At 40.8% G+C, this 1,073,346-nt stretch overlaps 6 protein-coding genes, 4 long non-coding RNA genes, 1 other non-coding gene and 1 pseudogene across 16 annotated transcripts in view; 7 read left to right on the top strand and 5 right to left on the bottom strand.

The window, feature by feature from the left end:
- Nucleotides 1–117,059: 117,059 nt before the first annotated feature.
- Nucleotides 117,060–120,873, bottom strand: LOC125357943 (serine/threonine-protein kinase Nek2-like). The gene is given in 5 exon segments (XM_048354779.1): nt 117,060–117,733; nt 117,735–118,175; nt 118,387–119,005; nt 119,007–119,152; nt 120,865–120,873. Coding segments are annotated over 5 exon segments (1,317 nt in total). The 3' UTR covers nt 117,060–117,631.
- Nucleotides 120,874–171,198: 50,325 nt separating this feature from the next.
- On the top strand, nt 171,199–172,015 carry LOC125358035 (nuclear transport factor 2-like). The gene has a single exon (XM_048354875.1). The coding sequence runs from the start codon at nt 171,243–171,245 to the stop codon at nt 171,624–171,626; it is 384 nt and encodes a 127-aa protein (XP_048210832.1). The 5' UTR covers nt 171,199–171,242; the 3' UTR covers nt 171,627–172,015.
- A 93,403-nt stretch (nt 172,016–265,418) lies between these two features.
- Ptprg (protein tyrosine phosphatase receptor type G) lies at nt 265,419–936,294 on the top strand. Of its 3 annotated transcripts, none has more exons than XM_048356066.1 (30): nt 265,419–266,229; nt 423,751–423,855; nt 645,380–645,559; nt 655,127–655,275; nt 725,889–725,984; nt 777,404–777,470; nt 799,012–799,169; nt 811,751–811,943; nt 832,743–832,927; nt 837,953–838,061; nt 843,422–843,471; nt 845,187–845,973; nt 860,156–860,288; nt 872,830–872,916; nt 885,639–885,730; nt 895,023–895,114; nt 902,835–902,931; nt 905,779–905,861; nt 906,059–906,193; nt 906,747–906,881; nt 908,755–908,927; nt 910,264–910,399; nt 910,948–911,094; nt 913,170–913,263; nt 914,339–914,415; nt 914,904–915,032; nt 919,033–919,179; nt 920,056–920,198; nt 931,451–931,586; nt 932,062–936,294. In XM_048356066.1, exons 1-30 carry the CDS (start codon nt 266,145–266,147, stop codon nt 932,206–932,208), a joined length of 4,347 nt encoding a protein of 1,448 aa, XP_048212023.1. In that variant the 5' UTR covers nt 265,419–266,144; the 3' UTR covers nt 932,209–936,294. The 3 variants fall into 3 exon arrangements, with proteins under 3 accessions (XP_048212023.1, XP_048212024.1, XP_048212025.1); XM_048356067.1 differs by having other exon boundaries at nt 860,159–860,288; XM_048356068.1 differs by lacking the exon at nt 872,830–872,916 and having other exon boundaries at nt 265,420–266,229.
- Nucleotides 271,399–276,881, top strand: LOC125358701. The gene is made up of 3 exons (XR_007212359.1): nt 271,399–271,412; nt 275,821–275,824; nt 276,483–276,881. It is a non-coding gene; the product is annotated as an uncharacterized LOC125358701 (long non-coding RNA).
- On the top strand, nt 279,563–281,697 carry LOC125358699. The gene is made up of 2 exons (XR_007212357.1): nt 279,563–280,177; nt 280,249–281,697. It is a non-coding gene; the product is annotated as an uncharacterized LOC125358699 (long non-coding RNA).
- LOC125358700 lies at nt 439,361–455,556 on the top strand. Its single transcript, XR_007212358.1, has 3 exons — nt 439,361–439,372; nt 440,125–440,136; nt 455,008–455,556. It is a non-coding gene; the product is annotated as an uncharacterized LOC125358700 (long non-coding RNA).
- On the top strand, nt 513,128–530,680 carry LOC125358702. Its single transcript, XR_007212360.1, has 3 exons — nt 513,128–513,138; nt 513,952–513,954; nt 530,501–530,680. It is a non-coding gene; the product is annotated as an uncharacterized LOC125358702 (long non-coding RNA).
- Nucleotides 520,035–520,166, bottom strand: LOC125358951. Its single transcript, XR_007212464.1, has one exon. It is a non-coding gene; the product is annotated as a small nucleolar RNA SNORA33 (small nucleolar RNA).
- On the bottom strand, nt 670,194–670,369 carry LOC125358906 (annotated as a pseudogene).
- Nucleotides 936,295–953,579: 17,285 nt separating the features above from the next.
- On the top strand, nt 953,580–971,005 carry C10H3orf14 (chromosome 10 C3orf14 homolog). 2 transcript variants are annotated; one of them, XM_048356070.1, is made up of 5 exons: nt 953,580–953,678; nt 954,852–954,904; nt 956,411–956,534; nt 967,843–967,917; nt 970,429–971,005. In XM_048356070.1, exons 2-5 carry the CDS (start codon nt 954,852–954,854, stop codon nt 970,564–970,566), a joined length of 390 nt encoding a protein of 129 aa, XP_048212027.1. In that variant the 5' UTR covers nt 953,580–953,678; the 3' UTR covers nt 970,567–971,005. The 2 variants fall into 2 exon arrangements, with proteins under 2 accessions (XP_048212027.1, XP_048212028.1); XM_048356071.1 differs by having other exon boundaries at nt 953,595–953,678; nt 954,845–954,904.
- A 35,740-nt stretch (nt 971,006–1,006,745) lies between these two features.
- On the bottom strand, nt 1,006,746–1,009,851 carry Fezf2 (FEZ family zinc finger 2). The gene is given in 5 exon segments (XM_048355081.1): nt 1,006,746–1,007,293; nt 1,008,183–1,008,315; nt 1,008,514–1,008,648; nt 1,008,996–1,009,502; nt 1,009,504–1,009,851. Coding segments are annotated over 5 exon segments (1,383 nt in total). The 3' UTR covers nt 1,006,746–1,007,033.
- Nucleotides 1,009,852–1,035,723: 25,872 nt separating this feature from the next.
- The window catches only part of Cadps (calcium dependent secretion activator), a 429,166-nt gene continuing 391,543 nt past the window's right edge, over nt 1,035,724–1,073,346 (bottom strand). For all 3 annotated transcript variants that reach the window (XM_048356072.1, XM_048356074.1, XM_048356073.1), the window contains 2 exons: nt 1,040,222–1,040,326; nt 1,035,724–1,036,985 (listed from right to left, as the gene is read on the bottom strand). In XM_048356072.1, coding sequence (XP_048212029.1) covers nt 1,036,806–1,036,985; nt 1,040,222–1,040,326 — 285 coding nt within the window. In that variant the 3' untranslated portion in view covers nt 1,035,724–1,036,805. The remainder of the gene's footprint in view (nt 1,036,986–1,040,221; nt 1,040,327–1,073,346) is intronic.

Raw genomic sequence — 1,073,346 nt, forward strand, 5'->3', positions numbered from 1 at the left:
AGGAAAGATTTTTCCCAAGTAGTCATTTACATTTTAAAAAGAAAAGGAGAGCAGTGACACTTAGACAAATACTGAAATAATGTCTCTAATTTACCTTTTTAAAAATCATTCTTTCCATCTCCCCTTCCCTCCTCTCTCTTTCTCACTCCCTTCCTTCCTTATCTCTCTTTTTCTTTGGCCTGATTCATTACATGCAGGTGATTACACAAAGTCTTAGATCTTTCATCCTTTCTGATGTTTGAACCCCACAGAGAGTAGCAGGGTGTCCTACAAAACATCCTGGTGTGAAATACTGATATTCTCAGAAGCTTGACTCTCAGAATGTCACACTGGATTATGGTCAGATTATAGCTACTACCCAGAGATACTAGAAACACACAAAATATTAGAGAATTATGGATACAAGATGGAATTGAAAACAATTACAGTTAAAACAGCAGGAATGTGATCAATATACAGACTAATTTTGTGCAGAGGGATTAAAACCCCACTTCAGGCTTCCTAGCCTAATCTTCAATTTGGAGTCCTTTTGTATAATACAACAGTCTCTAGCTTTTATGAGCATAAACTTAGCCTTTACAATGTTCCTGAAGCTGACCAGCATGAGAGATTTTAACACATATGTCAGCAGTCAGGCTAAATGTGGAAGAAAATCAGTGAACCATATGAAACTGGAAATCTCAGCACCTAGACTCTCCTGAGAAAGTATCAGCTTACAACCATTGCATCTAGTTTTTAAGGGAAATAGCATAAATGCTCTCAGGACCTAAACAGTGGGTATCTAATAATTAAGGGAAGCTTAATAATGGATGTATATGTGTTCCTTCAGCTGTAAATATCACTGATTGCTGGGCAGATGACTAACAGTGACATTCACAAAGAGCATTAAGAATAGCACACTCCTTGAGCCAAGGTCCTTCAAGTACCCAAGACACTCAATGGGAGGTTACCATGTAAGCCACGACTCGACTGAATAGTCATCTTAGATTGGGTTTTCTAACAGGCAGGTTCTGAAACATATAGTCAATTGCAAGTAGGCTATTTTGTAAGTCATTGCAGGAAGAGAGTAGGAAAGTGAAAGAGGAAAAGTAAGAGAGGCAAAAAAAAAATGGTGCCATATCTAGCACATTACTAATAGAAGCAAGTATAAATTAATCCGCTAGGTGATCTCTGTGAAGCAATATGGAATACATACCTTAGTATGGAACTGAGCTATGCCACTCAGAAGACAAGAGAACTGGGTCGTCTAAATACTGTCTCATCAGCCCGTGGAAGCTGCTTTCAAAGGATATTAAAGCTAGAAAGCTAGAAACGAGATATTGTCACTGGAAGTAGGGGAATAGAAGGGTCTGGCAAGGCACCAATATAATCTGCTACAAATGGCAAGCTCATATCACTGAAGCTAACAGAATGAGAATAGCTCAAAAATGAAGTAGTGGGGACATTTTAAAAAATTGAAGCTGCTTACTACCTTGAGTCATTGTCTCATAAACAATTGAAATAGACTACTTTCTAAATCATTAAGACATACAAAACAACCAACAAATGCCTCATTTACATTGGAAGTAGGACTCTCTGTGGACTTAAGGAATGGCCTGGGAATGGGTATAGAAAGTAGGAAGAGGATCAAGAAGAGTTTGAAAAAGAAAATCTTGCTGTAGACAATGTCTTTAGTCCATGACCTTGAAGAAGCATAAGTAAAGGGCTTAGAATTTTTTGAGAAAGATCTAAGTAATCTTAGACCTAAGAAGGAAAATACGTGAAAACTTAAAGTTGTGCCACTTCATAGCTAATGGCTTTTCTTTCTTAGAGTCACCATTTGTGTTTTTCTGATTATCACCTGCTTCTTCCAGATGAAAAGTACACTCCATGGAAACAAGAGCTTAGTTTTTACATTTTCCCAAAGTAGGTACCCAATAAATATATGTCAGTGAACAATGCTATCCTGGCCAGCATGGCACAATAAACCAGAAAGCAGAGAATTAAAAGAGCTTCACACACTGCATATAATGTCTCTACTAAGTCATAATGCAAATTGCCACAGGTAGCCTCACAATAACCTGCCATATCACAAGATGTACGAACGACCTTATGTATGAAAACATGGCTCAAAAAATAAAAAAAAGAAAACATGGTGGTTCTGCTTGAGTTAATATCCATGTAGCCTCCTCCCCAAGTCCACAGGACATGCATGGGACTCTTTACCGCACAAACCACTTCAAAACTAGAATGGCATCATTGGCCAAAGAGTGGCCTTCTGCATAATTCATCTCAGCCATATGTTACAGTTCATAAGCTACATTTGCAGATAGACATCTTGAGGAAATTTACTTGAAAAAGAAAAATCATTATCTGATAGAATTTTTTTTGTATTAGAAAAAGGAAAAGCAATGTATTGGTTTTTGTTTTTTTCTAATGCAAAGTATAGAAGAGTTAAGGAATTCCTGTATCTAAATGCTTACAGATTTCTCAGCCTGCAATTGTTGAGGTTTTTGGCTTTGGTTGGAAAATTCTGCTTGCTAATAAAAGCAAGATCCATCTTGTGATATGCTAAAAGAAATTCTAAATTTCCCTGGTCTCTCTTTGTTCCTCTCTCATCTTATTTACCCCTTTGTTGTTCTGTGTTAAATGTCTTCCTTGGGTAGATTTGTTCATCAGATAGTTAGAGATCCGTCTATTCCCCATAGTTAGGGAACATATGCATGCTGTCTCCTTTTAACTATGCCTCATAAATAATCACACTTAATCCTTCTTACTGCCATCTTTTGCAATCATCTTCCAGTTACCTAGAACATAAGGTACATAAAACTAATCTCAGTGGCCAAGCTGTGATCTCACTAGGGTAGCTCAGAGATAAGCTATGATTTTCCATCACTCCCTTTCAATATATTATGCCTCTAAACACACTGTCCTGGTTTCACCGCACTTTAAAGGCACTTCATCATTCTAGAAGATGAGACCCATTAAAAGCATTTCCTAAAAATTAAAAAACTATATTTCTTTAGTAGACAACTTAATGTAGATCAGTATGCGATTTTAACTCAGTTCAGTTTCTCATAAGTTGAGGCCTACTCTGTGCCAATTACTGTGCTAGGGTTGTGATTTACTAAGTAAGAGGTGGTCTCTGGAGTTGTACTATGGTGACTACAGCACTACTAACCATAAGCATGTAAACAGGTAAACTGGAAACGCAGTGAATCAATGTCAGAATGAATTGATTCTGTAACTCTTGATGAAGAAGAAAGAGTAACCCAGGCTTATAAGCCAAGTTCAGACAGTATAGATTCATCAATCTACAACAAAGAGTGGAAGTAGGGTAGCAGCAAAAGAGGCTGGAAGAATTCTGAGGGTCAGCTCATGAAGGTTTCAGAAGCATATTTCTTGGCTTGCCATCTAGTTAACTAGAAGCCTTGAAACTATACAATCCATTGCTCTATATAAAAGGAAGAAAGTCATTCAATAAACATTTATTTACTTTGGCCATTGCTTAGGGTATGGGGATAAAGTCATGAGTTATCTTTAAGAAATCTCATGCTTGTGAATGGAGAAAAGAGTAGAGAAAACACAACATACATTAATATACAAATTTATAAATAAATTATAAGTGTTGATAAAGGCTCAACTGAAAGAGCAGAATAAGGAACTAGAAGATATTCCATATAAAAAAAGACTCTTTTGAAGGATTGACATTTAATGAGGTAATTGGACAAGCAAATAAGGAAAACTATGGGAAAATGTTCTAGGCAAGTCTTAAAGTGAAACTTTAAGTGTGTGAAGTCTTAAAGTACAAACAAGCTTGGCATGGTGGAAGAATAATCAGGAGGTCTGTGTAGCTGAGAAGAAAATTAACTGGAGACAAGGTCCAAGGTAAACAGAGGACAGATTATGTAGAATTTGTAGGACTTGGTAAGATATTAAGCAAAAATGTCAAAGCATTCCATTCCATAAATGTATTTACCAGATAGTATATGTAGTACAATCTATTTGTGTTACACATGCACACACACATACACACATGTGTAATACACACATAATTATTGATGCCCATAATCATTCATCTAAAATTTTTAGCACAAGTAAAGTTTTAGAAATTAGTAATTTTATGGGTTGTAGAAAGATAGATACAAATGCCATCTAACACAATACTTCTAGTAGAATCAAGAGAGCATCCTGCCAACAAATATATTACTACATCTACAACTATATATGGAGATATATAAACATTAGAGTAGCTTCCTCACAGGCCAACCTTTGAGTTTTCAGAAATTTTTGGATGCCAGAGATAAAGGATTGTGGATCTGTGCTACACTTGTATAGAAACTTCCTGGAACATGCCTACATAATTGCAAACAATGGTTAGAAGCATGAGATGGCATTGGTAGCAGTTCTTTTATGCCATTCTAAACTTCTAGATGTATCACCAATGCTCTTGAGATAGCACAAGTTAAGGAATTTTTAATGTAGATATCAATGTTCTATTAATGTATTATTTGGGTATTCAGCAATTCGGTATTAAAGGAAATTTTTTTTTCATATCAAAGTAATGAAGACATTCTGACTGTCCACTACAAAATTGTTCTAAATTTTAGTGTTTTAATCATGACAGCTAACTTTTACTGTGCCTCTATTTACAGATTGTTTTTGTCTTCTAAATATGCTTGAGAACTGGAATCAAACTATAGGGTCAAATTTACAAACAGTAGGAAATTTACTTTTAAAATTCAACATAAAATGTATTTTAAGAATTTTATGGTAAATCATAGTTTTGAATGCTACAAGGAGTTTCTTTTGCTTCCCTATAGAACATTCTCAGGAGTTGTGATGTTTCTGTTTTGTTTTTAAGGCAAATCTGTGGGGGGCTCTTCTGTTTTGATAACAGAATGTCATGGTTGTGATAAATACTCGCCTGAAAGTATTTATAATGTACAAGTCCCTAAAATATTTAGACATTTAAAAACTGCAATTTGCAACCTCCCTATTTTCTAACCACTCTCCCCCAACAAAAATTCAGAGCGATGTATTTAAGAGGTACCACATTTCATGGTGAATGTTATTGGCTATGTGGCTGAAAACTGTAATTAGCCATGCCTCACTGATTCATACATGAATCGTTTCGAGGTTTATTATTCCACTGGAATGTTAATGAACATGAATACAAAATACTCTGAGAGATTTCCTTTTTATCTTGGTAAAGTACATACAGTAAAGGGAAAAACATTTAAAATAATTAATGAAAAATATTTCATGCATATAAGTAGCCCCTTGATTTTTTAATAGAAAAGAACACTGTTTAATTTATTAGAGCCTCTTCTCTATGAAGCACACGAGTGATTTTGTAAACATTAATTAATAAAGCCTCTGGACCCCTACCAGGTAAGTGTTATTAAAACCCAATAGTGCTAGTTTTTTGGACCTTTTCTCCAATTTCTAGGTAAGAAATGAGCTAACTATGTCTTATAAAGCAAAATAGGAATGGAACCATGATTCAGAGCTCAGGTGTCATTCATGAACCTATTTTCAACCTATTCAAAAATAAAAGTAATTTTAGGAAAAACAAATGTATTTCATTCAGCACTTCCTTAATCTAGTAGCTATTTTCTTCTAGAGAAAATTAAACTAAACACAAACTGGAAGTATGACTTAACTGGGCCTGGTTCTAAATTTAGGGTCACCAAAGCATACTGTAAATGGAAATCAGATTGCTTTAGAATCCAAGAACAAACTCTACTTTTGACCTTTAGAAGGCTCATGATATATATGCCCACAAAATAAACAAAATAATTTCAAAGTAAATTCGTTGAGTGCACCTGACCTTTGAAACAGAGCAGATGATGTTAATCAGATTTGTACAACGTTAATCTAGCTCAGCCTCTATCTCTCCATGTATTTTTTAAATATCATAAGGAAGAGTCTCACAACAAAGAATCTTCCAAATCAGAATAGATTTAGAAATGGAACAGAATGTATGACCAGGCTTCAAGCAATGAAGCCTACAACTCGAACATACAAGCAAAGGAACATTATGACTATAAACCAATATATTATGTGCCTGAAGAAAGAATTACTTTTTCAAGAAAATGCTAACTTAAGCATATTGTAGGCAGCTGCTTAATAAAATAGAGTTTGAGTTCTAATACTGTATAATGTAGCATTATGGCTACTATTATTTATTTATTGTGTGCTGGTCCTATGGATTCAACTCAGGGACTGGATGCTGTCCCTGAACTTTTTTGCTCAAGGCTAATGCTCTACCATGTGAGCTACACCTTTACTTCTTGGTGGTTAATTGGAGATGAGTCTTGCAAGCTTTACTGCATAGGCTAGTTTGAATTCTGATGCTTAGATCTCAGCTTCCTGTGTAGGTAGGATTACAGGTGTGAGTCACCAGCACCCAACTAGGGCTAATTTTTTTTTTATTGATGGTTACAGGGTTTTGAACTCAGGGCCTTGTGCTTACTAGGCAGGTGCTCTAGTACTTAATCCATGCACTCATCCCTTTTTTGCTTCAGTTATTTTTCAGTTAGAGTCTCATGTTTTTCCCGGGGGGGGGGGGGGAAACCATGATCCTGCTAATTACATCCTCCCACATAGTTGACATTACAAGTATATGTCACCTCATCTGGCCCCATAAGAGCTACTCTGAATTAAGAATTACCTGCATATTAGCTGAGGGTGAGTAGCTCATGCCTGTAATCCTAGAGACTCAGGGGGCTGAGATCTGAAGATTAAGAACTCAGTTCAAAGCTAGCCCAGGCAGCAAAGTTGTTAAGACTCTGATCTTCATTCAACCACCAAAAATACTGGAAATGGTAGAGCACTAGCCTTGAGCAGAAAAGGTCAGGCAGTTCCCAGGCCTCAGTTTAAGCCTCCAGAATGGCACACGTGCGTGCGTGCATGCACGTGCGTGCACACACACACACACGCACACCACCTGTATATTATATAAACATAGCTCGTGTGACCATGGCTTCCTTTTTTTTTTTTGTCCAGCCTTATAATTTCTTTATTTTGGACTTCGTTTGAGTCATAAACATCTGAGAATGGTCTATTAAGTAACTTGACAGACATTTGTTTCTCATCCCAGGATCACTTCATATTGAATAGGCAACCCTGGCCCTATTCCAATAGAAACTCTCCTCAATCCAAGTGGCTGCAATAGCCTGACCACATTTGTTATTGCCAAAGTGGGTGGGAAGACAAGGGCAGTCACAGAAAGCAAAGCACTTCACTAAAGTACTCCTTGTTACTTGGCTATGAGCATTGGTTTGGAGGGGTACATGACCCATGCTGACATTTTCCTCAGGTGCTTTATGAAAGAGAGTAAAAATGGTAGTTGCTCTTTCTCTGTAATGATCTATAATGATACCAGTGTGGGACAGCTGAATCTCTTGCCCACCTAGGAATTAAGTCAACTATGGGCATGTAGAGTAGAGAGGAATATAGTCTACTTGGTGCCACATCCCACAATCCAGTTTGGCCTGAAGATATCTTTGATTTGCCAGTTACTAAGCCTTTTCTTATTTTAGTTGATTGGAACTAGGTTTTTGGTACTTGCAGCCAAAGGACTCCCAAATACTCCAGTTTCAGCTGACAAACTCGTAATCTAATCTGAATAGGAAAGTGAAATGAAAGGGATAATAATCCCCCATTCTGTTGTCACTGGCTTCTGCTGTTTGAGCCATCAAACCATACATGAGGCACATTACTTCAAAAAAAAAATGAAGAGGAAGACAAGATATGCGGCTGTGCTCAAATATGTCCAAGTCTATTTTGTGACAAAAGGTTAGAATTTATCCTGTGAAGGAAACTTGGATCAACAGGATAAATGTTCTATACAACATGAAGAAAGCTGTTTTAATGATAGAAGCCATCCTGGCCTACATGTGACCTACCACTTTCTCTGCCAAGTAGAAAGTTGAACAAAATGATTTCTAAGACCCCACCAACTCTGATGCCTTAATTCAAGCAGTTTGGTCATGGTGAGTATATTTGTAATTTATCATAAAGTCTTCGTCATATCGTAAATAAAAACAGTTGTATAAAAGGAGGCAGAGAGGTAGTGCCATCAAAAAGGAGGTGATACATGATCAGGTGTAATACAGTTAGAACTTGGTTTATATTAAATGTACCATGTTGGAAAATGCTCCCTTCAGTCCTGACTTTTGAGGAAGCATTTCTCTACAATGTTTTCTTTAAATATATGTAAATACATATAATAATCATCTTTTAAGGCATACTATAAGCTGAGTGCTGGTGGCTCATCCCTGTAATCCAAACTACTCAGGAGGCTGAGATCTGAGGATAGCGACTTGAAGCCAGCAAGGGCAGGAAAGTCCATAAGACTTTATTTCCAATAAACTGGGGGGGAAAAAGAGCCAGGTGTAGATCTGTGGCTCAAGTGGTAGATCACTAATTAGCTTTGAGCAAAAGAAGCTCAGGAACAGAGCCCAGACCCTGAGTTCAAGTCCTAGGACCTGCAAAAAGGGGGGAAAATCTGCTATAAATAAAGTTTCTATATCCTGAATGTTTTTTTTAGGCATGTAGCTAATAAGCAGTACTACAGGGCATACTATATGCTCTAGCCAATGGATGTGAGTTCCTATTTCATTTTGCCATTCAACCCTTACTTAAGAGTGTTCTATAGTACATATTTTTGCCACTCTACCTGTCATTCTGTGTGTACTGCCAATTTATTTTGTGTCCTCAAAAGCACTTTTGACACACAATGCTTAACAAAAGGAATGCAAATGATACTCATATATTAGATCTGTCATAAAGTGACAATACAATACCAATGCTAGACATCAAAATGCAAGTTTTATAGTGCTCAGAGTGTTTTCAAGAAATGCTTGGGAAGACAGAATCAGGCAGTTGGGACTGGAGGATATCCTTTGACATTCTGCAGGGAAAACAGACACCACTATAGCCAAGGAAAATCAACAGAAATGCTATAAAAGCTACTTGCAAGAAATTATTGTCAGAAGAGATATCATGCTTCCCAGGGCCTTACAAAGAATAGTGTGTGAAGAGCTGGAACATATTTCCATGGGGAAACTGTTAGGAAGACTAAGTATGATGCTGACGACAGTGACACTCCCATTTCTGAGAATGGAACATCCCATCTATCTCTTACCTTGTCTCTGAACAGACTAAATACGGTGAACCGAGTGGACAGAAGCATTCAGAACAAGAGAAACAGGACATAAGACACAAAGGATGAAACAGGGCTGGGAATATGGCTTAGCTGGTAGAGTGATTGCCTAGCATGTGTGAGGGTCTGGGTTCAACTCCTCAGTACTACATAAACATAATAGATAGATAGATAGATAGATAGATAGATAGATAGATAGATAGATAGATAGATAGATAGATAGATAGATAGATAGATAGATAGAGATAGATAGAGATATATCCAGAGTCCTGGGGTTTGGACTCAGGGCCTGAGCACTGTCCCTGGCTTCTTCTTGCTCAAGGCTAGCACTCTACCACTTGAGCCACAGCACCACTTCTGGCTTTTTCTGTTTATATGGTGCTGAGGAATCGAACCCAGGGCTTCATGCATGCTAGGCAAGCACTCTTCCACTAAGCCACAGTCTCAGCCGAAAGAAATAACTTTTTTAAAAAGGGTAAAACAGGCAGTTTAGAAACTGTAAGTGGAACATTTCAAAGAGTGACACTGATCAAGACAAATTGAATTCATAAACTGCTATGTTGAATGGCAACTCCTTTGTGCACCTCCTTAATGATAATAAAAACTTTTTAACTGTATAAAAGTTTTAAAAAGAAACCAAGTGATTGAGTGTTACTGGCAAGAATATAGAAGAACAATTAAAAATGAAACTGAACTGTATGTAAAAGCCAGATAATGGAAGAGCTGATGAAACAGTCCCTTGATATGATAAGCCATGTGAAACAAATGATTAGTTTTAGTCAGAAAGTGATATGATCAAGTTTAAATTTTAGAGAAAAAAAATCTAAAGGCTCTGTGAAGTTTGATTAAAGTGCGATATGACCCAAGAAGGAGATGAATGAGGAAGTTAACTAAATAATTAGAAAAATTACTTTGCCTAACAAATTACTAAAGTAAAAAGGTGGTAAAATAGAAATTAGTAAATTTCTGAAAAAGTGCTTATGATATTGTAAGAAAAATTTTACAATGCTAATATTGAAAAATTCATGCGCTTTGATATAATAATTCTGTTTTATGATGACACTAAAAGAATAGATATAGACAAAAGCATATGCTCTACTTTCTTCCTTCCTACAATTTTATTCCTGAAAGATTAAAAACCACTTTTATGTCCAAAAAAAGAGTAATGGTTAAATCAAATATTTAAAATGTAAAAATATTTACATCTTAAAATTAAAATGTTGTTTAACATGGTTATAAAAACATTCACGGACACACAAAAAATTGCCCTAGCATTAAATATTTTTAAAAATCTAGGTGTGATAGCACATGCACATAATCTCAACTCTTGGGAAAGTTGAGGCAAAAGGATGGAGATTTCAATACTAGGCTGGACTACACAGCAAGACCTTGTCTCACAACAAACAAGCAAACACAAACTCAGAAACATGGTATAAGCCCACTCTTCAGATGCATTTACACATTAAAAATGTAATTATTCTACATCTCCAGGTGGGAGAATTGTGATTTTTATTTTTATCCTTTTGTATTGTCTTTAAGTTACTGGATGAATATGTCCTAGTTTTGTAAGTAAAGATTAGATTGAACCATTTTGAATGTCTACATGGACTGAGTCGTGTCTCCTTCCCTTTTAATTTATATGTTTAAGCTCTAATTTCCAGTATGATTTGTAGATAATTAGGTTTTGGTAAAAAAATAATTGAGGGTGAGAGCCTTATTGTGGAACTACTATCTTTACAAGAAGAAGAAGGAGAAACCCTAGAGCTCTGTTTCTTTCTAGATGCACACATGCAAGCACAAAGCAAGGTGGTGTCCATCTACAAGCCAGGAAAAACACTTCAACAGAATTTGATCAGGTTGGCACTCTGATCATAGATTTCTAGTCTCTGGAATTATGTGTGTGTGCAAGCTTGAATTCAGGGCCTGCGTGCTGTCCCATGGGCTTTTATGCTCAAGGCTAATGCTCTACTACTTGAGCCATAGCTCTACTTCTGGTGTGGTTTTTGTTTGTTTGTTTGGTTGGTTGGTTGGTTGATTTGGTAGTTAATTTGAGATAAGAATCCTCACATCCTTTTCTTCCCAGTTGGAGTTCAAGTCTTGATCCTCAGATCTCAACCTCTTAAATTGCTAGGATTACAGGTATGAGCCACCGGCAATCAGCTTAGCCTCTGAAATTACGAGAAAATAAAAATACCCTGTTGGTCAAGCAACCCATTGTATAAAATTTTGTTGTAGCAGCCTGGGCTAGCTAAATGTCTGCTGAAGGGGGTTCCGAAAAATGGCTGATTCCTTATTGTTTAACATATATATGTATATATATGCATATATACACACACACATATATATATACATATGAAAAGAAACAAAAGGAGAGACATCCATTGAAATGTCTTTGCAAGTTCAAGGTTGCATGTTTTCTCTCACATATGGATACTAGCCCTTACAGATAACAATATGTAAATACATGCACGATCATGTGTATATATGAGTATAGAGAACATGTTTGTAGTTGTGGGCTTGTTTGAAGGGATTGGAAGGAATGAGAAGAGGAAAAGAATATTAGAGGGTGAACAACACTGAAATACATTGCATCTCTGTGTGAAGATGGCTTAACAAAACTCACTGAAAGCTAAGAATGGGTGTATAAATGGAGAAAGTGAGAATGAGTAAGGTATTTAATCTGAATGAATTACCATATGTGCAAAAGAGATATAACATAGTGAAAGCCCTTTGAACAATTAACACACACTTTAAAAACAGTTGATTGGGCTAAGTGCTGGTGGCTCACACTTGTAATCCTAGCTACTCAGGAGACTGAGATCTGAGGATCATGTTTCAGAGCCAACCAAGGCAGGAATTCCATGAAACTCTTATCTCCACTTAGGCACCAGGAAACTGGAAGTGGCACTATGGCTCAAAGTGATAGAACACTAGCCTTAAGCAAAAAGAGTTCAGGGACAGTGTCCAGGCCCTAAGTTCTAGCCCCACAACAAAAACAAAAGGACCAGTTAATGATAAAAATGTATAACTGTTCCGGTTGTGTGGCTACTAATGGGAGGTAGGAAGTATAGTGGAGAGGTTGAAAGAAAGTGAATATGGGTGAAATACTTATGTACATGTGGGAAAATGAGACAATGAAGCTTATTGTGATTGGTTTAGGAAGGGGAATATGATGAAAGAGATGACAAAGAAGATACCATCTGATCAAGGTACATAGTATGTATGTATGTATGTATGTATGTATGTATGCATGTATGCATGTATGTATATAAGCATGTCAGAATGAACACCCCCCCCCCTTACACAGCTAATTGATGCTTACAAAAAGTGTGGAAAGAAAACCTCTTTGCAAAGGATGCTAGGACTTAGAACTAAAGCAATCACAATCAGATGAGAACACAAACTGAAAGATATGAAACTGGTATACTCTATAACTTGGTGACTGACAGTATTGAAAAGATTGTATTGATGTATTGAAGTTGGCATTCAGAAAGTGAATCCAAAGATTTTACAAGAAGAAATTGGATGGTGGTAGTGATATTATCTAAGACAAGGCATATCCAGAAACATCTGTTCAGTAGCTAGCCTCTAAGATGGCCTTTAATAATCCCCACCTTCTGATCTTTAGTCCCTGACTTAAAATAGTTTGGCTGGTGATTTTATAACATTTTGCCTTTGTCAACCTTACTGATGCAAAAGCAGTGCATATTCAATAGAAATAAAACTCCACATTGTGAATTTTCATCTTTTCCAGTGATCTTTTCCAGCTGGTGATATATCATAGCTCCCAAGCAGCTACTCCATTAGGATCGTAAGTGTAAACAACTGATGATATTCTATGGTGTATGGTGTTGCTAGTGTTTTATAGATACAGGTAAGTCTATCAGTTACATGAAACATGCCACAGTTTATTTTAAAATAGCCCATCGATAAGATGATTTGACAACACTGTTGGAAAATGTCAGTGTTCTGAGCACATATTTAAGGTAAACTAGACCATAATATGTTAATGTATATTCAACACATTTTTTGACTTAATAATATTTTCAATGTGGTAATGGGTATATCACGGACTTAACCTCTGTATACATCAAGGAGCGTCTGTATTCTCTGCCACATGGTACTGCAGAAGTGATGCTATGCTGCTACAGAGATGAGGGTTTGCTCTACAAGGAGCAAGGTGTCTGTGGAGAGGCCCATGGGTTGAGAAACTGAGTTTTACAGCCCACTGGCAGTAAGGAATTGAGGCCTGACAGAAACCTTGTAAAAGACAAGGAAGCAGATTCTCAAAGCCAAGTCTACTCTGAATCTGACTCCCTGAGAGACCCCAAATCCCACACTGTGAATATCAGTAGTGTCTTGACTCCTGTGCCACAACAACTGAGAGATAATAAATGCTTGTTTCATGTTGTTAATTTTGGGGGTAATTTGTGATACCACCCAGTTTTGATGGATGTGTTATTTTAAAGAACTGAATAGTCATTGAAGGCAGAAATAATGTTTTGATAGTTAAGGCCTCTTTCATGGTCTATAGTCAACAAATACACATCACAAGCTGAAAATATATAAAAGAGATCAGGAAATCTGGCAAAATAGTTTGCACAATCCCTGGTGGAGGCCCACTAGAGGACCATAACATGGAACTGTTCAGGATACAGATTTGTTTGAAGAGAAGTGTAGTGAATGACTTTCATGCTTGATACTCCTTTAGGGCCTTATGGTGTTTGTAAATGTGCTTTCATAATCTTATGTGCTTTAGAAGCCCATAAATCCCTAAATGCTCCAAATTGTAGAGTTCGAAAACCTGCAACTTACTTTCCTTTATAGAAAACCAAGTTTGAAAAACAAGTGTGGTCCTAAACATTTTTCACTACAGAAGGATTTAGCCAGAGTTTTCTCCAAATTTATTCCAGTGCTTTAGGTAATTTGTACTCAGCAATTTTCTACCAGCTTTTTTTTCTTCCCCCCTTTGGACTATTGTTGACCTTGATTTAAGGCCAAGTAATGGAAAAATTAAAAATTTTTGCAGGATATTTTTACCAATTATATACTGCAGTAGTGGTCAGTCCAAAAACATTTTCTCTGTGAGCTTGAGCTATATGTATTCTTTATTGTCTCTTCAACAACTGATTGAGCCCATTAATGCCTTGACACATATTAGAGCCCAGGAGAAGCAGAACATGTAATAAAGAGAGTCAGTCCATTTAACCTTAGTGTGCCAACAGTGATGCTTGTTCTCTATGTAATTTCTTGTCAAAATAATCCCCTAAATAAACACACACACACACATGCACACACATACACACACAGGTACACATATGTACACTCCATGTTTTCCAAAATCATCTCATACTTGTTCTATCACAATGAGCCCACCCCCCCAAAAAAAATATTGAGGGCACTCATGAGTTTGTGGAAAAATAATGCATGCTTTATGGCAATGAAACGGGTCGGAGGTAGAAGCTGAGGCGCTCATCAGAGACCTTATTATAAGGTAACAGGATGGGCTGGGGAGATAGCCTAGTGGGTAAAGTGCTCGCCTCATATACATGAAGCCCTGGGTTCGATTCGTAAGCATCACATAAATAGAAAAAGCCGCAAGTGGCGCTGTGGCTCAAGTGGCAGAGTGCTAGCCTTGAGCAAAAAGAAACCAGGGACAAGGCAACAAACAGTACAAGAAATGTATCCAATGCCCAACGTATGATACTGTAACCTCTCTGTACGTCAGTTTGAAAATAAAAATTTGAGAAAAAAAAAATTAAAAAAAAAAAAAAGAAACCAGGGACAGTGCTCAGGCCTTGAGTGCAAGCCCCAGGCCTGGCCAAAAAAAAAAAAAAGTAACAGGAAAATTGCCTATCCTAGCCAAAGGTAAACCAAGTCAACGCAAAGCATTTACACCTCAGGATCAACACACAAAAGCTGAGATTGAAAAAAGGTGGCAGGGTATCTAAAGAGTTAATCTGTAGTTCTTTCCAGGAGAGAGAGGTTTTATAACTCTCATTTACTATGAAGTCTAGTCTTCTTTGACATCCCCTCTGCCACCCAACTCTCAGTTCTTGCTTCAGAGACTTCTAATTAGGTATAGCAAATAAAAAAATTTCCCTCCCAGAAAGCTGTCTGGTCTTTTCTCTTTTTTAATATTTCATTTCATAATTCTCTTTGATACTCCTTGTACCTCTTCTATGTAATTTGCAACTTTCGAACACTGGGATAGCCTTGCCATGTAGATTTCATTTGACTAAATCATAGTCAGAGAGATTTTACTTCCCTTTCAAAGTAATGGCAAGAACATCTCTGCCCTTCTATCTTTACTGCAATTAAAATATCATCTCCAATGTTTTCTGGTACAAAATACAATAAATAAAATGTAAATAGATACAACAAATTCATTTGTACTGCAAAGCAAATAATAGAGTACTGTTTACCCTTCTGTTGCAGTCAAGTAGCACTCCCTGCTGTGTGACCTTTAGAAAAACATCTAACCTTTTTGTGCCTTGGTTTCCTAATCTATAATAGGATAATGGTTCTTACCCTCAGGATTAACTGGGATTAATCTAGGGTTAACTCCAGATTATGTGACTCTTTTACAACAATATGGATGGTTTATTTGTAGTATCTTCCAGAATCTACTTCCTTTCTCAAAAAAAAAAAAAATCTAATTCTTACTTCATCTGTGCCTCAAAACCTGAAACAGGCATCATGTTGTTTTTAGATTTGAACTGAACTTATCTGCTGAGTTATCCGCAGATGCAGTACCATGAGAGATGGTATGCATACATGTGTGTACATACATGTATAAAACATGTACATACATTTTATATCCATGTTTAAATACATGGAAAACTCCAATAATGCGTGGTAAAGAAAACATAAATGTTTATATTGAAAAAGATTACTTGCATAGTCCTATATTTTGCTTTCTGGCTTGAAGATGGCGTTACTCATTCACATAACCATGACTAAGGAAAAAGCATAGTACATCTTAGCACCTATGACCTACTCTTCCTGCTGTCAAAGTATCTATTTCCAGGCAATTTATTCCTCTGTCTCTTTTTAAACATTTTTATTAGTATATTTAAGTAGCTGTACAAAGAAGTTGCCATTTAACAAAGCAATTTATGACTATAACCTATCTGGTTCAGTATCCCTCCTTTCAACATTCTCACCCACCCCTTCCCTACCAACCCCTTCCTTTACTCCTCTTACTTTCATAAGATACATATCAGATTCTTGCCTCTGCTTCTTCTTTTTTTCAGTTTAACCATTTATTTGAGGTCTTATACAGCTTAATTACTACTTAATCCAAAGTTTATAAATCTTTTAAGTTTGTTGGTGGTAGTTGGGTTTTTGTCTTGCCTGTTTTTTGGTTTTTCATATTGTTGTTGTTGTTATTGTTTTTTCTTTTGCCAGTCCTGGGGCTTGGGACTCAGGGTCTGAGCACTGTCCCTGGCTTCTTTTTGCTCAAGGCTAGCACTCTGTCACTTGAGCCACAGCGCCACTTCTGGATTTTTCAGTTTATATGGTGCTGAGGAATCAAACCCAGGGCTTCATGCATGCTAGGCATGCTCTCTACCACTAAGCCACATTCGCAATCCCCTCAGCCCCCTTTTTATGCCAGTACTGGGGCATGAATTTAGGGCCTTGTACTTGCCACGTCTCATTATAGACTTCCTTCCCAGTCTCTGGAAAAAAAGCTTGAGCTGGATCCATGGGAGACAGAAGAATGAATGCAAGGTGTTCAAGTTTTGAAGTTATTTTGATTTGCCTTCAAATCCAAAATGTGCTGTCTCCCTGTGGAAATACAACTAAATTACCTTATCTGAGCTTAATTACCCTTTAGCAAAATAGGAATAATGACAGTATTTGTTATAATGAGGATTAAATGAGATAATGTGTGTGAAGCACAATGTGTAGCACCTAGTGGGTGTTTAATTTGTTGTTGATGGTTCATGTTTAAGGCAGGATAAAGCTGTTGCAAATGTCTAAGAAACACCCAAGAATAGCAAAACTTAAACACAACAACATTTAATTTTTCCTCACTCAGAGCCAATATGGCAGGTCAACTGTATCAAGAACTCAAGATCTTGCTAACTTGCCCAAATCAGCTGATATCTCAGTTCCAGATGGTATCTCTAGCTTCTTCCATCTTATCCACACCTCAGTAATAAAAGGAGTATAATTATTTATTTGTCTGGCTGTTTCTGTATAATAAATCAAAAACATAGTGGCACACAATCACAGTTAATTTCCTTATGCATTCTGAAAGGAAGGAAGCTGGGAAAGGCACAATCACAAAAGGTAATCTCTAGTCCACAGTATGGTAAGTGGGGTGAATCACTGATTGGAGGATGGAACCATCACTAAGTCTTCCCTCATTCATGTTTGCATTCAGTTGGCTACTGACTTTGATATCCAAATACTTTCAAGCCTTCCTGTGTGGTTTCTTGAGCTTCCTTAACTGTATGATGCCTGGATTATAAGAGAGAACTACCCAAAGAGAACCAAGTTATATTATGTGCCCTTAAAATAACATGGCCTCTGAAGTGATACCATATCACTTCTACAGTTAGCAAGCCAAATTAAAGACAAGGGCCACATGCTTCATCTCTCAGTATATGAAATGTCAAAGTCATAGTGCATGCTATATCACATGGGACAGAAGATTGAAAAAATCACTTCTGGAAAATACAGACTGAGATAACTGGCCTATGATCAATATGGTAACTTTATGTTAGTAGTAATGTGCTCAATCTATTTTTACCAGGCATCTTTTGAGTGTTACAGCATGATAGGAACCATTGCAAGTTATAGGGATATAACAGTGTATTATACCTCAATGGATTTTGCATACTCCAATGAATGCTGTGGAACAATTAAAGCAGAAGAAAGGTAAGGAAAATGGCAAGCTATTAGGTGTCATTAGTGTGGTAGAAATGGCTTCTGAAAAGAGGTAGCATGTGAATAGAGACTTTAGTGGTTAGGTTGACCATCCATGAAAGACCTGGGTTAAGGGAATCATCCAAGTGTTATCTGAGGAGTATGAGTTGGTATGTTCACAGTATAGCAATAAACACATGTGAGTGGAAGAGATAGATTCTGTAAATAGGAGTCCAATCTGCAAAACCCAGTAGGAATTTGAGGCCAAGATTGAGTCTGAATTTTAGTCAAGGTATTTTTAAAGCTATGAAAGCCCTGAATCATGTTTTCACTCTATTTCTTTATACATATACATTCAAATATGCTCATTCTGACCACTATGTGAAGAATAGGTTACATAAGAGGGTAAGAGTGGGGCTGGGGGATGTAGTTGTAGAAGTCTTGCCTAGCATGAGTGATGCCTTGGATTCAATCCCCAGCAATGCCCAAAAGAAAGAAGACCAAAGGGGAAACAGATAAAAGTAAAAATATAGGTTATGCTAGTAGTCCAAAAAGGAAGGAAAAAAAAAAAGGTGATAAGAGCTTCAAAAGGAGAGTAAACTCAGAGGCCTGGGAAGAAGGACATAACTAATGTACTAGCCATTTAAGTCGATTTGGATTGTATTTAGAAGGTAGCATCAGCAGGATTTCATACTGTGAAATATGACACAGAGATAAAGAAGATGGCTATTAGCTTTGAGGACCTGGTTGGTATTGGAAATTTCCTCAGCACCTCAAAACTAGAGGCAGTATATGCAGAGTGATCTGTAAACCCCCAACAGAAAGTCAAAAGTCATTAGAGACTGAAATAACTAAGAGTGATCTTGAACTTTGAGCTTCCCATAGACCAAGGGCAAAACCAGCCTCACTAAAGCTAAACTAGTAGTGAAGGGATTAAGCTTCTCAGATTAAAGCAGGACACATGAGGCTGGACCAGAGTGGTAAGGTGTTTGGAGGTTTTTATTTGTTTATTTGTTCTGGGGTTTTTTGTTTGTTTGTTTGTTGCAGAAGCAGTGGCACAAAAGAATCAGGAAGTCCCAAAGCAAAGCACAAATGAAGCCCTAGGGAAAACAGACCCTGTAATGCCCTCAGAATTGTGGCCTTTGTTTCCTTTGTGCCAAGAACCCAGTGGGCATTCCCTAAACACCAATGACCACAGAAATAATGTTGTTGACTGGGCAGTACTGTACTCATTTGACCAATTATTTATGATCGTTCACCTGATTTCCCACTCTTGTAATGGCCTTCAATTGTACTGCAAACACAATTAAGGCATGCCAACATAAGTGCTTTACCACCACAAAAACAGATCTGACCTCCCACCGGACACCTTTATAAACTAAATTTGTGGCTAAACGACCCACTAACAAAGTCCCAGGCAGGGTTCGCCTGCCTGCAGATCAAGGCAGTTGTAGGAAAAGTCAATAGACCAGAGTCAGCCTCAGCAGTGTCACATGGAGTCGACATTTTCATTCTTAGCAATTGTGCTCTGTCTGCTTCACCCTCCCTATGACAATATAACATCCATATACTTATGTATTAATTGCATGAATAGATTTTTTTAAATTTCCAAAACCAAGAATCAATTGACCCAAAAGACACTTTACTATTTTTGTTCTCTTTCTTAATCTCTTAATCCCTTCCCCATTATATCTTCAAATCAAACTGGAATAAAATGAAATTCAATATTACCCTCTATTCCAAACTCATACATGTCTTGGGAAAGACATTTTTTCCCTTCTCAGATACCTCCTCCCATTTATTTCATCAATGTGATTATAGAATATTCTTTTTTTTTTTGGTATTAAAATGTTTTGCAATTTAAACCCTAGCCTCATCATAACTCTTCTCTACCAATTCACTAGCCCCAGCTACTGGAATACAAAACGATGGTAAGTGCAAATCTAAAATAAATATGAAGGGCATGTTAGGTTCTCTTTGTATTTCTCTGTATCCACCTATCGCTGCCCAAGTTCCTGACCTGATACAAAATCAAGGAAAGCAATATTCTCATAATAATTCCAGAATACACTTACAAAAACATACAAACTTAATTCTCTAAATCATTTCATCTAGCGACAAAAAATTTATAACCCAAGCAGTCTTGATTAGCACAATTAATCAGCATTTCATTTTCATTTCTTTGACACATTTAAACTATAGATTTTCTTCCCTGCTGTAAGAATCTCTCAAGCACAACTTTGTAACACCATCAAAAGTATAACATAGAGCCTCACTTACTGGCTGGGCAGGTGTCTCAGGAACTTTCCTGCCAAGCTGATTTGGAATTATGATCATTGCAATCTCTGCCTCATACACAGCTAAGGTGACAGGTACACACCAGAGTGCTCAAACTATTGGGTGAGCAGGGGTATCATATGTTTGCCGGGGCTAACCTTGACCCTTAATCCTCCTGGTTTTAGCCTCCCAATTAATGAGGATTACAGACTACATCTAGCTCTAAGACGTAAGTCTTAAGAGCTCTATTATACTCTCATTGACCTTAAAACCTAAGTTTCACTTTACTTATCAATCAAGTGTCAGAGTAACACTAAATAAAGGAGCCAGTGTCTCATATCTATATTTTAGCTACTCAGAAAGCTGAGATTTGAGAATCTGAGCCAGCCCAGACAAAAAAATCTGACAAACTTTTATCTCCAAATATCCAGCAAAATTTTGGAAGTGGAGATGTCAACCATGGAAGAGTGTCAGCCATGAAAAATAAAAGTGTAAGGCTCTCACCAGCCTCACACCAGAAGGGAAAAAAACAGTAATCTAAAAGCAAAGCAAAACAAAACAAAAACCAGACAACATCAAATCATTTGACTGTTGTTATATACATATGATTATATAAGATGAGGCTAGGCAAAATGAACTCCAAGAGATGGAAACAGGAGGATTTTGTTGTTGTTGTTATGTTTAATGCACTAGATGAATTTCCTTTGGCATACCCCCTGTGGTCACTGTATATGATTTTGTTACACTGGATATTGTATATATGCTTATCTGAACTAGGGAAGGGAAAGAAAAATGAAGGAGGGTGTAACAAATAAGACAAAAAATGTACTCACTACCTTATTATGTAACTGTACTCCCTCTGTACATCACCTTGTCAATAAAATTTAATTAAAAAATGATTGTTGTATATTATAAAGAATGGCCACAACATTTTTATAGGCTAGTCTTAATGACTTGGTTTTAATAAATAATAATAAATAGATGGAAATGTTAATTATCCTGAATTGACCAGTATATGATATATATGTGTATGTATATGTATATGTATATATCATATATTCACACCATATACCATGCATATGTACAAATTTTGCATGTTGGTAGAAATTTAAAATAAAACACAAAGCACTCATCTGTGACTTTAAAGACTGGTCTCTAAAATTCTTTGTCACTCTCTCATTCCTTTCTTTTAGGACACTTCTCTGAAGAGCAAGAAAACATTAGATGCTTCCAAAATATAGAAAAGATTGCTGAGCTGAAGACAATTGGGCAGAAGCAGATGCAGGAAAGTTCCCTTCCCTCCCTTTATTTGCTAGAAAGTAGGACATAGATTTACAAAGGCAAAAAGTATTCTTCCCACCTCCCCAACCAGGTTAACAATGACTAAAAAAACTGAAAACAGAAGTCAGATCTTTATTACCCTGGGGATAATATGAGAGGAATTTTTAGTCAAAAGTTTTACTACTGTAATGATAGGGCAGTGAAATACTTCTCCTTAACCATTGTAAGAATGAGTGCTAACCAGGAAAAAAAAAAGCATAAAAAATTCATTCAGTATGACATAGAACCTTCAGAAATTAAGACCCCAGCACCCAAGGAAAACTATTTTTATTCTTGGTTTGACAAAGAATGGATAGCTGTGTAGAAATATGATTATACAGAAAGGCTATGACCAATTGGTAATAGGTTGAGGAGGGAACCCCAAAAGACCTATCTACTAGGATTCTTTGGTTGCCTGTAATCCTAGCTAATTGGGAGGTTGAGATCTGAGGATCCATGGTTCAAAGCCAACTGGAGCAGGAAAGTCCATGATTCTCAAAAAGGCTGGAAGTGGAGCTGTGGCTCAAGTGGTAGTGTTGTAGCCTTGAGCACAAGAGCTCAGGGACAGTGTTCAAGCCCTAGGACTGACATTAAAAAGATCTCTCTCTCTCTCTCTCTCTCTCTCTCTCTCTCTCTCTCTGTCTACCTGTGTCTTTCTCTGTCTCTCTGTGTGTCTCTCTGTGTGTCTCTCTGTGTTTCTCTCTGTCTGTCTCTCTGTCTGTCTCTCTCTCTCTGTGTCTTTCTCTGTCTGTCTTTCTCTGTGTGTCTCTCTGTGTCTCTCTCTGTCTGTCTGTCTGTCTGTCTGTCTGTCTCTCTCTCTCTCTCTCTTTCTCTGTAGCACTTGGGTTTGAACTCCAGACCTGATGTTTGCTACACAGGTGTTTTACCACTTAAGGCATACTCCCAGGCCTCTTGATAGTCTTCTTAGTTTCTCAGTGTGACATTTCTTCCTATCATCCACAGGACAGGATCCTTGTAGAATGAGGGTCAGCAGGAAAAAAGGAAAAGAATGTGACTATTGCAGGTTTTATAAATTGCTTTAGGACAAAGGAGCCCCAGTTCCTAAAAATCCCTTTTAGGGTGAGGAATTCTGATCTCTATGACTCACCTTCAAGGAGAAAGGGGGTCAAGAGACCAGTAGTATAGAACATCAACACTGCAGAGTCTTTCAGTTCAAAGTACTCAGCTTGGCAAGGTGCTATGCCCCAGAGCATTATATTCAGAACCCTAGCACTAACTAACCAACCTTTATCTATTTGTCTCTATATACACACATAAGTTTTGTCCTTTTATTTTGTTTCGTCACTTTTCTGAAGATGAACTCTTCTTTTTTTAATTTATTTTTTTACAGTTTCATATGTTAGGCCATAGGTACATTTCTTGTACTATTTGGTACCTCCTCCCTCATTCCCCTTTCACCCCCCTTTACTCTCCCCTCATGAGTTGTTCAGTTGGTTTACACCAAATGGTTTTGCAAGTATTGCTTTTGAAGTTGTTTGTCTTTTTATCCTTTGCCTCTCTATTTTGGTAGTCCCTTTCACTTCCCTAGTTCTAATACCAGTATACAGTATCCAGGGTACTCAAATGAGATATAGTGATAGTGTGGGTACAACCACAGGAAGGGTATACAAGAGGATCATCAACAAACGGAGCTAATATTTCACATGGCATGTTGAAAGTAATTACAACAGTGATATAGCAGCTGTTTCCATAACATGAAGTTCATTTTACTTAGCATCATCTTATGCATTCATAAGGGCATAGCTACTGGGCTCTTGTGATCCTCTGCTGTGACTAGCCTAAACCTGTGCTAATTATTCTCAATGAGGGAAACCATAGAGTCCATGTTTCTTTGGGTCTGGCTCACTTCACTTAGTATAATTTTTTCCAAGTCCTTCCATTTCCTTACGAATGGGGCAATGTCAATCTTTCTGATAGAGGCATAAAATTCCATTGTGTATATGTACCACATTTTCCTGATCCATTCATCTACTGAGGGGCATCTGGGTTGGTTCCATATTTTAGCTATGACAAATTGTGCTGTGATGAACATTGTTGTGCTGGTGGCTTTAGTGTGTTCTTGTTTGTGGTCTTTTGGGTAGATGCCCATAAGTGGGGCTACTGGGTCATAGGGGAGTTCTATGTTTAGCCTTCTGAGCAATCTCCATACCACTTTCCAGAGTGGCTGAACCAGTTTACATTCCCACCAACAATGAAGTAGGATTCCCTTTTGGCCACATCCCCTCCAACATTTGTTATTGTTAGTTTTCTTGATAAAGGACATGCTTACTGGGGTGAGGTGGAATCTCAATGTTGTTTTGAATTGCATTTCTTTTATGGCCAGTGATGTAGAGCACTTTTTCATATGTCTCTTGGCCATTCTCGTTTCCTCATCAGAGAAGTCTCTTTTAAGTCTTTAGCCCACTTGTTGAGGGGGCTGTTGGTTCTTTGAGGGGTCTTTTTTTGAGGACTTTAATTTTTTTAGTTCTGCATATATTTTAGATATGAGGCCTTTGTCTGTTGTATGGCCGGTAAAGATCTTTTCCCAATCTGTGGACTTTCTGTTTATCTTGCAAGCGATGTCTTTTGCCCTGCAGAAGCTCTGCAGTTTGATGTAGTCCCATTTGTCCAACCTTTCTTTGATTAGATGAACTCTTCTTGACTGAAGATACCATCTAAGATGGGATTCAAAACCATTTCTTTGAGAACAATTCACTCTCCAGATGAAAATGCATGTATAAAATATACAAAATAAACTCATGTTTGTTTTTTCCCTCATTAATCTTTTTTTTGCAATAAGTAAGATGATCCAATTATGGACCTATAGGGATTATTACTTTTTCCTTACAGGAGTAAACCAACCACCATGTCATGAGAACATTTCAGGAGGTTCCTATAATGGAGAACTGAGGCCTCTTGCCGACAGCCATCCTGGAAATGGATCTTCCAAACCTAGTCAGGATGTTATGATTGCAACCCTGGCTAACATCTTTATCATATTATGAGGATCCCAGAGCCAGTATCACCCAGTTAAGGTGCTCCTTAACCTCTCACCCACAGAAACAGAGACATCAAGCATTAGTTGTTCAAACTGCCCAAGTGGAAATATTTTATTACACAGTGCTTGACAATGACTACACAGATGACTTCACAGGTGTATTACTTTTGGCTAGCTTGATCTTACACTGGCAACTAAAGTTACGCTTACATTTTGTAAGGCCCTCTGCAACCATGGCAATTAGTTATGGCATATAATAGCTATAAAACTTTGAATTAGCTCAAAAGTATATGGAGACCAGGTGCCAGTGGTTTATGCCTGTCATTCTAGATACTCACAAGTCTGAAATCTCAGGATTGTGGTTCAAACCAGCCCAGGCAAGAAAGTCCTTGAGAATCTTACCTCCAATTAACTACCAAAAAGCTGAAAGGGGGATATGTATGGCTCAAGCAGTAGAGTGCTAGCCTTGAGCAAAAAAGCTAGAAGACAGTGCCCAGGCCTTGAGTGCAAGTCCTAGTAGCAGCACAAAAAAGAAAACCAAAAAAAAAAGAGTAAGGAAGTCTATGGTTTTTGTTTTTGTTTTTGTTTTTTTGGTGCTAGGGATTTAACTTAAGGCCTTGCTTATCACACTCTCTATTACTAAGCTACACTCCTGGTCCATTTCTGTGTGCCTTTTTAATTAAGAAAAATATTTCTCGGCTCAACACATGCAACAAACTAAAACTAGATCCTTATATATCACCCTGCACCAAAATCAATTCCAAATGGATTAAAGACCTTGAAATCAAAACAGGCACCCTGAAGACACTAAAGGAAGGAGTAGGAGAAACACTTGGGCTCCTTGGAACAGGACAGAACTTCCTTAACAAAGACCCTGAAAGGCTACAAATCAAAGAAAGGTTGGACAAATGGGATTGCATCAAACTCCAGAGCTTCTGCACGGCAAAGGACATAGCTCTCAAGATAAACAGAAAGCCCACAGACTGGGAGAAAATCTTTACCGGACATTCAACAGACAAAGGCCTCATCTCTAAAATATATGCAGAACTAAAAAAATTACCTTCTTCCAAAACAAAACTGCAAAGAACAAATAGCCCCCTCATCAAGTGGGCTAAAGACTTACAAAGAAACTTCTCTGATGAGGAAATGAGAATGGCCAATAGACATATGAAAAAATGCTCTACATCACTGGCCATAAAGGAAATGCAAATCAAAACAACATTGAGATTCCATCTCACCCCAGCAAGAATGTCATATATCAAGAAAACTAATAATAACAATTGTTGGAGGGGATGTGGCCAAAAGGGAACCCTACTTCATTGTTGGTGGGAATGTAAACTGGTTCAGCCACTCTGGCAAGCAGTATGGAGATTCCTCAGAAGGCTCAATATAGAACTCCCCTATGACCCAGCAGCCCCACTGTTGGGTATCTATCCAAAAGACCACAAACAAAATCACAGTAATGCCACCAGCACAACAATGTTCATCGCAGCACAGTTTGTCATAGCGAGAAGCTGGAACCAACCCAGATGCCCCTCCATAGATGAATGGATCAGGAAAATGTGGTACATTTACACAATGGAATTTTATGCCTCTATCAGAAAGAATGACATTGTTCCATTTGTAAGGAAATGGAAGGACTTGGAAAAAGTTATACTAAGTGAAGTGAGCCAGACCCAAAGAAACATGGACTCTATGGCCTCCCTTATTGGGAATAATTAGTACAGGTTTAGGCAAGCCATAGCAGAGCATCACAAGGCCCAATAGCTATACCCTTAGAAACACATAAGATGATGCTAAGTGAAATGAACTCCATGATATGGAAACAAGTGATATATCACAGTTATAACTACTTTCAACGTCCTATGTGTATGTGTAGTTTCTATTATTGATGATGTTTTGTATCACCTTCCTATGTTTGTACCTACACTATCTCTGTAATCTTATCTGAGTATATTGGAAACCGTGTTTACTGGTATTGGAAGTAGGAAATTCAAAGGGAATACCAAATTCGAGAGACACAGGGTAAAAAAAGAGAAATAACTACAAAAGCAATACTTGCAAAACGGTTTGGTGTAAGTGAACTGAACAACTGGGGGGGGGGAAGGGAAAGGGGGGAAGGGAGGGGGGCATGAGGGACAAGGCCACAAACAGTACAAGAAATGTATCCAATGCCCAACGTATGATACTGTAACCTCTCTGTACGTCAGTTTGATAATAAAAATTTGAGGGAAAAAAAAAAAAAAGAGTCAAGTGTGGTAGTGCCTGCCTGCAATCCCAGAATTCAAGAAACAGAAGCAAGATGAGAAAATCCTATCCAAAAGCTGGAGTAGGGTGGGGAGAGAATAAAGAGTAATAAAAGAGAAAAAAAAAAAAAAAGAAAAATATTTCTTCAAGTACCATCGTTCTGGTTGGAAATAGTTTATTCACTACCTATTTGATGCAATTATTGTATTAAAATATTGTGCAATTTCTAATTTAATGTTATAAATTACATCCTATTTTATAATTGGTCTATAGTATAAAACCATTTCATTTCATCCTCATCATAACTTTTGTTGCTAAGTATCACTTCTTATAGAATAAAAAAGTAAAGCTCAGATATATTGAGTAACTCATTAATAAACAGCAGAATTAAGATTTAAATCTATTCTTGGAAGATGAGATTTTATTCTGATTCTGTGTAAACACAAAAGAATTTTACAAACAATTCCATTAGAACTAACAACCCAAAGACCATGTGTGAACTTTAAATGTATCTTATCAGATAAGAGTCTCACAATCCTACCTAACATAAATCAAGACCCGAAATTATTATATTATTGCATTCATCTATTTAAGTTGTTTTTGCATCCTTATTAACACATTAGAACATATCGAACTGATGTGGAAACTGTTAATCTCAACTGTGCTCTGAATTTTCCTCCCATGGTGAAATTCTTTTACATTATAATGAGTTTACTGATACTGTTGCTTACCAATTTCATTCTCTATTACTCTCACATAGGCTATAAAAATCTTAGCAAGTTGTTGGGGAAAATTAATTCAAACGTCTATATCATTAAAGGTAAAATAATGTTTCTATAAAAATCTTTCTTGTTTCCGAAATAAACTAAATGGAAATGCACTCAATCTCAGTCTCAATCGATGTGTGTGTATATGTGTGTGTGTGTCTGTCTGTCTGTCTGTCTGCCTGCATGCCTGTCTGTCTGTCTCTCTCTCTCTCTCTCTCTCTCTCTGTCTGCCGGCCAGTACTGGGACTTAAACTTAGGGCCCTTAGTGTTTTTGCTTAAAGCTAGCTCTCTACATCTTGAGCCATACCTCCACTTCTGGCTTTTTGGTGGCTAATTGAAGATAAGACTCCACAGACTTTCCTGCCTGGGCTAGCTTTGAATCAAGATCCTCATGACTCACTCTCCTGAGTAGCTAGGATTGCACATAAGAGCCATCCACAACTGGCTTCAACAGATTTTTTTTCACCATCAAGATGAGTTTTCAGGTAATTTAGGTTAAAATAATACAATAAGAAGTGAGATAACTGTAAAATATTCCAAATAAATAAGATACTTGTTTAAAAAATAATTCACGGGTGAATTGTTTTCTTTAGCTTATACAATATATGACCCAAAATGAATTATTTCCAGAGAACTGTGTTATTATGTTTGGATGTTTTTGACATTACATCTTCTCCATTCAAAGACTACATTGATTTTAAAATTTTTCAACAATGGTTTTCATTGTCTTGCATTTTTATAGGTATGCTTCTTTGTAGTAGCATATTTTTTCCTTTTACATTTTCAAGTTGACACTACAGATTTTTCCATTGGTTAAAGCCCAAAGGCTTAAGAAACACACTAACCTGTTTTTCTAAAACTGTGGTGCTCCCATAGTCTCTTCCTAAAAAATTGCATGAACAAAAGTATATCTATGACATTCCTGGGGAAAAAATGTTCCCAGTTTAGCTACTGGGAAAATTCTTCCATATGTTTTAATGATGAAGGAACTTAGTAGTGTGGTGTGGTAGCCTTTGAGAAGGCTAAGGCAGGAAAACGCCAAGTTGAAGGGCAGCCTAAGCCACCTGGGCCTACCTAGCAAGACTCTGTCTAAAAAAAAAAAAAAAGAACAACAGAAAAAGAAAGAAAGAAAAACCACTTCATAACTGGGAACTTAAGCCAAAGAAACCAGTTGTTGTATAGTGAATTCCTCTACCCTGTTACTTGTAATTGGCCATTAGTCTGTGCACATCTAATAGCCTGCTCTAAAATGACTTCTATAAATGCCATATTTTCTCCCCAATACTTTGTAAGTAGGGTATAAGTAGGCCTTTTTTTCCCCAGATGTTTGAATCTTGTTTGGGTCCCAATTCAACTTCTCAAACTAAAATACCTCTCAAATGTAACATAGCTTTTACAAAACCTTTAGTACTATATGACTTCAGAGAGTGCTAACAACGAACAAAAGCTCTAGTCTCTGTATCTGTGTGTGTGTGTGCCTGTCCTGGTACTTGAACTCAGGACATTTCACTCTAACTTTGCTCTTTTTTCTAGGCTGGCACTCTACCACTTGAGCTACAACTCTGCTTCCTGCTTTTTATGGGCTAACTGGACATAAGATTTTCTCTGATTTGTCTGTCTGGGCTGGTTTCAAGCCAAGATCTTTGGATCTCGGCCTACTGAGTCACTGGGATTACAGGTATGAACCACCAGTTCCAAGCTGTCTTCAACTTTTTGCTTGAGGTATTGCCCTAGTCTCCATAAAAATCATTATGATTTATGATTTTAAAAACAACGTTTCATTTATAAAACAGAATCATAGAAGCATAAGGAATTATTTTCTTTGCTTTTTAACCAACAGGATAGGAAATAAATAAATAGAAAGACATTAGAGCCTTCCAGCTATATTTGGGCCTGACAACCACGAAACAAAAGCAATATTAAATAGTCTTTATGGTTCTTTAAACTTCTATGTATTGTCCAGGAGAATTCTTTTCTTTCAACAGATACAAATACAACAATCTATTTCAATTCATTAGCTTGAAATTTAAAAACGCATTTCTCACAAGAATGTTATTAAAATTAAGCATCTATATATCTATTCTGAGATTCAGTCTTTTTAGAGGTAGTAAGAGTCTACCATTGCGATTATAAAGAAGCAGGTACCTTCTGTTCCTATGTAGAATATTATTAACAAACTGTATGATATTTGAAAGACTGTCTCTCAGAGGAGAGAAATGAAATTGAGGGCAGGTATTTGAGCCCTTATCAGTTCATTAATGAACTAGCAAACTCCTTTATAAAATGGATAACACCATAGGTCCAACGGAGCTGAAGCTAGCAGCGATACTATTGTACATGGAGCAAAACAGCTCCCATAGGCATGCTCTAAGATAAACCACGAAGAAGAAATCCCTGAACAATGTGAATTTTAATGTTGACTTTGAAAAGATTTCATTTTTCTATATGATAATCTAGGTCAGCAATAGACTTTCACAGATTTGCTGGTATTAGAGGTCTATAGAAAGAAATTGCTTATATAAAAAAGGCTGCACAATTTGTATTCTTTTGATTTTACAAAGCAGACAACATATCGTTCACAGCCTCATATTTATCTTTAATATGTGGCTATTCAAGAATAAGGTACTTCAAATGGGTTTTTCATTTGCTGGGTTAAAAATAAAATCTTGTCAAGCTCAGTACAGAGAAGTAGATTGGTTTTGCATTACTGGTGTTTTTTTAACATCCCTCCTCCTGAATTTTTTTGAGTTTGGACCCAGTTTTTATTCTTTACCTCCTCATTGCAGTTAGGATAAAATGCTTGGCTCAGCTTTAGAAGAAAACTAATAGTCTGATATATTATACCAGACCTCACTGAGGCAAACCTAAATAATATGATGTCTTTAAAAAGCCCACCATTAAGGGGCTGGGAATATGGCCTAATGGCAAGTATGCTTGCCTCCTATACATGAAGCCCAGGGTTCGATTCCTCAACACCACATATATAGAAAAGGCCAGAAGTGGTGCTGTGGCTCAAGTTGGCAGAGTGCTAGCCATGAGCAAAAAGAAGCCAGGGACAATGCTCAGGCCCTGAGTTAAAGCCCCAGTACTCGGGGGGAGGGGGTGAGCCCACCATTATGAAGAACAAGTACTTGTACAAGTGAACTCAGCAATCAGCAATGGAGGAAGATCTTTCCAATGATACTGAGAAACCCTTGTGCTACTTTAAGACACATCTATGACTTCTTGAAGACACCGCCACTACCGTAGACATAAGACCCATGTCCCTTCCTTTGAATCTCAACTGACCTTAGGGACTTTTTGTAATGCTAGAATATAGTAAAGAGGACCCTATGTAATTTTGAGGCTATCATGTAGCCACTACTTTATTCCCTAGGCTTCCATCCAGTAGAACCAAGTGCTAGAGACAAAATATGATTAGTTTGATTCAGCCACATAGCTACAGCTTGACTGAGCCTTTAACTCTAAGCTAGCTTTGATGGCTGGTTGTGAGGGGATCTGTCTTGGATTTCTTCCCTTCCAGACCTCCAAATGACTGCAGACTTGGTCAACTCCTGACCCCCCACCCACCACCACCAAATGAAGACTTCCCAACTAAGCTCTTCCCTAATTTCTCACTTATTTAAGAGTGAGCAAAATTAAAACGATGCTTTTAAGCTACACATTTGGGGGAGTAACTTGTTACATTGCAAAAATAATCAAAGCATCCCTTTACAGAAATCACAACAGTAGATAATGCTTTCATCTTCTCATATCTCTAAAATCGAAGATCAGCATTCACCTTTTCTTCCTTTTTAAAAGGAAGGGTTTGGTATTTTTTGTGTATTTTTTTGGTATTTTCCCAACCTGCTCTGACACTTCTGGATTTCCAATATTCCATTGACATTCATATCAAGATTGTAGTCTAGATTAAAAAAAAAAAAGATTGGCTAAGATGCCAATAATGTCAAGAGCAATTGATGGTCTCATTTACCAGCCAATACAATGGATTATTAATGAAAGCTGAGCTAATGTGACTTTAGCAAATGAGCTGAGAGAAAGTCATTGTTTTGGGCCATGCTCAAAAGTCTAAGTATATTGACTACTTGGAAATACCTCACTTGAGCACAAACATTATCTTCTTTATATTATTTAAGATCCTAATGAAATTTTGTTTTGGTTTGGTTTGCATTGGTCTCTAAGCAGAGCCAAGGCTAATAAATAACTCAAGACACATCTAGAGACAGAGTTTATGTGAATGGTGAAGTTTATGATACAGCTTTGTCCTTATATCTGATTGCTGCAGGACATTGAGAGCCTTTAACCTGAATTTATCCTGCACAAACGTGGAATGATTAGATAGATTCAGTGAACTTCTGCTCTCACTTTATTTGCCAATGAAGCAAAGAACTTCGTCTAGTTCCCCAGGATTTGCCAATGATAACAAAGCACCATGACTACATCCTTTTACATAACTGTCCTGTGGCAATGGGATCCAGGTTGCAAAACAACCTGAGCGAATCTCACAGCTCTGAGTCTAGCTCAGGCGTGATACTTATCTCATCATAATGATAAATTCCCAAGCAGATAATCAATGGAGTCATACCTACACCTTGGCTAAAGAGTGACCATCAGAATATTTCCTGAGTGGTAATATTCTAGATGAATAATGCTCTGCTTCAAAACTGTTCTCTTGCAAAGAAAATTCAAATTTCTCCTTACAGACATTGTAATGATTTCAATAACCTAAACTCTTCTTAGATCACTTTCTCTATATGTCAAGAGAAATTCAAGCTACTGGTTATAAGAGGTTATTCAAAAAAAGGAGATTAATCAAAGTCATAAATCAGTTTTGATAACTGGAGTCTTTCAAATGAAAGCACTATTTGCAATCACTTGCATGCTCCATACTTTGAATGGTTGACAGAGATAAGCATCTGCTGTAGTTTCCTGACAAGTACTCACTTTCTTTTTATTCAGGAAACAGAACCCTTATTTTCTTGGTAAAATTACCCTTTGCTTACACTCTATATTTTGAGTAAAGCCCATCTCACCCCTACCTTCCCATTCCACATGTGTAGGCATTTGATTTAGGGCAAATGATTTAGTAGCAACTACAAAGAGGACGAGAGAATGTGGTGGGTTATGAATAAGTAATTGACTCAAAGGAATCAACATAGGGGAGGACAGGACGAATGGATTCCATAGAACATAGAATTCAAGAGACAAAGTGGAAAGAGAGGAGGGTGGCCTTGAATATTTGTGGAGGAATTAGAAATTTAGAAGTCATCCGAGGACCTCAAACAGGGAAGATATGGGATGCTTTTTATATTTTTATGAAGTAGCACAGCCCCCATTTTGATAAGTAAAGTTTTAGGGGTCCACGATGGAGTCAAAGACATAGGTTGTGGAAACTGACAGAAAGCTCAGCATACCATGAGAATGTACTGAAGTAATGCTGTGGTAATAAGGATACAAAGAAGAGAAAAGAAATGTTATGGAGGTAAAAGGTGATTGCTGAATGACTGAAGAGCGAAGTAGGGAGAAAACACAGGCTATCCATTTGCAAATATTTCTTTCTTTCTTTTTTTTTGGTGGGGATGGGTTTTGTTTGTGCCAATCCTGAGGCTTGAACTCAGGGCCAAAACTCTGTCCCTTAGTGTTTTTGCTCAAGGCTGGTAACTCTATCACATGAACCAATTTTTTTTTAAATAATTATTTATTGTCAAAGTGATGTACAGAGGGGTTACAGTTTCATACATAAGGCCATGGGTACATTTCTTGTACTATTTGTTACCTCCTCCCTCATTCCCCCTCCCCTTCCCCCTTTCCCCCCCCCCCCCCTTAACTGAACCAGATTTTTGATGGATAATTAGAGATAGGAGTCCCATTGACTTTTATGCCTGGGCTGGCTTCTAGCTGCAATCCTAGATCTCAGCTTCCCATGTAGCTAGGATTACAGAAATAAGCTACCAGTGCACAGATCCATGTTATTTTTATAACATACCGGATGGGATCATTGTGATGTTAAGAGCTCAGATTCCAAATCAGCCTGGTTTTGAGCCTCAGCTCTAATACTTTCTTCAGTAATTAAGTGTGACTTTGGTAATTTACCAAGTCCCTTTCTGCCTCATTTTCATAATCTATAAGATGGAAGAAACAATGACACCTCCTCAGTGGGATTATTGTGATTATGAAATGAGTTATTTCATATGTATACTTAGAAGAGTTCTGGAACATAGCAAGTAACTCAAAGTGATAGCTATTGTTACTATAAGGCCTTCTCAATAAATATTACAATAACCAACTGACACTGCCCTAAAACACATATATTTCAGGGAGGAAAATAACAAGATGGCCTTTGACATAATTTATCTTGGTTATCTGCTCCATGGTGTTGAAATGAAGAAAACTTACAAGCTACTTTCTGTTAAAAAATATTACAACAATATTTTAATAAGACAAAAAGAAAAAAAAACAGACAGAATAAAAAATAACTGCTCACAGGCCAGAATCAAATTGGGAAAAGTAGGATGCCAAAAGGCAAAAACTGAAGCACATGCTATTTAATAACTTTATTAATGATCTGGAGCACAAAGTAAATTGTATATTATTCTTATTTGCAGAAAATCATAAACAGTGAAAAATAGATCAACAGTACAGAATAATCCACAGAGCTTGGAGAAGCACATCCGTTTAAGTGTGATGAGTTCAATTTACAAGAACATAAAACAATACACTTTGGGAAAAATACTATGAGACACAGACATAAACTGAGAATTCTCCTAAAGAACAAAAGGGCTTAAGAGGATTTAAGGGTGAGAGTCAACAGCAAATTCACAAGAGCTTATAATGTGCTGCTAGTATTGCTTAAAAATAAAAAGAAAGGTAGTTACTCTGGAAGAAGAGCAATATGAAATTACTGGTGCTGTGAGAACTCTACAACACATGCAGGAATTGAAATTGTTCCAAGTTACTCTATGACTGTCTAATTTCCACTGTAGAGAAATATCTAGTAGTACATCCCTTGCTGTGATTCATCTTTATCCCCATACTTCTGAAACAGCAAGCAGCCTAAGAAAATAGAAATAAACTGGGCTGTTCTTGCAGTGGAAATAAGACTTCCCAGGGCTAAGGGGCTCAAGTTCAGAGCACCTTCCTAGCAAATGCAAAGCCTTGAGTTCAAATCCTAGTACTGCAACAATAAAAAAAAAGAAAGAAAAAAGAAATAGGGGTCCCTAAGAAAAATAATCCTTTAAGGAATTTGAGTGGCTGATAACACAACATTGTCTTTACAGACATTTGATTTTTACCAGTTTTATGTTAAGAAATATCCAGAAAAAAAATATTGTATTCCTCTACTCATTCAGTAAAAAGTTATTGGTAAATAATGTAAACAGTAATAAAGCACAGCTTTATCATTCCTATAGCAATAGCTAGCTATAGGAAAATAGCTATAGGAATGGCATGTAATTCTTTGAGAAATGGACTTCTCAACTGATTCTTGTAACTCAAAGTATAGAAGGATTGGGATAGTTGAAAACTATTCCAGGAGCCACGGTGGAAGCTGAATTTGAAGAAACAAATTTAGAAAAAAAAAAAAAAAAAAAAAAAGGAATGGCACCTAAAAGTCAAGGTTTGTGTGCTTTTGGAAAGATTTGGTATTTTACCTCAGCTGTATCCACAAATACCCCTTCCCTTGGAAAGGGTATTTGGATTCTTTTATAACACTGTTATCCACTGGCTGAATTGGTAATGGGAAGATTTAAAGCCAGGAGACTCAAAACTTAGCTCTCCTTTTTCTTTTCCATGAATTAGAATCATGAGCCAAAGGACAAGCAGATTGAAAAATGGTGGCAGTATTTCACCATGGCAATACCTCTTCAAGTGTGCTATTTTCTGTGCCCTATAACTTCTGAATTCCCTTTCTTGCCTTCTACATCACTTCTTGCCCATCTTAAAGTCTCAGCTTCCTTCCAGAATTCCGAGATTGCCCTCCCCTCTCCTCCCCTCTCCTCCCCTCCCTCCCCTCCCCTCCCCTCCCCTCCCCTCCCCTCCCTCCCTTCCTTTCCTTTTTCCTTTCCTTTTTCTGGCTTGTTATTCAAATTCCCATTGTGCTGCTTGCAACTAAAGAAATCAAACTAATAAATGTCTGAAAAATCAAAACTAAAATAGGCTAGATATATTTCAACCGATTACATTACTTTTAGTTAATAAGTATTGTTTATTTATACTTTTCTAAAAAATATTTACCAGATTACACATATTTTTAAAAGTCTTCTGAGAGTGAAAGAAGAGGTGACATTGTCCAAAAAGAAATGTATTCTTTACCTGACTTATGTAACTGTAACCCCACTGCATATCACCTTTATAATAACAATTAAATTTAAAAAAATAGTCTACCAACTGGCAAAAAAATACCCCAAACATTTAAAACTACTGCAAGTAAACCATTCCAAACTTTTGTGAAATTTCTTTTTTAAGGCCTAAAGCAATTTAACTTTCAAAAAATATTGGGTTTCCTCAATTAGCAATGGAAAATATTTAAAGCACTCCTCCAAATCCCTTAAAAATGTATTGAAGAGGCATGAAAAAATCAAGTCATGACATCAAGAGAACTATTGAACGATAGACTCCCCAAGCATTTCCCCTAAGGGAAAATGGGTAGAGTACTTAAAATGCTTTTTTTTTCCATTAGGTGCAGCAATGAATCAATTTGAAATTATTGAGTGGCTGACATTGTAACACAGAGGAATAATGTTCTGGAAGTCTCACTTAAATTACTGACATCAGATATTTGAAAATGAATGACTATGAAATCTACCTACAGGTAAGACACCATGTATGCAATTATTCTTTCAATTTTAACTAGGGAGACATGCTTTTAAAAGTTGAAACTGAAAGGTAGTTTTTTTTAATTACATTGCCCATTGTATGTGTAATTGTACAATCATGAACACCACTGGGTTCTTCTTTTCTCAAAGAATTGGACATTGTAAAGTGAGAGCTCCCCTCACCTCAGGAGTTAAATCTAGAAACATAAGGTCAGCCCACACTCCTGGTCAAAATCTTGAAAGACTCTTCATTTTTCTCAGGACAAGTCCACGTGTTTTACATAACTTTCAGGGGCGCCTCCCATCAATGAACATTTGGGGCTGAGGCACTTATCCCACACATGTTCAACATGAATCTATATATTTCTCTTGGATCCTATCTTTGTGCTTTTTGGTGGTAGTCTCCTACTGATATTATTTCTGTTTGTCTCTCCCCATTCAGTCAGGGCATTAAGATCCCCTCCTTTTACCTCCTCTAGGAAGACTTCTGCAGCCACTCGGACAATCCTAGATTAATCCTCTTCTAAACTAAATAGACATTCCTATCAGTCACCAGTACTGACCAGTCACAAGTTGATCAAATGTCAGCTTGTGTTGGCACTTTCCTTGATACATAGTCATCAACCATGTCCATAAATCGGGCAGAGATTCATTTATCAAATATTATCTGAATTTCTACTATGTCCAGGCATCATCTTCTATACAGAAAATGTAGGCAGGTCAGACATAGATATAGGTTAGCTGGGGGACTGATGTTTTATTATTCAAATAAGATTTGGTTGTGAATAAGGCTATCATGTCCCTTAAGACAGCTTTAGCTTCAAGTAGCAGAAAATCTTCATCCTTAACTGGCAAAACTAATATAGACATTTACCACCTCTTGCTAGCAGGTGTCTTCTTTGGGCTTTCTTTGGGCTCTGTCTTCAGGCTAGCATTGGGATGATGGCAGTTGTTACAAGCAACTATTTTCCAGTGAGAAAATATTCTGCATCTTTCCAAGTCCTTTTACCAGCAAGAAATACTAACTTCAAACACACACACAGACACACAGACACACACTCACACACATACACACACACTATTTTACTTCACTGGTCCATATCAAGTTGTGTACTCACTTCTTAACCAATCATTGACAAGAAATTTTAATGAACGATAGAAATAAGGCCACATGCAAAGAGGTGGACACTTGAGCAAAATTCAGTTTGGGGTACTAAAGTGAAAGATGGAAATGAATAATGCATAGGCAACTAACTATACCTTCTAACTACCCATTGAAAGTTGTAGAAGGAAGAGGCACAGTTGCATAAGTACCAGGGGAATGGAACACAGACTGCCAGAGCAATGGAGAGGGTATTACACTTGCGAAATATTTGAGCAGTATTTTGCCAGTTCTTGACAAGGAATTGAACTGCAGAGTGAGAGAGAGATGGCAGCATCATAGATGACTTCCACTTTTCTAACTTACCCAGAATAAATCAGGTCATTTCTCAAAGTAGGAGACTCTGGAAGGAGCCTAAGTGGAAACTGGCATTATAATTCTAGTTGCACACATGTGCATTGACAAAAAAAAATCCCTTGTGACATCCAACAAGTAGTGTCAGTGAGGCAGTTGAGCATGTGAATTTGGAGCTAGAGAATAAACTGAACTGAAAACACAAGCCTGAGAAACATCTGCATATTGAAGCCATGGGAGAATCAATGTTTTCAGGTACATGAAGTAAAGAGTGGGAACAGGGCATGGCTCAGGACAGTCTTCAAGAACTGCTATATTAAATAAGGAGAGGGAAAAGATAACTGGGAAGTATATAGAGAAAGAATTCCCAGAATGGAGTAGATTGTAGATTAATTGGAGCAGGAACCATTTTATACTCCAATTGCTCTCAAGTAACAGAGCACATACCCTACTCATTGCAAGCACTCAGATAGTATTCCTTGATTAGTTACAATTGCTCTTTCCATTTAAACATGGTGAATTAACAATCATCACAGTTAGTACCTTTGTAAAAATGCCATCATTCTCAAATTATCTCTAATATACAATTTAGCACTTCATTTTGCCCATGTATATTATAATTCAAAAGAATTGCTCATCTACCACACACTTCTATTTGTTTCACCAGCCAGACAGTAAATTCCCCATTGGCAATGACCAGCTCTTATAATGTCTTTGTTCTCAAGGTCATAGCAAAACATTATACCCACAGTAGTCCTTCAGCAGATACCTCTTGAGTTTAATTAAATAGATTCTGAGAGATATACTTCCTGCATATTTTTAATATCCTAATTGTAGGGTATGGAATAGTTTTATTCTTCCTTTATTGAGCTGTAGAGCCAGGCCCACCTATGTTGCAGTAAAAAGAACTAAGATCTATTTCTAATCCAAATACATCACATTCCCAAGCTCATAATTATCAAAAAGCATTTTTTTACTAACTATGCCTTTTTTCAGTAATCTGCAGCTCCTCATTATTTTTCTAATAGAAAGGTTAATAATTTACAAGTGTAAAAATGAAGATTGTGACTTTGAAGAAACATGCCCCTCCCTATTTAACCAGATAATTGCTAATAACATTAGAGTGCTGTCAATCAAGCCACCATATTCTAATTTTATGCTCCTAAAAGGCATTAGGATTCATTTATTTCTCTGTCCCTTTAATGGCCAAGATTTGAAATTAATTTTGGAAATTCAGTTGATAATGACTATAAGTTGTCCTGCTTCTAAGAAGATGGACCTTAAACGAAACCTGCATATCATTCCAATGGCTTTCTATCCACTTTGGTATCTCCAGCAATTGTCTTGTGAACTTTTAGAATGATTGCAAGTAAAGGCAGAAGTAATATTCCATGAACATTAAAAGGAAAATATTATCATGTACAATAGGAAAACAAAGGCGCATGGCTTGTTTAATAATGAAGAAGAGAGCTGGTGACAACCAAGAGTAAGTTTCCATGAATATATCCACACCAGAAATTTTAAGAGTTCTTTTTTTTTTTTTTTTTTTTTTTTGGCCAGTCCTGGGGCTTGGACTCAGGGCCTGAGCACTGTCCCTGGCTTCTTTTTGTTCAAGGCTAGCAATCTGCCACTTGAGCCACAGCGCCACTTCTGGCCGTTTTCTGTATATGTGGTGCTGGGGAATTGAACCCAGGGCCTCATGTATACTAGGCAAGCACTCTTGCCACTAGGCCATATTCCCAGCCCACTCAAGAGTTCTTTCTAAATCTACTGGAATTTCAAAGTGACATCATTGACATCTTCAGTAGGAAAGCAAGAAATAAAAATCCTGGGCTGTGCTTTTGTGAAGATTCCCAAAACAAAAGAGCTAGGTATATTTTGCAAATCTGTATAATTTACCTGTTATGTAGCCTACAACTTTGTGTCTGCCGGTTGAGTTGTCAATCACTCAATAAAACCCATATTGGGAGCCTTCGGCAAGCCATGTGGAGAGGAGGCAAGGCTTCAGTAGCAAGTTCCCATTCTGGTTCCTTTCATTAGATTCCAAAGTCACTTGTCTTTGTCTATTAAAAGGAATGATTTCATGTCCAGCTCTTCCTTTAAAAGGTGACAGAATTCAACTATGCAATATTCATTAGTCCTTTTTGGCAACTCCATCTAGTTAATGGGAAATCAGGTACATTCGTGTGCAATTATTAGATATTGAAAAATTATTAAATGCACTCTTTTTCTTTTCTTTTCTTTTTTACAATACACCCAACACTCCCAGGTTTTTCTCTTCATTTGTGAGATCATCACAAGCAGCTGTAATATGCCAATAGGCCTCTGTGTAGTTGTCAGGTTTTCAGTTTGCTACATCTAAGTAGAGTGACGTATGTAGCCAGAGGTTCCTTTGTACTTTCCCTAGCAAAGCCGCATAGCCAGTACTCACAAATTTGCCCAAAGTATGGGAAAGCTTCAGAGGGTGGGAAGAGGTGGAGAACTGTGCATCACACTACGATATTTAATTTTAGCTGTCAACTTATCAGATTAAAAGGTATCCAGATAGCTAGTACGGTGTTGCTGGATATGTCTGTGGGGGTGTTTCTGGAAGACATCAGCATTTGAATTAGTGAGTGTCCAATATTGGTGAACACCATCACCATCCAATCTGAAGTTGTTCTCTCTTTCACATACACACACACACACACACACACACATACACACACGCCCCCCCCCCTCTACCATTGGACCTCAAAAATCCAGGTTCTTGTTCCTTTGGAGTAGGACACTAGCATTACCACCCTTTTCCTCAAGTTTTCACGCCTTCAGCCTCATGCTGAAATATTCTACACTGGCTCTGCTGGTTCTGAGGCCTTTGGACTTGAACTGAGCCATGCTTGGCGGTTCCTTGTTCTGTAGCTTGTAGAAGACATACTATGGAACTTCTTTTTTTCCACAATCATGTGATCCAGTTCCTCTGATAAGTCCCCACTTACCTCTGTTTCTATGTTGTCTCTGTCTCTTGCCTCCTCCCTCTCATCCTCTTTGCTTCTCTCCTGTTGGCTCTGTATTTTCTTGGCAAAGCCACTAAAAGGAAGAGATCTACACTAATGCTTGACAGCACTCATGGTGAGGTCATGTGACACCGTCTATGTGATCTAAAACAACCCGTGCCTGAGCCTTAGCAGTTTTATCTATTATATAATACTAGAAATAGAGAAAGTCCTAGGGTGACAAGAGAATAATAAAATGTAATAAAGTGCCCCAAATTCAGCAATCCAGGTCAATGTTTCCGTGTAATATTTTTGAAATATAAATCTGTACAATAACCAAATATTTGTAAATAAAGTTTCAATGGAAGCAGAACTGGAATTAAGGGTCAGTGAGGCAGTTGTGCAAGTTCAGGGTTAGATTTCCTCTTAATTTAAACTGCTGATATTTTGCATAGCATGGATGTTTGCATGAATTCTGAGCGCTTAAGGTGTTACACGAAAATACTGTTTATCTTGAACTATCTTGAGTTTGGATCCTTCACTTGCCTCACCCTAGTCCTGACTTTGACCAGTGCCTACTCGTGGTGTTACTGGGAAGATTTCATGAGACAGTGCATCCAATCCTGGCCTACTGGCCTGCTTGGGGCTCTCCTTACCCAGTGCACAGTTCCTGTACACACTGACAACTTTCTACATGTCCTACAGCCCCCGTGCTCTCTGTTCTCTCCATCAGAGAAACAGGCTCAGAAATTCCAGGAATTCAGCTGGGCATAGGGATTCACACACATAAAGGGTCAGGAGGTGGAGGTCAAAGGATTGTATTTTGCAAACCACCCAGGCAAAAGTTAGCAAAACCCTAGCCCCAAAACAGGTGGAGCTTGGTGGCACATCCCTGGAATCCTAGCTACTTAGAAGTTGGAGGTAGAAGGATTACATCCTAGAGCCAGCCCAGACAAAACTCAGAGAGTCTTCTGAAAGACAAACTAAAAGCCAAAAGGATGAGGGTGGAGTTCAAGTAGTAAAGCACTTCACTATCAGGTGCAAGGACCTGAGTTAAAATGCCAATATGGCAGAAAACAAGATGAAAGGGAATGGGGCAGGGGAGAGAAGAAAGCAAGAAACAAAGGAAGGAAGTAAAGGAAGGAAGGGAGGGAAGGAAGGAAAGAAAAAGAAAGAAGGGAGGGAAGGAAGGAAAGAAAGAACAGAAGGGAAAAAGGTAAGAAAGAAGGAAGGCCAGAAGTTTACCCCCTCCAGGAAGACACTCCACCACAACTAGTAAATAAGTACACCCATTCAATATATATAGACATTCCTTCCCAAAGTCTGTTCACCAACAGGGAAAGAGCAGGATTAGACTGAGGCCAAATAAAGGGCGAGCCTCCTGACTAAAATGTAAGGAGATGCCACCAAAAATCAACTATCAAAATATACAGTGTTTTCGCATAATATGGGTTTCTGAAACAATGAACTGTGAACCTGAGAGATAATGTGGAAGGGCATTTAGAACCCCAGAGTTTGTATGGAGATGATTTGAAGCTGAAAACATTTGAGGTACAACAAATGTAGAAATAAGGCTTCTTGGAGCTTTCCTTATCTGGCTAAAAGCAGAAACTTCTGGGAAATGAAACTCCATAAATTTCCCCTTCTGGGCAGCTTTTATACCTAGGAAGAAGACCAAGTGTAAACCCATCATAAATCCCCTCTCTGGGGGAGTTTTATGGCAATGAGGAAGATGGAAAGACCACTTGGCTCCTGCATGAACAGGCATTATCACAAACTTTCTTGTCTTTTTCCCCCCTAGAAATCCATTTCTCTTTCTTAAGGTACCCCATTTGTACCTCCCCAAAGCCTTTTCTCCCTATTTCTTTTTCAATCTTAAATTAGGTATATAACTTCTAACTTCACTCAATTATCATTTATCCAGCTAATGTTCTTGTAAGCTGTGTCCATACAAAGAAACAGTTTGCTGTTGTCCATTTAATTCACAGGCCCTCAGATAATAACCATAAAAGGGTAAAAGAAAATATTTTCTTCCTATGATTGCTTGAAAGATCATGATTGTTTCAAATTATGATTGCTTGATTTAAGTAAGATAAGTTTTGTGTGCTACATAAATCATGATCATCTGAAAGTAGAGCTAAAAACCTAAGAGTCTTATACTTTAAGAAGAAAAAGAGTAGAGAGAAATAGCAATGGAGAAAGTCCTGTCCTGTGCAAAATGAACAGAAAGTTTCATCTTTCCAGGATTCTCTTGGTTTTTCATTCTCAATCTCATAACACTTTCCCCTCACAAAAGACTACTTATTACCTACACAAATTATGACTGCAGTGTTCTTGCAAAGCAGATAATGAAATATAACCAAACACATTTGGTTCATAACATTTTTTCCCTTTAGCCAAAATCACTTTTTACTTTCTTGCTTAGAGAAGAAAACAAATCCAAGTAAGTGGGGCAAAGAAAGGATCATATGTGTTTTAATTAATTTGTTTCTCAAATGCAACTTCGTTTTTAAAAGAAAATCTAGTAAAGTCTATTAAAAGTCTCTACAGAATGACTAATTCTGGGTCCGTTTGAAGCCCCTCTTACTAACCCATACTTTATGATGCACAAAATCTAAACTGGAGATTGTTCTCTCTATAATCCTTCCTAGCAAACAAGATTTTAATCTCTCTTACTTCCTCACCAGGTTCACCTCCTTCATTGAGCCAAGTGGCTAAGAAAAGCAAGGCTTACTGCCAGTGAAGACTAGAAAGCTAGTCTTGGCACCAAGATGCATGGGGAAGTGTAGTTTATTCTGTATTTTATTCCAATACTGCCATAAGAAGCATGTTATCCTGAAACAAATAACCCAGAAGGATTGGGAATATAGACTGTCATGTAGACTGTCGCTCTGGAAGAAGTGTAGCATCTTTTCTTTCTGCTCTGTTGTACTATTTCCAAGGAGATCTAAATTCCCTTAAGCAACTGTAACTCACTGAGTATCTTCCATTCATTCTGGAATAGACCCTCCCCTTTGCAAAAGAGGTGTTTTTTTTTTTTTTTTAACCACTGCCACCTCTATAATCATTATACAGACTAGCCAGCATTTCTTTTACCTCAACACCAGTCAAGCAGATATCAGCTTCATCCTATTTGCATCTGAAATCTAGAGCCCCATTCCTAGGAGAGCCCATGTAGAAAATACTGATGATGAAAGTCAATAAGAAAGAGCCATAGTAATGGACCACTAAATTCAGCTGCCAACCTTCCTGGAAATAAATCCAGCTTAGAAGAGGGTGGTTTTATTCAAATAAATTTCAGCTTCTTTTTTTGTTTCTGAAACCCTATGCATAACTCAGTAAGAAATTAAAAGATGATCAAAAGTTTGTCTTCCCCTCAGCAAATATACCCTACTGAACTACATTAACTAATGTAAAACCTCCTAATCTAAGTTAGACATCGGGGCTGGGAAAATGGCCTAGTGGCAAGAGTGCTTGCCTCATATACAGGAAGCCCTGGGTTCGATTCCTCAGCACCACATATATAGAAAATGGCCAGAAGTGGCGCTGTGACTCAAGTGGCAGAGTGCTAGCCTTGAGCAAAAAGATGTCAGAGACAGGGCTCGGGTCCTGAGTCCAAGGCCTAGGACTGGCCAAAAAAATAAAGAAAAGAAATTACTAAATTAGACATTAAAACAACATCAATTTTAAAGGCACAAAGAAATACATTAGGGGCTGGGAACATGGTAAAGTGCTTGCCTCATATACATGAAGCCCTGGGCTTCATTCCTCAGCAGCATATATATAGCAAAAAAAGCCAGAAGTGGCACTGTGGCTCAAGTGGCAGAGTGCTAGCCTTGAGCAAACAGAAGCCAGGGACAGTGCTCAGGCCCTGAGTTCAAGCCCCAGGACTGGCAAAAAACAAACAGGGAAAAAAAAAAAAGAAATACATTAGTCACATGTGTGAAACTGGAGTAAATGGGTATTGGATTATTTTGAATGCATAAAAGTTCAACAGGCTTACTCAAGCATACATGCTGCCTCTGAAGATATTATTGAACAACTTTACATACCACAAAATTCAAGTATTCCAAGACAGTTTAAACCAGTTTAGTTTAAACCAGTTGTGGAGAAAATCAATTGGAAAATTAGTCTTGTAAACAAGTGCTAAATGAAGTGGTTTTACAGCAAAATCTGAAAGAGAAAAAAGTTGGCCAATTGTTAAGAAGTTTTATAAACACAGTCACAGTGGAAAATTTGTACTTGCTACTTAGCACTTGTGCTTTCTAAAGTGGAATCTCTTCTGCATTCTCAAAGTCTATTATGAGTGTCTTTTGAAATAGATTAAGGTGTGGATTAACCAGGTTATCCCAGGAATGATACATTCTGGTCAGTCTAATTAACTACAAATCTCTTTGCTCTGACCTTTATTGTTGAAATTCTTACTAGATTGCCTCTTTAGGAAAAATGTAGCTTACTTCATCTTCCCTTGAGATTTGCCCTGTTGGAGAACTTAGCATCACACACAACTGCAGGAATAAAATTATAAGTTTTTGTGTGTGAGAGGGGGAGTGAGGGAAATTATAGGCCATATTCTCATTCTTCTTTGCCCTAATGAGATGCAAGTGCCTGACCAACCTAATTAGCATGTGGTTTTTAACAATGAGGTGTAGGGTGGTTATTCAAGGTTATCCAGAGAAACAGCATATGGGACATCTATTGATAATAGATATCTCTATGACTAACTAGACAGATGACAGATAGTAGGTATGTAGATATGTGGGGCACACCTGGAAGTCAACTAGCTGGCCTCGTCTGTTTCTCAGTCTTGGGGCCATGTGTAACTAAGATGGCGGTGCCTAACAACAACGCGCAGCTGCTACAAGTGTCTTTGGTTATAACCCGGAGGCGGTTCTGTGGGCTGTGACTCCCCCGGCTCTTCTGCCCTTGATGGACAGCTCATCCCTCCCCTTCCTGCCGATCTTAGACCTGATTGGCTCCTGTGCCTTATATTAGTGGCACGTACTTCCCCAATAAACGAGATCTTGCGCCGACTTGTCTCCCATGCCGTCTGATTTTCCTCCGGTGAGGGCGGGCTGGGTGTGGGCAGCCTGCTGACTCTTTCCTTGCCTGGCTCATCTGGGTCGGGGTGTGCCTTCCTGCAGGTTGAGGGAGCACGCGGGGGGCCAGAGACCCCGACATCTGATGCCCAACATGGGGCACGAGGAAGCGTAGGTTTAAGTTTTAGATGACCTGAGGTAAGGGTATCCCCAAAAAGATGGGGCAATCTCACACTAAGCTTTAGATGACCCGAGGTAAGAGTATCCCCGAAAAGATGGGGCAATCTGACACTAAGCTTTAGATGACAGGAAAATGAAGAAAGAAGACTGTTTAAGAAGAGAAGAGCAGGAGGAAGAGAGAGGAGGTGTGAAGCGGAGTGGAGTGGAACCAGACGGACTGGAGGAGCAGAGTGGAAAGTTGAACCTGGCTGCCTGGAGGAGTGGTGCAGAGCCCACTGGAGCTGGTTGGAGGAACGAGATGGAGAGAACCGACCCGGTCGGAGGAGCCCTGCTGCCTGAAGGAGTGGTGCAGAGCTCACTGGAGCCGGCCGGAGGAACAAGCAGATGTGGGAGGAGGACCAGGAGGAGACCACCAAGAGGAGAAGCCACAGCCAGAAGGGCAAGAGGAAAGGGGGCCGGCCAGGCCCGGGAGCAAGCACAAGGGAGTTCGCGCGCTTCAAGGGCATCCAACCCTGGAACAAGAGCGGCCTGGTGTGGGACATGGCCTCCCATGAGCTGGCAGCGGGCGAGCAGCGAGTGGCGGCGCCACTGGGGACCGGCGCGCGCCTGCGATGGAGCACGTGGCACGGAACAGCGCTGCCAGTGGTGGCATGGGACAACGCTCAGTTGCTCGCCAACCAGCTGTGAGGCCCCTGCAGGAGCGCATGGCACAGAAATGGCGGCCCGAGTGTAATGCCAAGTCGCGAAACAACCACCAAGACCACCGAGACTCAGACATTCCAAAATGCAAAAGCAAGGCAAGACTTTATTCAAGTGGGCCTTGTCCTACCCACCGGCACAGCAGAGGTTAGGAGCCAGCCCCGAGCTGTGATTGCACAGGGCTTATAAAGGCAAAAAACAGTTACAATAATCAGGTGTTCAAGCAAACAAGATTAGGACACAGGTACAAAGCTGATTGGCTCAAGGCTCAAAGCATTCTGGGTGCAGTTAGAGTTAAGCATTCCCAGTGGTTAGAGTTCTCGACCGGCTGGGCCCTAATAAGCTTGTCCTGGGTTTGCTCACAGGGCCTGTTTCTCAGGTTCACATGGTAAAGTGGGGTTCGCGTGGTAAAGTGGGGCCTGACTTCAAAGTCTGGCTCTTCATTTCCCCCTTTTCTCTTTGGTACCTTGGGAGCCAATCATGGCTCCATTCTGTCCATTTCAATGGCTTGCATGTCTAGGGGATGATAAGGTATGGGCCAATAGGGCCCAAAGTACTAACCAAAAACAACTCTGGTCCCTTGGTTTTAAAGGGGGGCTGATGGGTGTAGATCATCCATCTTCTATAGCTTCTTCAGGCTGACTGAGGGACGTTGACCTTACCTAGCCAGGAACCTATAACCTTAGTCTACTTTACCAAGGGACTGCAGGATTACTTCAAACTGGAAATTAACTTTCAGCTATACAGACTTACCATTAGCTGGACAGTGTTTAAGATCCAAATGTCAGCAACAAAATAATACATAAACTTCTCAGCTGTGCTCTAAGGGTTGGGTGGCTATACCCGTATTCCTGAGCAAGCCCAAAACTACCAATGCCTTCTTGCATGGGACTTTACAGGACTCCTGCTAGTTGCTAAAATAAGGGGGTCACCCCACTTTGGAGTGAGCTGCCAAAATATCATCAACATTAGCCAGGGTAGCAAGGAAAGAAGGCAAAAAGAAAAGTATAATAATATTCAGTCTAACTTTCTTTTCTTGAGGCAAAGGCGAAGCAGCTGAGTCGGGTGCTTGGAGGCCTCCCATGTTCCACCACGGTAGTCGTCGTCCAGGGCAAAGGGGTCAGCTGGCCTGGCGTGGGAGCAATGGACCCAAGTGGCGATGCCGTCTACCTTGAGGGTGATGGGAGTAGTCAGTACCACCACGTAGGGTCCCTTCCACTGTGGTTCTAAGGATTTGGGGTTATGCCTCCGGACGAACACCCAATCACCTGGTCTGAATAAATGGGGGGTAGGGACAGAAGTGGAATCATATAATGCCTTAAGTTGGGGCCACATATTCTTGTGCGTGAGTTGCAAATAATCAAGTTTACACAAAAATTCAGTATCATCCAAATCAGCAAGCAATTCAGTCTAAAGGCTAGGGATAATGGGGGGGGGGGGGTACCCGTACATTATTTCAAAAGGAGTAAAGCCAAGCTGATAGGGAGAATTTCTTACTCTAAGCAGAACAAAAGGAAGGAGTGACACCCAGTCTGCGCCAGTCTCTAAGGCCAATTTAGTTAAGGTCTCTTTTAGAGTCCGATTCATTCTCTCTACCTGTCCTGAACTCTGGGGTCTATAAGCACAATGCAATTTCCAATCCGTCCCCAGTGCCATGGCTATTCCCTGACTTATTTTTGAGATGAAGGCTGGTCCGTTGTCCAACCCAGTGGTGGATGGGAAGCCATACCTGGGTAGAATTTCTTCCAGGATCTTCTTAGCACTGCATTCGCAGTCTCATGCTTTGTCGGATAGGCTTCAACCTATCCTGAAAAGGTGTCTACAAAAACTAGCAAACATTTGTATCCAAATTTTCCAGGTTTAATTTCTGTGAAATCTACTTCCCAATACACGCCTGGCCTATCACCATGGAGGCGAGCTCCTTTAATAACTTGTTGATTGGGGGCATTGGTGAGCTGATAGGCCTCACAATTTTTAACAATATCGTCAATAAGTTGATCTCCTTGTCTAATTTTCACTTTGGAGTGTCGGAGCAAGTCCTGCATTCTTCGGGCTCCGATGTGAGAGGCTCAGTGGATTCTCTTAAGGATCCCTTTACCCAGCCCTTGTGGCAAGATAAGTTTCCCTTCACAAGTTTTCCACCAGTCATTGTTTCCTTCTCTGTCCGGGGTTTTGTCGGCCATGGGAATTTTCTTTATCTACTCCGAGTCTTCTTGGGAATACTGGGGCACAGGAGGCAAAGCTCATGGCCTTGGGTCTACTAGAGTCAATACTTCTGCTCTGGGCTGAAGGGCTGTTTCCTTGGCTGCATGGTCGGCTAGATTATTCCCTCTAGTCACTGAATCAACTCCCTTTTGATGACCCAGATAGTGCATAATGGCAATCTTTGCTGGTTCCCATAGGGCCCGGATGAGGCTTAAAATCTCCTGCTTGTTTCTAATGGCCTTTCCTTCAGCTGTTAGTAGCCCCCTCTCTTGGTAGATGGCTCCATGGACGTGTACGGTGGCAAAAGCGTACCGACTGTTCATATAGCTATTTACTTTCCTTTTCCCATCTGTAAGGCTTTTGTTAGTGCCACTAGTTCTGCTCTTTGTGCAGAAGTTCCCTGGGGGAGTGCCTCCGCCCACAATATCTCAGTGTCCGTAGTAACTGCCGCACCCACATACCTTTTTCCATCCCGAATGAAGCTGCTGCCATCGGTGAACCAGGTGTGCTTGGCATGTGATAGCGGTAAATCCAGCAAGTCTGGCCAGAGGCTATGTGTTTGTGCCAGGATCTGCTCACAATCATGCAGGGGCGCTTCCAGATCCGGATCCGGCAGCAGAGTTGCTGGGCTTAATGCTGTAGGTACACAGAAGCTGATACGTGCCGGGTTAAGTAACAAGGTCTGGTAATGGACCATATGGGCATTGCTCATCCATCGGTCGGGCAGTTGTTTTAGCACCCCCTCTAGGGCGTGTGGAGTGGCCACAGTCAGGTTCTGTCCCAGAGACAACTTATCTGCATCTTTTACCAAGAGGGCTACTGCAGCTATTATTCTTAAGCACGGCGGCCACCCCGTGGTGACAGGATCCAATTTCTTTGACAAGTAGGCCACTGGCCATCTCCAAGGCCCAATTGGCTGGGTGAGCACCCCTTTTGCTATTCCTTTCTCTTCAGCCACGAACAATGTGAATGGTTTATTCACATCAGGTAGGCCTAAGGCTGGGGCTTCCAGAAGGCTTTTCTTGATTGCCTCAAAGGCTTTTTGCATCTGCTCAGTCCAATGAAATTCTGGGAGGTTTTTGGTGGCTTCATATAGAGGCTTGGCCATCTCAGCGAACCCAGGTATCCACAGCCGGCAAAAGCCCGCTGTTCCCAGGAACTCTCTGACTTGTCTGGCTGACTTAGGCACAGGGATTTTCTTTTTTTTTTTTTTTTTTTTTTTTTTTTTTTTTTTTTTTTTTTTTTTTTTTTTTAATTTTTTTTTATTATCAATTGAACATAAATTTTTTTTTTTTTTTTTTTTTTTTACAAGGTGCTGTGCAAAGAGGGTGTAGTTACATAGTAGGGCATTGTGTACATTTCTTGTGATATCTTACAACCTGTTTTCCCATCCCTTGTCTAGGTCAGGTAGACCCATATGCAGTATACAATGTATCAAGCACATATACAGTATTCACAGACTTGGTCTCTACTGTCTCTCCATCTCCCTTTGTTAACAGTCATATATCAGGGAGATCATGCCCCTTTGTTTTCTGTGTTCTAGGCTTGTCTCACTCAACATTATTTGTTCGAGTTCTGACCATTTCCCTGCAAATAACAATATTTCACCATTCCTAATCGCTATGTAGTATTCCATTGTGTATAAGTACCATATTTTTTGGATCCATTCATCTGTGGAGGGGCATCTGGGTTGTTTCCAAATTTTGGCTATTGTGAATTGTGCTGCGATAAACATGGAAGTACAAATGTCCTTTTGATATCTTGGGTTTTGCTGTTTAGGATAGATGCCTAGGAGTGGTATGGCTGGGTCATAGGGTAGGTCTATATTGAGCTTTTTGAGAAACCTCCATACTGTTCTCCAAAGTGGCTGTACTAATTTGCACTCCCACCAACAATGGAGAAGGGTTCCTCTTTCCCCACAGCCCCTCCAGCATTTGTTGTTTCCTGAGTTCAGAGTATAGGCCATTCTAACTGGGGTGAGGTGGTATCTCAGGGTTGTTTTTATTTGCATTTCCTTTACTAGCAGGGATGTTGAGCATTTCCTCATGTGTTTCTTTGCCATTTTTATATCTTCTCTTGTGAAGTCTCTCTTTAGCTCTTTTGCCCATTTCCTAATAGGTTTAATGGGCTTGGAGGGGCTTAGTTTTTTGAGTTCTCTGTAGATGACAGATATCAGGCCTTTGTCTGTTGCTGTGCTGGTAAATATCCTTTCCCATATCGTTGGCTGTCTTTCTATTTTGGTGGCTATGACCTTAGCTGTGCAGAAACTTTTTAATTTGTAGTAGTCCCATTTGTTGAGTCTTTCCCCTATTTGTTGTGCGCCTGGGACTCTATTCAGGAAGTTCCTTCCTGTGCCTATAAGTTCTAGTGTCTTTCCTACTCTGTCCTTCAGTAGTTTCAAGGATTCAGGTCTGATGTTGAGGTCCTTGATCCATTTTGAGTTGATCTTGGTGCATGGTGATAGGCTTGGGTCTACTTTGAGTTTTCTGCATATGGCTGCCCAGTTCTCCCAGCACCAGTAGTTGAAGAGGCTATGTTTATTCCATTGTATGTCTTTAGCTCCTTTGTCGAATATCAGTTGGCTGTAAGAGAGGCACAGGGATTTTCAACACAGTCTCTTTACGTGCATCTGACAGCCAATGCTTGCCCTCTTTTAATATGAAGCCCAGATAGGTGACTTCAGGTTTACAAATTTGTGCCTTTTTAGTGGAGGCCCTATAGCCCAAATTGCCAAGAGTCTTTAAGAGCCTAGCTGTTCCCTTTAGACACCTATTTTTGTCTGGAGCGGCCATTAACAAATCATATACATATTGCAATAGACTTATTTCAGTATTTTTGGAGTGGTACTCACTCAGGTCTTCATGTAACGCCTCATCAAAGATGGTAGGCGAATTCTTGAATCCTTGAGGCAGCCTGGTCCAGGTCAATTGACCGCTTATCCCAATTTCAGGATCGTGCCAAGTAAATGCAAAGTCGCTTTGGCTCTGTGGGGCTAAGGGCAGGCTAAAGAAAGCATCCTTTAGATCCAACACAGTATACCACACATGGCTCGGTGACAGAGAGCTCAGCAGGGTATACGGGTTTGGGACTGTTGGATGAATGTCCATTACTCTCTTGTTAACTTCTCTCAAGTCTTGCACTGGTCTGTAATCATTAGAATTAGGCTTTTTTACAGGCAACAGTGGAGTATTCCAGGCTGACTGGATGGGCTTCAGAACTCCTAAATCTAACAATTTTCTGATGTGAGGAGTGATCCCCTTCTTTGCTTCTAGCGACATAGGGTACTGGCAAACTCTTACTGGGTCGGCCCCGGCTTTGAGTTCCACAAAGATTGGAGGACGATGTTTTGCCAGTCCCATTCCCCCAGTTTCTGCCCAATGCTTGGGGAAATGCCTGTACCCACTCATTTTCCGGAGACTCAGGCTTGGGATGCTGGTATAGCCTATACTCCTCTTCTAACTTGCTAGTTATTAGTATACTAACAGGCTTTTCTCTTGAGTTCGTCACAGAAGCCCCACAGCCTGTGAACTGTATCTGAGCTTTCATTTTTGTTAAGAGATCACGTCCAAGCAATGGATAGGGGCAGTCAGGGATGACGAAAAACAAGTGGGTTACCTGGCCTGCTCCCAAGTCCACTGTTCTTCAAGTAGTCCATTTATAGGGTTTAGTGCCCATCGCACCTTGGACCCATGTTGTTTTAGTGGACATCGGCCCTCTCGGGGCTAGTAATACTGAATTTTCTGCTCCCATCTACCATGAACATGACTGGATTCCCCTCCACTTTCAATGTTATCCTGGGCTCAGGGTGGGGGTCTGAGACCCGACTCCCTCAGTCACTGTCCTCAGCCATCTCTAAGGCTGGCAACACTCTTGATCCTACTTTCTGTTTTTCCTCCTTTTTCTTGGCTAGCTCTGGGCAGTTTTTGATCCAATGCCCCTCCTCCTTGCAATAGGCACATTGCTTCTTCTCCACTCTTGATTGGGATTTGGGCTCCTGCTCCTTACTTGGAGAGGCAGACTGTTGAAAGTTTCCTTCCTGCACAGAGGTCAGGATTTCCCTGAGGTCCTTGTATTGTGCCTGTTGTTGCTCCAAAATTCTAGCCAAACTCCTTTCCTCAACTCTGTTCCTCTTTTCTTGCTTGATTCCACGCTCTTTGTCCTTCCTTTCCTGTCTTTGTTCTCCTAGTTCTCTCTTATTATAAACCTTTTCCGCCACTGCTACTAGATCCCTAATAGATTTTTCACCGAGCCTGTCTAGAGCCTGCAATTTCCGCTTTATGTCCGGTGAGGCTTGATTTACGTAGGCAAACAATCATCTGAGCAGATTCCTGGGTCTCAAGATCATACGGGGTGTATTGACTAAAGGCTTCCACAAGCCGCTCCAGGTATGCTGCCAGACTTTCACTTTCTCCCTGCCTAATATCATAAACTTTGGCCATATTGGTAGGTCGGCGAGCCGCCGCCTTGAGACCTGCCAGCAGAGCCTGGCGATAGACAAGGAGTCGCTCCCTACCTTCAGCGGTATTGTAGTCCCATGCTGGTTGGGTCTCAGGAAAATAGGTGTCAATCAAGGCAGGATTCATGATGGGTGATCCGCTGGGGCCAGTGATAAGTCTCTTCTTGGATACGATCTCTCTCCTCAGTGGTGAAAAGGACCTGTAAAAGCTGTCTACAATCATCCCAAGTGGGCTGGTGAGTGAAAAGTATAGTTTCAAGCAAGCGAATTAAATCCTGGGGTTTCTCAGAAAAGAGGGCATTTTGGGTGCACCAATTGTAAGGAATCTGGTCTATATAGCCTGAACGAGGGGCTTCGATTAGGCTTTGTAAAGTCCTAATCTTAATTATGTCAAAGCTCCCCTCAGGTGGCCAATTAGCTCTGTCAAGGGTGGGCCATTCTGACTGACGCACGGTGACCCATTTTTCCTCCTTAAGGGCCACACCTCGGTGTTGAGCTATCTCCTTGACCTTCCTCCAGTGAGCTAGAGTTAAATCTAGGGGGCTAGATGGAGGTCCCCAAGATAGAACGTTACCCATAGCTCTGATCAGATGTTCAGTCCAAAAGGCTACAAAAAACAAAACAATCATAACAATACAAAAGGAAGAAAACACACAGGCCTGAGAACAAGAAAAGCTACAAGTTGGAGATGGAAATTTCCCAAGTTGGCCCACAACCTCCTGCAAGGGTGCAGAAGGAGTGGACCCAAGTTGAAGGCGGGATTCCAGAGGTCCCCCTTCAAGGGTGGAGAGTCTGGTGCATCCCCCAGTCTCCCCAGGATTGCCAAGTAAGCGCGTCCGCTTCGACAACCCCTTCAAGAAATAAGCAAAAGCAAAACAGACAAACAGACACATTACAGGACAAGACAAATGAACAGGGCTGTTTTCTTACCTTCGGAGTCTGGGGTCTCAGGGGTCTCTGGGGCTATCCCGGATGAAACCCCAAATGTTATGCCAAGTCGCGAAACGACCACCAAGAAGGCCACCGAGACTCAGACATTCCAAAATGCAAAAGCAAGGCAAGACTTTATTCAAGTGGGCCTCGTCCTACCCACCGACACAGCGGAGGTTAGAAGCCAGCCCCGAGCTGCGATTGCACAGGGCTTATAAAGGCAAAAAACAAAGTTACAACAATCAGGTGTTCAAGCAAACAATATTAGGAAACAGGTACAAATCTGATTGGTTCAGAGCTCAAGGCATTCTGGGGGCAGTTAAAGTTAAGCATTCCAAGTGGTTAGAGTTCTCGACCGGCTGGGCCCTAAGAAGCTTGTCCTGGGTTTGCTCACAGGGCCTGCTTATCTCAGGTTCACATGGTAAAGTGGGGTTCGCGTGGTAAAATGGGGCCTGACTTCAATGACTGGCTCTTCATGAGAACGCCGAGGATGCAACCTGCTGCTGGGCAGCTCCATCAAGGACAGCTGCCCCTCGCAGTAACAGGACTCCCTCTTGAGTGTCAATCTCTTCCCCCCCCCCCCCCGCCCCAGTAAAACAAAAAGGGGAGATGTGGGGCACACCTGGAAGTCAACTAGCTGGCCCCGCCTGTTTCTCAGTCTTGGGGGCCACATGTGGCTAAGATGGCGGTGCCTAACAACAACACGAAGCTGCTACAAGTATCTTTGGTTATAACCCGGAGGCGGTTCTGTGGGCTGTGACGCCCCGGCTCTTCTGCCTTTGGTGGACAGCTCATGCCACCCCTTCCTGCTGATCTTAGACCTGATTGGCTCCTGTGGCACGTACTTCCCCAATAAATGACATCTTGCACCGACTTGTCTCCCAGGCCGTCTGATTGCCCTCTGGTGAGGGAAGGCTGGGTGTGGGTGGTCTGCCAGTCATCTGCCGACCCTTTCTTTCCTTGTTTGGCTCGTCTGGGTCCGGGCGTGCCTTCCCCGTCGTCTCTCCCATGAGTTGGGGGAGCGCGGAGGGGAGGGGAGAGGGGGAGCTAGAGACATAGATAGGTATTTAGATAGATAGATAGATAGATAGATAGATAGATAGATAGATAGATAGATAGATAGATAGATAATGGCTCATGTGATGGCAAGTTGGCTGGCAAGTTCAAAGCTTAGTACCATAGACTGGTGACCAAAGAAAAAGAAAAAGTTGATATTACAAAGGAAAAGCCAGTCTAGAGGTAGAATTTTCTTGGGGACAACAATATTTTTTCTTAAGATTTCCAATTGATTAGGTAAGGGCCATCCACTTTATGGAAGGGGATCTAGATGTCTACTTCATCTTTAAAAAAAAACAACAACAACACCTTTACATCTATTTGCAGCTGAAATCTAGAGTCCCATTCCCCATTTTTGTCCAAATATCTGAGCAATGTGGCTTAAACAGGTTGGCATACAAAATTAACCATCACAAAAGGGTCAGGACATTCTTAAAGACTTAATGGAATCTTCAATTGGCAGGGAAAAGATAATGGCAAAGGAACTAAAAGGCAAGTTCAACTGCTTCACCTTAATGTATCAAGGCAAGAGAAGAGAAGCACAGAACGCTTGCTATTAGACATCTTAACCAAGATCATCTTTCTTTTAATGACCAACTAGCTTATTATCTGCTTGTATCCCTAAGGCAATAGGGTCCAAATCAATTATTTTAATGTTCTATAGCTATGCCTAGAAACTTTATAAAGACCTTGGGAGGTGGTAGAGATCAGGTTGTAGAAAGAGACTACTAATACTTTATATATGCATATATATATGTGTGTGTGTGCGTGTGTGTATGTATGTACACACAGACACACACGTACATACACACACACACACACACAATTTCATCCTCTCCACAACCCTATGAAGTAAATGTCAATCTGCTAAGCAGTCTTTTCACAGATGAGGAACAAGATCAGAGAGGTGAAGTAACCAGCCTCACATAATCCAGCAGAGAAGAGACAGAATGATGATTTACTAATCCATAGTATCACAAAGCCAATATTCTTCATACTGTACTGGACTACTATGGTGGATTTCATCCCTATTAATTCTCAAGCACATATCAATTGTACGCAAAAAAAAAAATCATGTGCTATTCAGGCTACAAAAATGGGAAATTATAAGCTGACAGTGGTTATGGATCTGTTCTCTTTACTCACATGGGAACAGAGTTAAGGCATCTACTGCTTACTAATTATTTTAAGTAACCTCCTTATACATTTCTTTGAATGATTACTAAATAACAAAATGAGCTCATTGTTCAGGAACAAAAAAGCAATTTAGAAGCTGGGTGAAATAGATTATGCCCATAATACTAGCTACTCAGGATTTTGAAGCCAATTCAGGCAGAAAATAAAAAGGCTGTAAGGCATGGCTCAAGTGGTAGAGTACCAGCTGAGCAAGCACAAGGCCCCAAGTTCAAATCTCAGTACTGAACAACAACAACCAAAAAAAACCAAAAAGCAATTGGGTTATAATCATTGAAACAAGTGCACGAGCTAAAGGAAACATGTATAATGTAAGATGTATGCATAAAATAGCATGAAATATCACCATCAGCCAATGTACCTTGCAAGCAAATGTAAATACTGAAGCATGAAGTGTGAAGAATGAACTGAGAATGTATTCTTGATTCTGGCCTCTTGAGAAGCTCAAAATCCTAATACAAAAAGCAAAATTGCGACATGGGGCAACAAAAACAACAAAACCAAGAGCAAAATTCAAACACAATTAAACATCATTAACGGTGTTTCAAGGACCTCTAAGCGGAGGTAATATGTTGATTAGTAATTGGCCTTAAAGAGTGGGAAATTCTTGATAAGAGTCTAAAAAATTAAAAAGGAAAATAATAATAATAATTGGCCTTAGTCTTCTAGCTCCTGGAAGAAAACTCTGAGAAAAAATGGGACTTTTTGGCAAGAGGCAGTGAGAAATCAGTCAGTGACACCTTTCAAAAATGGCATACCTCAGTTGGGAACTTCTAACTCAATAAAGTCCTGGTAGCAACCTGTTATGTTGTAACAACTTATTCATTCTCTCAAGCTGTGCCTCTACAAATGGAATACAAGCAAATGCAGGCGACCATGAATTCCATCAAGGTTAAGTAGTAACATGATCCAGGGCTTTGTTGTACCCTGCCTATGTCTTCAGGCATCTCTTATGGCAGTCTGTGTTTGATTAGCTCCTGAGCCCCTGGTGTCCAATGCAGGCCCCGCAAACTGTTGGTGCTCAATAAGCAAGCATATAAATGAAGCCACTAATCAGAGGCAAAGTTGCTGGCTGATGTAGGTTCTTCCTATATTTACACTTCATACATACAACCATGTTTGGAGCTTATGTAGTCTAGGAAGGCTGAAGTCAGCAATTCCTGTCTTACATGGAAATCCAAAATCACAGAAAGAATGATCCTAGATTCAGCAGGGAGGGAGAGTAGAGTAATTCTAAGGGATGTAAGGAGGAAAAGATGGAAATTTTTTAGGAAAGATGGGGAAGCATCATGGTTGATGGCATCCTTTAAATAGCCAGACCTCACGTTACCCTACAGCAGCAATCTGGAAACACCAGTACCTCAGAGAAGTCGAACTTCTCAGGGATGCTCTTAGACAGGTTAGAAGCTCAGCATTTAGGCTATCTCATGGCTAATTCTAGCATCCCAAGCCTCCCCAACATGCAGCCTGGCAAATGAGTGTCTATGTAGTGCCATCACATTCTTCTTGAGACCATGTGGAACCCAGGACCCTAGCTAGTTGGGAGAATGGAGAAGAGGAGTGTCCTGTTCATGGTGAAAGATGAAATTATACTCACCTTCACACAATGAGAGCTCTTAAGGGACTATTTAAGACAATTAAGAAATGAGATCATGGGCTAGGAATATGCCCTAGTGGTAAAGTGCTCACCTTATATACATGAAGCCCTGGGCTTCATTCCTCAGCACCACATATATAGAAAAAGTCGGAAGTAGCGCTGTGGCTCAAGTGGTAGAGTGCTAGCCTTGAGCAAAAAGAAGCCAGGGATAGTACTCACACCCTGAGTTCAAGCCCCAGAACTGGCAAAAAAAAAAAAAAAAAAACACCCAACAACAAAAAAAAGAAATGAGATCATTTCTTCTATCTAGAAGATTACAGGAGGAGATTTATAATTGCTACAGAAGTTTGGTTTATAAATTGCAAACAACAAATGTACAGTACTCAGTTGGTGACATATTTATCACCTAGAGAAACTAGGTGAGTTAGGAAATGTCATTTTGCAAGAAAATGCATCCCTGTGGTGGGACAGGCCCAGTGACCTGCTGGGGTTTGTGGCTCATCACTGTAGATGCCCTACTTCCTAATGATTAACGCCCCATTAGTGCTATTAATAGCAATAAGTGATGTTTTTAAGTGAAGAAAATAATACGAATAAAAGTGGTTATATCAATACAGAGTTCTCTCTAAAGTAAACTCTTCACATGAATCAGTAAGATTAAAACAAAGCAGAATTTTAAAAATCTTCTATGGTATTATTTTACATACAGGGTGATGCTAATCTCCATTTTGCACATGAGGAAGAAAAGATTTAGAATAGTTTTAAACTTTCTCATGCAGATGGTAAAGACAGAATTACAGATTTTTTTTAAAGTGCATAATACAGAATTGTTATCTTTAAGCACAGGGTTGAACAGCACATATCTAGCATTTATTCCTCTTACATGACTAAAACTTTATACCCCACCATTAGCAACTGCCCGTTTTTACCTTCTCACCCTCACCCCTGGAAGCCACAATTTTATCATTTGTTTCCATGAATTTAAATATATCTTTAGATGCTACATATGAGTGGCCATTCTGAACATTAACAAAAATCTTGTTCTGACTCATTTCTTTATTCCTGGGACAAGAATCTTTCTTTGGTTTGGAATACCCATAGTCAGTAGCTATTTTGGTTCTAATATCACCTGTATGCAGTGGTTGCATTCAAGTACTAATTAAATTTTATCATAAGTATGTTTGTACAGATGGAAAACAGTATTATAGACTTGATACTGTTTAGTTTCAGGCACCCACTTGGGGTTTTGGGTCATATTCCCCTGGGATAAGGGTGGAGGAGTACTACATTAACAAATAAGCAGGTTTAGTGTAACACATTCTCCAAATCACAAAGATCCTAAGACACCCCTCCCCCACATACCTCACCAAGTCCCCTGGGTCCTACTTTACTTTTCTTCTTTCTTGTCAGTCATGAGGCTTGAACTCAGGGCCTGGGTGCCATCCCTGAGCTATTTTTGCTCAGGGCCAGCACTCTACCACTTAGAATCACAGCTCCACTTCTGATTTGCTGGTGGTTAATTGGAGATGAGTCTCACAGTTTGTCCTGCCCAAGCTGGCTTTGAACTGCCATCTTCCAGTCTCAGCCTCCTGAGTAGGTAGTATAGGTGTGAGCCACCAGATTCCAACTTGAGTCCTACTTTTCTAGGTGAGACAGCAACCATCCTTGCTCTGGCTTCTTAAACTTTCTTTCTAGCCAAAGGCTGTTCCCTGTTCATGCAGGGGGCCCTGTATACTGGTGAAGGTGGCATTACATTCTACATTCACTCTAACAGTGACTTCCATTTTTTTTTGGAGAAGTATGAATTATACATTGCTTTACAATATAAACTTACCTGAACTAAGGTGAAATCATCTTGGGTGGTGGGAAAATTTACAGGACTGATGATTTTTGAAGAATCAAGGAAGTTAAGTTTTGGTAATGAAAGTCACTTTACTTTATGCTCGGAACTGTTCAACATGGTGAGTTCACATCTCCATTTGGGTTCCCAAACTAATAATAACAGGAGTGGAAATGCTAGCAAGTGTTCCTATGACCACTGAGAAGTGGGGAAGGAAGAAAGAAAGTAGGACAGGAAAGGGAAGGAAGTCAAGCAAGGGTGTAATCTAAGCAAAGTCTTATTTAAGGATGCTGCTCCATCCATTAAGGGCGCTCTGGAGAGATTGTAGACTGTGTTTCCCCAAGGGCTTGCTCAGACCAGCAGCAACAGCATGGGAATTTGCCAGGAGGAGAAATTCTCAGACCTCATCCCAGATCTGCTAAATAAGAAAGTGACTTGGGTTCCAGCACATCATGTTCTAACAAGCCTTCCTGAAATTCTGAGGCATGCTAAGGTGTGGCACATCTCAGGTGATCCTCAGAAGCCCACGTTCATGCCAGTGGTTAAAAGATCTAGCAGGTTTGGGGAGGCGATAACTGAGATTCACACATCAGAGTGACTGGCCTGAAGCTACATAGCTAGTCACTGCCAGAGTCAAGATTCAAATCTAGATTTGAAGATACAGGCCTAGGCCTGTATTCTTAGCTTCCTCTGGTAGCTGAGATCTGGACAGTTGTAGTTTAAAGCCAGGTTTGGCAGAAAAGTCTGCAACACTAGTCTCCAACTAGTCTCCAACTAACCAGGAAAATGGCAAGCTAGTATTTGACTGCCAAGTTTCAAGTGGCAGAATGTCAGCTATGAACAAGAAATCCAAGCAAGAGTACAAGGCTCTGGGTTCAAGGCCCAGTATCAGTATTTTTTTCAAAAGAGTCAAAGCTAGGTACATTTTAACTAAAACATTATAGAGCTTCATAGTGGGCATGGGTAGAAAAGATACAGATGCTTGCTTATATGTCTGCAATTACTCTGAAAACCTTTCCTCTCCCCTCTTTTTGAGCCTCTTCTTCAACTGACAGTTTTCATTGAATGAATCTAGTTTGCATTAAAATATCAATTATATGGATTTGTACCGCAAACAGCCTATCAGTGATAAAGCTACTCCCCTAATTTAGAGTGTTAGCTTCTCTAAACTAACAAACTAGTAAGGCTTAAGAATTTGTTTCATAGGAAACTTCTGGGCCTGGGCACAGGGCCATAGACCTGTTACCCCAAGTCCTCAGGAAGCAGAGGCAGAAAATTTGCAAGTTCAAATCCACCCTGGGCTACATAGCAGAACTCTATCTCCAAAACAAAAGGGAAAAAAACCCACTAGAACAATGCATTTTAAATATCAATGGAAAAGCATGCCTCATAGTCCAATCTGTAGTGCTATCTATGCATATGTGAATGAAGGGAAGTATATCAAATGAATCTGATTCGAGCTTGTTTTGCAAGTAATCCAATACAATTGCTTGGAAAGGATTAAGATCCGTGGCAGAGTTTCTAAAAACATAACCTTTCTTTTGGCTAATGTAGTAACAGCTGACAATGCTTGAACAGCTACTTCATAAATCCAGTGCAACACCACCAAATTGCCATGTAACATGTTATATACCACTGATTCCATAGATTCTTCCACTGTAGTTCATGAATTGTATAAGTATTTCATGCTATCACTTTTACCATATTTTAAAAAAAATTACTGATTATAAAAATGAAACTTGATTTTTGCTATTCATTATATCCCTAACCCAAACAGTTTAATATAATTTGATTCAAAGAGTAGTATTACTTATGTATGATGCATGTATATTTAAGGTCTTCTGGTGTATTTCTGAGGAATCCACCAATTTTCTCTTTATAAGGAATCTATTTAGCTGAATGTGGTGGCCCACACCTGTAATGCCAGCACTAAGGAATCTAAGCAGAAGAATTATGTGTTTGAGTCCAGCCTGGGTTACATAATAAATTTCAGGCCAGCTTGACTGCAAAGCAAGATTCTATCTTAAGCAATTCTGAAGCATAAGAAACCTTGTATAGATTAACACTTACTACTCAAAGTATGGTCTGTGGGCCAGTAATGCCTATCTCTCTTGTGAAGATACTAGAAATGTAAAATCTCATGTTCCACCCATATCTACCAAACTGGAATCTGAACTATATTCTAATGGAAACACTTTGGGATTGGGTCCCAATACCAACATTTACCAACTGTGTTATTTAGCCTTTCCAAGCTTCTGGATTGTCATCTGCAAGTGAAGTAATAGAATAAATTCCTGCCACATAGCTTTGTAACAAGGATGAAGTAAAGGAATGCATAATAGATGCAATATTAGAATGGTATCAAAGCACTTGACATATTAGCTACTGTATTATTTTTGTTAAAACAGCAAGAATACACACACACACACACACACACACACACACACACACACACACACACACCGCGCGCGCGCATCTTACCATAAAGATGGTTTTCTACTTTAGCCAATAAACTGAGACATCTTCAAAAATGTTCTGGTGACATGCATTACCTTCAACATTTGGAGAATACACACTCAGATTTCCTACTAATTTGTTAATGGCTGATAGACCCAATATTGATTTGCTTAATGGCTATGTGTAACCCGAGAGTTTATCAAATTCTCTGTGCAGTCAAAGCAGATTTCCAGAAACAGCATTTAAAGCTATGCTTGATAGAAAAATATTTCTGTTTGCTGGAGAAATGAGGAAAGTAAATTGGAAATGCTCCCAAAGGCAGACTTGCATTCAGAAAAAGGACTCAGTCCATACAATTCATATTTACATCTTTTCTTCAAGATCTCTAAAATATTTACTCATATTTTAAAACACAATGCCAAATCCAATTCAACAGAACTGAAATGAAGCCCCAGGGACAGGCTCATCATGTCGTTATGGCAACTTCTCATACCACTTCCTCTTAGTCCTTGAACAATTGCTAATTTCCTTGCTTTGCAAGGAAGTCCCCATTGCTCCCTCTCCAAAGAGTTACCCTCGTATCCAAAGAGACGGTGAGTGATGGTGATAGAAATGCTCACAACACTAGCTTTTGGAAGAATAGCATTTTATTGTTAGGCACACTTTGCATTTCAACTTATTTTCTCTCTCAGCATACCGTTTATGCTGTCCCTGATTTCTAACAGTTGCGTAGACTTTAGCAATGAAAAGACTGGGTGAAACTGCTTTCTTTCTAAAACCCAGGATAACACAAAATCTCCCATTATCTGTAAGTGAAAGGGGATGAAAGTTCTTCCCTGCATCCCTCTAGCCTAGCGAACTGGTTGAAGAACAGAGAATCATGCAAACTGGCTTCTGAGCTAGTACTGTCTTTTCCAGAGTGCACAAGGATGATTTTAATGTTTCATTTTTGCAAGACTTAAATGAAACAGCCCATAAAACAAGGAAATTTCTCATTATTCGTTCAACCTAGAGCCATGCTTGGGACTCTGAAGGCTCAATGAAGATGTTTAAAAGATATTTATTTTTGAGACACGAGAGATATATGGTGAGGGTTATCAGTGCAATTTTGGATTGAAATAGAAAGTAGTTTAATTGATTTTATTGCAATAATTGGAATAAATTTTAATATTGGCACTATGTTAGGTAATGACATTATTAGATATTAAATTGACATTAAGTGTGGTAGAGGAGATGAAATTGATTGCAACACAACATACACATGTCTGGAAACACAAGCTAATTTTAAAAAGTAACATTGGAAGCCTGAAATATAATAACTGTGCGGTGGTCTTGTAGAAGCCTTTCTTTGCAATTAGGAGCAAATTATTAAGCTACTTTCTACAATCTCTACAACTAATTCTCAAGTCATTTTTAACAATTACATATATGTACATATACATGTGCATAACACAATTACACCGAAGAATACACAGAGATAAAGAAAGCAAATGATAACAGCTGAAACATTTACTGAAGAGTATAAGGTTGCTTCTTATGCTACGTTAGCAGTTTTTTTAGTAGGAATGAAAACCAGGAATGGGGAAGTCTTTTGGGATACAAACCTTCAAATCTGATGGGAAAGAAAGTATGAAAACAGCAACAACCAAAAAAAAAAAAAAAGATATGAGTATCAAGAGGATATAACAATTTGATAGTGGATGAATCACTAGAAATTCTTTGGGGACCAGAACCATCTACACTGGATGGTCTCCACAGAAGTCATATCTGACCCTTATGATAAAATAGATTTTATTACACACCAGAATCTACCTTTAAAGTAACAAAAGTAGACAAAACGGTCTCAGACAACTACAGAAATGCCAGAGATCATTAGGAAAGCAATTCAAGAGAGAGAATTAGATATCTTGGGCCTGTTGTTTCAGATGACAAGTCAATATAGACAGATGACTGGCAGAGCTGGGAACCTGGGCTCTCAACCACATGTGTGAGCATTGGCATCAATTTCATGACCTCTTTCTAAAATGTCTCATATCATACGAGTGCTGAACAGCAGAAAAAGCTCCACAAAGCCAATATTCATTTTAATAATGGATGCAAAACTGACAAATATTCCTTTTACTCATGTCTATTATTCTTTTTAATTTTTTAATTGATCAATCCACATTTTTTCTCAAATACATTCTTCAAAAGCCATTAATGCTTATGGAAATAAGTGGTTTATCATTGTTGTTGTTATTTTCAACATACCATGTGAAATTATGCCTTTTTCTTTTGTCTTTCTTCCCATGGTTTTACCCCTGATGTCATTGTAACTGATTTTAGTATCCTGGGTATTGTATATGTTTATTGGAACTAGGGAAGGGAAGGGGAACATCAAAATGGAGAGACAAAGGATAATAGACAAACCAATGCAACAGCAATACTTACTTACAAAACTATATTCTGTAAACCAACTGTACAACTCATAGGGGGAAGATGGGAGAAAAATGAGGGAGGAGGTATCAAGTTGGATAAGAAATGTACTCACTACCTTACATATGAAACTGTAGCCCCACCCCTCTGTACATCAGGTTGACAATAAATATTTTTTAAAAGTCATTAATGCCTTTGAATTTGCTTTGGGCAGTATAGCCATTTTTATTATGTTAATCCTTCTAATTAGTTCTGGAATTTCTAGCCACCATAGTAAGGGAAGAGAAAGCAGTAAAAGGAGTCAAAATAAGTAATAAAAACAGCTTGATACTGGCACAAGAATAAACCCGAGGACCAATGGAATCAAATAGAAGACCTAGAAATGAAGCCACAAACATATAGCCACCTAATATTTGACAAAGGAGCCAAAAACATAGGATGGAAGAAAGACAGACTCTTCAACTATTGGTGCTGGCAGAATTGGCTATACATGTGCAGAAAACTGAAGTTAGATCCGTATCACCAGAATCCTGTGCTAAAATTGACTACAAACAGATCAAAGACCTCAGTGTAAGACCTGATAGCCTGAAAATATTACAGCGCAGTAGAGGGGTAATGTAGGGCTCCTCAGCACAGGCTGGAACTTCCTAAGAAAAGATCCAGAATCACAACAGTTCAAAGAAAGACTGAATAAATGGGATTGTATCAAACTGAAGAGTGCCTGCATAGCAAAGGACACAGTTAGCAAGAGACATAGAAAGCTCACACAGTGGGAGAAGATCTTTACTAGCTATGCATCAGAAAAGGACCTCATATCTAAATATAATTAGAGATAAAAAATTAAGCCTCCCAAAACATATTCTCAAAGAAAAAATAACCCAATTAGTAAGTGGGCTAAAGACTTAAAGAGAGATTACCTCAAAGAATAAAAAAATAAGAATGGCCAAGAGACACATGAAGATAGGTTCTACATCTCTGGCCATAAAAGAAATGCCAAGCAAAACGACATTGAGATTCTACCTCACCCCAGTTAGAATGACCATTATCAAGAAAAATAACAATTACAGATGCTGGCAGGGATGTGGCCAAGACGGAACCCTACTGTACTGTTGGTGGGAGTACAAACTTGTTCAGTCACTCTGAAAAATAATATGGAGGTTCCTCAAAAGATAAACATACATATTCTCTATGATCCAGCAATCCCACTCCTGAGCATTTATCCAAATGACCACAAGGCAGACCACACTAAAGCTACCAGCACAAACATGTTCACTGCAGTTTGTTTACCATAGTCAAGATATGGATCAACCCAGATGTCCCTCAGTGAATGAAGGGATCAAGAAAATGTGGTATATATACACAAACAATGGAATTCCATGCTCCCATCAGAAGAATGGCATTGCGCTATTTGTAAGGAAATTGAAAGACTTGGAAAAAATTTTATTAAGCAAAGTAAGGCATATCCAAAGAAAGATAGGCTGCATGGTTTCCCTCATTTGTAATAATTAGAATGTGTCTCTAAATCTACAAGTAAACCCAATGAATAAGAAAAGACAAATAATTACACTTGGAAATGATTGAACAGCAGTCCAACCATTCATACAATGAGACCAAAGGAGGATATTCTTAGGAGAAGATCAGCAGGGCTTAATAGCTATGTCCATATGATCACACAAAATGACAATTATCAAAATGAACTCCAAGACATGGAAACAAGAGGTTTTTTAATTGTACTGTTTGCAGTTCCTTATCTCCCCAATGGTTTATTCCCTCTGTCCTTGTTTTTTTTTTTTATTTCTGTAAGCTTTGTCTTGTATATAAGTTTATCTGATTTGGGGAGGAGAAGGGGAAGCACAGAAATGGTGGGACAAAGAGTGAACTAACTCAGCAGTGATACTCACTAGACACTATGTTGGAAGTGAATTATACAACTTGGGGAGAGAAGGAAAGGAGGGGAAACATTGGGAGAAAATGAGGGATGTGTGACACTGCTCAAAAAGAAATGTATTCATTACCTTACTTGCATAACTGTAAGCCCTTGGTACATCACCTTTAAATAAAATAAATAATACACGCACAAAAAAGTCATTAATGCACAGTACAATTGACTGATTAAAAAAAGTGGAGTATCTATAAATGTGAGTCTATAAAAGGTTAGTATTCAATCTCTTAACCTTGCTGAATCTCAGTATACTCATCTATAAAACAGAGAAAATAAATATTTTTTACCTCCAAGACTTACTGTGCTCACTAAATCAGATGATACTTTGTGGATAAGACAGACCTATTCTAAAGACCATATAAATATCAGTTCATACTATTTGTACCTCATTTCAATGGATCTACATTCACTTACTTCCCAAAATAAAAGCTACACATAGCACACTGATTAAAAAAAAGATCAGTTAAAATACTTACCCATAATCATGTAGGATTCCTAGACACCTTATGGCATAGGAAAAAAAATACATCATAGATTGTGGAGTTTTACAAACCTGTGTTTGAATTGCTAATCTCTTCTCTAGCTATGTGTCCTTTAGCAAATGCTTGATCTTTTTGGATCCATTTCTTCATATGGAAAATGGGAATAAAAGCACCATCTAGTCCCTAAAATGACAAACTATGGGAACAACACCCACCACTGTGCCTACCCCCTACAAAATCGGTGCACAACCATTCTCATATCATCAGCCTACTCAACAGGTAAATGTGTCTAATTACATAAATATAGGTATACATAAACCAACATAAGCCATGATACTCTAGATAGCCTTAACAATAGTCCAGAATAGTTGAAAGTATTCTGACTTCAAGCAACTGACTTTGTAAACATATTCACTTGTTGTGACTTTGGGGGGTATTTTGACCTAAACATTTTTATTAGCATATATTGGTTGCACAGAGAGGTTTCATTGTGATAGCTCCATATATGCTTGCAATACATCTTGATTAGATGCTTCTCCATCTCTCAACTCCCTATCCTCTCTTCATTGTCCTATTTTCACACATGAATGTTAAGTATTTTGACCATATTTACCCAATTAATACACATACTTTTAATGGTGCTTGTTTGTTTTTGCAAAATCTCACTTTGTAGCCCAGGCTGCCATTGAACTCTCAATTCTCTTGCCTCTGCTTCCCAAGTGTTGGGATTATAGACATGTCTCACAATGCCCAGCCATTTTGACTTCTTAATGGAGATACAGTAGCAGTAAACTGCTCCCTTCTAAGCACACTAATCACAAGCTATAAGCACACAGCTTGATGTACTTGTTTGTGCATATATATATGTATTTGTGTGTATGTATGTATATATATATATGTATACTTATACTTCCCAGGATAAAACATAGTATTTCTAACATCTTTGAGCTTCCCCTGTACCCCAATGCTCACCCCCACAGGAAGCCACAATTTTCTGCCTTCTGTCAGCACTGTTATTTTAACTTTTCTCAAAAATCCAAACACATAATGACCCAGTGTGTTCTTTTTTGAGTTTCCCCCTCCTGCTAGCATATGTCACATTCTCTTCTGAAAACACATTAATATTTCCAGTGTGAGACTGATGAGATAGATGGACTCTTCCAAGAACCTTTCTACTATTCTTGTTGTTATTATTGGAAAGTCCTTGTCTTGGTTTCATATTCACTTACTGTTTGTTTCAGATACATTTTCTGGACATGCTCTGAAATTAATGGATGGTATCCAACCATCTTTCAGGAACTAAATGATGACCACTTGTTCTACTGAAGGGGAAAAAAACATGGGTGTGGGCATTTGAGTACATCCTCTAGAGAAAGAACACAAGTGGCTGCTGGATGCTGTTATATAACCAACAGTCACATTCTCATTTCTAAGGCTGAAAGCATAAATGCTTGTGGGGGAGCAGGGAGCAAAATTACAATTGTGTAGTGTTTGGGGGGAAAGCATACTCAACATGAACAAACTACAACTCAATGAGATAGTAGCTAAAGGAATAGAATTAGAAAGCAATGGGAGAAAGAAACGATGACAAAGGCATCTAAACACACAATAGGATGCTACACCCAGGAAAACAAAAGGTACTTTTGCTAAATCACGGGTGATCACTTATAATAAAAGATGCAGAGCTGAGTGAAGGAGGGGCTACTATTTCATCTCAGTCTTTAGCACAAAGAATGAGGGAAGCAGGAGCTCAGCAAGATAAATATTAATGAGTCCCTGGGAATACCAAGAAACAGAATTAATAAGAGGCAGGTAAAAGAATACTTATACAATTTAAATATTTATAAATCAGCAGAGCTAGGTGAGATTCATTTGAACAAATGTGACGAGCCAACCAAAGCAGGATGTACTTCCATGGCTACTAGAATTTGTCGAAGAGACTTATGAACCACAGAAATTTAAGCAGGCTGATTTAGTGTTGGAGATAAAGCAGCCCAAAGCAGATCTGGGAAAAGGGGGGCTAGTTAGCGTATCCAAACTACCAGTCAAAACTGTAAATGAAATCATAAATCAGTCCATGAGCACCTTGAGGACAATAACATAGTAAGTAATAGCCAAAGAGATTCATAAAAAATAGAGCCTGTCAAAGTAACTTGATCCATTTTTGAATATGTTAAGAAATTTGGGAAGGTAATGGATGCTATGTGCATAGTTTAGGAAGTCACCCTAGATGCTACCAGACAAGTCCTTTGGTCCCATCTTATTGATGTAGTGGCAGTCACTCTTACCATTTTCAACAATGGAGGACAATTTCACTTGCACATTTGATATGCAGGGATTGCATTCTTTGTTCATTTCCCATGATACCTCAGCATGGAATGTAGCTATCAAGTAAATACAGCCAGTGCCCAGAAGTATAAACTAAATGATACCCAAATGAGAGTGAGAGATAATGATAATTCTGGAGCAAACTGGATGACATCTTTTGGGAAAGCAGTATATACACACACATGCCTGCAATTAACAGGAGAGTTGAGACAGAAACAAATGCATTTGAGTGGATTGCTTGTATACTTACAGAAAATAAAAGAACTTTGTAGAATATGAAAAGGTTCCAAATGCTAAAACTATTCCATGACTTCCTATTGTTCTTCGACTAGAATCCTTAGCCTAGCCACTGTGACCTGTCCCACAAGAACATATGCTCTTCCTCTGCTTGACCAAGCCAGCTACTCTGGATTTTTTTCAATTCTCCCAGAATCTTCTGTTGCTCTTGCTACTGGGTCGTTGCACATTCTGTTTTCCCTTTCCCTTATTCACTCACTCTTCATCTTTCTACTGAGATATTACTTTGGAGAAAAAAGTCATTTTTTAATCTACTAGGTTATGATTTCCATCATATTTTTGCACTAGTAAATGCACATTTTCTTCCAGAAGCACTTCCTTAAAAACATATTTTTACATTCATTTCATAAATATAAAATTTCATTAATATAAACAAAAGACTTGTTTCCTTTGTTTCTGTTTTTATTTTCATTTCCTTTTGTCTTTCTTGTTCATTTATCTGTTATCTGTCTTTGGGAGGGTAAGGAGGACACAGAAATGGAGGGACAAAGGGTGAACAAATGCAGCAGTGATACTCACTAAACACTGTATTGAAAATGAATATACATCTTGTGGGTGGGAACCAGGGGGAAAAATTGGGAGAGAGTAAGGGGATGGGATGAGATTGTTAAAAAAGAAATATACTATCTGACTTATGTTACCATAGCCCCTCTGGACATCACCTCTATAATAACCATAAATCATTTTTAAAGATTAATATAGTCCTCTTTCACTAGGCTATAATCTTCACGAGGATATGAATGATTTCAAAATAATCTCTCCAAAATCAAGCACAGTGCTGAGTACAATAAACTGTGATCAAATCAATACATATGTAAACACACACACACACACACACACACACACACACACACACAGTCTTTCCACATAGGGTCTCTTCAGAAAAGGTTAGCCGGCAAGAATACCTCTCCATCCTAAGTATTATAATATTCACTTCTATTTTCCTTTCAAGTACAATACTGGGAAAAAGTCTTTAATGAGGGTCTTGTTGACAAAGGTGTAAAAACATGAGGCAGCTAAAACTTGAAATGCTGAATTCTATATTTGCACATTTGTAGTTACCTCTGATGTGTTCCAAACTTTCATTTCATGGTGATAATGAATCTATGGGAAATTAGCAACCTACCACTCATCACATGAAAGTGTTAGCCAAGGTTTTCTAACTTGTGTATCATGGAGAGCAAACAAAACATTTTTCAGGTATCCAACTTTGGAACGCAGCCTTCTGTGCTCATCTCACACCTCAGAAACACTGAAACCCCCTATTTGGAGAGAGCTATGAAATTAGAGAATCATATTTTATTCTAAAGCCAATCATTCTTCAGGAATTTTCTTCTCCTTCCCTAATGCATCTCTTTTTAAATAGGGATTGGTAAATTAATAAGTAGCCAGACCCCTGTTGGCAAAGTTCAATGTTTCCAAGGTCATAGAGAAATTGATGACCCCGTGGATGGGCTCTAGAATGAAGGTTTCTGCTTTCAGATCATTGTTCTTTCATGAGTTCTTTCCTTTGTTCAGCGCACAAACACCTGGATAGTTCCTGTGAGTCTGTTTGGTCCTATACTAAACACTAGAGAAATAAGAATGAAGTACACAGTCTTTGTCCTTGTGAAATGCCCTCATGGTTATCATGATAAACCAAGCAAGGAAGCATGCTTCCCACGCTAGTGTGGGGAGTGCTATTTGGAGCATCTGTTCTGGGTGCCCCAGGCTGCATCCCTCATCTCTCCTCTGAGTTCAGCCACAGCCACGGTGAACAGTTCCCAGTTCTGCTGCTGGCTTCTCTTCAGCCTAAAGACACCCTCTGCATGAGCCTGCACAGCTTCAGGCAGAGCAGTCTGCAGGAGAATGAGAAGCCTATGGTGACCACCCCAGGAGGGTTTGAAAGGTGGTAGATAAATGTCTTTGCCCCATCCTTCAGAAGGACAACTCTGAGATTCATTCTATACCTTGTCCACTGTAATAAGCAGCTCACAAATGGATCTTTGCTGCGTTTTCCCTTGCTCAGTCTCTGTCTTTCTCTCCACTAGGACTTCCTAAGACCATTTTCTAGTTAAAGTTTCTGAATCTAAACCCTGTCACAGCAACACACAATGTCACTGAATGAAGTTTCAAAAGCCACAATTGCAAACAGGAGCGTCTTTTGTTGGTTAACCACATAGTCTCTGTTTTTGGTGGGTGGGTTGGTTTGGGTTAGGTTTTACCTACTCAAGGATCGAGTATGGGAACGCAAGTCTGGGACTTCCAGATCAGAGCTTAATTGCATTCTTAAATAAATACAGCTACATGTGTGAGAGGAAGGGGAGAAGATCCAGGAGAGAAAAAAAAAGACTAGGTTGGTACACTTAGAGCCAGGACAGGAAAAGAATGGAGAGGGAAAAGTAGACAAAGGACAAGGCCGAAAAGATCTGGCTATGTGGAACTACTTATGGAAATAGAAATGTTGGAGTGGCACAATGTAAACTCTTTGTCCTCTTTCCAGGTTTAGACTGGACTCTGTGTTTCTAGGCTCCTGGAAACACACACACACACACACACACACACACACACACGCATATACACACACACACACATACACGGTTTCAGTCTGTGACTCCACTCTGAGCTGCTGCCCCTGGGAGTTGCTGCTGCTCACACAGATTCCCATTACACAAAGAACAGCAACTGAAAAGTCAAAGAGCAAAGGTGCAGTAGAATGCCTAGAGCAGCTAGAATTCCATATGTTGTTGGATGTAAAGCCGCTACTGGTCTGTAAGTCATGCCTTCCAAAGGCAAAAACACGGATCCAGAAAAAGTGAAATATTCAAAATCAACACAAATCAAATCCCTGTAGGAGGCATTGAAGTGTCACCCCTTTTGGAGGCCTTCTACTGCATTGAGATGACATCTATGTTGGAGCATAGTATCTGTCACAGAATGGTACTTAATGTATATTAATGGAAGAAACTAGGAAGAAGAGAAGGAGGAAGGAGTAAGACACATATTCAATGAATGAGTCATCCATCAAAAGATTTCAATGATGTAAATTGAGGATCAATGCATGGAACTCAGTAAATTAAATCTTCATGAGGATGAAGACAAAAACCTAATTCAGAATCTCTCTCAACCTTTTGGGTTAGGGGTAGTCATAGGACTGGGGAGAGGATGGAGAAAACACTAGTGTTTTTTTCATCTCTTCAGAAAACATCAGTGGGTAAGATGTTCTCTTATTGCTAATGAAATTTGGGCTGCTTTCCAGAAAGTGCAGAGATACTTCCAGCAAATCTTGTGTCCTTTGATGGGAGGATTGCTGAGAAAATACCTTCAGCTGAGTAAGAATGGGAGAGAAATTTGAAGAAGTCATTTCATTTTCTTTTCTGCTGTGTCTTTGATGTACACATGGATATATCCCAAAGATGAAGACCTTATCTGTTTTTCTTTCTCCTGATGAAAGCTTTGTCCGACATTTCCCTGATGGGACATAATCCCAATCAGTGGGTGGCAGATAATAGGATGTTCTCATTATTCAAGTATTCATTGCCCCATTTGCAACAGGTTGCACAGAAAAGCAAAAGTTACCATAACACAAAAATATTTACTAATGGACTTATCTCTGAGTTAAAAAATGCATTGCCAATAACAAATACCCATATATCTAACAAATCAAATGCTAAAATAAATTGCCAGTGTCTTGTAAAGGACACAATACAATGAGGTTAATCAAAGTAATTTTGGAAATACTCTCCATATCAAAGGGATATGTCCTTGGGGAAACCAACAAAGAATGAACTTTCCGTTTCTTTCAAATGATCTATATATCTAACTTTCACCAAATTTAGGCATGAGGTAAAAGATGTTATCTTCATGCTTCCCTAAAATTTGTGATTAAAAATTATGATTAACTCTTAATTCTTCATTCAAAACATTAGATTATGATAGTGATTATGGAAAATAATTTTTGATAATACAAAAATAATAATTTAAAACCAAAACCAGTTTAATTATTCAGAATGAGATCTAAGTAAGCCCGTGTTTTCTTTATTTGCTTTAACAAGTACTCACTTGTTAGGTACCCATAGGCTCATGCCTGTAATCCTAGCTACTCAGGAGGCTGAAATCTGAGCATCAAAGTTTGAAGCCAGCCCAATTAGAAAAGTCTATGAGACTTTCATCTTCCATTAACTACCAAAAAGCAGGAAGTAGAGCTGTGACTTTACTTCAGAAAAAAACAAAATCTCAGGGACAGGTGCCCAGGCCCTGAGTTCAGCCTCAGGAACAGCACACATACACACACACACACACACACACACACACACACACACACACACACACACACACACACCATTGAATTCAATGACTTCATTCTCAGTTGTCTCTTCCAAATATTCTGTCTACATGAAGAACTCTTCTACTTTTAAATCTACTTTTCCTATCACCACCATCCCTACCTTAATCCAAAACACCATCTGCTTTCACCTGAGTCACTCTTGAGTGGCTAACTGCCTCACCACATGGTTACCTTCTCTATTTCATCCTCCCCGTGGTAGCTAAAAGGGGATTACCCCAAATGCAAACATAGCAATGTCACTCTCCTACATGCAGCCCTTTCATGGGACCTCTCTGCCTTCTGTATGCATACATCTCAGTAGATCTTCCAAAGTCATCATGACCCCTTTCTACGTTCCCAGTCCCTGACCCTGTACAGATGGCCTATTCAATCCAGCTTCTCAACATTCTTCAGTGCACAATGATCCCACAGTTCTGGCTATCATACCAGCTTAACATCCACTCCACTTTCAGATCTCAATTTAGAGACTACATTCTCCAGGAAGCCTTCCCAAGTCATCCGGGTCAGATACCCTTCCATTATGGTAACATATGTTCTATAATGATCACTATAATGAAGAACTTAGGTCACAGTGTCACATTTACCTATCAGGAGAGAAGAGAGACTGGGTCCGATGCTTCAAGAGCCTTCCAGCAACCCACTCACTATTTGGCTGAGAACAGATATGGAGTAAGTGATGGATGAATGAATAAGTGAATGAATGGGAGGGAGAGAGGGAAGGTGAAGGGGAAGGGGAGGAGAGAGGGAAGGGATGAAGAAGCAAGGGAAGAAGGGAGAGGTGGAGGGAGGGAAGAAAAAAGGAAGGAAAGGAGGGAAGGAGGGAGAAAGGGAGGGAAAACAACAAAGCAAAATGAATACTATGTCATAAAATCATAGACTTGATAAACTATGTTTCTGGAAAGATGAAGAAAAAGACATAAAACTAGAGCCAGTAATCAGTTGCCAAGGACCAGAATCCAGTATAGCAGCTGAGATGTAGCTCAGTGGCAAAGCGCTTGCCTAGCAAGTGCAACGTCCTGGGTTCGAGCCCCAGTACCAAAAAAGAAAAGATTAAGAAAAAACAAAAAACTGAAACCATGAAGTTAGGCTGAAACATTTTCAAGTTTAAGACACTAAGATGATTCTCAAGCCAGGCACCAGTGGCCCATACCTATAATCCTAGCTACTCAAGAGGCTGATATTAGAGGATTAGGGTTCAAAAGTTCAAAACTCTCCTGAGCAGGAAAGTCTGAGAGACTCTTCTCTCCAAATAACTACCAAAAAGTGGTGAAGCTATGGTTCAAGTGGTAGAGTGCAAGCTTTGAGCTAAACTCAGGCTCTGAGTTCAAGCTCCTGGGTAGGCACAAGTAAACCTATTCCCAGTGGTAATTTCTGGGGAGAAGGATTAGCAAAGTATGAAAAAGACATTTCATTTACTTCACATATCTAATGGTTATTTCCATAACTACATATTGCTATTATAATGAATGTCATTTTAAGTAATATATTCCTAAATACCAAATGTTTTCTAACTGCAAATATGCTGAGATAAATTTCTCCTGCATCTAAATTTGAAGGTTTCTATTTGGGTTCCCACTACCTCTAGCTGTTTAAAATACAATAAAATAGAAAATTTGTGGAACTATCAAAGAAATGAAATGTTCTGGACATCTTAGCTTACCTTATATGTAATATTTATATAAGTTCTCAAAGACTTTTGGCTATTGTGCATATTATGTTCTTAATTCAAATGTGTGTTGAGAATTTAGTGTTACTCCTTTTGGGAAATGAGACAGACCAAAGGCAAGAAGAGATTTCTACTTTTCACCACACGCCTGCTGTACCAGTCAAAAATTCTATAAGATGCTTATATTACTTTTATAATAAAAATAAAAACTAATTAAAATGTAAAAGCAAATATTGGCAAGTCTTTTATGAAGCTTTTTACAAACACATTAACATTCCTGGAAACTCTAAGGCAGATATTACCTTCACTTTAAAGATGAAAATTTCTACGACTTGTCCAAGGTCATAAAGTCAATAATTTGAAGACTAAGGACTCCAACACAAATCTGTTTAAAAGCCAAGGTAAGTTCTTTAAAAATGTAATACACTACTCTTTTTTTTTTAAATTAAGGAAGCAGATAGTGCTATGCCTAGAGGATAAGGGAATTGTGTTTCTTTGGGGATGGAGAAAGATTCCTTTCCTTAGTTTAGGGCAGCAATTAAGCTTAAGGATACCCAATAAATGCTTTCTTGGACTTGGATACTCAAAGAGGAACTATATTAGCTGCAAAATTGAAAACAAGTTTCCTTCTAATGGTATTATTAGTATTTTAAGCATTATAATTCCTAAATATTATCTCTCAACCTTGGCAACAGTAAAGCCTGCAATACACGGCCTTGCATCTAGAAAACAATTGATTCTTATCTTACATTTGTTCAAGTATGAGTGAGTTTGTATTATACATGCATGTCTTTGTGTACACATGTATAGTTCAGAAAAATGCATATGAAATTTTAGCTGTTATACTCAAATAATAAAACTATGAATTTTTCTTTTTCTGGAATTTTATATTTTTCAATTGTCAAAATGGATATTTGTGGGGGTTTTAAAATAAGAATCAGAATGAGTCAGACCTGTTCTATAAGATAAGAAGATATAAAAGCTATAGTAACGATTAGCATTGATTTAAGAATGAACAAATTGATCAATGAACTAGAATACTGGAGAGTGCTTAGACACATATATGAAAATTTGATATATTACAAAGATAATAGTAGCAACATGAACTGGAAAAATGAGAGTCATGAAGAGAAAGTTTAACAAATTGAACTGGGAAAAATTATTTTCCATAATAGAAAAATATGATTTTATAGCACTACCTTAAGTCAAAAATCATTTATAGACATATTAAGGGCTTAAATATCACAAGATAAACTGATAGAAAAAAAACAGAAATGAAAGGCATGCTAACCATTAAAGAAAAATTCAACTCTATTAAACATGAACACTTTATGCTAAGAACACCCTAAGGAAAGTGAACAGGTCATAAGCAGGGAGAAAATGTTTGCAATGTGACTGCCAACTGATTAGTACAAAAAATATAAACAACTCCTAAAATCAACAATAGAAAACAAATAGGTCAAGAGATAAAGAGCAAACAACATGAAATAGCCATCTCACAGAAAAGGAAATATATGGCCAAATAAATACACAGAGCACTTGCCAATCTCATTAGTAATTGGTAAACACAGATTAAAGCTAAAATTCCATTTTAGACCATTTATATAAATCCATTTATATAAAATACAATTTTATGCTCAAGAAAAATAAGAATAGTGAAAATAGGGAAGGTGGCTCAATGAATAGTTTGGTAGCAATATAGAATTATTGAAGCAACTTTAGAAAATAAATTTAGAATACCTATTAATGCTGTCCATTCACATATCTCCACGTCAGCAATTCTACCTCTAGAGAACAGAACAGAAAATCCTGTTCCTGTGCTCATGAAGACATATTCAAGAAGACCCATGGGAGTCAATTTCATAATAGTAGAAAATTGGAAACTACTAGACTATCCAGAACAACAAGTGTATCAAAGTGCACAAGACAGTGCTTTTCTTTAATAATGGGGAGTCACTAAATGGTCGCCATTATTGTTGTCTCTGAGCATTAGATTCTTTATTCTAGTATTACAACCAGTATTCCTATGTCACAAGAATGTGTAAAGAATTAAGTGGGAAACATGTAAGTACTTGCCACACTGGAGACATTTGACAAATATTTCTGTCCCCTTATAAAATTAAGTGCTGAGATTTCAGCATGGAATTGGCAAAGGATGTATGCAGGTAAATAAAGTATTGCTGGCTGAGGCCAGCCTTTGGCAACATCGCAAATGCTACCTGATTTTATTTCAAACAACATTAAGGCTTATTCTTTGGCCAGAAATCTCCTTCTGAGATGACATCCTGTCGCTCCCATTTTATGCATATGTAAACTGAGCTTTTATGAGCTGATTGGTCCCAGACCACAAACCTCAGGCGGAAAAGATCTGAATTTGAATTCACAGTCTATTCATCTTGTCTGATTTCTGTTTTGAAACCCAAAACTCTCTAGTAGTTTTCTAATATCACCAGAGTTAAGCATGACCAAGGATAAACATCAGCCCTAATGGAAACTCAAGCAAAATCTCAATAAGTGGGGATTCCAGAGTCTTCCTTCTATCACCTACTCCTGAGGTGTGTATGCTGTACGTGTGTGTGTGTGTGTGTGTGTGTGTGTGTGTATCTGTTGGTGGTGGGGACCAATCCTGATATCCTATGGGAAGACCTTGGAGCAAATGTCAGCACTGAGGGCCAAAACCATGAGTGGTTAACAGCATTATTCTCTGAAAGGGTTCCTGAAAGTAAGGTAAGCAATTCTTGACCTTTCAGAAGCTATTAGGAAGAAAACATAAAGAAACAATTCTGCAGGGTTAATGAAGGAATGCTGTGAAAAGTGTAATGGGCTATTTGTGCACATCTCAAAAGCATCCTATAATTTAACACAATTGGCCGTCTGTTTTCCAGTGTGGCCAAGCAGGGTGTTGCTACTTAGGCCCAAAGAACTTCAGCAAAGCCAGGTCTCCACCTCCATGCCTTCTCCAAAGCCCAGAGTGTCTATGATTTAATTCTCAAGGCTTAAACATCAGTTTCTGGAATGAGACATGGCACAGGCTCTCATGTTTCCCTTGAGTACCAAAACACGTTTTATTCTTCAAAAATACATAAACTCTATTTTGGTTTGATTTGACTTTTTTTTATCCTGTTCCAAATACAGATATCCCTCTCTCTCTCTCTCTCTCTCTCTCTCTCTCTCTCTCTCTCTCTCTCTCTCTCTCTCTCTCTCTCTCGCGCTATCATTTGCAGGCAATTAGCTTGTTAGGTTGATGCAGCTCTTCACGATTTTGGCGGAGGCTTGTGCAAGAGTACTTCATTATTTTTAAAAATGGTTATTGGCCGTGCTCAGTTCCCATATTTCATTTCCGATTTCATAAAGGCATTTAGTGTGCAGAGTCTGTGCATAAGATCATCAGCTGCTACATTAGCACAATGGCTCTTTTGGAACCATAACAGTCTACCATGGAACTGATCCGTGGATTATGTAAGTTTATTAGGTCAGATACACTTACAAACAAAGAGGGTTTTTTTTAAAGCCTTTTTCCATTATTTATTTCTCATTAGGCCACCCTCCCATGTTTTAGCTCTTTAATATAAATGTGAAAAATAACAGTGAAAGCCAGAGAGAAACATTCCCATGGATGTGTAACTAAGGCTAAGAGATGGCTGAGGAATAATGCCATGGAAGCTATGATTTTCACATTAACCTCGGCTGCAGCCTTCGTTTTCGGTTCAACAGAGTCTCTGTTCAAGTCTGTATTGCCTTCCAAATACATGAATAAGAACATGACAGTCAAAGCCATGATTTTCTAGATTGTGTGTGTGTGTGTGTGTGTGTGTGTGTGTGTGTGTGTGTGTTTTATGGCAGTCCCCTAGTTTAAAGGCTGTTGATTTACACACACACACACACACACACACACACACACACACACACACACACACACGACGGCCATGAAAGATACAGATCTTATATATTTCAGGTTCTGGGATGTTCTGAAAATGGGTGGTGCAAGTAGGAAGGAAAACTTTGTAATCACGTATCTGGAACATATGAACCATTTTGTGTGTTTGTGCTGGTCTTGGGGCTTGAAGTTAGGGCCTGGGGACTGTCTCTTAGCCTTTTCACTCACTGTTTGCACTTTATCATTTGAGCCATAGCTCCACTTCAGGCTTTTGGGTGGTTAATTGGAGAAAGAATCTCAAGAACTTTCTTGCCCAGGCTGGCTTTGAACAGCAATCCTCAGATCTGTCTTCTGAATAGATAGGATAACAGGCAAGAACCACTGGTGCTTGACAGATGTGAACATTTTTAATCAACTTACTAAAAAGATTTAAAAACAACTATGTCTCTTGTTGGCAGACAGAAAAACAAAACAAAACAAAAAAACAAACAGATCTTCAGTGGCCCGAACAAGGTCAAGATCAGAGCCTACTTGATAAAGTCACACACAAAAGCTATGGCAAAGTGAATTTAGTGGCAACAAAAATATGTCCTAGACAACTGTCACTGTTCAAATTTGGTTGGATAAGCGTTTGCCCTTCACTTCTGACACCAGAAAATAGATTGTTTCCCTGGAAATGGAATATTCAGGTCAAAGGTATTTTTAGACATCTCTAGAATGCATCCATGAAGAACACTGGAATGACCATAAGCCTTTTATTATTTCTCCCTGCTAAGACCCAATAAATGGTAGTAAAACAATAAACCCATAACAAAGACAGACACAGAGGAGAGATACCTCACCAATTTTGGATGCATTATTAAGAGAGAGGAAGCCTTTTGGTAGATGAAAGAGAGAGGATGAGGAAATAGCTACAGTGTTTGTAGAAGAAGACTATATAAGTAGAAGGGAATGTCTGGATGTGGGAGCTAGAGAGAAACCAAGAAGAGAGGCAGAGTTGACAAAAGGTAGACATGAGAAACAGATTAGATGTGATTATCTTTGGACTTTAGCTCTCTCTCACACCTTCCCCTTCACAACCCTGATGAAATAGTGCAGCTCTTGATTGATGAGCCATCTGTGGCTTCTCTGTGTCCTTCTCCATCCTCCTCCAAGCTAAAGAACCTAGATTCCTGCCGTCACCTACAAACCATCATTTTATTTCCAGCCTGACAATCCAGATGGCTTTCATCTAAGGAAGCTAAAGTAACTGCATGGGAAGGAAGAAATTCTCAGCTGGCTTCAGGCATTCCTATAGGATAGACCCCCCACCTCTGGAATTTGAAAGCTTCCAGTCTAGGACTCAGCTCCCCCACTTGCTTGTCGTGAAGCAAAACCATCTGAGCAGTGAGTGGTCTGTACTTACATCAGTTCTTAGTCAGCTTTATGATTCTTAGACTAACAGTCCCCAGATGTACATGGACAAGAGTGGACAACTGTCATCTCTATTGTTGTCCTCACTGTCATTTTCATCCTCGAACCCTCAATGCATTGTCACCTCCTGGATCTCTGAGTCATTGAATTCCCCAAATGGAGCAGTTCCACATTCGCTGACTCCCACCTTTTCTCCTGGTTAATTGGAGGCAAGAATCTCATGGACTTTTCTGCCCAGTCAGCCTTTAAACTGCAATCCTCAGACCTTAGCCTCCTATGTAGCCAGGATGGCATGCAGGGGCCACCAGCACCCAGTATATTATAATTGTTTAAAATATGTGTTTACCTGTTTACAGTAGATCTAAAGTATTAATAGAGTATTAATAGTATTAATAAAGTATTAATAGTATTAATATAATGCTGTGTGAAATATGCATTGAAATAATCTAGTGCGTACAATTGCTACTTATCAGTTTAAAATAAAATGAAAATACAATTTGAAGAATAGAAATATTTGGCCGTATAGTGGGGAAGGATTGGGGAACCTAAGCTGAGGGCTGGGTTTGGTAATGAATAAGATCATGCTAATATAGATAGTTGTCAGAGGGGTTCAGTGCATACGGAACATGACATGATTCTCTCTAGTTTGTATAAGCTTCAAGTCTCCCAATAGGGAAAATCTGATCATGGTAGAACACAGGACAGCATCTGTCAGCACACTTTTTAACCTGTCATCTAGAGATGGGACCTTAAAGATAATCCCCATCCTCAAATCTCCTGAGAAGACCCCTTCTTGCAGACGGCATTCTGTGCCCACAGGAATGATTTCACATCCATTGTCCCTCAGAGGACTCTTAGCTACTCATTCTTAATCTAGATAGCAAGAACTGGAGAGATGAAATTACCTCTTTGAGGATGATCATTTATCTAAAGAAGAGTGTTTTGTTTCATAATTCAAAAAGAAAAATGACAGAGAAGACTCCATGTCATCTAGAATATTGCCTATGTGTGACATGGTGTACATCAAGTGATGGACTCACTGACTGCCCAATGAAAGAAACATTTCTTAACATAAAACTAAGGGGTGCCTCTTCTCCTGTGCATTATGATTTTTTTTTGGAGGAGAGGAGAGAACTTTTATATAGATGACACACATGCACACTTCTACCTGATACAAACAACTGGCCATCCCAAGTAATTTCTCGACTTGCTATTTCATTTATGAACATTTCAACCAGTATTTACAGAGTTCTTATTAGATAGAAAGCACAGTGCTTGGTGCTAAGTGAGATGGGGACCCTTTTGACCCCCAGACTTGATAGGAAGATTATTTTAAACTAAAAATATTTGAGATTCACCATATGTAACGTGAAACCTTCTCAGCACTTCCCTTATCTGACCAAACACAGAAACTTCTAGAAATGAGGCTGTCATAAATCCCCTCTTCAGGGCAGCTTCATTCTCAGTAAGAAGACAGAAAGTGAAAATGGCATAAATCCCTCTCCAGGGGAGTTCATACGCCAGAAAGAAGATGGAGAAGGCCACTTGCATTTGCATATACAAGTATTATCACAAACCTTTTTATCTCCTATTTTGTTCTACTAAAAGCCCATTTGTCATTACTGGCCAAACATGCCTTTTCTTCCTGTAGGAGCCTCTTCTCCCCACCACCATCCCTTTCACCTTGTTGTAAAGGTTATGAAGTCCCTGTTTGCGGCAGCTTGAAGAGTCAGATTTTTCTGTAAATTCTCTGAGCATACATACATAAAAATCTGTCTGTCTTTATGCAAATCTGTCTACTGTCCATTTAATTTGCAGGCTCCCAGGCACTGAACATAAAAGGATAAAAGAAAAGCTTTTCTTCCCTAATTGTGATGAAGATAGAAAAAGCCTTGCTCTTGTGGAAACAATTAGGGAATACACTCAGACACAGAAATACACAAATATAGAGGTTATAATTGTTGCTACAAACCAATCAGATGGATCAACAGGAACTACTAGCTACCTGTTTGTGCCTACTATAAAGAAAGCATTTGGGTTTTCTGTTTGTTTGGTTTCGTTTGCCAGTACTGGGTTTTGGACTCAGGACTTCACATTTTCTCAGCTGGCACACTAGCATTTGAGCCACATCCAGCCTTGATTTTTGCTGGTTAATTGGAGATGAAGTCTTAAGAGATTTTTCTATGCTAGCTGGCTTAGAACCTCCATTGTCCAGATCTCAACCTCCTGAGTGCCTAGGATTACATCCTTGCTCAGGATATTATTAGTTAATACTGAAAGTTTGTTCTGGTTGGATAGTAATAATGCCCAAGGATGGTTAAATATTTGGGGCACTACCCTGAGAAGGATAGTGTGTCCAAAGAAGTAATAATACCTAGTGCTGAGTTTGAGAGCATGAAAACGCTCCAGCTTTGAAAATGCAAGAAGGAATATTCCAGCCTTAAGCTTCAGCATAAAATGCTCGAGCAAGAGTAGGACAGGAGCAGAGATGGTAGAGAAGTGGGTACATCCATGTTATACAAGACACAAGTTAGATTTCAGAACCTGTGAAGGCCATTACTGGAATTAACAAACCTCCATGTTAGGTGGAGGTAGTAGGCTGGGGAGAAATTAGGGAGCATCCCAGACAACTACAGGGAAATTTGAAGTTACAAGAGACATGGGCCATCTGAGGTCAAAATAGAAATAGTATTGCCATTCTATATTGCTATAGCAAGCATTGCCATTCTAAAGCAAGGACTAGATAGATGGCAGCTACTAACATCAAATAGAAAGTAGAAGCTCTCAATCCTTTCCGACATGGGATAAAGGAGTCCTGTGGGTCTGAACACCAGGGAAGGTTTGGATGAAAAACTAAATCCAGAAACAGAGTTAAAAATATCAAGGCACATGTGAGCTCATGGGATGTGGTCCTCAAACCATAGCTGACCCATCACTATGTGATAGCTGTCTTTTATGGGAAGAATAGAGAAAAACAGGGCCACACAGTAATGTTCCTAGTCGTGAGGAATATTAGGAAGACATCCTTATCCCTTTATCAAGTAAACAATGTCTCCTGATACCTCCCAGAGGCCAGCCAGGAGCAAAGGGCCACCCAGAAGGTAAACAATATTACCTTAAAGTAATATTTGTATGCAGCGATGAAGGAAACAATTGCATGAAATTACGTGACTCCAATATTCCTAGAATTCTGTCTGGCATCTTTTCGTGAAGGCTTAGATTTATTTTGTCTAAAGGAGAGTGCATTTTATGTCAGCCTCGAGGAAATGCAGTATTTAAAGTTAACCTTATTACTAGGAGGGATTCCTGGAAAGACATAATAGAATCCAACAATTGGAGGATTGGAGCTGGAGGTCACTCTAATTAAGAAAGTAAAGAGTAAATGGAATGCAAACAATCCTATTTCACACTAAACAATTCAACGTGGGGAATCATTTTACCATAATGACTCAAGGCAGATTACATTCTCGGATGCACGGGCACAGCCCCATTGACTTCCACAGCAGAAACCCATGCATAGCTAAAAAACAGTTTGGGGCCTAGAGGCTGGTGAAATAAATTGTGTGAATCAATTCAAAATGCAGCCAGATGTTTTTACTCAGAAAATAAAAGACACGAGCTAGGAGGGAGGGGAAAAAAAAATCCACTGATAGACTCATGAAAGAAGACAAGCAGAGAAGTTTCCCCTACTCTGACAGATTTGGGGAATGTGAAGTCTTTTCATACCTTGTTGTCTTCTTACAGGTAAGAAGGTCTTTCCTATCTGTAAGCTTTACTTTCTGCTGTGTCAATTGCCTCCCAGACAGGGACAATCTAAAAATATTAATGGGAAACACCAAAAATAAACAATAAATCATCTATTTCTACAGTGTAGCCATGCTATGTACATTCTCTGGCCACTGGTTAGAAACTTGGTAGCTGTCTGAGTTACCAGATCACTTATCTCAATATCATCATGTTACTCTACTTACTAACTGTCCCAAAGCAGAACGGTAGTGATGCTGGCAAGGCAGAGTGCCAGAGAGAAGCTAGAACTGCTTCATTTAAGTGACAAGGCAAACATTTGCCATAGGTATGGATGTGTGTAGAAAAAAACAACACAGTCTAGATACAAGTTAGTACTATTTATGATTTCAGACATCCATTGGATGTTTGGGAACATATCTGCATAGACAAAGGAGACTACTATGTTTTGCTTTAGGAAGAATACAGACTAATAAATTCTTTCATGTGATAAATGTTTTGGAAGTCCTCCTGATTTTAAAGTACTCTGAGGAAAACAGGATGGATCTACCTAGATTCAGACCTTACAAAGCTCAGATTTCTACTAACAGAGGACTTGTTCGCCTACAAGATGAAACAAAGGAAACCATTCCAAAAACAATGCCAGAGATGTGGTTTTTTTCTTATTTATTGTCAAAGTGATGTACAGAGAGATTACAGTTTCATATGTTAGGCTTTGGATACATTTCTTGTACTGTTTGTTACCTCCTCCCTCATTCCCCCCTCCCCCTCCCCCTTTCCCTCTCCCCCCATGAGTTGTTCAGTTGGTTTACACCAGTTTTGCAAGCATTGCTTTTGTAGTAGTTTGTCGTTTTATCCTGTGTCTCTTGATTTTGGTATTCCCTTTCACTTTCCTAATTCTAATACCAGTATATACAGTTTCCAATGTACTCAGATAAGATACAGTGATAGTGCAGGTACAACCACAGGAAGGGGATACAAGAGGATCATCAACAATAGAAGCTACGGTTTCACATGGCATGTTGAAAGTAATTACAACAGTGATATAACAGTCATTTTCATAACATGGAGTTCATTTCACTTAGTATCATCTTATGCATTCATAAGGGCAGAGCTATTAGGCTCTTGTGATCCTGGCTGTGACTAGCCTAAACCTGTGCTAATTATTCCCTATGAGGGAGACCATAGACTCCATGTTTCTTTGGGCCTGGCTCACTTCACTTAGTATGATTTTTTCCAAGTCCTTCCATTTCCTTATGAATGGGGCAATGTCATTCTTTCTGATAGAGGCATAAAATTCCATTGTGTATATGTACCACATTTTCCTGATCCATTCATCTACTGAGGGGCATCTGGGTTGGTTCCATATTTTTAGCTATGACAAATTGTGCTGTGATGAACATTGTTGTGCTGGTGGCTTTAGTGTGTTCTTGTTTGTGGCCTTTTGGGTAGATGCCCAAGAGTGGGGCTGCTGGGTCATAGGGGAGCTCTATCTCTGGCCTTCTGAGGCCAGAGATGTTTTTTAGAAGCTTCCTATAGAGATATTCTGGAAGAATTTTCTTCTCAAAAAAATATGGTAATGGGATAATCACCAGCACTATATATTAATAATGATTAATAATAATGAAAAATATTAAAGAGGATGTTGGAAGAAATATTAAGAACTCAGAAAATTGCTGATAAAACACAATTAAGTGAAAAACCAAAGGGCTTGGGAAATAGCTCAGAGATAGAATGCTTGCCTAGCATGAATAAACCCCTTTGTCAATCTCCAAGGACTAAAGAGAAAGAGAGGAGAAAAAAAGAAAAAGAAGCCAACTAAACATAATATACAACATGATTGCATTCGACAATAAAATAAAAGTACTTTTTACTTTCATTTGTATCTATGCTTAGCATAGATCACAGTTTCTTAGATGCTTAGATCATAGTTCAAAGCTAGCCAAGGCAGGAAAGTTCATGAGACTCTTATCTCCAATTAACCACCAGAAAACTGGAACTGGTGCCATGGCTCAAGTGGTAGAGTGCTAGCCTTGACTGAAGAGTTCACGGGCAGCACCCAGACCCAGAGTTTAAGCCCCACAACCAACCAAAAAAAAACTTTGCTTATGCCTCATAGTGATATAGTTATGACTACTTTACTTTTTGCTCATCTATATTTTTTCCCACAAGCATATATAAATTTGTGTAACTAACAAAGAAAAGTATTTCAATCAGGATTTAGACAGATGAAGAGGTCAGTTAAGATAAAAATGCAAATCCAGGAATTGCAGGACATGGCATGGACGCTGGTCAGTATAGTGGAGGAGGAAGCTAAATAGTCTAACCTATTTTCTGTCACCAAATTCCTGAGCCTTCCATCTGTATAACTACTATAGAAGAAAGAAGTTCAGTTAATAATCAGTATCCATGGGCTCCAAGTCCATGGATTCAACCAACCACTGATGGAAAATACATCATGTAATTGCAGCAGACTGAATATACAGACTTTTTCTTGCCATTATTGTTCACATAATACAGTATAACCACTATTTATACAGTTGGATATTATGAGTAATCTAGAAATTCTGTAAAATTACAGAAAATGGGAATTGGCTACATGCAAATACTATGCCACTTTAGAGCAAGGTTTTAAGCATTCACAGATTTTTGTTATCCATGGAAGATCTTAGCATTAATTCCCCTTTGAATACCAACAGATGATTCTATGCAAGGCCCCTGTGCTGTACAACTTTGGGTACCATCATACAAGTGGTACTTCAGTTGTGTAAACTACAGCTATGTAGGCAATATTCTCTTCACTATGAAGCTCATTATTCTTGCAATAAATAAATAGGTATATAAATAAACTGGGGGTACAGCTGCGGGTACCTGCCTACCATGTGTGAAACCTTGATTTCTAACCCCAGTGCCAAAGAAAAGAGATTCAAAAAGAAATGTACTCATTACTTCACCTAACTCATTAACTGACCTAACTGTAATTCCTCTGTACATCACTTTTACAAGAACAATAATTTTTTAAGAGTGAAGAAAAACTAAATGAAAAAAGAAAATAGAGAGAGAGAGAAGGAGGAAGAGGAGGAGGAGAAAGAGAGGGAAGGGGAGAGAAGAAAGAGAAAGAAGGGAGAGAGAGGGAGGGAAGGGGGAGAGAGAGAGAAAAAAAAACTGGGGTGGAAAAAGAAAGCAAGCCAAGAAAAAAACAACCAGTTTATTGATCTAAATCAGTAGAAATTGTACCAATACATTTAGTGAACACCTGGAAGGGGCAGGCTTATTAAGGGAGATTTGACTTTTCTCCCTCCTCCCATTCCATTTCCACAGGCAATTACACAGTTTTCAATGTCCAGTGAAAAATGAAAATGGGACTCCCTTTGTTATAAAAGCCAGAAAAATGAGCAAGGTATCTGAAGGAATCCAGAGGATACACATTTTGCATAAAAACCATCGTGTGGTGAAGACATTTGAAAATCAACAGATGCAAGCATTTGTTTGAACAAATGCCTAAAACCAGAACCTTTCCAAAAGAATTCCAATACCATAACCCCCCTTCAAGGGAGGTTTCTTGTTCCAGAGAAGATTGACTCCAGACACCAGAAATGAGAAGCTAGTGCTAGGACGAGGAATTGCTGAAATAGGCCAAACTAAAGTAGACTTCACCTCCCATTTATTGCCCCAGCTTGAAGTCCTAATTGCCCCCCATGTTAAGCTAGTAGAGAAGCCCCATAACGTTAGGAAAGTGGAGGAGAAGGGAAAAGGAATAAACCACATTCAATCCTCAACAGGCTAGGACTGTTTATTGCTAGCAAGAGGCACCAACCTTCCTGTGGTTGTGGAAGTTGTGTGAGGGACTGGCTTTGGGGTTGGGTTTATATGAGTCTGAACGAGGAAGCAGAAAATAAAGAAGAGGCTATGGTCTCTTGAGAGCCAAGGGCAGTGTTCTTAGCCAGGCTCAGAATGGAATGTTCTGGAGTGAAGGGGCTTTCAGCTAAGTCAAGGATGGAATGACCTGCCTGCTAACAAGCCCATGAGCCTGACCTCGTGTTTCCCTTCATCTGGAGGGGGGAGAAGGGGGTGGGGAGGGGGGGCGCATTTCTTTAATCTACATTTTTCTGTGAACAAATTAAAAATCTGTGCATTCTCTTGCTAATTTGTCTTTGTCAGTTTAATTTCAAGGCCACCAATTAATAAGAAGAAGGTAAAGAAAAAGTTTTTCCTCTCCAACAGTATTAAAATATAAAACTCATTTCTCTTGTGGTTTCTCTCTTGCCTTGATGGGGTTGTTGTTGTTGCTTTTTTCATTTCTCTCTTAATGTGATTCTAGGTAAAGGACAATTAAAAATTTCGGTTATTAGCATTTATTGTACCATTTATCTTTATATAGTATGATGCAGTTTTAAGTACAAATAAAAGAGCATTTAATTTATGTATAAAGAAATCACTGAAATTACCCCCAAATGAGCTCACTGTTCCTTATTTTAATTCTTGCTATGCACAGTTTCTTCCAGTATGCCTTACCATTGGTTCACAATTAAGTCAGGAAGGACTGAAAGAAAAAGAAATAAAGTGTTTCATTTTCACCATAAATGGTTGGCTGAAGGAGACAAATAATAGACACAAGAAAGGATACAGTAGGCTTCTGGGTTCTTTCTGTTGATTTCTTTTGTTGCACTGGTATTTGAACTCTGGGCTTTGGACTAGGTATGCAAGAGCTCTACCACTTGTGCCATGCCCCAAACCCTACTTAGGTTATCTAGATTTCTTAGAATTCTGTGACCTTCTCTCTATGCAAAAAATGAATACTAGTCTAAATTAGAAATGTGCATTCTTAGCCCTGCACATTCTGTTGTAGGCCAATACATGTATGGGAAGATGGCTTTGAGTCTTGCTAACTTGAATGCTTCATGACTCCATTCCCAAGAGGCATTATTCAAGTCTACATGTCAATGGCACAGCCATATATTTGAAGAAGACAGCAAGGCCCAGACAACTCCCAATATTGTGCCCTACCTCCAGAGCTCAGGAATATACTTGGTTTGTTCCCTCTGAAGGTCAGTTCTGGCCAGCATAATCTTGGCCACATGGTGAATTGTAGGATCTGACATCTTGTCTTCATAATTGGGGAAAGGGAAGTCTCACCTCCAGGTGATGGGTGTGCCTAAATTCCTGGAGAGACAGGGGTGAGCACCTGGTCTATAGGTTTCTGGATCTGTCAGTCTAGTGTCTGGGACTGGGAGCTTCCTGTGACCCTGCCCGCTGACCTCACCCTATGTAGGTGCAGAGCAGCTCAGGCACCATTATGCCATGCCATGTGTCTCTGTGTTTGTGTCCTGTGTCCTGTTTCCTGGCTCATCTCTGGTCACCATGGCATCGTACTTCATCTCTCCATTGGAGCCAAATTGGTTTGTTGGTATTGTTTTTGTTCTTTCTTTCCTCTCTGGCCTGTTTCCCAACAGTGTTAAAGTATACTTGTAGGCTGCAGGCCTTTGTAACAATTGGCTACCTGCAGACTGCTAGCATTCTAGTAAAGACTCCAGGATTTGATCCTTCATATTGTGGCTTCTCTGATAATGTACCTTATAACAGCTCTAATGTTATTACAAAACATAAGTTCTAATGTAGAATTCATAATCAGATAGCAATGGAAACCTTTCAACTGAGCCTGGAAACCTTGTGAATGTGGCACCTTCTGCCCGTGTTCAGTTCCCACACCCATGAAACCACAAGAACAATTCGATATAGTGGGGAAATACCAGTCTAGTAAGGCAGAAATTCAAGTGCCTGGGTAATAGGATGATAATAGACAGGAACCAAGCAGCCTTCCTCAGTTTCTCTCCCGGGTATTAAGAGATGCTGGGAGAAAATCATTCCAGTTCCTCTTACCTTTACCATAAGAAAACCAGCCCTGTTTGTACTATAATAACTGAACATTGACCTCAGATTCAGTATTTAGATCCACTGGAGACAGTGGATTGGGGCTGGGGTGGGGGGACAATTATGAAGTCCTGACCCACTGAAGACTGAACCTTTGCTGAGGGCCAGCTACTACTGCCATAGGTGAAAGTGAATCCAGTGCTGCAAGAGCTTCCAGTGGTTTCACTGTTGTTTTGTTTGTTTGTTTTGTTTTGTTTTTGCTAGTCCTTTTGCTTGAACTCAAGGCCTGGGTGCTGTCCCTGAGTCTCTCTATGCTCAAGGCTCATGCTCTACCACTTGAACTTCAGCACCACTTCTGGCATTTTCTGAGTAGTTTTATTGGAGATAAGAATCTCATGGACTTTTGAAACTTTCCTGTTCAGGCTGGCTTCAAACCACGATCCTCAGATCTTGGCCTCCTGAGTAGCTAGGATTACAGGCTTGTGCCACAGACACCAGACAGCTTCCAGTGTTTTAAGATATGCTAGAAATCCAAACACATATGTCCTATCTCCTAGTTTTTCAATATTGTCACCTATCTAAAATGAATTTGGTATAGGGACCTAAATTAAATATACCAGCAAGGGAACAGGACAGACCATTGGGGGAAAAGATGAACTGTTCAGCAGATAGTCTTGAAACTGGCCCACCATATGGAGAAAAACAAAAAGAGATTCTGAGTTCAATCCCCAGCACCAAGAGAGGAAAACAACAACAAACAAATAAGGAAACACAAATCCTGATGTGACACCACATAAAAAAATAACAGCAGAAAATATCTTGTCACTTTGACATAGAAAAAAACCTCTTTAGGAAATGAGAATGGCCAAGAGACATATGAAAAAATGCTCTACATCACTGGCCATAAAAGAAATGCAAATCAAAACAACATTGAGATTCCATCTCACCCCAGTAAGAATGTCATATATCAAGAAAACTAACAATAACTAAATTGTTGGAGGGGATGTGGCCAAAAGGGAACACTACTTCATTGTTGGTGGGAATGTAAGCTGGTTCAGCCACTCTGGCAAGCAGTATGGAGATTCCTTAGAAGGCTAAATATAGAACTCCCCTATGACCCAGCAGCCCCACTTTTGGGTATCTATCCAAAAGACCACAAACAAAATCACAGTAATGCCACCAGCACAACAATGTTCATTGCAGCACAATTTGTCATAGCGAGAATCTGGAACCAGCCCAGATGCCCCTCCGTAGACGAATGGATCAGGAAAATGTGGTACATATACACAATGGAATTTTATGCCTCTATCAGAAAGAATGACATTGTCCCATTTGTAAGGAAATGGAAGGACTTGGAAAAAATTATACTAAGTGAAGTGAGCCAGACTCAAAGAAACATGGACTCTATGGTCTCCATTATTGGGAATAATTAGTACAGGATTAGGCAAGTCATAGCAGAGCATCACAAGGCCCAATAGCTATACCCTTATGAACACATAAGATGATGCTAAGTGAAATGAACTCCATGTTATGGAAACAGTTGTAACTACTTTCAACGTCCTATGTGTATGTAGCTTCTATTATTGATGATGTTCTTGTATCACCTTCCTGTGGTTGTACCTACACTATCTCTGTAATCTTATCTGAGTATATTGGAAACCGTGTATACTGGTATTGGAAGTAGGAAATTGAAAGGGAATACCAAATTTGAGAGACACAGGGTAAAAAAAGACAAACAACTACAAAAGCAATACTTGCAAAACTGTTTGGTGTAAGTGAACTGAACACCTCCGTGGGGGGGGGGAAGGGAAAGGGGAAGAGGGAGGGGGGTATGAGGGACAAGGTAACAAACTGTACAAGAAATGTATCCAGTGCCTAACGTATGAAACTGTAACCTTTCTGTACATCAGTTTGATAATAAAAATTTGGAAAAAAAAGAAAAAGACCTCTTTAATAAAATTTCAAAAGCACTGAGGGCACTAAGTAATGGATGCAACTACAAGGTACTATAAGCAAAGTTAGTAGACCTCTGACAGATGAGAAGAGATTTGCCATGTATAAACCAGCAAGGGATTCCTAAGTAGAATAGTACTGTCCAACAGAAATAGAATATAAGACATATATATATATATAATTTTAACTATTTAATAGCCATGCTAGAAAAGTAAGTAAAAACAGATCTAGTTAAATTTAACAACATACTTTATTTCAGTCAATCTTTTCAATATGCATTTCTTATTTTAAAATTGTCAAGATCGTTTATGTCTTTCAAATACTAAATCTATAAAATCTCATATGTATTTTACATTTATAGCATGTCTCAATTGAGGCTTGCCAAGTGATGAAAAGCTACATGTGACTAATATTTGCCATGTTGAACAGCATGGGGTCTAGAACAAATAAGTAACTCCTTTAAGTTTATAACAATAACTTCTGATTAAACCAGGAAAAAAAATCACCAAGCTGAACAATGCTAAGAGTTGATAAGGAGGTAGATGTAAGGAAGGTTCATTTTCCAGAAAGAGGTAGTCACCAAGTTAAATGGATGACAGAAAATAATTCTGCTGGTAAGCATTTATCCTAAAGAAATTCTTGTATGGCTTAGATTTTATTTTCATGTTATCTGTTTCTTCCATAAAACAATAAGCTCCATGAGAGCAGAGATTTTATTTTGGCCTTCGAATATTGTATTTACCATTGGTGCATAGTAGGTGCTCAGTAAATATTTGTAGAATATACACATTCCACCATAGTCATCACAGAAATGAGGGAAATGAAACAAGAGTGGCCATCATCACAACATACCCACTTGCCAATAGAGTTGGAATTAGCATGAAGTCCAACAGCCCTAAGTATGCAGCATCCACTTACTATTACTTACTGAGAACCTCAGGGAGAAAACCGATCTACACAGAACTCGAAAGCATCACTACCGTTTTCAGGGTTTACATTAGAACATGTCTAAATACAGAGCAGTTCCCAACTCCTTCAAACCATCTTGGGTGTTGCCTTAAATGAAAGATTTTATTTTAATAACAAGAACAAAAAAGAAAGAGAAGGGAAAGCAAGGGTACTGTGCTCGATTTGAAGCCTTTTTTCTCCCCTTTACACATATCTAGCCATTCCGTAACAAAACAAGCAGTCTCTAAGAGAAACAAATCACAGTTTTATTTTACAGCTTTAATGTTAAAAAGGGTTAACATTTACCCACAAGTTTGTGTGCTTTTTTGCTTTTTGCCTTTCGCTTTCTCTCCATAGCTTTGATGAGTTATCTTCAGAAGATCATTTGAGTACTTTGCTTCATTTTCTCAGTTCTTTTTTGGCCATCTATTTCTTGGCAGGTTTCACCCTATTTGGGTATAAGTACCCACTCTACATCTCCTCTCCATTCGCTATTTCATGAATCAAGTGTTAACTAACTTAGTAGCAAAACAAATCCATCTGGAAATTGGCATTTCTACAACGTGTTTTTAAAACTGCTGTTCATCATTCTCAGCGTGTATGTATGTGTGAAAAATTCAGAATACATTTAAGCAGGAAGCTGTGGAAACGCTGGGTGCACATTTAAAAGCCAGACTCCATGTCATAGGGGAGGGGAGGTTTTGAGAACTCTGAGGGTGGACTAGAAGCTTCCATCAGGAGTGCTAAATATTTTACCATTTTGACTAAATGCTGTTAGTCTTCCTGAATGTATTCCACCGTCTCTATTTACCTAAGGATTATTTCGTAAATGCAAAAGGGATTACAATTACACAAAGTCAAAACAACGATTCCTTTTTTCTTTATTAGTCCATTTATTTAGAACCAAGCCTCAGCAGATTTAGTCGACTGGATTATCTGTGAAAGAAATCCTTTCTGGTGTCAATTCCTATATCCAAACAGATAGCATCAGTTAAGATTAATAAGAAAGTAAGGATTCTCAATTGTCAACATCATTTGAGTGTCTACCATGTGTCAGATTGTACATCAAATATTTCATGAATTTTCTTTTCACTTAACTTCCACAAAGACACTAGAAGTAGACACTATTTGTATCCCCATTTCATAACTAGGGACAATTTAGGTTTACAGAATCAGAGGACAAGCCTGAATATAACTAGTTGAGGATAAAGCTGGGATTGACATCCAAGCTTGTTTCAGAACGTCCACTCCCTACCAACCATTACCTACTACTTTTCTAGTAGGAGGTATCTGACTGGAGAAAAAGGACCTAGTCAATCACTTGAGTCCAAGGGACCCTTCAGCAATGACCTGGAAAAGATGGGTGGCAAAGACCAGAGACATCAGGCATTTTGCCTTGATAATCTCAAATTGTTCATACTTAAGGCAGTAAGCAAAGCATAATGTCTTTACCTACTATTGTGCCCCAGACCTTCCCCTAGACTTTAGGGCTGTGACCATCTCTACTTTTTTTTTAAATTTTTACAAACACATCCCAAGTCGATTATACATGCCTGACATTTAGTGGGTATTCGTGGAATACTGGTACATGAATGAGCTACCAATTCAGAAAAGGAAGCATCAAAGGGGTTGTCTGAGGAAATACTCTCTGCAGGAATTTAAATCACAGAGCAGGAAAATAAATGAATTTCCCCATGGTGGGCCAACTTTAAAAGTGATCTCACTAATTTATCCACTCCCTAATAACCATGTCCTATGTAATCCTCTCACCCTGATTATAGGCCAGACTTATTGATTTGCTTCTAACAGATAGCATATGGCACAAGTGGTAGGATATCACTTCCAAAATTAGATAGTAAATAGACTGTAGCTTCTGAATTAGTCTCTTTCTGGCTCTCACTCTTTCTCTCTTTTTCCTTCCCTCCCTCTCTCCCTCCTTCCTTTCCAGACACCACTGTCACATCATGTGGCCACTCAGGCAGCCTATGGAGAAGACCATATGGTGTTAGAACTGAGGCTTGCAAGCAACCACACAAGGAAGCCTAGAAGTAGATCATCAGAGGCCTATCATCAGCTACCTTAGTGAGCGTGGAGATGGATTCTCCAGCAGGAATGAGACTTGAAATTACAGCTCCCCAGACTGACCACAACCTCATGAGAGACCTGAGCCAGAAGCACCCAACTAATCCATGCTCTCATTCCTGACACAGAATGAGGAATGGTAAGATGCACGCACGTGTGTGTGTGTGTGTGTGTGTTTGTGTGTTAAGGTGCTAGACTTGAGTAATGCATTATGTATCAATAAACAACTAAAACACACAAGTATCTTCCAAGCAACCTCCTTGACTTCCTGACTAACTTCTGCGTGGCAATGAGCTAGAACCCTCAGAGAAAAGAACAATTCTAAGGAGCAGCACAGAGTGACAAGTATTGGAATATGTGGTCTTATTCCACAAGCAGTCCTAGCAAGAGCTGAGTGTGTTGAACCTGTGGTCACAAGTTTGAAAAGGGAAGACAAGCAGACATTAGAGGGAATGCCCAGGATTCATAGTTAGCCCTATGGAAATTTTCAGCCTGGTCCCCCAATACTTAAAATACTGAAATGGAATGATATAAGAATTAAGGTTAGGTTTACCTAACCCCAAGTAACAATATCTTTAAAAAAAAGATAACACTCTGTTGTGGGAAAACACCTGAAGATTTGTTCTAACCAGCCTACAGAACCATCTAGAACCAGGTCCTTGGTGTCCATTCTTGAGGACTTAGGAGCAAAGCAGCACCACTCTTGTAGCTCAACATGGCTGCACAATCTCTATGTTGCATCCTCATTCCAGCAGTGCATAGAGAAAAGAGGAGCACAGCTTTCCTTCCATGTAGATTCCTTGTTGTCCCATGCAACTCTTCTATTTATAGCTCACTGGCCAGGACATATTCACATAGCATACATAGATGGCAAAGAGGCTGCCTAATATGCCTAGCTAAAATTCAAGTTTCTGCTACATACTGGAGAACAATTACAAGGGCCCTTCCAGTCATGATGGAACTATGTCCCAATATAGCTATTCTAAGATGAGAACGTTATAAGCAAGAATGCTTTTACTCTGCCTAATCCACCAGACATCATCACTTAGCGCTATGAAGTGGCGGTGTCACACCATCATGATCATGTGGGTCTCTGGGCCTCTGAAGCTCATCATCATGGCCCAGCACCATGAGAAAGCACGGGACCATATAGTGCTATCTGGGCAAAGATCAAGATGTAAAATTATAAGTGTAATGCCTAAGGACAAGATTGCTTCTGAACCACCATAAAATTTAAAAAATGTAAATTAAAAATTTTGCCAAAGGAGGTGGGGCTATTGGGGCTATGTGAAGTCATTTATAATCCAGGTAATAAGAATAAAAGGGGTCCAAAAGGTCTGTCATTCAATGAGCTCCATCTTGTGGCCCCTTTCGCTTTTCCATGTTTATCTCTGCTCTTGAAGGACTTGATTCTATTCCTTATGCCTTTCCACCGTTGCCCCTACTGGGCCTGCTGCTATAGGCTCAGCCCAGCCATCAATGCTAGCCAGTTCCAATATCAAATCCTCTGTAGTTCTGTGTGCTGCCCTCTCCTTCATCTGAAATCCTACCGTACTGACTTGCACTTTTGTCCAAGTTCACAGAAAATAAAATATTAGCACATACACTGTGCTAAGAACACAAATATGGGCCTGCCAAAAATGTATTGATAATATCCATTGATAAATGTTACTTAACAATGGATGATTGATCTGCTTTGCTGTATTATGTATTACATCAAGCTTTTAATATATGTTACTCATAATCACCTGTGTAATGAATAATTGAACGTAGAATTCTGTTTCAATTAAAATTTCCTCATTACTGAGTGAAAGCAGATGCATATGGCCAAAACAGGTTGTTGGCATGTACGAAAATAAAATAATAAAACCTGTTGAAATTGTATTAAAAAGTGGGAATGAGGGCTGGGAATATGGCCTAGTGGCAAGAGTGCTTGCCTCCAACACATGAAGCGCTCGGTTCGATTCCCCAGCACCACATATATGGAAAATGGCCAGAAGGGGTGCTGTGGCTCAGGTGGCAGAGTGCTAGCCTTGAGCGGGAAGAAGCCAGGGACAGTGCTCAGGCTCTGAGTCCAAGGCCCAGGACTGGCCAAAAATAAATAAATAAATAGATAGATAAATAAATAAATAAATAGATAGAAAGTGGGAATGAGGGTAAGAGATAATGATAAAGGTAAAGGTAGATTGATGAGAATATGTTGTATACAATTGGGGAAACATAAAAACAAAATTCCCCTTGTATTGCTAACATATGCAACATCTAGATGATAGATAGATAGCCAGATAGATAGATAGATAGATAGATAGATAGATAGATAGATAGATAGACAAAAATAGGGGCACACATGTGCAACACTTTTTGTGTAAAATACAATGCCTGATTCTTTCCTTTTAGGAATGAAAGGAAAGACAGAAATGGAGTAGTTCACTGCAAACCAATAGAGAACTAGACCTAGGTTGAAGAAGTACACGGAGTGATAAAAACACTAACCCTGGTGAGAAAAGTTAGGATAGTTTCCATGAGAAGCCGGCACTGGAGTTTGAAAGACAAATAGAAATGTGGCCCCAAAAGGAAGGACCAGCATTCTAGAACAAGAAAGCACCATCTATCTATAAAGGTCCAGGACTGACTGGACATAAGGCAAGATTCCTTGGTTTCTAGTTTATTCAACTGAGTGCTTTCACAAGAGAAGAGACAGGAGTAGGGGAGGGGAAAAATAGGTTCTACTGCAAATAAGTTGCTTCAGCAGTACCTGGAGGACATACAGGGGCAGGTGTGGGGTGAAGATTAAATTTAGCAGCACTTAAAGCCATTAGGTTGGAGTTTGCCCTCAAGTTGCCTACTATATTTCTAGGGCGATGAGACTTCCAGATGGTAGACAATTCTGGAACACTGTAAAAGAGTTTGTATTCAATTGCCAAAATGTGGTACATAACTATTTCAGGAAGCCTGAATTAAAGGAAATTAATGTAAGGTGGACAGAATGACCCATATTTCTACACTAATAAGCAGGGTTGCTCCTTTTTTTATTATTATTAATTGGCACAGACCTGCATTAGCTTCTGACTAAAGGGGCTATACTAGCTCCAAGGCTGCTTTTCATCACATATATGGATGCTTGAAAAATCTGAGAAGCAGAAAGGACATACCTTGTTCAACCTCCTCACATAGTGGTAGAGAGGAGAAGCTTAGAAAGATGACATGCCCACAGGAGAAGGATCGAGTGGCATCCCAACATGCTAGGTCTCCACTCTGGAAAAAAAAATTATTTGAAGGAAAATGAGATATGGTTTCATCTATAAAAGTCAAATGATGAAAGAATGATGACTATATGAAAATGTCAGTCGCTGACATAGAGCCAGAAAGACTTGTTTCCAAATCCAAATGCCATCCGTGTAAACATATCAGTCAGGAGGCTTTTAGTTAAAAAAAAAATCCCAACAAATAAGAAAATTATTGGTTGGTATAATTGACAAAGTCCAGTGGTAAAGAAGGGCTTTGAATGTGGTTTCAACAGGCCTCCAATTTTGTGTTTACAATCTCCCAGGCTTAATTCTCTTTGTAGCCTCTCCTTCAGAATGGTTTCTCGCTATGTTGGATCCATTTCCTTATCCACAATACACAGCATGAATACAGCTATAGATCAAGAGTGGGAAAGTGGAAGTGGTTTATTCCAGGTACAGACAATAAGAAGACATATTACCTGCAGAAATTTTTAAAACAATGAAAAACAACAACACAAGTAAACCAATGATTATCCTTACCACATGATGGCAATTTGAAAAGATGTCAGTGATAAAATGTTCCTTCTAGCCATGCCAATAGCAAACTCGATCACAACTTGGCATGTCAGTGCATCTGTGCTCAGAATTTCCAGCAAATGTCCCTCAAGCCACAATGATTGGACTACACCAGTCATGATGGGTAGGGGCGGGGGCATGGAAAATGCTGACTGACAAGTGAAAGTGACAGGCTGATCCCAGAGTTAGAATCTGCTTTTCCCAACCACTAAAATTTCTAACTGAAACCTCGGATGGTTAGCCTGAGGAGAGCTAAACAGATGCAAGTTAACCAATCACCAGATGTTCACCACACTGTGCAACCTTGGGCAAGGCATTTGACCCAAGTCTCATTTACATGTCAGACACAATCCTAATACCAGATATGTAAACTCATTGAGTTCCTGCACCAACCATAAGCTGTCACTTCTCTGATTGTCTTCACGTGTTAGCTAGGATTTCAACAGAAAACAAAAGCCAAGATCAAGCTGGAACAGTGGGAATGGCTTATCCATAACAAGGCTATTTATACTGGTGTATGGAACCATAAAAATAATGCAGCTAGATGTAAGGGAGCTACCACTATCCGGACTATGGAGTCCAGTTGTGAATACATAAACATGGTTTTGGCAACTTGAGGGAAGCTGGTTTGACCAAATACACAGTAAACACAAGGCAATCCCTCAGCAAGGTAATGTGAGAAATAAATCCCCGAAGCTCTCTTGTAGCTCTTCAGGAGCTCCTTACTGACCAGCATGAATAGGAAGTAGAAGGGTCAGTAGTCTGTGGATGACCTCCATATAGCTTACTTCTTGGAGCAGGAGTCAAGAGTTTTTAGGACAGATAAGTAGATTTTGGAAGGTCAGAGAGGATGCCCAACATATCCTATTCTCCAGATGAGGACTGTGAGATTTGGGCAGGTAAAGTCCCTGTCTGATCTAGAGTGCCTGGTCTTTATCATTACCCTGTGCCATCTCTCAGAGCCAGTGAAACACCAGGCAGAGTTCCTTATATATAATACATGCTACACAGATGTTCACTTTCTACTTCATTTTAGCTTCCACTGCCAAAGAGAAACTACTGACAAAATTGCAGTGTGCAGAGCTTCACCAGGCAGGGTGCTCCCATAGCAAATATACTAAGGTCCCCTCCCCCCCTTGGAGTGTCAGCCTGTGCCTCACCATCTACACCATTTCATAGCACCCAGGAGACCATGCTATAAATGTAAATGACATGCTGTTCTCTCTTCCCCTCTGCCTTTCTAAGCTAACTTGAATCCTGGCTGCACCACAAAAATAAAATCCAATAAATCAAAATGTGATAGTCTGTGAACGGTTTCCATTCAAGGTACAATTGATTTGTTATACAATGCACACAGTAACCCAAGCCACACAGACTTAAGTAAACAGGGTGACTGACAATATGCTGGTATTCTAGCAAGCAGCGCCCACAGATCCCTCTCTAGGAAAATCAAGTGTTCTACTGGCTTCTTCCTCCTCCAATTCATGCTTACCTCACTCTTGTTAGAGGGGTGGATGGCAGATACTATTTATCATCCAAGTGTCACTGGTGGGCTCAGAAGTGTGACATGATTTACCTATTGTCAAAAGAGTTTTCATAACAGCTAACTCCATTTGACACATTCTTTTCAGCAAGCCAAATATGCTGTCGGTCCATACCTTGAATGCGTCAAAATAATTTGCAGGTGACACCCACGTCCTTGTCCCACTTGATAGAGCTGGGTTAGTCACTTGAGAGAGTTACTAGGGAGGTTATTAGGAGAATACTAGAACACTGGTAACATAGAGGCTTTGCCTACACTGATGAAGCTGGTAATTAATTAGAATATTGCCATGTGCAGAGCACCAACTACAGGCAGACTACAGAGCCTTGCCGTCCTGTGAACTCCTGTATGGCTCCTAAGCATCCTCTGAGGAGAAATTTGATCCTAAAGAGATGAAGTCATAAGCTGGAGGCAGAGATATGTGGCCCTGGGAAGCCCTTGCACTTGACTTAGCAGTCTCCTATTGCCACCTTGAAATTGTTAGTTAACTTGTATAGTGGGGGACTTCCGTTTTTTACTTTGTTCCAGGGCTTAAAATAATATAGCTGGTCTTTGCTAGAGGCATTAATTCTGCAAAGCCTTGAATCATATGTTCTGGGTGCTACAGTTAGGCAGTGGGAAACTGAGGCATAGAAGAAGTCCACCTAGCAGGACTCTGGGATGGGCTCAGGCCAAGGGAGCCAGAGAGCAGAAGCTAAACATCACTGAAGACAGCTCCTTCACCTGGATTTTGGGAGCCGAAGCAAAGGCAGCAAGAAAGAAGGGTAAAGTGAAACTGAGAATTAGGCAGATACAAGGCTCCTTCAGGGCCTGGTTAGGATCTTGGACTTGAAGCTTTTGTCGTGAAAAGCATAGGAGCAACAGGAGCTGGTGGCTATTTAAGGATCACTCCACTACATTCCAGTGGAAAGCAGATTAGGGAAAGGCAAAGCAGGGAACTAACGCTAATCTGTCCCACAGCCCACAGCTTGTTATAGGACAAGTGGGAAAGAAGGCAAAGATGCCATAAAGACATCCAGAGAATGTTCAGATTACTGACTCCCGATCGTGTGTTCATATACACATGTACATATGTACATGTAGCATCCAGAGAAATGATTCACATTTCATGTGTGTATATGTATTGGAGCTAGGGAAGGGAAGTGTAATATCAAAATGGAGAGACAGCAGGTAAAAGACAAACCAATGCAACAGCAATACTTACAAAACTACATGCTGTAAACCAGCTGTACAACTCATAGGGGGAGGGAAATGGGAGGGAGAGGGGGGAAATGAGGGAGGAGGTAACAAGTTGGATAAGAAATGTACCCACTGCCTTACATATGAAACTGTAACCCCTCTGTACATCACTTTGACAGTAAAGAAAGAAAGAAATTTTTAAAAATAAACACATACATGCTTTGAAAATGAATGTCAAAAAGACAGTATATATCAGATAGACAATGTAGAAAATATGATGCATTTCTATCTGATATATTAATGATGAACTTAACCAGACACATTTCTATATAATCTCATATTAAAATTCCTTTGACATTCCTGTTTATTTGATGAGATCATTAACAACAGTGTCACAATTTGTTTACTTAACAAAGCTGGGGATGGAACCCAGGGCCCTCTTTTCCTATTCCTATGCAACAAGAACTAAAAAGAAAGAAAGAAAGGAAGGAAGGAAGGGAAGGAGAGAGGGAGGGAGGGAGGGAGGGAGGAAGGAAGAAAGGAAGGAAGGAAAGAAGGAAGGAAAGAAGGAAGGAAGGAAGGAAGGAAGGAAGAAAGAAAGGATGGATGCTGGGACTGGGAAAATTCTCTCATACAAAGCCCACAATTTCTTTCTTTTCCTTAATTTATATTGTAAAGGTGATGTACAGAGGAATTGCAGTCACCTAAGTGAGGTAATGAGTACATTTCTTTTTGAGCAGTGTCACCACTTAAAAGCCCACAATTTCAAATTTGGTGTTCCCATTTTAATGCCTATGCATTGAAAGGAATACTTGTGTTTTCTAGTCTTCAAGAAGAATTTGTCTAGGGCTGGGGATATGGCCTAGTGGCAAGAGTGCTTGCCTCGTGTACATGAGGCCCTGGGTTCAATTCCCCAGCACCACATATACAGAAAATGGCCAGAAGTGGCGCTGTGGCTCAAGTGGCAGAGTGCAAGCCTTGAGCAAAAAAGAAGCCAGGGACAGTGCTCAGGCCCTGAGTCCAAGCCCCAGGACTGGCAAAAAAAAAAAAGAAGAAGAAGAAGAATTTGTCTAGCCAGACACAATGGTACATGCCTATAATCCCAGCTACTCAGGCAGATGTAGAAACATCACTATCCAAGCTAAAGCATGAGACCCTGTCTGACAAACACACTAAAAGCAGAAGAATTGGGGATATGTCTCAAGTAGTAGAGTATTTGCCTGGTAGGTACAGAACCCTGAGTTCAATCCCTAAAACCATTTGAAAAATTTCCTACTATATATCCAAACAGAAAACAACAACAGCAACAACATGAACAATAATAATAATAATATGCGAGTCTGGTCTTTCACATAGATTTGCGTATTTGCTAATGAAATGCTGACAATTCAAGAACAAAAACACAATTATCGACTCCCCCTGTTCACATGTGTCGAAAATGAGCTACACAAAACCACAGCTCGTTGTTAATTACTTTCCCCAAATCACACAGCTAGTGAATGGCAGTGCCAGAATAAATAGCCAGGCTGTCCAGCTAACTAGGTTATGAACTGGACTGGAGTTGGCAGAGTGAGGTGGTAAATGATGGCTCCTGGGCCAACTCTAGTCCTTCACCTGTCTTTGTCAATAAAGTTTTATTGTAACACAGCCATGCCCATTCGTTTCCATCTTGTCAGTGTCTGCTTTTGCTACAACAGGGTTGAATAGTTAGGACAGACATCATCTGGCCAGAAAGATACTAAAATATTTGCTACCTATTTCTTTTTTTTCTTTTTTTTTTCCTCAAATTTTTATTATCAAACTGCCGTACAGAGAGGTTACAGTATTGCTACCTATTTCTTTATAATAAAAAAAACAGTTGACTGACCCTTGCTCTAAACCTCCAACCTATACTGTAGCTCCAGTGTAGCAGCCACTGTCAAGGCATTAGAGAGATGATGAGAACCAGAACTAATGAGGCTTCTGTTCTCATGGTGCTGGTAATTATAAAACCACAAGATTTTGTGTATGTGAGTGTGAAGGGAGAATTCTGCTGTTGCTAAATATGTTATGCATTCAAATGTAGACAATCCTTTATAACTTATTCTTCACTTTACAAAAAGCTAGGGACAGTAGATCCCTGAGTGTCTTAAAACTTCTTTGGAAGGGAAACTGATATGATTCTAAAGGTTTCTGTCACAAGCAAGACATAAAGAGTGGGCCTCTGACATAGCAGGGTAAGACATAAAATGCACCTGTCTACTAGAACTGTTTGACTGTTTTGTTCTCAATGAGCATGCCAATAAAAGGATAATAGAAATGAAGATTGCTAAAACTCATTCACATTGATAATAAATCTAAGCTTGCCACTAAAAAAGAAACCTGGCTAATGCCATAGGAATTTAAATGTTTTTAAATCGAAACTGTACCTGCAATATTTTATTTTTCTCCCACACTCTCAACTGTCTCTATTAGGAGTTTGTGATTGTCAACATTACCATGGCAACCTGTTTGTGAGGGGCTGCAAAAGATACACCTCAGGCTACCTTAGAGGTATTCACCAGTAATGTTCATCTTTGACTAAATGGATGAAGCTCAAACTTTTCATGTAACCAACAATCTATACCAAAGGACTTGATTTTTTTTATTCCTTTCTTTTAACAGGTTATCAGATAATTAAGAAATCCACTGCATTCTTAATATGAACTGAATTCTGGTAAGATTTCACATTTGTAATCAAAACATGGTAAAAACCCATCAATAGAGAACAGTTTGCTGATCATATTATCATAATTGTTGATTGAGTGATAGATGACATTAACAGTCTAAACACAGATTTTCTTCTCTTTTTAAATATTCACTCTTAATTCTAACTTGTGGCCTTACCTCATGAATTTTGAAGTCACTAATTTGGAATTTGTGATTCAAATTCAATCAGAACGTATTGAGAGCCTACCAGGTGCCTTCCCATGCATCTTTCATCTAATTCTCTAGGCTACATAACCATCCTAGGAAGTATGTATTATTCCATCTATTTTGCAGATGAGTAAACAGAAACTCAAACAGGTTAAATAACTTGCCCAAGGTCACCCAATAAGAATAGGGCAAAGATAATAGTCAAATAATAGTGTGCTCCTGATATTTTCAAGGCCAATGGATATAGACCATTACTCAGCCATATTGCCTTCATAGATTATTGACTATAACTAGCACAGGAGGTAGAGAAGATATTTAAATAAGTGAGGCAGTTATTTCCAAGTCTCTCAAGCTGTTTAGCATATAACATCTATATGAATTTGATGTTACAAATAACCCTGTCATTTATTCAAGTATTCCCAAGATTTCTTCCAGAAAATATTTGGTTTATCGGAGAAATTATTTGATAAGAAAATTCTGCTGCATCTTCTCCATCCCTCTATCCTACCCTAGGCTTTGGGAGGTCTTTCTGAACTTACAAGGCTTCCTTGTTCTTGTTCTTCCTAATAGCTTCAGCCAATGGTAACACTGTAGGAGACCAGTCAGTCAATCCTGGCTCTCTTCCTGCAAGCTGGCAGCAGATGCATGTCTCTAACAAACACCAAGCTCCTGCCAGTCTGTTTTATCCTGGAGCTACAGTTCTCCCTCAGATTGCCTTCAGGCCAAAGGTGCTTTCGTTTGCTGAAAAACCAGGGTCATTCACTGGCTTTACTTGTTCCTTTCAACCCTCCTGACTTTTACCATCTCTTCACAGAACTTTCTGCTATCTAGGCTTTCAATGTAGGAGCTAAGATTATGGAATGAAGACTTTGGTCTTTTCTTTTTCTTTATTCTACATTGATAAATTTTAGCTGTGTATGTTTATGGGAAATGTGGTGATGCTATCTAGGTATTTCAATATAATGTCATGTTATGTTTTTTAATATAATGTGAAAAACCAAAGCAAGCCAACCAATTCATTCATCACTGTAAATAGTTGACATGTTTTGAGATAACACAAAAGATACACCCACCCAATGACTTCAAAATATATACAGTACTTGCCAGGAGCTGGTGGCTTGTGACTGCAATCCAACTTTCTCAAGCAGAGATCTGAGTATCATGGTTCAAAACTAGCCCAGACACGGCTGGGGATATGGACTAGTGGCAAGAGTGCTTGCCTCGTATACATGAGGCCCTGGGTTCAATTCCCCAGCACCACATATACAGAAAACGACCAGAAGTGGTGCTGTGGCTCAAGTGGCAGAGTGCTAGCCTTGAGCAAAAAGAAGCCAGGGACAGTGCTCAGGCCCTGAGTTCAAGGCCCAGGACTGGCAAAAAAAAAAAAAAAAAAAAAAACTAGCCCAGACAGAAAAGGCTGTGAGATCCTTATCTGCAATTAACCACCAAAACGCCAGTAGAGGTGTGGCTCAAGTGGCAGAAAAAAAAAAGCGAAGTCCCAGAAATGAAATAGATCTTCCTCTTCCTAGGTAGCTATGGCTCTGTATCCTTTGCTATGGTCTCTCTTTTTTTTTTCTGGTCTGTCCTGGGCCTTGGACTCAGGGCCTGAGCACTGTCCCTGGCTTCTTTTTGCTCAAGGCTAGCACTCTGCCACTTGAGCCACAGCACCACTTCTGGTCGTTTTCTGTATATGTGGTGCTGGGGAATTGAACCCAGGGCCTCATGTATACGAGGCAAGCACTCTTGCCACTAGGCCATATCCCCAGTCCCTTGCTATCGTCTTTTTATCAACCCAGCCCCTAAGAACTGCGATTCTACTCTCTGCTTACAGGTCCAGGCATTTTTGGGTTCTACATACAAGTCAGAACAAGCTTGATGTGTCTGTCTCTGTTTGGCTTATTTCCCATAGCATAATATTTTTCATTTCCATCCATGTTGCATTATTGTCTCGAAGCTTTTACTTTTGAGATAATCTCATTTGTTCATTTTTAATTTTCTTTGTGCTTTTAGAGTCATCACCAAGAAATTATTACCCACAATAATGTCATGTCGATGTTCCGATGTTCCTGTTTTCCTTTAGGAGTTTTATACTTTCAGAATGAACATTTAGTCTGTAAACCATTTTGAGTTGATTTGTATATACAAGTGTATATATTATAAAATATTTTATTATTTTGTACATGGAAATCCAGTTTCTCAACACTATTTGTTGAGGAAACTGTCTTATTTGTATGCAATAGTTTGTACATATGTAAGGTCCACCCTGGGGAGTGCTCCATGCAGGTGCCCCCCCCCTCCCAGAACTTGTTCCCAAGTACTTGAGTTATCTAGGTAACTTGCACACCTGGAGGCAGTTACCTCCTGCTTCTGAGTGTTATGCCAGATTTCCAGTCCCCAAAGACTACCAAGGAGCCAATACCGATGCAAATGCATGAGAGTCTTTATTACAGGCTCTAGCCTGGACTCCCAACCGTCACCAACACAGCGGATCTGGATTGAGAGCCCCAACCCTCAGATAGGCAGGGTTTTTATTGTGATTACAACAGGGGCAGGGTATTTCCAACTTGGCAGATACTTGATTGGATGACATTTAGCAAGCAAGTCTTGTCCTATTTCCATTGGCTATCTACCCTTTCAGTTACCTATTTTGGCTTTGATATCGGGAACTGGCCTCGATATCAGGAATTGACAACAGGTGGTCACGTAGCACTGATGCAAGGGGTTACTACAGGGGGTAGAGCAAGTCACAAATGGGTTAAGCAAGCCACTTACAGAAACAGAATATTGCGGTCAGGCTGACCTAGTACCAACTTTATTTGAACAATTGCGACCATGTTTTCCCATTACCACTAAGCAAGCTTGAGCGGGCTAAAACAATCCAGTACTCAATCATAAGTAAACCAACCCAACAGTTACCATGGCATTTCTACTACTGTTAGGGTTATTTCTATAGTCTATGACTATGATCCTTTTTTACTGTCCGTTACCATGGTTGTTACCAAGGTATAGAGGTGCACAAGTGCTCCCTACATTTTTAAATGTCAAACTATAAGAAACTAGTCTCACGGGTGGGGGTGCAGCCCACTATTATGGAGTCATCACCAGAGTTTAGAAGCTGTTATAATTTTAACATTAAAACATATACTTAGTTACTCCAGTTTTCAGGTCAGCCCTTACATGAGGTCACATCCAATCCACCTGGCTAGATCTCCCACCTTTTCCTATATAATCTGGCTCAACACAGTCCCCGCTCTCTTTCCTTTTCTCTCTTGCTCTCTCTCTCTCTCTCTCTTTTTATTTATTTATTTATTTATTTATTTATTTATTTATTTATTTATTTATTTATTTATTTATTTATTTTTGGCCAGTCCTGGACCTTGGACTCAGGGCCTGAGCACTGTCCCTGGCTTCTTTTTGCTCAAGGCTAGCACTCTGCCACTTGAGCCACAGTGCCACTTCTGGCTTTTTCTATATATTTGGTGCTGGGGAATTGAACCCAGGGCTTCATGTATATGAGGCAAGCACTCTTGCCACTAAGCCATATTCCCAGCCCTCTCTTTTGCTCTCTTTCTTTTTCTCTTCTTCCTTCCCTTCTGTTTCCCCACACCTCCATCTTGGCATGCGGGCCAGCAGTTTGCTCTTCCCCCAATAAACTCCTTTTTGCCTGAACTATGTGGCGGGCTTCCTTTCCTTTCTGGCAAACCTTACAGTATACAATTGGGAACTTTCCTAAAAATCAACTCACTGTACATACATGCATTCCTTTTGGGAATCTCCATTCTGTTCCTTTAGTCAGTGTTAATCATTATTATGTCATTACCATGCTTTCAATTATTGTTTTGAATTGTAGTCTGAACTCAGTACAATGCCTCCATCTTTGTTTTTTATTGTTATTACAAAGGTAATGTACAGAGGGGATATCATTTATAAGTCAAGAAATATCACCCCAGTTTTTCCCAGTCTTCCCCTCCTGTCCCCATCCACAAGTTGTATAGCTCATTTTCAACAGTTTCCATTGCTGCATTTGTTCACCCTATTCCCTTCCATTTCTGTGTTCCTCTCTTGCCTCCCCCAAGACAGATAAAAAAGCAAGACCAAAGAAAGGAAGAAAGAGAGATGAAAAGGAAGGAAGGAAGGAAGGAAGGAAGGAAGGAAGGAAGGAAGGAAGGAAGGAAGAGAAAGAGAGGGGGAAGGGAGGGAGGGAAAGGAAGGAAAGGAAACGGAAGGAAACCAAAGGAAAGAAAGGCGAAGAAAATCTCCTTATTTCCCTTTCCCGGAGTTCATTTTGATAAATATTATTTTATATGATCAGAGATACAGAGGCATTGCACCTTTATGCTCCTCCATTAAGAGTCTCCTCCTTTGGGGCCGGGAATGTGGCTTACTCGTAGAGTGTTTGCCTAGCATTCTTGAAGCCCTAAGTTCGATTCCTCAGTACCACATAACCAGAAAAGGCCAGATGTGGTGCTGTGGCTCCAGTGGTAGAGTCCTAGCCTTGAGCAAAAGAAGCTCAGGAAAAGTGATCAGGCCCTGAGTTCAAGCCCCAGGACTGGCAAAAAAAAAAAGTATCCTGCTTTGTTCTCACTGTGGGTTGATACCTAGAGTTCTCTACAATATATCATGTATTTTAGCTCTAGCTTCCACATATGAGAGAAAACATGCACCATTTGTCTCTCTGATTTTCTTGGCTATTTGTTTTGCTCATGATTCTCTTAGATATTTGCAATTTTTGTTTTATTTTGTTTTGTGGTTCCATATGAATTTTTGGATATGTGTGTCAGTCCTAGGGGCCTGGTTGCTGTCCTTGAGCTTCTTTTGCTTAAGGCTAGGTCTCTACTACTTGAGCCACAGCACCACTTATGGATTTTTTGGCAGTTTAATGGAGATAAGCCTCCCAGACTTTCCTGCCTGGGATGGCTTTAAACCATGATCTTCATGTCCCAGCCTCCTGAGTAACTGGTATTATAGGAGTAAGCCATCAGTGCCAGGTATACAAATTTTGAGTTATATTTTTCTATATCTGTGAAAAATAACTGGTATTTTGATAAGGATTGCATTGAATATGTAGACCACTTTGAGTAGTATGGGCATTTGAACCTTAATTTTTCTAATCTATGAACATGAGGTAACTTGCCATTTATTCGTGTCTTTACCAATTTCTTTTGTTATTATTTTATAGTTTCAGGGCATAGGCCTTTCACTTTCTTGGTTAAATTTATTCCTTAGGTTTGTGCTTCACTTTTTGTTGTTGTTTTTCTTTGTTTTCTTTTTATTTTGGTTTTAGTTTGTTTGGGTTTTGCTATAGCCATTGTAGATTGTATTGGTTTCTTGATTTCTTTCTTACAAAGATCATTTTTTGTGTAAAGAAATTATCTATTTGTATGCTGATTTCATTTCCTGCAATTCCATTATTTATCAATTTTAACTGTTTTGGGTGGATTTTCTTCTATACATGAGATCATTATATCAGAAAACAGAGACAGCTTTACTTCTTTTCAAAGTCAAAGGACTTCTGTTTCCCTTGTCTTATTTCTCTGACAAGGATTTTCAGAACTCTATTGAATAAAAGTGGTTTATTGTATCATAGGTAAGTTAAACAAATGAGTAGAATCTTCTGTAAACTTAATAGATTCTGTTGCTTGGTGATGTTGTTGAGTACTTCGATTCCTTTCAATTTTTCGGTTGAGGATTTCTTTCATTATTGATAGAAAATTGAGGTGAGGAGGTTTTATGTGTGTGTGTTGGTCCTGTGGCTTTAGCTCAAAGCTAAGGTTCTACCACTTGACCCCCAGCTCAACTCATGGGCTTTGGATGGTTAATTGGAGATAAAAATCTCACAGATGTCTCTACCCAGAACACATTTTGAACTATGATCCTCAGATTTCAGTCTCCTAAGTACTAACTTTAGAGGCATGAGTCACCAACACCCAGTGAGCTTTTAAAATTATAATAGTGGATTTTTTTCTATTTTACCTTTTAGCCCTATCACACTTCCTTCATAGGTGTTTTTGGTTTGTTTGGTTTTATTTATTTGTTTGCTTGGTTGGTTGGGAATCCTGCAATTTGAACGAGGCAAGTAATCTACCACCTGAGCCATTCCCCAGCCTTTATTTTCCAGCAGTTTTGATTGACAACTCAGCTTCAATCTGGCATTGACTGGATTCTAGGTGTCCCATTTATTCTTTCCTGCATTGGGAAGGGGTGAGGAACAGTCTTTTATCTTCTGTGGTGTTGAGAGCTACAGAACAGAAGTTTTCTTCCTTGTTAAGGTCTTCTTTTCCTTGTTTATTGGTTCTTCCTGGGATTTATTTTATCTTGATGTATTAGCAGATTGCTTCTACTATTTCTCGAATATCTGGTGGTCTCAGAGCAAAAGATTTGCCACCATGTTTTTAGTTTGGGTTCTCATGTCCTAATCCAGTCTGCCTTCTCTCTGCCTTTCTTCTTCTTCTGGTTTTTTTTTTTCTTTTTACGGGTACATTTGTTTTCTTTATTGTCAAAGTGAAGGGTTACAGTTTCCTATGTAAGGCAGTGAGTACATTTCTTATCCAACTTGTTACATCCTCCCTCCTCCTTTCCCTCTCCTCCCCATGAGTGGTGCCATTGTTTACACTAAATGGTTTTGTAAGTATTACTTTTGGAATGGTTTGTCTTTTACCCTTTGTCTCTTAATTCTGGTATTCCCTTTCCTTTCCCTAGTTCCAATATACAGTATCTGGGGTACTAAGATTAGTTGCAGTAATAGCAGGAGTAAACCCACAAGAAGGGAATACGAGAGGAAAAAAAAGGTACAGTTTCATATGGCATGTTGGGATTAACTACAACAATGATATACCCCTTATTTCCATAACATGGAGTTCATTTCATTTAGCATTATCTTCTTTGTTCATACAGGCTTAGCTATTGAGCTATTGTGATCTTCTGGTGTGGCTATCCTAGAGATGTACTAATTATTCCCTATAAGGGAAACCATAGCATCCATTCTTTGGGTCTGGCTCACTTCACTTAATATGGTTTTTTCCCCAAGTCCTTTCATTTCCTTATGAATGGGGCAGTGCCATTCTTTCTGAAAGGCATAGAATTGCATTGTGTATATGTACCACATTTTCCTGATCCATTCGTCTACTGAGGGGCATCTGGGTTGGTTCCATATTTTAGCAATGACAAATTGTGCTGCGATGAACATAGTTGTGCTGATGGCTTTAGTGTGATCTAGCTTGTAATCTTTTGGGTAGATGCCCAAATGTTGGGCTGCTGGGTCATAGGGGAGCTCTCTGTTTAGCCTTCTGAGGAACTTCTATACAGCTTTCCAGAGTGATTGAACCAGTTTACATTCCCACAAACAATGTAGCAGGGTTCTCTTTTGGCCACATCACCTCCAGCATTTTTTTTCTATGTATTGTCATAGTGATGTACGGAGAGGTTACAGTTTCATATGTAGGCCTTGGGTACATTTCTTGTACTGTTTGTTACCTCCTTCCTCATTCCCCCTCCCCCTCCCCCTTTCCCTCTCCCCCCAAGAGTTGTTCAGTTGGTTTACACCAAATGGTTTTGCAAGTATTGCTTTTGTAGTCATTTGTCTTTTTATCCTTTGTCTCTCGATTTTGATATTCTGCCTTTCACAGTGTTCTGCTATTTATTTTGTACATATTGCCCAGGGTTTTAAATTGTATTTATCAGAGTCTACTCTATTTTCCTGGAGACAGAAGTCTTCATAGTTGATAGTTTTACAAAGGAAAGTTGATGCTGGAATCTAGTTATAAAAGTGGATGAGCTGGGAACTGGTGGCTCACACCTGTAATCCTCATTACTCAGGAGGCTGAGATCTGAGGATCACAATTCAAAGCCAGACCAGACAGGAAAGTCCGTGAAACTCTAATCTCCAATAAACCATTCAGAAAACTGGACATCGCGGTGTGGCTTAACTAGTAGAGCACTAGCTTTGAACTGAAGAGCTCAGGGACAGCACTCAGGCCCAGAGTTCAAGCCGCACAACTGACAAAAAAAAGTGGATGAGTTTAAAACCCACATGGTACAACAAGGCAACCCCAACATTTGCAACAGCAGAAAGTGGTTGTTACTCTAGGAGCAGAGTAAGAAAGAGGAGGTAGGTAGTGCCAACAAAGCCCAGAAACTGGAGCTGGTTGGTATGAGGATTAGACCACTGAGAAAAGAACTGTACTAATAAGAACTTAATTACTGAAGAAAATGAAGCCAATATTGGACTCATCCACAATCCCAAGTAGAAAACAAAATGCTTGAAAGTACCCTGACTTCTCCCTTCCTCTCTCTTTGCATCCCCTTCTATTGCATGCCAATGACAAAACCCAGCCAAGGTCATTTGGCAAGGACACTAGGGAAATGTCATTTCTAAGTGTCAGTATCCTGAATACCAAGCAGAGCACAAGAAGGTAAGAAATGGTTTTGTGAAAAGAGGCAGAAGACTAGCATATCGTTATTTTTAAAGATATTATAGATTTGAAGCAGAAATGCCCTAACAAAAGAATAGGATAACAACATGTAGTGCATATGGAAAATGCCACTGTTGGGTGGTGGAACAGGGAGGAGAAACAGCCTGTCATATCCTAAAACATGCTGATTATTTTCTTAAAATATATCTATTTCCCCCCAGCTATGGCAATCTAACTTGAACAACAAATATTTGTTCTTGTAACTGTACTAACTTTAGACTCTGGTACTCTGATACCCAGAAAATGGAATTTGGGGGATAAAGTGAACCCTATAGGTATTAATCACACATCCCTCTGTCATCTTCTTCATGAGGTTAAATTCTTTGTGACATGTTGAATCAATAGTAAGCCATCAGCTTACACCATCGTTTCCATGTACTTAGGTGATCTGAGTAGAAGATCCTCTGTGTTTCCACTTTTAGATGGACAGATAATGCTAAAAAGAGCCTTACTGGAGACTAGCTATGTGGCTCAGGGGTAGAGCTCTTACGTTTTATCCACAAAGCCCCAGGTTCTATAATAGCACATAAAATTAAAAGAGATTATTATAAAAACTTGAACAAAGGGGGAAGTCAGTAATCCTTACAAATAGATGATTCCATTCCTAGATGTCCAATGAATGGATAAAACCACAGAAAAGACCAACAAGCTTTAGATAGCTACCTGCACTACATCAGTGTTAATTTGGTGCCAACCACATGAAAGGACTAGAAGTGTGGCTAAAGTGGTAAAGCACCAGCATGAGCAAACCAATCAAAACACTTGAATTGTCTGATACACTTGAAATGAGATAGAAACTTCAATTGGCAGAATCTGTGAAATTAACAAAAAGAAGGATGAATGGAAACACTTAAGTATCTGAAAGACTTTTTGAGGAATCTCTTTTAGTATATAAGCACTTTGTTTATAAAAAATCTTAGCATTTTAACTGTATTTTGGAAACCTATTTCTAAATCTCAAAGGACTGAATCAGTGGTTCTATAAAAAAAAATCTCCTAATTCAGATTTGTTAGTATACTTCTCTCAATGAGGTGGGAGTTATTTCTATACCATATGAAAGAATTTATGTGCAACACAAATAAGCTATGTTTATTCTCTCAAGTGAGTAACTTCTTTGACTGGCAGACTTCTCCTAATTAGCACAGTAGAGTATAGCTGACCATAGTAGTGTTGGAAGCCCAGTAAAACAAATCATCCATCTACTGTCATTCAAAACAAAGTTTGAGAATGAACCAAACATTGAGTGGTGGGGACAGGGCAAGCACAGAGTTCATGGTTCCCTAACAGTGCCCCACAATGGCCAGCATAGCCCTTGAATAAGATAGAGGTAACAAAAGTCAATTAAAATCTTGAGATGGTTTCTGAGTTGTGGAATACTAATTAAGAGAAAGGAAGCATGGGATGCTGGCATAAGCAAGCACACATTGGCAATCTTGTTTGTAGTTCAAGAAGCCATTATTTAAAGAGTACTTGAGAGATGGAAAAGATGCATCTAGGAAAGAAAGCAATTAAAATAATTCAGAGCTAGAATACATGAGGTCAACTTGGCCTCATGTACAACAGAAGGGTACCACGGCCTCGGGGCTCTGCAGGAAACTACTAGAACAGCTACTTCCATGAAACTCTTTTATGGTTTTGTTTTTTGTTAGTGAATTGTTTGGTTGGTTTTTTTTCCTCCTGGCAAAGGCCACTTTGGAAAATACAAATGTGATAAAGGCAGTTACAAGTGTGTAGTGTTGCAAACTATTATGAATTGCCTCTTTCAAGCATAAGTGAGCGAAAAGCCATTTCTGCTCTGGTTAAGCAAATCATATTTGTCTACAATAGGATTAGAAATGCCACAGCCGGGGAAGCTCAGCTCTATCTCTATGACAGGATGTCTGCCCTGCAAAAATAAAAATACCCACCATCTTTGGAGAGCCTCCTTGTGTAGCAAGCATGGTAATATGGTTTATTTGCTCCAGAAAGCATGCTACCTTGAGGCAGGGAAGCTTGCTTGTTTAGACATTATTGTGCCCTTCCATACAGGGCAGATGGTAGACTTATGAGCACTCAATAAATAGTACGCCAAAGGAATGGTACTTTTTTAATGCTTTCATTTCTTGTGTTCATGTTACTCCTGTAATTGAGAAAAATGAAATTATGATTTATTGCTCCTTCGTATTCATGCCTATGGGCGAGCACCTCCCATTCTGGGTAGGCCAGAACCTAACTAGTGTCTCATTCCTGATGAACAGAATGCAGATAAATGCATGGAATGTCTCTTCTGAGACTAAGCTGTGAAATGACTCACATTTCCATTGTGTCCTGTATTGTTCTCTCACTTGCTCATCATCATAGAGTTGGGCAGCCATGTGTTAGGCTGCCCCATGCAGAAGACCATGAGGCAAGGGACTGAGGGAAACCACTGACCACCAGCCAAGGAGGACATGAGATCCTTAGTCCAAGGCCCATGAAGAACTGTATCATGCCAGCAGCTTTGTGAGCAAATGTGGAAGTGCTTCTCCCATGCTGGGTGATCCCAGCAAAGCCTGCCTCTGCAGCCATGTAATCATGCAAGAGGCCTTGCACCAGAGTTTCCCATCCAATCCATGCCTATATTCCTGACACACTGTAATTAAGAGTTAATACTTAACTATTTCAAGCTCCTAAATTTGCAGATAACTTATAGTCATAGATAACTAACATATGAATCTACAAGATAGTAGGGTTTTTTTTAAATGATGCTATACTTTTCTACTTCCTGATCTTTAGGAAAGGTATTGTTATAAAAGGTATTAGCTATTGCTCAGAAATCAACCTTGCAATGTCAGTGTGGTTAACAGCTGCTTCTTCTATGGGCAAAGGATGAAGGTAATAAATACTACCATCAAAATATTGTCTTCCCAACTAGGAGAGAGCAAAGGAAAAGGTAACACTGTCCAAAAAGAAATCTATTCGTTGTCTGACTTATGAAACAGTAGCCCTTCTGAACATCACCTTTATTGTAACCATTTTAAAGTATTTAATAAAAAAAGTAAAGTATTGTTTTCCCACTATAATCTGTTTCCCAAGCATACTTACAAAGGGAAGCTTAAACACTTCCAAGAAAACTGCTATCGAATCCAGGTAGAAAACAACATTTGTGTGTGTGCATGTGTAGGAGTGTGTGCTGGTCCTGGGACTTGAATTCAGAGCCTTCTTTTACTCAAGGCTACTGCTCTACCACTTGAGCCACACTTACTTCCAGTTTTGTTTTGTTTTGTTTTGTTTATAGGAAAACTACAGAATTTTTTTTATTTGTTGGGAAAGAGATTAATGACAGCAAGTTTTATATACTATTAAATAGAATTAAAAAGAATGAAAGAATATAGACATCACAGTAATCAATTTCCAGAAAGGCAACAGATATGTCCTATCATGAAATATGCATAAACAAGATGTCTTGGTACTAGTAACCAATTTATATCCAGTTAAGATTTTCTACATTCAAGCACATTTAAAATCAGACGTACGATGGAAAACTGCACATGACATCTGAAAGTACATCACTCAGGCATTTTAAAAGTCCCAGCCAGTGCTACTCATGGGTATTTTCTTCAACATTATTTTCCCTCAAGATCTAGAATATATGCCATTCCTAGTAGTAATCACAGGATTAAAAGCCCACCACCCAAGACACTTAATTTCTCTTTTAGAGAAATTAAGGATGTGAACATCTTGTACAGCTGTTGCGGAAAAGAGCAAAAGCCATTCCAAAATGTCACTGACTATACAAAAGGGGGTTGGCTCACAGAACCACGTATGTAAAGCAAGAGCAGCTAACAATGAATCTTAAAGGGTTTGGCACTGTGCAGATACGGTGCTGGGCACTGGGCTGGACTAGCGCATGCCCAGAATCTGTCTGCTTTTTAGCTGGTAAGTTTTCTCGATGTCAGACAGGGCTTGAGCCCGAAGCTGGGTGGCGTGGTGTCGCTTCTTCAAGGTCCTTGCACTTGGACTTGGAGGTGAGTTGACTCTCCGGCACCTCGCTCCTCGTGTTCTCCTTACTTTCCCCACCGAAATGAACTTTCTTCTTCACGACTGAGGATGGAAGATCAAGCAGCTCTGGACTGCACGCCAGGGACAGGAACCTCCACTCCCTTAGCAAGCTGCAGTTCTTCGCCAGGCTCTCTGCTCGGGCCAGTTTGTCTTCAGCGAGTCTCTCCCGGATGCAAAGCTCGTGTTCCTTCTGCTCCAGTCTTTCCTCGCGGGCTTTGAGGGCTCGCTCTCGCTCCTGCAGCTGCATTTCCTTCAGCTTCAACTCACTCAACACTGGGTTGGAATCCTGCAACTTTTCCGGCTCTCCTAATCGCCGCCCTCTCCTCTCAGGATTTTTCCTTTGCTCTTCCGCAACCAAGTCTGCTATCAAAGGATTCTCAAGAATGTCTTCCGGGCTGGGGATATGGCCTAGTGGCAAGAGTGCTTGCCTCGTATACATGAGGCCCTGGGTTCAATTCCCCAGCACCACATATACAGAAAACGGCCAGAAGTGGCGCTGTGGCTCAAGTGGCAGAGTGCTAGCCTTGAGCAAAAAGAAGCCAGGGACAGTGCTCAGGCCCTGAGTTAAAGCCCCAGGACTGGCCAAAAAAAAGAATGTCTTCCACAGAAGGTCGATGGTAATCCTTTAAGTTTAACATCCTTGTAATTATATTTAATTCATCAGAGTACCGACATGGAATTCTCCTGAATTTGCCTTCTCTGATCTTCCCAGCTAGTTCTTTTTGGTTAAAAGCTGTAAATGGAGGCATTAATGCGCACAATTCATACAGCAAACAACCCAATGACCAGATATCTGATTTCTCATTGTAAGACATGCGATTTATTTGTTCAGGAGACATGTAGTAAGGTGTGCCAACAAATGTTTTTGCAAAACTCGTATCGTGGTTTAATATCCTCGCTAGCCCAAAGTCTCCAAGCTTGACGTTCTGCTTGCCATCCAGGAAGACATTGGCTGGTTTCAGATCCCGATGCAGCACGGTGTGGCCACCATCACTTCGGCGATGACACTCCTTCAGGGCCAGCGTCAGCTGAGTCATCACTGGAAGAACAAACTCTTCCTCTAAGTACTGCCTTTCCTTGGTTCCTTTTGTAATTATACTAGCCAGGTCCCCTCCTTCACAATATTCCATCACAATGTACAGGGTTGTGTTGGTTCGGTCAATAATCCTATCATAGTAACGAACAATGTTTGGATGTTTCAGTTCACGAAGCAAGCATCTGTTTCTCAGCTTCTGTCATGGAGCCATAATCAAGCTCTTTCCAAACTAGTATCTTGCCGTCGCTCTTCCTCCGGATCTTCTGGCAGCGGCCGTAGGAGCCGGTGCTGATGGTGTAGAGCACTTCAAGTCCTCCACCGCTGAACTCCCCAGTTTTGTTTTGTTTTTTCAGTAGTTTATTGGAGATAAAGAGTCTCACAGATTTTCCTGCCCAGGCTGGCTTCAAACCATGATCCTCAGAACTCAGCCTCTTGAGTAGCTAGAATTACAGGCATAAGCCACCAGTGCCTGGTAGAAACAATGGTTTTAAACCCATTAGGCTTATTCAACTCTACATTGCACATAACATGCTACTTGGTAATAAATTCATCTCTAGCCAATTTCCTATTCAATTACTCTCTCTGTCTGGTTCTATCGATGGCAATAATGAAATTTGATTTAGAATAGACAAATGGGTCCTATGGATTCATACCAATTCACCATTCCACTTCAAACATAGTTAATTCCCTGCTATCTGACCGGAGTTCCTATGACATCTACACATAATAGTTTATTTTTGTACCACTACTGTATGCACATTAAAATTCTCAAAGCATGCTTCATATTGTGATGGGGGCATAGTAAGGTATTCTTTGAAACATTTAGGGTCTTCTGAGTTACCATTATGCATAGCAAGTCTTATTCTAGTCTATTCATGTGGGCCTGCTATCATAAACCTTTTTTTTTTTTTTTTGGTCTTTCCCTAAACCACAGATCTTCTGCTTTATTGGTGATAAGCATCTAGCACATAGGAGACAATCAGCTAATGAGTTAATATATGAAGTCTGCCCACATTTATCCACTCACAGATACTTCAGCATGGTCCCTAGCCTAGGACTGATAGGGGAGAAGAAGAACTACACTAGTAATTATGATGTAAGGCAACAACAGTAATTACTTTAGGAAGTATTCAAAATAATATTGAGGACTTATTTTAAAATAAGATCCTTGGGCCCCAGCCTCCAGTTGAATGTTTAGTTTAACATTAAATGATTAAATTTAACTTGGTTTAAGAACCAGAGCATAAATCAAAGGTTGACAAATGCTTTCTGTAATGGTCTAGACACTGAACATTTGGGGCTTTGCAGGTCATATAATATCTGTTTCAACCATTCAATTCTACCATTGTGTGCAAAGGCTGTTGTAGGGAGTATATAAATTAATGGATATGGCTGCCTTCCAATAAAACTTTATATATGGACCCCGAAATCTAAACTCCTTCATTTCACATAATTTTCACTCACTATGATATATTCTTCTTCTGATTTTTTTGTTCAACCAATTAATAATCACTCTTGGCGCTTAGACTATACAAATCAGACAGCTGTATAGAGTTGGCCTATAGGCCCTTCCTTGCCAAGGACTGGCACGGATAAAAGAACACAGACTCTTGAAATCTTCCTGACCTATGTGTGTTTCAGCTCTAATCTCTTCTAGCTGGTGACTTGAGTGGGGTTAAGGATCCATGTGAGGCTGTTTCTCCTTCACCTAGTATCAGGAACTTCCACATTCGCTACTTTATCCTTGAAATGGCAAGAACCTTGAAGGCCAAAGAATGAGAGACAGACAGACAAATGGACAGTGACTGCATATAGAGAAGCTTAGAAGCCCATGTGTTAAAACAACAACTGTGCTACTTGAACTGTCAAAGTAAACATGTTTTCTTTTTACATGCCAATCAGGGAACTAATTTGGACATGGGGTTTAATTAAATGTAGCAGGCTGCATCATTAATATACTCCTTTCTTTTCATCATATTCTATTACACAGTCGGCACTTCATTTTGGCATTTGTTATTGTAATGTGATGAGACCTCACCATATCCATGTCGTGGAGCGCACCAGACAGCATCTTTTATTTTTATATGACTGGGTTTTAATGGGATTTTACGATTTAGCTCTAGGACGTCTAGCTTGCCAAATCATTCAGCAAATGCTAAGGAAATTGTCTTAACTAGCACACTGCAAGGAAATGGTTCAATTTAATACATCATAAAAATAATAAAAAGAGTAAAAATAAGATGGAAAGGGGAAAAAATCGGGGGAGGGGGAAGCCTGACTTTCTCCTAAATTAAGACTTTAAGAAATAAAGTTTGTTTTATTTCTGACAGAGGTTATAGCTACGGTGATTGTACTTTCCCACCATCCCTCCCCAAAAAGATAGATTCTTAGTTTAATCACAGTTTATTCTCAGTTTATGTTATGCCTAACAAGTAGTCATTCAGCCTCATTTCAGCAACCTTTCTCCAATGGAGGGGCAAAAAGCAGCAATGCCTTGTCCAGGGTAGTGGCTCCTGTATGTATTCCCAACACTTGGGAGGCTAGAGGACAATGATTGTACATTTGAGGCAAGCCTCTGCAACAAAGCAAGTTCAAGGCCAGCCAAGTTAATTAGTTAGACACTGTCAAAGAAAGAGAAGAAAGAAGGAAGGAAGGGAGTGGGAGGGAAAGGGAAGGAGGAAGGAAGGAAGGAGAGAGAGAGAGGAGGGAGAGAGGTAGGCACACACTGGGCAGAGCAGGGTGGGAACTGGGCTTGTATCCAAGCCAGGTCTTCTGCATTGTGACTATAGGAACTCAAAATCAACTTCAGAAAAATTGTAGGATATATTGACCTTTTAACAACTATACAAAGGTATCTGTTGACACCCTTAATTAAAATCCAATAGCCAAAATTAAGTAAATCATTTCACTTATAATAGCATCAGGAAGGAAAAAAAAAAACAGGGGAATTCTGAAAGTGAGAAGACATTTTTGAATGACATTCATACCACAATAAATGAAAAGACCATTTGAGCTAATAGACTGGAAACTGTAATATTTAGATGGTTTTATTTCCCAAACAGAATACCAGAGGAGTTGAAGGCCTTGGTGAAGACCCAGGCCCCATCCCTACCAGAACCCCCAGAACCCAATGGGGCCACAAGAGCTTTGATGGAGAGACTACAATGGAGAGCCTTGGGCGAGGACACCAAGCTGCTCCCTTTTGTTATAAGACAGCATGATGGAGGTGGGAATATGGCCTAGCAATAGAGCACTTGCCTTGCATACATGAAGCCCTGGGTTCAATTCCTCAGCACCACATATATAGAAAAAGCCAGAGTGGCGCTGTGGCTCAAGTGGTAGAGTGCTAGCCTTGAACAAAAAGAAACCAGGGACAGTGCTCAGGCCCTGAATTCAAGCCCCGTGACTGGCAAAAAGTAAAACAAAAAGACATTATGGTGTCCCAGTAGCCATGGCCACATGGAAAATAAGAGGCCTTCACAACTGCCCATCCTCAACTGAACCCAGGGGACGGAGAAACAGAACAGTCACAATTTGCTGATTTTTCTGCACACTCCAGGGACCATTGCCCAGCCCTGGGGCGGGGGGCAGGGGGCAGGGGGGATGCACCAAATAACTTTGATTAGACTTCATTCCAAGTAGATGAAGGAGATCTGATATGGCTTAATTTGACCAAGTAAATGAAGAGCTGCAGATCAAGTCCAATACTACAAAGGTGGATGGACGGTCAAAAGAAGCTATTTAGGGTGATGCAACAAAAAATAGAAAAGTTATGTTTCTGTTCCAAGGAGAGGGTCTGCAGAGGAACTTGTTTTGAGGGAGGTGGTGGGGCAGAAATGTTAAGAATTTTCCGCTTCCTCTTTTTCAGCTGTTGTTTTATGCAGTTTGTTTTGGTTTGGGACTGGGTCTCATTGTGTATTTCAGATTGTTCTAGAAATCACTGTGTAGTCCGGGGTATGCCTCCAATGTGTGATCCTCCTGCCTCAACTTCCTGGGTGCTGGGATCACAGGTGTGCATTGCTGTACCCAACTTACAATAACTGAAGCCGTCTTCATGACCACATCAACACAACATTGTCCTAAGAACCTACACTAAACATGATTTCTGTTTCTGGCCTAAATACTGTGATCAAATTACCAAATTAACTTAGTTGTTTGTTCCCTTAGAATACTTGCTGCTGAAAGATTAGGCTGAGAGTGACCTAAACAGCTCACTTCCCAAAGCCATGGTCAATATTTGCCTTAAATATTCAGCTTTTGCCCACCAACCCAAATAACTAGGCCATAAACTCAGTCCAATTCCTATTTTTATTTACTTAACTACTTAGTAATTTGTTTTTTTAAAAAATAGGGTCCCACTATGTAGCCCAAGATAGCCTAGATTACATGATCCTTTTGTCTCTGCCTCCCAGGCACTGGGATTATAGGTGTGCGCTACTATGCTAGGCCAGTTCCGATCTGTTTCTGCCTTAAAAGATGCACCTTAAAATCACTCTAAACTCTAGAAACATCCTCCACTAACAACCCCATTCTGAAACACTACTAAAAGTCTCCGAGGTGGCCTACTACTACTGTAAGTCTGATAAACTGAGCTTCACTTGACCAACAGATTTTCCTGATAATCTTTTAGAAGAGTTAGAATTGAGCAATATAAGCAAGATCAATTAACAACATGTAGGAAAAGAACATCACTTAGAAACAAAGAGGTAATGCTGAGGTAATGACCTGAGAACAGATGTGATTTAAAAAGCCTTCCCTCTGGTAGTGGGAGGGACAAATGGAGACAATTGAATTTTATGATGAGTCCTGCACAAATTATTTTTTAAACCATATATGCATATTATCCTGATAAAAATATGCAAAACCTTAAAAGGAATAATGTAATACATTAATACAGTGCCTATTAAGCTACTTTCTAAACTGAAAGAGCCAACTCTTCTCTTTCTGAATTTATCCCTAAAATAATACAATACTCCTGTAACAAGGGGGCATTACAGGTTATATCCATTCCCTATGCAAGGACACAAATGTCACCTCATATCAGCTTAATGTACAGGCCCTGAGGCAAGACCGGGAACATGTGAGGCAGGCCTCAACTACTGATGCAGATCTTCATCTAGATGAAGATTAAGTCTATGAAATCCCAGCCCTGCCTTCTCCCATCACACTCTCCTAGGTAGCCCTACTTTTCACTCACTTTCAATAAGAAGATATCACACGGGAAGAAGCCATTTTACTTAGAGGACAAAACCTCAGTTATTTTATGTGATCTTACCACTTAGAAAGGAAATTACCTTTCCAGATTGGAAGTTACCTGTTTGGATTACAAACCACAGTTTCTGCCAAGCTTCACCCTGAGTTTACATAAGAAGCCCTTGGCTGTGAAGGTATTATACCTGCAGTGAGCATGGGGGGGTCGGGGGAAGAGGACACTCAGAGGAAGGGTTTGGAACTTATCCCAGACCTGTTTTTTTGCTGGTTAGTTTCAAGATAAGGTCTCAGGAACTTGTCTTCTATAGGTGGGTCTCAGAATGCCATCCTTCTGCTCTTAGCTAGGATTACAGCTGTGAGCCCCCAGGGCCCCTCAAGAAAATAGTTTACAATAATGATGTGTGATCTTTCTCTTCTTGTCACTTGAACTCCTACTTGGGATAGTGGTAACAAAAATATTACTGTTTCTTCAGTAATAGTCATTCAACAATGTCTGCTGAGTATCTCTTCATGCAAGAAAATACCAGGCACCAAGAACAGAGGTTAAGAAGATTTAAGCCCCATCCATTAAAAAAAAAAAATGTCCACGCTAGTGTTTTGCACACAGTAGGCACATCAAACATTGATGACAAAGTGAACAGACAAGAAAAAGATGAAGCCCAAAGTAATAACATAAAAATCACAGTTGAGAGGCAGACTTTTCTAATTATCTTAAAATATATTTTAAATGCCAATTAAATGTAACTAAATTGAGAAACTATACAAAGATGAAAAATATCTCCTCACTTAAGGGCAAAAGAAATTTACAAAACTCTACAGTGCTAATGAAATATGTGTTTGTCCATAGGAAGGGAAAATCAATAATGAAACAATTTAGAATGTTAGCTATAATTTTCTCTAGAATTAGAAATGATTTGTTTCCATAGTTTCACTTTTTCATTGTTTCTATGCTAAACAATATAGCCTATATATAGATAGGAAGATTTTTTAATTAAATTTTTATTGTTATTATAAAGGTGATGTACAGAGGGGTTAGTGTTTCATAAATCAGGTAAAAAAAAAAAAAAACAAGGGGCTGGGGATATAGCCTAGTGGCAAGAGTGCCTGCCTCGGATACACGAGGCCCTAGGTTCGATTCCCCAGCACCACATATACAGAAAACGGCCAGAAGCGGCGCTGTGGCTCAAGTGGCAGAGTGCTAGCCTTGAGCGGGAAGAAGCCAGGGACAGTGCTCAGGCCCTGAGTCCAAGGCCCAGGACTGGCCAAAAAAAAAAAAAAAACAGGAAAAATGTCACCCCTTTGCTCGCTCTCTCCCTCTCTTCCTCACCCACAAGTTCATCTTCAACATAGTGCCTAGTAAGTGCCTCAGTTCATCTTCAACATAGTGCCTAGTAAGTGCCTCTGCTGCATTTGTTCACATTTTGTCCCTCCATTTCTGTGCCCCCTCTTACCCCTCCAAGACAAATGAACAAATAAGACAAAAGGAAAAGAAAACAATTGCAACAAAGAAAAAAACTCTTGTTTGCATTTCCTAGAGGAAGATTTATTTTTAAAACTCACTATCATAACTCTGCATGCTAAAGATCTTGAAAAAACAAACTTGACTGACAAGCTAACTAGCTTCTATCAACTTAGCCTTGATCCCACAAGACAACTTCATTTTGCTTCTCAAATCCTATCTCTGGGTGGTATGAGAGTTGCTAACCCACAGGGCTGCCCCAGGAAGAAAATATAAGGAACCTCTCTAGTAGCACAAGCCAGGAAACAGTAAGGAACTTGCTCTAATCAGCCCACACCTGGCATAGCAGAGCGCCTAAAAGCACATACATCTGGAAACATTGTTAGATGGATGGATTACTCTCATTCTTTTTATTCAACAGTTTCCAAACTCATACAATTTGTAATAGTATATTTCATAATTTCCACCAAAAATAACATCCTTAAAATTTAAATAGTGTCATAGAACAGACACTGGTAGTAGTGTTAACATACTATATTAACATAATAGCACATTAGCCATTATTATTTAACTATATATTTTTTTTCTTTTCTTTTTTTTTTTTTTTTGGCCAGTCCTGGGCCTTGGACTCAGGGCCTGAGCACTGTCCCTGGCTGCTTTTTGCTCAAGGCTAGCACTCTGCCACTTGAGCCACAGCGCCCCTTCTGGCCATTTTCTGTATATGTGGTGCTGGGGAATCGAACCCAGGGCCTCATGTATATGAGGCAGGCACTCTTGCCACTAGGCCATATCCCCAGCCCCTTAACTATATTATTAATATTATAAGATTAATGTAATCAATAACATACTATAGTAAGATATTAATAATTATATTGATAATAAGCACAAATGATATTCATAATTATTATTAATAATAACATTATGTAATAATAATATGTTAATGGCTACTGATTTTTGCATGCTGTGTTCCTGGCATTGTGCAATCCATTATACATTCATTATTTCATTTAATTTTGAGTTTCATTATTATCATACTTAAAAGCAAACTGATGAGCAAACAAAAAAATTCACTCAAGTCCATCATATATACTGGAAGAGGGGGCCTCACCTAGGTATAGGTAATTATTGTATTTCTTTCCCTGTACCTCTGAGATATTTTCAAGATAAGATAGTCAATATTTCTCTCCAGGAACCAGGAGGCAGAAAATGGTAGTTTTAAGCTTTAATAACCACTATATGCCCTTTAACCATCTTTTGAGTAATGTTGAGCAAAAAAGCTCAGGGGCAGCTCTCAGGCCCTGAGTTCAAGTCCCAAGACAGGCAAAAAGAAAAAAAAGAGTGGAAGGATTAGTTATTACATATTATTTGCCTATTTCCTCATCAATTTTTGTCTTGTATCATAAACACCAGTGAAATTATTACTTGAACTTAAAATTTAAAAGATAGTGGGCACGAGTGGCTCATACCTGTGGTCCTAGCTACTCAGGAAGGTGAGATGAGGATCGCTATTCAAACTCAGCCCAGTCAAGAAAATCCATGAGACTCTTATCTCCAATTAAGCACCAAAGAAGTCAGAAATAGAATTGTGGCTCAAGTTGTTAGGTGCTAGCTTTGAACAACATAGCATTCAGACAGCGCTCAGGCCCCAAGTTCAAACCCCACAACCAGTATCAAAACAACAACAAGAAGTTAGTGAAAAGAATCAATAGACATATATGCTTCTTGGGAGCCATATGTGTTTATGTAAATCAACCCAATGCTTCTTTCCTATATATTCAACACATCAACAGCTAGAAAGTGATTGGGAAAGGATCTATCCCACTGAAAACAACTTCATGTGTAAACTCAAGGACCATCACCTCTTTTGTTATTTTAGGTGTGGTTAAACTCTGTATTTGGTAGGCTGTATTTGAATAAGATATCATTTTCTTAATCAAAGACATTAGATCAAAGAACAACGATTCTGAAGCTTCAGGGCTCTTTCTAGAGATGAGCCTTAAACTGTAGATATCCTGCTTGCTCTGGGTACCTGGGGATCTGAATTTGATAAGCCTCTGCCATGATTTGGATGTACCACTTGGTATATGACTCATATTTTGAAAACTACTGCAGTGGCTAAGAATGAATCAAGCATGGGCTCTAGAGGTGACACAAGCTAAGTTTGAGTCATGGCCCTATTTTGGACAGGGTATTCTTAGTCAAGCAACATAGTTTCTCAAAGCCTTGGTTGAGAGATCATCTTCTTAGCTTGCTTTGATTATACAATCTGCAAATTTTGCAAAAGCCTAAGAAGAGTTTTGCAGTTTTGTTTACATCCTGAGTGTGTAAACACAAATCACTTACAATGTCATATGTGCAAATACCAATGTACAATATCCCCACTCACACAAGTCAAATATTCTGTTACATGTATAATTTTCATAATATCTTTGATCTAGAAGAAGCTTTAAAGATGAGTGAAATTCTATGATGGGTTCTAAGAGGATATCCCTTCCACTGATAAAGACACTGAGTTCTGAGAAGGTACCTCAGAGTGATCTAAGTAACCTAATATCATGAACACATCTTAAACTCTCCTGACTCCTTGTCCAATACAATCTTTCCTCTATCTATGCTCACTGCATATTTTTCCTATTAGCAAACTTCTTTTGATCCTACCCAAAAAAATGAACACCTGTTTCTATATCGTAGTACACTAGGATAAAAAGATTTGTGCATAATTTCATCCTAAGATATAAAAAGCAAGATAGAAGAAGCAACTTCCTCTGAATTTTGTAAAGCAGCCATTCGAATTTTTATTCACTAAGCGTTTGGTAGGATACCTATGAGGTAGCCCCCAAGGACTTGGAGATGCAGATGGTTCATTAGGATTCTTTGTTTATTTCAACTGGAAGAATTTACAGAGTACATGATTTATTAGGTAGTTGTAGCAGACACATCTGGTGCCCTGAGTCACATCCACCTAGCCTTACATCTGACTTTAAGCAGGGTATAGTAGAGAATGCAGTGCAATCTTAGATTTTTGGCTTTACCTAATAAGATTCTGGCTAGAGTCCACAAGGAGTGTATTTTCTCTGTCATGCATGTTTTGGATGGGATTTAGAATTTTCTTAGTCCATGTGTACATGCAGAAAAAGAATAAAGGACAATCTTGACCAATGGATAAGAGCTAATGCATAAATATTCCTCTCTTTCAACCACCTCCCTTCCACAATTGTGTGGAGAACTTTGAGAAGCATTTTATGTACTTCTAGGCTTTCTAGTAAAATTAAGACCTGTCAGCTAAAGCAACAGACTTGAAACAGTCTTGTATGTTTCTCTCTTCACCCACCCCCTTGCCAATCTCATTCTTCCTGTTCCCTTATTACAACCATCAAGACCACATTTTGGAGGAAATCAAATCACAAAAATTCAAACACTAAAATTTCCATTTATAAGAATTTCTGTTTCTTGGGCTGAGAATGTGGCTTAGCAGTACAGTGCTTGCCTAGCATGTATGAAGGCCTGGGTTCGGTTCTTCAGTACCACATGAACAGAAAAGGCCAGAAGTAGTGCTATGGCTCAAGAGGTAGAGTGCTAGCCTTGAACAAAAAGAAGCCAAGGACAGTGCTCAGGCTCTGAGTTCCAAGCCCTCAGGACTGGCCAAAAACAAAACAAAACAAGAATTTCTGTTTCTCATCTTGTTTGGCCTGTGTTCCTAGACAGTAAGGGATAAGTCAGTTAAATGTGTTCTATTATCATGCCATCTAGTGGCGAGGATGAATCAAAGTTCATGACATCTAAGTGACCATGAGGTAAATATTAAACTTAAACACTGGTAATTGTACATTACATGAGATTGAGGTGTGTATTCAAGAGCAGACAATCTCACTACAATTCCATTGAAGGTCAAAAAGATAAATGTTTCGTGACAGGATATTAAAAGGTTGGGATAATTTTATGATATGTAGGTAACACAAGCTAAGACAATGCTAAAGATAATCAAATCTCAGGCATGAAAAGGCAAAAGCTAATCACTCGCAAGGTCAGGTAGAGCTTTATCACTGTGTTTTGATTTAACTGAGTATAAAGCCTTATTAAATACACAAGTCACTTCTCCCAGTACACAAATCTGCCCCAACAGCCAGTGCTAAAGAGATCACAGGACAGGAAGATGACTAGTAATATACAATGATAATAGCAGCTAACATTTCATGAGTACTTACTATGTCCCTAAGCATTAAATGTACACATGACCTCAGTTAATTTTCACAACAACCCTATAAGATGAGTACTGCTGATTTTAAAAAGAGAAACAAAAAATTAAATTTCACAAAGATCGCCTGTCAGTAAAGAAAAGACAAGGATTCAGCGTCAGGCCTACTTGGCTACAAAAATTTCTTTTACCCAGATCATGTTTACACAGCATCATAAATCATGACTAACTTAGGGCAAATATGTGGTTAGTAATCAGGGTTATCTCTAAGAACTCTACCCTCTGCAGATGGAAGACTGAAGCTCTCATGATTATGCCTTGCCTCGGGTCATCTAGAAAGCCAGGGTCTGCTTGAATTAACAATTTCTGCTCACTGGACTCTAGTCAAAACATGTATGCTTTCTCTTGACTGACTTCTGTCAGCAATTAACTTATATCCTAAAGCAAGTGGTCTGATTGCCACATCTTGTATTGTAGAACTGAGAAATGCTATTATTAGATAAGATAATCTACAGAACCATGAAAAAAAAAACTATTCCAGAGAATTTAACTCAGTGCTGTCTTATAAGAATGAGTTTTACAGTTCAGTCAAGTTTAATATGAATCTGAACTAAATAGCCTATGAGGGTGGGTCCTAGTATCTCATCCCAGCGTTTTTTGAGAAGTAGGCATGAGATAGATTAACCAGCCAAAGCATTTGAGTCTAATGTTGATAACACATAAGAAAAAAGCTTCTGGATTCTGTTGAGCATTCATAAGTAAAGCCTTGGATGGGATATTTAACCTTTCTGAAATGAGACTAAGGGTTAAGATTAATCTATATAAATAATGAATTCTTAAATTGCTTATGAAAATATTTTCAAAATTGTTACTTCTCTTTCTCCTTCCTGGTTCAGTGAAAAAAGAATTTTATACCTAGTTGAACACTAAATAGGTCTTTGGAAATGAATGCTTTGGAGATATATAAGCTTGCCAATACAGAACAATTTAGCAATATCTAACAACTTGTAAATGCAAATGTTGTTTGATCCCACCTGTGGGAATTGATCACACAGATAAATAATATAAATATGTCTATTCATTGTTCTTTGATCCCACCTGTGGCAATTGACCCTAGAGATAAATAATGTAAGTATAAGGCTATTCATTACTATATTAGGTTTAATAGGAAAAAAAAAACTTTTTTAATCTAAATGTCCATGAATAGAGGGCTGGTTCTCCACATTATAATACATGGTAACCAATACAATGGAAAAAAGTACACCACTGGAACAAAATTCCAGGATATATTTTCAAGTGGGAAAAGGCAGGAATACATGGTAGCTTTGTGTTAGAGTACTTTCCTAGAATGTAGAAGGCCCGAGGCACAAACTCCAGCAGTGAGAGACATCAGGGTGTGGAGCATTGTGCATAACAGACTACTTTTCTGGTATGAATATGAAAATGTCCCATAGACTATCATTTGAATATTTGATCTCCAGCTATTTTGGGAGGTTGTAGAAACGTGGGAGGGTGGGCCCTAACCAGAGGACAGGTGCGTCTTTAAAGGTTATACCAAGTGGCTAGCCTGCTCTTCTCTCTCTCTCTCTCTCTCTCTGCTTCCTGTTTGCAGTCTCTCCACTACCCTATTCACTTGCCATCATGATGTTTTGCCCAAGTACATAAGGCCAACAACCATAGAAACCATGATTCAGATTAATTCTTTTCTCCCCTAACAGGCCAACTCCACAATGAGATACAAAAACAAAAACAAAAACAAACAGTAAACACTTAGAAATTGTACAGTTGATTTTTAAATAACCCAGGGGTCAAAGAAGTTTCAAGAGAACTCAGAAAACGTTGAGGAGTATGACTAAATCTGTGCTGAGAGAGAAATTTATAGCTTCAAGTGATGACATCAGTAAAGAATATCTAAAATCAAAAAATTAAAACTTCCATTTCAAGTACTTAGAAAGAGACCAAACTAAATTCAAGTAAATGGGTAGAAGGGGGGAAAGAAAACAATGAGATATAAAACAGACAAAGAAAAAATTAACAAAAATAAAGTCTGTGGAAATATTAATCAAATTGAATTTTTAAAAATACAGAGCAAAGCTGATCGAAAAAGAAAACATAATGCTCCCAAAATTATTAATAACATGAAGGAAAAGTTAATCCCAACATATTCTAGAGACATTAAAAGTATAAGGAAACTTTACTAATAGCTTCATGCCCATAAAAATTGACAAACCAGTCAGGTGCTGGTGGCTCACCTCTTGAAATCCTAGCTACTCAGGAGGGTGAAATTTGAAGATCATGGTTCTAAGACAGCCTAAGCAGAAAAGACCATAAGACTTATCTCCAATTACCCACCAAAAAGCTGAAAGTGGAGTTTTGGCTCAAACAGTAGAATGCTAGCCTTGAGTAAAAAAAAAGCTCAGTGAAAATGCTCAAACCCTGAGTTCAAGCCCCAGGACACACACACATACACACACATACACACACACACACACACACACACACACACACACACACACACTGGCAAACATAGGAAATCAATCATTTTCTTTCTAAAACATAAAAACTGGTGGAAAATACATTTTAAAATATGAGTGGGCCAATAGCTAGTAAATACTATGAATTTGAATCTAAAACTCCAGATCCAGATATTTTCCTGATTCAGATATTTTCACTGGTAATTTCTATCCTTTAAGGGAGAAAGATAACTATTAAACTCTCAAAAATGGAAGATAACTCTCTGCAACTTATCAGGCCAGTGCTACTCTCATGCTAAAACCTCACAGAGGCCTTTTTTTTTTCTTTTTTTTTTTGGTCAGTCCTAGGGCTTGAACTCTGGGCCTGGGCGTTGTCCTTGAGCTCTTCAGCTCAAGGCTAGTGCTCTACCACTTGAGCCACAGCGCCATTTCCATCACTGAGACATTTTAAGAAAAGAAAATCATACCTTTTGTGCATAGTGGTGCCAAAATCTTCAAGAGAATTTAGATGGTCCCTGACTTGTGAAGGTTTGGCATAGATTTGCGTTTTAGGATGATGAAGAAAAACAAACTATGGACCAGTCGAAACTTGACATCACTTTTTGAATGTTGGTCTTTCTTCAGGCTAGCAACAGTGCTAGGTACTATGCAATCCTTTCTTACTATGCTGCTCAAGAGTATAAGCTCTGTCTTCCAAGCTAGCCATTTAATCACAAAGAGAAACAACCAACTTTCTACATCTTCCTGTAACGCACAGTAGATTAGACAGAGTAGATGCGTTTTCATCTCGCAAGGGTTTAGTGAGATGTAATACCACCATCACAAGTCAGGCAACATCTGCATTAGTAAACTGAATACGGGAATATATAAAGGTTGCATGATTTTTTTTTTTTACCAGTACCTGGATTTGAACTTAGAACGTTGCACTTACTTGCTCGTGCGTCTGCTCTATCACTTGAGCCAGGCCTCCAGCCTGGTTTTCTGTTGGTTTTTTTGGAGATTGAGTTTCATGAACTTTCAGGCCCCAGCTTTGTTCAAACCACAATCATCTAGATCTGTTTTCTAAGATAAACTAATAGTATATGTATAAAGTTAAAAACAACAACATATGATTCAATGTTCAAATATTAATTCAATCACTGTAGTTCACTATATTAATGTAGAGATCATCCAATAATCATTGGGATAAATATACAAAAATCACCTGAGAAGACACTCCAAAAATAGAAGAGAAATTATTTCATAAAGGGTACCTATGAAAAACATAGCTAACAATAAGATATTAACACTTTATCCCTAAGATTAGGAACAAGACAATAATTTTCTCATCACTTTCACTAAATATAGTACAAGATTTCTTAGTACATGATTTAAGAAAGAGTAATTTAAAAACCTAGAAGTTGAAATGGGTACATTTTATTTCAATCCTAATTTACGGATATCTTCAGCCTACACTAAAAGTCAAAAGCAGACTATTTTGTAGCTACTTAATAAGTGAATTTATTAAGATTTAAGAACTATTACCTCATCCCATACATAAAAATTTACTTGAAATGAATCAAGGGGCAGTGAATGTGCATGTATATGTGTGTAAATATGATTAGGATATACTGTAAGCAAATACAGATATGTAAAAAAAAATCTCCCTGGGACAACTAGTAGAGGCTAATTAGAAAAATGAGTCATAGATAAAACATTAAAAACTAAATTCAGTTACTTCTAGAAGAAAACAATTACTTCACAACTTTGAGATATCCCAAAAAATCCACTATTTAAAAATGAATGAATTAGACCATGTGGCAATTAGAATTTTTTTAAATGCCACTATTCCAATTTTCACACAATATAAATAAAGAATATAGCCACCTAACTGAAGCATCTCCAAGCAAGAACAATGGCCTCCCACTACATAGCTATGTGAGTCTAGAATTTCTTCCCATAGGGCCACAAAAAACAGACTATCACAACAATTGAACCACTGGACAAATACATGCAAAGTGACTTCAGTGAAGCCTCAACATCACAAAGGTTTGTCAAAACAGAAAACAATACCACTCTTCTCATTCTCTGGTTTAGAAAACATGCTTTTCACAAAACTTACCTTAATGTACAATTTGCTTATGATCTTATTCCCAATGGAATAATATTTTTAAAATGTTTTTCTATCTAAATTTCAAATTGAGCAGATAGAGGGCAAACAAAAGCTCTTTGGAATTCGCAATGACTTGTTGAAAGCTATGACACAAACATACTACATCACATAAAACATACTTTTTTCGCCCCCTTTAGGTGTGGCAATTCAAAGGCCTTAAGTATAGTCACAGTGTTTTTCAAGTATCTTCAAGATACATTACCAGAACTTCTAAATTATCCCCAAGAGCAGCTGTTCCACCAAACTCCAAGTCCCCTTCCATCCAGCTGTGGGGCCCTCTGCTCCACTTCCTGTGCCTTTAGAATGCACTATTCCAGGTGCCTGAAATAAATGGAGTCATACAATGCACTTCCTTGTGTATCCGGCACCTCCTGTCTTAGCAGTTTTTCACGGCTCTTCTATGTTACAGCATGTCTCAGAATCCTATTCCTTTAAGAAAGACTGAATAATATCCCATTGTGTAACAGACTACATTTTGTTTACTTGTTCATCTATTCATAGGCACCTTTCTGACTAATGGTTTGAGGATCTTGCTATGGATACAAGTGTCCTGGAAGAGGTCATCCTCATTCTTCCACACAAGGAACTGGAGGGATGATGTATCATTATTTTTATCTGACTTTGTGAGGAATTCTCAGCAATGGTGAAAAGAGGGGTACAAAGAGGTCTGAGACTGAGGAACAACGTAGCGGATGCTTGCTACTGTGGGACACTCCAGCTTTGCTTGGTTCATTGTGGCTTGTGCAAGACAAAGGCAGACATCAGGTTCAGCTGGAGGTTGTTCAACTATAGGCCAGTCAGCTGCAGGTGGTTCTGAAGCACGCCTAAGTGTAACCAATGCAAACAACTCAGCCATCTGTGTTTCTAGTACATGGTGTTTAACCTCCTTGCAGGAAAGAAAGGGAAACTGTTAGGTGGCTAGGGATAAAAAATGCAGCCGACAAAACAGGTTTCAATGAACAGGTGCATCTCTTGTTCCCATAGTGCCTCAGGCTCCTGCTCAATGCTTCTCTTTCTCTTTCTCCTCTCTCTTCCTTCTTCTTCCCATAATGCCCTGGCTGCCCACTCAATCAATGAAAAGAGCCGGGGCAGTGCCTGCACAAGCAATCGAGCAACCAGTGCAAAGCCAAGGGGAATCTCACTATTTTCCTTTCACGGCTTTCCTTTCACCTCCAAACAAACTTACTCTGTTTACCTCAAACACTTACCTGCTTTTTAATTCTTTAATAGGTAGAGAAAAAAAGGAATCCAGACACCTTGATGGCAGCACCCTGTTAACCTTTCTCTTTTGCTTCCTAAATCTTTCAAAGGCAGACTCCTATTTGCATGTATGTTCAATGTGTACACAAAATGATGCACGAGAAGTATTTGTGACTTACTTCGAAGGAAAGTAAAGATGAACATTTCAGATGCTATGGAGAAAGACCAAAAAAAAATCACTTCTTTGTCACCTCCAAGTGACTGCAAAGGCTGTCTGGAACACTGCTGAGAAGGATTCCCAGCCATGTAGAGACTAACAGAGGGACAACAGGGACTCATCAACAATGGAAATGGGGTACAGAAAGAACCACACTAGACTGGATGCTAAATTCTCTTGCAGTTCTCACATTCCATTCTAAATGTACAGCTGGAGGTATGGCCCAAGCAGTAGAGTGCTAACCCTGAGCAAGAAAGCTGAGTGAGGGAAGGCCTTGAATCAAGAGGCACTCATGCGCACGCATGCACATACACACACACACACAGTAGAAAGTAAATGTAATTACTTTGGTTTTCAAACCTCACCTTTCATACTTGATCTTAAAAATCTCATTCCTCTTTTATTGCAGAATCCACTGGATAAAAAAGAAAAAGCCCACAAGTATTCCCTCTTCAATCTTCATCTATACCCCCTGGAAAACGATTCACAATCAGAAGTTCCTTATAGAATTCTTCATTTTTAAAAAAAAAATACATCAATGCAATTTTATGATAACACCAGGCTGTTAGATTTGAAATGACTCATACTGCTTTCATCTGGAGACTCATTTCTTAATCCAACTAGCATTTAGAGACAAATATATACAGCCTACATTTTCATTTTATTTCTAGTTTTATGCCTTTGCTTTTATTTATAAAAAAAACTACCTTGATCAAAAGTAAAAAAAAACTATTCAAATATGTATTATTACATTATTTCTCCAGTCTTCCTGCTACAAATGGACAGCTGTCTGATACCTAAGAAATTACCAGCTAGGATAAAAATATAATGATGTCTCAAAAGAAAGACTAACAGAAAACATTCAAAGGGACAGTTTCATTAGTCATTAGTCATTACAGGATCCCTATCAAAGAAAACAGAGAGATATCTATAAATTAAGTGTGAGTGTGTTATTATCCATATGGGTGACATAATATGTTGGCATATCACAGTATTAATTTACCAACAGATTGATGCAGAGGTGTTGCAAGTGGACTGGAGATGTTACTCCCCAAGAGCCCCTTTCATTGCTGCTGTTTAGATGTGCTCAAAGATTACAAGGCCTTGGAGAATCTACTCTGTACTTATCTTAAGCCCATCCTGCAAGGTATAGAAATGTAAATGAGGAACCGAAAATTTTAATAAACTCTAAGTGATACTACTTTCATAAAGAAAGAGGGGAAAATTGCAATTTCTTGAAGATAGGGAAGGAGAACGATGAATGTTTTATTGCCTCTGCATACATATGGAGAAGAGCTGACAAACAATGAATATGATGGAAAACAATTTTTTCCAACCAAAGCCCCCCAAAAGATACTACATTGAGTTTGATAGCACTCGTTTGCTTTTTAAAAACACACTCACATCCATTATTTCATTTTCTCCTTCCAAGAAATCTGTAAGGCGGATAAGTCAGGTTTCATTATCTCCAAGATTTATCTAACACTCCTACTGCTACTATTTTATGATAGGCTTCATGAATCCAGAGAGAAGTATTACTGGCATCATGGATAGAGTGATTCATAAGAATTAGAGAGATGAGCCAGACACTGGTGGCTCATGCCTGCAATCCTACCTACTCAAGAGACAAAGATCAGAAGGATCCTGGCTCACGGCCAATCTAGGCGGGGCGGGGGAGGGGGGGTTGGGGGGATGAGGGGGGCAGCTTATGAGACCCAATAGCCAGGGGCAGTAGCTCACACCTGTCATCCCAGCTTATGTGAAGGCTGAGAGAAGAAGGATGGTGGATTGAGGCCAGCCTAGGCAAAAAGTTTTCAAGATCTTATTTCAACAGAAAAGCTGAGTTGGGTGGTGGCACCTGCCATCACAACCATGATAGTGGAAGTGTAAGTAGAGGGTTCCAATCTAAGATAAGCCTTGGGCAACAGGTGAAATCCTATGTCAAAAATAACCAGAGGAAAAAAAATAGGGGGGAAGGGGGGTAGAAACATTGTTTAAGTGTTTGAGTGCCTGTCCAGTAAGCACAAAGCCCTGAGTCCAAACTCCAGTATCACTACCCTCCCCCAATAAAAAAGTAGAGAAATGAATTAACCATATTACAAAGGCTAGGAACACTTCCATATTTTGCTACTCAGAGTTCCCTTACAAATATTTTTAAAGTAGCAATCGACATATTTGACCTACTGTCTTACAAGGGGGATTTCTATACCAACTCCTTTTTATATGATCCCAGAGTTCATGTGCAACAAAAATCCGGACCCATAATTTCTTCCTTCTTAACTTTCTCATGTTAAGCCCACTCCCGCTGGCCTCTATATTAAGAATCAAGAGGAGAGAATAAGAAGATTCTAGGTGAGAAACAAGCATAGGGACCCAGGCCTGCAATCCCAGCAGTCCAGGTGGCTTTCTAGGGGTGCAGAAGAGCAGGACCTCGAGTCAGCTGTGTTGCTCAGGATAGCCTGTCTGCCCATTTGCTTTGGCTAACACTGTTCTGGCTTTCTGATGATTGGAGACTTAAACAGTTTACCTATCATCCTATTCAGCAGCATTTTATATTTTATTCTCTTGCTTTCTTCCTTTTGAAAGCCTGTTTCTGCATCACCAGTGTATTTGTGGCAACCGTTGTCGATCTGAACTGCCTCTAGGCCACAATGCAATTTTGCCTTTGAATTCCATTCGTGAAACCAAAAGACACAATTAAAAAAATAGCTGACCACTTCCTGTGAGAAGGAAAAAATGTAGCCAACTCTCTGGACAGAAGCCTATCGCTTTTTGTAACTAAATTAGCATTTAATTGAATACTATCTTCTATTGTTTTTTTTAATATTTGATATAAGTATATGGTCATTGTACAAAGGGTTTCATTATCTTCTCTGTTCTCTATGTTTGAAATAACACACACATTTATGTACTTATACATGCACATGTACGTATGTAGGTTATATATTTGTATATATAAAACGGGCACGTATGTGTGTGAAAACAGTCCTCAGGGGGGATATGACCTTGTGAACTCAGCAACCCCCCACATTAAGTTCAGACCATGAGCTAACATGACTAAGAGTTGGTTCTCTATGCTGGATCCAAACCCCCTTATTCCACAGACGCTGACTGTTTTGGGGGAATGGGGAGGGAGAATAAGAACAGATTACCACTCAGTAGCAGCTATGTCGAAAATGAACTGTACAACTTGAGGGTGGGGATCAGAGGGGGAAAAGTGGGAGAAAGTGAAGGAAGGGGTGACATTGTCCAAAAAGTAATGTACCCCTTACCTGACTTATGAAATGGTCACCCCTCTGTATCTCACCTTTATAATAGCAATAAAAAATTTTTAAAGAACAAAAAGGGGCTGGGAATATGGCCTAGTGGTAAAATGCTCACCTTGTATACATGAGGCCCTGGGTTCGATTCCTCAGCATCACATATATAGAAAAAAGCCAGAAGTGGCGCTGTGGCTAGCAGAGTACTAGCCTTGAGCAAAAAGAGACCAGGGACAGTGCTCAGGCCCCGAGTTCAAGCCCCAGGACTGGCAAAAAACAAAAAACAACAACAAAAAAAAAAGAACAAAAAAAAATCCAGAATTTAAATTGGACCCATTTCAAGCTAAACTTACTGACTTCTGTTTCATCTGTAGCAGACAAAACCAAAGGTTTTCTTGCCCTCCTCCCATGTTCCCTTCCGGGCCAGGCTGACTGGCTAATGCTGTTTGGAGCCCATGGTACAGCTAGAGCAGCAGAGTGGTTGTCAACAGCCAGAGCAGAAAAACGCCTCCTCTTCTCCCCCACTCCATGACTCACGCGACCCCAGGAGTGCTGCTCCCGCCCTCCTCTTTCTAACAGCATGATCTTAGAAAAGGTCATTTTTGTGGAGAAGGAAGATACCAAGGATTTACCACGAGAGGTGCTTGTGAGGGTTCAAAGAGATAGGCATAGGGCAGTGTGCAAGCTGTAAGGTTCACCCAAAGGAGACCACCATGTGATTCAGACAGAGAAGGATTTATTAGAGGGAGGGCATACTGCTGGCCTGCACAAGATGGAGGCGAGCAGGGAGTGCAAGGGATGCAGGAAGGGCAAGGGGGAAAGGGGGAGGCAACTAATGATGGAGACTGATTATACAGGGAGAGGGCAGAAAGAGAGATGCAGCCCCAGCGATGATCTGAGAGCCTGGGGGAAACCACCCACTGGCCCCAGGTGTGCCAGTTACCTGGGTTATGAGTGCTGGACGGGGACTTCTAGGGAAGGGGTCACGTATTCACTGAAGAAGAACCTAATGTGGCATAGACTCTCAGCAAATGTCAGCAGATAGTTAAAACTGACTCTTTATAAGAGGTATACTACACCAGTCCAGAAATCTTATGTCCTACACCTTCACTAGTGACCTTTACAGACAGAGCCCAGGGTGGTATATATTTATATGGACTTCTGGAACAAAATTAAAATATAGCATTGGAAGCCAGATGCCAATGGCTCACACCTGTAATCCTACCTACTCGGGAGGCTGAGATCTGAGGATCGCGATTCAAAGCCAGACAGGACAAGAAAGTCCATGAGAGTCTTATCTTCAATTAACCACCAAAGAGCCATAAGGAGAGCTGTGGCTCACGTGGGAGAGTGCCGGTCTTGAATGAAAAAGCTAAAGAACAGCACCCAGGCCCTGAGTTCAAAGCCCAGTACCAGCACAAAAGAAGTAGCATTGGGCTAGGGGAGGAGCTAAGTGGTAGAATACTTGACTTAAACTCACAAAGCCCTGAGTTTGATCCCCAGCACCAGAAAGAAAATGTGTGTATATGCCTATATATGTGTATATACACACATATATGTTGCCTTTCAACATCTTCTATTATTATTTCATACCTCTGTGCCATCATAGTACATCACACTCACCTACTTATCATTCTGCATAATCCTTTTGTCCTATGCTGGAGAATAAGCACCTGAAAACAGAAATCTTTTATTTAATATTAGCTTCAGCTACTCTAGCTACACTGAAATTTCTCTTTCCTGGCTCTAGACTATTTGAAGTACCCATAACATTTTCCTGAAGTAGGGATGCTGAATCTAACCAGTGCCGTCTTGCCTACCATGGTGGGTGACAGGGTATTGGGTTTAACTGGTGCCATCTTGTCTTCATGGGGAAGCAGGGAAGTTCCACCTCCCAGGTGATGGGCATGTCTGAATTCCTAGAGGCAGGGGTGGGGACTTGCACAGTAGATTACTGGACCTGTCAACCTTGGATCCTGAACTCAAGCTGACTTTGCCCCCTGATCTGACCCTATTTAGGCCCAGACCAACTCAGGCACAGAACACTAAGCCTCCTATCCCCTTGTCATGTCTCTGTGTCTCCTGGCTGTCCTCCCAGTCAGCATGGTGTCCCACTTCAGCTCTCCCTAGGAGCTGATCTGAGGTGTTAGTAATGTTGTTCTGCTCTTTCTTTTCTCTCTGGCTCTTATGGCTCAGTTTTCTGACACAAAGTGTATTCATGAGGCTACAGGTCTTTGGGACAAGAGTCTGCCTGTGGGTCTTTGGCCTTGTAATAAAGACTCATGATTCGACCTCTCAAATGTAGCTTCTCTGTTTTCTTGTTGTATAATATTCCCAGGTCAACTCCTCCATGTTTTGCTGTTAATTACTTAGATCTTCTTGAAGTTTCCCCTCCTGGGATACTGTTTGTGGCCAGTTCTTCTGAAACACACACATTCTTTTTCTCTTATTCTGTGCCCTACCTCTAAACACTGGCATTCCCCACTGGGCAGCAGATAAAAGAAATAGGTGGCTCTCATTGTGCTGATGTGGAAAGATTTTCAATATATTGACTAAAAATTTTAAAAAGCAAGATGCTTTTATTTATGATTTGCTGCCTATCATTCTTTATTTTTAAATATCCTTGCCATGATACAGGCATTCCTGTCCTAAGGTTGCCATAACTCTCTACCCTTGGCTGAGTGGCCTAACACACAGAAGTGCATTCCAGTTCTAGAAGTTTTGATGTTCAAAGTCGAGGTGTTGGGTGGGATTGGTGCCCTTTGGGAGGTCCAAAGGGAGAATGTGTTCCTTGCCCTTCCCTTTCTAGTGGTTCTTGTCAGCAATTCCTGGCACTACTTAGCTTCTGGATGCATTATTCCAACTTCTGCCTCTGTTTTCACCTGGCATTTTACTAAGCGTGTTTCCATCCTTGCCTGGTATTCTCTCTTGGTGTATGTATCTGTGTTTGAATTGCTCTCACTTTAGCAAAGATACCTGGTCAATGGATTAGGAGCCATCATCTCTAATCTAGGATGAACACATCTGGATTTGAGAACTTCTGCAAAGGCCCTATTTCCAAATAAAGCCCCACTCACCGGTTGGAGAAGTTGGAACTTCAACCTATTTTTTTTTTTTAGCAATATGATTCAAGCTATGTGCTACTTTTCATTATTTTCAGTGTCAATAAAAGAAATCTGCATAGTAAATGGCTGAGTCATTTTCTTTTCATCACTATGCCTTATTTTCCTTCACCTAATAAATATTTTAAAGCATATATATGTTAGGTAACAATACACATATGTTTGCATATTATGCAATAATTATTAGTGCTCTGTATCTTTCTGTCCTTGGTCATCAGGCTCTTCATCTATGAGTGCTATTTCTGTTTTTGTTCAACTCTGTACTGTGAACTGAATTGCATCCACCTAAAATTTGTATGCTGAAGCTCTAACCCCAATGTCATTAGCTTAGTCTGTTTGAGATGCTATTATAAAACAGCACAAATTGCATAGCTTGGACAAATTCATTTCCACAGTTCTGGAGACTGAAAGTCTAATATCATGGTGCTAGCATGGTGGGTTCTGCTAAGGATTCTCTTCCAGGTTGCAGACAAGACAACTTCTCCTTAACAAAGGCTGCCTCTCCTAACACTATCACATTGGGGATTAAAGTTTTAACATATAGGAGGGATGGGGTTAGGGGATAGGGTGGGGCTTTAAAAAAGCAAAATGGCTGATGTCCTAGTTGGAGGAAACAGAGTAACTCAAAGAATGTTTATGCCACTTGGTAACACAGTAAGAAGGTAGCCATCTACAGGCTGGGGGGAGAGGTCATAGGAGAAACTAACCCTGGAGGCACCTTCATATTCCATCCTCCAGAATAGTAAGAAAATTAATTTCTGTCTTTTTTACTTCCTGTTCATTTTGATAGACCCTCCTTAGCTGACTAAAATGATGTCTGTATGTTTCATTTTTCCCAGGAGTTTAGCTCCTCTCTCTATGCTGATGTCTCCAAAATCAACATTCTCTAGTCTTCAAGGGTTTCAAGTGTGCTTCCTGAAGTAAGAAGCATTTCCCATGTCCATGAGAAAATTACAACCAGCTTTTTCTAGTCTATCCTCCATCCTATACCCAAAGATACCAACACCAGAAACATAGGAGTCCCTTTCCCTCCAGACTCACATTTAATCAATCACCATCCTACTGATTCTGTCTCATTAATATCTCTCCTCCAAATCCTCCCTTCCCTCCTCTGCCATTGCTTTAGTCCAAGTACTCATTATCTCTTTCTTTGGCCACCTTCATAGCCTGCTAATTGATCCCCCTGCATCCAATCTTGACCCCCTTAAGTCCATCACTTCCAGGATAACTAGAGTTATTTATATAAGTTACAAATTGGATTTTTTTTGTTGCTCTGTTTAAAACCAGTGCCTTATTCCTCCTTGCCTCCAGCTCCTTAACCTGCTCACAAAACCATCCCTCACCTGTTCTACCCACCCTGTGGCTTCATCTGTTGGCTTTGACTTTAGTGCTATTCTCCTAACATTAACCTCTTTACAGCTACTGATTCACATGTCTCCTTCTCATTTGTGTTAGTCTCGCTACTAGCATAACCATCTTGTGAATCCAAGTCAGAAAAAGACATATTTAATCCTTAACTCTTGCCAATGCACCAAATATGTTACCAGAAAATTTGAGCAGCAAAACAGCTTTAATCCTTAGGTCAGGCAAGAGAATAATTCAGGAAAGATTTGAACCTAAGTACAAGTGATAGGAAGTATATTAGAAAAGAAGACACCAGAGAAAGAGAGCATGTGGCATAGATATTCCTTGGAAATATCGCAATTCAGCCTAAGTCTGCCATTTTGGTCATCTTTCTCATGATAGAGCTTGGCCTTGGGTTAAAGAGTAAGAATTGGATAGCGTTGATTGATTGCTTTCCTTTCTGTTTCCTGGAAATTCCTATGCCAATGATTTACTATCCAGTCACTATTTCATCATTCTTTTGTCCTTATAGCTCCCTTTCCCCATTCCCTGGTCTGGCAGGTTATGGTTATCAGCTTATCCTGCTACCTGCAAACTGTATAGGCCCCAATTTCTTGACTGGCTGCTTTTCTGCTAACTTGTATCATTACAAATGTTCTTTCTTCCCTTCTTATTATCAATCTGGATGAAGTTCAGATGTATTTGCCCTCCAGGAAACATCTTTGGATCTCAAGTAAGGCAAAGAGCTCTTTGTGCATGTAAGTAGAGTTCCCTGAGGACATTCAAACTAGATGTGTATGTCCCTCACTATAAGAACCTCAGTCCTTAAACTGTATGTTTGTAGTGTCTATTGCAACCCATGGCACAAAGTAGGTGCTAAAGAAACACTGACTGAGGAAACACTGACTGACAAAGGAAGGCTTACACTCAGTTGTGAATTAACATCTCAGTCATGATCTTATTTGGAATAGACATGGGTTTCCCAAGTTTGGCACTCAAACATTTGAGCTGGGTGATTCCTTACTGAAAAAGCTGCCCTGGGGATATAATAGCATCTCTGACTTATCTTTGCAAGATGCCAGCAGCTTTGTACCCTCTATTTGTGATCATAGAAAGGCTCTAAATGTTAACGAAGGTCACCTGGCCACAATAGGTAGGGGTGGAGGGGTTGGGAATAGGGAAGGGGTTGTTGCTCACTACAGACTGAAGTTCAGTGTTAGTTGTGAATTTGGTAACAGCTCTGAAGGCAGGGATTCCCAGAACTTTTCATTTGGTCCTGCAGAATGTCAGTTATTCTTTGGTAAAACAGATCTGCCATAGTTTATCATATGTTTTTTAAAGGCATTTACATCAACTGTATGTAAAACCCGTAAGAGTTTTTCTAATATAATTAGCTTGTAAAAAGATGAGATCATGTCATTTATTGTTCTATAAAAATGTAAGGTTGTTTAAAAAAAATCACATATATGCACTGGTTCTCATTTGGAAAGGAAAGAGGTCTATAATTTAATTTGAAAGCTGCTCTCCTCTGTCTAGGAGACAGAGAGGGAGTGAAAGAAGGAGGGAGAATGGAGAAAGAGAGGAATGGAGGTTCATTTTAATCCAAAGGAAGGAGAGAGATCTTATGTTAACTCCCTATTTCCTTTGCTCTCATCATGATTCTAAAACCCACTATTATTGATCAATGTGGTCACCATTAAACAGAAAACAATGAACACTATTACATGGCCTGGTCAGACAAAGGTCGATCCAATATTCTGGTTGACAGAGTCTCCAATATTCAAAGTATTCTATTAATAAACATACCAAACACAAAAAAACACACTAAAATACTTTAGAATTCTTTCAAACAAAAGAAGCATCTCTTATGTGCTAAGAAATAAGGACTTTTTAAAATGAATCACACAGATGTGAACTCTATTCCCTGAAAGTTTATGATCTAACTGAGGGGATATAAAAATTAATGAAATAGTCACACTGATGGGGATATAATTACAAATTGAATAAATGCTATGCAGAAAAGTAATTATGGAACATGACCTAGACTTGAGGAAGTGACATTTGAATGGAGATCTAAAGAAAGAATGGAAGGATTTCACTGAAAGCAACAGAAAGCATAGACAGAGATGAAGGGGAATATATGAGACACCCGTAGCTAGGAGCACACATGAGGAGACCGGGCCAAGACAAGAGGGGAGCCAATGGAACCAGAGGAAGTAAGCTAGGACCGGATGGGTCATACAGAAGGAAGTTGGAAGATCTACCTGCTAATGGGCAGGTCAAGAAGTCATTCTGCCTAGGTTTTAGGTAAAAATTGATAAAGCAAGGAGGACGAGAGGCAGAGAGACTAGCCTCCTGCATATATTGAGGTCCTCAGGACTCTTTACAGCTCTGATTTTGAAAATAAAAATAAAACATTACTATTCCATGATATGTGTATGCTTTTCTTTGTTTGGTGTGTTTGGTATGTTTTTAACTCAGGACTAGACAAGTGTTCCACCACTTAATCTACAACCCCAGTTCTTCTTTAGCTGTGGTTATTTTTTGGATATGGTCTTATGTTTTTGCTTGGGCTTTGCCTTGAATTACAATCCTTCCACCTCTACCTCATCCCCCGCCATACACACAAATAGGATTCTAAACTGGAAATATGAGACCCACTTCATTTGTTGAGAGAAGGGAGTCTCACTCGTCTTTTGCCCAGTGCTGGCCTCAAACCTTGATCCTCTGAATCTCCACCTCCAAAGTCTCTGGAAATGAGCCACTGGGTCCCTGCCGATACCTGTAAACTTGGCAAACAACTATGCTAAGCTGAAAAGGAAAGCAAAAACACCTCTTCAATAAATGGTGTTGGGAAAACTAGATATCTACATAGAGAAAGCTGAAACTGGATCCCTGCCTGTCACCCGATACTAATGCCAATGCAAAATGGTTCAAAGACCTCAGTGGAAGACCTGAGTCCATGAAACTACTACAGGCTGGAGTCAGAGAAATGTTAGAACTTCTCAACACAGTAACTTTTTGAGCAAAGTTCTGGGGGCTCAGCAAATCAACAAGAGAATTGACAGCTATAACCAAGAAGTTTCAACCATGTAAAGGACATAACAAGCTAAAAAGACAGTCTACACAATGGGAGATCTTCGCCAGCTAGTCAGGCCTAAAATATAAAATATACAAAGAGCTCAAAAAACTAAATCCTCAAAGAATCAACAACCCAGTTAATACATTGGCAAATGAGTGAAACATAGACTTCTCAAAAGAAGAAATAAGAATGGCCAATAGAAGCAGGAAAAAATGCTCAACATTGCTAGCCATAAAGGAAATGCAACCAATTCTGCACTGAGATTCCATCTCACCCCAGTTTGAATGGCCATATCAAGAATACAAACAAATGGGCTGGGCACCAGTGGCTCACACTTGAAATCCTAGCTACTAAGGAGGCTAAAATCTGAGGATCTAAAGGTAGCCCTGGATGGAAAATTGTCAAGAATCTTACCTCCAATTAGCCACCAAAAAGAAGTATAGCTATGGCTCAAGTGATATAGCACTAGCCTAAAGCAAAAAAGCTCAGGGACTGTGCTCAGACACTGAGTTCAAACCCCAAGACTGGAACAACAACAAAAGAATACAAACAACAGATGCTAGCATGACTATGAGGAAAAGGGAAGCCTTATACACTGTTCATGGGACCAACCACTCTGGAAAGCAGTTTGGAGTTACTAAGAAAATTAAACATAGAACTACCCTATGTGACCCAAATGTTTGTGCAAAAGACTGCAGATAAGGACACAATAAGGCCATTTCCACAACCTTGTTCCTTACTCAACTATCTACTAAAGCCAAGGCATGAAAGCAACCTAGATACCCCTCAATGGAACGGATTATAAAGATGGGTTATACACACACACACACACACACACACACACACACACACACACACACACACTGGAATTTTACTCCTCCACTAAGAAGAGATGACACTACATCATTTGCAAAGAAATGGACGGACCTGGAAAAAAAAATGATAAGCAAAGTCAGGCCCAGAGAGACAAATGGCTGCCATGTTTTCTCTAATAAACACATATGGGGTTGTATAACAAATGTATTGGAGTGAAGTATGGTATTTGCAAGGGAGAATTCAAATTGTGTAATTTCTCACAAAAATTCACAGTCCAACACCAAGAAACTGGCGCTTGAAAAGTGTGTGGAGGAGACTAAAGGGGAGGATAGACAAATGAAGGGAGGAAGCGGGGAGAATGCAGTCATAAGATTCAATGCATACCTAGGAAACTAAGAAAACTGAGGAAAGTGGTTGGGAGAGAGGAGAGAACGATGCATTTTACTTCTAAACTGATTTGCTGAATGGAAACCCCTTTGTCCAACTACTTAAAGATAATAAAAATATAATATTTTAGAAAGGCCACCTACGGTGTGGTTCTATTCATATGCCATGTTCAAATTAGCAAATCAATAGCTACAAAGAGATTAGTGGTTGTCAGATCCTGGCTGAGGGAATGAATAAAGCGACTGCTAATGTGTAGGGGTTTGCTTTGGGGGGAGATGGTAATCATCTAGAATTAGACAGTGGTGATGGCTGCATAGCTTTGTTAATATACGGAAAATCAATAAGCAAAGCACTTTATAAGGATGAATTTTATGGCATGTGAATTACATCTCAATAAAACTGTTCCCAAAAATATTATTATATCTTAGAACAAAATGAGGTCGAAAATTTCTAAGTAAATACAAGGTTAAGAGCTGACTTTCAAAATCACTTTGAAGTCATGTTTTAAAATTATTCATTGCGTTCTAAAATTCACTTAATCAAAATGTAAGAATTATATTGAAACAGAAGCAGTTAAACAATAACAGCTGATCAATGATTAAGAGAACGTTCCCTAACTCCCCAATCACAGTTTTTGTTAAGAAAAAATTGTAAGAGCACCAACCACTGGGAATTAGATCAATTGGAATTTTACTATTTTGTCAATTCAGTCAAATAGTATATTTTTAACTTTTAGCACGATTTCCATTTTCTACCCAAATAGCCACTTAGGAGATATGTAATAGCAATCTTTATTTCCAACCTCAGCTTTCTGAATGAATTTAATACAGAGGTAATCATACAAGAATGAATTTTAAACACAGATCTCAACTACCCTACTATTACATTTATGATGACCATGTGAATTGCCTTCATGTCAGGTTTGTGCATCACTGATATTATTCAAATACAGATATATAGACATATATATATATATAATTTTACTGTTACCATTAGTGTGTTGAACAGAGGGGTTATCATTTCATAGGTCAGGTAATGAGTACAATTCTTTTGGGACAGTGTCATCCCTTCCTTCACTTTCCCCCAGTTTTTCTCTTCCATCCCTTCCCACAAGTTCATTTTCCACAGTGTCTACCAAATGCTATGACTGCATTTGTTCACCCTTACTCCCTCAACATTGTTCTTTTAAGAAGTACACAATAGTCTAGTACAGGAATATATATATATATATATATATATATCCATATATGCTTCTAATAACTAGGACACTGATATAAATTTGTGGGTGGATTTGGGTATCATGTGCTGGGGATTGAACTCAAGGCCTCCTGATTAGTTAGATAAGCATTCTACACTTCAGCCACACCTCCAGTCTTTTGGCTTTTTTTTTTTTGGCCAGTCCTGGGGCTTGGACTCAGGGCCTGAGCACTGTCCCTGGCTTCTTTTTGCTCAAGGCTAGCACTCTGCCACTTGAGCCACAGCGCCCCCTCTGGCTATTTTCTGTATATGTGGTGCTGGGGAATTGAACCCAGGGCCTCATGTATAGGAGGCAAGCACTCTTGCCACTAGGCCATATCCCCAGCCCACGTCTTTTGGCTTTTAGTTTGATTTACAGATAGAGTCTCGTGATTTTGCTCAGACCATCCTTGTATTATGCTTCTACCTCTGCCCAGAGTAGATGAGGTTACAGGCATACATGCATTACCATACCTGGCTTCTAATATTTGTTTTAAACTCAGATATACATTAAGTTATTATCTAAGGGGAAAAACTCCATGTATTGAGAAAGTGTCCACATCAAGATTTATTTCGACCTGAGAGAAAACCCAAATCAACAAAATATAACTAAAAATATGATTTTCTTGAATGCCACTAACTGTGGAGTTCAGGTGTGGTGCTAACTTCAGGCACAGCTAGATTGAGAGGCTTGGGGTGGGGGTCTGTTTTCTTCTAAATTGATTTTATTTTCAGGTTCCACTGTCTTTCTTACAAAAGGATGGAGCTCCTTCTGCCTTTCTTTCCCCTCCCCTTTTCAGCAAATGACATGCTGCTTCTCCTGACTCCTAATTGAGTAAGTGCTCAATCATGTAGACCTATCAGAATGTCAGGGAAAATAGGGCCTGCTGATTGGCTTGGGCTTGGGTCATATGCTCATCCTCAAAGGATAGCGCCCCAATTGAACATACAGCCTGAGAGTAGGACAAATCTCCAGGAAATGGAAATAAGAGGAGTATTGTTTTGTTTCTCTTTGTTGCTGTCTGTTTTCTTTCCTTTTTCTTTTGTTTGTTTGCCTATCTGTTGTTGCAAGGGTAAAGGGGAGCCACAGAATTGGTGGGACAAACTGTGAATACATGCATCAGTGATACTGGACATTATATTGAAAATGAATTTGTGGGTGGGGATGGGAGGTAAAAGCTGGGAGAGAGTTAGGGAAGAAGTGACATTGTTCAAAAGACATGTACGCTTTATTTGGCTTATATAACCATAAACCCGCTGTACATCACTTTAACAATAATAGTAAATATTTTTTAAAAGTGTGTTGCCAGAAGATTGGAGAGCCATGACTGCCAGGGAAAACAAATATCAATTAAATTTCCCAGTTAACCAGAGCAATGACGACTCTCACACCTGTAATCCTGGCTACTTAGGAGTCTGAGATCTGTACAATCATGGTTCAAGGCTAGATTGGGCCAAAAAGCTCACTAGACACCATCTAAAAACAACTCACAAAAATAGGGCTGGAGAGATGGCTGAGTAGTGCAGCAACAGCCTAGTAAGCAAGCCAAGTAAGAGAGGCCCTGAGTTCAAATCCCAGTGCTGCCAAAAAGAAGAAAAAAGCAGAAAGAGAAAAGAAGAGAAAAGGCAAGAGGGTGGAAGAAAAGGAGCAAAGGAAGAAGGGAGGGAGGGAGGGAGAAAAAAGGAAGGAAGGCAGGAAGGCAGGAAGGAAGGAAGGAAGGAAGGAAGGAAGGAAGGAAGGAAGGAAGGAAGGAAGGAAGGAAGGAAGGAAGGAAGGAAGGAAGGATATTTTAATTAGAAGACAGACAAGAGCCAGTGCCCTGAGTAGGCCAATCAACACTTTGGGCCTAGAAATAATAAAGACTCCCTTTGTTACAAGACCTGAGGAACTATATCATTTGCTATGGTTTGGATGTAGATTATTTCCTATAGGCCTATGTAGTAAAGGCTTGGTCCCCAGCTCATAATGCTATTGGAAGCCTGTGGATCCTTTAAGAAGTGGAGCTCAACAGGAGATCTTTAGGGTCACTGGAGGTGTGGCCTCAAAGGGTAACTTGAGGCCCTCCCTTATCTTTTCTTCTCTCTGTTCCTTCTCAGGCATGAAGTGAGTGGCTTTGCTCTGCCATATGCTTCGTACACAATTTACAGCCTCACCCATGTCCAAAAGCCACACAGCCCACCCATCTTCGAAGACAACTTCCAAAACTGTGAGGTAAAATAAATCTTTTCTCTTTATAAGTTGATTACTGAGATATTAGTATTTTAACAGAAATATGCCAAACACATCATTCTTTGTATGTTTCCCTGTGGGATAGCTTTGAAAATAATCCTTTGATTAAACCCTTTATGCATTATCATAATTTGATTACACTGTTTATTTCCTGCTGGGATTCTAACTAATGTACATATTGAGGATTACATATTGAGAATGAATGATAGCTGTCATCACACTTTGTTGCATAACCTCACTTTATGTATTATTTCTGATCCTCACACTTATCCTTAGAAATAGGGATAATGACTTTCTATTTGACAAGTGAAGGACTTGAGACTAAGGTACAATAGCAGGTGTGAACCAAGAACTCAGCCAACATGGGAAGCAAGTCTACTGTCCTACTGTGCATATCCGCCATTCATCACCTCCGGTTTGAGCTGCAGCTCTCCTCTTGCCCTCTTCTTATAGCTTTTCTTGACACAGAAGCCAAAGTATCACTTTTTCTATAGATCTACAGGGCGAGTCTGAGGAGTCAATGGCATAACAAGTAAAGATACATTAGTATTTCATAAATCTGCTGCATTACTTGTTTTCTCAAAGAATGTGGATCCTATGATTACTTTCAGACTTTAATTCCTAGTGTTAGAAAATCTGAAGAGACACTGGCCAAATTAAATCTAGGGATTCCTTTTCTCTAGACTCCACTTATCCATCATCTTCCCTAGAAAGTCTCTCTGAAAGCCAGGCATGGTGGCTCATGTCTCTAATTCTAGCTACTCAGGAGGCTGAGCTCTGAGGATCAAGATTTGAAGCCAGCCCAGGCAGAAAAGTCCATGAGACTCTCATCGCCAATTAACAACCAGAAAACTGGAAGTGGAGCTGTGGTCAGAAGCAATAACATGCTAGCCTTGAGCAAAAAAAGCTCAGGGAAAACTCCTAGGTCCTCAGTTCAAGCCCCATGACTAGCTTTAAAAAAAATATATTGTAAAGATGATATACAGAGGGGTTACAGTTACATAAGTCAGGTACTGAATACAATTCTTCTTGAACATGTTACCTCTTCCCTCATTTTCTCCCAGTTTTTTCCCCTCTGGATCCCTTTTCCCCACATTATATAGTTTATTTTCAATATAATGTCTAGTGAGTATCACTGCTGAATTAGTTTACCCTTCGTCCCACCATTTCTGTACTCCTCCTTCCCCTCCCCGCAAAACATAAACTTACATACAAGACAAAAGGCAAAGAAATAAAAACACTTGTGACAAAAGGGAAATAATTTTTTTTTAATTTTGGAGTCTTTATTGGGACGCTAGCAGTCTGCAGGTGGCCCAATTACAAAAAAGAAAAAAGAAAAAAAAAAAAAACTGCAGCCCGGAAAGATTTTTTTTTGTCAGTCCTGGGGCTTGAACTCTGGGCCTAGGCACTGTCCCTGAGTTCTTCAGCTCAAGGGTAGCACTCTACCACTTGAGCCACAGTGCCACTTCTGGTTTTCTGATGGTTAATTAGGGGTAAGAATCTCATGGACTTTCCTGCCCAGGCTGGCTTTGAACCTCGATCCTCAAATCTTAGCCTCAGGAGTAGCTAGGATTACAGGCATGAGCCACTGGTGCCTGGCTCAATTTTTTTTTAAACACAAAAAAAGGTAAAATTAAAAAAACTATTAGGGCTGGGAATGTGGCCTAGTGGTAGAATGCTTGCCTAGCATGCATAAAGCCCTGAGTTTGATTCCTCAGCACCACATACACAGAAAAAGTGGCAAGTGGCACTATAGCTCAAGAAGAAGAGTGCTAGCCTTGAGCAAAAAGAAGCCAAGGACAGTGTTCACACCCTGAGTTCAAGCCCCAGGACTTGTTAAAATAAAAAAAAAAACCACACAACTATTTCTTGGAATTCATTTCGATAAGCATCAGTTTATGTGATGATATGCACATGGCTATTGAGCCCTTGTGAGCCTCTCCTAGGAATATCCTCCTTTGGTCTCACTGTGTGAATGTTTAGAGTCCTGTTTAACTTATCAGATCCAAGTGTAATTTTTGTAACTATCCACTGGACTTACTTGTAGATTTATAGACACCTTGTAATTATTACAAATGAGGGAAAACATGCACCCTATGTTTCTTTGGGTCTGGCTTACTAAACTTAATCGTTTCCAAGTCTTTCTATTTCCTTACAAATGGGGTGATACCAAAAAAATTTTTTTAAGAATGTCTTTCTGAGACTGAGTCCAGAAGGGATGAAGTACCCACTGAATATTCCTACCATGTTCATCCCTACCATGGTGTTTATCCTATATGCATTATTTTACTTGCTTTCTACTGCCTATCCCACATTCTCTGCTATAATTGCCCATTTCCTCTCTGTCTCTTACTAGACCACATAGGGCAAAAGCAATACCTATAATTTCTCTATGCCTAGTGCTTTGACACATACCTGTAAATAGGTGCTAAGTGTAGGCCTGTTAAATGAATGAATTACAACATTGTTCTAAATGGAAAACTGTGCCAGAGAGATATCCCTTTATAGTTCTCATGCCCAAAATGGGCTGTCAGGGTTATTAAAAGGTATGTCCCTCAATAGGAAAAAGATAGCCTATGGCTTCTGGGATTATACACAACTCTAAAATCTCTATGATTCTGGATAATAAAGGTACAATCTTATCAGGAAATGAGTCTCTCACAAGCGCATGAGTTAAGAAATCTTAAACTGCCGTGTGTAATATCTACTAGGTGAACATATAGACAATAAGAACCAGATTTTCCAGATTTTAGAGAAAATATTTTTGTGGACAAGCAGTGAAATTCAAACAAGGTCTTTAATTTAGGTAATATTTCTTTCCCAATAATCATTTCTTGGTTCTGATCATTGCATTATAGTATCAGCATTAGAGAAACCTAGGAGGGGTAATGAGAAACTTTTGTACCTAGTTTTAAAAGTTTTCTGAAAATTCATAATTAGGTCAACATGGAATTATCCATTATCACATTTCATTAAAGCAAGACTCCTGAAATCTAATATAGGAGATAAAATTTCACCAAGAGGTCCAATGGGGGGCAACATCAGTAGCTTGCTGGGCTGGGCAGGATCACAGACACTTTCAGTTTGGAGATCATCTTTGCAGTCACCATCTACTACACTTCCCTTAAGGGGAAACCCTCACTATTATCCCTGACAGCCTTTGCTGAGACCTCTCCAGGGATTTCAGTACACTGCTGGCCCCAAATGAATTACTAGAATGACTGGAAATGTCTTCCTCCTTCTATCCATCCCGCTGAACGTCTGAGCCTTTGTGGTGATACTCAAAAGCACAGGGAATCAAGAACCCTTACTAACTTCCTAGCACAAAAATCAAATGAACTCTTCCTTAAGCCACAGGTATAAAAGGACATGGGAACCTTAAATCTTATAGCAGTTCGTAAGGGAAATATTTTGGATGCACACTTTCTGCTCAACCCCAAATGATCCCATGTGGACAGTTCCTGAGGTAGTCATTTGTCAGACCATGTACAGTGATGAATTTAACCATAACTAAGGCCTAAGAACTCATACGTATTGATTCAAGAACCTGATGAAATAGATAAAAGGATGGTTGCATTATAGATGAGAAAGCAGAGATGGGTAGGTAAATCTACTTACTGTCCATAGAAGTTGCAAAATGTGGCTTGGAACCTTGATTTCTTGAACTCTAACATCAACGCCTTCACCACTGTGCTCTCCTGCTTCCTGCAGAGAGAAATATAGAAGAACTATGGGACTTTAACCCATTCTTACCTCCCATCCTCCCTTTTGTAGTCACCTGACAACCTGAAAAACCTCTTAGAGAAGACTCCCTGGTGAAGCCTCATTATCACCTTATTTCTAGTTCTCTGGTGAAAATGGTGGCTTGAGTGGCTGTCCTAAGTCAGGAATCTGTCTAGTTCAGCCATTGTCTGAGTCCAGTCATAGGATACAGACCATCTTACTGCCCCAGCTCAAAAATCAGCCCTAGGAGCCAGGCACCAGTGGCTCATACCTGTAACCCTAGCTACTCAAGAGGCTGGGGTCTGAGGATCATGATTCAAATCCCAGAATTTCAGTGAGACTCTTATCTCCAATTAACTACCAAAAGAGCTGGAGGTGGAGGTGTGGCTCAAGTGGTAGAGATTCATGTATTTCATGAACAATGTAAAATTATCTCCAACAAATCAGCAAAATGTTCTGAAAAATTATTCACATTGTCCTTTTAGGTTTTGCAACCAAAACCTAGGCTATGAAGAATTAGCAAAAAATTCTTGCACTGAAAGTCAAGTATTGATTTGTGCTGGCATCTCTAAATACAGCCATATGGTCCTAGAGGCCACAGTGTTGCAAGTTCCACCTACTACAGGAAAATCTCAGTTCCTAAGAGACCATATGTCTAATGATGTATCCCAGCCCTTTCATTCACAGTGTGGTCTGTCAACAACTCTGCTTTTAACTGTTCTGCAAAGCATCAGCAGCAGTATAGTTCAAGGGACTCTCAGAGCAAGTATCAGGTAACTCTGATGAATGCCTGTCTTGGAGAAGAACTTCAATTTTGTGACTTGGCCATCAGTTACTTAAAAACACATCTGAATCCTCATCAGTTTTAGAGGATGTATTGGAAAGGCCAGTTTTCATTATTAATTATGACGTCTTCCATATCATTCCCTATTCCTAGATTTTTGTCTTTTAGCTTCATGCATTTATTTATATTTTTTTTTGCCAGTTTTGAGGCTTGAACTCAAGGCCTGAGCACTGTCCCTGGCTTCTTTTTGCTCAAGGCTGGCATTCTACCACTTGAGCGACAGCACACTTATAGCTTTTTCTGTTAATGTGGTGCTGAGGAACCGAGCTTCATGTATGCGAGGTTAGTACTCTACAGCTAAGCCACATTCCCAGCTCCTCATGCATTTATTTATATGACATATATCTCCAGTTTGGGTCTCAAGGCCAGGGTGGGAGAAAGGATGGAAAGGAATCCAATATTGGTAATACAGGATTTTCACTCACAGGTGGGGGCGGGGAGGGGAAGACACACATCAATGCAGTAGAAATAGAGACACAAAACAAGGTCTTTGGCATTGTGGCTTGGAAAATGCAAGGCACATTCTAATATCTGTGTTTTGATTTGTTTTTTTAGTCACTTGGAAGATCAGCCCACACCATATTGAGTAGAGAGGACAAAGAAGCCTGTGATCTGGGATTGCAGGTGAGCTGCATTCCTTTGCTAGGTGAGAGGACACCTCTGTTTTGCCTGGGAGATGAGGTAGACCCAGCATCAAGACAGAACTTCTGGGGCTGGGGATATAGCCTTGTGGCAAGAGTGCCTGCCTCGGATACACGAGGCCCTAGGTTCGGTTCCCCAGCACCACATATACAGAAAACGGCCAGAAGCGGCGCTGTGGCTCAAGTGGCCAGAGTGCTAGCCTTGAGTGGGAAGAAGCCAGGGACGGTGCTCGGGCCCTGAGTCCAAGGCCCACGACTGGCCAAAAAAAAAAAAAAAAGACAGAACTGCTAAACTGAGGCCCCCCCACCCCCACAAACAGGGCTTCACACAGGAAGGACAAAAGAAAGAGCCTTGCTACTCAAATCAAATCAGGTGACACAAAAATAAACAAGAAGTGAAACTTGGTCTTGAGCAAGAAGCCTGACTTGACACTGCAGTTGTGAGGCTGTGGCTATAGGGTTCCTCTCATCTAGGGAATCAAGAATGCTCCCAAAACCTGATGTGGAGCAGGGCTTATGCTTCCATCTGTGTGGATGAGATAGGACTGGATAGGGAGCTGTGATAACTGCCTATCCCCCTGTACTCACCCCCTAGCCAAAGGAGGGGGGGGAAATGAGATTATACTACAGCCATCCAAAAGAAAAGAAACAAATTAGAATATACTGGGAATGGTATTGTAGAAAAGTTTATTTCCACTGGAAAAGGTCACCTCTCATTTGGCAGCATGTACTCAAACATTCCTGAAATTTTTTTCAAGAACAGCATACAGGATGTAAGACAGAAGAAGTGTTGCTTCAACAATGTTTACAATTGCTACATGTGCACCTAAAAGAAGAACAACTAGCAATCTAATTGAACAACAAAATCACTACTTAGAAAATACTATGTAACTTCCTTTTTAAAGTAATGCTTTGTAAAGTAAAGAAATAGTCCTAAGATATTTTTAAGTTTAATGAAAATTCCTTAAAAGGATTCTAACTCTCTTCATGGTGGTCTTGGGGATTGATCTCAGAACCTGATGGTTTCTAAGCAGGTACTCGATCATTAAGCCATTGATTCTCTTCAAGATAGGGTCTCACTTTACCTTGACCATCATGGGTTGTGATCTACTTACCCGTGTTTTCCCAGGTGAATGACAAACGCATGCAGCTGTGCCCAGCCATTGTTTGAGCTAGTCTATGCATAGGCTGCTCTCAGATCTCAAACCCTGAACTTGTATTTCCCATGGGTAATTGTTTCTTCTTGTTTTTTCTAAGCATGTTCTATGCTTCCCAAGCTGGCCTCCAACTTCTAGGCTCAAATGATCTTCCTGCCTCAGCCTGCTGAGTAGATGGGACTATGAGCTCAGACTACCCATTCCAGTTTCTGTGTCTTTTAATACATCTGCAATACTTTAGTTTTTTAAATCTTGTAGTTCTGTGGATTGAACTCAGCCTCACATTTAGTAAGCAGAGACTCTGCCTTTTGAGCCACTCTGCCAGCCCTATCTACTACAATTCTTTCTGCCAGAAGATCCTCTCCCCAAAATTCATACTAAATGTTTTGCTTTATATTATTTAGGGGTATTTGTGAGATCGTTCTCACTATACATCCCAGACTGACCTCACACTTGTGATCCTCTGCCTCGGCCTCTGAGTGCTGGAAATAGAGTCATGTGCCACCACACCTGGCTTAGGTGAGTAAATTCTTCAGTTATTTTTCAGTGAGAGCTTAGTTCGTGCCAGACATAGTTTTAAGCTTCTCTCACAGGTAAATCTGTTTGGCCTCCACATAACCCTAGGAGGTGGATAGTATTATCATTTCAGTGTTACACCGATTACAAACAGGGACGGCATGGTTGAAAAACTTACCCTTGGACAGGTAGCAACAGGTAGTATGACACTGTGACATTGTATAGCTCCTTGCATTAAACAACTCTTAAAACAAGTGATCTGAAAGGATGTCATAAAACTAAGATGCTTTTTTTCCCTTTATTGTCAAAGTGAATTACAGAGGAGTTACAGTTTCATATATAAGGCAGTGAGTATATTTCTTGTTCAACTTGTTACCTCCTCCCTCATTTCCCCCCCCTTCTTTCCCTCTTCCCCCCACCCCATGAGTTGTACTTTTGTCTTTACCAACACACCATCAAGAAAAAAAAATGCCACTTGTTATCCCATGATTACTGATAGCAAATCTCCCAGAACTAAGGGTAAGCAAAATGGTAGGAAAGATTCCAGAACTTGAGGAGGAAAGGAATATCTGAAATATTCTCTATTAACACTGTCATTTGCCCACCAACCAGATTTCTTATTTTTTTGCTAGTCCTGGGGTTTGGGACTCAGGGCCTGAGCACTGTCCCTGGTTTCTTTTTGCTCAAGGCTAACACTCTACCTCACCTAAATGCCACTTATGGCATTTTCTGTGTATGTGGTGCTGAGGAATCAAACCCAGGGCTTCATGCATGTTAGGCAAGCACTCTACCGCTAATCCACATTCCAAGCCCCTAACCAGATTGTTGTATAATCAAATTGAAAAAAAAGGAGGGGGCTGGGAATGTGGCTTAGTGGTAGAGTGCTTGGCTAGCATGCATGAAGCCCTGGGTTTGATTTCTCAGTGCCACATAAACAGAAAAAGCCGGAAATATGCTGTGGCTCAAGTCGTAGAGTGCTAGCTTTGAGCAAAAGAAGCTCAGGGACAGCCCAGGCCCTGAGTTCAAGCCTCAGCACTGCGGGGGTTGTGGGGAGGAGAAAAAAAAAGAAAAAGAAAACAAATTTGTCATAAGTGATTTGGAATCCTTCTATAAGAGACAAGCATGCCAGTGAAAATACAAACATGCTAGTGAAAGTATTTTAAATGTACTATCCTCAAGTCTTCGATGTCCAGCTCCATTTTTTCTCTCTACTTAACTATATGCATTTGTATTGGCACCTATTAAACCCAGGCATGATGCATTATAAATTAATTTAGATCTATTCAAGAATATCTTACCATTGAGAATTCAGATGAAACAAGAATAGAGAAGTAGCTGACTGCCCCCTCTCCAGAGATTCTATTTCTATTTCTCAGTTTTCTCTAGCTTCCGTGAAGGCACCCCATCCAGCTCTGAAGCAGGATGAATGCTACAGGCACATTTGCCACTTGAATCAGGGACAGTGCCAACAAGTCGTTATTTCCCTCCTACATCTATCTCCCTTTTCTCTGACAGCCCTGGGAATTCAGGCTGATCACAAGTGTGGGTGGTAAGTGAGTGGGAGGTGTTAACCAAAATCCCCTTCCCCCAAATTCTACACCAAGCTGATGCATACATGAAGCCACTCTCCGCCTTCCATACCCTCCAAGGCACGAGAGCATATGGAGCTTTTCGTGTGTTTTAATTCATTTCTCCCTTCATTCTCACACTCAGAAGGAAATGGGTACAGTTAGATAAAAAAGGGCTCCTTAATTAGGGGTTACTGAGTGTGTAATTGCTCCCACAGTGTTTTTAGAGTGATAGTCCGTTAGTAGGAGCCAAGCTTGCTATAAGGAATCTCACTGAACTGCCCAAAGACTCTAATTCTATTTATTCAAGGTTATTTGATTAAGGCAGCATCATTTACTGAAAGCCTTTTTCTCCCACCTTGTCTCAAACAGGTCAGGGGAAAAATCACAAGCTCAGAGTTTCTGTTTTTGAATTGCAGACCAATCAAGTTTTCAGGTGAGTACTGAAGTGATTCTAGACCCATGACAGAATCTAGAAGAAAGTAGATGTGATCTTTGCTAGAGTTGTAGACTGCATACCTGAACTATAAAATCCTTTACAGAGCATAAGGGGTCATAAGAATCACGATCACACTCACACGCCCTATTTCACAAACCACATCACAGAACTGGGACTGGAAGCTCCCTGGGTTTGACCTTCTGTTCTTCCCATCTTCTCCCATGATGGATGAAGGCATGATATAACCTGACTCGGGATGAGATGGTCCAAAAGCACTGTGTGCAGTTTGACTTCGTAGATAGCTTTCTGCCCAAGGTCTCACTGGTATTTACATTTTTCTGGATGGAAACCTTATCATCCCACAACTGGTGTTAAGGGTTCCTCCAGCATTGGCCCACTTTGTGGCTTTCAAGGCTTCACCTTCAGTACTCTGGCCTGGGAAGGCCAGGTAGAGACTGTCCAGCCCTCCCCATTTTCCCAATGGATCTCTTAGTTGGCCTTTCCTCTCTATCGTGGTTAAACTACAGGAACTCAATGAAGAGTAGGGCATTTCCACTCTGAAAGTCAGTACACTTAGACTTCCGGTTGTCCCTCAGACCCCTATGGGATTTTCACTTCCTTAGGGAGGAGTTTGGGTCAGGCTTGTCTGGTTCATCTGCTCTCTCCCTGCCACTTCAATAGGCCTTTGGTTAGAAAAGCAAGAGGCAAGACGAGCTCTTTTTATGCATGTTTGCATCACGAGGTAGGATTTAGTAGGAAAGCACTGGGATTTTTGTGGACTCTCCAGTAAGTTTCTGGAGAGTAAAACAGGATTGTGGCAGAAGCACCCCCCCCCCACACCCTCAGTACCAGAGTTTAAGCAGAGCCCTATGCTTGCTCAGCTTGATTGTCAGAGGGCACTCTACCACTTGAGCTATCCCAGTAGTTCTGTTCTTTGCTGGCAATTTTGGAACAGGAGTCTAGCGAACTTTTCTGCTCAGGATGGCCTTGAACCAAGATCCTCCAGGTCTAAAATCTGCTAAGTAATTAGGATTACAGGTGTGAACCATCAGTACCAGGCTTCCAATCACTACAGAACCTTCAAAGAGTTTTTCTGTTTTGAGTTTTCCATTCCCCATCACCACAGTTGTGGGAGCTTACCTTCAGTTAAATCCCTATTTGTGATATGAATTACTCATTATATATATATACACATATGTGTATGTATGTGTGTATGTGTATATATATATACATATGTATGTGTGTATGTATATATAATTTTGACCGTGGTTTACTTCTCAGGCCTCTGAGAAGTTACTCCTTAGCCTCATTCACAAGGGAAGTAATGTCATTGTGTACCTGACATTACCTCTTTTCCTGTACCCATTGTGTGAATTATGCACATACATTTTCCAATCCATGTAAGTCAGTGTGTCTTAGCTTACTCCAGGCTGACTGGAGAACCTTCTCCCACTGCTGCTTCTTTCCAGTAAAAAACACAGTGCCTGAAATGATCAACAGTTAGAAATTTGTTGAATGAATAACAGTCAAGTATTAAGGATATATTGGTCCAGATACTATTGCTATGATCAAATCTCTGAAACAGGAAACTCTGTTTTTGTTGTTGTTGTTGTCAGTCATGAGACTTGAATTGTTGGCCTGAGCATGGTCCCTGAGCTCCTTGTTTTACTCTTGTGTATACTTGTCACCTAATATAGCAGATATTCAGAAATATCTAATGAGTGCCTCAGTAATGCCTAGATTATACCAAATGACCTTTAAACTTGCTGATACCATGTTGTACACACAAAAATAACTATAATAAGGACATACAATAGCAAACATTAACATGGATGTAGAAAAATGAGAGCCTTCCTATATTTAGAGTACATACATTGAACCTTCATATATTGAAAATGAAATGTTAACATCCTCTTTGGAAAAGTTTGGAAGTTTCTTAAAACATTGAATAAAAATTTTCCATGTGACACAGGAAAATCACTCCTAGGTGTCTAAACAAGAGAACTGAAAACATATGTCTACATAATGGTTTGTATACAAATGTTCATTGCAACATTATTCATGACAGGCAAAAAGTAGAAACGATCCAAACACCTATCAACTGAATGCATAAACAAAATAAGAAACATTCATATAATGAAATACAATAAAAATAAACTAAAGACTGAGGAATGCTACAATATGGATGAACCCCAAATACATTATTCTGCCAACAAAGCCAAATACAAAAGACCACGTATTGTATGATTGCACTTATATGAAATGCTCCTAAACCAAATCTACAGAAACAGGAATTCATTAATGGCTGCCTAGAGTGGGTATGAAAGTGGGTATGTGACTGGATATGAGCATTTCTTTTGGAGGCAATGAAACTGTTCAAAATTTAGATTGTTGTGATGATTGCACAACTATAAAATTACTAAAAATTATTGAATTGCACACTTAAGTGATTGAATTTTATGATTTACAAGTTATATCTCAATAAATCTCTGTAGGACTAGCTGGGCATGGTGGCTCAAGACTAGTTAATCGTAGCTACTAGGGAAGCAGTGTTGGAGAATCATGGTTCAAGGCCAGCCTGGGCATTAAAAAGGAAAAGAAAAAAACAAAAACAAAAACTAGACTCCATCTCAACCACTGGCTAGCACAATATATTTACCTGTTATCCCAAGCTATGGAAAGTGGTAGAGTGCTTACTAAGCAAACACAAAGCTCTGAGTTCAAACCTCAGTACAATCCTCTGAAGAAAAATCAGTGAGACTAAAACTGGCCATATATTATCCTAAATCACCAAATGCTATTAATTTGGTACTTTGTTTTATCTTCCTATGCTTAATGATCATCTTTATACCCAATCCTCTGTTAATTGTATCTTCTCCCTACAATCTAGCTTGGGGAAAATGACTGTAACAGAATCAGAGTGGTCAACCTATTCCTTTGAGGCTATAAAGAACAACTGCATTACATCCAGATAAGGTCACCAGCTAAAGTTAAGAGAGTATTGAATGGGGTTGAATGTGGTAGCTAGTTCTTCATCTCCAGCAAGCCATTCCCTACAACATAGACAACATACTTATCAGGAGAGATATTACATATTATTATGATATGGGCCATTTACTTGCCTGAGAAAATAGAGCCAGCTGGTCTTTTAGTATCCATAAAAACTTTGATGTAATTGCCCAATGTAGTGTTCCATCAGGGTATGGAGAGTACTCACTTTACATTCCTCAACAAGACATATTATGATGTTTCTATGATCTCCTTAGCATAAATAATATTTCTGTATGGGAAAGGTGAAGGTTTGAGATGATAGAAAGATCTCAAAATAATGGAAGTATTTCTCAATCACCAGTGTCCTCTATTTTCTGGATGGTAAAGGAGGAGGATTTTGAGAAAAATGGCAGTTTCTTAAACAACAACATTGGGGTTAGATTGTATATCTTATAGGAAGTTTAAAATGTATGTAATATATGCACTCAAAGTGACCATCACTCCATGCTTGCCATTCACATGGTGCTTGAATGCATGATTTGAAGTAAGAAGTGGCCCAATTGCTCTCCCTTTCTACTGTTTGCCAGAGACTCTTTTGCTCAAAATAATACTTTATTTAGATATTTGCTAGAGCTCCTTAAAAGATCCTGGATATGGTATCCAAAATACCTCAAATATTACAGTGCACATGTGTAATCTCAGCTATTTGGGAGGTACAATATAGAAGGACCGTAGTTTGAGACAAGTGAAACACTATCACATAAAGAAAGCCAGGTTTGGTTACACACTTAGGATTCTAGCTCCTGGAGAAGCAGGCATAGAAGAATCATGGTCCAAGGCTTGCCCAGGCAAAAAACATGAAGTCCTATTTGAAAAACAATTTTTTTTTAAAGTGAAAAGGATTAAGGCATGGCTCAAGGAGTAGAGCATTTGCCTGAGTTCAATCCCCAGAACCACTGATAAATAAATGAATGATAGCCCCAGGTATGATTTAAAACTTACTTTAAAACAAATACCCTATGAATTCCCTAAACAGGCTGATTAATTCATTGAAAAAATAAAGTAATTAACATTGTAATGTATGTGTATATGTAGATGCTTACATCTTCTGTATACAACTGCTGAAGATACACAAACGGAGCCAGTAAATGTTTGATGAGTCCCTCAAGTAAATCCCTTGTACCATAAATTGTAGTCATGAGCAGGAAGGCTGGTGATGGGAGCTGTTAAGAAAGACTGTGTCTTCAAGGAAGTATAAGGACTAGCATTAGATAGGAAAGAAGGAAGGAGGAAAAGAAAGAGGAGGAAAAAGAAAGAGGATGAAAGAGAAGAAGGAAAACCAACATCAACACCCATTAAGAGTGCAAAAGCCCCCAAAATACTGGTGATACTCCATGGAAATATACAGCCAAAAATGGGTTAAGAATTCTTTAATAGAAAATCAAATGATAAAATGTTTCCTAATTAACCAGAGCACCTTGTAAGTATTGATTACAGCTTAGGAAAATAATAAACTTGTGCATTATAAATCAAGCAGAACATATTCCTCAAGGCATGATAGATGGAAAACAATAGATTGAACTTATTAAAAGTTCACTGCAAAAACAAAAGGATTTCAATGGTAAAGTGTTTATACTTCCTGTTTATCATATGATCTCCCTAAATGAAATAGATCTGAAAGCACATTTTTCAGAAGCTGAGACACTGATCTTCCTACACTAATAGAAAGAGGTAGGAAAATATCAATCAGCCCAAAATATTTCATGAATCAATGTCTGAGGAAATATAATGGGATTATAAATAATGAGAATTTGATACTGACCTTTTTCTTGCCTGTAAACAAAAATCGAGACTGAAATTGAGGTGTCTGTCTTTAAAATTTTACTTGCAGGGTATTTGTCTTTACCATGGTTCATTCCGAAGATACCAGATCTTAAAATGAAAGGGGGCTAATCTGTAACCCCTTTGTACCACACTTTGACAATAAAGAAAAAAGATTAATTTTAAAAAATGAAATGGGGCTGTGAGGAGGGCAAACCAACCATATTTTGGGGAAAACTAGAACAAGAAGACAGCATTTGAGCAGTGGGGGAATAAAGAAATAAGTATGCAAGAGTGTGTGTACTATAAAATCACACTATTTGGATTACTGAGGATAAAGCCAATTTACATTAGTTAACTATGAACAAGAAAATATCTGAAAAGAAAACAAATGCTGTTGGTTTTCTAGCACATGCCCCTAAAAAAAAAAAAAAAAAAAAAAAAAAAAGCTAATAGCTAACGAAGTGCTGGACCTGATGTTAAGGTTATTTTTAATTGATAGATACAAGACACATTTGTAAATGTTCGTAAATTGGTTTTGCACCTACATTAATCAACAAGTATTTACTAAACACCTTACTGTATACCACCCATGTGCAGAATGTTGGAGGGGACAACAAAGATGACTTCATAAATCTGGCTTTTGGAGGGAAGCAGCGAATGTACTGACTAACCTTTCCAATTAGAAATAATTCTAACTGGATCACACACCCCTCCATTACAAAGGATAGATTTTATGGAGAGTCATTATTAGGGGAATGGGTCTGATGCTGTGTGCTATCAGTCGACACTTTCAGGAACAGTTAAAGAATAGAATCCATTCGGTAATTCTTCCTCAAGGTCTTCTTCAAGTGTTCATATGACTCTGGTAACAACCTTAATCCCTACTAATTACAGGGTACCTCTCTATTGCAATGGGAAGTCTGTCTATTATTTTCATCTTAATCATCTTACTGATAGTTGTTACCCTTTCTACCACCAACCTCTCCCTCAACACATGTCATGTGACCCAAGTTGGATATTACAAAATAGTCCATCTTCTTAACTGGTCATAAATGACACAGATTGATGCAATGAAGACTAGTTCTAGTTTTCTAATTCTATTGGGAGGTGATGTTCTCTTTCTATCTTGGTTAACAATTATAAAGATAGTATAATGGATAACTAGGCTTGGTAGTACACACCTAGCATCCTAGCCACTTAAAATAAAACGTTCAAATGCAGTCATATTATTCAAAGTGTTTTTGTGAAAATGGAACTAGAAAAACTGGGAAATAGGTGTAGCTGGGAGAGATAGAGGAGAATTATGAAAGGAGTCACTGTGTTTATAAATGGACATGTTGAATTGAAACCCCTTTATACAACTACTTAAAGATAATTTTAAAAAAATTTTTAAAAAGTTAAAAAGTCAGCTCAGGCTATATAGTGAGTTTAAGGCCAGCCAAGGAAATTCAGTAAGCCCTGTGTTAAAACTTAAAAGGGGATTTGGGTGTAGTCCAGTGGTAGAGCTCTTACATAATATATACAAGTCTCTGGGTTTGCTACCTAGTGCTCCCTCCCTGCCCCCCAAATAATGAATCCAATCAAGTAGATTGGATTCATTCATGCCTTTAAAGCACATGTGTGTCTATGAGGGCATTTCCACAGAGGCCTCACTAAGGGGAATAAGATCTATCCTGAATGTAGATGGTACCATCCCATAGGCCGGTGGACTGAATGGAATAAAAGGGGTGGGAATGGAAAAAAAAAAAAAAAACAGTGCAGGCACATGTTCTCTGCTTCCTACCCACCACGATGTGAGCTGTTCTTCTGCTCCATGTCCTCCCTGCCATGATAGACAGGAACTTCCAAGACTATGAGCCAAAATAAATCCTCCCTGCATTAAATTCTTTTATTCTGGTATTTGATCAAATCAATAAGGAGCTAACTAACACAGATAATATAAAACTAGGGAGAAATCTTAACAATGAAGCAAATATAGAACAAAGAAACCCACCCACCCCCAAAATAAAAATAATTTTTAAAAAAGAAAGAAAGAAAACCCTGTCATCAGAAAAAGAGGCAGAATCTCCATGGCATGAAATTTCCTGTATTCAGCCTCACCTGAAATCTGCTTCTAAACCTTTCAGTTCTGAGTCCTTATAGCATCATTTTTTACTTGTGCTATTTTTTCGTTCTGCTTCTGATTCCATGCAGCTAGAAATACCTGTCTAATGGACACACTCTATTTCGTTTGACCTCTACAGGAACCCTCTGGGGAGATGACTGGTACAGTTTGTGTCTCAGAAATCTAAGACTATCCAGGTACTGTGGTGCAAGCCTGAATAGTCCCAGCTATTCAGACCAAGGCAGGAGACCAAGGCAGGTGGCTTGCTCGAGCTCAGGAGTTCCATGTCAGAGTGGGAAGCAGAGGGAGACCCTTTCTCACAAACAAACAAAAACAGTCACAAACAAAAAAGGGACAAAAACAGAGTCTCAAACATAGTAAGAGTATTTCCCAGTGATGCAGCCATAAAGTGAGAGCTGGAGCTCAAATCTGGGACCAGCTACTACCAAAATCCATGCAGACATCTTCCCCCATATTTCATGATATCTCTGTGACCCCTGTGACTAGCACAGGCTCCAACACATATTTGGTGCCAAGGCAGTTTTATATCTGAGTTGGCATTAGAAGAGATAGGATCAAGTTTTCCTGCCAAATAGATGAAAGCAGATAATAAGAGAGCTGGGAGAAAATAAACTGGGGAAGTTTAGGAGGGATGGGAAAAGAAGGAGATGTTGACTAGAATAAAGGAGTTTAGAAAATTCCTGAAAACTGGCTCCTTTAAATCCTTTTTTAAAAAAATAGCCAGATGCTCACATCTGTGGCTCCTGCCTGTAATCCTAGCTACTCAGAGGCTGAGATCTTGGAATCACAGTTCAAAGCCAACCCATGAGACTCTTATTTCCAATTAGACTCTTATTTCCACCAGAAAACTGGAAATGGAGCTGTGATTCAAAGTAGTAGAGTGCTAGCCTTTTTTTCTGAATAATTACTTATTTGTTGACAAAGTAATGTACAGAGAGGTTACAGTTTCATACGTAAGACAGTGGGTACATTTCTCGTACAATTTGTTACCTCCTCCTTCATTTTCCCCCTCCCCCCTCCCCCTTTCCCTCTCCCTCCATGAGTAGTTCAGTTGGTTTACACCAAATAGTTTTGTAAGTATTGCTTTTGGAGTCATTTGGGTTTGTTTTTTTTATCCTTTGTCTCTCAATTTTGATATTACCTTTCCGTTCCCTAGTTCTAATACCAGTACATACAGTATCTAGGGTACTCAGATGAAATATAGTGATAGCACGGGACTAGCCTTGAGTGAAAAAGATCAGGAACAGCACCCAGGCCCTGACTTCAAGCCCCACTACTAGGTAGGTAGATAGATAGATAGATAGATAGATAGATAGATAGATAGATAGATATGTAGGTAGATGATAGATATGGTAGGTAGACAGACAGACAGATAAAAGTTGATTTTCAAACAGGGATTAAACATTTATCCAAACTACCTGATCATCTGATTCATTTACTTGATAGCCCGTACTTCATAAGTAGCACAAAGGTAAACAGCAAAGTTTGCCCAAATTCCTTAAAAGCAAACATATACCCAACATCTTCACATTTCAGACAAGCTTTCTTGCTTCAGCGCTGGATCACAACACTGAGTTTTCTCTTTTAAACTCACACTAATAAGTGATCCCACAAGGTCCTGTTTCTGTTCATGGGCCAAGATCTATGGGTCTGACCTGAACAGAAACTCCCTGCAGATATTAAGGGGAACCTTTCTCCCATGTTCATTCCGTGGAACCTGAGAGCAAGACAAGAAACAGCCTCTGAAGTGGGAATGCATACTCATGTAACCTAATTAAACAAAACACATCCCAAATATCATTAGCCCCAATGTATACACAGACCCCGAGGGACAGGACTACAGCTCAGAGCAGCAGAGTTGTATCCATGTCGTGGATGTGTGCCAAGGATGGCTGACAAGCCTCACCTCTCTGGCTTACTCATCCTTGGCAGTTCTGAATTCATTAGGCAGATGACAAGGGAGAGATGCTAAAACAAACTGAAGACTTTCCGACTCTGTGTGGCCATGACAACGGGCGATTTACACAGAAATTCCTTCCCAGGTGCTAGCCCAGAAGGCAACAACCTTGGTAAGAAACCCCATAAGCTGTCCTTATGATTTAGCATACATGAAATGTGTGAAATCTCAAGAATAGGTTTGCTATGGTCCCCCAGCCCTTCACAAAGAATTCAGCAATCCTTACCTCATCTTCACAACCAGTTCCCACACACACACACACACACACACACACACACACACACGGTTGTTACAGAAGTTATCTTGCTGATTCCCAAGCTAGAGGAAGCCAGGTGCAATGAGCTTAGCAACCTGTCCAAGGTCATATAACTCGCAGGTGTCAAAGCTGGGGTTCAGCTCAGGAGTGAGGGTGATTAACCTACAGTGTTACCCTGACACCACTGAAGCTGACACTGAACTTACAGATGGCTTCCAGAATGCAACTCTACTTAAACTACATTTCTTCTTCTTTCATTGTGCTCAAAGACTCATACAATTTACCATTGTGACCATTTTAAGTGTACTTTTCTGTGACATTAAGTATTGTCACTCTGCTGTGTGAGTACCGTCTTCCCAGCTTCTTCATCACCCCAGACAGAAACACTCTCTCTCTCTCTCTCTCTCTCTCTTCTCTCTCTCTCTCTCTCTCTCTGATAACTCCTTGTTCTTCCCACCCATAACTCCCGGTATCAAATATTTCACTTCTTATCTCTGAATTTGCCTGCACTAGGGACCTCATATAAGCACACGTGTATACATATTTATCTTTTTGTGTCTGGCTTTCTCATCGATGGTGATCGTCTTTGAGGTTCATCCATGTTACAGCATGTGCTGTGCATGTAGCAGATTTGCACCACGTGTGGTGTATGTACCATGACAGCAAACATGTATCGCAATGTGGCATGTATGGTATATGTAGCATAGTGTAACTCAGTGCATCATATATCATGTGTTTTATAACGTGGCATGTGTGCTGCATGTAGCATTGTGGTGTGTGTGGCATGATGTGGCATGTATTACCTGTGTAATGAGACTCTATTGTGTTCAAATAGCACCGTTGTTTAACCCTGGTGCTGTTGATGACCGTTTTGGCATTTCTCCTTCTTGGCTATTGTGAATAACAATGCTACGAACACCAGTTCTGTTTGGGGCATTATACACAGAGGTGAAATTGCAGATGATCCTTTTATCCTTTTTTTTTTAAGGAACCACCATACTGGCTCCATAATGGCTACACTGGTTTAAATTTCCACCAACACTGCACAGGGTTTCATTCGATCCACATCTATGCCAGCTCTCATCATTTTCTGGGGTTTCTTGGTGGCAGAGGAGAGGGTATTACAATTTTTCATAATAGCTATCCCGATGCTGATGTAGTAGTATCTTATTCTAGTGTCTTCTTTGGAGAAAGACCTTTTTGAGTCTTTCATCTGTTTTTTGAAATGTGGAGTTGTCTGTATTTTTGTTGTTGAATTATAAAAGGTCTTTACATATTCTGGATATCAATCCCTTATTTAGAGAATATGATTTAGCTTCCATTCTGAAACTTCTTTTTTACTCAGCTGTTATTGTTTTTGTTGTGATTGTCTTTTTAATTGAATTTTATTTAAAAAAATACTTGTGGACAGTGTGTACAGCATTGTGGTCAGATGGGGGGAGGGGGAGGATGCTACAGTGGGTAAGAGATCCTGTGCATCACAGTGTAGCTGTCAGAGGCACAGTGTGAGTAAAGCCATACGGGAGTATTACAACGTGCTGGGGACAGAGGGCAGAAGAAGCAACGGCTGATCTGTATCAACAGAGACCTACAAAACCTTCCTTCCAGGACTCATCTCAAGCAGGAATTGTTGCCCTAAAAGAGAGACTGGGAAAGAGAGACACCCTTGATGAGCGCTATTCCCTAAGAGAGGATGATCAAGTCACAGCAGGGAAATTGAAGGTAGATGGAGAAGAGGATCATCTAGTGACTACTTTAAGCTACTCTCTTAAGGGGAAAAGAGGAAAAGAGAGGGAAGAGGAGGAGGAAGGATATCAGAAAATCAGCACTCAATTCCCAGCTATACAAGGGTAACAAATGTGGGGTGACGGACAAGTCATTGGTCATATCTAAATATCAATCCCCAGCGCTGGGTTGCCGCCGCCGTTGCCGCCGCTGCCGCCATCGTGCCAGCCCCTCGGGTCTCAGCGAGGCTGGGTGATGCTCCAGGATGGGAGACAAGCCAATTTGGGAGCAGATTGGATCCAGCTTCATTCAACATTACTACCAGTTATTTGATAATGACAGAACCCAACTAGGAGCAATTTATATTGATGCATCAGGCCTTACGTGGGAAGGACAGCAGTTCCAGGGAAAAGCTGCCATTGTGGAGAAGTTGTCTAGCCTTCCGTTCCAGAAAATCCAGCACAGTATCACTGCACAGGACCATCAGCCCACACCAGATAGCTGTATCATCAGTATGGTTGTGGGCCAGCTCAAGGCTGATGAAGACCCCATCATGGGGTTCCACCAGATGTTTCTATTAAAGAACATCAATGATGCTTGGGTTTGCACCAATGACATGTTCAGGCTTGCCCTGCACAACTTTGGCTGACCTCCTCCTGAACACTTACTTGTTCACGCTGTTTTCCTCCTCCCTCCTTTTTCCAATACTATCACACTCCTCCAGATGCTCCAAATATCATACACAAATAAGCAATGCTGAGGTGGGAGTAGGTGCAGTGCTCTGCCCCCACCAAGGTGTTGTGCATGATGTTTGGATGTTAGATTAGTTGCATCTGACAGGAGAAGTTTGTGTTGTACCAGCGCATGCCTTGAAAAGACTTAAGTAATGCAACAGGTTGTGTTTTTTTTTTTAATCTACTGACAAGATACTCTAGTAACCCAAAGAAGTGAAGGAGAAAGCAGCTGTCTCACCGCCCAGATATTGATTTGTTCAGATGTTTCAAATGCCTCATGATACAATAAAACCACAAAAATTTTCTTAACAGTTTAAAAAAATATATCAATCCCCAAAGTAGGAATGGTAGGGCCCATCTTTCCCCCCATCCTGTTTGTGGTGAGGGTTCATTAATCAGAAACTGCAAAGCATCAATCTTGAAGAACTGTGAAGAACCATTAAACAGGACACAAAATAGCTACTTAAAACTGGGCCTCGTATGTAAATATGTAAGACAATCCATAGGAATCCAGGGTGCAAGAAAGCCAGGTTGCCAATCATTGGGAAATGATTTGGAGGTCAAGTGAACAAGAAGTAGAACACTTTCAACCTATTTGGCACTGGTAAATAGGGAGGGGAAGAGGATCATGGGAAAGTTATTCCCACCCACAAACAATAGTGAGTGGATCATTGCAAATCCAACTCTATAGTTTGTGACTGATGTAAAGATATCCCATAAGGATCTCTTGAGAAAGAGCTTTATTAAGATATGATACATATACTATAAAAATCATTATTTGAGGATTTGGGGGGAAACACTGCATTCTGAATTTAGAACCTGTACTTTACCAGATACTCTACTACTTAATCCACATCCCCACAACAATTTGCTTTTTGCTACTTTTTTCAAATTTCATTGCACAGTTTATCCTGAACCAACCTGGACCATATTCCTCAACTCCAGTTGCCTTTATAGTTGGAATCATGCATATGCCTTACCATTCCTGGCTTGTTAATTGAGATGCAATCTTGCTAACTTTTTCTGCAGATTGTCCTTGAAGTATAACCCTCCTGATCTCTACCTCCTGAGTAGGCATGAGCCACCACATCTGGCATCCTATGAGGATCTTAAGGATATTTTGTCTATCCTCCTTAAAGCAACCTTCTATGGTGTTCCCTACTCCACCTCATGCCTACTCTTGCCTCATGCCTTTAAAGAGAGATCCCTCACTGAATCATGTAGTTCTGTTGGAGATGGAAATATATGGAATGTCCCCTTCACAACTACTACAGGGGACCAGTGGCCACAAGACCTTGGGTTGGTTTCTCAAGTTCAAATGTAAAATGTTCCCCATAGGCCCTTGTTTTGCAGCCTTGGTCCCTCTGCTGGTGGTATTATTCGGGGAGATACTGGAAATTTCAGGGGGTGGAAGCAAACTGGAGGATTTATCTTTCTCCGCCTCCTTCCTGTCCATCATGAGGTAAGCTGCTTTGCTGCACCCTCTGTGTCCCTTCATGATGTTCAGCCTCACCTCTGGCTCACAGTCATGGAAACACCCGACCATGGACTGAAACCTCTGAAGACAGAAGCCAAAATCAATCTTTCCCACTTTTAAATTATTCCCCTGAAGTATTTGGGCAACAAAAAGTGCACCCAACAAACTGACCAATGAGAATTTCCATTTATTCATAGTGGTTGATTTTGAGATAAGCACATAGACCAAATTAATCCAGTCAGAGAGAACTGTTTGATGGCCTTGGGGGACAGAAGAAGCCCTATAAAACGGAAGTGGTGAGGCTGGAGTCCCCTCACTCCCCAACCCATCTCCATTCCCTTGGCTATGTGGAGGAAGTCCACCTGCAGGAGACAAATGAGATCAACAACAGAAAGGACAGAATCATAGCAATGCCCAACCATGCTTCTGTCTCTACCATTGGGATCATCAAACTACTGTCTGCATATGAAGCCAAGCCTGGTGTGGTAGGGCTCAACAAAGGGGTCTTACATTTTTACTATGGTTGGAGACAAAAGAAGGAGGATATTTTTTGACATAGAAAAATATGAAGAAATTCATATTCACTGTCTGTAATGAAGTTTATAGGAAGATAGCTACAGTTACTCCTTGGCATCTTATTTGTGGCTCCTTTTGTACCACAACAGCTGAATTGAGTGTTGTAACTGAGACCTTGTGGCCCACAAAAGCTGAACGTGTGTGCTATCTGACTGTATCAGAAGAAGTTCACTGATCTTTGCTCCAAAGTAAAGCTGTCACCCACCCTTAACTGTTATGTGAGTCAAAAAACCTGCTTTATTGCTTACACTGTGTAGGGGTTGGATCTCTGTCACCTTCAGCGAAGAATGTTCTGGAGAAAAAAAATATCCCCTTGGCTTTAGACAAGAACATGAAGCTTAGAAGAAACACATTACTGGACTGATTGTATATTCAATTAAAGAATAAGGTCCCTCGTATCCCACACAGGCTGACTTCATGGAACTATAACCTGAGTAGCATTGGGCCTGAACTTAGTGTTTGTTTTAGTTCCCTGTTTTCGCTACCTTGAGATTCTTAATCATTTTTGAACACAGGGTCCTGCATTCTTATTTGGCCCTTGGCCACACAAATTATGCAGGTAGTGCTGGTGCTGCCTACGTGCTCCCCAACCCTATAAACCTTACCCTTCGTTAATCACATCCCACTTCAACATTATAATTTTCAATCATCCTAGCACATTAATATTTGGGAAATCAGTATTATAGCAGCCACCATGTTTTTAATTCCAACATAATTTACAGTCAAAAGCACACATTTTCCCACCTTTATAACCAAATTAAGTTTCTCCAAGGTTCAAGTAAAATAGCTATAATTTTATTTTTCCTGTGATTTCATCATTCTCATCATCATAATTGTTTTGTATTTATTTTGTATTTCAATTGCACTCTGGGAGTGATGTGACATAGGGAATGAACTCAATAATTCTTCAAGTTCATAAATTGTGAATGGGATTTCAAAAATGGTGCCAGTGATTGAATCTCATGGTTGCTGTGATGCTGAACTGAAAGCATATATAAAGTGCTCAGATAAACCTCTAGCAGAGCAATGATTGGGTCAAGTAATTTATAGCAGAGGGCAAACAGGCTTAGTTGCCTATTCAAACCTAAATCTCTGTCTGTAACATTCAGTCTGCAAAATATGAGCCTAAGAAATGCAAAAGGAGCTGGGTGCCAGTGGCTCACACATGTAATCCTAGCTACTCAGTTGGCTAAGATCTGAGGATCAAGATTTCAAGCCAGCCCAGGCTGACAAATCCAAGCAACTCCTATCTCTAATTAACCAACAAAAAGCCGGAAGTAGAGGCATGGCTAAAGTGAGAGAACACAAGCTTTAAACAAAAACACTAAGGGAGAATATAAGGCCCTGATTTCAAGCCCTAGACCAAAAAAATGAAGGAAGGAAGGAAGGGAGGGAGGGAGGGAGGGAGGGAGGGAGGGAGGGAGGGAGGGAGGGAGGGAGGGAGGGAGGGAAGGAAGGAAAAGAGACAAAAATAGGCAGGCAGGAAAGAAGGAAAGAGAAATAAGGAAATGTAAGAAAAAGGAAAAGTCAATCACCTAGGACAAGAGTGACCTCCATTTTTCTAAATATTATTCAAATCATACTGTGTGGAATTTTTGTGTATATGCGTGCATGCACACGTGTGCGCGCCAGGCTAAGGACTTGAATTCAAGGCCTGGGTGCTCTCTCTGAGCTTGCTCAAAGCTAGCACTCTATCACTTTAAGCCACAGCTCCATTTCTGGCTTTTGGGTAGTTAATTGAGGATAAGAGTGTCATAGACTGTCCTACCCAGGCTGGCTTTGAACCACCATCCTCAGGTCTCAGCCTCCTGATTAGCTAGGATTACAGGAATGGGCCACTGGTGCCTGGCTACTATGGGAGATTTTTATTTTACAAGGTTCCTTGTTTTTCTAAGCATTTAACTAACTAGCTTATTCTTCTTTCTCTTTTTTCTCTTCTTTTATAATTGTTGTCATTTATGTAAATTACTCATTGTAGAATATTTTTCAAAAGTTAAAAAATATATATGACCATAAAAACATCCACTATCTTACCACCCAGAGATAACTATTGTTAATATTAATTTTTTGTCACTGCTAACATTTTAAGTACGTCTTTACTAATCAATTTTATGTGTACATAGAAAACTTTTTAAAATGGAATCTCACTGTGCATACTGTTAGAAAATTGCTTGGGTCTATTTCCCCATGTCTTCATTAGTCTTCCACATTGTCATTTTAATGGCTATGTTCTCTATCCTCTCTTTAACAAATTGCCTAGTGTCCGACATCTGGGTTATTTCTAATGTTCAGCCATTTGAAACAACACTGTACTGAACATCCTTATAGCTAGATTGATGATGTATGCCCATCTTTCTTTATTTCATTTTTTATTAAATACTAAGAGAAACAAACTACGCTCTGTATAACTCTACAACTTCTCATTTCCATACCACTATCTATAAGGGAGTTTGAATTTCTTTTAATTGTAGTGTGTGTGTGTGTGTGTGTGTGTGTGTGTGTGTAATTTCAAATAGTTGCATGAATCAATGCCTCCATTTCGCATTTGCTTAACTAACTTCTTTGATGTTTAAGTCAAGAACAGTTTTCCTTAGGTTGCATTTGTAAACCCCAAACCTCAATGTAGCATTCACTGTGTGTGTGTGTGTCTGTGTGTGTGTGTGCGCACACATACACGCGCACATGCACCAGCACACATTAGTACTGGGGCTTAAACTTAGGGTCTTGTGCTCTTGCTTGGCTCTTTTGCTCAAGGCTGGAGCTCTACTTCCTCCACTTCTGGCTTGTTGCTAGTTAATTGGAGATAAGAGTCTCAGATTTGTCTTGCTGCAATGGCTTTGAACTTCGATCCTTAGCCTTCTGAGTAGACAGGATTATAGGTGTGAGCCATTGGCGCTCAGCTCAGCATAGCATTTTTAAAGAGTTTCGAATATTTGTATTGTATTGTCCCAGAGAATATAGATGCCACTAGTTTATTGCCCACATAAAAAAGCAGACTATCCTTTCAATGCATTTATATTTCAGCATGTCCCCTTTATCCTATTATTTCAGAATTACCTAAATCCATAGTAACTCAAAGTAGTCAGAAAACTTACAAACTATAAGGACACAGTTATATGCAAAAGGTAGTTCATCAGTATTCTTTTCTAAAAATTATAACAGTGTGAGAAACAAAGATCCAATCCCAACTTAATAAAAATTAGTAAATGGAATTCAGGATTTTCCATTTTTATGTTAAATACATCTAAGATATTTTATTATAACGGACAGGTAATTTTAATTTTAAAAAATAGATTAAATACTCATAATAAGAGGATCAAATTTAATCCCTTCTTGGTATAGTACTCTACAAGGGACTCATGTCTTACAGACTTCTAGAAACAAGCTTTGAACACAGCAGATTTTCATTTACATGTCAGCAGATGTGTTTGGTATATCCCAAGCTTCTTATGAATGTCTGGAAGAATCATCACTCTCAGCACAGTAAGGATCACCAAGGAGAATGTTATAACTTAGTACTCACTTTCAAGCCTTTTGTGTAGAGGAGAAGGAAAGTTTTTTGCTAATAAACCAACCCATCAGTGCCCTTGGATATGATCTTACTCTTAACACCCAGGATAACTTTTACTTCTCTGTATTGATTACCACCACTGACTTGTGATCTCTCATGGTTCTCTTGTCTGTAAAACGGGCACACCCATTAAGAAACATGGGGTTTCAGTAACATACATAAAGCAATTTATCAGGTCTCAATGCATACTAAGCTTCCTGTAGCAGCATTATAAACATCATCACCATAACCAGCATCACCCTTGTCAACATCACCACCACCACCACCATCATCATCATCATACTTCAATGCAAATGCATCTGACCTGCCCCCTTTTTAAGCAGGCACAAACCAGAATAAGGATATCCAATAAACTCCTTACTTGGAGGTACCACAGGGAAACAAGTGAGAACTGTGGGAAGAAAAGGGAGCCAGCTAACTTGGGAAAAGCAACACACCCCAGAAAACCTTGGCTTAGTGACTAAGAAAAAAATAGGCTGTGATTACAGTTGTTATGAAACTTGTGTTTTATGAAACCAGAAGCTAGGACTGTACAATAAAACAACTCCAAAATATCAAAAGACCACTTTGGGTGGCCTGCCAGTGGATTATAGACATGACTTTTATATTGAGAGGGATTGTCTGGCAGGAAATCAGAAGAACTATACAGCAGGAGCAGCAGGAGGCCAGCAGCTAGTTTGAGCTTAAATAAAAAATCAAAAGTGGCACATCAGTACAGCATAAGCAAAACCTTAGAGATTTGTTTTGTACAGTGTGAAGGAAGTGGATTCTGTAAACATCAAACTCTAGAGGGAAAGGCTGGGGCTTTTCCTCGTTTCTCTCTGTATGCTGAAACTTTTCACAGATTTCATTGATGTGCAGAAAGACATCTGATATCATAATCTGAACGATAGCACTAACTTTTCCGTCACTGAAGAACAAATTCATCATTAAGAAAACTCACTTTTCTAATTATTGAAGGGGGAATAAGAAAGGTCACAGGTTCAAAAGAGATAGAGGAGGGAAGGCTGAAATGTCTCTAATTTTCTAACCACCACCTCCCTCACCCCCAAAGAAAAGAAGGGAGCTGTGTCCTGGTGTAATCCTAGCTGCTCAGCAGACTGAGATCTGAGGACTGCGGTTCAAGCCAGCCTGGGCAGACAAGTAAGCAGGCACAACTTTTAGCTCAAAACTGATCACCTACCATTGCAGCACCCAGAATTCTGCTGTGTGTGGCTGCCTCTCTTCAAGACGGATTATGGATCCACATGCCAAGCACGTTCTACATTCATTGCAGCAACCACCATCGCCATTTCTCATCCAGGAGAACACAACATACGCAGCATGTCCAAGGCTGCACGATGGAGTTATGTTCTAGGATATTTAGGAACCAAGACTCCTGAGAAAGCAGGTAAATTGTGAATACAGTGCTAAAACAAGCACAAACAAGTGATCATTTCTCCCTGCCAACTTTCGCCATGACTTTGCCCATGAGTGACTTAGAGCTAACAAAGAGAAGACTTCCGGTCATCACAAGTGATGTTACTCTTTCTGCATAAAGCTCATTCAAGAAACGGACTGTTGGCCATATTGGCATATTTTGAGGGTTTATGATTATACTGTGGTCCTCCCACTGGGGTTAAAATAGAGACTTCTTTCTGTTAAACTCTTTGATAGAACAATGGCCTACAACCAGAACTTTCACTTGAGCTCTAGGCATTGGCCTTGCTGCATTTCAGAGAGAAAGTCTGAATCAAGCCTTGATTGCAGCTAATTATCTCAGCTCCAACCAGTGTATTCACACACTCCCAGCCAGACTCTTCTGGCAGCTCTGAGCTCACTTGCTAAACACAGGCTGAGCTTCCTGTCACCAACCCTGGTTCCTCCAATCCATCCTCCCATTGCCTTCACAGATACCTTTCTCAACCTTAAATCGGATATTGTCAGCACTCTGGGGGGTTTTTGTTGTTGTTGTTGTTTTAAATCATCAGAGCCAGCCTCTTTGGCACTGGAGTAAGTCCAAAATCCATACACGAACCATATTAAAAAAAAAAAAAAACCTGCATGTTGGGCACGTTGTAAACATTCTAGTAATGTAATCATTATAATACTTTAAAAACTGTTCGGCAGGTTTATTTTAATTTCCTGTACCTTTTTTATTTTTCCAGCTCTCGAGGAAACAGTCCCAATTCTCCTGTTGTTGTTCCATTCACTGATGTACACCAGAATAGAGGTTTTCAACAAAGGACAGTGTGTCCTCCAGGGAACATGTGGCAATGTCTGAAGACATTTTTAATGGACACACTCGGAAGCGTTGAATGGGTAAAGTACCCTAGGGAATGCTGCTAGTGGCACAGGACAGCCCCTCCCAACAAAGAATGATCTAAACCCAAAATGGGAAGAGTGCCTTCGATGAGAAACTCTTCAATAAAATGATTTAAATACTGCCTAGGTAATGACCATGGCATTCAGGTGTAGAGTCAAAAACAACAGAAGTGGGATTTGGTGGCTAAGAGGTGTCTGCTTCTAGGAATTGTCCTTAGCTTCATCATCAGAGGGTTGTAGTAGACAGTGAAAAAGAAAGCAAGGCAGGGCACTGGTGGCTCACATCTGTAATCCTAGCTACTCGTGAGGCTGACGTCTAAGGAACAGGGTTCAAAGACAGCCCAAGGGGAAGAGTCCATGAGACTCTTATCTCCAATAGAAACTACTCAGAAAAAGCTGGAAGTGGCTCAAGTGGTAGAGCACTAGTCTTGAGCAAAAAGATGCTCAAGGAGAGCACCCAGGCCCTGAGTTCAAACCTCAGCACCAACCAAAAAAAAAAAAAAAAAGAGAGTAGACCATAGTGCATACACATACACACACACACACACACACTATACACACACATACACTATCATGTGCATAGTGTCTACAGCGTATTGCTATGGGATGCACAAGCATGTCTATGGCAAACATGGTTTGGAGTCTCCAGATGGAGCAAGCAGAGAAAGGGCTCAGAAAGGATTTAAAAATAAAATTTCCAATGACCAAGAAGCTTTAGATGCTGAGTGAAATTCTCCCGCCACGATATCATTGCTGACAGTCCCTACAAAGAACTTGGGGGACCTAAGAAACCACCCCTCTGAGAGCACACAGTGACAAATTCTGCCGAAGCTAACAGCCTGTTTCTGTATTCCTTGCCATTTAAGATTCTCACATCCTCCAACTTCATCTGTTGGTGTTTTCATTCATCACCATCCCCGGAGAGATGATGATGATATGAGGTAGACAGAGGGGATCAAAAAAAAAGGGAATTCAAAAATCCCCTGTTAGTGTATCAAAAGTAAAGCATGGAGATCGGAATGAACCTGTGGTTTTGTTTTGTCTTCTGTCTCTTCGCCATAAGGTAGAGGGATCAAGTAATTGGGAAAGGATACAAGGAAAATTCTCACATGGTAGGGGTCAGGATAGAATGTAGGAGAAGAAAGAAAAAGCAGGCACAAGAGTATTGATTCCTAACAGAATCAAGAGCCCAGATAAAAGCAGGGGCTGAGGGAGGGAGGATAAAATGAGGGAGGAGCTGCAAGACTTGCAATATGGCATCGCTTTGCATTTGTAATTCTAAAACGGTGAAGAAGGAAAATGTGGCGATTTTGGCAAAGAGATGGCCTGGAGGAATCCAGATGTGTCTCCATGAGGAATAATCAAAGTCAGTTAGTAGGTTGAGTCTTCCGTTGAGTCGGGGTGAGGCTGGGATGGTTAACTAGAGCTTTAGGTAAGAGGCAGGATGCAGGGAAGAGATGCAGGCTCTGCCGCAAGAGACCCCATGTCAACATGGAAAGGGGAAAGCATGTGAAGAGACTCGCCAAGAAAAGAGAAGTTATTATAAAACCACCTCTGAAATTCAACAACTATTGCCAAATGGGACCAAGCACATCATGAGACCCACATGACCTGGTTGGCCCTGTCTGTGGCCCAGTGGTTTTTATGTTAGTCCTTGACAGGGCATGCAATGTGTGTATAGGTATCAGCTTAGGCCAGAGGGAAACTCTGGAAGAGACAGACTTAAGCTCTATTTAAATGTATGCAAGGGTAAAAGGAATAGATAATCCTGAAGTTTAAAGAAGCTGTAATATTTTACATAACTGAGGTGTGTTGTTTAAAGATGTCACTGCTCATTATGGTGGTTCACTCCTGTAATCCCAGCACCCAAGAGGTAGAAGCAGGAAGATCATGAGTTCCAAGTCAGTCCAGGCTACACAACCAGCTCCAAGTCTCAACACATTCAAAAAATTCAAACACTCAACTGTGATGATCATTTTCATAAGAAACTCCTTCTTACTGAATGCAAGTATTAGGGAGTACTAAACTCACAGCAATCACAGAACGTGGGGTGAGGATGAGGAAGAACCCTGGCTTCAAAGGCCATGATCTTTCTTCCCACTGAGCCTCCCTTATCACAGGATTCCAGCACACGCTTGGCAGTCAGGCCTCCCTAAATTGCTGGCCTGTAGATTTTTACATCACACTGGCTTTGTTTCCAGGATTCTTTCCCAAACATACTAGGCTTTTTCCTCTGTCATGGTTTCCAACAAGTTTCTCCTGCTTTATCCTACCCACGTCCCAGATACACTTTTCTTTCCTCAAGTTGTTTTTTCCCCCTTTTACACAACTCCAAAACCTCTGCATAGGCTGGAATCTTCTTGATTTGGTAGCAATGGATAGGAAGGACTCAGGTGCTAGCTGACACAATTTCATTACCTTAGCCAGTTCCCCAAGAAAGAGCACTGCTATTTCTTCCCCGACCTCCTTTCCTTCTGGACAGAGAGGCTGCCAGGTTCACTAGGCAGGGCAGTGTAGGTCCCCACCCAATAGCTTGATTTGTCACTGCTACAGTAGTGTCAACAGAGCCACACCAGTACATCCTCAAGCTCCAAAGATCAAATTTATTTCATCGTGCTGTCCACAGCCCCTCTATTTCCTAGACATCCTGTCCTTATTCCTCCAGCGCAAAGCCTTCCCCAACTTTTCTCCCCAATTCTTCTCCATAGTGACCCTAGTCCAGCCACCCACAAGTCTCGTTCATCTTGTCTGTCTGTGGCTTTTCTCGTGATCATGTCATTAACATGAGAAGAAAACCCACAAATCAAGGCCTTCAGAATTGCTTCCATCAAATCATGTGATACCCCCTAATTCTTGTGGTTCTAAGACTTCCAATACCCTGGAACCTCCTTCCTTCCGGACTGGACCTGCTGAGGTCTTCCTAAAACTCTAGAGCAATTCTTTTCTCATGAAGCCAGCTAGGGCTCTACAGTAGAACTGTCAATGATGACGGATGGCATGTTCTGTTTCTCTGTCCAATATGATACTCATTGGTGGTGACTGCATCCTCACGATCATAAATTTTGAATTGCATGTAATTTTAATTAATTTAACTGTAAGGACAAATTGTCACATGTGGACAGTGGCTATCATGCTGGACAGGACCAGGATTAGAATATTCTAGGTCTACTGAATATAGACTGTATCTCTAACATACAGAATATCCCCTCCACATACACCCATGCCTACAGAATACGCTTATATATTACCTAGCAACCATATCCATCTCCTGTGTTAATACTGAGTCTACAATAGTCATTTTCCTCTAATACAGTTTCCTTTGTTCCACAGTAATTATAAGCAAGCCAACAATTACTGCCTCAGCAAAGCCCTCCATCTCCTCTGCATAAGGTGTCATTCTTTTTCTAAAACATAGACTATCATTCCCTATATGCATATCATAGAACCAGTCATTCTGCTCCACGTGTCATCTACATTCTAATCTCCTTTCCCGAGGCAGCACCAATGGAACCTTCATAGGAAGGTTACAACTGCACAAGAAGGATGAATTTCGGCGAGAGCCGAGATAATAACTGTATCATCTTGGTGCATCTTTTTCTCACATGTGTCTTTTTTTCTGGAGATCACTGTGATCACTCCGAGAGACCATGCAGAATTCTAACTGCTCACCTGCTCACGAGGCCTCCACAGAGGCCAACGTTCAGCACAGTGTTTGACTTGTCAGTTATCAAATGTTGGGAGACAACATGCCTGGGAAAGCATTCTCACCACAGTTGTCATCTGCTACACACCGCAACCCAAGAACATATTGTCTGCCGACTTCTAAGTCACAGTCACGATGCAGTATTGCTGTCACTCCAGCCCCCTCCTGGCCTTTTCCCAAACTGGAGCTTCATTGTCCTTTTAAACATAAATGATGTTAGGTCTTGACCAGGATTGAAATCCACTGCTGACTAAACTCCGCCCCAAGACCTGCGGGAGTCTGAGTGAGCCTGCCATCCAACCTATCTCTCAGCCCTGTCTTGCTGTGCGCATGCTCTGAAGGCACTGGTCTTCCCGGGACATCAAAGTCTCCAGATGCTTCCTTCTGGCCTCAGCGCTCCTGTACTTCCAGTGTGACACTCCCTGGTGCTTTCTTCCCTCTCTCTTTGACTAGTCAATACCACCTCCTCCATCAGCACTCAGCCTAGGCATCACTTATATATAGAAAATACTCTCCTGATCATCTGGACAAAGCCAGAGCCTCATTTTATCAACAACACGTGTCTTCAAAACTCTCATCACAGGTGCTGGTGGCTCACACCTGTAATCCTAGCTACTCAGGAAGCTGAGATCTGAGGATCACAGTTCAATGCCAGCCTGGGCAGAAAAGTCCTTAAGATTCTTATCTTCAACAAAGCACTCAGAGAAAGCTGGAAGTGGTACTGTGGCTCAAGTGGTAAAGTGATAGCCTTGAGCATGAAGAGGCTCAGGGATAGCACCCACGGCCTGAGTTCAATCCCCAGGACTGAAAAAGGAAATAAAGAAAAAGTTCCCCTTTTATATTTTGTGTCTGACTTTGGATGTTGCTGCAGTTTGGATGTGGTCTCGTCCCCAAATGGTCATGGGGTAGAAGGCTCAGTCCTCAATTAAAGGTATAGAAACGATATGGACCCTTTAAGAAGAGGTCCTTAGGTTCTTGGAGCCACTGCCTTCAGAAGAGACAAAGGGAACTCTCGTGGGAACCCTGAGTTCTCACAGAACAAGTTGCTCTCAATCAGTCCTGATTCTCAAGTCACACTCTGACTTCTGATCCCTTCCTCCCTGTCTCTGGAGGCCTTGACAAGGCCGAGCTCACGCCAATCCATACTCCTGAATCTCCAGACTCTGAGCCAAATCAACCACCAAACACAGATTACCACAGAAGGGACAGAAATACAGACTTCATCAACACACAATGCTGTACGTTGAGTAGAAGCAGACATCTGCTCAGTCATTTGACAACTATTTTCAGACTGGCTGTGGCAATCATGATGCTGAGAGCTTAACATGCATTATCTCATTTAAAAAAAAAAGAAATGATCTTTAAGTAGTTGTACACAGGAGTTGCCATTCCACAACTCAGTTTATGAATACAGTGCATTTTGACTGATAATAATATATTAGTACACTGGGCACTTTTTGTGTGGGAAAGCCCTCAGAATGCACAGTGCTTAGCAGTCACTAACTTTTCTGATAAATGATGCTCACAGCAAGGTCTCATGGGGGACTGCGCAAAAAAGCTCACCCTCTTGAGCCCTGTGTTAGTTACTACTGAAACCAAGCAAGAGCTCCTGTGTTGGGCTCTGGCTATACCTTTAAGGGGCAATCCCGAGAGGCCTGCCTCTTCTCCCGCCCTGGAGCTGCTTGGCTGTTAGCCATTCCTACCCCCTTCCGGGTCCAGAACCGGAAGAGGTAGCAAACCAGCCCCACCTTCCTCCTGGGCCACGTGTGGATATCATAATGGCGCAGGGCCAGGCCCAAGGGGTGGTCCTATGGGATGTGATGACCGCCCATAGAGGAAGTTCTGTGACATCACTATGATGGGCAGCTTATCAGCCTATCGCTAGTATGCAGTTAGTCCCTCCCCTTCCTGCCGCCATTACTGTTATATAAACCCCTCCCCTGAGTAAAACCAGTGGAAGTTCCAGAAGCTTACCCCAAGACAGCCCGCATGACTCCCATGTCATTTTTTAAGTGTGCAAGGGGAGGAGGTGTGTCTCGCGACTATGCACCGCCAAGGTTTGCACATTGGGCCGCACTCCAGCTTTCCGCCTGGCGGGGCGGGGCAAAATACACGCGGTGAAAGGGGTCCCAACATTCCTGGGCATTAGGCAGAATGACAGAGACACTGCAAATGGCTGCCATGACATGCATCTTTAAACTAAATTCCATCTTTAAACCTTCCTCTAAGCAGGAGGGCGCTTGAAGCTACCCTAATATCCTATTCCTAATATCCCTTGCTATCTTCAAACCTATGAGCCCTGATATCCTTTCAGAAAAGAGGAGGGGGTGGGGGGCCAATCTCTCTTTCTCTGCCTCAAACTGGTACTTATAGCTTAAGAAAATTGCCATTCAAACTGGCCTATAAGAAACAAGGTCTTTAGGGAGAAAATGAAAGAGTTGGGATTAGAACTCATGAAGTTTGATTGTGGAGGTGAGGTGTGCTCACTACTGACAAAGGAGATCTGCCCCCCCCCAACTTCCCTGCCAAGTCCCATGGCTTGCAGGGTAAATTCCAGCAGGTTCTATGTCATTCTGGTTGGATAAGGACGTTACTAAAGTGCCACTATGGGCTCCCAAAGTGTTCGTGTTTATCATGAACACCATGGGGTAGGGGTGGGATTGAAGGATCTCCTGTAGCCCAGCATGGAGGTGGTCCACAGAAATGGGTGGGGTCGAGGTTTGTAAGTGGAAACAGCTGGAGCACCTACAGCTAATAGTTCTAGCTCAACACCACAGTAGATAGGTTAACAGCTAATGGTTTTCCTTGGCTAGTGCCCGCCAAATTGTGCTGGAACCTGAGTCAGCTTCCAGTTCAGTTAGCACCCCCATCTCCTCTCCCACCTCCTAGCCAGGAGCTCCATGTACTTCCAGAAGTAGGGACGCCCACCCTGCAAGCATGCATAAAACCTTCAGGCCCCAAGCCTGTTCTAGTGTTTTCAAGTCTTTGTTAATGCTCCGGATGAATGAGTCAATCCTGAGGGGAAGGAGAAAGTCCCCCACAAAACAAATGAGAACCATCAGGGGTAGAGACCCTAACTCGCTGGAGTTGTAGCTGCACCTCCTACCAAAGAAGTCCACTGCCACATGTTCCTTATAAACTCACAAGAGGAGACAATGTATATAAATACATCAGAGTCCAGTGAAGAATTCCAGAGCATTTCTCTCCCTGTTGGTTGTGGGTTTCTCACACATACAATAACAAATTTCTGGCTTCCCCAGCACATATGTTGAAGCAATGTGTTGCTGTAGCTGTGACAGTTGGTGACATTTCCTTTGCAGTCAGCAAGATTTGTACAGAGGCTGTGTGTCCAATGGAGAAATTAACATCCTGCATGCCCACATTTGCTCTTAGTCATCATCTGTGCCTTTATCTAAAAACGAATTCACTGAGTACCTACTGGGTGCTCACCCCTAAGCAGACACAAAAATGAACCCATTCACACCCTTGGGAAGATGTTCCATGTGCCCAGATAACCATATTACCCAGTGACATTATTAACTGGAAAGACTTGCGATCAACATTATGCCAGGAATGAGTATCTTCTCTACCAATCTCTATGCATTTTAAGTAGCCTATTACTATACACAGTTTTAAAATTAGGAAAAGGAGCCAAGAGGGGTGGTGCAGACCCATAATGCCAGCCCTTGAATGACTGAGACTGAGGAGACAGAGGCCTGCTGGGCTATAAAGCAAGACCTTCTGTCATTTTTTTTCTGTACCAGTCCTAGGGCTTGAACTCAGGACCAAAGCACTGTCCTTGATGTTTTTATTCACTCAAGGCTTGTGCTCTACCACTTAAGCCACAGATTCACTTCTGAATTTTTGCTGGTTAATTGGAGATAAGAGTCTCGCTGACTTTCTTGCCCAAGCTGGATTCAAACCAAGATTTCTCAGATCTCAGCATGCTTAATAACTAAGATTACAGGCATGAACCACCAGCACCGGCACCAAAGGAAAAAAAATTACAAAGAGAACATGGAAGAGCTTTATGCTCTCAAGATCTCATAAGTACATACAAATGACACAAAGTGCTTTTGGGTGTAGAAGAAAACCTGTTCCCCAGAGCAGTGCTGGAAAGGTTGAATAGCAGCGTCAGTGTGTGAGCCCCTCAGGTTGCTGTGCAGTCTCTCTCTCTTATGTTAAGGAAACGGAGTGTATTTCCTTTGTGCATCTCACCTTCAAGAATCATTGTTAACCTACATCCTTCATCAGAGAGTTGCTTATGAATCTGCAGGAACTGATAACAGACTTAACATGAAGATCTGACGCTGCTATTGATCTCTTTTCAAAGCTTAAAAAAGTTCATTCTACTGGTTTGTTGTGCTCAAGATCTGGGAATTCAGCAAATCGATTAAACACTGGGAGGAAATTACCACAGAGTTAGAAGATCAATCGGAGAAACTGATACCTTGACAAATTTGCCTATTGGCTAAAAGGCCAATACACAATCAAATTTTTTTCAATTGCGTGAGGCCTTAGACATAAACCAATCTATCACTTTCTGTTTAAAAATGCAAACACACACACACACACACACACACACACACACACACACACACGCGCCCTTGGAAGTAAAAAGAATCACTCAAGGGCCAACTTGATTATGGAAATGAATCAGGATTAGCACCCTGTCTTCTGATCCCTAGTCCAAAGTTCTTTCCACTTCAGAGAATGATTTTATTGAGATATAACTGAAATACACTAAACCACATATGTTCCAAGCATACAAGTTGATCTGTTTTGACATATGTATTCAACTGTGAAACCATCACCAAAATAAAGATAAATATTTCCATTGCCCTCAGAATCTCTCTTATGCCTTTTTATTCCTCGACTACCTCCACTACTAAGCAACCATGGGTCTGCTATCTATCATTCCATATTTGCATTTCTGACAGTTTTACATAAGTGGAATCACACAGTATGTGCTCCTTTTGGCTGGCTTGTTTCACGAATAATTATTTGGCGATCCATTCATGGTGAATAAAGACAACATAGTTCATTCCTTTTTAATTGCTAAGTAGTAGTCCACTGGGTGGTTTGAACACAGCTTGTTTAGCCATTCATCTTAAATGGACACTTGGGTTCTTTCCAGCTTGTAGCTATTATTGTAAAATATAAATACAAGATAAACATTTCCAAATAAGACTTTCTGTGAGAAATGCTTTCATATCTCTTGAGCAAATATCCACAAGTTGACTGGTATATGTATGTTTAGAGTTTGAATAAAATTCCAAGCTAGGTTTTATTTTTCACTTTCTTGTTTGTTTAGTGATACTGGTATGATACTCAGTGGTACTTGGGAAGCTATACCACTTGACTCATGCCCCTTGACCTGTGTCCCTTGACCTATGCCATCCTTTTTACTTTAGTTGTATTTCAGAGAGGGTCTTTCTTTTCAGCTAGGGATGGCCTCAGACCAAAATCATCCTATGACACTTCCCACAAAGATGAAACAATAACTGAACACTATCATGCCTGGCTGGTTTGCTAAGATGGGTGCTCACTGACTTCTTTTCAGCGCTGCCTTTCACTACAATCCTTCCAACCTCTGACTTCCAGGTAGCTGGGATTATAGGTGTGAGCTACCACATCGAGCTTATTTTCTTCTTTTTGAGACAGAATCTCAGTGTGTAGCCCAGGTTAGGCTGAAATTGCTATCTAGCCCAGACTGACCTTGAACTCATGATCCTCCTGCCTCAGCGTTCCAATTCCTGGTATTCCAGGTATATTTCATCACACTGGGCCTTGAAAAATTGCTTTCCAAAGCTGTGCAATTATATAGTCACACCTTCAGTGAGCACATGTGAAATTCCAGTTGCTCCACATCCTCTTCAACCATTGGTACTAATTTTCATTTCATTATTATTTTTATTAGCTAGTAATGGTTCTTATCACAACCAACTAGTGAATTCTTCAATGCATCACTGGTGGAGGGTTATCTTTCCAGTGTCTGAAGTCTGGAAATGATTTTGTTATCCCTTCTTTTTTCTCTGTGTTTTTATGAGATAAAAATCTTTGGTGTTGAAGAAGGAGGAGGAGGAAGAAGTGGTGGTGGTGGTGGTGGTGGTGGTGGTGGTGGTGGTGGTGGTGGTGGTGGTGGTAGAGGAGGAGGAGGAGGAAGAAAAGGAGGAAGAAAAAGGAGGAAGAAAAAGGAGGAAGAGGAGGAGGAAGAAGAGTGGATGTTTCTAAATCAGATGACAACGTGAATAGCAGAAACTAGCTTCCCTTGGTGACTCTGAAGGAAGACAGTGCTCTCACTCAAGCACAAGAAGAAACTGCCCCTTCCAGCCTGGAGGTAGAGGCAGCACGTGGAGGCTGGAGGACCCAATGTTTAATGAGAATTTAATGAAGAGTAAAAAGGGAATCCCTACCAATGAGGGCTCTTCAAGGACCACAGGTGACTTTCTTTCCTCTCTTGGACTTTGACAGTACACATTTTCTCTAGGAACTACTGGTATAAATGTAGTCCTTGTGGTTTGTTCACAGTTGCTACTAAGTAATTGCCACAGGCCACTTGTCAAAGTTGTGTTACAAATATCAAGCCACTGATCTCCTTGGCATTCTCAGAACCACCATGGTGCCACTAGCATTACCAGGAGTAGGTATGCCTCATATGTTCTACCCGAGGAAATGAATCCCACCAAGAAGACAAACATCTCTTCCTTTCTATCATATATGGAATCCAATTTTTAAAGGCACTAATAGTAAATGGATGAGTATTTGGGGAAAGAAAGGAATGAGCAGAGAGAGGAAGGGTGACAGAAGAGGGTAATATGTAAATATGATCAATGTGCCATTATATACATGTATGAAATGTCATCAAGAAACCCATTATTTTGGACATTGATGCACATTAATAAAACACTGAATGTGAAAGTTGTGAATGTGAGTGCATAGGAAATCCCTTGCAAGCCCAGCCCTCCGTGAGGCTATCTGCACTACCATGGAGTGATTGTAGGCATTGCTGTTATTCAAAGACTTGGCACCATCTTTAACTGTTCACCAAGAGTAGGTCCTTCATGCTCCCAAGAGAACTCTGGAGAGAAAATGGAATCTGTACTTACAACTTTGGTTACTAACTCTACCAATCTTTTCTTCCCTTTTCCTTTCCTTCCAAGCTATTCAGGTACATGTGTCAGCAGCTACGACAAGTTTTCAGAGATGAATGCATATATGTAAGGCCAAGATTTGGTATAAATTTCCCCCTAAAACCCATATGTTAAGGACTTGATCCTCAGCCCAAGGCACTTTTGGGAAGTGGTGGAATCTTTAAGAGGTGAGGTAAGGCCTATTTGGCAGTCTCCTGGTCCAATGTGGGTGTGACCTTCAAGGGGTAATGGGAACCTGGCCCCACCTTTATCTCCTTGCTATTCACCCACCATGATGCTAACAGCCTGCTCTACCATGCATGCCACATAATACTATGCTAGTGAACCACAGTCCCAAAAACAATGGGGCCAGTGAATAGCAGTTGGGGGGGGGCTCCAAATTGAAAGCCAAAATTAAACTTACTTCTCTTTCAGTTGATTATCTCAGGTCTTTTATTACAGTCACACAAAGCTGACTAATACTATCTCCCTTCTGACAACACCCAGTGGTTCTCCATCTTTGGCAGGTACAAGTCTCACCTGGGGAGCATATTATAACAGAAATACCAGGGCTGTAAAGTCTGAGATTCTGGTTTAATAACACTGGTTTTGAGTGTAACCCCTGAGTTTTCATCAAGTGTCATAGTCAGAGCATTCCATGTATACCTTGTAGCCAGCTGCCCATTATTCCTTCCCTGACCCGAAAGCAACACTGTTTATTGGGGAATTGTTCTTCTGAACTTGGACTGGTTGGGAAGGCAACTCCAGGAACTCATCTACTCAGAGCCAAATCCTAGTTCTCATTTCTCATGTTACATAAGGAATTGGCATGGGACTTAAGCTTAGCCAGTCATATGCCTCTATCAGAACCTGGAATTTTGAGTGAAGAAGGAAGCGGTGGAGATGACTCCACTCAGCAATGTTTTCCTATTTGAATGATGACCTGCTTCCTGCTTCTTGTTTTGATTTGATGCTGTTGTGCCAGTAGTGGGGCTTGAAGTCAGGGCCTTACCCTCTTGCTCAACTTGCTTGCCCAAGGCAGGCACCCTACAACTTGCATTGTGCCTCCAGTCTGGCACTTCCAGCTTCCTTCGTTAACATCTACATGGTCCCCCAGAATCTTCTTTTCAACAAATACATTGCATGTGTGTGTGCATGCTTGTGTATGTGTATGTGCCTGTGTGTGTGCATGCATGCACATGTGTCCGTACATGCATACTAGATTGACACTTGAACTCCTTGTACTTTTGCTTGTTTTTTTTTCCACTCATGGCAGGCACTCAACCACTAGAGCCACATATCCCGTCTGGCATTTTGCTGGTTGGTTTGCTGGATTTGAACTACAATTCTCAGATCTCAGCCTTTTGAATAGTGAGGATTACAGGAGGGAGCCAGCAGTGCTCCACTTCAAATATCTTTCTTCCCCTCTCTCAAATTGGTCATTTTGTCATGTTTGTAACCAAAGGGATATATTAGGATACATCAGGAAATTCTGACACAAGGGACGCTGAGGCCCTCCATTGAGAGGCGAAACCCTTAATTTTCAGTGTTTCCCTAGGTAATCATTTGGAGGAAAGCCATGTTACTTCTACTAGCAATCTTTTTTTTTTGGGGGGGGGGCAGTTATGGGCCTTGGACTCAGGGCCTGAGCACTGTTTCAGGCTTCTTTTTGCTCAAGGAAAGCACTCTACCACTTGAGCCATAGCACTACTTCTGGCCATTTTCTATATATGTGGTGCTGGAGAATCGAACCCAGGGCTTCATGTATACAAGGCAAACACTCTTGCCACTAGGCCATATTCCCAGCCCTCTACTAGCAATCTTTCATCATCATTTCTATGTAACTAAAGCTCAATTTTTTTCAAAAGCACAAAGGGACCTATTCCAGGGCTTTATTGTTCCTCTTTTGCACATAACACAGGTAATCTTTGCATACACAGTGTTTTGCTGAGAATAGAACTCTACAATGTTCTTCTTGAGCTGCCAACCCCAGGATTACCCTCACTAGCTCCTCTTTATTTGTGCAGCTTGGAAGCCTCTGTCTTGCTGTAGAGGAAGAGTTGGAGAACCAAGTGGACATCTGACAAGCCACTAATTAGCTGCCTCATGGTGAGCTGATGTGGGCCATGACCTCGGGGAACTGACTAGAGGGTGACAATCCACAAGGAAGTATGGAAAACCATAAAAGCACCATTATTAGCAACTCCTGATGAAAGGATGACACTCCAACAATAACAATAGATGCTAATTGTTCCCTAAAATAAAGTTTCTATGGTAATAAGCCTTTGGTCACAGATTTGTGGCTAAAGAGTTAGTCACTGTAGAACAAATTATAGCAGAAAAAGAATAAGGGCTGTGACCTTCCTTTCCCAGCTAAAGAAATCTTCTTTCCTTTGGTGTTATGTAATGCTGTTAGAAAACTGGTTTCAAGATACTCAGTTATGCTGCTCTTCAGAAGAATGGCCTTCTGGGAGACTATGGGACTCTGAGGCCTCTGTCCATCTAGCATCCATTGTTATTTTCCCCTCTGAAGGCAGTGTCCCGATTTGTCTCTAGGATATCTCCATACCCTCATGGTGGCCTATGTCATTTCAACAAGATTGATGCCATCTCTTAAGTTTCCAAGCATGGCCTACATGGATAAAACCAAGATGGGGTGGCCACGGGGGCTCACATCTGTAATCCGAGCTACTCAGGAGGCTGAGTTCTGAGGATCACAGTTCAAAGCCAGCATGGGCAAGAAAGTCTGTGAGACTCTTATCTCCAATTAGCGACCAGAAAACTGAAAGTGGCACTGTGGCTGAAGTAGTAGAGTACTAGCCTTGAGCTGAAGAGCCAGGGACAGTGCCAAGGCCCCGAGTTCATACCCCATGACCAACAAAAACAAAAACAAAAAACAAGATGGTTGTAGAGTACCGTCAGACTAGTGAGACTCAGAACTAGTGAAAAACAAATAGGTTAATTTTCTACCGTGAAAGGAGAGTGTAAGAATCAAGGAATCTCAGCAGAAAGCAAAACTGAGACTAGAGAGAGATTTCAAATGTCCCTGTGTACGCCCTTGGATCCAGCCATGACTGAAGTAGCACAAGCCACTAGGTTTTTCAATTCCAGCAGTTAATAAAGTCCTTTTCCAGGTTTTACTTATGTTGTTATTGAATTGTGTTTCTGTCCCTTCCAACCACAAAACTCCTGATGAATACACATGGGAAGCAATAGCCTGACCTCCACGAAGGTTATTTGATGAGGTTGTTAATCCATTCATCTGGAACTTTCCCCACTACTCTTTTTGGTCTAAGAAGGGAAAGGACAGGAAGCTCTTCTAATTGAATCCTTCTGCTACAAACACTTTTCCCCCCCCCACATTTCCTAAGCTATGCAGCAAAACCTTGTTTCCTTGCCTTTCCCTTCTGTACAATGTTTTCAAATTCAGAACATATGCTGACAACACTCCAAGTGAACTTGACTTCTGTTGTTTCTCTTGCTCCAGGAACCCATTTTCATTTTTTTCAATGAAGTGGCTGGTCTCTCCTGTCTCCTTGATGCCTTTCTTCCAGTTGTGATTTCTTTTTTTTTTCTTTTTTCATATTTTTTATTAAACTTTTTTCTTTATTGTCAAAGTATGGTTCAAAGGGCTTACAGATTCATATGTAAGGCAGTGAGTACATTTCTTGTTCAACAGTTGTGATTTCTTTAAGAAATCCTACAATACCAAGGTCATTACCCTCTTACAGTTGTCCAATACCTTGAACATATTCTCCACTACAGTAATCAGAGAGAAGGCAGGGCAAGGCCATCTCTTTGAACTCACCCCAATGTGCACATTCTGTTCCCTAATGAATTTACACTAAGGGAGGGACTCTGCTCTGTTAGTGCATATCAGTTTTTCCTATGCGATGGGATAGATCTATTGAGTATCCCGACATCCCTCACTCTAAAGAAGTTATAAAGTCAATTTGCAGCTTATTACCATCCTTGACTCCTCACAAGCAATTTATTGCCAAACTCTGGGATGTCTGGCTACAAGGAGCTAAAAAAAAATGAAACTCAGATTGGTGAAAGGAAAACTCAAAGGGTTTTTTACTACCATGAATCAGGATGTGAATAACCCCAAGACCAACTCCAGTAGATATATGACAAAATAATGTCTAAAACCTTGTGGAAACTAGCTGGAGATAACGGAGAATAGAATGTGAAGGAGACAATAGTAAAAAGGCCGGGTGCAGAAATCAGAAGGAAAAGACATGCTGAAACATCACACTGGAGTTTCTTGCTTAGGAAGTTACATTGAAAATCATTGCCTACCGTGCTGATATTTTATACCTCTCAGTATATATAAAATGTTGAGTAATTTGCTGAAAAATGAAATTTCAAAAATCATTTTCAAAAATGAAATTTCAAAAAATACTCAGTGATGGCTGGGAATATGGCCTAGTGGTAAAGTGCTCGTCTCATATAATGAAGCCCTGGGTGCGATTCCTCAGCACCATATATATAGAAAAAGCCAGGAGTAGCACTGTGGCTCAAATGGCAGAGTGCTAGCCTTGAGGAAAAAGAAGCCAGGGACAGTGCTCAGGCTCTGAGTTCAAGCCTCAGGACTGGCAAAAAAACAAACAATCATAATACTCAGTGATGTCAAAGAGTGATCAAAAAATGTTATGCGGGGCTGGGGATATAGCCTAGTGGCAAGAGTGCCTGCCTCGGATACACGAGGCCCTAGGTTCGATTCCCCAGCACCACATATACAGAAAACGGCCAGAAGCGGCGCTGTGGCTCAAGTGGCAGAGTGCTAGCCTTGAGCGGGAAGAAGCCAGGGACAGTGCTCAGGCCCTGAATCCAAGGCCCAGGACTGGCCAAAAAAAAAAAAAAATGTTATGCCAGACCTGCAGGAAAGTCCACAAAACTCTCATCTCCAAAATAATTAGCACAAAGCAGTGCTAGCGGCATGTCTAAAGTGGTAGCGTGCCAGCCTAATAAGCTAGTTTAACAAGCATGAGGCTCTTTGCTCAAACCCAATGCTGGCATAATCCACTTACCTAATTCCTTATGATGGGCATTTGAACTGTTGAAAATTTTTCTGTAGTACAAACAGTACTTGCGATGAAATCATTATATACACATACGCATCTGTAATCATTTCCTAAAAAGAACTGTGCTATTGCTTGATGGTAACAACATTTTCCTAGAGAGCCACAGGGCCATGTTGTTCTCCTGGAAGGTTCTAACCAGTACACCCCACCTCACCCACACAGGGGAGCTTCATAAAGTATGTTTCATTTCCAATCCACATTTCCAACAGGTGGACAGACTGTGTGGTCTCCTGGGCTCCAGTTCTATGTCAGGTTATAACAGCAAGTTGGTCCTGGTGGATATCACAGAGAAAACCAGAGTCAGAAGACGTGCAGGCTGGAAGGGCAGCCCAGCAAAGGGCTTTGGAAAGCAAAGCCCAACTTTCTTCTCCATGTCTAGTTTCCATATCTATACAAACAAGAGATAATCAAACTTGCCCAGCATGATGTATAAAGGTAAGCTTCAAAATGCACACATAAAATCATTCATGTGGACCATAATGTTCCCAACTCCCCTTCATGCCTAGCACATTAGGAAAATCCAGGAATGGAAAGGAAGGAAGAGGAGCAGGTCAAAAAGTAGAAACAAGGGCTGGGGATATAGCCTAGCGGCAAGAGTGCCTGCCTCGGATACACGAGGCCCTAGGTTCGATTCCCCAGCACCACATATACAGAAAACGGCCAGAAGCGGCGCTGTGGCTCAAGTGGCACAGTGCTAGCCTTGAGCGGGAAGAAGCCAGGGACAGTGCTCAGGCCCTGAGTCCAAGGCCCAGGACTGGCCAAAAAAAAAAAAAAAAGTAGAAACAAGGGGCTGGGGATATAGCCTAGTGGCAAGAGTGCCTGCCTCGGTATACCCGAGGCCCTAGGTTCGATTCCCCAGCACCACATATACAGAAAACGGCCAGAAGCGGCACTGTGGCTCAAGTGGCAGAGTGCTAGCCTTGAGCGGGAAGAAGCCAGGGACAGTGCTCAGGCCCTGAGTCCAAGGCCCAGGACTGGCCAAAAAAAAAAAAAAAAAAGTAGAAACAAGATGTGGCCTCTAAAAGCAGATTAATGAGACCTGTTGAAATTTTTAAGAATCAGAAAACGGGGAGAGAAAGAAAGGAGAGAGTTTGATTAGGATATATTTATATGCATGAATATGTCACAATGAAATGCTTCCTTGTACAAATAATACATGCTAAATTTATTATTTTAAAAAATAAAATGTTAGCTGGGCATTGTAATCCTGACTACTCAGGAGGCTGAGATTTGAGGATAGAGGTTCAAAGCCAGCCCAGGCAGGAAAGTCTGCAAGAATCTTCTCCTTAATTTACCACAAAAGGGGAAGAAAAGCCAGATGTGAAGCTGTGGCTCAAGTGACAGAGCATCAGCCTTTAGAAGAAAAAGCTAAGGGACAGTAACCAGGCCCTGAATATAAGCCTTTCTACCAGCGCAAAAAAAAAAAAAAAAAAAAATCAAGTAAGTAATAAAGTATTAAAGTAATAATATATCTTATCTGACACACCAGGGTGAAACCTCTTGGTGCAATGAATACACATTTTTTAAGAAAGAAAGGCAAAACAGGTTCTGTTATGGGCATTGGAAAGGGTTAACAGAGCAAATGAGGATGAACACTAGCTTATTTGCATGTATGCAAATAGAACATTGAAACCTGTTGGAATTGTTTTAAGAAGTGAGGAGTGGGGTCAGAGAGTAGGGAGAGATAAGGATGGGGTCAATTGTATGCACTGTATGAAAGTATGGAAATATTATAATTAACCCCCTCTTGTACAATTAAAATATGTTAGTTTAAAAATCATAAAATAATAATGTAAAAAGGAGCTGATCTTAAGAGTAGAATAGTGGCATGAGAGGTTGGGGAGACTTGTCAGATGTGGGGTGTTTTGGCAGGATGAACAAGTTCTCCTGTTCTACAGCACACAACAAGAGCTACACACAACAATAACTGTACCACCTGCTCTCTCCACAAACAAATGGTAAGTACCAGAGGTGATAGATAGGCTAAATTGTCTTATTGGATTAGTATACAACGTTTATATGTACCTAAACATCACACCATACCCCAAATATATACCATAATAGGTATCTATTAGAAACAAGCAAATAGAAACAAGAAGAGGGGCTGAGCCTGAAGAAACAGGATCCTTCTGTGTTCAAAGCACAGAAATACAATTACTTGTAAGAAAGAAAGCCCAGGAAATGTTCCATGCCAGCTTCCACATGTCCCTGCTGGTGGGTCACCCCCCAAAACAGATTAACTAAATGCTTCCTGACTGCTATCCACTCCACTGCCTGAAGCAACACCTGAGCAGCACAGAAGGCCAGTTACTAAAAGGGTCTTGGCGTGGGGGGCAGGCAGACAAGGAAATGTTCTCTCTTACGTCCGATGTAATGTACCTGTGTGGATGCACTTCATATGTCATTCAGGGCATTCATGAGTGTATATGTACATGTATAGTGTGCGTTTGTGTATGTGTGGTCCTACTGGAGTCCAAATACAGAGGCTCACGTGGTTCTTTTATGCCCCTAATAATTCTGTTTCTAAAAGGCTGTCAAATTATCTGACATGAGTTATTCTTTATGAACCCTGCGGTTTGTTTTAGTGATACATTGGCCTCAGTATTTACTACAAGGTTCTCAAGATGGCCTTACCTTTTACCTACCAGCCATTTGTCCAAAGCCTGTCTCACCAGGGTACTTCCACCCACCCAAAGTGTCCTGCACCAGGATAGCTCTCTACCTGGTGCCATCTTTGTTTTGACAAAGCATTTCCTTCCCACTGTCATTGTAAATCAAGTACCGGAATGGATGTTTGGTGCCATTTTCCTTATTTTCTTTTCTTAAGGATGCTCAATTTCTGTTTTCACATGGTTATCTCTGCCTGATTGTGCAGGATTCCATTTTCTTGTCTTTGCCCACATCACTTCAAACTTCATTCTTAAATTATGCTTGTGAATGGAATACACACTTGTAAGAAAAAATATATATATAACCTCATTAAATATCATAAAGTGCAATGGGCCAAGTCTTTCTTCTGTCTTCGCAGTAACCCCATCCAACTCCACCCGAACAGAGACAGCTGCAGTTCTCAGACCCTGGGCTGACTGAAGAACTGTTTATCTGTGTAAAGGGACACATCATTTCACTTTGCTGAGCCTTAGCTCCTTCCTCTGTAAAGTAGGAATGACTGGGGATGGAAATTATGCTTTGGAAGAATCTACCAATACAGTGCCCGATCATACTAAATGTTCAGTACACACCATAGCTATATTAGCAATATTACTAGGAACTTTTCACTATCCCTTCTGTGCAAATATTAAAATTTTTTTAACTTGAAGCTTCATCTTCATACTTGCTAAGCAAGTATACTACCAAATTTGGTAGCTTTTGGATCCCCTTATTTGGAACATTTATTTATTCTTTTTGGTGACTATAAAAATCAAGAATCCTGCTATCCCATTATTTCTTCAGTAATACCACTAATGATGAATCTGAAGTTTTCAATTAAGATTGCCTAATTGTTGTTTATGGTGCTGGAGGGTTGAGCCCAGGGTAAGTGTTCTATCACTAAAGCTAAGCCCTCAGCTCTTAATTCAGAATTTCAGTGCTAAAGGACTATCTTTGAAAATACTAGTTGGAGTGTTTATGGAAGTATTTTCTTTCTTCTTTTTTTTTTCAATGCCAGAACTCTGGCTTGATCTCTGGGCCTGGGCACTGTCCCTGAGCTTTTGTGCTCAAGACTAGTGTTCTACCACTTGAGCCATACCTCCACTTCTGGCATTTTGGGGTGTTAATTGGAGATAAGAGTTGCATGGACTTCCTTGCCCTGGCTGGTTTCCAACAGTGATCCCCAGATCTCAGCCTGCTGAGTAACTAGGATTACAGGTGTGACCCACCTGTGCCTGGCAGAAGTATTTACTTACGATGGACTTTACAAAATAGAATTGCTGTGTCCATGGATGTAGACATTTTGGTTTTAGTAGTTATGGTACATGACAGGCATCTGTCCAATCTCCAGAAAATTTCCAGCTCTCTGCTTTCTAGAACCTCACAGACCTGTCCCTCCCTGTCCTCAACCAGGTAGAAAGGCTGTGGAAATTGCCCAAGTATGATCTGAGTGCAAGGTACATATATCATCAATATTTTGTTGCCAATTGGAAAATCTATCAGCCTCCTGTATCTTCTACCATGATGACCTTCAATATTCGAGATAGAGCTTTCAAGTTCTTTAATGAATCCAGGTAGATCAAAATCTCAGATGATACTGGGTACCAGTGGTTCATGCCTATAATCCTAACTACTCAGGAGCCTGAGATCTAAGGATCACAGTTCCAAGCCAGCTCCAATTAACCACCAGAAAACTGGTAGAGTGCTAGTTTATACAGTGCCCAGACTCTAAGTTCAAGCTATAGGACCGGCATGCTCTCGCTCTCTCTCTCTCTCTCTCCTCTCTCTCTCTCTCTCTCTCTCTCTCTCTCTCTCTCTGCCTATCACAAACCTAGTACTTTTATGCTATAGGTCACACATCATTTGTTACCACAGCATAACCTGACCGATACACTGCCAAATTCTTCCTCCCCAAAAAGAGGTTTTACCAATTCACATTCCTACCAGAGCCTGGTTTTTTTACATGTGTCTCACAAGTTTTCTCAAATTTTTCCTTTCCATTAGACTTATTAGAGATGAACAAGAGGAAAGGTCTATAATGCCCAAGCCACTTTCCAAGGTTTTATTAATTTCATACCTATATTTATTAGCAAGTCCTATTTTCTCAAAAATGTCCCACCATGCTAATATGTAACTAAACGCCCTTCTCCAGCTCTTTAGTTGCTTTTTCCAGCATTATCTAATTCCTTTTTTTTTTGTGGGTCCCATCTTAATTTTCAATATCCTAAACAAATATACTATAATCCTGCTCATGCCTCTCTGTGTTCTCCTTTCCTTTCCTTTTTTTTTTTTTTTTTGGTGGTGGGGGGGGGGGGGGAGGTATGCCAGTACTGAGGCTTGAACTCAGTATTTGGAGTGCTTTTTCTCTCAAGGTTACTGTTTCAACACTTGAACCATAGCTCCATTTTCACTTTTTTGATGATTACTTAGAGGTAAGAATCTCATGGACTTTTCTGCCTGGGCTGCCTTTAAACCATGATGCTCAGATCTCAGCCTCCTGAGTAACTAGGATTATAGGCGTGAGCCACTGATGCCCAGCTGCCCTGCACTCTTGGTTTTTATCCCCTCATAGAGAAATGAGCAGTCACTGTATTGGCTATGTGACTATTCTAAATTGTTCTTTTAAAAATTGCACATTAACACTGTTACTTTTACTAGAACATCTATTAACAGCTTAAGATACAGCCCTCTCCTCTAAATTCCTATGCACTTGGTCTTTTCCACAATTCTGGCCTTGAGAACAGCAATTAGCAGATCTGCTCTGTGAGCTCACCCTTCCTCTATCCCTTTTGCAATCACACCATGTGTTTGTATGGAACATATTTTGCTACTGCTGAATCACACGTTGTGTCACTGGGTAGGTAACAGCTGTCCCTAGGAGCTAAGGAAGTCATGTGATCCAAGCACCAATGTAAAGCAAGACCTTGCCAACAAGGATTTGGAAAAGTCTAGAAGCCTTAAAATATGAGCACTCAAATTCTCAAACCTCAAGTGTATACACACACACACACACACACACACACACACACACACAATCCCCATAAGTCAGATGACTTGTCTACTGAGAAAATCCAGGACCAGGGGATTCATGATTACCTTTGGCTCAGAAAGATGGAGCAGGACAGTTGAGAACTGACTGACTCAGACGAATTTGCTTAAACTACTACTAGAGGATTGGGGGGGGGGGGGGGCGGGTAGAAGCTAAGTTCCTAAGGGGCATATAGTAATTGTTTAATACATATTTTGAGGGTAAGTTGATGTAGACTACCTCCCTTAAACCTTGCCTCAATAAAAATAAGCCTAGTCCTAAAAGCTACCACACAAACATTAGATAAGCAAATATCCACAATCAGTGGTATATCCTCTAAGCTCAACCTAGTCCCTGCTCTCTGTTCTATGTGCTCTCAACAGGAAGTATGCCCCTGAGACAGACACAAGTACCTCCTTGAGGTACAATTCAGTTAGCCTCATAGGCAGTGCCACTCAGCCAGAATCACCTAGGTTAGTGGGTCGAGATTGGACCACACAAGAATCAAGCCTCAGTTGCCTCAGAAAGCCAGAAGAGCACTAGAGTTCTACGTCCTACTCATGCAAGATTGAGAATCACTCTTAAATATTTTAGCCAACCTAGCCCATTTCTCTTATGTATTATACTAATTAACATAGTCTTTGATAATGTTCATGAATAGACTATTTGAAGCACCTATGGTTAAATTCATCTGAAGTGTGGTCTTACAAACAAATGTAAACTGGCTGTATCTAGAGCAACTTTCCAACCAGAAGCTGTCTGCCTCCAGGGTGTAGCATCTATTGAAACCATGCTCACTGGCAGCTTCCTTTAAAAATCAATTCTAGACATCCATGTCCAAAGGATCACTGATGGAAGGTTCAAAAACACAAAAATTAGGATACTGAGCCCAACTCTTGAAACCAGGGGTGTCCATAAACAATACGCTCCATTGACATCTCTCTCATATCTGGTCAGATGAACTTCTACGACAATGTAATAAAAAGAAGAATTAGGCTCACCAGGAAGACATTTCTTCTGGCATATTGCCTGTGTACACTGGAAACCGCTCACAGGTAAGCCTCAGCTCTCTGAAGTTACCAGGGAAGACTCCTTCCTTCCCCCCACCCCCCCCCCCCCACGCCCCCATCACATCACATCGTCTCTTCCCACCCAAAGTCTCAACATAATCCTTGAAACCTTGGGGTACTTCCAACACACAACTCTAAGACTGGGGGGGGGGGAAGCAATATATGTTTTATTCATTTCATTGGGGGGAGAGGATTTCTTTAGAAGATATTTAGATTCACAAAACACGTGGGCAGAAGGCACAGAGATTTCCCATATGCTTCCCCCTCCACAAACTCCTTCACACCCACAGTTCCCCCTCTGTGAGCAACCCTTCTCACAAAGGAGTATGTGTGTTATATCTGATGAACCCACGTTGAGGCGTCATGGTCACCCAAAGGGTTCCTTTTGGTGTTATACATTAGTCTGTAGATTTAGGAAAATATAAACTCATGTATCCAACATCCAAAGTGCTTTCCCTGCCCTTAAGTTACTCTGTACTCTACTCATCCCTCTCCCCCTATAATTTCTCTAACCATTGATGTGTCACTATTCCCAACTTTTCAATAGTTAGATACCTCATGACCGTACTATATACCATTCTGGGACATATACTTGAAGGAATATAAATTGGTACAACATACACATGACATGCCTATGCACTGAAGTTTTTTGTTGTTGTTGTTGTTTTGTTTTGTTTTTGCCAGTCCTGGGCCTTGAACTCAGGGCCTGAGCACTGTCCCTGGCTTCTTTTTGCTCAAGGCTAGCACTCTGCCACTTGAGTCACAGCGCCACTTCTGGCCGTTTTCTATATATGTGGTGCTGGGGAATCAAACCCAGGGCTTCATGTACACGAGGCAAGCACTCTTGCCATTAGGCCATATCCCCAGCCCATGCACTGATGTTTATAGCAGCACTTGTTCACAATGGCCAAACTATAGAACTGATCTAGGTCCCCACCAATCAACAAATGGATAGAGGAAATGTGGCATGTGTACATGATGTTGAAATTGGGTCATCTTTAGGGAAAAAAAAAAATGGATGGAACTGGAGATCATCAAGTGAAGCAAAATAAGCCAACTTGGAAAGACAAATGTCACTTTTCTTTTTCCATATGCAGAAGCTAGATCTAAGGGGAAAAACATGGACATGAAAATCAAAGAGGATTTATTTAAGAGGAGAGCTACATAAGTATGGGGGAAAGGGGAGAACATGATGAAAGACATTGCGTGCATACGTGAAAATGTTATAAAAATTCATTGAAAATGCAAGAAAAAAAATTTTCTAAGGTCGAGGATAGAGGGAGGAAGAATAAGACAGGTATAGAAGGAGTAAAAATCATCAGTGTACTATAATGCACGTATACAAATACTCTATTGAAGCCACCACATGATACAATTAATTTTAAAAGGTGGGAGGGGGTGAAGCCACATAATTAGAATCACCACTCAGTAACACCCTTTCAGACTGGCTTATTTCTTCTTTATTGTCTTTAAGGAGACTAGAATGGAGGGAAATTTTTCTTTTGGATCCTTGCTACCTTGCTCATTCTCACCCCTCCAACCTTCATATCAGCTACCCACTACTTAAAGAGACAGCTCTAGCAATCCTTCCTCTCCTTTCCCTCCCCCCAGAATCACTCCTTTCACTGAAAAATGCACTTTCATGGTGTTTCGTGCAATATTTTACTACAGCCCTGTCTTTCCTCACTAAGGTCAACCCTTTGAAAGTACAACTGATTACACACTGCTTTTTATTATTTCTTTAGTATTTACATAATGCTTTTTAAGTGTTTATAAAATGTGTTTTGGGTCAGTGTTAATGGATGAAAAGTGTTGAATAGTATAACCCTAAGTACCTGTAGCTAGATGTTTTTGCAATCTTTTTTTTTTTTTTTTTTTTTTTTTGCCAGTCCTAGGGCTTAGACTCCAGGCTTGGGCTCTGTCCCTGGCTGCTTTTTGCTCAAGTAGTACCAGTACTCTACCTTTTGAGCCACAGCACCACTTTCAGTTTTTTCTGTTTATGTGGTGCTGAGGAATTGAACCCAGGGCTTCATGCTAAGCCAGATTCCCACCCCTGCAGTAATCTTATGGTAATAATTTTCCACCATAAGTCCTTACACTGTGAGTTGCATTTTTCTGGGGAAAAAATACCCTTGACATGTGATGCAGACACACTCTGTTCCCAGGCATATTTCTTTCCCTGTTAGACTTCCAGGGAAGGATCTATGCCTCTTTTGTGGCCAGTATGTCTGATATCCAGTTTTTCCTTCCCTCCCTCCTCCCTTCCTTCCTCTCTCCCTCCATTTCCCTCCTTCCCTTTCTCCTTCCTTCCCTGTCTGTCTGTCTGTCTGTCTGTCTCTCTCTCTCTCTCTCTCTCTCTCTCTCTCCTCACTACTATAGTGTCTCACTAGTCTTGTTTGCTATCGCTGGTATTCTACCACTTGAGTCATGCATGCCTCTGGCTCTGCTTTTTTGATAATTATTTTGGAAATAGAGTTTCAAGGACTCTTCTATCCAGGCTACCTTCAAACTTTGGAATCTCAAGCCCCTGAATAGATAGGATTATAGGCATGGGCCACTAGCTAGCCTCAACGTGAATATATTTTAATTATTATATTATTATTATTGTACAGAGGGGTTATAGTTACATAAGTCAGGTAATGACTACATTTCTTTTTGAACAATGTCACTCCTTCCCTCGCTCTTTCTCAGTTTTTCCTTCCAGTCTCCACCCACAAGTTATATAGTTCATTTCCAACATAGAACCTAGTGAGTACCACTGCTACATTTCCAGATGGATGACAGAAACTTGCATGATCATGAGCCACTGTTGGTTATTCATGGTTGGTTTGACTGTGGTGCTGGCCATATTTAGTCTTACCTTTGTTCTGCAATTATGTTACATTTTCAGTATCCCATTGTATCTTAGGCATATACAAGTTTAGCATACAACTTAGTTTATTTTTCCCTGGTACTCATTCTATATTTTTAACAGAAAGAATGGTGGGCATGGTGCCAACCCTACAGAATTTTTGCCTAAAATTAAATCAGTAGTTGCCATGTTTTTAAAACACTCTAAATTATGGGGACAATGGGTGGCTAATGTAATTTTCTAACTAGAAGAAAGCTTGGGGTTTATTTAATAATATGGGTTTTTGTTTTATTGTATATGTACTATGTGCAAGGACCCATGCCAAGTTCCTCACAAGCATGATCTCACTGGATCCTTTTTCTCTTTGCCTTGGGCTCCAGTATGGCTTGGCACAGCACCATGACTGATCTTGTTCTTTTGAAAATGTTGATTGTTGCTCATCATGAATTTTTTTGCATTAATTGTGATTTTTTTCTAAATATGATTTTTCTTGGTTGCTGAGTTTTTTGTGTCCTGTTCCCAGTAACAGCTTTAGAACATGAGGGCCTTACCCGCCCCCCCCCCCCCCCGCCACCTCCTTTTAGACAGAAAGACACTGGGATCAGAGTAGTTGCAGTTGCCTAAGGTTTATAGATACCAGCTATGGTGGAATTAAATCTGAATCCTAAAGCCCCGACATATCACCTATCAGCTTTAGTCTATAATATCACAGATGAAGAAACTGAACCATGCTAAAATCTGGCATTTCTTACCTGTCACTCAAATATAGCAAAAGGATATTCCTTGCCCATGCATCCTCTGTACTCTCCAGGATTGCAGAATTAATTCTTCAGTAACTGTCATTTTTGAAAAGTCTCTTAGGGATGTCATGTGATGCACTTTATCTAGATAGAATTTGAGAAAGGCTTTCATTCTTTCACTTACTTACCCACTTACACTCCAGGATATATAGCAGCATGTGACTTTAAAAGGCGTGCAGAGGTATACATACAAGTAAAAATCTAAGCCAGATGCTGGTGGCTCACACCTGTAATCCTAGCTACTCGGGTAACTGAGATCTGTAGATCACAGTTCAAAGCCAGCAGGGATAGGAAAAGTCCCCATGAGATTCTTATCTCCAAGAAAGTACTCAAAACAGCTGGAAGTGGCACTGTGCCTTAAGTGGTAGTGTGCTAGCCTTGAACACGAAAGGGGCTCAGGGATAACACCCAGGCCCTCAGTTCAAGCTCCAGGACTGCAAAAAAAAAAAAAAAAAAAAAATCTAAGATGCAGTATGGTAAATTCAGCCATGAAAGGGCTCAAATGTTACAGGACTTTTGTTGTATAGTTGGAATACTAATTAATTTTAGTTATGCCTCATCCTCTAAAAACAGCATTATGTGCTGGCTGGAGAGGGTGCAGAGAAATATACAGTGAGCCTCCTTCCCTTTCAGGAACAGAGATTTCTACACAAAGTCTCTCTCTATATATATACGACATATCTGCCACTGACTCTTTTTAATAATTCTCATAACTTATAGATTTCTCTGTTATATAACCATTCATTTCTTCACTCATTGAAAGTGTGTTGTCTGCCAGACACTGGTGGCCCATGCCTATAATCCTAGCAACTCAGAACCCTGAGATCTGAGGATTACGGTTCAAAGCCAGTCCACACAGGGAGGTTTGTGAGAGTCTTATCTCCAATTAGCCACTGAAAAACCAGAAGTGGATCTGTGGCTAACGTGGTAGCGCCAGGCTTGAGCAAAAATAAAAAACTAATGGATAGCACCCAGACCCTTAGTTCAAGCCCAAGTTTCTACACACACACACACACACACACACACACACACACACACACGCACCCTTGAGTTCAAACACCACTACAGGCACCAAAACTTTTAAAAATTAAACAAAAAAATATTGCCTGCATATTAGTAGTATGTATTTTCTATGTGCTAGAGCTTTGGGTAGGCACTCCCTGTGTAGACAATATAAACAAAGAAACAAATTTCATAACAAAGAAAACATAAATAGGATGGAGCAGTCAAGGAACTCTGAGAAGCACTCACACTTGAGCTGAGATCCACATAATGCAAATGACCCATCTTGTAAAGATATGAGACAAGAGCAGATGACCCAGCAGGTGCAAAGACCTGAGTAGCAATGGCTTGACTGAGCTTTAAGGGTAGGGAGAAATTCCTAGGCAAGGGAAGATATAGTCAACACCTATGTCATCTATGTCATCTTTTTCCCCCCTTCTTTTCTTAAAGTAGACTTTAATATAAATTTATCCCTCTTGTATTTTTGTGTTTGACAATACTAGGGCTTAAACTCAGAGACTCTCTCAGCTTTTTTTTTTTTTTTCTCGCTTCTGGTACTCTATCACTTGAGCCACATCTGCACTTCCAACTTTTTGATAGTTAATTGGAGATAAGATTCTAGGAGATTTGTCTGTATGCTGGATACAAAGGTCAGCTATGCTAGGGGTAAGGGACCCAGAGATAAGCAAGATGTGGTCTCTCACCTTCAGAACCTAAGGTCCTTTGAGTGAAAACTGAGAGCTATATGGACCAGCCAAGTTGAAAGGAGGGTGTTCCACTAGGAGTTTGTATAAGAACATTATACATGCATGAATGTGAGATGATTTGAGGTATTTTCTCAAACATTGCTATCCTAGGTGTAGCTCCAGCACAGAGGGTTTTAGCTGGAATATATGAAGCCCTGGGTTTGCTCATCATCACTCAAAAAAAAAAAATCATAGAGTAGAAGGAAGAGAATTTGCTTAGAGCTGAGTCCTTTCCGGCTGTCACTGGGGACATGTACTCAAAATCTTTTAATTTGAAGAGTGGATTGCTGAGCCAGAACTTCAACAAAACAACATTGGGGTGATTATAAAGGGTTACCTTCTTCTTCTTTTTTTCAGTAAAAAGACAAAGAGATTTAATACAGATTTAGAAACTATTGCTGGATATATAGCCTCACAAATCCAAGAGTGAGACTATTTGTAAACAACCCTTTGAAAGACCATTTTCCAAAGCAATTCAGGACTTCATGTCAGCAGGGCAGACGCTAGATAAACAACACTGCTGAACAAAGCAAGTAAAACACTGGATTAAGAACATAAAAATGTCTGTTTAAGTGCTTCACTGGCCCGGGATGGAAAGAAGAGTTCTCCAGGGGCCACGAACAGAAGAGCAAAGTTCCTGGGAAACCTTTTTGAGAAAGGAAACCTTGAACTGTGGCATAAATAGCTACTCAGAGTAGGCATCTAAAGGGTGCCAATGGATAGAGGTGCTAATTTGATGTTCCCACATAAAGTTGAGACCCACTGAGCTAGAAGCCAGGAGAAATAAACCAAGTATTCTGACAACAATGAGGAAAAAGCCGCTGTGGGGGAAGGCAGGAAGAACACTCTCCTGAAAACCTGTGACAAGCCTGCCTTTGCCTTCCTTGACCTGCACTCTGAATTCTACCTGTAGGATCCCCAAAATACTTCTAGAATAAAATTTAATTTAAAGCAGGACAGAACCGTTTAAGGATATATCACATTGAACTGCAATTTTATTTTTAGAAAATTGTCAGCTTTCTTTATTAGATAGGTATGGCTACATAAGTGTATACACACACACACACACACACACACACACACACATTAGAGTTTTAAGAGCAGCAACCAAGTGTAGTTACGGTAATAAAATGTTTAAACGTAGCATGTCCAACAGAATCACTCCTTTAAATTCTCTGCTTCAATACTTGCAAAACCATTTGGTGTAAACCAACTGAACAACTCATGAGGGGAGAGAGAAGGGGGAGGAGGGGGAGGGGGGAGTTAGGGAGGAGGTAACAAATAGTACAAGAAATGTACCCATGGCCTTACATATGAAACTGTAACCCCTCTGTACATCACTTTGACAAGAAATAAGTAATTATTTTTTTTAATTCTCTGCTTAAGTCTTTTTTTTTTTTTTTTTTTTTTTTTTTTTTGGTCTTGGGTTGTTGCTTTGTTACTGTTTGCCTTTCAGGTAAGAAAAATAGATAAAGCTTTTAGAGCTCTGTTGGAATGAGGGGATACAATGCATCTTTTTAACTTGCTTAATTAATGGCAATTGATAGTTTTCTTTAATTATATCAACATTCAAGCTCGGGGGAATGACAGGAAATTTCCTCTGGACTAAGTCAAGCATGTGACACTAAGAAGAGCTCAAAGCAGATGGGCAAGGGAGAAAGAAGTTAGATCTTGATAACTATTTATGTGACTAGGGAAAAGTAGTATAAAGGGAACAATTATCTTGACATATCAATGTTTTCCTCCAGCAATCAACCTCACTCTTCCAGATGTTCAAATTTGCTTTATTTGTTCAAAGGAAATCAATAGCATGCACAAAGCACAGTATTTAAATAGTTAGGTTTCAAATTTTATCTAAGCTGATGTTTTCTCAATCTCACTAGCCAGTTATAGAGCTTGAACTTAGGGCCCAGGCACTACTATTCCTTAATTTATTTGCTCAAGGCTAGTGCTCTACCACTTGAGCAAAAGTTCCATTTCCAGCTTTTTGCTAGTTAATTGAAGATAAAAATCTCACAGACTTTCCTGCCCAGTGTTAGGTTTTTAAAGTAGGTAACCGGTAAAGGAGAACGCCATGCGGTATTCAGGTAGGAGAGAAAGTTTATTACCGAACTGCTGGCCTGTGGCTAAGATGATCCATGGCGGGAGAGAAGGGAGAGAGAGGACTAAGAAGAAGAGAGGGGAGAGCAGGGAGGGAAGGGAGAGAAGGGGCAACCCCCACCCAGCCCTGCTTTATTTAGGGCAGGGGCAAGGGGTGTGGCCAGGTGGATTAGGATGTGACCTCCGAGAAAGGGAGGGTAACTGCCTCCAGGTCTGCTGGTTACCCAGGTAACTAACTGGGTGGAGACTTAAAGAGGTCGGGGCATCTGCATGTAGCCCTCAGGGAGAGGACCTTACACCCAGGATGGCTTTGAACCTCAATCCTCAGATCTCAGCCTCCTAAGTAGCTAGGCTTACAGACATGATCTATCAGCACACAGCTTCTACATTTGTTTTTTTGCAAATATCCTCCTTTAAGTCATATCAGGTGATTCAGGAATTGTCATATATTTAGGTTTTGATAGACAACAAGATGAGATGAATGCTCACCAGTGCTATAATAATTAGTAGCTCTATTATGGGAGCAGGGATTGGTAGTCAGGCTAAAACTATTTTAAATCTGAAATCAAGATGTCTCAGCATGATCCTCTCAATGTATGATAATAGATCTGCACAGTATTTCATTAAACATAAAGGCATTTCTTTGATAAATCAAACCTAATCTCATTTTCCTGAGGCATGTCTTCCATAGGAAAAGTTAAGACTCACCTTCTTAATTTATTTTGAAGACAGTTTGTTATAAGTAGGAAGGTGACTGTTCTCTAACTATCAGACATCTAGCTTCATGGGCCAAATTCTGGGCAAAAAAAGATGACACTTTAGTGAAATTTGGTGAACAGTTTTTTTTTAAATTGCATTTAAGAAAGAAAGAAAAGAGAAAAAGAAACAGGTTTCGAGGGAACTCTTGCTGATTGCCTTCTCTATATGATTTCTAGTCTTCTCTGCTTTAGACAGCACCCCCCACCCCTACTTCCCAATCTGAAACTCTGGCTGGAATTGAGCTTCCCCAAGAATCTAATGGCAGGCCTGAGGGTCTGTGTCAGCCAGTATACCCTTCTCGCATCACAATAAAGGGCTTTTTGGGGGAATCTGGGAAACCAATACCTCCTCTTTCCCATGGAAGCTTTCTTTTTTTCCTCTATTAACCCAGAAGAATGTAGCCTCCCTGCCTGCTACCAGCCTTTATAATTTGTGATTATAAAGCATGCCAGTCTTTAAGTGAAGCCTATGGAGAAGACAACCTGGAGAGGAAAAAAAAGAAGATTTTTTTTTTCATGTGTCCTTCGGAATGCCATGGAGAAAGCAGCACATATGGAGGTCTCCCAGCTACATGGTGGACATTCAGTTTGTCTAGCCTGGATCTACCACCTGTATCTTACTACCACATGCCAACAGTGCTGGGCAACCATGATTATTTCACAGGTTCTCACCTACTGCCTCCCATTTATTGAACCAGTTCTGGATTCTTGTTCTGCTAAGCCAGTCAGCATCTTCGGTAGAGATTTAGGTGTGAAACCAAGAGAGCATCAAGTTGAAGTCTCTCCTGATGCTGAACAATCTGGAATTCTTAACTGCAGAGACTGGAAAGCTAAGCAATCAGTATTTACTGACTATCATAACAAAAAGAATTCAAGGGCTGAGGATATGGCCTAGTGGCAAGAGTGCTTGCCTCATATGCATGAGGCCCTGGGTTCAATTCCCCAGCACCACATATACAGAAAACGGCCAGAAGTGGCACTGTGGCTCAAGTGGCAGAGTGCTAGCCTTGAGTAAAAAGAAGCCAGGGACAGTGCTCAGGCCCTGAGTCCAAGGCCCAGGACTCGCCAAAAAAAAAAAAAAAAAAAAAAAAAAAAAAAAAAGAAAGAAAGAAAAAGAATTCAAGGAACAAACCATTTTTGAGTGCTTGCTCCATAGTAGGCATTAAGACCCTAAACATCCCTGAAAGAGCTAAAATGGGTATAATACCCATTTTACAGATAAGCATACTAGAGAGCTAGGTGATTAGCAAGAAAGAGGACCACTTAAGTATGAGAGCACGCTTCAAGTCTGGACCTTCTTACTTTTGTTTGTTTGTTTATGCTGGAGCTTGAATTCAGGGCCTGGGCACTGTCCCTGAGCTTTTGTGAATAAGGCTAGCACTCTACCACCTGAGCCACAACTCCACTTCTGGCTTACTAGAAGTTAATTGGAGATAGTCTCAGAATTGGGGGTCAGTGGCTCATGCCTGTAATCCTAGCTACTCAGGAGACTGAGACCTGAGGATCAGGCAGGAAAGTCTGAGACTCTTACCTCCAAAACATCAGAAGTGGCACTATGGCTCAATAGGTAGACCACTAGCCTTGAGCACGAAGAGACTCGGGGACAGCACCCAGCTGCTGAGTTCAAGCCTCAGATCAGAAAAAAAGAAATATCTCAGAGACTTTTCTGTCCAGGCTGGCATAGAATTATGATCCTCAGGTCTCAGCCTAATGGGTGGCTAAGAGTACACGTATTAGCTAGTGGTGACCAGCTTCATACTACCTTACTTCTGACCGTTTATTTGGAACCTCTAAATCCCATTCCTATTGCTATTTTGCTTTGAATCCTGTAAAAACCACCCAGTATTTCTATAATAAAGTTCCCTTTTTTGCTTTAGTTATGTTTCTGGGTTTTGCAAGGGGAAAAAAAAAAAAGTATCTTAAGGAGAGCATTACTGAGGATCACCAACCAGCCAGGGTGAGCAAGCGCATATGTGAACATATGTAGCCTCCAGCTACAGGGGCCCCTTTCTACTCCTGACGCAGAGCACTGAGCAATGCTTCCTGTTTGTGCCCCTGCACAGCAGATGCTCCATCCCTGGGCATTTTGGTAGTAGGTGGATGATTTCCTGGAACTGGAACATTTTCTGGAGCGGATACACAGACCGCAGCCTCCTCTGCCAGCTTGGCATTTCAAAGGACAGATGCAGGACTCGAGGGAATTGCAATGGGAGCGTTGGGGGGGGGGGGGGGTGTTGGAATTGTGATGACTGAATTTTTGAAAAGCAAAGCCAGACCTGCTTTGCCATTCTCAGCCTTGAGTTAATCTTGCCCTAAGTAGGATGGCTTTGCTGAATCAAAACCCTGAAACCCTACTGGTTCATCACATACCATGTTAAGCATTTTAAAAACATTGCTTCTGACATTGAAAAGAGAAACCTAGTATAGTATTTTTGAAAGCTATATTTCCCTTAGAATTAACTATCATTACATCTTAGCATATGTGCCTTGAACTGGTATCTTCTTATCACCACCTACTGAACAGCTGGAATTACAGGTGTGTGCCACCATGCCTGGTATCAACCCCATAATATGCATATCTGACATATCCAACTAGGGGCCAGAGGTGCTACTGGCACAGAATGCACAGGTCAGCTCTACAAGAAAGAACAACTTGCCCCAAATGTCAAGATACTAAGAAAGAAGACCAATTGGGTCTTTCTGTCACTTTAACCCCCTTTCCACATGAAAGTAATTCCCTGATGGAGGAAGCTCAAGGCTTCTTCCTCCTCTTAAAAGGGGAGAGGAAAAACACTTGCAATCTCTTACAGATCCATACATTTGCTTTTATCCATGTGCCATAGAATGAAATGCAATAGTATATACAAATTGCTGGCCATAGCTGCTAAAATTATGAATGCTAAGAAAGTACCTCTTTCACTCCTTTTGCTGCAAGGGAATGAAGGTGATTTATTCTAAATATGGCATCTCTAAGATAATAGTGGCTCACCCCACCGTGGCCTCACAGCTCACGGCTGCCTCAAAGTTTTTGAATATTTCACTTGTAAAACCATTCCTGAACTGATTGTCAATGGCTCACACCTGTCATCCTAGCTATTTAGGAGGCTGTGATCTGAGGATCACAGTTCAAAGCCAGCCCGGGCAGGAAAGTGTGTAAGACTCTTATCTCCAATTAACCACCAGAAAGCTGGAAGTGGAACTGTGGCTAAAGTCATACACTGTCAGCCTTGAGAGAAAAAGCTAAGGGACATTGCTCAGGCCCCAAATTCAAGCCCTAGTAAAGCCCTCACACACACACACACACACACACACACACACACACACACACACACACACACCCTTGCTATAAGTAACTGACTAACACATCCTCCAGGAGGATTAGATTTGATGAAGACACATCCAGGGCAAGAAAAAGAAAAAAGGAAAGGATTATTAAAACCCACCATTTGACTACTGAATACTGAAGACGCCAATTAATGTGTTTCAATACTTGAACAGAATTTTTATCAAGTAGCCTTCACAATTCATTAGGAAGAAAATACTTTCTACTTGTCTCCTTAAAATGTTTCGCTTTTATTGTGATGACTAGGAAGCACTTGGCATTTTGGTTGAATATACAGAAACTTCATTTCACTGCATTAATATTTTGTAGATTGTGATACAAAATAAAAATGTATCGCTGTAAGCCAGTGTCTTACACCTGTAATCCTAGCTGTGTGGGAGGCTGAGAATGGGTGGGAGGATTACAGTTTGAGGCCAGTCCTGGCAGAAAAGTCTGTGAGACCCTTGGGTTCAACCCATAGTTGGATACACTGGTGTGCACCTGTCATCTCAGGCTACCAGTAAGGTGAGATGGGAAAGTTCATGATGTCAGTTAATCCGGGCAGACAAGTCCGTTCACAAGACTCCATCTCCACAGAGCAAAGAAGAATATATGGCACACACTCCAGTGACCCAACAAGAATCTCTCTCTTTTTAATTCTTCTAAATTCTAAATGGAAAGGGATTCTCCTTCAACTCTGACATGGTGCTATCCTAATGGATGGGAACACAGGCTTTGGCAGGGATGACTTCATGAGTCTGCTGTGGTTTCTAGGAGATAATAAAAAAAAAAAAGAAGAAAAAAAAACAGATGATTTCAAAATCCATTATGGATAATCCCAGTGGACACTGAACTGGACCAAATCTCATCACAAATAAATGACTTTGGGTAGGAAAAATAGTTGGAAATAGGCAAACATGGATTGATACCAATTTGCAACTTCTGTGAAGACAAAGTGGATGTCCTTTGGAGTTATCAGAGCTATTTATGAAAGTCCATAGGGCTGTGGATTAAAAATAAAGTATTAGAGATTTGGCTAGATGTAAATCCATCGGCTGGTGTCCAGAACTAAGGAGGTCACCCTAAGTGTTCAAAGGGAGCTCTGGAAAGCTCACCTTTGAAAACCTTTATGCACCATGTTAAGGGAAGAGAAGGCAGCAGTGAGAACCACCTGCAGCAACAGGGTGAACACAAACAAAGATGGCATTTGGCAAGCGATATTTTCCATGAATAATTAAATCTAGGGTTGGTTGAAGCCAGACTCCAAGTCATTCCTTGAATTAAAAACAAGCACACTAAATAACCTTGAGGGAATTTCTGGTTTGTTAAATGGAAGCCCCCCCACTCAAGATTCTGGACCTTGCTCTATTGCTGATAGGTAAGCACTGCTCACCTGCTCAGTGATGGAAATGTCCAGTCTTCTGATTTTCTCCTCTCTCTATCAAATTGAAAACATATACATTTTTTTTTTTTTTTTTTGCCAGTTCTGGGGCTTGGACTCAGGGCCTGAGCACTGTCCCTGGCTTCTTTTTGCTCAAGGCTAGCACTCTGCCACTTGAGCCACAGCGCCACTTCTGGCCATTTTCTGTATATGTGGTGCTGGGGAATTGAACCCAGGGCCTCATTTATACGAGGCAAGTACTCTTGCCACTAGGCCATATCCCCAGCCCAACATATACATTTTTAAAAGACATTACTTCTCAATCAGCTTTGTCCATCTCACCAAAGAAATATTTGTGCTTATTTTAAGGAACACAGAGATAATCAACATATAGTCCCTTTCTACTAGGTGTCTATATACTGCATTAACAATAACTATAGTATAACTCAATGAATACAATAATAGACACAGCATAGAAGCGCTCCTACATTATGTAGTGAGGACTCCAGTCTTACACTTTCACTAATTTGGGGATTCTAGGTTCTTTTTTGACATCTGTATTTAATTTTCAAGTTTGTCCTGTCAATTTCTATTTTTGAAATTACAGAATTTTTGCCACACTAGTAATATTTAATTATGAACTTAGCATATACCTCCATTTATTTGAGTTTTCTTTAAAATCTGAGGAATATTGTCAGGATATAATTCTTGGTATCTTTATTAAATATTTGTGTTTGGGAGACACTACTCTAAATAGAATTTAAACAGCTTTTCTTATTTATGAATAAGTATGCTGGCCTCAGATTCATTGATTCTATTCTCCTTCTTTCCTTCCACTCTAATTTTGAACCTAATCAACAAGTTTAAATTCTTTCTGCTATTGTAGTTCTCATTTCTAAAAGTCTTGTTTTCTTCTTCTCATAACGGCTGTCTCTCTCTGCAGTATAGTTTTCAGAGACCTTGGTATGATTTCGCTGTTGTTGTTATTTGGATTTTTGTGGGGGGTTTTGTATTGTTTTTGTTTTGTTGTGAGTTTTTGTTTGTTTGTTTGTTTTTGGTCATGGGGCTTGAACTCAGTGCCTGGGCGCTGAATTCTTTTGCTCAAGGTTACCACTTTATCACTTTGAGCCACAGTTCCACTTCCGGTTTTTTGAGTGGTTAATTAGAGATAAGTCTCACAGGGACTTTTCCACCCAGGATGTCTTTGAATTATGATTCTCAGATCTCAGCCTCCGGAGTAGCTAGGATTAGAGGTGTGAGCCACCAGCACCCTGTGTGGTTCGTTTTATTTTTATCTGCTTTGTTTACTATTGCTTCTGGTGCTGTTTAAACAGAAGAGATTTCTCCAGGCCAGGATACTAAACATCTTTTGCTGAATGGGATATATGGTGAACTCTACCTGGTAGTGGTGTCTGGGTGAGGAAAGAGCCTGGTGTGTATCAAAACTGAGAAGATTCCTGGAGCAGACCACTTGATATGGTAGGAGCTCTCCAGTAAACTCCACTCACATTTCCTGGAATAGACCACTTGATAGGAGCTCTCCAATAAACTCCACCCACATTTTGGCATCTCTTGGCAAAAATGTGTACTTTCAGGGATGGTAGGGAAAAAGAATTTTCAATTGAGTTTTTAATAATAAATGAATCTTACATTTCTGAAACTTGAATTTTATTTTCCTATTTTATTGCTCCAGATTTTGTATCAGTGGTCCTCAGGGACACTAAGCTATAATTTTCTTTTTTTAGAATCTCTGTCTCAAGTTTCCATGAGACATTTGTCTTATAAAATGAATGGGTGTATATGTTCTTCTCTATGTTCTGGTTGTGTGATAATGCCCTTATTTTTCCTTTGAGTATTGGACAGGATTCATCAGTAAGGCTCCTGGATCTGGGGAGTATTTTATTTATGAGAAAGTTTTCTCACTAATGTGTTCAATTTTATTAAATTGATAGAAACAATGGGATTTTCTATTTCATCTGAATCTGTAAGTTGTATTTCTTTAGCTTATTGAATTTTTTGGCATGAAAGTATTCATAATATTTTATTATAACATTATGTTACAAGCCTATAGGACTGCAAAAATAACATCTATTAGTGATTTATATTTTGTTTTCTCTGGATCATTACAAAGAACCAAATTTTGATTAGTAAATCATTTTTACCCTGTATCTGTTTTTCTTTTGTTTTCCTCATTCTCCTTCATTTGTTTTCCACTGCTTTTATCTTTATTTTCCTCGTTCTTCTACATATTTGGGTTTGCTCAAATCCTCTTATTTTAGCTTTTTGTAAATGTACAATCTTTGATCATTGATTTAAGAATGTAAGGTTATATCTTTCTATCTTAATACTGTTTTAGCTTGATCTCAGCAGTTTTGACAAGTTGTATATTCTTTGTCATGTACTTCAAAGTATTTTGTAAGTTTCCCAGTGATGTCTTCTCTGAAACACAAATCATCTAGAAGTATCTTGTTTAATTTATAAATGTCAAGAATTTTCCTGCATGTTGTATTATTATTAATTTTATTCCTTTTTAGTACAAAAACATATTTAATACCTTTAAATATATCAAGACATATTTTGTGACCTTTCCTATGGTTTATTTTCATCTATATCATGAAGCTTGGGGGAAAAAGAAGCTTCTGGTTTATTCTTTAAATATTGAAGTTGGTAGAGAGTGTTAAACAAGTTTTCCCAATTCTTGGTTTTAGTTTTCTTTTTCTTTTTGTGCCAGTACCTGGGCTGGGAATCAAGTTCTCGCTTGGGTTGTTTGCTCATGGTTGATATTCTACCACTTGAGCGATGCCTCCACTTCCAGCTTTTTGCTGGAAGAGTCTCTCCGATTTGTCTTTTCTAAAATTCCAATTGTTTTCTTTTCATAATTCCTGTCTCTCCACTGATATTTTCTACTTTGTTCTTTGCTCTTCACATGGCTTTGAACCTCAAATCTCAGATCCCAGCCTCCTGAGTAGCTTGAACAATAAGTTGGAGCCATTGGAGCTCAGCAAAATTTTCACTTCTTTACTGATTTTTGTGATCTAGTTTTTCTACCCTTTGTGATGGAGTAAGAAGATGGAGTACTATAATTGTAGAACTGTCTTTTCCCTTTAATTATTTCCTTTTTTCTTCGTGTATTTGGAAGCTTATAAGTAGGTAGCAGCAGGATATAGTCTGGAAATATTCAGTGTTGGGTAAGACTGGGCATGGAGTAATACTGGAGTTTTTCATTTTCATTTTTATTAAATAATAACTGCATGGATAGTTATAACAACATTGTCAAGCTGTTTCTAGTTTGTGTAATAAAAATTTTTATATAATAAAAATAAGTGTTATCAGAAGAATCTCCAGGCTCTTCCAGAACAACATATCATTAGGCAGAGTTTAAATGAGATCTTTTACAGAAAATCATCTTAAAATATATAAACACAAGTAGGAAGTATCATCATCATTATCATTATAACATCAGAGAGAGAGTCATCTTCTAGCCAATTCCATATTAGAGAAATGAAGCCTTTAGGATTAATAAAGTCCATTAGAGCACTTCTAAAAACTATTTACAGAGGAGCTTGAGGTGTGGCTCCAGTAGTAGAGCACCATCTGAGAGGGGGAAAAGAAACTATTGACAATCCTTATGGTGTTAGTGGGGAGTGCTTTTCTATGGGGGAAAGAAAAAAAGAAGGTACGTAGATAGGTAGGTGGAAAACTACTTTGAAAATTACAAAAAGACACACAATAATGAATTAAATAAATCTGTACAGGGGTTGGGAGTGTGGCTTAGCAATAGAGTGCTTGCCTAGCATGCATGAAGCCCTGGGTTTGATTCATCCGCACCACATAAACAGAAAAAGCCAAAAGTGGTGCTGTGGCTCAAGTGGTAGAATGCTAGCCTTGAACAAAAGGAAGGCAGGGACAGTGCTCAGAACCTGAGTTCAAGCCCCAGGACTGGCAAAAAAAAAAAAAAAAAAAAGTACATAAGTATAAGAAATACTGATCAGAATCCATTTTGTGTGTGTGTGTGTTTGTGTGTGTGTTAAAAGACATGACTCCACAGGTGTAAGACTACATGTCTATGTGTATTGCACAGGTCTGGATCAAGAATGAAATTGTTATCTATAGACAACGCTAAGGGAGAGGACTCCGAAATAGGGAACTCTGGCTGGAGGTAGAGAGTGTGGTACAGGGAAAGAGAGAAAGGGAAACTTTCAGCTTCTATATTTTGTAATTGTTCATACTTCCTTTTATAGTCAATACATATTAATAAACAATTTATCTAGGACATGACAAAAATGCACCAAGAATGTAGTTAAATTCTCTAATGTCCCTACAGGACAGAATCTTAATAAAGAGTGTAGGTACTTCTATAACACAATGCTGAATAAAATTGTTAGAGTATCTTTTTAAGAAATTCATGATAATCATCTGTTCTGAGATTAATGATAAGCATCTATTTTGTAACTTGTTTGTGCTGTTAGATTTTTAATCAATTTTTTTTAAAAATTAGCAAACACAAAGATGACAACACAATAGCAGCCTTCCCCTCTGTGATACTTGGTGTAAGATTAAATTAAATTAAATTGGCTCTTAGGTGGTCACGAATTCTACAGAAGCCTAATGGACAAAGGCACGAGGAATTCCCCAGGCACAACAGTATTGAATCAGGACATGGTGCGATGGGCTGGTCAGTGAGAGACAGAAGGATTTGCTTGTAAACAGTAGCACCTTTAAGCAAATCTATTTTGTCCCAGCAAGTTATGTTGGACTGCTGGATGCCATTAGCTCACAGCTATAATTCTTAGCTACTCAGAAGACTGAGATGTGGAGGATAACAACTATTTGAAGCCAGCCTGAGTGGGAGTGGAGGGGAGTTGTTGAGAGTCTGTCTCTAAAATAACCAGCCAAGAGCCAGTCTGGAGATGTGGCTCAAGTGGTAGAGCATAGGCCAAATGGAAGGATGCCCCTAAGTGTAATCCCAGTACCAGCAGGGGGGAAAAAAAGATACATATAAATGAATGAGTGACATATCTCTGACACACTCTTCTTACTTTTGAGCCTTGCTGCATCGTTGTTTTTGCTTACTTTGGCAGCCATCTTACTATACCCATGGAGCCACAGGTCATTGAGACACTGAAGATTTCCCCACCAGGAAAATGGAAAGACTTTGGGCCCATTTGTTGGGTAGGAGCTCTACTTTGAAATCACCTTCTTTCATCCTTCCATTTGTTCTTCCTGGGGATAAGGAGAGGCGAACATGTCGCTAGTCTGCTTAGGGAAGGCAGATAGATCGTGGACACAGAGGGGAGTTGGTCCTGTCCCTATCTGTGGCATAGATTGAGAGGATGGCCACGTGTGCATCAGAGGCTACAAAGGGGGGTTCCCAGTGACAATGTGTGATCTGAGAAGGACATGAAGGATGGGATCCCCAAGGGGCCTATTGCCCTTTCCCTAGACAGAGCTCCATTTCCCAGGGGGACTCCAGCCCAGGCATCCTCCAGTTCACACATCCTCCTGTCCAAGCACCCTTGGCAAATGACCTACTCAGTGGTTCAAAATGGATACTCAGTCTATCCAATCTACCTCTTGTGTAAGTCATTCTGTGTGCAGAATTCCTCAAGGCTGGCATTTAGGCCACAGACCTTCCTTAGCTCTTCTACAGACCCACTTCAGTGATTTGTCCCTTCCTGAACTTGCAGGCCGAGGGCTATAACTCCAGCTGAGGGCGTTGGCTTCCAAGCAATCATCATTATAGCCATGTTAAACTAATATTTATTGGCACCCCTCTGTGCCAGGTTCTTTTTTTCATGCTTTCGTATGAAGTCATGATAATTTCATAAAGAGAATATTATCACTTCCCCTATGTTACAGGCAGCATCTCACATCTGCTAGGTAACATAGCTAGACTGCAATCTCCTACCTATAACCTTCCTGTAGAAATAAACTTACTTCTGAATCTAAGGAGAAGGCAGGAATGAGGATTTAACCTAAAGAACATGTGTGCATAGTTGGGCACTAGTGGCTCACGCCTATAATCTTAGCTACTCAGAAGGCTGAGATCTGAGGATCTTGGTTCAAAGCCATCCCATGGAGAAAAAAGTCCATAAGACTCTTATCTCCGATTAAATTTTTTTAAAAAGCAAACAAACAAAAAAAAAACACACAGAAGTGGAGGTGTGGCTCAAGTTGTAGGTCCTAGACTTGAGCACAAAAGTCCAGGGACAGTTCCTAGGCCCTGAGTTCAAGCCCCAGGAAAGAAGATGAAAATGGAGGAGAAGAAGGAAGAAGGATGAAGGAAGAGGAGGAGGAAGGGAATGAAGAGAAAGAAGGGGAAGATGAGGAGGAAAAAGAAGAGGAGGAGGAGAAGGAAAAAGAAGAGGAAGAAGAAGAAGAGGAAGGAGGAGGAGAAGGAAAGAGAGGAGGAGAGGAGGAGGAGGAGGAGGAGGAGGAGGAGGAGGAGGAGGAGGAGGAGGAGGAGGAGGAGGAGGAAGAGGAGGAGGAGGAGGAGGGGAAGGAGGGGAAAGAGGGGAAGAGGGAAATAAAGGGTGAGGAGGAGGAGAAGGATGAAGAGGAAGAGGAGGAGGAGGAGAAGGAGAAGAGAGAGCAAGAGTGTTCCCAAGTGGGAAATGTGATGAACAATGTGAGTGACACTCTCTGAATCATTACATCATTACAGTTATTACATCATTCCATCTTTCTCATCCAGTCTCCTTGCAATTCCCTCTTTCAAAGCTGAGAAGGTATTGCTGCAGTCACAATGTTTCCCTGGCTTGCTAAGGGTTGCTAACCCCTTTTCCCAAAGCTCCTACTTTTTCTCTGTCCATTCCTTTATTGCTTTTCATTTGCTGACAACATACTTACCAGGTGGTACATAAGAATTTTAGGTTGCTATTTTTCTTAACCATTCTTTGGAAACAGTCAATTGTTACCTTTGGTGGCCTTTGAAAAGAGTGAAGTTTCCTTTTCCTTGCAGAGCAAGGAGCCACAAAGGCAGAAAAGCCTTCCCCTTTCCTAAATGCTTCTGCTCTCTGAGGACAATTCCGCCACCACAAAATGGGATTCCCGGGATCACATCACTGCCACAACATTCCTCACGCTATTTGCCAAAGGAGGACCCTCCAATATCAGTGGTTGCCCTAGACCTCCCATAAGATGGTAATTCTCAACTCTGGCACAGTTAGAATCACGTGGGGAGCATAAAAAAGAGTTCATACTATGCCCCAAATCAATTATACTGGCATCTGTGGAGGGGTGGCCCAAGCAACAACATTACCTGAATCTCCCCCTAGTAATTGTAACAAGGTTGAGAATCATTTCCTTAAAACAATACTCAGCCTCATTGTTAAAATACCATTTCCCAAAAGGTAAAATCATGACTCTTATGCAAATATAAAACAAATGTGTCAAGTTTGTTCAACTCATCAAGGAGGGAGCCAGCAATGTGTCAAAACCAGTTCAAAGAGCATGTGAGGAGCTAAATATTTATAGGCAATGTTAGTATAAGGTTGTCGTGTTACATACAAAACTAATGAATGTCACTTCCTAAAGCAAAATACCGATTCAGTGCAATCCCTATCAAAATCCCAATCACTTTTTTTTTTAAGAAATAGAAAACACAATCCTAAAATGCATCAGGAATTGAAAGGGACACTAAATCCCTCATTAAAAAAAAAAAAAAACTTGGAGGGGCTGGGAATATGGCTCAGTGGTAGAGTGTGTTTGCCTAGCATGCATGAAGCTCTGGGTTTGATTGCTCAGCTCCACATCAACAGAAAAAAAGCCAGAAGTGGCGCTGTGGCTCAAGTGGTAGAGTGCTAGCCTTGAGCAAAAACAAGCCAGGGACAGTGTTCAAGCCCCTAAGTTCAAGCTCCAGGACTGGGGAAAAAAAAAAAAAAAACTTGGAAAAAGTAGAACAAAGTTGAAGGACTCACACTTGCTCTTTCCAAATCTTATTACAAATCTATACTAATCAAAAGGGTGTGGAGCTAGCATAAAGACAAACAGACTTTCCCATAGAATTGAGCAGAGTGTGCAGAAATAAACCCATATATCTACAGCCATCTGAATTTCCACAAGGCCATTAAAGGAGCAAAGAGAAGTCATGTCTATTAAAAACAGGGCCAAAACAATTAGTTATCCATAGCCTGAAGAATGAAGTTGGACTCTTAACCTCATAATATAAGCGCCCCCCAAAACAATGCTTGAAAATAGATCAAAGACCTAAATGAAAGAGTAAAAACAACAAAATATAAGCAAACCATAAGAGTAAATCTTCACGACTTTGAATTTGCCAATGGTGTCAAAAGCACAAGCAATAAAACAAATAACTTCAGAAAGCTAAAAGACAATCCACAGAATGAGAGGAAATATTTGCAGATCATAGCTCTTGATAGAGGATTAGAATACATACAGAATTCCTAAGACTCAAGAAAAAGACAAACTCAACAGTGGCAAAAGGACCTGAATAGAGTTGATTGATGTATTTAATCATTAGGGAAATACAAATTAAAACTATAAAACTAAGTCAAGCCTGGTGCTGGTGGCTCACGCCTGTAATCCTAGGTACTCAAGAGGCTGAGATTTGAGGATTGTGGTTCAAAGCCAGTCAGGGCAAGAAAGTCCATGAAACTCTTTATCTCCAATTAACTGGCTAAAAATTGGAAGTAGAGCTATGGCTCAAGTGGTAGAACACTAGTCTGGAGCTGAAGAGCTCAGGGACAATACCTAGGCCCAGAGTTCATGTCCCACAACTGACAAAAAACAAAAAACAAAAAACAAAAAAAAAACATCTAAATCAAGCACCAGTGGTTCACATCTGATATCCTAGTTGCTCTGGAGGCTAGGATCTTGATTCAAAGTCAGCCCAGGCAGGAAAGTCTGTAAGGTTCTTATCTCCAATTAACCACCAAAAGTCTGAAAGTAGAGCTGTAGCTCAAGTGGTAGAGCTCTAGCCTTGACCAAAAAAGCTCATGGACAGCACCCAGATCCTGAGTTGAAGCCCCAGGACATGCGCGTGCGCACACACACACACACACACACCCTAACACTTCTACAAAACTATTCATCACACACAAATTTGGTCATGAAACCTACACAAAAGAAAGTGTTGATAAGTATTTAGAGAAATTAGAAACCTCGTGAATTGCTGACATTGCTGGTAGGAATGTTAAATGGTATCCTTATAATAAATGAAAAACTGTTTAGTGTTCCCTCAAAAAGCTGAACATATGCTGGGAGCTGGTGGCTCACACTTGTAATGCTAGCTACTCAGGAGCCTTAGATCTGAGGATTGCAGTTCAAAGCCAGTCAGGGCAGGATAGTCTGTGGTACTCTTAGCTCTAATTAACCACTAGAAAACCAGAAGTGGCGCAGTGGCTCCAAGTGGTAGAGCACTAGCCTTCAGCAAAAGAGCTCAGGGACAGCGCCAGGCCCTGAGCTCAAGCCCCACAATTGACTATTAAAAAAAGCAACAGGGCTGGGGATATAGCCTAGTGGCAAGAGTGCCTGCCTCGGATACACGAGGCCCTAGGTTCGATTCCCCAGCACCACATATACAGAAAACGGCCAGAAGCGGCGCTGTGACTCAAGTGGCAGAGTGCTAGCCTTGAGCGGGAAGAAGCCAGGGACAGTGCTCAGGCCCGGAGTCCAAGGCCCAGGACTGGCCAAAAAAAAAAAAAGCAACAAAAAAAAAAAAAGAAAAAAAAAAAAAAAAACCCTAAATGTATAGCTGTCACATAACCCAGAAGTTCCTATTCCTAAAATGATTGAATGTTCATATCACCACTGTTCACAAAAGCCAATGACAGGGCTGGGAATATGGCCTAGTGGCAAGAGTGCTTGCCTCCCATACATGAAGCCCTGGGTTCAATTCCCCATCACATCACCACATATACAGAAAACGGCCAGAAGTGGCGCTGTGGGTCAAGTAGCAGAGTGCTATCCTTGAGCAAAAAAAGAAGCCAGGGACAGTGCTCAGGCCCTGAGTCCAAGCCCCACAACAGGCAAAAAAATAAAAATAAAAAAAATTTTTTTAAAGCCAATGACAGAAACAACACAAATATCCATCAACAGATGACTGAATAAACAAAAATTGATACATATAATAGTAGAATATTGTTCACTCATCAAAAGACCTAAAGTACCAATATATAGAACATGCAAATGAGTCTTGGAAACATTATGCTAAATGAAAGAAATCAAGCACCGAATGTCACATATTGTATAATTCGACTTGCATGAAATATCTGGAAAACCAGATAGAGACAGAAATATGCCAATAAATATGATAAAAGTTTTTCTTTAGAGGTGATAGAAACATGCAAGAGCTAAATGGTGGTGGTAGTTGTCCAACCTTTCAAAGGTATAAATACCTCTGAATTATACCCTTTAAAATAGTTAATAATTAATGTTATATTATTTGAATAAAGAGTTGGTTGGTGTCCAAACTATAACCTTTAGGATTTTCTGTTCCATCAGATAGAAATAAATTTCATCTGGCTGAATTCTATTACACAAAACTTTTACATGTTAACCTCTGCTCCACTATGAAATGGACTTAACCAAAAAAAAGAGGGCTGGGAATATGGCCTAGTGGTAGAGTGCTCACCTCGCATAAAGCCAGAAGTGGTGCTGTGGCTCAAGTGTTAGAGTGCTAGCCTTGAGCAAAAAGAAGTCAGGGACAGTGCTCAGGCCCTGAGTTCAAGCCCCAAGACTGGCAAAAAAAAAAAAAAAAAAAGAGTCAAGTTTGCCCTCCACTGAAGAATCACCTAGTAGCTAGGTATATGGCTCAAGCCCAGGCATAAAAAGTGAAAGCCTCTACCTCAATCAATGGCTGGGTGTGTTGGTACATATTGTCCTAGTGAAAAAGAATACACAAATGGAAAGATCACAGTCCAAAGGAGCCTGGGCATAAAGTAAGACTCTGTCTTGAAAATAACAATGCCACAAAGGGACTAGTGGAGAGGCTCACCGGGTAGAGTGTTAAAGTGAAAAGAAGCAAGATTGAGATCTCCATTTCTCAGCTCCCTGAAGATTTTTAAGCCCCCTATGCAAATGTACTTGCTTTTCTCAACAGTCAGCAAGTCCTCATGGGTGGGTTTATCTGTCTGACTATAATGTCTATTTATGTCCACAGTGAGGAAAGAAGAAATATCCTCACGCTGCCTAGGGAGCTGGATTCACAGCCCTTTGCAAGTCTGACAAACAAAATATCCCAGCAAACTCTCTTCCTCAAAGAGTGAGACAGATAGGGACAGAGAGAGACAGACAGGGTGGAGAAAAGTTGGGGACTGGCAGACCCCCACAAGTACTCACAAGAGCAGACAGCTCCTAGAGCACTTCTTGGCCCTTTGATCTCTGTTAAGCATTTTTGGGAGAATGACAGTGTCATTCAAGAATTTGAAGAAAACAGAAGGCTTTCTCTGCAGGAAAACCCACAGAGATACACAAACACAAAACTTTGCAGGTAATTTCAGCTGGCTTTTTTTTTTTTTTTTTTTTTTTTTGCCTCCAGAAAGATGGCCCAGTAAGTAGAATTCCTTCCTCCTCTATATTCCCCACAACCACAGAAATGGCCTGGATAAAGCATTCTGTAATGTTCGGTGTGATCTCACTAACCTATCTGTAGACAAAGCCTCCCGTCAGTAGCTTTCATCTTTTTGAAAAGATTCACAGAATATATGAAATTGCTCCCTTTATTTGTAGGTTCCTGAAATGAGGAAATCAAATTGTGCGCCAGCAAGAGAACATCAAAGATTTCTTCATAGACTTGCATTGTGGAGTTCAGTTACTTTAACTAATTAGCCAACTACTGTTTAAAGACATTCATTCTGAAAACACTTCTTTTGTTCTGCCACATTTATTTGCTGTGTTGCTCTTATGTATGCATTATTGGTTAACAAAGTCTAGAACAGTTATATTAATTATATTACCTTTTCCTAGCTTGAAGAAAGAAAGATAGATAGATAGATAGATATTGTGTGTGTAAGCACTTGAATACATGTGTTAGTATAGGGGCTTGAACTCTTGACCTTTTTAACTTAAGGCTGGTGCTCTACCACTTGAGCCATACCTTGCTGGTTAATCTGAGAATTATTTCTTTTTTCTTGCTTTCCCCCCCCCTATGGTTTAGCCCCTGTTGTCACTGTATTTGATTTCGGTACCCTGAGTATTGTATATACGTTTATCTGAATTAGGGAAGGAAAGGGGAACATCAGAATAGTGAGACAAAGGACAAGGGCAAACCCATGCAACAGATAGTTACAAGACATTATGTTGTTAACTAATTGTACAACTGGGGGTGGGTAGGAGAGAAGGTGGGAGAAAAATGAGGGTGCAGGTAACAAGTTTGACCAGAAATATACTCACTACCTTAAGTAACTGTAACCCTTCTGTATATCACCTTGACAATAAAATTAATTTAAAACAAAAAGAGTCTTTTGTATTTGTCTACCCAAGGGCTGGCTTACAACTGTGATCCTGTGATCCTCAGTTCTCAGCCTCTTGATGAGCTAAGATTAAAGATTTGAGTCTAGAAGCAGGGCCTCCCATCATCTTAAATACATTTTATGGCCCTGTTGCCCCTGTCAATCACAAACTGGTGTTTTTCTCTACTAATTGACTTTGTAATTACTTATTTCTGCCATACTATCACAATTGTAGTCAGGGTCCTTAGCAAACCTTGGACTATTTCAGAGGAAAAGGAAAGAAAACACACATCAGAATGGTATTTGGGGGGGGGGGGGCAGTCTAAGTTAAAAATAAGATTTGTTTTGCATGCACCATTAAAGGTGATAAATCTCTCAACTTCAGTTAAGAACATAATATCATTGAATGTCATAGAATTTTTTTCTTTATACCACTTTTGTCATTACGAATTTTAAATAGTATTCAAGGTCTCTTTTCTTTTTCTTTCTTTCTTTTTATTATCATAGACTTGAAAAACTATGTTTCTGGAAAAATGACTAAAAAGACATAAAACTAGAGCCAATAATCAATTGCCAAGGACCAGAATCCAGTATAGGGGCTGGGATGTAGCTCAATGGCAAAGTGCTTGCCTAGCAAGTGCAACATCCTGAGTTTGATCCCCAGTACCAAAAGAGAAAAGACAAAACAAAAAAAAAAAAAAAAAAAAAAAGAAAGAAAGAAAGAAAAACAGAATCCAGTATAGGCTTTCACAACAAGCATTCTTTTCTTTGGGCTAGTGTCCATTCTGATTGGCCAGGCACCTCATTGTGATTCTGATTGGCCAGGCACCTTGTTCTCATTGATTAAAGTCCTGGGTAGGCTGGGAATATGGCCTAGTGGCAAGAGTGCTTGCCTCCTACACATGAAACTCTCGGTTCGATTCCCCAGCACCACATATATGGAAAACGGCCAGAAGGGGCGCTGTGGCTCAGGTGGTAGAGTGCCAGCCTTGAGCGGGAAGAAGCCAGGGAAGGTGCCCAGGCCCTGAATCCAAGGCCCAGTTCTGGCCAAAAAATAAATAAAATAAAGTCCTGGGTAAACAACTTACCCTTGTTTATATGGGAAGTCTCCAGTTTTAGCATGGAAAAGCCCAATATCCCTTTTCAGTCCTAGGAAAACTGAGACAGTGGGTCATCCTAATAAGCCCATCTCAGAAAATACTAGCATTATTAATCTAAAAGCACCTGAAGTCCACATTTTGTAAACATTATCCTTCATCGATACACTCCAGAAAAAAAAGATGCTTTAATATGCTCAACATAAAACACATTGAAGATCAGAATGGAAATTACATGAGTATTGTGTCAGAAATGCCTGGTAGCAGAAAGACTAATTTGCATTGGCATTTTACAATGAAAAAAAAATCCCATATTATTTGTGAAATTAAAAATAAAGACTTTAAAAAAAAAGATTTGGAAATCTGCCTATAAGATATGTTAATCTAAAAAAACTGAAGAGTAGAGATTCTTCTACATTTTCACATGTGTTGTTCTTTTAAAATATGAATTGTATTTATTGCAATAGGTAATAAAAGTATACAGGACAAAAAGTCAAAGAGAACAGGAAATCTATGCATAATGAGGTATCTCCTGCCCAGTCCATTCCCCAGCCATTCAACAACCCAAAGAGTTATTAATACTAAAATCCCATTCAGTTACTCTATGCAAATATAAAACAAATAACCATTTAGAGAGTTAAATAATAATGACTTGAGATGAAGTTGGAGGCATGCAAGGAGGTCTAACCTGGGGCAAAGGTTGAAGAAGCTTGCTCTGCAGGCTGACTCTAAGCTAGAAGGGCAATCCTCAGCCAAACTGGAAGGGCAAAGAAGAGCAGAGGCATAACTAGGAGACAGCTTGGAGCCCTCAGGGAGCAGCCTACAGGTCAGAAGGCTGGGAGCAAAGGGTATAAACGTAGTGGGAGCTGGAATAAAGAACTTGGAGGGACAGGCAGGATCAGCAAATAATGCTTGCTTTCATGCAGCAAAGCACACTTTTTGTTCTAAGTGAATATGAGCCGAAGAAAAACATATTGAATCTCAACCAGCACTTGGGAGGGTGAGGGAGGGACAAAGTCAGGTCCTGAGAGGCAGTTCTTTTCCTTCAAGCCCAGTTTAGACCAACCTCAGGATGAAGGATGGAGGTCAGATCTGGCCAGCACCACCTTGGCCATATGAATTGTAGGGTCTGGCATCTAGTCTTCATGGGTGTGCCTGAATTCCTAGAGCAAGGGAAGTCCTACCCCCAGGTGATGGGTGTGGCTGAATCCCTGGAGATAGGGGTGGACACTTGGCCTATAGGTTCCTGAACCTGTCAGTCCAGTGCCTGGGACTGGGAGCTTCCTATGCCCCTGCCCCTGACTTGACCCTATTTAGGGTCAGGCCAGTCCAGGTGCCATTACGCCATGCTACGTGTCTCCATCTTTGCATCTTGTGTCCTGTCTCCTGGCTCATCTCCGGTTACCATGGAGTCCCAAGTCAGCTATCCATTGGAGCTGAATTGGTTCGTTGGTATTGTTTATCTTCTATCTTTCCTCTCTGGCCTGTTTCCTGACAATGTTGAGGGTATTTGCCAGCTGCAGGCCTTTGTAACAACTGGCTACCTGCAGACTGCTAATGCTCTAATAAAGACTCTAAGATTTAATCCTTCAAAAATGTGGCTTCTCTGATCATTTACCTAACAACAGGGATAATGCTTTTCATGACAGAGTGTGGAGAAGGAAAAGGGGTCTACGTTCAAGAGTAGACTAGATTTCCTCTAAGACTGATATCACCCCCATAAACAGAACCATAAGTAAGGCTTTGTCAAAGGGGAATTATTTCAGCAAGGACTCTGCTTTCGCGTTCCTCTGGACTGTCTGGACAAACTCGGGAAGAGTCCAGTTGGCTAGGAAGGGCTGATTTAAGACAGTCCTCCCTCCTCCAGTCAGGGCTGGGTAGATGCACTCTCCACAGCTGATGCTACAGGAAAAGCTTAAACTCCATCCATTGGTGGTAGCCAATGGGTATCCATACCCAGTAAAGAAGAAAATAAGGAGAGGTTAAAACTGTTAGGTTTTTTAAAGTAGGTAGCCGGTATAGGAGAACACCACGCAGTATTCAGGCAGGAAAGAAAGTTTATTACCGAACTGCTGGCCTGTGGCCAAGATGACCCATGGCCGGAGAGAAGGGATAGAGAGAGAGAGAGAGAGAGAGACCCCCACCCAGCCCTGCTTTATTTAGGGCAGGGGCAAGGGGTGTGGCCAGGTGGATTAGGAGGTGACCTCAGGGAAAGGGGAGGTAACTGCCTCCAGGTCTGCAGGTTACCCAGGTAACTGGGTGGAGACTTAATGAGGTGGGGGCATCTGCATGTAGCCCTCAGGGAGAGGACCTAACAAAAACAAAAAATGAAAGTTGCTTCTACTCCTTATAATCCCTCCCAAGTAATCAAATGTAACCCTTTCTCACTTCCCAGTAATTTAAAGCATCCCATCATGATCTTATAAAGTCTTTCTTCACCTATTTGTATATGAGCGACCTTTCTCTGTGTTAGGAGATTAAAAGCCCCATCCTATGTATACTGGCAGAATGGATGTGCCTTAATTGCACATGCACATGCACATGCACTTATGGAAATTTAGGTGATATCTCTCTTTGTCTTTGTCTCTCTGTCCTCCCTTCCTCTCATGTATGCACACACAGAAATACACATACACTAAAGCCCCAATAAAACTACTGGTGAATATATCCTTGTGAATGTCTTCATAAATATAAAAAATTTATTAGACCATAATCTGTTCTTTAAAACACAGTACCATGGGCTAGGAATGCGGCTTAGTGGCAGGATGTTTGCTGAGCAGGCATGAAGCACCGGGTTTGATTCCTCAGTACTACATATACAGAAAAAGCCAGAAGTGGTGCTCTGGCTCAAGTGGTAGAATGCTACCTAGCCATAAACAAAAGAAACTCAGGGACAGTACCCAAGCCCTGAGTTCAACCCGCCAGGACTGGCATTAAAAAAAAAAAAAAAGAAAAACTACAATAGCACAGAGTAATAAGTCATAAAGGAAAGGGTTTAGCTGGGCACCAGTGGCTTACACCTGTAATCCCAGCTACTCAGGAAGCTGAGACATGTAAGATCTCAGTTCAAAGCCAGCCAGGGCAGAAAAGTCCTAGTGATTCCCCTCTCAAATTAACCAGCATAAAGCTAGGGTGTGACTCAAGTGATAGAGTGCCAGCCATGGTATAAAAAAGCTGAAGAACTCAAGACCCTAAAAACCAGTGGGGGTGGAGGGAAGCTGGGGAGAGGCTGTTTGGGTTCATGGTCTTGGCCCAAAGTTGAGGGGCTGCATTTGATGGCAGCCTTCTTGTTTAGCAGAATCCCATCGCATGTGTCACATGACAAGAAACAGGGGCCATATGTGTCCTAGCTTCTCTCTCTTATTATTATTAAAAAAATGATTCTTAAGTCATGAAGCTTTGCCCTAATGACTCTATCTTATTCTAATCACCTGTCAAAGATGTCACCTACAAATACCAAAATCAGATTGTTTCTATCCCCTTAATATCTCACAATGGAGATTGAATGCCAATATGAGTTTTCAGGAGGGACACACTGTATTCAAACCACAACAGCAAGTATGCACATATCTATAGGGCGCTATATTGTATCATCCAAGATAATTTCCCAGGGATGAAACTGCTAGGTCTTGTCAGATTTCATAGACATTTTCATTCTCAAAATATATTCCCCCAAAAGTGTTCCAGCTTCCGCTCCCAACAGCATGCATGGCAGTCCCCAACATGAAGCCTTCAGTTCATGTTCCCACCCCTCTCTGCTCCGCCTCTGCCATCTCACCTGTGAACATGATGTCTCATTCTGATTTTAATGGGGATTGTATGTGGCATGAAGGCTGATTTTTTTCTCTGGGGATACTGGTCACTTGGATTAGTCTATTGAGAATTCTTGTGCATAGCAGAATCATTTTTCAAAGTGATCCTTCTGTTCATGGCCACGATTTATCCCTTTCTAAGGTCCCGTTGTCAGCAATCAGCCAGAACAAGTCATTCCCAAAGGGTAACCATACCCGGTCACTATTATTTTGAAAAGGCCATCATTTGATCCTGCTCCTGTCCCACTTCCAGCCTTGGCTCTCCTGCCAAGAGACTCAAACTTATTTCCTCTCCGCCCACACCTTCCTCAGTTCCTGAGTTCTGGCATCTGTCCCTACCACGCTAAGGAATGGGCCTTCCAAAAGGCCACCAAGTGTCTCCTTATTGCTAAACCCCTTGACCTCAGCTTTATAATCATTCTGTTTTATTGAGGAGGAGGGGGAGGAGGCACTACCAGGGCTCCATTGCTCCCTATCCTCGCTGGGCCTTAGAAACACAAAATATACTAATAAAAATACCCCTTCCATCTTAGGGTTGATGAGAGTTTTAAATGAGAAACTGTGAATGTGCCTGAAAAGCTATAAAGCACTACACAGAAGAAACTGTGATAGAAACTGTCATTATTGTTCCCTGACCCCCTGTCGTTCCCAGGACCAGGTAAGCTGTCAGGAGCTACTTTCTTCTTTCCGAATAGATGACAAACTGCCTTTCTTAGTCTTCTCTCTTGGAAGAGATGCTTACAGGATGCCTACTGCATGCCAAGCATCATTCAAGGTGCCGGGGAAGCAGAGGAACCACTTTTGAGGGCTCTTCCTTGCATGTTGCTAGTGAGCTAGTATTGTGCCCAGCAAGCCCCAGCAATAACAATGTTTAATCTTCACATCAGCTCTTAGCAAGCATCATTTGCTGTAGACCCAAAGAAGTTAGTTTATCTGAACTTACACAGATTGCAAGCAGGGAGGCTGGGATTTGAACCCAGGTCTTTATAACTGCTTCAGAGAATGCTTTTTCCTACCTGCCTTGCACACCAATTGGGAGAGTTAAAGGAGACACAGTAGATGCTTCATAAGAGGCATGAAGATGGAGATAAGTAGATGCTTAACAAAGGTAAATTCCTTATAACCCCAGGACCCAGGCATAACTTTAGCACCGGCTAGCCTAGGCAGGAGTGCTATGAAGAAGAGCCCTGGCCTCACTCAAGGGCACTTTAGGTTTTCCAGTTGAGTACAACAGTGGCATTCATTGTATGATGGCCAGTCTCAGCCATGACCAATAACCTATTTCTACCTTCTGCCATAGGGATCCATATCACTCCTGTTGTCACTCAGTTGCTGGCCTCTTGCTAGAGCAAATGGCAAGGGACTGGTTTTCGGGCTGCAGTGTAGAGCCTGGAGAAAGCTTTCCTGTGGGGTCCCTGCAGGTAGGAAGAGCAGAGCGCCTCCACTGGAGAGGGACTAGAACTGCAGCATGGCTAAGAGTCACTGGGAGAGAAAATTAGCAATCTCTCAAACTCTGCTCGTAAATCAGATATGTCAAAGAGAAACATAGGGCTGGGGATATGGCCTAGTGGCAAGAGCACTTGCCTCGTATACTTGAAGCCCTGGGTTCGATTCCCCAGCACCACATATACAGAAAATGGCCAGAAGTGGCGCTGTTACTCAAGTGGCAGAGTGCTAGCCTTGAGCAAAAAGAAGCCAGGGACAGTGCTCAGGCCCTGAGTCCAAGGCCCAGGACTGGCAAAAAAAAAAAAAAAAAAAGAGAGAGAAACATAGTTCACTGGTAAACCATCATATCAAACAATGGAAAAATTACTGATGCAGCTAAATACACTTGGCCACAAGGGACATAGGGGGTAAAACACTGTTAAGACATCTCTGCTGCCCTTTCTCATGCAGCCCAAGATAATTGCATTTGTGAAACATGCCAGATTATTAATGTACTGTGAAGAAAACAAACACTAAACCCATGATCTGCCACTAATGGTAAGGTGCACTCTCCCTTTAGCTGGGGCTACAAAGGTTAAACAAACATATCTCAGAATTGAGAAATGGCTGGGCACTGGTGGCTCACACCTGTAATTTCAGGAGGCTGAGATCTGAAGATCCTGGCTCACAGCCAGTCCAGGCAGGGAAGTCGATGAGACTCTTAGCTCCAATAAATTACAAAAAAAAAAAAAAAACAAAGCCAGAAGTGGAACTGTGGCTCAAAATGGTAGAGCACTAGGGCTGGGAATATGGCCTAGTGGCAACAGAGTGCCTTGTATACATGAAGCCCTGGGTTTGATTCTCCAGCACCACATATCTAGAAAACGGCCAGAAGAGGCGCTGTGGCTCAAGTGGCAGAGTGCTAGCCTTGAGCAAAAAGGAAGCCAGGGACAGTGCTCAGGCCCTGAGTCCACGCCCCAGGACTAGCCAAAAAAAAAAAAAAAAAGGTAGAGCACTAGCCTTGAGCAAAAGAAGCTCAAAGACAGTGTCCGGGTCCTGAGTACAAGCCCCAGAACAGGCAAAAAAAAAAAAAAAGAAAGAAAGAAAGAAAGAAAAGGAAGTGTTTTCCCCTTGCTGGACTGTGTTCTGAGTGCTTAGTCATAAAAAAAAGTCTCCCTCTTTCCCAGGTAAGGACTTGGAGGCCTACTAACCTCCCCACCAGATCACATTGAAGGGTCCCAGACTTTCCTCAAGCATTATTTCTCTTACCCTCTCACATCAGTTTGGAAAAGATCAGCATGCTCTTCAGCATGCCCAGCAGGCAATGCGGAGTCACAGAGACCACACTGGAGAATGAGTGTAGTGGGAATGTTGCCCAGCACTGCCACCTGCCAAATGACACTGGGGACAACATGCTACAGGGAGGTGTTGTCTGGCTCCCATCACCAAGGTCGTCTAACGTCCGAAACATGAGAAAAGTTAAAGACAAGCTCTGGAATGGACTTTACCAACAGGCAGGCCCTGATTCATCTCTTGCACAGACAGAGCTGAGCTAGAGAGGGAGTCAGTGAGGGCCTGGGAAAAGACTGTGAGCCCATCCTGACATCCCTCCCTCCCTTTGGCTTACTTTTGGCATGCTGAGTGCAGGTGCGACCAGGGAGATCTGATGAAACCAGAAAGAGAAGTGTTCCCTTTGGGACAGAACTCCAACAAAAGCTAGGAGAACATTTGTGATACTCATATGGAATCATAGGATAATGGAGTTTATTTGCATTATTAAATGCCTATCTGTCCATTGAAACTGCTCAATCTCCCCACACTCATGCGTAATGCTCAGCAAATAGAACAGAAGGTCATAAAAGTAGTGGGGGGGGGGGGGTTGTCCCACCCAGTCCAACAGGAAAATGTAGCTTCTCCCTGCCCAATCCTCTCAGTTCGGATTGCTACTAGAGAGGAAAACATCTAGGTGGGTGCTTTTACAAGGGAAGTAAGCCTTGTCATTAATTAGGGCTAGCGATGTCCCTGAGCAACACTCTCAACAGACACACCTGGGGAATCTTATTAAAAAATACCTACCTTGGGCTGGGAATGTGGCTTAGTGTTAGAGTGCTTGCCTAGCATGCTTGAAGCCCTGGGTTTGATTCCTTAGTACCACATAAACAGAAAAAGCCGGAAGTGGCACTGTGGCTCAAGTGGCAGAATGCTAGGCTTGAGCAAAAGAAGCTCAGGGACAAAGCCTAGGCCCTGAGTTCAAGCTCTAGAACTGGCAGCAACAACAACAAAAAAGTCAACAAAAGTACCTACCTATACCCTCTCCCCATCCCATTTAATCAGATGAGAATTCATATTTACCTTTTAAATCTACAATTTTGTATTTTTGTTGAAATTTGTACCAGGCAATTCCTCTGAGTGAGAGAAATTTGGAAAATGTTTCCTTTGATTCTTGATGCCATGGCTGGAATCCCATGAAAATAGTTAGCACCTGGGTTAGTAAGTGGCAGAGATGCAAATGAACCTGCATTGATTCCTATTGTTTTCTCTAACAGGGAGCCAAACATTTCTTCTGGATGATTTCCTGAACATTCATGAGGATGTCGTTCCAGCTTTTTCATAAGGAGAAACCTGCAGATTAGATGGCCCTAAGTTTGGTGTCTATGGTCAGACTTCCAAGAAGCAAAAATAAATGTGTTCTGTTACTATTCCCATTTTACCTGTGATGATTCCCAAGCCCTCAGACATCAGCATTTTGCCAAAGACTCAAATATGAGTGGGGCAAGTAAGGGTTGGAGCTCAAAACCACCATTTGAGGACATCTATTCTGTTTGGAAATGTTGTTTTAGCACTTAAAAAAAAAACACATTAGTATTTAAGCCAGGATCCTTATAATCCTAGCTACGCAGAAAGCTGAAATGAAGAAGATCAAGCTTCAAAGCCCATCAAGGCAGAAAATATATTAGACTCCCTCTCCAAAATAACCAGCAAAAAGCAGGGCTGGAGGAGCAGCTCAAATGGTGCAAGCATATGACCCGGAACCTAAGCTAATATACGTTTCCATCAACTATTCCCACTGACCAAAGAATGGATCATAAAATGTTGAGTACATATCCAACCATTATCTTAAAAAAATGAAATTCTGTCATTTGTGGCAACATGGATGACCCTGAAAGATAGAACATTAAGTGAAAAATCCCGTCACAGGAAAATGATGACTGCATGTTCTTCCTCATATGTGAAGCTTAAAGAGCTGATCCCATTAATATGGAAATCACAGTTACCAATGGATAGGAATGGGGGGCGGGGGGATAGAGTTGATTAATGGTACAGAATTACAGCTACATGAGAGGAATTAGTTCTGGTGTTTCATAGCACAGGAGAGTGACTATAGCTACCTTAAGGATGGAAAATATTCATTGCATTAGAACTTCACCCATTTGTGGTTCTAATTGCAAAGTGTCAAATTTACAAGAAAGGATTTTAACTTCTACACCAATTCAAATACAACTACTCAATTCTTATGTTATTAAAATAACTCCTTAGCTCAGTTGATTAAATGTCAGTGCACAGCAGAATCCTTTTTGCAACTTGTTAGAAATGCAGATTCCTGGACCTGAGAGGTTGTATCTACAGACGCAGAGTGGGGTGAGATTTGAAGATGTGTACTGTAATGAACATCCCAGCTGAATCTCACAGTGGGGACCCATTTCTGAGATTCAACGTTAGCAAAACTTATTTGTAACTGCTCTCCAATCTTATTCTCTTTCTCTCCGGGGGTGAGGGGGGAGGGGCTGTTTTTACAGTCAATACAGAATTGTCAGAGGAAACTGAAGGAAGGAGCTCTTGAGTTTCCAGAAAAACAGGTGAATTACCAGCACTGATTTATGAAGTGAAACAACTCACTCATTTAGGCAGAGCGGCTCCCCCTTGTGGAATGGTCCTGTGGCAGGTACAGTAGCCGCCTTCCTGGTCTTCGGTACTGAGCCGATTGGCAGAACTTAATCAAGAATATTCTTGTGCTTCTTCGAGTTGAAATTCTGGAAAAGCCATCTGGTTTCTGCATCCCCCATCACTTGATTTCATACATCTGATCTGATGTTTCGAGTTTCTAGTCCACTGATGGCATAAATAAAAATTAATTGAATTAGCCTGCCTCCAATTCTCATTTGTACAAACTGACTTAGAATTTAATTTTGCAATGTCTACTTTTCCTCAAAGCACTCTTTTTAGAGGTGAAAATCCCAAGACAAACAAACTACCAACAAAAAAGTTTTTTCCCCTTGGCTGTTTCCAAAGATAGATAAGCTAAATGAAGTTTGTATAATAGCTTCCATCATCGGTTCTAAAACAAATGTTTTTTTAAGCTCTCTTATTCTATGATAATCTCTTGTAATATGTGCTTGCTGTATTATTTAAAATTATTCAATTCTGCAATGGAAAAGTAAGGGAAGCAAATACGAAGAGATGAACCTAAACATAGAAGCAAATTCCTTCTGAGACACCTTAACCAGATAAGGGAAGAGGAGAGCAACATACACGCTAAACAGATAGCAAAGGATGAGAAGATCAACCACACCTCTTATACAAGGTAGAGACCAGACTTCAACATGGGTTATTATGTAAGAAATTACACTAATGCAAGTATAAGAGATATTCAATAGTCTGTGTCCAAGTTGGCTCCTATTGGTGACACCTTTTTTGGTCACAGGCTATCTGCCCAAAATAGACCAGTGGCTACGTCTCATGATTCTGAACTAGCTGCTATGTTGATGAGGGGTACTAGGAAGTGTGTAATAGATCCAGCATGGGCCATGGCTTCAGGTAGCTCTTTTTCTTTTCTATTAGGTGCATCCTCAAACTATACTTCTGACCCTCATGAACACACCATCACACAGAAGACTAATGTGGGAGACAGGTGCTGGTAGCTTACACCTATAATCCTAGTTGCTCAGGAGACAGAGACCTGAGGATTGAAGTTCACAGCCAGCCCAGGCAGAAAAGTCCCCATGAAACTCTTATCTCCAATTAATGACTCAAAAACCAGAAGTGGAAATGTGGCTCAAGGTGGTAGAGCATTAGCCTTGAGCAAAAGAGCTCAAGGATAGTGCCCAGGCTATGAGTTCAAGCAGGAGGAGGAGGAGGAGGAGGGGGAGTGGGAGGGGGAGGGTAGGGGGAGGAGGGGGAGGAGGGGAAGGAGGGGGAGGAGGGGGAGGAGGGGAAGGAGGGGGAGGAGGGGGAGGAGGAGGAACAATGTGGGAGGAGAGAGGAAAATTCAGATAGTATGGGCTTTTCACTTCACTATGATCTACCCCATCTTTCTCCCCAGTTACTTAACACTGTGGGGTAACTGTGGGGAAGGGGATATGGCAGTACTGAAGCTTGAACTCATGGTCTATTTTCCTCTCAAGCCTAATGCTCTACCACTTAAGCCACAGCTCCACTTCCTGCTTATTGAGGATTAATTGGAGATAAAAGTCTCATGCAATCCTCAGATCTCAGTCTCCCGAGTAATTAGGATTACAGGCACAAGCCACCAGCACCTAAATAACACTGTTTTTGATGTTATTTGTTTTGTCTTTTTTGAGGCTTGAATTCAAAGCCTGGGCACTGTCCCTGAACTCTTTTGCTCAAGGCTAGCACTTTATCACTTTGAGCCACAACATCACTTCCGTTTTTTCAGAGTTGATTGGACATAACAATCTCATGAACTTTCCTGCCTGGGCTGGCTCTGAACCATTATCCTCAGATCTCAGCCTCTTGAGTAGCTAGGATTACAGGGTTGAGCCACTGGTGCCCAACCTGACATTGGTTTTTTAATCCTTATTATTATCATTATTATTATTAATTGCCTCAATAAACCATAGGAGCTGAGCACCTTCATTTGGGAGACTTGAACTAAGTGACTGTTTAGTTAGCTTACTTGGTTATGTACTTGGAGTCTGTTATTACAGGGTAATTTCCTACATATCTCTTCTTCTTATGTTGTCAAAGCTTGTTCTATTTTTGGTTCTTTGTTTGCAGTACTGGGGGATCAAAACCAGGGCTTTACCCATGCTAAGTAAACATTCTATCACTGAGTTACATCCCCAGCCCTAAACAAAATACTGATGTATTTTATGCAAACACATCAGTATGGACAACATGTATATATGTACAAAGTAATGTTATTCCACCACCCTATTAACATACATACCAAAATGCCTGGATCAAATTCCCACATGCAGTTGGTATATGAAGAATCAAGAATCAATACACCAGAGATGCCCCCTTTCCCAAATTCTATTAACTAGCATAAGAGGTGTTACACAAGTTTCTAAGGATGAAGTAGTGTGAAGTTGTACCTAGGCACCTTCATTCTAGTGTGGCTGAATGTATGCTTACTTCAGATTCCAGATGCCAAAATGGTACCCAAAGCTTAGAGCTGGTCGTGGTAATGGACACCAGTAATCAATGAGGAGGATGAGGTACAAGGATGTTTGAGAATTCCTGGACTATAAGCTTGTGGTGACTGGAGGTGTGGCTCAGGTCATAAAGGGCCTGACAATGAGCAGACAGCAAGTTCTAGTCTTAGACAACACACACACACACACACACACACACACACACACACACACACACACACATCACATCACATCATATCACATGGCTTAGAAGTCACTTCCATTCTAGTCGTCTCCGGTTTAACTTGCTTTCACCTTGATTTGCCTTTTACCTGGTCACAGCAGAGTTCATCCTGTTCTGCTTGGAACAAACCCTTCATACAAAATGTTCTCAGAGCATTAAAATGGACAGAAAACAATTGCATGTGTGATTGTTTTGTGTCTATACTCCTTTAAGTGACTCAATAAAACCTGAGCCTTTCCTTTCACTGTTTCATTAGCAATGTTACCAGGGAACTAGCTGGAGTCTTCCCCTTCCCTTAAGTACTGGAAGGTATCAGAAGCATCAGAAAGAACCCTGAGGTGAACAACCCAAATTTATCTATGTAAATGTGTGACTTGTATGGGTTTTCTATTCCTTTGTAACAAAGTACCTTACAACTTCAGGTAATAACCAAGGATTATCTCAGGTTTCCCAAATCAGGAATTCCCAGATGGTGAGGCTGGGGGATTCTTGCTTCTTGGGAATCTGTGCTAAGGGTTAGAGTGATCTGAAGGGTTCTGAGGTACATATAACTCTTGTTTTTGGCATGGCAGTGATGGAGAGGCTTTGAAGGCTTGACATGTGAATAACATGAGACTCTCTCCAAAGGACCCACTTGAGCATCCTTAGGGTACAGAGGCTGCCTTTCTCCACCTACAAGGTGAAAGTATCCGAATCTTTTCTAGAAAGTTCTCAGGAATCACAGATAGCTACTGTGTGCTCCTATAGTTTACTCTGTAGTGGTGACTAACAGAAGTCTGTCCATTGAAGTGCCACATAATTTGAAGATCTCCACAAGGTACATATTTGATCCTCAGATTTGCAAGCTAAATGGAATCTGCTCCAATCCCTCCACCTTCTGTCCTATTCAACTAAGACCTTTGTGAGATGTGTTAGGAATATCCGCTCTGAGCCCAGCAGAGCTTTGGGGTTAGGCAGGAGGAAGGAGGTAAGCAATCAGCAACAAAGCCAACTGAGTGCAATGGAAGGGTGGGGCCCTGTGTGAGGATGTGTGGCCGTGGCGACGGTGGTAAAGCAGTGAGCAGTTTCCTGTCTATAGAATACATTTACCCCTTAGTTCTGCAGGACCATGTCTGCTCAGTATTTTCCCTTCTCTCGTTTTTGTCAAGGGAAAATGGAAATAAGCAAAAGTTCTGAGTTGCAATATTCACAACAAATTCAAATTTCTTTTCAAAACACTACGAGGAAAAAAACAATCATCTATCAACGGACCTCCTTTAACCAAAATTTGTCATTTTGCCAAATCTAAACTTAAAATATAACAAACTAACTAACAAAAAGCTGCTGATTTCACAATAATTTAAGCACAAGTATCACGGAGGTAAGAGAATACTTTCATGAAGGATTGAAAGATGGGAAGTTCATGGGAATATCACACAGGCCAAAGTGTTCACATAAAATAATAAAAGCAGACAAAAAAAATCTGTTACACTTTTAGTGGTCCTGATGAGCTTTAATACTGTTAGATTCCCTTATTTTAAAATGATGCTAGTACTTTTGGTAATGCTTAAAGACAAAACTCCCTGAAAAGTAGAGTTTTAAAAAATTGGTGTAGTGGAAGAAATTGGGGTTGTTTGCACTTAACTAAAGTGAGTGCATGACCAAGTTCACAACATCCTGGGTAATGTTTTGCCCCTGCCCGTTACACTGAGGGGAAAAAATGTGGTGTATAAAGAAATGGTTGTAGAATTAAACATACAGAGCTAAGCTATATCAAAACCTAGCTTAGTAACTTGATGATTCAAAGAAGAGCTATCAGATGAAGGATGTTGCTCACTGGTAGAGGATTTGCTAGCTTGTGAGAGTCCCGGGGTTCAATTCCTCAACACTGCAAAACAAACAATTAAAATAAGAGCCATCTCTTAATTGGGTCATTCATCTCCCCTTTCCCCCACCAATGATTTCTCCTATTTATTTGAGGTGGTTGTTTTGGGGGATTTTTTTATTTGTTTGGTTTTTGCTTTGTTTTTTGGTTTTGGTGGGTTTTTGTTGTTGTTGTTTTGTGCCAGTGCTGGGGCTTGAACTCAGAGCCTCAGCATTGCCCCTGAGATTCTTTTGCTTAAGGCTAGCATTCTACCACTTGAGCCACAGTGCCACTTCCAGCCTTTTCTAAGTAGTTTATTGGAGATGAGTCTCATAGGCTTACCTGCTTGCACTGGCTTTGAACCACGATCCTCAGATCTGAGCCTCCTCAGTAGCTAGGATTACAAGGTGTGAGCCACCAGTGCCCAGCTTCTATTTTTAATATACAGTTTGCATTTGAGAAACAGAAACGGTGATATAGCATGTGTTGTTGTTTTTTTCTTTTTTTGATGGTACTTAGGTCTCACCTCAGTGTCTTGTGATTCCTAGATAGGCGCTCTCCCAGGAAGCCACAGTTTTAGCCCTTTTATGCCTGGTTACTTCAGAGGTACTTCTTTTTTTTTTTTCCACCAGTCCTGGGGCTTGGGCTCAGGGACTGAGCACTGTCCCTGGCTTCTTTTTGCTCAAGGCTACTAGCACTCTACCACTGGAGCCACAGTGCCACTCCTGGCTTTTTCTACATATGTGGTGCTGAGGAATCGAACCCAGGGCTTCATGTATACAAGGCAAGCACTTTACCACTAGGCCATATTCCCAGCCCCCTTCAGAGGTACTTCTATATGGTTACTTCCTGCTGTGTACATACTTAAACCTCATTGTAAGTGCGTTAACCTTTGCCTAGTCGCTGAGGTGACAAGAGTGTACCACCACACCCAGCTTTTTCTGTTGAGATGGAATCTTGAGAATTTTTTTTACCTACTGTAAACTGTTCTGGAACTGAGATCCTTCTGCTCTCAGCCTCCCATAGAGCCAAGAGAGCAAGCATGTGCCATCACACTCAGCTATTGTTTGAGGGGGAAGTGCATACCTCAAATATACCCAGGCTGGCCTTGAACCAGGTCCCTCTCCATCTCAGTTTCTCAAGTAGCTAGGATTATGGGTATGAATCACTTCTTGCCTTACTAATAAAAATATTAAGTCAGTAAGAGTGACTCTGTCATGCTTTGGAACTTAAATAAAATTGTTTAGGAGTAGCATTCAGTAAATGAAGCAGAGTGAATGTAGACGCTCAGTTTCAGAAGGGAAACGATTCCTGCAGATAAAACCACAGGATTTATACCAAAGTCTTGGTAAGAACATGAGTCTTTTTTTTTTTTTTTGGCCAGTCCTGGGCCTTGAACTCAGGGCCTGGGTACTGTCCCTGGCTTCCTTTTGCTCAAGGCTAGCACTCTGCCACTTGAGCCATAGCGCCACTTCTGGCCGTTTTCTATATATGTGTTGCCGAAGAATTGAACCCAGGGCTTCATGTATATGAGGCAAGCACTCTAGCCACTAGGCTATATTCCCAGCCCCAAGAACATGAGTCTTTAGCTTCAGATTTCCCCCTTATAATTGGGATTGAAATCAGAGCCTTCTGCTTGCTAGCTGCTCTGCCATTTGAGCCACACTCCTGTCCGTTTTCTTTTTTGTTTTTGGTATATGTTCCCCTGTTCTTCCTAGGCTGCCCTTTAAGCACAATCCTATCTCCATCTCTCAACTAGCAGGTTTCAATGGATCAAACCACCACGCCTAGCCATTTTTTGAGATAAGGTCTGATTATGTTTTGCCTGGGGCCTGCCTTGAACCCTGATCCTCCTATCTCTGCTTTCAGATTAGCTGAAACTATAAACATGAACTACTTACTGTGCCAAGCCCCAAACTTCAGGTTCTTGACTTATATTAACATTTGACCTTAGACAAATTATGACACTGCTCTAAAACTTTTTCCTTTAACTTTTCTTTCCTGCCAGTCTTGGGGCTTGAACTCAGGGCCTGAGCACTGTCCCTGGCTTCTTTTTGCTCAAAGCTCGCACTCTACTACTTGAGCCACAGAGCCACTTCTGGATTTTTCTACATATGTGGTGCTGAGGAATCAAACCCAAGACTTAATGTATGTGAGGCAAGCACTCTACTACTAGGCCATATTTCCAGTCCTCTCTTTTAACTTGTAAAATAAAGATAATTATGCAAAACTCCTCAAAGCCCTGGAAGATTGTACAAGATCTGTGCACATTCTTAATGCACATTCTCAGTGCACATTCTCAATAAAGATCAGCTATTGGTATTACCTGACCACATGTCTTCTACATGGCTGCCTTGTTGGAAAGGACTCATCCCACATCCTATAGATCTCAAAACCCATTGGGCTCCTTGTAAGTTACAATTTGAGCTCACAGCTGCCTTCTTCAAAGGGAGCTTAGCATCACCAGGTGGGTATTTGTTTAGTGCCTGAAAATTTGCCTTGTTGGTCTTCAAAGAAGTTCAAATCCTGGCATTCAGTCGATTTCCTCCTCTATCAAAAAGAGCAAATAACTTAAACTCTCAGCTTGTTTGCTTAGAGATGAGAATAAAAAGTAAATTAGTACAAGTAAAATGTTTTGGAAATGCAAAATATGACTAATTTTAAGGGTAAAACATAAATGTTAAGTTCATTGAAATTTTATCACGTTGTAGAGGGAATATAACTGTTTTTAATGCTTTTTTATAGGAAAGCATTAGATGGTGCTGGTAATATTTAGCTTTCAAAGATCTAGGTTCATTTGGAGCAAAGCTAAGAAGAGCCTTGGGACATGAGACATACTGTTAAGTACTGGAATTTAAGAGGGAAAAAAGAAAGTAGGAATTTTATAGGTCTCTTTAGTTAAAAAAATAAAAAAGAATGAAAGGAAGGTAGGAAGAAAGGAAAGAAGTTAGTTTCTGTTTTCCCAAGATTTCTAGTGCTGAAAACTTTTATTTTTAATATGGATATAATAATCCTAAAATGTCTTCCTTGTCAAAAAGGGACTCTCTGTTGAGTGTTAAATTGTTCATTTTACTTGTGGAAATGAGAGTCCCTGAATCACCAAATCAATGTCATGGGTTTTAATGTGCTTGTTTATATAGGTGAGATATTCCCCAAAAACACTTTCTTAAAGAGCTATTTGGTTTTTCAATATGGAAGGCCATTCATTTGACCAACAAAATTCACAGAGCAACCCCTAACAGGGAGAGAAAACTGCCATGGGCCACACTAAAATGAATGTTGGTATTGAACAGGGTGATGCCTTCTTTTTATTTTATAAAGAATATTTAGCTATTATTATTTTCCAACCACAATCTTGGGAGAAAACTCTTGTGGGGTAGACATTATCCCCAAGGATGGGAGGAAATTAAGGCAGTTGGGTGTGGTGACTGACTTTTCCTGAGTTTGTGATGGAAGTTAATGAAAGAACCAAAATTAGAATCCTGGAGTTCCGGCCCCCACTGTCTTTGCTCCACTAAACACACTTCATTCCAGGCAACCGCCATTCACCATTTCCTGCGAGGTCTCTGAGGAATTCAGACCCTCCCTATTCCTTTTTTCTTCAGTTTGGCCTTCCACAGACAGGTATATATTTATTAAAATATTCTCTGCCAGGCACCAGCCATTTGGCGATCTTACAGGAGAAATGGCCTGGTGAATTGGGTCGCAGGAGACCCTGTTCCTGCTTGGGGCTGAGCAATGGAATAGATCTTGTGAATGGAATTCGTTGGAAAAGACAAAAATCTAAAGAAGGCTTGGAAAAGGAAGGCTCAAGGAAAGGAAAAATTATAACTAGAGTTAATACAGTGATTGAAAACTGGGAAACTAAAAGCTCAGATAGAAGGAAAGAAGTTGAAAGAAGAAGAAAGATTTTTGTGTCTAGGTTCTGGTCGGAAGTGGAACTTTTTGAGTTTGGACACAACCCTGTTTAGAGAAAAGGGGAAATTATGCCTCCAGGTCGTTAGGGATAGAAGAGGGCTCCAAAATGGGTTCCCAGGGAATGACACAGCAAAACACATGTGCCATTCAAGACCATGAGCAAGTACATTGCTACCTGCCCCCTCCCTAACTCAGCCTCCATCCAATCAAGAGCCCCTTTGTAATAGTACATAGAAATTGAAGAGCCAATCATAGGGAAACTTCAGTATTTACGCTCAGAATCAGGAGAACCAATCACAAGACTTCCTGAAGCGCACGTCTACCCTTTGGCCAATCAGACCAGGAGCACACCCTTAGGGAGTCAAGAAACCCTATAAATAGGGCCGGGGAGAAGGGAAGGAAGAAGGGAAGAGGGATGGGGAAAGAGGAGGGGAGGGGATAGAGCACCAGGCGTCAGGACTTTTCATTGTACTAGGACAGTGTTTTATGCTGTTTCTTTTGCTTTCAAATAAACCTTATGGGTCTGCTTTAAACACTTTCCTACCTTTTAATTCTTTAATCATTGGAGAAAATCCGGAATAGACTATGTGACTCGGTAAGGCCTGTCTGTGTCTCCGAGTTTCAGACTGAGAGCCTGGGAGATGGGAGGAAGTTTGAGGATGTTAGAGCAAATGCAGATTCTGACTCTGTATGCCTGGCTTGGGTTCAGTGCATGCTTCTAATAGTCTCCAACTAGTATGAGGCATCCTCCATTTCTTTAAGGCCACAGCTGCGTTTCATAGAGAAACTGGGTTATTCCGGTTATGTGGCCTGTTTATCCCTCTTTCTAAATTTCACTGGTTGCTTCCCCATAAGTGTTGTTTCGCCTGTTCATAATTATATTCCCATATTTCCTGAAGACTGGCATTTATTGCTGGAGAAGTGAGAAGGTCTTGAGTACCAGAGACTCTAATTAGAAAAGTTTTCAATTCTGTCTCTGCCCTTGGGAGTGTAAAAAATTACAGATGCCCAGGTCTCCCAGAACTTCAGGTTTCATTGGTTTTGGGGTGCACTCTGCATGTCGGGATTCTTAAAAAGCTTCTGGTTGGTTCTGGAAGACAGCAGGATGGAGAAGTACCTCTAGGTGGAGGTGGGGTACTGCTAAAATGGAGACAAGCTGGATTAGACAAACTGGTTGGAAACCAGGCAAATAATTCATTGAAAACCACGCCTTCAAAAAGCTGGGAGCCTGCTACTCAAGAGGCTGAGATCTGAGGACTGCAGTTCAAAATCAGCCCAGGCAGAAAAGACTGTGACTCTTAGCTCCAATTAACCAGCAAAAATCTGGAAGTGAAAGGATGGCTGAGTGACAGCCTTGAATGGAAAAACCCAGACAAGAATACAAGGCCCTAAATTCAAGCCCCAGGACGGGCACATACTCATAAAAGTAATGCTGTCTCCAACCCAGTTGCTATTCTGCATGTCTCTTGTTCTGTCCTGAATGTCCCTTTTCTATCCCAATAGAAAGAAAAACCTCTGGAACACTAGAAGCAGTTTATAAGCTTCAGTTGCAAAGACATCTTTCTTTATTTTTCTTTTAGAATTCACCTGGCAAAGAGGCCTCCTGCACAGCACCTGGCTAAGAATTAGTCACCTGGGGAGTGTGAGAGAATGAATATTCCCACTCCACCTGGTGAGAATCTGATAGGACTACTTGGGGTGGGCCCTGGGGTATTTGGCTTTGAAGTGTTTCCTAGTGATGTTAATGCACAGCCAAGGTTGACCCCAGCACACTGCTTCTCAGTTTCAATGAGCACAGGAGTCATCTGGGATCTTACTACAAATGTGGGAGGCAGACATCAAGAGGCTCAGGGTTCAAGGCTAGCCTAGGCAAAAAAAAGTCCAGGACACTGAGCTCAACCACCATCTCAGCCAGTAAAAAAATTGGGCACAGAGGGGCTGGGGATATAGCCTAGTGGCAAGAGTGCCTGCCTCGGATACACGAGGCCCTAGGTTCGATTCCCCAGCACCACATATACAGAAAACGGCCAGAAGCGGCGCTGTGGCTCAAGTGGCAGAGTGCTAGCCTTGAGTGGGAAGAAGCCAGGGACAGTGCTCAGGCCCTGAGTCCAAGGCCCAGGACTGGCAAAAAAAAAAAAAAAAAAAAAAAAAAATTGGGCACAGTGACATACATCTGTCATTCCAATCACAGCAGGAAGCATAAATATGAAGATTATCCTCCAGGCCAGCCCAGGCATAAATATAACATTAAAAAACAAACAAACACTGAAGCAAGAAAAGTTGAGGGTGTGACTTACGTTGTAGAGCACATATCTAGCAAGAGCAAGGCTGGGACTTTAAACCCTAATACTACAAAAATAAAATAAGAAAGGGGAAAGGAAGGAAGGAAAAGGGAGGGGGAGGGGGAGGAGGGAAGGAGGGAGAGAGAGAGAAAGAATGAAAAAAAAAGATCAATAGCATAAACTGATGCTAGAAAGAACTGCTATGCAATTCAGCGGCCCCTACTCTCTTACTTGTGTGACTTTCAGAAAGTTGTTTCGCCTCTCTGAGCCTTTTTCCTACCCCCACACAATGACAACAGCCCTAGCTTTAGCCCCCATAAACTAGTGCCAGGCTACTGGGAGATGTGAACAGGATAGAGAGCCCAGTTGGGTGTTCCGTCTTTTTCTACTGATGCTAGATCATTTCCAAGATGTTTGGCCTTGTGGCTAATCTTCTGGTGTAACCTACACAGATCAGTGCACTGGAGGAAAAGTTTTCAGAGAGCAGCATGTCTATTCCACTGTATTGTGTCAGACTCTGCTAGACCAGGCAGAATTTGAGGTTAGCCATGACCTGGGACGTTTCTTAACTTCCCATCTTCATTACCTCTGATGGGTATCCCAGCTACCTTGCTTCGCCCCAGTGCTCTGGATTAATCGTCTTTGTAATGTCATAAATCACAGCCAGCACCACGTGTTTCTGTGACTACCATGAAGCAAAACTCCTCAGATGGCTCTGTCTGCCTATGTGGCCCCATGTTAGAATGTCTGCAGGTCCTCATTTTACCCTGACTTTCAACACTCAGTACACACCCCAACAAGTGGGGCACATCTATCTTCAGGCACAGAAAATAAACTGTCCTGGGCTGGGAATGTAGCTTAGGGTGAAGTGCCAGACTTTGAAGTCAGGCCCCACTTTACCATGTGAACCCCACTTTACCACGTGAACCTGAGATAAGCAGGCCCTGAGAACAAACCCTGGACAAGCTTATTAGGGCCTAATCGGTCAAGAACTCTAACCACTGGGAATGCTTAACTCTGACTGCCCCCAGAATGCCACGAGCCCTGAGCCAATCAGATTTGTACCTGTGTCCTAATCTTGCTTGAACACCTGATTGCTGTAACTTTGTTTTTTGCCTTTATAAGCCCTGTGTAATCACAGCCCGGGGCTCCCTCCTAACCTCCGCTGTGTCGGTGGGTAGGACAAGGCCCGAGTTGCAGCTCGCTTAAATAAAGCCTTGCCTTGCTTTTGCATTTCGGAATGTCTGAGTCTCGGTGGTCTTCTTGGGGTAGAGTGCTCACCTAGCATGCATCAGGCCCTGGGTTCGATTCCTCAACACCACATAAACAGAAAAAGCAGGAAGTGGGTGCTGTGCTCAGGTGTTAGAGTGCTAGCCTTGAGCAAAAAAGAAGCTCAGTGCTCAAGCCCTGAGTCCAAGCCCTAGGGCTGGCAAAGAAAAAAAAAGGGGGAAATAAGCTGTCCTGTTAGCAGACAAGTTCAGATCCCTCAGTGTTAGCCATATAAATTTGGAAATCTATACATCATGTGACTAGAGGAAGAAAGAATCACTGTTCTGCACACAATAAAAAAGTGTATATTTATTGTTTGCTTAAGTTGTCAGATGAAAGTTAGCCATGGCTTTCTGACCTCACAAACATGCGATCTAGCATTGTTGAGCGTTAACAGCTCCCAGGGGCAACTAATGAACACTTTAAATAGTTTTTATGGTGAACAGCCCTCTCCTATCTGGATTGCTCTTAACATTTGTCGATTTTCTTTCCTCATGTTCATGTTCTCTCACATTCATTATTCTTGGTTTCAAGTTGCTTTTTTCTTTTTCTTTTCGTGTGTGTGTGTGTGTGTCCTGGGTCTTGAACTCATTACTGTCCTTAACTTTTTTTTCTTCTTCCTTTATTGTCAAAGTGAAGTACAGAGGGGTCAGTTTCATATGTAATGCAGTGAGTACATTTCTTGTTCAACTTGTAACCTTCTCCCTCATTTCCCCCCTCCCCCCTCCCCCTTTCCCTCTCTCCCCCATGAGTTGTTCAGTTGGTTTACACGAAATGGTTTTGTAAGTACTGCTTTTGGAATCATTTGTCTTTTTACTCTTTATCTCTCGATTTTGATATTCCCTTTCCCTTCCCTAGTTCTAATACACATATATACAGTATACAGTATCCAGGGTACTCAGATGAGATACAGTGATAGTGGGGGTACAACCACAGGAAGGGAAGAGGAGAGAAACAAAAAAAAAAGGTACAGTTTCTCATGGCATGTTGAAAATAACTACAACAATGATATAGCACTTGTTTCTATAACATTGAGTTCATTTCACTTAGCATCATCTTATGTGTTTATAAGGGCATAGCTATTGGGCACAATAGTCCTTGAACTTTCTTGCTCAAGGACAGTATTCTACCACTTGAGCCATATCTCCATTTCCAGGTTTTTGGGGGTGCTTAACTGGAGATAATAATCTCATTGACTGTCCTGGGCTGGCTTTGAACCAAGATCTTCAGATCTCAGTCTCTTGAGTAGTTAAGATAACAGGCAGGAGTTAGTAGAACAGGGTTTGTCACTCTCTCTCTCTCTCTGTCCTTTTTTTTTTTTTGGCCAGTCGTGGGCCTTGGGCCTGAGCACTGTCCCTGGCTTCTTTTCCCTCAAGTCTGGCACTCTGCCACTTGAGCCACAGTGCCACTTCTGGCCATTTTCTGTATATGTGGTGCTGAGGAATCGAACCCAGGGCTTCATATATACGAGGCAAGCACTTTTGCCACTGGGCCGTATTCCTAGTCTCTTGTCACTCTCTTTTAGAGACAAATAAATCACAAGTCTTCTGACTTGTTTCCCTGTAGTAAAGTCCTTATGCTATGTAAAGTGATTGACAATGAGTTTTCTGTTCACAGTAGAGGAGGGAAAAAGATAAGAACTTCTTTATGTCACCATGTCCGTGTGTGCTGGTTCTGGGGGCTTGAACTCTCAGCCTGGGTGCTGTCCCTGAAATTTTGTTCAAGATTATTGCTCTACCACCTGAGCCACAGCTCCACTTTTGGCTTTTGCTGGCTAACTGGAGATCAGTCTCGTGGACTTTCTTGCCTGAGCTGGCTTTGAACAGCAGTCCTCAAATCTCAGCCTCCTGAGTGGCTAGAATTGCAGAAGTGAGCCACCTATGCCTATCTTCAGTACTTTTTTTTTTTTTAAAGCAAGCTATTCAGTAACTGATTCAATGAGCAAATATTGAGTGCTTCCTATGTTAAGAATACCACACTGGCCTGCTCGCAATGCCTTATGCTTGTAATCCTAGCTACTCAGGAGGCTGTCCGAGAATTGCAGTTCAAAGCCAGCCTGAGCAGAAAAGTTCCCTTGAGACTCAAAAACCAGAAGTGCTGTGGCTGAAGTGGTAGGTACTTGGAAATTGTATGACTTTAAAACCATTAACCTGGAACCCAGAGTTGTTCCCATTTAGGATTTTAGATGGATAAAGTATTTCCTTTAATAACTTTTCAAATAAACAAGTCATTGTATATGGGCTGCTATTCCCAGTTCTCTGTGGTTCCAATAACAGAGAGGGGGGGAAAGAGGAAAGAAAAAACAATTTCGATACAATTTTCTTCTGAGAGTTTGAAGAAAAAGAACTTGCAAACAATTGGCCCCTTCATTCTGTGGATCAACAAAATTGCTGCAGCAAAAGACTGGACCCAGAAAATGGAATCTTGTTTAACCTCGTTTAATCCAATTCTCCCACCTTCTGTCATACATCTTTATGACTCTTTCACCCACCTAAATTGCTAACGTGGGAGGAAAGACACCTTCATTACGGAGAGCTCAGATGTGATGGATGATGATGTAATGATTGATTTGCCATCTCTGGAAAACCCAGCCATTCCGTAAAGAGAAGCCGGGTTGAACAGAAGCATGGCTGCTGTACTTGTGGAGCCACATGACATAGTAATGCACCTCGGAGGTTTTTGATGTTCATGCAGGTGTCTAGATTTCTAAGTGTGTTTTATGAATGCTTTAGTTATTCCTCACTGTACTGTGGATGTTGCCCTGTGTGCAGGAAAATGTGTGTGGTGTTGGGAGCTAGAGGAAAAAAGAAGGCAGAATTCTTGCTTTCAAAGAATTTATACTCTATGGATAAATATACTTTATGTGGATAAATTTAAGCTTTATGGATAAGATGTCATTCCAGTAATCCTAGCCTGTAATGCCTGTAATCCTAGCTACTCAGGAGACTGAGAACTGAGGATCATGGTTTGAAGCCATCTTGGGCAGCAAAGTCTGTGAGACTTTTTTTGTGTGTGTGAATTTTGGAGCTTGAACTTTGGGCCTGGGCACACTCACTGAGCTCTTTTGTTCAATGCTAGCTGTGCCACTTCTGGTTTTCTGGTAGTTAATTGGAGATAAGAGTCCTATGGCTGTTTCTACACAGGCTGGCTTTGGACTGAGATCCTTACTTAGATCTCAGCCTCCTGAGAGCAAGATTTATTAAAGTAGGTAGCTGATGAATGACAACACCATGCCGTAATTAGGCAGGAGAGAAAAGTTTATCCTCACACTGCTGTCCAGTGGCAAAGATGGTGCTTGGCCTGAGAGAAGGGCTGCACAATGGAAAGGCCAGGCCTTACTTAGGACAGGGGTGGGAGGTATGGCCAGGTGGTTTGGATGTGACTTTAGAGAAGGGGAGGTAACTGCCTCCCTGTGTACCAGTTACCTAGGTAACCAGCAGGTACTGGGCAACAGACTTAAACAGGGGGGTGGGGAGGGGCCATCTGCCTGGAGCCCTCCGGGGGTCCGACCTTACACTGAGTAGCTAGGATTACAAGCAAGAGCCACCAACTCCCAGCCTATGAGATTCTCATCTTCAATTAGGCTTCAATGACTACAACAGCAGAAAGCTAGAAGTGGAGCTATGCCTTAAGCAAAAAAGCTCAGCGACAGTGCCTAAGTCCCGTAAGCCATGTTACTGGGATTGTGGTGATATATTCTTGTGATTTTTAGCTTGCATGTCCATAGGGGGCTATGATGTTGAACAATGATGTGGAGCTTGCTTTTCATCTGTACATCCTGTTTAGTGATGTGCCTGTTCATGAACTTTTGCCCATTTTTGCTTGATTATTTTTTAAACTGTTGAGTTTTGAGAATTTAAAAAATTCAAGATAAAATTCTTTTATGAGTTACATGTTTTCTTTAAATCCATGCCTTGTCCTTTTTTGTTGTTGTTAGCAGTATTGGGATTTGAACTCATGTCCTCAGGCTTAACTCTGCTTGCTTGTTCAGCTGGCTCTCTACCACTTGAGCCATGCCTCTAGCAACACATTATCTTTTATTCTTTACAATAGGTTTCTCAGAGCAAAACTTCTTTATTTTGATGAAGTTTCACTTTTTTTTCTTTTGTAGATTTTGCTTTTGGTATGTTATTGGAAACTTAAGAGATTCTTCTCCTAGGACTTTTAAATTTTATATAGTTTTATGTGGAGATTCATATCCCATTTTGTGCTCATTTTAGTTATGAGGTGGTAGCCTGAGGACTATTTCTTTGCATAGGAATGTATAATTTTCTATTACTTTTTGTTGAAAATAACTGTTACTATATTAAGATTGTCTTTGTAAAACTCAATTTGTTGTGTACAGGTGTGACTTAAGTGGGAAACATAGGGCTCAAACCTCTATGTTGCCAAAACCAAACAAACAAGGAAACAAAATTCAATTAGACACAATTGTACGGGCTTCTTTCTGAATTTCCTATTCTATTACATTTTTCCATGGGTCGATACCTCTAGCAATAACATAAGTGACTGGCCAAGGTAGTTTCAGAGTAATTCTTACACCAGAATAATGAGAGGCTTCTAATTTTCTTCATCTTTTCCTTCATTGCTTTGTCACTTTAATTCTTCATTTTATGATATAGATATCAGCTTGTCTATATCTAGGAAAAATTTCTAGAATTCTGGTTAAAAGAGTGTAAATCCATGTATTTATTTAAAATTGACTTTTTTTTCTAGACTAAAAGTTGGCATACATTAGCATGGAATTTGTGGTGGTAATTTCACTGATACATAGTGTACTTTGAATAAGTTGACCCCTTAATTACATTCTACTATGTTATCATAGCTCAGCTTCTTCTCCCTTTCCCAAACAACTTAAAATTTACATCAACATAATATACTATAAATTATATAGTACAATATAATTAGATATAGTTACAATATATCTTACAGTCCATGACTATGGTATAGTTATTGCTTATTTGGATTTTCTTTGACTTTTTTAATCAATTCTGTAGTTTTTAGGATACTGACCCTAGATTTATAATGCTAGATTTATAATGAAGTGTTTTCTTTGGGGGATTTCCTCTAAATGGGGTTTTAAAATTTTGTTTCCAATTATTTGGTGCTCCTGTATGAGTTTGCAAGTGACATTTGTTTATTTGTATGTTGAGCTGGTATCCTATGCCTATGCTGAATGTACCAGAATTTTTCATGGATTTTTTTTCCAAGATCCTCTCCTTGTATTCAGACAGCCATATCATGTGCAAATATAGAGAATGTTATTTCTTGCTTATGATTTTTCTTTCCTTCTATTTTCTTGTTTTGCTTGTCTTACTAACACTGGCAACGACTTCCTCAATAAGAGCTATGAGAGTTGTCTAGGCACACACACACAGGGAAAGCGAAGGAGGAATCTCTTAGAGGAGGAATACAAAAAGGCACAATGCCTTTGCACTTCTGATCATATAAAGTAATATTTATCAAAACGAACTCCAGGAAATGGAAACCTGAGAGTTTTTTTCTTTGTTGATTTGTTTTCTTTTCTTTTTTGTCTTGATTGTTCGTTTATCTGTCTTTGGGAGGATAAAGGGGGAGGCACAGAAATGGAGGGACAAAGAGTGAGCAAGTACAGCAGTGGCATTCACTAGACACTATGTTGAAAATGAACTATAAAACTTTGTGTGGGGGAATGGAAGGGAAAAAGAAAAAAAAAGGAAGGGGAGGCACTGTTCAAAAAGACATGTACTTACTACCTGGCTTACATAACTACAGTGCCTCTGTGCATCACCTTTATAATAACAATTAAAAGAGTTATGAGAGTTGATTTCCTTGACTTGTTTTTAGTTTTAAAAGCAAATAGTTCACTCTTTTACATGAGCCTCACTGTGGGTTTTAAAAAATTAGGTGGCCTTCATCATCATCAAGGAACGCCCCTTCTATTCCTACTTGGCTGAGATGTTTCTCATCATGAGTGGATATGGAAGTTTGTCACATACTTTACCTGCTTTAACTGGAATAATTGTGGAGGTTTTTTTTTTTTTCAGTCTGCTCATATCAGGGAAGATACTGACTGATTTTCAAATATTGAATCAGGTAGATATTTCTGGAAAAACTACATTTGGTTGTGGTATATTATGTTTATTATGTATTGAAGGACTCAATTTGACAAGTACTGGCAAGAAAAAAAATAGTGTAAGAAAGAAAAATAGTGTGAGTATTCAGAAAAAAATATATAGATAATGACATGCAACTCATTGTATTTACCATGGTTCAAATAAATCCACCTAAATAAGTGATAAGTAAAATACAAAATATCGCCTTTCAGATAATTTCTCTTAATGTAAACTAATCTTATGAGCACTCATTCCTTTGTGCTAGGTACATGTACGTGTGTGTGTGTGTGTGTGTGTGTGTGTGTGTTACAGTACTGGGACTTGAACTCAGGGCCTGGAAACTATCCCTGAGCTTTTATTGCTCAAAGTTAGTGCTCTACCTCTTGAATCCCAGTTCCACTTTCAGTCATTTTCAGGATTGACTGTAGCTAAGAGCTTCATCGACTTCTCCATCCCAGATAGATTCAAATGGCAATCCCCACGTCTTAGGCTCTTGAGAAGTTAGGACTACAGGCATGAACTACTGAGGCCTGGCTTTATTTCATTTCTCCTGTTGGTGTTTAGAGTTGTAAGAATCCTGTAAAAAGAGCTGGCTCAACAATGAACCTCATGTTTTCACTTAAGAGTAAGAATTAAGTATATTTACTGTAAAGTTGAAGAGTCTATTCTTTGACTTTTTGACTACATATTTTCCATTCACACCAATTTCAAGGCACTTTACTAGGGCAACAACTGAAAAAGTTCCAAAGTCAATGTTTCTGTTTTCAAAGTTTCATTGTAGAAAAGTTTAAAAGCACAAGAGTTTTAAAGAAGAAAATGAAAATCACTGGCAATTTAACCATCCTGATATAATTACTCTAAGTGTTTTAGTGTTCTTCCTTCTAATCATTTAATTATGCATGTTTTTATAAAGTTAGGGCTATGTATTTAAATTTATGTCTGGATTTTTTATCTTACAGAGTAAGACAAGCATTTCCTCTGTCTTGAACATCATTTCAATGGCTGGGCACAATGACCTACTTACTATATTGATAGTAAGCTTTCCAACATAGTGTTATGTGTTTGTAATTTGCTTTTATGAAGGTTTTTTTTTTTGGCAAGAAATATCTTTACAACTATCATTGAGGGATTCCTATCTGTGAGTTGTTTCTGTTTTAACAATAGTAAACTAATATTCTAAAAGTTTAATTTCTGGGCCAAAAGGTGCCAAGATTTTTGAGGCTCTTGGTATATATGGACTGCTATGAGAAGAGTTTGATTTGGCCCCTTGAATTATGCTGAAATGTAACTGCCATGTGAGGTATTAAGAGGACAGAGAGCTGTCCCAGTGGACTCTAAGGAGAATGAATAGGATTAGATAAGGCCATTAGAGTGCCCAGGTGCTAGTGGCGCATGCCTCTAACCTTAGGTACTCAAAAGGCTGAGGTCTGAGGATAAGTTTGAGGCCAGCCTGGGCAGACAAATCCAAGAGACTTTTACCTCCACCTAGTAGTAGAGCACCACCAGCCTTGACCAAAATGGCAAGGGGAAGAGTGAGATCCTGAGCTCAAACCCCAGTACTGGCACAATATAAAGTGAAAACAAAAATAAGTCACTAGCATGAAGGATTATGACTGCGTCCCGGTGCCTTGAGAAGGGACAAGACCAGATTATGTATTAGGCGTGTGTGAATTTGTGCATGCACACACACACACAAACGCATACACACATCTTGCCATATTATGCTCTGTGCTTCCTTGAGATTGATGGCAAGAAGACATCACCAAATGAAAACTCTAGACCTCACAAGTCCTGAAACCAAAATAAATTTTTCTTTGTAAAGTAGCCAACCTTAGATATTTTGTGAATAAACCCTGGACTAGTACACTGACAAACTGTATTTCAGAATGTCGTTATCAACCTACATTCCCCCTGCAACACCTGAATATCCATTTTGCTGAATGCTTCATAACATTTAGTAATAATACATGTGTTTTTTTTTTTTAAACTTTTTTTTTTGCCAGTCCTGGAGCTTGAACTCAGGGCCTGAACACAGCGCCACTCCTGGCATTTTCTGTATATGTGGTACTGAGGAACCGAACCTAGGGCTTCATGTATATGAGGCAAGCATTCTTGCCATGAGGCCATATTCCCAGCCCAATAATACACATTTTGCATGTGAATTTTCCCCTTTCCTTTTTTTTTTTTTTTTTTTTAACTTTTGTGTGTATGTGCCAGTCCTGGGGCTTGAACTTAGGTTCTGTACACTGTCCCTGAGTTGTTCTGTTTTGTTTTTGCTCGAAGCCAGTGCTCTACCACTTGAGGCACAGCTCTACTTCCAGCATTTTTGGTGCTTAATTAGAGATAGAGTCCCATGAACTTTCTTGCGCTAGCTGGCTTTGAATCATGATCTTTAGATCTTAGCCTCTTGAGTAGCTAGGATTACAGGTGTGAGACACCAGGGCCTAGCCTTTGGTTTGCTTTTGAGAGGCTCTAGTTGCAGAGCCATTACATGCATGGAAAATAAGCAATTTCAGAGAAAAACAAAACAAAACAAAAAGAAAAGCTTTCTTTATCTTTACTAACAGAAAATCTTAACCAGAAAACCAAAATGTATTGCTTTTTCATAGTGCATGTTTATTTGAACTCTCCTCCACATTTTTTTCTAGGGCTATGGCAAGTATTGTTATAGCTATCCAGAAACTGTTTGAGATTTTTAAATAATTTCAAAATAATCATTGTGAATGGCAGTATAATAGGCTATTAAATGGCTATATGATTTAATGGATTCCCTCAGTAGTGGAAAATATTTTAGTTGGAAGTGCCATGATGAAGATTCTTGTTCATATAATGTTGTCACTATCAGATTATTCTGGGCCTACAACATGAGCCACATTGATGTGATTTGACATAAACTTTATCTTGGAGATCTGCAAACTAAGCTTGAGGATTTATCTCAGAGCCCAAGGTACCCAGCAACTGAGTCTCTCTCCTTAGTAGCTTCACATCAAATTACCTAACCTCACAATGCCTCTTTCAAACAGGAAAATATTTTCCTTAAACAGTGTGTGTGTGTGTGTGTGTGTGTGTGTGTGTGTGTGTGTGTGTGTGTGTACTGGACTGGGCTTAAACTCGGGTGTCTCATGCTTTCTCTTGGTCTTTTCTGAGCATGAGTGGGTTTACGACTTGAGCCACACCTTCAGTTCTAGATTTTTTTGTTAATTAATTATTGGAAATAAGATTCTTGTAGATTTGTCTGCCTGGACTGGGTTCAAACAGTAGTAATCCTTGGATCCTAGCTGCCTGAGAAGCTAGGTATATAGGAGTGACACACCGGTGTTTTGCCCTTGACAGATGTCAAGAATTTTCTCGCTTATCCTTTCACTCCTTCTCTTTCCATCATCAGTTTGGCTGAATGTAGTAGTTTGATTAGGACAGGGATACAGAATCTGATCCAGATCAATCAGAATGCATTTTGGAGAGCACCAATTTGTGCCCTGGAAAACAACTTTTCAAGAATAGTAGTCACCAACAAGAGGAAATACTGCTTTGAAAGCATTTGCTTGTGTAGTTGAAACTATAAAAACCAGAGAAAGCACAGCTGGGAGAATGGGAGGGAAAATTGGAGTCTTTGTTGGAGGCCCTGGACCTAGTGTTACTTGAAGCCATGAACTTCTCATCAATTCTATGAGGCAATAACTTTTTTTGCTCTATTTGGTACATTTTGGGATTTTGTTATTGGTAACCAAGAGTTTTATCAGTCCTACTTGTTAGGATTACATAATCCTACTTTTATTATGATGCATTACATAGAACCCTTAAGTTGTTCATTCTCTTTCAGGCCCTAGACATAGGGTGTTATATAGCAACGCATGTTACTATCAGAGGCCTTTGAGTTTTCCATGTTACTTTTTTTTTTCAGAACAGATAATCTGTGTTTAATTTTATACAGAAATAAACATTTCCTCTAAGTATAAATCTAAGACACTTAGAATGAGCTCTTTGCTATTACAGGTTTCAAATATTTACCTGTGTTGTTGAACTTGTAAAAGCTATTGAGGGGGCAAAGCACTAGTAGTTCATGCCTGTAATCCTAGCTACTCAGGAGGCTGAGATTTTAAGATCTTAGTTTGAAGCCAGCCCAGGTAGAAAAGTCTGTGAGAATCTTATCTCCAGTTAACCAGAAAAAAAAAGCCCGAAGTGGAGCCTGGTTCAAGTGGCAGAACACCTGTCTTGAGCCAAAAACTCAAGGACAACAGGGAAGCCATAATTCTAGCCCAAGGACTAGAACAAAAACAAAGAGAAAAAAAGCCTCAACAACACCAAAAAAAAGAAAAAACAAGAAAAATCACAATTGAAGGGAACAAGGCTAGTGAGTTCTGTATTAGCTTACTAGGGCAGCAAAAAGAAAGTTTCACACATTTTGCTGGGAAGTCCGTGAGGCTCTTATTTCCAATAAACTATTCAGAAAAAGCTGGAAGAGGTACTGTGGCTAAAGTGGTAGAGACCTAACCTTGAGAAAAAGAAGCTCAGGCACAGAGTCCAAGCCCCAGGATGACAAAACAAAACAAAACAAAAAACACCTAACTAGGACTCAAGATGGCTTGTAGCTGTCCCTCTCATTCTTCCAGCATTCTGAGGCTTCTCTGTGAACAAATCCAAGCTAGGTTGTAGCAAAAGCAAGAGGATGAGGGTTATGGTACCCTAGCTGACAGCTGGCACCACTTGGTAAGCATGTGAGTGGGGCTGCCGTAGAACCTGCGGTTGTAGTTAATCCTCTGCAATCTGATATTGTATCCACAGGAGTGAACTCTGACAGTCAGCAGAACCACCTTGTTGAGCCAAGCCACGTGGACTGTCTACAGCATCATGAACCAATAAACTATGGCTTTTCTTTCCAACTACATTTTACAGTGATTAGTGACTGGTAAAAGTAGATCTGGTATCAGAAGCTTGAGTTTTTTATTGTTTCCGATTTGTTACTTCAAACAATTTACTTAATTCTAAAAGTGCCTGCTTCCTTCATTGTAAAGTGAGGATATTTTACCAGGCACCCACGAATCACACCTGTAATCCTAGCTACTCAAAAGGCTGAGATTTGAGGATCACAGTTCAAAGCCAGCCTGGGCAGGGAAGTCCATAAGACTCTTATCTCCAATTAACTACCAAGTGGTAGACTGCTAGCCTGAGTAAAAATCTCAAGTACAGTGCCCAGGCCCTGAATTCAAGCCCCATGATCAGAAAAAATAAAAAAGGAAGATGTTTTATTTATCTACCTATACTGCGGTTACATTTTAGAGCTTTAGTTTCAACTGAAAAAGCATCTACGCAAAGAGACATAAGCAACAAGAAGAAATCACTAGTTCAAGGAATTGAAAAGTCTAGAGATTGGTCCAGCCAACCTTATTAATAAGATTAACTTCTTATTAATGAATTACTTTCACATATTCCACTTGAAGACACTGGCTTTCTTTTCCCCTTTTCGCGCTCCCTCCCTATTCGGCATCCCTCAGGGTGTCTGTTTTATCCCCAGGGAGGCTCATGCAAACATCAGTTCAAGTCTTACATTCATTCACCCAGGCAAAATGAAGAGGAAGCTTGACCCTCATTGGACCAACTGGACACACGGCCATGGTCAAGGTGGGCTACAGGTTCACAGTGAGCAGTGACGTGGAGGAACAGAAGGTAGAGGCAGGAGGAGGAAGGCTTAGTTTCACCACATCCAGGTAGGGTGTTTCAAACAAAGGAAAACTAGAAGAAAGGGAAGCGGAGTGGGTGGAAAGTAATAGATGTTCACTTTCTATTGCATTGCTTGGTGAACAGATAACAGTAATAGCTTACATTTATTAAATGCTTATTAGGTACTTGGCACTGCTCTAAGTATCTTATGTACATTAATTCTTTCCATCCCTCTCAGTTGAAGCGTAAATGCAGTTATCTTCCCCACTTTACAAATTTGGAAATTGAGGCACACAGTGGCAATGGTGCCTGTTATGGTGCATTCCTAGGAACTGACTAAGCATGCTTCAGAGCTAGTGCCTTTAATCACATCAGTATAGATGGTAACTTGTGATGTGTGTGTGTGTACAATGGAGGGCAAGCTATCAGCATTTTGTAGGAACCATACTTTCAATGCTGGACTTCAGGTTGGTATGTTCTGGAGATATTGGGCAGGTCCAGGGTGAGAGGGAGCCACAGGCCCACAGGGAAAACAAGCAATATGCTGCACTATGCTCTGTGGTAACATGTATTAAATTCTCTTTTTCCTTCTGATATTTCTGACTGACAACGTGTTTATCAGGCTGTAACCACATTGTAGGCCAAGGAACATCTGAACTCTATAAACAAGCCGTCTCCTCTTATGGTAGGCTGAATTTGAATACAAGCAGCAAGATTGGCATTTTTAGTATACAATTCCTTCTTCCTGAGAGCCAGTGGGACTTTTTACATGTTGTCACTCCCTCGGTGAAGTTAAACTGTAGCACAGAGGTAGTGGAATAGTCATTCTCAAGACTTCGTAGGTCCATGGGAGAGGGTTCTCTTGTTGGTTTTGGAGAAGTTAGCTACCACGATATGAGAGAGCCATGAGGCTTGGGCTTCTAGCTGAGGTCAACCCTTGGCCAACAGCCAAAAAGGAAGAAAACCAGGATCTCAGTGTTACAGCCACAAGGAGCTGAATCCTGCCAATATCTGGAATGAACTTGAAAAGGAGACTTCCAGCTCCAGAGGAGAAGGCCTTGATTTCAGGGGCAAGCAAAGGACCCAGCTATACTCTGCTAGAACCCAGGACCTCCAGGACTGTGAGGTTAAGTGCTCCTGTGAGGGTGAGGAGTTGCTAAGAGCAGTACCTTGTGTTTGTAGTTTTCTTGTCTCCCACCAAGCAACAAGTCTCCTCATTCCCAGGACCAGCTCTGTACTGTGCATCCCTCAGTCTGCCTGGGAGGAGCTGTATGTTGTAACCACCAATTGAGGGCATGGAGTTGAAACAGTACCTCTGCTCTGTAATCCTTGTAGAATGAGAATGAAACTGCATTGTATAGTATGCCTATAAAACAGCTTCCTTTCTTTCCCCTAGCACCCTGCCTTCTCTCCTTCTGTCAGTTGTGTATGTTGGTCCTGTGGTTTGATTTCAGGACCTGGTCACTGTCCCTGAACTTATTTTGACCAAGGCAAGAGCTCTACCTCTTGAGCCACACCTCCACTCTCAGCTTTTCTGGTGGTTAACTGGAGATGAGGCTCAAGGACTTTCCTGCCTGGACTGGATTGAACTTCCATTCTCACATCTCAGCCTCTTGAGTAGCGAAGTCCTATTCTTTTTTAAGTTATATGGAAGCTGATAGAAGCTGGGTTTGTGTTTCCAAGATCCGTTTGGGGGTAAAGTTCAGCCTAAGGCCCCAGAACAGCCACCAGACCTAATGGATGTGAAATATTAGATGGGGCTCCTAGGAATGGTCATTCACTCACCAGACATGGGACATTTTCCTACTTATGGAAGCTGCCTTCCTCCCTTTGCACATTTCAGTGTCTCCTGAAACCATCATCTCTTTGGCTTGACAGCTTTGAAGGCAAGCAGGCTGTTGTGTGTCTTGTCCTGTTGTCAGCGCACAGTATGCTTAGCACACAATAAGAGCTCAATGCATTCGCTGACTCAGCAAACGGTTGGTACAAAGAAGTCAGCACCGTCCCTGCTTAAAGAGAAGTTAGAGGATGACGATTTTTCCCCCCCTACCTATTTTATCAGTGGGCCACTAAGAAGGCAGTCAGGTATGTTGGCATCACTCACCGATCTCAAGTTCTGACAAAGAAACATCCTCTCCCTCCCCAGCTCCCCAAGCCCTTCCAAGAACAAGTGGTCCCCAAGAACACTCAGGGGGGAGTCAGTGCTCCAACAAAACCAGGAAAACCTCAAATTCCAAAGCAAACAAAGTGGCCTCATTCTCTAGCCAGGGGAGGGTGGGCTAAAGATAGAGCTTGGACCCTCCCCGAGAACTTCCTGGCTTTTATTAGTTAGTTACCCCCAAGGTTAAGTTTTCAAAGCCTTTTCTTTGCAAGTGTGGGTGTGAAACTGCTTCCTAATCACGTTTTGCGGGAAGCTTTGCGAACATCTGTGTATTATTTGAAAACCTGGAATCCGGTTGGGTAGTTTGGTTGGGTGTGGGGCCCCGCCCTAGTGAGATCAAACCGCAGGCACACATTTAAAAACGTGTCATGATCGCTTTTTAAACAGAGGCAGAAAAATTAGGCAAAAATTACAAATGGCTAATTACCTTGGCTTAATTACACATGTAATCAAAAGCCCGCCTCCCCCACTTTTAGCACAAAACTAAGAGGGGAAAATGGGGCGCTTAGAAGTCTCAACGATAAAGATTTTCTTTCTCTGGGAGAGCCTAGGGACAAAACTCATTACCGACTAGCCTAGCCTTCCCATCCTCCCCCCCACCCCCCACCCCACCTCGCCCGGCCTCCACATAGACTAAAGGACCTAGTGGCTCTCCTGGGAGGCTTAGCTTTTACCCCTCGGGGGTGAGAGGCGCACTTCCGGAGCTCTCCGCCCCACCAGGCCCGGGTGCGGCGACCTTCTCCAAAGGAACAGCGACTTGGCTAAACTCCGCCACCGATCCCTTGCTGCTCCGGGGAAAGGGGGTGTGGGACTTGGGCTGGAATTTTGCAAGCTTGGGATCAATATATCCTCCCCTTCCCCCACCTCCCCAGTGGTGGACTCCGCCAATGGAAGCACGAAAAGGGTAAAAAAAAAAAAAAAAAAAATCAACGCAACCTGAAAGCAAAGGCCGATGGGCTTTGTTCCCAAGTCCAAGAATGCGCTGGGCAGGGGGCGCGCGGGCTGTGCGCCCCACCGCGGCAATGCCTAGGCGGTAAAACCGATCAGAAAGCCTCCTCGCCCTAAAAAGACAGCGGGCTACTACCTCCCTCCTTTCCTTCCCCAGATTCAGGCCAGGCCACCCCCACACCCCCCAAGTCCCGGATCCGCGAGCAATGCCGACAGGCGATTTCGCCAAACCCGCGGAGAGCGCAGCGTCTTTAAGAGCTCACACAACGGGATTCTGGCAAAGACACGGCGGCCCCAGCAGGCAGTTGCCCCCTCCTTCTCCAAAATCCGGCCTAAGTCACTCCAGGCACCCAACTGCACCAGTGGAGCCCCAAAGCCCAAAGGCCCGCCTGGATTGCTGAGTTGGGCGACCCCCTCGGAGACTGGAGCCGAGCGTGGCCGCTTTAAGAGCGAGGAGAGCGCGCTCCCGCCACTGGCCGCCCCGGGCCGCGCGCCCCCGCCGTCCCCGCGCGCCCCCTGCTCGCGCGCCTCCGTCGCCGCGCGTCCCCAGCTCGCTCGCTCGTTCCCTCCTCGCTCGCCGGCTTTAAAGTCTCTGCCAGGATCCATGCTCACATGTTACTTCCTGTATGGAGGCATGGCCAGTTTCCAGCCCCGCGCTCCCGGTTTCTCCCCAGCCTGCGCCGGAGCCACAACTTTCAGGAGCATGGACTGAAGGCGCCCTCGCCTCAGCGCCCCTCTGAGAGCCTTTGTGTTTTCCTCGGTTTCCTCCGGCCGTTTCTCTTCTGGGGGGCTTTGCGCTGCCCCCGCCTCTGCCCTCCCCTTCCCCGCTGGCAAACATGCCTCCTTCCTTCCCGGGGCCCTGGAAGGAGCTGCCCGCCTGAAGCCCGGAGACGCCGCGCCGCGCCTCGCTCAGCCCTGCCGTTGCCCGCCGGCTCTCGGGCTGCGCTGCCGACTCAAGTTGGGGATCATCGGCTGCTCGCCGCCGCCTGCTAGCCGGTCCCTGCCTGCCCCGGGCCCCGGGCATCGCCGCCGCCCGCCGACTCTTCGTCCTGCCCGCTCGGTTCGCCTGGCTTTGAACGGAAAGCAGCCCTTCTCCGCCGAGAGGACCGTCCCCCAGCGTGGCTTTGCATCCCCGGTCACTTTTTGAGGTTTTCCGGGAGGGGCGCTCGGCGGCTTCCCGGGTTCCAGCGGGACTCGCCGCCGAGCGTGGGGGGCCCCCGTGCAGCCGGCGAGCGGGGAAAGCGCCCGGGCTCCGCGGAGGCTCGCACGGAAGCAAGAACTTATTCAACAAGTTTACCCCCCCCTGCTTTCCTCTTTTCGATGTGCGTTTTCGGACATGCGGAGGTTACTGGAACCGTGTTGGTGGATTTTGTTCCTGAAAATCACCAGTTCCGTGCTCCATTATGTCGTGTGCTTCCCGGGTGAGTGCCTGCCGCTTGGGGGGACGCGGCCCCGTTCCCGGCTCCGGCCCGCGCGCGCGCAGGGTAGGGCAGAGTTTGTCGCTGGGGCGCGGAGCTCGGGCGCCAGTCTTAGGGACCCCGGAGAGGGTGAAGGGGGGACCAGGGGCCGGGGAAGCAAAGATTTGCTTCACTGACTATGGCAACGTTTAGGGAGGTTGGTCGCGGGGAGAGTGGAGCCAGGAAGGGCTTGCCGGGGAATAGGGTTGGGTTTACAGGGGTCTGGTATCACTCTGGGTTGGGGGCCCGTGGCGGGGGGGGGGGGGCTGGAGTCGGGAGGAAATGGGATTTGCTTCGCTAATCCCGCACTGTTCGCGAGCGCTGGAGTTGTAGAGCGTCTCGGGAGACCGGACCGGAGCCTTGGAGAGGATGCTTCTGTGTGTGTGTGTGTGTGTGTGTGTGTGTGTGTGTGTGTGTGTGTGTTTGGGGGGGGTGATGGTGGGGTTCCGGGGTGGTCCCCTTGCTCAGGTAGGGATGTATTGAGCTTTGGTGGCGGGGACCGGAGGGGGGGGGGTGTCTTTGCAGCTCTTAAGACCCTTAGGGAAGGCTGGTGTTCGGGGATGGAAGCAGGAGGCTGTCCGCAGAAGATTTGGGATGTGGGCAGCAGCTCGCATTCTGGTCTCAGTGGTGGGGGGGCTCCTCTTCCCACACCAGCAGAGGCTGGGGTGCTAGCTACGTCTGGGTGTCAGCGCGAGGCTGCTCCCAGGGCTGGCGTAGGGTGGGTCGTCTGGGCACCGCGGGAAGACAAGGAGGTCCGAGCCTCCTCCTGCCTCGGCCTCTTGTACGCTCCTCTGCTTGGCTGGGCTGCGGGGGGTCGGGGCGCAGGGGGCGGGTCGGTGACTAGGTTTGTCGTTCGCGCCAGGGCGGATTTTTTTTTTTTTTTCCTTTCCTGTCTCCCGCGCCCTGCCTACCTTCATCTTTGCCCTTTTGCAGGCTGCTCGCTAGTGACAGATCCAGACCAGTTCCTTTCTGGTCAGGTTAAGACAGGAGCAATATTGGCCATGGACGACTGTAATAAATCCCTGCACGTAACGGTGTTGTAGCTCAGTGACCTCCACTTCCAGCCATCAGCTGGCAGACACCCCCCCTCTCCACTTCGCGAGGGTAAAGGCCAGGAACCTTGCTCTCTCTCGCCTTTTGCAGGGCCCGTGGGGCTGCACCCCCAACTCCCTCGAAGCTGTCCAGCTCCCTCCCCGGGGATGGAGGCCACATTCTCTGCCCTAGCTAGGGAAAGGGGTGGAAAAATGGGGTGCTTTCTTCCATGGCTCCTACGTGGACATAGAATCTCCCGTTTTTCTTGCCTTCTCATTCACCACTTACTGGATGCTTGCAGGTGAGGATTATCTGAATCTAGAAAGAAAGGGGGAAAAAAAAAACCCAACAAGGAACGTCTCCCTGTGTTTCTTCTTTCCCTGCTTCACCGCCGCCTGTCCCCCGGCAGCCAGAGCGCCCGGATTTGGTGCAGCGGCTCCCCCAGCCTCGTCGTGCGCCCAGGAGCACGGTGCTGGCGCCCTCGCTGCCCTCGCTCAGGAGCTGGCTCCGGGGGGTGGGGGGAGGCGGTGGGGAGACAGGCAACAAGAGCCCTCGTCTCAATTTCGAGGGTGATCTTGAGGGACACGGTCCTTTCTTTGGCACCCCTCTTCTCCTGCGCATCCTCCGGTGCCAAGAACGGCGCGTATCTTTGCTCACAGTCCTGAAACCCCGTTCCCGGGCCGAGCGAGGACGTGTGTCCATACTTCCTCCCATGAGGCCTGGGGTTTGCCCACCCGGGGTCCGGCCTCTGTGGGACCTGGGTCGAAAGGCATGTCTGATGCAAAACAGTTGCTCCCCTCTGTCATTCAGACCATTGTTAAGTGTATACTAATCATCCCCTCCCCTGCACCCCGCTGGGCTCCCCTTTTTTGGCCTTGGAGTTGGCTCAGGTGCACCCTGGATCCTTTGTGAGGGTCACTTTTTTTTTTTAATAGGGGGCAGTGGGAGGCTGCGAAGAGCAGCCTTGCGAAACACACATTTCCAGTTTCCTTGCTGGCCACCTTCCTGGGGAGACAGCCAGTGTTCCCAGCCGTGATGTTCTTTTTCCTGGTGTCTGGGAAAGCTTGACATCCAAAAAGGGGACTGGTGGGGTTTGGATTTATTATCTTCCTCATTTTCCTTACCTGCCTACGTTGCGAGATAAAGCTCCCCTGGCCTCTTGCCCGACAGCCTAGGGAAAGGGGAAGAAGGGACCGAGATGTTAGAAGGCCCTGGGGAAGACGGGGTGGGGGGGGGTGGGTTGGAAGAGGGCCTCTGGAAGAGAGGGTCAGTTTTGGCGGCAGGCAAAGTTACAATGTCACCCAGCCTAGGGAAGGTTCGGGCTTTCGGTTTTCCGAGGTTGTGGTGACGCCGCTGGACCTCAGGGGGCGCCCCCGAGCCACTCGTCGAGCTCTGACCACCTCCTTTCTACGAGGATGGAGAGCGCAGGTTCTGAGGTGGGGTGGGGTGGTGTTGCAACACCCATCTCTCCCCAGAGGAGAGAGGGGTTGCGCTTGGCTCTGGTGCTGCTGCTGCTTCTGGGCGGCTGGAAATGGGGAGGGAACTGGAGTTCGTGCTGGGAGCCCTCCACATCCCTCCTCCACCCCCATCACCTGAGAAGCTTTTTACAAGCTTGAAATGCGGGATTAAACCATGTTTGTCATTTCGGATTAGGGTCCTCCTTGTGGGCTCTTAACCCACATCTCGTGTTACTTTTAATTATCTTATTAGGTTCCTCAGAATCACACCACCTTTTCAGTTGTATCTTAAATTCCAGTTTCTGCTGTGGACAGACGGGGTCGGAAACACCTAGCAGGAGTCTCTCCCCCTCCAACTCCCCCCCCCCCCAGGATCAGAAACAGTGCTTGTTTGTTTATTTCGGTACTGAGGCTTAAACTCTGGAACTGAGCTTCCCCCCCCCCCCCCCCCAGGCTAGCACTCTACTACTTGAACCACAGCTCCAGTTCTGACTTCTTGGTGGTTCATTGTACATCCATCTCCCCACTTTGCTACACAGGATTCCCCCCCCCCCCCCACAGCCTCCTGAGTAGCTAGGATTAAAGGCACGAGCCACTGCCACTCAGCTGAGTTTTTCAGTTTCAAAACAGCAGTCCAACTGATGTGAGGTCGCATTTATTTGCTTATTTATTGATTGCCAGTACTGAGGCTTGAACCTGGGGGGCCAGCCTAACACTCACTGGGTTTGATTGAGCCAGGCCTCAAGCCCTCAGGCCAAAGGCAACCTGTCTTCCAACATGATACTGGATCCCTTCCATTCTTCTAGATGTTTTAAAAGTTGTTATAGATAATATGTACAGACAGAAGAATATAATGGAGCCCTCTATGTTTCCTCCTCAGCTCCAACAATGGTCAGACTCTGTTTATTCTCACTGTGTCCCCCTCCCCCCCAGCATCCTCAACATATTCAATTTTAAGGAAAATTTATTTTAATATTTATTCTATAGCTCTAATCTTTGGGAATTTAATTGCCTCTTACAGGATGTAAAATATGTTACTTGAAAAGGGTGTTATCTATTTTAAAATTCTCTAGCTATTCAAAAATTTTAAGTAAAAAAATGTATCTCTTTTCTTCTGGCCCTCAGAATGAATTCTTTGGTTCTGATGTTTTGTGTGGGTGTTTGATCCCTTCTAGGCATCATCGGCAGTAGGAAGTTGTGTCCCTTGGATGATGGAGATTGGTGACTAGAGAATCTTGACTCTCCTAAGCAGGCTCTTTTCTGTATTTGCTTGTGCATGGCTTTTATTCAGATGAGCTGAGCATCTCTCAAGACTTTCTTAGGGAAAGGCAGAAGTAATATTTGCAAGTCCAAAGTCTGATTCTCAGAAGTGTGATGTGAAATTCTAATAGTCCTCACTACCCCCATCCCCAGGGTGTCTGGTTTTGAAAAGACTCTCCTAGCTTCTACCCTGGGTCCTTTTGATTAGGGTTATGGAATTAAAACCTTTGATGTTAGACCAGAGTAGATGAAGTTAGGGCATGAATAGAAGGCATAACAGGATCACTGGACAGTAGAGGAAGGAGGGTCCTGGGAGAGCTTTAATGCCTGAGTTCAGCGGACCACTCCCCCCTGACTGCAAGATTATATTGTTTACACGCAGTTCTTCAGGGAAATGCTGATGACTTAATGCTGTGAAACCAAGCTAAAAAATATTTTAGATTTACATTTCTCTTTTTCTTTAAAAATAACAACAAAACTCCTCAGTTAACAAAAACCCATTGCACCAATTGCAAGGGACTTGCCTATTCATCTCAGATGGTTTCAAATGTTCTTGCATAATCATGACTAGGGAAGCCCTTTTCCCTCCATTTTTCCTCCCTTCCTCCCTCCCACTTCTGTTTTTCCTGGCATCTGAATCAAGGGAACAGTCTAGGCACTTTGGTCTAGGTGAGGAAGGTCTATAGTACTGCTAGTGGGTAGTTTAACGTTTTTCTTTTGCCATGAAAGGTGGTGGTGATGGTAGTTGAGATGGGGTCTCGCTATTGCTCTTTGCTGCAGGCTGGCCTTGTACTCAGTGTGTCGTCTGGGTCTGGGCTGGCTTTGCATTCTTCATCTTCATAGTAATTGAATGACTGGTGTTTGCGTGCCAGGCTTGGTGGGAGTGATCTTAAACCAGGTTTTCCACTCAGCCTTTCTACCCACACCTTGTGGGACAATGCAATGCCATTTCTAGGCAGGATGAAGATGATTCATGTGCATTTGGAATAGGGAGATTAAAAAACAATTAGGATTAGCACTTTCATCTCTGGGGCTCATCTCTCATGGCCAGATGTTGTAATCTAAAGCTTATGGGGGAAAGTGAACATGCATGCCTTAAGATTCTATCCGAAGTGCCTGATACTGGCCAGTAGTTCTGGGGACACTCGGATCACCTGTGAAGAGATCACTGTGAGATGATACCAGCACTGGGTATTTGGCTGGGCCTAGTGAGAAGTACAAGGTCTTGTGTAACTAGTACTATAAAGGAACCCAGGGAAGACTGTCCCTCTCTCTCCTTTAGATCACCTGTGTGGATATAGGTCAGGCCAGTGGCTACTGATGCAGGAGAGGGAGCAGCTCCAAGAAGGGAAAAAGCCTGAGAGGAAGAGCTTGCTCCCAGCAGGCTGTGAGAGCCGAGTAGCCACGTATGGAATTTGGCAACGGTTGCTGAATTTGTCCCAGGACGAGGTGGCCGAGCTCACATCAGGCTGAGGTTGGCTGTGCATGATTTAGGCCCTAAGAAAATATTTGCAAAGGATTAAAGTGTTAGGTAACTTCCAGTTCCTGATCTGAGGAATGGGAGTAACCATCTCAACTGCAGGGGGAAAAAAAAGGAATCCTAAAAAAGCAAACAAAAGACAAGCCTAGGGCTGGCAGTATTCTGTGCACTCTGAAAATCAGGTGCCCACCTGTAAAAACGGATTATCTTGTTACTGACTTGGGTTGACTTTTTTTTGTTGTTGTTGGTTGTGGGGCTTGGACTCTGGGCCTGGACACTGTCCTTGAGCTCTTCAGCTCAACCACTGAAGCCACAGCGCCACTTCTGGTTTTCTGTTGGTTAATTGGAGATAAGCATCTCAGGGACTTTCCTGCCTGGACTGGCTTTAAACCATGATTATGGGATTTCAGCCTCCTGAGTGGCTAGGATTACAGGTGTGAGCCACTGGTGCTTGTCTGGATTGACTTATTCTTGGTGGTTAATAGTCCACCTGTGCCCAGCTTTGTGTGGTTAATGTTTAAAAATTTTTTAGTGTTTTTAGGGCTGGGTGGAAGAATGAGAGTTCATCAGGTGTGCTCAGTTGCTCTTTTGAAGCCCCCTAACTGAATTGGATGGTATTGCTGTTTTACTTTTGGAGGGGTAGGAGGCAGCTGGCACGTTGACAACTTTGGTACCCATCTAGTAGTTAGTCATTTTGCACAAATTGGGTGTATTGTTTGGTCACCATATAGCAAGTAGAGTATTTGGGAACCTATCACTTCTTAACGCCTTTATTTCATTTTTTTTTTCTATTGAGAGTTGTATGAGAATATAATATAGCAAGAATTTGTTCCCTGGAACCAAGCCTATTGCTAGCTGTGCTACCTTAGACAAGTTATTTAACTTCTCTGTACCTATGTTTTCTCTGCTTTGGGAAGTGGGCTGGTGTTGGTATTCCGACTCCTTAGGCCTTGTTATGAGGCTCAGATGAGAGTCCAGTCTGCACTTGGCACCACACGGTAAATGGTAAGTCTTAAGAAATGTATGTTGGGGAAATCTGCATGGAATCTATGGGAGAGGACAGTGGAATGGCCAATGACAACTGTGGATGGAAACATATTTATTTGTAAATGTATATACTCATATTCTTGTCTGGCTTTTTCACACTCTTACTACTTGAGATACACTTCTCTTAAGACGTCTTGCTAATTGGAGGTAACTGTCTCACAGACTGTTCTACCTTTAAACTGCAATCCTCAGATCTCAGCCTCCTGACATAGCTAGGATTACAGGCCTGAGCCACCAGCTCTGGGCTTTGAACATACAATTTTTGTTTGTTTGTTGTTGTTGCCAGTCCTGGGCCTTAGACTCAGGGCCTGAGCACTGTCCCTGGCTTCTTTTTTGCTCAAGGCTAGCACTCTGCCACTTGAGCCACAGCGCCACTTCTGACCATTTTCTATATATGTGGTGCTGGGGAGTCGAACCCAGGGCTTCTTGTATGGGAGGCAAGCACTCTTGCCACTGGGCCATATTCCCAGCCCTGTACATACATTTTTATTATACATTAAACAGTGCATCTTGAGGTTTTGTGCCTGGCTTTGAATGGCAGGATGAGGACCAGTCAGGCCATGCTCTGAGAGTAGAATTGGTAGACTTGAGGTTAAAGGAGTGAGAGTGTCCCTGTGGGTCCGAGATCCTCTTCACGCACATTGCAGAGCATGGCTGTGCTCTCTCTGCTTTAGATGCTTCCTGCAGGCTTGAAACGTGACTCTCCCAAATCCCTGGGTAGACAGTTTCCGGGTCCTGCATCTCTACTTGTTAATTCCTCTCCTTGAGCTTTGTTTGTGCATTCCGTGTCTGAAACTATGACACTGTTCTGCTTGGCTCCTGTCACTTTGGAGTTTCAATGGGAAGCCAGCAGTGGTCTGTTTTAAATTCTCACCTGTGTGACTCTTGAAGAAACTCTCGCCCCCAGTTTGTGAATATTCACAAAGTCAGATCTATATGCCAGGGAGTAAGTACTCTAGTCCTAGCTATGGCCTCACTGTTGTTGCAGAAATTGGGAATATGATTTTTCTGGCCAAACAACCAAATGTGATTTTGAACTCAGTTTCAGCTATTTTGGGGGAGTAGCAAAGTGACACAGTTGGCTGCTGAAATCTAGCAACTGAAACAGAAGAAATAGAAGCACGGTTCATGGATATGTAATATACTTCCATGGAAGAAAATAGGACAACTGCTCGTATTTTTGGGTCTGTGATACTATCTTTCTAAAGAGCAGAGGGAAGCAGGGTGTTGTATAATGCCATGGTATACTTTTGAGGAATTTGGATCAGCTACGATATGAATCAAAGAGCTATCTGAGTTATAGCATCGCAGCCACATACATTTTGCAGTGCACTTAAAATCAGATGATGAATTGATTTGGAATTCTTTAGATGAAGCTGCTGGTTGCCCATAGCTCACACCTGTAATCCTAGCTTCTCAGGAGGCTGAGATCTGAGGATCAAGGTTTGAGGCGAGCCAGCATGAAAATCTGAGTCTCTTAAGCTCAGATTGACCACCAAAAAGCCAGAAGTGAAGCTGTGGTTCAAGTAGGCCTTAAGTTAAAAAGCTAAGGGACAGTGCCCAGACCCTGAGTTCAACGCCAAGTACTGGCACGTGTATTTACACATATGTGCACGCACCCCTCTCCCCCTAGAGCAATTTGCTAAGCAGAAAAGCATAGTCCAGATTAGTGAGGGATTAGTTGTTGACTTCAAGGTTGTCTTTTCTAAAACTTCCTAAGAATTGTCAAGAAGGTTTATTGGTAAAGCAATGGGTATAAGTGATTCTTGCTTTTTTTTTTCTTTTTTTTAAGTAACACTTTTCTGGAAGTGTTTCTGTTCAGTTTGGAGGCTGAGAGTCTTTGAGCCACTCCTGGATTGGTAGGTTGTTGTGAGCAAGTTATCTAATATTTTTGGGTGCTGGTGGTACTGGAGGTCTGGGAATTCTAGATATTGTAAGTACCCCTTTCCTTCTTTCCTTCCATCTTTCTTTCTCTTCTCTTCCTCTTCTTCCTCTTCCTCTCCCTCCTCCCCTCCTCTCCTCCTCCTCCTCGTTCCTTTTTTTTTTTTTTGAAGTGCATGCAGGTACTAGGCTTCAACTGAGGGCCTGAGTGCTGTTCCTTATCTTTTCCCCTCAAGGCTGTCATTCTTCCACTTCAGCATTCCTCTACTTCTGACATTTTTGGTAGTTAGTTGGAGATAAGAATATCACAGACTTTCTTGTCTGGGCTGGCTTTGAATCAGGATCTTGAGATCCCAGTGTCCAGAAAAGCTCATTACAGGCATGAGCCTCTGGTACTGGCCGCTATAAGTAACTCTTAAAATCAGAAATCCCTTCAGGACACCAGAGACTGAAAGTCTCAGCCCATTGCAGCAGCTTCCTTGGGCAAATGGTGCTCAGCCTTTTAATCTCTAAAATGGGCACAGCAGCTATAAGTACTCACACTGAGTCAAGCATGATGTAGACACTGCCTGGGTATTTTTTTCCCCCTGCCAGTCCTGGGGCTTGAACTCAGGGCCTAGACACTGTCCCTGAGCTTCCTTTGCTCAAGCCTTTACCTCTTGAGCCACGGCATCACTTCCATCCTTTTCTGTTCATGTGGTACTGAGGAATGGAACCCAGGGGTTCATGCATGCTAGGCAAGCACTCTACCACTAAGCCACATTCCCAGCCTGGGTATTTTCTACATCTCAATCCTCTCCAGAAAAGGAAATCATCATAGGGTAGTTATAGGATTAGGAAAATAAAACTGAAGGACGTTGTTACTTGTCTAAGGTCACATGGCTTACTAGGTTTCTCTTATCAGTTTGAATTTTAGACCAGATGCTGTTTGAAGATAGTTTAAAAGCTCTTTTTCCTAATTATAAAGGAGGGCCAGTTCAAAGACAGCTTCAGCTTTGAATCTCTCACCATGTTACTTTGCCTATAGAAGTAAGTACCATAAACCCTGTTAGAAATCAAGGTGCCTTCCTATATTTGCCTTGGTTGAATAAGGAGGCAATGCAATTAGCATAGGATTTTATTTGGTTACATCATAGAGACATCCTTTCAGCAGATCAGTGTAGCTTCTGAATAAGCTGGTAATAACTGTGGAGAGAGTCTGAATTTGTTGGTGGTGAGTTTTGTCATTCCACTCATTTTCAAAATAATGTAAATGATTTGGTTAGTAATTTGAGAACTTCTGTTTGGGGCCTACACTCTGGTTACTTTAGAATCATGAGGTATTTTTATTATACCGTATGTTACCAGAGTGTAGGCTACAGGTTATGAGTCACAAAGGACTTCAGGAAAAGGGCAGAGGGGAGTTAAGTTGTGGTTAGCAAGAGACAGTTTGGGGTTCTGAATTTTTTCCTTTGGAGTGAACTATCTGTGGGACCTAACTCATCAGCTTGGAGATCTTGAGCAAGACTTTTGATTCCTTTGGAGTTATTTTCCTCTCTCATAACTAATTGGCTTCCAGTATTCATTTGAAATTTTAGGGGCCATCAATTCTGGGCATCTTGGGAGGGTTGTGGTCTTTTTGTAATCTGCAGGTCAAATGCATGTTGTGATTAGTGGGATATACTTCCTGTCAGCTTGGTTCCTACAGTGCTAACTCTTCAGTTAGCCTGTTGAACCTCGTTATGGAATATCTTCAATGGGTAGATCTTGAGTCATGGATGCCTGTGTTTCATTGTAGAAATTCAGTGAACAGGCATACTGGTTCACCAGGGGAAGTAAGAAAAGATGACTTAATTTCTGCTTTGTGTGTTGTTGTTTTTTTCATGATGGCGCTCAAGTGACTGTACTGAAATTTACTTCTCAAAGCCAGTAACAGAGTCCCAGAGATTGGATACAGGGACCTGACCCAGGCTTGTGATTGGAGAGCTCCCTTGGGAAATAGCAGCTGAGCCTGGTTCTTGATTAGAAGCAGGAGCTGCTTAGGTTGGTGTCTCTTGAGTCATGTGACATCACTTGTGAAGTTGAGGGAGGTCAAAAGCAGATGGAAAAGCACTATGTAAATTACACCAGGGTTAGTTAGTAATGTTGCAGAAAGAAGGTGGATAGGTACCCTAAATATCAGAAGTATCCGAGGCAGTGGAAGGACTAGCGATGTAGCTCAAGTGGTAGAACTCTTGTCTAGCAAACGTGAAGCCCCAAGTTCAATCCCCAGTACTGCCAAAAATTAATTAGGTCCATAATCTCTTTTTAAAACTATGACAGGAAAAACTATGACAGGACCTAGATGGCTTCAAATCCTGACCCTGCCAATATCTCTCAGAAATTGGGACATTGCTTAATCTTAGTCTGTCTTTCACCATTAAATGTAACATCATAATACCTTATTGATTTGACAGGATGATGTACATACATACCCAGATAAATATGCATATATATGTATATATACTTTTTTTTGGTGCCAATCTAGGTCTTGAATTCAGGGCCTGGATGGGGTTCCTGAGCTCAAAGCTAGCACTCTACTACACTAAAGCCATAGTTCCATTTCTTTCTCCTCCTCCTCTTCTTTTTGTAGTTACTTGGAGACAAAGAGTTTTCTAGACTTTCCTGTCCAGGCTGGATTCAAACCCCGATCTTCAAATCTCAGCCTCCTGAGTAGCTAGGATTACAGGTGTGAGCTACCAGTTCCTGGCTTAATTGATTGATTTTTTTTAAAAGTAATTTTGAGATTAGGTCTTGCTTATGTGGCTCAGGCTGGCCTTGAACTTGGGATCTTCCTGCTTTAGCCTCCTGGTCCTAGGTGCGGGAATTTCAGGTTTGTGCTACCCTGTCCTATTTTTTTTTGGTCATTCATAGGGCTTGAATTCAGGGCCTGGGTATTGTCTCTGAGCTCTTTTGCTTAAGGCTAGTTCGAAGTGCCACTTTGAGCCACAGCGTCACTTCTGTTTTTCTGGTGGTTAATTGGAGATAAGTGTCTCACAGACTTTGCTGCCTAGGCTGGCTTCCAACCACTATCTTAAGATGTCAGCCTCCTGAGTGGCTAGATTACAGGTGTGAGCCACCATTGCCCAATCTTTTTTTTTTTTTTTTTTTTTAACTTTTAAAATGAGCATCCTACTTTATTTCTCCTGAAGTTCAGGTAAAAAAAATCAGAGGTTTTCTCATGCCAACAAAGTTATGGATGGTATGAAAAATTGTTTCCTGTCATTTATGATCAGGTTGCAGAGGAAAGAGTCTGTGTAAAATGAGAACACACAGCCTGTTTTAAATCTTGTGTCTCATTCTAGAAAAGAGAAGGGCACACTGTTGGGATAACCTGGAGTTCTTCAAGGGGAATTTGTCCAAAAGGTACTCTATTAGCTACTATGCTATAGTGTGCTTAAAATAAAAAGTTGAGTTAAAAAATTGGGGGCCAGGTGTGGTGTGCAGTTGTAATCCTAGCACTTAGGAGATGAGGCAGGAAAATGGAGGATGCAGACCTCAATCTGTCTGCATATAGATTCTTATCTGAAAAAATAAACCAAAAGTAAAAGGGCTGAAGGTGTGGCTCAGGTGGCCAGATATATTTCACTTGAGCACAACAAAACAGCAACTGTTTCCCTGGTACAGTGTACTGTGCCAGGCACTGTTTTAGACATTGGCGGGGTGGTGAATAATGCTGAACCAAACCAATAGGATCCCTTACTCTCCTGGCAGCTTCCCACGAAAGGCTGGGTTGCTCCTGGAAAATGGAAGTATAGGAGCCTAGGGCCTGTGCTCTTGCTTGGTAACAACAGCAAGCTAGAATTAAATAGTGACTGCCCCTGGGAACAGGGTGCACACCTGGCCCGCAGTGGTTATTTACAACGCTCATCTAGTCCCTGGAGGGCTTTGTCAGCCCTGTATGGGTGATTTCTACCTGAGGGACAGGTGGATTTTTTTTTTTTCTTTTTCTTTCCAGTGTATGTTTGGGACTTAATATTGCCTGACCTGGTGGTGCAGAATAGTGTGAGCATATGCATTGTTGGCTGATGATGTGACTTCATTCCTGTCTATCTGGTCTGTAAAGTCAAAGCCCAGCTGTCTTAGTGTGTCCTTTTTTTGGCTCTTCAAGTGGCCTGCTGCATAAATATTACACAGTAATGTGTTGACTTCTATTTGTGATCTCGGCTAGCTTGATCAATTAAAAAGAGCGATTTGAATCTAGTTAAGGATTTTGGTTTGCCAGAACTGACCTTTATTAATTTTTTTCTTGGATGAGAAGTACTAATTGTCTACCTTGGCCAAAGCTGTGTGGATTAGACATATGTTGTCTGTATCGTGGTGATTCTGAATGTATTTAGGCAGAGATTTAAGTTTTCTAGAACATGTTGTTAGTCCATGCTTGCCTTCTTTCTTATCCACCCAGTTGCTCTCTAAACTAGTTATTTTCTGTTTCTTACATGAGATCAGAAAGTATAGGAAATCTCTTGAGTTTTAGACATTAGCTCCTCATTTTCTTAGTTGTTCAGTTTGAAAAGAGGTGCTAGAAGGTGCTAGCCTTAGCATTTGGGTTCTTTCTGAACATTGTTTCAGGTTTGTGCTTTCTAGAAGAAGGATTTAAAGTGAGACAAGGAGGGTGTTGGTCTTGAGATTTCTGTGTCTGCTTATGATGCAAAGTGAAGGAAGAATTTGACTTTCTGGAAAATTTTCGGAAGACTGACCATATGAACGGAGTCTGTGGAAGTTACTCTGCTTTTCCTGTTGAAGAGCTGAAGCAAATGATTATTACTTTCCAGTTGCACAGATGCTAGAGTGAGTCTCAGTTTTGTTTTTTTTAAGGTGATGCACAGAGGGGTTACAGTTACATAAGCCAGGTAAAGAGTGCATTACTTTTTGGATAGTATCATCTCTTCCCTGGCTCGCTCCCAGTTTTCCCCTCCTGTTCCCCTCATAAGTTGTATAGTTCACATTTTATGTGGTGTCTAGTGAGTACCGCGGTTGCCTTTGTTCACCCTTTGCTCCCTCCATTTCTGTGCTCCCTTGCTCCCCCAAAGAAAATAAAGGAACGAAAAAAAAAAAAAAGAAAAGAAAACAAAACAGAAACAGCAACCAAAAAAAAAAAAAACCAACCTAAAACCAAAAACCTCTTGTTTCCATTTTCTGGAGTTCATTTCCATAAATACTATTTCATATAATCAGGTGCACATAAGTATTGTGCCTTTGTGTGTCCCTCAAGGTTATCCTCCTTTTGAATCTCAATTTTGCAGCTATTTATTTGTAGCCATTTGTTTTTTTGTCTGTAAAACGGGCATACTTTCAGTGGTGCTTGTGTCCTTATGATGATTTACTGAGACATGTTTGAAGATACTGGAAAAGTATTGAGCACACTGAATACTATAAATGGTCCCTGTTTGTTAATAGCTGTTGCTTAAGATCTCTGCAACAAATGCTCAACTAAGTTCTCATTTAATGCCATCAACCCTGGGAAGAGGGTGTGATCTGGAGCCCAGGGAGAGCAGAGATCCACAACTAATGGGGCAGAGCCAGATGTTGAACTGGCTTTTGGGTCACTGTCACACTTCCTTCTCTGCCAGTACAGCCAGGTGATAGATGAATTAAAAGCCACGTGTCTGCTCAGGAATAGTTGTTATTCACAAAGGTTTAGCGGAGATAGCCATTTTGTTTGTCAGATTTCTATTGCTGTGGCAAAATACCGGACATGATCAACTTAGAAGAAAGAAAAAATTGTGTCTCAATGGTAGGACCATATGGTGAATGAGCAGCGGGGAGAGAGAGGGTGGGAGAAGGAGAGGCAGAGAAAGACCGGAGAAAAAAGGGAGAGTGGGAAGAGGAAAAGAAAGAAGGGCCAGGGTCCCAATTTCTCCTTTAAGAACACATCCTTAATGATGTAACTTCCTTCCATTAGGCCCCACCTTCCACTACCTTCCAGCAATACCACAGATTGGTAACCAAAAGGCCTTTGGGAAACACTTTAATCTGGGCTGTGGCAGGCACCAAAGCTTAATTTGCCATGTACTCTCCCCAGTTGGAAAGAAGAGGCTTATTGGATAGGCTTTCTCCATAATTCTCTTGCTATTTTCATTTCTGAGAGCATCTATGTGCCTATGTATGTGTTATTGTGGGGCCCATCATGTCTCCTGGATATTGGCAAACAGGAACATGAAATGATAGCAACACTCTTCTTCCTGCCCTTGTGTTATTTTACAGCTTTTGTGCAGAGGGATTAGATAGAGATCAGCATTTGAGCTGAGGGGTCCCCAGTATTATGTGGACATGGCAGACATTGCTAGTTGATTGCAGAGCTCTTGGCTTTTAAAAGCCTAGATAAGGTTGTAGATTTCTTTGGAAGAGTTCACCCAGGATAGGTCTTCGGTTGCCATCCTTGTGTTTTACTGAAACACATTAGCCAACCAAGCACCTCCAAGAGAGTATTCTCCTTCTTGCAAATAGATGGGCCTCTATGATGGACAAGGTTTAAGGTTTCCCAGTTCATGAGATTGACTTTTGTCTCCAGTTTGTTTATTCAGGAAAAGGGAGAAAAAAATGTCATCTCTTGATGATGGTTACATCACATTCTAATTGGTGAGATCCGCTAATGGAGGATCTAAAATTACTTGCTTATTTTTCCTTTGTTCAAAGCCCAGAGGTTTTGCATCAGATTGTAGTACTTCCAGGACTGTTTGTATTCCAAAGTGACACCTTTTCTGAATTCTTAGCTATTTAGGTAAGTGTTAAGTACGGGCTTGGTGACAGCAGTTTTTAAAACTGTGACTGACTTAATGGATCCTTTTCCTCCCTTGTTTATACCTGGTGAAGTATCGGGTGTTTACTCTGAATAAATTCATTGTTACTTTCAGTGTAGCTTGTTTCTGCCTATTTGAGTTGGTCCTCTGAAGAGTGTTATTTTTGTAAGGAAATCGGAGATGAAGGATGAAAGGGGAAAGGAATTTATTTTGTGAAGCTAAGTATGTGAATGACATCAAGAAATCCTGTATTGGTTTCTTGGATTTGATTTCCCCCCGCTCTCTTTTTGATGGCAAGTCTCTGGCTCATTTACTATGAAATTTCTGTATGGCAAGTCTGTCCCTTGTGGTTTTCACCAGCCTCACGTGGCTGTTGACACTCGAAATGTGACTTGTTGGAGTTGAGATGTGCTTGAAGTATGAAAAAAGCATGCAAAGTACTGAATTAAAAATGTGTGTTACTACCTAGTAACATGCTAACATCTTAGCTCTATGGAGTAGAAAACATGGTTAACATTAACATCACCTGTTTCTTTTTATTACATCTTATATGACTACTATAAAGTTTAGAATAACCTATGTGGCTTACATGCACAGCATAGACTGTGTGTGTATTTGTGCACTGCAGCTTTAATTTAAGTATAGAGGGGTTACAGTTACTTAACAGTACATTTTGGACAGTGTTATTCCTTCCCCTCACACTTTGTCTTTGTGTGGTGTGTGTGTGTGTGTGTGTGTGCGTGTGTGTGTGTATGTGTGTGTGTGGTACTAACGTGTTTTTTTTTTTTTTGTTTTTTGCCAGTCGTACAACTTGGACTCAGGGCCTGAGCACTGTCGATGGCTTCTTTTTTGCTCAAGGGTAGCATTCTTGAGCCACAATGCCACTTCCGGCTTTTTCTCTTTATGTGATGCTGAGGAATCGAACCCAGGTCTTCGAGCATGCTAGACACACACTCTACCACTAAGCCACATCCCCAGCCCTGGTCCTGGTGTTTGAACTTTAGCCTCATGCTTCCTGACTAGGTTTCTCCACCAGTTCCTTTTTTTGCCTTATATATTTTTCAGGATGGGAACTTGCTTTATTCCTGGGCAGGTTGGACTGTGAGCCTCCTCTTTGTGCTTTACCTTCAGCTGGGATAACATGCATATGCCCCTAAGCCTAGCCATTAATTGAAATGGAGTCTCTTGAACTTTTGTGCTAGGCTAGCCCAAAGCTACAAATCCCCCAATCTCTGCCTGTCAAGTAGGAAAAGATTATAGGCTTAAGCTGCCATGCCTGGTTTCATTCATTGCATTTTAATCTCATAGTTCTTGTCTGTAGTGTTTGTTCCAACCCTGCCTCATCTTGCAGATGAACATATCACTTTTGTAGTCTGCTATGTGATTACCATTACCCTGTTTACTTTTTTTTTTTTTCCCTTACCTCTTCAAAACTTACCCCAAGAGAGGTTTGGTTTATGGAACCCACTGTTGCCTAGAAAGCATTGGAAGCTGGAAATCACGAGGTTGGGTTGGGATTGTTGAGCTTTGTGAGTTTGTTGCCTGGGAAGGGTAATGATTGTGCTCTAGGAGGTACTAGGAGGAAGGAATAGACGAGGTGAGCTATCTCAGGCCTGAAACACAGGCCTGGCATCTAGTGAGCACTTGAAAGGAAGAGCCATCATTGTTATTTTTCAAGCTCCTGAGTGAGGATTGAGCCAAGTCCCTGACATTGATTTCTCCCTCTTGGTTTTGGTTGATGATGTGTCATAGGTCTTGAGAGGGTTGCAGGTTTCTGCTGAGGAAAATCAAGATGCAGCAAAGAATACCGTGAACATCGTAGGTGAGCTCTTCAATGATTGGAACTGCTGAAAAGGCCCTTGCAGATCTTTCAAGATGGCATGTGGCCTGCAAAAAGATCCTTGACAAAAGTGCTAATGCATTTTGGGCCTCGTTCCCTCCTAACTGGGTGGAAGAAGCTATTGTGTTTTCCTCATGCAGCCTTGGGACTCTACAACTTGGCTTTGGTGTGGATATTTTTGTTTTACTGAAGCTCAAATTCCCATTTTTACTGACAGCCAAGCTTGTAATAGGATCCAAGCTCTGCACTCTAGGTTACTACTAGCAATGCAGGCATTTAATGCAGCTGTAGATTTATTTAGTATATGGGATTTGATAGTGGTTCTCAGCATCTACATTCCAAAGCCCCCTCTGAATGCTTGCTTCCTTTCTCCAATAGAGTGTTAAAAGTGACTGACTGCGCAGTGGGGTGAATATTCTGTCCACCCTGCTTCAAAGCGTTCACCCTTGGTATCTGGGGGTGGAGGAGAGGGGATGGGGTCCTGGACCCCCACAAGCACATCAAAACCCACAGATGCTCAAGTTCCTCAAAAACACAGTATAGGGTTTGCAGATAACTTCCACAATCCTCTTATGCACTTTAAATCACTCCTAGAGTACTTTGACTTCCTTAAGACAATGCAGATAGTTGTTATACTATGTTTCTTAGGGACCAGTTTATGTTTAATACAGATGTAAATGCTTTGGCTACTTTGGATGCATAGTTGCAAGGGGATATGGAAACCATGAGTATGGAGAGCTGACTGGACCCAACTTGGAAGGGAAAATGGGAAGAGTAGGAGAGGCAGACAGAAGGATCCCTTTACCGAGAAGCTCTGCTAGATTTGCCCGATTTTAGCCTGGGTCCTGCTGTGTCACTCTGTATCCTGAGGCTGGGGGGTGCGGCAGGGGGATCGATGTGGGAACCCTATCTCCTTGCGCTGTTACTCAGGCTCCTCCTGGGACTGCTGCTTTCCCAAGGGTTTGGCAGTTGGGAGGGATCTGGAATTGTTGTGGTTTTAGGTGGGATAAAGGATGCTGGAGTCATTAACAGTGTGTGGGAGGGGTACGGGGTTGTACCCCCAGGGGGAGGGCTTCTGAGAACACCTGTGCCTCCCCCAAGTGGGACAGGAAAGAAGAGGCATTCTCCAAGGACATCCTCAAACTGCCCAAGGGCCAGACTGAAGTGACTCTTAAAGGTACCCGCCCATACTGAGCTCTGATAGTCCCACCTGTCGAGAGCAATCCCCTCTGTATTTATTTTTTATTTTTATTTTTTGTTCTTTCCTTTTTTGGCACTGGATCGAACCCAGGACGTTGCACTTGCTAGGCAAGCGCTTTGCCACTGAGCTACATCCCAGCTCAACCTCTTTTTTAGAGGGTCCTGGGAGTGCATTTCAAGAGTGCATCTGCCCTGGCGACCCTCCCCACACCCCACCCCTAGTCTTTGCCTCACTTTTCCTGTCTTGTCACGAGTTGTCTGCCGTGTAAGCCCTAAGCTGTAGGAACTATCTCCTTCTCTCAGCCAGCCTTAGGGGGTGAAGGAGGGTGTCTTGGAATCCTACAGCTACCTCTTCTACAGGTGTTTTAAATAACGTAGCTGATGAGAGCACCCATGATGGACTCTTAGTATGTGTGAGCTGCTAAAGTGAGGTCACCTCTTGTTTACTATTGGGTATACCTTTTCTGTAGTTTATCCTTGCATTTCCCAAGTGTACAAATAGGAGTTTTGCTAAGTTAGGAAACATGCCCAGTTGTCGGATAGCTTTGCCACTTGTGGAATCAGATCCTGACTTGATAGCTGTCTATTTGCTTTCAGCATGGGACATGCATTCATTCAGCAAGAACTATACACTCATAACCTTGAGAACTGCACTTACTGTACTAATTTGAGTACTTGAAGAAAGGAAGTGAGTTCTGTAAAGGAGAAAGGACAGGTGATGATGCCAAAGGGTAACATGAGCAGGTGTCTTCATTCCAAAGCACTTGGCCACCATAAGATCCATGGCATTGTTCATGTCTTTGCGTTCCAGTATAGGGTTAGTGAAATGCTGGAATTCATTTTTAAACTGGAGAGGCAGCATGCATGTAAGTAAGAAGAAGGAGGAAAACTGGGCGTGTAATAGGGTTTAAAGATTTTCTTCTGGCTGGGGAAACTGTTATGCCAAGTCGCGAGAAGACCACCAAGAAGGCCACCGAGACTCAGACATTCCGAAATGCAAAAGCAAGGCTTTATTCAGGCGAGCTGCAACTCGGACCTCGTCCTACCCACCGACACAGCGGAATGTTAGGAGGAAGCCCCGAGCTGCGATTGCACAGGGCTTATAAAGGCAAAAAACAAAGTTACAGCAATCAGGTGTTCAAGGAAGACAAAAAACAAAGTTACAGCAATCAGGTGTTCAGGCAAGCAAGATTAGGACACGGGTACAAATCTGATTGGCTCAGGGCTCGAGGCATTCTGGGGGCGGTTAGAGTTAAGCATTCCCAGGCGGTTAGAGTTCTTGACCAGCTGGGCCCTAATAAGCTTGTCCTGGGTTTGCTCACAGGGCCTGCTTATCTCAGGTTCGCGTGGTAAAGTGGGGCCTGACTTCAGAATGGCTTTAGTCTGGCTCTTCAGAAACCTTTCTGGAGATCATCATGCTTTCTGAGTAACTGGGTATAATTACACCTTTGGTCTGCAGGGGGTGGCATATCAACAAAGTACTATAAGGTTTGTATCACATTTTAGATGTTTCCAAATATTTAACAGAGGAGTAATGTCTTTTAATGGAGATATAGAAAACATATGTTCTTGGCTCTGTGGCATTGGAAAGGCATTTGGGCTTGGTCCAGTCAGGTGTTTATGCTGGTTACATTTTTGGCACTTGTCTATAGACAAGAAACCATATAGCCAGAGCGAATTTTCAACTTCTGAAAGCTGAGTAGGTAGACGCTGTTTGGATAATGAAACCTCTCTCTCCAAGATCGCAGTTAGTTCTGGCCTTTGAGGACTTGCTGTAAATAAATCCTCATCATCCATTCCGAAAGAAAGTTGGCAGTATCTGTCTATGCATCCCTCCCTCCCTCCCTCCTTTCTTCCCTCCCTCCTTTCTTCCTTCCCTCCCTTTTCTTTCTTGCTATACCTATTAACTGCAGACACTAATCAGATTACAAGTGTGAAAAAGCTCCAGGGTAAGCAGGAAGGTCAAAATCTTTCCGTACATGCCAGAACATCCCTCCTTCTAGTAGCAGGGTTTTGTGGCAGCCTTTCCTTTGTTGGTTCTTCCTGCTCACCTGAATGTAGATGTCCATTGCTGTGGAACCATTTTCTCTTGTGACAGGTTTCTGTTTATGGACTTCAGAGTGAGGCCCCAGAGTATGACAGGATCGAGACCAAGCAGGACCAGGAGTCAATGAGAGAATGCCAGAGCTGTTTCTTAATCTTGTCATTGGACTAACCTTTAAAAAAAATTATATTTTTACAATTAGCTTACATAAGACGTACAGGGGAAATTCATTACTCTATTTCCACATAGGTTTACAGTACATTCCACTTCCTCTAGCTTGGCAAAGCCTTAATTAATTATTAATTAATCCATCCATCCATTTAGCCACCTGTCCATCTATTTGTGTGACAGGCTAGTCTTTTTTTTTTTTTTTTTTTGCCAGTCCTGGGCCTTGGACTCAGGGCCTGAGCACTGTCCCTGGCTTCTTTTTGCTCAAGGCTAGCACTCTGCCACTTGAGTCACAGCACCACTTCTGGCCATTTTCTGTGTATGTGGTGCTGGGGAATCGAACCCAGGGCTTCAAGTATACGAGGCAAGCGCTCTTGCCACTAGGCCATATCCCCAGCCCCGACAGGCTAGTCTTGAACTTGTGAATTTTCCTGCCTCAGATCCTCAAGTGCTGTAATTGTAGGTATGCACCACCATACCAGGCTTTCCCCTGCTCTGGTCTTGGGGCTTGAACTCAGGGCCTAGACGCTCTTCCTGAGTTTTTGTGCTCTACTACTTGAGCGACAGTTCCACTTCTGGTACCAAGCTTTTTGCTGGTTAATTGGGGATAAGAGTTTCAAGGACTTTTCTGCTCTAGCCAGCATGGAACCATGATCCTTTCAGCTTCCTGAATGGTTAGGATTATAGGTGTGACCCACCAATGCCCATCTCATATATGCTTTAAATATAGGTTGGCTGTCACATATCTGAAATACTTGAAAGCCACCACTGTTTCAGAGTTTGCATTTCTTCAGGCTTTAGAATATTTGAATATATGTTAAAGAGATAACTTGATGGTGCCATTCAAGTCTAAATGTGAAATTCATTGGTACCTCATATGCACCTTCCACATAAAACCTCAAAATAATTGTTTTTTCACTATGTCTACTACACCTCTCTTTTGAGTCCACATGAGGTCGGTTGTGGAATCCTCCACTTATGTTGTCAACGCTGAATGTATTTCAGATTTTTGAAGCATTTTGGAGTTTGGATTAGTTGGGAATATATGATTTCTCACCATCTAGGCATTAGGGAGCTAGTGCCCAGAGGCTCTTCTGAGCTTGTGCAGGTATTTGGCCATGGAATAAGCAGGCTTATTTATATGTTTATGCTGGTAATGGGGCTTGAACATAGAACCCTGAGCTCTGTTCTTGCTTGGCTTCTTCACTCAAGGCTGGTGCTCTTCCATTTGAGTCACAGCTCTACTTCTGGCTTTTTGTGGTGGTATTTGGAGGTGAGAGTCTCATGGACTTTTCATGCCCTCTGGCTTAGAATCTTGATCTTCAGAACTGCTGAGTAGCTAGGATTACAGACATAAACCACGCCTGGCACCTTTGGCTCTGTTTTCTTCCTAATTGAAAGTACAATGCCCAGGCTAGACTCATCCATCTCATTTTGTTTCTCCCTGGATTTGATTGGTTGGACCTCTTGATACAGGACAACATTTTCTCTCTTAGTTCCCGAGGCCTGGATCCTTAGAGGTGCTCTGATCCTTGCCTTTGTGAAACTGGACTTTGTGGCTGTGATTGGATTCTTCGAGACAGACTACCCAGGGTTGATTTTGGTCATTTTCAAGCAAAGGGCTCAGGATCACTTAGAAGGACAGGTAAGTGAGTGTTGAGCAAAACAGGAACCTTCTTCCTAACAAAATAAGAGTCCTTTTGTAGTGGGTGTTTCTTTTATTTATTTTTATTTTTTTCCCTTTACACTGCTTTCTAGAAGTTCATCTATTTTCAGCTTTTTATCTCTAAGAACGCAAGGACTTTTATTTTGGCTGCTAGGAGATCAGCAGCCTCTCTTGAGGAGACATGCTGGTAACACTTAGCTGTAACTGCTTCTCCTGATTTTATTTGTAAATTAGAGTCCTAAGGATCTGTATGGAAACGACTCAAACTTAATTGAACATTTAGAGCCTGAATTAAAAATACTACTAATAAAAAGTTATCTGGAATGGTAAGAGGCCCAGAGGATGAGATGAATTCAAAGCCATGTGTCACCTCTAATCCTTGCTGTGGTGACTCATTGCTGCACTGGAGGCTGGCCGTGGCCCGTTGCCACCAGAGCCCTTCTCTTCTTATCATATCTTGTCCCTGTCCACCTCTTTTTTTCTGGTATTATTGGACAGCCGGTCTTCCAACCTAAATTAAAATCAATAAGAAGCTATTTCATTTGTGTTTTACCGTGAAGACAAGTGCTTCCAGCAGAGCATAGTAGTTTCAAGTAAGGTTCAGTTTTGTTTGTGTTTTAAGTGTTTTTGCTCTTTCTGACTAGTGCCCCATATATGTATACATACATACACACATAAATATTCACATGCATACATATACCTCACACATGATATATGAGATATGCATACATCACATATTATATATGATATATAACATCACACATATGATATAAACATATAATGTATTTCAGAAATATATATATCACATATGATATCCATTATATATGATATTGATAAAATATGTGATATATAACATCGGTATCTATCTATCTATCTATCTATCTATCTATCTTTTTAAAATTTGTACTGGGGCTTGAACTCAGGTCCTGTCCCCTAGCTTCTTTGTTCAAGGCTTGCATTCCACAACTTAAGCCACACTTCTACTCTGGCTTCTTTTTTTGCTCATTAATTAGAGATAAGGGTCTTGTGGATTTTTCTGCCCAGGCTGGCTTCGAACTGTGATTCTCAGATCTTAGCCTCCTGAGTAGGATTACAGGTGTGAGAAAACAGTGCCTGAGTTTGCATTCATTCACTTTTACATGCTAGTTCTGCTTTGTCTTAAGTCTGTGTTGACTTAAGACATCTGTTAGACTGGCATAATTGGTTGGCATCTGAATTTTTGTATTTCATAGAGCCTTAACTATCAAGGTATAGTTAGCTTTGGTCTAGTGGAATGAGAGCATGCGTTCATTTCAACAAACCACAAGTAATTTTGTTCATGCTGGAGTTTGAAATCTGCTCTCCGTTTGACTGGAAATGTTATTTTCCTAATTTTTTTTTTTTTTTTTTTTTGCCAGTCCTGGGCCTTGGACTCAGGGCCTGAGCACTGTCCCTGGCTTCTTCCCGCTCAAGGCTAGCACTCTGCCACTTGAGCCACAGCGCCGCTTCTGGCCGTTTTCTGTATATGTGGTGCTGGGGAATCGAACCTAGGGCCTCGTGTATCCGAGGCAGGCACTCTTGCCGCTAGGCTATATCCCCAGCCCCCTAATTTTTTTTTTTTTACTGGTGATTGAAATGTAACAACTATTTATTATAGAAAATAGAAGACTTCATAAAAGTACACAGAGGGACATAGAAATGGTAATGTCAGAACCCAGGCATAATTCATAATTTAACCATTTTGCTTATAACCTTTGTATAGATTGTTGGTGAAGTTTGAAAAACAATTTAAGCCATGTACCAATGGTTCATTCCTGCAATTCTAGCTATTCAGAAAGATGAGATTTGAGGATCGCCAGTTAAAGATGGCTTGGGCAGACAAATCCAGGAGACTCTTATCTACAATTAACCAGCAAAGAAGCTGCAGGTGGAGGTGTGGCTAAAGAGATAGAATGCTAGCCTTGAACAAAAAAGGCTAAGGGACTGTGCCTAGGCCCTGAGTTTAAGCTGCAGTACCTGGCACACACAAAGCAACAACAATCAATCAGTATTGGGAACATAATTATAGATAGTAAAACATTTTTTGGTTGAGCATAAAGCTTAGTTCTTAGGAGATGTAAGCTAAAGATGCAAAGCTCTCCTTTGGTTGGTAGCAGAAGATTCTTAGAAAGCACTTTTTTCTCTTTTTTTGGGAGGGGGGTGGGGGCAGTTATTTGAACCATACCTCTGGCCTATCCTTTTTGTTGGTTATTTTGGAAATGGAATTTCTTGTACTTTTCTTCCTGGGCCGGCTTTAAACCATGCTTCTCTGGATCTCCGCCTTCTGAGTAGCTAGGATTATAAATGTGAGACACCAGTGCCCCGTGGAGAGAAAACTTGCAGCATTGATTGCCTAGGGAACTAGTAAATGGATGATCATAGAAGAAAATGAAATTAAAGATGCTGTTTGGGAGGTGGCCTCTTCATTTGTATTTTTGTTGAAGCCACTGGACAGTTGAGACTGAGAATGTGTCATCAATAGAATTTGCTTTTCGCAGGATTTTCCTCCTTTTTGTTTGCTTAATACTGGCCTTGTTTTGCAAGTACGCATGTTGAATTAATTGCTGCTTTAATTGCTTTCATTAGGTGATAGATTCCTCTGATTGAGTAGACCTTTTCCATCCCCAAATAGCCAAGATTTGAAACTTAAGGTCAGGAAGGACAAATTCTTTATCAGGGAAATTAAAAAAAAATTAAAAAAAAGAAGGCGGTGGTTGTCTTGGCAGCTAAAGCTTGCTAATTACACGGCTAGTTGTAGTATCTATTTGTGATGGAGACACAGGGGACCCAATTAGCGGGTCATGTTCATGTAAGGGTTTTGGGATTGGTCTCTGGTGTATGAAGATGATATGGCAACGAATTTGCGTGTGCCTTCTCAGTGTCGGGGAATTAGAAGTAGCTTTAGATCTTGGGGCCTCAGATTGCCACCATTCACCAAAGCTTTTGGAGACCAAAGCTTGGCTGTTCCTTCTGTTCTTTTGATCTACCAGTTTCAAAGTTGTCTTGTCTGCAGGGCCCACTAAAGTATGCACACATTTCTCCTGTGGAGAGGATGGCTTCCAGGAAGCATCTGTCACAATGATGAGGCCAGTGGAATTGTGACAGGTCATGGAAATGGCACTCCCCGCCCCCCCCTTAAAATTTTTTTTTTTTTTGCTGGTCCTTGGGCTTGACTTCAGAGTCTGGGCACTGTCCCTGAGCTTTTCTGCTCATGATTAGCTAGCACTCTACCACTTGAGCTTTACTTCTGGGTTTTTGGTGGCTGATTGGAAATTAGAGTCTCACAGACTTTTCTGCCTGGGCTGGCCTTGAACTGCTATTCTCAGATCTCAGCTTCCTGAGGATCTAGAATCACAGGCATGAGCCACAGGTGCCTGGCTTGTTGTCCTTGTTTTCTTGTGACAATCTCCTTTCTCTGTAAAGGATCTGCTTGGCTGCTGGATGAGATCATCAGACCCACTGCGGTGCCATAATCCTCCCTGTTTATAATTTATAGGGTGTGTATCACCGACTTGTTTCTGTGCTCGGTTCTCTGCTCACAGATATGGCTGTACGGTAGTGTCCCTCACCAGGGGCTGCTGATGCAGAGTGGGTTCTGTTGGCATGACTTAAGGGTGACTGTTGTAAGGTTGGGAGAAGGGATTGGAGTCCTTTTTAGCAATGAAGGAAGAGCTTGTAGTGACATCATACACCATCCATGTGCGCTTCTTCCTAGCACTAATAGCATGTTTCCCATTACATGATTCTGTGACATAGGAACGTAGAAAGCAGCCTCGCATGCTCTCCTGCCAGAGGGCTTTCGCAGGAGGCTGGAAGTTTTACTTTCCCAGAGAAGTTGCAAAAGTCACACAAAGAAAGGGTCTCTGGATTTAAGTGTCTGTTATTACATTTGTTGTGTATTTCCACATACATGTGCACAAGTCTCACTGGTTCACTTTCTCACACACACATGCGTGCACACAAGTTATTTTTTTTCTTTCTCACACGAACACACACACATGCACATATTTTCCCTGGGCAGGGTGAGGAGTGGGGGTTGAAAGTAAGTTGCAAATACGATGATCCTTCATACTTCAGCATTTTGGGGTTAATTCATTTAGTCCTCTTCACTTCTTTTTGGAACTGTACCCTGAAATGAAATCCTGTTGTTCAATCAACCATAGGCTGTATTTGTGTTTACTCAGTAAATTCAGCTCCACAGCCTATAAACCCATGAACTCAGGTTGACTGTGTTGTTCTGTCACTCTTGTGTCATAGTCTGCTCACATTGTTCATGACCTTGCCCTTGAAGAGCACAAACCACACTTTTGTAGGGTTTCCCTCACTGTTTCTTTAGGATTCAAGCTGTCATTAGTTCTTTATTACAGTTGTCTGTCCTGTTTCTGGAAAGGGAGCTAGCTAAATAGGGCTTGCCTTGTTCTTGTTGATCTGATATTCTTTATTAGAGTAAGTTCTGAATGTATATGCCTACTATATATATATTTCTAAATTACACATGCATTATTATACTGATATTATGTACATAAAACATTCCAAAGATACAAATTTCAAGAGGCACAAGTTACTATTTATGCATATATGCATATTCATACACACATGCATATTCATTTCTATATCCATGCATATGAATATGTAGCTGTTCCCTTGTTGTCTTCAATTAGCCTAGTGCTAGAGACTTCTGCAGCAAACAGCATTGACAGTTTCCTACAGCATGACAGGCTGGGATTTCTTGGACTTCCTTTAATACAAGGGAGTCTGGGGCCAGAGTTGACCTCCTGTTCTTCCTGTCTACCAATTGAGCTGGAAGAATTATTTTACCTTGTGTTGTTTCTTTTTCTTACATTTTTTAAATTGCTGAAAACAATTTATTAAAGTATTCCAAGATGTGAAAAACTGTATGTTGTTAAGTTTCTGTGCCTACAAATAAAGTTTTATTGGAAATTTGCTTACAAACAGTACCACAACAGGAAAGGACTGTGCAGCATTATTAAAGCATTTACAGGAAGAGATTGCCAGTTCCTGCTATTTGATCTTTTGTGGTCAATTATGGGGTTTGAACTCGGAGTCTTATGCTTGCTTATTTTAGCTTGCTTGTTTTTTTTTTTTTGGCCAGTCCTGGGCTTTGGACTCAGGGCCTGAGCACTGTCCCTGGCTTCTTCCCGCTCAAGGCTAGCACTCTGCCACATGAGCCACAGCGCTGCTTCTGGCCGTTTTCTGTATATGTGGTGCTGGGGAATCGAACCCAGGGCCTCGTGTATCCGAGGCAGGCACTTTTGCCACTAGGCCATATCCCCAGCCCTTAGCTTGCTTGTTTGACTGGCACTCTACCATTTGAGTCAGGACTCTAACCTGAATTTTGCTCTGTGTGTGTATGTAGGTTTTTGGGGCTTGAAATCAGGGCCTGGACACCGTCCCTTAACTTTTCCAGCTTTTCCATCTCTAGAATAACTAGCAAAAGCCCCACGCTGGTGGCAAATGCTATGATCCTAGGTACTCAGGAGGCTGATATGGTGATTGATCGCCAGTTAACTCCCAAAGGGCTGGAAATAGGGCTGTGGCAGAGTGTTAGCCTTGAGTGAAAAAGCTAATGGACAGCATCCAGACTTTGAGTTTAAGGCCTTGTGCTGGCACATAAAAACCAAAAACATAAAATAAAAACCTTGAAGAAAATTTATGAATATAGATAACATTTAGGAATATGTGAAAGTATATACATATGCGTATGTACACATATGTGTATGTTAACATATATACATACACACATATAGTATGCTGGCTGGCTTTGAATCGTGATTTTCATATCTAAGCCTCCTGAGTGGGTAGGATTACAAGGTCTGAGCTACCAGCACTGGGTTAATACATTATTATTTGTTTATTTATTTAGCTGGCCCTGGGACTTGGGCCTGGGTGCTGTCCCAGAGCTCCTCAGCTCAAAGCTAGTGCTCTACCCTTGAGCCACAGTGCCACTTCTGGTTTTCTGGTGGTTAATTAGAGATAAGAATCTCATGGACTTTGCTGCCTGGGCTGGCTTTGAACCTGGATCCTCAGATCTCAGCCTCCTCAGTAGCTAGGATTACAGGTGTGAGCCATCAGCACCTGGCTTACATTTTTTATTTCCAGTCCTGGAGCTTGACCTCAGGGCTTGAACACTTTCCCGGGCTTCTTTTTGCTCAAGGATAGCACTCTACCTCTTGAGCCACAGTGCTACTTCCGGCTTTTTCTGTTTATGTGGTCCTGAGGAATCGAACCCAGGACTTTGTGTTTGCTAGGCAAGTACTCTACCGCTAAGCCACATTCCCACATTCTTAGATGCTTTGACTGCTTCCCTCATTTTGCCTCTACATTATAAAGTTATATTTAGTAGTTTCACAGATTTATACAAAATCTGTACCATTTTATTGCTATTTTCACTTGATGACATTTAAAGAAGATACTTTGTTATTGATCTTTTCTACATTTATAGTTGTTTTGGTTTCTGTATAGTATTACATTATTAAATATGATCCAGAAAGGGCCTGGGATTTAGCTCAGTGGAAGATCATATGCCTGGCAAGTGGAAGGCCCTGAGTTTGGTCCTCAGTTATGGTAAAACAAGACAACAACAATGGAAAATCAGTGCCATAAAGGTAATTAGATCCTTTCCTGCTATTAAGACACTTCACAGAGAACAGGTTTTTCTTTCTTTCTTTTTTTTTTTTTGTGTGTGTGTGGGGGGGTGTCAATCCTGGGGCTTGAATTCAAGGCCTGGGTGCTGTTCCTGAGCTTTTCTGCTCATGGCTAGTGATCTACTACTTTGAGCCACAGCTCTACTTCCAATTTTTAGCCAGTTAATTGGAGATAAAGAGTCTCATGGACTTTCCTGCCTGGGCTGGCTTTGAACCATGATCCTTAGATCTCAGTCTCTTGAGTAGCTAGGATTACAGGTGTGAAACTCTGGCACCTGCTGAGTTGATGTGCAGAATGTGACTTGCTGGGATGAAAAATAATAAAGGAATGTGTCTGGTTTTCCTTCTTCTGGTCCTGGATACCCTCGGATGTGATTCAGATGGGTAGTCTGGGTTCCTATGGCCCTACCCCTCTTCCTTTGCTGGTGGAGACTGAGCAGGCACAGGGCTATGGGTCAGGTGCGCATGAATCCAGTGACCTACTGCGTCACTGGCCCTGCAGTGGGGTTTCCTCCCTCTGGTTGTTCTGGAGTGGCAGGGTAGGTGTGTCAGATTAGCTAGGGAAGCCATGCCAGGTCAGTGGGGTAGAAAAGTAGATGGGGATGTCATGGGGAACGGAAAGGGAGGGCAGGAGCGCAGAAGAATGGCGGAGAAGCCTGTGGATGATAGTGGTTGTGCTTGCCAGAGTGCCAGGCCTTACTACGTGAGCACAACCCAGACCTCGGGTTTTGAATTTGGTAAGACACATGAAATTTGTTCCTGGTTAGAAATACTCATGAAAATCTGAGCGATGTGGCAGAAATTTGTAATCGGTAATCCCAGCTGCTCTGGAGAATGAGTACTGGTGGCAATCAGGAGGATTACAGTTCCAAAAACATAGTGAGTTGACCCTTGTCAAGCAGTAAGATGGGCATGATGGCAGAAGCCTGTCATCTCTGCTATGAGAGAGGAATAATCAGGAGGATTGTGGTTCAGGCTGGCCTGGGCACCCTGTCCAAAAGCTAACATTGGGGCTGGGGATATGGCCTAGTGGTAGAGTGCTTGCCTTGTATACATGAAGCCCTGGGTTCGATTCCTCAGTACCAAATATGTAGAAAAAGCCGGAAGTGGCGCTGTGGCTCAAGTGGTAGAGTGCTAGCCTTGAGCAAAAAAGAAGCCAGGGACAGTGCTCAGGCCCTGAGTTCAAGCCCTGGGACTGGCAAAAAAGAAAATGTAACTCTAAAATAGGAAAAAGGGCTGGAGTCGTGGCTCAAGTGAGTGGTGGCTCAGGTGATACAGCCCTGAATTCAAATCCCAATACTCCCCTCTTCAAAGGGAAAAAAAAAGACAATCAGGCACAAACTTTTCTCATAGTCTAAATAACTGTGGTTACATGGGTGGGAATTGCCACTTTATAGCATTTTCTTTACAAATGAGCTGTGTATACAGTTCCTTTTCTTAGCTAAACAATATGAAATGGCTTTTAAAAATCAGAGATGAGTGAGTTTTTTCTTTTCTTTTTAAGTCATAATCACTGGCATTCACTCATCAGCTCTTGTTCTTTTCTTTTCCTTTCTGATCCGGGCATTTTTAATGAGGAATTAAAAAGCAGGGGGTCAGGAAAACAAAAAACAAAAAACAAAACAAAAAAAGAAAATACAGAAAGAAAAATTCTGCTGAGCTCAGGAGCTGTTCTCACTTGTTTCAAGTGCTTAAAACGTAATATTGTGTTGCTACTAAATCTAATTAATAGCTAGCTGGTGCTCAGGAAGACCTCTTTCCTTTCAACCTTGAAGGCAATTGGAAAGACGCACAGTTCTGGGTATTATCACAGAGAATGAATTCTCTCTCTCTCTCTCTCTCTCTCTCTCTCTCTCTCTCTCTCTCTCTCTCTCTCTCTCTCCCCCTTCCTCACTTAGCGCTTTATCAGCAATGTAGACAGCAGATGGACAGCTGTGTTTGAAAAATAAAACACATCTCAGGCTGCTCACTGTGGCAGGGAATGAATGTAGATTGATTGTTAGGAATAATATTTTTTAAAGAAAAAATATGAGTCATTTTGAAAGCTGAGTCTAAACTGTGTACTAAGCACCATTCTTAGCTAAGTGTGCAACCTCTTTCCCTCGGGATGGATTAAATGCACTAGTATTTGGAAGCTGGTAAGGGCAGATTAGAATGACTTAACACCAAGGGAGATTGGAACACAGAGAGAGGGTGAAAAAAACACATCCAGGCTGGGCATGGTGATGTATGCCTGTACTCCAGGAACGTAGGCCTTTGTGGCAGCAGGACATTAGTGGTCCCAAAAGAAGACAGGCAGTGATTGCAAATTACTGTGATCTAGAAGACTGCCTGTCCCTTCTCAACTTAAATCAGTGACTTCTGGTGAACCCCACCCACTTGAGAGCAGAGATGTTCTTTAGATATCTTGGTCAGTTTGGCAGACATTTTTTCTTTTCCTATTTCCTCCCTCCCCCCTCCCTCCCTTCTTCTCTCCCTCCCCCCTTCCCCTCCCTCCTCATGAGGTTTGAGCTCAGGGCCTGGGCCCTGTCCCTAAGCTTTTTCACTCAAGGATAGCAGTTTACCGCTTTGAGCCACAGCACCGCTTCTGGCTTTCAGGTGGTTAATAGAAGATAAGTGTTCTCATAGGCTTTCCTTCCCAGCCTGTCTTTGAACCACAACCCTCAGATCTCAGCCTTCTGAGTAGCTAGGATTACAGCCACCAACACCAGGCCCTCCCTCCCTCCCTCCCTTCCTCCCTTCCTTCTTTGCCAGTCCTGGGGCTTGAACTCAGGGCCTGTGCACTATCTACTATCCCTGGCTTCACTCAAGGCTTGCACTCTACCTCTTGAGCCACAGCACCACTTCCAGCCCTTTCTGTTATATGGTGATGAGGATTCGAACCCAGGGCTTCATGCATGCTAGGCAAACACTCTAAGCCACATTCCTAGCCCCTGTTTTTTTTTCTTTCTTTCTGTGTGTCTGTCTGTCTTCAGCCTTGAACTCATGCCGTGGGTACTATCCCTGAGCTTTTTTGCTCATGGCTAGGGCTCTTCTGGGTGGTTATCTCATAGACTTTGCTGCCCAGGCTGGTTTCAAACCTTAGTCCTCTGATGTCATCCTCTTGAATAGCTAGGAGTAAAGGTGTGAGCCACCAGCTCCTGGCTGACAAACATTTTCTTAAGTATCTCTTCTTCAGCAGCTCCCCTGGTTTGAGCCTGGGATCCGTGGACATCCATCTACAGTCTGAATGCCCCTAAACTTACACTGTGCTAATAATCTGCTTTGAAGCTGACTCCTACCAATAAAGGTAATCTACACACTGTGTTTAGGGAAATAGTTTACAGGAAGAAACAAGATGTTGAAACCAAATTGGCCTGCTCTAAGCAGACTCCAAGGTCTGTGTTACAATTAACGCACTAAAAAAAGGAAAGAAAAGAAAAAAACAAAATCCAAACTTAAAACATTCCTAGTCCCTTATGGGAAAATGAAGGCTATTTTCTTAATCCAGATGAGAAGTGAGAAAAAGGGTGTGTTTGTTCACGGATGTGCTTTACTTACTCAAACCACACAGACCAGGCTCTGTTTTGGGCTTCCATTTGGACTAGATCACAGGTAAAGGGAACATTTATTTCTCTGGCTACTGGGAGGAAGATGGCAGAGAATTTCCTTTTGATAATTTAGTAGTTTGTCCCTAGACTTTGACCCACCCTCCCTCCCTCCCTCCCTCCCTCCCTCTCTCCCTCCCTCCCTTCCCTCCCTCTCTCTCTCTCTCTCTCCCTTTGTCCCTCTCTCCCTTTCATTCCTTTCTTCCTTTTTTGGGTGCTAATCTTGGGGCTGGAACTCAGTAACTGGGTGCTGTCCCTAAGCTTCTCTGAGCAAGGCTAGCACTCTACCACTTAAACCACAGCCGGACTTCTGGCTCTTTTGGTAGCTTAATGGAGATAAGCATCTTACTGACTTCCCTCCCCTGGTTGGCTTCAAACTAAGATCCTCAGATCTTAGCCTTATGAGGAGCTACTTGCATCTGGCTTGGAGGAGCTACTTACATCTGGCTTGACTTTTATTTAATAAGCATTCATAACCTAGAGAGAGAGAGAGACAGAGAGAGAGACAGAGAGAAAGAGAGACAGAGAGAGAGACAGAGAGAAAACACGAACCCAGCTTTCAGGTTGTGGGTGGGGCTGTGCAAGGCTATGCATATACATATGATCTAAGACCCATTGATACAGCTGGAATGGTGTCTATCTTTTATCAGTTTTATAGGTATTGTACAAATGGTCTAATAGGTAAGAATATTTATTACATCATGATAAAATACTAATGTGTCTGCTGTATTTCTTTTAGTGTTTTTTTCTAAACAAAGCTTGAGGCTAGTACCTAGTAGAAGATTCTCAGCACTATAGTCTTTAGCAAGACTTGGAAAAATGGAAAATGATTTTGAAAAGAAAGTTCTCCATCTGCTATTTATTTTATCCATAGCCCACCCTTGAGGCAACAATCTTGTTCGGCAGAAAGCCAATTCATTTGGAAAACAAAGGTGAATAAATCCAATTTTTATTTGATTTTGGAGATGAAAAATGTCAGCTGGGTACTTGGTGGTTCATACCTGTAATCCTAGCTTCTCAGGAGGCTGAGATCTAAGGTTTATGGTTCAGGACCAACGTGGGCAAGCAAACCTGAGATCTATGTGTCTTCAGTTAGCCAGCAAAAAGCTGGAAGTAGAAGTGTGGCATAAGTGGTTGATCACCAGGCTTGGGCGAGAAAGCTAAACTAGAGTGTGAGGTCCATGAGTTCAATTCCCAGTATCAGCACAAATAAAAGAAATGGAAAAGATAATTTTTTTTTTTTTTTTTTTTTTTTTTTTTTTTGCCAGTCCTGGGCCTTGAACTTAGGGTCTGAGTGCTGTCTCTGGCTTCCTTTTGCTCAAGGCTAGCACTCTGCCAACCTGAGCCACAGCACCACTTCTGGTCATTTTCTAAATATGTGGTGCTGAGGAATTGAACCCAGGGCTTCATGTATACGAGGCAAGCACTCTTGCCACTAGGCCATATTCCTAGCCCAAGATAATGTTTTCTAGATTGGTTTTCAATAATTTTTGGTCAAAAGATATTTTAGGGTAGAGGGCAGCATACTCATTAAAAATGGCTTCTTCTCGTACCCTTTTATTTTGGAGAACTGATTGTGAATACTAAGTTGGGTATTCACTGTACTGCTGAGGTACACCCTCAAACCTACCTCCTGTAGCCCCCAAGTTCTTATTTTTGAAATGCAGAGGTAACAGTAACAATTTAGCCAAGTGGCTGGGCACCAGTGGCTCATGCCTATATTCATACCTATTCAGGAGACTGGGATCTGAGAATTGTGGTTGGAAGCCAGCCCAGGCAGGAATGTCTGTGAGACTCTTTTCTCCACTAAACTACCAACAAAAAAAGGGGGAGGGTGGGGAAGTAGAGTTGTGGACTCAAGTGGTAGAGTGCTAGCCTTGGACAAGAAGCTCAGAGATAGTGCCCAGGTCCTGAGTTCAACTCTTAAGACTGGTGTACATGCACGCGTGTACACATACACAGAAACACACACACACACACACACAGAGTAAAATTGTATTCATTTATCCTTCTTATTCCTGAATCAACCAGAATGAGGAATCCTAGCCTTTTTCAGCCGTGTTTTCAAAAACAGTGTTAGGTCATCATCCCAAACTTCATACATTCTAACATCCTGTATGTGGTTTGCTCGTGTTCTGTTTGATTTAATCCATTAAAATAGATAATTGGAAAGAACACTGAAGCTCCTGTGCTTCTTTGAAAGAGTTTTTCGAGCCATTTAACCACTTTGTTTTTGCTGTGGGTTGGAAACGGATAGAGTGGTTTGTGTTAGTTATAATTAGGGTCATTTTACTAATATGAAATTTATCCTCCTAAAGTATTTGCAACCCTTACCATAGAGTAGGACACAAAAGGAAACATTATTCTAGTATGAAAAATTCACTTAAGAAGTACAGCTCTGGCCAGTTTGTTTTTCTTTTCGTGCTTTGAAAACAAGAGCCACTGGCCATGGGAAGAAGCTACTGGCAGGGAGTGAATAGAAACTGTACCATGCTTGTTTTGAAACTCTGCTACTTCTGTTTAGGGTTGACTAGGCTCAGTGGAAACAAGCTTAAAATGAAATAATGCTTTTTTGCCAAGACCATCTTGATTCTTCTTGTATGGACTTCTTGAGCCAATGTAACACGCAATGTAGAGCAAAACAAGGAATCAATAAAGCCATTAAGTAGCTCACTGTCTGTCTGGCTAGGAATGTTGATGAATGGGTTCGCATTTCCCCTTGGGTGTTTTTATTCACCACAAGAAGAAAAGAAGTGGGCTACAAAAGTAGAGAATTAGACAACAGCTTTTCTTACTTGCTTGCCTGACACCAAGCAATAGTGCCAGTCTTTTTTTTTTACCTTGGAGACAACCTTCTCTTACTTACAGCCTTGGATATGAGCTTGGTCATCTGGGCTGTCTGTTTTGGGGGTTATTACTTGATAAAGTGAAGAGGTAGAGGATATACTTAGGAAACTCAGCCATTAGTTAAGTTAGAAGTAAATGTAAATATACTGAAGACCAGGACACAGCTACATAGTCAGATAACATGAGGAAATATAATGCCCCAGGGCCAAGTGACAAGTTTTTGTATAGTTTATATAATTTAGTCATTTTGTTATTTGGGGGACCAGAAGTCTCAGGTCCCAGTGTGGACAGCATTGGTTCTGTTTGGGATTGTTGAAGGACAGTTCTCTCCATGTCTTTCATTAGATTGTGGGGTTTAGTGGCCGGCTTTGACATTGCTTGGTTTGTCAACCTCCATGCCTGCATTTACATTCACATGACAATCACTCGGTATGTATATGTCTATCTAAATCCTGCCGTAATGAGGCTACTGTCCTGGGTTGAGGTCCTTCCTATTGACCTCAAAACTCCACACATCCGCAGCTACCCTATTTCCAAAACAAGGCACTAGAGGGGTGAGGCCTGGGAGTTATGATGTAGGAAGTTTTCAGAATACAGTTCAACTCAGGAGGGTGTTCTATGTTCTCTTAAAAAAAAAAAAATCTCAGGACTGGCTTCAATCAAGCAAACTACAGCTTCTTTTTTTTTTTCCCTCCCTCCCTCCCTCCCTCCCTCCCTCCCTCCCTCCCTCCCTCTCTGTTTTGGTCGGTCGTGGGGGTTGAACTCTGGGCCTGGGCACTGTCCCTGAGCTCTTCAGCACAGGGTTAGTGCTCTACCAGTTTGAGACACAGTGTCACTTCTGGTTTTCTGGTGTTTCATTGGAGATAAGAGTTCTCACAGACTTTCCTGCCTGGGCTGGCTTTGAACTGTGATCCTCAGATCTCAGCCTCCTGAGTAATTAGGATTACAGGTGTGTGCCACCAGCTCCTGGATGGCTCCCTCCCTCCCTCCCTCCCTCCCTCCCTCCCTCCCTCCCTCCCTCCCTTCCTTCCCTTCCTTCCTTCCTTCCTTCCTTCCTTCCTTCCTTCCTTCCTTCCTTCCTTCCTTCCTTCCTTCCTTCCTTCCCTCCCCCTCCCTCTCCCCCTTCCCTGTCTCCCTCCCTCCCTCCCTCCCTCCCTCCCTTCCTCCCTCCCTGTCTTTCTCTGTTGGTATTGGGGCCTAAAGAATGAACCTCATGCTTTTTTTGGTTGGCTTTTGTGATTAAGGCTGGCACATTTTACCACTTGAGCCACACATTTTCTTCTGTTTTTTTCTTTTTTTTTGGTTGGTGATTTGTGGATAAGTCTCATGGAGTTCTAGTGTTTGTTTTTGCTTTGGCTTGGCTTGACTTTGAACTGGGATCCTCAGATCTCAACCTCTTGAATAGTAAGCTACAGATGCTAAATGAGTGACTACTTGCTCTTTAGGACTTTTTTTCATTGGTACAGTTACCCTGTGTTTCCTACCCTACCTAGGAAATGTGTTTCTGTGTCCATAAACAGCAGAGGTTTTTATTAGTATGAAAAAAGAACAGTTTTGTAGGGGAGGGGACACACTTTAGAGACTCCTATTCTTCTTGTTGTTTATTCTGGGTAGTAGAAAACTTAATTATAATCCAGAGTCACTCAAGTGAGGACTTTGCTTTTAATCAAGCTCACTGGTGGCAAATGCAGGCATTACACAAAACATGGACTGCCTCATTGTGTAAAATGTGAACTGAACTGCTTGGGTGAGCCAAGGGATTTGCCAAGGGTAATTTTAACTGTGGCTGAAACTTTGTACACTATTTTTTCTCTTTTATTAGCATAAATTAATGGTACAGAGGTGTGTCACTATGATATATACTTACATGCATATAATGTACTTTGATCAAATTGACCCCTAGTATTACTTTTCTTAAGCCTTTCCCCTCACGCTAATTTTTGGACTTCTTACTGAAGTTTGATCATGGGATATTTTGTTTTATGTTGTCTTAAATTTAGGGTGTGTGTGTGTGTGTGTGTGTGTGTGTGTTTTCTAGGGCTTGAGCTTAGGATCTGGGTGTTGTCCTTGAGCTTTTATGCTCAAGGCTAGTGCTCTACCATCTGAGCCACAGCTCCACTTTCAGCTTCTTGGGTGTTTAATTGGAGATAAGAGTCTCATGGACTTTCCTGCCAGGGCTGGCTTTGAACAGTGATCCTTAGATCTCAGTGAGCCACCAGTTACCTAGCAAAGTCAGCAAAGTTTTTTTTTTTTTTTTTGGCCAGTCCTGGGGCTTGGACTTAGGGCCTGAGCACTGTCCCTGGTTTCTTCTTGCTCAAGGCTAGCACTCTGCCACTTGAGCCACAGCGCCACTTATGGCCATTTTCTGTATATGTGGTGCTGGGGAATCGAACCCAGGGCCTCATGTATACGAGGCAAGCACTCTTGCCACTAGGCCATATCCCCAGCCCTCAGCAAAGTTTTTTAAGACTGTCTTTAGCAGTGGAAACTATTTTGGGAAAAAAGTTTTTGTTTGAAATCTCAACATAGGTGATGGATTTTTTTTTTTTTTTTTTTTTTGCCAATCCCAGGGCTTCACACTCAGGGCCTGAATTCAGGGCCTGGGCATTGTCCTTGAGCTTTTTCGTGCTCAAGGCTAGTGCTCTACTACTTGAGCCATAGTGCCACTTTTGGCCTTTTTTGAACAGGTTATGGGAGATAAGAGTCTTATGGATTTTCTTGCCCGCTGGCTTCAAAATGCAATCCCTTGATCTCAGCCTCCTGAGTAGCTAGTATTACAAGCATGAGTCACCAGCATCTGGCCTAGACTTTTAAAAATAATTTTTTAAAAGGAATTTTGCTGATTGAATCAAGATAAAGACTTTGGCTTTCCTCTCCATTTTCCCCTCATGAGCTGAGCTAACTCATCCAGAACACAGCTGGGGAAGACAGGGAGCAACTAGTGTGTGGGCATGTTTAACTTTGTCATGTGATGAGAGTTTTTAACACCCAGGGGAAATTTGCAATAAGTGTAACTATCATATATATATATATATAGATAGATAGATAGATAGATAGATAGAACAAGTGTACCTATCATAGATAGATAGATAGATAGATAGTATGCTTTCGGTAATTTTTGGTTACTTATGGACTGAAGTCAGTGCTCATATTTTATTCTTTTATTCGTTTACTAAGCAAAAATCAGGTGACATTTGTGTCAATGAGACAGTTTCTTCTGCAACAGCTCATCTTTTCGTCTATCCATGGCGTGCCTGCCTCTTCTGCACTCTGTCCCATTTGATTTGGAAAAGTGACCAATCCAGTGTATTAATACTGGCTCTGTGGAGTTTGTGTTTTCATGGGGGAAGATGCTAAATATCAGGAGAAAGGAAATTGGGAGTGGCTGGAGGTAGGAAACTGGGTGGTTTGCCACTTGTTTTAAATACACCTCTTTGGCAGAAATTGACATTTGGCAGAAATGTGAAGGAGAGCAGAGAAGTGCGGTATCTGGGAACAGAGGCAGAATCTTATTTGTACCTGGCACGAGCAAGGACTGTCATAGCACTAAGCCAGAGCTGAGGTCATCCTGATCTAAGTGACTAGGAGTTGCAGCCTGTGGGTAGCTGTGAAATGCAGCTGCCTACTTGGACACATATGTGCATGTGAACTGTTCCGTGGCTGGTGTTGCCCAGCCTTTGGCCAGCTTGCGAATATCAGAAGGAGGCGGGCCATCTCTGTCTTGCTCACTTGGGTCTTTCTATGTCTTGCTCTTGCTCGTAGTTGATGCTTATTGCACCAACTGAATGTGTAGGCCTTTTTGGCAGGTATAAAGAAGCCCACATAGCCCAAGCAAAGGTGATTAGTACAGTTCAAGGCAAAGGGAGGTTGTCTGTTACTTTCGGCCAAGCATCCAGCTGTTTTGCAGCTGGGGCTCCAGGGAACTCCTCACATACATGGGCCTCTAATTTTCTCCATGGGTCACACTAAATATTAGTCCGTTGTTCATCAAGGAAAGTGGAAATAGATTTCAAATTACTCCTGTATTGGTTAAAAACCGAGCTGCCATGGATGTTTTATGGGATCAGGGAGAAGATAGGCCCAGGGTTTAGTTGTAGTAAAACCTGCTTAATTAAATGAATACTATTACAATCTGACAGCCAGTGTGAGCCTCTTCTCCAGAAGAGGCTCAGTGTGAAGACCATAATGCCAGGGCCAGGCAGAGTGTAGACCTACGAAGGTAGGGGATTTATGTTCTTCACCTCTTTCCCTGGATCACGGCTAGTGTGGGCTTGTGAGAACCGATTGGTACCTACTCAGGAATTTGGAGAGCTAGTTACTGAACACGATCTTATAAAATGCAGAATTATTACGTAAACTTACATAGGTTTTATTTAAAAAAATACCCTAGGGACTGGGAATGTAGCTTTAGCAGTATAGTGCTTACCTAGCATGCACAAACCCCTGGGTTCATTCCTTAGCACCACATACACAGAAAAAGCCGGGAGTGGTGCTGTGGCTCCAAGTGTTAGAGTGCTAGCCTTGAACAAAAAGAAGCCAGGGACAGTGCTTAGGCCCTGAGTTCAAGCGCCAGGACTGGCAGAAAGAAAAACAAAAAAGAAATATCCTAAATTCATCATAACTTCCTGGTTATTTCACTGCAATCTGTGCTCTGCAGGCTCTTCCTATCCTGTCTATGGGAGTGAAACAGGACACACCGGAAATACTGAGTGTTATATGTACATCTTTGCTCACTTGAACTTTGTCATATCACGTTGGTGGTTTGGAACTGACCACTGTGGAAATATTTACACCATGGGAATCAGGATCTGCTACAGATGGCCAGTCTTCCTACAGCTGATGGAAGATGTTGGTCAAAATGCCACAGCTCAGAACCCTCTTCTGTATTAGTTTCTTAGAGTGGCCATCACAGAATGCCACAGAGTGATGAGGCTTTGGAGGATAGAAACACAATGCCCCTTGGTTCAGGGAGTCAGAAGTCCCACATTAAGGTATTGGGTAAGGTTGGTTTTATTTTGGAGTCTTTGGGGAGTGTTCTTTGCTTTGCTTCTTCGTACGTAGCTTGTGGTGCTTTTCTGAATTCCTTGGGTTGTGAAAGCATCTCTTCTGTCTCTTGGCATGTTCTTTGTGTGTGTGTGTGTCTGTCTGTCATAGCCATCTGTACACCACTACAGCAGCTGCAGCTGTGTTGCTACCAGCCTGAGGGTGAAGTGAAAGTGGAGGGATGCTGTCCTGGAAGGGCACAGAAGGGCCTGGGTGCTTGTTGACATTCTTGAGCTGCTGAGTCAGCTGGCTCCGTAGCCTGCCTTTCCTTGGATGGATTTCCGTTTGTGGAAGGCGATAAATGCTCCACTGCTGATTTCGATGCCGAAGGTGGCTTGAACTGGCCTGAGCAACTGCAGCAGTGGAGAGGCTCCCGTGCATTTCTAGACCTCAGGAGTCACGGGTAATGAAGAAAGAGCACCTTCCCTGTTGCAGGATTACCTGAGGTAATGCTTCATCTTTCCGTGGAGAAAGAAGCCACTTTGTGGGCTTGGGGGAGGAACATGATCACTTGTATTTGCAATGGAGCACAGGTGACAAGTGGCAGGAAGAAGCACTGTGTGCTCTTGGCTGAGGGTTAGGACACAGGCCTGCCTGGCTAGGATCCCAAGGCCTTAATACCAGGTTAGGTATGGATGAATACCAACTAAACCATGACCTTTCCATTCATCAAAATGGTTTTTCAAGTGACATAACTTCATCCTGGAAAGAGCCTCACCCTTCAAAGAAAGAGTTGTATTTAGTACAATCCAAAAAATGTCAGCTGCTCAGAAAAGTATAAAATAACTAAAGCAGTTCCTGCCTGACCTTTGAATGTCTTTGAGGGTAAATCAACTGGGAACACCACACATATCTACATATTCTAGATCTTTTTGAAAATTAAACCATTACTTTTAGTTTGTGCTTGTCCTGAGGGCCTTCAACTCTCCCTTGGCTTTTTTGCACAGGCTAAAGCTCTCCCACTTGAGCCACATCTGCATTTGCTGCTTTTTTTTTGGCTGGTTAATTGAAGATAAGTGCCTGGGTTGAGGACCTGGATCCTCAGATCTCTACCTCCCGAGTAACTAGGATTATAGGCGTGAGCCACCAGTCCCTGGCAAAACAATGACATTGTAAGAAAAATTTCCTTCTATCAGTTTGTTCAGGTCTAGCCTCTCCCCAGTTAATTGAATGTTAAAGATTAGACTGCTGTGAATAATGTAGATTTGTTGAATGACACATAATGGGTCTAATAACCATATGTTTTTATTTTCGGTCAGTGAGATGTGTGTTATATTGGAGTGTGACTCCTGGTGCCACCTGCCTGGGATTTCTATATTTCTTCTTTTTGGTCTTCCTCCCTCCCTCCTTCCCTCCCTCCTTCCGTCCCTCCCTCCCTTCTCTTTTTTTGAAGTACAGGGATTTGAACTCTGATTCTCACCTCTATCATTTGAGCATTGCTCCCTGCCATCAACGCTTTTTTAGTTTATTTTTCAGATAAGGCATCGTACTTTCCCCCCAGGCCTGGACTTCCTATCTGTTCTGAGTTCATGTAGCTGGAATTATACATGCACTACCGGCCTTGTGCCTAACTGGATATTTTCATTGGCTACAGGGCCTTGGCAAATAGATAACTCTCTTTGTGGCTTGGATTCCTAATGTGTACAAGGAAAGTCATTATTGCAATGACCTTGTAGGAATGTGAGAATTAGGAATTTGATACATTAATACATTTTAAAGTGCTTGGAGCCATGCCTGGCACCCTATAAGTGCTATGTGTTTGATGTTAAGTGTAATCAAAATAACCAATGAAAATCTGTTATCTTACTCCTGGCTGTGTGATCCATCTTTGTTAAGAGATTTAGAAGACAAACTATTGGGCTGGGATGTAGCTCAGTGAGTGGCAAAGCACTTGCCTAGCAAGTACAACGTCCTGGGTTCAATCCCCAGTACCAAAAAAAAAAAAAAAAAAAAAGACAAACTATTTAGTAGTTGCATTGTCATCATCTCTTAGATTATGAGTGACTTAAATTTCCTTGGGAGATTTCCTTGAGGGAAGAGGTCTCTTTGGGCCTCTAGGATCATGCCTATAAAGTGACCTGCACAGTTCCTTTCTTCTTCAGCAGTTTAATTTTCATACTTTTCTATTTCTAACCATTAGCTTGGCTTCCAAATCAGGAAACATGAAAGCCTTCTTAAGAGGACAATGTACATTCCATTTTTGCTTTGTCTCTGGTAGAGCTTACTCAGGTAGAAACCTGTTTAGAAAGAAAAGAATACTTTTTTTTTTTCACTTTTCATGATGGTACTGGGGTTTGAACTTGGGGCCTACTGTTCACCCACCACTTGAGCCATGTCCTTTTTTCTTTGGTTTATTTATTTTATGATTGGGTCTCATGTTTTTGTCTGTGCTGGCCTTTGGCCACACTCTTATCTCTGCTTCCCAAGTAGCCAGGATTTTAGGAGTGAGCTACCTCCAGCTCTTTTTTTGTGTTTGAGACAGACTTGCTATGGAGTCCAGGCTAACCTTGAACTTTCAGTCTTCTTGCCTCTGCTTCCTGTGTGTGTAACTGAAGACATTCTCTTTTCTTTTTCTTTCTTTCTTTCTTCTTTTTTTTTTTTTTGCCAGTCCTGGGGGCTGGAACTCAGGGCCTGAGCACTGTCCCTGGCTTCTTTTTGCTGAAGGCTAGCACTCTGCCACTTGAGCTGTTTTCTATATATGTGGTGCTGAAGAACTGAACCCAGGGCTTCTGTATACGAGGGAAGCACTCTTGTCACTAGGCCATATTCCCAGCCCGGGTATTCTCCACTATACCTGGCTACTTCTTCTCTTTAATGAGTCTCTTGATTTATTTTTATTATTTATTTTGGTGCTGGTCCTGGACCTTAAACTCATAGCCTTGAGCTTTTCTTTTCTCAAGGCTAGCACTATCACTGGAGCCATGACTTTACTTCCTTTTGTTTTATTTTATTTGTTTACTTTTTATTTTTCCAGTCTTGGGGCTTGAACTTTGGGTCTGAATACTGTCCCTTAATTTCTTTTTTGCTCAAGGCTAGCAGTCTACCACTTTGAACCACAGAACCACTTCTGGCTTTTTTCTCTGTGATTAATTGCTCAGGCTGTCTTCGAACCCTATCTTCAGATCTCAGCCTCCTGAGTAGTTAGGATTATAGGCATGAGCCACTGGTGTCTGTCTTGTGTTAATTTTTTAGAGACCTAGTCTCCCTGTGTTACTCGAGTTTACCTCAACTCTTGGGCTTAAGTAGTAGGGACCTTGGGCGCATGCTTCCACATTTAGATACTGGATATTTCTGATGAGTGTTTCGTTTGTTATCTTGAGTTGGTTGAGTTTGAAGTGCCAGACTTTGAAGTCAGGCCCCATTTTACCATGTGAACCCCATTTTACCACGTGAACCCTATTTTAGAATCGAACCCTGAGCCAATCAGATTTGTACCTGTGTCCTAATCTTGCTTGCTTGAGCACCTGATTGTTGTAACCTTGTTCTTTGCCTTTATAAGCCCTGTGTAATCACAGCCCGGGGCTCCCTCCTAACCTCCGCTGTGTCAGTGGGTAGGATGAGGCCCGAGTTGCAGCTCGCTTAAATAAAGCCTTGCCTTGCTTTTGCATTTCGGAATGTCTGAGTCTCGGTGGTCTTCTTGGTGGTGGTCTCACGACTTGGCACACCAAGTTAAGGCAGGGATTGGTACATTTTTCCTGTAAAGAGCCGGATGGTAAGCTGGGTACCATTGGCTCACACTGGTAATCCTTCTCAGGAGGCTGAGATTTGAGGATTGTGATTTGAAGCCCGCCCAGTCAGGAAAGTCTGTGAGACTCTTTATCTTCAATTAAATCACAGAAAAAAAAAAACTGCAAGTGGCACTGTAGCTCAAGTGGTAAAATGCTAGCTTTGATAAGAAAGGAGCTCAAGGACAGCACCCAGGCCCAGAGTTCAGGCCTCAGGACTGGCAAAAAAAACAAACAACAAAACCAAACAAACAGAGACAGATGGTGGGCATTTTTGGCTTTGGAGCCATCTTGCTCACCTACCTCCACATCTTTTCTCCTTTGTGTCTGTCTATGGCTCACTGTGTTGTAAAGTGCAAATGTACCAACAGACGTTACATCACTAAATTGGGCTGGCTGCATTCTAATAGAAATTTATTTATGGACATCACAACCTGAATTTGCTATATGTTTCATGTTTTATGAGTTACTCTATTTTTTTTCCAACCACTTGAAAATAGAAAAAGCAAGCTTTCTTTACGTGAGAACAATACAAAGAGAGGTAGTGGATTAGAGTGTGTTTTTACCTGCATGAAAGTTTATCAGAACCAACTATCGTATTCTGTGCATGTGAGGAGGCGGTCTCTTAAAGGATTTGCCTAGCGATCATGTATCATGCTCCGTGTCTTAGAATGCACAGCACGGCTTTGTAACCCTGGTGGGACTCCATAGTCTGATTTGGTTGAGAAACGGTTTCCTTGGATGGCCTCTGCCAACAGATGGCAGACATCTTTCCTTACCTATTCAGCTCCAGGTAGTTCTGGGCAGGGTAGCATGTGGTCTGATTCCAGTCAGGCACGTGAATGGGGTGAGCCCGGCCCAGGTGCCTGTGGGGCATGCATTGCTTGATTGCTTTCCTGAAAAGCTGTTAACTTCTCCACTGCTTTTGAAAGGAAAGTCAGCTTTATGTATTCTCCTGCCTCCCTCGTTCCTTCAGGTTTCTTACCCCCTGTCTGCTCTGCATTAAAGGTGCATTAATGTATTCTCTGTGCGACACTTTAGAGTTCTTGGAATAGGCAGAGAGCAGTTATATCCCATAATAGCAGGATAATCAATGGCAGGAGATAGATTTCCAGGTTGTAAATCATGTGAGAGGATTTGATGATATCAGCTTCAAGGAGAGAAGGGAGATCTTATTATTCTTTCTGATTCTGAGTTCTTTGGTTCCTGGAATGAGTGTGTGTGTGTGTGTGTGTGTGTGTGTGTGTGTGTATACTTGTAATCACTGGGTGGAACAGCCTTTGCTGTGAACCAGCCATGACAGAAGAACAGGGCAGCTCTGCTCTGAGGTCTCCTTCCACCCCTGCTGCCTGTGATCACCTGCGATGGGAAGTGATTTCTGTACAGAATGTAGTCAGGCTTGCAGAGTGCCTCACATTAGACTGGCAGTGTGGAGAGAACGTTTATTATTATTATTATCCATATTCAAACAGTCGAGAAAAATCAACCTTTAGACTCGAACCCTTGAAAGGCTTCCAGCATCCTAGCAAATGCAATTGCTTGGCAATTGAGAGCAAAGGACTTTTTCTGTTTTTAAGAGAATAAATGGTGCTTTCTGACTTAATGCAGAGAGATAAAAATATGCTAAAACCATGCTTTCTAGAGGCACAGACCAGAGACATTTTGGAACCTTTTCATCTAGCAGAGCCAGCCTCCCTTTCAACAGAACATCAGGATTGCTTCAATATTTAGGTATTAATATTCCCTTGTGGCTCAATCAGCTCTTTGAAAATGAATTTCTCCGCTTCGCTGTCACAATTAAAGACAGGCATGCTGAGGTGAACAGGAATTTGTGTGGTTCTTAGATTGCAAGGATGTGTTGAGTCAAATGAACATCTTCTCAAGGTTAAGTTATCTATTTAAATCCCTCCCAATTATGGTCCCAGGTATAATCTTTGATGAGATTCAGGGAGGAAAAAAATGATGTAATCTGTGAGATTCTTTTTGTATGAGGGGGAAGCTTTGCAATCAGAATGGACTGGATATTGTTTATTATTGAGGGGGAAATAGTTACATAAATTGAACATGGCGTAGTCTCAATAAAACATGAGCCATTATTAGTTACTGAAGCCTTGTGATAGAAGAGAAGAATGGTTTTCTTGTTGGTTCTTAATGGCTTGGATCTCTTTCTTTCCTGCCTTCCCCATGCCCTTCCTTTCTTTCCCCTCTACTCCCCCCCCCCTTTTTTTTTTGGTGCTAATACTAAGGCTTGAATTCAGAGCTGAAACTCTTTTTTTTTTTGGCCAGTCCTGGGGCTTGGACTCAGGGCCTGAGCACTGTCCCTGGCTTCTTCTTGCTCAAGGCTAGCACTCTGCCACTTGAGCCACAGCACCCCTTCTGGCCATTTTGTGTATATGTGGTGCTGGGGAATCGAACCCAGGGCCTCATGTATATGAGGCAAGCACTCTTGCCACTAGGCCATATCCCTAGCCCCCTGAAACTCTTGCTTAGCTTTTTTGCTTAAGACTGCTGCTGTACTGAGCCACCGCTCCACTTCTAGCTTTTTACTGGTTAATGGTCTCACAGACTATCTTGCCTAGGCTGGGTTCGAACCACAATCCTGAGATCTCAACCTTCAACCTCTTAAGTAAGATTTACAGGCATGAGCTGCCAGCTTTCAGTTCGGCTATGGCTTGGACCTTAAATGTGTCCCAAAGGCTTGTGTGTGCCGGTCTTTGTCCTTAGCTGGTGGTGCTTTCGGAAGAGCATGGAGCCTAGTGAGAGGAAGTTAGCTTATTGTGGGTGTGTCCAGAGGTGAGAAGATTTGAAGAGCCTGACTCCACCTCCATTTGCTTCCTGGCCCCCACGAGATCAGCAAGTTTTCATTGCCATGTGTTCCTGTCACAAGAACTGGCTCCAAACCTTCAGGGCCAAGTGATTGTGTACTGAAACTTCTCAAACAGTGGGCCTTTAAAATCAAATGGCCTTTTCCTTAAGTTACTGATCTTGGGTATTTGTCATGGTATATCAGCCAGCAAATACACTAATTGTGGGAAGAGTCATAAGGGACCAGGACTGAAAGCCAATAGCAATAAATACTTCTTTGTACACTTAATCTCATACGAGGCAGGAGAGAATGTTTTTCTCTTTTTCTTCCCCCAGTGCTGGAGTTTGAACCCCAAAGTACTAGTAGTACCTTGCAATTGCTTGGCTTGCTTTTGCTTGGCTAGTACTTCTACCACTTGAACCATGCCTTCCTCTCAGCAGTTCGCTGGTTGTTTTGGAAATAGAATCTTGTGGACTTTTCTATCTTTTCTGGTGTTCAACTGGGATCCTCAGGTCTCAGATCCTGAGTAGCTGAGATGTTGAGTGTGAGCCACTGGCAGCAGGCCTGTTTATTTCTGAAGTTTTATGAGTTAAAAAATCTTGACATCTCCAACAGAGTTCAGCACTGCCTAGTTCATTTTAGTTGTCTCCTTCGTACATATGTTTCTGTACTGTTCAACAGAGAGGCTTGGTTCACATTTATGAGTAGGTTTACTCAGCATCCTTCCCAGCACAATTTGGGCCACTTTGTGTGTCAACAACCAGCTTCTACGAAACCTTTCCTACATGCTAACACTCCCACACCAAGTTCTTCCTGCCAGGCCTTTATGCCTAGATACTCCCCTGCCTCTATTGGTGCCTCTTCTGACAGATTTTTTTTTTTGTACAGGAGAGTGAACTTAAGCCATGCATGATTCCCTACACCTTTTGTTTTTTTATAATTTTAATTTTGCCCAGGCCGGCCTTGAATTCTTGGTTGCCTATCTCTGCTGCCTGAGTAGTCAGCTATGTTTACAGGTGTATGCTACCATTCTCAGCCCAGATGATGCTCTGGTGCAGTTGAAAAATCATGCTCTTCTCCAGATGGAGAGCAGCACCATACAAAAAGTACTCTTGTGGGTGGAATTGTGAGTGTGCTGAATTTCATTTCCTTCCAGTGACCCCCACACCTTTGTATCATATAATAAGTACCCTCACTTTATGGGGCAGCCCTGATGATGACTGTGTCATCACAGAGTGATGGTAACTGATGGACTCTACAGTGGATTGGCCAATGGTGGCTCTTAAACCTCCTTGGAACTAAGGCTATACTGTCAATATGTTGCATGGTTAACTACAGATTTGAAATACTGTTGTTAATAGTTGACTTTTTTGCCATGGACAGTAGAAGACAGACAAGATGTGGCTCAGTGAAAGGAGGAGAAAGGAGCAATAGAGAAAGAGGGCTGTTGGAGGCTAGAGGGAAGGATGGAGCTCCTGTCCTTGGTTTATGGCTGAGGCTAGCTGCTTGTCTATGTTGGCATTTGAGGAACAACCTTGTATTTCTTGAATATGAACACTTTCACTGTTGAAGTTAAGCAAGTCATGTAGCTATACCCAAGGGCAATGGACTGAATAGGACATTGTTGGGTAAAGGCCCTGTGTGTGCAGCGTCCAGTTACCCAGTGGGTTATAGAGAGGAAAAGTTGTTCGCCAAAGGCTAACTTGTTAATAGGTGGTAGAATTTAGAAATTGAATGAGGTTGTTGACATTTGATAATCTCTTTTATTCCTTCTGGGTAAAATATTAAGGGGCTGATCTGCCTGTGTAGGTTCATAGGATCTGTAAATGATTTCAAAGGGTGTCTCTCTTTTTGCTTTTTTCTGCCTTCTTGTACATGGGAAGTTTGCTTTTAAGAAGATGGTGTCAGTCAAATAAACATCTTCCAGAAGCCAGATGGCCTTCATTTCTTTCTCCCTGATTAGCTGTGAAAGCTAATTGTCCAACTGAGAAAGGCTTCATTCTCCAGGCTTATAGGGAAGGCAAGCTTATTGTTAAACAGCTTCTCAACGCCCTTGTGTGTTCCTTACCAGAGGCTCTGTGTTGTGGGGAGAACCTGAATTTAACACTAAAGAGTTTTGGAACAAGTTAGGTTGTTACAAGGCAGCACCAGGTGCAGATGAGTATTAAAGCATTTCAGTTCCGCCAGTTATAGGTGTGTGTCTAAATGTGGTCCTTAAGTCCTTCATTATTTGTCATATTTCTAAGGCTGGACTGACAGCAGGAGTTTGTGTAGTTTTCTTTTTGCCAGAGAGTGTCTGAATTTATGTCCTGTAGGCAAAGGAGAGGTAAATGCTGGAGACCATATTAAGGAATTATAATATAAAAATTATGCCGAATTATAAATGTGCAGGAACACATTATTCTAACTAATTATGATGCTCACAAAGAGGCCAAGTGGTACTTGGTAAATCTGATTATTTAGTACAGCAGAAAAACTAGTTTTGCATCAGTGGAAAGAGTGTGTTCAGGCATCATGCCTTTTATGCAGAGTAAAGATAATAGTGCTCAGAATACAGGATTAGCATGGCAGGCTGAAAAAAAATCCATTTGTATGTCTGGCAAATTGTCTTAATAGAATCTGCAAGCCTTCCTAATTTAAACTATGAAAGTTAAATAAAGTTTATTCTGAAGTTATATCCATTAAAAAACTGGTAAAATAGTTCAGTCAACAAAGCCTATACTCCAGCACTAGGGTTTGTGTGCATGTGTGTGTTCTGCTAACATTTCAGTTCTGAATTCACATTGCATTCCATTGTAAGGATGTGCCATTTTTAATTAAGACTAAAGCATGGTGGGGTATTCTAAATTAGGCCTGATTATAATTGCAGATGGCAATTGAGCTTTTTGGAAGCTGGTTTCTTGAACTGTTAAATAAAAATGGTCTTTTTTTAGTATTGGTTTGTAGAAGTTTAGCAGTAGTGGTTCAGGGAACAATCCCTGTTCAGCTTCTTGTTTCCATTGAACTATCACAACATACCCACACTCATTTTATGGGGCTTGGAGCTGAGTATTTTCTTCCCTCCATAAGATTTTCTTTATTTTTAGTTCCCAGACCAGACTCAAACGAGGTACCTGATGCTTTCACTCATTGGCTAGCACTCTACCAACTGAGCCACACCTTCAACTCCCAAGCTTTTCTTCATTGTTTATTGAAATCAAGCTTTTAGTTTTGACTTTGAGCTTTCTGGTGGCTTCCCCACCGATGAATATGGAAAAGTCATGATCAATGTTGCCTAGATGCCTTTGATATACTTACTGGGTCAATGCAATAATAAAATGGTGATCGTCTTTTTATTATGAAAAAAACAATAACCTTGATGATTAATGATCAGAGTTAGAGCTTCCTATTTTTAGCCTTTTGTTTGCTAGGGAAACTTGACTTTCTTCATTGTTATAGAAAGAATTATGGGTAGAGTAGAATATTACCTAGATGAGTAATTGATTTTTTTATGGGGTTTCTTGTGTAGAGAATCATCTACATGCAATATCTACTTATTGGTGGACATGTAGACCTACCTGCTAGACTAGTGGTTCATAACTGAGAGCTCATGGCTTTGCCCTTCTCTATAGGACATTTGGCAGTGTCTGGCAACATGTTTGATAGTCAGGTAAGGGGGAGTGCATTGATAGCATTTGTTAGGTAGGGGTCTAGAATGCTGCTAAATATCATATAGACTCAAGCATACCATGGCCTTTCCCCCCCTCCCCCCGAAAGAATTTTCTGCTCCACGGTGTCAGTAGTGTACCTTTTGAGAAAGCATTAAACAATAAGCTGGTAGTGCCTTCCTTGGTTTCCCAATAGGCATGTGTTTGCCAGGGCCCTGCTTGTCATACTTGATCCTGCCATTGTACACCTGCTGGATGTTGGATTCTATATTAAAGGGGAATTGATAAGGAAGCTTTTTTTTTTTTTTAATTTTTTGGCTGAGGGTGCTTGACTGCTGTGCTCAGGGCTAGAAGGACCTGAGTTTGATCCCTAGTGTCTTTTCTCCTTTGGTCGGTCATACCCCTAAACCTTCCCTCATCATCCCCCAACATATTTCTTGGAGGAAGTCAACAGTGAAATCGAAAGTGAACCATGAATCAGGTAAATGGTATCCTGGATGAAAGCATCAGTTTACAACAGGTCAGGTAGTGGAATTATTTATGAGCTTTGGGGAAATGAACTTCTTTGACTTGAAAGTCTGCTTTTGTGAGGGTATATTTTTGTCTCTTAAATATTAGTTCTCAAAAGTGATTCCAAAGGTGTTGGTGAAAACATCGTCATAAATGACATGACACATTCTGTCACTCTTTCATACTGAATCTTTCCTTATGAAGATTGGCTGTGTGTGTGACTACCATCAATTTTGCTGCATGTAGTCTATGCATAAAATAATAGGACCTTTTTGAATGTGTGTGTGTGTGTGTGTGTGTGTGTGTATGTGTGTGTTCCTTTTCTGTTCTGTGGGACTGGAGGAATACAGGAGCAGTACGTCAAGGGGCTTCTAAACTGCTAATGCTACTGGGCTTCATTTACATTGTGTAGCTTGTACACCCTCCTCCTTCAAGCACATGAGTAGGGAATTGAAATTGCACTTTGCCTATTATGTGTTGGCAGAAATCTTTCAACAAAAATTTTATGTTTCAAAATCAAGCAGCCAACAGCAGTAGCCAGTGATCTATGAGGCTATTGATGTGAATTGAATTTGCAGAGGGAAAATGGGATTTGGTTGCAGCATGAACTCTTAATGAGGTGGCCCACAGATTTGTAATGGTCAGCCATTGTGTGCTCTTGGGATAAGCTAGGAATCAAATATCTTTTGGAGAGAGACTGAAATGAAACTTACTAGTTTTATTTATTGATTTATTTTTCAAAGCTATCTCTTTTTTTAATGAATGCAGTGGTTCTGAAGTGATGTCACTTCATTTGCTGTTGGAGTTTAGAGGCATATCCTTTTTTGTTTTTTTTTTTGTGTTTTGGGTCAGTCGTGGGCTTGAACTCTGGGCCTGGGTGGGCGCTGTCCCTGAGCTCTTCAGCTCAAGGCTAGTGCTCTACCAGTTGAGCACTCAGGACCACTTCCAGTTTTCTGTTGGATAGTTGGAGGTAAGAGTCTCATGGATTTTCCTGCCTAGGCTTGCTTTGAACCAAGATCTTCAGATCTCAGCCTCCTGAATAGCTAGGATTACAGACGTTAGCCATCGGCGCCTGGCTAGAGTATATCCTTTTAAGAGAGGTCTTCATTGATTGCAATGTCTCATTGGTAAGGACATTAGACCCATACACGATATAATACATACATTTGTTTTTATTAATAATTTTCTTTTTTCTTGTGCCAGTACTGGGTCTCAAATTCAAGGCCTTGGTGCTATCCCTTAGCATTTTTGTTTGAGGCTAGGATTCCCCCACTTCAACCACAGCTCTACTTCTAGCATTTTGGTGGTTAATTAGAGATGAGTCTCATGGACTTTCTTGCCTAGGCTTGCTTTAAACTGTGATCCTCAGATCTCAGCCTCCTGGGTAACTAGGCTTATATGACATGAGCTAACTAGCACCTGACTCAAGATATTTGTTCTTTTACTAAAATCTTGCATAAAATACAGCACATTAAAAATAAAGCACAAAGGTAAAACTATTATGGATAGAAGGTAAACTTCTTTGTATACCTGGTATATATATATATATATATATATTTATACACCTTATGTAATCCGTATTGGACATGGCAGGCACTGAAACTCCTTTAGGTGATGGTCTAGCATAGGAGAATATTAGCATAGTCTTCCTTCCACAGTGTAAGAATCTTGCTGAAATAAGTTGACCTCAATATTGTGTTCTGTGGTGGGAGCTGTAGATAGAATTGGATTAATAGCGATTCAGGAGTGCTTTTTTTTTTCTGGTGTGAAGTGGATCTGAAAAGCAGATTAAGTCATCCCAAAACTTTCTCACTTCTCAGGTCTTCCCTGGATGCTGTCCTTCCATGTTTATTCTCAGTCGTATTAGATGTTTATTCTCAATTGTCCTCCTCCTCCTCCTCCTCCTCCTCCTCCTCCTCCTCCTCCTCCTCCTCCTCCTCCTCCTCCTCCTCCTCCTCCTCCTCCTCCTCCTCCTCCCTCTCCCTCCTCCTCCTCCTCCTCCTCCTCCTCCTCCTCCTCCTCCTCCTCCTCCTCCTCCTCCTCCTCCTCCTTCCTCCTTCACTTTCTTTTATCAGCCTTTTTTTTTCTCCTTGTGCTAGAGGAGACAGGACATGGTATATATTCTAAGTATTTACTTATAATACATGTAGAATGTATGTATAGAATTTGTTCTCTTTGATCAGTTATCTGACTTCATGAGCTAAGAGGATGGAGTTTGAAGTTAGAATTATCATGGTATTTGGATAAGTGAATTGGATGATTAGTAGTAGATTTATATCCCTTCTTCCTAACTCTCTTGGAATAACAGTGGGACAGTTGGTGGATTCCTTGATAAGTTCTTTCTTACTTGGACCCCATGCAAATGCATTTGTTTCTCTGTAGATGTAAGTAGAGCCAGCACAAGGTCTAGCACCGTGTATATGTCTATTTGATTTTCATGCCATGATTCTTTCAACAGTTCTCCTCTGCTTGGAAGCCTTCAAAATATTTCTTGAAAGTCTCTACTCACCCTCAGAACTTCCATGGCAGAAACACAAATAACATAGTTCATTCACTTAGGTGTTTTTTTTCTTCCTCAGTAAATTAAGTTTTGAGAATAGCGGGTTAGAAACCAACAACTATCCTTCACTGATTTTTCTTGGCTCTTCTCCAACATCATAATCAGTATAAAAATGGGAGAACAAATTCTTAGCTGTCAGGTAAAAACAGTTTTCCATTCAAGTTCCTCAGACTTCAGTTTGGTATTGAATCTGAAAATTGGCTTTAGAATTATAGAAGGTGTATGAGAAAAGTTGGAAGGATTTCAAGAAGGAAACTTTGCTAATTGTAATTAGTAGTGCTGAACAGAAGTTGGTACATTTCTGGAGCTTCCTAATGTCAATCACATTGGGTGATTTAAAATTTTTCTTTTGCTATTATTTTTAAGTGACAGATTGCAGTATGTATTTTAGGACCCGCCATCCGTATTGATTTGAAAGATTATGTTGGAATTTTATAAACTGCAGGTAGAGATCTAATTTTACTAAATAACAGGGACTTTAGAATCTTGCAAATTCCTTTACTCTTAGAACAAGAAGTATTTTTCTCTTGATTTATTGTACAAATAACTGTAAGTCCTGTACCGGAGCAAAGTAGAATGTTTCAGGATGCCTTTTAGGAGCTGTTTTTGGGTTTTACATATTCTGTAATACTCTCACCTTACTAGTCAAGACATATAAATTCTGTCCATTGCTGAGCAAGAGAAAGGGCAATATATTTTGGTTATTTCCATTTAGCATCTGCCTCACATTGAGTAAGATTAAATTTCTCAGCCACTTCCTTTCTTCCAGGATGCTTCTGTGTGTACTCTGAATGTACCACAGGGACATTATTACTTGGTTGCTGCTTTTTCTGTTTTGCTGTACTAAAATTCTAGTAGCTATCCCCTGAAGCTGAAGGAGAGGCTGATTTCCCACTGTATGTGTTAACATCAGGGATGTGTTTTTCAGGTGATGCTGCAGGGTTTCTTGGTTGTAACCCATAGTGTAGATCGTCACTGACTTCAGCTAAAAGCTGGCTTTGGAAGTACCATAGGGTTCTTCTCAAGATAATTGATTAATGGTATACATGGAACCTTGGGAATGGCGAAGATAATGGGGACAGATGGCCACTTGGCATGATGTCTTGATCCCCGTCATATCCCATTGTAAGGATGGCACTCAACACTCAGATTCCTCTCTGGGAGAGAAAAGTGACCTGTATGGATAACCTCAAGCAACACTGGTTACTGTGACATGGAGAAATGGAGGCAAGTATCATGCACACAGCTGGGTGTTGTTTAGTCCAGAGTCAGACAGTGTAGTGTTCTGCTCAGGTATCTCCCTCATGCCAGCCCTGCTGGGAGACTGGCTTGCTTGAGAGTTACATTCTGGACTATAAGTTATTTAGTATAATTAGTTCTTTACTTATAGTATCTAAAGTTTGATGGGTAGCCTGTTGGTTTCTTCTTCCTAGAGAATTTGGTTCTTAAGTCATACAACCTCAGATTGAAAAAACAAACCCCCCAAACCTCTCTCAATTAGCAGAGATAAAGTATCGACAGTGTTATAGAGCAGATGCATTGTCTAATTAGAAAAGAAAAATTACATAAGATGCAAAGAAAACTGCTGTTTTCTCTCTTTCCTTCTCCTCTTTTTTCTGCAATACTAGGGATTGAACTCACAGCCTGTGCTTGCTAGCTAGGTAGTTGCTCTACCATTTGCGCCATGCCCCAGTCTTTGGATCTTTTCAGACAGGGTCTCTTGCATAGGCTTTTTTTTTTTTTCAGGCTGGCCTCAGACTATGATGTTTCTGTCCTCTTAATTCTGCTTCCAAAATACTGGGCTTACAGGCATGTACCCTCACCTCTTCTTTCTGTTTGTAGAAGCTAAGAGAAGGGTTACCTCTGAAAGGTGTCACTGATTTAAGGAGTCTAAGTCACCTTGAACAAACAAAATGCTCAAGGTGACAGCAGCACATAGGGTATTAAGTCTGCTTCCAAATCTTACTGCATCACACCAAAAGCAGCCTGTGGTGTTTATTTTGAAAATACTCTTTTTAGAGGAGAGTAGGAAGAGAGAATAGGATCAAAATACAGGATTTATATGTATGAAAAGCTGACTTTTCACGACTGAGAATTACAAATCTTCTTTGGGATGCAATGTCCACCTAGTGGTAGCCACACGTGTTGTGGGACCACGGTGATGTTGGTGACTTTCCCCTGCCAGCGGTGTCCTGGGACAGTGTTCAAGAGAGGTTGCTTCAGGGTGTTGAACAACACTGCCCCAGGTGAACAACACGTTTCCAGGTGCCAGTGTGAGTTCTCTAGGCTAGTACTTGCTTAGGCTTTACTTGATGCATATAAACAATGTAAAAACCTGCAGTTTCTACTGTGGAAGGATTCCTCTGACTCCCTTTCAGTGTGGAGCCAGGGTCCTCCTTACAGCTGTCTTCTTTTCCTTTGGCAAAGATTTCAAATCTTGAGATCATTAAAATGCTGCCCAGTAGTTGGTGCATTAAATAAAGCACATTTCTGTCCTGGCAGGACCCTTCCCCCCCATCACTTTTAGGCAACATTCTATATTCGTTGGGGCTTGTCTTCAAATAAAGGCATACTTTAAGTGCAGCTGAATAGGAATCAAGAGTGTGATTCACGTGTAAGTTAAAACTGATGACATTCTTTATTGCTTTATAGATGAATTACTTTATGGTGTCCTGTTTCCTGGCAATGCTTTCTTTTCTTTAAAAAAATAAAAAACTCAAAAAGGCTTTTCCTGCACTCTAATCGTCCATCCTGACAGCAGCAAAAACCCCGAAACAAAACAAACATAAAAAAGCTGTTTTTCCCCCTCCTTTTCACTCTCCCCCTTAGTAGAGATAGTAGAAATTGCTTATTGCATAAAAATCTATACTTGCCTGCTGGTGTGCTATTAGAAAGGGATTTGTTGGTGGAATTCCATTTTTTAATTCAACATAACATACAAGGGAGTGCAGTATCTTTATTGGCCATATGTGAAGTGGAGAGGTGAGCTGTGTTTTTCTTTTTTCCCTTTAACCTGTGCCAAGGAACGAGAGGTAGATGGATGGTAGCTGAGTTGTTAATCACCTCAGGTCATGGCCCAACAGGGACACAAGATCACTACTTGAACCAGCTACTGGGTGTACGAGCTGCTAGATGCCCCCAAATGAGCAGTTCTCACCTTTGCAACCTTGTCAGGGAGCTTTGTCAGGGAGCTGTGGGGAGGCTGGGGTCAGGGTGCCTGCTGGCTTAGTGATGAAAAAAGTTTCATTTCTATGGCCAATATGATCACTTATGATATGTTCTTGGAGAGAGAGGAGCAACTTAAATCAGACAGTGGGGAGAAAGCATCAGGTAAGATGTAAATACACCTGGAGTATAACCAACAATCACAAATTCATAGTGAGAATTGTACACTTCCCAGGATTTGATAGATTTTCAACAGTTTGATCAACTAGCTTCAAAATTTAATGTGTGGACCTTAGGGACTGGTTTGAGTACACCGTGTTATTGATTGATTGATTGATTGTAGGACTGGAGTTTGAACTTAGGACTTCTTCCTCTTGCTTAGATTTTGAGCCATGCTTGTTCCTTTTTAGCTTTTTGCAGGTAAATAGGTGATTGGAGTGTCACGAACTTTTCTGCCTAGCTGGCTTGAAACCATGATCCTCAGGTCTGAGCTTCTGGAGTAACTAGGATTATAGGTTAGACCACTATTTTTCAGACAGGGGTCTCTCGTATAGGCTTTTTTTTTTTTTTGCAGGCTGGTCTCAGAAGACTGTGATGTTTCTAGCCTCTTAATTTTGCTTCCAAAATACTGGGATTACAGGCATGTACCCTCACCTCTTCTTTCTGTTTGTAGAAGCTAAGAGAATGGTTACCTGTGAAAGGTGTCACTGATTTAAAGAGTCTAAGTCACCTTGAACAAACAAAATGCTCAAGCAGCGCACAGGGTATTAAGTCTGTTCCCAAGTCTTATTGCATTGCACCAAAAACAGCCTTGCTATTTTTTTTCTTTTACAAATGTAAATATTTGTTTTTTGAATATTATCTGACTTAAGGAATTATTGTCATGTTTAGGGTATAGTTAAAAGATAGATAATAGTGTTGGAAATAGACTATAAAAAGAGCTTTTAAATGCTGAGGTGATGATTGGTGAAATTATGATGTCTATAATTTACTTTAGAAGAAGTCAGTTGGAACAAGAAGTGGGTTGGACTACAAAGAAATATAAATTGGCTTGCATGATAATTATTGAAGGTGAGCATGTGTATAAGAGGGACTCTTTGAATGTTGGGAATTTTCAGAGTACCAAGTTAAAAAATAATCATGACAAACCCGCCTTCAATTCTTCATGATGACTTCTGGTTTAGAAGGCTTCCTTCTTTTTAAGTATTCTTGAGGTAATGAATATTTGAATATATTACCTTTTACCTCAAATTTCTCTGAGTATAAATATGGTCACTAAGTATAGCAACCAAGTCTTGCAGAATTGACAGGTTTTATTTAATGACCCATTTTCCTTTATTTGAACTCAGCCCTATGGAATAAAGGCGATGTTTTATTCATCAGACTTCACTTGCTTTTTTACATTTTAGAATGCCTTTGTCGGAATTAGCAGGTGTTTAATTATCAATGGGAGGATTCTTTATTTGCTGAATGCAGTATAAAGTCATTAAAAGAAGTTCAAAATATGAAAGAATCAAAGTGGGAGAACTTGGGGGAGAGAAATAAATTTGTTCTCTCATGTCCTGAGTTTATTAAGGTCAAATGAAGTATGGTGTTTATTAATGTTTTGCTGCTTCCTTGTAAACCCAGCCAAAGTAAAGTTTTTCTGCCCCGTGGTCAAACATTGCTCTGTGAAGAGAACACCACTTGAAATGGAATGATGCCAAAGGTTTGGAGTCAGACTTGAGATGATAAGTTTGGAAGCTTTGCCAACCCTGGGTTTGTAGAGTGATTTGCCCCAGACTCTACATGAGGTTATTTCCAACATGTGAACTACCTGTGGCATATTTACCTGTGTGCTAGGCACTGGAGAAAAGTACAAGAATTTACACACACACACACACACACACACACACACACACACTGTTCTTACTTTTTTTCTGTTTGTGCTTATACAGGGCCTTGAACTCAGGGACTTGAGAGAGCTATCACTTGAAGTTTTCACACAAGGCTGTCACTCTACTTCTTGAACTTCATTTCCACTGCTGGTATTTTGCTGGTTAATTGAAGTTACGAGTTTCTCAGATTTGTCTGCCTGGGTTGGCTTTGAACCTTTGATCCTCAGATCTGAGTAGCTAGGATTTTAAGTATAAACCACTGGCACATGGCTATCACTTTATCCTTGTCTGCTCTTACTGGCTTTTTTTCTTTGGTTATTTATTATTATTATTATTATTTTTTGCGAGTCCTGGGCCTTGAACTCAGTGCCTGAGCACTGTCCCTGGCTTTTTTTTTGCTCAAGGCTAGCACTCTACCACTTGAGCCACAGCGCCACTTTGGCTTTTTCTATATATGTGGTGCTGAGGAATTGAACCCGGGGCTTCACGTATATGAGGCAAGCACTCTATCACTCGGCCATATTCCCAGCCCCTGTTTTGTTTTTCAGCAATATTATTCTATAAACTTCTGATAATATAGCATTCATACTAATAGTGATTTGGATCCAGGGGAAAGGTGTGCTTAGGTTGGAGCAGCTGGCAGAGGAGCTGAGATGGGAAAAGCAAATGGCTACCATTAATACTCAGCTCTGACACTCTGCCATATATGACATAAAGCTGTTTAATGTATTTAATCAAAAAATGTCAGCTAAGGCTCATGCCTATAATCCTAGCTACCCGGAGGCTGAGATCTGAGGATCACAGTTGAAAGCCAGCTTGGGCAGCAAAGCCCATAAGACTCATCTCCAATGAATCACAAGAAAACTGGAAGTGGAGCTATGGCTCAAAGTGGTAGAGCACTTGCCTTGAGCAAAATAACTCAGGAAAAGAGCCAAGGCCCTGAGTTCAAGCCTCTTGACCGACCATAAAAACATTTGACAGAATTATTCTGAAAACTCTGAGAGCTAAAGCTGTGACTCAAGTGTCATTCATTGCTCATAAGATTCTTGGTTGGTAAACACTGAGTCATTGGAGAGCCATGCTTATCACCATCTCTACTGAAGGTTGTTTTGTGGTCAGTTTTCAATTCAAAATTGGTTACTTTGGACACCCTAATGTTACTTTTGATCAGTTCCATCATGGGACCTTTAAGAGCAGGAGAGTAGGAATGGGGCATTTGGGAAGTAGAGGCATTTGTGCTTTCAGGCAAGTCTCTTGTGCCACTTACCATCTCCATAAACTATAAGGTTCCCTAAGTTAGACTTATAGCTTGCATGTTTTCTCACAGAAGGAAGGACTCAGGAAGGAAAAAACAGGAGTGATGGGTTTAGGTATTGTAGGGTGGCTTTCCAGGCCTTCTGCATGGCTGCTGGGTTTTATGGGCTGTCTTTGTCATGTAATGGACAGGATCTTTGTGAACAGAGCCTCTGGTAAGCATCAGGTGTTCACCACAGCGCACTGTCTTCTCAGGCTTGTAAATGATTGCTTTGGTGATCTCAGGTAAGTAGGGTAAAGGTTTGTGGAGTTTGTGAAGCAGTAACAAAGGCAACTTGTCGTTGGTCTGCTGGAGATTGTCCTGACACCTGTGTGCTGTCCTCAGTTTAGGCTCTTGGACTGTTCAAAGGCCTTTCTGCCAGGCTGGGAGCCACTGTGCCAGGAGGGAAGTCTGATGCTAAAGCAAAGTGTTTGCTAAACAACTTAGATGGAGAGAACAGCATTTGCAAATAATGGACAATAAATAACAGAGTTGGAGAAGTCACTCAGGCTGTGGTGATGGGGCCAAAATCACTGAGCACTGGCTGATGACTGGGTCTACTACTTAAGTGGTGTTTCTTGGCTACTTGTGGTAGGAATTGGTCAGCTGGATGTGTGTCTTAAATGGATGGTATTGTGGGCAGGAAATAGAACAATGGAGGGAGAATTACAGACTTGCTTCCTGTACCTTCTTCCATGTCTTTATGTGTGCTGTTGGCCAGAGCAGACTTTTAAATTTTAATGAACGAATTAAATTTTTGTCATCTTAGAGTTTGAACTAAAGTCTTGCTAGGCCATCACTTGAGCACCCCGCCCACCTCCCGTCATCTTGTTTCTCTTAGTTGTTTGTCAAGTAAAATCTTGTATTTTGTTGCCTGGGCTGGCCTGGATTGCGATCCTCCTATTTATTCTTGTGTAGACTAGTATGTACCAGCACACCTAGTTTTTATGGGTTGACACGATGTCACACAAATGTTTTACTCAGGCTGGCCTTGAACCATGCTTCTGCTAAGCTCAGCCTCCCGAGTAGGTGGATTTATAGGTTTAAAACACTATGCCTGGTTCCCAGAGCAGATTTTGAGATAAGATCACATTTAGCAAAATGCTGACGTATTTGTATAGACACTACACACATCTGCTTGTGTGTTTTAAGTTACCTATTACCTACAGTTTTCACGTAACACTAACACAATTTCAATACTGTAAGAGATTGGCCTACTGTATTCTTTAGGGAATAAGCTCAAGAAAAAAGTTGGTAAGTGTTCAGTGCAGATGCAGTTTTGTTGTTGTTTTTTTTTTTTTAACCGCGTTTTGATCCACAGTTTGTTGAATCTGCAGGTGGCTGAATTTGAGGATGTTGTAGAGGACCATCTGAGCTGTTTTGAGATTGGGGAAGGTTGTAGTGAAGAAGATGATGGTAATTACATTATTCACCCATTTTCAGATTACAACGAACTTTCAAGTATGTCATCTGCTAGTCATTTGGAAAACGTGGGCGGCAGCTGGTTGCCTGACACACCTGTGGCTGCCCAGTGAGTGGCTGTGCGATGTGCATTAAGAGTTTGAGCACTTGTGACCATTCCTCCACGAAGACCCAGAGGGATCACACATATCAATCCCCTTTATCTCTTTCCCTCACATGACACAGAGGTGAACCCTCTCACTCCAGACAAGGGCTGAGACTTTCCCTCAAGACCGAACTCTTTGCTTCCCCTGCATGGTAGGTGTTTCAGGAATGCCCTGAGCTTGTTTTTATTCCAGAGATCTTATTTGAGCTGTTCCAGTTGCTTGGAAAGCCATTAGGGCCCCCTGGCCCCCCTCATCTCCGCTTTCTTAGTTTGAACTTATTGCTATATACAATACCACCTCTTGGGGGAGGCTTCCCAGATCACCATATCTAAACTACACTCGGGTCTGCTATCAATTTGCCCCCACCATTATTTCAATTTACTTATTTTTGTTATGACACTTAGCTCGTTCAGAAGCTTTTTTTTTTTTTTTTGGTCAGTCATGGGGCTTGAACTCAGTGCCTGGGTATTGTCCCTGAGCTCTTTGCTCCAAGTCTTATGCTCTGCCACTATGAGCCACATTGCCACTTCTGGTTTTGTAGTGGTTGATTGGAGATAAAGAGTCTCATGGACTTTCCTGCCTCTGCTGGCTTTGAACCCTAATCTTTACATCTCAGCCTCCCGAGTCGCTAGGATGGTAGGCATGAGCCATTGGTGCCTGGCTGCTATCATTTTTTAAAAAAATATATATCTTGTATTTCCAGTTAGAATGAGGATTTCATGATGGATGATGGAAGGTAAATCCCCCGCCCCTTTATTTGTTTACCATTATTTTCTGATTTCCTGGATTGTAAAGCAATGGTCAAGTATTTACTAAATGAATAGTTGCTTAAAAGTTCAATTTAGGTAGTTTTCAACAAACTAGAAATGGAAATTGTTGGGTTAACTTTTGGGACATGGTGATGTCTCACACAAGCCCTTTACTGGCATTTTTGGATTATTCATTGCTAGTATACAGAAATTGGATCACTGTTTGTGTATTTATCTTATGTCCTACAATGCTGGTGAACTCATATTATCTTGCATAGTTATTTTCTGCAGATTCTTTAGGATTTCCTGTGCACACAGTCATATCGTCTGCAAATATATAGAGGTTTACTTTTCCCTTTCTAATATGGATGGCTTTTGTTTCTTTTTTCTTGCTTAGTTTCCCTGTGAACCTGTAGTGTAGAAGTGAATAGACTTAAGTGGCCTCCAGAATGGACATAGTGGGATCAGATATGTGATCCCAGGATCTGATACTGATCTCAGGAAGAAAAATAGCCTTTTGTCATTGACACTGTTATCGCCTGTATTTTTTTTTTTGTGGGGGTGGGGGGGCTTGAACTCAGGGCTTGGGTGCTAGCTCAGAGCTTTTCTGCTCAAGGCTAATACTCTACCTCTTGAGCCATATTACCACTCACTGTTCTTCGGTGATTAATTAGATATAAGAGTCTCAGGGACTTTCCTGCCCCAGGCTGACTTTGAACCGCAGTCCTCAAGCTCCTGGAGTGGTTTAGGATTACAGGTATGAGTCTCCAGCACCTGGCAAAGCTGTGAACTCTTAATATAGGACAAAGGAATGCTGTTTCATTCCCAGCTTGTTGACTTTTGTTTATTTCTTTTTATCTTGTAATGGTGTGCAATTTTGTCAAATATTGGATCTGCAGAAGCCTAAACCTTTAGGCTAGAAATTCTGGATACAACTTGGCTTCTTGACCTCACTCAGAAGAGATGTGAAGGCTTTCCCCCTTGCTTCCTCTGAGCTCCCTTACCTACCCAGAGCTGCCTAAGTCTCAGGGTTAACTGTCAAAGCAGGATTCCTGGGCTGGTCCTCTGGAAGAACGCTGTGGCAGGATGTTTACCTGTGAGTCACAGAAACAGCCTGCTGGTATGTGATGTCTCCTCAGGTGTGTATACCTTTGCTGGGTTTGTTTTGTAGGTGTAATGCTGTCACCACACTGTTGAGCGAACTGATTTTGAGCTGTTGATATAGTGCAGACCTTGGCAGCTGTCTAATCTCCTCGAAGCCTTAGTGTTTGATTGCATTCGTTTGCCCTGCAAATAGTCAACGGTGTAAGTGATCTCAAAGTGAGAATATATCTACAGCCTGTATTTATTATAGACAAGGTTCCAAGGAGGGCTGAGAACTTGTAAAATACACAGTGTGGGTTTCTGATCATGTAATAAAGACTTTTAATTCCTGCTCTTCTGTGCCTGTCAACATATAGGAATGGTTGGATGCATCTTTTCTTTTTTATTTACTTTTAAACTGATATATAAAAAGACAGGTTTTGCACATCCCATCTGATATTTTAACATGATACACATGATGTAATACTTAGGTCAGGCTACACATATGTATTTCCTCCGCCATTTATTTATGATGAACATACTCAAATTTCGTTCCCACAGCGCTTACAGAGGTTTAGTACATACTTGGCATCTGTATTCACCCAATTGTGTAGTAGCACACCAGAGCTGCTTACTATTTAGCTAGAACTCAGTACCCATTGATCAGCCTTAACAGTCCCTACCCTCTAAGAACTTTTTCTTCTAAACATTGAACCCAGGCCTTCCTACTTGCCAGGCTAGAACTTGAGTCATGTCTTCAGCCCCCCTTTTTTTGTTGGTATTCTTTTTTTCTTTGCTGGCCTTGGGGCTTTTAACTCAGGACCTTGATTACTGTCCCTGACCTTATTTTGCTAAAGGCTAGTGCTCCATCACTTGAGCTACAACTCTACTTCCAGCTTTTTTTGGTAGTTTATTAGAGAGAGGAGTCTCACAGACATTACTACCTTGCTGTTATCAAACCGTGGTCCTCAGAACTCAGCCTCCTGAGTAGCCAAGATTACAGGTGTGGGCCACTGGCATCTGGCTTATTGGTAGTTTTTAAGGTAGAGATCTTGTGTGAGGATGGCCTGAGCTGTCATTCCCCCAAGTTGTTGTTGGGGATGACAAGTACCTGCCATTTGACCCAGCCATCATAGCTTTGGACCTTTGATTGTTTAAGCTTACCCAGTATTGAGATTACAGGCATGTCCTATTGTGCACAATGCTACCTATGAAGAATTATGAGTAATGTTGGGATAGGCCTTTGTTCCAGCTGTTGTCTTGAATGTACAGTGGTCTCTCCCTGGGACTGCTTGCCTATTACATCGGAACACAGTATTTACTTAGTAAAATCTAATATTGTTAGTATCATTAATAAAAAACTATTCATATTGGTCCCACCTTGCTAGAAGAATGGAATTTTGATTCTGATTGTGAGATCTATTCATTCCAACTTGTACATTCTCCCAGTTTGTTGCATCTTCATTCTCTGCCTTCATCTGGCTCCTAGATTAAAACTGCACATGGTTGAGGGTAACACTCTACCACATAGCTTGCTACTGTGCAAGGGACAGAATCATTTCCTTCTGGCCATTGGTCTGTGTGCAGTTAGGAGACTAACAATTATCTGTGTCGATGGGAAGCATTTAGATTCTGACTCAGGTATCAGAATGGCCTTAGGGAAGTTGCTTGAAGCTTAGCTTGGTTGATTTTCTCATTTGGGAAATGAGGCTAATAGTAAGATTTAGCTCACAGGTTATTGTGGAGACTGTGTGAAGCAGCCCATAGAAAATAAACATGGACTGGGCACCTTGCTAAGGTGCTATTTCAAGGAAGATGATGGGGGCCAGAGAATTTTCTGTGGCTTTCTTCCTTGCCCAAATTAGAGCTACTACAGATCGGGCAGAAGACCTCGGGTTCCTTTGGGAGTCTGATTCCCTCAGATGTCAGTTTCTGAAGGATGCGGATCTGCTTGTCATCCGGGAGCAGCATACCTGGGGAATGTCATCCTGCTTAGGAGCTGGCCAGGGTGGAGGTGCTTGGCTTTCATGTTGTTCCTTCCCCAGAACGGTTGGCAGGGGGTCTGTGTCTGTGTGTACCATTATTGACTGTATACCACACCCACCAATCGACCACATCTGAAACTGCTGATCACCCCATTGGAAAAAAACTCATGCCTGTCAGTGAAGCTGAGCATGGGAGAGAGCCTTCTCTCCTCAGTGATGTGGATGAGAACAGCCATCTTACTATACAAGGCTAGAATGTTTATTTACTTATTTACTTGCTCTGGAATAATCTCATTATGAGCATTATGAGCACGTGTATGTGTGTGTGTGTGATATCTGTATCATAATCCAATTTCAGTGATCAGAATGGTGATTCAGTCTTAACAAATTTCAAGGGCTCAATAAAAAGAAAATTATGGTTGGCTTTTTAGAAACTGGATTTGTGAACCCTTTAACCACTGTTTTTTAAAATTGTGGTTATAACAGATTTATACAATCTTTAGTATTCCTTGCCCAGAATCAAGCAAGGAGAACCTTCTTTCTGCCCAGGATTATTTGGATATTATCAAAACTGGCTGCCTGTGGGCAGCGAATGAGAAGCAAGCCTGTCAATTCCATCATATACCATGATGGACATTCCATGCTTCTTATTATTATGATTCACCTAGTAGAAATTTACGTTGCTACGAAAAAAGCTCCTAGATGTATTGAGTTTTGATTCTTGCTTCGGTTAAGCCTTGGCTGGGCCAGGCCAAATGATTTTTGTGGGACCTCTGCCCTAAATGCTTGGGACCAAATGTTTCAAATGTTTGAAATCACAGAGATTTGGGGATATCCCAAATTTGAATTTATACAAAAGATCCAGTTGTGAAAATTTCTTTTGAGTGTTATGTCAGTGCTTTGGCTTTTTGACGCAGTGTGGATTTGGGGCTAGAGATGTATCACTTAGGGTGGTAGAATTCACCCCTGGTGTTTTAACAATGAGAAAGTCTGAGAGAGGACTGGGTCCTGAGTGGTAATTTCCTTGATGAGCTGCTGCAGAAATGATGCTGAGATTTATATATATTCAGGAGTACTCACTAAGGCTAATTACATTCATGTTCGAATATAGGTGGTTCTTTTGGCTTTTGTTGTTACCTTTAGCAAAATGTAAGGATGATACTACAGACCTGTGTGTCTCAAATTTAATCTACCAAATCCTTAAAGGGGACATATTGGAAGAAACGTGACTTTCTTCACATGCACAAGGTACTTCAGTCTTTTCTTTTTCTTTCTTTTGACTGCTACTTGCAAAAGATTCTTACCTGGTTTGGTTTCAAATGGGAATATTTTATTGCTAGATGATCATGGGAGTGGAAGCCCTTGACCATGTGAACTCTAGTTGTCTTCCCACCTCATTTTGAGAGAATCTCCCAGGTGATGAGGAGCCCAGGTGGGATACGAGGATCTGATATTTCCAGAAGGGGAATGGTGGGTTCTACATTCATAAAGGTGGGGTGTGGGTAGGCTTTTCCCCTGGGATTTTGTAAAGTAGAGGCTGTAAGTCTGGAAAAAGTTTGGAAGAGAAATTGTGTGTGTGTATGAAATTCATAATGGTGTGTATAAAACATACTTGGTTTATAAACTTGGCTAAGGTGGGTCTTTTTTTTTTTTTTTGCCAGTCCTGGGCTTGGACTCAGGGCCTGAGCACTGTCCCTGGCTTCTTTTTGCTCAAGGCTAGCACTCTGCCTCATGAGCCACAGCGCCACTTCTGTTTTCTATATAAGTGGTGCTGAGGAATCGAACCCAGGGCTTCATGTATATGAGGAAAGCACTCTAGCCACTAGACCATATTCCCAGTCCAGGTGGGTCTTATCTGTTATATACCTGTAGTTTTTTAGACACCTGATCATTGTATTTTACTCACTCTGCATTTTCTCTCTAATTTTCTCTCTCTCTCTCTGCATTCTATATATTCTCTCTGCATTCTATATATTCTCTCTGCATTCTCATGCACGCACACACAGACGCATATTCTCTCTCTCCCACTTCTAGTAGTGGAAATTTATTTCAATGCATCTTGCTTGCTAGATAAGTGATCTGGCACTTGAGCAATGCCCAAATTCCTTTTACTTTTAGTTTTTCCTTTTCCTTTCTTTCTTTTATTAGATACAGTCTTGTGCTTTTGCCTGGGCTGCCTGAAACACAAACTTCCTTCCTCTGCCTTCTGAGTAACTGAGATTACAAGGGTGTACAGCCACACCTGGCTTCCTTTGCCATTTTCTGACAGTATGTGGCCGGCTCAGAGTTTATGGTTTTTGGATCACATTAGAAGGAGAAGATTCCTTCTCAGTTCCGTTATTTGAGCATGAACTAACTTGGCATGAGATTGAGCCAAGTGTATTAGTTTCCCATGGCTGCACAATCTCAGTGGTTTAAAACTCTAGAAATGTGTTGCCTCATGATTTGAAAGACCTGAAGCCAGGCATCTAGGTGTTGGCAGGCCATATCTCCTCTGGAGACTCCAAGAGATGCTGTTTTTGCCTCTTCCAACTTCTGATGGCTGCTGGCTTCCCCTGGCTTGTGGCCCCCTCTGTTTCTCCATGGTCTCATTGCTTCTTTCTCTTCTGCCTGCCTGTCCTTTTCTGTCAGCCACACTCTTATGAGGGAACTTGGTCACTGGATTTAGGGCCCACCTGGGTAATCTAGGAGAAGCACCCATGAAATCCTTAAGGGTATCTTTTATCATATAAGGCAGTATGTGCATCCTGTTGCTTTGCAAGGTGATGGTCCCAGGTCTTGGGATGGGGGAGGGGGGAAGGGAGGGCACTATTTCAGCCCAGTACCACCATGGAAAGTGCTAGGTTGCATCTAGACACAGCATCCATGCAGAGTGCTGGATGCTCTGCTCAGCAGAATGCAGCTCACTTTCTAGAGGGGCCCTGATTTCCTTTGGGTGACTTCTTTGTTAAATAAAAACTATATCCTAGGCCTGGGTGGGGCTGGGGTCCCTTTAAAGTGTTACTGACTTAGCATCTTTCCCATGGAGGGTCTCAGTGTGTTGCCTTCCCTCTTTGAAGGCTTATCAGCCCCCATGTCAGGCAGACATCTCTTTGGCCTGTCTGTTGTCCTCTCTGAGTCTTACCTTGGTCTACGATTGACAGCTTGGTTTCCTGGTTGAGCAGTTTATGTGAGCATGAAAATTCATCGTGGGTAGGTAGGCAGACAGCCATCACTGTCTTGTCTTTCCCCCAAACCAAAACTGCCTTCCCCTGAGATCAGAGAAAATGGTGTGGTCTGATGGCTTAACACTTCTACAGCCCTCACTGGAGCTTCCCCCTGCAGCGAGTGCTCAGTGTTGCCCATCTTCCTGTTCCTCATCTTCCTCTCCTCAAGGGTCATGCGAAGTCTACAGAATTGATTTTAATGGTCCTACAGCCTGTCCTCACCTTGTTTAAAAGGGGAGTCAGATGTCTTCAGGAGAAGTCACCTGTTGATTAGTCATGTGGCTAGCTCTCTGTGGGAGTCTGAGGCTACCTGGGACTGGCCCTGCCCGTTTCTTCATTCTCGGTTGAAAGGAAATATGTGAGGTATGACCCCAGCTGCAGCCATCTGAAAGAGAGGGCAGAGGTTTATTCAAGATCCACTTGCTTCCAGTGTCTGCTTTCAGTTTCTTCTTGGGTCAGCCTCGGGGTCTGGTGGATTTGGCTCAATCAGGGACTTCATGCCTTTCTTTGTTCCTCCTTCAGTGCTCCAAGTGGGGTGGTGTTTGTACATCAGAAGAAAAGGCGATGGGCTGCCTGGTGCCCCTTGCCATTTGAGAGGCCCCTGCCAGGTAAAGGAAAGACTTGCAACTCTGCTAAAGATTTTCCAGGTTGCTGATATATATTCAAGTCATAGGAGATTCCTAGGAAGAATCTGTAGCTGGACTCGTTGATCTCCTTGGAGTATCCTGATGCCCCTGAGGCTCCTGGGGTTGTGTGGTTGTTGTTCATAAAGCTGTCCTTGCTGCTGGGGAAGCTGTAGTGAATAGCTGTGGATGGAAACTCCTGTCCTATGGGGTGTTCTGTCTGGGATGCAGTGGAGGCCTAAAGCCCAGCACATGTTTATCCAGGGTTGCAATTACAGTGGGAAGGAGGCATTTGCTAAGATGTATTATTTTTGCTAATTTGGGGAAGAGAAATGTGTGTGTGTGTGTGTGTGTGTGTGTGTGTGTGTGTGTGTGTGTGATGGTACAGGAGCTTGAATTCAAGGCCTTGTATTTGCTAGAGAAGCACTCTACCATGTAGGCTATTCCTCCATGGTTTAGTAATTTTTAAAATAGGATCTTGGTGTTTCTCTTTAGCCTCAGACCGATCTTCCTGCTTATGTCTCTTGTGTAGGTAAGATTAGAGGTACAGAGCACCACACATGGCTTACTTGTTGAGATGGGGGCCTCACTAATTTCCTCCTGTGTGTAGCCTTGAACTACAACACCTCTCCCTCTCCCCCTAGGTCTCAGCCTGATAAGTAGCTAGGAATGCAGGTTGGAGCCACTGCATCTGACTTTTATTTAGGTAAATATTTCTAATTTCTTTGTGGCTTATCAGCTTTGAGCCTGTGGTTCTGCTTAAAAGATGGGTCATGGGTACTTCCATATAAACCCTTAATCCAGGTTTCAAAGTGCTTCATGAAATTTCATAGCGATTACCAACACAAAGCCTCCAGTTCTGCATATGCTTTTGGGAGGGGGGGCGTCTGTCAAACTCTAGAAGATAGTCAGGTGCTCTAATTCCAGTGCTTATGCCTTTCAGAAAAATGGAAAGCAGGAGCTATCCTGGCCTGCCACAGAGGCTTAAGGTTCAGAGTGGGTGGGTCTCGTTTTGTTTCTGCATTTGTTTCTGTTTAATGGCCTGGCCCGTTTCCTTTGGGCTGGTGCACATTTAGCTCATGAATGCTTACTGGGGAGTGGAGGATGGCCTTAGAGGCAGGGCAGGCCCAGCCTTCCTGTCTGAAGGCCCAGAGGCAACATACACACTTGCTGGCAGAGCCACGGCAGAGCTTACCTGCCGAGTTGTTTTCATGCTTCCTGTTTGGCAGGATTTGTGGATTTAAAAAAAAACAACACACAAAAAACCAAAGGACCGGGGCTGGGGATATAGCCTAGTGGCAAGAGTGCCTGCCTCGGATACACGAGGCCCTAGGTTCGATTCCCCAGCACCACATATACAGAAAAAAAAACGGCCAGAAGCGGCGCTGTGGCTCAAGTGGCAGAGTGCTAGCCTTGAGCGGGAAGAAGCCAGGGACAGTGCTCAGGCCCTGAGTCCAAGGCCCAGGACTGGCCAAAAAAACAAAAAACAAAAAAAAAAAAACCAAAGGACCAAGCAGAAACCCAAGCACTGACCCGAGTTATGTATTAACTGAGCTCCACCAGCCATCTTTGTCTGCCTATGAGCTGCAGGCCCTGACCCCTTGGTGCCAGTCTCTGCCTCAGGGTTATCATCAGCTTTCCAATTTGTAAAGCCTCATCTTTCAGTGGACTTCAGGCTGTTGATTTCATTTTTTTCTCCTCTGGGTTTTGTCAGTGTCTCAGCTCTGTGGCTCTTGGAGACCTTTCTGGCCTGCTTGGGGCTTGAAGAGAGCAGCTCAGACTCCCCCAAGATGCTGTGAATGCAGTGGAGGAGGGTGCTGTGTTCTGGAGCCTACAACTCTGGAGACCTCTGCCTTGGGCCCCCGCACTCTCCTTGGGCCCTTTGTAATCCGTTCCCATTGAAAATGAGGAGGCTTTGCGATGTGCTGTCTGCTTATTGGTGGCGGGGGTGGGGGGGCACGGGGGGGGGGGCCCACGCAGATGGAGATCAGAAGTAACATCTCTGTCAGAGGCAGGAGGATTCTGAATTCAAGGCCAGCCCAGGCAACATAATGATTCCATGAGAGGGAAAAAAAAAAACCTAGTAAGTTGAAGAACAACTTTCGGGTCATGGATGTAGATTGGAGACAAAACACTAGCCTTCCAGTCGTGGGGTCTTAAGTTTCAGCCCTCAGGTGGCTTTGAACTGTACCACATGGGAAGTGAAGCAGAGGAGACAAGTTTTCCTGTATGAAAGCTAAAATGAAGGCACAGCCTTGGAACTTGAGGAAGGCTGTTGTGTGGCCCATCAGTGAGCTGGTGAGTGTAGGCCTGAGACATCATCCCTGCGCAGAATACTAGAAACAGACAGCATCTGCCCCTGGTGGTAGATCATGGTTTCTGAGCAAGTAATCTTAGAAAAACTAAGCAGTGCGGTTGGTTCAAGGACCAGGATGTGAGAATTATGGAGGACTAGATGGCGGCAAACAGTGTCACCGGAAACGAGAGGCAGAATCCAGACTGGCCAGAGATTTGGTTACTTAAACCAATGGCAGAGGTGGAAAAAGAAGTATGAGAGGAAAACTTTCACATTTATAAAGAATCAAAAACACCCAGTGACCAGCAATCTGTGACCAGCAATCTGTGAGTCCTTTATTTGACTCCTGATTCACATTAATCACTTAAAAGCTGGGCGTGGTGGGGCATGTCTGTAATCTCAGCACTCACGAAGCTGAGGCTGGAGGACTGTGACTTTGAAGTGGCAACTGTGCATTTGGAGATTTGAACCTTAATTGAAAAATGAGATGCTATTGGACAGTGACTGCCGAAATGTTTTAGATGCAAAATACTAGTTTTGTTGCTTTAATTTGAAAAGGTTCTTAATGTCTTAGATACTTGTGGATGATGAAAATAAGTAAGATAATGGAATACCGTGGAAGGAGGAGGTGGGTGGGCATTCGTGAGTCAGGATTGGCCAGGAGCTCATCATGTGGAGATAAGTACTCTGTGGTGGGCCTTCTTTATATTGTTTATCGTAGTAGGTGCTGGAAATTCTTCATAACTGAACATTGAAAAGAAAAAGGGAAAGAGGATAAGGAACTAACAGTAAAAGCTTTTATTATTTTCTTAATAGAAAACCACATACGCTCGCTGTAATAAAATACAGGTGAAATAGATATCTTTGCATTAGATATAAAATACAGGTAAAATAGATATCTCTTTGCATTAGTTGCTTTGACTACCTTAATATATTTGTGTGCATGTACATATTTCAGTGTTTCTAAATGAGCATGAATGTTCCGGAATGCTCTTGTCATCTGCCTGCTTTGTGGCTCTGTTTATTTTGTCCTAGTCCATTGAATACTCTTCTGAAACCTTGAGAATTGATTATAGGCAAATGTTAGGTTTCATGCTTATGCTTTGATTTTATTTAACGGTTACTTTATTGTGAAATAAGTGGTGCTTACAATTTGGGCTTTTATAATAACTTCTGTGCTGAAAATCATTCTAAATCTCAGCACATATCTTTTTATTTAAAATAAATTCCTTGAAAGAGCTAAGAGTGTTTATTCCAGTGTTTCTGAAAGCTTTCATTCATATGCTTTGCTTCTAAATCTCAACACCTTTTATTTAAAATAAATTCCTTGAAAGAGCTAGGAACGTGTTTATTGCGGTGTTTTTGAAAGCTTTCATTCCTATGCTTTGTTAGTGAAATCGATGTTCTTAATTTCCTTTTGTAGGCTTACTGGCCTGCCTCCCTCCCTCCCTCCCTCCCTCCCTCCCTCCCTCCCTCCCTCCCTCCCTCCCTCCCTCCCTCCCTCCCTCCCGATTACTGGGGCTTGAACTCAGGGCATGGCACTCTTGCTTGACATTTTGCTCACAGCTGGTGCTCTACCTACTGTACCACACCACCAAAACAGCATTTTGCTGTATATAGACAGATGCTTGTAGACTTTTCTTCCCCTAATCTTTAGATCTCAGGCTCTGAGTAGTTCAGGATTATAGGCTTGAGCTTGGAAAAGGAAATTTTTATTAATTGCCCTCAATATTGCTTGACGTATTAGGGTTTACTTTGGGTGGCTAGGATACAACCAGTTGGAAGATCATTTATTTAAATCCTCCAGTTTTGTGCTCTTGGGATGGTTTAGCCACTCCCTTGTGTTTCTTCTTTCCTTTCTCCCAGCAGTGTGAAATGGGCTATCCTTGAAAGATGGGTCCAGAATTGTTTTGCATTTCCAAATTTCACTTAAGAACCTGTTATCTCTTGGGGCGTTTCTAATCCGAACTTCTGCCATCTAAACCTTCGTGGGTACCTCCATGACAATGGGAATGGAAGATTCTCCACCTGCTCTTGTAAGGTGGGTCATGGTGGAAGTCCAGGTGCACTCAGAATGTGTATGGAATTCCCTCAGGCTCAATGTGCAAAGTGACTATGAAACGCAAGTAAAGTTCATGTTCAGACTTGGGTCCCATTCTCAAGACACAGCTTACTTTGCGTATACAAATATTTCACAATCTGGAAAAGTTTGTTTGAAACATTTCTCATGCTCATGCCAACCAAGTGAGGGCTGCTTCCTCCGTCTCTAATGACATGATTGATTTCAGTTAGGGAAGTATATGGGGGTACATGCAGAGAGCAAAGCAAGACATTCATCCCAGACTTCTGTGAAGACAGGGAAGTGGACAGAAGTACTCAGGACTCCTCCTTAGCCCTGTAAAAAAACCATGTGGGGTGCTCTGCAGGATCTCTCCCCTCTCCTCCCCTCTTCTCCCCTCTTCTCCCCTCTCCCCCCTCTCCCCCCTCTCCCCTCTTCTCCCCTCTCCCCTCCTCTCCCCTCTCCCCTCCTCTCCCCTCCCCTTCCTCTCCCCTCTCTCCTCCTCTCCCCTCCCCCCTCCTCTCCCCTCCCCCTCCTCTCCCCTCCCCCTCCTCTCCCCTCTCCCCTCCTCTCCCCTCTCCCCTCCTCTCCCCTCTCTCCTCCTCTCCCGTCCCCCCTCCTCTCCCCTCCCCCCTCCTCTCCCCTCTCCCCTCCTCTCCCCTCTCCCCTCCTCTCCCCTCCTCTCCCCTCCTCTCCCCCCTCCTCTCCCCTCTCCCCTCCTCTCCCCTCTCCCCTCCTCTCCCCTCTCCCCTCCTCTCCCCTCTCCCTTCCTCTCCCCTCTCCCCTCCTCTCCCCTCTCCCCTCCTCTCCCCTCTCCCTTCCTCTCCCCTCTCCCCTCTCCCCTCCTCTCCCCTCTCCCCTCCTCTCCCCTCTCCCCTCCTCTCCCCTCTCCCCTCCTTTCCCCTCTCCCCTCCTCTCCCCTCTCCCCTCCTCTCCCCTCTCCCCTCTCCCCTCCTCTCCCCTCTCCCCGCCTCTCCCCTCCTCTCCCCTCTCCCCTCTCCCCTCCTCTCCCCTCTCCCCTCTCCCCTTTCCCGTCTCCCTTCTCTTTCTCTGTGTCAGTTGTAGAGCTTGAACTCAGGGCCTGGGTACTGTCCTTGAGGAGTTTTTGCTTAAGGCTAGTGCTCTACCACTTTCAGCCACAGCGCCACTTAAAGTTTTTAGGTGGTTAATTGGAGATAAGAGTCTCTTGTACTTTCCTACCCAGACTAGCTTTGAACTGCGATCCTTAGATCTCAGCCTTCTGAGTAGCTAGGATTATAGGTGTGAGGCACCAGTGCCCAGCTAGGACCTCTCTTTTTGTGCTTAAAAAGCAGAGGCTGTAGTGCAGACAGAACTGACTTGGATCCTAACTGTGCCACAAAATGTTGAGAGAAATGACACATGTGTTTCCCTTTCTCCATTTGCAAAGTCATGAAATCTGGAATTTAGGTACCTGTAAGGATTAAGTGGAATAATAAATGAAGCCATGTTTATGTCTAGAATGATTAGTATAGCACTTGGCATGTAATAGTGGTTTGTGATTATTTATTGGCTTTTGTTTTGTGTGTATGGTTCTGGGAATTGAACTCAGACCTTAGTCATGATAGGCAAATGCTCTGCCATTGAGCCAGCCTTTCATTTTTTGAGAGGTTAGGCTGGCTTAGAACTTGAGATCTTCCTCTTGCCTCAACCTCCAGAATCTAGGATTATATAGATATGCACTATTGGGCCCGGCTGATAGGCTGGATTTAGCATAAATATTTGGAGGCATCTCATCTAACACTGTGGTTGCATTGAGAAAACAGCAAATACTGTCAAAAGGTCACTTTGCTTGTCTACTACAGTATTTACATTAAATTGCTAGGATATTTTTTCCCCTGGATGTGCATTTGTACAGGGAGCACACAAACCTCCTGAATTTTTTCTTCCTCTAGGCTCTGTAGAAGCAATTCTGTTATGTATACAGCACCTATTCTTAACAGAGATGATCGTAATCACATTTAAATTAGTCTGTGCACCTACAGACTTTCAGCAGATGTGTGAATATTAAGTTATTAATAACTAATTGGGTGCTAATTATGTGCCCTGGAGTTTTTGGAGCTGATAAAGAGGTGTCACCTACTGTGTCAGATCTCTGTCTTGTCAGCTCTGGCATATCATTTTTGGCAAATATGTTGAAATTTTTGAGCCTTAGGATTTGAATATCGTTTCCCACAAGTTTTGGCTTTATTGTTTTTGTGCCCCGTAAAACCTTCTTATGAAACTGCTGTGATTTTCCACAAGTAGAAATTCCATGTAGCATTTTCCAAAGATGAGGAGGGTCAGTTAGCGACCTTGCTGTTTCCCTTCTGCGGGAAACCACAGAGCTATATACCTCTGTGAGCTGAGAGTAATTCAGGGAAAGAACTCGAGGTTGCTACAGGAAGCTGGAAAGTGACTTGATACCTCAGTGGGTTTTTGATATATTTTTAGTGGTAACTATTTCTGAAGGGCCTTGAACTTGGGCCTGAAAGGTAACTTCAGCAGTAAGGGCATGTGCCTTGTATTTTCACTAGCTCCAATCTTTTGATCTACCTCTGTCCTAGTCAGCCCCAGAAGACAAGTCTTTAATCTCTAATTTACCAGAAGGAAGCCAGAAGTGAAGGTGTGGCTCAAGTGGCCTTATGCTAGCCTTGACCGAAAGCTAAGTAACAGCGCAAGGCCCTGAGTTCAAGCCTTGGAGCATGCGTGTGCACATGGGTGTACACACACACACACACACACACACACACACACACACACACGGATTCACTTCAGTTAAGGAGCTCTGTAAAATGTAGAGGAGATGTTGTAAACGAGACAATCATTGTGGATACTGAAATTTCTCTTTTTGTCCTCAGTAACTTCAGTAGCTTCAGATGGTTGGAATTTGTCACCTATTTTTCGTAGCCTTAACTGCATCCAGTGAGAAAACAAGCTGTTGCTTTATGTTTGATTAAAGGTATTTACTTCTAGAAGTTGGTGAGAACATCAGGGCTGCCTGGTTTGCTTCGTCTTTTGTTGAAATTATAAATGCACACAATTGAACAGGCTCTGAGGTTGGATATTATTATGTCTTACCAAACGAAGAGAAATAAAAATAAAAAACAAAAAACTTGTGGGTGCCTGTGGTTCATGCCTGTAATCCTAGCTACTCAGGAGGCTCAAAGCCAGCCTGAGCAGGAAAGTCCGTAAGACTCTTATCTCCAGTTAACCACCAGAAAACCAGAAGTGGTGCTATGGCTCAAGTCATAGAGCGCTAGCCTTGAGCTGAAGAGCTCAGGGACAGCACCTAGGCCCAGGGTTCAAGCCCTATGACCAACCAAAAGAAAAAACAAAAACATAAAATCCTAACCCCTCCTCCACGCAACCGTAAACATTTCCAACCCAAGAGATATGACTATAGTACAAAAGATAAAAGGGAAAACTGAAGATGAAGTAAACACGCAGAAGGCTGGGCTTAGCAAACACTGACAACGATTAACACTTTTTACCTGTCAAGTTGGCAGAAAACCCACTGTTTTTCTTAAGCCACAGAAAGTAGATGTGAACTCATTTGGCTTGTGGTTAATACCCACCTACTGCTTCTATGTTGTGTTTTTAGATTCCTGCTGTCTAAAAGCCCCTTCCATGTTCTGGCCTTGCACAAAGTCTATGTGTTTCTAGCCTCCCTGGAAGCTAATCTGTGGGCAAGAGTTCTGCCCACTACCAGTGTCATACATCTATCCTATATTTGGGGATGGTTGGCTGATACTTTACAGTCAGAGAGAGCACGGAAAAGGCAGTTTACATGGGAAGAGTGTGGTGGATGGGCCTTTTCTTCATTTACTCATTTCAGAATGATTGGGCTGGCAAATTTTTTTTTTTCTGTAAAGGGGTCTGAAAATGCTTTTTGTTTTGTGGGCCAATTGCAGCTTTGGTTGAAGCAACTGCTCAGCTCTGCTGTAGTGGTGTGAAATCAGTCATGTACAATATTGAAAGGAATGAGCGTGGATGTGTTCCAATAAAACTTTCTTTATAGGATCAGGCAGTCAGTGGGGTTGGATTTTAGTTTCTCACTCTCTGATCTTTTTTTTTTTTTTTGGCCAGTACTGGGGCTTGGACTCAGGGCCTGAGCACTGTCCCTGGCTTCTTTTTGCTCAAGGCTAGCTAGCACTCTACCACTTGAGCCACAGCGCCACTTCTGGCCGTTTTCTGTATATATGTGGTGCTGAGGAATTGAACCCAGGGCCTCATGTATACGAGGCAAGCAGTCTTGCCACTAGGCCATATCCCCAGCCCTCTCTGATCTTTTTTTAACCAATGAGTCTAGGAACTAAGCTATCTAATACTTCGAATAAATTGTTTTCCTTATATCAGATAGAGTTAGTTGATTTTCCTGGCTTCTGAGATGCTAATTCCCACCTCTGTGCCCCACTGTGTAATTTACTATGTATAGTGGCAGTAAATTTCTCCGTACCTTATATGGACACAAATTGGGTCCACTCCATACACAGCAAGATGGCAGCTCTTTTAGGGGTAAAATAGGGTGTATTCCTGAATTTCTTCAGTAGATCACTTTAATTTTTTGATTTTGGTTTGTTTGTAGGATTGAGGATTGAACTCAGGGCCTTGAGCACAGTAGGCAAACACTATATCTCTAGCCATTTTGTTTTTACCTTGTTCGTTCAGATAGGGTCTTCTACTAACTTTGGCCAGGCTGGGTTCAAAAATGTGATCTTTCTATCTCTTCTTCCATAGTATCTAGGATTACAGATGTAAGTCACTGTGCCTGGCCCTCGATGATCTAGTTGTAAACTGATTTTCTTGGTCAAAAATTCTTACACTTGCAGAAATACTTCATTAGACATCTTTCTCCAGAGTTTGTCCCTATACCTTTCCCTTCCATGTAACTATAATTCTATCAAGACCAGGAAATCGACATTGCTGCATTTGCAAGTTTTTATTTTCAGATTTTACTAGTTTTACATGCATCCAGTTGTGTTTGTCATGTGTAGTAATGTGTGGTCTGTGTGGTTTTTTTTTTCCACATGTAGATTTCATATCACCTCCAACCCAGTAAAGATTCACTGAACATGTATCACAAAGATCTCAAGAGCTACTTCATTTACAGCCACTTGCCCCTCCCTCTATATCTCCTTCATCTCTGCTAATCACTAACCAATTGTCATTTCAAGAATGTTGTTTAGACCCAGAAGGATTCTTTTGACCTATCCAAGTTATTTGTTTTTATTGTTCAATGGTGTGGGTCTAATCCAGTTTAACTTCATCTCTTACAGGATGTTTTTAAATTTGAGACTCTTGCAACGAAAGCTACGGGGAACAAGGGTTTTTGAGGCAGTTTTAGGTTTTTGCTTCTTGGAGGTAAATGCCCAAGGGTGCAGTTGTTAGGTCATATGGTATTCATATGTTCAGCTATATGGGAAACTGCCAGAATCTCTCTTTCCCTAACCAGGCACAAGACAATTTGGATTGGCAGTTTTCTCCTTTACCGTTCCCCTCCCCTCCCCTCCCCTCCCTCCCCTCCCCTCCCCTCCCCTCCCCTCCCCTCCCCTCCCCTCCCCTCCCCTCCCCTCCCCTCCCTCCCCTCCCCTCCCCTCCCCTTTGTCTTCTCTCTTATTTCTCCCCTCCCTTCTCTCCTCATCCTTCCCTTGTCTTCTCTTTTCCTCTTGATGTGCCTCCCTCCCCTCCCCTTCCCTCTTCTGCCTTTGTTCTGCCCCTCCCCTTCCTGTTTAGAAAGAATCAGAGTCAGAAATTTCACGCATGAATGTCTGAGTATTAAGATGCTTGTGAAGTGTTTTGACCCCATCTTGGCCTTTGAGGCCTCTAAATAGCCCACTGATGATACCTTTTTGGACCCATGCAGGAACCTTCTGCTGTTGGAGTTTTAATTCACATACTTGTTTTTAATAGGCCCAAAGCCTGAGGCATTCTACCACTTCATGGGCATTTGTCTAAACTTGGCTCTGTGTTTGATCACCTAGGCAGCATATCCTAACTGGAAGTGATAAAGGAAAGTACTTTAAGGTTACTCTCTCTCACTGGAGAGGAATGTGTTTTGAGATGATAATAATATAGTTGTAAGCTTGGATTTGGTGGCTTATGCCTAGAATCCTTGCTACTCAGGAGACTGAGAGCGGAGATCACAGTTCAAAGCCAGCCCAGGCAGCAAAGCTTGTGAGACTGATCACCAGTTAACTACCAAAAAGTCAGATGTGGAGCTGTGGCTCAAGTGGTAAAGCACCAGCCTTGAGCAGGAAAAGCTAAGTAAGGAAAGGCATCCAAGGCCCTGAATTCAAGCCCTAGTACTAGCACCAGAGAGAGAGAGACAGACAGACAGACAAACAGACAGATATCCATTGTGGATTCATTAGCCATGCAGTACTATCCCAAGAAGAAAGCCAAGTGCTGAACCTCAGACAGGCTGTGGATTTACTGGCATCCTCAGGGAACTCGTCTACTCCATACTGGATGCCTTCATGTGGTCAGATGCTGTCCCAGACTTCCAATGACCCAGATGCATGACATTTACATTGTTCCCTGTCAGAGTATGCATACTCACCACAAGAAGAAGGAATGAAAACTGGGTCACGAACATCTTGAAATACTTCCTTTCCTGCACTGTAAGTCCAGAGCATTTCATTTGGGTTGGCAGTTCAATGTGTTTGATTGGGGGTGACCCCAGGCTAATGCACTCGGGGAGTGTCTCACTTCTGTGGTTTTCTGTGACTGAATTGCCAGTCCTGACACACTCATTTGACTGTCATCTGGAATCCTCCCAAGGAGAGGATACAGAGATTTCTTTTTTAAAAAAATATTCTGTTTCCCTGTGTTGAAAGATTAATGGAATATTGCTTCACAGTTTCCTAAGAGAATGGTGTGTGTGTGTGTGTGTGTGTGTGTGTGCGTGTGCGCGCGCGCACGCACGTGTGTGTGTTTCTTGTCAGTTCTCAATTTCTAAATCTCAGTGTAAGGACGGTAGTAGGGGCTGATTAGTGAAGATGTTTCCATGTAAAGATTCTGGTAGATTGAATCAATTGTTGATTTACATTATATATAAAAATGATGTCCTTTCTGGAACTGTGGCGATGGATCCGAAAGTTCAGCAGTGCATCTGGCTGTGTAGGACATACTTGAAATCTCAGCATTATGGGAGGCCTGAGGGTGGGGGGAGTTGGGAGTTTAATGCTGTTGGGAGTTTAATGCTGTGGTGGGTTACACAGTGAGACCCCGACTCAGGAACAAATCAAAGTAAAATGAAACACAAAAAGCAATTCTTGTTTGGAGGAGAGTGGTTGAAAGGAGAGGTGATAGGGTACCTTGTGAATATGACTGAAGTACTTTATATGCATGTACAAAAGTAGAGTAAAATTCATTACAAATTGTAAAAAATAAGCTTGTAAGTAGGGAATAGGAACAAGAATAATAGAGGCAGCGAATTTGATCAAAGTGCATTTTATGCACACAGAAAACCCACTATGACACCTCTTGGTACAGTCACTATCTACTAATGCACTTCAAGGGAAATGTGCATAGGCTTTTGCCAATTGACTACCAAGATTGGAAAACACCTAGTAGAACTTTGGGGTATGTCTGGTTTCAGCAGTGATCTGATGATACCCCAAGCAGAATGATTTAAGAACAATAGAAGTTTATTTCTCATGGTTGCTGGAGGCTAGAAAGCCCCAGGTGAAGATGCTGGCAGGTTTGGTTGTCTCTTAAGGGCTTTCTTTCTGCTTCTCCACTGGGGCTCCTATATCCTTAGGCCCAAGTGTAAGGTGAGTGGACTCAGCATGGCAGGAAGCCTTGTTTTTAGGTCCTTAATCCCATTCTTGAGGGGGAAGCCTTTATGCCCCTTGTCAGTTTCCAACTTCTAAATCTGAGCATAAGGAGGGCAGTAGGGGCTGATTAGTGCAAACATTTCCAGATAAAGATTCTGATTGGTTGAATCAATTATTTATTTACATTAAGAAAAGATGCCCTCCCCCCCCAAAAGAAGACCCACCTCTTTATACTGACATACTGGCAACTCTTAAATTTTGGAGGGAACACATTTAATAGCAGATCTCAGTCGGCATTTTATAACAGGTAAGCCTTTTCATGGGACAAGCATTTTGCTTGTGTTTTGATTCCTGGTAGAAGTGGATTATTCTCTTGTATAGATGATGATTTGCCCAAGATCTGGTGATAGGGGTTATACTTGGTTTGGATATTGTATTTTGACTTGCTGTCCCTGAGCCCTTGATTTCAAGCCAGTATTCTGTGTTTGGCTTCAGAAAAGCAGACTGTGAAGAAAGAATACCTGTCACAGTGAGGTGAGGTGTTGCATACCTGTAATTTCAGTACTCAGGAAGCTAAGGTAAGCTAAGGATCAAGAGCGGGAGGCTAGCATGGTCTATATAGAGCCTGGATAGAGACTATATGGACACCAAACCAAACCAAAGAAACAAAAACAATACTTTGCAAAAATGGTAGCCTGAAAGTTCAGATAAGATGGGCCAGAGTTTACTATTAATTTCATAGGAGTCTTCTGTTTTCTCTTTCTCTTGTCCTTAATTCCTCAAAGAACAAACGAAACCCCTAAACACCAGAGAGATTAGAACCGTATCATCCCCTTGTACAAATGTACAGAGGAAATCAGGAAAACCAGAGCTGTCTACAGGGCTGGGAAATGATCTTTGAATGCATAAGATTAAAAAATGGTCGCAGGGGAGCCAGCCAGTGGTCAGGGCTCCATGTACAGTGATCTGGCACACATCAAATGCCAGCGAAGTGATAGGGAGTCTGTCATTGCCACACAGGCAACAACAACAAGAACGTGTGATACTAGAATCTCGTGGAATGACACTCCTGTTCAAAGAGCACAGGGGAGCGGTTTGCAGAACACTGCTGAAAAGAAGCCAACAAAAAAAGAGCTCATGAATGATTATTGAGCCCTGGCCAAGAGAAGGGAAGTTTGGCAGCTGACTTTATTCGGATACAATGGTTATCCAGTACAACCGGTGAACGTGTGCTTGTGGCTTTCCTGAGGATTTCTGGGGGAACTTGGGTGATGATTGATGAAAGAGAAATTTGGTGTTGGACTCTACCAGCTTTTTACCAGTAGTTGTCACCCTGCCCCCTTTTAAAAAATGTGTTGGAATCTGAGCTGGAATTCAGTGCCTAGATGCTGTGCTGTCCCTTAGCTTTTTTGCCTAGGGCTTGAGCCACAGTCCCACTTCTAGCTTCTTGCTGGTTAATTAAAGATACGAGTAGGGTGTGCTTTGTCTGTCCTGAGGTGACTTTGAACTGCCATCCTCAGATCTCAGCCTTCTGAGTAGCTGGGATCACAAATGTGAACCACACATGCCTGGCTAGCAGTTTTCTTTTCCACAGAATAAATGTTTCCTACCACTAGTGTGAAAATTTAATCACCATTTTATCATCCAACACACAGTGAAGTTTTATGTTAAAGTTTATTAATGCAATCATTTTGAAATGCCTTGTGTTGTTTGAACTCCTGATATGCATTTCTCAGAGATGGGTACATTTAGAAAGGTCTTTCTCAAGGTTTGCCATGGATAGCTTACTTTTCTTTGTTTATTTTCTGTTGTAAACTAATTTTAACTAGCCATAAAAGTTTTAGGAATCCTATTTACATCTGAACAATGATTCAGCAATTTGAACCTATATTTTTCTGCTGTGGAGTTGTCTAGTAAAAACTTTATATGCCTCTGCTGACTCTAATGGCTTAGATAAATTACACATTTATCTCTGTGTCTGTTTATATTTCTTTCCTCTCTGCCTCCAATTTTAGAACCCTATTCATCAACTTCAATTACATGGGTGTATTTGGACATTCTTTCTCTTTTTTCTTTTAAAGGAATAACATAATTTCTATGTGCTTCCAGATGGGTGTGTTGGCTGTAAGATAAAACTCCCCCCAAATACTTAACAGGCCATCTGGCACCTTGGTGGGGTTTAGTTGATTAAGTTCTTGTATATTGATCTCAGTCTCAGCAGAAGTAATCACACCCTTTTTGGTTTCTACTTAAAAAACGAAGTGCCATTTATATTTTGCCTTATGGTTAAAAGGTTTTAACTTGCACACATGTATACGCACGCACACACACACTGTGGGTGATAGCTGGTAGAAGACACTTGTTTTGTGCTGTCATGTCATTGCCATTGACTGCCAGTAGCCCATACTGAATTTGGCTTGATGAGGCATATGAACTGAGCTGTATCCTACGAACACAGCTGGAGATGCTGTCTGGAGATGCTAAAGAGTCTAGGTGAGAACTGACTTTCCATGGGTTCCTTAGCTTTGAGGTGAAACTAAGCAGGCTCCGTTCTCCAGTGTGTTGGAGGTTTTGGATGTATGCATTGTACAGGACTGTATGTACTTTTGGAGGATACTTGGGCCAAAGTTGATAGACATTGACCTGGGTAAGGCAAATACTAATCACTTAGCACCAGTGTCATCTCTCTGTGACAGCGGTGTTTCAGCCATTGGCATGGTTCATCTTGTAGCTCCTGGATCTTCAGATGGAATTTTCTTTGGAGTCTCTCTGTGCGCCCTTAGTGGATAAGATACCTACTGGCTTTTGGCCCTGTGCCACAGTTGAACTATGGCAGGGTTAAGGGTATTTGAAGAACAATGTGCCTCCTCTTTGCCCATTTGTAACCTTGTCCTTTAATAATAATAACTTACATGCTTTTATTCATCATTCTTTCATTTTTATTACCAATCAGTGTTTAGACTTTCTACTTATTATTGGTAGATGGTTTCATTCTAAAGTCTCTAGGGTTTATCAGGCTCAGCATTTAAGACATTTTGGGTTAGGTTATTCTATTTCTTGATCTGTTGAGTCTGTTGAATCTGAACATGTGGAATATTTGTGTGTGTGTGTGTGTGTATGTGTGTGTGTGTGTGTGTAAGACAGGAAAGGCAGGTTTCAAAAATACTTCTAAGGAAAAATTTGAAGAACATTTAAATATCATCATACAATCTAAAGAGTAGTGTTGCTTGAAGTTTAATTGTATGTCTTTGTGATTTTGTTTCTTTTTTTGTTGTTTGTTTGCCAGTCCTGGGGCTTGAACTTGGGGCCTGGGAACTGTCCCTGAGCTTTTGCTCAAGGCTAGCACTCTACCACTTGAGCCACAGCACGACTTCTAGCCTTTTCTGTTTATGTAGTACTGAGGAATCGAACCCAGGGCTTTGTGCATGCTAAGTAAGCAAGCATTCTACTGCTAAGCGACATTCCCAGCCCATCAATTTTGTTTCTATGCATGTTTTGTATAGAATACATAGGTGCACAGGAAAGTTGAAACATCCCTTCCTGCTTGTTTTTCTTTAACCTTATATTGAGTCCTGGTTTCTTTTCCTTTTTTTTTCCTCCATTGAGACATGGATTTATATATAGGATAGATTTGCCTGGAACTTCCTTTGTAGTTCAGGCTGGGCTTGAATTTTCAATTCTCATGCCCCTTCTCTCCCTCTAGGATTTGAACTTCGGGCCTTGCCAATACTCTAGTACCTGAGCCAGGCATCCAGCCTCTTTTTCCATAAGTTATTTTTTTATGAAAGATCTTGCTTTAGGTCCCACTAGTTAGTCTGGCTACTGTTCTCCTACTTGTGCTCTCTTGTGTCTATGAAGATGACAGATACTGCTCCCTTGGGAGTCTCCCAAACTTGTTTTATACCTTGGCCGGCATTGAACTGTGATGTCCAGTTTTCTACTTACTTAGTAACTGGTATTACAGGGTTGAGCTACCATGCCTGGCTAATTTACTTTGATAGAGTCTTAGACTTTTACCCAGGCTAGCCTTGAACTACAGATCTCCTACTTCTACCTCCTGGGTAGATGAGATTACAGGCATATACCACTGTGCCTATCTTGTTTTTTCTTTTAACTTGAAAATTTTTTTTTGGCAGTGCTGGGATTTGAACTCAGAGCCTTACTAGGCAGGCTCTCTACCACTTGAACAATGTCCCTAGACTGTCTTGGCTTTTAAGATAGGGTCCTACTGACTTTTTGCCTTGTTAGCTTCAAACCTTGGTCATCTTGTTTTCACTTCCTGAATAGCTGGGATTATAGGCTTCTGCTTTCATGTTCCACTTACGTTCCATTTGTTTGAGTCTTCCTTTCTAGCATGCTTTAACAGGCTACCCCTATTCCTCATCATTGCTATCACTTGCATGGTTAATCTGCAGTTAATTAATGAGTCATCACCTCACTTTTCATCATTTTAGTGATGAACATTTACGTTTTTCTTCTTTTTCTCTGGTTAAAAACAATCCTCTGGTTTATTTCCTAAATATTTCTTCATATTCTTTCATGAAGATAGATATTCCTGTTTGAAGCACCCATAATTGTGTGTACCCTGGCCTCTGTATCTTGGTCAGATTTAGAGAAGGATCTTATTCAAGTGAGAACACAGTCCATGCTGGAGATTGTTTATATTTGGGTCCAAAGGTGTTTCAGATTTTTGAATATGTATGTATGTGTGTGTGTGTGTATGTATACACACACACACACACACACATATATATATAGTGAGGTATATGGGGATGGGACCTAAGTCTAAATGTCTAATTTATTTATATTTTGTGTATACCTTGTCTGTCATTTGTCAGAATTTGGTACATGAAGCAAAGTTTCACTCGTGGGTAGAATCTCCTACTTAGAGGACATTTGGGGTTTTGGAGCATTTTGAGTTTCAGACCTTTGGATTAGGGATGCTCAACTAGTATATAATATAAACATGTTACATACACATCATGGATCTTCTCCACTAAGCTCCCCTTGCATTTTCAGGTCATTCCTGAAACACTCGCATCTCAGGGGTAGCCCTCTCCTCAGGAATGTGAGCTCTTCTGTGTTTTCTCCCCCTGTTGTCTTGTTCTACTTTCACAAGCAGAGTCCCTGAATGTTTCTTGCTCTTCCCTGCCCAAGTCACGGCCTGATGAGCACCGAAGACAAGGTGCCCATTGTTTTTATTCTTGTAGCTCCAAAGCTGTCAGTCTGGTTAGAGGTTCTCCAGACTTTTTATGTGGGCACGCAAAATGTATGTGCTTTTTTCTAATCAAAAAAGCCTGGGATTATGCAAGTCTAAACAGTGCCATTCTGCTGAGTATTTTCTACCTCCATTTTCAGGAGCTTATAACTGACTGTGTTCTGTTGATTGGAGAGAAAGTGAAGATAATTTTGTGGGATGAGACAGGAAGGAGAGACAGAAGACTGGGCCTTGAGTCTTGAGAGCTTGTTGTCCAAGTGATTAAACATTTTGTTTTTAAACCTTTGTGTGTTGGCTCCCTTCAGTTTTCAAAGAGTGTATTAGATCTAATGTTGTGTAGCATGTTGGCTCTAATGTTATGCAGTTTACCACATCTAATGTCATATAACTAGGAGATACTCTTTCAAGTGTCATTGATGATTATTAGTAAGTAACTACTACTTAGAAGTCCTGTGTTGAGAATTCTGCAGTAACATCTGGGAATGTCAAGATATACTTACTTACTTACCTAGGTCAGGTGTATACTAGTTTTTCATTCCTCTATGCAATATAAGGCTTTCCTTAAAAATAAATTTACTTAATTGGAAAATTTAAATGAATGCTTTACATAAGACCAAGATAGAGATATTGGAATCGTGGGGATAGGGCAAAAACTAGGCATTATCATACAAGAAAGAAATCCTGGAAACACTTAAGAGATGAATGTGACACTGGCATAAGTGGCTTAACTGGCCTGTAATCCTAGCTACTTGGGAGGCAGAGATTGGAGCGTTGAACTTTAAGTCCAGTCCAGACAAAAGAAGTTTGTGAGATTCCATTTTAATCAATGGCTGGTCTTGTGACAGACACCTGTCATCTCCAGTGACATGGAGAAACTGAGATAAGATTATAGCCCAGCCTAGCCTGAGCATAAAGTTAACACCTTACTCCAAAATCAACCAATACAAAAGAACTGGACATGCATGGCTCAAGTAGTACACCTAAGGATTTTTAAAGGGACCAGTTGAAGGAAGCTTCTAGAACAGCAGCACTAGGCTCAATGCAACAGTGTCTACATGTTGATTTTGTTGCTGATTCCTAGAAATAAGATATCTTATGTACATTAAACAGCATTGGGCATCCCTCCATCGTCTCTGTTGAGCTGAGACGACTAGTTTTATCAGCTCTGTTTTTATTTATTTATTTTTGATGCTCACTTCTGGATGGGGAAGTAGCAAACCTTTCCTTTGAATGTGCGGTGTCTTCCCTAGATTCTCCCTGCTCCTTTTTGTTCCATATGATCCTTACTGATCTGGCTGCCTGAGGCTGTTTAGAATATACAAGCATTTGTGTAACTGAGTGTTTCCCATGGTCACTTAAAAGCCTGTCATCTCTGGGAAGGCCACATTGTGTCTGTGTGGGTCACTTTCAGATGACGGGTGTCACAGAATGGAAAGGTCTCTGTAGGTATTTGTTGAAAGAAAGAATAAATATGTAGTATGAATTGGAGCCATTGACAGTGTTTTTGAGTCTCAGTAGTATGTTCTGTGTAGTGAAATCAAGTAACTCTGTATTTACAAGGCTATTGGAAGGGTTGGAGATGAGATGTGGTGTGTGGGGGTGAGGGGAGGGTGGTGTGGCTTGAACTCAGAGGCCTGGGGAAAAGCTCAAGGCTAGTGCTCTCTCCCACTTGGAGCTACAGCTCCACTTGCAGTTTTCTGGTAGTTAATTGGAGATAAGATTCTCATAGACTTTCCTGCCCAGGCTAGCTTTGAACCTCAGTCCTCAGATCTCAGCCTCCCAAGTAGCTAGGATTACAAGCATGAGCCCACACGTGCCTGGCTTGTGTGTGTTGTGTTTAAAGCACTTACTTGCACATCTAGCCTGCAATAGACAGGTATGCATCTCCTCGCATCCTCAGAAGTGATTGGAATCATGATGTTAGGGAATACATGCGAAAGTTGGGCAGAATTGGTCTGGGCAGCTCTGTTCTTGAGGCTGTCAGTGATGGATTCCGAAGGGGAGCTGTTGTGTTCAGCTTTCGTATTAAGTGGATTATATCGACAAGTCCTGCTGAACCTGCTCCTTGTGCTCAAGCGGATGTCACGCTCCTCTGGTTTCCCAGCACATCTGCTTACAGTTGTGAGTCATGGATCTCCAGCAGGAAGCCATGTTCCTAGGACTCACTGACGGTGCCTGAGGACGGAGCCTGTAATGTGATTGAGCCTCACTCCTAGATTGAAGTCTTTAGTCAGAGTCATCGAGATCTCTGATTGCTTTCACTAGGATTGTTCCACTAAAGTGACCTGCTTTAAGTCTAGATATTCGGCAAAAAATTCAACTTTACCTTTGTACTGTTAAAAAATACATTGAGCTCTATTTTGGGCATTACAAAAGTCATCATAGGAATATACTAAGTGGGAGACTTTTTGTCTGTGGATTATATGAAATTCAGTGGATTGGAAATGCCTGTTTTAGTTTTAGTTTTTTGTTTTTTTTGGTTTTGGTTTCATTGGCAAATAGTTTTCTGATACATATTAGTGCTTTTGTTACTGTCATGTAAGAGTTCTGTGTTCTGTGGCACTCAGTATAGAATTTGTAGTAAGAGACTGGTGGCTCATGCCTGTAATCCTAGCTACTAGTATCCTAGATAATAGAGAGACTGAAATGGTAGGGTCAAGTTCAAGGCTAGCCTAGGCTAAAAAAGAAAATTATGTGAAACCCCTTCTTAGTGAAGATTTTTGTTGGTTGTGCCTGTTATCCTATCTATCTATAGGTAAGCCTAACATAGGAGGACCCTGACCAAGGTGTATGTGCGGGCAGGAAGCAAGACCCCATCTCAGAAGTAGCAAGCAAAAGTCAGGGCTGGGGACGTGGCTCAACAGTAAGAAGACCTTTTTAGGAAATGTGAGATCCTGAGTTCGAACTCCATTACTGTTAGTGGGAGAGGATTTGTATTTAATGTCTTGTCTGATGTTCTTGTGCTTTGTGCTGTCTGTAGTCAAGGTGGATTTCTGAGGGTGGACATCTTATGCAGAAACCCAGGTCATGCCAGCCCCTCCTTAACTTCCATGCAGAGCGAGAGACTGGAGCAACTGTGAAATACAGACCCAAGAAATACATCATTGACTTTTCTGCAGCCATGGCCTGCCTGTGTGTTTTCATTGTCCACTAGCTAGAAATTCAGTTTCACATCCATTACACAAAAGTCAGGCACAAAGGTTTGAGTTCACAGTTCTTCTATAGAGGCTTAATCCACATCGAAAGGAGGTTTAGGGAGTTACCTCCCTAAGTTCAGGCATTCTTACAAAGCCCAAAGCAAATGACATTGAGTGTTGGGGGTGAGGGCAACTATACTTTGTTTTTCTAAAGATGAAATATGGAGACTTGTTAGTTGACAATTTAAACGTGAGTTTGAGAGGTCCAGAACATGAAACTAGATGCACTTTAGGTTGGAAAGGATCTCTCCCCCTGCTTCCCTCCAGTGAGATGATTAATTATACTTGGAACTGGAAACAGGTGGTATCCATCTTGGTTAGGAAAGAATGAGATGAACCTGCCCTGATTGCTGGTGGTGATTGAGTTTGGACAGATAATCCCATAAAGGAGAAAGAGCTGCAGAGTGTAATAAACTCTAAGGCGCTCAATAAAATCCCCTGTTCCTCTTCTTGCCGGCTGGTCAAGATCAAGGTCGCCGCTGAGGAGCTGCTGAAGCCTCCTTACCCGGGCGAAGGTGATGGGCTCTCACCTCCCCTGCTAGCTGTCTGCATTACTTCTGGGCCTGACAGAGATGGGTGACTCTCATTTGAGAGTAGCTCAGAAACTGGATGTCTTTTTTTTTTTTTTTTTCTTTTCTTTTTTTAAAGAGTTAAACCTACCAGTCTTCATTTGCCAAATAATTTCCTCTTCTGGGCAGTGTGTGGGGGTAAACTGTCAGTTTGAAGCGGTAGGACCTGGAACAGCAGCCCAACCTCTTTGTACCAGCTGCTAATCAACAACAGGAAAAGTAGCTTTGTAAGGCTATTAGAGAAGTGAGAAGAGGTGATTAAAACCTGACATTTGGGGCCAGATTATTCCTTTTTCTTTTCTTTTTTTTAAAGTGCCATTCCGAAGCTTGAACTCAAGCCAGGGTGCTTTCCCTTAGCTTTCTGTTTAAGGCTAGCACTCTACTGCTTGAGTCACACCTCCACTTCCAACTTTTTGATGGTTAATTGGAGTTGAATTTCTCTGGATTTTTCCACAGGATGGCTTTGAACGGCTTTGAATCTCAGATGCCAGCCTCCTGAGTAGTTAGAGAACTTCAGGCATGAGCCAGTGGCACCTGACCAGATTCTTCCTTAGAGTGAGGCTTCATCCTGCATGTTACAGGGTGTTTAGGAACATTACCTACCTCCATGTTAGATGCCACCATCATAACCCTTTTTCTGTGGTTCTAAAAGTTGTCTCCAGACAAATGGTTCCCTGATCGCTGCTAGAAATCACACTAAGAAAGCTTGATATCAGGGTTTTTTGCTTTGTTAAAAATAGTGTAGGCCAGAACTTAGAATTAATGGGTGACTTCCATTTAGTAATTATTTTTACATTTAATATATCATAGTGTTCCACCCCTTTCCCTGCTTTCATTAAAATGATTTAAAAGATGCTTTAAAACTCGAAGTTCAATGTTTAATACACATATACACACATATTTACATGCACACTGGGCATGATAATTTATATGACTGATCATTCACATAATGAGACCAAAGGAGGGTACGCATAGGAGTAGTGGACAGAGTCCCAATGGCTATGTGCAGATGATCATATAAAATAATATTTTATGAAATGAACTTCAAGAAAAGGAAATTAGATTTTTTAAAACTTGCTGTTGTTGCTGTTTTTATTTTCTTTTCCTTTTGTCTGTTTGTATTTGAGAGGGATAGGAGGGGCAGTGAAAAGGTGTAACAAAGGGTGAACAAATACAACAGTGGACTCACTAAACATTGTGGAAAATGAACTGGATATCTTGTGGTTGGGGATGGGAGGGAAAAATTGGGAGGGATGGAGGGAGGAAGACAGGGTTCAAAAAGAAATGTACTCTATCTGATTCATATAACTGTAACCCTTCTGTAAATCAACTGTATAAGAACAATAAAAATAAAAACAAAAAACTCCAGGTCCAGCCATCTGTTCCTTCCTGTTGTTTAAGCTCAGCATGAATGTTTGTGGGTTGACTTTGAAAACAACAACCAAATCACTGCAGGAGCACTCAGATCTTATGACAATCACACATTTCATGTGTATAAAACTTAAATGCATACTCACTCAACAACTTAAGTCTGGATTGCATAGCTTACATATTTGATTTGACATTTGAACTTCTAACATGTATTAAGTATTAGCCTCGAGATGGAAAGGCAGGTTCTCAGTTTTTGTTTCCCCTGAAAACTTCTGACATCTTTGCCATTATTCTGGGGAAAAAGTGCGTATTTGAGGCTGATTCTTGGGTTATCCAATTCGTCATGTTGAAATTAATGCTATGGCGGTTGGAGAAATGTCCAGGTGGTAGAAAGCCAGCAATGAACAGAGTTTTAAGTCCCAGTCCTAAGTCTTGGACAAAAAAAAATTTAAAAAATGGTGCTATGTTGTATACCTGTAATGTTAGCTACTAGAGAGACTAGGATTGTGAGAATCACGGTACAAGGCCTTCTAGGTTAAAGAGTTCAGGAGACCCCCATCCCATCCTATAAACAGCTGTGCATGGAGGTGTACTCCTGTTATCCTTACTATGCAGGACGCATAAATGGGGGGATTGTGGCCCAGGCTATTCCCAAGCATAATCATAAGACCTTATTGAAAAGCAAAACTGGCCGATGATGTCATTCAAGTGGTAGAATGCTTGTCTAGAAATAAGCCCCAATTGCATATCCACACCCACACATTATACCCTACCACCTAGCTTCCTGCCCCCCAAATTCCCCCAATTGGAGATCAGAGACAAATCCCTGAGGCACTTATTTTCAATTAACCTGTAAAAAGGCAGAAGTGGAGGCATCGCTTAGGTAGTAAAGGCCAGCTGTGTACCTGCAAAAGCTGATTGAGAGTGGTGAGAGTGGTAGGTCTTAAGTTCAAGCCCAACACCACCACCACCACCACCAACAAACAACCCCCCCCCCAAACAAAACCAATACCCAGAAAAACCCCTATAATGCTTGGTGTGAGCTTTTGTGCCAACCAGTTCTATTTTATTCTTCCTATTTTAATTCCTTTGCTTCACAACAAGCCTTGGAAGAGAGTTCTGTAACTGAAACAGGAAAGTCAGGTAAAGGGCCTGGGTCTAGGACTACGTGTTAAACAATGTCATCCTGATTATAACTTGCTTCTGTTGAGTCTGCAACCTGATGCACAGGACTAAGCAAACCATGGCTGATCGGGAAAATGTCACCAGGATCAGTTAGGGCTAATGAAGTTCTCCTGGAGCACAGCCACTCTGTTTGCTGGTTTATGGTAGATGTTGTCTTGGTCCAGTGGCATTTTGGGGTTAGAACAAGGCTTACTTCCCAAGGCTAAAGTAGTTACTCCTGTCTGGATCGTCTGTGAAAAATATCTCTATACCCTTATATAAGAATATCATCTTTATGTATAACTTAGAAAAATAGGATATTAAAAAAAACCTCTTCCATAAATTTTCAAATACAGTCTAGTTAAGATTCATCGTATTCATTGAGGATCTAAATATTTGATGCCATTCTTAGAGTTAGAGTGGGTATTAAAACATTTACAGAATGCCCTGTCTCCTCAGGGCAGTGCCCACAATCCTCCCTGAGAGGGGATGGGGGGGCGTGGGAAGGAGAGGGAGGAAAGAACAGATAAAGTAATACCTGAAAATTGGGTGTGACTGTAGCAAGACAAGTCAACAGACACTTGTCCTGAGTGAGCAATTAAGGTGTTGCAGAGGTAGGCAATGAGTGTGAATGCTATTACTACAGAGTCAGGCTGCAGAATTTGAAAATAGCTCTCAAACTTTGGGTTGTCCTCCTTGCTTTGCTATATCAGCTTCTGAATAGAAACAGGGCGATGTTACAGAAAGCACTAGGCCCTTTCCAACAGGATGCTCAAAGTTGGGAAGAGACCCAAGGAGTGAGTTTCTTTTGTTAAATCAGAAATTACAATGTAAATTCTACAGAAAGTGTTACAGGAAATAGGCTTTAATTGGTTTTATGGTTTTTATTGCTGTTTTTAAAAGGTTACTCCGGTGACCATTACCCTCACCTGAACATGGTGGGCACTTCCTGAAGTTTAATGAGATCTTGGGGGAGAATCTGCACAAATGTATCGCTCACCTATTTTGAAGAGATGGGATTATTTTGGGCTTAACGTGTGTCTCACTAAGGCTGACATTTAATAGAAGGTTTACTCCACCACTCCGCTTCTCATTATCTGAAATTACCAAGAGCTGCAATATGGAGCTTTTGGTTGACACCGAATTTGCAGAATTCTTACTCAGTGTATCCTAAATCAGTGGTGGCCTAGTTTCTTTCTTTGTTGTTGTTTTTTTTTTTTTTTAAGGCTCATTTATTATGGTGAACTTTAGTTAATACAGAAATACTTTATAATTATGGTTTTGTCCCCCTGGTAAAACAAACACTGTGCATTGCATTTTTATCATTGACATTTCCTCCTGGGCCTTTGGGAGAGAAGGATGTGGGGTGGAGGAGGGCTCTTTTCTAAGACTGATAATTTTACACTTTGATTTTTTTTTTTTTCTTGAAAGTGCATGAGGCTTGGCAAGATCCAAACAGAAAGAAGAGTGGTGTGGCTTTTTCAGTGCTTCACTTCCTATGGGGGTTGATGGATTTTGTGTGTGTGTGTGTGTGTGTGTGTGTGTGTGTGTGTGTGTGTGTTATAGTTTGTGATACTTCCTATCAGTTGTTCAGCAGATTCAGAATCAGGACAGAGAGGCTGATACATACAGAGCAGCACAGGGCTAAAGATGTTGCTCAGGGATAGAGCAGAGCACCTGCTTAGCATATGTGAATCCTTGGATTCCAGCCCCAGTACTGCAAAAACAAACAAAAACTTACTTGGGGAGTTGCCAGTGTAGCTCAGGGGTACAGTGTGTGTTAGCATGTGCAAAGCCCTGAGTTTGATCCCCAGAATGCTTACACAATGGAAACTAATGCATTGTGCTTTGGTACTGATAGCCAGCTCCAAGAGATCAAGAGGCTTATGGGAATAGCCCAGAGGCTGATGTGTAGCCCAGTTCCAGTTTCCATGGCTTGCTATGCCTCTAGGACATCCACTTGTGTCCACTGTTATGTAAATACAGTTCTGTATATTCCCATCTCACATAGTCAGCCTATTTCCTTTTGGATTTCAATGCCTACAGTGGTGTGTGTGTGTGTGTGTGTGTGTGTGTGTGTGTGTGTGTGTGTGTGTGTGTGTGTGTGTGTGTGTGTGTGTGTGTGTGTGTGTGTACTGGGGTTTGAACTCATGGTCTCCTGCTGTTACTCACCTTTCTCCCTCATGGCTAGTGCTCTACTATTTGAGCTATGCCTGGATCTAGCCTGGCATTTTGCTAGTTAATTGGAGATGGAGCCTTTTAGACCTTTCTTGCTGGGTTGACTTTCAACCTCCCTCCTATAGGTCTTAACCCTCCTGAGTAGCTAGGATTACAGGTGTGGGGCGGGGCACTATGGCATATTGTTCAATGAAGGAATGTTTTCACTTTTTAATTTTCTTCTCCTTTAAGGGAAGGAACTTCCCACTTCCTATTGTATTCTGCACTCTTTTTTTTTTTTGTAAACCATTCCGTAGGCTGTAGCTGTCCTCTATATCTACAAAATTCTGTTCCTGGCATGGGCTCAGGTGAGATTGTGACAGACAGTGCTTGGGCACTGACCTAGTGACAGGTGGGCTAGGGGGTCTCCGAGACCAGCATGTCTGCTCTCTGTGAATGTAGTACTGAGAGTGCAGTCTCTGTTGGGGTAGAGGCCCTTGATGGAGTGGTTAAGAGTGTAAATGTTGGTCTGTGCATAGTGACTCATGCCTGTTATCCTAGGTACTCTGGAGGCAGAAATCTGGAGGATTTTATGGTTCAAGGCTAGCATGAGCAAAAAAGTTAGTGAGACTTCATCTTAAACAATCAGCAGTTGTGATGGATGGTTCTAAGCTGTCATCCCTGCTATACAGGAAGCATAAGTAGAACGATGATGGTCAGACTAGTCCACAACAAGAACATGAAATACCTTTTGAAATATTAAACTAAAACCAAAAAGGCTGGAGATAAGCCTCATCTAACAAAAGGTCCTAAATTCAAACCCCACGACACCTTTTTGCTGCTGAAGAGTGTCAGTGTTGGGAGTTCCAACAGATATAGATTTGTGTCCTAGCTCTCCGAGTGTTTGATGTTGAAGCACTTTATTCAGTGCCTTTGAACAGTAGTTTCCTTGTCCATTTGATGAGGATTAAGTAACTGTGTCCTATGTTGCTCCTTGGGAAGATTTTGGAAAGCCCGGTACTGGGCCCCGTGTTAGCTTTCTGTAGTCACATTTGACCTCAGTGCAATGGTATTGGGACTTGTCTACCATGAGCAGTTACTGTATAAAAATATCTGAAGAATCCAGAGTGGGTTTGGCACATCCTGAGATGAAGTTTTAAAAGAAGGTGCGTATTCTTTTAGTCCAGCAAGGTGTCATCAGGGGGTGCCAGAGAATTAATTAGCTGCTGGGCGGGAGATGGGGGGGGGTGTCTTAAAATGTTACTGTGGCTTTCAAACCTACTTGAGTTATTCTTAAGAGCACCTTGCCTGGTAAGAATCCATTCTGTTACATTTATTTAAATTATGTTAGTGTGCATTGTGGGTTTGTAATCCGTTCTCACAATGGTATTATCTGCCCCCATGTTGATCTACGCCCCATCTTTTACTTGCTTATCTCTGCTTCCCATATGGGCATACTCAAAGCTAAACCTCAAGGAGACTCAGCCACTCATTAACCTCTATGACACACAATTCAGACGTTCGGGAGGGGACTTGGGAGGCTATGGGATGCAGTATGTGTAAAATCTCTTTTCAGCTCCACTGGGTCCGCCCCCCCCCCCCCCCCCCAGCCTTGGGTGTAGGCATCAGAATTGGTGCAAATTTTCCCCACAGGGGGGAATTTGTCATGGTTGAGATTGTGCTGTCATTTGAAACTTACTGCTTAGGTCTCTGAAAAACAGGATTGCAGCAGAGTTCTCCCATCCTTTTTTTTTTTTGGTATGTGTGGTAGGCATTGACACCCCAGCTCTCTATAGGCATGCTGTACCTACTGGAAACGGGCAAGTTAGGCCTTCTCCATCCTGTCCTCCCCCCCCCCCCCCCAATACTGGGACTGGAGGACAGAGCCTTGTACTTAGTACTAAGGCAATCTCAACCAGTTGGATCTACAAGTAGTTTGCAGTGTGTGCTTTACTCACTCATCTTGTGTTATAATTGTGTTTCCAGATACCAGACTCAGATCATGATCTTCCTACCACCATCCTCTGCACAGCTGGAATTACAAGTATGCCTTACCACACGCAGCCCAGGATTTAGTTTGAGAACATGGCAGTATCCAGGCAGTCAGGGTGCCAGAAGAACTGAAAGGAAAAACAAAATATTAGACATCTATAGAAACAATAAAAAACCCAAACAAACAAGAGCCTTTCCCATGTGGTTTATGTATTTTATTTGAGGTCTTTAAATCACCCCCATCATTTTATGGAGAACAGGGTTTTAGAAGAATCTCTCGTAGTTTGCACTCAGAAAGCATTACTAAGTTGTTTCTCTATGTAAATCAAGTACTCTGGGCTTTCTGAAAGTTGTAGAAAGTTGTATGGATTGAGATTTGCCTGTTTGGGGTAAATGCCCAGGAATATAACTGCTGAGCTAGCTGGCAAGTATTTATTCCAGTGCTTTCATAGCTGCAAAGGTCTTTACTAGAGTGTTTGCCATTCGGCATTCCTACCATCAATACTTGAAAGGTAGCTTCTCTGTCATGTGTCCCCCTAAGTTTTGATTAATTTCTCCCTCCCTCCCTCCCTCCCTCCCTCCCTCCCTCCCTCCCTTCCTCCCTCTCGTTCATTCATTTTAGCTGTTCTAATCAGCGTGATGTGTCTTAGGCTAGTGGCACTGACTGGCCCTTTATGTGCCCATTTGCTCTTTTCTGTGGCCCTTCAGCACTTCCTTTATGGTGTATACTTTTCTCAGTGTTGCTCAGCAAGGCCCCTGACAGGGCTAAATGTAGTGAAGCTGTGTACATCATTTCCCTCTTGGAATCATGATTTAGTTGTCCAAACTACAAAGCTTTCCTCAAGCCCCCCAAGTGCAGGAGATTTTTTTCTCCCATGCAGTTTTCTATTTTAAATATAAATCTGCAACTCGTTTTGAATTCACTTTTGTTTGTTTTTGCCAGACCTAGGGCTTGGGACTCAGGGCCTGAGCACTGTCCCTGGCTTCTTTTTGCTCAAGGCTAGCACTCTGCCACTTGAGCCACAGCACCACTTCTGGCCGTTTTTTATATATGTGGTGCTGGGGAATTGAACCCAGGGCTTCATGTATACGAGGCAAGCACTCTTGCCACTAGGCCATATTCCCAGCCCCTTGAATTCACTTTTGTATTTGGTATGAATTTAGGAAGATGAATTTGTCTAAGGCGGGAATCCTACTGTTTTGCTTCCCTCCTTCCCTTGTGCCTGTCCTGGGGCTTGAACACAGGGCCTGAATATAATCTTTAGCTCAAGGCTAGTGTTCTCCCACTTGAGCTCTACTTTTGGGTTTTTGGTAGTTAAGAGATAAGAGTCTCATAGACTTTTCTTTCTGGGCTGTCTTTGAATTGTGATCCTCAGATCTCAGGCTCCCAAGTAGCAAGGATTACAGGCATGAGCCACTGATGCCCAGTTAGAGTATGTTTTATTTTATTGCTACTTAATGTAATGCAAACTGTTATGAAGCTCCATAAATACTCTTTATCCACTCTATGGGAAATAGGAAGGGAAAACTGTCCTGCACTCCAAAAAGTGAGCTTTGACTTGTTGGATTGTCTTGTTTAGTAAATATTTATTGAGTACCTGGTAGTTGAATCAGTAGAAAAGGAATCTAAAATAATTTCATCTTGACCTTTTCCTTGAGCAACATTTGCATTACCTCATGAGGTAGCTAGAAATGTCCTGGGATGCCTTTCAAATGCTAGGTGGGGAATTACTGTTTAGAAATTGTCAGGCCATGTCAATAGGTGATAATTCCCCTTGGTGAATGTCATGGTTATAGTCTGCTGTGGGGTTTTTTCTTCCCCCCTCTAAAAGAACAATTATATTCAAGAAATTTCCTAGTGCATTTAAAAACAGCTGGGTGAAAGTCATTTTAAATCCCCAAATCCAACACATTAGTTCTTTTATGCATTTAATTAAGCAGAAGTTAAAATAAATTAGAACAGAAGACATTCAGTGCTGATTGTTGAATCAACAAAGCAAGAAACAGCCTAGCATTACCCTACCACAGATGTCTGTCACTCACTGCTGGTGCCCCAGAAATTTGCATCAACTCTTCACTTTTTTTTTTTGAATAATGATTTCTTTTCTAGTAAAACTGGCACATGATATATAGTAAATGATATTCTTTACAAAAGCCATACGATGGGTGGGGGAGAGGAGCGGGAGAGGAAGGAGGACGGAGAGAAAGAGCTATTCTCCCTTGTTACACCTATACATGTGTTCTTTAGAGGATGGGGGACGGGCTAGACTAAAATGATTACTGTATAAAAAATACAGGCAAATAAGATTTACTAATCCATTTAGGTATTATTCATGGATGAGAATGTTGAAGTTGTTTTCATTTTTCGTACTAAAATTCTCTTACGGACAGCATGAATTTGAGCTTCATTTATCCTTGCAGTGTATCATTTATTGTAGAAGAAGCCAAGTAAAGACACATCATTCAGGAACCTCAGCCCCAGTTGCCATCACCCACCCCATTGTTGCCATTTGTGTGGAAATGTGCTTTTCTTTTATTTTTATAGAGAGTCCCCCCACCCCTGTCAGTAAATTTTCCCCCATCGATACTAATTACTCTTAACAACTAAATACTCTTGGTTGATAAGAGTATTTAGTATTAACTTCAAATTGCTAGCATGAAGGGTGAGTACTTGGCTCCTGTTTTCACACAAACATAAATCCTGTAGCTAGGTAGTAGGTATTGGCTTAAATCACTTCATTGTGTTACTTTTTCATCCCTGTTGCATTTCCCTTAATGAAGCCATTTTGTGTGTCTGTTTTAAATGTTATCCCAGATGAACACATTCACATCTATGCTATTTCTTTGAGAAGTCATGTGTCATTGCCTTGTAGCCTGGACTGTAAATTACCCAATTCCCTATCGTTAATATCTCATTTGTTCAGTTGACCCTTGTTGGCAATGAGTAAACACTTGATACTTTTCTCAAGAAGAACTTGTGGGTTAATTTTTTTTTCTTTTTAAAAGTATATATGCACGTATGCATGCATGTATGTACATGTATGAATGTATGTATTTATGTATGCATGTAGTTTTAGTGGTACTGGGGATTGTGCCCTGGGCCTTTTATTTGGTTGGCTAACATTTTACCACTTGAGCCACTCTTCCAGCCCATGTTACATTGGTATTTTTGAGGTAGGGTATCTTTTTATGTCAGGGCCAATCTGGGCAATACTTTTCCTACTTGTGCTTGTTTGCCTACTCTACTGTGTTGTTGGGATAAGGGTTGGATACCACTTTGCCCAGTCATTTTGCTTCCTCTGTGGGTAGGATGATGGTAGCACCTCATACACCCCGTTGCTGATTGAGAAAGATTTAAACCTTTAAAATTTTAATTTTATTGTTATTATGATGGTTGTGTTCAGTGGGGTTACAGTTACATAAGTCAGGCAAAGTGTGCATTTCTTTTCGGACAATGTCACTCTTTCCCTCCCTTTCTGCTAGTTTTTTCCTCCCATCCCCACCCATAAGTTGTATAGTTCATTCAACATAGGGTTCTATAAGTACCATTGCTTCACTAGTTCACTCTTGGTCCCTCCATTTTTATACCTCTTGTTATATTCCCAAAGACAGATAAATGAATAGATGGAACAAAAAGGAAAGGAAACCAAAACAGTACATAGGAAGAAAACCTCTTGTTTTAATTTCCTATAGTTTATTTTGATAAATATTATTTGTATGATCAGATGCACATAGGCATATGGCTTTCTGTTCCTCTCTTTAGAGTATCTTCCTTTGGTCTCACTGTGTGAATGCCTAGAGACCTGTATAATTTATTGCACCCCAGTATTTTACATTTAGCTTCTGCGTATGAGAGAAAACATGGGCTGTTTGTCTCTGATTTTGGCTTAGCTCACTTAACATGACTTGTTCTAGGTCTATCCATTTCCCTGCAAATGACATATTATTCTTTCTAGTGACTGTGTAAAATTCCATTTGTGTATAGGTACTGCATTTTTTGGATCCACTCATCTATTGTAGGTCACCTGGGCTGTTTTTACAACTTGGCTATTTTGAATGGTGCAGTAATGAACATGGATATGGTGTCTTCATTTGTGATATTCTGGGTAGATGCCCAGGAGTTGTGTGGCTGGGTTGTAGTGAGATGGATTGTTTAATTATTTATTTGGTGCTGGTCCTTTTGAACTAAGGGCCTAGGCACTGTCTCTAAGTTTTTCTGCTTATGACTAGCACTCTAACCATTTGAACCTCAGCTTCACTTTTGACAGTTTGGTGGTCAGTTGGAGATAAGAGTCTTATGGACTTTTCTGCTTGGGTTGGCTTTCATCTGCGATCCTCAGATCTCAGCCTCCTGAGTAGCTACCTGTGCCTGGCTTTGAGAACTTCTTTTTCTCTAGCTTGTCTGAACTTGAGGAGATTTCTTAAATAATAGGAATTATCTGTCAGTCTGAATTAAAGTAAAGTTTTTATGTTTTTCATTATCAACAAGGAAACTTGAGTTTTGGTAACAGATTGATTTTGATAAGAAATTGATTTGCCTACTAAACACTAATCAGAAATTTTAGAAACTTACAAAGTTATTAGTACATGAAATCAGTATTCTTTCACATGCTATGTTGCCATTCAAATGAATCTTGTACACACACACACACACACACACACACACCCCTATCCATAGCCCCTACCTCCTCACATACACACTTTAATCTATCAATAGTTTTTTTATAGGCAGATATCTTCTATCCAAATATATTTTAAGATGTGATATAGTTTGTGTGATTCTCCAGGAGATGTCTGTTGGGCAATGGAGACTGATTTGTTTCCTTTGTGCTCTTCACCAACTAATACCCACTTCTCACCTGAGAGCTATCCTGGACCTTTCCTTGGTCAAGGGGCAGTGGAGCCAGGCAGCATAGAGATTGGGTAACATCCAGTGTGAACCAGCAATTCGTTTCTTCTCTGCTTCTACATTCAGTCTGACTGAGTCTACAGAGTGACAACTCTGTTTTCTGATCCTCAAGAGAGTTTATGTAAGACTAATACCTATCACTGTCTGTGTAGTATCAGACAGGTGTTTGGTCAAGCCTAGCATCCATCTTGTCCACCCGAGTCTTTATAGCAGCCTTCACTGGTAGTCTCTATTACCCCCACTTTATTAGCAAGGGATGGAGGCCTAGAGACATGAGGTAATTTGTTCAGTTAAGGTTACACAGCTAAACACACCTTACCTGACACCTTTAAAAGCAAGATGATCAAGATGTATCAGTGTTGGCCAGGTGAAGTGGCTCACATCTGTAATTCCAACTACGGGGAAAGCTGAGATTGGGAGAATTACAGTTGGAGGGCAATGAGGGGGAAAGTTTTTGAAGCCCCTTATCACCTATTAAAACTGGGCATGGTGGTATGCATCTGTAATCCAGCAGTATGGGAAGTGTAAGTAAAAGGATATTGACCCAGGCCAACCTGGGGACGAATGTGAGATCCTATGTGAAAAGTAATAAAAGCAAAAGGGGCTAGGCTTGTTGCTCAAGGAGCATAGAAATTCTGTTCAAACCACAGTTCTGTAACAAGAACAACAAAAACCCAGTCAATGTTGAATTTTTGGTAGGCACATAGTTTCTTAATAATTATAATATCCTGCAGATGGTAGTGCTAGATAGTCTTGTGATTAAAATCTACCTGTTGGTTGTTTCCACAAGTTTCTTTAAATGTATATGTCAGTAGAGTAGATTGTGCTGAGTTCCCGTTTTCTACCTTGAAATTGATTTGGAACAACTTAAATTTCTAGTGCAGAGGGTCCCCGAGTAGTAGAACGATGTGCTTATTTGACATATTTCTTAAGTTAGAAATTCCTGAAAATTGGCAGCCCCGTTTGATGTAGAACACCTAGGCTATAAGTCAATTATAGAGTCCTTAGGAGTGCCGAGCCGTGGGCTAAGTGGGGGTGAGGCAGGGAAAAGACTGACAGAGTTTCTAAAAGTAGCTTGGGTACAGCGTTCTCATGAATTCAAATTGATGAAAGCTGTTTGGGAAACTTGAAACCCAGAAATTGCACTTGGAAGCGCACGGCATGTCGTGCGTGGAGCAGAGCGGAGGGGAGTTTGGATGTTGAGTAGATTAGAATGCTTTATCATCTTTAGACTAGCAGTGGGGCCAATCCACAGCATGGGCAAACCTAGGTCAGGGGCTGGGACTGGATGCTCAGGTTCAACTCACAAGCGTGAGTGGGGCTGCCCAGCCCTAATGTAGAGAAAATGATGGCTGTTTACAGACGTTTGAAAATTAGCAAAATGGAAATTATTCTGAATAGTTACATGAGTTATATATAGTCCTAATGGCTTCTTAATAAAAAAAAATTAGGCAGTCAGCGGGGTGCTGGTAGCTTATAGCTGTAATGCTGCCTGCTCAGGAGGCTGAGATCTGAGGATCATGGTTTGAAGCCATGCCTGTCAGGAAAGTCCATGAGACATTTATCTCCAATTAACCACCAGAAAAATGGAAGTGGAGCTGTGGCTCAAAGTGGTGGGGCATTAGCCTTGAGAGAAAAAGCTCAGGGACAGTGCCCAGGTCCAGAGTTCAAGCCCTACTACCAACGAAAAAAACAAAAGAGGATGTGATAGATTTGTTTCAGGGGAGAATAGTCAGTTTGTTTACTGATGTTTACATATTAGTGTTTATACTTAATGTGGTCTGAATGCACAGTGAAGAAATGGGAGGCCAGAGTCATGTGACTGGACTTGGCATGCACATCCTGGTATTTCTCAGCTCTCTCTCATCTTTTTGCTGAGTTCTCCAGCCTTTGGGGCATCTCCATAGAAGATGGCTACCGCCCTGATAAAATGTTCTGTGCCTGAAAACTAGAAATGAGCTTACCATCCCACCTCCCAGGCTTCTGACGTTGTTACCTGTGTTCAGAGAATAAGTAAAAGTCCTCTCATAATCATGTCCCATTATGGTGATTCTTACAAAACAGCTTCATTTTTGGATTTTCTTTTTTCTCTCTCTTTTGAAAAAGATTTAAAAAAAAATATCCTTAAGTAGTTAAAGAAAGAGGTTTTAATTCAGCCTCTCAGTGTCTGAATATAATATATGTTGATCAGTTCTACCTCTTTCATTTTTCTCCGCCATTTCCAAATCCATCCATCCCCTCATTTCATCTAATTCCATTTGATTGCTTCTTTTTTTTGGCAGGGGGGGGGAGGGTGTTGTTTTCACAGTGTAGCACAAGGTCGTCTGGAACTTGTGCTCATTTGACTTGGCCTCCCAGATACTAGGATTACAGGTGTGTACCACCATGTCTGGCTGTTGAAAGTTGATTTTTGTTTTTTCAAAAGTAGGCTTATTACAAAAGGCAGTGTATATCTGTATCCCCCGACTCTTAAGTTTCAGATGTCTCTGAATGCCCACCCTTCATTAAGGACCTGAGCTAGAAACCGCCCCCTCCCCCTGTCTTTTTTGTTTCTTGAAAGCTTTTTTTCCCTTTGGTGAAGATAGTCACCCCCGAGTTATTTGTCTAACTAAGGGAGGGAGAGAAGGCTCACGGTCTGATGGGATGGCAGTGTGTGATGGATAGCATGAGACTGTGCCACGGTGTGATTGGAGAGTTTGCTGCCTCTGGGACAGATGTACCTACAAACTCCCTAACGGTACATTAATTGATTTTGATTTTATGACTCCAAAGCTGGAGCATTTCAAAATTGTTTTCAAACCGATGGCCGCCACGTTTGGCAGGGAGCCCAACTGTGCACTGGGCTCATTATCAAAGGAGATCTTGACAGCACATCCAGAGGGTGGGATGCATGTGAGGTTTCAGGGTAGTTGCTCAGTTGTAGAGGACTTTGTATTGTTTCTGCTTAAAAGGTCCTTAGCCTTTAGCACCCCCATCATAAGCCACCCTTTAAGTCACCCAGTCACTGCAATATTGTACACGCAGAACCTTAACACAGGCTCTGGCTCTCCTCATTACATTCCAGCTAATAAAACCTCAGCGGATCAGAGGTTCCTGGGGCTTAATGAAAGGGTGGTTCCCAGGGAGAAGGCCACCCCGCGTGACACGCATGACATCCTGCCCGCTTCACTGTGTCCTACTTTCTTACGAACTGGCCCACAACTAGAACAGTTTCTCTTTCTCCGTTTTTGAGTGTCCCCTTAAGCAATTTACTAATTAGACATTAAAACTTGGATCGTCTCAATCCCAATGCAAAACTGATGAACCTTGCAAAAGCAAAGCAACTGGGCTAGAAAAGAACAATGACTTACCTGATGCAGACTATCCAAGCCAGAGCCAAAACAGGTGACCCAAACGTGGGTCACCTTGCCAGCTTGCCCCAGTGTAATTACGAACCGGGTCTCCTTTCACTCTCAAGTGTATGTACTAGTCTAGACTGAGCTGAAAGACCACTGTCTCAACAAGTGCTGAATGAGGCCTAGTGGGACAGTGGAAGGAAAGGCCTTGCCTCAGGGAGCAGCCAGTACTCTGCCTTACCAGCAGGGTTGGGGCTTCACAGGTACTTACTGGGCCTCAAATAGAGTTTAAAGGAAGCTAGCAGTTTTGGGTGGATGTTCTGATTAAAAAATATTGGCAAGGATCCAGCTTTATAGAAACACTGTCAAGATATGCCTATGATCTGTGGGCTGCTTTTGATTAAAAAGAGAGATAAAAAAAAATCTTTATTCCCTCTACTTTTTCATTTAAAGCAGGGCCACACCAGAAGGTGAACTGGGAAAACAGAAAGCGTGGCTATAGTAGCTCTGGGGGTGGGTTATGAGATTACATAATTGTGTCTGTTTTGTGTGTATGTGTGTGTGTGTGTGTGTGTGTGTGTGTGTGTGTGTAGGTATATAGATGATCGATAGGTAGGTAGATGGATAGAGATATCCTATAGATATTTGTGGCTGTGCAGTACAGAGTAGTTACTCTGTAATTCTGTAGGGTGATAGAATAATTGTTAGCAGTGGGTCAGTGTTTGGCTACAAGTGCCCTGGATGGGTAGTGGGACTCTGTACAGCACAGGACAGGAACACCATAGGACATGTTGCAGGTAGAAAAGAATCAGTGTGGAAACTATCATTTTCAAACATAGCCATGGCTTTTAGGTTGTGAATTTTGGTTTCATTCCACCATCAGTTTAGATGAACAGCTTTGGTGTTGAGTCAAGTTGAGTTAATCTTACATCTTTATGTTTTTTCTAAAAAAAAAAAAAAATGTAATGTCTTCACTTCCCTGAAACCATTTCTGTCTCTGTGAAATAGGCGATTTAAGGTCCATCCCATGCTAAAAGCTTTTAGCTTGTGAAAAGCTGCTTTTTCTGCTTTTAAAACCTTCACTCCATATTTAGAATAAATGGCAGTTCCTGGATCCGTTAAGCAGGCAGTTAATAATGCCATACAAGTGGCCCACTGCACACCCAGCTGTAAAACCTGCTCAGAGGGCAGTATATGTACTGGAATATTCTGCACAGATCAGATGCTAAAGTGTTAGAATGAGCCGGGACTTTGCAGTCTGTTCGCTTGCTTGCCTTTCTTCCTTCCTTTCTCTGGGTTCTGTGCTTGCTAGATAGTCACTATCAATACTAAACTGTACCACCAGCCCTGTTTTTCTTGTTGACTCTTTTTAAGATCCAGGATGGATTCCTGTCTTGGCTCATGTCTGGCATTTGGTCCACCTAGCTTAGGTTTCCAGAGGCCAGGGAGAACAGATATCTGCTAGTGTGTCCAGCTCTTTGGTGAGCTGGGGTCTCGCAGACTTTTTCTTTCCTGCCCTGGTTTGCCTTGAACACGATGATCCCAGCCACTTCAGCCTACTAGGAAGCTAGGATTACATCATAACTAACACAATCTGTGTTCTTCATTTTAGTCTTCATTTACAATGGGGGTATTATCTCTGCTTTTAGTTTGTCCTAAAGGTGGATGGGATTGTCAGTAAGGTGTGCAAACGAGATTGACTGGCCTGAAAGACGTGCTTGTCTGCCATGCCAGACAAGCTTGAATTCAGGGTTTCCGAGAAGGTGTTGTCATAGGGAGAAAACAAAAACTTTCATCTTGTAAGGTTTCTTCTTCCCAGAGGACCATTCTGCATTCCTTTTCTGTAAGCTGTAGATGGTAGGAACTGATGCATCAAGAGTCTTCTGGGGTTACCTGACCATGATTCATGTAGATTTAGAGCTTCAAGTATAATCTCCAAGGGAGAAGATAGCTATTGAGATATCTCTTGCTCTGGATTTCAGTTTTTTAAGATCCTGAATTTTGTGTTAGTAACTGTGTTGACTATGGAGGATCATTATAAAAATGGATTGCCTTCTTTTTCTGGATTATTGAAAAATAACCTAACTGTGGAAACAAATATTTTTGGGTGGGGAAATGAATGAAACACAAATCTGGACTGTAAATCATATCACAGTCTACTTCCTGATAGCTACATACGAGAATGTCCTTGTTTTATGAAATACACACAAGTATTTGGGGACTTAAGGGACATGATATCTAAAGTATTCACTCAAATGGCTGAAGAAAAAAATTGAAGCCGAGAAATTACCATTGTCTATAACTATATAATATTGTCTATCACTATATAATAATGAGTGTGGGTGAAGTTTGGAGTTTGTTGTAATGTTCAGCAGTGAAAAGCTTTTAGTCAAATGGGCTGGTGAGGGAAAAGTCAGCTTGTAAATGTGGTGTGAAATAATTGGTTCAGTTCTGCTGGAAGTTTCCATCAGGAGCTGGATTTCTCCCAGTGATTCTCTCCAGCTGAGGTTCGTTCTTTACTGTCCTGCAATTCTCCATCACTGGGCAGGTGATTTGGGCAGAAGATCTTCCTTATCCAGATGCCAGTGGCCCTGCTGTGTTGTTTCCAACTCCCAGCCATAATCCTTTGTTCACGACATTATAATCATCACCACAAGTGGCTAATTGTGATGTCACAAACGGAGGATTATGACTCAAATGAGGAATAAACAGCAGGAGTGGATTAATTCCTAAGCAACAGAGAAGATTCTGTTTGGTTCAAATGCCCTAGGGTAATAAAATTTAAAACAGTAAAAGGCAAGAGGAAGACAAAGCTGAACATATGTGATCTATTAGCCAAATTGTCTTTAAGTGGAAAGTCAACCCTCCTCCCCCCTCCCCTCCCAGCCCCACTTAATTTCTATGTGGCATGAATAGCTCCTCTATGGTAGATAAATGGATGTGTTTTTAGGTCTAACAAAGGCTCAAGGTGTCTTGCTGACTAATTACAGGGATGTCACACCTGGGCTGAAAAGTGAGTCATTATGGGGCAGTTGAGGTGTTTTCATTTTCCATAATATTGAGTTGTCTTTGCAGCCAACATTGCAAAAGTCAGGCTATAAAGATCAGTGTTATGGCTGGAGACAGCTGGGCAGATAATTGACAGGAGTCGCAACCTGGAAACCCTCAGCCTGGCAGGCAGAGCCAGCCAGAATGGCATGGCTTGCTCAGGACAGTCTGTTGAATGGCTTACATGGAAATGAAGCCTTGGTAACAGCTGCTGCTCTGGGTTGGCCTAGAATTAGTAGTCAATTCTCTGTGGAACTGTAATTTTCAATTCCAAGTGAAGGATGTATTCCCCCCCCCCCTTTTGGAAATACGTGCCTCCCATACTTTCTGGTTAACCAAGCATCCAAGTGACACTTAACCGCTCTTTTAGCCTCCAGAGTTCTTTGGCTGTCTCAAGAAAGCTCTTGAGTATGTGGCCTTTTCAATAGCCAACGTAGCCAAAGGAAACCGGAAATCTCCTAGAGTTGTCCTCCACCTAGGACATTGTGTTCTTTCTCCATCCATTTTATATTTAGTTCTTCTCAAGTCCGGACTTGAGAAGAACTTCATTTCTCTGTGGGAAGCCTTTCTGAAAAACATCTGGGAGAGAGTTGGGGCTACAGTTTGGTGTTAGCAGAACAACCAAACCTATGTTTTTTAAAACATGGTAAATTTAGTTATAAAAGGCAGACTTCCCATTTGAGTCTAGGCACTTAATAATAGTCTTTCTGTGCAAGGTAGAAATTAGGTGATTATTATCTTGAGGCTGTGATTAGGAAGTGTTGCTATATTGGTTGCATTTAGAACCATCCTTGGCTCAGAAGAAGCATCTCTGGTGTGCCAGCTAGCAGGGCATGAACCCAGTGGTTACTTGGTTGATGGTTTCTCCAGACAGCACAGCCAGGAAAAAGCCAAGTGTCTTGGGTTCCATTTCCTCCCATGTGAGAACCTTTGAGAGAAAAGAATGTTTCCTATGTTTGTTGGAAGAACTCAGACGGAAGTTTTGAGTTTTGAGCTATGTAGTCACAGCTGGCCCCGTTTCGTGTGTGTGTGTGTGTGTGTGTGTGTGTGTGTGTGTGTGTGTGTGTGTGTGTGTGTGGTTCATTGTCCAGGTTGGTATCTGCTTTTCTCTAGGATGTGTTATCTGTGCATCTTTGTACCTGTGTACACCTCTTTGGAGGTGAAGGGACATTTAGTTTCTTTTTCACTAAGGGTATTTTTGCCTGGGGCAGGTACAGCCCTTTAAGAAATAAATGCAGTCATTTAGGTGTGATTTTTCTCTCATCTGGTATTTGTTACACTCTAGTGACACAGGGGGAAACAAAAGGCGGGAGTCCAAGCCCAGGGGGTTCTGTCTCAGCTTGTGACCAGAGCTCCTGTTTCCAGTGTGGTTGTTATTGTGGGAAGTCCACTGCCCTGGGAAATGGGGAAGCAAATCAACAAGCAGCAGCTTCTGGCCCTGGGACATTTATTAGCTTTATTTGGGAGTCTAAAACTGGGCCACATGAAACAGCTTAAAATAGTTACAAAAGCAAAAATCTGCATGTGTGGATTAATATAGGTTTATACTTGCATGTTAGATGTGGAGGTGCTTAGAGATATGAGTTACAGTTCAGTGAGGAAAGATTGCCTGGAATTTTTTTTAAACATTATTCGTTTATTTTTTATTCATTTACTTTTTTTTTTTTTTTTTTGCCAGTCCTGGGCCTTGGACTCACGGCCTGAGCACTGTCCCTGGCCTTTTTTTTTTTGCTCAAGGCTAGCACTCTGCCACTTGAGCCACAGCGCCACTTCTGGCTGTTTTCTATATATGTGGTTCTGGGGAATCGAACCCAGGGCTTTGTGTATACAAGGCAAGCACTCTTGCCACTAGGCCATACTCCCAGCCCGATTGCCTGGAATTGTTTGGGAAATCTGTTGTCAGTTTTGTTTGCCCCCCCCCCCCCTTTTGGTGCTAGTACTTGAACTCAGGGCCTAGGTGTTGCCTCTTAGCTTCCCCCCACCCCCTAAGACTGGAGCTCTACCACTTGAGCCACACCCTTTTGGCAGTTAACTGGAAATAAGTGTATCAAGGATTTTCCAGTTGGGATCCTCCCATCTCAGTCTCCTGAGTTGCTAGGATTACAGCTGTGAGCCACTGGTGCCTGGCTGGGAACCAGGTTTTAAAAGCACCATCAGAGGGTGATAAAGGTGACTGTGATCTTTATCCCCAAGAGGCTGCCTAGTAGGATTCCCTTCCCTGCCACTGAGTGACCTTGGGACAAAGTATTTACTTCAGCCTGGTCTTCTGGAGATGGCTTCATGTCCCCACATCCCCTTTTCTTTTGTCCCACTCCCCCCACCCCTCTTTTTAAGGTACAGGTAGCTATTTACATTACCTGGCCATCCTAGACACATGCAAACACCTGAGTATGATACCTCACTACACTAAGATTTTAGACTTACTAGTGGAGGCAGGAATGTGCCAAAAAGAGATCCTAGCATTCCCAAACAGGCTTAACAGTAGGGTCATACCAAGTTCTGACTTATACACAGCAGGTTAGCTTGGCCAGGAAGAAAGGGTTAGGGCTGGGGGTGTGTAGGTCAATGGTAGAACAGGTGTTCGGCTGCATGCAGGCCTTGGATTTGATTCCCAGAGCCACACCCCATCCTCCCACCCCACGTATACAAAGAAGGTCCAGCCAGATCTGTGCAGGAGTATGGGGCCTTCCTGACCCCCTCCCTCTCTCCCTCCCTTTCTCTTTCCCTCCTCCCCAAATCCTTTGCTCTTCTCTCCCTTCTTGCCTCCCTTCCTTTCCCCTCCTCACACCCCTTTGTTTTCTGGGTTTGAACTTAAGACCTTGCTCTGTTGCCAGGCAAGCTCTCTCTCTACCAACAGAATCACGTCTCAGCTCTTTTTAATGTAGGTTTGAACCTCCACCCCATCCCTTGTCAGATGGCTTCAGACTGTGATCTGCTTACAATTATGAACCCCTATATCCCCATATTGGGTTTGTTATTTTACATAGGGTCTTGCTGCCCTTTTTTTTTTTTTTTTTTTGGTTGTTGTTTGTTTTCCTCTTTTGCCCAGGCTGGTCTGCAGCAAAGTTTCTCTTATATTCTTCCCAAGTAGCTGAGATTACAGCCTACCTGTAGCATGCACTAATATGCCTACCCTGAGTTTGTTCTTAAAGGGAAACTATATAAGAAGTAAGAAGTGTTCTCCTAGGGCTGTTCTACCCTTTAAGCTGGGGTTACTAGCCTATCTTATTTCTGTCACATTATGCTGTTTATTTCCTTTGCAGCATTCGATCATCAGTTGTAACAACAAATTTGTATAATTAATCTCTATCCCTAGGGTGCAGCCTCTGTTGGTCTCATTGACTGCTGATTCACCAGGGCACATGGATGGAGACCAGAGGTGGCCATTTCTTGGGCAGCCTGGCGTGTGACAGTCAGACCTCTGAATGTCACAGTCTCCTTGGGACTTGGAGGGATGAGTAACCTTGTGCAGTTCTGGGAGTAGGAGTGGAGTCACTTGCTAGGCTTTCAGAAAGATGGTTTTCTCAAGTGAGCCATTGGTGGGTATATTCATTTCTCTAGTTCAGTATGAGGAGGACTGGGACTGGCTTTTATTTGTTTAGGAGAAGTATGCACACAGGCATATGTCTACCAGGTAAGTGAGAAGGGTGAACTTGAGAGGGCATACACATTAAGGTTCTCAGGGGCACTCTCTTCAGGAGTGGCAGAGGCCTTTTCTGTCCTCTAACCCTATGTTCTAATTGCTCTGCTGTTGAGTAGCAGATCAAATTGTGCATCAGGGAAGGAAGAGGAGGAGGATTTGACCCTCACTGCCCCTTGACACTTCTCATTGTCTTCTGTGCCCCAGGTAATTGGCTTTTCAGAACTGGCCAGTGCCATGAATAGTTGGTGAGGCTGTGGGTCATGAGTCATAGTCCTTATGCCAGTAAGGGCTTCATATTGGTGCAGTTTCTGTAAAGACATTAGGCCTTGCCCATCACCTCACATTATATACACGTGTGTGTGTGTTTCTTGAGGCAAGATCTTGCTCTGTGAACAGGCTGGCCTGGAATTCACAATCCTCCTGTCTGAGCCTCCTGAGTGCTGGGATCATGCATATATCCTTTAATCTGGCACCTCTTCCCCTAAAGGCACCGGCCCTGTGGATGTACTTGTCCATGAATGCAAAATGACAGATGTCAAGGTTATTCATTGGTACAGCATTTGAATTGGGGAAAGAAATTGGAAGTCACCTGACAGCCCATTAATTGGGGCAGCTTTAATAAATTATAGTCTGCTAAATTATGGCATATGTGCAGCTGTTATAATTAGCGAAGCATCTCCCTCCGAACAGATACATATGTTTACTTATATATCTGTATCTATATTTCCCTCGGTACTTTATTAATTGGATGGGGCCAAGCTGTACAACAGACTCTAGATGAGGCTACTTTTGTGGGGTACACACAGGGGAATGATTTAGAGGTTTGTGGAGAGATGAAGGAAGAAGATGGAGTTTTTCGATGGCCTTTCTTTTTCTACCTGTGACTTTTTTTTTGTGGTACTGGGGATTGAATGGTAGGTCTCATGAATGCTAAGCAAGTACCCTACCAGTTGAGCCACATCTTAGTCCTGACTTTCATTTTTATAATATTTTCATGCTTTATTAATAAAAACAGATTCACTGTAGAACTCCTTTAAAACCAACCTACCAAACAGAAAGGAATTAGGCATTGGCCATGAGGACTAGGGAGAAAAGCTCATGGGTAAACTCACCAGTTGGCCATTATATACCTGGAGCGATGCACAGTATTTGTATATTTCCCACTGAGAGGAGAACACCTAGGGAATTTCCACCAGATTTGAAGTTGATGATAGGAATAGTTTGACTTCACTAGCTTATCTGGATTTTTTTGCTTGGGGCTTTAGCAGAACCACACACAGTGAATAGCCATTTGCCAGATAGCGGTAGCAAGTGGTTTTTCGGGCTTCTGTCCTCTTCAGGGTAACAGATGTTTCTTCATGTAACAGTGATGAAGTGCTCTCAGAGTGTTCCCCTCCCAGGGGAATTTATCAAGGTGTTCAATGGACTGTGGACCAGACACCCAGTGTACTTGGCCTGACCTGACCCGAAGTGGGATCTTCATGGATGTTAGCACCTACTATTGTTTTCCCTCTTTCTTTTCCATGTGATAGCAGTGATAACAAAACCATTAACTTTTGCATTTATCCAAAAACTATGGAAAAGAATGAGGGGTTAGGAAAGGGTGAATTATCTCCCAAGGAAGACTCTTTAGCTTTGCTGGTCATAGAAATCTTTTTATTAACACACTAGACACATTCTTTAGCGGCCAATTTGCATTCACTTAGAGAAGTGTTTGTGGGGGTGGTATGTAAATGTGCGGCCATACTTGCCTCTTTTTGGGAAATCAATTTGTTAAATAGCCCTCAGTATATGACAGCTTTAGGGTGGGATTATGACTATTTTTCTTTTTGTTTCCACATCTGCTAAAGGGCTAACAAAATAAGACAGTTTAATCACATGCCATTATGTTGATAGGGGTGTGGGAAGCTCAGATACTGTTCTAGAAGAGGAAGTGGGCTTTGCAAGCTGCTTCTTAGTGAAGCTTATAATTACCTGGTTTGGACGTGTACCCCCTCAGTCCTTTCTTTTAAGGGCACGTGGCTTTGCTGAGTTGTGGCTGACACTACTTGATCCATGAAAAAGTCCAGGAAGGTAATTGTCAGGGAAGATGGTTTGCCAGGGAGATACTTGATTGGGAGAGAAGTTGGGGAGATGGAGCAGGAAGAGAGAGAAAGAATATGAGTAAACGAATGAATGGCTGCATGAATGAATTTATGAATTCACCTCCCTTGGGTCATCTTTGTTTCCTGTCACACTTAGATTTATTTACAGAGGTTCATCAAGGACCAGGATCCAGACAAGTGTTAGAATATTGTTTTTTTGGACTTCGAGTCATGAAGGCCTTTGTGCTCACGGAGCAGGAAGTGTGTTCCCATGTGGCAGCCTATACTGTGTCCTGGCATTTGTCATCTCTGCTGGGGAGCTTTGTAGAGTCTGAGCTCCATGGAGCCCCAACTCATCAAGGCCTTTTCTCCCCTATCTCCATCTTCCTGAGTCTCAGAGGCCACCAGCTGAGGCAGCGGATCTCAGCTTTGTCCGTGATTAGCTGCACCGTGGGGAAGGCTCTTCGCCGTTCCCTCTGTTCCAGGGCTCTTTGGATTTGGAGCTTTCTAATCTCTGGCTCCTCACTTCCCGGGATGCCAGCTACTGCTACTAAAAGAAAAGAGCCAATATCCCACCACCCCAGTGTGTGTTTTCCATACCAAAGGACTTAACGTTTCTGTTTGCAAAATTCAATTGTCAGTGCCCTTGTCAGCTGCTACTTTACATTCTGTGTCCTTTTTGTGTTTCTGGGTCACTGCTTCTTGAATGGCAAACACTGCCATTCTCCCCCCACCTCCTCCCTTTTTCCAGCCCCAGCTTTTCTTCTTCTGGTTTGTTTTTTTTTGTGAGCCTTGTTAAGAGCAGAAGCTTTGGTAGGGCGGCTTGACCTTGCCACGGTTGTCATGGCCATCCTTGTCCTGTCTGCTTAGAACATCAGGAAACGTACCCAGACACGTCTCCTGTGACCTTGAAACTGTCACTGAGAGGGCCGAGGGTGAGCATCTTTCTACAGTGGACCTATACTTGGGACCACGAGTCAGTGTTGGTGAATCATAACCTGATTTGCCCAGGAAACGCGTGGACCTTTATCCTCCTATCTTAGGCTCCCTAGGCTGGGCTGAACTTGGTATCACACCAAAAAAAAAAAAAAAAAAAAATCTGTTGCGATGGTGTAGTCTCTTGGATTTAGCTGCCTGGGCTGGCCTGCAACTGCAGGTTTGGATTCTCAAGCAGCTGAGGTGACAGACACCTGCGACAGCTCCTGGCTATTAGTTTGAGAAAAGAGTCCCACATGTTTGCTTGTCGCTTAGGCGTCTTGGCATCTGTTGGGGGACTGTTTATCAGCCCGTAATAATTCATCACTGTGGACTTCAGGTTGTAGGAATGGGAATTATAGTTACTATTTGCCTAAGGAAAGCATATTTTTGTAATTCATAGTAGGAGTTGGTGTAACAATGATGCCTAGCCCTATCTACAAGTGATTTGGCAACTAGAATTACCTATTTGATTCAGTGATGAGGTGAAGCAATGTAGCATTCACACACCTTTTTTTTTTTTTTTTTATACTCATACTAATTTGTTTACCCTGCCTTACAAAAAGTTCAGAAGGCTTTTTCCTGAAATTGGATATGTATTTATGATAGTCTGACTTAAAATGTAGCAGGCATGAAATTCTCTCTGGAAGGGAATTCAGTCTCCTAAAGGGAGAACACTTCAAATAAATAACTAAATGGGCAGCCATTCTCCTCTAGAGCCACTGAACCGGACACAGCTGGAGGCCAGTGTAGCTGAACAGTGGAAAGACCTAATCGCTGGTACAGTGTACAGAGGATCATTGTGGCTTTGGAAACTTATGCACCTCGGGTGAAAGGGCAAATGTGACTGGTGAGCCTGCTTCTCTCAGGTGTATTATAGGAATTCGTGACTCTTTATTGATTACTGGTGGACAATTCTAGTGTGCGTGTGTATCCTCATTTCTGAAATGAGATAAAGTTATTTATATGTGCTTTGCCATGAAAGCATTTCATTGGACAGGACAGCCACCAGGCCAGGGGTCTTCTTCCCCTTTCTAGAAAGTCTCACCCTTCTTCTATATTATCATCTTTGCTTCCATTTCATCTTTCTCCTTGGGCACTGTCCAAGTCCTTTCTGGGTTAGGTGGTCAGGGAAAACTTTGCCAGATTCCATTCTGGCATGAACCCCAACTGGCAGGTGGTGCTTGGGACAGCATCACTAGGTCTCTTTGTATGCAGCCGATGGCATGCAAGATGTAGCACAATGGTTCCTGTGGCTTCTATCACTCCTTAGAGGGTCGGGGGCTTCCTGTTCTTCAAGTTTAGTAGGCCCAAACAGGGAGAGACTTAAAGATGGCCAAGATTCCCAAAGGGTCCATGCCAGAAACCTTTCCGACTTTGTTGCTGTTGCTTTCTCCAAAACAGAAAGACAGCACTTATTTTGAAATCCCTGTGCTCCATGAGGACATGTGTTGTATATAATAGCGGTTTCAGGACCAGGCTGCCTTGTTTTCCATCCCTGGGTATCTGATACATACAAAGAGAAGGAAGTGTAGAAATGGTAGGTTGACTAGACAAACACAATATCAGGTAAAGGCCAGGTCCTTAAGATATTCAGTCTGTTCTTGGACTGAACTGAAGATTCAGGAAGGGATAAATTCATCACCATCATATATTTTAAAGTCAACATTGTGCTGTTAATAGATTTCCCCATACTGAGAGAAAACCATTCACTCACATAGTTTTCTGGTAGTTCACTCCTGTTCTCTTTCAGATGTACTTGCCAGAAGCAGAACTCTTTGTATAACAGCAAATGTCTGTTGGCTTTTGAGCTTGTCTTGAGCTTTTGCTAGAGAGTTGTCTTCCTCAAGAGTATAATACACACACACACACACACACACACACACACACACACACACACACACACAGTGGAATTGCCCAGAAAATGATACTTTGAGAGGGTGGGGGTGGGGGAGAAGGGAGGAGGATGAAGGAACTGCTATGGTTTTATAGAGACAAAAATAAAATTATATGACATGTTAATGGAGGAATGGTAAATAAAATAGAATATGCCTGAAATGTGGAATATTCTAATGTTGGATGTTTGTATGGCATGAAGTTTGCACGGAAACGTGTGTGTGTGTGTACTGGGTTTTTAACTCAGGATCTCTTGCTCTCACTTAGCTTTGTTTCAACTTATATGTTGTTTCATTGCATATAATGAGAACATATTTATATACTCTTGATAAGTAAATTCTAGAAAATCTCCCAGTATGATTAGTATTGTAATGATGAGAGAATTTTACCTGGAGGCTCCTTTCCTGTTTCTTAAGAACCAATGGTTAGCATCAGTATAATGTTACTAGTTTGGTTCTTCATTGTTGTCTGAGATCAGGGCTTGAACCTGGTATCTGATGCAAAAGCATTGTTTGTTTGTTTGTTCTTGGCCAGTGCTCTGCTAGCGGAGCCACGCCTCTAACCTTAATGTTACTGGTTTGGAGAGCATATGGAAGGTATAATCAAGTCACAGTAAGTAAGTCAAGAGAGCTTGTGTTTTGATTCATAGGGCACTTAGTGATGGGAAGGAAGAAATGGATGTTCCTGTACCATACTTGTGGAAAATAGACATATTTTGGGTTGTGGAAAGTACTTAAGTACAATGAAGAATGAGTATTCTGTGGTTTCTCTGTAGTGTATTCCAGTGAGAAATAGTGAATAACATATGACCAACCATGAAGTTTCTTCTGCTACTATGTGGAGTTTCCTTATAGTCTCAGCTACCCTTTTTTAGATGTGATGCCAGTTTATGAATGAATGGCATGATGAATGGTTTGATGTTACATCCTTTGCAAATAAGATTCTCTCTCTCTCTCTTCTTTTTTTTTTTTTTTTTGTATGCCCCACAGGACTGACCAAATCAGTGGTCAAGTCTGCATTTGCACAAGACAGTAGGAATACATCCTTTAAGCTTTCAGCTGGGGTTTTGGGACACTAAAATGTGAATAACAAAATCATAACAGATCATAGGATTGATCTATTTGCATCGAAACAAAAAAGTGTATTTGGTGGTATACACTGTTGAGTAGCTACTGTTCGCTTCTGTTATTATAGCTGGAAATGAGTAAAACTGAATTTTCATGTCAAAGGTGGCTACTCATGTGCAATTATATACTACAATTTGTGTGTGTGTGTGTGTGTGTGTGTGTGTGTGTACGTGTACGTGTGTGGTGATAAGGCTTGCATTTAAGGAATCGCTCTCGGCTTTTTTGCTCAAGGTTAGTGTTCTGCCAGTTGAACTACACTTTCACTTGCCAGCTTTTTTGGTGGTTAGAGATCGAATCTTATGGAATTTTCTTCCCTGGCTGGTTTTGAACCTTGATCCTCAGATGTCAGCCTCCTGAGTTGCTGGCTGAGCCATCAGCACTTATCTGTTGTGTCACCACTTTTTGGTATGTTGTACAGTTTCTTGTTCAGTATCTTTCCAGTCCTATTAGTAACAGTTGTACTTATAGCAATTGGATGTGTGAGGCAACGAATTTTATTAATTGGTTGCTATTCTTTGGAATAAAAATGAAAAAAAGATTAACAATGGTAGGATATTAAAAGTGCGATTGTCTCATTCATTACATGAGCTGTTTGAGTTTTATGGAGAGGTAGGCATCATATTAAAGTCCAACTATTTAGCAAGATGTATAAATGATTAATATATGAGAAATTGTGAATTTAATACCCGTCTAAAACTTGTTAGAATAAATTATTTTTATGTTTCCATTAGATTTTTGTGATGGGAAATAATATATTTTATGTAAGAGAAAATTCAAATGCTTTCACTTCTGAGCCAGGAGGTGTCTGTAAATTTGGCACTGCCTTTCTCATTCCTAATGTATTCTGAACTCTTATGGTTAACTGCCTAGGTAATATGTTGTAATTGAATATATGTTCACATCAATAGTGCCTGTTAGCTGGTATCTAGTAGAGTCAGCTGGCCTTTCCTGTCCATTAGGAGGGTAGGCTGTGCAATAATGAATCTCCTAGGAGGCTGGGGCCCTGTATCAGGAAGGGTTGGGTATGTGGCTTAGTGGCAGAGCACCACGTGGAATGTAGGAGGAGGTTCTGGGTTCAGTTGGCAGCATGAGAAACACATGAACAAACTCAACTAAAATAAGCCAGACAAAGCTACAATCTGCTACAGAAACAAAAAGAGTAGCTAAACAATTTGTGTGTTCTTGGTGGGAAAGAAGGAAGGCACGATGAGTTCTGACTTAGGCTTGTTAGGTGAGGAACTACGAGAGGTAAGAAGGAAAAGTGACTTTTTAAGGGTCCATAGAAGGAAGAACCTTTGCTAAGGACAACTTGCGCTACAAAAGTTAACTCTTTAGGGAGTAGCCAGGGCAGGAGCTTAGCAAAAACTTCAGTAATGTTGGCAGGAGGCCAGTTCATGGAGAGCCTTGGGAATCCTTGAGGGACATAGAAAGCTGAGAGCTGGTGGCTCACAAGCTAATTGGGAGGCTGAGATCTGAGGGTCTCCATTCAACAAAGCCAGCCTGGACAGAAAAGTCCACGAGACTCTTATCTCCAGTTCACCACCAAAACGCTGCAAGTGGTGGTGTGTTTCAAGTAGTAGAGTGCCAGTCTTTAGGCAAAAAGCCAAGTGAGAGTTTGAGGCTCTGGCCAGTAGCTTAAAAAGCTTATATAGGCTATGTGTAGGTGAATGGGCGTGGCCATGTTCCAGTAACACTTTCTATGAACATACACACTGAATTTGGCCCACAGGTATAAACAAATGTAGCTGTTAGGCAGTTTAAATTTGGCACAGGAGTGCCTCTCAAACCTGTTCATCTCAGCTCCCTTCCATATTCATAGTAATTATTAAAGAGGAAGCCTTTCCCTCAGTTTTGTTTATATGGGCTCTCTGTACTGAGAGATACTATTTTAAAATGTGAAGCGAGAAGTTACAAAACTATTCATGTCAAATACGACTTAAAATCTTAGTATGTTTCGCCAAACGACACATTTTTATCTAAAGGAAGCTGTTTTCTTAGGACGAGGAATCTCTTCTTCACCCTGGCCTCAGCAAGATTATCAGAACCGCTTTTGCAGGCAGTCTCTTGGGATGTTATGGGTCATTGCAGACTCTAGAAAACTCCACTGCACCTCCTGAAAGGAGCTTGGTGATCCCCAGAGACTTTCATGCCACCCTTGGCACATCTCTCTGTTCTACTGAAATCACGAAGGGATGTTAGGTGAGATTACCTGCTCTTCCCAGTGCCTTCTTCACCCTTTGCTGAGCTAAAGCCAACACTGCAGTGCCCTGCCCTGCCTCCTCTGCCGGCATCGTCAGGTGGTGGGAGCGGTAGAGAACGGATTTGCCTTATTTTCTGCAGTGGTGGTCATCTTAGCCATCTTAGCTTAAATTGTCTGCCACTGCACCACTATGGAGTTTTACTCTAGTGGAGAAACAAAAGGCCCAGAGATAGTATGAATTCATTGGAGTAAAGGGAACAAAAGAGGTAGCTTTGGAACAGGGAAGTGCCTGTGAGGACAAAGGAACCTAAAAGAATGATTTGCATAAAACTGAAGCACTTGAAACGCTCTGGGAAAATAAAGTTAAGTACAATAGGAGACTCACCCAGAGAGGAGATGCTTTTGAAATAACTTTTAAATTTTTTTTTCAGGATTTCCCAAGAACAGATGATTTACACCATAGTTTTGAGGGCTCTTGAACTCCGTAAAGCAAAGATGTCAGCTACTCTGGGTTCCTCGGGGTGGGGGAGTTGTGTGTCTCTGTGGTTCTTTGGGAATCGATCCTTATTTAGTGAATAGGTATGTGGGTCTGAAAAGCCTCGAAAATTTCTTACTAAATGTCTCCTTATGCATGCCCCCTCTTCCATTTCCATATGGCGTTGTCTTGTAACTTTTCAACCAAGAAATAAGTTTGCTGTGAGTTCCCAATATAAACCTATGTAGGTGAGATTTTTTCTCATAAAGAAAGGCAGTTATTTTAGCCAGATCTTCTTAGATACCCAAGTAAGTAGATGGGGTGACAAAGTTGAAAATAAACTGAGAGGGTTTGATGGAGAGATTTCTTATAGCCCTGATGATATTGAGATTGAGACAGTTCAGCACAGTGCTTTAAGCTTGTATCTAATTGCCTTTTCTTGATATTTAGCCTAACTTAAAAACATTTAAACTAGGGCTGGGGATATAGCCTAGTGGCAAGAGTGCCTGCCTCGGATACACGAGGTCCTAGGTTCGATTCCCCAGCACCACATATACAGAAAACGGCCAGAAGCGGCGCTGTGGCTCAAGTGGCGGAGTGCCAGCCTTGAGCGGGAAGAAGCCAGGGACAGTGCTCAGGCCCGGAGTCCAAGGCCCAGGACTGGCCAAAAAAAAAAACATTTAAACTAAATTGGGCTCAATGAATTCCCAGGTTGCCTAGGTTTATTAACCATTATGATATTTTTCTGTTTAATTTACCTCTGTCATCCTTCAGCAAGGACAGGAATATGTATGTAGGGCATGATGACATGATCTTGACTGTCTCTGGGGGCTGAACTCTAGGACTTCTTAAAAACAAAAAGCAAACACAAACCATTTTTGGTCAGAGTGTTCCTGTTGAAGTTATGGCTTCTGTGTGAGTTTGTGAATTCAGTACTCCAGTTTTCTCATCTGCTGTGTGTTTCCCATTCTGTGTGAATACCCGTTTCTCATTCATGACATCTGTTACTTCTGTACTCCACAGAAAATAAGATGTGAGTTATCTTAATCATCCTCATCAGAAACAAAAGTGCATCCTTAGCTTTAAAGCTTTAGCTTATAAGCTTCTCTTCCATTAAAAGGTTAACAGGCCCTGCCATAAGGAACCCAGGTGATTAGCAGAAAGTAAAAATTACCCTTTTTCTGGAATCCTGTGCATTGCCATATTCAGCAGTGGTGATCTCTCTCTCACTCTCCTTCCCCAACCCCTTTGTTCTGTTTATCACTAGCTATATACTTCTTCCTGTGTGTTCTCTGAGCTCTGTACCATCGTACCATATGGGCTTTTTCCTCTGGTGATTAATCAGGCTGCACGCTGGGCTCTCTGATTCATTGGGGACTGTGTTTCCTCATGGTCTTGTCAGAACATGCAGAATAGCAGTGTGATACTTCTCACATTTGCTCTTACTGCTAACAAGGTAGCTGACAACTCCTGAATACCACATTGGATACAGGACTCAGGGAAGTTTTCTGGGCAAGTGCTGTTTTCCTCTGCAGATCTCAGGAAGATTCAAGCTTAAAGAGGTCCAGGTTACATTCTCTTATTTGTCTTGCATTGCTAACCAATTTTGTGTTATTAATAACAATCATATTTGCTACCCTATTCTATTCAACCTCAAGATGTGGATGTAAGCCAGGCTCACATCCAATGGTTAATGCTTACCTCTACAATATATTAATGTGAAGAAGTAGAGAAAGAGCTCCATAAATGATTATCATCCTAGTGACGAGGGTAGAGATAACAGCAGCCTATGTGCCATCAAAAGACAAAATTACAACAAATTTAGCTGCAGATATAATTGGATTTTGTTTAAGTCAAGAGGGTCTCCATTTTACCAAACAGAATGGAAATTCCCACTGAGCAGTGACTTACCAGTGGGCTTTGTAAGGAAGGAATAAGAAAACAGAATAACAATGTGAAATTAAAAGGTGACTGTTTCATCAGGTTTAATAAAGGTTAGAGGGGCTAGGAAGAAGGGTTTTGTTATCCTCTTGGCTCAGACTGAATTCTCCTGTCTTCTAGAAGAACTGATCAGTTCCAGATGCAAAGTTTCCATAATGGTTCACTTTGGTTTTTTTTTTTTTTTTTTGGCCAGTCCTGGGACTCGGACTCAGGGCCTGAGCACTGTCCCTGGCTTCTTCTTGCTCAAGGCTAGCACTCTGCCACTTGAGCCACAGCGCCACTTCTGGCCGTTTTCTGTATATGTGGTGCTGGGGAATTGAACCCAGGGCCTCATGTATACAAGGCAAGCACTCTTGCCACTAGGCCATATCCCCAGCCCCCATAATGGTTCACTTTGATTCTGTCTGTTTAGCATGAATGACTCCATTTTGACTTGATCTGGTGTACAGGTAGAGTATGAGGTAGAGTTTCAGTCTCAAACAGTGACATAAACAATTTTTTAAAATGTTTTTTTGAGGCATTTGGCTACAGTTTCATCCATTCTTCAATGGTGTTTAAGTTTTGCCATAGCATGGTGAGGGTAGTTTGGAACTATTACTAAGTTCATTTTCACAGAAGAGAAATTTGAAGCCTAGGAAGTAAAGTATCTAGCTTTGAGTCTTAATTAAGAAATAGGAGCGTTGCATTTTTTTGTACTTTTCTTTTAAACAATTTAGCATTTGGGGTAGTCGATTTGAAACATCTGCAGTTATCTATTTATAATGTAGTACCTACATGCATCTGAAGTTTGTGGCTGCATTATTTCAGAACAATAAAGGCATGCACATTCGCAGCATCCTAGCCACTGGGGTCATTTGTCCCCACTTCAGTTCCCCATGAGGTAAACACTGGCTGTGGTTTTGCTCATAGAACCTCAAGTACATGAAGCCATATAACATTTTCTCTTTCACGAGTGGCCTCTTTTGCTCAACATGATATCTGTGAGAATCCCTTGTGATAGAGTGTATGCTACTTTTGTTAGTATGTGTTGATTGTATGAAGATAAGGCAGTTCATCTATTTTCCTGTTGTGATTACTTTCAACTCTTTCTAGTGTTAGAGCTCTGGATACAGCTGTAAAGAGCATTCTGTGATGTCTGTACACAATTGATTGAGTTCTCTTGGGTGCCTGTAGGGAATTGCAAGATGGGTGCTCAACTTGCCTTTCAACCTGGGTTTTCTGTCCCCAGAGCTTTGTCCTTTACTGCTACCTGTGTCTCCTGGTGCCTACAGGCGTCACTTCAAAATCTGTATTTCTCTTCATATGACGAAGTTGTACATTTGTTTTCTGAAAGTTAAGTGAACTGGTCTTTTGAGGTATTTCTTAAGTTGTGTTTGCCCCTCTCATGTGATGAAACTGCCCATCCTTTTGTCTCCTGATGCTTTTGGTAAAACAGATAAAGGATAGTTGAAAAATAAATCTTACCATTGCTTGAGGTTAAAATAATATCAGGAGTTAATGTCAGAGTCCCCAAGGGTGCCCCTGTGATAGTAGGTAGCTGTGTTTAACTGGGCTGATTTGAAATATAATTTGAAAATTATTTAATAATCTTGGCCCTACCTAATCAAGTGATCACCATTCAGAAACCTAGAGTAGTATTTCTAAGACATTGCACAGGTTGGGAAAAACGGGCACCATCTTTTCCTATGCCTCTCTTTGTGTGGTCTTGGAAAAGCCAATTAGCTTCTCTTCCTGGTTTTCTCATTTGTAAGGTGTGTGTGTGTGTGTGTGTGTGTGTGTGTGTGTGTGTGTGTGTGTGTGTTCAGAGCTTTCTCCCTTTTTGTTGGTAAGCTGTGGAGTAACTCTCCTTCAAACAACATTTGCATAATATATTTGTATCCAATATCTGATGGGCTTGTTGGTTTGTATTATCTCAGGATTCCTTGGTTGAAAAGGGTATTTCCAATTCTACTATTAAATGAAAACTCATCTTTCAGCAGTTTGAGGAAGTTCTTTTTTTGGGGCGGGGGGGCAGTCCTAGGCCGTGAACTCAGGGCCTGAGCACTTCCCTGGCTTCTTTTTGCTCAAGGCTAGCACTCTGCCACTTGAGCCACAGTGCCCCTTCTGGCCATTTTCTGTATATGTGGTGCTGAGGAATCGAACCCAGGGCCTCATGTATACGAGGCAAGCACTCTTGCCACTAGGCCATATTCCCAGCCCCTGAGGAAGTTCTTTATTGCATCAGGTTTATTGTTGTTCTAAGTTCCAGGATATTCTGATTTTGCTAAAATAAAAATGACACCATGGCTTGCCTATTACAGGAGGGAGCTGGTTACACCATGGGTCCTACTTTTAGTCACTTATCTTTGAGGACTGCTACTGTAGGGTGGCCTTTGTCTGGGAGGTGAGGAACAAGGCATGAGTTGTCTATCCTCCTAGCCAGCAGTACAGTTGGGGTGGGGAGGAGGGGAATGGGTTTGATTTGGTGACCAGCTATGGAGAGCCCCCTAATCTGGGAGGTCAGATAATGTAATGGGGAAAGCGCAGGTCTTGGCTGTAGGTACCTTATATCAAATCGAAGATCTGCCTGGGTCAGTCTTTTAAAGCATTTACCTCCATGTGTCTTATCTGTGGGAAGTGTGTACTAATGCTATATGCCATTTAGGATCATCAGGGAAATGTTTCAGGGCTTTGCCACTGCTGGTTACTTTGCCAGGTAATTGTCATGGGAGGCTATCCTGTGCAGTGCAGGATATTTAGCCACATCTTTGGCTTCTATTCAATAGCATCCTTCACTGTGGTGATTAAAACTATCTCCTGGTATTGCCCAATGTCCCCTGGAGGGTAAGAACAACCCCTTCGTTACCCTTTACCCCATTTGGAGAACCACTGTTCTTATGTGACATTGCCTGCTAAATGCAGTGGTAAAAACTCTTACTAAAACAATCTTTGCCTCCACCTCCCCAAATGCCTTAACTTCCTGTCTGGTTGTAGGAAAACCCCAAAGATAAGACAGGCCAACGAGCAATGCTTTCTGTCCCTTTAGTTTGTGATGCACTGTGGCATCAGGTGGCATTGTGGGCATCGGGTCGCAGAAATACCTGTGATTTCTGCCTGGCCTCTGCCCTCGGTCACTGTCAGGTGGCCGTTCTGCCACTGGCTCATCTGCAGTTCACCTTCCGCCCAGGCTTCCTGCAAACCGAATCTCCACTCTGATCTTTTCTCGGAACAGAGCTGTGAAATCAGCTGAGCAACTCTGCTGACAGGATGCCAAACTGCTTGGAACTGTGGGATGGGGCGGGTACTGTGTGAATTTAGTTGGTGGGGACAGAGAAATAATATTTCGTTAAAAGGTGGTGGGTGATGAGTGCTATTGGCTTAGCAGCAAAAATGCCCCTGCCCCCCAGTAGAATTATCAGCTAGAAAATGGTGTTTGGGCACCTGAAGTGCCAGTTAAGTTAGTAAAGATGGCATCAATGAAGACAGTGGAAGAAGCAGGGAATGATAGTATAGACCCAATGGAATCTGATTGTTGGGGCAACCAACTAAACGTGGGGAGGAAGCAAGGGCAGGTCTTTCTTTATTCTTTCTTGGTTCAGTTGCATTGTGTCTGTTAGTCCTTTCAGGTTTTTGGGTTGTCTGTCAAGTGTCCAAGTAAAATGAAGCCTGCTGTGATATGGACAACCATATTTGTGTGTGTGTGTGTGTGTGTGTGTGTGTGTGTGTTGTGGTTGTTGTAGGTACTGTGCTTGAATTTAGGGCATCATGGTCTTGCTTTGCTTTCCCCCCTCAAAACTAGTATTCTACTTTTCCAGCCACATCTCTACTCCTGGCTCTTTAGCTATTTAATTGGAGATAAGATTAGCATAGACTCTTTGGCCCTAGGCTGGCTTTGAATTAGAATTCTTACATCTCAGGATTGTGTAGTTAGGATTACTTTGATTTTTCCAGATGATATATTTTATGGTAAAAGAATACCATGTTATTGTCACTCTCGTTGGGCAAAAGTAAGAATGTGAGAGGAGAAGAATAGACCATGTGGGATCCTTACCTTTCTAGTCCATCATTTGGTGCTGTGGGCTCATGCATGGGGTTGAATAGTGATGAATTTAAGAACGACCACATCTGCTGCCCTTATACCTTGGTGAGGGCTAGATTGTGAAGCAGATTGTGACCACCTTTCCTTTCCATAGGATGGGACTTCATGCATGCGTCTGTCTTCCACTTTCTCTTCACTCCTCACTCCATCCCGTGTGTTTATTTTGGCATGAGTGTGGAAATACAAGGCCCATTCCTATTCCCAAAGCTCTTACCCTGCCTCTATGCCTAAGGTATTGCTAGGCTACCAGAGTGTAGTTCCCATCTTCCGCAACCCCTGTCCACACAGAGGAGGCTGAATGAATGCACTGAATTTGAATCTGCTTTAACTGCTTGTACTCTACTGATCTTCCAAATGCCTTTGGTGCTTTTATGAGTAGGGCAACCTGTTCTTTTTTTAAAGATAACCCAGAGAGAGTGCTGGATGTAACTGAGTTGTCCTGGTGGGTAAGTCTTTAGTTTAAACCAAGAGCCAAGGTTGTGGCTTTTTTTTCCCTACTAATAATTGGAAAGCATAGTCATAGACATGATCTGTAAAGCTATCAGACAAGAAGACATTTTTTTTGTATTTTAAGAATGAATGATTTTAAAAAATCTCACTATTATATATTACTTTTTGTTGATTAAAAAATGGATCCATCACTGTTTGAAAATTTCTAAAAATAGGAAGTAGAGCTGTATCTCAAGAATAGAGGGCCAGCTTTGCAAGAAAAAGCCAAGGGACAGTGCCCAGGCACTGACTAAGTCCAAGGGGGGCTTGACCCCCCCCAACAAACCTTCTAAATATATTAACATACTTATTTCTAGACCCCTTAGAGGTAACTCCTGTGACTATTGTATACTTTCCATGTATTTACCTATAGAGAAACAACTAATTTTTAGGGTTATTCATGTTGTTAAACTTTTCTCTCTTGATACTTCTTGGAAACCTACTCAGGTTATTTCATAGATAGCATTCTTAGCTTTTATGTTCATGACCAGTGCTGTACCATTTGAGCCACAGTTTCACATGCAGCCTTTTTTTTTTTGGTGGCTCATAGGAGATAAGTCTCATGGACTTTGCTGCCTGGGCTGGCTTCAAATATCAGCCTCCTGAGTAGCTGGGATTACAGGCATGAGCCACTGGTGTCTGGTAAGGGATTATTATTAATATTATTAAAAGAGAAACTGCAGTCTGGGAATGTGGCTTAGTGGTAGAATGCTTGCCTACCATGCATGAAGCCCTGGGTTTGATTCCTTGGTACCACATAAACATGAAGTACCACATAAGCCAGAAGTGGCGTTGTGGCTCGAGTGGTGGATCACTAACCTTGAGCTCAGGGACAGTGCTCAGGCCCTAAGTTTAAGCCCCAGGACTGGCAAAAAGAAAGGGAGGGGGGACCACTAGGAAATTACTAATTTTAAAACAGCTGTAGCTCTTTTCTTCATAGTGAAAGTCAGATCTTATTTTGTTTGTGCATCCTTGTATTAAAATCACAAAATCATGCATGGAAAATCATGCGTAGCTCTCATCGATGTCAATTGTGTGTTCAAGTTCTCCCAAGTCTTAGAGGAGGAACACAAAACCGCAGTGCCTCTGAGCATGTCAAATAATGTTTATGGAAATGAAAAAAAAAGAACCATCACCAAGTAGGTGCTCTACTAACATTATGAGAACATCTCGAATTCTGTTTTGTTTGGAGACAGTATCTTGGTATGTGGTATAGACCAGACTGGTCTTGAACTCCCAATCCTTTGCCCTCAGACTTGCCCTTGCTGGGTTTCCTGTGGTATCCCACTTCTCCTGGCTCCTTCTAGAATTCTTACCCGGCATACCAGCCCTTCCCTAGCTCAGCAGTGAGGTTTTATGTTGTTTGTTTTATTTTGATTTACCAGTGTCTCTCGCATCCCTAGAATGCATGTGTTGTGTCCCATGCTTTAAAATTTTATTAGACTTTTGACAGATTCTTGCAGGCAACAACTACTTTTAAGGCCTGTGATGTTCTAGTCCTTTTGCTGGGCTTGGGGCTACACTAGCAGATGAGAGGTATGTAAATGACGTTCCCATGAAGCATGGACTCACATGATTCCAGGTTTTATCCCCTACCCCAAGTTTGGTACAGTTGTGAAATCGTTAGCTGAAAGGTGTTGCCTGTAGGTGAATGGAGCTCCAGGTGTTACACGCTGGCTTCAGTGTTCTGTGTTGGTTCCTGTCACCCTCATGTGGCAGACAGTGTGTCCCAGTTTTTTGGCTCATCAAAGGTGGTCACCTTATCTATTAGCTGGCAATGAGGCATCTGCACTCCTATTAAATGGGCTGCGAAAGTTATGTGCTCGTTTCCATTCGTTATTAGACATTGTGCTAATTGCACGGGTGATTTCAATGTTACAAAGGCAGTAAAGCATTTGTTGTAATAATTAACAAAGGAAATCGGTAGGTTCCAAATGAATGATTATGCCGTATTTTAAAAATACGGCGTTACACATCTATGTAAAGTGGTCCAGTTATGAAACATTAATATCCAAATGAGAGGTTTGAACTGATTGATCTTCTAAAATCCTTTCGAGTAAGTACTTTCTGCCTCTTTGCAGTATGCGATCTACAGCTATTAATTTGTTTCGTGAGATATCAAATGTGTCCACTCTGAACATCTCAAGGAGAAAAGCCAGCCTTCCTTTCATCATATCACTCTGTGCCAGCCTGGGTTTCAATAATGAACTCGAGACTGCTCATTGTCTTTATTTTTTTCAGTAATGGAAATCCTGGTTTTCTTAGGCCAAACTGCGTGGAATAAAGACCAGTCTTCCGCTTTTCCTCCAGTTGGCTGTGATTGATGTACTAGTGGGGTGCATGTTTAAATGGCTTGCCATTCCAGAAAGCTTTCTTAAAGGGAGAGGCACAGGTCCCTTTCTTTCCCTTTCTTCCTTCTGGATGGAACGTGGACCTAGGAGGCTGGATCTTCAGAAGCTGTATGGGATCATAAGGTTGTGCAGAGCCAGCTGCAAGATGGATGGTAGTCTGAACGATATTATATGTATGGTTAGGCAGAGACTTTCTCAAAGAAGTCTCTGATTATGTAGTTCAGTGACAGGCTGAGATTCTCTCCAAGTTCTGTCTGCTTCCCAACTTGTGTACTTGGAGGAGAAAGGTCGTCTCCGACCCCTGGGCTGGGTGGCGAAGGCCTTGGCCTCCTGTTCTGGTAGTAGCATAGCACATCTCTTGGCTAGAGTGCCTTCACTGCCTGCAGGGGACAGAAATGAAGCCACAGGTTAGATATGGGGGAGGGGGGCAGGCGCAGGGTTGGGAGGACGCCTGACACATAACTGGAAAAGAGGGAAAATATAGAAAAGAATACACTCAGGTTGACATGGGTTCATGCATGTGCCCTCATGTTCTCTAACCCACCAAGGGGTTGGAGCACATATGAGTTTCTTACCCACAGACCTTTTTGCTTCCTCTTCTGTTTGCCACTTAATTCTCTCCTCTCAAGAAGGGAGAGCTAACTCTGTATTTATTAGTCCACAGATCGATCAGCAGATCCTTATCGACTCGTCCTGCTTTGTGCAGGGGCCATGCGGGATGATAGAGGGACATAATGACATAATGGATGGAGGCCCCCTGGGTGGGTGCATACAGCCAGATGCATGAGGCATGCATGCTAGCCTGCACAGCGATGTGGACCCTGCAGAAAGGGGCTGGGAGCTTTGCTGGCTAGCCATCTGCCCCAGCCCTCCCCTCTACTGTCCCTGAGGGAAGGGGGAAGGGATTACTCTTTCTTCTCCAGCGTTGTGGGGATGATGTATCAGCTGGGAGAGGCTCATGTCACTGTGGATGCCTCAGGAGCTGTCTGCAACTGAAGTGCTGTTTGTTTGGTGGTAGTTTCTTGGTTTTTTTCTATGAAGAATTTACCTGTGTAATCCTGGTGTCTTTGTCGGATGGTGAATGTTGGTGTGCAGCAAGGATGTGTCTCGTTTGGGAGAGAGAAGTTTCTTATTACAAAATGAAACAAACACAAAATACTGCGTTATCATATGGGAAAAGTGTCTCTTCTATAGGCATTTGAATTGTTTAGGTCATGAGAGTAGGGTTATATAAGTAAATTATGCTCCCTTCTCATAAAAGATCCTTTGTCAATCAACAGTGGTGCATGCCTATAATCCTAGCTATTCAGGAGGCTGAAATCAGAGGATTTTTTTTTTTGGTGGGGGAGGCGATTGGTTGTGGGGCTTGAACTCAGGGCCTGTGCGCTGTCCTGGAGCCTCTTTTGTGCACAAGGCTAGTGCTCTACACAGCGCCAATTCCAATTGTCTGGTGGTTAATTGGAAATAAGAGTTTCATGGACTTTCCTGCTTCGGCTGACTTTGAACTGTGATCCTCAGAGCTCAGCCTCTGAGTAGCTAGGAATACAGGCATGAGCCACCTGTACCGGTAGAGGATCTGTCTTGAAGTCAGCCCAGGCAGAAAAGTCCAAGAGACTCTTATATCCCAGTAACTACCCCACACCCCCCTTCCACACCCCCCGCAAAAACAAAAACAAACATAAAAAAGCTGAAAGTGAGCTATGGCTTAAGTGGTAGAGTACAATACTTGAGGGAAAAAAAAAAGCAAAAAAGCTTAGGGACAGTTTTTAGGATCTTGAGTTCAAGCCCTATTAGGAAGGGCATTAAAAAAAAAAAAGACATTGGAGGACTTCTTACATATCATTATATCCCCACACCAGGCTCCTTCCTTAGGGACCTGTGTCACACACAGCCTTTCAAAACCCTTGCAGAAAAGCTATGTTGGTAATCTATCCAATTTTCCTTTCTTTTTCATTTTTGGTGGTGCTGGCTGAGATTTTTTTCAACTCACAGCCTTGTGCTCATTGGTAGGTACTCTACCACATGAGCCATACTTCAGCCCTGTTTCACTTTTATGTTCAAGCTGGCCTGGTTCACAGTCCTCTTATTTATTATACCTCCAGTTAGTTGGGATGACAGGTGCCCAGCCTTTTTTGTTGAAGTGGAGTTTTATGAACTTTGTTTAAACTGGATGGAGCATTTTGGCTTTCAGACTTTCGGTGTGTGAAATCTGTGTAAATATTTTACATACCTCTCTAAGACGCTGACATCTGAAACACTTCTTAACCCTAACATGTCTGATATAGCTTAACTCAGAGAAACTTCCAAGTTCATTGTTTTCTTGTTGGCCTGTTGCCAGGAATTCAGTGTGTGGCCAAGAGCAGTGGATTTTTGCTTCCATGTTTTCAGACGTAGCTTTGCTTAAGGACTGGAAGTGGCTCTGCAGGGCAGGTCTGTGAGCAGGCTGCTTGTAACTGGGCTATACACAGGTTTTCATCTTTATTTTTATCTTTTGGCCTGGTTTCCTGCAGCTCCCATTGTAACAAAACCTTGGAATTCAATGTTATTGACTTGGAGCACTCATTGACTTGTGAGGCTCCTAGTGAATTTGGAGTTTGGTTCTTAAGACGAAAGGGGATCAACAATCAGCAATGAATTGTTACCTATCAGAACTCTGTGGCTAAATAAGTTGTCCCCTCCATGACCCATCACAAATGGTAAGTTCCAGTCATTCCCCCACTTACAAAGATCATTCGCAACCCCCAAACCTCCACTAAGGGTTTCCATTCCTCTTGCTTCAAAAGCTTTCAAAAAACTGCAGAGTTTCATACATTAAAATTAAAACATACACAAGGCTTTGCTTAGCCTGTTACCCAACCATAACTGTCATGGAGAGAGACGTGAGCAATGGAGTATGAAATTTGTGGGGGAAACGCTTGTTGAACTGTACTCCATGTGATGCTGTGATTGAAGAAAGTACCTGGGTTCATTTCTATAATGAAAACCAAGCAGTCTACCTATAGCCACATATTCATTAAGCAATCACAGCGCTGACCTTGGGGTGGGGAGGGAGATCTGTAGGACAAAAGCCTTTCCTACAGGAATCCTTCTCTCTTCTTGGGATGTTGCAGTTCTTCGGGGCTGTGTGCTCACCTCCTGATCTGCTTGGCACAGCTGCAGTCAGTCTTGTGCAGGAAGAGTGGTTATAGCAGTGAACAGGAGGAGTTGTAGGCTTGAGGGCTGGGAATATGGCCTAGTGGTAGAGTGCTTGCCTTGCACACTTGAAGCCCTGGGTTTGATTCCTCAGCACCACATATATAGAAAAAGCCAGAAGTGCTGTGGCTCAAGTGGTAGTGCTGGCCTTGAGCAAAAAGAAGCCAGGGACAGTGTTCAGGCCCTGAGTTCAAGCCTCAGCACTGGCAAAAAAGAAAAAAAAAGTTGTAGGCTTTCCCCATTCCCCTCATTTTCTACTCTCCCACTCTCTTTGAAGCGGAAGATGCCTCTTGGGTGAGTCCCCACTGTGATAAAAATAGGAGGCACTGTGGTTCTTCTACCAATGCTTCCTGTGTGACTGAGACCACAGCTTTGTAAAACCACACCTGCCTCACTAGCTGAGATGGGGGTCTCAGTAAGTTTATCCAGTGTTGTCTTGATTTTCCATTTGGCCACCTCCTGAAGAGCTGTGGTTAAGGGCGTGAACCACTGTGATCAGCTGACAGGGACTTCTTTCTTTATTGCCGAAATCATGATATGTGCTAAGGCATTGAATGACTCAATAATATCTGGAGAGAATCTTTTATCCCTGAGCTAGCTGGATTTCTCAATCAGGCCATTTTCTATTTACTATTTAGCCTTAGTCTTTGGAAAAAAGCATTTAGAGACTTTGGAAATATTATCCAATTGCAAAACACTAGCCATTACAACTTAGCCAATTAGATTTGTCACTTGTTTCTGCTGTGTTGCCCTTGATTATTTAAGTATTTTACCTGTGATCTCTTTAGGTGAACTCTTCTTGCTCGTAATTCTAATTTATTGTCTATTCTGTTTGCTAGACACTTAATCAGCCATCTCTCCGGTGACCATCTTACAGGATTATTTAACTTCTTCTTGCCTTTCAACTACATTGTAAATTTAACCAAGCATAATAAATGTGCACCAAATTTTACCCTGCAGCCCTGATCCTTCCATAGCAGGAACTATAGTGCATCTTTGCTCCTGATCTCCACTGGTCTCTGTGGTGATTTGAGAGTTGGTTACTGTTCCACCTGGCTGCCTGCCTGCATTGGAATTGCCACCTGCGTTGTTTTAGTGCTTTAAGTAATAGAGCGCTATGAAATCTGATTATATTGCTAACCATTTGAGATTGGATGACGAGTTCAAGGATGCAGTGGCTTCTCTGGCTGTAAAGATGTCTCCAAATTCAAGGATGCACCATTCACTAACAGAGCCTTTTTTGTAATCGATGAATAATGTTATTGAGTTTTTATCCAGAGAAGTGTCCAGAGGCAGGGAAACTTCTTTTTTGAACTTATACAAAGTCATCTTTCTGTGAGGTTTGACTACACAATGGAGTACTACATAATCATTGAAAATCAAGAGGTGGAGTGATATTTCAGGAGGAGTTTTGTGTCCTGTTTTTCATATTTGACAACATACCTTGTATATTTCCCTCTGTCAGGATAAATTAGATTCTTTTAAAACCTACTAAGACTGCCGTGTGTGTGTGTGTGTGTGTGTGTGTGTGTGTGTGTGTGTGTGTGAAACAGTGGAATCCCGTGCATTACTTATGATAAACTCAGTGGTATGTAAGGAAGAAAGACCCAAATTACAGCAATGAGAAAATCAGTAAGGTAGCGTAGGAACTACAGAGACAGAGGTGTCGTGTATTTGTAGGGAATCAGCAGTCAATTCATTTCAGTGGGATTTTGGGTTTGTCCTGTCCCTTGGCATTGTTACCTGTGTCTCCTATTTGCTACTGGGAACTTAGCATCCTTGAGGCTTCTGGTGGACTGCTTCCTTCCCATTGTTGTAACAAATGACTATAGACAGAATCATTTATAATGCACAGAAGTTTATTGGTTCATTGGAGGCCAGAAGATCCTCAATTGAAGGATTACTAACATCTGGCGAGGGTCTTCTTGCTGTCATATCTGAGGACAAAGAGGGAAGAAGAAAGAAAACAAGACAGACATACACACAGACACACAGACAGACAGACAGACAGACAGACACACACCCCTCACACTTATGAGGCAAGCGCTCCTGCCACTAGGCTATATCCCCAGCCCACACCCCTCACACTTATAAGATTACTTTAGCAGTAACATCTTTTCCCAAAATAGTGGCATTAAGGAGAAAGGTGTGCCCGTGACCCACTTTCCCATTCATCTTCATCTCCCAACACATCAAGCTTTTGGGGGCTTCATCTACCATAGCAAAGCACACGGCTTAGTGATGGAGGGATGGACTGGATTCTGACCTAGAAGGGGAAGCAAGTGGCATTACAGATACCCAAGGGCATGCACACCGAACTGTGATAGGCACTCTGTGTGCTTCCTGTAATCAGGGCTGGGTTTTGGAGCTAAGCTTGATGTTCTAAGCCAGGACATCGAATTTAAAAGTCAATAGCAAATTTCTAGTTCTGTTTTCCTTTAATTTCGTACTTGAACTAAGTGACATTATTACCTCGGTTAGATCATTATTGACAGTGAATTTTTTTGTTAGGTTTATTTATTTGGGTTAAATTTTCAAGCAGACTTCTTTGTCCTTTTTCTTTCTGACTTAGTATATTTTAGCCTGTAGGTATTTGATATGTAGATCTTTAATCATGGAAATGTATTTTGTGTTCTTAAGAACTGTATGACAGTGCCAGCTCTTATCTTGGAGTAATGAAAGAAATGTTTCTATTTGAATAGTTTGAAAGATCAAGTTGAAGCTTAGTGGATTGTATGATGTAGAGACATTGGTTTTGTAGCCCGCCCCTGAGTTATAACTTTGAGTACTGAACTCAGGTCAAATATTTAGAGGTTGGCTTAGTTTTTATTCTCTCCTTCCCTCCCCTTTATTTTTCCAGGAAATGCCTTTGTTGTAGATACTATATAATCCCTTAATTGGTTCATTGTTCAAAGGTCTGATAATGTGTGGTAACACACTTGTGTTTTATTTCCCAGTGTTTTATCAGATGATCAACAGGAAATTACATACCTAAAGTAAGCTGGCTAGCCTCCTCCTTCCTTCAGGTGCCTTTGATTGCAGGGCCTGATTATCTATGCTGATATCTTTCTAAGAAGCCATATGTTTCACAGGCTCCCATTCTCTTCCATCTTCCTTGCACTGTCCCCTTTTGGCTTTCTATTGGAGATAGGATATGTGGGCAGTGTTTTAGCAGAACAAGAAAAGACAAACTCCATGGTTTCATTGTCTTCAAGTACGTGCATCTTGTAGTGTAATTTCCTGCTTCATTGAGGATGTACATACATACATTAGGTATTATATGTATAAATGCACACATATACACATGTATATGTATACATGTATACATACACATACATGTATATACAGACACATAGAGATATGCATACCTATATATAAATACAAATATATACATATTTACACACACACACACACACACACACACACACACGTTCCTCTACTTGTGAAGAATTATGCTCAGAGAAATCCATCCTTAGTTGAAAATAGCCTAAGTGGAGAATTCACCTCACAAACCTAGCTTTCGGGACATCCTAGCTTAGCCGTAGTGCAGTATAAGTTTGACTGTTTCTCGTGACCACAGGGCTGGCTTAGAGACATTTCCTGCTGCATTCTCTCCTGCCGTGCCCCCCCCACCCCCCCGCTATGGGAGAATATCTTATAGCACATTGCCAGCCTAGAAAACACTCAAAATTTAAGTTTTTTTTTTTTTTTTGCCAGTCCTGGGCCTTGGACTCAGGGCCTGAGCACCATCCCTGGCTTCTTCCCTCTCAAGGCTAGCACTCTGCCACCTGAGCCACAGCGCCCCTTCTGGCCGTTTTCCATATATGTGGTGCTGGGGAATCGAACTGAGAGCTTCATGTGTAGGAGGCAAGCACTCTTGCCACTATGCCATATTCCCAGCCCCCAAAATTTAAGTTGTATTGCTAAGTAATCCTAGCTACTCTAGAGGTTGATATCTGAGGATCATTTTCAGAGCCAGCCTGGACAGATAGTCTGTGAGACTCTTATCTCTCCAGTTAACCACCAAAATGCTTGAGCTGTGGCTCATGTAGTAGAACACACTAGACTTCAGTGAAAAAGCTCAGGGACAGCACTCTGAGATCGCGCCACAGTACCAGCACCAAAAGAAACCAACCAACAGGCCAACATAAACAAAATCCTTGCTTCCTAGCACTACCTCCCTCTTTTTGTTTGGCTTTTTGTTGAAATGGCCACAATGTTCAGTGCCCTTGACCTTAGTGTTCCTTGAGGAGTGCCCACTTTTCATGCGCCACATTTCCTGAGGGCTGTTTCCAGACGACTGGAAATACTTCCTCATCATCTGGAATTTATTCTGGAATCCAGTGTGAGCTGGGTGGAGAGGATGAGGCCTGCCTCACTTGGAGAGTGAGTGTTTGATCCTGCAGTTTTGTCTGTCATGGGGTTAGGCCTATAGTCAGTGTTGCTGGGGGTTTGCCTTAGAGATGTAACCAGGCAGTGTTGGCTGGAGAAGAGCCCTGTGTTTGTTAGTGCCTGGGATGGGTGGTGGAGGACAGGCCTTCATCACATTTTGAATCCAACTTCTCTGGTTTAACTATTTCTCTGTGTATCATCATCATGTTCTGTCCACTTGTCAAGTAATTCTTTGTGCATCTGCAGACTTTATCTTAAGATCTCAGTCAAATTTCATTGCCTTGGTTTGTGCCCAGTGCCTTTATCTTGGGAGCTTTTTCTTTTTTAAAAAAATTTTTATTGTCAAGATGATGTAGAGGGGGATTACAGTTATATATGTAGTGAGTACATTTTTTAAATCAAAATTGTTACCTCCTCCCTCATTTTTCTCCCACCCTTCCTCTTCCCCAATTCCTCCCCCTCCAGTTGTACAGTTGGTTTACAACATATTATCTTGTATGAATTGCTGTTGTATTCATTCGCCTTTTACCATTTGTCTTATTGCTTATCATTTATCACCATTTTTAAGCAAAGACCTCTTGATTTTCATTTGTTTGCTTGTTTATTTGTTTGGTTGTTTCTAGTCCTGGTACTTGAACTGGAAGTTGGTGTTATTTCTGAGCCTTTTTGCTCAAGGCTAGTTTCTACCACTTGAGTCACAGCTTTACTTGCTTCTTTTTTAGTGCTTAAATTGGAGATAATAGTCTCATGGACTTTCTTGACCCAGCTGGCTTTGAACGCCAATTCTCAGATCTCAGTCTCTTGAGTAGCTAGGATTATAGGTGTGAACTGCTGGCTCCTGGCAGGCCTCTTGATGTTTAACCTGGAACCTTTCTTTTCATGGAGAAGGATGTGTATGAGTTAAGGGTTGAAAATACTCATGTTTGGTTGTGCAGAGCCTATCTTAGGACATTGGAGTGAATAATTTTAAGGGAAGAATATACCATCAGTTCTTATATTGCAAATTTGCATAATGGAAATATATTGCTCTTCAATGGATCACACAAATAAAATGCTGCATATAATTTTAAGTGGTAACTTCCATACTTCATGTAAGATTGCCTTCAAGGCTATTTTATAATTCATTAAACACTGCTGGTGGAATTATATCCCCTTCAGTGCTTATTTTGATGCCTAAAGTTTTGCCATTAAGGATTATTATTAGGATATTTTCTGTACCCCCAAGAAATCCTCAAAGCTAGTTTATGGCAATTCCCCTGGGTTGCTGATATGTTAAGCTGCTCTTATGGAGCTTGAACTATAGAATTTTATGTGGATAGTTGGGGTCATTTTTCTGGCACTGTGCAGCTTTGGAAATGGACGAGAGAGAGAGAGAGAGGCGCCTAGAACATAAATTTTGAAGGAAGAATGGTAGAAGTCATTGCAGTGTTAAATCATATGCATTAAGATGTTAAAAAAAAACCTTGCTCTTACTATAGCAGAATCTGATCCTTAATAAGGTAAACAATATGGAAAGCTGGTCCAAGGCACATTTTGAAGAACTAGAACTCATAGGCCATGATGGCTGGATTATATCCAATACTGGTTAATGTCCAATCAGATAATAAAAATGGAACTCCAGTTATAATGGCAACACCATCCTGTTTTTCTTCAGACTGGGTAGAGATCTATAGGTTAATATGGAACTTCAAGTCTTGCCTTTATTATTACTGTGTTTTTTAAGTTTTAAACACATTGGGGTTTGAACTTAGGGCCTTGTGCTTGCTAGGTAGCCATACCTATCCCCAATCCTTTTATGTTTTTGTTAACAGGGCCTGGGTACTGCACTTTAGCTTTTTTGCTCAGGAATAGTTCTTCACCACTTGAACCACAGCTTTTCATCTGGCTTTTTGGTGGTTGATTGGAGATAAGAATCTTACAGTCTTTTCTGCCCAGGCCAGCTCAGATCTCAGACTCCTGAGTAGCTGGGATTTCAGACATAAGCCTCTGGTACCCAACTTGCTCTTCTTTGATTTTTTTTTTTTTTTTGGCCAGTCCTGGGCCTTGGACTCAGGGCCTGAGCACTGTCCCTGGCTTCTTCCCGCTCAAGGCTAGCACTCCGCCTCTTGAGCCACAGCGCCGCTTCTGGCCGTTTTTCTGTATATGTGGTGCTGGGGAATCGAACCTAGGGCCTCGTGTATCCGAGGCAGGCGCTCTTGCCACTAGGCTATATCCCCAGCCCCTCTTCTTTGATTTTTTTAAAGTAGAGTCTGCCTTTCTTTTCTTTTGTGTTTTTTGTTGCCCAAGCCAATCTCTGACTGTGATCCTTATACCTGTTTTTGCCCTAGCTAGAATGACAGCGACATTCCCCCACACCCAGCTTAGTGATTGAGATGAGATTGTAGAACCTCTGTCCTCAAGTTCTCTGCCTCTCTAGTATCTGGGATGACATACATGCATATACTCAGCCCGTCTTGCCTTTAATCCTATTGTATAGCCTATCAAATAATACTGTATTCTTCTAGCTCATGAAATAATTTGGAGTAAGCTTGCTAAATTCTGCAGTACAATGGCACTAGCTGGGTACGCTATAGTCTCTGTTTTCTTTCAGAGTTTCAGGTCTTGCTCCTTTTCTGCCTCTGAAGCTTGGTGAAGTTGATGATGTTGGTTATACCTGCTTTACCGTTTGCTGATGCTGAAGGCAAAGGACTCTACCAGCTTGCACTTGTTCCATTTTTGAATTTTTTTTTAAATGGTTGTTACTGTTTTCCTTCTGTGTGGACATTGAGCATGTGCAGGTCCTCACCTTCTCTGTGTTCACCCTGCAGGAGTCCATTTCTGCGTCCGGAGTTGAGTAGCACATGGCCAGGATGAAGCAGGTGTGGATTGCTTATGGCTCTCTATTTTATTTTCTCTGCAATCTTCAATGTGGAGTTTTGTGGGCTTGCCTCTGCCACAGACCACTTGTGTGACTAGGAATGAGGCACGTGACCTCTCTAAACCTCTGTTTTGGTGACCTAAAGTAGGCTGTATTACTAGTGCTTATTGGTGCTATGAGGGCAAAAAGAATAAAAATTTAATTGATGCAAACTTTGTAAGTTTGCCTGGTTATTTCTAAAAGCTTTCCTGTCTTCCTGTTTTATACCCTAATCTTCCAGACAGATTTGCACATTTGTATCTTTAAGAAGGACCAGCGCAACACATCCTGGAGACTGGCTGAGAAGACCTACAGGCCTCAGTGCAGAAGAGGCAGCTCCCTGGCAGCCCAGCTGGGGAAGGAGCTGGGTGTTGGGGCTGTAGTGAGGGAAAATGGGATTACACTGAGGAAAGGAGGCCCACACCTGTGCTGGGCCACTTGTGGCCACATTGTGCAGAACACTTGATGTTAATGTTTTTAAAAGAAGAGGCTAAAGTCTGGAATGACAGGTGTTTTTCCCCCCCCTCCTTTGTAAATGTTGGCAACTGCTGATGTAAAACAGTTGTGCTTTGTGTCCATGTTAGTTGGTTCCTTGTTTGACCTATTGCCCTTGGGCTTTACAGACAGATAGTGGATTTGGGCTAAGTCACATGATCAATTGTTGATATTTTCAATTTCTTGGTGGAAATGAGCTTTATTTTATACATTATTCTACTTGGGAGATATATAGTTATCTTTCTGTCTGTCGGCCTATGTATCTGTATATCTACGTATGTGTTTGTCCCTCTATCAATCTATAGTATCTATTTTTTTTCTTGAGATTTTTTTTTCCTGCCACATAGTCCAGGCTGGACTGGAACTTTTGATCCTTTGCATCCACTTCCTGAGGGTTGGGACTGTAGGCAAGCACCATGATATCCAGTTTAGCACAGACTCATTTCGGAAAATTTCTCTGTGTATTAACATCAACAGCCAAAAACTATGATCCCATTGATTATTGGAACACAGGAGGGACATACACCCACATTTGAGCAGTGGTTATGGCTATTTTATTTTCTTGTTTATGATTTTTATGTACTCTGTGTCTATTTAATGTACTTGGCTTATTAATGTACTTTGCCTAATGTGCTTCTATCATGAATATTTATGGATCTTCTAATCAGAAAAAGCAATAAATGCTATTAAAAAAGGAATTTATCATGGAAATGCCTAGATGTGTGATAATATGATTATTGATCAGCTCCATAGCCCCAAAGAGTGCTGGCAGCAATGTGAAGTTCATTATTTTGTCTCCTCCAGGACAATGACGGTGCAACTGATTTTGCTACTTAGATGGGTTTTCCTTAGGCTTAGGCTTTCCATAAAGTCTTTGAATGGTTTGTGACCTTGAAGTTGCCTGTCTACTCCTGGGTAACTGCCTACAGGGAATCTAGTCTGTATTGGCAGAGGTAAGGGATAGTCTTTTGGGTCAGAGCCTACCAACTGTTGCAACTACGGCTTCTCAGCTGTTGTGTTGTGCTTTTACACTGTGACTGGCCATCTAGATGTTTAAGGTTCAAGCTAGGCCACATCTGTTGTGAATACTGTGACCTTTTTTTTGGTAAATCTCTAGGCTTTCTGCAGACACATCATTTTAGAGGACCTATTGAGAAATAGTTTCCTAAACTTATTGGGTAAAATATTTTTATTTTCCTTATCTTGTATTAGCACTGGATTTACATTGTTGATGATTTGCTCAGAATGTGGTTTGTTATAGGACTTGTACTTCATCAGAAATTGGTTCAAAATGTTATTCTACAGCCCCACAAAGGTATTATTCTCAAATAAAGGGTGAGCAGAGAGTGCATTCTCAAATAGCATCATCTAATTTTATTATTTTTTGAGATGGTCTCTCTATGTACGTCAGACTTGTCTTGAACTCATTGTGTGAGCTCAGGCTGGCTTGGACCTCCTCCTGCCTCTGCCCTCAGGTATTGTGATTGACGTGTGTACTAGTGTGTTTAGTAATGTCTTCAACTAGTGATTTGGGCATTGGGACTGTGTGTCTACAGGGGACAGCCTCTTTTAAATAATTGGCATGATGTTAGAAATGTGAGACTGACATGAGAGTTCATGGTCAGTTGTCCCACTGTCCAATAGAAAGAATATAAAGCCTGGGATGTTTCTGAGTAGGAGAGCATAAGCCTGAGGGCCTGGGTTTTGTCAGTCTCCCCTCCTCCCAGTGCAAAAACCAACAACAGGCAGCAGTGGTAGCTCATACCTGTAATCCTAGCTACTTAGGAAGTTGAGATCTGAGGATCACAGTTCAAAGCCAGTCTGAGCAGGAAAGTACAGGAGATTCTTATCTCCAGTTAGCCAGCAAAAAGTCTGAAGTAGAGATATGGCTCAGGTGGTGGAGTCCTGGCCTTGATTGGACAAGCCATGTAAGAACACTAGGCCCTAAGTATAAGGCCCAATATTGGCACAGTCCAACCAGCCAGCCAGCCAGCCAGCCAGCCAGCCAGACAACCAGCCAGCCTCCCTCCCTCCCTCCCTCCCTCCCTCCCTCCCTCCCTCCCTCCCTCCCTCCCTCCCTCCCTCCTGCATTAGTAAGTCGGGTAGATACTTTCAACTTCTAGTAGCAGCCATCACAGTAGAAGAAACGTGATTTATTTATTTGATGTAATCTAGGGGTATACCTAAAATACCTTTTAATGTAATAAAACAAGAGATTGTAGGGATATTGTGCCTTCCGAGTAGGTCACCGAAATCCTGTATCAAGGCCACATGGGAAGTCCATGTAGCTGGGGCCTGCTGAATGGGATAGTGTGGCCCTACCAAGCGCCATCTCCTCCCCGCTTCTCAGTTGAAATGTGAACATATGCCTGCGTGGAATGTTCTCTTCTGCTGTTTTACAGAAAGTGAGTTGTTTTCTCAGCAGTTCGTTGGTGTTAGCATAATGCCTTCCTGTGTAGGCTGTAGTGCTAGAATTCTCTTTGCAAGCCTTGTAATAATTTTCAGGAATTACCATTTTTATTACAGTCCATTTGGTGCAAGTAGAGAGATACAAGTGGAGAGTTTTCACTGTGTGAGATCCCTTCCGAGGGCAAACGAGAACACTTTGTGTTTCTTCTGAGGCAGAGCGATGGGCAGCTCAGTGAACAATTGTTCTGGAGATTCTTGGTTCAAGTGTTTCAGTGTGAACCTATTGCTTTGGCATTTTATATTTAGTTCTTTGTAGGTACTTGCTTTAAAAGACATAAATGCCTCCTAGGGAATCTCTTGTGTAGCTCTAGGTCTTTTTCTCAGTCTGTGTGGACCGTCTGCATTTCAGTTCCTTTCCCTGTCACACTCAAGAAGGTAGCTTTGTTCAAGGACTTTACCGTGTCCTGCCTCAGTTGCCTGGTTTGTAACCTGGGGAGGGTGAGAGAATTTGCTCTGAAAGTTCTGGTGGGGTGTCCTTGAGTTATTCTGGCTGCAGTGTGGGATTTCCTGCACAGGTCTCAGTGCCTGCCAAAGAATGCAGCTCTCCCTGAATGCCAGAGGCTCATGCCTGCAATCCTAACTACTCAGGAGGCTGAGATCAGAGGATCACGGTTCAAAGCCAAGCAAGAGTACAAGCCCCCGAGTTCAAGCCCCTTACTAACTTCCCCCATCCTAAATGCCTCCCCCCACCCCGAAAAACAAAGGAATTTAGCTCTTAATATAGTTTCTTCTGTGATAGTTTTACTAACTTTTAAAACTGAAGCAGCATGAGAGGACTTCTGGGAATGCATTTATTTCTTTTGCACAGAGATAGAACTAAAAATAAAAAGCTTAATTCTTTATCTGAACATGTATTTAAACATCTTTATGCCTGCCACATTATCTTTAGACTCATTTCCCTATTCCCTCTGACATTTTATCCAGTATCTCTTTGCTGGGTAAATTATTTTGTTTCCTCCGCCTCTCTAGTGCTGGGATCACAGTAGTGGGAGCATCATGCCTGACTGGCAAATATTTTAAAAATAACTTTCTAGTTAGGCTATCACCTTTGAAGAGAAAGCCTCAAATGTAATCTCACAAAGTATCGTAGTCTTCTTGACTGTTCTGTAACACAAGTTCCTGAAGAAAACTTAGATGTCATTCACAATTTTGATAACACGTAAACCCGCAGACTTCCCTTTCCTCTCATTTTTGGTTCTATTGTGTTGAATATCAAAGAATGGATTAATAAGAAAATAGATGGACCAACATGAAAGAAAAATCAGAGGCTTCGATTTGTTCTCACCATTTATGTAGTATTTTCTTATTGCTTCTGCAAAGACAGCATTTGAGGACAAATCTGTTTAACAGAGCTTTGTGAGTAGGATTTAAAGCAGTGCTTGTTTTCCACTATTGTTTCAGGAGCTCTGTGGCCCAAGATGCTGTAGTTTTGGCTCGTGCATGGTTTATTTTACATTGTTCTATTTGCACCGAAAACTCACAGGGACAGTTTGATTTATTCATTTAGGCCTGATATTGAAGTCCACAAAGATTGTGTGTGTGTATGTGTATTTTTTAATTAAGAGAAACTGCCTCTTCCCCCCCCCCAAGTTTGATTGACTGGATGGCAGAGTTATAAAATGATTTAAATTCAGGGTAGAAGCATCTCTTTGAAATTGATTGCAATCAGTTTTTTGTATACAAGTAGGTATTGTGGGAGGAAAAAAGGGAAATATTGAACCGAAACTTTCAATTTGGGATTTGAGCTTTCTAATGTTATGAAACTACTTTTCCATTTGAACTCTTGGTGTGTGTCTTGCAGACCAGTTGGTTGGAGCCAGAGCAGGCTGTAACAAACACAGAAGGAAGAAAGAAACAAAGCCTGCTTTTTAAATCACAGTACTTCCTTCCTTTGGAAAGGACTTACGGTTCAGTAGCTTTTTATTTTCTCCCCCCAAAATAAGAGGGAAAAATTTTCCTCTTATAATTATTTAATAAATTGCTTTTAGAGCTATTTAAAGAGACTTAGGGATAACTGCCTAAGCCATCTCCATGTGATCTGGTGCAAATTTTTATGTGGTTAGAATTTTTAATTAAATCATTTTACTTAAGATTGTAATGGCCCTTTTAAATTATTTTCTTTGAGACTTGCGTTGTGTTATTCCAAGTTAATAACTCCTCTTGAAGCAAAGCAAAATGCAAAGTTTCGCTTCTGAAGGTTTCTTGCTACACATGAAAGAGGACCTTTAATGGGAGCCTCCCATACTAGAAAGGAAGCAAATTTAACACCTAATGGGAATGAAGATAATAACGAAAATGAACTTGCAAAGCTGGAATGCAGGTGATTCACACCTGGTTAATCCTAGATGCTCACAAAGCTGAGATTTGAGGATTGAGGTTCAAAGCCAGCTGTGGCAAGAACATCAGACTCTTATATCAAATTAACCACCAAAAAGCTGGAAGTAGATGCATGGTGGTACAGCACAAGTTTTGAACCAAAAAGGCTAAGGGATAGTGCCCAGGCTCTGAGGTCAAGCTCTAGTACTAGCAAAAGAGAGAGAGGCAGTGGGGGCGGGGGGAGAAAAATGAACCTACAGCCTTAGGACATTCTGACTTGTAATATGAAAGATTTCCCCCCTGTTTAAATGTCAAAGTTGGGTTTGCATTGATTGAATCAAAGTCGCACAATGAAGGAGCCTATATATCACACCTGAGATGATTCTGTAGACTTGAGATGAGGAAGAGCAGTGGGTCCAGTCATTTATCTCCCTCTAACTCTATCCCTGCATATATTTGCATGATTATATAGACAGTCTCTAGCAGTTTCTAAAGACAGAAATCTATGTTATCATACAGAGATGAATGGCCTTAGATTTAATTCATTAATTAGTCTTTATCTAAGTTACCTTCCATTCCTGTTGCTCACATGTCATGGAAGTTATTTTTCGGGGCCTCTGCTTGGCAGTCTTTGTGAGGCATGTTTTAGTGTGTGCATGTGTAGATGATAAGAGATTATTTTTAAAGAAAAATCTTTCCCCAAAGCTCCACTGAAACAAGAATTTTCTCTGGCTGTCCAAATATATCACACAATTTCAATCTCTGTCTTGTAACAATCGGTAGAAAGGTATAATTTCTTTTCTTTCCTGCTTTTTTTGTTTTGCTTAGGGAAAATATAGTGACCATGGTTATTTTTTCTTTTTGCCCTGGTCTCCATTATCTTTGTAAATAGTTGTGCCAACATGACTCTCATTCAGTTGCCTGTTTTTTTTTTTTAAGTGAAATTGTATAATCAATTCATTTCTTGAGGTGTTTTATTCAAGATGAAAAAGAACAGAGGTGAAATTAGAGAAAAACCATAGCAAAGAAAGACTAAAAGGCAATTAATTGTACAGGGATTTGACCAGATGAAAGGAGACACTAGACCAGTATTTATTTCCTCTGTACAATTTGGCTCATGTGGAAGGCCTCAGTTTCCCTGCACAGAGATGCAAGTACAGGCCTAGTGTCTTGACCTGAGGGGGGGCCACTTGAGGAGCCTTTGCTCCAGCCCTTGCCAGCCTTCCTCCCCTGTGCCCTGCAGAGAAATCATTTAATATCACACCGTTACAAAAAAAAAAAAAGAAAGAAAAATTGCCCTGGGGCTGGGAATGTGACTTAGCAGTAGAGTGTTTGCCTGGCATGCATGAAGCCCTGGGTTCAATTCCTCAGCACCACATACACGAAAAAGTTCAAGGATAGAGTGCTAGCCTTGAGCAAAAAGAAGACAAGGAGAGTGCTCAGGCTCTGAGTCCCAAACCCCAGGACTGTAAAAAAAAAAACACCCCAAAAAGCGCTATAATTAGATTAGGTGAGTGGTTGTGCAACTACTTTTTAAAAAATATTTTAGTATTTTTATTTATTTTAGTATTTACTATTTTAGCATTTTTAGTACTAAAAATCATTTTATCTCAATAGAAATTTTGAAGGATATCACATGTCAGACACCATTGGTTTCTCCTTCAGAGATCCTTCCATGCTTTCCCAGTCTCCTTTATGGTCTTGTTCCCCTTCTGACCCAGCATTCCACCAAGCTTCAGCCAGGCGGCCCTCTTTCCCCAACTCTGTCCTCACTCCATGCCTGTGCCCTCAGCTGCAACACCTCTCTGGATCCTTCTGAACGGATTCCTTCCCTCCTTGTACCCTGTGTGGCACTATCATTTGTTTCACTTCAGTTTTCAGGCTTGTTCTCCCATGTACTCAAGGTAAGCTCCGAGAGAGCAGGAGGATATGAAATACCCACTCATTTGTCCAATGACAGTCAGTGACATATTCTTGAGTGATACTTGCCTTTGTCTTGTCTTCGGCTACTCCTTAGAAATTCTATTTGCCCATAATCATTTAGGAACTATTTACATAGATGGTATGTGTGGAGGTAGCAAAGAGACTTGGGGAACCAGAGTAATGAAACTTTAGGGACTATAAATAGCCACAGGCCATAGAGTCCCTGCTTAGGTTAGATTGAAGGAAGCTATCTCCAACCTGACCTTGGGCCTCTGGGGTTTGTTTACCAGAACTGACTTGAGAATCAGGTCTTCTACTACCACTGCCTTTCTCCACAGGCTGTCATTCATGTTTGGTGTGTACTCTGTATTTGATCCTCAGATAGGGGGCCTAAAGTTTGTATCTACCATTTTAGAGATTATCTAGGTGGTTTCTGGTTATTGAGGAAAATAATTGTTTTTGGTCTATGTTCTGTTATTATAGCTGATTATCTTAGAACCGATAATTTGTAAAGAATAGAAATTTGAAGATGGGTGTGGTGACACATATTTGAAATACCACCAGCACCTGAGAGGGGTCAGGAAAATCATGAGTTCAAGTCTATCTTTAGACTACAGAGCAAGGCCAATGTGGTTATACAATTAAGGTTTACCTAGCTTCCCATTTTGGAGGCTGAGAAGTGTACAAGCTTGTCCCTGGCATCTGCTGAGGACCTTCTAGGCTAAGGACCACATGGCAAGGTGGATCAAGCATTCCACAGAAAGCTGGCTACCACTACAAAACACCACGCCCTAGACAACCCACAGTTCTTTTATTTCATGAGTGGATTAATCTGTTCATAAGGGGACCCAACCCCAAATACCATTCAGATTTGAATTTGAGCATTCAGTTTCCAACATAGGAAATTTGGAATATATATTCTATCCATCCCCTAGCGAATTGCCCACTGTGGGCTGGCTCTTGGCAAGTGACTAGAGTTAGTGGATATAAGATTTTTCAAAGGGCTTCCCAAGCCACATTTGACCAGAGTTGGTTTCTTTTTTCTCCTATCCTTTGTCTTATTAAAATATAGCCATTTCAATATTCCACGCACAGTATGTATGTATTTATAACTTGAGCCATGTTATGAAGCTTATTTCTCATGAATAAAATTGTATTAGTTGGAATGTGAGTGAAGAGAATTCATTACTTCTTTGCTTGCTTGCCTTCCTTCCTTCCTTCCTTCCTCCCTCCCTCCCTCTGTCCTGGGCCTTGGACTCAGGGCCTGAGCACTGTCCCTATCTTCTTTTTGCTCAAGGCTAGCACTCTGCCACTTGAGCCACAGCGCCACTTCTGGCTGTTTTCTATAGATGTGGTGCTGGGGAATTGAACCCAGGACTTCATGTTTACGAGGCAAGCACTCTTGCCACTAGGCCATATTTCCAGCCCCTTTTTTTCTTTCTTTACCTTAAGTTATAACAATGTATGTAAGCTGAGCACCAGTGACTCACACCTGTAATCCTACCTACTCAGGAGGCTGAGATCTGAGGGTCATGGTTAGAAGCCAGTCTGGGCAAGACAGGCCAGGACAGGCCATGAGATTGTTATCTCCAATTAACCACCAGAAAAACTGGAAATGGTGCTGTGGCTCAAAGTGGTAGAGTGCTAGCCTTGAGTAAAAAAGCTTAGGGACAGTGCCTAGGCCCTGAGTTTAAGCCCCATGACTGACAAACTATCTAGATAATGCTTTATATTTATATAGTTGTACTTGAATTTTCTCAACATGGTAGAGAAATTACATTTTTCAGTTAGTGATGTTGGAAAAATGCCTTTCTTTTTTTATATTGGGATTGAATTTAGGGCCTGGTGTCAATCTATCTCTTGAGCCATAACCCTAGTCCTTTTGTTTTTATTTTGTTGTTGTTTTTCCAATAAGGTCCAGTACTAATTCCACCCTATCTCGATCTTCTCACTGGCTTTCTGTATCAGCTGGGATTATATGTATGTATTATTGTGCCCAGCACAATAGTTTCCAGCAGTGGTGGGAAGAGTAGCCTAGACAACATCCATCTTTTGAAATTGTTCCATTTTCAGTTTCCTTGAGGTTCATGTAGAAAGTTTTTCACTTGTGATGTTGCTTTACTTTTGAGTAAGTGGAGTAGCTAGCTGTTAACCTAGAAATGATTTATGTTGTCAACACTTAGTTCTGTGAAGAATAGTTGTAAAGGGCTAGGGTTATAGTTCAATGGTAAGAGTGCTTACCTCACAGGCATGAGGTCCAGGGTTTGATCCCCAGCACTAGGTAAAAGGGGACTAGAGAACAGATGAAATACAGTATCAGCTGTGCAGGCTCGAGAGTAATATCTGTCTCAGACCTATACATTTTCTGAATAATTATACCTGACTATAGTATTATTATAAGAATTATATGAGCCAGTATATTGATTCCCATTACAATAGTGCCTGCCTCATAGGTAGTGATTGACTTAGTAAATAACTTTTAATTGAGCCAGTGAAAATTCAGATGGCAAAGAGTAGACAATTTAAGAAATATAAATGGTATTTATATTTCTGGATATTTGTGACGAATAGCTGATTGCTGTATAAGATCTGGAGAAATGTAGGTGCTGGAGTTATTTTTGCCTTTATCTAATCTCTCTCTCTCTCTCTCTCTCTCTCTCTCTCTCTCTCTCTCACACACACACACACACACACACACACACACACACACACACAGTGGGTAAAATAAACCATCTGTGTGTATGGCACTTTCAGCAAGATGGCCAGCAGTGTGCATGCAGCCTCTTGACTGTGTCTGTCATATTTGTACCTCACTAAGTGTTATAGGAAATGCCACAACCATAAAATTGGAGAATACATTTGTGGCATTGAACATACCACAGTGCTACCCGTGAATAAGCTTTATGTTCCTGGAAATATAGATTGATTCTTTGCAAACCAAGCACTGTTAAAACAAACAAATCATTGTTTTACTTCTCTCTGATGTTTTTATAATGGATTTGAAGTTGAAACCCAACCTTTTTAAGAGAGAATGCCTTAAGAAAAAATGGATCACAGTATTTTCCAGTTTTTCTTTACAAATGTATCATGAACTTTATTATAGATCAGTTTTCTGCTGAGTGTTAGTGGCTTATACCTACTTAGGAGGCTGAGATTTGAGGATCACAGTTTGAAGCCAGCCAGAGCAGAAAAGTCCATGAGACTCTTATCTCCAATTAACTAGCAAAAAGCTGAAAGTAGAACTGTGACACAAGTGGTAGACCCTCAGCCTAGAGCAGAAAAAGCCAAGTGAAAGCATGAGACCCTGAGTTCTGCCCCAGTACCAGCACACACACAAACACACACACACCCACAAAGTTTTCTCTGTGTACTTTTTATTCTTGTTGGAAAATATATTTAAATTTCTTAACTAAACAGAATTAGCATGAGAGTAGTGGCTCTAACATTTTGTTTCTTTTAAGTTCTCATGTAAAAAAAATACATCTACCATTTAGGATTGGAATTATAAAATACTGAAAAAAGTTTAGGATTTTGCTTTTCTTCCTGACTTAACACATTTGTATGAGACAGTCTTTCTTTTTTTTGTCTCTTGTGTCTCTTTTGCTTCTTTGGATAAAACACTGCTATGTGAGCTCCTGTTTCCTTGATTTGCCTCTGAGCTCTAGTAATTTATTTTATTAAAAAAAATCATGGCTCTATATTAGGTCTCCTTATCACCATTAGATGATGAAAAATATTTTCTGGTAGTTAGGACAATAGACACATTTGAATATGATAAAATAGGTAATCTACTGTAATAAAATCTATTGTATTTGAGGTTAGCTCAATATCCCACACAAGTTAGAGGGCCCATCTGGAATTCTTCCTTAGTTGCAAAAAAAATAAAACACACTTTTTGATTGTACTTTTTTGGGACACCTACCAAGTACATTTTACTACAATTAATTGCAATTCAGGCACAAAAGAGATTGAGTGGTTGATCAGAATATTTAATTACCTTTAACTATCATTTGATACTTTTGTCCATTGTGGACACAAGAAAGATAAAGATATATTCATTTCAAACTATTGTGAGAGATTTAATGTTCTTCAATGCTCTTTAAAATTTAGAGAAAATTATGCTTGATTTCACCATCGTTGAGGGATCTTTAATTTGTTTGTTGTACGAGTAGTTATAATCGATATAAACAGCCTGCCTAACTGCTTGTCTGCCATTCTGAAAAAAAATCTGTATTCTGCACTAGAAAATGAGGGCCTATTGTTCCTTTTTATAGGTGGCTCATTTTTGGCAGGTATTCTGGTAGATGACCTAGGACTATAACTGAGCTCCATCCATCAATCCATCCATCCATTGCAATATTTATTTTGTCATGCTGGAGCCAGAATGTCTTTGTTCTGCTGTTTTCAATTTGGTATGGAAGATCTTTTCATTCTCCAGGCTCCACACTCTTTGGAATGACCTAGAATCAGGTCAGTAGTTACATGGAAATACCCTCATGCATGACCAAACTAGTTGGCTTTGGACACAGTCAATGCAACTGTATTGTAGAAGGAATCGTGAGTGTTAAACATTTACTTTGTCTTTACTACTATTTAGCCTTTGTCCTAGAGCTACTTTGTCTTGTGGGAGATCACAACACAGAAAAGGACATCACTGGCTCCCTTGGTGAGAGATGAGACTGTATTGTGGAGGAATGCAGTATTTCCTTGGAAGTTCCCTGATGTCTACCTGTCTTCCTTTCTTGCTGGATATCTAACACTTCCATCCCCATGGACAAGCACATATGTAAAGGGCCCACCTTTGTTAAGAAAAAGAAGACATTTCTAGGCAACAGTGGCTCATGGCTGTCATTTTAGCTACTCAGGAGACTGAGACCTGCCGGATCAATGTTTGAAGCTGATCTGGGCTCCAAAGCCCTTCTACAGTAAACCAGCAAAACTCCTTCCTGAAGGCATGGCTTAGGTGTTGGCTCGATCCACGAGCAAGCAAACTAACATAGTGCCAGGACCTCAGTTCAAACCCTGGTACAAGTAACTGTACTTTGATTTTAGTTTATTTATCTGAAAAATATTTTGTATCCACATAAAAGAACTTAGTTCTTTGTTTTTATTTTGTATGGCAGTACTAGAGTTTGAACTCAGGGACTTGTACTTGCCAGGCAGGTGCTCTGCCCCTTGAGACACATTCCCAGCCTTTGTAATCACGTATTCTTACCTCCCAGGTTCAGTGAACCTTATCTCCATCTCACAGTGAAATCTATGAAAATCCATCCAAGTTAAGAACGCTACTCAACATGGTGTTCAGAGGATCTAGGCTCATTGATGGAAAACTTTGTCTGCAAATTAATACAGAAGACTTAAACACAACTTCACATTATTTTCCCCCAAGTCAGAATTTCTGTGTAATGCTGATACTACTGATCACATAGAATCCTCCTGAAAGCATTTGGGTTACACATCTGCCTTTAGATTCCCAGAATAAAAATATATGTTTTCATAAACTATGTCCAGTAGCTCTGGGAAATTAAATCATGTACATAGGAAACAGTTTTGTAGACATCTTCAGTTGTAGGTATATTTTTATAGGATATTTTTATATCCTAGGATATTTTTATAGGAAAGAATTGGGCCTTTGGGTCTGGAAACAGTTTTATCTTTTTTGCTTCAGGCTGGAAATGAGGTAGGCTCCGTAGAAGTTCTGAGAGGAGAGAGAGTTTATGAAAACTCCCTGATGAAAATACCTGTCAGTCATTTAGCTGTCTGCCTAGCAACCAAGCTGACTTACGATTCCTCCTGCTGAGTGAGATGTAGGAATCATTGGCTAGTTAATACTATTGGTTTTGAAATCTCTACTTTCATCTAGTCAGAACTCAAATTCTCCTGTAGGATGGGGGTAGTTGGATTTCTTCTTTGTAAACCCATTTCATTATTATACAATCCAGACCCTTGAAGACTACTTAAAATTCAAATTCCTCATACCCAGGTTTGCCAGTCAGTTGGGAATATGTGTGTTTCTTAGTTAAAATGACATTAGAGTTGATTTCTTAGCCGAGGGGAATAGCGCTGTATACTACTGGGTTTCCTTTTGTCTTATATAACAGCCATTCCAATTGCTTTCAATATTGAATCGTGATTAAAAACCCTCCTAAGCTTTTAGATGACAAATAACTTCAGCCCCATAAACTGTAGTGCGCTTGGTGCTGTAGAACTTGCTAGAAAATCTGTTTGCAGAACACCATTTCATTACTGTTGTTAGTCACATGGTAACCATAGGCAAATTTACGCTTACTGTCAGTTTGGGAGAGTGAAACCGACTGTTTTCGTAAGCATACTCTATTTTTAATTGGGTAATTAAGTTGCTGACATAAGCAAGTATGCAATATCACATTAAGGTAAGGATCCGTAAAGGCATGCATTTGCATAATTTAATTTTCTGCATAGAAGATATTGAAAATCAATAGCATGATTCATAGCCCTACCATATCAGTGCCATGCCACTGTTGGTTGGCTGTTGCTGCTTAGGAGAGTACTGGGTATTAAAATTGATTGAATTTGGTTTGCTGACTCCGGAGCTTTATTTGGGAACCACACAGACTGCCAATAAAAATATTAAGTTGTTTAATATACTCTCTTATACTTCTTGGACTGCTATTCAAATGATGGTCTTTAAAAATTGTTTTTAAAGACAGCATTGATTGCAATATGTTTGAGGACTTCAACTTTTGTTTTCCTTTGATGTACACACTGCCATTAATGTGTGATTATGTTGTTAATTTGGGGGTGGGGCAAGAAATCACTTATTGCTTCCAGATACAAGAAGAGAAAAGGAAACTAAATTTAGCCACCTTTAATGAATAGTTTATCTGTCAAACAGAAAATCTGGTGCCAAGTGATAAAGTCCTTTGCTGCCATGTTTATTTCTGAGTTATTCCCCTGAAGAATTGCTTAGTGGGGCACCGGTAATTTTCCCTTCTTACTTTGAGTCTTAAGTATTTGCTGTTTCTGATAGGTAGGCATTGGCTTAAAAGACAGGCAGGGAGAGGAAAAAGGTAGTGTTCTTGCTGTGGTTTTTACACACAGATGCCTGCACAGAAGTAGCAGGTAGATGCCCTCTCATATCCCCAACCTGGCGAGGCATGGCCTTCCTGTAGCACACATTTCTTCATTCATTCCCTCCCTCCCTTTTTATGTGTAGCGGCTATGTGTTATTCTACTGTGGGGAGTGGGCTGGCATTGGTCCCAGATGTGTGCTCCCTATTTCCTCGCGACTGAGAGCCCCTCATGTGTGCCTTTGGAAGTGGGTTTTCTTGCACAGCCTGACCTTGTAAGTCCCATACTGTACCTCAGTTCTTTCAGTGAAGAAACACAAGGTGAATTTCCCTTTCTTTCCCACTCTGTCATTGTTAACTGGTTTGTACTTAACACTATCACAGTTTCTTTTTGGCCTACGAGATTTAGACAGTTTTAGACAGATAGTTCTACTGGGTCCAGATCTCTAGTCCCACGGTACCATGTAGTGTGTGGCCCTGGTATCATCTGCTTTTCTGGAGTATATATTCTATGCTTCTGAAATGTCAGAGGAGAGTATTTTGATACTTTTATTTTTTGAATTGGATGTCTGCATGGATTGACTCCTTTTCTATTTGGCAGTATTAGAGTTTGAACTCATGGCCTTGTGCTTATCTACTATTTAAGCCACATCTGTATCCTGTTTTTCTTTTTCTTTTTTTGTGCTTTATATATTGTGATAGGGTCTCATTTTTTTCTACTGTTTTTTGCATACCTACTATGTTTCCTGCATAGCTGGAAATAATATACTAGGCTCATTTGTTGAACTGAGAACTTTCTTTTTGTGTGAGCTGGTCTTGAATTGTGGTCCTCCTGATTTCCCATGTCCCCTTCAGCACCCTGATGATCTGGATCGTTCTGGGGAACCAGGGCGGGAACTGGTAGTAGGGATTGCAATTTTAGATTCTGCCTTTGCACAGAACATAGGAGTCAATATGCCTGAAGAAAATGTCCCTTTTCTCATTTTCTGTATGCTTGGCTCCTGAGCTTTCAGGGTAGACATCTGTTCTTGTTCAGTTCAGATTTGTTTGTTTGAAAGTCGAACCACATTCTTAGGCATTCTTCGGCAGGCTGCTCCTTTCTGCTCTGACAGTCCTTTACTGGTGTGGGCTTAGATCTGGAGGATGGTAGAAGTGAAGGGACTTAAGTATATCTCAGTAGGGAAGTTAGCTGGCTCTTTTCTCTTTTTCCAAAATATAGTTATCTGGACCCGGGAAGAGTCACATGTGTTCCTATAATCCCAGCTTGCTGGAAGGCTGAGGGAAGGCTTTGGGGTTAGCTTGAGCAAATAGGAATACTCTTAAGGATACCAACCAATTGACCAAACAAACAATTGAGTTGTAGAACTCCTCCATCCCCTTTCTTACTAATTTCTGGGTCCCCTCCCAAGTAGTTTAAGGGCATAGGTTTGTTTTGTGTTCCTATCAGTTCTGGGTTCAGAAACCTTAGTTCCAACAGTATCTGTGATAAGGACATGATCAGTTTCACAGGGATCTTTTGCTTAATATAGAGAATAGGAAAAATGTTAAAAGGTATTTGGCTTATGGACTTGCTACCTGGCAAGCAAAGCTAGGGCCCAGTTATTTGTGACTCCAGCAGCCATCCATAAACAGAGCGGGTCCTTGCAAATCCGACAAACAAATTTGATCAGTAGATGTTTATAGAGAGAAATGAAGAGGAGACACAGAAAACAGTTTAATTGGCCCCAGCTTAGTCAATCTACCACTCCATTCTTAGATCTTAGCCAAGTAATTGTTTACAACTTAATCAGTTAACTGGCTACTGTTTTACTGGCCAACCTTAGTTACTGCAGCTAAGCTCCAGTCTGTCTCACCTCTGCAGAGAAAAGGCGTTCTTTGTATGGTAAGTCCTATTGTCTGCCTAGCAGCTCCTTCTGAAGTTGGCTATTGTTTTTGGTTTTTGCTTCATTTTACAAAAATGAAAATGTTACCTTGATAAAAACAACAACAAAAGACTACTTGCGAATAATTAGTTTGAAGCAGAGTGTAGATATATTAAAAAGCTTACCGTATGCACAGAAAGTAAGTACGTCTAACCATTATTTAGTGTGTGTTAGTGGGAAGAAATAGATTGGCAGGCTAGGAGATGAGAAAGTTTATTTTTGATCTCTGGAAGGTTACAATGGTCAACTTCTAGTGCTCTGAATGGCTCATCTGTAAAATAATAGGTCGGGTTGGAAGATAGGAGCACAAACCTTCATTGTACTTAAAAATACAGAACATTGACTGAAAGTCTGACTTTGTCCTTCCAGACCAATAAAGGGAGAATAAGTGTTGTGTAGATGTGTGTTTGGAGTTCATTAGAGTCCCAGTTTCTCATCTCTGTGGAAGCTCTTGGTTCAAGCATTATTTATTGGTGTTATAGCTAGTCTTTGCAATTGAGGTGTCTGCACCAAAGTGTATTATAAGTTTCTTCATTTTCCTCTGTGCCTGTCCCTTTCTCACCAAAGCTAATGCTCTCAGGATGATATTATTATTATTCACTATTGTGTTTTCCCCTTCCCATCCTTATCTTAAATTGAAGAAGATACTGTTCCTCTCACCATTTTCTTTGCTTTTAAAAAGCACCCTTGATTTTGTTTGGGTGCATTTAAATATGAACATAGTCAGGTGGTGTGTTTTGTTTGAGGATAATTCCATTTCATTTTGATTCTGGGCACCTGTGATATTTGTCTTTGCAGACATCCTTGTGTTCAGGTGTGGGCTCACTACAAGAGAGATTTGCATCCCTGAAGGAGACAGGAGGGAAGGGCTTTGATGGAAATTGCTGGCAGATGAAAACAATTTATAATGGTGTACAATTTTTTTTGTTGTTATTTGAGCTCCCTAGATGGGATTCATTTTGAGTTTCCAGAAACTCATTATTTAGTTGTGTTATTTCTCTTGCCGTGGATCCTCAATAGCACAGGTGAGCTTGTGGCTTGTGGATCAAGGTGTGGGAGATGGCTACTTCCGGGAGGAGTCTCCCGGGCCTCACACAGTACTGTTTGGCTGGCTCTGGCTTTGATGTAGGGATCTTTGTGTTTTTCCCCCAGGTCGGCTACCTGCTTACCTGTGTGTCTGGGGACCAGTTAGCACCTCAGAGCCTGAATTCCTTCCCCTGCAAAATGAATGCAATGTCTTCTAGCTGTGGGATGGTCAAATCAGGCTGTCCTAGGCTTGTACCTAGGGCAGTGTCCTACTCTTTACCTAGTTGGAACCAGTGCAACATACTCCAGTTCTTCCAGGGATCTCACCCTGGGCACATGAAAATGTCTTCACTTCTTGAGGTCAATTTGCTTATTGTTGAGAGGAGCGTATCTATTGCCTGGTGGCATTTGGCAGATTAGATAAGGACTTATGTCAAGTATTTAATGCTTTATGCTTCTTGGCCTGGGGATCATTGTGGACTCTTGTGAATATTATCATCTCTGTGGAGTTTTCTGTAGTTAGATCCTCCTTCTGAGAAAAGGAGGTTCTATTTATTCATCCACAGGGTCTTTCAGGTCTGTCACCTATGATGTACACCTGTCACCGTGTGTTGTATGGCATGACGAGTTTGTCTCACTGTGGTCTCCTTCTCTTCCAGCATTGACTGAAGGCTATGTCGGGGCCCTACAGGAGGACAGACACGGCAGCTCAGTGCAGATCCGAAGGCGCAAGGCTTCGGGGGATCCATACTGGGCCTACTCTGGTGAGTTGAGCTGTCCTGATGGGAGCTAGGCCATTGTACTTAACTGGCAAGGTCAGGTTTCCCCATGTTCTCACTTGAACTCTGTGTCTGGAATCTTTAGTTTCGTTAAGTTTGAAATAGCCAAGCCTGTGTTTCTCCTTAGTTGTTAAGCACTCTTAATGCATCCTTCCATCTGTTTTCTCAACCTTATCCCCTGTCCCCCTTCAGCATTTATTCCTGAACTTTCCTTGGTAATGAGTTACTGTACCAAACTTGTAACTTTATGAAAGACACGGCTTGCCTTTTATTGGTTGTGATTTCAGGAAGTGGAGGATAACAGTGCTTATCTTAAATTGCTTCAGTGTCTGCTAAACATTACATATACATCAGCTACTGAAGGAAGTCTCATCTTCTAATATACAAAATGCAACTTTTATTTTAGGTCTTACTGGTTGAATGTGTTGTAGTTCTTTACTATAGACTGAAGCTTTTTTCCATGTTTATTTTTACTCTTAGCTTTTGAGAGAATGAAATGATAAAGCATTGTAATTATATTGAATATTATCCTGGAAATAATTCTCTTGTATTTAGAAGCCTGTCTAGATTCTGGGTTATTCTCACAATGAGAAACAAGATTTTGAAGCTCAAAAATATATAGGAAAAGGATTATAGCTAATTAAGGAGGAAGATGGACCACCTTAGAAATTTCTTTGGCACTGAATAATTCACATTTCTTGTATGAAAGAGCTTGGAGGCATAGAGAATTACTCTTCATAATAAATCTATGTATTATGCAATGTTGTTGATTATAGAGCTGGAAAATGTCCTTTTCATAGTCATGCTGTGGTTTTAAATCCTGAATTTTCACCTGAAAATCTTGTTAAATTTATGTCACTGTAAAATTTATAGGTCTGATCTTTAATTACACCTTATCTATTGGCTTTTTGCATCCTTTTGTCTATTGATAAATCTCCTGCTCCTACAGGGAGAAGAAACTATCAGTTTTGTTTTGCTGCTAACAGATAGGAATTGTGAAGTCTTCCATCAACCCAGTTCTTGGTGATTAGAATTATCTAATTAGAGCTCTTTTTGTCACCATTTTTTATAAATGAGGGAAATTGGGAGAGGAATGATTCTCTCTCTCTCTCTCTCTATATATATATATATATGTATATATATACACATGTATATATAAAACCCTTTTTGCTAAGGGTAAATTTATCATTTTGTACTGTGCTGCTCTGATATGAGGTAAAAAGTGGCCTGCTATTTACAGTTCATCAATGTAGAATAATAATCCTGTAAGTCAGGAAATTGGAAGTAATATCCCATCAGCATCTCTCTAATTGAAAATGACAGTGAAGGGATGAAAAGCCTGAAACTCCTCCCATTATGCAGTTAAAACAGGACTTAGGTGGTGCCATCTTTGGGATGGAGCCATTATTGATGTCCTTATCTCTGAGAGGGTTAACTGATCTCCATTTGTATTTGTGGAGTGTGTTTCAACTAAATTTGGGTTTTCCTTCTATCTGTAGAAGGCCTCATGATTCAAGTTTAGGGGTTGGCACCCTTCTTGTGGAAAGATCTAGATAGGAAATGCCTGATATTTCTCAGACCATATGGTTTCTGTCGTAGCCACTCAGCTCTGCCACCACAGCACAAAAGCATCCACAGATAATTCTCGCAGACAGGCTGTCTTCTCATAAAACTTTATGAACACCAGAATTTGAGTCATATAATTTTCATGTGTCAGGAAATAATCTTTTGATTTCCCCCCCCCCCTAAGCCATTTAAAAATACCCCCCCCCCCATTCTTCCTTTGCATGTTTTGCAGAAATAGGTTCCCAGTTCACAGACTATTATAGTTTGTTAACCTTTGTTTTGGTAGATTTCTTCTCCTCTGCAATTTATATAGGACAGTCATGTTCATTATTTTTCAGAGGGCTATGAGATGAGGTAGAAGAATCTGTAACATCATTTGTTGTTAGTGTTATGGAGAAAAGAATAAGACAGATACAGGCTGGTACAAGCCTGAAATATTCAGCACCAGAAGTTAAAGGCTGGGTGTAGACTCTTTTGCCTTCATATATATACACACTCAACAAGTGTTGAATTTTGCAGTAATAAAGAATTTGGATTTTCAAGTTAGGTAGGTGCTTGACCTGTGTATAGGCCTTTGTACATAAGTAGTTCTTCTGTGAAATCTACTCTGCCAGTGGTTCAGTTATTGTCCTCAGTCAATCAGCTATACTCTCAGTGTCCAGCCATTAGATAAAGAGCAGGAAGGTGTAAGATTTGGGATTTGTTTTGTTATATTAGGCCCAGTGCATTAAAATCATGGCAAAGTAGATGTGATATTATTTGTTACAACAATCTAACTTTGAGTATAAAGTTTTTTTCTTGCAAAGCAAGACAAGACTCTTTATTGAGAAAATGTTTACAAATTTAGTACAGATAAATAAGGCCATTGTTCAAAAATTGGTTCATATTTTCATCTCACATCTGCAATTTTCCAATGAAATGCCACCATTTGATGCTTTAGGAGTGGGTATAAGAGAGTATGAAATTTTGTAGTCATATTTGTAGATCCTGGTTCCAATAGTAGTTTAACTATTGTGGTTTTTGAAAGAACCCTTTATTGCCTGGAGTGTTGGTTTCTTTCCATCTGTGAAGTGGTGATAATATCCTTTCCTTAAAGAGTTTGGTGGGGATAAAGCAACATGATGCTTTTGAAAAGCTATTTAACATAGTCTCTGACATGAATCCAGTGCTATAATAACTGCTGTCTTTTACACTGGTAGTCATTTTACTGCTGATGATGTTGCTATTACTGAATTTTTTTTTTCGGGGGGGGGGGGGCTTGTCAGTTGATAGTGGGTGACTATTAAATAACACCAAGAGTTGAAGAAGAAAGAGTCACTTGGTCAAATTTACAAGGTTTGCCCATTCAGGATTGGGAATCAGGGTTGTTTACTCTCACGTTGAAAGGTGGGCAATGTACAAAGTATAGCCTATGTTTCTTTATAAAGTTTTATTAGCACACAATCACACTTGCTACTTTGCCTAATATATGTTGTGCCTTTGTGATGTAATTACAGAACAAACTGGTTTTGACCCATATTTTTTGACTGAAAGTGTTAGGGTATGATTTGTCTTTACAGAAAAAGTTTGCCAGTCCCTTTGATATAGCCCTCATTTTGAGTAGATCTTATCGTGAGATAATTGCAGAACTGTTTAGGGATGGAGAAGACAAGTTATTTTCTTTGCATTTCTCTTGAGCTGTAATACTCTCAGAAAGCCTTGTGGATAGCACTCACAGTGATGGTAGTGATTTTGTTTTCGAAAGGACTTGATGAGTGAGGTGTAGTATGTTTTGGGGTGTAGGTAAAGGAGATGAGTGTTGGTTACTGTTCTGTGCCTTAGGTTGCTCTGGTAGATGATCCTAACATTATTTCAGAGGCATACTATCCCTGTCATGCATGACAACTCTCAGGGAATTTACATCTTCTTTATAGGATATTGTCATGAGTGGAGTTCATTAAAATTAGTATGACATTTCTGTTTTCACTTTAGGACTAACCAGGCTAGTTCATTTTTACTGAATTACTTTGCATAATGCAGATAGACACCCTCTTTCTATTTGAAATATTATAAAAGCTGCACTTGCATAGACGAATCAAACAGTTCTTTTGTTAACACCTACAATTTTAGCATAGAAATTGTTTAGGTTTAGGGTCCTGTTCTGACTCATTGTGGCCAGCTGAGCATTGGTTGCCTTTGGTTCTTTATGTGATCTATTGTAAAAAAGGGTCATACCATCTGAGTTTAATGTGGAAACACCGTATATAAAAGATATGAAATAGAACATAAGACATTATGGTTCTCTGTTAGTAGCATCCATGTGATTTCAAGATTGCTTTTTATCTTTGCATTGTTTTTTCTTTATGCCAACATGGGGGGGGGGGGAGAAAATGACTTCTTTGTATTTCATGCTGAATTACACCAGAAAAAAATGCAGTTGTTCCAAGTATCTCATTAGAAATCTTTAAACAATTCCTCGCTGTTAGTTTTACATAGCTAAAGATGCAGGTATTTTTCTGTGTTACTACAGGTGATGACGGCTCATGCTTTTTGGAATTTGCCCAAAATTTCTATAATTATTCCATGAAAAGTAGCACATGTTGGGTAGGTCACCATTGCTAGAAAGAGAAATAAGAAGCAAATCTGGAATAAGTTCAAGTGGAGATTTAATGCATTTTTTGTAAACTGATCTACATGTTGCCCTTCAAGATTGTTACTTGGGAAATAGAAAAATGTCCCTTCCCCCAGATTCTTTTCTGCATCTTTAATATGGTCTCCTGCTTCTTCCCTGAGTAAAGAATTTCTGTGAATCAACACAAGGGAAAAACTCTCTTGTCTTCAGAGGAATCCAAAATTTTGATAAGCAAAATTCCCTTCAAGAAGTTAATGCATTGGGTCAGCTGAAGGTCAAATGAGATTATTCTAAAAAGCATTACTTCCTTGGGCCTGGACAACCAAGGTCCTTTCTAATGGCTTTGGTGTTGATGACCTGCTCCACTGTAAAACCAAGATGAAAGGACCACATTTGCTGGCATAGTGGCACATACATACCTCTAATCATAGTGCTCAGAGAAGCGGAGGAAGGATGATCTTGAGTTCTAGACAGGCCTGGGTTTCTTAGTGAGACAGACCCTGGCTAAAAAACAAAACACAAACTACACAGACACACACAGACACACACACACACCAACCTCCAACAAAATCAAACCACACACACAGACACACACACCCAACAACCTCCAACAAAATCAAACCCCTCAACCAACCAAACCAGAAATTGAGCCTACCTCCTAGAGTGACTTTGATCAGCCCAGAAATGTCGAGACTTTGGATCCACCTTGGTGTGATCATGGTTGCTTCTTAATAATAGGCCATTCATTGTATCTATGTATAAGATCTTGTAAGCCCCACACATCTGCATGTATGTGCATGTATATATCTCATTTCCCCAGCAGTTGTTTTTCAGTTTTGCATCCAGATGGACTAGATAAAGGTGGATCTTGCCGGTTTGTGCATAGGCACTCATTATGGGGATCTTGCCATAAATATCGACAAAGAAGTGGGTGATTTACTAAAGCTATCACTATTGGATCTCTCTAAGTAATGAGCTTCTCTGGTAAATTGAAGATATAATTAAATTCTTTAAAATTACATTTCCATGCCTATTTTTAAGAATGTCTATACAGAGTAAATCAAAACATACCTGCCTGCCACAGCCTGCTTTTGTCATTAGAAGAATAAAAGGCACTGTAGAAGCTTGAGGTTTAATGGTAATATTATCTATTATTTGCCCTTCTTTTGAAGGCCGCCTAGGGTCTTAAGTGAATTACTTCCCTAGAAACCTTTTCTTCATAGATCTCCTCTGATCAGGTGGTGCTGCACCAGAGCAGGGAAAGGATCAGTCTTGGATTCATTCTCCTATATCTCATCTCCAAGGTCACCTTTTTCTTGATGAAAAGCCTTGACCCCTGACCTGTTTTGTGTGTGTGTGTGTGTGTGTGTGTGTGTGTGTGTGTGTGTGTGTGTGTGTGTGTGTGTTCTGTTTTGTGTTGGTCCTGGAGCTTGAACTCAGTCTTAAGTGATGCCCCTGACCTTTATTTGCTCAAGTCTGGTGCTTTACCAGTTGAGCCACAGCTCTACTTTTGGCTTTTTGATGTTTACTTGGAGATAAGAGTGTCACTTACAAGACTTACTTGCCCCGGACTGACTTTAATCTGTGATCCTCAGCTCTCTGTCTCCTGAATCACTAGGATTACAGGTGTGAACCAGCAGTGCCCATCTTCTTTATTGGTTTTGTACAGTCTTTCAGTAAAAAGAAAACACATGAATACTGTGAGCCATGTTAGTTTCCACCATAATCAGAGAAGTTCCTTAAAGAATTGCTGGTGAAAATGCTCATCTACAGAATATGGAAATATTTGCTTTGGTGGGCAAATGTGGCACTGGAAGCAGCTCCATAGGTCCAGATTGCATGGTAGGGGAAAGAAAGCAAGGGGAGTGATGCAAAATGTTGCAATTGGTCTAGGCAGAGGTTTATAGCATTGCTTGTGATCCATAACTTTAGATGACAGTTGATTTTCTGTGTAAGACCACTGAATGGTCAAGGATTGATCAATGGGAAGATGAGGGCAGGATAAAAGAAAATGATAAGGTTGTTTCATTGGGGATTTGTGAAATCAAAGGAAAGAGTCCATGGAAATTTATTACCACTGGTACGTGGGAGAAAAAGCAAAATGGATTGTGTGGGATGGTCCCCTTGGTGATTGAAGATGGCACCACATTTAATTTAAAATGAGGAGTGGTGGGTTGGTTATAAAGTAAAGAAAAAAACAACAACAAAAAACAAAAAACTTGGACTTGAACCTATTAAGATGTAGTTTAGTGTTTTGCCCATATTTCTTCTGTTTTGTAGACTATATTCTCTGAGTAGAAATTTGTCCCTAATTAATCTTTGTACTTTCCTGTTTCTACCTCAGTGTTTTGCAGCGAGAGATCTGCAGGGAGGAGATAAATGGTGGAACAAACTGTAAATTATCTGTTCCTTGTCTGTTTGATCTGTGGCTACAAGGAGAGCTAGGGTGAGAAAGAACACATATGGTCACACACTAATCACAAGCTTTGCACAGGAAAGATGGAAATGCGTTGCCATATGCTAGGGTACTTTGTCTATGCTTCAATATTTGGCCAAGCTTTTTATCTCTCTCTCTTTCTTTCTTTTACTGTTTAAAAGAAATTGTTTTTAAAATCTCCAAATAGTTATTTTTGTTGTTTCTCCTCTTTCTCTTCTCCTTCTTTTCTATCTTCCTTTTTTTCTTCCTGTTCTTCCTATTCCTTCTCTTTTTCCTCTTCCTCTTCTTCCTCCTCCTTCCATTTTACAAGACTTTATTCAAATCCTTACCATTCTTAAAGTTTCTTGGTCTCTTCTTTCCAGAGTCAGTTTTATAAATGAAACATGAAAGACATATTGTAAGAAGACACTACTGCATTCTTGAAAGGTATTTGTGACCCTTCACAAGCATATTAGGAAGATGATATACTGCTTGAGGCTGTGTTGGTATTGTATCATACTAGTGGTAACTATTTCAGTCGTTGCTGTTACGTGACATTTGAAGCATGGGTAAATGGTAGGCTGAGAAATGGAAGATAATAGGTTGATAGAGTCTCCAGAGGGCTTTTTGGCAATATGTATAAAATGTGAAATTTCTTTTTTTTTTTTTTTTTTTTTTTGCCAGTCCTGGGGCTTGGACTCAGGGCCTGAGCACTGTCCCTGGCTTCTTTTTGCTCAAGGCTAGCACTCTACCACTTGAGCCACAGCGCCACTTTTGGCCGCTTTCTGTATATGTGGTGCTGGGGAATTGAACCCAGGATCTCATGTATACGAGGCAAACACTCTTGCCACTAGGTCATATCCCCAGCCCTAAAATGTTAAATATTGTCAGTCTTTCATCTAGCACTTCTTTTCTCAGGAAGTTACATTTCAGAAATACTTGTGCTTATCCTTGAAGTGGTACTGTGTTTAAACAACCCAAGTATCCATTGGGAAGGATTTGGGCAAGTCTAGTATTTCCTTACACTGAAATGCTTACCAAACATTCATCAAAATGGAGGGAATTGAGCTACAAGATAAAATAGTGTAACTCCTTAAAAAGCCAGAATCAAAGTTCAGTGAAATGAAATATCAGGAAATGGTACTCGAAAGAGATAGGGTGAGGACAAGGGGAAAGGGCTAGAGGAATAAAGAGAAGAGTGGGGAAATGCAGACTAGAATCCAACATATAGCCTACAAAATTAAGAAGAGCAAGGGAAGAGGTGGGTAGGAGAGTGGTGGGTGAGAATGTTGAAAAGGTGACATTGATCAAGATATATTGTGTTCATAAACTGCTTTGCTAAGTGGCAACTCCTTTGTACGATCACTTAAATATAATGAAGGAATACGATATGTTAAAATGGTATGGATACTGTGGTCTCATTAATGTAGAAAGTACACAGATAAGGAAACAAAACCAAATTTAATTGTGGTTATTGCTGAGAATTGAGGAATATTGCCAGAATGTTTATTGGGGTCCTAGAGAAGTATATCATGAGTTTATACATTTCTTATACCAATATATCCATAATTTAAAAAGTGATCCTTTTATTTTAGGTTAGATGGCTGGATTTTTATCCAAGTACAGGCAGTTTTCTTTGTAACAATTTTGAAGGCAGAAAAAGGGAAGGCCAGGAGGATTTCCTAAAGGAAAGCCTGAAGAAAAGCAAATGTGTTTTTTCTCTTTGGTTGGCTGTATCTAAAATTGTAAGGTGAAACATTTCACTAGCAATCCAAATAGTATAAAATGCTGATATGAAGCAGGCAGAAATTAATGAACTGATATTGACTTAGTTTGAAAATGAACATCAAGATTTATTGAGCAAGCAGTAACTATTGACCCAAGCAGAGATAAGGTCAATATTTACTTTGACATAACATAAATCCTTATATTCATTAATCTATAAATTTTAGTGGGTCTACACAAGGCACACAGAGAGTTATATCAAAGTATATATTTTTCATATCTGTGATGGATCAAAGTCAGACACCTTTTTTTCCTCATAAATGTGGAAAGATGATCTTCTGGTGAAACTTGGCTTTTTGGGGAGAGAGTTGGGTAGATTGTGGATAATTGAGCGGTAGGATATTACTTAATAGTTCAAAGGAAAAGCGCATACCAAATATATGCCTTATAATCAAGGAGTGATTATTTGAATGTGTTCTGTGCTTTACTTAAAAGTTAAAGGGTCTGTCTTTCCAACTTAACAAAATGTACTCATTTACTATGTCTGATTTGGTCCATAAAACTCACTTTCTGATTTTATAAAACAGAGGGACATTGTACCTTTCCCTCTGGATGTTGTAAGCTTACGTTATGTGGAATTTTTCTTTGACAAATACAATGTCTTTGTTATATATCATTTGGAATACCACTTTATTGGCTTCTTTCATGTTGAAATTAGTAAGTGGAATTGAACTTTTATGACTTGTCTTGTTGCCACTGCTCCTGGCAAGGTGTTCTTGGTAGTAATATAAAATTGAGAGAGAGAGAGTGAGCTGTTTCACTGAATTGTGAACTTTCAGTATTACCAGTATATCACCAGACAGACGTGTGTAATGTGTGCTTAAGGATTGAATTTAAATTCAGAAACTCAGTCATGAGGTTTAAAGGGTCATCTGGACCTGAGCAGTAGTCTTTTGTCGTACCTGTCATCTAGTGTGTTTGTCAGTATGTTAGTAACTATGGTGAATCAGCTTATGAGGAGGAAAGCTTTACTTTGGAGCTATGGTTTTAGAGGTTTCAGTTTATAGTCGTGGAAAGGAAGCTGCTCACATAGGGACTGAAATAGGAAGACCCAGAGAGGCCCTTCAAGAATATGCCCCCACCATGGTCTGCCATGTTTTATGACATCTGTCATGTTTCAACTTCTCCCTCTCGGGCCATAGTCTGGCCACTAAGGGGTCATTACAGATCTAACATATAGACCTGGGATGTTCTTTGAGTGATGATTTCTATCTTCAGAATTTGTTGGCTAATCCTATAGTGACTGACGCTGGCTCGAACTTCTCAGCTGGTTAGGTTTTCTGATTAAAATAGCATGTCTTCTTTGTATCTCTCATGCTATTTCCTATATTTCAGTGACTGTAAACCATACTTTCTATTATGGATGTAAGACCTGGTATAGGTTAAAAAGTAATAGCGGTATATTAATGATGTAGAACCTTGCATTCTTGAGAAATAATTTCTCCTAACTTCAGGAGCCCTCACTTTTCAGCAGTGACACTAGTCTGTAGTATTTTCAGTGAGTGAAGCATCATTGAATGTGATTTTAGGTCATGGTAAGTTCTCTGCTGTGATAGAAGTATTTGACTTTAATGAAAGACTCTACTGTGATATGTAAGTATTTTACTTTAACACAAAAGTCATTTCTTCTTGAGTGTTTTTTTTTTTTTCAAATCAAGGAGGAACTCATACTCGCACTCGTTCACAGTTTTACTCATGTCTCTTATTTAAATAAAATAGGTAGGACTAGCTTCAGAGTCTTCATCTGATAGAAAATCTTAGTGCTAGACCTTGTAGATTCCATTATTTCTTGGCACTGGTCCTGTCTGGCAAGTTCTGCTAGTTTTCGGTTGGAATGTGTTAAGTTCCTTAATAAATTATATTTAAGATTTTTATGGAAAGTAGACCTGCTTAAGAAAAACTTTATCTAAACAGTGGTACAGCTGGTATTCCAGCATAAAAAAATAATTTGTCTTCTGTAAGAGACCATATCAACATATTGGAAGGGTTATGAAAAGCCTATCCTAAAGTCAAAGTAACCTGTGACGTGAAAAGTTATAAATGGCATGACATTTCTTGAATTGGTTTAAAAATTAAGGAACTTCTGCTTAGCAAGTGTAAGCCTCCTCAGTATCAAAAAATAAATTAAGGAAAACATTTAGAGTCCTGATTAGCTCATTGCACCTACTGGTTCTGGTATAGAGATAGACTTACACACTTGGAAATTCACAGTTGGCTTTAACCATTTAAATTCAACCTCCACCAATAGCCCAGAACATCTCTCCCCTATTTAGGAATGTCCTAAGGATCTGAATGTACACCATTCCAAATATCTGATTGCTTGTATATTCTGCTGGAGGGAGGGAATTCCAGAAAGGATGTAGGCTGACTTGATGATGTTTTGGGATGTATGATACATTGTATAGCTCACTTCTTTTCATTAATCTTGATAATCTCCCATGGAATTGAAAAGTCATTGGATCCAGATTCCTGTTTATAGTGATCTGCAAGTTTCCAGTTTGCCAGCCATTCCCAGGGAGGAAATAAGCTCCTTCTTAAAGCTAGCTTGCGTGAAATTTGCTCCTCCCAAAGGTATCATTTAGTAGCTCTGACCCAATTATTGATGACCTCTTTTCCTCCTGTATGTAACCCAATTTTCTCTCTCCCACTGTTGCCCCTCTTCCAAGTGTTAAGACTATGTTCTCCCTTTTAGCAGGCGTAAGTGCCATTGGTATAGTCAGTATTGATTGGTCACCGAGAGATTTTAGCAGGAAAGTAAAATGTGAACTTCCCCTGGGCTGTTTGACTAGTATCTATCAGGATGAGAGCAAAGGCAGCTTCAGTGTGTTTCTGCTTCTGGGACTTACTGTGATAATGGGAGGTATTTTCTTCTCACTGTTGTTAAGTACACAGTCTAAGCTCTGCTTGAGGAGTGGTTTTGACACTTTTTGAAGGTCCTGTGGCTTTTTACATTCTTACACCACCTCCTAATGAGCTGCCTTACAGCATCCTTTTAAGGTAAAGATTGCCCTTTCTCTCACCATCCACTAGGGTGTGAAAAGGAAGTTTCCACACAGAAGGCCATGGGGCTACTCCCCTGCTATGCCAGAAAGAGGCAGTGAAGGTTTGCTTCCCTTGGTCATGCCATGCACTGCACCGAGCCATATTCCCAGGATCTTTCGTCTGAGAGCCCACAGCAGTCCTTTTCTGGAGCCAGGTTGAGTAGAAGAAAGTGTTGGAGGATTAGTGATGATGTTTTAGCCTCTCACAAAGCTCCCTGGCAGACAGGTGATTTGATAGTAAGGGCAGTTTATTATCTCACACACCACTCTGGGCAGCTTCCTTGTATTTACTCTGCCTTCTAGAAATTATAGGTGCCATCTTGTTGATACTTGGCTCACTTGGACCGTAGAGGCACATTCCTTGTGTTTTTGTTTTTTGTTTTTTAAATATGGCTTCAGGAGTAGTCCAACTGCTGAGTTATTATTAAGTCCAGAGTTGGGGCCTCGGGTAATCTGCCTCTTTCATGTTTCTGTTTAAAAACAAGTGAAATGTTATTCAAGTACCCCACTACTTGACCAGACAATCCTCATATTTTATCGGTCCAGGTTTAGGTTATATGCTCATATTTCAACCAATCCCCAGCTGGAGGAATGGCATTAACATGATTGTGATTTAAGTCCAGTGAGGGTTGTCCCAGCACTTGCCTGGGCTATCATATAAATAGACTATGGTAGCTACTGCTTTGACCATAGTTTTCAGGTCTTTCTTTGGTCAGAGTTTTCAGGCAACTCCATGATACTTAATAGTGAAAGAGTTCATAGGAAAGAAATTTGTTTAGTTATGAGGTAGAAACATGATTTCATAAGACTTAACTGCTGCAAGTGACATTTTGAAGCTCTTCTTTGGAGAGGTGTATGGTATTGAGACCCCCCCCCCCAATTCTGTAGCCATTGGCCACATGAGGCTATTTAAATTTGAACGAATTACATACAATTCAAAGTTTGTTTTCTCCATCCCATTAGCCAAACTTCAAGTTCTCTGCAGGCTGACTTTCTATACTGTACAGGGATTGAGTATTTTCTTCCTTAGGCAAAGTTCTGTTGGGCTCTGTTGTTCAGTGCATGGAGACTTTACAGAGGAGTCGGCAGATTGATATTTATTTATTGAGTATCTTCTCTGTCACAGGCATTGGGTTTGTTGCTTTGTCTTAATGGATGGTTTTTGTTTTTGTTTTTGTTTTTTAACATAAGCTAAGGTTTTTTCCGGAAGCGGAAGTGACTTCCTGGAGACCTTTCCTAAGGATAAATAGAAAGCATCAATTTCTAATGTTGATTAAAGTCTTTCTGAAAAGCTTTCATATAGCTCCTACAAGCTTCTTAATCCAGGCAAGCCTGCCCAGTAGTGACCTACAATTTCCCTCCCGGGAATTTGGGAAGTTGGGCTTAAGTTATAACACCAGAGCATCTTTTTTTTTTTTTTTTTTTTTTTTTTTTGCCAAGATTTTGTATCTTTGGCTAAGCAAGTCAGGGAATTACAATGAGAGTGGTATATATGGTATTTATGGGCAGTGGCAGGGTTTTGTTCCTGTTTTCAGTTTTCCTGCTTTGAGTCATTTTCACTGAGAATTATTCATGAAGCCCTGGCCAGGTGGCATACTTAGCTCTCAAGAGTAGAATTGCCATCGATGACAAATTATTTAAGGTTGCTTGCCTAACTGGTGGAGAGACACAATGAAGCATGCACACAACAATAGGCATTCCCATCATAGAGCCATATGAGATGACATAGAAAGTTTGAAGAGTTATGTGAGTGGGGGAAAAAAGCTCTGTGGTGATAGTTGAGCAGAGACCTAAATATAATGAGGGGCTAACTTCTCTGGATATGGAGGGTAACCATTTCAGGCAGAGGCAGAAAGGGACAGCCACAATGGACTTGAGAAAGATGAAACAGTTGTGTATAATTTCTCTACCAATTTTGATTGTTTCCTTCTGGTACCTTCTGACATAGAAATTTTGCATTGTGCTGGAGTAGTTCACAACTGGAGACTGTTTTATCCCTGTAAGGAGCAAATGCAAATGTCTGTTGTGGAGTGGGCCACTGGTACACAGTCCATAGAAGCTTAGGATGCGTTAAGCATCTTGCATGTTGATCACATCACACGAGAAAGAGTTTCTGGCTTCAAATACCAGCAGTGCTGAGGCTGGGAAAGCCCTGTACTAGAGAAGCACACTGGAGCTTGTCATTTTTACATAGTTGGTCACCGCAATGCTGTGAGAGTTAATCCTTGCTAGCCAGGTAGATTGACTAGATTTTCAACAAAGAGAGTGTTGAGGGACACACACAGCAAGCAGGGATATGAGGGATGTCTGAAGTGTTGGAGAGTGAGTACCATGGTTGTTCAGTCTTTGGTGCTCTGAAGTCGAAATGGGAAGCTTGGCAAACTGATCACCACAGAAGTCTGTGCAGTAGTAAAAGCATGAATCATGGTTGTTTCTGATCATGGTGAAAAGCCCCCCTCTCATGTCAGTCACGTGAGAATGATGAATGACTGGCTCTACTGCAGTAAAGAGGTGGTGAGATTGCTTTTATTATGATTGTTTTACTTTTCCAGGTCCCTGATGACTACTCTATGTGTCAACTCTTTGATCTAAGAGGCTGTTATGAAATAATATCCATTTTAGTGTTGCTAACCATGAAGGCCCATGAAGAATCGGCAGGCCAAACTGCTATAGCACCATGAAGAAATTGATGGTTGTCCAGTTGTAAACTTTGACTAGTCACTTTTGGGCTGGGCAGGGAATAGCAGCCTGTCACTTGATCACATATAGCAAATGGGTCATTGACAGTCAACCATCCCCCCTCCCTCCCTCCCTCCCTCCCTCCCTCCCTCCCTCCCTCCCTCCCTCCCTCCCTCCCTCCCTCTTTTTGGAGGGGGGCTCAAATGTCAGCACCTGAATATTTAGTGAGCTGTATGATGGTGGAATAAAGGCCACAGATTACCTTCCAGGATGGATTCCTCACCTCTTATCTCTTACCTGTCTTACTGCCCCTAAGTCCTACAGAGCCGAGGGTTGCTATTGTGTGCCAGTTCTATGCTCAGCTCTCTTATCTGTGTTTGGATTTTAAGATGAAATTCTTGTGTTCTCTGTCCCTGTAGAGCTCAAAGTGTTTTTGCTTTTCTTTTGAAAATGATATTTTAGTACCAATATTAACTACTGACTTTGTAAGTTCAACGTATCAAGATGTGAGATATTCATCCTGGAAAAGGTCGAAGGTCAGTCACATGCCAGGTCCATCCTGGGATGTCTTTTCTTTAAATGGGAATGCTAGTGTGTTATCAAACTATTTTCATAACCCTTTTCTTGTACTATTCCAGCTCTTTCTTTCTCCAGTTTGCAGGTCAGCTTCAGAAACTTGTTGATGGCACATGTCTTCCAAGACATACCCTCCACCGCCCTACCCCCCACCCCCTCATAAAAAAAATGGTTGACCATATTTTAGCATCGTTTTTCTGCCTGGCTTCTGGCTTTTTTCTTATTTCCGGAGTGTTTTTTTCTCTTCTGATACTAGGACTTGAACTCAAGGGCCTGGGTGCTGTCCCTAGACTTTTTCCCTCAAGACTGGTACTCTAGCTCTTGAGCAATACCTTCATTTTCAATTTTTTGGTGGTTAATTGGAGATAAGAGTCTGCTTAGGCTGCCTGTGAGCCACTATCCTCAGATCTCACCCTTTTGAGCAGTTACAATTACTGCCACGAGCTACCAGCATTATTTCTGGCATTATTCAGAAAGCCTCTTCAAGGAATGCTGGTGACAAGAGACATTATTTTTGGAGATAATTATTTCTTTAGGTTTTCTCTTTCAGATTTTGAGTCCGATGTCTCTGATGGATTCATTTTCTAGACCCCTATCTGTATATAAAAAGAATAGATTAGAAATTTCAGATTTGTCTGGTGGAACTAAAGTCTGCATTATAAAAAGGAAAATAGATTGTTATTACAAATGTATTATTTAACACTATTATTATGTTAAAATGTTTTCCTAATTAAATATGCTAATAAAATAGCTATCAATTATTCAAACGTATTAGTTAGGAAGTAGAAGGACTGCCAGATTCTGTTTATTAAAAACAAATAACTTTGAGTTAGACAAATGCTAGCTACATCATGTTCTTTTATTTCCTTTGGTTTATTCAAAATACAGGCTGTTTTTCTTTCAGTAAATTATTAAATTTTTTTTCAGCATGTAGATATCCCCAAATGCTTAGATTTTTCTTTAAATGGATTAGTTCCATGTTGACTCATATAAAAGAAAGTTTTTTCTTTTTTTTGCCATTACAGGAGCTTGAACTCAGGCCTGGGCACTATCTCTTCACTTTTTTCCACTTAAGTCTGGCTGGAACTCTACCAGTTGTGCTATACATCTATACATCTTTGGATCTTTTGCTAGTTAATTGGAGAGAAGAGTCTTTGACTTTACTGTCTGGACTCGCTTTGAATTGCTGTTCTCAGATCTCAGCCTCCTGAGTAGCTGGTACTATGAGTATGAGTCTGGCATATATGGTATGTTTTTTTGGGTATTAATAAACACATTTAAAAAATGTTCGATATTAATTGCTTGACCTTTAAAAATTTGTAAAGATATCCTTTTATTTGCCAGTCCTGAGCCTTGGACTCAGGGCCTGAGCACTGTCCCTGGCTTCTTTTTGCTCAAGGCTAGCACTCTGCCACTTGAGCCGCAGTGCCACTTCTGGCCGTTTTCTATATATGTGGTGCTGGAGGATTGAACTCAGGGCTTCATGTATATGAGGCAAACACTCTTGCCACTAGGCCATATTCCCAACCCCTCATTGTAAAGATATCTTAATAAGTGTAGGTAAATCGGTAATAGGAAAGGTGGAAAAAAAAGTCTACTGTTCAAAGATATTTCAATACACCATATAATGCTTAACATGTAAGTTAAGATGAATATTCAATATTTTATTTTGAGCCCTCGTTACAGAACAGCATAGATTTATGCCTTGGGAGGACAAGAAATGTAATAATTAGAAATATATTAATTGATTTTAGATTTTTGTCTGTAAAATAGTGGTCATAAATAGAGCTATTAGAATCTATCTTTATGGTCTTGGAATTTGATAGAGACAGAAAGTTATTCATCAAAGCAGCCAGCCACCAGTCTTACCATTTATCACTACCGATCATGGATTTATAAATCTCTGCAACTCACAGGTGTGATGTATGTTTTTTTTTTTTGGTGGCAACATTTACTATGAGAATTAATTTTAGACATTGGGAGAATTTCTCTGCCGTTTTAACCGTTCCGTGCCTAGGTTTAAATAGTTCCCCTGGCTTCTTAGCTTCACCTGGGAGGGTAGTTTTTTCTTTAAAAAAAAAAAAAATCAGCCATGTAGAGTTAAGTCCCTCTCTGATCACCTCAATACTGATTTCAATGTGGGAAATTTCTGGAAGGTTCTAAGTAGTGGCATATACAGTCACATCCTAATGTCTGTGATTTGAACATCAGTTGAACAGGCTAGTAATTGATATTTTATGGGGACAGGGTTCTGGGAAATGTAGTGTTAAAGACTACCTTTTTGTTTATTTCAGTGTTTCTCAGATCCTTTCATTGCTTAGACTTAATAAAGAATTGAAAACCAACCTCCCTTATGAACTTCTCTAGATTCCTCAGGGTCCCCACAGCTCAATCTACACACTCAGCCCTTTTTGCTTTCGATAAATTTTGAATAGAGTATCTTCTTTCGCCACAGTCTGCCCTGTTTTCTCCAGAAACTAGTGTGACAGGTGTGTACCACCACACTCGATCTTTTTATTGACCAACATTGAGTCTCATGAACTTTTTGCCTGGAGTTGGCCTTGACCCTTAATTCTCCCTGTGTTTGCTTCTTGAGTAGCTTGGATTAGAGACATTAGTCACTGTATTCATCTTAAAAATTTAAGAGAAGGAATAAAAAAAAAACTGGCTTGATGACTATAAAGATAGAAAAAAATGGGCTGGGGATATAGCCTAGTGGCAAGAGTGCCTGCCTCGGATACACGAGGCCCTAGGTTCGATTCCCCAGCACCACATATACAGAAAAAGGCCAGAAGTGGCACTGTGGCTCAAGTGGCAGAGTGCTAGCCTTGAGCGGGAAGAAGCCAGGGACAGTGCTCAGGCCCTGAGTCCAAGGCCCAGGACTGGCCAAAAAAAAACAAAAAAAACAAAACAAAGATAGAAAAAAATGTACAGAGCCAAGTTTCTGTGATTGTCTATTGTTCTTTCTGACTTTAAAAAGTAGCACAACCCCCAGTTGGGACAATCAAATGTGTTTCATGGTGTTGCCACAAGACTCCTAGGAGTTGGCGGTAAACTCTTCCTGGGCTGAGAATCATTGCTGTAGAGCAGGTAATAAATAATAATAGTTAACAGTATTGGATTATTAGTGCTTCATTTGGAGTTTCAGCTGCCAAATTTATGTTGATTATTTTACAAGGTTCCTTATAGCAGGGTTTTGTGCTTTTACAAATGTGGTGGTTTGGAAGTGGGTACTGGTGGCTCATGTCTGTAATCCTAGCTACTCAGGAAGCTGAAAACTAAGGATTATGATTTGAAGCCAGCCCGGGTAGGAAAGGCTGTAAGACTCCGATCTCCAATTAACCACCAATAAAGCTGGAAGTAGAGCTGTGACTCAAGTGATAGAGTACTAGCCTTGAGCATTAAAGCTCAGGGATTGTGCACAGAGCCTGAGTTCAAGCCCCAGGACCGACACAACACAACAACAGCAACAAATGGGGTGGGTGATGGATTTTATTTCCTTTCAGTTTGCACTGTGTGAGCCCTAGAAATTGGGGGTGGGTGATGTTGACTGTACATCAATTAAAATGATAGAAGCTCTCTAGTTAGCAGTACCTGTGTAGGCCGAGTCTGTACAGTCCTTTGTTTCAGATTGATGTTTCCTGGTGATTGGGTTTGTGTTTAGAGTTGATTTAACTTAGCAGGATGACTACCAACAGACATTCATCTCACATGTACTTAAGTAAAGAATCAAACTTACTGCCCATAGTTAAATGGTTAGTTGAACTGTAGTGCTAACTACCTGACAATGTTAGCCTGCAAATAGTATACTTGCATATGCCTCTGTGTGTGTGTGTGTGTGTGTGTGTTATTTTACTCTTTCGCATGAGATGTGAGAGTAATTACTTGAATGATTTTCTTTGCATTTACTTCTTTCTACATGTAATCTACTTTTCTTCAGATCATATTAAATTTTGCAAAAATGGCTTCATAAAAGTTTTCAGATGAACTATGATTTGAGAGTTACTCTTAGAAATGGCAATTGCACTTATTTGAGTTAGAATTTTACCTCGAATTAGAACTTAATTACTTTTACAGTTATTTTCAAATTCATCTCTTAATGTAGTTAAAAGAAAACCGTTCTGATCTTGGGGCAGAATACCAGTTCCACAACCCCTGTTTTGCCTGACAAGGAAAGTTTTCCTCTTGTCTTAGACAGGGGTCTTTCTAAACTTCTTAGTTACTTCCATCTCTGCAGTGCTAGGATTTAAATGGGTTGTGGCAGGATTTCTGCTTTCTTCCTTTTTCTACTTTTGGTCACTGTTAGTCATGTCTTGGGGCTGCTGTTTCTATTTCAAGACAACTCAGTGTTACTAGGGCCATGAATCTTTCTTCTTCTATTTGGTTTTGGTTCTTAGAGTGGTGGCAGGTGGGAAAACTTGACTTCAATGAAATGGAAGTGAACTCCTACCTTTTCACCAATCAGTGTCAGAAAAAAAACAACACCCAAAATCAGATGCATTATATAACAAAGCTTTAGCCATTTCTGAAGATGAAGTATTCTGTATAACACTGAATGGTGCTCAGAAAATCTGCCAGGCCTTTTTATTCTTTGTTCAACTCAGGTTTGCCCTGGCTCCTAGGAAGATAGAGACAGGGGATGTTGAAACTGGAGAGCTTTATCTTTGGGTCCTTTATTTTTATCTTTTCTTTTGTAAACCTCTTAAGAGAAGTCAAAAGGCATATTAGCTTTGTGTTTCAATCATTCTTTAGGTTTCATTTAAACCAGACAAGCTGACTTCTGTGTGTTAACTCATATTTAAAGAGCATTGACCTGCTTTGGTTCTTTACTTGAATGCTTAGGCACCCCTGGTAACTTGTTTGTGTTAGTTTAATTGCTATGGAGATGAGATACAAAGCCAAATTAATTATGATTCCTACACAATTTGTATGCTGTTTGGATTCACTGCATAGTAGATTTGAAAAAGGAAAGTGATACATTTTTTTTTTCTGGTTGGTTTTCATCTTATGTGTTCTTTTTTGTGTATTCTTTTAGTTTTTTTTTTTTTTGGTGTATTCTTTTAGTTTTTTTTTTTTTTTGGTGAGTTAAGAAGGGGAAAGAAGATAAATCTCTAGCTACTAACCAATGATTGCAAAATAATAATGAAGTCCATTCAGTGGGGGGAAAGTGGTGGAAATTTGTAGGGATGCTTCATATTTGAAAAAATGGTCACATGGTCAAAATGAGAAACTTTGGAAATGGAAGGTGGTTATTAGATAAACAAGAATGTATTCCTTTTTTTAAAAGATTTTGAGATAATATCCAATAATTTTAACAGGTGTGATGATTATTGCTACTGGGTAAATGTGAAAATCAATGGCAGTGTGGTTAAGCAAGCTGCCCAAAGCTAATTGTTGTATAATGAGCTAGCAAAAGGGCCTAGCTTGTAGTGTGTTCTTTGGATAGTTTTAAGAGAGAGAGAGAGAGAGAGTGTGTGTGTGTGTACTGGGGTTTGAACTTAGGACTTCACCCTTGATAGGTAGGCATTGTACAACTTGCGCCGTGCCTCCAACCCAGAAAAGTTTTCTTTTTTTTGAAGATTAAACATTTTGACTGTGTCCATTCAGGGATCATCTTAGTGACTGAAATTCTTCCACAAAGTTGTCTAGATATATGTAACAAATCATGATTGGAAAGGAAGATTCTTTCAAGAAAGAAGTGCACTCATAAATGCATTGTGTAGATGATCTTGGGAATGAGATCTTAGGAATCCCCAGACTATGCAATTGTTCACTGGAAAATGTTCCTGGCAGGGTTACAAAGCATCTGCATACATTATTTTTGCAGGTGATGGTATGGGTAGGAATACCACATTTAGAGTTTGTTTGCTGGCACTTGAGTCTTTGGCGACTATATAAGTGGTGTGAGGATTAGTACTGAACTGATTGTAGAAGGACTCTAGTTTGGACTACAGTTCACAGACAGATAACCATAACTTAATCAGAGCCCCATGTTTGTGGGCACAGCAAGTTCTATGGATGTGGGCAGGCTCAGCTGGATACAAATCTCAAGTTGGTTTCATTTTGTTTTCTAAGTCTGGATGTGTCTTGACTACTCTCTTGAGAGACTTCAGAGTTCAGAATCATTGTTTCATAATTAGTGTCATGATAGAAGCAGGAGGAGTTGTGATACATGGGTTTGTAGAAGGAGGCAGAACAAAGTGAAGGATGCATGCTGGTTGATGTTGCCTGATTTCTAAATGGACTATGGCTGCTGAGTAGCTTTTTAGGACATTAGGAAAAGAGAATCCCCAACAATGTTATTGGTGCAAACAAAATTGAAACAGAGGCCAAAGATTCCACTATATTTGCTCTGTTCCAAAGTGGAAAATTTATTCCCTTGGTAAAACCCAACGTCTACCCTTTCATTCAGTTCAAAATAATTCTCAATTCTCTATCCCATTTAGTAACTTTCACTGGAGATTGTGTATACTATTGTAAAAAGAAAAAAAAAGTCTTAATAGAAGTTCTTTTAACATTCAGTTTTTAAAGAATTATTCCTTCAGCATTTTTAAACTTTTCAAGAGGGAACCTTTCTTTTGGCAAACTAGTTGATAGCAAATTCTCAGGTGTGGTGCTGCAGCTATTTAAAATCATAGCTAAGAGGCAGAGAGAGTTAGGGGATTGTAAGTTTGAGGCTAGTAGTCTGAACAAAATTAGTGAAATTCTTCCTGAAAAGACAAAATAAACAAAGTGATTAAATAAAAAAAAGCTCCTGTGGACTGTGGCACAGCCTAGGAGAGGTTCTGGGTTCAATTCCCAATACCACACATACACAAGTACACACACATGTACATGCCTGCATACCCACACCTGTTCACACATGTATGCTTATACATAGAAACCAGCTCACCAGTTTAATCCAGTTCTCAACTGTCTTAAAAAGTAGCTTCATAGATGGCTGGGAATATGGCCTAGTGGTAGAGTGCTTGCCTCGTGTGCATTAAGCCCTGGGTTCAATTCCTCAGCACCACATAACAGCAAAAGCCACAAGTGGCACTGTGGCTCAAGACGCAGATTGCTAGCTTTGAGCAAAAAGAAGCTAGGGAAAGTGCCTAGGCCCTGAGGTCAAGCCTCAGGACAGGCAAACAAAACAAAGCAAAACAACAACAACAACAACAACAACAAAACACTCCAAAGCAAAAAACAAACAGCTTCATGGAAAGCGTTTATTTCTTTGGACATTAGTCAGTGGTACCACCGAGAATTCAAGGTTCTGTGGGTTAGGTTGGGCTGAATGCTCTACAACTCTAGGTCTTGTAATCCACAATTGTACCAAGTCATCCTAAGAAGTTATCTGCTGAGGGAATGGCACTCCTGGCTAAGTCCCTGAGTTTGGATGAGCAGAGCCATGAGTGTAAACTTTCTTACAATCTTAGATGACTTCATGACTTGCAGGTTTTCATTAGTGAAAATTTCCATTTACCCCAAGGTAACAAAACATGGTTGTGGGGAGAACCAGTTTGTGTCTATTATTAATACTTTGCTCTTGGTTAGGCCTGTTCACGAGGCTGAGGAGACATAGCAAGAGAAGGGCCTATTGATGGGGAACTAGGAACCCTGCTCCCTCCTCAAGTCTCTGTCCCTTTAATTGGAGCCTGGGGTACTGGAGACTCTGCTTGTGATGATTTGTAACTTTGCATCTTGCCATACTCTATCTCCTAGTTAAGACCACCAAAAACATTTGTCATTCTCGAACACTCTTAGTTTTTTCTGCAGCTGCATTCTAATTTTTATGCATTTCAAATCAGGCGTGGCTCTTTGTTATTTACTAAAATTCTCCCTGTGCTTGAGGACTATCATAGAAGCCATCTCTTTTCCTATATGTTGCTAGAATCTGAATTTCACTCTGTTCTCCCATTTGAATGAATGATCTCCTGCCTGCCTGGTTTTCCTTAATGATTATCTTTGCATGGAGCCTCTCTATCTATTGACTGGCATGATGTGCTCTGCTTGGCACTAAGGTGTGTGCAATCCTTGAGGGTTAAAGTTCAAGTCTTATTCGTTTGTGTTTCTACTGGGCTTAATCTGATACTCCACAAAGAAAAGTTCTTAGATAAATATTTAAAGTGTTTTATTGAGTTAGTGTTGCTGGTGGGTATCAGGAGTAACGTTTTCTTTTGGTCGATATATAATAAAGGGTTTCGTTGGTAACTTTATTTCATGAATATCAATACCAGCACAGCCCAACAGAAGTCCCTCTGAGGATGGAGATGCATCTATTCTGCGGAGCCTGACACAGTAGCCAGTAGCCATGTGTCACCAGTGAGGATCTGTAATATGGCTACTATGTCTGAGGAGCTGAATTTAGTTTGATTTACTTTTGCCATGTGGCCCTGAGATAGTGCAAGGCAGAGTTTCAGCTTTATAAAGCACAATTGGGTACCACGGCATTGCCAAAACACTGGAGATATGAAGAAGCATTGATGCCTTTTAGGCCTTGGGGAAAACTGTTACTGTTCTATTGAAGAAATGAAGATCTCAGCACTCTTGAATGCAGGGCGATAAACGCCGGGGACTAGGGAAACCTAAAAGGGTAGTTTGAAGGGAGGATTGTTTACAACCCAAACCTTAGAACTGAGGTCAGGACAAGCCAAGAGGGATGGTCACTTGAGATGACCATATTTTATTGCCCCTGGTATGTGTCTTGGGGTGAGGTCAATAGCTTTAGGTTTGTTTTTCCATCTGTGAAAGATGGTAATCAAGGGACCTGTTTAACTGTCCTTGTTTCTAAGAAAGTTCCTTGTAAAAGACAGAGCTTTGAAGTCCTATTACATTGCCTAATTCTTTGACTTTCAGTTCTGACATTGTTAAAAGCTTAGTGTGTCAAACACAGCCTGGATTTGGTTTATGGTTATTACATCTCTAGTGCCTAGTGCATGACGTGCCACATGGAAGGAACACAGGAAACTTATTCCTAGAGCAGATGCTGGGTGCCCTGATTCGTGATGCCATGGCTTCTCTCCAATGTGATAGCCCAGTAAGGCTCAATTATCACCGTGGAGGAAATGAATGGATTGTGACAGGTCACTACAGTAGGGGTATATTTTAGGTGACACCCAGCAAGGTCCCCTAGTTATTTGTGACCTTTGGAAAAAATTCCAAGCAAGAGGAATGACAAACTACCAAAACTATATCATGGATTGTTTTAGCCTTGATGGAAGTTAAGTGAGGAAGATAGAATGAGGGAGAAAGGAATGGTCTTAACTGAGTTTCATCAGGGAAGGGAGAGTGGGATGAAGAATAGGAGGGGAAAAAGGAACAAGTGAGGAAATAAGTGAGGCAGATCCTGCAGAAGGCGGTACTCCTAGAATGTGTTCTGGCGCATCACATTTTAGCATTGGTAAATGATCACTCAAGTGACTTGCAATGTTTATGTTTCCTTCAAGAAGACACACACACACACACACACACACACACACACACACACACACACACTTGCATGCATAATCTCAGGGAGAAAAGTCTGTAAAACTTTTAGTCCATCCTAGAAGTTCTTCTGGTCAGTCCCATTGCTATTTTGAGATGCCCTCATTTGGGTCATAGATTAAAATCCATTAAGAAACTGCACAGTGTTTTGCATTCTCCAGGGAGTGCTTGAAGCTAAGTAAACTGGGGGAACTTCTGATGAATCCTTGGAGAGACAAGAGTAGAGGAGATAATGCTGCACAAGTAGGTTTTGACTCCAGGTCTAATTTTAAGAGTGAGCCTCCCTGTGAGAGGCAGTAATTGGCCAGAAGAATGTGATTGCTCCTAATTGCCTTCCTAATTACACATGCCTATGTTGAGGTCTGAAGGCCTGGTGCTTGGCACTGTACATCACCGTTGACTTGTCCTTGGAGAATGGAGACCAAAAATACCTCCCAAGGTTGAGCGGATTTTCACAGGAGGAATTGAGAGATGGAGGTTATGTAAATGCTCTTTTGTAGGTGGGAGTGATCTAACTCAGATAGTAGATAGCACACCAGACCTTCTAGCCACTGGAGGGTTGGTTCCCTATCTTCTCTTCCCCCTTTGCTTAGCAAAGTGTACCAAAAATTAAGGGACACAGATGCCGTTGGTGCCTTGCATGTGTTTCTAAGCACATCCTTATTTTCCTGGTTAGGCTGACACCCATCCTTTTGGCTTCTAAGACCCCAGGAACCTGCAGCTGCTGCCATTCCAGAAGAGTGAAGGGGGTTCCTACTCCCCAGTGAAGTAATTTTGAGCCCATTTCTGACCTGACTTGGCTATTTCCCTTTCTAACTTTTCCTGGAGACTCCTATTGTTTCCTGGACTATTTTTCAATTACATTACTCGTACTTAAATGTCTGTTTGAAGGGCTTGCTTGCGGGGCAGGGGGGATTCGAGGTTGAGACACTCTGCCTGAAGAAAAGTTGAAAGAACTCCACAGACACAGAGCTAGACATGGAGGTTGCATGCGGAGCCTAAATGGCTTCCTTTGAATATGATAAGGTCAGGGTTACTTTATAAAAAATTAGAATCCACCATTTGGCCATTGTCTGGTCAGGATGAACACATTTTGTTGTTTCTTTTCAAGGATCATTTCATGAAGATGAAAAATGGTTGAATCTTGATTGGGAGAGAGATAGACATGTAGACTTGTTGGAAAACATCTTAGAATGTTAGATGAAGCTTCTGAGACCATTGTATGAAATGAAATCGCTGGCAAAGTAGCTTTTTTCTTTCATTTTAGGCTGCTTTGATTTACATATATTTTGTGTGCCTAGTGTTCTCAATGTGTTAGAAATGGTTTCCAATATTTAGAAATGGAGAATTTAAATCTGAAAGGCCAAATATTAATGTTTTCCTTTCATTAGATTCCTATTGCACATCTTTAAAGTGAAAACAGGACATGCCAGCCAGTGGGGAGGCAGGAACCCTGTTTTGCTGAATGCCTGCAGCGCCTCCTTGTATTTAGTTCCCACTGTTTAGAAGTATCTTGAACTCTGCTGTTGGCTATTCTCTGCCAGGCCCCGTGGGACAGTTGAATTTTGCATCCATGATCTAAGAATTTGTTTTCAGTTCATTAACTGTTTGAAAAAAAACTTAATTCTTAGGTACTGCTACCAATTAGCTTTAAATATGAAGATAAAAGATGTACGGAATTAAAATGTGTGTCTGTGTCCATCCTTTTTGTTATAGAGGGTGATCTCCTCGACAGTGTGCTATTATAAGTTAATGGGATTTTGTTAAGCAAAACATCCATGAGCTCAGAGCTCTCCCTGAGCGTGCCTCCAGAGGGAATGGGAGGAATTTTTGGTAATTATGTAGTTCTTGGAGTATCTGACTCCAGTCTCCTTAGTTATGTTAGCTAATTTCAAATGACTCAGAGTGTCTGCCAAAAAGTTGAACACATGGATAGAAGTACTTGAGGGAGAAACAGGCTTATTGACGCCCCCTGTAGGAGGAGGGGTGCATAGGGCTCTAATAGGGAAATAGCTGTTTGATTCCCTTTTTCTGTCTCACAGCTGGCCTTGGCTATACACACTTGCAAATTCTGCTCCCTGGGGAGGCTAAGGCAGGGGCATTGTGTGTTCAAGACCATTCTGGTCTACCTAGGGACACACCTCTCATAAAAACAAACCAACTTCCATACCAAGGTTAATAAACCTCAGCAGAAGAGCCAATGAATTTGCATATTGTTTTATAGAGAGTATTTTTTAGTTACACACATGCACATATATGCACCTACGTTTGTGGTAAAATATTGATAGATGCTTGTGTATATAAGTCTATAACCATTTTTTGTAGAACTTAACAGTAGGTAAAAACTAGCTTCAGTTGACTATTATTTGAATGGTTATTCTAAAACTCACTTGTCATATAGATCAATGAATTTGAAATAGATAATCTCTTTTTCCACATCCTGACCTGAATACAATTTTGTCCATGATTATGATTGGCTCCTCCCACCCCCAGCACAATTGTTTGTAGTTGTTTCAGTTACTAAAGTAAGAGGATCTATTATTTAAATACTGTTCCTATTTTTTTTAAGTCTACCATAGCTTCAACCTGAGATGGCCTACCTACCTCATTGAATGAGCATCTTCCTAGCATCAAGCAAAGTGTAACAGTGAATAGTTACTTTGTTTTTGGCACTCTGTGACATTACTGAACACTATCTTTGGCCTTCTGTCACTGTAAGATCTTCACAGACAACAGACAAAGCTCTTTGTGTTTCCATTCTCCCTTGAAGTTCATTAAACTGGAGTTAAAGATAGGCTTGCTCAAATGTACCTGTCTCGCTACCATCTCCTCAATGTCAGGTGTTGTTTATTTTCCAGAAAATCACTTGGACAGTTTGACAAACCAATCAGTGCTAATTTAATAATAGATGAAGATGCTTTATTCATCAATCTAGTCATGTGTTAAATCAGTCAGTAAATTGAGTATGAACCATTAAGTCATGCCGATGAATCCAGCCATCACAAAACTTAGTTGGTATTAAGTATTGAGATAGAGAGAAATGACTTAACACATCTTTTCACCAGTTGTTGATTTAAGAGTGATGTGTACAGAGTAGTTTGGTGTGCAGCTAATAAGCAAGTTGAGTGACCCAGAAACAGTGCAGTTTTTAGGAGGTGAATTACTGATGTTGTTAACTGAGGTGTAGTGCTCTAATGAGATAAAGGCCAGAGGAGATTGATGAGGAGAATGCATCTTGGTTAACCTACTTGAGCTAGAACTTTTCCTTGCTGATGTGATGTTTAAAATAGAAGGTTTTATGCCACATTTGCTTTGTCTTCCTTAATCGCACGAGTATGGTGGTTTTGTAATGTATCTCTTAAAGTATATTTATTTGATTATCTGCTTTATGCCAAGTACTCTCCAGGGTGCACTTAAAGCACCTAATGAAGCCTTAAAGGATGAGGTACCTAGATGACATTCATAAAATACCATCACAATACAACTGTGATAGTAGGGGAAATGCATAGTGTAGAACCTAACTGTATCTAAACTGAGGTGTGGCTTAGTGGGCAGGGAAGTTTGCTGGACATGTTTTGGGGATGGTACTTGTCCCATGAGTGAGGGAGGGGGTGAGAATGATATGTGTTGAAGGTGGAAATTGGCCTCATATTTGGACAGGTGGCAGCATTTTGGCTATTAATCAGAAAAGCCTAAGCAAAGCATGGAGCCCAGCAGTGGTTTTTTACTTTTTTCCCACTGGCAATCACGGGGAAGACTAGATCCTGGAAAGAATTTGGAGGGCAGGTGAGAAAGAAAGATGAGCTTGAGTTGGACCCTCATCACAGAGAGTCTTTGTACTATGCTTTGCCCTTTGAAATGGGGAGCCGTGGAAGGGATCAGTGCAGTGGCTTACTTAGAAGTGCGAGGTCTAGCTGGTCATTGGCTACTTGATCATGAAGATTGGGCTGGATTAGCTGAGATGACCAATGAGAATTTATTGAACAACACCTTCCGAGGAACTCGGAAGAAGTTGAGCAAGAGAAAAGAAATCCATGGAAGGAAGACTTACATGTAAATCAGTTGAGTGTCTTATGAGTTGGAAACTATATCACAATGTTTGAAGAGGACCTTGGCAGATGAGATAGGTGGAGCATGCTTTTTATGCTTAGCAGAGATCTGAATAGCATCACATAACTTACTATGCATTCCACAGCTGACGGTAGGGCTCATGAATGAGTGGGCAATGAGTGCCCAACAGGCCAAGAAGCATCTTTTAATCAATGGCTTCCTGTTTCCCAGATGATGATCTCTCGTCCTGTGTGTAATCATAAGAAAATGCTCTTGATTCTGCAAGAGATGTTCTTAATTTGGGGCTGGTGGTGAAGGAGAGATAACTGGCATGGTAGAGTTTATTGCTGGAAGTTACTAAGGATGAAGAAAAGAGGTTGAGTTAAAGATGTTGTCTCTGTCTCTCTGTCTCTCTCTCTGTCTCTTTCTGTCTCTGTCTCTCTCTCCCTCTCTCTGAGATTTGGAGAGGGATGTGCTGGGGCTATGTAGCTAGTTTTCTGGATAGTTCTTCCTTTCTACATTTCTAGTGCATTGTCCAAGCGAATTAGGTGCCCTATAATTTCATTCTGTGGCTTTGATCTGTTTCTTTTGCCTTTTCACTTTCACACGTAGAAGCAAATATCATTAACAAGCAAAATGATCCATTTGCTCTCATTCTGAGATACAATTCTTTTCAAGAATTTAGTATGCATCTCCTTGACCTTTTTTTGGAATTAAAAATTATCTTAGAAATTTTACCTCTACATCTGTAATTTCTGTGGTGTGCTCAAGAACAGCTTAATAGTCTGAAAACGGATGAATTTAAAATTAGAGAGTTGAAGGTCGTAACCCAGGAGTGATAACTCAGCTAATGAAATATTCATTTCCAACGAAGAAGTGGCACTGTATATCAATATGTTGTCACTGCCTGTCATCGTTACGTAGAGCACAGGTATATTTATGCATTTATAAATAGCTTAGGAGAGAAAGAAAGGCTAATTACATGCAGGAACGCTACAGAAATTTTCATGGCTCTGCCTCTAACAGGCAACTGCTAACCATTTTTCCAAGGTGTGTTTATGAATTAAGTATAGGTTCTACATGTTAACCCCCAGTGTATTTGGTTTGAGAATGATGCAATTAGACAGAGGACAATTCAGGAGAGATACGTGTCTTTTTAAAGCCCTGTCCACTCCAGGGGTTTATTTATACAAAGGTAAAATGAAGTGTGCAATTTAGCACTTACCTAGGAAAATTAAGCCGAAAACCCTTTGGTTTGAAAAATCTAGAACATTTCAGAGTGATATATATTTATACAATTAGCTTCACCAATTAAGAATGAATTTACTTTAGCAAAAATCAATGTAATTATCCTGATAATTCAGGCTAATTAAAGTCCTTCCCACATCCTTAGACCTTCATTAGCTACGCGTTACTTATAATGGCAGATTTTTTGGTGTTAGTTAGCTTTATAATTTGTATTAGTCTTGCTGTAGTCTACTGGTGTAGACCCGGCTTAAAGTGATAGTGCATACGCAATAAGGAGATGTCCTTTGGAGAAAAAAAATGAAGTGGGAAGTGTAAAAAGTTTGTGCATTAAATTGAAAGCATGGTAGAACTTACATGGACAAACCTTAGAATGAATATATATATATACACATATATATGTATATGTATATATATATAAATATATATATATATATGTCGTAGCAACAATAGAGAATTGGTAAGAGGGCATTAATAGCAAGGTCCAGGGTTTATATTTTTAATCATAGCTACTTGGGAAGTAGAGATGGGAGGATATTCAAAAAAAGTTCATGAGACTTGATTTTAATCAGTGGCTAGGTGTGGTTGCCAAATCTGTTATTCTAGCTACAGGGATAGCACATGGTTGGGTTCAGTAGCACAGGCTTGTCATCCCAGTGACAGTGGGAAACACAAATAGGAGGATTGCATCCCAGGCTGGTTGAGGCATATAGAGAGACCCTATCTTTACAAGAACCCATACAAAATAGCCCTGGTGGTGTGCCTCAGTTGATAAACCTACTGCCTAGCAAGAGCAAGGCACTGAGTTCAAATTTTAATATCACCTACAAAAAGGAGCTTTGTCACATACAAGTCACTTTCTAGCTAGGGGTGACTGTGCCCTTGGACAACACATCTTTGTAACAGTGACAGACCCTTAGATAAATATCCACTTAGCTTATAGACTCAGCAATGTGGGCCATTATTATTGGTCTCAGGTTGGAGATCTCGCCTCCTGACTGCCATCCTTATTTAAACCCTGGCTTTGAGAAGGAAGAATTCAATCCCTTTACATAGGATTGAGTGTATTTAGGGCACTAATAATGCAACCATTAGTGAATGGTGTGGTACATACACAGATATTGCATACCACACACTTATGAGACCTAGTTCCCCATAGCACTTTGCCTTCCTTTGAGTCCCACAATTCCTCTGGTCTCAGGAGCACCACCTCTTCTCTCTAATCATTATATTTATAAATAAATGCCACCTTAAGTGAGCATCATATGTAGGTTGTCTAAAAAATCATTTGTGCCTCTTGCATTTTCCTAAGAATTCACTATGGGATAAAAAAATAATATTCCCATAGTTTCTTCTGTGATATGAAGGAGGGTAGAGTAGGCGGTGTCAGATGTGTGCGTCATGGTGGTTATTTAGAAATTAAAATAGGAAGATTTGCTTTGGGCGACTGGTATTTCATTTGAGCGTCTGAAAATTTTGTTGGTTCTTTTTCTTCTTCCATAACTGTTCCTAGCTTTTTTAACTTAAGAAAAAACACAAAAATATCTTGGACTCACTTCATGGCATAGAAACCACATGACACGACCATATTTGGTTTAGTGTGGCATTTGACTGTAGGTAGACGTGATAACTTGTAAGTGATGAGCTATTTTATTGTTACTTGGTTAGTAGCTATCTTTAAGGAGCTTTGAGGGGGGCAGGAAATCTGGGCTGGTGATTAGAATTCAGGTAGGAATTCAAGGGTGGTTGGAGAGTCAGGTTAGGAAAGAGTAAAGAAATCTATTTCAAGCCTGGTTATATCATTGGCAGTGTCAGGAACAAGAAAGAACATTATTTTTAGATAAAAGGCCTACTTTTATCTTGGCAGTCCATCTATTTTTATACCTACATCTCGTTTTTTTCTTTTTTCTTCTTCTAATACTAGAAATGACATGTCTATCAAGTTTTGGAGCTAATATATTTTAAAGTAATTATTCTCTGATTAGATCATGTAGATTTCAAATATGCTAAAGACTGAGGAAAATTGCCCTTGTGTCTTTGAAATGTCCCATTGGGAATTGAAGCTCTACTTACCGTAAGGTGCTAAACAGACAAGAGAGCAAACATATGTGTTCTGAATCCTCTCTCTGTTACCACTGACAACTTCCAGGTCTCCCTGCTGGATTTGCTAGACAAAGTAGTTTCAGTTTTAATATATATTACAAAAAGTTAAAAAGAGTTTGTGATCTGTCTGTTAATCTGTTTGAAAGTGCTTTTAGTAGTTCCATTTTAAGAACTGTATGCTGTGCTGGGGGCAAGACTCAAATGGTAGAGCACCTGCCTAGCAAGGACAGTGCTTTGTTCAAATGTCAGTAACAGGAGTACACACAAATGTATATAAACAAACAGGCAAATAAACCATCCCCAAGAAAACTCCCAAACTGTGTGTTTTAAGTTGCAGTTCCTTCTGTTTCTAAAATCTCCCTAAATGACTTCTGCTCCTGCTCTGCTGAAGTAGTGAAGTATTCAACCTGTTTCAGATTATGGTTTAGAGCGTCCCTGAGCATTGGATGGGCCTTGTACGTAGCAGAGCGGGGACTCACATTTCTGTCTTGTATATTGGAGAGATGTTTAGAGTTTTAGGACAGCTATATCTAAAATAACTATTTTTAAGCTCTGTTAACCATAGGTTTATAGAATTACAGAGGAAGCTAGTCTCCTTACTATCTGATTGTCTCTACACATACACACTTATGTGCATATATATACATATACATATAACATATGTATATATGAATGAGTGAGGTTAAATAATCCCAAGGGACCTTTCATACTCTTGTTTAGCTACAGTTCGAGAAAACTACTTTGGAATGATTCCAGAAGCATGAAAACCTCCATAGTAGGAATGACCAAGTTCATGTTCTTCTCTTCCAAGAAGGGATCCTTTGCGACTGAGGTGGAAACAGTCTGTCTCTACTATGGTCAGTGTTCATGGGTGTGTTATCTTGCCAGTGATGGAAACAGGAAGGATTCTGTATTGTACCATTCCTGTTCACTTTTCAGCAGCTGTGAGGCCCACTGAGTGACAAGTCAGCACAGAGATGTACAGAAAACTTGCTATTCATTGATTTGTCTTTTCTGGCTAGCTTCTCAGGCTTGATCATTGAATCTGTGGATCCGAAGTGTCTCCCACGTGCCTCTTTCAGAACTTTAATGTCCACCTCTGGTTTTCTGAAAGCCTTCTGTTTAGTACGATGGACATTAGACCACAGTGGTCCCCATATAGTTGTTCCGCTCAGTTTGCTCCTCAAAACTTAAGAGGAAAGTTTGTTGTTTGGATGGGCTCTAAAGCTGTTTACCTTGATTAAGAAAATTACTTTTTTAGGTAGGCCCTAGTGCTCAAGATGGTTTCATGATCCTCTTTGGTACCCAGTGCAAGCTTGTTAAAGATATTGAAATTAGGACATTCGTCCCCCAAGGACCTTGATTCTTGAGGATGGATCCCAGTGTAGGGGAGAGAGTGACTACCAATTTTTAAGTTTATCTGGGTAAAAGGAAAGGTCGATTGCAATATTGAAAGTCATCAAGGCAATAGTAAGACTCTGTTTCAGAACCTACAAAATTTAGATTCCTTTCACCTTCCCCCACATGGGCCATGGTGGAGATTTCTGTTCCTGCCCTGCTGTAATACAGCAATGTTGATTGACCTGCAACTGGTTATTTGTGTTCACGCATATCATCCCAGCAACTGACTAGACAGGGATTAGGAAGATCAGAGTTCAAGTCCAGCATGAATAAAAAGCTTGGGAGGTCCCATGTCAACTAATAGCTAGGTGTGGTGGTGGCTTGTACTTGTTGTTTCAGTTACATGGGAGGCTGAGATCAGGAAGATCATGGTTCAGTTCAGTCCTGGTTAAAAAATAATATTCTCAAAAACTCATTTTAGGAGAAGAAGCAAGGCATGGCCATGTACACCTGCCATCATAAGGATGTTGGGAAGCATTAACATGAGGGTGGAGGTCCAAGTTAGCCTAGAGCAAGAAACACTATCTTATTTCAAAACAAACCACAGGAAATAGGGCTGGAAGTGAGGCTCAGTGACAGTGGTCTGCCTAGAAAGCACAAAGCCCTTAGTTCAAACTCTAGCATTGCCCCTTTCCCCACCCCTGAAGTGGCCATGTTGAATTTCTGATCCTGTTGTGCTGTGATAGTGAAGTATTTACATAATTCAGACCGTTGTTTTGAGCATCAGTACACACTGCATAGGACCGTGTAAGTATCAGAACAGGGACTTATATTTCAAAGTGAGAAGGTTTAGACTGTTGGGACTGCTAGATCTAAATGTACATATTTTTAATGGGAACAATGGATACATAGTATTATAGAAGGAAGTAGTCCTATTGAAATAGTTTCCAAGTATTAGTTTGTGAAAAATCTATTAGTTTGTAAAAATCTATTAACATAAATCTATTTTCATAATATTAAGTTGTCATGGGAGCCTCTGGCATTTTGAGATACCCACATCAATTGTGTTGTTGGTTATTTCTGAGGATGATGCATTCTCAAGTATGAACAATATCCTGGTTTCTCCTACCTTCATAGTTGAAGGAGTTGCTAAATGTTAAACTCACCAACTTAAGTCTCAGATTGTAGAAAAGATTTAATTTCTTTTCTAAATTCATTGTCACAGATGACTAGAATTCTAGGGGTATATATAGTTTTTTTTGCAGATGGGGAGTTGCAAGTTTACTCTGTAACTTGTTGGTTGGGGGGGTGTTTTGTAAACCAGATAGTGTTTATTACCATCTACTCAGCTATGTCCCATGAAGATGGCCATAGTAGATACCTATGTAATTTTTCAGGGCTGTGTTCTAATAAAACTTTATTTAGAAAAAAAAAAGGAACAGCTGTTCTGGATTTGACCCAACCACTATGATGTGCTGTCCTGTTAATTTGTTGTGTTTGTTTTAAAAACAAAAGGTTTTCTTTCCCAGACTCATTCCCCATCCTGGCTGACAAATGGTTACTTAGAGGGTATGTCTCTTTTCATGTTTGGGTGCTTTCTTGAACTACTTTTTCATTACATTTTCTACATTTTTAAAAAAATATAGGCATTATTTCCTGAGTATTGGTACACTATAGAGATGGATTAAGACACAATCCTTGCCCTTATATAATCGCCTACGTATTGATTGGACCAACACATAAATGCACATTTACATGTCATGTTACCATTGCTAGACTGTAGTTCAGCATGAAATGTTACTGAAACCCAGAGGAGGACAAAAATAGCACAACATCTCTCCTTCTTGCTATTCCCCCCTGCTTTGTATTCACTACTTTGTAGGGATTTTTTTTCTCTTTTTACTGATTGATAGAAAGATCATATGTCTATGCGTAAGTATTTTATTTAAAGTGAGCAAAGGGCTCAGAAACTTCAAGCTTTTAGATTATGGTAATTGACATTTATTTTCAGTTAATGATAACATTCTGCTGTGTTTGGAATGGAGTGGTTGTTATTGTAGGCCTCTATTGTGAGTGAGATGAGATAAAGATAATGCTTAAAATCCCGATCCTCTAAGCTGAGAGGGAGCCCATTTTTCTTGTGGAGGGCTTTTCTATTTTCACAATTACTTAGGTTAATTTTCTGCAGGTTGTTCCAAGTACCCCTGGGTCAAGTGACTTGTGTCTACACAAGTGAGTGGTGATGATTTTACAGGCCACACTGTGAGTGGACTGGTATAATCCACTTAGCTAGATCTGTTATGGTCAGTGGAGTGGATGCCGGAAGGTGACTGACCTCTTCCTATCTCACACCAGAAGTTAGATTATTTTGCTATTAATTGAGACACTCTAGTTACCGTGTTGCATGCCACCAGTAGGCTTATCCCATTTTTCCCTACCACTTTATGTTTCCCTTCTTCTAGCACTGGGTTTATATAAAGCCATATTGTCTTGATAACAACTATGTCACACACCTACTAATTATAAGCCTGCAGTTAAGTAAAAAGTGGGTTGGATTAAAATCAAACTTGAGAAAACTCAGTCCGTGTGCTATTTTAGTGCACACATCAATATTGAGTTCTTTAAAGCTGGTAGAGTTAAGAGAGTCATAAAAAATACTCTTTCAGCTGTTGGCTAAGTTTACTTGTGAGGTTATAAATGTGACTTTTCTTACATATCCACATGATGAAGTAGTAGAATCTTTATAGCAGCTATTTCCTTTGCCCTTGGTCTCGCCACTAGCTTTACTGAAGCCTCCCAAGACCCTCTCAGTTGTAGAATTCCCTTTCATCTCTACAGTTCTTTGGCTTCCTTGGTTTTTATTGATAGTTTGCAGAAATTCAGCGATTCACATGGTGATTGGGTTATTTTTGTCTTGGAATAAATTTTATTCCTTTCAATTATATATAGGAAATTGATTTGTTATAAGTAGTTGGACATTAATACTGGAAATTATATGTAAATCCTGAGTTAACTATCATCTCTATTTATGAATGAACATATTTTGCTATGTCACCCAGGCTGGTCTTAAGCTCTTGATCTTTCTACATCTGCTTCTTGTGTACGGGATTACAGATATGCATGTCCAATGAATTTTTTTTTTTTTTTTTTTGCCAGTCCTGGGCCTTGGACTCAGTGCCTGAGCACTGTCCCTGGCTTCTCTTTGCTCAAGGCTAGCACTCTGCCACTTGAGCCACAGCGCCACTTCTGGCCATTTTCTATAGATGTGGTGCTGGGGAATCGAACCCAGTGCTTCATGTATACAAGTCAAGCACTCTTGACCACTAGGCTATATTCCCAGCCCCTGTCTTTAAAAATGTTGTATGTTTACAAGAAAATTCTGGGTTAAAATGAATTACAAATTAATATCTCCCTTTTTCATCTTAATGTGTCATGAGAAAGCTGGTGATCCCTTTAAAGTGACAATTGTACAATCAAGGGTTGTGATAATTCTGTAAATGATTAATAAAACAGGAAAAGAATGTGATGTGATACTTTTTTCACTTGATTTTTCCATATGTATGTATATGTATGTACATATATAATTGATTCTGAATTGTTAGATCCCAAGCCTTGAGGATAATAGATATTATTCCTCAGTAGGCATGGAAAACAAAACCAACGTCTGCTTTGGGTACTTAGAATATGTTGTATCTTACATTTGTAATTCAGACTTCTTCCCACAGAGACTGGGAAATTACTTTCTCTTGCAAAGATGAGTTCCTAGAGACATATAGTTCCAGTGTTTGATTCAGTATCATCAGATGACTTTTAAGGAAGAAAACTGTCCTGATTCTGAGGTTTTTGAGCCCAAGATTGGTTTCAGTTTCAGGTGCCCAGGTCTGCGTTTTCTCATAAAATCATTTATACTACTTAATGACTCTTATACAGGCCACAAAGCTTTTCTGCTAGTTTAAGGTACTCTCTTGCCTCCACAGGTATCATTTATTCATACATTTATTTGAATCTGCTCTTACTTTTTTGGATTTTGTCAATGAGTTGCAGGACTTAAGGCATAAAAGTACATATTCAATGTGTTATCCTGAATAGTTAGCCAGAGGCTAAGTTGCTTTGCCTTGCTTTGTTGGAGCTCCTTGTTCTATTTGTGTGGCTGTCATATCAGGGACTATGAAAGTTCTGTGTTCATTTAGTGTCATCAGAGTGCATTCTAGGGACCCCTTTCTGCTTAGTCCCTCTTTTTTCTTCCTATACAAGATTTTCTGTCTTTACTCAGGCCTTGAAGCTATTCTTAGTGGACTCCTACTGGCCCAGACTACATTCCTCTCAGCTTTTGACTCCTTCCATCATTGAACTCCGGCATTTGAGTTTAGATGTGCTTGTCATATTTCCCTTAAGTTTTTAGTTCTTCTTGGCAAGTTGTTGTTGTTGCTGCTGCTGCTGTTGTTGTTGTTGTTTTCCTCCTCTTCTCCCCTCCTCTTTCCCTCCCCCTCCCCCTTTCTTTTTCCTCTATTGAGTTTGGTTGAATGGCTATGAATAATCAGCTATTTATCTCAGAATCTTTGTTGAACCCATCATTTTCTCAGATTCCTCATTCCTACTCTTAATAGTGATCAAGAGGTTGAGATCTGAGGATCATAGTTTGAAGCCAGCCTGGGGAAGGAAAGACTCTTAATTTCAATTAACCAAGAGAAGTTCAAAGTGGTAGAGTGCTACCCTTGAGTTAAAAACAAACAAAAGCTCAGGGACAGCACCTAAGCCTGGAGTTCAGGCCCCATGACCAACCAAAAGAAGTTTTATGAGTAGCACAAAACTCTGGTTTACAAATAGACAAGTGTCAAGGTGCTATTTCCCAGGTATGGTTCATTTGTCCTTTCTTAGTCACAGCTACCTTGCTTGCTAGCTTCCTCTTAGCTAAAAGGAGTACTACTCCATGTTTGTATCAGTTGAGAAAAAGAAACAGAACCATCCATTTTCCAGTTGTGTGTTTCTCTATCTCTTGTCTCTTGGCCTCTGTCTCTGCTCTGTCTGCTCTCTCTCTGTCTCTGTCTCTCTCTCTTTGGATTTGAACACTGAGACTGGTTAATTTTAGGCCTACCTGAGACACCATTCACCTTCTTAGTTTTCCAGTGATGGAATCACAGAAAAGTCTTAGGAACTTCTGCCTGTGCTGGCCTAGAATCTCAACCCTCTGTTTCTCAGCCTACCAAGTAACTTAACATGACAGGTTCATGCCACTCTACTCAGCTGTAGGTAGAAAATATGGCTTGAAGCTTTTTTGCCTGGGCTGTCTGGGAACTGTGAACCCCTCTAGTTCTCAGCCTCCCAATAGCTAGGATTACAGGCATGAGCCACTGTTTGCTGGCATCTCTCTTTTTCAGTTATATCTAGTCTGACGGTTTTCCATGGCATGATGTTGTTTTTGCCAGGTTGGAGAATACTGACTTGAGTGGAGCAGATCTTAGGTGTTGGTTAATGTTGCGTACTGCTTTACTTGCTTAGTGTCGAAAGTTCTACATTTAGCATACCTCACTGTGTCATTATTTTAGCACCCAAGACCATTTTTTCACTAATATTCTCACAAAATCCTATCTTTTCTACTGCTTTCCTCTTCTCTCCATTCCTACATCTATTTTTTCTTTTAAAATCAGAATTTGTCATGATTAGGTATTAGGACTTGGGTTCCCCCCCCCCCCCCAAAGGATGTGTTAAAATGATTATTATTTAAAAAATGGTTCTTGTCTTTATTTTTCGATTGCCATCTGTTCATTTAAATATTCTTGGATTGTTTATGGTTTCAGTTTTTCCTCCATATATTTCCTGGCAATTTGGCGCTCCTTTTCTGACATAAGAGGTCAGGCTTTGAGAAATCTGGCCCCCATGAAATTTGACTTTTCCCTTAGTCAACATTCCGCCTATGTGTTCCTCAATCTTTCATCTCTTAGGTCTTTGAGCAGATGTTAAATGTTTAAATATTTTGTTGTTTTGGTGTAAAGAAAATTGAAATACAAGACGTCAGTGATAGCATGCTTTGCTTATACCAGAGCAGATTGCTGCTTACAAGTTGAATATGCAAACGTTTTTAACACACACAGTGTTTCTTCTCTTATGCATTTTAACCATCATCCACAGGTTGTGTATTCTGAAAAAATGTGGAAGTGCATCAGGTTATACTTAAAAATTCTTAGGGAGTAGGAAGCATATTTAAGGAACAAGTGTTTTAATTCCCCAGAATTGGGTTTCAACCATGGACATACATCTTGGAATTGACCAGAATTTGCATGGGGGAGTGGACAATGGAGAAAGAGAAGGAGAGGTAGATGGAGGGGGAAAGAGTGTTGGGGTAGGTGGGTTGTTCTTGATGGTTTTTTTGTTCATCTTTTATTAGTTATGGTATTTGGGCTTCTCCTTTTTTGCTAAACTAAGGCACTAGTGCATCATTGGTGTTGTAAAGTGAGCTAGGAGACTAGACATTACTCTTTAGTAATAGTGGCAGTTATTAATTAACATAAATTATTACATACTTAGTAAAATCCCACACTCTGTTTCAAGACTATTTTGTGTGTGTGTGTGTGTGTGTGCGTGCGTGCGCGCGCGCGCGCGTGCGTGCATGCCATGACTAGGACTTGAACTCAGGGCTCAGCTGCTGTCCCTTAGTCTTTTCCCTAAAGGCTAGCACTCTACCACTTGAACTGCATCTCTACTTTGAGCTTTTTTTTTTTTCTTTGCCAGTCCTGGGCTTGGACTCAGGGCCTGAGCACTGTCCCTGGCTTCTTTTTGCTCAAGGCTAGCACTGTGCCACTTGAGTCACAGCACCACTTCTGGCTATTTTCTGTATATGTGGTGCTGGGGAATCGAACCCAGGGCTTCAAGTATACGAGGCAAGCGCTCTTGCCACTAGGCCATATCCCCAGCCCTACTTTGAGCTTTTTGGCATTATTTTGAGGTAAGAGTCTCATAGACTTAACTCTGTGGCCTGGCTTTGAACCACAGTGCTTGTATCTCAGCCCCTTGAGGAGCTAATAGTGAGGAGCTAGTAATGATAGCTAATTAATTTCATTTTGTTTCATCTTTTTATTTCATCTTAAGAAAGATAGAATAAGAAGATGCTTTTAGGATAAGAAGATGCTTTTGTGTTTAAGTCATTATTTTATTTTGTGCTGGCCTGGGGCTTGAACTCAGAACTTGAGCTCTATCTCTAATTAGGCTTTTTTCCTCAAATCTAGTGCTCTACCACTGAAGTCACAACTCCATTTCTGACATGTTGGTGATTAATTGGAGATAAAGAGTTCCTCTTCAATTTGTCTGCTCAGGCTGGCTTCTGGTTGTGGTTCTCAGAGCTCAGCCTCCTGAGTACCTGGGATTATAGGCATGGGCCACTGGCATTTGCAGTTTAGTTTTTTTTTGTTCTTTTTTTGAGACAAGATCTCCCTGTATAGCCTAGGTTGATCTTGAGCCTGAAGTCCTTTCATTTCAACCTCCCAGAGTGTTGAGATTTCAGGAATGTGACTCCCAAGTTTCTCTTCAATCCTTCAGCCAGCCCTATGTGTTGTTCCTTGTGCTTTCCCTAATTATAGATGAGAGAACTAAGTATTAGCATCATTGGGTAGCTTTCCTAAGGTCAAGGGAGTAGTAAGGAATAGGGCTGGCATTCCTGCTGTCTTGGTTTGAGGTCACTGTTCATGAACTTGGCCTCTTGCAATGCTTTATTGTAGTAAAGGGCTTTTAAGAATCCAGACTGTGAAGGTCAGGATAAAGTATCATCACTAAATCTTAAGGTTCTCTCCCCGCCCCACCCAACCCCTGCTGCAAAATTGGATGGGAACAGTATCTCTTAAGTGTTCAGAGGTTAAATGGGAGAATGCAGATGCCTGGCTGGTAAGTGGTCAGTAAATATCAGCTGTTGTTATTTTTAAGGCTATTGATTCCTGTTATACTGTAGAACTTTATATATACCATGGCTCTGCCTCCATTAGCATGTGGCCCTCAGACAGTGCAAGTTCATTATGGCTTTGAGTGCAATCATATCTTCGTGTAGATAATGCATCACTACTTCTGTCTTAAATGATATATTAAATGATTGAATTTTCTTAACTTTATTCAGATTGCATCCTTGGGCTGCTCTCTACCAGCCAAAAAATGAAGAAAAATTTGTAGCTCAGGCCCTCAAGTTGAAAGTGGGCATTAATATTAGCAAATTTCCTTTAATAATCCTCACATTAAATTTAATGAGGAGAAGGGATGTCCTCGTAGCTTATAACTAGAAAATAATATGTCTGGGAGACAAGGGAGGGCTTCCCAAATGTTAACTATTGAGTAAGATTAAAGAGACAGGTGACCTGGGCGGCTGGTGGTGGGCCTTGTTAATCCAGCAGTCGACACACAGAGAACTCCTAGGTTTGCTGCACTTCCTTTCAGTCTTCACTGCAGAGATAGAAGCTTGTAGAAATCTGTCGCAGAGCAAAGATTATTGATACATTGTCTTCCAAAAGACCATTGTAATAAATAAAGACTGTGGGATTATTGAAGAGGAGTCCTTAAATCCAGCAGTCCAGAGAGCTGATAGTTGTTTCTTACAAGAGCCAGAATGGGCCGAAGCAATTCCTTGAAGCAATCGAAGCTGCTTAGAAATGGCTTGGAAGAACACAGCCTTTTGTCCAAGGTGAGGGTGAGGTTCAGAGGCTGTCCTGGTGTCTGCAGGAGTTCTTGATGCTTTCCACGTTGGGCCTAGATCTTTGGGCAGTGTTTATCATTTTCTCTGGTTGCTTCTTTTCTTTTTAATTTTCTCTTTAGATCACAGATGACATGCAAGTGAGTAAATTTTTAAATGTGGCCTCTCCTAAGACTTGATTTTTCTGTGTCTCCTCCTTCGTGTTGTTTCTTATTTCTCTTTGCTTCTCAGCTATATAGAAGCAGTGCTTTAGTTTGTTTCTTGGCTATCTTGTCTGACTCAACCCTGGGCCTGGTAGCATGTAAGTACCCAGAAGGATTTAGAGACAGAATATCCATTACTCTCTTACTCTGTATGTGTTAATAAATCATTGTTCTCATTTCTTCTCTCCCAAGTGAAAGTTTAGTGTGTGGATCCAACTTAATATAGTTGGAGGTAAGATAGGGAATGGAGGAATGTAGGAAAGATACTGGTGTATTTCCTGTTTTCGTAAATTTTTAAATGTGTGTGTGTGTTTTTTTTTTTTTTTTATCCTTTTGCTGATGATTAGGGCTTGAACTCTGGGCCTTACCCTCTCATTTGTTTTTCATTCAAGGCATAGCTCCACTTCTGTCTGTCCTTCTTTTCTTTTCTTTTTTTTTCTCTCTCTCTCTTTCTTTCTCTCTTTCTCTCTCTCTTTCTTTCTTTCTTTCTTTCTTTCTTTCTTTCTTTCTTTCTTTCTTTCTTTCTTTCTTTCTTTCTTTCTTTCTTTCTTTCTTTCTTTCTTTCTTTCTTTCTTTCTTTCTTTCTTTCTTTCTTTCTTTCTTCTTCTGCTGGTTAATTGGAGGTAAGAGTTAGTCTCATGGACTTTTCCTGCCTTGGCTGGATTTGAACCCATTTCCTGCAGGTCTCAGCTTCCTGAGTGAGTGTGAGCACCAGCTCTTAGCAGCTTCCCACCCTCCTTGAAGGTGGGACTGAATTGTCTGTCCAGCATCAGCTCCTTGAGCCTTCGCATCATTTGTTCTTTCCATCAGATGTTGCCCTCACTGTATCCTCTGCTTCCTTCCGAGGTGAAGCTTGGTAGCACGTTTAACTGGCTCTGAGAGTATTTTTTTCTTCACATGCTAACATCTCTGAACTGCTGAGAATGTAAGTTTCATTTACTCACGTTTGAAATTGCCTTTATATTTAACATTCGAACAACACTAAAAGTGGGATGAATGTCCTAATCAAGGAATTTCTGCATAATATGACAGGGGCAGGTAACGTATTGTGCTAGGTGTGTAAGAAATGTTATAATATGACAGGGGCAGGTAACGTATTGTGCTAGGTGTGTAAGAAATGTTATCTTCCCCTCTCAGTAGCAAAGGAGAAGAACATTCTGGCACAGACATCCCCATGAGAAGAAAGAGCACCCTCAGGTAGAGCAGAAGCACAGGTCAAGCCCTGAGGCCTGGCACTAACCAGTAGTTGCTTAACCTTCCTTTGTCCCTTGCTAGTCTGATCGTTTGTTTTTTTTGCTTCTTTTCTCTTATCATGGGTTACTAATAGCTTGCTGAACCATGTGTTTGCAAGCATTATAGGCCAAGCCCAGGCTCTGCAGGCAGTTAGGATCTGTCTCTTAAAAAGACAACTGTTTTTTGTTTTTTATAACAATACCCAGAAGGCTCTACTTCTGCGTCACTTGATAAACACTCCTAAATTTCAGTATCCAGAGGAGAAAGGGAAAAAAGTCAAAGGAGTGGAGGAAAGAGAAAATGCACGAGAAACGAGCTGTAGGGTTGTGGCATAGGCCTGTAATCTCAGCACTCAGAAGGCTCAGGCGGAGGACATGGACTTGGATTTCTAGGCCAACCTGGGATACCGCATAAGAAGCATGAGAGAGAGAGTGAGACTAAGGGAGTGTGTGTGTGTGTGTGTGTGTGTGTGTGTGTGTGTGTGTCTTGGAGTGGGACTATCCAGCTAAACAGCCCGTGGAACTTCCTTTCCAGCATAAGATTAAAAAGCCAGAGTTTGAGCCTGTTTTTTGAATCTAAGGATGTTACAACATTTGCAATGCCCCCATAGTCACGTAGTTTTGTTCATTCTTAAGACACTTGTCTGCAATTCCATTCAGATAATTTCATGATTTCCCTTTCCAACAACAAACTTTTTTTCCTGCAAAGATTAACCCCGCTAGCATAATATGGGCACCATCGTTTATTGGCTGTGTTATAGAAAGAAATATTTCTGGTGATTGTGACAAGCAGAGGACCCCACTGTAATTGTAAATGTCATTATGCTGACTCGACATTTCAGGATCCCCATCCTAGCCCTCGTAACTGTTACAACTAAATATTGTGGGGGACAGGCAGAGGACATGGAGTTAATTCTCTGAGTAGGTTAAGAAGGCCTCTTTGGGGGTTGAAAATAGTATCAGGCATGAAATTACTTTTTCAGTGTAATGCTGGTTGAAATCATTTGCAGCTCATCATTTGTCCTTTGAGACTTGTATACAGAACATTTCCCAGGAAGGAATAAAAATTTCTCAAAGTCGCCTTGAATTTTAACAAGCCTGTTATTTACCACCCTTGCAAAGTGGTGGTATGGTTGCTTTTTGTTTGTTTGTTTTTGTTTTTGTGTGTGTATGTTTTTAAATTAATTTAATATTTTTAGAAATGTCTTTTAAAACCTTAGAATGATTTTGAATTGTACTTATTGATTTATATTTTTACCTTTGCACTGGAAGGGAACTTTGATGAAGGTGTTCTTTTTGTAATTCAAGAGTGTAAGGGAAAGGCTTAATTAGTGGAGTACATAATTTGCCCTGGTGGTAATTACTAACTTGGTAGTGAGGTGGACAGTAGAGCATGATGGGGGTTTACATGTTTACCAGTGTGCAGAGCCAGCCTTCTGGTCTTTGTCAAACTTCTTGTCCTTGCTAGACCTGGGAGCTGGGAAGCTAAGAGTGTTTTGTCTCTGTCCTGAAGTCATTGGGGACATCATCTGTAAAATTAAGAAAGCTGGCTATTTTCAGAGTTTTTATATTAACGCAAAAATCATGTGGAGGATAGAATTCCCACATACCCCATGTCCAGTTTGAGCTATTGTTAAACATCCATTACTCTGTTAGTCTGGCACATTTAATGCAACTACAGAACCAAAATTTGATGCAGTGGTATTAAGGTTGCCTGCTCACACTTCCCTAGGTTTTACCTAATATTCCTTATTGTTTCAGAATTTCATATAGGATATATTACATTTAATATTTAGTTAACATTCTCTCTGTCTCTTGTCCCTGTCTCTGTCTTTCTCAGATGGTACTAGGGTTTGAACTCAGGGCCTCCTACTTGCTAGGCAGGTGCTCTACCACTTGAATGCTGGTTCTTAACCTTTTTTTTTTTTAAGTTATTTTTTTTCAGTTGGGATCCTGAATTTTTGTTTCAGGATGACTTCTTCCCAATATCTTCTACCATGCCTCCCAGGTTGCTGGAATTATAGGCACAGGTAACACCACACCCAGCTTATTGATTGAGATATGAGATCTTGTTCATTTTCCCCCCCTGAATTGTCCTCAATCCACAATCCTATGAATCCCTGCCTGTTGAATATCTGGGATTATAAGCAAGGGCTACTATGTGTCTACCATCTAATCATCTAATCATTTTCGATTCTCCTGGACTATGATATTTTCCCAGACTTGCCTTTTTCTGATACTTCAATAATTTTGAGTCATACAGGGCTAATGTTTTGCAGATTTCTCTTTCATTTGGATGTTTTCTTTATAATGATAGAGGGAAAAATATCTTTTCTGTCAAACTAAAATATCTCCATCTTATAAACAGTTACCATTCTGTATTGCTCCTGGTACTGATATTTCTTGGAATTATTTGCTTCTTGATTTCCATTGTAACCATCAGCTGTGTTGTATGTAAAGAGTATGATGAGTTACCAATGATGTTAAAGATTAGATTCCCGCTTTGAGTGGGAACTTTACCAACTCCGTTTCCAGCCCTGTTTCTACCCATTTCTAGCCAATGGTGACTCTCTCTCTCCTTTCCTGCCAGTAAAGACCTTTCACCGAAGGTTAACTTCCTTGTATTACCTCATCATGTGGTAACCAATTGCAAAACATTTTGAGCCTGACTCCTTAGCAACAAGGAGCAAGCACAAATGTCACCCCTTGTGTTTGGACAAAAACTGAACAGAGCATCTTGCTCAGTGTGCCTGGCTACCTGTGGGGAGAGCATAAGACTACCTTTCTGTACAAAAGTAAAATGCCTGATGAAATCTCCTATATTTCTTGTATACCTATTCATTTTCTGGCAATGGAGGGTCATTGTGTTTCCAACAACTAGTCTGAGGTTCTAGATTTTGGGGGTAGAAGACAGCACAGCTAGTGCCTTTTTCTTTTCATCATGCCTTATCAAAGGCTCTTGCTATTCACACAGTTTATGACTCTTGGTGTTGATCTTCATCATCCCAATTTGAGTCAGCATGTGTTAGATTTCTCTACTATGAGTTCCCCTCTTTTTCTGTACCATTCTTTCTGAAAGGAGATTACTGAGTGCAGACTAGATGTAAGGAGTTGGGAGTTATACTTGACCCCCTGGAGAGCTTGAACAAAACATTTCCCCTCTAGAATCCCTAGTGAATTAATTCACAAAGACAAGATTCTTGATTTGAACAATGCTGTGTTCTTGTATGTAGTTTAGCATTGAAACCAAACAAGCCTGGAGATAGAATCCAGTCCTACTTCTTATTAGATGTGTGTCCTGAGAAATTTAGTCTCCTCATTTCTCCTGCAGTTTCCTCATCTGTAATGCAGTCCTAACTAATGGGAATTTAGTGAAGATAATGCTTAGTTAACCCTGTCTGGCATATTTTCTTGTTAAATACTACTGTGATAATGTAGACAAGGTAGTTGGGATGGGGATGGTTGCTATTTTACTGGTTTTCAGTTGGTCAGTTTTCCCATAGAGTCTGAAGTAGAAAAAGGTGGTGTACTTTCTAGGTAAGGAGAAGATAGGTAACATTTTGCTGCAATGCCAATTTCCAAAACCAGAAGCAAAGAAGAAACTGGGGTGAAAATTTTGGTGAGAGCTCAGAGAGGGTAAGGAAAGTCTCCCTCCCTCCCCCCCCCCCCCCGCCCTTGGGGAGTTCTATGTGTGTTGGGAACCAGGGAGATTTTCCAGGATGTTTCTTGGCATCATTCTGGGTGCAGAGGTTTGTGCAGAGGCTCATGTCCAGGTGCCCTTGAGAGCCTGAGATTCTGGATGAGTTCCATGTGTTTCTTCTACCCTCTCTGAGCATGGTTGTTGGAATCTGAATGAACAAATCATGTTTGTAGTAGGAGTGGAGGAAGAAGAACAAGTGCAGTGTGGCCGAAACCACACAGGGCCTTCCTTGAAAGAGGGAGGAGAATGGTAGGACGCAGAAGCCCTGGGACTCTGTTTGCAGCATTTGTGGGGAAGTGCCCGCCCCAGCCCTGCTTGCTTCTGCTGCCCTTTGGGAAGTGACTTCCTGGGAGGTAAGAAGTGTGTAGCCAGCTGCTTCTGCACGGCAGATGCTGTAGTAGCTCAAGGGAGTGCTTACGAGGTGGGAAATGGTTTTTGACTGCTTAATTTAGCTCCAAAAGCACACACATTTTCATTATTACCCTCTAGTGGTCTACACATCAATATGCATGTGTACATGAGTGTGAGCACACTCATGTACGCACATTAACATATAACTTAACTACATGTATCTTCCAGCTATAGACTCCCGGTGTGTGTGTACACGTGTGTGTGTGTGTACATATGTTTAAGTTCAGTTAGTTTGCACATACATCAAGAGAGAAGATGGGTGGTGAAGGGGGAGGGAAGTGAGAGTGATGGTTTTATGAATCATCTGTCAGGTACAAACACCATGTGCAAATTGGCTTCAAAAACTAAGGAAGGACTAAAGTTTGGACTGACCACCATGTTTGTTGGACCTAGAATCCCAGGACTTGTCAGAAACCCTGTTTCCTGTTTTCTTTCTACTGGGTCTCTTCCTATAGCATCATCTCAGTTGTCTCTGCACCCTATTTCTTTTCTGTTTTTGAATTTTATTGTAAAAGTGATATACAAGGGGTTATAGTTATATAAGTTATAATGAGTGCCTTTCTTTTCAAACAGTTTCACCCCCCACCTCCAATTTTCGCCCAGTTTTTCCCCTCTGGGCCCCTCCCCCCTCAAGTTGTATAGTTCATTTCTAACATAGTGTCTAGTGAGAATCACTGCTGAATTGGTTCACCATTTGTCTGCACCGTATTTGGAATGAGGAACTTTCACAGGAAGCTGAATGGTTGGCTCAACATTGCTGGCCGTGTCTATTGTCTCCTACCTCCATTAATATTTGTAACCTGAGATACATGTTCCAACCAGCAGTCCAAGTGAGATGGGCCAACTTTTTGTTCTTGTTGTTTGTTGGTTTTGGAACTGGGGTTTCATCTTAGTGACTTTTTGCTTTTTAGGTAGGTCCTCTACCACTTGAGCCACACCACTAGCCCCATTTTTCCACTGGTTATTTTTGAGATAGGGGCTTACTGCCCACCAGGCCTATGCCTAAGCAAAGTTTCATGCAGTTGCTGGTATTACAGGTGCATGCCACCATGTCTGATGTCCCTTCCTGGTTATGGAGTCTCACAGACTTCTTTTCTTGGCAGACTGGCCTGGAATAAATCCTCTCAGTTTTCAGCCTCCTAAAATACTTAGGATTACAGACATAAGCTACTTATTTCTACCTATAGCATTTTTGTAAACTGTGGAAATTGTCATTAATATATAAAAGCAGTAGGAAGAGTGCAATAAACCTTAGTACATACTCAGTCTCCCTGCTTGAGTGATAGATTTTTTTAAATTCATAATTTCTGATTAAGATAGGGAATATATGGCAACACAAGACAAAAAAATGTATTATTATTATCCGAAGAGGATAAAATAGAGCCTGGGAAGCTGACCATAGATTTGATAAAATGAATTCTGGGAAGACAGCCACAGTACGTATTACTCAGGTATTAAGGGGCCCAGCCTGAGTAGATATGTTAGACAATAGGTTTGTTGAATATTAGTGCAACATCCTGCACAGGAAGTGTCATCAGTAGTTTCCTTAATCACTGATGTCTGCATCTTGAGGAATGTTGACTGGTATTTTCATTGGAGACTTTGCTTTCTTTATTGGTAGGCTAATTGTATACATTCCTGTCAAAGCCTGTCATCCAGACATAATGATTAATTATGTTCCTCTTTTCTTTCTCAGAATTGATTTGGTTTGGATAATAAATTGTGTGGTCAACTTACTTCTCAGTCTCCCTGATAAAGAATGCACATTATCTGCTTCTTCAGTTGTCACCTTGGAATGCCTCTTTGTGTGACATGGATGCCACAGACCTGGGCTTTGATAGGCATGCTGGGACCAGGCATACCTATGGCCTAGTAAAGGCATTTCACGAAATGTTCAGCCCTTTCCAAAAGCCAGTCTGGAGAGAAAAACACATTTGCTGAGTAAATGCAGCCCAGAGCCTCTGGTATATTCATCTTCTTCTTAATAGACAAGCTGGAGAATTCTAGACCTCTGGTAGGCAAAGTAGAGCACAGAGGACAAATTCAGCTGTCTTCCGGTGCAGGAAATAAACTGTTATTGGAACATAGCCACACCCATTTGTTTACACATTATCCATGGCTACTTGAACATGGTTGGAAGTCAAAGCCTAAGATATTTTGTGTCAGACACTTAGAATTTCCTGACCTCTGATCTAGAACAACCCTTTCCAATACTAATATCATGGGAACTATTAATGTGACTCACACTTGTGATTTAAAATTCATTCTTGGTCACAATAAAAAAGTAAAAAAAAATCCCAGTGAAATTCAATAGAATAGCATATTTTATTCAACACATTACCTTTGCATTATCATTTTTAACTTGCCAGGAATAAAATGGCTGGTGAGATATTTGACATTTCTTTTCTGGGAAGTGTTTTGAATCCAGTGTGCACTAAGTAGTGTGGGCACAACTCCGTTCTGAGCAAGCCATATGCCAAAGGCTTAAGTGGTTCCTGTGTGGGAAAGAGCCACTGTCGGGCAACGTAGATCATAGAACCTGGCCCTGAAGCGGTCTCTGAACAAAGTGTTTCTCCTAGCGTCTTTCTAGCTTTTGTTTATGTCTTATTAGTTATTATAAAGTTGATGTACAGGGAGGTTACAGTTACATAAATGAGCTAATAAGTACATTTCTTTTTGGAGAATGTCACCTCTTCCCTTGCTCTCTCCCAGTTTTTCCTCTCCTGTCCCCACCTACAAGTTGTACAGTCATTTTCAACATAGTGTCCAGTGAGTTCCACTGCTCCATTTGTTTGTCTTTTGTCCCTCCATTTCTATGACTCCTTTGCCCTCCTAAAAACAGATACATGAATGAACAAGGCACTAAGAAAACAAAACAAAAATAGCAACAAAGAAAAAGAATTCTTGTTTCCATGATTACACTTCTGATAGTTAACTTTTCCCAAAGGATAGTTTTGTTTGCCTTTGAATGATATTGAATGATGTGTGCATGCACGTACATACACATACATTTGCTTAATATAAATTAATTGCCTTTGTTTTTGTTGCTGATTTTTTTTTAAATTAGAGTCTTGCTATATAGCCCAAACTGGCCTCAAATTTATAACCCTTCTATCATAGCCTCTTGAGTACTGTCATGATAGGTTTCCTAGGTTAATGCTCTTTAATCGCAAACTGATAATCAAATTTCTGGTGGTCTCTAGGCTTTCTTACTGAGTGACATGCCCCATGCCCCAGTGCCTGGTGGTCAAGCTGTTTCTTCCTCAAGAGATTTAACAGCCTCCATTTGTCTTGCATCTTCTGGATCTGCTAGAATAATCACCAAGCATGTGGAAAGTTAAAAGTTGCAGTGCTAGGGTCTTTTGTGCTTCCTCTAGGACAGAGTTGTCAAGTGTGAAAAATCTACCATGGCAAGATCCATTTATTGTATTAAGCACTACCTTTCCTTTGGAGTTGATTTATGATTCTGTGGGAAATTCAGAAAGATGCTTTATTGCAAATAAGACCAGGTTACTTCCTGGGGAGAGAAAGGAATGCAGGTTCAAAGGGTAGGAAAATCCTAATTTCCAAGGTCCCTGGGAAGAAGTGGTCTGCCACTTCTGTTCCTCTGGTTTTGTGGAAACAAACACCTACCTGATGACCAGTAGGGGCTTTCTAGCATCTCATACAGGCAACCTTAGAGTAATCTTCATTGCATTGGAGTGACCCACTGTATTTAAAAAGTTTGGTTTAATCTCAGGCCTCCAGTGTTGTTTCAGGCTGACAAAGAAAGACATATTGCACATGACTTGGTTAAAACTAATTTCCAGTGTCAGGAATCCAGTAATCCTAACTATTCAGGAGTCCGATAGCTGAGGATCACGATTGAAAGCCAGCTGGGGTAGGAAAGCTCATGCGTGAGATGCATATCTCCAGTTAAACCACCCAAAGGCCAGAAGTGGAGCTGTGGCTCTAGTGATAGAGCTCCATCCTTGAGCAAAAAAAGCTAGTGTGGAGTGTCTATAGACCTTGAGTTCAAGACCAGTACGAGCATGAGTGCTCATGCACATGCACATGCACATACACACACATATATATATATATACACACACATATTCAATCACTCACTACTGCCACCACCACCATCAAAAGCCACCTTAATTTATATAGTTTTTTACTGAGGTGTAAGCAAGCTCTGTCACCTGTGTACACCTTCCTGCCCCCCCTTCTCATTCTTAATATTCTTAATGTTAAGCATTGGTTTTTCAGGCTCCCAAGCTTGATTTGCTTTTGTATTCCCACAATGGAACTTTTCTCTATCTCAGTGCTACTTTGCAATAGACTGTTTGGCAACCTCTTCTGCTGAGGGGTTAAAACAAATCTGTCTCATCAGTGTCTTTTTGTTTAAGGGTAGCATGAAAGTGCTGATGGTTAGTTTTCTTTGCTCATAAGCTCATTTTTTATTTTTACTGCAGGATTTACTGACTTTGCCTCTCCCCTTCTCAAAAAGAAAGAAAAAAGACTTCATTGATATGTCAAAAAGATGAACAGATATTATACACATACTTTGACTTTTCTGTTTCTGTGCCTACCACTCCCTTTTAAAAATAGTTCTTCTAGCACCAGGCAAAGCAATGGTTTTGAAGCTGAGTAATTTTTTTTTTCTTACATGGAAATACTGTGTTGTCTCTCCTCTTAGCACATGTGGGCTTTTGTCCCTTTGGAGTTTTGAGTTTTCTGATAGCATATTATGAAGAGATTGACAACCCCAGGAAGAGAAAAACTCTTGTATTCCCTGGCTTCATTTATGATGGGGGTACAGGTGCTGTAACCCCTTAAGACAGGATAGGTTACAGCACTCCTTCAACACCAGGGCTGGCTTTACTTACTTTGAAAGGTTATTTCTTTTGCTCTATCTACATCAGTGACTGCCAATTTGGGGTGATTTTTACCCCTGAGAAGGAAATTTGACCATGCTTGGGGAGTGTATTGTTCATGACAATAGTATCAGAGCTGTCTAGCCAGCATCTAGTAACCAGCTTACAAGGCACAGACTGTCCTTCTTAATAAATTATCTGACTGAAGTTGAGGGTGACATTCTTAGGGATGCTTTCTAGGATCAGGTTATATATGGTATGTTTATTTCTGTTTCTCTTTTTAAACACAGGCCACCAAGTCAAAAACCATGATGTATCTTCATAATAAATTCCTTCTTAAGAAAAGTCTCCAGTCTGCTCTTCCTGAAAATGGTAGAGACAATAAATCAAAATGGCCCCATGGTTATGCACTGATGACAATGCCCACACAGGCTTATTTTGGGGGTTAGGATCATTAACACAACCTAGAAGGTCCTGAAATCTAAAGTAAATATATCTCTCAGCTGAACCACTGGAATGTATAAACTGCAATGGCATTTCTTCTTGTAGTTACCTAAAAATTGGGAAGAAATAAAGGACTGCTCTTTTACCATTTTTACCCACAGCAAACCTCCCTCCCTCCCTCCCTCCCTCCCTCCCTCCCTCCCTCCCTCCCTCCCTCCCTCCCTCCCTCCCCCCGCCTCAAGATTATGTCATTTTTTTCAAAAGGGTAGATATTGGAGAGTGAAAGAGGTAGAAATGAATTTACAAATATAGCATTTTGCAAAGTTATGATGTGACCTTTTGTTTCTGTATTGTGGACTGTGTTTTCTATTAAGCTGTCGATCATATTCCCTTTTTGCCATTTGAGAAAAAGAAAACCTCATTCTGAGTTTGAGTATGGTGACAAAATGTGGTGGTTTGATTGTTAAAAGTCTGTTAAAGGCAGGTATTTGGAGCTGATTTCTGAATCAACAGGTGCTGAAGTTAGTAAATACAATTTTACGTGTTAAATCTCTAGGCAAACCATTTTTAGCCTGAGATTCCGTTTTAAAAAATTTATTGTAAAGGTAATGTACAGAGGTTATGTACATAGTTACATAGTAAGGAAATGAGTACATTTCTTTTTGAAATGTTACCCCTTCTTTTCATTTTCTCCCACTCCTCCCTCCCCCTCCCCTGTGATTTCCCTTCCTCCAGTTATAAAGTTTTACTTTTCAACGTGGTGTCTAGTGAGTATTGCTCTTACCTTGGTTCACCCTTTGTCACACCATCTGTCATTCCCCTCCTCTTCCCCAAATCAGATAATAAGACATAGGGTAAAGAAATAAAAAACAGTGACAACAGGGAATAAACCAAAGGGGAAAACAAGAAAGAAAGAAAAAAGTAAATAACTGCAAATAAGACACTAAGAAAACCCTCTTGTTTCCATTACTTGGAGCCCATTTCGATAGGCATTGTTTTATATGGTCATATGCACATAGTTATTGTGCTGTTGTGATGCTCTGCTAAGCCTATCCTAGACATGAAGGAAAACCCTGAGTCTTACTTCACTTAATATAATTTTTACACAAGTCTTTCCATTTCCTTATGAATGAGGCAATACCCTTCTTTCTGATGGAAGCATAGAATTCCATTGTGTGTATATACCACCTTTTCTCAATCCATTTATATACTGAGGGACGTCTGGATTGGTTCTTTATCTTAGCTATGGTCAATAATGCTGCAGTGAACAAGGTTGTACTGGTGGCTTTATTGTGGCCTTGTTTGTGGACAGATGGATAAATGTCCAGGAGAATAGCATTGCTGGGTCTGTGTTTAGTCTTTTGAGGAACCTCCATACTGCTTTCCAGAGTAGTTGAACAAGTGTGCACTCCTACCAATAGCATAGTAGTGTTCCCTTTTGGCCACATCCCCCATCAGTACCTGTTGTTATCAATTTTCTTGGTAATGGGCATTCTAACTGGGGAGAGGTGGAATCTAAATGTTGTTGTGATTTACATTTCTTTCTTTTTGTTTTTTTGTTTTTTGGCCAGCCCTGGGATTTGACCTCAGGGCCTGAGCACTGTCCTTGGCTTCTTTTTGCTCAAGGCTAGCACTCTACCACTTGAGCCCCAGTGCTACTTCTGGCTTTCTCTATATGTGTGGTGCTGAAGAATCATACCCAGGGCTTCGTGTATATGAGATAAACACTCTACCACTAGGCCATATTCTCAGCCCTATATGTTTCTTTTATGGTCAGAGATGTTGAACATTTCTTCATGTGTCTATTGGCCATTTTTATTTCTAATTCAGTGAAGTCTCACTTTAAACTTGTTAATGGGGTGGTTATTTCTCTGAAGATTTGTTTTTGGAGGGCTTAATTATTTCAGTTCTAAGTATATTTTAGATATGAGGCCCTCATCTGTTGCATAGCTTTAAAGATTTGCCAATCTATAGGCATTTTATTTAACCAGCTAGCTATGTCCTCTGCCACGCAGAAACTAGTTTAATGCAATCCCATTTATTTAGCCTTTCTTTGATTTGTTGTGTTTCTGGATGGATCTTAGGAAATTGTGACCTCTGCCAACGAACCCTAGTGTTTCCCCTGTTCCTTCCCATAATATTTTCAAGGTATTTGATCTTACATTGAGGTCTTTGATCCATTTGTAATTGATTCTGGTGCAGGGTGATAGATAGGGATCTAACTTAAGTTTTATACATGTATATAGCCAGTTCTTTCAGCACCATTTGTTGAGGAGGCTTTTTTTCATCTATCCTGTGTTTTGGGCTCCCTTATCAAAGATTAGGTGGCCACAGGTCTGTGGGTTCATTTCTGGGTCTTCAATTATATTCCATTGGTCCTCAGGCTTGTTTTATGTTCTAGTATGAAGCTGTTGTTGTTGTTGTTGTTGTTGTTTTTTTAATAGTTATTGCTTTATAAGGATTTTAAGTTTGACACTGGTATTCCTCCAGCAGTGTTCTTCCTGCTAAGGATTGTTTTTGTTATTTGGGGGTCTTCTGTTATTTTATATGAATTTTTTAGATTGCTTCTTCTATTTCATTAAAGAATGCTGTTGGGATATTGATGCCTATTGCATTGAATTTGTAGATAGCTTTTGACAGTATTGCCATTTTCACAGTGTTAGTCTTCCCTAACTAGGAGCATGGGAGTGTTTTTCTTAGATGTGCTTTACTTTCTTTTCTCAGATTTTATAAGTTTTCATCATACAGATCCTTCATATTGTAGGGTTTGTTTGTTTTTTTGACGCTATTAGAAAAGTAGTTGCATTCCTGATTTCAGCCTCTCTCTTTTCACTATTGGCATACAGAAGAGCTATTGATTTTTATGGGTCAATTTTATACCCTGCTACTTTGACAAAGTTTCAGATCAGGCAGGTCTAGTAATTTGGGAGAGAAGTCTATGGGGTTCTTCAAATACAGGGTCATGTCATCTGCAAAGCGGGAGTTTTACTTCTTTCCCTATTTGGATCCCCTTTATATTTGTCTCTTGCCTTATTACTCTGTATAGGAATTCTAATAGTATATTGAAGAGGAGTGGAGAGAGCAGACATGCTTGTTGTGTTCTTGATTTAAGAGGAAATGGTTTTAACTTTTCACCATTAAGTATAATGCTGCCTGTAGGTTTGTCATATACAGCCTTTATTATATTGAGGAATGTTCCATGTATTCCTAGCCTCTCCAGAGCTTTTATCATAAAATGGTATTGGATCTGGTAAAATGCATTTTCTGCATCTATGGAGATGATTATTATGTGGTTCTTGTCCTTGCTCCTGTTGATGTGTTGAATTTGACATGTATATTGACATGTATATTGAACCAGCTTTGCATCCCTGGAGTGAATCCTGATTGATCATAGTACATGATTTTTTTGATTAGTTGAAGTCAGTTGACCAAAATTTAATTCAGAAGTTTTGCATCAATGTTCATCAAAGAAATGCGTTTATAGTTCTCTTTTTTGATGAGTCCTTATCTGGTTTTGAGATGAGGCTGGCTTCATAGGACAAGTTTGGTAGTGATCTTTCGCTTTCAACTTCATTGAAGAGTTTGAGGAATATTGGAGTGAGTTCTTTGAAAGCATTATAGAGTTTGGCTGTGAATCTGTCTGGTCCTTAGTCTGAGATTTTGAGACAGGGCAAAGGGTATGATCTTTTATGTTTGTCATTTTGGGCTTTTGGGGTAGGGGAGATGAAGGGATATAAGAACACACAGAGAGAAACAGAGACACAGAAATAGGGAGATAGGAAAACACATACAGAGAGAAGGATGAGGAGAAAGAAGGAGATAAAAAGGAGGGAAAGAAATCCATGAATAGAAAGTATTCTTAATGGAATGATCTTCAGATAGACTTTATAGGAAGTAATGGTATTGTTGAGAATCAAGATTGGGTTTTTCAGGTTAGCTGTAGTCTATGTCTCAACACATACATCTGGGCAAAATCCTGTTAATAACACAGGACCTTTATGATGAATGTGTTAAAGACTTCATTTCACTGTCATCCTCCTCCATATTCTAAATACACATGTCTTGTCTGCACTGTGGCACATTTTGGCTGCAGTAGGCCGAAAATTGAGCTCAATTGTTAAGATCTTTTGATTTTTTACTGTTGATATCTGGATGATTTTTGTGCTTCCAGATTTAAAGTATCTATGTGTGTTTCTGTGTGTGTGTGTGTGTGTGTGTGTGTATGCATATGTGTATACACGTGTATATGTATATATTTTTAAAGCAATTCTACAAATGGGTTTCAAATCAACATGGCATTTTATTAGTACAATGCATCTTGATCAGTGTTTCCATTTTCATCATTCTTCCCATCTTTCCCAACCCCACCCATCCCCTCAAGTCACCTGATTCTGTTTTCCCATATAAACATTGAATATTGAGTATTTGCCCAACCCTTCCTTTCTCCATTCATCATCTCTTCCTTTCCTTGATCCCCTGTGGATAATACACATTTTCAGCTTCCTGATACTCATTTTGTTAAATGACAGTGCATTTAATGAATCTCATTTTTTCCCCTTCAATCACCTAAAAACAGATGATAGAATAGTACCAGGTTGTGCCGGCTGTATTTGCGGTAAAGGAAGGAAAAGAAAGTGACTAAAATGGGCTTCCTTAGCTGAATCACAAAGCAGTATTTATTCTTTAATCATAAAAATCAAGTTTTACTTATTAGAAGCATCCTAAAGGCAGTATCTACCACGTATCTGTTGATGTAAATTTAAGGAAGCAACTGTACTGAGATGGAAATTAGATCTCATACTCTGTGGCTTGTCCCCCTCCTCCCGAGTTCTATTAGATTTAATAAAAGTTTTGAACATAGATACACAGCAGGCTTCTATCACTTCAGAGAGTTGGCTGTTCAGAAACAGAATATGGAATTGTGCCTTTTAACTCTCCATTTAAAAACATTCTTCATTTTCTGCACCCAAACGATTTATCACACGCACAGAGAGGCAATTCAGGATATTGTATTTTGACAAAGGGAAAGAGAAGCCATTCAAATTCCTATTAAAATGAATTGCACAAGCTATACATCCCTTTCTAATTTCTGAGAGGACTTGTAAATCATAGAGAGAGAGGGCATGCTACCATTGGTCAGGGGGAAAAATGGGAAATGTAATCGTTTATTAAAAAACCAACAAGAAAGGACTACGGGGTGGAAAGCCCCTGGCTTTGGTGATTTCATTCATTTTGAAGTTCATCAAACTTACAAGCAGAAGAGCAGCTTAATTGAAGTTTCTTGCTATGATCTCACTTTGGGACACAGTGCACAGTTATAGTGACATTGTCAAAAGTTAGATTTGACCCTGAGCGTTGTGCATTTTTCTTTCATTTCTACTGCTCCTTGGTCCTGAACTAAGGGCCTAGAACTTCCTTACTTGTATTTTTTTTCCCCTTCAAGGCTAGTACTTTCTTGCTTGAGGTATAGCTCTACTTTCAGATTTTTAGTGGTTAATTGGAGATAAAAATATCATAGGCATCCCTGCTCAAGCTGGCTTCAAACCATAATTGTCAGCTCTCAGCTTCTTGAGTAGCTAGGATTACTGGTGTGAGCCACTGACACCTAGTTGAGTACAACACATCTTGATCAATGACTTTCTGCCCATTTCTCGCTCTTCACATAGGAAGTTTTCAATTATGGCCTGTTTTGTTTCACCAGTATTAGTCAGGATGAGTTCCAATGGTAACTGCATTTTGTATTTTTACTCATGTTTGAAGGGATTCAGATTGTTGAAATATTCTATGATGACCTCAAAAAAGCTAATACACATGCCTATGTGTATGTGTTTACACAGACAACATTTTCATCATTTTTATTCTCTCTTGATGGTTGAATGGTGGATGTATCTGTGCATATGGATGTAACTAGTATTGAATCTTATCTGGATGATGTTTTCACCTTTCAAACTATAAACCATGTATATAGTCTGTTTACAGAATTGTTATAAGCAAAGCCTCTGTCCCCTGCCTTCTCTCAGTGATGCTCAAGAGAGTGACTTTATCTGGGAGACTTGCCTTTTTGATCTTGTGTAGAGCAAGGAACACTTTGACATCTGGCTCAACAAAGGCTCCAGAGTTCAGGCATCCAGCACTCCTGGTGCTGCTGTTAAGGCCTGGTTATCTGATTATTGAAGGGCAAGCTGCTGGCTTCAGAATATGCTGGATGCTCCCTGCATTTATGTAATCCCATCCAGACACACTCCTGATAGCGTTACACAAACAGAGCTCTCAACAGACATGGCCAGAAATGCGTAAGATGAATTCTTTAGGGTTGGCCTTTTGTGTGTGGATGTTCCTAAACATCCTAAACATGGTGAACTGTTGATGCAGCTGTTTGAAATTGATGTTGTTGATTTCCTAGAAGTAGGATAACTTTAGTTTCCCCCTCCCTCCCCCCACCATGGTTGTGGAGGTAGAGAGAGGCTGGTCAGCAGGTACCATGTCACCTTTTGGAGGAGGAACAAGTTCTGCATGTCACTAGACCTAACAATCATATATTGTGTTTTTTGAAGAGATCTAAGAGAGGGTTTTTAAATGCTGTCACAGCTAAAAGAAAAGATAAGTGTTTCAAGTCATGGATTTACTGACTGCAATAATCAGATCCTCAGGCGTTACATATTGAAACACCATACTGTACTCCATTAATAAATAGGATTTTTTCTGTCAATTAAAAAAGTTACTACACTGGGGCTGGGGATATAGCCTAGTGGCAAGAGTGCCTGCCTCGGATAACGAGGCCCTAGGTTCGATTCCCCAGCACCACATATACAGAAAACGGCCAGAAGCCGCGCTGTGGCTCAAGTGGCAGAGTGCTAGCCTTGAGCGGGAAGAAGCCAGGGACAGTGCTCAGGCCCTGAGTCCAAGGCCCAGGACTGGCAAAAAAAAAAAAAGTTACTACACTGTAACCCCTTTCTACACCACCTTTATAATAAGAAAAAATTAGAAATAAATAACAAAAACATTACTACAAGCTAGGTGCCTGTTGTTAGCCTATGTCTGTAATTCTAGCTACTCAGAAGGCTGAGATCTGAAGAGTAAGATTTGATATCAGCCCAGGCAGGGAATTCTGTGAGACTCTTATCACCAATTAACTAGCAAAAAAGCCAAATTAGAGCTGTGGCTCAAGTGGTAGAGCATTAGCATTGAGTGGAAAAGCCAGATGAGAGCTAGAGGCCTTAAGTTCAACCCCCAAGACCAGCACATACATATAAAAAATAACTACAACCTGGGCTGTATGTTCAATATGAGGCCAGCCCATAGTAAAGAGCAAGTAAATTAATGTAAAGTTTAAGAATAAGTAGTTCACAATTTTAAAACATGGTATTATTAGAAATCAAACCCTGTGATATTGGTGTTGATTTTCTTGATTATTTTTAAATGGATGTGTGACAATCCCTATCTTTGTCGATGTGTGATGGACTGGAATGCGTGGTTCAGAAATTTTGGAGCTCATTAAGAGTATGGTAAGTAGCACTTTAACTGCGAAGTCTCTTATTTTGTTTTCTCCATTCACGCCAGGCAATTCTTATGCAAGTGATTCCTTGGTTCAGTTTGGGAATCCTAAAATAGGTTATCAACTTCATCAGAATCTACCCAGACAGGGATCAATTTCTTTGTGCTGTTTAAATTCTATAATGTGATATTGGACCTTAAAGCAGATTTAATTATATAGAACAGACAATTCTTGTTACAAAACAGGAAGATTTCAAGTTAGGCTTAAAGTCTGGAACATATAGTCCATTGGGCACAGATTCCCCTGGCCTAGATAATATTGAATTATACCCCTCCCTTTCCTGCCCTCCCACATAGAAATTGGCAGGGGAACCTTAGTGAAGGTTGTTCTTAAAATCAACCCTGTTGTTCAGAGTTGGCAGTAAAAAGGCTTTAAAACTTGGGTTCACTCCTAATGGAGTCTCTGGATCCGAGAGCTTAAAGTTTAGCTCCTTAATGTCCTAGAGGATGAAAACTGAAGCATAATAGACTATTTTATTTTTTAATTTAATTTAATTTATTAATTTTTATTATTAGTGTATATCAACTGTTTAAAGGGATCTCATTGTGATGTTTCCTCCCTTTCATATAATGTACTTTTATCATACCTAACCCACTGTCATTCTTCCTTATAAAATGTTTCACTACTAGACATGTTTGGCTTGGATCTGTTTGTCCTACAGGGTGTGTTACCCTGAGCTGGTGACTTAACCTTGTCACCCTTTGCTTCTTTGCTTGCAAAATGGGTTAGTAGACTAGATAGTAACAATTAGTGCAGAAAGTGTGAAAGTACTGTGTCAAGTGTTAGTTCACCATCTTTCATGTGGCAAGCACAATTTAATTATCCTGAGAGTGGTAAGAGTGACAGGAAATGTCAGAAAGGATGAAGCACTGAGTGATTTTGTCATGTAATACCGCAGTGGGTTATGATGTCATTATATGTCCCTTGTACCAGTGGGAAGGGTGATAGGTTCTGAGGGAGAATTGGAATAGTGTAATTCCTCAGTAAGGCAAAGGCAAAGTTCAACAAAATAAACACTAAGGAGAAGGTACTTGAAAAGAGAAAGATAGGATTCAGGGGTAAGTAGTGAAGAATGAAGATGGGGAGAGTGAAAGCAAAAACTCAATGTTTATCCTACAAAATTAAGAAGAGTGAGCAAAAGGATTGGTAGGGGAAGGTTGGGTGAGAAGGTTGAAAGTGATGACACTGATGAAAATGAATTGTATTCAGAAATTGCTTTGGTAAATGGCAACTCCTTTGTATAACTATGTAAAGTAATAAAAATGTACACACATTTTTTTAAAAAGAGAAAGTGATGACTTTTTTCCCCAGGGGAGATAAGACTGGCAGTGGCTTTTTGGTGTCATTTGATGTCATTGCCCATAGAATGATATTTGAACTTGCTAGCAAGAGTCACCTAGGGGCTTGGGCCAGATAGAAGACACTGGGAGACAAAAATGATGTAGTGTAACAATATCTGGCACACAGAAGTCACCTAAGAAATCATTGAGAAACGCAGGACTTTGAAGAGAAACTTGTATTTGAACTGGTCTTGTTAATTTATGTAAAACCATTGTTAGGATATTTACCATATAGGGTGGATGCAAGAATTGAATACTACCTAAAACAGTATAATTATTCTCTTCCTATGACAGATGACAGAAAGATGAGGACTATAACTATAAATGTACACCAGAAAGAGCATTTTTCTTTATTAGTTTGTGCTAATTATACAAAGTAATGGGTTTTGTCATGACATTATATTGCATACAGTGTGTTCTTCTATATGGTTGAATAATACTCCCGTGTTTGGGGAGGTGGAAGATTGGGGGGGGGGCTTGGTTATTGTCAATAATGCTGTTGTAAGCATGTCCGTGCATGCATCTCTATTTAATTTAATTAATTAATAAGTTTTCTTACTTACTTACTCTGACTTTTATTGCTTTGGGTATGTATGTGCCCAGGAGTGAAATAGCTAGATCATATAATAGTTCTTAATTTAGTTTTTTTGTGGAACCTCCACACTAATTTGTGAAGTAACAGCACTAATTTACATTCATACCATCAGTGAACAAGAGCCCCCAGTTTCCATTCTTACCAGCGTTTGTTTTTATTTTATTTTTGTTTTTGTTTTGTTTTTTGTCGGTCATGGGCTTGAACTCTGGGCCTGGGTGTTGTCCCTGATCTCTTCAGCTCATCTAATGCTCTACCACTTGAGCCACAGCACCACTTTATACTTTATTTTTATGATTGTCTTTCGGACTGGAATGAGATGGGATCTCATTTTGCATTTCCATGTGGCTAAAGATGGTATATTTTTGGCCAGTTTGATTTCTTTGGAAAAACCAGCCGCTTAGCTCCTTTACCCACTTATTGATTGGATTATTTATTCCTTTGGGGTTATTGTTTGGGATCTTCAGTTATCCAGATAGTAATTCCCTGTTAGATAAATAGCTTGCAAGTATTTTCTCCCAATGACTGCATTTTACTATCAAAGCTAAGGGGTTTAGATTTGATTCACTTGTCATGTGTGAGCCTTAGAAGCTTTTTTGACCAGGAGCACAGGCACTGATACTCTGAGCTCTCATGATGATAAGATAATTCCCTCGAGAACAACAGATAAAGACCATTTTCTCCCGGAGTGTCTTTGCTATCAGGGAGGCAGAGCTCCCCTATGAGCCCTGTGAGCACATGAGAGAGTCCATCTCAGCCTGTGGCTGGCTGCCCATGAACCGAGAAAATGCCTTCCTGTTGAGCCTGGGTAGCTAAAAGCAGGCTCTCTGTGATTCACACAAATGGCTCCTGGCTTGTTGCCAAGTACTAGGGGTCCTTGGAACTAGGTTTCCAATGATGCATGGTTCCACCATCAAGGTGACACCATACAGAGAGAATGAGTATTGGCTTGGCCACCTATCAGCCAGGGAATCATCAGTAAACCCCAAACTCCTGAAGTCTACCTGGGATTGGATATTAGGGGCTCTCTGAAATAGGGCACATTATGGTATATTTGGGTTAATGGGAGACCTGCTTATTATCAGAATTGACACTCTAGCTGTGGGACAGTCTCTATCCTGTGTGACTGCTGTTTCTCCCAGTTGTGTTGACTGAGGAAGTTACCCCATCCCTGTTGATACTGGGCTGGGCCCTGTGATCCTGTGATCCTCTTATCTGTGGCATGTAGTGGAGGTCACCTGAACCAAAGGGGCTCAGGTACGCTTGCATGGCTGGACTTGACCTGTTTGTCCGAGAACAGCATGGCTCAGAGGTGACAGGTAACTCCTGGTCTCAGAATAGGAAATGGGTGAACTTTTCGTGGACCCAAACACTCAATGTAACCAAATTCCAGTGAACAAGAAATAAATGCTTCCTGTTCACTGGGTACCTAAATCCTTCCAGCAAACCTTTTCTTTTGGTCACATAGTATTGCCACAGCAGGAAGCTGATCTGTTGAATTATTTCTCTCTACTCTTTGGCCAGAGAAGCCAGAGGACATTGAGTGGTCAGCAATGTGGGAAATGAATCAGGGATGGCTTGGGTCACACAACCTGCCCTCCATTTGACCAAAGGTGAAATTCCGTCATTACTGCATTCAGTATTATGCGATCTGCTATTTTTACAACCGACAACTTGAGCTTTCCCATTCTGATTAGCAGAGGCAACATACATTATTAGGCTTCATTTAAAGGTATAATCAGCTGTGTCATTCCGATAAGAGAGAAAATGGTAACATGGACCTTTTCCAAATTCCCACAGGCTTAAAATATAAAAACTCCCTCCGGAGTGCTGACAGCATACCTTGCCTGTTATTACAGCTCCAGTTTTGTTTTGTTCCTCTGCCAGTATGAGAATATCATTAGGTTACAAATCAGATCTAACGGTTTAGATTATTGTTCATCTTGAGCTGTGTGCTTTCTCTCCATTAGTTGTGGTATAACAGAAATAATTTAATTTATTAGCAAGCCCGTCTTCTAAAAACACTTTTATTTCAAAATGTGCTAGAGGATGAAGTGGGAAAGAACCATGGACTTAGTGTCTAAGGAGGTAAAATTGCTAGGATAAAGCAGACTTGAAAGCATAAGTGTAGTTTTGTAGATTAAGCAGGTGCCTGTAGCCTAAGGTAGCATATCTTTGCTATGGAGAACAGGTTTTCTGACCTTTTATTCCCCCCAGGGTAGATACAGTTGATTTTCTTAGTGTCAAGTTCAAAGTCATGTCAAAAACATGATTTAAGATTAGCATTTCTGGGCTAAGCAATAGCACTGGGTTCCATCTAGCCATCAATGAAAGAGATAATATATACCGATTCTCCATATTTTCCAGGTATGATCTGCTTTTCTATGTGATAATATACTAGAAAGGTTGAAAATTCTTTATAGTGGATATGTCTATTGTAGCTGTCCATAAAAACCTCACCAGTTTAATCTTAGGCTGGTTTGTTACTATCTTTCCTAGCTTTCCTCATAATGCCTCAACTGGTTGACATTTCAGATTATTCCAAGGGGGCTTGTATGCTTTTACTTATGAGATTAGATTCAGACTCTTCAGAAGACTTAGGTTTTTAGGTAAGAAAGCATCTCAATGAGCTGTTTTCCATAGGAGAGATTGTTAAATGGCCACAGAATCAGGAAAAGGCTTCCATCTTTGCTACTTATGTGCATCTTTCCTATCTACCTGCAGGAGCCCTGTCCATCCCGTCACTCATTTAGGTGATGGGATGGAGTGTGTGTAGTGTGTGCGTGTGTGTGTGTGGGGGAAGGGGGTGGTGTTTGAAGACACTGAGAAAAACTAAAAGTGCTGTGAACAACTGTTTGGCTGATTTGATGAATATTTAATGTGCAATTATTGCTTTAGGATGCTGGATTCATCTAAATGCACAAGTCTTCCTATAGGATTTTAAACACTGCCCCATGCTTCATGGAGACATTTAAATTGTAGTTCCTGTAGGCAGTATTGTTACCTGTAACGAATAATTGCTTACATTAACTGAAGTGTGTTCCCAACTGTTATGGTTCAGCAAAAACCAGTGTTTTGAGATACTTTGAAATTTCACCATGGTGGTGGGTGCCTGTAATGTCAGCCTTGTGGAGCCCGGAGGAGTAGGATTACCATGATTTGAGGGGCAGCTAGGGCCACATAGCAAGATCCTGCCTCAAAAAAAAAAAAAAAAAAAAAGATGCTTTGCCAGGGAACTGGTATAGAATACACTCAGTGCTTGAGCAAGCTGGGTGCCAGTAGCTCAAACTTGTAATTCTGTCTCCTCAGGAGACTCAGAGAATCACAATTTGAATCTGATCTAGGGAAAAAAGTCCATAGGACTTATGTCCGACTAACCAGCAAAAAGCTTGAAGTGGAAGAAGTGTGGCTGAAGTGGTAGGGTGCCAGTCTTGAGCAAACATACTAAGAGCGATTACCCCAGCCTTCAGCTCAAGTCTCAATACAGTGCAAAAATACAAAAGAATTCTCCATGTCATTAGGGGATGTCTTCTGAGGCTTTGGTGACAGTACAGCATTTAAGAAGTAAAATCTCATTTTCACATGTGGAGAGGGGACTGGGTTACACTAATTTGTTTTTCAGCTGCGGTGGCTTGAAAAGTTTAGGAAGCCTTCAATATAGTAGTTGTGGTTGTAGCCCCACTGGAGGTAGTCATTTATTTCCTGCATCATAGAACTCCTGCCTATCTTGCTGCAATAAACCTATGATGAAGGGGCTGCTCTAGTTCTCACAGGACAAAGGAAGTGATATCTGCCGAATGTTTGCTCCCAAGTGTTATATAATGCTATCATATGTACTTTTCGTGTATTTCTTTAATTAATTAGACACATGTTCTCAGTAGGTATCCTAGGCTAACCTCAGACTTGCAATCATGCTGCCTCAGCTTCCTGAGTGGTACAACTCATTGGTGAAGCAGGATTTGAACTGGGTTCTCTGGCTCTTGTACTATTATTGCTCTAGGGCTATGCTCAGTAACCATTGCATTATTCTATCTCTTGTATAAAAGAACAGAGTTAAGAAGAGGCTTTGTTTATTTTTATGGGAGCACGTGTGACATTTAGCAGGAGACCTGTGTTTTATGCTCACTTGCAGTCTGTTCCTTACTAGTAGGCCCATGTTTTCTTCTTCTTTGTTCATTTGTGTGTTTATCACTTCAGATCTGGCGGTAAGCTCTCAGACCTCAGGGAAATGACAGTGCCATGGTATGCTGATGAAATTCTGTATTCGGGATTAGCATCAAGAGAAAGAACTTCTATAGAAATGTGTGTGGCTTTGTTGTTTGATACCTCCGTTTTACCTTTTCCTTCTTTTTGTCTTGCATGACTAGGAAAATAAATGTTGTTGCATGACTAGTTTGTACCAGCACATAACTAAGTACTTTACAGATCTGGTCCTATTTTTCCTCCATGGAAATTACTGCTGTATGATGCCAAGGCTTGACCCAGCCAGAGGTGGACACAAGACTTAAAAATGCATATCTCCCGAACTCCAAATGTACTGCCTTTTACCTCTTACAGGACTACCCCAAATTAAGGGCCTGTGCAACCCATTTATTAGGTAGACCCATTAATAGCAGCTACCACTTTCTCAGCTATGGTTGTGTTTATGATTTAAAGAAATCTCATTGTTTGATTTGAGTGTCTCAGTTGGTTGTAGCCATGTCATTGCAGTCTCAGAGATGATATACATTACAATGAGGATAACCACTTCCCAGTGTCATCTCTCATTTGAGCTAATGAGCAAACATGAGCTTCTGTATTGGCAAGATTGGAGGGCCGCAGATGATGAGGCTTCATTGTTTTACTGAGCACAAGTAGTTTATCCATACTTTATTGCAAGGACTTACTGAGAACCGTATTGCTCTAAGGTCTCAGTCATTACCAAGCAAGATGAAAGAGATAGAAGTGGTTTATTAGCTTAAGAGAGACCCATGCATCCATCCAATACAATTTTTGTAAAGCAACTCTTACATGCTGTGCACCATTACCCAATGGAAGATCCAAGAGTAAAAAGGCAGGCCGGGTCCCTAATGTGTTGTAGAGACATAACTAGTGTTTGGAAATTCTAGAATGGACCTCTCATTATTTTCATTTTCATTTCAGTATAGGCTGTTTTATTTCTTAAAATTCCTGATTACTGGCCATCTTTTGAACCCGTGAAAATATTACTCACAAATGAAGTCTTTTGAAAGCAGAACTGTCTGACACATTCAGTGTGATGAAGTGAACATGGTTTGCTTGCTGTTACTCATTTAAGGTTGGTATGAAAGTTGGATGTTGGATTCCAGGTCATCTAGTCAAGTTTCTGTACTTCCCAGCAAAGGAAATCGAGATCCAAGGATAAAAGGTTCAAATTTTCAATGTATTCCCTTTCGGGGTGGGAATGTCGATTTGCTGCCATTTTATATCTTGGTGTTCCTGAACAGAATGAAAACATATAGAACAAATGGTGGATTCTTCTATTCCATGCAGTTGCTAGCCATTTTGACGTTATTGATACTTAAGGTTTTGAGGGCCCAAAATGCCTTGGATCATTCTCCCTCAGTGAGAGACCCATGAGTGCCAGTTCATTGCACAGTATTTGAAAGTGGTTTGAAGAATATGGGTGCTGTTGTGTTTTCAGTGAGACATGATGGATATTTTCTTTCAGAAGATAAGGAGGTGTACAAGTCACCAGATAGGAAAACTGTGGTGAAATTGAAGTGGAATCCCACTGTGCTGATAAGAAATGTTTGACTTGTAAATTTGTGTATAAATGTAGCTTTTGAAAGAGTAGTAATTTAGCAGTAGCATTAAACTTAATGTTTTGATGCTTGCTGGTAGGTACTTGTTTTAGTAATTTCATTTTTAAAAAAAATATATTTTATGATATATTTTCAAATACCTATATATAATCTAAGATGCAAAGTAATAGTAAGTTTTCAGAATTGAAATGAGTGTGTGTGTGCGTGTAAAGCAAATGAACAGTTTCACAGGAAATGGGTATGATGGGGAGTTTTTGATTTGGAAGTTGGCTTTTTAAAATTTTTAAGGATAGAATCTTAGGGTCTTTATTAGAGCATTAGCAGTCTGTAGGCAACCAGTTGTTACAAAGGCCGGCAGCACACAAATACTCTTAACACTGTCAAGAAACAGGCCAGAGAGGGAAGAAAAAGCAAAAACTATACCAACAAACCAATCCAGCGCTAATGGAGAGCTGACTTGGGGCGCCATGGTGACTGGAGATGAGCCAGGAGACAGGAGACAGGACATGAACACAGGGACATATGGCATGGCATCGAGATTTCTTTCTTTCTTTTTTTTTTTTGACACAATGACTATGGCTACCTATAATCATTTCTAAGAAAAGTAAAATGCTCAATTGATTTTTTTTACTGCACAATCATTATTGTAACTTGAATTGTATGTGAATTCTGAAAAGAGAGTACCGACAGCAAGTTTTTATTTGTTTGTTTGCTTGCTTTTTGTGCCTGTACTAGGGTTTGAGTTCAAGGCCTGGGCCCTGTCCCTGAGCTTTCTGTTAGTACAGTTACACTTGAGCCACTGCTCCACTTCCAGCTTTTTGATGCTTAACTGGAAATAAGAGTCTCCTGGACTTTTTCTGCCCAGGCTGGCTTTGAACTTTGATCCTCAGATCTTGGCCTTCCAGGTAGCTAGGATTACAGGCAAGAAAAAATAGCCCCTGGCTACTTTAAAAAAAAAATTACTTAAAGAAGAAAATTTGTCAGTGCTGGAGATTGGACAGAGGGCTCTGTGTTAGCTAGGAAAGCGCTCTGCTGGGGAGCCTGCTGGGGAGCCACGTGCCCACCCTGATAGATGACTCTTCAGCCTTAAGTGTCAACTTTTCCTATAGTAATTAATAACAACAAAATCATTCTTGTGCTGGAGAGGCGTTCCTTTGCATGATGATCTCAGGTTGACAGAAGACTTGAACACTTCTTAATTGATTAAATACATGATGAATTTTTTTTCTTTCATGTTGCACGTGTGATAACTAGGGCTTCGATGATAAGTGATGGTAAGTGACTTGCTATGAATTACAAAGTTAATGAAGGAAAGCTAGGACAGCCCTGGGGGTAGGAGAAAGAAGAAGAAGGAGAGAGGAAAGATAGGAAGGTTAAAGAGGTAAGAAGATGAGAGAGTAATGAGTATGAGGAAATATCCAAATTGTGATATGAATGATGACTGTGCAAAGATGACAATGATAGAGAACCTTCTCACCACAAGGGTACCGAAAGCTTTTCCACTATTACACGGCTTGATTCATACACAGCACCTTTGTGACACCTTTGTCTCCATTATACCATTTATTTTGGAAAGGTGCAAACAGAGCCAGGAGAAGATAATGAAACCCGGAACTTTAATGAAACAGGGAACTTTACTAGGTCACTACAGGATATGGCCCAGTATTCTTTCAAAACACCCCATCATCATGTGTCTTACTCCTTCCTCTCCCAGCGATTAGGTAGCTGTATTCTACTCAGCTGAAGTAACTTGCCTGAAGATTTGTGCTTTACGGTTTTCCTTCCTAATCAGGAAGTGTGATTTTGCTTTGTAAGGTTGTTTTTTGGAATAGCTCCTCAGCGCCCACATTCTTATGACTTCTTGTGCTGTCTCTGACTAAAGTGCCTGTGTTTCATTGCTCCCCTCTTTCTACCCACATTCTCAATCATGAAGTGATAGGCTTTCACATGATAATCGGAAAAGGCAAAAAATGTCTGTCTGAAAATAGTTCTGGCCTATTGGGAATGTTGTTACTTTGATGTTTAGAGAGCTTCTTTCTTGTCCCTGACTTTGATTTAACTTCCCTATTAATGAGGACTAACACCTTAATAATGTCCCTGAACTTTATTCACAATAATTCACCAATGTGAGCGCTCCCAGCCAGCAATGGCAGTGAATGTTAAACAGAGGCCCTTCTATAGACAAAAGAAAGAAAGAAAGAGAAAAACATCCTTTCTGTTCTCACTGCTATTCTGCCTGTTTGGAAAAACTAAATGGACAAGAAAAATAAATTAGGCACTTGAAGGAAAGGAGCTATCTCCTTGAGAGTATTATATTTGTGAACAATCTCATAGCCCAGAAAGTTTTCAGTTTAAGCAAGGAGGAATTTTCCAATGTGAAACTATTTTTACATTTAGTACCGAATTAGTTGCTGGCCCTTGGTGTAGTGACCACCTTTTATTTCCTTTTTTTAAGTTTCTTATCTTCTTAGTCAATTGTAGCCATCTTCTAGAAAATCTCCTCTGTAACAGTGTCCTCCATTCTTTGAAGAGGTAAAATATCTATGGATTCATAGAAGAAGTTGGTAAAGTAAGACAATGGATAAATAACTTTTTGGACATGTCTGTCTAGAAAATACTGATGATAAATATGAAAGGAAAAATGATAGTGAAGAGTTACTTGGCAGTTCTGGGATTTGGGCGAGTGATCTTGAATTCATTTCACTGAGCAGACCAAACTGTTCCTGTTCTGTTATTAGTTCAAAACATTTTCAAGGCTTTTCTGCAGAAAATACTTGTTGTGTTTAAAGATGAACATGTTAATTCTGTCAGAGAAGCCAGGTGAAATATTTATCATTTGCTTCCTTAGATGTTAAATTTTGCTCTGAAAAATAAGTCGTCGTAAACCTTTAGCCATGAACCCCGTACAGCCTTCCTCCACCAGCTTGTTCAAGTAGGGTAATTATGTGGAAGAAAACTAAAGTGTACATTAAACTCAGCTCTCCTTGCTGCAGGATAAGCCATAGCTATAAGCTGATTCCACTGGAAAGATTTTCAGTTTCTGTGGAATCCTTAAGGAATATTGTAGACAAGCCCGTAACTATCTGCGCACAGTGTTTGGATAAGCCATTTAAGGTTCAACCATCTTCCTTAGGTTTAACAACCCATACAACACAGAGCCCATGGGGTCATATGTGTTTTTGACCTTTAGTTGATTTAACCAGGAATTGCCTTCAGATCTGGGCAAATGAAGAAGCCCCAAGTAAAGGGGAGACAATGGCTTTTAACCCTGACTCCTGGATCTGCTCTTGAGCACCATCCCTGAGAAGGATCAGGATATTGAAGATGCCTTAGTAAATGGACAGCTGAGCTTTGTCAGGACAGAGAAACCTTCCATGTCGCTCCTCAGAACCCAGTAACTATGCATCCATGAGTGTAAGCACTTTCAGGGGACAAGGAGAAAGGCACAGGCGTACCATCCTTCAAGTGTTTAATGTTTTTAAAGCTTAGTAAATGAAATACTTTAAGTCAAAATTATTTATTTGAACAGAATAATGAAAGGAAATAGAAATGGAAATGAGTTGTCACCATCTAAGAGATGAAAGTTTGCTTGTGAGTCCTACGTGGAAACTAGAATATACCAAGAGGAAACAAACAAAAAGGCATTCTGTGCTGCTTTTGAGGATTTACAAGGTGCATTGTCCATAGTTTTAAATATAATATATTTTTTAAGCCAGGTGCCAGTGGCTCATTCTTATAATCCTGGCAACTCATGAGGCTGAGATTTGAGGTTTGTTGTTTGAAGCCAGTCTGGGCAGAAAAGTGCATGAGACTCTTATCTCCAATTGGTTAATTGGAGATTTAAAAAGCTGGAAGTAGAGCTGTGGTAGAGCAGCCTTGAGTAACAGCAGCTCAGAGATAGTGGTCATGACCTGAGTTTAAGACCCAGGACCAGTAGAAAATAAACATAACAAAACTGAATTGGGTATTTGTTATTAGATTCCAGGTATGAACTAGGAGACTATATTACATGATAGCTAAATAAATTTCATAAAGTTGCAGTAAGACTAAATTGTGACCCCTTCAATTAGTTGCTAATTTGATCATTTTAACAGTTCAAAGAAATCATACCTGTAGATTACTTAGTGTAAGGCACATAGGAAGAGTTCCAACATCTTTAAATGTATAGTTGTGTCTATGGTTTTGAAAGGAGAATGTGCAAATCTGAAATTAAACTTTGATTTTTACTTGGGACAAGGAGTTTTTCATGCTGTGGCAGGGAGCTCTCTCTTTTGTCTTCTGAAGATTGTCTGCTAAGCACTTGAATTCCCTCCCTGTCAAAGGACTGTGTTCTCCCAGGCGGTGTTGCATAGATTGAAGTGAATATCAATGCAAACACACTGAAGTTGCTGGGGAACAGAGACTCTACTGCCTGATGCTGAGTGGATCTGACAAGATAATGACATGGAGGTTGTTGTAGATTGATCCAGGTCACTGGAGAATCACAGGGAAGTGTCCTTGTCCTTCTACCCGACCCTCCCACTCTCACAGAACTGTTTTGACTATAATCTTGGACTGCTTGGTCCATTTTCCTGCATCTTCCAGAACTTCATAATCGACTGTCTGTACGAGTGGCTCTCTCACTTTTTTGATGCACTAATCTATTGACACTGTAAAAGTGACTTTATATTTAATGTTAGTGTTAGTAGCAGCCTAGAGTTAAGTATGGATTTCTTGACCGTGATACAAAAACGCCCCTGACATCTTCTTTTAACCCTTTTTGTGAGCAGAGATGAGCTCTCTAGATTTTTGTCATTGAGTTCTGTAGGTTCAAAATCTGAGCGAAATGATGCTCAAATACAGAAGTACCTCAAAAGAAAAATGTGGTTTTTATTTGGACTTACTGTGACAAAAACCTAATCTGTCCTGAAATCATTTGTTGATTTAAGAAGTAAATTATTATGAATGAAGACTTTTTCTTTTAGCTTGCCACCTCCAAGCATATGGTAGCCTTAAAGCTCTTTCTTTTTCTTCTAGGTGTGCCTCTTAGACTTTCTCAGGTATCTGGATTGTGAATGGGTATAGAATGTGTTTGTCTTTAGGCGGAAACATTGAGAGAGAAGATTTACTCTGGTGCATATTCCTTTTCTATCCATAGCAGTCCGGGGGTGGTAGTGGTGGTGTCCTAGCTTTAGATGTTTGGATGAGGGAAATGGTGAACTTTCTCCTAAATGCTACTTTTAGAATAGGTAAAGGTTAGTCATTTTCTTGCTCTGACCAGAAAAAAACCTGACAGAAAAGACTTAAGGGAGGAGAGATTTATTTTGTCCTGGTTTCAGAGGATCTGGTTCCTGGTTGTTGGGCCCCTTTCTGCTTGGGCAGAGGCTGGAGGTGGTAATAGCATTAGAGCATATGACAGAGGAGCCTTTTCATCTAACATCATCTTCCTAAGAAGCAGAGCTCAAAAATGGGGAAGGGAAGAGACCAGGCATCACCTTCAAAGGTACATCCTCACTACCCCACCCCGGTGATCTACTTCCTCCAGCTGGGGCTCCACCTAAAGTTTCCACTACCTTCCAAAATAGTTTCCCCAGTTGTAGACCAAGAATTCCACATGGGGAACATCTTAACCTTCAAACAATAAGCAAGAAAACACCTTGGTGTTTGTTAAGTTTTTCTTCCAAAGGTTGTTTTGTATTTATTTCGTAACCTACTTTTACCCTGAATACAAGGTGAAAAGACGACTTATTTTTAATCTTTAATTTATTGTAGTTCTGGAGAAGGATTTTAATTCCCAGTTGTCACATATCATGTTCCAAATTATGCTGACTCCTCCCCCCCCCATAGTCACCTGTATCCTTTAGAAAGGTCAAAACCTTGGAGTCCTAGACACACTTAGAAACCTCCTAAGTCCCATCTTATAATAAGAATACACACTTATTGTAACCTTTTGATATTCTGTGATTCCTTTGATCAATTCTTTCATCCAAGAAATGTATATTTTCCTCTAGTTGTTACATATATATATATTTGATATATGCACAAATATCTATCAACCAATCAATCATCTGTTCAGTTCTCAGCGTTATTAATATCAGCCAGATAACAAAAAAATGTAGTAGTAATATCTAGCAGATAAAATCAAAATATTTTTTATTCTTAAGATATAGATCATGGCAAGGGCTCTGTTTAAGGATATAACACCTATTATCTACTTGGTAAAATTATCTTACAGCAAAGGGTTCATATTTTCCTGGTTAAATAATACCATAAGCAGGTAGCTGCTGGCTTACACCTGTGTAACACTAGCTATTGAAAGAGTCGGAGATCCGGAGGATTCAAGCTTTAAGCTAACCCAGATAGGGAACTCTTGAGATTCCATCTCCAAAATAACTCAAAGTTGGTTTGGAGGCATGGCTCAAGTGATAGAGTGCCGGCTGAGCAGGCAAGCTGAGTGAGTTAAAAACATGGTACTAATCAAATACTTATGCTGATACATAATAGTGTAATTCTTTATAGGTACTACTTGAAGAGAGGTATTTTTAAGGTCTTTTGAGACATGTGGATGCTTTCCTTAACATTAAAATCTAACCTTCCTTAACCATTTTCTTCCATTGAAGATTCTTAGACTAATTATGTATTATTAATTGATAGTTTATATTCAGTAATTTTTACTGTTACTACTAGCCATACTTCATTTTTCTGGAAAGTGATTTTTTTTTACTCTTCTATATATCATAAGAGGTTTTACATTCTAACTATTCTTAGGAAGTAAAATAACTGTTACCCTCTTTCTAAAGGTTTAAAATCCTAGGATGACAAAGAGATAAATGACTTTCCCACACATAATCCGACTTTTGTCACTGGATGCTTGTCCACACATCTGATCATCCTTTTTCATAGCAGTATATGTGTTGTTGTGTTACCACAGTGGATCATATGTCTGAGAATGGCAAGGCACAGATGGGAGAAGTCCTGAGTCCCCAGTACTCCACGGAGAAGATTCCACTAGACAAGCACTAAGTCAACAGGATCTGTATTGTTTATGACTGGCTTCTTTCTTGATCACTACAAGGTGAAAGAAGGAGTTTTTTCTTTTCAAATTTTTATTATCAAACTGATGTACAGAGAGGTTACAGTTTCATACGTTACCCATTGGATACATTTCTTGTACTGTTTGTTACCTCGTCCCTCATTCCCCCTCCTTCCTCCCCCTTTTCCTTTCCCCCCTCCCTCCTCCCCCTTTTCCTTTCCCCCCTCCCTCCTCCCCCTTTTCCTTTCCCCCCTCCCTCCTCCCCCTTTTCCTTTCCCCCCTCCCTCCTCCCCCTTTTCCTTTCCCCCCATGAGGTGTTCAGTTCACTTACACCAAACAGTTTTGCAAGAGAAGGAGGTTTGATGTTGTGACTGACAGTTATTGTGCACCCCCAACAGATGTTTCCCCTGGCCTCTACAGGTGGTCCTGTGGGACAGCACATGGCTGGGCTCCATCTGAACAGCTTCAGATAGGGGTGGCATTGGGTTTGAATCAAGTAGAAACTGGCTTCGGAACGAACCCCAGAGGATGTGGTAACGAGTGTCACCTGGCCTGCTGTGGCAGCAGCTTGCCTGAAGGCCCAGTGGTGAGGATCATGTGCAAATGGATGCCCCGGGGTCTTTATTTCTGTGAGGGATCTGTTTTATTCAGGCAACAACTTTTACAATTCCCTTTCCCTATGCTTCTAGGAGCATAGGGTAATTATCTATGTAACCTACCCTTTTCTGAACTCCAGAAGTCCAGATTAGAACATACCTTCTCTATTGGGTGCCTGCTTTTTTTTTTTTTAGCGTTTGCTTGCTTTGTTTCTATGTACATACTAGGCACACATGGCATGTGTGTGCATGTGTGTGTTCTATGAACAATATTCAGTGGGCGTTGAGTCTCAAGTATCCCAGAAAAGGAGAAGTAAATGTCTCCATGGCGTGTCACATAAACCGTGAAGCAGTAGATAATATAGCGAGAGCCTCATCGAGCCCTGCACAAACAGTACATTAATGTCAAGGAAGTGTTGAGGAATTCCCAGGGAGCGTTGTAGTTCAATAATGACCGTTATTTATCTCAAACGCGCGCTCTGTTTGTTCACATTGGGTAATGAATGACCTTTCTGTTTCCATGGCCAGGCCGAACGGGCCTCTGTTGACACGTGTGCAGCCTGGGGGCCATTTATCATGCTTCACTTAGCCTGTTTGCTGCCTACAGGATGCCACCCGCAAGAAACAGGGCTCACAGGCTCCTGGGATGACTACTCCAGCAACAAACGTTGTGCCACCCTTCCGGCTCACGTACCCCTCCCTTCTGTGTCTTTGTAAAATGATTTCATGGTGTGTCAGAAGAGTATATGTTTGCAATACTGATCGTGTAGCACGATTTTGTTCTTGTTTTCTTGCAGATTGTGTTCTTGGTTTCTTATTTCATGCTATGGCTTTGTTTTGTTTTGAGTTTTTAATGAAAGTGGCTCTTGTCATTCCAGTGAGAGACAGATAGTCCAGAAAAATCACTCTGTGATGCCATTTAGCTACTGTGCCAGGGTCCTGAACTAGGTGGGAAAGACAGCTGAAGCACTTGTGGGGGTTGGAGAGAGGTGGTCATCTGTGTGTGGTTTATTTGGTTTTGTGTGCAACTGAAGAAAGACCATTTCCTTCACATCCATTGGAGCTAGGCCCTACGGCTCCGTGGTGCATGTCTCCTAGAGAAGGTAAAAGCTTTGCTGCTGATAGCTTTAATATTGCCATGTGAAGAGTGTGTGTGTGTGTCACACATAGTAGTTGTCCTGAAAAGTTAAATTTATGTCAGATACTGGTCAAATTTATCCACTTACAAATGCATTTCAAAGCCGGCTCTGAGAAATGCTGTGATGTCACCTGGTAAATTCCTGGGCATACTGCCAGTTCTGAAAGCCTAGGGAGCAAATCACAATTGCCATGCCTTTGGAAACTTGACTGCAAATTTTTGAGCGTGCTATGTTCTAGAATCATAGAGTGGGGACAGGCTTACATTCTTATGATTAAAAAATGCTGTCATTTTTGTGTTTATTCGTGTTTAATACAGGCGAGTGATGGTACATCAAGTAGAAAACTCAGAGATTATCTACCCATCCATCTACCTAGCATTTTTTGGTCTTTTAAATGGCAAACAAACTTTAGGGGCTACTAGATTTTCTGGGTTTTGACAGATGTGTTGACAATTTTCTTTCCATCTTCTAGTTCTCTTTACCAGGAAGTAATCAGCATATTGTAATTTGTGGAGCTAAAGTCCCTCCCTCCCTCCCTCCCTCCCTCCCTCCCTCCCTCCCTCCCTCCCTCCCTCCCTCCCTCCCTCCCTCCCCCCATATTGGGGCTTGAACTCAGAGCTTTGTGCTCTTGCTTAGCTTCTTTACTCAAGGATGAAACTCTACCACTTGAGCCATAACTGTACTTCTGACTTTTTGTTGGTTAATTGGAAGTGAGTCCTTCTTGGATTTTTCTGCGCATGCTGGCTTTGAAGCACAATCCTATCAGATCTCAGCCTTCTGGGTAGTTAGGATTACAGGGGTATACCACCAGCAGCCTGCTCTGTATAAATACTTAGTCTTACTGAGGTAAAGTTATATGCATGTCCATTCTAGTTTTATGCACGGTCAAATTCAGACATCAGTGTTTATCAGTTATATGTGTAAACATGTGCCTTACAACTTTGATGAGAGATCCAATGTAGCTGTTACAACAGTAGAACCTGTTCACAAATGCTGGTAATTCCAGTGCTCTTTTAATCTCAGGGTGAGGCAAGGGGATCGTGATTTCAAGGCCAGCCTGGGCTATTTAGTGAAAGAAAAGAGAGATAAACTCATATCTTAATTGTTCATAACTATTCTAGGTAGTATGGTCTTTATTTAGAAATAATTTAATATTTCTATAATGTTTCTAGATGAAGGATTATATTTATGCATTGATTTATACATTTGTATCTTATAAATATCTCAGAAAGAGTCAATCAAGAAATTATGTCTGCCAAAATACATGTAATCATGTTGTTCAGCCAACAAGAAGGAGGAGCTACTTTGCATGCACAATTCCATGCAAATGAGCTCACATTTACATTTAGCTGTAATGGGCATATTCTCCTCACAGCTGTGCTTTGGTTTTCACATGGTGATAGGAGCTCTCTACTCAAAAAATTATTTGATTTGGAAATAGAGCTTATAATATTGAAATTGCTGCCTAAAATGTTAACCAAAAAAAAAAAAATCACTTGCCAGGCACCATTCAAACATTGCCTTTACTAATTCATTTAATTTTTATCAAACCCTAGAGATAGGTAATGTTACAGCCTAGAGGCAATCTGGAGCCATAGAGAGGTCAGACATTTGGCTTAGAACCAGATAGTTGGTAAAAGGCTGGCCTGGACTTGAACTTGGGCTTTCTGGCTTCGCTAGGGCCAACGTTGACTAAAATGGTATACTGCTTTCAGAGTGTCAGAATTTTATTCATTGATCTCACACACTCCACCTCCAATCCATAGTCCAAATAGGGTGGGTTTTCATTTTACAACTAAGAAAAGGAAGGCACAGAATAGAGTGGGGGTGTATTAATATAATTTTCCTCCTTTAAATTTTTTTTAATAGTGTGAAGGATTGAACCTAGTGCTTAATGCATGCTGGATAAGTGTTGTCCCACTAAAGTGCATCCCTACCCCTTACCCCATTTCTTTCACTCTCTTCCTCTCTTTCTCCCTTATTAATTCCTCTGTAAGTCCCTCCCTCCCTCCCTCCCCAGTCCCCTCCCTCGCCCCCTCCCTCCCTCCCTCCCACTTGAATCAGGGCCATTGTGCTGTACTTGAACTTCTTTTGCTCAGTTAGCACTCTACCACTTGAACCACTACTCCATTTCTGACTTTTTGGTCCTTATGTGTAGATAAGTATCACAGACTTTCCTGCCCAGACTGGTTTTGAACTGCCATCCTCAGAGCTCAGCCTCCTGAGTAGCTAGGATTACAGACATAAGCCACCAGCACCTGGCTCCCATTTCTTTTAATAGAGCAGGTGGAACAGTGTTGGTCAGACTGTATCTTTTGACTGAAAGTTTTGAAATGAATTCTACATATATTTAAGACATAGACTTTAATGCCCTCCATTTTGCAGGGCAATTAGCTGCATCTGTCAAAATTAAGCATGCGTATTTTTATATAGCAAATCTACTTAAATCCCCATAGAAGACATCTCAAGAGACTTTTCCTGGTTTAATTAAGTTGATTTCAGAATTTTCAATTTCATGCTTGGGAGCAGTGTCTGTAGCTCCACAAAGAGGTCAGAAAATGACCTCTGCCCCGTTGGATTTCTTATCCCTTGCTGTTTCTTTTCCCTTCCACTGTGCACCATTTCTTTATTGTGGCCTTGCTTTTGAGGGAGGCTATCTTTCAGAGGAAGAGCTCTGTTCTGGAGTTAGATATTCTATAAAATTTTAAACTTTCTTTATTTCACATTAGACATGGCACCCTAACTTCCTATGATTAGTAAAGTAGAAGTCTCCTATAGAACTACTTTTTATAAAAGTAAGCTTATTCCTGTTTTCTTTCTTTTGAGTTGTTAGAGAAGACATTTGCCTTGAGAGGAAATGTTTAGAGCCTTTTCTTTTCAACATGTTGCCTTCCTAGAGTCATTTCTACACACACGCACACGCACAGACACATACACACACACACACACACACACAACCTCTCTTGCAGTTCAAATTGTTAGATTGAGCTCCCCCCCCCCCCCTTTGCTATTGAACTCAGGGCTTGAGTGCTTTCCCAGAGCCTCTTTGTGCCCAAGGCTAGTGCTCTATCACTTGAGCCAGGGGCAGCATTTCCTGTGTTTGAGTAATTGGAGATAAGAGCCTCAGGAAGACTTTTCTGCTCTGGCTGGCTTCAAACTGTGATCCTCAAATCTCAGCCTCCTGAATAGCTAAGATTACAGGTGTGAGCCACAGGCACCAGGCTAGATTGAGCTTAAGTTTAAAAAAGAAAATTTCATTTTAGAATCATGTGGAATGTTTAGTATTGTCAAGTGTGTTTTTAAAGCATTTTGTTTTGGGCTTTATACTTGCTCTTCCTCTCAAAAATACCCTCCTGGTAAAGAGGTGGGGGACATACTTACTTCACAGTGCCCAACTTTCTTTACTGTGGAGCTTAATTTATTTTAAAAATCTGGTTCTGATGTGAAGGTCTAATTTTCTCACTCAGAAAGTCGGTTTTTGTGTGTATATGTGTGTGTGTGTGTGTGTGTGTGTGTGTGTGTGTGTGTGTGTGTGTTTTGTTTTGTTTTCTAATTGAATGCACTGGCAATCCATGGCTCAGGTTATATAGACAGTTGGATTTTATTTCAACCAGATTGTCAGTCCAAGTCAATAAACACTTCCTCTTGTATGCTTGTTATTATTATGCTTTTGGATTTGATTCATATTTACAATACTTCACTGTGCTTTCCTATCTTTAATTCTGCTAAATCTGGAAATAACAGTTAAAACATAACCCAGTTCTAGCATTTTAAATGTTAGGTCTATTGAGAGAAGATTTGTGTTTTGGTTACAATTACTATGTCCAGTGCAGTAATTTCTGGTGACAATTCATTGGGCAAGAGACAGACTACCTTGTCGTGGGTCATTAATGTGACTCTACTTCAGCTTTCTCTTGGGAACTTAGAACTTGGCATATTGTCTCAGTTTCTTTTTACCTTTCTTGCCTCTAGTGCTTCCCTCCTGCTCCCATCTCTGCCATAAATGAGGTCACTTTTCTTCCTTTCTATGAACCTGCTCTTGCTGCCCCCATGTCTAATGACCAGCTTTTGTTCATTACCCAAAGTCTAAAACTGTATACATTCTTGCTTCATAACCTTCCTTTCCAACAGCATTTCTTTGAGCCTGTGTTAAAGCAGCATATATCTAGTTGTATTTAGGCCTTGAGCCTAATTTGTGCCCTAGAGTTGTGTATTGGGAACCCTCCAGCAAGTCTTCACCTTCCTAGTCTTTTTTCCCCCTCTTTCTACAGTATTTATTGCTAGCCTTTTGTTTGTCTCCATGTTTTTTTGTTTCATAGAGTTTGAACTCAAGACTTAATTCTTGCTTTACCAAAACTGATCTATCTATCTATCTATCTATCTATCTATCTATCTATCTATCTATCTATCTATCTATCTATCTATCTACCTACCTACCTACTACCTATGGCTAGTATTGGGGCTTGAACTCAGGACCTCGCTTTTACTTGGCCTTTCTTGCATAGTACTCTACCACATGAACTGTACTATGCCTCCAGTCCTAGTGATTCTTTTTTGTTTGTCTGTTACTGGGATTGAACTCAAAGCCTCGTACTTATTAGGCAAATGCTGTACTACTTGAGGCCAACCCTAGTCCTTCCAGTTAATTTCTTTTTTGTTTTGGGTCTCATTCTTTTTGTTCAGAACTAGCTTTGGCCCAGAATCCTCCATCTTTTACTTCCCAAGTATCCGGAATTATAGATATTTGCCACCATTCCTTTCCCGCTTTTGAGACAGGATCTTAGTGATTTTTGGCCTGGATTCACTATGCACTGTGATCCTTTTCTCTGCACTTCCCAAGTTGCTGGGTTTACAGTGTGTCCAACAATACCCAAGTTAATTACTTCTTTTATTATAGTACATTTTATTATAGTACATACCTCTTGTTCTCTGAGCTTTCACATGTTAGCTAGTAGGGATGGAAGGCTCCATTCTAGAACAAGCTTCAAGGCTTGTCTTGGCTGCCAGTTTTTAGGGAGGATGATGTTATGACAGGACACTAGTATTTATACTATACCTTTCATATCTTTGAGGTACAGATATTATTGACATCTAGGTTTAACATTAAGGAGACCCGCTGTCTATTGCTATCACTTTATAGTTGGAAAAACAAAAGTGCACGACATTTCAGAACTTGCTCAATATGGCACTGTTGGGTTTCATGTGTGCTTTTAGTGGTTGGGATGTCAGGTTAATACCCCCTGAAACACATGCCAGTGTCAGATAACACAGAATGGAGCTCCCACATAGAGTCCTGTAAATGTCTTGCAGAATGCTTGGCTGCTTGGGCTATATAAGACTCTTAAGGGTTGAATAGAGACAAGTAGACTTGAAGTCATAAACCCAGAGAGTCAGGCATCTCCAGGGCCAAAAGAGAGTCTGAGTTTAGCATTGGGTTTTGTATTTGAGGTGAAGGGAATGATGGCATTGGGAACGTTCATACTGGGACACCTGTGCTATGTTTCCAACTGCCAGGTGCTTCCATAAATCAGTTTGAGGGACCATCAAAAATAAGCTGTGACACTGAGTTCAGGTATATTAATCCCCTATAGCAGCGCTAAGAAAGAAACACACCTGGGTGATTTGAACAGCAGATACATATTTTCTTATATTTCAGGTGGCTGGAAGTTCAAGATGAAGATGTTGGCAGATTTGTTATCTCCTGGGGCTTCTCTGCCATTGGCTTACAGACAGACAGCTGCTTCTTTAACCGTGCCCTCACATGCCCTTCCCTCCCTCCCTCCCTCCCTCCCTCCCTCCCTCCCTCCCTCCCTCCCTCCCCCTCCTCCTCCCACCTCCCCCCACCTCCCCCCTCCTCCCCCCTCCTCCCCCTCCTCCTCTTCCTCCTCCTCCACCTCCTCCTCCTCCTCCTCCCCCCTCCCTCCCTCCCTCCCTCCCTCCCTCCCTCCCTCCCTCCTCCTCCTCACCTCTCTGTCCTTTTGCATTAGAGATTAACCTAGGACCCCATTTAACTTTTACTTGAAAGCCACATTCTCAAATATAGAGGAGTGCTAAGGTCAAGCAGTAAGATTTAGGAGTATTCAAACTTACTGTGGTGCAAAGGTGATAAGCATTCAGTGTGGAGCTATATTTTGAGTTTTGAGTTTTGGTGTTGTTCTCCCAGGCTAGGGAGCTGATGATGATAGAGGGAGATACCTCTGGTTGGGCTAGCATGCTGATCACATGGAAACACCCAGCTCACTGGAGTACTGGGTGTCTATAGTGCATTTTCAAGTTCGGGTATTCTGACCTTGAAAGTTTATGACATAGCGCCACTTGAATTGAGCACTGATAATGGATTCACATTAGGGTTTGGGCATCAGTACTTGATATTAGCTGGGTACAGTCTTGTCCACTCACAGAGTGACGATGAAGAACAACTTGTAAGATACGTAACAAGTGACAACAGTCAGAGTCCTCCTGAACTTAGTCTCCTCTGAGCAGTTTAGGTAACCTGAAAAGTATGTGTTGTTGGATTGCCTCATTTAGTCAACAATTATGTTGTCTTTGATTAAGCCGTGGATTTTAGATTCTGGGCTTTGATTTAAAATTTTATTGCCCATACATGCTGTTTTGTTTCCTTTGAATAATCTCTTTTGATTGAATTTCAAAATGAAATTGCCAAATTGAACTTCCTAGTCCCTTTCAGCCTGTCCTTGAGTTTGGGATGTGCTAGGCCCAAAAAGTTTGTTTCTACAAATGATTGGCTGGAAATGAATGAATGGAATCTGGCCCAAGTAGTGTATGATAAAGATCTTTCTGTTTGTTTGTTGGTTTGCTTTCAAAATTCTGCAAATTTCTTATTGTAAAAGCCATAAATAAAGATGATTTCTTAAGTAAGTGATGTTTAAAACTTGCTTTTATGTGCTTGGCCTTTTGAATCCAGCACCAGCTTAGAAAAACACTTAAAGAAGAGATGAACAATTGTTTTTTTCCAATAGCACCATAATATCTAGAAAGTAAGCTCGAGTCTTCTGGGGGCATTCTCTGACTGTTGGCTTCTTCTTTTGCTTTCCCCTGCTAGACCTGTCACTGGGAATTAGTTCTTACCTTAAGTTTCTGTAAATAAAATTGATAGTATGTTATTAGTGGCTTTGTCTGTAGAAGTCTGTGAGTTTGCATTTAAAAAGGAGCTATATAAAATCCAAGCTTTTCCTGCCTAATGGGCTAGTCTTTAAAAGACCAGTAGGGTAAAGTTAGTATATATTAATTAAAATGTCTGGAAATCTGAAGCCTTATACATTCAGTAGAATTGAGCGAAATGTGTAGATTTCTGATTTGTATGTTATTAAGAGACTGATTTGGCGAACAGATCTAAAACCAGCAAGGCATATCTCTTTTAAAATAATAGACAATCTCATAAACTTTAAGAGATATCACTGAGGCATGTGGGGAATGGACATTTAAAAATTTTTTAATTTATTTATTGTCAAAGTGGTGTATCAGAGGGGATACATTGTCATATGTAAGGTGACCACGGTGCCACTTCCGGCCTTTTCTGTTTATGTGCTGCTGAGGAATTGAATCCAGGGCTTTATGCATGCTAGGCAAGCACTCTACCATTAAGCCACATTCCCAGCCCCTGGTCATTACTTTTATTAGAGGCAGGACAAAAACTCATTTGATGATTCAGATATGTTTAAATCATATAAATATCATAGTTGTAAATTAGTTTGCATGTCTTAATGAGTTGACCAATGGATTAATTAAGCAGGACTGGGTCTTTTGTGTTTGGGAGACTTGCATATTCTACCAGTTCAGCCAAATGTTGAACCATTTTTGCTTTAGTTTTCTTAGTAGTATCTTTTATTTTAGCAGAGTTGAGTTGAACTACAATTCTATTTGTGCCTCTTTTATACCCAGATGAAAAGTGTATCCCACCGTCTCCAAATTATTTGTTGAAATAGGGCAGAACTAAACTTATCCCTGGGCTGACATTGAACCTCAAGCCTCCTGATCTCTAGTTTCTTAGTCGCTGGGATTATGAGAATAAGTCACCTTTCCTCCAAAGTGCTATTTTAAATGTACAGAAAGCAGTAGACAGAACACAAGGCCTTATGATATTGTCCTGTTTCTTTCAAAATGTATCCAGCCGCTCCTGAGAACCTCAGATCAGTGAGGAAGATAAATGTAACAACTAAGTAAAAGAAGGGAAATATTCTTCATCTGCCTGAAGTTTCTCCAGCTGCCAGAAGCAGCTCCAAAAGCCACAGGCTGAAATACTCTAGCCACCCTTGACAGAGTTCAGACTTGAACTGAAAAGAGAGGAATTTGCCTCATAAGATAATAAAGCCCAATATAGCAACATCACTTTCTTTTTTGGAGAGAAATTGCTTTGAGATTTTTTTTTGTTTTGATGAAGTTTAAAGGTTATAGAGGCCACACACATTCCATATTGAGAAGCTAGAGAACAAAGAAAAATGAAGAGAAGTCAAATAACAATGAGTTACCTTTGTGAGATGGCGGCTCCTTTGGAAGTTTTGTGTGTTCTTTGCCAGTATTGTTCTCATTACCTCATGCTTTCTCCACCATCACCTCCTTACCCTACACAGTTCTTGGTTCTTCACTGTACATGCACAATAACCAGCATTCACCTCCTCAGTGTACCTGCACCATATCCGGCACTCACTTCCTCATTTTCCTTCTCAGTACCTAGTACTCTTCTTGCTCTACCAGTACAGTACCAAGCACTCACTTCCTCATTTTACCTGCATAGTACCCTGTATTCTCCACCATACGTTACCAGCCCAGTACTCAGCACTCTACTCCTCAGGGTACCTGTGCATGCCCAGCTTTTCCTTCCTTCCCTTCCCTGAATAGCATTTTCAATAGGGAACCCCCATTTGCTTTATTTAGGAATCCTAACACATCTTGGAACTGCATATATTGTTTTTGGTTACCAGTTCTTTTTCTTCTAAAAAAGCTGCTATTAAAAATGACCATGCCGGGGGCTGGGAATATGGCCTAGTGGCAAGAGTGCTTGCCTCCTACACATGAAGCTCTGGGTTCGATTCCCCAGCACCACATATATGGAAAACGGCCAGAAGGGGCGCTGTGGCTGAGGTGGCAGAGTGCTAGCCTTGAGCGGGAAGAAGCCAGGGATGGTGCTCAGGCCCTGAGTCCAAGGCCCAGGAATGGCAAAAAAAAAAAAAAAAATGACCATGCGGGGCTGGGGAATATGGCCTAGTGGCAAGAGTGCTTGCCTTGTATACATGAGGCCCTCGGTTCGATTCTCCAGCACCACATATACAGAAAACGGCCAGAAGTGGCGCTGTGGCTCAAGTGGCAGAGTGCTAGCCTTGAGCAAAAAGAAGCCAGGGACAGTGCTCAGGCCCTGAGTTCAAGGCCCAGGACTGGCAAAAAAGAAAAAAATGGGGACTGGGGATATAGCCTAGTGGCAAGAGTGCCTGCCTCGGATACACGAGGCCCTAGGTTCGATTTCCCCAGCACCACATATACAGAAAACGGCCAGAAGCGGCGCTGTGGCTCAAGTGGCAGAGTGCTAGCCTTGAGCAAAAAGAAGCCAGGGACAGTGCTCAGGCCCTGAGTCCAAGGCCCAGGACTGGCCAAAAAAAAAAAAAAAGATCATGCATTTCAAAATTCATGGAGTCCTACAATTTAGGGGATATAGCACCCATATATTTAAGTGAACACTTACAGTTTATATGCATACATATATTTAGATGTGTATCTGCATTTCCCCCTTGATGTTATATCATAACATTTCCTAGTCCTAAGGATCAGGCACTTTACTAGGCTAAACTATATTACTTTATGTGATTATGGTTTTGCTGTTGTCATTTTGATTGCTTTTAATTTTTTGACTAGATACACTTAACTTTCTGAAGAAGATTCTTTATTAATCCCTGAATATCCAGCACTGATTTTGATTTATTTTCTTCTACTTACTAATTCTTTAATGTACAAAATAGTGAAGGTGTCCTTATTTCTTCATTATAATGTAAGAATTGAATGTCTTGCACACTGTATTAGGATTGAGGCCAATCTCTTATTCTAGAGCAATAAAAATTTAAGTATTCATCTCTTTAATTACATGATTTAATAAGAAGCTAATGAATGTGTAATGAGGCTGATTTGGGCTTTATTACGAATGATGGTTGACTGAATTGTGTAAGCTTTTCTTACTTTAGTCATCAGAGGCATTGAGTTTCAGGAATAAATATTGTTTTTATTCATCAAGAAATCTTTGAAGGGCCGGGAATAGCCTTCTCTAAGTAGGGGTCCAGAGGATAATAATGACTTTTATTTTTTGGAGTTTACATTGGGGGAAAAGAAGAGGGTTAATAAGCTAATATACATGTAAACAAATGCATAGAAAGTAGATAATTTCCAATATATCAGAGGACTGCCCTCTCTGTCCCTAGATTTTTTAAAAAATTAAGTTCAACACAGAGAAGATATCAAGTATGAATTTTATATATTGTGACTGTTGACAGAGATTCAAACAGAAGAATACTAAAGAGGGTCAAGGTGTGATGGTACACACTTGTAATCCCAGCACTAGATTGACTGATGCAGAAGCATTGTGGATGCAAAGCCAGCCTGTGCTCCAGGCCAAAACTCTGTCTTAGAATTATAGAGGGATGTTTGAATGCAGTTGAGAGTTATAGCACTGTGAGAAGGAAAAACCTTTATATTTCTTGTCTTCCTAAGTCTGATGATTGTTGAAACGCCATAAATTAAAGTGGAGACCTCTCGTGCATTTTATGGGGAGAGAAATTAAGATATCATAGCTTTCTTCACAACAATTTTAGTTGTGTGCCGTTTCTTTCCTTTAGAAGGAAGAGGGGAGAAAAAGATCTTTGTCCTGTAGGTGCTAACTCATTAACCAGACTAATGGGGCATTGAACTAACCCTGAGGTGCAAGGTAGACTCTTTTTCAACCTTTGTATCGAATCCTTTTCAGTGTCAGGTCAAACAAGATGTGATTAAACTTAGCCCCTGTCCATCCCCGCTCAACCTTCTGCCCCTAAGAAATGTTTCTATGCCTTGCAAGTGGCACCGGAAGAGAACAGCCATGTCTTTCCATTCCTTGGCCATTAACCAAGTGAAATCATCCAAAAGAGGAAAAGAGGACTCTGTAAGCCCTGTAGGCCTAGACAGAAAACAAATGAAGGAGGGTAAGCAGATGTGCCAGGACGTGGGCCAGTCTTTCTATACCAGGGAAGGAAGTCAGTGTGGTTTGGGCATGAGCCTCATCGTCCCTCTGTGAGACTTGTCCACCTTACCCCCTCAGTGTGAGATTGACTCAGTGGGATTGACTTAGTGGGATTGACATGAGCTCCTTGTATATGCTGGAGGTAGAAGAAGCCAGGTGTAAGATTGCTTTGGGAGGCTTAATACATTCACTTATTTCTATTTTTCACCTGTATGTGTATATGTTTCTAGACTCATTGTGTATTTTATTTATCTTGTGTGTAAAGTTTTTTTTTTCAAATTCTTTGGTAAGTTTTTCAAATTTTCTCTGGTCATTTCTACTCCATATTAAATATAGGCTAGGACCTTGTCAAATAACTCGTGGTCACATGTCAAAGTTGAAGTTGACATATGCAATAAAACCGGATTCCTTTGCAGAATGTATTAACAAGATACTGAGAATGAAGAGATGTTTTCTGGAAAGTAGGGTTGATGATAAATCAGACCCGAGCGACAGAGTTATAAGAGAGATGCTTGACATTTCATGAAATATAATTTGGATTTCCATTTGATCTGAAATATCTTGGACATAATAATGCTGGTGATAGTAGCAGGCTCTCAAATCTCAGAGGCTCAGCAGAATAAAAGTATGTTTCTAACTCATGTAATGTTAATAATACCAGGGTGGTTGGTCAGTGGGCTTGGCTATGGGTTGTTATTCTGGACCCCAAACATCTTTTTGTCTTGCAGTTCTGGTGACCCAAGATTCTAGCTCAGGGACATTTTGTGGGTCAGGAGTAGAAGTGGCATGCATTGTTCCTGTCACATTCTATTGGACTAAATGCTTTTTTTTCTCCCTTGGTCCATACCTGCATTGCAGAGGGAGGAAGTTGGGGAAAGTCTCTTCCTACTGTGTTAAAGGGAGAAAAAGGAAACAAAAAGTATTGTTGCAGTAGCATAATGAAAATATGTCCTTTATGTGTACTGTGGAGCCTCAGAGTCTTTTCTCTCTAGCCCTGGAATACAAATAACACAAGTAGTGAAGGTTGATCTCTGCAATCTTCCTTTGAGAATATTTTTGGTACTGAGAAATCCAGAATGGAGATTTGAGCCAAGGATTGCTGCTCACTAGGCTAGTGAGCAAATGTACCAGTGGGTTTGTATATTACTGTGCATGTTCTGTGATGAATCTACCACATTTCAGATGGCTAGCATTTAAGCTAGAAATAAAAAATTCTACTGCAGCTGTGCGATTGGTGCACTGAGGTTTGATGTATATTCAGCAGGTTGCTAATGTGGACTGTTTTGGATTAGATGTGATATATGATGCACTAGCATGCTTGAAGACAGCCTTCTTTATCTTGTCACCTATTTAGCACTGCATTTATCCCCATAAGTGTATTTATCAAATCAAATCAGAAACTGCTGCAATCCTATAATGAAAAATTTAGTTAAATCTTTCATTTCCTTGTGTACTCTCAGGGTTGGTGTACCGCACAATTCTGTTGGGCTGCCCATCATAGTAACCATCAGAGAAATGCTTGTTTCTCTTGCTTTTCCTGTTCCATATTTGAGCACATAACATGGAGGATTTGTGCTTGGTAACTTGAAGTTTCCCATGTTTTGAGATTTGGCACAAGAATGCATGTTTCATATGTTTGTTTTGCAGCTTAACACTGCTGGTTGATATGTTGGCCCTGCCAGTTAAAATACAGAACACAGAGCTATATTTTAACTCCAGATAAGTGACAATTCTTTCATATAGTAGCATTAACTTTAGCACTTTCAATACTAAACACTTCTTTATTAGAAATTCGGATTTAACTGGGCCAATCTATATTGTATTTATTAGATTCTAGAACCTTATCAACATATAACATTAAGAGAATATAAAGTGGATTATTTAGGAATACTTAGATGCAACTCTTGGAATGGTTTAAAAGGTTTTCATTAAACTAGGGCAAGATCATATCCATTTTCAGTGCTTAAGGCATAGGATTTCAGTAACCATTTCTTCTTTGGATGCCTATAAGTTAAGAGAAATTTATTCCTTCTTTTAGTCCTTCTGTTTGTTTTAATTTTGTCATACTTTCCTTAGCACCTCATTAAGAATTTTGTGTGTAGAAACTCTTTCATAGTCTTCACTGGGTTCCCACCTGCAAAAAAGTTTATTGATTTAAAAGGCACCTAGAAGGAACTCTGAATGAACTGTTCATCTGTCAACACTTTTGAACGTCAGGGGTTGAAAGAACAGCTAGTAGTTACTCATGTTGAAATTTCCCTTCCTCCTTTCCTCTCTTTCTTTCTCTTCTTCATTTTCTTTCTTTCTTTTTTTTTTTTTTTTTTTTTTTTGGTATCTGGGCTTGAATTCAGGAGCCTCAAGTTCTCTGTGTTCTACCACTTGAGCCACATTTCCAACCTAGTTTATTAGAGGTAGAGTCTCATGGAATTTTCTACTCAGACTGACTTTGAGCCAGTCTCCCAAGTATGTAGTATTATAGGTATGAGCCGCCACAGCTTGGCTACCATATTGAAGTTTAACAGTTTTAGGCAACGGATGCGGACAAAGAACTTCAGAGGGAGTATGCTCAAAGTATGGGGTTGCTTCCTGACAAAAACAGCAGAGGCTGTTGCTTTGGCAGAGGAAGATGCTGCCACTGTAAAGCTATTTACCAATGGCATTATTCAGGGACTTGAGTTGATGTTTCAATTTTCCCTTTGAGAGCCCATGATGTCACTGAGAATTGCCTGCTTCTTTCTTAAACTTTCATGTAAAGCCATGTATGGAGGAGCTAAAGCCCTCTTGCCAGACTTTGATTTAAGAAGATACTCAGTATACGACAATATATTATGGAGGATGAGAAAAGAAAGTGCTACACGGTATGGACTTTTCGCAAGGCAGTCCTTCACAGAGGCTATGAACTATTTTGTATCAGTAGAATGTAATATTTCCCATTAATTTTATAGGAGCACAATTGTATACCATAATGAGTTGTATGAAGTTAGGGGCCAAGTGGCTGTGAGATTCTGGAAGAAAGATTTGCAATCAGTCCATATATATCTGGAAGCTAGATTTGATGGACCTTTCTTGTGCTCTGGAACAAGTCAAATCGCCTCTGAAAAAACCTCAGTTATCTCATCTGCTGAGTAGAGATAATTCCATTATGCTTTAGGTACAAATTGTCCCCAATGGTTCATATATTTTGAGGCCTTTGCTTCTATGAGTGCTAACCTAATCAATGGATTAATCCATTGATAAACTCATAGTATGTTGGTGTTATTGGGTTATGGTAGAAGCTAGGAATTATGGCCTGCTGGGGGAATGTAGGTTATGTTCTTGAAGAATATAGCTGTCTCTCGTCCTTGGTCATTTCTGTCTTTTTGCTTCCTTAATGTCCATGACAGTGCCCATCTTCCTTTGGCACATGTTCCTTCTGCCATTGATGATCTACCCCAGCTCAGAAGACTGTACACAAAACAGTGAAATCAGGATGCAAAAATAAATGTTTCCACTTTTTCCTTTTGGTTAATTCTCGCAGGTGTTTTGGTAAAGCAATGAAAATTGACGAACACAAATAGTAATAGATATGAGAACTCAGAGTCTGTATGAAGTACTTACTTCAGTGTCTAACCACAGAGAAGTGCTCAGAAAATTTGACTTGCTATATTTTCAGGTAATATTAAAGAGATAATTATTGTCACATTGTTAAGACTCAAAGCTACAATAGCAAGTAATTAATCGTACAATAGCAATTAATATCTGAGTGATGAATTACATTCCTGTGAGAATCAGCTAGCGAATATGCTTTTCAGTCTGACTTATATGTCATAAGACAGTTTGGTGTCACAGTGAAATCTCAAAGAACATCGCTGAGTAGCAGCTTAGACCTAGGCTTCAGAGTTTTTGTTTTTGTTTTGTTAAAGCTTTAGCTGGAGTTGTCTTCTGAATCTGAGCCTCTCAGAAGTTTTTTTTTTTTTAAGATATATTTATTTTTTATTAAATAATTGTATGAAATGACATCAATAAAACATGACGGTGTATGAGTACAGTGCATCTTGAGCAGTATCCCCTCTCCCATCCGACCCAGGCCTGTCCAGCTTCTCAAGTTACCTACTTCCATTTTCACGAGTTCCTTGAATGCTATGACTGTATTCACCTGGTATTCTAGAAGGTGGCTCTTTGACTTTGAATATAGTGTAGGTATTGCTCTTCTCTGACCTTGAGCTTCACCGTGGGAGAGGTGAGGGTTCTAGTCATTCCTAACCTTAGAACTTGCTGCAGTGCCTACAGTACAATGAGCACATGGCAGAACAGCACAGTGAAAGAAAACATGTGCCTAATGACATTCAAGTGACATAAAGTAAAAACTTAAGTGCCTCATTGTTTGTACTGGAAATTTAATGCTATTGTACCTATCCTTCCAGCTCATGGTACTTTGTTTTTGCTCTTCCTCACCCCTTATCATGTGCCTCTCTGTTGCATAGTAAACACTCCATAAGCATATGGGGATACCTTCCTGCAGAAAGAAGATACCCAACAAGACAAGCATTAGAGAAAGTTCTTGTGCAAAATTGTCTTTTGAGAGATTCCAAGCTGTTCATAGCCCTCAGAAGCTGAAGCTCAAGGAAAAAAAAAAATAGGAAACATTTGAATGAATTGTATTTTCTTTGTTCTGAAGTCTAAATGATTTAAGAATAATAATAAAAAAAAATCTCAGCATCAAATCTGGGCTGGTCATTGTGGCTAAATATTCCCAGGGACTTGCTGTTCTAGAGGAGCTGGGGCACACAGCCAAGATGGGCTTCTCTCCTGTGCTAGAAGCTTCCTCCTTCTCCCACCCTTACACTCTTACATAATTGCTTTCTATATATAGCTCTTCTCTTTGCATCCAGCTCTGCTCCTCCCCCTCCCCCCTTTACTGTATAGAAATGTTTGCGAAGAATCTAGGAGCTGTAAATAGGCAGGTGAAGGGCTAGTTCCCTTGGCTTGAGGATTGCTCAGGGATGTGTGTGGGTTGCAGAGGTGTTCCTGCTTTCAGCTCAGGACATGTCGTGAAAAATCTCCTGCACCCTTGCCTTTGGCTACAGCACTGGTGCCAGCAGGCCTGTCTTGTAGTTGCTCCTGAGTCACTCCTGCCAGGGAGAAGCCTCCCTCTGGGCAGGGAATGGAGATTGAAACCTGTCTGTTGGGATGCCTCCTCCTTCCTTCATTGGGATTTGTATTTGTCCACAGGATAAATGACCCTTGTGACTTCTAATGGAACTGAAGTTGTCTCCCTTCAGTCTCTATCTTCTTTTTATGGGGTTATATCCCAGTTTCAACACTGGCTGGCTGTGACCCTCTGTCAGGTCTAGAACTAGAAGTTTGTATGCCTGACCTCCAGGTGACTCTTTACTTCTTGGCCCTGAAATGCCTCTTTTGGCAAATGTCACCTGCAAGGAGTCACAAATGGTTACTTGTTCAAGTTAAGGATGTTCTTTCAAAAGTACGGTTACACATTAGAGTACCTTAATATAACTTTTATAGCCACTCATGATCTTAAAAATGTATTTTCCCTTTCCACGGTAGAAACGTTCCTTCGGTTTATTTTTATCCAGTGAGCCTTGGGTTAAACTGGCCATTCCCGTATGAACATGGACCATAAAGAGGTGGTTCTTTCAAAATAGCTCAGCATACTCCTTGTTGGGTTGCTTTCTAATGAATCTGAAATTTCATTTCTACTAAAGCATATATGTGTACACATTGGTCAAAAATACCAGTATTGTGCTAGGTACATGCATGCATTGTGCTTCTTACACTAAGTCTTACAAGGAGATGGGTGGTTCAGTGAATCACATTTTGTTGGTAAGAAAAATGAGGTGTAGATAAGTCTTCAATCCGGTCCTGAGGATCAAGAACAAAATGGAAGTCACCTCACACCATAGTATTATCAATCCACCCCCATACTTGTGCAATTGTGAGTTCATTAAACATTGTTTACATGAGACCTGTGTCTGTTCTCATAGTCTTTATAGTTGGGACAAGCTCATTTCCTCTCTCAGTGGGAAACCCTCCAAGTATTCCTCTTGAAACAAAACGCCAAGGATTATTTTTGCAGACTTCTGTGGAGTCATTTTTGGACAACACCCTGGAACAGGAAACCACAGTTTCTCCTAAATTTGTTCAGGATGGAAATAGATAACATTCTTTATAAACCCATGGCCACAATTAGTGCTTTTGGACCGGCATAATACTATTGATGGTTTGTTTTATGCATTTTTTTTTTACCTGAACAGCTTATGGGAACCTGCAGTCTGAGAAATCTCATGAATAATTTTAGAGGGTTTTAGTTTATAAACTGGAAATGCAGTGCAAGTAGATGTGGAGTTATGGAAAAGGAGTGTTCTATGATTCAGAGGCTTTCAAAGCTTTCTGGGGAAAATGGATTGGAAAGAAAACAGGGTATTGCAGGATAAGTGATGGGAATGTGATTGCTAGGGCTTCCTGCAGCCCAGGTTCTGACTTGTATTATTGGAGAGAATGCAGTGAGCTTAATGAAGAAGAAGGGAGTATGTGAAGGAAGCCCACTTCGTAATCAGCAGCCAACTGCTTGTAGATGGTGAACTTTTCCCTTTTTGCTACATTGAAGTAACCACAACTATACCTGTTAGGAAAATGGAGGGGAAAGGAAAAGGAATAGGCCAGATTTTATTCTCAACAGGCTAAGATGGTTTATTGAGGTGCAATGAGGGGCAACAAACCTTCCCAGGTGGAGTTGGAGTTGGGTTTTTATGGGGTCTGATTAAGAAGGCAGAGGTTAGCAGAAAGGCCATTAGGTCTATGGAAAGGGGGAGGGGCCCACAATGCAATGTTTACAGTTAGGCTTAGGTGGATTGCCCTGCTTGAATGTCAAGCACATCTGCACATACTTGCAGTTTTGCCTGACATCTGTAGGCACCTGGGATAATATGGTTCGGGTCAATCCTTCAATACTTAGAGCAGCCTATGTACAGCCAGGGTAGGCTTGCAAGGATTGACGTATTTAAGCTAGGTAGGCCTGGGCTCTTACTTTCCTTTTAGGTGTTTCTTAAATGTGTTGATAGTTGAGTTGACTGAAGTAGAATGGAGATTTTTTAAGGTTACTATGTTTTCACGATTAGTTTGTACTTATTGTAACCATTACCTTTTCCTAGATTATTTTTTTTAAATTACTGTTTCAGGCAGATCTTATTTTTCCACTGGCTCCCAAATCACAGGGCTTTCTACTTCTTCTCCAATAAAAGCTATGGCTGGGTTTGTTTGTATATTGCTTTTGTGCTTGATGTGAGTCTGAGTGTGTACCCTGGGGAAATATTTGTTGTCTTTGGGTCTTTCTTTCAAACTGTATAAAAGATATATAGTTAGGTGTATGGGGGGGGTAGGTAATGTACTTTTAAAGTGAGCTTTGCCATATTTGTGATTTATCTACGTTATCTCCATTAATTTTTATGGATTTTCCTCATGTTTTAAACTGCTGTGAAGGATTTTCTTCTTGTGGCTAGTCTTGGTGATCTATCTGTTCTTCCTTCCAGGTTGATAATATTTATATGTTATTGACCTTCACAGTGCTATTCAGTAGCAGTCTGAGTATGCAGTATATGCCATTGTTTATGAAAGCCACATTAAAAAAAACTTTTAATAAATGTGGCAAGAATAAAAGCACACTGTCTTCTAACTAATCTTAACAGATCTTTGTTTTGCAAAGCATAACACCTCTTTTCATGCAATAGAATGTAGTAAAATGTGGGTCTCAGTTTTATATCCCCATGTCATGTCTGTCTGAGGCTACTCCACCAGCAACTGCAGGTGGATTTCTTAGCGCCTACAGCAGGGATCAGGTAGGTGCCAGGTTAGGTGTGATTTTTCAAAGCATTAGTGATTGCTTTTTTTTCCTGTATAGGAATAGCAGAGTATCCTGCCTGTTGAACACCAACTGTATGGCACTAAGACAGGGTCCTCAAATAGTACAAAATGAACTGGTTCTGTGTCAGATACTGCAACTTAGCTTCAAGCAAGGGTGGATTTTATTGGAGGAAAGGTAAGAGAAGCTGGTAAATATCTTTGGGAAAGCTCAAAACGCAGCTGAGATGGGATTACATTTGAGGATGAATTTAACTCAAAAGTTTTTGTCCCTGTGTTCAAACATTGTACAGTGGGCATGCTCTAGGGAAGAGTACATCCTCTGTTTGAATAAAAGGTCTATCAAGAAAGGAAAATATTGAAGCAATAGAAAAACCAGTTCTTCTCTTCCTCCCAGCTACTGGAAAGGCAGAAGGAGAAAAGATTCCTCTGGAATGGCTGGGATTAAAGGTGTGTACCATCATTATCATCATTCTAAGTATGTTCTTATTTATAGCAATAGTGATTCCCTAGTTTAGATTTTTGGCCTAGCTAGTACAGTGAGAGTCTCCCCCCCCCCCTTATTTTTCTTCAGAAAAGGCTACATGCAGTTTGATGACATTTTTAAGTTTCATTTAAGTCCTTAGCTTTATTTATAATAGTGAGGTCCTATGAAAATGCTTACCAACATTTAAATTTGTTGTAGCCATTCTCAGGGGCCTTAAATGACCTTGTTTGTCCTTAAGGCTTGTGTCATGGCTCTATCTTTGCCAGCTTTATCTAAATCTCTGCATATACACATTTAGGTAAGCGGACTCACTGGCTGGCTTTCACTTTTGTTCTGAATGGCCTAATTTGAAAGTACAAAATTAGAAAGCTTTGTTAACAAAGTTTTCAGGTTACACTGCCCTTTGGAATTGTTGCCATGTAATTTTCTTCTAACGTTTGATGAGATGATTTGTTGATCATCAAAAACAGTGTTGTAATTGGCATGAAATGTTTTAAACCATTAAGCATTGAGGTTATTTGTTTGCAAAAATATACAAGGAATACATTGGAAAGAGACTTTAAGTGTAAGGAAACTATTTCCAATGTTTTGTAATTAATTTTTAGGGCATCTAACACAGTCTTATCTGTGTTAATAATGTTTCTGTTACACTGTTTGAAGACAGTATAGTCTCTTTTCCTGACAAAGGCAGAAAAAGATCATTTTTGCTTCTGTTTTTGTCCACCATACAGGAGCTTCAAGCTTTTTCCTCCCATTGCAACCTGGTACTTGTACATTATCAATCTTCTTGCCATCTTTTCCTTCTCCATACCCTTTCCAGGCTTTGCTAATCACGATTGCAATCTCTACTGCTTGCAGATTAACCTTTTAGCTTCTACACACACATGAGATAATGCAGGGTTTGTCATTCTGTGCCTTCTTTACTGCACCTCCAGGCCTGGACAGCTTTTCATGTTCTAATTTACCACAATTATCAAAACCTTGAGCCTCAATGTTCTCCTTTGTAAAATTGGTCTGATTTCCCCTACTTGGGTCATCCTGTGATGAGAAGTTAGTTGTGGAAGGCACATCAAGAATGTGGGGGGCAGAGGGGCCAGAAATACTAGCCTGAGGATGTAGTTCAGTGATAGAACAGATGTTTAGTATGTAGGGGGCCCTGGTTTTCCTCCCTCAAACAAACAAACAATTAAGATTCCTTTGTCCCTATTTAATCTGTTTCCTTCTTTTCCACCAACCCTTTAAGCTATTTGAAAGCACCATGGTTCTTTTTTTCCCCTTTGAAGTTAAAGTTTCTTGATTGTATATCTGCATGCAGTTTTGCATATCACCAAGATCTACTGTAGTAGATTAGACTAGATAAAGTACAAAGTGCTTCTTTCTGGAAACAGGAGCCCTGTGAGTGGGCTGACCAGGGGGTCAGTGTATCCACAGGGTAACACCCTCTTGTGAAATGTGTAGAAGTGAACGCTGATGCTATAGTAGAGAGAGATCATTTTTCTTTCAGATATAAAGCTGTAGGTGTGATTGTTTCTCAATTTACAACTGTTCCATTTCATATAATTTTGATTTACTTGGTTTTTTGGTGAGGAACTCACCATTTCTGCATTATGTTCCCTGCCCCCCTCCCCCCCAATTAGGTTGTGGGGCTTGAACTCAGGCTGGGCACTATCCCTGAGCCTCTTTGAGTTCAAGGCTTAGTGTATTTCCACTTGAGCCACAATGCAGCTTCCGGGATTTGAGTTAGTTAATTGGAGATATGGTTAATTGGAGATAGGAGTCCAACGGGGACTTTTCTACCTGGGCTGGCTTTGAACTGCGATCCTCAGATCTCAGCCTACTGAGTACCTGGAATTATAGGTGTGAGCCATCAGCACCTAGCATTATGTATTGGATAAGGCTTTCTTTGCCAGCGTTGATCCCAGACTGTCACGTAGATCCTGAAGGTCTCCAAGCTGTGCTACTGTAACTTCTAGCCTAAAGTGATGAACTCCTACATGGAAAGTTACAGGATAGGAAGCTGTCACGGGTGGTCTCTGATTTTACTTCATCTCTGGCCTCCCTTCTCCAGAAGGGATTAATTTTCCTAGCAGTTCCTACAACACTGGGGATCAATAATCACCTTATTTCAAGACACCCCTTTAGCCTGGTAATTAATCCCTGGATGTTATTATGGTGGAGCGTATCCTCACCCTTTCCTTCCAGCTCCCCAGGGTTCTTGTGTTGGCCTTGTTTCAAAGTGGCTTCTATAATTCTCTGGTTCCTTGAAATCACAGAGCATTTTATTTTCTAAATTCGGATGTTCCATGTAAAATTTCAAAAGTCAGTTTTAAGAAAGTCTTGAAATAGCTTTTGAAGGTTCTTGTTAAAGTAAGCTTTACAGTGGTAGACTGTCTTTTTTTTAGGTGGGGCTGGGGGAATAAGTGATAGGGTAGGGTAGACTTACTATTGAGAATCACATAGTAGAATATGTAATTACACATTTCTTGTTGCTGTTTTCGAAAAATAATGTTTTTATTATCTCTAGTTGTACAAAGATGTTACAATTCCATAAATCCATTTGTGAGTACAATGCATGCTGATCATTGTCTTGTTTTGAGGCAAAGTCTCCTTGTGTAGCCCAGGCTGGCTTCAAACTTGCCATCTTCCTGTCTTAGTACTTGATTGAGACCTGATATTGTGGGTATGGTCTGTCACACCTAGCTTATTTTTCTCTTACTATAGGTCACTTTTTTGATTAGATTATACTTCCTGCTTCTGGTTGGAGAGGTGTCAGGTCAGGAAGTAAGCCAGGGAAGTTTCTACAGGCATAACTGTTGTGCATCCAGGTTTTGAAGAGCTAGAATTTGGGTTTGCCTTGCCTGCCATTGAAATACGCTTCCGTGTCACTCAACACACACCGTTCCTTTTTTCCTCATCTACTCACAACTGAGTTATCCTTTCCTTTCCTTTATTGTCTTGCCCAGGTATTAGTAATGCTAGTTGATGTTGATGGTTGCTAGCTCTTTGGCTTATGTCCAACACTGAGATAAAGAAGCTTCTAAATTGTAAAATACACACAACATATATTTACCATCTTTATGTATTTTAAAGTCTATGGATCAGTGACAGTACATTCACAGTGTGATGCACATGTTCCAGAACTTTCTAAACGTCCCCAAATGGTAACATCATACCCATTTCAGTGGTCACTCTCCATTTCCTGCTCTTCTCCATCCCTCAAATCAACAGTCAGAGACCATGAAAGTTTGAAGGTATTTGAAAGTTGCTAACATACTTCCTTCCTTTTGGCTGTCATGTAAGAACAAACCAGGAGGAATCCTCACATGAGATGTTGGCCACAGTGTCTTTGTGTGTGGGGTGCAGGCAGGGGGTACTGGGGTTTGAATTCAGGACTTTTCACAGTCTCACTTGTTTTTTTCACCAAGGCTGGAAATGTACCACGTTACCATACCACCACTCCTAGAATTTTGCTAGTTAGTTGGAGATAGGTCTCTGGGAATTTTCTGCCCAGGCTGGCTTTTAACTATGATCCTCAGATCTCAGCCTTCTTCGTATTTAGGATTAGAGACCTGAGCTGTTTGCCTGCGCCTGGCTTCATAGTGTCCTTTTTACTCTTGGCACTCCACTTTCCCACCGAACCAGTTGCTCATTTATCCGAGTGTCTTTCTTTCCCCATACTTCTCTCATTGCATGCATAGCATCATCTTTGATGCATGAAATCATTTTTTATTTTAACCATTCCTATTATTTGTAAGTATGGAATTGGAGTTGCAGTGTGTACCCATCCCTTTGTAAATCTTTTTTCAAAAGTACTTTATGTATGGGTCTCCAGGTCACTTTTAAACGATTCTTTAACTCCTTCACTCCATAGCTCTATAATATTTTCAAGTCTGAATAATCCATGAATTTCTCCATCATGCTGTAATTAATCTAGAGAAATTCTCAGGTTAAAAGCTGGGTACATAGGGGCTGGGGATATGGCCTAGTGGCTAGAGAGCTTGCCTCGTATACATGAGGCCCTGGGTTCAATTCCCTAGCACCACATATACAGAAAAAAACGGCCAGAAGTGGCGCTGTGGCTCAAGTGGCAGAGTGCTAGCCTTGAGCAAAAAGGAAGCCAGGGACAGTGCTCAGGCCCTGAGTCCAAGGCCCAGGACTGGCCAAAAAAAAAAAAAAAAAAAAAGATGGGTACATAGACTTAGTCCTTCTTGTATCTGAGGGCACTGAGGATAGATCAGTTGCCTGATGTCCCAGACACTAACAGCCCTGCTGTATGACCTTACCATTCAAGTGATGCCTTCCAGGTTCATGATATTCAGTTCTAATTCCAGTGCATTTTCTCTGCATGTTGTTCCTTTATTTTTAAAGACAAAAAGCCCCTGTTTTAGTTGGTCACTTCCCTTCATTCATGAGTAATCTCTGCTCTCTTCTCGTGATTTCACGTGTCTCCTCTTTTCTTTACGTCCTCTAAAGAACTTCATATAGTAGGTGTTTGCCAGTTTTGCAGCTGAGGCGCAAATGCTTCATTACTCTAGACATCTCACATTGAACTATCTTATTTAAAGTTAGGATCTTTTAAGATCTTGGTGTGTATTACATTCCTTTACTTATATGAAGTATATCTAGAGGGCTTAAGTGACTTGTTTAAGTTCATACAGCCCTCCAGTGGCCAAGGCATGACTTGAATTCACCTCTATTCAATTCATATCCCATCCTGGATGCCAGATATGTAATTTCTCCCTTGGCAAGTTCATTGACTAGTAGTGGTGCTTAGAACACTATGTGGGGGTATAGTTGACATTTGAATTCATTAATAATAACTTCCTTGAATGGATAGGCCAAAGGAGGAGACTGGCGAGAAGTCAAAGTGGTGATTTAAGTGCCATGGGTTGCCTCTATCTCCATATAGTGATGGTTCTTTAATATGTCTACAGAATATTTGATTTCATTGATTTTGAGAGTTATCTTAGTGATGATTCAGAAAGTCAGGTGAGGATCTGTTTGTCATTAAGCTTTGAGACTATTGGCCAACAGTTGCTTGCTTTCTTCATTCGCCTCCTCTTCCTTTTTAGTGTGTGTGTGTGTGCGCGCGCGTGCGCGCATGCCCTAGTTCTGAGTTTTAATTTTCTTCTGTCTCTGAGCTTCTTTTGTTCAAGGCTGCCTCTACCATTTGAGCCACAGCTTTATTTCCAGCTGTTCAGTGGTTAATTGGAGGTAAGAGTCGGCTTCAAACTGCGATCCTTGGATATCAGCCTTCTCAATATCTAGGATCTATTATAGTTGTGAGCCACCAGCAGTTAGCCTTTCTTTCATTAGAATTTTAATATATATCTTTAAGTAGTTGTATGGGGAGGTTTATTTCAACCTGTCACTTTTTGAGTATAATGTATCTTGATCAATTCTATTTCATGCATCTTTCTTTCCCAACTGCACCATCTCTTCAACTCATGTGTTTCCATTTTCACTTGTACATTGAATATTATGACCTTGTTTATACACTAATTGCTTGTCTTCATTCATCTGCCCTCTGTCACCTTCTATCACCTCTGTCACCTTCTGTCACCTTCTATCAACACAAATCTCATGGACTTTTCTGCCTAGGCTTACTTTGAACCACAGTCCTCAGATCTTGTAACTAGGATTACAGGTGTGAGCCACCAGCACTTGTCTGGTACTTTTGCTGGTGTCTTTCTACTAATTTTGGGTAGACTCACGTAGGTCTAATTATTTCATCTACTTATTATGAATACATTGCTATTGAATGTAGAGATTGTAAAAGTAATTGCTTAACTTTTTTTTTTTTTTTGCACTCAAATGCTCCATTCTCTTTTCTTCATAAGAAATGACATAGAATGAGTTCAACTGAGCTGCTGGATAAGTCCCTTTTGCAAGAAGGCCAATGTGGGCATTATAGGATATTTATTGGCATCCTGGCTTCTACCCACTGGAAGACAGTTACCACTCCCCCTATCAGTTTACCTTCCCAGCTTTGGCAACTGGAAATTTCTCCAGACATTGCTTGTCTAATATTCCATGAGCAAAATCGCCTAAGAGAATTACGTGGTTATACCATTACCTTATGGTTATACCATTACCTTACTTTCCAACAGAGTGTCATGCATTTCTGAAAGATAAATTGCTCTGTGGTAAATTTGCACTTCAAATGCTAGAGGGGTCACAAGAAAGGGTGCAGAAATTATGAGCCCTCATTACTAAGAGGCAGATGGTAGGCAGCTCCTCTTCCTGGCAGGACAAAGCAGGAAAGCCAGAAATATAAATGTATTTGTTACTACAAGGGTGACATACTCATTTCAAACCCTAGTTCACAAAGTTAATGGAGAAGACTGTTCTGTGAGCCAATGTTGTTTTGAGTCCCTTTTGTTAAAAATGTTACCATTTCATTGATCTCATTTCTCTTGAAAGGATATTGCACATAAAGAGTTCTTCTAAAGCCAATTGTGTTCTTAGAAATGAGCACAATTTTCCTTTAGTTTGTAAAAACAAGCCTGCAACCAGTATAACATTTATAACAGAAATGTTACATAATCATGGGATTAAACCAAGTGGTTTTCCATGTGTCAATTATTTTTTTCAGTGCAGTACAATTGTTTTGTTTAAAAAACAACAACCCTCTTTCTTAGGCTATTAGGTATTCCATGTGTATTTGTTTGAACAAGAGAATAAGTATTTACTGGTATTTTAATTAAGCACACTATTATACAATATGGCTTTTCTCGAGAACAGTTTATCAGTACCCATTGAGGGGAACTAGAATAATGGCAGCTTGCTACTCCATTTGCTAGAAAAATCTTAAAGTTTCAGTTATGATACCTTTATGTATATTTGGAGAGGACTATAAATTGAAATTTAAAGATTAAAACCACAGTGCTTTTATCTAGTATGATGGACTAATTCATTACATACTCTTTTTAATAAAAATTTCTACTCATGAATTCAGAAATAAATCCTGTCTTTTGTCATCTGAAGTGTGCATGTTATTAAAAAAAACCCACAAAGAATTAAAAGAGACAGACCAAAAAGTTTTTCAAGAATGTTTTCATAATTTTATCTTTAACTTACTTAGGAGTCACTAAATCAAAGAAGGTTAAACCTGAGGAAATTCTCAAAAGAAGTGCTAGAATTCCTTTGGAAAATCATGGCATTTAAAATTCATATTCATTTATTTAATAATCTAAAGACTCTGAAATTCTGTGTCATGAGCATACTACTGAACATTTGGTACATACCTATGATGTGCTCAATATTGTAAAATACTTTAGGGGGTATTTTTCTTACTTTAATCCATAAAATGATTTTTTAGAATGAGGAATTCGTATCCTCAGGGCGGTTATCAAGTAGTTAAACCCACAATGCTATTTATCAAGTCAGACTTAAACTCAAGTCTGATTTGAATTACCCTTTATTTGGAATCATAAAATGTTACAGCAGGGAAAAATTACAGGCCTGTGACCTCATGTCTGAACTTCCGACTGTAACTGGGTCCCTTAGTCATTCCTCCCTTCATCTGTGGAAATTTTTGTTCAGACAAAACAATATGGAAGTTTCAAGTAAAGTTGACACAAAGGGCAATTGATTGTTTGAGGCCCTGGTTGTTTTTACCATTTGTCAACTCCTGTATTGTTCTAGAATACTGATTTGTTTAGTTTTAAATAAGGAAACTGAATTATAGATAAGGCTAGTGAATGATCAATGCATGATAGAGCAGTTGTAAGAATAATGACCTGAGTTTAGGTTTCTTGAGAAACTCTACCCAAACTGCCTTGCTCTTGGACTGATTTTAAGTAATAAAATACACAGCTATCAGTGTCATTTGATCTGCACGTGAGTCCCTTTCTCTGTGCTTACATTTTTCTGTACTACCACACATAGTCCCTGTATACTTTATTTCTAGCACTTGATAAGATCAGCTTTGTACATAGTCGATGCTCAGTACATGGTTGTAAAGTACTCATTCATAAATTGCTGTTCTTGACTTGGCGAGGTCTGTTTTGATTAACGGACTTCATCATTTATTAACTCTGGGAAACACAGGGATTCTTGTACATACATCACTCCAAAATCACGTGGGATTGCTTAAGCATGTTACTACAGAGCTTGAGCTAGAGGAGGAAGGATTCTGTGTCCATTTCAGAATGAGAGGTTGTGCCTCCCCTTGGCTTTGGAACTGCAGCACTTGGTTGAAAGGCCTAGAATAGAAAGGAAGTCCTGGCCCTGAATCTTCAGGTCCTCTTATCATCATCTTGCATCATCTTGCTGTCAGTTCTCATTGTCCTTTTCGCATCACAGATGTTTAGATAATTTCTTCTCTGCTGTAGAAACCCATGGGCTGATGAAAAATATACACTACTTACCCTCAAGTCATAGAAGATAGCTGGCTGTTCAATAATAAAACTCTTCAGGCCACTAAAGTTTCATTTCCAGTTGTATGAACTACGATAGAGAAGTTTTGTACATGTGTACACAAGTGTGTGCCTGTGTTTATTAGGTCCTGAACTGTTTTGTCTTCTGTGTAGGGATATGTACCTACTACCACAGTCAGTGATCCTGAATAGCTCCAACTTCACAAGCACTGTGACCTTTTATAACCCTGCACCTTTTCTTCCTGTTTCTTCATTTATGTCCCTAACACTGACTTATTTTCCATTTCTATTTTATTATGGGAAAATACTTGGAGGATCAAGTGATGAGTAAACTTTGGCTCTTTTCATTCTGCCTAAGTTGGGGGGAAGGATCCTCCCAATTTCTGAGTGTATCAAAAGTTGATTTCTTTCTATTGGGGAATTTTAAATAAATGTGGAAACTAATTGAAGAACATACTTTAAGAAATGAACCTATCTAGGGAGGTTGCAATATGTTGGTGTAATAGCTTGATACTTGCTTTAATTGTTGTTCTCTCCTGCTGGTGGCTCATACCTATAATCCTAGTTAGTCAGAAGGGTGAGATCTGAGGATCTAGTTTAAAGTCAGCCTAGGCAGGAAAGTTTGTGAAAGTCATATCTATAATTAACAGCCAAAAAGTTACAGATGAAGCTGTGGCTCAAGTGATCGAGTGCTAGCCCCAGAAATGGCACCAAAAATAAGTAAATAAATGCATAAAGAAATAAGATAGACAGGTAGAAAGAAACAAAGAAAGAAATAGCTGAATCATTACCCCTCTAAGCTTTTCCTCAAAGAAGAGTAGGGAGGCAGAAAACAATAAAGATAATCACCATAGGAGCAAGTACTAGAGAGGAGAAAATACCACCTTCCCTTTATCTGGGTTTCTATAGTTGGCTCTTAGTAGAATCCTGTCCTTTGTCTTCAAAGCCTTGGAGAAATGTTCCACATAAAAGAAGATGAAGTTCAGATCACCAAGGAGGCTTGCCTGTGTTGTTGTTTATGCACAAAGTATTATTCTCCGCTATTGGCAAAGTAATTTTCAGCTCCAGGTGAACCCAGATCGGTCACAGTGGTTTTTCACAAGGCTGATAGGGAGGCCCAGAGTGGTGTTAATTAGTCTGAGTTGGGCAATGGAGGATCTGTGTTGACACATTCCATCCACACAGTGTTCCTCCAGTCCAGTGCTGGGGCATTCCTCAGCACTCCTTGCTACAGAAGGGCAGTGGGTACATCTGATGCCCATGGATTTTATTACACTACTTAAATTCTTTGCCATGTGTCCTGATGGTAGGAGAGCATTACTGTTTCAGAAAGGCAGTACAAGCTGTGAAATTAAATGAAAGAACCTTATGGAGGCAGAACCAAGACAAGTACAGAGGGAGATGGGGCAAATACTTTCACCCTCTTAAGGTAATAAATGTGCTGAAATGTTTTTGAAACTTTGATATTGGTAGCTATAATAATGGCCTGGACTCCCTTGGCTAAAAGCCAAAAAGCTACCACTAGTCTTTGCTTTACAGAGCAGTAGAATAGAGCCACTTATCATTTATGTGGCGGTGCTTTTTATTCTTACTTAGAAAAATCTACTTTAGGATTTTTTTCCTCTCCTGTTTTCTTAGTTACTGTCTGATATCAGCCCAGTTAGTATGAAGTCCCATCTTAATAGATGGATCTGAGAATGGTGTCTAAAGTGTTGGTGCCCTCATTGCTGCAAACGTAAAGCAAAATTAGATTTCACAAGTACCCTCTCCCTTTCCCAACTTTTCTCTATAGCAATTGATAAGATCCCTGAGAATGAAATCTAAGACCTGGTGCCTTTTTTTTCTGATGAGAAGTTGGATTGTATGGTTGTGGTTGACTTGACTTCATTGACTAATACAGGGGCTAGTTGAGGCATTATTGGGCTGCCAGTTGCATCGCCATGTTCTGACAACTTTCTTGCCTCTGTGAAATGAGCTAGTACACACTGCTACTGTGTAATCCCCTTCCTTTCCCTGTCCTTGGCCCAGACTCTCCCCTGCCTTGTCCTGTGCCTTCCTTCATGAGTTATTACCCCTGTTTTTCTGAGGAGTAAAGCATTATCCCCATTAATCAGCAAAAATTATCCACAATTCTAGACACCAAAGGTAGTCCATTGCTTAAGCATTTTTAGCACTATAAGAGAAGGAACAAATGAATGTGGCCTATGACAATGTTAATGAAAACCTTTGGGGTGTAAATGCAGGCATTTCGGGTGAAATTCTTTCAATGTGTGAGCATTTCTGTAATAACACATGAGGAGGAAGAATACAGTGGAAATTTAATTGCTTTACCTATGGGAGCAGATCAATTAGACTGTGTCTACAGCTGCAAGTCACAGTGGTGTAGACTTGATTTGTGCACACACACCCCCCCCCTTCCCACAGAGTATCAGTTGTTTACCCAGAAGGACATGGAATGGGCAGTGGAAGCCGCCTTTTTTTTGCAACTCTGCGTACTTCCTTGTGTAAGGCTGTTGTCCTTACTCACAGTGGGACTCCGACATCCCTCAGGAAGTATGACTCTGGGTTCCTGAAATGGGGTTTGGTTTTGTTCCCCAGTCCTCTCTCTGAATTTTGCGTGAGTTCATTTTTTTTCCAGCCACCCCAGAATTCTAACCAGCTTACTCGATTGGGTACAGGAACGAGCAGCCTGGCATGCATGCGGAGCCTTGAGTTCACCCCTTCCTTAGGAGAGAGATGGTGCATCAGGGTGAGTGGGTGACCTCGAATGAATCTCCACATTAGACATTCAGTGGAAGATGCTTCGCTATACCAGTTCTGAAGAAATACTCAAGGTTGTAATGTCGGGTTCAAATCCTGTCCCTAGTTATAGACCTTGGTAGGTCATTCCCATTCCTGAATCTTCTGTGCTTCACATCCCTAAGTAAGTGTCATCTGGAAGGGGCAAATTCTTCTTGCTGTGTAAGGAGAGCCCCTTCTGTCCATTTCACCTCTTAGTTTATTCTTCTCCACCCAAGGGAAGAAAGAGATTTTAATAGTTGATAGAAATGTCAAGACTTTGTCCTGTATCATTGATCTCCAAAGGTAGCCATCTTGGTGTGATAGAAGAATAAGAGAATAGTTGCTGTGGTTTGGCTATTATTTGAATTTGGCTTCCAAGGTTCCTGTTTTGGAAGCGTGGTTCTCATTATGCTAGTGCTGAGGTACTGGAATCTCTCTTTGTTAGGGCTTACTAAAAAGTAATTTTGATTGTTGAGGTTGTTGGCCTCAGGATTTAATACATTTCTTGTGTCTCACCCCTACTTGCTGTTAATTCTCCTGAGAGAAGATTGCTATTTCTTTCTGTTATAACCTGGTATCTGGTTTTCTGTGTGAGCATTTCTTACCTCTCTTCATTGCGTATTCTCTTGCCATGTTACCATCGTCATGAGACCATCACAGATAGGAGCACCATGAGCACCTGAAAAGATAGAGCCACATCATCTTGGACTTTCAACCTTCTGAACTGTGAGCTAAATCAACCATTTTTCTTTACAGATGACCCCAGGCTTCTTCCTTAGCTATAGGAGTAGAGTGTGGACTAGTATCTGATAGCACTACCCCATCCAGAATTCGCTGAGTATGGAGTTCTTTTGATTTTCTAATTCTGTCCACTGGTAAGCACGGGCTAAATGGTGCATCTTAAAGATTCTGAGGGAGAATTAAGGCAAATCCTGAGGGATTAGGAAACCACAGTCATTTGCTTGAAGGATCAAGTATGATCTTTCTCTAATAAACTATCAAGTTCAGTTTTGCATGGTGAACTGAATTTGTTTCAGCTCTTAATTTTTCACCTTGTCACTGTAATTATCTGCTTGCCTTTGCCATCTTTAAATCTAGTTCACCAGCTACCCGACACGCTCAAATAACACAGGCATTTTAAGGATTTCACTTCAACATCTGTGCTTTGGAAATGGAGAGGAGACTGGAACTTAGGAGTACATTATGAAGAAGGCGGAGAAGACCACAAGATCCAGTGCCCTGTCATGTATACTACCTATTTTCTCATTCTTACTAGATAGTTCTTCAATGTTCCTCTCTACCCTTCTATCTAAATGGTTCAACAAAATCTCTGTCATAGTATTTTAGTGTCTTAAAGGCCCTCTATGTGGGCATGTGTCCTAGGGCACATTCGGTCATTCCCTTACTTGCCCACTCTCAGACCATTTTATGTTTGCTCCCTCCAGTGCTAAGTGCTCAAGCAATTGGTTACCTCAGGTGTCTGGAAATTGGGGGTCATTTTTGCTGATTAGTAGAAAATGATGGTGCTTATTTCCTGAGGAATACTGGGAGTTGCTTTGTGTATGTAGCTAAGGGAGACATGCCCTTGGGTTTTCTGAGGTCAATATTTGTCAGAATCAAACATTATTCTCTGTTCTTCTCATGCATGTGATACCAGTACAACTCTAACAATACTGATGGTAATAGTAATTGCCATTACCACTTAGCTAAATATTTAGCCCTCTCATTTAATTCTCTAGAAGTCCCAGAAGAAATTATTATTAATCATTGCCCTGTTTCTAGTGGAACAGCATGGATGTTACCAATCTCTGTGCAAAGTATGTGTCCTATGAGTAGGGCAGCCAAGATTTGAACTCCTATAATTTCAACCTATTAGCTAGATTAATACCTCGGTAGGATGTATTTAGCTCTTCTGTTAACCTTAATGTAGACTAGATAGGGTCAGGGATGCTGTCCTCTGTATTCATACTGTATTGGGCCTGGCTATAATGAATTTTTTTTTCTTGGACATAATAATTTTCTATAATGATAGGGCAAGTGACAGCAGGCTGCTTCTTTTTGTATAGGCCTAGTCATTTACTACGTCCTTCCTTTGTGCACATGTGTCTTCTGCCTTTGGAGCCAGCTCTCAGAGTGTATAGCCCCAGGATATCACATATTTCATGTGATGGTCAAATAGTAAGAGTAGTCCTTAAAGGCCTGGGGCATGGCCTGCTCTATATTTTCTGCTGTGCTGCATCTGTGCTCATCTAGAAAATGCTGAGATTCAGCAGTTGTTCAAAAGGCACTGACAACTCATTATTTTCCTGTCGGCTGTGGGCCATCTCGAGTCTTCAAAGTATCAGGGTGACACAGACTTCGTTGGGCTCTAGTTCCTTTACAGATATCATTGTGATTCTATGAAGGGGTTTGGGGTGGGGTAGTGTCATGGTTGGACCAGGCAGGCTCTCCTCAGTGTCTACTTCTGTATTGTGTGTTAAGTCATGCAGTACTAACCCTCCTGTACCCGCCAACTTTTTATCTGTCTACTTTTTAGAAAAGCTGCCTTAACTACCTCCTCTACTGTGTTGATGACTTATGTTATTGTGACAAAATAGTTGATATAAGCAACTTAAAAGAGAAAGGATTTATTTTGATTCTCAGTTTTAGAAGTTTCAGTCCATGGTCACCTGAGTTCTTTGATTTTATGCCTATGACAAGATGGAAACCATGCTAGAAAGCCCTCATAGAAAAAAAAAAGCTGCTTATCACAAGGCAGCCAGGAAGCTGAGAAACAAACAGGAAAAAACTAGAGGTAAGTGACACCCATCAAAGCCATGCCCCTCATGATCCATTTCCTTCAGCGAGATCCCTCTTCCCAATAGCCCATTTAACTATGTATAAAATCTTGAGATTGGCATCTTTGGTATCCAATGACTTCTCAATGTCTCCACCAGTTTGGGCTTCAACACATGAGTCATTTAGATTGGACTCTTCATATTTAAGCTATAACAACTACTTATCCTTTTATTGTTTTATGTTGTATATTAAACATCTATACTTCCTTTGTCCGCATCCCACTATAAGTACTTTCCATTTTGCCCATGGCGTACTTTGCATGTCTTGGATCATTTTCTTCAACTTGTTCTTTCTACTAGAGGAGCAGAAGATGGAGTTGGATAATAAGTAGGAGACTTCTGTCTCTACTCTGTAGGTCTGTAAGAAGTTGGCATGTAGTTGAGGGACATGTCTCCTTTCTGGAACAACTGGCCACCAGCTGAGGAGAGAAATGTTTTTTCTATATAAGCTACATTGTGCAGAATTGTCCCTCTTTGAAATGGATTATTTCTTATCCTAGCTGAAGCTTTGGTTTGTGGTTGAAGAGGGAGTACAGAAGACCTAGAACTCAAATTCAGAGAGTTTGATAGGAGCTTCAAGATTTGTTACTCACCAGGGAGAACATCACTTTTTCAGCTAGACTGAATCCTTTATTAGATTGCCCAGGATTGGAAATGGATCAGTAGTAGCAAATGGCCAACTGGTCCTGAACATTCTGTCTGGAGCTGAGCAGGGTTTTCTTACTTGCCATCATTCAGTAACAGCAGGCATTTATGGATGCCCCTCTGGGTGCCTGGCATGGCCTCCTACTCTGTTTCCCAGAAGCTGCAGCCCTCCCTGGCCAATGAGCAATTGCATATGGAGGCATAGCCACTACCCCTGTTGAGCTGAGTTGGTTTCCTAAAGGGAGCATGGTTAAATGGGTAACTGATGGATACAGAAAGCCAAAGGAAGTAGGCGCTAGCTGTGTAACTAGTTGTTTAAGAAGCTGTCTACATGCAGTTGATGTTGATAACCTTTCCAAGGTGAGTCTTTTCATTTATCTCCCTTTATAATAATAACTTTAACTTGGTTGCTTTTAAGAGTCATATGTTGAGATCTTTACATCTGATAATCATTTGATCCATTTATTACTTATCCTTTGCTATTAAGAGGGTTTTGTGTGTATGGTACTGGGGATCAAACCACCAAAAGCCAGAAATGGAGCTGTGGCTCAAGTAGAACACTAGTTTTTAGCAAAAAAGCTCAGGGATAGCACCTAGGCTTTGACTTCAAGCTCCAGGATTGCTGTGTGCACACACACGCACACACACACACACACACATACACACACACACACACACTACACATATAAAAAGAGGGAATTGGCGGCTCAGAAGTAGAATGCAGGGTCCATGGTGACACATTTGGTAAGCAGGGTCCTAGGGAAGATTTTTCTAACATGACAGTCCAAAGCTTCAATCTGAAATTCATTTCTACCTCTCCCTTCTTTAGAGTACTTGTTCTGTGATCCAATTTTGTGCTAGGCTCTGGGTTTGACTTTTTCCATGTTGGTTCTTTCTGTTCATCCTCATAAATTGGCTTTATGCTGTGTTTCCTCTTATTCCTGGTCATGTAGAAAGCTCCTCCCTCCAAGATCAGAGCATACCAGTTGCCTTTTGTGACATGCTTTTGCTTCCAGCCCTTTCACTATTTGCGTACTTGTCTCAGAATTGATTCCAAAACCCCTCAGTGCTATAAGGAAGGTTTGGTAGAACCCAGTTCTTGCTTATCTCATTGTCTTTATTTCCTGCCACCTTCTCCCAAGCAGTCTCTTGCTGCCCCTGGTAGGATTGCCTATATGCAACCCTGGGTCTTTGCATGCTGGCTCTCTGTTGCGTCCTTCTGCCTGTTGCTTGTTCATCTTTTTGTACTCAAGCTCTCTCTTCTGGCGTCAGCCTGACTTTAAAGGTTTTGTTGAGTAAGGTGAACAAGGACTATCCTGGTGCCCATTTGTGTCAGAACAAATGTTTGCAAAGGAATAGTTTGGTTGTTATTCCTTGAGTAAACATGAGGAAGGCAAACCATGCAGGGTTGAGGTCAAATACCATTTTTCCTGGTGTTCAGTGTTTCTAAACCCAGGCTCTCTAGTTCTTAGATTACTTTGAAATCCTTTGGGTATGGGTCTTTGTAGCTGAAATAGCTTCATATTGAATTCACCACACACATTCCTGGCATCATCTCATTTTATGACTTGCTTAGATTTTCTTTAAAGTAAGTATTTTATCAGAATTAAGGGATCCTCTGCTTCTAATGGTCTATTTTGGTAAGTGAGTCTGATGATCTGTGTGTCTTCTCCGCTTAGTAGGCTAGATTAGGATGATGCTTTACTGAATAGTCACTAGGCCTTTCCTGCTGCTCTCTTTACTTTAGTTCTGAACTATCTGTTGTAGGTCCATTCATTATAGCTTTATAGTCATTTTGTAACTCTCAGCAGTGTTGCTACCTGCAAAGTACTGGGTTTAGAGGGGGAGTTGCACCTTGAGGTCTCTCCAGAGAGATTCTCTATTTTTCTGAAGTGTCTGTTGGCTTTAGGATTTAGTTTCTCTCTGACCTAGGGTAGGGTCCAAATCCCTGTGTTCTTCAAGAAGTACAGAGTGAATGACCACCTTGTGGTGAGTTTGTGATCACACTTATTTTTTTGTCACCTGTGAGGCTTGATTTCAGGGCCTCAGTGCTGTCCCTGAGCCCCTTTGTGCTCAAGACTAGCACTCTAGCACTTGAGCCACAGTGCCACTTTCTTTTTGAGTGGTTAATTGGAGATAAGAGTCTCATGGAGACTCTTCTGCTCAGGATGGCTTCGAACCATGTTCCTCAGGTCTCAGCCTCCTGAGTAGCTAGGATTATAGGTGTGAGCCTGAGCCACTGCTACCTGGCTGTGGTTAGATCTTTGTGTGAAAGAAAATCAAATTACAATTACTTGGCTGCATGAATTTTTAAAAAGTCAACATCCAGAATGAAAATTTTCCTTGGTGGCAGGTAGGTGCACACTTTTCATATGAGTTCACCAGCTTCTTTGGTGTGCTTACTTTGTAAACACAGCTATTTGGCTGATGCCAGAAATCCTGGCTGCCATCCTGTGGCCACCGTACCACAGAGGATAGGTGAGATCATCTCATCTCTTCCTCTTTTTTCTCCTCTTCTTCCTTTTCTTTTTCCTTCTCATCCTCCTTCTTCTTCCTCCTGCTCTTCCTCTATTCCCTCTGCACTGACTCTTATCAGTGCTCTGGATCTGAGAGGCCTCTCACTCACTGACCCCACCTACTTTAGGGGTTACATTAGGTTACATTTCAACAGGAACTTTGGGAGGGGAAGGAAAGCAAACATTCAGATCACAGTATATGAAGAACCCTATGTTACTTCATGTAGTTTCAAGATGTGTGTGTACCTAGATGCTTTTATGTAAAACCTTATTCTCAATGTTGAAAGAGGTGGCATTGATCAAGGTGCATTGTATTCATAAAGTGCTTCATTAAATGTTAACTACTTAAAGATAATTTAATAAAAACTTGTTTTATTGGTATATAAGTAGGCATATATATATTCATGTCTATATACTCATATATGTATGTATTCACCTATACATGATCTATACATGTAATATGTATACAGATAGATGTGTATATTTGTGTATAGCATATATAGTTTTTATGAAACAAACCTTGCTGATGCTGAATTTTCCATTGCAAATGGGAAAAATAGTTTTCACATTCCACTTTGGATCATCACATGATTACATAAAACGTATGAATGTGGTATGTGTTTAAGCCCTGAAGTCCTGTTAAAATGTTTGGTAAAACATAGGTAATCGTCAACAGTAATAACAAAGTTGTGCTAGGCTTTCGTTACTGAAACAAATGCAGTTACTAAACAAAGAACTCAATGAGTGTGACTTGGAATTTTCTTTTTATAACACTGTTCAGAATCTTATACATAAAAATTCTGATTGGGAATTTTCATGAAAAACCGAGCCTGTTTATGGCATATCAGTCTTTATGCTTTTGAGTTAACTTGTTTCTAGAATGAAGAGGGGAAGGGCTAGAGATTCTTGAGGGTCCTCCTGTATTCTACTTTTCTCTTACCACCTTGGGTTAGTTCCAAAACTCAGCTGTCTGCTCCTCTTCACATGCCTCCTTCTAAGAAAGGGAATTTTGTCCTCTAGGCCTTGTTGAATCTTGGCTGAGATTATTTGGCAGAATCCATAGTGACTTTTAAGAAAGTTTTGTTGATATGGGGGTTTGCTTCTCCCTGGCCTTGTGTGTTAGAATTTGCCTTGTGTCTGTCTATTGATTCTAGGTAGCGGCTTTGGTTGTCTGGAGAGAGGGCCTGGGAATCACAGAGGCCTTTTGGGTTTGTAGCTTCTACACACTATTGTCTGTTTGCCTCTCCTTTTGAAGGAGATACATTGCTCCCTCTCTTTCTCTTGCTGTTGCTCAGCAAGGCTGTTTAGCTTTAAAGGCCATAAGCATCAAAGATCTAGGGATCTGCATTTTGGAGCTAAGTGTTCCCATCCAGCTTTTCAGAAGCCCCACTCTGAGCCCAAGCTTTCAGAGTCAAAGCTTCTCCACAGCTAAAATCCTGCATTGGTCTATTCAACAGTACAGCAATGGCAGCTTCTAGGATAACATAGCTTTTCTCATATCCTCTGTGGGCAGACTGTGGCAACAGCAAGGGAAGACACTTTGCAAAATGCCTTTTCTGCACAAGATTGGGCCAAATAAGTCTATTTACTGTGAAAAGTAGCATGCCTTTGCACAAAAGCACAGTCTCCAGTGCATCAGGCATTTGAAATGCAGTGAGAGTGTTGGTTCTGGAGTTACAATGAATTGGTTCTAGTATTTGGCTCTGTGGCCCATTGGTTTTGTCATCTTGGGTCAGTTACTAATTCTCTTGTAAGCTCCAGTTCCCTGCTTCTGTACAAGTGGAGTCACATTTGTTTCAGAGCAAGAGAGGGAAAAACACTGAGATGATACAGGTTGTATTTGTGCTCCCAAGCTGAAGTCTGTGCCTACACTGTAGTTGCCAGACATTGTTGTCCACATTCCATGGCCATTTACTTCATGTGATATTCTGAAGACGTGAAATCATTTGAGTTCTGGTGGCTCATGCCTATAATCCTAGCTTCTCAGGAGCCTGAGATCTGAAGACCAAGGTTCAGAGTCAGCTTGAGCAGAAATGCCTTAGAGACTCTTAATTCCAGTTAACTAGCGAAGAGTGGGAAGTAGAGGTATGGCTCAAGTGGTAGAGCACCAGCCTTGGGTAAAATGTCAAATGTTGAGCATAAGACTCTGAGTTCAATCTCTAGTATAGGTAAACAAAACTCCCCAATCATCTTTGGACTGGTTTGGAAGTAAGACTTCTAAGATAGCTCACCACTGTGTTCTCAGAATCACTCAAGAATCAGGACAGAGGTAAAGCAGCCAGCCTGGTAAAAAAAACCTTTGGATTTGCATAGGCTGACGCTGTCCTTGAAATTCCATCTCACTCTAGAGATCCATAGTTAGAAAATGCAGGGAAAGTGATTGTGGGTCAGATCCATCTAGCAGTGAAAGAACAAATTAACAGTTGTAAAATGTGACATTTTTCCTTTTCTTTTTATAAGAACCACTAAGTGGAAATAAATGGATGCAACCATTTGGAAGCAAACATGGCCAGATAATAAAATCTTGTTAAATATTAGTGATGACTATTTGGCTATCCAGGGCTCATTGGTTACATGTTTCTGAGTGTTTAAAAAGTTTTCATTTTAGGTCTGGAAATATGGCTTAGCGGTAGAGTGTTTGCCTTGCATGCATGAAACCCTGGATTCATTTCCTCAGCACCACATAAACAAAACAAAAAAGCCAGAAGTGGTGCTATGGTTCAAGTAGTAGTATGCTAGCCTTGAGCAAAAGAATCTCAGAGACAGTGCTCATGCCCTGGGTCCAAGCTCCAGGACTGCCTCCCCCCGCCCCCCCCCCCCCCCGGTTTTAATTTTAGATTGCTGTCCCAAAAGAAGAGTAGAGCATAGAATGTGGAACAGGTAGCTTTTGGCATTTGTTTTTATGTCATGCAATACTGATTTGTTGAGGAAAACAAACAAAAAATGTGTGGCCAGATGAAGTGTTTAGAGTGGATGTAGGTATTGGGGGAGTAGCTAATTCGCTTTCCTCCTCTTGTTGTGAGTGACCAGGATGTCTTCTTTAGTCTCTGGGTTTATGTCTTTTTTCATTGTTCTTGGGTGTGGAAGAGGTTGAGGTAGACACTCAGGCCCATGCCTTTTGCTTCCCCTGGACATTACAATGGATTGTTTCTGTTTATTCAGCTACTAAACAGTGGCATTTGTGAAAGTGAGTAAATGTGAGCTATTCCTTTATGGTTACAGTTTGATAAGGGAACACCTACTTGACTGCAATTGCACAGTAGCATAATACAGGGACCCCTACATAAATAGAAGCTCAAAATAGACTTGTCTCAGCTACAAGAATATGGAGTGCTCAACAAAGCAAGTTGTCCTTAACCCTCACCTTGTCTTTGCAGTTCAAGCTGCATGAGAAGAGTGGGCAGCTGCCTCTGGCCCTGTTGGCTTTGTATTCCAAGCCTTGACATTTCAAAGTGGCCTTTGCTGATTCTCTCAAACCCCAACCCCTTGGGGAGCCTTTTCTCTTGAGTTTGTTCATGTTGACCATGTGTCTTTGGCACTGATTGAGCTAGCTGTCTTTAAAAGCACAGGGTTAATTTCAAATTCTAAGTTCTTATTGAGTGGATTGTATTGTGAGGCAGAGATAAATGCTTCTGGTAGTGCCTGAAACCACATAACTTTTTTCCCTTCCTTCCTTCCTTCCTTCCTTCCTTCCTTCCTTCCTTCCTTCCTTCCTTCCTTCCTTCCTTCCTTCCTTCCTCCCTCCCTCCCTCCCTCCCTCCCTCCCTCCCTCCCTCCCTCCCTCCCTCCCTCCCTCCCTCCTTCCTTCCTTCCTTCCTCTTTTCTTTTTCTGAGCACAAAGTATGTCTTGCTTTTCCAAAGTTTGCCCCATGACACTGGGTAATGCTTACCAAGCAGTGACTTCAACATTCTCTTAAGGCGGTAGTATTGGGCACTGTCTCTAGAGAAATCTAGGATTTGGGGCCGAGATTGTGTTATTAGCATCCATCTAGCTCACAACCATTGTAGTGCTGAGGAAGGATTTCCTACACTTCACAGGTGTCTTGGCTGATAATCCATCAGCAGAATTGAAGACTTCTTCCCATTGCTGTTGTTTCAGCATGTAAATCAATCAAGTCAGGAATCAACACTCTTCTCTAGAGCCAGAGAATATTCTAACCCTGCACCAGGTCCATGCGGTGAACAGGAATAGAAAATGACTTCCTTTGAAAACTTGAAAACTTTCCCTCTCCTCTTTTTTTTCTCCTGTCACGGGCTCCGTGTGAGGAGAGTAGATAAAGATCTCAGGAGTCTTTTACTCTGGCTTTCGATCTTGCTTCTCATTTCTTCTCTTTTCAGTGTATAGAAGGCACATGTCAAAGCACAGAACATTGAGAGTCTTAATACAGGGTGAAGCCTCTTTCTTTTTGTGTTCTGGCCCAGCAGCTGGCACTTGAGTGAGGAGCGCCTATTGCTTCCGTTCAGGAGCCGCTGGGATGCCTGGGGACTGAGTCAGGGGTACTTGATTCCATCTGCAAGGCAAAGTGCTTTGAGAGGGAGGACCATCTCCTGAAGGATGAAATGACGTTAATGTTAATTATGCAGGCCACTCCATCAACAAAGTGTGTTCTTTAGCTATTAAGAAAACTGGAAAATGTGTCTATATGAGGGTTACCTAGTGGCTAGAGAGAGGTGTTTGCTGGTGTTTGTCTTTTGTGATTTGAGTAGCTGGTGATTCAGACATCTGTCATGTGATGATAGGTTGGGGGTTTGCCTCTGGGAGACACACACACACACACACACACACACACACACACACACACACACACACACACCTCCCTTTACATCTTTGCCAGGTTTTTCTTTTCTTTAAAGGGTGCTATTATTTCTCACAGAGATGTAACTGAAGAACAAAGCTCAAAGAGGTGTTTTGATTTTTTTTTTCCTCCCCTACTTCTACCCTTTGCCTTTTATTCACAGGAGATACAGGTCATATTCTGTTTGTTTTTGTCTCACTTTGATAAGAACCCAAGTTAAAGAAACCAACTAGCAATGATGAAATTGTCTCATTGAAATGCAGTTTCTACTTGTAAAAGTCTTAAATCCTGACTGACTAGAAGCAGATTTTTTTTTTTTTTAGGCTGGGCAATGGAGACTCCAGCTTATATATTGTAGCCACTCTGGAGGTTGAGATGTGAGGGTCACGGTTGAGGGTCATGGTTAGAAGCCAACCTGGGCAGAAAAACCTGCAGGCTCTTATGTGCAATTTAACTACCAAAATCCCCCCCCCCAAACCAGAAGTGAAGCTGTGTCTCAAGTGATCAAGCACTAGCTTTGAGAAAAAAGGCTTAGGTACAATGCCTAAGCCCTGTGTTCAAACCCCAAGCTCAGTGTATATTCATGTGTGTGCACACACATACAAAGGATTTATGAATAAGGGCATCAAGATCTGAGTATTTGATAGATCTATATCTGGTCATAAAGAGAATTTTAAATTTAAAAAATGGGACTCAGAACAGACATACTATTATTTCTCCACAAAATTCACAGCTGCAGTCCCATCCAGGGCTGACATGAGGCACAACTTATAGAGAGATGTTCCACAGACCTGAATAGAACATCTGCCAGGATCGTGAAAGACCAGGAGACTGGAGAGTGCTACAGAGAGGAGAAGCTACAGAGAAATAGCAATTAAGTGCAATCTGACATCTCACACAGAGTCTTGGGCCTAAAAAGCAGCATTAGGACATTCTGGTATAATTCAAATAAGATCTTTTATTGTACTGTGATTATGGTAGATGTCATTGTTTGTGGGGAAGCTAGATGGAGGAGTGTATGGAAACAGTGTTGTTTTCATGAATTTTCTGTAAGTCTAACTTTGCATATAAATTTGTGTATTTTTGTTACTTGTATTAATTGCAGAATGGTTTCATTATGATATTTCCATGCATTCTTATAATGTGCTTTGATCAAATTTACCCCACAAGTATTCATTTCCTCCCTCCCTCCCTCCCTCCCTCCCTCCCTCCCTCCCTCCCTCCCTCCCTCCCTCTCTCCCTCCCTCCCTCCCTCCCTCCCTCCCTCCCTCCCTCCCTCCCTCCCCTGAAGGGTTTTATTAATCTATTTTTAGGGATATTTATGAAGCACTTTAGGGTTTTGTTTTTTCTTTTCTTTTTCCTTTTTCCCTTTTTTTTTTTTTTTTTGTTGGTCCCAAGGCTTGAACTCAGGGCCTGAGTACTGTCTCTGAGCTTCTTTGGCTTAAGGCTTGTGCTGTATCACTTGAGCCACTTCTGGCATTTTCTGAGTAGTTTATTGGAGATAAAAGTCTCAAGGACTTTCCTGTCTGGGCTGGCTTCCAATTGTAGTCCTCACATCTCAGCTGCTTGAGTTTCTGGGATGAGAGGCATAAGCCACCAGTCCCTGGCTAGTTTGCTTTTAAAGCAATGATTAGTATGAATAACCAAATTTGTTCATACAACTTGTTATTTTATCATTCTTAAAATAATTTAATCAGCATTTCATAGTTTGCAAAGATATTTATTTATTTATTTGTTTATTTATTTATTTATTTATTTGGCCAGTCCTGGGCCTTGGACTCAGGGCCTGAGCACTGTCCCTGGCTTCTTCCTGCTCAAGGCTAGCACTCTGCCACTTGAGCCACAGCGCTGCTTCTGGCCGTTTTCTGTATATGTGGTGCTGCTTGTGTATTCAAGGCAGGCACTCTTGCCACTAGGCTATATTCCCAGCCCCAAAGATATTTATTTTTGAGTTTCAAACCATTAACACTTTTTTCCCCAAATATCATATGACAAATTAATTTTAAAATGAAGAGGATTCACTAGTAAACTTTTCTGAGGTTAATAGCTTTTAAAAAATTATAAAAAGCAGTAGATTAACTCTACAAATTTAAATAATGAAGTAGATATGAGAATTTTCCCTTTTAATTCCTTTCTTCATATCTTCTAATGCTATCTAGTAGTGGGTAGTACAGAGTAATCTTATGTTATTGCCATACTCCCTCACATGTCTGGAGTTGTTGTTCACAAATTCCAGTGTGCAGATTATTATCAAAGTGGGATCATATTGTCCTTTGATAACTTGTCCCCAACAGAAATTCAGGGCTATTTTAGGACATATAGTTCAACCTATTGTCATTAGTTTTTTTTTTTTTTTTTTTTTTGCCAGTCCTGGGGCTTGAACTCTGGGCTTCTGGGCTTGAACTCCCTGGCTTCTTTTTGCTCAAGGCTAGCACTCTACCACTTGAGCCACAGCACCACTTCTGGCCTTTTCTGTTTATGTGGTGCTAAGGAATCGAACCCAGGGCTTCATGCATGCTAGGCAAGCACTCTACCGCTAAGTCACATTCATAGTCCTGTTATTACTTTTTAAAATTATCATTATTATACTGGTCCTGGGGCTTAAACATGGGACATGGGTACATGAGCTACTTATGGCTTTTTTGGTACTTAATTGGAGATAAGACTTTTACAGAGTTGCTTTGGCTGGCTTCTAGCTGTGATCCTCAGATCTTACCTTCTTGAGAAGCTAAGAATACAGGCTGAGCCACAAGCATCCAGCACCTTATAACCAATTTATGCTATACATCATTACATTTAAAATTTATTATAACATGTACTTTATTCTAGCCCCTTTTGGAATCATATTCTTAAAGTGTTGAGCATCATTGAGATCCTCTTTGGATTTCTTCTTTTGAGTTTTTGGCCATTCAGAAAACTAGGTTTGTAATTCAGTATTACATTTTTCAAAAAGAAAAACAGAAGAAGGAATAAGAGATCTTTGCCTTTTGCACTGCTTTTCAATTCTTTCTGAAGTGTAACTTTCTAGATATCAAATACCTGGGTCTATATCTAATAACATTTTACTTTTTGATCCACAAACAAAAAAACCCACACATATACTTAGCTAGAAGCAGGGGATCAAGCCTGTAATCATAGCTACTTGGGAGGCAGATATTGTACAATCACAGTTTGAGATCTTCCTGGCTAGAAGATATTCCCAACACTCCATCTCCACAAGGAATGGCTGCACCTGAGGATGGGGAAACACAGGAGGATTGTAGTTCTTTCTTACGTAGGCATAAAAAGCTAGACTCTGCCTTGTTAATCAGTTGAAAAGAGGCTGCAGGTTTGCTTAGCAGCTATGACACTTTGAGTTCAATACTTAATACCACTTGTCACTTACACTGTCAATCACTAAAACTCTCATTTGAATTCTGTGGTGTCCTGTTTCATTTATTTGTTTGGAAAGATTTGTTCAAGGAGCACACAAGTATGCCTTAAGAGTTTCAGCATGGAGACTGTGGTTATTCTAGCCTGGTGGGAGAGAGGTATGTGAGCTTGCTGGCTTGGTCCTGTGCAGTTAATTTTGTCTTTTTAAATGATAGTAAAATGCTGAGGCTCACTGCAGGGGGCTAATAAGGAAGCCACCAAAGTGCCTACCTGTGGTTGTCTTGTAGTTTATCATTTGACCAGGAAACCTGATGGGGAACAGCTGACCAAGCAACTTAAAGCAATATATCATATTTGAGTGGTTCATAAAAATACAGCAAAGAGAATAAATATCAGGGCTCTGTGTTCTCCCTGGTAGGACAGTACTAACTAGCTACTTGTCTGTTAGAAGCATGCTTGTAGGATAATTGCAAGCATTTGCCTATGGAGACTATATGTAAAGTAGTCTATAGAATATGTGCATTCTAGTCTTGGAACTCGAGTAGTGGAGACAGTGACTAAAAAAAAAATAGAAAAGGAATGTTCACTGGTGACAGTAGACATCTCTTTGGTTCTGAAATACTTAAACTCCAAGGAAGCTATGTTACTGAGGAATCTACAGAGTTAACCATTACAGTTTTCAACATAGAGAAGAACAAGCTGTAGTCCTGAGTATCAGAGGCTGACAGGATGACTCAGTACAGTAAATGTCTATATCCCTCTTTGAGTTTAATCTTAGCATAATTATCTCCTTGCATTATGGAGAGTGGAGTTTAAAATGCTGCCAAGGGTCATTGTGTGAGAGAAGTACTTCCTGAGATCCTTGTTAAATTTGAGATTTTTTTTCCATGTAGGATAGGTTTTAATAGATATGTTCAGGCATCAGAATCGTTGGTCATATTCTGGTATTCATCACCAAAACTCGGTGAGACTTATAACATGTTCAGTGCTATTGCTACAGCCTTTTAGGGATATTGTTGTATCACATGGAAATATATTCATTTCAGGAGATTTGACAAGCTTTCCGAGTGATAGGTCCATCTGCTCTGCAGAGCCTTTCTGATGCAATAGTAATAGTGAATATGAGACAGCAAAATTGAATTCTCATCCTGCTTTAGGTTCTGTTTAATTGTTGATTGCTGACTCAGGCTAAAGAATAAAAAATAGTGAACTCCAGTCTTCTTCTTAAGTTTTCCTTTTTATCTTGGCTATGATTTGACTTTTCTCAGATTTGTAAAATACAGTAGAACCCTCCTATGAATTTGGAGTCTGATGATAGGATAATTGAATCTGCTTTCACAGTTTGCACGTGCATCAAACTGCCTGGCTCAACAGGTATATCTTATATTATAATGCCACTGAGCTGTGCATACCAGAAAACCTTGATCTATTTGTTTATTTTCATATGGCAATAGAAAGAAAATCAAATCTGGGTTATAGGAAACTAAAACGTAGCCATCAACACAAGTTTATTAGGAATAAGTCCTGTGGAATGAAACTCAATTTCTTTTTTGATGAGAAATGAATCAGAGCTGTAAAAATTCTTTCAAAGATGGTTGGGTCATCTGAGCTTAAGGCCAGTAGGCTGTTCATATTACATGACACTTTGAGTCTTGATCAGGCCATTAATATTCATGAATAGATTTCTTTTGCATGCATCTGTGTTTTGTTCTGTCATGGTCAGCTCATATGCAAACATCAGAGTATGAAGTCTTCTTTTAGAAGAACATGTGATGTCTTTCTGCTTTATATCTTCAGTGTTTCCAGGGTGCTTTATAATTTTCAATGTATACTTTGGGTGCCTGAATTCATAGCTTTGAGCTCTGGCTTGGCTTTCTTATTCAAGAATGGGTGCTCTACTACTTGAACCATTCTTACATAGGCAGACATTTTCTGGTTAATTGAAGACAGAATCTTTCACACTTTTCTTCCATGGCTGTCTTTGAACAGCAATCTCACAGCCTGAGTAGCTAGGATTCCAGTTATGAACCATTAGAACTTGGCCTTGTTTTCTTTTATTACACATATTCTTAGCAGTCTCATATTATTTTCCACTGCTGTGGAATTGAACCCAGGAACTGACAGATATAAAGCTTGAACTCTTACCACAGAACTATAGCCTATTATTATTTTTTGTTGCCCTTTATATGGAATTGTTTCCTTAAATTCACTTTTGGGTTGTTCATTGCTAGTTACAGAAACAATGACTTGAATTTTACATGTTGCTCTCCTATCTTGCCAACATTCTAACTTTGTTGGTGAACTGTTTAATCGTTGTTTTGTGAATGTCTTAAGATTCTCTGTGTGCATGATCACTTTTTCTGCCATGGTCTTTGTCTCCCCCCCCCCCCCCCCCACCCCAGTAGAGATTAGTTTCTCTTGCTCCTTTTCAGTCTGGATGCCTTATATTTTTCTTGTCTAATTGCTCTGGCTAGATCCTCCAGCACGGTGTTGAACAGATGTGGCAAGACATCCTTCTATTTCTCAAGTATTTGGGGGTACATTTTCTTCTGCTGCTCATTTGCGCTGTTTTTTTTTTTTTTTAATCAAAGCTTACCTCAGGCTGTTTATTCACTCTTTCATGTTGTTTTTGAAGCCTTTGTGTTATAAAATAAGTAAATCTAAATTCCCTTTATAGTTAAGAATGGAAAATATATCCAAGTGAGAAAAGAGTTTCCTCTGTTCCTGTCTTCTTAGTTTCCTTGTCGTTATTTTAGCCTTGACAGGACTCTAGAAAGTACTTTGGGTCACATGTGGAAAACTGCTGGCTCTGGTAAACTTTGGAGATTCAAGTTTCTGCCTAATTGTGTTTTTTCAACTGCAGCACTGTTGACATTGTCATCAGCTGTATACCTGTGGATGTGAGGTTATCCTGTAGAATAGGATGCAGAACAACACTGTTGACCTCTACCCACTAAATGACAGTAGCCACCATGGCAAACGTGTGTGTGTGTGTGTGAGAGAGAGAGAGAGAGAGAGACAGAGAGAGAGACAGAGAGAGATCCAGATCTCATTGGCTTTGATGAGAACCCCATCATCTATTGTAATTTGGGTGTCCTTTGCAGCCTTATGTATGCATCTCTACATATTGATTTTCCAGTGTAGAATGAGGAAGGTTGCATTTTGGCTCCTGTATGATTTATCTGTTAATTAGGCACTAGTAACTCCTTTCTCATAAGACTCCTAAAAGAAAAATACAAGTGTACAACCTGTGGCATTGTGTAGAGCTCTAAGAAGAAACAGTACAATCAATGATTTAGATTGTTTAATAGGATATTTATTACTGATTATTTTGGCACAGACTATTTGAAACATTCCAGTAACTTTCTTTTTTAAAGAAATGTTTCTTTTGGTGCTTCAGTCATTTTTCAGGGCAACCTCCCTGCTCTCCGTTCTCTTGACTGATAGTCACACAATTCTCCATGCTCATCCTCAGACTTCGCTCCTACAGCAGAATTGCTGCCTCCTCCTTAGAGCCCCTGAGGGGAAGCAAGAGCTGTGCCAGGGTACCCCACATTTATCTAACATCCGGTTCCATGGCATTAGTGCTGATGGCGTTTCTCTTCTCAAGAAAGTTACATGCCAAGTCTCCTTTCCGGAAAGCATAAGCTGGGAACAGTTCTTTCGAATGGAAAAAAATCATTTGGCATTTTGGAAGCTAATTAAAGAGCATCTGAGTAACTCAAAAATTGTGGGTCAGTCAACTGCATTTGTTTTTCACACAACGCCAATGGCTGGTTGGAAAGCTGTTTCTTCAGAACCGAATGGTTTGCTCAGATGGATTTGCTTTCCAAATGACTAGATTTGTTAAATTGGCTTTTATTCTATTTTCAGAAGCTCGAATGTCCTAGAAATTGTGTAGTTCTGTTATTTTTAAGTTGCATCAGTGTAATTACTATAAAGTTCCTCTTGGTGACATGAGATAGACAAATTTTAATCTTGGAGGTAAGGCTTATGGTTCAGTCTTTGGTGCATAGTTAGTATGAATTACTAAGAACTTTGAAGCAGTGTGTCTTCTCTCTTCTCTTTGCTCTTCTAGAAAAGTCCAGGAGATTCCCATGAATTCTGAAAGAAATCGTAGAATTTTGTGTCTAAATACCTATAGCATGCTATATGCTATTTAATGCTATATCATTACCATTTTGGTCTATAGAGAATCCTTCTCTTCATTAAATGAACTTGTATCACAATCCTTGTAAACCATCTTTGTAACTGCTTACTCCCTTATGTGTCTTTCTGTCTAGATCATGTAGGCCAGAGCAGTTGTGATCTGTTTCGAGTTAAACCTTATCATATAGAAGGTGTTTGTTGAGAAAGAGGGTGACACCGGCTCCTCTTCTGCCTCCCTAACCTCTTTCAGTACTTGGCCTTTATTTTCCAATTTGTCTACTGCCATCCCAGACCTCTTCCTACTTGGGTATGGGATTTTCATACTTGTTTGTGTTGGTCCTGGTACCCGTCTTGCTCTGAGCAGTTGGAGCTCACCTTGAGCTCACCTTGAACTCACCTTGAGCCTTCACTCCAGGTTTTGCAATGCTCAGGACAGCTGCTGATGTCCGCTAGTCATACAATATCATGGCAATTCACTGAGGGATTTTCAGGCTGGGGATCCAGGTTGTTTATCATTCGGTGAGCCTTACTTTTACATTGACTTATTATTACTTCATAGTTTTTAAAAAGTAATAATATAATCATGGGGCATAAATTAAAAAAATTCTAAGCAGTTATATTGTGAACGCTATAAACTGTCCTTTTATCTAAACTGTTCCCTTATTTTCTGAGTCTGGAATTAGAATAGGTGTTGAATCTCCTGGTACTCAATTCTGTGTGCCTTTCTCTTTCTCTTTGGCTTTGGTGCTGGACAGCTCCAACACTTTTATAATGTTTATCATGCTCAAGTTCTGTCCTATAGCCACTTTGGCTCCAAATGAGTCAATCTCTGGCTGTGGAATCCCCTTCGACTCTAATATTTATTTATTTTTTTAATGATCTTTTAAGTATTTGTACAAAGGAATATTCAGCATATTGATTTATGAGTGTAATACGTCTTTATCAGTGTCGCCTTTTTTATTCTCCTCCATCTCCCCCTCAATTTATCTACTTCCATGTTCACATATGTACTTTGAATATTATGACTTTTTTCACCCACCTTTTCTTTCTTGTCCTTTTAAAGTATTTCTAACATAGCAGTTCTCCTTGCTGAGTAATTCAAAACTCACTTTCTTCCAGAAAAGCAATTAAAATAGCTTATTAGAATACAAAAAGTTAGTACACATTCTTTTGGGGCAATGAATGGCATCTTTGAGAATTAGGAAAGAAAACAGGACTAGAAATGAGATTAATTAAATTTCACCATGCACATCTATAAAGTCTTTCAGGACTTTTGTGCACTATTTAATTAATATGGCCCTTCACTTTGGATATGTGCCAGGACAGGATGCCACGATGAGAGAGTCAGGCTCACATGGTGACAAGGGAGAGATTGAGGAGGGAGGAGAGGGACACATTGGGGTTCTTGTGACCCAGCTTCCTTCCACCATATCCCACTCCTAAAGATAGCACCATCTCTCAGTAGTGTCACACAGACTAGTGACCAGACCTTTTTTTGTTTGTCAGTTGTGGAGCTTGTACTCAGAGCCCAGGTGCTGCACCTGAGCTTATTCACAAAAGGGCAGTGCTCTGCCATTTTGAACCACAGCTTCACTTCTGGTTTTCTGGTGGTTAATTGGAGATAGAAGTTTCATGGAGTTTCCTACCCAGGCTGGCTTTGAACTGTGGTCTTCAGATCTTAGCCTCCTGAGTATCTAGGATTACAGGCATGAGCCCTGGGGACCAGATCTTTAACATATTGGCTTTTGTAAATGATGTTGAAGATCTAAAGTATGACTAGAAAAGTACAAAAGATGAACAGAGAAGCAGAAACATTAAATGATTAGAAATTATGTCAAGTGTTTGAGGAGAATATAAAGTTCTGAGACTCTTGATTTTCCTGCAAGTAACATTACAGAACATCTCTTTAGGATTGCATTCAAGCTATCCTGAAGTAAAAACGTAGGGTGGGCTTTCATTCATTCGTTCTTTTTAAATGTTTGGAGTGTCTATGTTGTGTCATTTGTGATGTGTTCGGCAGTCAAAACAATTGTTCTGAAGGCACTAGGCACTAGTCAATACTTGATGTGTTTATAGAAATAAGGAATGATAATATTATATGGGAATTTGATTGCAAAATACAAAAAAGCCATATTTTGAGAGGTCAAATCAGGAGTCCTTCTTAGAAAGCCAGTGCCTGTGGGTGGACACATGTCCCCCCAAAAACTTGCAGCCTTGAATACACTTCATACTGTTAGGAAAATGAGCCATGAGGTAGTAAAGGAAGAGCAGAAAAGCAATCTCAACAAAGCAGATCAGCTCTAATGGGGAGTTGAAGAGGAGGGACGCCGTGATGACCCCGGGACAGCCAGGAGAGAGACATAGGGCATGGTGCCACATGGCAGCTGAGTTGGGGTACTAAATAGGATCGGTCAGGGGGCAGGGTCACAGGAGTGTAAGAGGTCAGTTCATGGTGCCATTCTGGCAGGTTCATTAACCTATTGTCCACGTCCCTGCCCTTGCCTCTGGGAATTCAGGCATACCCCATCACTTGGGGCTGGGCATCGATTTCAACTCTGAAAGATTTTGGAAAGTCCCTCATCTACCAAGATGCCAAGATGGTACCAGTATCCATATTTCAGTACTGATAGTTGTAGTAACAACCTTTTTTTTTGGTAAAAGTTGAAACTTCTCTTTGAAAGCAAGAACTTCTTTTATCTTTAATAGTCATCATCCCTTTCTGGTAATTCTCCATGAAAGCAGGTATTTCTCCAAGACTGCAATGTATTTCATGCATTGCACTTGCAGCTTTCTCCTAAACTCTTAAGGAGTAGACTTCAAATTTGTTTCCTGGCAGATTTCACATGCTTCTTGCAAAAGAGAACCCCAGAGGAAAAACAGGCTGGAAGCTTCACGGGGAGGCTTCAGGTTTAATCAGAATACCTGCTCTCAGACTCAGAACCGCTCACAGACCTGCCCTCAGACTCCATCAGTAAATAATCTTGACATGTGCTGTTTGCTTTTGTAGTCAGCTGGAGCAAAAATGTCACTTATTTCACTCTGCCAATTTGAAAACCATGCTTTTCTATGAAAATGCTAGTAGATAAGGTGTAGAGGTGGATGGTTTTTGCCTTCTTTTTAACCAATTTGTAAATTTCATAGATCATAGAGCAGGGTGAACTATGACAACCTCACTTAGAGCCAGATACTGAGCAAAATGGGTTCTGAGTTTTGCCTGAAGATCTCTATTCTACTGTTTCTTAAAAACCTCTATGGGTTCATTTTAATGCTGTGAAATATTTGAAGAATACACTAAAGCCTAAAGAGGCAAAGTCCCCTTTGAACTTCTTCTCCTCCAATTGTGAGCACATACTCATATTTTTTCATGAGGGTCTGTGTGTGCAATCTCATTCTTCTAGTTTCTTGTTGCCTTTTTATTCTTACCCTGGACAGTGTTCAGAAATAATGTTTTTAAAAAAATCACACTTTCCGTTTTCTGATTGAGGATGTGGATTGGACTGTATCACTTGATCTGCTGTCCTAGGGACATCTTCATACCTTTTTTCCCTGAATCTTAACCTGGGATCCTCTCCATACCTCTAGATATAGAGAGCATGTCATGTGAATCCTCCTTGAGCAAGCTACATCAGTAGTCTGGTCCTCATTCTAATACATAGGAATGCCTTCAGCTAGGAACACTGGTATATTGACAACACATTCATAGGCACAGAGGTGGGGCTAGCACCTAAGACAATGACCCAGGATACTTCCAACATACCCTATGGTTATAATGTTAAGTAAGAGTTTATCACAGACAAGTTTTCATTAATGGTAGGAGGCCTGGGAAACCCTTGACAATATCTACTAGGTCCCTGCTTCCAGTTTCTAATAATAAAAACCCTTTTGGTTTCTACACAGAAAAGTAGTTAAGACAGCTGGATGGAGAATTATTAATAAACTTCTCTCACAGGGGGCGGTTAGTAAAAGCATTTTCTCCCAAAGTCTGTTCAGAATAGACATCTACGTAAGCTCTTCTGCATTGAATTTTTAAGTATGTGTAATGTTGAGCCAGTAACTACTATTTCTATCATTTGCTTATCTGTATTTCTGTTTTGTTTATCTGTATTATCTACTTTGGAGAAGGTTTTTAAAAATTGTTTTCTTGAATATTTTGATTTGAGGTCACAGGGGAATCTTTTTTCAGCTATAGCAGTAAAAAAAAAAGGTGTTGTAAGGAATTACGGAGTCTTGAGTGGTCTACAATGTATCTAATGAGAGTTTTCCTATCACCTTTGAGATCTACAGAAGTCAGAGGGAAAGGTAGAAAGCTTGAATTTGTAGAGGGGGAAACTTCCCTTCTACACTTTACACAAGGCATTGCTGAAAATACACTTCCTAGGAGTTTTGACCTGAGATCATTTTGAGCCACATTAACTAGCCCTTCCATTTTCTGTTTCTTCCCCAGTATATGTTGTATAGATAGTCTTCTTCCAAATAGAGGGGTTTTATTTTCTGCTTAATTGAGTGTAAACAATTGATTACATGTTTGCTTCACCACCTCTTTGTATTGTGGCATTTTTCTGCTGTTAGAGAATTGATCAGCAAGGGACTGGACTCTTATTTTTAAGTGAAGTTTTGATTAGGGATGAAGTCCAACGGCGCAATGTTCATGGATGATCAAGCAGCCCAATGAAGCATCTGTGTGCTCTGCTAATAAGGGGGAGGGGGGAGCCTGTCTGGTTCCAATTTTCTGATTGTTTTCCACTGAGATATCTTCTGTAAGTACTATTTTAAAAGTATGACCACAGCATCTTTGTCAGCCTAGTAAAACAAATTCAGTCATTGGCAAGGAGAGAAATGAAAGATCAAGATAAAAATCTACAGGATGGGGCCCTGCTGAGCCTTCTAACCACCCCTGTCAGTCTTTTTATTTAATTTAATTTAAATTTTTGCTCTAACCAAGAGCTGTTAACTAAATTTTAACAAGATCATTTAGACACAGTGAAAACCATGCTAAGTATAAAGAGTCCAGCAAAACTTTGATTTTTCACACTTAAAGTTTCCTTACCTCACTGTTTATACAGATGTCTTCAGTCTTGAAGTATCTTCGTATTTTGTAAGGCTAAGGAAACTAACAAACAAAAACATTCAAAATCTATTCACACACCAGAAAGGAAATTTCTTTACCATTTGAATCTCTTTGATGTGGGCTGTGAGTTAACCTTTCTGTTCACTGTGTAGTGATTTTGAGAAGTGACATTATGAAGTTTGAATATTGTTGCTTTGAATATTCTAAGCCATATGTTACCAGATCATAATTATGTATGATAGCTTTCAGTAAGTTTTTTTTTTAAAGAAGATAGTTAAATCATCCATATTTATTTAGGGCAAAAAAGAGAGAAGACCTCAGCTGTCTTTTAATATATTCTTTGTCCTCTTAAACAAAATTAATGCATCACTTATCTAAATATTGCTGATATGTCACATTCCTGGAAATGCAAAGATATTAGAAGAACAGTACTCAAAATCTAATTTTTCACAGGAACATCATTATAGATTCTGTTGGAGCTGTATAAAAAAACAAAGTGGATTAAGGTAAGATCAAATAGGACAGATACATTTAAAAACTAAAGGCAAACATAATCAGAGTGGAATAATTGGAAGGAATTCAGATAGATGTTGAGTATCGGTAAGCTATGTTTTTCTCTATACGTTTAAGAAATTTTTGAGTATTTTTAGGTGATTTCACAATTTGACTAAAGTTTGAAGAACAGTATAAAAACAATCTGCATCCTTGTGATCCATTTTAAATAGATTTTTGTCATTCTTTTTCTGTCGATGCATTTCTTTTTATATTAGTAGACACCTTTTACCTTACTATTTCATATCCTAGGGGAAGTAATATATTCTCTTATAGTTATAGGACAGTATAATTATCTAAATCAGGAAGGGAGATGTTGGTATGATTCCATCATCAAAATCCATATTGCATACCCACGTTAGATTCCATGATACCTCATTATAAGCAGATAGATGGTAGGCCATGTAGAAATAGGTATAGATTGTTATGTTTTTCCCAGTCACTGGAAGTCTTGTGTAATTTACATCTGTCAGATTTCTTCAATATCTATAACTCTTATTTTTCCCAAGTAATCATTATCAAGTGATTTTTATAGGTGAGACTTTTAATCCATCCAAACACTGTTTTTGTCCAAATTTAGCCAATAATTTTAGCACCCATTCATAATTGTTGACTTTCCTATGATGGTAGTTTTCAAAATCAGTGTTTCCTCTACATGTAATTCTCTACCCTCACTGGCATCCTACTAGAAGAAAACACTTTCTTTTCTATTAATTAATTGACTATTATTTTTAAAAGTAACATGTAGTTTGCTTTACTCAGTGGATGGTAATCTGTCATATGTACTTTAGCTTTCAATTTGCCACACTAGAGAGATTGACATAGACACAGAAGAAAAAAAAAAAGAAATTGCCATAGCGTGGGCATGAACCTTTGCTCTGTTCTCTTCATCAGGATTTTTCCTTGTCATATAAAAGTCTGTTGTTATTTCTGGTTCATGTGCTTGTGTGTTTTGTTTGGACATTATCATATACTTAATGTTAAAATGAAATCTTCCAGTAAGTAGATTTTTCTATGGGGCTATCACAGTCTTCTCTAGAAGTCTGTCATCCCCTACTAAACTCTCACCTTAATGAATTGTGGGTGTCCACTTTCATATTTAACTTACTTCCCTTTAGAGTTCTACAGCAGGCCAATATTCAGAAAAGGAATTTTCCTTAAGATTGACACATTGCCAGGCCTACCTGCAAAGAAGTGAAGAATGTCAGTAAAAGTGATAAAGGAATTGTCTTTGAAACACATGGGATTCTGTTATGGGCTGCCAAACGGAGTGATTTTTGCACATAACCACTCTCATACTTTTTGTAGAAAGATATTTTAAGTTTTTCCCACTTAAGCTTTCCTGCAGGGTATGTAGGGACAGCTGTTGCATTCTTTTTAGTAGCAGAATATGATTCATTTTGCAGTCTGAAGGTCAGACTTGAAACCCAATTATTACCCTTAAGGTATTAATTGCATGGAAATGATCTGCAGTTTAATATTCAAGGTTAAGTAGGTTGTTGAATTTAAGACCAGGAGCATTTTAACACATGGTATCTTTTGCACATTTTTTCTTCTTGTTTGCTTTTTCTCTCTATATGGTTTAGCCTTTTGGATTAATTACGCCAAGCCTTTTTGCCGTGTATAGTGGTGGGTAATGGATGTTTTTGTAGGTCTTATTTTATTTTTGGTATTCATTTATCTAGTTATTTCTTTATGTTCATTTTATAGTCAGATTTTTCACTTTTCTTTTCCAGGTCTCAGTAATTCTTAGTCTTTTAAAGGAGCCTGTAAACTTTAGCTTCAGCAAAATTACAGACATTCCTTGAAATTACTATCCAGCCCCTTTTTTATTCTAGACATGAAGAAAGTTGAAATTAATAGCTTAAAGTCATCAGATTTGGGATTCCTTCTTGAGCTTCCAGATTTGAGAATGGATTTTTAGTTTAAGCAAAATGAGCTTTAAAAAAAAATGCTGGGCGTTGGTGACTCATGCAGGTAATCCTAGCTACTCAGGAGGCTGAGATCTGAGGATTGTGTTCTTAAGCCAGCTGGGCAAGAGAGTCAGTGAGACTCTTACCTCCTGTTAATCTGAGAAAAAAGCTGGAAGTGGCACTCTGGCTTAAATGGTAGTGTTATTAGCCTTGAGCAAAAGAGCTCCAAGACCCCACCCAGGCCCAGAGTTCAAGCCCCAGGACCTGCCCAAAGGAAAAAGTTATAAAGTAACCAAATATCAGTTCATCATTCAGATTTGCTCTTGCAATTTAAGAGCAAATAGGTAGTTTTCACCTGACATTGGGTTTCTAATGGAAGATCTTGCTTATATCATTGTTAGAGACCACACACACAGTCTATAAACATTGCTTAAGAGGGTACTTTTCATCACAATGAAAAGCTATCTCAGTCAATTTTAGTAATTTTACAAATTTGCATGAGCTTAATTTTACATATGGTTCTTAAATTTTTGTATGGATTTCAGATTTCTGTTTTGTCTTAGTACCCTGTCTCTCATTGTCTCTTCGCTTGTCTGTGATCTCCAATGGCCTCTCTTCCATGGTAGACATTTATTTTGTAATTCCTCGGAAGATGTAAGTCCACAGGGAGATTTTCTCTGTTACCCATTTAACTTTGCCCTGAGAAGGGAAATACTGTATCCACAGAGTTAAAAGCATTCCATCAGTCAAAATCATTGTTTTGGTGAGTCATTTGAGAAGTTGATTCACAGAGACATAATTTAGAGAATGAAGTCCAAGGTCGAGGAAGGTTTCTGTATAGAGGTGTACTTTCTGGAAAGCATGCAGGGTGACTAAGAGTAGTAGAGATAGCAGAGGCAGATTCTCAAAGCAGATCTGGATTTCCAAAGAGACATTAACCTGTTTTCTAAGTGGTTATGTACTTAGGGAAAGAAACTTTGTTGACAGTTTCCTACTATAGTGAAGATGTTCATCACCAGTATGTGTCAAGCTTTATTTAAGTGACTATTTCTCAAAGAATATGTGTGTATTTGCCAGTTTAAGACACACTGATAATTCTGTTTCAATGCAACTAAATTTAGCTGATCTTTAATCTCAAAACTGCCACTGTAAAGTTGTAATAATCCATACTTACTGTATGATGATAACATGTTCTTTTTGGTACATTTGTAATTTATTCTTAATGTCTTTTAGAGGTAATACTATTGTATCCATTTTGTGGAGTGGAAAATTTATCTCCAGAGAGCTTATAGATATACTCCAAGCCATTCAGGTTTTTTAACTACACTGAGTGATAGCAGTGCTAAAGTAAGTCCTTGAGCCCCTCTCGTTGATTACTAATTTGTATGTGTGTATGTGTGTGTATGAAATAAAATGGGTGACAGTTTGTTCTATTTTTGGCATGACATTCTTTAGGGATTCCAAGGAGCCATCATAAAGAATAAGAAGCAAACTTGATGCATTGTAAGCCTCCATTCCCAGTTTGCAAGTCAGGGGTGTAACAGATGTTCTCAGATTTAAACTGTTATCTTGATAGGTGGCATGCCACTATTGGCGGCTGCTGAGGAACTGCAGATGAGGGCTGTTGGGAGCCAAGTGTGATAGAGGACGAAGTTCTAATTGCAGTGTTCCAAATGTGGGAAGAACTAAGAACATATCAAGGTTTTAGGAGGGTGTATATTGTGGGAAAGTGAGTGTGCCTATAAGACACTGAAAGATGTCCTAATTCACTCACGGAAAAATGGAGAACTACAACATTGAAAGTGAAAAAATTCTAATTCCTTTGCTAATAAGAATAATAATATTCACTATTAATTGAGCACCAGGTACTGTTCAACTGCATTAAATGTACTAGCTAATTTAATTCTCATAAGAACCCCATGAGGTAGATTTGGTTAATGCCCTTTTAACATTCTGAGTAAAAAAGACTCTGGGTGGTTAGGTTACATGGATTGTAGATGAAAAGCCATCATCTGGCTTTCCTGTGTTCCTGACTGGTACAGTTCGGCCACCTCTGTGGTTTTAATGGTTCAGGCCTCCCAAAGAATAGTAGAATGGTACAGAATTTTTTAATTAGTTGTCTTGGTACATGTTGAAATGGTAATCTATAAACATTTATTTCTAAACCAGTCACGCACATCTCTCTCTCTCTCTCTCTCTCTCTCTCTCTCTCTCTCTCTCTCTCTCTCTCTCTCCCTCTCCTTCCCCCCCTCATGCTGGAACTTGAATTCAGGGCCTGGCACTGCCCCTTAGCTCTTTTTGCTCAAGGCTAACATTCTCCCACTTGAGCCACACTACTTGCTTTTCTTTTTGCTGTTTAATTCTAGAGGTAATAGTTGTATGCATTTTCTTGCCCAAGCTAGCTTTGAATCTTGATCCTTATTTCTCAGCCTCTTGAGTATAGGCACGAGTCACTGGCCCCTATGTCTAAACTCTCTTTGCTGAGAGCAGGAACTGTGCGTGTGAATTTAATTTTTTTTTGTTGTGTGTGAGTCCTGGGGCTTGACCTCAGTGTCTGGGAGCTATCCCTGAAAGCTCTGTCCCACACAGCACTCTGCTTATGAAGTCACAGATCCATTTCTAGCTTTTTGGTAACTAATTGGAGATAAGAACTCTCAGACTTTCCCTGGCTGGAGTCATGATCCTCAGATCCTCAGCCTCTGAAGTAGTGGACTAGTTGAGCAACCAGTGCCTAGCTGAGTTTACTGTTGTATTAATGTTAGTGCTCAGTACACCGGGCTCACAGTGAAGTACAGTAATATTTTTTGCCTGGACTTATATTCCTGAGATGGGAGAATCTTCTTTGTCTGGCTAGATGCAAAAATAATCATTTGATTATGCAAATACTTCTAAAGGAAAATGAATGTCAAAACTGTCTTGGGTTGTTCATTAGGAAATTACTGCTTGGAAAACCAGAGTGATGACCTAGTCTAGATCAAGGTTATCCCTTAAATGAGTATCTTAGATGGCAGGTAGAGATGCTGGTGACATTATTCATGGAGAACGCAATTGGTACTAAGTTTACAGGTCAATTAAATATAGCTAGCTCTTACAAGTTGCTGGAGAGGCAGAAACTAGTTAAAAGAATCAGCATATGCAATCTGGAGGGAAAAAATGAATCAGAAATATTAGACTTTATTGACAACTGAGAAATAAAAGGACTACAGAGGATGGTTGAGAGTTCATTACTAACAACAACACATATTTATTGTGTGGGATCTCTGCTATGTTCTTTGACAGCCACATCTTATTTATTTTCATTTCTCTAACAGCTCTTGGAGAGAAGAGTAGTTATTAATCCCTCTTTACAAATAATAAACCAAGACTCACTAAAGGTAATTGCTTAGCTTAATGTCACCCAGATATTTAGTTTCAAAACTGGGATTCCAACTGTGTCTTTATGGCTTCAGAATTGAGATTCTTAATAGCTACATGGTTTCAGAGAAATGTTCTTCTCTGTGGTGAGTCACAGTCAAGGGAGTAACGGACACCTCTGCCCTGAGACTTTACCTTCCCTTATTAATTCTAATTTATTAAACTTGTGCTAGTCAGCTTTGCAATACTGTGGCAAAGTAATAGTTACCAAAAAAATTATGAACAGGAAAAGTTTATTTTGCTTTAGGGTTTTATCGTTGTTTTGGTTGTTTTTCAGCAGTTTCCGTGGTTGTTTAGGTTGTTTTTCAGTGGTTTCCATGGTTGTTTTCACTCTTAGTCTTTGGGCCTGTGGCTGCACTGTACATAGAGAAAGACAAGACAGAGAGACAGCAAGGTGGAAAATTGCTGGGGTCCCAATTTCCTTTTCAAGGCTAGACCCCACCCCCTAACAGTTTCACCACCCAAAAACATACCAGGCTGGAAATTCAGCTTTCAACATGACTCTTTCATGGGGGCATTCAAGATCTAAACTGTGTTACCTGTGTACATTTTTAAAAATTGTATATCAAACCCTTAGTAAGAGCCTCTTTACTTCATGGAGTTTCAGTCTCCGTAGGACTGACATGTTGAACTGTGCTTGGATTGTAAGATATTTAGCAAGATCTTGGCTCCTCTGTTTCTCAGGTTGTAGCAGCTCAAAGTCCCAAGACAGATAATGCTGAATGGCTCTCCTAGAGTAGAAATGAGCCTGGCTGAAAACCTCTGGTCCACATGAGGAAGATGTATTGTGAACCAATGTTTAATGGGCTGGAAGGCTCTGGCGGAGTCATTTGATGGCTTGTTGCTATGGGTCTTTCCAAGCATTACTCTGACTTAGGTCTGGGAAGGATCCGAGGGGATCGATCACAAGACAAGTCAGAGCTGGGTAGTTCTGGGTCCATACTTTTGGAAGAAGAGCTGAGCCTCATGCTTTGACGTGAGCTGAGTGTCCTACTTCACATCAGAGCGCAGTTTCTTATGGGTATTAAGGTGCTTCCCTCCCCATCTTTTCATCTCCCCTAGATCCTTTGGCCTGTCTCTTAGTGATTGGGTTTGCAGTCCAGCTAATAATTTGTTACAGGTTTCTCAGCTTGTAAAATCACATGCTGTGCATATGAACGGGGAGGATTTTGACCCTATTTATAAATGGAAGAGCAATATTCACACATCTTAAGACAGAGGGAGCCCCCCTTCCTGACTTTGCAGTATCTCCCAGAGGTCATTTTATTTTAAAGAAGTGAAGTTTTTTGTTTCTAAATATCTGTTTATGAGCCTAGATGTTAACAGTGGAAGACAAGGTTTAATTGTGAATTGGAGCTGACACAGTGGATAAAAATGATACTTGGGATTTTGTGATGGGATTTAGTTTTTATGTTGCACTTGTCTCCTGGTGGGGCAGATAAGCTGGGGTTGGCTGTCTGGGTGAATTCTGTCAGTATTCAGGCAGCTCTGTGCAATGCTCAATTTGGAAGGCATTGTATTAGCAGGTGATGGCTCTAATGAGGCTAGATTTTCAAACACTGCTTAGGGATTGGCTTTAACAAATTTGTGAGTGAAACCATTTATAGTTTAGGATCCACACCATAAGCAACTGCTGTGTTTTGATCAGTGGCCTGAATCTTTCTTTTTCCTCGTTAAATTATACTTCTTTACCGATAGGATAAATTCATATCTATTTGTAAATATATAACACAGAGATAATAATGAAAAGTGATCATTTGGGTTTTTGGTTACCTTCTATAAAGTACGTTGTACTACTGGAGAATGACATCAGTATAATTCAGTGATGTTGAGTGGATTTTCTGAATCTAGTTTATGTACTGATCTGTACATAAGATTCGCTTTACTTTTTTTTTTTTTTGTATTCCCATGTTTTGTGCATGTAGACTTCACCCCACATTCTGTATGATTTTATCACTTGTGTGGTATCCGGCCCCAAAGTCAAGATACATTACCTAATAATTCTGACACCTTGAAGATCTGTCATGTTTCCCTTTTAGCAATAACTTTAACCCGTCTTCCTCACTCTTTTTCTTCCCTTATCCCTAACTCCTAGAAACCTCTGATTTTCCTGCATTGGTAAAACTTTTATTTGTAAGGTAATATCAATAAAATTATACAGTATATTGTCTTTGGAAATTGGCTTTTCCCCCTTGTTGCACATAACAGCTCCGATGACTCCTTTATATTGCTATATAGTATTCTAAGTTTTGGGTCTGCCACAGCTTTACCTTTCACTTATTGAAGGATACTTGGATGAATTCCATCTTTGAGCTATTCTGAACATAGCTGCTGTGAACATTTGTGGACTTCCAGTTTCTTTTGAGGAAGGACAGTTTAGAACAGATTGCATGCTAGTTACATGTGTAGTTTTTTTTTTTTTTTTTTTTTTAGTAAGGTAACAAATAGTCTATTTAACAAAGAGAGAGTAAGGGCCTCCCTGAAAAGGACCAGGAAACTGATTTCGCCACATGTGGAGGTTTTTTTTTTAATATGTAAAATTTTTATCTTGACGTTTAAAAAATGACTTTATTATTATTATAGAGGTGATTACAGTGGGGTTACAATTGCATGAGTCAGGTAATGAGTACATTCCCTTTTGTAAAGTCTCATCTGTTCTCTCATTCTCCCCCAGTCCCTTCCTCCCATCTCCACCCACGAGTTATATATATAGTTCACTTTCGTCAGTGTCCAGTGAACTCCACTGCTGCACTTTTCACCACTTTCCCCTTGAGTTCTGTGCCCTTCCACCACTCTCCCAAAGATAAGCATGTGAATACACCATATATAAGGCAGAGCAGCCAGAATCATCAGAAACTGAAAACTTGGAAAAAAGTCTTTTGTTTTCATATCTTGGAGTTTGTTTCAGTATGTATATTGTTTTATATAAGGACTTAGACATTGTGCATTTGTGATTCTCTCCTGAGAGTATCCTCTTTTGGTCTCTGTGCATTCGTGATTCTCTCCTGAGAGTATCCTCTTTTGGTCTCACTCTTTGAGTAGCTAGAACCCTGTATAATTTGCCATATCCCAGTGTGTTTTATATCAAACGTAGGTTTTTTTTTTTTTTTTTGTTGTTGTTGTTGTTTTGTTTTGCTTTGTGCCAGTCCTGGGCCTTGAACTCTGGACCTGAGCCCTGTCCCTGGCTTCTTTTTGCCCAAGGCTAGCACTCTGCCACTTGAGCCACAGCGCCACCTCTGGCCTTTTCTATATATGTGGTGCTGTGGAATTGAACCCAGGCTTCATGTATACAAGGCAAGCACTCTTGCCACTAGGCCATATTCCCAGCCCCCATTGTAGTTTTATTTTACAAATTGGCAAATGTTAATTCAGAGTGGATATAACATGTTACATTTACCCAGTGTGTCATCAGTTTCCCTACATCCTTACCAGTTTTCAAAGTCATTTTACTCATGTGGACATGTATGTAGTTTTATCTTTCTGTGGTTTTAGTTTCTTTCCCTGATGGCTATCCATCAATTGTATCCATCAAATGGCTATCTATCAGTCAATTGTAATTCATTTTTTACTATGGAATTTAGAGACACACAGACGTATCTTAAATTCTAGGTCTTTGTTAAATTTATGTCTTGCAAGCATATTTCCGAGCCTATAATTTATTTTTATATTTCTGTCTCTGTCTTCATGTGTTTTCATACTTTGTTGAGTTTTAAAATTTGATTAGGCCTAACATTAAATTCTTCTTTTGTGAATCACTTAGTGTTATGTGCTATGTCTACAGATTCTGTTTATCCTTATGTGCTAAAGGATTTCTTCCTAAGTTTTTCTCAAAGTTTTATGATTTTGTGTTTTATACTCACATTAGTGATACATCTTGGTTTTAATTTGCTTGTGGTATCAGCTCTATGTTGATTCCCTTCCTCCCTTGCTTCCTCCCTCCCCCACCTTCCCTCTTTCTTTTACTTTAGCACCATCTGTTGAAAAGGCTATTCTTCTTTCATTAATATTAAGTCTCCACACAAAAAGAATTGCTTATTTGTGGAGGTATATTTCCGAGTTCTTCCTTCTGTTCTATTGACAGTGTGTCCTTCTCTCCAGTGTCACACCATCTCCATGGCCATAACTATGCAATATTTCTCAGGGGCAATTGCTTTTCCCTCCTTCTTTCTTCACTATTGTGTTTAGCTATACAAGGGCCTCTGCCTTTCCATTTTAGAATGTGGTTGATGTCTACAAACATGTTGCTGGCAGGGCTGGGAATGTGGCTTTGTGCTAGAGTGCTTGCCTAGTATGCATGAAGCCCTTGGGTTCAGTTCCTCAGCCCCACATTAGAAGAAAAAGCCAGAAGTGGTGCTGTGGCAGAGTGCTAGCCTTGAACGAAAGCTCAGGGACAGTGCCCAGGCCCTAAGTTCAAGCTCCAGGACTGCCCCTCCCCCCAAAAAAAGGTTGCTGGCACATTGATGAGAATTGATTAAATAATGTAGATTAGTATTGCCATAATGGATGGATTTACTATGCTGTCAGACATGCATAAACACAGTGTTTCTATTAGGATCTGTTCGTTTGGCTGTCTCTCAATATCATTGTAATCTTCTATATTAGACCCTTTATATAGTTTGAGTATTTACATAAGAATTTCATTGCCAGTGGAGGAGTTGCAATTGGTACAGTTTTTATTTTATTCATTGTTGGTTTACAGAAATGTGATTTGAGAGGATGGGTATGGTTTGGAGATATGCGGGGGAGTAAGGATGATGATGATGAAAGAAGTATCACTAATCAAGATATATTGTCCTCCTAAATTGACATACTAAATCGGACACTTATTTAAAGATGAAGAAAAATAAATTTAATCTTAAGAAAGAAATGTGATGTAATGTTGTGGTTGATAGTTTGCTTTGCTACCTTATTTAGCTACTTGTTCTAGGAAGATATTTGGACATTGCCTTGGCTTTTTCTCTTTGGCCAATCACAGTATATTTTTCTTTTCATTCGCATAGTCTTTTCTTTCATGCCTTATTTCAGTGGCTAGAAAACTTTCAAGACTGTTTGGATGAGAATGGTGTGAACATACATCTGGTTTTCATTTCCACTCCTGGGGCGGGGGGGGGGGGGCACATTCAAACTTTCACCATTAAATTTGTGTAGACTAGGTTTTACTGTGATCAAGTTATGGAAATTCTTACTAAGAAATTTTATCGTGGGTTTTATGTTGGATTTTGTCAAATGCCTTATTTTGTGTTATTTAGTATGATTTTAATTTTACCTTGTTGATTTTGGAGGGTTGCATAGTCTCCATATTTGTGAGCATGGTCCAGAGAAAAATATGCCTTGCCTTTGTGTCTTTTCTATTTCCCTGCCTTTTCTTGTTCTGACATTGTTCTCGTTTCTCTTGTTATAATCCCTACAGTCTGTGGTCCTGACAGTACAGGACAGATACGTTGGTGCAGATTCTGTTAGGGGATACAATGGAGCCATCCAAATTCATGCTTAAACCTAGCTTTCTGACTCAGTAGATGTAAGCATGGTAAATCTGATTTTACTGTTATTCCTAGACTTTCCCTAACCTTCTTTTATTATTTTTCAATAGATTCTCTTTTGTCCTTGGCCAAAGAATATAGGGAAACTTTAAATGGCAAAGATTTTCCTTGGATGTTTTCCTTACTTGTTGATGTGAATAAATGCATAGAATAAAAGAACTGAAATACGATTTCAGAGAGCAAGTTGAAAACGATTGTGGGTTAAGATTAATCTGACTTCACTCCTCTTTAGGAAATTGGTCATAGTGTCTCCCTGGAGAACTTCCTCAACTCTTTGTTGTTGTTGTTGTTGTTTTATTTTTTGATAGAACTTTATTTGAACATGCTATTTTTGTAAGTTAAACTATACAAAATTTAGTATCAGCTGTTACAAATCACTAAAAAATGCCAACTTTCAGCTTTTTACAAGTAGGTTGAATTATCTGCCTTAATATAACAGACATTTTTTGTACTGAACTTATGAAAGGTTTTGCAGGTAAATGGCTACTTAAAATCTATTTTCTGGATTTTAGTATATACTTAACAGGCTAACATAGAAGGCAAAAGGCTGTGTGCTTAAACTTGTTGAAGAAGCATTTATTTGCATAGGAAATATGAATTTGGAAAATTTTTTTTAAAAACCAAAAACTTAAACCTTTGTTATTCTTGGGCTTTGTTTTTGTTTTTCAACAATATATCACTCAAGTCTTAGTTCCCCAGTGCCCACAAGCACATTACAAAAAAGGCCTTTTGACTACCTTTCTCACTATCACTCTAGGCCCTAAAGTAGCAAAGTTGATGTCATTGCCCTAAACTTCCCATTAACTTTGATCACATTGTTGCCTCTATAATTTTTATTCTCTAGTTCATCTATGGAATTGCCTCATTTTTCTCAGGGCAAGTTAGTTAAAGGAAATGGCAACTTTGCCTTAGTACCTACTTTGTTTGTTCCTAAGGAATGCTGATTAGTTTTAATCACAGTATTCTTGCCACATATGGAATGGAGGAATAACTCAAACAGAAAGAAGAATGTAAAGTAGCAGGTAGTTATTCAATGGATGCTAAGACAGAATTGTTCATATTTTTAAGTTAAAGAAACTTGAGCTAAATTTTCTCGGGGTGGGGCGGGGGTTGTGTGTGGGTTGTGTGTGGGGGTGAGAGCTAGGATTCCCCAGTTATGTTTCATAGAGAACATAGAAACACTTCATGAATTGAAATAATTTCTAATGATAGACTAAAGGCACTTCCATGAGAAAGCATGCACTTTGGTTTCTGCTTTAGTGTGATCTCAGCATTGGTTTGGTTGTAGTTAGCGATTTGCCCCAGTGCTGCCTGTGGGAGATGGTGAACCTTCCAGAATACCCGCCCATAATGGGTCCCAAGCCAGACTTCCCTGCAGACTCATCTTGGAACACCTGTTACTACATTTTCAGAACCTATTTCTGGATTCTGATTGAAAAGGTCAGGTGGGGGAGGGGTATAGGACTCTTTATATTCATTGATTAAAAATACAGAGGGAATTCGATCAAGCTCAATAGTGAATGGGAACCATTGAGATGACAGCAACTTTTAGGATTTACCTATAGTAACACTTACAGTTCTGGTAGAGTGTGTGTGTATGTGTGTGTGTGTGCGCGCACGCAGCCCCAGGAAAATCACTTAACCTTTTTGTACCTCCCGTGCCTCAGCCTTTTGAAAGAGGAGGCATAAGGGATAATAACTCTGACCTACTTTACATGGTTGTTGGTAAGAATTACTTTTAAAAATGACTGCAAAGCACTTTACAAATAGAAATTGCTCTATAAATGCCCCTTTTTTTAAAAAAAATGTAATTTTCTAACACAGCTTTACACACAAATAGTCTTGTTGAGTGCATCAGCTCAAATGACAAGGATCAAATGACATGGTACGATGGCTAGAACTCTGGTTTTGCTTCCTGTATTTCTTTTCTTTTTTTTTTTTAATCCTTTAAGTTGGTGCCAGGCAGGAAACAACATCAAGTTATAATATCTCTTTTTATCTGTATCATTGTTTAAAAAATAATGATGATGCTAACCTCTAACATGCGCATTTTGTTTTGTTTGGTATTTTTAATAGGCTACCCCCACATATTTGAGAATTTAATTAGAAAGATAAATGACTTTTACTATTGGGGCTGTGTTGTTAATTCTTCCCTCATCCCAGTCTCTCAAAGGCTTGCTCTCCGTACACAGGAACATCTGTACATCTATTGGAATGTCTGTGATTTGATGGGCACCTGCGGAGTTGGCAGAGAGACTTTTACTCTCCATCCTCTGATTCAAGGTGTGTTCTGCCATTCATCCCTTCTTGCACCAGTGCCTGAATGACCCCTTCTCATATCAATGAAGAAAAGTGCCCACTTGTTAATTCCAGTGGACATGACTTTTTTCGATTGATAGTTATAAGCGTGCTCTCTCTCTCTCTCATCTCAGAATTTGTTGGCGAGTTTGTTGGCGAATTAGAGGAAGGGTGCAAGGGAATTGTGAACATCTCACTTTAGGGACTTTTCATTAGCTATATGCCCTGCCATTTAAAAGAAATTATATATTTGGCATCACAGAATAGTTATTTCGGAAATGGCCTCGTGTAACTTCTAGTGTAACTTCTGGGCTCAGTGAGTAAGCCTTTCTTTCCTCTTTAATCTGGAAGTGCTGACAGTAGTGATCATGCTTAGATTGTTGCAGATTAATGGAATGAAACGTAGAAATTTTTTAGTTCAAAGCCTTGTGTTTCCACATTGCTTAGCAGTTTTATCTTCTGACAAAAAGCAGTTGGTGCCCTATTAGGAGTGGATGGCAAACCACAGGGTCCAATGTAGGTTTCAGAGACTGTAGTAGTTTATATTTAAGTATTTTAAGCCCTAATGCCAACTAAATTATGTACATGTTCGATGCGTTTTTTCTTACATGAGATTCTGCTGCCACACCTGTGTAACATTGGCATTTTCTTTAGGGTTAAATTACAAGACTAGGAGTGTTATATGTGTCTCTTTTTCACAGTCTGACTGTTTTCACCAACGAGGAACATAGAAATTGGGTTGGCAAGCAAAGAAAGAGCCGTCACCATTTTGTGATGCCAAAAGTTATTGAATGACCTTCTAGTTTTAATTAATATATTAGCCTATTTACTCCTGGTGCTAGGAAAATGTTATTACTGCCCACTCAGTGATATACATTGAGATATTGAGATCAGGTAGGACCCAACAGATTTATAGAACCTTAGGCGTAGTGTGCCTGCTCCCTTGGTGGCTATCAATTGCCAAGTGAATTTGCATGGATGTGCAAAATTCATACATTCCTCACATTCACCTGAGAATCCTTCAAGCCATGAAGAAGAAGCATTTGCCTTTTGCACTACTCATTGAAACTGGGTTCAGTGTTAATTACATCCCAAGCTCTTTAGTCCAGCAAGCTTAGAGCCTTTTCACACTGCTTCTGAGATAAGCCAATTTGCCAACTGTTCTCCTAAGGTGACCACCTGTTCCTGGTTCATCCTATTTAGAACAGATTCAGAAACCCCATTCTGTAGATTGTGGGTTCTGTGTCTTTGTGTTTTGAAAAATTGATCTTGCCATACATGCACTCCTTTAAAACAACAACAACAAAAAACCCCAAAGTAATGTATTTAATTAAGATGATATTTTCAAATAATTGTTATTTCATAGTCAGGAAACATGATAATCAAGAACAGACTGGCTGGGAGGTCGTTACTATTCTACAGCTCGGCATGCTGAGAGGGAAAACATTAGATATGTACTGAATTGTTGGTTTTATCGCCCTATCTCTCCCATCATGGGGAACCATATGTAGATCTCACATTCTGCTCTGGCAGCCTAGACAGACAGTTCTTTCTTTAGTCTCCTAGTCTGATCGGAACTGGTGAGGTTTAGGCACAGCTGTCAGGGAGAGAAGAACGTAAAGAAGAATGCGGTGGAAGAATTTACAGAGCTACTTTCTGTAATAGGTTGCTAAAACATCCAATGGCTGAGGGTAGCATTAAGATGGCTCAGTATTTGAGCCATGTTTCTTAGTTATCTTTCCAATAGGCTCTTCAATTTTTTCCCCCCATGGCTTACTGGTACTGTGGTTCTCTTATTGATTCCCCATGCTTAGTTTGGTTGACAGGTGTGTCATAACATACTTTGCTTACTGATTGAAATGGGGTCTCATCAGCTTTTTGCTGTCTTAAAAACCACAATTCTCTGAATCTCCCATCTCCCAAGCAGCTGGGGTTATAAGAACCATATACAGCTCCTATCACCATTACATGAAATTTAATGTTCTCATATTTGATCAAACTGAAGACAACATTGAGTGTAAGGCTGTATTTCTTTTATGTACTACTCTAAGGTAGGAAATTCACTACCAGTAAACATGTTGTGATGCTTAGATACCATCAGTTGTAGAATCTGTCTTGATTGTAGAAACATACAGGTATAAAGTATAAAATACAGAAACAATTACACCATACATTTGCATGGACAGCACTATTGTCTTATTACATGGCTAATGTGTGGTAATCCTTCTTCTCTCAGCCCTTTGTCCTAGTGACATTTTTTTTCTAATGGTAAATCGGTTTTTGGGGGCTGTAATATATACTCTGTCTTGCTTTTCATATTGCAAACCATCAGTGATCAAGGTAAACCTAAGCGCTGTTACGTGGTTTGCAAGTCAGGCTAGTGCTTCTTAGCACTCTATTTTGTACAGTCAGAGTGGACCTACCAACTTGGTAGGCCGCACTCTCTCCTGAGCTCACTTTCCCTTTCCATCTGGCAGGTGTGGCTTCTCTTGATCCCACTCTTGACTTGTACTTGCTGGTAGCCTATACTCTTAGCATACATAGAATATCTGCTACATTGTTCCATTTCCTTACCCTGGAGCTAAGCTAATGGTGGATCTTTCCTCAAACAACCTGCCCTGACATATCTCCTAGCTTGTGCCAGGCGGGGATCTGGTATTTTGGGTCATTACCCATGAACCTCTAGAAGTTGTGCTTTTCCTTTTGCTTCTTCTAGGGAGTGCAGATTCCCTCCTAGTCTGTCTGTGCTTTCTTTGCATTTGCTTCTTTCATGGGGCACACTGAGAATTGCAGTCTTGAGCCATATGGCTTCCTTAATAAAGCCCAGTGAGCAATCATTGCAGGTCAAGGCTTCATGTTTTTTATTAAATGGAGTGCACATTTTCCAGCCACTCTTATTTTTTTTTGGGGGGGGGGGGTCAAGGCTAGCACTGAGCCACAGCGCCACCTTTGGTTTTTTCTATATATGTGGTGCTGAGGAATGGAACCCAGGGCTTCTTGTATATGAGGCAAGCAACTCTACCACTAAGACATATTCCCAGCCCCTCCAGCCATTCTTTAACTGGCCTCCTTGTTCTATGTTTGGTCTCAAAGCAAATTCTGAATGTATCCGTGATCATATGAAAACACATGAACAGTGTACTGCCTTAACCTCAGAAAGTATGTTCAAGACCCCTAGTGGATGTTTGAAATTGCAGATATTACCAAATCCTGTGAGTGGTATGTTTTCTTTTCTTTTAAATCATACTTATGATACAGTTTAGCTCTGACATTAGGCATAGCCAGAGAAGAACGACTATAGTAATAGAGCAATAATAGTAGTATAGTGTAATTAAAGTTGAATGTGGTATCTTTCTCAAAAATAACTGTTTGTACTGTACTTAACTCCCTTCCTTGTGGTTATGTGAAAAATCCTAAAAGGAAATGCTTTAGGGCGTTTTCCACTCTTGGGCTTTGATTGCCATTATTACATAAGGTAAGGGTGACTTGAACCCAAAGTGTGACAAATCCTTCTCATAACCAAGGTGGTAACTACATGACCAATGGCATAGTTGGTGTGAGGATGCTGAAAAGGGGCCGGTTCACGAGGGGACCCAATGAGATGTTAAAATACTTCATTGTGCTATTCAGAGCAGGGATCCATTTAAAACTAACCAATGCAGTTTGATAATAAAAATTTGAAAATAAAATAAAAAAAATAAAAATATGTGATAGACTTAAAAATTAAAAAAAAAACTAACCAATTATTCACTTAGAAGGTTTTAGATTATTTGTTTAGGATTTTCTAATTGTGGTTGACCGTGTGGAACTGAAACCATGGACCGTCATGTCCTAGGCAGTCTGGGATTGCTTGATTATGTTTAAATACCTTATTTAACAGGAAGCCTGTAATGGAGGGCTTTTCACACTCCTTTTCTTTCTATGTGTCAGATCTATCTTTTCACATTTCTGGATGGACTTAAACTTGTCAGTCAGCAAGACTGGATGTCATTCAGGCAGTGGCAGGAAGAGGTGCTTCTGTAAATAGTCTCCCTCACATCTGGGTGTTGAGTTTCTCTGGCTGGGGCTCAGAAAACTGTGAGCTTTGGGCATTTTTTTCCATGCCCGGGACAGATCCAGTCTCTGCCTCCGTGCGTTCTACTATGGAATAACTTCCTCCTGTTCTTCGGCATTTTGAATGCCCAAATGCAGCTGTGGGTCCCTGGCTGGCTAGGGGGCTTGCCAGTATTCACCACTTGAAACCAGGCCCTGCTGACTTCGTGTCTATCCAGACGGAGTTGAGCTTTTCTCGGGACTCCAGAGACTGTGAATGTCTGATGAAAAGGGGAGACAAAAATTGTGTGCCAAGAGAAAGAAGTGCAAACACCCTCTGTTTTCTGCCTCTCAGGCAAGGCCAGCGGTTTCTGCTGCTGTGTTTTTCATGTTATTTGACTAACAGTCTCCCCATGGGCCCAAGTGAATGTGAGCCATGCTGACCAAGACTCTCAGGACCCCAGGAGACTTAGTGCACGCAAGGTTTTCCAGTGTGAAACCATTCACTGCATTCAGAACCTGCCCGTCAGATGCCCACAGGCCGGCCTCCAGCTCCTATCTACCTAGGTTTGTGGTCTGCTTTTTGACTGCATTTAAATTGTGACTCAAAAATGTAATAGACTTATTCTAAAAGGCTGTTTCCCTAGGTGGTTTCAAAAAGGTGTAAATCCAGTCTATAAATGCTGTGAAGGACACACACACACACACACACACACACACACACACACACACACGCACGCACACACCGTTGGCATCTAAAAATTTTATACATATACATTTTTCCAAGTTGACAAAATTCAGCGTAATAATTTCACCAAAGATTTTTATCCCAGTTATTCTTAACATTATTAAGATAATGTGATCTTCTAAGTGGAAGTTTCCATTTCTTCCTTTTCACTCTCTTCTTTTCCCCCTTCCTCCATTCTCCCTATCTCCACTTGCTTCTTTTTCTTCCTTTTCTCATCCTGTTTCTTCCTCTGTGTGTGTGTGTGTGTGTGTGTGTGTGTGTGTGTGTGTGTGTGTGTGTGTGTGTGTGCAGATAAGGTTGTAAATGGTTAGGGAATCACTTATTTTATATGTTACTGCCATCTTCCCTTTCCCAAACTTCCCATGAAAGAAGGGCTTAATTTTTTTTCCCAGCCCATAATAAACCTCAAAGGAAACAACTGTTTTAAAGAAACAGGATTCTCTTTGCTCTGTGCTACTACCACATTACAGATCACGAAAAGCCAGAGGTCATGATCTGAAAGCTGTTTTGATGATCTAACTACTCGTGATGATATAACTAGCTTTTACTGAACTCATGTATGTTACTGTGTGAGACTAAGCAGGGCATGCACACTTCTCTCGGGTGAGCAGGCCACACAAACACAAACAGGACCACTGTGTGTAGTGGGCCTAAGCCCCTAGGAGTCCCTTGGAAACTTCTAAGGGCCTGTCTATATACAGTGTTTGGTTTTTTTTTAATCATTTCTCTTTTTGCCCTTGACATCATTTGTCCAACTTTCAGTATCTTTTCATTTCCAAACTTGATTTTCTATGCTGAATTTCAGTCTTGTCAGGTTAAAAATGTGCTTTCCACTGTAATTGTTTTATCTTACTAGTTTGCATGTTTCTTTGTTAAGTATTTAACTCAAATCCTCAAGTACTGGGAATGTCTTTTTAAAATTTTTGATTCTAGGAATTGAACTCATAGCCTTGGGCATGCTAAGCAAATATTCCCTTACTGATCTACCTCCCCAGCCCTTGAATTTATGGGCCAGATTGTCATGATGTAGCTCAAGGTGGCTTTGAACTAACTTTGTAGTCCAAGCTAGTCTCGAACTTGCCATATCCTCCTGCCTATGTCTTCAAAGTGTTGAAATTAACTTCTGGGAGGGTCTTAGATACATTGCCAGAACATTCAAATAAGAACATGAGATTCTAGAGAGGGCTTCTGAAATCAAACCGGAGAGGTTCCTATCTTTTTCCAACATGGTTGCTTTTTTTTTTACTTAAAATGATGGGTTCAGGATACTATTAGAAAACTTGGTTCTTCATCCTTTTTCTTGTTCATTTGACTCCCACGTATGTCCCTTCTAGATGACATAAAACATATTGAATACCTTAAGCGTTGCTTTACACAATGAAGTCTCTTGTGCCTTTGAAGAAAATAACCTGTTATGAATGAGTCATTTAAGCATTAATATTTTAACGAATGCACTTTATTTTCAGCGTAAACACATTTAGGTGGGTTTTTTTTTTTCCAGGTGTTTATTTAGTCTGCAAGTTGCTTGTGACATCATTTAAGCGTGGAGATCCTTTTAGAAGCTAGGTCATATTGGAAGGAAACATTTGTAAGATCTGGGACTTAAAAACTCTAGGATCATATTTATATGGAATATATACTATATTTGTCTATATCTATATATGATATGTTACATTGTAGAAATCTAACATATTTGAGTTGAGGTTTTAAAACTGTCTCACTACTGTTGTTTTGGCTGAAACATAAAGAGAAGTGTCCTAGATTTCTTTTAGAGAACTATATTTTTCTCCCTTTATAGAAAATTAAGAAGTAATTGAACCAATAAATGCAGTTATTGTACTTCTTTGTGTTGAGCAACTTAAAACTCCAGAAGTTTGGAATTTCAAAAGGATTTCTTCCAAATAGTTTTTTGGGGACAGCGTTTCCTGTCCCTGTGTGTCTTAATTGTTCTTCATCATTCACGACTTGTCTGTCTTTCTTACATGAATGGTTTTTCGTAGTAAGTGTTCAGCACAGAATGTTGCGCCATTGTCCCACTTTTACTCTGTGCCTTGTTCCCATTCTTACTAAAAGAATCAGAATGGCAGGTCTCAAATTTTACAGTAGAAGTGTTTTCAGCCCTCGTGAAGCTTTCATCTGGACCTGCCAGCACACGATTTCTCTCCGTGAACTCCCATGATCATGGAAGACATCACTAATTGATCAGACAGATTTGCTAGCAGAGCCCAGATGTGCCCTCCTGATTTGTCTTACCATTCTTCTACAAATTCCTCTGACTTTCATGTTGACTTTGAACTTTTATTATTATTTAATTTTAAAATCAGAGATTCTTTTCTGGCTAAATCTTGTGCTGAAGGGAAACAGAGAAAATGTTTGTCTTTTAGGAATTTGTATTTCTAGTATGAAAGATCACTTGAAAATAGCAAGAATCATACACAAAGTACAGTTAGATGTTCCTGGAATTGAGATGTCACAAATGAGTAGCTTAAGAAAGACTCCCATTGCTGTGAATTAACTGAAATTAGACTCTGTGTGGTAACTTTTTTCCTCAATAGAGGGAAAGCTGGAAAACTTGTTTTCTGTGTAAGTTCTAAGTATAGACCATTGTATAGGTTTGAATCAACATTTAGAAATGGAAGCTTTGTTGGAAATCTATGTTGGGATGTCATTGACCATTTGGCCCTGTTTCTGCAGGCAACATCGGAGGCCATAGTGAGTATGTGAGTACTTTTGGATCAAGGGTTCAATCTGATATAATTTTGTGACTCAGCACGGTAATAAGCCCTGCTTCTGTTTCTGGTGGACCAGAATTAAAGACAACGGGAATAAAGCAAATATGAGTTAATTGGACTTTATGCACTTAAGCAAAGAAAAAAAATCTCTTGGTGAGGTAGAGCTTCCCACCAATCTACATAAGAATGAGTAATACTGACATTAAAAAAAAGAATTGCATATGGTACTGTAATTACAGATTTCATACATTTCAAGGTTTATGCTTGCCCATAAGTTTAAGTGGACATGGATACTGCCCTGCCTATTTCAAGTGAGATTTCCTGCCGTTCCTTTCAATGACTTGCCCTTTTACTAAATAATAGCATTCCCTCCCTCCAGAAACACTATAAAGGCATTTGCTTTTTCTCAGAGTAGGAATGAAATGGGTTTTTCCATTCTTTTTGATGACCAGGTAATTTTAATAGGCAAGGCTATTTTTGGCTTTATTCCTTGGCCAATTTGGAGATAATTTTATTTTTTTTTTTAGTACATTAGAGCCCACACGCTCAATGGCATCTCTTTAGGAGAAAATTCAAAGGCGAATTACCAAGCATTTTGAGATTTCCTGTTAGAAGAGGTCAAGCAAATGATCCAAGTTATGTAAGTGTTTTTTGGACAATAGAGGAGCTGTTCTATAAGGCGGAGTGTACCCTTTGCTGCTATCTAATACGAATCTCTGTCAGCTCAGGTTTATAAATCATTGAGTCTGTGTAGTATAATTGTGAAGGGTGGCAAAGTAATCATTAAAAAGTCAGAATGTACACACTTAGTTAGAAAAATAGAACTCCTCATATTGCTGCTGTGATGTTCATCTACGTTAAAATGCCATTGGAGATTTTTTAGCTGATGAGGATTGAAGTGATTTTCAGATCATTTGCACATATTGTTTGTGAAATATGGGTGTCAAGTTCAGAGTGTTGTCTGCACGTTAACATCCTGGCATTTTGTTGTCTTAATTCATTTTTCTATTTCTCTTGGATTCCATTCTCCCCCACCTTCTCCCCATCTTCTGTGCTGCTATTTTTACTTCACTTGGTTATTTTTAATTCCCTTGTTACCGATCTCATTGTTTTATTGCACATTTTCATTTAGCCCTATGTATTAAGACCTATTTGAATCTATGTCCCTTTGACCATTGCTTCTGATGGGATTCTATGTGGCATTTGCTCCACATATTCATCCAGCCTATTCTGTTTAACCTGCTTTCCCAGCGACAACTCTCTTGTTTGTAGCCTGTTGCTTCTACACAGAGTGCTACCATGAACATTCATATACTTGTTTCCTGTTGGATCTTTATATAGCAGTAAAGATGTGTGTTTGTATATGATAATGAGTAGAGTTTTGTGCATCCACTCACCTCCCTACTTACCCAACCTGTCCAAAAGTGAATTTCTTGAATCTTTGATGAATTGATGGATTTTACAAATTTGGGTGCATTTCATCAAAAATCAATCTTGCTTGCTGGGAAGAATATGCAATATTTCGATGTCATCATTTGCATACAGTGATTTATTTGAGTTTACTAATACTTTACATGGCCTCCCATCTTGGAGAAATGACCCTATGGGTATAACATGGTGACTCACTGACTTTGTCACTGCCTTAGTGAAGTTTAACAGCCTTTTGTATCTTTAATCTTTAGATTCCCTCTCCTCAAAATTGCCTCTTCTCTTAGTTTAAACATTGACTTTTCTTATCAATAGTTATTATATATTCTTAATGGTACATATGAATTTTAGGGTGATGATGTCCTTGCACTAGTTGGTGTAGACCTTGTGGCTATGAGATCGCCCCTCTGTTTTGTTTTGTTGTTTGTACTTGGGCTTGGTCTGAGGGCCTAGGTGATGTCTGAGTGTGTGTGTGGGGGGGGGAGTGTTCAAGTCTAGTGCTTTACTACTTGAGCCACAGGTCCCTGTTTGCCTTTTGGTAATTAATTGGAGGTGGGATTCTCAGACTTCCATGATCTTCAGATCTCAGCCTCCTGAGTAGCTAGGAGTACAGGTGTGAGCCATGGGTTCCTGGCTGGCTTCGTCTTGTGTTTTTAACATCCCTAGTATCTTGTTTATGCTTTTATTATCCCACCTCCTTTTCCTTAATCTCCTTCTTCCTTGCAATGAAGCCAGGAGCTCACCTGAGCAAATCCTGTAATGTCATTGAAGTTCTGAATCCTCCTTGGGTCTCTAGACACCTCCCTCAAGGATCACCCTTGCATTCAATGGCTCCTATGTTGAAGACAGAAGACTTTCCTTACCTTGCTGGAACCTTCTCTGGGACTAATACTTCCTGTTCCCTCTGCTGATGCTGCTGTCCTCCCTTTGTAGGCCTTTTATTTGGACAGTGTCTTCTCTTTGGCCTCTCCATTTTTTGAGGAAATGCTTCCCAACCCTTGTACCATGTTTGTTCTCTCTGTGCCCCCAATAGCCACCATTTCTTTCTTTAAACTATTGCATACTTTATATTGGCAAACTAAAACAAATATGTTCTTTGTGTAAAGAAGCGGATGAGCAGAGGTGCTTGCCTTTTAAATTACATGAGTTCTGTGCCCTTTGTGCCTTTGTTTCTTTCTGACATCCTTCAAGCATCCATAGAAGTACAATTAATAATTTTGTTGATGGGGACACAAGTATGAGAATGTGCCTTTGACTTTCTATCTAATATTTGGATGGATTTGTGCAATTATACCTGTGTTTGATTTTGTGTTTTGCATTTTTTATATAAACACGTTTAATTGCACTTTTCTTCTTGACTGAATAAATATACATATATTCCTGTTAACATTGAGTATACAAGTATTTTTAACAGAGAGTGTGTTGTGCATGTCATTAGTATAAATGTCATCATACAGTCTGGTGCTGTGCCATTATTTGTATAATTGTTTCCGTATTTTGAAGCAGTAAGTTGTTTTAAATTTCATTATTTTTATAATAAAAGGTAATATTTCTTGGTATGAATTAATTTCTTTTTCCCTCTAGTTATTTCTTTGGAATGATTCTGTTGAACAGCTCTTATTAAAGGCTGCCAGGTCATTTAGGAAGATTGAAGTTGGCTTCGTTGCTAGCAGTGCATACCTGTTTATCTGGAGCTCCACCAAAATTGAATTTTCTAATTTCATTGTATTTTAATAGGTCTGAAGTATAACTTTAAAGTCGTTTCAATTTTCGTTTCTTTCAGTGCTAGTAAATCTCTGCATTTTTCACCTAGATGATTTATGCCCTCAATTTCCTCTATTTTAAGTTGTCAGCTTTCATTCTTTGATGTCCTTTCTGATATAATCAAATCTTTCCTTTTTCTGACTAGTAGAAAGAGCACGAAGTCAGGATCTTATCTAGCTGTGCAGGAGTTATTTTTTGAAGTATTTTTGGAGCCTCGTAGGATTTGCTTCTAAGGGTATTCCTTGATGCCGAAGAAAATGATCTCCTTTGTAAAGAATTGCCATTTCCATGTGGTTATGACCCCTACCTCTGGTAAGACTAAAACAGTATGGGGTTGGGGGTAGGGGCCCAACCAAGTGAGATCCAGACTCCTTGTAATGATAGGAATTCATATATAATGGAGAATGTGCTCTTTTTAAATTTGAGTTATTTGTGGTTTGCATTCCATAGTGCCTTAGCATCATTTAGGATTAGGCTTTGCTTACTGAACTCAAACTGCAAAGCTTCACTTAAGCACAACTCTATTACCCTTTAATGTAAATGGAAAAATAGAAAGAAAAAAATCCATTGGAATTTGTCATTATGATTGATTCTTATGCACAGAAAGACTGCAATCTTTTCCAAAACTTTCATGGCTGTTTTTTTTTTTTTTTTAAATCTCTGGCCTTCTTATTTGATATACTTGAATAATCTGCATAGTTTTGATATTTAATTCCCCTTATTCCTGTCAATTGGGAGCTAGGTTTGGGAGGTTGGCATTTCTTTCTTTTTCGTGTAGTATGAATTTTCTTCTAAAGCAGTTTAAATTATGTAAAGCCCATTGCAAGAGTAGTTTGATTGGGGTATTTTAGTTCATTTGTAGGAAATGGACAGCATGGGTTTCAATTGAGCCCAATTTTGATGTGTTGGTTTTAAGTTATCTTTTCTCCCCACTATTTTAAAGTGTTATTTTTCCTTCCTTTTCTTTACTCTTTGCTTTTTTTTCCATGATGAAAATTACCGAAACTTTCCTTTGTACAGAGCTGCAGGGGCAGTTGGGCAGAATGTTTGCCTTAAGAGCCCCCCCTCCCCCCAAGGAGACAGAGAGGTGAGGCTCCATCTCACAGCAAGGAGCACCTTCCACTATTGCACACCGGTGAACTTCCTAGGAGCTGGTCAGCCACCACGGTGTGAAGTATTAATTTAGTAGCTGCTCTGAGTTTTCTAGGCCTTGTTATCGCCCTGTGGATCGTTTTCCTTCATTTATTTAGAATCTTGCTTTGAGTGATCTTCATATAGGGTTATCTAATGCCCTGTGTCTTTTCCACATTTATAACTTAGTCCTTATGCAGCCAGAACCTAGGATTGCTCAGTGTACCCCACTCACCCTTCAGTGTAGTCAATTGTGCCAGTACTTTGAGTTCTTTATCCAGCTTTTTGGTGTGGATGTCTGATTTTACAATGCTGTGTAAAGGGAGAGGTGCTATCTTAAGGAGCTCAGCTCACACAGATTGGTACCAGATTGCTCAAGTGTCCTCTTTTGTGTTTGTGCTGTAGCAAAAGAAAAGAAAGCCTTCCTCCCCCAACCCAACTTTCAGCCTAATTGAGTGTGTTTTGGTGTGGGATTGCTTGTGTTCATTCCTATCTACTGTTTTTCTCTAGTTCTACTTGGAATTAAACAAGACTTTAGGGGACTGATCCCATTATTGACATCACACAATCCGCTCAGAGATGAAGGTCATAATAAAGATTCATTGGTTTTCTCCTTTCCTAGTTATTGACCCACTTTACTTGTGTTGGGAAGTACTAAACATTTCTGCCTGGGATTCCATGCTGGCTATATTGAGGTTCTTGAGGATGACTCTTCTACTTCAGACCCAGTTGGAATCTGTCATCCTTGGGGGAATTTAAGTTCCTCCTGGTCTCTGCTGGTTGTTGGAGAGAAATGTGCTGGGGACACACAACCATATTTGTAGCTCCTGACCATCTGGTAGTCATCATGGATTCCTTTTCTTTCCTGCTGTGACTACAGCAGCGTGGGAGGCAGAGTCGCCCATCTCCTTGTTTTCTTGTTCTGAGTTGGAACATCTGAAATTGTTCTTCGTATGTTAATCCTAATGGTCTTGTTCTTTATGAATAAAGATGGTATTTTGTAATGATATCCAGTTCTCCTCTTTAGAGCCAAATATTTACCCATTTTCATTACTTCCCCTTTTTCCCTAGCTCTTGTTCTAGGGCATAAAATGTTGGTCACAAAGCGAAGGTATGATAAACTTACAATGTTTGTGATTTTAATTTAGAGAAAGCAGGTGGGGAGGGCAAGTGCCTCGAAGCAGGGCGGCGTTCTCACCCACTTCTCCTGTTCTGTGTTTTATAATATTTTAGGACATTCCTCTCACTTCTGTTCACTTGAGTATGGATGGCTGTGGCGGGGGAGTCGAGCTGCAGTCCTGGTTAATGTGGAAGTGTACATGTGTCTTTACCAATTTTAGTAAGAGACGACTTCAAGTTGGAAGAAGGCGTTGTTGTTCTGTAATTAGAGCCGTGAAATACATCTTATTTGTCATCATCTTATTATTGGCCTATTTCTAGAGATCATGTTATAAAGTTTGTGAATCTACATTTGAGATAAGTGTTGTGATCTCATTCTAAAGATAGAACCTTAGAGGGACTGTTCCCTCCCTCCCTCCCTCCCTCCCTCCCTCCCTCCCTCCCTCCCTCCCTCCCTCCCTCCCTCCCTCCTTTCCTGCTTCCCTCTTTTTCTTTTTCCTTTCTTTTTGTTCTGATCTCCCTCCCCCAAGAGTGCACAGACAATGGCTCAAATATCTTTCCAAAGATAGTACATGTACAAACAAGAAAATTTTACTTTATCATGTTATAATGTGTTGTATTTTGTATCATTTTTTATGCTTTTTTATAGACATACCAAGTTGTTTACCTCTATATGTAGTTTTTAGAGTCTACAACATTCTGTACATAGAAAAAAATCATTTTTCTATTTTGGCTGCTTCAGAATCTATTATATTGGATATGCTTTAACTTACTTATTATTCTCTGCTCATAGTTGTAAACTTGTTTCTACAGAGAGTTACTGACATGTTTCTTTTTTTAAATTAAATTTTATTGACAAGGTGTTGTGCAAAGGGGGTTCAGTTACATAATAAGGCAGTGAAGACATTTCTTGTGATATCTTAAACCCTCATTTTTCTTTCCCTTCCCTAGATCAGGTAGGCATATATTTCTTTATTATGGAGTTGCTCAAGAAGTTGCAAATTATTTTTCAACAGGAGTAGTAGTAACTCACTGTGCAAAGCACCACATTATCACTTGATATAAAGTCAAATATCTAAACTTGAATAATATAGGAAATCCCAAATCATAACATGACATTTAAAGTTGGTTCAACTGCATTTGTAAGTTCTAGATCAATGGAACACAGCAATGTGTCCTCTTACTGAATATACTGTCTGAACCTTAGCACAGATGTGGGGTAAATAGTTGAGGAGGCCTCTAAGCAATTGTAAATTGTTATGAATAAAATATATACATATACTTGTAAGTCAGATATGACTACCTTAATTCCTTGAGGAAAATTTTGTGAGGTGCATTTGCCACAGTATAAACTTGGATTTACCCTGTATAGGAAAATGGAGACATTGTTCTCTTGAGCCATTAAAAGGTGAAAATTTATAGTTGTTGGACATTGCAAATTAAGTTTTTCATGGGACACTAGACTTATGTTTGGCTGTGTAGGAGTATAATATTTAATGAAAATGCAGTTTGCATCAGACATGAAGGCAGTGTTGCTGAAAATTATTTTAGTAACTGGATTATCATTATAAATTAATTTGGAAGTCTTCATTTTAGGTCTAGATGGTACCCAAGAGACCATATGTTTGAAACTATGGTTTTTAATACATGATTTCTGGGTCTTATAAATAGCTTAATAACATAATTATGCTAGTTTCAATCCCTAGCACCACACAAAAAAAAAAACAGGAAGAAAGAAAAAGAGCGAGGGAGGGAGGGAGGGAGGGAGGAAGGAAGGAAGGATCAATTTTGGTATGTTCATATGTATATTGATCCATTTTTATTAAACATGCAAATGAAGCTTCATTGATTGCTTAGATATTCTTTTAAAAAAATTTTCTGGTAGAAAACGCTATTTGCTTTTGTTAGTATATGATCTGTATTTTGATTTATTCATTTATTTGTTTGGTCCTGAGGATCGAATTCTGGGCCTTGGCACTATCCTTGAGCTTCTTTTGTTCAAGGCTAACATGCTACCATTTTGAACCACAGTAGCACTTCTGTCTTTTTCTGATTAATTTGTTGAAGATAAGAATCTCACACACTTTCTTATCTTCTCTGGCTTCAAACCACAATCCTCAGATCTCAATCCTGAGTACCTAGGATTACAGGCATGAGCCATCGACACCAGTACTGTCTGTACTTCATTATTACATTTTCCTACTTGGAATGTGTTGTCCTTCAGTGTGTACAAAGTTTCTATATACATTAGAATCTCTTATCCACAGAAGATATATCCCAGACATCCAGGGCATGCCTGAAATTATGGATAGTTATGAACTATATGTAAATTATGCCTTTTCTATTACACTATGATAAAGTTTGTTTTACAGATTACACACAGTAAAACTTAACAAGCACAAGTAACGAAATACCAGCAATTAGCCTTGGGTCCACTACATGTAAGGAATGCAAGTACTGTTTGTCATACTGTGATGGTGGAATATCCTCGCTAGAAACGGAATCACTAACAGGATGGCAGTGTGTACAGGATAGACACACTGGATAAGACAGGGTAGGATGATGTGAGGTTACATCATGATACTTAGAATACCATGTCATGTAAACTTAATGAATTGTTTTTCGAACTTACCTTTTTATATTTTTCAGATAATGTTTTTCAAAGGATTGAAATAGTTGGAAAGCAGAAGTGACAGGAAGGCTTCTGTATATACTTAAGTCTCAACACCATCATGTGACATAGGCATTATTATGTCCATTTACAAAATAATGTACCTGAAATACAAGAATAGTGTAGGAACAGCTAATTGGTATATGGCAGAAGAACTATTTGCATCCCAGATCTCAGGCTTTCAATCACTGTTTATAAACCCTGGCTAGCTTCTTTATACATTTAAACATTAGACTGTTTTGAATATGTAAAAGTAATGGGACTTGAGGGGAGCAGGTGGTAGATAGTTCTAGCCTGGATTCTCAACCATTATCTTAAGAAGCCTTTGACCTGTCTTTGTCCCAGTAATGTAGGGTCTGGAATTCCACAGAATCAGCTGCACTGGCTGATGGCAGATGCATTTTGGGTCAAGGTTGCAGCCAATGCTTTTTGGGTCTCCCGCAGCTGTTGAGACAATATGAATCTGTTCAATGTAGGCCTGCCAAGTTAGACTCACGGCATCTCATTATGCTTCGGGAACTCACACTTTCCACGAACCTCCTGCCCTGCAGTGGCTCACATCAGTGCATTGCTATGTCAGGCTGAATAATTCGCGGCATTTAGCACTTAAATTGGCTCATTGCAGACAATCCAATTAGAATAAAGTCTATTATCGTTTTGGTACCTTGGAATGAAATGGAGTGTTTAAGCGATGAACATACCACGTTGCCTGGCAGTTGCTTTATGTCTGTCTCATCCTTGTCTTGCAGGTTCTTTGCTTCTTGCTAAAATGCCGCCCTGCCTTGGTGTGAACCATGCATAAAGTTTGGTCAAACACCTTTTCTCGCACATGCGCTCCTTTGACACATCAGTGTCTGAAGGCTCTTTAGAGCTCAAAGACACCTTTTAAAATCATAGCTGTATGTCCTGCTCATAAAGGACATTGAAGTTAAGTTTGAAGTTTAGATTCCAAACAGGTATTGTGGAGGCTATCGCGGTATCCTGCAAAAAAAAAAAAAAAATAGATTGTACAGCTCGAAAGATAAAATATAGATAGGATGGACATACAACTTGTAGGGCTTTTATATTTTTTCCTTGTTTTTCTCAGTGTTAGACAAGAAGGGTGGAGAAAAATGGGGGTAAGCATGTGTAATGGAGAGATGATCTAAGGAAGATGTTAAACAAACAAACAAAAAATCCTTGGATAGTCTCCAAGCAAGAATGATGGAAATATGGATGCCATTGTGAAAGTTGGGCTATCTTGGAAGACTAGCTCTTAACAGAATGTAAGTAGCTCTGAACTGACATCATAAGGACCCAGTTACTTACCTCAGGTCTATAAATGAGAAAAAGCCCATTATTAATGGAACATATGCAAACTTACCTAAATATGCAATTTGGGGATTTCCATATGCATCACAGTACTCTGAAGATACTGTAGGGCATCAAAATCAACAAACCTGGATTTTGATATTCATCTCCATAGTTTTTTCATTTTATGATCTCCAGGACACCAATTACTATGTCTAAGACTTATCTAAAAATAAGTAGAAAAAAAATCCCTTGTACCTTTACTCCTGAGGCACAGAAAGTAATATCGAAATGCTATATTCATTTAATAAACCCGTAAATGTTGTCTTTGTTTCAGCTGGAAGCTTCAATATCATATGGATTAGGAAAGTGCCCAGAATAACTTCCTTTGCCCCTTGGAGATTTCAAAAAGGCAGACATTAAGTTGGACATCAATGAACGGATTGGGAGAAGGGATGGAGAATACTTCTACCTTCCCTCGAATGTGTTAGTGATTTAGACCCTTTCTCCTGTCTCTGCTTCCTTTTTGCCTAATATGAATATTTTGTTGCTAGCCAGTGGATCTTCATTAGTTTATTTTACACAGTGAATCAGAAAACTATGTCATTTCCTAATAAAAGCATGGGTCTCTCTCTTTATATATTTGGCCTTTTATTCTCGGTGAATGCTGGTAATAGCTTCTTAATGATAGTTTGTTGGTTTTGACAACAAGGCTAGGATTCTCTGTAGTATGCTACCACACTGTTGTAGATGAATTGTGTGTGTGTGTACATGTGTGCATGCATGTGCGTGCAGGTGCTGGTATTGGTGCTTGAACTCAGGGTCCGGACACTATGTTTTATCTTCTCTCCTGAAGGCTGGCCTTCTTCCTCTTGAGCTACAGTTATAATTCTGGCTTTTGTCTATTTAATTGTTGGTAAGAGTTTCATGGATTCAGCCTCCCAAGTAGCTAGGATTACAGGTGTGAGCCACTGGAGCCCAGCGATGAGCTGGTTTTTACTGTGGTTCCCCAGGCCTGAATGCTCCCAGAGGTCAAGGTATGGCTGTTTGTCATTGTTTTGCTCATTTCTGCAGGTGGTAGCAGGAATCTGCACTGTTGTGATGTGTTTTGGGGAAGTCTGGCAGAACCAATGTTATTTTTACTTAGTAGACACTGAATGGTTGTTCATCCTTTGCTCTGCCATGTATTCTGGGAATGTTATTGGCAATCTTTGCAAAAGGATGGTTGTGATAAAAATTGCAGTGTATTAACAAAATCGTAAAAAATATTGTTTTTGTTTATTTTGCAATAAACTGGAAAGAATAGGTACACGACATTCACTTGGTCACCTGCACTGTGTACATCTTTCTGCTATGGATTAGAATTGCTATGTCTAAATAGCTCAGACTCTTCCTTCAAGACGGTGTCTACTGCCTGTGGTGGGAGCAGCCAAGAAGGCTTTACACATGGCCTGTGTAGGACCACAGGGGACACTGCATCTTCCAGTGAAGTGGAACTGGACAAATGCTAGTATTTCTAAGCTAGTGGCATTGAGTCATGGGGTAGATGTTCTTTGTCTCATGTGCTCTTCTCTTTATCATTTCTCTATGAACACACCCACTTATTTCAGTGTAAACAAAAGTGGTTCCTTGGGTTACATATCTTTATTCCCTTTACTTCTCTCTCTTCAGCCATGTGGTCTGTCCTGTTCTTAGGAAAGGTTCCCAGTCTGCCCTCAAAGTTCATTGCCTTTCTCATGCCTTCACCAGGAGCCACTGTTGATCTGATTCACTCCCCCATAAGAGTCAGGTGGTCCAGGATTTGAGGCATGGACTGTTTAATTCTCTTGGTTCTCCCCCATGATAAAGAAGTATTTCAGGTGTGACTGAAGCTTGTCTGTGTTCTTGCTGTAGACATGGTCTCTGAAGGTGTGACAAGTCTGTTTTGGAAGAGGGAATTGCTCATAGAATGAGAAGATGTTTTCTTCCACGGGGATAACTCATGCCTGTGCCTGTCCTCAATGTTTCCATTCTAGAACATATCCTTCGACTTGTCCAGTGTGCTTACCATCTTACTTCTGAATCTGCCTCTGAGAAGCCATGTTAAGAAATGTTCTGGGTCTTTTCTTCATTTGCAAATGTGTCAATATTGCTGTCTATGCACGGATGAGCTTCTGGGGAGTGTTTTGACAGTTGGAAATTCTCCATTTTAAATTAGACATACTTAAATATATTTTTAAGGACAATTTTGCATCCACAAACTTGAAAGAAAGGTATAGAGAGATTTCCTGTGCTCTCTGAACTTTCACATGTGTTCATTGTTTTAAACATTGGTGTTCTGTTCATTAAAGAGTTGTAAATATTTAAAAACAATGAACGTACATTTAATGAAGGTGTATTTGAAATTAAGAGTTTTAGACTTGGTAAAACAGTATGTGTTTCTTTGGCTCCTGTTCAGTTGTAAACTTTCCCTAGTTGGGGAAAAAAAACACCTTATTTTCGTTCAGCTGACATTAGAAATCGTGCCTCATGATACTATTGCACCAATCTGAGAGCCATTTTATTACATACATATATATATATTACATATGTTACACACTTTTGCAGTGCTGGGGGGTCAAACCTCGGGTCTCATACGTGCTAAGCAAGTGCTCTGTCACTGAGGTATATATATCTCCATCCTTGCTAAATTAACATTCCCTATCAGTTTACTTTTCTTTTTTCCTCTCTTTTCCATCTTGCCTCTCTTCTTCCATTTCTTTTTTTTTTTGGCCAGTCCTGGGCCTTGGACTCAGGGCCTGAGCACTGTCCCTGGCCTGGCTTCTTCCCGCTCAAGGCTAGCACTCTGCCACTTGAGCCACAGTGCCGCTTCTGGCGGTTTTCTGTATATGTGGTGCTGGGGAATCGAACCTAGGGCCTCGTGAATCCGAGGCAGGCACTCTTGCCACTAGGCTATATCCCCAGCCCCCATTCCATTTCTTTTTCCTTTGTCTGTCTTACTGAGATAACATATTTGGCTTCAGGAAACTTCTGTGTTCTTTGCTTTTACTTTACTCATTAAGAGAGTGGTAAAGATAGATGGCCACGATTTATGGGTAAAGTACAACCTACAAATAATTCTGAAAAACATTTTCTCCAGAATCAGTTTTATGCATAGTCATCTAGGAAATTCGATGTTTCATCCAACATATTCATGCACCATCCTGGCATTACAGGCCCTTTGCCTTCAGAGGGTACCTCATCTAGACAGGCAAGGTGACCAGCAAGCGGGCAGCAAATACAGGGGGAAGGAGGTACTAAGAGCCAAAGGAGCACACACATATGTATGTGTCACATGTGACCCAAGGAGAAGCTATCCTTGGAACAAACACTATTTCATGTCTGAAGCATCTTTGTTTCCTTCTGTTTGTGTGTATTCATTTACTTGGTTTCTTCAACCAGCATAACTCTCTACTGAAACTCTATCTTCCTGGAGGTGCCTTCCAATCAGGCTGTCTAAAAATGTTTTTATTATCTTCTTTTATTACCCCCCTTAATTTTCATTAGAAATTACTGGCCACAAAATTGGTCATGGTATCTGTTTCTTCCCTTCTCTTAGAATGTAATTCCTTATCTGCTGTTGTTTTCCCACTTTCTAAAGTTTGACGTAGGGACTGATTACAATTTATTAAGCTAATTAATTCTGATACATCAGCTAAGTCTTTACTGTAATTTGAGGCCTTTAGAAATTTTCCCCAAACATCTTAAAAACTAATGTGAGTTTTGCCGGTGTGTAGGTTGAAACCTTGAAGCTATGTGGTATATGATGGCTGCAGAGGAGTGCAATGTCTGGACTTAGTTTGGGTGCCAGTGCCTCATGCCTGTCATCCTAGCTATTCAGAAGGCTGATATCTGAGGATCATGGGTCAAAGCCAGCCCAGGCAGGAGAGTCTGTGAGATTCTTATCTCCGATGAATCACTAGAAAACCAGAAGTGAAGTTATGGCTCAAAGTGATAGGGTGCTAGCCTTGTGTGAAAGATGTTAAGGACAGTGTCCAGACCCTGAGTTCTAGCCCCATGACTGATTTAAAAAAAAAAAAAAAAGAATGGACTTAAGCTTATGCTGTGTTTGCTACAATGGTATGTCTTTACTTGGTCAACGAAATCACCAGAGTTTCCAAAAGTAGAGGTATATTTTGGAATGCTCTGTTTCTCTTTTGTGTTCTCTTAAGGAGGACTATCCAAAGACAGCTCACAATAGATGGTTAATTGATCAGCTTATATATTGCTTGTCAAATCCTTTCAGGGATAGATAAATTCTACTGGGGGAGTCAGAGGGAAGGGGAGGAGTTGAGAACTAGGAGGAAAATGTGAAGAGAGATGGAAATCATTCTCTTCCTTCTGTCTCCTAAGTACTGATCTCACAGATGTAGACTGGAGTGCTATGCTTTGAATATGCTTTGTCCCAACCAAAACTCATATTGAGATATAACTTGTTAATGCCCATGTAATGGCAGGTGGAGCCTGGCAGGTGCTTGGGTTCTGATGTTGGATGCCCTCCTGAAGAGATTAGTGTCTTCTCCCATGTGTGTGCTCTCAATCTCTAAGGACTAGGTTAGTTATCACAACATCAGGGTATTTGCACTATCACCCTCCTGTCTTCTCTCTCTTTTGCACTTGCTTGCCCTTATGTTTTTGGTTTACCAAGAGTTAGAAATAGCCCAAGGAGGGCTGGGAATATGGCCTAGTGGCAAGAGTGCTTGCCTCCTACATATGAAGCTCTTGGTTCGATTCCCCAGCACCACATATATGGAAAACAGCCAAAAGGGGCGCTGTGGCTCAAGTGGCAGAGTGCTAGCCTTGAGTGGGAAGAAGCCAGGGACAGTGCTCAGGCCCTGAGTCCAAGGCCCAGGACTGACAAAAAAAAAAAAAAAAAGAAATAGCCCAAGGACCTCAACAGGTGCAGCAGCTGGATCCTACACTTCCCAGCCTTAAAACCCACAAGCCCTAATAAACCTCTTCCTTTATAAATATCTGAGCTCTGGTGTTCTGCTGTATCGATAAAAATAGGTCAGATAATGTTTAATGCCTATTTAATAGATTGGAAAGAAGCTTCTTGAGGTCTAAATAATTATCCAGGTACCCAAGCCATAACTCCAACCCCGTTATTCTGAATCCATTGCCTGACTTTTTCACAAGAAATACCTTAAGTGCTACTTTTATCAATGGAACTATATGTCTTTAAAAATATCCATTAAGTATTTATTTCCATTTATACTATTTCCCTACCAAATAGTGTTACAAACTACTTTATTAGAGGTGACTTGAATGTATCCTGTGCTAGCCAATTAAGTGGCAGGGCGTGGATCTTTTACCATTCATGCATCCTCCTGCTCATTTTCCCTTTCCTTCCTTTGTTCAAAGTCTGTGTTTCCTCTTGGGCTCCCAGAGAGGTGCCTGTTATTTTATGTTTAGTGTTGACTGGCAACTCAGGTTGTCTGGACAGGGAGCTTCCCATCCTGTCGCTTACCAGGGAAGTCTGGTGGTCATGGAGATTGTGACCTACACTTCCAGGTCTGCAGGGTCAACTGCTGCTGGATATAGCAAATCCAGATTTGGAAAAGCCATTCTGTCCTGCCTGCAAGGAGCCATAACAGAAGGAAATGGAGTTCATGGAGGATGAAAAGCAGGCTACTATTATTAACAGGAGGTTATATTAAGAACTGTCATTTTTTTTAAAAGTACATTTCAAGTGTCTTGTATTGAAGAGCCAAAGCAAGGAACACAAACTTAGAAACATCTTGATAAAAAAGTCTGAGATTAATTGCAGTCTGTACAATTTAGTGTCTCCTATGTGCCCAATACTGTGTTAGATGCTGGCATATACTAAATGACCAAGAATTGGAGGTGTTTACTGTCTAACAAGCATGGAAAAATCATTACTGCAGAGGTGAAATGCAAGACAGATTGAGCAATATGGGGAAGTGATTTAACGTTCTAGGCCAGGGGTCAGGAGAATTTTTCTGAAAAGGGACAGGTAGTAAATACTGCATCCCATATACTTTCTGTTACCACTACCCATCTTCACAGTTGTTGTAAAATATTGGTGGTCCTGAGCTTCCTGTGCTGAGGCGCAAGGTGATGGATGACGTTGGTAGTGGAGGCCCTTGGGATATAATTAGGTCACAAGTGCAGAGCTCTCATGCATAGGTTTAGAAGGACAATCACAAGATGATGACCTCATTCTGTCATGTCCAGGAAGGAGACTATATGCAAGCCAGGATCTCATCAGAACCCATTCAAACCCTGATCCTAGACTTAGGCCTCTAGAACACTGAGGCATGAGGAATAATTTCTGTTGTTTTAGTCACCTGCAATGGTATTTTGTTACAGTAGCCTTATGTGACTTAACACAGCAACCTTAGACCAAGGGTAAGCAAATAGTCATGACTCTAACTTTCTCTGTTGAATCATTATTTACAAAACAGTTGGAAGTCTGCATTTGACCTATATGCTATTTGCTGATCTTTGACCTGGTTCTTTTTCTATTTTCACTTTGGTCCTCTGTGTGTGGTCTTCAGCCTTGCCACCTTGTAGTTCTAAGATGGTGCCATTAGATTGCTGGAGGCCTAGTCCAAAACAGGCTAAGTGAGATGAGAAGTTCATGTTGTAATTACAGGAAGCTCAGCCACTCTCTCCTTACATCATCGATCAAGGTTGGATCATCTTCCCACCACTGTACCAGAGGGACTAGGACGCAGGTTTAGTCATCAGTTATCTCTTGAGTTGACTATCCTACTATGCAAACAACAACAAAAACAACTGTCAACTCTAGATTCTCACTACTGTAAGAGAAAGAAATGCTGCTTGATGGGCCTGTGATGCGTGAGGTTTCTATAGAAACTGAGTTCCTCCCACTCTTGCCATTGTCCTCTGACCTTCAGCATCAGCATCTCTTGCCAGCGAGTTAGACTGCAGTGTCTCTCAACCCGCCTCCATGACTTATAAACACATTAAAGTTTGTGAAGTACTGGTCGTGAGGGACTTAAGAAGTATATTTTCTGTAAATTCATGGTGAAATTGAGATTTTTGAAGAAGAGTCCATTGAGTGGATGGTAGTGCTGCCATAACTCCCATTCATCCCATTACATGTCCATTTGTAATGACAGTTCAGATTTAATCTAAATGATAGCTTGTTTTACAGTGTTCAGTGTTTGAAGTACACCACTGATTTTTAAGATCCATTTTTAATCCATTTTGTTTCCAGTCCTAGTTGTTAAGTGAACACTGTGATAGATGGTTAAAAATGCTTTCCATAAAGGAAAACAACAACAAAAATCACATATCCAACCAGAGGAAAAAACAAAAAGCCTAAAAACATTGTTTCCTCTTTTCATGAGGTTGACATGGTATTTTTTGTCTTTATGTTTGAAAATAATTTGCTGTCATTTGTTGTGGACAGTCACATTAGTACATTAGGTTGTTGAGTGTCTGGATTCTATATTCATCTCCAGGAAACTCCACCTTAGTGGCCAAATTCCATTTCAGAATTCTGCTTCTATTTTTTTTTTCTTCTGTTTGTTTGATCTCTGCCATGGGTCACCACATTAGCTTTCAAAGTATGAAGAAACTGTGTTGTTGTTGTTGTTTTTTTCTACCTCTCCTTCCCCACAGCTGTATATTTTGCTCCAGACACTGAATACCTCCCTGGAAATAAACATGTGGCTAACTGGAAATGTGATTGGTCTCATGGTATATGTTCAGGTCCCATCCAACAGCTGTGGTCAACTTTGTGAGGTATTTGAAGATTAAGCTCCAAAGTTCCCCCTTGGAAGGCCATTAACTGGTATGGTGTGCTGTTAAGAGCTAAATATGGGGAGTGCTATTGAAGATTTTCCCTGCCAGCTGGGAAGGGCTCCCATTTGGCTGGTGTGAGAATGGTTATATCCTGCTCTGTGGAAACAGGATGAACTTGGCCACTAGCTTCGGCTAGCAGCCCTCTCTATCCCATTTATGCAGCCTTGCTGGCGGGGTACTGAGAAGTGCATGATTTCATTTGGGAACTTGCTGTGGTTTACTGCTAACCTATCTGAGTCTGCAAAATGATGCCTTTTAAGCATGACCGGGACAAAATAACCCTGGGGCTCTATTTGGTGTGGTTTGTCTGCAATGTTTAAAGGCTCACTATAGGATTTTCTCGCTTTAGAAAATTGGAACCTCCTTGAAAGTTGTGTCATTTCTATGGTTTGTAAATCGGATTATCTTCTCCTTGTCAGGGTGGTTGTTTAATGTTTAACAGAAACTGGAGATTAAAATTTTGCAAAGATGTCATAATTGTGAGCTTGGTAAAACAGGGCGTTCCCTCCCTTTGTGAAGTGTATATACAGAGCTCAAGATGGAGAGATACAGGGGGAGACTCAGTAGCCCAGGTGTTTCCTTTGGTCAACTCTCCTTCCCCATGAAGAAGTGGCAGGGAAAGATACATTAGCCGACTGTTGACTGATGGTCCATCTTTCTTTTATCACAGGGCATATGAAAAGAGAGGCTGAGTGACTTCATTTTTTATAGAAATGATGAAGCAGAGCTGATGACCTCCCAGACATCCTCTGGATGTCTATGTGGTACTCAGTGCTCCAGTGGCCACAAGCCAATGTTGTTGTCTTTCCCCCCTCTTACAACGTGCAGAACAAACCCTGGACATTGGAATCCCTTGTCTGTATATATTCCCTTCTACAATAAGCTCCTGAAAGCTCCCACCAGGCAGAGCCAAGCCAACACCTAGACCTTTAGAAATGTATCCAAAATGTATCAGTTGCCTATCTCAAGTGAATTCAGAAGCAAAGCCTATCTTATCTTCCAAATCAAATGTGCTGGTTTTGCTTTTTAGTTAGTATGTTTTTCCTTTTGTTCTCTACTTTCTTCACGGAGGATCAGATTATGTGAGTTTACTGAAAGAAAAATCATAGCCATTGTTAGACTGTATGAGCAGAGTTATTCCTCTTACATGTTTGGAGTTAGCACGTTCCTAGAACAAATTGCCGAAGCCCGTGAGCCTGTTATATTACAGGATTGGTATTTGGTCATCTCCCTCAAATGAAAACTTTAATAGAACTATGATGATGTGACTTGGTTTTTAGGTGGGTTTTTTTTGTTTCTTTGTTTTTTGGTTTTCACTAAAGATTTTGCTTCACTAAATTTACTAATTTGCTTCCTTTCAGTTTACTAAAGTAAACTTAAACAGAAGTTTTAAGTTTAATTTCCAGCGATATCGGGGATAAAATGTTTGAAACTATTTTTATCTCTTTTCAATCCCTCACATGTTTTTATTTTAGAGATAAATGTTTCTATGTGGGTATTTATATACGCGTATTGAATGCATGGTGACAGTTCGTAGATAGAATAACATGCCATTCACTGTAAGACCATTCTTTGTAGAAGTATAGTGGTCTCTATTCTCTCCTTCATTTCTGGAGACATTTGTGATTTTAACAATTGGAGGAATGTTGCGGCATCCAAAGGTGGAGGCCAGGGCTGCTGCTATCCAACCAGTGTGCAACCAGGTCTTCCCCCTTCATGATGGAGTATTTAGTCCCAAATGAGAAACCATGGTGTTGTATAATCCAAACGCAGTCATCTGTCCTGTTATTAAAAATGACATTTAACATTAGTAAACACCTTTACTAACACTATGGCGTGCACAAGGCACTCTGTTTTAAATAGCAAATGTTATTAGTCAAATCATTTCTTCACAGATATTCTCTCATTGGGAATGAAGACTAGTGTGCTGTTTCTGAAATTCTTGCATGCTGAAGAAGTATGTGTAAATTTTAAAAAATAGACTGCTTTTTTTTAATGAGATTGACTATTTCTTTAGTGGTATTCTCTTTTAAGCCAGTGGTTTTCAATTTGACCCTGTTATGTCCTAAGATTCCCTTCCTAATCTTCAACTCAACATTTAATTTTAAATGAGTAGCCTGTTCTAGGTCCATATGCTTTTTGTTGTGTGCTACCTTTGAGAAAAGCCCATTAAATGAGCCAAATTGTCCTCTGGATATTAGTTTTTCATTGTGGATCATTGCCCAAAAGGTGTTAAATTAAATTGTTAAGCTCATTCTTGTTGTGACCTGTGATGAAGAGAAACATATTTGGCAAATACAGAGCAAATTGTTTAGGCTGTGCTGGGTGAGTCTCCCCTTCAGAGATCACAGACACCACTGCCGCTCTGGCCCAGGGTCTTACTGGCAGGAGAGAAGACCCAGTCTTTGTATGGTGATATGGTTTTAACCTTATGATGTAAAGTTTGAACGTGTATGGCTTTATAATCTTGATTTTTATGTTTCTTTATTGTTCTGTTTTTTTCTTTCTCCTATTTTGACTTGCTTTTTTCTTCTTTGTGTCATGTGAGTATAATATCATGAATACTAGCTTAGACTCAATAAAAGGCATTCATTTATCAGGAATGAAATACTAACTTTGTAAACAATTGTATTCTGGATTTTTTTTCTTTTTTATTTGCTTACATTATACAAGGAAGGGCAATGTTATTGTTACATTTTCACATGTATTTACAGTGTATTCCAATGAATCTTGGCCCCTCGGTCACTCTTCTTGTCCTCTTAGCCTCTGCAATTTCAACAGGTTTCACTGTTACATTTTCATAGTTGCAATTATTAAGTTGAATTATTATCATGGTTGAATTATTAAGTTTTAATTAAAGTTATTAATAATGCCCTTTCTTGCCCTAAGTCCTTAGCTATTGATATAATTAATCAAAGAGTAACAGAATGTATTTTTTTTTACTTCTATAAGTTGCTTTTTAAAATTCCCTATGATTTAGTTGACAATCACAAGTATAAGTATTTATAGAGGAAGATAAAGATGGAGCTACCTACACGGTATCTATAAATACAGCTGTACATAGAAATTTGACAGGGACAGCCATTTTGGCTATATCAGATGTGGAAATTTTTAAGAACATTTGAAAATAGAAGATGATATTTGTTCAAATAGATTTTTAAGAAAAATTGTATAGTTTCTTACTTTCAGGGGTGACTTTGACCCGGGGCCACTTGAAAGTCAGTCCCAACTGAATTTATTTGGGCGAATGTCACTAATTTTATCTAGAGATCAGAGTTGCGCTTTCTTCTCTTTTTAGGACTCACCAAAGTGCTCATAGAAGAGGACAGATACATTGCTTCATTCTGGGGTGTAGGATAAGAACTGTTACTTTTGTTGTTATGTTATGAGTTTCCTCAGCTACTTAGAGACAAAGTTGAAATAAGAAGTTTGAATACTATAAAAATAGGTGAAATCTATAAGATCTTGAAGCTCTGAGTGTCCGGCAGACATCACCATGTATACTATCTAAGTCAAGTTATAGTTACGGAAACAGTAGTGGTTTTATTGTAGAGATTATGGAAGAGAACTTGAAACAGAAGCAGTGCAGCCTGTAATTCATCCCTCTGAAAGGCCCACAGGCCTTGTTAAGCTGTGGTCCTGTCATCAGACCTCTCATGCTTCCCAGCATGGTGGTCTTCTGCTCACTTGTCTTTGCTCTTCCTGTCTGACCATCACTCAACTATTGCCCGCACTGTTCCTTTCTCTTCCTTCTTGCCTCTAGCCCCTCTTTTGGAGAGCTCTGGAAGGCTCTTAAGATGTTGGGTTCATTGCTACACACAATATTTCTGCTGGCAGATTTATTCCTTTTTGTGATTGATTCCGGTTTTGTGCTTCCTCTTTTGGTTGGGAATCCTTTGAGGAAGAAATCTTGCTTTCATCATTGCTCTGTCTCCTGCCCTCATGTTCATGTGGACCTTCCTCCTTCTTCCATCAGATACTGGATATTCTAAAAACCCATTAAATGAATTAATACATTTAAATAGTTAAATAATTGTAAGTTTATCACTGAGAGGATTCGGTGTGCATTTGGCTAGAATAAATTCTTTTGATAATATTGATAAATAGCAATTTTATTCCACGCAGACAGTTGCTGATAATTGCTTTTCCATTTCATTCTAGGCTATGAGTTGTTGGCCTGTGTGCAGGGTTTTCTGACTGTTGTCTTATTAAAGTGTGGCCTCTTTGCCCTCAACAGTACCTCTGCAATCACTGGGTCTCCTAGAAAACCTTAATGGGTCATCGCTGAAGCACAAGCCACGCCCTCCAATTGCAATTTCTCACTCTCCTCCAGCCGCAATGGTTCCTTTCCCAGCATCCAGAGAGATTGATAACTTCCTTGATGATCTGCCCTTAAACTATCTTTTTAAAAAATTAAACAAATTTCTCATTTACTTTTTGTGTGTAGGTCAAACTACCAATGATCGGAGCCCATGCTGTTTATTTTTTGGTGTCCAGGAAAAACAAGTAAAAGTTTCTCCAAACCTCCCAAAGGCTATTAGATTCAAAATAGTTGTCATAGTCTCCTTTATACAATGATAATCCCTGTGAGATGTTGGGTACAGCTTTGACAGCAGCATGGTTTCCTAGTTGTAGTTCCATCAGGAGAATTTAAGGCCTATGTTTTGTAAAGCCTACATTTATTAAACATAGCTACATTTGCTTCCTTTTTGTCAATTGGCAATTATCTGTTTTTACCACCCCCTTCCCTCCTCCCCCCAGAAATATATCACACACTTGTATTCTCATTTCTGGCTTATTTTTTGCTGTAATTCTTGTTGAAGTTTTATTTTTTTTTCCCTAGCAAAATTGGTTTGCTTTTAAAGAATAGTGAATTAAAATCATCTGTCCACTATAGTTCATTGGTAAATAGCCATTGTTAAATATGCCAAAAATGGGGTCTGTCTACAGTTGTGAGACTGACTTGCTTAATCTGGTGCGGTGAAGCTTTGCAGGCTTGAGTGCTGCGTTTTGGACTGGGTATTGCATACATTCTTCTTCTGCAGTACTGCATGGAATTATCCTGCTGTGGACATCAGTGTTGAACACAGCAGACCATAAAATTCCATTTCATTTTTGTTGCATAAACATAGGATCACAAATAGTGTGATTATTTCTGCCACCCTCAGGCATCTTAGCTAAGTGGGAAGATGTAGGTGAATATGAATACTTAAATATATTATAAGCTTCTCTGTGTGAGCTGACCAAGTACCTTTTCTACTAACCTTTAAAAGGACTGGATATAAAAACACCTAAGACTGCCATTTGCTGACTTTTGTTACGTGCAAGGCAATGATTTCTTGAATTGCATTAATGTTAACACAGCCAATCTTCGAACCAACATTAGACTATGTTATATCCTCATAGGTAAAGGAATGGAAGCCCAGAGAAGTCATGAGACCTAGCAGTAGGAAAAGGAGTAGGTTTTGAACCCCATATCTCTAGTTTCTCCACGGAAATCTAGACCATGTACTCAGGAAAGACCCACATGGATCACTGTCTTCATTGTTCTAGATTGAAATTTTCAGGTAGGAAAATGAACAGGTAATCAGCTCATCTTCACATCGCAGTATCTTTGGAGGGACAGGCAGTGACCCAGACACATGAAGAGTCTTGTTCTAGACAAGAAGAAACCACTAACTTCACTTCCTAATTTATTTGTAGCTAAAGAAGATAAGGTCCAGAATGGCTGTGTTGGCTGTCTGGAGAGAAACTGCCAATTAAGAAACCCATATGGCCAAGAATTTGTGGTCAGACAAGCAAGACGATTGAGCACAGCTACTGCGCCTTGATCCTATAATTGGGATCCCCAAAGCATTGTAAATATGTGAGCCACTCGGGAAGGTGTAAGACAGGAGGAAATGATGGTACTTTGGACTCCATGGGAAGGTCTGTGCTTTCTTCAGTGTCAGGCTTAAAAAATATCAGCAACGTGGCTAGGGTATAAATTTGTTCCTTCTGCACTTCAAATGTAGGCCTTGGAAAGCAGATCTTTTGTCATCTTACTTGGGTCGTGTTAGATGCTCATCAAATACGTTGCGAATGAATGAATCAATTGATCTTAGCCACTAGAACAAAATTCAAAGCTTCAGGGATAAAATAAGATTTTAACAAAATTGCACTTTGCATATAGACTGTGGTGAGGTAAGTCATAACAGAATCTTGAATGTTAACAATACTCTCCACTGACAGATTGTTACCATGTATATAGTTCTTTTACCAGAGTGGAAGGGCAATAAACATTTGGAAAAGAACATCAGTGTGGTTCACATCCACACATTGGGGCTTTCTCCCATCTTTAGCTGTTCGCTTCTTTTTTGAAGGTAGTGCTGGAGATCACAAACAGGGCCCTGCGCTGAGCTATATACTGTGCTCATGTTTGCTCTTCCCATTCCTATTCTTTCTCTGTATTTTCTAGACTGCTTTTTTAGACTCTGTATCTCACCAGTGGCCATAGGAAATGACAAGATAATCGAATTGATTTCTCCCTTGTCTCTTCAATGATGCCAGTCTTTTCTTTCTTTGGCATTTATATCCAACATATAATCAGTAGATCAGCTAGTTTGAAAATAATCTCCACTGCAAAATTTCACCTCATTTGTTATCTATGCCATCAGGGCTAAGGGAAGCAAATTTTTGGTCTGTAAGATGGTTACATGTGGGTTGGACCAGGCCTAGTTTTTCACTCCTGCAGCTGTGTTTTTGTGTAGGAATATTTTATGGGCTCCCAGATGCAGTTATAATCACTTTGCTTTCTGATAACCTTCAGTCTCTTATACAAGGGATTTAGATTCTCATATGGAAGGAGGCATGTGAGTCTCAGTTACATATGCTAAGAAGAATGAAGAGTATCAGTCTTAAGGAGAAGTCTTAATCATTCTTTGTGTGCATATGTAGAGAGATGTGCACATGTATATTTTCTTATATGAGTTGGAATCAGTGGCCATGCATATTCTTGTGCATTATTAGAACACCCTAGGAGATAGATGTGTAATTTATAGGGTAGATTGTACTTTTGTACATTTGGTCTAGTTGGATTATCATAATATTGATTCTGCTGTTTACAAAATATAAATATCTTTGCTGGGTGTATATTTGGAATCCTGTTAATTTGGTATAACAATCCAAAGAACAATATAATGTAATTCATTCTGCTATGAGAATAGTCTATTCCTGGTGGTTCATGTTACTGTTTCAGGTCGGATTCCTGGTGTTGACCATCATATTTCCTCTCCAGCCATCTAGGAAGCAAGCACAAAGTGGATGTAATTCCCATTCTCTTTAAGAGCTGCTGCTTCTCTTAGTGTCCTATTGGTTGATATTCAGCCATATGTGTATACATAGCTGCCGAGAAAGCTAGGAAATGTATCGTTGAGTTTGTGTTGAGTTTGAGTGGCAATTAGCCCCAACAATATTGGAATGTTCTATTATTCGTTTTGGTTTGAAGTATTGCCATATTCTGTCATCTGTCGCCCTAGGATATATGTCATCCTATTGAGAGGGTCATATCGCTGGACTTCAAATCCATGGTTGACATACCGTCTATGGTTAAAGGAATGAATCAACTGGTGACCTTATCACCTTTGAAACTTTAAAGTATGGAATTCTGATTCCATCTCATTTTGTTGTTCCTTTTTCCACCATTGGGTGTAAGGAAGCCTCTCCTCTCCTCTTCCCACACCTGTGCTGTCCTTGGTTTGAAGACAGTTTCCCCCACTTTTTCCCTACTCTTCACGCAGAACCCACTTTCCACGTAACTCTATACTTCAGTAAAATGAAGTCTGTCCTTCATCCTTGTGTCTTACCTCGGAACACATTCCAGTTTGCTCATTTCTCATTTAAAAGTGCGATGCACAGAATGAAGTATGGCTTCTCAGTTTCTCAAGTAACAGATGTACAGAAAGCAATGTGCTTCATGTTCTTTTGATGGATACCCTACCTTATCTAAGATCTTAACTGCAGCTTTTTTCTGTATATCATAGACAGTGATAGAGATACACAGGTACATATTTACACACATTTACACCTTGCCCCAATGAAACATGCTATCAATAAACATCTCTGCAAGTGGAAAGAATGAACCTCAGTGGCCCTTCTCTGGAAGGTGGGAGAAAGATAAGCCAGGCATGATAGGTATCTGATTACTAGTTCATTTTGTTTGTATAGCATCCTGGCAACAGTGCACAATTGCTGATTCACTCCTGAATTTGCCTGTAGTCTCAATTTTTTTATTCTCATTTGCATGTTACATTTCTTACATATTTGCAAGATGTCTCAAATGTAAGAAGATCCTTTGAAAATTAAAGTATGTATAACTTAGAATTATTTTAACATTAGCCATGTTCAACCATTGGTTTGTCCTGAGTACTCAGAGCTCTGAATACTCCATGTAGACTATTTAACTTGTAGCCCCATGGAGTAGATAAGATTTCTATCCTCTTTAAGGTAATGTGGCTGGGAGAAGAACGTTAATATATTCAAGATTTCTTTCCAAAGATGTGATGCAGTCTTAGGTTTTCTGATTTCGGCATTGATCTTCTTGAGCAGTCATTATCTGCCAGTGTAGTCACTTGTGACCTTGAAATTTGTCCTTCAATAGCTCTGTCTGTTACAATAGTTTAAAGTACATTCAATGAATGCAAGCCAGAAAGTATGGATAAGAAGTCCTTTCCACCTCGCTTGATAGAGATGTGCTCTTGCTAATGCAAATTTCTATCAAAACAAAACAGTATATAATAGCTAATAAAAAGATGGCTAGAGCAAGGGCTGTCTGGTGGTCTGTGGTAGCTATGAACTTTAACCAGGCCTCTTTTGCTTTTGAAGTTAGGAATCAGTTGCACTTCAATTGCTTTTAACTGTGTGGAGATTATGGGTGAAAACTGAACTTTACCTTATGAACACGAAAAGTATATGATGGTATGTGTAAGTGAAATAGGAAGCATCTTATTATCAAGAACAAGAAGGAATTACCTCCTGTGGTTTTACTTCCTCAAAAACAACCACTGTGAAACTATCTCTTTAAAACAGCCATACAAGGGAATAGATTATTTCCCTTAAAAACTAGATGTGATCCCTGAAGGTGAGGAAAGTGACAGTTAAAAAAAAAAAAGCTTCTAGAGCTTACCAATGACTCGCCATTCCTTCATTTGAGACATCTCTATGAGTACTGTGAACTAAAATAGTAATTGTTCTCTGTGTTGTCACCCTCTTATTTAGACAAGATGTAGACTCAACTGTGAGTGATTGAGCTATTTCAGTGGCTCATGTTTTAATAGAGAGATGGTCACGTGATCGCACCTTAAGCTCTAGGAGGGATTATATGATGGAGAGTCACTTTCAACAAGGGATAAGTCTTTCCTCCATTTTTGTATTATTCTTTCAGCTGTGCTGAGGTTTGAATGTAGGGACCTAGAAAGGTGCACTATCATCTGTGCCATACCCCCAGCTCTCTGTGTGTGAGTGTGCGTGTGCGTGTGTGTGTGTGTGCGTGCGTGCATGTGTGTGTACCAGTACTGAGACTTAAACTCAGCTTAGGAGCTATCCCTTAGCTTTTTTGGGGCTCAAGGCTAGCACTTTACTATGTGTGTCTAAGTTCTGCTTCATGCAGTTTAGTGTTTAATTAGAAATCAGAATCTCACGGACTTTCCTGTTTGGGCTGGATCTGAACCATAGTCCCCCAGATCTCAGCTTCCTGAGTAGCTAAGATCACAGGCCTGAGCCACCAACACCTGTTTTGCCTCCCCATTTCCCCCACTCTATTTTTCAAATAGGATGTCACCTCTTTTATTTGGGGGTGGGGGTGGGTGCTGGTGCTGACCTTAGAGTGAAATATTCCTGTTTATGCCTGGGATAAGTAAGAATGACAAGCCATAGAACAGACCACTATATTCAGCCCTTACATGTTCCTTTTAATTTGAGAGGCTCCAGGAATTTCATTTGAATGAAATGAAGTCCATCCTTTTGAATCAGAGTAGCTCCTCTGAGGTTTGGATGTTATGACTTGTGCCTGCTGTCTCTAGACACTGGTAACCAGATGCGGAGGCCTACAAGCTGTGTGAAACACCCTTGTGGAGGATTTAGAGCTGATTGGATTTGTGTTATCCAGCACAGACACTTCAAAATGTAAAACCAACTTGCCTTTGATGGAGGCAGCTGAAGTAATCACACTTTATGATTTCTCCGTTCTCTTCATTGAGGCTTGGAAACTTGGAAACATTTTCACAGCTTCTTGCTTATTTTAGAGGCAAGAAACATGTAGTCAGAGTGATGACATTTTTAGATTTATACCAGGTGACGGCAAAAGGAGAACATTTTGCTCATCGAACTACATGTACGCTTCCAAGCCCCAGCTCCAGTATATTTATTAACATCTTTTTGAGTAAAGTCTTAAAATTATCTATTAAGCACAATTTTTCACCCTTTCTGACAGATACTGGTACTGCCAAGAAGCTTTTAAGCTGTAAATGAAAAGGAAAAACAATCTCACATTTGATCTTGGTGGGATTTTTTCCCCCCTTCCCTTTCTTCAGTGAATTATCTTAGAATAGAATTGTGCTGGGAGTGCTTTTATTGGAATTTAAAACTATAATGCTACCCTTTCCTTCCGTCTGGACTTAAGGTTTCCCACTGTTCTAAGACCGCATTTGAAGTAACCTATCTTATCTTAGTAAAGGCTTAAAAAAATATTCTTCCTTTTCATTCAAATTTCTTTTCTCTGTAGTTAACCAACTCTAAATGATTGATTTTTATCAAAGCTTTAATATGTATCTTTCCCATCCCAGACAGCTTTTTATTCCTGTCCGTTTTTTCCTCCCTCTCTATCTTCCTTTTTTTTTAAAATAAACTTTCCAGATTTGGTTAGTTAACTATATGATATAGATGTAGAAACCTTTTTTTTTTGTATGACCATGCACTTTAAAAAATGGCTTTTAAGAAAGCATTTGCACAGACTTACCCTGCAAATTAGAAACTTTCTGATCTGGAAAAGGACTTTTTTGGTATGCCTCATAGATTTCCCTAGAGTTTGATATAAATTGAGATTTATTATGAATCAAATTCTATATTAGGTGTTCTTGAGGAATGTGTAAATGGTGGCAGAGAAGGAAATTGGTTTAGCATGCCGCACTCCAGGATGAATATCACTGTGTTCCAAGTCTGTAAACGCACCTCTTATATTAGTTATTTTCCCTAATAACCTTTCAGACAAGTCTTTTAATGAAAGCTGTCGCCATTTCCCCCCCATTTAGACTGAAAATACTTTCTCTTCCTCTATACTTCATACAAAATGAGAATGATGAAAGGGATGACATTGATCAATATGAACAGCACTCGCAAACTTTCTTACTGAATTGAAACCCATTTGTACAACTACATAAAGATAATAAAAACAATTTTTTAAAATTTTATAAAGTGAGTATCAAGTGGGCAGTTAGAACTTTCCATAGAATTGTCCATTTTTCTAGAATGTTCTGGGATGAGAAGTAATATTAACATTGTTTAATGGTCTCATCATTTATTCTCTAGGTGTAGTTGAGTTTTATATTTGTGCTTTGAGGGTGAAAACATTTATAAATGGCTCTTAGTTATATTATAAAAAATATAAAATGATTCTTTGTCTATGAATGGAGAAACAGATTTAGACTTTTAAGTGATCCTGGAAATTATTGAATACCAGAAAAACAGAGAGCTTGATACAGCTGCACCATCCATACAGCATTCGGGAAGTCATTTGGATGCTGTGTACAAGACTAAGGTAGTCTCACTTGTGTTTTTTTGGGAGCCATTTTACACAAATTAAGGAAACTCTAAAATGGAACATTGCTGCTTCTAGTACAAAGTAGTTCTGCGTTTACTCAAAGCTCAGTGGAATAACTCGTAAATCCGGGTCCTCAGATCAGACCACAGCTTATAGCCTCACAACATAGAAAGAATGCCACCAGATGATAATCTTAATAAATACATACAGGGCTTATAAAAAGCCATAAGTGATGGAACCCAAAGGAAAAGCCATTGTGTGTGCTGTCATTGTGAAGCTGTATTACTAAGTCGATCATCCTTGAAAAGTGCCAGGCAAATAAAAAGAAATTTGTCTATGGTTTGATAAAGTTGCTTGAGATTTAGCCATGTCAAAAGGACAACTCTGTATTATTGGAGAAGGCTCCTCCATACAGAGTACATGAAATGATACGAGAAGGATGTAACTTTTTTTTGTTTCTACTTTAATCCAAAGGATCCAATAACGAACTGAATTTTGTTATTTAGGTAATAATAAACCTACAATGAAAAGCTGAGTTCAAGAAAACTCTTACTTTTCCTTTTTAGGAGATTGGTCTTCTGTATCTAGCCTTTCATGTCTAATTGTAATTAACCCTCCTGTGCGTAATGCATTTGGTGGGTGTCTACCCATGTTAGATGCAGTGAGAGTTAAAAAAAATATTGAGGCCTCTTGAATCCATTGGAAGGAAATCGGGACTTAATTCAAGTCCTGACCTCATCACCAACTTGATGTTAATATAGTTATATTTGTTAATTTTTAATATTGCCTTTAATGTTAAAAGAAAAGTCACTTTCTAGAAAAGCACCTACTAAGTAATCAGTCAGTGGAAAGGTTTTGACTACCAAATGCAAAAGTCTTACTTGAGTAAGTCAAAATTATGAAATTCCAGGCTTTGAACCTCTAATCACATAATCAAGAAATTCCAATATTAGTTTTTTACCTATACCCATTGCTGAGGTCTGCCCTTGTCTTTGTTTTTGTTTTTTGTTTTTTTTTCCTGGACCTTCTATGGCATGTACTATTTTGTGTCTTTGGTTGTTTTACAGAATTGTTCTTCCTGGAATTATCCATTATTTGTAATAAAAGGACTGGGCTTTGTTCTCATTTTTAAGAATTCCTGTTATATCCAATAGGTACTTCTTGTTTAGAACAGAATGATTTGATGAAAGGGGTTGAATAATAGGAGGTGGGCAGATTGCCATTTTGATTCTAACATTGGTCTTGGAAAAATGATAGCTTTGTCCTTTCTTTTCTTCACTTGTTAATATGGGTAAGAAAAATTCTATGACTTCATAGAAGTCACTATCCTGTAATTACTACACTGCCTCCTTCCTGAGAGGGGATTAACTTGGTGACTAGAATATATGACATCTTGACTTAGGATTCTCTACAAGGGACAATCTCAAGGGGCCAGATAGCCAAATTTTTTAAAAAGTAATTTTGAGGCCACATCAAATATGACTATGCTAAGAAGGTAAATTTGACCATTTACCACCACCATCTTAATAAAACATTTTAGAAGAGTTTTAAAATTGACCATCTTGTATGTTTATGGTTCACTGTCTTGGCTTTTAATTTGTTTTTAAAGAAATGTTTAACATGATAAACAGTATAAGAAATATTTTTGTCTTAACAATCAGAACACTTTACATCATGACAAAGACTAGCCAGTCACGTTGGACCTCTTTGCTTTACCTGTTTGTGGACTTGGTTCGTTATTCCTTGGACCCTACCTACCCCATCCCAATTCTAGTTGTAATGCCAGATGTAAACTGCTATTTATCACCACACATTTGGTGGAGTTTTCCAAATATCAGCATTTTTAGAGGTTCTTTTTAAAAATGTGTTTCTTCATATCACTGTTGTTTAGTTAGAGAAAAGTCCTAGCATTTCCTTGGGCCCTATTCACACATGTAAGCTTATTTGGATGACATCATTGGTCATTTTTACCTTACTATTGAATAAATTCAAAATTCATTATTCACATCACAGCAAAACCTATGCTAGATATATCTAATAATCTATTTTCCTTCCAAGTATCTGAGATAAATGGTAATGATGATGATTATGTAAAGGTTTTGAGAAGTGAAAACAAAACGAACCAAAAAGCTCTAAAGCTCGTGGAAGTTTGTGAATTAGCCTTAAATTATACAGCTACTAGCCAGAGAAACCAATCTTTATACATCAATCTAGATAAATCTGTTATTTTTATCTTTACTTCAACATAGAAACTCTAGTCCAGATTTTGACACAAAAATAATACTTCATTGAATCTTCTCCTAATTGTTTGGGGAATCAAAATTGTGATTTTTTTTTTTAAAGAAAAGAATAAGACTTAGAGCAAACTTTTTTCAAACACAAATTGAAATAGGAATTAAGTAGTATAATCTTTAGCTATCTCAATTTTTTTAGATACTGTTTGATGATATGAGGAAAGATAATATGCTTAATTGGATAATAGAAATTATACTCAGAGTTTTTTGTTTCTTTGTTTTTGTTTTTTGTCTTGAGTCTGGTTGTGGATTTACTTACCAAGGCAGAATGCTGTCTTTTATTTGCAACACTGAATGTTTTGTTTTGTTTTGCGGGGGGGGGGGGGGGGGGGGAGTCCTGGGCCTTGGACTCCAGGCCTGAGCACTATCTCTGGCTTCTTTTTGCTCAAGGCTAGCACTCTACCACTTGAGCCACAGCGCCACTTCTGGCCATTTCCTATATATGTGGCCCTGGGGAATCAAACCCTGGGCTTCATGTATACAAGGCAATCACTCTTGCCACTAGGCCATATTCCCAGCCCCCTTCTTTGCAACATTGAATGTTCTGGTTTCCGTAATGGGTTATTCAAAAATTAAAGTGAGTTGTGTATTAGTCTCTGTTTTTTATCGCAAATTCTTTTCTTTATGCTCAGGCATCAGATGTGGAAAAATTACTGTGTGAGAAACAGATGTAGTAAAATGATTATTAGTCATATGAAAGGAATTGAATTAGAGTTTTGTAGTTCTCAATCCTAGCCTGGGGCTTTGGACTCAGCATTTTGTTGTTGTGAGTTTTTTTTACTATAAAAACTTGTATGTAAATGCTTCTAAAGGTACATACACTAATTGTTATCTTGCGCAGTACAAGAGAACATACAGCAAATAAAAAAGCTATAAATATTGTAGAGCTTTCAATATGTCATTGATCAGTCATCATCATTGTACCCTGAAATTTTATCATTCTTCTAATGATGAAAGGACAGGATTACATGCCCAGAGGACAAGATAGCTGCTATTTAATGGATGAAGCCAAGGTTATCATCACTTCTATCTCAGGCAAACAGAAGAGCTAGAGCTCTATCATTTGAGCTATCCATATTTCAGCCCTGCTTTTTACGGACTCTTTTACAGATAGACTCTCACAGACTTTTCTGCTTGGGCTGGCTTCAAACTGTCATCCTTTAGGTCTCAGCTGTTGAGTAGCTAGGCTTATAGATGTGCTTCTCCTTTTATTTTCTTTAGTTCATTTATGCTAGAAGTAATTGATTTTTTTCACTTGTTATTAAACAACTACAGTAGTTGCCTGTATAGCAGCTCCAAATAAAGTACTGTATTACTTCAATTTTACCAGAATTTCCCAACCTCAGTATTAATGGCATTTGGGGCCTGGTAATTGCATCGAGTGGGCATGGCTGGGATTATACAGTACATGGTAGAAGATTTAGGAATAATCTTGTTTTCTGTCTGCTTGATTTCACTAGTACCACGTACCAGGTGTGACATCAAATCTCTATGGACACTGTAAAAATGATTTTTAAAGTTTAATAGTGATATAGAAAATATGGCACTTTTGAGTATGAAGTAGACTAAGTGTGTATCCCACCTAACGTCACCGTCGGTTCACTCCCACTCTGGGTCCTTGCTGCTTATGAGACCTATACACATAGGCAGTGTATATTGCTCTAAAATCTGATCCCTTTAAGGGATCTTTCTAATCCTTTACCAGGGCTGACCTGTAGCTGGAGATGGAAAACTGCATATAATTATTTACTGGGTAAAGCTTCAAGTCTGCCACCACATGCAACTGCCAATTAAAGGGGCAGGCTGGTAGGCCAAGGGCTAATCTATGAATAGGCAAACAGTGAGCCACGGGGTGCTCCCACCTTCTCATAGTCATCCTATCCTAGACTCTCAAGCTCCTTCCTGAGATCAGGTTGGAGTATGGGGCCCTTCACACAAACACACACCTCTACAGTTATGGGACGGAGAGAGGTCAGACTTGAGTGTTCTCTGTGCCTCATGCTCAGAGCAGGGAGAGGGGTAGGGGGAAGGGGGGAGGGGGGAGGAGTAGATGGAAGGGCTAAAAGGCAAGGGTAAGACATCTTCTGGGTCATGCTTTGGATAGCCTGGTGTGCTGGTCATTTCTTCTTCCTCCTCCTGCTCCTCTTCTTCTTCTACATTTCTCTTTTCCACTTCAAGTTTCTTATAGACATGCCTGCTCTCCATGGTGGAAGTACTATTCTCGCACCCCAGTGGTGCCCTGTGTTCACGTATTACTGTTCCTATAATTGTGGAGAGTCTTCTGACACATGACTTCTGTAAGTGGAATCTGAAGCAATGAGTCTGTGGGACATGGCATCCCGCAGTGGATAGCCATACTGCTTCAGCCTGCTTCTAAATTCCCTGAGTCCAGTCCTCGTGGGCCCAGTTGCCTGACAGTGGTAGTATGTGGATTGCATGTAGATGAAGGAGACTTTTAGGTCCTCAATTTATAGATTCTGATGACTTTGTCACAGCCTGAAACTTCTTTTCTACAGTCCCAGAGAATCTCATGCTATGTGATAATCAAATGTGAGTTCCATCCTGGTTGATTCATCAGAGGATGGTTCAGTAGGAGCTGTCATCAGCCTCTGCTCTGCCAGAGCATCATCTTGAAGGAAATATTACCAATTTTATCTGTAGTCTTTCCTTGTGGAATATAATATGATTAGCCATAGACTCTTCTTTGTGGTTTACCATGTATCTGTGTCACTTTAACCACCAATCAAATTCTTTTTGTACACATATCAGATGGCTTCATTGTTGCTTGATTGCCCTACTTCCTCCCCCCCAACCCCTGTTCAAAGTTATCATGGTATTAATAATGCTTTGTGAGGTATTCCCTAAGGTCTGTGATATAGAATGTAGTGGTTCTGCTGAGAATAAAAGAGAATTGGACATGAGCCACTCCATGTGAAATATACCTTATCTGGATAGGATTGGGCAGAGCTCATTATGAGAAAGTCAGGCTTTGTTGTAAAACAGACATTCTTGGACAGCTCATTGTTAGCACTGCATGATGAACTTCCTAATCTAGTAAAGGCATTTGGTATAATTTTGACCAGCCTTTGGTCCAGGTGACCTTGAAAGCCATTAAAGAAAATCTTGAGCAAAGACAGTGACAGATGGTATAAACTCTCTTGTGTTGAACCATAAAGGGTCCATCCACAAATCATTAAAAGAAAAATGGATTGAAATGAACACAAAGAATTTGGGGAGGATGTAGTATTGACAAAGAACAAAGCACAACTTGTTAACCTCTATCCAAGTACCTTTATTAAAGAAGACTAAAGCTATCTTTTATTGAGCAGTTAATATAAACCTAGATGCTGTCCAATGGGCTATGAATGGGAAGTTCAAACAGAGCCCTTCCCATGAGTTTGGGCACGCAGTAGACAGGATGATTGTGCTTTTCCTATAGGAGAGAGGAGTGCAGCAAGCAAACATGAAGTGGCTTGCCCTGGTCATTCAATTATTAAACATCTTCTGCTCAGCCAGATTTCTTGATTGGTTGATTGATTCTTTCAGTCAGTCTGCTGTGACTTCTTTCAGTATTGTTTCTTTCTCTTTTTGTACCACACTGTAATTATTATTTATAATACTAAGCTCATTGAGTCAGTTACTAAACAGGCAGTACCAAATTAATACCTTTACTGAAAGGTTATTAACACATAGCTGGTGATTAGTCCTTTTTGTCTTCTTCATAGAGTTCTGGTGTCAACTTCATCCTTGATAGGAAGAAAATAAAAGCCCACTGGAAAATCAGTTTCAGAGATTTCCATCTATCCAATCTATGATCAAGCTTTTCTATAAGTGTCCAAAGCTGAAGAACTACGTACATGTATTAATGTGGTAATTTTTTTTCTTACTGTGAATTCTTGCTGTTGCTGAAAAGTCTGGAGTCAGGGACAGAACAGAGAGAGATTTAATTGGGGAAATGGAGAAGAGTTTATTTTAGAAATGACTTAATTACAACCTCGGTTATCATTGAAGACGATGGAAAGTTCTTCTGGCGGGATAGTTTACCAGCCTCGACATTCAGAAGACGTCCGCTGTGCTGTGTGTAATTGCAGGGAGCATGCTTGAATCCAGATGGGTCACTTACCCACAGGTAAGCCAAGCGCAGGTATGATGTTCCAATGCTGTGGATGTAGCTGTCTTGATTTTGTAAATGAGAGGCCTAAAATACCTGTACTCGGTAATGAGTGTCGCTTACTGCATTGGTATGCTATTTTGGCACTCCTCTCTCTGTTGCAGAAATTTGAAGACATCTGTTTACTTTCAACTCTCAAAGACCTTTTCAGGCACACTGAATTTGTAGGACATGAGTTTTTTCTTACATTAGAGTTCTTTGCGGTATCTTCTCTCTTCTGGAACATTTTCACCAAATTGTCGAAAATTAGTGCAAACATTTGAACAAATTTAGACATAGTATGATGAGAAATGACAGCTTCTAATAAAGGAAAGAGTGTTCTGCTAAAATCCCTTCGCAGAGGCGTTGATCTTTGGGGTTAAGTAAGGAAGGCTTTTCAGAGCTTTTTAGCTGAGGCTTCTTAGGCCTTTATAGAAATAAAGTCCCTACTTTCTTTTAAAAATCACCAAAGTGGACCAACCAGGGTGACAGTGCTTTTATTAGCAATGATAATTAGTTCAGCTTAAGCATGTCTGCATTTGGGCTTTTGATCTCGTGCTAATTTGTGGGCCTGCAGAAGGAGATAAACTAAGGTGGACTAAAGGTCAGTGCTGTGGTTGGCCTATGTAATGAGCATCTGTTCTAAGTGTAGAATGTAATTGTCTAAAATGAGTACGTTTATGAAGCCATCTTACAATGGGATGGGCAGTACATGATTTATACTTGAGGAAATGTACAAAGAAAGCACATGGTGATACAGGGAAGCAGTGATTTTAGCAGCAATGGTTCTGACCAGTACCCTGGCACTATGGAAATAATGGATTGAGGTAAAATACAAAAGGGCCTGTGGAGACCAAATGCTAGGGTGTACAGGAAATGTGAAGCACTGGATGTTCCCCAGATGAGAAGTACATGTGGGATGTGTGTTTGTTCATTAGGAACAGTTCTATATTGTGCAGCAGAAAATCCACAACAACTTGAATGGAACAATTCAACAGTAGTCGGGCTGCTCATAGCCCTCAGCTTGCTGCCTTTGCCTCAGTTACTTGCCTACTACTCTACCTGTTAGCTTTTGATAGTCTCCATTTAAATCATCCACAGGGCTTTTGGAGCCAATTGAACAGCAGTTTCTTGTCCTAAAATTCCCTGCCAAGGTCTTTTATCACAAAACCAGTCACTCTTTGCTACCAGAGGGGATGTGCATGTCTAATTGTGAGGTCTGCATTTCTGCCTACTTCCTTTTTCAGTGATGCTCCTGGCACTTCGCTTTTCAAAAAGACAAAGTTGAAATTGAGGAAATAACTGCAAAGTGGGAAATCTATTTAGAGAAGGTGAAGTAGCAACGTAGACTAGGCAGGAACCACACCCATTATATAAGGAATCAAAAAAACAATCTAATCACTCATTCACTCTCTCAACAGAGAATAACTTAGAACCTACATTTTTCCAGGTAGGAATTCAACAGAGCATGAAATGCCTGCAGTTTTATTTGTCATGGAGGTTATAACATGTTCACGGTATTGTTGGGGGTTGAAAGTAAGGAATGTTCTCCAGATATGGAGAACATGGTTGGTTGCTATAGCTACAGTAAAGGGCAGAAGGGTTGACTGATTCTGGGAAATGTAATCAAGGGAACAGGAGATGAAGTGTATCAAGAAAAGAAGGAAAGGAGGGAGAGAGGCATGCATATATCTGAATCGGAGACCCATGCTGAGTACCTAGAATATTTTTATCAGGCACAGAGGGTTTAGCCTAGATGTGTGAAAGCCTTTCTGTTAATTGGGAGTGGGAGAGTCAAAGTATTTACTTTTGAGAATGCCGTCATGATACCGTGTTATTTTAGATGCTTTGCCCGCCCTGGAAGAAGCGTGGAGTTGGTGATTTAATAGTTTGTTACCACCGTTAATGTCTATGATTATCTTTGTCATAGTGGGAATATAGCTGTCAGGGAAAGAGAAAGACATTTCTCCTTCAGGATTAGCAACATAGCTCCACTTCCTAACACTATGTCAAGAAGGGAAGGCACTTGGCTAAAAACATAGACCTAAATAAATAAATAAAACATGTTAAGAGTTTCATACATGAAGATTTTTAATGGGAATACTCAAATGGTCTCACCAATTTCTTGAGCTTTTTGCCCTGTAAAGTCAAATAAGTTCTTTAGAGTAGAAGCTATTAGCTTATAAAACAACAAACAAACTAAAAGAAAAAAGAGACAAAAGCAGGTGTGACAGGGTATTTATAACTGAGGGAGAATGGATTTAAATGAACAGATGGAAAAATAAAAATACGGTGTTGACAATGGCAGAAGAAAAATTTATGGGGGGGGGCAAATGCAAATGAAAAGGCACAATATGGGCTGTCTGAGGGACTTTCTATCAGGAGTTAAGTATGTAGAGACAAGTTGGGGTTATTTATCATGTGCTGCATCCAAAGCTCATGCCCTAGTATGTCTTATCTTTTGTAAAGTTCATCCTGTCAGGAGCCAATGTCCGTGTAAGGAATTTATGACAGAGAAATTGAGTGACTTATTGGCCAGTGTTAGCCTAGGTGGTGAATTCGAGGACATATTCACTTTTCCTAAACCTTCAGCTTCATTTTGGGAGATGGATTAATGACTGCTGATTTGGTGGTTGATTTTTTTTTTTAAATTTAGCACTAACTTATTTATTTAGTTATTTAGCCAGCCTTTGGGTTTCAATCACTTCAATAGAGTTATTCCATGGTTCTCAAGGGAAATCCTCTGAAGGACTTCTCACAGATAGAAAAATCAGAGGATGCTCCATTTTTGTCTAAAATGGCATAGCATTTGCATATAACCTACACACCCATCCTCTCCTGTGTTTAAGCTTATTTCTAGACAACTTATGACACTCAAAGGCATAAGTGCTATGCAAATAGTTGTCATGTTACATTGCTTAGGGGATACTGTCAAGAACGATGCCTCTTCAATGAACATGCAGTGTTTCAAAACTTACTGTTTATCCAGGATTGTACCTATACCTGTAAATAAATACAGCATGTTGAGTGTTGCAGATAATTAGATAAATGTAATACTTCCTCCAGATACATCCCTGAATGGCCTTCTTGCTATAAAGTACATTCTTTCTTTGTAAGGATTAAGAGGTCTTTTCTAAGTCTGCTCAGACAGATGGTTGACATGTCTCTGTTGAACTTTGCTGTCTTTCCTGACCTCTCCTTGCTCTTTTCTGGTTCCCTCCCATCCTCCTTTGCTCTCTGCTTCCCTACCTCATGTCATGTGCAAGCAGTTCTGCTAATACCTCCATGATAACAAATTCACCCCCAAATTGCCTTTTTCTCTCCCTGCATGCTTGGCTGTGGAAGCTTCTGGGAGTTCTATTCTTGTAGAAATTGTGTCCTCTGTTTTTCAGCTCTAAAATTTTACCCACAGTATAATGAAGTGAATGCTGAAAGAAAATGTATAAACAGTATGTGTGAAAGGGCTGGTAGCTCTTGGAATTCCCATTTAGACTGAAGCCTCACAAATATTAAGAACTGAAACCATGCTTTGCATGGATTCTATTAATATTTTTGAAACATCCTCTGGTATAGGTTCTTTGTGAATAGCAATGTTACGGGAATGTTGCTTTTCTTTGTGTTTCTGGTAATTGAATGAGAAAGTCTTCATTCCTTTGGGAAGGTGTGCTTTGTAGCTGAACTGGTGGAATTAAGCCCCTTAATTTTTACTGTATTTATGCCTGTCACAGAAAATGTGAAAGTAGAGCTTCCCAATGTGTAGTTTGAAATTATTAATATAAGGAGTAGCAAGGAAGAGAGCTCATATGCTGCATGACATTCTTCAACATTTACCTCTGGAAGGCTAGAACTAGAATAAATTATGGATGCTTTGCCACAGTCCTCTCCCATGTAGATGACCCTGGGCATCTTCAAGCTATGCCATCTTCTGCTTCTATCTCACTGTCTTTGTCGAATTGGAAGTGGTTAAAAATATCAATTTCCTGTATAATACAAGAAGCCAAGGGTTATCGGCTAGCTGTTAAAGATTACAGAGTGTCTGATCTGACAATATTCACCCATGTGCCTGGGCAGTCTTTATGTTTGCTTCATTGTCTGCTACTTCTTGCCAAGTGTATCTCTTTTATTGGAAAAGAATCTTCTCTTCTCCCACTTGAATTTTTTCTCTCAGTAGTAACAATTAGAAGTGACAGTTTTCTTTTTTGATGGCCTTGGGATTTCAATGTAGACTTGTGCATGCTAGGCAAGCCCTCTACTACTTAGCAACATCACTGGCTCAGCATTTCTGATCCTGCTTGCCCAGTGTGTTCTATAATGACTTAAGTGAAAGTATTTAGGAAATACGATGTCTTTTCTAGCTGAAGCTCAGTAATTGTTTCAATGGAATGTTCTAGTATTCTTTTCATAATCCATTTATTTTCAAAATTTGCTTCAAGTTTGTCTGTCTTTGGAAGACTCTTCTTTACCTTTGTACTAGCTTAGATGTTCTCTAAGTACAGTAAATATGACATTAGGCTTTGAGCTGACTTGAGACACTCTGTTAAACATTCTTTATCACTGGGTGATTTGAGAAATTTGCATGTTCAATTCTAGCTTTCTTGGTATGAGGATGTCTTGCAATCTGCTTTCCCTGTTCCTCTACTTATACCTCCAAGTGCCTATATCAGCATGTACTTGGGCCGCAGTGTATAAGAAGTATGTAATTAGCCATGTGCAAGGACTTCTCCTTGACAGCAATTGCCTAAGTGCTGGTGATGTAGTCAGTTCATCCAAGATGGGCTCTGCTGCTTATGTAGCTTTCACTTGGTTCCATGAAATTTGCTTTGCCTAACTGGTATCCACAGATAGCACAAACTCAAATGAGGAATGGTAGACTGAGAATCTTAGGATTACTCAGACCTTACATGTGGAAGCCATGTGTAGGAGCAGGCCTAGAATACACTGCCACTCCAGGCCTCAGCAAACAAGTGCTGCGGAGACCAGCCAGGGGACAACCTAGGTACCTGGCTTATGAGCCAGAAATCTCAAGTTTTTGTGGGTAGTTTGTGCTTTACCTACTGAAGGAGAATTCTTTGTAGGTTTGTGATCTGGGAGTGACAAGCCAAAAATTTAACCACATCATAGCGGAGAATGATAAAAAAAAAAAAAATCTTAATTGTTGTCAGTCATCCAGGTTGTTAACTTTTGGAATTCCTCCAAGGGTATCCTCTTGGGATAATAGCCAAAATTCTTTCTGTCCTAAGAGCACTCTCAAGTTGTTATTTGTGATTGGAGCATTTCTTTTTGTCGAGTTCTTCACATTGGGGTTCTCAGAACATCTTAAAACCAGCCTCTGAAATTGTTCCTCCCCATTTTCTGTGTCTTCAACTTTCGCCTGCTGTTTTTCTTTCCTTTGTTAATGGCAAGCCCCAAAGTCCATTTGTAGTATTCTCCAGTCTAGGGTTCTATTCTCCTCCTGTCTTAATACTTTCTCCTTCTGAATTGGCCTCTTAAGTCCATTGTTTATTTCCTGGTTCACTACCACTATTCAGTCATAATCGCTTGCCTTGACATTTACAGAATATTCTGAACATCTTTGCAAGTTGACTGTGTTGTCACTTCACTAATGTCTACACGGAAATCCGGAGGAACTTTTAAAAATGGATGCATGACTGTATCACTGTCTTGTCCCCACAGTTTTCTTTGCTAGCCCTCCACCTACCACCATCTCTTCTGGGAGCCTCTTCTTCTCTTCCCATTTTTGCTATTCAACCTTCCCCTGGTTAGATTCAATGTTAAGCTTTAGGGGACTTCTGTTGCCACCAATGAAATCACAGCCTGCCTGTTCTCCCTACTTTCTCTGCACTAACAACCCAGGGTCATTAGAATTGGGTGGCTTGGGGAAGAAAACAGAGAAGACTTGCTATTCTGGAAGAGTCTGTCAGGTATCAGGAATCCTCTGACAAGAACTAAAGGCCAGCTATGCTGTTGTTTACTCTTATCCTCTGGACTTTGCAAACCTGAGCAAGAGCTCTGAGCGTGGGTAGCTATGCAGGAGTGAGATTGCCTCCGTATCATCCCAAACAGTACTTCTTGTGGTTTACCTAAGGGATCCTAGCGAATCTGTGCTGGATATCACGTGGTAGTTTAACAGTATAATGAACCGTATACACAAGGATATGGAACATGCTTTTGCTAAAAGTACTGACTCTTCAATTGGCCCTGCAACTGTCCAGTACCTACCTAGAGGCAGGATAAATAGTTGGCATCGCTGCCTCCATTATGCATCTGTCTCGGCTACTTTGATTCATCTTCTTCCCCAGTCACCTTGGATTTTGGAAACAACAGGTATGATGGACAAACATCTTATGACAAGCGTCAAATCTTGGGAGCACCAGGCAGCCTTGGCTTTTCTTATCTTGACAAGGGACTGCCTGAGAAAGCTCCAGATAAAGATCAAGCAGATTGCTATAGATTAACTCTTCGTGCTTCTTGTCCTTCACTCTTGGTCCTTCCCTTAGGAAAGGAATAATGACTAGGAGTTTTTTTCAGCGCTCCTTGATGACAGTGCTCAGGATATCACTAGCCTTTACCTGGCCAGATGAAGATGTATGTGTGAAGACCACTCAGATTTGGGCCTCTGCCTTGGATTTGGTTAACAATTGTTGGGTTATTCCACAGGGCAGAAGAGATTCTTTCCACAGGCTGGATGCCTTCCCTGCTGCTCATCTAATTAACATAATTTCTAGCCCTGGGCTCACTGCTTCCTTTTCCCTTGCAATGTAGACAGATGATGGAAGAGTACCATATGTCCTTTTAACTCATCATGGCCTTCTGTGGTCAATGAGGTGAGGGGTAGGAAACAAAACCCTTTAGTGGATATTGTGCACACGTGCTTGCTGTCGGACACTCTCTACTCTGGAAAAATGTATGTCTCAGAGAAAATATGAGGGATTGATTGGATCTGCTACTCGATCACATACTACAACCTGTTCCTATCAGGGACATTCTGAGATGATTCTGAATTTCAGGGTAGATCTACTTTCTATATTGGGCTTCTGATGTAGAAAACCTCCCTTCACAGAGAAAATCTAGTTGGAAATCTGGGAAAGGGACTGGCTCCTTGAGGTTCCAATTTGTCTTCCTAAAGAAATTTTTGGAGGTGAATTTAGATAATATCCTGCACAATTTATATTGACTTTAGTACCTGAATCCCATATATTTTTTACTCATAACAAATATTGTGGCCCTTTATTGAGGAGTAAATGTGAGCAGAGGTCCCTCTTTGCCTTTCTGTGTGAGGGTCATGTGTAGCCCTGGATGTGGATGTACTTTGAAAGGGTAGCAGTGGAAAATGTTGCTGTTTATTCACAGGTAGGTGCTGTGTTCAGGGAAGCTGGGCATGGAAGGGTGATTTTAAAAAAAAAACAACAAAACAAACAAACAAAAAAAAAACAGGTTCCCTGACTCTGATGCTTGGGAAAAGCTATAAATACCATCTGTTCCTATCACCCTGATGGTCTGTGTAAGATTAAATGATAGGTAAAGTCAGGGTTGGCTTGTAGAGCTTTTCTATTTAATGAAGTAAGCAACAAGGACTTGCGAAGATTCATGGGAGAGACGTTTATTACAGCTCTGAAAAATGGCATGGTTTGGGCAGACAAGATTGGAGAAGGAAGACTGGGCTTAAGGGAAGCAAGCAGGAGAATTTAAGATGAAGATTTTTCAGATACTGACATGGGTAAGATACTTCCCTTTATTCCTTACAAAACCTTAAACTACATCCATTATTCTTTCTTGAGCTAAGTTACAGTAGTGGCCCACTGGACATATTTTCAGGGAAAATGATGGGAATTCAGTGGTATAAAAAAGAGACCAGGCTGTATAGGCGAGGACATCTCAGTGAGATGTGCAATGGAGGCCTTAACAAATCAGAGGGAAAGGAGAAGCTTGAACAGAAATCAATTTAGGTAAAAGGAATTGCCTGCATCTCATTTTGATTGAATAATGCTAACATGTTCTGGGGGGGAAGCAGAGAACTTCTCTATAGTCATCTGATGGAATCAATTTGTGATAAATTGTAATAGTCACATTGTTGTTTCAATTTAAAAGCCTTACATAATGACATCTCGTAGCCAGTAATCTGGCATTAACCCCCCACCTTAGTCTTGGATGTAAAACTATAGTTATGCTGAGATATATAATGCATTGGAATCACTGCCAACTAGACCTATGTGCAGTCTTTATTATTTGTGACCCAGTAGGATGTTAGCTGTTTTTAACCAGAATATGCTAATGGCCATTTTTTTCTATATGGGAATTAAATGTTATATAAAGTGAATCTTAATGCTTACTTGGTCCCAGAGGCTGATTAAAAAAAAAAGCCATTAGCTAATGACCATGTGATGTTCAACTTGTTTTTAATTGTAAAATAATATTTATAATGTGCATTACTACACTGTATTGCTTCCCACTTAAGGAAATTTTATGAACATCTATATAAATGTACATGAGTTTAGGACCAGGAGGAAAAATGACATAAAAGTATGCCTGAAGTCTATTTATATGCATGTTCGCATTCCAAGCAATATTGCTATCTAGCTAGAAACCTGCCTGCTCAATTATAACTAAATGTCAAATTCTCCTACAGTTACCCATTATTAAAAATATCCTCATCTTAAATTTACTTTGGCAGTGTAATGTGCTTGGTGATTATCATTCTGTGGATCTCTGGGGAGTTAAGGATTTATATTGTTTCAGTTCTACTGAAAGAATAGCATTTACAGGCACACACATCTATGTGTACATAAATGTACTTACTTGAGAAAGTTCTGCTTTCACAGAAGGTGATTTAATATTGTCTGAACAACAATAAAAAATATCTTTGTTTTATGACTGTCATAGCATCCTTATTTTTCCGTCCCCTCCAAAATAGATAATACAACAAAATGTGTCATACTCATTAAAGGAAAAAATTCAATTTCAGATGTAGAATTGCCAAGTTCATTATTTCTGAAGGAAAAGAAAAGCCAACAACAAATGTATTATCCTCTTACTTTTCATTTGAAAAGGTAAGGAGCATATGGAATAAATGAAATATACTTATTAAAAGACACAGTGTTCTTAGAGTTATATTGTATTTCTTTTTTCCCAATAGTTATCTGAATTGCTGCCTTGGAACAGGACCATAAGAAATTGTTTTATATTTCTGTCTTTATTTCTCTAGTGCATATCAGTGTAACACACGGTTGTCAAACACAACACCTCCACAAGGCCTGACAACACCCTCACCCATTCATTCTATAGGCAGGAAGCCATGAAGGAGGTGATTATATAAAGTGACACCCCACCCTTGTGCAAGAAGCATTTAAAAGTCTTCTTACCATAGCTTTGGCACCAGTATAGTATTAACTTCCCTTACCCTCTCTACTCATGGAAATAATGATGTAGTTGCTCTCACAGTCTAGCTACAGAAAGGGGGGGGGGGGGGGAAGGTGACCTGTATTTTCTAACTCCTTTTCCAACCAGCTTAACATTGAACTCAGTACTCTATTGTAGCCTAATTTTGGAGGCTGAGTGTAGGGAAATTTCAGAGAAAATGAAGAAGGTAAAGCAACACAAAAAGAATTGTGCTTGGTGTGGTGGTATGCAACTCTGGAGGCTGAAACAGGAGGATCACGGGACTTTTAGGTCAGCCTGAGTAACAGTGAGACAGTCCCTTTTAATAAATGCATAAATAAATAAATGTATGATAGGGATGTAATTTTGGTTCAGTGGTATGACATGGGCTTACTGGATTCAGTCCCAAATTGTCCTGTTGAATACCATAGGTATTTTTTTTACATATCTATGTTGATTCATACTAGTCAGTTGCATACTGACTACTACATTTTCAGAGACACTCAGAGTGTTAATGCCATTTCTATTTGGACAGATGAAGTAACATCCTAAAGGGATCTGTTTTACCCTGGAATAGTAAGACAGCATATCTCTTCACTGTTCAAAATACTCCTTAATAGAATTGTGTTGGGGTATACCATCCATAGGATATTTCTCTTTCAGTGTGTTTGTATACCTAAAAAGTTGACTTGAAGACTCATTAGTTTTCTATATTCGTATTAACCTCATATCTCTCATATCACTACATCATTGCAAATAAAAACTGGTACTGAGATGTGTGTTACTTCTGTATAAATATCACCTGAAAAAAAGAGCAAATAAAGCCGTGTATGTTTAACTGGGAACAGTTGAGAATTAATCTAAATTAAAATATTGTCACACAGATTAGTAGAAGCACACACACACAAACACTCAGTCTCTGATGCCTTTCTTTTTACTGTGAACACTGAATAATAATTATTTTATGAAGGTAGTGCATTGTAAATATTTATAAACAGAAATGTAAAACAGTGAGACTACAGTGAATAAATTATTTTTGAAATATTTTAAAATCCACTTTTTATATGCTTTTTAGTAAAAATTATTCATGGTGATCAATATTTCTTTCTCACTTGCCATCTGCTCGGTTTCTTTGGCTGTGCGGGTGTAGGTAACTGATGCACTCTGCTGTATAAATATTCTCCCAAAATTTATGAACTTAATTGAAGCATTTGAACATGGAATCACTCAACATAGGTCTTTCTGGTGTCCGTACTTGCCAGTTTCTCCTCATCTACCAGAACAATTAGGTGATATGATCCTTCAGAGCTGATGTCTTTCTGTAGCTTCTCTCTGGGAAGGTGGGGGAATTGATTCCACCTAGTCCTGGATTGACTGGTCAAAATAATTCCATATGGTATCTTGTATATGGTATTTTGTGAGGTTTTTCTGTGTGTGTGTGTGTGTGTGAGAGAGAGAGAGAGAGAGAGAGAGAGAGAGAGAGAGAGAGAAAGAGAGAGAGAGAGAGAGAAGGGGGGGCGGCGGGTGTCAGTATTAGGCCTTGCACTCAGGGCCTGGGCCAGGGTGCTGTCCCTGAGGTTTTGTGCTTAAGGCTGGTTCTATCACTACAACCACACCTCCCCTTCTGGATTTTTGGATGGTTAATTGGAGATAAGAGTGTCTTGCATGGATTTTGAACTACAATCCTCAGATCTCAGCCTCCAGAGTACCTAAGATTATAGGGCACAAAGCCCTGGTACCCAAGGTTTTGTTACAACTGAAAGAAGATGGGAAGTGCCCCATTTGTATAACTGAATTTTGATTCCTTTTCAGTGACTGCTTTTTCTCTCCTGAGTTCCCATATCCGAGGCCTATGGTAAGATCTTTGGGGTAAGACACCTGCCCTTACTTGGTTTGTCCCTTCCTTCCTAATCTGAAAGCAGATGTTTATAGCTGGTTAATGAGCTGTGGCTCTTGAACTTTCTCTTCCTTACTTTGCCTCAGTGATGTTGATGTACTTTGCTCATTTGTTGGATAAGGTCCAATTCCTCCAAACAAGCCATTGTAGAAGTTTCTTTGAAGAGGTTAAAAGTCTGGTGATGGAGTGATAATGCCGCATTTGAGGACAGATGAAGGTCATCTTGTCTTTCCTAGAAAACCATCCTTGATTCTTTTAGTTTCCACTAACCACCCTTCTTTATATGCTTTCTTAGTTACGCCATTCTTCTTTGGTTATTCTTTTTTATGAGTTGTCTGCCTTACATAATTTGCCTTTATGATATCTTCCCTGCTGGATGGCAAAGTCTACAGAGACAGAATTTAGCCTTTCTCATCTTCGCTTTGCTCTGCAGAACACAGAATGTACAGTTGATAATTACTTGTTAAATTGGAGGTAGTCAACGTTTTCTCACATAAATACCCTCTGAACCCTCATTGTATCAGTCAAAGATCATTTAGTAGCAAGAATAGAAATTCACACAAAGTTTCTTGCAGCAAAGTTAAGAGTTTCTTTGGAGAATACGAAATTGTCTCAGAATGAAGGCTGACAGAATCTCTTACTGAGACTTAAGGAAAGAGTTCATTTAGGGGAAAGCCATCAGTGGTCCCACAGTCAGACTACCACTTGGACTGATGATACTACTGTTTCATGGTCTGAGCACCTAGCATCTGTAGAGACTGCATCTGTCTTTGCCCATGGAGCTGTTTCTTCTTTTCCATTCGGATTAGGAGTCCTGCTGTGTTTCTTTCAGCCCTACAAGCCCCAGGTTTCAGCATAACTAATTTTATATCTCAATTTCATATTCCCTGTTGAGGTTTTCTTGATGTCTGGAGCCTGTCTGGGTTAGTACAGATAATTCTGTGGGGGAAAGAATGACATCTAAGAGATCATGGATTGAAGAGGTACCTCTCTCGATGACAGGTTTGGATGGACAGAAATGATTGGTGGATAAAGTGGTGTGGGTACCATAGTCTGTGCCTTTGGATGGTATTCAACAGTGACCATATTTGGCCTGAAGAAAATAATGACCATGGTAGTTAAAAATCCACCTGGTTCCTTTCACATCTGTGTGGCTCTAATCCTTCACTTTCATGTTGCCAGTTGTAATTCATGCTTTTCTAAGTGCCCTGAACACCCTTCTATTCCCACTTTATATACATAGCTATCAGGATTCAATTTTACTGGCATCTCTTAAGGCTCCTCCTTGACTGCACTCCTTTCCTGTTCTTGTTCCAAAGTTGAAGTAAGGCAAGTTTGTGTAGTTTGCTTAGTTAATGCCTTTTTTCCACCCCAGTATACAAACCCTCCCCAAGTTTTTTCAGACCTCTTCATCTTGCATCTCACTACCTCCTATACAGTTGGATCCCCACAAATGTCTCTTTCACAGGGAGTTGTCTGGCTATCATGTATTTCCCAGAGGGTACAACACAGCTTCTTAAACAAGTAATGGGGACTCTATTGTTAGGCCATCTGTATCTAGGTGGTCAATTCCCTGTTGTGTAGTCTGCTGCCCTACCACAAATGTGGCACTGCGTTATGCACATACCATACTCACTTAGCTTTTAGGGTTGTTTTTCTGCATCATTTGATCAAGTCATAAACCTAAGTTATGAAGTTGACTCTGGAGACGGATTCTAAGTCAAACTGATCAATGGAGTCGGTCTCAGAAACAAGAAATTAATATACTCTACTTGACAGCTGAATAAACACATTGTTTTTGCCTTCCAAATAGAGTAATAATCACCCACATATGACTTGGGTTGGATTTTCTTTCTTTTTTTTTTTTTTTTTGGCCAGTCCTGGGCCTTGGACTCAGGGCCTGAGCACTGTCCCTGGCTTCTTCCCACTCAAGGCTAGCACTCCGCCACTTGAGCCACAGCGCCGCTTCTGGCCGTTTTCTGTATATGTGGTGCTGGGGAATCGAACCTAGGGCCTCGTGTATCCGAGGCAGGCACTCTTGCCACTAGGCTATATCCCCAGCCCCTGGGTTGGATTTTCAATGAGCAACTTAGGTGTTTTTGCCTTCACTTCTGAGCCAGAAGTTAACCTGATTTTAGCCTTACTGCTCTCGGTGATAAAGAATCACAGCATCCTACTGGCTGGAACATATCAACTATCCCTGTGTAGCCAGTGACCCCTCTGCTCAGGTGACCCAGCTTCTAAAACGTCCCTAGTGAAAACTAGTCGATGAGGTAAAAGCTTGTACATTAATCAACCCCAATACCAGTCCTTCGCTGGTGGGCTATGTTCTCTGGGAAAACTAACATCACCCATTCCATTCTGCATTTATAAAGTAGGTTAAGAATAGATTGTCTGAGTTCAGATCTAGTGAGGATTATGATGCTATGCATTTATTACAGTGGCATGTATTTTTAATAAAAAGCTAAGCAGGCATTGAAATGTGTAGAAACTGGCATCTTACATCAATATCACCAACACCATCATCTTCTGTGTAGGAGGCCCTGCTGAAATGGCCATGGTATATCACTGGGCAGGAGAGCAGGAAGGTCATGAGGGGTAGTCACAGGCAGAAATATTCTCCTGGGCGGGATACGCTGTCCTAAGCCAGGTTTCATGTTTTATTCTTTGCTTCAAGTTTAGCTTTTGTTTGTTACTGATCACTGCTATTTGGGGTTAAGTGCTGGGAAGAGATTTGTCCAGTTTTCCCTCTGTAATGGGGATTACCTTGTGGTTATGAAATAAATTGACACCTTAAGATTTGAGGTAAGTAGAGGGAAAAAAATCATTTCAGTTTTTCTGTTCAGATGAGATTGTTGTCTGTATGTAGGGGTAAATGTGGCTTACTCCATCCTTTAGTCCTGTGAACTAGGTTAGCTACCTCATTCCTTAAGGGTTAGATACTCTTGTCTTGAGGTATTGTTCTGTTGGATCTGTATAATTTTTTTAAAATAATCTGAGAAAATCCAACATGGCTCAAAAGATTTGAACAGTTCTCTGGATCTCCATTTCTCAGTTTCAAATGTTGACTGGACTGAGTAGTAGTAACTCCTTTCCTTCAGACTCAAAAATGCTCTCAAAGTGTGGTCCCTGGGACTGGCATTCATTAACTGCCTTGTTGGGTGGCATATCCTTTGTACAATGACTTGAAGGCAATAATAGTAATAATTGGAGAAATGCACATGTCCACTTTCTTTCCACTTCTCCTCAGGGCTTTTACATGAGTCACTGTTTCCCACTGAACTTCTTGGCATGAAGTTCTTTCTCCATGATTGGAGAACTTCATACTCTACATGTAGTTCTGCTAACTGAGTTAACTCAACCTCCCTGGTGGCTCAAGACGTTTTAGTCTGGGGACTTAGAAATTTTAGAGGTGGATTGTATATATGTGTTGATTTATGTTCTGCCACAGTAGATCTGACATGTTAAGCTTCTTTAAGTCTCTTAAGCCCATGTAAGCCTGAGTAGAAATCCAAGGTGAGAGGGACATGTCTGTAAGAATATGTTTAACTTGCAGAAGACTTCTGACAGCTGTGTGGACTCTCATGGCAAGCCCAGGGTAGCAGACGGTCTCAGAAAGAATGTATTAATTTTATCCCACAACATCTAAGGAAATTGAGTCTTCCAAAGTACAGTGGAAAATTGGGATTTTGAACCAAGTGTAACATATTTGTTTTGCCCCTAATCATATGTGCTTTAAGGAGCATCCTTCCACCTCTCGGAGGGAAATTTCTTCTATGGCAAAGATATAAGATAGCCCACCTCAAAACCAGAAGAGATACATGGTATGGGCATAAGCAGATTCTTAGGTAATAGGCTCATCTTTCATATTGATAATCAAATTTATGAAAAAAATGTTTTGTGGAAAACTAATGAACATAATTAAAATAAGGAAATTTATTTATTGCAGCATCAAGAAGGCATACATTTAGTCACACAATCTTGTGTAATCATTATGCATTTATAAGCCGTTTATAGAATATCTTTTCCAGTGAGCACATTTCAGTGCTTTGTGTGTATCAGGCACTGTTCTCGTAGGTGGGGTAGCTTTGTCTCCTGTTTAGAAAAGATTTTGCTTTTGTGCTGTTCCTATTCCGGGTTAAAGGTGGGGAGGAGAGTCATCATCAAGTGTATGAGTAATTGAATGTTGTGATACAGCGGGCTCTTTCAGATGGTGTTCTGTATAATACCTTAGCAACAGGTGTTCATCCAGCGATCACAGAGCCAGCCAGAAAATGAACTTCATCAGTATAAATAGAATTGCAAGTGTCCTGTGAGATTTGCCTCAGGATGCCTAGACCATAATGGTTACAGTGTTAGCTTTTCAAGAATATAGAACTTAGGTGATGAGGCAGAGAGAGCATTTTCATTCTGTGATCATGATGTGGTTTGGACTTCTTCCCAAAGATATTGGCAGTATGGCTTTATCACATAAACCATGACTTAGAGAGGATAGAATTAGTCAGTAATCTTCACTCAAGTACAAAGCGCTGAGTGAGGGAGAAAAAAAAAAAAAACATTATGGAAAAGGTTGATCCTTCCTTCCTGGGGGAATTTCTTGGCTGCCTCTCTTCTTCATATACACTCTCGGATGGCGATGCCACATTCACTACCCTGTGGGATTATGAGTTAATGAGTCACTTTATGTCCACCACCAGAGTAAAATATTTGTCTGAGATCCAAATCGTGTATCTAACATACTTGGATTCCAAATCGCAGAATTTCCTTTCCCTAGAAGTGAATGTGATAGGCCCTGTAAAGCCACTAATTCTATGTTCATGTTAATCTCCTCTTGTCTTTATTGCCCATGCCCCTTCCTGTTCTCCTTGCTCTATTATATGGATCCTTTGTTTGTCCTTGTTGTGTCCTGACATTACATGGTTCAACCTGAGCTACAGGCTTTGTTCTCTCTGCTTTCTAAAAGCTTTTTGTGATGAGTTCTTGAGTAGTTCCAACTCACCTTATTATCATCTGATCAGTTATCATCTCACTGGCCTAGAATTGGTAAGGGAATGCAGTAGAGAAGAGATTAGCGCTTTCATGAATCATTCACTCCTTCTGATTTTGTTTTTTTTTTTGGTTTGGAAAGAAAATCCAACTAAAATGAAATATCTGTGTACTTAGAAAAGAAAACAGAATAGTGACAATTTTAAGTTCAAGCCTTTGTTTGGGTCAGACTAATATTAAGGAGTACCGAATGTATGAGTCATTTAAATATGTTCTTCTGAAGTACATGCAAAATTCCTATCAGGTGGGTTCTGCCGTTCAGTGGTTTTGTGAGTATTTATCCAAGACCTATTATGTTAGCACTTTGTAATAATAATGCCTGAACTGTACATAGCCTACTATGCATTATGCTATTTTCAAGGTACTATTTATTAGTCATTCAAACCTCATACTGTACCATGAGTTTGGTACTAGCTAGCTATGTACCCCTACTTTGCAAATTAGGAAAGTGTGGAGCAGAGAATGTACATCACTTTCCAGGGGCACCTATATACCAATTTGCAAGTGTAGGAATCAGCAGTCTGGCCTAGTATTCATGGCTTTTTGCATGATTCTATGCAGGATGTCTTTTTTCACTGAACTGATTGAGTTCAAGCTATTCTATACATTGTGGTTTTCACAACTCTATGTAGGAAACCTGTCCTTTGTAGCAGAAGCCAACCTTTATTCTATGTCTTTCTGCATTATCCCAGGATCCAAGTTAAATTGGAATTGGAAGGAAGGAGACCTAACCGCAGTTATCATTCTTTATCTCCTAGACTTACATATCAAGCGGTCTTCCATATTCACTAACACATCACATGTGATACTTGCTTTCGCCTGGGCAGCACCTTACATATTTTGTATACCTGCTGGTGAGTTTTTTTATGTGTTTTGTTTTAATGCATGGAATATTTCCAGGCCATTGCAGCATCAGAAGTTAATTACTTGTATGCACAGCAGGCAGTGCTGGAAACCAGCAGCCACCAGCAATTCAGGTAGGAGAGGTGACTTGAGAGACTGAAGGTGGGGTTGTTACTAAGTCATCTAGATGCATGGCGATGCACGATGTGAAGAAGTCCAAGCACCTCTTGGTTCTAATGGTGTGTGGTTCCGATGATCTGTACCTTTGTTGTAAGCTGGGTGTGCTGCTGCGAGGGCATCTCCTAGTGGAGCCAGCAGAACAGAAGGACAAGAATTCAGTATTTGGGTTTCAGGTGAACAGCAGTTGTCAGGATTAGAACCAATGACTTAGGATTTTGATTAATTTGGTGTTTCTTCTTTCTTCCTCAATTTATAAGTTGAAGTGTGATTTTTTCAGATGTCACTCTATTATGTGCTGGACAATTTTGCTACCCTCTAGAGAAACAAGGGAGAAAACAGTGAATAGGTGATTCTAGAAATCTGAAAAGGATTCTGTCATTGCAGTGTATAAAATGTATGATTTGTCAATTCAACTGAGGCCAATTTGGCTTTTTTTTTTTTGGCCAGTCCTGGGCCTTGGACTCAGGGCCTAAGCACTGTCCCTGGCTTCTTCCTGCTCAAGGCTAGTACTCTGCCACTTGAGCCACAGCGCCGCTTCTGGCCGTTTTCTGTATATGTGGTGCTGGGGAATCGAACCTAGGGCCTCGGGTATACCGAGGCAGGCACTCTTGCCACTAGGCTATATCCCCAGCCTAATTTGTTTTTTTAAAAATTGTATTTTATTAAGGCCACTTTGGGAATCTTTGTGGTCATAGCTCTCCTCTCCCTGTTTCTGGTGGAATGTTGCAAACAACAGAGACTTAAACTCTTTTTTTGAATCAATGCAATGGCTAGGTCCACAGGAAAGGTAGACTTTTTCAGAAACACATGAGAGAGTAACCTTGTCTGAAGTGGGAGCTCAGAGAAGACTTCTTTGAAGAAAGGGAACTTTGCTTCAATGTGGACACCTAATATGGAGTACCAGCCTGGCCTGGACCATTCTAAGACATCCACCACCCCTCCCCCCCCCCCCCCCCCCCCCCGCCCACACACACATCTGGCTTCATATTCCTGTAGGGTAATGGATTTGATTGTGTGTGATTTTTCTTCTCTTTGATTACATTGTAACTGTAATGTTCTTCTTTTTCCCTTCCATTTTTTTAAATTAAATCTAATTTTATTTTTATTAAGATATTGCAAAGAGGGTTTTATTATTTCATGTGTCAACTAATGACTACATTTCTTTTTGGGCATTGTCACCTGTGTCTTCATTTTCCTTCAGTTTCTCCCTCCCATCCCTGCCTACAAGTTTCATAGTTCATTTTCCACATAGTGTTTACTGAATACCATACCTGCATTCGTTCACTAGGAAGAGCAAAGTGTTAAAATACCCCATTAGACCAATTTTATTGTGACTTGTTTTATTGGGAACACCTTCAGTTCCTCTTAATCCTTCATTTTCTAATCTTTCTAGTTGAGGGAGATACTAGGAACTGTTAACCCTTTCTAGGAGTAATCTCAATCCCATTTTAAATGGTAGCAATGCATCAAATGCTTATCAGCCTTTTAGATGTATAAGTCCTTTGCTTTATGGGAAGGAAATGTATATATTTAATATCAAAAAGGTGTTAGTTGCACAGTAATGTATACTCATGGTCTTCTGATTAGAAGTGGCATCTTTTTAGGTTCATTGCATGTAATAGACACTGAACATAAGCAATAAGTTTGACTTCTTAAAACATATGCTTTCCTTATTGGATAAGATGACCACTTCTGTCTGTTACTATAGAGAATAAGTATTTTTTAAGTGGATTTCCTGGGACAAAGAGAATCGATGCTTTTAAACTTAAATGGAAAAATGTATATAGAAACCAGAGATTGTGGTTTTTGTCAAGAAATATACATTGGTGTACATGCAAAAGTTTATAGATTTTTTTCTCAGATGAATACGCGAAAAAGCATACTAAATGATAGTAAAAATGACAGATGACTGGTTTTATATATAAGCTCTTGATGGTGAGAAGTAGGAGAATATATATCTTATTTATGCTTATTTATATTTATATATAGAATAAATGTAGTTTTAAGTCATACTAAAGATTGAATTTCAGCACTTGCTAGACCAATGCTTTGTGGCTTGAGCTACACTCTTAAGTCTTTTTTGCTTTATTTTTTTAGGTCGAGTCTCACATTTTTGCCTCAGGCCTATGTCTCCATGTAGCTTCCATCACTAGCATGTGTCACCATGCTGGGTCATCAGTTATAAATACTCTCCTGCAAGGCAATGAAATGCCACTGTTTTGAAGTATCTAAGATATATGTTCTGATTGATTTTGTTTATAATGTCAACTGAAGTTAATTTGAATCACCATCTTAATTCATCTAGGTGACTTTATAGTTGGTATTGAGAAACTTTATGTCATTCATATACACACAAAGAATGCTCTTAACTCCTTTGTTGTCATGTGGCTTTTGTCTGTGTTTTAATATTAGAAAGAAGACCCATACTTAAAGAAGTCTCCTATCTTTCTTGAGTTATCATTTGCCACCAAGAAAATTCAGAGGAAAACTCTCTGGAGCACTGTAGAAAGCAGTCACCTTTTCAAATTCAGTGTTGTGTTTCCTGCCATTGGAAGCTAATTTAGTGTCAAATAGAATGTTCTTACCAGTATTACTCTGTGCCTGGAAGAGAAAGTTGTCATACTTTCATCCTGTCGTCCTCCCCCCCCCCCCCCGCCCCTGCCCCCAGATAAGCATGTGCATCCTAAGTATGAGGATGGAGAAAAGATTCTGGGGCATCTCAGTGGGACTCAAATCAACAGTGGACTAGCTAGAATCATTTCTCCTCTGTCTTGTAACTTTGGCTTGGGATTTTATTCCAAGAGAAGGGAAAACGTCTTGGATCTATTTTAAGAAGCCGTGGATCTATCCTAAAAAGAAATGCTAGATAAAATATTAAGCATATTTTAAAATATTTCTCAAATTCACATTGATTTGAAAGTCTGCATATGTGACCTTGCTTTGCAAGCATGGTGAAGAATCTGGTACTTAAAGTCTGTTCCTTAGCTATTTCCCCCCTCTCTGATTTTCTATATGCTGAGATTTTGAGCATGTTAAGGAGAAAATGTAATACTAGCAAATGAAAATAACCTCTCCAACTTAGACACTGGAAAGGTCTACATTTCTTCTTCAAAAGCAGTCCTGAGGTTCAGTATCAAGACTGTGAAAAAGAATGGGTGCTGATTGCCCTGTGCTTCCTGCTCTTTGTCTAGCCTCTTCTGAGAATGGTTACTTTACATGGAGGCTTTGTCTGCATTTGCAATTTTATTTGCAAGGAAATGACTTCTAAATTTACTAATTAGAGCACTTGTTTTTCAAAACCAGGATCCAACTGTTTAGGAAATCATTGAGAATTTTTTTGAGATATATGCTCCTGAACTGTAGAATTCCAGCATGGCAATCCTGTATGTTCGAAAGGAATTAACATACACTCGCATCATTAAGTGCACCATTGCAGAATCTAAAAGAAAAACTACATGTGCTGTCCTGTTTCTAGTCACAGCTAGAATCTTACGGTTAGCCCTTTTCATGCATCTTGAGAAATAGTGTCATGTTTTGAGAAATTATTCATTTTCATTTTCTCTTCTGGTTTCCCATCCATCCACCCATCCTGTGTTTGTAGGATTTCAACTCAGGACCTTGTCCTTACTAGTCCTTCCTTCCTTCCTCCCTTCCTTCCATCTATTCATCCATCTACTGTTTTCAGGATTCGAACTCAGAACCTTATGCTTATTAGGCTGAGACTCTTCTATTTGAACCCCATTCCCAGGCTTTTAGATTTTTGTCATTTTTAGGATGGGATCTGGGTTTGTACCTAGCTTTTTTCTTGGTTGATGTGAGGTCCTGTAAAAAATTTTGCCTGGGGTGGCCTCCAGCTCCAGTCCTCTTAATCTCAGTTTCCTGCGTAACTATGTGACATCTCTTCACTACCACTCCCAGCTATTCTGTTAAAACCGGGTCTGCCTGGAGTAGCCTTTAAGTGTGACCTTCCTCTTCTTAGATTCCTGAGTAGCTGGGATTATAGAGGTAGCCACCGGTGGCCTACAGGCCATTAATCTTTTAGCATGTTAATTATAGAATGTTGTGTCCTTTAGTTTGTGACTAGTTGTTACCAAAGCAGTTACTAATTTGCTTTAATTCTTTTGTTTTCCCTTTTGCATTTTGCCTACAAAGACCTAGTCTTGTTGAAAATGTTAGTTTTTTGGCTAATCCTTTGCTTTGTGCACATTTACACCAACATTTTATGTTGATGACATAAGATACTGGGAAAAGCAAGGAAGTTGGCCATTTTTGGTTTTGCTGATTTGCCCTTTCTTATATTCCCCTGACATATTCCATTTATGTAACAAATACTTTATGAAATGGCCTCTCTGCCAGGTGTTGGTGTTCAAAAGTGAAGAGATTTAAGTGCTTCTTACCCTGGGAGAACTCTGTTCTTGTTTTTTTCACAAGGGAATTCTCTTGTTAGTCTCTGTGAGTCACTGCAGTGTGCTGAAAACATTAGTAGATTACCAAGGGTAGCTGACCTGAGTAGCTGGATTTTAGCAAGAGCCTTGACAGAGTATCTCATGTTATTTTCAGAGTTGAGATGGAAACATGGGGCCTCATAACAGATTGAAAAATCCTTCCCAGGGAACTCTGGATACTACAGCATTGTAATGATGGAGAGTTTTATCTTTGGCCTTTTGAGGATGTTTTATCAGACAACTTGACAAAGGAGATGGGTTTATTAAATTTGTGAATGTCATGCATCCAGAGGCCCAGGTCAGAAATGGGAAGTGGGATGAAAACAATCAGCATCTCCTCACTTCCCAAGAGGTCAGAATGATGAGTGAAGGGTAGACACAACAGATAGTATTGTGCAGAGCTAGAAAAATCTATCAGACTTGGGTTCGAGTAAGTGCATCTGTGTCCAATGAGTTTCCATTGTGCACTGCAATACTTAGTAACTTAATTTTTCGGATGGCATTACAGTATAAAATAACCACGAGAATCCTATTGACTTGTCAGAAATGTTTCAGTTAATAAAGAGAACCTGCTATAATACGGATGTGATTCAATTTTTATACGTAAAAGTCATAAAAGTGGCTCCCCCTCTCCCCAAATAGTTTCATAAGGTATTGTTTCTCAACTTTGATTTTGTTTTCCTTTTTAGTTTTTTGTTTGTACTTGGATTTGAACCCAGGGCCCTTGGCTTGCTAGACAAATGTTCTACTACTTTTTCCATATCTTCTGCCCTCAACATTGTTTGTAGCTCCCCCACAATAGGCGATAAAACTTCGATATCCATGATGGATATTTATCTCAGCATGTATTCTAAATGCATATGGCCTGTAATATAAACACAGTAAGACAGTTAACTCCTCAAATAAGCTCTGATCTCACTCAAAATAGCTCTACGCATCAGTCTGTATGTCTCAGTGTAGTAAGACCTCAGAAGATTCAAGTTCTGTCCAGAATGTTCTGTGGTCAAGTTTCCAGAGAGTATTTCCTCTACATTTTCACTTTTCTTTTGTTGATGATCAAATAATGTGTGTATTTTCCATTTAATCAGGTTCCTTACACAAAATAAATACCAAGTACTCTGCGATTGAGATATGTACTCTGGTCCTTATTTTCTCTGTTTGTAAAGTTAATTTTAACATGTTATAGGGGTGTGTTGGTTTTTTTCGCTTAAAAAATGTAACTTGAGACCCTATCATTGTAGCTGAAAGAAGTAGTTCCCTTCCTTCAAGATTATTCCAGTGTATTGCTTTGCAATCATTTTGATAATCAGTCCATTTGGTAATACATATTTATTCGCTTTCTAATCTTGAGTATTATGAATGGTACTACTATGAAGTTTTAGTTATGTGCAATTCCAAGTGTATATGTAGAAGTAACAGCAAGAGAGAAGGACTTCACTGATGTCAATAGTTACTATCTACTTTTCTTCTCATAAGGATTCTGTCTACCTGCAGGGAGTGGCAGCTGAAAGCACAGGTTTGAATGCCTCAGTGAAAACTTGTATGGTCAATTGGGTGAAAATCTTGCCTACTAATTTAATTGGTGTTTCTCATTATTCATGAGATAGAACAACTTTTCCTATATGGAGGATGGTCCACCTTTCCTTTTTCTTGACTCATTGGAAATGGAACCCAGAGCCTTGTGCATGTTTTGCCAACACCCCACCACTGAGCTACCTCCCTAGCTATATTTCATTTTGGTTGTTGTTTTAAAATTAATTTCCAATACTTAAGTATTTGGCCTTTATCCCACAAGCTTTCTATTTTCTGCCTTTTTGTATCACTGTATCATGTTATGTACTGAGCAAAGTTGGTTTCGCAAATCCCTTTTGATGAACATTTACATTATTTCCACTCTACCTCTTTCCAGGCATAAACATTACTAACACTCAGTTTTCATCTTTTGCATTTATATTAGCTTTGTTAAGGTACAGAACATTCGCATGTATGTATACCTATATTACATTTCTGCTAGAGAAACAACATTCAGTAATGTGATAGAGATGGGGGAGGAAATAGAGCAAATGTTTTGGCTGTTCTGTCTCTCTCTGTCTTTCTGTGTTTTTAAACAACTGATCATCTCTGTTATTTTCATATAAATGTAGCCATAGACAATCAGTACATGGAGGTACATGGCTATGTTGCAGGATAACTTTATTTACACAAATATCTGGTAGTCCAAATTTGTAATAAGACAATAGAGATTTGCTACACAGCAATTTGCAACCCCCCTGGTTTGTAGCATGGTCTTGACCCTTACCTCTGGAAATGATTTTTTTTTGTGTGTGTGAGGGGCACCTTTCCTAGCTTTTGAACCTCAGTTGTTTCCTTTTCTATAACATGAAGAAACTAATGCATACTTGGCGTAAGCTTTCGGAAGTATCTAAAAAGGAAAAGGACAGAAAGCTTTCATGACAATAAGTGCAGTGAATATACTCCAAATAGATAAAGTACTTCAATTGATAAGCTCCTATATAACAGTCCTTTAGTAACAGGACTGATTCCGGAACATTCCACATTCATATAAAAGTATATTTTAGGGCTGGGGATATGGCCTAGTGGCCAGAGTGCTTGCCTCGTATACATGAGGCCCTGGGTTCGATTCCTCAGCACCACATATACAGAAAATGGCCAGAAGTGGCGCTGTGGCTCAAATGGCAGAGTGCTAGCCTTGAGCAAAATGAAGCCAGGGACAGTGCTCAGGCCCTGAGTTCATGGCCTAGAACTGGCCCCCCCCCCAAAAAAAAAAAAAGTATATTTTAATGCAGTATCTTTGGTTGTTTGCCCTTTTGCTTTCATCTTACTCCCTAATGCTTTATGCAGTTTAAAAAATATTTTGATCATGACAAATCTCTTTTACATTTAATTTTTCTCAACATAACTTGATGGGAAAACTGACTTTTGGTGAATGGCTTATTCAACTTACCCCAAAGCCCTAAGTTAAATAGCCATGTATTAAAAACAAATCATTATTGGCCATCATGGAGCTTATTTTCTCTTGGATCTACTATTGGGACGGAAATTGTCAAGATTAAAGGTGTGGATAGAATTCCATTTTTGATCAAGGTCAAGAACGGCCACTATTTTCACTGCATATGCTAAGTCCTTCTCTTTTCATTTTTTAGCCCCCATTTATCCTAATATAAATTTATTAAAAGAAGAAAGTACAAGTTTAGAGTCAACTGTTCCCAGTGTGACTAGGGAGATCAGATCCCTCATGTTCTTTTGGCTTTACTGACAATGCGGCCTTTCACGTCCAGACATTTTCCACAAGTAGTGTTAAGAGTTACAATATCTTAAAACACACATTTCTTTCTCTTTTTTTTTTCTGGTTGCCACAAGAAGAGTGTAAATCATCTTGTCTTCCCTCTCTAAAGTGTTTTCTTATCCCATGTCCTCCAGGCTCCCTTAGCTACAGAATGAGTGCCTCATCAAACTGATTTTAATTTCTTGTTCTCTCCCTTTCAGCTTTGAGGTCTGTGGGCTTGTCTAAGACTACTAAACACTTGGGGTGAAAACAGGCCCTGGAACTCTCACCCAGCTGTTTTTCCCAAGGCTGGTGACTTGAATACACCATCACTTCCTTTTTGTATTCTTGGTTAATTGGAGATAAGAATCTCACAGACTTTCTGTCTCAGCAGCCTAAGAGATCCTCATATCTCAACCTCAAGTGAGTCACTGGTACCAGCTCCAACCCACACACCATTGTCCTTGCTCCCTCCTTTCCTTTTTCTTTTTTTTTTTTTTCCTTATTTGTGCCATCTTAGTGCTTGAACTCATGACTTGGACATTGCCGCTGAGCTTTTGTGCTCAAGCCTAATACCCTACCCTTTGTGCCACAGCTTCACTTCTGGGTTTTGGGTGTTTATTCGGAGATAGGAGTTTCCTGTCCTTTTCTGCCAGGGCTGGCTTTTTTTTTTTTAAACCATGATCCTCAGATCTGATAGCTTAGGATTATTAGACATGAACCACCAGTGCCTGACTCATCTCCTTTTCTTCTTGTATTAGAATATCTTCTGAACTGGAAAAACTTAAAAACACTGTGGATGAGGAAAACAGTCATAGAGAAATGGTGTGAAAAACATCCATTCCTGTAAAGACAGGAAGTCCCAGACACTTTTAAAGCAGACCTTCCCCATTGATTGTGATTTGTTCGCTAAGATGCAGACATGACCTTTCGGAATAATTTACGGTCACCCCAGCCAATATTCCCCCTGGATGACTTGAGCTGTGGTCAGTCTCTGCAATGGAAGGCATGAGGGAGAAGCAACTGTTCCCATTAAGTTGCTCATGGATTCTTATCCTATGACCTCTGTGTGAGAAGAGCAAAAATGTGCAGCAAGGGACCTGCGAGCTTGTTTCCTCTTCCTTTGTCTAAATGAGATCTTTAAGCCCTTACCTAAGTTTATCCTCTTCTAGGGAAAGAGAGTAGAGAGGAGAAGTTGGAGAAATAGGCAAGCCAGGAGATAATATCCTTATATATTCCGTCCAGCATGCAGTCCTGATTTTTATCTTTATAATTTGACATATTTGTCTTCGTGATGAATGTAGAATGCACTGAATACTTTGACCATTGGTCTTCTTATAGCAGCATCCAGCTTATGGCTTACATTTTTAGTTACAAATCGCAGAAAGCCTACTCAAGTAGGTATAAATACAAAGTGCATTTCAAATAGAAAAGTCTAGGACTAAAATTTAATTTTGATCAGGTCCCTTCTGGAATTCTTTTTCCTTCCTTTAGTTTCTGCCTTTGCAAGTGTGGCTTTGCCCCCAGAGGGATTCTGCCCTGCTTGCATATCAGTCTCCTTCCTTCCTTCTTCAGTACTATTCCTGGGAAGAAGAAGTTTGCTCACTGAGCCCTGGACCAGGTGTGTGGTCTTTCCTTAGTCATCAGTCCTAAGATAGTCCCTCTAAGCAGAGGAATCCCAGGTTGAAAATGGTTTAGGCCACACACTTGCGTGAACTCAGTCTCTTGTCCAGAAAGTACAGGGTTTTAGTAATTGCCAAATTCCAATTGGACACCATTTCTGAAGCTTGATTAGGTTCCTATCACCCAAGTTTTAGGGGTTTATATCTGGTTCTTAGAGGAAAGTTCAGATGATTAGGTTTATGGATCATTTCCTATATGCTATATACTACTGAACTATATACCACCCCTGTGGTTACTTTTGAAGAGTCTCCTGGGTTTTGGGAATGGGCTAGGGACTACAAACAAATATCTTGGGCCAGTTTAGTTATTTCAGGTATGACTGGAAGTACTCTTACAGAATTTGGAGTTCTCAGGAGCTTTGGAGTTCAACTGCTGTAATCCTGAAATTTTCTAGCAAGGAAATTGAGTCTTTATCAAACATGATTAGTGCTGTGTGCATCTTTAGGTTTCAGAACAAAAGCAGCACAAAGAACAAATATTTGACTGGGCTATTACTACTTGCTGCCCCCTTGCACTCTTGACAGATACTGCTAATGGATCTAGTCTTCTTGGGGAAAGTAATGATATGGTCCCTGAGACATTTGGTGCTCACATGTGACAAAGTTTTGTTGCTATTCTTAAACTAGACCTCAAGTAATTAGCCTCCTCACCTAGCACTCTTTTCACTGGGTTGTATGACTTCTTTCTTTGGTGGGTGATTGTTTGCCTGTTATGTCTCTGTGGGCAGTCTTGATTGTAAAAGGAAACATGTCCTTGTCACATGACTCCTATTGAATACTTGAGATGTTCTTCACTTGAGAGTTGAAAACATATGGTCAAGAGCCTCATATCCATTTGTGTAAGCATGTAAGATGTTTATGTTGGATGTTAAAAATTGTGATGACTTTATTAATAGCTCAGATGACTGCTTTGAAATCGTCCTATTTAGAATGAGTGAGTGATCCCAATTAGGGGTTGAAGAATTTGTTGAATGTTTTGGATGTGGAATAAATTGAGCTTTTCATCTCAGATATATGGAAACTTGAATCTTAATGGACTTGACTTTGAAGAACTTTCAGAGTCCCCTGGTATATGAGAAACGTATTTGGGTTCATACTGCATATTTGCTACTCCCATATTACATATCCTTGCAGATATCACTAATCAGCCAAATATTCTGAGGCCTTACCCACTCTTAGTGCCTGTAAGTTTATGTCTGTCTTCAATGTTTTTGTAATACTCCCACTTTGCAGATAGGATTGTGCTTTTAGAATTAGATTCTGGTACCCCAACTTTTAGGACTCTGCTAAGAAAGAGAAAAGAAAGATAGGTGTGAGCTTTGCTTCTCATGCTAGCTTCAAGTAACTCACAAGATGTATGACTATCAGTCAACACATCCATTAGCAATGTCTTGTCAGGGGTGCAGTCCAGACGCATCTTTTCATCTTGCATCTTTTCATCTTTCCCCTTTCTCTTCCTGCTTATATTCTGGAGAGGAGATGAATGTGGCAGTCATCAAGTTTGATAGTCTTACATCAAATTTTGACTGAAACTTGCCACCCTGGGAAATTAGGCAAATACTACTTGATAGTAAACAAAATGGGCAGATTAAAACTCACTTCGGTACCACTGCCTGCCATTACTTCTGGTGTTACAGTTACTTACTGTGCATTCTCTTAGAACCCACTTTGTTAGAAAATGGACAATTAAAGTTTTTATACCCCAAATCCAAAACCAAGAATTTACAAACATGTCTTATATGTGGTAGGTAACTGTCATTTTCTTAACTAGCTTAAAAATTAGAGTATTTCTGCTAACAAAGTTGATCAACTTCCTAATTATACATTAATTAAGTAAATATAGTGGAGAACAATATGAGTGCTTTTTAGCACTTTCACCATTTTATATATACATATATGTTTATGTGTGTGTACATACCACGCACACACACACACACACAGTAATTATGCCACTGGTACTGGTGGGTATACAAAGGAATCGTAAGCTGAATCCCACATAAAATTTTTAATTAGAAAATGGAATACAGATGTGAATTAGATTGGGAAAAAAGGCATTAATTATACTAGGCCAAAATGAATCTACAGATTTTTGGATTGTTGCTGTTGGTGAAAAGTAGATATGAATATGCAGAGCACTGTGCTGAGATTCACATAATACTTTTAATAAAAGGTTCTTGAGGGGGGGCATGATAAGCATATTTGACTAGAAATTGCATATAACATGTATATTATTTTTGTTTTTAATTAGATTTAGACAGAATTCATTATTTTTAATGGCTTTCCATTAGTGAACAGAAACCATTATTTGGATCTATTGTGGTTAAATAAATTCAAGGTGCATGCTTATTTCCAGCAAAATACCTCTTACACATTTAAAGAAAGTATTGTATGGAATACAAATCACAGGGAAGTGTTTAAAATTCCTTGCTTTTAGACAAAAATATGATTTATACACTTTAAAAGTACAATTGTTTTTCTCAGATCATTGATCAACCAACATATACATATGAAAGTGTCTGCTTATTATTGTGGAAAGGTCTTATGGCTGACCATATCTATTTATTTTCATTGAAACTTTTAAGTGGTGTTTTTGAGTATGGATAGGAGTGGAGGTGGATCAATATTCTCAGATTTTTATTTAAATTTGTTGAAATAGAATAAGTATTACCAGTTTAAGATTGATGCCTGTAGACTTTTGGAGTAAATCTAAGAAAGAGACAATGACTATCAAATAGGCTCTCAGACATGAGCCTGGATTTACAGTATTTGCCACTATTTCCATGTGGAGAATTCTGTATTCCTTAAATGGGCCACTTGGAATTAATTTCCACTTGTGTGATTTATTCTTCATATTGGGGAAATGTATCTTCCCCATGCTAGTGTCCTGACTTGTTAACATCTCAAAATGACAAAAACACAGTGACTTGTTCATGGCACACGGAGGAAAAAGAGAGACTTATTTTAAGACACAAATGGACCATAAATTAAGCTAATGATGTTACTTCATAACTGCAATTTTAAAGGAGTTTCTCCAACCTTATGTATTATGAGTTTTTTTAATGTAAGTTGAAATAATGAACTATCACCTATATAAGCTTCCTGGGCTACTTTCCTTATCCAACTCTGTTCCTTCCTTACCCCCTTCCGCTTTGCTTTGTACAAATTCCTTTAATACAGTACGGTTGCAAGAACCATCTGGCCTCCCAACAGTATAAATCAGTACACATCTCCCTCCTCTCGTGGTCATGGACATGACCCCAAGTGACTCTCATGGAAACAGGACATTACATTTGCACCACTGATGTTAGATTTTATTGCAGTTGTACACAGTTTTGCAAATATTTCTTCATTTGGGGGTGAAAAAAATGAGCTATTTGTCAGCACCATCTAAGCACCCAACACTGGTATATGGTTATGACCAGCTGAACTCCAACTTTTATTCAGAGCTCATACATTTTCCTATGAATTTCTCATTTTTGGTCCTGGCACTCAGTTTTGTTAATTAAAACATTATATGTAATATATTACATAATTATATTAATGTACTTTAAATGTATTTATAATATAATTATATATTATACATTATATTAATAATTATTGTACTTATAATGTGCATATATTAATATATACTGTGTAAATGTACTATAGATTATAATTAACACATTGTGTTGATTGTCATAGCTTTGTCTTCTTTGGTTATATATTTTGTGGGATTGGTGTCAGTTTGGGTTTGGGTGATGTATTGCTCATGATTTGACTGGAGATCATGAAAGCTTGCAATACCACAGAGAGGATGTGTCCTTACTATATCCAGTCAAGGTGATTTGCAGCCCATTACTGCCTATTAAAGGCATTAACCTCTTCACTGGACAAAAAAGGCTTTGCCAGACATCTCCACTATGTAGTTACTGTTTTGATCTTCCCCTTCTTAATTTTTGACAAGCAAGTCTGTGAAAACCAGCTGAAAACAGGGTAAAGCTCACTTTGGAGAAAGGCTGTTTTAACATTTGGTATTAACACAAGCAGGGAGCCTGTATGAGATGCCAAAGATTCAATGTCTCTGACGTTCAGGAATTCATGCCACTTTAGTGTTCCCTCTCTGTACTTTCTGTTTTAGAGAAGGTACGGGTCTTTGACTCCTTGAGTACCACGAAATACCTGCATCCACCTTGCTCAAGCCCCATGTCTGTTTCCTCCATTGTATAGTTTTTTGGAAAGCCTGTTGTATATTTTGGTTCCCCAAGAACATACAAGTGTATGTACCAAACAGGAGTCCACATAACCACTCTTTGATATTAGCATCTCTCAGCCCCAAGCAACTTAAACTGTCCCAGGAACACCTTCTACCCTGTCCCCAGCAGCCTAGCTCCATAGCTCCCATTTCTCAGCACTGTCTAGTACCAAGCAAATATGAGTCAGTATTTAAATGCAAAAAAATCATAGCTTTCAGTGGAGAAGTCTGGTAAAACATATGAAAATAAAGGAGAGGCTTGAAAATAGTTGTGTGTCATAAAGAGCATCAGAAGCAACGGTTCTATGGCACCCCTGCTTAAAAATTTGCACTGGCCCTTGGTGAGCTTGCTGAATTTGCACACAGAATTGTTCATGCCCATCACATATTCACAGCATAGCTTACTTGGTCACAGTTCAGACTAATTGAATGAAGTAATGAAGAAAAGAAGTATTTACTTCTGAAATTGGCAGTGGGACTCTAGAGAGGAAGCAAGTCAGGTAGACTTAGAAAGGAGTTAGCAGATGAATAAAACTAAAATTCAATTACAACAGACAAACATTCCATGCATGGTACCATTATAATATGATTTTTTTTCCATATTTCTATCCTCAGTACACTTTAGGGAGCTTGTTTGGTGGGGAACCCTATGCTAGGTGTTGATATAAACCAGAGTCTTTTAGCGATAAACAACAGTGGAAAAGACAGATATTTAGGAGAGAAACAAGAAATTGCAGTTGCAATGATAACTCCCGGAGGAAGCTGAGAAGCCAGTGACAGGATAGTACATTTGTGACAAAGGGTGGCTGAGATCAAGCCAGAGGTTTCTATGCATAAACGGAAATCATTTTTCAGACTCTGTAAGACTTTTAACAGTTGAATGGGAAATTACTTTGGGCAGACTCAGCTACCCTGTGGTTTCTACCTCTGCCCTCCCCTTTTGAGAATGAATGTGCCCTTATATGTGAGCGTGATCTCAGAGTTAGTGAGCTGTTCCCAATTCAGGAAGCTACCAAAATGCAAATATCCTGCTCCTTCTAAGACAGAATCAATAAGAGGAAATGAAAGTGTAAATGATTTCTCCTTCTTATTTTAGATGGACAGTGGTATATCCCAGTGAGGAAGCTTTTTGGTGATTGTTTGGGGGTTTTGTTGTTTCTTGGTTGTTACACTCCCAGCTAGGTTTAAGCTCCCCATAGTCTTTATTTAGTGTTAGGTTTTTCACTTGGGTCTGTTTATGCAAAGTTCTGAAAAACAAAGCACTCAAGACTAGGAGACTTGGTGCGACCGCAGATGATTAATGATATAATTCTGAGTCCTTTTATAAAGTGTCTTAACACCAGGGAGATTTATACAATGTGGCATGGAAATGGTGCTTCAATGTGAGCATAGGTAATCAATATCTGCAAGCTTGGGAAAAGTGTTCTATTTCCTCCACTAATGACATGGGGGGGTTGGGTGGCGGGTTGCAAGGCAAGGGAGTCTGGAGCATGAAGCACTCCAAAGGAGAATTAATTTAAAATCTGAAGTGGAAGATCAGTTTCAATTAAAATTGCACTTGAAACATATATTGGGTAGAAGTGCGAAAGCAAGCATGTAGTTAGCTTAAATCTTCAGATTGTTACCAGCAAATAAATGAATCCCACTAGTAAGGACCCTGATTATATTATTATAGAGTGCTAAATTATGTTTCACCCACCTCTAGAAGGTTGAGAGAAGGAATAGGAATGCCAAGTACTTTTTTCTGACTTTGCAGAGTAATTTTTATTAGTACCATCTGTGGGTTGAAAAATGATGGCTTCCCATTATTATTTCTTTGGAGTCATATGTATTGGTATTATATACATGCACGTGTTTATGTTATATACATGTTTTTGTATTATTTTATCAATTGAGTTTATTTCTGTTCCACATGATCTTATATATGGTACTAGTAGGTTTCTAGAAGGCACAAACACAGATAAACATAATACGTAAGTATTAGTTTTCAGATATTGAACTGATTTCTAGTTAATCAAAAATCTGGTTCATCCATTCCCTTCTTTGTCTCTCTTTTGTCTCTGTCTTTCTCTGTGTCTTTCTCTCTGCCCCTCTCTCTCTCTCTTCAATTTCTCAGTGGATTCTTTTGGCATCTGATAATCAGTTTAAAGTAAGCAACTGTAGCCATTCATTATGCTTCTTCTCCCTGTGCTTCCTCAAAGATACAGAAGATGAAAGTAGTTTGGCTAAAAATATATGGAAGCACATTCCGACCCTTTGAGAGTACTTGTTTTAGTCTTCAGGAATTTGAGCAAGAGTTAAAACACCATAAGTAAAAGCCCTTGACATTTTCTAAGTTGGTTGACATTTCCTAATTTAGCTGGAGTCCTCCTAATAATGGCGATGATGATATTACCTTTTCCAGTCCGTATTATGGCACGTACAAATGACTTAACAGTGCCCTGGGGTTGCCAGTACACAAGTGTGAGGGTTTTTTTTTTTTTTCACTGCTTGTTTTTCCTCTGTTTCTAATTCTCAAAAGAACATGGCTCTAAATCTTTTTGTAAAGATTGTTCTTTTTCTTGGTTGTTATCCGTTATCCACAGAGCTGATATTTCCTCTGTAGTTTTGTGTTTCCAAGGTCAGGGAAGTAAATGTAATTGTTGTATGTGTGTGTGCTGACTTTTTATGAGGACCCATCAGAATTAAATCTGATGGTTGCATATCTTTCTTTTTCTCTGTGTTATATATACACACCCCCCCCCCCAAATCTTTATTTGTTTGAGTCCTGAGACCAACCTGCAGTTAATCTCTAGTTAAGAGAGGGATGAGAAAGGAGAGGTGAACCCCTCTGCATTTATGAGTTCAAACTCTGGACATACCGAGAAGCCTTCCAAAAGTATCCAGACAAAAATCTGCCTTGTTTTTCTGTATAGTTTTTCATGACTTTCACATCCATTTTATGTGGGTTTTTTCCCCCCTTTTCCTATTTACAGACAGACTCATGTGATCTAAGAAGAAGTTGTATTTAGGATAATACATAAAACATACTAAATCAATGAAGTTACTTTCTTATGAATGAGTACTCTGGAAACTTGTTTGAATATCATTTCAGAAACCGTGAACTCCTCTTAGCCCTTCTGCATAGCTTCCTGAATTTGATTAAAGGTTAAGTTAGCAAATGGTTTGATTGCAAATCGAGACGCAAAACTACTTGAAGAAATACACCTTTTCTTTGGTCCATAGGACTGTGCTGACCTCTTTGAAATAGGGACATGTTGGGAAATACACTTCCAACCCTGGCACTGAGGATTGAATGTTGCTTTCTTTTCTGTCAACAGGTGCATATGGTCCTGAGCACTGGGTCACGTCTAGCGTCAGCTGTGGGGGCCGCCATCAGTCTCCTATAGACATTGTGGATCATCATGCTCGTGTTGGTGAAGAATACCAGGAACTGCAACTTGATGGCTTTGACAATGAATCTTCTAACAAAACCTGGATGAAAAACACAGGGAAAACAGGTCGACTCATTTCTTACTTACGGATAAATGTGAAATATTTTAGAATCCCTTAGATGGTTCACTTTTCCCTGTCTTGCTCTTTAAAAAAAAAAAAAAAGCACATTGCTTTCATTCAGCCTTTTGTCTTGACCAAGCAGCTGTATGACTTGGAGCCGATTACTCAGCCACTCTGTGCCCCGTTTTTGAGAAATATTTAAAATGTAGATAATAAAATAGTATTTGCCATGTAAGGTTTCAGTGATTCAATGAGTTCATCGATTTAAAGTGCAGAGAATGGAATCTAGCAATATGGTAGCTACTATCCTTTCTGGTTTTATTTAAATGTTAAGTTTTTATTAAATACATAAGAAAGCTGAGGGCCTGTGACTTACACCTGTAATCCTAGCTACTCAGGAGGCTGAGATCTGAAAGTTGTAGTCTAAAGCTAGCCCAGGTAGGAAAGTCTGTGAGACAGTTACATTCAGTGAACTACTCAGAAGCTCAAAGCAGAGCTTTAGCTCAAGTGGTAAATCACTTAGCCTTCAGCAAAGAAGCTCAAGGCCAGCACTCAGGCTCTGAATTCAGGCCCCAAGACTGACAACAAAAAACCAAATAAGATAAAAATTCTGTTCCTATATTGTACCTGGCACCTTTCCAAAGCTTTTCAGCCACATAAACCTTGTGGTAGCTTGTCAATAAGCTTGGTTAGGGTTCTGTCATGTACCACTATGCCCTGTGTATAGGCGGAACTAAAATCCTTAGCTTCTTTGAGATATTGGCTTTGGTTATACTTCCTATTATATCAAAGTGCAGATTAACCCTCTTGTCCTTTGTATACCTGTCCAAAAGTTTAATCCTTTCTTTACCCTCATTTGTCATTTGGGGATTTATGAATATATAGCATGTCTTTTTATCAGTGCTAATGGGAAGCCAATAAACTCCAGGCTGTGTCTCACATCCTTGCTGCCTGGTGCATAGTAGATATTTTCTTATCTGTATTCCATTAAAACTAGTTCTTTTCCTCTTCTCTCTCTTTCTTCCTCCTCTTCCTCCTTTTCTCATTTTCCTCACCCTCCCTTCCTGACTTTTCCTTGCTTTCTTTTCTTTTCTGTTTTGTTCTTTTTATTTTCTTTCTGGGGATGCTTTTTCTTTGTCTGGATCAGCATCAGTCTGAGATTGCTCCTGGTCATTGCTTTGAGCTAGCCACACTTCTTTGTACAAGCTTGTCCTTTGCCCTCTGCTGTGCTTGCTAGCCTTGAGCACTTTCTCCTAGTGTTCCATGAATTGCTCCCCTGCCTTTCATAGCCGGCTTCCCTCTCCTGTTACCTTGATTTACCCAGCGGAGAAGCTATTCTGACCAGATTAGATATCAGCAATGTTATTTGTGTTATTTGTCATTCCTTTTTCCTCCCTCTTCCCACCCCGCCCCAACCCCCAGTATTCATTTTGTGGCCCTGGTCACAATCCATTGTCTTGTCAGTAATTTAATGCCATAGGCCAAATGGTGGAATCCTTTTGGAGAGCTGTGCGGGGAGCATTGCCGTGGACAGTGAGTGCTCCGCCACACTAGGTGTGACCAGCCTTGCCACTTCAGTGCTTCCTTCTGGAAGTCTGCCTGGAGGGAAAGCCTTGATAGGGTTTTTCTACTTCACTGGCAATGCTTGTCAGTCTTCTGCAAAGATAACGCGTTTCAGTGACAGCTTTCAGCTTGCTATCACCAGTGAAAGGCTTTAGACATGTTGGAGGGCTCACTGGGTGTAAGTTGATTCATGACCTTGGCCTTCTGGAAGCTGATTATCAATCTCTGTCACTCCGCTGACTTCCTAGAGTGATCTACAACCTGTGGCTGATGGGAGTGCAAGCTCCTGGTTTTAGAGCACAGCCAGCCAGGTTCAAATGCCTCTGTCTCCGTTCCGAAGCACAGCATCTGGAGAAGCAGAAATCAATCCCCATTACCTCTCTCAACTGTACTTATGACTGAGTTATTCCTGGTGTAATACTTGATGGGGCCGTCTCTCATAGGTCCCCTAAGGTTACTCTCTAGGTGGGTTTTTAAAAAGTGACAGCCACTTATAAGCAATTTGAAAGAACACCATGGAATTTTGATCTTTTGAAAGAGGGTCAATATTTTATAAACTTGGGTGGAAATTCAATTTGTAATGTTGTTTTTAAAACACCATAGATCTAGAATCCCCTGTTTGTTTTGTTTTCTTAAAAATGCCATAATTTTCTAGGGTTGGGAATATGGTCTGGTGGTAAAACGCTCACTTCGTATACATGAAGCCCTTGATTCGATTCCTCAGCACCACATATATAGAAAAAACCAGAGTGGCGCTGTAGCTCAAGTGGTAGAGTGCTAGCCTTGAGCAAAAAGAAGCCAAGGACAGTGCCCAAGCCCTGAATCCCCAGGACTGGCAAAAACAAACAAACAAAAAATTGCCATAATTTTCTAGATGCAAACTTCCTTCATGATTCATTTAGGTAGGTTACTTGGAGAAATTCAGGTTTGTTTTTTTTAAATGTGTACATATTCTTTTGAGTTTTATAACAGGAGAAAGGGGTCAAAGGATGTCTGCATTGTTTCATAAATGACATGCAAATCTATGATTATTAGCAAAATTCAGTTTATTGTTATTTACGTACTTATTGACAGTACAGGGATATGAAATGAAAGCCTCACTCTTGGTGAGGCAAAGCTTTCAAGTCCAGTGCTCTGCTGCTTGAGCCACATCCCCAGCTTCTTTTGTTGTAGTGATTTTTCAGATGGAGTCTTATTTGGGGGTTTTGTTTTGTTTTTTGTTTTTTTGGAGGGGGGCAGGTACCAAACTAGACCAAGATCCTACTATCTATACCTCTCTGGTATCTGCATTTCCAGCCATGAGCCATCATGCCTAGCTTGTTTAGAGAGAGATGCTGGGGGGTGGGAGGGGTGGGGAGGGATGTGAATCAGCTTTTTGCCCTGATTAGTCTTAAATTGTGATCCTACTAATCTTCACTCCCCACTTTGCAGAGATTACAGGTTTGAGCCATTATGCTATGCCTGAAAATTTATTAGAAAGAAACCAAATCCACATGACATACACCCCATGGTTTAATTTGCCTTTTCCTGCCTTCCTTCTCTCCCCTCCCTCCTGCTTGCCTGCCTTTCTTTCTTCTCACTCCTCCCTCCCACTCTCCTTCTCTCCCCCTTCTTCCCATTCTCCCTCTCCTGAGGATTAACCTCTAAGCTCTTTGCTTGGTAAGGAGGTGCTTGACCACTTGATCCACACACTTCTACCTGCTTTTTACGTTAGTTATTTCCAAGGTAAGAGTCTCCTTTTATATCCTGGCTGGCCTGAACCACAATTCTTCTCCCTGTACTTTTCCTTGTCTCTGGGGATGACAGGCATGAGCTACCATGCACAGCCATTGGTTGAGATGGAGTCTTGCAAACTTTTATGCCTGGGCTGACCTTGAACTTTTGTGCCTGTGATCTTCTTCTGCTTGAATTCCTTTCCAAATCCCCCAGGGCTGGATGTACTTTCACAGTGGGGTCTGTTCACGTCAGTGTGCTGTTCAGTCAAGAGCCTTTTATAGTACTGACTGGAAAGGAACATCGGTATGTGTGTATTTTTGTGGTTTAGAAGTCTTTCCTTGTGATCTTTCAACAATTTGTACTTTTATTTTCTCCTCTGGTTTCTCCTTCTTGACTTTGGCACCCTACTTTATGATAAGTCTCTATGTCTTAGCCTATGAACTCACTTGGCCTCCTTTTCCTCCCTAGCTAGTATGTGAAATCATTTTATTACGATGGTTATGATGGTGCGTGCCTGTTTTGGCTACTTGAAAGGTGACGGTAGGAGGATTTCTGTCTGAAATCAGTTTAAGCAGTAGTGTTACTGCTAGAATGTATCTGAAAAATAAACTACAAGCATATAGATGAGGTGACCTGAGTTTGATATTCAGTACCATCCAGGGGAGAAATGTTACTACTTCTTTCGTTCATGGAGGGGAGACTTTGGTGTTGACAGCAGTTAGCTTTGTTTGTTCTCAATTAAGTAAAATATATTTTACCTGTAATGGCTTTGAATAGGGAGGCCCCTGTGGACAAATGAAACAGAAAAATGGTTCCCAAATCTCCTTTCTTGTGCATTTCATCTTGCTTGATACTAAATCATCACCTTTATTTTTACTGCTGTGCCTTCACACCCTCAATGTTCAGTGATCTTTAATAGATAAAAAGGTGGAACATGTAGTATAGACTCCTAGTTCTTGGCTGACACTTATTACCTTCTAAGTTTTGTTTATGTCACTAAAGAATTGGTCATTTTATCTACAAAGAGGCTGTCAGGCCTTGTGATTAATAGCAAAACTCTTGTCAAGTAGACAGATGTTGGAAACATCTGGGTATTCACCTCATTTACATTCTACACACTCAGCCACATACCTGGAATACCCTGGGGGCCCTTTCATTTAGATCAAAGTTGTTTAAAAGAGAAATTTTAAGAGATATATATATATTTCTAAAAATCCATTATTCTTCTAGGAAATGCTGTTTCTGCTCTGGCTGTTTGCCTTGTCGTTATCCTATTCCAGCGGTCCAGATTCTTAGATTCTTTCCTCTTAGTTTGAACATGGTTCACCTGACTTCTGGAATTTAATGAGGAGCCATTTCTGTGCTTCTGTCTTTTGCCAGAAACACTCCAAGCTCTCTTTTGGTCTGCTTAGCTCCATTTCCTTCTCTTATCCTTAACATAAGGCCCTGTGTTCGCACACTTCTTTCTACTAGGACAGAATCCTAATTACACAATGCCCTGGGTTTCAGGGTCATTTTTAAATCCCCCTTCTTTCCTGTGGTACAGAATCCTCTGCTAAACTCCACAATGTGCCAGATCTGGCTCAGCTAAAGTGTTGACAAATACATCCCTTGCACCATTCTCAGCTATGTTAGAGCCCCGATAACCCCACCCTATATCATCTCTCCCAGGTTTTCCTTGTCTGAACACAATAATCCCAGACTGTCTTCTATGAATAACTGCAGGAAACTCTTAACTTTGGCTGCTCCTTTTCTCTTGGGCCTTTTCTGTAGAATACCCAGAAAATTAAACTTAGTTCCTTAATGTGATGCTGCCTGCCTCTCTCTCTTATTCCTTCTGTCTGTCGGTCATATCAAGGACTCAAGGACTGACCCTTTGTCTTTGAACGAAGACAGGTGGCTCCTTTCCCTGCCTTATGTTTCAGCCTCTTGTCACACACTGCTCTCTGGGTACTGGTTTCCCTGTCTAGCAGACCTTTGCACAAGCTATTTCTTCCTTACTGTTTCCCCTCTGGTCATTATTTCCCCTGGTCACTCCTCTTACTACTGGCTCCCACAAGACCTTGCTCCATCCTGACCTCCTCTTATCTGGAATTGGGTGTTCACTTGGTGCTAAAGGTCTTCTTCTTCTTTTTTTTTTTTTTTACCATTCTGCTTTGCCTTCATCACCGTCCATGTCCACAATCAATCTGTCAGACTGGCAGGTTCTAGAAAGTTCATTTGTAGTTATATTTCCCCCTTTCTCTCTTGTTCCATCTGCTTAGTTAGACCAGGCTGCTCTAATAAAACACACACTGCGTTGTGTGCATGCATCACAGATATTTCTCACAGATATTTATCTAGACATGGTGTGTCTAAGATTAAGGTGCCAGTGGCTCATGTCTGATAAGGGCTATCTCTCATACCTCCTCTTTTCTTTTTTCTTTCTTTTTTTCTTTTCTTTTTTGGGTGGTAGGAGATGTAGTCTTGGGGCTTGAACTCAGGGCGTGAGCACTGTCCTTGAACTTTATTGCTCAAGTCTAGACTCTACCACGTGAGCCACAGCTCCACTTCAGGCTCTTCCCTTTTAAGGGCTTTATTCTTATCTATGAAGATTCCACCCTGATTCTTTCCCAAAGGCCTCACTTCCTAATATGGTTTCATAAGGGAGTAGGATTTCAGTTTATTATGAATTAAGGGGAGGAATCATAGATGTTTCATTCTATAACACCTTCCCAATGCTGAACTATTTGCTTGTCACACTTCCTACCTATTTGCTTTATCCATACCCAGTTATTCCTGCCATTCTTACAGATTCCATTTTTATTTATTCTTCTCGTATTATTTGCTTAATTTTAGTTCAATTGAATGAATTGATTTTCAAAGAAAACCTTTTTTTGGAGAGAGAGGGGAGATCTTGCCTTCCCTGAGCTTTTTCACCCAAGGCTGGCAATCTCCCACTTGAGCCTCACAACCATTTGCTTTTTTTTTTTTTTTCTAGTTAATTGAAGATATGAGTTGTCTTGAATTTGTCTGCCCAGACTGGGTTTGAACCACAGTCATCTGATAACAGCCTCCTAAGTAGCTAGGATTTTAGGTGTGAGCCACCAATGTACAACTTAAAGAAAGCTTTTTCTCAACACTGTAAGTGGAGACACCTGTGCTGGTGGTCACCAACGGACTTACTATGAACGAGAAACATAGTGGATGAAAATACATCACAGTTAACTTTTGTTTGTAAAATATAATTCTTGAAGGGAAATTGGAAAATGAATTGAGTGTCCTGAAAATGGGGAGGTTTACATGATCACAAAAGTGAGGTTTTCTTTTCCTTGATATGTTCTGAAGGACAGAAACAATCTACAAAGGGCTATAACGCTCTTTTCTTTTTCTTTTTTTTTTTTTTTTTGGCCAGTCGTGGGCCTTGGACTCAGGGCCTGAGCACTGTCCCTGGCTTCTTTTTGCTCAAGGCTAGCACTCTGCCAGTTGAGCCACAGCGCCACTTCTGGCCATTTTCTGTATATGTGGTGCTGGGGAATTGAACCCAGGGCCTCATGTATACAAGGCAAACTCTCTTGCCACTAGGCCATATCCCCAGCCCTATAACTCTCTTTTCTTTTCCCCCTTTCTCCCTGTCCTTTTTTCCATTTCGCTCTCTCTAGCCCTCTCCTTTTCCCTTCACTGTGTGTTTTAATGAAGTGAAAACTCTACTTTGGAGATCTCCTAGAAAAGTTTTGAGCCCTGCCTGCCCTGTGTTTTGTCCCTACTTCATGCCACTTCTGAGTTTCTTTGAAGACAGTATTGCTTTAGAATTGAGCTCCAATTGGAATGAGAGTCCCAGCCTTCTGTGCTGTACAGGAACTCTACCCTGGATTCTAGAAGTAACTGGCAATAGGTGCCTTTGGGCTGTGCTGTCTGCCATCCTAACACTGGGCTCAGGATTTTGGAATGTGGTTTTCCTTAGGTGACAGAACAACCTTGCTTGGCATTATTATCTTCATCCTCAGGTGAACCAGCGGGAAGCTGAGGGCATATTGCTGTCACTAGGTAATGGAGATGAGTGCACACTCCTAAGACACAGTGTCTAGTAGTAACTGACTTGGCTTGCGGGTGAGTCAAGCCAGTACTGTGATCAGTGTTCATTAAGAAATCCTTACAGGAGAGCAGGGGTAGTTCTTCTCCCAGATTTCTATGTAATCAGGAAAAAAAGGCAATTTTTTGGAAAGTGTATGAGTAGATGTAGTTTGGGTGTTTGAGTGTGTCTCTGTGTGTGTCTGTGTGTGATGAGAAATTCCATAAAATGAAAAATGAGATTAATGTTTCACATTGTACAGTTCCCTAATTATGCCTTTAATAATTCATATAAAACAAGTAAAATGACCCCTGACAGAGACATAAATGATTTAGGTAAAAATCAAATATTTATAGGATGCTGCTGCATCCCTTGGTGTATTGTAACAGATGAACTCAAAATCTTTGCCTCTGTCTTTTGGAGGCAAAATTTTGTATATAGAATTTATGTATTATATAGCAGGTTCAGAATAATCAACAGGCAGTATTGAGCTAATAAGGCCTTGGTATTTTATCATATACTGTTTTGTTTATCTTACTATGTATGCATAACTATTATATATTTTAAATTTTATTTATTTGTTTTTTGTGACGTTCTGGGGCTTAGACTGAGGGCCTGGGTGCTGCCTCTGAGCTTTTTCACCAAGATTAGGCTCAACTACTGAAAAGAAGACTACTCTGTGATATGATAAAATGACATCAAACTCAGAGTTTTGTGTGCTTCAGTATAGTTTTATTAGAATATTGCCTTGCACATTCATCTATATATTGTCTTTAGCTGTTTTTGTGCTACAAAGGTAGAACCAAAGTATTCTGCATAGCCTAAAGTACTTATCCAATGGCACTTTAAGGGAAAAATGTGACAACCTCCATTTTAAAGCATGCCCCAAACAGTGAAGTTGGAATAGTGCCAGGGTATGTTTAATTGGCACAAGACACACTTGCTTTTACTTCATTTTTAGCCTTTAATTCCTTGTCCCCCTAATTGAACATTCACTGTATATTTTTCAGAAGTTGGAGGAAAAAGTGCCGTTTGAATGCACTAAAAAGGGATTTATATTAGCCGGATTTCTTTACTTGCCTCTAATGCTTTTTTTATATTGCGAAGTACTGAAACTAATTGCCCTGTTTTAGAAATGGGTCATTAGTCTATCCTTATCTTTTATGGAGACCTAATTTTTATGCCAACTTTCTCTCTAAGGCTCTTAAGTGGGAACTCTTTGGGATGAAGAGACAAGATCCAGGGAGCCCTTCTGTCCCATGGCTTATATCAGCTTACCTTTGGTCACAGCCATTCAGAGGGTTGGTTGATATGTTACACTACTTCTGCAGCTACTAAGAATTTGTTGAGTGAATGAATGAATCCACTTTGGGAGAGGAATAAAGAGAACATGTCACTTACAAAACAGACGCTGTTTGTACGTGTTTACGTATTACATTCCTTTTGTAAAAAAGAAGTATATTCTGTCAGCACAAATCCAATTTCTTTCCCATACAAGGAAGCTGTATGTTTTTGAAATTTGAGGTTGGGATTGGTTTAGGTTCTGTCTTGTGCATGCTTCTTTCTCCTGAGCTGAATGAAAGCATTCTTCTGCTTGGAGTTAAAAGAAGCAGTAGAAGAAATTGAATTATCTGGCAATAGTTCAGTGACCTCATGATGAGATTTCACAGTGTACTTTCTTCTTGAGTATGGTTATCATATTTAAAGACTATAATCCCAAATCTTGACTATCTTGCAGGTACAGTATCTTCAGTAGTAGAACTGCAACCTTATTTCCCCCTAATGCCTTCAGTATTCTAATGGAAGGACTATGCCTCTCAAGTCTGGTTTATGTTGAATGTCTCCTATTCCATTCTAGACCTTGAATCTTGCAAATGCCCCAGGAATGTGCTTCAAAAGAAACTTCTCAGGCTCCAGATCATTTTGTCATTGAAATTTTGTAGACAGTGAAACCAGGCAACTTCTGTCATCATCTCCAGTTTTCCCCATCTGTTAAACAGAATTAGAAATTCTGAGCTATTTCCCTGGGAATTGTCACCGTTTAGATCCAACTGGTAATCCCAGCTCTCTTGGATCTGTAGCTGAAATGTCCTAGTTTAGTCAAACCAATGGATTTGACTTGTTGTTATGTGAGGAAGTAATAGGCATCATGGTAATTGCAAACTTCATTACAAGCAACAGGAGACATCCTTAGCCTGGGTTTGGAGCTCACTGATTTCTCTCTTCTTTCCCTTTTGCACAGTTGCCATCCTTCTGAAAGATGACTATTTCATCAGTGGCGCTGGCCTGCCTGGCAGATTCAAAGCTGAGAAGGTGGAATTCCACTGGGGCCACAGCAATGGCTCTGCGGGCTCGGAACACAGTGTCAACGGCAGGAGGTTTCCCGTGGAGGTGAGAGAATCCTATATAACTGTGCTGTGTGTGGGTGCTCCGGTGAATCATGCCAGGGCCTTCCCTCCAGTCATTCTGCAAGTCAGAGTTGGGCAGAACCTGCTCTCGTCTCTTCAGAACCTCAAATCTCTGTGCAGTCCCACTGTGTAGATGGCCATCTTGTTGCTCATCTTAGTTCTAAAGAGAGGATCAGAGAGAGGTTGTAGATGCACTCAGCTGTGGTTGGTGAGGAGTGTGGCTCGTTTCCTTTTCATGGTCTGTTTCTGAAACCCTGCTTTCTGAAGGTGACATTTGTGTGCGTCCTGTGTGACTTTCTTGTTACCTTTTTAAGAAATGGGAAAGCAAGTGGTATCGACAGTTGGAGTCTCCAGATCCTTCTCTCGGTTGTAAACTTGTTTAAAAGGTTATTTGTGCTCCTGCCAGCTATGGATGAAAAGGCTGGAACCATTGGGGGAGGGGGACTAAGTCACCATTCACTATGCAGGGATTGCTGGAGACCTGTTTTGGTTCAGCCCTCAGACATTTGTTCCCATCTTTTCACAAATCCATGCCACTGGCCAGAAGACAGGTAGGAATGCTAGAGGCTCTAGTATGTCATGACGTATATGTAGGACAAAGGAGGGAATAGGTCTCCAGTCCTTCATTAATGTTAGCTCAGCATGGAACATCACTTCCACTGCTAGCCGTGGTCCATGTGTGTTGTGGTGAACATCTTGGTTGATGAATTAGTCCTTTGTGTGGTTATCCTTGCACTGAAATTGAGATTCTAGTTTCTGTGATCTGCCTTTGAGAGGGCTTAGCCAGGAGTCAGGAACTGTAGATGGAAGCCTGTAAGCATGTACACATGCATGCACACATATACATATATCACCCTGCCACCTACCAATAGTGCCAGGCTTACAAATTTGTGGAGTAACTAAATGGTGGTGGCACCATTCTCTGCTATACTGAAGCACAGAGTGACTGTAAAGTTTCACCATGTTTTAATCAAAGGAGCCAAAAGGCCAAGGAATGTTTGCAACTCCTGCTATATTTCATAATCTCTTTTAAGGTATTACTGATTTGATAATCAGATGATTGCTTAACAGGCCTTCCAGAAGGAAGAGACCCTATGGGCCTCTGATTTGTTAACATTTCATCTTTAGCCTGTGTATGAACCTTCTCCTTGAAGCTTAGGTGAAGAATTCCTATGCTAAGAAAATAGTTGTGTCTCTCTTTGTTGATAGATGCTGTTGAGGATGTGGGGAAACAAATACTGTGTGATCCCAAATGTGTGAGGCTTTTATCCCAGGATAGCCGATTAGAGGTTCATCAGCTGGTGTCCCTTCAAGTCAGGTCCATTCTAACCCTGTTTAGACAAGGAGAGAATCCGGGCCTCACAGGTTAAGGTGAATAGCTCCATTCACAACGGTGCTCCTACTTCCTTGTCAGCCAGCACTCCATGCCCCTGCTTGTTCTGAACTAACACTTACAACTTAAGGTTTCCATGATCACATCTTGCCATTATTCGTTAGAGTGGCTTGCTGAAATCTGGGAAACAATTGCTATGTTTTGGTTTATTAATAAAGTATATTCTCCAGGGTGCAGATAAACAAGTGCATCAAGTGATACACTGCGGTGAGGGTGAGGTCTCGAAGGGCTCCCCAGCATAGGAGCTCATGGCCTTATGAAGTTAGAGTGATTAATTAAGCATCTTGGTACATGATGACTGCTTGTTCATCTTCAGGCCTCCATGTGTCCAGTTTTCCAGCTGCTCTAAAACTCCCAGCTCCTGTGCTTTGGGAATTTTATGGAGACTTGAATTTTGCATACCTTTGTAGAAGTGTGATGGGACGAAAGATGATTATTCCTAGCTCGAGTAGGAAAATTGAGAAAGTCTTGATTCTTCACATTCTTTTTGGCCTCTCTTCTATGCCATTCTTCCTCCTTCTTCTAAAATGGCAGCTTATTATATATTTTCCAACATGACAGGTCCAAGATTTGGATCTCTTTGGGCTTAAAATCTGTACCTGGCACTTGGTAGTCAAACTTGGTGTTACTTGAATCACACCCCAGGTGTTTTGTGTTTATTTTGGTTGTAAGATAAGATCTTTTGCTTTGGCTGTGATCATCGTTGGACTGCTGTTGTACTAGTACCACTTCTCTAGTAGCTGGGATTACAGGTGTGCACCACCACAGCAAGCCAAATAATTTTTTTTCTCTCTTCCTTTCTTTTCCTTTCCTTTCCTCTTCCCTCCTCTCCTTTCCTTTTTTCCCTTCCTCCCTTCCCTCTTTCCTTCCTTCCTCTCTTCCTCACTTTCTTCACTCCTCCCTCCCCTCTCTTTTCCCTCCCCTTCCAAGCTGTATTTATTGGGATGGCTTCCTCACTCACCTTAATTCATAATACTTGGTAGTGCTGCTTCCTCCTGAAGGAGCATCCCTTTGTAATCCTAGCTTTCTATGATGTTCTCTGTCATCTGACAGTGAAGCAGCGAATACACAAAAATACCACATTTTTGGCTAATGACAGTGGTGAGTTCATCGCGTCCTGGACATTTCACATCCGTGAAGTAGGAACTGAGCCTCTACACCAGGTGCTTCTCGTCATGTTTGCTCTTTTTCTCTTCTGGAAAGGACTGAAGGACATCCTTTTCCAGAGCATGTTCTCTGAGAAGGCCATCACCATTGGAAAGCCAAGGCATTTGTCTAAGGGTCGTTAAGACAAAAGGGCAGGGGAATGGTAGTATGACTTACCTTGTACAAGAGGGATTCTAGTTTCTGAAGTATGCCTTGGAGAAGGAGACAGGATCTAGGAGGTATGAAAGACAATCAGACCATACATGACATAGTGTCACATGCTTACACTGACATAGCACTGTTCCTGGTGAAATCAGAGTTGCCTACTCGAAGAAAATGCTGCTTTTCCTTTTTTCCACTGGGCTAACAAATTCTCAATGGCCCATATTCTCCCTGTTCTAGGACTCAGGAACTTCCTGTTCTCGTCACACTAATTATATGTCTCCAGAGTAGGATTTCTGCTTAATGGGCACCCCCTTGGCCCTGTGAATGGAATGACTCATTTCTTAGAAGTCTGACTTTATTCATACTTGGAAAACTTAGTTCCTAGAAGCAAAATTCCAGCATGTTGCTAAATAAAATTCCCTTCTGTCTTGTGGACAGGCTCCCCTGGGTAGCAGAAATAGAAGGAGTAGTTTGTCTCTAGCCAGCTTTGCTCTGAAGCCTCTTTGTCCTAGAATTGGGTTACCATTTGTTCAGTTAATGATCTGGACAAAAGGCCTGTGCTTAAAAGTTTGAAAACTTTGTCTTGTGGTTACTCTGGAAGAGAAGATCTTTAGAGCAAGGAACTGAAAACATCAGCATCATTTGTAATCATTTCATCCCATGCCAACTTGTCTCCTCCTTACAGTTGAATGTAAAAAAAAAATCCCCATGGTTTTGAGACCTTATGACTTACAAAGTATATTTTGGTTTTCTGTTACTTAATGAGAGCCATGGAATTCAGCTCTGGCAGCTTCTGTGCCCAGACTTACTGCTTGACTAAGTTCCTTGCATTTTTTTTCCCCCTTATAAGTAGTCAGATGGCAAGCCTGCCTATATTAATTGAGTTTATCATTGAAGCTTGTCTGGTTCATAACTTGCTTCCTGAAAATGTGATAAACATGTTAAAGTACTGAGTGCTATATTGGGAGGAACTTGAATTGCAGAGATTAAAGGTAACTGTATCCAATTCAATGTTAAAATATACACAGGGGGCTGGGGATATAGCCTAGTGGCAAGAGTGCCTGCCTCGGATACACGAGGCCCTAGGTTCGATTCCCCAGCACCACATATACAGAAAACGGCCAGAAGCGGCGCTGTGGCTCAAGTGGCAGAGTGCTAGCCTTGAGCGGGAAGAAGCCAGGGACAGTGCTCAGGCCCTGAGTCCAAGGCCCAGGACTGGCCAAAAAAAAAAATATATACACAGGAAAGTTGCTCAATTTTGTTCCTAACCTGTCTGTGATATTTTCTGTGAAGTTTTGTTCATTGAGCTCTTCATTAACATTCATTCTCTTCATAAAGTTTGGTTGTTTTCTGTGTGAGTGCATGTGTGTGCCACTTCTGGGGCTTCAATTGGGGGCCTTAGGAACTATTTCCGAGCTTTTTGGCTCAAGGCTAATACTCTTACCACTATTTCTGGCTTTTTCTTTTCTTTTTTTAACCAGTCCTGGGGCTTGAACTCAGGGCCTAAGCACTGTCCCTGGCTTCTTTTTGCTCAAGGCTAGCACTCTACCACTTGAGCCACAGCGCCACTTCTGGCTTTTTCTCTATATGTGGTGCTGAGGAATCAAACCCAGGGCTTCATATATGTGAGGTAAGCACTCTACCACTACGCCATATTCCCAGCCCCCCATCCCACCTCCTTTCTGGCTCTTTTAATGGTTCATTGGAAATAAAATTCTCATGGATTTCCCTTTGTGGAGCTGGCTTGGAAACATGATTCTCAGATCTCAACCTCCTGAGTAGCTAGGATTGCAGGTGAGCACACAGGCACTGGAAAGTATTTATGCCATTTAAACATCTCAGTGTCAGTTTACCTGCCTGTCTGTCTGTCTGCCTGTGTGTCACTATTTTCCAAGAAACTAGAACGAAAGCAAGACATTTTTCTGAGTATTATGGAAGAATTAACTTACACTGGTGACATTTCATTCTGTATGTATTATATGTGAGAACCAGCAAGTCTTTATTGATGGCTACCCTAGGACTGGTAGAATATGGCAGCATTTCTCTGTTGGGGGCAAAGTTCTTTTCGCTGCCATTCTGGGTACAAGACATGAAGAAATACCTAGAGAGATTCTGGTCCTCATCCTTTTGGGCAGGGCCTTGCCCCTGGCTTCCTATGAGCTAGCTACCTAGCATGCTGCTGATCAATTCGCTGCCTAGACCAACCTGACTCCAAGGATGTCACTCATGGGACAGTTAGTTGCAAGATGCCGGAGTAGAGACAGCAGTGTTGAGTGCAATGGAGCCTTTTTCACTGGAGCATCATTTTAAACAAATTTGAACACTGAGGACTTGGTTCTTGACAAATCGCTGCGGCCTCTAGTGTATTTTTTTTTTTTTCTGTGAGCAAGTGTACCTTGCTTTCTGTGTAATAGCAGTGCTGGTCTGCTTCTTTAGGCCCTACTTGAGAAATAGTCACAACCCTGGGAGTTCTGGCAGACGCGCCCCCCCCCCCCCCCCCATCGCTGAATTCTAAACATGTTGCCCTGCAAAACCCTGGGTTCATTCCCTGAGGACAAATTGCAACAAACACACCTTTGTAAGATTGACTGCTTCCCAGGAATTCTTTGAGGTCATCCAGAAATTAGATCTCTCCGCATTTGCCTGGCTGTAATCCTAGATTCGGTTGAATAGTTCCTACATTTAAAAACATCCAGTCTAGAAGTTAACCAAGAAGTCCTTGTCAAAACAAAATCCAAGCTCCTCAATAGTCAGCATTCTTAGCAGCTTGAGTTAGGAAAGAGGCATTTGCAACGGGCTGCTTGAGTGACTAGACTCCATGTTTGACCTTGAAATACTCTCTATTTGTGCGGCTAGCTAGATTTGTTTGTTGGTTGGTAGCAGTACTGGAATTTGTTACCACATCCTATGGAGATGGGATCACTGTCAGATACCACCATACTGAGTTTGTTGAGATGGGCACCTCTAAGCTTTTGTATGGCCTAGTTTTGAATTGTAGTCCTTTCTGCCTCTGCCTTTAAGTAGGTGGTATTGAAGATACATACCACCAAACATGGCCCTGAACTTTCTGTGATCTTTTCCATCACAGTTTTATCTGACAGCTTCTCCCCTATCCTAATCTTACTTTTTCACAGTCACCCCATGTTCTCCGGTTGGTGAGCTAAATAAAGGTTTGTATAAGCACTAATAGGAATTGAATCCTGCCTCGTTTCCACTAGTAACTGAAATTGGAGTTAATTCAAGAGCAACCTCCTGATGAAACCTCTGAGAGCTCCATTAAAGTAGAGGTTCATTGCTTGCTTGTTGTCTGAGGTAATTAAAATCGTATTTATTACAATAAGAGATTGCAGGAGTTGTTGATTCAGACTTATTGGTGCTTTATGAGTTGAAGTCTTCAATAAGTTTAAATGATCCAAATTGATTGTCTGTGCCCTTTCCAGGGAAACTCACAGCTGGTTCATTTCAGCTCTGTTTAGACCATCTTACAAAGTGCACAGAGGAAAAGACATTTTTTTAAAATTTGTACCACGTACACGTTGCCATATGCTACAGGTCTAAAATCCCTTGTCTACAACCCTGCATTCCAGATGTTTGAACTTTCAGTCTTCTTCAGAAAAGCATTATTCCAGAGGAAGAGGGTGATAAGAGTGATTATGATACATATATGTATATATATATTATATACAATGTATATATAATAGTCTGTTTCATATATATGAATATGCTATAAATATATAATACACCATCTTTATATATGAATATATATTAAAATTTATATGAAAATTGCATAGTGAGACCTTCTAAATATATATATGAATATATATGAAAATAGCATTGTGAGACCTACTAAAAACTGCTCAGAAAGCAAGGCAAGAAGAAAAAGCCTTAAGAAAATAACAGACTGGGTAAATTAGATCAAAGAATATTATATGCATGTGTGTAGATGTCACAATGTAGCACCTTTGTACAATTTACACTAATACTTTTTTAAATGAAGGCATTATAAAGCTTGTCATCTACTTTGCAGGTGATAGGGTTTTTTCTACATATCTCTTTCAAAGCATGATTTCTGAAACAAGCAGGTGAATATTAAGTAGAAACACCAGAAGTTTAAGCTATATCCTTTCATATCAGTCTCCACCATCCAGTAAGATTTTACCCCAAACTTATAAATTAACAGGATAGTTATTAATCGTATTCTGTCCGATGTCTAAGACTGTTGTGTGGGTCTCAGGTTCTTTGTGTGGCTCTATTCCTGTATGTTTAAAAGAGCACAGCGTGTAGCTATCAGCTACTATCTAGGTCTATCTGTGTCTCCAGATGTGTCCAGGTCCTTCTCTTTCCTCCTGGCTTCTCTGTTGTGATCCTGTATAGCATTCTTCATGAAGGCGAAGGAGGAACCAGTGTAGGGGAGAAAGTTTCTGACTTCATTTCATGGCTTCTTCCCTCTTCTATGTTGTTGGGCCCTGGCCTGTAGCTGTCTCTGCTCTCCGTAGCCCTTGGCTACGTTGGCTACGTTGTCTGTTCAGACCCTGCCTTTCCATGCTGAGCGAGACAAGCAATGTGCCTTTCTGTTGGTGAAATGGATCTTGGTTCAGTCACACGGTGACTGCACAGTATCTTGCCATCATCGTGTGGTTCTAGCTCAGAGGATCTCATTCCTGCCAGGCTGCTACAGAACTCAGAGGTGGGCCCACACATCTGTACACCAAGGCCCATGATATTCAGTGGCCTTCCTAGCAGGTGGATCTAAAGAATGGGCTTGATGGGAGGTTCATTCTTTTCAGAATTCTTTTGGAAACAAGTTTTCACATGATGTATTTTCTGGAAGATTTATGATATTCATGGGCATATTAAGGGCTTTGGAGAGGTCTGGCACTAAAGAACTCTGTTGGTGGGTGTGGTAGCTCACATCTATAATCCTTGATACTTTAGAGGCAGAATTAGGAAGATTGAGTATCTAGGTCAGCCAGGTGGGAGCGAGGCGGCCTGGAGGTAGCCAGACCTTATCTCAAAACACAAGGCTGATATGATGGCACTTGCCTGTTCCCAACTGCTTGGGAGGTAGATGTGAGAGGGAGGCAGCTGGTGGCCAATATTGAATAAAAGTGAGAGGCCTTATCTAAAGAATCAACTCAAAAGGCAAACAACAGCGATGCCCAGATGGTAGAGCCCAGCCTAGAAAGCAGTTCAATTTCCAGTAACCACTCCCCCCTTCCTCCTAAACCTTCTTCTTTTTGGCTTTATTTAGCACAGTTTTCCCCCAAAACTTACATGGGTTCTGTCCCTCTCCTTTTTTTTCCCCTTGGAACGTGGAACTTTTTCCCACTTTTGGAAAATGTGGGTTCCCAAAGAGCCCAGGTCTCCTTCAGTCCGTAATTCTCAGAAAAATGGGGGGATGGAGTATGTTGTCGGATCACCTTAAGAGCTGAAATCTCATTTGTTGAAATAAGTAATCGTTCAGAGCTGTGAGTTTGATACACTGTTTGGTTTGTCTTTAGAGAGACCTGCCTCTTGAAGCGGGCTAAAACATTTCTCTTAAAGATCGGGCATGGCATACCTTTTTCTTTCCCAACCAGTGTACCCTCTGTTTTATTTTGATTTTTTTTGTCCATTGTTCGGCTTCAGCTCGGGGCCTAAGTGTTGTCATTGAGCACCTTTGCTCAACGCAAAGCATTCTATCACTTTGATATCCACATCGCCACTTCTGGTTTTCTGGAGGTACATTGGAGGTAAGATAAGAGTCTCATGGACTTTCCTGACTGGGCTGTCTCTGAACCCAGATCCTCAGATCTCAGTCTCCTGAGTTGTTGGGATTATAGGCGTGAGCCACTAGCACCCAGCACCTCAAGTGATTTCACATCCTCTGAAACAGGCTTTCTTCACAGATTTTTACCCGTGGAGCTTCAGACAGGCCCTGCTTTCCTGAGTCATCTCTTCACGAAATGCTTGGAACTGTTAGAGAGCACGTTCTATGCTTCCCTTGTGTCTGCCATCCTGTGGTGTAGACAGTTACGGTTAACTCCGAAGTGACTCCTTCTAATGGCAAGGGGATTGCTTGAAATTTAGTGACTCTGTTGAAATGAGGATTCCATTTTACCGTGGTGTTTCATCCTTTCTTAGTAAAATATTTAATTTCCATCTGGCTGAGCTTTCATATGTACATCCTGTGTTAATTGAGAGGAGCGTTTGAGGAGGTCTGGGTACTTAAGAGGATGCTCTGTGGAGAAGTTAATGCCTGGCTGTACAAAGCCAGAGAGCAGATTTTGCAAGGGGAAAAAGCAGCCTTGTCCCTGGTGTGATGTCTGACAGTCCTCATCACAGTCATCTTTAGATGTGAACTTGGCTCAGGGCTGTTTGATGGTATGTCACCGACATGTGGCGTGCTGATCGCTGATTGACTCGTACTGAGAGTTACAGCTAAGGAGAGACGATGCTCTCTGAATATCAAACATGGTTAAATTGGAGTGATTCTCAAAGTAGAAACTTAGTGAACTGTAGATCGTCAAGTAATCAATGAGAAAAAGGAAAGTTAGGGGTGAAGTTATGGGGTTTGTGAAACAGCCATCACATTGCAATGTGCACCGACCCATGGGTGAGCATTTCCCAGATGTTTCCTCATTGAAGCCTCACAGCAACCTCGTGGGAGAGTGGCTCTCACCACACCCACCTTCAAGATGGAGTGGTTGAGCTCCTGTGGTTATAAGAAGAATGCTAGGGAAATTGGATATTACTATTCTTGAAACTATTCTTTCACAGCCCTCACCTAAACTATCATTTTTTAAAATGTATTTTATTTATTAACTATTTTTCTTGCCATTGCTTGTGGAAATACTGATGTGGTACAAGTTATGTTACCATTTTATTTTTGTTTTTTTTTGCCAGTCCTGGGGCTTGAACTCAGAGCCTGGGCACTGTCCCTGGCTTCTTTCTGCTTAAGGCTAGCACTATGCCACTTGAGCCACAGCTCCACTTCTGGCTTTTTCTATATATGTGGTGCTGAGGAATTTAACCCCGGGCTTCATGTGTGCGAGGCAAGTACTCTACCGGTAGGCCATATTCCCAGCCCGCGATGTTACAACTTTAATTGCTGCTTTCAAAGGTGCTTCTAACCATCATGACTTGGCTGAATCAGAAACAAAAAGAAGGGATGAAGGGGACAGGAAGTCCTCTGAGATGTTTGTGTAGAAATATCTGTGGTGGTGGTGGTGGTTCTGGTTCTGGTTCTGGTCCTGGTCCTGAGGCATAAGGCCTGGGTGCTATCTTTGACTTTTGGCTTAAGGCTAGCACTATCACTTGAACCACAGCTCTACTCCTCACTGTTTTTTTTAGAAGTGGTTAGTACTAGATAAGAGTCTCAAGGACTTTTCTTGCTTTGAATTGTCACCCTTAGATCTCAGCCTCCTAAGGAGCTAGGATTACAGGCATGAGACAGTAGAAACAAATCGAAAATAGTAGTTTTAAACTGGATTGACCACTGTGGTTTAATCTGAAAACAAATATAATGACATCCATACATTGTCCATCTTTAGAAAGAAGGTGAAAGGAAGCCAGGCAGTGGTGGTTCTTGTCTGGGTACTCCAGAGGCTTCAGATCTGTAGGATCACAGTTTGAAGCCAAGCTGGGTAAAAAAGTCCTCATGACTCCATTTTCAAAATAATCAGCTAGAAGCTAGGCTGGAGGTGTGATGCAAGTGGTAGAGCACCAGCCAAGCAGGTTGAGCAAGCATGAAGCTCTAAGCTCAAGAAGGGGAGGGAGGGTTAGCTTCACTAAATGAATTGACTATAGCTGCTCTTGCCACACAGAGCCAATACAGATAGCTATGGAAGATGTTGGCTATGTTGATATGCTTCATCCTAATCATCATTTTTCTCTGTCTCTAAATATCATATTATATACATGATATTTAAGATATATACATAGTTACAATAATTCAGTTTGGTGTTAGGATGTGGCTTTCCTTGTGCAAAGAGTTTATCTCCTATGTCATAGGGTTTTTCCTTTATGAGCTTTCTGCCTTCTCCCCTTATTTTTTTTTTTCTCCTTCCCATTTATTCCCAGAGCTTTGAGCACTATTCTTCTCAGAATCCATTTCCAAGCTGAAAAAACCTCAAATAAAGCTGGCTAGGGAGATCTTTGTACACTGGAGGTAGGCACCTCATGCAGCCAGATCAGATGTATTGTAATTCAGGTTAAGAGGATTTATGGGACAGTGGCTCTACACCTCCACCCACCCTGCCTTTTTATTTTGTCCTGTCAAAAGTTGAGCAGAAAGGTTTCAAGCCATCTTAAATCTAAAGCCTTTCCAACTTCTTTACTGCTACTGCCACTCAGAAGGGACAGTCAGAAAGATTTACAAAGAATAGAAAGAAGCTAAGTTGGAAGGAAAGTTTATTTCATCTCACCACTTTAAATCCCTGACACAGAAATTCATGGTAGCCCCCCTGAATGGAATAGAAAGGAAATTTCGGAGCCTTCCTGCTTCAGATTGTCTGCCTGGCAGTGTTTGGAGCACAGATTGTGTTTGGATGCATTTATTGGGATATGCAGACACCAGCTGGACAAATTCAACCCAAACCCTATCTTATGTAAAAATAGACATTTCATCTCGTGCATGTTTGAAGATACCTTAAAAGATGTGACTTGAAATCTCAGGTTCGTGCCTGTAAGCTAGGGATGGTGAAGAGTAAATCCTAGCCCTTTCCACACAGAATGCCGCTTTAACTCGAGTCTTCCTGTGAAAGCCTTTAGTGCATTGGTTCTGTACAGCAGGAGCTGCTCTCAGCTTATGCCTCTGTACTCATTAGTCTGTGAGCAGGAAGTGACTTCCCTCTTGGTTTCCTTCCATTTCTCATACTTCCTCTTGAGTTTGCATCTTCCTCTGACTCTGTCTCTTCATTCCTCTTAAAGAAGGCAAGTGTATGCTGGAATATCACACTGTCCGCAACCATCCCCACAGAATAATATGGTCTCCTGGATATTTTCTGGATTCTCTAAATGCACTGTATAAAAAGTGAGCCATGGTCAGTCAGTCAGATACATGTAGGAAATGCTATAAGGGGAATGTCTCTCTCTTAATAGCTTGGTAATGGGCAACTATAGTTGACTTTTGCAATATTCCATGGAAGAAACTTGCACGGTTTTCATTTTAGGGAGAATTTCCCCTGAATCAACTTGACTATGGGACACTTGGTTTGCATATTTTGTGAGGATAAAGATGAGAGCACCCTGGGAACGGGCTGCCCCAAGGAGTCTCATGGCCCTCATTCCCACGCCATGCTGCCGTGTGCATTACGCCCTTTGCCTCTTCTCTGGTGTCAGCGTGCACTGTGGTATTTGTTCACTCCTCAGGTCAGCAGTCTTCTCTTGTGTGGGATGTGGGACAACCTGCTCCCAGGTGGCTGTGACTTCAGCCTGTGCTGAGGTCCTGAGGCAGGGGTGTGCCTGCAAGATTGGTGTCCCAGAAAGTGAATAGGGGCAACGATGGGTGACCTCATCAAGGTGTGAGGTGTGGTGCACCTACGGAAGCTCTGAGCTTTCACTTCAGGCAAGGTGAGACACCAGGGAAATGTTTTCAGTAGAATAGCACAGTGGCTGCCTTGTCTTTTAGAAGGGTCCCTCTCACCCAACTTGAGAACGGCAATCGTCTATGGCTGCTGAGAGCCAAGTGAGAAGATAAGGCTACACTTCAGGAAAGAGATGAAGGCTCTTGGGCAGGGATGGTTGTTGGAAGGAGAGACCTAGTTGTAAACATCTTTTTTTTTTCCCCCTTTCGTAGCAGTATTCAGTTTTGCCTCAAGGTCCCCTTATCTTTTTAGCTCCTGACTGTCACTCTACCACTTGAGCCAAACCTCTAATCTGGCTTTTTGCTGGTTAATTGGTAGAGTTTTCTTGGGTTTGACCTGGACTGGCTTTAACCTGTGATCTTCAGATCTCAGCCTCCTGATTAGCTAGGATTACAGGGAGAGCCACCAGTGCTCTACTCTGATAGTTTTGAGTCTAGAACGAGCTCCCCCAAGCGAGATGGGACAGCAGTACTACCTCAGGAGACATAGGCTGTGTTCCTTGGCTAAAAAGAAAGACAATTTCAGGACAGAAGTATGGAGATAACCAACCAGTCTGGAGTAAGCTGCAGTTTTGATTGGTCTTACTTTCTTTTTTTGGCTAGGTTATGTATCTGTTTTTATTTTAGAATATGTGCTATGTATTTGACCACAGAGAAGTGACTATTAAACCTAGTATGTGTGTATGTATGTGCATGTGTGTGGGGGGTGCGTGTGTGTGGGTATATATATATATACATGTATACACACACATATATACATATAAATATATACATACATATATTTTTTTCAATTGTTCACAGGGTAATTTGAACAAGCCAGGGCATATTCTAGGATATCATTTACTACAGGCAGTGTTATACTTTGACCTAGAATTTTCAGCATCTTGATGGTGTGAAAGGCAAAGGCATTCATTGGAAACAGACTGCAGATTTGGATTTGGGTCTTTTTGAAGCCTAGTGATATACAGCATGATTTTGTGTCAGTCTTCAACTCTTTTCTTTTCTAGTAGATCTTTGCTGGTTCAAGCCATCTTCCTCTCATATAACAATTATTGCTACTTAACAATTCTTATTTAAAAGGGCTCTGGCCCTCAATCTGTTCTTGAACAGTAACAAAACTTTTTTTTTTCATTTTTATTTTTATTTTTTTCAAATTTTTATTATCTAACTGATGTACAGAAAGGTTACAGTTTCATACGTTAGGCACTGGATACATTTCTTGTACAGTTTGTTACCTTGTCCCTCATACCCCTCTCCCTCCTCCCCCTTCACCCCCCCCCCCCGCCCCGCACGGAGGTGTTCAGTTCATTTACACCAAACAGTTTTGCAAGTATTGCTTTTGTAGTTGTTTGTCTTTTTTTACCCTGCCTCTCAAATTTGGTATTCCCTTTCAATTTCCTGCTTCCAATACCAGTATACACGGTTTCCAATATACTCAGATAAGATTACAGAGATAGTGTAGGTACAACCACAGGAAGGTGATACAAGAACATCATCAATAATAGAAGCTACAGATACACATAGGACGTTGAAAGTAGTTACAACTGTGATATAACAAATGTCTCCATAACATGGAGTTCATTTCACTTAGCATCATCTTATGTGTTCATAAGGGTATAGCTATTGGGCCTTGTGATGCTCTGCTATGACTTGCCTAAACCTGTACTAATTATTCCCAATAAGGGAGACCATAGATATAGTCCATGTTTCTTTGGGTCTGGCTCACTTTACTTAGTATAATTTTTTCCAAGTCCTTCCATTTCCTTACAAATGGGACAATGTCATTCTTTCTGATAGAGGCATAAAATTCCATTGTATATATGTACCACATTTTCCTGATCCATTCGTCTACTGAGGGGCATCTGGGCTGGTTCCAGATTCTCGCTATGACAAATTGTGCTGCAATAAACATTGTTATGCTGGTGGCATTACTGTGATTTTGTTTGTGGTCTTTTGGATAGATACCCAAAAGTGGGGCTGCTGGGTCATAGGGGAGTTCTATATTTAGCCTTCTGAGGAATCTTCATACTGCTTGCCAGAGTGGCTGAACCAGTTTACATTCCCACCAACAATGAAGTAGGGTTCCCTTTTGGCCACATCCCCTCCAACAATTGTTATTGTTAGTTTTCTTGATATATGACATTCTTACTGGGGTGAGATGGAATCTCAATGTTGTTTTGATTTGCATTTCTTTTATGGCCAGTGATGTAGAGCATTTTTTCATATGTCTCTTGGCCATTCTCATTTCCTCATCAGAGAAGTCTCTTTGTAAGTCTTTAGCCCACTTGATGAGGGGGCTATTGGTTCTTTGCGGTTTTGTTTTGGAAAAAGGCAATTTTTTTAGTTCTGCATATATTTTAGAGATGAGGCTTTCGTCTGTTGAATGTCCAGTAAAGATCTTCTCCCAGTCTGTGGGCTTTCTGTTTATCTTGCGAGCTATGTCCTTTGCTGTGCAGAAGCTCTGCGGTTTGATGCAGTCCCATTTGTCCAACCTTTCTTTGATTTGTAGCCTTTCTGGGTCTTTGTTAAAGAAGTTCCGTCCTGCGCCAAGGAGCCCAAGTGTTTCTCCTACTCCTTCCTTTAGTGTTTTCAGGGTGCCTGTTTAGTAACAAAACTTTTATTTTGTATTTTATTTTATTTCCACCAAAGCTTCGATATCAAGTTGATTCATGGAGTGAGTAGAGAAAGCTCCACTCCCACTCCCAAAAATCAGTTTAATGTATTGTCCTCGGGTAGAGGACATATCAGATATTAAACTCATAAAGACAGATACTACACTTGATCTTACCCAAAAGGCAGAGAAGCAATAACAAAGCTTTCTTTTAAACACTTGAGTGGAATTGCAACTTTTCTTTGCTAAAAATCTTCTGGTAATTTCTAGTTTGGATAAATGGGAAGACGTTAACCTTACCTCTAAGGTTGAATACTTCCTCCAATTCCTCCCCCCCTCCCATCCTAAATGTCTCTCTGTCCTATCTATTCTCTCCCTGGTTATACTTTCTCATGGCTCCTTCCTGTCCTGATCTTACCAATTACAACATCGTATGTTCTCCCCTCTCTCAACTCACTTTCTTTCCCATTTCCACTTTTCCCAGTTACTTATTGATTTGTGTACTTGTTTATTAACTCCCTTCCCTTTTACAAGCAGCACTCCTTCTCACTGTGACTGCATGTAAACTTTTGGAAGAGAGAGATCTGTCTGTTTTTCACTGAGTCTCCAGTGTTGATGGTTGTAATCCCATAGCAGGATAAGGAGTAATAAATATCTGCTGAGAATGTCTCTTATGTGCATAGTTGTTTTTAAAGAGGCTGATTCTTGAAAATGGAAACTTTTGAACTCATTCAGAACTCATTCATTAAAAAGATGTTTAAAGAAAGCAGAGCACTCGGGCTGGGGATATGGCCTAGTGGCAAGAGTGCTTGCCTCTTATACAGGAAGCCCTGGGTTCAATTCCCCAGCACCACATATACAGAAAACGGCCAGAAGCGGCGCTGTGGCTCAAGTGGCAGAGTGCTAACCTTGAGTAAAAAGAAGCCAGGGACAGTGCTCAGGCCCTGAGTCCAAGTCCCAGGACTTGCCAAAAAAGAGGAGAAGGAGGAGGAGGAGGAGGAGGCAGAGTGCTGGTAGCACATGCCTATCATCCTAGCTACTCTACTCAAGAGGTTGAGATCTGAGGATTGAAGTTCAAAGCTAGCCCAGGGAGCACAGTCCTTGGGACTCTCATCTCCATTTAATCAACAGAAAACCAGAAGTGGCACTGTGGCTCAAGCACTAGCCTTGAGCAGAATTGCTCAGAGACAGCACCCAGGCCTCATGAGTGACAAAAAGAAATTTTTTTTTTTAATTTGAAAAGATGTTTAAAGAAACAAATCCTTCCCTTAAAAACCGCTCTTTTAAAGGATGCAAGGCCCAAATAAATTAGTTACTTCCAAATAACCACATTTATCCTCCACGAGCAAGGCAGGGAGTTAGTTGTGCAGCTCTGAAAATGCTCTTTTGAAGGTCCATTCTTCCAGAGTGTGGCTCTTACATTAACAACCATTACATCTACATATCAAGACAGATTGTTCTAATTAGTCAGTGAGGTCCAGGGTTTTGAGAGTTGTTAATATGTACATGAGCAATTACTGCTGCAGAGTTCGCCAGAGTGCCGCTGGGAATTTTAGATTAAGATTATTGGTTTCATTCATGAGTGAAGGCAGAAAGCTTTCCCTGGAAGGTGTTCTGTCTAGCACCCACACATGAAGGCTCCTTTCTTTCCACCCCTAGGCAGTCCCTATCAGTGTACATACACACACACACACACACACACACACACACACACACACACACACACAGTGAACAAGATAAGCAAGCCCCTGACCTTATGCAACCTGAGTGACCAGCAGAATGAATCTTAACCAGAATTGATAGGGAAAGGAAGCAGTATTTTTTGTTTACTCTGCTAGGAACAAATTTATCTCCTTTTATTTTCCTAGTATTGGAAAGTGAACATAAAAAATAGAGACATTCTATGGACTGCATTTTTGCATGTTCAAATAAGACATCTTATATCTTCCATGTTAACATCATACCTCTGCACTCTGCTCAGATTGTCTCTGTTTCCAGAGTTTGCTGGAATCCCGTGATAGAAGCTGGGATTGGAGTTGGATAATTGGTGGTTCATAGACTCTGGGAGATGATACCCCTCTCTGTCCAATTCTTCCCCCTTGTCTCTTGGAATAATTTGAAGTCTCCAACCTAATCTCAAAAGTACCTGGTAGTCCACCATCTGAATTGGGTATTTGTGTTTATTCAAAGTCTCATCCAAGGGAAGGGCAAACTCTGTAAGGATTGTGCCTCATCTTGTGGGTGAGGGTATGGATGCTGACGGGAAGCATTGGCCCATTAAGCACACATTAGTTTTGATGGTGGTAGGAAGTGAGCTTGCTTCTCTTCTCTAGGGGAAATGACTCAAACTGACAATGTGTACTGATAGACCATAATGATGTCCCTTGACATATTTGAAGGGATTCTCTTAAGAAGAAATCAACTTGGTTTTTGGTGCCCCATGAAACACAGGCACAGGCAGTATCATCAACAACACTAGGCACATCAGCATAGGCCAATAGCAAGCGCCAGCCACTGGCTCAGTTCCAACTATGTGGAGATGTACATCTACACAAAAGCAATGTCTAGTGGAAGAACAATTTCTGATCAATGGTACATCATAGTCATGGTAGTATAGCACAATATGTTGTATCCTAGAAAATTGCTAAGAGTAGGTTTTAACTCTGGTTTGCTTTGGTTTTGTTAGTGATGCTGGGGACCAAACTCAAGGCCTCACAAATACAAGGAAGTCCTTTTACTGCTGAGCTATATGCTCATGACTAAAGAAGGAGATTTCAAAATCTTCCCATCACAAAACAAAAAGATGAGTGAGGTGATGGGATACATTAATTAGTTTGACCTGGTCATTCCACACTGCATTCATAACCAGAGCGCCATGGTATAAAATCATAAGTATGTATGATTTTATTTGTCAGTTACAAATTAAAAGTCAAAAACAACTACTGTAAATGTAATGCTAGTTGTCTTTTCCAGAGATACTCCTATGGTGTATAGTAGGAGCTATCCACATACATTATCGTTAAACCATTTATTGAAAAATGTTCTTCCACTAAAGGATGGCAGTTAACATCTAATATCTCTTATTCTTTCCATTAAAAGGAACTGATGGTAAAGGGGTCATCATGAGTAAATTGTCTGCAGAGCCTAAGTAGACTTAATGGGAATTAGTTAAGAAGCTTGGTGGTCTGTGTAGAGCTGTCCTCAATTGATAATTGGATACGTTTCCAGTATGTGGCCAGGGAGACAATAAGTGTAGTGAGTATCATCATAAATATGTTCAGAATCTGCCTTATGATTTCAAATGTCTACCACATTCAGTAAACTTCCCAGCTCTTTTAAAATCAGATGGAATCATTTGTATCTTGTGTTGTACATATTTTCATAAAGCATTTTACTTTAACATCAAGGAAAGAAAGTAACAGTAATAATGCCATTGCCAGGATTCTATTTATTCTTCTAAGCAGCAACAAATAAAAAAGCCAGTAAATAAATGAATGGATTTTTATTTTGCACACTGCAAGTACTTCTAGTCTTTCAAATATCAAAGCATTATATGTGAATCATAACATAAATCAATGTGTGAGTTAAACTAAGTCTTTCTTGTGAAAATGTAATACTGCAGAAACACCAGCATGCTATATACATGTTTATAAGCTCATTTATACTTTCTCAGGTATGTATGTGGGCAGCACAGGCCCTGGTTAATTTCACCTGTTTTTCTTTTCCTTTTTCTGCCAGTCTGGGGCTTGAATGAATGGGTGCTGTCCCTAAGCATTTTGGCTCAAGGCTAGTGCTCTACCACTTGAGTCATAGCGCCATTTTTGGGTTTTTGGTTGTTTGTTGGAGATGAGTCTCTAGGATTTTCCTCCCTGGGCTGGCCTTGAACTATAGTCCTCCTATCTTAGCCTACTGAGTAGTTAGGATTTCAATCAGGTGTGAACCAAAGGCACTGGGTTTGTCCTCTCTTTGCTAAATTGATATCTACTCCTTTTGGGGGAATTAAATTTGTAATGTGTCTAAAGTCATAGAGTAAGTAATCACATTCCTCCTACTTCTCTCTCCATGGTGTGTATGTGGCAGAATTTATTTAAACCTATATTGTCAGTGGTGGTTGTGGATCTTCCCTTGGTCTATTACAAATTTCCCAGCTGTCATGTATGTGGCATAAACTCGGGCTCCTTTTAATCTCCAAGCTAATGTTCTTCCTGCCAAAGGTAATTTTTCTAACTGTACCTTCATGAACTGAGAGTGTTAGGGATACTTTAGATACTAAGAGGTACTTAATGTGATGTTTTATATAGCTTTGTGTGTGTATTTCTGAGTCAAGGTTTCGTGGGTACTGAGATTACAAACTCTTACCATCACACCTGGTGATATAGAAAAAATGTTAAACTGTCAGCAACAACAGTAATAATAATTACTCTAATTAACAGGTTGTACAATAAGAACTCCTAATTTCAGATTAAGAAACAGCTTAAGTGTGGGTGTAAAACTTTGTGCATATGTATGTCTTTTTTTTTTTTTTTACTGTTTTCATTTCTTTGCTTGATGGGCAATATCTTGTCCTCCAATTAGATTTGAACATTATTTTACATTTTTTAACTCCCCACTAACCTTTAAAGATAAAGTGTCTGGAGAAAGAGGAACAGATTCTGCCCCCCCCCCCCCCCCCGTAGGACTCATTTGTCTTTTACCTCCTAAAATACACTGCATAGGAAACCTCGTTACTGATGTCATGAGCTTTTGACATTCTGAAAGCCCTCATCAAAGGTTGACATAAGTGATTTTTCTACCAACATCCTGTGGACAGGGAACTATTGCTATCTCATTAATTTCTGTAACTGAGTGCCACGTCCAGTACCAAGTCTGTCATAGGTGTCATACTTTATTTTTTTGTTGGACACAAGAATATTTCAGCTGCTCTTTCTCTTAGTGTAGGTTTGGATATGTGATGTGTCTTTCGCACAGGTTTGCTGGAACTAAATCTTGGTATCTTTTATGCAAAACTGGTTGCAATGCATTGTTGTGGTAAAATAGTACCAGTAGGAATAAATATTTTATTCTGCCCTATCTGACTGGCAGGCACTCAGCTTGTTCACAGTATGAGGACTTGAGGGGGTGGGGGTGGGGGGGAAGTTCAGCAGGTCTTCCCCAACAGGCTTTGTTCAATTTAAGTCGATTACATTGTGAACGATGGAGGCAGAGATCAGAAGTGGCAGGGAAGTGGAATTTGAATAGGACCTTCCATTTATTTGACAAGTCTAATGTTCTTATGAATGGGGACGGACCCTGGTTTTTGGTGATAGGTAGAAAGATTGGCTCCAGGATTGATAGAGTGTTGGGTGGATTAGTAAATTGATTTGCTAAGAGGTGGAACAATATGCCTTTGGGGATCTGAAATTCACCTAGCAACAGCCTAAGATATCAAACCAAGTGGTACTTGTATTTCAGTGATATTTTACACATGAGCTCCAAGTGGCTTTTCTGTAGAAAGAACTATTATTTCTTCAGAAATAAAAGCTATTATTTCACTTAACAAAAAACATAATTAATTTCTCGGTGATACATCATTTTTGCAAGCTTTTCCTTTTTATGGCTATTAAAAAAATGTTCATCAACCTTTACTGCCTGTTTATTAAATAAGAAATAAAGTTAAACAGAATGAGCTAATTTTTTACCCCAAAAAAGCCACTTCACTAATTAATTAAATTTAACCTCAAAAGGCCTCAGCTGAACCATCTTGCTATGTGCTAGGATTAAATTACCTCTTCTAAATAGCTAATAAAACAAAAGAGATTAATACCTTGTGAATAAATTATACATAACATAAAATCTGAAATCCGCCTTATGAGACTATGAACTTGTTAACAAGCATGCAGTGTGGTTCGCACCTTTGTGGTACTAGTAAGAGGCCCTGGAAATCAGAATGGATCAAAAGTGGACTGATGGTGATATGTTCACAACTGTCCTTCTGTATGAGTAAAACAAAGCAACGTCTCCCTGGAAATTTCAGCCAAAGATTCTCTTTCATTCAGTTCTGTTTGTACCTTCCTGCTGGGATCTCTCAGTCCATTTCTCCTCTACTGTTATTAGTAAGTACTTCTCTTTAGGAATATTTCTTATTTCTTTGGACTCCTCCAATGAAGTTTTTTTTAATGTTTTATTATTATAAAGGTGATGTACAGAGGAGTTTTACAGTAAGTAAGTAAGTCCGGTAAAGGTGAACCATGTCACCTCTTTCTCACTCTCTCCTGGTTTTTCCCTCCCAGTCCCCAATCTCAGGTTGTGTTGTTTCTTTTCAACTTACTGTCTAGTGAGTAGTACCACTGCTGCCTTTGTTCACCCTCTGTCCCTCCATTTCTGTGACCAAAGACAGATAAATGAACAACCAAGACAAAAGGAAAAAAAAACAGCAACAATGATTTAAAAAAAAAAAAAACTTCTTGTTTCTATTTCCGGGAGTTCATTTTGATAAATATTATTTCATAGGATCAGACACACACAAGCTTTGCACCTCCAATATAAGTTTTGAAAGCATCTTTGTTTACTTATAAAGAAAGCAAAACAAGAAAATCCTTGCTTTACTTGCCTTCCTCAATGGCTAAACTTTGTGAATGTTGGGTATGTCTAATATTTGGCTTTTTTTTTTTTAACTGATCAGGAAACCCAGGGATATTGATCCATGTCAAACCCCATGGCCAGCCTTCTTGGTGTCAACTTTTTAAAAATTAATTAATTAATTATTTGTCAAAGTCAAGTACAGGGGTTACGGTTTCACATGTCAGGCAGTGAGTACATTTCTTATCAAACTTGTTACCTCCTCCCTCTTTTTTTTTTTTGGCCAGTCCTGGGGCTTGGACTCAGGGCCTGAGCACTGTCCCTGGCTTCTTTTTGCTCAAAGCTAGCACTCTGCCACTTGAGCCACAGCACCCCTTCTGGCCATTTTCTGTATATGTGGTGCTGGGGAATTGAACCCAGGGCTTCATGTGTATGAGGCAAGCACTCTTGCCACTAGGCCATATCCCCAGCCCTCCTCCCTCATTTTTATCCCACCTTAAAATCCATTTCCCAGGCTGTGGTAAATTATAAAGATGGTACTAGTGTAACAATGTTGTGGAACCTAGTAAACCAAGCTTATTAAAAAAAAAAAAACCAACATGCTCATGAGATTTGTACAGTAATCCTTAAATACCAGTGTTAATAACTCTAATGACCTTGTTGTTACCTGCTTAGGTATATGTCAGTTCACAACATAAAGCTTGTCTTAGAATATATCCTATTTGTTACTCAGAAAAGAAAAAAAGATATTCAGCCATCATTGGAAATACACATGAATGTTGTTTTGAAAGTATTTGTTTGGTTGTTGCCTGCTCTTCTTTCTCCTCCTCACCATGATTTTGATGTTTAGTTTTGTTACCTTTTTAAATATCAAGAACTATATGTATTACGGTGTACCACAGGATAGTCTGTTGTATGTGTACATTGTATAATATCCAAATCAACCAAGTTAGAATATGCATTTCCAACTCTTTCTGACACTCTATGTCATTTCTTTCCAAAGTAATTTTTTAATTTACTCCTCTGGTTTACCCAAACAAACCAAAGCTTTCTCTATAAATATATGGTTACCACATCTCCTGTCTCCCTCCATTTCCATCATGTAATTGCTTGGGTGACATCAATAATGAAACCACTGCTGTACTTTACAAAGTTTTGTTAGAAGAAAAGAGTTTGGGAATCAAGCATGGTGGCTCACTTTTGTGATCCCAACTATTCAAGAAGTGGAGGTAGAAAGCTCATGGCTTGAGGACAACCAAGACAAAATTATCATGAAAAGCTATATCAAAAGCATAAGGAACTGGGTGCTGGTGACTCACGCCTATAATCCTAGCTACTCAGGAGGCTGGGATCTGGGGATGACAGTTTGAAGCCAGCCCAGGAAGAAAAGTCCCCGAGAAACTCTTATCTCCAAGAGGTGCTGTGGCTCAGTTGGTAGAGCAGCAACCTTGAACACAAAGAAGAATCTTAAGGACAGCTCCCAGGCCCTGAGTTCAAGCCCCACAACCAACCAAAAAGCAAGCACAAGGACTGAGGGGTTGGGCAAAGTGTTAGAACATTTATTTGCCTAGCAGGTCCAAGGCTTAAAGTTCAATCTCCAGTACATTGCTCTAGGCCTTGTGCATGCTGGGAAGTACTATATCACTGAACTATATTTCTTATCCCTAAGCATATGCTTTTTAAGGGTACTCAGCTTCAAAACTGTTACTGTCAGTAGCTAATTTTGATTTTTCTTTAATCACACTTAAGTAGCCTACCTAAATAGAGATAGAATGGGAAGTAGAGGCAAATCAGAGATGATCGAAATTTCCTGGCTGTGGGTGGATTATCCAGTTTGCCTGCTTCTTGGCACAATCTTCCTTGCCATTTCCCATCTGTTACCCATTCTATCCAGTGCAGTTATGAAGTAAAAATGATTGCATGTGGGTCCTTCCTTCTTCTGTAACTCTGTCATGTTATCAGACAGATTAAGCTTGATCTATTAGTGAGTTCATTTAAATTTTACAGATCCGGCAGATATTTTCAGCTTGATTTCATCATTTCAAATGTAGTATTGAAGAGTTTTGTGAGTTTTACCATGAACCATTCTGATTATTTACCACATGGTCAGTAGCAGTCTATCTCAGAAAGCAGCTTTGTGCCACTGTCAGCTTGACCTTACCACTTTCTTGATGTTTATGTGTAGAAGAGTTATCTTCACAGAGTATGAAAACCATTTGTGTGACCCCAGTTAGAGGAGATAACTTTATGTAATAGGCTGGGAGTTATTTCCTATGTGGGCAGTAGAGTTAGACTCTGGAACAGAATGGGAAGAGGCACTGAAGACTTTAATATGTGGTGTCTAAGCTGTCACTACCCACCTCTGCACTGAAGAGACAAACTTATTTTTTGAAAAAAATTATAGGTCTGAATGCATACATTTATAGCAACACACATTTTCGTTTTCTTATTTTAAAAATCTATTTTTTTCTGTGTGCTGCTAGGGATTAGATCCATGATCTTAGACACGCTCTGCAATGACATGCTGAGCTATCTATCTGCTATCCTGGTGTTTTGAATATTGTCTTTTCTGCTTCTTGTTTGTTTGTTTTTTGGCGGGGGAGGGAGGGGAGAGATAGGGGAAAATGATTGAACTTGGGGCCTCTTGCTTCCTAGGCCATTGTTTTTTTTTCACTTGAGCCACAGCAGTCCTTGGTTTTTGGTTTCTTTTTCGCTCAAGGCGCTTTGCAGGGTCTGGGTTTAAAATCTCCATACTCCTACCAAGGCCTCCCGCGTAGCTGGGAACACATGTGCATACTACCATGACCAGCTCCCAACACACAGGATACAGGTGTATCCATGTTACTCTGGGGAACTTGTGTTCTTAACCTCGGGCTGTGGTATTTGAAAGTTGACCCTGAGTGGTAAGACTGAGAGGCACTCTGAAAATGTGTTATCTGTGTTCTATCTATCCACAATTATTTTGTAGGCTCTTTCAGTTTAGTAAGATGGGAGCGTGCGGTGTTTTCACAGTTTTTCATGGGCTAGCCCTCCTCCCCCTTTTTAGTCTATTATGCTTACTTTTTATCAGCATTTATTAGTTATACAAGTGGGGGTTCATTGTGGCATTTTCACATATGTATTAAAGCATTCCAATCTCATCCTGTTCATCACTCTCCCTTGACCCTTTTCCTCCTTCCAAAACAATGCCAAGAAGTTTCATTGTTTGATTTTTCATACATATAATCTACTTGGACCACATTCAACCCTCCTTTTTTTTCCCCCCAGCTCTTTCTAGCTAGTACTCACCTAAACAGAGCTTTGTTTCACTTTATCTTTTTCCACATTCCTACTGACCGAGTCTTTCACTAAAATTCTTCATGCTGTTTTCCTATATAGTTGCAAGGTATTTCAAAATTATTCATCCTCTATTCCCTTTACAGCTTCTCATTCTTTTCCTAGATAGTTGTTTACTGTTCTCTCTCTCTCTCTCTCTCTCTCTCTCTCTCTCTCTCTCTCTCTCTCTCTCTCTCTCTGGTAATCAAATTTATTTAGTGGAATTCTGAGACCCTTAAAAGAGTTCCAAAACTTTGTTTCATTGACAGTTTTTAACTGGAGCCATTATAGACAAATCTTGATCTGTGAATTCTTTCCATAAGACCTGAATCATTTTATGGTTGAGCCCCCTGAAGTATCTACTTCTCCTTAAAAACTATCATGTTTTAGAAACTCACTTCTCTTGTGAACTAATGCAAAAATTACGAATGTTTTGGCTTTGTGCTAAAACAATCTGATGGAAAGAAAATTTTATTGGGGGGGAACCCATCAGATGGGATATGTATACTGTAGTTCTCCTTAATAACCTCACTAATTTTTTTCAGAGTTGGGAATGAAAAATCTTTAGCAGTGACTCCTTCAATTATTGGCTGTTAGAAGGCAAACCCATTTTGATATTCTTTCTCATATTTTACTGATACATTTCTAATCATAAGTTTTTGAAAAGGTTAATAGAAATTGCACTACTTTATTGTCATGATGCTTAAATGATTTCTTTTTCAATAAAGGGTATGTTATTAAAGAGAAAAGTGATTTTGCAACCCATGCATTAAAGCATGCACTGCCATCTGTCTTAGGCCCCGGTAATCAATGGTGTAAGTGAAGCCAGTTTATTTCTCATAGATTTACTAGCATCATTGCATAAATAGCCATAATGGAATTGATTTCTTAAGCTGCAGCAGCTTTTACCACGTACAAGAGTTTGATGATGACTGTATTAAACATTGGCCTTTTATTAGTCTTGGGCTCTCTTGGCTACACTGGTTTCAGAAACTTTATATTTAAGAGACTGAAAAAGATTTGACATTCATGTTTTATACACACACACACACACACACACACACACACACACACATATTAACTACTTATACTTGCTTTCTATTTTCTAGATAAGATCGTGTATCCTGACTGGTGTGAATCTCAATATTCTGATTGCCATGAGCTTTTACAAAACTCCCTTATGCTCACCACAGAGACACATAGAGCAACATAATGCATTATTCATGGTAGCCCCTTTACTCTGGCCTTCAGGATCTAAGCCTAGGCCTAATGACTTGACTTCTTCAAGCCTTGATTTTCTTATCTGGCAAATGGGAATATGTAATTCTCCCTAGAAGATTGTTGGATAAAATAAATGCACCCGTTCTCTTGATAATATTTGCAAGGTTCCTGAAGTGGACCAATGAATGGTAGTAATTTCCATGATTGTTGTCTTTTCTTACTATTGTTACTATGACTACTGAATCAAAGCCATACTCCCTGTAATCAGCTTGAATCACCCCATGTGCTTACTGAGGAAAAGAGCTTTGTCCAGTTTAAACTAGTTTTCCTTTATTTTTTTAATAGTCCCACTCCCACAAGACTGTTTTTAATCAGGCAAATTGAGAATGAAGCAAAATATTTTAATTAAAATGATTTTCTGCTAATGATTTAAAAATTGGCAATTAATAGATCAGAGAGCACTTACCTCCTGCACAGATGTAAGCTCTGGTAATCATATACTGTAAGGAAATTTGTGTTTCACATAGTACACTAACCATACTTGGGGTCTTTCTTTCCTGGCCATTCTGCCCCCCACTGTAACACTTCATACTGATTCTAGACATGGAAGGCAACTGGCAACAGTACACCTTCAGGCCATAGCACTCCTTTTGCTACCTTTCTTCCTCCCACAATGCTTTGGGTTGTGGTGGGGTAAATCAACCTCAGCTACCCCCATTCAAGCAGTTAGCATCTCAGATGTGTAGGGTCTTGACTGAAAAAAAAAGTCTGCTTAGAAAAATAATTTGTTGTTTACCTTAAAGAGACTCTATGCCATGCTAAATTTAATTCCTCTAAATATTTTCAAGTGTCAACTCTTATTTTAACCAAGCAGCTGACAAAAATGTACCTGTAGGCTAGCTTAATCAGATTTTACCCTGTCAGAAATCTAGCCAAAGAATTAAACTTTCTTCGTGCACTCAGATTTCCAAATCTTTGAAAAAATTATGCCTCAGAGCCAATGTGGTTTTTTTTTTTGTTATAAAAGGATTTGCTAAATGATCATCCAGGAAATGTGTGTGTGTTCATCTATAAGACAAGGCCAGGGGTGAGGAGGAGAGGCACATTTTTTTGTGTTTCAGTAAGTAATTTTCCTTGTTATAATAAAAAATCACATCACTTGTTGGAAATCTGGTTGGTACCCAAGTGCTCCAGGCAAGTGTTTGCAACTTGTGATTATTTATTCCCTAGATCTTTTTAGATGTGCTATGTGTGAATCAGCCCAGCCTGCATTTAAGGCTTGAAAAATGTTCTTTAGGGTTCCTTAGTATCAAAGCATCCATTAATTATTGCAAGAATGAGACAGTTCTTTACTGGAAGTGAATCTCCATGTTCTTTGTTTTAAAAGGGAGGAAAGGAGTCAGGCAAAAAGGAGAGCCACTTTCTAAAATACTGCTTTAATATCCTGGGGAAAGATATATACTTTCTTCTTTTTGTCAGTTGTGGGACTTGAACTCAGGACCTGGGCACTGTCCCTGAGCTCTTTTGCTCAAGGCTACACTCTACCACTTTGAGCCACAGTGCCACTTCTGGTTTTCTGGTGGTTAATTGGAGGTAAGAGTCTCATGAACTTTCCTGCAGGGGCTGCCTTCGAACCATGATCCTCCTATTTCAGCCTCCTGAGTAGCTAGGATCACAGGCATGAGCCATCAGTGCCTGGCTTCTTCTTTTTGTCATAAGGAGCCCTTTCAAAATAAGCTTGCTGTGGTGGATGACATCCCCATTATCCTGGAAAATATTCTTGTGTTCCTGGCAGCCATACAGTAATTACTACCCATACATTTTTAATAGTTTAATCTGTCATATTCTGGGAGAGGAGTAATTCTGATTCCAAACAAAACTGAAGTGCATGACCAAACACATTATAAAATGTGTGGTTTCATTAAGTTCTCTTATTCAGGCAGAAGGAAAGTGTTTGGTTCAAATATGGCACAGGAATGCTGGGGTATCATAGTCACATTTCTGAGAAGATACATACCTTACTATTTGTACAGGCATGTTGCCCAATCCAGAAGGAAATAGGTCACAATTTGTAAGCAAAAATGTTGCTGTATACTTGGTCTTCGCTAGCAATTTGGGGATGCTTGTGACTGAAAAGTCAATCCGATCAGCTTAATCATCAAAGCAGAATTTGTTACAAAGATACAGGAGTGTCTTAAACTGAGAACTACAGGTGTAGTTATGGCTAGCAACAAGCCAGAGTGCTGACATAATTCTCCTCTGCTACGAACATGGTTACTTCCTATGCCCTGGTTCTTCTTGAGTTTTCAGTTTATGGGATGATAACCCCTAACAGTCCTTTGGGATGAATGCTGAACTCTTACCAGGGGTCACATAACATACCAGGTTCCATTGGCTCAGGCCATTGAGAACAGAGCAAACGTGGAGGACATCGATTTTATACATCCCCTTTCGCACACACGGGCAGCTTCCTAGCTCTGACCTGTGACATTAGAATCTCTAGCTAGAGGCCACCGTCAGTCTGGAGCCGAACTACAGGAACTTCCACGAGACATGTCACATAACACTGTGTCACACTGTGTCACAAGCAAGCCTGAAGGACACAGAGGTGATCTGCGATTCCACGGAGACTCCGTACTTCCTTCATTTTCACAAGTGTACTCCGTATTTTCACAAGCCTCCAGTTTGCCTTCTCGGGATAGGAACCATTGGTGTCTGTTATTTAAAGATAGGCTCATTATCAAAAGGTGGCCAGAGCTATCTCTTCCTAAAATTCACATTCCTGGCACACCCTTACAAACTGCAAAAACCTGAGGTATTATTTATGAGCGAGTCAAAATAGCAGCATGTCCTTTGAAGGGATGCTTGAGTTACTTATTTATTAATTTATCCTTCTCCATTGGAAAACATACCATCTGGATGCTGTCCATATTTTAAAAACACATAAATTAAAACCCAAGGCAAATTGACTACACCGTGGGTGACCTTCAAACCTCTTCAACAAGCCAGCTATTTCCCTTGTAATTGAGGGGGAAAGGAAATATTTACGAAACACAGGTAGACATATTCCTCTTGTTTCTAGGAAATCAGGTCTTCCTTGATGAGACCTTGTCATTTACTTTAAATAATAAGTAAGGGTGAAATGTATATTAGGGATGGCACCCAAGAGTGACATTGCTGAAATAGCACAGTGCATTTCTTATTGCCTGGCCTCCTTCCACCTGTCACAAGGTAGTGTCCAATCTGATTTTCCAGCTTGCATTTTCTGGCTCCAGTTGAATGACTTCATAAATTGCTTTCATGATTATCCTTAAGTTCTATTAAAGGATACAGATGTGATGAATAAATATATTGTTTACAATTTGCCACTACCATTTGTAGATCGTGAGTTACCCAAGTTGTAAACTGCAGGAGGCTTTTAGTGATATCATGTATCTAAACACAGGTTTACCTATAGGCACATGGGTTTTACACACTCACCCACATTCTAGAATGATGGAAATTTTTTTGTGTGTGTGTGTTTTTTTTTTAGTCTTGTTTCTACAATTTTATGAAACTGAATTAGTAATGATGCATTACCTCCTAAAAGGTGTACTTTTGGGGGATAGAAAAATCTTTCTTTTATTGATACTTATCTAGTACGGTAAGATGAACCTGTCACCTTTCTTATAAATTAGTTGCTTTGTAAAAAGAATTAATTGAAACATTTCTTTAAGGAACTTTTATTCATAGAAAGGAAGACAACATGAGACTGTTAAGACTAACTAGAATTTTCAAGAGATTTACATTTCTACCAATTAAATATTCAGCTTAGGGGGTCTGTGTAGGGGGGGCAGGTAGTGGTTAAATAGGTCTTAGTCATCTTTAGCATGTTTCATAATTACTGGGAAAGGGAATCAGGCTTTTACTGGCAATGCCATCAGTGATCAATCAGTTGACCAGGAAGGCAGGATTGAAGCGCTGTGGGTCTCAGAATGGTAGGGTACACTCATAAATCATCATACTGAGATTGGGAGGCACGATGCACGCCTGAGCCATTAATGAGCAGCCAACAGTATGAAATGACTAATGTTGAGTTGCAGACAAATCTGAGGCTATGGCGTGAGTCTCTATCATGGTACTAATTGCACGCTGTTGTCCATGACTTTATTTTGGATGAAGGCTGATTCATCTCTATAGTGGACAGGGACTTTGAGTGACCCCAGCTGCCCTTTTACGCATTAGTCAACAAGTAGGTATTGAGTAATGACTATTCATCAATTTATGTGTGAGGTGAATGAAGCTTGAAGAATACTTCCTCAGAGGAAATTAAAAATAATGTAGAATTATTTAAGTCTAGGGAAAATTATGTTCCGGTCTACAATGTGTCAATGCTAAGAGTTTAGAAGAAAATAGTACTTTTAAGAAAGAAATCTTAAATACCTAATGGAAAGTGTGGTGGGCTTAGAGAGAAATGAAAGATGGATAGATAGAGGAGATGCAACAGTAATGAGCTTGGATTTTATCCTAGGAGAGATGACCATCTTTTCAAATCTGAATAGGGAAATGAGTTGGGATCACATTATAGTAGTGACTGGAGTGAGGGTGCTTGCCATCTCTTTTCATCTTAGGACACAGGAAGCCATATATTTAACTGATGGTAGTTGCTTACTTAAATCTGACTGAAGGCAGTGGCCCAGAAATGCAATAGACTGATGTAAGCAAGCAAATGAAGTTGTAAATATTAGTAGTGAATGTGGAGAAGAAACAGATAGAACGTTAGCTGATGCTTTTAGTTTGTGCATCTTCGTCTGAAATGGGTCCAACAGCGAGTCTGATGAAAGGCTAGGCATCGGAGGGAGAGGATGATTTATTTTCTTCTTCCTCTTTTTAACAACAAATTCGGTATGTTTATTATTATAATTATTTTCATGTGCCAAAAAGTTATATACATAGAAGTTTCCATTGGAGAGGTCCGGGAAATGTTTAAATGGGCTTACCACTGAAATGACAAGTCGGTGCTAGAAATAAGGATCTGAGAGACCTTCACACATACACCGACATTCATGCCTTTGTGCCAAAGAAAAGCGATCGGGGACTTATGAGTTGCCTATGTGCTGGGCCCCCTGAATTCTGTGAGTCACCCCAACATTTAACAGACAGTTAGGAACCAGGAAGAGAAAGTGTTGTAGTAACACTGAGATGGATTTGCAGAGAGAATATGTGTGCTCATGAAGCTTGTGAACTGTAGGAATAGGCAATAGTGCTATATTTTCCTTTAGTCATGTGAGATAAGACAGAAGTGGAACACACCTACAAGGAAGATTATTGGTGAACTTTACTCAAGTAATTGTTTTCCATTTAATCAAATGAATTGGAATAAAACTCCTCCACACATTATTTGCTGACCAAACTTTAGTACTGAATAGACCACCGTTGGAAACTGGAGTTGCCAGGGGCTAAACTGGTAACCCCAAAGAGCTTTTGTGGCTAGATCAGAACACCAACAACTGGATTTTATTGAAGAGCATTCCAATTTTTACAAAAGTATTGTAGGAAGGAGGGAAGCAACAAATCTGATTTAGTGAAGACATTTTCCTTGACAGTAAGATTTACTCCTGGGTTATAAATTTGCCATGATCGAGACTAAAATGCAGTGAAAGTTAAATTTCACCTATATCTCATTCAACGCCTAACGTGATTTAAATGACAAGATTTCGGAAGTGACACGTAGCCTTGGATCTAAATATATTTTTTATGGTTGGAAATTTTAATTTCAGATCAGTGAAAAAATCATGACACCTCTTCATGTATAAGAGACTTAAAAAGGGTGGAGTGTTAGGCCACTGCAGATGGCTTCTCAGGCAAAACTATTAATGCTAAGGGGAATCAGATGGCAGAATTTGAGCACGCATAAGATAATATTGAAATGCTTGAATGGCTGACCTAGTTCTAAGATAGAGACATGATGAGTTCATCTTGTTTTAATCTCACATTGGATGTTCAATTTGCCTGTGACAAGCCGGCATAGATGCCCTATGAAAGCATGATGTGTATATGACCCATCTCCTACTGCCTACCCTTGCTGCATCTGGAAATAGTCTTTTCCATACTCTCTCTGTCTAAGCCTGCGTGACCTCCTTTCTTCAAAGGACTTTGCCTTTTTTTTCCATTCTAAGACCTTTGACCTTCCTCTCACAGCTTGTCCTATCTCAGATCAGACTCCTTGTCAAATGGTTTTGCAGGGAATCTTTTCATGCTTTCTTGTCAAGGTTTGGTTTCTCTGTCATTGTCCCTGGCTTTTTTTTTTTGGAGTAAGTGGACATTGGGAAGAGAGAATTCAGTAATGACTATCTTGACTGTTTGAGATTTTTGCAAAGCCCTTCCTCATTTGCTAGTGATTCTTGTAGAGGAAATAATATGATATGGTTAATGTTCTCTTCAGTGTACATGTGTATGTGCTGAGCACATAGTTTAATTCTAAAAGGAAACCTCATTCGCTAATGATTCTTGTAGAGGAAATAATATGATATGGTTAATGGTTCTCTTCAATGTACATGGAATGTATGTGCTGAGTACATCGTTTAATTCTAAAAGGAAACCTATGCCTTCGGTACTATTTTTATGCATGGCATATGCAGAAAGTGGGGCACAGCAACGAAGAGGCCAGCCTCAAGTCACCATCTAGTAAATACAGCATATGGAATCAAGGTAATCAAGGTAACGTTGGATGCTGGAATGTCCTTTCAGCCTATTTCCCTTTCCACCTTCACTACTCTGTCACTTACACTTAGGTGAAGATGTCTTGTTATTAAAATTCTTAGCTGCTGGGATGCACTTCTACATTTTGATTGTTGACACAGGTAGTCTAGTGATAGAAAAGAACTACAGCAGTCCTGAATTGGCATTCTCCTGCCCCAGAACACATTTTAAAATGCTCAGGCTAGCAGAAGAAAATGGACGTTGATTAAAAATATATATTTACAAAAATCAAAGCTGTGACTGTGATGGGTTTGCCATGTGATTTTCCATGGGAGACATGGCCACCAAGGCAGCCAGCCACAGGAGGGCTGGTTCGATAAATGTAATGGGAACAATCTCACTCTATTACTTTTAAATTAACTCAGTCTGTGTGACTGTCCCTGCGCCTGGCTCCTTCTTGGGGAGATGGACTGCACTATATCGATTGAGATGATGGATGAGACTATCAAGCGATGAAAAGACAGGACAGGCACCCATACCATGGTCCCATCGGGTACACCTTCTGTTTTAGAGTAAAATGGTACCACTAGATTAGGGTCCAGCAAAACCCAGGGGTACTTCTAATATTGAACTGTGAACATCATATGTGTGCTTGAGGCATGAGAATGGCACTGCCCTCAGACCCTGCATTTGGAGGACATTTTCTCTAAGCAAGTGCTGTTGCTAGAAACGATGGACAGTAATCAATAGAAGATGTAGATATGCGTCCCCTGTCTTTGGGCTTGCTGGTAGTATCACCTGGTAGGTAGAGATCACTCCATTCAACACAAACACTGCTCAGAAAAGGTACAGTTCAGTTGTTAGGCCCTGAGGAGTGGATGTGATCTGGTAAGGGGAGAAGGTGTGAGGAATCTCCCAGGACATTCCAGAATAATTGTAAGGATGCTGCATTCGGGTGTTGGTAAGTAGATTGGTTAATGGCATTCTCCTTCATTTTAATCATTTGTATGCGTTCCCTCTCTCCTTACCTCCTTCCCTCCCTTCCCCCCCTCTCAAGTCCTTTATTATTTCCAAGTGACATAAGTGAAGCCTTGCCACTGACATTCATAGACTTATAATCCTACTCCTTCAATTGCTTTATTAATGCTTTGGCTTTCAGCATAAAAGCCAGCATATTGAAAACCGCAGAAAATTTCCGATTATGACAATGACATTTATCATTTTCTAATGGAGAAGCTGTAGCATCTAGCTGGATAGTTGGCGGGTGCACCCAATGTGAAATTCCTCATTTTGGATGCAGTGCGTGCTAAGAGCTCTTCTCCCAGCCACTGGATAATATTTACACCTCAGACAGTTGCAAGCCTGTTTCCAGCGATTGGTGGGGACACTGTTAGTTTTTAACTGTAGTTTGTATGAGTGAAGAATTGATGTCATATTAATTCCGTGGTGCATTCAGCCTCTCAAGTGCTTTCTCTATGCCAAACATTGCTTTTACACTTGGATTGTATCAGGGAATACAAAAATATTCTTACCACTAATGAGATTATATTCTAGCAAGAGATAGTAGTCAGGCCTGAATATGTTATAAACAATTGTATATCTTAGAATGTGAAATGTACTTGAGAAAAAGATATATTGTGCTTTGATATTTTGATCAGAGATGTGTGGGGATTGGAGGTCACAGCTCATTGATACGGTTTTTTGTTGTTGTTGTTGTTGTTGTTGTTGTTTTGTTTTTGTTTTTTGGTTAGTTGTGGGGCTTGAACTCTGGGCCTGGGCACTGTCCCTGAGCGCTTCAGCTCAGGGCTAGCACTCTAGCACTTGAGCCACAGCACCACATCCAGTTTTCTGGTGGTTAGTTGGAGGTAAGAGTCTCATGGACTTTCCTACCCAGGCTGGCTTTGAACCATGATCCTCAGATCTCAGCCTCCTGAGTGGCTACCGACACTAGCTTGTTAACTTGATTTTTAAGCTAAGCCTTCAAAGAAGTGAGTCTGATTTGAAAAATCTGAGGACCTAAAAGAAATTGCAGACCAGGTTAATAAACAAGCATAAAGCAGACTCCCCAAATTGGAGATAAACAAAAAACCAGTTCTATGTTAGAAAGTAATAAATCCTGGGTTCTTACAAACTAAAAGGCTTTCTCTTTTCTTCTTTTCAACTTGTGATATTTCTTGAATCCAGAGTCTGCCTGGTGGGTCACACCTGCAATCCTATGTATCCAAGAGACTGAGAATATTAGGATTTTGGTTGGAAGACAGTCCATGCTTCCAGACTTTTATCCCCAGTTTACCACCAGGCAGCCAAAAATGGGTCTGCATCTCAAGTGGTAGAGCACCAGCCTTGAGCAGAAAAGCCAAATGAGAGAGCACACTGAGTGCAAGCCCCAATGGCAGCACAAAAAGACATCTATTCAGAAGCTCAATAGGAGGAAGGGTTGGCTGTAGGGACACTTTTGTCTCCTGTTTTATTGGTGTTGAGTGGGATTCACTGAGCTGAATCCATTTTAAAAGTTCACTTAGATATGCAGCTTCTTGGGAAAGGAAGGAAGATAAAAATGTCCCTAGAGCAATTTTACTGAGGTTTTGGCTCAAAAGGAAACAGTGTAAATAAACAGCAAGAATAGCAGGCTGCTAAGGCAGTATGCCCGGAAACAAGCCAGAAGACAAATGTTGGGTAATTTGTCCCATCCTCTGATCTAAGTGGCCAAGAGCAAATCATGGCGGCCCCTGGGGGCTCCCTTCATCGCTCTTTGTTGTGGCTGTGGGATGACGCAAGCCTGTGCATAGCTCTTACTCCTGTAACTCAGGTCAGATTGCCACGGCTTCTTCACCGCTCTTAGTCCCACACACCCATGTCGTTTGTTCCTGGATGAACAGAAGCCAAGATGAAGCATTATTTAACGACAATAATCTTGAAGTATATTACCGAATTGTGCAATGACCTTAGCAGAGAAGTCTGCATTTCATCCTCTGTTTACAGATGAGAAAGCTGGGGTTTTGAGTAGTTAAACCAGTGATGCCCAGCACAGACATAAAGTGATTGGGTTGGTGTAGAAACACCGACATGGGGCCAAAGTCCCAGTCCCTCAGTCATTTGTTGACTTGATGCCAGATTGTAGGATAGATAAGGTTTGTCTCTTAATGTGCTACTTCCTGGCAGGCAAAGCTGCCTTTCTCTAGTCCTCACATTCCACTTGAATCTACGTCTCCCCACTCAGGTATTTTCTACACAGCATCCCTGCCTGGTGTTCTATCCACCAAAGGCCACTAGCAGTCTCCCCTAAAATGTAATGGTCAGAATGCCTCCAGACTTGGACATTTCTTCCCGAGGGCTAAAACAACTTCTTTTTCAGAACTTCTAGTCCACATGCTTAGATTGCCTGTACCTTTTCTCTGGAGTACCAAAATCAGATTCATCATCTCTAGTCCTATGCCTAATCTTTGTGAGAACTGTTAACGTGGATGGTAGGGAAGTCTGCCACTCAGTCCGCTTTAACAAGGGAGGGAGATGGAGCAGTGCCTCTCATGTGTCTTCTTATGAGGGCACTGATTACATTGTGAGGACCCCACCCTCATGAATTCACCCTCCCAATACTGGATCTCCTAATTTCATGGGAGTTGTGGGCTTCAATATCTAAATGTGGGTGCACTATCTAATGTATTCTCTAACACTGAGCTTTGCTACATTAGAAGGAGAAAGAACACATAAAGTCAAATAGACTAGCATTCACTCCTGGTCCAGTCTAGTCTAGTATACTGTTTTTTAGTATTACTGCTGTGCAGCATTTTGACAAACCACTTAACCTTTCCTTAGGCCAGTTCCCGACCTACTAAATCAGATTAAAACTATCTTCCTCCTAGGTTGCTTTTGAAGATTTAAGTGAAATGATCTCTCTTAAGATGTGTCAGTTTTTAACAAGAAATAAATTTGTATTCTATTTTTCCCCAGAACTCTTACTACATATACCCTAAGTGGGTTGATATAGGGCTATCTTCAGAGGTAGAAAAGTCCCCTAAAATGTAGCACTTAGTGCTATGTTCTCTGTTGAGCATTTGATTAAATATATTATAGTTTATCTAGTGAACAGTCATAAACTAGACATGATTTATTTTTTATTAGCTTATATTATTTGTACAAAGGGGGATTTCATTGTTACATCTCCACACATTAGCATTATATTTTAGTCAATTTCACCTCTTTTTAATCACACTCATTGCCCCTGCCCCCCCCAAAAAAAACAACCTAGCATCCCCATTAGATCTCCTTTTGTCCTTATTTCCTAATGACCACAATTGTCATGAACCCAGTGAGGTACTAGTGTATGTTTATATGAGATAGAGAGCAAAAGAGAGAGAGAGAGAGAGAGAGAGAAATTTAGTTTGCTATAGTAAAAATAGAACCCAGAGTCTATCACTTGCTAATAAGCACGTGCTTTACCACTGAGCTAATACAGTGCTTAGGCATACAACTCAAGTTAAACAGAAGAGAGAGCAACAAGTATTATAAAAAGAAACATGCAAAGTAGGCTCTGGTTTGATTATCGTGACTGTCAGAAAAAGAAAGAAAATTCTGGAAACTTTCTTGCCATCTTTGGTAAAAAGTTCAGTGTTTTTATGATATTGGGAACCCAATCTCTTCTCTAATAATCTAATAATCATAAGAAAGGGGTTGGTAATAGCCACGTGAAGGCTCCGAATGGTTTCCAAATACTATGTCTTTGGAACAGAGGCATGGCTCAAATGGGAGAGGGCCAGCTGTGGTGTTTAAAAATAGCTGAGTGAGTGCATGAAGTGTCTACTACAGAACTGTTCATTGCCATTCTGAAGAGTTAATTTTGCAGATAATCAGTTAAGTTAACTAGGACCGTGTGATAAGTGAGATTTCAGAATGTCTTTGGCTAGCTGAACGAGGTGGCATATGTCTGTTCCCTCAGCTCTTAGGAGGCTGAAGATGAAGGATCTCAGTTTGGAGACCATCCTGGCTGCATAGCAAGATTCTTGTGTCCAGAAACTAAAGATTTTGTTTTATAGGTTAGTCAGCCATACCCCTGAGAGCTGGTGAGTCTTAGCAGCTTTATAAGGGCAACAGCTGGGACCAGCTCAGCTGTAAAGGCTTTGCCTTGTCACAACGCAGCCCTCCCTGCCCCCACCAGCCATAGAGCAGTGTGCTAATCATTAAGTATGTTTAATAAAAAACAATCTTCTCAGCTTGCGAGTGATTCTGTGTGTTAAATATTTTAAGCAGTTATTCCGCTCAGTGAGACACTTTTGACATTAAATAGATTTAGGAAGAAAGTGTTGGTTTCTGATGGTTTTCAGCGTTAAGTATTTTTTATAGGTAGTTACTTTTTCTAGGCAACGATGAGCTTTGAGTCTTTAATATTTAAAAAGTTGCTTTCTGAGCTGCTTGGTGCATCTGTGTATAAAATATAACATGAGGATTGCCTCTAAATTTTGAAAGACTCTTCCTAATGAACATAAGAAGTGAGTGTTTTCATTTTCTAAGCATATTTATATTACATACTGTGGGGTGGATTCCAAGTTTCACAAATTGGCAACAAATTCTCCGCAAATATCTGTGTTAATATCTTATAAGATGCCAGATAGTAAGGTGCCCTTGAGGACATGTGTTTATGTAGCATTGCACTCCTGTAGGGGATGAAGCGCGTGTGATGATGAAGGTGTGTGATGGATGCTCTATCTCATTGGAGACCTGAGACCTAAGAGAAAAGTCAGTGCTGACCGCCCCTCATCAAAGTTGTACCCAGGGGAGGGTTTTGAGCGCAATAAGTAGTGACATAAGGCGTTTGTGGAAGCTTGGTTTTATGACATGAATTAGAGCTGGTAACACAACTTGACTTCTGTGTGGGTAGCATGTAATGGCTGGTAATAGCATGTAATTTTGCCAGTGTGGCTACCATAAGCTGAGGGCCAGTTGTGGGAGGCAGATATGGAGACAGATACAGGTGGTGAAGCTGTCCCTCCCAAGCTCCGAGTCCTGGCTCTCAGTGCCCGTGGGCCCAGACTTTTATCCTCAGCATCTTCCTCTGTAAATTGTGGGTTGGCAATGACTGATGCTGGTATGTTGATAAGAACTGCATGGAGGAATATGGGTACATTTTCTGCATGGTCACTCCCCATATATTCAGTAGTCATTAAATATTTACTGCTATGTGTTTCTGCATAATTAGATGGCACAGTTGGTTCTTTGCAGTGATACTTCAGAAGAAATTCGACTTGGAGACTTTGAAACCTTTTTGGAGGTCAAATGTGGTAAATCCAGAAGACACAAACTCACAGTTTCTTCCTTTAGAATATTTGAAGACTGGTGTCATGCTTTTCCACGATAAGCAGATTGGTGACAAAAGATTGAGATGCCTGTCTCAGAAAGTGTGTTCCCAATCCCCCTTCAAAAATCACAACTGAGGGGCTGGGAATATGGCCTAGTGGTAGAGTGCTTGCCTCACCTACATGAAGTCCTGGGTTCAATTCCTCAGTACCACATATCTAGAAAAAGCCATAAGAGGCATTGTGGCTCAGGTGGTAGCTAGCTTTGAGCAAAAAGAAGCCAGGGACAGTGCTCAGGCCCTGAGTTCAAGCCCTGGTACTGGCAAAATGAATAAATATATTTTAAAAATGAGTCATGTCCCTTAATGAATTTATGTCACATCTTGAGAGGGGTAAATGCAAAGTAAAAATAAGCTTCCATTTAAAAGGTACTCTTTATATGTTGTTTTAGTCTTGAGCAGCTTGTGTCAGTTTTGGGGCTAATTTGGAGCGAATTTCTCTGAATGTTTCATTTTTAAACACACAGAAGGCGTAAGGAAAGGCAAATTTGTTTTTCTAGTCTGTTTAATTTGATTGTATAAAAATCATCTTTAACAACTATAAGGAGATCCAGTGTGTTTTCCATTAAGTTTCTATGTTTATTTTGTTAAACTATCTCTATAGCTATATACCTTTTGTGACTTGTTCTCCAAAATACAATATTGTTTATTTTTGTAGTCTGTTTCCTCTCTCCAGCAGTACACATCAAGGCTTTTTAAATCAACATTCAATTATTATGAAATGATTTTTCTATCTGTTTCAGAAAGCTTTTAATATGTGTGTGTATTCATTTTATTAAAGAATCGTTATGCCTGCTTTGGGACAATGCTACTAGAATATTCCAAAGTCCTAGCAGCTTTATGATTAATTCAGAATAGATGCTCTTGAATTTCAGAAACATAGACAACCCAACACTTGTCCAAGAATGGTGTTGTTATTTAGGAAAAGAGAAATAAAAACAGAGTTGTTGGTGCAATTGTGTGAGGCCATTAGGCAACAGAACAAAAGCTGGGTATTGATGGCTCACAACTGGAACCTAATTCTAGATCTCAGGAGGCTGAGAACTGAGGATAGCAGTTCAAAGCTAGCTCAGGTAGGAAAGACCATGAGATTTTTAAAATCTCCAATTAACCAGCAAAAACCTGGAAGTAGAGCTGTGGCTCAAGTGGTAAGAGCACCAGCTTTGAGCAAAAGAAAGCTAAGAGACAATGCCCGGGCCCTGAGTTCAAGCCCCAGAACCAGAAGCAGTTAAAAAAGAACAGAGAAAATGTTCAAAATCATAGTGGCCATGGCCTAGTACAGTTAGTTAGTATTTATTAACATGGAATGTGAAAGTGGCAGTTTGCAAGTTTCCTAGGCAGGGCATTTAGAGGGTAAGTTTTGCTCTACAGCCAGGCACTCGCTATACTTCTTCCCATAACTGTACTTTACCCTTGATCTCTCAACTGCACATTGCAGGGCCTGCCATTTACAGAGGCAGTTGTACCTAAGTCTAACTGAAGTATGCAGGTGCTCAGCTTTGTCTCTGCCTAGCTGTGCCGTATCAAGCAGATCACTTACCTTCTCGGAGCAGTTTCTCCATCTTTAAATTGAGTTGATACTGAAACTGTTTAAAAGTGGGAGGGAGGAGAGAAGAGAAGACGTGATGTGGCAAATATGATCATATGTCACTGTGAAGTCATTTTGTATAATTAATTCATGCTCAGAAAAATGTGTATTGAAATTTAAAGAAATGGATGAATAGGGATTTCTCCCAGCTGAGATTATCATCTCATTAAGTGAGCCTTAAAAAAGCAAAAACAAAAAAGAAAAGAAGAAAACAGTTTAAGTGAGCTATTGATTTCAATGCAGTAGTTTTGGGTATGAAACATGTTAAATACTCCTGAAATCAAAGATCTGGCTGTTAATAACAAATAAAATAATCAATAACATAAGTTATGCAGCCACATTGCCATTATCATTAATATCTTTCTAATCTCAGATATGTCATTGCTCAACCCAAATGCCAGCTTTTCCATTAAGCTTTTGCTCTTTACCCATTGGATTTAATTACCCTTCTATATTCTTATTTACTTTTTCCTGTATGTTTAGTATAGCCCTTAATAGTTAATGGATTTTATTATGTGTGTCCTAGAAACTTGGGGCCATTTCTTACCCATCCTTTTAATTAAGCCTCAGCATAGTAATTATTGTAAATTAAACAGCATGGTAGAAGTGGAAAGGAATTTTTTTTTACTAAAAAAAAGTGACCTGGATAAGTGTTTTAATGTGCTTTCATTGTGAGAATGGAGAGGGAGGTATCCCCGGATGATGCCATTTTTGTTTCTATAATAGTTAACCCAGAATGAAGCCCTATCTCTGTTCTGCACTGAGAAGTACACCATGATTTTTAATCTGCAAACTCTGCCTTAGGTTGAATATTCAGTATCCAATTCAGGAAGAAGTTTCCCCAGATGGAAAGCCTTGAATTATTTATGCAGTGTTTATCTCTGAGTTTACTTCCCATCACAACCAATTAAGGCTATTTGGTTTCATTAAAAATAGCATTTTCTCATTTGGGAAAACATTTATCTGAAGGAAATTTAAATTTACCCACTCGGAGGTTCCAACGCTGGAGATGAGTTAGCTCTACCCCCCCTTAGCACAAGGAACAGAAAAAGCAACCAACTCCTCACCAGACACATTTTGTTTTCTTTTCTTTTTAAATGTTCGACAGATATAAGTTAATAGAATAAAACTTTTGTGTGTGTGCCAGTAATAGGCTATGAACTCAGCTCCTGGGTGCTGGCTCTTAGCAGTAGTAGCTGGCTCTTAGTAGGAGGCTCCTGCACTACCACTGGAGTCACAGATCTACTTTGTGGTGGTTTATTGGAGATGAGCGTCTCACTGACTTTCCTGTTGACTTTGAATTGTGATTCTCGAATCTCAGTCTCTTGAGTATCTTGGATTGATTACAGGCGTAAGCCACCAGTGCTTGGCTTCAAACTTTATTTTTGCCCAGTGTTTAGATTTAAATCTCTACAAAGCAGAAATGCATGCATGAATTGTATTGTAGATTGCATTGCTCTCAAAGCTATATCAGGGCAAGTGAGTTGCTGAGCCAGCCTTCTTTTCTTCCTCACACACATGTGGTTGCTATGCTCCTCCATTTCCCAGATCAGTGATGAGCCATTGAACACTACAAGGAATGAGTGTAGTAGTCTTACTGATGGAACTTTGGCATTGCTTCACACATCCTCCTCCTCCTCTTTCTTGTTCCTCTTCCTCCTCTTCCTCCTTCTTGTTTAATGAAAATAAATTTCATTAGATGAGCAAAGGTGGGATAGAGAGATAATGCTGGAAAAATCTGATGGACCATTCAGCTAGGATATCTGGGATACAGTGACCTTTACAACACATGTTCTGCTATCCCATTACCTTCTATAAAATAATTGAATAAAGCAACCTTCAGCACTTTGAATTAGAATGAGAGTCATGACTATCAACTTCGAGGTACTACACTTATCCCACTGGGGGACCCTGTACCCACTCTGTGTCATAGGAGGCCACTTAAATCCTCCTGAGAATGGAATTGGAGTAAGCCTTAAGTTTGTTGGCATTGATGTTTGTTGATTGAATTCTGTCTTCGCAAAGGATATTATCTTCTTTCGATCCATGTTTTCAAAGCACACGTGGGAAGGAACTGTGTAATGTTTCTTCTGTTTTCCTTCAAAACTGCTGTGCTTTCCATTGCCTTTGCCTTTCTTGATGGATGATAAGAGCAGTATAGGAGGAGTAGGCTAAAGCCCATATCAGACCTCACTAATTGATTATAGGATCCTTTCCCAAATCTGATAAGATTTTCTAATCCTTCCCAAAGATTGGAGCCAAGCAGACACTCCCAATTAGTCAACAGTCACATGCTAGATTAAACATATTTGCTACCTTCAATTTATGTTAAGGTCTTTCTTGACTTCCTTCAGCCTGGAGACCTTTCAGGTTGTTGTTTTTAAATCAAACTCTCAGAATTAAGGTGTCATCTACAGTCTGACCCAGTCACATTTTTTCCATGCAGAAATCTTGACATCATTCAAGCCAAGTATATTGAATAAGTCCTCTGGAAACACATTTTTAAATTTACCCAGTAGATAGATATTTGTTACTTATCCAGGTTGTTTTGACTCTTTCACAAATGGAATGATGTTTGAAATCTTCAGTATACAGGGAGAGAACAAAATGTACTAATAGTGATCCCTACCTTTTATTGGCCACTTAAGAAGTTACAGGATAGTAGGGCTGAGGTAATTATGAGCATTATGTCATTTAATTGTCACTGATGTGCTAAGTCGGTAATATTTCCATGCTGTAGTATGGAGGTCCTAAGTGGGACTGAAGAGGTTAATTTACCTGTGCATATGAATGTATCAGAGCCACAAATCGAGCCCAGAATAGAACTATGCGTTTGCCAGGTTTGCAAGCCTCAGCTCAAATGTAAATCATATTCTTTCTGGTTAAAATACACTGCTTGACATGTTTCCCATTTAGTTCTGTCCTGTTGCTCTATGCCAGATTCAAGACCAGCTTCTAGAAGGTAGAAATGACTTCAATTCCTTGTTTTGCATGTATTTAGGGTAGTATCCCCAAATCTCATAGTTCTAGATCTGCACAAAGTTCGAAGTCTGTATAAGCAACTTGTACTTCATTCAGCTGTCACTGTATATGTGACATATATTTGCCTTCTATTGGATCCTTACATGTCCATGTTCCTCGGAGATATCTGTACATGCTCCAGAATGATAGGACCCCTTAATCCCATATAGAAATCTTTCCAGTAGAAACCTGTGAGTTCATAATAACAGTGCAGCTTTCACTGTTAATTCTCTGCTCTCTCTCACTCTTCCCCTCCAATTTGTTCTAAACCTATTTCAGGTTTACATTTACATGAGTGTACAAAAGCCAGCACCATTATGGAGCAGTTTTCAGTTAAAACAGTGGGATGCATAGCTAATTTCACTCGTGTTTTTTAAGTGTGTATTGGTATGACATTCTATTAATTACTATATTTCATATCACAAAGCTAAACTGGCCTGTTTAAAAGCCTGCTGAAAGGAAGACAATAACTCTGCAAGCTACACCTCTGAGTGTTTTGTATTTAACAAGACTGTGTTAATATTGTTTTGTGGAGAAAAGAGGGTAAAAATTCATACTCATGATAAAATCACTGCTTCAAAGAAATAAGAGTAAACAACAATACAATGGAAGTTACTCTTCCAGGATGAAAGAAAATATTCCTATGGGAAAGCAAACGCACCCATCCCCCCACCCCCCACCCCCAGCCAATCCTGGTCAGGTTCATGTGGATGGTGGATATTGTAACTTGCTTGCTTTGGCAATTTAGAAGTTTACTTCTATTTGCCTTTGAGTCCTTAGTGTGATGGGGGGTGGGTGGGAATCAACTATACTGTGTCCTGATTTTTCTGCAAATAGGTATTTTGTGACCTCTAAATATAGGCAAGGTAAACTTTAAATACTTGTCTTCTGCCAAGAAATCTGAAATAGCTATTAGGAATAGCTTTTCATCTTTCAAAGTCTGAATGTAGTAAAACACTATAGTTACCAACAAAAAAGGCAATCTTTTCTATTAAACTTTTTACGTTCTCCCTACCTTTTTAACTCACCACCTAGTCTTTTTCACTGCTGGAAAACCAGAGTGACACTTTCAGGTTGGCAGGAAACTGCATTGTTAGCTGAATATTACTATCTTCAGAAGTGTTTGCATTCCTTCATTCTTTCCCTAGAATCATGAAAGTTTCCTGCCTTCCACAATCCCTGTGTCATTACATTTTATTGGATCTATAAAGGTGAATGTGTTCTTTTCCCCCTCCTGTAAGGAACAAAGCTTAGAAAATATGTATAATTCAAAAATGGGCCCCAGCGAAGGCAAAGAACTTTCATTTAATTAAATGCATCAAGTAAAGGGAGATAAGCTTGAACAAGTGGCCGCTGCCTCTTTCCTTCTGGCCTTTTCAAAAGGGACACAATATATAAATGAATACTTTGTGAACTGAATGAGAAAATATAGAAAGGAAGAAATGACTTTGACACAAATTTGTAGTTGATAACCTTGAATCAGAGGCAGAAAGTAAAATCCTAAATGTATTAAAATCGGGGGTTGGGATGGGGATAAAAGAAGCCAGAAGATGAAAACATCCCTTAATGTAACTCTACTATACCTTTCAGTTGACTCCAAACTGGCTCTGTTCCTGGAATTCTTGGGATCTGTATAATGTGAGTAGGGTTTAAGCTCTTGTCAGACCTCACATTATGCATGCATCTTTTCATTTTTAAAAATGAGTTTTCATTCATCCAGTTCTCCATGTACTATAATACATTGCTGAGGTGTTTAGCTGTTTAGAAGCATTTGTAGAGATGGAGATTGGAAAGTTTCTGTCTGGTTTTTAAAAATGCCTTTCTTGTCCCATGTCATCAAATACAACTTTACTGGGTAACTTTCCAAGTGAAGAGTATTGCTTGTCTTGTGGCCATTAAAGTCGTTGAAGTCTCCAAAGATACTGGGAGAGTATTTGTTTGTGTGTCTCAGGGCCTCACATTCTTAGCTTTCCTACTCAAGGCTGGTGTTCTACCACTTGAACCACAGCTTCACTTCTGATTTATTGCAGGGTAATTGGAGATAAGAATTTCACAACATTTTCTGCCTAGACTCATTATGCACCTTGATCCTCTGATCCCAGCCTTTTGTGTAGGTAGTATTACAGATGTGAGACACTAGCACCCGGCTGATCATTTATTTTTTATTACATATATATTGATAGAGAAGTTTCTGAGGACACTATACGTAGAGCAATTGAGTTCCACTGTATTCAGTCCTCATGGCACATCAAAGGGACTTCAGAGTAGGAATTGATGAAATTATTGAGCTGATGGAAGCTAAAAGTCTTGGTTGAAATAAAAATTGGTGTTGGAAACCATTTCTACTTAGCTATATAGAGAACTGCTCATGTTTGTTATTTCTCTTGGACCCTGAAAAACATCATAACTAGTGTTAAATTGGGGGAATATTAGAAATAATTGAATGCATGATTAGTATTACACTAAGGAGGTTTTTAAAGCTGCCAGCAAATTGGAAAACTAAATTTGTTGAATATATTTTTAGTAGATGTCAACAGTATTAGAAAAAGGACAGTTTCTAAACAGGGAAATTGTTTAAAATCAGAATAAATTTATGTTATAAAGAGAATCAAAAGAGGCTCTTGAATTACATAGAGAACAATAGAAATTTACTCTTAGACAGGACTTGAGAAAGCCCAGTGATTATACTGTTTAAATAAGGAATTTGAGAAACTGGGTATTTAGGTTTCCTAGAGGAAGAGAGCCAATAGCATATCTGTGTAATTATAACAGAGGATGTATTAGGTTGGCTGACACAGAGCAAGACCTACACTGGTACTCTATAGATTAGAGAGCTGAGGAACCAGTAGCTATTTAGTCTAAAGCTAAAAGGCTGAGAACACAGGATAATGTCATTCTCAGTCTTAAGGCCGAAGGCCTTGAAGCCCCCCTACAAAGGCACCAGTGAAAGTTTTGTGTTTAAACACTGAATAAGCTGGATTCTGATGGCCACCAACAATGGTGGCAACAAAAACCAAACAAACAAAAAACGCCTTGCTTTGGAAGAATGGAGCACCTAGGTACTACCAGGCTTCCTTCTTTAGCTTTTTGTTCATCCTGTCCCCCAGCTAATTAGATAGGGCTCCCCTCACTGAGGGTACACCTAGTTTCCTAGCTCACAATCCTGTAACAACTTCACAAACACACCCAGAAAAGTATACTTTGCTAATTTCCGAGGTGTCTCTCAAACCAGTCAAGTTGACAGCAATGATGGGCCATTACACAAGGATGTTAAATAGATTTCACGCTTGTGTTAGTGTTGTTTTGGCTAGGAACTACAAACTGCGGGTATGCAGTGGACCACATAAGTGAAAAATCCAGGTGCAGGAATAAATACTAGTGATTAGGGACCAATCTCTATATCCTAGCTCCAGTTTTCCCTGGATTAGCTTCATACCAGCTGTTTCCTTGGAAGTGCTAGAGTAGCTCTAATTTATGCCCACTTCACTTCAAATCTAGCTGGACAGAAATTACAGGTACCTGTCTGAATATTTCTGGGGAAATTCCCATATCCCCCCTACTTTGTCTACATGGATTCTTTCACCCTTGTAACTCAGCATTACATATAGGAAGCTTTTCTTCTAAGAGTGGAGAAGGAATTGTTATTGAAAGGAAATCAGAACTTGGTTCCACAAGGTAGGGGTCAAACTGAGTGAGGAATTCCTTCAGGTTCCCTGACTCTCCCTGATTAACCTGTCATCCCCCCACCCCCACCCCATGGAGATTATGCAATGAATATATACTAAGTGCCATTCATACTTACAAAATATAGGATGTAGAAAGAGCCTCACTAGCAGATTGGTTCCCCCGTGGACTGGACAGGTACTGGCTTTCAGTGTTCGAAGGCAAGTGCTACTGCCATCATTTAGCTGGCTTTCCTGGACCTACAGTGTTGGGATTTCTGGCTTAGATGTCCAGAAATCTCAGCTTTCCACAAATCTCCTTGTGATGCTATGGTGAACCAGATTGAGGATCAACTATGGGGAAAAAAGTGTTCTCTGTGTGAATAAATGTCTTCATAAAGGCCTTTTGCAGATCGTTCTTATTATTCCTGCAAACCAAGTTGACATTTATCAGGGCTAGAGATGTAAAGTATTTTTGATTTGGAATTATTATGTTAAAGTCTGTTAATTTCAGGGCTCTATCTAGTCCTGCTGAAATTTCTCATCTTGGTCATCGGGATTTATATTTCCTTTATGCTACCCAGGTGAATTCTAGCATATGATAAGATGACTCTTCCAGTTGGAACGTGTGACATTAAAATATTAGGACTAAGGAAAAGTGCTCCTTTCATATTTTATCCATTAAATGCCATTTTAATATTAATTATACACATAGCAGATGGCATATATTCTCTGTAGTCTGGACACATGTCTTTTTTAGTAGATATTTGATTGGAAGAATGAGAATAACAATGTATTTGAGCATCACGCTCCTTTCAGCCTATTACAATCCATTGCTTTTTATGTATTCATATTATAGACAAATCTGTACATCAATATTTTCCTTGTAAACAAATCACCATTTCCCCAGTAGGCAAATGGTTTAATCAACGTGCTTTCTCTCTCAGCCATCTTTTGGGTAAAAGAACCAGGAGAATCTAATCAGATCTGACGTGAAGCTGGGCATAAAAGTTATGAATTATATCAGTACAATTTGATAGATTTCCCTGTATTCTATCATTAACGATGAATCTGAAATACAATTTTATATTATTACCAAACAATAATGCAAAGGATAGCATGATACTTTAAAAGAGTATTTCTTTCATTTTGCATTTTGTGTGTATTTTCAGAATGAATAAACTGTTAGTATAGCAAAGTGTGTGTATGTGTGTGTGTCTGTGTGTGTGTGTGTGTGTGTGTTTATCAGTAAACCAAAATGGTGGAAATCCTTCATATACAAAATGACACACACAAAAAAGTAGGTTGTACCAATTCAGTAGGCACATGATCTTAAAAAAAAAAAGTGCTGATACATTTGGTTAGCCTTTTATGTCCTTGTTGTTTGACATTAGAAAGAAAAAGGAGGAACTGGTGGTCTCCCTCACTGAGTACTTCTGATGTGTGACAAGGCCCTTTGTTCCAAACCACACACTACTGAAGAAGGGAAATAAAAGAGAATACAACATGAAACTGCTGGTGTTCTATTTAGGCCCTATGGAAAATCTCTTCTATGCATTTACATCTGCATACATTGCCTTCTTTTTGTTTGTTGGGCTCCTTTACATATGGCTTGTGGATAGAAGAGGAAACAATAGACACTAGTAAGGACTCAACTCACAACACAGATGAATTTTCAAGCTATTCTTCTGAATCCATTTGCTTTTCGGTACCTAAACTGCTTGATGAAAGGAATGTGTTGGTGTGCATTTCTCTGGCTTTGAAGAAAAAATAAAAAGAAAGTATTTTTCCTAAGGGTACATCAAACTCTTGACAGATATCTGAATGTCATTTTTTATTTTTCATGGTTTAATATAGACTGTATTCATATTTATAAATGTAATTGCGCACTCCAAAGGAAATCAGTAATTTGTAAACCATTATCTGTATTTTGAACTTCACTACCATACTTCTGAGACATGTGAGACTTCTGTGGCTGGTGCTTAATATTCTGCAGGCATGACTTTGTTTGCTGTGAGAAAGATAAGCATTGCATCTGTTTCACACCTGTGGTGCTGCAGGTAAGGGGAGCTCCGTGAGTTCTGATCAGGATCTTCAGGGAATTGTCCGAGGTTTTCAGATTTTGCCTCCTCTCAACAGAAATGAAATTGTAGGCTCCTTCTGCCCATCAGAGCTCGGGTGATTAGAGCACTTGACTTTCTAGCCCTGTCAGCCAGCTATTCCTGCAGAGTTAAATGTTCAGAACTTCCTACTAGAGTATATACCATTCAAATAGTATGTGACTAGCCCAGTGAATTTTTTATATGTACACACCCCTGTCGTCCTTATCTCTAGATCTAGATATGGAAGAGATCCATGACCCTGGGAGAAAGCCCCTTATGTCCTTATTGTAACCTCCAAAGCCATTGCCGAGCTAATTCAAACCTTCTTCTGGACCCTATTGACTGTTCTCAATCCATGATGCTTCCTGCTACTCTTGTAGTTCTTACTTGGATAGACTGTTTTTCTCTCAAACTCAGTAGGACTCTTTATAACTCTCTGTAACTCTCAATGAAGGGAACATCCCGCCTGCTTATAGAATGTTCTGGTAGGCCTTTCATCATATTCAGAATTTATGAGTATGTTGCTAGTATTTGCAATGCTGTTTTGTTTTTCCATTTGTCTTCTCTCTTCAGATGGCCTGTATAGCTCATCTTCCAAAGAGTAGTTTGCTAAATTGTCACTGTGTACAATCCCATTTATAATGACCCCAGGATCTGATGAGCTTATTGTTTCTTAGCAGTAGATGGGGCTTCTAGGCGAGAGATGTAAGACCAGGTAATTGAATTCCGAAAAATAACCAGAAAATCATGCCTCCTTTTTTGGTGTCACTTGTTTTCACCTGGTTGCTAGGTAAGAATCTGTCAGAAGAGAGTACAGGCTTCACTGTGAAGATGGAGGCTGCTAGCTGATCTTATTTGGATATTGTAACTCATCTGCTATGTGGAAATGGAAACCAGAATAGGAAATGCCATTGTGTTTTTCTTTTCTTGATTCCCATTCCTCTGTCCCAATAGCATTTCTGTTTTCTGTCAGTTATCAATCACCCACAGTCCCTCCAAGACAGTCAAAGATATGGCCCAGACCATAAAAACTTACCAGGGAGAGGAATGAATGCATCCTGTCCAACAACTTTACAGGTGAATCCTGAAGCCTAAATTATGTATAGGCTCTGTTGGGAGCAAACATTGGAGAATAAATACTTACTGTAACACATAGCATTAATTTGAGTCTTGGAAAATGATGAGTAGGTGATTCACTAGGTAAAATTACATCTTTCTGGTTGTTCAGAATTGATACACTCACATCATAAATTGCTATTGTGATTAATGTTGTAATTAAGGCACAATGATGTTTCAATGTTAGGGAAATTGTGTCCCCACACCCTCAGTGCATTGTAGAATTTAAAGCATTAAGTATTACGGGAATATCCTTATACTATTATTCTCATTTTCAAGGTAACACTGTACTTAGAATTTTTTCAACATTTTGTATTAGAATTACAAAACATGTTGGTAGAAAGTGGGGGGAAGATACCACAGAGGAAGAGGTAAAATAACTCAAATTGTGGAGATGAATGTAAGAATAGCTATTATCAGTTGACCTTTCCATGTGGACAAGTTGATCTGTTTTCACCTTTATTGCTTTGCTTGGCAGTCTTAAAACACTGGGTTTTGTTATATATAAAGTCCCATTTTTAAAGATATAGACAACTAAGGCATGCCTAGTTACCTGACTTGTTTTCCTACATCTGTCTCTACAGAGCACCACAAACTAGGTGATTAGAACAACAGATTTTCTCTCTGGTACTTAGTTGGTTGGTTCCTACTAGGACTGTTGGATATAAACTCTTCAGTTCTTTTATCTTCTGGTGATTGGTTGACTGTCTTTGATAATCTTTGGCTTGTCTTTGGCATTCTTCCTGTGTCTGTCTGCCAGTTTCTCCTTTCTAAAAGGACATCATCAGATAGAACAAGGCTCACCCTGATGATCTCATCTCAACTTGATCATCAGCAAAGATCTACTCTACAAACAAGGTGACAATCAGAGAAACAGGGGACAAGGACTCTTCTGGTAGAGTTGGGTGTAATTTAGATCTTCACAATTGCTTATCTGGCCAGTAAAGAAAAGAAAGAATTCAAGCTCAAGTTCATGTGATTCCACAGTCTGACAAGTGAACCATTGTACATTAGGAAAATACATTTATATTAAGTATTGTATAAACTTTTTTTTTTTTTGCCAGTTCTGGGGCTTGAACTCGGGGCCTGAGCACTGTCCCTGGCTTCTTTTTTGCTCAAAGCTAGCACTCTGCCACTTGAGCCACAGCGCCACTTCTGGCCGTTTTCTGTATATGTGGTGCTGAGGAATCGAACCCAGGGCCTCATGTACACGAGGCAAGCACTTGCCACTAGGCCATATCCCCAGCCCCCCTTGTATAAACTTTTAAGTTCAACACTGAGTAGGCATATGTCATGATAAGAATAATCCTGTCCCAACTTAATTGACTTGGGAATATATGCTGGTAAGAAATGTTAGTGTTAGGTGCCTTGGAATTAGGTTTTGCATGTCCAGTAAATGCATGTTATTCCTTAAGTGGAAGGCAATTGGGCAGTGTTGTATTAAGTCCAAGCAGAAAATATTCTCTCCATCTCATTCTGTGTCAGAGCTGATGTGTTGAACTCCATAACACTGTTTTTGTCATGTGTATTGTAAAGTGTTTACATACATCTTACTGTATCTATGAATATAGGAGATTCTTATTCCCTTCTTGCTACAATTATGACAACCAGAAGTGTCCCTAAACATTACCAAATGTCCTCTGAGGGGCAGAACTGTTTCAGGATACTGGTTTAGAAAGGAAGAAAGGCATTGTGACTCCCACCCACACTGGGGCCAAGTGTGAAGCAAACTTTCTTACTTGAGACTCTGTGACATCCATGGACATTAGAAAGAAATTGACAAATGAGATGGAGAAGTGAAGACTGAGAACACATTTTGCATGTTCTTTGAGCAACGTGATGTTTTTAGGGCAAGATAGTTTGGGAATAAGCAGGAGATAAAAGCAAAGATTTATCATCTGAACAACAAAGCATCATCCATTTTGCCAGCGGTTGACAGCAGCTTGAAAATGGGCGTTTACTTGCTATCATTTGCAGGGGATTTTTGCACTTGAGTCAGGGTTTCTAAAAGGCCTTAGGTCTTAAGGAAAGGGTGATGTTGATTATTCCTGAAGGACTGGTGAGATTTTCACCCAGATCTTTAAGGGGGCGGGAGGGGGGGGGGGTCCTATCTATAGTTTCAACTGCCATTGGAACATTGTCAGGAAGTTCTGACTTCCAGCCACCCACATTCTTTCTCCTCCAGTTTGTTCCAGGTTTTACTGCTCTCTCAGGAACACTGTTTAGATGAAGTTGTTGTTGTTTGCAGGTTGCTTTTCTGGGCTACCAAAAGGATGCCACCCTGAGACACACCCCAGCATGCACACCTTAGGCAGCTGTCTTTCTGCCTCCCATTAGCCAGTGTTCTACCTTAGTCCCCACCATTAATGCAGTTGTACACAGCGGCCACCGCTGAAAAATGAGCTTGACACAAGGAATGACAGACAGCTAGCAAGCGAAACTCTGCGAAAGCAGCATACAGCAGAGTTTGCAGCTCTGAGAGCCACAGAGCTGATGGCCTGAGAGCCCAGTAGAAATGGAGGGAGGAATAAGAATCTGTATGTTACCTGATTAACATTATAAATGAGAAGGCCAGAGAACTCAGATGAGCCCTAATATGAAAAAATCCAGAGAGCTATGAGGTCCTTGCCACTCTGTGCTCCCTGCCTGGGAACAAAACACGGAGTAGTTGCAAAGTGCAAATAGACAGTCATGTGGAGGAATCCGTGGGTAGGAATTAGGGAGCCAGAAGGTTAAAAATACTTGAGTGGTAGGCGGTTGAAGACATAATAAAGCCCAACACTTCAACCTTTAGGCCAGGACATGGTGCTATATTCAGATGGAATGCAATGTGTTGGATAAAAATATAGCTCCTTACCAGAGACCCCTTTCAAAATATAACAATGCATGTGCAGATGTGTTTACTTTAGCTCTCCATGGACCCTGCTTTATTTGCCTGACTCTACCCAGCCATCAGGCTTTACGTAAGTCAATGTGTCTTTATTGTGTGAGTGTCTCTTATACTCATTCCTAACCTCAGCATTTCATAATGTTATTAATTATTAAAACAAATATATGGAAATAGAAACATTGTATCTAGTTATGGCATGCTTATACACACAGTATAGCAATAGCACCTAATAATTTTCAAAAGCAGCCTTAGTTGACTTTGGTGGCAGGTGACTTCACAGCACCCTGACATTTGCGTCACTTCACAATGTGTCAGTGCTTTTATGCTAAAGCCCATCTCTCCTGCCCCTGTCTTGTTTTGGCTCTGTGATTTCTATGATCTCTCTATTCTTGCTTTATGTTTGTAAATCTGGGGAAATGTTGTGCTCCATCTGTTGGCAATAGGTCCTTCCTGGTGTATAGGACAAGCCTGGGTGAATTTGGTTAGCTCGAATCCAGGAAGCTGTGTTCAGAGTTGATATCAGTGTGCCACACACAGGACAGAGCTTCACCCTGGCCTCTGTGATGTTGAAGTAAACAAAACAACAAAAAGGAAAGTTTAGACCAGAAGCAAAGTGAAGGGAAGCCTAGCTCAACTTCCTAGGTGTGAGCTTTCCCTTGGACCGGCTTCCCTGGGTCTCTCCTTCGGAAATGCAACCTAATGTGTGCTGTGTGTGTCTGTCTATGATTGGTAATTACACCAAAAAGTGATGAGGACTCCACAGTAGAATGCTGCTATTGGTGGGCAAAAGGAAGGGCACTGCAGTGTGTGTCCTCTCTGGTGGAGGACCCGCCTAGTAGGATCTGGTAGAAGTCAAGCAGCCTATAGATTAGCCCTGATTGCCCACCAGATGTGTTTTTGATTTGGTTCCTTATCTCTCTGTACCTTCCTTTCCCAGTCTTTACAGAGACAGATGAGCCAGGCACTAGTGGCTCATGCCTGTAATCCTAGCTACTCAGGAGGCTGAGATCTAAGAATCATAGTTTGAAGCCAGCCTAGGGAAGAAAAGTCCTTGTGAGACTCTTTATCTCCAATTAATCACTCAAAAACTGGAAGTAGAGCTGTGGTTCAAAGCAGTAGAGCTCTAGCCTTGAGGAAAAGAGCTCAAAGTCAGGCCCTGGGTTCAAGCCCCACAATCAAAAACTAAAAATAAGTTTTAAAAAATAGGTAAATGACAACAGCCCCAGCTATATAGAGTTGTGGGATGGTCAAGTTCCCTTTTTATCCAAAGCTAATGTCCCACCCTCTGTTTCATAGATGGAGCTCACATAATTCTTTTTTTTTTTTTTTTTGGCCAGTCCTGGGCCTTGGACTCAGGGCCTGAGCACTGTCCCTGGCTTCCTTTTGCTCAAGGCTAGCACTCTGCCACTTGAGCCACAGCGCCACTTCTGGCCGTTTTCTGTATATGTGGTGCTGGGGAATCGAACCCAGGGCCTCATGTATACGAGGCAAGCTCTCTTGCCACTAGGCCATATCCCCAGTCCCTCACATAATTCTTAATTATGACATTTAAACATAAGAGTCTGCTATATTCTGGGTCCCCAGGACCTTACTCAATCCATATCATCTTGAAAATAGCTTTAAAGCTTTCTCCCTCAAGGGTCTGAAACCATCCTCCAGCCCCTGAAGTATGCAAAACTATCCAGGGGGCAGAACTCAACCTCTTATCTTATAGCTACCAACCTTACAAAGTGGACTGAGGCCCGGTGTGAGAGGATTTGTTTGCAAACATTCTAGTTGATCGTACATAGAACGTGTTTAAAGGCTATATGATGAGAACACACGACTTCTGTGAAAGTCAGGAGATGATTTACTTATGCTTGTAGGTTGTGGCTGGATGAGATCACTTGGATGTGTAAGGGGTAAGATATGTCCTGTCTCCTCATCAATGCAGATTCCCTGGGCACGCTTACTCTGAAACTTCATTGTGATGGCTCACAATATGGCTCATCAGAACTCTGCACATCAATATTTTAGTAAAGTCTGCAAACAAGTCTTGTCATCCATGTGGTGTTTGGTCCCATTTCAGTCTGTCTTTGAGGTTACTGTCATGAACTTGTCACTTCAAATATTTTTGAAAGAAATTCTTCTTATTGATGGTTTGTTACATAGTACTGAACCTGTGGAACAAAAGTTGAAGTCATTGTTTCATCTCACCCTCTGCATTTCAGTTCCCAGAGGTATAACTGCAGTTAAATTTCTTAAAGATTGTTGTTGTTGTAATATTTTTTCCTGTGTATGTGTGTTTACTTTTTTCTTTAACTCAAACAAAGGGATGTAATGGTGTGTGTGTGTGTGTGTGTGTCCATGACTTGTCTTTTTTTTAAGTCAGTAATATGTCATAGGCCTCTTTGCTTGCATATCAGCAACAGAATGAACATTATTCTTTTTAATAGTACATAATATTCTGCAGTATGGATGCTCCTTAATTTATTTAGTCATTCTCCTATTGATTGACAATGAACCTGTCTCCAGTCATCTGCTATTATAAAGAATGCTTCTCAACTCCCTGAATCTCCCTAGTTGCATCAGACACATGGTTTAAATTCCAACTAAGGCTATCACTTTGAAGCAACTTCTGATTTTGAATCTCTTTCACTCAGGTTTTGGGCAGGTGGTTTTGTGCACATGGCTTTCAGTAGTGACTAAATGTGAAGATTAGAGATAATGAGCCAGGTTTCCTGGGCAAAGATCTGGTGTTTTCATTATTCCATTATGTATTACAAATCCAAGAAAGTAAAAGGCATACGTGTTTGGGCACTGTTATATTTAGCATATAGCCTCTCTGAATATTTTCTACACTCATCTGGGTAGTCCATGAATGGAGCTAATCAATAGCATAAATGTTGGCCGACATGGTTTCCAGTAGATTTTTGGCTTTGTAGAACCATTACTTTGATATTTTGTTGGTTTTTAATTCTCTCACTTAAACTCTATTTTTCTTCCAAATTATTAGTTGACTCCTGCTGAGATTTATCTATCAGAGTCTCAAGATGAACGCATTAATACTGGAGTAATTAGCCCCTGTGCAAACCAGCAGGACATCACATGGTTTGGTCCCAGAGCCTAAGAAACCTTGCTTGGTTTCTTGGCATGAGGACCAGTGAAGGGTGCCAATGGAGTTTTCCACTTACAACTCAATACCTGATTAAATGGATGGGTTGAAGTGTAAATTGTTGTTTGGAAATGAACAAAATGTAAGTGGTGGAGACAAGAAGATGAGTTTATAATTGTCCACAGTGAAATTCCTCCAACTTTGCTCCTGTGTTTACATTTTTTTATCACAATATTAAGGGCCAAAGGAATAAATAAGTGGGAAGAAAATGAACTGGAAGGAGAAATTAGTAAAATCTAATCAACAAAAATTATACAAGTAATTTATTATCAAGTAACCAGTGCAATATAAATACAGTGTTTTCATTCTGTACTAGTGCTAGGGCTTGGTGGTTAATTGGAGTTGGGTTGTTACAGACTTTCCTGCCTGAGCTGGCTTTAACCCTCCATCCTCAGATCTCAGCCTCCTGAGTAGCTAGGATTACAGGTATGAGCCACTGTCATCTGGCCAGAATGTGGTTTTGAAACAGAGTTATTGGTCATAATGATGTGTACTCTATCGAATCCCATACTTTTTTGTGACATTCTTACTTTCTCCCCTGTGATAATAAATCCTATTCTCAAACTTATAACTTAAACCCAACCCTCAAACCTTTTTAAAGCCAACATCATCCAAGATTCACTTTATATCAGTCTTCCATATGTAGAAACAGGGAGTTGGAAAACTAAATAACTTATGATCTTCCTACCTGATGAGGCAGAGCTTGAACTTGAACTTGTATTATCTAATAGTATCATCAATAGTGTCTTTTCCATTCCATCTTATACTGCCTTTGACTATGACATTCTAAAATCTAACAACACTCTCTAGGGAATTCAGAAACATTCATCCAAGATTTTGAACTATCATCAAAGCTCCAATGTTGGCAAACCCCAATCTTCTTACTACAGGGGCTTTTGACCATTTCCTAAAGAATTATTCTAAGCCTCTCTCCCCCGTCTTCCCTCATAGCAGTTACTCTGGTGCTCTGCCTAGCTTTCAGCAGCAGTGATTTGCCTTCTTAATTCTCAGGAATGTTTTCACCAAATAGAGGGTCTTGGAGAATCAGCACCTTGTACAGTGTTCTAATTTTATGGCTAGATGGTGGGAAACTATTCATTCTAAATAAACATACACTTTTCAATGAAGAAGCTATGTTAACTGAATTATTGATATAGATCAGAGACAGCAGCTCAGTCTTTATTTCTGCCTCCTTTGTGGTGCTTGTGAGCTCGAATAGCTGTCTGTTTAATGACAATGAGGGACAAATGTGAAGAGAACTGTATCAGAGTGAGATCTGGAATGAAGGAAGGTCATACCCTGTGTGAAGCTGAGCTGTGTGTCATAGAGGCTGACAGATTCGTTCCTGGGTCACGCTTTGCTGATGAGGTTGGAGTTCTGAGTTGAGTCCCCAATCAGTCCATTAGTTCCACCCTTCTGTCAGTGAAACCCTGGTAGCAATTTCAGTTTCATTTCTTTTTTCAGTTTTTCATTGTTTTTTTTTTCCTTCACTTGGAGTGAATTTTTATTTTTCTTTTGTAGATGAGTTATGTTTGAGAGCCAGCAAATATTTTAAATTATGATAAACAAATCTTTCCTGACCCCAAATCAATCTCGACTCTTCACCTCTAAGAAAACTACTGTTAGTGTGTATGTCATTTTCCATAGAGAAGCTGGTTTTGCTTTAGTTCTGCAAATGTATGCATGTGCTTACACAAGTGCAGTATTGTGGTGGCTATGCTCTTTAATTCAAGTGTGATCCCATTGCTTCCTGACTTGATTAGTAATATATCTTCAAAACTAAGGGTGATGGCACACGCTTAGAATCCCAGCTAGCCTAGACTATATGTAACAAGACCTCAAATGAATGAATGAATGGACGTCAGTAGCTACTGACCATTTCTTCACCCCTTCCTTGAGAGGGCATTTGTCATATCTCTGTGTATGATACATGTACAATTTTTTCCTTTATAACAACAGTGGAGGAAAGTATTTGTATATTTATTTGCCTTTATGTTTGCAAAGATACCCTTACAACAAATAACTGTTTAGAAATCATAAAAAAAGAACTTTCTTAAACAGTGAAAAGGGTTCTTCTTACTAGGTAAAATAAATGAAGGTAATCATTCCTATTCATTTTTATGACAACTTAAAATGAGAACAGAAATGTGTATCTAGTAGGTGAAGAGTAGGAAAGTGAGTCAATGTGAGCAATGTGAGTCAATGTGAGCAGTGGTGTATGAAAACCACATCCTTGGGGCTGGAGGCATGGCTTACATGGCAGAGCGCTAGCCAATGAACGAGAGCGGCAGGTACAGAGTTTGAGTCCGAGGCAGGGGTGGAGGGGAGAGAAGGAGTGGGTGAAACTGAAAGAGAGGGGGAGAGATGAAGAGAGAGGAAGAGAGAACTTGCTCCAAATATTCACAGACTCTCTGGTGGGCAATGATTCTTAGACTTTCTGGTTTATGCCTTTGCCGATACCAGTCAAAGCCTGAGACCACAGAGAACAGGGCTTTGCCAAGTGTATCAGTTAACTTTCTCATCGCTATGACATAATTACCTTACATAAACAACCTAAGGGAGGAAGGATTTCTTTTACTTCATGATATCGGAGGTGTTGGTCAATCATGGGAGGAGCAGAGCAATTCGTATCATGGCAGCCAGGGAGCACAGAGACAGACATGTCTGCACTGAGTTAGCTTTCCCTTTTCCTCCCTTCTTTGTGGGACCTTAGTCTGAATGTAATGGTATTGTCCACTGTTAGGATGGGTCCTTCCCCCTTCGGTTGATTCTCTGGATACAACCTCATGGACACAGCCAAAGGAATGCTTACTAATCTCCTAGATTCTTCTCAGTCTAATCAAGTGACAATCAGAATTAATCATCACAATGGGTTTTCAATGTAGGGCATATACACAGCCATGAGTTCATCCAGTGGGAGGCGGTACCACACATCTGGCATGTTTAACAGTATTTCAGGCCACTTGCAGCCAGCCCTGCTACAGCCATATCCAGAGCATTGTAAAGACCCTCCACTCATACCAGTCATCTTTTCAGAGGTGTGTTATTGTAAGGGAGCCGGAACAGCGAAATGAGGAAAGATCAGGATGGAGAAAAGTAGCTCCCATTCATGCATTCTACAATCACTCAATGAGTGCTTGCTGTCTGGCTGGCCCCAAGGACATCAGTAATGACAGAGGAGGTCACAGGAGAAGGCTGTTTTGGAGCTAAAAGTTCAGAGATAGTTTGTGGACAAAAATAGCAATTTTAAATACAGATAATCTAGATAGGTTGACCCACCTAGACATTAAAGCCTGTTAGCTGGGTGGGCATCAGTGACTTATGTCTGTAATTCTAGCTATCTGGGAGGCTGAGATCTGAGGATGAAGGTTTGAAACCAGCCCAGGCAGAACAGTCTGTGAGACTCTTATCTCCAGTTAACCACCAAAAAGTGGAAATAGAGCTGTGGCTCAAGTGGTAGAGCACTAGTTTTGAGAGTATGTGGGGAAACAAAGCTCAGGGAGGGCACCTAGGCCATGAGTTCAAGCCCCAGGACTAGAACACATACACACAAGCCTCGGGTTGTCTAAGGACAGTAGAGAGTGTGGTGGTCTAAGTTTACAGAATTCAAAAGCAGTTGGGAAGCTTCTGGAATGTTTTGCCTGCGTGTTCATGGAAATGTTTTGCATAAATCTTTTACTTGGCTGTTTTTTGGGGTACCACAGCATTGCTTGTGTTTTCATGCAAGCTCTCTAGGAGGCCGAGGCCTGGGAGAAGCTAAGAGATATAACCAACTCCACACCGGTGTTAATTTTACTTAGCTAAATCGCCCATTTATGGCATCATCGTTTCCCTCCAGAACCTGTTATGGGTAGAAAATGCAGTATCAAAAGTAAGGAGAGAACTGGAATGGGAACTTTAGGTGAGTAAGTTAACATATATACTATATTTCAGGATTCTTGTATTTCAAAATGGGAGACAGATTGCTGACTCCTAGTTGGTTTTGAATGATTTATATAACCTTTTATTTGTGGTTGAATGTTACAGTCTGTGTTGTCATGGAAATTCTATTGAATTTATAGGTCCATTTATCCAAAATGATTTTCCAGACTTCATTTCATGGTGAATCATGTGGCTGTTACTTCCAAGTACAAAGCAATTTCTAAAAGGAAAAAAAAAGTTTCATATTACAAAGAGCACCAATACTATGGTGTTGATTTTCCTGTTTTAGAAATACAGATGAGTTCCACATGCACCTCAGGGGGCCCTCTGTCATCCGTCTACCCAGTGCCTTCCAGAACTGACCTTATACACACAGTCGCTATGCATCCAAGGAAGCATTGTTTTGATAGGAAAGCAAGTCATAACAGGAACCTTAAGAATAGGTGAAAGCTAAGAAGGGACCATTTTGTGGGTGGGACAAAGTGATCTCCCAATCTGTGAGCCCCATGACAGTGGATGTGCCCACCCTCCCCACTTGACAGATCCATTGTAGAAGCAGGAGAAAAACAGTACTTTTCCATATGAATTTTGACAATGAGAATGGGCTGAGTAATTACTGACTGTGGGTGCTCATAGTGTGTGTTATAAGTAGTTTGCAGCATCACTAGACACCCATAGCAATCCCTCTCTTGTGTAGTGCCGACCAATTATGTCTCTACACCTGGCTTGCTAAATTCCCACTGGGACACAGAATCACTGACCATTGTGGTTACATGCTGGGTGCAGTGGCTTCACCCTTTCATCCTAGTTATTTGGGAGATGATCGTTTGCAGCAAGCCTGGCTGTGAAAGTTTTGAGACTTCATCTCAACCAGTGAGTGGGTATCATTGTACCATTCTGTCATCCCATCAAAGCAGGGAATCACAGATAATAGGAATACAACCCAGGCCAGCACAAGCATAAAGCAAGATCTTATCTTGACAGTAACCAGTGCAAAATGGGACTGCTAGAGTGGTTCAGTTAGTAAGGTTCCAAGCCTTGCACAAGGCCATGAGTTCAAACCTGAGTACTACCAAATATGTGAACAAATAAATACGTACTCTTTTCTGGAAGCTTCAAGCTAGGATCCTAGCAATAAGTAGTAGACAGTTCTAATGACTAAGGAGAATTCTGATCAGGATGTATAGTAGACCAATTTAATAACGACTCTCTAGTGTTCATGTTCAGATGACGGCTGTATTTCTAAGTAGAGAGGTCTAATACTTTGGTCTTCATTTCTTTTTATATAAAATAGGAAAAATAAGTTTTCCTCCTGAGAGTAGTGGGAAGGATCCTAGTTAATATAATGCATTTTTTGAAAGGCACATTAAAATTATTTGCTTTTGAACTGAAATTTGGACTTTTTTTTAACTGAAGCCCTAAAATTTGAACTCAGAGTCCTGCACTTTCTGAAAAAGAGGTATACCACTTGGACCACACTTCTAGCCCCTTTTGCTTTTGTTCTTTTTTCATGTACGGTTTTGTTTTTTGGCCTGAGACTGGCCGCAGACCCTCATCCTTCTACCTATGCCCTCCAACATACTTGGATCAGAAGCAGTGCCACTGTGCCTCATTTCCTGGATGAGATTGGGTCTGAATGATATTTGCCAACGCTGGCCTCAAGACTCAGTTCTACTAAACTCTGCCTCCTGGTAGCTGGAGTTGCAGGCAGAGCAGGGCTTGGCGCACATCCCCACCTCTAGTCCTGTATGGGAGTGATCCTGCCCAGTGACACCTTGTCACTGTACCGTGCTCTGCCAAGCAGGTCACTTTAACCATGCTTGGCCCCAAGGTGTACAGCACCTGAATCACATTTCCTGGGTCTTGAAGAAGGTGGCAAAATAAACCATATTCTGTTGTCTGAGCCAGTTACCCTTTTCATTTTGTTCGTTTTACTTATCTGCTACCAAATATCATATACAAGGAGGAAGGTTCCCAAAGGTAAGTGTACAGGGGATCAGGTTTTCATACCCTTGTCATTAGTACCCAAATCAGTAGACTTAGCACCCCCAATGACTCTCCCAGGTAGAACACTACAAAGGTAGCCATGGTACTACCTCATGAAGCTTCCCTCCTTCCTCCCCTCTCTTCCCCTTCTGTTCTTCTGCCCTCCTTCCTCCCTGTAAGTCAACAGCACACTTGGTGTTCCCTGTTGTAGTTACTGCTCACTTTCCTACATGCATAATGGGGATATGGCCATGATATGATTAGATTCCTACTTCATTTGTGGCCAAATTTATACTGAACTACACACACACACACACACACACACACACACACACACAGAGTAAATCCCTAGAAAGCTGAAGTTACTAATGTAACTTAAAGCCTGTACTATGCCTTATTAAGGGAAGAAGTAGAAAAATTAAATGTTTATATGATTAGTCAGATGTATCACTGAGTCAGAGAAATACTGAAAAATCAATCAAGAGACTTATAATGGAATAAACTTTTGCAAGGTCTCCCAAAACTGTCTCAGTCCCTTTTTGTATGACTCATACATAGCCTTAATGTTCTTCTATTCCAAAGACTTGGATTTCTGCTCTAAAGTAGTTAAGATAATTAAGTGATAGGAAGAATGAATGCACTCAGTGATTATGGGTATTATACAAAGCAAACCTTTGGAAATGTTTATTTAAATGCTACTTCTGCAAAGGTAGCAAATACCTGCTATTCTTTGGTGGTTGGTTCTTCTAAAAATACCTTTTCAATGAAAGCTGCTTAAGCCCACACATGGGCTTCTTGGATCTATCTTGCCACATGACTCATTGGAATGTTGACTGGCCAAGGAAAGGACTATAGATTCACCTTAATTTACCCATTCTTTTCAGCACCAAAGGAAAGTGATATATCTTTTACAGCTATAGCAGCATGAGATTTACTTAGTTTGCTCTGACTTTACACAGGCACATTTAGTGTAGGCTTATCACAGTGATCTCAGGATGCATGTGACTTTGATTTTTCTAAGGGAGCAACTGAACCATAAAGATGGTAATGTCTTCCACTTCTCCTCCCATCTTTATCACCTACTATCCAGGTTGGCCAGCTACATGACATTAGTCCCTTGCAGCTCAAGAGAGTAAAGGGGTTGTCACTTGGGCCTCCTTCTCCAGGGACAGGCCTTCAAGGAAGAGGTGAATACAGTGTAACTCTATGTAATTCTGGCTGGATTCTGAAGGCTGAACATCAACACAGTTTCTCTGTTGAAGTCTGGAGGTAGAATTCTTTGTTTTAGGGGAAACTCTGTGCAGATGAGATGAGATCCATCTGCGTTATGCAGGGTAATCTGCTTGGTTCCTAAAATCTAACTTAATAATTAACCACATCCACAAAATACTTTCACAGAAAACTATCCCAAAGCCAGGTGCTGGTGGCGCATGCTTACTCCTAGCTATGTGGGAGGCTGAGATTTGAGGATCATAGTTCAAAGACAGCCTTGGCAGAAAACTTTGTGAGATTCTTAACCTTTAGTTAAGCAGCAAAAAGCTGGAAGTGGGGGAGTGGCTCAAAGTTAAAGCACCAGACATGAGCAGAAAAAGCCAAAGGAGAGTGTGAGGCCCTGGGTTCAAGCCTTACTCTCAGCACCATGAAATTGTCCTCCTATAATAGGTATTTACTCCATGATTGGATTATGCATTTTTACTTCTTAGTTTTCTCCATAGCTAAGAATAGATCCTCTTCGATATAAGCTTTAAAATGTTTGAGATTCTTGTAGATTGCAGAGCAAGTGTGTGTGTGTGTGTGTGTGTGTGTGTGTGTGTGTGTGTGTGTGTGTGTGTGTGATCTGTCTTTAGTAGAGCTATATCTGGGCTCCCTGTCTTTTCACAGTGATTTGGGTGTACAATTTACCTTGCTGAGCATTTACTCTAGTGGTTTAAATCCCTTTGTTCATTGAATTCCAGATTAACCCCACCACCACCACCTCTTATTATTTATTCCAAGAGAGAGCAAAGGCTTTGTGGAGGTGTTTGTGGCTTTATCACCTGGCTATCCTTGCTTCAAGCCACAAAATGTTCCCCTTATTTTATTCATTCCTCAAACAAAGTAATAGCATTTGCAATGAATTGCTCTGTGCTAACCACATACGCTTGAACCAGCTGACTTCCACTTTGTCTGTAGAGGTTTTCCTGTGTGATGCTTCCTGCAGACTTAAAGATTAGATGGTAATGATGGGATGAGCATATGTGATCTGGTTTAATAATAATTAAGGTACACCATAATTTTTTAAAATCCCCGTGGATTGAGTACTGGTTTTACAGACTTCAGTTCTGACATCATCCAAAACAGATTGTTCAAAGAGAATGAGTAAATCATTGCTATGTTTAGATTTTCATTTTTTCTTTATTATAGCGTGTGTGTGTGTGTGTGTGTGTGTGTGTGTGTGTGTGTGTGTGTGTTCGTGTAGCAATTACTGGATGGGGCTTGAACTCAGGGTCTGAGCACTGTCTGAGCTTGGTTTTGCTCAAGGCTAATGCTCTACCACTTGCACCGCAGCTCGATTCCTGGCTTTATGGTAATCAGTTGGAGATGAGAGTCGCACAGATTTTACTTCCCAGGCTGACTTCAAATGCTGATTCTCAGATCTTAGCCTCCTTGAGTAGCTAGGCTTTTATGCATGTGCCACTGGTGCCCAGTACTCAGCCCACTTTTATTCTTAGAATGTAGTAGCAGATAGGAAGAAGTTGTCAAAGAACTGGTTTGCCTACTACAGATTGTCACTACTTATGATTAGAAAACCACGTTTCCTCTCTTCAGTTCTATTCCCTGTTTCCTTCTTGTGATTCTTTTGAGCTTTCCTGGCCTTTTGTTGTTGCATGTATGAAAACTGGAGTTTTCAACCCAGGGCCTTGTGCTTGCTAAGTGAGCATTCTTAATGCTGAGCTGTGCCTTCAGCCTGGATTTCCTTCTTCAAACAAGGTCTTGCTCCCTGCCCAGGCACACATCTTGGCGCAATCAACTTAAATTCGATTTCTTAGCACCTAGGATAACAGTTACACATCACTGTGTCCAGCTCTTCATTGGCAGGAGGCCTCACAAGTTTTTTTCTGCTGAGGCTGGTCTTGAATCTCTATCTCAACAATCTCAACTTTCCAAATAGCTATGATTTAGAAGCATGAGCTGCTGCCCTCCATTTTCTCTTCAAATGATATTAGATCATTCAATAACTTGACTCCTCTTAAGTTATATATGCACTGATTCATTACTTAACCCTCCCTACCCCTCTTCCTCTTCTCCCTCTTCTCCATCTCCCTCCAAATTTCTCCCTCCCCTCTTTCTCTCCCTCTTCCCCTACTCTTTCCCCCTTTCCCTTTCCCTATCCCTCCCTCTCTTATTCTCTGCTTTTCTTTTGGACAGTACTAGTGTTTGAACTCTGGGAAGATTCTTTATAGCCACTCCTTAGCTAACTTAATTAATTCATCCTGTTTTTAGTTTTTATTGTTATTATGAAGGTGATGTACAGAGGGGTTACAGTTACGTTAGGTAATGAATATATTTCTTGTGGACAGTGTTCCTGCTATTTTCTTAGCCCTTGTATGAAGAGTATGTAGAAGAATTGGAATTTCTCAGAAGAAAATGAAATGGGTGTTTGAAGTCTGCAGAGAAGAGAAGACATTGGACTGTTCTCTCTTGCATTGGATTTGTTTCCTTTGGCCTTCCTTATCACAAAAACTTGAGAGCTGACTTAGACCCAGAGTTCCTAGACAGAATAAAGTTCCTCTCCCAGAAAAAAAAAAAAAAAGATATCTCCTTCTATCCTATATTACTTTAGTATTCTCTGAATGTATTTCTCACCTGACTAAGATCTATTTATTGCCTTGGGCTTTTTTGTGACACCTTTACTCAAAGCAAAGGTTAACCTTGTCTTGCTAATGACACCCAGTCTTTCTTTGGCTGAGTCTTCATCAGTCCTGGGTGCCTTGCACATGGCAGGCATTATAGGCTAGTATTCTTGCCCTTATAAGGAAGCTCAGTCACTGAGATCTCAACCCTACTCCACTTCCTTTCTTAAAGAATGTTGCAAAGTTTGGATACTTTAATAATTGCAGAGACTGGTTTGTGATTGTTGATATGCCTTCGGAGCTGATTGGAAGATGTGAGGACACCAGAAAGCAGAAAGGGCAGCTGAAACTGCGTCTCTCAGGTTGCTTATGGTACCATCCCATGCTGTGTATCCAGCATGATGGAAGGAAGCCTCTGGATTTTATTTTTGCCAGTCCTGGGACTTACACTCAGGGCACTGTCCCTGAGCTTCTTTTTGCTCAAGGTTAGCACTCCACCACTTGAAACACAGTGCCACTTCTGGCCTTTTCTGTTTATGTGGTATTGAGCAAATGAACCCAAGGCTTCATGAATGCTAGGAAAGTACTCTACCAGGAAGCCCTATTGTCAACCCCAAGCTTCTGAATTTTGAAGCAAAAGAAATCTCTCCTTAAGTTATTTTTCCCATGTATATGTCACAGTGACAAAAGTCCGACTCACATACTAAGTGAAGAATATATAAAATATTGTAATCAAGTATGGAAAGTTAACAATGAAATCTATGTTCCCCACCCTTCATAACTAATAAAATAATAAGAGTATAGAAAAGATTTTTAAAGTTTTTTGTGGTGCTAGGGTTTGAACTGCCTGGCAAGCAGGCAGTTTAGTAACTGAGCCATGCCCCCAGCCCTTTTTCCTTTAGGTAATGTTGAACTGTGTCTCACTTTTTCTTCCGGGTCAGTCTGGACCTTCTACTTAGACTTCCTGAGTAGCTGGGATGATAGGCATCAACCATTGAACATATTTTGTTTATTGAGGTGGAGATCTGACTGGATTTTTCCCTGGACTGGCCTTTAACTACTATCTTCTCAATCTGCCTCCTGAGTAGTTGAGATTATACAGTTGTGAGCCATAGCACTTTTCCATAATAGATCTTTGATTGCTGAACTTTTCAGAAATTTTCCTTGGCTTCTTTGCTTCAGGCTTCTTTGGCAGGATGTTAAGTTTTAAATATTGTTCAGACCCATCTTTTTAGAAGGAACATACTTTGTGGGATATGGAAGGGAGATCTGTGGACCTGGCTTTTGATAGTAAATGCAGCTCAGTAGCTAAGTTCAGACCTGCCAAAATATCTTTGCAAAAGAGATTTCTAGCATCTGTCTAAATTTTAACTCATCAGCAACAGCAGCACAAATCCCAGAGTCCAATTCACTCAGCAAAACCTCATCTCCTTAGTTACTTTCATATATTTAGATAGCTTCCTAACTCAGTAGATTACAATGTGAGAAAAATAGCAAGGAAAACTGATATTTCCTACCTGCTCTACTGTTCTTTTTATGAGATGTTTTATTATCTTGGTGGGTGGAGCCTGGATGCAAATATTTTCTAAAACTGCATTTATTTACCTAGTTGTAAATGAATGCCCTTGAAGAGGTATTAAAGTATTCTGTATCACACACAATTGAGGTGATGCATTAAACAGCACTGGCCTGGTTAGTGGGCTGAAGTATACCAGACTTCTGTGAACCTACTTAATTTGAGGACCTAAGTTTAAAAGGAAAAGTAAAGTGCAGTTTTCTCAATATACTTGTGCAGTTTCTTTCCTTGGGTTCGTAGCATTATGGCCAAAGCAATTCACCTAGTATTAAACCATTTTAATCTACACTTCATGGAATGGGTTTTGCTCAATGTAAATTCATGAGGTCTAAGGCTGTTCGAACCTAAAGGTAATACACTTGTAAGAAACTGCCAGAATCAGTGAGAATCCAGTGTCCTACATTGAAAGAAAGAAAATCTTCCAAATGATTCTACCTCTTCCATCTCCCATCTATGTAGGTACCATCCCAGAATTTCCATGGAAAGTGCTCTGAATTACACTGCCTTAATGTAATCCTTCAGAATCCAAATGTCTACCTTGTTCTTATCATATGTGTTCATCCAGTCTCTGTTTATTTTTGGCTTATACATCACCTGCTCACCTAGTTATGACTTAGCTTTGCCTTCTAGGAATTGATAGTGCAAGGTCAGATCTTCAGAGTTTCAGTAGGATGTGTTTATTTTATATACAGTAAACTCACCTTAGTAATGGATTTACCACACATAATTTTGACCAGACATGGTTTTTTAAAAAAAAACAACAATGCTAAACATAAGAAATTTCAAAAACAAAAATTTTCAAACGCCCACATGCATTACACAGCTCAGTTGACATGGAAAAGCCCTGTCAGCCTTGTGTTATAGGTCGGAATGGTGTGATCTGCTCATTTCCTGAAAACCTGTTACCCCAAAAGCAAATGGTGCCTACAAATTGAGGCTAAAGTTAATTGAAGTGATAAAGGGAAATTTTTAGAATTGTTATCAGATTCATTATCAGGCAGAATATCTTAACAGAGGTTAGAGGGCATTATGAGAAAAATGAACCACGTATGCACGGTATTTGAAATATGATCTAGCTGTAGGTGAGCCATAATAAAACATACAACAATCATTCGTTGTGACCATGATATAGTCTAGTCTATTTGGACTCAATGTATTTAAACTCATGGTACATACAATATAGGTAAATGTGAGTACATTTATTTATTTTGTTGGTCATGGGGCTTGAAGTCACATGTTAGGCACTGTCCCTGAGCTTTTTCACTCAAAGCTGGCACTCTACTCCTTTGAGCCACAGTGCCACTTCTGGTCTTCTGGTGGTTAATTGAAAATAAGAGTTTCATGGACTTTCCTGTTCAGCCTTGCTTCAAACCATAATCCCCAGATCTCAGCCTTCTGAGAAGCTAGGATTACAGGTATAAGCCACTAGCACCCAGCTTGAGTAATCACTGAACTGAAGATTCAGTTTTTCCTTAACAGTCGTGCCCTTAGAGCCATGCATCTGCAATACCCAGGACCTATGGACTTACCTCTCCCCCCCACCCCCCAAAAAATCATATGATGCTATTTAGAAAAGTGAGGAAATAGAGGTTGTGAAAGGAACTCAGGGTGTAGAAGGTCTGATTTTCTCTAAACAGTACTGTCATTCATACTGAGTGATAAAATGGAGTCCCATTCTGCCTAGGAATTTTAAGATGTCTATTAAAAGGCTGATGAGGTCGAAGCATGGTGCTCTGCACTACACTAGAATACTCACAGTTCCCCCCCCCACCCCCCCCCAAGTAGAAATACTTGTCTTTACATGTGACTAAACTGAGGCTCAAAGATACCTTGCCTGCAGGCATGTAGGGAAATGGGTGAGGAGCTGTCGTTCTGTCACTTAGGTAGTCTCCTGGGTATGCTGTCCTTTTGTTTTCTGAGCCTTTTTAAGTAAGACGATGTTTTCAAGCACTGAAACTGTGTAGTGATTTTAAGTTGATCTATCTGTGTTTTGTTTATTTCAATAAGAAACTATAGCCAGGTGTAAAGGGATTTAAGATAGGGCTGGGAGTACTCAAAATTTAGAGGCTCTCTGCTGTTCAGTCTTGGACAACTGGCTGTCATCCAATTTCTTAAGTCCCCCCCCCCCCCCCCCCCACACACACTTCTGGCTAAGTATAGTCATTTCTTCTACATCATCCTAGGGCTTGTTAAAAGCATTAAGTGACAGAAGGAATGGAATGGCTTTTTATATACTGTCAAGTGGAAACCATTGCTGCTATCATTGCCATTACATTTCTTTGTGAATTTACTTACATTAGCCCTTTGGACTATTTCTTTAAGCTACTAACAAATGCTTCTTCCCACTTCTCCATTTGTATACAAGCCTTCTTTTTTTTTTTTTTTTTTTAAAACAGTGTACCCATTTGTGTGTTTACAAATGGGTACTCTCATGGGCTATTTTCTACATTGAGGTCTTTAATGATGTTTAAAATCTCACTTGTTTGGAGGGAAATTTCCGTGACCTTTGCAGTGGAGAAGAAGGCATTGGTACTATTTATTTATACAGCACATGTGAGGCATTTTTCAGTAAGTAGGAGTAAAATGACCTATTATCCTGTCTGCAAACATTTCAGCAAAAGAAATGTCTAAATACATGATAAATGTGGTACAATGGGAAGATAAGTCCATTGTACTATTGTTTACCTTAGTGTGCATATGAAAATTTTTCTAATACATTTTCTTTAACTTGTTGTCTTTACAGATGCAGATTTTCTTTTACAATCCTGATGATTTTGACAGCTTTCAAACCGCCATTTCTGAGAACAGAATCATTGGAGCCATGGCCATATTTTTTCAAGTAAGTAAACAGTGGCTGAAGTACTTCAAGCAGAGAGTTTCTTAGACTATTTTTTTTTTGTAATTCGCCGGATTGTTCCATGTTTAATGAATGCATCTGTTTTCTAGTTCACACCTGTCTAAATGAAAGATATTTCATATTGTCTAATGTGTGATTTAAAATGTAAATAAGTATGTTTAGAAACATAATGAAAATTTTTGCATGAATTATTCTGATTTTATTGCTACTTGTCTGGTGCACAGATTGAAGAGCACATTTATCATCTAAGTTACTTTGCTGTTGAAGCATTTTGAACAGGTTCCTTCAGCATATTAAGAGACTGATGTTATATACATATATAAAAGGTGGTTTTCTTTCCAGCAACTTTAAAATTTGACATTACTTCTTGTGTCTAGATTAATCAATAGCATCAGTCACTTCTTTGTGGAGAACCCCTCTTTTTTTTTCTCCCCCAAGTCCTCATGGTAACAAGTTCTTGCTGAAATTCTTTTCAAATTAGTATGTCCACAAACTAATTCCTTCTTCTTCTTTTAATGTGCTCATGTTGATTATCACTCAGAGCTTATTGTAGATTTTGCATATAGAAGGGAAACCATCTATTCTGCCTCAGATAATCCTCCCCAGGCTTAATATGTGAAATCAAGTTAGAGCAAGGTAGATGATAGATGAGTTGTGTGTCTGGGCCAGGCTGCCTATGGGAGGCCTGGTTCTGTTTTGTAAGGAAAGTAATGTGAGCAATAGGCTGTGATTTGATTTGTTGTTGTATTGGTGTTTTTTTTCCAGTATTACAAATTTGCTTAAGAGCACTAGGAGCATGTGCCTCTCGTCCTAGTGAGTCAGTATTGGAAAGTGAAATCTTCTTGCAAAGAGGAACAAAAAGAAACCTTGCCTCCTCCAACGTAGGCCTTTAACATCTGCCTTTGGGGACCTGCTTCTTTGTCATTGAGATGATGCCATTCTGTTGAAGGAGGTTAATTTCCCTTCTCTTTCTGGGGGTGTGGGGTGCCAAGTCTCTCCAATTCACCTCTAACTCCCTGTAAACTATCTGCATCCTTTATCTTTGCTTGTCTAAAGAATGCAGTGGGAGATGACAGGTGGAAAGCTTAGTATTCTTCTTACCCTCAAGTTGTAGCATCAGTGTTCAAGTCAGTGGACTGTATTCTACCAGGGTGCCAGAGAAGCTTTTCAGCCAGCATTTCTAAAATAAATGAAATTGAATCGCACGAAACAGGGGAAATATTGATGTATAGCATACACAGTAAGGATCAACATGTTTTTAGCACATGCCGGATTTATTCATACCCGGTCTTGCATTCTGGACTTGTACTGGGTCATGATATTAAAGTATATTATTTTCTGAGAGTCATGGTCAACTATTTTGGTTGTTTGTGTTCTGGATTAGACTGATTGACCTATTGTTCTTTGGCACAATCTCTTCTGTGATTACATTGATAAAAACACTTAATTCCCTGAAGGAGAAAAATATTTGCTCTTGAATCCTACCTCGTCGACTTGACAGCTACATAATGCTAAATGAGTTACACCTTCTAGCCTCAGTGTTCACATCTGTCAAGTGGGGGTAAGAACAAATGCATCAGGAAGATGATAGTAGTGATTAAAATCAGCCTCTGGTTTATAGTTCCAAATACATAATAGACACTTAGTCGATGCCAGATATTGTGTCTTTGTATTCATTGATCTGTGTGTTGGGCTGGAGACCTTGTGATACGTATGTCTCCTTTTCATGATCAGGATTGTTCTGGACATCCTGCACTGCCCTGGTGGAAGATGAATGATGCATGATTGTGTCTTTGATGGTGGTGACCTTCAATTCTTTCACCTTTGGCAACACTACTGTCACATGGAGTAAATACTTGTTTTCCATCAACCCCCTCCTGCATGCTGTTTTCTGCTTAGCTAGGCTTCTGTTCCCCACCTTCTCATTCACGCTCAACTCAGCCCTGACCAGCCCAAACTCTCCTTTGTAGGTCGCCCTTGGTATAAGCAAGAACAGTTTGTGAACGTGTTTGAATCTTGGCTGGTAGTTCAGTAAGCGCTTGTTAGATATAAGACCCATTGGAGTCTAGAGCAAATACTTCACAGTAAAATACTTCACAGTAAAATCTAGATTAAATTTTTTTTTCTTTATGTATTTCTAGAACATGAGTCCTAGCTTGTGTAGGAAGAAATGTAATGTGTATTTCTTTTCTTAGGGCCTGTGGTAAATTTTGCCTTGCTAGCCTAGGGACACAAAATAGGGAACAGGTAATAGGAAATTGGAGAGACTTTTATTTAGATAGCAGCTGTGTGGAACTGCTTTCTTCGTTGTGTATTTAGACATTAGAGTTCAAATTGTGTCATACAATGGAAAGGAAAGAAGTATTATTGTTATTTTAATTTAGCATCTTAATTAGATCTCATTTTGAGATCTTTACATTTTTGAAATTTTCTTGAACAATGATAAAGTTTGATATTCTTCTCCAAAATAGAGAAATCTTGATACTTAAAAAAAAATTCAAACCTGGCCTCTTACATTTTGATATCAAAGAAGTATTTATCATCTACTCACCTGTTTTGTGCCAGGGGTGGTACTAATTGGTAGATTCAGTCTAACACAATGGCCTGCTCTTGGGATCTCACTGTCATGGCCCTCTGTGCTAATTGCTACAAGGAGATAAACAGAGAAGCCACTCCATCTGTAATGAGGCTGCACTCTGGCCAGGTGTTGATAAACCATGTACTCATTCACCACCGTGTCCTGATGTGAATTGCCCCCAGGCACATGCTCACAGGCCTCAACTAGTTCCCTGTACACATTGATGCCCACTGTTCTGTGTGTGAGGGTGGCTTTCTTACATTTTCACTCTTTCCTTCTTCCATCCTAGCTGGATGATTGACCAAGTCTATGTTGACGTAAACATAAGGTTGCCTGCTTGTGGCTCTGTGTGGTTCCTGATCATGATTTGTTGAACCTGTTCTGTTGACTAGGAGTGGTTCATGCACAGGAGCACTTGATAATGTCCTCACAGAAATGAAAACATAAGGTGTCTGGGTTTCTGCCTTGGTAGAGCATGTGTTCTCTTTGTAACAGTCTTCAAGCAGTGGTTACCATCTCTTTACCTTCACATGATCTCAAGATCACAGACCCCAGACACTTTGAATGGCATGGTTGGTAGCTGCCATTTTTTTAAAGGTTCAGCTTCAGAACAGAAAGATGGCAAGCTAGGTTTCTTGAGTGCATTCTACAAGCATATGTGAAAGAAGAGTAAATGAATATTCTGTAGAAGATGTGTCATTTGCTTCTCATGCGATAGAACCCATGAAGGTGCACTGGCTTCATAAAACTTTCCATTTCCCTTCTCTGGGTCTGTTTTGAATGCTTATAAAAATATGAAATATGGAAAGTGATTTGTTCTTTTAAAATAAGCTACTTTATTTTAAAATATATTTATTTTTAAAATGTATGTACTTTTAAAATGTACTATTATTCTAATACTCTTCATGGATTGTCTGATTAAACAAGGAAGAAATACGAAAATCCATGCTTATAGGAAACAGAAGTGTAATAGCAGGGCAATTTTCAGATCTTTACTTTAAAATAGGCCAGGAAATAAAAAGATTTAATTGGCTTCACTTGATAGACTGTAGCCAGTAATTCATATAACCTTGCCTTTGAATAGACTTATGGATTTTAGAACAGGAATCTTATGTCTCACCTTGCAACTTGGGTTCTCCTCTCAGTTTTCTAGCTTTTCTTTTACTATTGCTTTTATTATTGCTCAACCCTTTGTTTTTTTTACCAACACCAAAGTGCATTTGTTGCCACCATCTTTTTATTTTATTTTTTATTTTATTTTATTGTAAAGGTGATGTACAGAGGAGTTATAGTTATTTGACTCCGGTAATAAGTACATTATTAATATGTTGCCTGTGGAAGCTTGGCATTTCCATTCTATAGGTTCACTTAATTGTCATTATAATTGAATTAGTGATAGACGGATAGCGTTCCATTCATTTTATTATCCCTGTTGCCATTGTCACATAAGTACCTAAATTTTCATTTAGGTTTTCTGTGGAACTTTGAAATTATAAATGCATGCTTCTTTTTTGAATTGGTTTGTTGTAATATAAAGGGGTTTCATTGAGGTATTTCCATATATGTGCATACTATCCTTGGAACATATGCATGTTTGATTCTAAGAGCAGCTATATTTAGAAGCCTTTCCCACATAGTATTCTCACAGCCTCTTTTTAGGGTATATTCACCTGTTAATTTTTGCCACAAAATTATGATCATGTCTACATGTAGGGACCCATCCAATAGGTATATTTATATAGTAAATCATTAAGTAAATTGCATCTGACTTGTTCATGAGGTATCCTTCTTGAAATGTTTCTCTTTGATGAGTTATCTTCAACAGCTTTTGTGATTTCTTTTCATGTTAGCTCTTCTGTTTCTGTTCGGGGAGTTGAGCTGAGCCCCTTTGTGTTCGTATTTTTTTTATTTCTATTAAAATTCTATCCAAATTTTATTATAGCCATTTGAGTTTCTCTAAGTTGTAATGGAGTCATTGCCCTCTTTTTTTTTTTTATAATTTTGGATCTTATTTCATAGTTGAAAGAAACATCCAAATTCAAATGTCTCTTGAGTTACTAATCCATTCTTTATATCATGTTGGTGCTACAGACTGCTTAATTATTTTTCTCCATCTGGAGAGGCCTAGTAATTAAATGAAATGGCAGCACCTGGGATTATTTATAGACATTGGGAAGGCAGGAGGAGAACTTGATGACTCATCTCTCCAGAGCTGGCAAGGGAGCCTCGTCTCCACTTCCCCGCCTTTCACCTTCGATGCCCCCTACTCACAGGTAGACATGATTTGTCCTTCCTTTGATCTATCTCTTGGTGACTTTTTGCCTTCCATTTCATATGGAGGCTGTTATTTTTTTTCTTTGGCCTCTATACTGTAAGGTTGTTGGGGACTGGGAAGATAATATTCCATTGTGTGTGGCTAAGGCTATGGCTTGATTGTATAAAGACATAAGTAACTGTAATGGGAAAAAATCTCTTTGTTCTTGTCTAAAATGAGACATCCCCTGTTAGAAATAGGTATTGGAGTCTGGGTACTGGTTGTGTGCCTGGTGTTCTAAACAGTGGAGGGGTGTGGTCCCGCTTAGGCAGAAAACTTTGCAAGACCCTTTGGGGTGCAGTTACTTGCACCTATCATTTTAAACAACCTTAGGCAAGGATGAGAAGGATCCAAATTCCATTGCAGCCTGGGTAGAAAAATCAGACTCTTACCACAGTAGAGGGACGGTGAATGTGGTACATGCCTGTCACTGTAGAAAGCCTACTACTGTAGAATGCCTAAATTATGGTCTAGGTATGCCTCTGGACAGGAAGTGAAGCCCTATCTTAAAAGAATAATCAGCGAGTGGAAAAAAAAAAGCTGGAGGTGTTGCTCATTGGTAGAGTCCTACCAGGTACAATGCTTTGCCTTGTAATCCTGTTGCCACCAAAGGAAACAGATGGTGTAGGAGCTGAGAGTACTAGACTATAAAGTCTTAGAAGTGGAGGTCCATGTCTTGTTCCTCTTTGGATCCAACCTAGACACCACAGCAACTCTTTGCTTTTGGTGTTGTTCCAGAAATATATACTAGGTAGGATTGGTTTAAAGGAATCCTCTGGAGTTCTGCCTTTACCATTAGTGACTGAGTTTAAGGACAGTGTCACCCAGGTGGCTGTATAAATATGCTTCAGCTACTAAAATATGGTAGTCGCATCACAAGAGAAGACTTGGAATACTCAGTGTCCTTGAACACAAAGGCTGTGATTCTCCTAATTCACTGAGAAGGATGATTCTCTGACCCACAGCTCCATCTTGTCTAATGGGTTCAAAGGGATAGATCTCCATATTTATGTCTGTAGTTGTGAAAAGGCAACAAGACTTTAAAAATTTTTCAAGTAATAGTGCATTTAGAGGTGTTCAAGAAGTATTTTAGTGCCAGGAGGATCTAGACATATGTGCCAGGGAATTTTTATAGTTTCTTGCCCAAGTGCTTTTGTTTCAGTAAATAGTAGGTGAAGAAGGTGTTTGGAATAATTTGCCCATTTTCTTTCTAGTTTACCTTTGCACTTTGTTGCATGTATACTTTCTAGGGTTTCTCTGTGAGTATTAATGTTTTAGTGTCTGGGTGTTTTAGTGTATCTCTGTTCATTGCTGTGCAGTTCCTTTCTCTTACGATTCTTTCACATATCAGTGTCTTCCTTCCTCTTTCTACCTTTTTCTAAAGATTATCTAAGTCAACAAAATATATGATGTTCTTCCTTGCTTATTTATTCATGTACATATTTGCTAATCCATGTGTTCATTATGTAAGTTCTAATTAACATGCTTCATGAAAAATCAGCGAGATGATATCCCTTACATAATATTGTTGCCCTCACTGGAATAGGGAGTCTTAAGTTTTGCAAAGGAAGTGGACTTTTAATTTTTATCTCCCAAGTGACCATGATTTTGTCACTGGGATGTCAAAGTCTGTTCAAGCAGGTCAAGAGAAGATAATAATGGTATCTTTTGTACAGTCTCAAGTATGAACTTTATAGTTGTGAATATTAGAAGTAGTCTCTTCCCATTTGTCTTCTTTCTTCTTTCTCACAAACCGAAGCACCAATATTAAAGTATAAATCATGCCTTTCATTTCTCATCAGTTTAATTGATCTTTTATTTTTTGGAACTGTCTTAAAAATCTTCAATTTGTTGATAAAGTATAAGTTATTGATCATTGCTATAGATGACTCTACTTTTCTACTTTAAGAAAATTATTTATTTTTGTTTATGTCTTACCAAGGAATTGAACCCAGGACCTCATACATGCTAGGCAAGCACTCTACCAGGAAGCCACACTCCAAGCCCATTTTCTACTTTTTGTTGCTTTTGTTCAACTAGTTATGATGATAATGTCAAACAAGGGTAGAAAGAGAGACCATACGAATACATAGTTTTATTTATCTGCCACCCATCCTCCCCTCCTCATAAAAGAAGAGCCACTAATAACAATGCTTTAATCTGAGATCATGTGAGTTTCTGCTAAGGACTACTGATAGGTTATTTAAAACTTCCTTCTTAGACTGTTTTAGAAAATAACTGCAGTAAACTAATATGATCTTAATTTACTCCTTTCTACTTGCTGCTGTTGAATATCAGCCTTCCCACATTTTACACATCTTCGGTTTCATCCAGTTGTAAGTTCAATTCTTTCACTGCATTACCCAGAAGCACAATTTCTGAATGTTTTGGGTTGATTAAGAAGACTTTTTATATACACAAGAAAAAATTAAGATATCTGTGTTCCAATTAAACTACTTTAACAGCCAATTGATTTCATAGGATTGACTGTTAATAAAAACCCAAATTCATTGCTAATATTCAGGTGCAATTTTGGATTAGATTTGTAGATGTACAACTCTGATTTTTCAGCTTATCGGGTGTTTCCAGTACATCTTCTGTTGCAAATGGCTTTGTAATTCAAATTTCCTTTTGTGGACATTACAGAGAACTATTTGAATTATTGGTGAAGCATTACATAATTAAGACACTTCAAGGTCTTTGAATGTGACCATGTGAAAATCACTTATAATTAAATCATTGCACTTCAAGGACAGTTACTGAGTACTTTGCTCTCATAGATCTTTCAGTGATGCTTTACCTTTGCAGTAGCCATTGATGGTTACCCACATGATACAATCTGGTTTTCCTAGATGGAGAGATCTTAGGTTCCCTATTGTGGTTGCCCTATAGTGGGAGGTTTTGTGTGACTCTTAAAGTTTTCAGTGGTGACCATTGTCGTAAAACTCTTAGCAGTCCACCAAGCCAAAAACTGAGTATTGTAATTGCAGTTGTTGTTATCTAAGAGTGACCTGCCTGCAGTATAATCTCTTCAGAGAATATAGCACAAACATTTTGCTTTCCAAATTTAGAGACTCCTGCAGCTCCCCTCCACATCCTTTCTCTCCCAGATAAACTTGTTAAAAGGGTTGTTTTTAAATTGAACAGAATCTGAAAGCTCTGGTACATTAACATTAGGAAGGATTTAGTTTTGCAAAATTTGAATGCCAAGTGCTACATACTATCTTATTTAATAGTTTGTTAAAATGTGCCAGGATTTAGATGTGTCAGGATTTCAGCCAGTAATCCTAGCTTACTCAAAAGAGGCTGAGATCTGAGGATCATGGTGTGAAGCTATATAGGACAGACAAATCTAGATTCTTTTTTAAATTTTTTTATTTTATTGTAAAGATGATGTACAGAGGGGTTACAGTAAGTAAGGTCATGAGTACAATTAACCAGCAACAAACTGCAAGTGGAGTAGCATGAATGGTAGAGTACTACCTTTGAGTGAAAAAGCCAAGTGAAAACTTGAAGTCATGAAATCAAGCCTCAGTACTAGCATACACACAAACAGATAATATTCTAGTTTTTAGTGGTGTGAAAGCTGAGGTAAGGCTATGTTTTCAATGTAAGCGATTCAAAACTACACAGGTTAATAAATTTTGGAGCCAACATGTTAGTGAAAACAGTCTCTTTTAAGATTATGTAATCTGTACAGAACGAACAATAAAGTTAGGTATTCTGTTAAGGGAGAAGGAATAGTGAAAGTTGTAGGTTCATTGTTGGTGTTTTGTTTTGTGGTTGCTTTTTTTTCTGGGCCTGGGCACTATCCCTGAGATTCTTTTGCTCAAGGCTAGTGTTCTACCATTTGAGCTATAGCACCACTTCTTGCTTTTTCTGTGTATGTGGTACTGAGGAATCAAACCCAGGGCCTCATGCATGCTAGGCAAGCACTCTACCACTAAGCCACATTCCAAGCCCTCATTGTTGGCATGTTTTTGTACGTGCTTATGGCCTTTTCAATTTGATGGTTAGCTGAAAAGTTAGTTTCTTGTTACTTAAAATTTTGTTGTTCTTCTTTTGTCTTTGGTTGAAACCTTTGATCCTAAATTGTCTTATGTTCTGTGCATGTAATTATTTTGAGGATCTGAAGGCAGCATTTTTCTTTAGCTTCTTCTCTATAAAAAGTCTACAGAAAGTATTACGTATGTATAAGTGAAGAGGATAAAGATTTCAATCATCATTTATTAACCTGTTTTATGGCAGTGGAATAGCTACATTCTATTCTACTCCTCAGGGGAAGTGTGGTCATTTCTGGAGACATTTTTGTTTGTGACAACTGAGGCAGAAGGTACAACTGGCATCTTGTCAATGGAGACCATGAGTATTGTTAACCATGCTGCAGTGTGCAAGGAAACACACACACACACACACACACACACACACACACACACACACACACACACACACACACACACACACACACACACACACACACACACACACACACACACACACACACACACACACACACACACACACACACACACACACACACACACACACACACACACACACACACACACACACACACACACACCATCCCTCCCAGAATTAACAGGCTCAAAATATCCCAGCTGCTTGAGGTTGAGAAATTTTCCTTGTGTTACTGAAGGTTGCTGGACCCTATATAAGAAAAACAATCCTGGGCCCCAGAAGTCCAGCCATTGAGGCTGACCAAGACTTGGATAATTGGGATTCCAACAAAAAATGCCAAGAATTACACATTACATCTATACATTTAATTTACATAGTTTAATTACACATATTTAATATATCTTCATGCTGGTGGCTCACACCTGTAATCCTAGCTAATCAAGAGGCTAAGATCTGATGATCACAGTTCAAAAGCCAGATCATATATGAAAGCCCATGAGACTCTTATCTCCAGTTAAGCAGCACCAAAAATGCTGAAAGTGGACCTGTGGCTCAAGTGTTAGAGTGAGAGCCTTGAGCGCAAAAGCTCAGGGACAGCACCCAGGCCCTGAGTTCAAACCCCAGGACTGGCCAAAAAAAAAAAAAAAAGTGTGTGTATGTGTGTGTGTTTTTCTAGGTATAATAGTTTATAGTTACCCTGCTAGAATCACAGAGCTCCTAGAGATATTTGTTCCCAGAGACTGCAGTATGTTTTTTTAAAACGTGTATCAGAGTTAATAGAACGTTGACCTAGATAGGGAAAAGTCAACACAGGTGAGAGCGAGTACAGCAGCCTTTGAACTTAAAATCAGTAAGACCAAGTGGAAAAATCTGAAAGATCAATGAAAGTCCCTTGTGGACTTTGTAGAAGAGTCTGTCTCTACAAATCACAGCACGCGTTACCATCGCGGTGGAGGATTTTCCCAGGACAGGATTTTAAAGCTGTTAATGCTGGCTTACTATAAGGGTTTCCTATTGACTCTTCTGAAATCTTCTTTTAGGACCTTGGCCGTGTAGGCAGTGATGGCCAAAAGTATTAACTTTCTGGAATGTAATGCATCCTGAATCTGGCCACTTGCACTACTGCTGCATGGAAGTTTTTCGTTTTTAAAAGTTGACTTTAAAGTTGACAGTGAAGCAACTTTAGCGTCACGTCAAGCTCTGTGTTAAGAGTTATAGATGGTGGACCATCTACAGCTCTTCATAAGCATGGCTTGACTGAACTCATCCATATACCCAGTCTTTTCTAGATATTGCCTATCTTCCTATCTCTGAGTGATGCTGTGATACCCATGCCCAAAGCAGGCTTTATGTACACCATGTAAATTATTTGTTTTAAGACAGAACAGCTTTTGCACAGGCTTTTCCAGTTTGGTAGAAAGCCAGTTAGCCATTTTGACATGATGTGGTAGCAGACTTAGAAGAAATTTATTTATCTTTGTGTCTTAGTCTGCTTTGTGATGCTATAAGAAAACACCCAGCACTGGGTAATCTATAAACAAAAGAAGTTTATCAGCTTTCATGATTCTAGTGGTGGGGAAAATCCTAACAGGGTGAAGCAGGTATTGTGGGAAATCCCTGCCTAGAGTCACAGTGTGACCCATGACATGGTGGTAATAGCATGTAATGGGATAGCAATTGGGAAAGTGCAGAAGAGCTGTCCTTGTGGGAAAGGCAGCAAGGGAGTGAGAAAGAGCCAGCCTCTCTCTCTTAAAACAACCCATTCTAGTGGGAACAAATCAGCATTAATCCCTTCATGAGCCAGAGGATCATGACCCCAGTTACCTCCCACCAGACCCCACTTGTAAAGGTTTCTCCCTACCTTTCAAAGTTGCTTCATTGTGGCTTCCACTCTGAACTTCTGGAGGATAACCATCAAATTATAGCACCTTGTGAGACCTTTTGGGGTTTTCCTCAATGTAAGGAAGGAGTTTTTCTATAACCATTTGGTCTTGGTAACACTGTTTTGCCAGTGTTGTTTTTTCCCCACCACAAATTCAATTCCTCTGGTTTATGAGGGATTAGGAGCCTGAGTCTGTTATCTGTTTATTCTTCCAGGCTTTTAACTTGCCATAAATAAGCATCAAAATTTGACAAAGTAAAAGGTACCAGCATAGGAGCCCACATTCTTTATTATAACTGTACAAGACCCTGTCTTTTGGGAAAGACATTAGTCTTAAATCCTCTCATTTTGATTTCCTGAGAAGCTGTAAAACATACCTATTCATTGACTGACCAGGGCGTATTTGTACAATAGATGCTGTTTTTCTTAGTGTATGTGCTCATGGAAGAGGTATATGATTCCGTGTGTGTGTGTGTGTGTGTGTGTGTGTGTGTGTGTGTGTGTGTGTGTGTACAGATTCCAAGAAATGACATATCACTGAGTGGTAAAGTGGGAAGATAGCTTGTATGAGGCCCTGGGTTCAATTTCCAAAATAAAATGAAACAGAAACAATGGAGCTAACCAATTTACATCTTGCTTACTTGGAATTTCCATTGGTCCAAATTTGACTTAAGCCAGGTCTTAACGTGGCATGTTATTGTTTTTTTTAAAAAAGCATTAATTAGCTATATTCTGTGAATAATTTTTAATGGAAAGGATAACGTACTTTATGCATCAATCAGGCATTTTATGTAGTACTCTAAAGTATTAGCCCTTTGGCTGTAACCAGGGTCTCTTATGTATCCACATAAATGGGTTTGTGAGGGTCACTTTGTAAATCACTCATAGTTGGTTTTGTCCACATAAAGTGAAATATATACAATTGTGCTAGGGACTGAAACAAGGTCAATGTTCATACTAGACAAGCACTCTACTACTGAGCTATACTCCTAACTTAAATTACCTTTGTGTGAAACTGATTTTTTTTTTTTTCTGTTTTGCCAGTCCTGGGGCTTGAAGTCAGTCCTGAGCACTGTCCCTGGCTTCTCTTTTCTCAAGTCTAGCACTCTGCCACTTGAGCCACAGCACCAATTCTGGCTGTTTTTTATATATGTGGTGCTGAGGAATCGAACCCAGGGCTTCATGTATATGAGGCAAGCACTCTTGCCACTAGGCTATATTCCCAGCCCCGAAACTGATTCTTAATTCTGACAGTTTGATAGATCAGTTCTTGGAACTTCCTGATCTGTATTGTTGAGGTCTCACTGGACTTTATGCCCTATTTACCTTGATAGCTTGGCATCCTATGTTCCATTTTGTTGAGGGTTCATTGGATTCTTTCTACTTTTAGGCATTTACCAGGCCACTACCTTATTGTTTTTTAGCTGACTTGCTTTTCAGAGTTCGTGCCAGAGGCTTTAGAAACTATAACAGCTCACTAATAATATGTAGCCATTTCTTTTTTTTATGAGGAAATAGTTTTATTAATTTTGGGGAAAATACTTGTTTTCTTGACTTCTATAACTTCTAGAGGCTTCCTATATTCCTTGCTGCATTGTCTCCTTCCACCTTTTTTTTTTTAATAATTACTTATTTATTGTCAAAGTGATGTACAGAGGGGTTACAGTTTCATACATAAGGCAGTGGGTATATTTCTTGTACAATTTGTTACCTCCTCCCTCATTACCCCCCCTTCCCCCTCCCCCTTTCCCTTTCCCCCCATGAGTTGTTCAGTTGGTTTACACCAGATGGTTTTGTAAGTATTGCTTTTGGAGTTGTTTGTCTTTTTATCCTTTGTCTCTCGATTTTGATATTCCCTTTCCCTTCCCTAGTTCTAATAAACCTTCCACAAAAGGAAAGGGAACACATCTGAGCCTCTCAATACCTACCTTCTTTTTGGGTGGCAACCAGCATAAAATATTTTGGTTTCTTTATATTTTGAGTGTTACATTACAGGTGAAAGATGTCCTGAATCCTACTAAGCATATCCGACAGGTAAAATTCCCTGTGTCTGAAAAGAGATTTTTGGCATCTCAGTCTATTTGACTATGTGTAAACAAAAATTAAAAATAGTAATACATATGAAGCCTGTTTATGTATCAGCTCTCTGCCATATCCACATAGCCTCTCATCTATCCTACCCTGTGCTTTCAAGAACCCTCTGGGTAGGAAAGGATGGTTTCAGAACTTTCCTCAAATGCTAAGAGCCCTTTGGACTGTGAAATCAATGCCTTGAGGACATGGAGAAGACATTGTGTGCTAAAATCCTGACTTTGTGTTGACTAGTTTATTCCATTACCATTTCTCACCTTCACTTCCCTGTCTATAAAATGGATTGATTTGTTGTGAATTTCACAAGATATGCCACATATGAAAACACTGTGCAGAAGTCTTTGAAGCACTTTATCTAAGTTGGCAAAGTGATGGGTTTGATCATGGTAATTAGTAAGGATTGATGTTGAAACATGAAAGTCAAAGGGTGCTTTGAGCCAGTGCTTTCCCAGATCCACGCCTCAGAGTCTCCATACTAAAATAAGTGTAGTGCTTCAACCTGTCAACCATACGACATCCCCTTCCAGTGTGCTTGCATTTTGGTGGAGAGTGCTTCAGATCTCTGATTGCATTTGGCTGTGAGACTATGTCTTAAGTGGGTGTTATTGGTGCTGTAACTCAGTAATTCAGGAGGTGGTAACCAAATTCAAATTTCCTCAAGGAGCATCTAACGTGTCTCGCGCACTACTTTAAAGAGGATGTAAAGTAATTAGTTGTAACACCTTAAATGGTGAAAGAAATACTTATTTAATTGAAGCAGCCAGTCAGCTGTAGAGAGACAAGCAATGCACTATTCTGGACTCGGGTACCTGAGCTGCTTCAGAGGCACTTTGGAAGGGATGAGGCCCAGAGAGTGTTTCCCTGAACTCCAGGGATTCCTTACATTCTTAGCAGAAGTAAAAGACAACAGAGCGATCCTAGTCTGTGCCCGAGTCCACGCTGTGGCTTTCTCTGTGCTGAGAGTGCACCCCTCTTTTGTCATTTTCCTTGTGTATGCTGGGGAGGTCAGGGTGACACCAGCAGTAAGTATAAGGGATGTGTGCGGCCACGCCCTGTGAACGTGTGCCTATCTGGCAAGTCATTTCATTAGTTCCAGTGTGGATACAAGTGCAGGGCTGGATTGGGATGGGGGAGTATGCGATGAGGTTTCCTTATGAGTTGTAGCCGTTTCCACGAGTTCCCCTTATCTAAATTGCTGAGATTACTCCCTGCACGCACCTCTCTCTTTCCCCCATGTTCTTTGCAAGGTTGTAACGTCACCATGATATCCCACATTCAGTGGCCAGCACTGAAGAATTGATTACATACTCGGCCCCGCCCGCCTCTCCACACATAGACAAGCATGTGCACATCTGTTAGCTTCCTGGGACAGGGTCATTGCCTGTTTAGTGTGGATGTGCTTAACCACAGAGATGCTAAGTGAACGTAAGAGATGGCTGGAGAGTCAGCTGATGGAGAAAAACAGACTGTCCATACAGAGTTTGATTAAATTCCGGTTCTTCTCATTAATAGCGGTTAATTTACTTATCTTCACATACCCATATCTCATTTTCTGGGTCTGGAACCAATAACCGTGGAAGGTTGTTTTAATGTTTATGTTGGTTTGTATAATACGTGACATGAACATGTGCTGGTAATGTAGCAAGTGCTCAGTAAATATTTGGTGTGATTTAGGCAGTAGAATCTATCCATCTGTGTAGCATCTATTGCCGTGTGTGTACATGCACACACTTGCATTTGCACGCGCACACCCATACTTGATCTTGAAGTCAGTGCCTGGGCACTGTCCCTTAGCTTTTTCAGTCAAGGCTGGCATTCTACCACTTGAGCCACTTCTGACTTTTTGCTAGTTAATTGGTAATAAGAATCTCATAGACTTTCCTGCCCTAGCAGGCTTCAAACCATGATCCTCAGATCTCAGCCTCCTCAGTAGCTAGGATTACAGGTGTGAGCCCCAACCACCAAGCTCCATCTATTGTCTTACATACAGTGATTCAGTTGTCAAGAACAATGGTTAGATAGAAGAGGCATGAAGTGAATTGTAGGGAGAGGACAAAGTTGATCTGGCCAGTTTGGTGCTCTATCTGTGATAGGCGGGTAGGGGTGAGAGACAGTTCCTCTTCAAATTCAACAGGCTGAGGAAGTTATAGGCCACTCTTCCTCAGCAGTGGAATTGCCAAACAGATTTTAAATTAACACTGATGCTGTCTTCCCACGCATTCCAACCAACCACACATCAAAATTAATTTAAATAATCACATCTGTACTGAATAGGCCTCAGGTTTGTTTTTTTTCTTGTCATTATTCCCTAAACAATACATTGTAGCAGCTACTTAACACAGCGCTCACCATACATTCAGTGTAAGAAGTCACCTAAACATGATCTGAAATACACAAGGCAGGAGAGAGGGGTTGCATAGGTATGTATGTGCTATATCACTTCATAAAGAGACTGCTGGAAACATCTGTGGGTTTTCTTTCCCTTGGGGGGCTCTGAAATCATCCGTCACAGGAACTGAGAAACAACAGTAATGGATCTGGGAGATGGTCTAAGCATCCCTACTTTTTGTTAGCTGTCTAGGCCATCTTAAGATGCCCTGCAGGGTGGGAACAGCTGGCGTGGCCATTCATCGGTCTCCTCAGGACTCCCTCGGGCTCCTCTCTTTACCCTTTCCTCTTTTCATCTCTCCCTGCCATCTCTCTGCTTAAGACTGCTGCTGGTAGTTTAGGCCTTATTCTCAGCAGGGCATCTTCTTAGCTCCTGAGACGATGAGGACCCTCTCCTCCCCTCCATGTCTCAGAGTGGATGCTTCAGGATTTCTTTCTCATTTTTTAGTGTACGGTCTAGGAAGGTAAGAGTTAGGGAGACTGCTGGTGACTCCACCTTCCTTGATTAGTAATAATAATACAATCAATTAATCTCTTAGGGGTCAGGAACCTGATTGTCTCAGCTTCAGTTTGATATAGAAGAAAAGCAAGCATGTGCATGCTAAGACATATTTGAAGGATGCAACAGGGATCAAAGGCCCATGAAGCTTTCCTGCTCCCTAGTTGAATCTGATGAATGCGAAGAACAAGGCCAGTGGGTAAGGACTAAGTGTGAAGGAGTGAGGAGCAGGACCTTGGCTTGCCCTCATTTTCACATCAGGCCAAGAAGGACACTTGTCTTGTGAGATGGATGCTTCCCCAGGAGGAGGCTGGGCCTTTTGGCTGTTGCTGATAGCTCCTTGAGGAAGCCTAGGACAGTTCCGTTCTTTTTGGCTGTGTTCTCTCAAAGGCACATTTGGTACCAAACTAGGAAAGCTGCAACCTTCTGTAAGGGAACACTGATACCCACAGGTTGGCCATGCCAAACCAAATGGTAACTTTACCTTCCCAGCCCCAAGCGTATGATCTTCTCTCTGGCTTTATAAATGATGAAATGTTGCTTGGTCTTCTTTTCTTCTTTTCTTTTTTTGCCAGGGCCTGGGTGCTGTCCCTGAGCTTTTTTTGCTCAAGGTTAGCACTCTACCACTTGAGGCACAGCTCTCCTTCAGGCCCTTTCTGAGTAGTTTATTGGAGTTGACAGTTTCACAGACTTTCCTTCCCCAGGCTGGTTTTGAACTGTGATCCTCAAGTCTCAGCCTTCTGAGTACCTAGGATTACAGATGTGAGCCACTGGCACCCATCTTTGCTCAGTGTTTTCTTGTCAAGCCAATGTGTAAAGTCAGGCTGGATGTCTAGCAAAGTGCCATGTATTCAGTTACAACCTTGTTGTAAAAGCTTCACTTAAAAATGCTTAGCTCATAAAGCAAAGTGAAGCTAGCCAGATGAAGTTACACACGGAATCCTAGCTACTCGAGAGGCTAAGATCAGGAAGATTTCCATTCAATGCTAGCACAAACAAAAAAGTCCAGGAGACCCTGTCTCAATAGAAAAGGCTGGGCAGGGTGGCTCAGAAGTGTCATCCCAGCTGGGTAAGAAACATAATTATGATTGCAGTTTAGGCTAACCTAAGGCAAAAACCAAGATTGTCTCAAAAATAAGTAGGAAGGGCTTTAGTGATAGAGCAAGGACTCAGGTTTTGAATTCAAAATCCCAGTACCCCAACAAAGAAAAAAAAGGTAAGAATTAAATAAAGCAAAGTGAGAACACTGTCTATCCTCGATAGTTGTTAGACCAACAGACTTAGGTGTCAGAGACCTCACTGTTACACAGCAGAGTTACCAGTTATCCACGTGTCAGTGTTCTGTTGACTTCTGTGGAGCCTCCAGTAAGACACAGGAAAGTGACTAAAGGTTTGTGTGGCTTGGTAGAAATGCAATCTCACTGGAGACTTACAAATCTCTTTAGGGTGCAAATACAACTGTAAATCGACAAGGGACTGTGTACTATCCTGTGTTCTCAGTGAAAAAGGAGATTGGCTGTCCATCTCTGTCCAGCTTATATATTACACATATATATGCCAAGGTATTCTATTTAATATATACATATCTATTATAGATATGCACATATATAGCCCAATTATACTACTGATTGATCAGTAGTATAATTTGGCATTTTTCAGTATTCATCCACCAGATAGTCCTTATACCCAATCAGGTACACACCTCTATAAGGCACAATGTCTGCGGGTAATACAGGAAACTGTGTGGTGATGTTCTTTGCAGACATTACTCTGTTGGGGAATTTTATTTTATTTTATTTATTTATTTATTTATTTATTTATTTACTTACTTACTTACTTACTTACTTACTTACTTATTTTTGCCAGTCCTGGGCCTTGGACTCAGGGCCTGAGCACTGTCCCTGGCTTCTTCCCGCTCAAGGCTAGCACTCTGCCACCTGAGCCACAGCACCCCTTCTGGCCGTTTTCCATATATGTGGTGCTGGGGAATTGAACCGAGAGCTTCATGTGTAGGAGGCAAGCACTCTTGCCACTAGGCCATATTCCCAGCCCCTCTGTTGGGGAAATTTATCATGTACATATGCCAATGGACATGTGATTAAACTTGTGTTACAAGCCCAGTGAAGAAAAGAAAGATTGGAAAAGACAAGGGAGAGAAATAGGGGAGAATGATGGAAGGGAGGGGTTTCATGGATCAAAACGTATTGCGTGTATAATCTGACTTGTGAAATTGAATCCCCTTCTAATACCAAAAAGAAGGGAGAAAAAGAGAAGAAAAGAAATTTAGTTTCAAGGCAAGAAATCCAAATTGTTGTGGGTTCCGCAAACTAGGAGCACTGGAGTTGAAGCAGGCTAGCCATCAACTCTGCATGTTTCTTGGGGAATGCCGCTGGAGACGTGGAGGGGTCTCATGTTTGGAGCAGATCAGGGGTTTTGGTAAGAGGTCCCTCTGGAGAAAAGCAGGAGGGTGCAACAGCAGTTATTTTGTCATAAAGAGAAGAGATAGTGGTGGCTGGGACCTCTGGAAAGAAATAATCTGTTTCTATTACCAAGACTAAGAATTTTATGTTCTTCTGTAGGAGGAAGGAAATTAGTTTCAGGCTCTGGGAGAATGCGTTTGAAGCAACTCAGTGACTAATGAAAATAACACTTTGGGAGAAGGAAGCAGGTCAGACCAGGGCTTTATAAATGCTGCTCACGATCGAATTTGTGGAAAGATCCTTATTGTTGTTTTGCTACTGGCAATTTCTCCAACTCAGTTTTTGCTGCTTTTCTCATTTGATGTTTTCTCCTGTTGTATTTATTTCTCTCCTTGTTTATATGTGTTGTGTGAGTGTACTGAGCGGACCTTCTGTCTTATTCTGGTTCCATTTTAAATATTTTTGGGTGCTAGGCAGAGCAGGACTGCCATGGGTATGTGCTTATGTGTATTTCACTGTGTGTTATCTCTGCAAATACAACTGGCCACACTTGTGACTGTAAAAGTTAATTTTCCAGCCATATTGGAAAGCCTGTAAACCCACAGATTGAACTACTTGGTGATTTCATTAGTGTGTTTCTGCAAATAGCCGATGGTTGTCTATATAATACATGGACATTCCAGTCATCATCCACGGTGTCTTATTAGCTCCCACCCTCTGTGTTTCAGAACAGATTGATAACCAGATTGAACTCTGATTATAATTATCCAATCCAAAGAACAAATTAAGGACCACTGCAGTGGTCCTTAATGCCAACACATTTTATACTTTATTACAATTTGTGGTTCCAATGACCTTCCATTTCCACTTCATTTGTAGCACAGAAGGATTTTTAAGTACACACAGTTTTTTACTAGCTCATCTTTAAAACACAAAGCCAGCCATCTTCAAAGTGTATTTGGGGCCTCGCCTTGCCTGAGACAACACAATTAGAAACTCACTCTCAGAAACAGCAAGAAATCCCCAGCTAGATATCAGCATCACCTGCATTTAAAGTGAAGGGTGACCTAGGAGTCTGTGTACCTGGTGGTCTCCTCCCACTTAGGAGCACACACTGGCTGTAAAAGCTCTGGTATGAAATGGGCAGTTCTTTTTGATCTTGCTCGTGCAACCATCCACTTGAGAAGTGAGGATATGACTCCCGTTAAGTGCAGTTTAGGATGTTCTGCCAACGGCGCTATTACTCCAGACCTGTGTCCCCACCCAGCAAGTGAAAACTTAAGCAAGACCAAGTGTTCTTTTCAGGACTCTTGGTCTGAGCTTTTCTATGTAAATACATACACTCTTATAAGCCATGGTGCCTTTTGTTGTTGGGGTGGTGGGGGGGTATGCCAGTATTGAGGCTTGAGCTCAGGGTTTGGGCACTCCTGTCTCTTAAGCTTTTTTCTGTTCAAAGCTAGCACTCTACCACTTGAGCCACAACTCTGTTTCTGGCTTTTTTAGTGGTTAATTGGAGCTAGGAGTCTCTCAAACTCTCCTCCTTGTGTTGGCTTCCAACCATGACGCTCATATTTCAGCCTCCTGAGTAGCTAGGATTACAGGCGTGAGCCATGAGCCATGAGCAGGAGTGCCTGGTCGTGGTGCATTTTGACATGCTCATGTAATGAATGCGCACTGCGGGGCACAGCTTTTTGGAAGGCCCCAAAAGTCCCCTTCTCCTACTCTGTTAGACAGCACAGTAACATGCAAGAATGGGTAATGGCCACTCCCAGAGCTGTGTAAGATCCATGGCATCATTTGGTACATGAAGGAACACAACACATAGGCTTCCTGTGAGCTGCCTGAGGCTCTTGTGCCTGTAGTGATAATTTTGTATGACCCATGAATGGTGCTGTAAATACCTAAGTAGCCCTGGGCAGAAGAAAGGTTCACTACTCTTGGTAGGAATGTGATCATATCACAAATTTCTGTTAATGTTTTGTATGAAGTAAACTTCACACAAAATAATACTTAACACAAAATAACTCTCCATGCATGTAGATGGTAGGCCTGTATTGGGTCATCTGTATCAAGCATGACCCCACAAACAGATTAAGAATTCTAGTATTCAGTTCCATAGTTACATTCTCTATATTTTATGTGTATTATATGGTAATGAATACAATATTATGGTATACATAAAGAAATCACTAGATACCATTAATGACCAGAAAGTACCTTAAAACCGGATACTGTTCTTTCCAAGAGGATGTATTCTTCATCACCTTGCTATAGTCTTTCTACTTTGAAAATGGGGTAAGTTAGGATTTTGTATTTTAATACAGACAAATGATGCTGATTTTACCCTTCCGTCTTCATTTGAGTTTCTAAGGATAAGTTAAGTGTAGTATAAACACTTAAAATATAAATGTCTTAAGAAGTGATTTAGTGAGATAACAGGCATGGCCGAATATTCTCACAGATCGCTTTTTGGAAGAGTGACATTTGGGATTCTGTACTCTTTTTAAAAATGAGTTTATATATGTGTCTCAGAGTACTCTTGGTGAAATGCTTTTATATGCACAATATAATGCTAAGGAAATACTCTCCCTCATTAAAGTAAGTGATAAATATATCATCATCGTAATAATAAAGATCACCATCACAATGCCTCATTTGAATGGCTGCCACCTTAGAGACTTAGTAATCATGATTAGGGATTATCCTCACTGTGAATACTAAGGTTTTAAGTAATTATATGAACTTGAAAAATACCTTAATCTGTCTGAAGGTCTTAAAATTTTATCAGTTGTCCTTACCTATAAAATATTGCCTAAATAGGCAAATAGACATTGTAAATTTCCACACTGACCACAACACTTTTTTATGACTTTTTTATAACACTTTTTTTTTTTTTTTTTTGGCCAATCCTGGGGCTTGGACTCAGAGCCTGAGCACTGTCCCTGGCTTATTTTTGCTCAAGGCTAGCACTCTGCCACTTGAGCCACAGTGCCACTTCTGGCCATTTTCTGTATATGTGGTGCTGGGGAATTGAACCCAGGGCCTCATGTATACGAGGCAAGCACTCTTGCCACTAGGCCCTATCACCAGCCCCGATCGCTGACTCTTTTTTTTTTTTTTTCTTTCCAGTCCTGGCCTTAGACTCAGGGCCTGCGCACTGTCCCTGACTTCTTTTTGCTCAAGGCTCGCACTCTGTCACTTGAGCCACAGCACCAATTCTGGCCTTTTTATATATGTGGGGCTGGAGAATTGAACCCAGGGCTTCATGTATACGAGGCAAGCATTCTTGCCACTAGGCCATATTCCCAGCCCTATAACACTTTTTTTCTTAAGATTGATCAGAGGTTAAGTATCTTGCCCAAAGTCACAAAATTGGAATTAGCATGTGGACCTTTAAGCTTTCATGATTTCCAGAATGTTGGTCATTTGAGCCTCTTCCAAGAATTGTCCTAACCATTTTTATAGGAAGTATTCTTCACTCACTCTACAAAATCTAATTTTCTGTAGCTGTTGCCTTTTAAGTTTTGTAGGTGGACAAGTTTATGAATTTGTCTAGAAGATGTACTAAGTATTTTTATATTTACTCTTCAAAGACAAACATCAAAGTTGGGTAGCTTTTAACTCTCCATGCATGTAGATGGTAGACCTGTATTGAATCTAAGAAGGTGAAGTATTATATCCGCAGAACATTTTATAACTCTAGAGGATGGTAGATGAGAAGTTGAATGTTTTCGAAACAAAACTGCACATCTCAGTTTCACTGGACAAAAAAAATCCAAAGCTATGGGTTTCGAGCGTACTTTGGAATTTTGAGTGGAGACACAATGTACACTGCTGCCCATCTTCCTGCACATATAGCTGTATTTTCTAATGTGCTTTCAGGTTTCCTGCCTTCAAGGGTTCTCGTCATTGATGCCAGAGCAGGGGCCCTCTTTTGAGGGTTAATTTGTCTGCACTTCTGATGGATTGAGAGTAAATAGCCAGAATTCAAAGCCAGATTAGTTTAGAATTCTCTAACATCTATGTCTGCTTTCATCACAAATTCTTAATGTTTGAAAACCCTTAGTTGTCTTTCTAAATGGTATCTTAATTCTGAAAATAAACAAACAAGCAAAAACCTAAAGAATATAGTTTAAGGGTTGAAAAGCTTTGGGCACAAAAGTACTAATTCCATGATTATGACAGTTGATAGAAAGGACTCCAGGTCTGATACCTTGGAAATAGTTAAATTAATTGGGCCCACCCTAAAGCTGGAATATTATGTAGCCATTACATTATATTTTATAACAATTTCAATTACATGAGTTGCATTATTAATTAATGTTCTCATTGACAGAATGTTAATGCCTTAAGTGAATATTGTGATTAAGAATAGCAAACATGGGGCTGGGGATATAGCCTAGTGGCAAGAGTGCCTGCCTCGGATACACGAGGCCCTAGGTTCGATTCCCCAGCACCACATATACAGAAAACGGCCAGAAGCGGCGCTGTGGCTCAAGTGGCAGAGTGCTAGCCTTGAGCGGGAAGAAGCCAGGGACAGTGCTCAGGCCCTGAGTCCAAGGCCCAGGACTGGCCAAAAAAAAAAAAAAAAAAAAAAAAAAAAAAAAAAAAAAGAATAGCAAACATGATTCCAGGTGCCAACGGCTCATGCCTATAATCCTAGCTACTCAGAAGGCTGAGATCTGAGGTCTGTCTTCAAAGCCAGTCTGGGCAGGAGAGTCTGTGAGACTCCACAAGTTACCAAAAAATAGTCAGAAGTAGAGCTGTGGCTCAAGTGGTAGAGCACTAGTGTGGAGCAAAAGAAGTTCAGGGACAGTACTGAGGCCCTAAATTTGAAGCTTCCAAGATGGACAGACACACACACGCGCGCGCGAGCGAGCGAGCGTGCGAGAGAGAGAGAGAGAGAGAGAGGCAAACATGGATATAGCTATTACCAGGCTCTTGTACCATACATCAAATCACTTGAAGTAAGTAGTCATAGTACTTAGGATATAAACACTTTTGGTGACTGTAGATGAAAAAATCAATCCAGCTGGTTAAGTCACTAGAGGAATGGAGGACCAAGGATGTGTTCACTACTACTCTTGTGCCCTGTGTAAGATGTAAAACAAATGATCACATCTATGATGAAGAAATGTTCGTGTACCAGAAGGACACATGGCCCCATTTTCACTGCTGCTGACCTGTGATGGGAATTTAGCTGGCCCATTCATGCTTCTAGGTTTTCAGTACCTTACAAAGTGCGTACAATACTTGTAATACTAGAACATGAAACAATTTAAAATAAATAAATGAAGCACTTATTTCCATCTTCCAGAATTTCCTCACCCCTCAGTGAACACCTACTGTGTTCTTCTCATTCCTCTGCCGTGAAACCACAGGGACCTGGCTTCCTCTACCATCTACCACCAAGTTGGCATCACCTCAGTTAGAGAATAAGTCTGGAAACAGACCAGATTTGCCTGGGTGATTTTTTTTCTGCTTTCAAGTTACAAGCAGAAAAAAAAAAAAAAAAGCGGGGGCACATGGGAATGTATGATCCAAACAAACTCTGGATCCCTCCGTTCCCATGTCAGAAAGTTTTAGGTGATTGGCTAAATTCTTGGGCATTTTCACCATGGACTAAATACTGGTGAAGTCCTTATGCAATAAATAGTGAAAGCATTTCCAATGGTTCACTGTTACCACTGAGCTTTGGACAGATGGGTTGTTTATATGCTGTTTCAAATACAGCTATTTTTTAAACCCCATTTTTGCTGATGACAAGTAGAGCCAGAGTTCTTTTTTTGGTTTTGTTTCCTATTTCTGCTAAACCTTCTGCCATATTTAAATGCTTGCTTCTATAAAGAACAATTTGCAATGATAAAGTGGTACCCAGAAACAGGAAGAGAACCAGTTTGAAGTCTCTTCTCTCTAGAAATGCATATGGAAATACGTGCTTCCATGGTTAAGGATTTGCTTTGACATTATTGGAGTTGTGTGGGGGTGCAGATGAAAGATTTGCTCATGAGGCTGAATGATTAGACTTATTCCTTCTGATTTTGTGTTGAAAAAAGTATCATCACACACAAAAAAGCAATCCCTGAACTGCTATCTTGGTATTTTTGTTACATCATGACATGCAACAGATTGAGTTCTAGAGGGTAATTTTTAAGGGTGTTACAGAGAACTTGAACTACAGATTACCAGAGTAAGCCATTTCCATAAGATAAATCATTAAGGCCAATCACATTACGTGCATGTAAGACCCTATCAAAAATAATGTGTTCTTTCAACTTATCCAACTTTGTAATAATATGAGTGGGTTTTGATAGGCTTAACAAGGACCTGTGAACTTTCAATCCTTTGTAAACCATTACAATGTCTTCCATTGGCTATTACCAAGGTTTCTGGAATGTGCGCCCTGGTTGCCACTCTCGCCCCACTGGCCACGGCAGTGCTCCCTCTCAACTAGTACAGTTTTTATCTCAGTTCTGGTTTAGAATGCAACACTTGTTCTCTATTAACCTGTGAATAAAATCACCCCTGTGGGTGATATCTTTCTACAGAAGCCTTTCTGGAAATAGAGTCACAATGTCCCCTGAGAGTAAACTATTGGAAAAAACTCATGCTTATTTTCAGATCTCTGTCTCTTAATTGGGCCAGTTTGTCCACCCATCAAATGCCAAGTACTCCCTGTTTTCCCCTACACCAAGTACATTAATAGATGTTTATTAGTTTTCAAAATACCTTCTGAAATGACCAGCTGTAAAACAACAGAAAAAAGGGATACCTCTTTTCTTCATGGTATCTTTGAAGGTAGAAGTTCTTCCAAATGTTTGCCATGTATATATAATGCACTCATTCCTTACTTCTCGCTTGTTACATTCTCTCCTCACATCTTTCCTGCAGAAGAGAGGCTAAGCCTTCATTCTCAGATGGAAGCTTCCAGGTGTGTGTGGGGAGAGAGAGCTGTTACCTTTCTTACCCCTTATTCACATTAGTACTAATTCAGGGCCCATGTCCATGTATGTACATAAAATAACTATCATTGCATTTTAGTACGTTTCTTTAAAGCATGACCATTAGGATACCCCTTTTTAGTAGAAATTTCACTGCTATGAAGTGCTTTCCCCCCGCCCCAATAAAATAAACCATCACTTTCTCCAAAGGTGCCCCAGGAGAGGCCTCAGATAGGATGACAGTGGCTATATAACATAGGTTGATTTTCATTCTGAATTGTACGTTTCACTGTCCCAGGCTGGGAGCCTTAGGTAGGAAAAGGACATATGCTGGGCTCAGATTGGCAAGTTGCTTTTGATAAACAGCAATGACCTGCAATTTCTTCAGCCCTGATTAACAAGTTTTCATAAGACCTTTTTAGGGTGGTATTATTGGTTATTTTGTACCCTCCCTTCCCATTTTGGTCTTTAAAATGAGGTGAACCACAAGCCTTACATCTGGATCCTAATTAGCCCATGTTTTGTGTGATTTTCTTTTCCTTTTCTGCAATATGAACTTTGGGTCTAGAAAATCACTTTTCGTAATGGCTCTTTTCCCATCAATGAACCTGTTGTATAGACGATGTCCCGTCTTTTGTGTCTTCACTTGTTACCATTCCAACTAAGGCTGTGATCTTGTGGAAGTGTGCTGGGGCTCTCTAGTAATATGAGAAAGCAGTGTGAGTAGAGACCCTGAGGCTTGAACCCTGGGTTTAGGCACTGTCCCTGAGCTCCTTTGGTTCAAGGCTAGCACTCTAGCACTTGAGCCACAGTGCCACTTCCAGCTTTTTCTGTGACTTAATTGGAGATAAGAGTCTTATGGACTTTGCTGCCCAGGCTGGCTTTAAACTGCAATCCTCAGATCTCAGCTTCCTGGGTAGCTAGGATTACAGGCGCCCAGCTCTCAGTCAAATTCTTGATGAAATGCTAGAGCACTCCCTTCTTGCCACTAATTCTCCACCAGCTCGACTGAGAAGAATTCCTCCTTCACTTCCTATTCCTCCAACTAGGATTCTACTAAAAGAGAAAAGGAAGACAAATTCATGTTGAGTACCTAATGAGACTCCAGTGATATGCTTTTGCCTTTTCTTCCCCCCTCCCATTTTTTAACATTGGTTTTGGAAGGGATGGTATTTATGTTTTTGTTTTTGTTAGTCATGGGGCTTGAACTCAGGGACAAGGTACTGTCAGTGAGCTTTTTTGCTCAAAGATAGTGCTCCACCACTTTGAGCCCCAGCTCTACTTCCAGTTTTTTTTAAGTGCTTAATTGGAGATAAGAGTGTCAAGGACTTTCTTGCTGGGACTGGCTTCAAACCATGTTCCTCAAATCTCAGCCTGTTGAACAACTAGGAAATGGAGACGTGAGCCACCAGTGCCTGACATTATGTTTAATTGAGGGCCTCACCCTTGCTAGAAACTACTCTACCACTTAAGCTGTGCCCCCAGCCCTTTCTGCATTAGTTTTGGGGTTTTTTTCCCCATTTTTTTTCCCCACTGACATTTTACATTTTTGCTCAGGGCTATCACAGAAGTGTGATCCTCCTATACACCACCACATCCAAAAGTTAGGTTCCCCTAACTTTTTCTCCAGGCTAGCCTTGAACCATGGTCCTCCTGATCTCTACCTGCCAAATAGCTGTCGCTTTCCTTTCCTTTCCCTTTCTTTTTTTTTTTTTTCCTATTCCCTTTCCTGTTTTGAGTTTAAACTGAGCCTGAAAAGGCCAACTAGTATGGAATATATAATTGCTACTTGCCAGTTGGTTTCATCTCCTGACTTCTCCTGGAGAAATGTCAAGCCTACAATGCCTTCTTCTGTGGATTTTCTTCTTTCCATTCTGATATGACTTTTGAGACAGATGGAGAATGAAGCGGCAAGTCCAGGAAGCTGAGTATCTGTGTATATATTTTGATGACACCTATCACTGGACAATCCAGGCCCAGGTTAGAAATGGCAGCCTGGAGTTGCTTTATAGTCTTGAGAGCACATAGCATCTTTATGTCTTTGTGTAGATAGACCCTAGTTTTTGACCAACTTGCTTTTTCCAAAGTAGTCATGAGTTGGTTCTTGTTTTCTCTTAAGTGTGGTTCTTACAGTTACAGAGTTTGATTACAACACCTTCACAAATAAAATATAAACACAGCTAGAATTATGCCATCCCTCTGATAGTCTAAAGATGTCAATTCAAGGTCTAAAATATCGGGGTTGTGTTTGATGTTTCTTTCATACTACAGAATAACTGCTAAGAAGTGTATTTTGGCAAGAGGAGGTTATAATAATCCTTATGTGCATGTGTGCACACACATGTACTTGCTAGCAAGTCTCCGTGTCATGTCCAACTAGAATGATCTACTAGTTAAGATTTTTTTTTGTTTTTTGTTTTTTTGTTCATTTGTTTTGTCAGTCAAGAGTCTTGAACTCAGGGCCTGGTTGCTGTCCTTGAGCTTTGTTGCTCAAAGACAGTGCTCTACCACTTTGAGCCACTGTGACACTTCTTGTTTTCTAGTGGTTGATTGAAGGTAAGAGTCTCATGGGACTTTACTGACCAGGATGGCTTCGAACCATGATCCTTAGATCTCAGCCTCCTGACTAGGATTACAGGTGTGAACTACCAGCCTGGCCTGGCTAGCTAAATTTTTCTGTAACTTCTTTCAAGCTAGCCTTCTAGAGCAGCAAATAAAAACAGAAGAGCTAATAATTTAACATCTTAGCAATTACAGGTCTTTCTGATACAAAGCACAAAGGAAGGGCTGTTTTGAAGATAAATGGACTTGGACTTATTTGTAGTTCTCTGTGTTTGTTACAGTTGATTTTGTTGACAATCAGAATGTATAGAAACATTTCATTGGGAAAAGGCCCTGTCACATTGGGCAATGGTGGCTCATGCCTACACGGGAGAATGAGATCAGGGAATCACAGTTCAAAGCCAACCCAAGCTAGAAAGTCTGAGAAACTCTTATTTCCATTTAACTACCAGTAAAAGGTGAGAGTGGAGCTGTGGCTCAGGGGGTAGAATACTAGCCTTGAGGACAAAAAGAACTCTGAATCTGTGCCCAAGTTCAGTGCCTAGCCATCTCATATGCTTCTGATTGGAAATGGAAGCTAGAAATGGTAATCCAACATGAGTGAGAAACTTCAAGGCTTTGCACATTTTATAAATATGGCAATATTGCATCATTCTAGAATTACTGTATTGTGCGATTATTGCATTGGGAAAATAACTAGCCATATATTATTATCTAAAAATAAAATGCTGATTATAGTGGGGGGGAGACTTATAGAACCCCCCCCCTTTTTTTTTTACTTTGCCTACCTGTATTTTCTAATTACCAGCAGTTAACATCATTATGTTAGAAGATAAAGAAGTCATTGCTATTTAAATAGTATAGTGCAAGGGAGGAAAAATCTCAATTAGAGAAGGGAGGTCATTTTGGAATTGTGAATAGCTGTATTTTTTTATTGATCCATAACTTCATTACAATAGCATGATGTTGGGGTGGAGAATGAAAAAATTGTCTACAGATATTTATGACTGGAGCTACCCTAACACAAATACCACATTTTAGACAGTGTTAAGGAGGAAATTCATTGTATTTGCAGAGAATCTCTATTAGCAGCCACTGTGGCCAAATAGCTATATTCATGTTCTGGTGTCTGATTTGGGTTAATTACTGTCATCATTTTATTAGGCTTTCACATAATTTCTAACATATAAAACTCAAGAAAATTCAAGATGGCTATGAACTACAGTGCTGCAAATGTATTTTAATACAGACAACTAAAATCAACAACGATAAAACCAAGCCATCTGTAGGAAAGTGAAGGTTTCCTAGCATAGCCGTAGCACAGGAAGTTTCACTTGGATTTCCACTTCCCTGCAGATATGTCTTAGTTTACTTGCCTAGAGCTTTTACTCATGACTGGAAGTTCCCCCATGGAGAAGAGACGGATGACATTTGCCCAGCTTCAGGGAAAGAACCTGAAGAAGACTCTCGGTGTGGATGCAATCTGGCACTTCCTGTTTTGGCAGCTGAGGGGCTCACATTCTTTAAATGCAGATTCTACAATTTATAGGAAGGACATAGAACACTTGATGATGTGTAATTTGAGAATCAAGAGCAAGGCATTTATCCAATAGCATGTTGCCCCATGTTCCTAGACCAACATGGTCTCTTTCTTCTCAAGTTCATTCCTTCATTCAATTAAGAGTTGCTTATTACCTCAACATCAGATCTGAAACTACTGAAGGACAGAGTAGGAGAGACACTAGAACTTATAGGCACAGGCAGAAACTTCCTGAACAGAGTCCCAGGGGCACAACAGATAGGGGAAAGACTCGACAAATGGGACTACTACAAAATAAAGTTTCTGCACAGCTAAAGACATAGCCACTAAACTAGAAAGACAGCCAACCATACGGGAAAAGATCTTCACCAGCACAGCAACAGACAAAGGCCTAATATTCGTCATCTACAGAGAACTCAAGAAACTAACCCCCTCCAAACCCAGTAAACTAATTATTAAATGAGCTAGAGAGAGACGTCACAGAGAAGAAATTAAAATGGCTAAGAAACATATGAAGACATGTCCAACATTCCTGGCAGTAAAGGAAATGCAAATAAAAACAACCCTGAGATACCACCTCACTCCAGTTAGAATGGCCTATACTTTGAACTCAGGCAACAAGAAATGCTGGAGGGGGTGCGGGGAAAGAGGAACCCTTCTCCACTGTTGGTGGGAGTGTAAACTAGTACAACCACTTTGGAGAACAGTATGGAGGTTTCTCAAAAAGCTCAACATAGACCTGTCCTATGACCCAGCCATGCCACTCCTAGGCATCGATGTTGAACAGCAGGATCCAAGATACCATAAAGACACCTGCACATCCGTGTTTATTGCTGCACAATTCACAATAGCCAAAATGTGGAAACAACCCAGATGCCCCACTACAGATGAATGGATCCAAAAAAAATGTGGTACCTGTACACAATGGAATACTACATAGTGATTAGAAATGATAAAATAATGGCATTCACAGGGAAATGTTCAGATTTTGAACACATAATGTTGAGTGAGACAAGCCTAGAAGCAGAGAACAAAGGTGCATGGTCTCCCTGATATGTGGTTGTTGGGGATGGGCGGGGGGAGAGAGAGTACAGTAGAGATCATGTCTGTAAAATGACAAACTTCTTTTCAAATGGTATTTCTACATGTTTTGGTCAGCGACTTTACAGTATGTTTCTAAAACCAAAGAGTTAACCAAATAAACATAAAAAGGTCTAGGATAGGCCTATCAGAGGATCACAATAGCTCAACAACTATGTACATATGATTACATAAGATGAAGCTAAGCAAAATGATCTCCAAGAGATGGAAACAGAAGGATTTTATTGTTGTCATTATGTTTAATGTGAATTTCCTTTCGTGTACCCCCTGTGGTCACTGTATATGATTTTTGGTACGCTGGATATTGTATATATGCTTATCTGAACTAGGGAAGGGAAAGAAAAATGAGGGAGGGTGTAACAAATAAGACAGGAAATGTACTCACTACCTTATTATGTAACTGTACCCCCTATGTACAATACCTTGTCAATAAAATTTAATTTTAGAAAAAAGTTGCTTATTGAACATTATACTAGATGTTCAGGATTTAGCAATAAGCACAACAGACTCAATCTCTACTTATATGTGAAGATTTCTAATAGGACCATTTTCTGTCCTAACACAAGCCTAGGGATTATTACAATCTTTTTATAAACATTATATTCCACTCACAAATAGGTAGGTAGGTGGGTAGGTAGGTAGATAGATAGTAGATATAGATATTGTGGATGTGTTGAGTATCTCAGATACACTGACACAACACTATAGGTCACTATTTCTGTTTGACCTTGTGTGTTTGGTCATAGTTAGATGTACTAAAATATTATATAAAACTACCTTCAAACTATGCCTATATGGTGTATATGGATCACCAAGATTATCTAAGTACTCTAAAATCTAAGCACATCTGAAAGACTTGTAGTCCCATGCATTTCAGATTATTACTCAAACTGTAATATCTCTCAGGTAAAGCTATGCTATGTCTGGGAAAACTGAAAAGGAAACCACAAGATGGACAGATGTTCCAGTAATTGCATCGATTGTCATTGTGCAGATGGAGATGGAGTCTCAGGATAGTCAGGGTTGTGTCACCCACTTGGTGGGCAGCAGTTTTCTTGGTGTTTCTGGTGTATAGGGTCAGTGTTAGGGAGCCTGTGATGGCATATTCTAGGAGATATACAGTAAGCAGGTCCTCCCGTGTGCAGAAAGTCCTAACCTGTGCAGAAAAGTGATAGGAAAGCTATGAAACAGCTAACTGTTATCTCTGATTGGTTGTCACACTTAATTCTATTCTAATCTCTGTCCTAAATTGCATTTGGTCCTCTACAGCATTGTTCTTCTGTTGTAATGTTCTGAATCAAACCTACAGCTTGTATGGTGCTAAGCAAGTGCTCTACTACTGATCAACCCCTCCAGCCTCCTGAAACCTCTTAATGATCTCCCTCAGAATATATTCAGTAAAAATTTTCTTTCTACTACATGTAGCAGTATAGCAAAGCTCCTTCCAAAGTAGCACTTACGTACTAAGGATCTTTATCTGTTTCTGTAATTCGGAATGCCTTTGGGTATATAAACTTACATTCTGTCTATTTTCTAAGCAATTATTGGTATCTATACTAACGTAAGAAATGTACAGAAAAACAACATGATAGCTCTCTCATTATTCTTATTGTTGTTGTTGTTGTTAATTATCTTCACTGGAGGTACCAGTGTCAGATTGCTCATGGCATTAAGTTGATTTCATTTATGGAACAAAAACCTCTGGTAGCTATGATTGAGAAGTATTCAAGGTGTTCTAGTTAAGACTGAGAACAAAGGAAATGTGGAAGAGCTGTAGAAATGGAACTTACAGACACAAGACCAGCTACCTGTCACTCATCATAGGTGTGACTGCGATGGATTGTGTCTCTATCAGAATTATGTCAGGAGAATCAGACTCTGTTGTGCATCGTGGGAGCCAGTTGTAACAAAGGTCTATCTAGGAATTCACTTACATCATGAAAGATACGTCTACAAAATGATTGATCTCCTCCTAATTTGAGATGCATGTATCTTTTAAGTTTTTATAAAAAGGGAGTGTCTGAATTATTTATAAATGTACATTCCTATGACCTCAGCAGAAATTATGTGCACAAAATACTCATATACCAGATAGTTACAATGAAGATAGCTTTTTTTAAAACTCACCCAAAATACATCTTAAGTCCTTAGCAGCAACCTGTGAGCTCCAAGAATGTTGAGTTTGGCTGAATTCCATTGTGTACAATAAATTAGGACCTCACTGGAGATTTTTTTTCCTTAAGATTTGAGTTTTGGTTTAAATAAACTACATATGATAATGGAAGTTTCTTTCATCTGATCTTGTCACAAAGAAAACATGCAAAAATATACTCTGGTGTCTGCATGCTACATATCTATATGCTGATAGTCTTTCAGGAATGCCACAATAACCAGCATCACAACTTAAGATAACTTAAGTTATGAACATTTATTTACTTGTTTGTTTTTAATGTTTTTATTGAACACCTTCTGCCAGCAACTGTACCAAGTACTAAGTTGTTTCTCATTCTCTTCTTTCAGAGGGAAATAATTTTTTTCTTTTTCTTTTCTTTTTCTTTTTTGCCAGTCCTGGGGCTTGGACTCAGGGCCTGAGCACTGTCCCAGGCTTCTTTTTGCTCAAGCCCAGCACTTGAGCCACAATGCCACTTCCAGCTTTTTTCTGTGTATGTGGTGGTGAGGGAATCGAACTCAGGGCTTCATGCATGCCAGGTAAGCACTCTACCACCAACCCACATTCCCAGCCCAGAAAGAGCTTTTTTAAGCCAGTGCCTTATTGAGTTTTTAACAACTTTTGGAGGTGAACCAGTGTCAATCTCTCTCTTCTCGCTCAGGCTCTTTAATGCAAAGTTTGTTAGCCATTCATTGCCTCTCTGTGAATACATAGCTTTCTTTGCCCAACTTTGTGAGCTGCAACTGAATGAACCCTTGCAAACATTTCTCCTCGGGCAACTAGTGTATTGGTAGACTTTGTCAGTAGAGGGCACTGGAGAGCATTGTAAAGAACTTCCTTGGTAGAAGGGGACCACATCCTCCAGCAAATAAATGTCTTCTCTACAGGGTGGGCCATTTCTGCTGACCAACAACACCCTATCCACATTTTTGGCCACTCAATTGCTCTGGGCTTAGTGGGGGCTGTGTTTGAGGTACATTTTCATATACTCCATGAACCATTCTTCAAGATGTACTCAGACCAGCCTCATTCCAGCTATTTGACTCCCTAGTGGGCCATTTCTGTGGCCCAGTGACAGCATGTCCTCTGACCATGTCTTTGTCATAGGTTGCATGTTTCTGTGAGGTTCGCACTCTCTGCAAAGGTCTATCAGGCCTGTAGGAGGTCAGGCTTGTAAATTCTGTTTCTTCCTTGTTCGCTCTTTCTCCCCTTGATAATAGCCACTCTTTGCACTAGCTTTCCTTGCACCCATTAGAGCCTTCTTTCCTCTCCTTTTTCATAATTAAACCCCTTTTGCTTGTTAGCAGTTCTTTGTATGAAATTTTCTGTGTTCGAGTTACTGGTGTGGTTTCTATCTCCTGATGGGACTTTAACTGAAGGCGAAGGGGTTAAGAGAAAAACCCACCTGTGAAAAGAACTAATTGCCATTCAACTACCAACTCCTAACCAATGCCCTATTTTCTTCAACATATTTGATCAGTTGATTTTATTTTAGTGTAGATTACATCAGACGTTTCATAATCAGGCACTGAGTATTCTCATCAGCATGGCAGCATTGAGCACAAAATAGGTAAATACCCTTTTATGCTTTTGTAATATGAAGGCATTTATCCAGTCAGCAGAGATTTATTTCAATGATGTCCGCAATACTTGGCACTGGAGTGGGTGCTTGAAAAAGCCGGGGGAGGGGGAGGTAGGATACTCAGGGCCCTGCCTTGCAAGTTTGTCAGAGAGACAGGACTTGTATGTGTGTGCAAAGCTAACCAGCAAGGCAATAGGGTTTGCAAGGCAGCATACGGCTCCATTAGCATTTGTATTGCTTCATATTTCTAGACTAAGTAATGTTGCAGAACACCCGCATCCTGTTCTGCACAATCCGTTCGCATTTCTAAGCGCCTGGGCGTTCATTTGTCTTTTCAATTGTTTTCTATTTTCTCTGCGCGCAGATAGTTGGTGTAGGAATTGCAAGGGCTGTGAATTGGTAGGTCCTCTGTAATCAATGAAAATAAATAGTTTATGACACCAGGCTTTGAAAATGGTGTCTGCATATGCACACTTTGGGGCTTAGAGGCATCTTTTTGCTGTGTGAATTACTGGAAGCCAGCAGAGCCAGGATGCAGTAAGAGTGTTTTGGGGGAATGTCGATGGTTTGAAGATCATATAGGGCTTTATGTGAACTGATCCTAGTTTTGGCACATGTACACAGGCAGGATTCTTGGAGCTAGATTCAAGATGTCTAGTGGACCTTCATACGTGTACACTCTGCAGAATAATACCTTAAGATGCTGCCGTTCCACCATTGTTCTCGTGAATCTCTCCTCAGGTATTGAGTTTTCTTCTTTTCAGCTCTTGAAGAGAAAGATGCTAAATCACACTGACAGGCAGTGCCTTTGGCACTTGGAGCCTGTTGCTGAAGGTGATGCTCTGGAATTCACTAGACCAACCTTTCCTTGTGCTACAACTCGAAGGCGCTCGACCTTGATCCGTTAAGTCTTGGGCAGCGCTGCTTGTCTAGTCTACTGTATCTTCCTCTGAGACCCTGACTGACAGTGCGGTTTTAGTGCACTGAAGATTCTACGATAAAAATATCCCCAAATAAAAAGGACCTGTCATTTTTTTTCAACAGTCTATGAAAGATATTTCATCCTGGGTGTTCTTTTTTTGTTTGTTTGTTTTTCCCCTTAAATACCTTTTCTTTCTCAGTTATCTGAGAAACTAATTAGGGAATGTGACTTGTTTTTGTTTAGCTACCTTCTTGAAAACTCTACTCCTTCCCTTCGTGTGTGTGTGTGTGTGTGTGTGTGTGTGTGTGTGTGTGTGTGTACCTTAAACAAGTTTAAATCTTTAGTGGTCCTTGCCTTCCTTAAGGATTTGAAGGAGTAGATGAATGGTCATAGGCCCTGAAGGGCCTATGAGTGCAAGTGGAGGAATTGTGACAAGGGTTATGCTAGCAACAGCACCACCATAGGCTGGAACCCACCACTGTTACATTCTAGCTGTAGCTGTCATTAACACCTCCTGTTTTCTCAAAGCTCTGCCTGCCAGAGCTATTCGGTGAGGATGGCTACTTCTCCTCATCTTGAAGGGTAAACATAAAGCGCTCCAGGGTCGTGTGGGGTGGGGTGGCATGGTTCTACGTGTGGCATCTCAAAGTACTTTGGAAATTAACATATTGCTGCCCACAGAGGGGGTTTCCCAGCTCACATGAAGACAGTGAGTGATGTGCAGAGAGTGAAGTGCCTGGAAACTACCTCTCCAAGATGTGCATTCATGTCTGTGCAGAGCAGTCCTAGCTGAGCAGAAATTCAACACAGCAACTTGCCTCCAGGATTGTTCCTCCAGATATCCATGCTTGATCCTCTGCTGACTGTTCTTCTGGAGGTCACCTTGGAGTGTCTTTCTGTAGGTCTGGTCTGCCTGTCAGCACACAGGATCACATGAATCACATGTATCACAATTTGCTGGGAAAGGTGATGGTTCCTGTCTAAGAGCTGATTGCACTCTGGATATGTTTGGGAATATAGTTTCTTAGGCTTAGCACGCATGTCCTCTGCTCCCTGCTGGAGTGAGGGCCAGGCTGGGCTCTCTGAAGTCCACTGGGGTATTTATTTGTTACTGGTACCTTCTAGACCCATCCACCCCCACACAATCAAAACAGAGTAAAGAGTTGTATGGGAGTGTAGCCTTTTACCAGCCACTGAAAAAAGCTCTGGTTTCACCACACAGTGAATCAGAAATGTGCTAGGAGCTGTGTGTGATTTATGTATATCATATATTAATTTATCATTTTTATATTTAGTACTGGTATACTTAACCTGGTTTCCACAGGTGAAAAATCACAAATACAGGTATCAAATACGATACACAAATGCATCAACACCAAATATAAGATATATCAAAATTTGAAAGCATCTTTTTTCCCCCAAAAGCCAATTGGCTTTTTTGTGGCCCTCAAAATAATCATGCTTGTACTAATTTTGAGCAGCATAAAATTCTGTTGAGGAGAATGTAGACTTCTCTTGTCCACATTCTCCAGAAAGAGCACTGATGTTTACTGCTTATTTATGCTGGCAGGTGTGTAAAAACATTTATAAATTCACTATACTTGAATAGGCTGAAGGCCTATAAAGGCATCTGACTCTATTGATATGTCGTAGTAACGTCTAGATATTAGCACACATAAATTTTCCTCTTGTAAATGAGAATGCCATACCATCATTTACTTAACTAATTGGCTATTAATAGACCTTTCTTCCTTCTTTCCTTCCTTCCTCCCTTCTCCCCTCCCTTCTCTTTCTGTAATACTGTGCCAAGTACTCTACCACTTTAGCCAAGTCCTAGCTTTTCAGTTTTGGTTTTGAGATAGATTCTTACTAATGTTGCCCAAACAGGCTCAGACCTGTGGTTCTCTTTTCTCTATTTCTCAGCTATCAAAAGATTCTTTTTTTTAGTAGTGTCCATTTTTTCTGTATAACAAACAACAGCAAAGATTCATGGCATATTGGTTCCCTTTTTTTCCTTCTAAGTGCTGTGGTGTGTGTGTGTGTGTGTGTGTGTATGTGTGTGTGTGTGTCAGTCCTAGGGCTTGAACGTAGGGCCTCCCATTTCTTCAGCTTCTTTTCTAATGGTGGTGTTCTACCATTTGATCCATACCTCCAGCTGTGGCTTTTTGCTGGCTAATTGGGGTTGAATCTCTTAGATTTGTTTATACTGACTAGTTTCTACTCTCAGATCTCAGCTTCCAGACTAGTTAGATGTGAGCCACTGGTGCCCAGCTCTATTAATTCTTAAAAGTAGATTTCCTGATGACTCAGTGTTCCTATTGTGGTATTCTTATCAAGCATACCAGTGGCCAGTTGTCCCTTAACTTGGAGCATGTTTGATTTGGGGATCTTCAGTGAAACTCACATGGTTCTTATGCTGTTACCCAGTCTCCTTCTTCGATGCCATGCACAGTAGCCAACACCTGTCACACACCTCTACTGCATAAGCGAAGGAAACAACAGTCAGTATGGAATAGAACAAGGAATGTTGACTTTTAAACATATGAAATTAACCTTGAAAATTACTATTTTTCAAAACCCAAAATACATATGGCAATTTATACTCATTCAACCTAATGTTTTGGTTGTACAGATGCACAGTCAAAGCTTAGATTTAAAAAAAAAAATAAGGGAAGATACAGTGTTTGAGGTCAGCACATCATGTTTGTCTCTTATCATACTATGCTGATTTTTCTATACTCTCATGGCCTGACTACCAACTAAGACAGTATTTTAATCTCCCTCAAGTTCCTTGAGAGGCCACGTATGGAGTCTCTAAAATTCATAGATAACCTTGCTCTAGGTTTATCGCTTCAATATTAATGCAGATGACAGAAAAAGCATACCTCGAGAATTCCTCTTTCCCTCGGAAGATTGAAAAGAGTGTTTATCTTTGGTGCAGACTCGAGACAAAAATGGTGTTCTGTCTCACATCTCAACAGATTTTAAGTGGTTGGGAATATAAGCAGGTTGGATTCCTTCTTTGTGAAAAGTGATTGATAAATGAGAAAAGACCATGAGACTTAGATTTGTTCACTCTTGACAGTTAAACTCAATGAGGAGAATTAATACATCACTTTCAGATCTGCTTGAAGCCAGTATTAATTTCTCTTTTATTATCTGAGAATTTCAAAAGATTCTAGAGTGTAACTGTACCAGGTCTAACTATACCAAAAGTATAACTGAACTGATTGATCTAAGGCATATGCAAATAGTAGAAGACAATGTAAATAGGAGGGTTCCCCACAAAATAAGCTTGTGAAGAGGTGTGGTTACATGGTAGAGCATATCTTTAGCTTGTGCAAGGTCCTGTATTCAATCACCTGGAGCAAAGCAAATAATCACTGAATAAACGAATCTTACAATATTATTTTCCTTCACCAGTCAAGCTTCTGTATATTCAGAATAACTTTTCCAGTTATAGTAATAACCAGTACATTGGGAAAATTGTCAGTGATGGTACTACTGTATTTACAAGTTAAGACAATTGAGTCTCCAGGAGGTTAAGTGACTTGCTCAAAGTCACTTAAAGTCTAGCAAGGACCTGGAACTCTGACCTCAAGCTCTGACCAACTAATTATAGCCTTTGTTCTTGGCCGTGGTATCCTCTACTCTGCTGACTCCATTGTCAGTGGGACAGGTTGAGAATGTCCTAGTATGGGCATGTACCACTTGATACCATTCAAATAAAGGTCAAATTCAACTTAATTGTGGCTTTACTTCTTCCCAAAGTAGTATGCACCACTCTCATGTGCCATGTGGTTGAAAATCTGCCTCAAGTCGGAGATGATTTCTCCAAAAGGAAAAAAAAAAGTTTTCACTAATACCACATATCATTGGCTAAGTAATTCATGGTATTTCCTATGATGGGGTTTTGTATGGCTATATGGAGATAGTGGGTGAATTTCGCAGATACAGTGATGAGAGAAAATAGGTTAACTAAGAGCCTACTATATGATTCAATGTGGATATGGAGGGATATGGAGGGCCCCTTGAGCATTAGCCATATTTCTCTTTGCCTGGCCAAGGTTATATAAATATAAACTGTATGCACTGTACATGTAATATATGGACATACATTATATATTTTTTTACTATGTACAAATACATCTGGTTGTATCCTGAAGATTTGTGTCCTTTACTATTTTTACATTATGCCTCAACCAAAACTTAAGATAAAAGCAGCTGACTTCCTCTGGGGCCTCTCTGTCTTTGGAGCTCTTTGTCTGAGGCCTCCTTGTCTTTGAGTTGTTGCTAAATAAAATCTCTGATTGCCACCCAGCTTAAGTGTGGGCCTGTTATTCAACCATCCTGAGAAGTGTGTTAGACAGGCAATAATTTAAAATAATCTTTCAGGTTCAGAGGATTCACTGTAGTACCTGAACTGTATTCAGCAGTGAACTTGCCAGGCCTGTTGTCATTACATTCCGTCATACTCAGCACTGGATTACTACACCCTAAACTTGAGGTTTATTAGAATGTAGTCACCCAGTTATTTCTCAAAACAGTCATTTACAATGGCTCAAATTATGTTTGAGAAGGCAATGAAGCATGCAATGGGAATATATTATACAAAGGTTCTATGTGAAACAAAGCAAAGAAAGTTAGAGAACTTCAAAAAAGATGTCTCCTGGTTAGTTGTCCAACTGCTTTAGTGTGGCTTATTCTATAAGCAGATTTATTGCCCTCTGCATCATATAGGAGTGTTGACCGTGGCAAACTTAGCATTCTAAACTCTAGCATGTCTCCATGTATGGCTAGTCTTTTTGAATAACAGGCAAGATAACCAAGATCTGGATTTGACACATCTGTGAAAAGCTGTTTGTGAATTTTTGGAGATTCTCATATGATGGTTACAGGTAGCCACAATTCACTACACCATGAAACCTGGATAGTTTCTGCATACCCTGGAGCCACGTCCCCTTCTAAGAAAGTCAGTCAGTCAGTCAGTCACTGCCCAAGAAAGTTTAAAGCTTGATTCTGGGGAAACACTGCAATTCCACTTAATAGTGTTTGACAGAATACTAGTACTGTTTGTGCTGATATTTATATTGCTGTATATAACTCACAGGCTTTAGCACTTCATGGGCAGAATGTTTTTCCCTTTTTATCATTTTCGGTTTGAATACTTACTTTTCTTCATATAATAGATATATTTGCAATACACTTACCAGGCACTTAGTAATTAAAAAAAAAGAAATGTAAGTTAATGATGGAGATGTGGGAGCTTGAATGAAGTTTAGCACTGATAATTTTGACAGTATTTAGATATTCATCAGTTATTAAATTTTCAAATGTGCCTGGCCCTGTGCTAAGTATTTAGGTGGAGTTTTGAGTAGACCAATGAAGTTTCAAACTAACTTCAACATTTAGCCACTAACTGGTTGTGTATGTGCAGCTAGCTATGTAGGTTGATCTAATCCCAGTTTTCTAAGATGAGCCTCTTTCTCGTTCGATGGTACCTGGACAGCCTCCTAGCTTCACTGGAACTATGTTTTCCAACCCAACTGCAAGAAGTCCAGAACACCGGGCATGGTTGCCTAAATAAGTAGACTTCCTACTCTATGAAGAAGTCTTATTATTTTCTCAAAGGAGAGAAAGTTGGCGCAGCGATGCAATGATTTTTGTGCAGGAACTTGCTGGTTTTCCATTTTGTTCTGCTACAAATGGCATATTCTATCAATCAAAGCTGCTGGGAACGTTTTTGTCTTTTCTTGCCACAATTTAATTTTATCCTCGGTTGAACTCAGGTGCATTTTAAGCACAAAGCCGAACTGTTCAGTTCACATTAATCTCAGTCTGTCTTGAGATAGAGCTAGACTTTGTTTAGACTACCACTTAGTAGACAGGAGTTTCACTAATTAGTGGATTTAAAGCTGTTTGTCCATTTAAGTAATCTATTCATAACCCCCAAACATAGCTTAACTAAAGCCCTTAAATCAGATGCTCAGATGCCTTAATTCTGTTTGCACTGCGAATGAAGTACAGTGTTTAGATAAGTGAGCAGGTTTATTTCAAAGGACAGAGACAGGGGAGCTTAAGTCTCTCTAATAACATCCCACAACAAACTCTTTAGAACACAGCATGGTTTAGAATTGGGGGTGGCCTGTGAGGTATTGCTTGAAGGACTGAACTGATGCGTAATCAATCTTCAAAGTCTACATTAGTGGAGCAATCATTCAGTCTCAGAAGGAAGCATGGAGTTGAAGTTCCCCTGGAAAAGAGTGCAGTGTTGTGTAATGAACTGTACTTGGGTACCATGAATCTGAACCCGTTGCTCTTGCTGTTTGGGCACCAAACTGTGCCCTAGTTTTTGCCCATGATGCTAGTTTGTGCTGCAGTGTAGTGAGTTTCTGTGTTTTGTTGTACATATTGCAAACACTGTCAACGTGTACTTGTTCCACTTGGGCATTCCCCAACTGCCCCCCCCCCCACACTTTATTTGTTTTTGCTGAGCTTTTGTAGTTGGAACCTGGGTGATAAACTTGATACTCTTTACCCAACTCTGGAAGCTCCAACATACATGGTGGAAGTCTGTGAGTGGGAGGGGTCACTCAGAAGGATTGGGAACTATTTTTGGAGAGCTATGCTTCAGGATTCAGATGATGATGATGGTAATGTGTCTCAGAGCTCCTGCCCTCTCTGTGAGATGATCCTAGTCTGCAAGGGGGTGGGAGGAAGTAAGATCTGTTCTGTGGCAGATGCTGTTTCGCTGCCCAGGTCTTGCCATGTGACTACCTTTTACATTGTGACACATGGCTACAAAGCTAGCAGCTTAAAGCAGCATCTCTCTCTCAGGTTCTGCAAATCCTCAGGGCCATAGTCTCATGAGGCTGCAGTCAAGCTGTCATGGGGACGTTTCCTTGGGAACCTAACCCGCTTTCGGCTCACTCAGTTTGTTGCCCATGTTCGTTTCTTCCAGAGAAGTCTGGTGGGGCCCAGCTTTCCTTTAACTGTTGACCAGAAGCCCACTGGTATAGTTCCATGTCTTATGGGCTTCTCCAATCAAACCACTGGTTTTTAGAAAAATATACAAGCCTAGGAAGCCTGATGGATACCTGCTAGCAAGGTGTAAAGGGACAGATCTTCTGTGGCCTAATCCCAGAGATGACATCCTTAAATCCACACTTGGGGTGGGGGGGGGGAACTACTCAAGAACTTGGATACCTGAATTCAAGGATCATTGGTTAGATGTCTCTGGGTGACAAAATACATCCAGCAGTAGACATCCAGTATATATTTGTTGAATGAATAAGCTGAGTGAATGTAATTGAAGTTGAGTACTATATCACATTCTTCCATGACTTAGGTCAGGTAAGTTTAATATCTTAATTTCTATTTTTATTTGCAAAGCCAGATGCTAAAATCAAGGCCTTGCACCTGCACTGGGCGAGGGCTCTTCCAATGAGCCACAACCCTAACCTCACTTTGGTATTTTTTTATATACCTGGAAGTTATTCAGCCAGTTCTTCGCCCGTGCTTATATTGCAACCTGATGACCCTTCCCTATTCCTCCTTAAGGAAACTTTCTTTTCAGCAGAAGGATCAGTCTGACAAGCCCTTTGACCAGTATGCCTTTGCGATTGTATTTTCCTTTCCACATACATGGTAGGGATTTAAAACAGTCCCCACATAGCACTTTCTGGATTCTGAGTCTTTTGTAAATGGGCTGCCCCAGAGCAGCCTTTTGCTTTGAGGCAATGAAAAATCAAAGGTGAGAGTTCACATCGAATGTGTTTTTGGTTGAAGCTGCTTGCTATACAAGGAAACAGCCAGCTCTGCCTTCTCTCCCCTAAGCCTTTGTGGGGGCTTTTCAGTGCATGGCAGGATTATTAACAAGGCAAAAGTCAAGAGTTGGCCAGTTCCACCACACAGAATAGAGAGAAACTCGCAAGCACCAGCAAGTCACTGAACCTGAAATAAGCTGCTCTTGCCTCAGGCTTCTCCACATCTCAGACTGATTTCTACTTTCTTTTTTTAATTCAGAGGTCATGGCATGATCAGAGTGAAATGGTTAGCATGGTAGCTTCAAACTGGATTGGGTTTCTTGGGCTGGAACTTTTCCTTTGCTCCTTTTACATTTGTGAACAGTCTGTATGTTGAGAATGTGGAAGAAGTGTCACAAGTATTCTGGAACCTCCATCTTGAGCAGCTAGAGAGGCTTCCCCACCACTTTTGGGCTCTGAGAATATTAAAAGGACAAAGGACAGAAATCATCCTGCAGAGCTCCTAGGGGAGAACTGTTTTCCGCATATCCCAACCTGCCTCTTCCTCCCTCTCTTCTGCTTTGGCTTTGAAATACAGTGTCAATGTATCCCCAGCCAGAGGAGATGAAATGGGATGCCCAGCCCAGCACCATTTCATCCCCATAAAGAAAGGCACTGCTTGCATTGACAGTAAGCAATGGCGCCATCTCCTGTCGTGCGGCTCTGCTTACCGCCTCCCTCACCGTGGACGGGGACAGCTCGATTTTTCCACTAATGGTTTTTTTACTTTTGTGTAGGTAACGGAGCTTGAACTCAGGGCCTGGGTGTTTTCCTTTAGTTCTTTGTTTGTTTGTTTGATTTTTCTGTGCAAGATTGATACTCTACCACTTGAGACACAGCTTCACTTTCAGCTTTTTTGATGGTTAATTGGAGATAAGCGTGTCTCACAGACTTTCCTGCTCCACTAGCTTTGAACCAGCATGCTCAGATCTTCAGCCTCCTAATGAGCTAGTAATGGATCCTGTCAGGCTAGATTGGGTAGTTAAATGGTAGAGACTCGGTGGGCTCAGACAAGGGGGTAGGAGGACAGAGAATGGTCACTAGGAAATATATTTCCTCCGTAACTTTCTCTGGCCACTAGTCTCAATTCTCTGGAGATAAATAACTTGTGAATTGACTCATTTCCACTAATATTATGAATTAACAGTAAGTAAGCTATGTCAGGGCTCAAGCTCCATTTTTAAATGGGGGAAGGAGAATCCTATTAGCATTTTTAATTGTGTTTTCTTTTCTTATTAATCCTTTCCATGACTGTGGAATTAGGAGGTTTCTCATCTTCGGGTAGAAGCTGGTCCCAGGAGTCTGACTCTGTCAAGTGCTAGAAACCATGTGATGATGGCGGGCCAGACCCTTCCCCTCTGTCAGAGGCTGTTCTCTGCAGGGAAGCTTAGGTAATGCTTTGCATATCGATTAGATTAGGCTTTGGGTACTACTCTGGAATCTCAGTAGTCACATTTACAGCTGGCTTCTGGATCTGGAATCTTAGCTTACTTACCTTTCACTCATTGGGAAAGACTCCAGGCTGTTCAAGAAGAAAAGTAATATTTGTGAGTCCTAAGAAGAAGCATTAGAGCCAAGTGCCAGTGACTCACACCTGTAATGCTCCCTACTTTAGAGGATGAGGTCTGGAAATTTTCTGTTTGAGGCCAGCTTGGGCACAAAAGTCAGTGAGACTCCATCTTCAGGCTGGAAGCAAGGCTCAGGTTGGTAGAGTGCCAGCCATACAGGCAAGCCAATCAAACATGAACCTCGGAATTCAAACCCTAATAATGCCCCCCAAAAATAAAAATAAAGATTCATTGGGGCTGGGAATATGGCCTAGTGGCAAGAGAGCTCGGCTTGTATACATGAAGCCCTGGGTTCGATTCTCCAGCACCACATATCTAGAAAACAGCCAGAAGTGGCGCTGTGGCTCAAGTGGCACAGTGCTAGCCTTGAGCAAAAAGAAGCCAGGGACAGTGCTCAGGCCCTGAGTCCAAGCCCCAGGACTGGCAAAAATAATAATAAAGATTCAAGAAAGAAAAAGTGTTTCCAACACAGGTCAGCAGGTAATATTTTAGTGCTAGAATCATCTCCTTGAGCATAGGAGCATATTGGTAAGCATTGTTAAGTTGTTAATGAGGGAAGCATATCTGTACTCTGGCTCTTGATAAGAGCTAAGGCAATGGTGTAGAAAGAGCCTGGAACCACAGTTCAGTGAATGGTAACCAAGTTGTTGCAGTCAGAATGAAAGGAGCTTTCATTTTCCCTTGCTGTAATTTGTCTTTGTTTTGTTTGATTTTAGGCAGGCTAAGGGCCGTGGCAAAAGGAGAATACAGTGCAAAACCAAATCTCCTGAGATGCTTGGTGATTTACCAGTTCTTTAACCGTCAGGATGGCTGGATTTTTGTCTTTGCAATTCAGGAAGGCTATGCGAAGTCTCTAGTACCCCTGTGGTTGCTTTCTTTGCAGTCAGAGTACAGCTATACACACTCTGGAGGCAGAAATCCTTTTTCCACAGAGAATATTAGCTTGGATGTGGGGTTCATAGGACTAAAGGAGCAGTTTGCAATGTCGTATTTAAGGTAGGTAGGCTGCTTGGCCAGGATCTGGTAGATTGGAAATTATGAGGATCCAAAGCCAGGACCAAATATACAAGGAGCTACGGTCAGGTAAAGCAATGGCACAACATAGCTGAACAAAGGCATCCACAGTCTGAGGGGACCTCCCTGCCTCTGTTTGATGTTACATTACGTGGCAATAAGTTCAGCCCCCATCTAAAGATATGTATGTGAAGTCCATCACTAGAGATTATTGATAACTTGGCTATAATGTCATGAGTGGTTGAGTCTACATGATGAGCTATTATTAGGAAGGTTGGATTTCATCAGTGTGTCTGTGGATTTGGCCTTTAGTGTAAATCTACATGTTCCTATCCTCTGTACTGCCAGCATCTCTGTGTATTTTGGATATATCTAAAGACAATTGGAACAATTTCACACGGAGCCCTCTGTCGTGTTGATGTGCCATCCTTTTGAAGATGACTAATGCCACAAAAGCTGCTGTAAAGTGGAAGTGCCAGGAGCTAAGTTTTGTGACGAGAACACAGATTCTTCAGGGAGAAGAGGGGTGTCTGTTCCTGGCAGTCCTTCTTAAGCTCATTTGTGCAATTGGTGCTTTCTCAGTATTACCACGTCACTCCTTTGATCTTAATGTGGAAAGAAGTGACTTTGAGGAGCCAGGAAAAATTCCCCGTGTGGCTTTAAAAGGAGCAGCATATTACAAAATTGAGTGGATGTCAAATAAAACATAAATTTGGAGCTTTCGAAATTTGAGCTCAAAGAGGTATTACTATGCGAGCCAAGTACATTGAGATGTTCGGGATAAAAATGTTGTTCAACATTCACGTGAATTTGAGGGATTAGGCTAATGGGTTGCGCAGCAATACACATCTCTCAGATACTGCGTTTGTCTTGAATGTGCTTCTCCATGCTCATGTTTATACCTGAGCCCCTGAGAATGTGGTGGGAGATGTCCCTGTTGTACATATGCAAACCCTGAAGTTTCTGGTTTGGGCACCTGACTCCAAATTCCATTTCTTCATCCTTCCTTCACCTCCCTATGCTCTGGACAGAGAACACAGTGTAAACGTAGGGAGGTATGTAAAGCAGCCTTCTTCACTGAAAACATATTTAAAAGTTGCCCAAATTGCTTAGCGATATCTACATTTTTTAAAGTAGCAAATTGGTTCAAACAGTGAGTGGAAAAGGATTATTTCAGTGCCTTCCTGGAACAAATCCACTTATTAGCATGCTGTTTGGATTCCCCGCCCTGAGTTTGGGAACCCAGCAGAATGGCAGATGAACTCAGTATGATTAGTAAATTTCCTTCAGCAGCACACAAGCTCCATTTTTCTCGTCCTTTCTCCACATCTGTCTTCCCAGTCCCTGTGCACCCACAATGGTGGCTCTGCTGCTGAATGAGTTATTTAGAAGGCTTTGCTGGGAATCTGGGGTCAGGTCTTTGAGATCCTAGAAAGCCAGGTCTGAGTACTGAATCCAGGGATGCAAGTGAGCAGAAATTGGACTTGGATTAAGTCACCTCTTGGTTAGATCACTCTTGTGTAGCCTACAAATGTTATCAGCAGGTGTCAGTCATAGAGGATTTGGAACACTGCCTTTAGCCTTCATACCATCAGACAAGACTTATGCATTAAAGAATCCCTCTCAACTATAAAACATCCTCTCCCGTTTTGGAAGGAGCATCAGAGTAGAGCAATTCTCCATGTCTACAGGGCATGCATTCCCAGACCCCTAAATGAATGCTGGAACCAAAGATGCTACTGTATCCTATGTATGTTTTTCCTGCACACACATATCTGTGTTAATTTTTAATGTATAGAATGTTCACCGTTAGAGATTAATAATAGTAATGATAGCAATCTGCTAAAATAGCAAACATTACTATAGTTTGCATGTTGGGGCCATTGTCAAGTAAAATCAGGACAACCCATGAGCAAATTGTATTGGTTAAGGAAAATATGACTACAGCCTCTCCTTCATCTTCAACCTCTACATGCACTTGTAGATGCTCTCACAGCCAAGTTTTGTTGTGTAATAAATTATTTTAATTAGTTAAAACTCCAGTCATTTTATTATTAATGGAGTCTATAAATTGGCTGGCTGGCTGTGATTGGCTCTAGTTCAGATTTCTCTACAGGCTACAGGTGATACAGATAAGATCAAGTGGTCTCCTAAGGACTCACCTGTCTGGTAGTTGGCAGATTGGTAGATCTACAAGGACTTCCTTTGGGACCTGCCCTTGTCATTTTTCTGACTCTTTCATCCTCCAGGATAAATTGGGTTCTTCATCTGGTAGCCTGTGGTTCAGTCTGCATTACATTCACCACTTTCCCTTTAGGCAAAGCAAGTGTGATGAATGACTTTCCTCAGAAAGAGAAGATCTTGGTACATACTCTTTTGTGGTTTTTTTGTTTGTTTTTTGTTTTGGCCCCAAGGCTTGAACTCAAGGCCTGGGACCTGTTTCTGAGCTTTTATGCTCAAGGCTAACACTGTACCATTTGAGCCACGGCCCCATTTTTTGCTTTTTTGGTAGTTTGTTGATGGTAAGAGTCTCACAGACTTTCCTGCTTTGGCTGACTTTGAATTTCCATCCTCAGATCTAAGTCTCCTGAGTAGGTAGGATTACAAGTATAAGCCACCACCAACTTGTTGGTGTACATTTGTGAGGGGGGGTGGTGGTCTTGGAACTTGACCTCAGGGCCTGGGCTGTATCTCTGAGCCTCTTTGTGCTCCAGGCTAGTGCTCTGCACGACTTGGCCACAGCACCACTTCTGGCTTTTTCTGAGTAGTTTATTGGAGATCAGAGCCTCACAGCTTTGAATTGCGATCCTCAGATCTCAGCCTCCTGAGTAGCTAGGACTGCAGGTATGAGCCACTGGCACCCACCTGGTATATACCCTTGATGGCAACATCAAATTGCAAAGGTGCATGTGGTAAGGATGGGAGGAATTTCTACCCATGTTGCCATCTTCCATGTATTTGAGTAATCATGGGTAGTTAAACCAATAAATGTTTCCATTGGACTAAGTTAGAAAGACTGACCTGCACCACCTTTCTGACTCTGCAAGAGAATACTTGAGATTATTAACATTTTCAAAAGTAGAAGTTCTAGTCTTTAGCTAGTTGGTCCCTTTGCTTCAGAGGCAGGATGGCACATAAAGGGAGACTGTAAAATATAAAACCCTTGCCTCGTTGGCCAGGAAACCAAAGGGAGAGGACCAGGGTCCCCCAGTACCCGTGAACTGCACACCTCCAATGACCTAAGAACCTTCCCACAGGCCTCACTTTCTAAACATCCACCAACATCCAGTAGAGCCACACTGGGACCGCTAAGCCTTTAATACGTGGACATCGAGGTTCCCCAATCCAAACCATACTGTCTCTGTTTATTTCCATTTTCAGTTTACCTTAGGGTTTTTCTCTGGATTCCTACTCTGTTGTGACTTTAGAAATCTGGTCACATTTGCTGGAACGTCTCTTGGCATTTTTGAGTTTTGATTCTACATTTTCTGCATTTAAAATTTTCAATAAGGTACCTGCTGTTGTGCCAGATAGGTTATTTTCTTCTAATACCATTTTGATTTGGTGTATTCCGTGAACTTTCTTTCAGGAATATCTTGTACTCCAGCTGTTAAACCCCTGGCTGAACCTCCCCCTAGGGCATGGCATCCTCATGCCAACTCCCAGAGTCTCTCTGGTCAGATACACTGGGTCTCTATTCATGTATCCTCCCATACCTGTTATGTTCATCATGGTACCAAGTTCTATGTTATTATTCTGTTAATGTAATAACTGTATAATGCCACCTGTGTTCAGAATGTAACATTCATATGTAATTATATTGCCATGTTGAGCCAGGTAATTCTTTGTTAGGGAGGTAATGTGAGCCTTGTAGATGGTTAGCATCTTTCTTCCCCAACCCTCTTGATCCCAGTAGCCTTTCTTCTTTCCTTTGCCCTTCCACCTATAGTTGTGAAGACCATAAGCATACTGAAAATGGTCAGATGTTCCTTGGGACGAGCAAGATTGCTCCCAGCTGAACACTTCTGCTTTCGCTGGAGATGTTAAAACAGCAGAGAAGGAAGTGTGTGAATTAGGAGAGAGAGAGAGAGAGAGTGCACTAAGTAGGAAAAGCAGCCCAATAGGGTAAATCTGTAAGAGAAGGGAATCTGGAACATTTATAGTTCCTTTAAAATTCAACCAGGGATGTCTCTGTTTCCTTCAAATTAACTCGAAACATCAAAGTGAGTCTTGTTGCACACTGAAAGATTCATCAATATCTTGACTTCATTGTGGTAGAAGTGGATTAATAGAAATACTATTCCTGAAGTGGGGAGAAAAGGAGGAATTATGTGAACCACAAATAATGGATTTTGAAAAGTTGTTTTTTTTTTTTACTTAGGAAAAATAAATAAGGATACAGAGAATAGAGAAAATCCTGTCTGCATCTCCCAAGGGTCTAGATTCAAGGCCATTCTAGTTTCCATACCTCACTCACTGCCCCAGCTATCTACTCAGGTTATTTTACTTTGGTTGTTTTCTTTTGTTTTTTAAAACAAACTGAGTAAGTTTATTTGAAAGGGAAAAGAAAGCCATGGAAGTAAATTAGGAGACTCTCCATTTGGGGAGGGGCTCCAAAGAGGAGTGCAATTGGAGGGCAGTCATTATAGTACAGGATTTCCCATATCTCTTCCTCTGAGCTTGGTGCTGATTGCTTGATAGCTCTGGCATGTACCACACCGGCTTTTTTCATTAGTGGAGCAGGTACCCAGGGCGTTATGGGAAGAAAGATTTGAGCCATTCAGGTTATGTTGAAGGAAATCCCAGGCATCATTTCATTATATTTGTAAGTATTTCAATGTATAGGTAAGGGGAAGGACCTAAAATTATGATTATAATATGCTGGTGGATTCTGAATCTTCTAGAAAGGGAAAATATAGGAAATAATGCCAGAAAGCAAAGGGAAAGAATGAATGAGATCAAGGCTCATGAGGCTTGGCTTTGAGAGGCATTGAAAACTGCAGAAGAAGATAAAGGCAGAGACTCTGTCTTCACGCTGCTCTCTTGGTGTCTTGTGTTGGAAAATTCTTACTTATAAAAGTGCCCTTTACGGTATGTCTTTTTTTTTTTTTTTTATAGTGGTTTGGGGTGTTTACGAAGGAGAATAGGCTGGCAGGGACCTGATACATTTTCTAAAAAGAAAAGAAAAAAAAACCACAACCACTAGAAGGTATTGAAATATCCAGTCAATGATGGATTACATTCATATGACTTGCAATGGCTTTTTTTTTTTTTGGCTGTTTAGGACCTACTTTTAATAAAAACAGCATAATTTTAAAAGATTCATAGTTGCCTTTTAAGATTTTTTTGCTAGGCATATCGCAATTCTCTTACGTTATAATATATTCTGAGAAGTTTCTTTAGGTTTCCTCACTGGATTTTTATTTTGTCATGAATCTCTGGCATTTGGTGAGAGCCATGGTCTGTGTGATCCCTGAGCAACTTGCTAGATAACATCTCCTCTCCCCACCCCACCTCCCACACACTCCTCTTTAGAAGATTAAACTGAGGCTGTTGTATCTGATGCCAGAATAGATTTAACCACTCATGTTTCCTTTACATGTAGGTCAGTCCGAGGGACAATTCTGCACTGGATCCTATTATCCATGGGTTGAAGGGCGTCGTGCATCATGGTAAGTAGGTTCCATATACTACCTTTTGCTGCATGTGATGGGGTCAGTTTTCCACCTGAAGGGATTGGGTTATCTTGAAGGGAACAAGAGGGTGACACCCATTTTTCATCCTCTGATGTTTAAGAGCATTAGAGCCATTATTTGATGGGTAAAGAGCATGCCCATTTATTACCTGCGAGCAGGTCTGGGTTAACAGTAAGCCATTTGTTTCTCTTCAGGTACGACTTGGAATGCGTAGGTTATAAATCAAAATGTCCTAAGATACACTATTCTTCAGTGTGGAGTCAGCCATTTTTCTCATCTCTCTCCTCAAAAGTATTTTCATCATGACTGTCTTTTTTACTTATCAATATATTTTTGAGGAGGAAGGAAGTGTCTTAAGATATAGAAGGAGAAAAGAAGTAGCCAGGAGAAGCCACGTGTGAGGCATGATTACACAGCCAGGGATGGAAAAGGCTAGGCTGACATTGTATTCTCAGGCATAAAACTGGGAGAGAAAGTAAGATAAATAGGTTCTGCTTCTCCCACTGGCTTTTATTGGAGGAATTTCCCTGCAGCTCTCTTATTGCCAATGCATCATTACCTGAGACATCATGGTCCTCTAATTTCCAAAGGACTCTTGTGGCAGTGAGGTGTGGTGTCTACATTGAGTGTCACGATTTGCCACATTTTAATAATCTAATTAGAATTCAAAAGACATGAACAGAAACAGCATTAGTAGCCATAATCAATCTCCCTTCGTTCCCACAGCTGTTGATCAAATTTCTTCCCACCTTTGGGGAGGATTGTCTTCAGACATGAGCCCCCCTCAGTGGAGCTTAACTAACATCTCATCCAGAGAAATGTAACCAGTTATCAGGATTCGATTAAGTGGGGGTTAGGATTAATTGCTCTTTGCTGAGCACTGAGCAGTCCTGCAGTGGCTGACAAGAATAAGCCAAGGGAGGCTGAAAATACCCCCAGCTTTTCCTTTTAGGAAGTTTTCCATTGCTTCTTTCAAAGCCTTGGTTTCAGAAAAGGTATTAATGTCATTCATTGAAGGCTCTACCTCCACAACCTAATTACCTCTTTCCTTAGGGCACCACCTAATGCCATCGCTGTAGGGGTCAGCATTTTTACAGTTTGGAGAGAGACTCAGGCACTGAGCAATAGTTGTGATCTTTGGCAACAGGTAGTAGCTACTCAGGTAAACAGTAGAAATACTTGACCTGACTGATACAGCTATCGTAATGTTTGACAGGGGGCTTTCACCCTGCTCTCAAACTTGGAGACCGGGTGAAAATACTTCATCTACAAAGAAAGTTTATGTAATAAGCAAAACCAAATAGCATACCCCCACTGGGTACAGATGGGTGTGGGATGGGGATGGGGATATGGCCTAGTGACAAGAGTGCTTGCCTCCTATACATGAGGCCCTGGGTTCAATTCCCCAGCACCACATATATAGAAAATTGCCAGAAGAGGCGCTGTGGCTCAAGTGGCAGAGTGCTAGCCTTGAGCAAAAAGAAGGGAGCGACAGTGCTCAGGCCCTGAGTCCAGGCCCCAGGACTGGCCCCCCCCCCAAAAAAAAAAAAAGATGGGTGTGGGAGCTTTGATGAGGACAGATTGGAAAGGGAAGGAAGGGAATTACTGCCCCGCTCTTCCTGTGGCTTGCCTAGACTGTCCCCTCCCAGCCTCGGTCGCTTCGTCTCTTGGCAGACTTCTCCCCTTGCTTGAACCAAGAGTATCTCCCTTTTTATCCTTGCAGTCCCTGTTTAGATCCCTGTCCCTTATTAGTTCTTTCTCAATTACCCTGTGGAATTACTTACTCACCCTTCCTCACTCCTATTGCTCTGTCATATCATCTGGATTTCTTCCTTCAAAGCACTTAGACATGTCTGGAATGACCTTGCTTGTTTCCTTACCCTTGCATTGCCTACCCAAGTAAGAGCCTCCTAAGTTCTGGAAGCCAAGCCTCTGTGCACAGTGTACCTAGCAAGAACTAGGTGCTCGGTACATCTCAGCCAAATTACTAAGAGCCAAACACGAATGGCTCATGCCTGTAATCAGTCCTAGCTGCTCCGCCAGCTGAGGCAGCCCAGGCAGAATAGTCTGTGAGATTCCTATCTCCAGTTAAACCAGCAAAAAGCTGGAACTGGAAATGTGGCTCAAGTGTTAGGATACCAGCCTTGAACAGAAAAGGCCAAGAGAGAGAGCGAGAGCTCCAATACTGGTAAAAAAAAAAAAAAAAATCAAACAAACACAGGTACTTTCTATGCGTGAAAATGTAGAAATATAAAGCTGCACCAAGGGTTATGGGCCACTGTCCACTCGGGATTGGCTTTGAGAAGCAAAAGGAGTAGGAGTCTGTCGTTCTATAGAAAGGGAATGGATCATTAAAATAAGCAAAGAACTTTGTTGGACCCAGAAGCATTTCTGTTGAAGGTCTGGGGAAGGATGTGTGTGATTTGTTAATTGAAAAGAGCGTAAGTAGTTGTGACCTTCACAGATTCTCTAGCTGGAACATCACAATAGAGACATATGAAGAGAAAGAAAAAATCAATGTGGATTTCTGACACAGTTCAGAAATGGCTTTGATTTCTTCAGCTCCAGGAGTTATAGTTTAGAATGTTAATTTCTCATTAACTGATTTTTTTTAAATAAGAGAAATCTTTCAGTTAATTCAGCTGAGACCTCAATGATGAATCTGGTCACTGTTGGGCAATTGGTCATTGGGGTGTTCTGTGAACCTGTGGAGTTTTAAATACTGGAGAGATTTCTGGAAGGGAGATGATTGCCTAGGAACAAAGGCAAAGAGGGAGGCACAAATAGGTATGTAGAGGCAGGTCTCATGGAGCTAGGTCTGACAATCCTAGAGACACCACTGCAGCTGTGAGGATCCCTCTGCCCAGCAGGATTGGCACATTTCTCCTCTCCTTACTGTGGAATCACAGGATAGAGCCTCCCAGGAGAGTGATTCAGTGCAGACATGGCTGGATCTGGACGTACAGCTTGTCTCAGAAATGGGGATGTCCCGGGACCTCCCCTGGTTGGCCCAGAAGGCTGCTCTGCCTTCCCATGGACAGCCATGTTCTACCTAGTGCTATAAAGAGACATCGTAGATACCAGTTGGCCTTTGAGAGCTTCACAAACTTGCAAACCATGAACTATAAAGAGAATGGAGTGGAAGTGCCCATCACTGATTCTGGTCTCATCTGTCTGTCCACTCAATGTCGACACTAACATGTATCTTCTGTTCTTGGTTTTGCCTTGTTTTGTTCTTAACCTTAACACCATCATCTACTAGAAAGGGAGGATTTGGGGATAATTGCATTGTCAGTCTATGTGCAATGCCTGCTATATATGAGGACTTGCATCTGCAAGCAGCCACACTAGATTGCTTTCCTAAGAAAGTAATCTAGCAACAGTTTTCTCTTAACACCACACACACACATACAAACAACCTATAGATAGATATGTATATATACACATATACGTGTGAGTGTTTGAGATTTGGTATGTGCATATTGTTCGCTGCTTGGCATGGTCATTATATACCTCTAATCTCAGCCATTCATGAGGTAGAAGTAGAGGTTTATGCTTCAAGATAAGCCTGGTTAAGGTTAACACTGTCTCAAGAAACAAGCCAAGCATGGTGTTGTGCACATTTGTAATCACAACTACTTGGGAAACACAAGTAGAAGGATTGAGTTTTGCATCTAGCTAGGCAATTACATGAGACCCTCCCTGAAAAACAGAGCAGAAAAGCTCTGGGAATGGGTCAAGTTGGGGAGAACTTAGGTCCCCAACTTCAAACCCCAATATTTGGAGAAGGAAGGGAAGGGAAAGGAGAAGAGAAAGATGAAAAGGAGGGAGAGAGAGAAGGAGGGAAGGAGGGAGGGAGGGAGGGAGGATAAAGACATCTTAAAACCTAACATACGTTGTGCATAGTTTAAAATGTGCATTCTGTGCTGTCATGAGAAACACTTTTAAATCCCATATTTCCTACTCACTTTTGTTGTATCCACCCAAAGAAATGCCAGCAACCTGCCTGTGTGCACCTGCATCTACTGTTAAAAAAAAAATCATCATAACACACTCCTGCCCCAGCCTGCAATCAGTTCAGAACCACTTTTCCATTCCTGAACGGAAACCTGCTAGTGGTGACAAATAGGCTGTTGAACTCTGTCTGTGTCCCCCTCTTTTCCAAAGCCCTCTTCTGTGGTCATGTTGCTCTTCTTTCTCAGTGTTTAAGTGGGCCGTCCTCCTTCAGGAGAAATGGCGGAGACAGCTAGAAATTGCCTTGGACACGTCTCACACTGGCCATTTCCAGATGACTGCTCTCCCTAGTTTCCTTGTCCCCTGTCTTGTCCAACAGATAAATTATCCCTGAAAACACTCTTCTGATAATGTCCCAGAATAAGGCTCTTACAAGCTTTTCTTATAAAACCTCAGTGTTGGAACCGGAGCCGAGACAGGATTCAAGCATTAGGGTTTTGCTGACTGACTGGCTTATTCCCCAGGCTCACCTTTGTTCTACCTGCCTCAGGTCTTGCCAACTCCTACCCAATCTGTGCAAAAAGTCCTAGGATAGCTAGAACGGCTTCTGAACCCAAGGAGAAAGGGAAGCAAGAAGTTAATTTGAGAAGATGTGGTAACTGCTGCCAGGTCTTTGCAGGTAGTAAGAGGAGCAGATGTTTTCACATCTGTCATTTCTTTCACTCCACCTGCATGGACTGAGATGTGTACAATAAAGAATAATGTGCACGTGTCCCCAAACTTGGTGAACCTCTTAGTCCATGGCCAGCCTCATCTCACACAACAGTTTGTATCTATGATTAACTAGTTTAAAAGAAACCAGCTCCCGACTGATGGATGCAGGAACAGAACCATTTAAGAAAGTCACTATACTGCATATACCACACCCACTGAGCTGCCAAGCCCATGCTTAGGTGCATACCCACAAAGAGTGACTTGTGCAGTACTAGAAGCATAGCCCAAATGGCTTGGACATTAGAGACTTTTTTTTTCTCATAGCCCCCAGTGTTCACTAATGGGGTCGTAGATATGCAAGTTTGGGCATATTTCTGTGATGGAACATTACGCAGCAATTAAAACAGTAAACTTCTGATTTATGCAAATTGCATAGTACAAAACTACAGGACTCTAGGCATTTGCCTACAGTGACACCAAAGGAGGCCACTGTTAGGGGACGAACACAAAAGTTCAATGCCTTTGTTCCTCTGATCATATAAAATAATATATATTGAGGGGCTGGGGGTGTGGCTTGTGGTAGAGTGCTTGCCTAGCATGCATGAAGCCCTGGGTTCAATTCCTCAGCACCAAATAAACAGAAAAGGCCAAAAGTGGCACTGTGGCTCAAGAAGTAGAGTGCTAGCCTTCAGCAAAAAGAAGCCAAGGACAGTGCTCAGGCCCTAGGTCCCAATCCCCAGCACTGGCAAAAAAAAAAATTTAATTAATTAATAGTAGTAATAATAGTAACATGTATTGAAATGAATTCCAGGAAATGGAAAGAAGAGAGTTTTTTTCCTTTCTTTTTTGTCTTGTTTGTTCATTTAAAAATGGAGGGACTTAGGGTAAACAAAAACAGCAGTGGTGCCCAGTAGAAACTACGTTGAAACTGAGCTGGACAACATGTGGGTGGCAAAGGGAGGGAACAACTAGGAGAGAGCGAGGGAAGAGGTGATGTTGTCCAAGAAGACATGTACTTTTTTTTATCTGACTTACAAAATGGTAGCCCCTTTGTACATCATTTGTATAACAACAAAAACACTTGAAAACAAAAAAGAGAGTGCAGAATTGGCATAATGCTTCATAGCTGTAACCCCAGCACTTAGGAGGAGGAAGCGGAGGAGTAATGCAGTGGGAGGCTAGTCTGGACTGAACACATACCAAAAAAATTTAAAATAAAGAAATAAAGGTCTGGGGTCATGGCTGACATGGTACATCGCTTGCTAACAAAGGTTGGGGAGCTACTTTCCTCTTTCCGAGGCTGCATACATGAAGTACACATATACTATAAGGTTTCCTTGTGTAAAATCTATAATCTGTGGCCATAAAAGTCAGAAAAGTAAGGTGAGATGGAAAATGCATATGAAGTTTGACTTGGTATGAACACTGTATATCTTGATCTAGAGTTTTGGTATGTAGATTTTGCCATGCTCTCCTCTTTGCTGTGTGCTTTGGCCAATTTCTAAAGTAGTTAAAGAGGCCTGGGGCATGCATGGCTCAAGCAGAAGAGGACTTGCCTAACAAAGCGTAAGGCCCTGAGTTCAGTGCCCAGTGTTGCCAAAAAAAAAAAACCAAAAACATTATAAATTTCTAAAGTATTGTAAATACAGCCATATATCTATATATATTAGTTTAATGATTTAAATACTAGCCAAGCCCACAGTACCCAGCATTGGCAAAGATAGGAATGCCAGGAACTGGCATTTTGGCTGTGAGCTGATCAGATAACTCTTTGGAAAACTTTGATATTATCTTCCAAGGTCACCCCATCAGCCCCACTTTGTGTCACTCTCTAGAGAAGCTCGGGGTGGCGGGGGGAGGTTGCTGAGATATGGCACAAGAGTATTGTGGTACTGTTTCTTCTAATTGCCAAATCTACAGATGTCATAGAAAGCCAGCCACTGGCAGGCTGGGTAAATCCCCTGTGGTGTAATTATGTATAAAGTATTCCCGTGGTGAAATGGAATGGTTTACTCAACAGCATGATGCATTCAAGACCCATGAAATTGAATACACAAAACTGGATTCTAAAGAATATGTCGCATATCCTTTCATATAAAGTTCACAAAAGGTACAATGCTTAGGGGGTGCATATACAGGTGGCAAAAAAGGGAAATAAAGTAGCCCAGTAGAGGGTACTGGGTTTGTACTCAGTCCCTCATACTTCCTCCACTTGCTTGTATAGATGGTTCTTTATACAGCCCTTTTATGCTTTTCTTATTTTTCAGATAGGTTCTCTCACGTTTTGCCTTGTAGGCCTTAGCATGGTGATCCTCCCGTCTCTGTCTCCTGTATAGCAACTCACCACCACGTTGACCTTGTTTATTCAGATGGGCTGGCCTCAATCCTTTGTCCTCCCATTCCTTGCCTCCTGAGCCTAAAACACCACATCTGTTTTGAAACGATTATTTCAAAAGACAGTGTTTTCTTTCTGAGGGTCAATGGGATAGACACAAGTACCTGGCCAAAAAAGGAAGGCCAGGTCTCCTTCATTTTGTGTGGTGGCCTCACCAGCTTCCCTGTTAGGATTCTTTGGCAGCAATCCGTTTATGTTTTACACACCTTACTGCCTGTGTATTATATTTCACAATGAAAAGAGACAACGATCAGCATTAGACAGTAAGAGGCTTCGACAGGGCTTTCCTCTGGGACACAGCGAGTACCAAGTGGCCTCACAACATACAAAGAGGGGAGTGACAACACTTCTCTATAAACTTTTTACCCTAACTGCCTCTGACAAGCTGCTTGTACTCTCCGCTAATTGATTGCAAGCCAATGAAAGAACTGGGCCTGCCTCAGGACCATCTCATTAAGAGATGGCTTTGGAAGCCAATATGTCCTTGTGGAGTTTCGAAAAAGGAAATCAGCCACATAGGGGTGGAGTGACAGATCTAAGAACAAAAGACTCTTCACCATGCTCCTGTGCAGTTACAAGCTCTCCCTGCACCAAGGAAATGTCTCATTAGCCCAATAGGCATCCGCAGATCTTCCAGAATCCTCCTGAGATGTCCTTGCCTGGTCCACATGACAGAGACAGGCAAGTACAGCAGGCACTGCCTGGGGAACTTACCGTAGGGTCACACCTTGAGAAGTTAGCCCAAGGTCAACCAAAGGTCTTCATAGACCTGTTCCTCCTGAGCTGTCTCCCCTCCATCTCTGCCAGGCTCCTCTCCTGCATATCCAGTGGTCTAGAGTCTCATCACTTAGGATCTGTTGGAAAAGCAAGTAAGGAAATATTTAACAGAACCATAATCTGTCATGGCTGCTCTGGCATCATTGTGACAGTCCCAGGTGTTGAAAAATCTCAAAATAAGCTATTTAGCTAAGGTGTGAATGGTGGCTTGAGTTTCTGAAAGTATCTTCCAGAGGTGACAAATTCTAGAAAGGACTTTTGTGTGTGTATTTGTGTGTACATATACACACATATGTATATACATATATATGTGTATACACACATATTAAAAAGAGGCTGATGTAGAAGTGGTACTGTGGCTCAGGTGGTAGAGCCTTGAGCTAAAGAGCTCAGGGACAGCACCCAGGCCAGAGTTCAAGCCCCACCACCACCACCACCACCAACAACAACAACAAAAAAAAAAAGAGGCTGATATGCTTAGAGAGCTTCTTGTCTTTATACCCTTGAACTTGACGCACCTTTTAATCATTAAGTCCTTTCTTCCTTCCACACATGGAGTATCCTGTAAGCACTAATCAAGTCAAGAGACTTTAAAAAGGAAAAAGATTATTTTTCCCCTTGAAAAAATTCTGTTCTCATGTTGAATTTGTTATTTTCTATCTTTTCTATTTTTGGTGTGGAAAAGGCTACTACTGCCTACTTTCAAATCAGTTTCCTGTGATCACACACATAGGCAAGCAGTCTGTCGTTATCCATTTGGAAGTGGACTCATTGGACACACAGCAGAACGAGGATACTAAAACACTGTTTCAAAGTTCAGGCTGTCTTAGGATTGAATTCTGCCTCTTTGATATAAGCACTTTGTCATTCTAGACTAGAGCTACTTCTATCAGTCTCTGAATTTCCATGTGTAAAGTGAGGATAATGAAAGCATCTGTCAAGGGAGCATTATGGTGAAGCACATCAGGGAAGGAAAAACACAGAGAGGGAATAGTGGCCACCACATGATCCAGCGTCCTTTTCAATCAGCACTGAGTAATATTATCTAGGTCCAAATGCAAGCTACTGCCTGTTTTTATGGATAGGGTTTCATTGTTACACATACCCTGTCCAGTGATAATATTTTTGTCAATAAAGTTTTATTGGTCAGCCATATTCACTTATTTAAACAGTGTCTCCAACCGCTTTTCTGGCATGATGGCAGAGTTGGGTAGTTGTCATTGAGAGACAGTGGCATGCAAAGCCTTAGATAATGATTCTCTGATCTTCTTAGAACAAAAGAAAAAAGGTTTGCCACCTGCCTTATCTAATAGTATCTACTATTGTTACTGCTCTACTCCCAGTTTTTCTTCTCCCCCCCCCCCCCCCAGCCCCCACACTCCCTAGTTGTAGATATTGGAACTGGCTAAGTATTCTTCGGGGTCATTATTTAACATATGATAGACTTCACAGAGGTAGGCTTTAATTTTGGTTTTTCCCCCAAAATCATTATGTATATCTGAATGTGTTCCCTTAAAGAAATTGAAATCAGTTTCATCCACTGGAAAGCCAGTAGCTAGCTATCTATTGCTCACTCACCCTTTCCAACAGCTACAGCTCAGAGATAATTTCAGACACCTTATAACATGTGACAAAGTTTCCCATTTGAAGTTTATATTTCCGGCACTTAATTACCTGGAACTTTTCTGAAGTGGATTTTAAAGATGCAGCACCCACCATCTCAACAGCTTTTTATGGATCCAGGAAAGACTGATCCTTATCTGAATACTTTTGATCTCAAAAATCTTGTAGAAACAGGCTGTTCCCCCAGTTTCCTGGATTTCGGTGTATCAAAAGTACTACTATAGATTTGAGTTCTTCCCATCCCTTCCCTGAGTCAATGCCAGGAAATGGGGTGCTGTGCTATTTCTATCTTATCACTAATAGCATTGTTCACCATAATTGAAGACATAAAAGGCCTTCAGAAGTGATTCTTTTTCTGTTTGATTTGAATGCGAGGCTGTTTCTCACTCAAGCAGTCTTCTTTGTCAATATTTTACCATTTGCTTGGGATTATAAGGGTCCAGGGAAATGCCCTTTGCCAGTGAGATCTGAAAAGCAAAGAGAGTTTAGAAAACAATTTCCAATGGTCCACTGTGAAAGTGTTCACTGAAGAACTCGGGGTTACTTTGGGTGACTTTTTTACTTTAATGCTGTGTGTATGAGACATCGCCTTGGTGTAGGTGAAGTACTGTCATATAGGGACCAACTGCCCAATTCTGGCTTGCCAACTTGGAAGAATCATGAATGGCTCTGTGGTTGCTGGTTTTTCTCCATTGTGTGATGAAGTCGCTAGAGTGCCCTGATTGGCTTATCCTGAGGATCAAATAGCTATGTGTATCATATATCTGGCATTCGGAAAGCACTCAGTTGTAGCTGATATTCCTCATCGTGATTGTTGCTACTTGGTGACTAGAGATGAGGGAGAGGAACAGGGATGATGGAGTGTTTGAAGCTTTACCTTGATGGTACCTACCTTTTGAAACAAAGTTTGCTGACCGGCTTTGTTGGGCTATATACAAATAAAAGGAAAAGAAGTTGGGTGGGGGGAGCTACATGTCTGTGATTCTTGTACTTGGGGGGTTGAGGAAGGATTACAAGTTTGAGGCTAGCCTGGGTATAAAGCAAGACTCTAGTCTCCCACTCCCTCCTCCCAAAAATGCAAAAAGAAAATAAAACAAAGAAATGATGAAGATTTAAAGTAGCCAATCCATTTGAGTTCACAGACAGCCAAAATGTACACCAGAGGACAATGTCCTGCCTCTCAGCTAAGCTGACATCTACCTAGTCTGCCAGCTGTTTTGTACATAGGGCCTTATTTTGTCCTCACAGCGGAAACAAAAGAAATAAGAACTCCCTTCCTTCCCTCCCTCCCTCCCTCCCTCCCTCCCTCCCTCCCTCCCTCCCTCCCTCCCTCCCTCCCTCCCTTCCTTTCCTTCCTTCTTCTTTCTTTCTTTCTTTCTCTTTCTTTCTTTCTTTCTTTCTTTCTTTCTTTCTTTCTTTCTTTCTTTCTTTCTATTTTGTACTAGGAATAGAACTTGAACTCTGAGCCTCACACTCTTGCTTGCTTTTTTTTCCCCCCTCAAGGCTGGCACTCTACCACATGAGCCACACTTCTACTGCAGGCCTTTTGCTGACTAATTGGAGATAAGAATCTCATATACTTTTCTACCTGCTGCTGAATTCAAACTAAGGTCCCCAAATCTCTGCCTCCTGAGTAGCCAAGATTAGAGGCTTGAGCCACCCATGCCCAGCAAGAATTCTTTTTTGTTGTTGTTTTAGTTTTGTTTTAGTTTTGGTTTGGTTTTTTTGTCGTGGGGCTTGAACTCTGGGCTTGGGTGCTGCCCCTGAGCTCTTCAGCTCAAGGTTAGTGCTTTACCACTTGAGCCACAGCGCCACTCTTTTTTTTTTTTGTCAGTCTTGGGGCTTGAATTCAGAGCCTGGGCATCTGGGCACTGTCCCTGAGCTCTTTTTTCTCAAGGCTAGTGCTCTACCACTTTGAGCTATAGCTTTACTTCTGATTTTCTGGTAAATAATTGGAAATAAGAGTCTCGCAGACTTTCATGCCGAGGCAGTGTTCGAGCCTCAATCCTCAGATCTCAGCCTCCCTAATAGCTAGGATTATAGGTGTGAGCTACCAGCCCCTACCTCCAGCGAGAATTCTTAATCCCATTCTAGAGATGAGTCAACTGAGATTTCAGACAGATTTGTCCCAGTGTCTGAAGTGGATAAGTTACTTGAACCTACGTATAATAGACTGCAGGGTGCATTTTCTTTCCCCTCTGCTGGGCTAGCTTCTAACTTGTAGCATTGACTGACTTCCTGCTGATTGTCAAAAGCACTTAATTCTTGTATGCCTTGTCTTTTCCCTTGTAAATGAACTTATTGGCTCATGTCAAAAGGAAGCTAAAAGAGTATATACATGTCAGTTCTGGTCACCAAAACCTTGTAGGAGAGAACCTCAAGACCTGAAACCCTTCAGTGACAGTGCTAGGGTTTTGTCACTGTGTGACTGTATAATTTAAATGTCATATCTGTTTCTTTTAATTGTTGACAAGACTGATCTTCAAGTGCTTGCACTTTAATGTCAATATAGTTTTATTCAAACACCAGTGTTTGGGTCAAAATGCCACACTTGGTCGATGGGAAACATTAGTAAAGTCAAGGATGGCCTTGCATTGAGATTGTATGGCTACATGACAACTCTGGCCGCATCTTTCTGAGTGTTTGAACTTAGGATCTGAAGGTCATCATGTCACCTTTCTCCAAACCCCATTACCACACTATCTATGCCATGTTCTGGACCTCTGAGAATTTCTCTAGACTATGCCTGTCATGCATTTAATTCTCTGCCCATCGATGAAGAGTGTTTTGGAGGTAAAAACAAGTCCCACATCTCTATTACTTTGTTTTGGTTTGTTTTTGTGCCAATCATAGAGCTTAATTTCAGGGCCTGGGCACTACTGTCCCAGAACTCTTTTTTGCTCAAAGCCTAGTGCTCTACCACTTACAGCCACGGCCCTACTTACAGCTTTTTTGGGTGGTTAATTGGAAATAAGACTCATGACTTTCCTACCTGGGCTGGTTTGGAACCACATTCCTTAGATCTCAGCCTCCCAAGTAGCTAGGATTATTGGTGTAAGTCAATAGTCTCTGGCTGTATTTGCTCTTTTGGTTTTAGTGTTGGTACTCATTTTGAATACCCTGTGCTTCACACAGGAGCAAGGCTTAGCAAATTTTCAGTAAGGGAGCATAGCAAGTTTTTTAGGCTTTGTCATCTGTATATTCAATATAAGAACTCAAGTCTGTAATCCTAAGCAACCATGGGCACTTAGTAAACAAATGGGCATGGCTGTGTTCCAATAAAGTTAATTTAAAAAAACAGGCACTAGGTGTCTTTGGGCCTATGAGCCATAGTTTTACCCACTTTTGACTCAGAGTTACTTAATGACAGCTTGAATAATTTATTTCAGCCATGTAGACAAGCACTGGCATGAGTACTGATAAGTCAGGAGACATGGTCTTACAATAAGAGAGTTCCTTCCTCTGCCTCGCTCACTGAGAGAACAGTATTAACCAGTATCATAGACTGAATGAGACCCAAGTGTGTTCCATCATTGACCTTGACTGAGTGATCAGTCCTCCTCAGGATGCTGACATCTGCTTCATAGGTTATAAGACTTCATGTAGAGAAAGACTACAGCAATGCCTCACACTCACTTTCTGAGCTGTGACTTGAGAAAAGGAATGGAAGCCTGTTCCACAGTAGGAGGTAGCATCTCAGGCACAGGCCAGTGCCTAGTAAAGTGGAGCTGGAGAACCCAGTTGGTACGCACATGAGCTACTGCTACTTCCCGACTCGATCATCTTTCACTCTGGTCACAAAATTATCCCTGCACCGGGTTTCTTCTAGATCCCTATTGTGGTGAGGACCCTCATGAGAAGGCCTGCTGAGTCCTGTCCATATCCTCACTCCAGTTCTTCGACTCCTGTTTCTTTCTAATAAGAATGTCTCTTCAAACTGGTAGCAAGTCATTGTTTGCTTAATGGGCTGCCTTTATTGATGGATTTTAAAATCATGCATTACCTACTGATGGCGACTTTGACCACGAAGAACGATAATTAGAAGGATTTATTGGCTATTTAACATACACTGACTACTTCTGTTCCTTTGTTCTTCTCTCACATGCCTGTGCGGTACTTGCTTTGCTCTGGAACATGTTTGAGTAGCTGGATGTACACAGGCAAGGTCTTAGCCCTTGCAATAGACACATGCTAGGAAGGAAAGGTAGTAGGTGCACTCGGACAGTTAATAGCAAAGGGACATGTTGAGAGGGGGTGGTGATGGCAGGTGCTTAGGCAATATTTAAGCAGAGTCCAAATGGAAGGGAAGAGGAAACTCACATGGTGGGTGGGAAGCAAAGTATTTCAGGCAAAGAATAGCAAGGCGGGGCAGAAGGAGGAGGTACTTCGAGGAGAGAGAGGAAGGGGCAGGTTGCAGAGGTAGACTGCATCTTACAATGGGTACAGAACCTCAGGACCCTGTGAAGGGTTCAGATTTCTTTCTAAACAAGCCAAGAAGCCACTTGACCAATCTCGTTCTCGCTCCCTCTTTCTCTGAAATCTCATTTTCCTCATTTGCAAATGGAACTGGACCTGGTGTTTTTCACTGCCCTTTTCTGTGGTTTGCAATTTGGTCATTCTGGGGATGAATTCCCCAAGATCACCCAGTGCTAATTCTACCCCCAGGATTGAGCCAGTGCTAACCTGTCGGCTGTCTCTTCACTTGTCATGAAGCCTGGTAGATGGCTGCATGTTGGACACAGGACAGCGCCATTGCCATGGGTCCTTCCTCCTTACCAAACACAGAGGGGGACAGACATGATGACCAGCATCGGTGATCGATAGCTGGTTACTGCTTATATGTTTATCCTGAAATCTACCCCCCTCCCTGGGCTCTGCTGGGGAGGCCTCTGCCACACTCTTAGTTCTAATCAAGCCCTGTCACCTCCAGCATTTCTTCTGGTTGCCTCATTCTCAGACCCCTGGCTCCTGACTCTCAGGCTCTGTCCAGATGACCCTCCTCGACACCCCTCTGCTTGGCAGGCCCTCCCGTCACCAGCTCTCACACCTAAGACTCCTCCCAGATCACAGAGATGTGGTTGGCAGATCCTCCTCAATCCAGAATTGCAGGCTCCACCTCTGGCATTTCAACCCCACCCTGTCGCCTCCTCATACATTTTACCCATGTTCATCATTGTGCTCACACTGCATCGGATCTGTCCCTGCCTCAAGCCTGTTCTCTGTGGGACTTTTGAGCTTTTTCCCTTTAGCCTTATAGTAGGCAGAGTGAGTTGCCTTTGCCCTGCCTGGGGTATTTGTCTCTCCTGATGGGCTATGTGGCTGTGGTTTCTGCACTCTTTGGGGGCGGGGGGGGGGGCAGGTGGCAGAGGTGTCTTTGAATCACAACCTCCTTTCCAGTGAGCCTACACTCAGCTTTGCACAAGGCACAATCTCTTCTGCATGTTGACTGTTCACCATATTTTACAAAGCGTTTTCTTTTTTGCATATGTAACCAAAGCATTGCAAATATTAAGTTATTAGCACACTGAAAAATGCCATCCATCAGATGATTATCATCTAATGTTTTAATGATCACATTTTTTAATTCAATTATGCATGTCTGAATCTTTCGAATTTTCTTTAATTAAAAATTGCCTCCTGGCTCTAGAATCAGAAAGAAGAAATGGAACAGAGTCAGCCAGATATAATTTAATGTTAGAAATTGTGAGGATAAATGGGCTGTGGGATGAGTTTATTGGGTGACCATGACTTTAAAGCCCTCATACAGAATTTCCTAATTGATTAAGAAAAATTTAATCTTCTCTAGATATACTGCATTTGCATTCAGGTAAGGTGTGTTGGTTTTCTTCCAAATAAACCTCCCCTAACTGATTATTCATATTGTCGTTCAAAATGCTTAAAAATGAAAGACAGAGTTGGGTGAAATGTAGACTACTTAATACAGTGTGTATTTAATATAAAATCCATGCATTATTCATTTTTTGCAATTTGAATAACTTTGAATTTAGCATCCCTGTTCCTCGTCTTTTTTCTTTGATGAACAATTAATTATTAAAATATAATATTGTCTGCATACAGTGCCTGGATCCTTGAAAGTAGAATATGAGATTCATTCTATTCCAACCCTTTTATCTAGTAATGCACAGTACCTGCTTATTATTGTATAATGAAATGAATGGTGGTATAAGGGGTGTGTTCCAAATATTTTTCTCAACTATTAAGTGGCTGAAATAGGAAGTGTTTGGAATTCAAATTACCCTTTGGAAGAAAAGTTGGAGGCAGGAGTGTTCTGGAGGATGGTATGGAATGGCCCAGCTTCACAAAAAGAAAAGATAAAGGTTCCCTTTTGTTGTTGTTGCTGTTTCTATATGTACCCCTATGCAGTTACCTCTGTGCTAAACACTTCTAACCTCTACCTTCCTTTCATTTTTTTGAGACAAGGTCTAGCTATTTAGTTCAGGCTGGCTTAGAACGTTCAGTGCTCCTGCTTCAGCCTCCTGAGTGCCGAAATTACAGGCATGTGCCACCATACCCTGCTTACCCTTCATCTCTTCATGAATATAAACTCACTCAGTCCTCAGAACTTCCCTGTGGGGTCACTTCTGTTATTATCCCATTTTATAGATGAAACAGTTATAGAGGTTAGGTAACTTAGGCCAGGCCTTTCAGGAGACTCATTAGGATGCACGTCCGGTGGGCTTCTCCTTATGTTTACAGTGTCAGCGTTCATTCATGGAGAAGTGTGCTCTGCCTCCCCTCTGTGACCATCCTCGGGATCCCCAACTCTTGAATCCAGTTGAGCATCTGCAGCTTAGGCCAGCTTCATGGGTGGTATTAGAAATACAAGGTTGCCATTTTGAAAGAAGTTTCTAACATCCACCTAGACATTCTCGTGGTCCCAATTTTCCGTGGAGTGCTATTTGGGAGTCCAAGAGCAGGAAATGAGAATTTTGGAAAGATGGGTAGATACCGAAATTCCCTTTGAGCTTACAAACGCCTGGGGCAAACACACCTCTAGAGTTAATTGTTAGTTGGGTGTGATAGATTACATCTGTAATCCCAGCACTTGGGAGACTAAACTAGAATTGGGCAGCCTGGCACTGGTGGTTCTGCCTGTAATCTTAGCTACTCAGGAGGCTGAGATCTAAGGATCTCAGTTTAAAGCCAGCCTAGGCAGGAAAGGCTATGGGATTCTCATTTCCAGCTATCCACCAGAAAACCAGAACTGGCATTGTGGCTTAAAGCGCTAGAGCACTAGCCTTGAGCAGAAGAGCTTAGAGATAGCACCCTGGTCCTGAGTTCAAGCCCTGCAACCAACCAAAAAAAGAAAAAAAAGAAAGAAAGGGTCACGATATGGCCCGAGGGACAGATCATCCACTACCTATTTTTGTGTGGCCTATGAACTAATGAGCCTTTTTTTCATTTGATCCCTCATTAAGTGAACTATTACCCTGAGAAAAAATTGCATTCTTCTCATTAATAGACATACATTTTAAAGACTTAACTCAGTTATTATTAGAATTTTGAATACTGTATCATTAATAAGTAGGTTTGTTATGTAAGTACATAACATCTTTGATTTTTTGCCTCTTGGACTGCCAAAGCTAAAATATTTACTATCTGATGCTTTGCTGAAAATGTTTGCAAATCCCTAGTTTAAAACACAGGAGGAGGCAGCCTGGAATGTTCCTGACTGCTGTGGGCAAAGTGCTTGCCTGGATAAATCAGAGCTTATGGGTCAGGCACTAGGCTAAGCCCCTTACATTCATTCACTTCTTAATTGTCACAGCAACCCTGAGGGGTATCTATATTCTCATAATTGCCATTTTATAAATCATGGTAATAGCTCAGAGAGGTTAAATCTTTGCCTAAAGTCACACAGCTGTTAAATACCAGATCTTGCCGTGAAGAAGTTGGAGAAAATGTCAGACACATCGCACCCGTAGGCACTAGGAATCTAGTTAAAAAGAATTACAAAGACATGGCACCAAAAAAATTAAAAGAAGTAGATTGTAAGACTGTGGTCATGTGAAGGAATAATAATACATAATAATTAGTTTAAGAATGTTGTTGGTCATTCTTCCTAAACTTGTTTTTTCATTGGCTTCTTACATCTTCTCAGAGCTAGATAGGTTTACTCCATGTGAGGTGGCTTACTCCATGTAATCTCAGCTATTTAGGCAGTTGAGATAACAATCGTGGTTTGAGGGCATCTGGGGCAAAAAGTTTGTCATCCCCCCCCCACAAACCTACATCCCAACCAAGAAATCTGGGCACCATGAATGTACATTTGTATCCTAGTTACTCAGGAAGAATAGATGAGCAGGTCATGTCCTATCCCAAGCAAAAAACACAAGACAGCAAAACAAACTGGGATGATGGCTCACGTGGTAGAGCACCTGTCTAGCAAGGGTAAGGCCCTGTGTTGAAACCTCAGTGTACTGACTTTTTTTTTTTTTTTGGCCAGTCCTGGGCCTTGGACTGAGGGCCTGAGCACCGTCCCTGGCTTCTTCCCGCTCAAGGCTAGCACTCTGCCACCTGAGCCACAGCGCCCCTTCTGGCCGTTTTCCATATATGTGGTGCTGGGGAATCGAACTGAGAGCTTCATGTGTAGGAGGCAAGCACTCTTGCCACTAGGCCATATTCCCAGCCCTGTACTGACGTTTAAAAACCATTTTTTTTTCCCCAAGTTGTTTGTAAAGTCCTTGCGTTTTTGACTTTGGGTTGGTTACTCCACCCTTCGCCTTAAAGACTTAGCTAGTAGTTTTCAAAGTGACCCTGGGTCTCCTGCTCAGCTGTCCAGAGGTGGTAGGCCCAGGGTAAGATTTTGCCTAGGGAGCAAAAAATGGCTCTTTGGCTCGTAGCATCAATAACTAGGGCAGCTACAGGAACTTTCAGGCTCCCAAGTCTTACTGTCATTTCATGATGATGGAATGGAGGGGTGAGGAAGCCAGGTGTACTTCCCTCCTACCCCATAGCTCTGCCTCCCCACCCAGCCCAGCCGTATCACACAGTGAGAGCCAGACCCTGCATGTGAGGCCCTGAGTAGCCAAGGGCGGAGACTCCCGTCGTCATGGCAGCACAACTCCCACTTGCACTACCCTGTGGCGTCTGCAAAGTCACAAGTCCACACAGGAACTCCTTTTCCAATCAGTCCGGCTGGGTTGCGGCTCCCCTTGAATTCAGACCTCTGCCAGTTAATGAAGCCAGTGTTTCTGCTTTATCTCTCTCTGTGCTCTCTAAAGCCATAGCCTCCTCCTGCATGGGTACCTGAGCTGGGGGCCTTCCTGCCTATGTCTGGCAGAGATGGTTTTGTGACTTCCTGGTGCATACACAGCCCTGATGGTGGACCAAGCCCCTGGGGAAAGTTGCAGTGTTTTTCTTTTTCTCCTTGTTTAGATTAGAGCCCTTGATCCTAAGCCAGGTGGAGGGAAGGGTCTGCCCTCAAGTTCGCCAGCAGCAGGCTAGAGCAGTGGTGGTTTGGCAGCTACTGATACCATACTCCCTACATGCCCTCCATCACGCTAGGCTTTGTGTTGGCTATTCACACAGCTCAGAAAGCACAGAAAGCACAGAAGCAGCCTCACAAAGGCCAAACGATTTCCTTCTCATAGCCAAGCCGGTCCCAGCCAAGCACGCTCATGGAGATCACCCCCCCATCCCAAGGCCTTGGGAACTAGGCTTCAATTAAAGCCAGCCCCTATGTCCCTGCTGTTTCCAGCCTGCCGTCCAACAGGAACCAGTTTTGTAATTTTTATTGCAGAACCCAATGATTTGACAGTTTTTGCATTTATTAGTTAATAGTTAAATTTTTCCTTTGAAAGAAACAGATCAAGCTGGGCATGGTTGTATATGATTATCTTCCTAACACTAAGGAGGCTCAGGCAGGAAAACCAAAGCCAACTTTGTACAGTGTAACTAAATAGTACATGGCAGATACAAGAAGATCCAAGTCATTTCTGAATCTGATTCCACTGAACCTCCCTCCTCCTCCCCCTCCCCCTCCTCCCCCTCCCCCTCCCCCTCCCCCCTCCCCCTCCCCCTCCCCCTCCTCCTCCTCCTCCTCCTCTCCTCCTCCTCCTCCCCCCCCCCCCCCCGGGCATTGTCCCTGAGCTCTTTTGCTCAAGGCTAGCGCTCTACCACTTTGGGCCACAGCACCACTTCCAGTTATTCTGATGAATAATTGGACATAAGAGTCTCACAGACTTTCCTGCCAGGGTTAGCTTTGAACTGTGATCCTCAACTCTCAGCCTCCTCAGTAGTTAGGATTACAGGTGTGAACTACTGGCACCCAGCGCCATTGATCTCTTTTAAGAGGAAGTTATACTTTTCATCATCCTAGTATCAGTCATCTCTGTTAGGGTGCATTCATAGTTCCCTAGTTCTGTAGATTTTGTAGGTCTGCGGGTAGATTTTTGCCCAGATGCCTGCATAGTTGTTTTGTATGAAAGAAGGGAAAAGGGGAAATAAGAAGCTTAGAGGCATGCACAGACATGTCTATGAGATGCAGTGGAGCCCCCAGGTCCTCCAGGAATGTCATAGGAGCCATAATGGAAGCCATGAATAGCCAAGGAAAACTTCTAGCTAGACTCTAATAGTCCTGTGACATCTTTAACAGGAACTAGGTAGGGTGTGGGGGGAGTCCAAGGTTTAAATTCAGGGCTGAATTTGTAAAGGCACCAGCAGGTATAAGAACCTACTCTGGCAATGGATGTGGGATGATGACTGAGTCGTCTTGGGAGACCTATAAGGCCAGTGTCTTAACCACTATTGAACCATTCCTGGCTACTTCAGGGACTTCACAGTTACTGTTCACACAGCCTAAAATGCTCTTTTTCACTTTTTGTGTGTGTGTGTCATTTTTGCTCCTAGTCTTCTAATTTCTTTTTTTAAGATTATTTTATTGCCTTTATTCAGAACTTTTTTATTGTCAAATTGAAGTACAGAGGGGTTACAGATTCATATGTAAGGTAGTGAGTCCTCCCTCATTTTCCCCCCATCTCCCCCCTTCCTCTAGTCTTCTAATTTCTAAGTTCAGCTTCTTCACTCAGAAAATGTGTCATGGCCATAGGTCAATATATACCTGCCTTAATAATTCCCGCTTTGCTTTTGGGGAACTGTGTGACCCCAGGTAGGTTCTCACTCATGCCATGGCTAGTTCCTCTGAAAGTTATGGTAATATGTCCATGTTGGGTGTCAACTCAAATGTCATTTATCCCTAAGCAAAGACATCTCCATTTTTAGGACCATCATCTCTAAGTTAAGGGATATGTCTGGTTAGGTTTCACTTTAATCTGGATAGACCTTGGGTGAAATCATAATAATGTGTGTTTGTAATTGCCTTTCGTTATTGGCTTATATTATTCCGTCCATGGTGAGTCTCTCATTATGATCAGTTCACAATTTGTTGGACAGAGAAGGGTTCTGTGGTAAGACAAGATTGAGAAGAAGTGGGGTAAACAAAATCTAGACTATTTTTCCCCCCTTGCAGGGCTACTCAAAGAAGTAAACCATGTAGGATGTTTTATTTCCTGGGGTAAAGGAAGAATTCTCTGTTGCTCACACCACTGTTCATCCTGGAACCTGGACATTATGAAATATGGCCAGAGCCGGGTGCTGGTGGATCATACTTGTCATCCTCAATACTCAGGAGGCTGAGATCTGAGGATCATAGTTCAAAGCCAGACCATGCAGGAAAGGCTATGAGACTCCTATTACCAGTTAGCTGCCAGAAAACCGGAAGTAGAGCTGTGCCTCAAAGTAGTAGAATGGCTAGCCTTGAGCAAAAGAGCTCAGGAAGAGTGCCAAAGCCCTGAGTTCAAGCCCAACAACCAACAAAAATAAAAAAGAAGTATGTATGGCGAATGCTAGAATTCTCAGAACACATCCTGAGAAATCGGCCTTGTTTCCTGAGACCCTTCTACCATCGGCTGCTTGGGCTACTCAGAGTACAAACACACATGGCTGAGACATAGCATCTGTAAGCCAGAGATAGTGACTACATGCATATGTGGTGCAGTAGACTCACCATTGCGTTCTTCTCTTCCCAAACAGAGAAGGAGACCTTCCTGGATCCTTTTGTCCTTCGGGACCTCCTGCCTGCCTCTCTGGGCAGCTACTACCGGTACACTGGCTCCTTGACCACCCCTCCCTGCAGTGAAATTGTGGAGTGGATCGTGTTCCGGAAGCCCGTCCCCATCTCCTACCATCAGGTACTCAGCCCCATGTGGGTCTCTGTCTGTGCTTTGTGCAGATTTTGTTGTCTGACATTGCTATACCTTAACTATTATAACTTACTTTTAAAAAAATGTCTGCAGGTTCTCATGACTTTTACATTCTCTTCATAACCGGATAAACTTTCTGCACTAAGGATATATCGATAACATGATCTTGTCAACATGAGAGAGAAATTTATACACACACACACACACACACACACACACACACACACACACACATTTGTCCTGGTTTAAAATAAGTATCAGGCACACATTGTTCAGCAGCAAAATCCAGTTCGGTGATCAGCTGAGGTTGATACTTTCTATGCTGCCTCCAGCATCTCTCAATACAATTTATTAGTGAGAGAAACAGTGGTATTAAAGGAGGTAAAAGTCCTGTTGCATTACCAGCCTTGAGTTTCTTCTGCCCCTTGCACTAAGCAGTTCCTAGGTATATCTACTGGTTCTGTGTTAACCAACAAGGCTCATTGAATTCTTGTGTGTTTAGAAGTCCCTCTCCCAGAAGATGTGGACTCCTTCTGACAAGGTGTTCAGTGATTAAATAACTGTTATTCAACTGAATGGAATGTTGTCCCCCAACTCAGGAAATATCACTAAGGTGGTGCTCTCAGTGAGAGAATAAGCAGAAGCAGCAGTTTAAGGGAACAGTCATGGGGGTCCCTTCAAGAAGTAGGTAGCAATGATCTACTATAATAAATACGTACCATCAAAATGTGGTCAATAACAGTCTTCAGGCTACATTATAAGTTACTACATTTAATTCATGAAGGGATTTTGGAAGATTCCTGTTGTATAGTAGAACTTAAAGAAGGCTTCTGGGAAGAGTTTCTATTTGGTCACTTTTAGAACTTAATATTCTCTCTCTCTCTCTCTCTCTCTCTCTCTCTCTCTCCCTCTCCCTCTCCCCCCCCCCCCCTCCTCTCTCCTCTCTGAACCACCAGGGCCCCACAAGAACTTACTTTTTAAATTCTCCACTGGTTTCTTCAGTCTTTCCAATAAACACATTTTTGAACCCAAGAACAGTAAAATAAAAAACATGCTCTCTCAGCTGCAAATTAGCTGAGAACTGCAGGCATAAAATGCAGTATTGTTTACTAAGCTCTTTGTATGTATGCTGGCCCATTTAATTTTCGTGAGTAGTTAGGAGGTGGGGGGACTATGTTCACCTCCACTTTATAGGGGAGACAAAAGGCACAGGACGTAAGAAATAGACCCCAGATCACACAGCTGTGAACCAAGCTACTGCGTCTTATCTTAAAGCTCTGACTCTGACCACTGAGCCTACCTCAGATTCAGAAAAGAGATCTTTGTACACAGAGACAGGAAATAAAACTTATCATTAATTAGGCTTGTGAGTCACTTTGATCATTGTGACAAACATTCAAGCAAACCACCCCTAAAGGGGAGAATGATTTTGTTCAGAACCATGGTCCGCAGATGCATTGAGGAGGGCTTGAAGTGGTAGAGCTGAACTTTCATGGTGGAAGGAGAAGGTGGGGGAAGGGGGCTGCTCACTGAATAATAGCAGAATTCAAAAAGAGGCAAAGAAGGAGCAAAGGACAAGGCATATAATTGAAAAGTGTGTTCCTGATCGTCTTCCTCCATTTAGGCCTACTTCCTAATATCTGTGAACTCATTGATAAATAAATACATTGATGGAATTAGGACCCCAGTCACACCACCAGCTGGGGCGGAGCCTTTCACACATGAGTTTTTTTCGGGGGAGCATTTCGTATCCAAACTACAAACTTTACATAGCGTACTCAATCGCAAAGCAACATTGTGACAAAGGTATTAGACTAATGTGGTGTTCAAGTCATCATGGCACAGGGTGACATTCTGAGCAGTCATGTGTAATGCCTGATCAAGCCAGAGACCATGCTTGGCTTTATCAGATTCTGTGTTAGGGACCAGTGTAGTATTATATTGCTTCATTTTTGGCTTGATCCTCACCACTATCTTTTAAGGTCAATATGTAAACCAAGCCTTTAATTGTGGGTTAAAAACTGGTGACATTGGCATGGGAATTGACATTGGCATTGTCAGAGGGTGGGCAGCCACTAGGGGACAGAGGGAGGCCTAGTGAAAATGAAAAGACAGGCTGGGAATTGGCCTAGTGGCAAGAGTGCTTGCCTCGTATACATAAAGCCCTAAGTTCGATTCCTCAGCACCATATATATAGAAAAGGCCAGAAGTGGCGCTGTAGCTCAAGTTGGCAGAGTGCTAGCCTTGAGCAAAAAGAAGCCAGGGATAGTTCTCAGACCCTGAGTTCAGCCCCAGGACTGGCCAAAAAAAGAAAAAGAAAAAAGAAAATTAAAAGACAGAAGAGGAAAATTTCTGTAAAGCACACATTTGTTGTCAAAACTTCAGCAGGCACTCAGCTATCTTTGGTATCAGATTAGAGCCAGGAACCATGGGGGATTGGTTTGGGTAAGATTGTACTCTTGGATCACTAAGGCTATGTAAGAATAGAAGGTTCTTATCAGGGCTGTTCATAGAAATGATTCCTCCACCCTGATCCCACCCTACCAGCCTGTCAGCTGCAGGTAAGGATGCTACAAAGGGAAGGGGATGATTTCGGCATTATGTGGTAAAGCAGCTAAAGACACAGGCAAGGAGATGTTGTTGAATACAGCTGGTATAGAAGATAATATAAAGATTTCCCTAACTGGGACAAAGGGTGCCCAATAGGAAATGGAGGAAAGAGGGGGAAAAAATGATCACCTCAAGCCACTAAAGAAGAGAAGTAGTGTGAAGACATATGAGATACAGACGTCTGTTTGCCACCCTGAGCCGGATGAGGAAGCCCAGTGGTTTTCTCTGTGTGTTTGTGGAACCCTAAGTCTCAGTTTCACAGCCTTGCTATCAACTGGTAATGTTTAAAATATGATTGTGTTGTCATTTATACGGTGTTGTATAGAGTAGTTACTATTTCATAAGTCAGGTAAGGAATACATTTCTTTTTGGACCATGTCACCCCTTCCTCTGCTGTCTTCCTGTTTCCCTCTCCTACCCCTGCCCACAAGTTCATTTTGTACATAGTATTTACTAAGTACCATGCCTGCATTTGTTCATCTTTCCTCCCTCCATTTCTGCAACCCCATCACCCCCCCCCAAAAAAAGACAAAAAGCAAAAACAGCAACCAAAAGAAAAAGGAAAACATAAAGGACGCTCCACCACCAGCCTCCAAAAACCACATGGTTCCATTTCCTGGAATGTATTTTGATAAATAGTATTGTAAGTATTAGGCGGAGTTAGACCTTGCTTGGTAATTTTACAAACTTCTGCTTCCTATTCTTTCCCAGCCTCTTTGCTATTGGGTCCACAGCTTACTATAATCATTATAGTCCTCTTGACCTTTAAACTCAAGGGCTGGCTGCTAGTTTACCAAAGTCCGGGTCTTAGGTCAGGTGTTGAAGATGAATTTGAATAGATATGGCCCCAATGATGGATGGAGCAGCCTCAGTCAGGAAACTGTGGTTGATGAAGTTTCCAGAGGGGCTGACAGTGTCTAGAGAAAGCAGTGTTTCCTGCATAGAAGTAAACAGTGCCCGGTTTCTGGAAGGAAGTTGGAACAGGAGATACCCTCGTGTCATCTGATGAGGTTAGGAGGTGTGACACCCAGCTAGCATGATTTGGCTTTCTTGTGGTTGGCAATCATTTTTCTTTGAGGTTTTTTTTATTCCACTTTGACGAAAAAGGAAGGACTTAACAATTTGGTTTCTGAACAGGATCTGCCAGTCAAAGAGAGATAACGAAATAAGAAACATTGTTTCTTCCTAATGATGAAGCCGATATGGCTTGATTTGATAAAACAAAAGTACTGTCCAAATATTTATTTTTGGAAGGTTGAGGTTTTTTTTTTCTAAAGTGGTCTCTTTTTAAAAAATTATCATTGAGGATTAATGTTTTTGTCATCAATGACTTAAAGGCTTGAGATTATGAAGTGTAACTGTACAGGTTTGGCCAGTTTTCTGGGATTTCAAGTAAAGAAATAACCAGTTGGTTGGCCGGGGAGAATTTAGGACGATTAACACATACTGGGTTTTATGGCAGTTCTTACTATTTAGGAGTTCCAAATAAAAGTCCTAGTTTGGGCCTTGGATATCTGGTGTTTGTCAATTGACATTTGGTGACTGGAGCTTCTAGAAAATACCTTGTTAGTACGTTTGATCTTCCACTCGACCACCAAAGGTATACTAGGAAAAGAAATAATGGCGTTTTCTTTACCTTCTGATCTGTACTTCTTGGCAGGTATTCCATTTCAGGGAAACAGACAAAGAAATGAATCACGCTCTTTCTCATTTCTTCATTACAAACCTTCTGCAGATAATACTTCACTTGTGTTGGGCATTCCTGCTCCATTTGTGTTTTTCTCCCCCAAGAGGGAAATGGCTCACATGCGTGCGGCCTGGCTGGATCCTCGCTGGCTGGCTCCATAGAGGTCACAGCTGTGGCATCTCCTGGAAAGAACAGCCCAGGCAGGCCATCTAAACCTTCCCGCCCTCGCCCTGCCAACATTCTTTCTGAAGTTAGCACAGAACGTTCATTGCAGAAGGGCCAACCGCCAATTCAGAAAAGCCAAAAAAATAAAAAAGAAAGAATCAGGGAGTCTACTTCTGCTTTTATCCAAAAGAAAACATTCCTCATCCTTGAAGCCTTTTGATCTCCCTTTTTTCCTTGGCCTCTGTCTCTTGTCTGTAAGGTACTGTGAGTGCCTGCAAAATGGTCACTTTAAAAGCCTGGTCACAGTGTGTGCAAGTCTTGGTGATCACTGCTTTGTGCTGTGGTGTGGATTTCTTGGCCACCTCCTGGAGTACACGTGAGCTCTCTTTTGTGTCTGCCCTTTTATTTTCTTGTATGAATGTAGTTGGACATTGCCGACAGCCCAATCACAGCCAACTCTGACACGTGTGGTGATCTAGATCAAAGTGCCCGTTGCTAATTGCTCTGTGAACCCCAGTGGGCAGCATGTCTGTTTAGCCATACTAATTTGTTTGTTTTTTTGTGTGTGGCAGGCCTGGGGCCTGAACCCAAGGCCTGAGAACTCTTCTTCAGCTGTTTTGCCCAAGGCTAACATTGTACTACTTGAACCCAAACTCTACTTCTGGCTTTTTTTGGGGGGAGGGGAGGATGTGGTTAATCAGAGATAAGAGTCTCCCAGATTTTCCTGCCCTGGCTGACTTCCAACCACAATCCTCAGGCTTCAGCCTTCTGAGTAGCTAGGACCACAGGCGTGAGCCACCAGTGCCCAGCTTGGCCGTATTAAAATTTGACTCAAAATACCACACAAGAATTGTGTTATGAACTATTTTCCAACCAAAATGGTGCTTTAGTTTGGTATGAGAAGTCAAAGGAGTGGAGTTGGTTGCCTGTAATGTGCAGTCAGAGAAGCTGATATTTTAATCCAATGTTCTAGATTTATTATAGAACAAAGGTTCCCACATGCTTGCTGCTTGCCCACTGGCCACTGTGTTCAATACTCCCCATCTAGCACCGTTGCCCCCTGTTGGTTAAAATGACATTGCTTATCTTTTTCTCCAGCATGAGTTTTATGTAAGTGATTTGATCTGTTCTCAAAAGCAATAGTAAGCCAGGAGGTATGTTTAATGTGTTTGCCTTTTTCCTTACAGTAAGTTGGAATAGTTAGGAAAGGTTTATTTGCATTACCCATAAGCCAAAGTGATCTTTGCCAGTAAAGAGTAGAAGACCTCTTTGCAGTTCATGCACTAAGCCTTGAAAGTAAACTATCTGGGTTCTTTTCCTGACTCCATCCATGAGCAAAGTAATGTAACTAACTACTCAGTGCCTCAGTCTTTCCATCTGTGAAATAGTGAAGGTAAAGTAACATTAAAATCATGAGACAGGATGTACGTGGGACACCCTGTGTCCTGCCTGCTAGGAGGAGGAAGTGCTCAGACAAATGCTTAGTTGGATTTTTCCTTAGTATGTTTAAATGATCACAGGCCCACACTGCTCCCCAATGGAAATTCATAAGCTACATAGATCATTGTACATTTCCTAGTAGTCAGGTTGAACAAATGTAAAGAACAGGTAAAACAGATTTTTTCCCCCTAGTGCTAAGGTTCAAACAGGATCTTGTGTATCCTACTGCTGAGCCATATCCCTAGCCCCTACATATATGTCAGTAATATAGTTTAACCCAGTATTGCAAAATTTTAATCATTTCAGTGTGGACTAGCCATGTTTCTAAAAGAATAGCCATGTGTAACTACTGGCTGTCAGTTGTGAGGTTTATGAACTGTCATTGTTCTCAAGGTAATGACAGCTAAGTCACTTAATTCAGGAAGTTTCTGTTCCGACACTGCACAGTGTGCTTGTTCATCATTAAGCCCACAGCTTTCTTTGTTAATTACAGCCAAGCTCTCCTTTCTGTCGTAGGCCTTCCTAAAATTACCTTTGTTCAAGACTCTCTGAGCCACAGAGGGGCCTGACCCTGCATAGCGCTGGCTCTTCTCACATTTTATTTTTATTGCTGCAGTTCAGTAAGTAAAACTTGGGATGCTCCTGGCTATTGGGAATTTCATATTCTACCGATTTTCTCATTTGATAATGAGGCGACACAACAGAGCCTCTCCAGCCATCTCTTGTGTCTTTGTGACCCTGAGACATTATACTTCTAGTGCTTATCCTCTGGTTTCCTATTATGCTAATCAGGGCTCTGGTTTTGTTTAATTGCCACTATATACACATCCCTTAAAATATTGTGCATATCAGCCTTCTAAGGGTTCATAATTTTATTACTCCTGGTTTTCTCATCTCTCCCTTCCAGCCACAAGTCCCCTACCCCCATCACGAGGCCAAGAGCTCTTGTTCCACAGAATGGCATGAATAGGTTTCAGCTCTCCTTTGATATGAACTGACAGATTAAAACTAATTATTCCTCTGTAATACTTTTATAATAAAAACGAAGTTGAAATGATTTATATATACTTCCAGCCAACACATTTACAATTCAAGGTTAAAATTGTTCTTGAAACAGGACCAGTTAAAATGCAATTACAACTCCCCAAGCAGGGATAAAAGAAAGAAATGTTCTACACATTCACTTCAAAAGTTAAGAAGTCAATTTAATATTATAGAAATTAAAAAATAACTTTCACTTATTTTTACAAAATGATAAAGATTTCATTAGTTATCTTAGGAAAGATACATCCAAGTGAGTTTATTGCCCAATTCTGGGGAAGGGGTAGGTCCACAAAAGTGAGGGTTTTTGAGCCTTGTTGAGGTACACTTTTCCTTGTATGTGTGTCTTGTTCACACCACCCAGTTCTTGCTGTGTTTGGACCATAGCTGGTTTGTTTTATTTTGTTTTGTTTTCCAGCTCACCAAAGAGGGTTAATAGATCTATGCTGCAGTGCTGACTTGCCTGGCTGGCGTAGCCTGCACTTGAAATCAGCTGTGGGAATGATTTGGGGACTTTGGTTGTGACCATATTCAGTTCCTCCACTGTGTGGCTTTTCTTCCCATGATTCAGGGTGAGGGTGTGTGTTCTGGAGCCTGAGAAACAGCATCATCACACCTGGGATCCTAATCCTTACTTCACCTCTTGGCTTCTGTATAACTATGGGCAAGTTACTTCATGTCTCTACAGCCCAGTTTCCTTGGTAGCCCCTAACATTAGCTCGGCTCCTAGTATTAAGAATCCCATCAACCCCCTGAGATTTCTGTGATGATCAAGTACTTAAGTACTGTGGTTGTTTGTTGTTTTTGTTTTGTTTTGTTTTGTTTTTTGCACACAGTCCTTTCTACACAAGTGCTCAGACAAGATTCTCTGATAATGTTAATGATTCTGAAATAATAATATAACCTCAAGGATGTTATTTTAGGGTAAATATAAATTAGAAAGCAAAATAAAAGGCATAATGCCTCTGTGCCTCTAATAATATTTATTGAAATGCATTCCAGGAAATGGAAACAAATGACAACAATAAAAAAGAAACCAAAGTGAGTTTTCTGCACAGTGCTTGACACATTACTTGACAGTTTCTCAAGTAATGAGAAGGGAAAAGCAGCTATAGCACCTTCCCATTGTTGGCAGTGTTGAGAACAGCTGTCGCATTCTGCATGAGATACTGTTAGCAGCAAGGATAACAGTTACTTGGACACCTACTGTGTGCCAGGAATTATTTCAAAGACTTGATGTATAGAAATTCAGTTATTACGAAAAGCACAGGTGAAAGGCAACAAGGTGGGGCTAGGAATATGGCCTAGTGGCAAGAATGCTTGGCTCATATACATGAGGCCTTAGGTTTGATTCTTCAGCACCACATATATAGAAAAGGCTAGAAGTGGCGCTGTGGCTCAAGTTGGCAGAGTGCTAGCCTTGAGCGGGAAGAAGCCAGGGACAGTGCTCAGGTCCTGAGTTCAAGCCCCAGGACTGGCAAAAAAGAAAGAAAGAAAGGCAACAAAGTTATTACTCTCATATACATAAGGGCAGCGAAAGATGAGCCATCCCTTAGTCAGGTAGAATTCCAGAACAGAATTTTGAACCCAGGTCGCCAAGACAGGAGATTTAAAGTTGAAAATTTTGGCCCAGTAAGATCATTAGTTAAGAATGGAAGTCTGAGTTGAGTATAGTGGCAGATTTACATAATTCCAGCTCCTGGAAGGTAGAGTTAAGAAGGATCCAGCTAGACCTTATCTCAAAAAAATAAAAGCTGGAGGTGTAGTTCAAGTGGTAGAATGCTTACCTTGTTAAGCAAGCATTGTGTGAGGCCTTTGCTTCAACTCCCGCTATTGGATTAATTCATTAACTGATCAATTGATGTGGGATAGTATTAAACAGAAATTTGGCATGATTTTAGCAGTTCTGGAAACGTCAAGTCAGTTAATCCCTAAACATGTACACTAGTTGAAACCCAGAGAGACACAACTTGCTGTAATTAGTTCTGTGATTCCAGTGTCACTTGGGACTGTGATGTCATTCAACTCCAGGGGACCCCTTTACATTGTGATCTGGTGATGTCTTTGGAATTGAACCTAGTGGAGGCCCAAGGTAAGGCTAGGGACTCAAAGATAACCTGGAGTCGTTGGTTAAGAATGCACCATAGATTTCTATGATTGCTATGTACCTGTTCACACTCCCATCACCAATCCAAGAATCATGGGAGTTTCTAGTCAGTAGCCAGACAGGACAGTTAGCCAAGAGACAACCCACTTGTAATTCTTGTTCCACTTAGAGGAATGACAGGGTTGGAGTGAAGCCTGTCACACCACCGAAGGGCATTGACTACGTCTGCCAAGTTTCTCCTCCTCCTTGATCTCTTTTGTGCAATTGTCAAGAGAAGCTATGATCCATTTGACAATATAATATCGCTCAGGTCATCAGTTCATTCGGAGCCATCACAGTCTTTCTTCAAAAATCTGCGGGCACGTTGAGTTAATGACAAGGAAGAGGCTTGAGCTTTTAAGCCATAGCATGTCATTAAGCTGTAAGAGTAATTTAAGCAAAGGCATTTGTGTATTTCATTCACAACCTGACTCTCTCTACAGTTACCAGACTAATTCTTCCCCGAAGCATCAGACAGAAACTTTTTTGGAGAACTAAATGCTAGCTGTGAAAGCAGCAAGTGTCATAGACAGTAAACAAACCTTCCAGTCAGATTGCTTCGGAACCTCCTAGGCCATCCTAATGTGGTAGAGATGAACCTATTTCAGGGCAGTTCTCTGTCTTTACCAGAATATTTTCTGTCTTATTGTGATGGTAGGTAGCCCAGTGGGATTAAAAAACAGAATTTTTTTTTAAATCACCCTTAAGAATGAACGCAATCCTACTATTAAGTGGACATATGTGAAATTAGGACTAGGTAATTTGAGGAGATGGTGGGGTTAGTAGAGATGGGAGAGAGTAATAGGAAAGATGACATTGATCAAGATGCATTGGAAATCTCTGACATTGATATGTTGAATTGAAACTCCTTTGTCCAGCCACTTAAAGATAATTTTTAAAGATTTTAATAAAAAGTAAAAATAAATCACCCTTAAAGTTAAATGATCCTCCTTGATTCAACTCCCCATTCTATGACTTTAATTTAAGCCCAGTTCCTTTTATTTGGCCTTCTCTGGATATGAGAAGAGACAGTCAGCATGTTCCACATACAAGGGCCTTTAATCAAATGACTCCTTACTCGTCTTTTCTTCAGGCTAAACATTGCCACTTCCTTTAACCTTTACTCACAGGATTTATTCTCCAGCCTTTAATCAATTTTTTTTGTCATTCCTTGGAATGTCTCCATAGGGTCTTTGTTAATTCTTCTCATATACTTTTCAGAAGTCACTTTCTTTTAAAAAAAAAAATATTTTAAAAAAAAAACAAAAAGGAAAGGAAAAGAAACCGGAAGTTCCCCCTTAAATTCATTCCATTTGATTTTGGTCATCCTGTCAAATGAGCCACAATTCTGGATTGAAGTAATTTCTTTCAGCACCATGAGTTGTCTATATGTCAGTGGCTTCTGTCTGGACAGAATGAATAGTTAGATTATGGGGAAAAAAATGTTCTAACAGGATGCTGATTGCTCACATCTGTAATCCTAGCATCTCAGGAGGCTGAAATCTGGAAGATCAATGTTTGAAGCCAGCCCAGGCAGAAAGTTTACTTTTCTTACTGTCATCTCTAAAATCACTGGCAAGAAGCCAGGCTGGAAACATGGCTCATGTAATAGAAGGAGCAAGCTAAGCAAGCCATGGGCCCTGAGTTCAAACCATGGCACAGGCAGAAAAAGGAATATATATTTTAGTCATTTAGGGCTTTTTATCCTCTCACTTTACTGTAAGTACAGAATAAATAGGAGAATAGGAAGGAAGGCAAAATTTGAATAGAGATTGTCTGAGCTGTTAGGAAAAGCAGAATAGTCTGGAGAATGATGGTCATAAGGATATCATAGGGTGCTCTCAGGCTCAGATGAGCTCTCCGGCTAAGAGAGACTATTACCTTGATGAAAAGGCACAAGAGGTTTCTTCATGCTTTATTACTATTTCACATAAGCAATAGCATTGGAGAGAGGGAGAATGATGATAGGTGAATCTATTTACTTAAATGATTTTGCTTAGCTAACATCACTAGCAAATGTGCAGGGCTTTCTCATGCAAAGAGGAAAGCCTCCAATTGTTGCTAGCAGGTCATTTTCCAGGACAGTTTGGTTGTTTGAGAAACAATGGTGTTAGCTCTAGGTAGTAATTCTTTTTCTTTTCTTCTTTTCTTTGTGTTATTTTTTTTTAATTTTACATCCTGCTGTTGACTGCCACCTACTTCCCCAAAGCCTGCAGCAGCCCCCACTCCCACCCCTCATGCAACCCCTGCCTGCTTGGAAAGCTTTTCCTGGGCCTGGTTGTCTTTGAAGGTCTTTCCTGGGGAAAAGCATTTTCCATGTGCCATTAATAGGAAGGAACCAAAGGGGACCAAAAGTATTCATGCACTTTTTCTCTCCTCCTTGTTCCCTTACCTCAAGGAGTTAGGATTTGGGGGATGGTGGTGGGGGAGGGGGAACTGGATCTTTAGCATGACTGTTCATTTCATTGGTGACAAAAATCACGTGGTCCCAGGAGAACCAGCTAGACAACCATTCATGGCTCCATCTGTCACACACAACAGAATGACCTTTGATAATGATCTCCATATAGAGAGCCACACAGAAACCCTTTTCATAATAGAAATACAATCACAAAACTTGGCTCTCCTCTTTTCTTTTCTTTTGTTGTGGGAGGGGGGCTTTGCTTTTTGCAGGCAGTTTTGTGGGTACTCTTGGGGGAGATGTTTCTTCCAATGGATGATAATGATAGCAGCTAATCTTTTATTTCAAAACTTACTGTGTGCCAAGTGAACCTACCTAGATTTAATCCTTATACCTTAGAAAACTGGCCTTTCAGTGGCAGATGTTTTACAGATGAGGAAACACAAGAGCTTGAATAGTTTGCCCATACTAGCTCATCTCATAAATGTTGACTTGGGCAGTGTCATTTCCCCCATGTATTCTGTGGGTGGTGACTTGGTGGTTTGGCTGAGCGCGATCTGTTTGTGTTTCAGAAGTGGCTTGTGATAAAGAATTAAATCCCAAGTAGGTTTCAAATTTTTGTAACAGGAACTGTTTTAGCACTGCACCTGGACCAAAGAAATGCCAGGCAGATGATCTTACAATGATGACCATGTTACTGAGGAGATGGGAAGCTCAGAGACCCCAGTCAGGCTGCATAGGGGCCATAGAATGGACAAGAAGCGAAGAATTCATAACCAGGCAGTCCGGCCTTGCACCTTCCAATGTCAGCGGCAGACTGTGAACCCTTCCATCATACAAAGATCTTCCAGAAAGGACTCTGGTCTGTGGCTCCCAAGTGTTCTGCACAGCCCTGAGTTGGCTAGAGAGTTTCTTGGGTGAGCAGGCAGGACCGACATTACAGCCAGTTCCTGCAGGAAGCTTCAGCCCAGTGGACTGGCTTTGGCATTGCTACCACGGTCTTCTTGTCATCCACCTGCTTTGGCTCAGAGAACTCCTAATTGATGTGGGGTTCCCCCTCCCTCTCTTTCTCTCTTCAGCTCGAGGCTTTTTATTCCATCTTCACCACCGAACAGCAAGACCACGTGAAGTCAGTGGAGTATCTGAGAAATAACTTCCGACCACAGCAGGCTCTGAATGACAGGGTGGTATCTAAGTCTGCGGTCCGGGATGCCTGGAGCCATGACATGGCCGACTTCTTAGACAACCCACTGGGGACAGAAGCCTCGAAAGGTAAATTTGGATTAAGTGCCCTGTCCTGGGAGAAGATTCCTTATCATAAATTACTTTAAATTAAAAGTAGTTTAAAGCTAGCCAAGAATTGGAACTTGATGTTAAGAGCATATGTTTCTTTCCTTTAAAAAAAAATGTCTACATGATAAATAGAAGCAGTTGTGGGAATAACTTCAGTTAAATGGATAGGTTAAAAATTGTTCTTTTGATTAACAATAGATCAGTCATCCTCTTTGCATTTTTACCTTGTCCTTCAACACTAATTAATAGTGTCTAAAGAAAGCTCTTAGAGACTGTCTTACCTTTTTAACTCTGTCCCTGTTGAGATCAGTTTTCTTGTTCTGAGCTCAAACATCAGGAGCTTTGAATTACTTCCAATACCCAGCATGCAGTTCCTTCTCTCTACCATGCCAAGGAAGAACTCCAACACCAGGCTTGTTCTCCCTTCCCACGGGAAGTTCACTGGCTCTTAAAGCTATTGAGCTGTTTAATTCCCATATCTGATAAGCATGTGTTTATCATGTTTTAGGCATCTAAAATCGGTTTTGGTTTCTCCTTTCTCTGGGGAAAAGTGTGAGTTTCTCTCCCAGGGGACAAGAAAGTCTGATTCTACCTTTATCCTCTTCCTCTCTGGCTCTAGGCTTGATCAGAATTGTAGCTTAGAGCTTGGAAAATAATGGAGGAAGGCTATTGATCAAAACCCTAGTAGATGGAAGGAAAGAATTTTCTTTTCATGTCATCAGATGGATAGTTTCTAGTGCTCTCCTCCTTTGGGATTGTGAGCCTGGGTGACACAGGAAAAGTCCTTAATCAGTACCTGGAAGTAGGCTGTGGTCTATTTGGTGTGGTAAGTTTAGGCGTACCCCACCACCAGCAGAAAGGACCAGTATGTTACCCTATGAACTTTGGGGGTGAGGCAAGGTATAACACTGTACTTTCTAAGTACATTGTAAGTACATAATAAGCACTTTGATGATAAGAATAAGCCAACTTTCCACTTGTATACCTGGAAATGAGCTGAAAGGAAAAGGAAAGAGATCCCTAGGGCTGGGTATATTGATACAGTCATGTAAACCCAAATATTCTAGCTACTCCGGGAGTAGAGCATATTAGAAAGTTAGCAAGGACCCCACCCCACCCATCTCAACAAACAAGCTATGTGCCGTAGCAAATGTCTATGGCAGACACAAGTAGGAAGGTCACTTTTCAATATAAGGGCAAAAATTACAAAATCATACCTAAACAAACAACAAAAGCAAAAAAGGACTAGGATCATAGTAATAAGAGTGCTTGTTAAGGATGCACAGGGCCCTGAGTTTCACCAAGTACCTGAAAAACATAGAAGGAAAAGCATGGCTCTTTCCTTCCTGTCTGTGAAGGGGGGAAAAAAAGTCACAAAAATGAGCCACTCTTGAAATTCAGGACATTTGAGGTCTATTCTATGTCAAGGGCTGATTCAGTGAAAAGCCAAGAAGCTTCCAACCTGTGAGATTTCTCAGGTTTGCATAGGCATAGAAAATTTGACCTCAGGTCGTTTTTTTCCACTTAGCTTAAAAAATAGAGAAAATATTCGCCAGGAGAACCTGTGTGAGAAAAATAAGGACTCTTCTGTTTTTATTATTTTATCAGAGGTCTGTGGAGAGCCTATACAAAGGGTAAGGAATTTAAATAATCAGTGAAAACAATAGCCAAAATATGGAAACAACCCAGATGCCCCTCCACAGACGAATGGATCCAAAAAATATGGTACTTATACACAATGGAATACTACATAGCGATTAGGAATGGTGAAATATTGTTATTCGCAGGGAATGGTCAGAACTCAAACAAATAATGTTTAGCGAGACAAGTCTAGAACACAGAAAACAAAGGGGCATGATCTCCCTGATATATGACTGTTAACAAAGGGAGACAGAGAGACAGTAGAGACCAAGTCTGTGAAACCAAAAACTGCTTGTCAAATAGTATTCCCCACAGGATTGGGGCAGTGACCCAACAGTATGTAATCAAAACCAAACAATTATTCAACATATAAAGGTCAAAAATTGACCTCTCAGGGGAATACAATAGCTCAAAAGCTAGGTATGTATGTTCATATAAGACTACTGTCGGGCTGGGGATATAGCCTAGTGGCAAGAGTGCCTGCCTCGGATACACGAGGCCCTAGGTTCGATTCCCCAGTACCACATATACAGAAAACGGCCAGAAGCGGCGCTGTGGCTCAAGTGGCAGAGTGCTAGCCTTGAGCGGGAAGAAGCCAGGGACAGTGCTCAGGCCCTGAGTCCAAGGCCCAGGACTGGCCAAAAAAAAAAAAAAAAAAAAAAAAGACTACTGTCGACATATGGTCTAATATTGACATTACATTTAAAGCCCTAGGCGAACTTTCTTGGGCGTGGCCACGTGGCTACTGCATATGTTCTTGATACATTGTATATTGTATATATGTCTACCTGACCTAGAGAAGAGATAGAAAAACAGGACGTAAGATATCACAAGAAATGTACACACTGCCCTACTGTGTAACTATACCCTTTTTGCACAACACCTTGTCCAAAAATTTGTGTTCAATTAATAAACAAAAAAAAATCAGTGAAAAAAAAGGGTTCTAAATCACATAAAAATAAAGCTGGGTGCTGGTAGCTCATACCTGTAATCATAGATACTCCAGATTCTAAGATCTGAGCATCACAGTTCAAAGCCAGCCCAGCCAGGAAGTCTTTCATAGGCAGGAAGACTCATATTTCTAATTAGCCACCAGAACACCAGAAGTGGAGCTGTGGCTCAAAGTGGTAGAGCGGTAGCCTTGAGCAAAATATAGCTGAGGGACAGTGCTTCCATCCTGAGTTCAAATCCCATGCCTGAACCCCTCCCACCCCCCAAAAAAAAGTAAATAAAAATTTGAATAAATGGACCACGAACACAAGGTCTGGGTCCTCAGAATGGCTGAGAATGTGGCAGCAACTTCCTTCTTACACATCAGTCCAAGCGGCCTGTATTTATCCAGCAAGTGTTAGAGAAGATGATGTTCCTTCATTCGCATGGCTAAGTAGACAAGGTCTCCCATTGAAGGGCTTTTTGTGACCCAGGCCAATGACTTGTCCATCCTTAAGTATTGAGAATCAGTTCATTGCTCTCAAAGGTTGGTCCCAGTAATTGTCACATCCATTGCTAGCTCGTAAGATATATGAATCCTTCAAATGATCTGTGGTCTCTCTGTAGTCACAGAGTGCAGTCCTGTTTTGAGTGTCGATGTGGGAAAGGAGTTAAAACTCCCTCGATTCCCTCTGAAAGTTTAATAATGGAGTCTATGAAATAAACAGACACAACAGGCAGATTCACAGGAGGAAAGCTATCCCATCCAAGGAAAGCAAGCAGCAAAAAAAGCACTCAGTGGGATGCAGAAGTTTACACTCCTTCCTCATAAGGGAGAAGGGAGAGAGAAATGCTCCCTGGAAAGAGCATTGCCTTTAGAAAGGGGAGCGCTATGTGGGCTGGGAATATGGCCTAGTGGCAAGAGTGCTTGCCTCCTACACATGAAGCTCTAGGTTCGATTCCCCAGCATCACATATATGGAAAACAGCCAGAAGGGGTGCTGTGGCTCAGGTGGCAGAGTGCCAGCCTTGAGCGGGAAGAAGCCAGGGATGGTGCTCAGGCCCTGAGTCCAAGGCCCAGGACTGCCCAAAAAAAAAAAAAAAGAAAGAAAGGGGAGCGCTAGACTGTGATGACAGTGCCTGTCTCCTGCGGTGCCATCCGGTATCACAGCCAAGCGAGCATTCCCTGGTTGGTGAGACTCAGAAGAGGGGATTCCTGACCACTGGACTTTTCCTGGAGTGTTCAGTTTGAAGTCCAAAGCCCCACAATGTTTCCAGAACTCCTGTGGCATATTATCTTGAGTATAACACGCACGCAGAACAGTATATGTGTAATGTGTGCACAACTTATTTACTAAGATACCACTCATATTTGTAGCATCCCAGGAGTACCCTACTCCTTCCGTAGCACTGGTCCCAATACTCACAACTACCAGAAGTACTTTTGCCTGCTGTTTGTGCATCTCTGGTCCCAATAATAACAACTACCAGAGCTACCTTTGCCTTTTGTACATTTCATTGATGGACTCAGCTGGTGCCCATGTGCACATGCATGTGTGCATGTGTGATACTTTGACTGCACTGGTTTTGAGAGTTAGCTATGTTGTCACATAGGATCACAATTTGTTCTTTCCTGATATATTCTTTAGTTTTATTCTTTTTGCTTTATTCCAGAATTTATTTAGCCCCTTAGAGCATGCCATGAATACATGAATGACTTCCAGATTGTAATGACTATGAAAAGCTATTGATCATGCCTTTTAGTGGATTCCTAGACTCATCTGTATTAGATATATATGTATGTGTGTGTATATACATACACACACACATACCGTAACACAGCTGAATCCCCTAATGCACATATGTTTAGATTTCATTAGAAATTGCCAGACAGTCTCTGAATGTGAGTATGTCCCCCTTTTCTTGTCAGTACTATATGAGAGGATTCCCCCCCCCCTTTCTGTTCTGTGTTGTGTTATTCTAATACTAAGATTTCTGTTATTTGCAATGCTTGAGAATCAAATTCAGAGCCTGGTACCGACTAAGCAAATGCTTTACTACTAAGGTACATTCCCAGCTCTCCTATATTTTATAGCTTTTTAGGGCATAATTTACTATAAAATTCAAGTATTGCAAATGCTCAGTTTGCTAACTGTTAGTGAATTTTATCCTTGTGCAGCCATCTCTGTAATCCAGTTTGAGAACATTTTTGACACCACAGAACAATTCTTGCCCATTTCCATCCAGTCCATTTCAGTTCTCCATCTTCGACTGCAACCTCAGGCAATTCCTGGGCTTGTGGTTTTTTGTTGGTTTTTGTTTGTTTGTTTGTTTCTCTTAGTTTTTTATTTTAGAGTTTATTTTGTCCCAGGCATCAGCAGGTCATTCCTTTTTACTGTTGAACAGTATCTCTACTGATTCTTTAATTCCAGCTTTATGGAGGTTTATTCACATAAATCATCAAAGTGTGCACTTCAGTCACTTTTTTAGTATATTCACATACCATCTACTTCCAGATTATTGTTATCACGATCCCCAAAAGCAACTGAATACCCATTCAAAGTTAGTCACTTCTCCTTTTCCTTCACCAATCTGCAACCCACCTTCCCTCCTTCTCTCACAGCTTCCTTATTCTTGGTCCTTCCATAGATTTATCTGTTCTGGACATTTCATAGAAAAAGAACATACACTGAATAGCTTTTTGTCTCTGGGTTGTTTGACATAGTCTAATATTTTTCCAATTCATGTGTACAAAGCAAAAATTAATTCTATTTTATGGTCAAAGAATATACCTTTTTTCTATTTTTTTTTACTATGTTTTTCATCCTTGTGTCAATTATTAGGTTTGACCCCTGGTGCAGTGCTGTTTAGAACATTTGTATTCAGGTTATTGTGTTGGCATATGTTTTCAGAAAGTCAGGAGGAGAATTGTTCATTCATATCATAGCTCTTAAGTTTATATTTCTGGAGAACTTCCAAACCTTTTCCAGAGCAACAGCATTCCATCAACTTTGTCTGAGGGCTCCAATGCCTTCATATCCTTTCCAACACTTGTTAATATGTATGTATCATTTTTATTTTAGCCAAATCAAGATGAAGTAGTTTCCTTTTCTACTTTTGATTACCATTTTACAAATGCCTAAGGATGCTACTTTCGTAGAGAGAGAGAGAGAGAGAGAGAGAGAGAGAGAGAGAGAGAGAGAGAGAGAGTATGTGTGTGTCAGTCCTGAGGCTTGAACTCATGGCTTGGACACTGTCCCTGAGCTTTTTTGCTCAAGGCTAGAACTCTACCACTTGAGCCACAGCTCCACTTTCAGCTTTTTTTGATGCTTAATTGGAGGAGATAAGTCTCTCATACACTTTCCTACTTCGTCTGGCTTCGAACCATGATCCTCAGATCTCAGACTCCTAAGTAGCTAGGATTACAGGCATGGGGTACTGGTGCCCAGCTGACCACTTTGATTTGTAAATGCATTTGTCATAGGGGCCTTCCTGACCAAATGTTCCCCATTCCCCCCACCCCTCCCCCAAGTAAGACTAAAGAACCTCAGTTACTTTGCTCACACTGTAGGCTACTGAATGGTCTGGAGAACTTAGATACTTGATCTTAGAAGTTGAAACAGGAAGGAGGCAAGGCAAAGGAAGAATCCTTTTTTCCTTTCTTGCCATCTTCTGCAAGGAAAGACCTTAAAAGAGGAAGGTGGTATTCTGTGATCTTCAGGTGGTTCAGAAGGAGCAAAGCCTATGCAATTGGCATTCTCTGTCAGATCCTCATTGAAATGCACAATAAAGCTATGATGTTTCATGTCCCTACTGAGCTATTATCACAGGAGAAAGAGAACTCATTATTTAAGGCAAGAGTCATGAAGCTTTTTTGGTGCCAGGCCAGACAGTAAATACTTTGGGCTTTGTGGGCCATGTGGTCGCTGTGGTAACTACTCAACTTTCCCACTATAGTATAAAGCCAGTGGCAAAGGAGATGTAAACAACATGGGTGTAAAAAAGAAAATGTCTTCCAGTAAAACTTAATTTATACGAAGGGGTGCAGGCCAGATTTAGGCAAGGATCCAAGGTTTAGACCCCTTCTCTATGAGATGGCTGAACTCGAGATGGAGAAACCATAAACTTGTTTTAAGGTAAATATTGAATATCATAAGGTGGTAGTGCAGTTGGGGATATAGCTCAGTGATGGAGCATTTGATTATTAGGCACAAAGCCCTGAAGTTCCATCTCTTGCAACCAAAACCCCCAAGTAACAGTACTGACTCAATGGATTGGTTTTACCTTTCCATTCCACTTAACACTGTAGGACCAATTGGTATATGACCAACTACTTATCACTTGACTGCCTTTCACATCAGAAAGATAATCGGAATGTCAGTAGATTGAATCAAGCTTCTCATTTCCCTCCCCAACCCTCCCACACAAACCCATTCCCATTCCCCTAAGTGTGATCTTTACCTAGAGTTTCATACGGGTTGGTGGATGCCAGAGTGCATGCACCCCATTTTGCACCCTCCATCAGGGCAATAGAAGGCAGTGGGAGGGAGGAAATAGCATACAGCTTTTTGCTTCTGGTTATGAGAGCAGTGGACATATTGGACACCAAAGAGACAGGAGGAAAAGTCATCTTAATGCCCTATTGTTGCCGAAGAAAGACATAATGGATGTCATCCTTTAAAAAAAGGAAAGCTTCGGTTCCTGTAAATGGAAACAACATTTGGGCTCAGTGGATTGTTCCAGGGCCATCCAATTCACCACTCTGCCCTTTGTCGGTAAATAACTTGGACCGACTTTAGGATTTAATGGGCTGTCATTTCAGTTACTCTGCTGCCTGTCCTGGGCCACGTGGAAAAGCATTCCTTGATGAAGGGCTGAATACTATCTATTGTGAAGATTTTTTTGGAACCATGAACACAGAAAAATAACTTTTCCTTCCAACAACATGAAACATATGGTTTATTAATTTAACGAAACCTGTTCATCCCACAGTGGAATCAAAAACCACTTGATCTGATAATTTGATTTGATGGCTTAATTAAAGTGACACGGTATAATGTAATAAAAGCAAAGGAAATAGAGAGGATACTGGGCTGCCTGCATACTTTCCAGTCTCATGAGCCAGTGCCTCCTTTGGTGGGGAAAGATGGGTTCTTGCTTGGGCTGGTGGAGGCATCTATTTTTCAGCCACATTTACAATGCTAAAGATTGCTTCCTGTTCCTGTTTTGGAGCAGTTTTAAAGGACATATACCAGGGTGGGGGAATGCTTGAGTAACTCGCCTATTTTAAATCAGAATACATTGAGCAAGAACATCACATCTTGTACCTAAATTAGCAAACAAAAAAGTAAATCCATGATTGCTTTTTAAAAAGAGTTTGACATTGAAATCATGGTTTTCTGCTATTTTGGGAGAAAAAAATATTAATGTTGTTCTATTTTCAGTTTAATCATTTCCACTCACTAGATTAATGAGCTCGAATTGCTTTATCTTATTAAAAGAAGCTGTGATATGAACATTTCATTCTTTTGTAGACAGCTGCTCTCCTGGAAAGTCTTCCCAAAAAAGTAGTCCTGGACTTCCAGAAACTTCCAGCACCAAACAAAAGTACTAAAAGTGAAAACTGATTTTTTATGCCATTCCCTGGCAAGTCTTTTCTTATCTTGCTTCTTTCAAAAATAACTTGCATTTGCCTCTGTTTTTTTAAACCTTGCCAGTAGTTAAGACAGAAGACAAAAAGTAGAACTGCACTAAAACCATGGACCTTACTAGGATTTTATATTTTGAAGGGCTTTCCATATTGAATCAAGAGAAAGAGAGAGAGAGAGAGAGAGAGAGAGAGAGAGAGAGAGAGAGAGAGATATGCTATATATACCCTCTTAGGCATGCTAAGTGCTCTACCACAGAGCTATTCTCCCAGTTCTTGTTTTTGTTTGGTTTGGTAAGAAACCAACCCTTCTGAGATCTGGTAGGCCCATTCTTCAGCAAGGGCCCTGGTACAAAAGAACCTGAACGGAGCAGGATCTCTATTTTAGCCATTCTAGCCTGGAGCTCTTTGATCCTCTGATCCACTGAATGCCGGATTACAGGTCTGTGCCCTCACGCACGGCCATATCTAATAGCTTCAAATGCTCAGGATTCTGTGATGACTGTGATCCTAGGTAAATATGAGAGAAGTTGTGGCTTTAAACTGAGCTGACATGATGTGGTTTTTCAGGCATATATTGTAGTCCTGTGGTCATCTGTTTTGTGTGGCCATCCTGGTCCTTGTCTCTAGGCCAGCAGTGGTTTCATTGTAAGTTTGGGGACATCAGTCCTCCGAGAGGGTTCCTGGAAAATGTACTTTAGAGTAACAGGATTGTGCTTCCTAGCAGAAGTATGAAGCCAGAGTGTTGGCATGTAGCGAAACTTTCCCCAGGGACATGTGCAGTGCATTACACACAGTCCTGTCCCCTCACTGGTTCACCTCACATGTTAGTGCTTCCGTTCATCAGCCACCGTCCAGTCCCAGCAGGCTTCCCCTGTGCTTGGAGGCCCTCGACTCACCTCCACACTAACTGACCTCTCCTCAGCTTCAGAGCTCTAGAGGCCTTGGGTTCCCTCCTTAGGGACATTTCCCAACTGCCTTGGCCTGGCTAGTTGGGTGAGGCCACCAGTACCATTCCTACTTAGCATATGCCACTGTGTGAGTGTGTTTTCTCTTACGCATCTTTCCCACTACTGCAAAGGCTCCGTGCAGGGGTAAGACGACCCCCCAGCCTCCCCCCATCCCCCCACTCATTGTAGAGAAGATACAGTGATCAGTGTTGCCTCCTTAAATATTGGGATTATAAGGGGATTAAAGGAAAGAAAGGACGTGGATAGATGGAACTGATGGTTGGATGGTTGATGGTTGAGTTTGTGGGAGGATGGATGGGTAGATGGACAGATGATGGGTGAATAAGTAGGTGGATCTAACCCAGGCATGACAGGTAGCCAAGCATAAATGATTTTTTGCCACACAGCTGGCACAGTTGGGACCATTTACCATGTAGGCAGGATAAGTCTTAGAGGGAGACTATAGCTAGTCATTTGGGGTGAGAAATTATGCCACTCCTGGTGCCTATAATCAGAGAGGCTCCTGGTATTTGGGGAGTCACCTTGCACGTTAGGCCAAAGCCATTTACTTAGAAGAAGCTTGCTTTTGTTTGTTTTTTTGTTTTTTTTGTTGTTGTTTTTTTATTTAAGGAAGGGATCTGGTCAGCCAGAGCTCTTGCCTTAATCCTAGCTACTCAGAAGGCTGAGATCTGAGAATTGCAGTTCAAAGCTAACCCAGGCAAAGAAAGTTACTGAGATTCTTATCTCCAGTTAATAATTGAAACACCAGAAGTGGAGCTGTGGCCCAGGTGGTAGCCTTTAGCACTGAAGCCCAGGAACAATGCCCAGACCTCAGTTCAAGCTCCAGGACTGGCACCAAAAAGAAAGAAGAAGAGAGGGGAGGGGAAGAGGGAAGAGAAGGAGGAAGGAACGGAAGGAAAGATAGTTTCCTCACTGTCTCAAGGAATAATCTAACAAGCAAAAATCAGAGAGAAGGGCTCTGGTGTCTAGGCATTCCCTGCTGCTGCTGCTGCTGCTGCTGCTGCTGCTGCTGCTGCTGCTGCTGCTGCTTAGAAGTTGTTGAGCTGACGCTGGAAACAGATTCCAGAAGCTGTGGATCATTATCACATGTCGTAAATACTCCTCTTTATGTCTAGGCCAGGTGGGGCAGACTAATATCTTCAAGGCCAGCTTAGCAATCCTCCTATCTATATAGCTTTTGCTTTTCTTTGTTTGTGAATAGCAGTGTGGAAATGGATAAGGCCAACAGCATCCTTCCTCCCAGAGTCATGCACTTCCACTTTGTTGCTAGCCAGCGATCACAGCCCATGTATATGTGGGGCTCTGAGGTGTTAGCTTGAATCTGAGTGGAGCTAAGGGAAGAGTAGAGCTGGAACTAGACTGATCATCTTCTCCATTCTTCTAGCCGAGTCTTAAGCCACCCTGGGGTGGTTCCCGCATGCATTTCGTTAGCATTTCTGTTTAGGAAACTCCTGCCTTCTTATGGCCTGAGAAACAGACTCACCCTTTCAGCTCCTGAGAATCCAGCAGCGGAGCACGCCTGTGTGGCTGTGCTTCCAGTCATCCTTTGCTCTTCTCAGGCACAGCCAGAACCCTTCTGTTTCTGGCTTCACTCCTAAGACGCTCTCTTGATTGGTTTTTGTGATTTCAAAGCACTGGCTTCACCTGAAGTGAGTCTTGGCTGTCACATTACACATCGCTGCCTTTGCAGAGAAGGCTCCCACCTATATGTCTGATGCTAAACGCTGTCAGGTGTTATGGAGTGCCCGGCACCATGTGGTTTCTGTACATCTGGGCTGGCACTGGAAGCATTCTCCCAGAAGAAAGGAGCCTTCTCCGTGAGAAATATGCTGACCATTTAAAACCAGATGTTGATTTGCATCTGCCAGCTGTGAAGCTTGAGCCCCTCTGAGCATTTTGGACCTGTTTGGGAGAGGCAGCCAAGAAGCAGTTGCTGCTGTTCCATGTGCAAAATTGGGGATCTCCACTGAGAACACTAGATGGCGCTGTCCGCTCCTGGCCTGGGCTCTGCATGCCAAATGGCCTCCTAGCTCTGCTTGATTTCTAGGCCTCCCTGATTAAGCCATGTAGGAGCTGCCAGTGCCTATGAATGGGAGACCCAATACCTTACCATGTAGGGCTGTCCTTACCAATTGACCAGTTGATTTACATGTCACACCCCAGGGGTTGGAATGAATCGAATCCGCGTGCTTCAACCAGCTTACTCCCTTATCCAACCAGAACAAGGCAGAATGGTAGGTAGCCTGGAAGAAGTAGCGCTCCAAAACTAGTCAGGTGAGAGGCAGGGAGGGGACTCAACCTTTAATTAAGGCAGCCACCAAGCCCGTTTCCAGAAGATAAATTAAAAGTGAGGTCTTACAAAGCCAAACCATAGTTATGTAACATAACTTAAAAAAAAAAAATGATACCTACCTAAGCCAGGTATCAGTGACTCACACCTGTAATGCTAAGTACTCAGAAAGCTGAGACCGGGAGAGTTCTACCTCAAAGTCAGTCTGAGCAGAAACGTCTGTGAGAACTTTCATCTTCAAAGAGCCAGACATTTTTTAAAAAGCAGAGTTAGTACCATGGCTCAAAGGGTAGAGCACCTTCCTGTGAGCAAGAAAGCCAAGTAAGTGTGCAAGATTCCAAGTCCAAGCCCCAGTGTCCAAAAAAGAAAAGAAACCTAGCTAAGCCTGCATGCCAGAAGCAGAAACCTAGCTAAGCCTGTCCTGGACAGGTTAACTGTGGGACTTTTTACCACATTCACTAGGATTACTTGTAAACCTACCGTTTGCCTCTTGCATTTGGGATGGTGTTTAGATTTCAGTCTTACATTGCTAAGGGCAGTTTTAAACTTGCTTTAAATGACCCAGCTGCTCTTTTCATAGCTGTAACATCTTCTTAGCTCTGAGCAATAGGAGACCAGGTAGAGAAACCCCACTGCAATGCCAGGGCCCTGAGCCAAGTCCAGACTACATGCTAGATGCCCTAAAGAAATGAATTTGTCCCCTTCCTTTCCACGCTGTCTGTCATTTGCTGAGTGCAGAGTTTGGGTCAGGGGCAACAATAACTTTTCAAGTTGGCCCTCCTCTGTGGGCAGGGTGACCACGTGTCTGATACTCACTTTTTGTTGAGAAACCTAGATATAATCACCATGTGATTGCATGGTGTAGGAAAACCTCCAGAGGTTGCAGGTTCTATCAGTTCACAGACAAAGGACTTAAGACCTGCTTACAACACTAACTTTGAGGCCTACCCTCAGGCTGTGTGAGTTTTCTCTCCAGTTTTCCCATCACAGGGCCTTTGTCCAGTCTGTCTGTCTGTCTGCCTGTCTGTCTGACACATCCCAGCCTCTTTCCTTCGCACGGTTGAACTTGCAGTTCAAGTATCACTTGACTTAATAAATCTTCCCCAGCTACAAATCTAGATGAAGGTTTCCTATGAAACCTCCATACAACAAAAGCACTGGCACTTCCCTTAGGATCATATCACTGTATACACCCATTGGTGGTAGGAATCGTGGACCTTTTGGGTACCGTGGACCCCCGTAAGTGTCTGGCAGATCCCCTAGGCCTCTTCTCATACTTTATTGTAAGGAATATTTGATTATTCAGAAAGCAAGTTACCGTACGGTATTTTTAAGGTGATCACATGACTCGTGTATTTGCCTCTTTCTAGAAGATTGGAGTCTGGGTCAGCCTTTGCTTCTCCCCTTTATCCCTTATCCAGAGTATGGTATATAACAGGTATTGAGCAAATAAAATGGTGGCTCCTGTGGCGCATGTACATCTCCTGTGCTTGACCCTAGCACCATGTTCCCAGGCCGCATCGGATACCACACAGCTGGTTACCTCCATCATCAAAGCAGAATGGGGCAGGCCTTGATGGCGAGCCAGTGCCACAGAGTTACAGGAGGATTTGAAGACGTGATTCGTGAAGCCCAGCATCAGGCTCCTCTTTGGACTCATTGCTCCTCTTATGTCAGCATAGAGGAAAGGGTTAGCCATGCCTGGCATCGCTGTGTGTGTTTCCGTTATCCCCTGGGTGGCTTCAGAGGCCACCAGTCCCATGGGTACCCCTGATGGCAGGCGGATGGTGATTGGACTCGTTGAATTCACAAGGACCCCCCAGGAGTTGGAGCTGCTATGGAAATTGTCCAGAGACTCCCTGCTCTCATTTGTCATCGAGACGAGAGTCGCAGGGAGAATGGCTGAGGGCTGGCAGAATGGGAAGGAAGCTTTTTGCGCAGAGCATGGTTAACCCTCAAGGAAACCCTTGTATGGAGGCTTCCGTGTGGAGGCAGAGCGCCTGCGTGAGGCGGTGCCCATGCTCGAAGCGTGTGTGCCACTGACATTGGTGGGCAGAGTGTGTGCGGAGAGAACAGCTGTGATCACCATCAGACAACACACTGGGTTCCAGGTGTAACTTCTCCCCCCACCCTGTGTGCCCTTAATGGGGTGTATCAGTGATCCCCCAGCTCTGAGGACAGTCTAAGAGAAGATAGGCTGACTCTCACATAGCCTGTACTGGACACCTGTCAGCCCTCATGGAAGTTATGAATATAGAACGTGCCAAAGCCAGAGTCCTACCCTGATCACCTCCAGCACGGTCGTCAGCAATGGGGGAGGTGACAGGGATGGGGAGGTAACACCCCCAAAGCTCTAGAGATTGCAGGTTTGAAGTGCTACCTGCTTGTGTAGGGACTATGTGTTTACTGGGACTTCTTTGATATAGCCCTTTAGAAAGAGAATCCTTCCCTGAGGCCATTTCTTGGGCAAGTTCCCGAAGGGCCTGAGCTGAACAGGGGTAGTAAAGAAATGGCAGGCAGTAAAGCAGACTGAGGCAAGGCTGGCTCCTGGCTGTGGGTCTCCCACCTCCTCCACCCGCCCCCCCAGCTCCCTTTGCTCTTAGGGGGAGACGTGGGCTTTGCTCACAGAGCCTGGGCAGTCCCCACCCCGTGGAAAGCATGGTGAAGAGCACCAGGAAAGAGCAGAGCAGTGCCACAGGGCTGTGTATGGGGAGACGTCTTTGTGACTCCTCCTTGAGAGAGAGAGGGCCTGTTGTCTCTGTACAGGGTACAGCTCAATGGGGGACAGATGCTGGGATTTGTAGGCACGTGGAGATGGCACTGACTCTCAGAAACCCTACAACACAGACTCAGCTTCAGTCCGGAATGAGGCGGGTTGGTGGGGGAACACTTAACCATTGACTATGGAACCAATAAGACGGTGATCCTTCGTAGACTTGGAATCTAGGATGTGGGGGCCTCCGCTCAAAGCCTCTGCATTGTTCAAGATGCCTGGGGTCATGGGTAAAGATGGTTCCAAGAGGAACTACTAGCAAGGTGCACCATGTGAAAAGCTGATCAGACCTTGCTAGGAGCAGCACCAGAGCCCCCCCAAGAAGGGCAAAGCTGATATCAGGACACCTCACAGGTGATGTTTCCTTAAAGAGCCAAAGCTGGCCCCTCTGGCATGGGATATATGGAGTTGCCACAGGCAAGGTGCGCTTTGCAACTGGTAGGAAAGGTGCGAATACTAAGCACCTGTCATTGCCTCTGGCCACATTCAGGGAACTTTTGTTTCCTATTTTTGGTGGTTTGCTCCAGTCAGAACGTGGGGCCTCACACTTGTGAGGCCGGTACTTTGTTGCTTGAGACTTGTCCTCAGTCCTTTTTGTTTTAGTTGTTTTTCAGACAGTATCTTACACTTTTGCCCATGCACCCGTAGACTGTGATATACCTACTTATACCTCCTGTGGAGCCAGGATTTGAGGCATATACCAACATAACTAGCTTCTTTTTTAAGAAAAGAGCTCACTAGCTTTTTGCCTTGGCTGGCCTGAAACTATGGTCTACCCTCCTTGGTCTACCATTTAGCTAGGAGTTCAAGTGTGAGCAGAAGAGTCATCTGGCCTTGGAGGTCAAGCACCCAAGGGTGAAGGGACTGAGTGGAGTCAATTGAGCCCCGGATGGGTATGGGCTTTGGAGCATGGATTTCTTACACCAGCTCTTTGCAACAGAGCCATGCAACTTCCTGGTGCTGCTTTATCTCTGTTATACTTGAACTTAGGAAGGTTTCCATGGCTGGAAAGGGTTTCTGTACCAGCCGATTATGTTAGCAGCACTGTGTCCCAGAGTGCTGCCCACTTCTGCTTATGCTCTTCTAAGGACCTTTGGTCATCTTGCCTTTCCCCCAGCTTCAAAGCATTCTGGGAATTTCATTGCCTCCACAAATAGAATGGGATTGTTGACTGGCCAACACCTCCTTCCAGAGGTGTGAGTCCCATACAAATGTGAGGTCCCTGAAGACCACCCCAGGGGTGAAAGGAAAGGCCCTGATTTTCCAGATGGGAACTTCATCCATGGTGCTAAGGGACAAGGTGCTTTCTCTTGTTCTGACAATGAAATCAGAGGCCCTGCAGAGGACATGAACTTGCAGCCCAGACAGGTGGACAGAAGGCAAGGACACCATGAGGAGGAGCAGCCAGGCCATGTGATATTGAAGCCATGTTGGCAGTGAGGAAACTTCCAATTAGGAAATTGGAAGGAAAGAAAGGGGCCACCACATAGACCTCTGAACCATGACCCAGAGGAAAGTGCATGCCAGTCAGTACCGTAGACCTGAGGTGAACGCATTGAATGGGACATAGAAAGTGTCAGCCCCTGAGCTTCACTATGGAAGGCTAGGTGGGCAGAGAAGCCAGCAGTGTAATTGCTGATACTGTAAAGAATACAAATGCACTGGGCGCCACGTTTCCAAATAACAGTTTGATCTCACTTTATCTTCAAAGTCTGGAATCAGCAGACCACCGATGCATGGGGCCAAAGCTCACCCACCACCATCTTTTGTATAATGGGAACTGACAGTGGTTGTTAATGTTCTTAAACAGTAGAGAAAGATCAAAAGGAAATTTGTGACACCTGAAAAATCCAATGAAACTGAAATGTGGGGACCATAAATCAAGCTTTTCTGGCACAACCATGCTCGTTCACGTGTACTTAGTGCGATCCAGAGCTAGGAGCCTGTGCTCACACAGCTGGAAGTCCTTACTCTCTGGCTGTTGACAGACAGTTTCCCCGCCCAAACCCTCCAAATCTGACCATTGTGTGGGATGGGCTGGGGAATGGAGAGAGAAGAGCCCTTCTCATGGATGTTTTCTGATGCCTGGTCTGAAGCAGACATTTTAATTACAAAACTCCTTCCGGAAAGTGATCCCGGGGAGTGAGCTGTCCTCCAACAGCTTCACTCGGTATTTTCTTTATTTAAGTTTGTTTATGTATTCATTTTTGTCTGTCTTGGGGCTTGCACTCCAGGCCTTGGCGCTGTCCCTGAGCTCTTCTGCTCAAGGCTAATGGTTCTACTACTTTGAGCCACAGCACCGCATCCAGTTTTCTTGTTGGTTCATTGGAGATACGAGTCTTACAGACATTCCTGTCCAGGTTGGCTTTGAACCACAATCTTCAGATCTCAGCCTCCTGAGTAGCTAGGATTACAGGTGAGAGTCGCTGGTGCCAGGCTTAATTCAATATTTTCTAATATGTCCAGACAGTAGCATTCCATACATGGTTTCAAAGCAATGATGCCATACACTTTTACAAGCAGGAAATACAGCCATGATGTATGGAGCAAAATACTACAAGAAAATGTCAATAGCAAGCTATATACATTCTATTCCAGCCTCCAACCCAGTACTGGAGCGTGAACTCAGCACTTCATTGTGCTGAACTAGTCTGGTGTTCTACCATTTGAGTCATATCTCTAATCTGGTTTTTTGCAAGTTATTTTAAAAATGGAGTCCAGCAAACTATTCTTCTCGAGTTGGCCACAAACTGAGGTCCTCCAGCTCTTAGCCTCCTCAGTAGCTAGGATTACAGTTGTGAGAGTGCCTAGCTAACACATCCCATGTTTACCTCAGATGGTTTGTTTGTACTTTTACATATGAGTGAAGAGACTTATCCACCTAGATGTTGGACCCCCAAAACATATGCCATGGGGTTTTGTGTATGCGTGTTTGTGTGTGTATGTTGGTCCTGGGATTTGAACTAAGGGCCTGGGCACTGTCCCTGAGCTTTTGTGCTAAAGGCTGGTGTTCTACCACTCCGTTTCTATTGTTTGTTGGTTGGTTTTGTGTGTGCTTAATTAGAGATAAGAGTCTCATGGACTTTCCTGCCTGGGCTGGCTTTGAAGTACCACCTTCATATCTCAGCTTCCTGAGTAGCTAGGACTACAGGTGTGAAACTACTGGTGTCCAGTTTGCCATGGTTGTTTGTGTTCATACTGACAAGATTTGGGGTATTTTCTCTTCTTTTTACTTTTCTTTATTTACTATGTGCATAGAAAAACTTAGCAATTTTCATTTCCCAAAAAAATTTAAAAAAAAGAAGAAGAATGCCCAGTGCTCATGGCTCACGCCTGTAATCCCTACTTACTTGGGAGCCTGAGATCTTAGAATCACCATTTGGAGGCAGGCTGGGCAGACAAATCTTACTCAGCCTGCGCACGCGCACGAGCACGCGCGCACACACACACACTCAAGCCCTAGTGGAGGTGTAGCTCAAGTTGGTATAGTGCTAGCCAGGAGTGAGAAGGCCAAGTAGAAATCAAGGCCCTGAGTTCAAGCCCCACTACTGGCAAAAGAAAAACTAAAATGGCTAAGTAAATAAGAATGGATACATCCGCATGCGGCTGATAGAATTACTTCTGTGCTTGTGATGTAATTACTGGAGAGAGATAAGGCTCCCATATAGCACAACAGAATAAAAACATGGTAGGCAGTAGGAGGTACGGAAGTCAGATCATCAATGTGAGCTACAGAATATTCCAAACATATAAATAAATCCTCTTAATTTTCTACTAGTATTTGAAAACGTGGGGTGTACATTTTGGCCGATTCCCCCCCGCCCACCCCCTTATCTGTGACTGTCTTGAGAAACAATTCTTCCTACATTGGTTTTATTTAAAAGCAGTGGCTTGGCGCCACCTAGTGTCCATGTTATATCATTTCCCCCTCTGTGACTCCAGTAAAGACTCCCTTCATATTCTTTGATGTCCCAGCTCAGGTGACGTTCGTGTGGCAGGCAGCAGATTGCCTCCTGGGGATTTCATGGGGTCAGTGGGAATGCCTCATTAGTTTATCCCGTCTTAGCCACACAAAGCACACCTCTCACAGAAACATGGTTTAGCAGTTGAAAAGCAAAAGGACGCCTCCTTGTGAAAACCTATATCTGCCTCTTCTCTCCAGCCGTGGCTCCTGAAAGCTCATGCTTTTCTGGAAGGCTTAGCTGGCTCTGAGGGCTGCCTTGGGTGTAGGGATCTAGGGTGGAAATAGAGGTACCTGGTTGGTGATGGGCTACCTTGCATGCATTTGGACCCTGGAGGTGCCTGGGTCAGAACTGAGCCCTGGTTCCTAGACCTGTCTTCTTCAGTATGTACCCCTCTTTCTACCCACCTCCATGTTCCAAACTTACACCTTCTCAATCACTCTCCCCTGATCTCTTCCCATGCCCACACACACTCCTTTCCTCTCCTCACCTGGCCTACCTCTAGGCTTCTCAACTTCTCCATCCTTCTGCCCTGGAACCTGCCTGCCATTTCTCTGCCAAGGTCTTGGGTGACGCCGCCTGCCGGGCCCCTCCTCCACTCTGGAGCCTGCTTCCCTACTCACCCAACGGGCCCATGATCCTCTGCTCATGGCAACTTCACATCAGCATTTCTGACTCAGGTCTTCTTGGTACTTGCCAAGGGCTTGCAGAAGAAAGATCAAAATCCACATAAAATTCCTATGACCTTTCTCCCCAGTCTCCCTGGTGCCTTAACACCTCCTCATTCTCTTCCTTGCCTCCTTCTATTGATTGCTTTTATCCAGGTCCTCAGCCTCTGCTCCTGTGGTCTTTTCTTCCCTGACAACATCCCAAGTACTTCCCACACGCCTCCCCCTGGGCCCCACAGGCTGAGTCCAGTCCACGTCTCAAATGTTTCAAAGCTATCATGTGCCCTCCTCCCATCCCCAAAGTCTCTATCAGCTCTGAACGGGTCGGGTGATTCATTCTTACTGAATCTCTTCGTTTTAGACCAGTGGTTTTCAACAGAGGGCAGTTGGCCTGGGAAGGGACATTTTCTGATGTCTGCAGACATCTTTAGCAGCTGTCCTGCAAGACAGACAGCCCCCAAGAGCAAAGATTCGTTTGCTTCATGGGTTCAGGAGTATCCAGGCTGAGACACCCTGTTCCACACATACAAAGTCAGACTTAAAACTCTATACTTCAATAGGTTTGTGCACGCACAGGTGCTCTGTGTACCTTCAATTCTATGCCTCTCTCCCTCCTCCGCCCAGCCACCAGGATAAAAAGATGTACTTGCTGACCTCTCCTTGTAACCCACTGTGGAGTGATGCACAGTGTTCCGCTGTTCCAGACAAAGCCATTTTTTTCTCCTCTGTGTGTCTTTCCTTTAAAATCACATAAAGTCCTGCAGCAAATTGTATTCATTTCCACTCTGAGATATTTGCAATATAACTTCACCTGCAGGTTGTGTTAGGTAGGACACTCTACAAGTCAAATGGATGGCTTCTTCAAAAAGCCTTTGTTGTAAGCCAGGTGCTGGTAGTTCACATCGCTCATCCTAGATACTCAGGAGGCTGAGATCTGAGGATCACAGTTCAAAGCCAGCCCAGGCAGGAAGGTCTATGAGACTCTTATCTCAAATTAGCCACCAGAAAACCAGAAGGGGAGCAATAGCTCAAAGTGCTTAGCGCTGGACTTGAACAAATGAGCTTAGGGACAGTGCCCAGGCCCTGAGTTCAAGCCCTAGGACTGACCCCTTCCCCCCAAAAAAGTCTCTGTCATGGAAAAAAAGTCCATATGACTTGAGAGGGGGCTACTAAAGTGTGAGAGAGGAGGAAGGTGACAGCTTTAAGTGATTTTTAAGAAGTGGGGAAAATTGAATATGGATTGTGTATCAGGCAATGTTATGAAATTCATTATATGCAAATAGCCTAGTGCAACTGTTCACTTTATGCAGTTAATATATGTTAATGAACACGATTTCTAAAACTAGACTATTGAACCAACATTTAATTTCTAAGGTATGACACAGATGTCATGATTGTATGGAGACATAGCTTTTCTCTTCCAGGGGTTTTGTTGGAAGTTCTGGTGTTAGCAACTCAGGGCCTCAAACTTGCTCGGTTGATGCTCTGCCACTTAAGCCACACCTCCAGTCTGTCCTTTGGCTGGTTAATTTGAAATGGAGTTAGACAGATGTTTTTACCTGGGTTGGCTGAAAGTCTCAATTCACTGTTAACCTTTTGAGTCGCTGGAATTACAGGCATGAGCCACTGGCATATTGCTGTGAGGATGGCCTCTCTCTTAACAGGTGCAGGCCAGGGTATTTAGGGTTGAAATCATAGACTGCACTTGGTGTTCAGTGGCTCACCTGAGTGTGCATGAGTATTCCTAGATGGTAAAGAGGGAAGGACACCCACGTGGTAAGTATTGATGGTAGGTGGGCTTATTTGAAGTCTTCGAGGCTCATGCATTTAGGGGTGTTCCTGTGAGCAATGGCTTGAGCCAGACACCCCCCCTGAGCTTGGCCCTGTGTTTGTTTAGTCTGCAGTTCTCCGCCCATCCACATGAAGGTACAGCCTCTGAACCAAACGGCTCTGCAGGTCTCCTGGAGCCAGCCCGAGACCATCTACCACCCGCCCATCATGAACTACATGGTCTCCTACAGCTGGACCAAGAATGAGGACGAGAAGGAGAAGACATTTACCAAGGACAGTGACAAAGACTTGGTAAGGTCGCTCCCTGGCCCATTCTGAGTGGATCCTCCAGCAGTTCCAGCCCTCTCCTGGACCTCTTTCACCAGCCATTGTCCCCCTGCCTTCCCTCACTTCCTGTTTTATCCTCACAACACTTAGCAGCTGGGAGCAGGAACTGCTCTGGTTCCGTCTCCTTGTACCAGCATTCAGGACTCACAACCATAGTGTCTCCATTCGACCCTTGTCATCTCACCTGATTATTGTGTATATTAAATCTACTACACAAGTATACCATGGGTCTTGGTCCCTAGCAGGCACTATGTGAATACTTTGTTGTTGTTGTTGTAGGGCTTGAACTCAGGGTCTGGGCACTGTCCCTGAGCTCTTCTGCTCAAGGCTAGCACTCTACCACTTGAAGCCACAGCTCCATGTCAGGTTTCTGAGTGGTTAATTGAGGGTAAGAGTCTCATGGAGACTTTTCTGCCCCAGCTGGCTTTGAACCGAGATCCTCAGATCTCAGCCTCCTGCCTAGCTAGGAATACAGGCACGATCCACTAGCTCCCTACTTATATGAACACTCTTGATGTGTGTGTTTGTGCCAGGCCTTGGGCTTGAACTCAGGGCCTACGCTTAGGCCTTTTTCATTCATTGATAGCTTTTTCATTCAAGACTGGTGCCCTACCACCACTTGAGCCACAGCTCTGCTTCTGGCCTTTTAGTGGTTAATTGAAGGTAAGAGTCTCACAGACTTTCCTGCTTGGGAAGGCTTCAAATCAGGATTCTTTGTTGTTGTTTTGGTTTCTTTCTTTTTTTTTTTTTTTTTTACTTACTGTAAAGGTAATGTACAGAGGGGATACAGTTACATAGGTCAGGTAATGAGTACATTTCACTTGAACAGTGTCACCTCTTCCCTATTTTTCTCCCTGATTTTTTTCCTCCCAACCCCCTCCCCTACAGGTTATAGAGTTTATTTTCAACATTGGGTCTAGTGAGTATCACTGGTACGGTCGTTTCCCCTTTATTCCACTAATTCTGTGCTTCCCCTTTCCCTCCTCCAAACAGATAAACTTACATACAAGACAGAAAATACAGAAATCAAAACAGCAACAAAGAGGAAAAACAAAACACAAAACAAACCAAGATTCTTAGACCTCACCTTCCTGAGTAGCTAGGATAACTGGCGGGAGCCACCAGCCACCCGGCTTATGAATACTCTAACAATAACACCACCTCCATCACCATCTTTCTCTCCTACCACCCCCACGGTCCCCAGACCCCTGGCACTTCCTGTATGGCCCCCTCCTATTCCCTGCCGTGGAACCCTGTGGCTAGGCAGTTAGTTTTACCTCTGTGCTTCAGTTCTTAAATGCTGTGGTATCTGTCCTCATTTTGAAAGAAACAAACCTTCCTGGTTCAACTTCTCTTCACATGTACATGAACATTGAGCATCTGACACCCACCCAGGCCCTTCAGAGCAGGTGTCAGTAGGAGCCATCTTTTCCTCCACCATCTCCAAGTCTTTACTAAGAAACTCCAGACATGCTAGTTTGGAAAGCCTGGCTGTGCTTATTGTGAATCAAAGGAAGGCTTCAGAATAATGAAACCTATCGTTGTATATGTAGGTGAAAACTGAGGTGGCACTGAGTGGGGTTCTTAATGACTGTTACCATTTTCCCCCCTTCTCCTCATACAGAGTCCTTCCGGGCCCATTCAATCAGTGATACAATAATGCTTTTCATATTCCTTCAAATGAACATTCTTTTGACTGCGTTTCCATTTAGATTTTCAATTTCCCCGCTAGACATTGTTATCTGGGTCACATTAGAGAAGCAACGAGCTTAGAGAAATCGACTGGGAGGCACCCAAGGTGATCCCGAATTCTAACCTTGCTTTTGTCACCACACAAAGTCAGCAAAGGGGCCGGTCCTGGCTGAACTCACGCATGCAGCAGTGAATACTTCTCTCGGCACCTGCTCCGTTTCTCGTTCTAATTGGAAAATAATTCAACATGCGGAGATGAGTAGATACCGGCTGGAAATGAATTCTAATAAATCTCTGCAAAGATGAAGGGAAGATTTTTGCTAGGAACAGAATAAGGGGCGTGGGGGGGTCAGAGGTTTGGAAAATGAGGCACAAATTAGTTTTAGAGAAAGATCGAGAGATACAGAGAAAAATGTGCTTTGAAAAGCAAGTTCTGTTTCATAAAGAATTTGAGTGGTTTTTTTTCTTTTAGAACATACAAAATTAATATTCTTAATTCCTCAGCATGTCAAGACTGCTGACTTAGTGTAACAACACATTTCTCTAACTTACAGTTATTGTGGCCCAGAAATCTGTAAGTTATGTTTGTAGTACTGAAGTAGGGATGCAGATAGATTCCTATTTCCTCACCGCTAAACTGTGAGACAGGTATAATTGCTCACTTAAACAAGACCTATAGTTAAAAATACTATGAGCCTGGGCTGGGAATATGGCCTAGTGGCAAGAGTGCCTCGTATACATGAGGCCCTGGATTCGATTCCTCAGCACCACATACACAGAAAATGGCCAGAAGGGGCGCTGTGGCTCAAGTGGCAGAGTGCTAGCCTTGAGCAAAAAAGAAGCCAGGGACAGTGCTCAGGCCCTGAGTTCACGGCCTAGGACTGGCCAAAAAAAAAAAAATACTATGAGCCTAACCTGGTGTTCCCATACAGCTTGAACTGAGAGCCTGGGTGCTGTCCACCTCTTTGTGCTCAAGGCTTGTGCTCTACCACTTCAGCCACAGTGCCACTTCGGGTTTTTGAGTAGTTCATTGGAGATAAGAGTCTCATGGGGACTTTTCTGCCCGGGCTGGCTTCAAACCTCGATCCTCAGATCTCAACTTCCTCAGTATCTAGGATTACAGGCGTGGTCCACCAGCACCTGGCCCATACAGCTTTCTATACATGACCCGGAGAACCCAAGTCTATTACAAGACCTCTCACCTCTTGGGGAATCTGCAAATCAGTGGTCCATTTTGTTGACTTTTTTAAGTAGCAGGTACTAGCTTCATTTAGGTATCAGTTACAATGCCTTGTCTTTTATTAAATTTTGGTTTGGGGTAACTGGGGCCTGAAATCAGGCCCTCACTGTCTTGGTTGGCTTTTTCACCTAAGGCTGGCACGCTATCACTTGAGACACAGCTACACTTCTTACTTTTTGCTGATTCCTTGGAGATAAGAATCCCATACTTTTCTGCCCAGGGTAAGATGACAGGCATTTTTGGTGCCTATTGTATTTCCTTATTTTTGTAAAGCCATTGGAATAAACAATGCAGAGCTGTGACCCAAATTTGGCTGGTGATGTTTGATCACAGGTTGGCAAATGTTGGGCCAGATAGTAACTAGTCTACATTTCACAGACAATCTAGCCTCTTTGGTAACTACACAACTCACTCTGCCAGTGTAGGGTGAAAGTAACTTTACATGATACATCCATGAGTGGCTGGGACTGTGTGCCAATAATACTTTATGAAAACAGATGGTAGGCCAGATCTGGCCCCGCAGGCCGTAGCTTGCTGATCTTCCTGAGGAACACACGTGGCATGGCTTCAGCTGCTCACTGTGTTTGATTTACAAGCTGGGTTTGCCTGGCCTAGTCTTAGGTCTCACCAGAGTCTGTGGGGGTGGTTCTTTGTATCCCTTCCACACTGTTGAAGGTGGCAGAGGCTGGAAGCCATTAAGTAGCCAAGTGGGAATCACACCATCCAGAGTACAGTGACCAGGTGGATCTTCATGATGTCTGGCCTGATGCTCTTGCTGCCTGTCCTCTGATACACACAGTAGGAAATAAGAAGCTGGAAAGAGACTGGCACACAGTCAAGTTCTCTTTCATGTCCTAAAGTCTGCGAGGCACTACGTATTTGATCTTGTAGGTTATTATCTAGGATACACAGTTAGCCAGGCATGCTAGGGAAGCTACAGCAAGATTGCAAGTCTGAGGTGAGCCTGAGCTATGTAGTATAACATCCCGTCTCCAGAACTTTTTAGCTTAGCCAGGTACCAGTGGCTCACGCCAATAATCTCAGCAACTTTAGGGGCTGAGATCTGAAAATCATGGTTCAAACTGACTCTGGGCTGGAAAATCTTGTGAGAGGCTTTATCTCCAGTAAACTATCAAAGATGCCAATAGTAGAGTAGTGGCTCACTTGGTAACACGTTAGCATTGCACAGACAAACAAAAAGTTTAGGGACAGTGCCCAGGCCCTGGCCCTGGGACTAGCACTAGTATGTGTGTTAGCATTAATATATAGATGTGTGTGTGCATATGCACTAATATATAACTTATAATATAATGTAATATATTCATTATAATTACTATATTAGTTTTAATATACTAATTGTAATCACAATATTATTATATATCTTATAACAATATAGTATAATAATACAGTATATATAATATAATGTTATAACATGTTATAGTGTAATATATAATGTTATAGTGTATAATTATATATAATATATTATGTGGTATATAAAATTGTATAATACATTATAGCTAATATATTTATATCTAGTTAATGTATTGACCACAATCAATATATCACATTACATGTTATACATTATATATAAATATTATGTTTTATATATATCTTATAAGGTAAAGCTATTAACAATTATGACAGACAAGCTTCAAAGGGGGCTAGAGACTGGTTTTAAGACACAGTGAAGAATGATACGGTTGTTTCTCCTTTCCTGTGTAAAACAGCTTTGCAGACAAGGTCCCTTGTGAGAAATCTTTATTGCATAAAAAGCCCCCCGAGGGTGGAGAAGCTCTGGCCCCCGGGCTGTGTCAGAGCCGAGAAATCCTTTGGTACATGTCACAACAGACACCTGTGCGCCTCAGCCGCCCAAGACCATCTGCCAGTATCGATCATTTTGTGTGGTCCTTGAAGGGTTTTACAAATATACAAAAAATGGTTTTTGGTGGACAGAAGGTTTCCTGCCTTTGCTGAGGTACCCAGATTTGCCTGAGATTGCTCCGTGTGCCTTGAGTTTGATGAAAAGCAACTGACTGCCATCTCTTTCTTCCCCACAGAAAGCCACCATTAGCCATGTCTCACCCGATAGCCTTTACCTGTTCCGAGTCCAGGCCGTGTGTCAGAACGACATGCGCAGTGACTTCAGCCAGACGATGCTCTTCCAAGGTGAGCCGGGCTCCCTTCCTCTTCCCACCTGGGGCGCCTTGAGCTACCCCCATCTTCATGGTTTTGTCTTTTTCCTCTTCTGGGGCTTGGACCAAACAGAATATATGTGACTTCATGTTGAGTGTAGGGATGAAACCATACCCAGAAGACCCAGGTCATTCAAATCTGTACTTGGAGTTGGTGGTTTTACAGGGCAGAAAACAAAGCCAATCTATTATTATTATTATCATCAGCTTTGTTGTTCTTTTCTAACTGTAGAGAATCAGGTTCAGGGGCCTTAATCTGACCTGTAGTCCAGGGTGATCTCAGGTGATGAAATCACCTCTCAGGATTTGATGTGGAAATCCATGGATTTCTCCTCGAATGATCAGCACAATTCGGTTCTCTCAAGAACTGGAGCCCAAAACAGATGCAGCTCACCTTTCTGACTAGCCAGCCAGCCCAGCCCCACTGTGTGCCAGATCCTTGAGATTCCTAGAACCAAGATACATGATCCTGCCGGCAAAGGACTACTAAAAATTTCCAGGGCCAGAAGCAGGGTGAAGCCAGTGGGACTTAACCTATCAAGAAATGTAACATTGTAATGGAATACTTTTTTCAAGCAAAAACAGGATTTCATGAATAAAACATCAGAATTTGCAGTGATTTTGGTATTCTTTATAGAAAGAGGCAGCCGTTTCTGGCCCTGCTCACTCTGAACCACAGTAGTTTTATGTCAGGCCCCAGGACCAGCCTGGCCCACAGCACAAGGCTTTCCTCAGCCGTTCTGAGGCTTTTCCTCATGAGGGTCTCTCCTTCCCAGGGCCTCGGCTGTCCTATCTATAAAGTGAGATAGCAGTTTACTAGGCCACAGGCTTGTCACCACTGTCAGTCATGGGTCTGATGAAGTTGGTGCATCTTTTTACTAGAAGATGGCAGGAAGCTGCAGAAATGCAGTGATGCTGTATGTGAGATTCAGGGGGAGTAGCGACACCAGCCCCAGCAGTGTCTGGGAGGTGTACACAGCGATGAGACCCTCCCAGACCCACTGCTTCAGAACCTCTGCAGTAGGGGCCCAGGACTCTGAGCTCTGGCAAGATGGCCCTTGGGTGAGCTAGAAGGCCCACTCATGCCATGCCAACATGCTAGGTTCTGGGTCTTGGGGATCAGTCCTGGCTACCTTTTGTTAGCTGAGCCATCTAAGAATGAAGCTGCCATTGGCCAACTCCAAAAGTGGTATTAACATCACCAACGTAACCTGATTCCTGAAGAATATCACAAGGCAACGCCTGTGGAGGCAGGAACACAGGGCTAATTCCAGGCTCTGCTCATTCCCTTATCTGCATACTTGGGACCCAATGAGCCTTTCACATTTGTTTTTAAGGGTTCAGACCACTTGCCTCAAGTTTAGCATCCCTGATTGAACAATTGGGAATCCAGAGAGCTCTAAAGTCCTACACCATTTGACTGTCATAACAGTGGTCATCAAATTTCAGACATGAGATTGTTGGATTATCCTAGGACTGACGTAAAACTAAAAAATTGATTAACTTTGGGTCACAAGGCTTTCAGCCGAGATTTCTTCCAAGGGTCTTTTTTCCTAGTTGGAAATTTTTATAGGTCACATTGTAAGATTTGTTTGCTATTGATCACATCCTTTTCTTAAAAACAAAAAAAGTAGCTAATTGAAATTGGTGGCGTTTTTTTTTTTTCATAAAGAAAACTTGCTCACTCTGACTATCCATAATCTTGAAGGTACACTGAGTTAGGACCACAGGCCAAGGTCAACTGTGAGACTGCCAAGGAGAAAGAGAAGAGATGGCCAGACTGGGAGCTTGCTGAGGCCGGGCCTGGGCACCTTGGAGTCATAAATCATGATTAGTCCTCCTCTGAGCTCTGACCAAGACCCTGGGATCGGCAGCATGGCCTCTCCTGATTAATAGCCCCTCAGCTGCCTGGCTTCTGCATAGACTTTGAAAAATTCAATGTTTATAATATAATATAATTCAAAAAGGCCCTGTCAGCTATAAATTTATAGCAGGGAGTGTTTTAAATGTTTGATCACAGAGACTTGTTGAATATGGCCAGTGTCTCTGGGTGTCTGCCAGTTTTCTTTGGTCCCAGGTGAACACACAGATTGGCTCATTTTGTGTGCTGGTGGGCATCGGTGTTGGCCCAGAGGCAGTAGCCTTTCTCTACCTGGCCCCAGACTGGACTCCCATTTCCCTGCATCTACACCGGCCCTGTATACTTAAAGCCTGGCCTGTTCCTACTGAACAAGGTCAGTGCTTATGAGCCAGACAAGCCAGTATCAATTTGGGGCTTGAACTCCACACCTGGGTGATGTCCCTGAGTTTTTGTGCTCAAGCCTAGCACTCTACCATGGTGAGCCACAGCTCCACTTCCAGTTTTAATTGGAGATAAGAATCTCATGGGGGCTGGGAATATAGCTCAGTGGTAGAGTGCTTGCCTTGCATGCATGAAGCCATGGGTTCAATTCCTCAGTGCCACATAAACAAGAAAAGCCACTTAGCAGTGCTGTGGTTCAAGTGGTAGAGCATTAGCCTTGAGCTTTTAGAATAAAAAAAAAAGGCAGGGGCTGGGGGGGGGGGACAGTGCTCCGGAGCCCTGAGTCCAAGCCCCAGGACTGGCAAAAAAAAAATAAAAATCTCATGGACTTTCCTGCCCAGGCTGGCTTTTGAACCACGATCCTCAGATTTCAGCCTCCTAAGTAGCTAGAATTACAAGCCTGAGCCACCAACACCCAGCCCCAAATTTACTGTTACAACTTCAAGCTACACAGCAGCTTTGTTCACAATAATGAGGTTTTTAAATAATAGATTTCCATTTGATTTGGGTGCAATAGAAAACCACATGGCATATTTTCTCTATTATAGGAAATAGAGTGATCTTTACATTTTATATAAGATAGTGAGAAGTCTTATTTACCTCACTTGCAGTCATAATGAGCAATAATTATGGTGTGATGGTTGCAGCGCATGGTCACATCCATTGTCTTGAATCTCACAGATGGTAGCTTGTAATGTAGGTGTTATTTCACAGATAAGACTGTAGTTTAAGGTATAAGTAATTTGAGAAAAAGCTCTTAGCTAGTAAGTAAATAGAGTTCAGGGGTTTGGTTTGGTTCTGTGTTATGTGGATATTTGCACACTCACACACATGCATACCAGTACTGGGGATTGAATTCAGGGACTCATTCTTTCATGGCTTTTTGTACTCAAGGCTGGTGCTCTGCCACTTGAGCCGTACCTCCACTTCTAACTTTTGGCTTATTAATGATACGGGTGTCTTGGATTTAACTTTTTTCCTCCCAGCTAGCTTCAAATTGGGATCCTCAGATCTCAGACTCCTGAGTAGCTAAGTTGCAGGCCTGAGCCACTGGCACTAGCTGAGTTGTTTTCTTATTCTGAGGCTCAATCATTTCTATACAAACAGTTAATTATTACTCAATACCCTGAGTTTTCAAGGGAAGGATAAAGAGATTGGCAGCTCTTTGAGTAAAATGTTTTGCTCTTCTCAATTGTCCTAGAAAGTGGAGGTTTTCTACCATAATCTTTGAGCCTAAGACGCCATTGGATAGCCTGACAAAGTCTACAGATGGTTCTTCCTAAAGCCTTCGAATCAATAAGCAAATTGCTTAGGAGATCGATTCATATTCAACTTCAATTTATATTCAGATACCACTGTGAAAACATTATAGACAAATGAGGAAGGCAGCAGTCTATATACTAACTGTATTAAAGCATCCAATGACACGTGATGTGTCCATCAGCCGCTGTGATTCCTGAGTTGGTGGTGAGCCGGAATAGTCACCAGGTCTGCAGAGGGAGCTGAGGTTGATTGCCTGCATTTGTCGTGGAAGGAGGTACACCATTGCAGGGGTGCTTAGCCAGAATCAGGTGTCCCTGTGTCCCTGTCTCTGCTTTCCCTTAAGTACCATACCTTTGATGGTAAGCGAAGCACCCTTGAGGTAAAGGGTGCCATGAGTCTTCCTCAGTGTGATCAGTACCTTGGTAGATGTACTTTGATGGTGATAGAAGGAAAATCGAAAAAAAAGACCCTCACATGCTGAGGGAGTGAGTGGCTATGGAGTGTATAGTAAGCTAAAGATGTGTACTAGACTAAAAGGTTCATAGAAATGATGATTAATAAAAAGATAATACAGAAGGAACCAGTGGGTCGATATGATTCCCATCAAATAAAGTTCAAAACAGGCAAAACTCTTGAGAGTAGTCCAGTGGCCTCTATCAGTGTATGTAGACATCATGTCTGTATCTTAAAGTGGGTGGTGGTTATGTAGGCATTTACATGTGTAAAAAAAAATTAAACTGTCAGGTTGGATACTCTTGAGGTTTTAAAATAGATTTAGTTTTCAAAGTAAACTAGATTTGTGGACCTTAAGGTTACTGAATGTAAACTACACATTGTAACAGTAGTCATTACTGGACGTGTCAGCATTAGCCCTCTCAAAGTAGCTTGATTGCTTTATGAAAGGGCCTTTAAAGTTGTTGTTTAGCAGTGACATTTAAAATGGTCCCAATTGCTTTTCTCTTTAATGTGACAAAAAAAGAGTAAGGATCAAACACTATTGCTTTTGAATGCCATAACTGAGCTATTAAAACTGTGACTGAGGAAAGGAAAAGGTTTAGACTTTAAAGAGCAAAACAAAAACAAAGCGTCCAATGGAAGAAATTATTCATGAAGCCTTAAAAATAATTAAACTCTACACTTACATCCTGTGCATTACATATAATATTTACATATAATATATACCTCAATGAAAGTCTTAAAGGTTTTTTTTAAATTAGCTTAAGACAGAAGACAGCAAACTACAGAGCACATACAGCCAATGTTCTGCTCTCTGTTTTGACATGACCCATAAGCTATGGATTGTATACTCTGACATGGTTGAAGGAAAAATAATCAACATGAAAATTATAAGTAGTTCATTCAGATTTGTGTCGGTAAGATTTTGTACCCGCACTATCACTGTATCTTATCTGAGTACACTGGATACTGTATATACTGGTATTAGAACTAGGGAAGTGAACGGGAATATCAAAATTGAGAGACAAAGGATAAAAAGACAAACGACTCCAAAAGCAATACTTGCAAAACCATTTGATGTAAGCCAACTGAACAACTCATGGGGGCAGAGGAAAAGGGGGAGGAGGAAGGAGGGAATGAGGGTAGGGAGGAGGTAATAAACAGTACAAGAAATGTACCCAAGGCCTAATGTATGAAACTGTAACCTCTCTGTACATCACTTTGACAATAAATAAGAAAAAATATTTAAAAAAAGATTTTGTTGGAACCAAAGAATGATATTCTGTTCACATTATATCTTCTTTTTTTCTCAGCTAATACCACCCGGATATTCCAAGGAACCAGGATTGTGAAAACAGGAGTGGTAAGTAAAGAGAAGTTGGTGGCTTTAAGTCCTGGCTGGGTGTTCATTTGGATGTAGTTCACACTATCACCACGAGGTGGAAGTATAATGTTGTTGAACTGCTCAATGTGAAGATTAAGCTGGAGAAAACTACATTATTCCCTCCATAACTCATTAGTGAAGCAGGCTCTGCAGTAGTATTAAAGGCCCACATTGTATTATGTGAGAACTAAAATATCCTAAATTTTTATTTGTTTATGAACTCTGGGGTCAGATAGTACAGGAACACAAATGTTAACCTTTCTTTGGGCGTAAACTACAATCCACATTATTGCCTACTCAGATTTCCATGATTTTCAGATTTCTGGTTCCTGGATTCATATCTCCATTTTCTCTGTCCTAGTACAGCTGCTGATCATAATCTTAATCCCAATATATATGGTAACAATAGTAGTGTAAAGCTCATTAAGCACTTCAGACAGATTATTTCATTTATTTCCTAAAATAACCCACAAAGTCTTCTATGTAAAATTTGTTGATGAAGTTATGAACCCTAAATTGTGTGGGTGATTGTTTCAAATGGTAAAAAAAAAAAAGATGGATAGTATATCAGATTCTGGCCTATAAGAACTCACAGTAAATGAGTATCTCAAAGTAACAATTGTTCCTAGGTCCCAGTAGCTCATGTCTGTAATCCTAGCTATACAGGAAACTAAGAGCTGAGGGTCACCCAGCCCAGGAAAAAAAAAAAATCCAAGAGATTCTTAAAAGCCCAAAGTGGAGCTGTGGCTCAGGTGGTAGAGCACCAGCCTTGAATGGAAAAGCTAAGTCCCTGAGTTCAAGCCCCAGTAGGGCACAGAAAAAAAAAATAAAGGAACAGCACTTCTTAAGACTGACCTAGGAGACTTTGCAGGAATAGAGCTCCCTTGTTAGGCCCCCGTTTAAAATGGTGGCAGAAGGAGCCCAAGAGCAGCTCTGCCTCGGCACCTGCCTAAGCCACACATGTTGGGTAAGCCTCCCTGCCAGTGTGGAGCCTTAGTTTCCTCTCCTGTAAAATGGGCGATGATCACGCCTGCCTCCAGGGTAGCATGGAAAGTTCTAGCACCTGTTTGTTAAATAGAACTGCCCTGGCTATTGTTAACATCTTCAGTGTGGGCACAGACTTTGCTATGGATAAACCTGAGACTCTGAAAGGTACAGTGGCCAGAGGAAACTTCAGGGTGGAAGCTAATTACCAGAGCTTATGCACAGTGTGGCTCTTGCTTCTCACTCGCCCGCTGCAGAGCTAGGCCGGCCACTGTCCCCCTGAGTCCACGTGGTAGGAGTTGAACTAGACCCCAGTCTGCAGAGCTAGTCACCAGCAGTTCCTTTGATGGCCATGGAAGCTGGGGTCCCTGGCTTGTCATTGTTACCCCAACAACAGTAGGCCCGCAGATGTGACTGATGATTTAGTACTTTAAGCCAAATAAGATGCAACTTACTTTTGTGCCACTTGGCTCATCCTGAGCAGTATCAATGAAAGGCTGGCATTTGAAGCTCTGGAACAATTCTTAGAATGTTCAAAGGACTTACAAAAGAACCCTGCTCATCATGGGGCAACCATGGGTCTGCTTTCCCCTCTCCATTGGGAATCCTCACAGTCTGAGTGTTTCCAGAGCAGGGCATCTTACCAATTACTGATCGAGGCTGTCTGCTGTCTCCTTCTGCCTCTTCCCCTCCCTCTGGTCACCTTTCAGCCCACAGCCTCACCTGCCTCCTCGGCTGACATGGCCCCCATCAGCTCTGGGTCATCTACTTGGACATCCTCGGGCATCCCCTTCTCCTTTGTTTCCATGGCGACCGGGATGGGCCCCTCCTCCAGCGGCAGCCAAGCTACCGTGGCCTCGGTGGTCACCAGCACTCTGCTGGCCGGCCTGGGCTTCGGTGGGGGCGGCATCTCCTCCTTCCCCAGCACCGTGTGGCCCACGCGGCTCCCCACAGCCGCGGCCACCAAGCAGGCCGGGAGGCCGGTCCTCGCCACCACCGAGGCGGTGGCCTCCTCCTCACCGGCTCCCGATGCAGATTCAACCCCAAGCAAGGATGGCGAGGGCGCCGAGGACGGGGAGAAGGACGAGAAGAGCGAGAGTGAGGACGGAGAGCGGGAGCACGAGGAAGAGGGGGAGAAGGACTCGGACAAGAAGGAGAAGAGCGGCGGGGTGACCCACACCGCTGGGGAGCCCAACCAGACAGCGCCCACCCCGGCCCCCTCCTCCCCCAACAGGACTGCCCAGGAGGGAGGCCAGCAGACTATACCGGGGCGCAGGCGGGACCACCTGGCCACCCCCACACTGCAACCCAGAGAAGCCAGGAATGCCACCCTAGGCCTGGACCCCGACGCCAGCCCCTCCACCCAAGTGCCCCCCACAGCCACAGAGGAAGAGTATACAGGGAGTGACCCCAGGAGGCCCGGCACAACGTCCAGAAGGCCTGTGTCCGGAAGGGACAGGTTCTCTGAGGATAGCAAATTTATCACTGTCAATCCAGGTATGTGGCAGGCGCCTTGGCAGGCCCCGATTCTGGGGCGGGTAGGAAAGTGGGTGGTGTATGGCATTCTTGGATGGTGTAATCCTGGATGTGACAGGTGTTGATGGATATGTCTGCCTAGACTGCAGTGTCTCCACATTTTATCCTAATAAGATCGGACAGGCCACATGTCTCCAGATTCTATGCTGGTCACCTACTGGCTAAGCTCTTGCCCTAAGATCAGAATAATTCCCAAGTATTCAACCAGAATAATAAAAATGAGTCCAGAAGGCATCAGGCCTGAGTACTTTACTCATAAAGATTCTTTTGGCATTTATTGAACACATCTGTTTCAGAGGGAATTTTGTATGTGTGCCTATCCTGGGACTATCTATCCCTTAGTATTGCTCGAGGCTGACACTCTGCACTTGAGCCATTGTTCTACTTCTAGCTCTTTGCTGCTTTCTTGAAGATTAGAGAGGCTTATGGACTTTTCTGTCCTGGCTGGCTTCAAATTCCAATTCTCTCAGATCTCAGCCTCCTGAGTAGCTAGAATTACAGGCGTGAGCTACCACTGTCCGATCAGTGGCTTGGTTTTTGTTCCAGGCCTTGGGCTGGATGTTCCTGTGGGAGCCTGGTTCTGCTTCTGTGTAAAGGGGAAGATACAGGAAGACTGGCAGCTGCTGACCAAAGGGTCTTCCAGGGAATTCTGTATCTGAGACGCTGGGGAGCAAGCTAATTAAATAACAGTTAATCTGGAAAACTAGGAAGCTAACAAGCATGTGGGGATTTTCTTGGAGGAGGGGGAGGGGGCGCTGTTTGTTGAGAGCACTGGGATTTGAATTCAGAGCCACATCCTTACTAGGCAGATACTCTACCACCTGAGATGTACCTCCAGCCCTTTTGAACTTCAGCTGTTTTCAGAAGGTCTCGGATTTTTGTCCTAGGGCCAGCCTCCGGTTGTACTCTTCCTAAACTACACCTCCAGTATAGTTGGGATGGCAGACATGCACCACCAGGCACAAACTTCTTGTTGGTTGAGACAGTGGTCTCAATAACTTTTTTTCCCTAGTGGGACTTCCCAAACTTCCACCCTCCCAATCTGCACCTCCTGAGTTGAGTGGGAATTACAGGTGTGCCTCACCACATTGAGTGATATGAAATGATGATAGAGGAAATAAGAGGATGATGTCCAAGACAATTGATGATAGAGGAAATAAGAGGATGATGTCCAAGACAATTATGGAGAAGATTAGACTTCCTTCATTAAGGAGAGCCATTCTGGAGGAATGAATGGCTCCCGTCTGGAGAGAGCAGGTATGGCTCTAAGACATTTGGCCCCCTGTCCCAGGGCTTCCATTGGCTGTATGAGTTATGAAAGCAGGGTAGGACTGGTACAGCCTCACTTTCTGGAATCTTCCTTACCCCATACCAGTAGCATACTCAGACCTTAATGAACCTCCCTGATCACCTCTGTGGGAAGCTCTGTAGCACAGGGGGTTGTATGTTGTCAAGGGTTTCTTAATAAGGAATTCTTCATTTTGCCAGACTACAAGATGTTTAGTAACAATTTTTTTTGCATCTAAGCTGTTGTGGAAGCTTTTTTTTTCTTTTTTTAAGGCAGCTGGTAAATATTTATTTGCTTTTGCACTTGTAAACATTAAAATTCATCTAAAGCTGAGATCTCGTATGTTAAGATACAACTTAGAATAAATTTTCATGTGTTGAATTAACTTTGCCTTGTAAAGCTGGTATGAACTAATTTCTTGAAGGAGGGTCTCCTGTGGCTATTGCTCAGTTTGTTGCAGTTTTGGGGAAAGATGCCCAGGAGCTTTCTGCGAAACTGGGTGAAAGGAATATGGAATCCCCTCAAAATATTCCAGTCAGGGTAGAGCATTCTGTCTCTGGAGATTTCTGTGAAAAAGGTGATTTTCTTAACATGTGAAGCAATTTCAAAAATCAGGAGCAGACACTAGATGGGCACAGCCAGGCATGGGACTGGATATTGGGAAGAGGACGTAGATGAAGACAGACTCCTATTCTCCTGGGATTGACATGGAAGATTCCAGAAACAAATGCATGACTTTAGAGAATATTAATTGCTAGAATCAAGGAGGGGGCAGTGTAGTGCTGAGACCAATGGAAGAATACACAAGGCTGCAGGAGCTACAGATCTAAAGACACCAGTACAGGGATGAATCTGATATGGCTTGAGGAGCCATGAGCGCAGACCTTGCAGAGAGAGAAGGGGGAGGGGAGGGAAAGAGTGGGGTCAGAGAGTGACAGCTCAGGGAAGGATGAGGCTTTGTTTTGTGGTGGTACCAGGCATGAATTCAGGGCCATTGGACATACGAGTCTCTTGGATTCATCTGCCCAGGCTGGTTTCAAAGCATAATCCTCAGATTTTACCCTCTTGAGGCTTGCAGGTGTGAGCCACCATGCCCAGCTTGGATGACTTTGATTCTACTTGAGATGAAAAACCAAGGTCAGGATTCCACCAGGGGGAGGTCATTGGCCTCTGAGTGCAGATGATAACAGGAGAGACAGGAATAGAGGCAGGAAGGCCAGTGTGGAGGCAGTGTCCATGTGGTCATTAGGTGTGTGTGGTGGTCTCCAAAGACAAATGATGGGCTTAGAATTGACTTTCAAGTGGTTCTACCTCTGCACCAGGAACTGTGGCCAAGGTAGTGTTCTTACTGTGCACCTTCTAAGTCTTATTTGGCCAGACTCTGAAAATCTGGGTATTTAAGAGATGGGGGCCCGGTGTTTAAGGCTTGAGAGGGGCTGGATTCAGACCCCTGCAAGTAGTAGAATAGGGTTATTGGCAGTAGAGTAAGATTCTAGACCCTGGGAAAAGCCCCTTTTGTGCATCAGAGCACACCCTTGCCAGGAGTGGCTTTAGGAGTCAGGTCAATTTGCTTAGCTCAGTCCCTTGGTCACTAGGTTCCCAGTCAGGGCTCTGCTCAGGGTTCCCATCTGTGGATCTGAGCAGATCACAGTCCCTTCGTGCAGGAGGCAATGTAGATGAACAAGTTACCCTTCTCGTGACAAGGAAGACTAAGCTCATGTGACACACAGTTAACAGTGGCACATCTGAGGAGACACCCCCCCAACACACATACACACACACACACACACACACACACACACATGTCTTCCTAGCATTCATCTGTGGATGTTCGAGATCATGCCAAATTGAGTCCTCTGATGGCTGGTGTTAAAGATGTCCTACGGGGCTCCCATGGATCCAAGCACCTTTTGTTCAAGGCTAGCTTGAGTCATAGCTCAACTTCCGCCTTTTATTTTTTTTTATGATTACTTGGTGATAAGAGTCTCTCAGACTTTCTTGCCCCGGCTTGTTTTGAACCGCGATCTCCAGATCTTAGGCTCCTGAGTAGCTTCACTACTACCTTTCAGCAAATGGCCGAGTCTACATCTTCCCAAAGCCACAGAAGAACCTCCTTAGAATTGCAGGCAATCTGAATTTTTTGTTGATATGTTGTATGTGTGTCTCTGTGTGTGTTTTGGTAATGAGGCTTGATTACAAGGCCTCCTGCTCTCACTTGGCTTTTCCACTCAAGGTTGGTGCCCTGCCACTTGTGCCACAGCTCCACGTCTGGCTTTTTGATGGTCAGTTGGAGATAGAATCTCATGGACTTTCTTCCCAGGCAGGCTTCAAATTGTGATCCTCAGATCTCAGCCTTCTGAGTAGCTAGGATTACAGATGTGAAACACCAGCTCCCAGCAGAGACAGCCCTAATTTGAAAGTGATTGTGGGACTGCTCTCCCCACCACCACCCCAAAAGGCTTCAAAGGTGTTTAGGAAGGGCCGATCAAACATATTTTCAGCTTTGGCAACCACAGTTCTCCCAACCACGGGCAACACCTAACCCAGAGAATACACAGGTGAGGCAGGAAACTTAGCTTGCTTACAGAGGCAGGTCTGATCTGTTTTATGGTCTGTCACTTGAAGTCTTTGGATCCATATTTGTTTATATCTGTTCCACATGTATTTGGTCTTCAAATTCAGTTTAAAAAAAAGCAATTATCTAAAGAAATTTTTTTAAAGCATCAGTGTTTAAAGTGACAAAGCATGCTATATTTTGAGCACTATCTCCAAAAGGCTTGACTTATGACCTTCTATGTCCTGGGCATGCTCCTTCTCTGCTATTTGACAGCATTGTTTTAAGGAGTGGTTTTAAGATCCCCTGGGAGAGGAGAAGAGAGGAGCCCTCCCATCAGAGAAGTGGCAAGCACACACACAGAAATCGCACAGTTCATTTTGGTGACGGAAAGGGAGCAGTATTGAACATTAGGGGGTGGTGAGGACAATAGAACACTGGAGAGCATGTGTCTTTTCTCAAAAGGAGCAGGGAGAGACTAGCAGTGTTCAACCTGTTTTGGAGTGGTGATTCCAGCATTGACCACTGCCTGGAAGCCTGTCCTGGGATCGAGCACTTCCTCTGGCCCTAACCTCTTTGAGCATCTTGGCTGGATGTGTGCTATGTGGCAACCTGGCATGTGGACCTCTCTCAAGAGCCTTGGCTTGAAGGAGAAGGCTGATGCTAAGCCAGTTGCTACAATAATCTGTTCTTAGGGGCTGAGGGATTGAGAGGGTTTTTGTATGTCCCGGGCAAAACATTTCTGAGTGGACAGTCTATAAACACAGCCTCAAATTCTGGCATTGTCTGGTTTTGTTTTCTGAAGTGATCGAAATGGTGGTTGTTGTTTTCTTTCAAGTTGAATCTTGCATAGAACTCCAGGGTGTGAGCACTCGTGCACTTGCTCACTTGCCTGCTCACTGAAGGCTCAGGTCAGGTCAGGTGGGTCAGGTCAGGCCATGGCAACTGACAGCCTCCAGTGATATCTATCGCACGGTAGCCTGCTGTCGTGCAGCCCACGAGCTACCCTTGGACTGACTAGGGTTGTTTCTCTGCTTTGAGCTAGAACAGAGCCACCCCACTCCTCTGTTAGAAACCCAAAGGCACCTCTTTGGGATCCTCAAGCTTTATGGAACCCGACTTGAAAAGATTTCACTGCTGAAATAAACAACATTCTTGGTTCCCCTATGCTCCATGCTGAGTGTGCGAAGAGCGTGTATGTAAGCCACTTACCTTACAGTGCCCCCTTGAGGGTTCTGATGGTATGGCTGGGCCCAAGATAAGCCCAAGGGAACCATGCTTAGCCTTGAACCCCCTTTGCTCTATAGCACTAATCCTAGAATGAATAACCCAAATGGTTGCAGATAAAATATTATGAATGAACATTTTTTTAACCAGTCCTGAGGCTTGAACTCAGGGCCTGGGCTCTGTCCCTGAACTTTTTCACTCAAGGCTAGCACTCTGCTACTTGAGCCACAACTCATTTCTGTGTTTTTGGTGGTTAACTGGAAATAAGAGTCTCATGGACTTTCCTGCCTAGGCTGGCTTTGAGCCTCCATCCTCAGATCCCGGCTTTCTGAGTAGCTAGGATTACAAGCATGAGCCAGTGGGACCTGACTATAGGTGAATATTTTAGTGTGTTACTAAAACACTACCAGTTTTCCATTTAGGCAGAAGTTCTCTTATCAACAGCATTTGGGGCCCTTTCCACAGAGCAAAATTGGGAAATATCTGGAAACGTTGTGCTCGTCACAACAGGGACAGAATGTTCCTGGTTTCTGGAGTGTACAGGCCTCTGAGAGGGCTGTATATGTTGGGTAGAAGTGGTTACCGGGCCACTAAATATGATTGGACATCCTTCTTCAAAGTATCTGGGTCCTAGGAAGCCCCACCCCTAGCCCACAAGCCACCTTAGAACTGTGACATTGTTTTTATTCTAGAACTCCATGAAGGAGACTGCAGTTAGGGATTCAGGGTGCAGGGGATGGTCTCTTTGACATGAGATAATGAATGGCATTTGTCCCCCACTAAATTTGAGAATCATATGATGTTACCAGAAAGTGGGCAGTGTTATAAGATAGGACTGGTTACATTGACGAGATTTGGAATTTAGTTAGGAATTACTAAGCTCTGTCGATTTTTTTTCCAGCATTTAATAGAGGCGGAGCATCCCTTGGCTGTTTCAGTCTGATGAAGCAGGCTGGTGCACTGGGGAAGAGCTTTGTTCACTAATACCAGCAGAGGCAAACGGTGTCTCATCTGACTCATGTGAGTTCCCAGGAACACAGCACCAGGCCTGTCCTATCGGAGGAGAACATGTGTATCTGGAACCAACACATTGTTCCTCTGTCAAAGTGGCTCAGGGATGTCCCTTCAGGGCTCCAGAAAAAAAAAAAAAAAAGGAAAATCTTGTAGCCCTATTTAAAAAAAAAATTCTGGTCACTTCTCACTTGGCAGAATGCCTCTATTTTAAACATACAGAAAAGTAGCGTGTATCAATAAAAAAAAATGTAAAGAAACAAGCCTGGCGCTGGTGGCTAACATCTTTTAATCCTAACTACTCAGGAGGCTGGGATCTGAGGATCATAGTTCAAAGCCAGCCTGGGCAGAAAAGTCCTTGTGAGACTATTATCTCCAATTAACCACTCAAAAAACCGGAAGTGGCCCTGTGGCTCAAAGTGATAGAATACTAGCCTTGAGAAAAAGAGCTCAGGGACAGCTCCCAGGCCTTGAGTTCCAAACCCCATGATGAACAAAAATACAATAATAAGTGAAAAAATGGGAACCCTTTTTTGTATGTTGCTTAGCAAGACAATCAAAGTACATAGTTCCTACAAGACATAGTGCAACTATTGCTGAAAAAAACTTGAAATCCAATTCCCCAAGAATCCACTGGTTCTACTACTGAGTAATAGATCCAAAAGAAGTCTAGAAGAGACATTTGTGCACTGTGTTTACAGCTGAATTAATCACACATGACTCAAGGAGTAGAGGCAACTCTTGTTTATCCATGGATGAGTAGATAAACTGCAATATTACCTATTTTGTGTCTGTGTGTGCACACATGCGCTCTGCAGTTTGAACTCAGGGCATTGTGCTTGCTAAGCTTACACTCTACAACTTAAGCCACATCCTCAGCCCTTTGGTCTTTAGTTCTTTTTCACATGGGGGGGGGGGGCGGTTTCAATTTTTTTCCCAAGCCAGCCTGGACTGAAATAATGTTGTTGGTGATTCTCACATAGCTGTGATGATAAGCACATAACACCGTGCTCAATCCTTTTTTTTTTTTTTCTTAATTGATTGAGGTTGGGATCTTCTGAATTTTTTGCCTGAGTTGAACTTCCACCATGATCCTCTCCACCTTTGCCTCCCTCCTAGCTGGAATGAGTAACATGAGTTACCACACTTCAGGTTATTATCCAGTCTTGAAAACAAATGTGGTACATTGTGGGTGAACTATGAGGACATTATCCTAACTGAAATAAACCAGTGACAAGAAGACCAGCACCTTATGATTCCACTTGTAAGAACCTAGCTTAGTCATAACTCAGAAACAGGAAGTAGAAGAGTGGTTGTCAGAGGCAACAAGAGGGACAGTAAAAAGCTATGTTTAATGGGGACAGAGTTTTAGTTGTATAAGATAAAAAAGGTTTGTAGTTTGGTTGCACAACAGGATGAATACACAGCACTATGAAACTATAGAAATAGATAGGATAGTACATTTTGTGTGTTTCTTAAAATCACAATTGGAAAACATGGAGCCACCTCATTTTTTTTTTAACGTGGGTAGGGCGCGCGCACGCACGCACGTGTGTGTGTGTGTGTGTGTGTGTGTGTGTGTGTGTCTACTGCCAGTATTGGGGTTTGAATGCAGGGCCTGGATGCTGTCCCTTAGCTTTTTTTCTTTTCTCAAGGCTAGCATTCTACCACTTGAGCCACAGCTCCACTTGTGGCTTTTTGGTAGTTAATTGGACTCATCCAGGCTGGGTTTGAACCATGATTCTCAGATCTCAGCCTCCTGAATAGCAAGGATTGCAGGCGGGAGCCACTTCCGCCTGGCAGCAGGTGGGTTTTTAATGAGGATGTTACTTAGAACCAATGTGGCATTGCCCAGAGGGAAGCAGGCTGTCCATTTGAGCATACAAATGATGGTGCTTCTCTATCTCTCTGTGGAAGCTAGGACCAGGCTTTGCCCACTCCTACCAATGTCCTCACAGATCCAAGCTAGTTTTAGTCCTAAAAACATAAAGGTTCTTGTCCTGGAGCTGGAGCTGAGCCTTGATTTGGGGGTTGAGGGGGGGAGGAAAGGAAGCATTTGAATTGGGTCTGTCCATGTATGGCTGCCTGTAACATTTATAGTACATTGTACTCGTTTTTATTTGCTTCTACTGGGATAAGAGCCAAGCCAGTAAAAGGCAAACAGCATTAATTCAGTGATGACATATGCCACTGAAAACTGTTTTTCTTTTCTTTTTTTTTTATTTTTTTAAAAAGCAGAATGGAGGCACTTTATTCTGATTGTGCTGGATGCTGAGATAAATTCTGGGAGGAGATAGCTAAGGCTCTCCTAGCTTGTTTCTGCATTAGTTTGGAGAGCCTCGGCTCCAGTCTTGTGCTCCCAGATGAACTTGGACGGCGTTTCTGCAGCAGGCATGTTCTCTGAGCCTGGGTCCCTCCTCAGCGTGGGCCACAGAACCTGCCTAGGGCCTGACACTTAGAAGCAGCTTTGTCAGCATAACACCTGGCCACTCAGGCCCAGTGCCTGCTGCACCCATGCTGTAACACCCCTTCAAGTCATTTTGTCTGTGTAATTTTTGTCATGTGTGTGTGTGTGTGTGTGTGTGTGCTGTTTTGTATTTGTGCTGGTCGTAGAACGTGAACTCAAGGCCTGGAGCTCTCGCTTGGCCTTTTTGCTCAGTGTTGGGGCTCTATCATTTGAACCACACACCTCCACTTCTGGTTTCTTGCTATTTAATTGAAGGTAAAAGTCTCACAGATATTCCTGCTCAGGTTTCTGAAAACTCAGACCCTCAGATCTCAGCCTCTTTTGTAGCTAGGATTATAGATGTGAGCCACTAATGCCCAGCTTGCAACTCAGTAATTTTTGAATGAGAGGCCCTACTGATTTCATTTGCATCTGGCCTTGTAAATTGTTATAATTTACAATCTCTTTGCAAAGATTATCTCATTTGATCCTCGTGGCTCCCTGGGGAGGGAGATATTCGCCTCTATCTTCTTGTGATAGAGGACAGACAGGCAGCTCAGTGATGGGCACTCGTATTTGCCACACCAAGAGGCAAGTCAGAGCTGATACTCACATTGGCCCAACCCTGATGTCCAGGATGCTCGCCCACATCACACTGCCTCAGCTAATGAGGAAGGTTTCTGCAGTAGCGCCTGACCCTCATTTTGCCTGCCACAGTGTAAGTTACCCAGGGTCAACTATATAATAACAATATTCCATGGGAAATTCTAACTGTTGTAAATCGTGCACCATTCTGAGTAGCCTGAAGAAACGTGACAGAGTTTTGCTTCATCGTCCTCGACTCTTTGTGCAGTGTTTCCTACAGTATGCACAGCACTCTTAGTCACTTAATAGCCATCTTGGTTATCAGACTGGCTGTCCCCGGTGCTTGGATCTGTCCCCAATGCCTGGTCCTATAGTCTTAAATTACCCCCAGTTTACTTCGTAATGGCCCCAAAGCAGAGTGGTCTTGCTGGAAGTTCTCGTATGCCAGAAAGAACCCCTCAAGTGCTTCTTTTACGGGAAAAGGCAAAAGTTCTTGGCTTAATAAGAAAAAAATGGGATGCGCTGAGTTTGCTAAGGAAGAAAACGATATGTTGAGAGAGACCACACCCACATAGCTCTTTTTTTATTTTTATTTTTTGGTAATTCAATTTTAATTTATTTTCATCATGTTTTTCTTCGTGATCCAGATATTTTTAAATGCAAAGAAAATTAACTTTTTATTATATGTCAAGGATGGACACTAAAAAAAAATCAGACTGCAAATGAATTATACAGATGAAAATATCAAATGGAGATCCAGTTATCAAAATGAAAGCATTCAACATTTTTAAAAGTTCACAATTATTTGTACAGTGCACATAAAAAAGTCAGTTTGCTAACCAACTGTTGTGACTTTAAAGAACTATTGCAGAAGATTGACGAAAATAGATTTATTAGTGAGCTTATAAAGAGGTTCATAGCTCTTATTCTAGTGTGCTGTCAACACGCGCCCTCTTTCACTGTTATTGTTGTTACTGCTTTATACATGAAGCTTTCTCATAAGCACCTGTATAGCAGAAAGTGATCTATAAGGCTTGATACTGTCTGTGGCTTTCAGGGAGCCCTGGGATAGATTCTGGCAATAATGGAGGCTTCTCTAGTGTTCTCTGGTCTCTGGACATATTGGCCTGGGGAAGGTTCTTTGAGGTACAGCCAGTGCAGGGTTCTGTGTGTTGTTCTTAGTAGCTCCTAGCAGCTTGCTGTTCTGCCCGGGGCCACAGCTGTAATCAGCAGCAGGACCAGGTGTCTCGTAGAAGGACGGCAAGAATGATGTTGTTGTCTCAGGGAAGACTGTGAGGCTGCAGCTTCGTCGCGGCCTCACCGTCGTCAGCAGCCCCTGTGCCCACGCCCCGCATCTGAGGTGCCGGGTGGCTGTCATTCATGCATGCAGGTACAACAGGGAGGAGTCAGAATCCGCAGACACCCGTCCCAGCACCATCTGCTGGTGCTGTGCTGGGATGTTGGTGGTGATGGTGACAAGGATTATGCTTCTGCAGATGGTGGCGTTGACAGTCACAACAGCTAACGTTAGCCAGGTCCTGCCGAGTGCCAGCAACACTCTCCGAGTGTTGGACATGTACTAATTTAATCCTCACACCACCACCACCACCACAGTGCAGTAGTCCACAATCTTATCCATGTTGACAGAGGAGGAAACTGAGGCACAAAAAAAGGTTGGTTTGCATACCCAGACTCATACGGCCAGTAAGAAGCAGAGCTTTCTTCCTGTTCTTCTTCAGCCCAGATGGAGCTCCGCCCTGCTGCAGGAAGGAAGGAACAGTTTGTTCTCCTGTGTGCTGTCCGCAGGAAGGAGCGGCACAATATAATGACGATGACTGTTTACTCACTTCTAAGCATCCTGCTCATACCTTCTTGTTGAATGTGCCACGCACTCCTATAAAGTCACTTTTGTTCATCCCATTGTAAACCAGACTCAAACTGGTTTATAAGTTACTGGCTAAAGGTCACACAGGAAGCAGCAGAGCTGAGAGTTGAACCTGTGATCTTCACTCTACCACTCCACGCCCCAGAGATAATACAAACTGAGGGTGTAGGGAGACCTCACAGAGAAGATAGTTTCAGGACGAGGAGCAGGATCCACTAAGAGCTCCCAGGGGCCAGAGGGGAAGGGCATTTCTGGCAGTGGGAACCACAGGGCAAAGGCAGAGAGGGGACAGATGGGTGTGGCTGGAAGACAGTGGGGGCTAATGCCAGTACAGAATGTTAGGGCTTGGCTATACAGGGAGTCAGGACCCTAGGCCACGAGGAGCTCCTCAGGAGAGTGCAAGAGATTTCAGGGCACCTGGAGATGGAATCCAATTCCGGGACCCTAATGCCATGAGGACAGAGGCATGATGGGAACTTGGAAATGAAATCCATATCCTCATGCCCCATGTGCAAATCCAGTAGCACCTACATGTCTGTCCCTCCACGTTGTGAGGCTGCCAGCTTAAGGTTTCCAGCCACTGCCTGAGAAGGCAGTGGATTTCCAGCAGTGTTCCCCGCTCCTCCCCTCCCCAAAATATGATTCCAGAGCCCTACACGGTGTGAAGAAATGTCTCTGAATGGTCTAGCCTAGCTCTGAACCTGGCTTTCTGTGAGTTTGAGACCCTCGCCCTGCACAGACCTTCCCTTCCTGTCCTCCCAACAACACTGGCATGTCCACGCTAAGAGCTGCCATCTTGTCTGGGTCCTAGATCTCCCCTGGGAGAACTTTGTACAACTCAGCTTGCAGAGGAGGAGGGAGGCACAGACCTAAGCCCCAACACAGAACAGTACATGCAGTTTCAGGAATAACGTCAGTGCCAGTTGGGGCCAAGAATCCTTTTCAGAGGTTTAAGACAGAAGGGAGGGATTTGCATCCTGCCTCCCCTCTCCGCCTACCACGCAGTCCCACAGGCAAGAATCCTTTTCCGTAAGGAGTGGCAGAGAATTAAGACACTGGGAGTCTCGTAGCACCCAAGGCTTTCCCAGGGTGAATACTGAGTGAATTGGACAGGGGACCTCATCTGTCAGGCCCCCTGACATTTTTTTCCCATTAACAGTACCTGCAGGTCTTTAAGATACTCCCACCACCAGCCATGTAATTTCCTGGCTGAGCTGACCCCCGATGGGGCTTGGTAAAATGACTCTCATTTGCAACTCTGGTTCTTCACGAGAGCCTCACAGCAAAAACACAGTCTGTCTAATGTCTGTCCCCCTCTGTTTCAGCACCTGCCACCAACGCTTAGCTTTGACGCCACTTCCCTTAATTCAGCCTTCCAGGCTCTGGGTGATCTGCAATCTAATTTCCCCTCTTGGTCTACTATCCCTTGTCATATTTTCACCTGGCTGACTCTCCTTTTCTCCTTCAGTTCTTTCCTGAGCCTCTCTTGGTCCCAGTGCTTCCTGGGTCTGTGTCTTCTCCCTTAAATGACTCCTCCCTTTGGGCAGACAATTGCTTGCATTACTTCTTCTACTTCCTGTAGCACTGTGTCTGGCCCATAGTAGAGCCAGCAGGTATATCCATGTTAGGAAAACGGGGGCCTACAGAAATGAGCTGGCATCGCTAGGAAGGCTACGGTAAGATGATCGGTTGTGGTTTTGAATCCGTATGTTTAATCTGCTTGGCTCTGTGTGTTTGCCTGTGAGTTGAAGTTAACAGGGCCCCACCTGTCTCAGCAGCCTGTGCCTAAACACAGGTGTTAGGTGGAAAGTCCCTGAGAGGAAACCCTGTAAAATCCACCATATCACCCCCTCCTCCCAGCTAGGGAGCCTTGCCTCTTTAAGTAGATCCCCTCTCAAGGCCAATTACGTCTTTCTGCCCAGCCTATCTTCTCTCCCTTGGTAACCCAGCCTGATTAGCCCTGCATTTAGTCCATCCTGCAGAGGGACACAGGGCTGGCAATGTGCCGGCCTCATTTTTACAGAGCAGGTGGATCCTTGCCGAGCACAAGCCAGCCTACAGCCAGCCTTGGATTGTTCAAGTCATCCCAGTTAACCTCTGCCTTCTCCCCACCCGCCTCCCCGTCACCTCCATACACCTGTGCTGCTGTTCTCCAGCCCCAGACCTACACCTGAGCTCCACTGTAGCCACCTGGCCATTTCCCGGAGCCTGGCCCATAGTTCATGAGAGACTAGCATCTCATGCCGAGGATCCTGGGGGGCTGGAGCAGTGGTGGGAAACAGAGGCCTGGGTAAGACGTCTTGGTGAAGGAGAAAATCCTGAACCCATTGGCAGACTTGCCTCGTTAACTGCCAGTGTGGCTGGCTACTTAGAGCTGAGTGACTGTCGCTTCCTGTCTTCACTCGTCTGGGAGCTTTTGGAAGGATCGAGGGTAGGTTTTGGGTGCAGAGTCTGGAACTTTCACAGATGCAGGTGAAGGGCGCCCGTGGGCAGAAGGGATGGCTGCTGCTGCTGATGGGAAGTCTTTTTCACTGGTGGATACACCAGGGTGAGAGTAGCATTGCCCCAGCCCACACCCGCGACTGGCTGGCAGAGCTCAAGCTCCACCCTTGAGTGGTTGTCTCACCCTGACCTTGTCCATCAGAGCAGGGTGGGGTCACTGTGGGAGGACAGTGGGTGGGAAGACAGCAAGAACCCATGGCCACTTGGTCCAGAAACCCAGGCCACTCTCCTTGTAGACATTCTCCCCCTCCGGGCACCAAGTCCTATTGCTTCAGCGCACCCAAAGCCCCCTCTGGGTTGGGAGGGTGTGTGTGGCATCAGGTAGGCCTTCTTCCTTTGGCGTAGCTCTGGTTACAAACATCTTATTACACGCTCCATCAGCAATTCCATCCCCCATGGCCAATAGAAACTGCCACCCACAGAAGAGGCTGTATTTGGGTTCGGACGGGGCAGGACATAAAAGGACTGCAGACTTCCCTTCCTGCCCCACCCCTCACCCCCACTCCTCCCGGACAGCCCAGAGTGAGCAGCTGAGTTCACTGGAAACCACACCAAATGGGGCAGAGCGCCACAGCAGGCTGGGGCTCCCCCAGCCCTCTCCCTCGCCTGCCTCTGTGGTCTAACCAGGATGGTTTCTCTCGGCAGCAGAGAAGAACACCTCTGGAATGATAAGCCGGCCCTCCCCAGGGAGGATGGAGTGGATCATCCCTCTGATTGTGGTATCAGCCTTGACCTTCGTGTGCCTCGTCCTTCTCATTGCTGTGCTAGTGTACTGGAGGTGAGTAAGGGAAGGGATCCCGCAAGGTGGCCATGGGGGTGGGATGATGGCGGGGGCACGCTGGCCAGGTGTTGCTCACTGGGGAGGAAAACCCATGGAAGTTGAACCAGCTGGGAGTAGTTCTAGTCCCTTCTTCCTAGTGACAAGATCTTCTTATTACCTCTGGGAGATGACACAAGCTAAAACCTTTACCTTTGAAGTCTAAGCTTCCAGGATTTCAATACCAAAGAGGCTTTACCTCATTAGTTTGTGAGGCTGCCAAGTGAGTTACTAAGTTCCAGAGTATTTCCTGGTCCTCTGAGACCACATGCCACTTGGCTTGTAGCCACGGAGTAAGGCCTGAGTCAAGCTGTTTTTCTAGCCCCTTTTGCTGAAGATTCAACAAGAGAGTAAGAACGCGGTTGACATATAATGTAATATTTAATGCTTGTGACATAAAAATGGCAAGGGGTAAGCCATCCTCCTGTGATGATGGTCAGAATGGTGCTCACTGTGTGGGTCACACCAGGACCAAGAAGGCTGCCTGTACTTTCTCAACCACTTCACCAGAGAAAGCCAGGCTCGCCACTTGACAGGCCTGGCCGCTTGCCTCTCCTAGGCCAAGGTGTGACAGGCTTCACTTAGGAGAAACAGGTGTTGTACTTTCATCCCTCCCTACTTTGCATTCCTTCAATTAAGGTTGAGAACCTGCCATGTTGGTAGATACCTGTAATATACAAAAAGGTGTGAGCAACCTAACAATTCTGGTTCTCACCAAGCCTCCAATTTAGTGGAGGATCCAGGCAATAAATAAAGCAAACAATTAAAATGTCAAGCCCTGAGATTTTGATGTGTGTCTTGGAGAAAGAAGTATCTGGAAAGAGTAGGCAGGTCACAGTTTCGTGTTCAGATTGGTGATGGAGAAACCTAAGTGGGGCAGTCACATGGGAACAGGCTTCAGTGAGAGAATTAGATGGACTCTACCTCAGCCTAACCCCATGTTCCTCAAGGCAGAGGAAAGATCAATCAAAGGATCCTGTGTGAGGAGTGGGCTGGCTTGTTGCCATGATGTAAGTGGCTGGAGCATGTGAGTAGAGAGGAAGAGTCGAAGTCAGGCTGTGGTCAGCCTTGAGGGCCTTTGATAGCACATTGCCTGGGGCTGTGACACCCACCGGGTTTGGTACAGACAGGTGACGTGATAGGAGTTAGGGATGACTTGGTTGCTGTGCTAAGATTGATGCAAAGCAAAGGAAGAGCCGGTGATACAGCATTGGTCCTAATGCAGGGAGTGAGGGTCAGTTGTCTGGAGATGGGTTTCAAGGGCAGGATCCACAGAATGTGCAGGCCGGTCTCCTGTGTGTCCCAGGCTCTGTTCTCAACCCTCTAGAAAGCGGGCCAACAAAGGAGCCATCTCAGGCTTCCCCAGGTGTCTGATTGTACCTATAGGGCTGTCACTGCTGCTGACCAGGGAGGGGATCAGGAACTACGTTGTGTTTGAAGCAAGCCTGGGAACCCCAGACTCACCTGCCTTTTCTGGGCAGATACTGACCTGGAGCCCACTGGTCAAAGGAGATTTCCAATGTGAGTTTAAGTGACGGTGGGAAATAATAAAGGCTCTTGGCTCTACGTGTGATTGGGATATTTTTAGTCTCTGTCTAGGTCTATGTCCCACCTTCTGCCAAGCTATAGACACCGTTGAGCAATCCCAGCCTCTGGACCCACTTTGTAAAGCCAGGTATGGTGACTCAGAACTGGGATTCCCAGCACCAAAGAGGCTAAGGATCTCAGATTCAAGGCCAGCCCGGGCTACATAGCCTTGTCCCAAAGGGGGAAACAACCACATAAGAAATATCATAACCAAGCATTTCTGGCAAAAAGCTCAGGACTGTATCCCAGGCCCACCATTGTTATCTGCCCATCTGTGAGAAGACAGCACAGAACCCTAGAAGGACCACACAGCCAAACAGACTCCCATGTCAGGCAGCTAAAACCCAAGTACTTACTGCCCACTTGTAGAAAAGAGCTGTGTCCTTTCCAACCATGCAAGATGTGTGGTTTTTGGTTTGTTTTTACCTTCAGGGAATAACAACTGTTTATTGTTTCTGAAAAACTCAGACCAAATGGAAAGTGTGTTGATTACACTGTGCCTAAAATAATTTTATGATAGTATAGATCTATTATTTTTTCTAAAACCTGGTTTAAAGGAATCAGAGATTTAGCCTTCACCCAGTATAGATTTGAGCTTTTATCAAATTCTCCATGCCAGTAGCACAGAAATGAGTACCAAAAAAGAAAATCCTTACAGAGCAAAGCAAATAAAATTGAATTAATCTTAGGATGGATGAGTTGGCTAAGCAGGAGAATAGCCTAGAGGGGACAGGGACCCTTTTTTCTGTCCATGTTTGTTTTTTTTTTTCTTTTTATTAATGTGAAAGAAGGAAGCACTAGAGAGCTTACAGAGAGAATTGGCAAGTACGGCGGAGATGTGTATGTCCCTTTGGCAGTGAGGGTTTGAAGCTAGAACAGCAGTGTTCTCTTGCCTTTTGAGGCACAGTGAGAGTGGGTGATTGGCGAGCAAACTTGACATAAGTAGAGCATGAGGCAGATCAAAACCTCCTGGTTGTGCCTTCAATGCAGGCCTAGCTGACACCCACTGATCAACCCAGCTCCCTGTGGCAGCACAACCATCACCATTGGGAACCAACCCTTCGGAGCTAGTGTTCTGGGTTCTGATTGCATTCATGATTTATGGAGAAGTAGAGACTCAAACCCAGGATTCCCAAATCACCCCTCCACCCATGTCTCACTGCACATGATGTTAGAGCTCTCGTTTGTGTTCAGTGGGTCTCTCTGGATGGCCAGGCGTTGTACTAAGCATTTGGGTGGCACAGTTTTATGTGGTTCGTGTCAGTGTGTATGGTCGGCCTCGCACCTGGACCTTTCCTTTGATGAGAGAGGAGAAAGGGCATTAGTATTTGTTGCATTCCTGATGCAGGCTGGGCGTGGGCACTGGGATGGTCAGAGCCCTGTTGAATTGCTTGTCACAAAATCCCATGTCAAACTGCTTTAACACAAAGGAAGAAAAATATGTTGATCCTAGAACTACAAGTTTGAGGAGCATCATGCCTGGTTGGATCAGAGGATGGAACAAAGATATTAGGGCTTAGCTGGTGTGGTCTGCTTCTGTTTCCCTTGCTGGGATCTGTCTGTCTGATCTCTTTGACGCTGCCCGCTGACTCTTTCCATGCAGTAACGTCTGGCCTATGTTATGTTTCTCCTGCCCAGTAGCAGCGATTTTTATTTTTTCTTCTCAAAAAGTTCTTCTTAAGTCCCAAGAGGGTGTCCATTATGATTGACAGAAATCATTTATCCATCCTCAGAGAGTTTTCTAGTACCCAGAGGGATGGTATGTCCTTGTCAGATCTGGGTCTTAAATGTAACACTGGAGCCCAGAAGTTGAGTCAGTGCCCCTGCCATGAAAACCACAGACTAAAAGCTGGATGCAGAGGGGCAGTTTCCCCTAAAGGAAATTCAGAAAGGCAGTGAGTCTAGATGGTTTGGCTTAGTGTTCTGTTATTTATGGCATGATGAAGTTGTTTTTATACTGTCACATGGCATGGGCCATTTTCAGCTTCCTACTATTCATACCTTGTCCCTGCCTTGCATTACTGGATGGGATGACTCAAGGATACAGTCTCTTGGCCCTTAGCATCCATCAGAAGAGATGAGCAAGTCCATATAGAGTACGCAGAGAAGGATAAGGCCAAGTTGGGCTCCAGTACAACCTGGGAGGGAAATTGAGGTCAGCAAAACCTGTGAGTCAGGACAGGAGAGCTTAGGGATGCATCTGGAAAGAGTAAATCTGTCCTGCTGCAGGCACATGCATTTAACTTGGGTTACAGGAACAGTGTGTGGGAAGGGAATGTAGCACAGCAAGAGCCGGATCAGGAAAGCATTGGGTGCTACCTGAAAGGGTGTGGGCCTTGCCCTGAGGATGACTGAAAGGCATTGAAGGAGCTGAAGATACAAAAGGGCAAGGTCCAAGAAAGGAGATGCTGTTAGCAGTTAAGTAGAAGCAAGGGTCACAGTCTGTATTTGGACCCAGGCTGCAGCAGATCCACTACATCTGTGGCCAGAACACAAACTTACTTTCTTTCTTTCTCTCTCTCTCTCTCTCTCTCTCTCTCTCTCTCTCTCTCTCTCTCTCTCTCTCTCTCTCTCTCTCCCTCTCCCTCTCTCTCTCTCTCTTTCTCTCTCTCTTTCTTTCTTTCTTTCTGCCAGTCCTGGGCCTTGGACTCAGGGCCTGAGCACTGTCCCTGGCTTCTTTTTGCTCAAGGCTAGCACTCTGCCACTTGAGTCACAGCACCACCTCTGGTGCCATTTTCTGTATATGTGGTGCTGGGGAATTGAACCCAGGGCTTCAAGTATACGAGGCAAGCGCTCTTGCCACTAGGCCATATCCCCAGCCCTTTCTTTCTTAACTTACTTGCTCACTTACTGGTCATAGGGCTTGAACTCAGGGCCTAGATGCTGTTTCTGAGCTTTTCTGCTCAAGGCTAGTGCTCTGTCATTTTGAGCCACAGTTTCACTTGTGATTTTTCTGGTGGTTAATTGGAGATAAGCCACATGGACTTTCCTGCCTGTGCTGATCCTCAGATCTTAGCCTCCTGAGAAGTTAAGATGACAGGCATGAGCTACCATTGCCTAGATCAGAGCACAAACATTCTTAACAGGAGTCTTAACATCCAAGTACACATCTAGTGTATCCACAGATAGGCAGTGTATTAGTGGTATTAAAATTGGGTAAGACTGGACAGTTCAAAAAATACTTCTCTACAAAGGGTATTAAAAGAGGTCCCAATGAAGAGCAAATGTAGAAGCACTGCCTTGGGTTAGGGTTAGGTTTAGGAATCCTCCCCCAGTCTCAGGTTACCCATCTGCAGGGTAAGAATTGTGCCTCAGATCTCTTGAGAACATTCGGTTCAGTGCAAGTTGTGGGAAATGCCTGTGTTAGTGCTAGTTGGATGGTAAAAATGAAAATGTTTATTGAGTTACTTTATGAGTTACTTCACTCTGACTTTATGGAGAAATACAATTTTATTCCTGAGTATGTACCTAAAAAGAACAATTTTATAACATAAGATATACAAAGCCTTGCCCTGGTGGCTCACGCCTGTAATCCTAGCAACTCAGGAGGCTGAGATCTGAGGATCACGATTCAAAGTCAGCCCAAGCAAGAAAGTCCATGAGACTTCTACATCCAAACAGCAAAAAGCCAAAAGTGAAGTGTGACTCAAGTGGTTAAGTGCCAGCCTTCCACAAAGAAGAGCTCAGGGAGTTCAAGCCCTAGGACTTGCAGCAGAAAATTAAATGTTCAGGTTTAGGTAAATGTCTCTCCTTAGATGTATAGTCATGTTATACAGGTGCATACAATTTCTTATCTGTGGCATAAAACAGTATTTGTAAAGAACTTTTGGAATTTCCTTGTAGAGTTCCTTCTTTTCCAAGCTCAGTTGTGCAGAGTATCCTAGAAATAGCTAAAAGTCATCTGTTTAGAGCTAAATATAGCATAAATGTAGGTTAAGCAACTGAGCAGAACTACTTTGGGCTAAATTTTTTTTTAAAGGAAGAGTACTATAAAGTTAATACAGTTGGCTTTAATGATGATCCTAAAGGCTCTAAAGGCAGTTAATTCCAGAGGAGGAATGACCCTGAATAACCAGGTTCAAGACAAGACCCAACCCCAGCTAGCCAAACAGCGTGAAAGCCCAGTGGTTGGCCTGTTCATTCAGAGCCAGCAGTATTGAAGATGCTACAGGAGCAGCTCCCCCAAACCAATGGCCTAACAAACATTGGTTAGATTCTCAACCATGTGATGTCTGACAGGGTCAGGCAGTTCACCACCACCATGGCTCCTCTTTCTGGGAAGTGTGTGCAGCAAGGATAGAGAAGTGGAGTAGGTCACAGAGCTCCAACAACAAAAGATAATAAAGTAAGGGGCACAAGTGTTCTGAAATACATAGGTCCGCTGGGATCATTGCATTTAGCACCTACTTCCTTTTAAAGGACAGCCTTAATCAACCAATCATTGTTATTTCAGATTTGACCCAAAGTCAAAAATAATACAGGTACAGACCTCAAGCCACCTACCTGTTAGGTCAGAGAGATCTTGGTGTCATTAGGGAACTGGTTTTTTTTTTTTGTTGTTGTTGTTGTTGTTGTTTTTGCCAGCCCTGGGACTTGGACTCAAGCACTGTTCTTGGCTTCTTTTTGCTCAATGCTAGCACTCTGCCACTTAAGCCACAGCGCCACTTCTGGCCATTTTCTATATATGTGGTGCTGGGGATTTGAACCCAGGGCTTCATGTATACAAGGCAAGCACTTTTTGCCACTAGGCCATATTCTCAGCCCATAGGGAACTGTTATAAACAGGTCACAGTTTGGATCTATGAAATTTACCTGCTACCCTATCTAGCCAAAAGGCTATAGGTAGGATGCCATGTTACCACTTGGAGGGAGACTTGCATAGCTCTGTGTTTGCAGAGAGAGAAGCTCAAATCTGTTATGATGCAGAAGTTGAATGAAGCTAGGAAGAAATGCATGCAAAGGGGTTGTAGACAAAAGGAATGGTGGTAGGGCAGCTAATAAAAATAAAATCATCTAACAGCTTCAACTTGCCTCCTTTCCTAAATGGAGAGCTCTGATGTGTGCCTTACAAATACTGCAATCCATAACTGCCTGGTTCAGAGCTCTTGAAGATGAGGGTTGGTTTTGATGAAGTTGGTTTTGAAGTGGGCCTTACTTGTCAAGACAGGAGCAACACACACCTTTTGAATTAAAGACTCAGAAAGCACATTCCTTGAGCTGCGGCTCCCAGCTTTACCAAGACAAACTGTTTATATGGCTTTCATGTTCCCGAAAAGACTTGAAGCAGCGCAGCTGCTGCCACTCAGAGAGAAGAGGACACGTTTTTGGAAGGTATTATGGCTTTGCATAATTTGAGATCAATGTTAAGCTACGTGCCCCGTATGCAATCAGTGTGCTCAGGTGTGCCACTTGTTGTGCCTCCATGCTCTGAAAGAATTTAGTTACCAAGAGCAAAGCAATTGTGTATGCTTAAAATTATAGGTACTGAAAAAAAAATTTCTATTTTTTTTTCTTTTTGGATTTCTGGGGGGCAGGGCGGGGGGGGGGGCACATAAGCACATGTGTATATGCATGCCAGTACTGGGAAATGAAGTGAGGGCCTCATGAACCTGCTTAGCATTTTCACCCAAGGCTTGTCAACTCTACCACTATATCTACATCTCCACTTCCGGTTTTTGCTGGTTAATTGGAGATAAGAGTCTCTTGTATTTGTCTGCAATCCTCAAGTCTCAGCCTCCTGCATAGCTAGGATTTCCGCTGCACCTAATGTGTGCCCAGCTCCTTCTGGAATTCTGAGGAACATTGCACAGACCTTCCTCTGTGATGAACAAATTGTCCTCCTGGAAATAGCTTTATCTTCAAGCCTGGATGTCTGTGGCCTTTTTATTGAATTTTCTCCATCCCAGACATGTGCTCGGGAGATTATATCTCAGGATGTAGTGCTACTTGTGTGTGTGCGTGTGCATGCATGTGCCAGTCCTTGACTTTGAACTCTGGGCCTGAGGTTAGTGCTCTTCCACTTGAGCCATAGTTCTACTTCTGGCTTTTTTTTTTTTTTTAAGTGAGGGAGTACTAATTGGAAATAAGAGTCACTGAGTTTCCTTCCCAGGCTGGCTTTGAACCAAAATCCTCAGATCTCCCAAGTAGCTAGGATAGGCGTGAGCCACTGATGCTTTGCAATGCTACTATTATATTAATTATGCAAACCAGAAAACTAAGGATGACATGATAGGAAGGCGACAAACATGTCACATTACTGATGTTTGGATTTGACTTCATATCCCAATGTCTTACCCTTTCCATGATTGTGCCTCTGATGACCAGGCTGTGTGCCTGGAGAGAAGTGTTTATGGACTTCTTCAGCCAGCTTGCTGTGGAAGTGCACCCTTTGCATGTCCAAAAGACACTGCAAAGGAGTCTGAACCGGGACCTTCTCCCTGGCTCAGCTGGCTTGGAACTCTGTTTGGTCAGATAGAAACTTCAGGGGCCAACTATATTTTCAGGTATTCTGGAAGCTGGGTAAACTGTATCCGTTCAGTTACATTTCCATTACTTCGCAATTTTTTTCCTTTCAGTATTGGGGTTTGAACTAATAGGGGCCAGCCTAGACCAAGATCTCTCTCGATGCTTTCCATGTAGCTGGAATTGTAAGCATGTACCACTGTGTTCAACTTTTACTAGCTAAGATGGGGTCTTGTAAACCTTTTTTTTTTTTCCTGATCTAGAATCACCATCCTCCTCCCTATGTCAGCCTCTCCAGTAGCTAGAATTTACAAGCTTGAGGAGATCTTGATGTTGAGTAGAATTGCCTGCTTGATCTTATTCCGAAGTAATGAGTACTGGTTCCTTTACTGAAAAAGCATCTTTTTTGCTATAATCATTCCAGATTGGGAAAGAGTTCCCAGAAGGATAAAGCAGCTTTTACTTCTCAGATTCAGATAAGTCCAAGTTAAGTACACAGATTCTGGACCAAATGACTAGAAACTTTCTCCAGGGAAGTTGTGATATCCAACTCAAGTTTGTTCACCTTTGATACTAGAATTTTTTTTGCTCTGTTCCAGTAAAGTCAATTCTGTGGCAAATTCAGTCAGCACCAATATAGCCTCATACACAAATAGAAAAGGATCTTTCTTTTCTTCTGAGTTCTACCTCACAGACTTTTGGGGTTTGCCTCTATCACCCCCAACTCCCAGCCGTGTCGCCTAGGAGACCAGTGTGCTAAGAGGGATTTCTTCCAAACAAGATGACTATGAAGGGACAGCAAAGGAGCAGCACTACTAATAAAAACCCTCCTCATAATTAATACAAAGCACCTGTTACTTAAAAAAAAAAATTAAATCTAGTATTGGAAGCCAGGCTTACCCATCAGCCCTTTTTAAATTTTTATTTTGAGATGATGTGTCTTGGTAAGGCTTGCCTTGTGCTCATAATCTTCCTATCTCAGCCTCCCAAGAATGTGGTATTACAGGGCTGGGAATATGGCCTAGTGGCAAGAGTGCTTGCCTCCTACATATGAAGCTCTCGGTTCGATTCCCCAGCACCACATATATGGAAAACGGCCAGAAGGGGCGCTGTGGCTCAGGTGGCAGAGTGCTAGCCTTGAGGGGGAAGAAGCCAGGGACAGTGCTCAGGCCCTGAGTCCAAGGCCCAGGACTGCCCCCCCCCAAAAAAAAAAAAGAATGTGGTATTACAGGAGTATGCACCAACCATACCCAATACATGTAGTGTAGTTTTATTCTTGAGCAGCTCCCTTTGGTAGCATGTGGGTCCCAAGAGAAGAAAGGTTCCAGATGGGGCAATGATTTATGTGGAATCATGGGGCACCCAGGTTTTGATTTCCACACACCTTGCCTTGGTGACCTTTATCACTGAGTCCTTTTTTTCTCCATTTATTCACCACTTCTTACACATTGAGTCTGTGCAGGACATTGGAGTCTATCCAGTAGGCAAAAGTCTTGCTATGCAGAGGGTCCTTAAGAAGTGAGCATATACGTAAATGTTATCCCACAAGCCCAGTGGTGTCTAGATCAGTCCTCTCTAGCTATATGTTGCTTTTGAAGTTGTGAGTCTTTTGACAAATAACACGTGACTTAAATCCCAGCTGCCTGAGTTCTTGGGATGAAATGTAAAATCCACAAATGTTAATCTCTTATTCCCTTGTGGCACTTGCAAGGCAGAGCAATGCAAGGCATTGCTTCTTTGTGATGGGTCAGTTTGCCAGCTGGCCAGTGTCTACTGATGCTGCTTTGCCTCAGCCCCATGGCTTTTGGAGGGGGTTGGCTGCAGCCATGAGAAAGGGACAGGTGTGCTCTAGAAAGGACTTGACCATGGGTAGAGTGCAGTGGAAAGGAACCAGAGCCTGGGAGAGCTTGGAGAAGAGGATGTGTGAGCTGTGAGTGTTTGTAGAACAAAGGAAAAGGACAGATGGTCAGGCAGAGGCAGCTGCCTAGGAGGTGACCTAGAAGCATAGATCGTGGAGCCAGCTCCCTGAACCATTCTTCCTTCCAAGACCACCTTCCCAGCATGTTCTCCACAGGCTTCTTCATGGACAAAGGTCCTGAGTTCAGTTGCACTCAACTCGGGGTCCTCTTGTGCCGAGAAAAATGAGAATCAAAAGATAGGTTTTCTGTAAATTATGACTCAAGTTTAGAAAAATCTAAGCTTTCTGGCCATTTCCGGCGGCTTTGAGTATTGATCATGTTTATTCTTACTACAGAAAGACCATTCCATGGACCACAGGTGTTCAGGATATCGCTCTTTCTTTTTTTAAACTGGTAATGACCTCTGCAGTTCATCTCTTCCTGGAACTTGCATCTGTGGCCAGACATCAAGATTCCCCCCCTCCCCCCATCATTAGGAATAATTTTTACCATTGAGCTCTTCAAAGCCTGACAATGTGTCAAGCCAGTGGGGAGAGTTAAAGCACATTTCAGGGTGCCAAAATACAGCTTGTCTCAGAGGGTTTTCATTCGTGATGACACTGTGGTGTTAAGCTGTCTTGCTCTGAGATGCTGAGAGAAGTAGGGGCAACGGACGCCCCCCAGATGTTGTGAGAAGTGGACACTTTTTTCTTCTTCTTCCTCTCCAGGAACTACTCAGGGAGATCTGGGTCACGTGGTAGCAGTGATTCCAAGCAACTTTTTACTCAATAACTGTTTCCCAAATGGCTACTCAGGGGCCTTTCAGAATTCACAAGAGCTGTCAGTTGTTATAGTAACCAGCCCCCTGCTGTCGAGTCGGCCCTGAGATGCCAGTCGAAGCTCTTGGAACAGGCTAACACGCAGTCATTAGACAAAAGCAGAGAAGGATACACAGATAAAGGTTGCCATTTCAACATGCTTCATGATACTTAGAAAACAGCAACGGCTGATTGTGCTAGCAAAGTGGTGGATGGATGGATCTGTAAATCAAGTTCACTTAGCAGGAAAAAGGAGATTTTTGTGTAGGATTTAGTTTCCTCAAAGTCACCAAAAATGACCTCTCTTTGAATTCTTCAAGATTTAGCATCATCTTTCCCAACGTTATTGATTGCACTATAGGTCAGCTGAGATGACCCTCCCCCTTGATTGCTGGAGATATTAATTATTGATTGTATGACATTTGCTTCTCTGTGAAGTGTTGTCAGTTTATGGGTGGGAGTTTGAAGCGCCTGCGATTGTGTGTGAGAAAAAAGCTGCGGAGATGGCGGCTCCGCTCCAAAATTCCCGCAAGAGTGAATCTGGCAGAATTCTGAGCAGGGCTAAGGGTTGAGGAAAAGTCTAAATATTTGAGGAAGCTGCAAGTTTCAAGTTTCTATGAAAATTTGTACAAACATTCCAACACACTCGTGAGTTCTTCAGATTAGTGTTCATAGCCACACAGCATATCTGTGATGTTTGGAGGACAGTCATTGTAGTTCCAGGAAGTTCTCAATAGAGGGAGACAAGAAGTTCAGAATTTCAGTGGGCGCCCCTCTCCCCAGTTTATGTCACATTCCCAGCTTTTGGCTTCTCTCCATTTTGGCTCCTTTGCCAAGCATTTTTTACCCCAATATGTAGTCTAATAATTATCAAAATAAAAGATTTACAAAGGGAGGGAAGAAAGGGGGGTCCTGGTATTCAAGAATTCAGTAACATTTATTTCTTGAAGGAAAAAGCTGCTAACATTTTTAACAGAATTACCCACCTGGCATCACACTCCCATGCAGGATTCCAGAAAAGAAAGCATTCACAGATTCTAGTTTAGGTGGAAGGGAAAACAAATCATTTTCCCATTGTGGAGTTCGGGGGAAAACAGGAGTCATTTCAATGTGAGTTCCTCCAGCCCAGGAAATGTGGGTGACTAACTATAATTCAATACCTTGAAGCATTCATTCAGTTCAAGTGTTCTTCATGTATGACAGAAGTAGCTATCTCAAGTCTGTAGCCGATCATAGTGGCTGTGATTATTTACATTTTGAAGGGAAACTTCACCGAGAATTTCTTATATGGTAATAACTTGCCAGTTCTTATCCCTATCTCCCTGGGGTATATTCTACAGTCTGTCTCATGATAACCAGGGAAATTTGCAACACAAGGTAGGATACTGCCCAGTAGCAGGTACCTTCCCCTCTGGTAGTTTTAGCCAGAGTGGGCATGCAGATAGGAGGATGAGAGAAGTCAATCTCGTTAAAGTACCAGTACATGAAGACAGCCTGGAAGAGCTGTTTTGCATTTCTTGTCTCAGCATCAGAGACCTTCCTGACTCCTGCCATTTTGGAATGTGCACGTCCTCTTGGAAGAACCCCCCCCCCCCCCGGCCACCTCCCTCCGGGGAGGCCTGCTGGTCAGGGACACCTGTGTTCAAGGGGAGGGGAGGGTGTTTGTGTGGAACTCTGGGTGGCCAATTGAAAATACTGTCTTCTACACCTGTTCTCTTTTGTTTTTTATCCATTTAGAGGGTGTAACAAAGTAAAGTCCAAGGGCTTTCCCAGACGTTTCCGTGAAGTGCCTTCTTCTGGGGAGAGAGGAGAGAAGGGGAGCAGGTGAGGGGCGGTCCAGCTTAAGGGGGGAGTCTCCATCGTGGGGACTGGCTTGCTGAACTTTTTGTTTTTGTTGCCACGGGGTTTAAAAACAAACAGTCTTCTGGATAGCAAATGCTCATCCTCACCTGTTCTACTCCAACTTTCAACAGCAAGATGTGCAAACGTATCAGTTCAGCTCGCGGGAAGCCATGACAGTATGTCCTGCATATGCTTGCTTTGCTCTGTTCTGTGGGTTGGGAGGTGTTTTTGTTTTGTTTCATTTTGTTTCTAGGTGGGTGCATACTGGGTGTGTTCTATGTTTGTGTGTTGCATCCATTTTCTTTGAAAAATTTCAGATGTTTGCATGATTTAGAGCTTTTTTAAAACAAATGCATGCACTTAGCCTTATAAGTGAAGAAACGTCTTCTAGAATACTACCTGTGCAGCTCATTTAGAGGTGAAGAGGAGGAAGGAGAACTGAGCAACTGTGGATTTATCATGAGTTGTAGATGATGTAAATACTGCATAAAATGACTGGCATGGAGCAATTTGTAACCAACTGTCTTAATCACCACACTCAAACCTCTTCATCATAGTTATGTTAGACTTATTTTAGCCAAACTCTTCGATATTAATATAAGATTTTAAGATTAAATTGATGGTGAACAGGCTTATTCAATGACCTTATGCCATAAGTTGTACTTTTCTTTTTCTTACATTTGATTTTTTTCTTATGCTGATTGGTCTTTATTGGTTGTGAGTAAAATCAGTTTAGTGAGATGAAATGCTAGTTATCAGTCCTCTATAATCATATGCACAGATGACATGTGAAAAGGGTTGTATGGAAATTTTGACAGATTAATGAGAACATTCTTGATCTGTCTACATTCAAATGTGCATGGTACAATGTTGGCCTTGCACAGAAGACAGAGATTGATACTACAGTTATGTTTTTCTTTCCATTATCTTTTTTTCTTTTACTTATTGAAGTTTTCAGTTTGCAAAAAGATGTTCAAAATTTCATTGGTTAAAAAAAAAGTGAAATAGAAACCCTTCTTAAGACCTTTGGATTAAAAGTATTTTATTTGGGAAAATTAGGAGGTAACTTGAATGCTTCTACCCAGACCATAGAAATGTGGTTTTTAGTGCAACTGCACTAAGAGCCAACATCACCTCATGGACCGCATAGAAATAAGTGCATCTCAGGCTCCCCAGAGATAATGTTGGACTGTCCCATTAATGTACTGGGCCCCCTTTGGGGAGTGAACCAGCTATGGTCATACTGTAGACAATTCAATTAGACCCATGATGCTTTGCAACTGTGTTTTGTTACAAGGCAGCAAGACCCTGGGGTCTCTTTTTCTGAATAAAAGGAACACAAATTAGTTCCATTGAGGTCTAAGTTGAGAACCATAATGACAGGACTACGAGAATTTACCAGGTGATAAATCGAATAGTGTGCTTCCCCCCTCCCCCTCCCCCCCCCCGGTTTTAATAGTGTAGTAACTTTAAAAAATGATAGACTTTTGACTCAGGAAGATTTTTTTGGTTGCTTCAGGTTTGCCATATCCTGGCTCTGTGACTAGGAAGTATTCTGAACTTTGATTTCCTCATCAAAAAAATAAGTCCATTGAAGCTAGGTGTGGTGGATCAAACCTGTAATCCCAGTACTCAGGAGAGAGAGGCATAGAGATCGCCAGTTTAAAGCCAGCCTCCATCATGAAACCCTGTCTCGAAATAGGTGAATTGTTGGCATTGGTGTGAAAGTGGAATGAAATAGCACATATGAAGTTGTTAGTGGGGGATATGTGGCCCACAGGACAGGAGGAAGTTGAACTTGTGAGGGGGTAAGTTAGATGGCCAGGCCACACCCCACTGAAGTGACTGAGTTGGCCCCTCCATGCTAGCCATCTGCATAGTGACCAAACTTCCTCTCTCTCTGCTCAGTGCTGGGCTTTAGTATTCCATGGGGAAAAAATGGGCCCAGTAGATCCTTGTCCTCAAAGGCTGAGTTCCTTCTTATGCTACTGGCTCTGCATGCTCTGGTCCTTGGAGCCTACAACTCCCCACTCATGCTGTGAGTTCTGTGTACCTAAGACCACCAGCTCATAGTCCTATCTCCATATTCTTGCCCCAGTGCTTGGCCTGCTGTCTCCCCTTCCAGTTCCTGCTGAAGGCTGGAGTAGCCAGAGCAATCACTTCCACCAGCCTTGTTTTCTGCTCCCTTTGCTTCTTCTGTCCCTCTCACTTTCCACAGTGTGGCCATGGCTCAGAAGAGAATGACCCAGGAGACACCTGAAGAGGTAGAGTTCCAGGGCAGGAACTTCTGTGGCATTCACCAACCCTTTGCCCCTCTGTCCCTGATGCTCACCTTAGCCCTCCAGGAGCGAGGACTGTGCCCCGAGGCCCAGGGTGGAAAGAATTCAGATAGAGAAATTAGAAAGAAGAGGACAAAATTCTAAAATGCCACATGCAAGTATTGCAAGTATTTTTCAAAATAAAATGTACCATCAAAAACCATGAAGTCACCACACAAAACAAAAATTTGAAGCCATAAATCCCCCAATCTCTCCCATTACCCACCCACTGTGTTCCCTGCCTGCTCTTAAATAGTCCTCCCTTGCTACTTCACTCACGTTTTTTCCAGGGATTATTAGAGACATAAATAAACAGGGAGCTACATTCTCCTTTTACACAGGACAGTGCTGCATATATCACCATACACCTTACATTTGCACTGAGCATAATGTTTCTCTGTTAATCTCTAGTCTCCTTATTCTCTTATTTTTTACAAAAGATTGGTGTGTTGTTTTTTTGTTTGTTTTTTGTTTTTTTTGTATAGAGATGTCATGATTTATTTAGGAAATCCCCTGTGGCTATCATTTGGGTTGTTCCCTAAGTTCCTGTTGTTACAAACAGTATTCCCTATAGCAAATAACTTTGTGTCATTTGGTTAAGTGGATAAAGTACATATGCAGGATTAAGCCAGGAAACCGGCCGTGTTTGTTCCTGGGTGCATGTGTTGCAATATGATGGAGGGTGCCAAATTGCTTTCCATGATGGAGTATTGAGGTGGGTTCCTATCAGCATTGTGTGAACACACTTATGTCCAGAGAGCCTCCATAGTTGATTGGCACAAAAAGAATTCATATCTCAGTGTAGTTCTAGTGTGTTGGCTTTTATCATAAGTGAAGTTGAACCATTTGTTTTTATTTTTCCAGAAGACTTTACTTACACCTTTTACCAGTTTTCCCTATGGATTGTCGGTCTTTTTCCAGTTGAGAGAGATCCCCTGTCAGTGATATGAGTTGCATGTTTTTTGTTATCTCTAGTTTGCCTTTTTTTTGTTTTGGGTCAGTCATGGAGCTTGAACTCAGAATCTGGGTGTTCTCTCTGAGCTCTTTTGCTTAAGGCTAATGCTCTACCACTTTGAGCCACAGCACTACCTCTAGTTCCCTAGTGGTTAATTGGAGATAAGAGTGGATTGAACGTTCCTGCCGAGGCTGGCTTTGAAACACAACCTTCAAATGTCAGCCTCTTAAGTAACCCAAATTACAGGCATTAGCCACCCATGCCTGACTCTGTAGTTGGCTTTTTAACTGTGGTTCTTTGGCTTTTCTATAATCCAATGTTTCTCTTTTTTTCCTAGACTTTCGAATTATAACTAGAAAGTTCCTTCATTCTGAGATTACCTTTTTTTAAAGTACTTTATGGATTCACATTTTAATAGAAAATCTCAAATCATTGAGAATTTCACCTGGTCAGACTGTAATTTTTTTAGATATTCAGCCAGTGCTGGTGACTCATGTCTCACATCTTAGCTTCTTAGAAGGCTATGAACAAAAGGATCAGAGTTCAAAGTCAGCCAAGGCAGAACAGTTTGGGAGACTCTATCTCAAAACTGTTCAGCAAGAACAGGCTAGAGTTGTGGCTCAAATGATTAGAGCATTAGACTAGCAATTAAGAAGCCTTGAGTTCAAACCCCCAAGGGTCAGGTTCTAGATTTGGCAGAACATGTTTTAGGAAGTAACCTCTGTTGTCCATCTTCTGGAAAGTAATACCAGCACTCCCACCGAAGTACCTAGGTAACTGCAAGGATCTCTTGTCAAAGTTAATGCTTAACAACAAGATACCTTTTGCCTTAAGACAACTAGCTTCTATAATTTGATCATTTTCTCCTGCTTACATATTAGCTGCCAGCAGTCTGAATCATTAACTAAAATTCTCAGTGCATAAATCAGTTTTTTCTCCTCCCACCTGTAAGATGTGAGAACCAGGACATTTCCCATGCCCAAGCAGAATCCAGAATATCTTAAAACACTTTCTCATGTAACATTTTAATCCCTCTCACACCCTACAGATCTTTGCAATGATTTTATTCTTTGCCTTCTTCCTTTCCTTCTCTCCCCTCCATGTATCTCATCAACTCCACTAGCTAGACTTCCTGAGGTGTGACTGACACACCCCCTGGGATTTCCAGGCCAGCCTCCGCCCCCCACCCCCACCCCAGCACAGTCAGATTTCATGTCCCCATTTATGGTTTAGGAAATATGCCAATCTGAAGCATATTTTGGGTTCTGAATTTTTCTTCCTAGACGATCCTTTCCTGAGAAGCTACTGCCAGGGTAAACTCAGTTGTAGAAACTGAACCACTTAACATGCAGCAAAGGAGACTTAACAGCAAATGAGTTGTTGTACAGGAAAAATCTCAACTTAGAACTAAATTGGGCTCCTTTCCAAGTGGAACCCAAGAGTAACTTTTCCCTCTCCTAAAGAAAGCTCAGTGATACTCAGTCTTACTCTTCTACTGTCACATTTGCCACTTACATTTCTGCAAACACTTCCCCTGGCTAATTTTTTTTTCCCATACAGTTTTCAGTCACCTTCTTTAAAGGCATGTGAGCACTTTATAAGTGGCTCTTATTCATACAAGGTCCACTACAACAGATCCATTTTGAAAAGTAAATATTAATGCGATTTCTGTTCTTGACAGCATGAGAATGAATGGGATTATTAGTGGGCATGCCACTGTAAATTTAAATGAGGGCAGTCTATAAATCAGTTAAGATTGCTTAATTAATATGCAGGAGCCGCTGAGCCAACTGCCCGCTGGAGTCTTCAATTAGGATTTTGCACTACACACTGCTAGCAAACTTGCAGTGATGTGATTATAAAACCCTTGATTTAATTTGAAGATAGTGACTTGATTTCTGATCTCTGAATAGCAACATTTGGTACTTTTCATACAAATTAGGAAAAGCCCCTCCTGGCCCATGCCTGGCAACCATTGCCATGCGGAGGACAGACTTACTGGAATGACCCAAGGATGCAGGATGGGAACAGTATGGGGTCTTTGTGGAGAAAATTGGCCATTCTGGATGCTCTGTCTTCAGAGTGTGTCAGCTTCTTGGAAGGTACTCGGTGGGAGGAAGACACTAGAATTCTGAAGATTTTTCTGCTTATATTTGTTGTTGATGCCATTGTGTTTCAAGAGTAAACCTCTCTTAATGGGAATGTATATTAATACTTACAAAGCACCATCAGAGCAGTTGTGTTGTATGTGTGGTGTGTGGTCATTAGTCAGCAAGGCCAATTAAACAAAGCCATGTGGTGGCTGTATGTGTATTTTTCCATGGGGAGCTCAGAGACTTGAATTTGACAGCTGATAAGGGTCAGTGTTCATGGCACTTTGGTTAGAAGATTGCTTGATGTGTGCTCTGCTTTCTCAAGAGTAGAAAAAATTTTGGTGGGTTATGGGGCTTGAACTCAGGGCCTGGGTGTTGTCTCTAAGCTCTTTTGCTCAAGGCAAGTGCTTTACCACTTTGAGCTACCCCTCCACTTCCAATTAACCACAGTGGTTAATTGGAGATGACTGTCTCATGGACATTCCTGTCAGGGCTGTCTTTGAACCACAATCCTCAGATCTCAGCCTCCTGAGTAGCTAGGATTACAGGTATGAGTCACTGCCTGGAGAATAGAATTTTTGATTGTTGAAAAAGTCTCTGCCCTCAAAAGAGCTTCCTCATTTGAAGGAGTAGAAAGTTATTTTTAGAAATTTTATTCCATGAGCTAAAGTCCTGATCATCAACTTCATTTGTCGCATGGACTGTTTACAAGCTAGACACGAGACCATCAGATACCATACAGATCTGGACCTCAAGGGTAGGGTGTGGGCTTAAGATGGGGGGGGGCAGCTGCTAATTAGAATCCACGAGGACTTTCCCAGCTGCTAGATAGGATAGCTTTGTAGGGGCTTTGTTGTTTAGCACATATGTACCTGTAAGTAGGAAATTCTTCAATTTAGTATTCCAGAATGTTCACTCTGTGTAAGCATACCAGATGTGAAACCAATTTGGGAACCAATAGATTCTCATTTCCCACTTAATTTTCATTCTGTTCCATGTGTCCATCAAGTTTGGATTGAAGAAGTCATATATACTGAGTTGTCTCCTTAGGCCTACCTGAGAGCCTTTAGTGAACATCTTATGTCACTCACTGTTTCTTGGAGATGGGTTTTGGAAAGGTATATAATACAAAGTTTTCCAAATTTGTTCAAGTGGCAAAACACTTGGAATGTAGTGTATCAGAATGCTACCAAGTAAGTAGCAAAGTAAATACTGACAAGTGCTTCATCTCAACACTTCCTTCATAGATAGCAAAATAAACTTTGATAATCAGACAAGTAGAGGAGTCCACAAGAGCAGTTTAAAAGGCAACTTTAAGAGCGAAAAGATTTATTTGAGAAATTTAAGTCTTTACGTAAGACCTGTAAGTCTTTTTATTTTATTTTATTTTATTTTTATTATTATTATTATTTTTTTTTTTTTGGCCAGTCCTGGGCCTTGGACTCAGGGCCTGAGCACTGTCCCTGGCTTCCTTCTGCTCAAGGCTAGCACTCTGCCACTTGAGCCACAGCGCCACTTCTGGCCGTTTTCTGTATATGTGGTGCTGGGGAATCGAACCTGAGGCCTCATGTATACGAAGCAAGCTCTCTTGCCACTAGGCCATATCCCCAGCTCTTTTATTTTATTTTATTTTATTTTATTTTATTTTATTTTTTGGTCCTGGGGCTTGAACTCAGGGCCTGGGTGCTGTCCCTGGGCTCCTTTTCATTCAAGGCTAGCGCCCTACCATGGTGCCACTTCAGGCTTCTTCTGTGATTAATTGGAGCTAAAAGTCTCAGGGACTTCCCAGCCCCTGCTGGCTTTGAATCGTGATCCTCAGGTCTCAGCCTCCTGAGTAGCTAGGATTACAGGCGTAAGCCACCAGTGCCCTACTCTAATAAGTCTTTTTTTTTTTTAGTTTTTTTTTTTTGTTTTAAGTTTTTATTATCAAACTGAATTACAGAGAGGTTTCAGTTTCATACATTAGGCATTGGATACAACTAATAAGTCTTTATTAAACCAAAAGTCTTGTATTTGGTGTGGGTAGCAGAACACTTTGCTCTCACATCAAAGAATGCCACTGTATGTCTAAAAACTTATCCTAATAACAAAAATAGAACAGAAGACCTTGTGTGCCACACAACCCTCCTGTCTGCATTGAAAATGATTATGAAATACCCTTGAACGCTTATTGACTCTTTATTATCCCATATGGGATCATGTAAATTCTCTTCTGACAAATCATTATTCTTATCATACCTTGCATTGAAGACTATTTTCTGTTCAATAGCTTCTTAGTGACAGTGCTGGAGGCTGGAGACTCTCGGGAGCCATTGTCCCTTTGTCACTGTAGTTCAGAAGTAGAAACAATGTATTTGGCCCTGCGTGGAGAAAGATTTCTAAATACACAGACTGTGCTCACCTGGGCCTACTCAGCAAGCCTCATCAGGAGTGGGTTTCATCTGTGTGGGTATTTTAAAAAATTCCCTATAGCAAAGAGATCTGTACAATACTGGCTTATACCCACTGTTTGATTCTAACTCTGATGGGAGATTTATCCTTTATAATGCTCCAAAAAGTTGACAGTATACCGAAATAGAGAAGCTTCAATTGTTGTGTACACACACACACACACACACACACACACACACACACACACACACACACACACACCTTAAATGGAGATTAGGGGAAGTACATGATAACAAACTTGGATTATCAATAAGCCAGCCAGGATCAATAAGAATAACATGCTACCTGACTTCTGTTTCTTAAAGGGATCAGAGAGCATCCTGAAGCATGGAGAAATGAAAGTATAAAGGAAATATAAAATATGTAATGGGTACTCACTGGATTAGAATTGTTGTTAAACATGAATTTTCTATTTCAAATATGATCTACTTCTTCATTTCCCTCTTTTTGATACTTCCAGAAATGTGTATTGTAAAGTCACAATAGTGATTGTTGATACTCCCAAAAATCTATTTCATTCAAGAAGAGACTTAAGGTAAGTTAGGTGAAATAGAATTGACCCTAGATAGAAAACTGAAATGGTTCACTCAGTGACACACATCAGCTTTTTCAGAATTTCTACCTCCATTCCCTTAAGCTCAAAATTAGAGACAGTGCTGCCTCTTTGAACATGTCACAGGTTACAAGTGTAGAAGTATTCAAATGTGTGGGTGTTTTCTTTTTTTTTTGCCTCTTTTTTCTGATGGATTGCGGGAGGTCAAGAAACAAAATTTTTCATGAATTTCTAAGAAGTCAGCAAATTAAAATATAGTGTCATATGATACCAGTTTCTTTTCTAGAGTTTAAAGCTGCTGTGTAGAATTTGTACAAGTGAGCTCTTCCTCACAGTGTGAGATGATAGTGAAAAGTTTAAAATTATCCTGATCACCCTTTGAAGAAACTCAAGGTAGATTCCTCAGAAATTATTAGCTTAAATACTATGTAACACCCCAATGAAATAGAAGATCAAGAGGATACTGATAACAAGGATGTCAGCTCTGTTTGTTATCAGGGAGATACTGTGTAGTATGATTGCTCTTCAAGTTCATTTCAATAAATTCATTTTATATTATCATAAGCACATAGCTATTGAGCCTTTGTAATCCTTTCCAAAGAATATTCTCCTTTGGTCTCACTATATGTGTATATCTAGAGACCTGTATAGTTTATCACATCCAAGTGTATTTTTTTTTGTCTTTCACCATCCAGGGTTAGTTTACTTGTAGATTTATAAGCACATTCTAGCTACAACATGCACCCTCTGTACATCACTATTACAATAACAAAATATCGAAAGGACTATTTGTCATTAAAAAATTTTTGTATTGATGAACAAGATGACCATAATTTAACAGTGAGTATAAATTTTGTCCGTTCACATATTTAGTGGAAACGGGAAAAATGTCATTAAAAAATCCAAATGTTATAAAATGAATCCATTAAAATGGAAAAGCTTTGTACAAAATGAAAATCAGTTAAATTAATTTTTTCTAATATTAGAGAGGTTCCTTTGGAAATAAAATCTGTTCTTATGTTGCTTAAAGTAGAAAATGGGCATTTGCTCATAATTGCCTGTGATTCCAACAATTGGCCCTTGTCAGTCCCTCTGTTCAATTCTTCCTGTTCTCCTATGATCCATTCCTCACAGCAGCCCAAATGGGCTTCTTGAGAGAAACAAACCTATGTCACTACATGGACTGGAGCTTCCCTCCCCCCTCCCCCCCACTGTCCCATGGTCTTAGCTATCAAGGAAGCCTTTCTAGGGCTTCCTGGCTCTTGCACGATGGGTCTTTGACCCTCCTTCCCAGCCTTTCCTGCTGCAGCCTTTCTCTGTTCTTGCCACTGGCTTCCGTTCAATCTGTCAATTGCCAGAGTCACCTTGAAGCACTTCCTTTAGCTTCTAGATCCACCTAGATTGGTGCCCCCCCCATAGTTTACCAAACTTATCCTTTATTGGGGGTACTTTACCCCCACCACGTGTCACCACATCCTTCTATGTGTTCTCCATAACTCGTATTTTAAACTTTGCTTGTTTGTAGTTAATTTTCTTATGAATAAAATATCATGAGGACAAGGTCCTGGTTGCTTTGTTTGTCCTTTTCCCAATGTCACTGAAGACAATCAAATAGTCCATGAGGAAAAAGACTTTGCCTCAAAATATTAATACAGAGTATCACAAAGAGGAGCACTGAGTGATTTTCATTGGTTTCCCCCCCTTCCCCTTGATCATTTCTTAATTTCTCTACATAGATCATCTGTTCCTTATTTCAATCATTCCAGCATTTAGCCAAGCTTACAGAAGTGGTTTTGAGGACTGGGAAGTTGTCAATACTGCGTTATCTGCACACACAATACTGTGTCGCGGGTGCTGAACAAACATTTGCTGAATGCTCTCAAACCTTCATGCTAAGGAATTAATAACAAATGAGAAATTCCCTCTAAGGAAAGACACCCCCAGCCTCAGTCTCCACAGCTAGTTGCCCGCTCAGGTCTTTGTGCCACATGGTGGTGCGGGTGTACAAAGCTTTGTCTCCCAGCTTCTGACTCTCATCCCCAGTTGTGTGCTTTTCTCTGGCAATCACAGAGTTATTTTGCTCCAGGGAAAATCCATTATAAACAGCAGCACATGGGGCTCTGCAGTGTGATTTGCTTCAGTACACACTGTGTGTTTTTTTTCAAGGCTAATGTGGAGCCTTTATTACTATTTGTAGCTGAAAGATATCAGCTAGACTACCTTCTAGAAAAAAAAATAATAAATCTACGTGATAGTATGTTCTTTCCCAAATCTCTTGACTTTAACACTGACTTGGCTAGAAATGGGTCTATTTACTAATAGCTTTATGTTTTTAGAAACTTAATAGACTTAGTAATTCAAGTCTTGAAACAGAGCTTATTTCTCTTTTTTGCCCCATGCTATGTAGCCCACGCTGTTGTCAAACTCCAGATCTTCCTGCCTCAGCCTTCATAGTGCTCAGATTATAGAATGTGCTTGTCTCAGAAGTGAATTCTGTTGTTGTTTTTTCCATTTGTTAAAGACCAACTGAATTCTGAGCTTTAGGCACTTCTTCCTGCTGCTCAATCCTCGGAGGCATTCAACTATAAACAAAAGCAGATGATACTGGATGCTTAAAAGTTCCAGCTCACTTGTGAAGTCCATGTCCTGTTGTTTTAACTTGGTTACATTGTAGAAATTGTGCTTACAGAGGAAAGTTCCAGTTTAGAAATAGGGCTGTTACCTCAAATATAAAAATCCTGTGTTTTCAGCTGGGTTTCCATCATTGTACACTTAGTAGCTGTGGTGAGACTCAGAGTTCCAGAATTGTACATGCATTTCACATCAGTTATATAAGTAACTGATGCTAACTATCCCCACACACACACAACATAGGTAAAAGAATCTATGAAAGTCATGAGCCTTCTTTTATTATATTACAAATATCAGACAATTCATAGCAACATTTTTTCAGTGTTGTGAGACATGTGCCAAGAGTTGGAGTCATTTCTGTTCATTCAGGACCCCACATTGGTATAGAGGGCCAAGCCAGATTGATTCTAGAGCCATGCCCACACATGCCAGAGGGAGCTGCTTTCTGTGTGACAACTGGAACTGCCTAAAGTAAAGCACCTGCTCCTGTGACCTGTGACCACTGCCATGGCATTTGGTAATCGTTGCATTATAGAAAGTGATGACAGAAAACCATATAACTTTGCTGTCTCCCCATTACCCCACTGATCTTCTTTGGTTTATATACAGAGGAACCTGATTTTCCCTCTAACCCTCCAATTGCCCCCCCCCCCTTTTTTTTTTGCTTCCTAGAAAGATCCCAGGACACTTTGGACACAATAAGCAAAACAGTAGCTAGAATTCCAGGCTGCACTGTGTGTACACGTTGCTTAGTGAGAGAGATGGCAGAGGAGTGGCACAGCCCAGTGACACACAACACCAGAAGGATGCTGCCTGCTTAGCTAAAAGACCCAGCAGTTGGGCCAGCTATTGTAAGGCCCCTCTGCCACATGAACAGGGACCCTTCTCTGGTCACAATAGCCATTCATGCTGAGCGGCCTCATTAAATATTCAGCCTGTGCTTCCGGCAGCTCATTAGGGCTGCAATGAGCAGTGACGTGGATGCTGGAGAGCTGAGGGCCGGCCAGATTCAGTAGGCAGAGGCTGAGTGAGCTGCCGATGGCTCTTTTTGTCCACTGCCTTTCCTATGATGACCAGTGTGTGCTCCCTGCTTTGCTTGAAGTACAGGTAAAACCCAAACCAAACCAAAACCAAGCAGATGACACTTGAGGTCACCTGTTCTTGGTTTAGATCTTGTCTGGCAAAGGGGCATGCTTGCCCCTCTGGAAGTTCCTTCACCCCCTCTTTATGGAGAATGCAATCTGAGGCTTCAGGTACCTTGGCTAAACACTGACAATGTAACAACTGTTGTATAGTTGGACTATTGGCTGCTTGATGACTCCATTCGAGGGGTTCAAGGTGTCGTTCTAAACTTGGTGCTAGGGTATAGAATAGAAAGGGATTTCTTTGTAACCTTTCAGAAGTAGAAATACTGTGTGTGGTGGCAGGGGGGAAATCCTAGTTTCTTCCAGAGGTGTTTTCTCTGTCTGTGATAAGTTCTTACTTATTTGAGGGGTTCAGTGCTATGAGCTGGGTATTCATTAGTCATTCTGGCTTCCTGTGCAGGCACATTGCTGTATCCCTGTCTTCCTCTAATGGCTCTACCTTGGTGCTCTGTGGTCTTTCAACGCTGGGGAACCTGGTGAAAAGAGAATTGGAAAATGATGAACTCAGGCAAAGTCTCTCTCTGGTCTCACTGTTTGCATGTTTTATTTTCCGCACAGAAAATGTTTTCAGACTGCCCATTTCTATGTGGAAGATAGCAGTTCACCTCGCGTGGTCCCCAATGAAAGTATTCCTATCATTCCTATTCCAGGTAAGTAAGAGGCATTGATGACGTGCAGGGGTTTCTTTTCTCTTTTGTTCTGTTTTATGTGATAACTATGATGAAATATTATTTCTGTAAAAGTTTTTTCTTAATGCTTCCTCAATCTAGGAGATCCTAGATTAAGGGCACTTGGGTGAAATCTTTGCATCTTTGCCTATCTTCAAAGTAATGTGATCTTCTTCAGAGGAACAAATAAGTGGGTTAACATAGCATATGTGTGTGTATGTATGTGTGTGTATATGTATATATAATAGCATAGAATATAATAGAAAAATGAAAACAACATACAAAGAATGTGTCATCTACTTAAACTAAAATGCATTTGTATAAACCATTTTGTGTTAACATGTTCATCACAACTTGTGGTATGTTTCTAAAAGTAAGTTAAGTTTTCTTCTAAGAATCCTCTCTTTGATAGTGATTGGTCTTCATTATGGATGTTTTGGTCACAGTGTTAGTCTGGGGATGGATATGTTATTGCTCTAGGGTGTATTTCATTTATCCTCAGGCAAACAGTAAATTGCTGAGTGTTAGGAATTAGTAGAATACACTGTAAGGAACCTCAGCAAATACTAGAGATATTTAGAAGTGCACCAGTGAGTTACTAGTTATGACATTCAATGTGGGATATGAAGATGTCACCCGCCATTGTATTGCTTTTGATCAGATTTGACCTCTGTACTGCTATATTTCATTTCTAGCTTCTGGATATTTATAATTAGATATTTACCATCTGGACATTAATTGATCTTTTGTATACTAAGGCATTACTTTTATATATATATAATGCCACCACCTCCATACTCATACGTCCTCACCCCACTTGTCTGCCTCATTTTCTTTACATATTCTTACCAACAAATGGATTTTACTTGCTTATTGTCACTTCCCACTAGAATGACAGATTCATGAGGTCAAGCAGATGTGTTCCTAATCGTAGAATAATACCAGACACTTAGTAGGCATTCTTTAACTGTTTGATGAGTGGATGCATACTTCAGTGACTGTCAGCAAAACTTCCTTAACATTCTTAAAAGGCCATATAGCTGTCAAGCTCAGTGGTAAAGTCATTTTGGAAGAAACAAAAGGAATGTTTGTTGTTTTTTGCAGTGTTACTGAGTGGTTATGCTTAGGGATTTAATTGTCACTTTGTGTCCATGAGGTGGGTCACTAGATATTACCACAGTTGGCTCTGTCCCATCCATTCTAGTCAGCTTTTCTAAAGCTTCACAGACTCAACAAAGATAACAGAAGAGTTTCCTTCATTCCTGTGGGATCATTCTGTACTGCCAGAGGATTGCCATAAACATGGGGCTAGGTTTTTGTTGCCATGTGTTGCGCTCCATTGACTTTTATCCTTGGTGGAAATAGATTGAATGCTTCTTGTGAGAGGAGAAGCAGGAATCATCAGGCTTGATCACCATGGGACAGGTTGTTTCGCTCTTGAACAGTAGCACCAATATCCTCACTTTCCTCTTGCAGCACCCAGAATATATGTTGATCACTGAGAAATTCCTGGGAGTCTGCCTCTCCTTCCTCTACTCATCTAACACAGTTGCTGGGTAGCTGTTCAGTTCAAATTCATCTTTAAAAAGATAAATGCTGAAATGCTTCTTGAGCTATTTTTTGTTTTTGTTTTCCTTTGCTCCTGGATTAGAAACCAGTAAACCTGTGCTCTCCCCCTGGTGGTACCATGATTTGGGGGGGGGGGGGATGGGGGAGGAGTGTCACTGATTGGCCTCCCTGAGCCTTAGTTTTGTTTTGTTTTGTTTTTATCAGTTGTGGGACTTGAACCTAGTGCCTAGGCATTGTCCCTGTGCTCAAGACTAGAACTCTTACCACTTTGAGCCACACTTCCAGTTTTCTAGTGGTTCATCAGAGATAAGGTCTCATGGAATTCTCTACCCAGGCTGATTCTCAAATCTCAGCCTCTTAAGTAGCTAGGATTTCAGGGACGAGCTGTCAGCACCCAGCTCAAGCCTTCATTTTTTGAGTGTATAGGAGGTCTGTCTTCCTTGACACTTAAGCCACTTGTAAAGTCCACATGAGGTAACATGGAGAAATGTTTTGGAAACCCTAAGTGAAGGCCAAAGTGTATGCTGCTAGGATCTGTCTTCTCCCGCCATGGCATTAGTAATCTCAGCCTCCATGGAAGGGAGAGCATTTTCCTGGTTCTCAGAGTCCCATTCTCCCTAACACAGATCCACACTCACAGAGTGGGGCTCACCTTACACTGCCTTCGGGGATTGGGATGGGGGGAGGATTAGAACTTTCAGTTGGCCAAAACCTGCTACCTGTCAAGTGCTAGGCTTCAGGCAAATACCACCATACCAGTCTACAGGTCTGACATTTAAATCCCAAAGCCAAAGTGGAATCCAGAAATTGTGTTATAGGTGGGAAGTGTATTCTTGATGAGTTGTAACACATCTGTGAGAATGAAAGGCCTAAATGTCATAAGGCAAGAAGTATAACATAATGGACAAATAAGAAAGGAAAGCTTTAGTTAAATTCCTTAGGCAGCGATGCTCATTTAGTGGGCGACTCTCAAAAGCTTACCTTAAAGACATTTTTGAAGAATTTCAAGCAATCTCTTTTACTGATTCCAATGGAAATATGTTTATAGGATCTTTAATGTGATCTTATGTTTTAATATAGTGAAGACAGTCTTTTCTGTGGTACTAGAATTTGAACTCACAGTACATGCTTGCCAAGCAGGTACTCTATCACTTGAACCACACCCTTACCTTTTTTGGCTTTTGCTATTTTTCAGGTAAGGTCTCATGTTTTTGCCCATGCGGCTTCATATGGTCCTCCTCTATCTATGGTCTTCTATTTAGCTGGGATGTCAGGCTTGTGTTACCATGCCCAGTGTATGGGTTCTCCCTAAATTGTCTTTCCCAGTTCTGGGGCTTGAACTCAGGGCCTGAGCACTGTCCCTAGCTTTTGTTTGTTCAAGGCTAGCACTCTACCACATGAGCCACAGCATCACTTCTGGCCATTTCTATATCTGTGGTGCTGAGGACTCAAACCCATTGCTTCGTGTATGCAAGGCAAGCTCTCTACTACTAGACCATATTCCCAGCCCCTCTCCCAAACTTTTTGCTTTAGCTGAGATTACAGGCCTCAGCCATTCATTACTCTTAACCCTGTAGAGAACAGTATTTTAAGAAAGATTTTTTTAAAAACTGGTCTCATTTACCCTGAGGTAAAATCTGGCAGTGCTGAGCACCAAAATTTTTATGGGTAGGGTTAGGGACATAAGAATGAACTCATAACACAAGAGTATCCAATGTGAGGCTGGGAATGTGGCTTAGTGGTAGAGTGCTTGCCTAGCATGCATGAAAACCTGAGTTGGGTTCATCAGTACCACATAATCAGAAAAGGCTAGAAATGGCGCTGTGGCTCAAGTGGCAGAGTGCTGCTACTCTTGAGCAAAAGAAGGTCAGTGACCATGCCCAGGCCCTAAGTTCAAGCACCAGGATTGGCAAAATAAAAAAGAATATCCAAAATGAAAAAGTGCTCCCAAGGTTAGCTTTCAGTTACCATGAAAGTGACATTAATTCTCTTTATATATAGATATGCTTCAATATCCAAATCATTCAGTGTGCTTATTTATAGATTTATAGACAAATCCTAGTTACCACAAATGAGGGAAAGTATGCAGCCTGTGTTTCTTAGGCTCTGGCTTACTTCACTAATGTAATTTTTTCCCATGTCTTTCTATTTCCTTATGAATAGTACAATACCATTCTTCTGATGGATGAGTAGAATTCCATTGTGTATATATGCCACATTCTCTTGATCCATTCATCCACTGAGGGACATTAATTCTCTCACTGGGAAGATTTTTGAATTATAGTGATTGCTCTGTAATGATGATGAATGGGGAAAGCAGGGTAGAAAACTACTAAGTTAAAATGTGAACTTTGAGTGAAAGGAACTTTGATTTTATATATATATATATATATATACATACATAAATACACACACACACACACACACATATATATAGTCTTAAAGTAGTTGTACAAAGGGTTTCAGTTAAACATAGACTTTGACTATTTTTTTCCTCTAGTGGATTTTCAAAATCAGATGCTCCACAGTTACTGGTTTCCCATTGTTTACTGTGTGAGGCTCAAGTATAGTAACCAAGCTGTCAGTCAGAGTTATGTCTTTAAAATCCCTATTACTTGTTTTTTCTCCCTTTTCTTTTTTGAGACAGGGCCACCCCGTGTGGCCAGGCTTTAGCCTCCCAAGTGCTGGGATTGCAGGTGTGTATCACCACACCTAGCTAAATCCATATTACTCTTAACATTGATGGATATATTTTAAAATGTAGTGATCTGGGAATATTCCCCTCCCCCCCCCTTTCTCTTCCCTCCCCACCCCTTCCTTCCCTTTCCCTCTTTTCCCCTTCCCTCCTCACTTTCTTTTATCTCTTTGTCATGCTGGGAAATCAAACCCAGGGCCTACTAGGCTAGTACTCTACTAGTGAGTCTACGTATATTCTTCTGAAACAACAAAGTTGAATAGTATTTTGATTGCACTGATTAATAAAGGTAAAAGAATGATAAAACAAGCAAATATAACTCTGAGATGACCTATTTGCTTATATCATTGTTTCAGACATTCAGCATATAGAAACACTGTGAAATCAGACCTTAGCTCCTGAGATCATCTGTTTATAGAACCCAAAATGTGCAACTTGTCCAACACAAATGTCCTTACAAATGTTTTTCTCTGGGAATTAGAAAATCTTAACTTTCTAGTAAGAGCATTAAAAAACAAAATGCTGCTGCTAACCAGTAGCTAATCCAGAAATGATTCATGCCTTTCCATCCGTTAAAGTACATCTTAATAATTTGAAGGTCATTGGCTTCAGTGGGGTTCCTGCATAAAAGGGGGTTTTAAACATACAGCTTAAAACCCTTGGGCTTAAACCAACCTTGTTGGCATATTTTATTTATATAGAGATTATCTCCAAAGGAGATTCACTGGTCTTTTGACTATAATGAAGCCTTTTTCTTCATTAACTTCTTTGTGCCATAAATGAAAAAATAAGTGATTTTTCTTTTTTTAAGTCAGGAAATAAAATTTTCCAATCTCCACAACACTTCTAGTAACCTAAGGATATAGTTTAAGTAAAAATCTATTTGTTATATCCTCACATAGGAACTAAAATCTTGATAAAGTTCTTTTGTTTCATTATTTTTCCTTTATCTCCCTACATTGACACAGAGGTGTTACCCAGCACAGAGGCCTGAACTTGGCCTCTAGGAAAGGAGAAAAAAGTCCTTCCACTGGAGGTGTGCTTAAGCATAGCTGATGATGGCCCTGCTGGTGGAATCTGACTGGGGGTGGGGGCGTAGAAAGAAGGTCAGAACAGTATTCTCTGGAGCCAAGTTCCAGAGTAGGCCATTGTGGCATCTCCCTGTTCACAGTCAGATTTGGTTGGAATTTGGAATTTAGGATAAGGTTAAGAGATCTGCTAAAGATTAAGTGCTTTTTCAGGGATTGGTACAGGGACCTTTGAAATTTCTCTCTCTGTCTCTGTCTCTGTCTCTCTCCCCCCCCCCGCTGTGTGTGTGTGTGTGTGTGTGTGTGTGTGTGTGTGTGTGTGTGTGTGTGTGTGTGTAACATCTCATTTCCCAGGTAAACAAAAGGGGACCTTTTCTTAGACATAAAACCAACCAAACCATCATCTCACGCACGCAGGCAAGTCAGTACTTCCACACAGCATTTATCTGGCATCCTCAAGGTGACTGACTGTTCTACTGTTGAAAATGTTATGAATAACAGAAACCTACCACAAAGCATATTATTTCAACCCTGCCACTATTGGAAACACTTCTTTTGTGTGTCTTTCTAGGAAAGCAACCCAGTACGGAAGAGCCTAGTCTCTGGTGTCAGCCTCATCCTGGTATTAGATAGAGACCCTGAGCCTTTGGCAAGTCCCATAGTCTGTCTTAGCCAGAGTGTCCTGTGTATAAAATGGTAGGAATCATAGCCCCCTAGGATCCTAGGGACATGCAAGGAAAGGAAATAATACTTAGCAACAAATCTCTGTTGTCTCATACTTGTTAAATAACCAGCACGCTTATAAGATCCTGGTTTGGTTTTCATACCTCTGTGAGCTTGGTGTCATTTTTTTTTTTCCATTTCGCAGATAAAGGGAATCCAAGTGAGGGAAGGTCTCAGTGCTACGCAGTCTGATTCGATCTCTGCTCCCACCATTACCTCTAAATGCCTGATCTATAGGTCCTCATCAGTGGAGGCAAACAGAATAACAGACCCACAGTTCTAAGGGCGCTTAGGCTGAGGGAGGGCAGAATATAGATGCTAGCTAGCCTGTTGTGCAGCTCCTCCCTGTAAGGTACAATCAAAGCATTGGCTCTGCTTTTTCCTGTCTAATATCAAACCAAAGATGGCAACAAGAAAGTTAACTTGTTCTCTCAGATTTTCATTGAAATTAAGAGAAAGAAAATTTAACATATATGAGTAGAGAAATCTCAAGTGTGATTTGCCTGATAAACCAAAAGTATTAGTGCTTCTTTGAGATGAGATTTTAATGCCTTTTGTCATCCAACCTTCAGTTATCTTTCAAAACTTGTTTTATCTATTTGTAACTTTCCTTTGAGTTCATGTTAAATACACATAAAGTATACCTAGGCACTAAGTCCTATGCTGTAATCCATAATGAAACTCAGACACTTAGCTGGCAATAACATAGTAATGATGGACATTTTCTTAAAACACATAGGGACCTGTCCAGATAAAAATAGCAGATCAAGTTCTACGATGTTGTACGAAATGACGGTCTCCTGTTTAGTTAATTTTATCATCACCTAGCTCATTAAGAGACTCTGTAGAAAATTGTATGAATACTGAACAGCACTTCTAGTCATCTTAAGATACAGGAAATAAATTAATGACTGCTCCACTATTTATCTGAGTGAAAGACAAGTAATCAGCAATCGGGGTAGCTAGTGGGTGTCACCCTGCACCTCAGTGAGCATCTGCCTGTCTGGTAGTATTACAACATTCCTGTTGGTATCTACAAACTCAGAGGGTGTGGCTAGACTTGTTTGGATAAAGATGCAAATGCAAGAGACTAGTGAGTCATCTATTTCCGTGATTATCTCATTGAGTTCTGCAGGATTTCTGTTGCATCTAGCTCTGGGATAGCAGACAGACTGATTGCTGGGCATGTGTGACATTAGCTTGGATATGATAGTTGAGCACTTTGCAGGAAAAAATAGTAATAATAAACTATGAGCAGGAAAGCATTTCCTGGAATGACTTGTGATGGGCTATGAACTTCAAAATGCCATGCCTTTTCTTTTAGAAACTTGCAGTCATAATCATCCTTAAGGTTACAGAGGAAAATATCTGAAGTTGACATGACTTTTCTTATTTTGAACCTGAAGTTCAATGTCCATCATGATGGCACTGTCAGTTTTCAGAGCAGTTGGGAATTCTAAACTATCATGAGAGTGTTAATATTGCCCTTTGCCTATTACATTATGAACTGGGTTACTCTGCCCTTGCAAGCTACAATAAATGAATAAGAGGTAACTGCTATCTATGGCCAGTATACTAAGGTTTCTGTGGCATTGGATTTTATCTCCTCTCCCTCCATAGCCCAAGATGCCCTTTCCTATGGACAGGAGAATTCCCAGCTCTAAGCACATTAACCCTTTCTTTACCTTAGCTTGGGACCCATTCTCTGCCACTCATTCATTATTGTAGAAATCTAAACATTTTAAGTGATTGCATAATTCTGGAAAATTTTTCTTGAACTGTGTATTCTTCTAAATATTCTGGGGAAACATTTTTGGCTCGGCTGAGTTTGTTAATGCTGGTTACATCATGGGAGCTATAGATTTCTTGGGTGTACAAAGTGATTGCATATTCATGAACATCTTCAATCTTGAAATATTTGTAAATAACTTGGCAATTTTTTTCATAAGGTCGCCTATTAAAATGAGTAGAACTTTAATTGTTCACACAGAGAGCGTTTGTGCTTACAGAGTACCACCTTCATGATAAGCAATGTGTCAGTGCTGAAACCACTTGGATTGTGGACATAGAAATTACCTTTCCTAAACAAAGTATAAGATACGCTATTTTCTGCCTAAGAATGATTCAAGTTTGAAAATGTCAATAGATGCAAAAAGCCACCCTAGAGCTTTGCTCTCTCGAAAGGAGAGAAGGAATGACAGAGTCAATGCTAACTGTCACCAGATGAAGAGAAATCAGATTGTCAGGCCTGAATCTATAAAATGCTTGCCAAAGTAGGACCTCATTTACACATACAGATCTTCATACCCTTTGCTAAGAAAAGCATCTGTGGCAGTTTAGATGTTTGTGCGTTTGCCAAAGATCTTTCACTCTGAATAAAGTAAATGTCATGTCTGTTGTTTATCTCAAATTCAGCAGGGTATTTTTAAAAGGAAATATTTGCGGGGGAGGGTCGAGGGGGAGAAGGTCTGGAACTCGAGTGCAATGGGTGTGGCAGTTTTGCAGCAGTAATCAAGGATTGGACACAGCCTTGTACATAAGCTTTGGGCCCATAAGCTGGAAAAAAAAATGTCCTTCAGAAGTGACTGTACTACAATAAGTGGGGGAATGTGGAAGCATCCTGAATCTATACCTAGTCTGTCAACACCAAAAAATAAATAAATCCAATTAATTCCATCAAACTGATTATCTGGCATCATGTAGACACAGCTGTCTTGAACTAAAATTCCAAACACTTAACGATAGATGGCATTGTATGCAGAGCCAGCTAGTACAGGGGCATCAAACTGTATACTAAAAGATCATATAGAATTCAAAGGCTGGAAATAATACTTATATGCTCCAAGTTCCCTACTGAATAGCAGTTTCTTTAAAAAAAACAAACAAAAAAGCTCAGGTTAAGATGCAGTGTTTTAGCAAATAACTAGTCTTGGTAAACTCAGACTTAGTTTAAAATGTGGTAGCTTGATTATGTAATTAGCCAGAGTATACAAAGTAAAGGGAAGTCTGAGTGTACGTTTTTGAAAACACCCTCTTTAACCTGGCTTCTAGGCAGTTCAAAGTCCTAATGAGATTCTAATGTAAAATAAATCCTCAGAGTTTTCTTCAGGATGTTGATTTCAGGCGATAGAATTATATCCTTCTTTACAGAAATGAAATACTTGTCTACACTAAGGAAATATGGACAGTTTGCTTTTTCATAATCATTTGTGTTATGGAAGTATTCTGTGTGACTTTGAATATCATTTTATTTCCCCAGATGACATGGAAGCCATTCCTGTCAAACAGTTTGTTAAACACATCAGTGAGCTGTATTCTAATAACCAGCATGGATTCTCTGAGGATTTTGAGGTATGTTTCAAAACTGAAATTAATTTCAAGAAACCCAACTCATTTTATAAGGAGGTTTTGTTTTTGTTTTTGTTGTTGTTTGGGGGTTTTCTTTTTTTGTAAACTTGAACTGAATCTAAGCATAACAAAATAGTAACTGGGAAAACTGGAAAACAACGTCTAGTTTTCCCTTTTTCTTTTCATTAATGATTTATTACCTTTAAGTAGTTGTACAAGGGAGGTGCCATTTAGGCAAAGCAGTTTACAGTGCATCCCAGTGCTTTTTGACAGCATTCTATCCTCAACCAAATAAGCTGAAAACGAAGTTGATTGCAATTGTTCTAAACGAGGGCTTAGCTGAAAGATGAAACTCAGTGGTGGTAGAGAAGAGGCCAGCTTGTGAAGATTATTTTTTTCTTCTGGTTCTTTCTTCCCATTAATTCTAAGTGAGGGCGACAGTCGCGATGCAGAGCGCCCTGATTCTGTGTCATTTCTGGGATGCACATGGTATCGTGGAGACAGCAGGTTTGGCGTCTGAAGCACTTGGGTGCTGGCTCCCCCAGCAGTGTGCTTCATCATGGATGGAGCCAATGGCTTCATCTCCCATTCCCAGTTTCCTCATTTTTAAAAAGGGTGCTAATGTCACCCCCATCCCCAAATTGTTAGCAAAAAAAATAAAAAAAGATAAACATCCTTGAAAGTGCCAGGTTAATTATTAAGAAGCAAGCAAATCATTGATTGGTTGTTGTTGTTGTGATTTATTAATCCTTGGAGAGAAGACATGGGTTAACACACAGTCTTCCGGAGTTTAAGAACTGGTGTGTCGGAAACAAGGTGGAGAGGAGCAGGCACCACCCTGCCAGCTCCCGGTTCTGTGCCAGTTCAGCAGTGACAGGGTGTCAATGAGGAGCTATTAAACAGACTGCCCTTTTCTTCACTGAGGCGCTTCACTAAGGCACATCCCTGGCAGCAAGAGTTGTACCGCAGAGGCCAAGTTGTCATGGCAGCTCAGCTGTCTTCTAGCTTTGTGGGTAAGGCGGGGGTCCCTTTCTCCTTCTCCTTTCCTGTTAAAATGGAAATGAAGAGGATGGAACCTGCCCACCTCCTCGTACCTAGTGGGTTATGGGGTTTAAATAAAGTCATGGAAGGTAAGCACTGGGAATGATGGAGGCCGCCAGACAGCTGGGAGGCACAATTATCTGGCCTGAACAATAAGAAATAAAAATAGGACCCTGAATCTCCTGTTTGTATGCAAATGTAGAATCCCTAAAGGCCATCAGAAATGCAATTATATTGACAAGTCATTTTAAATTAAATCTTTCTCTTAGTTTTTGTTGTGATTCATTTTTCTGTTGGGCTTTTATTTATTTATTTATTTTTAGTGAGTAGGACAGAAGTGAGAGAGAGAAAAGACTGATTTATTCCACAGTGCTGTGTTTCATGGAACAAACAAAAGCATGTCAAGTATTTAATGATGCTATTATATGCTGACCCAAAAAGGTGCCTATCCAATGACAAAGAACATGGTTTAAGTCAAACGTTTTGTATTCATGAGGACAGCAAATGTATGTGGCGGTGGGGTGATTTAGTTCAATTGACTGTTGGCTGGATGACTGAGCAAGAATATTGAAGCATTTAACAATGTTGACGGTATTCACGACAAACATTTATCCTCTAGAGAGCAGAATTTGATCAGGATGATCAAATGCAACTCCGGTTTCTCAATTATGTATGATTTGAGACCCCAGTGCTATTCATCACAGCTGGTTTTGACACCATTTAATTATTCAAAATAATCAGCTACACCTCTGTAAACTGGAGCTGACTTAAAAATGGGCTTAGCTGCATCAAAAACATGCCTGTTAACAAATCCTGCGCATTTCTGTACCTTATTTCTATCAGAAAAGTAATAACAATACCGTGGCTTTAATCACCTCCACTGAACTTTGTAGCATAAATATTATCAGCCAGTACGTGTGGGAGGCGGAATGGAGAGGGTAGACAGGAATCACACATTCTTCAGTCATTTCACAATCTTTCCTGGATTGAATTACTAAAATTGAAGCTATTCAGAACAGGAAGAATTTCCTTTCTTTTAAGAAGAACAGTAAAGTAGCGACATAAAGGGAAGAACAAGACAGGACAAAAGTTCACCAATGTTGTCATCATCTGATTTGGTAGGAATCTGAAGTATTTTAAAAGAGAAACATTATTCTCTTTTGGCAACTGCTAAATGGGAAAAGCTGGTAATACTCTACATAAGAAATTATTGTGACTATTATAAACAGAGACCATAACCAGCTATACAGACAAAAAACACAAAAGACATTGTATATAACAATAAAGGTAATCAAAATAACTGCTTTATTATTATAGGAGAGTTAAGAACTTAAGATGAAGGCTATCTAACCTGAACCCCCATAGTTTCTGGATGCCATCCAGACGTGAGCTGAAGTCAGGACAGATAACCAAAGTTACCAGCAACTAATGCATTTGTGCCTCTGGCAAAAAAGAAAAGAGAATCAGAATAAGGAGCCCCCACTGTGCGAGTACTAGGTGCTGTCACATGACCTTTCTTGTATAGATCCTCCCTCAGCCAGAATCTGGTATGTAGAAATCTTACTCAATGTGTGATTAGAAACCTACAATAAATCAAAGTAATGATCTTTAGAATATAAAGAAATACCTCTTAATAGGCAATAGACATTGTGGAGAGATGAAGCAACTGTATTAAATAGCAGCTGGTAAAAAGCAGAGGAGAAAGGGCACCCTTGAATTTCAGTTAGCTATTTCAGGGAGCCTTCCCCTTACCCAATCTGGCCTTAAAATGATGGAAATAAAAACTTACAGTGAATGTATGTCACATTTTCAGAACCCTTGGGAGTGGGGGGAATGAGAAAAGCCATGCTGGCTTTGAGTATTTATCTCGAGGTCACGCTGAAAGCCAGCATTTTTGTCCTGTTCTGATAAATTGTGAAAAGCTGGCTACATCAAGCCTATCTCTTACTTCGGAAAGCTTCTGCAATCAGGGTGGTGTCATGACATGCGACACCTCTATCCATCAGCTCATAGGCTTTACGCTCCTTCCCATGGAGTGACTTTCCAGGATAGTTTTAATAGATTAGCAACCTTTGTCTTAGCCTACCCTGTACCCCAATCATAATGGCAGAAGGCTTCCTAAAAGGTAGTGAAAGCAAAAGAGGAGAGCTCGGAAGCTTCATGGATCCACACAATCAATAGATAGCGTTTGGAAGACTCAGAAGTTTAAAGCCTGGGTGCAGAAATGAGACTATAAGTCCATGGCCCCTTGACCAATCCTTTGGGGGATGGCCGTTCTTGCAGTTAATCAGCTGAGGTAGATTTGGGCTGGTTGCTCATCCTAAATCAAAAGAACAAAGCTTTGTCCACCTGAGCCCAATACGCTGAGGGACTTGTGGCCACAATCACTCTGTGTAATGAATGAACAGAGAATGAACATGTCACGAGAGTCCCTGGACAGAGGTAAGGCTGTATATAAAGGATGCTGCCTGCAAGAAGTCAAAAAATTAACCCTGTGTAGTTTGCTGAGCCACTGTGACCAAATACCACTTCGGACCTGAATATTATAAAGGAAACCATTTTGAACGATTACTGTGAAGAGAGAAAAATCATGGTTGTTTAAGACACAGTTAAAAATGGGGAAAGGTGTACTAACAAAAAATGTACATAAAAATATAATTGGAAGTTATAGACCCCACTGTAGGATGATAGGTACTGTGTTGTACCTTCCAAAATTTGACTGATTTTCTGGAAGGGGAAAGCAAAGTCATTTTCGATAAACATAGATGGACCTGGAAAAGAAAAGCCCCTCTTAGCAAGAGAAATGCCAATAAAGCAAAGAGCAGGAAATCAGTGTTTCTGAAAGGACTGGATTTAAAACCATCCTAAGATTGAAAAGGGAACTGGTAGAAGACAGGCAGGGACCTTGAAAATCTATTGAAGAGGTCTGGCATCTGTTATTAGCAAGTCTTTTCACTATTGGGTAGCATTTTGCAGGCTGTGCAGGAGAGCAACAGGAGACATAGCAGGACCAGACCCTGTGAAGGGACAGGTGTTTAGGCACTGTACATGTTCTAGGACCGGACCTAACCAAGCAGCCTTCTCTGGATCCTTAACACAGTTGTGAGCTGCATATGTGATATATAGACTGAGTCTGATGCTTTGGTAACCAGGTCCAAAATACTTCAGTAATCTGAAAGATTGCTAGATGTATTTTGTTCAATTATCTTTATTTTTGAATGGTAGAATGGCAGCTCTTTCACATACTTCCTAACAGTCTCTCCCATTAACTACAGGTAGGAAGTGACTAAGGCTACTCATCTCCCAAGAATTCTTGCTATATCAGATATTCGTGTTTTCATGAGATCCCTGTTTTCCATTGGTTTTCTTCTGTGGTTGGATGCCTGTTAATATTCAGAATATTCATTTTAAGAATTTGTATAGTAGGCTGAGAATATGGCATAGTGGTAGAGTGCTTGCCGCCTCCACATACATGAAGCCCTGGGTTTGATTCCTCAGCACCTTATAAACAGAAAAAGCCAAAAGTGGTGCTGTGGCTCAAGTGGTAGAGTGCTAGCCTTGAGCAAAAAGAAGCTAGGGACAGTGTTCAGGCCTTGAGTCCAAGCACTGGGACTGGCAATAATAATAATAATAATTAATAATAATAATAATAATAATTTTTATGCCTTTTAATAGAGACAGAAACAAGGAAGCTCATGTCTGTAATCCCAGCAACTCAGGAGGCTGAAATCTGAGGATTATAGCTTGAAGCCAGCCTAGGCAGGAAAATCTATGAGACTCTTACCTTCAGTTAATTACACACACACCCCAGCATGTGTGTGCACGCTGGAAATGAAGTTGTGGCTCAAGTAGACCATCACTAGCTTTGAGCAGAAAAGCCCAGGGGCAGCACCCAGGCCCTAAGTCAAAGTCCAGAACTGGTACAAAAAGCAGGAAGAGAGGGAGAGAGACCGGCAAGCATAATCTTAAACTATTTGTCAGAGTACTGAAACTATTCGTCAGAGTACTGAATAGGTAGCTTTACTATATATACTTCACCAGCCAGTGACATTCTAAAGGGTTTTTAGCACCGATTAAAATCACATTAACTTTGAAATGCCAGTTCCAATAGAGAAAAGCCACTCCAGGATCGGATGATATTATCAGCATCTAAATGAGCCAAGCAGTACCACAAGGAATTACAGATGACATTATTATCCACCAGACAGAATCAGGAAGGCTGTAGGCAAGCCCCTATGAATTCTAATAAATCAGATTTAGCATTATTTATGAGTAGTTTTCTGTCATTCACATAATTGGAAAAGTGAAGCAGAGGCAGTCGATGAGACCAAGGGTTTTAGATAACAAAAGAAGTTTGGACATATTGAATGACCACTTTAAACAGTGCAGACAGCTGATCCCAAACAGCCTTGGCCAATTGTATTATAACAGTCCTAGCTTCAGTCCATAGCGGTGGTGATCAGCCATGTAACAGGCGAAAAAATAAGCAATGAACAAGGTGAATCTCAGACTAAAGAACTTAAAGCTAAAATCTCTCAGCAGTACCTGAACAATTCAGCTCTGAGAGAGCTACATAGCCAAGGCTGTGATGTTCACAACCCAGACATAAGATGTCAGCTCATTTCTGCTATTTGTATACAAATTGAATTAATATCACCCAGAATATGAATCAACTTTTGAAATTTCTCTGCCTTGGAACAGCGTGCCTCAGGCTTTAAAGGCAATTCCAAAAGACTGGGACTATACCAATATTACAAGTTTAGTTAGCATTGCTTCTGCTCTTGTAGATGACTACATATCAGACTATGTTATGCACATACTCTTTCTCATTTTAGAGAAAAGAGCCAAAGGCAGTCTTAAGTACCTTTGAACTACTATTTGCAAAAGCACAAGTTGTAAATTATTTTAGAATAGAATAGGAAATAGTTTATTGCATATAGCAAGGTAAGAAGCAGGTGTTAAGAATCCTCATGAAATAGACTTCTCCAAAGAGCTGATGGAACTACTGCCTATGGGATATTTTTTTAATGGACATCCGGGATGGCCTGTGATGATGAAAAATTCAGTATGTATACAGTTTCCATGAATTGGAGTGTCAATGCAGGTAGTTCCTTTGAACAGACAGTAATCCTTTATGTTCCTACCTTAGTTATTCTTTTATTCCGGTGAGTTGGTCCTATCAGGGCAGAGAGTGACTCCTTGCTGGGAAGTCCTGTGTGAATATACCAGGCAAGCAGGTCCCTATTGGTATTATGCTGAATGTAAATTCAGTGGCAAAGATCTGTAATTGCTATGCAACTGCTTTGTGAAAAGAAAAAAAAAGTCTGATGTTCCTAAACTCTGTTACATCTGCTGTGTGTAAAACATTGCTCCTGATAATTTTGTGTTACTTTGCTCCTGCTCTTTGTAACAGCTGTGCACTGCTAATGACTTCCCTTTATTAGTTCACTACCATACTTTGTTGGATTTAAAGCATTCAGTGTAGAAAAATTCGGCTTTTCAGCAACCTCGACTTTGGCTAAATTGATGAGATTTCTATGCAGGGACAAGGTAGTATAAAAATTGTTTGTTCCAGTGTTGTTTTTGTAGAGAAAGTTCACTTGAATAAAGTTCAGCAATGATTTGTCCAGAGGCTGCACGTATCTGAGCCACACATGGCAATTAGCTGAGCCAAATATTTCAGAACCGAATCTTTTTAACCCATTTGTAGTCTCATGGTTATAAAGTGGTTGCAAATGATAGTTGGGTACCTTGCAAATTTCTGTGGATCCTGTAAGACTGAGGATAAACTGATGCATCTTGGTTTAAGCCTTCCTTGCTTTCTTCATCTTTTGTTTCTATAGTTATTTTTCTTAGGCTTCTGGTCTTTTGGTCACATTTGACTGACAGCATCTTTTATTGCATAAACTGTGATAGATTTTCAAAAAGAGATTCTTTTGTATCAGTGCCTGGTCCAAAATCTGTAGTAGATAAATGATGAATTAGTAAAGAATTCATATGCTCCACATGCTTATTATGGTTGTGGTAATAGTTATAGCGAACTTTGGATTTGGGGAGGTAGTGGTGCATTCAGTGCTAGAGAGTGAATAAGTACTTTGTGGGAGAATAGACTAGTGGGGTGGATAGATTGGATAGATACACAGATAGATAGACACCATTTAATAATGATTACAAGTTTGGAGAAGGGCCTCACTGGACAATTTTATCATTGTATGAACACCATAAAGTGCAGTTATGCAAAGTTAGATCATCCAGATCAGTGACTGAACAGGTATTCTTGATGCAGGTACGTGGTGCTGTTGCCACCATACAAAGACACCATTTACAGTGCTTTGAGTATGACCATAGTATAAAGTAACACTAAAATGTAGTGCAACAAAAAGCATCTACTAGATTGTCTCTTATTATCATCATCAAGTATTATATACTGGACATAATTGTATGTACTCTACTTTATGGCTGTCATTGTACCATAAACACATGAGTAATGTGGGTGTGCTAAGATGTGATCATGGCTTTGACGTCATTAGAGGATAGGAGTTTTTCAGCTGCAATACAGTCAAAGGGAATCCTGTTATGTATGCAATCCATGGGGACAGAAATATGGATGATGCAGTACGTGACCATGGTTGCTTGTTTTCTAAAGTGTGGTGAAAGGGTCGCCATTTGCTTTTCTCACTAGGAAGTCCAGCGCTGTACAGCAGATATGAGCATCACTGCGGAACATTCCAACCATCCAGATAACAAGCACAAAAACAGATACATCAACATTTTAGCATGTGAGTAATAAACTTTAAACTATCTTCAACTGTGAGGAAATTGAATTTTCATGCTGAGTAGAAGCTAAAAGCCAAATAGTTAGAGCCAGAATGCCAAGAAAGAAAGGTGCTTGCAAGCTAACCTCTCATTAGCTTGTCTTCCAAAGTGCAAGGAAGTGGGTGGGAATGCCCCCTACCCCCCTCAGTCTTTTATTTGGCTGCCAGATGTCAGAGAGTTTAATAAGATAACTCAAAAAAAAAAAAAGTTCTGAGCATCACTCTTTTCACATGAAGGGATGTCCTGTCAGGTATAGGGAGCCAGAATATAAATATCACTGGCATTATAACCAATGAGGATAAAGTGTTTTAATACAAAGTGCAGGGGAGTAAGTTCAATAAGCCGAATTTCAAAGCAGTCTTTCTAAGACTGTATAATTGGGCTTTAAGGGATGAGTCTCCTGTCCTTTTGGTCCAAATATTTAGCTCCACCCAGTGTATTTTCAAGCTCAGGAGCATCCTAGAGATTATAACATCAAAAGGTATTCTACCCATGGGGCTTGAAGCAGTATCCTAGTACGAACTGCCCCTGTAGCTGGAAGGCCAGGTCCATAGACATGGAGAGCTTAAGTGAGTGATTAATAATGTAAGTTGAGTATTCCTAACCTGAAATAGGAAAATAGAACATTCTTTTTTTTTTTTTTTTTTTGCCAGTCCTGGGGCTTGAGCTCAGGACCTGAGCGCTGTCCCTGGCTTCTTTTTGCTCAAGGCTAGCTCTCTACCACTTGAGCCCATGGTGCCACTTCTGGCTTTTTCTACATATGTGGTACTGAGGAATCGAACCCAGAGCTTCATGTGTGTGAGGCAAGCACTCTACCACTAGGCCATATTCCCAGCCCTGAAAACATAAAATTATTGAGCGTGAGAGGATGTTAAAAAAGTTTCTTGGAAAATGTCAAATAAGGGGATGCTTAGCAGGCATGTATTATTTTTCCATAGCTGTGACCACACAGTACCTGGTAAACGAGTCTAAATGAAGGAGCAATTTATGTTGTTCCCTATTTGGAGAGTTCAGGCCATGGTTGCTTGGTCCAATGGGCAACCCCATCATGGGGCAAGGGCATGTGGCACATGGGGAGGTCCTTTACCTCATGGCTGACCAGGGAATACAGGAAGAGGCGGGGCCAGGACAAGACACACACACCCATCAGACCTTCTCCCTCCACCTAGAACTAGCCCACCTCCTCCCTTTCACCATCTGTCAGTGATGACATCCTCTCATGAATTAACCTATTCATTCAGTTGCATCAGAGAAATGTCCTTTTTCATCCTCTTCCCGTGATCTAATTAGATTATGGAAAGCCATCTAATTAGTGTTAGAAAAAGTATCAACCACACACCCAGAGATGTGTTTTTCCTATTACTGTTATCCTAAGCATTTTGTAACCAAGTCCAGTTGGCCATCATAAATTCACTATCACAGGCATATGTATAAAAGGCAGAAATGCCGATGTTTTTGGTAAATGCATACTTTGGTAAGGACCACATTATGTAGAGCTTTGTATAATGGTGGACTTAAATTGGATCACTTAAAATCTGAACAGTATTGTAAAATTTTTTAAAACCCTTAGTGAAATGTAATTCATACACCACATATAATGTACCCATTTAAAGTGTATATACAATTGAGTGGGTTTTAGTATGTTCAGATTTGTAGTCAAATATTTTTAACATCCCAACAAACCCTGTAGCTGTGAGCTGACATTCTTCCTTCGTATTCCTGAGGATTTGCTTTTCCTATTCATTTCATGTAAATAGTATATCATAATGTATAACCTTTCATGCCTGGCTTCGTTAACTTAGCATAATGTTTCCAAAGTTCATAGCAGTAGTCCATTCCTTTTTATAGCTGAATAGTCTCCATTGCATGGTGATGGCATATTTTATTAATTCATATGTAAGGCTTTATTCAAGCACATATTTTAGCTTCCTTAGGTATATATGTGAGTAGAATTGCTAAGTTGTGTGATAAGTCTAACATGTGATCCATCTTACATTCCCAACAGCAGTATATGAGAGGTCCAGTATCTTCAGATTCTCACCAGCACTAGCTGACTGGGGGGATGGGGGCAGGGGGTGGCTGAAGGCCCTCCTTGTATGTGTAAAGTGGTATCATATTACTTTAGATGTGCAGTGGTGTTATGGTTAATGTGTATTGATCATTTGTGTGTGTGTTTTGATCCTCTCTCCCTCCTAGCTAGGAAATATAAAGCTGTCAGCTTCCTTTTATTTCTTTTGCTATGGTAAGAAACCATGCCTATCCTTCCTGGACAGCTAGAAACACATATGATGCTCTTTTAAGTCAAGTACATCTTCATATCTAACCCTACACTTCAAATTCCCACAATGATATTCCTCTTGAAGGAACCCAGGTTTCTTTTAAGTCCTTGAGTTCTGTGGCACTAACAGAGAATTCATCTGAATTTAGCATTGGCATCTTCTGAAAATAGATATTGTGTACACCCATATTTTCAGATCTCCATTAATGGCAGATAGGGCATGGGTAATCAAAGGCCTGTGAACTTGCTTTCAAAGTACAAGAAAGGGATTGTAATTTACAGGGTTTTTACAGGAACTGATAAGGATCTTAAACTGCACTTCTTGGACTCTCAGAGTGGTTTTAAATGGCCCTGTGCTTTTGCTATGGTTTAGAATGTGCTATGTATTTAGCAATTGCTCTTCTAAAAGGCTTCTCCATGTATGGTCTCTGGGAGATTACATTTTACCTTGTTGCCTTGATTAATGTTTAAAATGCTACTATTATTTTAATTCCACATTTCATTTTACTTTATCTTCTCGTATCTTTTATAGATGATCACAGTAGGGTGAAGCTAAGACCTTTACCAGGAAAAGACTCTAAGCACAGCGACTACATTAATGCAAACTATGTCGATGTAAGTCAGACATGTTTTTATAACCCTACCCCATTTCTGAAAATTGAAGAGTACAGCAGAGATTGCTACATGTACTTTAAAGCTGCACTGAGGTCTCACAGAAAGCACAGCCTGTTTGGTGTAGAAGGTGCTTGAATTATTAACTGGTCTTATGTGATACTGCTTTCATTTCACTTTGTACTCTGTCATCTTTGAAGGGTTACAACAAAACAAAAGCCTACATTGCCACACAGGGACCTTTAAAGTCGACATTTGAAGACTTCTGGAGGATGATTTGGGAGCAAAATACTGGAATCATTGTCATGATTACAAATCTTGTGGAGAAAGGAAGAGTAAGAGTATCTTGGTTTATTATCTTAATTATCTACCTTCATTTACAAAATGTTTATAGAGTGCCTACAGTAGAATAGAGGTTTACAGAGGGGAGGGGGAAGGATATTCTAAGAAGAGGACAGCAAGAGCAAAAAAAAAAAGGAAGTTGGAAGATTTAGGAAGGAGCAAAGAAATTGAAAAAAGGATTGTGTAGACACCCTGACTATCAGACCACCTTTGAGAAGCATGTAAGTGTTGTAGAAGAGATTGGATTATGAGTTTATGATGCTAATTTAGGCTGGAGTGAAGTCTTAACACTTCAAGTTCACTGCTCAAAATCACTACTGCTTCACTCTGACTTTTTTCCCTTGATGACCCAAACTGTAACACAGATTCCCTGTTCTCTTCCATAAATCCAGGCCTGTATTCCACATGATACTTGAACTTGCTCTTGCCCTAAGTTATCCCAATGCATCAGTTTTTTCAGAGGTCACTTCTACCTTTATGTATTTCAGCCTATGCAGTCTTACTGGTATCTGGCATTATCATTTGTAACTTTTTTTCTTTTTGCAGCGGAAATGTGATCAATATTGGCCAACAGAGAATAGTGAAGAGTATGGAAACATTATTGTCACACTGAAGAGCACAAAAGTACATGCCTGCTATACTGTTCGTCGTTTTTCAGTCAGAAACACAAAAGTGAAAAAGGTATCGGGGACTGGGTGGACCATCAGAGCTTCTCTATACCTGTATGAAAATCACTGTACAACACAGGCCAAATGAATAAGTTGGTTTTGATCAAACTCATCCTCTTTTGGCAATGCTCAGCAAAGATGTCAGCATGTTCATTGGTTTTCCAAGAACTGAACAATGCTTTATGTACAAATTCAAGTTATTGCCAGGCACTAACTTAAGTGGTTCACACCTAAAACCTATAATTCTAGCTGAGTACTGGTAGCTCATGCCTGTAATCCTAGCTACTCAGGAGGCTGAGATCTGAGGATCACAGTTCAAAGCAGGCCCAGGCTGGAAAGCCTGTGAGATTCGTATCTCCAATTAACCACCAGAAAACCGCAAGTGGCTCTATGGCTCAAGTGGTAGAACGCTAGCCTTGAGCTGAAGAGCTCAGGGACAGTGTCCGGGTCCAGAGTTGAAGCCCTATGACCAACCATAAAAAAAAAAAAATATATATATATATATATATATATTTATAGCTACTCAGATGGTTTACCTCTAAGGATTGTGGTTTGAAACCAGCCCAGGCAAACAAGTGTAGGAGACTAACCAGAAAAATGCCTGCAAGCCTTGAGCATAAAAGCTGAGCAAGTATGTGAGTATAAGGCCTGATACTGTGATACACACACACACACACACAAACAGGTTATGCTATTTGATAATACAAAATGAATGCTACAGAATATGTATTCTCTTTTAGAATTGAGCAGTGAACACAATATTGGAGTTAAGGGGCTTTTTTATTAGTGTTTTCTACGGTCACTTAACTAAATTTCTTTCCTATGGAGCTGTTAATATTCAGATCACACATGCTGCTTTTGAGTTCCCTCAATGTTGTTTTTTTTTCAAAATTCACTGTAATGACCAGATTCATAGATAATCAACTATAGATAAATGACCAGTAAGAAAATACAGCTCTACAGAGCTATATTATCATGTATAGCACAATTCTTTGCTGAAAATAAGACCTTTTTGGCATCTTGGAGATCTTTGGAAATATGTTAAAACAGTATTCCCCTTGCCCCACAAATCAAGTTTACTCAGATCTTATATACAATTCTAAAAATAGCTGAAGACATGAAAATCAGTAGCACCATCCCTGTGTTTACATCATAGAGCAGTTGGCTAGCTCAAGCAAACCAAGAATTAGTATAAAGCTACCATGACTCATGCAACTCTTCAGGAACTTAAACGGACCCACTCACCCTTCTTGTAGAAACAACTTGTCAGAAAAAGATACAAGTAGGATCTTAAGGTGTTGTGGATACTGTTAGCAGGAAACATGAGCCTTAGGCATTTGTAGCACAGCACCAGATGTAAGCACCATTATTGACCGTGAATCATCAAGATCTAGTTATCTTACGTGAAAGTTCAGTCAATTAAAGGAAAACTTCTATGAGAAAGTCCGGAGCTTGTGAATTCACATTTACAGCCCTCTCCTCACTTCATGGAGAAGAATACACAGTAGTACGTGGCCCTTATCTCTGCTTCCAGACAGTGGAGAAGGTCCAGGAATTATAGCCCACAGAGAAATGAATGCAAAGCACAAAAAGGGGCAAGTCAGGACACAGACCCTTGTAGGACAGATACTGAGTCCAAATGCCTGCTGCTAAATGTTCACTCTTGGTATGATCATCTTCTCTAAGAGATAGGGTGGCCCACATCTAGCTAGATAATATCTCTACTTAGTAACAAGGAAGTTAGAGCACATCGAGGAAGCGACCTAGCTCAGGATCTGTAACTGGGGGGTGAAATCAGAAGGCCTGTTTCCAGGCACACTTGAAGTCCTTCTGTCCAGGATGCTCACTCTCAGATTCACATCATCTTTTTTACACCTTTCATCTAGGGCCAGAAGGGAAACCCCAAGGGTCGTCAAAATGAAAGGATAGTGATCCAGTATCATTACACACAGTGGCCTGACATGGGAGTTCCTGAGTATGCCCTTCCAGTGCTGACCTTCGTGAGGAGATCCTCGGCAGCCCGCACAGCAGACATGGGTCCTGTGTTGGTGCACTGCAGGTATGTCGGCATCTCTTTCTTCAGCCTCCTATGTGACCCGTGAAGGTGGCCGAGCCTTGTGCCTTGTGAACTTGGAACCACACGAATTGTACTGCTTCCCTCGTTTGACTTAGAGCCCACATGAATCAGCACAAACTTAAATATCTGCTCAAGAAGACAAACCCCTACTTTTTTGCTTTTTTGGTATTGAATTTAAACCTCTAGTTTTTATAGTCATTTTCTCATATAAGATCACTGTGGTGAATAGGGAAAAAAATTAAAATGTACATCTGTAAGAGCATATACAAATTTTAGATAATTACAAATGCTGTTACTGTGTTTCTCTACTAGCATTTTGGCTTTTTTTCCCCCTTGGTTTCGTACTCAACTAGATGTTACTACTTCTGTGATTGATGTTACATACCTGCATGGCATCTTTCATGCTGATTTGTTGTTGTTGTTGCTGTACCAGACCTTGCATGCTTGGTAGGATTTTCACTCATGGCTGGTGCTACTCTACCACTGAGCCACACACCAATACTTCCAGGAGATAAGAGTCTCATGGTTTGTCTCCTCAGGCTAGCTTCGAACCATGGTTCTCAGATCTCAGCCTACTGAGCAGCTAGGATTATAGACATGAGCCTCTGGCACCTGGCTATGTGGTATTTTCTAAGCATTTCTTTGGTCTGGTCTTATAATATCCCTTTATGGGGGAAAAAGTCCCTTTTAGAAGTTGGAATACATCCACATTCCCATGAGAACTCTGCTTTGATGCTAATCCATTTAGGAATCACTAAAGTGGAGAGAAGTCTATCAGCCTAAGGTATTGTGCTACACAGGGAAGCCTCTGAGGCATTTAACCAAGAGAAGCTTGTTATTGAGTACTACAGAATCCAGATCTTCCTGAGGATGAGTAAGCCAAATTTTCTAAAGGCAACATTCTCATGCTATTGCTTGATTACTAAAGGCAAATATCCTTTTAAGTAGGAACCTGCTAAGTCTGCCCTCAGGTCAGCTTCTTAGGTACATGCAAGCCAACGGAGGCAGTTGTACAGGAAAAGGGTCCATTGGAAGGAGAAGCTGCCTGCCAGTGCCTGCAGCTATGGATACCTCCCAGACCTTTGTCATCATCAGGCTTCATGCCTCTTTGCAGGGTAGGCAAGGAAAGTAACCTGCATTGTTTGTCTTGCAATTCCTAAAGTGTTCTTCATCAAGACTTGGAAGGTGGCAAATGCTCTCAGTGCAGTTTGTAGGCACTGTCTGCATGAATGTCCTATGCCATTAATACTAGGTCAGACAAGGTTACTGCTAAGTTCACTTGATATTTGAAGTACTGAGTTGCCTTCCTTTCTTACAGCGCCGGTGTGGGCAGAACAGGCACCTATATTGTGATAGACAGCATGCTGCAACAGATAAAAGACAAAAGCACAGTTAATGTCCTGGGATTCCTAAAGCATATCAGGACACAGCGTAACTACCTCGTGCAGACGGAGGTAAGGAGGGGCTGCCAGCGCCCTCATGCGATCCCAGGACCCCCTTCAACTGAAAGTTGAATGACATGGATGAGACAGAGTCATTCTTTTGGGACTTGAAGGAATGTATAGTGTTGTAGAAGATATCCTAGTATTTGGATCCGTTTTCTATTTCTGGGTGGATCTGAACATTCAGACTTGTCAAAAACTATAAAAAGCCCTTAAGACTCAGTTATAGTTGTATTATTGTATTGAGAACTATGTTAGAAACTACTGGGAGTTAAATACATTAATGGGTCTAATAAAACATCTAGGACATGATGGTTTCTAAGGCTTCATTGAAGACTTATTTGTCAACTGCTGGCTATATTGAACCCCAGACTCAGTTTAGAGCAGCACAGAGCTAACTTTTAACAGTGTCTTCCCTAAAATAAATTATAATGAATAAGTGAGTATTGTAACATACCACCTAGCTGCAGATTCTTGCAGGAACTCACTGACAGGTCCCTGTTTGAGGCAGAATTATCAGGTTTCCTGGGTAATCATCATATATTGATTCCACCTTGTAGGAGCAGTACATTTTCATCCACGATGCCTTGTTGGAAGCCATTCTTGGAAAGGAGACTGAAGTATCTTCAAATCAGCTGCATAGCTATGTTAACAGTATCCTCATACCAGGAGTGGGAGGAAAGACTCGGCTGGAAAAACAGTTTAAGGTAGAACTTTGCACTTTGCATAATAATGTCTTTAAAGCAAGGAAGTAGCAAAGTGGCCTGAATTGAAGGGCAGGTCCTCTTTGTACTCTTAAACTGTAATGTGTTATGTGCAGTCAGGTTCTGGTCCATGTAAGTATCATTAGTATCAAAGCAGATGTAGTCCTGTACTATATTTTCTTGTGAGCAGTTTATGACTTTAGCTGACCATAAATACTATCCTTTGGTCACAATAACATGAGACTGAGTCTATATTCTAGTTAGAAAGAAAATATTGTTATTTGAACTTGATGGTTCAAGTGGTAGAGTGCCAGCCAAACAAACAAGCTGAGTGCAAAACCTTGAGTTCAAACCCCAGTACTGGCCAAGAAAAAATAAGTTATTTAAGCTAGACATGATGGTTACATACATTAGCACTTGCAAAGACTGATCCAAGAGAAGCAATAATGCAAGACCTTCTCCAAAAAAAAAAGAGTTAAGTGTTCCTCTTCTTTTTCTTCAATAGCTGTGCAATGTTTAAAGACAGTTAAGGTTATTTAGATTTCTCCAAAGGTGAAAAAAAGAGATGTTAAGACTTTAAGATGAGAACATCTCAAAGAATTAATTAACTTTAAAATGCTGCCTGTTCCAGTTGTTAAGTGGTTCCTTGTTAGTCTCAGATTATCTTTTCAGTTCTTACGTTCTTGCATTTTGTTCTGTATGTAAAGTTAATTCTTTATCTTTGTGTCAAGATGGGAAGGATAGGATAAATCTGTACAGCTCCATTTCTCATGATAAAACTTTCAGTAGACTGAAACCTTCACCTAGATCATGCCAAGCAAATTATATCAAGTGATAAGAACTAAAAAATAGATTCATTTCACTGAGTTTGATCATTAGAATAATTTTAGATTTCTAGCTCCTGCTAACATCCTAACTACTATAAAAATCATATACAGGGATTAATAGTAAGGATACAATATGTCACTTTAATTTTTTTATTGAGTTAAAATTTTCTTTAATTCTACCTTTTATTTTACCTTTCTATAGCTAAAGATTCTGGAAAATTCTACCTTTGAAATGAAACTGCACAGATTCATCTAATTGTTTTCCATTTGAACACAAAATGAGAAAGTGTTTACATATCGAACATAATGTGGAAAAAAAAAAGAACTGAGCAAGGCTAATGAGAGTTTCCTTAACTTAAAAATCTAAAACTTTCCTGTATCCAAAATTTTTTGAGTGGCAGTATGATACCACAAGTGAAAAAATCCACACTATGAAATTTTGTTTCATGCACCAGAATTATGTAAAATTATCTTCAGGCTATGTGAATATGAAACATGCAATTTATTATGTTTAGACTTGATTCCCATCCCAAGACATCTCATTATATGTATGAAAATATTTCAAAATCCCTAAGTATCTGAAACTCTTCTGGTTCTAAACTTTTTTTTTTAATCATCGAACAATCCAGTGTATTCAGGTAGAAACCAGGTATCTGGCCCTTTTACAGTCACTATTCATTTTAGAACTCAAATAGAAAGGGGAATAAGTCAGTCAGATACTTGGAAATGACAATTACCTCTGGAATCCATGACAGCAGTTCACACACTGGGAGAAGGAGACATCCCATACATTACATGCAGATAGATACCCTCCCTCCCCCATATACACTTAGGAAACCAGACTGACCACATGGTTCAGCCAAGGTACATAAATAAGAAAATAACCACACTACTGGGCCATTTATGATGACCTTTAAAAATTATTTCAACAGAAGTGTACTAAGAAGCTTCAAAATTCTTCATCTCCAAGCAACATAATTAGTTCTTGATGACTTAAGAGTTTTGTGTGCCACTAAGGAACTACAGACAAAAATGCAAAACAGTAGTGAGATCATGTTAACAGAAAAGTCAACATAGTACCCAGATTCCAGAAACGAGACATGGTCCCACTATTGAAGCATTGAGGGTATTCTTGGAGGCACAAAAAATAACCCTTATTAGTAATCTGATTATTGGTATTTTTCTAAATGATCAAGCAGATACTATGAATTATGCCCTTGAATGAGAACTAACATGTTGCTTTTCTTTTAGCTGGTCACTCAATGTAATGCAAAATATGTGGAGTGCTTCAGTGCTCAGAAAGAGTGTAACAAAGAAAAGAACAGAAACTCTTCCGTTGTGCCATGTAAGATCTTAAAAGTAGTTTGACTTGGGCCAGAGGGTTTGTTTAAAAATTATCTTTAAGTAGTTGTACCAAGGGGTTACCATAAAATATACCAGTTTATAAGTACAATTTATCTTGATGGCTTTCACCCCTTTCATCATTCTACCCCATCCTAAACCCTCCCCTCAATTTTCCTACTTTCACAGGATATACATTGAATATGATGACTGCATTCTCCCCCACTTCCTCTTTATTCATTTAAGGGATACATTTTCCTTTGGGTCGGTGAATGATAGGTCTATCTGACTTGAAATTTAAGAATTCAAGCCAGGCACTGGTGGCTCATGCCTGTAATCCTAGGTACTCAGGAAGCTGAGATGTGAAGGTGGTGGTTCAAAGCCAGCCCAGGCATGAAAGTCCGCGAGACTCTTATCTCCAATAAACTACTTAGAAAAGGCTGCAAGTGGCACCGTGGCTCAAGTGGTAGAGTGCTGGTCTTGAGCACAAAGAGGCTCAGGGACAGCGCCCAAGCCCTGAGGACAGCACCCTAGGACTGGGAAAAAAATAATAGAATTCAGTTATTTCTCCCATATTTCAATTTAACATGATAGTAATAAATCTCTTATTACTTATCGAATCCTAGATTGATCTGTACAACTAGAACTGTAGCATTCAATTATCCTGGATATTGAGATCCAGACACAATTGATTGGGAGTTATGCATGGATAGGGGTAATCATTGGAGAGATTTTTCTCTACAGAGAAAAGCCACTGTTTTCTGAGCCCTTCATAGGACAAAAGTTTGGGGGGAGAAAATCAAGGTAGTGGAACTCTATGAATATAAACTAAGGTCAAAAATTATCAGAAACCCTCTGACATGTTTATATAAGACATACCTTAGTGGTCTATCCTGGGTATGTGCACCAAAATAGTGTTTTACATTCTGCCTCTCCCTTTGTTGAGACATGAAAGTAAATCTTAGAGGAGATAGAGAAATAAGTTATTCCCACAAGGAGGAATATGTTATTTATTCTCAGGCTGTTGTTTACTGTATCATAAGACTAATGCTGTGTTCCTGTTTTTTTCTGTGTGCTAGCTGAGCGTGCTCGAGTGGGTCTTGCACCACTTCCCGGAATGAAAGGAACAGATTACATCAATGCTTCTTATATCATGGTAAGGGTCAACAATGAATCATAAATTTAAATTAAGTCAGTAAAACTGAAAAATGTTAAAGCACAGATACCACCTCTGTATTTTTTCCCCAATAATTTCTCAATGTGTGCAAAGTTCAGAGATTTCTGTATCTTAGATTTTGTAACAAAAGATAGCGGAATATTAGGAGTACAAAAATGCCCACATTAAGCAAAATGCTTCTTAAGGAATTAATTTTTGTGTTAATTTTTACCCACCTAGCTTTTGAATAATGTCACTACTGATTAAAAACAACAGGGGTAACTTGAAGTGAATTGCACGTGGAGAGAAAATTGTTTGCACAATGTTAGAAACACATCTAAAAATTAGCCAAATGTTCTCAATGCCTTTCTTGAGTATTTTAGTATCATCAAAGCCATGGTGTCTGGTTTCACAAATCTGTTCTACTAGCAAACCAAGTTAGAACAAAAATCTTGTCATCACTGACTTTTCTCTCTTTCCAACTGAAGGGCTATTACAGGAGCAATGAATTTATTATAACCCAGCATCCTCTGCCACATACTACGAAAGATTTCTGGCGAATGATCTGGGATCATAATGCACAGATCATCGTCATGCTGCCAGACAGCCAGAGCTTGGTAAGAAAAGCACATCTGCTATATATTAACAAGCCCATGCAGCTCCAGAGATACAGGACCGTATACTGTTATGTCTGTGTGTATGCTAGTAACTCAATACAGCGTCACTTTGTAGAATCACAGTATTATCCTTGATTCTCTGATAGCACCCTACATGGCTAGGTGCTAGAATGCTTCAAGAATGATCCTTTCAATAACCTCAACAACAACAACAAAAGACTATAATTTATACACTGACTTCTTACCTGCTGTAGGTCACTTGTGATTGAGTTTATTACATTTACAGAATATGTCAGTATTCTTCCTGTACACATACTAGCTTAATTCTCAGAATACTTTTATGGCCAAGAGATAGTTAACGATATGTAATAGGTGAGAAAACTGAGCAGACTAACTTTTGTCTGGGAGCATATATCAATCATTGGAGCCAGGACTTAAAACCTGAGTTATCAGTTGCCATGCTTGTCATCTCTTGTACTAAGAGTGGGTGGCTATAGGCCACCCACTATAGGCCAGTAGGAGTTATTGTATGGGAGTGATTAGGAAGGGCAATTTTGGCCCAACATGTAGGTCACTTTTAAGGCTTTGACTGAGCCATTAGATCTCTGCCCCTCCCTGGCTTTAATGGAGTAAAAAGTAAAAGAGGAAGAAAAATAGCTAATAAAGTCTCAAACCTATTTAATAGAACACAAGTGAGCAAATTTAGACTTGAAAGAATGAATAAATTCTGAATTAACTCAATTTACTGAAAAGTTCATATGTGGGCATGTGAGCCCAGAAGATAAAAACAGAAAACAATGAGGAGGATCTGCCTCCTTGAGTGTCAGATTAATGAGTTTTTTAATCAAGAAGGAACAGCATGTGATTGAACCCATAGTCTGGATGACATGCATTTGACTGTGTGCCCAGTCGGTAGGAACTTCTTCACTTTGTCGCATTTTGCTCCAGCTTCAGAATACCAAGGCTGCTTCTGTATGATGGAATGGCAACAAAATTGAGAATCTTCAGCTCAAAGCTGGAGTGTAAATTTTTAAATTAGCTGGCAACAGGGGTCCATTCTGTTTGGCATGTGGAAATGGGAGGCATTTCAGGTTTTTCTAACATTCATTCAGTATTTTGTTGTGCCAGTTCAAAGAGGACAGTCACCATCAAGCATTTTTTTTTTTTTTTTTTGCCAGTCCTGGGCCTTGGACTCAGGGCCTGAGCACTGTCCCTGGCTTCTTTTTGCTCAAGGCTAGCACTCTACCACTTGAGCCACAGCGCCACTTCTGGCCATTTTCTATATATGTGGTGCTGGGGAACTGAACCCTGGGCTTCATGTATACAAGGCAAGCACTCTTGCCACTAGGCCATATCCCCAGCCCACCATCAAGCATCTTCCTAGACTCAGGTTTCAGGGCAGCTGGACCAAATAATGGGATACGTGTCCTACACATACACGATAGAACAGGATTAGCCACAGAACAGGGTCTCTGTTTGTGAGAGAGTCTATAGTCATGTATGTCTGCTCTCTTAACTGATGTATTCACCCTTTGAGTCCTTGCACAGTTTTTCCCCCTAAATTGATAATACCTAGATTTGTTATCTTCTTTTTTACTACTACATATAATTAAGTAGCCCAAAAGTCATGGTCCTAATTCTGGAAACATTCTTATCACAGTCTAGACAACCTTTCATCTGGAAGTATATTTGTCAGCAAAACAACCACAGAATGCCTTCTGAATTAAAAAGCAGCACCTCATTTTCGTAGTCTTCCAAAATGAATGATTCCTGACCACAGTTTCTTTATTTAAAACGGTTTTACTGCCTTTTCCCACTATAATTAAAATCTCCCTAGTGTCTAATTTACTCTTCATATTACGATATTTTGTGAGGTACATAGTTTACTTCCCACTTTTAAACATGGAAATTTGAGCCACAGAAATATGAATTAATCCAGGATCACATGTGATCCTAATCCTATGCTAACCTGGGCATAGTTTCGACGTCCTGTTAAAACAGTTACAGACTTCTGTATAGACTAAACCCAATTGCTAATCTGTTTCCCCTTATGCTGAGCTTTAAAAATAAAAATGTACTTGGCAATACAGTGTATTGAAACTTGAAAGGGTGATAAGTCTTATTGGACTTGTTGGCTCATTACTAATGCAACAATGTAAGATTAAACAAAGCCTTCTTTGTTTTGAACATTACACAGAATTATTTCTAAATTCAATGATAGTATCTAGGCATTTTCATAGAAATTCCCATACTACAGGCAAACTGGTTTGTCATTTGAGCTAATTACAAAGGTGGGGAGGGGTGTACAATCATGTTTACACAAACTCTCCAACCTGTGTAACAGTTCTCAAGAAGTACCAAGCCTGAATATTAGAACTGAAAGACTATGTTCTCCCCTTTTTAAATTGAGCACTAAGTTTTTCTTTTAAAGAATGCCTTGTACATAGAGCTAACATGCTTACTTATGCACAACTTCTTTCCAAAGTGTTCTGTCCTTACTATTATCTTCAGTGTGATTTTAGCCGATTTTTTATGAACATCCCTGAGTATATGTTAGGATGAAGAATCTCTTGTTTAGAGACTTTGTGCAAACACTCAAAGTGTATAAATAATTTACACAATTTGACAGTAAAAAAAATGAGTAATCCCAATTCAAAAAATGACCAATAAGTGATTGAGTAGCCCTCAGTGTTATTCATCATCAAGGAAAGGCAAGTCAGAACCAACCAAACACTTTCATACTGCTGATGAAAGTGTAGACTGGCACATTATCAAAAAACAGTATGAAAGTCTCTAAAGAAATGAAAACTAGACCCACCAATCCCTTCTGGGCATATAACCAAAGAAAAGGAAATTGCTACTTTATAAAGATATCTTCATTCCTATGCATTATGCACAGCAGCTAGACCCTAGAAACAGCTGTCAGTGGACAACCAGATAAAGAAACCATGGTAAATATGCACATTGGTACCCTTGCCTGGAAAAAAAAAAATGTTGCTTGATCTCACTCTTTTTTTTTTTTTTTTTTTTTTTGGCCAGTCCTGGGCCTTGGACTCAGGGCCTGAGCACCATCCCTGGCTTCTTCCTGCTCAAGGCTAGCACTCTGCCACCTGAGCCACAGCGCCCCTTCTGGCCGTTTTCCATAGAGCTTCATGTGTAGGAGGCAAGCACTTTTGCCACTAGGCCATATTCCCAGCCCAATCTCACTCATTTTAAAGAAATTCTAGTATACAGAGAACAAAACTGTAGTTTGGGGTTGGGGCAGCAATAGGGAGTTACAGATCAGAGGATATGAAGTGGCAGGTATGAAGAATGACCAGGCTAGACAGCTCATGCCCAACACAATCTATGTGATAAAACTGTACTGCACTTGGGATTTATGCTGTTTTAGTTTCTCTTGCCACAAAAAAAGTTTAAAATGATGCACATATTTTATTTGCTTGGCTAGAATAACCTTATTATCTCTGCATCATGTAACATTGTGCTTTGTACTTTATACATGATAAAAATTTCTCTGTAAAATACCCTTTATCTTAATAATCTAAAAATTAACAAATGTTTATGAAAGTTCTTTACAAAATACTATTCAACGATGCATTTGTTACTGATAGAACCCATAGGAAATAACAATTAACATGTTTTAGTTGCTTAAGCAACTGTGAAATAATAAAATTAATTGACCTACATCCAATCTCTGTTCTTGCTGTGCCAATTATGATTCAGAACACTTGTCATCTGGGAAAAATCCATCTCTTATGGAGGGGGTGTTTTGAGTTGTTACAGTAATAGGTGAGAGGTGCTAGGAAACGGTTATTATCAGGATGCATTTTGAGATAAGAGTACAGTAGCCATCACGACTAGATGAAAATACAGTGCTGTGAATTCAGCTTCTAAGATGAGTTGAGAGGCATGGGAAAAGGCAAGGAGTCACTCTGCAAGAAAATTCAAAAATGTTTAGCAGTATGGCAAAAGATTTTTTTTTCTTCTTTGATTCCCAAAGGCAGAAGATGAGTTTGTATACTGGCCAAGTCGAGAAGAATCCATGAACTGTGAGGCCTTTACTGTCACTCTTATCAGCAAAGACAGACTGTGCCTCTCTAATGAAGAACAAATTATCATCCATGACTTTATCCTTGAAGCTACCCAGGTAACCTAAGCCCCAGAACCCCTGTAATAGCCAGATGTAGGCCCTGGATGATCCTTTTAAGTAATAATGAAGTAATTTGCCACCCTCAAGACAGGCCCAGGTGTTTGAGTAAGCCTTAATTTAAAATATGTACCTTTCCCTTTTTCCTTCCTTCAAATATTTACTCTTTCCAGCTGGCTAAATGAAATGTAACAGTTCCTCTGATTCAGCATGCATACAAATAGGTCTGTTGACCTAATTTTAAAAACAATATAATAAAGCTCAGATTTTTTTTTCCATTAGAAATGTGAGTCTTGCAATGTGTTTCACAGATAATTGTAAGCTGGGTTTGTTTTAAGTAAACAATATTTAGTATGTAATCACTCGCTTCTAATATAACTGGAGAGAAAAGTAAAAAGAGGGAGGAACATTTTTCACTCTCCCATGAAGGAAGTGAGAGTAAAAGCTTTTAACTACCTTCTTTTCTGAAGGGTGAGACTTTCTTATATTAGTAGTTTAAGTGATAATAGCTTAGTACCCTCCCTACCACTGGAGTCATGCTCCCAGATTTGCTACGTTGCTGGAGATAGAGTCTAGTGAATTTTTCTTCCTCAATGCTCCGGGTGTCAGCCTCCTAAATAGCGAGATTATATGCATGAGCCACCAATACCCAGTTGTTTTATCACTTGAATTTGGGGGCTGAACAAAATGAGATTCTACTGTTTGGCTCATACCACGTGCTTATTTTCTATGTATTTTTCTTCTCAGCACCTGCAGTTATGTTAACCTGACATCATTCAGAATTCTATAATATATGCTAAGGGACGTTTTCTAGTCCCTTGATTAGACTTATGAAATAGCGGACACGCTGTGTGACTCACGTTGTGTTGCTTACAGGATGATTATGTCCTTGAAGTTCGGCACTTTCAGTGCCCCAAATGGCCTAACCCAGATGCCCCCATAAGCAGTACCTTTGAACTGATCAATGTCATCAAGGAAGAGGCCTTAACACGGGATGGCCCCACGATTGTTCATGATGAGTATGTATTTACTTCTGCATGATAACATTTCAACACTGTTCTGACTGAATTGCTATAGAAGACATAATGTAAAACCTATTCTCTCTCAACTTATGACAACGCCATGTTATTTCTGATGTGCACATGTGCCAAGTTTTGTGCTTCCATTTACATTTTAATAGGGTCAAACTGTGCCAAAGTTCCAGGTTTTTATGCAGTTTGTATTCTAGGAAAAAGAACGAACTATATCTTAGCTTACAAAATAGCTATGCACGTGTTTAGCTTATAATGTAGTAATTCAGTTAACTCTTTACATTAGATACTGTGGAGTTTTTTGTGTGTGTGTGTGCCAGTACTAATGGTTTGCACTTAGGGAGAACCTTTCGTTCTTGCTTAGCTTTTTCACTCAAAACTGACTTTTCCACTTGAGTTATGCCTCTACTCTAGCCTTCTGCTGGTTAATTGGAGATGGAGCCTCATTAATTTTTCTGCCTGGGGTAGCTTCAAAATGAAATGTTCAGATCTTAAGCCATCATCATTTCTATTTTCAGTCTAAAGTAGCTCCTTCATTTAGTGAATCCTTTATCAAATTGCCAACTATTTTAGTAGGAATAAGATACTAATGAATTGCAAAGAAGAACTTAAGACTTTCCCGAGTTAGTACTTTATCATGAAGTGCAGAAAGACATTCTCCCTAGGTCAGAACCTTTATCTCAGCTCATAGTACCCTTCTGCTTGAATTTTCATTTACTTACCTCATTGCTAGCTGCTTCCAAGGACTTTGGTAGTCTACATCTTAGGAAATAGTGATTTTTTCAAAATGTTGGCCTAATAGTAAAATTGAAGGGACTAGGAATGTGACTTAGTGGTAGAGTGCTTTCCTAGCATGCATGAAGCCCTGGGTTTGATTCCTCAATTCCACATACACAGAAAAATCCAGAAGTGGTGCTGTGGCTCAAGTGGTAGAGCACTAGCCTTGAACACAGAGAGCAGTTCAAGGACAGTGCCCAGGCCCTGAGTTCAAGCCCCAGGACCAGCAAAAAATAAATAAATAAAAGTAAAATTGAATATCAGGAAAGTATTATGATTGAAGCTTTGGTAACAACAGTGTTTACATTAGGCAGTTGCTATCTGTCTATGAAACTTCCTAGCATATTTGCGTTGTATAACGTTGTGTTTTGGCTTTTCCTGGCTAATCTGGATCATCCTTTCAAATGCCTCTGAGATTTCCTAGTTCTTACTAAGTCACAATAAATTCTAGGGTTGCCATCTAGTCTCTAGCTAGTTTCTCTATTAAGAGGAACCTTGCCCTGAAGTCAGTAATGTAGCTCATCTTACATTTTTGTTAATGAAAGAGGGAGAGAACTAAAAGCAGTTAAGACATGGACAGCACTACTATGTTCACATGCAAATATGTTGCTTCCAAGATGAATCAAACATTTACTTATTCCCAAATATACAAATAAAGGCTAAACCTGTGAGCATGCTAATGGCATGTAATAGGCTGATAAAAGCCACCATTGAAAAAGATTTTTCTGTGAGGGATACAATTCCATCTTTACTACTTTCCACATTACTCAAGAGCAAATGTAAATGTTTTAAAACAGACCTGTTACCTTTTCAGCTTGCCCTGTTTGGGGAACCTCTTCACATCCCTTCCTAGGTCTATAGAGGCCTCTAATTCCACTTGACTACCACCACACTCATTATCTCCCCTGCAAACCCCATCCACTTAGCTGCTCAAGCCAGAAACACAGCAGGCTTTATCCAGTTTCCCTTACTTTCACATCTAGCCACCAAACCTCATAGCTAGTACCCATTACCTAAATATTCTTCACTAAATATTTGACAGTCTGCTTTGTTTTTCCAGTTATTCACCCAATTCTCCACTAAAACATTACCTGCAAACCACCTTGCCCCTAAAAATTCTATTCCCTCTGAATAGCCTTTAATTTAGCACAGTTCAAAAAAATCACCTTTTTGAGACTCTTCCTCAAATATGCTAATCAAAATAATTAGAAAATATTTTTACATTTTTAGCAGCACATTACATACACATCAATGAATATCCTTCCTGCTTATCATTGTCCCACATCAGGGAGGCCAGAAAAGGCAACTTATTCCTCTTAGTCTCCGTAAGGGTAAAAGCCCAGTGCCTGGGACAGAGTGGATGCAGGGTAAGTGCTTGCATAAATGGATAGCATGCTTTAAAATATGATTTACACAGAAGGATATGCAGCCTGTACAAATTATCCACAGAAAGGGTGGCTATTTGTCAGACATTTTTCCCGCATAAATAGTTCTGTGCAACATAGACTATTTGCAGCTAGGAAGACAGACCAAGGAGACCTGTTGGGGGGGCACTGTTTCTTAGAAGAGTGCAGGGAATGTGATAGAGGGTGAACTTGACTGGAATACAGCTTTAACAAGTGTGATGTATTAGTGGGATCCCCCACCCAGTGCCCCATTATAACTGATGTAAGCCATTTAAAAAACACTATATGCATAAACATAAAACCAACAAAATTACCTGGGGGAGTGGTGCTTGAATGTAGGGCCTATGTGCTGTCTCTGAGCTTTCTTTTTTTTTTTTTCCTCAAAGCTAGTGCACTCTCATCCAAATCATCTCCTTTGCTCAAAGGGAAAAGACATTTCGTGTCTTAACTAGGCTAGTTTCTGTGAACTTCAAAGTGTGAGCTGAGGACCCCAAAGGGAAAGAGTTGCATCTCCTAAGCTCGTTAAGAGATCCAGAAAGTGAAACTGTTTACATAATAAGGCATCTGCCTTGTCCACTCTGAGCAGTATAGAGTTTTCCAGAGTTGCTTGGCGTGTGATGAAATCATCATAAATAGGACTGGCAGAATGCATGCTTATGTATTCTTGTATTGTATTCTTACCTCATTTTTAATTTCTAATAGAGTAAATATTGATTTACACAGCCCAAATAGGTAAAACTTCAATAATTATATTAAGTTTGGTCTCGAGATCAAAACGTATGGAGACTACTAAAATATAAGAAATGAAGAAATACGTGGGCTAATTCAGTTTTTTCATTTAGTACTCAGACTTGAAGATTTAACTTAAGATCCCCACTTCACATTTGAGTAAATAGGCACAGGGCTGGAACTTGCCTAGGACCTAGGTTGACTTAACAGTTAGTGTATGGCATCTAATGTAAAAGGAAAAGACAGGGAACCCCTTGCTTAAAAAAAAAAAAATACGTATTTCCAGATGGTAACTGGATGCCATCAAAGAATCCATAGGAACCGTCTGAGCAAGCAGGTCCACTCAGACTGCACAGGAGTCCAGAAGCTCACAAAGGCACATCGGGCTAATCCCACTGTTAAACACTGCCTCCCACTGGTTCCCGCAATAATCATTCTGTACCCGTCTCCCCAGAACTGTTCAGATTTTGAGAGTCCTGTGAAAGGCTTTTGTGCTGCTACTTTCCTCCAGGAATGAAACAGAGTCAAGCATCAACGCTTTCACTTCCTGCTCTACTGATTTCTGAAGGCGTGAGCACCGTTGTCATCACAGCGAAGGGGTTCTAACTCCAGACTGCTTTCCTAGTTATGAATTTTAAAAGCAGTCTTGAAAGTAAAGCTGCCATAATTGTTAGGGATTAGATAAAATAGTAAAACTTGATTAAATGCCATAGCTATGATGCACACTAGACATAAAATGTTAGTGTATTTTAAAATGGATATAGCTGGTACTTTTTAAAAATAAGCTTATAAGGAATTCTAAGTAATTTCTCTCATAACTTCTTTGGGATAGAAGGTCCAGAATACTTTTGGTTTTTTACTTACCAGCATTAAGCCAGCAGTACTTTTTAACAGGACCCTTTGAGGATATGTCAAATAAATTTCTTATTTACTACTCTTGTTTTAGCTAGCTTATAACTTACTGGTATCACTTTTGCTCCAAGTCCCTGTAGTTCTAAGAACAAATCTCTGAAACATAACAAATATCCTTTAATCCTACTTAATTCTTAAACTTCTGAGAGTGGCCTTTATTTTTTTCCAGTTTTTTATTTTATTTTAATATTAGATACATAGAATGCTTTAAAACTGTGCATTTAACTGATTTTTGTTCCTAGTCATATTCAACGGCTTGTTTCATAGGTGCTTCCTCTTAACTCAGGCGCAACCAATCATGCATCACTTACCAAGGGATATATATTCTAAAAGGTGGGGGACTAGGTGAATTCCTAGTCCCTAGAATTCCTAATTCCTAGAATTGTGGGAACATCACAGTATGCTTGCACACACCTGGATAGTACAGCCACCGTGGTATTTGTCTTTTCTCTTTGGCCAGCATGTTATACTGTGTAATTAAACTTATTTAATGGGTTGTAAATACAGGAAACAAAACCCATTAAAAATGCCAAAGTAGGGGCTGGGAATATGGCCTAGTGGCAAGAGTGCTTGCCTCCTAACACATGAAGCTCTTGGTTCAATTCCCCAGCACCACATATATGGAAAACGGCCAGAAAGGGCGCTGTGGCTCACGTGGCAGAGTGCTAGCCTTGAGCGGGAAGAAGCCAGGGACAGTGCTCAGGCCCTGAGTCCAAGGCCCAGGACTGGCCAAAAATAAATAAATAAATAAATAAAAGCCAAAGTAGCAATGTGAAAAGCACGTTCTATAGCACAGTTCAAGTTACTGGACTTTTCTATCTGGCTGGCCATAAATACCTTTAAGAAAGAATTTTAATATAAAATCCTGAGTTCAATGATATCCTTAGGACCAATTGAGTAAAGGTTAAATTCTTCCTCTCGTGAACCAAGTCCATACAAATGATTTTTTTAATGCCATACTAAAATAGGTCAACTCAGTACAATTTATCAGAGGAAAGACAATATGATGAACAAGAACCAAAACACACAATAAATCAGAGTTAATAGAACAGTCAAAACAAGATATTAAAATAACATGCTCAGAAATCTAATTAGGAATATCTATTATGAATGAAGAAGAAATTTAGCACCCAAGAATGGTAAAATATATAATTCATGAAATTTAAAACACAAGGTAGATAGGCTACTGATGAAGTGTACACTACTGAAATAAAACTAGGATGTGGAAGTTCTGTATGTCTAAGAAATTAACCAGGAGGATAAAAGGCAGATTTCAAAATAATAGCTGAGGTTTTATAAGTGCTTTAGAAAAGTAACATTCAGAGAGAATATTTGAATGTAACAAGCATGATCTAATAGTGATACAGATAAGTCTACACCCAAGAGAAACCATGGAGGGCTAGGGGAGGGGGGCCAGGGGGCAGAGTACCTGTCTAGCAAGTACGGCTCTGAGTTCACAGTCCAGGAGAGACAAACCAAAAAAGACATAATAGTCCCTTTAAATATTGTTTTTTAACTTCAACTAGTTCTAAATGGGAGTGCAATCCTAATATCCATTTAAGGGTCCACTGCTTATTGACCAGTGATCCTTCCCCATCTCCTCCTCACCCTCAGATTAATTTCACATTTCCTACCTCCCTTATAACATATGTACATTTAGCTTTGGGTATTGGGAGTTTTTACTTTTTTTTTTTTTTTTTGCCAGTCCTGAAGCTTGAACTTGGGGCCTAGACACTGTCCTGAGCCTCTTTGTGCTCAAGGCTAGTGCTCTACCACGTGAGCCATAGTGCCACTTCCAGCTTTTCTCTGAGTAGTTTATTGAAGATAAGAGTTTCGTAGACTTTTCTGCCCAGGTTGGCTTTGAACTGTGATCCTCAGATCTAAGCCTCCTGATTAGGTAGGATTACAGGTATGAGCCATCAGTGCCCAGCTACATTTAGCATTTTGATTATATATGTCTCTTGTTCCCTTTTCTATTCACCAACCCCTCTCCACTAGCACCCTACCCTTCAAACTTTGTTTCAGCTTTCTGATACATAGTTTGTCAATTGTTCAATGGGTTTCACAAAGTATATCAGAGTCAATTTGGTAGGTGTATATAAGTATACATCATACTGAATGAAGTAAGCCTGGTCCAGAAAGAGAAGGCACATGTTTTCTCTCATATGTGGATGATAGGCCCAAAAATGCAACCTCATGTGAATACCCACAGGGGCATTACATACATGATATACCTATATGCATATATACATGGTCATACTGACAGATGATTCATAGAGAGTAACCAGAAATGGCATTTCAATACAGTCCTTTACAGTGTTTAACTAGCCCACATACGAGGCCATGGGTTCAATGTCAAGCACCACTGGGAGAAAAAAAAAAGTGGTTACTTTATAAGACCATGCTAATTGACCACAGCATGTGGATATGAAAATTTAGTGAAATAAGATCACCAATTCTTATGCCTGGAAACTGAAATCCAAACATTCAGAATTACTAATAAGCAATTCATAGGTTAAAGAGATAACCAAAATAGAAATTGCACAATACTGCACACAAGCCTAAATGATGACCCAAGTTACTGCAGTTCAATACTTGGTGAGCTGGAACCAAACTATGTCCAGAAAAATATTCAGGGCCTAAACTACATTAATCAAGCTCAAGAAGCCAGGAAAATAATTATGAGATGAGATTAAAGAAATAGCAACATTAATAAAAGATACACTTTTGGATAATATGATGAAGAAAACAATAATAGAGGAAAAAATTAAGAAAAATAATCTAGGAAATGGAGCTGTGGCTCAAAGTGGTAGAGTATGCTACCCTTGGGCAAAAAGAGCCCAAGCCCTGAATTCAAGCCCCATAACCAACCAAAAAAAAAGAGAAAGAAATCTATCATTCATTTGTGGTTACATTACAAGAAAAATTTTTGGTTGCTCTAGTGTTTATTCTTTTAAGTATTTATCTTGTAGTTTTATTCTAAAATAATTAGGACTAAAATACCTGTAATTTTCTTCTAGGTATTTTACCTAAATATGGTGACTACATAAAAGTTATCATACTACTACACATGTGTGTGTTTAACATTTTCTGTAATAAAAAACTAAAAGTAGGGGCTGGGAATATGGCCCAGTGGTAGAGTACTTGCCTCACATACATGAAGCCCTGGGTTCGATTCCTCAGCACCACATATATAGAAAAAGCCAGAAGTGGTGCTGTGGCTCAAGTGGTAGAGTGCTAACCTTGAGCAAAAAGAAGCCAGGGACAGTGCTCAGGCCCTGAATTCAAGGCCCAGGACTGGCAAAAAAAAAAAAAAAAGCTAAAAGTAGCATCCCCCCCCCCTTTTTTTTTTTGCCAGTCCTGGGGACTGAACTCAGGGCTTGCGCTTCTTTTGCTTAAAGCTAGCACTCTAGCTTCTTGAGCCACAGCGCCACTTCCAGCTTTTTCTGTGTATGTGGTATTGAGGAATCAAGCCTAGGGCTTCATGCATGCTAGGCAAGCACTCTACCACTAAGCCGCATAAGCATTTGAGATTGTTCATTAGTAGGTCTATACTAATAAACTTTAAGCATAATAAAATGTTGAAGCACAGGCTATGTATAAGTCTCTGTTCTGAGCTGTTTATATATGCCAGCTGAATTTTATGCTTTAGTCTATGAAAGGCTACCCAGTTCATCTTGAATGTGCCGTGTTTCTTCAGCCTCAGGTGGAGATAATAAATCAGTATAGTATATGTTAAGTACCTGGAAGACAACATAGTCTGAAGAGCAGATTCATGTTGAGAGATTATTTAAACATTGAATAAAAATAAGGTCTTGAACTGTTAGAGCCCAGCAAGCCCTCATGGAGTTACATTCAAGCAGTAACATACAGAGGGAAGACTGTGCAAACCAGAGTTAAAATGACAAGGCTAGCACTATCATGAGAAACTACTACCCAGCATTATATATCTGCATATAAATGTAAAAATGTAAATAAAATTCTAACAAATCATGGTACATTAGAAAAATTTATCTTGATAATGTACAGCTGGTTAAATGTTACCAAAAATGTATTCATGGACTGAGAACTTTTTTTTTTTTTTTTTTTGGCCAGTCCTGGGCCTTGGACTCAGGGCCTGAGCACTGTCCCTGGCTTCTTCCCGCTCAAGGCTAGCACTCTGCCACTTGAGCCACAGCGCCGCTTCTGGCCGTTTTCTGTATATGTGGTGCTGGGGAATCGAACCTAGGGCCTCGTGTATCCGAGGCAGGCACTCTTGCCACTAGGCTATATCCCCAGCCCAAGAGAACATTTTAAAAGGGATTTCAAATCATAAATAGACAATACCAAGAATACAATAACACCTGTTCAACAAGTATTATTGACCAGAACCCTAGACCACATATTTTATTTCATACTGAAAACTTAGAAGCCTAATGATAAAAGAGCAATATAATACCTTCTTCCAATGCTGATACATAAGCTACTCAGGGTGTGACCAAGGTAGTCAATACAGTTGTGATAGGTACCAGTAGCTCAGGCCCATAACTCTAGGTGCTCAGAAGGCCGAGACTTATAGGATCACAGTTCAAGGCCAGCCCAGGAAAGAAAGTCTACAAGTCTTCTTCTCTATTTAATCAAAAACTCAGGCTAGAGATGTGGCTCAAGGACACAGCATCAGCTAAGCAAGTGGAAGGCCCTGAGTTCAAACCCAAGTACCAGCAAAAAAAAAAAAAAAAAAGGCAAAACAACATTGGCCAGCCATCAGAAACATCCACACATTATAACAACTGAAGAGTTTTGCAGTATGACTTGTATACACATTCACCCTATCAAGCAATTTTCCTTTACCTCAACTAAGACCACACATAGATTTTTCTAGAGCACCTAGAAATTAACCTAAAGTATGATTGGCAGAGACCAACCATGGAGAAAAGTAAAACAACGTCATGCTTGTAAACAGAAAAACAAATTCATGTACATATTAATGTAATGTAAAATCCTAAGAAGTTTGTTTGTTTTGCCCCTTGACAAACCTGTTTTAAGATCATTATATAATACATGACATTTGGGTGATATCTCAGTGGTAGAACACATGCTTAGCATGCATGAAGGTCAAAGGGTTTGTGTTCTGATGATGAATGTGCAGGAGAGATGGGACATACCCCCTTTCCTAGTTCCTTCCTCTCTCTTCTATGATGGCATCACTAATTCAGCTAAGCCTGTTTTCTTGTCTCCAGACTTACCTGTCAATTGGGATGACAGTCCTCAACCAGCTTCCCTCCTCCAGGAAGCATTACCTGCGTGGAACATTTATTGCAGGGTTTCATTCCCATCATAAAAGTAGAGCACATTCAGAATACATTAGAAACTAAAAATTATACAAAGTAGATGTAGAGACCAAGACTGTAAACAGAAAATTGAGTATGACACAATGGAATTTTATGCCTCTATCAGAAAAAATGATATTGCCCCAATCATAAGGAAATGGAAGGACTTGGAAAAAATTATACTAAGTGAAGTGAGCCAGACCCAAAGAAACATGGCCTCTATGGTTTCACTCATAGGGAATACTTAGCACAGGTTTAGGCTAGTCACAGCAGAGGATCACAACAGCCCAATAGCCCTTATGAACACATAAGATGATGCTAAGTGAAGTGAACTCCATGTTATGGAAACGACTGTCATATCACTGTTGTAATTACTTTCAACATGCGATGTGAAACCGTAGCTTCTATTATTGTTGATCCTCTTGTATCCCCTTCCTATGGTTGTACCTGCACTATCTGTGTATCTTATCTGAGTACATTGGAAACCGTGTATACTGGTATTAGAACTAGAAAATAGAAAGGGAATACCAAAATCGAGAGACACAGGGTAAAAAAAGGCAAACGACTACAAAAGCAATACTTGCAAAACTATTTGGTATAAATGAACTGAACAACTCATGGGGGGGGAAGGAGGAGGGGGAAGGGAGAATGAGGGAGGAGGTAACAAACAGTACAAGAAATGTATCCAATGCCTAATTATGAAAGTGTAATCTCTCTGTACCTCAGTTTGACAATAAAAATTTAACAAAAGAAAATTGAGTATGAAAAGCATTCTCAAACAGGATTCTCCCTCCCCTAAACAAAAGTAAAAACAAAAGACAAAAAACCCCACTAGATTTAGGTTTATCAATATAAAAGGTTTGGGCTTGTCAGTATAAAAGATTTAGGTTTATTAGTATATTTCAAAACAGTTCATCCCTTCATTTGTGGCCTGATAGCTTTGATTACATGTAAATACCATATTCCGGTAAAATAAAATGGCCCCCAAAATGATTGAATTGAAAAGCTCTGTGTTGAGTACTTTCTAAGGGAATATAGCAGGAGCCTTACTTCCGTCACCAGCCTGCAACATCACTGTCAACAGCTCCTTTCCTCCATTGTTTCTGACATTCTTATGGAACTATGTCCTGGCACAGGGTCCTGTGGGACTGGAGTTGCCACCCTTGTCTAATGACTGAAGTGTACTTTTCGTGTGTGTGTATGTGTGTGTGTGTGTGTGTGTGTGTGTGTGTGTGTGTACACCAAGAAAACTGCTCCTTTCTGAGCATCTTGTAGATTGCATTCAAGGATGAGACTTACTCTACTTTGTAGCCAAAAATACTTAGTATGAAACTGCTTTTGAAACTTCTCTGGCTTAATTTTGATCCCCATACTGTCTCATGACATTTAATAGAAGGATGAGTTCTTAGAAATGCACAATTAGGATACAATCATTTTAACATTAAAAAACAAAAGCAATGTGCCATTAGATGATTGCATTGTTGTGCAAATAGCATACTGTAGTTGCACAAACCTAGATGATAGGGACCTTAGATCTGAGATCTTACACGCTGTATATAAATGTGTATGTTGTAGTTGTGGGTGACTGGCAGCACAGTAGATCTCATTACACCAAGGTCATCACAACTTCATGTGTTGTGTTAACATCTTACTATGATTATGACATCACTAGCCATTCTGAACTTTGTAAGTGCCATTTTACTCTGATGGCATCCTCAGAAATGAAGTAAGTAACTGTATTTTCATTTTTTATTCTTCATACTAGTAAATTCTTAGCTGTTTGAGGTGAATATTTTTCAGAGCTCTTTGCCAACTGCCACTTAGCCAAAAGGTTCTTCTGTTGATTTTTCCTAACTCTTCCCCCAATAGCATGTCCCAAGTCTGCCTTTGATCCTCTCATTTCAGGATAAACCTCTGATGATAGGAAGATTTCACATTCATAAACCAATGTTACCTTTGTGCACCATCCCTCTCTCTGTCCAAAGTTTTATTTATTTTTGCCATACATACAGATGTCAATATGTATTTTACTGGCAACAAAAATATGAGATGGTATTTTCATCCAGTCCCTGAGTGGTTCTGACATGGTGCCTTTCTCCCTCCCCAGGTATGGAGCAGTGTCAGCAGGAATGTTGTGTGCCCTTACCACCCTGTCCCAGCAACTAGAGAATGAAAATGCTGTGGATGTTTTCCAGGTGGCAAAAATGATCAACCTTATGAGACCTGGAGTATTCACAGACATTGTAAGTCGTCGGCTGAAACTATACATCAGCTAGACCCCATGCTCACCTTTTAGAATCTGTACAGCCAGGGCTTCTCAACTAGAGACCATTCACAAAATGGCCCCGGGGACATTTGGCAACATTTGTAGATGCTTTGTTGTCAAAACTTCTTATGAAGAGAGGTGCTCTGGCATTTAGTACATAGGGGCCAGTACCACAGTGAAGAAACCTTGCTTTAGAGAATTCTCTAATTATAAGATATGTATGTCCCATTACTTAGTGAACAATCAAGATTGAGAACTGGTTCCATGCTAACAGCTCTGAGAAGGATAATGAAGAAGGGGTACACCTTACTGAGAAGAAATTCAAATGATCGCGTTAATTAGATAACATGCTTGCTATTCCTGTTCCTTTACTATGTTAATTCAAAATCACATGTTTAGTTGATAATTCTGTGTTGTTCTTTGGCTCACTCAAGTTTCCTCTTGTTTTTCAGGAACAATACCAATTTGTCTATAAAGCAATGCTCAGCTTGGTCAGCACTAAAGAAAATGGAAATGGTCCCATGACAGCAGACAAAAATGGTGCTGTGCTCATTGCAGATGAATCAGACCCTGCTGAGAGCATGGAGTCTCTAGTGTGATTGGATTCCGGAAAGGGCACTTAATTTGTAAACTTCTGAAGACTGAGAACTTTTTTGAGGCCTTTTTTGCCAGACTCTAGGTTATACAATAACCCAGTTACTTTTTTACACTGATAAAAGTTTTGATATTTATTTTTTGCCATTTTATGTCTTAATGGTATCCTACTGAGCATTTGCACCTCTGTTCATTTCACACAGTGAAACGCAATTTTACCTAGTTTGCACTATATGATCAGTGTTACTGCCTATAATCTATTACTAAAGCAAACCCTGATGTGACATTCCATGACAGCGTATGTGCTACTTTTTAGTTCAGTACAGTGAAGGTCTTTGTAATGACAGTGAATCTTGGTTTTCATTATTATTGCTAAAGCAGTTGCATTCTACTAGCAGGCAATGCTGTACTTTCCTTCAGTCCTCCCCTCCTATTTTTAGGCACTGTTCAATACTGTATGCCTTCTGTATTTTAATGGAGTGGATGGGTCATGTTTTCTCTTACAAAATAGCTGGTTATCAGGAGCTACTAAGAAAGTCTATCAACATTGTAGCCTTGAAACAGTTCTGTTTATGATGGCTAAGAGATCCAGTAAGAAATTAGAAGGTTTAAGAGTTGCTTCATGTGAACATCTCTGATTAGTTACAAAGTTATATTCACAGCTTAAAAATGTGTCAAAATAAAGGATAACTGTATTACAGCTTTCACAGTAGCTATGTGGACAGTGTGTGTTATTTCCATTTGACTTTCTGAAACAGCTACCCCCTAAAATCAGGGCTATCATTTATAGTAGAAAGGTAGCAATCTTTTACACAACTATAGATCTTCTAGTTAAGACTCACTAATGCATTTTTTTTGTTTATAATACCTTACCTCATGATAGGTCAAATGAAAACTTTTGCAAGTATACAATTTTGAAACTAGTACTCTAAAAATATTCCACTACATATAGCCATTTAAGGAAAACTACCTATAGAGTTAACATTCTTTCCTTTCCTTTTGGCCAAATGGTTCATAAATCTCTAACTTACATGTTTCCACTTAAGATTAAATTGAAAATACTGTATTAGCAAAAGTTTGGGGACTATCTAAACTCTCACACTTGATTAAGTCTTATTGGGAAAGAGATAAATGGAGTCTTGAATAAAAGGTGATAGCTACATTTCCAAGTAGATTTTAAGAGAAGAAGATGGTTTTGAATGCTTTTGTGTAGTTTAGCCTCAAGGAAACAATCATTAGCATAAAAGAAACTGATCGTCTAATGACAAGTCTCTGAAGTTACATTCACAGTACATAATGAAAAAATTAGGAGAGTTTTTTAAGAAATACCAGTAGAGTTAGAAAAATAAGCACTTACTGAGATCTGTTCCTTCAGTTACATACATGTTTTTCAGAGTCAACTTCTGCCAGATTTGGAAACATAACCAGAATTGAGCCTACCCAGGAAGAATAGGCTTTGGTGTTATTTTATGCCAATAAAACTTCAAAAGGCCACCGTGGCTACTCTGTTTTCTTGGGTAGGCATGACAGCACGAATGGTGAAATGATGATTAGCACTGAGGGTCTATTATCTTGAGTTGCTTGAATAGTGCTGGAAGACTAGAGTTGCTATGGGGAGAGAATCTACAGACCAAGTTCAAACATTTCAATGCAGAGGTCAGATCAAAAGCATTCTAAATATTTGTTCCTACAAAACTGTGTACATGAGTCTTTGGGAAAAGTGTTCAAGTGAACAAAATGTGCTGATTGTATGTTGATAGATGGCACAGACACCTTTAACACTCCTCAACTCCCACCAGACATGATGGCTTGCCATTGGACATGTACCTGAGGGGAATCAGGAAGAGAAAAGTTTCAGGTTTGCTTGCAAGCTGAAAGTTTCTCAGTCATTTAAGTGAGTTACTTTAGTTGTGCAGAGTATTGGTATGAACTAATGCTGGTTAGGAGATGGCACAGTGGCTTTACCATTCAAATGTAACATTTGAGTGCATGAATCATTCGGTCATTTTTTTCTGAATAAAAGAACGTTGCTTAGAAGACAAAAGCAAGTATTCCCTTCTGTGCTATTTACAGAAGGCTCAAATTGTGGAAATGCATATACCTTCATTCTGTGACTGTATTGCTCTTACATGAGTAACAGAATAATGTGGAAAGGGAGAGAAAGTAAGTCCATAGAATAGAAACATTATGAAAATGGTTTCAAAGTTGTGTGTAAGTAATCCATATGTCTATAGCAGGCTTGAACCAAACTCTACAGATCCTGACCCACTGAACTGTGAACTGCTATTTGCCTGTCTTACCAAAGCGGTCCAAACCCCTTCACTGAAGATAGTTCCAACTTTTCATCCCAGTGTGCATCATCACTATTACTATCCATCAAGAGCAAAAGTATGCTTGCAACTTTCCAGAGGTAGAGACTTCCAAAGATGGCATTTTGAGACATAACACATTGCTTAAGTAGTTAACCATGTTAACACCACTTGCACTCAAAGGGAAAGGAAATAGCTATTCCAAGTTAATGTGTGCTACTTTATTTTAAAAAGCTGTTTTGGGGGTTAGCTCTAAGGAATATCATATATATCATATAAAACCAAACTGCTCTGATCAGACTAACTGGCCATGTGGGCCATCAAATATATATATCATCAGGAGAACATTCTTACTCCTGATAGCTAACCATCTTCTTCATTTCAAAGAAGTTCTGACTTTAAGTAATAAAATTAGATAATTTTCTTAATTTTATGCCTTGCTGTTTTAAGAGCCCCATTTGGAAGAGTCAGAGAAGAGTTCTGGTATTCAAGTTCTAGCTATTGGAGTTTGTAGCCCAGAGTGATACTGAAATCAATAAATAACCTAATTATTTTATAATGACACAGCACAACTGCCTTGTTATGACTTTTTCTTAAATGCATATATACTGTATTTAAAATTAAAATATAGATACCAATTTACCAAAGAATACATATTACTAATTCTAAGCAAAAAATAAACCCAAATTAATCATAATTTAAGAGAAAACAATTGAAGTATAGTGGTCTTAAGAAGTTAGCAGTTATACTGGAAAATGCATTTTCAATTCCTGTGTTCTAAAGTTTCTGTTCAAGTGGTGCCAGTGAATTTTTATATGAAGGGAATAAAATGCCTGCTTTTTTCTGTTATCAGCAGCTGTAATTTCACTTAACCCTTTGCGCTTTCCCTTAGTTCCATTTAACATACAATATTGGCTTTACTTATCTCTAGAAAGAAGGCATGCTAAAAATAGGAAAGAATTGTGATAATGATATTTGGCCTCTACTTTGTCTTAGCTGTTAAAACTTTTTAGTATTTTTGTTAACTATTTGCAAGGGGAAGCATTTTCTACAGAAGATAATTTCAAGGAAAAAAAAATATCTTGAGTTTTAAGAAATAAACATCTCCAGAAAAGGAGAAAAGTCAATTTTGTAAAATGTCGCAACTCTCCAACATTTGGGGTAGTGACTCCTTTTTTGTTAGGACATTTGAAACTTGCAAGCAGCCATTATTTCTAAAGAATTCAGCCTTCATGTTGACTCTTATTTCTTTCACTTCATTTTGAAATAGGTGAAATCATTAAAACTGTAAATATTTTGTTGCTTGGGTAAACATCTTCTGGGAACTTTGTATCTATGGTATATAATCATAGAATTTTATATTTTCATATAAAGCTAATTTTTTTCTAGTTTCAACTCCGACATAGTTTTTCTTTTCTTTTTGTGGTGGATATGTGAATTTGACGTTCTGTGTATTGAAGTAGCAAGAACCATCTTTGCATTCCAAAAGAATCCAACATGTTCTTTCTTTGAGGCAGTGACTGTGAAAGTTGAACTTTCTTTAAATCCCATTGACCATTTGTGCAATAGGAACTAGACATGATTAGCCACTGAATTCATTTGTTGCATTGATCCATTTGGAAGAAGTGATTTTTTTTTAACTTTGTTCTGGGGGAGGGGTTTTGTAACCTGAAATTTTTCCCTTTTTTCTTTGTTTAAAACTATATCAAGTCATTCTATTATAGTGTTATTTAATATGTAAATTGTATTGCTATACATAAATAAAGTATGGTTTTTGATGTACTCATTGTTGAGCATTTCAATGAAAATGTCTATATCCATTAAAATCAGATTACTAGCTTCCTTTAACATTAATATCCACCAGGATTCCATCTTAGTTTTTGCAGTAGTAAAATTAACTCTAGTTGCCACTTTTACCCAGGCAATAAACCAAAAAGAACTGTCTTTAGTAGTTGACTTATTAATGTTCTCCATCCTTTAAAAGTCAACAATGATAAAGCTTTACCTGCATATTGAATCAAACCTGATCTATTTCTTGACTCTTCTTGCTAAGCTGTAAACCAAATTACTACTTTCTCAAGCATATCAACCACATGTGTAGCAATTTCTCCCTCATCATTTCTGACCACAATGAAAGATAGACCCTTAAAAGACTTATGGACCACCCATGGAATATATGTAGGAACAATACAATAGTGCTTCTACCTACTGAGAATAAACAAATTTATAAGTGTGTAATAGGAATCTTGTTAAATTACCTGTGTAGGCAATTCTATCCAATCTCATGTAATTGTGTGTGTATATATATATATATGTTCTATGCACCAGTAAGTCATAAAGTACATGCCTAATCACAACCTAACACCTGAGCTCTAGATTCATATACAGTTGAGCATTACTTGCATTTGTAACTTTTAGTAAGCCTCCCAAAGGTGATAATATGTATAACGCTAAAAGGTTTTTGTTTGCCTAACATTGTACTCCCTTATTCTCTTCTGCCACCTGCAGTAACAATAGCATTTGCATAGGTCAAACTAAAAACCCAGTAGTAATATTTGATTTCTCTTCATCTTCTGTTACTTTTTTCTTATTTTGCCAGTCCTGGAGCTTGAACTCGGGGCTTGGGAACAGTCCCTGAGCTTTTGCTCAAGGCTAGCACTCTACCACTTGAGCCACAGCACCACATCCGGCTTTTTTTTAATTTATGTGGTATTAAGGAATCGAACCCAAGGCTTCATGCATGTTAGGCAAGCATTCTGCCATTTAGCCACATTCCCAGCACTCCTGTTACTTTTTAAGAGATAGTATCTTTTCTGTGTTACTCAGACTGGTCCTAAACTCCTAGTCTTAAGATATTCTACCTCATCATCCTCCAGAGTTGCTAGTCATAGGTACATGAAACCACACTAGACTCCTGCAATTTAATAAAAAAAGAATATTTTCATGTATGTAAAAGAGTTGAACAGATTTCTCAGTGTATACAGATGGCAAATAATTAGATGTTCAATAGCTTTAATCATTGGGCAAATGCAAAATAAAACCACAAAATAATTATAAAGTAATAGCATCAGGGAACTGGAAAACAGGTCAATATATATATATGACCTAAAAAGAAATGTAAATAGAAGACTGAACAAAAACAAAATCTAAGAGCTGGTTGAGTGTGCCTCAAGCAGGAAAGCACAACTTGGCAAGCAGGAGACACGGAGTTAAATTTCCAGCACCAAAAAGAGTAAATACATAAAAGAGAATGATGTTATGTACACGTAATTGGAATCCCAGAAGGAGAATAAAGACGCAGAAGAAATACCTGAGAGGAAAACATAGCTTATATTTTCCAATATTGGTGAAGCCACAGGACCACAAGCAATGAGTAAGACGAAAATACAAATGCACGTGCACTCAATAAACATAGCTAGCCATATCAGAGTCAAACTATTGAAAACCAGGCACACTGTTTTAGCAAGGTGCAGACTGCTCAAGTCCGTAATCTGCGAGATTAGTCTGTGAGATTCCATCCCTAATTAAGTACCAAAAAGCTACACTGGAGGTATGGCTCAACTGGTAGAGTAGTTGAGAAACATGAGGACTTAGTTCAAATCCTAGTATTGGAGGAAGAGAAAGCAGAGGAAGGGAAAGGACAGACATTGGTATTGAAGATGATAGAAATTCATAAATGTGCATTATCTAAAATAAAAATATACACAGAAATTTAACCACACAATCCAGAACACAAAAGTGACGAAGTGTTGAAGAGAAAACAGTCAACCTGGAATTCTCTGCTCAGTAAAGACAAGGCTAGTTTTCCAAAATGATTTATGGATTAAGCAAAAAGTATTTTTAATTTATCTGTACGGTTATAGACTTTACAAATTAAAAGTCAACACTTGGAATCGGTATAATTTTCCATGTGGTGTTTCACTAATATCATTTAGAAGTCACCAGGGTATTTGTTCATGGAAAATTCTTATGCAATCAGTGAAGCCTTATGTAAAATTACCCGGTAAAACCTGAATAAAAACTTAACAAGAAGATATTCTATTATCCTATTGGTGTCATTAAAATAAATATAAATAATATCTTGTTAACAAAATCTTATTTTATGCTGCTTTGCTAACAAAATGCAACAGAACATGGGAAAGCACACTAAGTTTCTAACCTGAATTATGCAGATTAGACCCACTGTTAGGGAACAGCCAGACTGTCTTTAAGAAAACACTGGCAGAATATGAAGAAATCAAAGTACATTGCTGAATTCCCATTACTCCGGCAATGTGGATCAGCATGTAAGATATTAAGAAGTATACTTTAATTGCATATTCAAAGAACACTTGGAAAATGAACAAAATTCTCTTAATTTCCCTTATACAAGTGCTACTGTCTCATGTCTGTTCTAGTTATGGTGTCTGAGATCTGAGGACCAAGGTATTCAAAACCAGTGGTCAAATGAGACTCTTGTATCCAATTAACCAGTAAAAAGCCAGAAGTAGAGGCAGGGCTCAAGCAATAGAGTACCAGCCATGAATGCAAAGTGAGAACATAAGACCCTGGTTCAGCCCAAGTAGCAACACAAATATTGAAAACATGCCAATTTAGCCAGGCATCAGTGGCTCATGCTAGCTAGGAATATAATCCTAGCTACTCAGAAGGCTGAGATCTGAAGATTGAAATTTGAAGCTGGCCCAGGCAGGAAAGTCTGTGAGAGTCTGGTTTTTGTTTTTGTTTTTTTCCTTTATTGTCAAAGTGAAGAAGAGAGGGGTTACAGTTTCCTATGTAAGGCAATGAGTATATTTCTTGTTCAACTTGTTGCCTCCTCCTTCATTTCCCCCCCCCTGCTCCTTCCCCTTTCTCCCCCTCCCCCATGAGTTGTACAGTTGGTTTACACCAAATGGTTTTGTAAGTATTGCTTTTGGAAACATTTGTCTCTTGATTTTGGTATTCCCTTTCCCTTCCCTAGTTCTAATACACATGTATATACAGTATCCAGGGTACTCAGATGAGATACAGTGATAGCAGGGGTACAATCACAGGAAGTGAATTTGAGAGAAACGAACAAAAAAAGGTACAGTTTCACTGTGAGAGTCTTATCTCAAGCACCACAAAAGCCTGATGTAGAGCTGTGGCATTAGCCTTGAGGAAAAACACTCAAGGACAGCACCCAGGCCCAGACAAGCCCCAGGACTCTCAACCATCAGGCCACAACTCTCTCTTTGAAACTATTTCTGACTAGTCATCATTTTACCAGTAAAAATAAATCATTTGGATCTTATACCTCGCTGTTATGCTTACTTGTTCCAGGTCTGTTTTTCATCTAATCAAGCACCATCTGCCTCTAAGAAGCTGAAAACAATGGGTGAAGAATGAAGAACTGAACTATGCCTTACTGTGAAAAAGAAATCAACACCAGGAAACCCATGGCCCAACACCATTAAAATAAAAAGGGCCTTTAGCCTGGCAGGCGGACAGATATGAGCTCACATGAAGTAAAAACATTCAGTAACTGAAAACACTCTAATGTACAATGATTATAGTTCATGTTCCTAAATGCACTTTTGTCAAAAGTTTTTCCAACATGAGAATATTGTTCTAAACAGAGAATATTCTTAGGCTACAAGAGTTAAGTCAGCCTTAGCACTAATAACTAAAATACGAAAGAAGGTTACTATCAGAAATACTTCAACACTTACTGAACATAATTTATGTAACTACCACTACATAGTCTAAGTCCTATAAAAGAAACAGTGAAAACTAGTGTGTGATGTGTATACATACTTACACTAGCAAGTATACATAAAACACGTATGGACCTAAAACGAGTGACAGTACAGGGTACTTTATCACTAGATCTCAGGTAGATTTAGTTTTTGTGTTTTGTTGTTAGTATTGAGATTTGAGTTTAGGGCTTCATGCTTGCTAAGATGGTACTCTACCACTAGAGCCATATCCCCAGCCCTAAGTTTTTAAAGATAGACTCTCCTGAATTTTTCTTCCTATCCTCCTGATTTCAGCTTCCTGAGTAGCTAGGATCACAAATGTGAGCCACTGGTGGTCAGATTAGTATTATTAACTCAACTAACTGCCACAAGAGGACAGAGGAAAAGTTGCAAGAACAACATGACCCTCCATCTAGGCCTTAAAAGATGGATAAATCTCAAGTAACAAAAAGGGTAACAAAGGACATTCTGTCAATGTAAATGTTAGAGGCAGCCTTGCAAAAGCGAATCTAAAAATTGAGATGGACTTGGAAAACTAGGGTGCGTTCTATGCAGTGAAAGACCCTCACTCTCAACTGAGAGGGCTTTTGATTTCACTCAGCCTGAGGGTCAGAGCCAAAGATCTAAGGGCACCAATGTTGTTACTGTCAAAGACTATTGTGTGTGTGTGTGTGTGTGTGTGTGTGTGTGTGTGTATATATATGTGTGTGTGTTAGAAATTAACTATACAATTTGCACCGTGGGGACCTGGGGAGAGGGAAAGTGGGAGAAAAATGAGGGAAGGGGTAACATTAGTTTGACAACAAATATACTCACTACCTTATGTATGTAACTATAACCCCTTTGTACATCACTTTGACAATAAAATTAAATCAAAAATAAATAAAAGTGTCCCTATGCATGGTGGTAAAATTTATGTGCAAATAGTAAGGTTCCAAAATGATGGGATCTGTTTCATACACATGGGGATTAAATCATATTATAATTTTGTGCTTTCAAAAAAATTCCTCAATAGCAGAGATTTGTTCTACTCTCTAGGAAAACTGTGCTCTGAAAGTTAAAACATTTTAAAGTTGAGATTTACTTTTTGTAATTTATTTATTAATTAAAGAAAAGGTTTCTTTGACAAGGTGTTGTGCAAAAAGGGTACAGTTACATAGTAGGGCAGTGTGTACATTACTTGTGATATCTTACATCCTGTTTTTCTTTCCCTTCCCTAGGTCGGTAGACATATATACAATATACAATGTACCAAGAACATATACAATAGCCACGTGGCCTACGCCAAAGAAAATTCGCCTAGGGCTTTAAATGTAATGTCAAAAATAGACTATATGTCAGGGGCTGGGGATATAGCCTAGTGGCAAGAGTGCCTGCCTCGGATACACGAGGCCCTAGGTTCGATTCCCCAGCACCACATATACAGAAAACGGCCAGAAGCGGCACTGTGGCTCAAGTGGCAGAGTGCTAGCCTTGAGCGGGAAGAAGCCAGGGACAGTGCTCAGGCCCTGAGTCCAAGGCCCAGGACTGGCCAAAAAAAAAAAAAAAAAAAATAGACTATATGTCGACAGTAGTCTTATATGAACGTACATACATAGCTTTTGAGCTATTGTGATCCACTGAGAGGTCAATTTTTGACCTTTATATGTTGAGTAGTTGTTTGGTTCTGGATACATAATGTAGGGTCGCTGACCTACACCTGTGGGAAATACCATTTGACAAGAAGTTTTTGGTTTCACAGACCTGGTCTCTACTGTCTCCCCCTCCCCCCACCTTAACAGTCATATATCAGGGAGACCATGCCCCTTTGTTTTCTGTGTTCTAGGCTTGTCTCGCTCAACATTATTTGTTCAAGTTCTGACCATTTCCCTGCAAATGCCAATATTTCACCATGTCTAATTGCTATGTAGTATTCCATTGTGTATAGGTACCATATTTTTTGGATCCATTCATCTGTGCAGGGGCATCTGGGTTGTTTCCATATTTTGGCTATTGTGAAGTTATTTATCGGTAACTTTCAAGAATTCATTATCAAGTTTCAGAATGAAAAATGAATATTCACTAATTTTGCATCTGAAATAAAGCACAGCAAACATATTTCACAAAACCCCAATAAAATAGTGTACATCTCTGGGCTGGGGATGTAGTTCAGAGGTAGAGCACTTGCCTAGGCCTAGCATGTGCAAAGCCTTGTGTTTAATCTCCAGCAACACACACACACACACACACACACACACACACACACAGTAAAAATAAGTTCTTAAGTAGTATTTCAAAGCTAGAATCTGTGTGCTCTAATTTGGCAATATTGTCATTTCTACATACTACTTCTCTAGTTTGCATACAGTTACAGTGCATTTTATTTGCAAATATCAAACTTTAGCCTTTGACAGATCATAAGCTATGTTATAATTGTTATTATGTGTAGAATAAGAAGATAGGTTTGCTACTTCAATTTTTCTGTGCATGCTTCATGTTAGTGTGGTCTACTCTTACCCAAACAAGGTAGAAATTTTATATAGATTTATAACATTTATGTATAGCAAAGTTAACAGAAATAAATCTGTAAACTATTTTTCCCATCAAGTAACATAAATACTTTCAACAGACTACATTTAAAACTCTCTATGAAAACAGTAGTGATTTAAAAGGAATTTGAAAGCACTCAGTTGTCAGAAATTCATTTGAACCATAAAATCATTTAGCTTGGAGTAATATATTTTGGGTATATGAAATAAAAGAATGCTCCAATTCATTTAGGAAATGCTTCTAAATCATTTTCAACAGAAAACTTGTCTTGCTCAAATAAAAAATTCTCATGCAAAACAACTTAAATTTTAACAATGCTGAAATATTTTAACTACATAACCCATTTCTAAGGTTTGTCTATCATGAATTGTAGGGCTGGGTATATAGCCTAGTGGCAAGAGTGCCTGCCTCGGATACACGAGGCCCTAGGTTCGATTCCCCAGCACCACATATACAGAAAACGGCCAGAAGCGGCGCTGTGGCTCAAGTGGCAGAGTGCTAGCCTTGAGCGGGAAGAAGCCAGGGACAGTGCTCAGGCCCTGAGTCCAAGGCCCAGGACTGGCCAAAAAAAAAAAAAAAATTATCATGAATTGTACTTACCAAGTGTTTACCTCTATGAGACCCTGAACTCAGAATCCCAAGGACCCTAAAAATTCCAAGAAAAAGGAGGGTGGGAAAGAGAGAGAGAAAAAGGAAATTTATCCATCCATGGTGATATCTGCCTATAATCCCAGTACTAGGGAGGCTGAGAAAGAAGGCCTCCAAGCTCAAGACCAGCCTGGGCAACACAGTAAGACAGTCTCAACAAAACAAAGCATGGCTGGGTGCAGTGGTATGCATCTGGTATCCCAGCAACACAGGAGCATAAAAACAGAAAGAAGGAAGAAGAAAGGAAGGAAGTTAGGAAGGAAGGAAGGAAGGAAGGAAGGAAGGAAGGAAGGAAGGAAGGAAGGAAGGAAGGAAGGAAGGATTCCAGAATGGCTCAAGAGGTAGGGTGTTAACTTACCAAGCACTAAGCCCCAATTCAAATCCCAGTACCGAATATAATTAAAAGGCAAAGGAGAACACTCTACAATGTGATTTCATGTCTTGGAGATTCACTGAACATTTCTTCTATAACCAATCTAAATGGTAGGACATAATTGCAAAATCTGAAGTATTTAATGAGGTCCTAGGTTCTGTTACGCTTACCTGTACCTCCATGTCTTTGTACCTTAAGAGCAACACTCCTAACCACAGCTTCACAAGGCCTACAAGGTTAGAAAAAGCAGGGTCCTTTTCCCTGGGTATTAGCTGGGGCTTACATATTAACTATTTACAAATAGACTCATAAATTGCTAAATATGAGAAATGAAAAATAAATCTCAAAAGGAAAGTTATTTCACATAAAATCTATAATAATAATGCTTTAAAACTATTATAACTTTTCCTTTTTTGCCAGCTGAGAAGTCAGGTGACATTGTTTAAGCTTCCTTAAAGTTCCTTTGTCCTATTTGCCAGATGCCATATCATTGCACATGGTGGTGTTAAACAAAGACAGTGCATTCTATAGGTCTATTGAAGTGGCAGTCCACCCACAGAGCTGGGCTCATGACATAAGAACAAAATACAATCTGGTAAGTTTTCATTTCCCTCATAAATATCTTCATAAACACTAGAAACATAATTTCAGTACTTCAGAGAAAAACAAGCTAATACTCTGAATTACATGTGAATGTCCATATAAAATGCATTTTTAAAAAGGAAATGTAATCTCAAACGTATATGTCAGACTTTTAAGTAAAGTTTCACAACATAGTTCATCAACAGGCTTTACTTTCATTTAAACATAACTGCACAATAGCTTGACCAATGGCACATAGCTTGACTGTACATAAAATGAAACTACACTGAACTAAAAGTAAAATACAAGAATTATAAATGGTGTACAAACCAGTGTATAGGTGATATGATACATTACATGCTAAAACTGGAGGAGGGGGAGGGCTTACTTCCACTATTTATTTCACTTGTGTGTAATTACATTTTATATACACTCTAGTGACATCAATCTAAGACAACATTTTGAGAATATAATTAAGTACATGCAAGAATTGTGTGAATGTATGTTTTACTATTTCCCTGTTTCTGTATTTCAGAAAGTTGCTCTTTGTTAGTTGTGTTTAACTGCCATCTAGAGTTAAGATGAATCCATTTCTTTTCCCCTTTACTACTCCTTTGCAAAATTTTAGGCATATGAGCTAATACACTTGACCCCAATTTCACATCAAATATTTTTCAGGCTGAAAAATTACCAAAGGGTAATTTCATTTGTTCAACATTTCAAATTATGGCAAACATTTCCACCTGCTATAAACATTTCAAGTTGACTGAAAGGAAAAGGCTTGCATTTTATCTAACTAATAATAGTCCTATTGATTGTATGAATAAGCCAGTGAGTAACCTAATACATATTTGCACTTAGAGAATTAAACTTATAAAATTAATTTATACTCTAATTCTATAGCATTCAATTTGCTTTTTTTCCTATCTTCCACTATTTTTTTTCTTTATTGTCAAAGTGAAGTACAGAGGGGTTATAGTTTCATATGTAAGGCAGTGAGTACATTTCTTTTTGTTTTGTTTTGGGGTTTTTTTGCCAGTCCTGGGGCCTGGACTCAGGGCCTGAGCACTGTCCCTGGCCTCTTTGCTCAAGGCTAGCACTCTACCACTTGAGCCACAGTGTCACTTCTCACATATATATGTGGTGCTGAGGAATTGAACCGAGGGCTTCATGTATGTGAGGCAAACACTCTTGCCACTAGGCCATATTCCCAGTCATGAGTACATTACTTATCCAACTTGTTACCTCCTCCCTCATTTTCCCCCTCCTCCCCCTTCCTCTTTCCCTCTCCCTCCCCCCCCCCATGAGTTGTATAGTTGTTTATACCATATAGTTTTATAAGTATTGCTATTGCATTGGTTTGACTTTTTATCCTTTGTCTCTCAATTTTGGTTTTCCCTTTCCCTTCCCTAGTTCCAATACATGTATATACAATATCCAGGATACTAAAATCAGTTATAGTGATATCAAGGGTAAAACCACAGGAAGGGAATACGGGATGGGGGAGTGGCGGGGAAGGGCACAGTTTCACATGGCATGTTGAAAATAACAACAATATACCACTTGTTTCCATAACTTGAAGTTCATTCCCATTATCATCATCTTATGTGTTCATACGAGCATAGCTATTGAGCTATTGTGATCTTCTGCTAGGACTATCCTAGACATGCACTAATAATTCCCTATGAGTGAAACCATAGCGTCCATGTTTCTTTGGGTCTGGCTTACTTCACTTAATATTATTTTTTCCAGGTCTTTCCATTTCCTTATGAATAGGGCAGTGTCATTCTTTCTGACAGAAGCATAGGATTCCATTGTGTATATGTACCACATTTTCTTGATCCACTCATCTACCGAGGGGCATCTGGGTTGGTTCCATATTTTAGCAATGAAAAATTGTGGTACTATGAACATAGTTGTGCTGGTGGCTTTAGTGTGGTCTTGCTTGTAATCTTTTGGGTAGATGCCCAAAAGTGGGGCTGCTGGGTCATAGGGGAGCTCTATGCTTAGCCTTCGGAGAAACCTCCATACCGCTTTCCAGCCTGGTTGAACAAGTTTACATTCCCACAAACAGTGTAGTAGGGTTCCCTTTTGGCCACATCCCCTCCAGCATTTGTTATTGTTAGTTTTCCTGATAATGGACATTCTTACTGGGGTGAGGTGGAATCTCAATGTTGTTTTGATTTGCATTTCTTTTATGGCCAGTGATGTAGAACACTTCTTCATGTGCCTCTTGGCCATTCTCATTTCCTCTTCAGAGAAGTCTTTTTTAGGTTTTTAGCCCATTCGTTGAGGGGCCAGTTGGTTCGTTGAGGATTTGTTTTGGAGGAATTTAATTTTTTGAGTTCTATGTATATTTTAGATATGAGGCCTTTGTCCATTGTATGGCTGGTAAAGATCTCCCAATCTGTCGACTTAATTTGATTTTTTTTTCAGAGTCTGAGTAAAGCAGGGATAAATACAAAGACATACAGGAGTTACTTTTATATCTGAAAATATGAATACAAAAACTACCTAAGTACCAAGTGTACACTTAAGTAAATGAACTTATTAATGTACTTCATTAAAAGAGGCAATTAGGGGGCTGGGGATATAGCCTAGTGGCAAGAGTGCCTGCCTCGGATACACGAGGCCCTAGGTTCGATTCCCCAGCACCACATATACAGAAAACGGCCAGAAGCGGCGCTGTGGCTCAAGTGGCAGAGTGCTAGCCTTGAGCGGGAAGAAGCCAGGGACAGTGCTCAGGCCCTGAGTCCAAGGCCCAGGACTGGCCAAAAAAAAAAAAAAAAAGAGGCAATTAAATCCAAACTAGAAATGTTTATAAGAATAAACCAATAATATAATTACTTATCTTTCAATTTAAGAAAGTCATTACTAAAAAGCAATTTTTTTAATGTTGGGATTATAGGTAAGTTGCCACCATCCTTATTCAGTAGATAATAATTCAGTAGGTAATAATTTTCAAAAGTCACTATAAGATTATAAGTGTAAAAGGGAGAAATCTGTAGGAAAAAACAGGTAGGAGGATCATGAACGACAAAATACCTACAATCAAGGAAAGCAGGCAGTCAGATGAGTATATGGAGAGACAAGAAATATATAAATATATATGAATACAACTAGAGGGCTTAAGACAAAAGGACTGAACTGTAAATTCATGGTATTTGGGAAGTAAAAATTATACACACATGCAAATAACATACAAATGATCTCCTAAGAATTATTAATGCAATTTCAGTGCAAAAAAACTCAATGCTTTATTGCATTTTAGAACTAGGGAGGTTTTAAATTTTCTTTGCCCCCCAAAAGGTAAAAGGCATATGCAAATTCTCCTTGAAAATCTCTAAGTCTGATCATCATTTTGGCAGCAAGATTTTGTTATCTCAGCCAAAAATGTCTACAACATAGATAACCAGCTGTGATAATGATTTCTCTATTGCAGCATTTTATCTGATTGGACCTAGATTGGCACCTAGTTCACTAACAAGAGCTCCTAAAGAGATACCTGGTCATAAATTCTCTCTGGTCAAAATCCATCAAGGGCTAATTTAAAGCACTTCAGATACATTTTGAGTGCAGAATGTTTTCTCATGGTAAGATGAACCATACAAATATGAAACAAAGTAAAAATCTAATGATTTTTTTCATTTCAAAGTGAAGAAAAACAGATACACAGTTAATGAAGCCACTTTACCAAATGCCTTGAACAAAGAAAAATCAACACCATTTCAACTATGGGTTCTTTATTTCCTAAGTACTTGACTACGCAGAGGAAACACAAAGGGAATCTAAAAACATGAGTTCTGCACATACTGTAACAGAATGTACCGCCAGTAACTTGGGATCTTTGAAGTAACCAATGATTTTTTTAAATTATATTTTATTCCTCAAACCTTGTCCTTCCATTTTCATGAGCAATCCTTCCTATCCCACCTTCACTTCTATTCTCCACTTGCCTACCTCACCTTCTCCAGTAAACCTGCTTGACTGCCCACCCACCCACCATTTTAAAACTCTCTGGTGCCAGAAATGAATTTTTGAAAATTGGGGAAGTTGGTGTGTAAGGGTTGACCTGAGAACCTGAGTGACTAAATATAAGTTTTAGTGTTAAAATTATAACAGCTTCTAAACCTTGGTGATGACTCCATGCTAGAGGGCTGCACCCCAACCTGTGAGACTAGTTTCTTGTAGGTTGACATTTAAAAATATAGGAAGCCCTTGTTCCCCTCTGTACCTAGGTAGCAACCATGGTAACAGACAGTAAAACAAATGATCATAGTCATAGATGGCAGAAATAACCATAATAGTAGTAGAAATGCCATGATAACTGTTGGGTTGGTTTACTTAAGATTGAGTACTTGATTGTTTTAGCCCACTCAAGCTTGCTTAGTGGTAATGGGAAAACATGTGGCAATTGTTAAAATAAAGTTGGTACTAGATCAGCCTGACCACAAAATTCTGTTTCTGTAAACGGCTTGTTTAACCCATTTGTGACTTGCTCTACCCCCTGCATTAATCCCCTGCATCAGTGCTACATGGCCACCTGTTATCAGTTCCTGATATTGAGGCCAGTTCCCATTATCAAAGCCAAAATAGGTTAACTGATAGGGTAGATAGCCAATAGAAATAGGACAAGACTTGCTTGCTAAATGCCATCCAATCAAGTATCTGCCAAGTTGGAAATACCCTTCCTCTGTTGTAATCACAATAATAATAATAATAATAATAATAATAATAATAATAATAAAAACTGCCTATCTGAGGGTCAGGCCTCTGAATCCAGATCTCCTGTGTCAGTGACGGTTGAGAGTCCAGGCTCAAGCTTGCAATAATGACTCTTATGCGTTTGCATTGGAATTGGCTCCTTGGTGGTCTTTGGGGACCGGAAATCTAGGCATAACAGGTGGAACTGTTTCTCATTGTTTCTTTTACCCTTTTCCTCACCTCAGATGTACTGGCAACTCCCACTATATTCCCCTGCCATCTGACACATCCAGTCACAACACACTACCAAAGTCCACCTCAGTCTTCCAAAATGCTCTCCAGGCATTCTCTCAATAGAATTTACAGACTTATTTAAAATGAATGCTGTCTCTCTGAGCTTCCTTGCCACAGTCAAGTTTGCCATCCTATAATAGGCCCAAAAGCAATGCACCAATGGAGCATTAACTAAAAACCTGCAAAAAGCAACTACACCAGCAATCTCATTAACATGAAAAGCAAAGCACTCCTAGTTATAGCAGAAACTTCCTGTTTTTTGGAATTCTCTAGTAGAAAAGTAAAATGTCTATTGTGTATTGGGAAAAAATACAAACTGGTATTTATTTGCTAGCATTATAATCTGAAGTCAGTCATTTCTGTCAGCCCTAATTTTATTAACTATAACTATAGAAAGTACACTGGTTCATTGTGTTGTTATAACTATTAGGTAAGGACATTCATGCCAACTACCTGGTACAGAATGAACACTAAACAAACAGTAGTCATTTCATCATATCAGCCATTACCCTCTATCATTTTGTGTCTGAGGAGCTCAGTAGATTCTAGGTTATTGCAAGCACACTGTACCTTAACAATGTTTATTAAAGAAAATTTTAAGGCAGGTGCTGGGGACTCACAGCTATAATCCTAGCTACTCGGGAGGCTAAGATCTGAGGATCACGGTTTTGAAGCCAGCCCACCAAGGAAAGTCCACAGACTCTTATCTCCAATAAACTACTCAGAAAGAGATGGAAGTAGCATTGTGGATCAAGTAGTAGAGTACTATCCTTGAGCCTGAGAGGCTCAGGGACAGTGTTCAAGATGCAGGACTAAAAAGCCTCTCTCTGTCTCTCTGTCTCTGTCTCTCTCTCTCTCTCTCTCACACACACACACACAGAGACAGACATACACAGAGAGAGAGAGAGAGAGAGAGAGAGAGAGAGAGAGAGAGAGAGAGAGAGAGAGAGGAATAAATTATAGTAAGGTAATACAAGATCAAGTCCAGGAGTAAGGAATCACTAACTTCACTACACACACACACACACACACACACACACACACACACACACACACACTCCATCCCATAATGAGCCAGGTGTTAGGTGGTCACAATAATTTGCATTGTAGATTACCAATGTCTCACTCCAGAAAGTACTCAGTTTTACCTAGTAAAATGAGGAAGCTATTCTAATATAGAACAACTGCCTAAGATTCTTCCTTACCAGCCAGGTGTCTCACAGAACAAATCACATGTAAAATAAGTCATGAGAAAGCAAGCTATCATAGCATCTCTTTAAGCAGAGAGCACTTTTGTGGGAGCCTCTAAATTATCAGTCTCTTCAGATAACCTTTAAGTGCCTTTGATATATTCCTGGTTACTCTTTTCCTAAAAGTTGCAAGATATTTTCCAAGCTATTCCTTGACTCATTACTAAGGCAGACAATAACCCCAAAAAGGTTGGGTTTGATGCTGGAAAAGCCAGGTGTATCCCAAATGTACTGCCACGCAAACTTACACACCTAGCAGGGAGGCAAATAAAAGTTTATCTTAAGCAACATACACACTTTCATGTGCAATCTCTCAATTCTATTTCATGAAGTCCATTACCACCTTAACAAAAATGTTTATTTGTAAACTCATACAAAAAATAAAATAGGAATATCTGGTAATTATAGAAGAACTCTATTTCATTCATAGCACACAGTACTATTCAAAGGTCCTTTTCTTTTAGTCTTAACTAAGGTGAAGGTGTGGAATAGTCTATCAACTGGACAGATCTTATCAACTGAAGATAGCTCTCCAAAATTATGGTGATATTTCAAGGGACAGGATATTTCATTCATTCATTCGAAAACACTGAATATCTACAGGTCCAGCTAGTTGTACTTGCTGAGGATACAACAGGGAAAAAGTCTGAATTTCATTGGTGGATACAATGATAAACCAGTGTTGGAACAATAACGGAATATTTCTGCCTTGTGGGGAAAAAAATGTAATGGGAGGAAAAGAAGGCAGGACATAGAGAGCTTAACCTGGAGCTTTGGAGAATGCTGTGAAGCATTGAAAGATGTGAGGAACTTTACATGCTCTGTGGGGGGAAGGGGAGAGGAATTCTCCAAGCAAAGGAAGCCTTAAGATCAATAGCTTCGAAACAGACAGTAAGTTTTACGTTGACACACTAGGAACGAAAGCACCTGGGTGGGAATTCTATTTCTGTCCCCTGTACCAGCTAAATATCCCTAGAAGAAAAGTTATGCCTCATTTTTTGTTTTTGTTTGTTTTGTCATTCATGGGGCTTGAACTCAGGATCTGGGCCCTGTCCCTGAGCTTTTCCCCCTCAAGGCTAGTGCTTTACCACTTTGAGCCACAGCTCCAGTTCGAATTTTCTGGTGGTTAATTAGATAAGGGTCTCTGGACTTTCCTGCCTAGGCTGGCTTTGAACTGTGAATTTCAGGTCTCAGCCTTCTGTAAGTAGCTAGGATTACAATCATGAGCCACCCCAGCCAGGCGAGTTTTGCCTCTTGACTTCTTTCTTTTCTTTGTACACTAAGGATAGACAGTATAATGCATTTTGGTGGCCAATGCTTAAGAATGCATGTGATACACAGCATGGAGGGATCATTACATTACCAACAGTGTTTGATGGGGGCTGTAGGAAACTGAAAATCACTGCCAGCTTCAAGATAAAACCTAGTGTTGGGGGGAGGGAAATTGGGTGGGACCCACAAAGGAAGCCAGGAGAAAAACTGAACTATGTAATTGAGGGTAGGGATGGGAAGGAGAATACAGGAAGAACAGGAGAAGGGGTGGCAATGATCAAGATGCATTGTATTCATCACCTGACATAGAGAATTGTGACCTCCTTGTACAACCACTTGATAATAAAGTCTTAAAAGGAAGATATATAACCGAGATTGATTCACAGCCATGTTTGTTTCCTTCTTTGGTATATGGCTGATGGTACCCACGTCATTGGGGAAACATGAGGATTCACGAAATAAATAATGTACATAAGTACAACCACGAACACATAGAAACCCAAGAAGACCTAACCCATCATAACTGTCTCTCAAAGGCCTGCAAACTACCAGGAGGCCTTGCCATACACTGGAATGAGCGGGCCGCACGATTCTGCAAACACTGGGAACTACTTCTCCATTTGGCTCTATGTCTACCCAGGCATTCCAGCTTCCTGAAAACCAGCTGCATGCAACTTGTCATTGCTAAAACATGGAAACAACCTAGATGAATGTGGTACACATACACAATGGAATTCTATGCCTCCATCAGAAAGAATGACACTGCCCCATTTGTAAGGAAATGGAAAGACTTGGAAAAAATCATATTAAGTGAAGTGACCCAGACCCAAGGAAACATAAACCCTATGGTGTCCCTCATAGGGAATAGCTAGTACATGATTAGGCTAGTCATGGTAGAAGATCAAAATACCCCAATAGCTACACCCATATGATCACATAAGATGATGCCAAGTGAAATGAACTCCACGTTACAGAAGCAAGAGTTATACCACTGTTGTAATTATTTTCAACATGCCATGTAAAACCGTACCTTTTTGTATTCTTGTCTGTTTGAAGGTTTTGTTTAGTTTAATTGCTCTTGTATTCCCTTTCTGTGATTGTACCCCCCCCCACCACCACTGTATCTCATCTGAGTACCCTGGATACCGTTTATATGGGTATTAGAACGGAAGGAAAAGGGAATATTAAAATCGAGAGACAAAGGACAAAAAGTCAAACCATTCCAAAAGCAATACTTACAAAACCATTTGGTGTAAACCAACTGCACAACTCTTGGTGGGAGAGGGGAAGGGGGGGGGGGAGGAAGGGGGAAATGAGGGAGGCGGTAACAAGTTGAACACGAATGTACTCACTGCCTTACATATGAATCTGTAACCTCTCTGTACCACACTTTGACAAAAAAAAAAAGTTTAATAAAAAATAATAAAACTTAGCTTGCACAGGCAAAAACCAAAAACAAAAACAACTGCGCTCTAAAGCTCATCTTAGGAGAGCTGCGTTTTCCCCGAGATTCAAAATAAACATGCCAGGGTCCCGCCTGCGTCGGGTGTACAATACAGTACTCTCCTCAGAGTTCCCACGCCTACCCCGGCTGAGCGCCAGAAGCCCGCCTTTTATAGAGGCGGTGACGTCACTACACTGGGCATGCGCAGAGGGAGGGCCGAGTCCATGCCCCCCCTCCCTGCACGGAAGCCCCCATCCTGCGCAGGCGCAGTGGACGTCAGCGCCGTTCCCAGTAGACCCCTGGAGGTGGACTCGGCACGCCAAGTCCCCGGCAGCGCGCGGGAGTCCGCAGAGCCGGTGAGGGGGACGTAGTTAAAGGGAAGCTCGGGGTGATGAGGACGGTTCGGAAGTGCTTTGGCTTTTGTTCGTAGGAAAAGGGGAGAGTTGGGGTGGTCGTGGTGCTGACGCCGGTGCGAATCCTCGGTTGGAACGGCAGCGTTTACTCAGGGACCCGTGTGAAGTGCGCGGCGCGGGCGTCACGGGAAAGTTCACCCCGGTCTGACTTTCTGGGTTTCCCGGGCTCCCGCAGCAAAAGGAAGCTGGGGAAAGGAAGAGGAAATGACGAGGGGCAGCCTGCGGGAATCTGAGATGCCCAGCCTCTGTAACGGGAGCCGGGCGGGCGGGCTGAGCCTGGGCGCTGTCCGCGGTGCTGAAGCAAGGCCGCAGGGAGCCCCACGGAGGACCCAGTTCGCCGGGCCAGAGCTCATGGCCCTCGTGCTGCAAGCAAAGCGCAGCCTTTCCATCGGGGCTGCACACTGAACACTCAGAACAAGCCGGTCTGCAGTTTCAGAAACTCGAGAAACGCTTCAGATGAGAAAGGCAGTTTCGTTCGGGTCTTTTTCTGAGATTAGGCCGCTTGGGTCTCTGCCCTTCCAGATGGTGTAGCCCTCAGGCTTGGCCACCTTCAAAGCAAACTTTTGTGTGTATTGCTCCAGGCTCTTTAGCCAAGGTGAGTTTGCTTTGGATGTAAGGTGTGCCACCCAAAGAGGTTTCTCTAAACTCAGCCAGGGTAGAGTGAGAATTGTGCTTTTCCTCACAGTTACACATGAAAAATACTTGTTTGGAAGAGGCATGGTAGGACTGGGCAGTCTTCCAAAAGAAAAGACCATGAAGTTTCCAATTGGTTCTCATGCTCATTTGCCTTTCTGTGTGTGTGTGTGTGTGTGTGTGTGTGTGTGTGCATGTGTGTGTGTGCGCATAAGGAACGGTGTTCCTGTGTTGAATTTTACAGAGTGGATTTTCTTCTGTCTGTTGATACAATAAAGTGTTCACTACTCTTGGTACCAACTGCCTGTTTTGCGTTCTGATAAAGGTTAGAGGGTTTTTTGTTTTGTTTTGTTTTCTTAAAGAGAAGAAAACTTGAAATGTGCTTACCTGACCCTTGATGTTCTTAGATGAATCTGGCATATGCAGTTATGTATCCTATATAGAAATATATTTAAATGTGTTCTTTTTATCTTTTGATCAAAGATGACTTCCTTGTTTGCTCAAGAATTTCGCCTTTCTAAAAGACATGAAGAAATGTAAGTTTTGAAAAAGGATTACCTAAAGACATTAAGTTGTACAGGCTCTATTAGTACAACTTTATTTTGTACACACATGTACATTATCTTCTTACATAAAAACTTATGTAAAAATTTCATGTAAAATTCATGTGTACCACACTTAAGTGATTTTGGTACACTCTTAAGAATAACTAAAAGGACACTATTGTTCTATACCTCTTTGTTTCTAGTTTCTAAATACATTCACCTTCCATCTCTCCCTTTCTGGGCTACAAATTGATACTTAATGGAGATCTCTAAGCCTCCTATCTGGGCTGACTTTGTGTTCACTGGTGTGTGATCAATGCAGTCACAGGCCCAACACTTAGTTTAATCCCTAATGCCAGTCCTTAATTTTCTTCTTCCTCTATCATGAGAGCTCAGACTTTCCTATACATGACTGAAGCTTCTAAGATACTTTTTTACAAAGAGATAGAGAGGGATATCAGTTTTTAGTTCTACTTTCAAGACAAGCCTAGGACACAATGTTTTCTGAAAACCTTTACAACTATTTAAGGATTAGACTTGTGTGGATACCATTTATGTATTTTCAGTCATCTGACATATTTTCTTATAAGGGTGGGAACATCCAGCTCCAGCCTAGAATGCCCTCAAAATCATTTGGTACATGACAGGACAGACATGTATACTTCTCATATGCTGCTTGTCAGTTGCTTGTGCCATCTGTCTATATTGACAACTTTGTATGGCCCACAAATGACGTTATAAATATCCAAATGACCCTTGGCAGATTAAAGGTTCCCCACCCCTAAAAAAACTTGTAAAATGAGCATCTGACCAGCATACAACTTTTAAAGTATATTATATATAGTGAAATAGTTTGAGAATTTGCTTTTAAGTTTTTCCATCTTTCTTTAGTTACTGTTTTACCTTGTTGTGAGCATGCATATATACACACTGCCTCTCACTCATATATCAAACCATCATCTTTCTCTTGGAAAAAGAGGAAAAAATATTTTTATTGCTTCTTCAAACATATGGAAGTTTAGCACAATTCTAAATGTGTAACATGAGATTCAGGGGTACTGAAGTGTTAAGCAGAAGGTTTCATATAGCAAGTTATATCAATGTATGTGTGTGTGGGGAGGTATATATAACTATGTGTACAAGGAGATATGTATTACAGTTTGCATTTTCACCAAAAATTAAAACATATCTTCAACACTCTAAAATAATTTCAAAAGACCACAGAGGCTAAAGAAGAGAAGCATGTATTTATGGCATATATAAAGAATACGTTTATGTTAATGAAAGTAAAAATAAATTTACCCAAATTGACCTGAAACATAGAGGGTCACCCAGTTGTATTCATTGTCATGTTAGTTTACCTACTTATTAACTTTCAAAGAAAATAGGTTATAGTTGAAGTTTGATGCAATTAAAAAGATTTTGAGCATTGGTCAGGCCATAATACCATTTACTTCTTAAATTTTTTTCAGTTTACATAATCTTCACTTTTTTCAGAGTATCACAAAGATTAATACTGCTTCAACAAATGAAGACTAAATCTGGAGACCCAAACACAGAAAGGGTATCTCAGCTGCAAGCAGCTGAAGCTGCTTTTAAAAGGAATCTTAGTCTTTTAAAGGTAAGTTTCCATGATGAGTATAGAGACATTTCCCATCTTTCCAAAACTGTCTCAATTTTATTAGTTTGACTTCATGTCTTTGTTCTCAGTAATAAATAGAATTAATGACAGCACCTTTTATGAAGTCACGATAGTGGAGTAAATGGCAGGCAAATTTTCATTTAATTTTTTTTTGCAATTAGCCAAAAAACTAATGACTACAAGAAGAATAGTAAAGTCACCTTTGGGCATGAAGAAATAGAAGGTGTACCTTTCCATTTCCCATCTTTTATTTAAAGGAAGATCTTGAGCAACCATAAACTATAATGTGTTCAGATTCAGCCCAGAACTATTGAAGGTATCATGGGAAATAAGAACAATTTGACTTTGCCCTACTGAAGCCACAGTCAACATACAGAACTCCTATCTATGATAACAGATTTCTCAAGGTTCCTTGGTTATGGAGGAGGTGGTCAAAGTGTACGATTGTGCAGGGCCTCACCATTTGGCCAATGTACCCATTTGGAGTAAAATCATATGTGTAACATTTTTGGCTGCCTGCTATCCTTTGCTTCCAGAATTGTGTGGCTTCATCCATAATTAAAACCCTAAAGTTTGCTTCCATTCAAGCTTCCAAGAGATCCTATGACTAAAACATTTGGTAGTAAGACTATATTATTTAAGTTATAAAGCAGTGCTTTCAGTTTTTTATTGTTAAATATTTTCATCGATAGGCATGATACAGCTATCTTCTATCCTCACTAGAGATAAAGGAAGAGGAAAATTCAGTTATCTTCTCAGCTTCTGGCAGTTTGATCTACAGTAATTTAAGTCACAGCCATAGTGCTACCAAAGCATTCTATATTGCCATATGTCTTACTTGCCCAATGGTGTTAGCGATATTTATTTTTAAATGGAAAATATAGGATATTCTGGAATTTGCTGTGAAAAGTTAGAAAAACTAAATTAGAAGGCTAGATTGCTATCTACCTGCAGCAAGTAATGTAACATTTGATTTTAAGTATTTTCCTTTTAATGAACAAGTCTTTGACAACTGCCCAGAGGCTAACAGTAGGAATACCATGTTACGTATAAATCAACATTCTTACTCTCAAGGAGAAAACAGGGTTAGCTGACATTAGTATCCTTGTAAGATCCTTGTTATTAACTCTGAGTTCAAACACTAAATTACATGGCATAGACTATGAGACATTTGAAACTATGAGGAATTAAGAGTAAAAAGATATTTGAGAGCTTTTTGGAATACAGAAATTTTTCCCATCTTTCCAAAAAAAAGTTTTGTGTGAATTTATGACTTGGATTTATACCAAAGTCATATATCTAAGAAGTATAATTAGCAAAGCAACATTAATTTGAGAATATTGATGTTCTAAGAGATCTCAAATAGGAAGTGCAAGACTTCAGCTATGTTTGAATAAGCAGAAGGCAAAGCATTCCAATGGATTCTTAAATAAAAAGGGCCCAACACAGAAATTTAATAGTCCTATGAATGTTCAAAGGACTATGAGCTAACTAGCTTTGAAGAAATATTGGATATGTTTGGGGGAATTAAAGAAGTTGATTATTGATACACGAAGACAGCATATTACTCCAAGTGAGTGAACAAAAGAAAATTGTACACTAAGTATTTGTTTAACAAAGACTAAGTTTTCATTTAGATGATGCAAAGTGGCATTAAGAACAGAAAATTAGTTAGGAACAGAAAATTAGCTGAAAACAAGGTTCAGCAGGATCAGTTTTGAATGGATGCAGGATGGTTTTGAAAAGGAAGATAAACCACCAGAATTTTATATTATATGGCTTTATACCTTAAAAGGCCAAGTGAATTGTATAAAGTTAGAGGACTAAAGGTACAGAAATCAATAGTGTTACTATATATATAATTGTATATATATATATATATACACACACACATACAAAACACAGAATATGAGTCAGATTCAAATTTTCACTAAAACTATTACAGTATTTTAACAGGGGTTATCCATGATAGTGTTAAAGACACTACAATGCAGGACTAAAAGAAAACATAAACTGGGTTCCAATGACTCATGCCTGTAACCCTAGCTACTCAGGAGGCTGAGATCTGAGGTTTGAAGCCAGCCCAGGCAGGAAAGTCTATGAGATTATCTCTACTAAAGAAAACAAAAACAGAAATAGAGCTGTGGCTCAACAAAAGAAGCATAAGGGCATGGCCCTGAGTTCAAGCCCCAGAACGAGGAAAAGAAAAGAACATATAAAAGGAGAGACACACTTTAATCCTGACATGGGATACTCCTGTTTTTCTATAGTTACCTGTCTTAGCATTATAGAGTTTTCTTTTTAATCCCAGCAAAGTGTTCATTAGAATCTATAAAACGCACCTAATTTTATACATGTAAATTTGTTTAGAAAAGTAAACTGGCAAGAATATCGTGGGTACCAGTGGGTCACACCTAGAATCCAGCTACCCAGGATGCTGAGACCTAGTGAAACAAGGCTCAAAGCCAGCACAAGCAGTATAGTCTGACATATCATCCCCAGTTGATCAGAAAGAATGCTGCATTTGGGGCTGGGAATATGGCCTAGTGGCAAGAGTGCTTGCCTTGTATACATGAAGCCCTGGGTTCAATTCCCCAGCACCACATATATAGAAAATGGCCAGCTCTGGGCCTTGAGTCCAAGGCCCAGGACTGGCAAAAAAAAAGAATGCTGCATTAGAGGCATGGCTTAAGTGGTAGTGTGCCAGCCAGTCTGGCAAGCAAGTGGAGAGCCAGAGCACCAAGTTCAAGCCCAAGTTACAGAACACATAACAAAAGAACCAAGTAATTTTTTAAGGAAGTGCTAGAAGAAATTAATTCCATCAAATATTTGACCCTATTAATAAATTAATAAATATGGGTATATTTAAGATGACACAGGCTTTAGTCAGCAAATGCCATAAAAGACAGTGAACTTTAAAATATAGGTCCAGGGCTGGGACTATGGCCTAGTGGCAAGAGTGCTTGACTTGTATACACGAAACCCTGGGTTCGATTGCTCAGCCCCACATATATAGAAAAGGCCAGAAGTGGCGTTGTGGCTCAAGTGGTAGAGTGGTAGCCTTGAGCAAAAAGAAGCTAAAGACAGTGCTCAGGCCCTGAGTGCAAGCCCCGGGTCTGGCAAAAACAAAACCAAAAAAAACCATAGGTCCAGTGATTTTCCCCCTATTAGTATTAGTTGGAATGTATCTACCTTTACTAAAATAAAACAAACATAAGGGGTAGAGATTTGGAAGAGGGAGAATTTTGTTTCTTTATGAACACTTATATGATGAAAGCTGTGATCTCCCCACCACCACCTCCCAGAAAACTTAATTTTACCCAGAAAGGCAATGCTGTGATAAGTAACATCATCACATGAGAAGATGCACACAAAGCCCGCAGGCAAAGAAAAGCACATCAGAGACAGAATGAGTGCTGCCGCTGACGTCACTGGGAAGTCCTTGTGCGACACTTGGCAGTTACCAAGAGCCACAGCAGCCAAGTGCCAGTGGCTTGTGCCTGCAATCCTCACTACTCTGGAGGCTGGGGATTCTGGTTCAAAGCCAGCCAGGGCCAGAAAGTCCATGAGACTCTTATCTCCAAGTAAGCTGGAAAAAAAAAGCCAAGCTGTAGCTCAAGTGGTAGAGAACTAGCCTTGAGCAAAAAAGCTCAGGGATCAGTGGCCATGCGTGTGTGTGTGTGTGCACGCGCGCGCACACACACACACACACATACACACACACACACACCTCAGCAACCTACATCCAGGATGGCCAGTAACAATTTCCTCCTGACCACTATTTTTCTTTTTTGGTCAGTTCTGAGGTTAGAACCCAGGACCCTGAGCTTGCTAGGCAGGTACTCTACTGTTGAATCATACCCCCAGCCCTTTTATCTTTTTTGCACCAGCACTGGGGCTTAAACTCAGAGCCTTGAAGTTTTTCACTTACTGCTGGTACTCAACCACTTGGGTCGGGCCTCCAGTCCAGCATTTTTGCTGGTTAATTGGAGATAGAGTTGCTCACTTATCTGCCTAGGCTGACTTTGAATTTCCATCCTCAGATCTCAGCCTCCGGATGAACTATGAATAAAAGCATGAGCTACCAATGGCCTGGCTCCTTTTTCTTTTCTTTTTTTTTTTTTAATCATTTTTCCAAAAACCCAGGCCAACCTGGACTATGATCCTCTTATTGACGCCTCCATTAAAAGTGAGATGACAGGCATGCATCTTCAAACCCAACAGTTACAGGTTAAGATGGTTTTTGCAAACTTTTGCTTAGACTGACTTCAACCCCCATCCTCCCAATCTCTACCTACCAGGTAGGTAAGGTCATAGCTGTAAGCCACCATGCCCAGGTAACCACTGTATAAAGATACATTAAACGTGAGCCAAACATACCCAGAGCCCTGGGTTTAATCCCCAACACCAAAAAACAAAAAAAATCATACTCAGATGAAATTAATATATCTTTTAAACATATACAAGATCCTGCAAGTGTTTGCTGTGAAAGAATTTTTCTTCACCGAACCTTTAAAATGCCATGTGTGTTTTATGGTTAAGCACATCTTAAACTAGTGCATTTCAAGCATCCAGTATCCACATGCAGCCAGTGGCTTAGTATATTAACAGTACAGCTCTACAGGCCTCCTCAGATTCGGGTCTGTTTTGTGGTGTTGGGACAAATCTAGAGCCTTATATGTGCTATAAAGTCTCCTATTCTAACCCAGGCTGGTCTAGAACTGGAGATCTCCTTCCTCAGGTGCTGCAAGTCTTTTTTTTTTTTTTTTTTTCAGTCATGGGGCTTGAACTCTGGGCCTGGGTGCTGTCCCTGAGCTCTTCAGCTCAAGGCTAGCACTGTACCACTTGAGGCACAGTGCCATTTCCAGTTTTCTGATGGTTAACTGGAAATAAGAGTCTCGTGGACTTTCCTGCCCAGGCTGCCTTTGAACTGCAATCCTTAGATCTCCACCACCTCAGTAGCTGGGATTACAGGTGTGAGCCACCAGCACCCAGGTGCAACATTATTTATGTTTAGTGATTGTACTGGGGTTGAGCCATGCCCTCAGCCTTTTTTGCTGTTTTGGCTAATTTATTTTTTAATATAGTCTTATGTTTTTGTCGGGACCCATCCTCAGACTGTTATTCTCCTGCCTCATGGCCTCCACAGTAGCTGGGATTGTACTTTAGTGTAACCACTATGCCCCGATTATTTGTTAAATTAGGGTTAAATTAATTTTTTTTTTACCAGGACTAGCCTGGAACCTTGATCCTCCTGATCTCTGCTTCCTATGACATTGGCTTGAGCCACCTGTCCTGCAATTCCCACTTATAAATTTCAGTTTTTCCATTCTTCATGGTTAGAAGCTTCATGACAGTAATAGGCTTTGAGAGTTTCCTTTTCTTTCTAATCTGATGGATTCTTCCAGGCTTATTGTGGTGACTTGCTGCCCAGACTTGGAATTGGTCTTTGCTTCAAGGAGCCTTGTCTTCTTTTGGCAGGAAATATATTTAGAGCCCTCAATCTGGGCACTAGGACTATTTATTGCAACTTCTTCAGATTTTAAGATGAAATATAAGAGCTTCTAACAGTACTTCCAAGAATATTAAAACCATTGATTTTGTGCCTCTCTTTCCTCACACCAAAAATCTGAATTCCCAAAGAATTTTTCAACATCAACATAACTGTGTATAATAGTTACCCCTTTATCTGAAGGACATATGCTGCAAAACTCCCAGGGTAAGGGGGATGTGAAGAGATTTTCTTTGAGTTGATTATTTAGTATGGATGAAATATGCTGGAGACTGAACCCAGATCTTGTACATGCTGAGGGTATAATCTCTACCTCTGAGAGATATCCTCGGCCTCTAGAATTTTCTGTTGTATACTTTCAGGCCACCATTAATAGTGTGAAGGGGAAAATGTAGAAAGCCATGGATCAGGAGGGACTCTTTTTTTTAATTTTAAATTTATTTGTTTATTAATTGAACACAAATTTTTGGACAAGGTGTTGTGCAAAAAGGGTACAGTTACATAGTAGGGCAGTGTGTACATTTCTTGTGATATCTTACGTCCTGTTTTTCTATCTCTTCTCTAGGTCAGGTAGACATATATACAATACACAATGTATCGTGAACATATACAGTAGCCACGTGGCCACACCCAAGAAAGTTCACCTAGGGCTTTAAATGTAATGTCGATATTAGACCATATGTCGACAGTAGTCTTATATGAACGTACATACCTAGCTTTTGAGCTATTGTATTCCCCTGAGAGGTCAATTTTTGACCTTTATATGTTGAGTAATTGTTTGATTTTAGTTACATACTGTTGGGTCGCTGCCCCAATCCTGTGGGGAATACTATTTGACAAGCAGTTTTTGGTTTCCCAGACTTGGTCTCTACTGTCTCTCCGTCTCCCTTTGTTAACAGTCATATATCAGGGAGATCATGCCCCTTTGTTTTCTGTGTTCTAGGCTTGTCTTGCTCAACATTATTTGTTCGAGTTCTGACCATTTCCCTGCGAATAACAATATTTCACCATTCCTAATCGCTATGTAGTATTCCATTGTGTATAAGTACCATATTTTTTGGATCCATTCGTCTGTGGAGGGGCATCTGGGTTGTTTCCATATTTTGGCTATTGTGAATTGTGCCGCGATAAACATGGAAGGACAAATGTCTTTTTGATATCTTGGGTTTTGCTGTTTAGGATAGATACCTAGGAATGGTATGGCTGGGTCATAGGGTAGGTCTATATTGAGCTTTTTGAGAAACCTCCATACTGTTCTCCAAAGTGGTTGTACTAATCTGCACTCCCACCAACAATGGAGAAGGGTTCCTCTTTCCCCCACAGCCCCTCCAGCATTTGTTGTTTCCTGAGTTCAGAGTATAGGCCATTCTAACTGGGGTGAGGTGGTATCTCAGGGTTGTTTTTATTTGCATTTCCTTTACTACCAGGGGTGTTGAGCATTTCCTCATGTGTTTCTTTGCCATTTTTATATCTTCTCTTGTGAAGTCTCTCTTTAGCTCCTTTGCCCATTTCCTAATAGGTTTATTGGGCTTGGAAGGGCTTAGTTTTTTGAGTTCTCTGTAGATGACAGATATCAGGCCTTTGTCTGTTGCTGTGCTGGTAAATATCCTTTCCCATATCGTTGGCTGTCTTTCTATTTTGGTGGCTATGTCCTTAGCTGTGCAGAAACTTTTTAATTTGTAGTAGTCCCATTTGTCGAGTCTTTCCCCTATTTGTTGTGCCCCTGGGACTCTATTCAGAAAGTGCCTTCCTGTGCCTATAAGTTCTAGTGTCTTTCCAACTCTGTCCTTCAGTAGTTTCAAGGATTCAGGTCTGATGTTGAGGTCCTTGATCCATTTTGAGTTGATCTTGGTGCATGGTGATAGGCTTGGGTCTACTTTGAGTTTTCTGCATATGGCTGCCCAGTTCTCCCAGCACCAGTAGTTGAAGAGGCTATGTTTATTCCATTGTACGTCTTTAGCTCCTTTGTCGAATATCAGTTGGCTGTAAGAGTGCGGTTTTATTTCTGGATCTTCAATTCTAATCCATTGGTCTTCCGATCTGTTTGTATACCAATACCATGCTGTTTTTGTTATGATGGCCTTGTAGTAGAGCTTGAAATTTGGTATTGTGATACAGGAGGGACTCTGGTTTTCACTTTGTCCTGTGATACCAACTGGAATGAGTTTTACTAAAATATCTAGTGATAACTCTCTTACTACTAGAGGATATATCTTGCTAGTAAGTGTGTTCAGTTAATACTGTGCTTTAAGACCATGTAACACTTATGCCAACAAATAATTTGCTTTATTTGTTTTTTGAGTTTTAGTGGTTACTCATTATTCATTCTGTAACTACATCAATTATTAAAGCATGGAGTGACAGATCTATAGAACAGTAATAAAGTGTGGCCAGAAAAGTAGCCTGTTTCCTATTCTCCCTTTTCTTTTTCCTTTTCCCCTCCTCATCTTGGGTTCTTTTTATTAAATTTAACTTTGAGATTATACTTAGAAAACTTATAATATCTTATTTATTCTTTTAATGAATATTTACATACACATGTCCTGCACTTTATTAGGTACTTGAAGGTGTAAAGATTGTGTGAGATACAGAACATATCTTCTAGATCTTCTGGTAGTATATATAATAGTCAATGGGAAAGTTCTTATGTAGAAGTATTAGAATATAACTTGTTTTAGAACCCTGGGATCAAGTTGCAGAGTGTTTTTGTTTTGCTTTGAGTATTTGTTCTTTTTTTTTTTTCCTTTGGTGAGTAGGTCAGTTTTAGTGTAAAAAATTCTCTCATTGCATTGTACTCATTAATTGGTGCGTTGAATTGCAACCCCTTTGTACAACTACTTAAATTTTTTTAATTTAAAAAGAATTTACACTTTATCTTCTGTGTAGTGATGCCAATTTTTCTTAGTACTAGGAAGAATATAGTACACATAGTTCTTTCCATCAATCAATTAATCTCTCGACAGGTATGGATTGAAATAAAAGAGAGAGATGCTCTTGGTATGAAACAGAATAAGCACTGTAAGTACTCATTGAATTGAGTAAGTACAGTAACAAGACAATAGCATGGGAGTGAAGTGGAAAGGCTCGAAGAGGTATCCTCAAGAGCAATCTGGAGAGCTTTGAAATTATAACTGGCAGGGAATGAGAAGATTTGAAGATGAAGGAAGCTGTTACTAACTTAGAAGTATCTAGGTGAATAGGATTCCCAACATCATTTATTGACTGGGCCCATTCGGTGGGAAGAAGATAGGCTTCATTTTATGAAGTAATGAGGGGTGAGGTAGAAAGCTTATCACTGTCTACAGTAATGGTTAGATGAGGCTAGATTAAGTGACAGCCATGAAAGGAGATAAAGTAAAAAATAGGAAGACAGATGCCACAGATCTTAAGAAACCCACACTTAGAAGAGCCAGTGGCTCACACCTATAATCCTAGCTTCTCAGGAGGCTGAGATCTGAGGATCACAGTTCAAAGCCAGACCAAGCAGGAAAGTCCCCACAAGACTCTCCAATTAACCACCCCAAAACCAGTAGTGGAACTTTGGCTCAAAGTCGTAGAGCTCTAGCCTTGAGCAAAGAGCTCAGGGACAGTGTCCAGGTCTTGAGTTCAGCGCAACTGCGAGAAGAAAAGGAAGGAAGGAAGGGAAGGAGGCCGGCAAGAAACAGTGAGAGATAAGCAAAAACATCTAAGAGAATCCAATATCACTCAAGGGAAAAGTTTTCCAAAGAAGTGGTCATTTTAAACAAAATGCTACAGAGATGCCAGTCCTTGTTTTGCCACAAGCCTCCAGCTTTACCAAGTCATGTGCCCCTGTCCATACCTGCTCTTTGATTGCGTTTCTTCATAAGCAATACTCTGCATCTTTATTTTCTCTTCTCATCTTCAAGAGAAAATGTCCACATTATCTCTATAGTGCTGTCACCTAGATCTGCCACTAACAATAACTTTGAGACTATTCTTAGAATACCAACATAGTTGAAGGCATGAATACTCTGTGTTTTGTCTATTGGATTACAAAGGTTAAAAATGATAATTGTTTCCCAGAATGTTGTATTATCTATTAAGATTGCAGAAGAGTTATTCTGCTCTCTCTGTAGCCACGGATAGACATGACATGCTTTTTCACTTGAAACTTGGTTGTGAACTGCTATGGGTAAACATGATAACACTAGGTTTTTAAGCCTAAAATAGATGTGGTTCATCCCCCCTCCCTTTCAAATCACCTTCCTTTAGGCAGCAGGTGCATTAATGGTTGTGCAACTTTGGGGAGTCCCTTTAGGGAATTTCCTGTTTTTCCCTTTTACATTTCACACCCATTCCTTGCTCTGCCGCTGCCATCTGCTGTCTTTTTTCTCCTGTTCAGCATTGGCTCCTTCACACCCCACTCCCACGCCCTTTTCCATCTCCCTCCGTCTGTCCAACAGCCCTCGACTTAGATTGCTCCAATGTTGTACATGGATCAAGAGAGAACTTTCTCTTTCCTATCAGTTCACTAAGCTCAAAGGAGAAACAAAATTTCCCCAGCCTTGTACCAAGGCTTCTGAACTTGATAAACATAGTTAAGTGGCACAAAACAACCCAGGTGCTGACATGAAGGAACCATGTCTTAAAACAGCCTTAAATATTTTAGTAATTACACTCAGAATCCTGTATTTCTGGACATATGTTTCATGCATCTATCAAGGTAACATTTATACCAAGTTATGAGCTAAGTTGCTGTGGTGTCTTTGCAGTCTTAAGGGAAATATGCACATTGTCAAGCTGAAGTACAAACTAAAGCCTGGTACTTGAATGCTATCAGCCTGAATAATATACCATCAAGCAATAAAACATACCATTGAAATTAACATAGGAATTTAGTTTCAGGCACCTAGATAGTTCAGTATTTTTTAAAAAAAAAAAAAGCCCTTGCTACAAAGAACTGGAGCAATTCACTGAACTTCTTTTAAATACCTGAAATATTTGTATAAAATTTGAAGATGGAGCAAATGAGATATGTGTAAACATACCACTCTTGGGGCTGGGAATGTGGCCTACTAGTAGAGTGCTTGCCTAGCATTCATGAAGCCCTGGGTTTGATTCTCAGCACCACATATACAGAAAAAGCTGGAAGTGACGCTGTGGTTTAAGTGGTAGAGTGCTAGCCTTGAGCAAAAAGAAGCCAAGCACAGGGCTCAGACCCTGAGTTCAAGCCCAAGGACTGGCAAAAAACAAAACAAAACAAAAAAAAAACTACTCTTGTCATCTTCAGAGACTAGGACTGTTTGCTTTTGGGGTGAACACTGTGTGTCTATCTTGATTATTTTATCTGTCAGGCTGTTTTTAGATGGTTTGAAAACTAAGTTAATGCTCTGACAATTTTTGCAGTTTTTGGTTTTTGGTCTTTACTGTGTAGCTCAGACTGGCCTCAAACTGACTATCCTCCTGCCTCAGCCTCCCATTATAGGGATTACAAGTATATACCACCACACCCAGCTGCTGGAAACAATTGTAAAGAAAGCTGCTTTTGATGAATTACTAGCACTTACCAGCTATTGAAAGTGAAAAGACAGAACATGGAAGTACCACCCCCTTTCTATTTTTAAAACAAGCAAACAGTACTCTTTACTAGAAGTGGGTTAATTGGGCTATAATCAGTTCTTGTAGCTCACTATGCCTCTATCAGCTCAAACTGTATATCAAGAGCGGAGATGTAGAGTACAGACATTGGCAGCAAAGGTGTCATTGGTGGTATATAGAAATACTGTGGTTTTTAAATGCTGATGTCTGTTACAGGATATAGAAGTAGCAGAAAAGTCTCTGCAGACCAGGATTCACCAACATCCACTGCCTGAGGTGCTTTCTCTCGAGGTGAGACTGAAGGAATAGTAACAAGCAAGAACCAGTCCTGTATGTGCAGTGGATATTGAACAGTGCTGCTGGGTGTGTTATTTCCCAGCTCTACGCAGTCAGTACAAGAAATGAGCTGTCTGCTTCATCTTAACTTTATAACTGGTAGCTGAGCATGAACAAAATTTGTATCCCGTGGAAAATTTTCCCCTCATCTTTTGACATAACTGCCTTGTGAAAATCCCAACCACTTAAGGTTGCTATAAATCAAAGGTGACAGCAGGCCCAAGCTGAGGGCTTTCCCTGTTAACAACTGTTCAGAGGAGTGGTTTATTCAGTGCCTTGGTCAGAACCTAGCCAAGGATTCTTAAATACATATTATCATACAATATAGTGTAGCATTTGCCTGTTGTATTTAGCTCCGTTTTCAACAACAGATTGGGAGGATGGCTTACAAAAAAAAAAAAAAAACACCCAAAACCATATTTGGTACACAAATATGTGATGAGTGGGAATTTACTATGTATAGGAATTTTTCATTTTATATTTTAATGACTTTTTCCCCCAAATGCCATTTTTTTCTTTCTTCCCAACTAAGGATTATGAATAGACTCAAAATGAAAGGCTGAGAATTTGCCCCTTCATTTTGTGTCATCTAGGGTAATAAGAAGAAGGAGTGATCAAGGATTAAAAAGAAAACTTCTGGTACAAAGTTGTGCGTTGGGCATGTCTTTTTCTTTGTTGATTCTGCAATACTTTACTCTGGCACATACAAGGCCCACATAATAGGGGTTAATCCAGCCGTGAATGGTAGAGAAACCCCCAACCACGGGTCTTGGATGGCATTTTTCTTAGCCAGTCTGGCACAGCAGGATGACCTTTATTTTAAGTATTTCAGGCTGTTTCTCAGACCACATGCATAGCTGGTCCAGATACACTGAATTCCTCACAGCATTTTCAACTGTTGGACTGCTGTACCTTCTTAATGCTTAGAGTGAACCATTATGTGTTCCTCGTGCTAACTCATTTGCTGAATTTCCCAAAATACAATTGTTAAGGTTGACCTAATAGAAAATGCCCTCAGAAATTTTAGCACTAAAATTCCCTGTGGCCTCCTTAGGGCTGTCACCCAAGAAACCCTCAAAGCTCCTACACACAAAATGAACTGGTGAAACGACATGAACTTCTGTGGCCTATAGACCACTAGAGTCCGACAACTTAGTACATATCTTTCTGGGCTCACGCCTGTAATGCTAACTTCTCAGGAGGCTGAGATATGGGAATTGTTCAAAGCCTGCCTTTGAAAAGGGCAGGAAATGGGGCTGGGGATATGGCCTAGTGGCAAGAGTGCCTGCCTCATATACATGAGGCCCTGGGTTCGATTCCCCAGCACCACATATACAGAAAATGGCCAGAAGTGGCGCTGTGGCTCAAATGGCAGAGTGCTAGCCTTGAGCAAAAAGAAGCCAGGGACAGTGCCTGAGTCCAAGGCTCGGGACTGGCCAAAAAAAAATAAAAAAAAAAATGAAAAGGGCAGGAAATGGGGGAGCGGGAGGGGGAGGAGGGGAAATGAGGGAGGAGGTAACAAGTTGAACAAGAAATGTACTCACTGCCTTACGTATGAATCTGTAACCCCTTTGTACTATACTTTGACAATAAAGAAAAAAGTTTAATTTAAAAAAATAAAAGAAAAAGAAAGGACAGGAAAATCTGTAAGACTCCTGTCTCCCATTAACCAGTAAAAAGTTCGAAGAAGAGCTGAGGTTCAAGTGGTAGAGTGCTATCCATGAGCAAAAATAAGGTTAGGGACAGCACCCAGGCCCTGAATTCAAGGCCCAAGACCAGCACACACACACACACACACACACACACACACACACACACACACACCCCACACACAAACCACATCAACTTAAAAACTATTCTTAAATGATATTGATAAAATGTTCTCGCAATGCAAAGACATTTTGTAAAAATGGCAATTTGTGACATCAAGTATTCTCATAAAAGTTAATATATGATGCATGTTTTTACATACCTAGGAGCATATTACATTTCCATTCCTCATCTTGTCCCAGGTCAAATAATTTGCTATTAATTGTGAATAATTGTTTCGTGTTTAATCACTTCACTATAATCATTGTGGGTAATTTTGGTGTAGGATAGGGAACATTTCACTAAAGTCTTGATGAATACTGTAAATGATAGGGCTGGCAATTATCACAAGGTTGACCACAAGAGGGCGTGTAAAATCACAATAAAATTCTAAAACCTGTAATTCTGCCAGCCTCTGGTTTTACTGAGAAATTTGAAAATTAACACTAGTAAGTAGCCAGATTTTTTTCTAAAATTAACATAAAATATTCTGTAGAGGAAATGCATTCTACTTATATCTGTGTGTGTGTGTGTGTGTGTGTGTGTGTGTGTGTGTGTGTGTGCATGCACTTAGGTGAATAAACATTTAGACTATTATGAAGAGCCAAGTTCAATTGCTTGATATGCTGTCTTACTTTGGGTGTTTCTTTTTTTCAGGCTTGTTACTGGGCATCAGTGAAAGAATATATTCCCAAATGGAAACAGTTTCTTTTAGGAAGAGCACCATACCCTACTGGTGTTGAAAATCATGATGAAACAGAAAACAACATTCAAAAGAAAGCTGCAAAGCAATAACTTCTTCACATGCATTTAAGAAGACCTATTTAACAAGCTGAATATGAAATATTTGTGGACAAGTACAATCATTTTAGGAATTGGCTCTGTCCCTATAACAATGTAAACATGATCATAAATGACAATGGAGACATGTTTATATACTGAGAAATCTTAGATTGTCACCTACTGCTACTTCAGGGTCATAAATTTGCTTTCTACTAGACCTACCAAAGTGTTAACAACTGATATTCAAGGTATAATGTTTAGTAAATGAAGTATGAAACCCATGGTGTCATTTAGAATACTTACAATCATTCTCATGTAAGCAGGTGGGTTATCAATTTTCTAGAACCTGTACTTTTAAGCTATTGCATTATGGGTAAAAGACACAGGATCAAGGTGGCCACTTGCTTACTGTTATAATTCCTTTTAACAAATAAAAACATGGTGACACTTAGCTGCTGTCATACTCAATAGTTACCAGAAAGTAGATCTAGGGGATTCCGTGCCTCACAAATAGACCTCTCACAGCTGTGGGGATGGACAGACCTAAACTGTTAAAGCATGTGGTAAGGAGCTGGTTTCAGGAAGGCTTAGAATTGATTTTGAAAAAGGGAGCCTCGTAGAGCTGAGTAGAATGGTTGACTAGACTCTTCAGTTGGTTATTGAAGGGTTTCCGACCTTATGGGTGCAAAGGACCCCTCCTCATCTTTCAAGTTGCCCTTCCTTCTTCCTTCTATTTTTTTTTTCTCTCAAATTTTTATTATCAAACTGACATACAGAGAGGTTACAGTATCATACGTTGGGCATTGGATACATTTCTTGTACTGTTTGTTGCCTTGTCCCTCATGCCCCCCTTCCTTCTATTTTGATTTTATCCCTTCTATTTTGATTTCTGAAAACACTATCAGTTGGAAAGCTGTGGGTAACAACCCTAAACAGTTTTTAGGTTCCTTAGACCACCACTACTTAAGCACTAGGAAGGGGAAAAAAAAAAAGATAATTTTCTGATTATAAAGGCAGCCTCTGCTAGTAAAAGGTCTACCTATGCTGGCATGACACTGAACTGATTTCAACGCCAAACTGGTGTTTTTAAAGAAGACAATAGGACAAGGTTCACATACACAAAAATACATTGGAATATCTATTGTGCTGATAAGTTCCTCTAAACTACCATCTTGAAATATCCTGTTGAGTGGGTGTTGGTGTGGGTAACAATAACGTTGTTTTCATAATATGTGCTGGCAGATTAGCACACTTCTCTACAGTGTTAACAGTTGTAATTAAGAAATAAACAGCACAGGGTGTCAGTCCGATGACAATTTCATCTATAGTGTCACAATACAAAATGTCACAAAATATTAGAACTGTTATATAACTATAAAAAGTATCAGCCTAAAAGCTGAAAGCCTTTGTGACTGAGTGAGACAGAAAAGAAATAAGAAAACTGACATAACAGCCAGAACAATTTTATTATCTCCTCAAGAATCTTGTCATGAAAATAAGTTCATAATTTTTTTTTCCACTGTTGCATTACAACTTGGTTTCTAGCCATCCAGTTGATTTAGTGGGATAATTCAGTTTTTTGTTGTTGTTGTTTTTATCTTTAATTTTTTTTTAGCAGCTTTGAATTGGTAAACAGATTTAGATGTAGTAGAAAGGAACAGGAGGAAGTTTGGTGATTTGTTTTGTTTTTTGTTTTTTGAACATCCAATCTTTCCCAGCATATGCACATAAGAAGGTGAATGAAGCAATGTGAAACTTATTTCTCTTTAGTCAAGTGAAAAAAAAAGGCTAAACATTTGTTAGCTGGTAAAAATATTGTGTCAAGCAAGCAGGCACATTCCAAAATTACACAGTGGTTGATACGTTAACGTCCCTCAAATATTTGAGCACACACTTCCTTGAGATCTGTAAATTAAATCACCAGTAAGTTAGATTAAAATACAAAATGAAGGGCAAAGTAACCATCTCAAAATGTCTGGTTCTTTCTTCCTGTTCTAAATCATTGACTTACTAGGGTGTCTTGTTTTCATCTTCCTTTTAGCCTATGATACCTGGTGTTACAATTTAGAGCAGGAGATAAGATGTTTTCCAGGCTTTCCCTGTACCATTTCCACCATTTTTGTTCATGCTTCAAAAATTCCCAGAGTTGACTTTACTCCTGGCCCCTGCAGCGTGTTCCCACCCCACCTCGCCTCGTAGACTGGAACAGATTGCACCACATGGTGTCTGTGTAAAAAAAAAAAATAAAAAAATGAAATCCCACAGGGACCTGGATATCCCAGGAAAAGGCTTTATATTCCTCATGACAAATCAGCTTTACACAGAAATTCCCAAACACTGTTTTCTGGGAAGAAGGGAGGACTACTATATATATATATTTTTTCTATAGTTCATAGGAATCCAACAAAAAGGGGGGAAAAAGTCATTTACTCATATTTTTCCCCCTTAACACCCACCCCCTACCCCAACCAGTGACTTTGTCATGCAACCTTGAGCCCACTAGTCCCCAGGAAAACAATGAATTTGATTTTTTTTTTTTAAAGAATAATGTCATTTTCAAACTAAAAGTCATTCAAGGAATTTTTTCCAAAGCCATTCTTGGATGGTTGCAAATGCAAAAATATTCACAGTTCATTTTCTGCTGAAATACTTCGATGAAATTATTAAACTGTAAACTGCTGAAAATCAGAAGGGGCTGACGTTTCCCTCCAAACTTCAAAAAAGAAAAACAACATACATTTTTAAGAACTAATGCTCTAGGAAGCACATAGTTGTTCTCCTGTAGGGAGCAGCATGAGCAACAGTGAAACCCAATGGGCAGCTTTGCCCTTCTGCACAAAGTGTTTGACTCTGTCAGTCTGAGGTTTCGATAAAAATTTGAACTCTACAGTTTTACATGTCCATTTGTGTGTATAATGTATCAGTCACCCCACCCATCATTCTCCCCCTCACCTTACAGTTTTTGCTTCTGTATCATTCCCCTTCCTACACACACACACACACACACACAAAAAAAAAAAAAAAAAAACCAGAAGAAAAATTAAACTTGAGACTTTTAACACTTTCCCTATAATTGGAGATGTGCTGTCAAATCAGTTTGTCATCACCAATTTCAAAGGAGAGTATCAGACTTTAAACTCTCTCCAAGGTAAGTTCTTGTATAAACCGTAATATACACGGCCATAGATTTGGCTCATTTACAAAACATTCTTCCATTTTCCCTTTGTAGTCTATTAATTTGTTTTCTTATTCCAAGCCAGTACATATCCTTTTTTTTCTTTTTTTTTTTGCCAGTCCTAGGGCTTGGGCTCAGGGCCTGAGCACTGTCCTGGCTTCTTTTTGCTGAAGGCTAGCACTCTACCACCTGAGCCACAGCACCACTTCTGGTTTTTTCTGTATATGTGGTGCTGAGGAATCGAACCCAGGGCTTCATGCATGCTAGGTGAGCACTAAGCCACATTCCCACCCCCAGTACATATCCTTTTGTGGTTGTTTTTGTTAATACAAATCAAATCTTTCATTTAAAACAAGTTTCTCATCCTTTCACTCTGTTGTTTTCAAGAACTACCCAAGGATAATAGCTACATGTTTTATAATACTTTTTTACCTAATTAAAAGCAATTAGGATAAACTATACAACTTGGTGGAGGGAGGAGGGAAAGGGAGAAAAATGAGGGTGGGGTAACAACTTTGACAAGAAATGTACTCACTACCTTATGTATATCACTGTAACCCGTATGTACATCACATTGACAATAAAAATTTAATTTTTTAAAAAAGTAATTAGGGAACTGACATATCTTTTCTTTTCTTTTTTTTTAAGTGTTGCAGACTAAAATCTACCCTTTAAGGAAGGTAAAATCCCAGCGGGTGGGTGTAGATAGGAAAGGGTCTACAGAAAAGATGGAGGAGTGTACTCTGAGAGCTTCAAGTTGGAGCAAGGAACGGCTCCCCACTCATGTGTGTTTTTGTTTTGTTTCTCTGTAGTTTAGAAGTTAATTTGTCTACCTAGGAAACTTAATTCCCCATTACTAATAAAAGAGTGTTTAGAAATTTTCTGAGACAAACATGGGGACCTGTCAAATGTGGGTAATTGAGGAGAAGATTGATTTGTGGATTTGACACCTGCCATTGTGAGCCCCGTTTCTAATGGAACTGAGATTATATCCTTACTCAAATCCAAGACAAGAAAAAATGACCCCAACAAAGCCAAAGGCTACAAACACTTCCGGACATGGTCTAACCATAGAGTCAAGTTTCCCTGCTTCCTCCCAAGTTACAGCGATGCTTTAAGGTTCTTGCTATTTGAAATACTCAAATTCATGTCTTTAAACAAAAAGACTAAGCTTTTGTGAAAATAACTACAGAGATTTTAGAACAACTAAGTAAAAAAAATAGTTGCAATGAGAGATCATGAAATGTTCTGGTCTTACAAATAGAGATGTAGTGTTTCCTTCTTCCATGAAAATTAGTCATTTAACCTCAAATGTCAAGATCAAACTATTTTTTCCATTATTCCTACCTGAGACTATACTATCAATGTATACATTTTCATATCATTAAATAGTTGTGCAAAGGGCTTAAATCAGGTTAAGAGCACAGTGGTTCTTGGTCAATAGCACCCCTTCCATCCCTCCCCTTCAATGCAGAAATTTTTCTGACACCTTACACAATACATCTTTAGGTACAAGAAGTCAAAGGAGAGGTAAAACTAAAAATTTTTTTGTGTGTAGCACACCTCTTTTCTTTCATGTCCCAGTACCAATAACCACTTTTCATCATTTTCATATATCTAGGAACATCTACAAACTTTTTTTTTTGCACTGGGATGTTCTATACCCTAGGCAAACATGTATTGAGATGTTCTAAAGAAGCTCATCTACAGCCTAAAAATGATACCTATTAAACACACAGGTGGATAGTATTTGAGTACCATTCATACGTTCAATAGAGGTATTGACTGCTTACTGTGTGGAAGGCAACATTTTAAAAAATTTTTATTGTCAAACTGATGTACAGAGAGGTTACAGTTTCATACGTTAGGCATTGGATACATTTCTTGTACTGTTTGTTACCTCCTCCCTCATTCCCCCCTCCCCCTTTCCCTTTCCCACTCATGAGTTGTTCAGCTCATTTACACCAAACAGTTTTGCAAGTATTGCTCTTGTAGTCGTTTGTCTTTTTTACCCTGTGTCTCTCGATTTTGGTATTCCCTTTCAGTTTCCTAGTGCTAATACCAGTATACACAGTTTCCAATGTACTCAGATAAGATACAGAGATAGTGCAGGTACAACCACAGGAAGGGGATACAAGAGGATCATCAACAATAGAAGCTACGATTTCACATTTGATTTCGCATGTTGAAAGTAATTACAACAGTGATATAACAGTCGTACATAACAGTCCATAACATGGAGTTCGTTTCACTTAGCATCATCTTATGTGTTCATAAGGGTATAGCTATTGGGCTCTTGTGATTCTCTGCTGTGACTAGCCTAAACCTGTGCTAATTATTCCCTATGAGGGAGACCATAGAGTCCATGTTTCTTTGGATCTGGCTTACTTCACTTAGTATAATTTTTTCCAAGTCTGGAAGGCAACTTTTAAGCACCAAGAATACAACAGCAAACACAAGTGAAAAAAGTATCCATGTCCTCTTAGAGTTTACATTCTAGTGAAGGCAGTAGGTGGTAAGTGGTAAGGGTGGAAGGTAGAGATCAAAACAAAACAAAAAATAATGTGGGACACTAGGAATTGTATATATCTAAAAGAGTTCCTCAATGTAAGAAAACAAAGCAAGCTTCATAATGTCTCCAATAGTGTGATGGAAACAATGCTGTTGCCTATTCACAAATCTGGAGATAAGGTTTTCCACTGAAGCAAAATGTACTAGCTTGGAAGTTGTATAATGAATAGGTTTGTGATAAAGAATACAAAAAAAAATCCTCACTATTTTCAACATGTTTTTGTATGCCAACATCTATAGCAGATTATTCACAATAACCTAAAAGTAAAAACAGCCCAAATGTTCACTGGTGGATGAGAGTAAACTGTATATACAATGGGATATCCTTCAGCCTTAAAAAGGAAATTCTAACACTTTATACAACCTGTATAAACCACAAAGACATAATACTTAGTGAAATGAGACAGATACAAAAAAAGAATTTTGTGTGCAATCCCACTTATATGAATTGCCTGGAACAGTCATATTTATATAGAGAGAAAATAAAATTGTGTCTGACAGAGGCTGGGGCAAGTGAGTATAGGGAGTTAGCATATAATGGTCACAGAGAAAATGAAAATTGTCTCAAGATGAGTGGAAATGATGGATACACAATGTGAGCATGTGTAAGGTCACTGAGAAGCATCTCCAAAACTGGTTAAAATGACAAATTTTATGTTATGACTTTTTCCCATAATAAACTAGCTTGTTAAACAGCGTTAGGCTGTTTTATTTAAACCTTGTTATTTCTGACCACCAGGTACAGATGAGCAGGCTGATTTCTTCTAAAAATGAGACTCGACTCAATAAGGCTTCATTCAGTCAATGAGAGATGGTAGACATGCTGGTGATCCCCCAAGACTGTAATGGAACCGAGCAATCCCTATGGCCTCGTGATGTAGCACAAGGCATTACTCATGTTTGTGAAGATGGTAATATTGGAGAAACTACACCTAGAAAAGTACAGTTCATAATTCATTATAGTGATAATTACTGTGTTCCCATTTCACATCGTGGGGTTTGAACTTAGGCTGTCCCTGAGCTCTTCCGCTCAAACCTAGCACTCTACCATTTTGAGCCACAGCACCACTTCCTGTTTTCTGGTGCTTAATTGGAGGTAAGAATCTCATGGACTTTCCTGCCTGGGCTGGCTTTAAATCGTGATCCTCAGATCTCAGCCTCCGGATTGTATTCGCATGTCCCTGGCACCCAGCTTTCCACTGTTCTTTTAGCGTGTACTCCTACTTATGAAAAAAAAATTACTGTCAAATAACACATTGTGTTTTACCACCAGCATCCTCAGACATCTCATGTTTACCATGACTCTCAAATGCACCATGTTCTCTTGAACTGCATTAACTTAATGATTTTTGTTGTTGTTGTTGGAGGGTTTTGTTTCATCTTATGTTTTGGTATTAGTGATTGATCATAAGGTTTGTACTTGCTAGGCCCTGCCACTTGAGCCACACCTCAGCCTACATCCCAGCCCTTTTATTTTAGCTTATTTTTCAGATAGAATCTCAAGGTGACTTTCCTGTGCTGGCCTTGAACTATGATTTCCTGTTTCTGTCTCCCACAGAGCTGGGCTAACAGGCATACAGGAGCATATCTGCTAGCCTGAGGAATGACAGGGTATCCTACATATGTGCTATGTAAGCTAGGTATGTACTGGGATATACCATTTAGGTTTGTGTAACTACATTCTGTGATTTTGTACAATGATGAAATAATTTAATGATAGATTTCTCAGAGCATATAGCCTAATCATTAAAGACTATGGGACTACATTTAAACAATGCATTATGATGCATGTTCTTGAACTCATTTGAACATTTGCCTTTTGAAAGAGTAGGGTTTTTTTTTTCTTTACATCTATTAAATACCTTGTAAATAGATTTCTACTAGCAGGTCTGCCACAACTGCTACTCAGTTCCCTTAGTGAACTGAATTAGACCTGTGTTGCTCAACAAAGCTTTCTATGGTGGTGGGGATGTCCCAGACTTGCACCATCCAATATGGCAGCCACTGCTCACATGGGACTACTGGGAATGTCAAGTGAATCTAGTACAACTCAAAAACAAACAAACAAACATGTAAATTGCCATTTTATTGTAGCATTAGGAGGCAAACTCAGGGCCCTGCACATGGCTAGGCAAGACTCTGTCACTGACCTATTCCCCCAATGAATTTCAGTTGTCATGTTAAATATGTTTGGCACAATTTGAACATATCAGTTTGCTTTTTCAACTATAAGTCTTATGAAATTTAGAGAAAGTATTTTCAATGAAAAGTTACCAATGGAAATATATGATAAAGGTAAAATAGACATTAGGCTTTTTAAAAAGTATGGACAAAATGTAGCTTGTGTATTTTTATATTAATGGCATATTTTAAATATTCCAATTTACAACAAATTTCCCATAGTTCTTTTAGCTTTTTATTTACAGAATAGCTGCTAGAAAATTCAAAATTGTTATCTGGGACGCATATTTTTACTGAACAGCATTCAACTCAACTATTTCTAAGAGGTTTTGGAATTCTGAGTCAGAAACTTCATAGTAGTTTATTAAATCTATTTTGCAACTTAGTTACAAAGCCAATAATTGATAAATTTGAAGTAAAACTTATAACCATGTACTTGAAACTTTCCTATTTCACTCAGAGCGCAAATAAAGAAATATCCATGAAAGTTGCCAAGAGCAAAGCACTGTTTTGTCTTCAGTTGTGTTCAGACATGCACTCACATTTAGAATCACAAGTCTAATATCAGTGCCTAAAATATATTAGATGCTCAATAAATATCTGTGATGAATAGTAAAACCAGGATTTGCATTTTTGAACAGACTTTTGGAGCATATTTAGTGAAAACATTCACACAGGATGAAATAGCATTAAGGCCCCAAGCCAAATAAAATAATTTTGGCATTCATTTTCTTAGGGCCCAAGATGAAAAAATAGTCAAATCCAAGTTTTGTTTTTCCTCAGAGGACCTTGATAATCCCTGAAAGTAATGTTAATACTTGCTGATATAAAAGCATCATTCATAAGAAATGTACATTGTAGATAAATATTAGTAATCATAAGATTTTAGATGGGAGCAGTGAAATGGCACAGTTATACATTAAGTGACTGCCAAAGTCAGACCTGGGCTTCCCGTCTTATTCCCAGGAACTGAGCTTTCTTAGTTCTCTTCTCCAGAAGAACCAAACAGAAGCATTACCAGTTAAAATCAAGATGCTTTTACAAATCACGTATATTTGTACTTGAGAACCCATCAGCTAAGAGTCTAATGAAATTAATGTAATCGTCAACTAATCGAAAGCTCTGGCCCAAGGTATTTATGTTAACCTTCAGTCAAAATTGTGTGTGTGTGTGTGTGTGTGTGTGTGTGTGTGTGTGTGTGTGTGTGTGTGTGTAAGTCCTGAGGTTTGAACTCTGAGCCTGGGCATTGTTCCTGAGCTTTTGCACTCAAGGCTAACATCCTACTGCTTGAGCCACAGCTCCACCTTTGGCTTTTTGGTGGTTAATTGGAAATAAGAGTCTCACAGACTTTGCTGCCCAAGCTGGTTTCAAACTGCCATCCTCAGATCTCAGACTCCTGAATAGCAAGGACTATAGACCTGAGCCACCAGCACCTGGCTGTTGTTGGTTTGTTGTTGTTGTTTTTTGTTTGTTTGTTTGTTTAACAAATATACCAGATCTGTGAAGTGCCCTGTCCGGTTACTGGCAACACCAATGTAATGAGAAATTGTGCCTGTTTTGTCTTGTTTATTTTTACATCTGTGGCATCATCTAATACTTTACTCCTCTACATGTTTGTCAAACTCAGAAATGTTGTAAATAAAACAAAGCTTCCTTTCATATATTTTCTCTTTTTAATAGCAAGTGAAATTCAAGTCAGTACTTCTTAGGCATAGAATGGAGTCAGAATCTGATATGAATAGAGATAAACAATGAGCTTGCCTTAAAGCTTTCTGTGGGTTGGAGAAGTCAGTTATATATATATAGGAAAGACTGAAGTAAGAATTGTGAGTCAGTCTGGGAAACAGGGAATTGCTAAGGGGAAGAATTAAGGAGGCTGAGAGAAAAGAGAGGAGCAACCTGTGTTTTTTTTTTTAAGAGATAAGGAGGAGAAACTAGCCAAGAGACTTCCAATTTCAAGATGGTGAAAAAGCAATATACCTCCTCTTCTGCCCCAGTTCTTATAACGGAAGGATTCTAATTTTCCCCTCAACTCTTTCCATTGGAGTAAAGGTTAAAATTGTCTTCACCTTACTAAGCCCACGTCTGTCTCAAGTACTCATCTTTCTCTTTTCTCAGGCAGCGTTTAATACAGTCCTTCTTGTGTATCTTATGGACCAGTAACTGAGTCTTGAACTCAGGGCCTCACACTCCCATGTGGCTTATTTGTGCTCCAGTTATATCTCCACTCTGGCTTTTTGGTAGTTAATTGGAATATACTGAATCTCACAGACTTCTGCTTGTAGTGGTTTTGAACTGTGATCCTCAGACCTCAGCCTCCTGAGTAACTAGGATTACATGAGTGTGGAACCAGCACCCAGCAAGTCACTGTTATTCTTGAGGCTTTCCTCACTGGTTTCCCAAGCTCAGTCTATGCTTTCCTTCCCATTCCCAGACGCATAACTCTTGGGAGTCCCTCATAGCTCATCCCTGTTCCCCATTCTAGCTAGGTCTTCAGTGATATGACCCACTCACAGCTTTAAACACAATCTCCTGAGACAGAAACTCCCAAATACATATCCAATTACTTTCCCCTGGAACTCAAGGTCCTCCCAAGAGTTAGATACCCAACAAGCATCTCAAACAAGTCCAAATCAGAGCTCTAGATTTTTCTCCCTAAACCTCCTCTTCCCCCACCTAACCTTTTTTCCTTGTGTTAATACCATCACAGCCTCTCCAATAACTAGTATCAAAATGTTTGAATTAGCTGGGCTCTGGTGGCTCATGCCTATAGTCTTAGCTACTCAGAAGGCTGAGATGTGAGGATCTTGGGTCAAAGCCCTGGCCCTTGATCTCTGAAGCCTGGCCACACCGACTACCTTCCCATTGCTCACTCTTGTGCCAGTACTTTTGTGTTTCTCAGTGCATCTGCCTAGAAGGCTCTTCTCTCCCTCACTTCATTTGGGTTTCTGCCCAAATCTCACTTCTTAGTAGAAGTCTTTCCTGATGTCCCTCTCAAAAATAAGGCACCCCCTTCTTATACCTCATGATCTTAGTAGTTTTGTGTTCATAGTACATGGTGGTGTGGCATGTACCCCTTTACTATGTTTATATTTCTCCCACTGAAACATAAGCTCCAGGGTGGTGAGGCTTCTGTCTTGTCACCTTATCATTAGCCCCTAGGAGTGTGAGTGTCCAGTACCCAAAGGACACTGAACAAATATATTTTAGATAAATTAATAGACAAAGAAATGAAAAACGACATAAATATGTTCAAGACAAGAAGAGAAACATTGAAGAGGCAGAAACGGTGAGAACAGAGAGACCCCAGAAATGGTTCAGCACCCAAACCAGAAGCTGGGGGGTAGGGGGGTGGCAGATTCACAGAAAGGCAAATAACAGCCAAGAAGGGGGGAAAAAGGTGCTAACGTCCAGGAATCCTCGGGAAAATGTGAATGAGCATACCAGTTCTTACCCATCACACTGAAAAATAAACCAAGTTTGATACTATTAAGTATTACCATATATGGGGGGAGTGTCCCTTCATATGCTGCTGCTAAGAATATAAACAGGTACAGCCTTTTTGGAGGGCAATTTCGTAGCACAGTAGTCCCTAGCAAACTGTAGTTTTTCCTTCCGTAGTTTTAGTTACTCACACTGAACAGCAGTTAGAAAACATTAAATGGAAAAATCCCAGGAAATAAACAATTCCATCCTGAGTAGGATGATGAAATCTCACACCACCTAACTCCATCCTATCCCAGATGTCAATCATCCCTCTGTCCAGTGTAATCATGCTGTATGTATTACCACCTGTTAGTCACTTAATAGCCCTCTTGGTTGACAGATGATCATAATTCAATGCTAAATTTAAGTAACCCTAAAGTCACAATGTCATTCATTTCACCTCATCTCATCATGTAGGAATCTCATCATCTCACATCAATCCAAGAACAGCAGCCAGGTGTCGATGGCTCTCGCCTGTCATCCTGGCTAACTGGGAGGCTGAAAACAAGAGAGTAATAATAGTTGGTGACAAGCCTAGGCAGGAAAGTTTGTGCAAGATCCTCCTCAACCCACAGCTGGGTGCAGTGGTGTGATTCTGCCCTCCTGAGCTATGTGGAAGGTTGAGACTGGAAGCACTATGATTCCAGGGTAGTGAAGGCAGAAAAGTCCACCAGACTCTAACTCAATGGAAAGATACTGAGTGTGGCCTAAAACAAGATGAATAATGGTCCTAGCATATAAACAGGTAGGAAGTAAGGCACAATCTCAAAAATAACCAGCAACAACATAGGGTTGACAGTGTGGTTCAGTGGTAGAATATTTGTTTGGCCAGCAGGGGCCCTGAGTTCAAAGCCTACAAATTAATTAATTATTTTTTTAAAAGAATGGATGAGTAGAGAACCACTAGGTATTCTGAAACTGAGGCTGCATAGTGTTTATGGTAGCATATTGATATCAACCTATGATCGAGCACCAGCCTTGAGCAGAAAAGCTAAGGGTGAGTGTTAGGCCCTGAGTTCCAAGACCCAATATATATGCACACATGTACACACACATACAAATGCTCACACATTCATGCATACATATATATACATATACACACATATGTACATACACACAAATTGAACTGAAAGAAAAAAATGATGCTTAACTACAAAGATGTTTTCAATTTGCCTATTTAACTTCTTTACAGTTGACAGTATCCACTCCAGTGGTCATCTCATTATTACATGAGAAATTCTAGCTAAAGCTGGGTTCTATGCCTGGTGCCAATGTCTCACACCTGAAATCCTAGCTACTCAAGAGGCTGAGATCTGGGGATCATGGTTCAAAGTCAGCCAGGGCAGAAAAGTCCCCATGAGACTCTTATCTCCAATTAAATATTCAAAAACCAGAAGTGGAGTTGTGGCTCAAAGTGATAGAGTGCTAGCCTTGAGCAAAAGAGATCAGGGACAGTGCTCAGACCCTGAGTTCAAGCCCCATGATTGATAAAAATAAACAAATGAATAAAAATAACCAGCATAAAAGAAGAGCTAACAGTGTGGTTCAGCAGTAGAGCACTTGACTGGTGAGTTCTCCTAAACTCAAACTCCAATATAGCTCAAAATAAAAATCAAACAGGGGCTGGGGATATGGCCTAGTGGCAAGAGTGCTTGCTTGCCTCATATACATGAAACCCTGGGTTTAATTCCCCAGCACCACATATACAGAAAACGGCCAGAAGTGGCACTGTGGCTCAAGTGGCAGAGTGCTAGCCTTGAGCAAAAAGAAGCCAGAGACAGTGCTCAGGCCCTGTGTCCAAGCCCCAGGACTGGCAAAAAAAAAAAAAAAAAAAGTAAAACACCTGAAATGGTATGTAGATTGACTATTACATTATATCAAATAAATTATTAACTAGTGATACTATTTACATTGTGATTAAGACAGAATCTACGCTTTTTAAAAATATAGATTGACGTACCATGGAGTAAAATGAGATAAAAATGACTGAAAACTGACATGGTTAAAAACTTCGTTGCTCTATATGGGAGATGGGTATATGCAGGCTCAAGGTACAGGCTGGATATAGTTCAGAAATTCTCACAATTAGAATGACTTCATATTTTGTACTTATTTTGGATTTTAGAATATTTGCATATGCATAACGAGACATCTTAGGGATGGCATCCAAGTCTAAACACAAAATTCATTTCTGTTCCTTAGATACCTTACACACATACGTATGTACACATGTGTAGACCTTACACACAGTGTGAAGATAATTTTACATGCCTACATTTTCAGACCCAGTACATGAGAGCAGATATGGAATTTTCTGTCAGCACTCAACAAGTTTCAGATTTGGGAGTAAGCTTGATCTCCTAGTTAGGGATGCTCAGCTTAAGTTATTCTACTTTTAAACAAGCCTAAGATATTCATAGTAAAAAAATTAAGCTTAGCCATTCACTGGTGACTCACATCTATGATCCTAGATACTCAGGAGGTCACAGATTAATTGGCCTTAAAAGATTGAAGTTTGATCCTTTTTTGCTGGTCCCAAAACAACCTGCAGAAAGCCAAGATGGAGAGGTCAAGTGGTAGAGCCCCATTCATGAGCATCACAGAGGCCCTCTGTTCAAATCTCATTACTAAAGAAAATAAAATAATTTCAAATGAATGAAATTTCTTACTCTTGTTATGTACAATGGCCGTAGTTTTTCTTCTCTTTCACCTTCTCTCTCTCTCTTTCCTTCTCTACCTCCCCCCTTCTCTCTCCCAACTACGTAGAATAGGAATAAACAAGCCCAACGAGAGATGAGTGCCCACATGCGCTAATAATTATCATGGGCTGAAATCCTAGCTATGGCCTGCACTCTGTCCAGATGGAGTCTTTCTAACTCAAATGACACTCTCTGGTCATTTGACTGCAAATTCAAAAAACAAAAAACCTAATTCTCTTCTGTATTTCCAACTTCCAAAAATGTAATGCCTCTTGACATTTCCATAGTTGTCTCTTTAAGTTCAACGTAAATAGCTGCTGCGACTTTGGAGTGCCTGATAATGTCTATCACAGCACAAGGATGCATGGCTCTCTGCTAACATCGAAATGTTGATCTTGTAAATTCAGCGGCAACACATAATGTAGTACCAAGACATGCCAAGTAGCATCAAAACCATTTTTTTTTTCAAAATCTGGGTTTAATCTAAATGTCAAATTGAATTTAAGGGAAAACAAATTCCAATGTGTATTTAGATGACTTCAGCTAATTAATTTTCCCCATTGATAATATTTTGAACCTTGGACATAAAGGATGTTAAGTGTTCTATTTCTGTTGTCACTTGTAATGGCTAATTTACAAAGCAAGTTAACCTTATTAACCCCAAAAATAAAAGCTAAAAAAACAACAACAACAAATAAAGAAATGAATTCTATTTTTGTACTTAGTGGGAACTTCCAACATTAAATAAAACTATGTATCCCAAGAGATTTTATTGTGCAGATATGTGAATTTAAAACAAAAACAACAAAAATTGCTATGATCCAACAGATAAAACACATCGTTCTCCTACTTCCTTCTATTAATCCATAGGGGAAAATGTCCATCATGTTTAGCTATGATTCTCCAACTTGATAAACTTTTTTGTGTGAAAGTGATAGTGAAATTTATTTGAAAAGAAATATGACAGAGAAAGAGATGACATGGCATGCCATGGGTAGACAAAAACCATAATTCATCTTCAGCCATATTCAAGGGTACAGATAGTGGTGTTAGGTTAAATCGAGTGATGGAGACAGAGAGTGAGAAAGTATGCATAGTTCAAACAGTCCCAAGTCACAGGTAGCTTCAGAGTTTGCATCAGATGGCCTGATAATTCATTGTCTCAGGATTAGTCAGGTAAGACTTTGTTACAATAAGAGTCATTGGCACCTGCCTGGTGGTCAAACCCTTTTGGGATTCAAGGATGAGTACAAAGTGACTATAGGAGAAACTGGATCAAGAGCATTAAGTCTCTCCTCAGGAAGAGCTCACAGGGGCAGCTTCCCCACCAAGGGTAGGGAAGGAATACTGAATTTGACCACTATTGGTAAACATTTTGAATGCTTTTCCAAAGCCACAAGTAGCAGATCTTGCTGGCTAACTAGCTGGCTTTCACATCACAGCACCCTTACTTCTCTCTTCTTAACCCTAACTCGGATTTATTCCGATATCCTCCATGTTACATCATTAAGTACTTCAGGAAAGTAACCCCTCACCAACTGTTAATTCAAGTAAATACATTACAGTGGATCTTATAGTCATGTGCCAGGCTCCTTTGTCTTGCCACCAATTGGTTTAGGAATGAACCTGTGATACAATTCTGGCCAATGAGACAAAGATAGTAAATCATCCAGGATAGTTTCTGGAAACTGTCTCTAGCTGCAGAGAGAGGAAGATTTTTTTGTTGATCTGGACATTGTTCTTGGTTCTCAGGAAGCTGAGCCCTCCAAGTATCTTTCCACCAGCCTAAAGGAAAATTTCAAGGAGATAAGTGCCAATCTGAGAGAATCTCAGACCAAACAGACTTGAGGCTTCTGTGGGCCTCATATAGCAAGAAATGCTGCATGTCCTTATTTGCTCAAGCCCTTTGAATGTTACAGAATTTGGGGCACAACTACACCTCCATTATTTGCTAAGAAATTTGTAGGGTGGATCAGAGCTGGATGGGACATACCTATAAGCCCAGCAAACAAGAGGATAGAGCAAAAGGATCTTTAGCTTGTGGCTACATAGTGATGCCCCATCTCAATAAAATAAAATATAAAAAAGTGAATCTGTACACCCTAAAAACAGTCAATCGTTTTTGTTCAGAAAAAAAGTACATGCATGAGTGGATATAATATTAAGAAAAGATTCTAGAATGTTAAGGCTCTGAAAAGTTTATAAGGTACTGTAGCAAACAAAGTTGCACAGAGAGAGCAAAAAAATAAAATAGGCAAGAAGACTGATGCTTAGGTTAACACTATTAGAACAAAGGGGAGGGGGTGCACCTCACACATCTCAATTTCACACATCATTATCCCCAATGAATTTAGAGGCATGACTAGAAGATGTCAGCTGCTACCAAGAAAGATCTTCACATTCTGGCTAATTATGAGACAAGCTGTACTCTAAACAGGATGCCCACATGGCTAAAGTTCTGAACGCATACACAAGATGGGCTGACCTATATATTTTGTGACCTGGTCCTGCTCAGCATATATATATATAAGCAGGTGAATTTTGATGTTAGATATCAGCAGATGAAGAAATGTTGATCCAATATCATGATGGGAGAAAGAAAATTGAAAGTGAAGCCTAAATTTTGGCACCAGATCTTTTGAGGGTAAAGAAGAGAGTAAGCCACCTGATTTTGATATCACTAAGCAATGACTGGACAAAGAACTGGTAGCATTGCTCCAGCTCTTTCTATCTGCCTTCCTCAAGGAGTGTCTAATCACTGGTTTATTTTTATTTTTTAAATTTTAGAAAGGCCTGCCTGGTGGAAGAAAAGGTAGGTAGGACTCGGTTTCCATTTTCAGAGGGGTAATGTGAAGATAATATGTTTTAACTCTAAAAACATCTTGAGCTCCTTGAAAGAAGGGAGCGATGTAATTTTAAAATGAGAATAATGGTATATTTTATGTAAAAGAGTTATATGCTTGGCTTGTGATATTTAAAGCAAAATGATCACAGCATATGTTTGTTTTAGATGATCAGAAAAGTGACATTCGATTTTGGAACACAGCCAGGCACATAGTAGGCATGTAAGAAACTGGTAGAAGGGATATTTGTTAACTGCTTCAGGAAAAATGTTTAAATTGGTGAAGACATTATGTGTCGGAATACAGAGGGGGTTAAAAAAAAGCCCCTTAATTTCTAAAACTTCCTAATAAGTTCAAAGTCTTCTTGCATGTTATAACTTTAGAATAAATTATTTCTATTATTACCTTTGAGTTTTCTTTTAAAAAGCCGACAATTTTTTGAATTAACAAATATATTTTTAAACAGTTCCTACAACTAAATTAGGCTTGATAATTACGTGTAAATTGAGATGTGAGTGGAAATTCTATTTAAACTTGAAAATCTACTCTATACTTTTCAGTATTCCTTAATACATTTGAATTTTAGATGAATTTGAATGGAGATCGTATTTGGGAATATCTGCTTGCTTAGGGAAGATTCCTTGGATTTATTTCACATATGATTGTGCTTTAGGTTTTTGCAATCTCATTTGGTAAAATCTACTAATTTACCAGGATTTTTCATTAATGAGATATTACCAACCCCATTTGAGACAACTCAAAATATATTTAATTCTAATCTGACCCACACCGTGTACTATTTCTTAAAAGCTGATCAGATCCAAGTCTTTGAAAATGCATACACTGTAACAGATTTTTTAAAAACATGATGTAAAATATATACCACCCAGCTAAACACTCTCTTGATTTAGAATTGAGGCCTATATGTTTCTATTTCCATAGTGACTACTGCTGGAGAATCGACATGTTTTAATTTAGATATGAGATTATAAACATCATTTGGAGACAGAATTTATTTTCTTCTACAATTTCTGAACATTGATCAGTCCAAGTGCTGAACAGAAGTAAATTTCAGAGCAGAATTGAGGAAGTATTTCATTTAAGGGACATTAGCCTGACCAAGATGATCTTGCAAAGAAACTCAGGACCTTTTAAGCCTTAGGGACAACAAATCTCTATACTTTAGGGATACCTAATCAACATTCCAATTAATGTAAACATTTAATTGTCTGAGAAACAAAATATTGGGAGGACTCAATAAGGACACGTTCTGCACACAATTCGTCCATTTTTTTCTATTGAAAAAGAGGTGAAATGAATCATGTTCTATATCAAGACAAAGAGGATTTTAGAAGAATCATTAGAGTGTTTCACATATTTAGGTCAGCTAGACATTAACAACTGAAATGATTAACACCAGGGGAAAGAGTACCTCATTTTTATTAAATTACTTTTTGAAGGGATCCCTGCTATCCTTGGGGTCAGGGAGCTCTTAGAGGATGGTGGACAGATGTTAGGGGACAGGCAGGTGGACAGAGGCCTGGGGGTGAGGCAATGGCGGAAAGAAGCTCCAGAAAAGAATGAAGCAGAGGTGGTGGAATGGTCCTAAGTTCTCTGTAAAAGGAAAACTTATATATACCGGAAGCAAGGGCTTCTTTTGAAAATGTATGTACACACACACACACACACACACACACACACACACACACACCCTTCAAACACATCTGCTTAATATGGTAGAAACATACAGCACATTAGCAGACAAGAGCAGTTTGCAACTTGAACTTATGAAAATACCATACTATCTGGGCATAGAAGTGCACACTGGTCCACTTGGGAGGATTGTGAGAGTTCAAGGTCAGCCTGAGCTACATAGTGAAAAGCAACCAAAACTACCCAAAACCACCACCACCATGAAAAAAGCCATGCTGACAATAATCTTTGAACTGCAGCTTATTGCTTTAGATACATAAGGTTTCTTAGAATACACACAGCCTCCTTCATCAACCCAAGCTCTTTCGGATTCTCTTGCATGTGTCTTATTCAGAATGAAGCTAGATCAAAGGTTTATCCAACTCTTGGGTTGCAAGCACTACCCCACTTTCGGAAGCCAGCTCCTCAGCCCAGAGATGATCTGCTATGGAAACAATCTGAGTCTGCTAGGGGACTGTGGTGACAGCTGTAAAGCAGGAAGAGGACAGCAAAAGACATTCTTTTGCATAAGTGGAGATGAGGAAACCTCAGTGACATCAGCAGAAAGCAAAAGGCTAGGCTTAGATGGTTACACAAGTCTTCAGGTCTTGGCTGAAGATATGTAGCCTAATGCTAGGGTCTAGCCACCTCTTTAAAGAGACCATAGTGAATATCTAGTGTTAGGACTGTTCATTCTTTCCAAGCAATAGTCAGCCAGGGCTTGCTGGGACTCAGGAGGTCATGAGAACAATGGAGCAGATCACAAGACACAAAAGCAAATATCACCCATTCCATATTTACTTAACACCTACTGTTGGAAGAGTGATAAGGAATATGTGTGGTGCAGGAGCGGTCCAGGGAAAGAGAGAGCTTATTTATTACAGAAAGATTCCCATTTCAAATAGACTGAGATCTTGGAAGAATTCCTAAGACCTCAAAGGGGAAGCTGAAAGTAAAATGACCCAGGGGAAAAAGCCCAGCATGGGCAAAGGTCCTTGAGGGTAGGAACTTGCTTGGCCTAAAAGGCCAATATAACAGGAGTGGAGTAAGAAAAAGCGGGTAGGTAGAAGAGCTCAGCCATGTTTGCATAAAAGGAGGAGGCAGGGGTTTTGTGACTAACAGTGAGGCTCTCACTCTGATTGGTCAATGGTAAACATTTCACTCTGATTGGTCAATGGTAGCCATTTCTGAGCAAAGGCAGTGACATTTGGTGTTCCCCAACAAACACTTACTGAGCACCAACTGCCTGCCACCCAAGCACTGTGATGAGCTATAGGTGCTGTAGAAACACTAATGTATGATACAGCCTTGGTCTCTGCCCTCATGGACTTCATGTCCTAGTAGGGGAGAAGGAAAAACAAGTAAAATAGATCACAAGAAAGAATTTACAGGGCTGGAGACATAGCTCATTGGTAGAGTATCTGCCTAGTAAGCACAAGGTCCAAGTTCAAACCCAGTACCACCAAAAAGAAGAAAGGAAGGAAGAATTTCTACCAGTGATAAAGCTTCAAGAAAAAGTCCAAGTACTTCGCCTAATGATTGAGGGGAGTTGAGGGGAGCACAAGTAAGCTTGCTTTGAGAAAGTAGAAAACTATCAGACCTCATAAAGGAAATATAGACTAAAAGTCTTGAAGAAAGACAACTCCCACGGGGGCCTTTGGGAGGAAGAAGTGAACTGCACTGAAGGTGCATAGAATTCAGGAATGGAAGACGGCATTGGGGAAGACAGGTGTAGCTCCAAACATACACTCAACTAGTTCCTGCTGGGGCCAGACTAGAATCTTCCGGAGCCTCTGTTTTCCCCAGCTGTTATGACATCTTGCAGGTTAGAAGTAAAAATATCACTCATAAAACTCCATGTACAGAGCCAGGTGCCAGCTGTAATCCCAGGTACTCAGGAGGCTGAGATCTGAGGAGTGTGGTTTGAAGCCAGCCTGGGCAAGGAAGTCCATGAGACTCTTATCTCCAATTAATTATCCCCTAATATAACAGAAGTGGAGGTGTGGTACAAATGGAAGAGTGCTAGCCTTGAGCAAAACAGCTCAGAGACAGCACTCAAGCTCCAAGTTCAAGCCCCAAGACAGGAACACACACAACAAAGCCAACTTCCAGGTACAGAGCCAATGTCAGATAAAGTACAGTTACTGTGCCAGAGCAAAAGTTCTGTTCATTTGCCTTTCTCCTCCTCACTCTGGGAGACATTCAACAGCCACAGACAGAACTTTGCCAATCATTTTCAACACTCCTTTTTCATGGACAACCTAACTGTATTCTCACCTTCAGTTTAGATTTGGTAAGTGTGTACACTGTGCCAGGCACAGGACTGGGCACCCCACACACTGGTGACAGCAGGTGCTTGGCCAAACTAGAAAGGAACAAGAAAATACATGATGTATGATGTTATAAAAGAGTGGAGAAATCCAGAATGAATTAGGCAAATCTAGAGTAGGTGACCCATCTAGCATGGGTGGGGAAAGGGGATATAAAGGCTCTTTCCAATGATGTGAGTCTTTGTAAGCCAAACTTCTGCCAACCGTTATTACACAGCCAGTATTATTTGATTCCTTCCTTCCCAGGAAAGCCTTTCTGAAGTGTGCTATACTCCTCAAAATAGAAGCAGATAGCCATGGGGAAGAGAGGAAAGAGAGAAGCAAAGCAAATCATATGTGCAAAATAACCGGTGAGATCAAACCCAGAAGGAAATCAGCGGCCAGTTAAAAAACCAAACAACTCATATTAAGCTGGGCATGGTATACATGCCTATAATCCCAGAACTCAGGAGGCTAAAGCAGGAGGATGGTGAGTTCACACTTATTCTGTACTACATAGTGAGACTTCATCTTGAAGAAGCAAATGAAAACAAACAAAACAAAAAAACATTTAGAACTCCCAAATCTTCCCTCTCTGGCAGAAAAACATGTATTTCCCAAAGGATGAAACGTATAACGCTGACTTCCAAAGCTAATGATTTCCCATGATCTAACCCAAAGCGATGTGTTGAGTACTTTTAAGCTTAGAGCAGCCACTTTTGAGTTCTACAAAGCACCCCCATGGGAGGCAATCACAAACACCAGAACATTCTTTCTCCAGCACAATATTCCTTTCCAGGAGACCAGACAGTGGTCTGTGTCAATTTTATAGATTTGAAAGAAAACCATAGAGTCCCCGTGCATCTTCTTCAAATTAATCCTACACCTACAGTGTAAATCACATGTTTACTCTGCCTCTCTGAGAACTGCCAACACTGCTTGGCCCTGCTCCCTCGAGGCCCCCTGAACTTTTTATCCTAGATGTGTCATGGAGGAGACATTTATATGAGAGGAGATTCTGGCCAAGAGGACAATTTTACTAAAAAGCCATGCATTTTCATGAATCTACCACAATAATCAGCTTGGGCTTCCTACATTTTATTCTCCTCCACTGTGTCATAACTGAACTTCACACCTCCTAGCTTTTCTTGCAAACCTGAGTGGTGCTAACCTGGAAGAGCTTGAGCTCATGAGCTAAGGATTGCAAGCCTGGAGGAGTTGAGAGCACATATTTCACAATATGTAAGGGACTAAAAATTAAAAAAAAATAGGGTCCAGGTAATCCGTCCAGGATGGGACAGGGTTGGGGATAGATGGGAGAGAAGGATGGAAAGAAAGGATGATGGATGACCAAGATGCACTGTACTTACAAAATGGCATGTTGAATTGAAATCTTTTTGTATAGTTACTTAAAGATAACTTTTAAAATATAAGAACAATTAATTACATACAGGGTGCTGGTGGCTCACACTTGTAAGCTGAGATCTGAGGATCAGAGTTAGAAACCAGCCCAGGCAGGAATGTCCATGAGGCTTCTATCTCCAATTAACCACCAGGAAACTGGAAGTGAGACCATGCTCAAAGTGGCAAAGCACTAGCTAGCCTTGAGTGAAAGACCTCAGGGACAGTGCCCAGGCCTAGAGTTCAAGCCCTACGACTGGTTAAAAAAGAAAAAGAAAAAGAAAAGTAAAGACAAATTAAGTGTTAATCGTTGAGGAAAAAAAGAAATCTGTTGTTCTGTTTGTTTTCTCCTGCCTCTTGAATAATAACAGGACAATATAACCTGCTGTCCTTACCTTTATGTCTTAGCTATATCCTGATAGCTAAGTGCCTATCTTCTCCTATTTATCATTATGCTTTCCTGTTTGTATTGACAACTTTCTTGAATAGATAAAATCTGGGTGATATTAAACTGATATTTGGAAATAAATAAACTTCTTGACCTAATGCCCCTGGCCTCCAGAATATTTGTTCAAAAAAACAAAACATAAGGGGGAGTGGTGCTAGTGGCACACACCTGAAATCTTAGGTACCCAGGAGGTTGAGATCTGAGGATCATGATTCAAAGCCAGCCCAGGCATGATAGTTAGTCCATAAGACTCTTATCTTCAGTTAACCACTAGAAGCCAGAAGTGGAGCTGTGGCTCATGTGATAGAATGCTAGCCTTGAGCACAAAAATCTCAGGCAGAGTAGCTAGTCCCAGAGTTCAAGTCCCAGGACCAGCAAAAAGTTTTAAATTAAAAAAAAAAAATACAAGGCACAGAATTCTAGATGCACACAGAAAAGCTGATGTCCTTCTCATTTAACTTGATATCAGACACTTGCCTTTAAAACAAGCCCTCCCAAAGAAACAAGCCCCCACCCTACCCCACCCCCCAAAAAAACCTATGTTGAAGAGTCTTTTTTTTCTCCCCAATATTGGGCTTCTTGCAAACTAAGTAGGCATGAACCATGCCTGCAGTCAAGTCCTCTTTTCTTTTCTTTTCTTTTTTTTTTGTCTGACACTAGGACTCAAACTCAGTATACATGATGCTTTTGCTCTTTGGCTGCTGAAGTTGCCAGCTTGTTACAAGAGCCCTTTCGAAGTAAAACAATTCTAAATTCCAATACTCCTGTGCTGCGCTCACGCTCTCTCTCTCTCTCTCTCTCTCTCTCTCTCTCTCTCTCTCTCTCTCTCTGTGTCTGTGTGTGTGTGTGTGTGTGTGTGTGTGTGTGTGTACCAATCCTGGGTTTTGAACTCAGGGCCTAGGCACTGTCCCTGAGTTCTTTTGCTCAAGGCTAACTAAAGTGCTAACTCTATCACTTGACTTGAGCCACACCTCCACTTTTGGCTTTTTTGGTAGTTCTTTGGAAATAGGAATCTCTTGGACTTTTCCTGCCCGGAATGCCTTCAAATTGGAATCTTAAGATCTCAACCTTCTTAGTCACTAGGATTATAAACATGATCCACCAGTGCTGGGCCTAATAGTGCATGTCTTTCAAGGTTTTTGTTTATTTGTTTGTTGTTGTTTTTGCAAGTCCTGGGGCTTGAACTCAGGGCCTGGGCACTGTCCCTAAGCTTCTTTTTGCTCAAGGCTAGCACTCTACTACTTGAGCCACAGTGCCACTTCTGTTTTTTTCTGTTTATGTGGTACTGAGGAATCAAACCCAGAGCTTCATGCATGCCAAGCAAGCTCTCTACTACTCAGCCACATTCACAGCCCCTAATACTGCATTTATTAACTTCTCTTTTCCCCATGATCTGCTAGCCACAGCTTCAGCCCCAGCTCAAACTGAACATATTTTATTCTGAATATAAATGTGCTGTGTGGAGATGCTTTTATTTTTCCTAAATGCTTTTTTTTTTAAAGTAGTAGTAGTAGTGGTGGTGAAGTAGAAACTTGGCATAGGCATTATGGGATACACCTATAATTCCAGCATTCTGGGGACAAAGGCAGAAGGCTCTAGTGTTTGGGCTCCATAATAAAACCTTGTCTAAAAAAATAAATTACAGATCACTAAATGTGTAAGCCATGTTTTCCTGAAAGATTTTCAGGACTATAAGATAGAATTCAGGTCAGGAATAAAACACACGGGAGGAAAAGTAGATCTTAAGCTTTTAATGCCTCATTTCTAAGGATAATAAAAAGAAGATGGGAGGGGGAGAGGGGTAGAGGTGACTAGTTCAAACCAAGTCTGTGCCTTTTGAGCAAGGTACAGAAAGCAGCAAAGTTAATAGGAGATTACCAGATTTGGAAGGACAAGGATTCATGTAACTCGAGATGTGTGAGTTAACCAGCTCATTCCAGTCCTTGAAATGATCCATCTGTGATCAGATTTAAAGATCGTATTCCTGTGACCTAGTGAGGTCCCATGTCTGCCCCTGGCTAATGGGTTCTGAGGGTACATGGGGGGAAGGATTAGGGTTGAGGGGTAACAGGGTCAAGAGCCAATGCTCAGTGGAGAAGAGCAGCACTCTCCCCCACGGCTTCCCCACCCAGAATCAGACTACAGATAACCAGAAGAAGGAAAGTAGGGGCTGGACACATAAAGGATGGAACCATCCTTATGTTCCCCAAGTGTTCATGGGTGGCAATCATTGGCACTCAGATTTATTTCTACAACCCTCTTCACTCTTGAGCTTGTGTAACAGTTCACTCCGTCATTCCCCTCCCCTGACACCACTGTTAGGTCTCTGACTTCTGTGACTTCAGGAAGTGTGAGAGAAAAAGAGTGGTATCCTGGAAAGCTCTCACCCAAAAGTCTGTTAAGAGTCTCAAGTTCCTAAGACAAGCAACAACCACCTCCTTGTGGAAAAATATGGCCTACCCAATATAACTGTTAAACAGTCACATTTAAGTCAAGGATGTGTTGCTTCGGTGATTCCATCTGGAGACTTGGCTGGGAAATGCACGGTTTAAAAACATGGCAGCAGTATCTCTTTCTACAAAATTTTTCACTTTGATCAATTACCATTTCATTCGATGGAAAAATGGTATGTGGGTCAAAGGCCTAAAACCGCCCATATCCAGTGGAAGCTTTTTGTTTTGTTTTGTTTTCTATGCCATACCTTGAAAATGCCTTTCAGGAATTCTAAGCAAAATTAGGATGGTCCAACCAATGGATAATTGGGGGTGTGAGGGAGGGGAAACTTTTTGATTAAATCAAAGTGAATCGGTGTGAGGGAATAATCACAAGTTCCACAGATGCCTCTTATTTCCTGGGTAGATCAGGAACTTTAATTTCAAATAGATGGTGCTGACCTATTTCAAATAGCTTTTACCCAGATATAGCCCAGCTGGCAATTCTCTTTTCTTTCTTTCCAGGTGTTTATCATACTCAGAAATTAGCTTATACATCTTGATTTGTTTACGACCTGTCTCCTATGATGAGGACGCACGATCCACCAGGTCAAAGCCTGTCTCGTTCACCCTTCCATTATGACTCCAGTACCTAGCACATTGCAGGCCTTCTGTAACTATTTAATCACTGAGTTCCCAATTCCCAACAGTTCAATGTGGCTGCTTAGAAGATTAGGTAAGGTAACCTTCCCACTCCTGGAGGAGTGGAAGCTGATATCCAGTTCTTAGCTTTCATTGCTCTATCCTACAGAGTTGAACATAAAGCAGTGGACAAAGTAGCCATGAGCCAGCCCCATGGGCAGCAGTAACTAGTAGCTGTAACTACATCTATGACAACATATACGTGCCAAGCACCTGATTTATTTTATCACATGTAAATCTTTCTCACAATTTTTTCAACAGTAAAGAAACCAGTCTCCCTGAATGTTAAGAGGCAGCATCCACAGTCACTCAGCTGAGGAGTGTTGAAGTCAGCACATCTATGGGATTTCAAGGGATTCACCTGGAGCCTACTGTAGTCCATCCAATACAGGCCACCAAACAGCAAACTGGGTGCTAAGACATCCCCAGTTCCAGAAGGCCACACCATTAGACCACTGCAGAAATTCACAGTGTCAAACCTCTTCACATGGTCATCTTAGTAGCCTTCAATGGGTCAGGACTTCGACTCTTCCCACTTCTATTTTTTTTTCCATTTCTTTATTGTCAAAGTAATGTACAGAGGGGTTACAGTTTCATACATAAGACAGTGAGTACATTTCTTACTTGTTACCTCCTCCCTCATCCCCCCCACCTCCTCCCTCTACTCCCAAAGAGTTGTACAATTCGTTTACACCATATAGTCTTATAAGTATTGCTGTTGCCTTGGTTTGTCCTTTATCCTTTGTCTCTCAATTTTGGTATTCCCTTTCCCTTCCTAGTTCTAATACACATATATACAATATCTAGGGTACTAAAATCAGTTACAATGATATCAGGGTAAAACCACAGGAAAGAAAGAAAAGAAAAAGGGCATAAGTTCACATGGCATGTTGAAAATAACAACAATGATATACCCCTTGTTTCCATAACTTGGAGTTCCATTTCACATAGCATCATCTTATGTGTTCATATGGACATAGCTATTGAGTTATTGTGATCTTCTGCTAGGACTATCCTAGACATGTACTAATTATTCCCAGTGAGGGAAACCATAGAGTCTATGATTCTTTGAGTCTGGCTCATTTCACTTAGTATGATTTTTTTCAAGTCCTTCCATTTCCTTATGAATGGGGCAATATCATTCTTTCTGATAGAGGCATAGAATTCCATTGTGTATATGTACCACATTTTCTTGATCCTCTCATCTACTGAGGGACATCTTGGTTGGTTCCATATTTTAGTGATGGCAAATTGTGCTGTGATGAACATTGTTGTGCTGGTGGCTCTAGTGTGGTCTTGCCTGTAATCTTTTGGGCAGATGCCCAAAAGTGGGGCTGCTGGGTCATAGGGGAGCTCTATGCTTAGCCTTCTGAGGAATCTCCATGCTGCTTTACAGCCTGGTTAAACAAGTTTACATTCCCACCAACAATGTAGTAGGGTTCCCTTTTGCCACATCCCCTCCAGCATTTGTTATTGTTAGTTTTCCTGATAATGGACATTCTTACTGGGGTGAGGTGGAATCTAAATGTTTTAATTTGCATTTCTTTTATGGCCAGTGGTGTAGAGTACTTCTTTTTTTTTTTTTTTTTTTGGCCAGTCCTGGGCTTTGGATTCAGGGCCTGAGCACTGTCCCTGGCTTCTTCCCGCTCAAGGCTAGCACTCTGCCACTTGAGCCACAGCGCCGCTTCTGGCCGTTTTCTGTATATGTGGTGCTGGGGAATCGAACCTAGGGCCTCGTGTATACGAGGCAGGCACTCTTGCCACTAGGCTATATCCCCAGCCCCTGTAGAGTACTTCTTCATGTGCCTCTTGGCCATTCTCATTTCCTCTTCAGAGAAGTCTCTTTTTAGGTCTTTAGCCCCTTTGTTGAGGGGGTAGTTAGTTCTTTGAGAATTTGCTTTGGAGGAATTTAAGTTTTTGAGTTCTGCATATATTTTAGATATGAGGCCTTTGTCTGTTGTATGGCTGGTAAAGATCTTCTCCCAATCTGTGGGCTTTCTATTTATCTTGTAAGCTATGTCCTCTGCCATGCAGAAGCTTTGTAGTTTGACCCAATCCCAATTGTCCAACCTTTCTTTGATTTGTTGTGTTTCTGGGCCTTTATTAAGAAAGTTTTGTCCTGTGCCAAGGAACCCAAGTGTTTCTCCTATTCCTTCTTGTAATGTTTTCAGGGTATCTGATTTTGCCTGGAGGTTTGATCTGTTTGGAACTGATTTGGGTGCAGGGTGATTCTTCTACTTCTTGAACTAAATCATCTTCAAGGCTAGGTGAAGGGATGTTACTCTCTCTTGTCACACTCACTTTGTAGAGAAGAGCCTTAGTCCAGAGTGATCCTCTAGTGGAGACCCATTGCTGCCCAGCAGCAGCAGCAGAGCTGTGTTCCAAAGTCAGATATGTTGAAAATAAACTTAGCCACACCCAAGGGCACCTTGATGTCAGTCATCATTTTGCCTCCGTGCTTCCTCTTTGGCTGGCTGAGACCTCTTCTCCTATTCCTCCATAGTGAACACCCGCAAGCAGTGTTTTAAATCTCAACCCTGACATTACTTCAAGAAAGGCCCGTGGAAGTAACCTTCAGGACTCAGGGTGACCGCAGACCAACTGTATAAGAGCAAGCACCTTCGAGGTCCACGGGTGCATCCAGTTCCGGTCACTCCCAAGTCCAAAGAAGCTAAAGATCAAGTCCCAATTCGTTTTAAAGTGTCTCTTGTGGCATTCGAAGTTCAAGAAGGGTCTCACCAACTCCGTCGCAAACAGGCCCACATCGGAGGCCTAAACTGAGGCACAATCCACTTATAAAGTTTCCTGCTTTGGTAGAAGTCCTGGGTAGGATTCTCATTGGCCCGCTTTTGAGTCAGGTGCTCATTCTTCAGCCATTGTCTGCAGCCAGGATGATCTTATGCTCTGATTGGCCAGACCTGGGTCACATGGCCACCGTGAAGGGATGGAATTGCTCCCACCTTCACCATATGGACTGCGACAGGGGGAGGGGACTTTTCTAAAGGAAATGTTGGATGTTGTTACCAGACGGGAGAATGATGATCAGCAGGCAAAAATAACAGATGTCCACTACACAAACTAACCCAGAGTGGATTGAATGCCCAATTCCATCTTCATCACCAAGTATTGTATGGGGATTTTGTATTTTTTCTCTTCTCCTAAACTTTGAACTTTTCTAGGGCAGAGGCTAAGTCTTTTTCTTTGTAACTACAGTACCCTCTAGCAAATGGCCTGTAGGTAGTCTTTAAGCCATATTTTTGGAAGGAACTTGTATTGTGTAATTTGGAAAACAAAAACAAAAACAAAAACAAACAACTGGTAATGTCATGTCATCTTTCAAAGGCACCATCATAACCAAAGAGGTGGTGGATATCTCAGCAGTTGTTAAATGTTCTTCAAAGTGAAGTTAGAGAAATTTCCTGTACCAGACCAAAATGCAGATTCTCAGGCCACAGACACATCTCAGTAAATGAGGTGTAGGGACCTGCATTCTTAGCAAAAACAATCCATGCTTATTATGCACATTCCTGTTAGAATCATAGTTATCTGAAAGTTGGTCCTAGGTCCATCATGTTCCACATATATGATGTAAAGGAGGGGTCATAGGAGCCATTCAGCAACTCAGTTTGCTGTCCATTAAAATGGGGCCAAAGCCAGGCACTGGTGGCTCATTGCTATAATCCTAGCTACTCAAGAGGTTAGATCTGAGAATCATGGTTAAGAGCCAGTCCAGGCAGGGAAGTCTTTGGGACTTTCATCTCCATTAAACTACCAAATAAAGCCAGAAATGGAGCTGTGACTCAGGTGGTAGAGCACTTGTCTTGGGCAAAAGAAGCTTAGAGACAATGCCCATGCTCTGAGTTCAAGTCCCAGGACTAGCACCATAAAATAAAACAAGTTGGGGCTAAGGCAGGCTGAGGGGTACAGTTCAGTGGTAGAGCACATACTTAGTATACAAAGCCTAGGGTTTGAGGTCCAGCATCAATAAGTCAGCCAACCAACAATCAATAAATTAAAAAAAGGACTTAAGGAAGTTGCCTAGAATATAAGTAGCCACACTGTTGGTTTCTTTATAAAAAGTCATATTAAAATCTTATTGTTAAGCTTCTGGAAGGGCAAGCATCCATGAGCTGTGTGTTGTTCTAAAGTTTTAGTGATAAGTGCATACTCAGCTCAGGAGAGTTAATACCATGTACATGTGGTAACAGGTGCAAGTCATTTTCAGGGTTAAGTAGTGAGCCAGGATTTGAACTCCGGTGCTCTGATGCCAGATTCCAGACTCTACTTCCTCCTTATAGATGGTTTGTCGTCTTCTCCTGGGCAACTTACCACCAGCCACTTTGGGGGTGCAGTGGGACCATTGGACCACTTTGAGGGAAAAAAAAGAGTTCTAAATAAGATTTAGGACTGAAAGGGATTTTAAAACAAAAAGGAGAAAAACGATGTCAGGTCAGGTCTTGTGGCTTTGACAAAATCTACCTGCAATAGAGAAATCTTTTTTTTTTTCTTCTCCTGTACTTTTCTCGGTTCTGGAACACCCCTATGCCTTGAGAACCAGAGCTAGTCTTTAAATCTTAGATGACTGTTTTTGTTTTGAATTGCTGTATTTCTTCCCCTTCCTTCCTTCTAGACACCAATATATTTTTCTGTGAAGCACGAGCAAAGCCTGAAGTGCAAGCCAAGCCCTCAGAAATGTGATAGCTGTTACCAAGGATCTGAGAAGAAGAATACAAAACCTAGAATGAAGATTTAAATGCTGCACTTTAGTATCTGGGAGAGAAATAAGGCATTTAGCAAACAAGCTTTGTTCTGGGCTACTTGGATCATAAGCAACACTGGAAAAATCCCCATCTCACCCCTGGATTCTGTTCACCTGCCTCAACTGAGCAGTGTTTTAAAGAACTTCCACTGGATGTTTGTTTAATTACGATGCAATAGGTGTCTCATATAGACATATGTCCTGTGGCCTACTTTGTTCCAAAGAGCAAACATTAAAACCAAGTGTATCTTAAACTTCATGAATGACTATGAAAAATAATTTAAATACTTTATGACCTGGTTTGCACAAAGCCAAGTTGTAATCGATACCTTTGTTTCCTTGCCACCTCGGTTCTGGGTTCTGGGCAGCTTTGGGAAGCCAGTCACTGAGGGTGCGAATTTTGAATGGCCAGTAGGAGAAAGGAGAATGGAAAATCTGAACATGAGCTGGTAACATATGGTGCCCCAGGGGGGCAAAGGGTCTAGAAGAGGGGGGGAGAGGTTTGGTGAATGCCAGGGGCTAATTACCAGATTACAAGAACTTTGGGAGGGGGAGACCTACTCGTGCTAGCCTGATCCATTTTCCAGTTAAGAAACAAACCTCCAGCCGGTGAGCAGTGGGCAGCAAGAGGTTCCCGTCCACACCTGCAGAGTCCTGGGGCCCACGGCTGGAGTTTGCTTCATGCTGGAAAGTCTGCTTTTCAGCTCATTTTGTAACTCTTGGCCTGCTGAGTTCTTCACACTGTCTATCCACTGTCCACCAAGGGACCTGGCCATCGCTCCCTTTTCTTGAGCTATGTACTTTCAACCAGTTTTGAGCAGCCCCATTTCAGATTGGCCTTTTTATGTTTGATATAAAGAATAGTTGTTGGCCAATTTCATCTTTTCATCGCTGTTCTCTAGGCCTGAATCCAAGCAGTTTGTCAGATGCTCATTAACTCCCCTTTTGGCTCTTTCTAGTGTGTCTCCTAAGCTCATTGTGCCAAGAACTAACGCTTTCTTTTACACGATTCTCTTTCTCTGCTCCATCAGGGAGACAAATTACTTTCCAAAAGGGATCGCCAGGGATGGTTTAATGAGAATTTTCTTTGGGGCTAGGCATGGAACGCAATGTAGTTAACATTCGGTGGACTTAATTGGACTTTTCTTTTCTGCCTCTTTTTAAAAAAAAATCTGAAGCTATCCTGTTAATCTCTCATTTGTAATCAATTGTGTTGACTAAACAAAAGTCTAGGTCGTCTTTTCTTCCTGTCCCAGACAATCCTTTGTTGCCTCTAAATGCCTCATTCTTGAGTGATCCCGGTCGCGTAGATGGGCCCGATTGTTGACAGTTCATTATTGCGCTTTTGTCCATTTAATCTTTCTTGCTGTGTTTTGCATGTGCATGCCTTAATGAGCTCCGTTGGCAATTAACATGTTTCTGGGAGCAAACTGGTTGCTCAGACGTTTGAGAGGGAAGTGCAGGGAAAAGGGCAACGCAGCTGCCTTGAGGTTGTTTATTTCCCAGCGTTTTCTCAAGACTGGGGTCCTCTCTTTGGCAGCCCCTCACACCCTCCTGCTCCTTGCCCCCTTTCCTCTCCCGCCGCCTCCCCCTGTCCAGTCCACCAGCTGGCACACCTGGCCACATTGCACCTTTCATTCCTGGACTTGGTTCAGGACGCCTCTTTACCTTCTTGGGAGCCATACAGCAAAATGGGGCTCCTGTAGACCCATTGACAGCAGCCAAGGCAAGAATGAACGTAGTACACCCCAAAATGTGTCTGGATGCTGGCAACTTCTCTGTGCCGCTCTTTGCAGTGAAGAACCTCTAACCCGCCTAAGGCAATAGGACTGTACAATCTGTTATGTACAAGGCTGTGGCTTTGGAAGGCTTTTTTTTTTTTTTTTTTGAGTCTTGCTGGCAAGATTGCTGAAGTGTGAGCAGTCGTGGACAGAACAAACATCTTGTAGGGGAAAAGATAATTGGAGTCTTTTTTGTGTCTGTGACAGGATTCCCCTCCCCCGCAATTTCATTTTTAAAAATTTTTTTTCAGGGTGGCCTCTTCCGTTTAATCAAGGTTAGAATATTAATATGCAGCTGATGACTACCTTGTTTAAGTCATTTATTAATATTGTAAGCTACAAGTCACGCAAACAGTGTAATATTAAGAAGGAGGGGGGAAAAACATCAGAAAACAGAGCCTTTCACCCACCAATTCCTATGCATGGAGAATAACTAAAAAGGATCTCAGCTAAGATGGCTATGCAAGTTGCTTAGCTTACCATTGGCTCCAGCACACGTGCTGGCTGGCTGTGGAAGGTGTTTAGAAATTCAGGCAGAAGTTTCTCTCCACCCCTCCCCCCTTCCTTTCACTACTTTTGAGGTGAAGGAATCCATTCCTGAACCCCACATGGAAGGGAAACAAATATCTTAATCCCCAACCCCCCTACAACTGACTTCAAATCCATAGAAAGCCAAGCTGAGTTTTATAGATGCCAAAGAACTGTTTATCTACAATTACCGTCAGATGTGCAATAACACCTTCTCAGGTGAGAGCGATTGACAGAAGCTGGTGTGAAGGTTAAGTAACAATCAAGTTAAGAGGAAACAACCTCAAGGAGGTTAGCGTGTGCAAGAAACTGCACAGGTACGCGTACCCCTGAGCCAGAGTTGAGCAGTCCAAGAGAGAAATTTCCTGCCTAGTTTGCAACACCACACTCCTCTTCAGAACTGTCAAACTGGAAACAAGTTTCTTCATTTTAATGAGACAAGAAACCCTTCTAGTCTCCTGGGCAGATTTCTTCCAGAAGACTTTCTCAAGGTTTAACTTGATAGCTAAGAAAAAGTTATCTGCTTTGGATGGCATATTCCTTTTTACTTAGTTTCTTCTTTAAGAGAAGACCATTATCATCAATTTCACCCGCAGGCCAACTTCCCTCTGTCTGTGTCTTTAAAGGATGTCTTTGCACACAATATCCCAGTAACTGACCCTGGCTGGAAATTAGAGAACTATTTTAAAAGGTGTACCTGCCATGTGGCATCTCCAAGAGGCATATTTGAAAAGGCCCTTCTCTAGATAAGATCTTCTGTAGAAAAGACCCTCTCTAGAAAGGAAGGGACTTGGGTGAAGGAATCATCATACAGCACACAAAGGAGCGATCTGAGGGGCTTGTGGGGATTTCAGGGTAGGCCAATACCCCTACTAAGAGAACAGGCAGGACTCCGGACTCCTCAAACTGCTAGACGATCTCACCCTGGGTATAGGTGACTGGAAAAAGCCAGGCATCCCATACCCTTAGCGGCCAAGTTCTCCTGGCTGGTCCTGGGGTTTCCTAGAGTTTAGAGCATGCATAGAGATTTTGGAGTTAAAATTTTATATTCTTACGATCTCAATCTCCCCTCAAAGAACTGCAGCCAGAACGACATAGCATTTAAATTCCCCCTAGCTTCCTCGTCCTCCCACCCCCCCCTCCCCTGGCTGTGTCTTCCCAGACTTGGGGGGGGGGGGGAGAGAAACTAAAAAAAAAAAAAAAAAAAACGAGGACGCTCTCCTTTCAGGAAATGGAATTCTAATGTACGCGTTCCTATTTCTGAATCGGAGGTACTAAAAATACCCCCGCGACAGCCTGAGGAAGCTGTCACTGTCCTCGGTGAAAACAAAATCGACAATTCTCCTCTTCCCCGCGCAATGGGTCTTCGAACTGGGAGGAGGCTGGGGACAGGACCGACCAGAGGCTCTGGCCAGGACGGATCGTCCCCCCGGTCCCCCCTCCACCTCCCAGCCCATCGTCCTTCGGGGCCCCAATCTCGAGATCGCCCCACAACCGATTAGAACTGGAAGCAACTAGGAGTTAGAATTTCTGTTCCTCCCAGACGGGTGACCCTGGGTAGGTCATTTCGCGATGGCTTCTCCGTTCTTTTTCTTCCTCGCTAAAGAGGAATTAAGCCTAGGACGTTTGCAGGTTGTCAGCGTCCCAGAGAATTGCCAAGTGCTTGGGCGATGGGAGCCTTTCCTCTGGGGAAAGCCGCCGGGGCTCTCAGCGATGAGTGCCTACTGCATACCCAAGCCCGCGCTCACGCGCCCTCAAGTTCCGTGCAGAGGAACTGGGGGGTTTGCCCTTTGCATTAACCGTCTTTGCTCCACACTGCTGCCACTCGCGCTGGAAATCCGCGTGGGGTCAACGCCCTGTTTTCCTCGCCCCCTCCCCACCCCAACCTGGAGGGTGCGGGGAAGCGCACAAATCGCATTTCCTCCCAGCGCTGGGGACCATTATTTCAAAAGACGTGGGCTGCATGGCGGCGCGGATATTAAAAGTGTGCGTGTGTGTGTGTGTGTGTGTGTGTGTGAATAAGTGTGGGGGGGGGGAGGCCCGGCGCGACGCGCCAGTAATCCGAGCTCTTGATTATCCAGATTCGGATCAAACGGGGCGGCGGCGGCCGGCCCCCTCCTGGGGATGATTAGATGATTAATGTAATGCTGTTTGAAGGGTCTCTGTTTTCTCTCTTAATTTGGGTCATTACTTAGAAAGCAAGCGTGAGATCATTTCATCAGCGTGCTCGGCGGCGGAGATAGCTATTCAGGAAATGGGCTAACTGCGCGGTAATCAGAACCCGGGAGGCGGCGGCCGCGGCGAGCTCCGGGAGTCCGGGCGCGCCCTCCCGCGGCGGGGCGCACCGCACCGGGACGCCAGCCCCGGAGCGGGAGCGCCCGCGGGGGAGTCCGGGAGCTCCCAGCCAGGCAGGGGACCCTGACTTAGCCTCCAGATCTCGCCACCAGGGGAGGTTGAGAGCCCTGTGGCTGTCCTCCTTCAAGTCGTTCGCTCGGAGAAAGGATGTGCCCAGAAGCTAGCTGGCAAAGCAATGCTCCGGCCTTTCCCTTTGCAAAGCGCGCCGCTAAGGCAAAAGGGCGCATCTAAAAGCTCCTTCGCAACTTCCAGCCACTTTTAACCTTAGGACAGAAGGAAGGAAAGGAAGACGGAAGGAAGGAAGGGAGGAAAGAAGGAAGGAAGGAAGGAAGGAAGGAAGGAAGGAAGGAAGGAAGGAAGGAAGGAAGGAAGGAAGGAAGGAAGAGATTTTCCTCACCCAATAAACACCCAGAATCCCGAGCATCTTTACAGCCGTTAGATTAAAAAGAAAAAAAAAAACAATTGACACTTCGGGGAGTCCCGTCTAGGTCTTTTGCCCTGCCTCTGTGTTGCTTAAGCCTCAAACGCTACTGGAGCACCAGGATGCACCAGGGCCCGGAGCTCTAAAGGAAGTCACACTTGGGAAGGGAAATGCTATCAAAGCCTATTTCCATCTCGTTCTTTGGAGTTATTGAGCAGACCTGGCAGCGAGGGGAGGGGTGGGGGGGGGGAAAGAAAACGCGCACAAATGATTCTTTTTATTGAGTCACATGTGTGTATATATTCCCGTGTTCGATTGTACAGGAGGAATTACATGGCTGTATAAAGATGGCTGGGGAGGGACCCCCCCCCCACGTTCTTCTGGGACGCTCACGATGACAAGCTGGGGTTAAAAACCGGCTGCCCGATGAGAAGCTGAGGCCTGGGATTAAATACGTTTCGGTGCACTGGATTTTAAATAAGTTTCCTGAATATACAAAGGTGGGAGCCATGAATTTGCTGCCAGTCATCGAGGAAACGTTAAACTTTCCAAAAATATGCTGGTTTCGATAAATAGATTTTTTAGCCTCTCTGCTATAGTTCTCTTTTTTTTTTCTTTTAACTTTAGAAATAAGTTTATACGTGTGATCTGTGTTGGGTTGGTACAGGGCCGGAAGGGAGGACGAGACGGTAGCTCTCAGCTCTGCACTGTCCTAGTCAGTTCCTTTGCAGAGGGGGTGGCGGGGCCGACGCTGTCATGGAGTTTGCGCACGTGTTTCTTTAAGTCAAAGTTTCTGCAAAACCCTTTGCCGCAAGTGGCGCACGTGAAAGGCTTCTTGTCGTTGTGCGTGTGCATGTGGAAGGTTAGATTGTAGACCTGGTGGAAGGCCTTGTTGCAGATAGTACATTTGTACTGCTTCTCGCCGCTGTGGGTCAGTTTGTGATTCTTGTAGTTCCCTACGGGAGACCAAAACACATAAAAAATAATAATAACAACAACCAAACCAAGTGGGGGTGGAATAAGCCTGGAACCTTGGGGAAGGGGGTGCGGGGGACTCAGGTGCCCTGCAAAGGCAGGCAACGCTTGGCTAGGCGGCCACGACCTCTCTGAGTGAAGAAGTTGTCAAACTTTGTATTCGTCAAGCCCCCGGCACTAGGGAAGGGATGGAGGGCCTGGTCTTTTCAGAGCCGGAGCCAGCCCCTGCCTTGCCCAGTACAGAGGCCCAAGAAGCTCCCTCCTGCCTCCATCCCCAGGCTGGAAAACTTTGGTGCAACCCTGAGCAGGCATCAAATTCTTCTCCTAGCTGATGCCTCGCTGGAAGAAATTGGCAGATTTTGTTCCCCCCACCCTTCCCATGTTTAAAGTTACTCTCAATTACCTCCTAGGGATTTAAAAGGGCTTTGGGAATTTCAGGTGGAGTACAGGGCCTAGGGAACAAAATTGGTTTTCCCCGAGTTTTAAAATTGTTCACACGAGGTACATTTTGTCTAGTTTTTTTTTTTAATTCATTCGAAAGGGGAGTACCAACTGCAAAGGAAATCTTTCTCTGGAGGGCTGTCTCTTTTCCCTACTTCTTTTTCTTCTGGTCCACCTACTTAATCTCATGTCCCAAATTCAGTGTATAGGTACGTTCAGCGTGAATCCAGCAAGGACTGCTTACCCCAGCCGCCCCCCCCCCGCCCCCAAGCGCCCTCCACACCCGCCACAACCCGATTCCAAAGAACTGCTGCTTCGAGCCTGCAGCTTTTGTGCGGCCTCTCTCCATACCCCACTCGGTCTTCCCCCACGCCACGACTCACCGAGACCCTCCGTGAGGTGAGGAGAGGGCCTCTCCCAGTACATTACCTTTTTGGTGAAAGCCTTTGCCACAGAATTCGCAGACGAAGGGCTTGTAACCCGCGTGGATACGGATATGCGTGTTGAGCGTGGAGCTACGGTTGAACGCTTTGCCGCACTGGTTGCATTTATGAGGCTTTTCCTGCGGAGAGGGGCGGGTGTGCACAGTAAGGCGGAGACCTTCACCTCGGGAACAACCTCGAAGGGACGCGGCATCCCTCCGAAGGGTAAGGGGAGATCATTTGGGCATCCCATCCCCAATGCCTTCGGCTCAGACTCGGGGCTGGAGTAGGGAGCGAGCGCGCGCGCGCGGGCCGAGCCTGACCCAGGGGCCACGTACCTGGGTGTGAATAATTTTGTGTCTGCAGAGCGTGCTGGCCTGGCGAAAGCCTTTGCCACAGACTTTGCACACGAACGGTCTGGCTCCGGTGTGGACCGGCATGTGGCGGGTGAGGTTATAATGAGCATTAAACACCTATGGAAGGATAAGAGCGGGGAGGGGGCTTGTGCTGCCTCCGTAGCAGGCCTAAGAAGCAATTCTAGGAAGCCACAGTTTACCGCCTCCAACCAAGATCCCCTTTAGAAACCACAGCCCCTTTGGAAAGTCCTTCCCTACTCGCTGCTGCTCAAAAGATACTGTGTGGCTACTTGGCACCAGCACCCCCATTTTACAGAACAGGAAAGTGAGGCCCAACTGGGCTTCCCGTTTGAGTCCTCGGCTATCCTGGAGCTGCTCCGCCGGAGGAAGGGGGTGATTCAAGTCTGCCCCGGGGGAAGCTGTGTCACCTGGTCCCTCCCCGCCCTGAAGACCCTAGGCCTCACCTTGCCGCACACCTCGCAGGTGAAGTTTTTGGGCTTGCCGTCTGCAGATCCCCCGGGGAGCTTGCTGTGGCCCTTGATGCCCCCGCGCTCGGCGGTCAAGGCTGAGTTCTCCTTCAGCACCTGCTCCAGCGGCGCGGGCAAGCGCTCCTTATGGGGATAGGGAGCCGGGTGGGGAAACTTGTCCGCCGCCAGGCCAGCCAGCTTGGCGTTCTCCAGCAGAAAGAGCTTGGGGTGCGCAGCCAAAGCTGCGGGGGCCTGGGCGTTGAGGAGGCCAGACGGGAAAAGGTGGCTGCCAAGGAGCTCGGAAGGTGGATACGCGGTGGAGTCCAGGTAGTTGAAGTAGTAGAGCGAGCCGCTGGCCGGCAGCCCCACGGCCTGGTTGATGACCTGCGGCTTGATGACCCTGCCGGCGGGCAGCGCGGACGGCGCAAGGCCCAGCTCGGCCTTGCAGCACACGCCACAGTTGGTTTTGCACAAGCCGCTGGCGCCGCACACTGGGGCCCCCCCCTCCGCTGCCGCCGCCTCCTCCTCCTCCTCCTCCTCCACCGCCACCCGCTCGGAGGCTGCTTTTCCAGAGCTCCGAGTAACTCAGCAGTGTCTTGGACGGCACCTCGTAGCCTAGGGGCTGGAGGGGGATCATACAGGGCAGCGGCGAGCAGAGGTTGAGCAGTTTCTTACTCTGGCTGCTATCCGCCTCGAGCGCTCCAGGCCGGGGCTCAAAGGGCGCACGGGGCTCCGACGTCTTGGCCATGATGCGCTCGATGGAGAAGGCCAGCGTCTTGGAAGTGGCCGGCGAGGCTCCCGCGCGAGGGCAGGGCTGGGCCACCATGGTCTCCAGGGAAGCTGAGCTGGCCATGGTGTGCGGAGTCGAGCCGAGCCAAGCTGGGCCAGGGCACTGTCTCTCTCTCTCTCTCACACACACACTCTCCCTCTCTCTCTCTCTTTCCTCTTAAGTCTGCATTCCGGAAAAGGCAGGGGGGGAAAACCACAATTTAATAAGCACCTAGTCGGGCCCTGGGCCACCCATTTGCATTCAAATGAACAGAGGCAGAACAAAGTGCACCCAAGGGTACCAAATTACTGCCCATTAACCCAGCTCGCAAAGGAACCCACCAGCCCTTCCCCTGGGACTATGAAAGGGGGGGGGGGGGAAGAAGAAGATTTTACAAAGGAAAAGGAGACAGAGAGAGAGAGAGAGAGAGAGAGAGAGAGAGAGAGAGAGAGAGAGAGAGAGAGAGAGAGGAGAAAATAAAGAAAAGACCCTCAAATTACCCAGTCCTCCCCCCCCCCCCAGCCATTCCCTGGACCCGGGCCTCCGCCACGCGTGCGGAGAGCAGGACAGTCAAGGGACAAAGTTAAAAGAGGACGAGGAGAGCCACTTCGCGTTTACCTCTTTCCCCCACCGCCAAGGCGATGCGTTCCGAGCCATGCAGCGTGTCTCTTCTGTCACATTTTGATGGCAAACATCTTCCCCTCCGCGTGAGATCACTGTCTTTTACATTCAGCTGACATCACATGAAGTCACTTGAAGTGGAATGACATGGGCGGCGGCGCGGCTCCCGTAGCGGACCCCGTGTTCCCCCGCGCCTGCCGGCCGCCGCCGCCGCCGCCACCGCCCCTCAAACTTTAAAAGGAGGCAACTGGCGCCCGCGCTCCCCTCGGGAAAGTGCGAGCGGTTTGCGAATCGGGAAGGAGGGAAGAGACGGGAGGGGGAGGGGGAGGAATCGTGATGGTTTTGCCGGTGGAAAGGGGGGGGGGGAGCCCCAACCCAAACCTAGGCAGAGTTCCGTGCGTGATTCACAACTTTGGGGGCCTACAGGTTTGGGAAAGGCGGGGGGTTCCCGGAAGCACTGCCCCCAAAGGGCCCCTGGCTGTCCGTCTAGGCAGCGAAGTATCCCTTAGCCCTCTGCAGCCGAGCTGGGCATCGTGCTAATAAACTGCCATTTACCCACGGAGCCGGCGCCAGCCCCGAACACGCGCAAATGATAATTACCTCATTAGGATGTGGCGCATGGATGCGGGCGTCGCGTTTGCAAGGGGGGGGGGACTTGTTAATGGGGAAATATTAATTTATGCAAAAGCAACGAGAGCTCGCCTGGGCTGGCGTCGGAGGTCGAGGGAGAGCTCCCGCCGCCTAAGGACGACCTCGAAGCGACCGGAAGAGCCAGGCCGCGCGCGGCGGGATCCCGGAGGCCCTCGGCGCCCAGACGGGTGCGCCTCCAGCCTTCCCGCCAGCTCCCCGCCGGAGGCCGCGGGAGTTCGCACAGTGAGCTGGAGGATTGTTGGGGTTCCTAATCGATCAGCAGTGCTGATTTATGATCGGGTTTCCGAGGCAAAGCGGGGCTCTGAGCCTGGTTTGGACTGCGCGCAGGGAGGATTCGGAGAGCAACTCTCCCCGCTGATGGGTACTCACTGTTTGTATAATTGAGAAGGTCCAATCTCCACCTGTTTAAGGAGCAGATTGAAACAGCAGAACCTCCCCTGGATCCTATTAAAACGTTTTTCCTCCTAAGGCCATTCAGTCGAACCAATTTTCCGAAGTGATTCATAGAGCTGAATTCTGCCAAGGCAGCTCTTTCACTTTTAGCCACTAAAGCACCGCGTGGAACCGGGTTTTGTGTTTTTCTAAAATAAAGAGAAGGATTATCAGAGGGGAGAGGGAGGGGGCCTGAAGGGGGGCGGCTAGAGACTTAGTGTGGCCAGAGGTACAAGCAGAGGGAAGAAAAGGCCCTTTTCGAGACAGGCCCCAAGTAAGTTCGAAGGAATTCAGCGTTTTGTGCCTAGCGCACAAAAGCAGTGCGCTCGGTGCTGGGTTTGGAGGGGCTGAATTCATCTGTTTGCAGACCATTCCACCTGCGTATCACAACAAACTGCTCAAAGAGGCTCCAGCACTTTCAACAGGCCGGGTGCTCTTGGCGACAACAAAAGTGATCGAGGCTGAGAGTTCTTATGGAGGGGGGGGGGAGGTGACTATCAAGAAAGGAGAGACCGAGAGAATTAGGTTTAGGAAAGGGGGGGAGGGAGTACAGGGGTTTTGGAAAAGTTTTGGCTGGGTTTGTTCACGGGACAATTATATCTTGCCAGCCGGCTTTTGCAAGACCACAAGCTTTGTAGCCTCAACCACAGTTTAAGAGGATTACGGGTGGGTATAATATGAGCAAACAGGGTTGAGGGTTTGATAGTGAATTCCATCTCCAAAGACACACCATCATGTGGAGCTGAATGCAAACCCTCTCCTTCTTCATTCAGGAATAGGTCTTGAAAGGCTGGGTATATCTATCATTCATCTATCTATCTACCTATCTATCATCCATCTATCTATCTATCTATCTATCTATCTATCTATCTATCTATCTATCTCGGGTCCCTAAGCACTACAAAACCATCCACAGATAGACAAGCAAAAATCTGATTTTAACTACAGGCACATACTTCCCTGTTCCTTTACAGAACTTCTCTCTCTTACCCATTCATGTAGTTGTGGCTTCTGTGATATGCCATTTCAGACTGGATGTGAACATGACAGGTAGGGAAAGGAAAAGTGTACTTGGGGAAGGAACAAAGACATCTCTGAGGAAAAGTGACTGGCTTGCATGGGGAAGCTGCAATAGGTCAGTGTTCTCATCCTGCCAAGCTCTGAATCTGACCCTAAATCTAGCAATCAAAAGTCTGTTCCCCTAACATGAATCCCATCCCCCTTTCCCCTGCAACATCCAGATTTTCAAACTGCAGAGAAACTTGCTGGATTGGAGAACATTTCCATACAGCCCATTTCATTTAAGATGTGTTCAGAGGGACTTGAATGCCAGACCCAGCATACCCCTATCCCTAGACTAAGGTGAACACAAGAGCACAGATTACTCTCCCACCCGTACCACAAAGTATGAAACAGACCACTCACCCCAACATTGAAACTGTATTAATATACTCGCGGCCTCTCAAAACCTGAATTTCTATCCCGACTTTCCTGTGAATCCCGTTCGCCACCAGCATGGCACCCCAACCCTTTTTCCAAATTGGGTATTTGTTGATCCGCAGCAGCTGAGAGATCTGCTGGTTTGAAAGCTCCATCAGGCTGAAAGGCTTCCAAGGGCTCCTCTCGTGAACCTGCCTTGCCATTCCCAGTGCTTTTTGCGGCTGCATAAGCCATCTCTCTCTCTCTCCCTCTCTCTCTCCCCCTCTCTCTCTGTCTTCCTCTCTCTCCCGGCATCACAAAGCAGTGCTACCTTCCACAGTAAGAAAACATTTGGCTAAAAACAAGTTGCCCCTAATGTGCCTCTCTTTCCAAATGTTGGGTGAATACACACACTGGCTTTTATGAAAGTATTTAATTAGCTTCTACAAACTTCTTCCCTCGCCTGCAGATTATATTGAAGTGGAGGGTTGGAAACTATTTTACACCTTGCCACTCACATGTTAATTAATCTCTATCTAACCCTAATTGCAGTTTATTCAAGCACCGCTCAACAGCTCACCCACACAATAAACACTGATCCTACTTTTATACATATTACTTCACGTTAACACATTGAGTAATTAACTCCAGTACCAACTAATAGTGCAAACAAATATTTTCTGTAAACGAGATGATTTCAGGCAGAATAATAGAAGACTGGGGACCTTCCACACGGTGGAAGGAGGGCTGAGACTGCCATTCCTTGCCCCCTTCAACCTCCAAATTTATTTTTCCACCAAGTACCATTTTTAGGCTGATGCTTTTTTTTCTTTTCTTCTTTTTAAAAGAAGGACAAATATAGAAATGAAAAATCTCACAATTTTAGGGAATTGGTGGAGGATGACTTTTTCTTACAGAAACATTTTTTCCCCCAGTGGAGGAAATTCCAAATAACTGGGCATGGAGGGAAATGGGAGGCTCTAGAATCAGTAGATGCTTCCGAGATGTTGTCCTATTCAAGGAAAATAATGTTTCCCCAAACTTCTGATTCTAAAGCAGTCCTTTCCTTTAAAATGATAGTTTTCAATAGAAGAGGGTGTGTGGCCTGTGGTTATGAGAACTTCCAGTATCCTGGTTGATATACAAGCTCCACTTTGGATACACTGGGGGTTGAGACAGAGAGGCCTAGGGGTGGACCTGACTGGGAGGCATACAGTTACCACCCTAGAGTTAGCATGTGTGGGACTCCTGGGGCTGGGTTCCCAGACTCACTGACATTCAATCCAGCAGTGGCCCAGTGTGGAGCAGCCCATCTTTCAAGACCATCCGCCTGCATCTTCCCAACTTTAGGCCTCAGGTCCAGGCCTCACTCTTCGGGAGCCCCAGACAGAAACAGAACATGTTGGCTTCTTTACCAGCTGGCTTTGGCTATGGTCTCAAGTCCTGGCCACTGTGAGGAGACTCAAAAGTGAGAACTGAAGCCCCTGGTGCGGCCTGCACCTTTCCTACACTGCAGAGCTAGCTAGGTGCCCAGGCACCTCTACACCTCTGTGGCACTTGATCTGACCTTCCACCCTGGCCAAGGGATTGGAATCCCACTGGTTGGGAATCTGTGTCAGCCCTAGACTGGGATATAGACTTTTAATTGAAATTGCAGGATGAGGCATGGTTATCTGCTTCTGTAGACTTTACCGGAGTTTCTCTGGGAGGAAACATTAACTATGACCAGGCCCACTCCTCCTCCCTCCCCTTCCTTCTGACCATTTTAGGGTCACTAACTTGAACCACTGCAGTAATGATTTACATCAAAAGAAAACTCAAATTCCTGGAACCACCCACATATTAGGACATGTTGCTTAGCAGAAGCTTTCCCCAAACGTGGACAGTCTCAGAGGGAAATCCCTTTTTTTATTCAAAAGCTCCCCCCCCCCGTGTGTCCCCTCCCCCTTCTGACATCACTGAAGAAAAGGCAAGGATTTCTATGCCAAAAGGTGTTGCAATTCCAGCCCTGATGGCTTGTGTCTCTTGGTTGAGGATAAAAGAGGACACTATTATTTTTAAACAATTGTTATTTTCTTGTATGACTGCAATACCTAAGACATCCTCTCATGTCACCTCCCCAGGGAGTGGAACAGCTTGGTCAGAGAAGCTGCAGCGATTGGGAAAACTCCACTGTGCAGACTTGACATTCTTTCAGGCTGCTCTTCTGTGATTTGTTTGGGGTGCTGGGGAGGGGGGCAGCCAATCCCCAACCCCAAAACTTTGAGTTAAAGCATACATTTCCTTCCCTTCCCTCCCTCTTTTCCTTCCTTCCTTCCTTCCTTCCTTCCTTCCTTCCTTCCTTCCTTCCTTCCTCCCTCCCTCCCTCCCTTCCTTCCTTCCTTCCTTCTTTCTTCCTCCCTCCCTCCCCTCCCTTTCCCTCCCTTCTTCCATCCTTCTTTCCTTCCTTCGAAACATTTAAATGTGATTTACTTGGTGCGGCAGCTTCACCACTGCTGAAAATAGACTAACTTCTGAAGGGAAATTCTTCTGCGATTCTCTCTCTCTCTCTCTCTCTTTTTTTTTAACTCCAGGAAACATTTTATTGAAAACATTCGAACAGGCTTGCTCCTGGGGGGCGGGGGGGGGGTGTGTTGCAGGCGCAAGGGCCTCTGCCTTCCGGGCGTGAGCGCGGCTCCCAGCCTTAGTGCTGGGAAGAGACAAAGAGCCCCAGATCCCCCGACCACACCACTCCCGGGCCCGCCGGGAGAGTTCCCGGCTTTCAGGGACCGCGCATTCCTCGGCTAGCGCCACTGAGGGACAGGTGGGCCGCCACGGCCTGCAACTCGCACGCGTTCCGTTGGGAGCCCGCGGAGCTCACAGCTAGGGTGGCAAAGCGCCCAGCCCTCTGCACCCAGCGGCTGTTCTGCCTCGCTCTTTTCCTTCAGGAGCTGGTCTGCAAATCTCAATGTACCCGCAGACTGGTGTTCCTCCTGGAGCGACGGTCAGCCAGGGGCCCCTGGCTCCCCCGTCTAGGTGGGGAAGGAAGGGGGAGGGGAGGGAGGGCGGTGGTACAAACCTATCTGGATTTCCAGGATCCTACCAACACCCTCGGCGATCCCCTCCGAGAACAGTCGCTGTGTCTCCGCAAATCTGAGCAGTGTACACACTCCTAGGCCGGAGGGATTCTCCCCAAAGAGCAGATCTGCAGCTTTTACCCGTGCAAGTTTCATGCACTTTCCTCTCTGCCCTGGATGCATATATAACCACAAACATATATGCATATCATATCTATGCATATCAATGCACATCGTTGTATATGCGTGCGTGAGTGTATATAAATACTATCGACAATCCTAGAAAAGCCGTTTAATTAGGTATCTAATATAATCCATGAGCAGTTTGCAAGGGGAACTGTCATTTTTTTTTTCCCAGGCGTGATGAAGAGAGTCGCTTACCTGATCATTTACCAGGAGAATCGTTTATCAGAAACAATTATGGTATTTTTACATAGACACACACTCTCTCTCACATATATATAATTTCATAAATAGATAATTTCATACATATATTTGAAATAAGACTGCCATTTCTGTGAGTGACAGGTTTTCTGACTCTCTGAGAATATGGCTTAGGATCCTCGGTGTTATTTAACTTGGCAGCTGGTTAAACTCCCAGTGGAGCATGCCCAAAGGTATTAGCATTAAGTGCTGAGAGCAGGAGTTAAGCCGGCAGGGAAAAGGAAAAACGCAGGGGAGCAAAGGGTGAAAGGAACCGATTTCATAATCTCCCAAACTTCAGTAAGTTCGCAGGGCAGCGCTGGGCAGGGTGGGGTGGTGCTTTGCATGAGAATGTGAACGGCAGCGAGTTGTCCGGGCTCTGCATGATTTGTTCAGGTTTGATAACGTTGTGCATCTGCTCACAAATGGAACAGTTCTGTCCCTTCCCTGGTCTCCGGAACAAATGCTCACACCTTAGGCAGAATTCCATGTTGTCCTTACCAGGGTGAAGATTTCTGTCTACTGTGATCCATTTGAGCATTTGCAGCTTGATTTAAGATAAGATGAAAACTCCAAAAAGTGCCCAGTGGAGTCCCTTCAAGAATGAAGCAATCTGTTTCTGCCCAATCAATGGTCCTGACACCCAGGGGTCCTTCCTCTTTGAGTGAGGAAGCTAGGGTAGCAATTAGTAAATGATTGCTTAAATTTATTATGTTTATGGCATATTATATGCTTGGCATAGTACTAAATTAAATGCTTACCCTACTCAGTTCTCATAGCATCCACCAAATCAGTGCCTTGATCAATATCTCTGGCTAACATAGCCACATAACTGGTTAAGAGGTTGTTTCCAGAATCATGCTAAACTAAACAAAACAAAACCTCTCAAAACAAAAAAAGCTGATGGAGTGTCAATTGTGACAGACATATTGGAAATCTGATTGGCAATATCCATTAAGGTGGAGTATTGGCATTACTTTTGACCCAGGACTTCACCTGACACTGTAAATACTTGACATTGCTGAATTCTACTTTTAAAAACTTCTGAGAGAGGCAAAGTTTTGGGCCTGAGATAGGCTTCTGGGATACTGATAAAAGTCTATTTAAAAAAAAATCATGTTGGTGGCTTATCAATGGCCATCAACCCACATATACTTACTTGTCTGTTTCTCTACTGCTATATCTGTTAAATACACCGATGTGTTCCAATTTCTGTATATGTATCTATGTGTCTGTAAAATAAATGAATAATCAGCATGAATTTATCTGACTACCCTCACCCCCCAATTCCCCCAATTCTCTCCTGTCTCTTTCAATAGTGCTCCTTTAATTCTTCCTTTGGACTAGACAACCACATCCATTTATTGCCGTCTCATCTAAACTTTGAAAAGCAAACTGCATCCAAACTTCTAACCCACTTGTCCTTGGAATTGAGTCATTGATCCAGCATCCCCAGGGACTTGCAGTGGCCTTGAGTGTGCTGAGTCAGCAGACCTCCTGTGGAAAATTCTCCTCCCCCCCACAACTTTGGTGGGGGAGGGTCACTGTGAACTTGGACTTGCCCTTTTGTCCAGGGCCTCAGGCAAATGACCTGAGGCCAGTAACTACTTCAGACCCTGGAGGAAACACTAGCAGGCAGCTTTGGGGGGTGGAATTGCCCAGTGACCACAGGACCATGTATGGGCTATTTGTAAGAACTGGCATTCATAGAAAGGCTTGGCAAGTCCTTAGAGCGCCACTCACTAGGGTTTGGCCTGGGACAAGACCAGGGGAAAAGACAGAATCTTGGCTCTCTGGCAAGTGACCCAGTTAGCAGAATGAGCAGTTTTGCTCTGAGAGAGGGTGGGGAAGTTTACTTTCAGAAAGAAGGGAGTGGGGCTTTGGAACACAGAAACAAAACCAAATACTTGGAATCCCCTTGTGCAAATTAATGGCGAATTCTGCCAGTGGCACGAGCTGCAAATAGGACCTCAGCATTTCAAGACTGATACTAGGAGCTTATACCTAAAAGCAACTAAAGTAGGGACAAAGAAGGAGAAAGACAAATGGAGAGAGGAAGGGTGGGTGAATACAGTCATAATATTTGAGCTACAAATGTGAGTTGAGGAGGTAGGTGGGGGTAGGAGAGATGGGGAAGAACAATAAAAGGGTTGGCTGATCGAGATTTATTGTACTCATAAGTTTAAGAATAAATGAGTTGGGCACCTGTGGCTCAGGCTTTGCAATCCTAGCTACACAGGAGGCTGAGATTTGAAGTTCAAAGCCAGCTCAGGCTAGAAAACCCATGAGCCTCTTATCTCCAATAAATTACCAAAAAAAGAAAAGAAAAAAGCCAGAAGTGGAGCTGTGGCTCAAGTGGTAGAGCAGTAACCTTGAGCAAAAGCAGCTTAGGGACAACAGTCAGGCACCAAGTGCAAGACCCAGGACTAGCTAAGATAAAATAAGTAAATAAAATGAATACAGGAGGGGTATTAACTGATAATATCACTCTAGATTAACACTACAAAGAGGAAATATAATAATCTTTATTCTTCACTGAGAGAGACCAATATACACAAGATAGAAGAAATTTTGCTTTCCTTTGACACTTTATTTTTGTGCTCATCTGGAGCTTGAACTCAGGGCCTGGGCACTGTCTCTGAAATTCTTTTTCTGTTTTATTTTATTTTTTGCTAGTCCTGGGGCTTGGACTGAGGGCCTTATCACTGTCCCTGGCTTCCTTTTTGCTCAAGGATAGCACTCTACCACTTGAGCCACAGCACCACTTCCAGCTTTTTCTGTTTATGTGGTGCTGAGGAATCGAACCTAGGGCTTCATGCATGCATGGCGAGCACTCTACCACTAAGCCATATTCCCAGCCCCCTGAAATTCTTTTTCTTATGGCTAGTGCTTTACCATTTGAACCACGGTGCCATTCCTGGCATTTTCTGAGTAGTTTATTGGAGACAAGAGTCTCACAGATTTTCCCACCTGGGCTGGCTTTGAGCCATGATCTTCAGATCTCAGCCTCCTGAATAGCTAGGATTATAGATCTTGAACTGCCAGTACCCAGCTTGACATTTTTGCCTTTAAGATGCTTTTCTTTCTTTCTTTCTTTTTTTTTTTTTTGGCTGGGGCTATGGCCTACTGGCAAGAGTGCTTGTCCCGTATACATGAAGCCCTGGGTTCAATTCCCCAGCTACCACATATATAGAAAATGGCCAGAAGAGGCGCTGTGGCTCAAGTGCAGAGTGCTAGCCTTGAGCAAAAAGGAAGCCAGAGACAGTGCTCAGGCCTTGAGTCCAAGTCTCAGGACTGGCAAAAAAAAAAAAAAAAAAGATGCTTTTTTTTCAATAGTCAAAATATGGAAACAACCCAGATGCCCCTGCACAGATGAATGGATCCAAAAAATATGGTACCTATACACAATGGTGCCTATACTACATAGCGAGTAGAAATGGTGAAATATTGGCATTCGCAGGGAAATGGTCAGAACTTGAACAAATAATGTTGAGCGAGACAAGCCTAGAACACAGAAAACAAAGGGGCATGATCTCCCTGATATATTACTGTTAAGGTGGGGGGAGGGGAAGACAGTAGAGACCAGGTCTGTGAAACCAAAAACTTCTTGTCAAATGGTATTTCCACAGGTGTGGGTCAGCGACCCTATACTATGTAACTAAAACCAAACAACTACTCAACATATAAAGGTCAAAAATTGACCTCTCAGTGGATCACAATAGCTCAAAAGCTATGTATGTATGTTCATATAAGACTATTGTCGACATATTGTCTATTGTCAACATTACATTTAAAGCCCTAGGCGAATTTTCTTGGGCGTAGGCCACATGGATATTGTATATGTTTTTGGTACATTGTATATTGTATATATGTCTACTGACCTAGGGAAGGGAAAGAAAAACAGGATGTAAGATATCACAAGTAATGTACACACTGCCCTACTATGTAACTGTACCCTTTTTGCACAACACCTTGTCAAAAAAAACTTTTCTTTAATTAATAAATAAATTACAAAAAAAAAGATGCTTTTTTTTTGGCCAGTCCTAGGCCTTGGACTCAGCACTGTCCCTAGCTTCTTTTTACTCAAGGCTATCACTCTGCCACTTGAGCCACAGTGCCACTTCTGGACGTTCTTTATATATGTGGTGCTTGGGAATTGAACCAAGGGCTTCATGTATACCAGGCAAGCACTCTTGCCACTAGGCCATATTCCCAGCTCCGCCTTTAAGATGCTTTAAGAGTTAAAAAATACTAGTGCCCTGATTTAAATAGATGAAAAAGATAATGTTCTTCTCTTGGAAATTGGGAAGAGATAGGACCCAAGGCAATGGAATTAGTCTGTAAGTATATCTTGAGACTCTACTCTGGGCAACATCTAGACATGATCACATTTACAGTTTTTACTAATGTGGATCCAGTCCCATCCTCCTTGGAATTTGTTTTGCAGCATCAAACAGTGGCTAACGGGTGTGGCTAAGGTGATTCAAGACTCTCAAAGGGTGGAGCTAGAGGAAAAGGTAAAAAGCAAACCTACTAATGAATTCCCTGGAAGTGGGTTTAAGGTAGTTAAGAAAATTCTCCAGCGGAAGCCCCAGTGTGGATAATAAATAATAGGTTTCTGTCGTCATCCCATGCCAGGTAACAGACTCACTATTCACCGATTCATTGCCAGGCACCTTTTCTAAATAGAGAATTCTGGTCTGGGTAGATGGACTTGAATCTCTCTGGAACGTGGTGTTTCTTGATGTTCAGCTCTTTCTGAGCTTTATCTTCTAGGCAATGTGGGTTTTGGAGTCACACCAAGTTAGAAGTGGGGTTCATTAGTTAGCTGTGTGTCCACAGACAAGTTCCCAAAACCTTTCTGCAAACCCACAGTGCAGAAACAAAACAGGGACGTCAGAAAGCCCCTAACTCCCTTATCCTGATTCTGCCTTCCTTCCACCCTCCTTCCCTTTTTCCTGTTCCTCCCTCCCTCCCTTTCTTCTTTCCTTCCTTCTTTTCCTCCCTTCTTTCCTTTCTTTTTGTCCTCTCCTTCCTCCTCCTCTTCTTTTTTTGTAAACAGGTACATTTTAATTTCTGATTTAAAAAGTAATTAATGAAGAAATGTAGAGAAAAGCAGAGAATTGCAAAGAAGAAAATGAAAACTGCACACAATCTTACTAAATCACGGACAATTCCTTGATGTATATTCTCTCTATGCTTTTACAAGATTAGCATCATATGATACAAACGGTTTTGTAATCTGCTTTTCCATTTGATATAGCCTGAATATTTTCCCTGTACTTTAAATATGCTAATAAGGCACGATTTTAATGTCTCTGTCGTATTTCACTGTCTTTAAAAAGAGTTAAATAGTCCTTTGCTGTTGGGTATTTAAGTTGTTTATAATTTTTTTTGCAATAGTTCCATCAGGAACATTTTCACGCATGAATTTTGTGCATAGCTAATTCCTGTAGGACAAATTCCCAGAACTAGAATTACTATGGCAAGGGATATACACATTTTTAGATTTGTGTTAGATACAAACTGACAAATTGCCCTTCAGAAAGGGGGTACATATTTATCTCCACTTCAACCAGCAGGACATGACAAATCCTCTTTCCCAGAACCTTTACTAACACGAGGCATAATCATTAAAAAAAAAAAAAAAAAAAAAAAGCAACCCTTACCAATTTGATAGATCCCAAATGGTATCTCATTGCTATTTCTGCCCATGTGTTCTTGCCCAGGGCAGACTCCATTGCCAAATTGTGGAGAACTTGGAATGTACAAATCATGGTGCAGACCAGGGTGACAGAATACAGGAAGACATATGGGAAAGGATGTCCCAGGGAGAGAACCATCCAGAGAAAGAGGAGACCAGTGTCACATTTCTTTTGGCATCCAAACAGTTCCAGATTGCTTTAGGCTTTGAATGTTTCTTTGTGAAGTCATCTCACTCCCCTATTTGTTAGAACCTCTTGTCAGAAATGGTCTGCTAACCCCTGTACTCTTTCTAGACCTTCTGTCCTACCTCTGAATGTGCAGGATTTGGGGTACTGGAGATGTAGCCTTGGAAGTGGGAGCTTGGGGCTGATGAGGTCAAGAATGGGCTTCTGTCTGAAAGACAGAACTTTGGGGGCTATTGTGATTTTGGTGCATCTGTGCCCATGTTTGTTCAGTGTCTAAGAATGGGGAAACTTCACATTGGTTTAAATATAGACTTTAGCTGGGTCCTGGTGGCTCACAGCTGTAATTCTAGCTACTTAGGAGGTTAAGATCTGAGGATCATGGTTCAAAGCCAACCTGGGCAGGAAAGGCTGTGAGACTCTCTAATGAATCATCAAAAAGCTGGAAGTGAAGTTGTGGCTCAAGTGGTAGAGTGTTAACTTTGAGAGAAACAACAACAACAACAAAAACAAACATTCAGAGACAGCTCTTAGGTCTTGAGTTCAAGCCAGGACTGGCATGCACACACATAAAAATACAGATTGTTTCTCCACTGTTCTGTAGACAATGCCCACTACAAATGGAGATTCTTCACCACTGACTACTGTACAGGCAGCTTGGCTTTTCAATATTCCACAGTTTCTGCATATATATTTTCATTCTCTTTCCTAATTATCAGGTAAAGACATGGAAGTCTTTTAGACCTTTCCTTGTATATTGAGAAAATAAAGTAAGTACTTTATTTCCAGAAGAACTTTTCTTCAGAGCTGCTTCTCCTTCCCACCTCCACCTCACAGGTTCCTTGGGGGTGGTACAAAAGTGATGTATGGGAGAAACTTCATGTTCTATAAATAAGAGCTTGTTTGGAAAATGATGGAGGAGCCACAGCAAGGAAGTCTCTATCCCCGTTGTTAAATCTGAGCATCTGCTGACTTACCATACTTCAGTATGCTAAGAATTCTCTTGTGATTTGTGATTGTGGATTACGTTTTCAACTAGGAACATAAAGGCATAAGTAAATGAATACGAATGGCCTATTAGATCAGGCTTTTGTGTTAGCTGACTTTTTTGTCAGCTAACTAGTGCCATTTTTTTGAGTTAAAACAACAATCTACATAGTAAAAAAATCAAATTTCCATACCACATTCTATTTATGTAGAAACTGTTAGCAATGTCCAACTATGTGCCAGGCCCTTCCAACTAAGTAACTATTAGCAAACATTTTATTGGATCAATAATATACATCTACAAAGCAGGTTGTCTCATATGCTCATCTTCAGATGTAGCAAAGGAGGCTTGTTGAGTATTAGCAATTACTTTCAGGCACATGCATAGTTGAATGGCAGAGTAATAGCTTACAGCTGGACAGATAAGGGTCTCATACCCCTGGAGGTTCACTACCTCATCCTATCCAGAAACATGAAAAAATATGACCTATTAGTATTCTCCGAAATAAACCACAGACTAGATCTATTGAGTTGGATGGGAGAGTTTGATTTTTCTTTCAAGAAGGTGAAAGTATGTAGTTAATGTGGTTTGCATGAAAAGAAAAGAGAACTATCTCCATGCTATAGGACAAAGGAAATTAGAAGAGCCAATGGATAGAACAGGAAGAGAAATGGAGCCGAAAAAGATTTTAGGCACAGACTCTCAGCCTCCTAGTACCCCCATGTGTATATGTGGTGTGTGTGTGTGTGTGTGTGTGTGTGTGTGTACTCACTAGCTCACATACATGCCACTACACCGTTGATCCCTTTGGCAGTCTACTCATCCTCTAAATCCTGTCTTAGAATAATGTTTATAAGTAAGATAAAATATGGGAGGTCTCAAAGGCTACCAACCATACTGATACAGTTTTTAAGATCTTTAAAATCTTTATTAGATGTTGGTACATAAACCTCTTGCTTAAGAATATTTAGACTTCCAGAACTTATTCATCCTCTCTACCTGCAGACTTTGAACTTTTGGCCTTTGTTTCTTCATTTTCCCACACTCAGGTTCTACGTTCTATTTCTATGAGTTTGACAGTTTTAGGTTACACATGTGTCCTGCAGTGTGTGTCCTCCTGTGCTTGGCTTATTTCGTATAGCATAATATCCTCTGTGTTGTTGCAAATAATGAGACTTTATACATCTTTCAGGCTGAATAGTAGTATTCCCTATCTGTCTGTCATCTGTCTGTTTATCAATCAATCAATCAATCTAGCATCTATGTTATCTTTCTATCCATCCATTTGGAATATGTCACATTTACCTTATTAATCTGTTGATGGATACTACTAAAGTTGTCTCCATATCTTGGTTATTATGACTCATGCTGCAATTATTGGCTGTTGTGACTAATGCTGCAATTGTAGGAGTATAGCTATCTCTTTGGTATACGGTTTTCTTCAGGCATTAAGTAAGAACTAGTGTCAGGTGTAATAACTAAGGTAATAGAAACACTGATGAGTGCTGAGCTATCACAAGTATAAAAACAGTATAAAAACTGTAGTGTGGGCAACAACTGTAATGTGATGGGAAGATATCTATGATTTATATTAGTCTCATGGTCACAAATACTACTAGAAATACCAGTGTTGTTGTATTTCCTTCTTCCTCCACTCAAGTTCACAGACCTCTTGAGTTTTGCTCAAACACTCCAAGCTAAAAGTCCTCCTCTCTGAACAAGATGTAGGCAGACATTGGAGGATAGCACTAACTCTATCTGCCTGTATTTGCTGTTACTATTTGTACTTTGATTCTACATTTCTCTTGCCCAGATGTGTTGCTTTTCAAAGAAAATCTATTTGAACTATAATCCTTTAAATTACTTTTAGTGGGAAAAATAGTAGATGCTCATGACTGGAATTATCCAGTAATAATCAGTCTGTTAAAAAGTCTGCCATTCTCTCCCAGAGGTAACCACTCTTTCTAAGTTTTTCAGATTTCCCCCAATTTTGGCCTGTGCTCTTGACTGTGGAAAAGTGGTTTTCAGAGTATATAAGAAGCTCTGTTTTTTGGATTTTTTTTTTGGGAGGGGGGAAATCCTGGGGCTCAAACCCAGAAAGTATAGCTATTGGCTCAAGTGATAGAGTGCTAGCCTCAAGCAAAAATGTTCAATGACAGTGCCCAGGCCCTGAGTTCAAGCCCCCAAACTGCACACACCCCTGAATTCAAGCCCCAAGACTATACACATGAGCACATGTGTGTGTGCACACACACTACATATATATATATATATATATCATATCAGCATATTAAACCAGATTTGTCCTCCTTCCCCTTCTAGCTCCAATGTACCCCAGTGTATTGAAGACTGGAATTTATTTCACTGCTCTGGAAAGGGCTCCACGTTTAGCTGGCGAAGCAGCGGATTTTTATCTTGCTGTCCCCAGGCCATCATTGACCACAGCCTCTGTCCTGGGCTGCAAAGGTGATTGATTGTAGCAGATAACATTAGAACTCTGCTCACTGGATCCTTACCACTTGGTTTTAGCCAGAGTGGACTTCTCATGGCTGTTCTTGCATTTATTTGTCAGGGTGCTTTTTATGATGATAGGAATCTGCTTTGTCCAGCTGTCTAGACTGCCATCCTCAAGTGCAGTAGAATTCACCTGCTATCATCTCTCCAGCTGTCCTCTCACAATTATGCAAGAGACCAGAAATATAAACACCCTAGCGCTCTCCTACCTCATGCAAGATAACCCTGGAATGTGTATCCTACCCTGACCCCCAGATTTCCCCAGTGTGATCAGACCCTAGTTACCCATGGTGGCTCCTTTTCCCTTCCCTCCCCTTCCCTTCCCTCCCCTTCCCTTCCCTCCCCTTCCCTCCCCTCCCCTTCCCTTTCCTTCCCTTCCCTCCCCTTCCTTCCCCTCCCCTCCCCTCCCCCCTCCCCTCCCTTCCCCGCCCCACCCCTCCCCTCCCCTCCCTCCCTCCCTCCCTTCTTTCCATCCTGGTTTATTTCCCAAGGAAACCACTTGCACTGGAACCATCAAAGAAGGCAGTGGTGGTGAAGAAGGGGAGAAATGGGAAGAACTTGCATCTATTTCTTCTATAATTACTACAGAGACCCACGGTCAAAGGAAAGAAGTGTGGAAACCAAGGAAGCAACTTTCTGAGAAACACAAAATCACTGCTAAAAGAAGTTTGTAGCAAGAATGCCGTTCACCCCATGTTACTGCTGGATCCACAGCTGATTGCAAGCAGGTATTTTGGGAAGAAGTAGGCCAGAAACAGAGGGTAGCAGAATCAAACTTTCTGTTGTTGGTGGTGCTGGTGGGACTTGAACTCAGGTCCTGGGCACTCTCCTTGAGCTTTTTTCTTTAAGTCTAGTGCTCTACTACTTTGGGTCACAACTCGACTTCCAGTTTTCTGGTGGTGAATTTGAGATGAGTCTCATGGGCTTTCTTACCCAGGCTGGCTTTGAACTCTGTTCCTCAGATCTCTCCTCACTAGCTAGAATTATAGGCACAAGCCACTGTGGTGCCTGGCCACAATTGAACTTCTTAAGGATAAAAATTTTGCCATCGCTGTGATCTATTCAGGAACATGTGATGGGATCTTCAGAGCCTAAGAAATTAGCAGTTTAAAATGTAGCATGTATTGAGCACTAACATCTATACCATTAATTTTTTGGGAAGCATTTTACATTATACATTTATTATTTTTCTGAGGTATTGGGGTTTGAACTTAGGGCTTCACACTTGCCAGGTAGGCACTCTACCAATTGAGCTACGCTTTCAGTCCTTCATGCTCTGGTTATTTTATGAGGTAGGGTCTTGCTTCATTTACATTTCCTACCATAGGTTGTGCACATCAGCATGCCCAGACTTTTCTATTGACATGGGGTCTTGCATCAGACTGACCTGAATCTGTGATCTTCCCAGTCTCAGCCTCCCATGCAGCTAGAATCACCATATCCAGAGATTACTTGAGATAGGGAGTCTCTAGAACTTTTTGCCAGGGCTGGCATCGAACTGTGATTCTTCTGATCTTTTCTGAGAAGCTTGGATTATAGGCAGTCTACACTTAACTTTACACTCAGTGTACATTTAATCTTGATGATAGCCCCAGTGAACTTCTAACAGTAGATAATACTTAGGGTATTATTCTTATTAGTTAGATATTACATTTGAAAAAAAGATGAGGACAAAGGAGGAGTTTTCCTAAGGTCACATGATTGCTACTGGTCATCTGAAATCTGGATCAAGGTCATCTTCGTTCCAGAACCTACATTCTTATACTCCTGCAGTACTTGTCAGCCAATGCTCTACCTCTCCTGAAGTACCTTGCTTTTATCTTCACTCTGATCTTTACATGGACTGGTTAGAGCTCCCAGCCTAACAGGATTTTAGGGCTCCCGTTCTGAAAAATTATCTTTCATAATATTCTGGGGTGGAGGAGAATGTGGGCAGTTCTTTATTGTCCACTTTTGAGTTAGTCTCTACTTCTGCCTCTTATCTCTGCTCATTTTGGGGAAGCGATTCCCAGGGACATGCACTTCTGTTTTCTCACATTTTCCAGAAGAATATGAAGCCAAGCCTGCATAAATAGTAGCAGTCACATTGCAAGGTTTGATGATGCAGAAGTTAGATGCAACAAGAAGTTGTTTTCTTTACGGTGGAAGGCTGCATTCCAGCTTGAGATTTTTTTTTTTTAAGTTCTGGGGCTTGAAATCTGGCCCTGAGCACTATTCCGGAGCTTTTGTGCTCAAGGCTTTACCATTTGAGCCACAGCTTCATGTCTGGCTTTTTCTTGGTTAATTGGAGATAAGACTCTCACGAACTTTCCTGCCCAGGCTGGCTTTAAACTGTGATCCTCAAATCTCAGACTCCTGAGTGGATAGGATTATAGGCAAGAGTTACTAGACCAGCTTCAGAGATCTTAAAAAAAAGTTTTGTTTTAGAATCAATGAAGTATGATACCAAATTAATTAAACTTTATGCTTCAGAGGAAATGAATCAAAATAGTTTTACTCAGGATTGATGCAGAAAGCAAACCCATTTCCTTGATTTTGGGAGTAGCCTACTTTCATTCCTCCAGAATCATTTAACTCAACTATCCAAGGATTCAGAGTTTTGCAGAAACAGGCATTTCTTTATCCTCCCAGCTATCACTTCACATTTCAACAGCACAAACCAGAAATGATCGTTTAATTAAAGCTCTGCAGAGTTCAAATTTCCAAATACGTACCATGTCAATACTGTCCATATGCTCTGGAATTTCTAGTCTATAATCTTGATGTTTGCTTTTATAAAAGGATACTTTAAATTCAGAATTAACTAATTGAACAAAAAATACTGAGGAAGGACTTATGCTCAAAGCCTGGTACCAAGAGGTTCTGTGGGTGTCTCAGTGAGGAGCAGAGAGCAAAGATCCCTTCATAATATATAGTCACATTGGAATTTGAAATGTATCTACTGCTTCACATAGACTCTATTTTATTTATTTATATTTATTTGCTGGTCTTGGGGCTTGAACGTGGGGTCTGGACACTGTCCCTGAACTTCTTTGACTCAAGGCTAGCATTCTACCACTGGAGTCACACCTTCACTTCTGGCTTTTTCTGTGATTTATTGGCGATAAGAATCTCACAGGGCTGGGGATATAGCCTAGTGGTAAAGTGCTCGCCTTGTATACATGAAGCCCTGGGTTCAATTCCCCAGCACCACATATACAGAAAACGGCCAGAAGTGGCGCTATGGCTCAAGTGACAGAGTGCTAGCCTTGAGTCAAAAGAAGCCAGGGACAGTGCTCAGGCCCTGAGTCCAAGCCCCAGGACTGGCCCCCGCAAAAAAAAAAAAAAAAAAAAAAAAAAAAAAAAAAAAAAAAAAAAAAAAAAAAAGAATCTCACAGTCATTCCTGCCCAGTTTGGCTTTGAACCATGATCCTGGGTAGCTAGGATTAGAGTCATGAGGCACAGTGCCCTGTCACCAGTATTTGTCTTCTTCCTATTGCTGCTTGTGACTTTCTTTTTCTCACTTTTTTGGTCTGTTTCTCTTCCTTTTCTCTTTCTCTTCCCCTTCTTCCCCCCTCTCCTTTTGTTCTGTCCTTTCCCTTTGCCTTTTCTTTGCCTTGCCCTTCTTTTCCCTTCCCTTTATCCTTCCTTTCTCTTTTCTCTTTTCCCTTCCTTTCTTTTCTGTCCTTCTTTTCCTTTCTTTCTTTTTTCTTTCCCCCAGTACTGGGTTTTGAATTCTGGGCCTTATGCTTGCTTGGCTTCAGTTGCTCAGCTGGGACTTAACTACTTGAACCAGCCTTATTCCAGTCTGGATTTTTGCTTATTTTGGAGATGGAGTCTCTCAGATTCTTCTGCTCATGCTGACTTAGAACCACTATGCTCTGGATCTCAGTGTTCTGAGTAGTGAGGATTACAGAAACTAGAAGCCACCAGCCTAGAACTGATTGAAAAACAAACAACATTCAAAAATTTTCAGCATTTTCTCTGAAATTGATACTATCTTCAATCACATCTTTCCTTGCTTAAGCAAAGCCTTGTTTATTCTTTGCAATTGTATTCATCACCCAGGAAAACAGCCAACTTGTTTCTGATGGACAGGGGATATATGCCAAGTTAACCATGTTTACAATTGCTTTTTGTCATCTTACCATCAATTCTTAGGAGATAAGAAAAAAAATTGTGTACTTTTGGCTTATTGTTACATTTCCATTCCTCTTGTTTTGTAGTTATATGATTAACTGTAATCATTTTATTCCTCTGCTGGCTGGTGGCTGTGATTAATTTGCTGCTTAGTGTTTCTCTCTGACCTTCAGTGTACTGTCAGCAGGGCAGACAACTCTGCTGGCAGATTGTACCAGCCTTGTCCCCTTTCTCCTGTTTTGCTAGTTACAACAAATGCAGATGCACAACTTCAGATGAAATGCATGATTTCACAAGAAAGAAAACAAATGATAATTTTAGTATTTAGATGAAGAAGCAAAACAACCTTGAATAAAAGATGAAGATCTTTTTTTTTCAGAAAATTTGTTTATCAAGCACTGAAGAATGGTGCATAATTTTATTTCATTTTTGGATGTGTTAATCATGGATCTGATGGAAATTAGCCACAAGGAGCATACTTATTTCATAACTTAAAATGTAAGTGGAATGAACTTATTCAATTTTATGTTTAAGCAATATTTTATTGCTTAACCAAAGTCTTATGGTCTAGTTGACTTCTTGAAGTCTTACTGAAACTTAGACTTAAGGAGAGCATGGATTGTTGTGCCTGCACTGCAAAGTAAGGTCACATTTGGGGTGAAGCTGGTGGCTTTTTTTAAATGACATTGTGGTTTTCCACCTTTGTTTGTAATTCTTTCATTAACAGACAGAACATATTGTAGCAAGTTTAGCTAATGCTTTCTTGGTCATGATTATAATACTGTGGTTGGGATACACAGTCTCTGACCTCAAGTAATTGGCTACTGAACAGAGACAGACACATAAACAGATAACTAATACAGTGCCGTGGGACTGCCATTGAATTTGGGGTGCTTCACAAATCCTTTAGTCACACATTTTCAAGCAGTCTCTTGGGTCACTTCCACAGATGGCTCACTTTCTCCGCTGTGTTTTGATTCATCCCAATTTTATCCCAGATTTTCAGTTTACCTCATTTGGCTTCCATTTCTTCTTTGGTCCGGAAAATACCCTTAAATACATCACATTCACAACCAAACTAATATGGGACATCTATTACAAAAACAGGTATAAAGTTAATCCTACATAAATAAATGGAAAATGTGCTCTGCCCAAAATTAGGCTCAAGATGATTCTTCTCTGTGAAAATATATATTTATCAATATATCTCCAATATGCTTGCATATGATTTGAACATATTTAAGAAGACTATTTGCCCATCTGTTAGCAATGGCTACTTTAAGGAGATGGGTTGATGGAGAGAGGCTTGAATGTATTGTCTCATATAATTCCGTTCTACTTGAGGGTTTTTAAAAAACTTAAACATTTCTTTAAATGTGTGGAAAATAAAAACATTGGTTAGTTCTTGCTTATATAGAACAACAAAGCCAAACTAAAGGAAACAGTGTGTCTTCCTTTGATCTCCTCCTATCATCATAGTGTCCAAACTCCTGCTTACATCTCCCCAGGAAGCAGGTTTCCCTAACACATCATTTGATGCCTTCGGTGAATATGCATTTGCTCAGCGGTTACTAAGGCCATTGGGAATCAGTGGGAGATGACAATCTCCTCATCTTTGCACAGCTTCAGCTCTGTGCCAACATCACCTTGCCTTCCTGTGTGGGTGCTTTCTGTCCTCTCTGTGCTCTTTGAGTTCTATCTTTCCTGTGAGCATCCTCCTTTCCTCTCCTCTGAATCATATACCACTTACTGTATAGGAGACATCTGAGGACTGAAAACACTTAAGGATTCTGAGAGGACAACCAGATCATTTCCACCTGCATCCTTCTAGCCTTCATTTATCAGTTCATATTTCTGAGTGTGTTAGGAACAGAAAGGAGAAGCTGGTGCTGCCTTTACCTTCCCGAAATGGACAGCAATGTTCTGAAATGTGCAACAATATGGAAAACTTGCTCCTGAACAGGGAGCTGAATACTGTGAATGAGAAGTGCAGTGTTGTTATGAAGAGTCACCCTAAAGAAATGAGCACCAAATTGGTCGTGGTGTTTGGAAAGCATCTCTGGAGGAGGTCAAATGAACTGGGATTAGAAAGATGAGGGAATATTTTTCAGGATGGGAGTAGAAGTGAAAGACGGTGAATGTGGATGATTCTAGAATAAGAAGAACAGGGTTAAGGGAGGTGGCTGGGGTCAGATTCTACATGGCCTTGGACTTTACTTTCATGCATCTGGGCTGCATTCTAAGAGAAAGGTGAAATGCAATTGGATGCTTTTAATTAAGAGTTTGGCCCAAACCACAGTTATCTCTTGAAAGACTCTCCATGGCAGGTCAGAGGGAATGGATGGGAGAGTGTGTGAGTGTTTACTGCATGGTGTCTGATCTGAAAGCACTCAGCGATTCACTGACTGTTAATACAAGGAATGTCTTCCCACTGATTTCCCATTTTCCTTGAAGGGCCATTCATGCACCTGACATTTTCCCAATGGCCGGTTCTCCATCAACCTTTAAATAGCCCCAGAATTTTCCTCTTTCAAACAAGGGAAAGATTAAGACATTCACTTCACAATGAGACGGTCCAAATTAATATACAAAACAAATATATTAATATACAAATAAATAATATACAAAATAAATATATTAACATACAAAATAAAAGGGTATCAACTCTTGTTTTGTTTTTGTTTTGGGGGAAGCTGGGTTTGAACTCAGGGGCTTGCCCTTTCTAGGCCAGGATTCTACCATATGAGCCATACCCACAAACCCTTTTGTTTTACTTTTCAAACAGGGTCTTGAGTTTACCCTTGATTTACCCTGGACAGTAATCTTCCTATTTATGTTTCCCAAGTGGCTGGCATGACAGGTGGATCACCCAGTTCTTTATTGATTGAGATGGGGGACTTCAGAACCTTTCTCCTGGACTGGTGTTAAACTGTAATCTCCCTGATCTCCACCTCCCATGTAGCTAGGATGACAGGCGTGAGCCTCTCACTCATCTCCAGTTCCAAATTCTTTTCTGTAATCAGTGAACTACAATTATAAACCACCACTTCCTAGAACGGTCAACATTAAACAGTGCCTATACTTAACATTGCCAAGGATGGGGTACAGGGATGACCACAAGCTGCTGGGGAGGCTTCATTCACTGCCGGGTAACATGGGCAGCATCTCTTAAAAATGAACATGCCCATGGGGCTGGGAATATGGCCTAGTGGCAAGAGTGCTTGCCTCCTACACATGAAGCTCTCGGTTCGATTCCCCAGCACCACATATATAGAAAACGGCCAGAAGGGGCGCTGTGGCTCAGGTGGCAGAGTGCTAGCCTTGAGTAGGAAGAAGCCAGGGAAGGTGCTCAGGACTGGCAAAAACAACAACAACAACAACAACAAAAAATATGCCTTTGACCTACGACCTCACCATCGCACAAAATGATATGGACAAGAAAATTTATGACAGCACTGTGCATAATAGCCCCAAATGGAAAGTAATGTTTTAACATGCAGGAGTTAATCATGGCATATTCATGTATCAGAATAGTATACAGCAACGAAAAGAAACAAACTACATACAGCTATGCCAACAAAGCAAAGTAGACCAACATGGCCAGATGTGATGACTCATTACTATAAGTGAAAATGTAGATTAGGAATCAGGATGGTGTTGTTTGTTTTTTTCTTAGCAAATAAGGAGGGGTAGGCAGGCAAATAGAGGCTGGAAGGCACACGGGCAGGGGGCACACCAGAATCTGTTCAGTTTGTTCTATTTTTTTCATCTTAGTCATTGTTCTATGAGTGTGCTTGTTTTATGACAAATCATTGAAGGGTATGCCCATAATGTTTTAAGAAAACAGAAAGGGAAAAAGAGAAAGCTTCGGACACCCAAAGAAATGAAGAAAACTTCACACACGTGCCTTCCCAGCCTTGTGCTTGTGGAGTGGATAACCTATGGGTTGAACTTGGCCTGCCCTTTCTCCTGGCTCTCTTTTCATGTCCCTCCCTCCCATGTAGCCCTTCTTCCACCTTACCATATGGGTGTGGAATGCTGCTTGACAGAATCCTCAATACCAGGGGAGAGTGACTTCTCCCAGGGAAGGAATCTTATTTCACTTGTTGACCTCAGTTTTGGAGACCATCTTTTCTGGCTTGATTTTCTTTATGCCTTTTGGATTATGTCTTTGGTTATCAAACCATCTCATGTAACAACCCTCAAAGGGATCTGGAATATCCCTCCCGCGCACCCCCTCCCCCCATTCCCTTAAGCACTGGGCAGGTGTTTCTTCTTTACATTGCAGATTTTATTTCTGGGCCTGGGCCTTGAACTCAGGGTCTAGAACTTGTCCCTGTGCTTTTTTGCTCAAGGCTAGTGCTCTATCACTTGAATCTTGGTTCCATGTCCAGCTTTTTGGTGTTTAGTTGACAATATCAGTCTCAAAAATGGAGCTGCGAACCTCAGAGCTCGGCATCTTGAGTAGCTAGGATTACAGGTGTGAGTCATGGTTACCCTATGACATGGCAGATTTTTAAAAATTGTTTGCTATTGTTGCACAGAATACACTTCAATTTTGCAAGTCAAAATATAATACCTAAAAAAAATCTTAGCTTTTCTACTGTTACTTAACTAGGTGAACACTGGGTAGTTTTTCATACCTCAATGATATATTCTTACCTTTTGTATTACCACGTTTATGCTAGTAAGTCATGTTTCTGCATGGAGGGATTTTTGTTTGTTCCTGGTACTGGTACTCAGGGCCTGGGCGCTGTCCTTAGCATTTTCACTCAAGGCTAATGCTGTACCACTTGAGCAGAGCTCCAAATTCATCTTTTTGCTGGTGAATGGGAGATAGGAGTCTCATGTACTTTCTTGCTGGAGCTGGTTTTGAACCATGATCTTCAGAGCTCAGCCTCCTCAATAACTACTACAACCACTAGGTGTGAGCCACCAGTACCTGGTTTTTCCATAGGGTTGTAAAACCACTGGGAAAGGTGGGTTAACATTCTTACCTTAATTTCCTTATCTATAATGAGAAAAAAAAAACAGCCTTCTTCACATGCTTGTTAGGTTGAAGTAATACAGGCAGAATGCATGTAAACAGAGCTTTTGCAAACCCAGCAGGGGCAGGGAGTTCTGATGGCTTGCATCTGCAGACCTCAAGGACTATGTACATTGATGTGTTCCCTGTGGAAGGTTATTTTGTAGAGAATATTCTGCCTGGTTCTCTCGAAAAAGCAGTCACTTGTCTCAAGCCTCTGACAGCCCCATGGAAAGGTCAGCTTGGTATAGAGACAGACATAAGTAAAGCTAACGAGACACATGTTTGATTTTTTTTCAAATGTAGGTGATTATGTTGCTGACAGGGGCTGGGGAGCGAGAAGAGTACTCCCTGTCTTAGAGAATCTTGTAAAATGCCTTAACAAATATATAAGAATCATATATAATTGGCACACACTTTGTTTGAATGCAAACACTGCTGTTAAAGTGGTGCTTAAAAACAGTTTGTTGGCCTTCTCTCCATACAGGAGAAACATTTCTCTCGTTTACACTACTCACTTGCTTAGCAAACCCTTATTTATCCTATAATGCAAGCATAATCTGCCCAACATGTCCAAATGCCCACAGATCCTGAATTAGTGGAGTCTGAATTAGTGGAATTCTAGGCAGTCTCTCACAGAGAACCATAAGCATTTGAAAACAACCCACTCCAACTGTGTCAAGAACACTCTCGGAAAATGTACCTCTTCCTTCCCTTGCTTCTCTCCTCCTGTGACTTCTGTTTCAGTTCTGGCTTTCAAAGGAGACAGAGGAAGACAGACTCGAATGTATATTCTTAGGACATCTGAATAGGTATTTATTGAGAAGCCACAGCTTTCCACACTTACATAACTGTTGGCTTTACATAAGGCAAAAGCAAGATGGATCACTACTTTACACAGGAGATACAGCTCTGCAGTGGACCCCAGGGCCGTGCAGTTACAGATCAAAATGCAATGTACATGACGGATATAAAAAACATTGTGGAACAAAATAATTTAAATTATCGGTTACATTCTACGGAAGGAAATACCGGTATCTTATTATAAACACATTTATAGTCTAGGATTGTAATTTAAATAGTTGGTGTGTTTTTGTACATACATTGTGATTCAAACAGAAAAGCAAAATGGAACATTGACAGGATAAACTGACGAGCGACAGTGGCTCTCAACTGTTCTTGATGCTAAGTCATGATAAGATTGCCCCCTTGCCATAACAGTTTAGAGAATCAATTTATTGATAATGTAGCCTTTTTTTTTTTTTGCCGAGGGAGGCTAATGATAATTGTAAATAAAAAGGCTGGGCTCACCAGGATACAAGGGGTTCGCTCTTCATTTTAGTCTTAGGGGTACAAAAAGAACCAAAAGTTGGCTGTTAGAGCCTTGCCTTTGGTTTTTACAAGAAAACAAAGCAGATCTATGTGCTTAATTAAATTTATTTATTTATGTACTCACTTAAATAACTGGTATCCACAGACATAAAACAAAGAGGTGAAAGCAGCCCCCCCTACCCCCCACGCCCTGCCATGTATACTCCTGCCTTCACGTAGTTCCCAGCAAGGGAGGCCGATGTAGTACATGAATGAAGCATCATTTTAACTTGGCTGATAACAGGGACACGCCTAGCAGTTGGACTACGTATTATTCACAACAGTATTTAAAAGAATGTTGCTCCATATTGCTTGTAAACATAGAGACATGGAAATTGGGGGGGGGAATGTCAATGGATCTGAAGGTCATTTGCTAATCTTGGTACCACACAGCTAAAATGGCAATTGTATTGGTAAACATCTCATGGGCATGGTAGTTGACAGAAAATTCCCTAATGGGGTTAACTAACAGACTAAGGACATGCATTGATTACTAGACTCGGTCCCAGTGGGCTCTAGGAGTGAACAGTCTAATCGTCTTCTTCGTCTTCCTCATCGCTGTCCTTCATGCTGATTCCCTGCAGGCCCCCGCCCTCGCTCACTGAGGCCGTGGCTTCCTCCACCGTCAGCCGGTTCCGGATGGTCTCATAGGTTTTGCTGTTTAAGGTAGAATCCAGGACTCCTTGCAATCGGAAATCCCTATAAGTTTTCTAAGGAAGGAAAAGATGGAGAGATAAGAGACATCTCTTCTCCAGGGTGCAGAGGGAGAGAACACAAAGCACAGGTGTAGGAATGAAAGCCCTGGCCATCAGCTAAGTGTCCCTCTAACACTCTAACACATCGACAAGGAAAAAAGTCACCGAACTCAGATTTCACTTGGACTGAAAACAGAGATTCACAGAATGACAGAAAATGAGAAATTGTGACAGGATAAACTGTATTAGAGGAGACAAAGCAAAGCACATAAGCTTGTGTTTATTCAGTTCCATAAAGGGAAATGTTCCATAATTGTTTTGGTTGCTTTAGGGGGGGGAGGGGATGGGGCCTGAATCTTTTTTTTTTTTCTTAGTATAATATAATTTGATCGATGGTGTAAAGGAGGGGCTACGCATATAAGTAATGAATCAAGTGATTATGGTATTTTGTGACTGCTGATGCAGTCTGGTCTTTTAGAATTTTTGAGCGTTATAATTGCATGAGCCATACCCCTCTGTCTCATTCACAAGATAGACATATGTACATTGGTATATGAAACCTATTACGGGCAGCAACAATTGTGGGAAAGATGGAGCGCTAATGCCTCATCAATATGTTGCAGGCATGTGATTCATTTCTCATTTCCTTGGGAAAGAACTGTATCTATTCCGTTCACAACTTCATGCTCTCAGGGAAGAAACTTGGCTCTTTTTCAAGAACAATGGTTTGGTTATTACTGAACCACAAGTTCTTTCTTTGTTCCTTCAGGCAATTTCTCTCGGATTTCCTTAGGTATCCTAAGAACTGCTTTTTTTTTTCTTTCTAGAAATCTTTTGGTGTTAATTGAACATGACCAGTAGCATCTGGCTGTTGTCTACTTCATAATTTTCTCTTTTCTTTCTTTAAAAAAAAATCTCTTTTTAACAATTCTTCTCATCACACTGAATATCATTTCAGCTACTTACTTTGCTGTTTGCTACTCCTATTGGTAGGGGGAACTTGCTACTGGGGCAGGAGGAGAATGTTAACAAATTTCAACACCACTCTCACCATTTTTTTTTCTATTTTTAATAGTCCTTCACATGCATAGGCAGCGGTGAGAGTCATGAGGCCAACCTTGTGGGAAGGTCACAGGTTGTAATGACTATGGCGTTAACGAGTAAGTGCAGTTTGACTTAGTGAAGCACCATAATGTGAAGTCATGAGTTAGATGACCACATGGCCCCTTTGCTACTTTATGCCCATGGTGATCGATGCTCCAGAGTAGTAGCCTGGTTCAGACATTAAATTATAGGCCTATCCTATGGATTAAGGTGTAGGATCTCTGAAGAGGAGGAGGATGCTAGGTAGCTACCTCCACTGTGTTCTTCTCCTTAATGGGGAAATGGAGGAGGCTGAGTAAATGCTAAGCATAGGATAGACCAGCAAGCCAGATGGCTTACTGGAACTTTCCAACTTTTCAGTTAGCTCTTCTGTGGCACTTAGAATAGCATCATTGTTGCCAGAGGAGGATGGGGAAAAATAAAGCAAAACCTATTGAGTGTTTTCCCCTTTATTCAAATTCCAGAAGACTGCTTGTCCCAGTGAGATTCTAAATGCCTGAGATCATATAATCAGTTTTGAAACTTCCATCTGGTAACATACAAACAGGGCTCACCTAATCTTTAGCCAAGATGAGACAAATGAATATATGTTTATTGAAGAATGAAAGGATAGACAGATCTAAGGGAGTGTTTGTTGAGACAGGAAAGAAAAACCAAGCATCCTTAGAAACTGGCCTGGGAGGATACCCGAGGGTCATGTGTGGGAAATTTTTTTTTTACTCCTGTGTTACATAGTATTAGTTAAACCGGAGGCCAATTTTAATTCAAGTGAAGAGCCGTCTTCAGTAGTGATTTCTGCTCTTATTTCTGTGGTTAGGTCTGTATTGTTTGTTTTTGAAGATGGCAAGGATAAAACCTCCTTTCTGAGTGACATTTTTTTTTCTTAACATAATATTGTGAATTCATAACATAGATGTGGAAATATCAGTTAGTGGGAGACGATTAAAAATTAAAGTAAAATTATTAGTATTAAAATGATACCTTGTTACGTCTACCCCAGTTTAAGAGTCTCTCAAAGTATTTATACCAAGAAAATGGAATTCAAAGGGCCAGGCAGTAACTTCTGAGTTTGCACAACTGAAGTCAAAATAAGAAAACGGACCAAGTCCCTATTTTGAATACATATGCTTCTTTTACAAGAGCTGCAGAACAGGGCTGCTGTAACCTTTGCTGGGTGGATGCTTTGTGAGATCAAATGCAGATGATAATAATTCTCCTTAATTACACACAATGGAACAGTAATTGGTTTTAAGTCAGCAGTGGGGTAGAGATGTACCTTTCAGGGTTGATTGGGAGGAATCCAAAGGAAACCAAAAAAATGGGGATGAGGGGTGGGGCAGGGAGACTTTTGGTAAACTGTTAAGATGAAAAATTCTGCTCTGTTTATTGTTCAAGTATTTTTAATAAGGGACTTGGAGCTTTGAATGGGAGTTTTTACATACCAACATTTTACAACACTCAATGGTAAAGCATCAAATGGAAACTGAAATGATCAAAAACGTATTTACCCCCTTCTGTGATCTTATTATTTCATGTAAACCACTGAGATTTCACGCTGAAATAATTATCATTAGTCAATGGCACACGCAGAAGAACGGGGGAAAAAAGCAACTTCCAGGGTATGTGATCTCACCTTTGTGATCCTTTACATTTGATTGTATACACGCATGGTAAGAGAAGCTACTTCAGTTAGCTACGAGAACAATATTGATTTGCATTCTGATAATGATCCTAGGACATAGATATAAAATAGCTGGAGGTAAATATTTCCATTAAATTAATTGTGGCAAATTTTTATCTAATTAAACCATACAGGAAATGGATAATTTAGGTGATTAATATAATGGTACCCCAAGCCAGTTTTTGAAAGTCTGTGCAAGGGTAGCTAGTCTCTGTGACATTTCTGCATGGCAAATACACAAAGTATTTTTCTCTAGGTGGGAACGGGTCTTGAGTTTCCTTTTTTTTAAATTACATTTTTCTTTGAGGTTTGAGTAATGAATTAATCAGGCCTCACCAAGCCATTTCCTAGGATTTTCTAGTATGTGATGATGATTTAGAAACCACCGTATTGTATATGTATACAAGTATTCTTTGCTAATAAAATACAGTTCAGTAAAGAAGAAGAATGATTTATTTTCTTTTACCTTTACCATCCTAATTAGTGTTTTCAATTGGTATATGTGAAGCTGTAGATCCATCCGGTCCGTCAACCAGGTACAGATGATGTTCATGGAGCTGTTGTACCATTGCTGAAAAAGAGACAAAAATTCTCCAGGCAACACATCAGAGAGCTGTTTGCCAGACAGGGAGGGAAGTTCCGGCTACACGTGAATACCCTGCTCTGTTTCATGAGGAAGCAAAATGGTTAAGGAGAATTTGAGAGCATAGAGATCAAGAACATTGAGTTATATAAAAAAAAAAATCACCAAGTGCTGGTTTAGTCTACACGGGAATTGGTTTTGGACTTGTAATCGGCACACAGACATCCTCTACTGTAGAGGTTTCATATGCACTTCATTCTGGGAGACCATCTTTTGCCCTTTGGGTTCTTTTATGAATTGGTTAATTTCATTCAGTCTGAAATTCCAGGCATTGCTTCTTTTTCTAGTGCCATTGTCTCCTGGGGCTTCCACAAAATGGGGGCTTCTCCACAGAACTAATTGATGTACATTGCCACTTACCTTTTGAAAACCTTTTGGATCTCATGTGCTAAGTACAATTCTGGGAATCAGGCTGGGAGCTTTAGGAGCTGGAGGGGACATTTTGACTTTTATTTACCTGGCTGAGGCATTTCAAAAAAAAAAAAAAAGACAATAAGTGAAAATTTGTCTTTAAGGCCCCAACTGTCCTGGGCTGTGTTCATGCCCTTCTATTGGCTGTGCAATCTGTTTTAATCTTAACACCAAAAAATTATGGAATATGGGTGGGGGGGAACCATCTACAAATGAGCTCATTTCAAGCTGTTGAAATCATACTTCCCCTTAAGGGGGTTAAATTTTGCTTCTTGTCTGTGAAAAATGCTTGAAGCTGTGTCACTTTAGACTGCCACCCCTGTGGTGCAGGAAGTCTCTGGTGCAGTATAATTTTGCAGTACTGTTCATATATTCATAAATCTCACTCGGAGACATATGAACAGTGTTATGAAGTGTCAGTATGAAAAAAAAATCTAATCTTTTAAACTTCACCAGGTTTCATTACGCTCTGCCGCTTAAACCAAACAATTTACAAATAAAATGAGAAGGTGTGGATGGACCTATATATTTATTTTATTCATAGGGTATCTATATGAACTGTACACAGAAAAGATGCAAAAAAAAAGAGTGGTTAGAGAATTGAGATGCTACATACTCTCATGCTAACCAATACACACACGCACACGCACACACACACACACACACACACATCGCACACCAGTGGGGATTCGAAAAGCATAAATAAAAACATGTTTCCTATGGTAACTCCACCCTTTCTCACCTAAAGATCATCCAAAATCAGTTTATGCCTAACACTCACAGTTTTTCTGAAGCCTTGTTTCTGACTTAATTTCTTTCTTCCTTTCTTTCTTTTTTTTTTTTTTAAATTAATTTGGAGTTTTACTTGCAAGGTAGAACTGCCAAGTTTCACCTTGCAAGAAACGACACAGTCTCAGCCATGGTGTTCGGGAGCCCTCTTTGCAATCTTTCCTATCTAGACTCCTTCCTCAAGCAGAGCCAATTGCAGCTCCCCTTGGAGCCCAGCCGCCACACAGACCACATTACCCCAATGGAGCCTCACAGCCAGCTTCTGCTCTTTTAAAGATCATGGAGGCGAAACCATCAGTGTAAGGAGCCTTCTGTCCCTTCTCAGAGAGCACGCAGGTGGGGGGTAGGGGATTATGTCTCCCTGAGATGTGCAGTTCATTCCACAGAGGGCTTGTGATCGCTAGGGTCAAGTTGCTTCAGGCATGGACAGGTTTTCCCCCTCCAGGGGTGAGAATATTTTTACTGACAAAAAAATTGGGGGAGTCGTGGTTATTGGGTGAAGAGAGGGTGTTTTTGGCACCTCCTGCCTTGGAATTCTGCCTTGTTTTGCTGCCATGGCATCTGGGTTTATTAAGAAGGGGTCCAGGGAGAGGACTACACACCAGGTCATGAGTGTGGACGTGCAGCCTTACCTTCTTCTCAGCAATGTGGGGCTCGTCTAGTCTCTTCCGGGCCCCTCCAAGTCTACATTTGCTCGCTGTATCTGATATGCAATCTGGAAGCTCAAAACAATCTATTTGGAGCCAGAAACAACCTCCTCATGCCCTTGGCCTGCTGGAGTTGGAAGCTGACTTTTAAGCAGTCCTGGGAACAACTTGGCCACACCTCCATGCCCAGAGTCTCACGAGGGCTACATCTCTGGGACACAAAAGAGGAGTGTGGCACTCTGGCTTCTAGGCAGAGGTGGCATTTTGCTTTGGCTGTGACAACAGGCAAACCGGCGCTGGCTTATATCAGTGCCAGCAAGCCTTGTGCAACATGCCTTTTTCTCTCCACTGAGAGACGTGCCACCTTTCAGAGGAAAAAAAAAATAGCACCCCCCTTCTATCCTATATAGGCAGTTCCTACTCTTGAAAATGGCTTTTAAATAATGAAAAAAAGAAGAGCACAGATGAAAAAAATACAAATAAAAAGGTAGGCAATGTCAACAGTCTGGCTGTGCTGCAAGAAGGGTAGAGAGGTAACAAATGCAGTCAGCAAAGAAATCGGTGCATTACACTCACATTCCTACCCAGGAGAGCACAGAGACCCTGCATTACCCATGCTTTTCCTCCTGGATCTCACATCTAGCAAAAGAAGTGTAAAAAATGTATGATGCCCCATTGGCTACACACTGAAGGAGGCAAAAGGGAGTAAGTCACTCCTTTCCAAACCTTATGCTCAGTAGATGAAATTGGAGGCACTTTTGGATACGGCACAGCACTAAAACTTGATTTTTTCCAGAAAGGCGCTTAAAGGCATTCGGATGTTGGAGAAAAGAAAGCACTGCCTTCTAGAACTTTAAAATGTTAGAGGTGAAAAGGGAGCTTCCTGAGTATCTTTTGGAAAAGAGGAGACAAAGGCCCAGAGAGGGGAAGGGACTTCTCCAAGATCACACAGTGAGTGAAGAATCCCACACAGAAATGAGCTGACCACCTGCCATTGCTTCCCACTAAGCACACAGCCGATTTGTGCGTCTCCTCCCAACTCCTTATGTGGGGATATCACATGAATAACACACATGAAGCCACAGTAAAGGTTTTGACACCACAGCCATTGGCCAACCCCATGAACCCTGGCTTTCTTCCTCCTGGAAAGCCAGTCATCATTCATGTACCAGCCTATTTCTGTGTCTTTGCATTGTTCCTATTCTCCGTCATGGGTTCCCAGTACTCATTAATCAGGTTTGCTTTATTTAAGATGGAAGCTAATGCAGCAGCAGATTTGTTATGATTCTTCAAAAGAGGAAATTCATAAAACATTTTAAGTTCTCCCCATTTTGTTTTGTCTTTGGTTCTGATAAGCCTTTTCTGGAGCTATCCTAACACCTGGGCACTAAATTTTTGGTGAAAATGTACTCACTCTAAATCTGTAGTACTGAGAATCATGAGCTGATGATATGCATGAAGTATTTACATGTAATTCCGACGCCTTGGCTTCCTCCTCCTAATTCATGGATCTTAATTTGAAACGTCTTAAGTAAGATTCCTTTAGAGGAGTAAAATCTCCAGTGGCCTGGGACCCTTTGAAATATGTCCCTGGGAAATAATTCTGTGAAGATTTAGACTTAGATCTCAAAGAGATGTCCATCACATTATGGCCTGCAGGTTTTAGGGATTTGGAAAGTGGGGAAATTCTACAGCATCCAATTCTCCACTAACTGCCATTGGATCAGAAGGCTTTATTTTAAAGGAGCTGGAAGACTGACTGAAAACTGCCTAACCCCTGGGTTCACGCAATCCTCTTGTCTCTGCTTCCTCAGGGCTAGAACCAGAGGTCCACAGAGCTGCATCTAGGTAGCTTTTATTCCTTTCTACAATGTTGGGGTCAAGAGCACAGGACCAAACATACTCTTGAGATTGTGATCTTGAGCAAGTTATTTAGATTCCCAGAGACTAAGTTTCCTAATAGAAATGGAGCCTAACTGGGCTGACATAGACTTGTAGGCTTTCTCATTTGGGTAATGAGAAATTACCAGTAAAACACTTATCCCAGATCTTGGCACCTGCAGCTGCGATAGACATTAGCTGCTACCACCATCATCACCGGTACCTTTATCTACTCCACTGAAACTACCATCATTCTCACCATTGTTGCTTCTCACTTCTTTTTTTTTCCTTCTGTTTCTCACAGAAGAGACACCCCCCAAACAAAGGAGAATACAGCAGGAGTTACCAGGGAAAACCATGTAGTGGAGAAGATCATTCTTATTGGAATGTTTTGGGAATTGCCTTCCCTAGCTTTACGTGACACACAAGTTGCTTTCAATTACATTGAAAGGTTACTTTGTGGTAGGTCACCATTCAGACCTGTAAAGCTATCTTGGGTGTGTAAGGAACACATTTTTTTTTTTTTTTTTTTGCCAGTCCTGGACTTTGGACTCAGGGCCTGAGCACTGTCCCTGGCTTCTTTTTGCTCAAGGATAGCACTCTGCCACTTGAGCCACAGCGCCACTTCTGGCCGTTTTCGGTATACGTGGTGCTGGGGAATTGAACCCAGGGCTTCATGTATACGAGGCAAGCACTCTTGCCACTAGGCCATATCCCCAGCCCAGGAACACATTTTTAACTTAAAGTCATTTATATTGACATCTTGGGTTAAAGGGATTCAGAGGAATGAGTGCTTTCTCAAACCCTGTGGGGACAAGCCCAGTTTCACCCTGGGTTGGCTACTTGTTAGATGGATAACCTCCAGCAAACTCCTTAACTTTCTGACCCTCAGTCTCCTCTTGGGGTTAATGCTAGTACCTACTTCATAGGATTACCGTGAACATTAGTGGAGGTAATTCATGTAAAGTGCTTAGCAGAGTGACTATCACATAGTAAGTGCTCAAACAAAAATTTAGCTTCTGAATTTTCAGAAAACAGAACAGACCTATTTTTCAGTTTTCAACACAAAAGAAAATTTCTTAAGTCATTTCTAGTAGCAGTTTTGGCTGTTAATATGCAGACACACCTCCAGTCATATAGTCTGCCTTCAATCACACTGACTTCATGGCGAGGAATCCTGACACCCAAAATATCGCTTTGTAACACTGAAGATCACTATGCCAGGCAGAGGCAGGATCAAATACTGACTTGTACAAACATTTTAATGTTTTGGTCATCATGTTTTTTTGCATTAATTTTAATGTTATTGAATGTTGTACTGCAGCATTAATCTATCTTTATGACTCTCTCTCTTTTTTTTTTCCCTCCTAGAAATTTAGCAATGAAGAAGGGACTCCTATACCCTCCCTGCGGTTTATTGTTTCCTGGGTGGAAACTTTATCCCCTGGAAACATGCAGCACTGAGAGATAAGAGGAATAATTAACACCTCACTGGACAATGTAGGGTTCACAGAAGATAGGCTTCTGTGTAGATCTGGGTAATTCACAGTACCCAGCCACGCTGCAGGGGTTGCCACAGTGCTTGTATCTTCTATCATGCCACCACCATGTATTAAGTATTCATTCTGAGCCCCAACATCGTGATTTAATTTGATGCCCTAAAGAGACATTATTGTTAATGGGCCATTGGTTTTCAGAACAAGCCATGTATAGACCAATAGGGCAGCAGGAACAATGAATAGAGATGGAAAGGAGATAGAGCCATTTGCTATATTTCCCTATTCATATATCACAGCATAACTTATCTCCTTAATTTATGTAAGCCCCCTGTCAGAACAGACCATTTTCTAACTCTTTGCAGTTTCCTGTTTTTGACCAAGTATTATTTCATACAGGTTTCCTGATATGAAATCCCATTCATGTGTGTGACTGTACTTACACACACATACACACATGCACAAGCTTTTACACATTTAAGAAGTTACGTTTTCAATGAACATTGATTAGAATGATTAGAAAAAAAATGAGGGAATGAGGGAAATGAGGGTTGTCATTTCTTAATAAAGATGAACACTTCTTTCTCGCTATAAGTCCTACCATTTCTTTTTATTTTAGTTTATGTTGGTGATGCCCACTTGCTGGTGGGAGAAATTCCCACATGTGGGCAGTTTGGGTGCTAGGAAAAATTCCAGTTGAAAAAGTTGGTTTTCTCACAATGGCTTGAATTTTCCTAACAGAATTTTAGAGATTAAAAGGTTAACAATGTTGGTCAAAACTTCAGCCCTGAAAACCATATCCTAAACTGTAAAATGTTCAGTAATAAGGGAGGGCAGGATCACAGAACCTTCTCATGCCATGTGTTTCTTAGGAAATTAACGATATCAAGCTGGGCAGGGGTGGCTCATGCCTGCGATGCTAGCTACTCAGGAGGCTAAGATCTGAGGATTGTGCCTCAAAGCCAGCCTTGGAAGGAAACTCCACAAGACTCTCATCTACAATTAATGAGCACAAAAGCAAGAGGTGGCAATGTGGCTCAAGCAGTAGAGAACCAGTCTTGAGTGGAAAAACTAAGTGATGGTACCTAGGATCTGAGTTCAAACCTCAGTCCTGGCAAGAAAAATGTCATCAAGACCTGAAGGCATAAACCCACTGAAAATAGTCAAGAGAAAAACTTGGGTCATTTTTATACTGCTTTTTTTCTCTAAAGAAAATTTTAATGGATTTATCACATGTGTACTGAAGATCTCACTTTCAGTAAAATACATACATATTTCCATGGGCACGCATGTATCTCACCCCCCTCCCCCCACATATCAAGATAGGTTGTCTTCTGGCTATGACTGATGGAAATATTATTAAAAATAAACTCTTAAAAATTACAACATTTTCCCCAAAGACCAACCACTACATCATGAAAAATACTGTCACAAATTTTCTTGGAATAAAAATTTGTGGAATAAAAATTCATCCTCAGTGATGGATGAAATGCATTAAGACACACACCAGTCATTACGCATTCTCTTTGGGACTAGCAGGTTGGAGCCATGTGTAGCAGGAAGGCTAAGCATGGCCAGCCTGTGGCTTATTCAGAGCCAGTCTGTAAGCAGTGCTCTCGTTGAGAGTTCCATCACCCACTCCACTGATGAGGAAACTAAGACTCTGAGAAGTGAAGTGGTGGATCTAGTCATTAGTGACAGAAGCTGGATGTGGTGGTACATTCCTGTAACCTAGTGCTTGGGCAGTTAAGGCAGGAAGATTCCAAGTTCAAGGCCAGCCTGGACTCCATAGTGTAATCTTGTCTTAAATAACCAAATCAAAAAGAAACAAACATAAAATTGGAGAGGCAGTGTAATGCAGTGGCTTGCAGAATGTACTTGGCCCTGCCATCCTGTGTCTGAATCTTGAAAAATCTCTCTTAACCTATGAGATTCTTCAGATGATAAGTCTTGGTTTTCTCATCTGATAAAGGGAGATAATAACAACATATTTAGGTTTGCTCTGGAGATTAAATACAGTAATATGTAGAGAGTGCTCAGCACAGGGCCAGGACCAAACACACACCAAATATTAGCTATTCTTCTTTTCTTCTTCCTACTCCTCCTTTTCCTCTTCCTCCTCTTCCTTTTCCTCCTCCTCCTCCTCTTCCTCCTCTCCTTTTTTTTTTTTGGCTTTGAATTCTGGGCCTGGGCACTGTCCCTTTTGCTCCTTTTGCTCAAGGCTAGCACTCTACAACTTGAGCCACAGCACCATTTCCGTTTCTTTTTGTTGTTGTTGTTTTTTTTTTGTGTGTGTGTGTGTGTGTGTGATTATTGGAGATAGAGTCTCACAAACCTTCCTGCCTGGGCTGGCTTAGAATCTTGCTCCTCAGATCTCAGTCTCCTGAGATAGCTAGGATTACAGGTGTGATCCACTGGTGCCTGGCATATTAGCCACTGTTAAGTGAGCTGTGCTAACTTACCCTGCTTCACAAACAAGATATCAGATTGCCCCAAGTGGGAGTTGGGTGAAATGAAATTTCTGAGCAGCTTCCATTCTTCTGGAAATGCCTGAGCCATAGGTCATCTGGTAACTGATTGTAAGCACCTGTGCTTTTGGACTGAAGGGGTATGGTGAAATATGGGAGGTTTTCTCTGGAAAGTACCCTTTTCTCCAACCCAGCACAGCCATATAAGTGGGCTCATATCTTATCTAATGAAGAAATGACTTTATTTGTTGGCAAGGAGTCACAGGGAAAGATAATACCTTGACCACGCCCATGTGATTAAGCTCTTCACTTTTTTTTCCCCTGACAAACGTGGGTACTAATTAGAAAAAAATTCCCACCAACTATTTAAATTGGGGTATTGAAACACTGTAATGAAATATTTTACGTTTGAAGCTTTCAATGCCTATTTCTTTCTTACAATTTGGGTAATGTAAGAACCTGTGAAAAGCACCTCCCAGACTTTCTCTACATTTCTACCAGAGTACCCATAGTTTCGTTAAACGAAGTCACAGCTCCGCAGCCCTGCAGGTGTCTCAGGCCTCACCACCGCCAAAGAGCTGGTTGTATTTGGGGGTTCTAAGCAAAGATTCAGGGTGGGTACGACAAAGAAACCTGGCTCATGGAAGCCCTATCTGCCAAGTGGGCAATCTGGATCTGCTGTATGCAGTTCACAGCAAGTTTTGGGATTTGTCAACACCCTCCAAAGGCTGAACAAACACTTTTTAAAAGGCACATCATCTGAATGCTTTCAGTAATGAGGACACTGTTGAAAGATGCAATCTTTTGCCTCATTTGAGTGTTGCTGTAATTCAAGATTTGATCTTCCCAAACAACTGCTCTTACAAATGGGTATTTCCCAGCCTCAGCTTCGGGACGCTCCACTAAAAGCACAAAGCCATAACCAGATACCCAGCATCAAAAGCCACAGATCACCGAAATGACCCATCTACGATGCCCCAATGTCATTTTAGTTGAATATGCTGGTTCCCCCCCCCCCCTCATAACTTGGTAATTCTTAAAATGCAAACTAACTCACTTCAATGAGATTTTTTTTTTTTTGCCAGTTCTGGGGCTTTGCCTGACCACTGTCCCTGACTTCTTTTTTGCTCAAGGCTAGCACTCTACCACTTAAGCCACAGCACCACTTCTGGCTTTTTCTGTATATGTGGTACTGTGGAATTGAACCCAAGGCTTCATGTATGCTAGGCAAGCACACTACCATGAGGCCACATTCCCAGCCCTTCAATGAGATCTTTGCAAAGCTTCTTACAGTTCTTCAAGGTGGCCTGATGGAAAAGCCTGTGTACTGTACCTCTCTAGAGGCTGAGACCCCTTGCTGAGACCATGGTTTCAGAAACTAGAGCCACTGACAACCTGGTGCTTGGAGAATCTGGCTACTTATCTGACATCAACCTTTCGCTTATAAGGGAAAGATTGTGAAAAAATACTTTGTAGCAAAGAGGTTTGTTTCTGTTTAAAACTTTTGATTTTACTAGAGGGACACGAATATGGACCTTAGCATTTGTGAGTCATATCATGGTAGATCCTAGCGTCCAGGGATGCCTACACGGTTCCAAGGAAACCACCAGGGAGGGAAGACTACACAAGTGTCCGTGCTGTATGGCAAACGCTTGATTCATTCCCCCCATCATACCACCGAACCTTTGCTAAAGACATACCTCCTTCCACATATCTCAAATTTTCATGTTAGCATTTCAATTAAGCACATTCACCTTTATGTTTTGCACAACCTCTGCTTTTTGGGAGCCTAATTAAGGGTAGGGAAATACTCGCAGATCGCATATATGACAAACACAACTGGCAACAATGCAGGACTGAACTGAGTATTTTCCCCATCTACGAATGTAGGCATAGGAATTATTAATATTTGTTTAAAAAAATTTTTTTTACTATGACTGGTCAAAGCCCTGTGCAATAAGTCTGCAAACAGAGTGGGCTTGCTATACTTTAATTCACCCAGAAAGGGCCTAAATAGTATCCCTCGTGTGTGTGTGTGTGTGTGTGTGTGTGTGTGTGTGTGTGTGTGTATGTGTGTGTGTGTGTGTGTGTGTGTGTGTGTGTGTGTGTGTGTATGTTGGTCCTGGGGTTTGAACCCAGAGCCTGGGCACTGTCCTAGAGCTTTTGTGCACTTAGGCTAGCACACTACCTCTTGAGCCAAAATGCCACTTCTGGAAGCTTGATGATAAGTACAGATAGGAGTCTCATGGACTTCCCTACCTGGGCTGACTATAAACTTCAATTCTGAGATCTTAGCCTGATGAGAAGCTAGAAGTACAGGCATGAGCCATCAGTACCTAGTGAAAGCTCAATATTCTTTTGTGAAAGTAAGCAGCTACCTATTCAAGAACAAATTTTACTTTTTTGTTGTTGTTGTTGGTTGTGGGGCCTGAACTCACGGCCTGTCCCTGAACCTCTTTGTGCTCAAGGCTAGTGCTCTACCACTTGAGCTACAGCACTACTTCTGGTTTTTAATGGTTAATCGGAGATAAAAGTCTCATGGGGACTTTTCTGCCTGGGCTGATTTTGAACCTTGATCCTCAGATCTCAGCCTCCTGAGTAGCTACGATTACAGGTATGAGCCACTGGCATCCAGCTAAATTTTACCTCTTCAGAGACCTGAAATTTTGAGAAACACACAACAATAAATATTTTTCAGCATCAATATTTCACATGATGAAAATGATGAGTCCCAACTTGAACTCCTCACAAATATATTACAACCTTTGAACCCAAAAGTCAGTCCTATAAATGGTAACTACCATGTTGGGAGAATACAATGAAAGGATTGAGTCTTGAAGCATCCTTTCCTTCAAGCAAGGGAATTTAACCGAAAGCTTAGCTTACTTGGATAATGTAGCGGTCTCTCTCTGGAATACACATTTTATGTTTTTGTTTTAATGAATTGGTTAACCTGTTGACAGCCTCAGTAAACTATATAAGCTTGCCAAAGAGAGACTGCTAATAATTTTGTTTTGTATAATCAGATTATATGAAACCCAACATTACAACATCCTCTTTTATCCCATCTGACCTCAAGGGTCAGAAAGGTAGGAAGTCAATGGCAAGGAGATAGGACAGTCTCTAAAACCGAGTTTTTTCTTTTTTTTTTTTTTATCTAAGAATAGTGATCTTGCTGAAAAGAGCTTACCACATTTGAATCAGAAAAATAAAGTCAAAGATCAACTCATGGATATCTATTTAAAGACAGCACCACCTGTGATGGGAATTTCAACTATGATTTTCAGTTGAAACCCCACATGTGGTTTTAGTGAATACCACTCTTTCATTATTTCTACAACTTGAGTGAATGCCATTACAGAAAGATGGGGTGGCCCAGCAATTCTACTTCTGGGTAACTATGTAAAAAACTGACAGCAGAATTTTAAAGAGATGATTACACACCTGACTTTAGAGCATCACTATTTACAATAGTCACATTAGAAGTAACCCAATGTCCATCAGAGAATGCATAGAAAAAAATGTGGTATACATATCCAACGGGATATTATTTGGCCTTAAAAATGGAATCAATCTTTTCATAAGCCACAAAATAAATGGATCTTTAGGGCAATTTATGAAGCCAGTTTTTTTTTTTATCTCTCTCTGTCTCTCTGTCTCTCTCTCACACACACACTACAAATGCTGCATGGTTTCACTTATATGAGGTATCAGGAATAGTCAAACTTATAAAATTATAAAATAAGAGCAGGGAGACTTTGAAAGCTGTTGGTAGGGAGTTACAGTTTTGCAAGATGAAGAAATGTCTAGAGATTAGATGGATAAAACTGTGGACTTAACACTATAGAACTTATACTCAAGAAAGATGAAGATGGCACCTTTGATATAATAGCCTTTCACCACAACCAAACAACAGTGACAACACCAGAACACAAATCATTTCCCACACTGAAGAAAAAGGCAGTTTCCTGATGAAAGTTCAGCTGTGTAGCAATGCACATCTACTAAGCGAAAACATCCAACCAGGCTTAACAAAACAAAAAACAATTTGTAAGATCAGTGTGGGCACTTCATTGATTCCCAGTACTGAGAAAATTTCTCCAGGTCTAGGTTTTCAGACTCTCAAGAACAAAGAACAAAGCTGGTAGCATTGGCTCAGTGACTTATTTGGTTTATTTAAAACATGCCACGGGGCCAACATTTCTAAATCTGTGAAACAGAATTAAATGAAGCTTGGGGATGGGATGAGAACTGTGAATGCTCCTAGAAGACTGAGTCCAAACAACAAAAAGCAATCCATATCCTGTACTGTGCACCATGTCACTTCATATGTTTTCCCAGAGGCTCTCCTTTATCCCCATGCTGACCTCCCCAACCCCCAATTTTCCAAGCTCAGATTTGACTGGGCAGCTCACAGTCAGCACTTGGGCCCCAGTTACCCAAAAGGGCAGCAGCTCCCCACCCAGAGTCCCTCTCACTACAACACACTTATTAAGGTTTGGAATGTGTGTTCAGGAAGCCCTTATTTTAGGAAACAATTAAGGAGAATTAGGCTAATAATGCGAGGCAGGCAAAGCTTTTGCCCTTTGCTGAGAAATAACTCCTACGTGGAACAGTTATACTAATAAAAATCATGTATTCCTTAAATGCCTCGAAATGATCTTTGCACCAAGCTCGGCAATTAACACTGCCCCACTGAGGAGCATTTACTCCCCATGCCCAGGGGATTATGTCCGTGTTCGCTCCACCAATGTCTTCCTTCCGAATAAATGCAGTGTGAGCCTCTGGGCTGGGGACCGAAATCTCTGCAAGCAGGGATTTTGAAGCACGTTTAATTCCCTTCTCATCTTGGAGGGTGGCAAAGTAGACAGGAAGGAGTCTGTGCCAGGGATCTTCTTGGGCCCATCTGTCTTTGACCTCTAGAAGGAGCAAAAGGCCTTTCTTGATGTGGCCTGGTCTCTTCTACGGAGGGAATTGTTCCCTGCTCCCCCAAACTGATTCTCCCCTTCTGAGTAGCCATGAATGGACCTTCTTCGGGGTGTAAGCAAGAGATGGCTCAGCTCTCAATGTGGGCAGGAAGTGACCGCTGGGTAACCGAGGGACAGAGACCCTCCAGTCCGAAGCTTTGTTTCCTTGACAACACTCTAGCCGGTGGCCCCCGGAGAACAGACTTAATTTCTTTTCTTTCTCTGCCCACCCTCCCTGCTCCATACTTCTTTCTTCCCTCTTTCCTTAGATGCACACGTATGACATCCAACATAAAGTTGCCGAAATAGCAATCTTGTCTCTGAATATATAAATTGCAAAAATTGATATGAATAAATCTGCAAGTAGCACACTGATTGTGGCACATTTTATCAAAAAACGACTCTCAGTTGCTACGTGGCTGGGGCGGGGGGTGGTGTCATTACACATACAGAAAAACATCTGCAAACTCCCAGTTTCTTTACTTAGAACTGAAGGGAGGCATGACCTCCTGTTCCTTGCCATGAACCCTGAGTTCACACTCATATTTTACATGTTACAGGAAGCCACAGCTCGCCCCGGGGGTGTGGCAAACAGACACGCTGAAGCCAGATGTAGCCCCCCCCCTCCTGCTCCTTAATGCACCTGAAGAAGCTGCCATGCTCGGTAGCTTAAGGTCACTTCAGATTTTGTAAAGAGGAGGACAAAACCAGGAATGCTTCAGGGCTGTGCTGTCAGCAGGGAGGCAGAGGGATTACAAGAAACCTGTGACTCTGCCTCTTTCTGCCTTTGCTGGTAGTTTTTTTGTGTGTGAACAAGTGCCATACAACAGATTGAGCCTCGTATAAAGGCCTGAGACTGTGCAAGGGCTCCCCGCTGGGTCTCAGCTGTGCTTGCAATTAGCAATAGGCACGCAGTGATTATTGTTGGGGTAGCGGATGGCAATGCGAAGTGACAAGTTTTATGGGCGAAGTTGGGAGTGGGGATGCTCTGCAAGTTTTTCTTTCTTTTCTTTTTCTTATTCTAGAAAAAAAAAACAAAAAACAAAAAAACCCCTCCTTTCTTGGGAGGTTTCAACCTCCCATCTTGGTAAAAAAAGCTATTTTCCTCCCATCGTCATTCAAAAAGAGTCTTAACAAAATTGTTGAAAGAATATTTTTTTTCTCTGTGCTTCAGAATGCAGGTTTTCTAGGTCAGAGCTTCCTTGCTGCCCTATTTAATGTCAGAAATACCCATTTGCCTCAAATTAGCAAAGAGCTTGGAGTTGAGGGAAAGAGATTAAGCATACAAAATTACTCAGCAGGTGACAGTGGGGTGGATTTGGGGGTTGAGAAGTCTTTAAAACTGACTACAAGACATTATATACTTCTGACAAAAGAACATAGTAATCCTACCTGCTTGCTTTAACCACTGTTGTTTGCCTATTATTATGTGCTTTTAATGCTCATGAGAGCAAAACTATTGCTGATACTACTCAATTACCATAGTAACTCACACCAGTGACCTCTTATCGCAGGGCTCCCAGCCCAGCTGAACCAATCCACAGTTTGTGTCTTTTTTAAAAAAAATTATTTAAATGGTGACATATACTTGGACTGGAACACTCAAACAGAAGCTAGTCCTCTCTTTGTCTAGGATAGGAACTTGTTTTCAGATTGTAAGTGATGGGTCTTTCACCTTCTCATCCAAGGAGGTGCTAAGATCTCTGGACTTGAGGCTGTGCAATGCCTTCAAGAACATCATGAAGGCACTGAGAATAATGCCCAGTAAAAGAAAAGAACATGTGTGCATCAAAGGCCAGCAGCCTCCCAGCTTGGGGTGGGGGGTGGGGGGTGGGCGGAGTCTGGCTCCCTACTACTGTCTCCAAAGTTTAAGAGGAGGGATATTGGAGGCTTTTCTGGAAAATCATTGTCTTTGATCATATGGATAGACACAGAATCTGACTGTACACCTCATAAAGGAAATGAAAGTAGAACTTGCACATGCTTTTCTGGCTTCCTTCTTGGGCAGTGTGTGAACTTGCAGGTGAGGGCATCTAGGCACGTTGCAGTCTCCAGCTACAGCAGATTCAGAATTAAATTCGACTTGCATATTCCATACTAAGTCCTGTCATAGAGAAGTCAAGCTCGCTCAATGCATCTGACTGAAGAGCCACTTTCCCACAAGCTACAGATTAATATTTCTCAGGGAATTTGCATTACAACAAGTCCCTTTTGGAGATCTATACAGGCATTGACAACAACTATTACAATATAAATCATGATAGCAAACACACTCAGTGAGCACTTATGGGTCAGGGACTCTTCTAACAGTTTATATGAATTAATCTCATCCAATTCTCCTAACAGCCTCAAGAGGTTGTGACTTTAAATCTCATTTTGCATTCCCATTGATATATAATATTTATATGCTTTCATTTTCTATGAAAAAGAAAGGGAAATGTCATAGATCATGGATAGTACATTGGCCTTTAATTTTTATTATGTTTTTCCTGCTTCTGATGCTCATAGAAACTGAAGCCCATGTTTCCCCCTAAATACACACATTTTCCCCCTTGAATTATATGCAACATTTTTTAACATCAAGTTAAATGAAACACAAGAGAAACTCCTTCAAAAATCCTTCCACTTTTAAACTCAATGAACCCAGATAGCAAAATATACCATCCTCATTGTCTCTTTTGATTTCAACTTCTCAAACCCTGCACTTCTGGATGAAAGAATACAGTTCAGATATCAGATCTGCACTTGCCTCTATACAAAATGACCTCTGAAACCATTGGGCATTGGAAAAATGGAATAAAAATGTAACTAGTGGTTAAATCTTGAATGAAAGAAGAAACACCCATCCCACATCAGCTGTCAGAATAACCCTTGGCTGATGAGCAGAACCTAGCACAGTAAATCAGGAAATGCTGCTGTAGTAGGTCTCCTGTCAGACAGACAAGTTCTTGTGGCAAATGGTCACAAGCTAGCACCTCACTTTTGGCAAGTGAACCAAGAAACTATGGTATGTAGGAGAAAAGGAACAGCTGTCTGATGTACCTGGGATTTCTCAGTTCAGGCCATTTCCCTCTCCAAGAGACACAAATAATGAGCCCAATGAGATTAAGCCTCAATAACTTTCTAACCAAGCCTTGTCTGCCACCTGGGTCTTCTGGGCAGGTGTGCACTTTGGGCATTAACAAACTGACCACTGCTAACAATACCTTTCTCTGAGGCCTATTTTTTGCTGGATATGTCAGGGATTTAGTTATAGGCCTCCCTATACATTGAGAAAATGGACCCCCATGCTTTTAGCCTCTGTCCTCTCAAAGGAACCTACTGTTGTGAGAAAATGTATAGTTAACAATTCAAATTCACACTTTCAAGTCATGGCAATCGTTTGAGTCTCATTTATGTGAAGAATGAAATTCTAGTTTTGGTGGCACATCCTACTGCCTATTATCCATGTGAGAAGGCTGAACAATTGATCTGCAAACTATTCTCTATAGGCAGACAAGGATTTAGGAGGTAGAAGAAGGATTCAGCGTATGAACTGAATTCAAATTATTCACGAACAGCATCTGCCCACCCCTCTGTGAGCTTCTTAGGTATGGGAACTGCATTTAGAATTTAACTGCATTAATTCGCCAGCAGATTGACGTAAGCAACTGAAAATGAAATTTGCATACCATATAGAAATGATTATAGAAATCATACTCTAAAATAAGGATTGTAACTCATGTACAGAACGGAAAGATAAAGTGCCGTTGCCAACTTTGTCTTTTTAAACAGGGTTGGTTCATCACATTAGGGCTAATTTCATAATTCACACGTATTAAACTTTCTGTAGTCATGAATCATTAGAGTTTTGCCAGCCAAAGTAAAAATTCTTACTTTGGAATATTCACATTGACTGTAAAGAACTGTTTTCCTGGTTTGAGGTGTTTTCAATCATTCTTTTCACTATAAAAAAGAAATGTGGCCTGCATATTCGCGTAATTTCTATGCTATTACCTGCAAAGAGTTCAGGTAAATGGAATGTTACTGTCCAACCACAGGGTGTCCAAACAGACAGTAAAATAGGACACAAGTCCCATCTAGAAGGTGCTGTGCTGAGTTCCAGAGTTCAAAGATTACAGAACCCAATCAATATAACTGGATCCCAACACTTTTTTTCAAAGTCCTCCATGAAGTTTTAAAAAGTATATCTAGGTCAACTCAGTGAACACGAGGCCTTTGGGAGCGAGTTTCTCAATAGCAAGCATACTACGATCTTCATAGGAGTCAGAGGTGGGGGTGAGTGGTTTCCAAAAAAGTAGTCAACAAACAAGGACTGGGGGCGGGGTCAAAGCTCAAGCAATCCAATGGCTGGAAGTAGAGCTGGGTTTCAGAAGAGAAGGCTGAGAGAAGGATGGAGGAAAGATGGCAGCCCAGGTGGACTGGAGAAAGCCTCTTAAAAGCTGAGGGTGTCCACAGCTCTGCTTGTTTAAAGAGGCCAGAAAACAAGTTCTGATGCCAGGGCACAGTGAAGGGATCAGGAAAAGTGCTGCTCTGCAAAAGTTAACATGTGTTTTTACCATGTGCATCTGGGCTCTGCCTCCAATGGCGCCCTTTCCTCTTCCTTTATTTTTAATCTCAGGAAACCACATTCCCCTCTTGCTACTTCTCACTGCGTGATTCTATTTTTCCCCCTCTCTCTTTCTCTCTCTCTCTCTTTGTGGGAGGAGAAAAAAAAAAAAGAACCCTACACATTTGCCAGATCACTTACCCGAACCTTACCCTGGGGAGCCAGCCATCCCATTTCGGCAAAAGGCACAAACCTCAGACCATGGTTCTTATGTAAGATACACATTCAACTTTGCTGGGTCCCCATAAGTACAGGTCACTTTGGATCCACCAAGCCGGGAGGTAAAACCTGCACCAGAAGTGTTCAGATAGGTCTAAGTCCTGGGCACAGAGAGTGAAACCATAAATTAGCCATGAGTTAATGCGTGCAGCCTGGGTCCCCAGGCCTTGCCGGCAAAGCTTCCCCTCCCCAAGGTACCCTTTCCCCTCCCCCAACCCCCTCCCTTTCTGGAGGCGACAGAATAAGAAATTAAACACTTGTGGGTTCATTCGAAAGAGTGAATGAAATTGAATAAGCTCTCAGTACTTGAGGCGCTCAGCGAGCGCCTGAATGGGGCAAACCTCCTAAGTTGAATGGAGTGTCTTTTGGGACCAATTTGTCTCTTTTCACTCTTTATTCTTCCCTTTTTGCTGACAGATGTACAAAGGCGGAACTGCGCCGTGCAGCTTTATCCGCATGCACCACAGCAGCTGTCACTTTCGGCGAGCAAGTTAATCAAGCAAATGCCACCATATCCCACTTTCTATAAGGAACAACATGTTATAGACAGTAGTCTTGCTAGAAAGAGACTTTATTTTAACTTTGATTGGCTTGGTTTCCCTCACCCCTCCCAACACTTTCTTCCTTTCACCCCCCAAATATAAAGGAGGGAGAAAAGGGGGGACTCGGCTCAAGCCAACAATTTAACTCTCAAAAATGTTAGATTTAATACTAATATCGTATGAGTGGGCTACAGATTCATTTGGAGTTCTTTTGTCAAGATTGAGGGATGCCCTTGGTGAGGCTTTTATTTTTATTTTTTAAAAAAAATTTTAGTGTTTAAGTTATTGTTTTGTGCTGATTGCTTAGGTGGCACGTCTCAAGTTCTACAACAGCAAAGTGGAGGGTAGAAAATAGTCTTATGCTGCGGATGTCTTGGATTAATTTAATTCTCTTTTCCTTTATAAAGCAGGTTGTGTTATTTACATATTTCTTTTGATAAACCTCCTTGCCTGGCCAAGCTTACAAAGACTGTCGCTAAATAGATAATAGCACTGCTTTGTGAATCTTGCCGTTAGTGAGTTCTTTAAGCTGAATGGCCAAATTTATTTCGAATGTGCACCAACAAATGCACACAGGCTCCGTCTCCCTAATGCCACAGAAGCCAAGTGGAGCCTTTGAAAGAATTCCCTTATGTCCTTTGCTCTGCAGGCACAGCTACTTGGTGTTCAGAAAGGACAGGCAGGACTGAGCCTGATTTAATGGGCGTTGAGCTGCCCTCCGCCGCTGCCCTCCAAACCCCCACTCACTCAGAAAAACTCAATGCCAAAACCAGACATATTTTGAATAAACAAACTCTTTAGAAACAATGCATCTAGACCACTTTCCACTGGCCACAGGATTTGTCACATTCAAGAGTTGACTACAGCTGACAGATCTATCTGGGAAGCGTTTAAAAGCTTCACACACACACACACACACACACACACACACACACACACACACACCACAACACATCCTACCATCACCACTACCAACTCCATTTCTCTTTTTGCTTTTCTTTCTTTCTTCCTTCCTTCCCTTTTATTTCTTTCATCACCTTGTCACATTGTTTATTGTAAGCTTTGGCTGGAAATAAAACGAGGGAGGACTTGGGTGATACCTGATCGCAAATTTTCACACCATTGACATCTTAGGCGTTATTGGATAATGACTATGTAATGATTTAGTTGCAACTCCATTTGTATTATGCACCGATTGTATAACCATGTTATTCTATAATTTTGGATTACCTTTTATTCCCTTGTAAAGTATTGCTGATCTGTGAAACCTCATAGGGCCATTGAAAACTTAGCTATGTGGGTAGGTTAAAATCAACAGGGCCTCATAGGAAAATCTTGGGCATTGTTACTTAATAATACCACAGTGTCAAGCTTTGCTTAAGGAACTTAAGCTGCTACCATAAACCGTTTATCAACTGTCTGGGATGTAAGGGTATTGGTTTACCATCATTCCCCCAACACCCCAATAAAGCACAAAACTTGTATTCTTATGGGATAAAAGATCTTAGAACACAGAGGGAGATATAGACTGAAAACTGAAACCCACCCACCCCTTGGTTTGGCCTAGGTAGGTTTTTTTTTTTTTTTTTCCTTTTTACAGCACATATGGTGTGTAAGATTCCCAACAGTGCTTAAGGACCCCTCAGCTCCAGATAGAACTGTACCCTGAAGTGGGCTACAGCACTGTTTTCTGGGATTGTCCATGTTTAGGCCGAGGTCTTGCTGGTGTTTGTGGATCTTGCCACTAAGAACGATGTCCTCATATCGAAGATGAGGCCTGCCCCATTAAGGGGCTGTCTGATAAGCTCAGCAGCTCCTGTCATTGTCAGTGGACAACTATGACTAGTAAGCCACAATCTACCCAGAAGGTCTGGCATATCTGCCCTGAATCCTGCAGAACACAATAGAGGAAATAATGGCTGCTGCAGGAAAAACATCAGTGGTTGAATCTGGAACAGAGAGCACTTGGTAGAGTAGGGTTTCTGAGAGGTGGTTGGGAACATAGACTTGAATAGCGAAGCATTTCCCTCCCTAACATATTATGATTAGGTGTTTTCTCTTTGGGTCACAAAGAAAGGGGGTGGATCTAGGCTGGACTACTTCTCTAGCTTTGACATTTGGTGAAGTCAATTTGCCAGTCAGTGACCCAAATTACTCCTCTGGAAAAATGTCCCTCAGAAGAAGTCAGGAGAATTATATGCCTGATGCCATTAGAGTGCCTGGAACATGCCCTGGTTCAGAGAGCGAGAGAGAGTGAGAGAGAGCGAGCCCTCATAAAATATGAGATCACATCAACTTCAAATCTATATCTATATTTCTATCTATCTATCTATCTATCTATCTATCTATCTATCTATCTATCTATCTATCTATCTAAAGCAGCTAAGATACTGAGATTATGAAGGTAGTTTCCTCCTATGGCTATAGGAGGATAGAAAAGAAATAATGTCTAACATAATGGTACTGTCATTCTCAACATATATATATATACACACACACACACACATACATACACACACACACACATATATATATAATTGAAAGAAATTTAAGTGAATGTTGTCATGCTGTTCTTTTGGTGGCACTAGGATTTGAACTCAAGGCCTTGCCTTTGCCATACAGGTGCTCTACCATTTGAGCCACACCTCCAGCTGTTTTTGTTTTCATTACTTTTGAGTATAGTCTCACTTTGTTACCAAGGCTGGATGGACAATAAAAGCCAGCTTTTGTTTTTTCTTAATGGTTGAGATGAGGTCTCAAGGACTGTTTGCCTGGGATGGCCCTAAATTGCAGTCTTCCCAGGTCTAGCCTCTCAAGTAGGTGGGGCTGCAGAGTTGAGTTACTGCACTCTGCCATGTTGTCATCATTAAAAAGCCATTTTTATAACATTTCATTAATGAGTCTTTCCCCCTGTTCACACTTGAACTTTTAGGAGAAAGTTTCCCTTATTCCACTCCACAAAGAGTCAAAAGAGCAGTTTTCAGAAAGAGCTTTAATATATTTCTGCCTCCTCCTCCTAAGGGAGGAGATGGAAACTCACAGCAATGCACTTCTGGATAAGTTACTCTTTTTATATCTTTGTGACTGGAGAGTAACACTTGGGATTAAGTAGAAGAAAGCCACAGTCTGCAGAATCTTATTCTTTCTGTTTCCAATGCTCAGCATGGCCGAGAATAGACCTGAGACATTCTAGAAATTGTTTCCAAAGTGGTTGAAACAGAAACCAAGTTTTCTAAAGAATTTCAAATGAACACTTTCAAGTGAGTCAAAATAATTCACTCTCGGGCTGGGGATATAGCCTAGTGGCAAGAGTGCCTGCCTCGGATACACGAGGCCCTAGGTTCGATTCCCCAGCACCACATATACAGAAAACGGCCAGAAGCGGCGCTGTGGCTCAAGTGGCAGAGTGCTAGCCTTGAGCGGGAAGAAGCCAGGGACAGTGCTCAGGCCCTGAGTCCAAGGCCCAGGACTGGCCAAAAAAAAAAAAAAAAAAAAATTCACTCTCCACTAAACTAACTCAGAACAGTGTATTTTGAAGGCTCCCCCCAAAATTCAATGGAACATTGCAAAAAAACAAAAACAAAAACAAAAACAAAAAACCACACAGACACTTACTTAAAGGGTGTAGGTATGATAGATTCAAGTTAAAAGTTGGAAACAGAATTGAAAATACTCTTGGCAAAATACTTAAGACATTAAGAAGGGATAGGAACTCATCCTTACCAGTTTAACCCATATATTTAAGGGATTACATATGATAGACCCTGGAGAAGACAAACAGCAGGATAGGCAATATTGATGTTCTCAAAGCAAGGGGTGGAAAAACCACAGATTTAGGAGCTTGATTCTGACCTTCAGATGTTGGAGCTCTGGGTAATCTCATCCTAGAAATTGCCTTGTAGGTTACAAAGTCTGAATGTGTTAGTAGTAATAAGAAATAAGCATGACTTTTCAGTTTCATTTATCTTCTAAGTCAGCATGGTTGACATGTTGCTCAGATAATCTTTATTGCAGGGTGGAGGCGTGGCAGTCCTGTGCATTGGTAGGCATTTGCTGTCTACCTATTGCATGCAAGTAGCATCCCCACTCCCATCCCACTGGCCACTGGTGGCGGTCAAAATGTCTCTGGATATTTCTAAATATATTCTGTGGGGCAAAATCCTCCACAATAGAGAACCAGTGCCTTAAACCATGGGTTCTTAACCAGGTAAAACCCTCAGAACTGGGGCTGGGAATGTGGCCTAGTGGTAGAGTGCTTGCCTAGCATACATGAAGCCCTGGGTTTGATTCCTCAGTACCATATATACACAAAAGGCTGGAAGTGGTGCTGAGTCTCAGATGGTAGAGTGCTAGCCTTGAGCAAAAGAAGCCAGGGACAATGCTCGAGCCCTGAGTTCAAGTCCCAGCACTGGCAACCCTCCTCACCCCCGCCAAATCCAAACAACCAAACAAACTCAGAACTTACTTTAAAAAGGTGCTATCTCAGCTGCCCTTTTACATTTACTGACTCAGATATTTTTTGGCATTGAACAGAGAAGAGTATATTAATAAACTTTCCAAAATACATAAGCAGTTGTGATGCACAACTCCTAGATAAGAATCACATATTAAACACACACAGATAAATATATATATACACACACACACACATACACACACGTGTGTCCTTGAAGTCATGGAAAAGCTAATGTCAAGGAAGCAGTTATTTGAGTTATATGTGCCACGAGACAAGCAGCCTCACAACCCACAGAAGCCAGTCCTTGTCTATGTTCTAAAAGAATGTCTCCGAAGGGACACTTTGGAAGACTGGTAAAGATACTGGGCCATCTCCCAGCATTTGGGAAGCTGAGGCAGAAGGATCTTGAGTTTGAGTCTAGCTTGGACTACATAGTGAGCCTTTGTTTCAGAGAAAGATAAAAATGGAAGAAAAGGTAGAGTGTTGAGCTGCCAAGAGCTATCCTTGCTTACTTAGTGTTCAAGTAGATACTCCTGTTTTCCCTCTCCAAATCCATCTCACTGGAAATTGGGATCCTTCTCTCTTTTCCCCATCCTCATCCTCTCTGTCCTGGGCTGGGAATGGAACCCAGGGCCTCATACATGTTGGACACATGCTGTACCACTGTTCCCAGCTACCTCACCAGCATCTTGCTTGACCTTAAGACAGATCTTGCAGCATAGTGGGATTCTTTGCCACTTGGTATCTAATCCTCTGCTTATTTCATCTCTGGCTTTAAAAATCCCTATTTGCATGGATTTATCTTAAGACTTTTCTTTTCTCTTTCGTATTTGGCCAAGTGTGTCGTGTGTGTGTGTGTGTGTGTGTGTGTGTGTGTGTGTGTTGTTAATTACATTATGAATTATGATCACCACTGGTGCCAACAGCAACATTAAGAAGAGGTATTTCTGTGTGTTGTGCACTGCAAATTATTCTTGACAGGCTCTCTTCCTTCCATTCTCTGAATCTAAAAAAGCAACGTACTATTTTACCCACATTTTTTGGAGGTACTGGGGTTTGAACTCAGGACCTCAGGCTTAGTAGGCAAGAGCTCTATTGCTTGAGCCATAACCCTAGTCCTTTCTTCTTTAGTGTGTTTTTCTTTCAGATAGGGTTTGGTGCTTTTGTTTGGGGGAAGCCTTCGACTGTGATCGTCCTCCGACCACCTTCCAAGCAGCTGGGATTACAGGGATAAACCACTGTGCCTTGGCTCTTTATCCACATTTTTACACAAGAAGAAATTGAAGCTTAGAAGAGAGAACTGAGCTTAAGATGGCTGAACACAAAGCCTGCACTTTCAATGTCCGCATGATGCAAAGGCACCAATCAGTTCTGCAAAGATCCAGGAGGCATTTTCTAGCAGAAGGAAGGGACAAGGAATTCATTTAGCTTTTAGGATCTCTGAGTTTCAGTGAATGCATAGAATTCCATAGGAACTACACATAGATGAATGTGAAATTCAAGCTGTGACACTCAGGTGTTAACCATCCCATGTTTTATTTTCTTAGTCCCTCCAAAGATGATTTTTGGATGGAACATATCTAAAAGACTTTTTTCTTGTAGCTGGCTTTGGTGTTATCTGCTAGCTACCATATTCTTTAGGGGAAGCCCATGGAATGCCTGTTGAGAAAATGTCCACAGACAATGCAAGTAACTTACACTGAAAGCTAAATGCCAACAGTCTACATCTTTAAGGACAAAGGGTTTGTGCAAGTGGAGTTGTCATCAGAGTGTGCTTTTCCAGTTTCTCTATACTACATATACTTTGCAAGGGGCATTCCTCATTGAGGGGTCTATGGTCATGCTGTGCATAGCTGGATATTGAAGCAACATCTCTGATTTCTGTCCCTTTGGTTCCAGTAGCATGATCCCAAGCTCCAAGATGGGATGATCAAAAATGCCGGCAGGCATGGACAGATGTCCTCTGTAAAATGAACTATCCCAAATGGAAAGAGTGACCCACAGGCCCCAAATGGGTGAAGCCCCTAATAACTAGGCCTTTTGTCTTTCATACATGCCTTCCTAGGCTAAAGAATAAATTTCCTAAATGAAAAGGAATGAGACGCCCTTAAAAGATGATGTACAGAATTTGACTGGAAAACAGTTCATACATTTAACTCTGCACATTAAATGTCATTTTTCTTAAGTTTTTTTTTCTACATAGTTTATGAGAGAAGCTTTCTCTTTTTTAACCATAATTGGCACACAGACCAGGTAGTTAATAATAACCCCATCCTGGGTAAGACCCAGAACTTTATGCATATGACTGGTTTTTGTCTAGGATTTATCTGAGTGAAAAATTCTGCCACAGACTGGCAAAGCCACACAATACGACAGGAAAACAAAGCAACTGAGGAGACCTGACTATGAATCCTATGTAGTGCTTTGCTTCCTTCCCTTGACTTCGAGTGGGATTATTCTGGGGAATATCCGGTGCGAGGGGAGGTGAATACAGTCTAGGGTATCTTATGAGCTTGTCCCACCATTGAATGAAGTCTCTCAAATAACATAATACACCTTGCAGCCGGCACCTGCTCTTAGGTGAAGTACTGAGTTGATAAATGGGCTTGGTTTTCCTTTTGGCAGTACTAGGATTTGAACATGTGGCTCTGTACTTGCTAGGCAGATACTCAGCCATGTGAACTATGACCGCAAGCCCATTTTTGCAATGGTCATTTTGAGATAGGACCTTGCTTTTCCCCCCAGGCATGTTCCTAACTGTGACCCTATGGAATACTTCCCAGAGCAGCTGGGATGACAAGTATGCACTACCATATTAAGCATTTTTTTTGTAGAGATGAGGTGTCTCAAGACTTTTCGGCTCATGCTGACCTCAAACTGCAATTTTCCCCATCTCAGCCACCAAAGTATCTGGGATTATAGGTGTGAGCCGCTATACCCAGCTACAAATGGATTTCTAAAGTAATCATTTCATCAAGGAATGTGTTGGGCCTTGGTACGGTAACTAAATCATACTAATCATATCTGCCAGAGGATAGATGACACCTGAAGATAAAGGGCTACCTTTGACACGTTTGACACATTTACCAGTCATCTTTTGTTGTTGTTGTTGGTTTTTGGTGGTACTGAGGACTGAACTCAGGGCTTTTTATCATACCCCTTTCACACACTTTTGTCATACCCACAGCTCTCTTGTTTTTAAAAAGTTTTTTTTTTCCTCACCTATGTCTTATGCTATTCCTTGGGCTGGTCTCAGATTGTGATCTTCCTATCTCAGCCTTCTTGGTAGTCTGGATTACAGACATGTGTGTACCAGCAAGTCCTATAGTGGCCTCTTTTCTGGCTAGTCTAAATCAGTGGTTCACACATAATGATTCTGTCCCTAGGGGAAGTTTGATGCTGCATCTGTTGTTGTCTGAATTGAGGATGGTCAAGGTTACTGCTGGCATCTGAGCAGAAATCTGGGATGCTGTTCCATTCTCCAATGTAGACTAGCTCATGTGATAAAGAATGAACGGGTCCAACATGTCAATAGTGACTAAGACTGAGAAACTTTGTTCTAAATGTGTTTTTCAAATTGGCAGTTGTGCACAGACAGTGAAATCATTTTAGTGTTACCACTAACATTTTGAAAGATTAAATAGAGCTTATTAAACTAAATAATATATGCAAGAGTAAATACTGTTTTAAAACATTTGTTTTCTTCTTGTGTCCACAAGGTCAAATTTCTTTGTCTCTCTTCCCTCCCTCCCTCCTTCCCTCCCTCCTTCCCTCCCTCCCTCCTTCCCTCCCTCCCTCCCTCCCTCCCTCCCTCCCTCCCTGCCTCCCTCTCCTTCTTTACCCTATTTTGTGGTGCTAGGGATTGAACCCTAGGTCTCATGTATGCTAGGCAAAGATCTCCCCCATGAATCTATACCTCAGCTCTGAAATTAATTTCTTCCTGTGAGGTGGGGGAAATGAGTTTGAAAGTCACTGACTTTTTGGGGGGCCATTTTTCTCTATTTCAGTGTATACTTGAAAGACCAGAGAATCTTGGTCAAAACAGATTCCTTTTCCTTTGGGCCTGAGTTAAAGGTGAGGTGGTCTATTTCTTACAAATCCCAGGTGATTCTGAGACTGAGGATCTATGGCTTATGCTACAATAACATCTAATAACCTTTAGGTGATGTTTTAGGAAAATAAAAACAGAGCAACTGACTGTAACTCTAGGCAATGACAGATAGTAAAAATGTTGGTACTAGCCATTGACATTACAGAGCTGGGAAGGAAAAAAGAAAACAGAATATAAACTTACTGGTTGAATGAGAAGTACTTGAAGGTTTAGGACATCTTGTCTCCTACAATGCAGAGTGATGCTATTTGTTCCACAAAATGTGACTTGACTATTCTGTGTGTTTGTTTGTGTGTGTGCGTGTGCATGTGTGTGTGTGTGCAGCCATGCACATGTGCAAATGTGTATGTGTAATGTGTTTAAGATTCTGTCACTTACTGCTTCCACAGCATAATTCAGTCATAAAAAAATCCCTTTTTCTCAGACTCAAAAGTATTGTGTGGGTCATGTTAACAAGAATACTGTGACCTTAACGTAACAGAGCAATCAGGCTGGTTTCTTAAAATGATTAATGGAACATTCTCCTCTTGAAAAGAAAACAAATTAACTGTCTTCACCAAATGTCTCCTGGAACACAGAAAGCTGTTCTGATAAAGACACTCAGCAAAACTCTTCCTAACACACAAGCTCCAGAGAAAAATTCAAGACAGGTTTTATATAAGGTTTGCCCTAAAGAAAATTTAAAAAATCCATTTCCATGCAAGGCTTTGGGAAGAAGAAGCTAGATCACAAAAGACGTACTGAAGAGATGCTACCAAAATGTAAATCTGTGAGGATGATACCAACGAAAACAATAAACTGGCAATGCTTCTTTAGAAAGAACCAATTTTATGCAATGAACCCAGGTCTACTAATGCGCTCTCATCTTTTCTGAACACAGGATCATTGAGACTGCAAGCTACCCACACATGGAGAGAAAAACTCATGCATCTCTATGGAATAGAAATGTGTTTCCATAACTAACACTGCCATTTCAAAGCAATTAACTAGTTGTTCCCATTTACTTGGTAAGGCTGTCAAGGAAGAGATGATTCCTAGTTGAGGAAGAGATCCACTCTGATAGGACTACTATTTAGAGGTAACTTCTACTATTTGAGTTTTATTCTTTTGGCTAACTATTTTGCTGAAATTCCAAATATAAGGACAGTAAAAATCTTTATTATCTGTGTGAGAAAAACATGTGGGTCTCTAAGTAGCACAGGAGGAGATAAAATTCTTAAAGATGAACTGGACTGTTTTCATAATTTCAGCTTAGAAAGACCTGGAAGTTCACTTCCGTACATTTAAACAGAACTTAGATTGGAGCTGAGTGTATTGTTTTCTGTAGCCTTAGAAACAGTGTAACCTCCTGATAAGACACACACACACACATTTTATTTTTATAAAGCAGGTATTACACACACACACACACACACACACACACACACACACACACAGCAGGAGTTCACATGCCTGCTGTGTATTTCTCTGTAACAGGTAATTTTTCCAATCCAGGAGGGAGGGGGTGAACCATCTACTTGTCATTTCCCACTGCTAGTTGGGCAGTTCCTGTAATTCTTCTAGGAAATTGATGCCCTCTATAGCTCTAACACATGGCCCCAGGCCATGCCTTAAAGGCCAGATTTTACTTTGGGAATGAAACTGGGGGTGAAAGAACCATTTATTTTCCCTAATTCTATTAGGGATTTCTTTTCCAATTCTAATATACACAATCACAATGATTCGATGGGATGTGCTAGCTGCCTGACAGACATGCTCTTTGGCCTCACAACTAAGAATGAAAGATAGGAAGTCACAGTTCAATTAAAATTTGATCTGAAGAGTATAGAAAGGCTCAGCATCAGACTGATGTGGAGGGTGCATTCAAACTGCTAATTATAGGGAAAATCCTAAAATTAAACTAAAGAAAACATCCTACCAGTGTGGATATGTATGCATCTAAGTCTTCATGGTGTAGTCACAGTGGCTCCAGAAATAGTAGACTATAAACCTCTGCTTCATCGTGTAGCTCAGACAGATGTGCCTTATTAAGCAGAATGCAATCTCTGTTGTTCCTCAGGGCTCACTCTATGTTTTTTTTTTTTTTTTTTTGTAGCTTGCTTTTTTTTCTCCTTTTCCAAACTAGCTTCAGAAAAATTTCCTTATATACAGAGAACAGCTTAAAAAAAAAAACCTTGGTTGAATTCTGCTAAGTTACTAATTATGTTTAAAAGAACTACTTGGTTGAATTCAGCTTCATTTTTTTCCCTTCAGCAAATCAGATCTATGTTTAGATAGTAATAAACTCCTCCAGTCTGCAGAACAATTGGCACGGCAGCCCCTTTAGCAAGTCAGGAGCACGGAAGGAGGGCCAGTGCTGCTTTAAAAGAAATGTATGTGGATCACAACCCTGCTGTGCACGTGTGGTTCTGTACTGGGTCCTGCATGGCCCAAACCAATTGTATCTGGGAAGCCAGGGCTGGTGGCTCACGCCTGCAATCCTAGCTACTCAGGAGGCTGAGACTCAGAGGATCGCAGTTTGAAGCCAGCTTTGGAAGAAAAGTGCAAGAAACTCCATTGCTAAAATAACCAGCAAAAAGCTGGGATGGAGGTGTGGCTCAGGGGTTGAGCACTAGCCAAGCAAGTGACCCCATTGCATAAGAGACCCTGAGTTCAAGCCCTGAAAAGAGTATCGGGGGGGGGAGGGCAAGTGGGAGGTTTTGAATATACATGGTGTATTAGATGAATAAATAATGATTTGGAAAACAGATCCCGGTAACTCAAAGAAGGTAATTCTTTTCTTATTCATTTTGGAAATAATGAATATAAGTACCTAGGAAAAGATCTGAAAGAATAAACTTTCTGGCAATAATCTCTGGGTTCTGAGAACATAGTGTTTCAATTTTTTTTTCTTGGATGCATTTTCTCAATACCTACACTACACATACACTGCCTCCCATCCATCCCTCTGCTATTCAGAAGGTCAATTCTGTCTTTATTTACTAATTCATAACAGTTTTGTTGACGGGTATAGGGCTAAGTGATTTCAAAATCATCAGAATTCACAAAAATTCCTCAGAGATGACTTGTTGGAAGGTTGAGGATGTAGCTTAATGGTTGTATGCTTGCCTAGCATGTACAAGGCCCTGGGTTCAATTCCCAGCAAAACACACACACACACACACACACACACACACACACAGAGTTAGATTTTTAAATAATGTCAGTCAACATTCATGATTAGCTCTGTTCCTCACAAAAACTATAAGAAGCCAGTTTTTGTAGATGAAGAATTTGGAGCTCAGAGAGACTAGAAAATTCACTTAAGACTAGATATCAACCTGTCAACACCAGAGGTTTCTATCAAAGCTTCCTTCATGACCATCACTTTTCTGTCTGTTTCAGAAATATGTTCCTTTAAAATCTAAAGTAAGGAAGTAACAGGCTGTGGTACATCATAGAATTCTAATCAAGCTTAAGGTTAATGTTATAAAGTGATAGCATCTAACAATACCTCAGAATAGGTATGGAATTCTGTTCAAGATGAAAGATAGGGCCAGGAAAAGTATTTCCACATTGCTGGCAGGACTGGATGAAGAGGATGATGATGGTGGTAGTGGTGGTGATGATGGGGGCTAACACTAACCCAGTATTTCCTTAGGTCCTTGATGCCGCAGATGTACCTGGCATTTCGACCTCATAACTCCACAGGGAAGATCCTGCTTAGATCATCCCTGCTACCTAGACGAAGCAGCTGAGGCTCTGAGAGATGAAATACCTGGCTCGTGGTCATCTTGCTAGTAATGAACAGGTATGAAGTTCCAGAGGGAAAGCCAATAGTCAAGACACAGTCACACTCTATACTCATTATAATGAGAGAATGGGATTCCCATCCGGGTGTGTAGAGTACTATGCGACTTAATTTTCTTTCATCAGCTCACTACAATGGCCACCTACTCTACTTTTGGATGCTATACACCTCCTTCCACCCTATAGTTTGGAAATAATTTCCCTCAGCTGGTAGGGTTATTATACTTTCTGGATTGCCCATCATATTCCCCTGGTAGGCTACTCTTCAGTACTTCTTGGAGAAGGATGGTTTCTATTTTGATTTCTATATAGTCACCTATTTGGGGCTGTTTTACTTTAAAAACATTATTAAATAAGGTTATCTGTGGTTTTATATAGAACAACAAGAAGTAGATTTTAATATAGGGATGAGGTTATTTTTTTTCAAGTTAGCCCCTGTAAAGGGAACTATTCACACTCCATTATTGTGCTGCCATACATCAAGTGGACAAACCCACAGTTGGATAATAGAACAGCAAATTAAAATCCGTGCAAGGCAAAGAATAGAGAGCAGCATTTCCACCCGAATCTGATTGCGCTGCCTGATTAAGTTCTTACATGGCAGTTTGGGAAGGGGCCCTTTCCTATCTGATAACTGCCAGGGAGAAGCCAAATGCAGAGTCAATCTGCAAATACTAAATCCTCCAGAAGGCAGATTAAGTGTATAATTGACCTAGATAATCCATGTATCATCTCCAGTCAAATGTTCCCCAGGCCTGCCTCACAGTGACATGGGGCCTGCAGAAAGCCAGAGCGGATGCAGCATTACTACCCACGTGGACTCCATCCAAGTTCGAGATGGCTTTTTAATCATTCATCTCCGAGCCTGTGAGGTTTAAGCAGATGAATTCACCCTAAGCACATCTCTTTTAATCCTGATTTTCTTCTCAGCCTGTGTCTTCAAGAAGTACAGGGAGGAACGAAAATAAATTAATTTTTGTTTAGACCTTGAAATCTTAGGTGATTCTCTTGATGATCTGATCTCTAATTTAAAAAAAAAGCATGTTTTTGTTTGGGGGAAGATGTTGAATTAATCACTAGAGAAAAGGAAAAAGAAACGCCATCTGCATGATTGATGGACACTCCAAGTTTAAAGCAGTATCTTCAAGTTATTTCTTGAGCTTGTACCTTCTCCCCTTTCTCTACTGCTTTAGGAATGAGCAGATTATTTCATACTCAGGTTTTAGACTTCCTTTAAAAATCAGCAATAATCTTCAAGGAGGCCCAGCTTCCCCTTGAGTCTTACAGCAATCTGATTGTCTGTTAAAAATTCAGCATCTTTGCTATAATTTAAATTCATTGCTATTGTACATATTAGAATGCTCTATATTCAAATCTCTGAATAGTTTGTTTCCAAATATTAGAAACAGGTACCTTGCAGCAAGTGAAGACAATATACAATTGTGCTTCACTCTTCAGGAAAACAAATGCAGATTATAAAACGTACAGCTGAACATCTAAAATGTCTTAGGAAAGTAGAGACTCTTTCCTGATCAGCATTTATGTTGGACCAGTGAGGTTTTTCTTTTTAAAGGTAGATTGTTTATTTTTTTAAAGTATGGTTCATATTTTATAGAGCCTATTAGTTTAATAAATAGGGAAACTTTTACTGCAACAAACAACAACAACAAACTCCCAAACCTTTCCAAACCTGGTAGACAACATTATGTCTAAATGCGTGTTTCCAATAAACCTACAGAATGCTTCGTTTTAAAAAAAATGGTAAAGATGAATTTGGAAAGCCTGTTCTTAAGTTACATAATAACACAGATAAAAATGCAGAACATCAAATATAGAGCCCCAAATGCTATGCCGATAATCTCCCACAGGTACCCTCTTCCTGCCAAAAGTACAATGATGAGGCAGGGAAAATCCAGCTCAGAGAATACGGAATAGAGGCCATATTGAAACAGAAATGCACCATCAAATGACCAGCTATTATTCCCAAATATTCTCAGATACAAACACACACTAAAAGCCATCCAAACCCTTTCTACAAAGGGACCTTGCGTGTGCCTTTGTAGAAACAGCAAGAACTTGAGGGATATATCAGGTAAATAAAACAGAGACTTGAAACACGGTTTCAAAACACAACAAGGATGCTTAGAACATGTCTCTGAAATGACAGATGCCAGCAGGAACTAAAAACCAGGGAGCGACACGACAACCCCCAAACAGCAAACAATTTCAGAGATATATATTTTTTTTCTTCAGTCAAAATGTTAATTTGCTATTATTCATTTTTGCCATTTATCAAAATGCAACAATTTGGAAGAGAAACCTTTCAGATCAACAAGTCTTTTTTGAGAAGTTTCTGCCAATTATTTAGAAACGGGCCAGGACCACCATCACTAAGACGTGGAATTTAAAGAATAAGTTTATTGCCGTAAGGAGCTTTTACAAGACCCTTCTGCCTTGATATTCCTATTCCCTTGTTTAGCCTGGTGGACATGAAGAGTTTTACAGATCATCTATGCAAAGAAATAAACACCATGCTTGAGGAAACAGAAGCCGAAAATAATCA

Source organism: Perognathus longimembris, chromosome 10 (genome assembly GCF_023159225.1).
Source record: "Perognathus longimembris pacificus isolate PPM17 chromosome 10, ASM2315922v1, whole genome shotgun sequence".
Lineage (NCBI taxonomy): Eukaryota > Metazoa > Chordata > Mammalia > Rodentia > Heteromyidae > Perognathus > Perognathus longimembris.

Bases quoted from the DNA above. Each gene is read 5' to 3' on its own strand.
- LOC125358035 (XM_048354875.1), top strand. From the start codon at position 171,243: ATGGGAGACAAGCCAATTTGGGAGCAGATTGGATCCAGCTTCATTCAA.
- Ptprg (XM_048356066.1), top strand. From the start codon at position 266,145: ATGCGGAGGTTACTGGAACCGTGTTGGTGGATTTTGTTCCTGAAAATC. The intron at 645,560-655,126 runs GTCGACTCATTT...CCTTTTGCACAG, and splicing joins GAAAAACACAGGGAAAACAG to TTGCCATCCTTCTGAAAGAT. The intron at 908,928-910,263 runs GTATGTCGGCAT...CCTTTCTTACAG, and splicing joins CCTGTGTTGGTGCACTGCAG to CGCCGGTGTGGGCAGAACAG.
- C10H3orf14 (XM_048356070.1), top strand. From the start codon at position 954,852: ATGACTTCCTTGTTTGCTCAAGAATTTCGCCTTTCTAAAAGACATGAA. The intron at 954,905-956,410 runs GTAAGTTTTGAA...CACTTTTTTCAG, and splicing joins TCTAAAAGACATGAAGAAAT to AGTATCACAAAGATTAATAC. The intron at 967,918-970,428 runs GTGAGACTGAAG...TCTTTTTTTCAG, and splicing joins CTGAGGTGCTTTCTCTCGAG to GCTTGTTACTGGGCATCAGT.